Source organism: Podarcis raffonei, chromosome 6 (assembly GCF_027172205.1).
Source record: "Podarcis raffonei isolate rPodRaf1 chromosome 6, rPodRaf1.pri, whole genome shotgun sequence".
NCBI lineage: Eukaryota > Metazoa > Chordata > Lepidosauria > Squamata > Lacertidae > Podarcis > Podarcis raffonei.
This window is the reverse complement of record NC_070607.1, coordinates 37,163,708-38,299,779: the sequence shown is the minus strand read 5'-3', so window position 1 is coordinate 38,299,779 and position 1,136,072 is coordinate 37,163,708. Positions and strand designations below refer to the sequence as shown.

General features: G+C 41.5%; 22 protein-coding genes and 5 long non-coding RNA genes across 75 annotated transcripts; 13 read left to right on the top strand and 14 right to left on the bottom strand.

Annotated features, from left to right (window-relative positions):
- Positions 1 to 21,259: 21,259 nt before the first annotated feature.
- Positions 21,260 to 128,744, bottom strand: LOC128415651 (uncharacterized). The gene is made up of 5 exons (XR_008331025.1): positions 128,424 to 128,744; positions 119,803 to 119,896; positions 47,742 to 47,808; positions 26,551 to 26,629; positions 21,260 to 21,694 (listed from the first exon to the last, which is right to left on the bottom strand). It is a non-coding gene; the product is annotated as an uncharacterized LOC128415651 (long non-coding RNA).
- On the top strand, positions 37,202 to 66,906 carry AK4 (adenylate kinase 4). Of its 2 annotated transcripts, none has more exons than XM_053392166.1 (6): positions 37,202 to 37,414; positions 38,339 to 38,493; positions 57,538 to 57,657; positions 61,319 to 61,491; positions 62,161 to 62,279; positions 63,468 to 66,906. In XM_053392166.1, the coding sequence occupies exons 2-6, from the start codon at positions 38,349 to 38,351 to the stop codon at positions 63,580 to 63,582; spliced, it is 672 nt and encodes a 223-aa protein (XP_053248141.1). In that variant the 5' UTR covers positions 37,202 to 37,414; positions 38,339 to 38,348; the 3' UTR covers positions 63,583 to 66,906. The 2 variants fall into 2 exon arrangements, with proteins under 2 accessions (XP_053248141.1, XP_053248140.1); XM_053392165.1 differs by having other exon boundaries at positions 37,202 to 37,525.
- DNAJC6 (DnaJ heat shock protein family (Hsp40) member C6) lies at positions 75,726 to 126,865 on the top strand. Of its 7 annotated transcripts, XM_053392123.1 has the most exons (20): positions 75,726 to 75,964; positions 87,161 to 87,338; positions 98,837 to 98,987; positions 102,368 to 102,417; positions 102,551 to 102,699; positions 104,861 to 104,995; positions 105,972 to 106,105; positions 107,587 to 107,781; positions 108,463 to 108,580; positions 109,621 to 109,700; positions 111,248 to 111,441; positions 111,551 to 111,631; positions 112,189 to 112,635; positions 114,961 to 115,113; positions 116,061 to 116,132; positions 117,259 to 117,393; positions 121,004 to 121,270; positions 122,096 to 122,241; positions 123,704 to 123,880; positions 124,868 to 126,865. In XM_053392123.1, the coding sequence occupies exons 2-20, from the start codon at positions 87,326 to 87,328 to the stop codon at positions 124,967 to 124,969; spliced, it is 2,799 nt and encodes a 932-aa protein (XP_053248098.1). In that variant the 5' UTR covers positions 75,726 to 75,964; positions 87,161 to 87,325; the 3' UTR covers positions 124,970 to 126,865. The 7 variants fall into 7 exon arrangements, with proteins under 7 accessions (XP_053248098.1, XP_053248100.1, XP_053248096.1 ...); XM_053392125.1 differs by lacking the exon at positions 98,837 to 98,987; XM_053392119.1 differs by lacking the exon at positions 75,726 to 75,964 and having other exon boundaries at positions 86,877 to 87,338; positions 114,964 to 115,113.
- A 255-nt stretch (positions 128,745 to 128,999) lies between the features above and the next one.
- On the top strand, positions 129,000 to 138,952 carry LEPROT (leptin receptor overlapping transcript). The gene is made up of 4 exons (XM_053392169.1): positions 129,000 to 129,241; positions 130,821 to 130,896; positions 132,126 to 132,312; positions 137,795 to 138,952. The coding sequence occupies exons 1-4, from the start codon at positions 129,226 to 129,228 to the stop codon at positions 137,909 to 137,911; spliced, it is 396 nt and encodes a 131-aa protein (XP_053248144.1). The 5' UTR covers positions 129,000 to 129,225; the 3' UTR covers positions 137,912 to 138,952.
- A 26,016-nt stretch (positions 138,953 to 164,968) lies between these two features.
- Positions 164,969 to 227,964, top strand: LEPR (leptin receptor). The gene is made up of 19 exons (XM_053392126.1): positions 164,969 to 165,032; positions 186,302 to 186,360; positions 187,999 to 188,307; positions 189,088 to 189,211; positions 195,766 to 195,971; positions 200,017 to 200,162; positions 201,036 to 201,180; positions 204,706 to 204,999; positions 205,086 to 205,203; positions 212,252 to 212,451; positions 214,574 to 214,722; positions 216,071 to 216,230; positions 216,350 to 216,432; positions 217,537 to 217,753; positions 218,221 to 218,403; positions 219,057 to 219,152; positions 219,647 to 219,749; positions 222,237 to 222,312; positions 223,351 to 227,964. The coding sequence occupies exons 2-19, from the start codon at positions 186,321 to 186,323 to the stop codon at positions 223,366 to 223,368; spliced, it is 2,667 nt and encodes an 888-aa protein (XP_053248101.1). The 5' UTR covers positions 164,969 to 165,032; positions 186,302 to 186,320; the 3' UTR covers positions 223,369 to 227,964.
- Positions 194,307 to 242,436, bottom strand: LOC128415653 (uncharacterized). The gene is made up of 3 exons (XR_008331028.1): positions 242,268 to 242,436; positions 236,308 to 236,349; positions 194,307 to 195,836 (listed from the first exon to the last, which is right to left on the bottom strand). It is a non-coding gene; the product is annotated as an uncharacterized LOC128415653 (long non-coding RNA).
- A 10,719-nt stretch (positions 242,437 to 253,155) lies between these two features.
- Positions 253,156 to 255,860, bottom strand: LOC128415652 (uncharacterized). Of its 2 annotated transcripts, none has more exons than XR_008331026.1 (3): positions 255,761 to 255,860; positions 254,891 to 254,958; positions 253,156 to 253,258 (listed from the first exon to the last, which is right to left on the bottom strand). It is a non-coding gene; the product is annotated as an uncharacterized LOC128415652 (long non-coding RNA). The 2 variants fall into 2 exon arrangements; XR_008331027.1 differs by lacking the exon at positions 255,761 to 255,860 and adding an exon at positions 255,642 to 255,754.
- Positions 255,861 to 256,009: 149 nt separating this feature from the next.
- PDE4B (phosphodiesterase 4B) lies at positions 256,010 to 501,363 on the top strand. Of its 5 annotated transcripts, XM_053392154.1 has the most exons (17): positions 256,010 to 256,107; positions 293,698 to 293,811; positions 297,112 to 297,341; positions 442,606 to 442,800; positions 446,094 to 446,130; positions 446,749 to 446,819; positions 448,409 to 448,458; positions 472,826 to 472,938; positions 488,914 to 489,007; positions 491,220 to 491,395; positions 492,084 to 492,182; positions 492,332 to 492,496; positions 493,333 to 493,432; positions 493,684 to 493,838; positions 493,959 to 494,081; positions 497,326 to 497,508; positions 499,342 to 501,363. In XM_053392154.1, the coding sequence occupies exons 2-17, from the start codon at positions 293,770 to 293,772 to the stop codon at positions 499,705 to 499,707; spliced, it is 2,199 nt and encodes a 732-aa protein (XP_053248129.1). In that variant the 5' UTR covers positions 256,010 to 256,107; positions 293,698 to 293,769; the 3' UTR covers positions 499,708 to 501,363. The 5 variants fall into 5 exon arrangements, with proteins under 5 accessions (XP_053248129.1, XP_053248130.1, XP_053248132.1 ...); XM_053392155.1 differs by lacking the exons at positions 256,010 to 256,107; positions 293,698 to 293,811; positions 297,112 to 297,341 and adding an exon at positions 325,300 to 325,967; XM_053392157.1 differs by lacking the exons at positions 256,010 to 256,107; positions 293,698 to 293,811; positions 297,112 to 297,341; ... (2 more) ...; positions 446,749 to 446,819; positions 448,409 to 448,458 and adding an exon at positions 453,973 to 453,989.
- A 5,496-nt stretch (positions 501,364 to 506,859) lies between these two features.
- On the top strand, positions 506,860 to 644,026 carry SGIP1 (SH3GL interacting endocytic adaptor 1). 21 transcript variants are annotated; one of them, XM_053392131.1, is made up of 29 exons: positions 506,860 to 507,076; positions 509,635 to 509,695; positions 511,047 to 511,077; positions 514,075 to 514,143; positions 515,898 to 516,011; positions 528,478 to 528,522; positions 561,137 to 561,200; positions 565,759 to 565,783; positions 569,472 to 569,549; positions 570,980 to 571,036; positions 575,388 to 575,442; positions 576,566 to 576,741; positions 591,931 to 591,955; positions 592,777 to 592,828; positions 593,242 to 593,327; positions 594,777 to 594,869; positions 595,903 to 595,977; positions 598,465 to 598,920; positions 603,160 to 603,284; positions 604,440 to 604,566; positions 610,136 to 610,195; positions 611,599 to 611,658; positions 629,450 to 629,561; positions 630,743 to 630,898; positions 632,093 to 632,225; positions 632,774 to 632,976; positions 633,780 to 633,844; positions 634,720 to 634,884; positions 636,348 to 644,026. In XM_053392131.1, exons 6-29 carry the CDS (start codon positions 528,513 to 528,515, stop codon positions 636,368 to 636,370), a joined length of 2,481 nt encoding a protein of 826 aa, XP_053248106.1. In that variant the 5' UTR covers positions 506,860 to 507,076; positions 509,635 to 509,695; positions 511,047 to 511,077; positions 514,075 to 514,143; positions 515,898 to 516,011; positions 528,478 to 528,512; the 3' UTR covers positions 636,371 to 644,026. The 21 variants fall into 21 exon arrangements, with proteins under 21 accessions (XP_053248106.1, XP_053248107.1, XP_053248108.1 ...); XM_053392133.1 differs by lacking the exon at positions 506,860 to 507,076 and adding an exon at positions 508,219 to 508,960; XM_053392132.1 differs by lacking the exon at positions 515,898 to 516,011.
- A 2,361-nt stretch (positions 644,027 to 646,387) lies between these two features.
- DYNLT5 (dynein light chain Tctex-type family member 5) lies at positions 646,388 to 653,729 on the top strand. The gene is made up of 5 exons (XM_053392164.1): positions 646,388 to 646,643; positions 648,800 to 648,917; positions 651,656 to 651,747; positions 652,807 to 652,931; positions 653,501 to 653,729. The coding sequence occupies exons 1-5, from the start codon at positions 646,403 to 646,405 to the stop codon at positions 653,702 to 653,704; spliced, it is 780 nt and encodes a 259-aa protein (XP_053248139.1). The 5' UTR covers positions 646,388 to 646,402; the 3' UTR covers positions 653,705 to 653,729.
- Positions 653,730 to 655,379: 1,650 nt separating this feature from the next.
- On the bottom strand, positions 655,380 to 660,424 carry INSL5 (insulin like 5). 2 transcript variants are annotated; one of them, XM_053392167.1, is made up of 4 exons: positions 658,372 to 660,158; positions 657,723 to 657,780; positions 656,930 to 657,118; positions 655,380 to 655,857 (listed from the first exon to the last, which is right to left on the bottom strand). In XM_053392167.1, the coding sequence occupies exons 2-4, from the start codon at positions 657,751 to 657,753 to the stop codon at positions 655,616 to 655,618; spliced, it is 462 nt and encodes a 153-aa protein (XP_053248142.1). In that variant the 5' UTR covers positions 657,754 to 657,780; positions 658,372 to 660,158; the 3' UTR covers positions 655,380 to 655,615. The 2 variants fall into 2 exon arrangements, with proteins under 2 accessions (XP_053248142.1, XP_053248143.1); XM_053392168.1 differs by lacking the exons at positions 657,723 to 657,780; positions 658,372 to 660,158 and adding an exon at positions 660,321 to 660,424.
- On the bottom strand, positions 660,276 to 681,702 carry DNAI4 (dynein axonemal intermediate chain 4). Of its 3 annotated transcripts, none has more exons than XR_008331024.1 (17): positions 681,072 to 681,700; positions 679,816 to 680,002; positions 678,368 to 678,579; positions 676,792 to 676,898; positions 675,871 to 676,027; positions 674,266 to 674,405; positions 673,121 to 673,276; positions 671,396 to 671,590; positions 668,451 to 668,686; positions 667,627 to 667,713; positions 666,051 to 666,202; positions 665,412 to 665,569; positions 664,565 to 664,680; positions 663,695 to 663,793; positions 662,122 to 662,348; positions 661,323 to 661,402; positions 660,276 to 660,451 (listed from the first exon to the last, which is right to left on the bottom strand). XR_008331024.1 is itself a non-coding variant. In XM_053392149.1 (17 exons), the coding sequence occupies exons 1-17, from the start codon at positions 681,134 to 681,136 to the stop codon at positions 660,401 to 660,403; spliced, it is 2,499 nt and encodes an 832-aa protein (XP_053248124.1). In that variant the 5' UTR covers positions 681,137 to 681,700; the 3' UTR covers positions 660,276 to 660,400. The 3 variants fall into 3 exon arrangements, 2 of the variants coding, with proteins under 2 accessions (XP_053248124.1, XP_053248126.1); XM_053392149.1 differs by having other exon boundaries at positions 661,323 to 661,476; XM_053392151.1 differs by lacking the exon at positions 663,695 to 663,793 and having other exon boundaries at positions 661,323 to 661,476; positions 681,072 to 681,702.
- Positions 681,703 to 686,849: 5,147 nt separating this feature from the next.
- Positions 686,850 to 724,788, top strand: MIER1 (MIER1 transcriptional regulator). Of its 3 annotated transcripts, none has more exons than XM_053392161.1 (13): positions 686,850 to 687,326; positions 697,115 to 697,139; positions 699,122 to 699,267; positions 704,492 to 704,641; positions 710,185 to 710,305; positions 711,418 to 711,482; positions 713,062 to 713,134; positions 714,033 to 714,184; positions 714,611 to 714,692; positions 717,701 to 717,795; positions 718,142 to 718,269; positions 720,771 to 720,910; positions 721,234 to 724,788. In XM_053392161.1, exons 1-13 carry the CDS (start codon positions 687,315 to 687,317, stop codon positions 721,557 to 721,559), a joined length of 1,515 nt encoding a protein of 504 aa, XP_053248136.1. In that variant the 5' UTR covers positions 686,850 to 687,314; the 3' UTR covers positions 721,560 to 724,788. The 3 variants fall into 3 exon arrangements, with proteins under 3 accessions (XP_053248136.1, XP_053248137.1, XP_053248135.1); XM_053392162.1 differs by lacking the exon at positions 686,850 to 687,326 and adding an exon at positions 687,990 to 688,226; XM_053392160.1 differs by lacking the exons at positions 686,850 to 687,326; positions 704,492 to 704,641.
- On the bottom strand, positions 724,680 to 747,818 carry SLC35D1 (solute carrier family 35 member D1). Its single transcript, XM_053392163.1, has 12 exons — positions 747,572 to 747,818; positions 746,568 to 746,601; positions 746,394 to 746,480; positions 743,770 to 743,837; positions 740,846 to 740,917; positions 739,159 to 739,227; positions 738,256 to 738,358; positions 736,772 to 736,864; positions 732,044 to 732,111; positions 731,594 to 731,672; positions 731,076 to 731,158; positions 724,680 to 729,079 (listed from the first exon to the last, which is right to left on the bottom strand). The coding sequence occupies exons 1-12, from the start codon at positions 747,787 to 747,789 to the stop codon at positions 728,971 to 728,973; spliced, it is 1,083 nt and encodes a 360-aa protein (XP_053248138.1). The 5' UTR covers positions 747,790 to 747,818; the 3' UTR covers positions 724,680 to 728,970.
- Positions 747,819 to 749,961: 2,143 nt separating this feature from the next.
- Positions 749,962 to 769,812, bottom strand: LOC128415634 (uncharacterized). Of its 3 annotated transcripts, XM_053392113.1 has the most exons (10): positions 769,740 to 769,782; positions 769,283 to 769,433; positions 766,896 to 767,012; positions 764,603 to 764,772; positions 762,192 to 762,295; positions 760,351 to 760,460; positions 759,044 to 759,143; positions 758,285 to 758,390; positions 753,205 to 753,391; positions 749,962 to 751,091 (listed from the first exon to the last, which is right to left on the bottom strand). In XM_053392113.1, exons 3-10 carry the CDS (start codon positions 766,974 to 766,976, stop codon positions 750,030 to 750,032), a joined length of 1,920 nt encoding a protein of 639 aa, XP_053248088.1. In that variant the 5' UTR covers positions 766,977 to 767,012; positions 769,283 to 769,433; positions 769,740 to 769,782; the 3' UTR covers positions 749,962 to 750,029. The 3 variants fall into 3 exon arrangements, with proteins under 3 accessions (XP_053248088.1, XP_053248090.1, XP_053248091.1); XM_053392115.1 differs by lacking the exon at positions 769,283 to 769,433 and having other exon boundaries at positions 769,740 to 769,812; XM_053392116.1 differs by lacking the exons at positions 766,896 to 767,012; positions 769,283 to 769,433; positions 769,740 to 769,782 and adding an exon at positions 764,447 to 764,494 and having other exon boundaries at positions 764,603 to 764,670.
- Positions 769,813 to 782,256: 12,444 nt separating this feature from the next.
- IL23R (interleukin 23 receptor) lies at positions 782,257 to 806,590 on the top strand. The gene is made up of 11 exons (XM_053390986.1): positions 782,257 to 782,353; positions 782,639 to 782,929; positions 784,310 to 784,433; positions 786,274 to 786,437; positions 788,008 to 788,147; positions 789,649 to 789,872; positions 800,781 to 800,839; positions 802,019 to 802,081; positions 803,126 to 803,222; positions 803,883 to 803,973; positions 805,166 to 806,590. Exons 1-11 carry the CDS (start codon positions 782,257 to 782,259, stop codon positions 805,787 to 805,789), a joined length of 1,974 nt encoding a protein of 657 aa, XP_053246961.1. The 3' UTR covers positions 805,790 to 806,590.
- A 5,913-nt stretch (positions 806,591 to 812,503) lies between these two features.
- LOC128415633 (uncharacterized) lies at positions 812,504 to 819,463 on the top strand. Its single transcript, XR_008331023.1, has 3 exons — positions 812,504 to 812,583; positions 818,622 to 818,714; positions 819,423 to 819,463. It is a non-coding gene; the product is annotated as an uncharacterized LOC128415633 (long non-coding RNA).
- A 1,891-nt stretch (positions 819,464 to 821,354) lies between these two features.
- Positions 821,355 to 836,978, top strand: IL12RB2 (interleukin 12 receptor subunit beta 2). Its single transcript, XM_053392112.1, has 14 exons — positions 821,355 to 821,800; positions 822,695 to 822,809; positions 823,295 to 823,482; positions 824,794 to 824,936; positions 826,232 to 826,370; positions 827,827 to 827,906; positions 830,818 to 831,034; positions 831,684 to 831,881; positions 832,759 to 832,860; positions 832,950 to 833,102; positions 833,848 to 833,982; positions 834,539 to 834,626; positions 835,899 to 835,998; positions 836,340 to 836,978. Exons 1-14 carry the CDS (start codon positions 821,536 to 821,538, stop codon positions 836,874 to 836,876), a joined length of 2,460 nt encoding a protein of 819 aa, XP_053248087.1. The 5' UTR covers positions 821,355 to 821,535; the 3' UTR covers positions 836,877 to 836,978.
- An 8,783-nt stretch (positions 836,979 to 845,761) lies between these two features.
- SERBP1 (SERPINE1 mRNA binding protein 1) lies at positions 845,762 to 867,786 on the bottom strand. 2 transcript variants are annotated; one of them, XM_053392110.1, is made up of 10 exons: positions 867,256 to 867,786; positions 858,483 to 858,636; positions 856,510 to 856,656; positions 856,301 to 856,396; positions 855,467 to 855,541; positions 853,514 to 853,691; positions 851,303 to 851,350; positions 849,665 to 849,838; positions 848,728 to 848,766; positions 845,762 to 846,764 (listed from the first exon to the last, which is right to left on the bottom strand). In XM_053392110.1, the coding sequence occupies exons 1-10, from the start codon at positions 867,665 to 867,667 to the stop codon at positions 846,708 to 846,710; spliced, it is 1,380 nt and encodes a 459-aa protein (XP_053248085.1). In that variant the 5' UTR covers positions 867,668 to 867,786; the 3' UTR covers positions 845,762 to 846,707. The 2 variants fall into 2 exon arrangements, with proteins under 2 accessions (XP_053248085.1, XP_053248086.1); XM_053392111.1 differs by having other exon boundaries at positions 856,301 to 856,372; positions 867,256 to 867,785.
- A 22,796-nt stretch (positions 867,787 to 890,582) lies between these two features.
- Positions 890,583 to 920,646, bottom strand: LOC128415630 (uncharacterized). Its single transcript, XR_008331022.1, has 4 exons — positions 920,237 to 920,646; positions 918,991 to 919,119; positions 916,979 to 917,075; positions 890,583 to 890,652 (listed from the first exon to the last, which is right to left on the bottom strand). It is a non-coding gene; the product is annotated as an uncharacterized LOC128415630 (long non-coding RNA).
- A 2,498-nt stretch (positions 920,647 to 923,144) lies between these two features.
- Positions 923,145 to 926,664, top strand: GADD45A (growth arrest and DNA damage inducible alpha). The gene is made up of 4 exons (XM_053392109.1): positions 923,145 to 923,438; positions 924,094 to 924,195; positions 924,987 to 925,206; positions 925,947 to 926,664. Exons 1-4 carry the CDS (start codon positions 923,395 to 923,397, stop codon positions 926,058 to 926,060), a joined length of 480 nt encoding a protein of 159 aa, XP_053248084.1. The 5' UTR covers positions 923,145 to 923,394; the 3' UTR covers positions 926,061 to 926,664.
- Positions 926,665 to 934,646: 7,982 nt separating this feature from the next.
- On the bottom strand, positions 934,647 to 974,176 carry GNG12 (G protein subunit gamma 12). Of its 2 annotated transcripts, XM_053392106.1 has the most exons (4): positions 974,072 to 974,176; positions 960,193 to 960,306; positions 938,592 to 938,709; positions 934,647 to 937,401 (listed from the first exon to the last, which is right to left on the bottom strand). In XM_053392106.1, the coding sequence occupies exons 3-4, from the start codon at positions 938,685 to 938,687 to the stop codon at positions 937,276 to 937,278; spliced, it is 222 nt and encodes a 73-aa protein (XP_053248081.1). In that variant the 5' UTR covers positions 938,688 to 938,709; positions 960,193 to 960,306; positions 974,072 to 974,176; the 3' UTR covers positions 934,647 to 937,275. The 2 variants fall into 2 exon arrangements, with proteins under 2 accessions (XP_053248081.1, XP_053248083.1); XM_053392108.1 differs by lacking the exon at positions 960,193 to 960,306 and having other exon boundaries at positions 974,072 to 974,167.
- Positions 974,177 to 992,806: 18,630 nt separating this feature from the next.
- DIRAS3 (DIRAS family GTPase 3) lies at positions 992,807 to 998,477 on the bottom strand. 3 transcript variants are annotated; one of them, XM_053392103.1, is made up of 2 exons: positions 997,975 to 998,477; positions 992,807 to 994,214 (listed from the first exon to the last, which is right to left on the bottom strand). In XM_053392103.1, the coding sequence occupies exon 2, from the start codon at positions 994,146 to 994,148 to the stop codon at positions 993,552 to 993,554; it is 597 nt and encodes a 198-aa protein (XP_053248078.1). In that variant the 5' UTR covers positions 994,149 to 994,214; positions 997,975 to 998,477; the 3' UTR covers positions 992,807 to 993,551. The 3 variants fall into 3 exon arrangements, with proteins under 3 accessions (XP_053248078.1, XP_053248079.1, XP_053248080.1); XM_053392104.1 differs by lacking the exon at positions 997,975 to 998,477 and adding an exon at positions 997,385 to 997,551; XM_053392105.1 differs by lacking the exon at positions 997,975 to 998,477 and adding an exon at positions 995,729 to 995,922.
- Positions 998,478 to 1,012,035: 13,558 nt separating this feature from the next.
- WLS (Wnt ligand secretion mediator) lies at positions 1,012,036 to 1,050,488 on the bottom strand. The gene is made up of 12 exons (XM_053392102.1): positions 1,050,362 to 1,050,488; positions 1,036,566 to 1,036,838; positions 1,024,023 to 1,024,147; positions 1,022,739 to 1,022,900; positions 1,020,863 to 1,020,999; positions 1,020,343 to 1,020,511; positions 1,019,065 to 1,019,162; positions 1,018,687 to 1,018,750; positions 1,016,643 to 1,016,786; positions 1,015,598 to 1,015,681; positions 1,014,068 to 1,014,221; positions 1,012,036 to 1,013,012 (listed from the first exon to the last, which is right to left on the bottom strand). Exons 1-12 carry the CDS (start codon positions 1,050,465 to 1,050,467, stop codon positions 1,012,903 to 1,012,905), a joined length of 1,626 nt encoding a protein of 541 aa, XP_053248077.1. The 5' UTR covers positions 1,050,468 to 1,050,488; the 3' UTR covers positions 1,012,036 to 1,012,902.
- A 25,070-nt stretch (positions 1,050,489 to 1,075,558) lies between these two features.
- LOC128415624 (methylcrotonoyl-CoA carboxylase beta chain, mitochondrial-like) lies at positions 1,075,559 to 1,096,613 on the top strand. Of its 3 annotated transcripts, none has more exons than XM_053392099.1 (13): positions 1,075,559 to 1,075,691; positions 1,077,667 to 1,077,996; positions 1,079,163 to 1,079,359; positions 1,081,737 to 1,081,915; positions 1,082,319 to 1,082,399; positions 1,083,209 to 1,083,387; positions 1,086,887 to 1,087,079; positions 1,088,712 to 1,088,803; positions 1,091,623 to 1,091,779; positions 1,092,936 to 1,093,058; positions 1,093,690 to 1,093,838; positions 1,094,125 to 1,094,206; positions 1,095,321 to 1,096,613. In XM_053392099.1, exons 2-13 carry the CDS (start codon positions 1,077,671 to 1,077,673, stop codon positions 1,095,408 to 1,095,410), a joined length of 1,848 nt encoding a protein of 615 aa, XP_053248074.1. In that variant the 5' UTR covers positions 1,075,559 to 1,075,691; positions 1,077,667 to 1,077,670; the 3' UTR covers positions 1,095,411 to 1,096,613. The 3 variants fall into 3 exon arrangements, with proteins under 3 accessions (XP_053248074.1, XP_053248075.1, XP_053248076.1); XM_053392100.1 differs by having other exon boundaries at positions 1,075,559 to 1,075,712; XM_053392101.1 differs by lacking the exon at positions 1,075,559 to 1,075,691 and adding an exon at positions 1,075,748 to 1,076,124.
- Positions 1,096,614 to 1,096,779: 166 nt separating this feature from the next.
- Positions 1,096,780 to 1,110,207, bottom strand: RPE65 (retinoid isomerohydrolase RPE65). 2 transcript variants are annotated; one of them, XM_053392098.1, is made up of 14 exons: positions 1,110,056 to 1,110,207; positions 1,107,829 to 1,107,911; positions 1,106,307 to 1,106,457; positions 1,105,628 to 1,105,735; positions 1,105,388 to 1,105,529; positions 1,101,795 to 1,101,942; positions 1,101,213 to 1,101,294; positions 1,100,117 to 1,100,249; positions 1,099,857 to 1,099,996; positions 1,099,043 to 1,099,172; positions 1,098,343 to 1,098,457; positions 1,097,991 to 1,098,085; positions 1,097,199 to 1,097,310; positions 1,096,780 to 1,096,939 (listed from the first exon to the last, which is right to left on the bottom strand). In XM_053392098.1, exons 4-14 carry the CDS (start codon positions 1,105,702 to 1,105,704, stop codon positions 1,096,788 to 1,096,790), a joined length of 1,326 nt encoding a protein of 441 aa, XP_053248073.1. In that variant the 5' UTR covers positions 1,105,705 to 1,105,735; positions 1,106,307 to 1,106,457; positions 1,107,829 to 1,107,911; positions 1,110,056 to 1,110,207; the 3' UTR covers positions 1,096,780 to 1,096,787. The 2 variants fall into 2 exon arrangements, with proteins under 2 accessions (XP_053248073.1, XP_053248072.1); XM_053392097.1 differs by lacking the exon at positions 1,110,056 to 1,110,207 and adding an exon at positions 1,108,646 to 1,110,043.
- A 1,527-nt stretch (positions 1,110,208 to 1,111,734) lies between these two features.
- DEPDC1 (DEP domain containing 1) lies at positions 1,111,735 to 1,124,165 on the bottom strand. 3 transcript variants are annotated; one of them, XM_053392093.1, is made up of 12 exons: positions 1,124,024 to 1,124,164; positions 1,122,487 to 1,122,752; positions 1,121,881 to 1,122,031; positions 1,121,203 to 1,121,318; positions 1,119,774 to 1,119,904; positions 1,118,809 to 1,118,856; positions 1,117,878 to 1,118,018; positions 1,116,613 to 1,117,464; positions 1,115,756 to 1,115,928; positions 1,115,366 to 1,115,542; positions 1,114,173 to 1,114,358; positions 1,111,735 to 1,112,602 (listed from the first exon to the last, which is right to left on the bottom strand). In XM_053392093.1, the coding sequence occupies exons 1-12, from the start codon at positions 1,124,069 to 1,124,071 to the stop codon at positions 1,112,462 to 1,112,464; spliced, it is 2,430 nt and encodes an 809-aa protein (XP_053248068.1). In that variant the 5' UTR covers positions 1,124,072 to 1,124,164; the 3' UTR covers positions 1,111,735 to 1,112,461. The 3 variants fall into 3 exon arrangements, with proteins under 3 accessions (XP_053248068.1, XP_053248070.1, XP_053248071.1); XM_053392095.1 differs by lacking the exon at positions 1,115,366 to 1,115,542 and having other exon boundaries at positions 1,124,024 to 1,124,165; XM_053392096.1 differs by lacking the exon at positions 1,116,613 to 1,117,464 and having other exon boundaries at positions 1,124,024 to 1,124,163.
- Between the last annotated feature and the right edge of the window lie 11,907 nt (positions 1,124,166 to 1,136,072).

Here is a 1,136,072-nt window from a genome sequence, read left to right as displayed (position 1 = left end):
TGTAGTGATATGACCTAGAAGTAAAGCAGCAAGCTAGAGAAAAAAATCAGCAACATTTGAATCCAAGGCTATGGCTATGGGAGAAACAGTACTCTTTGGGGTGTTGATGCTGTGAACCCCTCCATCATAGGCTCAGGTTGTATATATGTGTAAATAAACCATATATCCTAAAGACAGCAGAATCTCCTCTGTATGTCATCCTCAAACACCTGTCAAAGCCCACACCTAAAATGGCCAGGGCCCCCGATGCCATTGCTGCTGCTCTTGCCATTTCTTACTGGCTCTCCGCTTGTGACCAAAGCAGAGAGAAAAAGAAAGAGTGTCATGCCATCAAGCTATGGGAGGGTAACTGCTGCCTCTTACTCCCTTATCTGGCCTTTCCTCTCTGAGAAATGGTGGGGATTGGGCTCAGCATGAGCAAGCAAATGATTGTAGGAAGAGAGTGGCTAAAAGACATCCACTTCCAAAACAAGAACAACACATAGCTTTCTTCTGTATTCTTGCATTATTTCAAAGCTCCAAGTCATGTGGAAATGAAACCACCAGGGTTGAACTGAGTTTGATTTTTCTTTTCTTTTCTTCTAGATCATTTTGATATATTTCAAAAAGGAACAACAGAACACAGGGCAATGTTGCTGTTGTTGCTGTTGCTGTTTAGAACATAAGCTATGCCCTGACTTTGAACTTCAAAACTGGTCCCTGGCAAGAAGTTAGTTTGTTGAGTGGGCAGATTACAGTACTGCAGAAACGTATAATTTGGTATGTTGGAGGTTTAAATTATTTGCATTTGGGGCAAATTTTGTAACCATGGGAAAGCCCTGGTTTTGCATCCAAAATATCCCACATTTAATCCCTGCCATCTCCAGTTTGGACTGGAGAAGGCTCTTGCCCAAAACCTGCAAAGAACCACAGCCAGCCAGGGCACACAGTACTGAAAACCAGTGCTCTGACTCAGTAGAAGGCAGCTGCATTTGTTCCTTATTCTCACCTGGCTTTCTCTCCCCCCAAAACAAGAAATTCTACTTTTCATGTTGACTGTTTGTTCCTTTAAAAAGTCACATTAGATGGTTTTAAAAAAAGGACGATACCTAGCTGTATCATCTTTTAATCTGTTTCTAGTTGCATACTATATCTGGCCAGGGAAAACATGGCAGTTTGCCTGTCTTTATTTACCTGGTAAATGAATAATTGCCCTTTGCACCTTTTGGATGAGTCTGCAAATATAGGTATACATATCTATACAACTGCACAGAAGACAACTCTGCATGAGCATGCAATTGTTGTTTCCTAAGGGCAACACACCTGAGTTTATGCTATTATTATTATTATCATCATCATGACCTTCCTCCGCTGTCAAAGACTGTTAACTTCTGAATACCAGTTTATGGGAATCACAGGTCATGAGAGTGGTGCTGCACTGAAGTCCAGCTTGCAGGCTTCCTATAAGCATCTGGTCAGCCACTGTGAGAACAGGATGCTAGGCTAGGCAGGCCATTGGCCTGATTCAGCAGGCTTGACTGTTGTTGTTGTTGTTGTTGTTGTTGTTGTTGTTAGGCACTTTTATCCTACTGAAAAGGGCTCCAATGGCAGGGCTGATTCCATATATAAAGTTATATGGAATTACAAATGTAAAAAAAGTAAAGACCAGTGCTGTGGTTTGGAATGTAGCTGAAGACAGTATCTATGTAGGGAAAAAACTGTGTGGACCTTGGGCGTGATAAGACTTACCGTACTTTTCTCTCTATAACACGCAGATTTTTTCTCCTAAAAAGTAAGGGGAAATGTCTGTGCGTGTTATTGAGCGAATGTGGGGGGTCCCTGGAGCCGACCCTCCCAAGCGCAGAGGAAAAATCAGACAAAAATCCAATCGCACGCGTCAGGGAGGAGGGAGGAGGGAGCTCCGTGAGAGAGGAAGCTGTTGCTTTCCTGCATTCTGCCTCAGGGTCTTACTGCCCACTCACTTCTGTTTCGGTTGCTGTTTGCTCAAACGGAACAAAGAGCAGGCAAATCCCCTCCCCTCCAGGCAAGCAGAGGGGAAAGGAAAGGATCTCCGTCCTCCGGTAGTGCTGCGTCCAGGGAAGCATTTTAGGGAAAACATGGAGGTGGGAGAGGGGGGGGGCTGGCTTGGGTGTGTGTGGGGGACTTTTGCCTTCCTTTCCTCCCTCCCGTTATACCCCTCTCCTGCATTCTTAGCCAGCTGCTTCTCTGCACACTGGTGCAAAAACGTGGTTACAAAGCATGGATCCACATGGATCCTCAGGATCTTTGCATTGGGTCACCCCAAATTCACCATCAGATCACATTACATGTCCATGTCTGCAGCCTGCACCAAACAAATCACCCACCCACTGTTGCCTGGGGCTGCAGTGGTGCAAAAATGTGGTTACAAAGCATGGATCCACATGGATCCTCAGGATCTTTGCATTGGGTCACCCCAAATTCACCATCAGATCACATAGCATGTCCATGGCTGCAGCCTGCACCAAACAAATCACACACCCACTGTTGCCTGGGGCTGCAGTGGTGCAAAAATGTGGTTACAAAGCATGGATCCACATGGATCCTCAGGATTTTTGCATTGGGCTACCCCAAGCTCACCATCAGATCACATGTCTGTGGCCACAGCATGAGGCACAAAAATGATACATCCACTGTTTCATTCAGAATTTTTTCCCCTTGTTTTACTCCTCTAAAAACGATGTGCGTGTTATGGTCAGGTGCGTGTTATAGAGCGAAAAATACGGTACGTTGCAACTCCTGGCCCTTGGCTGTTTAGCAAGAGAGTCTTTTCATCCCTAGGTGGATTCTGAACCTTATCCAGGAGGGCTGTATCTGTTGTGTCATATGAGATCAACTTATTACAGATAGCCTGTGCAGGTAATGGCAGCTGAAATTGCAGCCACAGGCAGGGTTAGGAAAAGCATGAGGCATAACCAAAACCCAGGCAGAACACTTACTGTTGCCCACACAATAAGCAAACACCCCTGTGGCGTGCCCATTGTATGTTTCCAGCCTAATTCTTTTGCTTCGTCTGCTCCCTTTTGGAATTACTTGGGGGGAGGGGGAGAAAATTAAGTCTCCAACTGAGAAGTAACCAACAGGCATGGTTACATTGGCTGTTAATTTTTAACTTCCTTTTGTTAGCTCAGGAAGAGACAAAACCTTTAACTAAGACTATAATCTCTTAATCCTAGCTTTGATAAGACAGGAAAATGGGATTCTTAGTATTTGCTCTCCTTTTAATCATTAAAGCCCCATCTTAGTCATAAAATGGTTCCTTTTTGCTTTTGGGGTCCCCAAAGAGACCTGATTTCCTTTACATGTGACTGTTCCTCCCTGCCTCACCTCCTCCTCTGTCACTTTCTGTTGCTGAACAGGTGCCCTCATCTCAACCACAAAAAAACCACTCCTTGGAGACATATGGAAAGTTATTAGCCCTTCCCCCTTCCCCCTTCCCTCTCTCTCTCTCTCTCTCTCTCTCTCTCTCTCTCTCAAAACCAAACCCCCACTCTCTCATATATTCTGCTTTCAAACCCAATCAGGTCCCATTTCTTTGGGAAACCTGATCTCTTTCTTACCCTTTTACTCTCAGATCATTCTTTAAGGGCGTGTTCACATTACTGTCCTAGAGCATAGTTACACCCTGCCTGTTGTGTGTGCACTCTCCATCTTCCACTTAGTGTAGAAGCACAAGGAGGGTGCTTGAGGGAATCATAAGGGGATATGTGTGGGAGATTTGCTATCAAACCTAACAATGCCAGTCAGTATGTGAAGGGGTTAAGGACCACGGAGTTCTAAATTTATAGAGTAGGCTTACTGATGTCCCACCCCCTCTTCTCCTGAGAGGTTAAAAGTAAGGCATGTAAGGTGGTGGGGAACACTCAGAGACAGGGATTGGTGGTAGGATGGTGATGGGTGGTCAGAGGGAGAAGCGGGAGCAGACTGGGAGGAGGAGGTGTCAGAAGCTGAAGAGGTAACAGGGTTTTAGTGAGCAGGAAGTGGCTGTGGCAGAGAACAGTTCAGAATCCGAGGCAGAGAGGAGTGGAGGCTGGAAAGAAGGGCAGATCAAGAGGCAGAGATCAGGCAGGCTGCTGAAGACGCCAGGGAGTCTTCCCCTCCTGCTGTGACCAGCTCCTCTCCCCCCTGAACTCCCAGAACCAGACAAGGAATGAAGAGTGCTGAGCAAAGAAGGACAAGGCGAACAAACCTCAGGTTGCTGGGAAGGACCCAGGAGAGCAGTCATGGAGAGTGGTGGGAAGGACGGAACCTTCAGTCCTGGCAACTGCTCCGCTGGGGCAAGACCTACTGGGAAAAATTGCTCTGATCACTTGGCATGAGGTGTCTTGGTTTCTTTGAATAAAGAGTTAACTATTGTTGACCTGCTCCTGACTGTCATAGTTTCACTACTGAGCAACAATGTGCAGAGCTCAGTGGAGTGGGAAACCAGCCAACCAAAAGAATCTCTGAGGTGTACAGTGGTACCTCCAGTTGTGGACGGGATCCGTTCTGGATCTCCGGTCAGATCCCAAGGTTTCCACAACCGGAGGGACAGATTCTGCGCATGCACACACGGCAGTAGAACACTTCTGCACATGTGCATGCAGCAAAAACCCAGAAATATACTTCCGGGTTCACCGCTTACGTATCCCAAAGTTTACGTAACCGGAGTGATATGTAAGCGGAGGTATGACTGTACTTGCCTGGAGGCAGAAGTCAGGTCCAGTCTTAGGTTTGGGTGAACAGCAATCCATGTGGTCAGTTGGTCCAGGGGTCAGGAAGTCCAATGATCATGGGGTCAAGGGTCAAGGCCTAAGACGAGCAGGAAGCAGCAAGGTAGGGCCAGGATCTTCCAGTGTTGTTACCCGTATCTGACTGCTGCTGGAAGCTTTGTTTAAGAAGGCTGAAGCCAGCAGGTTATCAGTGCTTTGTCTGTGTCCTTGAAGGCTGATCAGCTGCAGGTGGAGTCACTCCACCTTCTCCCCCTTCAGGCTACTGTTCAGCAGGTGAAACTGACTCCTGGCCCATGGCACTGACACTGAGTCAGGTAGGATGTAAAGCAACCATACCTAAAAGGATAAAACCCAGCTTTAACTGCTCAGGCCAATTTTTTTTTAAATATAAAGTTAATTTAGAACCAAATGAGACTTTTTCAACAGTACCCCTTTTTACTAGTGCAATCCCATACGTGCCTCCTCAGAAGTAAGTACTATTGAGTCCAGTAGGTTTTACTTCCAGGTATGTGTGCATAGGATAGAAGTTCAAGTAGGTATTTCCCTATTCCACTTGGATATTGCCCCAACATATGCAATGGAAGGCAAATCTGAAGGCCAAATGCACAAAATATATGGAAATAGCGTTCATGTAGTCTTCTATTCCATGAGGAATGCGAAGCTTTTAAAAGAACTGGCTGAAATGAAGACTCTGTGCTGGGAATGAGTTTGTTTGCAATTTTTATGCCTCCAGGGAAGATATTTCCCCTAGGAGCAGGCAGCGCTGAAATAATTTGTTCTGGGAAACCAAAAAGTGATAAGGCCTTTTCAAACATTTTTATTTAAAGGACAGGTGTTTGATTATACTATCTGAGATTTATCAATATAATGTATATTTAATCATTATGAAAATACATTCATGCTTGTATTTGGGTTATAACCAATATTAGTCATACTCAGAGGAGGACTACAACAATTAATGGGCATGATCAAGGTCTCTTTATTTCTGTGGGTCTGCTCTGGGTGTATATTAGTTGGATACAATACATTATTTCCATATACAGTGGTACCTCGGTTTATGAACGTAATCCGTTCCAGAAGTCCGTTCTTAAACCGAAACCGTTCTTAAACCAAGGCATGCTTTCCCTAATGAGGCCTCCCGCTGCCGGTGCCCTTCCACCATTTGGCTTCTGTTCTTAGACCAAGGTAAAGTTTGCAAACCGGGACACTACATCTGGTTTTGCAGAGTTCTTAAACCAAATAGTTCGTAAACAGGGGTGTTCTTAAACCGAGGTACCACTGTATCTAACAAAAAACTAAAATAATGGGGAAAATCTGGAGCAAACCTTACTTACAAGAGTAGGAACAGGGTAATAGTGTATAAGAAAGTACTGTCTACTCTTAGCTGTGGACCTAAATGAGGAGTAGGTAATTATCTGGTTGGAAAATTAGACCAGGGCTTGCCAACCTTCATGGGTGAGTGGCCACTTTTGAATTTTGATAAACTGTTATGGGTGCCCACTACAAAATGACTGCTCTTGGGGTATGGCATAACACAAAATGACATCTACATCTAATTTTTTTTGTGAGAGGGGGATTGTGTTCAACCAAAGATGAACTGTTCTGGAAGCTCTGCTAGTACCATCTTGGTAGTCAAAGATAACCCCACAATTATTGGTAGTTGCTGCAGCAATGAGTTCATATATGTTTATATATATGTACCCTTATTTGTGGGCTTGAGGGTGCTGGGCTCTGAGCTCAGAAAAGGGAACTATCTGTAAGACTTTGGTATTTGCCACCGATACCCCCATCTAGTCAAGTGAGGTGATGGGAAGTCCTAGACAAAGTGACCTATGATGCTCTGTGTATAAAGAATATGTGCACTTTTGCTTAGGTGCAGACAAGCCATCTCTTCAGTGCAGTGTTCATCCTGCGTTTGTAAAGTCTAGGAGACCTACACCCATCTTTAATAAAGCACTAGAACTGGCCATTCTGATGTTTTTGACATCCTTCTTTGGTATCCCTGCACCCAACCACTCACAAAATCCCTCCTTTGGGCCAGCAGTTCAGAGCAGGAATACAGGACCACATTGTGTGGCATGCTGCCCATTAGTTAAAAGTTATACCTACATCCACCACTATACTTGTTCAGTGAGCCCACCAGCACTTCATGTGGTGCCTATGAAAGTTTTCAGTAAATATTGCCTCAAAAATCAAAATGCACGAGAGTCTGTTTATTCTTATTGCTCAATTTCTGTTTGCACATTCTCAGCCTCTCATGCGCTGAACATGTTCCCCAAAATATGTCCACATTTTATTGGATACCAGAACTGGACACCCACCTTCTGTTCTGTACAGAGGAGAGGTGCAACGAAAGATGCAGCACCACAAACATGGTAGCGGCTGATGGGAGGATATATTTTGGGTTGCCTGACCTCCAGGGCTGACCTATACATGCTGCTTGCATGCTTTAGCCCAGCAACAGCTGGCTGCAAATTATTGCATAGATTCCCTTGCTGGGGTCTGCCCTCCTTTCCATTCCTAACCAAACTTTTACACAGCCATGGAGTCCTCTCCCTTATAGAGAGTTCCCATGGAAAAAGGAAAGACTGCACTGGAGTGAAGGGAATAGTCCCTAAGCCTAATTACACACATACCAATAATGGGGTGGTACACATACAAAAGGATGCTGGCCAGGGATTCCTTGTAACAAGCAAATACGGGAAAAGGTGAGGCTCCGAGAGAAGCAGCCGCAGCCCCATGTTGCCTCTGGGTCTTTGCTATGTTGCCTTCCCTGAATTGCCTTCTCCAAATCAGCACTGAGAAAGAACTACTTTTATAATAGCATGTAGTTTAGAGAACAAAGACCCATGTTCCAGGAACCATAATGGCATAGATTGTGAAAGCATTATCCTTTGCCAAAATCCAGTGCCAAAATCCAGGCCTGTCTTGATTCACGTGCATGGGAACAGCCGTTTGTAGAGGCCCAGAGTAAGTAGCAAAATCCAGCTTGCTCCAGCTTGTTCTTCAGCCCCTGTAAGAAAAACCATTCTGGAAAATGTATCTGTTCTGATATGTGGTTGCTAAGCAGTTGCTAAAAACATCTAGGCTTGATTTTAAGGTTACTGATAGAGAATCTGCAGGGCTTTATTATACCAAGTTTTAAATCTAGCTACTGTATTAAAGAAATGTAATAAATGAAAGGGCAGAAAGGAATTAAGATGTGTTGCTTTTTAAAAGCACTATATGTAATAAAGAATATATTATGAACATAAATGACTCCAGCGAGCATTGACTTACTGCACTTTCTCAGTCTATCTGAGTACTCCAGTACAGTATACCTGAAGGAGCGTCTCCACCCCCACTGTTCAGCCCAGACTCTGAGGTCCACCACCGAGGGCCTTCTGGCGGTTCCCTCACCGTGAGAAGTGAAGTTACAGGGAACCAGGCAGAGGGCCTTCTTGGTGGTGGCACCCACCCTGTGGAATGCCCTCCCATCAGATGTCAAATAAATAAACAACTATCTGACTTTTAGAAGACATCTGAAGGCAGCCCTGTTTAGGGAAGCTTTTAATATTTGATGAATTATTGTATTTTAATATTTTGCTGGAAGCCACCCAGAGTGGCTGGGGAAACCCAGTCAGATGGGTGGGGTATATAATAATAATACCCCACAACTTCCCCCAGGAAAAAGGCACTGGTGGATAGCTCAGTTTGTTAGAGCATGGTACTGATAACGCCAAGGTTGCAGGTTTGATCCCCATATGGGACAGCTGCATATTCCTGCATTGCAGGGGGTTGGACTAGATGATCCTCAGGGTCCCTTCCAACTCAAAAAAAACTATGATTCTACAAAAACACATGTTTGCTGCTGAATCAGAGCAAACTGCAATTCAGGTTTTCAGCGGATTCTTGTTCTGATTCAGCAGCATAGAGAGGATTTTCACAGGGAAAGCATCAGGGCAAAAATAAGAAGTGCTTGGAAAGCCTCGACCCATCCCTAGAAATGCAGAGCAAATGTAAACAAGCACTTACTAAAACTATTTTAAAATGCAAAATGCATTTTAATTGTGACATTTCCTTAAATTTCCAAATGTGCCCTCTGGCCTGAAAAGGTTGGCAGCCCCTGGTCTAAGTCTTTAATACTACAGCAACTTTAGCAACTTCAGCTAGTCAAGCGGGTAGCAGATTTAATTGAGCACACATGGCCAATACAAACACCATAACAGTTGGCCTCTATTTTGGGAAAGAGGCCAAGGATCAAAGATTCTGAAAACATTTATATATTGGCACAATATTTTTAATGTCTTCGGAAAAATAAAATTTAAGAAATGAAGGATACAGAAATTCACAACAAAAATTGGCATCAAGAACTGTCTGCAGCACTCACTGACTTCAGTGAGTCAGTGCTTTGGCAGCAAAATGGACCATACTGTAGGGTGACTGGCAAAGAAACAGGAGATGTTATGGACTATCTTTATATGGTGGTTTCTTACATTCAAAGTTTTCTTACATCATGGCTGACACGTACGTAGAAGCACCAGGATTTTTTTCTGCACAGCCACTGCTTACAGCTGCAGCTGTGAGAAAACGTAGAATATATTGCATGTGGCCATTGCTACACAGAAGCTCTTCCTGTGCCAATCATGTGGTAATTGTAATGTTGGAAATGCTTTTAATTCAGAACATGCTAGGACCATGTTGTGGTACCCAGGAAGGTACGGTGTATTGTTCTGACAGAGTGAACTTCAGTTTTGTATAGGAAATGTTATGCTGTACTCAATATATGACATTTTCTCTAGGTTGCACACCCTGATCAGTCTAATTTATCAGTCTAATTAGCAGCATCCTACTTTTGTTATACCATGTTTTCCTGAATCCACTCCCCACCCCCCTGCAACTGTCTCTGCTCTGCTCCATTTAGAGAGAATAATGTTCCTTTGGGAAATAATAGTTTGCTGATTTGAGCATGTTTACTATTGTGATACTTGGCTGTTTCAAACAAGATTCTTTACTGATTGCCAGGAAAAGAAAAGAAAAAATCCCACTAATGTTAGTCAGCCATGCCAAGAACTAAAAGCAAAGAACTTAACAGACCTTGGTTGCTGGGATTGAAGTTTTTCCTATAAAAACTGGACTCAGATCTGCTGGCATAAGACAGGGCATGTATAGTAGCAGAGTTAATGCCAGAGAGGGGCAAAAGGCTAGGGAAACCCATGATGTTGATGATCTTTCAGGTTTCTTCCCTGAACTCTTAGCCTCTTCATTTTAAAAGTCTAGTCCTCTTATTAAGGGAGAGAGAAAATGAAAACAACAAACAAACCACACAAGCAATATACTGTTTAATTGCTCAGTTAGAAGCAAATATGATCCCACATTCAGGTTTTCTAGATAGTGAATGCAAAACAACAACAACAGTGGGATAACTAACTGATGCTTGTCCACAGCACATTTTCTATGGAAATGCAGAATTTATTTTTTTAATAATAATAATAATAATAAATTTTATTTATATCCCGCCCTCCCCAGCCGAAGCTGGGCTCAGGGCGGCTAACAACAATAAAACAATACAAAAGTACAACACAAACAACACTCTAAAATCATTCATGATAAAATTAATTAAATTCAAGCCACTGGCCACCATTGGGCCAGAGCTCCGCGAAGATTGCCGAGGGAGGGAGTCAGGCTGTGCCCTGGCCAAAGGCCTGGCGGAACAGCTCTGTCTTGCAGGCCCTGCGGAAAGATGTCAAGTCCCGCAGGGCCCTAGTCTCTTGTGACAGAGTGTTCCACCAGGTTGGAGCCACAGCCGAAAAAGCCCTGGCTCTAGTTGAGGCCAGCCTAACTTCTCTGTGGCCTGGGACCTTCAAGATGTTTTAAATTAACTACTTATATTTTGTGTTATGTTGTGAATTATAAAACTCCACCCAATGTGCACTCGGTTTTACCTCATCTCTAAGTTTGCTTTACTTGAGCTTTCTTCTTCTCTGAATGCCAAACTGATTTCATTTTGTACTGTGCCATGAGGACCTATTATACTCCTTTCCTGTCACTGGGAAGGCCAGGGCATCACTGCAGGCTGTTATCTGAGCGCTGGGAGCTGCATCGTTCTGAAGTGTCAATCAGCTCATCGGAGCTCCCTAAGGAAGGTGCTACATGGCTGCATTGTAACAGTGGCGTAGCGTGGGGTGTCAGTACCCGGGGCAAGGCAAGTAATTTGCACCCCCTAACCCGTGGATTTTAGTAGGGGCAGAGAGCTGCGAGTGCGAGCGCGCCCTCCCCAGATGTTGTGCCCGGTGCGGCCGGCCCCCCCTGCACCCCCCACGCTACGCCACTGCATTGTAAACATTTTCGCAGGTGTCAATACCAGAAGCGCCATAGTACTTCAGATTACTCTGGCCCAGGCAAGTTATACGACTTGTAAACAGGCAATGGCCTGTGGCAGAAATGCAGGGAGGCACAGCCCAATGAAGTTAACACAGTTCCTATAAAATCTATCTAAGGAGGCTCTGTCCCTGACTCATTCAAATTCCTATTGAATTTTCTATTATTATTATTATTATTATTATTATTATTATTATTATTACATGGGAAACACAGTTTGTTCTGCACAGACGTTTTGTGCATTTTTAAAAGCTAAAAGAACATCGCTCTGCTGTAAATCTTTGAACACCTCCACCCCTCTGCCCATTTTTGAATTATTTAGCATCTCCTGTCAACTTATAAAGTTAATTAAGGCAGTCAATACTGAGCTTCGATGCGAAGCAAGAGGGTCGCTGGGAAGAAGACAACTGGAAACCACCCGACCTTCCTTTGTCCTTCTAGAAATGCTCTAAGTGGGCTGCATTGTAACTGACAGACTTCCTTAGTGGTACTGACAAGCCCCAACCAAACACTGGGTTCAAAGCAAACATGCCTTAATGTAAAGAGACGTGTGAGCACAGTGATGCAGGCCCAAATGTAGCACACAGCAAGTCCTATAAGAAGGGTCTCCTCGGGAAACATGAACACTCTCTCTACAAACTAACTAAAAAAGGTGACAAGGCTTGAACAAACGCAGCACTGTGGCCCTGTTACAGGACTGCTAAGCAGGAAAAAGAAAGAAAAGCAAACAGAAAGAAAGAAAGAAAGAAAGTATTTAACAGCAGCTGGATCTTCAGAGAGATCAGTGGATGAAAATTTTGCAACATGGAGATAAGCATTATCGCTTGCCCCTGTCTGAAGATCAAGCTACAGTTAAAAGGGAAAGAAGCACAGACTGGTGGAAAAAAAGAGGCAGCCTTATTCTATAGCAAATAGATTATGCTTTATTGAGGCATGTGATTTTACAAGACAAACTGCCCTTTGGGTGCAAGGAATAAGAAACTAGGAAAATTGGAAGACCTGCTGAGGGTCATTTAGTCCAACCCCCTACAATGCAGGGATCTCAACATGCCGTCCCCCATCCAATCTGAAACCATACTGGACCCTGCTTAGATTTGTGAATGTGCTAGCAGTTTTATTGCTGGACCACTAGGAGCAGGATTAATATTTGAAAAAGCAAGAAACAATAAGCCCTAGTAGAAAATTACCCATACCTCAAGAGTTGACCTCACTATACAAAATCAACCAAAAATGCAAACCTAGAGCAGCACACAAAGCATTACTTAAAGGGCCTGGTTTTTTAAAAAATATCCACAGCAATCAAATTTTTTCAACGTGGGCTTAAACATAACCAGAGAAGAAGAGGTTTCTGCTTGTTGTGAAGCTATTGAAAACACAGGATCCCTCCTAGAAAAAAGGAGGCAAACCTCTCGTTCCAATCATATTGGGATGGGGGTCAGCGATCATTCAGAACTTATACTAGCAAAAAGAAGGCAAATATCTCATTCCAATCATATTGGGGTGGAGGGATAATTCAGAACTTATTTTGTGGCACATAGAAGTCTTAATTCAGCATGGAAAAAAGCTAACTCTTATGGGGTTATTTGCTTCACAGGATATGAGCAGGAAGGAAGTGCTCAGCTTCTAAAAAAGAAAGTAGACAAAACATGCAATGGTATCTCTGTATGGCTGCATAAACAGCAATCGTAAATTGATTCTTGTTCTTTTTGTTATTGTGCATAATAAAAGGTGCTGGAGAGGAGTGTTTTGGACTTTGAAGTTTGCTTTGTGTTTCTGTTTAGAATAAGTTTTGTAATGTTGGGTGTTCACAGTATTTTGAATCCAGAAAGTGTTTACCCCACTCAAAACACATTCATATCTCCTGTATTTCCCCTTTGATAGAACAAGTACCAGATGTGTGCAGCTTCAGCCAAGATCAAGACTTGGCTGAGTCCGTCATGTTTGTGATGCATGGGATACAACAGAAACCAACAAACAAATTCAACCAAAGCAACATCTGACTGCACTTTGGAATGATGTCCAGATCTTAAATGTGGTTTGGCTTTAATAATGTTTTTGCTAAAAACATTTTTTGTTTAGGCAAGCCTATGAAGACATGTTTTAATCTGGTTGGTGTGTTTTTTAAATAGCTTATTGCTGATTTTAATTGTTTTTTGAATAGTCATTTCAGTTGCTGGGAGCTACAGGCTCCGTGCAACATAAAATAGTATTGTTCACCTGCACAGAAATCTGAAGAGACTGAAGACTGCAGCCTGTGGAGAGCATCTGTGCAAGGCTAAATAGAGCAACCCCTCAACAAAAAAGGCAAACAACATTGTGGTCAGCGTCTACTACTATAGGCCACCACACCAGAGAGAGGATGTGGATCGTGTCTTCCTGCAACACATGTTTCAGAGAAGCAAGAATTAGAAGTCACAGAGAAATTCAACTGCCCTGATGTTTGCTTGTTAGACAAACGCTAAGCATGGAATATCGAACACATTCCTGGCATGCTGTAATGGCATTAGGGGTTGCTTGTGCATAAGTTACCGCCGCTCTGGGCTAGGTTGCCTGGTTAAACCGTTTCTCGCTGGACAGCCATCCACTCCGTGGCTGTTCAGTCGCTGGCAGAATCCGTCAGTGCGCGTTTCTTGAACTTCTTCCAGCAAAGAAGTTCTTTGACGCCAAGTCTACGCCTACTTTCCCTGCGCGGAAGTCTTCTGCGCAGGGTGGGTGTGGGTAGCGGAGGACCTGTGCCCTCCCCGCTGGTCTCCAGCGAAGAGTCCTGGAGCCCTCTCTCCGATTCCCCCCTCCGCCCCCCTTTATCCCTGGTGTTACGCTGATTTCCTTCCCCAGCTGATGAGTCCCCTCTCTCCCTGCTTGGCCCTTCTCCGGCATCGCTTGGGAGACCTGCCTCCACTTCTGGCTCCGATGTCAGTTCCCTGACACATGCACTGCAGAACAACATCCTCTTGCAGAAGCTGGAGGAAGGACTAAGGAGATCAGCTGCCCTCCATTTGATCATAACCAGTAGTTTGGTCAGTGAGGTTAAATCAGGAAGAACCTTGGGGGGGGGAGTGACCATTCAACACTGGAATTCTTATAGTTAGGAAAGCTAAAGGTTAGTACTGTATAGGCAAACATGTATAGTGGATTTCAGGAAGACTAGTTTTAAAAAGCTCAGATACTAGGTAAGATTCCATGGCTAGATATACTAATGGAGAAGGAAACTCAAGATGTAAGGCACAATCACAAACGTTTCCAATGAGAAAGAAAAACGGGACACATCTTTAAAAGGCCTGTGAGGAGGGTGAGGGGAAGGGGCGGGGTTGGATTTTGTTTCCTTCAGCTACTTGTATTGATTGTTGCATATCATAGAGGCATGGATATTTCGCCTGTTTGTAAACATATCATTCTTCATTATCCATTGGGGAGTATAATGTTAATTTAGGCTTCCAGGTGGAAAAATCAAAATTAGAGACTGAACTGTTAGAACCCAGTACTAAGAATTTGTCAAAAATGTATGATCTGCTGCTGAAATGGAATACACAAGATGAAATGGTAAAATCAAGTATGATTAAATGGGCTCAGGACATTGGTCATAACATCATGTTTGCTGATTGGGAAAAGTTGTGGACCACCGGGTTGAAATTTACGGCGTGTAACGCCTTAAGAGAAAATATAATGAAAATGATTTATAGGTGGTACATAACCCCAGTCAAGCTTGCAAAGATCTACCACTCGCCTGATAATAAATGTTGGAAATGTAAAGAAAAGGAAGGTACATTCTTTCACCTCTGGTGGACGTGCCCGAAGATTAAGGCATTCTGGGAAATGATTTATAACGAACTGAAAAAGGTATTTAAATATACTTTCCCCAAGAAACCAGAGGCCTTTCTCTTGGGTATTGTCGGCCAGGGGGTGTTAAAGACAGATATAACTTTTTTCATGTATGCTACAACAGCAGCTAGAATACTTATTGCAAAGTACTGGAAGACACAGGATCTACCCACACTGGAAGAATGGCAGATGAAGGTGATGGACTATATGAGTTTGGCAGAGATGACGAGCAGAATCCGAGACCAGGGAAGAGAAGCGGCGGAAGAAGAATGGAAAAAGTTCAAGGACTATTTAAAGAAATATTATAAAATTGGAGACAGTTAGAATGATGTTGGATTAAAACAAATGGTTACTATCAGTAATGGTTATGACAAAGAGACTAAGGGTGATTAGCATAAATCTATAATAAAATAAGGCAAGATTTCGCTGAATAACTGTAAGATTGTGGAATACAGAAACGGGAAGTAAGAGGAGGTCGAGGAAGTAAGGTTTTAGAAATTGGGTTATGAAATGGTACTTGTTTTATGTTTTATTACTGTTGAATGTTTGTTTATGTATGTTTTGTTTCTGTTATATAAAAAATTGTTCAATAAAAATATTATAAAAAAAAATATATATAATGTTAATTTAGAAACCAAGCAAATACTCTGAGACTCAAGTATCAAGGTACGTACAGTGGTACCTCTGTTTACGGACTTAATTCGTTCTGAAGGTCCGTTCTTAGCCCAAAACCGTTCTTAACCTGAGGCGTGCTTTCGCTAATGGGGCCTCCTGCTGCCGCTATGCAACTTCCAATCATATCCCGGGGCAAAGTTTGCTACCTGGAACACCTACTTCTGGGTTAGCAGAGCTCATAACCCGAAGCGTTCCTAAGGAGGACAGTATGTAACCCAAGGTTCTACTGTAGTTAAAACTCCATTGCACATGTAAGAGATGAAACGTCTCTTCTGAAGTTAAAAGACTCCAGACTTCCTTGAGCCTGTAACCTAAGGGGAGGAACATGTGATTGACAAGGGAGAATGTACATAAACTGGTAGATAGCTAGGAGGCTGGCAGTTCAAGGTATACAATAAGGAAAAAGCTTTGGAAGCCTGGCAGACAGGGAAAAGGGCTTCTGTTTCACTATTGTTTGGTGAAGAGCAAGAAGTAAACTCCTATAAATGTGCACAAAATGGATATGCTTTAATTTCTGTTTTTAAATCCTCAGTTTTGCATAGTACAAAGACTGTGGCCCAGGGATTGGGAACCTGGGGTTCCCCAGCTCTTGTGGGACTCCAATAGCCATCAGTGCCAGTCAACAAGGCCAACAGTAGTCAGGGGTGATGGAAGCTGAAGTTCAACAACATCTGGAGTTCGCCATTCCTACTGAAACCAATAACTTTATAACACTGGAGCCAAGCTGAAGTGGTTAAGCATTCTTTAGATTCCTCCCTGTTCATAAAACCTAGGTTTTAAAATTTCAGCAAACCTAAAAATCAAGACACTCTGGCACCCTCTAGCGTCTGGTTCTTAATTTTGCAGCTTTAGACAGCAACAATGCAAGACTTTCAAGGGCTGCTTCCAGCATTGCTTCTATTTTACAAAGCTTGATACAAGTTTGAGACCAGTTTCTGATGTTCTGACAAATGCTGATGGAAATGTGATCAAGCAGTACTTTGGTTTTACTGCACCATGGAAGATGCACCAACTATAACTGCCCCCCCACCCGATCTCTTGAAGGACAGAACACATACGTACATCCCCAAAGTCAAGGTGTGCATGCTTTGTTTTCACAGAGGAGCAGCAGTGGGAAAACAGGAAACCCAGCTCAGTCACACTTTTTGTTTTGGTGGCTGTTCCAGTCCCCCAACTGGGCAACCCCTGAAGTCACCCATCAGAAATCGTCTATGAAGCTAAGCTCCCCAATTCACACAGCTCAAATAATTTGGCAGTGTGACTCACATCTGTGCACTGGTTCTCAGTGCCCAGTACTGTTAATGTGGTAACTATCAACATTTGTGACCATTATTAACATTATGAAGACAAATTCTATCTTCTTCCCTACACCCATTTTCAACACTCAAGTAGCTGGGTGTAAAATGATGTGAACCCGGATTGCTCTTGATTAGCATGGAGTGGCTCTGTAAGGGGTCAGAATGTGAAGGTAGTAACCAAATTATATAATATTGGTCTTTGGCTCTGTGTTGCATTTGCAAGCTAGTAGCAATTCCCTTTCAATCTGGTCATGATAACAAATTTGTAGCTTCAAGAACTGGCAGTGCCTGGGTGCTTGGTTTTTTAAAATCTTCTGTCCCCATCTTTTTCCTATTGTGTTGTCTTTCAGATGAAAAGCCTGCAGCTAGGATCCATCTTGGGTTTTTTTGCTTATTGATTTTATGTATGTGAGCGATTCTGGGATTTGAGGCTGAAGAATGTAGAATTGCTTAAAATAAATACCCAATCAGGAACAGGCCATGGGATCAGACTCTCCCTCCCCTCTATAATGAAGCAGAGATTCCTCTACCAGGCTTAACCATGACTAACAATTAAATTGGCAGCAAGGGGAATTAGAGTTACTGAGGAAACTGAGGTTGTCTGATTAATCTAGGATCTGAAGCTAGCTCTAAAGAATGGTTTCAGGTCTTGTGTTAAGTAGAACCTAGGTTAGTCCTGTACATAGTTAATGTTGATTTTGAGAGGGCGCTTGTCCCATCTGAGCATTATTTAGCTGTTAACCCAATCCCCAGAATAGTTCCCACCTGCAGATTTTTAAATTCATGTATGAACAGCAACTTTGGTTTTTCCCATTTATACCAGTAGGTATCTCTTTTGTGTTTGTCCCTGCCTTCTAATTTGTTGATTCTGTTATGCAAGTTAAGTACTGACAGGGCATGATCACATATAGCTGCTCACGTTTTGTTTTGTTTTTAATTCCCCCTTAAGAAGTGTGCAAAAGCACAGTGTCAAGCAATTGTCATTTGCTTGTGCAGCTTTCTGGTTCTGTGGAAATGTGAGGGATCAAAAGAAAAGTATATATAAAGTACTGTATATAAAAAGGCTAAGCACCTGGCACATCCTTGCTGCCATGCTGGAAAAGAAAGGAATTGTAAATTCTCAGCACACTCTTTTCAGAATGGTGCCCAATATATCTAGTGTAGAAAGTTTTCTTCTTTTTCTTTGGCGATCACTTGTAGCCGAGTAAGATTGTATTCCATGAACACGGTCTTAGCAGTGAGTCTGTAAGTGACTGTGGAGGTCAATTCTGGATCCACATGTCCTTCCACAGTGGGGGCATAGGTTTCCAGGTGAGAGCTGATCATAGTGAGGGTTTGCCAAACATGCCTTCCTCTTAGCACGTTTCTCCCTTTTGTCCTGATTTGAGTTCAAGTGTCTTCAAAGTCCATGACACCTTTGGTAAAGGCTGTTCTCCAACTGGAGCACTCGTAGGCCAGTGTTTCCCTGTTGTCGGTGTTTATACTACATTTTTTTAGATTTGCCTTGAGAGAGTCTTTAAACCTCTTTTGTTGACCACCAGCATTACACTTTTCCTTTTAAAGTTCGGAATAGAGTAGTTGCTTTGGCAGATGATAATCAGGCATCTGAACATGACCAGTCCAATGAAGTTGAGGTTGAAGAATCATTGCTTTGACACTGGTGATCTTTGCTTCTTCCAGCATTAGTTCACCTGTCTTCCCAAGTGATATGTAAAATGTTTCAGAGACACCCTTGATGGAATCTTTCAAGGAGCTGAAGATATTTATAAGTGGTCCATGTTTCACAAGCATACAGTAAGGTTAGACATACAACAGCTTTATAAACAAGCATTTTGGTTTCCCTGCAAATGTCCCGGTCCTCAAACACTCTGCACTTCAATCGGGAGAAAGCTGCACTCATAGAGCGCAGACGATTCTAGATTTCAGCATTAATGTCAGCCCTTGTGGAAAGATAACTGCCCATGTAGGAGAAGTGATTGACACTTTCCAACGTTACACCATTGAGTTCAATTTGTGGTGCTGCTTGTTGGTACAACACTTTGGTTTTTTGGATGTTGAATGAAAGGCCAAGCTTTTTGAAAGCTTCTCTGGGAAATGATATATAATGAACTGAAGAAGGTATTTAAATTTACCTTTCCTAAGAAACCAGAGGCCTTCCTTTTGGGCATAGTTGGCCAATTGGTGCCAAAGAAAGACAGAACATTTTTTATGTATGCAACAACGGCAGCAAGAATACTTCTCGCCAAGTATTGGAAGACACAAGATCTACCCACCGTGGAAGAGTGGCAGATGCAAGTGATCGACTACATGGAGATGGCAGAAATGACCGGCAGAATCCGTGACCAGGGAGAAGAACTGATGGAACAGGACTGGAAAAAGTTTAAGGACTATTTACAAAAATATTGCAAAATGTTTGAGTGTTAACATGATGTGGGAAGTGAAGGTAACAGGGCATGTGGGATTTGGTTAAAAGTGAATGAAAAGAAGAATTTTAAAAAGGAGAAGGGGGTTATGAACAGAATAATATTATGTCATAGTATATAAGATGAGGAATGGGCTAAGATAAGGGAAATTTGGGACATAATAACTAGAAAAATATAATTTTAAGTATGGTTTGAATAAGGGTTTGAACTTGCTGAATTTGATTGGAAGAAAGAGGAACACAAAAAAGAGAGATGTGAGGAGGTCAGGACAGAGGAACATGGAATTTTGTAATTTAAAAAGTGGATTTTTCTTTTTTCTCTTCTTCTTTTTTGTTATGTATTCTTGTTTTTTGTTTTTTCTGTGGGCTGTATCTAATGGATTGATCTATGTGAAATGATGAACTTTTTGATTTGTAAAATTTCAATAAACATTTATTTTAAAAAAAAGAAGAAAAAAAAGAAAGCTTCTGCAAAGATATTTAGGATGGTTTGGAGGTCATTCTCTGAGTGTGCACACACTACGTTGTCATCAGCATACTGAAGCTCTATGACGGATGTTATGGTAACCTTACTCGTTGCTTTCGGTCTACTCGGATTAAAGATCTTTCCATCTGTTCGATATATGATTTCTGCCCTGGTGGGATCATGTGAGATCATGGCAATGAAAATAATAGAGTTGGGGTGATAAAACCCTGTTTAACACCTGATCCTACTGTGAATGGTTCACTTTGAGAGCCATTGTCATCTGCGATTGTTGCTGTGATATTATCACAGAGGAGCCGTAGGGTGTTCACAAATATATCTGGGCAGCCAGTTTTCAGAAGGACAGTCCACAGTGTCGAAGGCCTTGGTCAGATTGGTGCCCAATATATCTAGTGCAGAAATTTTTAATGTGGTTTGCTTGTGCAGTTATCTGGATTAGTGCAAATCTGAGAGATCAAGAGGGAGGACCCAGGAAATAGTTATTAGCACAGCTGGAAAAGAAATGACAGCATAGAGGAAGTAGTGGGCCCAGAAAGGGGAGGAAGAGAAAGCGACAATGGATCCACCCACTCCAAAGCACCAAGTAAGTTTTGGGGCCCAACTCCGCCCCCCCCCACTCATCCAATTATCTCCATATAGAGTAAACTCAAATTTACTAGAGAGGGACAAACATGGGAGATTGGTACTGTTTGAGGTCAATGTCTTGTGGACTATGCAAATTAAATGGGAATGCAAACAGCTGCAAACATACAGTAAACTCCAGTGGATACAGGCCCTAAATAGCTAACCATGTGTAAGCCTGTCAGAGGAAATTTATAGCTCCAAAAATATTGCTTGGAAACATTACCTTGTTCTCTCTCACTCAAATTGTCTAACAATGACTACGCAACTGATAGCATTATGTTTGTGTTTTCTAGTGAAACGTTCACCATGACCATAGATTTTTGTCTTTGTTCCCACAACTCGGGAAAGGGACTCACCCATCAATTCTGAATGCCAATTTAAAATGTTTAAAAGTCACATTGGAAGATTTGTGTCACATACACACAATCCAGTTAAAGTACTCCGTTACCACTTTCCCAGTCATGACTTCTGCCAAGGAATCCTGGGAACTGGAGTCTGGAGTCTCCTAACAACTCTCAGCACCTTGACGAACTACAGTTCCGAGTATCTGTTGGACAAAAGCCATGGCTGTGACAGTGGAATCCAAGTGTTTTAACTGGATTGTGTGGGTGTGTTGTTATGTTTTGCTAGGCTCCTTATACCTTTGGATGAATAACGGATATTTGTCAGATTCAGGTTTTCAAACTGCGTCATGTTAAAAGTGTCCTTCCTAAAAGGTGATTGTGCAGCAAACTTTGATTTTCATTTTTTGGAGAGATCACCAAGCCCACCTGTCACTCTTTACTCTAATGTCTATCATTTATGGGAGAACCTCTAAATAACAGAAAGGAGTTACATGAGAAAAGCAAACTTTTGCTTTCAAATTTTATTGAAGGTACCATCTTGAAGTGAAATGTTAAGCTGCAAAAATAGTGAATGTGTGTTTTCCAGCTTTGGTACGTGCTGCTGGCTTTGGTTTTCGTCAATAAAATATAGCCAGGTTTTCAGGACAGAACACAGTCTTCTCTGATCACCGCTTGCTGAGTTCCTGTGATGCTAAGATGGCTGCCATCCTTCAGTTATCACAGTACTGTACCTTTTGTATAGACAGCATCAGCACAGTGATAACTGAGCCAGGGCAGCCTGTCAGTCATTGCCTACCCATGTTCTTAGGGTGACTGGACTTCCATTTACCAGATGCAGATGGCCCCAAGACTCAAAAGCTTTACTTCTCCTCAGCTGCATGTGCAGAAAGATGAAGGTCACAGGGGGCACTGATGCTCGACTCTCGTCACCGCTGAATCTGATGCACACATAATAAATATACAGGAAAATTTGCTTGGAAGCTTATTCAGTAATTGAGCAACCATGCTGCAGGCACTCTAGTTAATTGTTCATGGTATGACTAGATGTATTTTTATACAAACTGCCCAGAGAACAGCAACAACAAAAATCACTGGTACAGCATTTATTGACAAAATGGTGGCCGAGTCCTTCCAGAGAGACTGGCATCATGCTCAAAAGACTCCCATTTGTGCAAAAGAACAACACTGTGGTTGAAGAGCCGTTCACACAGGGGCGGGGGGGGGGGGGGGACATGGCATGGCTTGTCTTTCACAGCTCTGCTGAAACCAACTGAAATGTTGAGTCAGGATTCAGTGATGCGTAGTTATTAGACTGGCACTCCTACTAGGCCTTATTATGTCACTTTCCTCAGGAAACGTTTCACATGAAATCATGTTTTACACAATACCTATTTTTAAAAGCAGTTTTCAGACTTGGAATGGGGAGATCCTGAAAGAAGAATCACCCAATGGACCTCAGTTTGTCTGCTCTGTCACCAGCATGTACTTTCCAGAAACTCCTGAAGATATTTTTGTTTCAACAAGCTTTTTCCAGCTGGATGAAAGGGTCTCTGCCTTAGATGTTCATTTTGTATTGTTTTTCACCTATCTTCAGTAGTTGTTTTGTACTGTTTTTACGGTATGTTTATAAATCACGCTACTCATGTAACTGGGAATCCCATTCAACTCCATTAGACTTTCTTCTGCATAAACATGCCTAGGATTGTGCCATTGGACCATTACTAACAGAACAGGTAGAATAGCAATGGTGTTGCAACTGCAATATTTCAGGCTTCTGCCTTGGGTGCTTGCTTATATTTAAATCTAGCTGTTGTTGTTTTTGTAATTTTTTTTACCTGCTTTTAATGGTTTTTATGGTATGGTTGTAAATCAGCTCTGGACCTATGTGAAAGGTAAATCATAAACTAATTAAAAAACACCACCACCACCAAGACCACCAGAGCTGTTATGTCTTGTTTTGACTACAAATCTAATCTGGGTCTCAGAGTTTTAAAATCTAAGCAGATGACTAACTGTGGGGGGGAGGGGGAGGTCCAAACTGTTTTGTCCACAATACATTTAAACTTCTAGGTGCCGAATAAAGAAGGAAGAGTGCAGAATTGCTGTCAGCAAACATTAAAGATCCTCTGGGTTTGCAGTGCCTGGTTTGAGGGTGGAGGGGTGGGAGGCTACAGGGAAGATGCCCTCAGTTGGCCTACCTCTCCCTCCTTGCCTTTCTTCCTCCTCCTATTTCTTCTTATAGCTGCCTGCTCTCTCCAAGAAGAAAGCAAATAGGTAAGATAGAGAGAAGGGAGGGCTGTCAGCTGCTTCTGCCCATCTTCTCACTACCATCACCTGCTTGCTCATCACTTATGATCCAAAGGACATGTGAGCAGCAGTGCTTAGATGTTATGGCATGACTGGACCCCTAGATTGTGAGCCACTGGAGGTACCCAGTCACATCAACTTCTGACACCCGCCCCAGAAGGTAAAATCATTATTAATTTACATTACTTATAAGTACCGTATTTTTCGCCCCATAGGACGCACCGGCCCATAGGACGCACCTAGTTTTTTGGGGGGAAATAAAGAAAAATTATTTCCCACCCAGGTGCGGGGCTGGGGTGGGGGAAGCCCGAAGCTTGGGGCGTGCTGAGCTCAGCGCGCCCCAAGCTTCTGGGTGCCGGCAAGCTCTCCGCTAGCCGTGGGAGAGCCACACAAAGTCACGCGGCTCTCCCACGGCTAGCGGAGCGCTGCGCAAAGCCCAAAGCTTGGGGCGCGCTGAGCTCAGCGCGCCCCAAGCTTCTGGGTGCAGGCAAGCTCTCCGCTAGTCGTGGGAGAGCTGCGTCTCCCACGGCTAGTGGATAGCTTCCTGAAGCCTGGAGAGCGAGAGGGGTCGGTGCGCACCGACCCCCCTCGCTCTCCAGGCTTCAACGAAAGCCTGCATTCGCCCCATAGGACGCACACACATTTCCCCTTCATTTTTGGAGGGAAAAAAGTGTGTCCTATAGGGCGAAAAATACGGTACTCCATGCCAACAACAACATTCTCTGAGCAGCTCAGGAAATAAAACATTCTTTAAAAAGCATTCAGCAATACATTTAAAAAAAACACTAAGATAAAAGAAGATATACTGTACAACACCTGTAAATTGCTGTTTGCATACCATTTGCTATTATATGTGTTTTATTCATCATAGCCCAACAGCACAATCCAAGGCAAATCTACACAGAGGCAAGTCTTATGGAGCTCAATGGGACTTCCTCCCGGGTCTGTGAGTGTAGGATTGTAGTCTTAGGTTAAATAGGGCTTTTGTGACTACCTACTGTAGCATTAATAACTGTTGTGGCACAAAAAAGGAATTTCCAGGACCCAGGGCTCATCTGTGAGTACATCTTTCCAAAAACAATGCAGCAAAACTCTCAGGAACTGATCCCAACAGAACTCTTGTCTCTAGTAGTGTTACTCCCTAATGGAAAGTCAGTGCCATCCAGTGGCTGGTGTGTTGCATTTGTTATGAAACCTGCCAGTTCAAATTTCAGAAGAGAGATCAGAGATGGGGTGACTACTCCAGCCCAGTGGCTAAGAGACTGTTAATGCAATAGGCAGCCTCAGGCAAACTGCAACCCCCCTTCCAGTAACAGGGGGATAAGAATGTGATCTACATTACAGGTCTACCAGAACAGTTACTGAGATGAGGTATGCTAAAGCACTCAGAATATGAAAAAGGTACTGCAGAAGTGCTAAATATTACTAGCAAGTCTTCAGAGCCATGCTTTGTCATGAGGCCCAAGTTCCTGAATAATAAAATACAAAATGCTGAGAAAATATATTGGGCGCTGCAGCGCACTTTCAGTCTGAAAAATAGGTACTGCAAACTTTGCATTAGTGAGGAGTGGGAACCTGGGTATGTGAACTCTGAAATAGCAAGGAGCCCTCAATGAAATTTCCTTGTGATAAAGATATAATAGACCTATTGCTGAAAGGCCGGCCAGCCATCCTTATGTTAGCCAAATGACAAATGATTAAATGAACCTAATAGCACTGTGGCCATTTAAACAGGTGGAAGCAGCAAATCACTGTGTTTCAAATGCTCATGTTACATCAAAAAAACAAATATTACAACTGATGTAATATATACTGATGTAATCACCATTTGCACCAGTGACTATACAAGCAGGGTATAAGGACTTTGTTTCACAAAGCATTTCAAAATGTTTCATCCCAATTCAGGACCTGCCCAATTCAGGCAGCCCATCTCTAATTAGGCAGGGTGATTTTGGGCAGCATTAATATGCATATACATCAATTGCATCCACACACAAACATATAAACTATATAGCTTATCTTCACCCCCACCGCCGCCACTTCCTTCCTTCTGCTGTCTCCACCTCTATATTTAGATTGTAAGCTTGTTGGGGCAGGGACCTATGTATTGCTTATAGTTCTCTGTTAAGTATCATGTACACTGATAGTTCTGAATAAACAGAAAGCAAACAAGCCGTTTTTTAAAAAATTGTAAAGAAGGAACCCTAGTTTGATTTTCTGCTCAGGTAAGCTTAACTTTACCTTATTTACTAATGTGCCTTAAACCACTCCTCCAGCCCCATGGAACAGAAGATTTCATCAAAGGGTTCCTGCTACATTTGCTGCTGCAGACCAGTTTGGACTTTTGTAGTGAAAATTGAGCCTCAGTGCTCTCTGGTTATTCCAAGGAGCTCTGGGACATAACCTCTCACTGTACTCTTACGGGTCTTAACAAACATAGCAAGAAACCAGAGCAAGTCCTGCCTTTGCTAGAAACAGTAGTGCATCAATTACTGGAATGCAAGTAGAATAAAAAAGGCAACCTGCAGAAAGATGTCAACATTTTCCATATGAAGACAAAAGCTAATGAAAAATTACATAAGAAGATGGCTTATATAAGTCTGGTGATTTAGGATGCCACACAAATCAATGGCTGCTTAGCCATTAACTTCAGCGAGACGTGAACTGTAACCTCAGGCTACGATGTTCCTTGACATTTAGATCCAAAATACAAAATGTTAAACCAGTATCTCTAGAAATGAAAGGAAACAGAACTGCAAATAAATAAATAAATCTGCATCTGAGTTCCCAAACTAACTATGTATGTATACGCCAATGAATGTTTCCATATTACAAGATGGGAATCATAAAGCCATCAAGCAATTGCACAGAGAAATTGCTAGGCTGAATTAGTATTAGAATAAATCTTGCATACTTTGTTAAACACAAGAGGGCAATAAAGAGACAGAAAAATTTCTTGGAAAAATACTTTTAACGTCTTAAAAATAAATCCCAAGCAAATGTTACATAACAGCAGACAGATATTTACACAACGGGATATGAAGCCCCAGCCATCCGATCTTGGTTAGTTGAAACCTGGAGTGATCCAACAAACCTATTTACCCAAATTTTCTGGGTATCTCCCACAAACCCCTGTGCCAGTATAAAAGAAAAGAGGCATGTAACATAATAGCCCCAGATCCAGAGATCATACTGTGTATAAACAGCTGTGCATAAGCTGCAAGATGTAAGATGTGAGGATTTCCTGCACTCACCACAAAACAGATGAGCAAGATATTCAGTTCAGATAGTGATCACCTGTTGGGGAAGGAGACACTGCCTCGAGTCAGTCTCCCAACCCCCCAGGTCAGCACTGTATGCACACTTTCAGGTGGGCTTTCCCCTTGTGTTTGTGCTGGCCAGCAGCCGTAAGAGCAGTTCACACACAGATGGCTGTTTCCAAGTACAGACTTGGCACTCACACTTATCCAGACCTCTTAATACAAACCTGTCATTTTCAGATACGATGGTGCCAGATGTTGGAGAAGCTGAATAACAGGGTTGAAAGAGGCATTCTTACTTGAGACCTACAGCAAGAAAAGCAAAATAACATATTGCCTTGGGGTTTTTTGGGGAGAGGAGAAAGGTCGGAGGCAGTATTTGAATGAGTCTTCATTACGGTATAATTCACATACTCTGCTAATCAAATTCCCCAAGTGAAGAAATAACAGACTCTGAAATTGAACAGAGCTAGGCAACCGACTTCAACTTCCTTACCCATCTTCACATGCCCATCATCTAGTAAGTATAAGTTCTTCCCACATATAAAGTATATGTTGTGACTGAACCATAAAGTGAGTTTGCTACTACTCCCAATCTTCCTATTCCAAACAAGCACAATGCAACTAAAGTGAAAAAGTGAATGTCTTGAATCTTGCCATTTAATGCCTATTAGATTGGAATGTGAAACCTTATTTTCCATTTCACTTTTCTTTTAAAATGAACACTGAGGTGCAACTAGCTCTCCAGAATGAACTAAACAATAGGAACTGCCAATGGTAAAGAGGCTAAACCAAAACAGCATCCAGTCTCTCCAGAAAATATCTACACATGAAAATACTGTAATAAAAATAGGCAGTGGTTTGGATCAAGAGGAAGCAGGAAAATTGAGAATTAGCAAAAGTCACCCCCTTTCATGCTGCACAAAAAAGTGCAATTTCTTTAAATATACATATGCTCCTGAGCTCCTTGGAGAAAGAGCTATAGTTCTGGGCCATGCCTCAAGTGGTAGAGCACATGCTATGCAGTCAGACTCATGGAATTGTAGAGTTGGAAGGGACCCAGAGGATCATGTAGTCCAACCCCTTGCAATGCAGGAATATACAGCCTGTTTATAAGGATGGTGTAAACTATATGTTGTACCACTGAGCTACAGCACACTGCACTGTTCCAACAATATTTTTTTAATTATATAATCTGTAATGACAATCAAAGTTCAGCTTGTTGCTAAATGTATTTCCCCCTTTCCCCATAGCACCATATGCTTCATTAATAGCCTCCACACTACCCAGCATTTACATCTACAAGAAGGAAATGCATCACAATCATGATTAGCAAGAATTAATATTTTAATCAAGGGAGATATTAAGTACAATCCACTGGGAAAGTTGTATGCAAGGCCTATTGAAATCAGGGGCACATTTCAATGTGGTTTGAGCAGGAAAGGTTCCCAGCAGACAATGCTGTATGAAATTACAATAAGAGCAGAGCTCCAAGTGCTCTGGGTGCTACTAAGAAGAAAATCTATATTTTTGAAACAAATGAATTACTAACGGAAGGAAAATGTAGACACAGCAACGGAAAAGCCATACTTCTGAAACTGTCATTAAAATCAATCAATTTCCCAATAAGTTTAATGAGCAAGACTTCTGCCCTATATTTTATTTTTGAGTTCTCTTTCCTTGAATATTTTAAAGCACCAGGCTCCAACCTTTTGTGTGTCAGGGCCCAGATTTAATCCCAACCTTCAACACTGGGTAAACTTACTATTATCCATCTAAATGGCTCCATCTTTTTAGCTCTTCCTTTCTCTCACTTGCTTCCTTTCTCACCCTGTCTGTCTTTTTTTATTTCCTCTAGCAGGTGGTGGCTGCTAGAGGAACAGACCTTAGGTGAGGCTCCAGGTTACATCCTACCAAATGAAAACCTATATGGCACAGGCAAGTCCTATGCAGGTTCCCCAGCCATTGGCTTAAATGGCTGTTGTCTGTGGCTTAAGAAGAACTGAACATCGATGGTCCACAAGAATCACACAAATGACAAACAAAATCTCAGGTGTGCCATCAGTCATCAAAAGGCTTCTGGCTGCCTTTCTTTGGTCCATTCTTCTCTTTTCCCTTCTACCACACCTTTCTTTACAGACATCTGTTATTTGAGAGTCTACATATGACAAGAGAATTCTCACTCACCCTGAAAGGCAACTTTTGCTGTCAGAGCACCAAACAAATGAATAATTCAACACATAAGTCTCCAAAATGCCTTATTAGTTATGCATTAGCTATTATTCACAGGCATGTAATCCTGTCTTTCTTTCTTTTCCCTGGAAGCCTCATGGACCAAACAACCTTCTCCAAAAATCCTTAGATATGCACTCCCAAACCTGTGCTCTTGTATAAGAACAATGGAAGATATCCAGTTAACATTATGGCAGCATTGATCCTATGTCTCCTAAGACAAAGGCTGCAATCCCACTTACCTGGGAGTAAGCCTCACTGAATTCAGTAGTGTTACCTCTGAGCAGACCTGGTTAGAACTGTGAGGTTAGTATCTTCATCTCTTCCCATTATCAAGTGAAATGGAGACAAATTTTGCTCACAAAGAAGTATAGATTCAATCGCTTCCAAAGTCCTTATTAGCACTCAAAAATAAAGGGAAGAGAAGAGCTAGCTGTTATTTCTAGAATGTCTCTGTCATATTCAGGCGTGCTGTAGATCAGTGGCAGAACATCTGTTTTAGTATGCAGAAGGTCTTAGGTTCAATTCCTGGCATCTCCAGGTACGGCTGGGAAGGACTTCTGTCTGAAACTCTGGAAAGCTGCTGCCAGTCAGTGTAGGCAATACTTAGCTAAATGGACCTATGGTCTGACTCAGTAGAAATACTGCAGTTTCCTATATTCCTATCAAAATTCACGGATGCTGCAGTCATGGAACCAAGGTCATAGACCTGGACCTTTGTCACTTATTGGCCAAAGAGAGCAAACATCCCTATATTTTGTTAAAATATAACCTCAGTCAGTCACCAAGAAGCAAATGGTTTATCCAAGCATTCTGACGGAGTGGCCATTCTGTTTGTTCATATATAAACTTAGCCCTAGAAAATCCCTAGGTTTGCCAAGTAGAGTTAAATGATCTTATCTCCCCTACAAAGCAAAAAAACCTATGATCTAACTGCAGGTGAGACTGGGGGTTGGTAGTATCTCCACCTCTTCTCCTTATCAACTTATGTTTTTGTTGCTCTGCTGAAGCCCTCCTTCTGATAATTCCTTGATCAGAGGGACAGCACTCAGCAGCAAGAGACAGGGCATTTTCAGTGGTGGCACCCCAGCTATGGAACATCTTCCTTAGAGAAGCTTGCCTAGCACCAACTTTACAATAATGTTGGCACTAGGCAACAATGTGTTTTATTACCCAGCTGTTTTAATCTGCTGGAAGTCAATTTTTAAAGCCTTTTATTCAGTTTTATTTTTGTTAAAATTATTTATTGTACACAGTTCAGAAATGAAATAAAAGATGTCTGGTAGCATGAAAATGTTTCAGGTAACACAAGCAGAAGGGACCTAGGGAAGGAACTTCAAGCCCAACCTCTTGCTCAAGGTACTACAGCATTCCTAGCAGGATAAGCTGCCCAGTCTCTGCTTAAACATGAGCGCCTGCTGCTTTCCAGGGTCAGCCTGTTCCTCTGTGTCAAATATCTCCTGCTACTTCTAATCTTTAGCTGAGGTCTGCTTCCCTGATATTTTCACCCTGCCCTCTGGAGCAAGAGAGAATAAGAAATAAATAATTAGTACTTTTGGATGAGCAGGAAGACCTTGAAGCTCGGCTGGCAAGGAGCCAGTTGCCACAAGCATGTTCAGAAACAGCTAAATTGCAACATAAAAATAAAACAGGAGGGAGAAAGAAAAAGGAAATGCTCCCTGGATCTTGCGGGAATAGCTTCATAGGGATTTGTTATGCCTAGAACTATCAGATATCCTTGATTTTTTTAAGATGTCATGTATTTGAAATTTGTTCCCTAACTCCATATTTTCAGAGCATATTCCTGGAATCTGAGGGTCAGAATGTCCCAGACTCACTGTGTGATGGAAAGACACTCTGGCCATACCCAGAGGCATTCTAGTCTTACATGCATTGCCAGAAATTGAAAACAAGATGGAGGTTAAGCCCCAATGAACTAAATGGACCTTCTTTCTGAGTAAACGTGACTAGGATCAGTTGGCATACCACCGTTTCTGGATAAACTCAAGCCTTACAGGGCCAGTGTGAGACAGTAACACACTACTGGCTTCTGACAAGAGACATACAAGTCCTGATATCTGCTCAGCCAAGATGCCACTAGTTGGCCTTGGGCAAGTTACTCTCTCTCAGAGAGGATAAATGTGGTGTGCATGCTATGACTGCTTATAATAGGGGCAGCCTTTTAAACACCCAGGGCCCTAGTTGTGCAGATGAGGGAATTTTAGCTGATGCAACTTGCAACCCACTGCGCACCTCACCTCACCACAGTACTGGTGGGGCTAAGCTCCATCTCCCCAAATCTCTCTGTCAAAAAACACAAGAACCCCAAAGTTAGTGTTGTCACCTGACAGGCTAGAGATCACGTGTGGTCTTTTGAAACCTCTGAAGCAAGAGCAAAGACACAGCCACTAGGCTGCCCTTTCCATTCCTTCAGCGTTTCCTATCCAGCTGCCTTAACAAGCAGGAGTTGATCTTGCCCTACAGCAGGCAGAGGAGAAAGGTAGGTGACAGGGGCTAGTGGTGGAATAGGGCAGGTGGCACAAAACTGCAGCTTCCTTCACTTTTAAAGTGACAGGCAATAAAGAGCTAAGAGCTGACAACGCCTCCCTCTTTAATTCAAAAGATGATCATTTCATGCACAGCCTCAAGACATTTTGGCTTAAAATCCAAACTCTGCAGTAAAACAAACAGAACAGAGCGCACTACACTGAGTCACTGACAATCTGCTGCCCTTTCAGTGCATCTTCAGCTTTTTTATGTTGGAAGGCACCCCTGGCCCTCCCTACCTTACCAGCTGAAAATAAAAGAAGATGCACACCAAAAAGAGCCCATACTGGAGAAACACGACTCTACAGGAAGCTGCCTTAGACCAAATCACACCAATGGTCCATTTAGCCCCCTACTGTCTACTCTGAACGGCAGTGGCATCTCCAGGGTTTGAGGCAGGAGACATTCCCAGCACTGAGAACAGCAGCAGGCCAGACCAACCGGCTCGCCTGCTCTTTGCCAGCCCGGAATCTCCAACAGGGAAGAAGCTTTGGGGTATCCGAGTAGCAGCACTTGTCCGAGGAGCGACCCTCAAAAGCGCGCGGTACCAAGGCTGCTTGACAACAGCCTCCAGCCCCAGCTGTAGCTCCTCCTTTCGGGATACTCACCCCAGCCAGCCTGGGAGCCTCCTCCGTCTTCCTCTTCCTTCTGCTTCCGAGGCTCCTCCCTCTGGATGTTTCATGTAAACAACATCTAGGCTATATTTACAATCGCTCGACTGGAAGGGAGCAGCGCCAGGATTCTTAAGCAAAATAAGAGTGCGCAACGTTTTTTAAAAAGCCACCCAGGCACCCGCCCTGGGGGGCTCACTAGCCATGCGCCCCCCCGCCACCTCCACAATCGCCGCGCAAGAGGAGGTCTCCCCTCCGCAGGGTAGAAAAATTCGCCTCGTTCTAAACATCCGCTCCCTCAAAGGGTTCGGGGAGAAGATGGGACCCCACCCCTCCCCACCTCCCCGTCCCTCGGGGGTGGGGAAGAAACCCCAAAGCAAAGCAAAACATTCGCTCCCGTACCCGAAAAGTGCGCCTGCGGTAGGCGTGCCTGATGGTTAGAGCAGAATAATTAGCCAGCTGTTAGGGAGCCCCGCTTGTAAACAAAACCCAGCGTCTCCAGCGGCGTGCAGCCACGGGCGATCGCGGATAGGAAGGGAAAACAAGGGGGAAGGGAACCCGAATCTGACCCGCTACTCCTCCCCTCAGACCCCGCACCCTCGAGAAACACCCCTCCCCTCTCCGCCGTAGAAACATGCACCAACCTCGGCAGCTGGGCTTTCCAGGAGAGTCTGAAATGTGAATGGAGACCTGCAGCTCGGGAGTTGGGCTGCTTGGCTGCGATGCCCTGGAAAAACACACACGCCCGCCCGCCCCCTCCCTGATCCCGTCCAACCCCCGCTCCCCGCAAGCCGCTGCCTTCTGCCCACCCACCTTTCCAGTCGCGTTTTCTACCCCCTCTCTCTTTTTTTCTTTGTTCTTAGCGATCTTTGCATGAAGATCATCTAATGACGCAGCATAGACTCGCCACAACGTGACTGTCGCCATTTTTCTGTTTTTATTATATATCTCTCTCACTGCCATGTGATAGATTAAAAAAAAAAAACCACCGAGAAAGACACACACACACACACACACACACACACACACACACACACACTTCCGGGTCTCATGACCAGAATGAAAGCAGCAAAACAAGAAAGGAAGGAGACAACTTCTGGGGAACGTGTGGGCACCTTGTCTCGGTCTCTCTCCTATCCAAGCGGGAGTCTCAGCTGACAGAGCGGCAGCAAACACATGGCGCATCGCTTCTAACCTGCACACCCGATCAGCTGGTGGCTAAAGTGTCCCCAGGACCACACGACGCAGGGCAGGCGTCGCTTACCCCGGAGTCACTGACAGTTCAGATAGTAACAAAGCAAAACTGGCTTAGCTCCATCCTTGGCAGCCGAAAGGGCTTTCTGCAACATGACATCTTGGGGAACCAACTCAAGGCATTTAATTTTACTTCCAAAATGCATTAAGGATACTATCCCTTGGGTTTTGTTTGATTTCGGAAACTGCTGCTGTTTTGAAGCACAATAGTAAACAGATTCTTTTCCTGCTTTTTAAAACATCAATAATAAGACGGAATGCCAGGGATTAAGGGTCAGTTTACATGTGTACACACACACACACACACACACACACACACACACTGGTGGTGCCTCACAATTGGTATTCATGCTCAGAACCAAAGGTGTGAATTGACTGCATTGAAAAAGCATTCAGATGCAGGTGACATGAAGTTCTGTGGCTGTTTAATTTCTGGTGGCAGCTTTACACATGCAAATGAGGACTGCTGCCTCCTTTACTATTTTAAATATTGGCATGAGCCATGAACTTTCATATATCCAGTATTCACACAAAACAGCATAATGGTGTATGTTGGACCTTCAACAGTTCATATGGCATCTTCACTGTAAGCCCCTCAAGCGTGGAACAGCTTCAGTGGCTGCCTCCTTCTCCTTCTCCTGTGGAGAGGAAGGAGGGCCAAAGGAGCCCCTCACCAATGGCAGTGGCAGCGGCAGCAGCAGGAGGAGCCAGTGGCCACTGAAACTATGCTGCTGATGCATTCAGCTCCACCCTGGCTCCTCCCATTGCACGCACAACACCGTGCACATAATGTCACCCCCCCCCAATTGCCCTTGCAAGCTGTTGCCCCTGCGCTGGAAGGAGCTCAGAGAGAAGAAACACCATGGTGCATCTGAAGTTGCCTCCATCTTCCCCAGCTGCAACAAACATGTCTCTTCCTTATCAGTCTCTACAGCCACAGCAGGCACTGCAATCTTCCAACAGTTTGATTTTGCCCCCAAAGGCGAACTCCTACATTGTCTTCCGAGGCAGACGAATGCCAACATGCCATTACATTTTATAAAACAAAATATAAAAGTTCAGGCGGTGTAAATAAAGCAATAAAAGTTCAGGCAGCATATAACAGCGGTATGAACAGCACCATTAGAACTGAAACCTTCCATTAAAACAGAAATGCAGAGCCTCTGGACCAGGGGTCAAATGCAGCCTTCCTGGCCTGTCTAACCTGTGTTCAGGATTCTCCCCAAGCCACATCCCTCACTGGCCTGGAATGTGTCCTTGAATTCTCCTAATGCTTTTTGCTTGCCTATAGGTTCCATCTGCACTATATATTTGAAGCAGTATAACACTACTTTAAACAGTCATCACCTCCCCTTAAGGATACTGGCTATTGTAATTTGTCAAGGGTCCTAGGAGTTGTTAGGAGACAATTTGCCTCACAGAGCTTCAATTCCAAAAGCTCTCTAGGAAGAACAATTGTTAAACCACTCTTGTCATAGAGAGGAAGAGGGACTGAATACGGAAAGTAGCCTATTGTAGGAACCTAACATTCACATTGGGATGCGGGTGGCGCTGTGGTCTAAACCACAGAGCCTAGGGCTTGCTGATCAGCAGTTCAAATCGCAACGGAGTGAGCTCCTGTTGTTCGGTCCCAGCTCCTGCCCACCTAGCAGTTCGAAAGCATGTCAAGTGCAAGTAGATAAATAGGTATCACTCCGGCTGGAAGGTAAACATGATCTGGAAGCTGTCTGTGGACAAGCACAGGCTCCCTCGGCCTATAGAGTGAGATGAGCATGCAACCCCAGAGTCGTCCAGCCCTGACCACCGCTATTATGCAGGCTGCAGAAGGTTGTCCACAAGGAAGTGCAGCCCTGTGGCTGAGAAAGGTTCAGCCAGCATAACCCACAGCACACTTTGACCTCTCAGACATCCCTCATGGGATATTTCTCCCAGGTTTCTTGTGCTGCAGAAACAAACAGTTCCATGATTCTCCAAGTGGTAAGAAACTCAAAGCAGTGCTCAGATTTATTACTATTTTATGAAGCATCCTTTTGTGAAGAGAGTGTGAGAATCTCTCTACGTTCAATACACACACAGCCTGAAGAGGACGAGTATGTATGTCAAGCGCGCTCAAGTAGACACAAAACGTGGAGTGAAATTCCACAGATTTGTATTTGTGTTAGCTTACAGTATTTTGTTCATTTATTAAATTGCTGTACCCCTCTGTGGTGCAGCAATAAAACTGCTAGCACATTTGCAAAGCTAAGCAGGGTCCAGTATGCTTTCAGCTTGGAAAGGGGGCCACATGTTGAGATTCCTACATTGCAGGGGGTTGGACCACATGACCCTCGGGGATCCCTTCCAACTCTACAATCAAAGAACAGTTTATAATATAAAATATAAAAACACAAAAGTGCACTACATAGTAACAAACAAATCCCCCTTTAAAAGGCCATAGACTGCTTAATTAGCCAAAGGCTTAGGAGAAGAGGAATGTTTTTGCCTAAAGATATGTAACAAAGGTGCTGGCTGAAGGTCCCTGGGGAGAGCATTCCACAAGCTCATGTTGCCTCCTCTAGACCTCTCATCAACTTTGAATAATCACCAATTATTGCAATCTTAAAACAGGTTTACTCAGAAGCAAGCACCATTGAAGTAAATGCAACTTACTCCTTGGTAAGTATTGTGACTGGGTAAATATTTTCAAACTCAAGGGGACTTACTTCTGAGTAGCTATGTAACCAATTGCATTTTAAATTTTAAAAAATGTTACAAAACGGCTTGCAGTTTTGTAGTTAGATTCCCCCCTCCAAATTGAAAACAAACTTGTTTCTTCAAAAGATAGCAGAGACTGATGAGTGATGCTGCACATGAAGCTCATATGTAGATGAAACTGCTTAAATGTTTCTATTTTCCTTCCTTGCCTTTCAATTTGTTATTATGTGATGTCTGAAACATTATTTCCATTATAATTCTAGTTTTTGTCTGCGGTAGTCCAAGGATTGTATAAGGATAAGGCTGGGCACCTGTCCTTATAGATCTAGCATAAAGGGGTCTCTAGTCTATATTTTAATTATCATTAGGGATTGTGCATCTACAGCTTGAGGAGAGGGTTGCATGCATTTCCTAATTTGGGAGGTGAGGGCCCTAGTAAAGCAGGTATAAAAAGGACTCCCAGGGCCTCTCCAAGTTAGTACTTCAAGGCTGCAATGTACTTTCTTTTGAGCAGACATGTATCAAGTTCAGCTTTGTGGCTTGTATTTTTGTTATACAGCGTATGTGTCAGGTTGTACATTCTGCAGGAGGTGTTTTGCCCTCAGAACTTGGGTACAGAAACTTTTAATGTTGAATGGTGTCGATTCAATGAGTAGTGATAGTTATGTAAAAAAATGCAGCTGCATTAATTGTAATATTTATATCCATCTCGGTGAAAAAAATTTGTTCCATGGATCTCTGGGGAACGTTGCATTTTCGGGGTGGGGGGAGGAAGACTTTATAGAAATGGCTAGGTCCGCCTCCAAATTGTGGCTGTTCTTTAAAAATTCCACCACGTGTCTTGTCCTCTTCCTAGACGTTGCAAACCTAAGAATTAGCAGTCTTGTTAGAAGGTTGTTTCTTAATGTGTGGGTGTGGTTTTTTTGTTTTTAAAAAGTCATACTGTGCAAACTGCATGATACCGCCTCGTCTAATAGAAATCAAGGCAACTTCCGAGTAAGCACGATTCCGGCTGCAAATAATTGTTCCCTACTCCCTCGGTGCCAGTAGGGGGACCCGCTGCCTTCCTTTTTCTCTACTGTGTTTCCAACCCTTAAAATTAGCGAAGGGGATGGAGAAACTCTGCATCCGAGGAACAAACTTCCAGGTTTCAAATAGTTAAAAACAAATAGTACGCTTTTGATAAAATGATTGCTTCTACCTCTAGACTACTCGCTGCTGATTAAAAACATTTCCTGCACGAGCTGTCCCGCCCGCCATCCTTTGTAACATTACGAAACAGCGCCTACGTATCAAAAATCCCCATTTTAAAAATCACACATTGCCCAGTTGCACCTACATTCCAGCGTCTTCCTATAAGCAAGGTGGGTGGAGAAGGGCGGGACACGGCCGACTTCCACTGGGCTGCTGGGATACGTAGTCCAGCCGAGCGGCAGAGGTTAAAGAACGGTTTTTAAAAGTGCAGATCAGTACTACAAATCCCGAAGTTCCTTGCTTCCTAAAAGGGGCGGAGTTCTCCTCGCTGTTGTCTACATACAACTGGCATTTCTTTGCCTTAATGATGTGCTGGGCTGGCTGCTGCTGCTGCTGCCGCCGCTGCTTTCGCGGGCAGGATGAGTAATTGAGAGCAGCAGTTTGCCTTTGCAGGCACTCACTCTCTCCTCTTAAAGGCGCAGGCGGAGCAGCGGGACAGCAAGCGGGGGGGGGGGGCATTGCGAGCTTGTATTTTTTCATTGGATGTCAGGATAGAGAGGTAACATGTGAAACAATCAGTTGAACATTTTAAAAACGCCATTTTGCGGGTTTATTTGCTTTCCTGGTGTTCCCTCGGCCCTCCTCTCTTTTATAACGCTCCAAAGAAGTGGTGAGTTGACTTTTCTTTCTCTTTACCCTAACTGGCTATTTTTGTTTAAATCTGGGCGTGTGTCCGTTTTCCCGACTAGGATAAAAGAATGGACCGCGTTGCTTGCTTGCTTGCGCCCCCCCCCTCCGTTCAGGCGTCAAAAGTTTTCTGGGAGTTTTCTAAGGGTCTCTAAGCCAAGTTAGTGTTTGGGGCTCTCTCTTTTTCTGTAGCCTGCTGCTTTAGCGGACGGCAGGGCTGAATCTTCACTCATAACGGCGCGAAGGAAGTTTCATTATTGATTTCTGTGGAATCACTGCTGCCGCTTAAAAGGCGTTTGGGGAGACTTTGTCCACGTGCAAAAAAGGCGAGGTGGGGAAGGGAGAGTGCACACGGGCATAGCTCTCGTTCAGACTTTTGCAATTGTGTGTTCCATATTGCTTTCTCTGCCTCTGCATTTATTTAACTGGCTCTGGGAGGAAGGGATTGGAAGTGACAAACCACCATTCACTTCTCCGTTCCCCACCCCTCGCGGGGAACATTCCTGCCTCGTCTCCGGAGGTGATGGGCGGGGAGGGAGAAAGTTTTGCTAGATCAACACGGTCGGAAACGACTGCTGTGGCGCTTGCTCCGGACTTGGAATGATTTAAAATCTGGGCTGTCCTCCCCCCACCCCGTACTGGGGGGGCGTGTTGTGACACGGAAGCAAGGGCAGTTAGGAAGCGTAGGACGGGACCGTATGCAATTCTCTGATAAGGCAGAGCGTTATGGGAGCCGCGCTCTGCTTTGCAGGTTTTGCTGGACGTCACGGTTTTGACTCTTTGCTTCTTCTCCTAGATTGGGCGCAATGGCCTCCAAGCTTCTGCGAGCTGTTGTCTTGGGTCCCCCGGGCTCCGGCAAAGGAACCGTGTGCGAGAGGATCGCCAAGAGCTTTGGCCTCCATCATCTTTCCAGTGGGCAGTTTTTAAGGGAAAACATCAGAGCAAACAGTGGTAAGTAGAGGGGGGGGAGAGTCCTCCTACTGCTTGAGATCTAGTACGTGCTTTGCTGCATGCAAAAGATACATTCGGAACGGAGCAGATCAGTTGCAGCAGCTGTCTTCCAGCTCTTTTTCGTGATTTGTTCAAAATGACTGTACACAGTTCCTCTAGGAAAGGAACAGATTGGCATGTGTTGTTTTTGGTGGGGGCGGTAGCGTGTATCATCGGAACCTGCACTTTGGAAAGGGCTTCATGTGGAGTACTAACTTGGGAAGAGGACTACAAGATTTTACGCTGCACCTTCCATCTCCATGCTGTCTTAGGGACTTGTGCAAAAGCTGCAATATGAGTGCAGGGCGAAGATTAGAACCAGTTACATGGGAGGGAGAGAGCAGCCATTCCCCCAGTATTCTGAGAGCTGGTTGTGAAGTCCTCTGTTTAATCTAAGCTGACCTGCCATCCTATACCTACACAGTATCCTGTATTGCCCGAAGCAAGTCCTATATAACTTGGTGATGCATACTTCTGAATAGTCATGCAAACGATTACACTGTAAGATTTCAACACCACCACTTCTGTATTTCAGTTAGTAAGGCTGGAGATTGTGGACAAGGTGCTTGGATAGGTCACTCGTGTGTGCTCTGGACCCTTGTCCCTCTTGCCTGATTAGAAACTAGCAGGGAGGGAACAGTTCTTGGAGGAAACTGATTTTCTAGATTCATTTCAATCAGGGCTTAGACCCAGTTTTGGTGCAGAAACCAGCGGCGAAACTAGACATTATTTCTCCCAGGTCAAAGACGCACATTTGTGTATGCCAGAGGTTTTAAACCTTTTTGATTCCACGGCTCCCTTGACCAACTGTGTTCTTTCTGCGGCACCCCATGAGGCTCAGAAGCCCAGTTATGTCACCCCTTTCCTGCAGAGCTGGCAGCCTCTCATGCTTTTTTGAACACGCTCCCTTGTAGAGTGCTCCCTCAGCCTCCTTTCTCCTCTCCCCTCTCCTTGGGAGTCCTCTGGGCAGCTGCTACCGCTGCCCCTGGTCTTTGAGCTGCCCCCCCCCCCCCGTTCCAAAGAGAGGTGCCTCTTCACATTGCTCCACAGGGGCATGGGACTTGTCTGTCCATTCCCAACAACAAGGGCTGGCAGACTGGCTGGCTGGGCTCCCTCACCTTCTTTCTTACTTAGAGGCTACCTCAGCTCCTGGCAGCAGCACCCCCTGGTCAGCCCCAGAGGCACCATTCACCTGCTGAACTTGTAGCCAGGGCTGCTGCAACAAACAGCCGCACAAGCCTTTGGGAAGCAGAGACACCATCAGAGGAAGTAGGGAAGGGAAGAGGGACAGAGGCTAGTTGCCTGCGGCACCCCTGACCACAATTCAAGGCACCCCAGGGTGCCACAGCACACTGGTTGAAAACCACTGGTGTACATACACAGGGTGGGAGCCTCAATGGCAGGCTTCACTGGGGGGAAAATCCTGGCTAGTCCCCCTCTCCCCCCCCCCCCAGCTACGGCTTCTGACAGAAACTGCTTTGATTGCTCTGTATGATGACCTCTGTCGGGGGAGAGGGAGGGGAAATATATTCCTGTTAATTCTCCTCAATCTCTCAGCTGTGGCGGACCTTGGGATCTCAGATTTCAGCAATGCCCTGTGCAACTCCAAAATTTGGTGCTCCTTGCCTTTCATTCTACATCTTAGTTGTGACGTCCCCTGCAGCGCCTCTGAGGCTCTGCACCTAGTGTGACTGTATCAGTCGCACTCTCCTAAATCAGCCTCTGCTCTCAGTGGCTTTCAGTATCATCAACTGTGGTATCCTGTAGCAGCTGTCTAAGTTGGGGTGGGTGGCACTGCTTTGTGGCGGTTCCATTCCTCCTTGGGTGATCATTACCAGAGGGTGATGCTTGGTGAGTGTTCTTCAGTTCCAAGGAGTTTCAGGGTTTGATTTTCTCCCCCATGCTGTTTAACATTTACATGAAACTGCTAAGTGGGGTTATCCAGAGTTTTGGAGTATGTTGTCAGAAATATGCTGATGACAAACATGCAGGTGTGGCGGTGGATGTTCTCATAGTAGTACCCTATATATAGGGCAGGGGTCAGCAAACATATTCAGCAGGGGGCCGGTCCACTGTCCCTCAGACCTTGTGGGGGGCCGGATTATATGGGGGAGGGAATGAACGAATTCCTATGCCCCACAAATAACCCAGAGATGCATTTAAAATAAAATGCACATTCTACTCATGTAAAAATATGCTGATTCCTGGACCGTCCGCAGGCCAGATTTAGAAGGCGATTGGGTCGGATCTGGCCCCCGGGCCTTAGCTTGCCTACCCATGCTATAGGGTGTTGACATGTTGCCAAAAATGTGCTCTTTGCAATCAGCTTTGTTAGGCTGGAGATATGCTCTTAAGCACATTGGCTCCCAGTCACTTGTAGTTTTTTTTATGCGTGTGCAGTCTTCTGGTATAAACGTCACCCTTTATTGCACATTTTGGGCTTTGTTAGTCATATCTTATTCATTCCCCAGCATTGCCATTTTATCAGTTTGTTAAAAATGTAACAAAGATGAGCCTTGTAAATGATGCATGTTACCAAGTGTTTTGATAAATGAAAATGTCACTTAGCTCCCTAAATGGGAAGTTTTTTATTTAGACTGTAGCATTTAGAAAGCATGCCACACAGGACAGAAGATAGGATCAGATGCTGGCCCCAACAGCTGGCCCCATCCCTGTGCCAAAACAATGACAGCCACCTGCTTCCAAAAGGAGACCCTGACTTGGTACAGGAATACTTTTTTAAATGATCCATTTTTCCTTTAAAGAGGGTAGCAGACATTAACATCTTTAAATCTGGCAGCCAGTTTATAACACTGATGCAGTTTTGTGCTGTTCTTCCTTGCATTGCATAAGATCTTGTTTTGTAGGTGTTAGCTCCATTACAACTGCAGAGGCGAGTAGGAGCAAGCTGCCTATCTAATCACTGCCTTGTACATGCCGCACATTTGAAGCTGAAATTTGAACCCATAGCCAAAATGTCAGAATTGACTTATTCTAAACTTTTGTTGATAGAATTTGCCTCCAGTTCCCCAGGACTGAACTTTGACATTTAATTATGTAGCTATTCTTCATTCTACTACTATGTAATTATCCAGTGGAATCCAGAATCAATAATTGTGCCTAAAAACTATCAATTTGGTTTTGCGCTTATGCATTGCTGTATTACTTAGTCCCGTAACCTCTGAATGTGCAGTTATATGGCTTTTTGCAAAATTGTGAACAGATGCATGCAAGCCACATACTGTGCTATACTTGCACGTTTGCTTAATAATGGAGAAGGAATGATAAGTATCGGTTCATCAATTGGGGCAAACTTTTCCCTTTTTCATCCCTCCTGTTAAAACCAGCGGCACACCTACTTGCTTAGCATGGGCTGGATCATGCCATGGACCTTGTCTGTATCAAAGAAGCATGTGATTATATAACCTGATACTAACTACAGTCCTTGGAAACAAGTTGCACTGATTTCAGTGGAGTTCATTTCTGAGTAAATGGGTTTAGGCTTATAGCCTTCATGTTGAGCCTTTCTAAGTAGCAATTTTGACAGGCTTACTGAACCTAGTTGCAGCTGTTGAGCCCTCTGTTAACGTGCTGACATCCCAATTATTTAAATGGGACTTGGTATATCTAACTGTGGGTGGCGGGTTATTTCAGCCCGGCAGAGTTTCTGTGGAACAGGTGGCTTTAAGCCCATTGTACTGAAGAAATTAGTTCAAAATATGTCTTAAGTGCTTCTTTAAATGCTGAAAGTATTCTGTCCCCTTATGCATGAATTGTTATATTGTTGAAAGCAAAAAGGGAAAACAATGAAGCTGTTTTCCTTTATATTCAGTGTATCTTTCAGGAAAAAAGCAGCAACAAGCAGATATATTTTCTCATTTCCCCCCATCTTGTAAGGATGAGAAAATACAGTGCTTTCAACTATAGTGTAACTTTATTTTAATGTATTAATTTACGATGAATGTAGCCTTTAAAATGCTGGATGGAAGTATGTCATGGTTTTTGATCCAAAAAATGCTTCCACTAATGTAAAAGTGGGAAGGGTTGTGGCTCAGCAGGAGACAATCTGCTTTGCATGCAGAATCACAGAACTGTAGAGATGGAAGGGACCCTGGCGATCATCTAGTTCAAACCCTGCAAGGCAGGAGAATGCAGCTGTCCCATATGGGAATCAAACCTGCAACCCTGGTGTTATCAGCACCAAGCTCTAACCAACTGAGCTACCCAGGCCAAGTAATGAACTTCCCAGGTTCAATATCTGCCATCCTCAGATAGGACTGGGAGAGAGACCTTTTGAAAATCCAGCAGAGATGCTGCTAGATGATATCAACAATCCTGATCTAGGTGGACCCGTGGCCTAAGGGTAATGCAACTTCTCCCCCCTCCAATGCTTCTGTGTAAGAGGAGGAGAGGACATCTTATCCAAGTCCCCCTGCATCCCCAAAAATCTTTTCCAAAGGTTTAGGGCACTGTCCAGAAGGGTAGGGGGAATTTGAGGAAACAGGCTCACCATTTCTTATGTTAGCATTACTGGAACAAAAGCTATTTCACTAATGGAACAGCACCATTGGATTTCACCCACTATCTACAAATTATTCAGGACTGCATCTTGTCTCATTTATTGAAGCAAATTGCTTCTCTTCTTCAGGAAGCAAACGTCTTCATGCCTTGTAATTATAACAAGACAAGAGGTTGCAGGGCGGGGGGGGGGGGGAGTGTGCTGCCTAGCTCTAGGCTTGGAAGCCTGTGGACCTCCATATCTTGTTGGAGCTGATAGGAGCTGGAAGTTCAGCAGCCTCTTGAAGGATTACAAGTTTTCCGACCCTAGCCTGGATGAATGCATTCTGATAGTGCCGTGAGGCCAAAAATGCAGCATACTGATGTATGGAGCATATTTGAAATTTTGAATGCTGGTCATTCACTAGTGCCAGCATAGAGTCTGCTGTGCCCTCATTCAATAACAGCAATAGTGTTAGATCTGGTTTGCTCTGCCTTTCAGCATCTACCCACTTAAGGGACTCCATAACCCAGCAACAGGGAAGTACTTCCATGGTTTAATTTACTGATTATATCCCCCTTTTCTTTCCCAAGGGAAGCCGCAAGAGGCAAACAACAAACAGAAAACAATCCAGCTTAGCACAAAATATCAGAATGGTCAATATAACAAAACACAGCATATATAAAATAAACCAAGGCTACATTCATGTCAAAACAATGACAGAAGAAATATATCCAAAAGAAATAATTCAATATCAAAGGTCCTACTTCCGGCCTTAATATTCCCACCCTATGTTCCCATATTTGGCTTCATTTGTACAATGATGTGGGCTGCTTCTCCATGGGATAATCCCATACCAATGCATGATCGATGGTATGTGCCTTGATTCTACAAGAGAAACACAGCTGTGTCTGGTATCATATTGAATGTACTTTTCCCGTTGCCCCATAGTCAATTGTTTGAAAACTTGTTATAAATGAAGAGTCAGCAAGATACTCTGGATACTGTCCTAGGTTTGCCACCAGAGCTCACTCAGTTCTACATATCATTTGGGCAATTAACAAATTACTGATAAAAAGAATTAACAATAATCTTAATTGCACAAACCTAAGTTTCCAGGTATGCGCTTGAATTCTTTCCACCTGGAGGCATTCAGGCACCCTATTTGATGAGTTTCTGTGGCATGTTAATAAACCTTGAGTTGCAAGGGGTTTTTTTTGAGTGAATGTCACCCCAGCTGTGTTTGGTGAAGATTTGAATGGAAAGATTATACTTGCCTGGCCCTTGCACCCTTAAGTAGGGATAGAATACCACTCGAGTTGATCATTGGATATTAAAATTCAGCATGACAGGTGTGTATGTGTTTGTTAGCAAGAACAAAGCTCTTTTTCTGATCTTTCTCTTACTCCATTGTTTCTGCATTACCCTCTTTGCATAGATACAGTATCTGTGTCGCTCTGTTATCATGTCCTTCTTAGCTAGTTGAGTAAATATTGGACAAATAGTAATTCAGTATCTGAAAGAAAAGTGTTGTTCTTATTGGTTACCTAGGAGATGCAATGTCAGATAAGAGAACTTGGGTAACTTAATGTTATGTTCCTCTGAAGGAGAGAGTGACAGATATATATTTTTTAAAAGCAGGGCGTTAGTCTTAACACACTGAAACTTTCAAACTGGGGCAGGAAATAAAAGGTAGCAGAATGAAGGGTGTTATGGTGCAAGGATAATCCTTCTTGGGTCAAGGAACTCAGTGTCCTAGAAAAAGAATTTGGTTTGCTTTTTTAATGAAAAGGCTTAATTATATAGTTGTTTTCTATTTTTGTTTTGTTTTGAGTCGTTCTTGGGAGATGGGGGATTGAATGCCAGGCCAGATCCCAAACTCAACTGTTAGGATTTGCACATTTATAAATCTTTTTCACTACTGAATGAGAATGATATTGTGAATTGAAGTGGCCTCCTTCTGGTCCGGGTAAAGATCTGTTACACACCTGTGGCAGCAAACCACTCACGCAGGTTAAATTCTTGCTCCTATTCTCAACTATAACACTAGGCAAGAAAAGTTATTGACTTCAGTTTATTATGGGCTTGCTGAAACCGTGTCTTCTTCTAATAGCAAACCCTGTCTAAGGGTTTATCAACACTTCCTTTTGTTCTGCTGCTTTCCCTTGGGGAAAACCACTCTTTAGTGCTCATTTGGAGCAAACAGCAATTCAACATTTTCCCAGATTGCCCTTTATTCCCAGGGGGGTTTTCCCTTGGAAAGTAGTAGATCAAGCAGAAAACTGCTCAGACCCGTGTTTTCTAGGCCCAGCACAAGTGGCAGAGTGGATGAGCCCTAAGGCTAGACAACTAGTTGCAGGAGACTGGTCTTCACTCTTTACCGAAAGATATCTGAAATTATTATGAATTTTAGTACTTGGATAGTACATGGCTAATCAAATAACAAAGTTAAGGGTCACCTTGATAATTTTTTTATGATCAAAGGCACAATCCTTATGGTGTTACCTTCTCCTAAGCCTCACTTCTCCCACCCTCTGATTTGTTGGTGACTCTCCTACATCCAGGGGTGTAGCCAAGGTGGGGGACAGGGGGGAACTGCCCCCCTAAATAAAGTAAAAAGTATTCCACTAACTGAGGTTCTGTCCCTCATAACATAAAGCCTGCCCCCTAACATAAATCCTGGCTACACCCATGCCTACATTCTGATCTGTCCGATAATATGTTGGGGAGGCACAGGCAAGACTGATGCTGCTACAGCTTTCATCTCTTTGAGGCAATTTAATCAAAGGAGGGCTTTCCGCCCTCACGGATAAGGTCCATAGGTTTGTAAAGTGTGTCTGTGGGTTTTTCATAAGTCAAAATTCTCTAATTCCTTATGGAGATCAAATTGTTTCGCATGAGTTTTCTGGATGGGAAATTGGGATTTAATTTTATATTGTACCTGTGCCTGTAGCATTTGTTTTAGGGGTTGCTATCATGTAAGTATGCAGTGCTGCTCTGCATCATGTCAACAACAAATGACCAAGCAACGCTTGTTGTTCAGACTTCTAGGCATATTCCAAAAGCAATACCTTTCCACCCTGCTCTTTTGTATCACTGCTAAATTCACTCTTGACTTCTTGCCAGCCCATATAGGTTTATCATAATCTGACATGCTTTCAAGTCTTTTACGATAAACAGTCACAGTTTATTAAACAAGAAACATAATCTGAGTGTGGAATCCTTGTTAATTATGGGGATCTTACCAAATCCAGGAGGCTGCAATTTAAACCAATTGTAGCTTTTAAATAACAATTCACACAATGTAGCAAATGGAAATTTTTATTAGACTTTCCATCTGGTTTATTTTATACTTAATGGTTGTTTTCTGTTTGGATGTTTATTTGTTACCTTCAAACTTGTTTGGTTTTTTAAATGCCCATGACATTTTGTCTTTTTCTTCCCCAACCCAAATTCCCATCTAGTTCTGAGCCTTCAGGAAATGTCTTCAATGCAATGAAATGCAAAATACCATGATAAAAGCAATGGGTTTTTCCTTTGCCTTGCTAAAGTTCCTATTGCTTCAGAACAGTACTGAGGATTGTTATAATGGCTTTTGGGTATTGGAAGAAGCTGGTCTTAATAGATGAACTCTAATCAACTTGGTGCATAATTTACTGTGGTTAGTGTAGGATTAACTACAGAAAATATGCATGCTTCCTCATTAATGAAAGCCTTTTGCTAAATTAAAGAAAAACTAGAGGTTTTGGTTTGAGGATTTTGGCCTTGACCCCGATGGATAGAGTGCATTTGGCAAGTGAAAGCAGTTAAAGAGCTGTTTGAAGATACCTTACACATATACAGTGAACCACATGCAGCGGTACTAATCATTGTAGTGACCGCAAAGACCCCCTGAGTGTGTAAATGTATGTGCAGTGGACTCAAACCACGGCATATTCAGACCCTCTGCTTTTCCAAGCTTCCCAATAGTACAGAGAAGAGCTTTCTGTGTGTACAGATCTTCTCAATGAACACACATTCATTGGAGGTGGGAGCTAGCCACCACCAATGCAATCCACCTGCAAAAATATTCATTAGAAGTGCATAAAACAGCTTAAAAGGGCTCAAGACTGGCTATATTGCACTATTGATTTAATAGGGATTGGGAAAGTTGCATGAATTAAAGTATAATGCAAGAATTCTGTGGGAATTCTGTGACCAACAGAAGAGCACTGTGGTTAAGCCAGGAGGACCATTTGCCAGTCTCATTGGAATACTGGCAGGGGAGGCCGTTCACATGTTTATTTGAGTTAGGCGGCAAGGAAAGAGTCACTCATGCTATAAGAATCATTTCCTAGTGTGGACAAATCTTTTACTACATCTTGATCACTCCATAGGGCATGCTTTTAAGCATGTTTGAATAGTAAAGGATTTGGCTGTTTACATTCTTCCAAAGAGTATTCCAACTGTGGATGTAATTCTGATACGTATTAATGATTGAGAATGTCAAAGATGAATTGGAATAAAAATATGATTTATAATATAAAATCCCTCAGATTGTTTCAGCAGGAGGCCAGTTAAAGTGAGCTGTACTGTGAAGTTCTACGTACAAGTATATGGAAGTGACACTTTTTAGGTTGAATTGGGTTTGCTTTTAGAATGGAAGGTGTGCTTCCACATTTTTAGGGCAATTTTACACATGGGAATAGGCTGTCATCCAATGTACACTTACTTGAGAGTTGATCCATTGGACTCATGGGAATTTCTAAGGACACATTCATAGAATTTGGCTGTGGAACCTGTTGGTGAAAACAGAAAATAAAACAAAAGCGCCATCTTATTAATGCCTACTCAAGAAAACTCTTATAGGATTGCTAGATGCTACTTATGTTAAAAGGGTTGTTCTTTATTCCACAATAATAAAGGTATATAGAGTGCTCCTTTACTCAGCATCACTCTTGTACACACTTGAGTTCATTAGTAAAGGTAAAGGGACCCCTGACCATTAGGTCCAGTCATGACCGACTCTGGGGTTGCGGTGCTCATCTCGCTTTATTGGCCAAGGGAGCCGGCGTACAGCTTCCAGGTCATGTGGCCAGCATGACTAAGCCACTTCTGGTGAACCAGAGCAGCTCAAGGAAACGCCATTTACCTTCCTGCCGGAGTGGTACCTATTTATCTACTTGCACTTTGATGTGCTTTCGAACTGCTAGGTTGGCAGGAGGAGTTCATTGATAACCAAGAGCAAATGTTAATTGCTTTTCTTATTCAATGCAAGAAAAATAAACATACTAAATTAGATCACTCTCTAGGGCACCAAATTTTTTTACCATGAAAACTGAAAATATTCTAATGCAAGTTTACCCATAGCAAATTTCCCTGTGGGTAATTACCCTAATTTGCATAGAATTTTTTTCTGGAAAAAGAGTCAATTATTTTCTGACTTTCAATATCAGAACACTGGTTTTTCACAAGCACCATAAGTGATTTCTGCTAGTTATCTCAATTTAGGATTTATTGGCCTTTCCTAGCTAAGAAAATGTGGGTTGGCCTCGTAAGCGCCAGCATTCCTTCGAAAGGCCAAGGACTGTATATTCATAAAGTATTGCTTTAATTCTCAGCTTTCTTTATAGTTATTGAGGCATATTCTGAGAATATGAAGCTTTGGTTCAAGGCCTTGTGGGTTGGGAGCAGAGAGATCTCTCTCCCCCCCCCCCCAATTTTATATAATGTAACTTTTGACATATGTGGCTCTTCACTTTATGATGAAATTGGTTATGATCTTTCACCAATTCCACGTTTGCACTGCCATCAACTGGCAGGGCCTAGGCCCTGTTCAACGTTTGTGCCTGAATGATGCGCTTGGAAGGAGAGAGAACAGTTCATATTCCATCTTCCTGTTACTATTCAAGCCATGGATGTGGCTCTTCTATGTCTGGTCTTGCCTGCATGAAGTGTCTCTTGCCATCTGACTTGGAAAAGCAGCTAAGGGATAGTTTGCTTCCTCCACCTCTTGTAGTTCCTAGGATAGGCATTTGTCATCTCTCTCATAGAAATGGAATGCTTTCCATTGTGATACTATTGGCCAGTGGTGAAAAGAACAGGTGCCTTTTAATTATAATAATAGGGTAATTTGTGACTCCATCTTTATTGTTATTCATTCACAGTTCTAGGGATGTGTTTGTGAAGGTAGCACTTTGATGCTGTACTTGAGCAGACAGATCTTACTCTCACCCCAGATAAAGACACTGAGGTTTTGAAAACAAGCCTGAGTCTGTGAATGAATTGCCGCACAAACCAACTCACACAAACAACTGGGTTGGGGAGTGGCTCTTCCTAGCAACAGTGCATTCTCAAGCTTTTAGCAAAGTTGTTAAAACAAAAAAGCAATCAGGAAGATGTTATTACAGGTCATCTGCAACGGTTGGTTTCATAACTTGTGTTTTTCTAGTTCTCTTAAGGAGCATTAGCCAAGGTTGCAGTGAGGAGTGGAAAGAATGTTGATGTGTCTGTATACAAAAATCTCTTCAGTGAAAATCAAAATTGATCTTCACTGACACTATGTGTGCACACGAATCTCCCCATCTGATTTAAACTTGCTTTAGTAAAATACCTTGCTTTAACCAGTGACTCATCTTCTTTACAGTAAAATGAATGAGTTCACTTTTCAACATAAGGTTGATTATCTGGAATATGCTGTGTATCCAACTTCTTTATGCTTCTGGCAGGGAAATGCAAAGAAATATCCATTAAGTATTATAAAAAGCATTTCTAGCAATGAAGATGTGAATTAACAGTTTTTAAACTTTGGTATACCTTTTATCACTGGTAATGCTAATGATTTGTAGATCTTATTTTTCCATTTGCTTGGCACAGTTACTTGCCTCTTCTGAAGGACTTTGTGTTAAGTTCCATATTAAAATGGGAACCTTCCTGTATCCCAGTTTGTGGTGATTTCTAGCTGACTCTGCCACAGAACTGTCTTGACATCTCTCAGAATTGTCCTAAATATTATTGGTGCTTGCTGATTTGGGGCTGAAATTTATTTTGCTTCTTTGTTTATAAATACGCCATCAAAAATTGATTCACAATAATACAGCCGTTTAAAATAAAGCTTCAATTGGACCATTACACCAAGATGTGGTAGGGAGTTATTGAAAAGGTGTCTGGGAAGGAGATGGGATGAAAAGTGTTTGGTACAGATTAGGTGGCTGCCTACTAAAGAGAGAAGGTTCGCAGTGGTGCTGCCTATTTGTCAAAAGCCCTTCTTGGGGGGATCACTTGGTGTCTACATTGTGATCTCAAATGATCTCACCAGGTCTCAAATGTTTAGTGTTTTTAAAGATCATTTGCACTATGGCTGTTCCCTGTCACTGGTTTTACTTTGGAATTATTCTTCTCTTATTTTTATTGGCTTTTGGTTCTATGTTTGCTCTGTGTTCAGGTTCTATGGGCAGTGCTAAGGGGATCTTTTTCAGCCCAAAGGCTGCATCCCCTCATGGGTAACTTTCTGAGGGGTGTATGCCAGAGGTCAGTGGAGCTAGCAATGTGACTATCGTCTTTGTATAGTTGGCTACAATTCCCATCATGCAAAAGTCAGTCTCTCACTCTCTCTCTCATGCACGCACACACATGCACTCGTGTGTTCCGTTCTTCTTCCAAGCAAGCAAGAGGCATTAAAATAGTTCAAGGACATGTTCTAGGCAGGGAAAAGTACTTGAAGGGAAACTTGAAGGGGCACTGCATTCCAGCCCCAAGGCTCATCACTCAGCTCTTTGACTTTAAACTGCTCAAATAACATTGTTATTAGGTGGAATATAAATAGTGTAAGTAAATATTCCTGATAAAGAAAAGTGCCTGATGCAACTACTGATAGCCAGAGCCATCCTTTAAAACAGTAAGTCCACCCAGTGTGAGAGAAGATGTAATTCAAAGATGTAATGGTAATTACAGTGGTAATTAAGTTATGGAATACCATAACTTAATTAGTGGTAATTAAGTTATGGAATACCCATCCCAGTTTTCGATTGTTTGCAGGGTTGATGTCCCCTCTCAAAAAAAAAAAGTGGTTTTTTTTCTGGACAGGAGCTTTGGTTGTGCCATAATTAATAATTGACATCAGCTTAGTATAAAGAATAGTGTTTTGTATGACAGCCAAACACTAGTTAAACAGCAGTCTTTTATGAAATGCTTCCAAGTGCTTGCCATTCGTTACAAGATTTATGCTGCATTCACTTTAGCCATAAGTGGATCCGTTTATCCCCTAGAGTTCTCTTTTATACCTGGGACATCCAGGGTTTGTAGTGCCATAGAGAGCATTTAGAAAAAGCTGTGTTTATAGCCCTTTTCATTACACCATTCCAAGATGGGGCACCAACCATGGAAACCTGCCCCCTTCAGGAATCCCCCAGATTCCATAAGTCACTAGGCAGTATCCAACTAGTATATAACTGTGCAAATAGAATTACTCTTGCTTGAGCAGTGGGACTCCCCCCCCCTTCTCCTCCCATCATGTGTCCCCTGCACCACACCCAAATGTTCTTCAGAGCAGATTAGGGGAGCAAAAGGAGAGAAGGGAGAAGGTCCCATGGTGCAAGCTGAAGTCCTTCTGTTCATGTAAGGAGTTACTCAGTGTTACAGCTCTGTCTGTGTAGATCATCCTAATTGTCCCTCTATCCCTGCAATCAGTCCAAATGTTACCAGGAGATGGTTGGTCTAGGGCAACATGGTAACTATCACCATAACTATTAACTAGCTGTCCAGTTGAAGAAGAAAAAATCTAGGGTATGGCCTGCCTCGTATAATGAACCAACAATGTTTTGAGACAACCCCATGCCCATGTTAGTCATGATGTACCAAGCCAATCTATTCAAGGCGATTTTTGGTTGTTTATTGAAATCTCTCAGAACTAGCATCCTGGGATTATCCAACAGTACCCCAGAAACCACCTCCACCAGCTCAGTGAGGAAGACATCTGAGCAGTGTAGTGGATGCTACACCAGTAGAATCCCTGCTTTGTATCTCTGGTGCCACATGGCATACTAACAGCCATGCCAAACGATAGTTTGCATGTATGAAACATAGACCATAGATGTGATAGCAAGCTTGCATATCACCTGGAACAATGTTTTAGGATGGAGCTGGTAAATGTGTTCTGTGTGTATGAATTAGGCCATTGCACTCTCTTCTGTTATTTTGACTTCTGCTATGATGAATAGTAATTGGAACTGACAGCTGGTGCAGCAAATCTCAGAGCTGGCCTTACAAATATTTTCCCCTATTAACCCTGTAGGAAGGCAGGCCTGGATTTGTATCCTCTGCCACGCATTTCTGTTACAAGACCTGTGATCTCCTATCCCATCCATCTTTATTTTGAACTGCTTCCCTGTCAGAGAAGACTTACAAGCCGTGGCATTTGGTTTTTCTATCTAGTATATTGTATCTGTTGTCTCTGAAATCAAAGATTCATTTAGCTAACAATGCAGTCTGCTGAAGAGAGGTTGTTCTAGCTTTTCTTGCAGAAACTATTGTGAAGAAATCAAAAAGCTTTTGTTGTGTCATATACTAATAAAAGTATATTTAGGGAAAGGGTTGGATCGCTCCCTTTCACCTAGTAAATGAGTTGCAGACTTTTCCACTGCATTCTTGAGTTAATATGTAAAGGTACTGGTCAACTGAGAGCATTGGTAAGGAAGGGTTAGCTAAAGGAAGTTTGAATGGGTGAAAGGTTACTCAGTCTTTAGGCATCTTAACATGCTGTATGTATTGTTTAACAATTTAACATATATGTAATGTAATGGCTAAATTATCACCAGATAAAAGATGACTTAATATGATTTTGTAGTACTGGGGGATAAATGTGTCTGGTAAAAAATAATAATAATAAAAACTTAACATCTTTCTGGAATAAAGTTGTCTGTATAAACTACCGTAGTTTCTGCACCATAACACTCACTTTTTTCCTCCTAAAAAGTAAGGGGAAATGTCTGTGCGTGTTATGGAGGGAATGCCTACGGGTGGCATGCCTACGGATTTTCCTCCTCTAAAAACTACGTGCGTGTTATGGTTGGGTGCGTGTTATAGAGCGAAAAATACGGTAATAACTATTTATTTGCACTGTGGCTTAAACCACTGAGCCTAGGGCTTGCTGATTGGAAGGTCGGCGGTTCGAATCCCCACGACGGGGTGAGCTCCCGTTGCTCAGTCCCAGCTCCTGCCAACCTAGCAGTTTGAAAGCACGTCAGAGTGCAAGCAGATAAATAGGTACCACTCTGGCGGGAACGTAAATGGCATTTCCATGCGCTGCTCTGCTTTCGCCAGAAGCGGCTTAGTCATGCTGGCCACATGGCCCGGAAAAACTGTCTGCAGACAAACGTTGGCTCCCTGGCTAGTGAAGCGAGATGAGCGCCGCAACCCCAGAGTTGTTTGCGACTGGACTTAACTGTCAGGGGTCCTTTACCTTTTTTATATTATCTTAAGTCTCTGTCATCTTATACAGTGGTACCTTGGGTTAAGTACTTAATTTTTTCCGGAGGTCCGTTCTTAACTTGAAACTGTTCTTAACCTGAAGCACCACTTTAGCTAATGGGGCCTCCTGCTGCTGCTGCGCAAGCACGATTTCTGTTCTCATCCTGAAGCAAAGTTCTTAACCCGAGGTAGTATTTCTGGGTTAGCGGAGTCTGTAACCTGAAGCGTATGTAACCCGAGGTACCACTGTACCTGTCTCTGTGTTAGCCTTCCTTAAAAAGAAAATCCAGTCAGGCAAGCTGAAGATGATTTATTTAAAGCATTTTCACCTCACTTGTTAACTGAAGCCTCAGAATGGCTTACAAGAATCTGTAGTGAGACAGTTTCTGCCCTCAGGTTTATAATCTGAAAAACATTATGCACAGGGAAAGGGGCAGGGGGCAGGGAGCAAAGAAGAGAAGAGCAAGCTCACACACCAGTTCTTAAAAAATCCTGTTCTTTTAACGGCCAACTGGGATGGAAACAGTTCAGATAGCCTGATGGAATGGCTGCTGGTAGGTGATAGTTGACTGGAAGGCCAAAGGAAGTTGGTCTACTAGCAGGAGTGATGGAAAATTTGTGATTCTCTACTCTTCATCAGGTCTTAGCAGAGGCAACAGACCTGGGATAGTTTGGTCAGTAGAGCATGAGACTCTTAATCTCAGGGTTGTGCGTGCAAACCCTGTTAGGCAAAAGATTCCTGCATTACAAGGGGTTGGACTAGATGACCTTATGGTTCCTTAAACCTCTACAGTTCTGTGAGTCTTTGATCATACGCCTGTAACCTCTATGGGGTTTTTTTTGGGGGGGGGTGAGGGTGTTTTCAGCCCAAGGGCCACACCCTTTCCTGAACAACCTTCTGAGGGGTACATGCCATTGGTGAGTGGGGCCTGAGGCAAAAGTGGAAAGTGTAACTAATAAACTAATAATACATACATACATACATACATACATACATACATACATCCCTGCCCATCTGGCTGGTAAATTCTACCTTTGTACAGTAGTTTCCACACACCTATCCTCTATCCAGGCAAGCCAAAGGCATCATCAGAGCTCAGTGACACATTCCAGTAAGGCAAAGGTGTGGGGCGGGGTGTTGAAGCAGGACTAGTTAGGGGTGTGGTCTGCGGGTAGGAAGCAGGGGTGCCAACTTGAATAAAATATGGGAGGGCAGGCAAGCCCCAACCCCACAGAAGCGATCACCTGGTGTTACATGCACACCCCATTTGAATGTTTTTCCCCCCTTGTCTGGACTCTAATCTCATTTTACCAACTGTCTGGCTGCTGCTGTTCCTGTTCTGACAGGCAGGTGGGTTGATTACATGCTTGTTTTAGGTCTTCTATAAACCAAGATAACCTGCTTTTGTGGAAAGTACATTTTATCCTGTTTTGAATAATACAGCTCAATTAAAAACAATGCTTGTGATATCACCTCATATACTATCAAAAAGCAACTTTAAAAATGCATTCTATGTACTGTCAAGGATCTAGAACACTATTCTAAATGTTACTTTAGTAACATTCAGATACGAATTGCTTGCTGAAAAGCTATTCGGAGTGTTAATAGCTATTTTGCATCATTTACAAAAAGCAGGGGTAAAGTGTAAGGTGTTTTGTTTGTTTGCTGGGGGAGTATTGAGTGCTCATTTAAATTCCTTTTCAATGTTTTGAACTCTTTCGAGCTTAGGTCTTATTTCTGTTCAGAGCTAAAATGAAATGTTCATGTTGTTACATGCCCAAGCTATTGAATGCCTGGAAATGTAACAGCTCGGTTTACTCTGTCAGTAAGTTGCTTTGCCAGATAAGTTGCCTGTCATGCATTGTTTCCTTTTACCTCTTCTCTCTCCCCCCCTCCCCAGTTAAATCTCTGAAGCTTCTAATCTGAATCTTCCTTACATGGTAAATTATTCATAGCATGGAGAATACAGGGAGAGTGGATTTTTATCCCTTTCTCATAACACTAGAAACTGTGGACATCTAGTTAAGCTTAATGTTAGACTATTCACGATGATTCAAGCAGCAGATAATTAAACTATGGAACTCTATGCCACAGGAGGCAGCGATAGCTACCAGCCTAGCTGACTTTAAAAGTTGAGACAAATTAATGGAGGGAGAGGACTATTGATGGTTACTAGTCATGTGGATATGCTCTACCTCAGAGGTCAGCAAAATTTTTCAGCAGGGGGCCGGTCCACTGTCCCTCAGACCTTGTGGAGGGCCAGACTATATTTTGAAAAGGAAAAAAAATGAACAAATTCCTATGCCCCACAAAGAACCCAGAGATGCATTTTAAATAAAAGGACACATTCTACTCATGTAAAAACATGCTGATTCCTGGACCGTCTGTGGGCCGGATTGAGAAGGCGATTGGGCCGGATCTGGCCCCCGGGCCTTAGTTTGCCTACCCATGCTCTACCTCCACAATTGTGAAGCAACAATGTTTCTGAGTACTAGTTACTGGAAGCCACAGGAGGGGAGAATGTTCGTGTGCTCCAATCCTGCCTGCAGATTTCCCACAGGCACCTGGTTTGCTGCAGTAAGAACAGGACTCTGGACCAGATGAGACATTGGCCTGATCCAGCAGGTTGTTCTTATGTTCTTACCAGAATTGTGGGGAAAGGTAGCCACCTACCTGCAGACAAATACTGAAACCCAGAATGGAGTAAGCTCCATTTATAGGCAGTGGGATTTACTTCTGAGTAAACATGCAGTGGATTGTACTCAAAACATAGCTAGGTATGTTAATAAGCAAATGAATTATCAGGTAATCAGTGTAGGATTGTAGGTCTGACTCTGCAGGAGGTCATCAAGGAAACTAAATCATTTAGCAACTTAAATACTGGGGATGTGGCTCTAAAGTTGGGTCCCCATTTGCCTCCACTGTTTCCAGCCCTCTTAGATCTACAACTCTCCCCACTGGTTTTTACTTTCCTCAGTTATCTTTATTTAAACTCACTTCTTCTTCCACCTCTGATTTCCTTAGCTGTTGTGTTTTGGGCTGATGCATCATCTGCCCTTCTTCTTGAAGTCTCTGGCCCCTCTTCCATGGCTCCCTGCTTTTTCTTGTTGGACCAGGAGTGGTTAACCTGTGGCCCTCCAGATGCTGTTGGACTCCATCTCCCATCAGCCCCAGGCAGCATGATCAATGGTCAGGTATGATGGGACTTGTAGTCCGATGACATCTGGAAAGGCCTCAGATTAGTTACCCCTGTCCTACGCTTTCAACTTGGCTCTAACCCATGCTTCCTTTGTATTGTCTTTCCACAGCAATTTATGCATTATCTGACTTTATGCTCATTTGCAGAGCAAAATAGGTAATCTGCTCAAGAGTATATTGCAGCAATATCTCTAATACCACCCCTCCCGATGTCCATGCAAGTACTTCCCTTATAGCTGCAGATATAACTATAGCTATATAGATTAAGCATGGGAGAACTTCCACCCTTAAGGCTTCAGAATTGGTCTTTGGCCTGCCAGAAGCAAGATGGCTAAACTGACGTACATGGCAATTTAATGATTCATCTTAGTCTGGCAGATAATGCTGGGAGTTGGAATTATGCTAATGAGATGAGAGGTATAATGTTTCCCTGTTTAGGGAAGTTTTTAAGGATTGATGTTTTTAGATATGCTGTAACCTACCCAGAGTGGCTGGGGAAACTCAGCCAGATGGGTGGGGTACAAATAATAAAATTATATATATTTTCTAGTGGTGTCAAAAGGCACGGAACACTGAATAGCCAGCCAGTCTTTGCATGGCTTTCTCTGTAGTTCTATAGGGCATGGGGAGGGAGGGGCATTGCTTTGGGGTAGACAGTAATGGAGGTTTCAAACATAGCCTGTTTCTTTCTCTTGCTCTTTCCCGCTCCCCCAGGCATTCTGTTTTGTACCTCTTTCTTCTGAGTTAGTGAAGCAGTTCAAGAGGAGGGAATAACTCATTCAAAATTATGTCCAGAACATTATATATATATATCTTAGCAGAACAATAACAAGCTTTTGTTTCTTCTTTCATTCCTGAACAGATGTTGGCATACTAGCAAAGCAGTATCTTGAGAAAGGCCTTTTGGTGCCAGATCATGTATTCACACGAGTAATGATAACAGAACTGGAAAAAATGCAGACCCAGCCTTGGTTACTTGATGGTAAGTGACCCCTCCCCCTTTTCTTTAAACATTTCGAGTGCTAGTAAAAACCATTTTGCACTTCCCTCCTTCTACAGGCTCTTTTAAATTTGATTTAAATAACATGCTATTTGTGGAAAAGTAATGTAACATGAAAACAGCCTTTCCTGTATTTTTAGCAACTGGTGGTGTAATGGGGAGGTAAGTGAGAACACCCTGAGAGCTTCTAAGGACAGAGGATTCATAGTTAAACCTTTGGCAACTATGATTCCACACATGGAAACTAAGGGATGAAAATATCTGGGTTTCTTTCACAATGGTGCATTTATTGAGCAACTGAAGAAAGGTGACCACAGTCCAAGCCACCTTGGATTTCTCTTGGGGCAGCTCAGTACAGTACTTGCCTGAATTACTTTCAAGTACTAATATGGACTACTCTGCTTCTAACATCCCAACACATTCAATTTCATTTTGCCTCAAATGTTCATTTGGTGAATGAACTGGAAGGTTACTGATGATGCCTAGAGCAGTGTGTCCTGCAACTGGCTATTATTGGTTTCCGCGTCGGCACACACGGAAAATCGCCGCTTTCACCTCAGTACCTGAAAAAGGTGAAAAAGACTGGCCTACTCTTTTAGGAAAAAGAACTATGATAATACTGTGGGAGATACAGGATACTAAGCAGGAGGTATCATCTTTTCCTAAGGTCATCAGTGTGATGCCCACAGGGACCAGTGTGCCCACCAGCAGGTGCCCACAGAACATAATATTGTTGTAAAGATCCCTTTCAAAATCCAGAGTGTGTGGATGTTCAAGGCTTTCTGCTTTTCTGCTTTCCCTGTTCAGTGCCTGTTTGCTCGGCTTACCCTACGCTAATCACATAAGATGGAAATTTTATTGCTGTTTAATGGGTGATATCCTATGTAGCCTGAGGGGGTGTCTACTTGCGCAGTGGTGTGTGTGTGTCTTCTTCCTCCACTGCCCCACCTGCAGAGTCCTGCTCAGGTTTGGCCACGCTTATGTTTGGCAACACAGTCCTTCTCGTAACTAGGCCCCAAGCCATCTAGGAGTTCAAAGACAAGTGCCAACACGTTGAATTGTGCATTGAAAGCAGTAGTAGTGCTGTCTGTTGTTTCAGCATGGTCTTGACCTTCTGAAATGAAATTGTGCAGTGGTTGAAAAACACATGCTTTAGCTTTGCCATCTTTCCCAGTGAAAAATGACACATAGGAGTCTTGCTATCCTCCAGTGCTTGGGGATATAGCTAAGCTGTGAGGCTCCTGGATCGGCCTTCTGTTGCATGAAACAGTGTGCTCTCTCTGTGTGTCTGAAGTATGGCAAGTAGCAACTGATAGGTGGGAAGGAAGGCATAGAGCCAAGATAAATTGCTAATAGCAACATCATCTGTGTGCTATGAACAATTGCTAGCCATGCCTCATTTATGCTAATTTGCATCCTGATTATTATTATTTTTAAAAATAGATGCTTCATCCAAAAATCATTTTATTTTAAAAAAGCAAGTTTCCTTGCATTCAGGAAGCTTGAGTTTATGACAAATTACTATGGGAAGAATTGATTATATGGATTTCTGAACCCAGCCTCCATACTAAAGCAGGAAGATAGAGGTCAAAAATAGAACAAATACTACTTTTTGGGGGGAGGGGATGGCAGTACTTGCCCATGCACACTTGAATTTAACTTTTTGTAAATAATAAAATTCTGCAACAGTCTCCATCTCTCTCTATTACTGAGTAAGGTGTAAAGGTAAAGGACCCCTGGACAGTTCAGTCCGGTCAAAGGCGACTATGGGGTGTGGCGTTCATCTCACTTCAGGCCGAGGGAGCCAGCATTTGTCCACAGACAGCTTTCCAGGTCATGTGGCCAGCATAACTAAACCACTACTGGTACATGGAACACCGTGATGGAAGCCAGAGCTCACGGAAACACAGTTTACCTTCCTGCAGCAGTGGTACCTATTTATCTACTTGCACTGGTGTGCTTTTCAACTGCTAGGTTGGCAGGAGCTAGGACAGAGCAATGGGAGCTCACCCTGTTGCACGGATTAGAACCGCCAACCCTTCCGATCGCAAGCCCAAGAAGCTCAGTGGTTTAGAACTTTAGGCCACAGAGCCACACTGGACAGAGGGACTATGAGACTTCTAGCCAAGTTGGCAGATCAGATGAGAAAGACTTTCTTTTCTGCTCAGGGACTTATTTACTAACAAACCTTGAGTAGCAAAACAATAAAAGCTTTCTGCCTTGAAATGCAGCTGCTACTTGGCATTAACCAACTTTTCCCAACCTGATGCTCTCCAGATGTTTCTACCAGCCACAACAGCATGGATCAGGGATGATAGTAGTTGCAGTTCAAGGCATCCTGGGGGAACCAGGTTGGGGAAAGCTGGTGCAAAGTGTGCATTAGTTCGAGATGGTATAAGGCACACACATCTGATATAAAAGTGAAGGAGCTCTATCTAAGTTGCTCATACTTCAGAGAAAGGTCTGGGCAGGAATCTAGCCACAAATTATGCACTATTTTGCTCACTATAACATACTTATGATTTATTCAGTAGTTGTCTCCTTTTTTTTCTTGACCAAGTTCCAGATCTATATCTCTATAATATTAAAGAGGTGGCTTGCATGAGATTTAAACAGCCACTTGCTTGAATAAATGTGTCCTTGCTGAAATACTGCAGTATTCAGAAAGAGAAATAAGTTGTTGCAGGTTCTGAAATGTTCCTGTTCATCTACATAAAGAAACCAGTGTGGTTTGAGAGCTCCAGGAACTAATGCACATGGCTTGCAGTACTGTAAAAGATCACGTTGTTTCCTAACGAAAGACATGAAGTAAATCTTTAACACTCGCATCCTCTCTTACAGTGATTCTCACTGTTGCAAAGAACATGTGTAGATCTAGTCAAGACTGCCAGCACAAGAAGATAGCACTGTGTATTTATAAAAAGAGAAAAACCCATTTGTTCTGTTAACTCAGTGCTTGGTAAACCTTGTGGTGGAAAGCAAAGCAAAACACCCCTCGGGCAGTGGCGTAGCGTGGGTTGTCAGCACCCGGGGCAAGGCAAGTAATTTGCGCCCCCTAACCCGTGATTTGCGCCCCCTAACCCTAACCCCCAGATGTTGCGCCCGGTGCGGCCGGCCCCCCCTGCACCCCCCATGCTACGCCACTGCCCTCGGGGGCTGTTGGACAGTCTGAATTGGGGACAAATATGGTTATCAATCAGGCCCTGAGTAATAGGAATCTGTCTTCTACTGAGCTGGGTCATTGGTCCATCTAGCTTAGTATGGTGTGACACTGACTAATAATAATAATAATATTTGTACCCTCCCCATCTGACTGGGATGCCCCAGCCACTCTGGGCAGCTTCCATCATATACAAAAACATAATGAAACATCAAACATAAAATACCTTCCTATACAGGTTTGGCAACGAAAGCTCATGTAGTAATTAAAGTAGCTTAATACTAGCATATTATATTGTGTGGGGCAGCAGTCAGAACAATCCCTGATGTGATTGCTCCTATAGCCTATTGCACTTGAGATCCTGATACTGTTTCAAGTCTGTAGTCACAACACAAGTGGGGGTAGATAGGTAGGTGATGAATTTAAAACTCACGGCAAACTCTTGTAACAGGTTATTAATTTTTGTTCTCTTTTTGCACATAGGTTTTCCAAGGACACTGGGTCAAGCTGAAGCACTTGACACAATATGTGAACTGGATCTAGTGATAAGCTTGAACATCCCATTTGAGTCCCTAAAAGACCGCCTAAGTGCTCGTTGGATTCACCCAGCAAGTGGGAGAGTCTATAATATGGAATTCAACCCACCTCAAGTACATGTAAGATAACTAGTCCTCCCCAAACAATGTGACTTGGCAAGAGAAACCATAGACTATTCATCCGCCAGTAAAAATGGTGAATTATCTTAATAGTTGTCAGTGTGTTGCCATTGGGTTTTGATGTTGTCTTCGTTCAGGGGAACTGTCCAATGCCCTGCTTCTCAGGCACACAAATAATTCCTTCCATGCACCATTTTGAAACAGGAAGGTCAGGTGAGTTCCATCTGTGCTTGCCAAATGGTAAAGAGAAGGAACCATTTGTGTGTATGAGAAGTAGTACATAGGAGATTTTCCCTGGCAGAAAACAATAGAACCCAGTGGGAACATGGAAATTTATTGAAAACTATATTGTAATACTGGGTGCTACTTAACACTATTAGCATTTTTGTGTACTCACCAATTGGCTTTGCCTGTGTTCCCATTTTTTCCACATTGGGTGTGGCTCTTTTGGGTGAGGGCTGTGTATAATTTGGCATACCAGTAGCACATGTGTCTGTCTGAAGTGTTTGGCTATATTGTGCCCCTAGTTCCTTGCTATAACCAAGACTGTGAAGATAGGCCAAAATTTGACACTTTTTTGCCTGAATGTTAATTTTATTTTCAGTGCAGCATAATCATATCCCTTGGTAATACTAACATGTTGATTTGTCATGCCACTCTTGTTAACAGGGGGTTGATGACGTTACTGGTGAGCCATTAATCCAACGGGAAGATGATAAACCTGAAGCTGTTGCTGCTAGGCTTAGAAAATACAAAGATGCTGCAAAGCCTGTAATGGAATTGTACAAGTAAGTTGGAAGCCCAAGCTCCATCTAAGACTAAATTTAATTGTTACGGTGTATGTGCCGTGGCATGGCAGTAGAGTTTTCATATTATTTCATGAAAATTCTGCTGCCATAATCATGGCATATACATTTCTGGAAGCAGTTTCGTTGGCCAACTTAATATGTTCTAAACTGTATTAATTATTAGTACATTATATTATTGAACTTTGGCTAATGAAATCATACCTGGGCATCTAGATTAAACTTTGGAATGAGATATCTTGTCTCCATATCATTTAGGAAACCAAAATTTTTGGTTCGGGAAGGTGATCACCACCCTTAAAATTAAAAAAAAAAGCACTTTTAAGAGAGTGCAAGCTTTGGAACTTGGAGCATGCATGAGTGGCTATATATATATATATATATATATATATATATATTACACACACATACTACCTTATACTGTCATACCTCTGGTTACGTCCGCTTCATGTTACATTCTTTCAGGTTACGTACCCAGAAGTACTGGAAAGGGTTACTTCCGGGTTTCGCCGCTCGGCATGCACAGACATGCAAAATGACATCATAGGCATGCGCAGAAGCGGCGAATTGCGACCCACACGTGCACAGGTGCGCCGCTGTGGGTTGCGCTCTTTTCCTGTTGCGAACAGGCCTCTGGAACGGATCCCGTTCTCAACCAGAGGTACCACTGTATTAGAAAATAGCTATGTGTACACAGAACATATGCCCAAGGGTTACCACATGTTGGTGAAGCCCATGGGTCTCCTTGCACGGGTTCTATTCTTGGAGAGAACCGAGTGTGATGGAAAGTGGAAGTACAGGTACTGTGTGTCCACACACATACCGTATTTTTTGTACCCTGTTCTAATCTGCAAATCCACTCCAGAGGTTTAGACAAACACACAAAATCCAAACACACAAGGCTCTTCCATGTGGGAAATAACATGCCATTTATATATAACAGTCCTTCATTTCTCTTTTATTCTGTCGGTGCCCATGGCTTGTGGAATATTTCACACATTGCCTTCCTTGGTCACAAGTACGAATACAAGTACACACACTAAAAAAGGGAATATGAATCAGCACTCTATCATAAAATAATAATTGCATTGTAACTAAACTTACAACACCAGGGTTGGTTGGTTTGTAAAGATTCTTCATTTACATTTTTTTAAAATTTCTTTATTTCAGAAACAGAGGAATCCTACACTCATTCTCTGGGACAGAGACCAACAAAATATGGCCTTATGTGTATTCTCTGGTGTCCAGCAAAATTCCTCCACTCCAGGCCAAAGAAGCAAACTAAGCATTTCCAAAACAAGCAAGAGTTAATATAACCAGAGTTAATTTTCTATTAAGTTTGTGGTGTCATGTATCTGTGCTCTGCCTTTATATATATATATAGAAAGCAGCTGTCTCCCTGGTTTTACTGGAGAATAGCTGCAGAAATATAGTGATAGCTAAGAACATCTCTGAAAATGCTATATGGAATCCTAGTCCTCAGCGTATTAAGTACTTGTGCATGGACTTCCAAGGAATCCTAAATTGTTATGCAGAGACAGCTATACCTTAGGAGGCTTACAGAGCCTGTTGTCTGTTCCATCTAGCCACAGCTAGTTCTTCTGCATATTCAGTGTGCCATTTCATGAATGTTTGGAATTGTTTTCCTTGATCTAACACTCCACAGCAATTTGAAAACAAACATTTCTCTAAATGTACCTGCAGTGCAACAAGCACTGTGGAGCATATATGCATTATATAGTTCAAATAACAAAAAATGTGTTCGAGTATCAATTAATGGGGAATGGAAATTATGGTTGTTTTTAAACATGTTGGTTTGCGGAAAATACCAACATTTAAGAATATATATAATAAAAATGCTGCTGTAATGTTTATGGAACTAGTTTGTAATTCAGTGGTGTGGATTTAGGCCATCCTGTATACTAGGATATAAATGTGGTCTATTTTTTTTTATCAAAAAAAGTTGCACAACTTGGATAGTATTATTATAGCCTTAATATTATACAGTGTTACAGCCTGTTACTAACTGCCAATGAGCTTCTGCTCTCTTTTTATCACATTTAAAATTGTCCCAAATTATCTCCCAGACAAGTGATTGTATGATTTAACATAATGACCTGTCCAGATGATCACTATTATATTGAGCTGCTTCACAAGTCACTTGTTTGCAAATCACATTAAGTCATAGTTTAACCTCTGAAATGGCATACACTTTTACTGTTGGTTTTGTCCAAACCAGAGACTTGTTGTTTCCTCCCATAAACAAATCACAATCAAGAAACCAAGAGGAAATCTTGGTTACGGCTTGTGATTTGGACAGAAACAAACCATAAACCTAGGTTCAGATGTAATGGCAAGCCAGATCATTGCTTGTTTCCTGGGCAGTGGCAAAAGCAGGGGAAGAGTGAAATGCCTGCAATTTTGTCAGTATGCACTAGCATGCTGTGTGTTCACATTAAACGTTTAAGCCATTTAGTTTAATTGTGGTTTATTGTGACATGTGAACCAGGACAGTAAGCAACAAATTTTCATGACCACACAGTCTAGGAAAAACGCTGTCACAAATGTGGAAACTATTGCCAATATATATCAATGGTTTGATTATTAGACTTGTTCATATAAAGACAATCAGTTGCGAAGGCTCACATGTGCAAAAGGAAAAAAAGTTATGTACTGGACCAAAGACTTAGGCTATGTACACTTTAGCCGTGTTAAAACACAGTGAGGTGGTTCTCTCCCACTGCATTTGAAGTTGCATTTGCATGTTGCTGTACACACTAGAAAGGGGACAGGAATATCCTACCCAAAGCACATTTCCTGTTTTCCCATGTCTGCAACCCCCCTAGCCAGCTCCTATTTATGAAGTGGTCATTGTGCATGCATGATCATTATGCACGTGCAATGGCTATCTCAAATGTACACAGCTCAGCTTAATTGCATAGTGGATGTGAGTGGAGTTTTCAAATTGGATGGAAGCTGGTTTGAAGCATCAAACAGCTGTATTTCTCAAGAAACTACAGGATAGATGTGAGTTGTGGCCAATGACGCATATGTATGGCTTCAAACACAGGTGGTGGGAGCAAACCAGAGCCAGCTTCAATGGTAATGTGTACATAGCTTTACTTCAGTTGGTCTCTCTCTGTGTGTGTTTTAACCACCTGTCTTTAAATGAAGTCATTTCTTTCCTGTGTGAGTTTGACCTGTTTTAAACCAATTTTCCCTTTCCTCTAAGTGGTCTGTCTTTGTCCACATAAGTCTTAAGATCTCATCTATTAGTTCCAATGTACTTTTCTCTGAACGCTTCTTTGCATCATTCACTAGAATCTGAATGAAAATGAAGGTAAGTAAGCACTCAGGTCTGAATGGAAGCAAAATGGTCTACTATGCATGTATTCCTTGATAGCTGGCCATTTGGAATGTTGCTCTTGAAATGTATTGCTAAGTGTGCTAAGCTGACTTGAACATTGAGCAGATTGCTACCAAATAATTTTAGACCAAAAGCTAAACAGAAACACTTGATTTTTCCAGAGCAATTGTTTCAAAACTTTCTTTCCTCAAAGAACCAGTTTCTGCATAGATGTTACTTCTAAAGAATTCCAGGATTCCCTGAAGATAACGTAGAATTCTAGGTTATATTTTAGCTTATGATTTGGCTCTTGCAGTACATGCATGGGCCAGCCATAATTCACGGTTCCTGGTGTTGATCCATGCAAAATGGAGATGGTACCCTAGATTATTTTCAACACACTCCCTCAGAGAGCACATTTAATCAGATCAGTAGTGATGGGAATGCTGGTCTGCCATTATAGATCTCCTCACTGTAGAACCTGTAGCAAGGAATGCCAGAGTTCTCCAGACCAGTCTTAAAACTACTGTTTCAGATCAATCAAATCAAATCAAATCAAATGTGCTTTAACTTTTCTCTTCACTTTCCTGCATGTTGGATTGGACCCAGAGCAAAATAAGTTGCACTTAAGACCTGTTGAATTCAGTGTGATATGTTAGTGGTAAGTAACTTGTATCCAACTGAAATCAATAGGATGTAAGTGCAAGTTAACTTTGTTTCCACTTTTCTATTTCCTTTCCTGTAGTACAGGCATAGCCAATGTGATGCCCTCCAGAGTTTGCTGCACTCCAACTCCCATCAACCCTCACCATCGACAATGCTCTCTGGGCTGATGGGAGTTGTAGCTAAACCTCTGGAGGGCACCATGTTGGATACCCCTGCTGTAGTATATGAAATAGTCAAAGGCTATTGGTTAAAGTGGGTGTGTGTCTCCTATTAATGCGAGGAGCACAAAAATGTAGGCTGCTGTCCATGGAGAAAGAGTGTGATACTTTTCCGTGAACAGATTGTTTTCATGCTACACAGCATTGAAGTAAAGCAGACTTCCGTTTGTACCACATGGCAAAGAAATATGATCTGTTCGTTCATGGGCAGATCAGCAGTGGTCTCAACCATGCCCCGTCTTTCCTGCTCCTGAGCTTAATCTCCAGTCAGCAGCACTGGCTGTGGTTGAACTTTCCCCGCTGCACTCTCCCCATGCCTTGTTCAGCTGGTCAGAGATTATAGCTCAGGAGTGGGGGAAACACTGCTGGGGAGAGGCCAGTGGACCAGACTGGGAAGTCCTGCAGGTATTACCCATCTCCACCCCAGAATCAAAAACTAGTTTCTCTTTAAGTGGACAAAACAAAAAAACCTGGGAGTTTTCCATAATTCTTAAATGTATAGAGGTTTGTGTACGTGTGTATGTGTGTGTGCATACCCATTTTTGTGTATTTTTTCCTATATCCAGAGTTCATATAGCAGCTTTCCTAAACTGGAAGCAAATACTGTAATTTTGATGCATAATATTTGACAGGAACTATAACTTGATCTGAGTGTCCTCAAGTTGCCTTATTTTATATAAAATGTGGGGAGAAATTATTCTGAATTATGCTTTATAGTCCCCACCGCCAAGAGACCTATGCTAGTTTGATAATAAAATTATGCCATTTAAGCCCCCCCCCCCCACTGGCTAGCATATTATACAAGAAACTTTATAGTATTTGAGAATGGGCTACTGTATTAACTGCCAAACTAAATGAAATAACATTTTAACATCAGCAGTGCAAGACTACAGCTTAATGCCATCTTACACCTATATTAGTGTTTGTTCTACCCAATAGCTGTTTGCATAACTGTTTGAACCCACTAAGCCCTGGCAGCATAGGGATAATACTTCACAATGTCTTAACCATTGTGCAAACAATGGTGAACCTTGGGGGTCTCAAATTTCAGCTGCACCCTGTGTGACGCCAAAATTTGGCAACCCCTTGCTCTACTCTAATTCATAGCTGCAGCACCCAGTGCGAACAAACTAGTTACGCTCCCCTAAATCCCCCTTTAGTGCAGTGGAAATGTTGGTGGTTCTCAGTTCTCTTCTCTACACTTGGATGTAAAGTGTGGATAAGCACTTTTTCCTGAACATCCACATCCTAACAGTCAAGGCTCTATCCATAAGTATTTCCTTTTGAGAAGGAGGAGCATGCTATCTGAATGCAGCCTGAGCTTTTCAGGCTGCACTGTTGTAGAGCAAAATGACAGGGAATGGCAAGCTGTCATCTGGCTCTGCCGGTACCCAAAAAAGCATTCCGTATACAAAGATGCATCCCAGGAACCAGACTCTAGCCTTGCTGCTTTTTTCTTTTTTGCACTTTTATCAAGACAATCTGGACATTCAATGTAGATGAAGCAACTACTATATTTGTGCTTTAGAAAGACTAAAGGTCTTCTGAAGGTCAACTGTCTCCTGAGACGGCTCATGTGGTGCTGATAACACCAAGATTGCAAGTTTGATCCCCATAAGGGACAGCGGCATATTCCTGTCCTGCATGGGGTTGGACTAGACAATCCTCAGGGTCCCTTCCAGCTCTACAGTTTTTGATTCTATGTACTGAGGACTCCAGCACTGCAACTCTATAACATCTAATGCAGGGAGTTTCCAGAAGGAATGCGAAGGGTTTACGTATCCCTGTAATTGGCTACAATGATGAGCACATTTTAAGCTAATAACAAAGAATCCAAAGAGTTTAACAAAAAATCCATCACCTCTCACTGTGACTACTTCTGAGTGGGCCAGGTATACATGAGGCCACCAATTATATAGAGAAGGCTCAGATATCCATGAGTTGTCATAATGTTTTTCTTTTTTTAAAGTGACTTTCCATGTGGTGCACATAATTAAATGTGTGACAAATGTATGTTTACACAAAGAATTGGACGCCAGTGATAGAATGCACTTTTGTATTTTTTATTAGAACTTCATTTTTATACAAAAAGCAATATCTAGAATAACCAGGGAGATGGGTCACCAAGTGCCCTCTCCTCCCCTGGCTTCCAAGGAGAAGCTTCTTTTAGTAAACCATCTCCTGAAGGTGTCTTAAGTGATGGGAGGGACATTGGGAGATACCTTCATTCACTGAAACTCAAAGCACTCTAGTTTCAAGGGGGCAGGAAGGTATGGCTGCCTTCTAGGGGGCTTCTTTGTTCAGCCTGTGGCAGGTGGGAGAAGACTCATATAAGGGTTTGATTCATGTCTTGACTGAGTTCTATATTTTATCATGTTTTTCTTCACCATGGGCTGTCTCCAGGGTTGCAGAAGCAGAAGTCATGTTTGTGCAATGGATCCCCTTCTTTCACCTGTTCTCCCCTGTAGACCCAACAAAAGTCCTCGCCAAAGAGTTGTGCAGGGGGGTGGGGACTGACCAAACCTTCTGGGCCTTATCGTTTGGGGCTGCAGTGAAAGAAGGGAACCCCAAACTGGCCAAGGAATCTTGCACTCTGCTGTCTTCCTCTCATGCAACATTGGATTTTAATACAATATGGTGGAGGTTACTTGCTCAGCACCCCAACTTTTCTTACCTGTTTGTATATCTATGCATTAAGAGCAACTGGCCTATGTGAGCAGAATATATTGAGTATTAGACTTGGGCTGCTTCCAGACTGTAACTATGTATTTAACAAATGTTGTTTGGCTTTAGAGTGATGGGAAAGCACTGCAGAAAGATAACAAATAATCCATCCACGTCTGTTATTCTGTGTTTTTATTTCAAGGTTGTAAAGCCCTTTGGCAAAGCTCAGTTTGTGCTTTTTTAAATTTTAAGTAAGGTTTATTTTTTTAGTCCTTTATAAATAAGCCAGGGTAGAGCTGGAAATGTGAAACTGGGGGAGCCAAGTGTGTGGAGATAAAGGAGTTTGGGTGTGCTCTTTTGACTCGGATGTAACAGCTCTGAGAAATTTGACTTGTTTAAAATGATGGATTCACTTTTCATATTCATTAATTTCATATTCACAGCAAGAGTGGTCAAATTATTAAAATATATTGCTAGGTGAGTTTTATAGAATTTGTAGAAATTATTCCAGGGTCAAAATACATTATTTTTGCTGCTCTGAGTACTTTCAAAAGCGCTCCATTTAGAAGCTGCCCAGATACTATGTTCTCTATTGCTTTGGTTTTTAGCTTTTCCTCAGAATCACAGTCTTCTGTAATGCACCACAATTTTCACCTCATGATGTTGGCACTTTACTGTGAATCTGATGTATTTTCTAAAGTTATGGTTCTGTTTTGTACTAATGAGAGTATGTTGGGAGGGAGTTCTGTACTTAGTTGTTCTAGGGAACAGTCTTTGTATGTACTGTAATTGAGGGAGGTGGGGGGTTTTTTTTGTTTTGTTTTGGATAGTCTTCCCCCCCCCCCCAAGAAAATCCTACAGCTGTATAACCATTTGATATTTGTAAATAAAGTTATTTTGAACTTACTCTGCATCTTCTCAGATGTGTTTCATTCCATTACCTACATTTGTTGGTGAAACCCAATTCTATAAATTATAAAGATGATTCCACCCCTCTATATTATGAAAGGGAAGATCCAAGTTTTCTAAATTTGTGGTATTTGGTAAGTTAAAATAAACTATTACCTTCATGCATAGTGCTGCAAGGGAGGAAATAAGCAGAACAAAGAACACAGGACTTCTGCCAAAAATAGCAATCCTGAGTTGAGTTCATACTTCTGTTTTTCCTATGGTATGCAGTAACATAATGTGGTGTGATGTTCCATTTCCACACACACATGGTAAGCAGCCCCAGTAAGCATGGCCAATGGGCAGGGATTATTGGAGTTGTAGTTCAACAACAACTGGAGGGCCAAAGGTTCCCTACAACTGCTCTAGAGGGTAGAGGAGGGGGCTTGCAGCACCAGGCTTGCTATTCTTTGTTGGCTTCATCTCATTTCACCCAGGAGGAGACTTCATTGTATGCAAGTCTAGCATCTTCATAAGCAATTGACTGACAATGCATATGTTAAAAACAAACATGTAGCTTACATCCCCCCCAATGTGGTGTGTAGCACCATAAATTACTTAAGAGATGTAAGCTAATGAGGTAATCTGCACTTTGAGTGTGTGAGTGTGAAAGCAGTGAGGCAGGGACAGACTGTGCATATACAGAGTTTTGACCATGAATAGGTGATTTTCAAGCTTGTGGGATCTTATTTGTTTTTGACTAGAATTCAAAGATGAACCAACCCAGAGCCACATGCAAAAGGCACACCATTAGAATTAACCAGCGGGCCACCCCTGAGCATATTCTGAGCTTAGAAATTTGTTTTCAGTCCCAGAACTGAACTGAGCTCTTGTCCTTTCATATCAAGACCACTTCTGGTTAGCTTTCTTCATTTCAGCAGTCTTATTTAGGTGGAATGGTTTTGCTCTTGCTGTTATTAAACAGTTGGGAATTGAACTCTTGCTATCTACTGCAAATCACCCACAGTTCTACAAGTAGATCCCAATCTGCCATTTGTTCACCCTGGTCTATGTTGACCACCAGCTCTTTAGTGTTTCAGTCAAAAGCTTTCTCCAATCCTCACTGGAGATGCAAGGGCCTGAAGCCAGGACTGATTTGCATGCAAATCATGGGCTTTACCACTAAGGTAAGATGAGCGGGGAAATTACCCCAGTTCCAGTGTTGGGTCTTGCATTTCCTGCTTGCTTCTCCATGCTCTACATGATAAGACATTGGAGGTTGCACTTGTTGCTAGAAATCTGAGTAGGACAATCCTCTCCCTTCCCTCTGGAATGAATCGCCTCCTTCCCAGTCCTATGCAAAATACTAAGCTTTGACCACTATTCATTGCTGGTTGAATCCAGATTGGTTCATGCATAAGTGGAACTGACTTCTCTTGCAACAGAACTTCACCTTCATCTGTTCTCTTCTGTAGCTCCTACACACCCTCAAAATCTGCTTCAGGAGGTTGAGGGGGGACCCTTTGCTGAGAGGAGAGGAAAGTATTCTGTTGCACCCTTGCAGTGTTGGATTCTGCCCTATGTCCTAAATCATGTACCCAACAGCACAACTTTAATTACCGGTAGCTGAAAAATTATTTGCTCTGTTTAAATATACATTACAGTCATGGATGCAACTATGAGGAAAACTGGAATAAAAATAAAGTGCTGGAAACCCGCATTTAACAAGAGGATTATATTTGTTCTAAGTGATAGATTAGAGGAAAGACATTTCTGCAGAGCTATTACATAAATCGGATTTTGTTTGTGGGCTTAGACATTTAGAATGAAGAACTCTGTTACACTGGGGCTGCTTCTAGACTCACTATTTTCAGATGGGATTCAATCATACCCCCAGCAAACTCAGGCTTGGCAATTAAAACTGATTTGAATCTCTTATTGGACAAACCCACCTCCACAAAGATCTGGCTCTATTTAGGAGGCCCCAAAGCATAATAATATGTGTATTAAAGGGTCCCAACTTCTCATGCTATATGGCCATTCTACCCTTCTATCGTATTGTTCTGTGTCCAAAAGGCTCTGATAATGTAGCCTATATGCATTGCCTTTTGCATGAGATCCATAGAGGCATTTACTGTAGCCTCCAACATGTTTTATTAAAATTACCTCTGACTTCAGAATAACCCAATATATGTCTCTTACAGAGCCAAGAGCCAATATGCTGCAGGGGATAGTGTTAGACTAACTAAGGAGACTTCAGCTCAGATCCTCTCCAAGTCATGGATTGATCTAGGTTAGGCACATAGACTTAACCAAGACTCTCACTGCCTTGTTAGACTATGAGAGGGATATCTATGCCTCCTTGATGAAAATGAGTGAGATAAAGATCAATAAAATCTGGGCCTCAAATACCACAATATGCATCATCCCATCCAGTTTTCTTGTAGGGTAATTAAGTAGCAAGTACCCCTTGCATAGGGGTGGACTTCAGGCTTGTGGAATGGACTGTGTTTTAATGATTAGAGGACAGAAATCTAAATGATTAGAGGACAGAAATCGATGCCAATCCACCATAAAATATCTATCAGTAGATCACCTGTCATAAGAACAAACCTATTGGATTGCATCCAACATGTTTCCTACTCTGAGTAGACTCATTTAATTTAATGACCATGAATAAATTATGTCTTAACATTTACAACCCATTTTCTTTTTCTTAGGGCTCAGCAGGGGAAGCCAAGGTCTATATCACATTATATTACATTGGTCTTTGTCTTTCAAAAAAAATTGCAGCATGTGATGCACGAAGTCAGTTCTTTGTATGCTTGGTTGGGACAGCAACACATGACATCTGTGTTACTAGTCATACATTATAAAATCAATGAGTGTAGATCTGTGTAAAATATGCAATGTTTTTACACTATTCCTGTATAAGCTCCTCAGGGAGGGATCTGTCCTCTTGTGCTCTGAAACACATCATGTATGTTAATGATTATATAGTACATGGGATATTTAATGTTATGCTTAACTTATTCACTTTTTATGGGGCAGCCACACAATGCTATCATCTATTGAATTTCATCCTACATTTCCCTAGTGGGTTTTTAAAAACTTTTCTCAGACCAACAGAATATTTGCCTTTTTTTCCAGAAGAACAGAAGAATAGTACAATCGCTACAGGTGCAGGTGCCTTTAATACAAGTCTTTTGGTCTTTTATTATTATTATTAAAGGGGCAGGATTTTGATGTGGGCAAGTAAACCTGTCACAGAAGAAGAGAAGAAGAAGAGTTTGGATTTGATATCCCGCTTTATCACTACCCTAAGGAGTCTCAAAGCGGCTAACAACTTCCTTTTCCCTTCCTCCCCCACAACAAACACTCTTTGAGGTAAGTGAGGCTGAGAGACTTCAGAGAAGTGTGACTGGCCCAAGGTCACCCAGCAGCTGCATGCGGAGGAGCAGGGAATCGAACCCGGTTCACCAGATTACGAGTCCACCGCTCTTAACCACTATACCACACTGGCTCTCAAACAGCTCAAAACAAATCCATTTTAACCTTTAGGATGGGTTGCCATTTATTATCCCATTTCTTTTTGAAAATCCATTGCATGAGTAGACCTTGTTCCACGCATGCAACAACTTAGTTGAATCCTGCCCAATTTGGCATGGTTTTGCATCAAGGTCTGGATTTTTGTAGCACTAAAATCTCTGAATGGTAAGGACTAACACTAAGTCGACATTAATGTGATCTAAGCTAGTGAGAGCCAATGTGATGTAATAGTTACTGGACTAAGGCTGGGGAAAAACTGGAATTCACAAAGCCACAACGCTCACCTGAGAACAACAACTTATGCTGCCTTGAGGTCCTTATAAGAAAGGTGGGATATAAATGTTGCTTAAAAAGTTTACATTTTAGTGTGACTATGACTGGCAGCTATTGGATAGTATCCCTGGCATGTAACAGCATGCTATATATTGCAAAAATATGCATGCTGTGGCAGGCTGCTTGTGATGTATTCCTGAAAATGCTAGGTGGTAAAGAGGAGAAGCAAACACAGAGAACTTGAGCAGAATGCAGGGAGAAAAAGAAAAGTCTAAATGGAACAATTGCACTTAGAACAAGATTTGAGAGGCAGTTCCCCACCCAGCAGGAAAGCTCTAAGGCCTCAAGTATTCATCTCTAGGACTGTTCACTAAGAGTCCTCCAACTCTACCCCAGCATCTAGCTAGCTGAAGGTCTGAGTATATTTGATTTATGGGTTGGGTATATACAACACTTAAATTCTAATTTCTGCATCTGGCACAACTTTGTTTTTTTTATAAATAATTTTTATTAAGTTTCCCATTTTAACAATCCAATCAAATCACATTGAATGTTCCAAATTATACAAATACATATCAAATAGTCCAAATATTCTGCCTAAATTATATTTTTAAAAAAATGTTGGGACTTCCCATGCTTCAAGTTTGGGGGGGCTCTGATCATCTCATATCCCTGCTGCCTTGAATAGTCTGTATCTGGCACAACTTTGAGACTGTTTTAAAAGAATAGGCGTAAAACAAGATATAGCAAGCCCTTTAAAAAGAGGAAAAGTTGCTAAACCTCAACTACAGATTGACTAGACCAGAAGCTTGGTGTAACAATAAAATTGCAAGCATACTTGCAAAGCTAAGCAGGGTCCAGCATGGTTTCAAATTGGATGGGATACCATGTGTTGAGATTCCTGCATTGCTGGGGGTTGGACTAGATGATCCTCATGGTCCCTTCCGACTATACAATTCTATGATTTTATCTGGTCCAGTTAATTTCACCAATCCAGAATAATTTATAAGACAATAGGGCTGCATTTATAAACATACACTTAAATGGGAGTAACCTACTAGGACTTATTTCTGAGTACACACATATAGGATTGCCCTATGAGAGAGAAGCAGCTGAAGTGAAGAAAACAGAGTGAACTCACTTTTTTCACAGTGAAAAATGGTGCCTGTCCATCCATTATTTTTGTTAATAGCTGCAGACCAACCAATGCTAAATTGGAGCGGGTTCTAAAACAGAGGTCCAAAAGAAATTGCTCCATGGAAATAAACAGTTTGGTGCAGGCATGTTTTTTCTTTAGTAAGGTTATACCATGGCAGGAAGAATGGAATTTTATAAAATATCTCATACTTTACATTCTATAAAACATCAAAGCCACTTACAGATTTATATGACACAGGTCAGTATAATTTATTCTCCTCTCAGTATACTTTATATATGTTTATTTCATTTTTTTGATATATAATTTGGGTGTTTATTACAAGGAGGAAACTGCATTCTGATAAACTCTGGAATGAATTCTCAAGACAAAAATAGCTAAATGTGGAAATTAACTATCCAGATTTCTAAACCGCACAGATTCTAGGTTTCATGCTAGAATCTATCATAACATGTGAATTATGAACATCAGCTTCACAAAGAACACCTTTTAGCTGTTTTTCCTTCATCCTGTTTCTAGTTGGAAAAAAGTAACAGAAAGATCTGGATCTTAAAAAAAAGAAGAAAAAAGAACAAACATTGCCTGGAGAAATGAAATGAGGAAAAACATTTTGACTCCAGATCCTGTTCCATGCCAGATTTTATAAAATATGCTATGTCTTCTTGCATCCTCATCCTTCCTCTGATTTTGTATAATCCGAACTATAACCCAGCATTATACACCGTTTTCATACAAATTATCACCACATCACTGCCTCGGACTGAGGAACGTAGCCTTCATGACCTATGACTGGCTGTGAATGACAAATCAAAAGTCAGCGTTTCAGAAATCAGCTGGGGTTTTTTTTTTTTCCTGCTGAGCTGCAGCAAGGAGAGGGAAGGGAGGATGAAAGAATCTGAAAATAAAGGTAAGCAAAACCTATAACTAGGAACATGTACATATGTTTATATGATGCTTGAGTCATTTATGTGGTACTATTTACAGTCTATTCTGCTGAGTAACCATTTTAAAACTGCATCGTGCATCCTGAATGCAAACAAGCCATGTTTAAAAATAAATGCAGTTATATAATATGCTAAGGGATGGACTTTGTATGAAATCTCCTTCTTCTTTGAAGCACAAATTAGGATGCCAAATTCATTAGTTCATAGCTGTGAATGCAGTATGTCTTACAGTATGACTGTATTACCAAGGCTTTCTTCAAATACCAATGTATATATTTACAGTGCAGCCCTAGTCATGTCTACTCAGAAGCAAGCCTTACTGAGCTCAATGGGACTGATTCCCAGGTCATTGTATATAGTCCTAATGTTTAATGTTATGTTATCTGATGATATTGATAATAGCAAAAAGAAATGGGATGTCTCCCCATTAAAATATTTATGGAAGCTTGTGGTCTACAGTAAATAAACAGACCTCTACTTCCTTTCAGTGTGTGTATGAAAAGTATCCAGTATTTGAGGATACTTGACCTTCATAATTGTATCAGAGTGATATTGCAAAACTGAACATAATTTTCTCCTTTAGGGGAAAATACTTTTAAATCTACATTACAAATCACCTCACATTTATGTCACATTATTTCTGCTTTGAAATCTGAATTATCAAAACTAAGGCTGCCCATAGGAGTGAGGGGAGATTGGTTGAACTGTGTGCTTGTCACAATGTTGCTGAGACAGTGATGTGACATTACTGCCACTATTCGATGCTATAGGTAGGTTTATTCCACAATTTTGCACTGAAGTGTTTGGCCTTTCCTATCATGTTTCTGATTTATCTACAAATGTCCTTTCAATTTGGCAAAAATTAATGTGAGCAGTATAGATTCAGATGCCGAATTTGGGATGAGGCCTCCATCTTCCAATGCTCCTTGAGGGAAAGAGCTGTTTATTTCAGTCGCAGCTTCATCTGAGAGGTACAGCCTCTTTCTATCGGCTCATGTAATTTAGATGCTACCAATAGCAGCCTGAAGACAATGCAGGGGTGCACTATATTTAGCCAGCTGTGACAGCATCTGTTTCCTTCTGATCCAAGAAACCCAAAGCTCATATGTGCAGCATTTATGAATTTCTTTAACCTTTAAGGAGAAACCATGGTGGTTTTTTTGCCCTTGAAACTCATGGTTGTGTGTGTTTGGTTTTTTACTGCATGCCAACGGTAGTATAAGCACTCTCATTTAATTGCTGACTGACCTAATCTGTTCTGCATACAGCTTTTACCCAGCTGCAGATTAATCCTCAGAGTAGGAAAGAAAGCCTAGGCCTCAAGTCTATATACACTGTTTCCCACTCAGAGTGGAGTTAGAGTTGTTGCAGAGTCAGGCATGTTAAAAACAACAACATGGATTTTCCCATGCAGCACAAAATCTATAGATATTATATATTACAGAAGAGGTAATCGTATGAAGGAGATCTTTAGAGACTATTTTGAATGAATAGTAAGCCAGTCATATGTACACAACATTAAACCATCTTACCAATTGAATTATATAGAAGCTGCAGTATATATTCACTTCTTCACCTTCTACTTTCAAGGTGTAAATACCTTTGTGCGAGAATTGCATATTGCATAATATTACATTAGCATATTGAATTAAAAGGTGAAGAATAGTTGGTACCTTTAGCTGAATCAAACAGCAAAGCTTTTCTGGGACTGTACTACTTCACACTGCCAGAGGACTTGCACATTCAAAAGCCCCTATACTAAGAAATAAAGCTGCCCAGCACATACAGAAAAATGGTGTACCAGGGTGAATGCCCCTAGGTTTCAAGACTTAATTCTCCCTTACATGCTAGCTTTGTACATGAAGGGAAATACATGAAGGGAAATATATTATGTGCTCCCGCTCCTATTGTTGTACAGCCCAGGAAATCTTTTCAACTTGATTCTGCTGAATGTATAAACATGTGCCCTGAGAGATTATTTAGGGATACAAAGAAAACATTCCTGACTCTAGATCAAAGTGATTAGGGCCAGTCTCCTCATTGGTACATGACTAGGGATAGACAAATTTGTCATTTTTTAAATTTATTTCAGTTTTCCAAACTTCAGTTCTCAATAGTTTGCAAGTGTTTTTTTTAAGTCCCCCTAATATGCACTTTGTACTGTTTTCCATTTTGCCCAATACAGATGGTTGCAAAGCTATTTCCCCCAATAAAAAAAATGTTCTTTTTTTTACTAATATATACATTTTATGCACACTTGTCCTCAGTATGTGGAAAAATATTTTTTTACACATCACTTGGCAAACAAGTACATTGCAAAACTCTGAGAAGTACAAATTTTTGAACCATGGCTATTTTGTTTCACAAATTCACTAGATTTGCCTTTAAATGTGATCTGAATCAAGTTTCTCCCCCATCTCAGAATATGACTCATTTGGCTTGTTAGTGTCAAAGGGGCACTTTCCCTGGATTCTATGACTCACATTCTCAAGCCATCTGGCTGCATTATGTAAACTCATCCCTTGTTTTAAAGATACCTCTGACTTGGTGCTCTTTTTAATTATTATTGCAGCACTTTGGCCACACAATGCAAGATGCATGATGTGCTTTGTTAACCAGTAATTGGACTGGCTACATAGAAGATCCTAGCTCAGGCTGCAGAGTATACTTACTCAGGACTCTGAGCTCGACTGAACATAGCAGGACTTACTTCTGAGTAAACATGCATAGGACTACATTGTCAGTGCCTGAAGCTACATTGCATTTTCTGCAAGTTGAGGATAGTTCTGTAATTCTTTAGCGCAGCCAAATAATAGAAACTGTCACTGTCAAAAAAAAAGCTTTAGTATTTTGTATTTTGATGGGGCAGCTTCTGTTAATTGTTGACTGCTATTTTATATTGTATTTTACACAGTGTTTTACTACAGATCATTTTGATTTTTTATAGTTTTAAAATCATTGCTCATAGCTGTCAACTTTTCCCTTTTTTTAAGGGAAATTCCCTTATTTAGAATAGGATTCCTCGCAAGAAAAGGGAAAAGTTGACAGCTATGTCATTGCTCCTAGTTGCCTCACACAGCAACAATTCCCAGAGTGGTTTAACAATCTTTGAGGGGAATAAGGATCTCCTAAGAACACTCAGCGTCCTTAGCTAACTAGACTTCCCAGGATCCTTTGGAGGAAGACACAACTGCTTAAAGTGGTATGACACTCCTTTAAATGTATAGTGCAGATGCAGCGACAGTTACACTTATCCTAGTACTACACATGGACATTTTAAAGTACGTCCTACCCTATCCTTGTGTGGATTTTTAAAGGTTAACTCTGGAGAAATCCTTTTAAAAGGTATTTAAAACATTCACAGAACACATACACACGCAGAGTACTTATGAGGTGAACCAAGGCCTACTCTCTCCTTTGTGTTGTTTTTTTCTTATTTTAACACTTATTTCAACACTTATTTCATCCCATTGCACCTCTACCGTGTACTTTAAACACTATAAAAATGGTACAGAAAGTTACTGCATGCCACTTTCCATGTAATGGTATGTACAAAGAGCATTTTATGAACAACAAGATGACTGATCCCATGTACTGATGGCTATTTCAGAATGGCACAGGATACCACGTACTCAGTTATTATGCCCCACAAGTGGCATAAGGAACATACCAGTACTATGTATATGCCATTTTCCATACATACATTGCCCATTTGTACATACAGTTACACACTTCCTGCAGAAAAAAGTGTTTTTACTTAAGCCATGATGCCTTAAAGCTGCTCCAAGCAGCTTTGCACTGTTACAGCAATCAATCAATCAATCAATCAATCAATCAAAAGAGAGCAAGCCCTCAGTTGACCTCCTAAGTACAATGGCTGAACCAACCCTCAGAAAGAGTCGTAGATCTAAAGAACTAAACTGCAGGTCTGTGGCCTGTTTGCACTGGTCTGATGACTGGTTTCGCAGCAAAATCTGGTATTCTCTGACATCCCAAATCTAATCTAGTATCTGTTTACCCTAACTGGAAACAGTTCTCCATGCTCTCAGATACAGACCTTTCCTCAACACCTGCTACTTGACCCTTTAAAAACAAAACAAAACAATAACCCTATGAGGTAGGTTAAGCTGAGTGACTGGCCCAAGGTCGCCCAGTGAGCTTCATGGCTGATTGGGGATTTGAACTCTAGTCTCCAAGGTTCTAGGTTAGCACTCAAACCACTATACCACACTGGTTTTTATTATGAGCTCCGCCCATGTGGCCCAGATCTTCCCAACATTATCTGAATAATGCAGGAGAAGCACAAGCTGCAGTGAACCCCACACCACCCAAGGACAGACCTTAGGACATGGTAGGCCATGCTAAAAAGAATACTAATAATCATTTCAAATATTATTCATAAGGACAAACTAATGGTAGTGTGGGTCCACCACAATCATTTGTGTGCACCCAATTCTAAAATGCATGTTTCAGGACTATGGAGTCTTGCCCACCCTCCCATTGCCACCACTACTGCAAGGCTTACTTCTAACAAGTCATTCCTCCAATATCACATTTTCATCAGCCAGGCTCCAGTTTGAAAGTGAATCCAGCTAGGAGATAAATATTTTGGGTGGTAAAAGGCAGGGTGCTGTGGAAGGAGTGTTCTGAACTCCTTTCTTTACTGAGCCAAAATAGGCAAGCTGGTAATGAGATGTAAGTGTTGTTGTAGGGACGCGGGTGGTGCTGTGGGTTAAAACACAGAGCCTAGGGCTTGCCAATCAGAAGGTCGGCGGTTTGAATCCCCGCGACGGGGTGAGCTCCCGTTGTTCGGTCCCTGCTCCTGCCAACCTAGCAGTTTGAAAGCACGCCAGTGCAAGTAGATAAATAGGTACTGCTCCAGCAGGAAGGTAAACGGCGTTTCCGTGTGCTGCTCTGGTTCACCAGAAGCGGCTTAGTCATGCTGGCCACATGACCCGGAAGCTGTATGCCGGCTCCCTCGGCCAATAAAGCGAGATGAGCGCCGCAACCCTAGAGTCGGTCACGACTGGACCTAATGGTCATGGGTCCCTTTACCTTTACCTAAGTGTTGTCGAACCAATTGAGAGCAGTAGCCATAAAGCTATTGTGTTAAATATACATGCAAATCGCTAAGAAAATTCAACATGGTCACATCTGATTTCATAAGAGGCAACCACCCCAAAATGAAGAGATTGGTAAAAAGCCAAGGGGGTCAAATCTCTCTGAAATGCTTGGGAGTTGTTTAAAAACACAAAATCAGAACTGGCATGCATACTGCAGATCAGAAAAGGTATCACCAAGGCCAAGAATATGCCAGTATACAAGCAGAGTAGAGGAAGCTATTAGAGACAATAAGGTTTCCTAAAGATGGAAGTTTTGAACATGCGAGAACAGAAAGGAACAGAAATTTGGCAAAAGAAATGCAAGCAGACAATAAAGGATGGTAAAATTACATAAAATTTTAGGAGCACATTGCTAAAAACATAAAGACAATCACTGTCAACAAAATCTTTAAATATATTAGTAGTAGGAGAAGGAGAAGAAGTAGTATAGGGACGGAGTGATAAGGGAGTTAAAGGTGTGCTGAAGGAAGATAAGGTTTGCTGAATGAATTATTTTCATCTGTCTTCACGGCAGAATATATCAGATCCTCCAAGTGTCCCTATTTTCCGAATTCTAATTGAATCCGTGAATGTCCCGCTTTCCCTGCCAGAGCTTGTGGCGGCTATCGGCGCTAAAAAAAATTATTATTTTTTTTTGCAAACAGAGCCAGGAAGTCTGCGCGCGAGTATCACTCTTCACTTTTTCCTATCTCTATGGACACGCCTGTTCTCCGTACAAAGACTTGCTCTGCCAGCAGAGCCAGGAAGTGTGCACACGAGGATCACTCTTTACCTTTTCTCTATGGTGCTAGCCTGGACTCATCATCCACCGGTGGATCCAAGGCTGCTATCTAGACCTGTCCGAGCTGTGGCATGTCGGTGCCCAGTAAGCTGCCCATGAGCAGGCGGGAAAGGCTCCTTGAGGGGGTCCCTCTCTCTGTCTCCCCTTCCCCTTCCCCCCTTTAGGGTCTCTCGTATACTCTGTGTGCCTCAGTGCCAGGATCCCCACCCCACCCTAGTAGTGCATTAGCCATTGATTGCAGATAAGCTGACTCTATTCTGCAATGCTAGAAAGATCTAAGAAAAGAAAGAGCGACCTGCTAGTAAAAATGATCTCAAGCTCTCTCAGTCCTAATTAAAAGTTATTTGTCCAATGGGCATTTGGATAGCTAGTTAAAACACACATCTCTCATGTATGGTCAGGGAATGCCCCCCTCCCCATTTTTTTGTGTTAGCAGACTGGAGAAAGTAAGTGCTGGGGCTTGGGAGGGTGGAGAGTGGGAAAAATGGCTGAAGCACTGGGACCCCATTTCCCCCCTAAAAGCTTTGCTCCCTTCCTTTGATCACTGTACTGCTTCAATCTTCATATTGTGTTTCTTTTGGCCACTATGTGACCCCCGAGCCAAGGAGATAAGTAACAATACAAGCTTTAGAATACATCTGAAGGCAGCCCTGTATAGAGGTTTTTAAAAAAACATTTAATGTTTTTTGTTATGCTTTTTTTATAGGTTGGAAGCTGCCCAGAGTAGCTGGGGCAACCCAGTCAGTTGGGCAGGGTATAAATATTATTATTATTACTATTATTATCAAATAGGATGTCCCTATTTTTTATCGGAGAAATGTTGGTGGGTATGGAAAAGTGAGAGGGGAAATGCAGTGGAAAGCACAAAATAACAGCCAAGTGCTTGCAATGTCATGTAGCTTCTTCGAAAACATATAGGCATGACTGCTCACTAAACAACCCATTTAGAAGCTTTCACTCTTCCTTCTGACTCCCTCTTGAGGCTTATATATTATCAGTAGATGTCTGGAGGCTTGCAGCCTGTATTGTCAGCACCAGCCTTATCCACCTGTAGCCCATCATGGCTGATTACTGGTTGTACTCCTCATGAGCAAGTGGATAGTCTAGGAGCTGCTTCTTCACATCCAGCTCCTCAAAGTGTTCTAAAAAGGGTGGTTTGTCTACTGATGGAGTGGGGGAAATGTTTAGCTTTGTTAATGTTCCCACCCATCTTTTTAAACTATGTTGGTGCTGTCTTTTCATATCTATTTCTTCTCATCAAAAGCCACAGTGCATAGGGGTAAGCAGCCATATTGACCCTGACTCACTTTAAAAGTTGCTTAAAAACATTTGGGCACTGGAAACCCTCTGTAAAGCAACACTTTGTGGCAACTGCTCTTGGAAAGTTTAATGCCTTTCATTCATTTCTATGAAAGGTCTGCCACTTGCACAATCTTCTCAAACACCTTGACAATTCAACAGTGAAACAGACATTGTTCCATTGAATAATTGTGGAAGAATTCATTGATTGCCTCCCACCCTCTTTCCACCTGCCCTCCCACTTCATACATTCTTTATGAAATCACATTCATTCTCTTGGATGAGGAAAGGAACAAGAGAATGACATACAGACTGAAATTGCTTGATAACTACTGCTGAAATGAAAGCCTTGGGAGAATAATCAATAAAAAGGGAAAGGCTGCTTTATTTGGTGAGTCAATGAAGAAAAACACAAGGCAAGCAAAACCAGACAGGATGCCAGTAATGTTAGAGGAAGAGTTTGTAAAGAAAGTCTTGACATTTTTGAGGGACTGAATAAATAGTTTGCTGAACAAGAAAGGAGGTGGCTTGGAACTTCCATCAGCTGTATGTTTCAGAAGGTATGCTTCTCAACTGCCATTGAAGGGAAGCCCCACTGGGCTTGATTGCATTAAGAAGTTACCCATTGGGATGGGGTGGTTTCAATACAAAGTGCTTATGAGTGGACTTCAGAAAGGATATCTCTGCTCACTAATCAGCTGATTGGTGCACAGAGCCAGCCCCTTTAAACTTGTTACCTGACATCATAATAATGTCAGGTGATTGACAGACAGGTGGTCCCACAAGGGTAGGAAGGTTCTAGCTCACCAGCCAGATCCAGTTATGCACTCCTAATCTAGGTGGCAACAAACAAATTTCATTTTACATAACAGTGTTTTGGGGGTGCCAGCTACCTCTTTCTGAAGATCCAATGTGGCAGCAGTGGACTTTGGCTGTCAGTTGGAATATTTTAAGTTCACCTATGTTCAACCTGTGTATTTGTAAATAAATGCAAATATTACAAAATCCAATAAACCTCCAGTAATCCTTCATTTGAAAGGCAAACACAAACCTCTGGAGCTTGTCGCAGCTCAGACAAGCAGAGAGAGCATAACAATATACACAGATTTAATTTATAGAAGTCTAAATGCAATCACTAACAGGCCACTGAGTGGAAGTCCTAGTAATGAATATAAGCACTAGTAATGAATACACATCTTGATGTACTTTGGTGAGCTGCAGGCATAAAAGAAAGCATTACATTTATCCAAATTATCTCAGTAGTTCTTAGTTGCATTCTCTTGCAAACATTTAGCATTCTGCACATAGATGAAAGTGCAGCAGCATCTTGTGCTAAAGAATGTGCATGGATTGAAGCTGGGACATAGCAGAAAGCTTTTTCCATGTTCACAGACCACTGTATAGATCTCTGAAATGTGTAGATATTGGTAAGAATATCGTCCATTTCGAAACCTTTTTTTGTGTTTGCTATAGACTATTCTAACAATATGTATGAATATTATACTGGTTCAGCAACTTATATAGCATTTAGAAACACAATTTTATAAACAAACTTATGCGGAGGAGCAACCGAGGAGCATTTTTTTGTATGATACGATCAATCTGTAAATGTTAATCCATTCTAGTAAGCTAATCATCTTCATTGTACTTGTGTGCTATAGCCTGGCTGACAGGATTTGTTCAGGAGCCCAGAAAGGATTAATTGGGATTCTAATGAATTTGCACTGAAATCACTCAATTTCACTGCCACTCTACCCTTGTTCTATAGTCCTTCTGTATCACTGTACCCAATGAGAGGAGAACCTAGCCTCTATCTGGGTTAATGAAGCTAGGACAATATAAGCATGAGAACGCAAAAAAACTTCTGGCACTCTATTTCATAAAATATATATTGCCTATGATTGTTTTTCTATGTTGGCTGAAAAAAGATATGTGTTGCTTTCTTACATCATGGAATAATTATGGCCAGGCTCAGGCTCTGGGATTTTTGTGGGTCAAAGGAAGAGTAAAAGCTTCTCAATGACAGTGTACAGCTCCCAGGCAATTTGGAGTCCAACAGCTCTTTCTTTTCTTCAAATAATTGCTCTTCTTTTGATTTGCTATAATAACAGATGAATCATTAAGGTCATCCTAAACCTAGTGACTTTGGGCATGGTGACCAGTTGCTCTTTGATGTTTTTGTGTGTCACAGTTCTGCTGGCTGATCATCATTAACCTGCCTCCATGTTGACCCAGCTTTTGTTAATGTTCTAGGGAATGGTGTAAACCCTCTAGCCACCACTCTCAAAACATTTCACCCCATAGTGACTTTGTTGTATCAGTTACCATCTCAACATTTTCCCTGAATCTACACCTACCTATCTAGCACGTAAGACCTTCCAGTTTCCCAGGCTGCAATGTGATGGTAGAGAAGTCCATTTGTAAGTGCACTTCTCATGCTGACCCCACCATCAGGTTTTGGTTTTTTATAATATTTTTATTAGATTTATATACATATACTCACCCCACCAATAGTTTTTGCAAAAGTCACAGAGGTTAGCAGCTGTAAGTCAACTGCATTGAGCTCTATAGCTGCTTAAATTGAGTTGATGTTATTTGTAGTTCTGTGTTACTCCCAAACTGAATAGTAAGGCCTCCACAGTCTTGGAAAATGAAGCACCCTAGTGGTATGGTTAGGACTGCAGCCTTTGGAAACAGAGCTGTAGTAAGGCTATAGAAAAAATGGCTCAAGCCATAGGTAGCAGGTTTAACAGACAGAGCCTGTTTCTGCAGCACTATCTTTTCCTTTCAGAAAAGGTTTCTTAATGGACCACATTAGGGCATGCAAAGGAACTCAACTTATTTCAGCAAGTTAGAGCCACTACCTTCCAGTGATATGGCTGTTTTTGCTTTTCTCTTTCTGCAGATGGGCCACCTATTGCCACCTTTTAGGCTGCAAATCTGTGCAGTCAAAAAACCCTGTTTAACTCAGTAAGACTTACTTTTTAACGAACATAGCATCCAGTGTTTTAACACCCACATGTACCTCGATGCTATTGTTGGACAGATCCCCATCTACTTCGCTTTTCCATTAACATCCCAGTTATCCTGATTACAAACTTAGGGTAGCTCTAGGCTTCCCTTCCCCTTCCTTTGGTTGTAGTCTCTCTCTCTCTGTCTCTCTCTCTTTCTCGCCCCTTCCTAAAACAAGGAAAAGAGGCGGCAATTAAAATATATATATATATAAATATGGGAGATCTGGGACGTGAGAAAGTGCTGGAGTCAAGAGTGGCGGATGCATCACACACAGGGCGTGGGAGGGAGCTGGGAAAACTTCTGCTTTTGTGGAATTCTGCCGGCTGACTTAAAACCGAGGAACACTCCTGGGTTGTGGAACGCGGAGCTCTGCAGCTTTCACCGTCGGGATTCAGGAGGGCTGCTCCTGCTGTCGAGCCACCCCGTCCCCTTCCTGCATGACCATTGAGATTGACAGTTGCATGGCTGGCGATGCTCTGTGCGCGGAGAGGAGAAGCCCAATGGCAACGGAGGCACGGCTAAGGCGCCTCCCGGATTGCTTCCGGGCACCACATCTCTGGAAAGCGATGTGTTCCCTAATGGCCAGGCCCCGGCTCTCGTCCGTGGAAGGCGAGGCGTGCCTTGCCCACGCTGCTCCAATCGCTTCCAGGCAGAGAGGCGGGGACGGCGGGAGGGAGGCGGGTAGGCTGCCACCGCGCGCGCATACACCCACCAGCTCGCTCGCCAGGAAGGCCCTGCTGGGGCTGCAGCCCCCTTTCTGGGCGTGTGGCTGCCTCCGCCTCTCGGGGAAGGTTATGCACTTGTGATTCCCTTTCTTCCTCCTCCTCCTCCTGCCGCTTCCTCCTTTATGCCAGTAGAGACCCTCTGTGCCTGACTAGCCCATGAGCCTCCTCGGGAGCTACCGGAAAAAGACCAACAATGATGGCTATGAATCTTTGCAGCTCGTGGACAGCAACGGTGACTTCTGCGGCAGCCGGGAGCGAACCGGCGGCGGCGGAGGCGGCGGCAGCATCAGCAAACAAGGGGTGATCCCCGCGGTGGTGGCGGCAGCAGCAGCAGCCCGGAGCCCAGCGCGACAGCAGCACCAGCCGCTCGACTGCAGCACCATGGACAGCTCAGGTAGCGGCTTTAACTTCTTGGCCGGGGAGGGGAAGGAGGCTGTGGGTGATGGGAGGCTCTGGTTACAGCCCCACCTTGCTTCCCAGCAAGATCTGAGAGGCCCAGGCGTGCTCTGGTGCTGGGAGGATGGCAAGGCTGGCCGGGGTCCAGGCCATCCTCCGGTTTCTGAGGCAAGGAAACCTAAGAGGGCCCGGTGTTGCAAATTTAAAGAGCTTTGAAGACCAGCTAATGAGGAAACGTATCCCAGCTGTCACTCTCTTCTGTTAATTGATGGGGAAAGGAGTGAGGAGAGATGCAAAGGAACTGCTGAGGTCAGTGTATTGTTCTCAGGATGTGTGCTAAGTGGGCAGGAGAGTGATGGAGGGAAGATGGCTTAGGTTTCGTTGGCTGGTGGTGTGCCTTATTAACATAAGTGAAGAAATCATAGTAAACTCAGGGTGATCATTGGAAGAAGGAAAATGTATTTTTCAGAAAGTATTGGGTCCATGTCCAGTTTACCTTATGGTGAACATGCTTAAGAGCAGTTTTAAAAGGAACACATTATAACAGTGGAAAAAATGCTTTGGGTCATTGTTTAATGGGGGTAAAATACAACTGAATATCAGATGTGGAATAAATGTTGATGTTGTATTGGAAATGAAGGCTACTAAACAATGGCTCATTTATTTCTGCAAACAACTATCCTGAGTGGCTTGGCCAAAATAGTTCTTTTGTTATCTGTAAACGCTAACAAGCCTGCTAGTATTGTCTCTAGATCTATTGATAGGGAACAACAACACAATAATAAATTAGGAAACACTGCTTTATTGGCAGGTAAATAAAGTTGTGCCCCCTCACAAGAGCAAAGGGAAGGAAAGCTTGAATGTAATTTTGCTGGAATGTTTTCTTCATGACCAGTGGAATTAGACTGGCATGCTGCATGAGTTGGGAAACTACCCCCACCCCTTGCTAAATCTTCCAATTGTATAGCCAGATGGCTCACAGGATTGGTAATGAGAAGCTATGCACTTCAGGGGTCCTGGTTCAGATTGGCCTGGATTGTGGAGAGTAGTTATTGATGGATTATCAGCTATGTACTGAAATGTGTGGATGGGTGTGTTCCTTCCTTCCTTCCTTTTTTTTAAAAAAAAGGTATTTCAATACTATTGATGCCAGCTGTGTTAGCTAACAATTTTATCCATAGCTCTGTTTCATTTCTGACGCTAGCTTCCTTTTTCCTCCAGAGAACATCTTCTTGATGTATAAGCAGTTTCCACAAAGTGATGTGCTGCCAGTCCGTTTAAAAATATAATCTCATATCCAGTGAAGTGGAATCCCAAAGCACAACTGTTAGAGTGAGAATATGATAGTCTACAAGTACTTAGTCCCCATCCTTGAATTTATGTGGTGTGATTAACTTGGTTGATATAAAGAGGATTGGACTTGAGAACTGGTTTATTCACTGTCTCAGGGTTGGGGGTAGAATTCCAGATGCTTTACATGATATAAGAGCAATACACATGATGAACCATATGACCTGAATTTGGGAGTCCAGTTTATAATACAATACTACTGAACTAATGTTTTATTTAAAAAAATAGACTCCATGTAGGTTTCAAAATGGTGGAAGAAGAACTAATGCTTCTTTTCAAAACTATCTGCCAGGATTACTCCTCTTCACCCAATGAGCTGAGCAGATGTTAAATTGTAGCCTGTGCTGGCTAGGCCTGATGGGAGTTGTGACATAAAGTACTTGGAGGACACCAGGCTGGGGAAGACTAATATAGTCACACACAATGCGTTACCTCCACTTGGTAATTAGCAAAAGGCCGAATCCCAGTTTACATGCATCAGTTCGTTTTAAACAAACAGGTGTGTTTAGTGTTAGTGTGCACCCACAATGGAATAACTTTGATCTAAGAAAACTTTGTCTTGGTCTTGTAGAGGTAAGGAGTCTTTTTTCCTAACTGTTACTGATCAGAGAAGGATGTAAGGGGTAAAGCTTCGGTTTCTCTTGGAATAGAAGGAGAAATGAGGTCTGTGCAAACTCATAAATTGTGCTGGACTTTTCTTGGCTTCTTAAAGCTAACCATAGGAGATTAATAGGGTCCAGGAAGTGATTGGTGCTTCATTGGAATGGGTGAGGAACCATTTGTCTTGAAGTAGGCGGTGGTGTGTCCACTCTTTAAGAGAACCTTCCTAGACCTGGAATTCAGTGGCAAACATCCTCTTTTTGGAGAAGGTGCTTGAGAGGATCATTGCAATTGAGCTTCAGACATGCTTGGAGGAAAATGAATGTCTGGATCCATGTCAGTCTAGCCTCAGGCCCATTCATGGCCCTAAACTGTCTTGATCACAGTGGTTGATACATTTGTTAGAAGAGAGATGGAGGGGAGTGCAATCCTGCTTATTCTTCTTAGAAGCTTTTGATACCATTGACCATGGCATCCTTCTAGAGCAGCTCAATGAGGTGGTGTTTGAGGGCACTGTATTTCAGTGGTTCCGCTCCTACCTCCAGGGTCATTTCTAGAAAGCATTTATGGAAGGCCGCCAACACCATTGGAGTTTTCCTGCGGTGTTCTGCAGGATTCCAACTTGTCCCCCATGCTATTTAACACCTATATGAAGCCCCTGGGAACTGTCACCAGCAGTTTTGGAGTGAAGTGTTACCAATATGTGGATAGCACTTCTATCTCTCTGTTCTATCTGAATCAAGAGAGGTGGCTGAGGAATGAACGCAATGATGTGGGCCAACAATTGGAAACTGAAGCCTGAAAGGACAAAGGTGTTATGTGTTCCAAGTCTTGTTGAAGAGGTTCTGTACAGGGTTGCAGTCCCCTGGAAGGATCAGGCTTGTCGCTTGGGGGTACTCCTCAACCCAGTGAGGCCCAGGTAGCCTCTGTGGCCAGGAGTGCCTATTTCCAGCTCCAGCTGGTTTGTCAGCTACACATTGTGGGTTTCACCTTGATCTGGTAACTTCCAGATTGGATTATTGCAGTGCTCTCTATGTTGGTGTGCCCTTGAAGTCAACTCAGAAACTTCAGCTGGTTCAAAATGCAGTGACCAGATTACTGGCTAGGGTTTTCCTTAGAACTCTTGTATAATCCCTATTTTAAAACAGCTGCACTAGTTGCCATTTTGTTTCTGGGCCTAGTTCAAGGTGCTCACATTAGTGTTGAAAACCCTACATGACTCAGGCCAAAAATACCTGAAAGGCTTACTCCTTTCCTGTAGCATTCTAATATTGCCAGAGGATACCCTTTTGGTTGTTTCACCATCCGCAGAATCTCAACAGGTGACACCCTGGAAGAAGACATGCTCTGTGATAGCCTCTGAGTTTTGGAATTTCCTCCTCACAGAGATGTATCTAGCACCTTCACTATAAAGCAAACTTACTCAAACTCGGCCCTCCAGATGTTTTGAGACTACAATTCCCATCATCCCTGACCACTGGTCCTGCTACAGTGGTGCCCCGCAAGGCGAATGCCTCGCAAGACGGAAAACTCGCTAGACGAAAGAGTTTTCCGTTTTGGAGGTGCTTCGCAAAACGAATCTCCTATGGGCTTGCTTCACAAGATGAAAATGTCTTGCGAGTTCCTGCGGGGGTTTTTTCCTCCCCCCCCCCTTTTTCTAAGCCGCTAAGCCGCTTATCCGCTAAGCTGATAAGCCGCTAAAAGCCGCTAATAGCGCTAATCCGCTAATCCGTCAATGGGCTTGCTTCGCAAGACAAAAAAACCGCTAGACGAAGAGACTCGCAGAACGGATTCTTTTCGTTTTGCGAGGCACCACTGTAGCTGGGGATCATGGGAGTTGTAGGCCAAAAAACATCTGGAGCACCAAGTTTGAGGAAGCCTTCTATAAAGCTTTCATTGAATGCTGGAGACATACATCTTTACTCTGACCTTTGACAACTGAGAAGTGTGTTTCCAGAAGACATCCTATTCCTGTGACTATAATTTGTTTTAACAGGTTTTATTACCGAATATCCAGATCTGAAAACAGATATAATCAACACTATTGAATCGACTCATTTAAAATGAGAGGAGGTGTAACTTACCCTTACTTTGTTGTTCTGTGTAGTCCAGTATTTGTATTTTATAAATTAATTAAATATTATTTAATTTATTTAAAAAATAATAAAGAATTTTAAATTATTGTAACCTGCCCTGGGACTTGCTGGTGAAGGCAGGTAATAAACGTAATAATGATGTTAATAATATAATCCTAGAAAACTTAAGAGAAACCATGCAAAAGTTGGCCCTATTTTTCATTAAGAGCATTTGCCACTGAAATTAAGTAAACAGTAAAGAGGAAAGCCACAGGGGGCAAAGTTTTCAAATACCGAATCTGCAGCTTTGAAATCTGATGCTTTTGGGTTCTGAGGCCACAATCAGAACACCACAAATTAATTGGTGTTCCCTGCATTAAGGAAGAGACACTCTTTTTCTTCTGTGCTCTGCCCATGGGTAAACATATCTGTAAGGTATAATGTTTTTGAGTATTGCATGTATGTGTCTGTATTGACGTGGTGGAATCGTATTTCTGCAGATCTATAAGCTCTAAGCTTCCAAAGAATATAGGAATCAAGTGTGTTGGCGCTTTATAAATGCCACAAAGTAGTATCCACACACTGGGGTAAAATGAAAGGAAAAACTGAATATAGATTTGTCTAAAGAAATATAACATGTCCTATGAACTTGAGGCAGGTAAAGAGATCTTAAAATTAAAATACATATATGCTTCCATCTTATTAGAATATGCTGGCAATTTCAGGCCAGCCTTGGGAGAACCTCTGTGTCTCCTTGCTGGTTATATTTTTGGTCTTGTGCATTCTTGAGATGGCTGAGTTATGATGGAAAACATTACAGAAATCTTTTAATACCTTTTTGTCCCAAGACCATAACATTCTAAATGGCAAATCCAAATACAGTTAATAATAACAGAAGACCCCTTCTGGATCAGGCCAAAGGATTGTCTAGTCCAGCATCTTTTTTTCCAGCAGTGAAAAACCAGATGGCAATGGGAAGCCCACAACTGGGACATGAGGGCAATACCAATTCCCGATGCTGTTCTTCAGCAACAGGAGTTCAGAAGCATATTGCCTCTGATCTTGGAGGTAGTCATTTTGGTTCTTTTAAAATTATTGGATAGATTTCTAGTAGACTGTTTAGAGTGTTTATTTTCCTTAAATGGCTTACAAGAGATCAATAAACTACATTAAAATTCAAGGCTTGAATAGCAGTAAACAACTGAGAAAATTAAAATACAGTAGTAGATAAAATAGTCATCAGTGGTATGTGGCCATCATGGCTAATAGGCTTTATCCTTTGTGAAATTGTTTAATCTAGGTTGGAGGCCATTACCACATTTTGTGACAGTGAATTTAATAATTTAACTACTTGCTGGAAGAAGTCCTTCTCTGTCCTTAGTCTTCTGCCATTCAGCTTCTTCGAGCGACCCAGTTCTAATATTATTCAGAGAACAAAAAAAATTCTCTGTCCACTTTCTCTACAGACATAATTCTATACACCACTATATGCCTCCTCTTTTTGCCTCTTTACCAAGCTAAAAAGCCTTGTGAGGACAATGATGCTGTCAGTACAGATTCTAACAGTGCCATCCCATATACTTCGGTTTGGAAGCAAGTTCCATAGAATTCAGTGAGACTTTCTCCCAGGGAAGTAGGTGTAATATTGCAGTTTTGATCATGGGTAACATATTACTTGAAAACATTGCCATTGAGAGGCAAACCTGCCATGCTATGCATTGTATGAAACTGCAACTGTTTTGAATTGGCATTTATTTAGTTTTAAAAGTGTGCAATACTAAGCAACAGGTCTAAGAATCGGGAGAGGGGGTTGCCTGTTCTAGATGGGGTCACACTCACTCTGAAGGAACAGGTATGAAGCTTAGGAATGCTCTTGGGGTCATCTTTGTCCATAGAAACTCAGGTGACCTCAATGGGGAAGAGTGCTTATCACCAGCTTTGGCTGGTATGTCAACTATATCCTTTCCTGAACAGGGATAATTTTGCCACTATGTGTGCCTTCCCTCATGGCTGGTCTGGAGACTGCAGCTGGTGCAGAATGCCACAACCCCAGTGGTGAGTGATGCCTCTCATCAAGCACATATCACACTAGTGCTAAAAGATATGTGCTGGCTGCCTTTAATCACTGAACCAGTTTTAAGGTTCTACTACTAACATATAAGGCCCTGAACAACTCCGAACTATGTTACATTTCCCCCTATGCAGTCTGGTAAGGGCATTAATATCACTTCTAATACATCATGGCTACATTTCTATGTGCATACAAAATACTATAACTGCTGCATGCGATGCATATGCAGGCCTAGCAGGACATAGATTAACCCAACTGCGGCTAGAAATTTCCAAACCCACTTCCTCTATGTAGCTTCCATTGTCTCAACCAAAGTGCCTCTGACTTAGCCTGCTGCAGATTCCTTTCCCTCCATGAAGAGCTTTGTTCCCTCCAGGTATCTTGTGTCTTTCCATCTCCCTTCCTTGCTTTTAGCAGAAAGGCAAGATGGGAACTCAGCCCAGAATGCAAAGAACTACTGGAAACCAGTTCTGTGAGCATCTACCAGATCCTTCAACTGCTTGTTCAATACCTCATGATCAGTGGGTATTAAGGGACTTCTGAACATCAAAAAAGACCAACATACTACAATTACGTCCGCTTCAAATTTACTGCATATGCACACTGCATAGCTAGTATACTTTCAAAGTAATCAAAGTAATCAAACTGAATGCACTAGGATAATGAAAAGATGCATGTTACATAAAACAGATAGCAATTTATGCCTGAATATAGAAGCCATGTGGTGAATATTATACAGTTGTTTAAGCTGCTGCATTTGTTCTGCAATAGCTGGTGTGTGTGGATGCATTGTTCAATTGATCACTAGCAAAAATGCTTCTGACCCCAAACTGCTCCTGGGATAATATATTTTCCCTGCTCTCGAGATTTTGCATTGTAAGCTATTATCAGTTCTTGCAAACCTTCATGCTTAAAAAAATATACATGAGAATATCTTCATTTTTATTATTTTCATTCATTTCATTATTCTAATTTTAAAAATGTCTATGGTGAGCTACTCTCTGAAATTTATAGGCATTGCATACCAGTTCTAGTACTTCTATGAATTTAATTATCTTCCTTTTTATGATAAAGGCACATGCATATTTCCAGTTTATTACTTCTAGCAATACATCTTCTGCAGGCCTTGCTAAAAATTCTAATAATTCAGTTGTAATAACTAGACAAATGAGAGTATGTAGAAGACTGTACAGTTCTTTACCATCAGCATCTGTCAGATTCTGAACAGGTATGAAAAACATTTCCACTGATTTCCGTAAAGCAGTGCTGATGACCATAAGCAGATAAATTTTTTTTGCCATGGTGTGCTTTGTTTTTTTGGGGGTGCTGGTAGTAGTGATTTCAATATAATTGCTATATGAGGCCCTAGGGGCGGACATTGGCAATCTTTTGTAATGGTTGAAGAGCAATATTTTTGCCTGCTGTATAATAAAGGCACCAGCTGAGCCTCTCTGGGAAGAGCATTCCACAAATGAGGAGTCACTGCAGAAAAGGCCTGTTCTCTTGTTGCCACCCTCTGGGCCTCTCATGGAGGAGGCACACAAAGAAGGGCCTCAAATGATGATAACAAGTTTTGGGTCAGTTCATATGGGGAGAAGTGGTCCTTGAAATATTGTGGTTCTGAGATGGTTCTGAGCTGTTTAAGGCTTATAGGTGAAAACCAGCGCTTTCAATTGGGCCCAGAAACTAATTGGCAGCCAATGCAGCTTGGCCAGGATTGGTGTAGTATGCTCAAAACCATCTTGCCCTGGTGAGCAACCTAGCTGTTGAATTCTGCACTAGCTGAAGTTTCTGAACTGTCTTCAAAGGCAGCCTGATGTATAACGTGTTGCAGTTATCTAGCCGAGAGGTTACCAGACTACAGACAGCAGAAGTTATGCTATTCCTGTCCAGATAGGGGCACAGCTGGGCCACCAGCTGAAGCTGATGGAAGGCACTCCACCTGAGTCTTAAGCAACAGCAATGGATCCAGGAGTAACCCGAAGCTGTGTGCCCACTCCTTCAGTGGGAGTTTAACACCATCAAGAACAGGCAACCTCCTATCCATCTGGTCTATGGAACCACCCACTAACAGTGCCTCAGTCTCAATCATCTGGATTGAGCTTCAGCTTGTTGCCTCTCATCCAGCCTATTAGCAAGGCAAGACAAAAGTCCAGCACACCCACTCCCATACCTGCAAATGTAAAGAAGAAGTAGAGCTGTGTGTCACCAGCATATTGCTGACAGCATAATCCAAAACTCTGAATGAGGGAGGTTTTATGTACATGTTAAACAGCATGGGGGATAAAATCAAACCCTGAAGAACCCCACATTGAAGGCTCCATGGGGCCAAAGAGCACTCCCCAAGCAGCGTCCTCTGGAAATGATCACCGAAGTAGGAAAAGAACCATTGCAAAGCAGTGTTACCCACCCCTAACTTGGACAGCTGCTCCAGAAGGTTACCATGGTTGATAGTATCAAAAGCCACTGAGAGGTTGAGGAAAATCAATAGGGACACATTACTGCTGCCTCTTTCCCAATGGTGGTTATCATACAGGGTGACCAAAGCAGTTTCTGTGCCAAAACCGGGCCTAAACCCCAATTGAAATGAATCTAGAAATGCAAAATATCACTTTAAATTTGCTTTCTGAAACTTCATAGCTGCAGGGTGGACTATGAGAACAAAGATCCTCTATTTGATTGACAAAACTAGATTCATTTACAAAACACTGACCATTCAATTAGTCCAAAATACCTTCAGACTAGGAAACGTCAATGAAGATAAGACCTTTGGAGTTGGGTTTCTCATAGATTAATCTCAAGAGCTAGCAGTGATCAGCTGAAGTAAGCAAAGTATTCTTTGATTTTCTAGAAGTTAACGTTTCTTGTCTTTTTATATTTGCTTTTCAATAAGCCAAGAGATATCTCTGTATCAGTGAAAACAAAATAAACCAAAACAATCTGTTAGACAATGTCTCGTCTGTCTTTCTCCTTTTTTAAAACAGAAGAGTCCATTTCATAAGCCTCTTTGTTTCTAAGAGCTGAATAGCACCGCCAGATCGCTTGCACATCTTTTGCCATTGCATCATTAGTGCTTGTTTTTACACAGTTTTGCCCTTGACTGTGTTTCATATTGTCGTTGTTTAAATGACAGTTCTAAGCACAAATTTAATTGCTTTTTTTGCTAGTGAGATAATAATTCGAAAAAGTAAATAAATATAAGATTTTAGTCCACATAAAGCTTAAGTGACAAGCTGATAGAAATGTCAAGGTAATGAGAAAAAGTTAAACATTCCCCCTCCCTTTTTCTATGGTAGGTGAAATCATGCAGGATTATAACTTATTCTGCCATCAAGGCTATTAGAATCAGAACAGTATTTATTGTTATTGTGTTATCTAATTAAGGTCCGTAAACCATAGAAGAATAAAACAACAATGTACAAGGCAATTAAGGACTTTCATAAAGGTGTAGATAAGGCTATTAACAGAGGCAGTTATCACAAGCAGCTGCATTTCATAAAAAAAAAAATTCCTTCCACTGAGATGTTAGCAACTGACTTAGGAAAGCATGCCTGTTACCAAATATCCTAGTCTTATTTCACAACCAAAGTAGCAGTTCTTTACCAAAAAGTTCAGAGTTAACTAGTTTATAACTGATGTACTACATATAATTGTTTGTGGTCTCTGTTGAAAAAGTGGAAAGAAGAATCAATTGCACTAGCTATGCCCAAGAGGCTCTTTGGATCCCGGCTATATTCTTGGCTATGCATAAAGGACTTTCAAATCTGTAGATGCAATGCTAAGCACATAGAGTGTTATGCAGAGGTGCCCTAGTATTTAGTAGAGCTTTACACTCCCACCCCCAGGTTGCCACTGTGCTGTCTGGTGCACAGCATTGTGGCCAGTATGTTAATTCCAAGGCAGGCTTTCCGCACCTTCCCTGTAAGCATTTGTAGGGGGAATCTGTGGACCCCTGATGAAGAGGCTACTGCCCAGAAACACAACAACAGTTAGCTTTTGGGTGCTTGCAAAGGAGGTGTGGAAGAAGAATCTGCCTTGGAATAAATAGCACAAAGGTGGCCCAGTGGGGGACTGAGCACTCTATTAGGGCACCTGCACATACTACTGTGTAACTGTTTAACCCTGTAAGTTCTGATTCTCCTCACAACATCTGCACCCATTTGCTCATTCTTAATTAGCAGCTGTGCTGTTACAAACACACTTTTGTTTTATTTTATTCTTTTGTGTTCATGTATGCTCCAGTCCAAGGATCCATTGCCCATTCAACTCTGTGGATCTGTTTCCTCCTTTGGAGTGAATGGGAATGCTGATGCAGTCATTCACTCAATATATGTGGTGTAGCTTCCACAAAACAAATTGCAGATTGACAAAATGGTTCGAAGAGAGCTATGCAATGGGCTTTTAAGTAGGGGAACTTGCATAAGAAGAGTGAGAGATGTTAGAATGCTCTCTCTGTGCATGGATATCATTGCGCCTGCTATCAGAATTTATCACTGCTGGGTTTCAGATCATAAGAACGCAATGTCTGGATACATGTCAGAGTGTGAATTTCCCAATGTAATTCTGTTAAATTCTCTTTAAATGGGTAGTGTATTCAAATGCTGAAAATATCTGATGCCACAGGCTTAGCCTGTCCAGGGAAGATGGACTGATAAACAGAAATTCTTTTGCATTTGTCAGAGTTGGGCATGGTTGATAGTATGCCTTTGTTCCATTCTTTTAAATGCCTTGGAACTTTACTTGAGACATGTGGTTCTGTATTTAGCAAGCCATGCATTAGTGATATAATGACTCGATGGGCTTTGTCACATCAACACCTGCCTCTGAAAGCTGTCTCAGGTCCTGCAGTACATCCTGCTGAGCAGCAACCTGAAAACAGGCTTTCCTGTCTGAAAAATGCTTCTTTCTGTGATACCCTGTTTCCTGTTGCTAGTCTCTCTCTGTTCCAGGTACATTCACCTCTGATTCTGTCCAGCCCACAGCCCACAAGGAACAGAACAGTACAGTACAGTGTTTGTTGCAGAACTGGTGCTCCTCATATGTGCCTGGTTTTGTAGTGACCATGCAATGTCATGGTAGCCTCTCTTTTTGCACCATTTAATCTGATTTTTTGCTTTCCAGGAAAAATTCTGTTAACCTTTCCCCCCCCCCAACAAAAATTGTAACATTCTTTGATTGTGTCACTACCACATTTAAATAACTCTGATGCATCCTGTTGTTTACCAGAGATTGTAACTAACTTGGTTGGCATTTACATCTCCATTTGCTCGTTCCTAACTGGAAGCTGCATTGTTGCTGCTGATGTGTGCTAAGATCTGGTGCTTGTGGTGGTTGGTAAATCTCCAGCAAAGCAATGTATGTGTGTGTGTGTTGTCTTATGTCTGGTTTTCTTCTTTTAAGGTGCCTCGTCTCCGGACATAGAGTCTAACTATGGGGGAGGCCTGTTAGACATGATGAAAGGAGGAGCAGGGAGACTGTTCAGCAACTTAAAGGATAACTTGAAGGACACTCTTAAAGACACTTCTACGAAAGTTATGCAATCTGTTGCAAGGTACTATGAAACAAAAGCCCTGGAGAGCTCAGCTAGCAAAATAGTAAGCTTAGTAATTATTTCCCTGTCACAGGGAAATAATCAGATTTTAGTAGGCTTGGACAAAGGGATTATTTAGCACCCTGGTGAGATCTTAGGAGGGAAACAGAAAAGGTTGCTGTAGAAGCCTGAAGTTTGAATAATATGATGGCCCTCAAGCCACTGTGGCTAACTCCAGGAAGCCTATAAGGAAGGCATGGCGCAACTACCGTATTTTTCGCTCTATAACACGCACCTGACCATAACACACACATAGTTTTTAGAGGAGGAAAACAAGAAAAAAAATATTCTAAACGAAACAGTGGATGTATGATTTTTGTGGTTCATGCTGTGGCCACAGACATGTGATCTGAAGGTGAGTTTGGGGTAGCCCAATGCAAAAATCCTGAGCATCCATGTGGATCCATGCTTTGTAACCATGTTTTTGCACCATTGTGGCCCCATGAAACAGTGGGTGCGTGTGTTTTTTTGGGTGCATGCTGTAGCCATGGACATGCTATGTGATCTGATGGTGAATTTGGGGTGACCCAGTGTAAAAATCCTGAGGATCCATGTGGATCCGTGCTTTGTAACCACGTTTTAAGTGGGGAGGGAAGGAAAAGCACTCAAGGGACAAGGAGCACGCGTGGGGTGTGTGGAGAAGGATGCTGCTAATAATGCAGGAGAGGGGTTTAAGGGGAGAAGGAATACACGTGGGGTGTGTGGAGAAGGATGCTGCTAATAATGCAGAAGAGGGGTATAAGGGAAGAAGGCTCCTCTCCTCTCCCGCTTTGCTCCTTTAAAACAAGCAGGCTCTGCTTCTCTCCCTCCTCCCCGGCTCGGCTAGCTAAAAAGCTTTGCTGCTATTTAGCGAGCTGAGTGGGGAGGAGAGAGGGACAGAGAGCACAGTTGATTTAAAGGAGCCAACCGGACAGGAGCTGCTTACACTCGTGTAAGCGGCTCCTCTCCTCTCCCGCTTTGCTCCTTTAAAACAAGCAGCCTCTGCTTCTCTCCCTCCTCCCAACCAGACAGTCAACCAGACAGTCGCCGCTTACACCTGTGTAAGTGGCTCCTCTCCCGCTTTGCTGTTTCAAAGCGAGCCACAGAGGAGGGAATGAAGGGGAACCATGGATCCTCTGCTCACGACTGCAGCAGATCCCCCCACCATCCGTAGGCATTCACTCCATAACACACACAGACATTTCCCCTTACTTTCTAGGAGAGAAAAAGCGAGTGTTATGGAGAGAAAAATACGGTAACTTTCCTTTTCTCTTGTTTCTCCAGCTGATGCTCAGGAGCATACTTCTAGATATGAAACAGTTCCCTTTAGCCATCATAACTAGTTAGCTATCAATAGCCTTATCCTCCATGAATTTGTGCAATCCTCCTTTTAGAAGCCGTCATGTGGAAGTGAACCCCATAAATTAACTCTGTACTGAGTGAAGCTTTATTTCCGCTTGTTTCCTCTGAACGTACTGTCAGTCAAAACCACTGGTAGACCCTGAGTTATAGACAGGAAGAAGAATTTCTCTCTATCCATAAATTATTCACTTTTTGGAAATGAATATCCTCAAAAAGGTTAGTGTAGAACTGAAAAGGGTTCAGAAAAGGGCAACCAAAATGATCAAGCGGACAGGAAAAAAATCCCCTGTGAGGAAAGGTTACAGCATTTGGGGCTTTTAAATTAGAGAAAAGGCAAGAAGAGGTGACATGACAAAAATTTATAAAAGTTTGCATGGTGTGGAGAGAGTATATAGAGAGAAGCTTTTCAATGAAGCTAAATACTGGATGATTCCAGACAGACAAAAGAAAGTAATTTTTCACACAGTGCATAGTTAAACTATAGAATACACTCCCATGAGAGGCAGTGATGCCTACCAATTTGGACGGCTATAAAAGAGGGTCAGAGAAGTTCATGGTGGCTAAGGCTATCAGTGGATGCTAACCCCAATGGCTATTATTCTATCTTTGCTGTCGAATGCCATTTTACTGGAATCACTGTTGTCCTCAGGTCCTGTTCATGGACTTTCCATAGTCATCTGTTAGGCCACTGTGAGAACAGGTGTTGGACTAGATGGGTCACTGGCCTGATCCAGCAGGCTCTTCTTGCATTCTTAACTTGGTCTAAAAGTGTGTGGAATTCGACAGAAAAGTAAGGGATTTGTTTGAGGGCTGAGATCTTCAGTATTCAGGCTGGTGGTAACCATGAACACAAATTCATGAGGCAGCTTCTTTCCTAATGTTCAAAGTGACCCCTGCAGCCACCATTTTCTTGCTCTGGGAGGCCCTTCTGTCATTATGCTCTTTGAGTCAAATGTACTGAAACAGTAAAGGAACATTTAATATTAGCTGAGTAGACACCATAGGTGGTATCCAACAAAGTAGTTCCCTTAGTGCAAGAATTTCTGTTTGCACAATGGAACTTGCCCTCCCCAAATTTACTCCAGAGGTTTTGGGGAAAACCCAGAACAGATTTAGGGAGCATGCATGGACAGAAGAGGGAGGGGAAGTTTTCTTGGCAGCCCAATGATCCTTGTCCTAACAGAACTACAATCTTGGATACTATCTATTGAATTATTTAGCTGGCATTATATGCAGTTGTCTACAAATAAAGACCCAGGATGAGCTTTGTAGTTGTTGTTTTTTTTAACTATCTAATTTCTAATATTACAAAATAGCTTGAGATTTTAGATATTTCCAACAGAGTCGTGAGAGTGAAAGGCAATGAATCCCAATTCAGGGATGAAGCAACTGTGGCCATCCCAGAGGTTGGGCTACAACTTCCATAATCCCTGACTATTGTACTTCCTGGTTGGTGTTTATGGGAGAAGGAGTCCAGCAATATCTGAGGCCACAGGTTTCCCATCCCTCATATACTTTATTGTTACCTGAAAGAGAGCGAGAGCGAGAGTGAGAGAGAAAGCTCATGGGAACTATTTCTTAAACCACCTTTGGTTCCATGACAGAAGAAAAGGAGGGGTATACATATAAAAAAATTTTTTGGTTCATCATCTCTTAACGGATTCTGGTGCAGGGCCAGTTTAAAATCAATAGCTAATTGACATGAAATATCTGCATAATTGCAAGAGAAAGAGATTCTGCTGCATAGTCAGAAGTGAAATAATATGAATGCAGCAATTGGAGAGGAACCACAGGGGCATAATGCACCCCCAAAATATGGGGAAATGCTGTGCATTACAAGATGCTGCCGCTGTCTCTTTGCTGAGCGAATATGATTATTACTTTACAGACACAGGGAAGAATTGTGCATAGGCCTTAATGGGACATGGAACATCTATAAAACTTCTGTTGATTTTGGTGTGTGTATTAACCAGCATTTATTTTCCTATCTTTTAAAATAGCTACACCAAGGGAGAACTAGATATTTCTTACATTACCTCAAGAATTATTGGTAAGTGTGTGAGTTACTTCAAACAATGAAGCAGTGCTCCATGTAGCAATGCAGCCATGTTAGACTTGTTAATTGTCAATCTTGTATCTTTTCTGGTTTAGAATGTAAACTTACATTTTTCATGTCTTGATAGTGATGTCATTTCCTGGTGAAGGAGTTGAACTAGGATTTAGGAATCATATTGATGATGTACGGACGTTCTTGGATACAAGACATCCTGACCACTACACAGTTTTCAATTTGTCACCGAAGTCTTATCGTACTACCAGGTTTCATAATAGAGTAAGTGACTTCTGCTGGTACTGTGATTTGACACAGACTATCACAGGGTGTTAGCTCTGTTTGTAAGATTAGGCATGTTATCTTTACGACCTTCTCTATGCAAAACAGGTGCTCTACTGGTGAGCTACATCCACTCAAGTTGTCAAGGAAAAAAGAGGTGCCTAAATTATGGAAAGGCCTCTAAAAGTAGAGGTTCAGATGGGTACTTCTTTGCCTGCTTTTAACCAATATCATAAGACCATGTTATTCTGATGGAGTTATATTTTTGGATGGAGCCTGTACTAAGTTTTTGTTTGTTATTTGCTGATATTTATATGGTGCTGTCTTACTGATATTTGGTTAGTTTGTGTATTGTTAGGACACTTATTGTTAGACTGTTATATGCTTCCATTAAAAAATCCCCTTGGAAATAACGTGGAAATGAGTGCTTAACTTGTGCTGTATTCTACTATAATCCACTATAATTCTGGAAGTAGCTTTTACATCAAGCTGCTTTTATATAATATGGAAATTAGATTTTAGGGAAGTGTCATGAAAATGGAATAAACTGCCATGTGAATGCAGCTTTTGAGAACAATGGCAGGGCCTAGCCCCAAGCTGGATAAATACACATATTGGAAACAAATACCATTGAGACTAATGAGGTGTACTACCACAGAATAATGTGGCTGCATGCAACCTGGAATTTTGTAATAGATTGTGGACAAAATGCTAGGGACTAGTGTATACTTGATACAAAGAGCACTTATTAGTCAAGCATGCAGGAAAAGTAATGCATATTTCAGAAGAGCTACTTTAATTATTATTTAAATTATTTAATTATTATTAATATTATTTAAAATAGTTTTAGGCAGTTTTTCTGGGCAAAGGCCCATCCAGTGTATCTTCTTCACTGTTCATTATTCTGTATGTGGTGTTATCTAAATTTGCACAGACAGTTCTTTTGCTGCAGTGCAAAGAATGGCTGGCACTTATATTGTTGTGCCTCAATAATAGAAGAAAGTTCTTGTTCATGGAAACTCATGTATTAGCTTAAGCTGCCTTAATCTTGTGGCTTTCAGTGAGATGTAAGCAGCCCAGTTGTACACAGAATTGCAGCCATTGTCCTTAGTTGCCACAGGTCTCTTTGCAATTATATCAATTTCATATGGTTAGCGACCTCTCTCCCTTAATATATTGTAATTTTCAAAGTAGTATGATTGTTTTTTTAAAAAAGCCATGCCTGAAAATTTTGTTTTTAATTCCTGAATTCTGTAATAAATTGGTACTGTTAACTGGGTAGCTGCTGAATTATTGTGTGCTATGCAAGCACAGACTGTAGATACAGTACTCAAAACACCAGGGCTGCATGCATACACACCATACATTTAAAGCACAGTATTATTAATATTATTGTTGTTGTTTCAACAAGTTATATACAGTTTAATTTACAATCATCTCTAAGTGGTGTGCAGAAGATTAAATAAAACAAAATTTTAAAAACTATTTTAAAAAAAACTTCAACTAAAATGCCTGCTGGAATAATAAAAAAAGTCTTCAGTGGATGCCTGACCTAAACTGGAAATTTGAAACAAAATTTGACCCACAACACTGAATGCACAGCACCTAAGAGATATGAGCTGTGCATCCAAGCCTTGGAGGACCATTAACAGTGACTCCTCTGAAGACCTCAGTGATTAGGCAGGAACTTAAGGTATCAGGCAATCCCTAAGGTATCCAGGGTCTGAGGGCCTGGTAAATCAGTGTAGGAACTTCCACAACTTCTTCCAAATTATTCTGGGAACTGTCATTTGTTTAGGGCAGGTATAGGCAAACTCAGCCCTCCAGATGTTTTCGGACTACAACTCCCATCATCCCTAGCTAACAGGTCCAGTGGTCAGGGATGATGGGAGTTGTAGTCCCAAAACATCTGGAGGGCCGAGTTTGCCTATGCCTGGTTTAGGGTGCTGGGAATTTTAGCTGTGAGGGGTAAACTACAGAAAAGACTTGAATCTTTTCTTTCTAAACCATGAATTTTTATGTTTGCTAAGCAACCCTTTGTTTAATGTTTGAGAAACGTGCTTAAAGGGGCAGCTTGTCCATTAAAATGAATGGAGCAGATGACCTAACATGTTACTATGAAATTTCAAATTAACCTTTCCTTACTTTGTGACTTCTTTAGGTATCTGAATGTAGCTGGCCAATTAGACAAGCGCCAAGTCTCCATAACCTCTATGCTGTATGTAAGAACATGCATAACTGGTTGCAGCAGAATCCCAAAAATGTTTGTGTCATCCACTGTATGGTAAGTCAGGCAGTAAGTAACCACTTTTCAAGAAAAGTCTGATCACAAAACAGCTTGTTTATAGAGGAACTGAGAAACTGCTGATTCATTTTTAAAAGCTCATGGTGGTGTACAATAAAGTGTGTATGGTGGTATCCAATTAAGTCATTTGTTGTCAGCGAAATTATTTGATTGTGGTGCCCTAAATATTTTGTGGTTCTTCCCTCAACCTTTTAGAGCAGATTTGGGGAGGGTGCACAAAGTGAGATAAGAGGGGGGGGGGGAGTTGTGCAACTGTAAATCCTTGTGCTGACAGGACCTGTTGGTTGGATTCTGCCTGCATATATTTATTTTTAAAGATCAATTAATTATGGATAACTTTTTAGTAAGCCTAATTGATTAAAAGTCGCAGTCTTACTAATATGCTTGATGCTGTACCCCAACAACAAAGCCAAAAAGAGAACTAAAAAGGAATATCAATTCCAGCCTGTCAGGGACACAGAAGTACCTTTCTGAGTAAATCTCAGCTGAACAGAAGGCTGATTCATGGGTTACTGAGCCAGTGTGGAGATAAATAAAAACTGTTTCATTGTGGCATTGCTACAATGTTGACAAGCTTCTTGCCACATCTGCCTACTCAATTGCATGGAGAGTCTCCACACTAGAGCCACTACTGTAGTTGCTAGGGAAATGCAGTGCTGGTATGGAGGCTGGAAGATGCAGTAAGAGGTTTGCTGCTGATTTAATAGAATCAGTTTTTCATAGACTCTGTATTGGTCCTCAGAATTAATTGTGTGGATGTCACTGGCTTATGAGTTGTATCTTTACAGTGGTTTGGGAGCATTAATGGTATTTGCATTCAATTGCTACTGTATGAATTTAGTATTAAAGCCAGGAAGCTTCTATCTTGAGAGAACCTTGATCAAATAATGTTGTATGCATTACACAGAAACTGGCAAACCTTCCCCTCTAATTAGCCTGATAGATGCTCTTGTGTTTTATTTGACAGGATGGTCGTGTAGCATCAGCAGTCCTGGTCAGTGCAATGTTCTGTTTCTGTCATCTCTTCTCTAATCCAATTCCTGCCCTTCAGTTGTTAAATTCAAAGAGACCTGGAATAGTACTCTGGCCATCCCACAGAAGGTAAGTTTTCCCGATGGACCAAATGTCTAAACACATGAAATGTGACTTTCCATTTCTTTATTTCTTGGAGTCAGATTTTATTCAGTTTCACCCTTCCTGTCTGTTTAAAGCTATGTATCTGCACCGAAATCAGTGGGAATTCATTTTATCCAGTCACTGACTGGTTGAAGGCAGATTGGCAACAGTTCAGCAAAACAAATGCTTTCAGCTAAGGCTTCAATGATCCCACTGGGTTCCTAAGGCTGCATTCCAAAACACAAGTATTCCTGTAGTTCTTTTTTTTTATTGATTTTAATTCGTTTTGCTACATCAAACATTAAAACAAATGAAAAAAAACATACATAACACATACACACAAAAAAGAAATACATAAAAAAAGAGAAATAATAATAAAGAAAACAAAAGAAAAAACATCTCCTAACATAAAATACCAACAAATTAGGTTACATTTACTAAATAACACACAACACTAATTGACTTCCCTTCATCTCGGTTTCAGAATATATTATATGATTTTTTATCTGCAGTTTCTTTTCCTTAAAAAACTCCAAAACACAAGTATTCCTAAATTGCTTTGGTCCTGTATAAATTAGACTGTTCCAGTATAAGTGGGAATAATAATTTTTAGTCATTAATAATCTGAAGCCCTGGGTTTTTGACAATCACAAGAGCATCAAGACTTTAAAATGTGGTATCCCTACCACAAATGAGGAGCTGTAATCCAGCAGCATTTGAAGGGCCACAGGTTCCTGACCCCTATTCTGAACTTTAAGGGAATATTAACTTAGGACCTGTTTTTACACTCAATTGGTAGCAGTCCTGTTGTCAGGGGAGAGAAGAGCCAAATCCTTTTGCAGCTTTTTTTTTTTTTTTACGGCTATTAGCCCATAAATTTTGCAGCTTTCAAACAGAACTGCATCAGGGATTGCATCTGTAAGATGCTTATGTTATACTTGCTTTCTCCTCATGGGATTTTTGCCCCTGAAATCTCTAATCTTATATTTTAAAATTAGACACAGCATTCCTGTTCCTTGACAGCAGGATTTCTACTATTGAAAATACTAGATTCTGCAACTTGAGGAACCCCAAATACTTTTATAGAGCTAAAGGATGCAATTATTATTATTATTATTATTAATTATTATTATTATTATTATACCCTGCCTATCTGGCTGGGTTTCCCCAGTCACCCTGGGTGGCTTACAGCATATCAAAAAACATAATAAAAACATCAAGCATTAAAAACCTCCTGATACAGGGCTGCCTTCAGATGTCTTCTAAAAGTTGTGTAATTCTTTACCTCCTTGACATCTGAAGGGAGGGCATTCCACAGGGAGGGTGCCACTACTGAGAGGGCCCTCTTCCTGGTTCCCTGCAACTTCGCTTATCCCAGTGAGGGAACCAGCAGAAGACCCTCGAAAGAGGACCTCAGCAAAGCAGTAATATGAATGGACCCCTCTTAATTATTTTTCTCATTGCAGGTATGTAGGATATATTTGTGATCTAATAGCAGACAAACCTATTCAACCTCACTGCAAGCCTCTAACTATCAAATCAGTCCTCTTCAGTCCAGTGCCCTGTTTCAACAAGCAGAGAACAGGTTGCCGGCCTTTCTGTGACATTCTTATTGGAGAAACCAGAATCTTCACGACCTCCCAAGAGTATGAAAGAATGAAGTGAGTGCCACTGTGTTTACTTAGAATACCTCTGCACCCATATATACAAAGCAGGGGAAGGAGCTATCTAGAGCACACAAGTTACTTATGCCCCCAGGCACCAGTAAACATGCTGGTTGCATCCCCTGGTTGATACGTGATCAACACTAGTCTGAAATATAGGTATGGGTATCTGCCTGGGTCTGTATCAATACAGCTGTGGCTATTTGAATGGGAACCAGGATTTCGCAATGCATATGTGTGTAGCGGCTTCCTATCTTCACACTGGCTCTTATCATACATGAACTGGGAAGTGCTGCCTCCATACATGTTGGCCATGTTCTGGATGAGCCCTTCACACATTGGGCACCTACAGATACATAATGTTTAAATAGGGATAATGTTTTGCCTCTGAAGTTTTGATTTTTGTACTATGGACTGTTTCAAATTCTGTGCATTTTCTGCATAGAGTATATTTGTGGATGTTGGAATAGGCTGTAGCTTGTGCTGTGAGAGAGAAGGGAGGTAAACAAACCAGCCAAACCAAGACTTCCTTCTTGTTAACTGGCCCAACCTACTCCTTCTACTGGGTAGAGTGGTACAGTACTTGGGTGTGGGGTAAGGTCACTGTGAATTTTGTTTTGACAGTTCTGATTAATATTACAAGAGTTGTAAAGTAAAAGTTATTTTACTTTTCTTTAGGGAATTCCGTATTCAAGAAGGAAAAGTTGTAATTCCATTAGGAGTCACTGTCCATGGCGACGTAGTGGTTTCTGTCTACCATATGCGATCAACTATTGGGGGACGACTTCAAGCTAAAGTATGACTTGATGCATTTGTTGAATGTAAAGCTAAACAAGTGGGGGTGGTTAGCCAACTCCAGATTCTTTAATACTGTGGTGAGGTTACAGTGGGGTGTCAAAATCGAAAGACACAATGAGAAGATCAAAAGCAGCTGCTGAAGTCAAATCTCAAAAGGGAAGAGACAGCTGAAAAAGAGAATAGTTTCCTGATGTTTTTCAAGACATTCACTTTATCAAGGGAAATTTATTCCAATACTTTGGGGGTAATGCTTGGTACTGCTCTTCTTTCAGCTCATCTAAGCAGACCAAAAAGAAAACAGATGTTCCCTTTCTGCAGTACACAGTTCTGCACCCAATTTTTTTAAAAAAAACTGGGAGCAAAATAAGAATGAGGCAGTGGTGCTACTTATTGAAAGATGTTTGGTAGTTTGTCTAATAATATTGCTGAACAAGTATTGATGTCACTTTAGACTACAGTCCAGTTCAGAAACTTATGGAGAAACTTGAACTGTCTTCACAAAGTAATATCCCTCTATGTGGTGACAACAACACATAAATTCTTATTATGCATAGTCCATTCCCTTTCCAAAAGGGGTGGACAGATCATGCAGAACTAAGTCAGAATTTATGTTATTACTGATAACATAAAAGTGATAATAATTCTATATTGTACAGAATAATTCTATACCATGAGCAGTATGTTTCATTCGTGTCTTAGTCACATGAATATTAGGAGGGAGTGCCATCATGTTTTATGACTCAGATATCATTACATTTTATGTACTCATGGTAAGCAGGGCAAATGGGCTTCTGTTTCTCCCCCCACTGTAAGAATTGAATGCAATAGAAAGATCCATATTTCCTAACCCTGATCCAAAAGTATGTGTTCATCAATGCAATATTTTCATACTTTGTTATAATGAAGGATTTGAATTTGCAAAATAACTGTTTAAGCCTGCTACAGACTAACTTACTAATACCTGCATACTATACACCAAATATTTTATTTTTGTGAGGGGGGTTGATTTTAAAATTGTGTTTTAATGTTTTCTTTTAGATGACGAACACACAAATATTCCAGATTCAGTTTCACACTGGATTTATAGCCTTGGGAACAACGGTATTAAAATTCAATAAGTAAGTATCTCATGACTAGAAATGATGCTGTGTTCTGAGTAGTTAGCTGCATATGGATTATTGCAGCAACACCCATAAGTGTTGATATGCAATCAAGCGACACCTATTTCAATAGAAATCTCAGGAGTTTGAGTAAATGAAGCATGTAGTTCCCTATTTATCTTAATATAATTCATTGCAAAAGCAATGCATGCTTTTAAAATCTCTTTAGCAAAGGTTGTAGATACTAGGCCGGGCATTCTCCTGCTTCATCCCATGATTTCAGGCACACTGGAGTTTTGTTTCAAGCAGAAGGCCTGCATAGGCCAAGAAACAAAATCCACAGAGAAGCCTGTATACTTAACTGGTTGTCATAGATCTACCTAATAATGCAACAAAATTATGCTCCTTAATTAAGGAATATTCTAAAATAAACTAGAGAAGTCTTGCCTTCTAGACACTGTAATTTTGCTAGTGAGTAAGATGTTCTGTTCCCTGGCATGAAAATGTTCTACTTCTCCTAGTAGCAAAATAGGATGTGTTTGAAGTTAAGGTTGCGATTAAAACTCATATGTGAAAATTCTTAACTTTCTCTCCATAGTATTTAATTGTAAAGCCCAAGGGGCCATTATGCTCTAAATTTATCCCTCTGCTCCAGGGCAGGACCATCCATACAAGTCATGTAGATCATGACTTGAATGTTTAAAACACAAGTGGTCAGCAAGACTAAGCAAGGTACATTACTCCAGGTGTCTGTAAAGCAGGCAGGTTAAATTAGCATCCTGTGAACCAGCCCCTGCATGTGAGAGCCATAGCAGATAGCTGCTCTCATCTTTGCAAAGCCACCATAGAAGCTAATGCCAGTTCTTTCAGCCACGGCTCTCTTGTTTTGCCTGCTTCCTGAAGAAGCCAACCACTGTTATGATGAGCAAGGAGACAAACACTGGTAGCAACAGTAGCATGCCTGCTAAATGCCTGCTAAATGGGCTAAAACAGGGATGGCTGTGGCAACAGCAATAATTTAATCTGCTACATCTAGCCCAAGGCTTCTGTACATGTTAGAGCTGGTTCAAGATCTCTGAAGTAGCAGAAAGGAGCCCTTTAATACAACTCTGCTCACTGAGGCACAACACGTTTTGAACTGAAATAGCTTTTTATCAGGGAGAAAGTTAAACGTGAATCAACTTTCATTTTGCATGCTCTAAAATAAAAGGTAGGTGCCCTTTCCCTGTGGATCACTATTAAATACTCCCTGAACCCATTTGGACTAGAATTACAAATCCAAACTATCCTCTGCATCTGCAATCAGAAATTTCTTCTGAGATTTTAAATACTTCAGATTGAGAGCACAAAGTAAAAAAACCCCACTAAGGTAATATTTTGCCATTGCTTCTGTCCACTAGGATGTCACACTCTGTAAAACTTACTTTACATATATAGAATGCGACATATTTCAGCCATATCAAGTACTTCTTTGTGCTCATCCTATGGAGGCTCAATATTTGATTTTAACATGATATCTTCAAACTGTTTTATTTTAATTTGAAGAACTTTCTGTCAATGTTTAGACCTGAATTGGATGCATGCGACTCATCAGACAAGTACCCCCAGCTGTTCCATGTCATGTTGGAGATAGAAATAGATTCTGCTGATAGACAGACTGATCTAACACCTCCATGGGAAAACTTCACAACAAAAGATATCAACCCCAGCATTCTTTTCTCATCACACCAGGAACACCAGGACACCCTTGCCTTGGCAGGTAAAAGCTCTATAGTTTTAGTGCTGCAGTTTTGACTTTAATGAAAATGCCAAAGTTGGCCATTTATTTCACACATTTTTGGTATGCCTTGACGCTTTGTACATTATAGGTAGAGGTCCTGTAGATGCGCCACAAGATAACCTGAAGAATGTGGGGCAGGGTGCATTCTTGTCATCTCTCAGCTGGCAAGGTATGGGTAACATATCTTTTCAGAACTCATAATTCACATACTAGTTTTCTTCTATCCCTTATCTCATTTCTTGTCCCCAAGGAGCTCGGGAATGCTGTGTTCACATGGCCCCATGGCAAGGCATAAGCATTTTCTTGACTCATAGGAAAGAACTGGCCAGCCTATAGACATGCATAGTATTCATGGGCTCATCACACTTCATAGAGCTTCTGGCCAAGTTCTCATGACAAGCTTATTTTGTGCTCATCATTGCAGTTGACTGTAATAATGTCCCTTGGAAAAGCAATGTGCTGTCAGCACTGTGCGTTTCCAATTTTGTGTTTTCCATTGTGTGTTTAACCCAAAGTACTTGGGTTAAGTGTAAACGTTGCTATTGCTGGTAGTGTTTACTTCCACATGTGGGGTGTGTGTGTGTGTGTGTGTGTGTGTGTGTGTGTGAGAGAGAGAGAGAGAGAGAGAGAGAGAGAGAGAGAGAAGGGGTATTTCCCCCCTTTGTATCTAGCACTGAAGGATCAACAGAACTACTAGCTAATCTTGAGCTTCTTTTGACCACTTAGATCAAAAACTGGAGAGAAGTAGCTCTCATCCCAGCTCTGAGGACCGGGCGGCACTGGTGCATGAAGAAAGTGAGCAGTCAGATGATGAACTCTTATCCCTCTCCAGTCAGCATAGTAACACCAGCAGTGACAAAATCCACGGGGCACCAAAGCATACCAAGAAGCATCAAGAGCCACCAGGTCCACCACCCCCAGAGGATGTCGATCTTTTAGGCTTGGAAGGCAGTCCTATGAGCAAGAACTTCCCAGCAGCACCTGCCGCACCGCCCTCAAACTCAGACTTGCTGAGTGATATCTTTGGGGTTGGTAACTCTGGAGGACCAAATCAAGGTGGACAGTCGGCTGTTGAGGATGTATTTCAGATGGGTGGCACTGGATCCACACAATCCACCCCACGACGGTCTGCAGCTTCAGCATCCCCATCTCTGTCCCCAAGAGTAGGAGAAGGTAAAAACTCCTAATTGTGACACTTAAAAAACCCAAAACCTTCTAAAAAAAATTCTAGGCAATCATTTCTAAATAGGATTCTCTTTCTACTAGGAATGGGGGAGAAACTCAGTTCAGTTCACATTTGAAATGTGTACCACATGCATATATTGTTAACAATAACATACATGACACTAGGGGAAATGTGCAAAAATAGTATCACAAGAGAAATGTGAACTAAAAGGATGGCAAATATTAATGAGGACTTTTAAAAAATGCAGATTGATGTGGCAAAGTGAACTTAAGATTGTACAAACAAACCCTTAAACAACTGCAGAATTCTAAGAAAGATAAATGCTGTTTTATATTAACAGTTACTTGTCTGAAGCACAGTAGCCTAAGCTGTCAATTTTAGTTTCTCATTTTTACAATCAAGATTCAGATAGTATTATTTCATTATTATTAACTTGGAGTAACCATTGGCTTGGTTCTGAGAATTGTTAATGGGAGAAAACTTTCTGCGTGTTTTCAAATTTGGGAAATTTCCTCCTGCCCTTGGTGCTCCTGTGATGTCCCATCCCCCACTTCTCAGGAAAGTCTCCTGACCCAGGTGAGAACCTTTTTGCTGGGTGCAGGAAGTTGGAGATGTAATGGGAGAATGAAAAATTCCCCTTCTGTGAACTCCCTTCCATTCACAGTTGTGAGAACTCAAGCCTTTGTTTATGAGAACAAGAAATTTCTTGTTGTATCAGTCACAAATCCTTTATTATCTCAAGTCATTCTGGTCACTTGTTTTCTGTAAGAAATTCTGAAATCCCCCTAACAAAACAGCCATGCTTATTGTTTACCTAATTCTGTTTCAGCCCCATAGTGTATGCCAAGGAGGCAGTGCATGTTGTGGCTGCCAGTGGAACATGCTGAGTTTTTAGCACGTAATCACAGCTGCCAGCTTGCTTCTGATTGTGACAGCATGCTAAATGCCCATCCTTCCTTAGCGCATGCTGGCAGCAGTCATATGTCATCCCCTCACCCCACCCCCAACACTGATTGAGTGCTGTTGTTGTCAGTGTTTTGATCCAATAGCAACTGGGCACTGCAGGGGGGGAATGTGCCATATTTTTCCACGTTTACGTGCGTTGCAACAGGAACCATTTAGAATTTGCTGGTTTTTATTAAAACTCATCACATTATTCTGTCCTTAAGAATGAAAAACCTTGATAAACAACTATTGGTATGCAGTTAAAGATGCCTGCATAGTCCTAATAAATGCATGAATTTCAGTCCCTGCCCATACTTCTATCAAAGTTTATTTGCTATCCTCACAGACTTGCTTCTGTCCCTTTAACAGATTCTCTTGCTATTTTCTTCTCTTTCTACCTGGCTCCACTCCCCATTTTCCTAGGCTTCTGTTACCTCCCACTTGCCATCCCACTCCTGCTCTCTTCTCTGCTTTTTAGCCACCTGCCTTTTAGCACTATGCCTATCCCAAATTTTCTGATGATACAAAGCCTATCCCAAATTTTCTGATGTTTCTTGGTCCTATGTGAAACTTTCTTCCGTTCAACCTGATTCTGAACATCTGTCACAAAACCTGCTGTGCACTGACATTACTGACACATTCACCTTGAGCTGACAGAACACCTGAACATGGCACCACAACAGCTCAGGGGCACCTTCTGGGTACATAAGAGGCAACATGCATTTTAAATGCTTCCTCTTTGTGTCAGAATTGCTGTTCCTTAAACCTTCTAGCCTCTTAACTATATTTAGAAGATAAGAAGAAATATCTTAGTTCACAGTGAACACAAACAGAAAGGAAACATGAGAAGAAAGTACTGAAATGCTAAAAGTGAATGAACTCACTGAACTTGTGTGCTAGTGAAATTTATGTACATTCTGGAGGAAACAGTTGGTATAAATGAGAGAGCTGCAGAACATAACGAGAAAGATCCAAATGCAAATCAAGAGCAAACTTGCCTATTGCAAGGAATTATTGCCTTCTTGATTGTTTTTTTGGTTGCCCGAGTTGAAATTTAAACACACTCCCATAAACTCTCAATTTCACGTGCGTGTGGAAGAAGGTTGTCACTCTCGTTTCAGCCTCTCCTGCTCCTTCCTCCCCCAGAAGATGGAGCAATGTAATCAATACCTCTACACGAGTCTTTGTCTTCTATAGTTCTTGATTTGATGGCAAATCCTTAATCTCTTCCCTAATTGTATCCTTTTTTATGTACAAAACAGTTAGGAGTAATATGGGTTTGCTCTGGAGTAAAGGAACACAGCTTAATAGTGGACTTGGGGTGAATGGGGTACACGTTTAATAGAACAAATATGTTGTTCTTGCAGCAGCTGCCTTTGACCCATTTGGCAGTAGTCCCAAGAAGCCTGCCCCTGATCTTCTAGGTTCTTTTCTTGGTTCATCAAATGCCACCACTGATCCTTTTCTTCAAGGAGCACGGAGTCCTTCACCTACTGTTCAAGGAGATCCTTTCAATATGGGTAGGAAACATTTCAAATGCCCACTCTTTTGTTTTTGAATAGAAGTTTAGTGGTGATAACCATATCTTCATACACTTGCAGATTATTCATAAGGTCAAATAGTTTCTCTTCCAGTTTCTTAAGTGGTTAGTGGGCCTCAGATATACAATACTAAGATATGATTTTCATGTTTTGAAGTTAACAGCAACAAGCCATGGGCTCCAAATTGTTCACATGCCAAACAATATGAAATTGTTTGATATGAGGAAGTTTATTGGGGAGACTGTATTCTTTTCCATAAAATTTGAAAAAGACTGAAATCCTATATACACTTATGTAGGAACAAACACCATTGAACTCTGTGGTGCTTACTTTAGAATGAACACATGGAATATGGTTGTGTGGCATCAAAAAGCATGTCATTATGAACTGTAGGTCTAGATGGGCTGGGTTTCTCTGAGGGCTACAGTAGAACTTTTCTCCATTTTAAAGCTTAGTATAAGTGCATCTAAATTTTCCAGCAGGCTGCAAGCTTAATCTAATACAGTGGTACCTTGAGTTACAAACGCCTCAGGTTACAAATGCTTCAGGTTACAAACTGCACTAACCTGGAAGAGTTATCTCGAGTTGAGAACTTTGCACCAGGATGAGAACGGAAATTGTGTGCCGGTGGCGCAGTGGCAGCAAGAGGCCCCATTAGTGAAAGCACGCCTCTAGTTAAGAACAGTTTCAGGTTAAGAAAGGGCCTCCGGAACGAATTAAGTTCGTAACTAGAGGTACCACTGTATTAATATCCAGGCTTGGAAAATAGCATGTACTAATTTCTGATACAATGAGTAACCAATGCACCCAGTGTTCTGTCAAAACTATGAATATAGTGAAATAATGTGCATCCAGAATTACTGGAAGGACATTTCCTTAATTTTGATAAAGAATGTATGTTAATAGGCAATTCTCTTCTTGTTTAGCTTCTTCTAGTACACCATCTGTTTCCATTCAGCCAGATGTTTCAGGTGATTGGGAATGGCCTAGCAAATCAGGTTTGTCTGAAACTAGTTTCTAACTTGTTTAAGATGATTTGCTATGTGACGTTCATTCCTATTGGCTATGAACAGTGACACTTTCCACTAATTTCCAAATAGTCCACTTTACATTAAAATGAACCTATGTGATGAGGTAATTGCACAAATGGAGACCTCTAATGGTTATCTTAAATAAACTTATCAAATTCATTTGTTCTTATTTGAACATAAAACATGCACACCAAAGATACCAAGAAGATTGTACCTCTGGTCCAAACTAGCTATGAAGTTAAATGTGTCTTTGTATTTAACATGCATTAAAAACAATGCAAATAGCCAATGGTTGGTGCTTAATAATTATAATAATTATAATTAAAAACATCAGGAGAGGAATTTAACCCTTTCCTCACCTTTTGCTGTCCTGATGAACATACGCCTTCTGTGGCTGCTGTTTGCATTGGGAATAAATCCCCCATTGGTTTAACCTCCCTTTTCCCTACCTGTTGTGATCCCAATAATCATCACCCTCCACAGAAGCTGCTATTTGCATTAAATATGTGCACATTAAATGCAATGATAAATTTGATATCGTCTATAACTTGGCCCTCAGAAACAAAACATATAACGCAGAAAAAACTAGTCTAAGCTTTAAGCAAGAACTACTCAAATTTGTTTTAAAAGTCTGAGCAAAATGTAACATTTTTACACAAAGATTCCCAACTCTCTTTGTGCATGCCTAAACATGGCAAATGGCTTGTATGCTATTAAAACTGGCATATTATTCATACTGCTAGCTACATTTACACAATTGTCGAAAGCCACTTCATAGAACATGAACGAAGTTAAAATTCTTTAGTATTTGTTCATTTGATGGCAAAATTTAATGAGGGTGCAGCCTGAGAAATTGCCACCACTGGTGAGTTTTGCCAAAAGTTATTTGGGTCGCAGCAGGAACACCTTCAATGCTCTGTTCAATGTATCTTCTTGTGTGAATTTTGTACTTATCATTTATCTCTAAATTACACGTCTGCTGAGGTGTCCGTGTGTTGAGCTGACCAACTGATAAGAAGCAGCAATCTTATATTAATTTTGTATCTGAGGTCATTAAATTATATTTTATAAGCGTTCTCTTTTTTCTTCTTAGGTGGTCTACGTATGGGGAGCAAATCAGCTGCTACCAGCCCTACAGGGTCACTACACAGCACACCTACACATCAAGCCAAACCGCAAACACTGGATCCTTTTGCTGACTTGGGAACTCTTGGTGCAAATCTGGCAGGTTAGATTAAACCTGAACATTGTCCATGTTTTTGGCTACCCATTCTACTCAATCAGATGTGCATTTTTACACTAGGCAATGAAAGGGGGACCACAGTGAATTGCACAATGGAGCAATTAACCACTTGCCTGCTTCTCTGGAATGAATAGCCCTTGCAAACCCATCCATGGCAGGCAAGCAAATGCTGTAGAACTACATAGGTTGATCCTGTGATCCTGACATATTATTACTGCATATTCAACTTGTTATGCTTTTTATGAAGCAGAAAGAGAGAGAAAAGGCAGGCTAATCTGAGAAAGATGGTAAAAGCAGGCAGATTCAGTGGAGGAGAGCTTTAAAATCTGTTTCCAAAGACTGGCAGATTTAGAAGGCAGGATCTGCTCCATCTCTTGAGTCAATTAATACAGATGGGTAGCTTGATTAGACTTTCAATAAAATGTTGTATTTAATATGAGTGAAAGGCTACTATTTACCTTTGCCTGATCCCACCATATTTACCATGAGAGAACCACATTGTGGGATGGCATGAAGTAAAGCTATGCTTTCAAGCTCTCACCTCTTTTACACATTCAACAATGGTTTCAGCAGTACTACAACAAAGCTTTAAAACACACACATTTGTGTTGGATCTGCTGAGACTCATGATAAACTGGCTATGCATCTTAAATATGGTTCTGTTCAACTGAATTTGAAAAACCCTTAATTTGCATAAATAACTCCCATTGGGCTTTTACAGTCTTGATTAGCAAACAACAAGGATAGAGCAGGTCAGGAAGGGTGTTGAAGTAAAGAAGGCCATAGAGACATTACCAGTTGAGCACTGAAGGAATTGTCCAAGCCTGCCTGTCTGTTTCAGCTTATGTGGATCTTTCCCCATTGCTTTAAAATTCTCACCAGTCCCCCTACCCTTCAAAAATGCTTTACATTTACAGCACACAACTTCCTCCAAAGAATCCTGGGAACTGTAATTTGTTAAGGGTGCTGGGAACTATAGCTCAGTGGGGGTCAAACTACAGTTTTCAGGATTCTTTGGAGGATGTTGTGTGCTTTAAATGTATGCTGTGGCATGTGACCTGAGTCAGACCATGGTCTATATCAGCTAGCAGCAACTCACCAGACAGCAGGTATTCCCAACCCTATCTGGCGATGCCAAAGAACAGGGGTCAGCAACCTTTTTCAGCCATGGGCTGGTCCACCGTCCCTCAGACCATGTGGTGGGCCAGACTATATTTTTTTGGGGGGGGGGGATGAACGAATTCCTATGCCCCACAAATAACCCAGAGATGCATTTTAAATAAAAGCACACATTCTACTCATGTAAAAACATGGTGATTCCCGGACCGTCTGCGGGCCAAATTGAGAAGGTGATTGGGCCACATCCGGCCCACGGGCCTTAGATTGCCTACCCCTGCCAAAGACTAAACTAGGGACCTTCTGCCTGCAAATCTGATGTTCTAACCCTGAGCTATATAGTTCTTCTCCAGAACAGTAGACATTTACAAGGTGACGTTTACAGAAATAAAAACTTGGCAATATAGTAAAAATCCATCTTTACAAGACAGGAATGCATAGAGCTTTGCAAGTAGGCCTTACAGCAATATATCTGAGAGAAATTATGACAATTAACCCCAGAAGGCTATAGTACTTTTTTTGACTATTTTTACAGAAAGCCTTTCTCCTCTGATACTTCTGAATCATGCTCCTTCTAACTAACTAAAAAGGCAGCCAGTAAAAAGTGCAGAAGTTGAACTGAGTTTGGTTTTTCTTATATTCTCACTAACTTTTTGTCAGCTGAACAAAGCATGAAGAGCAGTACTGAAGCTCTCTTGGGCTAATTAAGTACATTTAATATGTGATAGGAAGATAAAGGGAACTGCTACACTAATTTGTGCATGGCTGCTATTGTACACAAATATTTGTGTTTGCAATTCAAGGTTTAACTTCCAATATCTAATGCAGCCTTTAATATATGAAAAAATTACCCTGGGAAGGTGGCCTTTCCACTCCCTGCCCCACCCATTTTAACCATATATCATGATTAATTGGATAGATCCAAGACAGATGGATCTGTCCTGTGAACAATCCAATGTGTGGCTTGCATAGGGCATCACTTAAATGTGGGGCACAACCCTAAAAGTCATGGACTGACTTCTTGTCATTGACAACAGTATGTGAAAAGTTAACCTTGCTTAGTAAATACAGTTGAGGAACAAAGTAGGAAATTCTGGGAGGGGGTGGGAAGGATGAAAATGTACTAAAACTGAGAGTAAAATGTAGGTCACTGCCTTGTTTGCAAGTACCTTCTTCAAGGGATGCTTTCGTCTTTCCTCCTTTTTCTAAATAGGCTTCCCTTCCGTCTTCCCTCCTTGGCCCCCTAATTTCTACCATAACAATAACAGCTTGCATTACCTCCGCTCCCTGTTGTTTACCACTTCATGTGTCCAAACCTCACATTGGTTCTGAAATTAGGTGTCCTGCTTCCCTCTGCTGGTGTTCTGCTGCTCTGCAGGATCAAAAACAGAAAATGTGTCTGATGTCACGTAGTGCAACAACTTGTGACTATTTCTTCTTTTTTTTAAAAAAGAAAAGTCTGCAGTACTGAAGGGGTTCCATGATTTTAAGTAAAAAGAAGTTGAATATGCAGAATATTAATATCTGAAGTAAAAAAAACCAAGCAGCCAAAAAAACTCCACAAGCAACAAAAAGGCAATTTTAAAATAATCTATAGTTTCTACTATATTTATGTGATCAGAGGAAATGGTGGAAATGGTAAAGTTCTGGTGGTACTTTACCAAAACAAATGGGTGAAGCTTTTGAATTCTGTAAAAAAAATATTGTTAAGGACATTGGTGTTGATTGGATTTTCATTCTGATCCAGAAATTGCTGCCTGCAAGTGAATATACCATTATCCTTATTTTGCACAATGTTGTGTTTAGCCTTCAAATTGCTGATAGCTTGGAGAAAAAGAATGACACGTAATCTCTTTCTCTCTCTTTGCCCCCCCCCCCCCAATTATTAGTAGGTTGAGTAATCATATGTGATCTGTATTTGTGTAGACTGCTCCAGAATGCAATTATATTCAGTATTTACACTCTTGAGGAACTTACAAGTTTAATCTATGCCAAATCTTCCAAGAAATGCATATTTGCTGTTTTCTGGTGCAGCACATTTCAATATAAGCTATGTCGTTTCCACCTGCCCTATGCTTCATTGGAATATATATCTATAACCCAATGCTACTAATATTCTTCTTTAAATGCTTATATATATTTATTTAAAAATCTGTATATTAAATGATTTTGTTAACAAGTATATAAAAGAATATATAGACGTAGGTGAAATCCAAACATTTATGTGTGCATATCTAAAGTGCTTCCTGGAGACTTTATTGACTTGAGAGGTTTTTATTTTTGCTTCTTGTGCTGCACTGCAACACTTCTCCAACCTTCAGACATAGAAGGGATGGGTGGAAGCCTCAATGCTTGGACCCAGGTCCACCTGCAGTCCTTTGAATCTTAGTAAGGAAATTACCAGATATCAACTGGTAATTCTGCTTTCCTATTACACAGGCAGTATTATTAACACAAAATGCTTTGCTTCATGTTTCAGGCTGTCCTTCCTTCGCTAGCAAACCCAGCACACCAACAGGAATGGGTGGAGTATTTCCTCCTATGGGGTCACCACAGAAACCATCTCCTCAGCCAATGGGAGGAGGCAGCTGGCAACAAGGCACTGGATACTCTTGGCCACAATCACAGACAAAACCCCAACAAAGCATGCCACATTCCTCTCCACAGAACAGGCCTAATTATAATGTGAGTTTTTCTGCAGCGCCCGGTGGCCAAAATGACCGTGGAAAAGGATCAGGCAGTTCTGGTAAATTGATTTTTTGATCTTTTTAGTCTTCCGATGCGGTTTTGTAGTTTTGAAGGCCTAGAGGTGGAGTATTTCCAAGCTGAAAATATTCAGTCAGCTATAATACAGGCGATGTGTTTTGAAATTAATTTAGACATTCTGGTTCTAAGTGAAGAACTAGATATTATTGCAGACATGATGTCATGCCCTGACCGTTGTCATCAGTGTGGAATAGGGATGGGGAAACCTGCAGCATTATGACCTTGCATCTTGCCATTGGCATGAGATGCTACTGGGAAGATAGGAAGAAAGAAACTCACTCAGAGGGGCTGTCATATTTGGTGGCAGTCCCATAGCTGCCAGAATGTTCAGCTTCACCCTAATTTGTTCTGCATCAACTTAATGGGTGTCAGATTTAACAGATGTCGTGAGCAAATAGTTAGAAGGCATCTAGTTCTTGTTTATCACACTATTTTATTCAGTTTGAATTGCTGAGTGAGTTCAAGTTAAAAATGGGCAAGCAAAACTTGTAAGATTCAACTGGGAAATCCTGCTTGTACATGGATGCTTTAGAAAGGGTGATGTGCTAAGTGACTTGTGTTTTTAGAGTGACCTGTACTCAGCAGAGGGGTGAATGTGCCATCTTTCTCACAACGGTGGTGTTGGGAATAAAAGTGCTTAAACTCCTTCTGTTTGCGCTGCAGAGGAAAAATACAGGTATGCCCATATGTACTTCTCTGCATCGTACGGAATGATTTTGTAAAGTATTTAGAATAATGTGACATTTATATCTTCTTAAATCAAGTAATACTTCCTTTTAACACTCTATACTTTTTTCCCATTAAGAATCCAAACCAAAAGTGTCTGCTGATTTTGAAGACCTCTTATCTGGTCAAGGCTTTAATGCTCACAAAGACAGAAAGGGACCAAGAACAATAGCAGAAATGAGGAAAGAAGAAATGGCCAAGGAGATGGACCCTGAAAAATTAAAAGTAAGCTGAATGCTTTGGATTTGATTTCCAAATTGTTCAAGATTTTGCTTTGACTGGATTGCATAATAGTTGAATATTTAATACTTCAGAGATGTTTTACGATGCAAGCATGATACCAAGATCAGTAACAGGACCTTGTCAGTATTTGGGTTTTGCATGCCTATATTTTTCTAGAAAGCTTCAGTATCCACACAAGGGAACTGATTGTTCAAAACTGAGAAGGTGGGGATGGACTGTGTCTAAATGTAGGTAAGACTCTGTCTTGATGGTAGGGACTCCCTATTTGTGCAGGAAAATAGTGTGGGAGAAGGATTAAAACAGTTCCCCCATCTCCGTTCTCCTAAGCTCTGTGTGGGTGAAAGTTGGCATGCATTCTTCCCTCATGCTACCTGGAAATATCTCTGGCAGTAGAGAACAGCATGCAGGTTCTAGGTCTTGACCTGTGTGGGGAGCAAGGACTGGATCAGGAAAAAGGGCGGCCTTTGGCCTGCTCCCTCAGACCTTAATTCCCTCTCATCACTTTTTCATAATCAGCCAGCTTCAAACCCATTCAACAAGGTGTGGGCGTCGGGGGCGGTGGGGGGCTAAGCCCACTTAGCCCAGCTTCCCCCAGCAATGGCTTTGGCCATGGGGGGTCTCTAAACCCATTTTGCTCTTTTCTAATTACTGTTTAAGGGGTGAAAAGGTCTGTGATCCCTATGGCAAATGAAGGTGTTTAGATGGAAGATAAGTGCAAAACTCACTATGCCTTCTGCTCCAACTCTCTTCATATGGTCTGTGGGTTCCAACTAATCACTAGTTGGAATGATTACCAGAAAAACTCATGAATAATTATTATAATTAAACTGACATTAATCTTTTATGAAGGAATAAATAGGGTCTGTCCCAATAACGGTACAAGTCTTTCATTTGGAGGATTATGAATTATGTATATAAGTTACCTAATATTTATTTTGCTAAGTTTATTCTATTTACCGTATTTTTTGCACCATAACACTCACTTTTTTCCTCCTAAAAAGTAAGGGGAAATGTCTGTGCGTGCTATGGAGGGAATGCCTACGGGTGGCATGCCTACGGATTTTCCTCCTCTAAAAACTACGTGCGTGTTATGGTCGAGTGCGTGTTATAGAGCGAAAAATACGGTATATTGTTGAATCCTTGGGCATGTGATTCACACTAATTTCCTTGGTCACTAGCTATATCCATGTATCCCACAATTCTAATTTGGAGAGTTACAGAACAATACTAGCTGAATCTCCATATTCAGAAGCAGTTTTATGTATCTGTTCTTGGAGGTAACGATTTGACATTTCCATTTGATGATATCTATCTCCTGTCTTTCTGAGATTCAAAGCAAACTGGGAAGAAGCAAACTATAAACTGTTCCAATCAAATAAGTATTCATGCTAGTATAGATATTATCTTGCAGTTTGGTTTAGTACTACATTATCTATTTTCACAGATCCTTGAATGGATTGAAGGAAAGGAGAGAAACATAAGAGCCTTGTTGTCCACAATGCACACAGTACTATGGGAAGGAGAGACAAAATGGAAACCTGTGGGCATGGCAGATCTTGTTACTCCAGAGCAAGTAAAGAAGGTTTACCGGAGAGCAGTGCTTGTTGTGCATCCTGATAAAGTAAGTAATAATATTTTATGTTAATCTGTTACCTCATGTACTAGTTTAATGATTCTTACTTGATCCATCCCTGCAATTACTTTCACCATTATCACTTTAAAACAATATGGAGCGAAGAGTCACTGCAGTTCACTGAAAATCTTTGGTTTAGCAATTATTACCAGTTGTGTGGGAGCTTAGGGAAAGTTTATTGGGATAATTTCAGAAATAGTCTGAAAATGTGATATGGCTCAGTCAAGTGAATGAAAATAATAAGACCTTGCATGTTTACTAATTATGTTTCTGGTTTGAGTTTTGCAGCAAAAAAAATGTTTTAAAATAAAAACTGTGGCTCATAAAACTGATATGCTTAGGCTAAGAATTAAAGTCTGATGGGTCTGGAAAAAATTAAACAAGGGGAAATGTTGATAGATTGTGTGGGCAAGGTGTGAGGTCATGGTGAACAACATTACTTTATAGCTCAAAACTATATCAATAGGTAAATACTACGCCGGCCTATTGGAAGTTGTAAGTCTATCTCCATAAGAACTACAGGTTGCAATAAAGCTTATTCACTAAAGGCAAGTGAATATGTACCAGGAGCAACCACAACCTACTTCTATAGTGTCATTAAAACATACCCTATTACCCCAGGGTAAATGCTGCAAAAAAAACATGTATGCACAGATCAAAGATATGCTTGCCTTTTATGAGTAAGAATTGCCTCTAGGCAGCTAGGTAGGAAAACTTTATACTATGTTGACTGTTTCTTTTAATCTACAAATACCTGATAAGTAGATGTGGGGATATAGGCTAGAAAAGATTTTTGTCAACTCGTAACTATTCTGGGTTAATTCAGGGTTTCATGCCACCCTTTTCAGCATGCTTGCTCTTCTATGATAAGCGTAAATTATATCTACACTCTGCTATTGACTTTCTGTATGAACAGTGTCATCTTTAAGCTTATTTTAATATGTTTGTGATGTATCTTGTTTTGCTTTCTTGTAGGCTACGGGGCAGCCATATGAACAATATGCAAAGATGATTTTTATGGAGCTCAATGATGCCTGGTCAGAATTTGAAAACCAAGGCCAAAAGCCCTTGTATTAGCGTACTTCCTCAGATATTGCTGTAGACCTGTGCTAGTGCTCATATAGTTCCTTGCCACAAGATTTTCACAGCTGAATTAGTATCTGGCTGGAAATTTGGAAAAAAATAAGACTAGCCCTAACACTAAAACCTTTTCGTATGGAGAGCGGGAAGGTATGGAGGCTGCTCCTTACGTATGCCATGAATTACAGATGCAAAGAGAGGAGTTCTAGAAGTTAATCTTATAGTGTTCTTTCAGGTATAAACAGGGTAGGTAAGGTTGCATTCTAGAAAACTGGGATTGCTTGTCTTGGAACAAGTGAGGTGAAATGAATGGTCTCTCTCACTACAAACCAAATAGATGCTGTGTCACTAGGAATGTGGCTTAGTCTTTAAAGTTTGTATCCAGGACAAGCTTTGTCAAAACAAAGCATAAGGATGTTCATATGTGGTTATTTGCTGTACACTAAACTCTCATAATAATTTGACCCTTCAATTACTTCTTGTAGTGTTTCTTTTTTTTAATATGACAGCTAGGCAACTGGATATGTCTTTGGCAACTTACTGCTGCCTTAAACATAGTACTGTATTTCGTGTTTCAGACAAGCAGACAGCTAGACATTTTACACCAACAAAGAATTTGGGAAGTGTCTTTAAATTATTATTTATTTATTAACATGCAAAAGCCTGTTGAAGCATTATCCCAAATCAACAGACCACTAAAGTTGTTTGCTGTTCATTATTATTAAAGTAAGGGTGCAAGAATACCTTGCAAAAAAATTCCCAGTTAAAAAACACTTTGAAACCTGCCTCTGAAACAAACTTTGCTGCCTTCTTCAGCATTGTGAAGTTATGTTCTTAATTGATTCAAATTGTATATTTAAATTGAATCAAATATCCAGTTTTTCCAGAACATTTGTGAACACAAGCTAATGTTACCATGTAGCCTCAACTTCTGGACTTCTATAGGTAACTTACTATGTTCATGTAGTTTTGTAAGATCTGAGGTGAGCAAAAAATACGAAAATTTACTTACTTACTAAAGTTATATTGGCCCAGTAAGCAATAATGTTCATATATTCACATTATGGTATCTGATGATAAAACAAAAGTATGTTCTCTCATCTAATGAAACTAATTTTACATAGCACTTTGAACTGTTTCTCCTTTTGCAGAGAAACTTATAATGGGAGTTTTATTTATTGACATTTCCTGAATGAAATCTGGTCTCTGGCTTGCATGGGGTAGATTAATATTATCTGGTCTCCTCTCCTTCAAGCAGTTGATAGTTAAGTCAACGTGCAGCAACAGCCATGTGAAACTTGGTTGTTTATAGAGGTCCAATGTGTTTATAGATGCTGATTCGATATATTTCTTGAAAACCAAGTATCTACAGGCTGTTGAAGGCATCGTGCCACCTGACTCCATTAAACATTGGATCCCATTATGCAGCCGATTTCTTCATGGAGCTGTTGAATAGTAGCTACAAAAGTCACTGTATGGGGGGAAATGGTAACATGCATCTGCCTTTTTGATGTTCAACAGGTGGACAAAAAGGTTTCCACATGCAGGGAAAACTCTTTAGATGACGTGAAAATCTTGGTCAAATTGGTGTTTTAAGACAATCTGTTTTCTGTTGTTCTATTTTCTTTATAGTGGGAAACCCTTTTCTGCAGATACAGCATGTCCACCAGCCTATGTTTATTTTTATATTAAATGCCATCTTTTTGTTGTATTGATCCATTATTTATTGCCATTACTGCCAATGTGAAACAAAACACCAAGCTCTCCTTTTTATATGTACAAGATATTAAGACGTATGAACAACTATAACAAACTGGATGTTATTTATTAACATATTATGAAATGTTTTGATCAAGTATGTGCTTGTCTATTAAAAACATTTTGAAATGTGAATCATGTTCCTGTGACTTGTTTTAATCTTTCATTCACTTCTGTAGATATTGTGTGAATTATGCTTATGAAATATAAATGGATTCAGTTAATGTAGCATCAGTTTTTGAAATTACAAAAATAACATTAGCTTTGTGCATCAGACTAATAGATCTTTTTTTAAAATCCCAGGATAAATTCAAATTTTAACAAAATAAATATATCATTTAAGCTTCATCTAGTTCAGTAAAAAGGAAAAAAACTTACCCAACTTAAACACCTTCTCTAACTGCAGTGCTTTCAATGGTGCATGAAAGTGAGACCTATGTGTCAAAACTACTGAACTCAAAAGGGCTTTTCCTTTTCCTTTTGGTCCTATCTGCTCGTCAATGTTCAGGTTTACTGTTCTGACTAAAACCACTATTATAATCTCTCTTTTTTGTAAATATGCAGTATACTCAATGAACTGTGACTGGTTGAAAGCATTTGTATATATATTAAAAAGGTGAAAGAACTTTCAGTCCTTTTTATTTGTATTTTATCCTATGCAGAGAGGAAGACAAAGCGCCTTCAAAGGGGATGTTATTGAGTATATTGATACTGAGGCTGCTGTAGCAGAAGGCGAAAGAAAATAAACCCACTACTCCATGGGACTGAATAACCTGTTCCTGAATGTACTCTCTTGTGTTACCTTACAGTACAATCCTATATGTCTTCATAGGAGTAAGTCCCATTGAGTTCAGTGGAACTTACTCCTGGGTAAGAAAGAATAGATAGCAATGCAGCTGTAAGTCATTTTTATATGCTGAGAGGAGCAAATGACTTCATTCTTATATAAACTTAAAACTATTGCTCCTCTTTCTGAACTTGCGTCTAACATTATAGAATATGTGTTTTACTGAATGCAAAAATGCTTCTAGCTGCCATGTCTCCCAGCTTTATACCATAGAAGTCAACTCCTGGGAGCCCCCACAATAAAATATTTGAGGGGGCCAGGCCCCCACAAAGTTGATGGGCATTCCTATTCAAATGGGGGGGGGGTGCACTGCGTCATGTGATTGATTATGCGGTGCAGGGCTTACCTGGGCCCCCACAATATTTTATTCAGGTTGGCGCGTCTGCTTTATACAAAACATTGGCATTGTGGTGAAATCACTTTCGGGGGAAATTGCGGTAGGAAACAGTAGAAAGCATGAATTAGAAAGGTGTGTGGGTATATAAATATGCATGAGGACCCCAAGTAGCACTAATTAGACAATGCTTAACGCTTGATTTAAGTAATGGAAACCCCTGGCTGTACAGATGCCACCCATATTTCTAAATACAGTAGTACCTCAGGTTAAGTACTTAATTCGTTCCGGAGGTCCGTTCTTAAACTGAAACTGTTCTTAACCTGAAGCACCACTTTAGCTAATGGGGCCTCCTGCTGCTGCCGCGCCGCCGGATCACGATTTCTGTTCTCATCCTGAAGCAAAGTTCTTAACCCGAGGTACTATTTCTGGGTTAGCGGAGTCTGTAACCTGAAGCATATGTAACCCGAGGTACCACAGTATCCATGGGTGTGTGCAGTCAAAAGACTTACCCTCGCTGGAAATGGATCTACATCAATGGATCCATACAAGTGCGATTTAGTTGGGCGAAAAAACCAGCACGCCCACAAAATCCCACTGACTTCTTTCGAAACTGAGGTGATGAATTGTGCCTGGCTGGCATGACGGCGCTCGCTTGCTGAGGTCTTTGCTTTACTAACAGGGCCATCCTACTACGTCTGTCTGCTCTGAAGTAGGCCCCGCTAACCGCATGGGACTTACTCCCAGGGAAGTGTCTGGGATGGCAGCCCAGACTAAACAGCAAGTTAAAGTTTTTTGTTGGTTTTGTTTTTAAGATGGAGTTAATATCAGACGAGCACATGCCCGACCTCAAAACCAAGGTTTTTGCTCTGTGGAGCCTATGCTTGACCCTGAAAGTGAGATAAGAGGCCGCCCAAGCCTTTGCAATCCGAATATGCTCTGGGAGGGCAAAGGGAAATGCGGGTGGATGGATCCACAAAAAGATGTTTGAACATCTGGCACAAGCAGCAATAGGACCAGGACCAGCATTTTAAGCCATTTCTGAGGGAAATTCCCCTCACTTCGACTGCCTTGGCGCAGCCTTGAGGCAGTTCATAGGCGTGAAAAGAGTCTTAGTTTCTTTTTTTAGAAAAAGAAAGTGCTGCTTTTTTGTTGTTGTTCCCTTCCCCCTGTGAGAAGGGGAAGGGTTAGAGCAGAAGCCACGTGAGCAGAAGGCGGAAGAAGTCGACACATTATTCTCCGCCTCCTCTGCTTCGTCGTCCAGCGAGAAAGAGAGAGCGAGCAAAAAAGGCGCCCCGCAAAAGAAAAGGAGACATGGCGGGGATTAAAGGTATCGGGCCGCTTCTCTCCTCGCGCGGCGGTGGCCTCTGTCTCTCTCTCTTTCTCTCTCCCTCCGCTTTCCCCGTCGGCGCGGCTCTCTCGCTCCGCCGTCGCTATGGCTACCTCCTCCCGCCCCTGCCGGGGAAAGTTCCTCTGCAAATACGGCTAAAGGAGCCTTTCGCTGTGCAGCCCCCTCTCGGTTGTCGCCAACAACAGACTCCTCTCTGGGGCAGCGTAAGTTTTTGCACTGCGCCCGCGCTGGGTCTCTTTCTCTTCCTTCCTACGCCCTTTTCCAGGGTGTGGATGTGAAGCACGCGGGGTGGTGAATCCGGAGGCGCCGGCGAGGGCAGGGCTCTTTTCTCTGGAGCAACTGCCGAGAAGGGTTCTGGCCGGTCACATTTTGCTGAAAATTCCTTTCCCTTGAAGCCTATATAACAGTTCAGGGGTTTCCCAGCTGCTGTTACCCACCCCAGACCATTGTTTTACATGCGATCGGTTTTGATTCGAAAGCAAAAAAACAAACAAACAAACAAAAACACTATAGTTCTTACCAGTGCTTTTCTTCTTAAAAAAATGTTTATGGGTACACTCATTTTCCTACTCATTGAAAAATTCCAGCAAGAGGGTCGCATCCTGGAAGTATGGCTGTCGAAAGTGAAACAAACGTTATTTACTTACTTCACAAGATCTATACACCTCTTGATAGTAAAAACGAACAATCCTCAAAGTGGTTTGCAAAAAACAAAACAGTAAAATCAAGGAAAATTCAACAAACCCTACTTTAAAACACAAAAGTTAAAATACTGAAGCGTTGAAATTACCTTGCCTTTCTCTGCATTTAGGCTTGTCTAAATGCAAGAAGTAGTGACAGTCACCAATTTGGGATAACTTTTAAAGAAGAGAAGACAAATTCATGGAGGATCAGGCTGTCAGTGGATATTAACCATGATAAATGTACTACCTCTACTGTTGGAGGCAGCAGGCCTCTGAAGGCCGCTTGTATAGCATCACAAGTGGCAGGGGGGGGGGGGGAGCTCTTGCACCCAGGTCCTGGTTCTGGGCTTCCCATAGGCATCTAGTTGACCACTGTGAAGCGGATGTTGGGGCATTGGCCTGGTCCATCAGGCTCCTCATATTCTTAAGGTACATCAGAATATACTGGTAGATCTCTGGGTGATCTGCATTAGATTACTAATGGCAGCAACAAGGTGATTTCCACTCCACCCCCATGTAGGCTGCTGAAATGAAGAAAGCTAGCCAGGAGTGGATTTTTTTTACATGAAATGACTGTGAGCTCAGTTATGTTCTGGTACTGGAAAGAAATTCCTAGGTTCAGGAGGCACTTTGGTATTTAATTCTAACTGTTTTGTTTTTAAATGGCTCTGATTGGAGTTCCAGTAAAAATCAAAGTAGATCCAACAAGCCTGAATTCTGACCACCTCTTGAGATCGAACATCTGCTGTATCAGGAGGCTACACCTTTAACTGCAATGTTGGATCACTTTGTGAATTAAACTGCACAGACTGTGATTGTACAAATTAATGTTAAGCGTGTTAGTGATGTCATTCTTTTTATTTCCATTTGTGTAGCCCTGGTTGGCTTATCGTTCACTGGAGCTATGGGTCTGACGTTTCTTGTATTGGGGTGTGCACTGGAAAGTTACGGGTAAGACTGAATTAATACGAGATATATCACTGTTCTATGTTGTGTGATGGTTCCAAGCATGCTTATTTGGAAAGAAATCCTTAAGCAAGTGGTTTATGAACGCAGCTTGAATTCTTTTTTCATTCTTACGTCTTTCAGATGATTGAGGGAAATGAACGGCATCAGAGATTGTAACGGGGTTAATGTGTGGGAGAGCAGTCTGACAGCCGAGAAGGAAAATGAAGCTTAGGGTAGTTTGGTAAACCTTTGCTGAAGCAGTGGGTGTTGAGGAATAGAAATTGGCATGTCAGAGAAGATGCAGTAGAATGCTAAAAGGTTCACAGATTAGAATCTGAGCTGATACGGGGAAAGGAGATGACAAGGGACGCGGGTGGCGCTGTGGTCTAAACCACTGAGCCTCTTGGGCTTGCTGATCAGAAGGTCGGCGTTTCGAATCCCTGCGACGGGGTGAGCTCCCTAAGCTCTGTCCCAGCTCCTGCCAACCCTGCAGTTCAAAAGCATGCCAGTGCAAGTAGATAAATGGGTACCACTGAGGTGGGAAGGTAAACGGCATTCCCATGCACTCTGTTTTCCGGCATGGTGTCCTGTTGCACCAGAAGCAGTCATGTTGGCCACATGACCCGGAAAGCTGTCTGTGGACAAACGCTGGCTCCCTCGGCCTGAAAGCGAGATGAGTGCCATAACCCCATAGTCACCTTTGACTGGACTCAACCGTCCAGGGGTCATTTACCCTTTTTTAAAAGCGATGAAACTGCAGAAAACAAGGGGCAAAGAAGGGAGGAGGAAGAAAATGCAGTTGGGCTGGAAAACTGCGTATCCTGAAGTGAGCGGAAGAACAAATGTATATGGCCCTAGATTTATACTTCAGTGACTTTTTCCTATGTACAGTGGTACCTCTGGATGTGAATTTAATTCGTTTCGGGGGTCCGTTCTTACCCCGAAACATTTGCATCCAGAGGCGCCTGTTCTGCGCAGGCGTGCGCGACAGTAACCCACTTCTGCATAGGCACGGGCGGTGGAAACCTTTCCGTTACTTCCGGGTTTGCCGCGTGCATATCCTGAAGTATTTGCAAAGGGGGCAGTACGTAACCCGAGGTTCCACTGTATATAGTTATGTGTATATTTCTGTGCTCAGCTGTTACGATTTCAGAGGATGATAATAGGTTGTGCATAAAATTCATTTTAAACGGCATTAACTTCTCTCATCCTTTGTGTTTGTCATTCTGCAGCGTCTACTGGCCTTTATTTGTTTTGATATTTTACTTCATAAGTCCTATTCCCCACTTCATCACAAAAAGAGTAAGCGATGATACTGATGCCGCAAGCAGTGCCTGCAGGGAGTTGGCATGTTTCTTCACGACTGGAATTGTGGTTTCTGCCTTTGCGTTTCCTATTATCCTTGCACGCGTTGAAGTGGTAAGGTCTTATCACAAGAAAAGTTTATATGTCTCCTTTTGACCCCTCACAGTCCTGGGCAAAATACAACATCCCACTCTTCTGATTGCTCCATTAGCACAAGCATTTCAGCTTGCCAGATGGAATGACCCCCACCCAAATCCTTCCCCTGTGTGCTGTTTCCTCACATTCAGTCAAATTTTGGGTTAGGGGGAGCTTGGTGCTCAAGCAGAAGTCCTTGGACAGGGCTTCTTCTGATGAGAGTCATTAGGTAAATCCCACACCCTGTTTTTCTGGTGTATGGCACATTGCCTTGCAGATAAACACTTCACAAAATGAGTCATCTTAATAATGTCTTCTGGTTAAGTTGCTGCTCACAGTAAACCAAACAAAGCACCAAGCATAATTTCACAAATGTCACTGTGAGTGATGCTGCTGCCCTCCTTTCGTTTTTTTTTTTTTAAGAAAAGTTTACATTTTTTTAAAAACAAATTGCTCAGCATTGTAAATAGAAGTACTGGGTGAGGCAGCCACTGCTAACTTCTCAGGTGAGGGGTAGGACCCAGGGTAACTGAGGATAAAGAAAGTTATCCCAACACTTTTCCAGGCCTGGATGCTTCTGGTTCTGGGGTGCCCAGCCATAATATCAAAATGTCAATACATGAAAACAAAAAAAGCACTAAAAAGAGTGCAGTGTTAAATAAGATATTTAACAAATGCTTCTTCTAACATCTGCCTTTTACCAAATCATCTCTTGCTTAAATTTTCAACTGTGTGATAGTGTCACATTTAGGTCCAGTGTGCATAAAAGCAAGTTGTCAAATGCCAAAAAATTAACAAGTGACTAAATATAAGCCCTCCTTAGAACCTGTAGCCCAAGCCGAACAGCCTTGGATTTGCCCTGCCCTTGCAGTTACAGTTCTGAGTGAGGAAGTTGCTGTTATTGCCATTAATTTCTTTAGTCCCCATATCTCTGGGCTCGGACCCTGACATGCACTGGGGATGGAGCCCAGAGGTACTGCGAATGACTCTGATTGTAGCTGACTCAGCCAGTGTTGTAAAAAAAAATAGTGCTGGGTGTGAGGCAGACACAGATGCTAATAACTTCCTTATTCACATTGTCTCTGGAATCCAGCATGAACACGAGAGGGCAAAAAGTTTGTAGTGAGCTGTGGTGTGTGTGTGTGTGTGTGTGTGTGTGTGTACATGCAGATGTCAGCTCCTTCACTCCTGACCTTCATGTCTTTAGTGTTAAGGCCTGAAGAGGGCTTCTTAAGAGCACTTGGCTGAACCCCCATTTTGCCCTCAGACTGAAGCAGACTGATAAGTTTTTAGTGGTCTTCTTGCATTGTTTACATGCATTCTGGTTCGTTTCCTATTTCGCAATAAGGTTTTCACATGAATAAACCACTGGTAGTGTGAGTGGAATTCTGAAATCTCGGCGATAAATGTTTTCTAGCTGCAGTCTAGAGGAGCGTAAACACCTAGCTGAACTTACGGGGGTTTAGGTGTAGTTAACACACACCGGATTGCATTGTCTGGCTTTGATGACGGGAGCTCCTTTATATGCCCACCTGTGCTTGCAAGTATGCATAGCAGGACTTCATACTGCTTTCCGTTATCTGCTCGGCAACTTTTCCAAATCCACAGAGAGCAGGAAGGCAGAAGGAGGTGCTACATGCTGCGATTACTGATACCTGCAGTTGCTCACCTTCCATGTTTTAAGAAAGCGAACTATTACCTGCTTCATTGCTTGACTCCTCTGAATTATTTTTTGGTGTTTGTGTTAGCTATTGCAGATGCTGTTTTGGCTTTCATTCAGGTATTCCTCTCTATCCGCTTCCCTACCAGCAGGAGTGAGTTCAGCAACATCAGTAGGCAAGAGCTGTTGCCCTTGCATGTTATTATGGTGCTCTGTTCTCCTTCCTCTGTTGGTTGCCTGTGACAAGATAGGCTAATGACAAGCATGCTGGGCTAAGGACAGTCATACTGGGCAGCAAAATGCTTGGTGATGCTGGCTGGCTGTCTTGCTTGCAGTGTCCAGTTAGAAATCCTTTGAAACTCCAGTCTCCAATCTCTTACTGTTCTTAAAACATCCCTCCCATTCACAAATGGTGAACAGTCTGTTTCACCCAATTTACATTTCTATCTTGTTTACTGTTCTGTTTGCTCTCATTCACTTTGGGAGTTTAATAGGACAGGTTAAGATAAACAAACTTTTTTTTGTTTTTTGTTAGTGCACTTGATTTTGCCTTAATGATTGAGCCACAGTGCTTTGTTACCAGAACAGAAGCACGTAAAGATATATTTACATCTTTCTCATATCTACTAGTATTCTCCCTGGTTTCCTTACTCCCGAGCCCTTAGTTGAGGTTTCATAAACTTGTTATGTCTAGAATTCTCCTTTCCAAGATCTTATCTAATTTATTTTCCAGTAGTAGTACTACAGTCATACCTTGGGTTTACAAACATGATCTGTGCGGGAGGCACGTTCACAACCCACAGTGCCGCATCTGCGCACGCGCGTGATGTCATTTTGAGTTTCTGCGTGAGCGCCGAAACCCGGAAGTGACCTGCTCTGGTACTTCCGGGTTCGCCGCGGTCCGCAACCCGAAAACGCACAATCCGCAGCGTTCGTAACCCGAGGTATGACTGTATACATCTTCTGTATACTTAGTCCATTTCTCTTTGTTAAGAATGTTAAATAAGAATAAATAATACAGTCCGACCACTAGAGAGAGCTCTAATTCCTTTTCTTACCAAACAATGTTTTGCTAAAGGCTGAAGATTGTAAAACATCTGGAAATGCAGAAACCATGGGTGGGAGGAACATTTTTACAGGTTTTTGGTGAAAGAAAATCTGTACAATACATATAAAACCCAAAATTACTCTACTGGAAGAGCTTAAAGTGAATAATGGCTAAGCCAATAGAATTTTATTTGCTGATCTATGTGGCATATTTATGAAATGTAAAAATATAAGTGCTACGCAGCACAGTGCTTTGAAGTAAGCTGCACAGAGTTCTATGAGACTTATTTGTTCCGAAGTACAGTAGATCTTTATAGATTTGCAGCATCAATTGTATTGAAACAATATTTCTCAATAGTGCCAGTGCTAGAGATGGAATTTTGAAAGTTACTGCTTCCAAAGGTATTTAGGTATATCTTAGTTTTTGTTAGTTGAGAAAACTTAAATAAAATACTGTGGTAGAAAGTATCGAGTTTGTGTTATGGGTCTATAACTTTAACAAATAATAAAACCATGTAATAAAACCTACATTTTGTTTACTACAATCATTTTACAGCTTCTAGCTTTTTTAGGTGCTTTTATATAAAAAAGACTGCTAGCAGTAATAATACCTTTTTTTAAATTTATTTTTTAAACTTCCATATTTTTAGAAAGTTCATAAAACCTATAATATAATCAAGAAGTAGTATTAATATGTATATTGAGCCAAGCAGTGTTACTATAAAGTTTATATCATCAACTTTTAAAAATGATCCAACTGCTTCCTTGGATCATTGTTCTCAATCTTCCATGGCTGCTTTTTGCTTAATAGTGTGCATGTTTTCAAACAATATTGGTTTGCATCCGCTGATGCACAAGATCAGGAATTGAAGGCTCAGTGAGAAGCACAAGAGATTAGTGACTGTGTTGTCCAAACGTCTTTCTGCCTTCCGTGTTGCAGGAACTCAATGTTCCCAGGTTGACCAGAGTTTTTGCATATACGTGCATTTGAAAGTAGTTTTCCAGCACCAAGTTCTGAGAATAATGCTTGGTGGACCTGTAATCCTATGCCCATTTATCTGGAAGCAAGCACTATTGAATTCATGGGACTTACTTTTGAGTAGACAGATAGAGGATTGCCCTATTAGTAATCTAGAGCAATAACGATCACTTAGCAGTTTAAATTTATTTTAGCTGTAAGAGATTTACAACAGTGTAAATTCTTTTTAATATTATTTTAAAACTTTGTTTTTTCAAAACCATTTTACTCACCATTCAAAGATAAAGGATGCCATATTTATCTTTATTTTATCAGTTTCACCTAAATACTAGTTTGGCCAAGGTGGCAAAGAGAAGTGATGTGTAGACAGTGGGGTGTCCAGGCCTTCATACAGTGGTGCGTCGCAAGACGAAATTAATTCGTTCCGCAAGTTTTTTCTTCTTGCGAGTTTTTCGTCTTGTGAAGCACGGTTTCCCATAGGAATGCATTGAAAATCAATCAATGCGTTCCTATGGAAACCGCCTTCAGACCAGGTCCGGGACAGTCTGTCCCCCGACCTCTTCTGAAGGCTGGGGGGGGGACAAGGGCTTTTCTTCCCACCGCCAGCCTTCAGAAGGCTGTTCTGAAGGCTGGTGGTGGGAAGAAAAGCCCTTCTCCCCACCTCCCACCCCGCAAGCTCCGGGGACAGGAGGGCTTTCCTCCCGACTGCCAGCATTTAAAAAACCCCCAGGACAGCGGAGACTTCTCCGCTGTCCCGGGGGCTTTTAAAATGCTGGCGGGCGGCAGCGCAGCGTCCGCTGCCGCCCGCCAGCAGTTTCAGATCACCCCGGGGCAGCGGAGAAGTCTCCGCTGTCCCGGGGGCTTTTAAAATGCTGGCGGGCGGCAGCGCAGCGTTCGCTGCCGCCCGCCCGCATTTTCAGATCGCCCCGGGACAGCGGAGAAGTCTCCGCTGTCCCGGGAAGGCAGGCGGGGGGAGCAAAGACTTTTGCCCCCCGCCGGCCTTCAGAAGAGGTCCAGGACCTCTTCTGAAGGCCAGCGGTGGGCCAAAGTCTTTGCTCCCCCCCGCCTGCCTTCAAAAGCCGTCGGGATAGCGGAGAAACGCGCTGCGCTTCTCCGCTATCCCGGGAAGGCAGGCGGGGGGGAGCAAAGACTTTTGCCCCCCGCCGGCCTTCAGAAGAGGTCCAGGACCTCTTCTGAAGGCCGGCGGAGATTTCCCTATGGGCTTTCTTCTTGCGAAGCAAGCCCATAGGGAAATTCGTTTTGCGAAGCACCTCCAAAACGGAAAACTCTTTCGTCTTGCGAGTTTTTCGTTTTGCGAGGCGTTTGTCTTGCGAGGCACCACAGTAGTTCTAGTAATGGGGGCAGACTTTTAATTTGCTCTTTTGAGAAGACTTTGGCTGGCTGCCACTAAATTACTCTAAATGATTTTCCCCTACAATTGTGGATGAGCTTGAAAAATTCTCGCTGAGCATCTTGTAAACTTTTCACGAACTCTCTCGACCACTTTTATTGTACACATAAAGGACAAATAATTGTTTATATATATCACTGCATTTTAACGAAATGTTTAATTAGTTCCTGTAATGACTACTTAGGTATGTAACAATTTCAGATTACATTAGTTTGCTTCGTACTCAAAATTTACTGTTTGATCGTAAGCGCTTTTAGCATCCTGATGTTGTATTTCTTTGTATGTGTCTAATGCTCAAAGTAGGGTGCATTTTCTATCAATGAATAGAGAGTAAATCTTTCTTCTTATTCACTTTGTATTTCAGATCAAGTGGGGAGCTTGTTGCCTTGTTCTGGCTGGAAATGCAGTAATTTTCATTACCATTTTAGGCTTTTTTGTTCTATTTGGAAGAGGAGATGATTTTTCCTGGGAACAGTGGTAGACTTCACAATGGATTTTCATATGGACCTGCACTTTAGGGCTTACAGGGAGCTTTACTATGACACGGATCTTAGAGTGCATTGTATGTATGTATGTATGTATGTATGTGTATACACGCATACGCATATGATGACATATATTATTTGCATGCATTAATAGCTTTACACTATTGCATGGCTTCCCAAACTTGGATCTCCAGCTGTTTTTGGACTACAATTCCCATCATCCCTGACCACTGGTTCTGCTGGCTAGCAATGATGGGAGTTGAGTCCAAAACCAATGGGAAAAACCATGCACTATTGGATATGGGTCTGCTTTTTGTATCTGGTGCCATCCTAACACAGGGTAAATGTATTGCCTTTTAAGTACTAGTCTTTCTCTTTAGTTGGATAGATGCAACTGGCTGCAATTTGTGAGAATTTTTTGGACTGCAACCTACATTTTGCAAATTGGGACTGTCTTGCAGGTTAGATGGATTTGTAGTGATGTGGAGTTTTTGTTTCAACACTTAAATTTGATACAACATTTGCTTTTTAAAAACAAAAAAATCCTGAAGTACAGAAAAAAAGGTATTGAAAGTATATCAAATGCAAAAAAAAAAAAGTTTCATTTTGCCAAAGTGCTGAAATAACTGTAGTAAGCATTTCTTTGTGACAATAGCACAAAGACATTTTAATGGTAATGTTTGTAAAATACTCAGACTATTCGATTCTTAAATTACTCAGGGTTTGTAATGCTTTGAAATACACTCTTATAGAAGAGCTTTTGCATGAGTGAGAAAATGGGATACAATCCTGCAGATGCATTTCATGCATTGACAGTTCTATTCTGTGTTGCTGGAAGTTTTGAGATAATTAATTTTAAAAGTAGTTTTAGCTCTGGTAAGAGTAGAGGTATAAAAATTAACGCTGCACTACTCTACACATTTGCTTGGGAGTAACCCAGGCACCAGTTTACTCTACTGAAGACAGTGGGATTTACTCCTGAGTCAACATGCATAGGGTTAGGTTGTGAAGTTGCCTTATAAATTATGCTGCAGCAAAGAAAAAAAAAGGAATAGAAATTTAGCTTTGATCTTCTTTTCCTGGTGTTCCAAAAGTCTGTCTTTCACCATCATTTTCAAATAATACAGAATACACCTTTTTAAAGGTGGTGTGATAAAGGAAAATGATAATCTTCACTTTCTAGCGCAGGGGTGGGTATCCCGTAGCCTCTGGCCTTATTTCACGTGGCCTTCAACCTGATTTAATATGGGTATCAAAAAGGGTGTGCCTTGCCTTGCTTTGGGATCTGCCCCCCCAAAACTGACTTTGGTTGCACCCACCTTGACCGAGTGTGACCTTCAAAAGGAGATCGGTTTTGCCATCTCTGTTCTAAAAGGTGCTTTACTCTTTAAAGTGGGAACACAAGTTATTTTATAGGTGAGATATAGTGATGAAAGTTCCCACCCCCCATTTAATGTGCAAACTCAAATTACTATTTGTGGTGGTGTGAAATAGAAGTTATTGCAAGGGTTATAAAGGTTCCTGTGAGCCTGATACTGCTTGGCTCCAAGCTTGTCATCCTGCCAGTATCTGTGACCATTTATGTTAGCGATTTTCATTATATAGTAAAAAAAAAAAAAAGTATTGTGGTACCCTAAATACTCATAGTAATCTTACTCCAAAGTGCCTTTCTCCAAGATTATTGTGTTCTGCAGGAGGCATGTGCATCAAAGCCATGCTGCATGTATTTGATAAACATTGCTTTGCATTCTCTTGTTGACGATGCTTCATATACAGCATATATGAACTTTTGTAACCTTTGTAATTTATGTCATTTGAAGTACTGGAATTGCACAGTATTAGAATACATTTGTGAATGTATTTTTTAAAAACTCAATAAAATTTTACTTCAAAGTCTTTTTTGTGGCATGTATTCTGAATTATTGCGTCCCTTTTGATTTTATAACAAATTAAAAGAAGTAAGGACTGCACTGACCTTATCTGTGGAAAGTAAAATATAAATGCAAGTAAAAAACTTACTGTAAGTGCAGTAAAATGAAATTCCCCAAAAGACATGGCTCTACCAATGTGGACAGCAGTTTTTGCCTAGTAAACATAAGCTCAGTTAAAAGTACTTCCCATTATATAATGTTTGGCACTTATCACTTCTGACAAGAGAAACCTTATAAGAACTGTTTATCTAAACTTGCCTTTAATGCAACTCAAAAAGGTTCTAATTACATTTAATGGCAAATTTGGTTCTACAATCAAGTGAAGATGCAATTTAAGATTTTCTTATTTTCAGCAGATTAAATTAAGCATTTCTCAAATAAGTGATAGCTTTTTTTCTATATACATATAATAAAAATGTAAGGTTGTTTTCACATTGTAGTAAGCTTGGCCACAGGTGTGTGGCACTGCAAACTGCATCATGATAAGAAGCAGTGGGGGGGACAGCTAGAGCACACTGCTTTGCACCAGCCATCTTGGGGATCCACTCTTTCTGCCACCAGTTAGGATGAAGAGCCAGCCTGGTGGTGGGAATAGCACAGGGACATGATTGGAAGTGGTGGCTAGCTAGCTAGCCTGGTAATCTGCCATTACTGTCACCATTTATAATGAAGAGTTGGCCTACAGCAGATCTCTAGGCTGGCTAGCCACCACTTCAGGTCTGTTTCCTGCAGTGATCCTCCTGGTGGGCCAGTAGTCCCACTTGGCTGCAGTGGTGGCATGAGGTGGAACCAGAAGGACAAATAGATTAATGGGGGCACTGGAGGGATGGCAAAGTCTAGGAGTTGGGGTTGGCGCAGTACTTGGGGGCTTCGTGAAGGCTAGGCAGGTTTGACAAGCAAAGGTTAGTGGCGGGGGAGGCTTGGTGAGGGGGTTAGATGGGGTTGGCAATTGACACCCCTAAAAACGTGCATATTTTCCTTCAGCATTTAATATAGCCTTGGAAGAGCCCGGGCTTACAAAATCAGTTGTTGCTTCTAACTTTTCCAAATTACAGCAGTCTAAAGGTTTGGGTAGGGACGCGGGTGGCGCTGTGGGTAAAAGCCTCAGCGCCTAGGGCTTGCCGATCGAAAGGTCGGCGGTTCGAATCCCAGCGGCAGGGTGCACTCCCGTCGTTCGGTCCCAGCGCCTGCCAACCTAGCAGTTCGAAAGCACCCCCGGGTGCAAGTAGATAAATAGGGACCGCTTACTAGTGGGAAGGTAAACGGCGTTTCCGTGTGCGGCTCTGGCTCGCCAGAGCAGCGATGTCACGCTGGCCACGTGACCTGGAAGTGTCTCCGGACAGCGCTGGCCCCCGGCCTCTTGAGTGAGATGGGCGCACAACCCCAGAGTCTGTCAAGACTGGCCCGTACGGGCAGGGGTACCTTTACCTTTACCTTTAAAGGTTTGGGTAGATATGTAGCAGCTCTGGGTTGGATTCCCCCTCACCCTGCATCACCTCCCATGCTGTTCCAGAGGGTCCTCCACCCAGTGGTGGGCAGGGACAGAGGCAAATGTGGATGTGATACCTAACTGGCTTCGTGCCAGTCAAGCAGACACACACCACCATCCCATGTATTCACTCCCCTACATCCAAACAAGCAAGAGGCATTATCACAGTTCAAGGACACATTTGAGCCGGGCAAAATCACTTGAGGCATGTGCAGAACTGGGACGGTGGGTGGCATTGTGAAAGTCCTGAGGGCCAAATAGGCCCCGAGGTTCTCCAACCCTGCCCAAGGCTATGAAGCCTTCTAGAAAGAAGCTTTGATTCTCTGCTGAGGCTAGTCAACAGAATTCTTCATTCGTGGTCCATTGTTTCCCCCAATTCTATTTCTTAGAATCAGTAGCAGTGGGGAGGTTGACGTAGTGCGTATGCCAATTCAGTGCTCCTGCTGTTGTGTTTGCACCAAGCCAACCTCTCCACTACCTTTCTCCTCTCCTGGGTAAGAAATTCAACTGGCAGGAGGTCTGGTGAGTGCTGCTTCTGCTGCTGCTCTACCACTCTACCCACTAGTGCTTAGGAGATATGTGCTGGCTGGGGCTGATGGGACTTTTTGTTCAAAGCAACTGGAGGACCCTAGGTTGGTTTAGGCTGCATTAATACAATAACACCCAAAAACTTGATGTTCAAGACTAGATATTTTAAGTAATTGTCATTTAGACATTTTAAAAACTTCACAATAGTAAACTAGTCTACCACTGTGACATTTTACAGGGCAAATACATCCTGCAATATTTATCTCCCCTCTTTTGTGCTTTATGCCAGCTGGAAACAGAATAACAACTGCCGACTCTCTTTTCTCCCAGAGGGGAAATAAATATCTAAGGTTTAAGTGGTGTTACTTTTCTTGCCTCCTAGCAATATGCCACAAAGCGCATCTTAACATAAGACATACTCGTTGATGCAATGCTGTCGCAAGGTCCTGAAATGAGATACATTACCATCACATCCTATGTGAGTGGTGTTTTGTAGAATAGGGAAACTTCCCTTACAAGATGGAAGTGTGCACATGTGTATGTGTGAAAATTAGTGGCTGAGTTATATAAAAGTTGCTTTAATTGGGAGCTCAACAACGAGAGATTAATAGACCGCTACCATCCATTCTCCTAAGACTTTTTGTGGAACAAGGACACTCAGAACTATGACCAATATTATATGCTCACATAATTCCAATTACGTTTCAGCCTATAGTAAGTTTCAGACGAAATAATATTGAATGAATTGTGTTTTTTTCTTGGTCTGAAAAATGAGTCAATTCCTGTTGAGGTTTTACCATATTATTTATAATAAGGATTAACAGACTTTGTAGAGTGAGTTTATTGAGGTTGATGTAGCTATCAAATTGTGTTTACCTGATGGAGACACTTTAGGATACAGAGCAGTCAGATGAGACTGGCTGGGTTTTGGTGTCAAGGTTTTCAAGTCTCAGAAATGAATGTTGGCTGTATTGAGCAATATTTGAAAAGGTAGTCAAACGGCAGTTTGTTTTCAAGCTGAGGCCATTTACTGGAATAGCAAATGCTATACTCATTATTTGATCAATGCATTACATCTCCATTCGCTACAGTATATTTCTTCTGGGAAGAAAAAGAGAAGGGTAGTACTCACAGTGAGCAATTGGGTTTACGTTCCAAAGAAACTGTTTGTGGGAAATATTTGCAGTATGCAGTATGCAGCTAGGTTCTGCTCAGGGAATAACTGACTTCCTAAAATTAGCACGAGGTTGTCTTTGGGGGAAGCAGCAATGCCATGACCCTCATGGCAGCCATTTTGCACTATGCCACTTTCCAATGGCTGCCATTTTGTGACAGGCAGCCATAGCGCTACCTCAAAATTCAAAATATGCCAACTAGTCCAAAAAGGTTGGTAATTTCTGCACATCACATAAATAATATTACTATATATTGGAAGATGATAAACAGAATTGTTTTCTTATTTCTATTACATCCTGATTAATATAAAGAGAAATTGGCTTATTGTAGAGGGAAGAGCAGTTGCTGGCCCTCCAAGTGCCCCTATTTTTCAGGGACGTCCCTCATTTAGAGAAGCCATCCCAGTTTCTGATTTGGTCCCAGAATGTCCCACTTTTCCTTAGGATGTCCCTATTTTCATTGCAGAAATGTTGGGAGGGTATGGAGTTATACAATCCCTGAGTTGTCTGAAGTCAATCCTGTACAGGGAAGTTTTTTAAAAAAATGTTTACTGTTTTATTATGGTTTTATATATGTTGGAAGCTGCCCAGAGTACTGGGGCAACCCAATACGATGTGTGGGATATAAATGTCCCTATTTTCATTGGAGAAATATTGGAGGGTATGAAATCAGTTATCCAAAGGTTTTTTCTTTTGTAAAAACTGTTAATGCAAGTAGGTTAAAGGACAAACTTGAATGATTGTGCTTGTTTTTGGTTTTGTTCTTCTAATAGCAAGATAGACATTCTGTAGCACACGTCTCCACCAAGGTAAGGTAAGGTATTATAAGTTGTTGAAACTAATTTTATTCCCACCTCTAAATCTTTTTTGTAATGTGTAGATAATGAGGAAGTCTTCTAGTTAAACTCATTATTAGGAGCAGTCAATGTATGTTTCCCTGTAGCACTTCAGGTAATTTCATTAACTCTGTAGCATTTTCCACAGGTTTTTGCAAACTTTTAGGTTTCAGCAAGTGATCATTCATTCATACTGTCTTCTTACAGCACTATTATGTGAATGTTTACTGAGAAGTAAGTCCTATGCTTTTCAATGTGGCTTATTTCCTGGGCCAGTGATTCCCCAGCCTGCTTTTCAACAACGGTACAAATGGAGAATATTTTCTTGCATCTAATGGCTCTTTACATTTTATGGTCTTTAAGAATGTTTAATGATTGATTTAATTGTGTTTTTATCAATCTGTTTACAAGCAACTGTGGCAAAAATGTGGCACCTGCATTTAAATGTAACTTCAATATGTTTGCTTCTTGGATAAAGGTTCAAAAATCTTATCTCTTAATGTTCATGTGGCATTTATTTATTTATTTGTTGTTGTTGTTGTTGTTGTTGTTGTTGTTGTTGTTGTTGTTATGATTAAATAAAACATACTTTATATGTAGCTTTTATGTTCAGCTAGCTTCATTAGTTGATTATGTATATACAAAATAGACTCCAATCTTATAATCAATGGGGGGGGAGGGAAATACAGTTTGGAATAATGTTAGATGCAACCTTTGCGAGGGGAAGTGCTGTCTGTCAAAACTGCTGGATCATGCTTGACATGTTTCATGGCAAGACCTTTCGGTTAAGGAAACTGATCAATATGTGTGAAATCATAGTGGGTAACCTCAGGGACAGCACTGAGTGGTATTGTTATATTGCAGGCATGTCCAAAGTCCATTTCAGGGGCCTAATCCGGCCCATCAGCCAGTTTAATCCAGCCCCTGTGGCAGTTTATTTCCTGGGGTAAAATCCTTAAAAAAGGTCAACAACTTTGGTCGGCCCTCACGCATGTTCACTTCATCAAATCTGGCCCTATTATATTGTAACCAGCCGAGTAAGAACTATGTTGCTGCCCAAATGCAAAATGATGACGATGTTGATTAAGAGGATAATTAAATTTCCATACCACCCTTCATCCGAGGATCACAGGGCAGTTCACAATATAAAAGCACAAAAAATGCATAACATAATGACAAACAACCCTCCCCCTTCCCCCCGTTTCACATTTAGCAATTTGGTTAAAGGTCAGGATGAAGGAAAATATTAAAAGTCCCTCTCCCTTCAGCTGCCTCACTATGAATTACTACAGAACCCACTTGTGGATAGTGATGTTTTTAGGTGCCCCTGACTCTTCATCTCTCACATTTGACACCATCAGCATTTTGGGACCAGCATATCCTTATTCTGTGCTATTGCAGGGTCAGTTTACGTTTTCCACATGGTGTATGATAAAGTCATACATTTAGAGGAAAAAGGAGAGGAAAATGCAAAATTGGACATTGCAGGGTTCTTCGGCTTCTTTGTCTGGAGTTTTAGAAAGCCATATATTCTCTTTAATTGAATTATAGTGTCTGCTGTGTCCAGCAACTAATTAATGTCAGGTTCTAGAGACATTTTTTTTCTATTGGCAGTGCTATAACATGAGGAAATTTTTCATATTATATGTGAAAAAAGACATGCTTATTTGTTCCATAGTCCTCTACCACTTTCCTCCCCCTCTGAGACATCTTTCTATTCAGCACGTACATCCTATTAAGCATCAAGCACATTTTGTGTACAGCATGGTTATTTTGAATTGGCTTTTAATATAATAGTTGCATGAAGAATTGTATCAAGTGACCTACCAACCATAATTACAGAACCGCTTTCATAGAACAACTAAGGTAACACATTGGTCAGAATAAGTATTGAAAAAAGAGATAGTTCCAGGTTAAGAATGAACAATAAATCCTAGGCCTGTGACTATGTGACAGGAGTTGCTATTCTATGGCTTCATCCCATAACACTACAATAATATTTGAATGCCTATAAAGTACCATAAAGTAGTATATAGCACCATAAAGTAGGTCTCATCCTGCGGTGCTGATCAGATGGGAAGGACCTGCACAATCCCCCCCAACCCCACCTTCATGCACGCACATGCACATTGTACTGAACATGCAAAATTTTTGCAGCAATGTGGGATAAATACATGAAAGAAACATGTCCTTGGTGCTGCTAGGGTCAGACATGAAGAATCCTATAGTCCCCCTACGATTCAAAACTCCCAAGAATTGAATTAACATCTGATGGTTTGGGTCCTTCAGGAAATGAAGTCTTGCTCTCCTATGTCCACAGCCCCCTGATGGCACTGTGACATGAGGACCATAAATAATCCTGCTGGGCCTTCCATGTTAGTGGAGGTTTAATATCCAGAGAGACACATGAGTTCCTCCAACAAAATGTGCTGATTAATTGGCTAATTTAGTGCCTCCCATATGTATTGGCAACTGTGTCTAGAGCAGGCATCCCCAAACTCAGCCGTACAGATGTTTTGGGACTACAACTCCCATCATCCCTAGCTAACAGGACCAGTGGTCAGGGATGATGGGAATTGTAGTCCCAAAAACATCTGGAGGGCTGAATTTGGGGGTGCCTGGTCTAGAGTGTCCTGCAATATACAGAGTAAACTCAGGTGCTTGTCAAATTTCAGTCTCTGTCCGGACTAGTGCAGCAAACTACATAAGGGATATTTTAATTTGCTTTCATTCGAAGAAATGGTGGAAGTAATCGTTTTAGGAAAACTGGTGGTTGCCAACTGCACTTGAAAAACTGAATGAAAGGGCTATCGTGGAGACACAGATAATTGGAACCACTGGATAAATATACCTACCTAGTATTCCTCATGTCTTCCCTTTCTCTTGGGTTTTTAGATCAGCCAGGAGGTGGGACAGAGACTTGGGCCTGGAAATGGACTGGAAGGCAGTGAAGATGTTAAAAGTACTGGCATAATGGACTCATATTGCCCAGTCCCAATAGTCTCCCTTGCCGCCATATACTGAACTAACTCCAGTCTCTGGATTATTTTCAAAGGCAGCCCATACAAATAATGCATTACAGGAGTCTAGAAGGGAGTTTAATAAGTCAAGGATGACTGTAAACCCAGTAAACAAGTAGGGCTGCACTTGGTGTATCAGTCTTAGCTGCTAACAGCACTCTGAGCCACAGAGGTTGCTTATGGCTCTAAGGACAAAAATTCAGCTGCCCTCACCTACTCCTCCAGGTCCTCCAAACATACCTTTTCCGGAAAAGGGTGGATTTGTTCACTGCCTTTCATATTATTATATACAGATACGCTCATTGTAGATCCATATTAGAACACAGTGGTGTGCTTCAATTTTTAAAGCCTGCCTTTACAGTACTGGTTTTCCATTGCTGCAGTTGCTGTGAGTCTAGAGAGGAAAAGCTCTGTTCACTTTAAATGAGCTACTGGCAACCATTAGAATTCTAAGGGAAACAAAACCAGACATATAAAGAACCAGCATTCTCTCTCTCTCTCTCTCTCTCTCTCTCTCTCTCTCTCTCTCTCTCTCTGTGTGTGTGTGTGTGTGTGTGAGAGAGAGAGAGAGAGAGAGAGAGAGATCCAGCTGTTCGAGATAAGATGTACCCTTTCCTCTCCCCTCATAATCATTTAAAACGTGCATACAGATCAGATATGTGCTTATTGACATTGAAAGGAATCCACCTTGAGGAGGGAAGTTTATACAGTATTTGTTGGACAACAGACTTGTTCTTTGTAACACTGAAGAAATGCAAAAGGTTCACATGTCAGAATGCCTTTCTCTATCAGCAGCAGCGTAAGTGCACACTGTGATGCAAATGTTACTATAGAAACTTCTTTTTTTCAATTTAAACTCCATAAACAAGCCTGCAGAACACAGGTGTGCTTCGCATTCATAAGGTGCAACTGTCTGGCTTTACATTTACCTTGCACTTTTCTACACATGCATATTTACTTTGTATTAAGGCACTTGATACCTATTATTTTTCTTAGTTACCAGTATTAGAGTTAAAAAAAGGGGGGGGCAGAGGAAGGCTAGATTAGAGTTTATTACGAAGGATGTGACCTGTCTCTGTGCTTCCATGTGTGAAGAGAGTGAAAATGTCCAAGGCTTATTTTTTTGGCAGTTCACAGTTGACAGAAATGTGAAGATAATGTGTTCTCTGAAAAAATTAGAATTAAAAAAAAAAATGCTTCCCCATATACTCTCCCCAGTGGCTGGATCTTTAGGAAGACACTATTTTAGAAACATTTTTGCTTCTTCCTACAGAATGATTCCAATTTTCTCCCTGAACAATAACCTCAGTGTCACCAACCCGGAACCCCTGGGCACCTGTGCAGGCCTTCACTGACACATCTGGTCAGGGACTCCAGACTCCAAGCTTTTGGAGGGTTTTTTTGGGGGGGGTGGAGTAAGTCTCTAGCCCTTCTAAAAATAAAATTAGAAAATGTGCAGGTACATATCTCTATGATTTCGGTGAACTTAGCCAGCCTCCTTATTGCTGTTTTTAATCAATGAATGAAATCAGAGTTGTGATGGGTAAGTGAGCTGTTTGGACACCAGGCAGTAGGAGTCCCTTGAGTCCTAAAGGACTGCTGTTTCTCCATCCTCTTTAGTGGTCATTTCCTGCTTTTGTCCTGCAATCTTGGAGATTACAAGGTCCAGAAATGTCCATAGTTGGCTTTGCATTTCCCCCAGCAAACAGAATGTATCTTTCCTAGGATGGGTTCATGTGACACTGGGTAGTCCCTAGAATACTGCTACACAAATACCACTACACAGCTAAGGGGGTTAAACAACCCCCGCTCCCCGCCAAAGGCAAATGTGAAAATGTTGCAAAGAAGCTTAGGGGTGTGACTTGCCTGCAGAAACCAAAGACCACACACTCATTAAGAATTAGCTGTATAGTTAACTGTCAGTTCAATGGTATTCATATCTAGTCAGAAGTTTAATGGCAGTAACTTCCAGGTAAGAGATGGTAGCCTAGGATTTGGTTTAGGGTTGGTTTTGGTAGGGGAACAAGGTTCTTGTGCCTTTAAAAACAGTATGGCAGGCAGAAATTCAGCAAGCAAGTGAAGCCTTTCCTGGTATGGAAAAACAATTGTGAGAAAAGCTTCACTACGGTGACTGCAGTTTCTAATTTTGTGTTATGCCATGCCCCCCACAGCAGCTATTTTGTGGCAGGTGCCCACTGCACATTCTGAAAATTATGAAACTGGTCCAAACAGTTTGGTGATCTCTGACCAAGAGCAATGGATAATTTTGAGTTTCAGTGCCTCCTGATGTTCCCTGGGTGTCTCTGTGCAGCCTAGGCCACTTTCTTATATATGTGTTTATTATTTATTCCCCTGCTCACCATTTAGTTTGGAAATCTGGTCAGCTAACCATGCTGTTTCCCCCAAAATAGTAGAAAATTTCTTCATTAATTCCAAGCCCAACTGAGAGTGTGATGGGGTCTGGATTCTGCCCCCAAACCCTTTACCTGGATGATACTTCAGCAGCATGAAGGATCAGAGAGGCCTCAGTCTTTTTTAATTCAATCACTGCAGTCAGTTCCTTTTGCTTTATCCCTTTTCTCTGTTTATATGAACACATATCATTGCTGCTATTCATCCTGCAGATCAAATCCCAAGAAACATAAGGAAGAAGCATGTGTGTCCAAATAATACAAGATTTTCTGCATCCATCTCCTACTTTGGGCAAGGTTTGCTATGTCGTATGCTTGATGTCTTCCATTTATGCTGAAAGCTTTATTGTCCACCTATTCTGGAAATTGAGAGGTTTTCCAAATATTTCCCCTGAATAAGTATCTCTGTGTGTTCACATTAAGAAGTTCCGCAAGGCTTTTTCTATATGCTTTGTACTTGCTAATCTGCATACCAGTTTGCTAAAGTGAAAATGCAACTTGGGAGTAATCGCAAACCAGTGCAGTGGTGACTGCATATATCTGTTACTAATTAAAGGGGAAAGAATGATAAAACCTGGGGAAACACTGCAATTTATGAGTCAACCTATTTTGGACTTGAGTCACAGACAGTTATCTAATTCTGTTATCCCTGGTAATTCAACAATTTGCATCATATCTATGTAATGCAATGAATACATTCATTAAAAAAAATTTTTTTACAGCATGTTCATACCATTCTGTGACTGAAGTTTGCACTGAAGTCTACATTTGGGCTCATCCAAAGCATTCTCCTCCTTTGTGCCATTTTCACACACAGAGCAGAGTGGCTGCTTACAGTCCTGCTCAATAAATGTTAATCTCATAGGTGTCTTCATGGTTCATCACTGTCCTGGGGACATTTCTTATCCACTCTGCCAGAAGTTATATTTCCTTGTTGTTTTCATTCTGGCCTTTATTAACGCACTGCTAGACATGTCTGTCAAAACTCTGCTTCTGGCTCTGTTATAAATAGATCAGACTAGGGATTCTATGTTGGATTAGTTTGGTTAAAAAGAAAAACAGATATGGTGAAATAAAAAGAGAATTCCCTCGATGCCTAGATCCAGGTTTGGGGGCAAGGACTCTTTGGTTGAACAGCCCCAGCAGAGACTTAAAATCACAAAATATGCAGCAAAGTAATGCATGGAAATATAGGCTGTTAGACCTTCAAACTATCCCTTCTAAGTTGCTTCCAAAGTTCCCAACTTCTCTTAGCATACAAAAAGACCACACATTTGGTAAGTTAAAAATGGTTTACTTACAAACTCATCAAAGGCCAGATTCATGTGCTTTTCCATACGACAGCAAGAAAATACAGGCAGTATAACTTAGGTTCCAAAATGGTGAGAGTTTCCAAATTATTTGTATAGAAACACAAGGATGGCTTGCTTAAGCCACCCGATCAAAGCGTGGAGCATCCAACTTAGACCACCTTACTGGTAGAGTTCATAGGGTAGAAAGTGAAAGGACAGAGATTGGCAAGCCTTCCTCCCAAGGTGTTCTTTCACTTTCACTCCAGAGGGACAAATAATGTGTTTAAAGGCAATATAATCTACTTCATGATGCTAGAGGTCCTGTTTATTGATGAGCGAAAGTGTGGCTTCTCCCTCTTAATTGCTAGTGCCCGTATTTTTGCATTAATTTCTCCATATTTTGTAAAGCCAGTAAGGTGAGGCTACAGAATTTGTGGCACCCAAACAGCCAGCCAGTCAGTCAGCCAGCATGCTGCGATTCAGTTTAATACTAAGTGTGATTTCAGGTTAAGCCTGCAAATAACCTTCTCTTAAAAGGCTACAATTCTACGTACACAAGTCCAGCAGCAAGTGCAACTGAACACAATAGGCCTAAATCCCAAGTGTAAGTTTGGACTGCACAACTATTGCAACCCACAGACTGGGCTTTTTCATCCAGCCTCCTTTTCCCCCTCAGCAGATGGCCTGAATAAGTCCTGTGAACTTGAGTAAAAGGTAAAGGTAAAGGGACCCCTGACCATTAGGTCCAGTCGCAGACAACTCTATGGTTGCAGTGCTCATCTCACTTTATTGGTCGAGGGAGCCGGCGTACACTTCCGGGTCATGTGGCCAGCATGATTAAACCGCTTCTGGCGAACCAGAGCAGTGAACGGATTCACCGTTTACCTTCCCGCCGGAGCGGTACCTATTTATCTACTTGCACTTTGACGTGCTTTGAACTGCTAGGTTGGCAGGAGCAGGGGCCGAGCAACGGGAGCTTACCCTGTAACAGCGATTTGAACCGCTGACCTTCTGATTGGCAAGCCCTAGGCTCAGTGGTTTAGACCACAGCGCCACCCGCGTGAACTTGAGTATTTTCTCCCTACTTTGTGATGTTTCCTTTAGACGCACCAAAGGTCTAGTACTACTATTGATGTTCACTGCTTGGATCTAGCACTGAAAATGCATACCAAGTGATTCCCACAAACATGTCTTACTCACTTTCCTGCCCCCACAATGTTTTCAAATACTCCTTCTAGCATGCAAGTCTGAGTCTCGCCAGTAGTGAAAAGTGGGTTGGTCTTGCACTGCCCCCTCAGTAGCTGCCTTATGACCCCTTTCATCTTGCGAACCTAAAATGGAAGTGCAATATCTAAGAATGCTACAACTGGTCATGGGATGCTTGGATCATGACATACAACTCAAGGTATTATGACCACAAAGGGAACATCCTCAAGCATGCAGATGCTAGGCGTCATTGCAAATCCGTTGACAGTGGCTTCAGTACATGGTATTTATGGTTCACAATAGCCTGGTTGGCTTAAAGTTTGCTTGTTGATGGAACAAGGTCAAGTACGAAATGATTTGCAAACTGCTTTGAGGTTTTAGTACAGTCAAAAGGTATATTATTTTGTGAAATAAATAAATGCACAGAATAGTGCATTTGCAGGATAGTCATCTAGCATGGTGCTTGTACTTCTTGTACCTTAATTTCTTGTACCTTTTCAATGCAGAGCTATGGCAATTGTTCCGTCAGCATTTCCACTTGCCAGACTGAACAGTCCCCCTCTCCTTGACCTGCACACTGCTCTGGGGGTGGTTCTCCTCTTCTGACCCCTCCCAGAGCCACTTTGGGGATGGGTGAGAGGATGGGCAGGGAAAGCCCTGTTGTGCTAGTGGAAGTCCTTGAACAGGGTTAATAATAATAATTTTATTACCGGTATTTATACTCTGTCCATCTAGCTAGTTGCCCCAGCCACTCTGGGCAGCTTCCAATACATATAAAAACATCAAAAACTTCCTGATACAGGGCTGCCTCCAGGTGTCTTCTAAAAGTTGTGTAGTTCTTTATCTCCTTAACATCTGATGGGAGGGCATCCACAGGGAGGGTGCCACTACCGAAAAGGCCCTCTGCCTACCCTGTAACTTCACTTCTCACAGTGAGGGAACTGCCAGAAGGCTCTTGGAGCTGGACTTTAGTGTCCAGGTAGAAAGATGTGAGAGGAGACGTTTCTTCAGGTATACAGGGCCAACGCTGTTTAGGGCTTTAAAGGTCAATACCAACACTTTGAATTGTGCTCAGAAACGTACTGAGAGCCAGTGTAGATCCTTTAGGACCGGTGTTATATGGCCCCAGCACCCACTCCCAGTCAGCAGTCTAGCTGCCATATTCTAGATTAGTTGCAGTTTCCAAGTCACTTTCAAAGGTAGTCCCACGTAGAGCGCGTTGCAGTAGTCCAAGTGAGAGGTAACCAGAACTGTACCACTCTGGTGAGACAGTGCGCGGGCAGGTAGAGTCTCAGCCAGTGTACCAGATGGAGCTGGTAGACAGCTGTCCTGAACACAGAAGTGACCTGTGCCTCCATGGACAGCTGTGAATCTGCTAGCAGGACTTGTTCATTGAATCTGCTCCATTGTGTTTATATATATTTTCCCCCTGTATATTTTTATCTGTTGTAAGCCACTTTGAGATCTTCTGAAAGTAAGTGGTCTTTAAACGGAAATAAGAAAGAAAGAAAGAAAGAAAGAAAGAAAGAAAGAAAGAAAGAAAGAAAGAAAGATCAGCTTAATAGCACATAGTGTGAATATATTATTAAAACCCAGGAAGGGAAAAACCTGGAAAACTCCAGTAAGCTCATGTCTTAATATACCCTGGGTGTCATTAAACCCTACTCCATAATGAATAGTCCTTAAACTGGTGCAGAAAGATTTGATCATATTGGTGTATGGAATTATGTTTATGCTTCATCGTCAGATCTGAATCTTGCAAAGTGCTCTGTGACCTTATTCCATCAAGGAACCTTTACTTAAAGCCAAGCTCTTCTTGTTGTCAGGCTGTTATGAACCATAAGTATCTTGTACTGAAGCCTTCTCAATTGCTTTGCGATGATGCCTAGCATCTGTTAAATACGTGGTGATTGTTTGTTTGGTGATTGCTCAGAGCAGTGCTTGAGCTTAAGAAACTCAACCTCATTTCAAGACAAGTTCAATACTAAATAGGCAAGAAAAATGGGGTGGGAGGACAGGAGGATATGGATCTCAGTAAGCGTTTGTTTTGCTAGAGATGTACCACCTTGCAGAAGAAACAGATTAAAACCTTTTATGCTGATCTTTGAAGTACACGTTAATATGCATCCGAGTTTTTTGGAAATAGTGCACCTTTCACACCTCTTCATTGTCAGTCCTTTCCCTCAGCTATAACACTGCCTTTATTTTTCTTAAAGAAAGAAAGAAAATCTCTCAGTTGTATTTCTGCAGTAATTGAAGTCCTGTTCCTGAGAAAATGAAAGTCTGTTGGCCGTGCAGATGGAACTATGGATATGTTAGCCATGTAAATTAAGCCACATTGTAATGAAATACATTTTTAAATATAATTGAAAGTCTTTGTGAAATACAAATGAGTATGGTCTTGCTAATTTGATGCTGTGTGTCTCAGTGAAGCTATGAAAAGAACATTTAAGCTCTCCTCACTTCCTCTAAGGTAGACAAGTCCAGAAGCAGTTCTATAGGCTGCATTCAGACATGGCATTTACAGTGTTACAAGGGAGTTTTGCTGATTATCATGCTAGCACTCTATTCCAATTTCTAACATTCTATTTACTCTGCAATACCTGTTGCATTATGGAACTGGGGCTAAACAAAAGCTGTGAAGCACATGCCTGCCCTTGCTATATAACTGCCATAGGAGTGAGACTAGTTATGTATGTGACCTGTCCAGTGTTCTACCACCACCACCACCACCTCCTTTTTACTGCCAACTCTGGGGCACGCAGGTTGCTATCGCACCAAAGCTAAGAACTGGATCAAATAACATCACCTTTTAAGGTAAGGTTACCAGACGTCCCCCTTTCCTGGGGATAGTGCCCGGGTTTACAAACTAGTCCCCATACGAAATCCCGGATTCATTGAAAAAAATGTGTCCCCAAATTCATTGAAAAAAATCTGGTAACCTTATTTTAAGGGCAGGTGAGAGACATTTGCTTCCATCATCATTGTTGTTTTGTTACAGTTCTTGACCACCTTCTGGCTGCTTGGAGGTACACATATTTGCAGCAATTAAGACACCCAGTCTTATTACTTATTCTCATTGCAGGGAAATTCTGTATCTTGATATAGAGCAAATTGGAGCCTGTGCTCATGTTTAAAATGTGGATACTGGGGAAGGGTGAGCTGGGGATAATATATATACAATCACCTGTGCACCCAGGACCATGGGGATATCATTTCACAGTCCGAAAGTTTCAAAGTCATAATTTTGTAAATACATGGAAGTGCTACAGGGTTAAAAACTAGCACTCAGTCTGATAAGTACCTCCCCCTCCCCAAAAATATTTTTCTGTTGAATTCCTCAGAGGGTGCTTACCACAAGAAGAAATGAGGAGATGCGCTTCCCCATGGATTATTTGGCGTGTGAGTTAATTTAAGTTCCTCCATGTGCAACCGCTCGCATCAGGAGAGCACCTAATCAATCATCATCTCCCTGATTTTAAGTTGTGGTCTAGCATGGGGGAAGAACTGTGTAAGAACTGTAGGAAGATTAATGCTATTTTGGAGTTTGTATTAGCCCTGAATATGTCTGGAAAATCAGAGACAATCGTTTACATACTTATGCTGATTAAATATCAGGGAGTTTGGGTAAGAGTGCAAGGATGAAATTATTTGATTCCTTGTTATAAAAATGATTAATGGGTGGGTGGGGAGAAAGGAATGGATCAATCCGACATTTTAACTGAATGGAGAAGCCCCAGAACATTTTAAACATCCAGAGCATTTCATTTGCAATACAAATGTTAGCTTTTATCCAGCAGGGATTAACAGAGTGGCAGGGCCAGCTTGGGATCCAATTGATCCTGGACCAGCTGAGACCTCTGCACACCTAGAACGCCCCATTTCAGGTCCCAAGCTGGCCCTGCGAGATCTAGGCCAGGACTGCACACCAAGAGAAGGAACTAACTGCCCTCATCTCAAATCTCACTATATGTACAGTATGTATGTGTAGGCAATCCACCATATGTATAGGCAATCCACCAAAGGTTTTTTTAGAAAGTGAAACAAATGAGTTTTGCACTGGAAAAGTCCTCTACCTCTTTCCCCCACTTCTACTGGTATGATGCCACTTGAGTGGTATATAAGAAAAATCTGCATCTTTGATATTTGTCTCCTTGAAACTCAGCATCCTTGGAAAACATAATCCAGTAGGAATACTGAATCACTTTATAAATTGACATGATGTGAGTGAGAGGCACAGCTTTGTAATTCTTTCTGCTACACTATAATACGTGAATACGTGGGTATTTAGGCATATTGCACTGTAAAGCTATGGCCAAAAGTACTTGGATGGAACACCATTTAATTTCTTAACAAATGTTGCTATGGCTTCAAATCAGGTTTTTTCTTCCCACCAGGCTGCCTTGTTTGGGGAGGGAGGAGCATGAGAAGGTATGCGTTCACAAGAGATAGATATACTTATTGTATTCTATGCCATTATGTTAATACACAAAATTGTCATTGGTTTTAGTTCTGGATATTATTGCAAATAAAAACTGAGTTAATGAACTTCAGACAGGTATGTTGACTGAGTGGGAGAAAGAGACTTTCAAAACTGAACATTTAAGCATTTGTGCCGTCTTATTTCCTATTAGTAAGCATTTGTGGATCCCTTGTTTGAATAAATTCAGACGAGAACTGTGTGGCCAAAGCACACTGAAGATATTGAATATTTTAATATCAAACACTTGCTGTGAACATTTACAATCTTCCACTGAAGAAAGAGGCAGCTACAACAGAGTAACATTATTTCTTATTCATTTATTGGAATAAGAGTGCAAACTAATTTACTCACGGCAATTAAGTCTGGCAAATGAATCAACTTAAATAATAGCTGTAGGTATTTAATAGCTATTGCTATAAAGAATGGGTGCAAAGTAATTCCCCACCATTGCAGATTAAAATATAACAATTGTGTACAGCTTCTTACCAGAACTGACAATGCGAATGTCTGGTTTGCGTTCTTATAATTTTCAGAGGAGAACACAGGTAAGCAGTCCTGAATCACATCTCATGATCATTTGTTAGATTGCTTACCCATCTTTCACCATGATGTACCAGGGTGGGTTGCAACAATTTAAAAATAAAATATTGTTGCACATCACCCCAATCTCTGAGTGGTGTGAGGTTCCATGGGTTCCAGGCGCTTACCTGGGGTTCGGTTTCCTTGAACTGAGGGAGAGCGGAGATGATGGTATCTTTATGATATAAGGTTTATTTATACATGCATGCAACCTGAGCCTAAGATGGAGGGACTCACAGCATTAACACCCCAGAAGGTCTTGCTTCTTCCATAGCCACTGAAATATACTCAGAGTCGAGAGAGGATTTCATGCTTTTTATTCAGCTCATAGTGGTGAGGAGGAATGAAAGTTCCCCCACAATATCTCCTTTATATACATTATTTACACAATGGGCCGCACGTGATTGGCTAATCCTGGAATTCTCCTGTAGGCCAATCAGGTTGCGGATTCACTTCTACCTGGAGCTGGATTTGCTTTGGTTACAGTCTTTGTTTCTGCACCTCTTTTCAGTGGATAGAATAAACTATTGTTGCTCCTCTTCTTTCTGAAGTGCATTTACATGGTTGAACCTCCTCAACCTATATCTCTCTACTTCTTTTTGCTAGGCTATGCACGCATAGTTCTCTCAGCCTTTAACTTGTTATTTTGTTTGGAGTATTTCTTTTCTCCCTTCCTCTTACACAAATTCCTGTGGATGCTCATGGGGTTGAGAATTTTATTAGAGCCAGTGCAAAACAGCTTCTGGTTTGTGCCTGGGCATAGCTAAAAATTACTAACAGAACACAAAGTGAAACTAAACGAAAGCACATGCCTTGCCCCAAAGCAAGGGGTAGAACCTTTTTGGCCCACTGGACCAAATCTTTATCTCTCCCCCTCCGGTGGTCAACTTTGACAGGGGAGCAGTGCCACCCACCTGTCAATCATTATATATAATGATGGTGTTAGGTGACTGATAGGTGGACAAGACCTGTTAAAGTTAACCCATGGGGTTGGGGAAAAGGTCTGCCTATTCCTTCAGGGAATACGCTGACAAAACAACATGTTTGTCATGGCCAGAGGCTAGTACAATAAAGTTATTTGGAATGGATTGGACAAAGAGATTGGGAGAAATGGTCCTGTGGGCCAACTTGGACCCTCTGGTGGGCCATGACTGTCATTGGAGCTGAAGATTCCCTACCTAAGGGGTCAGGTCAAAATTACTATATTGTAAGGCAACACGCACAAATTTCCAAATGCAAGCAATACATTCATTGCTGGTCTTAACACCATTGAGTGGTCCCTATGACCCTATTCCATTTTCCTAGCAAGTTGCACTATGAGGATTCATGACTGCTACAACTGGATTAGTAACACTGCTTATAGTTATAGGTTTAAAATGCTGAGAATTAATCTTAAATGCATTTTTGTTCATCTTGAATGCAGCTAAGAGTGGGATGTTCAGACCTTGTTTAATGTTTTCCACCATTCTGCAATAGCATGTCTGCTTACTAATGCTGAGCATACAGCTTGGATAGTGTCATTATATAGTTTAATCACTGGCCTAAGCTGTATCTGCATAGTCAGGAGTTTCCCATTCACAAGGAGTTTGCTACTGTTTTTTTTTTCCATGAAATTAAGTTGTTCGTCTAGCTTCCTCAAATGATGTGTTTTGTAAGCATTGCCTTACACATATCATGACTAATACCTTCTGTGTATTGAGAGCATCTAAAATGACTAAGGACTTTTGAGTCACAGCATCACATTATTGACTAATGTTCAGTTTATTATCTGGTACAACCTGAAAAGCTTTCTCCCTAGGTAGTTACATCATTCATCTTGTGGGAATGTTCAGAATGGCAGAAGAGGATATATTGTTTATTAATAACCTTCCTAACTTGTGCTAGCAAGTTCCTTTACTTAGCAGAGTTTACATTCCCCTTCTCATGCACAGCAGAAAACTAGTTGCAAACTCGTGTGAGTTTCTTAAGACAATACACAATTCAATCTGGCTTGTCCAGATTGAAATGTCTTCTAATATTTTCCTGGTAAGACCCCTTGAATCCCTCCTAAAAGAATAAAGACACCACAGTCTTATTCATAAGCAATAAAAAGAAAGTTTATTCATGATTAGGCAGAGCACAGTGTGATCCCTGAAGGCAGGCTTAAGGCTTAAATATACAAACAGATTTACCCCATATGTGGGTTGACCTAGTGACTGCAGTTAGCAGTCCGGGAAGCTCGCAGGATGAAAGGAAGATGGAAAAGAGAGAGAGTGGCAGCATGCCTTGTCCTTTTACCAGGTCTTGAAAGATCATGCCCACCACCCACTAGTCACATGCAAGGGAGTATGCTCCAGGCCAGGAGGAACAGGAAGTTTCTTTTTTTTTTTTAAATTATAAATTTTTATTCATATTTGCACATATATCCAGGAAAAACATAAACAAAAAATCCACCACATACCTTATACAAATTATATCCACTTCACAAATCATAAATAAAATACATAACTGAGCCTTGGACTTCCCTCCACTCCTTTGGTAAGTATCGAATAAATTATATAGTCGCGTACTTTTTAACTCTTTTACATAGGCCTTTCCCGCTGTTAGAGTTATTTCAACCCCGCCAGTGTCACCTGAGATTTAGATTCCATATACATTAAATATTTCTTCCAATTATCATGAAATTTCTGTTCGTCTTGGTCCCTTACTCTTCCTGATATTCTGTCAAGCTCAGCATAATTTATCATTTTAACCTGCCAATCACTTATGTTGGGTATTACTTCTAATTTCCAATTTTGTGCTAACATAATTCTTGCAGCTGTCGTAGCATATAGAAACAAGGTCTTGTCTTCTTTTTTAATTTCTTTACCGACCATTCCTAACAAAAAAGCTTCTGGCTTTTTGGGAAATGTATATTTCAAGATTTTTTTAAGTTCATTATAAACCAATTCCCAAAAGCCTCTCACTTTGCAACACGACCACCACATATGGTAGAGGTCACCTTCTACCTCTCTACATTTCCAGCATCTTTTATCCTTCAACTTATAAATCTTCGCTAATTTCACTGGTGTGTGATACCACCTGTAGATCATTTTCCACAGGTTTTCCTTTAGTGCCGTGCATGCCGTAAATCTCATATTCTTGTTCCATAGTTCCAACCACCTCTCAAAGTCGATGTTATATCCAATATCTATCGCCCACTTAGTCATAGCCTCCTTCACCTCCTCATCTTTTGTATACCACTCCAGCAAAATATCATACATCCTTGACAGTGTTTTGTTCTTACCTTCTATAACTTCTACATTAAATTTAGATTTTTTATCTTCAAATCCTGGAGGAACAGGAAGTTTCAGCTGGCTGGACCAAACATTCCCTTGCATGTCCACTCTAGCAAAACAAGGAATGTTGTATTTGACTGCTCCCAGTGGATTACATCCCACACATCTTATATTTGTGCATTTGGTTTTTCCTTACTGTATGGAACAGGTAGTCTGTTAACAAGTTAGCAAGGCACTCCACAGTTCACAAATTTCATTGAGCATATGTGTAAATATTTCCAGCATACTATTGCTAATATTGATGAAACCGAACAGCAAGCAAAATTTGCTCTATTGAATGTAGAGTACAAAACTATCAGAAGTCATATAAAAAAAACCAATGATGGGACGGCACCTTTAGACAAAAATTATCCAAGAGACAAATTTAGGGTAAATTCATTTATTCCTGTCATGGATGCTCTTAAAGCCAACCTAGACAGAAAAGCAACAGGTTGTAGGAGTCCAGCTGGTAATTTTTCATTTTTGGTGAACCTGCTATCAACAGATTCGCAATGGTGGCGACATGTTAATGCAAGAATATCCAAAGAATGTTGACCTTAGTCTGCTCAGTGAACTCTTGCACTCCCAACCGTATGTCAAACAAGCTCACCCAGAAAATGAAAATTTTAGCTACCAAGATATATGTATCAAATAATATTCCAGGAGAAAATTTGGACAGGTTTTCCAAATGCAGAAACAATTTTCAGATTGTTCCTGTGTTTAATGGTTACAAACTCTACTGGCGAAATATCATTTTCTAAACTAAAGAAGGATAAAGTATTATCTGTCAACAATGTCCCAAGATCGCTTGTCTGATCTAAGAATTCTCTGCAAAGAAAATTATAAACTGTGACTTACCAGTTTTAATGATATAATTGAAAAAAGATCTTGTTCTGACTTTGTATGTAGTTCCTCAAAATATTTTGCTTCAGTTGCCATTTTGTTCCTACCTCTACCCTTTACATGATACTGAGCATGCTTGCCTTATGCGACGGCTAGGTCCCATTGACCTGAAGGGACTGAACTGCTTTACGCACAACGCTTTTTAATGACTCAGCTAAAAGTAACTAAATTTCTCAATGAAATTTAGGCTTTTTACTGGCTATTAACAAAAAGTTCCCAGTGCTCAAACCAACTGACTGTCAAGATAGGACCACCCCTCAATGACGCTGTAATCACATCTTGTTTAATTAACTCTTGATCCACTTCTGCCAGCAAGTCATGCAGAAGTTGAGTTACGTTAAGCGATGTAAAAGAAGAGAAAAAGATAACAATGTAAAAAAGTAAATTAAGTAGTCCAGTTGGCTGTGATGTTAACGCCTCCCCTTCCTCTCCGGAGGAAAGGCTGAGTCACTGAAGATGTTCATGGTGAGAAGATGGTTGGTGAGAAGATGAGAGCCAGTGTGGTGTAGTGGTTAAGAGCGATAAACTCGCAATCTGGGTAACCGGGTTCGCATCTCCGCTCCTCCACCCGCAGCTGCTGGATGACCTTGGGCCAGTCATACTTCTTTGAAGTCTCTCAGCCCCACTCACCTCACAGAGTGTTTGTTGTGGGGGAGGAAGGGAAAGGAGAATGTTAGCCGCTTTGAGACTCCTTAGGGTAGTGATAAAGCGGGATATCAAATCCAAACTCCTCCTCCTCCTCCTCCTCCTCTCCTTTTCATTTTTGAGATGATGTCCAGGTGGACGAAGAACCAGATCTGCACACCTCCTTTCTGTCCATCTGAATCTTTTTTTCCTGAGCTTTATAGAAAGAGAAGGGGAGAGAAGCAGTGCTAGGGCCTGTTTAGCTCTTTGCTTTGGGAGAGATGAAGCACAGAGGTCAATCCATATGCTGCTGCATTTATTTTGCTGCCTGTTCTTGCTCTGAAATTGGTTGTGGTGTCAACTCCTCTCTTCTTTGGAGCGAAGGACAAGTCAGGGCAGCTGCACTTTATGCCAGGAGAGACTTGCAAGGCAAGCAACCAATTAGGATGGTTGCTAGCCATTTTATTTATTTATTTGGAGGGTGTTGGGAGCACCAGGGCTGTCCATCTCTTTATTTTGCCCACGGAAGGGCTTTTGGAGGGGGAAAAGAGGATAGGAGAAGGTATGTTTTCTGTGGGCTTTCTGAAAAAGAGGGGAGGGAGAAGAAGCACTGGAGCACATTCAGCTCCTGTTTCCTTTGCTGACCTTGTGGAACAGGCAGTGAAAAAACTGATCTGACCTTGGGAGGGAAATGCAGGGCTGGAAGTGATAGAACAAGCACAGGGATCAGCTGGTTGGTTGCTGTATTTGCGCTGCTCCATGCTGGTTACATCAAACAACTACCTGAGAAACAAACTTTTTGTAACGTGTGTGTTAGAATGGAGGGGTGTGGAGGAAAGAAGCCTGGGGACTGCAGTGTTTGCTTTGCTGCCTGCCAGCCATGCAGAGCAAGTAGCAGGCAGCTGCTGGAGGAACTTTAAAAAATGTAGGAGTGGGGGAAGAAGCAACTGCTTGAGATTGACCTCTGCTGAACATTAGTGGTGGGGATGGGGTTATGATAACCTTTTCTTGTTCCTGCTGCCTGCCCTGTAGCAGGATTTGTTCCAAAGTTGTGGTGGGCATTGCAGAGGCATCATTATCATCCTGATCTGTTCCCTGATGCTTGCCACCAGCAAGGTGGCAAGGATTGCAGCGCAAAGGCACAAACACCATTGATACCATTAGCGTTACTATTACAGTGGTACCTCGGGTTAAGAACTTAATTCATTCTGGAGGTCCGTTCTTAACCTGAAACTGTTCTTAACCTGAGGTACCACTTTAGCTAATGGGGCCTCCCTCTGCCGCTGCGCCACTGTCGCACGATTTCTGTTCTCATCCTGAAGCAAAGTTCTTAACCCGAGGTACTATTTCTGGATTAGCAGAGTCTGTAACCTGAAGTGTCTGTAACCTGAAGCATCTGTAACCTGAGGTACCACTGTATTACTCATCATTATTAGTACAATTTCATACTGCTGTCCCTTTTCTTTTTCTGTTTTTGTTGAAGGTGACAGCTATTTTGTGCTACGCCACGGTTTCTTTCATAGTCTGTGTACTAAGAAGGTGTGAGCTGAGGCCTGCAGTACAGTGTGCATGCTTCTGCGGCTTCTTCTCTTGTTCTTTTTTAACATCTTTCACTCCAAATAAAACTTTATTGACCTCTTCCAAGGTGCCTCGTGAGCAAAGCTTGGCTATAAACCTCTCTGCATTAAGTGCTGCCAAAGTCCCAGTTGTGAGGATTTCCTACCACTCTGTGCAAGTTTCTAAATGCCATGGGATGTGACACTAAACAAGCAAGCATTTATGCACACATGAGGGAAACACAGAGGTGTGTTATAGCATTGTGTGCATTGCACACAAATTATAACCATATACATAGGCAGGTCTAGATTTTCTTTTTTAAAAGCGCTGCCCCCCCATCATATTTTTTAAAAAGCCACTTGCACAGCAATCTGCATTGCAACCCTAACCATGTTTACTAAGAATTAAGTCCTATAGAATTCAATGGGAAAGTGGGATTAGGAGTGAGAATCCGAGGGGCTTACAATATGCAAAGTTCTCCCATTCAATCTGTTTATTTAGTTCTCAGACTTACATTCATGGCAATTATTTTTATTTTTTGCTCTGAACCTTAACCAATCAAGGAAGCAGCGTTTGGTTGTTGAATGAGGAATGCCTTTCATTGTTTTTGTGTGTTGACTCTTCATTTTTAGTTTTTGTTGTGAGTCCGGGTGTCCAAAGATGGAAATGGACTGGACCTCTGATAGGCCCTAGTCCCAGCTTCTCTCCTCATTCTCACAGCAAGCAATATTAGTCAAATAATCCACCATTCCTGGCTATCTGCTGTGTATTCTCTTTGTGTCCCTTAATACCAGTGTAGATTTATGTTTTTATGTTTAAAAGTTTGGCGACTTCCAATGAAAGAATAAGTAATATGGAACACAGTAGTGTATGTCTTACTTTGTCCCTACAGTCACCTCAGGGGCAGCTTTTTAGGGGAAATTGAACTCTTGTTTATGTGGTGAACCTATAGTGGACATTTGTCCTCAGTGCGAAATTTCTAAGAAACGAAATGCCCAGGTCCCCCAAGAATAGTACCAAACTGCTAATGTCCTTTCCCCCCTTACGCTCCTAAGTATTGTGCAATTTAACTTCCTATTATGTGTACTTAATTTATGCTCTGGAAAACGACAACAACTCTTTTGAAAGCTTAGTGTGGAGCCCTGGCTGCTCTCCACCGAATACAACTTGGGCTGCTGTCACGAGCATATAGTGCCCAAGTGGCGGGAAAGGTCAGAGGCGTTGGGTGGCGCTGAAACCGCGCAGGTGTTGGCGGCAAGGTGCCCGGGTGGGGTGGTCAAAGCCGTCCCTGGAGACGCCGAGCGAGGTTCCCACCACCAGCACCAACGGCTGAAGGAACGCGTTATAAGTCCTGGTAGCGAGAGACCCGGGCGCCACGTGACGCTGGCCCCAGCCTCTGGCCAGCCGGCGCTTCCCAGCAGGGAGTGCTAGTAGCCGCACAGGTAGCGAGCGAGAAGCTGCAGCATTTTTTTCCCGCCCGCTGCTTGTCCTCACCAGCGCCGCGCGCCCGCCAGCCTCAAGGCTCCTCTGCAGACGGCGCCGACGCCGAGCTGACCGGCTGGCTGGCTGGCTGGCTGGGATAAAGGCCGAAGGGGGCTGGGGGGGAGGCGGGGAGAGGGAGAGGGAGCTATGGTTCCACTGCCAGCCGGGTGAAGAGCGTGGGGCTTGAGGGGAAAGGGCGCGCGCCTCACAGGAGCGGGAGCAGTTTCTCCTTCTTCCTTCCCCCCTCTCTCTTCCCCCCTGCGTGAAAAGAGCGGCCGAGATTCCAGCTGGTCGCCACAGCAAAGGTACGTGTTTTCCTTTTCTCCTTCTTCTGCCTGGCTAGCTCTGGCTGAGGGTCTTTTGGCACCGGCTGCGTTGGGGAGCGCAAGCGTCAGTGGGTGCCTTGGTGCGCCACACCGCTATAGCCACCACAGCTCGCAGGAGCTTTAATCGTTATTATTATTAGTATTATTAGTATTAATATGGTGTTACTATTTTGGTCGGGTAGGGCTACTTTCAGTTAACTTTGGGTGCCTCCTGGGTGCTTGGGACGGCAGGTTGGCCAGAGAGTAAGTCTCGTTGAAGCCAGGGAGGGCTTACTTCGGAGTAAACATGGCCAGGACTACACTGCATAAAGGATGCTGCAGGAAGGACCTGCTGAAGTTTGCGCAGAGAGGGGAAAGCGAAGAGCGTGTGAGGTGTTGCGACTGGCTGGGAGACGATTTGCCAGGCAATAGAGGCAGGCTTGTGTTTGCGCTGCCGCGGACCAGACTGCGCATCCGCGTCAGTCTTGTTGTCCTCGTCGTCTGTCAAATGGGACGTGCAACAGTTTTAGCGGAACCACCGAGGACAGGAGGAACTCGCTCGGAGTTGACATTTACAGCTGCAAGTTGTAATCATTGTAGAGTTTCCTAGGTTATGTTTCAGATCTCTTCAGTCTATAAGTCAGTGAAGCTCCTTTTGTCCTTTGGAAAAAGAGAGGCAAAGATGCTTTCAGCTCCTTGGTAGTTTGGCCACCTTAAACAAGCTATTTGTCTTGTTCTCTCAAAAGTTTTCATGACAAGGACTGCAAACTAAAACAAAAAGCCTGGAAAAAAAATAAATCGAAGAGAAGCTTGTAATGAACGCTGGTAAGGTTTTCCTTTGCAAATCTCACCAGAGCTGTAACCTACAACTCTCTTAATGATCTGGCACCAATGGCATTTTTGCACATCATGTTTATCATAGTTCCTGTAATGCAGTTGGAAGACCCAACATCTACCACATTTTCATCCTAGCCTTCCTCCAAGGAACTCCTGGTGGCATAGGCAGGGATTATCCCATTTTTATCATCACAACAAGCTACCAAGGTAGGGTGGTGTATGCGATGCCATACCCTAGGCCACTGCTGCAAGTTTGATCATGGCTGTGCAGGGATTTGCATTCATGAGTTGCTGCTCCAAGTCCAAATTCTAAAAAGCTTTTGGTACAATGTACTGTTGATTTCAGATTGTCAATTTGGGTCAGAGCGATAGTGTTCCGGTGTGGGTGACACAGTTTGGAGAGAAACAAAGCCACAAGTGCTGGTTCCTATATCATGGTAAACCAAGGCTCATGGTTTGTTCCTCCTGGCTCCAGAGAGGGAGAAACAAAGGTAGGAGCAGTGCAGCAGTGTGCGCTAGCATGCTGCTCATTCACAGCAAGTCATGGCTTATGGCTTACCACAGTGTCAATGTGTATTTACATCAGTTGGAATTGGTTCCAGAAATAGGTTTTAAAATGGTGGGAAATGTTAGATTTTGTACAGCCAAAATCTGTTGGTTGATACTAGTAAAAGTCTTGCCCAACTGTGGGGTTTCCCCCCTTTCATTTTCGTATGAACTAACATGGCCCTTTTGCACACACACACATACACACACGAGAGTTTTATTGATTTGAAACACATTCCTAACTTACATATTCTTTTGCTTGAAATTACACAAGCAATGTGTTGTTGGCATTAACTTTGTAACAGTCATGTAAAGATGCAGTAGCTGTTAAAAGATAGCATAATTAAGGGTTATGCAATGGGACTGTTAAGGACTTAAGTGTTTTCGTTGGCACTTGTTTTGTTTCTAGTGTAATAATGTTCCACTCATTTTCAAACCTTGTGGGATTTGCATGACACAGAACAGGGTGAAGAGTCATTTTATTGAGACCTTTGGTTGTTTGCTTAATAAATACAATTTTAAATTATTTTGAAATATTAGCTGTTCTAATATTTTGGAGAGCAAATGCAAACTGCTCCGTGGCTTGTGTATAGGTGTATGTAATGAAAGAGAGAGAGAGGGAACTCTTCATGTGGCTATCTGAATTTATTATTTATTATCTACATAGATGAAATCCAAGCAGCTTCCTAGAGTTTCTGCTCACCCAGTGGATTTTAAAAATCCATTTTTATAGGATAGCTGACCCCTATGCCACATAGATTTACTCAGAAGTTGCACTGTGCCCAGAACAGCTTACTCACAGTGTGCATAAAATTATGAGAGGTGCTGCTTGAAAAAAAATATCTTCAAAGACTTGCTCCATTTGTTTTACATCTTTTTGGATCCTGACTGCAGCGCCTACAAGTACAATTAAGACTAGACAAGATTTCTTCCTGTAGCAAAACTGTATAGCAGAGAGTTAATTTGTAAACATTTGAAAGAAAATATTTAATAAAAGTAGGTTAAAAAGTAGGAAGCATTAACAAATAACAATAGGGTTGCCATATTTTGAAGAGCAAAAAAGAGAATGCTATGATGACTCTAATTTTAAATACCCCACATATATGCAGGCTATAGAAGCTGTGATATATTGCTGGGGGGGGGGGGCAGGAGAAGAGAAGAAGAAAGCAAGTCTTCAGCCACTAGTTATGTCTATGTCTCATCCAGAAAGTATAGCCAGAGACATTTTGGCAAATTTTAAAAATCTGCCCAGACAGAAATTTTACCCCTGAAAAAGAGGATGTGTCCTGGAAAAAGAGGACACATGGCAACCCTAAACAATAACAAATACCAGCAAATAGTGAATTCCAGATATTTGAAGGCTATGAGGGGCAGAAGCCCTGCATGGCGTGGGGAAGAATGTGTGACAGAGGCACGGGCGCATGCATTCTACCCCTAATTTGCCCTGTGCCGTGCTGAAAAGGAAGTATTTAAATAACCACGTTGGAAATATCTGCGTGGTTCTAACAATGTTCAGCTGAACACAGTTATAAGGCCCCTTCAGACATTTATGGTAAATGCTTGCACATGGGACATGGTGGCTTTCATCACACATTCACTTCGAATGCCTTGAGACCACAGCAAATAGGGCAAGAACTGACCTTGCATCAAACTAAGAGACATTGACCATAGTACCATATAACTAGTTCTGCACAGCTAAGGAAGCTTTGGGCTATGTCCCCTGCCCCCTGACAACATAATCCTGTGTCACATGGTGAACTACGTTTGAAAATGAGGGTAGTTTGAAAAGTAGGGCCTTCTCGGTAGTAGCGCCCGCCCTGTGGAACGCCCTCCCATCAGATGTCAAGGAAATAAGCAGCTATCTTATTTTTAAAAGACATCTGAAAGCAGCCCTGTTTAGGGAAGTTTTTAATATTTAATGCTGTATGGTTTTTAGCACTCGATTGGGAGCCGCCAGAGTGGCTGGGGAAACTCAGCCAGATGGGCGTGGTATGTATGTATGTATGTATGTATGTATGTATAAATAAATAAATAATTGCAAGCCGTTTTCTATGGCATGGAGGTCTGCTAAAAGGTTTTTGAAAAACCCTATTCTGCATGCTAAGCCATTGGATTCTTGCCTTGAATTAAGAGAATGAGGTTTAGTGTAGAGATCAATCAAATAAAGATACAAATTGTGTTCTGCAGGAATTTTTATACAGAACTTTCAATTTTTGATTTAAGTTTATTTTGTATAAGCTTCACAAGATGATTATATCCTTCAATGATAACAAATGCAGCACCAAACAGTATGACAGCGTGAAACAGGGCTGTGCTCTTGCCCCAACTCTCTTTGGCAAATTCTTCTCCCCAGTGCTCTCATACACCTTCAGCTCAACTGAAGATGGTGTCTTCTTACGTTCAAGGAGCAACAAGGGTCTGTTCAACCTGGTATGGTCTCTGCACCAAGACAAAAGTATGATGGATCCTTATCCAAGAGATGTTGTTTCCAGATAATGCAGCCTTGACAGCACACTCTGTGGAAGCTCTACAGAGACTCCTCAGCTGTTTTGTCCAAGCCTGCAAGGACTTCGGCCTATCCATCAGCCTGATGAAGACCAACTTCCTGGGTCAGGATGTTGCCAGCACTCCAAGCATCAGCAGTGATGACTACATGCTTGAGGTGGTAGATGATTTTGTCTACCTGGGTTCCACCATAACCAGCAACCTCCTCATTGATGCTGAGCTGAACACATGTATTTATTGGCAAGGCAGCTACAGTAATGGCTCTCCTCTCCAAAAGGGTATGGGAAAATGTCCAGTACCAAGATGGAGATCTACCAGGCTTGTGTATTGTGTATCCTTTAGAGAAGTGAGTCATGGGCAACTTACAACCGCCAGGAACAATGCCCCAATGCCTTCCACATGCACTGCGTCAGGAAGATTTTGGGCATCACGTTGCAGGACAGAGTCTCAAACAAAAATGTGCTCTCTGAAGCCCATATTCTTGGCATGCTCACATTCTTGTCTCAGGGACAGCTACGCTGGCTTGGTCATGTCCACAGAATAAAAGATGGTAGGATCAGGTTCCCCAAGGATGTGCTCTACAGGGAACAGGCTTCAGGCACCAGGCCCTTTGACAGACTAACTCTGTGTTACAAAGATGTCTGCAAATGTGACATGAAGGCTGGCAATATCAGTCTTGCTGTGTGGGAAATCCTTTGCAGATGACTGCAATGCCTTGAGATAGTCAAGTCGTGCATCTGTAGCAGTGACCAGAGAAGGAATGACTGTTGGGAGGAGTGCAGAGAGAAGAAACACCCTGGTGCATCTGCAGCAGCACACCTGGATGTCTTCATCTGCCCCAGTTGCAGTAAAACATGCCTCTCCCATATCAGTCTCTACAGCTACATCAGGCGCTGTAACTCTCCAGTAGTTTGACTTCACCCCTAAAGGCGCACTCTTCCATTGTCTTCCGAGACAGATGGATGCCAACCACAAGCCGTAAAGTAATGTCCACAATTGCAAATAACAATTATGATTTAAAATTCTATGTAAAACAAATTTACTTTCAGTATAATATTGGCATCATGTTAAAAATTATCACTAAGGTCCACTATGAAGACAATTATGTATGTCAAGAAAACTTTGATTACCTTTTGTCAATTGCTTCTCAGATCAAGTGTAGTGTGTTGTGTTTAATGTAAATGTAACTTAATGGTGGTGGTAGACTGACATAGTGAAGTTGTGGTTTTTTTGTACTTTGTGTATTCTCTGCTTAGTGCCAGAAGATACTTCTTAAGGAAGCAAATGACCTGAAAGTGAGGAGCTTTTTCATAGTTGTCAGACCAATTCTAGAAGCTTGCCAAAATGGAACGTTTATATGCTCCATCAACTTCTTCCCTGTAGACAGCTGGAAAACTGAAATGTCTATACAGAAAATAAATATTCAGCCAGCAGTACCTTCTTAATCTGTAGAGTTTTATAAGTGTTTTGTTTTGCAGGGTGGGGGAGTGACCTTGTCCTTTCTGTATTGTCTTTTTGTGTCTACAAAACCTACTCAGTTAAAAATATTTATGTCTAAATGTGATATGCAGCCTGTTCCTCTGTGAATGACTGTCTTTGTTTGAAGGCATTATGATATGTGATGATCTATTAAATATATATGAAGTGCTTCTACTAGTGCAAAGATTTCTGCTCGCACAATGGAACTTCCCCTCTTTCTCCCTATGTACCTCCTGTCCCCGCACTCTCTCAAAATCTGCTCTGGAGGGTTGAGGGAAACCCTAGAACAAATTGGGGTTGCAGGAAGAGGAGAAGGAGGGGAAGTTCTATTGCACAACCTTGTGTTGTCAGAACTACTTCATTGGGTATGGCCCATAGTATCAAAATAACCCGTGGTGAGACTTAATATGCTGATTATTTATACATGTATTCATGATGGCTTCACTGAAATAATTGATTCAAATCAGGAATTGAATCACTAGCAATGAAAAAAATCAGTTTGAATAAGTTATTTGAAGAATCAAATCTCTATTTTGTAATCTGTGTTATTTCCTGACAAGCTTGCATAGTAATTTTTTGCCATAAAGAATTAAACATATTGCAGCACAAGCCTGGATTTGCCACCAAGCAACGAACTTGGTTTAAGACTGATTTTTGTTTGTTAGGGAGAAATAAATCACAACCCTGGGTTTGGTAATCCTGGGTTCATTAATCTATTTGCTTCTCAAAGAGGGATGAGCAAAGCAGAAGTGATCAGGATACATGCACCAGAACACAACTCACAGTTTGGTTTCTTAAGCTAAGGTTTTTGTCTTACTGTCACATGCAAACATGACCATGTAGAATCCAAATCATTCCACACTTGTTGCACCCAAAAAGCTATGAGCATGAACTGTGGATTGGAAAATACCTCAAAACTAGGATTGCAAATCAGGATCAAACAATGATTTCTCCTACTAGTTTGGAGGAGTTATACAAACCACAGTTTTCTGGTTTGTCACCCAGTGGTAAACCACATTTTACACAAAAGAGGAAATAATGGATTAAAACATAGCATGCAGGTGGAAGAGGAAGTGCTGAAGTTTTCTCTCAGCCTGCCAACCCTGAGCATAGAACCTGTTGATGCCAGGCCATGATTGGATGTTAAATGTGAACCAACCCTCCAAATTACCTTAGCATGGGGTGCTTCCAGTCTGTTGCTAATTTGTGGATGGGATTAAAGTGCATATCAATAAGTTCAAGTTGTACATTTAAAGTGGATGTGGTGTTCTTGCGCAATGAAGCCACTTCAGAGAGGGGGGAAATACAAGTCTTTTTTTTGTCACAAGTGATGGGGAAATGCACTGTAAAATGTGGAATAGCAATTGTTTGACCTGATGTTGCGTAACATCCCCACAAACAAATAAGAACGAATGATCAATAAAGGGTGGACATCATGTAATCTTTCACAAACTTTGTGGAAACCAGTTGGGATGAATGCACACCTCATCTGGAAGCAACCATGGAAGTTTCATGGACTACTTATGTAACATGAAAATAGTTGTTTCTTGGTAAGTGTCTGCCAACTCTGTAATCATGTATGTTTGACAAACCTGTGAATCGATTACTCCAATTCCAGGGATGTGGCTCCTTTGTTTCACAGCTTACAGAATTTCTCTATCTACCTTAGTCTATTCAAGGTTGGCCTGCTATTGGTGTTGGATAATACTTATTGATAGAAGTGTCAGGCTGCTATGCTGAAAACTAGGGAGTAATTCCTGCTGAAAACAATGGGATATACTTCTGAGTAAACATGTATAGCATTTTGCGGTATGTTACTCCTTCACTTTTATTGGTGCAACCCCGAGGTATCTTGAATGTATATTTGCTTTGTTTGTATTATTATTATTTTAACTTGTATGCTACTTTTCCTCCTAAACGTGGCACAACAGCAAAAATACATACCACTACATGCTTACAATAAATACTAATACCCTGCAGCAGATGATTTTTAACAAGCCCCACTCTCGCTCTCATATTCTTGTGCAGTTCTTAAAGCAACAGAATGGGGAACTCGGTGTTCTGCTGAGCATGCAGAGAATAATTGGGGAAATTACATAGCTTTCTAAAGTTAATGGTGCAGTCATCCATACTTGTCTTGAGTGAGTCCCATTTAATATTGTGGGATTTGTTTCCAGGGGGGAAAGGATCAAGCTACAAGCAGAAGTCTTGCTTTGTTTTTAAGGCCTTTACTTCTTTCAGAACACTTTTTGTAATATACAGCCACATTTCAAATTAAGAAAAAGCTAATTATATGGAGGACCCAATTTTTAGGAGTGTGGAGTGACTTCTAGCTCTCAAAGAAATTAATAGGAGATCCATGTAGTTAGTTATGAAAATCAGAACACATAGCCATATGCACTATATCCATATGCATTATTAGTAGGATGTTATGCTTTGGAGGCATTTATTTAATATTCAAAAACAGCTGTTTATTTTTAAAGATAGTTTGGGTGTGCATGTTGGCTGTTTGCAGTTTAGTAGCGCAGAGAGCTTGCTGGGGAGACCATGCATTAAAAAAATTAAGGACTCAAAAATAACTTAAACTAGGTTTTAATAAGAAAAACAAAAACTCCTTTTACACTAAGTACATTAACAACCAAACCAGACCCAACCACCAACCCATCCCCCAGGGTAATGGGAGAGCTAGGTGCTGCTCCTTATATACTACACCCAAATGCTGACACACCTTAATCAAATACAACTCAGCAGCACCTGCTATGCTTCACAGCTGTAAAGCTGGGTCTCGTTATCTTACTCTGGCCCTTGCTCTGGCCCCTTAAAGACATACACATCAGGTGGAACAATGATGAACCTTTACATTTAAATAAACCATTCAACATTTCCCCTGCGGTTCATCATTGTGGAACAAAAACATAAAGCATATTTTGTACATGTCTTTCATGTGTAACCTTTGGAAGTGCTTTAGTAAAAATGTCCGCAATTTGATTGTCACCTGGAACATATTCAAATACAATCATTTCGTCAGCAATTAGTTTCTTTACAAACTGTAAACGTAACCGTAAGACTCTAGTGCGCTGCGTATTGGTCTCTGAACACAGGATAGCAAGTCCGCTCTGGGAATCAAGGTAAACTTTTACTGGTAGTGTTACTTGCATCTGTAGGTCTGCAAATACTTGCAGATACCATTCTACATCACGAGTGGCCTGAACGCATGCACATAATTCACTCTCTGTTGTGGAGAGACAAATAATGGTTTGTGTCTGGGACTTCCATTCAAATGGACAACCGTTATAACAAAACACCATACCAGACACACCCCTGCAATTATTTTGTTCCACTGCATGAGATGCATCGCAGAAAATTTCAAAACCTTTGTCAATACATGTTGTAAACTGCAACCTATAATGTTTGGTGTGTTTAAGGTACATTACCACTCTCTTAAGAGCAGAGAAACATTGTGTAGTAGGCTTTTCCACAAATTTTGCCAGAAAGTGAAAAGCATAAGTTATATCTGGTCTTGAGATTCTTTGAATGAAATTTAGCTTGCCTATAGCAGAACGATACAAAGTTTTGTTAGGAAATGGCTTATCTTCACCTGTAAAGGTGAAACCACACACCATAGGCGTTTCCTTCCCATTTGCATTTTCTAAACATAGCATTTCAACAAGATCATCAATTTTTGCGGTTTGATGAACCAGAAAAGATCCATATTTGCCTTTCTCAATTTGCATGGATAAGTAATTTTTAGCTATGCCTAATTCCACCACATCAAATTTCTTCTGTAACTGTGATACTACCAGTTCATATTCCTGTTTAGTTTTTGTAGAAATTAACACGTCATCTACATACACACATATTTTTGTTACAGAGTTTGCCCTTTCCTTTATAAACACACAGTTGTCTGCCTTTCCTTGTGAAAAACCAATATCCAGCAATTCTTTTGCTAAAGTTTGGTGCCAATTCCTTCCACTTTGGTGCAGACCATAAAGGGATTTGTTTAATTTGCATACCAAACCTTCAGCGGCATCTATGCCTTCAGGAACACGCATAAAAATTTGTTCTTTTAAATCTGCAAACAAATATGCAGTTTTTATATCTAGGTGATAAACAGAATGTCCACGTTGTGATGCATCTTTTAACAAAAGCTTAACTGTTTCATATTTTACGCTTGGTGAATAACACAAATCATAATCTTCGCCTGGAATTTGTTGAAAACCCCTAGCAACTAGTCTTGCTTTGTACCTTACAACTTCATTTTTGTCATTCATTTTAACTCTATAAACCCATTTTGAATCAATAAGTCTCATATCTGGGGTTTGTGGTACAAGAGACCAAGTGTTATGCTCTTTTAAAGAAGCTATCTCAGAGTTCATAGCTTTATACCAATTTGCAGCTTGTTCCTTAGGTAATTTCTGAACATCATTGTAGCTTTTTGGCTCAAAAACTGCCTTATTGGCATACACAGTATTAAAACGTTCATCTGCAAAACGTTGTGGCTTCTGTCTCTTTCTATCTGAACGTCTCAGTCCAGAAGGAGAGTCAGACTCCTCAGACTTAATAGGACTAAGTGAACTACTAGTTTCAGGTTGTAAACCATCGTCAGATTGAAGAGATGCCTGTAGGCTAAGCTCACGGTCAGAAAACTCAAGAGAATCTAACCTCCCCTCGGGTGCCTTTGACTTTAAATCATCAAACAAATCAGATTCAACAGACTTTTTGTCTTTTTCCATTAATTCAGAAGCACCATTTCCTGCTGCTGCTGCTTCTTCCTCTTCTTCCTCAGTATTATCTATACCATCAGTATCTTGGAAGACAGCAACTCCATTCCAATTTACAGTTTGTATCATGCTTCTGGTAATATGAAATTTGCCAGTTGCTGGTATGTAAATTCTGTACGCCCCCTGCTGGTAGCCCATTAATTTTCCCTGGACACTACGTTCACCCAATTTCTGCTTAGCGGGATAATGCATAATTACATCTGAACCCCAAATGCGTAGGTATTTCAGATTAGGGCGTTTTTTAAACAGCTTCTCATAGGGGGTGACATCTAAACCAGAATGATAACTGCGATTTCTAACATAACAAAACGCATTAAGCGCTTCAGCCCAAAAGTCTTTGGGCAGATTAGCATCGTGCAGATACGTTTTAACCCCTGCCTGTAGGTCACGCTGCACAACTTCAACAAGCCCATTTTGCCAGGGACTTCGGGGGCAAGATAACTCATGAGTAGTCCCCTGCGCTTCCAGGAATTTCTCAAAATCCTCAAACAAATTCCCCGCCCCGGTCAGAAAATAGGTTCTTAATTGGTTTGTTAAAGTGCGTTTTTACCCAGTTGCAAAAAACTTTGTACTTCTCAAATGCTTGGGACTTCTCAGCTATTGCATAAGTCCAACAATATCTACTATACTGGTCTATCAGAGTAAGCCAGTACTTAGAACCTCCTAATGATGGTGGGAGTGGCCCAACTAAATCACAATGTACACGCTCAAATGGCTCAGTTACTTTCCTATCTGAGCATCTACCCTTGCGTGCAACCTTAATCTTATTCTTGCAACAGGATAGACATTGCATAAAGAATTTACATGGTTTTAAGTTGAGGCCATCAACAATATTCTTTGTCTTAATTACATCAGCAAAATTCAGGTGTCCCAGAATTCTGTGCGCCTCATGGACACACCCGGAATGTGGCCTTACATTCCTCAACCCCTGGCTTGACTGTGCTGCTCTGCAATTTATAGGCGATTGGGAGTAGGTGCGAAAATACAGTCTATATAAACCATCAGATTCCCGGGCATATAATAGACGTTTGTTCCCATCGAAAAACTCACACATTGACTTTAAGAAACGCACAGTTATGCCTTGACGAGCAAAGCACCTTACTGACAATAAATTGTCCACTGACGGGCAGTAAATGCAGTTCACTATTGTAATGTTTAAAGAGTCAAGTTTAACAGTACCCCTGCCAAGCGACTGCAAGACTTGTGAATTGGCTAAATGTACATTACCAATTTCCTCTTCGAAAGAAATAAACAAGCTTCGATCATTGCAAACGTGCTGAGATGCTCCTGAGTCCACAACAAAAGACTTCCACTTGGCACGTTTAAGTCTTTTACGATCTGTTGTCCTAGCATGGAAAACTCGCGGCTCGTTTCTGTCTCTACTATACGATGTCGGCTGCTGGGCTGACGACCGTGACTGACGAACAGAAACAGGCTTGGGAGTACTTTGCTTTCTTTTGGATCTGCAGTCCTTTGCAAAATGTCCTTGCTTATTGCAGAACCAACAACGCTTGGCAGCTTTAAATACAGTTGTATCACCACAAGTTTGCATATGGCGGTCCTCATTACTTCTGGAAATAGGAGTGCTTATGGCACAAGCCTCCCTTCTGTCCAACTCGCCCATTAATCTTGCCGTTACCCCTTCCACAGTTAATTGTGCTGGTGGAACGGCAGATATCTGGCTAGCTATACCATCGAAGTCCTCATTAAGGGAACAAAGAATGATAAAAACATACTGAATATCAGGTATCTCCATGTCCCTTCGAATTAATTCGCAGCGTATTGCCTCCAGACGTCTCAAGTGTGCTGCCAAATCACCACCAGGCTGCAACTTCGTCTGGTACAACTGCTTGAAAAACATCAATGCAGATGCTGACTCTTTTCTAACATGCACTGCTGCAAGACTGTCCCACATTTCTTTGGCAGTTTTCTTATTTCTTATATAGACTACTTGCTGGTCGCTGACTGCCAAATTAATTATCGCCCTGGCTTTTGCATCTCCTTTCGACCAAGCATTAGTCACAGGGTCAGGAGGGTCGTCAGTTACATAGGTCCATACTTCTCTAGAGGTCAAAAGCGCCTCCACCCGAAAAGACCATAAACTATAGTTCTCATCTGTTAGCTGTGGGAAGACCAGAGCCTTCTCAGCTTCAGGAACCCGGTCAACCATTCTGGAACTCTTCCAGACCCACAGAACTACGCTAACAGGAGAAGGAGTTTTCAAACCTTTCTCAGAGTCCAAAAATATGCAGTCATCCACTCAGCAGCTGGGCCCATAACCAAAGATGTTGGCTGTTTGCAGTTTAGTAGCGCAGAGAGCTTGCTGGGGAGACCATGCATTAAAAAAATTAAGGACTCAAAAATAACTTAAACTAGGTTTTAATAAGAAAAACAAAAACTCCTTTTACACTAAGTACATTAACAACCAAACCAGACCCAACCACCAACCCATCCCCCAGGGTAATGGGAGAGCTAGGTGCTGCTCCTTATATACTACACCCAAATGCTGACACACCTTAATCAAATACAACTCAGCAGCACCTGCTATGCTTCACAGCTGTAAAGCTGGGTCTCGTTATCTTACTCTGGCCCTTGCTCTGGCCCCTTAAAGACATACACATCAGGTGGAACAATGATGAACCTTTACATTTAAATAAACCATTCAACAGTGCACAGTAGGCTGTTCCCATTTCATGTTAACTAACAGCTGTTAATGTTTTTATTTCACAAGCTTTTTGTCCTGTTAATAGATAAATTGAAGAAGACCCAGCCAGATGTGTGGGGGTATAAATAAATAAATAATAAAACAAAGTTTATGTTTTCACTTGCCATTTAGTGCCAGAACTATTGGATGTGTTCCCACTCTTGTATGGTTTGCATTTGATCATTGGTGACTAATTTGATATTTGAACTATTGCTGAAAGACCCACTTATATTTTAGTGCTGTTTCATCTAAGGCTGTTCTGAAATAGAGTATAACTTCTTCACTCACCCATTGATTTCAGTGGGTCTGCTCTGAGTATGACCTAGTTGGATGCCACCCCATTTCTTCAAATTCAGCATAGGAATGGACTGGATTTTAAAACATAATTAATCAAAAGTTTCCAGTTCCTGTTGATGTTAAAGAAATGCTAAGTACATGCTGATATGTCATTAATGGTGGTTGGGGTTTTTTTGTTTTGTTTTTTTAAAGTTTGTTGGGAAATATCAGTCAGAATATTGATAATGAAAAACAAATTCACATACAGTATCTATGGTTCATGTCAGATCCACTGTGAAGGGGTATCATCTTCTCTGTGGTGGTATCTCATCTGTGGAATGCCTTCCCTTCAGAGGTACAGTTGCTTCCATTTCCATCTCTCTATTCATTCGCAGCAAACTATGGCAAGTTCTTAAAAAAATGGGAGGGTCTGATCACCTCATCTGTCTCCTGAGAAATCTCTATGTGGAACAAGAAGCTACAGTTAGAACTGGATATGGAACAACAGATTGGTTCAAAATTGGGAAAAGAGTAAGACAAGGCTATATATTGTCTCCTTGCTTATTTAACTTATATGCAGAATTCTTCATGCGAAAGGCTGGACTGGATGAAACCAAACCGGAATTAAGATTGCTGGAAGAAACATCAAGAACCTCAGATATACAGATGGCACAACCTTGATGGCAGAAAGTGAGGAGGAGGAATTAAAGAACCTCTTAATGAGGGTGAAAGAGGAGAGAGCAAAATATGGTTTGAAGCTCAACATCAAAAAAACTAAGATCATGGCCACTGGTCCCATCACCTCCTGGCAAATAGAAGGGGAAGAAATGGAGGCAGTGGGAGATTTTACTTTCTTGGGCTCCTTGATCACTGCAGATGGTGAAAGCAGTCACGAAATTAAAAGATGCCTGCTTCTTGGGAGAATAGCGATTACAATCCTAGACAGCATCTTATAAAGCAGAGACATCACCTTACCAACAAAGGTCCGTATAGTTAAACTATGGTTTTCCTAGTAGTGATGTATGGAAGTGAGAGCTGGACCATAAAGAAGGCGGATCACCAAAGTATTGATGCTTTTGAATTATGGTGCTGAAGGAGACTCTTGAGAGTCCCATTGACTACAAGAAGATCAAACCTATCCATTCTTAAGGAAACTGGAAGGACAGATCCTGAAGCTGAGGCTCCAATACTTTGGCCACCTCATGAGATGAGAAGACTCCCTGGAAAAGACCCTGATGTTGGGAAAGATTGAGGGCACAAGGAGAAGGGGATGACAGAGGACGAGATGCTTGGACAGTGTTCTCGAAGCTACGAACATGAGTTTCACCAAACTGCGTGCTCTGGTTCATGGGGTCACAAAGAGTCGGACACGACTAAACAACAACAAATTCATTCATTCAAAACTGATGTATGGTTATTGGATTATAGCTTCAGGCTGGAAATATAAAGTCTCTTTTGCTGTTGAAAAAATTGTTTTTTAAACATGTAATTTAGTCGTCTATACCTTGTTTCAAAAGTTCTATTGCTTTTTAACTGTGTTTTAATGACAATGGTTTTATGGGTATTTGGGGTTTTTTAGCTGTTTTGTGGACTTCAGCTGTGCTTTAGCTACAATTCTATCATGTACACTCCTGTATTAAATTTCATGGTTTATGTTTAATTTTTATGAATATGGTATGTCAAACATCCTGAGGTTGCTAAAATTTAACACCGGCTTGATTTAAAAACAAATGCATAATCTTACCACATTTCAGATGAAGAGTGGCTGCCTTGAAATTCGGTTTCAGCTATAGTTGTGTGCCATTGTTGTGACTGAGGGACCTTTCAGTGGATAGCAGAAGGCTCTGATGAGCTTGAGGCAGCTGTCCTGACTCTGACTCTCCTCCTCAGATCTCAAACTGTCAACATGACTGGAGGTATTAAAGGCTGTATTAACGAAGTCAGCACAGTATTCCAATGGGTCTACAGGTTACAAGCTAGTAAAGCACAGCAGAGCATGACAGTGCATGAGTAGACTTAGCTAAGAGGTTGATGCAACATTTGACATGCCCCCTTTTGAAGAGCAGGACAGGCACAGCTATTTGTGCAGCGGATGTCCCAAGCCTCAGGTCTGGATAAATAAATGGGTAGTCCTCCATCAAGGCTGGGCTTGTATGGTTTCTTTGTGGTGTCACCTTCATGTCCTTGGAGATGGAAGTGACGCTGACGGAGCTAACTTGCTGTCAGACTTATCACCAGGTGCCTCCCCAGAAGGTGTTTCACTGACATGGAAAGGTGCCAGTTGGCTTAGTGGCCTGTGACATTGCACTTGGGGTGTCCTGTGTTGCGGGGTGCAGGCTGTTCTCTTGCTACCTTGCTAGGCCTCTTCCTTGGTTCTGGATCTCCACCTTCCAAGCTGTTGGGACCCTCTCCTGGGCCAGAGTCCTTCTAGGGTCCCATATTTCCATCCCCCAACCTGCTAGGACCTTTCCCGAGGTCAGAGTTCTCTGAGCATCTCCCACTCCTTCTTGTCATCCCAACTGCCCTCTTTAAGGCATCGCTGTGGAACTCATGACAGCAACTTTCTCAAGTAGACCATTGCCACCATCCTGTGATTCAGAGGGGGGGTCCTCTGCAGTACTCCTGCCTCCCCAGCCTCACAGAACTCAAAATAAGGCAAGGGCTGTTTGGCTGACCAGCCAGCTGCTCCTGAAGCAAAGCTTACAACACTTCCGGTCTGGTTAGGCTTCATAACACTTTAGTTAACACTCCCTGCAGTTGTAGCATCTCCTGTGGCTGGTTTAGCAGGGCCATTTAGAGCTGTCCAAGGTTCTGTCTCCTTGACTGTCTTCCCTTGTGAGTCTTCAAGCTCACATGTTGCTGGGCACATGCATTTTCTAATGCATTTGTGCTAGCTCAAAATGTATCTAAGTTTTGCAGTTTTGATTCTGTCAAAACTTCAGGGATATTGCAGAGGAAGGACCTATCTTTTCTGATTTGTTCGGGGGGGGGGATGCTGCATATTCCTAAAATTATGTTTCAAATTTCCTGTTTTGATCAGTCATTTAGCTAAATGCAAATTGTTCAGCACATGAACAATTGGAGAGAACGTAACAATTTTTACAGCCAGTGTCACAATATCCATGGTAACACTGCCAACAAACAACAGTTATGGTGCAGCATGGCAACAACAGCTTTATGGCTACAGCCTGTAGACAAAGTAGATTGGGGCTGAAAGAGTACAGGAAAGTGTGGATACATGGAGACAAAGTTGTTACACTGATGAAACTTTGGAAATTGAATTGTGGAAAAAAAACCATCATAGCTATTACTTCATGCACAAGTGAAATAAAAACACAACTGAGAATGTGCCCAACTGTCCCTCTGGCTCGGCAATTGAGGGGGAATGTTGGTATTAGTGGATGAACTGTTTCTTTCCAGCAACTTGTTCACCATTGGTGAGCTTCCTCATTACAGAACGTTTGACAAGCAGGAAGTCTGTAGAGGGTTATTAAGAGAAAATCTTATCCTCTGAATTTTAGAAATAGTATGCATGGCTATTATTGTCACTGTTCTTGCACCCTTCTTCTCTGGGTCCTCTATTTTTTATTGTAGCATTGAATGAGAAGAAGGGGGGCATCTGCTTTATTTATTCTTTCAAGACAGATGCTTGCAATAGGTTTGCTTTAGATTGGGCAGTGTGCAGCGTTTGACTGCTTTCTTTGTACCCCTGCTGAGAATTGCAACATTTTTTGAACAGAGCACATACAATTTTGCAGTCAACCTGGCTAATTAGAAGTGTGCGCTATGTAATTCAGATTACCCAAGTAGAGATTGCACATAATGCAGTGTGTATTACTGCACTGAAGCTTTTGCAGACTTTACCTATTCTTTCTAATTGCTTGGCTAAATCCATAAAATAGTTTGAGAGATTCAATTCCTTCAAAGTAGTAAATAACACTAAAACTGGTTTGGTAAGCAAATAACATTCCTCCAATTCAGAAAAATAACATAGCACACATCTCTTGGGCCTGTGCCTTGGCTTCCTGTTTGGTCTCTTGGTGCTAATGTCTTCAATATGTCACTGGCAGCCATGACTGATGGGACATTTGTGACTTGCCATGTCCAAGTGAAACTCTAGGGAATGGAAAAGAACAATTTTTCTTATTTTTATCTTATTTTATAAGCAATAAAATGTGTTTTCACAGTGGGCAGCCCTTTTTATTTCATTTTTAGCCTAGTTGTTGTGAATATGAATAATGAATTTCAGTTTAATTTCCTGATTTAAAGTGATGGACTTCATGACACTGAGGCTGCATCACATTAAATTTGAATTCCTTCCTAAATAATGTTACAGACCTCGTAAGTTCACCCCATGTAAGCAGCTCCCGTTTAAGACTGATCTTGCATTCGTTGTTGGAATGCTGTTGAAAGTGGCATTCAAGTAGTGAATGCTATACATACCACATTTAAAATTAGAAGTTCTTGCCTTGTGGATAGGAGCCCACACATTGTGAGCATCCCCACTGCCATCTGCAGCTTCCAGGGTTGGGAAATGGTTGCTGGTGGTATCGGCATGCATGCAAAATAATAGCTGCCTTCCACAGGGCAATCCTTTAACATTGCAATGGGATGGGACTATGTGTGTGTCCATATACCCTTTGTGAATCAAAGTCTGCAGCTGACACCTGCAATCTGCCTTTCCTATCCTCCCTCTGTCAGTGACATAATGCTAATTCAGTTTTAAATGTTTGAAAGCATCTTCCTCTTTCTGTGAGACCAGATGTGGCATGCACCAAAGCACCCAGTACTTAGCTAAAACTCCCAACTTTGATCTGCATCAGGGACAGTGGGAAATCTTCCCTGGCCAAAGTCCACCCCATCTAGATGTGATTGCTTCTGCAGGAAATTTCAAAGTCAGCTTCCACATTGACCAGAGAGTTTCCAGTATGAGGTAGGTTTTTGTGTGTGCCAGACACAGCCAGCTTGTCTTCAATTTGAAAATGCCTTGAGCAACAAATGAACTTTGGGAATCAAATAAGTTTAAAGGACCCTGTCTAGATTAATACATTGTCTGACAATGAAGTAAAGAGCTTAAGATACAGTGGATGAGATTCAGAGATGCTTTTCTGCAAAAAGACCTTTTCCACAAGCAGAAGAGCATTTCCCGACCTCACACATGTGAAAAATAAACTAAGGGAGGAAATCAATGTAGCACTATGGCAATTGTCCCATCGGTGCAAGCATTTTTGCTTGCCAGATAGAATGATTCCCTACTCTTCCACCCTTGTGCTATTCTGGGGGTTCTCTTGACCTCCCCAGAGCCAATGTTGGGGGCATGCGGGACTTGCTAGTTGAATCTGGCCCTGAAAGTCCGTAGTGTGTGAGGTCTTCCACTGGCTCTTGTGCAACAGTTTACAGAACAATAGCATTGCCAGTATTTCTTCTTCTGGAATACATCTGGATCCAACTCTCTCTCTCTCTCTGTTTGTGTGTGTTTGTGATGCCAATTTTAGAAGTTCCTTCCTTCCCTTATTTTCAGTGTTGTCAAACCCTTGATTTCCCTAAATAAATTCAACATTACTATTTAGTTGTAACCATGTGGCATGGATATTTCATGCTCAGTACACCTATGCTGGTGTTCTAGCTATATACTGCTTGAACGTTTGGCTCTTATATAGGTATATCCAGGCATATTTAGTGCCATGTTTCTTGTGGAAGCCCAGAAAAGAACTGGGGAGTTAAGCAGGATGTTAAGGAATCACTCTGCACCCCCAGTTTGCCACAGTGGCTTGCTGCCTCAACACTCACTTTCTGTGTCTTTACGGGAGCAGATATTGAGAGAGAAGTGAATGTACATGCAAATCTGCACAGTAATTTGTGGCATGAGCACTGGAAATATTTCCGTGTTGACTGAAAACAGTGTTGCTGTTCACCCAGGCTTTTATGGGGATTGATTTCTGTGATCTGAGAGCTTATGTTTTTTTGGACTGCTAAAGGGTTAAAACTCCCTACCCTACCATTGTCCAGATCTGACTTAGCACCAGTTCACTTGCCGTTTACTAAATAGAACCCATCCAACCCCCCAGACAAATTTTTAACAAATAGCCACATCTAGTTTGGACTGGTGCATATTCAGTGAATATGGAATCTTCCCTTATTTGTAATAGAGTGGATTTGCAGAATCCATTTGGGTTACTTTAATTAATTGTTTGCTATGAATCTGAGGTAGCTAAATTTTTCATTTCCTCAGAAGGAGTATCTTCTAAGGTTATTGTAAGATGCATCATAATTATGGTTTGCTAATAGTGAAAGAGAATATGAAGCAAGGATCCCTGGACGGCACTTTGAGGTCCCAACAATCAGCTGATTATCATGGCATCAAAGCACTCTTTGCAAGAAGCTTCTAAAAAGCCCTTCATGGTGTTCTGAAGCTCAGATGAGCAAGACTTTAAAGCTCTGTGCAAGGCTCTTTGGAAGCCCTTTGTAAAGAGCCCTGCACTGTGCTTTGATGCACCAGGTGCACCAACCTGGCCACCTTTTTACCTGCCTACACCTGATGTCATGTATGAGGTCGAGTGATTGGTAGGTGGCTGTAGCTTAGCCAAAATGGCCTAATGTGCAAAATGTGGAGGCCTTGTGGGCCTAGTTAGACCCACTAGGTCAGAGGTTCCCTGCCCCTGATGTATGGGAAGGACAATTTATAAACTCTTGAAGCTGACTTTAACTGGTTGCAGCTGCTGTTGTGCTAATAACTCAAACAGTAGTTTTCCTATAAAGGTACATCACATTCTGGCTTTGGCTTTTAAGCAGACAAAGCTATTTCGGTTTAGTAAATGTTGATAATATATACTACAGGCTGCAGAAGAAATGGATACTGTTTACTTTTACAGAAGAGGTTGAGATATACAGTGGTACCTCTGGTTACATACTTAATTTGTTCCGGCAGTCCATTCTTAATCTGAAACTGTTCTTATCCTGAGGTGCGCTTTTGCTAACGGCGCCTCCCACTGCGCGCGTGCCTGCTGCTCACATCCTGGGGCAAAGTTCACAACCAGGAGCAACTACTTCCAGGTTAGCGGAGCTCATAACCCAAAGCGTGCGTAACCAGAAGCGTTCGTTACTGTAGGACTGGGAAAGAGCACCTTCAAATCCTACAATGGTCTGACTGAGTAGAAGGCAGCTTCCTATGTTCCTTATTCTGGTGAGAAGACAATTCTACCCATATTCTGTTTTATTTTCTTTCTGTTTCACATGCTATTAAATAACTGGAGCGTTATATAAAATGTAGACTTCTAACTTTGGGGGGGGGGGGAATCTTGCACAATGTATGGCGTTTTTCATTTACTTAAATGGAAAGAGCAGATCTGTGCTTCATAAAAGAATGTGCAGATAGCTCTGCTCTCTCTCAACTGAAATGAATGGTGGGTGTCTAGTCAGTGCTGTGTGTGCGTTGGGGCTCTCAAGGCCATAGAAAAATGAATGGACAGGCTAAATATATGTGAGTTCTGTTGACTTTTTCTAAGATGCATTGCTTGTGTTTTTCTGCTATATCATTGGCAGCATGTTATAACCACAATGGCTTCTATATTGGTGTTATTCTCAAATGCACAATAGCAGTTATAACCACTCCTTTTAAATTGCTGTAATGCTTGACCATGTAAACTTCCTTGTTGGGAGAAGAACTAAACTTGTTACAGTTCAAATACAGAACTGTTGTTACCATAGCTGAAAGCATCAACTCCTCTGACAAAATGCCTTTGAATTCTAGGTTTCTTTATTTTTCCACAAATGTACAGGATCTCTAAGAACTGCAATTTTAGTAACACAGAAATCCTAAATAGGCAGTGGGGGTGGGAGAAGAGATAAGTGGCAAGTCAATCCATCACTTCCAAAGTGCTGCTGGTTCACTTTGGGAGGGAGGTGTATTTTTTTTATTTTTTTTTTAAACCCCCACATTTCATTGCTTTCAGTGGGAGGGGGAATTCCTATAAGTATAGGAGCTCAGAACTAGCAAGCAATGGACTTTGGATCCAGCAGATCCAAGGCTGTCCTTCTCAGTCAGCCTTAAGTAGGAGTTGGTTTGCTGTGTCGTAAATATTCTTTATTCTTCTATAAATGCCAGTGTGACATTATTTCCCCCTGATTGTTTTTGCCCTCAGATCTGCTGTTTAGACCAAGATGAACTGGTATAATATTTTGACTGGATTTCTACAGCTGAGTAAGTTGTCGGCTACTCTTTCTAAACAACATCATAAGAAAATAATCTTAGAAGATGCTAGTCGTCTATTTGGTGCACTTCTTTCTTGGCCAGTGTCCCTGAATTTCTCTGTATCTTTGAGGGATTTGATGCCAGAATTAGTAACAGATTGGCAAAAGGAATATTATAGCTCAAATCATATCAGAGGAAACATTTTTGTGATGAAATTGTTCTAGATAATGTAATAGTATAGCAAGCCAAGCATACAGTTGCAATCAAAATTATTCAAAAACCCCCCACCCGGTTGCAAATTTTATAATTTGACCACATACACAGGTGCATGTTCAAAAGATAGGGAACACTATATATTATCTCAACATTAGCAACATGATTCTGTTCTGTTGATTTCTTACAAAATATACATAATATATGGTCAGAATTGCCATCTTAAAGTTAATAGCCACTAGGCTTTTATATATCGCCTTCACGTGTCGAACCAATGTGTGGGGCTGTGCTGGCTAACACCACCAACAATGTTGCATGTGCTCACTAGCAGTTGTTGCTGTCATCCATACATGCTTCTGCAGCAGGGAGCCTTTGTGTGCTCAGCTGTGTGGATGAAGGTTTCCACGTGATCTGGAATCCTGTGAAACACGAGGTAATGATTTGGTTGTTTAATTAAAAGCATTTCTAAACTGTTCAATATTTAAAGATATCTGCGTGGTGGACAGAATTACAACATGAAAACAACAAAACAGTATCATAAAAACAGTGATACAACATAGAGAGCAGGAATTCAGTGACTGCGGGGTCCAGTCTTATGGGGCAAGGCCTAGGCATAAAAGATATGAAGAAGATGAATGATGCTTTGTTTACTGTAAGAGGAAAGGACATTTAACTGTGCAGGGGGTTCCAGGTCACATGGAAGGCCCCCTCCCTGCACATATTTGTGCTGTCCCCTTGAGCTCCAGGGGGAAGGGCTGCACATTGCCTGTAATGTTGTGGGCGGGGCTAATAGTTGTCACTCCTCATACACTGATCTACTGCACAAGGCCTTTATATGTACAGAGGCATACTTTTGCAAAGTAAGTACAAGTGGTTTTAGGCAGTGGGGGTGACCAGTATCAAGACAAAAAACACCAGTTGCAAAATTTAAAAACTCGACAATATAAAACGATGTAAATAATAATAATAATAATAATAATAATAATAATAATTTGTACTCCTGAATTTTGTAACTAAATTTTACTAAATATAAATATGCTGTTCTATAATACATTCGTTTATAATATATACCCTTCCTTGCTGAAAGATGAAGGCAATTTTTGAGTGCTTCTCAGGGGATGGAACTGTGGTTGAACTGCTTCACATCAGTGTACATAAGTTATTTTATATCCATGTGAATCTAGTTCTTGATGTTTTGTTCATGAGTAATGACAGAATAAAATAATGGGCAGGGGGGGGGGACCCGGAATGAAGCTGATGGCCAAAAAAATATTTAAGTATCAGTGAATGTATTTCTGTGATTTTATGCATGTCTTTGGAAGTGTGCGTTCAGTAATTTTGTCCAGAATTTGTTTTATCTTGTGCTAATAAATGTTCTAGCTCTCAGTTATATGAGGTATTCAGACTAATCCTTTCCCCCCCCTGTACCCTCAGATTTTCTTCGAATGGTAATTTCCTATTGCATGGTATATCAGATTCCTCCACAGAGCTTTCAGCTACCATGTGTGCCATCAGAGAAGACTTCTAACATTTCTTTGCCCGCTGGAATTGCAGAGAATGGTCCTAGCATAAATGAGGAACATGGTACAATTAAAGCCAATGCCACATCACTGGTGACTGAAGATCATTTCCTATGTTGCCAGTGGAGTGATACACATATTAACTGTTTTGTATATACTTCAGAAATGGAAATCAAGGCATTTACGTATTCAGAAAGCGGTGCTTTTACAACTCAACAAATAGGTATGCTTGGGGAAGGTACAATCATTATTATTATTGTAGAAAATCATTGTTATTGTTGTTGTTGTTTTGTATACAGCCCTTCTTCCATATATCTTCCATGGTGGTTCAGAACATAAAAATACAAGATAAAAACCACAAAATACATAATAAAAGCAAACAAACTAATAACCTCCACCCCTTCCCACAAACACATTTAAAAGGGTATAGGACAGGGGTAGGCAACCTAAGGCCCATGGGCTGGATGCGGTCCAGTTACCTTCTCAATCTGGCCCGCGAATCAGTGTGTTTTTACATGAGTAGAATGTGTCCTTTTATTTAAAATGCATCTCTGGGTTATTTGTGGGGCAGAGGAATTTGTTCACCCCTCCAAATATAGTCCGGCCCACCACATGGTCTGAGGGACGGTAGACCGGCCCATGGCTGAAAAAGGTTGCTGACCCCTGGTATAGGATGTTAATCAGCCAAAGGCCTGGTTGAAGAGTAACGTTTTTGCCTGTCACTTGAAGGTGTGTAGGTGTGTAAGTGAAGGTACCAACCAACCCCCCCCCCCGAGAGAACATTCCACAAACAGGGAGCCACTGCAGAAAATGTAAGAGGATGTTTTGAATTTATTGGTATTGGTATCAGTAAAAGAATTAAGATCACCCCATAATTTAAGAACGCTTGATTATTTATTTGGGATTGGAAACTTTCTTAGAAATGTGTTCTCTCCGGTACATGGCATTTCAGTGGTTTTGGCTTGCAATGAAGTTCTGAAAAATATGTAAATTTTCCATTTAGATTCAATATGGAATCTACAGTTTTGGTCTAAAGAAAGCACAGAGGAGTTATTTTGTCTTGTGGAATTATCTACTAAGTCACCATACCTGGATGAAGACCTTTCAGTGAATCTGTTGTACACATTGTAAGTATAATCTATGTCAAATGTGAAATTTATGTAGTTTACAATTTTCAGGATTTTTTTTTAATTCTGCTTTACTTTTTTTAATACTAGTGGTGGTAATGGGTTTGGGAGAGGAGTATAGGAAATTATCAGCTGCCCCTATATACCAAACTTTAAAAGCAAATTGTTAACATTGGGATTTCCCCCTGCCCTGCTCTATCTTTGTCCTTTTATGAAACTGCTACTAACATGAGTTTGACCAAACTGCGGGAGGCAGTGGAAGACAGGAGTGCCTGGCATGCTCTTGTCCATGGGGTCACAAAGAGTCAGACACGACTAAACAACAACAAAGCATTTTATTTATATCAGAGGTCTCTTCTGTCAATATACTTATTGTGCAATATTTCATGGTTTGGCCATAAAGGATGAACTTAGCCTGCCTCATCATGTTGACATCAGATACTTTATATTTCTTCAGTTACTATTGGCGTGTTTTCCAGCAGTACCCTTCACGCAGCCCCTTTGGAATTTTTTATTGCTATTCCATGTGTTCTTTTGAATAGTTAGATGTTTTGCTTACATGACCTGGTGTCCTTTATGTTAAATGTAAAATTTAGTCATAAAAGTGTATGTTTGGTTAACTTTGATGATAGCATTGATCTAAGCATGTTGCTTTTCATATGAAGTACACATTTCTGTTAGGACTTGTAGAAGGACTACCGGTATGTTCTTCTCAGCTACAAACACAACATCAGACACTCATGATAGTATAGTAAATCTTTGTCTCCTATAATGTAAACCTACTGTGCAAAAACATATAACAGAGGATCCAGCATGTTTCCAGTCTTTCCAAATCTCCTATCGTAAGAATACTACAATTGTTGATATGGGCTGCCCATATTTGATGAAAGCACTGGCTTCTCTGTATATATGTAATAGCTATTACAGCCTTGGACATTCACCTCTGTGGGGAACAGTGAGCTGAATATATTCTACTGAAGGCTGCAAACCTAGACCTATTGATCTCAGTGGAACTTATTTCTGAGTTAGAATAGAATTGGCTGAAAATGTATCAGCATAGAATTAGGCTGCAAATGTATCATCAAGTAGATTCAAACATCAAATCCCACATCATATTTATAGAATACAACATGCTCTCTCAAACACTGCTATGTTAACTGCAGACAATAATAATAATAATGTGGCCCCTTTTTAAACAGCGTGACTCTAACTTTCTTGTGCCACAACAAGGGTTCTAAAATCAGTCTGTCAAACTAAGGGAAACCAAGGATTATTTCTTGGAATTTGGTGATGGAATTAGGCTGCATGCAGAGTGAAGAGTTCTTGCTCCAGAGTCTTTTGGGTATCTGAATGTTGACTGCAATGAGTCAAGCAGTGTAAGAATTTATTGGGATATAAATCTACTGAGAAAAATAGCTGCATTAATTTTGCTCAAACTTTTGAATAGCTGTCCATGATTTATGATACCCCTTAACAGACAGCTTAACAGACATATATAGCCAGGATGCAGTCACAATTACCCTCATAACCACCAAATATGCAGATGCAGCCAGGCAGTTTTTAACTCTGGCCAAGAACATCTCCCTGGCTGTTCAGTAGGATGAGCTGGAATTGACCTGCATATTTCCTCCAGTGGAACAAATTCCCTAAACAACCAATTCAGATAATGAACTTTTCTTAAGAAATTTGATATCTAACTCTCACTTCTACCTTTTGGCAATATGAACATATGTCTTCTTACATTTATCTCTATGGTAGCTGAAAATAAATTACTGAAAGGCTGTTTAAACTCCCAATATACCCAGTTATTTCAAATTCTTCCTTTAAAAAAATACCCAAAACATATTTTCCACAGATGATTTTAGAGTACATTTTTTTTTGCAAAACTCTAATATGAATAATAGGCAACAATGAAACCTTGCCAAATGCTTTTTTTAAAACAACAACAACATTTTTCTTGAGTGCTTCAAAGAATTTTCCATCACATTACAATGCAACTGTAACATATAAAAAAGGGAGAATACAGAACAGTGGCCAATGAATACCACAGCTGGTTTCTCTTATAACTACAGAAGGAAACGGTGGCAAGTGGAACAATGCTGACTTTCCACTTTCAAGTAGTGTAGTGTAAGCTGAAGCCAAACCGCAAAGAGTATATATTTTTTCACTCTGTTTATCCGAAGTCTGGTCCAGGAAAACATTAATTTTACAACTTTAAAAATAAAGTTCTGCAGTTTCATGCCAGTTTCAAGAACTAACCTTTCATGTTGCAAAACTAAGGGAAGTATTCTTTGCTGCTGTGAGCTTTTGTCATTATCTCCTCACGTTAGTTCTTCATGGTTTGTGAACTGTAAGCACCACCAGAAAAGACCAATAAAGTTTGTGATTGTCTCATGGTAAGCTTGAAAGAAGATCAAACCTATCCATTCTTAAGGAAATCAGCCCTGAGTGCTCGCTGGAAGGACAGATCCTGAAGCTGAGGCTCCAATACTCTGGCCACCTCATGAGACGAGAAGACTCCCTGGAAAAGACCCTGATGTTGGGAAAGATGGAGGGCACAAGGAGAAGGGGACGACAGAAGATAAGATGTTTGGATAGTGTTCTCGAAGCTACCAGCATGAGTTTGACCAAACTGCGGGAGGCAGTGGAAGACAGGAGTGCCTGGCGTGCTCTGGTCCATGGGGTCATGAAGAGTCGGACACGACTAAACGGCTAAACAACAACAAAGCTTGCATTCCCTTTCCCCAGACTGCATTTGAGTGCTTTAGAAGAAACTATCATTTGGGGGCTCAGTGGATTATTTGGAAGGCTGGCCTTCTCTCATATTTCTGAACTTATTCGCACTGTGTACAACTGTTTTTTTTTGTTATTAATTTCCTTATCCTAATTTTAATATCCCCCCTCAAGATTGGGAGAAAAGGCAACTTGTGTCTACTGCATTCAGTATTGCAGAAACTGAAAGGATTTAAATTGGGAATGCTGTGAGATGCTTCTGGTAAATTGCTGATCTATGTGCTCATCTGTCACATAGGCTGTGCTTACTTGAGCTGTAACTAAGTTGTAAGTGTCAAACATGCAGTGTATGACTCTCCCGCAGCACATTGGCACATATCTGACCAGTCTGAAAAGGGGCTGTGCATTTGTGCTACTTTTCAGCAAGCACCGAAAAGAGTACAGTGAAGGCACCTGCTTGATCTCAACAGGCAAGGAGTTCCAAAGTGCAGATGCTGCCACAACTAAATGACCGAGCTCTTACAAATGTGGAATGTGGCACCTGTCGTAGTGCCAGTTGCACTGATCAAAGTGGTCCAGTGGGCACATGGACTCAGCATTTACTTAATGGCAGTGGTGGCTGGTGCATGTTGGAACTGGTAGGGAAGAAGACAAGGAGACCAACAGACGGTAGAGCCATAACCAATGATACGTAGCATCAATGGATCCGAATTTTTGTCCCATGCTCCTCCCTGCTGAGTTCTACAAGGGCAGCTCTTGAGACTGAAGAGTATGCTGGTAGCCATTCCATCTCCTGGGCTGCTTCTAAGAGAGAAGGCAGGCAAGTGGGGGCTGGCTGATGCAGACAGGTTGGTGGGACAGCGCCCCATTTGCCCCATCCTCTACTACGTGTCACTTTTTCATGAATTTCAGGATGTTCCACATTCACTTAGATTTGTGGGTCATCATCCAAAGAAGTGTTCCACATGTGCAGAAGAAAACAAGGCTACAGCTGGAGGCTTTGTTTCCCCCTTGACACTGGGAACATCTGTAGCAAAATAACAACAAATGACCTGGCTGCATATCTGGGTCCTGGCCACAGGGTATCCTCAACAGTGTTTTCTGCAGATTGGGAGGTCCTTTATCTCAGTTAATAGCCATACTATCACCAAGGCTCAGCTCAAGTGACGGAACTTTAAGATAGAAAGCATAGAAACATCTATGTTTATATTTCATACACTGATGAATTAATTTAAATTAAAAAAACCTGTGTTTCAAAATAGGGGTCACTTGGCTGGGCTGCTGTGTGCGAGGCAAGCTAAAACCACTATTTGGTGTGTGGAGTTAATTACACAGTTCTCTGGATGGTGGATAGTCTAATGTGAGACTGGTGCCACACTTGCATTAACTATTACAGACAATTAAAAGAAGGACTGATTTTTCTGCAGCTGGTCTTTAATACACATTAAACTTACATACTTCATATTGTAGTGTTTGTGCTTTACATTTTGGATAATTCAGTTAAATAGTACATTTTTTCAATAAGAGTTTTGCTTGAGTCTATGGGAGATTCCCAATATATTAAAAAATGCATAAAACCAAATTTATTTGGGGAGGTCAACCAAAGATATTTTGGGCTTATTTGAGTTTTGCAGAAGGAACAAGACAGAATGCTAAAAAGCCAGAATATGAATACTTTCCATGGTTTATTCCAAAGCAGTAGTAGGAGTGATTGGGTTTAAATGAGTCTTCTTCTTCTTCTTCTTCTTCTTCTTCTTCTTCTTCTTCTTCTTCTTCGAAATTGGAGAAGCAAATTATCCAAAAACAGAACATGAGCTCCCCCCCCCCCAAATTCTGTGAAATTAACATTAGAGGATTATTTGAGACTAATGAATTTTGAAGTATGCTTTGTGTGGAAACTATGCTATTGTCTCAATATAAACAGGTTTCAACAAATTTCTGCTGAAAACAGATATAACACTGTAAGAGTGAGAAGGCAGTTTGATAGTGCCATTGATACCTATAATGTAGACTTATTTTCCCCCCTGACCTGATGTGTACGCTGTTCAGACTTGTTTTGTGTGAGATTCAGGCTAAACTGAGAAAACCCCATTCCTCCACCCCAGAAAGGAGACAAAGGGTTGTATCCAATGCTAGTAGAGAAGACCCACTGAATTAATGGACAGGACTAGGTCCATTAATTTCAGCTGGTTCTACTCTGAGTAGAATTTAGTTGGCTACAACCCAAAGGCTGCATCACAGCTATGGTTATCTATTGGCAAGTTTGTAACATCAGTTCTTTCAGTCTGTATCTCCAGCCCCAGATTTGTTTTGAATTTTTTTTTTGCATTTGTATTTATTATTTTTAAAGTTTTTTTAAAAAAAATTGTGCAAGTTTATCTACTTGTTCCAAGGCTTTAATCTCACAGTTTGAAAATTAATTTCTTACTGCCTTTCAAAGCATATTCCAGTGAGTAAAAATGTGTTGTTGCTTTCCGGCACTGTACTTAACATTTTATGGTATGTTTTAAAATACGCAATGAGGCTTTTTTCTTGCACAAAGACCATCCTTTAATCCCCACAGTAGGACTTCCAACTATGTGACATTTGCTGGCATAGCCAGTTTTTAAGGCTGGATTGAGGGTAGAGCCATACCCAAACATATGTGGGAAATTACTTAGAAAATGTTAAGTTTATATGCAGTGTGTACGTTGTTCCTAAGAAAAGACTAAATGTTGCTATATGGTTTTTCCCCTCAGAATTTTGGATAAATAAAAGCTGCACAGTCAAGCTACAAATCCGCTCCACTTCCCAGTGGGGAGGAGTTGTGCTGGACCACATGGCCATCCACTTCCCTCGGGGGGTGGGGGACAAAGTCCTGCGTCACCTGGAGGTTCCTGGTCACGTCATTCGCCAACCAGCCAATCCGCTGGCTGGGGGCGTGGTCAGGCCCCCATTTAAACTGAGGTGCGAGCCAGAGAGCTTCCTCTTTACTCTCTTCCTTGATCTCCCGCCTGCCTTCCCTATTTTTCAGGTTTCGAATTTGGCCTTGCTATGGACCTCGGTTGGTCGCCCTTGAGGGGCCTGGTAGGAATTTTTCCACTTGGCAAATTGGCATGGGCCATTTCACTTTCACCTACCTCATAGCAGTCGTCACAACTTTGTAAGGATTTGTGGTTAGGCACTGGTTGATCTTATGATGGGGGAGGTGAGGTGTGGCCATCACCTGCCCCTCCAAGTTTAAGGGTATTCCGTTAAAGGAATCTGAGGGTGTGGATCTTGTCCAAAGCCCGGGGCGAGGCTAGGGCCATGCCACGACCCCGCCGGGAATCCAGGGGGAGTTCGAGTTGGTTTGCATCGACGGGGCTGCCCCTACCGGTTGTTGACCCTTACTGGACTCCCTGCGTGACAGGCAGGAGTCAGATATAGTTGGGTCAATTCCAACGCCTAAGCCAATACCACTCACATTCTGTAACCAAGAAAGTTGTGGCCTAAATTTTCCCAATAACATTAACCTAAAATCTGTGTCCTTGTGTCTTATTCATCAACGAGGGGGTGGTCTTGGGGTCTCGACATGCAATGGCATTAACTCCAGTACTCTTGCTTTTTTGTTTGAGTAATATGACTAGGCATAGGAAATTTTTTAAACAAAATGATCACAACCTTTCTCTTGTCTTTGTATGTGTAAAAGTGGCATTCTGGCATGTTCAGCATACTCTTTCTAGAGGGTCTTGATCTAAAATAATTAACCCATCTTAAAAACATCTAGTAAAATGCTTTATACGTGCTACTTCATACAAAATATTCACAATTGATGGGTTTCTTTTTCTTTTACAATTCAGAACAGATGTATCATTGGGAAGTACCTCTACACGTTCCCTAAAGGACAATGTCACGGTCACTCACTGCAATGCTGTAAAAAACCAAAAATACAAATGTCAGATAACTTCAGCAAAGTTCAAGCATATTTACATTATGTGGCTCAAGATCACAGATGGAATAACATTGCTTCAGTCACCACTAATGTTAGTCAAGCCTACAGATATTGGTAAGTTTCAGTTTATTGGCCAAAGTGTTAAAATCAGAATAACAATAAGAGTCTGAGGAAGCTTCCAAAATGATGATTCCAGAATATACACTGAATATACACTGTGGCAGAACTTAATTCCGCAAAGCAACACACAAATACATAAGCTGGTGTAGAATAAAATGTTGGTATTGCAAGCCCTTTTTTGCTTTTCCCAACATACTTTAGTTATATAGCAAAATACAGTAAGTAAAATCAGTGTTGTAAGTCCTGAATGAATTCCCTAAGATATGTGAAATCTCATCCTATTGTAATTCCAGCAATGTTAAGCTTGTTCTTGAAGCTGCCATAATTCATAACAATAACGATATAATTCTTTCCCCACATGAAACTGATGGTGGAAACGGTTCAGGATCTCAGGGCTTGTCCAGACTTCCATTTGTACCACCGCTTTCCCTTGGGAAAACTCAATTTTTATCGTTGAATCAGAGCAGACGTCAGTCAGGATTTTCATGGATTTATGTTTGCTACAACTCAGTGCTGAAGAGCGGGTTTTCCAGGGGAATGTACCGGAGCATACAGAAAACCACTTGGATCTTACGGCTAGAAAGCATGGGACAAGTAGGAAACCTGCTTTTTCTAGGCACGGGATAAATGTAAGCCTGGACGTGCCTTTGGTATTTTCAGTTTTATGCACCATTTACTTTTTCTACAAGGTAAATGAAGAGCAATGTTCATTAACTCATGTTGTCCTTAAGATTTAATCATACTGTCATTTCTGAAGTAAGAAAATTTTTGGCACAGTAACTTTGATCCCTTCGGTAGGCTGGTTCTGTTCGTTGCATGGCTGGCATTGGAAGCCTGAATGACAAGAGTTTCTAATGAACTGAAATGAATTATCCTCCACAGTTCTTAACCATGCCAACAAAATCCTTTTCATTTTATTTTTTTAAATGTGGTTGTTGTGGCACAGGGCCATACTACGCAAGATGGTGGCAAGTTCTCTGTGTATGAATATTGAACTGCCTCAGTCACACAGAAAAATAAGTAAGGGTCCAAAAGCAAAAGCGTCATTTGGATAAATAGTGCAGAACTCTCCCTACACTTCTCCCCCTGCAGCTCCGCTTATGCTGCTTCTGGTACTGGAGCTCATCTGAGGAGAAGAGTGCACGGGGGAAAGAATTCCCTAAGAGACATGTAGGGAATCTGCAGGCAGGAGGAGTGTCCTGCTTGCCTTTCCCCCTTCTTATAATTGGATGGATGCTGTCCCTCTTTCTGCATGGCTGGGGCAGTGTAAACATAGAACAGCCACTATCAAATCTAATGTGGCAATAGTTAAGATCCTAGAACCTGCTTCACAGAAACAAAAACCAGCTTTCCCCCCTAATGGTTGAAGGTGTACTGCCAGCACAAAGTCAAGAATGGGTTTTCAGTTTTGCATGGAGGAAATGTTCATCTGAGAGCAGGTAAAATTGCCAAAATTACTAGCTTGAAGAAAACAGCCATTTGACGTGTTTTCCATAAATAATCATTTTTGTACCCAGGACTCCTTCCTGAAATCCATGGAATTTTTAAATGCCTAACTCTGGCTGGATCGTGCATACTATGTGCAAAGAAATATTCATTTATTGGAATCGTTAAACTGTTGCATCTTCACAGCACAACGTGGATTTGAAAAAATAAATATGTATACATTAACTCAAATGAACTGCCTGGATTCTTGAGGGTGAGATCACTATCAAAAATTGTTGGAAAATCTAATTCCAACCCCTAGAACCTTCTTCATTCCAGCCCAATGAAAAAAGACAAGAGGGAAAAAGGTTTTCTAGTACATTCAGAAGACGCTGAGACTCAATAAAGTTCTAAAGGGTTACTTATTAATGGGTGTTTTTAAATCAAGGTACAGATTCTTTTAAAATTAGAATTTTAGCATTTAAAAAGGTGAAAGCTTTGGTTCTGCTTTTTAATCAAGTCATGGGAAATGGTACAATCAGATGGCGGATGCTTTTAATGTTTTGTTGCTTTCTGGCTGAAGAAGCAGCTCCTTATGAACATTTGACCAACTGTTTAGTGTTTTAACATTCTCACCATAATGAAAAGAACATTTCAGTAGCCTATTTTTCTTAGTATCTTTTTTGTAATTAATTGAAACCTTTTAGAATGACCATTTCATGTTGCTTACAAATTAGGTTAATGCTTTTGAAAGATGATGGGATTATAGGAATAATGCCACAGTGATTCTTTCAAATCACATCACTGAGTGGCCTGCTACTTTAAAACTGTACTATCTAGCTTAATTATATCTAGAATCAAAAATGGCACTAGGTGGAGTTCATTTCACATCAAATTCTCTGAAAGGCCTTGAAGGAATATACTCTTGTGTGTACAATCAGTCCTCTGGACCACAGCCATTGACTACATCCAGTTAAGGTTGCAACCCTGTAACCCATATACAGTACCTAGGAGTAACTCCCATTGAACTCAGGGGGACATAGTTTTAAATAAACATGTATAGGACTGTGCTTTCAGTAAATGCTTGAATTGTACTTTAAGTCCTAATAGCAACTTTTAATTGTTTTCTTAGATGTATTTATTCACTGTTTATCATTTCGTAATACCCAACCAATATACAAGGCTAGAACCATAAAAAGATAAAAATCACTGAACAGAAAATACCAGTATGTATGGCTGGAATCACTCATCTGAAAGGGCCTGCCTGAACAAAACATCTTGAACAAGTTTCAGAAGCCTAGCATTGCCAGCATTCCTCTAACATCAAAATGGAAATCCAGAGGGTTGGTGCTAGAACACTAAAGGTGACCATGGAAACAGCTACAGGAGCATATGGTACCTCTACGAATAGCCCTCATGAGGATTATAGAGACTGCACTGGTCTATGGAGGGAGTTAGACAGTCTCTCAGACAACCAGGGCCCATGTTTACAGATTAGCCTGGCAGCACATTGGCAGTCAGTGCAGTGCAACATGCTGTTGGTAGGTCTCTTAGGTCAGCTGCTTAGTAGCTGCATCCTGCACCAGCTGCATCTTCAAGACCAACCTTAAGGCGAAAGCCCCACAGAGTGCATTGCAGCAAAGCAATCTTGACATCCACCAGTGCATAGACCACTGTCTCCAAGCTATCCCTAACCAGTATGGCCATAGCTGCTGTACCAGCCAAAGTTGATAAAAGGCATTCCTAGCCACTGAGGCCACCTGTACTTGAGTAACAAAGATGGAGCTAGGAGGATGCCCAGACTATGCACAGGTTTCCTTCAAAGGGAGTGCAAGTCCATCCAGCAGAGGCTACTGACCTTTCCGGGACATGGTAAACACTTGGCCACAGCACCCTAAGGGCCTCTGCTTATGGAATTTTGCATTCAAGATAGGATTGACTAAGAACCAAATGCGTGTTTGCATTTAACATACGTGGCTTGCGTGTTTTTGTTTTTTTAAATTAACAACTGTTTGTGGACTGACATTTAAGTCCCCTACAACATCCCCTCTGGCTTTTGTACAATTAAGGGAATGCTGTTAGTCACCCTGAGAATTAGAAAACATTATGTCATCCTTTTGCACTGTCTTTTTCATCACTGAAAGAAGCTCCTCACTTTTATTGCTTCACCACTACAACTGTAGGCTGAGGTTCCTTTTCATCGTTACATCCCAGCTATGAAGCCTCTCTTCCAAGCCTTCAAATGCTGAATGATAGAGGGATTCTGAATTAATTGTTTTTTCTTCTTTTGGAAACTGAACAAGCTGCCACCACAGCTCTTCCAGACCACAACCGCAACTCAGGAAAGCATTTATGAATATGTTGAAATACTTTCAGTGAACTGGGGCATGAGGCAGTAGGTTATCCTTCATAGCTTAAAGCCACGTAAGGTTAAAAAGCATGCTGCAGTTACTGTGTCACTTTGAAAGACGTTTTGCATCATTGTGTGTATGCATGTTAATGTATAATATGCATATATTATGAAAAATGAATATAAAATAAAAATGGGAATATAAGTGGCTATTCAGAGTAACCAGCATGCTTAAACTACCTTGTTGATTATAATGTTTTACAGTAAAGCCTGAACCTCCATCACATCTGCATATGGATATGACAGACGAAGGACAGTTAAAGATATCTTGGTCTCGCCCAGCATCAATATCATATCCACTTCAGTATGAAATAAAATGCTTTGCAAATTCAACTGAAAATGTTTGGCAGGTGATTCTTTTCTTGTTCCTAAATTCACTCTATGAAATAAGCAACCCAAAGATGAAAGTTAAGTTCTGATCTAGGAAATCCCTGTCTTAATATTAACAGCCCTGAACATTTCATTTGTGAGAATTTTGTAAAAATAATAATATCAATAATGCACTACAAAATTTCTGAACACGAATAGAACTATAGACTTTTTCATGTAACTAATAAAAACAATGATAGCTTCATATCATGGCATGGTCCATTGCTGCCAAAGTACTATTGAAATCAATTGAATTAAAGTGATCAAAGGGATTAAAACTGATGACTTGAGTTTTACTGGGTTGCACTAACATGGTTTGTGCTGTAAGGGCAGTGATGCACGAAATTATTACTGGTGTTTTGTTGTTGTTGTTTTTTTTTAAAAAGTGAGATTAAGGCAAAATTCACCTTTAATGGGACCACATGCCACTGGCCCAGCTCAAGCTACTTGTAAAAACTCACTCTCTGAATACATTTTGAACTCTCATGCTAAGCAAGCACAGTTTGGGCCAGAAACCAAACAGATGTGTGAGCAAATAGAAACCACTTCTGTGTGAACACATTAGGATTGACAATTCCACCTAATGATGTTCCCCATGTACATCAATCCAAAAACTACTGGGGGGGGGTGAGGGTGACTTGAAAAGGAGATCTGGAAGAACCTCTATATGTACATGGAACTCCTACATGCAGTTCTTTGCATTATGGCCATAATAAGCCCACATCATATCTGGATGTAACCCCCCCCCCGGAGGGGAGCTTTTCTCTAATTAATATATGTCTTGGCTTCAAGTTAAAGTGGTGCAAGAGTGGCATTAATAGTGTTGTTCTGTTTGTTTTGACATAATTTAATAGGTGGTTGAGAAGACCATGGAAACGTCATTGATCATAAGCAATACACTATTTGATTCTTCATATGTAGTTCAAGTCCGATGCAAAAGCCTTTACGGACCAGGCCTTTGGAGTGATTGGAGCACACCTTATAATGTGAATCTACAAGGTTTGTCCCTGGTGGAAATCTGATTTGCTAGTACCGTGGAATGCAAAGAATGGACTAGGTGACCCTTGGGGTCCTGTCCAAGCCTACAATCCTATGAATCTCAACATATGATCATTATCTGTTTTGAAAAACATATCCCTATTTATAAGGCGTGATGTATGAATACATGTTATAGGAATGATATATGTGTGTGGACTTTCTTCACCAGGCCAGGCTGGGTGGCACGGTTCTGCATCTGGAAACCACAGAACAAATCATACTTTCAAAGAGCAAAATGGTCAAAGAGTTCCTGGACATTTCTTACTTATCCAGTCACTATGCAAAACTGCTTTATGCACATAGATTCCCCCCACCTCCAAGCTCAGATTCTAGTTCTCTGAGGGCAGAGCTCGGTTAGAGGCACTGTGACCACTGAGTGGGAGAATGATACAAGGGATCCTTTTTTAAATGGGATATTCCCCCATGAGTTCCTTATCCCACTGAGAAGATGGGAAACTCTCCCACAAGTCTGGATGCTTCCAGGGGATCTACAGTAGTATTATTATTATTATTATTATTATTATTATTATTATTAATGATATACTGCCCTATTATTATTATTATTGATTGAATTTATATACTCCCCTATATCCACTGGTCTCAGAGCAGTCTATAGAATAAAATAAAAATACAAAACCACAAAATCCATAATTAAAATAAAAACAATAACAACCCAATAACCCCCCAAAAGACACCCCCCCATTTTAAAAGGGCATAGGAAAGAAGGAGGCCAATTTTACTTTTCCCTCTATGAGCAAATAGCCATCCATTATTATGGTGGGGGGAAAGCACTTGGAGAACACCTTTTTTATGGAAACAGAAAGTGCTTAACTTCTCCACCTGTGAGTGGGCCAACCCCACTGACAGGCATCAGTGTGCATGGTGTGTCTGAAAGACGTGTCTCTTTCCCATTTTCTAAGGTAAGGAAAACTTTTAGGGTGACGGAAGGATGGGCTGTAATTTTTTCATGCTTTAGTTCTGGCATCAGGTTCAGGTGTGAGGAAGGAGAAAACACAATTCCTGTGCTTGTGAATAGGAAAGCATTTTTCAGTTTCTTTACAAGGTCTCAAGGGTATGTTCAGTTTGGATGTGCAGTCAAGGAAAAATAGTCCTGGACCCACTCCTTTGTCTGCCTCTCGCAATTGGCTTTCCGGACTCCATCCCATTTGCCAGTATATTGTAAGAATCAGTTTCTGGCAATGCACACAGAATGCATAGGAAACAATGTAGTAAAGGATTATAAGTCTCTAATGCATAAGATGAAATATTAATATTCAGCAAACATGTGCTTTACTGGTCACATACCATGTTGTGATGAGCATGACGAGAACCTTAGGAAGGGTAATATCTTCCCTGCAGGGAACTCAGATAGGGCTATTCTCTCAATGGCTAATTCTAGTGTTAAACCAATAGAAAAAGAATTAACCCATTAATGAAGTTGTGGCAGCAAAGAAGCTGTTTTGTATTCACCTCAGTGCATTAACACCAGAAGTACAAAATGCTGGAACTAAACAATTATATATTTATGTATTTAATTAGAATTATGTTCAGACCTATATTTAACACTGAAGGCTGTACTTAGTGTAAATTGGTAATGCTGCATATTGCAGTGCCTGGTTTGTGGGAACTCCCTCTGAACTGAACTGCACTGGAAATTTATTCTTTCATTAAAGAGTTACTATGCAGGAGTCAGCAAGCTAACCCTTTATAGTGAAACACTTCATTGTAGTATTTTGCCAATTAGTGATCAAATTGGGTTACTCTGGCTGTGTTTTGTCACCCACCAAAGGATTAAGACCAGTGCTATTTTTCCACAAGAAGAGGTGCCAGAACTCACCATGAACACCTCCATCATTCGCTTAGAATGGCAATGGCACCCACCTGGGAAGTGCCAGGACTAAGTTCCAAAAAATAAACCCTGATTAGGACACTAGGGACAACTGTGCCTCAATACAATTATTTAACTGTTTTTTGGTGTGACATGCACCCTAACCTGGGAGTACTAGAATCTGAGCTTGGAGCATATGGACATTTGACATAAATGTTTCCATACTATGATCACTTATAGTGATCGCTTGTATTATGATGTTCTGTATCTGCACTGTGTTTGTGTGTTTCTTTTGGAGTCCTCTTGAAGAATAGTATGTGCATAGCTGTGGGCACCAAAGCGGCACTGAGTTGCTAAAACCTCTATCTATCTATCTATCTATCTATCATCTATCTATCATCATCTATCTATCTATTTATCTGTATCTATCTATCAATCAATCATCTATCTATCTATCATCTATCTATCTATCAATCTATCATCTATCTATCTATCTATCATCTATCTATCTATCTATCTATCTATCTATCTATCTATCTATCTATATCTATCATCTATCTATCATCTATCTATCTATCTATCCATCTATCTATCTAATCTATCTAATCTATCTATCATCTATCATCTATTTATCTATTTCATGTACACCCCAACTTTCCCCCAAGGATCTCAAAGTGGTGTACATAGTTCCCTGCCTTCCCATTTTATAACAACCCTGTGAGGTACATTAGGTTGAGAGTGAGTGAATAGCCTATGGTCACCCAGTGAGCTTCATGGCAGAGTGGGAATTTAAACCCAGGTTTCCTAGGTCCTAGTCTGACACCCTCGCCGCTACACCACACTGGTCCTCTTAAACTGACAAAATGGTTTCTCCTTCATAGAGTGGTATACAATACAGAAAAACTCTGAGCTCTTTTTTCAATGTATGACTCCTTTTCCAGTACATGTGCATGCCATTTCTTGTTTGCTGTTCTCTGTACCTTATGTATGCTTTCACTGAATACTTAAATTGACTGAACCTTCCACCTGTAGCTAAAAATTTTACACACACATACAGTGTTTTTTTCTATAAAAAATGTTGAGGAAGTACTCTCATTTTGACTCAAGAAAATCACCATTTTATAGTTCAAATCGGGAAAAGTAAATACAGTAAATGGACAAAAGTACAAAGAGTCACAAAATGTTTAGGGTATGCATCCCCCTGCATCCTCCCAGAAAAAAAATCACTGTGTGTGTGTGTGTGTGTGTGTGTGTGTGTGTATATATATATATATATTCATTTCTTTAACAAAATTTATATACGACTTGATTGTAATAAAACCTTGAAGTGGTCTACAAAATAAAACACTGAAATTATCAATAAAAGACAGTTAAAGAAAGATGATTTGACAACAACAAATTTCATTTCAAAAACAAATGAAAATCAACACTAAGCTAAAGACAGACAAACACATGTGACAGGTTGGATAAGTAATCTTAAACACTACAATTAAGAAGAAAAGGGATATTCATTGTTTTCTATTGTAAATTATCATTAGCACTCATTATATATATTTTGAAAGTTTACTGCACTGCATACATTTTGGTATGTGATTGTTTTCTTCCAATTTATAATGTTTGTCTCTATTGTTTTTCCCCCACTTTGTTTCTTGTAACAGAAGTCATGTATTTCCCTTCAAAAATCCTGGCAAGTGTTGGAACAAATGTTTCCTTTTATTGTATTTACAAAACCAAAGATAAAGTAATCTCATCGGAGAAGATAGTCTGGTGGTTAAATTTAGCAAAAGAAATCCCTAGGCATCAGTACACACTTGTGAATGACTACATTGGCAAAGTAACGCTTGTCAACTTAAATACAATGAAGCCTGGAGGGAATTTCCTCTTTAATGCCTTATACTGTTGTAATGAAAACAAGGAATGTAATCACCGTTATGCTGAATTATATATAATAGGTAAGATTCCTGCTTATTTTTAAATTAATGTTGGTAAATCCATTTTTTCTTAGATTTTCTGTTGATTAAGTCTGTCTTTCAAATAGATGTTAATATCAGCATCACATGTGAAACATATGGCAACTTGCAAAAAATGACTTGCAGATGGTCCACCAACACAGACCCACTGCTTTTGGAGAGCACTTTGCTGTTGAGATACTACAGGTACATGTTCATTTTAATCTGATGTTTTGTGAAAAGGTGCAACATTGGAAATGGTGGTGGATAAAAGCATGAAGCAAATAAATGCAGTTGAACCTAGGACTTTTGCTAGACCAAAGAGGAAAGCCTGAGGTGGAAAGTCTTATAATCAGGAAGCTTAGTTTGGGAATTATTTTTTTATAAGTCTTTCCCCTGTTTCCAGTCTGGTGTGATCTTAATGGCAATGTTTAGGCTAAATGTTTATTTCATATACTGAGGTCCCAGGTTTGAGATTCACTAGTAGGGTTGCCATATTTCAAAAAGTAAAAACCAGGACACCCCAAAAGTTGTTGAGCTTTTTTAAGGAATTGACCGCTAATATCATAGAAAATCTGGACGTATGGCAGCCCTATTCACTAGAGACTTCATTCCTGATACTGCTGAGCACGCTTACTCATTGTGAAGATATTATTGGCTCTTTGGCTCTATCACATCAGACTTTGCTTGGAGGAGGGGACTAAATCCAGGCATTCCCATGCTCCATTATCACTTGCATCAAGTGATCAGCTCTCTGATAGGACATTACTGACTCTGTGTTCAGGGGTCAGTAAAAGGATTTAATCCAGCTAAAATTATTGCTAAGTCCTATTAAAATGAGACATACATTACTGGTAGTTGCTACTCACTCCTTCCATTGCTTATAGTAGGACTTAAGCCATTGTCTTCTGAAGAGTGAGTAACTGACAATTTTCATTGTCAAGATTGCGTCAGCTAGACTCCTGAAAATGTCTGACAGAAGGTCTTGAATAATATCTATTCTTTAGAAGCTAAAGTGGTTACTGATATTGTTTTGGGGATCAGTTCAAAACAGATGGTGTCCAGTTTAAAAATCCAAAATGACCAGTGTTGAAGGAACACTTCCACCCATATACTCCCTGTTGTGCCTTGAGGGGGCCTGGTTTATTATCTCCTTTTTTCAGGAAGCACAGTTATAAGTAACAAGTTGTTGGGCCTTCTCTAAGTAGCATGTCACCTCTGGAATTCTCTACAGGAGATGTGTAAGTAGTTGTCTCGAAGTCATAGTTCTAGTGTTCTGTCAAATCTGGGCCACTGTTTTTATCTCATGCATCAATTTCACCAATGAGAACAACTTTAAATTATGCTTAGTTCAAACAAGCTAGAATCAAGCCATGGTGTATCATTCTGGCTTTTTCACTAACCATTGTATCAACTAACAACAGTCATCCAAGTCCAGACATAACATGGAGCTGTGGTTAGTTTAAGACTGATCTCACAGCCATGGCAGGATAGAAGGGGAGTAGAGCATATCTCTCTGGTAGCACTTAGGCTGGTGTAGACAATACTGAACTAGTTGCACCAATGGTACAGTTTAGTATGAAGCAGCTTCCTATGTTCCTATGTGCCTAAGATTAATCCATGCATGTTTAGGTAATGTGAAGCCATGCCAGAATTATGTCTGAACTGGCCCATAGTTTCTAAATCACCATAATCTTGTATCACTGCAACACTGCACATAGTTCAGATAGAGACAATGTGTAGCAAACAAAGCAAATCCCTTGATCTTTACACTGATTGAAATTTTGCAGGTGAAATTCTGCAATGCTTTTCCAACCGGAGGTCAGTCATGAGTTGATGTTTATTCTTCCCTTGATGCTGGTAGTTGAAATATACTTTTCATAAAAAAATAAAAAAATCCTGTGCTAAATCTTCAGAGAGAATTGTACTGATTTAATCTGCATTTGTTTGTCTGACATTAAGAGGGAAAATACAGCTAAATATGCCACTGAGGGGCCAATTAAATAAGCAATTTCCTTTCTGGCTGCCTGCTTGAAAGGTTTATGTGCCACAGGTATGTCTGGTCATTCTAATAATATAGAATATACTTTCAGTACTTTAAAAAAACAACAACCAATCAGCCAATTTAAGACTCACCCATATATAGTGCTTCTGTCAAAGCAACTCCCTAGTTCCATTCCTCTGGGTTGAATACAATAACCACCATGCATATTTCTCCTTTTACTAACCACAGTGCTACTTATGCCTGTGCATACTTGGTTGGTAGTGGGTTAAAGGTTAAGAACTGGTGGCCCAGCTCACACATCACATTAAACCATAGTTTGTTTTTAACTATGGTTTAATGTGAATGAGCACCAGGATAGTACACTTGGTCAGACGGTCTCACTGCACTCCTCCCTCCTGCTGCTCCAGGAAACAAGCCAGAGTGTAGCTTATAATGAGAACTGAACCTGGGCTCATGGTTTGTTTCACCCAAGAACAATTTTTGTTTATGTAGTTGTTGACGTTCATCTGTCTTGGAAGATAATGGAAAAGTACACCTTCAGGGGTAAAGTAGAATTGTTGGAGAGTTTCAGCGTTTGTGGCTGTGAAGACCAATACAGAAGAGACATGTTGTATTGTAGGTGTGTAGATGAAGATATCTAGTTTTGCTGCTACAGGTTCAACATGGCGTTTCTTCTCTCTGTGTTTCTTCCAAAAGTCATTCCTCCTCTGGTCACTGTTGTGAATATACTACAACCTGTCTGTCTCCAGACTGCAATAGTCTGCAAGGGATTCCCGTATGGCGAGGTTAATGTTGCCAGCCTTCATGTCATGTTTGCAGGCATCTTTGTAATGCAGAGTTGGTCTGCTAACAGTCCTAATGTGGAAACTAGCTGCTCTCCCTTGGGGATCCTGCCATCTTCCATTCTGTGGACATGACCAAGCCACAGTAGATGTCGCTTAGAACATGCTGGAAAGGAGGTCTTAGGAGAGCACATTTGTTTAAGACTCTATCCTGCCATGTGATGCCCAAAATCTTCCTGACACAAAGATATGGAAGGCATTGTGGCATTGCTCCTGGTGGGTGTAAGTTGCCCACGACCCATTTCCATAAAGCAGCATGCTCAAAACGCAAGCCTGGTAGATCTTCACCTTGCTATGTTTGGTTATGACAAACCAACCAACCAACCAACCAACCACAAGTTCAGGTTCAAAGGTCCCAGCAAGCCAAAGCTTGCATTGTTTCATGTCAGCAACAGGGCCAGATAACTTTTCAGTAATATGCACATTAAACCATAGTTTCTTTTTATCTATTTTTTAAATGTAACATTCAAAGCAGATGTTTGCAGAAGGATTCCAGAGACCCATATGAACTTACCTATTGTGTTCCCAGTTGGACATTTTATATCACTGAGTGCCAACTCCCCTTTTACACTAGCTCAGTACTTGGTTATGTCTGCTGTGTGTCACTGAACATAGGTTTGCTATGAAGTCTTAGTTGGAATTGTGGCCACAGTCATTTGGATTGCTAATTCTTATTTGATCAGAAGTGGGTGAACCTGCTAGGTGGGTTGAAAACACTTGCAGGGCACAATGGACATATTTCTAACCAGAGGCAAGCAGTATGAAATAGACTAATGTTTATCAAACCATGAGATGGGTCATTCTAAGGGAGCACATATACTTGCTGCCAAAGTGGAGTGAGTAAACAGGAGCTCACAAGTGTTTTGTTTTGTTTTTGAATAAGCTATGACTATACTGAGAGGCAAAACAGAGCCATGTGAGTGTAAGACGAAGTGGGAGGTCTAGACAGCTACTCAGCTTCACTGGGTGTATGCTAAGGAACTGTGCTTTTATAATATCAAAGAACAATATGGAGCTTGTTGGGGGACAGTCATATCCAGAGATGTCTATGTGCATGTGCAAAGCACTTCACCTTGCACTGGGGGTGGTGGGGAAGATTCCTCACCCCACCCCACAACTCCATTCTCTCATGCCTCTTGGTGTGCTGCTCTGGAATAGCCTCTGACCTTTTGCGAACAGCAAAGTAATGCCACTAGAAGACGCAGAAAACCATTTGCAGTGCTTTGGATGCCTGCTTATGAGTCAGTATGTTTTTAACAGTGGTACATTTGGAGACAAAGCATGGCGTTTAGCAGTGACAATCTATGGCATAGTGAGCTGGGAAGCTGCCAGGTAAACCTGCCTATCAAAATACAAACGTGGCAGTGTTTACATTCCTACTTCTAAGCGTACTGTCAAAATGCAGGCCAAATGTGTCTTTATAGTAGAACCTCTACTTATGACTGCCTCTACTTGGGCCTGATCCAAGTTGCGACTGTGGCAAACTCGGAAGTAAATACTTGGTTTGCCGCAATTTGCCCATGCACAGAAGTGTGCTGCCGCCAAATGCGCCTGTGCACAATGGCACTTCTACCACCAACCGGATTGACTTACGGATGGACCTCTGGAACTGATTATGTCCATAAGTAGAGGTTCCACTGTATATCCTAGTCATTCATTCACTGGGCGTTTCTCAAATTACAGTGGTGTTCCACCCCAAAAACACATACTGTACTTGGGAAGCATGTGAGAGGCAACACTGTTGGACTTGATTTAATGAAGCTATAACACCAGGTTGCTAACATTTCACAAAGATCCACTGCAATTAGCATACTGTTACCATTTGTTATGAGCTGAGAATTTGTCAAATGAACCAGTGTGGTGCAGTACTTAAGAGTATTGGGCTCATATGTGAGAAAACCCATTCAAATCCCTTCTTATGGGAAATCTGGGAAAGCCTCTCAGCCTAACTCACTCTCAAGTTTATTCTGCAGTTGCAGACCCAGATCTGAGCATCTCCTAGAATTGAAGGGATACATATGTCATTCAGCCCAGACTCAGATATCTGGCACTGACAACCTTCTGGCGGTTCCCACACTGCAAGAAGTGAAGCTACAGGGAACCAGGCAGGGGGCCTTCTCGGTGGTGGCACCCACCTCGTGGAATGCCCTCAGATGTTAAGTAAATGAGTAATTATATAACTGTGTTTTATATATGCTAGAAGCCAGCCAGAGTGGTTGGGGCAACCCAGCCAGATGGGCAGAGTACAAATTAGTAGTAGCAGCAGCAGCAGCAGCAGCAGCAGCAGCAGTAACATGTCAATTCTGATGTTTCCTGCCAGGGAAAGGAGTATTAGATTTGGCTCAAAGCTGCTTGGCTGTGGGATCTCTGGGTAGGCTCTCTCAGAACCTTAGTTCCCCACCTTCAAAATGAAATTATTATTTACCTACTTCACAGTAATTGTGAAGAAGAATAAGACAAAGGATTGTGAAGTATTCTGTGTGCGAGAAATGCTTTATAAAAATAAATACAAGTTTTATTTAAAAATTGAGGGTAACATATAGCCCTGAATAATTTTTGTTCATGAGTGCACACACAAATGAAAATATGCTACCAATGAGCAAGAAGGAAATTAAGAAACTTGTCTCTTCCCCAGTTTCCACAGCCTGCAAAAAAGTGTACAAAGAGAATAGTATAGCTGATTCATGTTTTATAAAAATTACTCAAGAATCTGTATTTTGAGCTATCCATCTACCTTGAGAGATTCCAGATAGAATTGGTAGTTTTGATTCTTTATAGCAGGAATGGGGAACCTGGGATCCCCCAAGTATTCATGGGTTACAGCTCCCATCATTCCTGACCATTGACCATGCTGGCTCAGCTGATGGGAACTGAAGTCCAACAACATCTGGAAGGCCCCAGATTACCCACCCCTGCTTTCCAACACGCTCTTAGGCCAGTATTAGAATAATTCATTCATATTCCCAACAAGATGTACATTAGAGCCAGTTGTTATTATTATTTTTCGTGTGGCAGGGTTCCCAGTGACTTAAAAAAGCTGCAAGGCATGCTCTTTTTCTAGTGAAATTGCTAATACATTGCCCATTGTTGAATGACTAATGTGAAACTGAATAGGAGCTGGGCACATCTTAATTTCAGAAAGACTTCAAACTCTTGGCTTGGTCAAGTGGGGCAAATCACATCTGTGATGTAAAACATTAATGTAGGGAACGTTTGTACAGGTGTCTGCTTGCGAGATGGATATGGATCTGTCACAAAGTTTGTGCATTTACATCTATCTTGTAATAGGTACATTAAGAACCTTTTTTAATGATTGTTTGAGTAGCCATGACCTAAAATGGAAATGGAGAGCAGCCTTGCTTAGCCTAAGGTACAATGACCAAGGTTGCAAACTGATGTGTTCCTGCAAAATTTGCCCTGCTCAGGTTGAATGTTTTGTTTGTTAGTTCCTTAGACTACAGCTCAATGGTGCTTAATTTCTAAAATGAGAGGTACTGAGATCCAAATAGACTTACCAAAGGGATAGTCAATGTGGTACCCACCAGATGTTGTTGGACTACAGTTCCCATAATCCCTATGAGGCAGTTCAAAGTGAATTAATACACATTACCATCGGAAGAGGGGATCCCTGTAAGAGTATTAAACCTGGAGATTAAAATTACCTAAATGCACCACTGGCTTCAGGCAGTGTGGGACAAGGCAGTGATGCAGAGAACAGGTAAAAGAACATGGTGGGGATAGCAGTGGCTTCAGTCTAGGCCCAAGCCTTGAAGCATGTTAATATGAGGGTGCCATTTCAATGCAAAGAATAACCCACAGCAATGTCAGTATAAGCTCATTACCTTTCTGAGGTTCCATTCACTGACCTGGAAGGCTGTAACATCCCCCTGCCCCCCGCCATGGAAAGTGGTTATAGGTAGCCAGTGGGGAGATATAAACCTTCACTTGCTTCATCTATTTTGCATTCAAAATATCACAAGAATTTCCCTTGGATAAGCCCTTCTGTTTTGCAAGAGAATTCAGTCCCGCTTGCAAATCTAGCACCATGATACCTTTCATAAGCAAAAATATGTTGGTGAAAAAGGTAATTTAACAGCAAAGAATAATTTTATGTATGAGTTGTTATTCCCTTTTCAGTGTTCACAGGGATTGTTTTGGTTTTGGGAACCATTTTTAAATGACTGATTCTGAAAGAGATATTTAGTCCATTTCAGCTGAGTAGGCAGAGAGAAATTCTTAAAAACAATTATTGTTAAATTGATGGGTAAAAAACATGGTGTTTGAGGGCTTTCTCATCTGTATTAGTTTTTTTTTACAGCATATACAAATGACAGTTTTGCATTGTTAATCTCCACATGCATATAATCTCATAGCTAAACTGAAAACAATGTTTTCATGTCTTTTTAAGGAGTGATGTGTATTGTACCGAGTCTCCAAGTATGCCTTCTGATTCGGAGGTAAAAGAATGCACTTCACAGAGGAATAATTCTTACGAGTGCATTTTTCAGCCTTTTTATCTCCTGTCTGGATACACAATGTGGATAGAGATTAAGCACTCACTGGGGACAGTGACATCACCACCAGTGTGTATCCTTCCAAAAGAAGTAGGTAAGTGAAAAAAATTTCTGAGAATGGATCATTGATAAGTTTGGGCCTCCCAAGGTCTCCTAGCCCAGGGCCTCCAGTTGCTTAAATCTGGGCCTGCCTGGGACCTTCTGCATGAGGGGTAGATGACTCTACCTACCACTGAGCTATGGCCATTCCCCCTGGTGCTTTTGTACCCACAGGTTGCAGTATATTGCCTTTCTCAAGGGACTTGGGCATGCTATCCAATTCATTAGGGGTTTCTTTCAAACGATGTTGCCAAGGAAAAGTAGTTTGTAAAGTAGCTTTTCACTTTTGTAGTATACCAATAGCTTTTAAGAGGGGGGATTTTGGGCCCTAGCCACACTTTCAAGATGCATATAATATGGAAAATCCCAGCTACCCCACAGTAATTCAGACTTTCATTTGAAAACTGTAAATTACAGAGCTATAATATGCTTCCTTCTCGCATAAGTGCCTTTGTGCCTCTCCCTCCAGTTCCTTATCTCCCCCACCCCATACACACACACTATGGTCTCTTCTCTAAGCATTTGTTTTTCTTATGGTATTTAAATTATCCAGTCAATGATGGTGAGCTTGTGTGGTAGCCAGTGACAGCTGGTTTTATTAAAACTGAAAGAAAATTAAGTGTATGAACTACCACGGCATGCAATAACAAGATATTTCCAACAATGGCTTTAATTTTCAATATTCCTCATCTCCTTTTCCATTTTCCATCGCTTCCTTGTTACTTTTCCCCTGTTATAACTTGTCTCCAACTGAATATATACATTCATAGGGAGTGCCATATATCCCTAAACTACACCCAGTTCATATGTATTCTCAGCTCCTTGGTGATGATATGCTTAGTATCATACCCAACATTTCAGATGGCATGTGGAATAGAATTTAAAGAATTATGAACATTTTGAAAAGAAAAGCTGTTATTACTATGAAGTGTTCATGGCTTTAAACTGGGGTGGTACCACCCTAGTTATGGAATATGCCCTCCACAGTGAGGCTCACCTGCTACCTATATTAAGATATTTTTGATACCAAATGAAGACCTTTTTATTCTCCCTGTGTTTTTACATTTTAGACTTCTGCTTCAGTGGATTGTTTTATTGTGATTGAGATTGTTTTATTAAGATTGTTTTATTGAGAGGAGACCCACTGAAATGAATGGGCCTAACTTAGTTATGTCCATTAGTTTCAATGGATCTGTTCTGTGTAAAACTTAGTTGAATGCCACACAGTATATTTTAGCCCTTGAAACCATAGTTTAGTCCCGTTGTATCTCTCTCTCTCTCTCTCTCTCTCTCTCTCTCTCTCTCTCTCTTACACCCACACCCCGGCCATCCTTGTGCTTGCTTTTTTTAAACTGGTATTGAAAAACATATCAAAATTACTGAAGTACATACAAAACAGTTCTTGCATGAAGGAGTGCCTCTCCTCATACATCAGCCATCCCTACATCAGGCTCTCTTAAGGTCTTCAGAGGAGGCTCTTTTCTATCTTCCATTGCCGGTGTAAGTTATTAATGTTGTGGTGAGGAAGACAGCCTCTCTTTTGTGATGGCACCACAGCTGCGGAATGTTCTCCTCATGGAAGCATAACTGGTGCCAGTGTTGCACTAATTATTGGCTCCTAGTTATCTATCTACCCAGGCATCTTAATGTCTTATACTTGTGATTGTTGAAGTAATCTGCTGATTTGGCTGTCCCTGTTTCTTTCTATGTTATTTGCTTTGCTGCATTATTTTGGCCTGTCCCACTTTGTTCCATGTCCCTGTATAGCAAGCTGGCATCAGAATGAGCCAACATGGTGTCCTTCAGATGTTTATGGACCACTCTGACACCATCCCTGATCACAGGCCTTGCCGCCTAAGGATGATGAGAGCTGGAGTCCAACAACACTTGTAGGTCACCATTTTGGGTACCCAGTGTATAGATGATGGTCAAGCTATAAATATTTTTAACAAAATGTAATAAATGAATTGTTAAGAAGACAGGATACAGCTATAATGAATATTAAAAAAATACATTGCTCTAATGCCAGTATGGTAAGGAAGAACTGACACACAGCTTTATAGGATTCTATTAGAGACCTCATAAACCAGTCAAATTTATTTTGTTTAACTTTCTAGTGAAGCCGTTTTCTCCCTCCAGTGTCAGAGCAGAAATTACAGGGGAAGCAGGACTGCTGAATGTGAGCTGGAAAAACCCAGAACTTCCAAAGAATGATCTCCAGTTTCAGATTCGGTATGCTGTTAACGGAACAGAAATTGCCTGGGAGGTATGGCCACACTTAATCTTTATATATATATATAATATTTTTTATTAATTTTAACATATGAATTATAATACATACCACAAAACTTCACCACTTGTACAGTCTTTTTATGGACTCCCATCAGCACCTCTGATGATCCCCCGTTTTGACCACTTCTTATGCATCTCTTAAATTCATTATTGCCTTTATCTTAACTAATCATCCTCCCCTTTATCCATTTTTGCAATAGTTCCAATAATTCACCTCACAAAACTTCTTGCAAACCTACAAACGTAGTTTGATCATCACTATTACTTTTCAAATAGTCTGTAAATTTACACCAGTCTTCTGTGAATTTCTGGTCCCACAGATTTCGAATCCTTCCTGTTAGTTTGTCTAATTCTGCATAGTCCATTAATTTCATCCTCCATTCTTCTTTCGTCGGTAATTCTTCTTGCTTCCATTTTTGTGCCAATAATATTCTTGCTGCCGTCGTTGCATATAAAAACAGTTTACATTCTATTCTATTTATATCACTTCCTACTGGCCACACTTAATCTAAATTAGCCTGTGCATCATGAGATGCAAGGGTGCAATGGCGTTTTGCTGCTAGTTTGTAAAAATGTGTGGATTCCAGCATTTGGTTTGTCTAGCAAAATAAACATTTGTGACATGCCTATCTTCAGTAGATTAACTTTCATCCATTGTGTGTGAGGGAGGGGGAAATTGGGGTGTATTTTCCATGCCAATGAGATTTCCACTATATGATGGGTTATTTTCAATTACGAACAATTACAAACATAAAACTATATTTTAAAGTAAAATGTAATGAAAATATTGTAATCTTTCTTTTAAAAAAACCCACAACTTTATTACAGCTGAGAACCAGTGCTAATAGTTTTGTGGGGTGTTTTTCTAACTCCTGCTAGAAATTTGCCCTTGGTTAGACAAATATGGTTTGTGCCAATCTGTTGACACCCCATAAACTTCATGACCTTTCTTGACCTTCTTCTGCCTATTTGTCTATGAAAAAATGATGTGATGTTTTACTACACCAATCTGTTAACATTGGCTGGCTTAGTAAACACACACAAAAGACAAAATTCATTGCATTTCTGGTGCAGAGTTTTGTTTGTTTTTTGCAGAAGGAAAATGGAAAGTGGTAACTGGCTGAAATTTGGGCACATTTTACAGGTGACAATTTGTGACAGTGTCCAGGGAGAACTGTTCTTGAGGTCAGCTTATGTGTGACTTGCACAATGAAAAATGCACTGGGGAGTGCTTTGGCCCCTACAAATTGGATGAAGATCTCGGCCTGTCACTCAGAAATGATTTTGTTTGTTACTAGTTTAAGCATCCTTTTTTGTTGCAGGTGCATGAGATTTCTGATCCATTAGTTAGCTCTGCCAGCGCAAAGGTGCAGGATCCCTGCGCAGTATACGTCGTTCAGGTGCGCTGCAGTGTGATTGATGGAGTGGGCTACTGGAGTGATTGGAGCAGACCCGCCTATACAGTTGTTAAGGATATCAAAGGTCAGTCAGTGTCTTACCTGTATGCTTTCAGTTTGTTGGGGTTGGTGTTTTTTGTTTTTTACTAGATTTATAACCAGATAGGCTGTTGTTTGCTTCTTACTGTACTTTCCCCCCCTCAGCTCCCTTGAGAGGACCTGAATTCTGGAGAACCATTAATGAAAATTCAATAAGGAACCAGAAAAATGTTACTCTTTTTTGGAAGGTAAATCAATGGAGGAGGGTAAATGAGATATTTGAAATCTATTTCAGGTTTGTTTTTTTGTGCGATGTTCATGATATATATTGTGGGTGTTGGCTGGCTTTGAAGGATACCAGACCTAAGACACTGGTAATTTCTGTTAGCAAAACCAGTGAAACATAGGTTTACAATAGAGCTCTGTGACAGATCAGAATATGATGTTTGGTGTGGGGCAGGTGGTAATGGCTTGGAGAAAATGGCCTTGCAAGCCAAATTAGGATTGTTGTCTGTCTAATTAGGCTTGTACGTCAGAGCTTACCATGAAGATCATCCCATGATGATGACCCGCCACTCTAGGCTGACAGAAAGTTTCCCATTAGGCACAGGAAAAAGATCTCTAACAAAGAAAAGAGCCTATTGAATCTCCAAGTGCCACCTTTTTAATAAACAGAAACATTTTCTCATGAAGAATGAGAGAATCTGTTTTTGGACATGGTCCAATTCCTGTTGGTCAAAGCTAGCAGGGGCCTGGCAAGTAAGAACTATTCATAGATTATTTTTCAAAAGGGGAAATTGAATTAAGTTAATAGCATTTCAAGCACCCTTACTGCGCAGCCTGCCAGGATGTCAGACATTCCCTTAACAATTCACAGGTCACTCATATTTGTTAACATCACTTATCAAATAGGAAGAAAGGAGGATGATTTGGTAGGTGTCTGATTCTGAATGACAAGCATTAATTCACAAAGGAAAACGCTGTTTAAAATCAGGTTTCTTATGTAAAATTTATTTCACCAATTAAAAACCCAAATACTTCTCTTTGTGCTACACTACACTTCATACTATAAAACCTAAGTTTGATTATTTTAAACCCAACATTGCTTGTCCGGCAAACTGTGTTAAATATTTTAATTTATATTTATTGGTATATAGAAGTAATCGAAGGTGGACTGTTATAGGCAGTTATGGACAGATGCATGGTAATTATTATAAACTGTAGCTTTTAGTCTTGCTAACATAAAAATGAGATACCAACCCTCAATTGCTCCTTAAAAAAACATACACCTCTGCCCAAACCAGCCTCAATCCACAATTGAACTGCCTAATGTATCTGAATTTTTCTTACAGCCACTGATGAAGAATCTTTCCTTATGCAGTGTGCTAGACTATGTGGTTGAGCATAATACTTCAGAAAACATTACTTGGTCTGACTATGTAGAAAATGATACTGCCTACACATTTTCATGGACGGAGGATGTACATGCCATTAAGGTTCTAGCTGTCAACTCAATTGGAACTTCCTCAGTCAATTGCGTTTTAACTCTATCACAACAAATCAGCACAGGTAAAAAAAATTTTTTTTTGATAGCTTCAAGTATTGTTAATTCAGTAATCTAGTTTATAATAAACCGTTCTCATTTTGTAATGTGTTCATGTTTAGACAAGTAATTATTTGAGTGGTAAGGCCATGTTATTGCTCTTCTACCTATTTAATCATATGAGTTTCTGCTGCTAGCAGAAAATTAGGAGGCAGGGAAAGCTAGGCCACATAGTTCCTGCCATCTGGGCAGGAATTTGGGTTGGGGGTGGGGAATGCAACTTTCATCATGTGCATCCACATGCCTAAAAAAGAAGGATCTTCATGGTGCTCCAGTTTCTTTTCTTGTGAGCTTTTCCAAATTTTTAACCTGCAGGCTAAAAGCAGCAGTTGAAATATACTTCACTCTTCTCTGTAGCATCTGATGAGTTCTCTCCTAATTTGTAAGGGATAATGTACCTGATGACCAACATGCTGTTTTCCTGTTTTGTCAGTAAACATTGTGAAGTCTCTCAGTGCCTACCCAGTGAACAGCAGTTGTGTCATTGTGTCCTGGACACTTTCGCCTGTGGCTTATATAATTACATCTTTTGTAATTGAATGGATAAACTTAAACGAAGAAGAGCAGATTAAATGGATTATGATTCCCTCAAATGTTAGGAAGTACCACATTTTTGGTGAGTTTGTACTTAAAAATCTATTACAGCTTCTCTTGTGTTTCAATATCTTCCCACCAGTATTTGATTATAGATAAAGATTTACTGCAAAACTGTAGAGGCTAGCAACTATTGTACATTTAACATAAATTCCAAAAGGTCTCCACAATAGCCTTTTATTTAACATTGGCGTACAGGTTTCCTTTCCTTTCCCTGTGATAAATGGTATACTTGGTTTCTTATAGTGCAATTTGCTCTGTTAGAAATGGTGTTTCCCAGCTCATCTCTGAAATTTATTGTGGATTATCCTTCTTAAGACAAGACTGATAAACAGTAACTGAATGGTCTCTGTGTGAGATGAACAGTTACAGAGGGTTGTTATGTGTAGTGACTTTTTATTCTTTCCTAATTTCTAAAGGCTGTAAAGCAGGGATGGAGAACCCATGGCCCTGCAGATGTTGTTGGGTAACTGCTCCCACTATGCCTAAACAATGGACTTGCTGGATGGGAGGAACATATGAAGGAACACATTAACCCTAATGATAGAAATCAAGAGAGATGCTCATCTTTCAGTTTGCAAGGCCCACACTGTTTTACGGATTTTATAGATTAGGAATTGTTAAGAAGTTTTAGTATGCCCAAATTAAAAATGTGCTATGTTGTCTTTGTTCCAGATAATTTCATTCTTATTGAGAAATACAAATTTAGTTTGTTCCCAATAATTCCTGAAGGAGTAACAAAGCCCACAGTGACATATGGATTCTCCAAAGGTGAGCAACTGGCATTTTTAGTAGACTTTTCCTTCAGACCAAGATTTCTTGCTCTAACTTTTAATGAGAAAAAAAATCAGATAATACGTTGGGAATGGCATGGCACATCTCGAGTCTTGATTATGCCAGGAAAATTCAATAATTTTTAAATGAATAATCTTAATGATCTGTAAGCAATTCCAATCTCTCTACTTAAAGCATACATGAGCATTTCATTATTTTTACTTAATTGCATGGTTTCAAGAGAAGAGAAAGGGAAAGTCCCATTGCATGAGCAGAATGCCACTCACACAACATTGGATACAACTCTATATATCCAAGTCTCATTTAACTTTATGGAATAACAAATCAAGTTCAGCTGTGCGAGCTGATGCAAACAACCAAGTCTGCAATCTTATGGTCACTTAATTGGGAGTAAGGTTCATTCTGTAGGATTACATTGTAAATATTCTCTGTAGTGATAGCTGTTTTAAACTGCTGGGTCTTATTTTCAGCTGGAATTGAAAAACAGAATGATGTGAACTTCTATGTGATTCTACCCCTAGTTATTTCATGCTCCGTTTTGCTGCTTGGAGGTCTTTTGATCTTGCACCAAAGGTAAACCTTTCCTGTATTGAATCTGTTCGCAAGTTTAGATTGAGATGAATAATTTGAAAGGTGTTATAGATTAATCCCTGGAAAGGCAATTTCCAGTAGCAGACAGCAGGGGCGGGGGACGACGACAACAGTGGCGCTTACCTGAGCTCCCGCAAGTGTCCCACTGTGATATTTATTCAAAGTTTCAAAAATACATTAGTATGAAAAAAAAGAACAGAAAAATACAACAGAAAAATATATCAAAAAGAAAATACAAGAAGAAAAAACAAGAAAAAAGAATACAAATCCCATATTGCATCTTTTCATTTGCTTGTTTCTTGGACCTCCTCACACCTCCCTCTTTGTATTCTAGCTTAATTCGTTGTTTCAGCAAATTCTTACCATATTTCTCAATTTTTGTTTAAATAATTTATCTTAACAGTCTATCTTATTTATTAACTCAACATATCCTTTCCATCTTTTGCTATATTCTATTGTTCAATTTACATTAATTTCTTTAACCTTATCTTGCCTTAAAAATCTTAAAATTCAAATTTTAAACCATATTTCTACATAACTCCTTAAATCCTTTTTACTAAAGCCAATTGGTTCCATTCCAGCATAATCCCTGATATTTCATTAGTGTTACACTAATTCCAAAAATAGAAAGAAATTTTTCTTTTTATAGACTTTTTCTTTTTCTCTAGTTTTTATCCAACGTCCCTTCTTCCTGGTCTCGGGTTATGTCAGTCCTTTCTAACCATTGCATTCAGTCCATCAATCTGGTGATCTTATGTCCAAGGCCCTTAAGTCTCTTCTATGCCCCTTCTGCAAATTTTCTTGTTCTTGTTTGTGCTTACGCTCTTCTTTGTCTTTTGTTGGTTTCTTTCGTAGTTTCTTTCCTTTCTCCTTGGGGAGTGGGTCTCTGGGGAATTCCAGCCGGTAATAATCTCCATTTTCCTTCATCAAACTAGCCCATTCCCCGCAGTCCCACTCCCCATCATCGTCATTGTAATCCAAAAAGTAGTTATCCAAAAGATAATTGTCAACCTGTTTCATAGTCCCACCAGAATTAAGAGCTTCCTTGACTCCAAACGCTTCCAGCCACACTCCAAGTTCAATCTTCCAAAGCAGCGGCTTTTGCTCCTGCAGGACTTTGGGTCTCACCATTTGTGTTGCTTGGGGTGCAGTCGCAACCTCTTCCGTCTTCATCTGCCCTTAGACTTGCCCTGTCGAACAAGTTTCCTGAATTGGTCTCTGTATAGTTTCTTTATCCTTGATTCCTGTTAAATCATATTCACTGGCTACAGCAGTCATCAAGTCCAACTTTTCATTCATCAAGTTCATCTTCTCATGCAACTGCTCCAGCAATGCATTTGTCCTGTCAAGGGCAGACACCAAAACTTCCTCCCAGCACATTTCTGTTCAAGGTCAAACGACTGGTCCCACGATCTCAATCTCGCAGCTGTGAAGTCTCCGAATAAACTGCAACAGCAAACTGACAGGCTCCCTCTAGGGGACACAATTTCTAATTGTATCCATCTTTAAAAACGTATCCAACAAAGGAAAATTACTTTCGATTTTCAAATACTTTGTTTCTTTGAAATGCAGAAATGCAGAAAGCAGCGTTGAAGTTAGTTTGTTTCTCTTTTTTTTTGACTATCTGTCAAAGTGCTCCACTTTTAATCAATGGACGTCTCCAACGATTTCTGTCCTGACACCCCGTTCCCAGGTTTGGGACGATGGAAACTTATATTCCTTTACTCTCTCTCCTGCAGGCTTAAACAGTCAAATTCCACCCCCCTTTTCTCCTGCTTCCAAGGGGGTTTTATTGGTAGTAGATGCAGGAAATTTCAATCTTTAAGACAACTTTCCAGGCTATTAGATTGCAAGGTTTTTGCTTCAGGCTGTTTACAAAAAGCGGAAGGCGGACTTCCTGTTTAAACCTTCCCGCTTCGGAGCCTAATTCACAAATTTCTTAATCCAATTTTCCGTTTTTACTCACGGATACTTTGTTTAGAGTCCAATTGTCATCAGGAAAAAGTCAGCGCTCTCCGGCGATGGCTGTGCGGCTTCCCTCCGTGAAAGTAGCAATCGGTTCGCTGCACCGCGCTGCTCACCCCACTTCGCTCCAGAGCCCCAAAGAGGGGGTTTCCCTGCGAGTAGGGGAGGCGCTCTTGGTGCTCTGCCGAACCCCACGTTCCCAGGCTCCTCCACCTGGGATTTCTAGCGGGTCCCCGCCTTCGCCGTGGCGGGAAGACCCAATTTCCACGGAGCCCGTTCCTCCGGTCGGAGGAACTCCGCCATTCATCGATGGCGCTGACCCGGAAGTCCTCGAAATTAGGTAATTTTTAAATTCAGTTGACATTTTTAAAGCATCTGTAGGTGCTATTGGTTTCAAGATGGCTTCTAAAAAGAATAAATCTTTATTTGTGAAATACGTATTCAGAGTGAAAAGTGATTATACCCTTCACTGTGCCAAATCAATATCTTATCGGCATATTTCAGAATGAAGAAATTATTCTGGGATGATGTTCCAAACCCCAAGAATTGCTCTTGGGCACAGGGAGTTAACTTCCAAAAGGTATGGATTCCCACTTAAATACATTTCAGTGATTTGTGAGCTTTATTTGCTTTTAACTAACTTATTTACTCATCAAGTTTTTTAACAACCCTGTAAATAATGGCCATGAATAAAGAAATGAAACTTAATCATGTGCCTGCTACTCTCACGCAAACTTAAATACTAGAATGAACGGGGCTTTCTGGAAATGAAAGCCAATGCCTACTATTAAATTGATGAAATTGGATTCAACATGGGTTCCACAGGTACACATCCAACAAAAAAATGCCCTAATCCAGGGATCTTTTATGTGAACTGGAGACTCTAGTGTATGGAAAACTGTTCTCCTTCAAGGCTTTCACTTCATCACAAGAAGCAACCTCTCATGCTCACAGAAATATGTGCATGGCTCTCCTCTCTCTTTTGAATATAATAAGGTAGCCCATGTGAAGAGAATATTCTGCATGCAGTTGGTGCATAGGAAGCTCTTAGAATGAGTCAGACCATTTCACTCAGTATCTAACTTCCCCCAGCTTGGTTCCCTTTCAGATGTTGTTCAACTCAATATCCCATCAGCCCCAGCCAGCATAGGCCATGGTTGGGAATGATAGGAGTCCAACAACATCTAGAGGGCACTAGGTTGGGGAAGGCTATTTTACACTAACTGGTAGGAGCTTTCCAGGGTTTTCACAGTAACCTTTCCAAATCCTACTGGGAAATGCCAAGATTCAACCTAGGACCTTCTGAATGCAAAGCAGGTGTATTCCCATAGTGAATGGGTACATTTCTATAGGATTTTGGTGCATTTATTGGTAAACTGGACTCTGCTAGTGCAGCTGTTGTAGCTTAAATGACAATGTTTACCATTAGATAATTTTACCTTGGAATCACAAATGTTATATTAAAAATTGAGATGGGCACAAGAAATATCCTAATGATCAAGGAGAATGCTTGCTTATTAGGTTTTTCCCCCATTATAAGTTATTTCAGTTTTCATTCCCTGTGAAATATTTATTTTCTCATCTTTATTGTTAATTTTATTTCATTTCATTTAAACAGAGAATGGACATTCTTTGAAGTCTAATCATGATCACTGCCCGCTGAACCAATGTGACAGCTCCCAGACTTCCTATACAGAGTTGTTAGAAGAATTATCTATTTGAATTCAGAAGACAGAATTACTTACATATCATTTCATTATTCTGCTGATTTTGTTCATACATAATAGTGCTGGAAATGATTTTGTTCAAAAGTTGCACTACTGGTATACAATTTTGAGAACACTTTCTATATTTCAGACCACGTAAAGGGTTTGCTGGTTTTAAAGGGAGCATACATAACAAGATAGAAGTTAGGAGGACATGCTACATTATGATTTAATAACATGGGAACAAGCCTACACTTGAGAGCAACCCTCATCCCTTTCTTTCTTTTGCTTGGCTGGGAGGAGGAGTTTGGACACCTTTAGCTCAGCTTTTTGTTTATTGCAGTTTGTCATGTCATCCAGACCAGCAACTTTGGTTAACATGGGCTAAGTTTAGTTACAAACAAACTTACTTCAAACTGCAGTTTCTGAAGCAGGCTTGTTTAAACTAACCATAGTTAATGTTGATGACAAGTCCATAACTGAATGATATGGCAAACTGTTGCTGTTTGCTGGCATCCGTCTGGTGAAGCAAAATGGAAACTTCTGCCACACAGGAGCATATGAGCTCAAGAAGATGCTTGGCTTGTTCCTTAATCAACTGTAAGTGAGCATAATGTGTGAATGCAACCAATGTGTGCCATGCTATTCTCACTTTACTCCCCAAGACTCCTGTTAACCAGCCTTAACTGACATGAATGCATAGAGAGAACATCAGTAGTATATGGCTGACTAAATGAGGGGTGGTGTAATGGGAAGGGAACCTGATTTTGCATTTAAGCCTGATATTTCCCATCCTTGGTTTACAACAATAGCAATAGGAGTCCAGAATGCCATGGCCTTAGAAACATCAATCTTTCTGCCATATTTCCATTTATTTATAAATGGTCTTTTAAAATGCTTTGCTAGTTGAACCGACACTTCACAATATGTGCTGCTGAGTGTTTTGACCACCTAGAACGTGATTATTCTGTGGCTTCAATAGAGCTCTACGTATGTACAGTGGTACCTCGAGTTACAAACGCCTCAGGTTACAAATGCTTAAGGTTACAAACTCTGCTAACCTGGAAGTTACTTCAAGTTGAGAACTTTGCCCCACGATGAGAATGGAAATCATGTGCCAGCGGTGAAGCAGCAGCAAGAGGCCCCATTAGCAAAAGCACGCCTCTAGTTAAGAACAGTTTCAGGTTAAGAACGGACCTCCGGAACGAATTAAGTTTGTAACTAGATGTACCACTGTAGCTGAGTAGCATAGTCAGTAGAGGCACAGCCCTGAACTCTTCCCAGTTACTCTAATATTTCCTATAAATTGAACAGGAAGCAAGAAGAGACTGTCATGAATAAGTAACCACATCTCAAACAGTTTTATTCAGGAAGAAACCCTCTCTCCTTAGTTTGATTAGTAAGAAAAGTAACCAATTACTCTGACATTATGGCTTTTAAACTTTCGACTGTCTTTGAGGTTATCAGTTGGAATATGAAATAGGAACTTCCTTAGAAACTGAACTTCCAGATAAAAATCCTTCAAAATAGAGCACTCTGGAGCTTTGTGTTAATGAGAAGCTATTAGATTCTATGGCTCTGTGATCTTCTTTGTATGAAGAGACTTTTCTTAAAGACAAGAGATGCCTGACAACACTATTACGGAAGTACATGTGATTTCTGTTCATGTCCATCAGAGTACTGAATGTCACACAACAAGATATATGGAGAATCCCACTTGTTTGTTTAGCTATGCACATCTACTCCACTTTAATTTCATTTCATAGATGTATACATCTCCAAATTGCCTTTGAAATGAACATAATTCTTAAAACCTTCTTAATTCCCTGACTGGGTCCTCTGTGGTTATGCATATTACAGTTTCTAGTTAGTCTATTAAACTCATTTTTCTTTCTTTATTGTATTTACTTGACTATATCAATAGAGTATTAGCATTTAAAAAAGCAATGTCAATATATGTAACAGAAGGATGAGTTCTGAAAGCAACAGGATTTTCCATGCCCTCCCTCCAATTTCTGTTTACCTCAGTGCACTTGGTGTAGAAGTTCAGTTTTAGAAGAAGCTCCTAAAAATATTAAACATGTTTGAACAAAAAGTTTATTATTGGAAACACTAAGGGGGCTATACTTCCTAGTGTAAGTATAGCACTTGTGTACAGGGCATTGTACCTATGGCTCAATGGAGGCCTTTTTCTACTTTCACCTCTTGAAATGCATGCAGAGGTGAGAACACAGGCATCACACCAGGGTACTGCAGGGGACAGGAGGTATTTGAACACCTACCATCCAGCCATTCTTAATTACTTAGGCATGGGGAGCTGGGGATAGGGAGCAGGAAGAGAGGGAAGACAGAGAAATAAGATTCTGCCCACACCAGAAAGGATGCCCTAAGGTAACATAGAAATACCAAAATGTAATTGAGATTTTCTACAAAAGAAAAACGCAACATAAACAAAGGGCATGGAGTAAAAATTAAATTAGTCATCTTCATTAACCTTAGTTGGTCTACTCTTGAGTAGGACTAATGTTTCAGACAATCTCATGTCTACAGAATATTGAAAAGTCATTATTTTTTGCAGCCACACTCCAATCCTTCAAAACTACCAAGTTACAGTTTCCCCAGTGAAGTCAGTGGGATCACTTTTTCATATCGTGAATACAAATAAATTGCATCTAGGACTTTAAGTGACTATATTTTGCACTCTTTCATTATCTTGCAGTTGAATCCAAACTAAATTTTATATGACAGCTACTGAAGTTATGAATGCTCCCTTCGTGTTACTTTTCACAGGCTTAAATTGCTGTAAAAATGTTTTCCTGGCACTCCCATTTGATGCATATATTCAAGAGCAAATATTTAACAGCCAAATGCTTAAGCAATTTACTCTGCATTTACTATTTTATCATTGTAGCATTGTGGGGTGTTTTTTTCCAGGAAACAGTACCTACAACATCTAACTCATATTAACTCATATTAATTCATATTCTAATTCATATTCATTCATGCTAACATGTGGCTTATTTGATTTATGCAATCTGTGTCCTTGATTTGACTCTGTAGGTCAAGTATCAGAGAGCTGCATTAGAAAGCTGTAGTGGTAGACTCAAGCCCTATCACTGTGTGATCTGTGGGAGCCTCATATGTCTCTCTGTACAGAAAATATCTATAGCACCCAAGGGACCCCTGTGTTATATAAGCAGTCTCTCTTCTCCTATTTTAGCTACTGCAATTTTTTGTATTTTGATAGTCATATAGATTTATAAGCCACTTTTCTTTAGTTTCTTCTCTGTTGGGCTTATAAAAACTGCCTACATGAGCAGGATAAGAGGAGAAGCTTTGCAACTGGAATGCATAGCCTTCTCCCATGACTCTAGAACTAGCCCTGGGTAGCTAGTAGGTAGGAAGGAAGCAAAATGGCATTATATTTTAATCAATATCTGATTGGAGTATGGGTTTAGTATCACTGGATATAAATTTGCAGGAAACGGTTTTGATTTTTCAAGAAGCCAGAATAATTCCCCATGCAGACTTAACAGATACCAGAAAACTTCTCTTCAGAGTAGGGAGCAACTTGACCAGATATCACGGATACAGTAGCCTGTTAGGTATGGCACTTGACTAAATTCTTGAAGTTGATAAGGACTGGCTGCTCTTGATAAACACTTGTACCAATGACACGTATATCCATCATTATTTCTACTGGATTGGAGAAGTAAGGGGTGCAGATAGACCACATCATTTCTTCCATATACTATAGGCTATAAAACTTGTGAACCTTAATTACCCAGGCTGGATGGCTTTGGGTGGACTTTAATAATTTACAGAGACTGTAATTGTTGACCACAGCCAATTTTACTTGTCAACTTGTGGGTTTTAAGTGCTGCAAAACTTTGCCCTCCCCATTATTCTCATAATTCCTCCTAAATAACATGAATGAAAAACTGGCTCAGAGCAATTGCTTTAACAAATTTTGAGGCCCTTTTCCCTGAAGTGGGTGGGTGCTCATTGTGCTAGTTGTATGAACCAGTTTGCTGCCAAAGTGCACTATAGCCCAGTCCTTCGAAGTGGAAATGGGTAGGAACTTTTTCCTACCAGTCTACTCCAAAGGCATAAATAGGGAGCAAGACTCAGGGCTTCAGCACTGCCAATGTAATGCATGCATACTTTCTCTTCATTGACAAGAATGAAAATCTGGTTCAGAACAATTATGTTTCCCTTTGTTATATAAGCTCATCAGAGACTGACCTGAAATGGAACCTTCAGTATTACCCAAACTCCAATGGTATCATAAATGTAAATGTGTTACAAATTTCTGGCACTAATCTCTTTTGTTATAATGCTTATGCACGCTACTTAAAATAAAGCATACAACTTCATGAAATGTGAATGCCATTACATTCATCAGGCTTTTAAAGTTGTGCCAAATTAAGAATAATAAAATTGAAGTGTTTAATGTATTTCCTTTTCCCCACCTTTCTTTTCTGTTCATTTCAAGTCATTAATTAATAAATGAGCATTAAAATGTATCTTGTCTTCTAGCCTGAAACCTCTGAACATCTCTTTCTCAAGCATCCTGAAGCACTGTCATTTGGTCCTCTTCTTCTGGAGTCAGAAATAGTGTTGGAAGATATCAGTATTGAGAAAGCAATGAAAGACGAAGACAAACAAGACTTACTAGCTATTGACTCTCTGTTTGCAACCACACAAGACTTGGAGCATGACTCAGCTTGCTCTAGTGGCCATTTCAATAGTGATAGTCTCTCTGAGAATGTCCATGATGCTGAAACCCGTGGCGGAATGACAGGACAATCTAATATAAAATATGCGACTATTTTAACCAACTCCATGTCAAGTGGGCTTTATGAGCCACCAAAGGATCTAAGCAGTTCTTTTGTAAGAGGTTTTCTAGGCCATGATTCCTTAGTTCCAACATCTTTCTCTGGCGGTTCTTGGGCAGTGGGAAATCAATCATTTCTGCTATTGCCTGATTGCGATGAACACGTGTCCCCTCAAAAGCTCTCTCTTTCTGTTGTTTCATCTGAGGGCTTCTCAGAACCTTCAGAGCAGGATAGAACTTTCAGTGAGGAACACAGTCCAAAGAGAAGCATGTTCTACTTAGGAATGAGCTCACTCAAAAGTGAAAATGACATCTTTTTAACAGAAAGTTCAAATGGGGTTTGTCACTTTCACACCAATGCTCTAGTTGGAGGCATGAAGTTTCCTCAAGATATAACCAGTGATCTAAATCCCTTGATCAACAAGTGTGAAACCCCTGTTCAAGCTTTCATACCATACATGCCACAGTTCCAGACAACGACAATTAAATTGCATGAGACATCCAGTGGTAAAGTCTAAGCTGCCACCTATTGAAGTGTACTCTTGATGTTCTCTTGATTAAGGCCTTTTTTCTCTCCTCGAGATTCGCATTTTGCGCAATGAACAGGCCCATATTTATTTATTTTTTAACTCATAGCCCACATATTTTATTCAACGTTGCGCTTCTGTTGCAAGAATATTGCATTTTCTCCAGGTACAACAACCAAACAGCATTAGGTACCTGGCAAAATGTGTTTGCTGCCCTCCCCCTGGTGGATAATTCCATTGTAACTTTTATGTGAAATGTGGCTGAATCCAATTCTTTTGGATGCCATAGTGGCCTTACTAAATTCAAAAGGAACAAATCCTTTCCTCCCCTGTCCCCCATCTGCTCCACGACTGCATCATTCTGAAAACTTTCAAAACCATAAAAAGACTCTCTTGCTGTATGGAGCTACTGCAAAAACAAACAAACAAAAAACCCTTTAAAAAACAACCTCGCTGAGCCTTGTATTATATCACCCCATATTCCCCCCACCATTTTATGAACATTTTTAAAAGACCGTTTAATGTGTGTGCTTTTCCCCATTCACATTTTTATAAACTTGGGAGAGAAGAGCAAGCCTATCTGTTATCGGAAAGGCAGATACATGCGCTCGCACACAGCATGTGTTATGTGGGAGCATATAGTGAGCAACTGAAACTGGATGGGTGACTGGGAGCATGGGGAATAAAGTGAGGGCTGGATACTGCTTGATCTAGTGAAGAGATCCTTAAAATGTCCACCTATATTAGATATATTGATTTATACTGAGTGTAGGGTGTTTTATGTTATTTTTAGTACCAAACTAAGTGCTTTGCTGCATAGTAGACTCAGAACTTACCCACTCTTCTGCTTGTCCTGTGGCTAGAAAACAAGGTTCTGAACAGCTTTTTGGTTGTCCTGTGCTTTCTAAACATGGGTCTAAGCGGTTTTGCCTTTGCTCCACCACCTCCCCCTGGAAAACACACTCTTCAGCTATAAACTGGAACAAACAGCAATTTGTGGAAAACTCAATTGCCATTGGCTCCAAATGAGCACTAAACCATGGGCTTTTCTGGGGAAAAGCAGCCAGGCAAATGCCGGTTGTCCTGAAACACATTATCTGCAAAGCAACTAGTAATAGCTCTCCTCCAAAGAGCACTGTTGTCAAGGGTATTTTCATACAATTTTCTAGCCAGGACTTTAATAGAAGGTGGCAGGGGCAGCCCAGACTGTTTTGCCACCTGAAGCAAAAAGGGGAGGTGCCACCTCACCTGGCAGCTGCTGCCCCTCAAAGTCAGAGTCACGGGGCTTACCGTTTGGCTGCGTCAGCTTCCAGCAGTGAGGAGAGGTGGTAGTGGCTTCTCCTCACTTCTATGCTGGGAGGCGACTGCGGTGGCATCAGAGGAGGCACGGCAGCAGCAGTGAGATCTGGGCAACCCCACTGCCACTGCTTCTCCAGCAGTGGGGGGGGGAGCACACAGTGTCAGGGGGTGCTGCCTAAGGCACCTGCCTCCGTTTGCCTCATGGGTGGGCCAGCCTGGAGCATGTGAAAAAAATGTTGAATAGGTATGGGGGGTTCGTGTGTGTGTGTGTGTGTGTGTGTGTGTGTGTGCGCACGTGCTGTCTTAAAGAACTAGATGTGGCATTGTGCAAGCATATTCCTAAGATATAATCTCTTGACACTAAAGATTAGTATAAAAGCTTGTCCTGTCATTTGGGATCAGTGCCAGTCTGTTAACATGGATATGCTTGAGCAACACCTGTAATCACTGATGACTCGGACCACATTGCATGGAGGGGATGCCTGAAGAGTATATGAGTACCAACACTTGCATATGCCCAGTCTCTGATTAAAATCTTCAAAGATATTTTTCATCCATTTACCCAGTGTAACAGGGACAGGGCTATCAAGTTCTAACGTTGTTTTGTTTTTTAAGTGGATTTGTCAGTGAGTAAGACACTGTTGCCTTCAGCAATGGATCTTCAAACACCAGCATGCCTTCCTTCATAATTTGGATAGAAAATTGACAGTGCAAACCTAAGTTTGTGTGTGCTCAGAGGTTAAGTCTCAGTGTGCCCAATGAGACTTACTCACTAGTAATGAGTTTAGAATTGGAGCTGATACAAAGGTAGCATAGGCCGTGTTCCAATTCCAATGTTGCTCTTCAGCAGAGAATTGTAGAGAAGTGATGCACCTCTGCCCACGAAAAGCAGGGTGGCAACAAATGCTCTAGGTATTGTTCTAGGTGGGCAGATAACTCATTGGATTAGAAGAGTCATGCTTCTTCCATGGATTTTGGTGGACTGAATTGGTCTCACAAATGTCCAGGTCTCCAATATCCCAGGTCAACAGGGGTTTTCAAAGCTTTCATTTGGTTGTGGCAAGTCACAATTTTGCCACAACCACAAAAGTGTTCCCACTTTCCAAAACAGCTGAAAAACCCATTTATATGAAAGCACTGTGAACAGGCATTCAAAGAGATAGCAAAATTATTGACTTTTACCATAGCTACCCCAACCAGTCATCATTTGTGTGTGTGTTTTTAAATATATATTTAATTAATTGATGCTAGCAACCCTAGTCCATTTCAAAGATTCTGGTAACAGGACCAAGCCACAGCTTTCCTAGTAAGAAAAAGCAATAATTTGTAACTATTTCACCATTCAGCTTAACTTTAGGTATCAAAAGCACTGCAGACTGAAATCTATTACATAATTTCTGAAGCTGAACCCACAGTTGCTACCTGTCTAATGAATGTACATGGAAAAAAAATCAGCCCTGGAGGAATTGTGTGTTGGGTTTTATCAGCGGCCTGATTGGTGTATTTGAATGTATGGGAAAACTCTTGTTGGTTTTCTAAGCAAGAAGCATTACCACGATGAGTTAGCAAGGCAAAACAAAAACAAAAACACTCAGCTCTTTCACCATAGCTCTAATCTTGATTAGCACCTTAACTTTTCTATTTGCTGTGCCTCTGAACTCTGAATGCTGTGCCTTACTGTTTGTTCATACTGCTTAGCTAATTGTCGTACTTTGAAATCCAGGTTAGGAGGCTGTAGTGACCCACTTCTAAAGTATACACACAATTCTAGGCAAAATCACGGGTAGTTGCTGCTCTTTAAGTAGTTATAAAAAAATAGGTTCATGTTTTTAACTGCAACCAACAAAGAGAAATTTCCCAAGTTTTCAGGAGCTTTATTCTTTGTCTTAGTTTCAGTGACACAGACAAGCAGAGTGCATATATATACTATCTAGAATTGCTATTAAAATCTCAAAATGACATTCAGTCTTGCACTCCTATAAACTCCTATAAAAGAGGCAACATCTGCATATTCTGCATCTACCATCTGCTCTGTTCTATCTATGCCCCAGCCTAATCTTTAGTAATTACTGTAGCTAACACTAATGATGTCTAGGAATAAGGCCTTCGACAGTGAAGATTAGAAGCCTGGGCAACTCTTATATAATGCTTCATTTTACGATTGCTTTTTGTGATTCTTCAATCTATGGTTTGTTTTCTCAGCATTTCCATTACTTTAGATCACTGTAATGAGACTTGTAAAATCTCAGTGTTCAAATTGCCTGGAGAGCGGTGGAGGTGAACAACAAAATACAGCCTCACCAGTCGGAATTGCCCTGGGACATTCAAGAGGACATGAAAATAAACAGTTCCAATAAATATGAATACTTTTTACCTTCATGGACCAATATAAAAAGACAAGGAATTTGCATCATGCAAGTTTTTATCATTATCCCAGTCCACTTATTGTACAATATCTGGAAATTCTAAGAACTAGAATGTTCACCAGTAAAATGTTCCTCTAGGTCCCAAGAGGGAGATACGATTAGGTAGGCAGAACCAAATTTGCTTTGGCTGATGTACATGTATTGATGCTCACAGTAAATTTGGTCAAGATGCACAGCTTTTTGCCCAAATTCTTTCCTGTTATATAAACACTGGATATATGATTAGAAGTGAACAGGTCCTCCCTTGATATTCCCCTGTTTATCCACACAAAGATGAAAAAGACACCGGAGGGGTGGGGTTGGGGAATTTTAAGCATTATGCTGATGCTATTTCTACTTTACACCGTTCTGTCAAAATATAAGGGTCTATATTATATGTTCGTGTCACTGATTCATTTAGCCCAGGGCTGCCTATTCTGGCAGGCAGCACCTTTCATGGTTTTGAGCAAAAGCCTTTATTGATCTGTTACATGAAGCTGTTTTAGCCAGGCTATGCTAGGAATAGAAAATGAGGCCTTATACACAATCCCAGCATTGGTCCTTTCTCATTGTAAACAGAACATCACTGGCAGTTTCTCCACAGCACTCCCCCTCCCTGCAACTAAGCTTAGGGAAATACTCTCATGTTTCTGGTTACTGCTCTTGCATACACTACATGTTGCACCCTGATGTCATAAAGACAATTGCAGGTACTCAGGCAGCCGAAATTGGCCCACTTCCCAACACAATGCTGATTTATTAAACTGCAATGGCCTTAGGGTGCTTTTGCATTTCCTAGGTACAGGACTAATCAAGCAGCAGCTCAGTGCTTTGGTTGACACAGTAGTATCTGCGATCTGGTAAGAGTCAGAGCATTACATGGATAGGTGAAGCGTAACCACCATAGGTGAACCACTTTGCTAACCACCATAGGTGAAGAATAGTTTCCACCCAGTCCTCAGTGGAAGTGAGCTGGGAGAAGGAGTGCCCTCACCCATAGCTAATAGCCATAGCTGGTTTGTTTTAGTCAATGACAGCTATTTCCTCATCAGGTACCTCTGCTCTGTGCATCACCCTCGCTTACTGCATACCATTGTGGATTGCTCTAGCAGCAGAGTTGGTAAGAGGATGTTTCGTACATTTTGCTGTCAAAATGATCCCAGTTGCTGTCAAAATGATCCTAGCTCCTACAACTTGCTAAATGCTGCACTGTGAGCAAAGCCCATGCAGGTCTATCTATACAGGTATTTAGAAATGATCATTATTATCCTTTGATTCTTACTCTTGTCATTTAAACTGATGGAACACTGGCCTTGGATAGCAACATGTGAATAGCTTCCCAGAACTTTCAACAACAGTGTGTGTGATGCGCACGTTGTGTATCAGATATGTATTAGAGGAGTGATATGTTTATATGAACATGGAGCATAGCTTACAACACTTTTTCAGGTGAAAAAGTAACAAGCTGTATTAAATAACTCTGATTATTGACATTACTTATAAAACCTGAAATAGCAGGCCTGTTCACTACCACATGGTGCTGTAGGAACAGAGGGATGAGAAGGGAAAGTCAGAAGGAGTAACATATCTTCTGTTGACAAGGAGAACCCCATCAGAATTAGAGGCTCCTGCCCACAGACTCTATAGCATAGTGCATGCTGACACATGTTATTGGGTAGTACTGTGCCCAAATTGCACATAAACCTGCACTTATAGCTTTTGTTCAGGAAGAATCCAGGACAGGTGCTAATGGTAGTTTTTAACCAACACCTTCCTATCAATATACCTCAGCCACTGCTAAGTGCAAAACAGGGTTGATTCTTACAACTTTGGTAGTATAGTTTTAAGTTTTGCTGAGTGATAAATTATTTATCCAGGTTACACTTGAATACACATCCAGGTGGAACATCCATATATCCATGAGTCATTTCTGTTAACCTTCAAGAAAATAACTTAGATTGAATTCACATATGCTATTCACTATTACGGGTCATTTGCAGCTAGATATGATTATATGATAGATAATCTAACTATATTTTTCAAATTGTGGCCTGTGAGTGGCATAAGTAACAAGTACCATGTTGCTTTTGTATGTCTGTAGAATTATGGTTTGTTAACCTCTAACGCCATTCTGTCTGACTATCCTTGGTATTTGAGTGTAAAAATGTTCTGGGTTTTTGTTCCTGCCGAAACTGTGGCTTGAATTGGGCTTTGAACCACGATTTCTTAGTTGTGGGGTATCTCTTGAGCTCATGCTTTAAAATACTTGCCAGAGTACTTTTGTATTTATTTTTGTGAATAAAATGTTTACTGTTGAGGTTGTATTTTAATAACATCCTTGTACTCTTCTGTGTGTAGAATCTTTGTTTAACTTTTGGGACGCAAAGCGTCTGGAGAGTTGCAAAACGGAGCCCAGTGAAGAAATTCAGTGACCACAATATGGGGCAAGAGCAGTGATGCCCAAGCTTGCAGCAATTAGAAGGTTTCAAGCGGCTACATATTTACGATCTTATGTAGAACATATTTTCATATTTTTGCCACATGTCACTTGCCTTTCGGTGAACCCCACATCCACCAACAGCACAATGGTGACATTCCCAATACACTTATAGTAGTTGATCAGACGTTTCTAAGACAGGACGTTTGCTGCATAGTAGCAGATTCTAATGCTTCTGTTACCATGGGGTACCCAGTGGTAGCAGAGAGCAACAGCTATTGAATGCAACTGACTAAAGACATTGGGAGCAATCCAGAGAACATTTACCTTCTTAAATGCCACTGAAATCCTCAACTCTTTGAATTGATGGGGAACCTCAGATCTGGGTGCCACGTTGGCCCTATGATCCTCTCCATCTCACCTTCAGAACTCGCGCCAGGCTACATTCATTTTCTTGCATCCTTTTTGGGTGTTTGTGTCTGGCTGGCATGTCACCTATAATTCTGATAATGCTTTACAGAGGTGGGTATGTGAGTGTGTGTAGAAATTAGCGTACTCTGCCAAGCTAAAATTCACATTACTTGCTCTATTCGCTTTCTCTCTCTCGCCCTACTCACCACTGGCATGTGCCGGCCCCCCACCCCCGCCATATTGCCCAGAAATCAACAAAAATACTGGCTGGAAAATGCTTCCCTATCCCTCCACTAGAGCTGTTAATTGAGTGCATAAGGCCCCTTGATTTGAGATAAATTCATATGCACCTGTTTTTCATTAGCTCTAGCCTCTTTTCCAACACCATAAGGTAAATGCAAGCTCAGAGTGCATTAGGGTTATATTCCAGCAATTATACGTGTTCTTTAATTAAAGGTGTGTTACCAAAAGGAGAGGAACAGCTTCAGCCTCTTTTAGAGCTCGCAAAAGCCAGGCATTCATTCATCAGGTGAAATCTTTCCTCACTCAGGCAGAGTTGTGGCATGAGAAGCTGCACACCTGAGAAATGTGAACCTCTTTTTTAGTGCCCTAGTTAAAAAAAACCAACCAGAAACAGAAAGGCTACCTCTTTTCAAACAATGTCACTTAGCAACTTAGCTTTAAAGGTTAAAATATCATCCAAATATCTGCAGAAAGAGTGGGTGGGTTCAGCCTGCCTTGACAGCAAAACTCCCACCCATGGTTCCAGCTCTCAGTTGCGAGAAAGATGATGACAAATTTAACAATCTGAGTGCTTTTGTTTTATAGCAGCAAACCCATTCTGTGTATAACGTATTACAAGAAAACTTCAGCACTTTTTGAATGCATGGAAAAGCAAATAGAAAGCCAAACTGAAATGGTTAATAATGATTTGAAATGGATGTTCAGATTACCTTTTGAAGAAGGCAGAGTCTTCTTTCCTTAATGCTTGAGTCCTGCAAATAATGACAAGTAGGTCTGTCAGTCAACAAAGGTACCTGTGGGATTTTCTGCCTCAGGTGCTAAAATAACATGGCTGTTGTTAGATACTGTGCCCACTGGCTTGCAGGGGAGGTATTTCCACTTGCTTTTCCTCCTTAGGTAATCACACATATATGTTTGGTGACTGCAGCATTTAGTGGTGGGCTGCATATACAACACTACCAGCACAAATAAAACTCCACCAACAGCTCTTTGGGCGAACTCTCAGGCAGATCACTTTTCAGCAGAAGGTTCATACACATTTGGCTACTTAATGAGGAAGTGATGAGACATTTAGTGATGTACACACATCTATTAAGATCAATGTACCTGACAATATGCTAAGAGGTAATACTAAGCATTAAAATCATTATGTGTGCAGCTTGTCCAGAGCCACTAATTGTTCCACTCAGTTGTGTGCAACTAGAGCTGGATGAGACTCAGGGTCTCCAAATCCTGATTTTATAAACAACTGTTTTCACCCAAATCTATATGCATATAAATAAAGGACAGCCTATTTTCTTTCCAGACTGATTCTTTGCATCTAACCCTCCCCCCCCTCAAAGAAGTTTCTATTTGTGTAAAAACTATGGATATCATGATGAAACCTCCTGTGTGCTGCTGCCAACATGATCAAGTTTTGCAGGTCGTGCTGCTATAGTTGTGCCACTAAGTAGTTCAGGGTCAGGACCTCCCTCACTGACACACCATGTGTTCATGCATTTTGTCTTCCGCAGCTCAAAATAGCAGAGGCCAAAAGCATTAACAGAGCCATCAGTGTTATTTATCCAAGAAATGGCTTCAAAAAGAGTGGTCTAATGTTGATTGCTTTCTGTGAAGGACATTTTAGGATTTTTATTCTGATGCTTCATTTGCACCCTTTTGGTACCTTTTCTGCACCCACGGCTGGAAAGAGCTTATTGGGTAGAGAACATTTGTGCCCTCACCCTCAGGGCCATGCAAAGCTGGTAACAGGCCCAGGCCAGATGGGAAATAAAGGCCCCATTTCTGCTTTTACTTATCTATATTTTATCTTGTATTAATGTTTTATGTATCTTCTTTAAAATATTAATATGTTGTGTTAAAGGATTCCCCTTGACTCTCTTTACAATATCCTACCAGAGGGACTCAGAGTAGGCCTCCTGAAAATCATAGGCCCATGCCAATTGGCTCCCCTACCCGCTGCCTCTGTTCGGGCCTGCTCACCCCCATGCCCTTTCAGAAGGCTTCATTGGGTTTTGTTTCAGGCACCATGCAAAACCTGATACTATATTTGGGGGGTCAGAAACAGTGAAATCTCACCAGCTTAGTTAGATAGACTAGCTGGCATGGTTACTTCAACCACCCCTGCTACAATATATGCTTTTAACTCTCTTTATGGTATCTTAATGCATAATTAGTAAAACTGACAGGTGACAGAACTCAGGTTTGCTTGGTCATTACACAGTCTGTCATGTACTCACAAGAAGGAAGGTTTTCCGGTTCATTCAATAGTGAGGAAAAACAATATGAACATGACTCTGTATTTTTCCCTCATATGTTTTGAAGCTAAGCCCTGGACATTGAAAACAATTTCTGAGAATTAGCCCCTTGGCTCAAGGCTAAGCCATGTTTTTTTTTCCTGGTAAGACACTGAAATGAATTTACACTTGAAGTGACTCATTACATTCAAAATTGAAATGCAGTTATGAAGTAGGGATGAAGTAAAAGATTAGCACCTTGATGGGAGATTCTGGTTTGGAAGTATCTTAATTTCCCAGAGCTTTGTTATGAATGCAAGGTTTTACATGAGCAGCAGGTATAAGTCTTCTATTGTTTGTCCATGTGCAAATACAGCAAGGGGCACATTTATGTGTGTGTGTGCACCCTCCTCCCTAAACATGATGTAACATGACTACATCCCCAAAGGCGTACTCCTCCATTGTCTCCCAAGACAGACAGATGCCACCAACAACCAGGGCAAGTTTGTATGTATATTATGGACAATTCCTGTGATTGTTTCATGCCTTTCTTGAACTGGAAGGATTTCAGCAATCTATGTACATGGCTCTCCCCCACCCACCATCACAATGCACATTTAGTGGTGGTGTGGCACATGGTTTCTCTGTTCTTGCATACACACAGACCATGAACTGCCTTGAAGGCCTATTGACCCAGTTGGGTTGTCCTGGGATGCTAACCTCCAAGCTCATTAAAAACCTCTGGCTTCCTTACATATTTCAGGAGCAAATATATGTTTCAAAGGAGCCAAGTGGGAATTGTCAGTCCCTGCCAAGATCAGTAGTTCTTGACTCTTTATCAATTCTTGGCACAAAGAATAATAATAAAGATCTTTCAAACCATAACATAGTGGTTAGTTTTAGAGGGCAAAGTTCACAGAGACTTGCAAACGACCCGACATGGTGAAAAGGGGTGTGTGCCAAAGATAATTTTCAGACATTACAGAAGCAATGCCAGCTAGATGTGCAGTTTCTCATACACAAACCAGCAGTGCCTATTTGTAAGATCTGAAGTGAAACTTGCAGGAAGATACATGACTGCTGTAGATGTGCGTCTCCTGCCATGCCAAGAGACAAAATACCTGCACTTGAGCTTTATTGGGCTCATTTGCGCTGAATGAGATCATTTGAATGTTAGAGAAAAACACCACCCAGTTGTATTTTACATCTCCAGACACTCTTTCCAGTGATCCGCTTACATGTCAAGAGGCCACATGTGAAGACCTTACTGTGAAAGTCAGCCTCCTGCCAGATTCAGTACATTCTCTGAACCTTTTATTGAAAGATTCGGGACAGACAAATTCATGGCTTTGTTCTATCTCCATTCTCGAAGATACGCTTCTGAATACCAGTGGCTGGAAGCCTCAGGACAGTGCTGTTTAATTCAGGTCCTGCTTCCTGGATTCCCATAGGTGTTTGGTTGGCCACTGTGAGAACAGGATGCTGGACTAAGATGGGCCACTGGGCTGATCCAGCAGGCTCTTCTTATATTCTGAATGTCATCCAGATTTAGTGCACAGTTAAACCATAGAATTCACTGCCACAAGATGCAGTGAGAGGCACCAACTTAAATGGCTTCTAGAAGAGCTTAGATAAATTCATAGAGGATAAAGAAATCAGTGACTGCAATAGTTATATAATGTCTCTGAGGCAGTGGGCCTCTGAATACCAGTTGCAGGGAAATGCAAACAACAGAGGGCTTTTGCATTCATGCCCTGTTTGTGGGCTTCCCATAGCCTTTCCCACTTGGCCACAACGGAAACAGAATTCTGGACTAATTGGACCTTTGTTCTGATCCAACAGGAATCCTGTAGTCTTATGTTCAACTACATAGGCTACAAAAAGTACTTAGTTGATGGTGTGTATTTTAACTTTCTCTTCTGGCATGTGTGCTGTTCCTTTGGCCATTCCTTGCTCCTACTCCCCCCCTAAAGTTCTTTAAGGAAGTGGTGACATTTCTGTAATGGCATAGCTCATACTAACAGCAGATATTAGATACAGTGCTCAGGACAAAAAGCAAAATGTGCTTTATATCTCAGCTGGAGCTTTACATTCTTTTTAAAAAGAATACCTTGGCCAAATGATAGAAGGCTTCCTTCCAATATAAAAGCCACTTAAGATATTTTTTTTAATCTGAAGTAGCATTTATCTCGCCTCTGAATTTCAAACTAAAAAGCTTCTCTCCCCCTCCCTGTTATGCTCAAAGGCTTATGCTGCAGTAGCCTGCCATCTTGTGGACTCTAAAGCAAGTTTGAATTTCTACTTGCCTTCAGTTAGTAAGGAAACCCATTATATTTAGATGATAATGGAAACAACTTCAGTTTTTTAAATAATGCACAGGAAAAACAGAATTAATGTTTGTGTGAAACTACAGTATGTGCACTGGCTGATTAAGGCTGCAATCCTGTACCCACTTACCTGGATAAGCCCCATGAACTCCATGAACTTATTTCTGCATAGACATGTATTGGACTGCAGTGTTGGGCATCCCTATTAGTGAGTTGTAGACTACAGCAGGGAACTTGCATATCATAATGTTCCTTCAAACACACAAATGGTATATATTTTTAAATCCCTAAACACACACACATATATACACACACAAAGATAAAGGTTTTAGCCCAGCTGGTTTTCTATTTAAAGGATTGTTTTTGTGGGGGGTGGGGGGGAATGTCCCACAGAACTGGTACAGTTGAGACACAGGTTTACAACTGGGAGAAAACGAGGCTATAATTTTCTAAAGAACATAAATATCTTAAGGCACAATACTATGCATGTTTACTCAGAATTCAATGTGGCTTACTCCCAAAATATAGGATTATACCCTTAATAGTCTGTTTTCAAGAAAAAGTTACCTTCCATACAGATTACAGTTTGTCTTCCTCCCTTCGTTTTTTTTTTTTTTGTTTGTTTGTTTTGTAGGCGGTATCCCTTAGGGCTATAGTGCTGAGCATTCATAGTTGGAAGTAAGTAGTTTTTTAAATCATGCAGTTTGCTTAAAGAGTATGCATTGTCAGAACAGGTCTACTAGCCTGTGACGTTTTATGGAACTATTCATAATATTTTCAGGTATGCTTTTGTAAGCAAATTGTAAACAAAACCGGTATACTATTATTAGGTCACATACATATACAGTAAAGTATATGCCTAGCCAGCTAAAATCAGTAGGCTGGCAAGGTTGAGTCGGTACTAAATGTTCATAGTTAAACTTTTATTTACTCCAGTGGAAAGTTGCATACATGCACAGGGTGGCCACATGCATATCCCTCAAACATCCAATTTTAAGCGAGACACCCCAGAATTACAGAAGCCATCCTGACTTCTGATTCTATCCCAGAATGTCCTGTTTTTGGTCCAACGCTCTCGCTTGAGTGATCTGGCTCCTGCGAGAGCTCAGGAACAAAAAACAAGCATCCCTATTTTGATCAGTTGGAGGATATGTACATGTATCACAAAAAAGGGGAAAGGAATGGAAAACACCACCCACAAAAGGTCAAAAGATGCATACATGAACAGCATAAAGGGGCACAAATAACGAGAGATTTCATCCCAGGCCTGCTTAAGCAATATGTAATATACTCTATCTGGCATTTCATATTTACGTGGCTAAGTAGAGCTCACATAAAATGTGTGCATGAATATAATACAGAGAAGGAGACTTCAGAGGGAGGAAGAGAGCAATTATTATAAAATGATACTTCATGTAGGTTCCCTTCATTAAAATAGTGTTAGGATGAGATAGGCAGCATGTTGCAAGTAGTTGGAGTATCAAACTTCAAACTGGGTGAACCTGGACTACCTCATCTAAATAGAAGGCGAGCAGAGAACCCTCACATAATATACATCCATCACCATCACATCTGCTATTATTATTATTATAGCTCCCAAAGTTTATTAAGAACATAGAAAATTGCCTTATACTGAGTCAGATCTATCTCATCGTTGCTGACACTGATTGGCAGCAGCTCTCCAGGGTTTCAGTCAGGGGACATTTTCAGCCCACATACCAAGAACATGGCAGCATTTCTTGAACAACCAGCCCTGTGAAGTCTCAGCCTAGATTAGTAATTTGTTTTGTAACCCACTCATATACGCCTCAAAATGTAAGAAGGCTTAGTATCAACACTTACCCAGCCTCCTCCTCTGCGTCAACTGCTGAAAGCAGCTCCTCGGGAAACCTTGATCTGCCTGACTCAGTAACCTGCTTTTAATTTCCATAGGAAGACACTATTGCGAAAGACCAGCCCAGATCAAATACTCCACTATTCAGAAGGCATCAAAATGTCTTTGTGATGAGTGATACTTAGGAAGATGCTTTATGCTCAGTCACATCACTGGTCCATCTACCTCAGTACTGTGCATGTTGACTAACAGGACTCTTGACTGGAACATACCTGGACATGATGGGGATTAAACTTAGGACTTTTTGCATGCAAAGTACATGCACTACTGCTTGAAGGCAGAAAGGCTGAAGGCTCAATTTTGGTAGACGTTCGTTCTTGATAGCAACCCCAGTGGTGAAGAGCCTGGTTCATCTTTCAAGTATGAAAGACAGAAGGGCTGTAAGAGAGAGGAGGAGGCAGAACAAAATTACCGGTGAATGTCTTACGTACTTGTTGCGAGAGTCAGTGTGCCTTGATGTTATGATTCATCTCAAATTATAAAGTGACTATTGCTCAGTAACACAAGCCAAGGTTCTCAAAGTGAATGGCTCTATATGGCCAGCATAGGCCACTTCTTGATACCTGCCATGAATCCGAGTGCCCATGACTCACTATGTGGAGGCCCCTTAATAAATAACTTGATGTGTCTGCACAGTTCCTTGAGGGAAAGGGAGATTTATGCCCTAATTTTCCCACTGCATTGCGACAAGGGCAGCTTCCACAGGGTTCAGTCTGCTCTGGCAATATTGGCAGTGGAAGTAACAAGATCAGCCATCTAACCCATGTGATTCGCGGATGAGACCACATCATGTAGTTGTTTGAACATAATGCTAAACCACAATTTAGTGTAGTGGTGCAGAACCTCTGGCCTAATCAGGCCTGCAAATCCATTTTTAGCAAGCCATACCCACATGATTTCAGACATGGGAAAGTTCAAGGCAGGGTGGCTGTAAAAAGGCAGAATCAGAAGTGTACTCTAAGGGCTCATGCAGACTTCCTTTTGCGACATGCTTTCCAGGAACAGGCCCGTGCTTTAAGGCTCCATGTCTGAGCAGTTTTTGTTTCTCGTCCTAGTGCTTCCCCTGGAAAAACCCACATTTTACCACTGAATCAGAGCAAATGGCAATCCTTGGAAAACCCGACTGCGCTTGGCTTCAATTCAATGGTAAAACACAGGCTTTCCTGGGGAAAGTGTCATGACAAAAAACAAGAAAGAAAACTCTCAGACACGGAGCTTGAAAATGTGGACCTGTGCCTAGAAACACAGCACGAAAGGAAGTCTAGATGAGCCCATAATCTTCCTTTGCAGGCAAAATCCAAATGCGTCCATTTTTGTATACCACCCTGAACAACTTGGAGAGAAACCTCGAGTCCTTCCTTCGCAGCCACAAATTGAAGTTACAACCAGATGATGCCGGATGAACTGGGAACCAAGGTACACCTTAAATCCAAATGATCCAATTCAAACCAGTTATCCAAATAGCATAATGACTTCCGATAACAATGCTGAATGTGGAGTGTAATGCTATAATGGATTCAATTTGTTGCTCACCCTTCCCCTCGCCCCACTTAAAGAGCCATGGGTGCTTTGGAAGCAATTTCCTACCTTCTTTTTAATCTAAGCAGTTACATAATGGTTTAAATTGTCAACTGCTTCTTTAAAAATATGTGGGGGCCTATAAGCAATTGCTGAAGGAGAGATTTGTCCCTCTGCTAAATCCATCTTCCCATTCAGTGGTTGGCTCAGAATTGGAGTTCCCCCACAACCTACAGGGCATGAAGAGACCACTTTTGTACAAGTGCAAGAATTAAGGGTATGATACTCTTCTCAAATAAGAAAATATTTTAAAATAAAGGAGGAAATTCAACACTGTGCTATGTTAAACGTTCCATCAGTAAGACCTTTTCAGCTTGCCAGATTGAATAATTCCTTCTCTCCTGCCCCCATGTGCTGTTCTGGAGGTTCTCCTGAACGCCCTCAAACCAATTTGGGGGGCCAGGGGATGGGAAAGGAGGTGAGGAAGTCCCACTGTGCAACAGGGAGTCCTTGCACAGGGCATCTACTGAAGTGAATCCCGCCCTCAGAGTTTTTTTTAGTGCAGTACTAGCTTGGACTAGCTCAGTAGCAGCTCCTCAATGTGGCCAGCAAGTTTGGAATTAAAACAAGTACAGTGGTACCTCGGGTTACATACGCTTCAGGTTACAGACTCCGCTAACCCAGAAATAGTACCTTGGGTTAAGAACTTTGCTTCAGGATAAGAACAGAAATTGTGCTCCAGCGGCGCGGTGGCAGCAGGAGGCCCCATTAGCTAAAGTGGTGCTTCAGGTTAAGAACAGTTTCAGGTTAAGAACAGACCTCCGGAACGAATTAAGTACTTAACCCGAGGTACCACTGTATGGGAGAACGTGAAGTACTGTTTATCCCTTCTTCCCCCTTGCTTTTCTGCTGTTGTTGCCCCAACCCAGGACAAAAGGGGATTCTGGTCAGAATTCCCATCCATTCCACCCTTCCAGTAATGCCACTAGCAGCAGAGTTCAAGAGACCCTTCCTCTCTCTATCTCCTCCATTTGTTTATGTGCCCAAGAGAGCAGAGAATGAAATCTGCACCCCACATTAAATGTGAAGAGTTAATAGGGGTTGGTGCTGCCAGGGAGGTGGGGAAACGTAACACTTTTGAGGCACTGAAACAAAGATTCTAAATTGCTAACGCGGCCCAAAGGAAGGCATGAAGCTTCCTTAAGTAAAGAAGAGCAACACTGTCATCCCCTTTCTATTGTGCCCTACTCTGTGGTGCTGTTGAGTAATTTGTAGGCCCAGACTTTACAGCCGTCCCTGTGTTTTACTTCACTTCCATCAGAATGGGGGTTCAGTAGGCCCTGTTGCATTTGCTGTTGATTCTGCTGTGTGAGTCCCTTGACTTCTGCTCCAGAGTGCTGTCCTGACAGCACCATTGACTCAAATTACTAGCTCTTCACCGCTGAGCTTGAAATGGGAGCTTGCTGCTTTCTCTTTCTCTCTCTCTTTTTTCTGCCCAAATCCAAACAGCGGGCTTTCAGTCAGAACAGTTTCCTTCCCTGCAACATTGGGCCTACCATGTGGTCACACCCCTCCACTGCTAGAACTCTTACATGTACCACCATGGCTACACACACTACACATTTAAAGCACACAAACAGCCTACTGGAGTCCTGGGAACTGGAAATTATAGCTGGGTTATTATTATTTTTGAAAAAGGGTGAAGGATTTTGAGTGTGGATGGGGACCCTATGTGACCCCACAGATTCCCTCGGTTTTGCACCCTCAGCAACCACGCACACCCTCTGAAGGTTACAAATATATGTAATATATCCTGCTTTGCTAGCACAGTCTCTGACAACTAACATTTTTCAGACTTCATCAATGGCAGGAGCCTGTCTAAAAGAACATTATGAAAAACCCTTGAAGCTATCCTGGTCCAAACATCTGTTCTTGCAAGGTTGCATTAGCAGGGCCATAACTGCATTAGAGTGGAGCTACAAATTCAATACAGTTGGAGATAATGGTGGTATAAGTGTTTCTTCATAGATGATAGTCTAGTGGAGGCGAAATCCGGGAATCAACAGTTTTAAAAAACACAAAAAGCCAGGCTACTGTCAATGCCTTTAATGGACAAGGCACCAAAAGTATTGCAGAAACAATAAAAAGTCCTGTGGCACAGACCTGTTGTCCATTTGTGTTGCAGCAGAATAACATGGATGCTCTTCTGGAATTCGTTGCCATCAAAAGTATTTCAATATAGGAGTGAAATCCAAGCCAGAATTTGAAGCACTTCTCAGTTTCAAATATTTGCCTTAAAAAGGAAATAATTCTAATTGTAATGAAAGATTGAACAATACCTTATTTACAAGCAAGTAGCATTAACAACAGGTTTAGTGCTGTCAGTTAGTGATGAAAGGATCTGTTGATTTTGGTTACCTCAGTTTCTCCAGTCTGAAACCAACTCTCCACATTTCTGCAGCAATTTGTGATTTATTTATTTATTAAAAAATCCTTATGAAAATTCATTGCATTTTAATGAGATCTTCCCCTCATAAAGACGTTTTGCATGCAATTTTAACCAATGTACAGATTTGTGCAGGGACTTTCTCCAATATAATGTATTTTTGTATGTTATTTTGACTAATATATTTCTTTTTACACACACTTCCCCCTGATATGTGCATAATTCTAAACACTGTTTGTATGAGAACTGTATCGTGAAATTTGGAAATGTGAATTTTGAAGGATAGCTGTGCTTTGGTTCACATATTTCAGAAAGTGTGAATTTGATACATTCACCTTTGAATGTGAACTGAATCAAATTTCTTCCGCATCCTTAGTTGTTTACTTATGGAGTTCAGTGGAACTTATTTTCAGGTAAATGTGTATAGGACTGAGATGTTGAAAATATTGACATTTTTCACAGGTACTTCCCATACTCCTGACTGGTTGCACTGTAACTACATCCCAGTAATATAAAATGGAGTCCTATAAATAAGAAACAAGTAGATTGCAGACAAATGTGATGTCCTTAGTATCATTACAGTATCTTTGATAATTAACAGGTGATTGAATACGTATCAGTTTTTAAGAGGACAATCCAAAAATAAGCTAAATGTTTCTACATATTAATGGGAGCCCCTCAGAATGCAGTTGTATATAAGTTTGTAAAGAAATTTATCTAGAGGAACTAGACAGGGATGCCCTTTATACCCTCTGCTCTTTGCTACTGTCATTTATCCATAAAGGTACCCCTGACCGTTAGGTCCAGTCACAGACGACTCTATAGGCCGAGGGAGCTGGTGTTTGTCCATGTATAGCTTCCGGGTCATGTGGCTAGCATGACTAAGCCGCTTCTGGCGAACCAGAGTAGCACACAGAAACGCCGTTTATTTTCCCACTGGAGTGGTACCTATTTATCTACATGCACTTTGGCGTGCTTTCAAATTGCTAGGTGGGCAGGAGCTGGGACCGAACAACGGGAGCTCACCCCGTTGCAGGGATTCAAACTGCAGACCTTCTGATCATTTAACCTTGGGCTATAGCAATAACAGAAAACATACACATTCATAGGATCCAATATGGCTCTTTGGATACTAATATAATCCCTGTGTCTCACTCCCAGAAATCTTATAAATAAGTCATAAGGTTATTATCTAGTTACAGCGAAATATCAGGCTATAAAATAAATTATAAGATAGCACAGTGGCTACGTTATAATGTTTCGAATGAAAATTTAAAAGATGTTCAAGGGATAACAAAAATACCATGGAGAAATGAACATAGAATTAAATATTTGGGAATATGAGTTACAAATAAATTGGAAGATAGAGTAAAGAATGATTGATTGATTGATTGATCGATTAATTACCGAAAACTATTTCATGAGTAGGAGAAAGAACTGGAATTTTGGAATTTCTTCTCTCTCTCATGGTATGGGAGAAAATCTACTGTAAAATAAATATCCTGCCCATAAGTTTGTTTATTATACTCCTAAACATTCCATTAGTTGCTCCATCTGAAATACTGTCAAAATGGCAGAGACTGAAAGTTTTATATGAAACCAAACACACACACACACACACACACACACGAGGTAGCTGCCAACATTCTATTAAAAACCAAGCAGCAGAGGTATGGCAGTACCTAGCATAATAACATAATAACATAAAGTTATTAAAAAACAAAATTGGCAGGCAAGCCGCACCTAAAATATACTGTCGGCCCTGGACATTGCCCAGACCTAGAGGATATATAACTGCCCAATCACAGCCATACTAAATTCCTGGGTTTTTCTGCTGTTTTCTATAAGCAACAGCTCTAAGTCCTCTATCGCAGAGAGGAAAAAAGGTGTTTAAAATAACTAGATTTTGGACAGCTTGTGTGAGTCTATCAGTTAATGCTGTGGTTGCAAGCAGGTGAGAAAGGAACAAAACGTTCTCTTCTCTGAGGAGTCACTCAACAATTTTTAGCACCCTCCATAAACTATAGTTATCAGGATTCTTTGGGAGAAAGCATGACTGCTGAAGAGTGCTCTAGATCTATGGAGGAAGAGGGAAAAGAATGAATTGACCTCATGCCTCTTACAGTTTATAAGGGTATCCAGAAAGTGGATGGGAATTAGGGCTAGCAAAACAAATCCTATGATATTAAAAAAACTTGTCCTTCTTACATTTCGGAAGTGGCAAATCTTTCATGTTCATTAGTTTATGCACTTTTAAGCAGTTATATCCTAGCACGGGGTGGTTCCATGTCAAAGCACTCTTGAAGCCCACTTGGTATGAAAAGTTGGACCACCCTACACTAGTATATGCAAGTTATACCCTGGCTGGAGAAGTACCTTGCAAAATTCAGAGAAGCGACAATTTAGAAAAATGGCTTCAATTGGCAGAGTTTCAGAAAATGGAAATTAAGTATTTTACCATATGTGGTGGGATTGTAGTAAAATCAAAAAATTATGGGAAATGATATACAATGAGTTGAAGAAAATGTTCCAATTAACATTTGTAAAAAAGCCTGAAGCGTTTTTGTTAGGGATTGTAGGAAAAGACCTGCCAAGGAAATTGAAAAACATCTTCATGTACGCGACAACGGCAGCAAGAGTCTTAAAAGCACGAGGATGGAAGAACGAAGAAATCCCGACCAAAGAACTGTGGCAAGAGAAACTGATGGACTGTGCGGAATTGGCAAAATTGACACACAAACTACGTGATAAGGACAACCGTGACTTTAAAGAAGAATGGGAACCTTTTACAAAGTACTTAAAGAAACAACAAAATGAACTGAACTCCTTGGCAGGTTTTGAATAAACGTACCACAAACATTTTATTGGGAACATATAGATAGATAAATTAAGGATCTTTATAATTTTATAATATGCAGAGAATAACATGTGCTGAAAAACCAGAGAGAGGAGCTGAGGGAAGTCTGGGGTGGGGTGGGAAGGTTGGGCTTTTTTTTTCTTGGGGAGGGGGGAGGGGGAAATGGGGGGGAAATGAAGATGATGTGTTTTTGATAAATTGCTATGTTGAAATTCTTAATAAAAAATATTCAAAAAAGAAAATGTAAATTAAGTAGGTTTGCTTTTAAATGCATACAGAATTGAAAATTCTCCCCCATACCTACTTGTGGTAAAGCGGGATGTTACAGGAGAGAAGAATGGAGAAGAGGAAGAACTCTTCCCATGCAAAGGGGCGGGGGGCAGCTGGGTACACTTGTCCCAGGCCTCGGAAGGCTAAGCTAATAGGGGGACCCTGCTAGGGACTGGCTGTTTTTTTGTTTTGAGTTTATAACTTCATTCTAACAAAACTCCCACCCTGGGCCTCAGACAAGCTCTGCACGAGCCTGCTTCCCATTATACTCCGGAGACGTACCTTACCCCACTGTCATTCACAGGAAAACCTCTCTTCTGAAGAAGCCTGAACAGCAGGAAAGGCTCTTGCCTGAGGCCACCTGGACTCCTGAACAGGAACACTCTTTGCATGGATTAGGGATACACTGCAAAGATTCTGCTGTAGGGCCCCACTTGTACTGAAAAACAGAGCCCGTCTTAATATGCTCCTTTCAGTCATTTACTTCTAAATAAGACATGCAGTTTGAATCACAACATCTGAGACAATCCAAGTTTTAGGTTTCTACAAACAGCATAACAAAGAAGTTCTGGGCTAGGTTTGTACTACAAAGGAATTACTATCAATAAAACTATAAATATTCAGGTCTGTTCACATTAAAGAAAAGGCATTGGCAGTGAAGAAAGCACAGCCTGTGTTGCATGATTTTTTTTCCATGTTGCCAAAATAAATAATTAAAACTAGGCCTGAAATGCAACATTCAGCTTCCAGTTTTAATTTCCAGCTTCTGCAGTTGAACTTGATGTTGAATTGTGTGTGTCTATCAATTTGCAGAACAATACTTTTTTTACCCCTAAATCCTCTTTTGATCAGATTTCCTTATTTTATTTTAAACTATTTATCTGATGTAGGGCACATAGCAAAGACAATGCAAAGCCCTTCGGTCACTGCATTTTCTGTCACTTGATATGAAATTGATTTCATGTCGATATTTTAAAAACAAGTTTAAAAGGGGGAAGGAGTAACAGTTCCAGAGCCCAGCACCAAGGACGAGGCCACATCCTAATAATAATAATAATAATAATAATAATAATAATAATAATAATAATAATTTATTATTTGTACCCCGCCCATTTGGCTGGGTTTCCCCAGCCACTCTGGGCGGCTTCCAGCAAAGATGAAAAAGACACTAAAATGTCACATATTAAAAACTTCCCTGAACAGGGCTGCCTTCAGATGTCTTCTGAATGTCAGGTAGTTGTTTATCGCTTTGACATCTGATGGGAGGGCGTTCCACAGGGCGGGCACCACTACCGAGAAGGCCCTCTGCCTGGTTCCCTGTAACTTGGCCTCTCGCAGTGAGGGAACCGCCAGAAGGCCCTTGGAGCTGGACCTCAGTGGTACAATAATACATTTTAAGCATGTGATGTCTCACAGTCCCACAAAGAATCTTAGTAACTGTAGTTTACTCCCCAAAGAACTCTAATTTCCAGCAACCTTAACAAACTACACAGTTCAGGATGCTTGAGGGGCCAGCCATGCGCCTAAAATGTATTGCATGGACATAGCCTGGGACTCAGACCTCTGCCAATGATACCTCTCCTCTTCTCCAAATTCAGAAGTCCTTTTTTTGTTTGTCCACCCCTCTGCAATTAGAGGGCCTTTTTTAGTAGTGAAGCAGCATGCCTCTTTGCAGAAGCAATTAAGATCCTTATTCTACAAGACTGGTTTTTTTCCACATGCTTAATCATTCCAGCTTTAATAACACTTCCTACCAACTCTTTGAGAATATCAGCACACGTGTGGGTGGCAGAAACGCAGTGGATATTACATTGATTAAAGTCACACACGAAAACTACTGAGTAATAGAAATTTTCTGAGCACCTATATACCAGGATCAGTGATATTCAATTTCTCCCCATAAATGATCCAGTAATAGGAAAGGGTAGTAAGATATCTCCAAGTTGTTCAGAGTCAAAAATTACTTAACTACATAGCTTGCTGTTTGTTCTTACATTCACTAAAAATACTGAATCCCACTCTAGATGTGGAGACTTCACCTTAGCATTGCTCACAGACTTTAAGCTCTTCTTTGTGGTTAAGAACTTGCTTTTGTATAATTATGAATGCTGGGATTGTCAGAATGGAGGATTTTGCCCCTGGTACCAAATTCTGTGGTGGAATATATGCACAGTCCTCCAATTCTAATGGGTGCAGTCTACTTAGGGATACACACACACACACACACACACACACACACACACACACACACAGAGATAAAATCCTGTTTGCAAACCTGCTACAAAATACTACATCAACTGAAATTCTGAGATTAGAGAGCCCATTACTTAAACAAAAAAAATCATCCCTAATGCCTATTTACCAATATATAAGCACATTTCCCCCATAAACAACACTAATTGACACTAACCCAAATGAGCACAAAACGCTCTCTGTAGCATGACTTCCTGGATTGTAATGATGATTCAAGCTTGTTTGTTTATTCACTAATGTGCATAATCTGAAAATCCACAGCAGGGTTCCTAATTAATATGGGAGAATTAGCAAGAGTCTGCTTTGTAGCTTCCAATTAAACTTCTGCAGAGGCAGAAGAGGTGTTTTGTGCCCTGATGACAAGTTGCTTCTGTGGCATTGCCACCACCCTACCTGCTTTGTGTTTTTTTTAATCTACGACAGTTCACATCAACATAATTGCTTCAGTCTTCATCAGAATATTTCATGTCATATTAATTATGCATTTATTTATTTTTTAATGAATGCAGGACCTGCTACTTTAATTATTTTTCAAGCATCACTGTCCTGGCCTGCCCACCATCTTCATTCCCCAATACTGACCAGCACTTTATTGTTGAGCATGCCCAGCCACCCAACCATGGGTGTAAATATATATATATATATATTAAAGAGAGACCTCTTCCCACTGTCACCTGGTAAGCAGAGTGGGAGCAAAGTCACCAGTGTTGCAGTGGGGAAAGTAGCAGCAGGAACACAGCAGTATGGGGCAGGGGGGCAGAGGACACTTGGACCAGGGCTCCTTCAGACTTGGTAGCATCATCTGTTCTTTTCAGAGTGGTGTAGCCTGAGCAAATGTAGGCTATGATGGATGTTCCATCAGTGTGCAAAAAGGATGGTAGCTTTTTGCTCTTGTTGGCAAGTGATTGCTCTGAGAGTATCCACAGCAGCAATGTTTTAAAATAATTTCCCAAAGAACATTTTATTCTCTTTATTCAGGATACTAGCAGCCTCAAACCCAGCATTACTCAGAATTCTAAGGTGGGAAAAATCAGTGCATTTTTTAAAAATCAGTGGTTAAAGTCGGCGCAATTTTTAAGTTTCAGTCCACCACCTTGATTCAAAATGGTGTCCAATTGTATCAAAACATAGACGAAACCTTGCTTCTTGACTTTAGGAATTGTTATGCATGATTTCGTTATGATATCTTAAGAGCTGCAGAAATGCAGACCAAAAAAATGAACAGCTTTCAAAAATGAATAGGAGATTCTGAGATCCCTCTTCATTCTAGCAATTATGGACTTCTTTCTTATATAGGCGGCAACCATTTTGCACAGGGGTTCCATTCCTGCCCCCTGTATGTTTCGGCGAAGTTTACATAAGCTTTCCCTGTTCAGCCCCACCCCTGTTTTCGGGCAACTTCCGGATCAGCAACAAGAAGTGTGTGACTGTGCATCAATTTTGGACGCATGTAAAATGGTCGCTATCAGACTACTATAGGATGTTAAATTTGACTTCTGTGGGGTGGGTTTGATGAGTATGAGAGGGTATATTAACTACAATTTTTCTCTTCATGTGTGTAGGTTAAAGAGGGTTTTAAAATCTCATCCTTGGCAGCAAAATAGAAGCTTTGGGAATTAGGCTGCAAAACCTGCCTTTTGAGCAAGTCCAGCTAACGAAGTAAGCTGGCTTCCCCCTTCTTACCTCACTTAACAAAAAAACAAAAACAAAAAACAATTTGTAAAGTAAGTTTAAAATATGATTTACTTACTTGATAGTCTTGCATTGGTTCACAGCAAAGGCAGCAGTAAAAACTATACAGGCAAAATACTTATATTTTGAGCCTGGAGCTGAAGCAAGCAGTGACATGTCTGCTTTCACTGTTGGTTGAAGAAGAGAGCAAAGAGAGAGAGGGCAACAGGAAGGAGAAGGGTTTGTATCTCTTGTTTCTTCCTGCCATCTAAATATGCTTAAAGTGGCTTACAGCAGAAATGCAAATCAATACATCATTACAGTATCAAATATAAGTAAATCAATAAATAACTCAAGTTAAATAAATAACACTTAAAATCATCATAAAACAAACTGTCCTTCAGTTAAAACATATCAATTAATAACAAATATAATGATCATCCTAATGTAATCTCATGACAACTATAATATATCTAACAGCCACTGCATGGCAGTACTAAACCAAATTGTACAAAATTAACAAATTTTCATAGGGGCTAAAAGAACTGTGCTCATAGTTCCTAGAAGCTTGATCATATATTGTAAAATAAATAGCAATTAATACTACTATGCTATAAGGTGCATAAGAACTTAAAGTGGTAAAAAATTTCATAGCATGTTTCACAGCAGTTTGATTGCATAAACTGCTAAAAACAACAACACTTCTTCATCAGTCCTCGCTGGGAGGCACTCTTCTGTCAACAACAAACAGATGGCTTTGATCACCTTTGCTTAGGACTCTCACCACAGTTTCCCATTAAAGACATCAGATAATCCCCGATCCACCTCTCAGATGGAGAATTCTATATTTGTAATTATTCCTCTATATTCCATGGACAAGGCCCTTTAGGATTTTTTCCTGTGAATAGCACTTGAAAGTTGCAATCATATTGTCTTTCAGCGAAGTAGGTCCTTGTAGAATCTCATGCCTTGCTTCACTGACATCATAGCATGCTCAGTCCACAGACCTCGCAACATCTTTTGCCACAGTGGTTTAACAATCAATCCCTCTTCCCAGGGAACTATAACTCTCTGAGGGGAATAGGGGTGTCCAAACAACCCTCAGCACCCCTAACAAACAACAGTTCCTAGGAAGCCATGACTATTTAAAGTGGTATGGTACTGCTTTAAATGTATACTGTGGCTGGATTCTGAGACAATGGATGAGGAAGCTGACAAGCAGTTCCATCACCCAGATTTGTTGTAAGTCTGGAAGCTGGCTGAAGGTGGACTGAAGTTGGTGGGGCAGTACCCTGTTTCCCCCACTGAACCAGCCTTTATCAATGCTTACCCACCACTGTTGCTACCAGTGGCCACCAACTCTTGCTCCCACAGGCAGTGCTGCAGCCACAGAACTGCCAGTGATTCACCCACTCACCCTGAATGGGCTTACTTGATGGCACCAGAGCTTTTGCGATGAGTGCCAAGGGCTCACTCAGCTCCAGTCTGCACCAGCCATGTTTTGGGTGATATAACATGGCATACCCTGGCCTCCACCCTCAAAACACTACAAGGTAATCCCGTCCAGGATAGGCTGAGTAACTGGCAACTGCAGCACTACTAAGGAGCAGAACTGGGGGTGGTAGTGCCTAATGGAGGCCCAGGTCAGCATGTGTGGTGGCCACCAGTGGCCCTATGCAGAGGGCCTGCTCAAGCCTTGCCAGTTGTGCAAACAGCCCCTCTTCCTCCCTTGTGGAAATGGTTTATAGAAGTAGCATTCTTGGAGGAGTGGAAGGAGATTGGACCTATCAGTTTTATGGTCAAATGCTGCTTTGCCTTACCTCTTTTATTGCTAGCTGGAATACATGTTCATTCAATTTCTGTCTCATATCAGTATAAATCCTGGGAACTGTAGTCACACGAAGGGACAAAGAATATCCAGTTAAGAATTGTTGCATACTGTACAAAACTGCGGGGCTTCTAGGGCGAGATAAGGAAATCAATCTGGTTTCAAACCTTTAGTACATACCGTATGTGCATGTAAAACAGTTTGTGTGTGGCAAGAAACAACTGTGCAAACGTGTGCTATGTAAAATACTGTACTATGTAAAGCAAATACAGGCTATTCCAGGTTTGGGCAAACAGAGAAACCTCCTCTCTTTCACAAAACCACCTCCTTGTAGGAAATTGCAGGTGGAAATGGGTAATGTTCAAATAATGACTGTGTGCAAATTTTATGAGAAAAACACAGGAATGTCATGTGCAGTGAAGTCTCAGTTTGGGCAAATATGGCCACAGACAAACACTTCTTATTTGAGAAACTTCTAAACAGCTTGTAAGGACGAGTACTGAAGTCTGACAAAGCGGTGCAGACTACATTGCGATATATAACATCCCGTGTAGGCCCCATTTTATGACTTCCCTTGCCTGACGGCTAGTACGCCCCTTGCTCATTGAAGAAGGGGTAGAAGATCATTTGTGCCCCCACGGATCTCTGAAGCTAATCTTTCAGCCTCCTGCCTGAGATTTAATATTTCTCTCCCCCACCCCTTCCTCCCAGAGCAACGCGAGCTCTCTGCCGTCCCCACTGACCAGGGCGCAACTGGTGTTTGCGTGTTTGGAGAGGGTCTGTCAGCGCCTGGAGCTGCCTGGGTGAGCAGAGCAGCCTCGACAAGTCGTGTCCCGCCCTCTCCCCTCCTTCACACACACACCAACTGTGTTACGTTGCCGTTCAGCGCGCTGCTTTGGGCAGCCTGGCAGAGCTCTAAGGCAGCCTTAGGTGCCGCTGTTGCCGCTGCTGCTCACGAAGAGGCGCCGCGGAGGAGAGACCGAGGCTGCTGCTGCTGCTGCTGCTGCGCGCTGCCGGGGGAGCATCAGGTGGAGGAGCAACAACGAGCGCTAGTCGGGAGGCGCAGAAAAGAAAGCGCCTTTTCGCCTCTCCGGCGGAAGCAGCGAGGGAGCCTCGTTTCGGGGCGCGCGGGGCGGGCGGGCGGAGAGGGAGCGCGCGCCGCCGCCGCCGCTGCCAGTGCCGCCTCCGCTAGGAAGGATAGCGGCAAAGGTAAGATACTCCGGGGGGGGGGGGGAGGCGAGTAGCCAAGGGACGCCGAGGTGGTGCAGCAACGTTTTCGGCCCCTCAGCCCTTACCAAAAAAACCCGTGGGAACTGGCGTGGGTTGTTTACCTAGGGGGTGCGGGGAGGTGTGCAGCACACTCGCTTCCCCGTCAGAGGGGTACCAAAAGATGACCGGGGTGGCGGTGGGGAGACGGGCGGAGGAGGCATTTAGGGGTTTTTTTTAATATAAAAATATTATTAAAATTAGTTTAAACCACCCAAAAGGGAGACCAAAATGCCTCCCCGCCTGCCTGCCGACGGTGTTCTGGCTTCTGGAACGTGCAGCACATATGCAAGGCTCTCTGGCTCGCGCTGGCGAGGACAAACTCCTGGCGCCTTTTCGCCGCCAGAGCACCCACAGGAAGAACAGCGCCGGCGAACTTCGGGGTGCCAAGGTGCCTGTCGAGGAGACTTCTCGGGGGCGACAGGTTAAGACTAGCCTGCCTGTTCCCTGTGCTGACAGCTGAGGCGAAGCACCCGGCGGTTGGAGGTTGGGGGGGGGCGGGCGGGTGATCCTCTGAACTTGCTCCAAACAATCTCTGGAACAAAAACTCTGCCCAAACCGTGCAGTGAGTGTGTGGTATCATAACTGAGGGTTAACTGTTCAGTGGAAAGCAGGGCAATTTGCACTGTTTTGCTTATAGCTGCGCTGTGATCATTTCCTTGCTTTTCTTTTTGACCTACTTTCTGGGGGTGGCTGGGTGGGGGGATGGATAAATGGGTTGCAGAACTGTGGGAGATACTTGAACGGTTGTGACAACACTAGTTCATGCCTTCTACTTACTGTTGTATCCTTTAGTCTGCTTTTGATCTTTAATATGATGCATCAAGGAATATTGGTTTTACCTTAGCATACTCGTTCACCAGTGATATACATACATGGTGGATGTGTTCAGGTTACACTCGCATCTCTTTGGCCATAATGTTTACACATTATACAGTAGATCTAATTAGGACTGCATCCTTTCTGAATTTTACGGCTGCATTTATATAATATTGAGACATGTGAAAAAATGGGTATCCTCACTAATAAGCAAAGTGTGTGTGCGCACGCTTCATTTTTTTTCTTTTTGAAAAGTAATTTCAGTTATTAATCCTTAAGTTCTCAGCTCTTTCTAACCTGTTGCTATCACATTCATAAGATTTGTAATGGAATGGCAGGACACTGGCCCACACATTTTGGTATTTTTGGCTTCTATCATATATTATGTTTAGAAAAACAAAATGAATCAGTCTAAGTTTATCTCTGTTCAATGTTTTTTCTTGTAATAACAATAATTGTGTGGTCCATTTTCTTTCCTTTATTTTACATCTTGTTATATAAGTTAATGTTTTTCTTTTATGTAGTATGATGTGGAGGGACGTGTGGTTATAGGAAGACCTTGAGAACTGTCCCTCCATTTTTGATTTACATATTGTTTGGAGGACATATTTGTGTTTTTAGGTGGTTGGTTCATAGTGAGGGTAACAGGTGATATGGAATTGATGGAGCATTGTATGTATTTCCTGAACAAGAAAAAGGGAGCAATCAATTCAGTTGCTGTGCAGGAACACTCATGGAGGGTCCATAAAGTAACTGCCTTGAAAATTAAGCATAAGATTTACAGAAAAAGCTAGTGAATGCTGAATTAGAAGGTTGTATTATTTCACGTTCATTGTCAGCAGCTGTATATATTTCAAGGTGTCATTATCTACATGGAAGAAGAAAACCATTTTACTGGAACTATACTATTTAGGAGCCAATATACCTATTACGTTGGTTGGGTAACAGTGGGTTTTTAAACCATATGCAGTATTAAGAAATCCTTTTTTTAAAATATATTTTTTATTTTCCAAGATTTTTTAAAAAAATAACAACATTTTCCCATTCATCTTAACACCAAATTCATCTTGTTTGACTTCCCACCACCCCCCGGTTTCCAGTTTTTTTCATTTCTTCCCCTTGCATATAATTACTTTTCCAATTAATTTTCGCTTCTTCATATTTAAATAAAATATCAAATTAGTTCATAAATGCTACACCAATCCTGCTAATGTTTTGACATATTTACAGTGTTGTTTAACATAGTCTATAATTTTTTTCCAATCTCTCTCGAATTTCTTCTTGTCTTGGTGTCTAATTTTCATGGTAAGTTTTTCATTTCGGCATAGTCCATAATCTTAATTATCGATTCTTCCTTCGTCGGTACACCCTCCTCTTCCCACTTTTAGGCAAATAGCATTCTAGCAGCCGTTGTAGCATACATAAATAGTCTCTTTACATTCTTTGGTATTTCTTCCCCTAAAGGGAAAAAGCAAAAAAGGCTTCTGGTTTTTTATGAAAAGTTTTCTTAAACATCTTTTTTAATTCATTATATATCATTTCCCAGAAGTCTTTTGCCTTTTTACAGGTCCACCACATATGCAAAAACGTACCTTCATTATCTTTACATTTCCAACATATTTTAGAGGATATTTTTACATTTTCGCAATCTGTACCGGGGTCACATATCTAAAGAAATCAATACTGTACTTCATATTTAAATAATGTTGTTAGTTTTGGCTTTAGTTATACATGCAATTGAAAACAAAAAACAAAAATTCTCTCCCTTCCTCTTTCATTTTGTTACCTGCAAGATTTGTGTTATGTATATTTAGTTTGAAAGGGTAGTTAAGTATGTAGAAGCAGAAAATTACCCATTACATCTTAAGGCCAAATGTATTTGTTATTACAAGAACATTAATAACAATACTTTGCTATTTGCATCCAACTCCTGCAAACACACTCAAGAGTTGCGTCCAACAAAGGAAAGATAAACACAACCATCAGATGAAGTTAAAAATATTACAAATTAAAAGTTATTGCAAGCCAAAACTTTTTTTTCTGATGCTATATACTAATATTTACTTGATCAACTTTGTGCATAATATATCTGCATTACAGACCAGATACTGGGGAACAAGGTAATAATTCAAAGAACGCAAAGGAGAGAAAGAGTTCTTAGGGAGATCATGTTTTAGAAACAAAACAAAACATCATATACACTTGCCAATGTTGTTCTTTAAATTAAGGCTAGAGAACGTTGGGATGCTCTGACTTAAGGAGTTATGTCTTGCTTCTAGTGTGACCAGTGGGGTGTCGTGACTGGATGATCTCTCAATTGGAAATATTTCTAAGTCTGAAAGGTAGTATCTATCTATGTTTAAAATGCTTTTCTATCAGTTATTCAAGTTCTTTTGTTGTGATGGGTGACCCGCCATTTCTGAAATGGGTGCAAAATTATGTAGTCTTTCCAACGCATTGCGTGTGGCATTGACATCTGCCTTCCATAACATACAACGTTCTCTTGAATTTCTTGCCAGCATTCTGCTTTTGAAAGCAACAATTTCTTCAAGATGAGCACAGGTATTTCAATGACTGGATTCACAGTGATATGACCCGGGGTTGATGGCAGACATTTGGAGACTTGTGGAATGAAAGAAGGCTTTCTGTTAGCTCTTTCAAGGTATTGTGAAGTGGCTGGCAAGGGGTTTACTTAGGAGATAGTAGATTAAAAGTATGCCACCCAAGTCTTAGGGTGCTCCTTCTTAGTATCTTCTTCATCTTTACAGTAGATGGATTGTTTGGCTAGACAGATGCTTTGTGGCTTTTATGGATAATGGCATATTCAGAATACCTTCTTTTTAATATTTGTGAGCACTTGATTTATTCGTGGATGGCAGGAATCCCAGTTTCAGCAGATATGAATATCAGTGTATAGCTATCTTGTTTTGTTTGGTGAGGAGAACCCTGATGAAAGACATGTGCATTTTTCAGTACAGTGGTACCTTGGTTTACAACCATAATCCGTTCCGGAGGTCCGGTTGTAAACCAAAACAGGTTGTAACCCAAGGCACGCTTTCGCCAATGGGGCAAAACCAAAATTGGTTGTAATCCAAAAAAAGGAACACTTCCGGGTTTGACGTGGTTGTAATCCAAAACGGTTGTAATCCAAAGCGGTTGCAAACCAAGGTACCACTGTAGTGCTATTGCATAAAAAATTGATTCCTGGATAAACAGAACTGATACAGTTCCTGAATTGTCACACACTTTCCATGCCACTGGTCCGTACTACAAATATATACTTAGTGTATCATCTTCGTTGGCAAGTTCCTTAAAGATGGCTTGTTCCAGTTTGCCCATGGATAATATGGCGTTAAAAAGGAGCCAAGTGGGTAGCATAGGTGGACCTTGTATGTCTAAGTGCTGTTTATCATTGAAAGTGAAGTTGTTGCTAAAGTGGTGCACCCTTTAGGAGGTTAATTAGAAGGTCTTCTGTTTAGAAAATCTTAAATGATTTTAATTCATCTCCATTTCATCAACCACTTTATAAAGATTTTATTGTTAGCTTCACTCTGCTTGGAAGCTATTCAGCATAGTTGTTTTTATGATAATCTACACAGCTAATAAAGTATACAAATGCATATTTTCTTAAAATTTTAGCCAGATAATCTCAGGGTGAGCTCAGATACATGTTTTTCATCCCTTGATTATTTGTATAATGTTGAACAGCCGTTTCAGGTCAAAGAACATGTGCTGAAGTTTCATATTTGCTGATGTTACCTCAAACACAATACAGTACTCTTTCAATGAGACCATTCACATATTCACCTAACACACACTGAGTGATGATGAATGATATATATTAGTCCTCAGATTTTTTAGCATGGTGAGGAAAAAAAGCTATGATGGCTGTAGGTTGTCCTGTTCAAGAATATGTTGGGTAAAATAAAACTTGTGCATAGAAATGGTAGCAGTGTGGCACACTGCTGCAAGAATTGGTTATCTGGATGAAAATATTGTGGAAAAGTCGTTTTCACTTGAAGATGATCTGAATTCTCAGAGTATATTGATTAGTACATTTTGTTATTGTATATTTTGTTCTTAAGGATTATCCACTATACTGTAATCTAAAAAGCCCTTTACTTTTATTACTAGGGCTTTGAAGCAAACTCATATGAGGTTTTGGTGGGGGGTTTTTTACAAAGGGGAAAAATTAATTCTGTTTTCCTCCTGTTTTCTCCTTAGAAACTCTTTAGAAACTTGTGACTGAAAATCAAGCTGTTTTCTGATGTCAGGGGTACAATTTTTTGCAGGCAAATGGAGGCAAACATGGCACTGAAATGAAACAGGGTGCATTTATGCCCTTTTAAATTCCAGCCTAAGATTACAACCCACTTTTACTTACCTGTCAATTACAGCCCAGTTGATGTAATGTTTATGAATGTGTATGCTTAGGGTTCAGGTAAAAGGCTGCAATTAGCTGCAGTATATAATGCAGTCAGAACACCTAATTCTAAATGTCTTTATCTGAAAGAAATCCTCAGTGGAACATAGTATTATGTGTGTGTCCTCAAGGCTTCAACTTAGGAATTAATTCAGTCCTTTGTATACCTTTTTACCTTTATTACACAGTCTTCTACCCAACTATCCCTCAGAAAGCATATGTGGGAAGCACTCATTGATAGCATCCTCAAGTCACCATCTCCCTGCATGTGAAAAAGTTCTTGCTGGCATCCATGTGCCTCGAGAGACAATGGAATGTGCCTCTGGGGGTGAAGTCAAACCACCGCATTAGCAGCACTGAAATTACCTCCCTAGGGTGCAAACCTGCGAAGTGTGTATGGAGATCCTGGGCTGCCCAGATGACAAGACCTCCCTCTCGGCCTTGCAGATATGGTCCAAAGGAAAGCAGAGCAATACTTTGGTACCAGCTGGGTTGCATGAGTTGCTGAAAGGAGGCATACAAGGTGCCATCCAACTGTCTTAGGGACTCCACTCTGGATTTGTGTAGGGTTTACTCCTTAGCCTTTTCTTTTCCTGTAGTTATCCCGCAAGGCAGAAGAGGTTTAGGATCAGAATTTCCCCCCCCCTCCTAGATGGATTATCTTTCTAGGTTGATGAGCCCCATCTGCCCCTCACTTCCCTCTATAGCACCTGCAGAAACCATCTTTTTGACCATTGCACCCACTATTGGTCTCATCCTTCCATTCACCAGAGCCTGTCTTCACATGCAGGGGGAAGTCCCTAACAAACCAAGGGGCTGAGACTCAACAGCTATCCTCACCTGGTCAGTTGAAGCCGTTTCCCAGAATGTGACCACAGTCACATGCTGACAGCTTCTAGGAGCCACAGGTGAGAGCTGAGTGCAGGGTGGGCAAACTACACCAGAAGGAGTATGGCATGTCCCCCACCAGAGGTACTACCCCTCACTTAACATCTGAGCAAAAAGGCTCTGAGTTATGAAATCTTATGTATATTTAGGAAAAGAACTATTAGTACCTATGCAACTGTTCTAAATCTGGCAATAGTCATGATGTGTAGGAGGGAGTGATATCATCCCACCATAGGCTGATTGTCACCATATTTAGAACATCTGCATAAGGCTGCTGCTTCCCCCCTGCCACTTCCTTTTTGTGCAGTTAGACTGTCAGCACTGTTGCCCATTGTCTATCTAATATTTGAAAAGTGTGCTTTGATTTTCATTCCAGCTTTTGCCATTAGTACCCTAACACTTATACATCCTGTAATGTTTTAGCATTATAAATGTAGTTCTGAAGTGGAATCAGTTCAGATGGGGTACAAGGCCAGCCCCAGGCATTCGGGTGCTTCAGCCACATTTCCATGTTCATAAGCTGATCAGACTGGTAGCTGAATCTCACTTCTACAGTAGCAGTGGAACAGTGTTGAAGCTAGGGTTGAACACTAGCCATGAAACAACACTTGAGGACAGGAGGCTAGTTTATTGGTCAAAAGGCAGGTTGTGCAGCATACACAGCTGTCTTCCAATGCCTCCCTGCCACTCTCTGCCCCCTGCATCTGCTACCTGAGATTAGTGGCGAAGCTGCTTGCTCCACTACCGGGGTCGGAGAACAGGCAGGGGCGTGGTACACCACCCGCTAGGGGGGCGCGCACCACCCGCAAGGGCGTGGTGCGTGTTCTGGGGGCGTGATGTGCCAACTGTGGGGGCATGGCAACCGGGGTGTGGGTGGTGGCTGTCTGGGGGGGGGGCACCACGATGGCACCCTAACAGAATAGTGGTGCTGGGGCGGTCCGCTCCCTCCGCACCCCCGTTCCTCTGCCAGTGCCTGAGATGGCTGCTTCACTCTGCCTAATGATAGGGACAGCCCTGGGTATTGTTGAACAGTTCGTTCGTTCCAAGTTCCACCACTACTGTGTCCCTGTACATGTCTGTAGTACAGCTTAAAGCTGCAGTGTTGGGCTGCTATAGATCAGTTCATATATTGTGTGCTATAATTGATGTTCAGTTCTGCGTTGATGGGCCTCCCAAATGCTTTCTAGCTTCTGTTTTGCATTTAAAGCTTGGAATGAAATTGTTTCTTATTTGCACAAACAAAATTAATGAGGCACTTTTCTCTGATGCCATCGGATCTATGTGTTTTCAGGAGACTGTGTGTCTCTTTGAAGACAAGACAATTTGACATGAGGTAAGCCATGCTACTTTTCTGGCTAGAATACTGCAAACATCTGAATTAATTGGATATATCTCACAATTTGGATCCTATAGGTTGATGTAAGAAAATGAGCAAAAAAATCACTTTTCATGCAGTATGGACATGGACTTTTAGAGGCATAGAGCATTTTCCAGAAGCAATTCAGTTAACTTGATTCATATTGGAATGGATATTTTGATTTTGAAACTGGTCCTTTGCAGATAACGAACCAGGGGTAGCCAACATGCCTGTTTTTGGACTTCAACGTGTATCAGCTGCAGCCAATGGTAAAGGATAAAAGGAGTTGTAGTCCAGCAACATCTGAAGGACATCCCTGAAGGCGGCCTTTGACTCGATCTCACGAGTCAAACTTTGGGCTAAACTCAATGCTACCAACATTGACAAAAGATTACTATTCTTGATAAAAAGCCTATATAAAGACTCCAAGTTATATGTAAGAACCTCAGTAAATGGGCAACTAATTGGCCCTGTACCAGCCACCAAAGGAGTCAAGCAGGGCTGTATTTTAGCCCCGGCCCTATTCAACTTATATATAAATGACATGGTCAAATACCTAACATCCCCGGAGTTTCATGCCCCTAAATTGGCCGAAAAATCAATTTCAGCGCTCCTCTATGCGGACAACGCGGTTCTCTTATCACGAACTAAAGTAGGCCTCAAAAGGCTACTAAGAGAATTCTCAGCCTACTGCAGGAGAGATCAACTGGTGGTTAATCACCAAAAAACCAAAGTCATGGTCTTCGCTAGGAGACACAGATATCACAGATGGGAGATGGACAATCAGCCAATAGAACAGGTCAAAATTTTCAAATACCTCGGAGTAGTTTTCCAGTCAACAGGGGCCTGGGAGCCCCATCATAAATATGCTAGGGAAAAAGCATCTCAAAGCGCCAAAATACTGTCTCGCTTTTACTTTACGAAGGGGGGCAGACATATCCCAGCAGCTCTGGAGGTCTTTCAAGCAAAACCCTTGGCGCAATTACTCTACGGGGCCCAAATCTGGACGGGAAATCATTGCCGCACACTTGAAACGGTCCAGTCTAAATTTTTAAGACAGATTCTAGCCGTTCCACCATGCGTACCAAATGCGGCCCTACGGCTGAAGACTGGCCTCCTCTCCGTCGAAACCCGGACCTGGCTAAGAACATTCAACTATTGGCTTCGCTTAAACTTAAACCCATCTGGACTACTACCTCTAGTAGCACGAGATGCTCATAGACGTCGGTGGTCCAAAGTAGTGCATCAAAAACTACTTACATGTGGCCTCCAAGCACAGCATCTCCTGAAAATGGGTCTCCCCAAGGCAAAAACCGTTATTGACCAGCGCATGAAGGATATTGAGCAACAGAATAATCTGGCCTATATTAAGAAATTTAGTGCTTGGTACGCTTATCTGCCCCCCTCCCACTTTGATTTTCGGGCACCTTATTTGTCTACCTTAACCATTCCAAAACTTAGACGGGCCTTTACACTGGCCAGACTAAATATGTTACCATCAGCTGTTCTTGAAGGTAGATATCAAAAAATTTCATTCGAGAACTGGCTCTGCCCCTGTGGAGCTGGTTACGTGGAGACTGTGTCACACGTTCTCTTGTCCTGCTCCCTGTATAAAGATCTCAGGGACGAGACCATCACGCCGCTACTATCTGCCTTCCCGGGCCGCTCTTGTGAAGCCAAGTTGTTCTCATTGCTAGCCAACCAGAGCAGCTCGACAACAGAGAAGGTTGCCAGGTTTGTCGAGAGAGCAATGAGACTGAGAGCTGCTGTCTGAATGACATCAGTGTCGTCACCTGGATTCCTTGCCTAGGATCTTATTATTATTATCATTACCTCTGCCAAGTTTTAAGTACTGAGATTATTTTATGATAACTATTTCCGTAATGTATTTTTGTTTTTGTCTGTCCTTCGATGCAATGGCCTGTTGGCTATGCAAATAAAGTCTATTCTATTCTATTCTGAAGGACATCGTGTTGACTATCTCTTTAATTAACAATACCGTCCATAGAAAGACTAAGAATTGTTAGAAAACACAGAAAAGAGATGGATTCACATATTTGTTTGCCTGTGCTGAAAATTATTATATGGTGATAAATACAGGCAAATATGGCACCAAATGGGAGTGGATTTATAGTCTATCCAGATCTTTCACTGCTGTTAAGCAAATCTCTGAATCTGCTGCAGTAGCTGGAGTGACTTCCTTTCATAAGCAAGTTACGAAAACTACACAAAACAATGAAAGTAAGTTTCAAATAATGCACACTGGGGCAAAATAATATTTAAAAAATCCTAACATTACAAATTCACTGATGGGACCTGAACTGATGGTGACTTACCTGGAAAGAGATCTTGGGTCAGTGGTGGAAAACTCAATGAAAGTGTTGACCCAGCATACAACAGCTATGAAAAACTTAAATTCCATGCTGGGAATCATTAAGAAAGGCACTGAGAGGAAAAACTCACAATATTGTACTTGTCAATGCCTTTATCTGTGGTGCAGTCGCACGTGGGAAATTGCACACCATTCTGGCCTTCTTATCTCAAAAAGGATATTGTTGAGATCAAGAAGATGCAGAAAAGAACAGCCAACGTGATCATTGGGCTGTAGCAACTCCCTTATGAGGAAACATCCCAACTTTGGGGACTTTATAGTTCGATGTCATGCCCCTGCTGGAGGAATCCTCTTTGCAGAGTGACCTGAAGCTCCTAAAGACAAACATCATGGAGAAGCTGCCCATATCAAGGGACTTCAGAGATCTGGCAGGATCTGGCGCTCTCAGGGAACATGGCAGCCAAATCTTCTCCTCAAGGCACAGCCCCATCACAGTATCGGAGGTGGAAGCTGAGTGGACATGTGAGTCCTAGGGAGTGCAGGTTCCTGAAGGTGAAAGCTCAGTCAACCACTGGATGTTGGAGTGCCCACTTAAGGAACAAGGACTCCTGAGAAGAAAATGAGATACTCATGAGTAAGGCAGTCCTTGTGAGCTGACCAAATCCTCAGGTGACTCCGATGTCCTGCAGCTGTGCTCTGGGTGGGACTCTGAAGGCTCAGGCTTAAGAGCCTTATGTTTCAAGCACAGAATGTGAGAATTACATGTGTGCAGCCCTGACAAGTCATTGGACTCCCTGTGTTTGGGCCCCCATTTCTTGTGCTGTCTCTGCGCTTTTGACTACCTTTGAAGTTGGTTCTGGTACTGTTGACACTCAGCTGCTTTTCCTGTGCAGCAGAGCATTTAAGAAAAAGTGAGTAACAGGGTCATGATAGATGTGCACAGAATTATTCACGGCAAAGTGAACTTTGACAGGAGGAGGTATTTGTCTAGACTAGAAACTGTTCAATGAAGCTGAATGCTAGAAGATTCAGGGTACACTTCTCCACACAGTACATAGTTAAACTGTGGACTTTAAAGGGGATTTGATGATTTCATGAAGAATAAAACTATCAATGACTTTGTCACGATGGCTATGTATTGCCACCAGAATAAGAGGCCACATGCCTTTGAATACCAGAAGAACAGCAGCAGAGGACTATTGCTCTTCCCTGCCTATGGGCTTCTCGTAGCCATCTAGTTGGAAACTTCAGGAAATGGGAAGTTGGGATTAGATAGGCTTTTGGTCTAATTCAGCAGGTCTCTTTTATGTTTCTTGTAACAAACCCTATAAACAAGGAGGCAACGTCCTATTTTTATACCACCATCCCTGAAAATGCATGCACATAGAAACAAGGCTGAGGAAAAGTTGGGTAAGTCAGTTGCTTTCAGTGTTTTCGCATGGCCCTTTACTATCTAAATGTTCACTGTGGAACACACACAAGCACAGAGGAAGATGGTATCAATAGTATTACTGCATATACAGTTAATGTATCCCATGACAGCAGAAAAGAAAATTATCTCCCCCTCATGTCAATTGAAAAGTGGAGCAAGAAGGTGAAGACGCATTTCTTGGTGTCTTAATAAGTGATTATATAGTAGTCCCTTTTCTCCAGACATGAAATACATGCCTGTCTGAGGTTTGACCTGTAGCAGGTTTGGGTCTCTCTCTGGGGGGGGGGGGGGATCTGCGCATAAATTGCCTTCAGCCTTAATGAGCAGTAGAACCATGCTTTTTTTTGTATTGTAGTCATTTTAGTAATGAGAAAAGTTGCGTGGAAACAGATCCTTTATTATATCTGCTGAATTGGTAATATACTTTGTAAGGTTAAAGTTTAAGTATTCAAAGGAGATGTCTCAAAAAGAACATCACAACATTTCCAAGTTTGTTTCCAAGCTGATTTAAAACAAAAGTGATTAAATGGAACTGTTAGGACTATATGGAGAAGGGAGAGGGAAAGGATCTGGTATAATGTACAGGAATTTGAAAAGAACTGTTATCATTTAAGATAGCAAAATGTTTCTTTTTTTAAAAAAAGAAGAAACTACTAAAATCAGCTACTGAGAAAAATGCTGGAAGAAATAAAAAGTGAAATTGCAAAATGGCATGTTTGTCTTTGATATGTGTGCATCTATAAGCAGTGTCCCACAGGAATGGGTTGGGTGGTGAAATGAATGGATTTAAAACAGGCCACAACATTGTTGAATAAGCTACAGCTTGTGAAACCCAGTAAAAAACTTATTTTAAAACATTGCAATAACTAAATATTGCCGGAAGAGCCCTTATTGCCTATGTCACTGAGGCTTGCCATGACTGCCTTGCCATTTGGCCCCATAGGCCATCTTCTGAGCTGTTCCAGATTAAGCTGTCTTGCTTTTTGGTCAAGGAAGGGGGGACCAGCTGGTCCACCTGTCACAGTACTTGTGCACCTGTCAGAGACAGGGCTTCTTTTGCTTGGCTTCCGCCCCCCCATCTCCAAACCAGAACTGAAAACACAGCAAGAACCCCATCATAGATCCCACAACAACTCAATATAAACAATGAAAGAGGACATGATATCAAATGATATTTGAGGAAAATGTCTCATCCCTAGTCAGAAAGATGGATTTGAAAGAAAGAAGGAAATGTGAATTTCATCACACCAGTAAAGTGATTGTACCTATGTAAATTCTTATTGTTGTTTGGACACCCATCACCACTAAGAAACTGCATTGACAATTTCAGTATTTGATTTAAGTGAAGCTCTCTTCTTGGCCTTGGGATATCTTGCCCACATCCCTGGCGTACTCCCCATTGCCATGATCCTTGCCATGATCTCAAGACAAAGTCAATGCTTCAGTATCTCAGTCATGCCCAATCACTTTTGAGAAGCAGTAAATCAATTGAGACTGAACCCAAGTCACTATTTCCCAAATTAATCACCAGTTACATAAGCAGGGGCTCAGGACTTCAACGCACCCATCAACTCAGGGGACAAAGAAGCCATAGCATCTCTCAGGTTCTAAACCATTTGATATGAGTCATTCTGCTAAAGTTCCAAGATGCCAATGTGCAGCAATATGCCTTGTTATCCAGTGCAAGAAGGAGCTATGCTCAATGACCCACATGTTTTGGGGGAAGAAGGCTGCAAAAGTAGAGAGAAAGAAAAACCCAGGCTTAGCAGCCAAAGCTACCTGCATTCCTAGCTTCCCAAGCCTCAGTGCAATATAGGACCAATATGTCCTTGAATGCCATCGCTACTAAATCCTATTGATGCAGCCATCTGACTGCCCTTACGCAAAAAGAACAGAAAACATTACCACCACCACCAGCCTAGGAACAACCAAATAGCAATCACTATAATTGCATAGAAAAGTCATAGAAAAAGTTATCTCTTCCACACTTCTTTTACCACTGAACATCTGAACTTGCTAGTTTTCCTTAAGATGGTAAATAGCAGCTGGGAGTGGTGATTTTTTTTAAAAAAAAGAATGTGACAATAAGGGGAAGGATTATAAATTTGTCTCCCAGTGCCATGGTGCCAATCCAGGCTGAACTTTTCAGAAGGCTATTTGCTAAAACTGAAAGAGACGATCTATTGTTGCATTTAATCATTGTTGCATTTAATTTGACCCCGTACTGATGTGGGGGGTGTCTTTCCAGTTGAAATATAGTTAATCGTTAGGCAGTTGATTAGTTTGGTCTGAATGCATTATGGATGTGCTTTATTGCTGTTTCGTCAGCATGGAAATCTCACATCTGAAAATGCATGGCATGTTACAAAAGGGAAGCAGCAGCATCCGTTCTCAACTGGTTAACAATTTACAAAGCACTTGTCAAGAATATGACAGACTGTACTGATAAAGAGCTATACGTGATGGCCATGTTTCTAAGGGTCCCTATAAATAGCAAAGAGCTGTGGGATATGAAAAGTATAAGTGGCGAAGCTATCCATTTCTGAACAAAATGTTTTAAGAGGCAATCTAACAAAGCAACTATGTAAAATGACACATAAACCAAGCACAGGGTGCACTGTAACAAAGACAGGTGAAGTAATTTTGCCAATTGAGGCAGAAAATTCCACAAGTCTCTCCCTGCTTCAATCCTTGGCAATAAAAACACAACATTAAATTAAATACTATAACAGCTGACTGCTCTTTCTTGATACTCAAAATCAGCTGCATTACTCTGCCTTATTTATTTTTAAAGCATTTCTAAACTGCCTACATTTTAAAAAAAATCTCTTTTAAGTGGTATACACTATGTACCATATAAAACAAAACAAAAATGCAATTTGAAACAATATTAGACATCTATAAAAAACAAGTAAAACAGAGATTTGGGGGATTCAGGGACATAGATTGGGGTCCAATCTTACGGCTCAGGGATAACTTGGACAAAAAGATCAGCTTTTAGAAGATGGTTGCTGCTTCACATGGCAGACAGAGGGACAATGGACAAATGCCTGGTTTGGAGTCATTGGCCTATGATATTCTGTAGGATGTGATGCCATGATCAAAACGATCTTACAGGCCTATAGAGAGGCTGGCGTTCTTTTAGTTCTGATAGTAGGGCTAGTCTTCTAAGATAATCCAAATCAGTAAAGTGTTTCTATAACGCTTACTGTTAGATAATCCTTTAATCCTTAGGATGTCAACATGGCAAAAAGGCACAATTTGGGACATCCCGCCCCCCTCTGGCAAAGCCTCTGAGCATCCCCCCCCCCAATTCATTGTACCGTTAGGTGAGATGTAGTGAGGGTGGTTAGCTACCCCCCCCCAAATACTACAGAATTGAATGAGGAAGCTGAAAGAACAATATTTTCTCTCACAACTTTATGTGCTCTTCAAGGCTCAGATGGGCAACCTGAGCTGTTGAACAGAAAGTTGAAGGAAAGGGGAGCAATCTTGGGGGATGGGGAAGGGGAAAATGGGAAGAGAGAAAGTAAGGAGCTTCAGAGTCAGATGGGAGTGAAGAAGAAGAGTTTAGATTTGATATCCCGCTTTATCACTACCCTAAGGAGTCTCAAAGTGGCTAACAATCTCCTTTCCCTTCCTCCCCCACAACAAACACTCTGTGAGGTGAGTGGAGCTGAGAGACTTCAGAGAAGTGTGACTAGCCCAAGGTCACCCAGCAGCTGCATGTGGAGGACCGGAGACGCAAACCCGGTTCACCAGATTACGAGACTACTACTGTTAACCACAACACCACACTGGCTCTTAACAACTATACCACACTGAGTAAAAGGAGACAGCCCACCATTGGCCATCAAGGTACAGGTCACATCTGTCCCCAGTGACAGAAATAATGGCTCTTGTGCTTTTTCAGCACTGCCATTGTGCAAAATCATAGATCTAAGGCACAGATCCTTAGGGACCTCGATTTTTTATTTTTATTTTTTTGTTAATGAGATCCCTGCAAAACCACCATCAAATCATAGGCCACCTAGATATGCTCTGTGATTTGTTGGTGGTAAAAAACCCATGAAGATCCGTAAGGATCCATGCCTAGAAAAATGTGATTTTTTTTACTGCGCACACTACCAATGTGAATATTAATTTGATAGCTTTTTTTTTTAAGTCCCTGTGAAATTGTGCAAATTAAAGAGAATCAGTTTAAATCCTACTGGATCCATCTTTGAGGCAGTGTCTATACTTGCACACTCAGATGGTTTCTGCCTGAGGGAGAAGTGACTGGGGGTTTCCACAACACCCTCTCAAAATTCCAAATGTGCTGATTGACCCAAATAGGTTGGTGACCCCTGCAGTTTATCCTATAGCTATATGAATATAATTATTTGTGTTCTTTTAATCATGTGAACTGCCTTGGGGACCACTCCTATTCAGTTTGCATAACCGGAATATTTAAATTGTACTCTGCACAGTCTATGCTGGATTTGTTATTGAAAGCATCACTCAAAGTCTCTCTACATTTTCTCTCTCTTGTGGCTGTGAATGGCTCAATGGAAATGTCTTATGGCAGTTCTATATTTAAGAAAGTCTTTTAGATCATAGATGTATGCTCACTTCTTTATAGACAACAGCATTTTCTCATAAAATAAAAAGAAGGCAACAACCAATTCACAATAAACAGCAATCTAAATTCAACAGAGTAAAAACAATGCTTTATGGCTCAGTGAATACTTAAGTAATATTCTTCCTGTTTATGTCTATGGGAAAACAAATGTGCAACTATGTAAATGCCTGATTTTTAAAGTACGGCAAAAAAAAAAAAAGCTTTTTAGATGCAGTGTAAGGATTTTATCCCCTTTATAGCAGGGGTGGGGAACCCATGTCTTTATGGTGTTGGACCTTCCATAGCCTGAGATAGCACAGTCAATGGTCAGGGATGATGAGAGTTGTAGTCAGGAGGGGTTTCCCACCCCTGCTTTATTTTTTCCTTGAGTTATAACTGATCCGTGGAGCACAATACTATACCAGTTGAAAACTTTGTATTGTAGTGCACACACTGAGAAGGGAAGACATCCTGCCAGGACTGATAATCTGCCTCTTTATCTATGGCCTTGCTAATACTTCATGGATTCCATGGCTCTTTCCCCGCCGTCTGTCTCGCCATGTTACCTTTTCGTTTCCACAGCTATTGAGTTGCTGAGTGAGCATAGTGTTAGAACACTGTTAGCTCTGGCATTGCATGTGCTGGAACAGGGGCACTGTATGGTTAGGCTGAGTTGTCAAACAGCAGGAATATATTATCTAAGTTCATGGCAATTTATGTGAGTATCAGCTTGCAGCCATTAGAACTCTAAATGTGTTTGAAAGACTGTGAGACTGTATTCCAAGAAAACAATATGTGAGTTTGAAATTGAATGACTGACTAAGGACACCCCACAGACAAATAATGCGTTATGTTGATAGAAACCTGGATGTTTCAACTTTAAACCAACCTGGTTTATTAACCTATTGGTTCCAAGGTATTAAAAACTTTGTTGGGTCAATCCCGCCTCCTTGGAGCTTCTGAATATTTGCCTGCCATCAGGGAGGCTAGGGCTAGTTCTTGAAGTAATTCTCAATGCCCTGAAATAATTGTTGTAGCAACCCCATCCCTACCTTCCCTGGACCTACTTAAAAAAGGTGCCCTGACAGAAGGCAAAAGTGAGGCTGTGTCTGGCCAGGAACCTACCGCCATCCATTCCTGGTGGTTAAAATGCCATGTTCAAGTAGATGTTATCACCAGATCAACATGAAGCTGAAAGTAGAAGCAGGGTCCAGTACGCATCTGTCCCCGACGCTTGTCAACATTTTTATGAAAGCAGATAAGCTGATGTTTGCTTCATTAAATATATTAATATCATGCTAATAATCAGGCTACATTGGACCAGGAGAAAAGTCTTCATAGATACAGATTCCAATTTTGTGAGAAGTATTATCCATATGAAAAGAGAATAAATACACAAGTTTAAATGGGGAAATAATCAGAACCAAGAGAAACTTAATTCATATAAGATGGAAGTACTGTAGGCTGATGGTCCATCTGCATTGGGATGAGATGTGCAGCCCATTTCTGAATGGGGCTACCCTTCAATTGAAAGGTCAGGCTTATAGTGTATACATTTGTTGCTACTTTTTGGAAGATCAGCAGATGGTAGTGACTACCTTTTAACATTCTGTGCCCTTCCTGGAGAAGTCAAACGTGTCATGCTCTAGTCATCTCAGTTGGTAGAGCATGAGACTCTTAATCTCAGGGTTGTGGGTTCTAGCCCCACGTTGGACAAATGCAGGGGGTTGGATTAGATGACCCTTGTGGTCCCTTCCAACTCTACAAGTCTATGAGTTTATGATTCTACCTCCAGGCTCAACTACTGTAACACACTGTATGTGAGGCTGCCCATGAATATCTGGGCACTGGTACCATGCTACTGACATAATTAATTGGGGCATATCAGTACAATCGTATTCCATTTACGGTACTTGGGTCACCTGTTTGTCTCTAGTAATAACTGAAGGTGCTGGTTTTAATCTTAATATTGGAGGCCTTGCTCCAGGTGAGCAGCAGGGCATTTTCAGTTATGGTACCAACTTTGTGGAATACCCTCCTCAGAAAGGCCTATACCTGCAGTATATGGTCACTAAACTGTTTCAGACATTGGGCCAAATCCCAACTGTTTCAAAAAGTCTCTGAGTTAAATTTAAAACTGTTTGATTGTTGTTGTTTCAGTTCTGTTGGGTTGTTTGCTTAGATTATTATATATTGTTATATTTATGCTGTTTTTTAATTGCTGCTGTAGCTCTTGCTTTTCCTGTTTTTCCTCTATATATTGTTTCCCTGTTGATTTATGTCTTTCATTGTTCCAGTGATTCTATAGCGTTAGCCATTTTGGGTTGCCTTTTGACAAGATAAGGCAGGATATAATTTTTTGAAAAAAATAGTAAAGTGGCCAGGCTATTCAGAAGGACATGGAGATTTTAATGAAGCACAAATTGATCACACGTCTTCAACGACTTGCTGTTGTATTAGGATAATTGTAACCTAACAAAAGTACTTTGAAAACAATAATACAGATATGCTTGTTTCTTTTGCAATAGGTTGCGGTTTTTAATATAATTCTTAAAATTACTGAAAATGCAAGACATGTTGGAGGATGCTTGGTCTAAAGAATAAAGTGTTAAGGCAATGTGATTATGGGAGTTGAATAAGGAGGTAGAATACATGATATTTGCTACTGATGTTGAGATAAGAGGTGATGTGAAAGAGATACAAGCAAGGATAAAATTCCTAACTTTTCAGGAACAAATTCTCTGGCAAACTGCAGAATTGGCTTCATTAGATATTTTGAAATGGAAATGGTTAAGAAACCATCTGAAATTATTTGGTCTAGCAGATCCTACCTCCTTTCTAGTACATTTAGTTTTTTTCTGTCCATTTTTTATTAAGTGCAGTTTATTAAGTCCAAATCCTGACAAACCTGGATAAGCTTAAGTATGATTTCGGGAAATGAGTCAGGCTTGAAAACCACAATTTTACATTGTCTTGTTTCCTTAAACCAGGGATGAGAAACTTCCTTACCTTGACAGTTTTGTTGATCTCTAATTATCATCAGCGGTAGCCGTCATGGCCAGTGATCATGGGAGTTGTAGTCCAACACCATCTGGAGGGTCACAGGCTTTCTCATCCCTGCCTTATACCAGAGTTAACCAGAATTAATTTAAAATGGAAGGAAAAGTCTCTGGTTTTCTCCTAGTGGCTGTGCCAAGGAGATGCTAAATGTTCAAAGGCACAAACTAAAGACCTATCTCTACTCATCTGCACCTGGTACAAATATAGACCAGCTTGTTTTACATTCACTTTGGAATGCAAAACAGTTACTTTAAAATTCTTATGAAAGTGACGAGGCTGATTGCATAAGGCACAGCGTGGTTAAGGTTTTCATGAGCTATCTAGCCTTGCTCACAAAATTGTGCCTTAATCCTCCCTGCCTATGTTCCTCAACTGTGCTTTCCAGAGCAGGGAATGGTGATGGTTATGCGATATTATCACAGAGAATGTGGAGAATGTTCATTATGAAAAATCTTACAATAGTTTATGACGGTGCATCATTTATGAGCCACTTTTCACATTTGAACCTTTTATCAGTAGAGACTAGTATGCTAACATGTTACTCCTGGTAGAAAACAGACAGATTTATTGTAGTCACACACAGCAAAAATCCGCCTACAGGAATATGTGCATGAGTGTGCAACATGCGTTAAAGGCCACATAGAGATTTCATTGAACATCTATTACTCATGCAAAATGAAATTCTTTTTTGAATGTGACTAATCTGTACTGCGGATGACAAGCAAAATTGAGGGAGATGCTAAATGTCCAAAAATGAAAAGATTGCTTTATTTTATTGCTGGTGAGAAAACATGGCTTTGGGGCATAAAGAGAAATTACTCACTTAAAAACAAAACCCAACACCTCACTGAGTGGCAGTTTTGTACAACACCCCAGTTGCACACTTTTTTCTAATACAGTAGGTCCACAACTTATGTGGGGGTTACGTTCTGGGGATCATAAAAAGGTAAAGCCAAAATTGTGTACAATCAAAACCCATTGGGTTCAATGGCAGATGGGATTCCCAAAGTCATTTCCCCTGGAACCCCGCCCCCTTTTTAATATTTTTGTCGCATGTGCAAAAGCTAAATGCACACAAATTGCAGGCTTACTGTTCTACTGATCCAGACTTTGCTAACCTTCTGCCCTCCAGGTGTTTTGAATTACCATCATCCCCCAGGAAGTACAGCTGGTCCAATACATTTGGTGAGCACCAGGTTGGGTTGGGCTGTTATAATGTATTGGCTTACAAATCATGGTTATCTCATTTTCTCAGTGGTAATTTACATATAATTTAAAATGCTGTAAGCATATCATGGGCTCCTGCTGTGCAGAATATATATCTATTACACTTTTAACATGTTCTTCCTCCAAAGAGTGGTTATATATGCTCCCTAGTCAGTTGATCATCATCCATGCAGTTTTAAGGACCAGAGATGCTTCGTCTCATCCCTAGAAAAGTGTTGGCTGCCCTCAGACCATTTCTTGGAAACAACCTTTAAGCAATTTGACATTTTCCCAGGATAAAAATTGATAATGTGTTTCATGAACTCACACTGTATATATGAAGAGCAGGAGTAGTCAATAGCATTTAAAAGAGTGTATCACTTTGAAGGTCAAAATGCAGAACACTTAATTTGTGTGTTTCAGGTTTGTGTCTCTAAGTAAGCAGAACTGCTACTTTTCTTGGAATGCTTCTGGCAGGAATACCTGGGCCAGCTTCTTCTGATGTGTGATTCCTTAATGAGTCCTACTGTGACTTATGGATTATTTAGCTGACACTGTTGCCTCACTGTAGGGTGCTGTGCATCTAAAGGTTTTTAATTCACCATAACAGAAATAATACGTAGTTTTCAAGAAGCTAACCTTTAAAATCCAGCAGTTTAAAGAAAATTGTTGTTCTGTTTGAGAAACAAAAGGTCTTGAGTTGCTATGTTTGTGTTGCAGCTATAATATAAGTGTACTTTTCTTGTTTAAAGGTATAACTGTGTTCTGCAATATTTTTTAACAATTGCCTTGAAAGACTTCCAGAGGATATACAACCAAGGAATATCCCCAGTTCACACCAGTAACTCCAAACATTTAAACATTTAAAATTAAAAAGCGGCTTCTATATCTCAAAGCATTTTTTGTTTTGTTTTGTTCCTAAGGACAGCTTAGTATGGCTGTCATTCAGCTCTGATTAAATTCTAAGTATTTTCCATACCATCTGGTCCATTGCTGTGATGTGACTAATGCATCTGATTTAACACAGGCTCTTAACAAAAGCAGTTTAGGAATATCCTAAACAGCCTCCATTATATCCTCATTGTGCTGTCCGGCAGAGTTTTTCGAGGTAGTGTGGATCCTTTTATAGTTTGGCCCCAAGATTATAAAGCCTTTACAGCTCAGGACCTCAAGGACTGTATTTTCCCATATGAACCAACCCAGACCCTGCAATCATTACCTGAGGCCCTTCTTTGTGTGCCTCCTATGGGAGAGGTCCAGGGTGTGGTGAACAGGCCTTTTCTGTGGTGGCTCCCCATTTGTGGAATGCTCTCCCCAGGAAGACTCACCTGGTGCCTTGATTGCATATCTTTAGGAGTCAGGCAAAACCGTTTCTCTAAAACCAAGCCTTGGGCCATTTAAACATTCTAGGGCCTTTTAAATGTGTTTTGTTTTATTATGTATTATGTATTCTCATTTTGTATTTTTATGTTGTGAACTGCCCTGTAATCTTTGGATAAAGGGCATTATGCAAATTAAATAAACGGTAGAAATAATAAATATCCCTTGGCGCATTTTAATGAGGATTAACACTAGGGAAAGGTGATGCTAAACCTGAGTCGAGTGGAGCATAGCCATTTAGGTGCAAGAGGGGGGAGGCATAAGAGGAAGCACATTTATACTCACGTCTGGTTTCACTCTTTCTGTTCTGAGTAGCTTTACATTTTCACTGTGCTTTAGAGAATGGGATATAAATGCAGGTTCTTGATGATACAATACCAACCGATGCGATTTATTGTCTGAAAGGATTTTAATAAGAGTCTTTCATGATGTTACATTGAAAGTTCCTAGAATCCCAGTAGGAGTAGCTTACCTGGTCTGAATTGTATAGCACACGTGACTGTCTTTATCCTACCCTGCTATTCACATAACTTCATGGGGGAAGATCAGAGAATTCTTTATTTCCCCTCCTATTCCCAGAGCTTAAGAAGCAAATAGATTGGCAATGCAAGTTTCTCATATTTAATGCTGGTCCCTTTCTGAAGTATTTCGTGTGTTGGCTTGTGCACAATAGTTTCTGGATAACGTTTCTTTGCATCTGAAATATTAATTGAAGATTCTATACTGAGCTGCAATAGCTAGCTTTCTTCAGCAGCGTTTCCTTCCTTGCAATTTGAAAAACAAGATAACAGTGTATACCAATTGGTAGCAGGGATAGAATAAAATCTGAAGAGTGTATCCCCCCCACCGAATAAGGAAACACCCTAGAGCAGGATTGGGGAATTCACAATGCTCTTGATCAGAGTTTCCCAAACTTGGGTCTCCAGCTGGTTTTGCATCATCCCTAACCACTGGTCCTGCTAGCTAGGGATGATGGGAGATGTTATCCAAAAACAGTTGGAGACCTAAGTTTGGGAAACCCTGCTCTAGATATGTTGAACTCCAACTCTATCCTGTCCCAGCCACCATAGCCGGTAGTCTGGGATGATGGGAATTGTAGTCCAGCAACATCTGGAGGACCAGATGTTCCCCCATCACTGTTCTAGAGACCTCTAACATCCAGAGAACCCATACACTCATAGTAATTTGAGCATGGCAAACACACAGTTGGGAGCACTTATAACATTCTTATAACATTAAACTGCTTCTCAGGTCCTGCCTGCTACAAATGTAATTGCTGCTTAAAGTATTTACATAACAACTAAACATTTATAAAAATTGTAATGGGTTTACAGATTTTTTTTTTGCATGTATGTTACTATATGCAGTTCCTCTCCTGTTGAAGTCAGCATCAAAAACTCCTGTTGCTCTTTCTAGATGTTCAATAATAAGATCATGAGGCTCTGAACAACAATTGCATGAATCTAGCTTTTGGGGAGATTGTTTACTATTTAGTTGTTGCCAGACCATGCAGCAATTAAAGAGTTGGGGATTTTTTGCAGGCTGTCAAGATGGTTTAGGGCTTATCTGAGGTAAAAAGATGACCGAATTATAAGGCACAAAAATATGCTATCTGGTACTAATTTTGTAGTGGCTACATAATTATATATGGGAAATAGTTTATTGAAGTAGGACTTGGTGCATGCTATTGTACATGGAAGTGAAGGCAATTTGTTTGAAAAGGATTTTAGTAGAGAGTAAAATTCTCCACAACCTAAGTCTGAAAGTAATTCAAGGCTTGATCCTTGAGTAAGAGAAGATTATCTGCAAATACTAAAGAGTCTGTGATGGATTAATCTGGGACATAAACTAACTAACTTGTTGCCTGGAGCCCCTGTAAAATGTATTTGTTTATATATAGCACTTGTACACCATGCTATAACGTAAAGTTTTCTGAGAGACTTAAAATAAGTAAAAAAATCCAATAATTTAATACAAAGTAAGACATAAAATCAATACACATACAACAAAAACAAAACTCATGGCACCTCCTAAAGTCAAAACACAGATTTTTAAAAAGAAACTCATACATAAGTTGTTTAAAAGACCTGATTGAACCAGGTGCCAAAACCCCATAAAGATGGCATCCGTCGAGAATTCCTTTGAAGACTGTTCCATAACTGGGATGCCACTAACAAAAAGGCCTTCTCTGTGATAGCTTACCCACCTGGAGTAGGTCAAACTAATATATATATATTTAAATTCTATTTTGTTTTTGAAAGTTGTAACCACACACAGGATGGCCTTGTGCTTATTTGAATTCTTGGTCTTTGAAAATTTATCTTTTCTTCGCTTCCTTAAAAAGGATATAAAGCTAGAGAAGGTTTAGAAATTTGCCTCTGCCATAAAAAAATATGCCTTGTAGAGTACAGTCATACCTCGGGTTGAATATGCTTCATGTTGAGCGCGTTCGAGTTGCGCGCCGCGGCAACCCGGAAGTAACGGAGCACGTTACTTCTGGGTTTCGCCACTCGTGCATGCGCAGACGCTCAAAGTGATGTCACGCGCATGCGCAGAAGTGGCAAAATGTGACGTGTGTGTGCGCAGACGTGCCGTCGCTAGTTACATTTGCTTCTGGATGCGAACGGGACTCCGGAATGGATCCCATTCGCACCCCGAGGTACCACTGTAATTCAAATTCTTCTCTCTCTCTCTCTCTCTCTCTCTCTCTCTCTCTCTCTGTGTGTGTGTGTTGGTTTGAGGAGGGTATTCTACTACCTCTGCCCTCCCAGCCTCACACCAACTACTGCCTGTGGATTGATGCCATTGTCGCCTCTCTCCTTCTGCCTGAGGAATGTGGGAGTGGGTAGGACTGCCGGCCATGTGATCGCCACTGGAGGCAGTCACTGGGAAAACCCCAAATGCGACATTCCAACAATATATTTGATCCCTAGTTGGCCCTGCTACATTCAAGTAACGACATCAGACTCAGTCAAGGCCCAGTCATTGCACCAGCTTCAGGCTACCCCTCACCTTCTGCCTCATCACCATACACAACAGGCCTGTGTTGGTGGCTCCATTCAGCCTCACTGGAGGGGATCAGGGTTCCCCCACTCAAGTTCAGGAAACGGCATTGTTAGAAATAATTTTTTCTGTGGAGAAAGGCTTACAAGTCAGGTACTCTTAGTTAAGGGTGGGGGAAAGATCCTTAATGGCAGAGCATGCTGGAGTGTCGATGGAGATATAAAGTAAGCACTGGAAATGCAAAAGCCCTTCTTTTTATCTGATGCTTCTAGAATTATTTGCCCTGTTCATTGTGTGCATATTCATCGGTGCACCCATTGCTGTACTTTCCATTCCTTGCTGCAGTGTGACCTTAAGTGCTTTCCTGTACAGCCCCATTCATATGCAAAGGTGTTTTTTATTATTATTTAAGAATATTGAATGGAAGAAATTGGAGCAGAGGTCTGCAAAAGCATATAAATAATACACCTACAAAAGAACAGTGTGAAGCAGCAAGACAAAACTGATAGTTTTGTAGACAAAGGTAACTTTAGAAATGTCCTATATTTATATCACTTAAGGATGCTGCTGATTATAAGCTACCATCTGGCTTGTTTCACACGGAGTACAAGAATAAAAGAGATGTCATGTCCAGAGCTTTATTGCTATGAAGGAGCATTTGTGAGAGATCGGGATGCTATTTCTGTGCCAAACCTTTTTGGGAGGAGGGGGGAAACGGTATCCTTTGCAGATCAAACACAATATATATTGTCTATGGATATGCGTAGAATTTTTGAAAACCAGAGAACTTTTCAATTGCCTGCTCGTAGACTGATCAGGACTTTTACACAAAATATTGCTTCCCAGGTGTTCTGAGGACACATGCCATGGGATGTTCTCAACATCTCCCCAATAAAATATTTTTTTAAAATAGTGTTATCCCTTCTTTAAAAAACGAATATGAAGAAAACCAGCTCTTCTGAACATGGTTTTCATATCTTCCGGTGAATGTTGTGTATTCTAAGCAGATAGACAGACAGATAGACAGATAGATGGGTAGAGATAATTTCTGAATGCATTATCACATTTGCATATTTCTCGTTGGCATTTTTATTTATTTATTGGTAATAGCCTCAGATTTATTTATTTATTCTTTTTATGAGCATTTCTGAAGCCGGTATTGGCAGTTTGATCTCCATATAGTGCTTCACTGGCACAGTCCCCGTTGGGGTTGCTTATGTGTGACCTTGGGCAAGTTCCTTAATCTCTTTCTGCCCTAATTCCCCTTATCTGTAAAATGTAGATGATTTGTGCTTTGAAATCCATTAGAAGCAATGTGAGTTGGGGGTGCTTTTTTTTTATAATCTGCTTGTTAAAAGTAACCAGTCGGCTTGTGTAATCTGAGAGATCACACTGCCCTGAGAGATCACACTGTAGCTGTACAAATACAAGAAGCTGTTTTATATTGATTCAAACCACTGGTTTTAGTGGAAATGCAAAAGATTGAACCCAGAACCTTCTGCTGCATGCAAAATATTGCCCTGTTGGTGAGGTTCAGAAAGTGACAACAGTTCTCATGACAACATGGGAACAGTGATCTCCTGCTTGTGGAATACTCTCCTCAAGGAGGCAACTTGATGCCATCTTTATCTAGTTTTAGGTCTGTCTCCCCTTACACCCCCTTTGCGTGCTTTTGGTCTTCAGGTGCTAGATGAAAATGTTCACTTCGACCAGGCCTTTGGGTGATTGGCATCCGGTCCTCTTTTAAATGTGTTTTGGGAAAGGGGATTTTTGGCAGTGGCGTAGTGTGGGTTGTCAGCACCCGGGGCAAGGCAAGTAATTTGCGCCCCCTAACCCGTGGATTTGCACCCCTAACCCTAACCCCCAGATGTTGCGCCCGGTGCGGCCGGCCCCCCCTGCACCCCCCACGCTACGCCACTGATTTTTGGTTTGCTGTTGTTCTTATTTTTACTATGTATTTTGTGGTTTTATATTGCAGTTTTATGTTCTGAACCACCCTCAGATCTATGGATTTAATAACTTAATAAACAGCAGCAGCAGCAATTAACAACAGCCAATACTTTCCCCTTCAGATTGCTACTGAGTGGGAAAAGAACCAACAACTATGCCTGTCAACAATTGCAACAGGTATCTAGGGCTCCCAGTATCAGGGTAGGGTCTATGTTCAGCTTTGGAGTAGTAAATTCCTCTCAGCCACATTCCCCTAAGAAATAAAAACAAAAGCTTTGCTTTCTTGGTGCCGAATGGGACTGGTAGGGCAGAAGACAGGGAGGCTAACAGTAGATAGAACTCCATTTTCATTCTGCTCTGTCACTGAGCTAGGTTGCTGCCTGAGAAATCTAGAGGTCCCGAAGACTCCCAACTAAGTTCCGTGACTTAAAGCTGCTAATTGCTATACATATTTGGGAGAAGTTATATTTTGTAAAGGTCACAGTTCATCTGCTGCCATCTTGTTTAAGTTGCGAACAGAAAGATGCAGCATGAGGTAGGCCTACACAGTGAAGCTTTGCTGGAAAATGAGAACTGTGTCCAGATTGAGGCTTGAAGCTGTTCGCCAGGAAACAGCTCTCCCCACCCCTAGGAATACGGTGTCCTTTTCCGTTCAATTAACGGTGTCACACAGTCTGTAACTAGCCTGACAAGACTCCCAGCAAGTCTATAGATCACTCACAGGGAGGAATGGTGGTTTATTTTTTTGTATAAGAGAAATCTGCAGGTTTTTATAGTTTTGTCAGTCCCAGCCATAGATTGCCACATTTTCTTTCTTTCTTTTCAGAAATAGCTTTGTAATTTGTTCTCATGAGTCACTTCAGTGCAGGAATGTTTAGCGCTGAGGGTTATCTGTATAAAAGAATAATTGACTTCCTGTTGGTGAATAGAAATAGCAGGTAGGTGGTGTGATGAATGGTAGCTATTTGCCACTGATTTTTTTTTTGGGGGGGGGGATATTGCTTTATCTCTGTCATTGGCTTTTTTTTAAGAGCTTCATCTTCATTCCTGTCCTTCATGAAACCTGAAAGTTGGCATATGGGAGTCTCTAGGAACTCAATGCTATTTCAGCAGTTTCCTTTACTTTGCCAATTAAGTTACCCCTGCATCATGAATTTAAAGATCCATGCCTCATGAAATTGCCAAGACACAGGTATAGACACTGCTATGCAGTTTTGCACTGAATTCCTGGTCGATAAAGAGCAAATCGGCTCTACTATAGGCACCCTTACAATTTCCAAGCTATCATTTGTGTCGTCTTTGAAACTGGGACAGAAAGAGAAAACCTGAGAGTACTGTGGTTTGAAAAGTAAGACAAAATGTTGGTTGAGGAGAAGGAGAGAAAAAAACTAAGGGAACTTAAGTTGGCCAGGACTGCTAAGAAAAGTCATTGCAGCAAAGAGGGGGAGAGGAAACAGTAAATATGCTTTATTTCCTCTCAGGAGAAGAGGGGGTGTGACCTAACTGAGCCTACTGTAGCACTTAAACCTCTGTGGTCCTTAATCCTTTCATATACTAACAAGCAGACATGATTTGTTATGTTTTACTGTTGAAATCTCCCACAGCGACATCCTGTTTCCTCATGTGACGTCCAGTTAGTTACACGGGCAGCACCCACAGCTTGTGTGAGTGGCCATGGCAGTGTACTACGAACCATCAGCTTGTTCCCAGCAAATTGCTTCTAGTCTTAGCATATTTGCTGCTGTCATTGGTGGGGAAACTGATGTAGGGAAGTGCCCTAAATAAACATTGGGAGGTGGGTGGGAGAAAAGCAACAAATCCTCCTAAAATAGATGCTATTTCATAATTTATCCTTCTTGGCACAAATTGCTTTGTCTGTCATCATATCTGTAGCTACTAATAGGATTTGGTTACCGGAACATCTACATGCTCCTTTTGAAATTTATCAAATGGCACTCCAGTTACTCTTTACTCAACACCCTTCACTGTAACTTGCATGTCGGAATGAGGAAAGGATATTCTGGAAATCGAAGGTAGTTTTTCTTATTTCTGTGTGATAATTATGCAGTGTCCTGGAATGGTGACTATTAATATGTATGCACTCATTGAGACTTAGTCTTGGGAGCATGTCTGGGTATAGCAGGAAAAAGTAATGGTTTAAAAGCTGTGGAGAGTAAGCTCCAAATGTTTTATACTCACCTTGATAGAAATTGCCAGTGCACAATGTTGGAATTTGCAATTATTATTATAACCAGCAGCTTTCCATTTACACATTCAGGTCCAAATGCAACAATGCTGCATCCCCCCCCCCCAATTCCAAAGCTAGTTTTAGCAAACCATTCTTCCTTCCTTCCTATATACATGAAAATGTAAGGCTGTCATCATGCAGCCCCACTGGAGGAATTATAGTCCTGCATCGCAGCCCTGGATTTGCAGGAAATCAGGGTGAGGAGAAAGCAGGTTGCACCGCAGTAGAGGAAAACAATGGTTCTAAACAACACAGAGGTTTGAATAAAGTAGAGATGGAGCAAAACGGAGCAAAAAAATGGGCATGAATTTAGCAAATGAGAGAAATGCAAGAAGCAGAGGCTGTGGAGAAGAGGAGGAGGGAGGGAGGAAACTTTTGACTTGACTGCCCAACATAACAGCCTGCTGCACTGTGTCCAGCTTCAGAATGACATATAATTTGGGGTTGGATTATTTTCCTAATTCAGATCATCTCATGAAATGGCACATTAGAATTTACTGTTGAAAAGAAGTGAGGTGGGTGCTGATTGAGGGGAAGTCGTGTGGATCAACCTCAGTATCCCAACCTTTGAGTGGTTCTTTAAAGGCACCTTTTAAAGTCTTTTTCCTGCAGAACAAAAGAGAAAACAATACTCCCCACATGGTTCTCTGGGTTGTAGCCACTGACCTTTGGCCTTCTTAGAATGCAGAGCATTTAAATCGCTAATCATACACATTTCTAGTTCATAAATAACACAATACTCAAAAACTATAAAGTTTTTTTAAAAAATACCTTTTATCTCTTAGACATGCATTTTAACTCATTGACAAGTAAATGTTTTAAAAAAAATCTCGGTAGAGTTATGCTTTCATTGTCAGAATACTGAAAGAATTACTTGCACTTTCAGTTTAGCTCTGCACAAAAATTTAAACCTTGTGTCAAGAAGCAATGTAACACGTTTAAATTAATATAGATTTTCCCATCATGTTTGGAGAAAATGAAAACCAATGGCAGTATAATTGTACCTTCTCTGAAAGATCGAAAGAGTTACTGGAATTTCCAAAGGAGACTAAATATGTTATACTCATTTTTAATGATTTGATTCCGGCGGCAGGGGGAGAGATTTATCTTTACAGTCCTCTAACCATTGTGACATCAAAGTAGGAGACTCCCTAATGGAAGCTGATGGTGTGTGTGTGAGAGAGAGAAGCCATAGATATGAAGAAGTAGTAGTAGTAGTAGTTGTTGTTGTTACCACAGTCCTTCATCCAAGGATCTCAAGGTGGTTTACAATCTAAAAACACAAAAATGCATAACATAGTAACAAACAAAAGCAATACCCCTCACAGTTTAAAAGATCATTGTTGTTGTTGTTATTGTTGTTGTTATTTCACACAGCTTGCCAAAATATATTAGTGCAGAATTGAATATGCTTATTTATCTGTATTTGTATCTGTATAGGGACGTGGGTGGCGCTGTGGGTAAAACCTCAGCGCCTAGGACTTGCCGATCGCATGGTCGGCGGTTCGAATCCCCGCGGCGGGGTGCGCTCCCGTCGTTCGGTCCCAGCGCTTGCCAACCTAGCAGTTCGAAAGCACCCCCGGGTGCAAGTAGATAAATAGGGACCACTTACTAGCGGGAAGGTAAACGGCGTTCCGTGTGCTGCGCTGGCTCGCCAGATGCAGCTTGTCACACTGGCCACGTGACCCGGAAGTGTCTGCGGACAGCGCTGGCTCCTGGCCAATAGAGTGAAATGAGTGCACAACCCCAGAGTTGTGGCTCCCGGCCTATAGAGTGAGATGAGCGCACAACCCTAGAGTCTGGCAAGACTGGCCCGAACGGGCAGGGGTACCTTTACCTATGTTGTTGTTTAGTCGTGTCTGACTCTTCGTGACCCCATGGACCAGAGCACACCAGGCTCTTCTGTCTTCCACTGCCTCCCGCAGTTTGGTCAAACTCATGTTGGTAGCTTTGAGAACACTGTCCAACCATTAAAAGGCCATAGATGGTTTAATTAGCTAAAGGCCTACAAGAAGAGGAACATTTTCACCTGGCACTGGAATAAGACCATTGTTTCCTGCAATAGCAATGCATCACATGACTTGCCTGGCTATTACCATAAATGAAACGGGCCTGTCGTACTATGTAGGCTTGTCAAAGGTGTAAGATCTTTGTTTCCAAATGTGTTGACCTGCCCTCTTAACAATTGGGTCAGACCGAGGAAAATAAGCAAATCTGGGAGCTTTGTACCAAATTGCAACACCATGTTGGTCGTCCAGCATAATGAAATGAGGATTATGTGCTGTTTTGAGTCTGTGTCCTAACTGAAACCACCTGCTGTTGCCCCTTCCCAATGAACAGCTACTATCCTGCAGGGAATCTATGTCTAATTCACAACTTTCCTTATTTGAGCTATTGAGCAAATTTATAATTGTTCAAACCTTTAAAATTTATAATTGTTCAAACCTTTTATAATTGTTCAAACCTTTAAAACTATGAATAGAATTAAGGAAACAAGTCTTTGTTTATATAAAAAAAGTTTGAAATAACTGGATGTACTTTAGTTTTAAAATTTTCAGCAATTTTACATGAAGACACAGTTTCTGAGAACCTGCTTCTTCCATGTGTGCAAAGCAGCTGATTTTAGATTTGGACTATACTACCCGTTTACTTTGTTAAAAGTTGCTAGCAGATCCTAAAGTGCTGCTGATCGCTCAGGAAATTGGATGGTTTCAGTGTGATCCCAGCTGACAAGTGATATAATTACATCTGTGTGACTGGATAATCTCTTTCATCCATTTGTTGCTTCCTAAAAGCTTTTCCCCTTAATTCACTCTCAGGACTCTGCTTTTTATCCCTGAATCATCTGTTTTGGTTTGTCTGTAAGAGTTTGTTGCAGTGATCAGTATCATTTCCTTCTAAAAGCATATTTGTTTTTTTCTCACCATTATTTATTTTTTAAAGTTGAATGCCCTCCAAAACCCCACAGAACTCTCTTCTCTAACCTATTGAATAGGCAGTAGTCTCCCCCTCCCCCCACCGAAAAGATAGGAATCTTTATAGGATCAGAAATACAGTTTGGTCTCTGTAATTACAAACCTGTCATCCTGTATCTGCTTCAGACAAAATCCAAACAAAACAATTATGACTGCAGTAAATTGGTCCTTCAGAACATGCTGTCCATAATTTAGAGGTGATAATAATCTTACTTTAAAACTAGGTGTGGATAATAGTTTCTCTCTGTTGGAATTAATGAAATTTGACATGTTGAAAAGGAGGTAGGTAATGAGCATTGAGTCATCTTGTTCTGAGTACTGACCTCTAGCAACAGAAAACTATGATTATTATTTTTTAACAAACACTAAAAAGACAGTGTTGCACTCTTGTTTTCATCAGCTGGTTATGTTGCTGTTTTCTAAAATCAAATTGAGTTAAGAAATTACCATACTTTCTGTTTTTAAGTGTAGACTGATCAGGTGGGTTTTTTTTTATTCCGCCATGCAGCACAAAACCTCCAGATAAAAACCTGGCGAACCAAAGGCTTATATCGCCTAATAGACTTTTATAAAAATAACAAACCTTTGTCAACACAAGAAATACAAGACAAACTAGAAGACACCCAAATGCCCTGGTTAAGACAACACCAACTACATGCCCTCTTAAACAACCCAACAGTAAAATCAGCAGCAACTAGGCCCCTGACAACCTTCGAAAACCTCCTCCTAACAACAAAGGGAAACGGTAAAGAGGCGGTATCCTCAATATACAAAATACTACTCCAAAATCCCACAAATCCCCTTAGACGCAATCAAAAAACAATGGGAGAATGACATAGGCTATGAGATTAACCCCACTCAATGGACCAGAATGTGGTCTAAACCCCCCTTTAAATCCATATCAACGAAAAGAAAAGAACTCACACTGAAACTCACCTACAGGTGGTACCTAACACCAAGGAAACTAGCGCTAATACGCCCAGGAACCTCACCAAAATGCTGGAGAGGGTGCACCTCCACAGGCACATACCTCCACATGTGGTGGGAGTGTCCCAAAATCCAACTATTCTGGACAACAGCCATACGAGAAATATGTAAAATAACTAAGCAAGTTAACTAACTATATACTATATATATATATATATATATATATATATATATATATATATATATATATATATATAAAACTATATATATTAACTATTAACTATAACTAAGCAAGTTAACTAACTAAAATAACTAAGCACCGCAGAATTGGCCCTACTAAACATCTTCCAAGACAACAATGCCCATTTACACCACAAAGAACTCATAACCCACCTACTTTCAGCAGCCAGAAACACCATAACCAGACACTGGAGAGACCTGTCAGGAGTAAGCATGGACCAATGGTACCAAATAGTATGGGAAACAGCCCTACTAGAAAAATTAACCAATAAACTGAAACTGACACGGGGACAAACAGAAGAAGACGCCTTCACCCCGGTATGGCTCCCCTTTATCACATACACAGCCCAACAAGACAATGACAATAATCCACCAACAGCATACAAATCAATATGGCTAACCTGATCCAAAACACCCACCCACCCCACTCACACACGAAAACAAAGTTCACCACAGCCAATCACAAACAAACAATCACACCCTAGGCCAACCCCAACCTCTCTCACCACCAAAGGAACACAAGTGAACAACACAAGCAACACTGACACCAAACTCTACATACATTAAGCATAATAGAAACATCGCCACCCGACCCCACCCCCATCCATCTTCCCTCCCTCCCCCCTCCCCCTTTTTTTCTTCTCCCCCTAATGCCTCAACAAATGAAACGGATTTGTAAAAATGTTACATGGGGAAAAAAATACGAGGCATTACACTTACTTCTGTAAAACAAGAAAATCCTTAATAAAATATTTAATAAAATTAACAAAAAAAAGAGTGCTGAAAGTAACTAATATGAACTGTAATATGAGTGCTGAAAGTAACTAATATTTTGGAGTTTCTAGAGAGCATACAAGGACCCTTGTTTTATCTGATTGGCTGAAATACATTTTCTTCAATGACTGAGATTTGGGGTCAAGTACACAAGATATGAAGCATAAATTTGATGGTGATGTCACACACCAAAGAGTGCTGCTCTCTATAAGTTGCTAGTAAATAAGCCATGAAGAAATTATTTGGCATTAGATGTAGCTGACAGACCTAAAAATAGGTCAGTCTTGCAATGAGAGAAATGAAAAGGTTACTCTGGATCACATGATCAGGCAGCACAATAGGAATGGTCACTGCCCATGTGGGCCCAGTCATAGAATTTGAATAATGTGAGCAATTAAGCCAAATAGGCAGTTATTACAGTTAAAATATCAGATAATGATCTCAAGCTTAATATGGCAGATTGGGAGAACTACTCATGCCATTTGAATATCTGGGCTTCATTGGTTCCTGGTGAAAACATAATGGCATAAACACAATCTCTTATGGTGACCCAGATCCCTGACTTGATGTTCCAGGTTGCTGCAGCAGAAATAGAGACATTACATGAGTTGCCCATCTCTCAAATGCTAAATGGATCCAGAGTTGTCTTCATATGTGCTAACTTCCAGCTAATGGAGAAAAATGCCAAATTGCCGAAGGTCAGTGTGTCCATTTGCCATTGATGAAGCTCAGATCTTCATCAAGATTTCTAAGTTGTGATCTTAGATGTACCCAGCAATTTAAGTGCTTCAAGCACAATCTTTGAGAAACTGGTGTGTAATGCAACTAGGGTTTTCTTTTGAAATGTATAGTTCATAATCAATGGCAAACTTGAACAGCCTCTATTCAACAAAAAAGAGCACTCTTTACTCAGCTAGACGTCAAGGCTCCAAACATTGGGTCATAGCCAACATTGTAACTCATCTGCTGTAAGGGAATTCTGAACTTCCTCTTCCTCTCCCCCTCCAGCCCCCACATGCCCACAGAGTCAGATCCAGAGAGTTGGAACCCCACTGGTACAGCATTGGGTACAACCCATAAATTCTAGTTCTCAGCCACAGGAAAATGGCTGGACTATGAAAGAGACTGAAAATACAGGAAGTCACTTTCTTCAGTTAAAAGAACGGTCTCTTCTGGATATGAAGTTTACTTGCATTTAATTGGATTGCTTCTGTTTTTATATGTCGTTTAAAGTCAGGGTTTCATATGTGAGGGAAGAGCATGCATGGCATTCTGCAGTGTGCTGAGAAGTGACCGTTGCTTATTCTCTGACAAGAGGACTTGATATAAGGCTATTGGTTGGTTGGTGTTCAAAATCTGATTAGTCACTGCAGTTTGTTGTTTAAAAATTGTCCTGTAGCTTGGTTTTCCTCTTATTGTCTCTGGAGATTCTGAGTGTCAGTGTGTTTATTTGTTTTTGTTTTTGTTTACTGAACTCTGTGTTGGAGGTGTGTATGGGGGAATCCAAAGGATGTATATTCATATCTTGAAGGAATTATGTAAGCGTTGAGCTACTGCATTGATTTGTTAGATCAAAGGGCCTCTGTGGAAAGCTGCTGTTGGGCACTCATAGCCCACGTATGCCTCAGCACAGATATCCAATAATTGGATTCATATTCATTTCTTCAGTCAGTTTTATATGTTATGTGTAGAGAGTCAAGAGGGACCACATTGTTGCTTCACTGCACATTGCTTCTAGAAGAAAGAGATGTTCTGCAGGGTATTTATGGAGAAATGTATGTTCCTGCTGCACCGGTTCTCATGAGAAATGGTGTTGCACACACCACCGCAATCTTCAAGTGGTACGATAGTCTAGGAGTTCCAGCACTTGCCCAGCGTTCATGTTTTCTTTTGGGAATGAGGCACAGCAGAGACTGTGATGTCTTTATGATATATGCTTTGGTTTTTTTACACATACATTCAGCCTGAGCCTATGATGGAGGGGTTCATAGCATTAACACCCAAAAGGGTATTGTTTCTTCCACAGCCACAGTCTTGGATTCAAACAGAAGTTGAACATTGCTCTCAGATATTGCTCTGATTCTCTCTCCAGCTTGTTGCTTTACTTCTAGAGCATATATCACTGCCACTCTACTCTCATTCTGGCTTCGTCCTTTTAACTAAACATGAGTTGGGGCAGGGGACCCACCCATTTGCAGTCTCCCACAGAGCCCCTTTCCTTTGTTTTCCTTAATGGCCCATCACCCAGACAATCACTTCAACAGGAAGCTAGCCCAGCTTATATTTCAACACTTGCTGGATGCAGGGGATGGAGGGTTTCTGCCTACAGCCTACTTCCTCCCCGTCAAACTCACAACACTAGAAGGACTTGAGGTCTACAGATTTTCTATCTTTTAGAAAACTTTTTGATTTTCTGTTTCTTTGTACAGTTGTGAAACCCAGGAACTCTCAAAAGAATCAACATTATCAGTTACCAGTTTCCAAGTTCACCCCATCGTGGGGATTCAAACCGCTGACCTTCCGATCAGCAAGCCCAAGAGGCTCGGTGGTTTAGACCACAGCGCCACCTGCGTCCCAGCTCTGTCCCAGCTCCTGCCAACGTAGCAGTTCAAAAGCATGCCAGTGCAAGTAGATAAATAGGTACCACTGCGGTGGGAAGGTAAACAGTGTTTCCGTGCGCTCTGGCACTCGTCACGGTCCTCCATGCACCACTAGCGGTTTAGTCATGCTGGCCACATGACCCGGGAAACTGTCTGTGGACAAACGCTGGCTCCCTTTCCTAAAAGCTAGATGAGCACTGCAACCCCATAGTCGCCTTTGACTAGACTTAACCATCCAGGGGTTCCTTACCTTTTAGCTTTTTACCTGTTTTATAGTGCTCGTACAAATTGAAGGCACTATTCAGTTCCTATCCTGCAAAGAGCTGGAACTTTCAGGTGGTTCATTGATAATGAAGCTGAGTTATGCCGTGTCACGCTATTGGTCTTTCTTACCCAGTACTGCTTGCTCTGTCAACAGGTTTCCAAGGACTTAGCAGATCTTTCCTACCACAGCTAGCTTTTAACTAGAAATGCCAGGGATTGAAACCTAGAGCCATTTGTGTGCAAGGCATGTGCCTTGTTATGGTGCTATAAGTTCTTCCTATTGTGTGAATTAATCTTTCTGTGATTGTCCTAAAATGACATGGCTTGGCATGGCTTCAGGAAATGATTAAAGTGAGAAATGGATTGTTTCTAAGCACCATCCTTCTATCCAGTGAAAATCATGGTGATTGACCTGTAAAGATTATTTAGGCCTGTAGTATTTTTACAGTCACTCTAGAGAAGTGATAAATACACATGGTTTCCTTACTTTAGCTGAATAAATATAGATTAATGGTGTAATGATCAATTAAGAACTTATAATCCATTTGCTTCTTTTTAATCTAAAATGTGATGATGCATTCTGGAGCTGGGATGTTTGGGGGGTTTGGCTGGTGGTGGGGGAAGTTGTTGCTGTTGGTTTTTTGTATTTTTATTTTAGATTTTGCTGTGAGTGATGTGGAAATTGTTTAGTTTGGTTTTGTATTTTGTATTTTTTTTATGTTTTATGTTTTATTTATTGTTTATGAGTACTTTTGCTATGTTGTAGTTATGTATTCCTTTTTCTTTTGTAAGCTGTCTTGAGCATGGCTTGAACTGTGGAAAGGTGGCAGACACATAAAAGTATGTATGTATGTATGTATGTATGTATGTATGTATGTACCTTCCCAAAACGGAACTCTATAATTATTTTGCAAAATAATTATATTTATGGAGTTCTACTGTGTCCAAGTATTTTCATGACAAATCCACATATGAAGGCAGAGTCAATTGTGGAAAAAATGTGTGATTGATCCTTCAGCACGGAGCGAGAATATGATTATCTTCTCTTTTGCTAGGTTTATTGGTCTGGCGGAAAACACCACTGAGAAGAGTGCTTGACATAACTGGGACAATTTTCGATCGCTATCATGAAGAAAAGCAGGAGTGTGATGACAGTCACCACAGATGGTGTAAGTGTGTGTTTTATATATGTACAGGGGGCTACCTTCACCTAGTTAATTCGCATTCCAGTTGACACAGTTGTTTTTTATATTCATTACTTTGCCTCCTATTTAAAAGACTTCTTATTCACAACAGATACAGGCACTTACATTAAGGCATTTCTTTGAGAACATCAGCCAGTCACACACTTACTGCTGCTTTAAATATATATCAGCAAGAAGTGCCAGTGCCCTTTGTGACACATGATTTATGATTTTGCAGAAAAACAGTATATTGGGCTGCATAGAGAGCTGAAAGTTGGCTTGCTCATAGCTGAGATAAAGCTATATGCATTGGGTGCAGAATTTGCTCCCGCTTAAGAGGAAAATGGCATTGGTACAAAGGCAGGCCCAGTAGCATCATGCAGCATCTTTGGCCTCCATGCCCATTGCTGTGTTGGCACCTTCCCTGAGTCTCCTGTGCCAGCAGGCTTGTACCTACTGTTTTAATTTCCCCCAAAGCCTCTAAGGCAGGCATAGGCAAAGTCGGCCTTCCAGATGATTTGGGACTACAACTCCCATCATCCCTGACCACTGGTCCTGTTAGCTAGGGCTGATGGGAGTTGTAGTCCCATAAACATCTGGAGGGCTGAGTTTGCCTATGCCTGCTTTAAGGCTATCAGTGGCTACTAGCCACGATAACTATATACAGTGGTACCTCGGGTTAAGAACTTAATTTGTTCTGGAGGTCTGTTCTTAACCTGAAACTGTTCTTAACGTGAGGTACCACTTTAGCTAATGGGGCCTCCCGCTGCTGCCACGCCGCCACTGCATGATTTCTGTTCTCATCCTGAAGCAAAGTTCTTAACCTGAGGTACTATTTCTGGGTTAGCTGCGTCTGTAACCTGAAGCATCTGTAACCCGAGGTATTATATTAGGATGCCTGTGAATACCAACTTATGGGGGACATGAGTGGAAGAGTACTATTGCACTCATGTTCTCTTTGTGGGTGTTGATCTGTTTCAGAAGAGAGTTCTTCTTATGTTTTTAGTGTTGCTCCAGAGAAGTGTGGGAACTTCAAACCATATCTCAAAGCTTTCTGGTGCTGATCGCAGTGCTGCTGCCAGCACCACCAGACTGGCAATGCTGGAGGGCCCCACCCAGGACTCTTTGCTGAGTTCTGTCTCAAACCTCAAACATTGAGCATATATATTTCCTTATGAAAATAAGTTCTTCCCTGGGGGGAAATGGGGGTCACTGGAAGGTGAGATACCTCACCCTGCAAAAATCCTGTTTGAATCCCCCCCCGACATTCTTAATGTTCAAAAGGTCCACATGAATTTCTCATGCTCTGGTGTGCTCTTTTTTCCACATTTATTCTGGACTAGTTTTAAAGTATGAGGGGTTGGAGAGAAAAATTATTTAACTAGGCTGCTAAATTCCCCTCTCCCCCACTTTACTTTTGTGTAGATTGCAACCCTTTAAAAAAGGGAAGTAGCAAAGCTATATAAGGTTATTAGCTACAAGAATGTGCCATGTTAGTGACAAGAAAGAAGTTACTACTTAATATTTTTAGTCAACTATTGACCTTTCCCCAATTGTTTAAACTATTGTGATGGAACTAAGATTGCTTTCAGAAGCTCTTGTATTACCAAATTGGCCCGAATGTAAGCCACAGTCCCCCCCCCCCCAAATTCTGCCAGGGAAAAGTTCAAGTGTGGAATGTTTCATTCCACGGACCACTTGAAAACTGCTGAGGTCTTGGTGAACCACTTAATTATTTTTCTGCCTCTTGCAGGAGTTGCAGTGTGCTGTGCTAGATGCTGTAAGATTTGTGCCTGTATTTTTATTGTTTATTTTATTTGTGACCTTACGCCACCCACAAAGGTGCCCCCATCCCAGGAAGCAGCCCAGGAGAGCGGGGCAATGGCACACAGCCTGCCCGCTGCTCCCAAGCCTCCCCTGAGCCGTCAAGGGGGGGGGGGAGGCTGCTGGCAAAGCAGCACGGCTCTCCCTCAGAGAACCGCCAGGAGTGCGGGGCAACGGCGCACAGCTCGCCCGCTGCTCCTGAGCCTCTGGAAAGAAGGAGGATGGCGGGGAGACCACCGGCAAAGCGGCACTGCTCCCCCTTACGAAGCAGCCCAAGGATTTTTTTTCTCCTCCCCCTTCAATTTTAAAGATGCATATTTGTGGGTACAGGTTATATTTGGGGCAATATGGTATTCTGGTCTGTTGTTTGGCTTCACAAATTGTGCAGTCGGTCAAGCCTTTTCTTCACTAAGCACGACCAGTAACAAGGTTTTTTCTTGGTTACACCCCATGGTTAATTTGGAAAGAGCTTACAAACAAGCCTGGGTTTGGATGACACATCAAATCAAGAGTGGGGAACTTTTCTGGCTCCATGGGCCTAGATCAGGATCAGTCTCACAGGCCATATTTAACAGGTAGACAGCCACTGACCTGTTAATTATCCGGTGGCACAATGATGTCAGGTGCTGCTGAATCGAAGGGGTTTGTTGTTTTTTAAGCAGGCTCTGTTTTGTCATTGGATGAGCAGGGGTTACATCCTGCTGCTTTGGTTCTGTACCCCGATCCCTTCTGGGAACAGGAGCATGCAGTTAACACAGAATTCTACCTTGCCCACCTGATAACCTCATAATTCATATCAGTTAGTGGACAGGTAAGTATGGTTTTGGGAAAACGGACTTATGGCCAGCTTGGACCTCCTGACATGCCCAAATTGGCCCATGGGCCAAAGGTTCCTCACCTCTGTACGAAGCATGCCTTGGCTTGGTTCATGACAACAAAGCAGCAAATAGGACCAGAGGTGTGTGGCAAAGCAACTGCATTCTGCTCTCTGGAAGCCTGCATATCTGTGTGAAGTTAAACTTTGGCTTGGCATGACACATGAATCAGGCCATTATGCCCCTTTGATTTTAGTAGGAAAGAGTTCAGCATGTGCTTAAGTTACCTGTTTAGGCTGATGGGTGAATTGCACCCAACACCATTTTGAACTGACTTATTACACATTTACAGCTATTTTGTAATTTCACTGTTGTAGTCACAAGCTGGAAGCCAATCGCATAGCTTGCCAAAATATATTAGTGCAGAGTTGAATATGCTTATTTATCTGTATCTATATCAAAACACACACACACACACACACACACACACACACACACTATATGTTAAGAAACTTTTTTTTGTTTTTCATGTGAATGAACAGTGTACATTTCCATTTTGTATTTGTAAGCATTATTGATATTCTAATTCATGAAATGGAATCCCTGTGTAAATAAAATATCTAATTTATTTGATTTTTTTTTACAGAATGTGAAAGATTACTTAGAATGCGGCCTGAGCAAGTCTTACAGCGCATCTAGTAACACCCTTGGCATAGATCTCTGGAGAGGAAGAAGATGCTGCTCTGGTAATTTGCAGTTGCCACCACTGTCCCAAAGGCAGAGTGAAAGAGCAAGAACACCAGATAACATTTCTAGACCCACGACTTTGCCCCTACTGAACCTTCCCAGCATTGCCATTACCACTTACCAGGATAGGTAAGTTTCTCGAAGAGAGATTACATCTGGGAAGTTTGTTACGTATTATCTTGAGTTCTTTAGGCCTTTCTTTTGTTAGAAAGACTGTTTCATAACAAGAAATGCTCGTGTTTCAAAACCGGATTTCCATGCCATGTGCATTTTATAAAAACCATTAAGGGGTAAAGCAGTTTACCACGCACTCTTCTGGAATTTTAAACAAAGTTGCTATTTTAGGAAACTTTATTCCTTGATCCTTTGACCATGTTAAGTGTACACCAAGAGCCATGTGTGATGGGATGATGAGCTGCTTGTGCATAAAGTCCTAGTCCCTCAGAGTTTGGCTAAGTCCACAAACCTCTGTCTGTGACGGAGCTCCTTAAGCATGGCTCCGTCAGTCGCTTGTAGAATCGGACAGTGGGCGTTTACGGAACTTCTTCCAGCATAAAAGTTCCTTAACGGAAACGCGTCTTCTGGACTCTCGGCGTGACAGTTTCCGGCGAGGAGTGGGTGTCCCTATGGGAGGTCCTGAAACCTCCCCGCTATTTTCGCTGGAAGTGTCTCTGAGCCCTCCCTCCGACTCACTTTCCCTTGGCGCTCCTCCTCTCCCCCTGCTGGTTCCCTCCTCAGCTGATAAGTCTCTCTCAGCCTCTGTGAGCCCTTTCACCTCCTGTTTCTCCGATGGCAGTTCCCTGACACCATGGAATGCTGAAAAGATGAGGGTAAAAGAGAACTGAGGAGTAATGAGGGTGAATTGGCTTGCTAGAGCGTCTAACAGTTTACCTGTATCCCTGAACAGGAGCACTCCTAGGGGCAGATATACTGCAGTATTTTGTTGCAGGTCCTACTTGTTCAATTTAATTTGTAAAATATTTTTCCAGTATAAAGATGCAAAATATATATGCTTGAAATTTTAATGCTAATTTAATTACTGTATTACTGTATTTTGCCTTTATAATATCTTCAAAAATGACAAAACCAATTGTCATTGGTTAGGAAGGATATTATAATCTCAGTGGAGAGGGGAAAAGTGATTCTGCCATCTGTAACAGTCCATATTCTCAAGGAAACTTTATCTGAAAACTTTCCAGAGACTATTAGAATATATTTGAGGGCATGAGCAGAATGTGTATCTTTCAGCAAGATCTACTTAATGAATTCTGTTGGATGTTAGTGATGCCTTGTTCAACAAAAATTCATGGGGGGCGTGAAGCCCTTTCTTTTCACAAATCCCAAATGAATAGCAAAGAAAAGGCATGTGTCTTTTCTTAGGATACCCAATGCATTATGTTTGAATAGCTTGTCTCCTTTTGCCTTTAATCTGTATAGCTTTCTATTACTTTAGAAAGATGAAACATTCTTTGATCTTATTACCTTTGCATACGTTTATTTTAAAAACTTAAAACTTTTCAAACCTGGATATGTTGCAAGATCCCAACACTATTAACGAACAAGTTCAATCTAAAGTATGTTACTTAAAGTCTTAAACAGCTCAGGACTGCAATACCTCAAGGACAGCCTCTCCCCTTATGAACCAACCCAGAACCTGCAACAATCACCTGAGGTCCTTATTCGTGCGCCTCTTTTATGAGAAGTTTGGAGGGCGGCAACATAAGAATGAGCTTTTTCTGCCTTGGCTCTACGCTTGTGGGATATTCTTCCCAGGGAGGTTTGGCTGGCACCTTTAGATGCCAGGCAAGAAACACCTATCTTCTCCCAGGCCTTTGACTAGTTAAACAATTTATGGCCTCGCTTCATTCATGGGAGTAAGAAGCATCCGTCAGTTACCCTGTCACCCTGAACGATGATGTTATTGCTCTTCCTCTGAAAAAAAGAGAGAGGCCTGGAGCTGTGTTTCCCCCATCAGCTATATGATTCGCCAACAGACTATGATCATTTCAACAGTTTTGTAGTTGTGTCTACTCTCTTCCCAGCTGAAAAACCTTTCCACAGCCTCATATGTGCTAACAGACTCACACCCCGCTCACAAAACACCCCTCTCACTTTTGAACAGTTGGTCATAAATAGTCCAAACTGAGGAGCTGAGCCAAGGGTGTTTACTTCAGGTTTTTCCTTTGGTTGCATTTATTTGATTTGAAGGGAAAGTGTATATTGGCAAGACCAGTGTTGGTCTGAATATCTAGCTGATCTCTGCTTATATTTGATTTCTCATTCATCTCCTTTCAATGATAGTAAAGGACTTTTAAATGATTATCCAAAGCTGGCTTTGGCAGCCTGAATAAGTGTATAGATTGCCATGAATATGCGGTATGTGGGATTGGGTGAAAGATAAAACACAGGTGTTCCTCTCTTTCTGAATTGGTTACATGTTCTACTTAACTATTTCCATCCTTAAAATATACTATTTCCAGAAAGAGCAAGCCTCATACAGTTGTCCTTCTACGCACTTATGATTATAGATTTGGCACAGTTTTAACAGTTTCTCCTTTAAAAAAAATGTAATAAACAAAGTTCATGTGCATGTATCTTAAAAACAGGTTCTCATTTAGCTTTAGCTAAATACAACTAGAAATTACTGGTTCGTGATTAGTTTCTTTACAACACAAGAGGGCATTGCTGCACCTCTTTTCTGATACAGTATGCATTTAATAAAATATGTTCAAACTGGTTACAGCCATCATGGATGAAATATCTCCTAATTTGTGTTTTAAAAGTATTCTTGAATTAGCACTGGCTTGTTTTTTTGGGGGCGGGATTTTAAGTTTCTGATATACGGCAGTATAGGTCATATCTGATTTAATAGGCATTGTGCAGTAGAATCCTAAACCTAAGTGTCATTACAGAATGTCTGCTGTAGTGTCACAAATACCTTTTCTGGTAAAATACTGCACAGTTACCTTGGAGCAGTGAGCCAAACCCTCTCCACTCTTCTCATTCCCAAGCGTTGGCGCCTGTTTACATGATGGGTGTTGGAGATGCAATGCTTATCCCTTCATTTGTCTGTGATTACATAAGTGCACACCCCCAAATGTTTTTTAAGTTGTTTGTGCACTGGTTGGAATGACAAGCACCTGCAAAGGATGGATGTAGTGAAGGGAAACTGTGTACCTGAGGAAGAGCTTGGCCGTTTTGAGATAAGTGTGGGATAACTTACACAATTTCTTTTCAACTCCCACGCAGATTCATAAACTCTATTTCTTGATGCCACTGCATTTTGAAAGGGAAGGCTCTTCTGTTTACCCATGCTTCAATTCTGCTAAACAATGTGAAATGAAATAAAATTGGAATAGAGGCATGTGGGTACAGCTAGAAAATTGTGGCATCCTTGCCTCACAATAGACACCTCTTCATGCTGTGATAAAATCAACTTACTCCATAGCTAAGGTGAAAAATAAGATTGGACTGCCTATGCATATCAAGACTCAAATTGTTGTTGGCATCCGTCTGTCTCAAGGGACAGTGGAGTGTACCTCCGGGGGTGAAACCCAACCGCTGGAGAATCACAGCACCTGCCGTGGCTACAAAGACTGGTAACTCGTAGCTGCTGCCACCTCTCACGTTGTTTTTTGTTTTGTTAGCAGCACGAAAGTGACCTCTTCAGGGTGCAAGCCTGGACAGTGTGTATGGAAGTCCTGGGCTACCCAGATTAGAAGCCCCCTCTCTTGGCATGGCTGATGTGGTCCAAAGGAAAGCAGAGCAATACATTCGGCACCGGCTAAGCTGCAGGAGTTGCTAGAAGGAGGCAACTGTTTTAGAATTTGTGTAAGGTTTACACCTTAGCCTTTTCTTCTCCTGAAGATGTCCCTCAAGGCATTGGGTACAGATTTTTCCTCAGGGCTTACTCCCAAAGCCTATCTCATGAAATAGGTATAGCTTCAAGGTAGCGAATGTTTAGGATTAGAGCTTTGCTTCTCCTAGATGGGCTACCATCCCAGGTTGAAGAGCCCCATCTGCCCCTCATTTCCCTGTAACTATCTTCTTGACAGTTGGACCCATTGTTGGTCTTGTCCACTCAATCCACCAGATGAGGGTTTGAGACCCATTGGCTACACTCACCTTGTTTAACAGGCTGGTAGAAGCCATTTCCTGCATGTGGCTGCTGTCACATGCTGACAGCTTCTAGGAGCCATAGGTGAGAGCTGAGTGTAGGGTAGGGGCCAATGTTGGACCAACTACTCCAGAAAGAGCATGGCGTGTCCCCCACAAGAGGTGCTACCCCTCCCTTAACACCCCCTCCCCAAATACTCAAGTATGTTGAAGGAAAGAGTGTGGAAAAGCTTTCTTGTGCATATTGTCTGCAGCATTAGCATTTCTTGGAACTGGCATTCACATTTTATATTGATTGGGTTTTTAAAAAGTTACATCAAAGTGACTCATTAATCATTGACATCTTCAGAAAATCTCTTGGCAATTAGTCATGTTTTTAATCATTCTGGCAAGCTTTCTGGCATGTGACATCTGATACTGCAGGTCAATTTTTATCCTGTTATGTGTTGGTATTAAAATACCTTCTAGTCACCAGTACACTTGCATGAATTTATGTATTATCATTATCAAAACAATTTTTTTACAAATTGTGCAAAACATATATACTTATTTCTCTCATGTAGACAAATTGGAGCTAACAAAATATATTTCCCTATGCTTGAATTGGTAGTCTATGTACATTCTGTGCATTGGCTATGAAAGAAAACAGTGTGAAAGAAGAAGAAGAGTTTGGATTTGATATCCCACTTTATTACTACCCGAAGGAGTCTCAAAGCAGCTAACATTCTCCTTTCTCTTCCTCCCCCACAACAAACACTCTGTGAGGTGAGCGGGGCTGAGAGACTTCAAAAAAGTGTGACTAGCCCAAGGTCACCCAGCAGTTGCATGTGGAGGAGCGGAGATGCGAACCCGGTTCCCCAGATTACAAGTCTACCGCTCTTAACCACTACAGCACACAAAGGAGCAACATCTCATTTTAGATGGTTAACTTAGTTGCAGTTACTTTAAATAAGAAATCATGTGCTGCTAAGTAACTCACTTTAGATGGTATAGCAAACATAATACAGGGTCCCTGCCTCTTTAAGAAGATGCTGAAGTGAGCTTTGGAGTTTCTCACCTTAACAAAAGATACGTCTATTACTCTATAAGGGTCCTCCCTCACTTTCACTCCCCCAGTTATCACTCATTAACTAGGCACTGTGGACTATACTTGCACTGCTCAATCACATCCACAACCTCTTCCTTGTGGAGTCTGCCAGGCTTCTGTCAGAACCTCGGCTGCAGTTTCTCTCCCCACTGTTTTAGCAATGAAGGTTGCTTCAAAAGCTATCGTGCTGAAACTTAACTACAACTCTCTTATCAACCATCGGATAGTCTCCAGTTGATCTACTGTATCTTCCCGCAAAAGTACAGGACAGTTTATATACAGTTTAGCCTTTGCATTCAGCTTTGAATTCTGTTGACTTCAGTTGAAGGTGCTGGTGCTTACCTGTAAAGTCTTAAAGGGCTTGGGGCCCAATACCTGAAGGAGTACCTCTTCCTATACCAGCCTGCCAAAGTCTTAAGATCACCAGCAGTGGCCTGCTTTAGTTACCTCTTTTGCAGATGTACATTGTTTTTCCTTAATAGAGAGGGTTGTTTCACCCCAACCCTTACCCCTACCCCGTTGAAGTCATGACTTTGGGATTCCCTTTCCAAGGAGCACATCTGGCAATGACATTACAGGCTTTTAAACACAAGGTGCTTAAAACAGGTGCTTCCTGTTTGGGAAGCTCAGATAAATTTTGGAATTCTGTCTTACTCTGCTGTCTGCTTGTTTCTTTCTGTTTTTCTTCTTCTCTTACTGTATTTGTTATGTTTATTTGCTGGTTTTAAATTGTCTTTCTATGTTGTGTGAATTAGTTTGATTCATAGTTCTGTACATCACCCTGGAACCTTTTGATGAATGGCAGTAGGGTATTTATTTTAAAATATTTCTTATGTTATTAAAGAGTGAGATGATCTTCTATTGGGAAGTATATAACTCTTTGCTAAAGGGAGCTTATAAGGGCCTAATGTGGCATTCTGGGTCAATCCAAAATTGGATGAAGTTTGGTATTTGCAATAATTTTTTTTAGCGTTTTAGCGTTGCTAAACATAAAATATTTCATTTTAAAAAATGGCATTTGCATTTTTTGTGGGTTCATTTGTTGTCATACATTTTTGTTAGGCAATAAAATGTGTTTGTCAAAATAAATAATAACAAAGGGCTAGGAGATAATTAATCCTGACTTTCAATAAAACAAGGAATCTGGTTTGGGGTATATGGGGTTGCTTCAGAGAAAGCTCCAACAGGAATGAGTCCATGTGTAGGAGCTTCACCCATGCTGTTCAGTGGCCATACCTATCCTGTCTCCAGGACATCCAGACATGAATGATAGCATTTGGAAAGATGTTATATAGCAGAACTCAAAATGTTTGCTCCCATTTGTGTGCTCATTTTTCATATTTTCAAGGGCCATTTATGACACGTATCAGACCCAAGAAGTATCAGGTTTCATATACCCGCTGCTATGCAAAACTAACGTCTAACACATGGTTGCCTGACACTGGCAGAGTGAACTGGGCCACACTTATTTCTTGCACAGCAGTTACCTGTATCCAGCATTATCTGAAGGAATCCCCAAGTTTCAAGGTCATTTTGTGTACTGTTTAGAATTGAAACTGATATGATTCCAGTAGAGTTCACATATTTGGTTTTTTAAATTAATAGAAGTGCATAAGGGTTCAAACGTATTGTGGTAGTAACCAAATAATTTAGTCACCCAGTGTGTAAAGGGTTAGGAGCCTCTCAAAGAGCCAGACAAAGGTTTCTTTGGCTTTCTAGAATTAGATTGCAAGAAAGGTTACCTGTTGCTGCTGCCTCCTGCCAGCAAGGTTCCTCGGTGGGTATTTTTTGTTAGGATTGAGCTTGTTATGATCGTCTCACGTCAAGAATCTCTGTTAGAGGTGCAGCAGTTCCCCATATAAAATCGAGGACTTCATGGGGCAGAAGTTGTTTTATCCTTGCTTTTTCTGGTTAGCCTATGGAACACGAGGGATGAGCAGCAGCAAGCTTTGGTTAATTATTACATGTGCAAGAATTGTAGTAAGCAAACACAACAGTTCTGGATTTAAACAGTAGTTATAGCTTCCTTCCTTACCCCAGTTCTTTGTAGAAATCGAAGAAGTTGGAACAGAATTCAGTGATGAAAATATGTTAGGGGTGGGTTAAAATGAGCAAAATGCTGGAGTATAAAGAACAAAGTGTAGAGAGTACAGTGGTACCTCAGAATGCGAACGGGATCCGTTCTGGAGCCCCGTTCGCATCCTGAATAAAACGTAAGACGCGACAGCGCATCTGCGTGTCACGTTTTGCCGCTTCCGCGCATGCTCGTGACGTCATTTTGAGCGTCTGCGCATGCGCGAGCAACGAAACCCGGAAGTAATGCTCTCTGTTACTTCCGGGTTGTTGCAGAGCGCAACCCGAAAGCGCTCAACCTGAAGCACATTCAACCCGAGGTATGACTGTATGTCAGCTGCTTACCAACATTTGAACTCCTAAGAAAGCTATTAGCATTATGTTATATAAGCCAGGGGTGTGTGGAACTCATTTATATCCTGCCATATAAATATAGCATAGGTTTTTAAATACTGACAAATACTTTCCTAATACTAGTTCAGTGATATTGTCCATACAGATTAGTTAATGTTTTAGTCTTGATCTATGCTTGTTTGGTAAGGTTTAGAAAAGCCTTCCCCAACCTGGTGCCCTCCAGATGTTTGGGGCATGTGGGGTGGGGAGAGCGCTGTTGTGCTCAGGTCCTGCATTTGGGCTTCCCATAGGCATCTGGTTTTGCTGCTGGGAACAGAATGCTGGATTAGATGAGCCACTCATCTGATCCAGCAAGCCCTTCTCATGGACATGCTAACAAGGGCTGATGGAAGTTGTAGTCCAAAATATCTGGAGGGAACCAGGTTGGAAAAGGCTGGTTTTGGATGACAGGGAAGCTTATTTTTCATTTTGCACATATCTGCACACACACACACACACCCCATTTTGTCCTTCAATGCCTGCCATGTTTTTCTTTAGAACAAGGTGACATTTCTTACAAAGAAAAAAATAGATCATGTGCTGTTTGTAACATCTAATGTACTCTATAGGAAAATAGTTTTTAATTACAATCTACTTTTTTCTGGACAATATAAATGATAGCTTAGTTTGGAAAAGAGAATTACTATGATTATCACAAGTTTCCTTGACAACCAAGTAGATATCGTGAATGTTGAATTGTTTTAGAGCTGGATACAGACTTGAAGACTTCATCTAGGAAAAAATATTTCGGTGTGCTTTGGGGGCTTCTTTTCTTAAAATGGAGATGACCCTGAAGCCTTGCCCCAAATAGTTAGGAATCTTATTGGTTTCAGCATAGACCTTGATAGGTGTTGAACACAATTACTCTCTCTTGTCATTTATGCCTTATTTTTTAAAAAAATCTGAAAGGCATGTCCACTGAACTATGGAAATATGCCAACAAAATGGGAAAGTATTCCTTGCATATTGAAGTGAAAGGTTATATGCCTTTTGGTCATGTTTACTGCTATTTAGCTTGGCATAGTTCACCGCAATAACATATTTCTATTCTATGAAAGTGTTCAGAATAAATATTTGTGATAAATTTCTTGCCATGACTGTGCTTTTTGTAAAGCCAACAGACCAAAACAGGAATTATTTTCTTGGACGAGAGAGAACTTGAATTTAATAATGCCAGGCAGGAAATAAATGAGTTAGATCTAGCATCTGTGGCTCAGCCAAATATTAGGACAGGCTATTGGACATACTGCTTTGTGCTTGCTTGCAATATAAGTTTTGTTCACATTATCCATGTTGTTGTCCCACAACTGTTAGTCTTTAATTGTGAGTACCCATGCAAAGTATGATCAAGAAAATTCAAAACCTTAAGCCACCATTTGAGCCAAGGTAAGTTAGGCAGTGCGGGAGGCAGTGGAAGACAAAAGTGCCTGGCGTGCTCTGGTCCATGGGGTCACAAAGAGTCGGACACAGCTAAACGACTAAACAACAACAAAGTTAAAACAAAGGTGGGAAGGTGGGAAATAAAGATGAAAGGATTTAAAAGTCCTGCCCACAGGTGACAGCAAATGTGGTCGGTTTTCATCTGCACATTTTTGAGCACATTGCAGAAAAATCTGCCTGTCCACTCAGATTAGCGTCTTATTGTGATTGAAAACAATATATATATATATATATATATTAAATAATATTTATTAAAGATTTTTTTTAATTATAAAAAAGAAAAAACAGAAAAAAGACAAAACAGAAAAATAGAAAGAAAAAAAAATACATCCATCATTCTCAAATTTCTAACTTTCATTACCTTCTTTCTTTGACCTCCTCCTCCCCCCCTTTCTTGTATCCTGGTTAATAATTATCACAGCAAATCCTTTCCATAGTTCATAATATTTTGTCCTTACATTATCTTGATCTATTTTCATCTTGTCTTATAGCAAACCTTAAAACTTAAAACTTAAATCTTATTTTTACCAACTTCTCATAACCATATCATTAACCTAATTCTTTAAACATTTTTACTAGAACCAAGTAGTTCCATTTCAACATTTTCCTAACATTCATCAATTATTTTAAAACAGTCCTAATGATAAAAAAAAGAAAAGTGAGACAATCCAATCTTCATCCAGCGTTCCTTCTCCTGGTTCCGGATTTTGTCAGTCCTTTTTGTCCCATTTATCTAGCGCATTAACCTGGTGTCCTTATATCCGAGGCCCTCAAGTCTCTTCCATGTCCCTTCCGCGGCTCTTCTTCATATTTTCCTTTCACTCATAGGAACTCCAGCTTAGTAATATTTTTGACCCTTTTCAACAGATCAGCCCCATTTCCATAGTCCAGACTAAACTCCATGTGATATTTAAACACCTGTTTCAGATTCCCTCCAAAATTAAAAGCCCCCACAGCTCCAAACATCTGACGGCCCATTACCAGACTCAGAAAGTCCAAACATCCCGGCATGGGAGGGTCATTCCAACCCCCCATTTCCAAACCAAACCGAACTTTATCTTTCCAAATCTGGTTTTTTCCAAATTCATTTATCAAATCCAGAGGCTCATGATCCTGCAGGGCCGCAACTCCCTCCATTTCTGACACCCAGGATTCAGCAGTATCCTATTCTCTCATCTGTGCTGTCATAGCACACTTCTGTTTTAGTTCCTGGGTAGGCTCCATGTAGTTTCCTACTGCCTGTTCAAAATTTCTGGTCGCATTAGTCATCAAATCCGTCTTCTGGCTTAGCTGATCCAATAGGGCATTTATTTTACAGAAAGCACCCAACAGAGCTTCTGAAAACATTGTCCTGCAAGGTCACAAGTCCTTTCCCACGATTGTAATCTGTAACAGCTGCAAGCTCCTGAAGTTGGTTACAATTTCACAGTCTCCCTCTAGGGGGAAAACTTGTTTATTCTTTCTTTTAAGAACAATAGCAACAAAGTTTCTTTTTTAAGATATTCAGTCAATATTTGTTCCTTTGAAATGCGAAAGGAAACAATGGAGTCACTATGTTACTTTTCTTTTAGCTATCTGTCAAAAACATTTGTCTCTGGTCAATGAGCTTCAAACGTCAGTCCTGACACTCCGCTCCAGGATCAGGACGGTGGAAAGTTACTTTACTCTAAACTCACTTCTGCAGGTTTAAACAGTCCAAAAAGAGGTCCCCCTTCTTCTCCTGCTACCGAAGGGGGGTTCCACGATTTTAAATGATGAAAGCCAATCCTTTAAAAGTGAATTTCTATGCTCTAGTTATGTTGTCTTTGCTTTATTCTGACTACAAAGAAACGGAAGGCTGACTTCCTGTTTAGACCTTCCCGTTTCAGTACCAAATTGAAGTAAATTTTAAGTCCAATTCCTGTCTACTGGCCAATCCTTATTTAAAGTCCAATTGTTCGAGTTTTAAGTACTCAGGTGATTCTTTAGATGCCAAATTGTCCCAGGAAAAAGGCAGCGCTCTCCGGCAACGGCTATGCGGCTTCGCTCCACGGAAAAAGCAGTAGACTCACAGCACCGCGCCACTTCCCCCTCTTCGCTTCGGAGCCCGTTTATGGGTTCCTTTGCGGGTTGGGGGGGGCGCTAAAGGTGCCCGCCGAGTCCCATGGTCACAGGCTTCATCCGCCTGTGGTTTTTTAAAGGGTCCCCGCTTCGACGTAGCGGAAATGACCCGTTTCGCGCGGAGCTGGTCCCTCCGGTTCAGAGGGAGTCCGCCATTGCCGATGGCGCCACCCCGGAAGTCCTGTGATTGAAAACAATATAGAAGCTTTTATTATATCTATGATACATTTCATAGATACATCATAAACTAAATTTTGGATAGCCCATTTCTAAATTGTAAGGTTCAATAAAGAGTAGAGATGGATGAGAAATTCGGTTCAGTTTACACTTCAATGCAAAACTTTCTGACTTGCATTCCTGAATGAATATGTGAACCAAAGTGCAGTTATCCTTTAAAATTCTCATATTTTGAAATTTCCAGTGCAGTTCTCCAACTGCATAATATTTTGCAAGATGTGTATATTAGGGGAAGGTGTTCATAAAAATGCATATACTAGTGAAAATAACATACAAAACTCATTATGTTAGGGAAATTTGCTTGCGAAGATACGTATATCGAGAGCAATTCGCAAAATGCTGATGAATTTTTGCGAAAATGTTTTTTTTAAAGTGCCGACAGATGCAGAATTGTGGAGAACTAAGAATGGAAAAATGAGAAATTGAGAGAAACCAAAATATCACAAGAGTATTTTAATGGAAATCAAAAACAACTAAAGATCCAGGGAATGCTGTACTTTAGAAATTGACTTAAGTGCTGGTTTTCAGCCATAGGAATTTCTTAGCTGTGCTTAAATCTAGTGCATGTTGCAGGTACTGTAGCATATATCAAGGGACTAATTGCCAAAGAGTTAATTTGTGCTGTCTGTGGTTTATCAGTAAAGTCATTTTAACTGAAAATATACAGAGAAGTGTTTTGGCTGTCTATATTTAGCTTTCATCTGTTGCTGCCACAGATGAATATCTTGGATCTTTCAGCTCAGCAGGAATATTCTCTGTTTAGGGTAGCTGCATGAGTATGGTATGATTATTATAGTTTAGCGTGACGATAACCCCCTTATATAATCACATGAAACACTTGTGGGATTATTTACTACAGGTTGTGGTTTAAAATGTGAATAGATGATTCTGCTTGTTTGGACAAAGGCAGCTATGTCTTCGTTGGCAATGAAATTTATTGTTTGGGTACGCAATAGGCTCATTATTGCTGCGGAAAATCATTCCAAGATGCAGTGCAGGTATCTGAAAATACAGAAAGCTCTGGATGCAGGTAGCTGGACAAGCAGAGGAAGAGAATATGTTTTAATGATTCTCTTACAGTAATGTACTCCCAAGCAAAAGTAAAGTGGGACAGCTCGAAGTGTATCTAAAACTGGGAGAGCTGTTTCAGCAGGACCAATTAGCAAAAGAATTGAGCTGCGGAAAAAAATCAGTGCTTAGATGCAGCCCACAAAATCCTAAAATAGTAATAACCATATTTAAGGGGAAATGCTTTAAAAAGAGAGGAAAAAAGAATGTGATAGAAATGAAATTTCTTGAGCTGAAATGAGGACAGTGGAAACATTTTATAACATTGCAAGTTTGAATCATGGGATAGTTTTCTAGGGAACGAACTGTTGTGAGCCTAGAACATCTGGTGCATATAACAATTTACAGAGAAGTCACTAACATGTATTTATTAACTTGTATCCTCATCCAAAAACTGGTTGAAGTGGAACATATGAATTAAGCCATTATAGTCAAATGCAAGAAAATAGGGTTATATCTGTGTGAACCAACATACTGTGGCTTGTTTGAGTTGGGATTGTGTATTAGCCACTTTCATTGGCATATATACCATCAATTTGCAATGTGTCCATGAGAAATGATCTTCTACATATTCATACCAAAGTGTATGTGGGAAATTATCTTCTATCTTGTCATAGCTACATGACAATCTTACGTTAATAATGAGAAACAATATCAATTCCCACTGTTTTAGAATTGGATGCTAAATTGTATGAATTTGCAGTAATGGTCAAGTTAGCAAAATTACCATGTTTTGTCCCAGCGCCTGCCAACCTAGCAGTTCAAAAGCACCCCCGGGTGCAAGTAGATAAATAGAGACCGCTTACTAGCGGGAAGGTAAACGGCGTTTCCGTGTGCTGCGCTGGCTCGCCAGATGCAGCTTGTCACGCTGGCCACGTGACCCGGAAGTGTCTGCAGACAGCGCTGGCCCCCGGCCTCTTAAGTGAGATGGGCGCACAACCCTAGAGTCGGACATGACTGGCCCGTACGGGCAGGGGTACCTTCACCATCACAATTGGAAATCTTTGTTTTGTTTTGTTTTGTTTTGTTTGTTTTTTGCAGAATAAGGCTAACACTCCTGAAATGTAAATAATTTATTTTAGTGGTTGTGACTCAAAATATGTTTACATGGATATGAGATATGCACACTTTGTACCTTTTCTAATTTTAAGTTCTTAAAAAAATTACAAAATACACATCAGTAGTTATCTACTCTTGAGATGTTCTGTTCCGTGGGACCAAGTACAGACTGGGGAGAAGGATTGACTGATGCCCCAAAGAACCTAGTTGCAGGGATTCCAAAGAAAGATGCACAAAATTCTAGAGTGTTTAGTTCTAGAGCTGTATTTATAGAGATCTGTCAAGAGACTTATGCATAGCAATGCAATGCAGGGTTCTTGGCCACTGCCGCAGGACGGACACTGAAGCACCAAGCATTATGACTTTGTCTGTGAAGGGCTAGTCATGTATGGGTTTACTTAAAAGAAAAGCTGCAACGATAGCCCAATCAACCACTCCTGGTTTAGAGGCTCGTTCCCCACTGCCATTCCCTCTCCCAGCTAACTAAACCAGAAGCTAAGGCTTGAAAGCAAGCAGATAAGCATATAGGATCTCCTTTTACAGCTTGCCCCGATGATTCCCCTGACTATCAAGATGGTATTTATAGGCCTTCCAGGACATTTGAACCATTTGGTTCTATTCACGAGGTTGCAAACATGTGGACAGTCCTAGCATTCTGGGAGAAGTCAATTAATACTAAAAAAACCCAAAAAAACTTTTACACCTCATTTAAGATGTAATTATCTTGGCCTGAAGAAAAAGTCCATGAGCCCAAATGCTCCCTTCTCCTTCTCTTCTTACCCCTCTTCCTAGCCTGGCTTGTTAAAACCACAGCTTCCCATGATCATAGAATTGTAGAGTTGGAAGGGACTCTGTGGATCATCTAGTCCAACCCCCTGCAATGCAGGAATATGCAGCTGTCCCATATGGGGTTCGAGCCTATGACCTTGGTGTTATCAGCACCACACCCTAACAAATGGAGCTGTCTGCTGGCAGTATAGTTTAAGCACTGCTTACAAACCAGGATATGAAACATGGATCAGACATACCACAGTTTATCAGCCCAAGATTGTTGCGTCTGAACCATGTCATAGTCACTCACAATTGCCCTCTACATATCAACAAATAGCATAACATCCTGGAGAGGCCCTAGATGCACATTTGGTCAGATAAATACAGGCTAATGACATTAATGATGGGTATTTCAACTTCTTTTGGAACTCCAGCCCTGCCTACCCCCCAGCCATAACTTGTGTCTAGCCTGGGTTTAGTCTTTTTGTATTCCTAATCTAGCAGGCAGCCACCCTCAAACACTAGTTAATTATTGAGACGACTTGTCCTGTGTCTCCCCCCCCAAATAGCTATGGCCAGAAATTTCAGCCACCATCATATGAACATCGTCAAATCCCACTGCCTTGACTGATATTTTGTTCCCACATTCTCATTTCAAAATATACTTTCAAATCTAAACACTTAAAATATCTTATTTTCAGTATCTTATATCTTAAAATATCTTATATTCATTTTATGGTCTAGCTCTACCTTCCTTACATTGCTTTTTATTTTTAAGGCCTATGGCCCTACATGCCCTATCTATATTCCTGTTTTCAGCTTCCATCTGGATTCTGTCATTACAAGCGTGTAATTCTAGTTTGAATCTTTATTTGAACCTTCTTACTGCAAACAGTCTCCAAGTGGTCCCTTCTAGCAAGTCTGTTCATGGTTCTAACAGAATTTAAGGCTTGCAGAATTTAGGAATGTAAGGCTGCGGAGGAAATGGTGATGCCTAAAAGCATTGCTGCATTGCACTACTTATGCATTTGAACTATATATAGCAGAATTTAAACAGAAAATGAAGGAATCCTGATGTGCTTCTCTTTCCAGTACATTAGGAATAGAATACTTTTGAAAAATAATGAATCAGACAGATTTTCTAGCAGCCATATTTGACACAAGCATTAGCCTTTCTTTCTACTTTTTAGCCCATTCCCCCAAATGAATCTGTAGGGTGCTTCTATGCCTTTTATGTAATAGATGCCTGGAGGTACATAGCAGTTCTGTATTTCATCTGCTCTTCCTATAATCTGGAATTGTACAGCTGAAGATAATGCTCTGTTCTACATGAAGAAGAGTTCTGCATAACTTAAGCTGCTATACCAGAAGTATTTGGTCTCTCATATATATATATATATATATATATATATATATATATATATATTGCAGTAGGTGCCCTTTCCTCATCTGTCTGCCTTACCTGAGCTGTCGGTAAAGACCCAAGTAACATTTCTAAAAGCCCACTGCTGAACATTTATCCCAACAAACTCAACTACATTACAATAGACTGTATTGGGTATTTGTGGTTCAGCTTCATCTAGGATGTTAGTTGAAACACACATGTGGTCATAGTGATCAGAAGCCACTAACACTTGAGAGCTGTTTAGTGGCAGGAACTATTGCACTTTAGATACGTAATGGATATGTATCTGTCAAAGTTGCTGTTTCATTTGTATCTCATTATTGGATGACAATCACAGGAGAGTTGCTTGGTATGGTCAAGTTAAGGGATGGAAACAGCAGTCAAAATTGACACATCAATGTATGCAATCCGCTTTCTGCTTGCTCCCCAGTGCTGTATCAGAATCTCCAATTATTGAAGTGTGTCTGCATGTATATATTTTTCTCTGTGGAAAGCTTGCTTGGATTTTGAATTTATTAGTAAAAAATACATTTGTGCACTTCAGAAGAGAATCCCCAAAGCAGCCCACATCACATCCTGCCAACTGTGATTACCCATTATGAATAATAGAGCAGACGGTTAAATATTCTTTGATAAATATTCTAAACCAACTAGATTCAAACTTGCTGAGGAAGTTCTCATTGAGAGAACACCAGCTACAATTACATTAGCTCTTGCCTGCTTTATACTTCAAATAGTAATTTACAGACACACACAACACCACCACATGCATATGATTTTGCCATACAGAAGAATATTCTTGGTGCAATAATAGCATTTAGTATTAGTTTCTGTTCCATGGCCTGAGGTTGCTTGTTGGAGAGTGGTGTGCATGTGTACTTTGTGGCACACCATGTCAGCATGCCAGATATATTTAAGCCCATTATCTTCTCCATCTTCTGTTTTTTTAAGGAAGTAAAATGACAGGAAGCCAGAGAGAAGCCTGGACTTCTTGATATCACGAAGGAACCCCTCTAAGTTCAAGTGATGAGCAAGAACTACAGTGGATCCCTTTGGGTAGCTAACCGGAATTTATATGTCACTTGATGACATGTGGCTGGTTATGACAATGGTTGGCATACACAACCATAGAAGTAAAGCTAGCTATCTGAGATAACTGAGCAAGGAATATGAAACCATGTAGGAAGACTGACCGCAGGAACTAGGCCAGAGGAGGAAGGATCCAGAGTCCTTTGCTCAAGGTTTTCTGCAAGAGTTGCAGGCTCCCCTTCTCCATTCTAAGGTTGCAAAGGGGAGCACCGAGGAAAGAAAAGGATACCATCACGTGTGCACTGATTTACTTCAGATCATTCCACAAACAGGAATCCACACATGAATAATTTTTATGTCAAAAACATATTAAATTGAACATGGTGAGCGTAAGTTACAGATAGGTAGCCGTGTTGGTCTGCCATAGTCAAAACAATTTTTTTTCCCCTTCCAGTAGTACCTTAAAGACCAACTAAGTTAGTTCTTGGTATGAGCTTTCGTGTGTATCTGAAGAAGTGTGCATGCACACGAAAGCTCATACCAAGAACTAACTTAGTTGGTCTTTAAGGTGCTACTGGAAGGAAAATTTTTTTTTGTGGTGAGCGTAATTCACTGCAAACGTCTTCTACCCTTCCCTGTTTCAACCAATGGAAATTACAGTACATGATCAACTTCCATTCAGGTTAGAATGGGAGAAGTTCTGGTGGATGGTGGAAATTCAACTTTCTCCAGTTGTCAGAAATAGCTGGGGCCAAGAAACAAGGTCTGTGTGAGTGACATGGACCCTTTTGCGCAGTTGAGGTATTACTATTCTGCAACCATTTGGAAGTGCAGTTATAACTTGGTTCCATACAGCACATAATATACTGTCATTTTTACCATTACAGTCAATAAATTGCATTTATGTTTGCTGTTTACCTATTTATTATTTGTACTTATAACCATGGGTTGGTTTTTGAAAAATTAAAACCCCAAACAACTAATGCAAAATAACAAAACAGAAGCTCTGATCCATGCTCGTCAACAACGGGAATGATGGAAGCCATTTTTTACTTAGAAGTAACGCCCTACTTTCTAGAAAGTATATTTGGAACTATTTCTTTTAATCACCAATTGTCTCCCTGGTGGTTGGAGGTTAACACTCCTTATATAGCTAAAATTGCCTTTCCTTTCCTTTTTCTGAACTAGCTTTCTTTAAGCCCCTGCTCTCAGTTGTTTAAGGATTGTCAATCCCCACAATTTTTCATCCTCATTTATTTATTTGCATACTTTTGTAAAACCATGTAATAAAAATTATCTCTAGCCATTGTGCCCCTGCTGTTCCCTTCCTCAGTAGCAGCAAATTGTAGTGGTTAAGGGGAGATGGTGCCAACACTATTCATGCTTCTGGGTAGCATGGTTCAGCCCCTAAGGATTCCCAGTTTTCCTCATGTGGAACCTTGTGTATAAATGAAACTGAACATTTTGGTTTCCTCCAGCAGCTAACTGCGCAGTCCCTTTCTCTTCTACCCCTTCTTGCACTGCTCCAAGCAACGGTATGCATGTCTGTCATTTTACCTGTCCACAGTGTACAGGCTGGTTTTGCAGTTGTGTTGTAGATTCTAAAAAGTCACCACAAATCAGCTCTGAAAAGACATGCAAGTATTTGACAGTGATGTGGCCTGGATATTCTGTAGAAAGGGAATCAATAAAGGATGGCAATTCTACACAAAACAAAAGAGTAAATTAAATCCAGGATTAGGGGTCAGATGGATTCTTGCGATGTTTTTATGTCTTGGTCATTTTGTTCCCCCTGGCCTGGAAGGACTATCAAGCTTTCCAGGTCAAGCTGAATCTTTACCACTCAGCTGTATCTGACTTGCTTCAAAACTTAATTTTTGACTTCAGTTTCCTGACTCTTCATACAGTAGCTGCCTAAGGGGCAGAGCATTGATCATTCTCATGATTCATGAAATCTAAAAGACTCATTCTTTAATTAAAAGTAACTTCAGTTTATCATTAGAAGGGAGTAGATAGAACAAATGGATTTTCTTTTGGTATGCATCTTTTCTGCAACAGCCTGTTCTTAGAAGATGTCCACTAAAAGAGTGGTGCATCTTCATTGTTGTTAAAATAAACCTGAAGTTTTGTCCAACCATCAGAGACACTTCAAAGACTTGAGTGGGATTAGTTATGTGGGATGTGTACTTTAATCAACTTGAAATCCCAGTTCTGTGGTGGGCTAATCTTTGCTGTGGGGAATAATAATTTGCATTCTTATGGATTGATAATTTCTCCCTTTTGAGCAATCAAACCTTGTTTTCACTGAATCATACAGTTTATAACTATTCATGTACTGCAGTTTTTGGTTAGCCCACCATCTTGGAAATGTCAAGCAAAAGATGAGGAAGGTCCTCAAAATATGTTGCCTGTTTTTAAAAGAGCTTTTCAGAGGCTGGCTTCTGGAAGCATTCAGCTGTGAAGTAGCAGATGTTGCAAACAAGCTGTGGGATGAGGACAGTGGGAGAATTCTTTCTCACAAAATACAAGAAAATGGGTTCCGCTTGTTCTACAAATAGTCCTCCTTCACCCAAAATCTATTTGCATCAGTATAATATTGCTCATAGTCCGCCCCCCCCCCGTCCTCAGCACCAACCCCTTTTTCTTACTCTGAATTAAACATTCTACAGGAAATATTTCAGGTACACCAAAAAGATTTTGTTGTACAACTTTTTGTCTAATTAACAAGGCTCTCCTAGTTATTTCTATCTTCCCTGGACCCAGAGCATTGTAGCAGAGCATGGTTGACATCCTGCACATTTTAGAAAAGGGTCGATCATCATGTTTATGTGAGGTACTCATATATGACAGCACAGACACTTGCAAAGCTTTGTGAAATAATGCAGGATGATTTACCACACTCTGCTGATTACAAAGAAATGAACTGGCTGCCAGCCAACTATACATGCTTCTGTGAAGGTTGTCTCCAAAGTGTGCAGTAAGCCTTTATAACTGCAGAAGCATTTGTAGCTGCCTTACTCCTTATCCTCCTCCTGGAATTAGTACTGTTTCACTTCTGTAGTGTCAGCACACACAGTTCTGAAATTTAACTACGGCATATTTCTTTTCCTCTTGATTGCACATAATGACGCTCCAAGCTGAGAAAACCGTGTTTTTCTTCATTCACTTGGTAAATATTTTTGATATGTCCTCAATGCCAAGCAAGCCATACATGCACAGTTCTGCACTGGTAATTTCCATCTACTAATACTCCCTCTGATTTATACTGGCATCCTTTAAGGAATAATATTGTAGCTGATGGATGCAGAGATTTCTTTGCATTTTCTTTGTTTCAAGTTTGCTTTATCAGGTTTTCCCCCAATTGCTAGATTGTCACAGGTAACTGCTTATCTTCCTTTTCATCAGAAATAATAAAAAACCTTCTATATATAATTGTCTACCATGATACCCAAGACACTCTAGTTGTCATCCCAGTGTTTGAACAAGAAACTGATTGAAGTGCAGGGCAATTTTTTATGCTGCCTTAGAAGGGACAGAATCTGATTCACTTAACCTTAATTGCAGAGGCTCTGCTGGGCTAGTGAAAGTAAACAGCAGCTAAATGTAATTTTGGCTATCACCGCAGGCAGATATTATTCCACATACTGTATACCCAGAAGAAATCTACTGAACAGAGAGATGCTGTCCGTGGGTTCCTCCTGCCCACACAGGTAGGTTCTCCACCTATAAACATAATTATAGGTAGCACCTATTCAGAACAGATAGTGTATAAGATGGCAGTAATGATAATCATAACTCTGCAAACTGCCTCGCAGTCTTTCTCATCTTCACCATAGACCTTTGAGAAGTGGAACAGCACTGGGTGTGAGCTGACTTGCTGAAGACTGCCCAGATACTGGACCCAATCCGTGCAGGTTGAATTCCAGCCATATTTTCTCTCAGCGTTCATTGCAAGCAATTGCTTGTACTAAAAGCTGGCATTGCTTTGCAAAATAGAAACATCATTTGAATGGAATTTTCCAAAGTTTCCTTTCTGGTTTTGGGTGAGGTGGGGGAGCTAGTGTTATCTTATCTATAATTTGTTTGAAATCACCCTCTTTTTTTAGTTGACAGGGTTAGCATTATCTTTTGGCTTTTAGAGAACATTGTGCTAAGAAGATTCCTAGCAGCTGTTATATGAAGTTTTCCTTTCTTTTGGTTTGACTCATTGTTGCTAATCCCTTTTAGATGGTACAGTGACCTAAGTGACAGAAAGAGGAGCCTTGTAACTAATTTTATCCAAATAATGTGCTTTCATGGAATGTACCTTCTGGGAGAAGCACCCAATTACTCTGCCATCAGTATTGTAAAGAGTCAATGAAACCTCCCATCTTTCCCCAGCAAGGCATACAAATGCTTCAATGTTGTGCTCTGCCACACCAATATAGCATGATACTTTTGACTTATAACTATGCAGATAGTGAGAGAGTTTTTAATGTTGAGAATCTTAAGTAGAATTCATAGTTGTTGATAATTCTATGTAGATAATAACCAAAATATGAAAATCTAATTGGATTGTGAAATTTGCTAGTTGCTTTTGAAGATGCGAATCCTGTGAAATATCAGAAGGATAACTGCAATGGTTTCCCCCCACAAGGATAGCTTGTTATATTTTTAGGATGGATGAAAATGGACTTATTCTAGGCTGTGTATACACTAATTAATTGTCAGCACAAAAAGGTAGTTTTCATAAATTTGGCATCGTTCATGCTTCTCCTCAACATTCTTCTTTCAGTCTAGATTTATTCTATCATCCACAAGGGTTGAAGTGGATACCTGAAAACCCTCCCATTGATTAGGTTATGCAGACTTTTTCCTTCTTCACATGCTCTTGGTTAATGAAGAATGAGGTGGCATTGCGGACTTGGTGTATGGGCATCCACAATGTAATTAGGAAGGAGTAGATACGCATACATTTGCCATCATCAAGACTGCTTACATCCTTTTTCATCTGTTTCACAATAAGATTTTGTTTTTGGGGAGTGAAACCAGTTTTTCAAGAAGCAGTTGGGGAGGGGAGAGAAATGTGCAATAGATCTAGATGGTGTGCAGACTAGGGAGAAAAAACAAATCTTCCTTATCCATTGGTTCTAGGATAAAATGTTGTGTTTACACAGCTGAAGTGTTTTGCGAGCAGTCGGCCTGAAAATTGCAGGCACGAAAGAGAGGTACCACTGGGCAATAGACCTGCTAAATTGTAAATAAGCAGGTCTTGAGGCTTTTTGTGAGGCACCTTTAAAGTAGGTAGGGTGTGTGTAGGATGGGAATTTGCCTTCCATGTAAAATAATTCCTTTTGATTATAAGTTAGAGCTGTCATGTACAAAGGAGATCCTCCCTCCCTCCCTGCCACTCCTGGGATGGGGAGTGTCTTGGCATAAGCTTAGAACAGAAGTTTCACTCTTGCAGAACTCCCCCCTCTTCCCAAAGCACTGGGATTGGGGAGTACTGGTAAAAACATTCCACCTGGGCTCTTCCTCTGTACCCCCTCTCCACTCTGATGTTTGCTCTCTCTTCCACCATCATCTCAGCCTGGCATTAGGGTAAGCTTACAGATGTTATTTTCCTTGCAGAAGATACTTCTCTGCAGTATTGTTTATCTGAAGGACTGTCTCCACCCACATCATTCTGCCCGGACACTGAGGTCCAGCGCCGAGGGCCTTCTGGCGGTTCCCTACCTGCAAGAAGCCAAGTTACAGGGAACCAGGCAGAAGGCCTTCTCGGTAGTGGCACCCGCCCTGTGGAATGCCCTCCCACCAGATGTCAAAAAGAACAACAACTACCAAACTTTTAGAAGACATCTGAAGGCAGCCCTGTTTAGGGAAGCTTTTAATGTTTGATGTTTGATGTATTACTGTATTTTAATATTTGGTTGGAAGCCACCCAGAGTGGCTGGGGAAGCCCAGCCAGATGGGTGGGGTATATATTAATAATAATAATAATAATAATAATAATAATAATAATAATAATAATTTCTTTTTGGATTACAGAGGAGCTACAAACTGCTTCTACTTGTTTCTGTTTCTACTTGTGCTTCCTTGTAGAGATCCCACGTCACCTCTGACAAACCCAAAATACTGATGAGGGATCTCACTTCAACTTGTGATTCAGGATGTGTCCAAATCTGATTTGCATTCCTACTTTTGCCTATAATTCCATTCCATTCCATTCCACATTAATCTGCAAAATTAAATCTTCTCCAAAAAAAATTTCTCAGGCTGCATGTTTCCTCACAAAATATGCATGTGTATTTTTATGGTTTTAAATTGCTGATACCTGCGTTGTACCATTTGGAGAAGTGAATAAGCCAGTCCTGATCCACCCTTTAATTTCAATCTATGTGGTCCATGCTATTTATAAAGGAATTTGAGAATATCATATTCCTGAAACATCTCCGAAGAGGGTACCATTTTCCTGCCTTCATTATCTGAGTACTATTTTAAAACAGATTCCAGTTTCTGAGCAAGGAGAAACTACAGTGGTACCTTGGGTTACATAAGCTTCAGGTTACATATGCTTCAGGTTACAGACTCTGCTAACCCAGAAATAGTGCTTCAGGTTAAGAACTTTGCTTCAGTATGAGAACAGAAATCGTGCTCCAGCGGCACGGCAGCAGCAGGAGGCCCCATTAGCTAAAGTGGTGCTTCTGGTTAAGAACAATTTCAGGTTAAGTACGGACCTCTGGAACGAATTAAGTACTTAACCCGAGGTACCACTGTATTCTGCTTTCATTGTGAAAAAAATGTCTTATGAGCTAGTTACTTGTTGTCTTTTCCTTATGGATTCTTTCATCAGTAAAATTAGGAGGTGGCATTATTAAAACCTTACCATGGTGCCCTTCTGCTGAGTAGCATTAACAGTTGTAAACCTAATTAATTTGTTCCTTTTCAACCCACACATTATGACATAGGTGTTTGTTTTTTCTCTCGATACAAGCTTTAATGCCCATTTCTGAAAAAGTAACAAGCTGGGAATATAATAGCTTTTTCAACATGATCTGAACGACTGAGGGAACTAAAAACCGTGACAGTCACCACTATATAGAGAAGCGCCAGAAAGATATGCAAAATTAGGTGTTTGCTTCTAAATTGAAACACAGCCCTGAAATGAGATTACACTGATTATAAGAGTTAAATGGATAGATCAGAAACCTGGTGGGAATGGTATCCTAGTTCTGCTATGTCTGAGATGTAGCTCATATGTGGGAATGAACGTCTTGTGTGTATTATAGCCTCAGCACTCTAAATACAATTAATCTCTCTCTCCTCCCCACCCCACACTTTAAGGTAGGACTGGTGAACTGCTGGCCCTCCCAACCAAAGCTTTTGAAAAGGGCTACCCTTCTTCCTATTTTGCCAGCAGTGGTGAGTAACATTGGAGAGGGCATGGTGTTCTTCAGCTGATTTTCTTACACCCTCTGAGCTTCCCAGTTGTGTTCTTCTACTTCCTCCCCTGACTTCTGAGACCCTGTGACATGGCGCTTACTGCAGATCTTCCAAATTCTCCCAAAGCAATTTTTTTTTTTTTGCAACGCTGCTCTCATGTGTGGTTTGGGAAGAAGAGGTGAAATGTAAGGGGAGGTTGGTTGAGATAAGTAATTCCTCCTTTCCCCTGCCACATGTTTAACCCCTTATTTGCAAATCAAAAATGAAAGAGGAAGCACTGCTTCCTGCTTGGTCTGGCTCAGATAAATGGGAGAAAGTCAGTGTGTGTGGAATGCAGATTGGCTGGGGTGGGTGAATGAGAGTGAGGGGTAGCTTCCTCCTCAGCCCTTTAAGCTGAGTTGCCTGGAGACAAGTCCAAGAAAGGAGCTCCCTTCCTATCCTAGGACTCACCGCATGATCAATCTGCAGCCTTGGGGAATGATTTTTTTTTTATATAAAATTGTTTAAGTAAGGGCTGGAAGGGGAGCAATGAGCATCTCCTGTCGTCGTCATTTTATCTGATTTCAAATACCACTAGTAGTGATTATTGGTGGCATCTTTGCAAAATCCCCCATTGGAGGCAGCAGTGAGGAATTTGGGACACTGTTCCTTTGTGTCTAGACTGAATGTAGGGCAGTCATGCACAATTTGGCCATGCCTTAAGAATGTGGGTTAAACCACAGAGCCTAGGGCTTGCTAATCAGAAGGTTAGCGGTTCAAATCCCCGCGATGGGGTGAGCGTCCGTTGCTCGGCCCCAGCTCCTGCCAACCTAGCAGTTCGAAAGCACGTCAAAGTGCAAGTAGGTACCACTCCGGCAGGAAGGTAAATGACGTTTCCGTGCGCTGCTCTGGTTCGCCAGAAGAGGCTTAGTCATGCTGGCCACATGACCTGGAAGCTGTACGCCGGCTCCCTCGGCCAATAAAGCGAGATGAGCGCCGCAATCCCAGAGTCGGCCATGACTGGACCTAATGGTCAGGGGTCCCTTTACCTTTACCTAAGGTTTTGCCTTGGTTTGAAAATGCTATTCTTCTGTCAGATGTGTATTCTGTGTGAAACGTTAGTATTACTCTTTCTAAGTGTAATATTGCACAATACATTAAATAACTACCCCTCCAGCTTTATTCAAATTTAGCGCATTTGTCCTTCATTGGCTATCAGTGGAGGCAGAAAGAAGAGGATAATGTAAGTGTTTGTCTATTGATCCACATATTGCATTTTCAACAAGCTAAAAAGCTACTCATTTTCCATTGGTGTAAAAAATGCATTGATAATGCAAAAAATACCTCCTGTGAGAAACCTTTTGCTGGTGAAAAGATACAACAATAGTGGCAGCTCAGGAAAGCACACTTATGTTTCTTCTCCATGTTTCCTGCTGCCTCCGTATTTTTTATTTTCTTCATTGAACTCAAATTTAAATAATCGTCTGGAAAAAGTTGATTTTTATTTTACAATTTTTGTGGTTACTAATGTGCACTCCCTGACATGTAGCATTATTATAATATAGGCTGAGAAGTATGGATCTCTCATTACAAAGTATGTCATTCCTTTTTTTTTACACAGTGTAATGTTTGGGGAGGGGAATGGAATTAGATACAGATACAGAAAAAGATGGTGCTACTCATCTTTGTCTTGGGTTGTCCTTGTGGGAGGTACAGTCATACCTCAGGTTAAAGACGCTTTGGGTTAAATCTTTTCAGGTTGCGTCCCGCGGTGACCTGGAAGTAACAGAACAGGTTACTTCCGGGTTTCGCCGTATGCGCATATGCTCAAAATGATGTCACACACATGTGCAGAAGCTGCGAATCACGAATCGTGACCCACGCAGACGCGGGTTGCGTTCTGCCCAGGTTGTGAGCAGAGGTACCACTGTATTTGGGAACAGAGGAGTGGAGAACTTGTAGCCATCCATCTGCGCTTAGACTCCAACTCCCATCAGCCCCAGCCAACATGGCCAATGGGCAGGGTTGATGGGAATTGTAGTGTGGGAGGCCATTCCTGTCATAGAGTCCAACAGCAAGAGGAAAAGTTGCTGACACCATCGAACCGACATCTAAGACACTCCCCCCAGTGACTGATTATGAGAGCTGCTCTATATTCTGTCAGGCTCTAACTGTTGGAGCATCATTTGCAGCACTGCCTAGTTTGTTTTTGCTGGGCTGTGCTTCAGGAATGAGTGAAGTCCGTATAACGCTATGTGAAGTTTGAGCAAAAACTGCATACAGTTTTTGCTTTGTTGTTGTTTAGTCGTTTAGTCATGTCTGAATCTTTGTGAGGCCATGGACCAGAGCACGCCAGGCACTCCTGTCTTCCACTGCCTCCCGCAGTTTGGTCAAACTCATGTTAGTAGCTTCGAGAACACTATCCAACCATCTCGTCCTCTGTTGTCTCCTTTTGCATCTGCCCTCCATCTTTCCCAACATCAGGGTCTTTTCCAGGGAGTCTTCTCTTCTCATGAGGTGGCCAAAGTATTGGAGCCTCAGCTTCAGGATCTGTCCTTCCAGTGAGCACTCAGGGCTGATTTCCTTCAGAATGGATAGGTTAGATCTTCTTGCGCTAGTAGCTGGCAACTACCAACAGCCGGATGGCGTGTTTGAAAGATAGGGTGTGACATCCACACACACACACACACACCCCAGGTCTTTACGGATATGGTAATATTCAGTAACGTGTCTTCCACAGTGTAGGGGGAGGGGAAACTTCCTGCAGTGTGATTAGAACACTGATTGTAATGTTGTTTTAATTAAAAAGTGCACATCAGCCAAGGAAAGCATTTGATGGCAAGAACAACACAAACTGCATAGAAAGTACAAAACAATGAAATAACCTGTGTAAACAGCAAGCATCCCGCCCAACATTGTCTGCGCCCTATGGTGCTTCTTTTGCAAGAAAACATTGTGCTCGCTAATAGAATCAAAGGTACAATAGAATGGGTATAGATAAGGGTCTAAACTCTAAAAGGGTCTAAAGAAGAGAATGAGGTTGACCAGGACCTATTGCAATAGAAAGACCAGATTTAAGAAGCTGCAGAATCAGCCGGACACTCACCTTTCCTTTCACCTGTCTGAAGTTCTCCTTTAATAATTTTTAAAGCTATGTAGCCTTTTCAACTTACCTCTGCCAGATTTTATTTCGTTCTGTATTTCTGTATGCTGCCCCAATGTTTTATGAGAGAGCAGTATTTAAATACTTCTATAAATAGGTAATTTAAGAAGCAGTGGCATTAGCGCCTTCTTCCTAAACAGTTCATAGTGACTATTTAACTCTCGTTTTTGTTTAGGGCTCAGGTGCGATTTCACCATAAAGCAACAGTGAGCATGATCTTACCTTACTGCTCTTGCTTTCCACAATAGCAGTGATTGCCACTTCCCAGGAGGCTCTTAAACTTTTATAGAAAATAAGATTGAGCAAAACTCTACCTATTTAGTTGCTTTTGCTTCCCCCCACCCCATTGTGGGTTTAAAAAATGTTTTAATTTGTTTTAATTTGCCGTCTATTGACTGTAGAGCCTTTGGATGAAGATCTTTATTTTTACATTCTGCTAATAATATGGTCAATTCTAGCCTTGCCTCGGTTTAGAGATCATGAGCTGGAGGCTCTTGGTGTGTGCACAAGATCTCTTCTGAAGCAGTCCGACTGATAAAGTGCCCTTTATGTATAGAATAAGGAAGGGCAAACTTGCGTCCACTTGTCAAAATAAGTTGAACCAATAAGCATGTTGTAGGTGGAGCAACTGCCGTGTGAGCTGTGAGCAAAGAATTCTGAATGAAAACCCTTTAAAATAAAACATGCTGGATTTCAAACAGCCATCCTGTAACAAACAGGAAAATAATCTGTGTCATTTTTCAGAGATGGGAGGAGGGAAGCAAAGTTTGTGTTGATCAGGTATTTTAAACCTAACATAATGTGGGAAAGGGCTGATGGGGAGTCCTTATGCATTTTTCATGAGCTGGTATTTGCAGCTGAATGAATTCAGCGAGTGTCACACCATGTAGCTTGCAGACAAACCACATCCACAAGGAGGCTACTGACACAGAAAGCACTCTGGCGCATTTTCAGAGGGAAAGCCAGGACTGATCAAGCTCTCTTCTGAAGGGATTGACTTATCTGTTCTTCGATTATGCTGCTGTTGCTTTAGGCAGCCTTTTCATTCAGACCTCAGCTGGCTGAATGACTGGCACGGAGGTTCTCGATTTATCAGCATTTGAATCTGCAGCAATGTCTCTGGGCTGTGCTATTGTTGTGTTTTCTGAATGGTGAAAGCTAACACAACATCCAAGCTATGACAGCAAAAGATTCTTCTAAGGAACTTGCTGCTCCAGAGACGGAGATTTACATAAAGACTTTCAAAGAACAAATGCATTTGGAACTCGAGCTTCCCAGAGTGCCGGGGAACAGACCCACCTCTCCAAAAATCTCCCCCCGCAGCTCTCCAAGGAACTCTCCATGCTTTTTCAGAAAGTTGCTGGTGAATAAAAGCATCCGTCAACGGCGACGTTTTACAGTGGCACATACGTGGTAAGGCTACCTTGATATTAATATCTATTTAAAAGGGTGTTTGTGGCTTTGCTTTCTACACTTTTTTTTTTTAAAGAAAGCCTGTTATCTGTTTACAGTACCTGCTGCAGTAGTCAAATTATGTACCGGGTATATTTACATTATTTCTGCAACTGTCCTTCACTTCATGTTTTTCAAAGCAAAGAATATGTTGCTCATGAGGATTCTAGTTAAGCTTTGCTAAATGTGACTTTCAGAATATATCTTTTCCAAGCAGTCTGCCCCAGTGTTGAGAATCTTATCCTGCAATGGATTGTTTTTGGAACCTTACACTCCAATGTAAAAGACTGTGATGTGCTAGAATTTTGACATGACTGTCATTTGACTGTAGGGCAAAAATCTCCCTCTCACAAAGCATCTTCAAGAAAGGTCTAGCTGGCAGCCAGGTTTCTTAAACTGACAGTTTTTGGTTTTTCAGCCCTTTGTGTGGTGATGTAGCTGACGCTCTGATCTGAAATTTGTTATCACAGAAAATAAGTAGGAAATTGTTCTATTGATCATGGTATAGAAAATAATAAAGGATTAGAAACCTGATTAGATATGATTAATCTGTGCTGTGGCTTTTCTCTTCCTGACATGAACTCTGGATATGTTTCATGGATATGCACCTAGTTCCCGCATTTTTAGGTATATGTTTGATTAACATTCCCAAATATGTTGTAACTTGATTGTGTGGGTTTTTTTAAATAAAAAAACCCTTTCTCATGTTTATAAACATATTTGTTGATACCTAATTTATAAACTAAGGCGGGATGAAGGGTAGGTGGTGACAAAAAATTGTATGTGCTATATAAGTATGTATACATATATGAAATATACCTTTTCCCTTTGATAATTTCATCTACTTACAGTGCAGGGGGGGAATCATTTAAAATAGCTTATATTTGTATTAGGAAAATGCTTACTGATGCATTAAAACAATAACTTTCTAAAAAGGAGCTTTCCTTCTCTTTTTGGTATTTGTTTATAGCAAACGAACAGCTGTAGCAGCTGTTTTGAATATTGACCAATACAAGTACATTGAGAGAAGGAAGCCTGATGCCACATGACCACAGATTGAAGCCAATATATTCATAATAGACTCTTCCATAGGGAAAAGCAATGGGAGTAAATTTCAGGCAGCATGTTATTATAAATCAAATTATCTTGGAATGTATCCTTCTTTGGGGCTTACCATACCAAAAAGAAATGTCATAGAATTCAATTTTCTCATGGTTCGAAATTAACTGCACGAGTCAGTTCTGTATAGTTCACTTTCCTAATATCTTAGCTATCCGTTTGCCAGTGCTGCAATTGGAGTATGGTTTGTTTCACTTGGTCTGAAGACACTATCCGGCTTAGAGACAGTGCAAATGGGTTATTGGAAGGATGATGAGAAAGAGGTCAGTCAAATACGTCAGCAGATATATGGGCAGCTGGGCATTTAATAGCACTGTAGATAGATTCTGGGAAAAGATTTCCACTTGTTTTCTCTTCAGATTGTTAAACAGCGATAGAGTGATAAAAATAAAGCTGGTACGCTCTTCATCTCTCTGTATCTGGCAGAAGTAGCAGAGCACTTGGTAGTGTTCCTTATTTTTATTACATCTGATATATGTTGGCCACAAAGAAGGCACAGTTGCATTGTAATGTCAATGGGAAACAACACTACTTGACCAGTATTGTTGGAATCCCAGGTGACAGCTGTGCCAGGAGCACTTTTGATTGGTTCCTGCTGATTCACTGGCTATGCCTGGTGCTGGAAAATAGAGACCAGGCTGCTGTCATTAAAGTTTTGGTGGTTTCTAGGTGAGACGGTGGTAACACACTTCATGTGAAACTGCCCTTGAAGACAGTTCAGAAACTTTAGCTAGAGCAAAATGTGCTGACCCAGCTGTTTATCCAGTATAGACCAAGACTCTCACAGCGCATAATTCCTAGAGCTAGTTCTTAACTTTGAAGCCCTAAAGGCTCTAAAGTCCTGATAACCTCATCAGATGTCTCCTTCCATATGAGCCCATGCAGCAGTTACTCTCTGACATGACTCTTCTGAGGATTTCATCTCATGGGGAATAGAAATGGCCTTCCTTCAGGGAGTGTGAGCTGTTCTGCGGTAAGCAGCCCTACAGAACTCTATGCAGCCCTATGGCAGTTGTGGACCTCTCTCATCTGAAGGATGTTTGTAAAGCCTCTGTCCTGCTGGCTTTGTACAAACAAATGCAAAGTGGGTTGCATTTTCCATTTTCCATTGGCCTTTTGCATTACTTATACTCGTTCCCTACCTATGAACCAATCTTCATTCGATATGAGAGGTTGTCATGATTAGATTGTTGGGCACTGGCACCCTTGGTCCTTCAACTGCTGTGTTGTTGCAAGACCTATGAAGCCATTTCAGGTTCCTCTCCAGTTTCTGTGGTGCAGCCTCCTAAGCAGAAGAACCTCAATAAAGGTGAAATACTTGCCTTTCTGCTGTTGCTGTGATCCCCCATGCACAACCCTTTTTCTGTCCATATCCTTTGTGGGATCCAAGCAGAGCAGCTTATGTATGCAGGCTAACAGAGGGCCAAACATCTGGACACTTTCCGGGTGTGGCAAGCCTTCTATGGAAGCTCCATATCTCGTATAAGGTTCTATGACTGGGACAGCCACGGTATAGTTCAAGAGACTTGGTGCAGGTACTGGTTGTGTGCAGTGAGGCTTATGTGCACTGCCCTTTACACATGGGCCAGGGTAGGAAGCTGTGCTGAACCTAATAATTTAATGATATGAGTTACTTTTCTTGTTCTTAAAATGTGGTCCTAACCTACTGGATAAATAGATTTGTTAATAAACTTATTTCTTATTCTGGACTGCCCAACTGTTTCCTGCTGCTTCTTTTGGCTACTTAAAGGATTTTGGTTATAGTTGATGGCATATTTTAATGTTGCATAAGCTGTAGCACTGCAATAGCTTTCACAGAAACATTTCCATTAACCTCCTGATAATTACTCAGGAGTGTGCTTATGCAGGTTTGCAGCTGCTTTATAAAGAGATGGCAGTAATTTTAAATACTTAAATGTCTTTTTTGTTTTACATGTGTTTATATTGTGAGAGGAGAATGTAAACATGTGTAAATCGTGTACTTGCAAATTACATTATCCTTGTCCCTGCTTTCAGAGGCAGACATTCGGAACATAACATAATATCTTTTAAAATGGACAAATGCTGTGCTTTTGTCTTTCATTTTGGATGGGTCTGAGTGTCTTGCTTGATGGTTAATTAGTACGGTTGCTGTATTTTGATAGTATTAGCATTTGTTGCAAGCCTAGTGAACGCTGAATTTGTATGTACACAAATGATGACATTTATTAATCTGCCAAACAATCTGTAGTACTACTTGTATTTGCAAATAAGAGAATTCTACCAACTCACCCACTAGAACAAATGGTTTGGAAGTTGTTTTGTGAAGCTTGTAGAATCACAAGAATCCAGATTTTTACATTAAATTTCAGCCTCATGGCTGCATCAGCCTCTAACATGGCTTTCAGTGTTTTATTTTTACGATGTCTTTCAGCTCTAATGATCCGAGGACAGCTAACAAAGTACTGTATAAGAGCAGAAAAGTTTTAATATAAAGTATTAAAACAATAAATTCAAGTAATCACAACAATAGTGGCAGAAACAGTGGAAGCAAAACATTAAAAATTATAGCAGTAAAATAAAATAAAACCAGATTCACGTCCCCAAGGTTTTAAAAGCTCTGGCAAAATAAGGTTTTAAAATACACGAGGTGAGCTTCCCTGGGGAAGACATCCAACAGATGTCACAGTCAAGAAGAGCCTCTGCTTGATGATAGCCATTGTGATCTTAAAGGATCTCCTTTGAAGAGAACCTTAAAATACAGCAGGTTCATTTGGGAGAAAGTGATCCACTAAGCGACACATACTGATGTTGCCAAAGTTCGTCATTCCCTGGCTCAGACTACAGATTTGCCCAGCCCATAATGCTTGAACGTATTGCAAAACAAAACCACTTTCCTGAGAAGTTTTTCTTTGCACAGAACTAGGATCTCCACACTAACTAAAGGGAAGCCAAGTGAAGGTGTGAACTATTGTGAGCCAGGTTCCACTTGCACTCTCAGAAACAGCCCATCCTGCCAATAGTACATCCAACTAAAAAGCAATAGATAATACTGAGTCATCCCAGGCTTTGTCATGTAACACCTCAAAAGACAGAAGAACATCAGATGAAATGATCTGCCTACAGTCGCTTGTCATTCATTGGAATGTTGGTTGCCTTTAACAGAATAACCGTCATGTTGCTGGTTGTGTAAGATTTCCCCCCTCCAAGGTTCCCCCATGTGCCATTTTTTATTAACAATGTAAATAATTACTTATATTGCTATGCAGTGGACTCATGGCAATGCATTTATTATTTGAACCCCCTTTTTCTTTTTCTCCTTTTTTAAAATCTGGAGGAATATATGCCAGGACGTTAGTAGTTATGGGGTATGGTTGATGTGCCAATCATATATGTGCATATACCCATTAAAATATAACAATATATCATTGTTTGGGCAGCTGTGAGAATACAGTGCGAGGAGGATGAATACCGTTGTAGATCTGTACAGTTATTCCACAAAGCATCAAAATCCTTTAAGTTAGGCTGTGTTCCTTCTGCTGCTCAAATTTATATCCAGGTGTGCTACAACAATAATTGCTTTGCTTTACTTTGTTGCTTGCTGTCGTGAGTTTTATGGCAAGACAAAGTGGTCATTTTGTGTGGGCCAAAAAAATCCAAAAAACAAACTACTGGTGCTGCTAGAACAGTGTTTCTCCAGCTTTTTTCTCTGGACAACACTTTCAGAATAAACATTTGCTCACCCCACACCTTTTTTTTTTTATTGATAAGAAATTCATTGGAAAACAAAAAGAAGCAACTCTTGCCAGTGCTTGATTTATAACACAGAACACAATTACTTTATAATACGATTGTGGGTCATCCAGAAAGTATGAAATGATGCAGCTACATAAGAGCAGGAATCATTCCCAAAATATAGTAATAAATGACTCTTCCATATATATACCTTAAATATGTATACAAGCTCAATGAGTGGTGTGAGCTTGCTTTTGCCGGGGAATCTCATATATATTAGGTCTAATTTGAGACAAACAAACTCTCATCTCCTCTCATCTACACAAATAAGCCTTTCTGTTTTCTGAACTTTCATATTTGTAAGAGTTGACAGAGTTGCTTGGGCCTGTTGCTCAAATTGAATGAGTGTTCTCCAGCATTCTGTTCTAACAGCATTTTCTGGATCGCAACTAGGGCTGTCCTATCACATGAAGCTCTTGCTCTCATCTTGAAAATTTATCTATCCAAATTCTGCAAATAATAACAACAATAATAAATTGATACTACACTACACTACACTGAGATGTTGAAATGTTTCTTTGATTGTCCTTGAATATTCCCACCACACATGCCATCCTCTCCTGTCACACCAGTGTGGCACATCACACCCTTTGGAAACCACTGCTAGAAGCTAGTTTGAACATTTCACTAGTAGCGCTTAAATCATTTGTGGACCTGGTTTGACCAGGGACCATGAATTCGTTCAGAGTGGGCAATGACAATTCCACTTCTCTGAAAACTGATCATCTATGCAAAGCTGCTGAGAAAAGATACTTCCAGACGGGTTGTTTTATCTTTATTCCCTACCCACCCCAGTAAAGTACAGTCTTCATTCAAAACTTCATGCTGCTTAGTTCTGAAGAGCAATAGTCTAAGTCAAATTACAAACAGCCTATATGCTCTCATTAGTTGCTTATGCTCAAAGTATTTAAGAAATTAGTAGGTTTAATGAAATATGGTTAATCTTACTTTTTATTAGTTTTTCATTCAGCATATGACTCCCAATCAAATCTACTTGTACCTTCATTCTAATTATTCTTTTTCATGCCTGATCTCTCTTGAGACTTAAAGATGTGTTTACTGGGTCAGCTCTCTTTAACTCAGTGGGACTTATTGCTTGGTATAGATGTGCTTAAGATTGCAGGCTAAGGCAGAATTAAGTTGGATCTCCTGCTCAGATACCAGATCCTGTTGACATGAAGCCTATAAGGATAGTTTCTTTGCAAAGGGACAAGGATAGTAGTATCCTGTTGGTTTTGGAAGCTGTGCTATACAATTTGTTTGCCTGCCTATGACAGTTATTCCAGTTAAAAGGTCTAAAGAGTTTTCTCCACTATTCTTCTGCTGTCACTGAGCATGACAGGAGCTGAACACCGAAAATATGAGCATTTTTCTGAACGTTATGCCTTCCTGCTTAAAAGTGTGGCACAAAAAGCGAAGCACAAAAAGCGAAGCTAGCTTTGATTTAAGAACTTAGGAGCAATCTCATGTTGTCAAAGCAAGGTCTGAAGGTGTCCCAGTGGTGCCCCAGTTGTGGAAGTCCATTCGCAAACAACCTCACCTTCCCTTGCTCTGCTACCCTTTAGGAATCTGTCAGGTTAAGACGTTTTCGTTCTCTCGGGCATTTTAATGGTTTTGTATTTTAAGTATTGGAAGTATGCTGTGTTTTAAACACCGGAAATGAAGTTTCCACTCTGCTGCTTTAATGGACATTTAATTGTTGTTGTACATTTTAATTATTTTGTTTCATGTACCTTGCTGTTTGCTGCTGTTCTGCACTATGAAGTGTCATGGGAGAAATATTAGCGAAGGGTTGTCTATAAATGCCTTAAATAAAAATAAATAAATAAATGCCTAAAATAAATACATAATTCCAGCACCCTGCACTGTTTCCAACAGCTGAAAGGCAGAAGGGGCAGGGAAGTATCCAAAGAGGGAGTGGAGGCAATGGACCTGTTTGTATTGTTTGTGTTCAGTGTTTGACATTCAGAGGCTCATGCCTCCAAACATGGGTGCTCATAAACATGGATGCTTTCGATTTTCCTATTGCGGCTGAATTTTGCATGGCTGCATATTTATATAATTTGTCTACTGAAAGCTGTTGTATCACAGCATAATTGTAGATGCAATTAAAGGTAAGCTTAGGGCTTCAGCAAAAAGAAATCAGTTTGAAAAGTAGGTGAAGGATGTTCAGGAATAAATAGAATGTGATAGTGCTTGTCTTGAAGAGGTCTTCAACGCCTTTTCATTCAAGTATCCTTAGAGTGCTGTTATAATATTCATTTCCTAAATTTCAAAATAAATGCTGCTAAAGTGCTGCTGATACAAAATCCATTTAATTCATCTCCAAATTACTCGCTATTTATAAAAAAAATTATTTGAAATTTAATGCTTGGACCACTACTGTCTACAAAATGTGCATTTATAGACCTCTGAGACAAGTCTCAAGCCTCGTTGACACTAGCCCTGTCCAGGCATTGTTCAGGCATGGAGAAGGAGGCCGAAGAACCATGCTGCCAATCCTGCCTTCAGCCTCTTGTGTGTGCCCTGCAAGAAGTCAGAAGAAAATCAACTGGCACAGTCTCATTGCTTCCTTTTGCAGTAGAAATGTTCTGTCTATGTTCTATGTATGGAAAATGCCTGAACAGGATAACTGCTATGAGATTCATTTTCAAACTGTGGATCTTTATCCAACCAAAACGGAACCATTTAAGCACACACACTAGGGAGATATCAGCAGTCTTGGAGTCCCAAGAAATACATTTAAAAAACAAAACAAAAAAAACACTGAACTCCAAACAACTTTATCTTGTTTGGTGGGCCCAAGATGCTAACTGTTTATTCGACTGGGAGAAAAATATGGAAATGGTCAGTGAATGGATTAGCCTGAAAAGGGGCATGCCTTCCTGTAACCCTTAACAGGAGTGATCCACACTGCAATATTTTATTGCATACCCCACTTGTACTCAGCTTTATATCAACTGTGCACAATTGACAGCGAACAGACAGATGAATCAGAAAACCATTCTGATTTCAAAGCAAGACAATAAAGTGATAAAATAGGACATACCACCCCTGATCTCAGGATTCCAAAACTTACAACTGTCAGTTCTGAGGGAAGGCAGGCAAGCACCCATAGCCCAGATGGGGCTCGTTAGCTTGGGGAGGGTGTGTGTGATTCCTCAGCTGGAGAAAGCTCAGGACAGGTGAAGCTCACATGCCTCGTCAACACCAGCAGCTATAACAGGCCTGTGTCCTGGCCAGGCCATAGCTCTCCTGGTAGATTATTTGGTGTGCAGCCACAGTGTGGAAATCAGTGATGAGATACCAAGCAATCTACTGTTCAAATTAGGCCCCAGTGTTTTCATTACTTGATAAAGGAGTAGTACAGAGTTCAGTTTGCTGTCACAGGAGCTAGCATGGAATCAGGAAGCCTTGATGGCTATTTACCATGCAGGGCTGAGTGAAACCCTGCTGGATGAGTTGGCAAGAATGGACTAACCCAGTTCCCTGGAGGCGTTGATGCAACACCATTATCCAAGAGGCTGGGTTTTATTGGAATAAAAAAGGACGGTAAGAAACTTTTCCTTAGCAACCAGGCGGGAGCTGCTGACAGCATCCTGACAAAGATCTATGCTGGGAACCAAAAGACTGTGTGCAGTCTATCATGGTTGCCCGAATGCATTTCACTTCCTGCTTTCTACTGCCGTCTCCCTGATGTCCCTGAAAAGCTACTCACTAATGTTGAGGGACTCTTCAGACTGGCATTCTACGTACGAGGCCATGAAAATGCCATTGGAAGGGGAAACAATTAAATCCCAATGCATGCACAAAACCACAAATCATAGCATACAATTTTTAAACACATTTAAAACAAACGTAATATTTGAAAATGTGTTCCTAATAACCCTTGCATATTGCCACCCATTAACTCCTTGAAATGAACTTTACATTGCCTTAGAAGATGGATAGGGAACATTTTTAAGCCTAAGGGCCATATTCCTTTTTTGGGCAGCCTTTTGGGGGCCAGTGATGGGTGGGATCAGAGGCAAAAGTGCGCAGAGAAATGAATGTAAATTTGACCTTTGTACTGTAAAGTAGCTTCTACACAAACCCTTCCCTTCCCCTCATCCAGACAAGCAAGAGCCATTATTAAGAGTTCAAGAGGCACATTCCACCCAGGCAAAAAGAAACAGACACAAACACAAAAAAACCCCACCACAAAGGAGGTCGTGAAGCAAGGCCAGGGAAGGTTGTGGGTGAGTCCCGTGGGACAGATAGGTTGTATTTGTCTCCAGGCCTGAGGTTCCCAACCTCTGTTTTAGATGATGTATAATTTCTGATTTTGGAAAATTATGAGAGGAAGACTGTTCAGGGGCATAGGCTTTTCCTTTAAATGCCCTTGTTCTCAAAACTGTTATACAGATTGTGTGCTTAAAGAATAGAATATATTTGTTCAGTAAGTAGTTCAGTAAGCTAATAAATTCTGTGGAAGGTATGTCATTGTGCTTAGGTTCAAAACCCTCCCATTGGTAATTTGTTGGTAGTACTGAAGCTTCACAGAGTGCAGATAAAATGAGCAAATTGTGACCTCTTAAAATTCAGTACAAGGTAAGTGTCAGATCCTTATTTAGGCATGTGGATAAATGGGTCAGACTTACATGCTGAGTACTAGACAGCACCTAGGGATACTTTGCTGGATAATAGTCAAAGCATCTTTATCAAGCCATGCCTTGCATTCAGCTTTTCACTACAGCGTCTAAGCTCTGATGCTCATTAGTGCAGAATACATATTTAATTGCTGTAGGTGGCTCTAAAGTTGAGAATTTTTCTTGATATATTTTCAAAATCCAATCTTACAATTGCTACATGACGGAAACCAATATTGCAAGTATAACCCCATAGTAGTAATTAATTTATAAACTCTATTTCTGGAGAATGAATGCAGATTTTTGTGTGTGTTAACTCTAAGTCTTCTGTGATGTAAACTGATTTCCTTGTAATTGTGATCCATAAACAAGTGGTGGTGGTTAATCCTTATGAACAAATTAAAATCTAGCTTTAGTAATCTTCATGGACTTTGCTGATAGTGATGCAAAGTTAAAATGGCATTTCTGGCAGCAAATAATACACTGCATATTTTTATTTTTATTTTGCAGAGATAATAAGCTTAGATATGTTCAGGATTTCAGTAATGCTGTTCCTTCACATAGGCATTCAATCTGAAATCCTTTGGAAGCTTTCTGGAAACAGAAAAAACCTGTATACAGGTAACTCATAAGTTACACACATTTAACTTACGTGTGTTCAGCTTTATACGCTTGGCAGTTTTAAAAAACACCTGTTCAGGAGGTCCTCTAACCTTCTGGAGTAGACTTTATGAGGATACACAGGCATATCCTCCAACATTTATCCGATGAAACTAGGGATGTCCTATTCCATAATGATGATTTTATTATTTATACCCCACACATCTTATTGGGTTGCCCCAGCCACTCTGGGAAGCTTCCAACATATATAAAAACGTAATAAAACATTAAACATTTTTTAAAAAACCTTCCCTATACAGGATTACCTTCAGACGGCTCAGGGATCGGATAACTCCATACCCTCCAACATTTCTCCAATGAAAATAGGGACATTCGAAGGAAAAATGGGACATTCCAGGATCAAATCAGAAACCAGGACAGCTTCTCTAAATCAGGGACGTCCCTGGAAAATAGGGACACTTGGAGGGTCTACACAGGGAGAGGAGAGGGAGGGGAAGTTCTGTTTCACAAATGGGAATCCTCGCTCTAACAGAATTTCTTTGGAGACTATTATTCTTAGGTGCCAGCATTGCATTGTCTTGAGTCTCTTCGGTTGGTAAAACTGTGGCATTTAGGCTAAAGCGGACCTATGATCACATGAACCCAGCAAGAAGTACTAGACTTCTCTGTAGACATTTTTCGGGAGCAAATGCTGTGCAGTTCACACACAGACTTTATGTTCAGGAATATATTCCCATAAGAACTGTGCATAAACCTGATTCAGAGGAAGATCAAACACTGTTTTGATATGCTGTTCCTACACACTGTGGGGAAATTATGCAATGAGATAAGGCCAGTGTTTGTTTTTTCAAAAAATTCAAACCTGAGATCTCTTAAAAGATTCTGAATTGTGTCCTATTATGAATCTCTGAATTTGTTAGGACTAGGAACACTACGTTTAGCAAAATGCTCCCAAGATGTATCACTGGAGAATTGCACATTGCAGTTCAGCTAAGTTTATTTTTATTTATTTTATTTAAAACATGAAGAACCCACTTAATCTTTTTTTAAAAACCTTTTATGCTGTTTTTGATAAGTAGTATATTTTCACTGCAGTATTTCCTCTGTCGTTTGTTTAAGCTGAAAAGACTAATGAATTGCAAATCTACTCTTACTACACATTTTTATTAACACAGAACTGTATAAAATATTGAATGAAGTGCTTGCTCCTTACACAGTTGCATCATGATTGTACCATAATTAAAACCATTCCACAGCTATGCTGGCATACAAAAGAGACCCATCAAAATTCCCTAAAGGTCAGTCACCACAATCATGCAAGAAGATAATAAATGAGAATAGGAGTGACTAAGCTGAAAGAGAGTAACTGAGAATAAAACCACAGTCGTTTAGTAACTGAGCATGATAAAATACATTTGATGTATGCTGGATGAGGGAGGGTTGTGATGTGGCACAGAGCAGCCTCCCCCAACCTGGTGCCCTCCTCCAACTGGTGTTTTTGACTACAACTCCCATCAGCCTCTGCCAGTGGAAGTGGTAGTCCAAAAGATCAAGGGGCAGCAGGCTGGAGAAGGCTGGAGGGTGAAGGAAAAGGGGATAGTACTGTCTTCCCTGGTTCTATCCCCCAGCCCAGCCTGTCACACTATGGCTGATTGGTTATCTCTGCCATGGCCCAACTATCAATGTTTCTAAGATCAGGCCTAGATCTTTGCCTAGGTAACAGTGACAGATGGAAGAATCTGTCCATTTACGTTTTCTCCATTTTTCATTGTTCCGATCTTAGATTCAGTTACACACATTTTGCAGCAATTTGCAGTATATTTTTTTTCAAAAGTCCTGGCGAGGAAACACATTTTAATATGCAGCTTTGGCTAATGTGCACATTTCTGCAAGAAAAAATTTCCCTGGTAGAATGCATCTTTGTATGTTATTTGCACTACTATCCTCTATTTTCTTTTTGTATACTTCCTCCTAATATATGCATTTTTGTAAACACTGTTTGGTTGGAGAACTATGTTGCAAAATTTGGATATGTGTGAATTTTGAAGGATGGTTGCATCTTGGTTCACATCTTGTTCTGAAAAGTGTGAATTTGATAGAGTCAGCTTTAAATGCGTCTCTCACCCCTCTCCACTTTTTAGAAATGAATCTCCCATCCAACTCTAATAACAACTAGATTTTGTCCTTGGTGGTTCTTTTTTCTGGTTCTTGGGTTTTTTAGTCCAAGAGTTGTTGTGGTTTTTTCTGCTCCCCTCTCCTCTTTGGATTTTGATCTGGTCCTGGGTTCAACTTGCTTCCTTTGGATTTACTCTTCTGTGATAGGTTCAGGTAGTCTCACTTCCGAAATTCCGCCTAGGTGTCTTTGGGATCTGCCTCCGCATGCCATGGTTCTCGGGTCCTAATCCATGCATCCCTCTGCTTACAAGGAGCACTAACATATCACATAAACTGAATTTTTTTGTTAAAATATTGCAAATTGCTAATCTTGTTTTCAGCTGTACATTATATACATTTTTATTGCTTGTTGACTTTGCCTGAAACCTCAGTTCTGCATGATTTAAAGCTGGTTTTTGTCTTTTTACAATATAAGCACAGTCGGTAGAGCATGAGACTCCTAATCTCAGGGTCGTAGGCGTTGGACTAGATGACCCTTGTGGTCCCTTCCAACTCTGCAGCTCTACGATTCTATGCATGTATAAGTTTCCCATATCTCCCAAGATTTTTCATCTTGTTCTTCTTTATTGTTGGCACATGTTTCCCTCCCTCCCTCCTTGAAAATCTCTAATTAACCTTTTTGTATTTCTTGCAAGCTTGATTTTTTAAAAAAATCCATTATTTCAGGTAACCCTTTGCTAAACTGCTAGAATTGAGCTGGGCAGATGGATTTGCCATGTTTGGGCTCTGAGCTGCTATTCTCAGAATCACTTGTATATACAGAGAGAGATAATCCCCTAGACATCATTGACTTTACCTCTTCTGAGGTTATACTAATGCAAGTTTTCTTGGCTGAATTTTGACTCTTTCCCACTATGCGCCTTAACAAATACAGAGAAATAGTATCTCTAAACACATTATCCAAGTAGATGGCTTTGGATTCCCTATTCTATTTTTTTTATTATTATTTCACAGTAGCCTTTTGTGAGACTGCGCAAGAAAGAGGGTATCAAAAGTTGAATAAAATATTTCTCCTTGTCTGTCCAGGCTGCCATAGGTCCCCCTTCAACTTGACAGGTTTCTTACTTACAGCCCAAGGTCATTGTTATGATGTTTGTGTCAGCCTTGTGCTTCAAGAAACCAGCACTGCAGGTAATTCTACATGCTAGCCTTTGCTAAGCAAGCAGCATCATTCGCAGGAAACTCACACATGGGCTGTGCCTTAACTTGTATATATGAGCCCCATTCTATGCTCAGCTCCCATGAAGGAATGGTAAAACAGGCGAGGGGGGGGTGTGAGCATGGAATGGAATGAAAAGACGTGGCTGGCTGGAACCCTGGGCAGAACCCATTCCTACGCTGCAATACAGTGGTACCTCGGGTTACATACGCTTCAGGTTACAGGCTGCGCTAACCCAGAAATAGTGCTTCAGGTTAAGAACTTTGCTTCAGGATGAGAACAGAAATTGTGCTCCGACGGCGCAGCAGCAGCGGGAGGCCCCATTAGCTAAAGTGGTGCTTCAGGTTAAGAACAGTTTCAGGTTAAGTATGGACCTTCGGAATAAATTAAGTTCTTAACCCAAGGTACCACTGTATTTTGTTCCAGGCCTCACTTTCTCAAAATCCTTGGCAAGTTTCAATTGTATATTCTAACTGTAGATGCTATTTATGCCAATATTCACTGTGAATTCCGCTATTTATTTTGTTCTGAGTTGAGGGGAACAGATGTTCTTCATGACTTGAGAACCAACAGGCTGCTGGTTTGGGTTGGCTTTAGCTCTGGATTTCCCAAGTTTCCTAAGTTTTATTGGGTTAGTGGGGCACACCAAAGCATAATTATAACAATATCATACCAGTATATATGATGATAATATATAGGTAGCATATACTACCTATATACTACTAGTTTTAGTAGTAAAACTAAATATTACTTCTTGATAGAGTAAAAAGAAAGAGGGGGAAGGAAGAGATGAATAATACTACTTTAAATAATTATATAATTATAAACCATCTGTAAGGAAAAAAGATGCTTCTAATATGGCAAGGGATTTATTGCACCAAGAATGAAATAAAAAGTCTAAATTTAAAAATAAATCTATTGCTTTCAATGTTATCTGACTGTTACCGTATATGTTAACTGATAGAGTTAACTGGTGGGGTTTGGGTGAGTGATTGTCCAATGCCGGCTTGTGCTGGCCTGAGTAGGGTGGAGAAAACAATATTGTTCTATTTTTTGTCAGGTAGCTTTCCTTTTTTCTAAAATCCCCCCCTTGATACTAGTAGGTTGGAATTAACTAACTCAGGTACAAGCTTGCCATAGTTGGAAACTTGCTTTTGGGATCCCTGAGAAGAATGGAGGAGCTTTGGATTAAAGGTGAGCAGATTGCTATCAGACAGCTTTTACACACACACACAACAAGAGCATGATTTCCTTCTGGTGGCAACCTCACACACCACATGAGATTCTACTGCAATGGAGGACCACTTCAAAGCATTTGAGGGTACAGGGAAGGCTGCTATTGGGCAGACTGTTTATTAAAAAAAAATCCATGTAGAAACAGAATACCATGCTTGATAACTCAAAATTCAGCCATTATATCTTTAAGCCTTTTCCCATACTAAACATTTCTCAGTTTTCCTGTCCTTCACACACTGATTTGCTGTGAGACAAACTGAGATAGAATCCTACTAAGAAATCCTACTGCATATTATTCACCTGTTATCATCAGTGCAATGCAAGCTATATTTTTGTTAGATTCCACTCTTTTAGTGAAAGGCATTGAGGCATTATTTTTCCCCTTCATAGAAAAAGAAACAAATGCTAAATGTGTTAATTGTCAGATTTCTAATGCTTCTGAATGTGCCAGAGGTGGGGAAACAAAAGCCACAGGTATCGTCAGTTAATCCCATGTGCGTTTTGAGCTGGGACTCTTTTATCAGAGGCAGAATAAAATCTGAGAAAAGCTTTCATTCATAAATAAATGCAGTCTTTTCTATTCTAGCCAAAGAAGTGCCTACTAACAGATCATAGACTAAAGATCTGGATAGATTTGGAAATTAATTATGTAGCATCTGGTTCTAATAAAATAAAGGATGTGGCTATGATAATTAGGGATATTGTTACTTAGTTATAGAGGGGGAAACTGATAGAGAAGGGAGATTAATTTTTAACTGAGCATATGCCGTGAAGCCACAAGAGTGTACATAAAGGAAAAAATGTTCTATTGAACAAAGAAATGCCAGAGGTCCATTTCAGACACAATTATTTTCAATTCCTCTCCTAAACATAACTAATACTTGCGAATGAAGCTTTTAAAGAGTACAAACAAAATGGATCTGCATACCTGCTTTTGCACTTTCCTATTAAATAGAAATCTCAGTTAAGATTTGCCTAGGTATTGTAAAGTAGAAGTTTTATTAAATGTCCAGGTTCTTTTGATACTGCCACTTCATACTCAGAACTTGAACTGTTAGCTGTGTCTGTACCTTACGAAGTCAGTGCATGCAGTAAACAACGGTTATTTTTTATTTGCACATTCTTTCTATAGATGAGTCTTGAATTATTATTCTTTTGCAATCACTCGTAGCCGAGTAAGATTGTCTTCCATAAACACGGTTTTAACAATGAGTCCGTAAGTGACTGTGGAGGCCAATTCTGCATCCACACGTCTTTCCACAGTGGGGACATTGGTCTCAGGGTGGGAGTTGATCACAGTGTGGATTTGCCAAGCGTGCCTTCCTCTTAGCATGTTTCTCGCTTGCGTCCTGAGTTCAAGTGTCTTCAAAGCCCATGACACCTTTGGTAAAGGCTGTTCTCCAACTGGAGTGCTCACAGGCCAGTGTTTCCCAGTTGTCAGTGTTTATACTACATTTTTAAAGATTTGCCTTGAGACAGTCTTTAAACCTCTTTTGTTGACCACCAGCATTACGCTTTCCATTTTAAAGTTCGGAATAGAATAGTTTCTTTGGAAGACGATATTCAGGCATCCGCACAACATGACCAGTCCAACGAAGTTGATGTTGAAGAATCATTGCTTCAACACTGGTGATCTTTGCTTCTTTCAGTACACTGGTATTAGTTTGCCTGTCTTCCCAAGTGATGTGTAAAAATTTTCAGAGACACCCTTGATGGAATCTTTCGAGGAGTTGGAGATGGAGTTTGTAAGTGGTCCATGTTTCACAAACATACAGTAAGGTTGGTCATTCAATAGCTTTGTAAACAAGCATTTTGGTTTCCCTGCGAATGTCCCAGTCCTCAAACACTCTGCATTTCAATCGGGAGAAAGCCGCACTTGCAGAGTTCAAGCTGTGCTGGATTTCAGCATCAGTGTTGGCCCTTGTGGAAAGATAACTGCCCAGGTAAGAGAAATGATTGACATTTTCCCACGTTACACCACTGAGTTGGATTTATGGTGCTGCAGAGGGGTTATTTTGTACTTGTTTGTGCAGCACTTTGTTTTTTTGGATGTTGAGCGATAGGCCAAACTTTTCATAAGCTTCTTCGAAGATATTTAGGATGGAGGTCATCCTCTGAGCGTGCACACACTACGCTGTCATCAGCATACTGAAGCTCTATGACGGAAGTTACGGTAACCTTACTCTTTGCTTTCAGCCTGCTCAGATTGAAGAGCTTTCCATCTGTTCAATATATGATTTCTACTCCAGTGGGGAGTTTCCCTTTGACAAAGTGTAGCATCATGGCAATGAAAATAATGAATAGAGTTGGGGCAATAACACAAAGTCTTGAATTATGAAATGCTTCTTCATATATCATACAAAGTAAACAAGTTTTCCAGGGTCATGTGGTAAAATATTTATATCATATCTGCCCTATTCAGTGACAACATCATCAAATAAGCAGAAATTGGGGGGGAAGTGACTATAATGAGGTGAGCTTTCTATATGCAATTACTTGTAGGTCTGCTGTGTTCAAACATCGTTGTACCTTTGCCCATTTCGCTAATCAACAGCCAGGAAAAGCGATAACCCATCTTTTTGTGTGTGTGCTAATGGGGTAATAAGTCAGTATGAAGTCTGGCTCCCTCTGCTTAAAATGGACTTATCAGTTGGCTGGTAATGGGCCTATGTTTTTGTTGGCTTATTAGAGGGTCTTTTTGCAATGTTCTCAGTGAAAGATGGCTGCTGTTATCGTTATACTCTAACAGGTTGTATAATGTACAGGATGCTGTTTTATGGGATGTATCTTCCTTTCTTTTTCTTGGCCACTGACGAGGAATATATAAACATTAACAGATGTAGTCTTCATTGCAACATAGACTAGAAGTTCCACAAGCCGAGTCACATAATTGACTTATTACTCAATTAAAGTTCTTAGAGATATTGCTTTCTTTTGAAGAGCCCAGCTGCTCAAACGATTCACTTTTGCTTTCAGTGTTAGCTGTGATAGTACTAAATGGGTGATTGCAGTAACATGCATTAATTCTGAAACTTGTTTATATGAAACAATCACGCATAATGCGAAATGTAATTAATCAATAGACTTTTACTCCCTCTCGAAATTCATTGAAACTCTAAACCATTAACCAACATCATTGGAATCTTCTACATCTCAGTTTTGTGTATTGATATTAGCGTTTAGAGACAGAGCACTTCAGTAAAGAACAGATTTTGATGCAAGAGTTAGTTGCTTTAGTATTGAATTATTGATGTCCAACAGAATAGAGTGGATGCTTTTTGCCTGCAGCCCTGCTGGCATTTTTGTGTGTATGTTTACGCATCATTGTCCTCTCTCTCTCTTTAGGAGAATAGTTGATTGGCAGTCTCGTTCCCAGAAGTAGGTAGATTCTTGGTCAGTAGTTAGATCCACTTTGAGGAATTGGTGGCCATTGTGGCCCAGGTGATGTGGGCCTTGTATAGGCTCTCCTTTATCCTTCCTATTCCTCCTCCTAGGAGGGTGGGGCCTGGGGGAGTAAACACATTGCCTAGCAATTTTTAATCCGTTGGCAGAGCTTTGCCCCATAAAGGAGCCTAGAGCAAAAAGGAGCAGGTTGATAGCCATAGTAGAAAATGTACACATTAGTGGCTAGAAATGCAGCAAGGTTGCACCCACCCCCACCCTCACCCCCCGGCTATGTTTCAAGTTGTGTTTATATGTTTCTGTTCACACGAGGAGTGGGCAGGGGTGTCTTCACCCAGTGTCCATTACCTGATTTGGTTCCCTGCACTGAACTCTAGTGCACTGACATGTACACACCTGATTGCAGCTTCTGATTTCAAACGGAATGGAAGCTGTTTTGAGGGAAGGACAATTAAGCAGGAGTATTACTCAAGAAGTGACAGGATACCTATCGCAACAGGAGACTTCAAACTTGTCTATGTGTTCTGGTATCGTCATTTAAGGTACCTGTCCCTTCCTTAGAACGAGCTGTTTCTGCCACTGATCACACTCCCAGGGGCTGTGTCCCAAATCCCTCCCAGTAACAAAGGGAGCCCTAGCAGACAAGTGGCTGCCAGTCATTCCTGAGGTGGTTCACTTGCCCAAACCTCCCTAGCACTTCTTTTCCCCCACATTGGCATTCCAGCTCTTCTCTTGTTTGCCTTACCAGCCTACCTCACCTTTTAGAGGCTGTGACATGCAAGCGTGATAAGCTATTCTGGCCTTTCCAGCAGCAATATCTTTGCATGACAGCTTGCATCCTGCCAAGTTCCCTGAACTGATATTCCTATTCCCTTATTCTTCTTCACCTCCATCCCAACCCATCACAACTGTCACTTGGCTCCCATCTACTGAGATAAGAGCTCCATAGCTTTCATTCCACTCCTTTTATGGGAACATTGACAGAGTTGCACTTCCAGGCCTAAGGGAGATTATGTGAACGCATAATCATATTTTTTTTTCAGATTGCAAAGGAATCAGGTCTGATTCATTGCATCATATTTGCTGATTCTGATCGCTTTAAATATGTACTGGATGATGATCCTTGCTTCAGAGCATCCAATTGAAGATTGCATTTAGAAGAAGCTCTATAAGAACCTGAACCTGAACCCTAACCCAATTACATCTTGGGTTTGTCTGTAGTTCCTGACTCAGTGCAGCTACACTTCTATGCTGCTAGCTGGTGCTCGGTGCTTGAGTTGATAGTCTTTGCCCTAATTCATTTGTGTATCTTACTCATGCACTCCAGCTGCTCCTTTGATGGAAAGACAGTATAGGAAACTAAAGGTTGTCATCTCGTGTGAATTTCCTATCAAGTTACAATTTTCTGCCCTAATAACATCAAGATGAATCCCATTATTATCATTACAGATGGCTAGAAATCTTTCAGTCTTACAAATTGTGTTAGAACGATTTTGTTTGCAACATGGCTTTGTTGAACAGCAGTGGTTCCACAGAGTTCATAATTAAACACCAGTTTAAGGAAATATATCAACAACCTTATCACTTACATGAATATTTTTTTTATCCGTCTATATCTTTGAAGGTATTGAATGGAATTCATATGAAGAAATATTTAAGGCTAAACTATGCTTAAATAGTCACTGACTCATTCCCAAGCATGCTGGGATGTCCAATTCTGTATGTTATACAATCTTTGTTGTAATGATTATTCCATTACAGCAAATGTAATTATCTAGTCAGGCTTTTAAGTCCCTGTGATGATCCGCTGGGACTTGGAAGTCCTTGCCCTTAAGTAGGCTCCAATCCCTATCACCAAACAACAACCAGGTAATGACTTCTGAGGAGACCATACCTGGCCATTGCCTGGAGGGTCCGCATGTGTGGAGTGGGGTGCTCCTCATCTAACTGATGGAATGGAAGGAATACAGATGCAGGGCATCAGCCAAATGGGGTAGGGAAACTTGGAGGCAGTAAAAAGCCCCACAGAAGGGGAAGCAGAATAGTTGAAGTCCAGAGAATAGGTTGGATGAGAGTTCCCCACACAAAGTTGAGAGGCTTGGCCCTTACTCCTCCACCAGGGTCCATTATTTAGGCACCTTCCCTTACCTCCATTGGGTGGAGCTGAAGAGGAAATAGCTGTATTCCAGATCTGCCTAGTCCCCTTCCTGCACAGGAAGCCATATGAATTCTTAAATTCTGCCTGCCGAGTTCAGGCACCTCAAGAGAAGAGGCCTACGGAAGGGCATGTTGAGAGTAACTTTGGACATGGTAGAAGCTGGCCTATGAAGCAACAGTCCTGAAATAAAGCCATCCTTGCAGCAAACCAGTTATCTAACTGGGCTGTCTAAAGTGTTTCAAAGAAGCTGGGGGCGGCGAGGGAAGGTTTAGGGGAAGTAAGCTAGACTTGCAATGTATCATGCAGTTGTTGTTAGTCGTGTCTGACTCTTCGTGACCCCATGGACCAGAGCACGCCAGACACTTCTGTCTTCCACTGTCTCCCGCAGTTTGGTCCAACTCATGTTGGTAGCTTCGAGAACATTGTCCAACCATCTCGTCCTCTGTCGTCCCCTTCTCCTTGTGCCCTCCATCTTTCCCAACATCAGGGTCTTTTCCAGGGAGTCTTCTCTTCTCATGAGGTGGCCAAAGTACTGGAGCCTCAGCTTCAGGATCTGTCCTTGCAGTGAGCACTCAGGACTGATTTCCTTAAGAATGGATACGTTTGATCTTCTTGCAGTCCATGGGACTCTCAAGAGTCTCATCCAGCACCATAATTCAAAAGCATCAATTCTTCGGGGGATCAGCCTTCTTTATGGTCCAGCTCTCACTTCCATACATCACTACTGGGAAAACCATAGCTTTAACTATACGGACCTTTGTTGGCAAGGTGATGTCTCTGTTTTTTAAGATGCTGTCTAGGTTTGTCATTGCTTTTCTCCCAAGAAGCAGGCGTCTTTTAATTTCGTGACTGCTGTCACCATCTGCAGTGATCATGGAGCCCAATAAAGTAAAATCTCTTGCTGCCTCCATTTCTTCCCCTTCTATTTGCCAGGAGGTGATGGGACCATAGCTGTCAATGTTTTCCTTTTTTTAAGGGAAATTCCCTTATTCCGAATAGGATTTCTCACAAGAAAAGGGAAAAGTTGACAGCTATGGATGGGACCAGTGGCCATGATCTTCATTTTTTTGATGTTGAGCTTCAGACCATACTTTGCGCTCTCCTCTTTCACCCTCATAAAAAGGTTCTGTAATTCCTCCTCACTTTCTGCCATCAAGGTTGTGTCATCTGCAGTACCTCAGTTGATGTGGGGAATTGTAGTCTTAATGCCCATGAGGTTTTGAGTTTGAACCTTGAGACATTAATTAACCTATGAACTTACTGGATGGCCCTAGGAAAGTCGCTGTCTTCCAGTCTCAGTTCCCAACTTAAATTTTTCCAGCTTTACAGGAATATTGGCAAAATTAAACTTACCCCCTGCTAAACTGGCCTATCACATTCCCATTACATTATTTTACTATTGCTTTAGGAGAATGTGGGCTGCAAGGACTGTAGTTCCTTACTGCTGCATGCATCACATGAGACACCTGGGTCCACTCAGGACAGGGATGAGGCCACGATGCAGCCCTTCCTAAATTAAACAAATTTTCAAGAGTTGATAGTGGTATAGGAAAGAGACACAACGTGGGCTCCTCATGCATGGTATGAGACTTCTGATGATATACCAATGGTGTGAGGAGTAGCATTGCAATGGCTTTATATTTTAAAACTGAGGCCCAGGAAAGTTGCTTAAAACTGCAATGGTATATCAGTGTTACTTTAAAGTGGTCCATTGTGGCTGTTGAAATATGTTTTTAGTACAATATACCAAGGTCTGGAAAACGAAGATAATCTCAAAACAGCTGGAATTGTGGAGAGATGTTGTGATTTGACAACAACTAGCCTGAATGGATCTTATAAAGACAACTAGTTTTCTTATTGTGGCAATGTTTTCATGCATCCGTAGATTGTGTAGAATTCCTAGCGCTTGATAAATTAATTTTTTGGTTTCAAATGTTTATCAAAATAGAAAGAGTTTTGTTAAGTTCCTTTCGTAAATAGTTTAGGCTTGGAGAACCTACCACTTTCAGAAAGGAGATTTCTGAAGCTTTCAGGAGCTCTCCATTATACTGACTTATATTTAAAAAATGAATGCTGTATTTATTATGTATGTGAATTCCTCTTTTCTAAAAAGCATGTGTCCACCTGCTGTCTGCAAGTGTATTCATTTATTTTGCTTTTCTTATGTTTCAAATTGCTAATTGTGGCTACAAGACTGTTACCATCAGGCTACATGAAATTTGTAAAAAAAACCCAAAACATATTCTCTTTGTTATGTTTGGCAGTGGATATTGCCTAAAAATGAGTCAGGCTATGGGAAAAGTAACTTTGCTAAGCAGATACAGATAATATTCACAGGTGCATTGATTTAGACAATCCCTATTTATGTAGAACAGTAACAATAAGGCGAAAACTGGAACATGTTTTCTTAGCCTTCTTCACGGGAGAATATCAAATCCTGTATTCCTGCAAGGGAGGAATTAGCCTTATTTTACAGATTTGGAGAGGGAATCTGCGAACAGCTCTGCTCTTCGAAATGATCCATTATATCAGTGGCAAGAAGCATGACCAATGCTTTATGCAGCAATGTTGTAACCATGACACTAATGACGTCATTCAAACCATTTGTGAAACAAAGCTAGAGCTGCTCTATTCTCTGTACAAGGGCCTGTTGCTAAATGGCTGCTGCAGGGAAACGTATACTTTTTAGATTTACATCGACTGCAAGCAGTTTTCTTGCCTTGGTCTTTCGTAGCTGTTTTGAATGAACTGGACGTTTTTTACACTGCACTTTAAAAGCCTTCCAAAATCCCAGTGGTTGTTTTATTTGGGAGAAAAGGTTCCTTTTTAGAGAAAGAGGCTGAGATTTGGCACAATGGGCATGGGCAGGTTTTTTTTTAATCGCTGCCATCTGCTTGTACAGTTGTCTTCAGCTAAGGCTCAAGTGCAGGAGGTTGGAAATACAGAATCTTTCTTTTCAGCAGGTTTTCCTGAGAGGCAACTCTGCTGACTCATTCAGTTTTATTTATTCCTGACTCTTAACTGCAGGTGGGGGGAGACCTAATGAAAAAATGGAGCTGACTGTGGTATAACATAACAGTAGTTAATGCATTAGAGAAGCCATTAAAGTTGTTTCCATTGTCACTGTAGCAGAGAGATGGAGAAGTTGTATATAAACATAGAGGAGGAGGAAGTGACAGCCACCATAAGGCAGGCAAAAGGATGAAGTGTTGGGTAAAAGTATATGCATTTAAAAGTAGGTAAAGATGCATACCGTATATGATGGAAAGGGAAGTCTGAAAAATAACTGGAGTCTTGAAGTCTGCAGAGTCTATGTCGTAGATTTCTTCCACTATTCTTTACCTTCATGTTCCTAATCGTGCCCTTTTTAGACTGGATTCTCTCGTGTTCTGCAGATCTTCCCTTAGACCAGAAAATAAAAGTTTGACATTCCAGTGTAGACAAAGTAATTTCAGCCACCTTGCCGGGCGAGGTGTCCATTGTTGGTTTAAAGATGAGGAAGGGATCAGTGATAAACCTGCTTTGATCCAATTCTCATTACTGATCAGCCTCATGCAGACCTCAAAATCTGGAGCTCTGTTACATGCATTTCTATGAACCTATGTCGTTTGGGGCTTATCGTGCTTGCATGGGAACCATGTTAGCCATCTGATCCACGTGTTTCCTATAGACAGATGAATATATATCTGTCGCCATCTGTGTGCATGGTGCTTTACAAAGCAGAGGTATGACAGGTCCCTGCCTCATTGCATATGCATATAAAATAGACAGCAGAAAAGGAGGAAAATTGATTGTGGATAGGCTGGCAACAGCATACTATTTCAATTACACATACTTTGACTTAGTTACAATAAGGTATAGGGATTAGGGGAGATGATGTAAAGCAGGGGTAGGCAACCTAAGGCCCGGGGGCCGGATGCGACCCAATCGCCTTCTCAATCCAGCCGAGGAATCAGCATGTTTTTACATGGGTAGAATGTGTCCTTTTATTTAAAATGCATCTCTGGGTTATTTGTGGGGCATAGGAATTCATTCATTCCCCCCCCCCAAAATATATAGTCCGGACCCCCACAAGGTCTGAGGCCCCCCACAAGGTGGACCGGCCCCTGCTGAAAAAGGTTGCTGACCTCTGATGTAAAGGCTTCTTGGGAAATGTGAGTTTTGAGGAGGGAAGGTAAGGAAATAAGAGAACAATCCTGTCCCTACCTTGTAATGATTTGAGGGAGGTGGGGCATTAGGTTTGTTCCATAAAGTGCTGCCAGTTGGGGGTTCTCACCATATTGGAGGCTCCAGTTTTCCCCAGATCGATGGAAAGCTACTGCTAGTAGTTTTCACATTAGCAGCGACAAACAAAATGCCCTGACGCAGGCCAACTCTGGAGGGGGACCACAGGCCACTCAAAACCATATCTAGCCCAAGGCACATGCATTAGTCACCTTTGTTCTAGCAAGAACCTCCTGTGTAGGCATCTGTATGGAAGGGATCCCATGGGTCATCTAGTCCAACCCCCTGCAATCTCAACTGAAGCATCCAGGGCAGGCCCATGTGATCTGTCTAGCCATGTGGTTGTGTTCTTTCTCATGCAGCCAGCAGAAGTTGCGGGGGGAGGGGCAATGTGGCTTCCCTGGCTTCCCAGTGCAGAGGTTGCTGCTGATAATTAGCTCTGCTGCTGCTCCATCTTACCTTACAGAAAAATGGTTTGCTGTGTTTGCATGAATCTGAGCAGCTTTTTGGAGTAAAAGTGTAAGGTGCTTCAGCTGACTCAGAGTGGTCAATCACAAGACAGACTGGCAGTGAGTGTGAAGATTTGTTCAAGCCCCCAGCTGAGTAGTCAGCAATGTTGTGTTTTCTCTCTAGTCAACAACTATTTGCTATTCAAAAGAAAGGGAAATGTCCTACGCATTTCCTGCTTTAACTTCAGGAGATTGGCTGATATGGTGCTGTGTTTAGAAAGGGGTTCCAGAGACAGTAATTCCAGCTGCCATCTGAGTCAAATGGTGCTGCAACTTGGCACAGAAAGCCCATTCATTTCTTTCAAATTTGTTTGCTGTTTTTATTTAAAATGACAATGTTAACCCTGCAATTTGCTCCAAAACAGCATAATAAAGTAAGGATTAAAGCAGAATGCTGATAATACTTGCTATGCAAGCAAAATAAACATTTCTTTATTTGCAATAAAGTTTGGGATAGGAGGTCATGGGCATCAGAGCATGAAAATAGTAATGTAAATAGTATGCTATAAGTAAGGCTTTTGTATACTCTAACTTGACATGATGTCTCTTGGGATTTGCAAAAGGCTGTGTAACTCTCCTCTGCTGGGTATATATATATTTTCCTAGAGGATATACAAATGCTGGAGATAATTATGAAATGGATGAACAGGGAGATTAATTGCTACTTTGGACTTTTGAACTCCTGTTTAGAGTAACAGTTTAAATTCATGGAAAAATATTCATAGAAATGTTTCCTGTCTTTAATAAGATGTCAAATAGTGAAACTGATGTTAAGCATCTTTATGTTTTTGATCTGTGTAAAATGAGACACAAATCTGGCTTCTGGAATACCATTCAGAAGCTGTTGGGGGGGAGAGAATGTTGTTCCATGTACATCTTACAGATAAATGTGTACTGTATATTTGGATTTTTAATTTATTTATATCTTGCCCCTCGTACGTGTTCTCAGAGTGGATCACAACCATTTAAAGCACAATACAAAATGAAAACTGTGATTTAGTGTGTAATCTGTGATTGTAATAAAGATCAGATTACTTTAAAATGCAACCACCAGAAACAAACCATATTTTACAATAAAATTAGAAGATCTAAGGCATTTTTAAAAGGTGTTGAGCTTAAGGGACAATTTGGTGGTGGTTGTTTTTTTAAAAAAATAATAATATGAAAAGTATTGTAGCTGGGGAGAAATTAAGTATGGTGCAGTTAATATTTTTCAGTTTTGACAGCAAGCAGTAGGAAGATGATGCAGAAGCCTAAATTGCATTAAGAACCTGGAAGTTGAGGACATGAAGCATGGTGTATTGACTCAAATACACTTGGAGCACTGAAGTGCGTGGGCATATCGAAGTTATGCCTCTTGTTCAGCAGAAATATGTTCCTATATGGCAGCATCTAGAAAAAGTAGATATTCTAATTGAGATCTACTGTTTATGTCACATGGCTAGCGTTTTGTTGAGGGGTGAATATCCACGAAGGAAAGAAGAACAAGAGGAGAAACAGATCCATTTGTGTACAGTATCATAACTATTACTTGTTATACAATGCTGCTATAATGTATTCATAACAGTAAAATCACAGTGCATTTAATATTGCAGCACAGTTCTTTCCCCTTTAGCAAAGCATGAGTCATGAACCTCTCCCTTCCCTTAAATCAACTTGTGCATTCTGTTTATTCATTCATGAAATCTGCTTGGCTGCTTTTCTGAAATGTTGTACTGTAAAGAATTTAAACCCATGATCCAGGTGTATTTTTACCTTTGACTGTTGTGATTTAGTATTGATTTAATATTTGAACTAGCTGACGTTGCAGTGTAAATGAAAACGCAGATACCAAACTTGGGATTTAGAGGCAACACCTTGATTGAGGAACATAGGAACTCAAACTCAGCTTATGCAGGCAAGTTCTTTTGACACAGATCTTGCAGGTCAACATGGAAAGTTTTTGAGTTGAAACATTACAGGGTGTTACAATAACAATAAATAATGTATTTTGGGGTCTGCTGAGGTGCCCTCTCTGTTTCACCCTACTTGTACAAAGACTTTCTTCTTCCTGGGGTTATTTTATTTTCTCTGTACTCATTGACCCATTATGTTATAGGTCTGCACTGGATATTTGTGTAGAAAGTTGGGATAATGAAACAATGCCCAACTCAAGCACCACAATGCTAATAATATAACATCCAAACAGCCACATTAAGCCGAATAAACAGCCTTGTTGACCCTGGGCCACTGTAGGGAAAGTGACATGGCCTAAGCAATTAATATGTCAAAAATTCTTTCTATATCTTGTGATGCGCAGTCAGCAGTGTGTTGTGTAATATATGAAGATCAGTCACACTTGCCCAGCCAAAGCAGAGCCAGTTCTACCATTAGCCTAATTGATGTTGTACATTATGTGATTCTGTTTTCACGCATCCTTTAAAATCATCCTTACTTGAGTGTTGTACAGTTGTACTTTGGCTCCTGAATGCCTTGGGAGTCAAACGTTCCATCTCCTAAACGACTGAAAACCGGAAGTGACTGTTCCAGTTTTCGAACGTTTTTTTGGAAGCCGAACGTCCGACGGGGCTTCCAATTGGCTACAGGAGCTTCCTGCAGCCAATCAGAAGCTGTGTTTTGGAAGCCGAACAGACTTCCGGCAAGGATTCTGTTCGACTTCTGAGGTACGACTGTAATTTGAACCCTATGGCAGAACTAACATTCATTTTGTTCTCTCAGCAAAGTTTGTGTTGTCAATCTATAATTATTTAAATCTTGTGGGTAAGTTTATGCATCTTGTCTTTTGTAAAATGTCAGTTTCATAAACTACTTTCAAAAATTATACTCCTCTGCTAGAATTAAATATAGTATGGCACCACATTTACAGAAAACTTTTCTTTGCCTGTTTTTACTTCAAATTGAAAACCACAAAGTTTCAAGATTTGTTAAGGAAGAAATGACAGAATCATGCAGTGAATATCGGGGTAGGTCTAAACAAAAGGCTAGTTGAAAGTCTGAGTGGGGGGCGGTAAGAGATTTGTAGTAGGAAAAGGTTCAACTACCATTGAAACATTTGGACTACATTTAAGTATAGTTTTCTTGAACCCACAATTGATAAGCTCATGCCATTCAAATGCACATTCTTCAGACATGGGAAGCCCTTACTTCTGATACCAACTTTTCTACTTGTCTGGATGAGGAATGGAGGGGCACAAATTGTTTTAGCAACTGAGTTACTGTGTGTATAAAAGGGTAGCCTCCAAGAATTTAGAGCAGAGTTTTCCAAAATTTCCATGTTGGTGACACCAGGGCTTTTTTTCCCAGCCGGAACTTGCCAGAACTCAGTTCCGGCACCTCTCAGGTAGGTGCCATTGCATTTCTAAGAGAACAAGGGAGGCATTCATGGTGAGTTCCAGCACCTCTTTTTCTAGAAAAATGGCGCTGGTTGACACACTTCTTAGACATGTAACATTTTGCGACACAGTAATTCAGCTTTACTAGCAAACCGGAGGTTAAACTAACCCCTTTCCAGCCCCGAGAGGAGTGCAGGGAGTGTTTGTGTGACACACCTACACACTGCAGCCAACACACTGCAGTGACACACAGTTTGGAAAGTTCTGATTTAGAGGATACTCCTAACAGATGGAGTAATCCCATTCATCAAGTCTCCTCTTAGCAAATTTCCAAGCAGGTTTGTATTTTTTCTTTTCTTAACTGGAAAGGGACAGGTTATTTTCTGTTTTTCCTACCTTTATCTTTCATAGAATTGATTGCTTTTGTCTTCCTCTTGCTGCTCAGCTTTTGATTTGAGATTTACCATATTGCAGCATGAACCCTATAAGGCTCCATTTTTCATTTGACACAACCTTTTAAGCTGTGCCAAAGCAGTACATTAAACGTATGTTCAATCAAACTTCGTAGTTAACAGTAATTAAGTTTAGCATGATTTATTACAAAATTCAAAATAAGAGCATAATAATTAATTTCCTTTTAATTTTGTAGAAGTACGTTGCTTGAAGAATCTAAATGTTGTCTAGCATCAAGTTAATCAGTAACATCCCCCCACATTAGTTCTTTCTTTTATTACAATCATTTTTAATGGATTATTATGATAATGTGAGTTTGGAAGAAATTCTGAGAATTCTACATTCAAAGTAGTTAATGGGAGAAATAAATTAAATTAAATGTTTAACATAACAACAAAAGAAGTATGTCATATATGGAAGAGAATGACACTAGGCCTCAAAAGCTGCACTTATTAGGTATGTAATATTCCACCACCGACCTTCAGAAATGTTCAGTAATTGAGAATAAATGGGTCTGCACAGATTAACCTGGACGTTAAGAACACAGGAAACTACGTTACAGTGAGTAAGGCCATTGGTCTGTGGTCTAACTCAATATTGTTTTACAGCATTAGGCAGCAGCTCTCCAGGGTTTCAAACTGGTGACATTCTTATCTCTACCTGAAGATGTGAAAGATAGAGATCAGACTGGCTTCTATGCCTATGTATTTAGTAGTGACTGTTTTTGTCACTCAAGCTTAGATTGTACGAGTTCGCATTTCATAGTATTTGTATGGCCTGGGCCCAGTATGGCAAGTTGCGCAATTCTGATTGATTCCAACTCTCCTGTCCCAAATCTGCCTACTCAGAAGTAAGCTCCATTTAATTCAACGCAGCTTACCCTTCAAGCAAGTGCTGCATTTGTTAAAACAAACAGGTGTATTACTTTCACCATAGAACTATCCAGAACCTTTAAAGCAACCAGCTGATCGGGAAAGAGGGAAAGTAATATTTTAAAAAGGATTTCTTTTCATTTTGGGGAACAAAAAAACATGCTCTGGATTCAAGAGCAGTCAGGGGGGATTTATGTGTGAAAGATGTTTTTAAAAATCTGTACCAATCATGAGCTTACACAGGAGAAATGGCAGGTTGCATTCACAACCCAGTGAGTTGCAGCTCTTGCTCATTTTCTTATCACCTTCGTTCCCACCCGTACTCAAGAATTGAACTGATGCATTTTGCATACAAAGCAGATGCTCTACCTCTGAACTGCAACCCAGCTTAACCTTGCTTCAGAATATTCCTGCCTGTTACCTGCTTCTCCTCCATTTCCCTTCTGTTTCTGCACCTTTACAATTTATTGCTTGGTTTTCATTCCTGATATTGTTTACATATTTTTGACCTTGGCATATATTTATCATCATCCAACTATTGGATTTTCTGAGTCTTTCCCTTGAAACCACTGGCTTGCTTCTGATTCTATCACAGCTAGTACATACTTCAGTGCTGCCAGGTCTTGCAAAATCTGATCCACGTTGGTTATTACACAGATTTCTTCTAGCATACAGGACTACAGCTTAGCGGTGAAGTTCCCATTGACCTCTGTGTGTTTAATTTTCACTCACCACATTTGATCCTTTGTTATTATATTTGACCTAGTGAAATCGTTACATCATTTGTTGCAATTTGTAATATTTTTGTATAGGCAGAACCTTATTTTGCAAGTTCATAAAATGAAATTATAGTTGCAGAGAGCTGGAATTTTGCTGGATGCCACGAGACTGACTTTTTCCAAAAAGATAACCCTCTGTTTTGATTGTCCCATGTTTCTGTTTGCCTTTCTTTGGGCCTATCTATAAAAAATTTGAATGGGGATGTCTGGAAACAGAAATCACAGATATGTGCCAACTCAGGTGTTCCATATTTAGTATACATTTGCACCATTAGTTGTTGTTTATGTATATAGCCCCATTGATGTGCATGGTGCTTTACAGAATAATGACAGACACCCAGAGTCTCTGGCTGAGGAGCTTACTATCTGAAATTCACCACAGGAAATAGAGGGAGGGGAGATAAATGGAGGCAAAGTAAACAGTAGATGAATGTGTTCACATACATTTTACAGGTACTTAGACGTGATTTTTGAGGAAGAATGAAGAATTAAGAGGTGACATCATGCAGATGTTATGGGACAGTTACAGGCATTGTACAATTCAACGATAAGGATTTGAGGTGGTGTGTCATGCATGGTTGGAAGTGGCACAGCTGGAGGAGTGAAGGCCACAGGCATATTGGGATGTAACGGTAAAGGGAAAAGTGGGGAATGCCATGCTCTGAATATTTGTGCTAGGCCTATAGTTGGACAGGAAACCACTGTAAGGATTTGTGGAGGGACATCTTATCATCCAAGTATGAACGATTTGGTTAGTTTGGAGGTTTTGTTTATATTTATGCACACCAGGGCAGGGACATTGTACAGACTTTCTAAATTGATACAAAGTCAGAACTAAGAGACATATGAAATATGAAATATTCACAAACCCCTAAGGGAGCCGTGTTTCACACTGTGGTAAAACTGTAGGTTCCTGGAGGTTATTTACCTCTAACCAACATTCCTGTACAGGTGGGCACTCCCAAAATAATGGGAGGCCTCATAGACTCTTCAACAATTCTGATGGCAGAATTATTGATAAATGTGAGAGAGCTAAGATGTGTGAATGGAAAGCCAGAGAAGAGGAAGTTACAGATAATTAAAGTGTGAATCATTTTGTCAAAAGGATTATGGAAGAAGGGTCATAAGACAGGGAGAAGTGCTATGATCAGGAGTACCAATGTGAGGAAAGATAAAGTCAGGTTTTTGTGATTAACAGGTGGTGTTGGTGAGTACAGAGAGTATACAAGGAGAGAGAGAGATGGAAAGTCAAGTGACCCTTGAAGAATGTTATCTGAGCAGAGGAATGCAGATGAAGAACTTTCTTGTTTGGAAACAGTAAGACAAGTAAGATGAATTAGCTGAGGATATTCATGGAAGCCCTAGTGCATGAAGGGGATTTGCACTGGAGAGGTTAAGGAGATTAGGACAGAGTCGACACCTGTTGATTTGGCAGTGGGGAGATCCATGGTTTGGTGATAAATAGTTTGCAAAAGTCTGACGTATTGCAGAAATTTCCCAAGAGGATCAAGCATTGAGCTAAGGAATATTGATTTTGCAGGTTCAATCTAATAATGCATCTCATAGTCAAGGTTATTAGTTTCATAGCTAACATAATTTTACATTTATAATATAATGTTACATTTCTAACTTGCTTTCAAAGGTTTGTTGTTTATTAATGCACAGGCACTGCTTTTAGAAATTATATTTTGCCAGTGTGCATTCTTATAAAATAGAGTAGACATTTTCCCTGGAAACAATTACCATAAAGTATTGATTGAGCAGAATAGATTAGTAAACACAGAAGGATAGAGCTTGTTGCCATGGAAACATAGATATTTAGAGAAATGCAGTATAAGAGAATGTCTGTTGTTTCTTTTCCTCTAGTTACACAACTCAAAATAACTTCATTCCTTTCACTTGTCTGAGGATGTGTGTGTGTGTTTTACACTACAGAGAATTAGCTAATGCAATTCTTTCTTACTGTTTTCAGAAAATATGGTTATCTTCACAATTAATATGGAAATTATTTCAAAGTAACAATTTTGGTAGCAAAAGGGAAAAAATGTGCCTATTTTCCAAATGGGTTTGCCTCAGAAATAGTGCTACTTTGTAAATAATATGAAGATTTGCTATAGGTACCATACCAGAGTCCCATGTGTGCTGTGACATGCACAGGGAGTTCTTTCAAGCTCCCTCATTCATTTCAATGGTGGGCCTGGGGAGTTTATGTATGTAAAATGATGTGTGCTCTGGCCTACTCCCTCCATGGAGATTACTGGGCATACATTTGTGGCTGCGCAAAATTCAATGAACCCACCAGGCAAGGAACTAATTTAGTCACACCCAGAAGTAGGTTTGCCTTCTCTTCTGTCCTCCATCTTTGAACATGAAATCCCCATGTTATGTCACAATATATCAGTTTTATCATGTGGCATCAGAGTTGCTGTGTATACCACAGGTCCATCATACTACTTGAACACACCTGCTGTGCCTTCAGGTGCACTGTAGGATTCTATTCCATTGCCAGATTAAGATTCATCTCCCAGTTTAGTCAGCTTTTGTTGGCTGGAATGGTGCCATCTTGTCTTTTGCCCAGGTAGAAAAATGAGGTGGTCCTGTGTGGTATTAGAGGACGTGCTTTTTCAGAAAAACAAGTCCAACGCTCCTTTTAGTGGATGAAACTCTCCGTGCAGCTCTTTGGGTCCAGATGGTAATCATGCCTCTGGATCATACAGGATAGGGAAGCCAGTAAGTGATCATGAGCAGAAAATTTGCTGACAATAGAAGGTTTCAGAACCTCTCAAAACTCCACTCAAAACTGCCCGCTCTTTAAATTGTCCCGGTCTTTCATTCTTTCTTTCTTTCTTTCTTTCCTTCTTTCTTAAAAAGGCTGCTGGACCTTTGTTATAGTCATTTAGATGTAGCATGTAGTCTGCTTCTAAGAAAAAGCTAAATGAAGGGGAAAGGGAGGGAGACCTAGTGCTCACCACATAAATATTAAAAAGCTGTTTACTTCATAACTTTCCCAGCATTACATATTAGGAGTATTCCATATTTCTGTCAAACTGTCTCTATCTTGAAATGAGAGATGTGCAAAACTACTCTGAGAAACGTTGCTAACCTGGCTCAAATTCTTTTTATTTTCCTCAGCGGTTATAAAGAAATTTTGCCTCAGTCCTTCTCTTCACAACATGCACTCATCCTTCACTCACATTCACTTCAAATTGTTTTAGGTGACATTTGGAGGCAAGTCTAAAGTTGGTGAACATCCCATTTCCTCCCATGAATCTAGCCAGAACTGGAAAGGAAAAAAAAGATTTTAATAGCATGAGAGGAAAGGGTAAAACTTTCTTAAGGAAAATTGACTGTTCCATAGATCTAGTTTATTTCCCTGCTCCATTAAATGCTACTCGACTTCCTTCTAAAATTGTCTCTAAATGTATTTTAAAACCTGTGGTGTTATGTAATCCCAATTTTCTCAATGTATATTTCTCTTGTCATTTGAAATAATGTTTATATGTTATACAAAGATGAAAACATATCAGAGCATGATTGACAAGATAAATAATCTTTTATTTAATTGCAAGTTGCTGAATTAATCTTGAAATAAATTCTCTTGAGGTAGCCATTTGTGGGCCATTTGCAGGCCCAAGCACAGCAGGTCAGTGACCCCGGTGGGGTGATATGTAATAGCAGAAATGATGACCAAGACAATAAGCAGGAATAAAAATTGACCACAACTTTATTGAATACAGGTGTAGTAGGTTTTGGTCTAGAAACTGGATATGTCCTAAACCAACCAACCCATCTGCTGATTGATTACTCCTTCAGGGTCAATTCTGGGTTTAGGGATCTGCCCATGAAAAAGATCAAAATGCGGTGATCCTGTCAGGATGCCATTACGTTTTCTATGGCCCAATGGCTCCTGTCTGGACCGTCGGACAGAGTCTTCCCTCTGGACCCCTTTACTGCCCTGAATTTTGATCCTGATAAGAGGGGTATGGGTGACACCACTCCAGAACATAGGCTATGGATCCAACTCAATTCATTTTTCTGCTGGGTAGTCTGGTTGCCGACTGCACTGCCTGCTCAAACACAGCTGGCATTTAAACTGGCTTTTTCCCTGCCCACCCCCTGCCATGATTGGCCATTTTGAGCAGAGCATCCTGTGAGCCCCCTATGGCCAGCTGGGGCCACTGGTGGCTGCGTGGATGATGGGTCCCCTTACTCCGCCCTCTCCCTGAGGCTGTGCTGAGCCGCAACTGCTGCTGTCCCCACGAAGGTAAGCTGAATTTATATTTCCCAAGGTTGTATTGTAAGGACGGTTTCGCTTTTAGGTAACTGTGATCTTGTGTTGCTGGATTTCAAGGATACAGCATTTTCCCATACCCCTCTGCAAAGACAGTGTTATGAGTTTGTGGGCACTGATCCTAAATTTATGGAATGTAAGTGTTAGAATTTAATCAAGGCTCAGGGTGTTAAAACTCTGGGTGCAAGGTTCATGTGTATTACGTTGTGTGTATTAAGTTCCTTGAAGAGGAAATGTATATTTAACCCCACAGGACTTGCAAATGTTATTTCTTAATTTTCATTTGTGTTTATATCTCCTGTCTTAACGCACAAGCATAAGTCAGTTATTCATTATCTGAGCCACAAAATATCTCTGTATGCTTGTAATTATTCTGTAATTAGTATTCTTAGTTTATTTTACTGCATTTGACCCTCATGGGTACTTAAGCATATGTCTGAAAAAGTTTTCTATAGAAGCGTAAGAATAATAAAATTGAGAAACAATATCAAGGTTCCCTGGAGCATAGAGTAGGGAGCCAGAATTCAAACGGTTCATCCCAACATGGGATTTATATTATTAACTCATAAAACAGTATGACACCCTTGCTATTGTTTTGTGATTCTACATAAAAATATGTCTTAAAATGCTGTTTCACATAAGGTCTTGGAATATAAAGAGCGAGGAAGAGGGATGCAGAAAGTGGGATAAAGCAGCCGTACCGTGGAATAAAATTTAAGACAGAAAAGGGCTTGAAGCTGAGACCTGAAAGTGAACGTATCTACTTTTGAATACCTACACCATTTTTGTGATTGGGGTTTGGGCTGGTAATTATTTTTCTTTCTTCCTGGTTAGTGTCTATCTTTTCTCCCAGGTCTCAATACTATGATGATTCTTTGTGGCTGGATCTCTGTCCACCCCTTGAATGGTTAGGAAATAGTTATGCAAATGTCGTTATTATGCTGGTTGGAGATTTAACGCTTGAACAGAGATGAGGACCAGTTAATTGCTTCTATTCTGGGCCTTCACATGAATGACTACATTTTCCTCTTTAAAACATCCTAAGGATGTTTCAGCAGGAAAACAGCTGAAAACAGCTTTTACATAACTTCATTAAATTGTAAAAGGTAGGGGCCACCTGGATTAGAAAATAGGATTTTACCTGATTTTCAACTCATTGTTCCAGTGTAGGTGTTGATAGTTACATGCAGTCATAGATGAAGATGTTGAAGGCCTTTCATACAAATCATGGCCAAGTTTAATACTTATATGGTGAACACTAAGCTTCCAAATGATATTCAACCTATTCACTACTTAATTATAATTATTATATTTATAATTGGGAATTGATAATACTGTAATAATAATTATTATGATTGCATTACAGTCAGAACCTTTAGTAAGCAAAATATTTTTTAAAAAATAATATAATATCCCCTCATACTGTATTGTTTGATTAGTTAATTGACAGAGTTTAATCAACTCTTGTAGTGATGACTACGTTACCTACAATTAAACCTAAAATGGCATCCTGTTTTGAACACAAATGTTATGAAGCCAGAAATTGTCGATCAAATTGTTAGAAAAATCAAAATGGAAGATTCCCATTTGGCTATTAAATCTGGAGACAGTTGGTGGATGGATGGCGGCTAACAGATTGAGGTTAAATCCTCTCAAGACAGAAGTACAGTTCTCTGGGGACAGGGGGCGGGTGGGTGTGGGGGACTCCCTGCTCCTGAATGGGGTAACCATGCCCCTGAAAGACCAGGTGCACAGCATGGGAGTCATTTTGTACTCACAGCTGTCCATGGAGGCACAGGTCAATTCTGTGTCCAGGGCAGCTGTTTACCAGCTCCATCTGGTATGCAGGCTGAGATACCCTACCTGCCTGCAGACTGTCTCACCAGAGTGGTGCATGCTCTGGTTATCTCCTGCTTGGAGTACTATGATGCACTCTACGTGGGGCTACCTTTGAAGGTGACTCAGAAACTACAGTTAATCCAGAATGTGGCAGCTAGACTAGTGACTGGGAGTGGCCACCAGGACCATACAACACAGGTCCTAAAGGATCTTCACTGGCTCCCAGTACATTTTTGACCTTTAAAGCCCTAAACGACCTGGCCGAGAATACCTGAAGGAGTACCCCCCGCCCATTGCTCAGCCCAGACACTGATATTCTGCTCCGAGGGTCTTCTGCTGGTTCCCTCACTGCGAGAGGTGAAGTAACAGGGAACAAGGCAGAGGGCCTTCTCGGTAGTAGCGCTCTTCCTGTGGAATGCCCTCCCTTCAGATGTCAAGGAAATAAACAACTATCTGACTTTTAGAGGACATATGAAGGCAGCCCTGTTTAGGGGACGTTTTTAAGGATTGATATATTTATTATGTTTTTAGATATATTGTAAGCTGCCCAGAGTGGTAGGAAACCCAGCCAGATGGGTGGGGTATAAATGAGGAAAATATTCTTATTCTTAAAGGAAAAGGGATTCTAGAACACAAATAAAGGCAAAAAAAGTTATATACACAAATACCATTTTGGTCCTGTTCAAACATTTCTGTTCAATACATCCCTTTCTTGTAGATGTTGGCAACAATTGCTAGGATTGGAGCTGTTTGTTTCATGTTAATATCTCAAATATGGCTTAGAAGCAACATTTGTTTGCTTGTTTTGCTGCTATATTACAGTTGCCCAAGGTTAAGAAATTTGCTGGACCAGTACTGATTATTTGTAAGTTTGATAGCTGTTTTAGATGCAGATAAATTAATTGCTCATCTTTCCAGCCATGAGGTATCAAACGAAAACAAGATTCCCAATGAGATCTTCAAAAAAATAACACTGGCCTTGTGGGTTGCTGTCATTTGTAAGCTCTTTGATTTCGTGAATTAATTTCATTACTTCATTTGGGCTGGAATGTGAGCTTGGTAGTATCTCATTTATTTAAAAAAAAGGGAGATAGATTGCTTCCCACCAATCACTTCCCTTTACATTTAGTTGACATGGTTTACAAGTTACATACTATTATTCCTTTCCTAAAGAAAGTAATGAGCTGCTGTGGGCAGGTTTCAGCACTGGATACTGAACCACTGACAAGTTTTGTCTTCCTTGTTGTTTTCAAATATGTGACTGTTTTTTTTTTTTTATAAATATTTTATTAAGGGTTTTCTTGTTTTACAGTGTAAGTGTAATGCCTCGTATTTTTTTCTTCCATGTAACATTTTTACAAATCCGTTTCATTTGTTGAGGCATTAGTGAGAGAAGAAAAAAGGAAGAAAGAAAAAGAAAGGGGGGTGGAGGGAGGGGAGATGGATGGGGGTGGGGTCGGGTAGCGGTGTTTCTATTATGCTTAATGTATGTAGAGTTTGGTGTCAGCGTGCTTGTGTTGTTCACTTGTGTTCCTTTGGTGGTGAGAGAGGTTGGGGTTGGCCTAGGGTGTGATTGTTTGTTTGCGATTGGCTGTGGTGATCTTTGTTTTCGTGTGTGAGTGAGGTGGGTGGGTGTTTTGGATCAGGTTAGCCATATTGATTTGTATGCTGTTGGTGGATTATTGTCGTTGTCCTGTTGGGCTGTGTATGTGATAAAGGGGAGCCATACCGGGGTGAAGGAGTCTTCTTCTGTTTGTCCCCGTGTTAGTTTCAGTTTATTAGTTAATTTTTCTAGTAGGGCTGTTTCCCATACTATTTGGTACCATTGGTCCATGCTTACTCCTGACAGGTCTCTCCAGTGTCTGGTTATGGTGTTTCTGGCTGCTGAAAGTAGGTCGGTTATGAGTTCTTTGTGGTGTAAATGGGCATTGTTGTCTTGGAAGATGTTTAGCAGGGCCAATTCTGGGGTGAAGTCTAATACTTGCTTAGTTATTTTACATATTTCTTGTATGGCTGTTGTCCAGAATATAAGGAATCTCTGTTTGCTGTCATGCCTAAATGCCTCTTTAGCCCAGTGCAACTTCTTTTCAGTGATGTCAACCATTGAAAAAGGTCTGCTTTGAACTAATTACTGAACACCAGTTTGATTGCCATCTGTTGTTTTTACTAAAAAGTCTATTACAGATTTAGATCTTCCCCCAAATAACCTTTTAACAAAGAACTTCAGCATAAAACAGGATTGTATCCTGGTCCCATTTTTATTCAATTATTTGAAAACCCAGAGCTATAATAAGAAAGCTTAGGGGCAAGAGCTTATTTAGAAATAGAAGAAATAGAACATTTTTCAACACAGAGCTCTTTGTCCACACAGGTATAGGTTTGCACACAGGAAATGTTTGACAAAATAATTTTCAATCAATTATTTTTTTCCTTTCACTAATTTTAAGCTTTTCCATTATTTGTAAAAATAAATATAGATTGATAGTAGAAATGGAGAATAATTTTGATTAAGATTTCGATTGCAGAAACTAACTTTTGAGAGGAGGGAAGATATATTGTCCCTTTGGGAAATATAAAACAGTTGGAAAGAACAGAGGCGTTTCGTAATTAATTTATGTTCTTATTGTTACAGTCTTGGGCCTTTGCAGAGGTAATGGAAAATCTAATCTTCCGTGTTCAGTCAAATAAATGGGAAAATAAGGAAGAGGATAAAAGCGAAATGAGAGGTGGGAAGGAAGAGATGGGGTACTTTTTGTGTGTCAGCTGGGCAGAAAGAACAGTTGCTCTTTTGGTAAACTTGTAATCAAAGCACTCAAAAGAAAGGCATAAATTATGGTCAGGTGTAAGGAGAAGGGCTTTGTGGGAGGTGGCAAATGGATGGGGCCCCTCCCTCAATTTGTAGATCGTGAGAATGACAAAAGCCAGAGTTGAGAGCAGAGAGTTTAGCAATGATATGACTGAGAAGCTGAGCAGCAAGCAGAGAGAGAGAGAGAGAGAGAGAGAGAGAGAGAGAGAGAGAGAGAGAGAGAGAGAGCCATGCTGCATCTCTGCTTGAATCCAAGGCTGCAGCTGTGGGAAAAACAAGATCCTTCGGGTGAGTTAATTCTGTGAACACCTCCATAGAACACTCAGGTTTTATAAATGTGTAAAGAAGCCATATATTATAAAGACACCACAGTCTCTGCTGTGCCTCATTCCCAAAAGAAAACATGAACCCTGGGTAAGGACCTGGAAAGTCTGGAATCTCGCACCACTTGGAGATTGGAGTGGCGTGCAACAATGCCATGTGGAAAATATGATTTTCAAACCTGTAAAACCGACCACTTAGATTCAACATGCTGCCTTAGTTGCTATCTATTAATAAAGATAAAACCGGAGTGGATATGCCCATAAACCAACTTTTTGGTCTTGAGAATCCTACAAGTGGCACGGCTTCTGTAGCGACATGTTTCAGGACAGAAGAGGAGAAAATGAAAAAAAATGTTCCATGACGCCTCTCTGGAGCCTTCTTCCACTGTTTTGTATAGCATTTGAGGGCTGTGGTGCATGACTGGATGTTAGACCCAGACCTGAGCATTGTATAGCTATATAATGCCGGGAAAGGGTGTCTAGAGAGTGGAACTTTCTTGTAGAGTTCAGGAAGGACCTCACAACTCAAGCTCCCCCAAGCCTAGTTTATCCTTCCAGGATATTTTTATAGGAAATGCATTGATTTATTTATTTTCTGTTTACATACACAGTATACATTGTGTATTTGTGGCAATACAGTAAGGTTAAAGGAAACAATAAGGATAAAATCAATTAAAATGAACCATAAAATTGGACAACTTTCTTAAAATGCCTTCTGAAATAAAGAGGTTTTTACTAGTCATTGGAAGTTTGACATGGGGTGGTGATGGAGGCACAGTAGTAAATGTGTGGCTTCCCAAAGACTTCAGTGGCTAGGCAGCAGTTAAAGGAATCAGGTGGTACTTAAGGTACCCTGAACCAAAGTTGTTAAGGGCCTTGTAAAGCAAACACGTAGGCACAGTGTTCTTGCTTGGGATGAACACCATGTGATTTACCATGTGAAAGGGAGGGGTTGTACCATGTGTTGGGACGACATCCTAGCACTGAATGTTAGAATAAAATATTTGAGGGATAAGAGAAGGAATAAGAAGTTGGTAAAGACTCACTGAACAGAGTATTTTCACACAGGAAATGGAGGCATAATAACAATTTTAAAACTACTTAACTGATCTGGATTACTTTAGCAGCAGATTTTGTTTGTACACTTTTCATGTTGGACAGTAGTTGTACATCAGCATGTGAAAGCTGAACATATTGCAACATTATAGTAAACCTCACCAAATGCTTTTTAAAAGGGACGTTTGATCGTGGCGAAATGAATGGCAACAGAATGTCCTGGTTTTCTAATTAATTTCACGCAGAAAAGATGTAGTCATGTTTTTAATCAAGTATGAGACAATACTGAGAGACATTGATGAAATAAGGAAAGAAGGTCAAAAAATACCTTTCTTCAGATAGATTAGCTAATAGTCGGGAGCATGTTTTAGTCCTGGAGTTAGAAAGCAATATAAATCCTACAGATAGTTTGTCATGTAGCTGTAATTACCTCAGCCCCCATGTCTGCTTCCTAGTTTATTTAGTTGTCTTCTCAGCATAAAAGATGCCGGTACCAGAAGAAAGAGCAGAAGAGCAGTCAGAGAATTGCAGTTCACCATAAAAGGAAACCTCTGTATATAACTGTATGTAACCTATAACTGAGTGCCCTCTAAAATAGTCCCTCTCCACTTAGGACACTTGAAATTCAGTGGTCTCTGTGCCATGAGTGACTTAAATGTCATTTCACCTATTCTGACACATGGCTCCAGTGGCTTACTTTTAAAGAGTGTAGGATCATCTTTGTGACATGCTCAGTCCCGAAAGTGAAAGCACAAATGGAAGAATTTCATGAGAACTAATTTGCTTCTGTAGCTAATGACTATGCTGGTCTTTTTGCATGGCGAGGCCCCGAGCACCACCCCATTTCTTAGATAATGAAACACACGGACACCAATATTTTGGGTTAATGGGATAAATAAGGCCACAACTTTATTGGTTACAGATGTAACTGGTATTGGCTGAGGCATTGCAACTGAACCGACTATATCTGACTCGTGCCCGCCATGCAGGTAGTCCCATAAGGGTCAACCACCAGTATGGGGAGCCCTGTTGATGTACATCAACTGTGAGCTCCCCCAGGGTCCCCAATGGGGTCGTGGCATGGCCCTAGCCCATACCCAGGCTTCAGACAGGATCCACACCCCTGGATCCCTTTAACAGAATACCCTTAAAGAGGAGGGGCAGGTGAAGGTCACAACCTCCCCTCCCATAAACCAGGTTTACTTATGCCTAACCGCAAAACCTTACAAAGTTGTGACGATTGCTACAAGGCAGGCGAAAGCCACATGGCTGGTGCCAATTTGCCAAGTGGGAAAATTCCTACCTGGCCCCTGACTACCTGGTGACCAACCATAGTACATATCAAGACCAAGATGACAAACGCATGAAAATAGGGCTGGAGGGCAGGAGATCTGATACAGGAGGAGAAAAAGGAGAATGATTTGTCAGCCATGGAGGCGTGATGTGGCGGGACTCCCAATGACGCGAGCGGCATCACCATGCCCCCCGCTGTACGTGGGGAGTGCTCTTGGCCAGCCCGCAACTCTGGCCTCCTGGGAAGGTGAGCGGTTTTGTGAAAATACCCAGGGACATATTAAATAACCTCCAGATGCTCTTAACTATGTCAAATTTAAGAAAGCCCATAGCACTAACCAACAACAAAAAAAATGAAATGATAAAGAAAATATAAACGTTTTACATTTTCATATATACTGGCACATAGGCGACAATGTAACTAAAAATTAACTTTTTAAATCTGTTATTCAATTCTATGATTTTCTTATTTTATGTAAAACTTGAGATTTAGACATTTATCTGTATTTAGATGCTTCTCATAATCTGAGACCCTAAACCCGTACTTTGTGCATAAATCTGGCACTGAGAACATCAGGTTTTTTTTCATGAATTCCTGACCTTTTGTTCTCCCTCCTTCTGCTTTCTAATTTTGTGCCTAGGGCTACACAACCTGTCCCCCTGCTCACCAATTCATACAGCTGTTCCTTCCTAGCTACTTGCTAGACTTGATATTGTTCCCATTCACAAATTAGTGACCATAATTGCTGTCCCTGAAGATGGCTTGCATATGATTGGGTCAGCTTTGTCTTGTAATAAATAGAGTGCCTTTTCTTTTTCTTACAGCACTTTGTAAAAATCACCCTTAAATCGTAACTATGGTTTCTACATCTATAGAGTTTTCTGTTCAGTTTGGTAAGTCTTTTAAAAACAGAGTGTCCACTGTTTCAAGGCAAGATCAAGCCCCACGTTCCTATGGTCAGCCATGGATATCAAGTGTGACGGTGGGGCTGGGAGAGGAAAAGCATGTAGACAGTTTCAGGTTCAGTCGCTGGCATCTCCTGTTAGGGCTGAAACCCTGGAAAGCCACTGCCATTCAATGTAGGCCATACTGATCTAAATGGACCAGTACCTGGGACTCAAAATAAGGCAGCTTCTTATTTTCCTATGACTTCTTATCCAGGCAAGCGACCATTATAATTTAGTTTTCCCCTTCACAGGAAATGTTGAATATGTCTGTCCTCTGCAACTGCAAGCCTCTACAGTGAGCAATTCACAGGTGCCTGGAGTTCTGACTTGATTTGTGCTATGCTCCCCATGGTCAGCATCCTGACTTCGGATGTGTGCTATTTGTTTATGCTAATTTAATTCCACTATTTCTGTACACAGAACCATCAAGTTTTAGGTTTTTGTAATTTTATTGAAACAAAAGTATTGGCCATAACCTGCATATGTCTGCAACAAACAAGGAATTGAATGCACAAAATGAAATGCGTCAATCAGGTAGAAGAGATTGTTTAATTCTTTCTCTGCCTACCACTTGTCTGCTTCTGGTCATGCTCTCAAAGTGGCTCTTCCATTAGCTGCCTATTTGCAAGGGCAAACGTGTATTTGAAATTATGTGGGATAAAAACAGCTGAAGGGGTGCAATTTGGAGTCATTAAATTGCAGGAGAGGATTCAGTGCCCCTCCTAAAGTAGCTTTTCAGTGGGGTGAGGACTGTTGAGTTTCCATTACATAGGTTAGTATATAACTGCAGTGTTGCTCTCAGTGGGTCAAAAACAAATTCTGCTTCCATGGTGTAAAGTTTCTGATTAACAATTTCTGATTCCTGTTGCAGACTAAACTGTATTTTGCAAAATGATAAGCAACTTTCTTAAAATTCCAGAGGAGTACAAACCTTCTGCCACTTGAGAGGGTTATGATATAAAACTATCGAAAGAAACCAGATGAAACACATAGAAAAACTGATCGCCTGGATCCATTCATGTATGTTCACTAACCTGTATGTACAATTAATGCCAATCTCTTAATAGCAAAAAGAAATATTTTTAGTAGTTCCCACCAGATTTTGGGGGATTTGAGCAGGAAGCACCCACTCACATTTGTTGCCTTATTCACACATATACAAATGCATGTACAATGAACACATGATGAGCCAGGAAGTGAACAACCTGCCTCAATTCCAGACATTCAGACATTGAACAGATATGGGCACTTATTCTAGGGGGGAAGGTCACTTCCGCCAATCTCTCACCCACCTGCTTGCCACTGCTGATCACTTGCCACAGCCACTGCTGATCGTATACCTTGCCGCAGCCACCAAATGTCTGCCCTCTCGCTGCCACCAACAGCCCACCCGCCCACTTGCCGCAGTCGCCAATTGCCTGCCCGCCTCGTCACAGCCACTAATCACCCGCCCAATCGCCGCTGCCATTCTTATGCTTCCTTCCATTAATCACACATCCCCCTCTGCATTTACTATCCGTGTATAAGACAACACCCAATTTTTGCCTTTTTTTTTAGCAAAAAGCATTGTCTTATACACGGAAAAATACAGTATATATCAATGTAGAATTTCACTAAGTGGAGGTGAGAGATGCCTGAAGCATGGATAATTTAGCACAATCAGCAGAACATATACTGCATAGGAGAGGCTATCACATACCATAGGATGTTGATTATCAGTAAGAGGCTAACTAGCTTGCAATATACTGAATGCTGGTCCAGCAACAGCAGGAAGAGACCGTTAAGGGTATTTAACTCAACTTGGAACAGCTCTTAGCAGGTGGCTGCTTTAATTCTTTAAGTCAGGTAGCTTGTGTGGAGGTTATGACCTTCTAGTGACAATTCAGAAACAATTTCTACTTCACATTTTGTGGCTTTTCTGATCGTCTTGGAACTCTCAGCAGCTGTTTGCCTCTCTAAACACACTCTGGAATTCAGTTCTTTTAAACTCAGTTGAGACTTACCTTTTAATCTCCATGTTTGTTGAAATAACTGGAACTGGATTGATTATTTATTTCTCTTCCACTGTGTGGCGTTGAGCAACTCATGCTGAGCCATTATTCTAGAAAAATAGGCCTCCATTGCTTATGAGTAGGTTTCTCCTAAAGAGCTGACTCATTACATTACTAGCACAAACCGTGAACAGATGTGAGAATCATTCATGATTCTGGTTTCCCATCAGCAATAAAATCTGAGATGATTTGACTTACAGTTGGATCAGTACACCAAAAAGCACTCTAGAAGATATGGGTCCTTCCCAAACTGTCATGCTTAGGGTACATTTAGTCTCCCAAACCCATGTATTGGAATGAAGTGACCCTTCTCCCACTTCCAATATTTGCAATGTACTTGGTGAAGACTGGTCCATTACAGCAAACACAGCTGTGTCCCACCAACCTCAGCCTACCCTCAGCCTGCCCACACCTGCCTGTCTTTTTATGTCCAGTCCAGGGGGTGAAGACCTTATTGGCTTCCTCATCTTAACTCTGTGCTGCCATTGTACAACTCAGCAAGGGGGAGGAGGATAGAACTAGTGGACTCCACCTGCCATTGACTTTGGCTCTGCCTACTGTTGCGCTCCCTATCTTCTGCCATACCTGTCCCATGAGCAGCAGCTACTGGCACCAGCCAAATAGTTGCCTAAGCCTGCTATAAATATTAGAACTCAATCCAAAGTAATCTAATCTTGATGACGGTGTTCATTTTAATGGATTTATGATTGTTCTGTTGGTTTCTTATGGGATACCATAAGTCTGCAGCATTTACACTTGTAGTTGAGCAAACTCAAAAAAATGAGCAAGGATTTCACATCCCATTTCCCTAAGTTTTCAAGAATCCTATTTAGTTCAGTTTCATTGTTGTTGCCAAAAGTATACTTTCCAACTTTAATTGGTGGCATCATCTGAATGGGGAAAAATATATGCAGGTGGTTTTATCTGAGAAACGTTTTTAATACAAATCTGGAAGTCACTGCTGTGGAGTCTATTTCTGTCTCTTAGGTCCATAACTCTTGAAGGCAATAGGGTGCAATTCAAATGTCGTTTTGAAAATGGAGTCCCACAGAACTTCTCATATCTCTGCCTGCCAAAAACTTCGTACCTCAGCGGTGTGTCTTTTATCTGTTTAAAGAACTCTTTAGGAAACTTTTTATTTATCCATTATGATCCAAGGATAGAAGCCATTCTAATCCAAAGGGATAGCTGATTCTGTCTTTTATAGCAAAATCAACAGGGTTCCATGTTGTCAGATGTATGGATTTGTGTCCTAAGTTGACAGTGAAGGGGAAATGGTATAAGCAGTGGCCCTGTGTAATGCAAACAGCAGCAGTAGACCCATCACATTTCAATGTAGCTCCAACTATATACAAAAATGTATTTATCACTGCACCACGGTTTTCAAACTTGTTTCTCTTCATCCCAATGAGTAAACATGCCTGCCAACTGACAAAATGAGCTGTAGTCCACAAAAGGTTATGGCGAAATGAACGTGTTAGGCTTCAATGCGCCATGGGAATTTTTGTTGTTTAAGCCGTTCTTTGTTACCTGGTGAATACTGCACACATTTGTACTTCTTATATTGGCATATTATTTGCTCCATGGGTTGCAATGACCCAATTGCAGCCACTTGTCTCTTTTTAGAAAATATGTGATTAATTTTAAGTCACACTGGTAGTAAGTGAAAGAGAGGCTTGCTGTGCAATATTGCATTTAATGTTACATTGCTATTTATCATGGTTTTAATAACAGTAATGCTTAAACTAAAATATAGCCTTTGCATTGCTGCTTTAGTTTTCACATGTCAGGCTCTGAGCCTTAAAAAAAAAAAAGCTGCATAAAATAATTCTCTGGTTCACTGGTTTGCATGGTTTCTATTTTCTATGTAATACAACAAAGCCAAAACACCAAGTAAAAGGTAAAGGTAGAGGACAATTTTACTTAGTTCAGCAAATTAAAGTGCAACATTCATATCAAAGCCTGGAGATACTTACAGACATACAGTCAACTAGTGGCACAACTCTGCCAATAATGTCTATAATAATAGTGTCATAGCACAGTTGAAACAAGCAAATTGTTCTACAGTTAGTTATCTACTGGAAGCGCAAAGTCATGTAAGTGGGAACGGTTGCAAGAAAGGGTTCTTCACGTGGCCATATGTAGAGGCAGGGATCATACGTAAGTAGTAGTTGCAGACGAGCACCTCCTCACTGTCCCACGGCGAAAGTAGTACAATTGATCAGAAGACCTGTACTCCGGATGTTAAGCAGGTTTCTCAACAGCTTCATCAGTCCATAATACTATACACTCAGCACAATACACCAAGAATATAAGATCATTACAGGCACAGCAAGTGTAGGTCTTTTATGCTGAAGTAATGATCCCTGACTTAAGTGGCAAGAGCCGATCCCCTATAGGACAAATAGCACATGGCCTGAGTGTCAATACTGAGAAGGAATTTAGCAGCTATCTGCTGGCTTCCCTGGCCAGTTACAGATTGGTATTTATTGCAGTCCTTTCCCCTTTCTTGGCAAGCTCTGTTGCCTTCCCTAAAATTCCTGCTGAATTGTTTTCCTGAGGATAGAGGAGAGGACAACAAAATAATTGCAAGGGACAACACAAAACTATAGGGTTTAACTACAGAGCTGCTATTCTTCCGGTGGGACAATTTGGATACTTTGAGAGGACAAATATATTTGAAATCCTGTGGCATTGGGACCACAGGAGTCTGGGTGATTAGGAATTGGGAAATAGTGAGAAAAGAAGAAGATGAATGTTACATCTCTTCTGCGCCTTACAAAGTGGCTGTGTCACATACAGCTTGACCTAAGGAGTTAAAAGGCTTTTTGTGGTGTCTTCCTGTAGTAGATTAATACAGCTACTCTCTGGTTAGTTATATTATTTGCTTAACATTGTTGTTCTGTTCTTAAACCAAAAAGACTCCCAGGGCAGCTTACAAAATCAATACTAGGCCACCTCTTAAACTTAGCATTCTTACCACAACCACCTGGGATGGGAATATTTCAAGTAGCTTTATGCAATGGCTGCTTTTAGGTGACAGTTGAGGGATGACTAAAGACAACAGGTCTCTCGGAAGAAGCAATGAAATTCTATAGTTCACCACAGAGTTGGTAACACAATGCAAAATAATATTTGGAATATGCCTTTCCTGACTATGATCTGCAAATGGGAATAAATGAAAGGGTGGATACAGGAAATTCTGTCATCTAGAGGTTGCTTCCCATGTGACTGAGCCGATGTTCATAACAAATGCAAATCGTGCTGGGGTATTTATCATTGCTTTTACATTGTAGTTGGTATTGGAGTGTGTGTTTTCATCTAAAAAGACATTTAAAAATAAAATAAAAATATGATGCAATTCTGATTTTGTCTGAGAGATCAACTTAGTCAGTGCTAACATCCCCATTTCAGCCTTTTCTTGGGGTGCAGTATCTGGACTTACCAGGCTGCTGAAGCAATTGTAAATTGTGGATGAACTCCAGGTTGTGGAAAAAAGGGAAGGAGAACAATAAAAAAAGAAAGTGGATAGCTAGGAAAAAGGTTTTAACCATTTTATTTTCATTCAAAAATCGAATTGCTTGTTGTTTACTGAAGGTCGTAGCGCTGCCAGGAAATATTTCAAGCTCCTCTCTTGCATTTCTATTTGACTATGACTGAGGCTGAACAGCAGCAGTGCAAAGGTGATTTCAAGATAGGCTTGTTCGCTTCTTGATCCTGTGCCATCTCGCTTGATGCACGCACAAATGTAGCCAGAGGCTGCATACCAGCTTTGTTCTCCTGTTACTTTATTTAGCAAGATTACAAGAGGTGGAAAGTGTGTGAGTCATTGTTTTTCTTTTTTCTCCTTGAAAACCCACTGTCTCTCTAAAATTGTTTGAAGCATTTTTTTTTTACACTTGCCATAGAAAAGTTGCATATTTAACTAAAAAAACAACAAATAGCCTTGTGGCACCTTAAAGATTTACACATGTATTATGGATGTAGTCCACTTCATCAGATAAATGAAGTGTTATCCTGAATTTTAGGTGTGTACACACACACACACACACACACACACACACACACACACTCTTTTCTATGTGGGCTGTGTGTGCAAAATGAGTTTGTAAATAATAGAAATGCAGAAAAGGACAGACTGTGATAATAATTTTATTAACAGTAAACATCCTGACATTGCTGAGCCAATTGACATGTGATTCAGTCCACAAGTGACAGCACTGTATTCTCTGGATGGTTTCATCAGCATCGTTTTGCAGACACCCTTTGAAGTTCTTTGTTCCAGTGTAGCCACCTTAAGGTCAGTTGCAGAGTGTGTTGGGAGGCTGAAATGTTTCCCTACTGTGTTTTTGATACTGCCATTTCTGATGGAAGATTTGTGTCCCTTCTTTTGTATATACAGAATGGCCTGCTTGCACTGTGTAGAATGCACAAGGGCATTGCTGGCAGATGATGGCTTGTCACATTAGGGGGTGAGCAGGTGAATGGACCCCTAATGTTGTGGATGGCCTTATTAAGTCCTATAATTGCACTTACACAGTAAGCTTGGGGACAGAATTGGCACCTGTGTCTGCCACAGGTCCCTGTGCTTTTATCTCTTTTATATGGCCTCTTGTTGCTGGTGAGTAGTTAACGAAAGAGCCTCTTCAGAACCTTACCAGCATTGTACCACTGAATGTTCAAGTTAAGTGCACTGTCCCCCCCCCTGTTTTTTTTCCAAATGTGGCATTAACTATAGTCAAGAAAAACAGGAATGACAGCAGGAAAATCAGGTCTGAATATTAAATCTTCCCCATGTTAGCATACGGCTCTATCCTGATATGCAGTAAGGTGGGGGCGGGACACATCATAGAAGTTTGCTTACACTGTCAAGAAGTCATGAATATTCTATTCATTTCCAGTGACACAGTCAAGATGGCATGAGATGCTGCCAGATTTTTCCATGAATTATTTTAAACTAAGGAGCACTGTTTCTCAGCCACTAGTTTTGTGTTTGAATTTCCCCAGTGCATTTATCATAACTTGATTTTCTAGCTCTGATAGCAGAAGGTGAATGTTTTTCTTACGGCGCATATTCTAAAGCTGCACTGACTTTCTTTTGGTCGTTTTATTTACTCCCAGAAACTAATTCAAACTGGAAAATTATGAAATAATACATTTAGTGGTTATTTCCTCAGCAATACCCTTATTGTTTTATGCTTTCAGCAATTTTAATTCTGTTCTGCCCCTAGATTCTGTAAGTCATGGGTGCATAACAAATGTTCATTAGCTATAGGCAGTGTGACTTCCAAGAGAGCATCTGTATCAATAAATATCACTTTGGGAATGGCTATACCAAACTAATAGTTGGGACCTTAATCTTTTTGGAAGCTGCAACTCTCTGGAGTCCCTGTTTGTAAGCAAAATGGCTCATAACAGCAGCAGCACAGCATGTGTCAGAATGTCTTTCGTTCTTAGACTAAATAGCCCCAGGGCTGCAGCTTTAGATACCAATCCTCAAAACACTTTATTGGTGGAGGGTTGGAAGGATAAGCTCTATTTATTTCAGTGGTGGTTGTACCAAAGAAGCAGTATAAAAGCCTGAGCAGCTTCTCTATGAGGAGTAGAGGTTAGTAACACAGAAGCAGTAACAACAAATATTAATATTATTATTATTCCCAATCAAGGAAAGCTTCCAGACTGTGACTATTTTGCAGGCATGATTCTATCCTAAACCAGCAAATTTAGGTTGCTCAGTTGAAGTGGATTAGGTGTTCTTATGCAACAAACCCAATTCTGAAACGAGCAAACAAAAAGCCAGACAAACAAATCAGGGTGAATGCTCAATGTGCAAGTCATCTGGAAGAGTGGAATCAGACTGAACTTATGACTTGATCTGGAAAATTAGCTCACAGGGTGCACAATGTGTGGTGTCCCCTGCACCTAAAATTTTCAGCCTAAGGACCTTTTTGACTTCAGAATTTATCTCAAACATTCAGGGTGGTTTGTTTTTTTAAAACTTAATGTGACAAAAAATATCCATATTAAGCTTTATAGAACCCGAGGAGGTCCACTGTTAGTGACTGATAAAGGTAAGGCTGCAGCTATCTGGTCTCAAGTTCAAAACCTCAGAATGTGAAGGGCCACTGGTAACATGGTTGGGCTAGACCTCCAGCCACACAACCCAGGCAGCACAATGTCAGGCAGAAGAAAGGAGAGGAATCAACTCCAGGTCAGGGGTGTGGAACTTAAGGCCCAGGTGCTGAATGTGGTCCTTCAGGCCTCACTATCTTGCTCATGGGACTTTCCCTTGGCAACACCCGCCTCCTCAGCCCTGTTCTGCTTGTCCCCCAAGTGTTTCTGCCTCGTTGGAATGTGTCTTTGCATTCTGATAATGCCTCTTGCTTGTCTGGATAGAGGACAAAGCGGGGAGTGTGAATGTGCATAGGAACTAGCCTATCATACCAAGGTACAATTTGCATTAATTGTTCCACCCACTTTTGCCTCTGCCCCACCCACCACTGGGAGGGTGGAAGCTTGCCCAGAAGGGAGTGGGGGCCCTCAGTCAGAAAAGAATCCTCATCTCTGCTTCGGGTGCTACAAAACAGTATCGTAGAACCTGAAGAGTCTTCCTCTTTTTGCCTGTGAGAGACCTCAGTCTGATGCTCTCGACTCAAGTCTTACCCTGTTTTGACGAATAATGTGGTTGATGGTCCACTGGAACCCCATATCTCATATCTGATTGTCCCATTCGCTGCTTCTACATACAGTCACACATACTTGAATTAGAAGACAAAAGTTACTGCCATGATTGTATGTTTTCATTATACAGTGGTACCTCGGGTTAAGAACTTAATTTGTTCTGGAGGTCCGTTCTTAACCTGAAACTGTTCTTAACCTGAGGTACCACTTTAGCTAATGGTGCCTCCTGCTGCAGCAGCACAATTTCTGTTCTCATCCTGAAGCAAAGTTCTTAACCTGAGGTACTATTTCTGGGTTAGGGGAGTCTGTAACCTGAAGCATCTGTAACCTGAAGCGCCTGTAACCCGAGGTACCACTGTACAGAGGTATGCATAACTCCTTTCTCTGCCAGCAATTGTCTGCACCACCCTTCGTCCCCTAATTATTTTGTCATCACCCCTGTTTAAATCTGTGGGCAGCAGTAGATACTTAATGCTTCCATGTAGCCTGTTGCAGCTAATTTAAAATGCAAGGCAACAAATTGTTCATTTTGTCACTTCCTTGAAGGTAAACAGCATTGTTGCAGCAGTGGAAAAGTAACGGTTACAAAAATAGATTCTAAACAAGGAAGGCTGCATGTTTTTTTTTTTTATTTCTCTTCTGTGATATTTCATATTTGTGTGTTGTGGGAATATTGAGAAATTGGAAACAAAAATTGCCATAGCAAATGTAAACAGTGCAAAGTACAGTAGACACTTTCTTAAAATACAGCCTTCTGCTCAGCTAATAAGGTTCGGCTCAGCTCTGCTTTAAATTGACGTGCAATTGTATGTTAATTGTGAAACACTTTATAAGCTCTTAAGTCTTCGAAGAAGTTTCTAAGTGATCAATGATTGCTTATAGGAAAGTTTCCTAGGTAGTTTATGTCAGTTTACTAGGTAGTTTATTTCTGATATTTTTTCTTCCTTCCAGTCTCTTTCTCTATTAATTCTTATTTTCTGTTCCCTCTTCCATGTTTATTTGGGGTTATAAGAAGTTTGGGGGTGGGCAATGTGCTTGGCTGCTTGTGCAGCAGGCCAGGGGGAGTTTAGAATATAGCTTTTCCTGAACAGTGAGCTTCTAGTTTTTCTGCAATTGGGATCCCGTTGAAATAATTTATGCATTGGCCTGGCTTGAGTTCACCACTCCCTTAAAAGCACTTCCAAGGTGCATGAAGAACTGGGGACCAGAGAATAAAAGGAACGAACATGCTGACTGGGGAGAAAAAAACAAAGTCAGTCAAGTGGAATTGTCAAAGGTTGGGAACAGAGGGCTTGAAGAGACTGCTTAGCAATTCTGAGCTGGTTTCTTTGCAAAATCTCAGCTCTCTATTTCTGGAAACTGACTATCTTGGGAAACCACCCACAGGTTGCTTTCCTCTATTGATTATGGTACTGGCTGGGTGGTCTCCATCTCTGCAGTGGCTGCAAGCATCTTGCGGAGAGCCTGTCAGATTATTATAAATTGAAAAGGTAGAAACAATGAAGCTCATCACAGGATAATGCTTAGCAGGTAGGCAGCCAGCTAGTTTGCAATGTTTGCAAAGTGATTTAAGAGGGGCCTAATTCCAAGTAATTGGGCTTACTTTTGGAGCATTGCAATGCAATCCTATTCAAAGTTAAACATGCCAGAATCCTTGCTAATTAAAATGATTAGGCTCTGAATAGAATTGGGCTGAAATAGTTAAAATGAAAACAGACAAACCCTGTAAGGTATTTCTCCCAAATTCTCAGCTACAAAGGTTGTTGCTCTCCATGATATCCCACGTTCTGGAACTTTCAATGCCTCAGCCATTAGTATATGTTGAAAATATGTTGTGTGCACACAGTTAAATTGCCTTGCTATAAAGAGACAGACTCCTGCAGGTTTGAAGCACCATTGGGGAAAGGAGGACTCCCAGGGTCCCAGATCATATAGTTCACTCATCTACAGGTTGCAAATGAAAATGAGAGCAAGCAAGAGTAACTCACTTGCATTAAGCAATCTTGGATATCAACCTTATGGGTGAAGAGGGATTATAACAAGCAGGGCTGATTTGCAGACTATGGATACTGGAGGTGTTTGGATTATTTAATGTGGGATACAAGGGTGTGTTATTACACTGTATAATTTGCTGCTGTCTTAAGATCAGCTGTATTGAGTTAACTTTTTCTAAAGGCATATACAGTTGTACCTTGGAAGTCAAATGGAATCCGTTCCGGAAGTCCGTTCGACTTCCAAAATGTTCGGAAACCAAAGCGCAGCTTCTGATTGGCTGCAGGAACCTCCTGCAGCCAATCAGAAGCCGCGGAAGCCCCATCGGACATTCGGCTTCCAAAAATAGTTCGCAAACCAGAACAGTCACTTCCAGGTTTGCGGCGTTCAGGAGCCAAAACTTTCAAGAACTAAGCTGTTCAAAAACCAAGGTACGACTGTACACCACTTTTTTAGTCATACCATCAGCATGGTAACAGTGAGCTTTGATAGCTTGTGAAGTTTTAGTTTGCTTGATCTAATCCCATTTTAGAGCTAGTATCTTTCCTTTATCATTCTCACTAGCCAGTTAAAGGATGCCTGTGTGATACTGTGTAAGGTTTTAACAAATGTATAAATCAAGCTTCTACTTTTTTGCTGTATGCAGGTCATATATTTAAAGCAGATGTCTTTCCCCTCAAGAATCCTGGGAAATGTAGCTTACCCCCCCAGAGCTACAGTTCCCAGGACCCTTAACAAACTAAACTTTCCATAATTTGTATGCAGCCTTTAGTGTGAAACCGTTTGCAGTTAACAGTATTGGATTTCTCCTGCCAACAGTGATCCCATTTCTATATTATTATTTATTGCAAACATTGAATAAGTAATTTTATTTATTTATTTATTTATTTATTTATTTATTTATTTATTTATTATGTAACTATAACCCTAGTAAGAATTTTCAGCTCTTGTAAAATGTTGTTATCTGAGGTGCATTATATTTTTATAGTTGGTTACTTATAAAGGTAAAGGGACTCCTGACCATTAGGTCCAGTCGTGACCGACTCTGGGGTTGCGGTGCTCATCTCACTTTATTGGCCGAGGGAGCCGGCATACAGCTTCCAGGTCATGTGGCCAGCATGACTAAGCCGCTTCTGGCGAACCAGAGCAGCGCATGGAAACACCGTTTACCTTCCTGCCGGAGCGGTACCTATTTATCTACTTGCACTTTGATGTGCTTTCGAACTGCTAGGTTGGCAGGAGCAGGGACCGAGCAACGGGAGCTCACCCCGTCACAGGGATTTGAACTGCCGACCTTCTGATCGGCAAGTCCTAGGCTCTGTGGTTTAACCCACAGCGCCACCCACGTCCCTTACTTATTCTAAGCACGAAGTGGTACTGTAAAGGCTAAGTCTGTAGCTGTTTCATTTTATCTGCAATTTTACAGCTCAGCTAAGGAGTGAATATGTAGTGGATAGCTGCATTGAAAGTCTCTGGACACTGTATTTAGTAGGTAATAGTCTGATACAGAAAAGTATTCATCTGGAATGAAGCTGCTTTTTGAAGTGCATATATATCTGCCCTAGCTATTACTGTAATGATCACTTTAGGAAATATATTATTCCACACTATTACCACATTGGTATTTCCTTAAGTTTGGCAGTCTACTAGCTTTTTAAAGACGAACTATATATTTGGCCTCCTTGTAGCTGGCATTGCTTATTGAAGAGTGCAAGATAGAGGGAGTTAAAGGTGCCCGTGACATTTAAGTTAAAAGACTATTATTAATCTTTAAGTTGAAGTTGAACGCCGGCACAGGCATCAGGAACTGCTACTGAAAGCCAGAAGAAATCATTTGGAGGCAGAAAAAAACAAGGCTATCTAGAGGATGAGACCAGAAGTTCCTTTTGTTTTAGAAGGGTTAATTGTCCCAGAAAACAATATCTTCATGTAGAGTGTCCTGCGTTTCTCTCCCTATTTTTTACCCTGGTTACATGCTTTTCTTTTCCTTACCCAAGCAACTACAGTGGTACCTCAGGTTACATATGCTTCAGGTTACAGACTCCACTAACCCAGAAATAGTGTTTCAGGTTAAGAACTTTGCTTCAGGATGAGAACAGAAATCGTGCTCCAGCGGTGCGGTGGCAGCAGGAGGCTCCATTAGCTAAAGTGGCGCTTCAGGTTAAGAACAGTTTCAGGTTAAGTACGGACCTCCGGAACGAATTAAGTACTTAACCTGAGGTACCACTGTATGTGTTTTGAAGACACTAGTAAAATCTGTTCTTCTTCCTATCCTGGAGCTTCAGCATGTACCTGTATTTGTGGCCAAGGGAGTGTTTGACTCGTGTGCCTCACTCATGATGAGCAGAAGCATCAGGGATCTAATGAATCCTTTACTAACGATTTATCCCTTTAACAGGTTCAAACTCTTAAAACTATCTTAAGCCTAGGTTTGGAAGTCCTTTCACAGCAACTTCAAAAGAATGTAATTTAATTATAGAGTTTATGTGCAGGCAGTGTTTTGAATACTCCAAACGTTTTTTTCCTGATTACCTGTCACATCAGGACATCTTGACGTCTGTGGTTCGCTTGTCACCTCCAACAGTGAAGGTTGTCTCTCTGGTGTACTGTACTGCCTTAGGCACTTCATTAGCATTCATCAACAGACCTAGTTCAGTTCTGAAGGTACAACTAAAGAGCATGGTTGCCCGAAATTTAAAATAAATTGATGCACTTCACATGACGGGCAGCTCTCCTTCATTCGTTCGTCTGAGAGCAAGCAAGGCATTGGTATATTCCCTTCTATTTGAAATTATTTCATTTGTTAAACATTGCTGTTACATGGTGCATTAATACACATAAATATTTACATGCAGATTCCCAAAAAATGTATTTTTTATGGAAAATATTGACAGTAAACTACTGAAAGAGTTAAAGTACAGAAAAAAATCAATTTTTTTTATCTGCAAATTTAACAGGGAAAATAAAAAAGAAAAGGGGAAAATAAAATTAAAGTGGAGAAAACAAAAGAGGAAAAATATATAGATAATAACAGTAAACCACGATAAGTTTACATCTCAAATGCATAGGTACATAGTGTACAGAAATAGAATATCAATCATAAAGTAGTATTAAAACATAAAAACCAACAAGAATTAAAAACTTCATAAATAAAATAGACTAATGTGGGATGGCTTGAGAGAGAAGAAAAGTTTTCCGCAAACTTAAAAAGCACTGCAAAATTGAGGCTGTTTTATTTTTTAGAATGTATTATTTTTTTAATTGCATAAAATTTGCAAATTCTACTTTATATGTATGGTTGCAGATTTAGACTTTAAATGTCCCAGGGGGCAAACCAACTAATTTCCCATCCAAACCATCCCAGATAATTGCCTCAATTAATTGGTACTCCACTCCAGATCATCCCAAATTAGTTCCTATTTAACTCATTTTTCCAACAAATCTTGCTCCAAATCAGTTATACAGTGGTACCTCAGGTTAAGAACTTAATTCGTTCTGGAGGTCCTGAGGTACCACTTTAGCTAATGGGGCCTCCCACTGCCGCTGCACGATTTCTGTTCTCATCCTGAAGCAAAGTTCTTAACCCGAGGTACTATTTCTGGGTTAGCGGAGTCTGTAACCTGAAGCATCTGTAACCCGAGGTACCACTGTATTCTCTTTAATTACCCCTGATTAAATTACCCTCAATAATATCTACATAGTTATCTTAAATTAATTGATTTTCTCAGATTAATATTCTACAAAATAAACAATATCGCCTCCCTTCAGTTCAATTTTCCCTGAATTCATTAGCCACTCAGAAAAACTCAAGACCTGCAGAGAAGGTCCCTAGCAACACACATGGGAACTGAAAGTCTTGGAAGCAGGGCAAACTACAAACCTGCCTGTTTCTGCCAAGCTCTTCAGTGCATAGATTTGAGTGACACATTGGCAGTACTAGAGTTAAGGGCACAGCAGGTGAAAGGCAAGGCTAAGCAGGATCTGAGACATTGATCCAACAAGCTGCATTCTCTGTGCCTTCTCGGTTTGAAGAGTGGGCAGGTGCAAGCCTGGATGTGGCAAATGCTCTGGAAAAGCAAATGGGCATTTCTGTGAGTGGCATGGAATGTGTGAGTTTTATTCATGCTGGTGCTGGAATCTCCATGCCCTTGGCAGTGGACTCAGTATCCAATTTGCTCTCATACAACTCCCCTGTGAGAGGCTCCTTACAGACAGACTGGATGGACTGGGGATGGCCTGACTAAAGGTGTCTGAAATCACAGGGGTGGAACAGGTCTCTGACAACCCACTTCATCCCACTTTCCTGGGATCCAGCTCCTGCTCTCTGCTCCATCCACCAGCACTGGCATTTCCTGAGGCACCAATGCCACCTCCCTCATCCTACGCAGGCTCTCCTCCAGGTCATTTAGCTCCAATTAATTATCTTTGCCTCCACCTCTTCAGGATCCTCACTCTGATGATAGCTCCACAGAGTTCATAGAATAATTCACTTTTTTCCAGCTAAATATGACCCCTGTTATTAGTGAAGATTAGAAAAAAACCCAAGGTGTTTAATCATGATTGAATGTGTATCCCACTGCTCTATCATTTCACCGTGTGTGTTTCAACAGAACACTAAAATGCAAATAAACTATAGTCATTCAGACAAATAATATATTTGTGCTTAATTCAATGGTTTAATTGCTTTAGATTATGTGAAGATTTTGTTCATTCAATCAGCTGGGTTAAGTGGCCTTTTTGAAGTTCCAGTGATAAAAATATAGCTTTGTGTTATCATTTTTTCTGGCTTAAAATAACTAAACCTTGGCCCTCATTAACGAGTTCTCTTTGGGTTAAGGTTCTGTGAAGGAAGGTGAAAGGCTTTGTTTCCAAGGAAATAAATATGCTTCAGTTTCCATTGCGGAAAATGCTGTAACAGTGTTCTATAGCCAGGCTTGAAAAAAGTTAATGAGATTTTTCAAACATTTCCTAAGTATAATTAATTTTGTATTTTCCTAAAATAACGAGTGTTTCTTAAAAAGAGCTACTTGAACATTTTAAAGCATATTTCATCATACAAAATATAGTCCTTGTTGAAATACAGAGCAGTTTTTTTGTATGAAAACATGCTGTTCAATAGTCTTTAGCTCTGTTAAAATTTGTCTTCGTTAATCCATTAAAAAACCCAAACCCTCTATGAAAATCATTTTGTATATTGCAAAAAAGAGAAAAGAAGTGGCACTATATTATTGACCAAAATACCAAGTATTTCCTAAGACTTGCCGGGCTAGATATAGAGCTCTATGGGACACCTGAGGGGCACATGGAACTAACAGGTAAAGCTCTTCTGTTTGCTTAACTGTTAAACACACAGAGGTCTTCCTGACAGTGAAGTAAATCTCTTGAAGACTTGTTAAGGTCCAAGTGTTTGTCGGAAACTGTGGATGTGCAGTTATATGGATGATTGGGATGAGAGGTGTTGGACTCTCCTTCCTTGGAGGTTTTTAAGCAGAGATTGGATGGCCACCCGTCATGTATGATCCAGTTGAGATTCCTGCATTCATGGGGGTTGGACTTGATGACCCTCAGGATCCCCTTTCAGTTCTATGAGTCTATGAAATCGGGCTTTTGAAACTGGGAATTAAGTGTTTGAGAACAAGCTAAGTTTATTATTGAAGGGTCCTAGCACTTAGATGGATAGGATAGTTGTATTTTCCCTACCCCCATAAATTTTGTTTCTAATCGGCCTGTTTTTCCCCCTTCCTTCTCATGCAATTCTTCCTCTACTTGCTTTTTGTTTTCCTCTTTCATTTTTATCTTCTGTGTATCCTAATAATAGCCTGTATCTCCATAGGGAGGCCCACTCACACTTGGAGAGCCATGACCCTAGGATGCTAGGATGTAGGCAATGCACAGCCAAAGCTCTGACTGAAAGTAATTCAAAGAAACCCAGTGGAAGCAGCGGTATAATTGAAGTTGAACACTATCTTCAAAGCTGTTTTCCTTGCTGAATGTTGTCAGGGACCAAAATTACCTGTGCTGTAATGATTATGCCATAGATTGATTTACCATTCTGCTTCCTATATTACATATAACATGTTACTCCGGCTGATAATTTATATCCCTTTATGCGGCATGCAATACAGATTTAAGTCGGGTATATTCCTATTGGGGCAAATTAAGCAAGATACACGACATCTAGCAAACTAGACATGCCAATCTGTACAGCAAATTGTGTTGTTTTGACTGATACGTTTTCAGATAGGATGCCACAATTATTAATATGCCACAACACTGCTTTAAAAGTCACAATTTATGAGTATAAGCAATTTTAACAAGAATCCTGGACAGTTTTATTTTTCTCATGGCCTCCTGGTTTCAGTTAATGTGACTGAAAGGAGGAAAAGAAGGCAGGGGCAAAAAGTTCTGATTTTGTATGTGTAGATATGTCTGAAGTCAACATAAATTAAAAGTCAAATGGGATTGAGAAAAGAAGCAATGTGGTACCCATATGTGTTTACTTTCCCTTCTGGCTTCTCAGTAAATTGCTTCTTAAATAAGCATTCAGAATAACTGCCTTCTCTTGCTGTTAGTTCAAACAGCTAGTGCTGTGGTCAGATAGATGTAAAGCTCATGCTCCTGGGGATGTTAAATCCAAAATGTGCATGGCTACGCTGTTCATGAATGACTGGATTCCTCTACTTCGTTCTCCATCATTTTAGCATTAGAAGACCCATCACTCCATCTAAGAGCAAACTCAGCTGGTGAATGCTGACAGGACTGGAGCTAAAATGGGAGAACTGAGAAATGGCAGGGGTGACCTGCTTGCTAAGCAGAAACTCGAGATTTGCAAAGCACCAGTGCACTTGTATCTTTAAAAAACCCCAAAAACAAACAACCCAAGGGGGCAAAGCACAATCTAGAATGGACCAAGTATACTCAGTAGCAATGGAGTGTTGTGTGTCAGAAAATAAAAATGCAAGACAAGGATGGGGATGGAATAGTCTCCTGGAGGGACGGCATGGCTGGCTGGAATCTTGGAGTATGCAGTGCAATATTTTTTATGGGTCCCACTTGTAAAATCTGACGTTAAGCTTCCAGAATTCACCCAAACCTTGCCTGTTTTAACAGTGCTGTTTTCTAAGTGATTCTTTTAAAAAGTCGTAGATGAGATGAACTGGTTATTCTTGCGTGCATTTCAATTCTCAGAAATGCAAGATCGCTGATGTTATTGTCCACACTAGAGACTTGTCCTTCCTTCCTTCCTTCCTTCCTTCCTTCCTTCCTTCCTTCCTTCCTTCCTTCCTTTCTTCCTTCCTGGAATCTTGCTCACCACTTGGCCCATCAGCTTTTCCAGGGAGGGGCACTGGTGAGCCTCACAACACTTAGCAGGTACAAACACGTAATGTTGCCATGGGGGAGCACCTCTTACTGGACTGTTTTAAGCCCCTCTGCCCCCTCTCTGGCATCTTCAGACTTCTTTGGCATCTACCCACCCTTCCTAAGCACATTGCAGGAATATCTGGTAGTATTTGTAGCTGAGTGGGACCTGTAACGAATTCCTTGCAGGATTTTTTGGCTAATTGACTCAGTCAACAAGGAGTCCCCCTACTCTGCACTATCTACTGTCTCTCTCTCTGTCGCTCCCCCAGCCCTGCTCCTTTGGGTTGGATGCCTGTAAAAATAGGTTGAGTTGGTCACATTTTGCTGGGTATGTGCGGGAATTCAACAGGTAGGATAGGTTTTGGTGAGCATCCTAAGGCACCTTTTTGGAATGGGCCAATGGAATGGACAGTGTCTCCTTTTTCACATTGCAGGTTGGGTTTGCCTGATTGGTTATCACTTAGCACCCTGCAGATCTTTTTGTAGGTTCCTTCAATAAATGTGCTCCATGTTTAACCAATTTCACCCTGAATCATGCCTCCTTATTTCCTGGCTGCAGTTGCAAACAATTGAACCTGTAGTTCTGTTATGGAGCTTTAGAGGATTCTGTAGGGAGAACCCAGGGGGTTTTGAGTTCTGTGAGTTCTTATGTTCCAATAAGCTCTTGCTTGCTATTTTGAGAGACAAACGATGGCTGCTGCTGCTTTGTTTGTTTTTTCTCCATTGTTACTTACAAGCCACTTTTCAGCAAAAGTCTCCAGAGAGATATCTACTTGCCAGCGTTCGAAACTCCCGTTGCTCTAGGTGTGTTTTGCGACAAGGAATTTCATGAGTGCAAGCAGTTTCTGGGCTCTGGGCACAGTTCTGTGCCTTAAGATTTCAGGTTAAAACTGCAGAGTGGAAGGAAAGGAGGACCTTTTTCTGCCTTCCCACTTCCAGCCACTCTCTGAAGACTGGAGAAGAGACCCCCTTGAGAATATTAGGGGGGCAGGCAGGGGGAAGCATGGCTTTGTTTTTTGCAATCTTCAGATGAGGACTAAACCATGTAAAAATGAATATAAGATTTTAGCTGCAGTTCATTCATTTTCAGCTTTGTATTCTTGTTATTTGCGTCCATGACCCAGGTTTAAGGTGCCATTCAGCTCCTAGCTTTCATCTTTCCGTTTCTAACACTGCTTCTTGTTGCCTGTTGTGGGATGAAGGGGGTAAGTACAGTACAGCGTGCTTGGAGTAACACTGCTAGGCAGTATCCATAGGTCAGAAAAATAGTGGCAATGTTTTGCAACCAGGAAAGGCTGTTATAGTTTGGCACTGACTTATTCTGAAATAGGACGTATAATGTATGCAGGGGAAAGTTCACTACTGGATATTATTTGCAGTATATCATAATAATTGTTTTCCATTAATAACTAATACATCTTCCCAAACTAATCTTACTTATTAGTCCAAATAGCCCTGAAATGGAAGTATACAAATGGTAGATTTCTTTTAAATTAGAATTGGAAGAAAATCATATGCCATCATTTCTTGGTAAATGTTAAAGGCAACTATACAGACATGTATGCAGGGTTGATAAATGTCATTTCATGTAGAAGGCGGATGTGTAGTGTGTGTGTGTGTGTGTGTGTGTGTGTGCATGTTTTCCTTTTGATTACATTTACTCATAATTTTAGTCTCTTTAAGGTATATCTCTTGAGTTACAGATCTCCGGTGGAACATCTTATATATAAACCGTTGTGAAATATTTTAAAAGCTTCAGATGTATACAAAGGGAAATGAGTAATGAACTCTCCCTTAAGGTATTTTTTAAATACAAAATGTAATCCAGATGGAGATGTGTTTTAATGTGCATTTATCAGAACACATTCTTGCATTCGGTTTAAAATTGTTTGTAAATTTTTTTTGACATATAGCTATATCTATCTATCTGTCTATCTGTCTATAATGGAGATGTGTAAAAGCTAGATGTCGTTTTGTAATATATCTGCCATTCAGTGATTATTTGTGATACATTATTTAGGGTTTTTTATTATTAAAAACCGCTCAGTATTATTTAGTTAGAGAATACAGCTTCAGCTAGAACGTTCCCATGATAGTTTAATACAGCACCAAGTGTGGTTTGGTGTTTTACTCTTTGCCTCTTTCCAATACTTTAGAAGCAGGCGTGGCTAGTGGCCATGGGGACTTTTGGGGCAGGAGGCAGAAAAACCAACAGGAGAGGGAGCCAGAACCAGAAACAACTATTTCTACCTTCGTAGTCCTCCTTCACCCTGCTGAGTTCTGCAAGGTGAAAACTATGACCGAGGTTGAATGTACACCATACAATGAATCTTGGGAGAATGGTTTGTTAAGGTGCTGGGAATTGTGAAGGGTAAACTACAATTTCCCAGATTTCTTTGCCGGGGGAGGGGCTCTTTTAAAAGTATGGTTTTTAAGCAGCCAGAGGAGGAGGAGGAAGCAGACAGTGAGGGCCACCCCTGCACTTGATATAAGTAAAAAGGTGGGCAGGTTGGCTTGGAGGAATGAAGATTGTGGGGGGGGAGGCATGCCCCATTTGCCCCAACTTCCACCGTTTAACAGTGTTGTTCCAATATGCCACATTAAATGCATCCCACTTGTTCAGGCATGTAGCATTGGGGATTTCCCTAGAGAAATTTTGCTTCTGATTTCTATTTCATCTTGCTTTTTCTGGTTAGGTGAGAGAATAAATGACTTTCTGACACATTAATTGGCATTATGACATCTGTAACAGCAACCCAACGACTTCTTACAACTGGATTATTTCTCGGTGTTTTTAGAAATTAGTATGGAAAAAATGGCTTGATCCACAATCTACTTTACATATATTTTTCCAACCAGGGACTTTCCAGATGTTTGCTGAGGATCATGGAGTTTGTAGTCCAAAGCATATGGAGAGCACCAGGTTGGGGAAAGGTGCCCTACAGTACTCGCATGCCATTTTTAACTCCTCCCATCCTTTGACATGATATTCTTTATAAAACAATGCTCTTAGTTTCAGAAGTGGTTTCTTATGCGGCATTTGAGGGGCAGGGGATAGGAAGACTGCATGAGAAACCAAAGCCCAAAGCAACCTTGGGCACCTTGAGACTAATATATTCTGTTCCAAGTACAGGCTTTTTAAAAAATAAAATGCAGCAATCTCTTAACACCGGTTCTTTGCAATAGGGCTGTGATGAGCATTTGGGCAGGCCCTCGTGTAAATGAGCACCCCTGATCAAACACTTGCAAGCAGAATTGAGGCAGGCACAGCTCTGCTTGCCACACTATGCTGGCCTTGATCTGCCATACTTTTCTGCATGTTCCCCATGTTCCAAGGACCAGAAACTCACCTACAGGCAGGGAAAGACAGGGGTAGAAGCAGCGGCAGTAGATACTTCAAGGGAGCTGAGCATTTACTTTCCCCATCTAGAACAAGGACTTCAAGCCCCAGAACCCCCAGTGTGAAACAGCTATTGCACATATTATTATTAGCATTGATATATTTCTAGGACCTGTAATCGCAGGCCCTGGTGGGAAAAGAAGCTTCACCTGGGGCCCTCGTAGAACCCACACACGCCACCACTGTAATTCTCTGCCATGGGGCAGGTTGGGTCTTGGCACTGAAGAAATGGAAGGTGGAAGATGTGGATGCGCAAGTCTTTGTATTTTGCATTGAAAACTCTTAAAGCCCTTAATTATGTCCCCCCCCCCAAGCACACAACAACATTTGATTGGAATGCTTGCAAACGCAGTGGGGTGTTTCTGCATCCCTGATCAGCATGTTTAGACCGTGTGTAGCAGTTCTGACACTGACAACATATCGCATTATAATGAAATGTAGAACAGTATACTTATAGAACTAGCACTAGCCATAAGCATTTGGCTCTTTGAGTTCGTTTTCTCCAGTAAATTTTATTTTTCTTTACTTCTTCTTGCACGAGGATTTGCTTAACTGGCAGCGTGTGATCCCAGTTTACCACTTTACAGGGTGCAGATCACACTTACAGACATGCTATCTGTTGAAGACATGGAAATTTGAATTGCAAATCAGAGTTTCTGCAGTATTAAGCAATATAGTCAGTAATAATGACTGAGTTGAATGGATTTGGTCTAGCTGAGTAATTTGTTGGAAGCCACAAGCAATTTCATCCTTTTAAAAATCAATCAGCGCTATTGTGCTGCATAAATTAGCCTCCGAGGGTTTGTAAATAAAAAAAGTTAAAATGAAACTCTTGAAGAGGGGGAGATATTTTTTCCAAGGGTGAATTCTCTCCCCCCTCCCCCAAGCATAGGCATAACATAGTGTAAACCTCCTCACCATATAGCTGGTGACAGGGGAAAGGACTGAGGCTGAGAAAGAGTACAGCTTGCCTAAAACCACGTGGCAATTTCATGGCAGGTGTGAGATTCAAACTGCGTACTTTCTGATTCCTTTCTCAGCTCTGCCTCTGAGCCAGTATGCTAAGTCAGGTTACTTTTTGGCATATTTGAACAACTCTAGAGTGTCTACACACATAATGATAATGTGCATTCACTGCCTGATGCAGATGTGTTTTGGGGGCACTGTACACACATCACCATCCCCATGTCATCCCTGTCCCATCTAAAGCATGTTCTGCTGGGAAGGGTTGCCCCCCCCCCCATTTTGAATATACTTCTCAAGTGCTTGCAGCTGCCATGCATACACCGATAATATTTTCTTAAGTCACCTCCTATTGGGGTGGACCTAGAAAAGCTGTGCTATTGATTCTGCCTTTCCTCTTTTGCTGTCCAACTTGAATTCAAACCGAAATGGCATATCTAAGCCAATCCTTGTGAGCCACAGTTAAACTAGGACACTTAGGTGTTGGGAGCTGTGCGTTATAGACTACAGACTGCTTTGGTTTTGGGAAATTGTGAATTTCCGCATTCTTTGGCATTCCTGCGTATCTTTGGGCTGCAGACAAACTTGGTTGCCGAACTGAATTTGCGTGGTAAAAGTTTTATCACAGGAGGTGCCTGCCAGCCAGCCATACATTGCTTCCAAAGCTGTTCTTTCCAATTCCAATTTGGTTATGATGATCATGCTGGGAAATTGGTGCCTGTGGCATCTCAGAATGAAACAAAGAAGTGGACATGTTTTTAAAATACCTATGAGAAGTCCCTTTTTTGTGGGGAAGGATACTAGAACTATTTTCAGTGAATTAAACGTGCCCCCGAAACTTCCTGTTCCCATGGGACAGCTGTCAGTCTATTCTCATTAACAAGAACATACCTGGGGGAAGGGGAGACATATGTTATGTCACCCAAGGCATAATAGTTACCCGATTCAGCATACAAATTCTACCACACATATTGCCTGGATATATTTCCGTAAAAACTTCTCTAGCTGTCAGAGACTAGACTGAGGAGGAATGGTGGGGACCGCTACCCCCTCTTCCTGAACCTTCCCGAGAAGAGGAGGGCAGTATAGATTTAGAACTGAAGGTAATAGTTCAGAGGCTACAGAGAGGAGAAGCTGGGAAATATTGGGAGATCGGCAGGAAAAAGAAGCACCAGGGGAGAGACAGCTGACAGACTTAGTGTCCTTGGAAAGCATTCCTAATCCTCCCTCTCCCAGGACCCGGCGTGCGCTGAGAGTACAGTCGTACCTTGGAAGTTGAACAGAATCCGTTCCAGAAGTCCTTCCAAAACATTTGGAAACCAAAGCATGGCTGCTGATTGGCTGCAGGAAGCTCCTGCAGCCAATTGGAAGCTCCATCGGACATTCAGCTTCCAAAAACAGTTCGCAAACTGGAATAGTCACTGGCGGCGTTCAGGAGCCAAAACGTTCGAGAACTAAGCTGTTCAAAAACCAAGGTACGACTGTAGTAGAACAGAAAGCTCAGAGGCAGAAAGCACAGATCAGCCAGCACAGGGATGACCTAGAATAGGAGAGACGGAGGGGGTGGGACTTTACTCGGAGCACTGCCATTGTCTGAGAGTCAGCATCGTCCGTCTCTCTCTGTGAATAGTGAATAAAATACCATGGTAAGAACTTCTTGTTTTCCCATTTCTGGCTGCCAGCCGTGAGGGAGGGGGACCGGATTCCCTGAAGCCTGACACTGGCTCACAGTGTAAAATGAAGTTCTGTACATTAGCTTCTAGGTGGGCATCTGTGCTAAGTGTTCTTCAGTAAGCTTACTCTCAGTGAAACCCTCATCACTTTCTGTGAACTAGCTGACCAGACCATTCAGTCAAGCAAGTTTCTGTTTGATGTGCCCTCTCTCTTCAGGTCAATTATCTTGATTTTGTAAACATTTTAAGCAGTGATGTTCCCATCTAGCTCTAAAACATTTCCTAGTTTTTAGGTTGTGTTTGTTTTCACAGGGTTATGTGCATTTAAGTTCCACACTTCTTCTTTTTTTACCTTTTCCAGAGTCAATACAATAGGCACATGCACAGAAGAGCATCAGCAATCATTACAAGCCAGGAGAGAACTTGCCAACATAGATGAGCTGTTTTTGGAATGCTTTCAGAGATAGCTCATAAATATTGAGCTGATTTTGAATGAAGCCAAGTATGTTTACTGAACATTGTGTGCAAGAGGAAGTTAATTTAATGGGCAGAACCATTCGGTGGCCTGCCTTTCTATTAACAGGTTCTCTCGCCTAAAGGACTTGCCAGTTTTATAGTTTAGCGTTTCAATATTTGTTATTAAATTAGATTGTAATGTTTTGTTTATAGTCCTACAGCTATCACTGACTGGGGGCAGCCAGCCTTTCGAAATTTGGGCTCCCATACCTTTCACAGTTAATTAGAAGGGACCACGAGGGTCATCTAGTCCAACCCCTGCAATTCAGGAATCTTTTGCCCAATGTGGGGCTCAAACACACAGCCCTGAGATTAAGAGTCTCGTAATCTATTGACTGAGCTATCAGAGGCAGTAGACTTGTCAGTGCATATTACATAGCAGGGATGGGGAACATGCGGTCCTACAGGTTTCATGGCACTTCAGCCCCCAACAGTTCCAGCCAGCATGGCCAATGGTCAATGATGACAGGAGGGTAGTCCAGCAACATCTGGGCTACAGGTTCCCCAACCCTTTTATATATAAAGAGAATTGTTTTGCTGGATGCTTAACTGTTTCATAAGAGACGTGGGTGGTGCTGTGGGTTAAAACACAGAGCCTAGGACTTGCCGATCGGAAGGTTGGCAGTTCAAATCCCCGCGACGGGGTGAGCTCCTGTTGCTCGGTCCCTGCTCCTGCCAACCTAGCAGTTTGAAAGCACGTCAAAGTGCAAGTAGATAAATAGGTAAGGTAAACGGCGTTTCCGTGCGCTGCTCTGGTTTCGCCAGAAGTGGCTTAGTCATGCTGGCCACATGACCCGGAAGCTGTACGCCAGCTCCCTTGGCCAATAAAGCGAGATGAGCGCCCAACGCCAGAGTCCGTCACAACTGGACCTAATGGTCAGGGGTCCCTTTACTTTTACCTTTACCTTTAACTTTAACTGTTTCATAATTTACATCTTCCTGTGAAGAAGCTAGGCTTCCAAAAATGTTCCACTTTACTCTGCTTCATCCAGATGATATTCCTGGAATAAAAGAGGCTCCATGGAGAAAATTCTGTCTTTTGCTAAAGTTGTACAAGTCTGTGTTCATCTAATTTAGAGCCCCTGCTCTCTTCCTCCCTGCCCTCTTACTTTACCTCTTATAAGTCTATGGCTTGCTTAGAGCCACTCAGCATCTGTATGCTAAAGAAGCTTTCCCAGACAATCATTAAGTGATCCTTGATGTTGACTCAGATGTGTCCCAGGTCACTTCAGGCAAGTCAAATATCCATTACGCCTGTAATTCAGATTCATTTGGAAATTAATAAAGCTTTGTTTAATGTAGGGCTCATTTTTAAAAATTGGAACTAATAATATATTCTTAGTTTTGTGTAGTTTAACAGAAACGCTAAGGGCTAATTTTGGTTGTGCTGTCCAGATGATTTGCCCAGTTGATTAGTTGCATCATCGAAAAATCTCAGGTGTGAGATCTTTTTTCTCTGTGACATACTATAATTTAGGTGATATGGTTAGGGGGTGAATGGTGGCTGAATTTCATGCACGCAGAGAGTGGGGCGATATTATACATGAGTTCCTTTCAGTCCTGTGATTCTACAGTTATCCTTATTGTCAGTATTTTATTGGATTAATAAATTAGCTGCCATGTCCATAAATATGTATTATGTATCAGGAGGAAATAGCAAAAAATTATAATAATGTACCCAGTATCTAGCTGGGGTGTGTGGGAGTTTCTTTCTCATGCATCTTTTTCAGACTTCCTCTTATCTGACAGATGGCTTGAGCATAAAATATACATGCCATTTCTGGACAACAGTTATGTGTCAATACAAAGCATGTTAATATCGTCCTTTTATGCTGTGGGCTAACAGACTCTGCAATTTCTAGAGCATGAAAATGGGCCAAAACTCCATTTCACTTCTAGGAGCAAAAGTAATTGAATTTTGAAAGTGATAAATTGCATCCAGAATTCTGCTGCTGTTGCATGTGTGTGAGTGCATAGATTGTATCCAACATTGTTCATCATTCACTTCCACTATGCATCCTCAAAAAACTTCTCAAGGAAGTCAGGGGGCTACTGAACACCAAGGACTCTGTCTTATGATGCTGCACTCTGGGGGACATCACGTAAAAGTGGGAACCTTGCATGAGTGATGCACAATTCATATGTTATGACCATCATAACAAAAAAGCACGGTGAATAGCCATAGAACCTGCAGACAGCTAATACAGCCCCCGGTAAGCTGCCTGTCACCACATGCATTGAGGAGATATCAGAAAACAAAAGAAATCCTGGGATAGGGCTCCAAGCTCTTTGTCCATAGGTAGAGAGATCTCTATAGCTCTCCAAATACGTCCTCTGCCCATGAACAGAAACAGCTCAGCTGAAGTAAGCAGGAACTGAAGACTAAAAGTCACAACAAAATGTGGATTTAAGTCCACTAGCATCCTCTTCATTGAAACAGCTGCACCTATAAGTCAATAGCCATTTAAGGAGTGGATCAAATGAGCACATCGTGGGGAAGGGATGAGAAGAGTATATGGGCTGGAGGACAAGAGAAGGAAACAAGCACACCAGATAGATGGTCCTACTGAGAGGCCGCATGCACAGGGACTATCCATTTCAACTGAAACCAGCAGAAGTCACCATTAACATGCTCTGTTTCTATCTTTCCAAGCAGGCATCCATGCAATGTTCCAGGATGCACTTTAGCCCATCTTCCTGGAGCCAAGCTTAGGTTTGCTGTAGAAACACTGGACTGAGAATCAAAGAGCGTCAGAAGATCCCGTGTGATGCTGAACAACAACTTAGTCTTTTTTATAACTTTTGATAAAAGCTTTCGCTGATGCTGTTGGTGCTATCCACAGTGCTTGGAAATTCAAGAACCACCCATTCATCCACGCTGCTGTATTTACAGAGTTCTCTCACAACTCATTGGTATAAGCTGATCACAATGCTCTGTAGCTTAAGCTCCTAGTACTGTAGCATTGACATAGGCAAACCCACTGAGGCGGGCCAAGTAGGCCTCAATAGCCATGTTGGTGGAAAGCTATACAGTGTGCGAGAAAATGGGGTATATGAAAAGGGAATGGGTACACAGAAGATATTGGAAATACAAAGCGCGACCACAACTTTCTACGAGTCCTCTTATATGAGCACTAATTATACCATCAGTACTGTCACATGGGTAATTTTAATTTTAAATGTCAGTCAGGGCAATGAAATAAAGCTTTCTACTTCTTCCTAGGGTGGGGAATCCACTGTAAAGGGCACATCATGTTTCTGGCCAGCATTTTATTTTCTTTAATCCATTGAAACTTGTTTTAGTGTTTCATATGCAGCAGTGTTTCCTTTTTAAAGCAAGGTTTAAACTTTCTCGCTGAAAACCACAATTAATAAAATGGCGTAAGTGCTTATTTTTCTTTTCTTATGCCCATCACTTGAATGCACAGGCATTATTGTCCAACACTGGTTTCAAAAGTCAGGCCAATAATGATATTCTTCCAGCAGTAATGTGTGACTCATTGTTAAATGCTGCTGGCAGCTAGCGGCTAGCTGTTCAGCTGATAGCTGAGGTTGTTTCAGTGGCATTCATGCTGTTAGCCTGCTGCTAGGCTGCCTACGTTTCTTTTGTACGGTGTGATAACACATCTTTTAGAATTACCTTTGAATCTGATGAAAGCCTCCTTGTAATCAGGGGCTCCCTGCAAAAATTGTGCTTCTGTGTAATGCCTCCCCCCCCCCCACTATTTTTAAAAACAATTAAGAACATGGAAATCCTGTACCCATTTGTATGGGGCTTTCCCTGAAAACACCCTTTTAAAAAATACTATATATATATATATATATATATATATATATATATATATATATTCAGTAATTAGCAAAGTTGTCAGTGGTGTATGACTCCTTTCACACCTTTTATGTGTGCTTTTTCCCACCTAGTTTGTTAACGTGCACTGACACACTCCACTTACCCACATGTACCACTAGCCTGGCGCTTACTGTTTAGCACTTTAAAAGGACCTGGATATTCCCTGCATGAACCTGGCAACTAGCTGCGGACATCAGGACATGCCCTGTTATATGCCACTTCACTCACATGAGGTTTGGAGAACAAGGACAGAAGATTCAGCCACCTTTTCAATGCGGGTGGCACTGTGGTCTAAACCACCGAGCCTCTTGGCCTTGCCAGTCAGAGAGTCAGCGATTTGAATCCCCACAACGGAGTGAGCTCCTGTTGCTCTGTGCCATCTCCTGCCAACCTAGCAGTTTGAAAGCACACCGGTGCAAGTAGATAAATAGGTACCGCTGTGGTGGGAAGGTAAGCAGCATCTCCAAGCACTCTAGCTTACATCACGGTGTTCTATTGTGCCAGAAGCGGTTTAGTCAGTCTGGCCACATAACCTGGAAAGCTGTCTGGACAAACGCCGGCTCCCTCGGCCTGAATGGGGGTATTGAGACATCAAGTCAAAACATGCACTTTATGGCACTATCTGCTGTTTTTGATGTATTTTCCTGCTGGTTTTGTGCTGATGTGGGATTGTTTGTTAATTTACCTTTTGATACTGTATTTTTATTTTATTTTTACTATTTTATGCCGTTAGGCATCCTATTTGGATGGAAGATACAGGATACAAATGTTATCTATAAATAATTAAAAATAACACCCTAAAGTATTGACTAACTTGGCCCCAGCACTCAGTTTAATTATTCTCTTCTAGTAATTCCAGATCATAACTTACATTTTCAGAAGCCCTGGGAACCAGCACATCCCCATCCCCACCCCACCTTAAATTGCAACAGCTTCCCAATGTGAGACATGGGATTGTGGTCCACATAACTGCATTTTTTAAAGGCTTGCAGCAATAACAAAAGTGAACCGTGGCAGGAAAACTGCTTGCTACATGGAGGCAGCTACCATGGAAAGCTGTTAAAAGTAGACCCTTCATGCTTGGCTATCACTGACTGGGCTGTTGATTTGAAAGTTAACAAGTTGAGAGACAAAATTCCTTGTGCCTCTGTTTGCGCATGTGTGCACACACACATGCTCAGAGGCTTTGTTGTTGTTGTTGTTGTTGTTGTTGTTTAGTCGTTTAGTCGTGTCCGACTCTTCGTGACCCCATGGACCAGAGCACGCCAGGCACCTCTGTCCTCCACTACCTCCCGCAGTTTGGTCAAACTCATGCTGGTAACCTCGAAAACACTATCCAACCATCTCGTCCTCTGTCGCCCCCTTCTCCTTGTGCCCTCCATCTTTCCCAGCATCAGTGTCTTCTCCAGGGAGTCTTCTCTTCTCATGAGGTGGCCAAAGTACTGGAGCCTCAGCTTCACGATCTGTCCTTCCAGTGAGCACTCAGGGCTGATTTCATTAAGAATGGATGCGTTTGATCTTCTTGCAGTCCATGGGACTCTCAAGAGTCTTCTCCAGCACCATAATTCAAAAGCATCAATTCTTCGGCGATCAGCCTTCTTTATGGTCCAGCTCTCACTTCCATACATCACTACTGGGAAAACCATGGCTTTAACTATACGGACCTTTGTTGGCAAGGTGACGTCTCTACTTCTCAAGATGCTGTCTAGGCCTGTCATTGCCCTTCTCCCAAGAAGCAGGCGTCTTTTAATTTCGTGGCTGCTGTCACCATCTGCAGTGATCAGAGGCTACAGACTTTAAAATCTTGTAAAATGTTCACTTGGTATCTTTAGCTGTAAGTGCTGATGCTATAATTAGCACTTTCTTTCTTTTTTACTTTCAATGGCTAAGGATGAGAAATATATTTTCTAAACACTTTTCGCCCTTTGCTGCTTTACCAGTGTATCATGCCACTGACGAAATTCAATTTTCTGTGTTAGAACTGCTTCCAGCTTGCTCAGAAATGCTAAGCAGGGAAGAGCTAGTTAAATGAGAGGTACTGCAGCTGCAGGAGTAATGTGAAGTTCAAGAACTTGATGACGAGTAAGTGAAGTTTAAAAACATATCCACAAATGTTGGATTTCACTGTGGACTTCACTTTGAAGCTGATGGTTGGACAGTGAATAAACTTCCTGCTTATTCTTCTCATTTTTGGATTTCATTATCGTTGGGGAAGGATTATATAAATGAAAACAGGAAACTGCAGTCAAGATATTTTTTGCCAAGAATTGATGTTTCTCTCTGATATAAGCAGGGAACTATGGAAGGCCACGGAAGATGTTCTGAATGCACCCTTGAATTGTGAATAGCTAATTATTTGCATTCATACATATATATATTTGTATATGTATGACATCCAAACTGAAATGCAAGCTGATACTCAATTACAAAGTATAAAAACCTTTTGGAGCGCTCTGTGTGCAAGTTAAGCAAATTATGGAGAAATTAGAAAACCAGCTTCTGATTAAATTTAAGAACACAACAAAAAATTGGAAGATGTTAAATATTAATAATTTCTGTAGTCGTCGTCATTCATGGATATGGTAAGTTTGTTTTACCAATGAATTTACTTATGTTTGTGAAAGATAGCTATAAATATACTGAACCCACAATTGTGTTATATAAACATGCATTAGAATATACAGCAAGGCAGGAAGAAAGATAAGAAAATTTTGTGATTATATTCATAAATGTTACTGGTGTTTTGTGGTTCATTGCATCAGCACTCCTCAATTTTGGTACAATACTCTCTTTGTGGTGTGATAGCAAAATTTGCCTTAAATGTTGTTGACAGGATTGCAGGACGTGGCTGTAAATAGACATGAGCTACTGATCCTATGGATAAAGTTCTGGTTCAGTGGAAGTGTCTTGTTTACAAGGACTGCACAACAAATGAAACAACTTGAATTGATGATATAGACTGTGAACATGTAGCTTTTAATTTCAGTTAACATTTTAAGTGTTGCATTTTCGACATAGTTTTATCAATACAGTTTCCTTTGCCAGTGTTAAAATACAAACTGCTTTTTTTTTTGATGCAGATGTTTATTAATGCAGTTTGAATTCAGCCATTGCAATGCAATTGGAGGTAGAATGGTGTTTCCAAAAAATACATCCTCTTAGATATAATACATTTGTGAATTCTTGAATTAAAGGGTGGGGTTTTTTTTTGTTTTATGTTGATATACAGATAGTAGTCTTACATTAGTATAAAACTGCAATTTGGGGCAGTTCCTCCTAGTAGTGGGACTAAAAGATAGTGGCTAGCTTAAGGGCACATAATTCATTCATGTCAGATGTGAATTTGAACTGGACACTTTCAAGTTTACATGGTTTGACCATACCACCACCACAGTTCTAACAACCTCTGCCTCCGAAGATTCTCATCCCTTAAAATATATCTGACATTGACACTGGATCTGCAAAAAAGTGTGGCACAATAACATGGTCTCACTGTGATGAAAGTTTAATTAACAGGGCCCCCGGGTTTTGGGTTTTGCTACTTTAATCTTTTCCTGTGGCATAAATAATAAGTTTTTGACAATAATTCTTCTCATCCATTCAGAGCTCTGCTGAGGTACATCCTAATTTTGTTTATTGGGCTGCTCTGTAGGTTGTATCTATTGCCAGTCCTACTCAGAATAGACCCAGTGAAATTAGTGGACCTAATTTTGTTATATCCATTAATTTCAATGGGTCTACTCTGACAAAGATTAGCATTGGATACAGACCTGTACTTTCCTAAAATAGGATATTGGGGAATTGAGAGACATGGCTAACATACGCATGAGAGGATTACAGAAGATGTTGTAGAGTCCTTTGACTTTCCACACAGTGCAAACGCATTGGGGGTGAGTTAAAAGGTTTGCTTTAGATTGCTCAGAATGAATCCTCTTGAGCCACAAGAAGCTTAAATGTTCTGGAAATACTCCAGCCTGCTCTAGCATAAAGGAGGCACTGGGCAGTGGGAGCATTTGCACATAATAGTGTTGATCTAATTCCGTACTACAGAGTACCCTGGTAATATTTACAACAGTTTATAAGCCAGTGTGGTGTGATTATTACATATCACACAAAATATTATCTCCTGACTCACAAGTGCTGCTTCCAGGTTATGCAAAGACTAAATCTATGATAGCAGCGAAACATTCTGCATAGAGTAACATATATCACACACCACAGAGGCTGCTAAGTTGTAAATTTCACCTAATTCTGTCAAATAAAAAAAAAAGGTACCGTATATTTATTTCTTGATTTCCCCATAATAGTGAATGGGTAGATACAAAGCTTCAGACTTTCAGATTTTGACCCAAATCAGGCAGTCTCTTGTAGTCAGTACTCACCCCAATAGTTTAACTTTGTGTCCAGCATTATTATCAGTCTACTATGAGTGTAACTGGAAGGTTTCGGACCCTGAAAATGTAATATATAATCATGTATTATAGTTTATGTTGTGTTTGAGCAGAAGGAATGCCACTACATAAAGGCCTATGCTTTTTTCCTGCTTGAGACATGTGCAATTTTTAAATTAGGCTCAAAATATTTCAGTCAACAGTTTCTGAAGTGATTGGATGTTTTAAATATTACCAAAAGCTGTCATTTCTCATGAAAGCTTATTAAGCTCTTCTTGTTGTTGTTGTTGTTTAAATAACTGAAGCACTGTCATTTGGATTTATGAACTTTTAAATAGAAATTTTGCTTTAAGTGTTAATGTTTTGTCTTGTCAGATTCTGCAAATCATATGAATAATGGGGCCCTGAACTAAATCTAGGTTTAGATAGCAAAAATTGAATCTGGATTCAAAGAAGTAATGGGGTGAACCCTCCCCTTGCCCCCAAGATTAACTTGTAATTGGGCTTCGAAAACCAAACAGAAAATACAGCTCACGCAGCACAGTTCTTACCATTTCTATTCAGAAGGCTGATATAGTGAATTTTGGCAACATCACAAGTTCAAATTCCTTTCATCAGCTATCCACTCATCAAGTGGCCTTGAGTAAACTGATGGTTCTTTGTTCGGTTCCCAATGTGCAATATGGAAATAATGCAGACCTACCTCTAGGAATTGTTTTGAGGATTAATTAAATGTGGATATGCTGTTGTCAGTTGCATTGAACTTTCAAGACAGTGTAGGTGTAAAGGTAATAAATAATATTAATGGAATACCCATGCAGGCAAAGTTTGAAGGCTTAATCTATTTCCTCCTCCACCCTAAATCATAGCTGGTTCTTAAAACTTCAGGCTGTGTTACTGATCCCGGGAAGCAGGCATATTAATTGCTTTGAATAACTTCCAATCTGTTAAGTATTACAGTGAGGCTGTTGGCCAGAATGCAGGTCCAAGTGACAATGCTTTTCTTTTCCCTTTTTTAAGCAATTAGTCAAGAACTGTGCCTTCATGGAACCAAGTGCAAAGAACCTCATAGAGTGACATTTTATACTGTCCAAGAAGAGGTGAAGGGTGGTCCAAATGTTTGTGTACTTGAAAAAATTAGGCAGGAACCTCCTCTACCTAGTTATTTCAGCTAGTCTGAGTACTAGTGTGGCTTCACAGAGGAAAGTCCTGTATTTGAAAAGCTGTCAGAGGGAAGTTCTCTATTTGAACATGGCCTGTATTTCAAGGGCTATCCAGTCCAAGTGTGGTTTCAAGATAAAGAACCAGAAAAAGTTAGAAATAGGGGCCTTGAAGTTCCCCAACAGCAGTTAGCACCTGAATCAGGAGGCTGCACACATGCCACCTGGTCAGTATTCTCCCCTGTGGTGAGACTATTTCTATTTAAATTATAATAACTATTTCTGTATTTGCATTTATACATCTAAATTAACATGCTAAGTTGTGCCCTCTTTAGATGATGCATGCCCTCTTTATTAATGGTATGATACTTAGTAAAGCCATCCAGAGCAAGATGGTGACATGGCCCCCATCCTCATACACAGTCGAAGGTGACCAAACTAGCATTTAAATCTTAATTTAACATTGGTGATGGGACTTGTTCTCTGCTACACCAGCACCTGGAAGCAGGAAGCTACCTTAAGGAGCATAGGGCAGGTAAAGTTGCCGCCTTTGGCTGGGCAAAATAAAGGACAGGTCAGAGGAGAATTGGGGGGCTGAAAATTAACCTGGTGCAGAAATGACTTCAAAGCTCTCCACCAAACGGGAGGGAACCAGAACCCCCTCTCTCTGACTGACCTCCCTCTGCCTGTGCAAAAACTCTAATTTCCCAGTTCCTGCCCCCCATTCTCCACCAAGCCTATGCAAACCCTCATTCTCTGACTCCAAGTCTCTGTCTCTGAGCCACCCACCTCTGCCCACACAAAAACTCCCCCCCCCCAGTCTCCACCAGGGCCCTCTTCCCCTCAATTCTATTTCTAAACCTCTGTCTTCCTAACAGATATAGGCAACCAGTACTTTTTGCACAACCTTCAAGCTCCCATCACTTTGCACTGTTGACTCATAGCTGTAATTACATGAGGGGAGAAGGAGGAGGAGAAATGAAGGTAATGATGGAACTGAGTCTAACCAGAGCCGTGCTGCGGACGTCCTAAAACCAGGTAGCTCTCCGTTGCATTATCTCACTATAAATTTCTGATCTGAGCAAACACCATCACTTTGCCCTGCCTGCCCAAAAGCTTTGTTTATGTGATTTGTTTGTAAAGGAGCTTTTGTGTGTACATATATTCTGATATGGGTTGTGTGGCCCTGGCTGGCAACTAATTTTTAAAAGGAAGTATATTTTGAACGGCACTGAGAGGCTAAGTAAAGACAAATGCAGTATGCAGAACATTTCCAAAAATAATGTTAAACGAATTGCCCTGTATCAGCAATACATAATGCAACTCTGTTTATTTTGCTTTCTGTTGTTGTGTTTTGGAAATAATACTTTAAAAAATCCAAACACAGATTGAAGGGGCTGTAGGACTGGCATGACCCACTACCTCACAGGCAAATAGCCCCTTCCTCATCCGTAAAATGCAACACAGCCTCTCTAATAATTCCTCTCTCATCCTCTTAGGTATTTTTCTCTAGTCTTGGCTTGGTAAGGAGGAGGGTATGAGCATAGCTGTTCAGGTTCATAAAGGAGAACTCCATCAAGCCTATGTTTTTTGCACTGGGGGAGTGTGGATTAAAGAGCCATTTGCCTGTATCTCGGGGTGAGTGGCTGAGGAGTGTACAGTAATATATGTGGATGTAATAAATAGAAGGGATGCGGGTGGCGCTGTGGGTTAAACCACAGAACCATCAGAAGGGCGGCGGTTCGAATCCCCGTGACGGGGTGAGCTCCCGTTTCTCGGTCCCTGCTCTTGCCAACCTAGCAGTTCGAAAGCATGTCAAAGTGCAAGTAGATAAATAGGTACCGCTCCAGCGGGAAGGTAAACGGCGTTTCCGTGCGCTGCTCTGGTTCACCAGAAGCGGCTTAGTCATGCTGGCCACATGACCTGGAAGTTGTATGCCGGCTCCCTCGGCCAATAAAGCGAGATGAGCGCCGCAACCCCAGAGTCGGCCACGACTGGACCCTAATAGTCAGGGGTCCCTTTACCCTTTACCTAATAAATAGAAGGTTGTGCCAGCAACCTGCCACTGTTCGCACTGGATGGTTAGATTGCTTTGCCTGTGTCTTCGATTACACAGGAGTAAGGTCTGCAGTGAAGACTGAGCCTCTGTGGTGCTAGAAGCCTGTCTCTAGCATATTCAGTGGGTGGGATGTTTTAGCAGGCTTAAAAGGAATTTCAGTAACTCCAATCTCTTTCCCATTAATGAACATTACAAATCCAAAGGATACTACAGGCAAAAATGGATGGTCACATTAGCTTTATTGTATATATCAGGCAGTGAAGTGGGGGTGTTTGGCAATGGAAGGTGTGGTTTAATAAGAAATTTGTGACAGACCAAGAGCAGGAGATCTCAGGGTCCCTAATGCAGACTTCCACATTGCAGTCATTCTGACTTCTCATGAATAAAATTCAGCTATTGATGCTGGAGTTAAATCAGATTTTTTTAAAGCATAATACTCCATCTCCGAATGTGCTGGAACTAGCACATTATTAATTCTTAAATTTCAGCATTAAAGGAAGCTATAATTGGTCTCCGACTCTCTCAAATTTCCTATTTAGGAGAGAGATAGCAGGAGACTGTAAGCACAATGGAAAATGGGAAAGACAAATATTTTCACATACTCAAGAAACTACAGTCAAATAAAGACAAAGAATGCATTGTTTAACCGTAGTTTTGATTAAGAAAATTCCATGAGATGAAGCAATTGGGAGGGGGGCGTGTTTATGGTAATAAAGTATTGTGCTTCAGTGCTTCTTCTTCTTGCTCATGGAGCTTTTTTTAATATAGGTATTGTGTGTGTTTTTACCATCCTAATAAGATGTTGGTTACATTACCCTTTCTATTGTCTTCATAGAATCATAGAATTGTGAAGTTGGAAGGGACCCTCAGGGTCATCTAGCTCAGCCCCCTGCAATGCAGGAATCTCAACTGAAGCATCCATGGCAGATGGTAAAATATAGTATAAAGGATATTGGTTTGCTTTAAAAGTAGTCACTTTGGGAATGCAGTGTACGCGAAGCGTTGGGTCATGAGGTTTATCCTATATATACAACTATTGCTTCCCATTTTGATTAATTCTACAGATTTCATTAACATGCTGCTGATCGCATGGTCGGCGGTTCGAATCCCCGCGGCGGGGTGAGCTCCCGTCGTTCGGTCCCAGCTCCTGCCCACCTAGCAGTTCGAAAGCACCCCCAAGTGCAAGTAGATAAATAGGTACCGCTTTCTAGCGGGAAGGTAAATGGCGTTCCGTGTGCTGCTCTGGTGCCGGCTCGCCAGAGTAGCTTCGTCACGCTGGCCACGTGACCTGGAAGTGTCTGCGGACAGCGCTGGCTCCCGGCCTCTCGAGTGAGATGAGTGCACAACCCTAGAGTCTGTCAAGACTGGCCCGTACGGGCAGGGGTACCTTTACCTTTGTTGTTGTTTAGTCGTGTCCGACTTTTCGTGACCCCATGGACCAGAGCACGCCAGGCACTTCTGTCTTCCACTGCCTCCCGCAGTTTGGTCAGACTCATGTTTGTAGCTTCGAGAACACTGTCCAACCATCTCGTCCTCTGTCGTCCCCTTCTTCTTGTGCCCTCAATCTTTCCCAACATCAGGGTCTTTTCCAGGGAGTCTTCTCTTCTCATGAGGTGGCCAAAGTACTGGAGCCTCAGCTTCACAATCTGTCCTTCCAGTGAGCACTCAGGGCTGATTTCCTTCAGAATGGATACGTTTGATCTTCTTGCAGTCCATGGGACTCTCAAGAGTCTCCTCCAGCACCATAGTTCAAAAGCATCAATTCTTCGGCAAACAGCCTTCTTTATGGTCCAGCTCTCACTTCCATACATCACTACTGGGAAAACCTTTACCTTTACCTTACCTATTTTTATCCCACTCATCACTGCTAAAAAAAAATCTGACATTGAGACATTAGTTTCCCCCCTATCTTGTAAGTTTTCCTTTTTTATGTAATACATTTTAAATTTCTGGTCCATCTCATGGTATATTCATGGATGTCACATTTTCTAGTTAAATAATGTCTTATATGGGACTATATTAAATATGGACCTTGTTTGCAAATGTGTGAGATTTAGAACATAAATACAGGCATGTTTATATTCACATAATTGGGAATGTGTGTGTAGTCTATATATAATCAATTCAGGAAGCTGTTTGTGTAGTCTATATATAATCAATTCAGGAAGCTGTTTACAAAAAAAGGTTATTTGCAAACTTCACTATCCTAGTGATTACATGTCTCTTCCTCTTTTGTATCCCAGTATTCCTTCAGCAGAAATTCCAATTGATTTCTACTGAGTGCTGGGTTTAATGAGTTAAGAATGGGACTTGCGATGCCTGGCTTTGTGCTATAATGATTGTGAAGCCTATTTCACTGTGACTGAACTGGAAAACACATCAGATCATTACAGCTTTGCTAGCACAGTAACCTTCAGCAGTCTTTCCCTATGGCCATCAATAGCTTATATGCAATTACTCACTGTGAACTGTAGGATCAGCTTCCAGCTGCAAGCTTAACAGAACATAGCCCACAAGCAGCAGATGAAATATGGATTTATAATCTAATCCATAAAGAAAATCTGAGTATGTATGCACATGCTTGAATCTAAAAGCATACTTCACGGGGCGTTCCTGATGTGATGTGGTTTAAAGTCTTCATGATCATGAGTCCCAGGTGCCAGATTCCTGAAAGTTTGTATAAAACTGCATCTGTGATGTTAGCAACTGTACCCTCTGATTACTAGGAAGAGGCAACTGAAGGCAATGTCTTAAACAGCAATCTATCTGCTTCTGCCTATGCTATCAGCACTTTAAAATTTCTTAAAACTATAAGCCACCTCAGGGCCGGATTTAGGTTTGATGAGGCCCTAAGCTATAATGGGGCCCTGTATATGTCCTTTGTCAACAACAAATTGCCGCTTTTGTGTGTGCGGAATATATGATATATGGTGATTTATGGACCTAATGGGTATCTAAAGCCATTTGCACAGGTTGCCATGCAACCAGTCCATGCAGAATGTAGGCACCCTATATATAGAAATGAGCAAACCAGTGATATTTTAGGGAGCAGGCGGGGCCCATTACTTACATCATAGGCACCTACACAGCACAAAACACTGTTGCTGTATGTAGGTTTTATTTCATTTGTTTTTTATCTTATTTTTTGGAAATGTACATCCAGTTTTTTTTCCTTTAAATTTTTTTGGGACCTCCAAGAGAGTGGGGCCCAAAGCTATAGCTTGTTTAGCTTATACGTAAATCTGGCACTGAGCAAATGCCATGTCTGCCCATAGCCCTGTTGGAAGCTTTGTTCAATAGTTCCACTTCCTGAGGGCCGTACGTCTGTATTTCTAGCTCTGGTGATTATCAAAACTGAGCACAGATCCCTGGCATGCATAATGCTCTGTCTGCAAAACTCTCCTTTCTGTCTGCCTTTCTGCAACTGGCACAAAAAGCACAATGCAGATTAAATGAAAAGTGCCTGACCCAAAACTGATTAACTTGACTCTTTATCAGCCGTCTCCACACTCATTTCCTTAGTTTAGGAAAGTAGTAGAATTAGGAAGGTGGGTGAGCATTCTCATCATAGTTGCTCCTCACAAATTATCTTCTTTGTAACTCATCACATGCGGCCACAATTGTAAGACGTGCATGAGAGAGCATATATTTCCCCCTAGTGCCAAATCCAATCTGCAGTTGAAAGGCTTTGGAGTAGAAACTGAACCTGGGGTGAGGTTCAGGGACAAACAACATGTTACACTTACCTATATGTACCTTTTATCTTAGCTTTTTTCTTTTTGTCACCACACTTTGAAGCTGGCAATTTCTGCAAACAAACTCAGGAGGGGGGAGGAGAAAAAAAATGCAACTTAACACTTTGCCTGCTGATCAATTTTTCTTTCAACTGAAAAGAGATACAGATAGCCATATTTTTCCCTCCATGCAAAAAGCCTGGTTGGGAAGAATTATGGTATGAACTGGCCAACAGGGAAGAGGTTTAAACATACTCTTCCATGCCACTTTGCCTTGAAATTTAAAGCCTAATGTAAAATGCAATCCTAATGAGTTACTGTTTATCCCTCTCTTTTTAATGCACTTTTCCTGCTTCTGTCTCATTTTCTAGTTCTTGAAAACTCTATGGTTTCCCTTCCCTATTTTCATCTTTCATGTGGTAGGTTGGGCTGAAATCAGGTACCTAGATGGTATTTTCTGCAACACATTAGGTACAGAGAGGGAATCCCGTTCCCTCAATTGGCAAGTGTGAAAACTTTGCAAATAGACTTAGGCATGTCTCTTGCTGTGCAGGAGCTAAATACCAAGCATCCATTAATAATTCACTGTACAGTGGTACCTCGGGTTAAGTACTTAATTCATTCTGGAGGTCCGTTCTTAACCTGAAACTGTTCTTAACCTGAAGCACCACTTTAGCTAATGGGGCCTCCTGCTGCCGCCGCACCGCCGGAGCACAATTTCTGTTCTCATCCTGAAGCAATTACCCGAGGTAATATTTCTAGGTTAGCGGAGTCTGTAACCTGAAGCGTATGTAACCCGAGGTACCACTGTATAGTTAACTTAAGGTACAACGGTATAAATGTCTACTCAGAATTAAGTCTCTTTGCTTTTAATGGGACTTACTCCCAGTAAGTTGATACAGCCTAGGCTTTGGTTTAGAGTTGGCATGGGGGACAGCCAAGTTTTTTGTGCCTTTAACAGCTGTGTCAAAGGCAAAAATTCAACAGGGTAAGCCTTTTCTAGTATGAAAATACAATTATGGGGGAAATTTCATCTGTTCCTGTTCTGTCTGTCATGCTTTTTAATACGGGGTTTATTTTTATGTCCTCCACTCAACCTGCAAAAGGGAACACACATTTTACAAATGATACAAAGCAGATGCAAATTGCATGCATGTGTCCTCTTTTGTGAGGGCCCAATCCACATAGTGTCGCCACCTCTGCCAAGGGGTTGCCAATGTGCCTTCTAGGCTCCCTGGAGAGAGGACCAGAAAAGGAATGGTGCCCAAATGACCAGTTATTCTTTCCCCATAATGGCATGCCTAGTCTTCACTACCATGCCTACCTGTGTCCATTACGGTCTGAATGGAAGTGCCCTACCCAGTTCTAGCCTTTTATGCCTTTCAGAAACGTACTTGGCCAGCCTACTCAACCCAATAAGAAGAAAACAAGAAGAGCATGCAGGTTGCCACATTAATAAACAAATCACAGTCCAGGAAGAGTTATACACTCAAACTGTGTATGCATGTATTTAACCGTAGCATCAGAACATGGCTTACACTTACTACAGTTCCGGTGAATGAGATAACCTGCTCCGCTACCAGTGAAACAGCTATGGCTGCCCTCTCACTGTAGGCTCACCAGGGCTGTCTTACCCATAGGTGCTAGGGGTGCAAGGCACCTGGGCGCCAGGCTCTCAGGCGTGCCAGGCCAAGAGTCTGGGGCCCGAAAGTTGAGTCTGAGGAAGATCCCAACCATCGGTTGGAGAGCCACGGTGGGCTCTTCCGCTGTGGGTGGCTCTGCGCCACAAGTCTGGGGGCGACCAAGCCGGTGAGATGCTGAGGTGGGCGGCCGGCTCTGCTCTCCTGTGCACTTGGGATTGGGCAACCGAACCGGGGGGGGGGAGCCGGGGGGATCTTTGTACCCCGGCGCCACATATGCTTAAGACAGCCCTGAGGCTCACAAGGGAGCTCACTCCCCTCCAGAGGGAACCCCCCTACCCCCTGACCAGGGGCAATCCGAGGCAGGGGGTGGGAAGCCTGGCGCACTCTCACAGCACTCCAAAGAGGGACAACCCAAAGGAATAATTCCATTTCTCTTTGGAGGTGGCCTACCACTGTGTGGGTACCTTGGGGGTTAAATTCCTTCTACCCTGACAATGGCTATAGACAGGTGTCAATTTCTTCACTGAAACATGAGGTTTTCCTCACCAAGGCAGTGAAGGTCTCCACGCCTCCATTGCTGACTCTTTTTAGGCAGTGCAGCATTTGTTGGAAAGAAATCTGTACTGAAGCTGAGAATATTGTAAAATCAATATAAGTTAGAGTAGGCCATAAAGAAATAACCGAAACGTTCTGGAGGGGAAAATATTTGTCTCTATATATAGGTCTATTGGTTATATTTAATAGTCAAGGGAGACTAGAATAATTGCTATGTATTACTGAACGAGAGAGAGAGAGAGAGAGAGAGAGAGAGAGAGAGAGAGAGAGAGAAATCAGGTTACTTTAGATTATGAAAGAGGTGTTACTGCTTCATCTGCTGTGCTGGTTTTCTAATTCCTCACTGCAGAAAAGAAAGAAAACTTTTAAGGGAAGTAAATTAAAACCTTTAATGTGATTTCCCAGTTTTTACTACTGGGATTTCCCCCCTTAAAGGATGTTACAGATCAGTAAGCAGATTTCATACTTAATGGCTCTGCAGTTATATATGAAACCTTATGTTTTATTTGGATTATTAATAATCATGCTGGGCAATAATATTTCTAAGATGCTCTGTGCTATTCTAATTGCTGCAATTGCAAGGTTCAGAATGCTGAAACACTGCTGCTTTGGTGTTGAGCCAGGAGCGCCTGATTGATAATATCTGTCTCGGGTGTCACCATGAGAGAAAAGAATAAAGTCTCAGTAGATTCAGTGCAGTGCAGCTGTCTAGCTTAGCTCTAATTTCTCTGGCCCATTGACGTCATTGGGAGGTTTCAAACCAGTCCAAGACTCCTAGTAAACTTGCACATAAATGGAACAAAAATGCACTGGTTCTATAATCCACTGCTCAGGAAAAGTTAGGGATTGTCTCTTCTCATTCTAGCTTGTTTCATTTCCCACATTAATTCTTTTCACTTTTAAAAACAAAACATTTTGTTAGCTAGGATGTGGAGAGATGCCTTTTTAAAAGGCAAGCGCAGAATGCAGATGTAGAAAGATGTAAAATGACAGAGCTTTGCTTATCTGCATCTTTCAGCCTTGAAAGATGATGAATTTGTAAATGTGTATAAGGATTTAAACAAGATGCTTCAATTGTAGGAGGGTTTTTTAAAAAACGAAAATGCCACCTCTGCCTCCCAACAACCCATTGTGTTCAGTATTAATCTGCTTATGTCATATTTATAGTTTTTTTGGGGTGGGGAGAGGGGGTAAAAACAAGAAATAATTATCTAGTTTAACTGCAATTAATTCATTTAAAGCTGTGGAAGTTTTTTTAAAAAGAATGAGTAAAATAAGCAGCTGAAATAGATGCTTTTGCTTGCTAATATACATACTAGGGAATTTTCTCTACGTGAAAAGGATTTTGTTGTTGTTGTTGTTGTTAGCATTATTTGCACTACACTAATATCTTTACAGATTAGATGTAGCTTTTTACTGATTTAAAGTACTGAAATTACCTGTGTTAATTAGTAATGATACAAAAGGCATTAGTGTGTTAGGAGTGTACATTATTAAAAAGGAGCAACGTTCCCCAAATAAACCATTTAGAGCTTTGCAGGCAGCTGAATGTCTGCATTGAAGGGGGGGGAAGTAATGCAAACGTTAATTCATCTTATATTTCTTAAAGTTTGTAGTTTGTACAGCCGACCTTCCAAGTGTTCCTATTTTCCAGGGACAGTCCCAGATTACAGTTTCTGTTTAGATCCCAGAATGTACCACTTTTCCTGAGGACATCCCAATTTTCATTGAATAAATATTGGAGGGTATGGTAAAAGGTAAAGGTACCCCTGCCCGTACGGGCCAGTCTTGACAGACTCTAGGGTTGTGCGCTCATCTCACTCTAGAGGCCGGGAGCCAGCGCTGTCCGCAGACACTTCCAGGTCACGTGGCCAGCGTGACAAGCTGCATCTGGCAAGCCAGCGCAGCGCATGGAAACGCCGGAGGGTATGGTAGGATGTCCCTGTTTTCATCAGCCACATGTTGGAAGGTATGGAGTTATCTGACCTCCAAACCAACTGAAGGCAGCCCTGTATAGGGAAGTTTTTTTTAATGTTTAATGTTTTCTTGTGTTTTTATATATGTCGGAAGCCACCCAGAGTGGCTGGGGCAACCCAGTCAGAAGGGCGGGGTATAAATAGTAAAATTATTATTATTATTATTAGGAATAGGACATCCTTTTTTCATCAGAGAAATGTTGGAGGGCATGTGTACAGTATGATGAACAACAACAACAACATAGTATTGGTTATAGCATAATTTGATTCTGTGAGATAGACAACATCACAGTCTGCATGGGTATGGTATTATGCCTTAAGGTATCGGATTCTTCCCCTGTACATTTTCACCTCATGCCCTTCTTCCCGTTTTGTGAAGGTTAAGAGAGGCGCTGTAACACCAAGTAAAACTCCTGTGTTGCGCTTCAGAAGATGTGGACCATCCTCAGCTCCTCACTTTTGAGTCACTGGAGTACTTTCCCTGGTGCCAACACATACTCATGTCATGCAAATGCCTGTGGCTCTTCTGTTCCCTCACACTTCAGTGCCCTTCAGAGGCTTTCTGTTTCCTTCCCATCATTCATGCTCCCAGAATACAGAAACAGAGGCAGGACAAACAGCCACTATAGTGCTGCACTGTGTCTCCACAAAGGTGCCCATTCTGTTAGGATTGCCATATTTCAAAAAGTAAAAACCAGGACACCCCAAAATTTGTTGAGCTTTTTTTTGGGGGGTAGACCACAAAATGGATCTTCTTTTGAGGAGACCACCAAAACTGAGCTTTTTAAAAAAAATATGCCAAAAACCATGATTTTTCAATTGACTTGCCTAAGATCCAGGACAAAACTCTGCCTTTCAGAATTTCCCCTGGGACGTAAATACTGCATTTAAAATCCCAGACATTACTGGGAAAATTAAATAGACTTATATGCTGGAGGACCCTGTAAAGGGGCTTTCTCCTTCAAGTTCTTAACCTTAGTTTTCAAACATGAAATAGGCCAGTCTTACAGCATTTTGTATGAGGCTTGCCCAATCTTGAGGCTTCATTTGGCCTGCCAATTGCATGGGCTGATGTTGCATATCCTTATTCATTGCAATTTTTCTACAAAAATAGGTGTCATAACTAACCATGAATGCCTCCCTCTTTCTCTTAGAATGGCAGTCGCACCCGCCTGAGAAGTGCCGGAACTCAACTGAGGGGTTCCAGAACCCATCTGAGAGGTGCTGGAACTAAGTCAGTTCCCCCTGGGGAAAAAGCCCTGCCTGTTTTGCTCATTCAAATCCCATAGTCTGTGTTGGCAGCTCACTGGGCTAAGTTCCACTCTCTGACCCTGAGATTCCCATAATAGCTGCATACAACATTTTCTGTTGAAAAGTGGATATATCACATTTAAACTGATATCAATAATATGTAGTTCTCATCCCTTTTGCTATCTAAATCCCTGTCTCTTACATAAAGCTGGGTCACAGTGTTGTATCCATACGGAATACCTGGTACACAGCCTTGTGATGATATATCACAGGAAGTTGCCAGGACTGCTGCAGCACAGCGGGAAAATCACTGGAGTTTGGATTGTAGTTTGTGCAGGTGCAAAGGAAACAAGTGCTCTTATTCTGCTGAGAGGACTCTGGTACATGTCTGTGTTGCTGCAGAAATCCTGTGGGATCAAGAAGCTTATTGGCTTCCAGAGCCAATAAGTCTCACATGGATTACTACTCTAGACAAGAAACCTTTAATTTTTCACTGAGCAAATATACTTGCAAATACAGCTAAAAGCACTCTCTGAAGAAAGCTGAACGATTTTGCAACAAGCCTGATAGATAATCAAGCAGAGAATGTTGAGATGGCCTTCCAGAAGAAATGAAGATGCCTGTGTACCCTAAACTGGATTTTCTGCAGAAATACTTTGTGCATGTTAATTTCACATCTCTCCTTTAAAAATATGATGTAGTTGACGTCAGCCACATAAAGTAGCTCTTTAGGAGAACTGGGCAAACGAAATAAGCCTGGGGCCCAATGTCAGTTTGATTGTGCTGTCTGGTGCATCTCTGAGCAAAGGTCTATGGCAGCAGGGAAGCTCAGATTTTTCCAGCAGTTCAAAGGCAATTATCTTCACCTTCAAGGCTACCAACAGTGCATTTTTAGATAACGTTTGGTAACTTAATTGTATGTAGATTATTTTACTTATTTTCAAACATTTCTATCCTACCTTTCTAATAACAGTAACAATAGTACACAAGTTGGCCAAAAAATACATTCAGAACACCAAAAAAACCATTATAAAATGCAGTATTATTTATGATTTACTTTGTCACATTGTAAAATTTAAAATGATAGTTTAAAAGATCAAGAATCACAAGCAATACATTTAAAAGCCTGCTTAATAAGAAAAGGCTGGGCTGCTTGCCATCAGTGGCTGGGCAAACATCCTTTGGCTGCATGTGCCAGTCTCTTGGCACCCGTAGAGGAAAGGACCCTGCCTCTCACGGGTGAAACGTGGAGTAGAAGCAAAGCAATTGGGATTAGGCAGACAGGTAAAGTCAGCTCTTGAAACATTCTGGGCTCTTTCCAACTACACTGTTCCACAAGCACTTTTGGCTGTAGAACAGAACTTCATTTCCTCTCTCTTGTGCACTCCCTAAATCTGCTATAGGTTTCCTCCCACCCTTTGGAGCAGGTTTATAGAGGCTCACGAGAGGAGAGGGGGGGCATTTTGGTTGTGTAGCCATAAGTGCTTGCACAACTGTTCAGTTGGATACTGCCAAGAAGTATTCTGATAGTTGTGTTACGGACCAATTAGTGTTTCCAAATTCTCTTCAAAGGTAACTCTGCACACTGTAAATCACAATGAATCCAGCTCAAAGGCTTGTATCAAATTTTAGTCCTACTCAAAGTAAACCCATTTAAAACAATGAACTTTGGTCCATTAATTTCAGTTGGTTTACTCTAAGTTGAATAAAATTTGCATGTGGTGCATCTTATAAGTCAAATGTGTGGGAACTCAGGGATATTCCTGAATGCCTTTCAGCAGAGGGCTGGAATCAGGCTTGTTCAAAGCTCACTAAAGCTCATCATGAAGGATCTACTGTCATATCAGGCTTATTGTCAATCTTATACTCATGCCATGGTCTACAGAGATGGACCGTATCGTAAGTTCAGATTCATACACACCTCTTCACACTCTGGGCTTCCAATACCTCAAGCAATCTCCTAACTACTGGTTTTCTGCTGCCACGATATAGACCTAATATTTCTGGCTGACTTTGTCACAGCCTTGATAGCTTGGCCAAATATGAGACGTAGTTTGAATGAACGAGTCTTTATTATTGTAGCAACAGCTGAATATAGCATGTGCTTATACGGTTTGTTTTCAATAACAGTGCTTGGATACAGTGTTTGTGCATCGTAAGTAACATGCGCTTAGAACGCTATTCCTAATGTAAGTCCTAACCCTGCCCTATTCCCCTACTCTTCAGCAGCAACACCAGCCACCCTTCCCCTTCTCGCTAAGAAATCCAACACCTTCCCTCATGTGTATGCCCTTACCCTCAGCCAATCAGCACAGCACACCCCAACATTCTAGCCTTCCCTCCTCGCACTCGCTCCTTACCTCTGTAAGGCGCATAACATTTTACCAAATATCTCTTAATATACAAACTTGTACAAGTCAGCTACAGTGACAAGCACCACTGGAGCACCCTAAATTGGGAACCTGACTTTTAAAGGATGTGCAGGCCTATCCAAAAGGGCCGAATATTTCCTGGAATGGAACAACTCTCAATTAATAGTACCTCTGCCTCGTTTAGAGCAAGGCTTCCAGCGGTTCATATTCCAAAAGTGGCTCCAGGCACCACTTCAAAACTTCCACCGCTTCTCTGAGTGAGATCGTTATTGTCTGAGCCTCAGACAATTCTTTGTTGGCAAATTTGCTATAATTGCTCTCCACTGACTGTAGCTTTCCAATCAAGAGGAAAATTTGTTTGGGTAAAATTTTGCTTCCAAGTTTTACTTAGCTTGCATATAAAAATTGTGCAGGAAGAAACAAACGGAAATATATCGGATATTCTACTGAAATTCTGAAGATGTGTGGGTTGATTAAAGTAGTTTTCCTGTTTGCTTTAATTTAGCTTGTTTATTAATGATGTGAACGATGAGGAGAAACAGCCTGTTAATTAATACAAGAGATGATGCTAATTTGGGAAGTGTTGAAAAAGGCAATGAGGATGGAGAATTAACATGTAGGCAGCTCCTCTCCAAAGACCGCAAATAGATTATTTGGGGTGGGAGAAGAAAGAACAGGAATATATTCCTTTTCCAAAGCTGCCTCGTGACAGGCAGTAATGTTGAAAAACAATAGAGTAAAAAGTGATAGATTTAATTTCACTTATTTTAGAATGATAAGGTCCATTTTTATCTGTAAATACAGACCTTCTAAGTATACTTTATGTTGTAATTAGTCTTTGGAAAACATCAATTTCCCATTGGTTGCAATTGCCCACTATAAAGATTCATAAATTTGCTCTTGAGTAGGAAGGAGGCAAGTAAAGCAGCCAGATTTTATGGTTGTTTGTATATGAAGTGTAGAGGGACTATGTTGTATTTAAGAGCCAGGGACAGGCAAGGCAGAAACATGGGGGAATAAGAGGGCCTTCTCAGTAGTGGCGCCCAGCCTGTGGAATGCCCTCCCATCAGATGTCAAGGAAACAAACAACTCCCAGAGTTTTAGAAGACATCTGAAGGCAGCCTTGTTTAGGGAAGTTTTTAATGTTTGGTGTTTTAATATTCTGTTGGGAGCCACCCAGAGTGGCTGGGGAAACCCAGCCAGATGGGCAGGGTATAAATCAGGGGGCAGCAACCTTTTTCAGCCATGGGCCGGTCCACCGTCCCTCGGACCATGTGGTGGGCTGGACTATATTGGGGGGGGGGAATGAACGAATTCCTATGCCCCCAAAATAACCCAGAGATGCATTTTAAATAAAAGACACATTCTACTCATGTAAAAACACGCTGATTCCCGGACCGTCTGCAGGCCAGATTGAGAAGGTGATTGGGCCGTATCCGGCCCCCAGGCCTTAGGTTGCCTACCCCGGTATAAATACTATCTATCTATGTATCTATCTGATCATGTCCATTCCCATTCCCAGTTTAAGTTTTGAGCATTGCTTGCTTCCAGATGTTTGGTTTTTTTATAACTTTATTAGTACTTTATTAGTACAAATATTGTTGCTGGTATCCATCTTCCTTGGTAGACAATGGAGTATGCCTCCAGAGGTGAAGTCAGACTGCTGGAGAATCACAGTGCCTGCTGTGGCTGCAAAGACTGGGAACTGCTGTCTACTGTATTGTATTAGCAGCACTGAAGTGACCTCTCCACGGCACAAGTCTGGGCAGCATGTATGGATCTCCTCCCCCGGCCTCACTGATGTGGTCCAAAGTAAAGCAGGGCAATATGTTTGGCACCAAGAGTTGCTGGAAGGAGGTGCACAAGGCACCATCCAACCATCTCAGGAGCTCCACTCTGGGTTTGTGAAGAGTTTATTCCTTAGCTTTATCTTCTCCCAAAAATGTCCTGTAAGGCAGTGGGTACAGATTGTTCCTCGGGGTTTACTTCTAAAGCCTTTCTAATGAATGAGTCTAGCCGCAAGGCAGAAGAGGGATAGGATCAGAGCTTTTTTCTCTCCTAGATGGGCACCTTCCCAGGTTGACAAGCCCCACCTGCCCCTCACTTCCCTTTACAGCATATGCAGATACTGCGTTCTTTAGGGTTGCCATATTTTGAAGAGCAAAAAAGAGAACACATTTGCCGACTTCTACTTTTAACTATGGATTGTTATGACTGCTATCATTTTACATAAGCATGAAAAAGAGGATGTGTCCTGGAAAAAGAGGACATATGGCAACCCAACGATTGGACCTACTATTGGTCTTGTCCACTAAAAGCCACTGGAGGCTGTCTTCATATGCAAACTCACCAAGGGTTTGAGACCCATCAGCTACCCTAACCTGGTTTAGCTGGCCAGTCAAAGCCATTTGCTGGGGTGTGGGTTCTATCACATGTGGACAGCTTCTAGGAGCCACAGGTGGGAGCTGAGTGCAGGGTTGGGACCAAAGGTGGACAAACTGTCCCAGAAGGAGCACAAGGTGTCCCCCAGCAGAAGTACTACCCCTCCCCTCACACCCCATACACTCTAGTAGAAATATACATTCATAATTATGTATGCATCATGCTGAATAGTCTGTCCAGCACGCAGGTTGCATTGTCCACTTGTTTCTTATCAAACTGAAAAACATATTGTTTCTGTGGATGATGTGCCTCATATGACAATCTGTTCCCATGGAGCTGGCTGGCAATTTTTCTCCGCTAAGAAGTGGTGATGATATAGAAATGTAAGGAAAGCTACTGCTGTAGTTCAATGCTGTGGTAAAATGTTTTATGGAGCTGTGGAAAGAAAACTGTGTCCAAAGTGTCCTCTCCATACAATACAGAATTGTGTAGCTCAGGAAATGTGATTTTCCCAACACCAATACTCAATATAAGACATGGCATTTTTCTAGTTCAGAAGTTGGGTGTTCATTCTGAAGATTTACTGCTAATGTCTACAAAAGTTAGTGAAAATTTTTAGTCTGACACAAATTTCTGGGCAGTATCTGTCACCTAGCTGTTTCTGGACTCGCTGTATTCCCTGTGCTGTGACAGAATCATTTCCACACACACACACAAAGATTAATACAACTTTGTATTAAGGTAAGACATTTTTAGATAAAATATTTCTTTTGACAGTTGTATGACATGTCCCTGTGGAGCCTGCTTTCTCAGATAATAGACAAGAGAACACAAATATTGGAAATGCCCCTCAAATGTTGGCTAGGTCTATAAATCGATTTATTTTTTGGAGATATTATTTATTTTTTGGAGTTAAGAATAGGACTGGGATAAATTGTGTTCGCTGAGCCCGTATTTTATACAGTCTGTATATGATGTTTGTTTGATAATGTGTGGTGTGCTATGCCTAATAAAGGATTTTGAATTGAATTGAACAAAAAAACACTATGCAGATACTAATGTTTTGAAACAATTAACGAGCGACTTAATTCAGTCCTTTAAACCATGTTATGTGCTTAATAGAAACATTCAAAAATAGCCCCTCTGTCTTTTAAAACAGGGTCCTTCCTGTCAATTCACAAAAAAATGAGTTTGCTGAAAAGTCCAGCATAGTTAATTTCTTATTTGATGCAAAAAGAAGCATGACTATTCTGGGATATAATGCCAGTAGCAGTGTTGAGTCATCGACTGCAGCAGAGGTAATGATAAGAGAATCTATTTATTACTCTTCTCTTCCAAGCACCGTGTGGTTAGCTCATCAAGAAATTGTTATTATTCCTTCTGGATGATTTTTATTTATTAGTTTGTAATTATGAAAATATTATCAGAGCATGGTTATATCTAGAAATTAAGTCTTCACAGTTAAATGGAGAAGTGCAAGATTAAATCTTACTGCTTTTTTTTAAAAAAAAGTAATAATGTCACTTCCTTGATATTGATACATAATTCCTCGTTTCTGCAGACTCTCCAGCATGTGATACTCTATTTAAATTCCCTTCATTGGAGTGTATAAACCACTACCCGGGTTAAGACTCACGGGAGAAATAGCTCCCCCATGAAAAACAACAACACCCTGCAGTATATTGCAAGAAGTCAGTATTGTGAATCCCCTGTCTGAAAACTAATAAAAGAAACATACCATTTTCAGTTCCAGGTCTCCCGATATATTTCCCCCCCCTACTAGATTTTGAAGCAAGTCAGAGGTATGACCCTTTCTGCTTTCTTTCTTCCACATGGTAGAAAACCTCCCTAACTGGAACTACAGAACCCCGCCCCCCGCAGCTGAGGACATAAGAGTCCTTCTGGATCAGATCAAAGGCCTATCCCATCCAGCATCCTGCTCTCTCAGTGACCATCCAAGGCTTTGTTCAGCAGCTTTCAGGAGTTCGCTGTCTTGGAAGCAAACTAAACATTCAGAAAAACCAAGTGGTACAGTCCCCTTGGGAAAACAGGGTTTCTTCTTTTGTGAGAATGGCCATGATGGTATGGAGACCCCACTTAGGGTGTCATACCTGGGTTCCCCTAAAACCTGGCAGTGCTCCTGACATTCAGTTTGGGCATAATGTTAAACCATAGCACCGAATTAGGTGAATGAGCTTTCGTGTCAGGGACTGGGCAGAGGAGGAATGGTGGAGACCGCCTCTCCATCCTGACCCTTCCAGGGAGGAGGAAGAGGAAGACAGTATAGATTTACAACAGGCGTATGAGGGAGGTCGCAGCTCAGAGGCAGATGAGGGGAAAAGCTGGGAAATCATGGGAGATCCAGAGCAACACCTGGCTGACACATCATTTGAAAGCATTCCAGGCCCTCCATCTCCCAGAACCCGGTGAGCCTTAAAAGTAGGAGAACAAAGAGCTCAAAGATAGAGGGCACTTAGCAGTACCCATAGAGGAGGTGATGAGGATGACAAATGAGGAAGTGGGAGAGACGGGGCGGGTGGAGATTCACTTGGACCAACGCCACTATCCAAGAGGCTGGGTTCTATAGCCTCTCTCTTTAAAGATTGAAATCAAAAAGGCCTGTAAGAAGCTTTTCCTTGTCTTTATACTGGGCAACCAGCCAGGAGCCACTGGTAGCACCCTGACACTTGAGCTCATGCTGTCCTCCCTTCCCTTTCCTCTAGCAAGTCTGCAAGGAGGAGATCGGAAGCACCTGCTTCATATTTTTTGGTGAAATAGAGTTTGTCACTAGATCTGAGAAGGACAAACTTCAGTTAGTTGGAACCTAATAGTTTATACTTCTGCTCTCCTCTCAGCCAGGCCAGACGGGGCTGGCACCAGGTTTGAGGGAGCCCTGGGCAAAGTGCCCTCTCTGGTGGGTTACCCAAATACATGTGGCTCAGTGGTAGAACATGAGCTTCCCGGCCTCTCCAGGTAGCGTTGGGAATTTCCCCTGTCTGAAACCCCGAAGAACCACTGCTATTTTGTGTAGAAAATATCGAACTGGGTACTAAACTGGTGTGACTTAATGTAAAGCAGCCACCTATATTCCTTCCCTAACGTTAACACATACCCGCATGTTGCATGCTTACAAGGGAGTGAAGGTGACAGACAGCAGTGGGCAGCAGAATGGACAGCTCCAGCTGAAAGCTACACGGCTCCATCTTGCTTGGCACTACTTCAGCCTGAATCTGTGAAGAGAAGCACTGATCAAAGCAGCTGAAGCCACTGCTGCCGTCCTCATTACGCCCGGTGTCTGTGGGCTCTCCCCCCAACATAGTACATGTTAGTACTTCTAGTCATAGTGCCAGGCCATAATTATGTTTGCGTTTTTCTTTTATTAAAAGGAGGCCAGCATCAGCTGCAGTGAGCTCTCTGGGCTCATGGGCTCCTCCAGAATTCGCCTCGCCATGCCAGGTGTTGACACCAGGCCTGGCACCAAACATCAGGGGATGAGAGGGAAGGGAGTGCTCACTCCTGCTTAACCACAGCTTAATGTTGCCTCTGAACTGAGCCATCATCATCATAATCTGTATAGTAAGAAGTAGGATCAATAAGGGAATGATATTTATATGTGGAGGGCATATAGTTTATTTCCTATTTTCACAGCTGCATTTTTTCAACACTGCACAGAGAAGCTGCTGTGCTGCTTTAAATGTGGTTTAAAACTCTCTTCTGCCATGGGAAGTGCTGTAGTAGAGACACAACGCTCTAGATACATACGCACATTTTGTTCCTTACGTTTATACCCCATCTTTGGGTCCCTATTTAAGCCTTTCTGCCTTGGCTTGCCATATTTAGATTATAACTTGCTCCGAGGCCCAGATTTTGCTGGAGTAGAGAAACTTTGAGGCCCAAATTTGTCTTCTGGAGTTAAGTGCAGTAGTAGCCCCTAAGCTCTCCATAGAAGTTAAACGTGATTAAGCTCTGCAAGCGCACAGCCTGTCTAGTCCATGTTGCTTTCTTCCCCGAAAGGCTGAACTTCAGCGGGTAACTTTGAATTCCTGTTTTTAATATATATATATAATTCCCAAGGGGGAGACGTTTTTGAAAGGCCAGTCTGGCACATGCTGTAGTTACACAAAGTAGCACTCAGCTGGTTGGGGCTAATGCTTCTCTATCACAATGCACCACCAGCAGATAATGGCATGCAGTTATCCTTTCTTGGAGTTGTCATTTTGAAGTATTATTCGGAGCTACCTAGAGTGCTCCGCTCTAGCCTTTCGCACTTCATTATTTATAAAAATTCACCCTTTTGTTACATATAATGCAGAAAATGAATAAAAAAATTATTGGGAGAGCAACTTTTATGAGTGTGTGAAATAGTTTTGTGCGCAAAAGGCTATGCCTTTATATGCTTGTCATAAATTTTTGAAAGACTAACTGGATTTTGGTGTATTTAGACAGTACATTTTTCCTGGGAAGGAAGTGGCTGTTTCTTTTATTGCTTGCTCCATCACTGTTGTTATCTCAGTTGAGCAATCTTTTGCTGCAATCTTGCAGCCTACTTCAGTGAGACTGAAGTGCCTAACAGTGGGTGTGTGGGTGTGTGGTTCCGGCCTATGCAGTACTGTATTCTCATATAAACAGTAAAGTTGGATTGATCTAGAACAGAAGTCAATAGCCTCAACGTGAGTTTGCTTATTGGTTTATAATTAGGTGTACAGTGGTACCTCGGGTTAAGTACTTAATTCGTTCCAGAGGTCTGTTCGTAACCTGAAACTGTTATTAACCTGAAGCACCACTTTAGCTAATGGGGCCTCCCGCTGCTGCCGCACCACCGGAGCACAATTTCTGTTCTCATCCTGACCTGAAGCAAAGTTCTTAACCCAAGGTACTATTTCTGGGTTAGCGGAGTCCGTAACCTGAAGCGTATGTAACCCGAGGTACCACTTTATAGGCTGCTTTTCTGCCCAAAAGGGCAACAGAAGCAGCATAAAATATACTAGCAGACTGATTCCCGTGAGGGAAGATGCTGGTCCTGTACCTGATCCAAAGTTAGGTTTTTGCTGACTTACGAACCATACATTTAAAGAACATTAGTTCTCCCTACCAAAGGATCCTGGGAACTGTAGTGTGTTAAGGGTGCTGGGAATAGTGGCTCTGTGGTGGGTAAGCTACAGTTCACAGGATTCTTTGGGGGGAGTAAATGTATGGTGTACGTACCTTAAATAACAATCTGTCCTTAAAATAAATGTTTTTTAAAATAGTTGAAAGCATAGGAAATATTGCAGACGCATTCAGAAAGAAGAATATGAATTAATATAGCTTGGAACATACAGCTATAAATATAATGTTCTCAAGTAAGTAACAGAAAACCTGGGTTATAAATAATACTCAAATGTGACAGAAGTTTGGTTTTTCTAATTACATATTGTGCATTGCTCTGTGGATGATGTTCTATCAAGAAGAGGAGGTGTTTCACATGTCCACCAAAGTTAAGTTCTATTTTGAGCTGTGTTGCGAGCAAGTTAAAAGCCTAGTCAGAACAGCCTGGAGCTTTGATAAAGGGAGTAGCTATTGGTAAATCCAGTTTGTCGACAATGTTTTGGTCAGATTTAGACATTTCTCCTGGGCAAATAGCAATCCTGGGATGCTCCACTACTAACAATTGCAGCTTGGGTTCTCTATCTTCATGGAGAATAGATTGGCACAGATTCTTTTAGATAGTGTAGAAGAGGAGTTTCTCTCCCTCCCCCCTTACAATTTACTTTATCCTTCAAAGCTGGACAGTATGTCCAAGCTGAAGCTGGCACAATTTATTGTACAAGATCGGCTTTACCAAAGAACCCACTGGTCTGACAGGAAGAAAATAAGCGGCTATGAATATCTCTGAAGATGATCTAAGGAGCCTAGGGCATGGCAGTATACAGTGGTACCTCGGGTTGCATACACTTCAGGTTACATACGCTTCAGGTTACAGACTCCGCTAACTCAGAAATAGTACCTCAGGTTAAGAACTTTGCTTTAGGATAAGAACAGAAATCACGTGGCGGCGTCGCAGCAACAGCAGCAGGAGGCCCCATTAGCTAAAGTGGTGCTTCAGGTTAAGAACAGTTTCAGGTTAAGAACGGACCTCCAGAACGAATTAAGTACGTAACCAGAGGTACCACTGTAGTTCCCCCCCCCTCATCAACTCATCCATGTCCAATTCTACTCCACTTTTCAGTTATTAAGTTGTATTAAAATAGTGTTGCCTCACAACATGCGGAACTCCGTAGTAAGATTTCAGAGCAATGGCTTTCTGCAGGCTCACATAATAGGGTGAACGTAAGGACACAGGGTGAACTGTGTGAAATGATAATCTGCTTGCCAGCATAAATTTGTCAAAAAATGAATTAAACTTGCAAATATTTTACACAGTTTAATATCCTTCTGATTTCTCTCTCCAGGTACTTACAAGCTCAAAGGTGCTCTTAAGAGAATGAATAGCTGTGTCAATGCTGTTTTGCCCTATCTTTTGAACATATATTTAATTAATGTTTACAATATCTAACATTGATTGTATAATTTTAGAAAAGTTTGGGTTAAGGGAAGAATTAAGGCTTCCTAAATTCTCTCATGCTCCAAAAAGTGTGAAAATTGTATCTTAAAGCTTCCCCACTTAATTTAGTAAGCCCTAAATATGTTGAATGGTCTTGCATATTGGGCGTACTTACGAGCTAGGATTCATACACACAAATTTTGCATTTCCGTCCCCATGGTCATCTTCTGCAGGTTGGGGACAACACTGAAACTATGCCCAGGTTCAAATCTTCATTCAGCCATGAAACTTCACTGGTTGTCTCTTGACTAATGAACACCTCTCAGTTTAGCTTACCATGTGAAGCAACAGAAAAAAGTGCACAGAAACCTCCAAATTGAAGTTCATAAGAAAGAATTTGGAGCACACTCTCTTTCCTTGCAGCTGCAACTTGAACCTTCCCATGCCTGACATATCCCAATTCATTTGGGACCACTAACCCACACTTTCCCCAAAGTTCAAGTTACTACCAACTTGTACCACAGACCTTTGCTCACACCACCTTGTTCAAGCATGCGTTCCCTCCCACACTACCACTGTTTTGCATTCAGTCACAGGATTTGGTCCTTGCTTTCCTAATTTCGTGATGAAGAAAGTTTGATCCTTCATGAAAACAAGTATCTTCATTGGCAGAAAGGGAACAGTCAAGGTGGACAGAGGAAAGGATTTTTGGCTTTCTGGTTGAACTTCTAAAAGTGCTTACTGATTATTAGTATGGCATACGGGTGGACTCGTTTCCTGTGGGTTTGGGGTGTTTAAAGGTAAAGGGACCCCTGACCATTAGGTCCAGTCGTGACCAACTCTGGGGTTGCGGCGCTCATCTCGCTTTATTGGCCGAGGGAGCCAGCGTACAGCTTCCGGGTCATGTGGCCAGCATGACTAAGCCGCTTCTGGCGAAACCAGAGCAGCGCACGGAAACGCCGTTTACCTTCCCGCCAGAGCGGTACCTATTTATCTACTTGCACTTTGATGTGCTTTCAAACTGCTAGGTTGGCAGGAGCAGGGACCGAGCAACAGGAGCTCACCCCGTCGTGGGGATTCAAACCGCCGACCTTCCGATCGGCAAGTCCTAGGCTCTGTGGTTTAACCCAAAGGTTTGGTAGCTTCAAGAATGTTGGTGATTACTGATAGGGGACTTCTTTCCAGGTTGGGATATCCTATGGTGAGGGCATTCTTTTGGGGCAGGTGTATGTCAGGAGTGTTTCTGAATTTCGAAACTGTGCCCTGTGCTGGGTTACCCCATCCCACTCCAAAGACTCCTATGTTTTGGCAGGAATTCACTTTCTCCAAAAGTGGATGGGGAGTTACAAAACAGCGAAAAACAAATTTCTGAGCAGAGCAGTACAAGGAAAAGGTTAAAGAGCTTCTTGACTTGAGAAATGCCAGGTGTTCCTTTGAAAGGGGAAGGCAGGGGGTGCTGGTATGGCGCTGCTGCTGCTGCTGTGATCAGCCAAACAGTTTGATGGAGATCTTAACTCTTTCATACAGGCAGCCACTGGAGAGGGGTCTGGTAATGCCAGGTTAGGGCACTGCAAAATTACTTAGGATATTGGCAGGCAGTGAAGAGTAGGCAAGGAGAAAGCAAGCCAAGGCTTCAGTAAACAGGCCATGGTTTGTGTAATGGCTTTAGGGGTTGCTTGTGCGTAAGTTGCCGCCGCTCTGGGCTAGGTTGGCTGGTTAAACCATTTCTCGCTGGACAGCCATCCACTCCGTGGCTGTTCAGTCGCTGGCAGAATCCGTCAGTGGGCGTTTCTTAAACCTTTTCCAACATAAAAGTTGTTTGACGCCCAGTCTCCTCCTACTCTCCCTGCGCGGAAGTCTTCTGCGCAGGAAGGGTGTGGGTAGCGGAGGACCTGTGCTCTCCCCGCTGGTGTCCAGTGAAGAGTCCCGGAGCCTGCTCTCTGCTTCCCCCATTGGCCCCCCTCTATCCCTGGTGTTGCGCTGATTTTCTTCCCCAACAGGAGACCTGCCTCTCTCCCTGCTTGGCCCCTCTCCAGCATCGCTGTGGAGCCTGGCCTCCTCCTCTAGTTCCGATGGCAGTTCCCTGACAGTTTGTATCACACAGCTTAAACAAACCATGGCTTTGCATGAAATGTGAACGAGGTTAGGCATTGCTGGAGGAAGAGGAGGGAATGTGTAAACATCAAATGACATATAACACACACACATCGGTTCCTTGCACATGAATCTGTGTAATTCTGATCACTCAGTAAACCATATTCAGAGAACAGAAGTAAATAAAGTGAAGCAAATAGAGAGAAAAAGCTCCAGAAGAATCAGATTACTGTGAAATACCTGAGTTAGCTGTATTTAGATGACAGTATCTGAAAAATAAAACATTGTCTTGTGGAATAGTATATTTTTTCAATAAATTTGCAGAATGCAGCCTTACTATAATCATGTGTGAAATTTAAACATATTTCATGTCCGACTTGAGCTGGCCATCCTTTCTGTTCGGTTCAGCTGTGTACATAGTCAGCGACTCTCTAATATTGGCCATTTTTATTTTGTTTACCTTGCTCAAATAGTCTTTTTGGTTGATGTGGCTGATTAATAGAGTATGTCGCATGTGACCTTCATGGTGTTGCATAAAGGCAAAGCCCACTAGATTTCTCTTGCTTTTTGATCTTGCTCTTTACCAGACTTTCCCTGGGGCTGGTAGACAGATAATTCTCTTAGTCTCACGATTGATTGGTGTTTTTGACATCATCCAGCCTTAAGTGCTAAAGCACTTTTCAGAAAGGTCTTCCAGGACTGGAAATCGCTCTGTGGAGCACATGTGTGAATGCCTTTATGCATACATGTAAAGATGTGCAGATGCACAGTCCTCAGTTTTGGACCAATTTTATATTCGATGAGAAGCTGGTATTTTAATACATGTTAGAATGGTTGGTGATCCATGGGCGTTGCTTCTAAACTATATTAGAATATGTGGCATAGTTCAACTGTGTGAGCAACTGGCTGCAACTGTCTAGTACCTGGCAGGGTGCACCTTGCTTCCTCTGTTAGCGGTGTGCTAATATCTGGATGATATAGGAACGTGGGTGGCGCTGTGGTCTAAACCACAGAGCCTCTTGGGCTTGCTGATCAGAAGGTCGGTGGTTTGATTCCCCATGACAAGGTTAGTTCCCGTTGCTCTGTCCCAGCTCTTGCCAACCTAGCACTTCAAAAGCATGCCAGTGCAAGTAGATAAATAGGTACCGCTTCAGCGGGAAGGTAAACAGCGTTTCCGCGCGTTCTGGTTTCCATCATGGTGTTCCGTTGCACCAGAAGAGGTTTAGCCATGCTGGCCAAATAACCCGGAAAGTTGTCTGTGGATAAACACCGGTTCCCTCGGCCTGAAAGCAAGATCAGCGCCGCAACCCCACAGTTGCCTTTGACTGAACTTAACCCTCTAGGTGTCCTTTACCTTGACCTTTTTACCTAATATCTGGACGGACTGTGGAATATGAAAATCAAAGGATTGTGTATCTGGGCTCGTGGCTTTCACACTATCTTCTGGGGAGCACTGGATTCCTTAGAAACTTTAGCAGACCTTATTCAGTTAAAAGATTGCCAATGCCGGACAACTTTCCCTGAAGGACAGTTTTCCCAGCACTATTAGCCTTGCAGAATATAGCTACAAGAGAGCCTCGTATATAGTTTTGCGTGAACATTCTGTTCATGTGGGAAATAGTGAAGCCCAGGAGACCTCATTAGAGGACTACATGGGTCCTTTTTAGCCCTGTGATTATGTTTCTCTCTCCCCCATAACAGGTGTTTGCAGGGAGGGAAGTTAAATATAGATGTATGTGTGTGTGTTTTAAATCCACTTCAGGTGAGTGTTGTGTAAAATGTATCAGCAGCAACAAGAATTTCTTCCTTTCTTGAGTTTGTCACCTTGGACACTCTCTAACATTTCTGCATGTGCTTTGTTTTGTCCAATAAAGACAACATCTAAACAGGATGTCTGCATCAGGGCATACTACTGAATCAGGTTCTTGAGCTTGATACAACTTGACCATCAGTTTATCTTGATCATTGTTGGCTTTATAGCATTGTTACATGGTTGTGGTTGGGTTGGATGACTTCTCAATATCCCTCCCTGCCACATTCTCCAGCATCACTGGACCTAGGCAGCTGCCTCATTCTGCCAAATGGCAGGGCCATTGCTGTTGTTGACATGCTGCCTGCTCTGGCTCCGTATTGGCTCAATAAACTTGGAAATTTGAAAGGCATGGATGGAGTCATGTCATTACTAGTGGCACCACGGCCAGCAACTGAAGGAGGAGCATGCTTGCAAAGGAGAGTGGCTGCACATGATACATTTCTGAACGTTTCTGAGATAATGTAGAACTAGGCCATGAGGCAGGACAGTAGCATATTGTTTTAACACCCATTTGATAATCCCTTGAGATCCAGAGAAAACCAGGCTGTTGACCAGAATATTATTCTGATAATTTCCCCCTTCATCTGTGAAACTAATTTGCAGAGCCTGGGACCTATTTTCAACCATTTCTGCTTCCCTGAGGCCTTGTGCCGTGATTTACTTTAATTTTAAATGAAACCTGAGGCTATCTCAGGTTTGCGATTTAGAAAAGAGGCCAACTGAAATGATATTTATTGAACTGAAGACGGCTTTCTCAACTAATGCCACTAAGGCTTAGGGGATGGGGATGGAAACATATTTGCATTTCTTTTCTTAATTTCTTTTTAAATTATTTTTTATTTGATACGCACACACACAACAAACAACAATTCGAAATCCAAATACTGAGATTACTCTGAATCTCCTGACTCCCCCCCCCCCCCGCATCCCTTCCATGGGTCCTAATAAAAATAATTACAACTACATTTCAATATTTGCATTTCTGAACCAATATTTGGTCAAACGGCCCCACTTCCTAGTTATCTGAACTCCTTGCTGGATCAAAATGTTTGTGACCAAAAAGTATGTGTGAAGAGCCTGGCAATCATAATTTATACCTGCTCAGCAGTCTTCCTTAGAGGAAACAGTCAGAGCTACTTACTTCCTACTGGTAAGTTGTAAGAAAATGTCCAAGCTCTTGATTTTTGCTGTAATTAGGAATTGCACAGCTCGTTCATGGTGGGGCGTATTGTAACTCAAGGTTTTATGAATGTAGCCATATTTTATTTACCATACTTTTCCGTCTATAAGACGCCCCCTTGTATAAGATCCCCCCCATTTTGGGGGACTCAAATTTAAGAAAATGGGGCGGGGGAGATGGCTCAGAGTTGTTTAGCTTTTGGTGGGGGTTGACCTGAGTTTTACAGTTTTAGGGGGAGAAATTGCCAAAAATCGCTCACACGCAGCATCAACACTGCCACTTGCCACAGCGATAGCCAATTGCAAACAGACCCTTCCCCAGCAAAAAATCTCTTACCTGACTGAGAAAACCTGTCTGCTGGCAATCGCATGCGTCCCAGAACAGCAGCTGCCAATCGCGGCAGCGACAGCCAATCCACAGCAGTGTTTGCTGCAGAAACCAATCGCCAACCCAATTAGAGAAGCAGCAGCCAATCCAAAGCAGCCCTTCTAGCAGCCAACAATCGTCGCTGACCACAACTGCAGCCAATCACCTGTCCACCCCATTCACTATCCATGTATAAGATGAGGCACATTTTTGAACATAATTTTAGAGGGGGAAATCCTTGTCTTATACATGGAAAAGTACGGTATATACCATATTTTCCACAGGTTTGTGCTCAAAATATTTCTAAAGCTGCTGACAGTAATAGTCACAAGCAATACGTCCCCACACCAACTTTTCTACCCATACTCAAAAGACCAGAAAGCCCCTTATAGTTTTCCTTTCAGCTCTCAGGGCAAGGAGGGTGGTTTATGGCAGGCAGAAGCAGCCTTCACTAATGACAAACTTAGTCCACCTCTCGCCACTCACTTTCAATTAATATCAAATTGGTCTTCTTTTAGAAAAATAACGCTTGAAGTTTTCTTTTAGCATCTCTATAGTTAAAGCTCTGCACTTTCAGCTGAGGCAAAAAAATAATGTCTAGGTCTTATGTAACAGTCTAGAAAATGTGGTTTCGGGATGGGTGTGTGTGTGGGTGTGTTTAACCCATAGTATTTTTCACAGAATCACACATCAGAGTTCTTTTGCACTTAATACTGGAGCAAATCAATGTGTATTTTCATCGTGCGCAATGTGTCGTGCTTTGGTATCTCCTAAAATGCATATTTCAGTGAATTAATACAGTAACACAGATCTGTAATATTTTGCTTGCATGCCTCCCTCCTACTTAGAATACTTGGTGCTGACAAGTAATGCTGCAGAGCCACCTACTGCCCTGCCTTCGGTTAACATCTAGAAGGCAGTAGGAGGTGGGGAGGGAAACTTTCCTTTATTTTTTATCTTGCTTTTGCTGGTTTTATAACTTCTGCTTTAGCAATAAGGAATGCAATTTGTTCTTCTTGGATTTTTTTCAATTCCTTATTCTGCTAGCAGTGCCTCAAATACATATGCTAGCTTTCTGAATAGTTCCATTACACGTTATGCAGCTGGATCCTCAACAATTCCCAGAAGTTTAGCAAATTAAGGTGCAGGGCAAGGGGGGGGGGGAGAGGAAGGGAATTAACTATTTTCACTGTGCCATTTTGCTGATTGTCACACCCCTCATTTTAAAAAAACCCCAAACCCACCTTGTTTTTGTTTTTGTTTTTAGTCAACATGGCAAAGCATCAGGTACAATATGGGTCAAATGGCAACTATGGGGCAGGGTTTTATTTGGGGAAATGGCAAGGTCCCAGTCAGACACCACCTCCATTCCTCAGCCACTCTAAAAATATAATAAAAACATTTTTATTTATGAAATAGTATGTATGTTTATCATTGTAAGCAGTCTTTGGACTGTTTGAATGGTGTTTTATAAATAATATTCCACAGTAGTAATTTGTTGTAACTGAGATCTGAGCTATCTTTCCATTCTGTCTGATAAAGATTAATATGGATCTCCAAAGACTATAGAAAGATTATTATCTTCTTTTAAGAGTGTATTCTTGTATTTCAAGTTAAATAAGGTGGTTAAAGATAGGATTGCCACTAAATCTTCTAATCTGGCTAAAATGCAAGTTACTGTGGCATAACAGTTACAATGCTGTACTGGTGTGATTTATAGAATGATCTACATTAATTCTAAATCTAAATTAATTAAAGGTAATGTGATAAAGAGCTCAAAGAACAAATGATGATGTGTTGGAAATGGCATTTCCTAGTGGGCATTGCTGCAGGACCCCCCCCCATCATTCAGTTTGTACAAACACAACACACACACACACACAAATCAGCCATACATTGGATTTGTACCGTTCCACTTTTATTTTACACCATGAAGCAAGGACTATCAAGGGGGGGGGGGGACTTGACACAAGGCAGCCAACATGTCCGCAGCGAGCCCTACCCAGTTGGCATGCCAACCTTGATGGTCCTAGACAGAAGATCATTACACTCACAAAGGACCTGCATGTGGAAGTGGATTCAGTACGGACTGGAACAAAGGACAGTGACCAGCCCTTCTCCCTGGGGGCAGGAAACAGTGAACTCCTCTTTGTCCTCAGGAATGTAATTATGGGGAGGGGGAAAGGAGGAACCGGAAAGGTGAAAAGACACTCAGGTTACCACCACAACTCCTCCCTGAACCCCTTAGGGGTGTAGCATGGGGGATTAGTAGCTAATAAAAGTTGGGGTCTTTTTTTGTTCAGGGCTTCCATCTTGTTTCACCTGGTGGCAGGTGGGAGTCCTGTCGTGACATTCTTCAATAAAGACCAAGCCTACTGGCTGCTGTTTTGCTCTGGTATTCCTGGCTGGTGCCCTTGTTTTTTGTCCAAGGGAGCCCTCAGATTTCTCCGTTAACCGCATCATGAACTGAAAATCTGGCAAGTTGGTGGTTAGAGCTGGTGGCATATAGGCAGCTGATAGCCAACAATATTAACAAAGGCAAGAGTCACAATCTAGTCTGATCAGTACATCTCTTTCTCCATTATTTAAACATGTTTTCTCTAGATAGTTCTACAAAGTATTGCCAACTGCACCCAGTTGCCCACCTCTGGCCTCAGATGGGTGGATTTTTTGAGTAATTATCATGGCAATGACTAGAACTACAGCTGGGATGCTGTATTCCAGTAGATGGCACTCACTGAATAGCAGCTGCTTGCTATGATTCCTAATATGGGACTCATTAATAGTATTCACTATTGACACCTCTACAGTATTTAGAGTTTAAATCATGATGGCATGAGTTGATTTCAGGGACTGGCAGGATGTTGAAGAATGGTGGGAAGCTCTAGCCAGAAAACTCCCTAGGGAAGCCCTAGAGGAGGAAGGCTCAGAGCCAGGGAAGTGGTCTGAGGATGAAGGGGGACAGAATGGTTGGATGCTGAAGAAGCAACAGGCTTGATTGAGAGAGAAGAGCCAGATGCTGGAAGCCATGCAGACTCAGGACATGAAGCAGAGAGGGAGAGGCCTGAGGTTGCAGAAGCATCCATCGAGCTTGTGATAATCTCATCTTTGAGTGGTTAACTTTGAGGTCAGTTGTTACCCAAAACTGCTCCATCTTGAGAGCCTACTGCAGTGTTACATTTTGCCTCCTTAAAATAACAAGCAACAATTGTCCGTGTAACCCATGGGTAGGCAAACTAAGGCCCGGGGGCCGGATCTGGCTCAATCGTCTTCTAAATCCGGCTTGCGGAGGGTCAGGGAATCAGCATGTTTTTACATGAGTATAATGTGGTGCTTTTATTTAAAATGCATCTCTGGGTTATTTGTGGGGCATGGGAATTCGTTCATTCCCCCCCCCCCCAAAATATAGCCTGGCCCCCCACAAGGTCTGAGGGACAGTGGACCAGCGCCCTGCTGAAAACGTTTGCTGACCCCTGGTGTTACCTTTGGGGTGTTCTTTAAAAATGTAGTGATCTAAAGGACCCTACAGTTGTAGAAACCAACCATTGCTTTCCTTTATCATTGAGAAAGACAAATACAGTGGTACCTTGGTTCTTGAACGAAATCCGTTCCGGAAGCCCGTTCGGCTTCCAAAACATTCAAAAACTGAGGTGCAGCTTCCCATTGGTTGCAAGAGCTTCTTTGCACTCAGCGGAAGCTGCGTCACACGTTCAGGTTCTGAAAAATGTTTGAAAACAGAAGCATTTACTTTCAGGTTTTTGGCATTCGAGAACCAAAACGTACGACAACAGAGGCGTTCGGGAACCGAGGTTCCACTGTACAGCCATTTATATGTTTACAGAAATGTAAGCAAAAAGGCATTAAGGAGTGGCCACTCTAGGCTATCATTCAAGTTTCCGCCCAACACTTTAATACTCTCTATGAAAGGCATGAGAATGGTCAGGGGCAGGAGCCAAATGCAGCCCACCAACCATCTCCATCTGACCCTTAAAATTATCCACAGGTTCCCTCCCTCCTCAGCCACAGCCCCTCTTCCCAGGCCTCCTTGAGTGTGCTTCCCCAGCTGGAATATGTACTTGAACTCCAATAATTTGCTTGCCTGGACAGAGGGTAGAGTGAGATGCATGGAGAAACTAACCTACTGTACAAATACAACATGGGCATTCCTTGTTCCACCCACTTTTCCTCTAGCCCTTTCCAGCACAGGCATGTGGCCCCTGGAAGCCTGCCCAAGAGGGAGTTTGGCCCTCTAATGCAGAAAGTTTCCCCACTCCAGGTCTAGGAAATAGGAGGATAATACTTTCAAAGACACAATCATTATTATATTACACTAATCGCTTGATTTTGATTTTTTTTAAAGAAGGTTTTATATTTGCCTCTTTCTATACAGTGGTACCTCGGGTTAAGTACTTAATTCGTTCCAGAGGTCCGTTCTTAACCTGAAACTGTTCTTAACCTGAAGCACCACTTTAGCTAATGGGGCCTCCTGCTGCTGCCGTGCCGCTGGAGCACAATTTCTGTTCTCATCCTGAAGCAAAGTTCTTAACCCGAGGTACTATTTCTGGGTTAGCGGAGTCTGTAACCTGAAGCGTATGTAACCCAAGGTACCACTGTATTCAGAATTAACAAGAAAGAAAATAGTGTTGAATCCAGTTACGTCCTATTCAGAGGTAACTTACTGAAATATAGCTTACTTGGATTCAACTCATTATTTACTTTGCATCAAGCTATGGATCATATTAAATATTGCTGGCACCATTCAATCCTCTTCCTGATTACACTGAGATTTAGTTTTAAATCAAGTACGAAAAAGTGTGAATAAGAATGTGGCTGTTAACCAGAAGTTAAGGGAGAAATCATTATGATGTCACATCCATTTACCTTTTTATCTGTACGAAGCGGATGAGTTTCTACATGTGAAACACATTTAAAAGTGTATCGAAAACAGGAGAAATGACAGTTGAGTAACACTGACCTTTCAGATGGCCTAAATAAAGCTGCGAATGCACATGAACCATGCTATTGCCCTCATGTTGTGTGCTATACGTTGTTAAGGAGACAGAGGAATGTATTTGCATGCATGGATTGATCTGGTATCTGAATCAAATGACTATTTCAAATGAAACAGATAACGTTTTAATGGAATATCTAGAGACATTCTGTATGTGATTTTGTTTCTTAGTTTTGTGAATGGATGGTGAGCATAATTTATAAACTTAATCACTCAGCGTCAACTGAGTACGCTGCTGAAAAGTTAACACTCTACCTGAAAAGCTAACATTCTGGGTGTGACTGTTTTGGCTCGCACGGACTGTGTAAGAAAAGGAGAATAAATTGTGAATCAAGCAGCAGGTCAGAAACAAATACACATGAAATAAGTTATAACTGAAGCTTATAAGATACCTTCATTTTTCCCACAAAGGAAAGAGATATCATTATGAAGTTCTCCCAAATTGTCCTTGTACTCTCATAATATCATAAATTGCAATGGAGTAACTTTCTTGCCATGATACGATTACAAAATGAGATCTTTTGTAGATCATTAATGGTATTTGCGATTGTAAATAAGGACAATAAATGAGATATATAAAGAGAACTTGGGAGACATTTAAACTGGAATTCTGAGTTCCATGGAAAGAATTTCTTAAATGACAGAGGTGTTGCCTACATGCCACGGGCTTCTAAATGCCACCTTCTTAATCTGGTGCAAATTAGGTGAATGGTTCCTGATCATTATGGTGTGCACATGTATTCGCCAGAGACAGCCACAATCTTGCTGACATGATACATGATAATGGCATGTATACTAGCTTTCTTTGCTTAGTGTATGTTGATTTTGAAAGTCTAAAAATTGCAATATTTGGAAGCTAGAATTTGTGCCACAGAGGGTGACTGTCTTTGTTTTCTGTCTGCAGTTAATGGCGGCTTGGAAGGGGGAATGTATTGCGGCAGAGAATTGAAACGAGGAGAAAAGATTAGGTTCCCCACTGCTCTATTTTGCAGCCCCCATCCAAATCAGGCCTCCCACAGCTGCTTTTTGGAAAATAAAATTATGTGAGAAGATCCAGTTATGGATATACAAGTTCTTTGTTCTGAGTCACAAGAGTGCTAGTGCAGTCCTGCTAAACTGTTTATATATCTCTAGCTATCTAAAAAGACACACACACAGAGCTCCACAAAGTTTTGCTTGGCGTACTACCAGCGCTAATTGGCAGTCAACACTGATCCCCCTCCCTGAGGTTCTCTGCATGTGCCAGAGAACTTGTGGGAGGAAAGTTTCTCATGTATTGCTGAATGGGGAGGAGGCCTGAAAATGTTCCTGCAGTGTAGGAAGCCACTTCCGTGAAAGGCAAAATAAATGGGCCTGAAAAAATATCACCTTCAGAGTAAATGTAAAGCAAATGGGATAGCTGTAGCTAGAAGTTCTGCAGAATTTATTAGGAAACTATAGTGGCTACACTAACTCATTTTATTATTTCATTTTATTATATTATTTATTAGACTTATTTATTAGACCTGTATCATAAGATATCAGGGCGGTTCACAAAATTTAAAAAAGTACAGTGGTACCTCGGGTTAAGAACTTAATTCGTTCTGGAGGTCTGTTCTTAACCTGAAACTCTTCTTAACCTGAAGCACCACTTTAGCTAATGGGGCCTCCTGCTGTGCTGTGCCGCCGCTGCACAATTTCTGTTCTCATCCTGAAGCAAAGTTCTTAACCCGAGGTAATATTTCTGGGTTAGCGAAGTGTGTAACCTAAAGCGTATGTAACCTGAAGTGTATGTAACCCGAGGTACCACTGTATTACACAAACTTTCAGAAAGTGAAGTTGGAAGTGCAGTGTCTTGCATTCAGCAAGTTTGCCAGGAGATTTTTAGACCAATTTTAAGTTTGTCCATGCATGTTTAATATCCCAGTATAGTAAACTCGTCTCCCACCCTTTCCCTTAAGAGATAATAAAGAGAAAGTCTTAGTGGATGAGTTAGGAGTTCTTCTGGGTTCAAAGATTTTGCAGCTGTGAAAACATTCTCTGCTGGGCTCACATCGGAGATTCAGATCTCATCCCACACGCTCTTTGAGCAAATTAGACCCAGATGCTTGTTGTTGGTCTGTCAGGTTAGCAGTGGAATTCCTGGGGATTGATATGAAACATAGCTGAAGTTCTAAAAAGATTAGAATTGTAGTAATTAAACATGAGTGATTGTTTGGGATTAGTCAATTTTGTAAACATTTCACACTATCAAAGCTGCAGTGTGATTTGATGTTATAAAGGGAAAGCAGAGGGCAGCAAACAGTTCAGTCTGGGGCAGGAAAAGCACATAATGTGGACGTACATCATACCTTAGAGCTTCTTAATATACATCTGAAAATAATATGACTTGTTATCAGGGAGTCGAATCATTAAAAATTGAGTGATCAGCATTTTGAACTTTCCAGTTCGGTTTTAATTCAGACATTACTTTTTTTAAAAAAAAGTTTAGTAATAAGCTTTCAGATGGCATGCTGATTAATATCAGATTTATTTATTTTTTACAATGGCAGTGTAATCCTATGGAATTAATTCAGGAATAAATATTTTGTTTGAGAAGGAGATATTTTTTAAAGCATAGTATTTGCATGTGCTGCTAGCATTTTCTGCCAATCATATTCAACTACTGGGGAGACAGAATGAATTACAGTCACCAGAAATTCTGTGCGCATTGATTTGCATAGTAGGAACAAATTTCAAGTGCATTTGTCATTTCCTCTCTCTCAACAGCAAGCATAATCTCAGATGAATACATGCTGCAACTGCATCTGGAACACGGAGCACAGTTCTGGTTATCCAATCTCAAAGAGAATCTGGGTGAACATATACAGGCAGTTCTTCTTTGGCGATCACTTGTAGCCGAGTGAGATTGTCTTCCATAAACACAGTTTTAACAATGAGCCCGTAAGTGGCTGTGGAGGCCAATTCTGGATCCACGCATCCTTCCACAGTGGGGACATTGGTTTCCGGGCGGGAGTTGATCACGGTCTGGATTTGCCAAGCGTGCCTTGTGTAACATGTGTGGGCCATGTGAGCAAGTCTACTTTCTTATTAAATGTGTGCTGAAGGCAGCAATTGAGACAAAAGTGGCAGTTTTTGAAGTTTTCCATGGTTACCAGTGTTGGCTGATATCCAATGGTGGAAGGCAGGGAGCAACTAACAGTAGATGGAGCCAGAATTAATTAAAGCCACTCCACTAGACCTAAGTTGTAAGAAAGAAAGCAGGAAGTTGGGGGGTGGCTGAAGTTGGTGGAGCAGTGCCCCATTTGACCTTATTGACCAGCCTCCACTGATGGCTGCTGTTGCTCCATCCCTAGTTATTGACAAGTTTTGTGGTGTTACGATGTTCATTCTACCTGTACTTTCATAGATTGCTGGATCTGTGGGTTAAACCACAGAGCCTAGAACTTACCGATCAGAAGGTCAGCGGTTTGAATCTCCGCAACCGGGTGAGCTCCCGTTGCTCTGTCCCTGCTCCTGCCAATCTAGCAGTTCGAAAGCACATCAAAGTGTAAGTAGCTTCCCGGCGGGAAGGTAAATGGCATTTCCGTGCGCTGCTCTGGTTCGCCAGAAGCGGCTTAGTCATGCTGGCCACATGACCCGGAAGCTGTACGCTGGCTTCCTCGGCCAATAAAGCGAGATGAGCACCGCAACCCCAGAGTCAGCTACGACTGGACCTAATGGTCAGGGGTCCCTTTACCTTTACCTTAAAGTGTTTTACTACTATTTTCTGAGTTCTTTCTAAACAAAAAGTTGATGGTTCTGTTTTAGAAATCATAAAGTTCATACTAAATATGGTAATCTCTGCACTGGTTTCCCTCTCTATATACATGTATACAGTGGTACCCCTGGTTACGTACTTAATTCGTTCTGGAGGTCTGTTCTTAATTAAAAGGGGGGGGGATCCTTCGCCACCACTTCATGGAAAGTGCAAAGGAATGTTTCATGGTGCATAAACGTACCTGGAACTGTATAACCTAAAAACCGTGCAGAAAAAGAAGGTAGTAGTCAGGAAACTATGGTACAGGAGAATACTTTCCCCATTCAATATCACCATCTAATATGGCACCTGTAAGTGCATCTGCTCCTACAGAGGTGTTCTTTAGTGCTGACATCTCCCCATTGAAGTTAGGCATGAAAGAAGCCTTCTTTAGCTGAAAGAACACTCTTCTCAAGATTAATCATGGTGCGAGGGCAATTTCAGGGGGTTACAGCTGGGGAGGGGAGAGTTCTGCAACACGTGATACCCACAGCAGTTTCTCTGGTTTGCAAAGGTGCCCATGGCAAACAACCAACTACATGACTAAGCAAGGAAAATTAGATGTTTTCTAACTTTCTCGTGTTCAGCTTGCTTGCTTTTAGCTATCACAAGACACAGTTCAAGTGCAGAACATGTAAACAGCTTAAGGCACTAATTGCATCTCATACTGCATGACTTTTATCTGGTCAACAGTAATTAGGGTAGGAGTATCTTGATATTGAGAAGAAAATAGGAGGATGCAGTCCTTATCAGTTCCAAAATAAGGACTTCAGAACAGCAATGTTAGACACAGTGTTTTGAAAACAAAAATTATTAACTCTCCCCCCCACACACTAATGAATCAACTGAGTTATATAGTCAACTAAGTTACTATAGTTCAAGCCGTTTATCTCCCCTGTTGAGTAATGAGCCAAAATAAGTTTCACGGCCTATGAAAAAGACATCACAAGAGTTCCACAGTATAAATTCAAAGTATGATATCAGGCATCACAAATGGCAGCATTGTGTGTGTGTATCTCCTCGTGGTGGATTAATGAGACTATTTTCTCCAGTGTGAATGAACATTTTTAGCATTCCCTTGCAAATGATTCAGTATATTCAGTTTTTAATCAGCTCACATCTGGAAACATTCGAGACTAGTAGGCTGGCTCATATTCTAAACAGTAAACCATGAACACAAGGGCTGCTGCTCAGATCAGCCTGAGTTTGTCCTCTTTCAGTTTCACTAGAAATGTATCACAGGTCAGTTCTATTTTGTTTTGTGTGTAAAAAAAAATCTTTTTTAAAGAACACATGAAAGACCAGCATTTAAATTCTACACATTTTAGTACACATTTCTCCTAAAATACCCCCCCCCCATATTTCCAGTACATCTGGGAGGAGGAAACATGAATAGTGTTGTGTCTGTGTAAGTCTTTGCAGGAACCTCTGCTGGCAATAAACCAGATCAGGCTGATCAGCACAGCTCTCCTCCCACCATTCAGTGATAAAGCAGAAGGGCTTCGTGGGAGGCATGGGCTTAATGAAGAAGTAGGAAGAGGAAAAGCTGAGAGAAGGAGAGGATTGTTGGGATGCATTCTATCCTGCGTGCACTTTAGGGGAACAAAGTTAAGAGGCTGGTACCCTCCAAAGAGAGGTTAGAGGAGAAGGGGGATTTGGGTGAGGGAGCCCTTACACTTCTGTCATCGAGGGAACAATAAATAAAGACATTGATGTCAAGCCTATAAAAAGAGATTGGCGGAATTGATGGATAGGCTGAGCTCTTGTAGCAATGGCTCCATCCATTATACTCTGGAGTAAGGGTTGGAGCTCTGAGGATTCTGTATATAGCAGCATTCTTCAGTAAATCCATGTTTTGTCCAGGTGTACATCTTGCAGTGTAGTTAATTTCTAGGATCTTCAGAGAAGACAAAAGAGAATACTTTTTCACATTGGCCACAAACAGCTTACTGCCACATGATGTGATTATGCGTACTGTTCCTGACGAACCGCTGTATAAGGAAGCATTGTACAGTGGTACCTTAGTTCTCGAACAGCTTGGCTCCTAAACAAATCAGCTCCTGAATGCCACAAACCCGGAAGTGAGTGTTCCGGTTTGCGAATGTTTTTTGGAAGCCGAATGTCCGATGTGGCTTCCGAAGCTCCTGCAGCCAATCAGAAGCCGTGCCTTGGTTTTTGAATGGTTCCGGGAGTTGAACAGACTCCCGGAATAGATTAACTTTGACAACCAAGGTACCACTCTACCATTGAATGTCTGGTGCCAAGAATAACCAATTCTTACAGACAAATCTGAAATCACCTTTGTTTGGTTGATTTTGCCTTTGTTGTTGTTGTTGTTATTTATCTCATCTGGGAGATAAATTTACAGAATTGCTGTTTTACTGCAAATCTTGTGTGTTCTGCGTTTTGACATCTCATTTGCTTTTCTCTGTGTCCACAGTGAGTGCTCTCAAAGGTTATTCAAAGGTGGCTTTAAGCTCACATAAAGGATGTATAGATTTCTCAGAGAGCTTTAGGGGAGATGATGCATGAAGAGAATGTTTGGGAAAGGCAGATGATGGTGTGCAGTACATGGTGGGACGATTTTAACAAGAGATGCTGTTAACAAAATGAAAACTACATGGTAGTAAAAAGACAAAGAGAAGTACAATGGCAGCCGCCCATGGAAAATATTGTTCTGATGGCTTTGCATTTCTGCATCTCCGTTTCCCTGTTGCAACATGGAGGAGTGAATGATATTGTTTGTATTTGAACACATTGAGTAAAGTAATGATCTAAGGTGAAGAATATGCTATCCTGTAACAGCCATGCTTGCTTTATTCACAGCTTTGATGTGGAAAATGGCCCCTCACCAGGTCGCAGCCCACTGGACCCTCAGGCTGGCTCTTCGTCGGGACTTGTGCTCCATACCACGTTTCCAGGGCACAGCCAGCGCAGAGAGTCATTTCTTTATAGATCAGACAGTGACTATGACCTGTCACCAAAGACCATGTCCAGGAATTCCTCTCTACCAAGTGAACAGTAAGTACACATATCACAATATACTCTAGTAGTACCATGTGCCGTACCAATGCATATTAACAATTTGATGGCCTAGGTAAATTCTGATTGCCCTTGGCTACTAGTTTTTATTGAGCATGTCTTACATTAGCTATATGTGGTTGTACAGTCCTGCAGCAATGTTATTAAAACTACTTGGTGTTGTAGATTTAAGGGTTTATAGGTGAAGATAAGTTTGGCTTTAGTTAGCTTTCAACAAAAACTTACCTCCTTATTCTGGAATTATCAAATGGTTCTCCTCCTCTAACTTTTCCATCCTCTTTCCTTATGCATTTAAGGTTGCAATCCTATACATACTTACTTGGGAGTAAATCTCAAAGAATTCAGTGTCATTTACTTTTGAGTATAGAATTTCATTTTAAGTCTTTAAAAACATAAACCAGATGGTAGGGCATTATGTCTTTAGTGTGATTTATTTATAATGCTAAGTTATGATAGGAACTGTTGAAAAAATGTTTGTTTGAGATGCAAGTAAAACAACTAATGCACAAAAAGTAAAGACTATAATCTCTAATTGTATACAGTATATATAAATAAAATATCCAGAGCAATATAAACACACCAGCACAATTGTAATATGCCATTTCTAAGTCAAAAGGATAAAGGTTTTTTTTAATTAATAAAATGTTTAGCGTGTATATGGTTGATTATAAATGAGAATATATATTTAATGAAAACCCCAAAGATTTTAATGCCCTTTCTACTATGCATTGTAACTACCATGCTGAAAATCCACTGAAAATCCCTGCAAATAGCATTAAAACCAATGAAAGCCAGAAAATTTAAAGTTGACCTTTACTCAGATGGCTTTGCTCTTTTTCCAGCTGAGAGAGAGTGTACAGCCCTAACTTTGGATTTCCTAGCTATTATTGCCGTGTATTGCAAGAACCGAGTAGTAGTTCCTGCTTGGATTATTTTCTTCTTATGAATATACACTATAATTGGAGAACATTAGAAGCAGGCTTGTATGGATACATAAAACAGAGGTATAGTAGGTATAGTATAGGTGGTAAAGAGTTTCTTATTGAATATATGTTATCATAAGCAGATAATCCTTTCATAGTATCTTTCCAGCTTATAAATAAGTTGAGGTTGGCATAAATATATAGATATATATAAGCAATGGTATAGATACAGTAAGCCCACAATGTATGTGCATTTAACTTGCGTGCATTCAGCTTTATGTGTTTGGCAATTATTTTAAAAATAGGATCAGACCCTAGGAAAAAAGAACCCAATGTCTTTGGACCCCAGTATCCTTTGGCTATATGTGATTGGGCTTTAGGTGCGATCCCTGAAACGTAATCCCTGCGTAAATTGCAGATTTACTGTATATATGTTAATAGGAATGTAAGTTGAGTGGTTAGGTTAATGTGCATAATAACTGGCCATTGTGCAAATTCATCAGGCCTCATGGAGAAAGTACATTTATTCCTTCCATGAAGAGGGATTTGTGCACATTTTCAGTTCAGTATACACAATCTTCAACAGGCCCTGGACAATGTGCAAATCTTGGCTGAATTTTGTACAGTTTCCAGCTATTATGCATACAGTGTTATGCAATATTATACAATATTATGCAACAAGAAAGGGAACTTTTACAGCTTCTCTCCCCTTCCCACATTTCTCATGGAAGTTCCCCTCCTTCGGTGCTGCTATTAAGCTAATGGGTTTCTTTATAGCAGCTAGGGCCAATCCTAATAGGAATCACAGGGGAAAGAAGATGTAACCACCTGAAGAAGGGTTACCCAGCAGGTAAAAGAAAGCTGGGAGAGAAAGTGTAAAGTACATCTGATCTTACATGCCGCCACCCTACACACTGGAAGGAGGATGGAAGGTGCTACTCAGCTGTCTGGGAAACAGCTGATAGTGGTTAAAAGGGGTGCTGGATTGCAGGAAAAAGGGCTCCTTTAGAGGAAAGGTGGGATAAAAATGCAATCAATCAATTAATTAATAAGCTTTCAAGCCCCCCATTCCTGATTCTTGGGCAATCAGTGTGAGGGTATCTTGTGGACCACGTAACATTACACAGTGGGTCAGAAGCAGCCTAGCCTGGGGAGTACAGATTGCAGACTTCTGAACAAGAAATAAAGAAGAGGATTTGTTTCTTGGAGACTGCACATACTAATTTGATAATGTGCATATGTCCAAAGAACATACAAAATACATTCAAGAAATGGACCTATCCCAAAGCCTGTTGGAGATTATGCAATGTACTATATGCCCATTCCCCCCAATGCCCATTGGGTATTATGTATTTTGGCTGGGAAATGTGCACAATTCCCTCCTCATGGACGGATTCCGTGCACATTCTTCATGAGGCCTGGTGAATATGCACAATGGCTAGCTATTCTGCACATTAACCATTCAAGTTACATTCCCCTTAACATATACATGCACATCTGGCACAGTTTGCATGTACCACTAAGCCAAACCATGCAAATCGAAGCTTAATGCAAAAGAACAAAATTCAGGTTCCCATACAGAATATCACTGTTTCTTTGCTCTTTGCTCTTCCACTGGTCCTTCCGTGAATAAAGCCATGGTTTGGTTTGGCTTATCATTGCATCTGAAGCCAGATAAACCATGAGCAGTAACTTGCCTACAGTTTGTGCTTTCTCTGCAGCAACATAAGCTATAAGATAGGGCTCAGATGTAAAGCTTAGTCCAGCCATAGCTTATCCCTGGGTAGCAGCAGGATCAGAAGAGGACCAAAGTAACCACCATCTTCTCTCCAGGAACCCACAGATTGGCTGACTAGTTCTCAACAGGTTTGGCTTTGTGATGCGTGCAGATAGTGTCAAAATATACTTTACAGCCTAAACGTAGTCTGCAACCAACCCAAAAGGTATCTGCAGCCTGCCCACTCTTTCATAATCACTTACCTCATTTAGTGAGGTACACGAAGGAGGTAGGAAAGAGATGTGGGAAACGTCATACATGACCAAGAGATGCAAGATGGATGTGCGTCACAGAGACGGGGTTAGAAGGCAAGGGAGCGAGGGCCAAATCAGATGCAACACTAGGAAGGTTGTGTGTAGCAGTGAAGAAACAGAATTTCCATAGTGATTCAAAGTTGCTACATGTGTGTTTCAGTGCACATCTTAATCTGTATGTACAGCATGAGTATGCAACTGTAACACGGGATGTTGCCCAAAGATTTCAAACAATATGAGAATGCATCATGTTTCTTGACTATGTGGTTGTTTATTAAAATACTGTATGGGATTCTTTTTCTTTTCATTTCTTGCTAGACATGGAGATGACCTGATAGTTACACCTTTTGCTCAGGTATGTTCCAAATATTGTGACACTGATTCTAGTGCGGATGGTGGCCTATCTGAGGCATTTGAAAGCCTAGAGTGAACTTATGAGTATTGCACTTTTGCTTCATAAGGATCCTGGCCCATGTGATTCCTCCTCCTTCGTCACTGCATCTGGCCTTCTGATTTGTCAGGCTTCACAGGTCTTACTGTATAGTCAACCATAATGTCTTGATCACAGCCTCCCATTCCGGCCCCACCCTGACCCAGGCATCCTGTTCCAAATATCATGGCATTACTAGATTGTGATAGTTGCATTATAGTTATCACTTCTTTTGCATCAGCTTCATGTGCTAATTGTTTCCTACAAATAACTGTCCTGATTAAGGATGTATGAGATCAGCTGTGTATATTGAATAATGATGTTGAATATTTAGCGGCTTTTTTGCTTGTTAGGCACGATCCAGTCAAATTCAATACTGTGAAATCCCATTGTTTTAATGGGAAAGTGTCAATCATGTGTTTAGTTCTCTCCCACTACTTAAATCAATGAAGCTTTAGAGTATTTAACTGTCTAAATGTTTATATGTACATTCTGAATGCTTGCACTTGTTTTAATATTTAGTGTGGCCTTATTTTTTTGTAGGTCTTGGCTAGTTTGAGAAGTGTAAGGAATAACTTCACGTTATTGACAAATCTGCAAGGAGCATCAAACAAGTAAGTTGTCTCCTTTAAAAAAAAAGTGCTACAAAATTCACTGAGCTCCCATCCTATGGATGCTTACTAAAGAGAAAGACCACTGAAATGAGTGGAATCTAGGTTTGACAAAATATGCACAGAATTGTACCATAAGGCATATCTTCAATCTCAGACTGATTTTTACCAATGCTGGCACCTGATTAACACTTTGTTCAGTGAGGGAGCTATAGTGAAAAAGCATGAGGCCCAATGTAATGCATGCAGCCTGTCTCATATTGAACTCATGACCAAATCAAACTGATTTTAATGAAACTGGGTTTTAGTCACTAATAGTTTAAAATGTGTCCAGGAGTTTTACCTAGCCTGTTGAACTATTTGTGAGTGGAAAGCAGTATGCTATAAATCGGGCACTCCTAAGCATGGCCAATGGCACAACTGCTTAAAACATTGTATTCTATTGAGGTTTGTATGACAACAGTAATAAGGCAGATATGATGTTGCTGGACTCCAGCTCCCATCAGCCCCAAACAGTATGGCCCATTATTAGACAGTTGTGTCATTACACTAATGTTGGGACGAGGACATAGCTGAGAAAAATAGTGGCTTGTGTCAAGCCACCTAACGGGTTCATGCCGAGGTGAAAGTTAAACTAAGAATTTCCAACTTCTAGTCTCTTAGCCCTCTAGATTGCAGGGGAAAGGCTGCAAACCTAACCACTGTCACTTGGGTGTAAGCCTGACTGAATTCGGTAAGACTGACTTCTGAGTAGACATTGTTAGGATTGTGCTGTAAGCTAAGAAGTGTTGAATTCAATAAAGATTGAAGTCAGACATTACATGCCCCTTGTGCATTATACGATGTGAAACAGTGTCACATCAGATAGCTATTTCTCATATGGTTATGTCTGAAGAAAATGAAGCATTCCTTCTATAACTTCAAAACCTCCATCGTCTCTTTACTGTCATGAAGGCACTTGTAACAGAATTCATTATAATTTATTCTCATTTGAAACCAGTTTAAACTGATGATTATTTGAGAGAATTGGCTTTTTCACAGGATGTCTATTTTTGTTGGTCTTGGAGAGGCTTTAAGTGGTATTAAAGCAACCTAGAATGTCACATAAAACTAGTACTCTCTCTCTCTCTCTGTCTCTCTCTCTCTCTCTCTCTCTCTCTCGACTTGTAAAGGCATCCCAATGCAATAAGTATGCATGTGTTGCTCTATCCATATCAAAAGCACTGCTTCTTTCAGCTCATGATTTCATAGAGTGCAACCTCACTTTTCCTAAACTTACCCTCATGTGGAAGTTGCTTGCAAATGAATCTATGTGGCAGTTGTGCCACGTGGCAAGTGCCACATGGATCAGGCAATATGCTGTATCCTCTATGCAAAACATTCCAGTTTGCTGCTTATGGATACATGGAGAGAAGAAAAAACATTGCTAAAAGCTGATCCATATGAAAATATTCTACATTCACACAATTCACATAACCATCAATTGTTCATGTGAAATGGGGAAGAAGAAAAAAACCCTTCTGACTGTATTAACAGGTACCTACCAGCCCTGGCAATATGAATCTCACGATGCATTATTTATACCTATACAGGAGGTCACCGGCAGCAAATCAACCACCAGTCTCCAGGGTTAACATTCAGGGTATGTATTCTGTTGAACGAACAGTGTTTAAGTGGCAATAATTTTTTATTTTAATAAACAGTTAACAGTACTATTGATTCCATTAAAACCCATTAGAGATATAATCTTTCAATCATCAGGGCTAGGTACATTTACAGCATAGAGCAAATCTGTGTCATAATTGTACAGAATATAATCAGAACTGCAGTGCTTCCCCCTTGTTTCTTTGTATTTCTTCTGGTCTTTCATGAGAGGTGGATAGAAAACTATTTGACAATTCTATCACTGTAACTCGAGTGGGTAATCCAGGAGAAGCACTTTTTAAAAAATGTGCAATGGTTTGTGACTAAGAAGATTGTTATTGTGGAAAGGTTAGTGACTGTCCATTGAGAAAACTGGATATAGAGAATCCAGCAGATGGCAAGATATGCATGCAACACATTAGCTGGAAGAAGAGGGAAACAGTAATAGAAAAGAAGAGATATAGGAAAAGATTCAGTGATGTAATGTGTGGTGGCTTTACACTTGATTTGTGACCAACCTGGTTATACAACTTTACATAGAGACTTCTGTAGCAGAGTGATGCATTTCACTGTCTTAAATTCTTTGTGCAGATACAGCAGGGGTCACTAACTTTTGGGGGCAAACAGAAGAAACTCATGGGCAGCACACACATCCTGCAACTAAACATGCAGAGCAACCCATTCCATTGGTTCCAATGCTTCTTTGAAGCCTAATTTCAGCAGGGAAAAGGGGGTCATGTGGACAACAGGGAAGACTTTTGCAGGCATAGGTGCACCACAAGGCAACAAGTTGGTGACCCCATGTTGGCTGTACCTAACTGTTGGCAGTGTGTTCTTAAGCTGAAATACTGTATTGCATTTCATTAATCATTCATAAGTCGTCTTGGACTATGAAAAAGCCTTTTCAAATTTCATGCAGCAGGCCTACTCATAACTGTATATGCCTTCTTGGGCCATGCAAGAGCCCTAAGCATAAGCCTTCATTCAAGAAACCCTGAGTGAGTTAGGGACTTTCCCTACATGCAAAGACAGGCTCTGGCGGATTGAGTGGACAAGACCATTAGTGGGTCCCAACAGTCAAGAAGGCAGTTTTCTGCACGTGCTGTAGGGGGAAGTGAAGGGCAGATGGGTCTTGTCAATCTGAGAAGGTAACCCATCTAGGAGAAGGAAAACTCTGATCCTAAACCTTTGCTGCCTTGTGGGATATCTTTGGGAGTGGAGTCCCTAAGATGATTGGATGGACCTTGTATGCCTCCTTCCAGCAACTCCTGCAGCCAAGGTGGTGTCAAACATATTGCTCTGCTTTCCTTTGGACCACATCAGTGAGGCCGGGGGGAGGGGTCTTGTCATCTGGGCAGCCCAGGACCTCCATACACACTGCCCAGGCTTGTGCCCTGGAGAAGTCACTTAGCTGCTGCTAGCGCAGCGGTTTGACTTCAGCCCCAGAGGCATTCTCCATTGTCTCTTGAGACAGATGGCTGCCAGCAAGAACAACAAAAACCCTTTACTGATGATCAGTGCTGGGATACTGGTGCAAGTGCTATGCCTTGTTGTCTTCTTATGCAAGAGGCATCAGCTGGAACCAAGGATACTGCTACGAAGCTCAAAGACAGCTTCTCTTAACAATTCTAGAAATTACTCATGGTTTTTGTCACTCATCCTTTTGTTCCTTCCAACTTCCTTCATAGGACACATTGTCATTGGCATAGGTCACCATCATCTCAGCTCTTTATACATGCCAGTACTCACTTCTTGCTTCCAGGACACAAGACTGCCAGTCCTGGCCCCAGTTCTGTTGGCTGTACAACTTTACCACTATGCTTCTAAAGCTAACACTTTGTTCAGCAATTCCTCTGCGTGATTGGGCTCCCATCAATACTATGCCTTGATATTTGGATAATGCATCTAATAACAACATATGTTCTTATCTTCCAATGGTACATAAGCAAATCCATACATTTTTAAATGTTTAGTTTACTCTAAAAGGCGGGGAGAGGAAATGATGCCCGAATTTAGGAAGTGTGATTAATTTGGAAACAGATGGCCATTTAGAATCCCAGACAGCAACCATTAAACTTAATAAGAGAGTTTCTGTTCGTTTGGATAAATGTGACATATTTCTTGCCAGCTTTCAGAAAAAAGAAAGACTAGAGATCAAGAAGTTAAATACTTTTTTCAGTAGGGTCAGCAATATATATATACATATCTATCTATCTATATATATATATATATTTATTTCTTCTGGCTTCTGTTTCATGCTATGGCAGAGTAAATTATTTTACCCAACAAAAGACTATCGTCTCTGTGGGGGTTCTGTTGACACTTTCAGGTTGTTTGAGAAACAAGGAGCAGTGTTGTTTCCCATTTTTTGTTGTGATTCTCGTGCAGGGGGGCGGGGTATTGAATCATCCTCAAACTGAAACAGCAATCTTTTCTCATTGAAAAATGCAGTTCAATCCTCATCATTCATGCCTTAGCAATGGTTGTATGGCATTTGACTGCTCAGGTATAACAATACTGAATATTGCTTGTGTAATCATGAGTGAAGAAGCTCCCAGTTCTTCCATGCACCTCAAATGCCAACACAATGTTACTTTTTATCATTTCACAAGTATTCCTTTGAAAGACAATAATTTCACATATGGTCTTTTTTGTTTCTGCTTTCTTTTAAAATGCAGGATCCCCTTAAAGATCCCTGCTACACATATCTGGTCAAAATGTTGATATTTAGTCACAGGGAGAAGAAAAAAATACAAATAATAGAAACAGTTCTATGCCTAGTGAAAACAATACACACCAAGTTATAATTCCCTGGTGTGTCAACCCATGTGGCTTGTGACTATAAAAATTCAGGCTGTGATAATCATGAAAACATTCCTGGACTCTTCAAAATATTTTCCCAATTATAAGTCCTAAGATTTAATCCTAGTCAGTAGTTTAAAAAGATAATATTGATCTTTGCATACCTTTCCCCCCCGAATGCTGTCCACTGTGTTCATAGCAATTTCAGAATTTCACATGTCCTTAACCACTAGTTCAATATATGCATTCATCTACTTTGGGGTTGTTTCCAACAAGGTCACCCCATTTGTGCAAGGACACTCTTCTCCCTGTGTGCCACCATAATCTGTTCTGGAGGTTCTTCCGGTCCCCGGAGCACATCTGGAATGGGTATGGAGCATGAACAGAAGAGGGAGAGGAATTTGCATTGTGCAAGCAAAAAGGACATCTTGGTTGGATACGACCATGTCTCTTTATATTAATTGCACTAATTTGGTTCTCTTTTTTTTTTAAGTGCAAACTACACTATAGATTACTGTACTTTGCTTTTAAGTTTTATTTTAGTGGAGATACATGTTTACCTTGCCCATTATTTGAAACAATATACTTATAGAGTAGGGGTGAGGAACTCCCATCAGCCCCAGAACATGGCCAGTGGTCAGGAATCATGTAGTCCAGCAACATCTGCAGGGTCAGTTTCCTCATGCCTGTAACAAACTAGGTGCAAATTTATTTTTATTTTGTCCAAGTGTCTAAGAAAGATGCACAGATATTTAAAGTATACGAGTGGTGTTTCCTGGCAGATCAATATTATTTTCCATCACGGGTTGCTTCTCTTGTTAACAAGGCTAGGTACTCCCTTCACATCATCATAGAAGACACACAATCAACTAACATCAGTTGAATCAGAGGAGATTGTTCTCTTTGCTTTAGAAGTGTGACTTGTATCCTGTTGTGAGAAGCACAAAATGCTTAAAGCCAGCTGACAAGTGTAATGTTCCTTGGTGAAGGAGGCAGACCTCGTTCAGCATTTGCACTGGAAATGAACACAACACATTTCTTGGCACTAAATAGAATTTCCAGAACTTGGCAAGCAAACGGCAATTCTTCACTCATTATGTTTTCTTAAAAGATTATACAAGGAGTTTCTTTGCCCCACAGCGGAGCATAGAATCGTAGAATTGTGGAATTGTAGAGTTTGAAGGGACCACAAAGATAAATCTAGCCCAACGCCCTGCAATGCAGGAATCTTTTGCCCAATGTGAGGTCTCAACCCACAACCCTGAGAGGAAGAGTCACACGCTCTACCGACGGAGCCACCTCTCGGACAGGACAGAGTAATATTCAACACAGATATAATGTTTAGTGCATTTTTAATATTGAAAATGCTTCATGCACAACATGGCAGAAAACTTTATGGCAACCCTGTAAGGTAGGCCTTTGCTAATATCTCCATTTTGCCAGTGGGGAGCTGAGGCAGAAAAAATACTGGCTTGCCTATGCCTACTCAGTGAGCTTGTGGCTCGGGCAGGATTTGAACTGGAGTTTTCCCAGCTCACATTCTGTTACTACACTATACTACTAATTTAATGTTCTTTTAAACAGCTGTCCAGTCTTGTCATGAGATGTTTTCCTTAGTCTTAAAGCTACAGAGAGGACGAATAACATGCATTAGGAATACACCCTGTGCTTTGTCCTAAAATCCAGCCAGATTCCCCCCCCCCTTAATTTTGTTGTAATTACAGACCACAGGAACACACAGAACTGTTTTCACAAATTAAAAAGACTCTTAAGGGGTCAAAAAGGCAAGTATTTGACAAATAAATAAATCTAGTTTGTGGGAACATCTGTTCTGCAACTGTGTGACAAACTTTTAGTTCAAGGCAACAGTAATATAATAGATATTGTTACTGATCCAAGTTGCTGTACCACAACCCTTGGCAGCAAAAATATATATGCAAAAATGTACCACTGCATTCATACAGTTACATGCTGCTTCCATGCTGTTAATGCTTCTGAGAAGTTGCAGTTCCACTATCAGCTGGAAGCAGTCTCATGCTATGTCAGCCTCGGATGCATATGGGAATACAGTGGAACCTCGGGTTACAGATGCTTCAGGTTACAGACACTTCAGGTTACAGACTCTGCTAACCCAGAAATAGTACCTCGGGTTAAGAACTTTTCTTCAGGATGAGAACAGAAATCGCACGGCGGCAGTGGGAGGCCCCATTAGTTAAAGTTAAGGTTAAGAACAGTTTCAGGTTAAGAACAGACCTCCGGAACGAATTAAGTTCTTAACCCGAGGTACCACTGTAGATGCATGGGGCATATTCATTATAGCTGAGTGGTAGTAACATGATGTAGCATTTCTTCTATATGTTTTTTTCAGCCATTCTCCAGCAGCTAGTGAGAAAAGAAATTGTATTCAAAAAATAATCAAAGGCAAAAGAAACTTTCAATGAAATTATCGTGGATGAGTTGTGGGTTTTTGTCATGCTTGCCTTACTTTTGCGGTGGCCAAGAAGGAATTGTGAGTGACCTTTCATTCTTCAAATCATCTCGCCAGTGGTCTGACTTTGCTGCCTCCTGGGTGCCTGCACTTAATCAAAGCCCAGGAGAAGACTTCCTTCCAGAGGGCTTTTTCAGCTCAGGAAGTACAGCAGCCAGAGACACGCTGCAGAATGCTGGAGAAATGTTTACTGGAAAGGCAAACAGATATACTATCCTTGGCCACCTTGCAGGAATAAGGTAAGCTCAAAACCCACAGAAATTCTAAGCTGCCTGGACAATGAGGTAGAAAAAATGGAAGCCTCTTTTGCATATGAAGAACAATTTCGAGAAATTGATCAGGACAGATTTCAGCACAGTACTGCTGAGCATTTTGGAATCTCTCCTTGCCTTGAAATGACCTGTTCTACACATCCTTGCCTGCCAAGAACGCTGGAACTTACAGTCAAGCTCCTTGCACTATTTGCTTCTATGGTGCCTTTAGCTCTTCTACCCTCCACCAGGTAAATACGTATTTTTCCCCTCAAGTGTGGGGGCTGGCAAAGAAGCATGGGGAAGAACCATAGGTCAGTGGCTGAGCAAATGCTTTGCATGCAAAAGATTGCAGGTTTCATCCATGACACCACCTTGTATGACTAGGAAAGACCTGTATCTCAAATACTGGGAGATGCTGGATGTCACTGTAGACAATAATGAACTAGGTAAACCAAAGTATAAGGCACTTTCCTATGTTATAGTTGAGCAGTTTGTGAATTTAAGTCACACACACACACACACACACACACACACACACACACACTCCATCAAGGTATTCCAAATGTTTGAAACTTAAACCATGCCATGAGTCCGGAGGTATGGTGGAGTTCAGGTGAAACGGACAAGGAGTGGGGAAAAGACTTAGCATCCGTTCTTTTTTAAAAGGAGTATGTTTACCTGTGAAAATACTATAGAAAATAAAATCAATTTTGACCTTTCGTACAAATGGACAAGCAAACTCTTTAATCATCAACATTGCTGTTGAAAGAAAAATGAAAGTTTAGGATAGTTCTAAATCCTCAATCCCGCATCACTGTCTTGTGAATATTGGAGTGATCATTCTGTGATATTTTGGCAGTAGACAAAGCTGTAATGTAACTCTTGTATAAATGTTTATTTAAAGAAGGGGATAGTTCTAAATAAACAAATTAGGTATAAATGTTTTACTTGAACTGAAAGCTAAATTATGTTATAGACCACCCTGAGATGAATTATTTTACAGATTAAATCGGCATCTCCAGTATGAGTTCCTGTCAGTGAGCCTCACTGAACACAGTGGAGTTCTTACTTCTGAGTAGACATATATAATATTGGACTGTGCAGGTATTACTTGAGTCTGATGGGGCTGTAGCATAATTTTTAAAGGATGGAATCATTTTATTATGACAGTGAATTGTTACAGAAACAGATTGAGGGTGGGGAGGGAGAGAGACAAAAAGAGAAAGCTCCACAAGTGTTTTCAAAAGAAAATAAATGCAGCATGATAATGAATGACATGCCCAACAGTACAAAATCTGGCTTTTATGCTTTGCAACATTAGCTTGTCGATGTGTGCAACAAATTGCATAGTTTCCCAAGGCTCATGGGTTTTAAGTATAGTAAAAGCTCTGCTGTTACGAGCAGGTGTGAAATGGTGTTTTTCCTTTATTACTGCATCAGCTGGCTTTTTCTTAAACTCCTTAAACATGCCTTTACATGAACAATCAAATGTACTTTTTTATATGGGTGTCTTCTTGTGCATGAAAGTCCAAAGAAAAAGATAAATGGCTAGGTTGTAAATTATCTAAAATATCATCATAACCAAATTGTACAACTATTTTGAGAACTTTTTATTTTAATCCATATAGATTATGGATGTGCATATAGTAAATGAGCTGTAGGAATTTGCCATCATAGCCCCAAATCTCATGACAATCTCTGAGGATTTTCTCACCTAGCTCAGGGTATGCATACTGATGCTTTGGGATATAGACGCTAATTCATGCACCTACTCAGTTATGCAGGATAAAATACTATAACTGTTTGTCATATATCACTTGCAGAGTACTTCATAGTCTTCACTGTGGTTTTCTTGCACAAATAACCTTATGAGGTAGGCACAAAGGAATCACGGTAGAGCAGTGATTTCCCTAAGGCCACAGAATGAGTCTGTGTAGGATTTGAACCCAAATCTCTCAGACCCATATACTACTAACTGTATCCTGGTAGGTCTAAACTGAAGCCATTTAAGTTGACCTCTAGTAATAGGACAGCTCTATACTAGGAATACAGGGATATAAAATTACTGCCTTTGTGACAAAAAGATCAGAAGTTATGTTACTTCTATGAAAACCAGTTCAGATGCAAAAAATAAAAATGTTAATATAGAATTTATAGTAGGGTGGTTTCATGCTAAATATCTAAATTTAACACATACTTGAAAATGGCTAATATCACCATCACATAAGTAAGGAGGGATAGAAGCAAGCCAAGATTAATCACGCAAGTAACACAGACTTCAATAGGAAAGTTTTTTTTTTGGTTGTGTGTTTTTTTTTACCAACAACCAAAACACAAACAGTGAAAACAAACAGTGAAAACCCCCAGGTGGCTGATACATTGGGTATACATAATCAATAATAACATATTCAAATCAACCATATGTACAATTCTATATACCTTAACACTCCTCCCTCCACAAGGTTTATTTAACTTTTAACATTTTAATTGCCCCAAATTGTTCAAACCTGCCCAAATAAGTCAATATTTTCTCAAACCAATCCTCCTCCTTCTCACTGACCTTAAACCCTTTCATTTTATGTATCTTCACAGTTAGATATTCTAAGATTATAATATTTTTCAATTTTTCCCTCCATTGGTTCACCCCCTAGCTCTTCTGCATTTTTCCAATTACTCGCTATAACCTGTCTGGCTGCAATTACCATCAATTTTATCCATTTGCATTCCTCTTTTGTTTCTAACTCAGTGCTACTCAGACTAACAAGAACCATTAATTTAGATATTTCCACCTTCCTACCCACAATTCCCGATTCAACAGGAAAGCTAAGCATGTGCCACTGAAATGTCTGGGCTTGCACAACAATCCTAAACATGACTACTCAGAGATGAGTCTGTCTGATAAAGTTCAGAGGGGGTCACTTTCCAATAAATGGGTGGTAAAGATAGGAAACTGCCTTATACCAACTTAAACCATTAGTCCATTTTGCTGACTATTGTATATATACTTACTGGCATCAGCTGTTCAGGCTTCCAGACAAGTCTCTGCTATTTCTTTGTGAAAATGCCAGGTTTTGAACCCAGGATCTTTTGCATGAAAAGCATGGCCTCTTCCATTGAGCTATGGTCCTTCCTCTGGCTTTAAAATAATTTAGACTGGCTAGATTACACTGTGTGTTTTTGAAAACATAACACAGTAGATTCCTACTGGTAGAAATCTAAATTAGGAAACTCAACGGTGCCTCTCAATTGTTTTGTTTTTAATGTGAAAGCTTTTTAAAAAATTAAAAAGAAATTTCTAATGAAGCTTGATGTTGTTGCAGATAGCTGGGAACAGCCAACAAGATAAGCTGTCATTTTGCATTGTAAATGAAAATATTGCGATCTTTAAAATATACATGAAGTCTGCTGGAGAAAATGAAGAATAGTTCTTTTGTCAGATAATACTTAAAGTCCCCCCAGCCCACCCCAAATTAACTGACTAGTGTCCAATGATCCTGGCTACAATAGTGGCTTCATTTCCGGCACTGCAAGGCTAGTTCATTCCCACAGAGAATCCACTTCTCATTTTCCCATTGCTTAGAAATACACACCCCCTGAAAGTTGGAATCATGCATCTTACTAAGTATTTCAGTTATGCTATTGACGTCAATGCAGTCATTAAATAGATTGCTGGCCCTCCCAACAGTCAGCTTGTGCCAAAGACCTAGAGGCAGACACGTTTTAAAAGAAGAACATCAGGTTTTCTTTTTAGAAGTTCAGAAAAATAAGAGGCAGCGTTTCTCCCTTCATGTCTCTCTGCTTCACAATCCCTCTTTCGTCTTTCAGAAAAATTAGTTGCTTTTCATTGTTGGTAGATTTGCTCAGGGGTTGCCATTATGTTACTATGTACATAAACAACCTTAAATGAGAGACTTAAAGAGTAGTTTCTTGTGATCAGCTCCGACTGAAAAGCGACGCTAATTTTACGTTCTTGTAGATGACTTGCTTACATATATCATGTAACATTAAGTCAGCCAAACCTTTTTAGCCTTTGACTCCAGACGTTCTTCAAGGATTGATTTCATGGAGTCTATTAAAAAATCGCTGCCATTTCTCCTCAGCGAGCCTCCTGTGGGCTCTGAAGATGTGTAAGCCAATCATGGTTCCATAGCAACCGATGTAAACTGTTCCCTGTCACCCACACCTGTGGACTCTCATGTTAGGCATTCCACACGTGCTACACCCATCATGCCCTCAGCCATTCCACCCAGTCCAACTGCCATCTATGGCAGCTGAGCAAGCAACAGTGATGTCAGTGGGACTCCCCGAGCGTAGCCAAGGAACCCTTCTGAGGTTCCAGAGGGGAGGAGGGGAGGCAAGCGCTCTTCCAAGACGAGAGTGACTGACAGATTCATTCATTATGTTAACCAGGGCAATACATACATCCTAGAGCTGCCTGCCCCATCCTCTTTAGATACACAGTGCAGGATATGCAGCTGTCCCAGACAGAATGGATCTGACAGGCAAGAGTTTTCTTTAAAAGGCCTTTTAGAGCTCCACAACGGAGGATTATATGGCACCCTTAAACATGTGGTGGACGACCTTACCTTTTGATGGAACAATCAGGTATGTTTTAAAACGAAAGCACTAGAATTGTTTTCTAGCGATTTGTAGGTAATCGAGCCTCTGCTTTATTGCCATTTGCCCTTCCTTATTGCTCCCTGCTTTTTTCAGTCTGTTAGGAAGATTCCTCCATGTAGCAAAGCCAAGTTCCTTTCATAATGTGCTCCAATGTAAACAGGAGGGCTCCAGCATCACTTCATACTACATTTCTTAAAAAACCCACTGAGCTGAATTCTGAGTTTTGTATACCATATGCAGACAGACTCAATCTTGAAGAAAAGAGTCTGTCTGAAAGTGAAGGCCTGGGTTAATTAAATGTGCTTTATTGAGAGTGGTGATAGCTTTTCTACAGTGGCGTGTTTCCCCCCAAAACTGACATTTCTTGTCTCGAGGTGATTTCAGGCCTCCAATTTACTTACTTACTAACTTGCATCTATACATTTCCATGTCCAAATGAGAACTTCATTGGACTCTTGTCACCTGGGGCTGATTCAGAGCAGTGATCCTTTGAGCCATCCCAGCAACCTGTCATCCTGGCCTCACAGATTGCCAGCTAGGAATGGGAAGGGTGAAATTTAGGAGCCTCAAAATAAAAGAAGGGGTGTATATCAACAGTGTGTCTGTAAGGAAGGATTTGCACGTGCCAAATATTTAATAAAGGAAACTTTTAAGTTGTGTGAACTCAAATTCAAAATACTATGTGTATATAAACTTCTGAAGCTGAGTTTTGGAGAATGAGAACGACTGCTGATGACTCATTCAAGCACTGAGAAAGTAGGTGGCAATGATTAGTCAAAGTTCTTTCTTTAACTCGTGCTGCTATGGGCCATATCCCATGCCTTCAGTTTTCCTAGCTCCTTCTGATGTCAGCACCAGTCTGGAAAATCTGGGACATGGCTAGAATCCATTATTGCATGATATGATTATGAGGGCATGAAAAGTTTACTTTTGATGCTACCATTCGCTACCGAAGAAGACTAGATGTAGTGCCTACATGTACTACTTGAGTTGAATTTTTATTTTTATTTAATTTGTTTTCAATTTTATATTTAAATTTAAATTCCATAAGGACTCCTGAGCCACTTTATGCAGTAAGTTACATTAAAACCACATTTAACAATAAAAAGCAACAATAAAGACAGAATGAGCAAAATCAATTAAGTGGGTATAGCATTAGGAACAACTATATAAATCCACCAGATACTTTGCTAACACCCAGAAACTATAGATTAGGATTTTTAAGTGTCTCTTGGATGACAATTCACCTTATTTTTTCAAACTTTAATTTGAAAGACAGACTTGCTGTTTCTGCTTTACCCTGTGGAAAATATGTTCATGCCATTATCTATGCGGTTATTAATCCCTGTGAACTAAACAAATAATACAGTGGTTTAGCTAGGTAATTTGAGATGAGGGGGCTTTAGTTGGTCATGTAATTTTTTTCTTTCTCCCACTGCTATTCCATATTTTAAAAACCTCTAGATTCTTGATTTTCTGTGTGGGTGGCTATTAGAGAGAGAGAGAGAGAGAGAGAGAGAGAGAGAGAGAAATTTCCAATCTTGTTTTTTAAAAATAATAACAACAACTTGGAACATATACAATTTAGCATTTTAAACTCACTTAAGTGTCATTGTATAATCATGACTGCTTTGTTGATTCCAAACACATTTACTTTGGAAGAAGGACAGTTTTGTTGTAGAAACAGATAATAGATTCCAAAAGTAAAAATAATAAAATGAGCATCTTTAACCATATATATATATATATATATATATATGAGAAAAAAGAAGGTCGCCTCTAGATTGGTGTTTTATTGTGGGCATCTTCTGCAACATGTTCTTGACATAATAATAGTAGTGGATTTATTCTGCTTTAGAAGTTATTCTGTGATGCTCCTCCAACGTTACCACATTATTGATGTCTGGAGGAGCTATTGCACAAGGAAAGCAGGACAAAAATAAAGTAAAATGACTGTGGTATGAAAAAGTAGCAGGATATGCAGTGGCTGAAAGTGAAGCAGTGTGACCACCTCAGAACTTATGTAGGTGTGAACCGTATCAAAAGCGGGATTGCACCTGACCTTCCCAGTAGCATCATGAGCACAAGTCATCATGGATGCACAGCACAAAGGATGTTTGTGAAACAATAAACATACAATAAGACAACTCCAGCATGGCCATGCTGGCCCAGGTGCTGCTGTGGGGTGCTTTGCTAGTGCCCTCATCACCTGCCATTCTCAGAATTGTCAAGGTGGAACTGTGAGGCCCTAGACCTCAGCCTCTTGTTTGAGCCCTAACTGCACCATTGATGTAATGTATGGAATACTGCACCAAGTTCATTCCTCACTAGTTAGCAAATCTTAGAAGGGCCTGTGCTTAAGAGTGAGTCACTCAGCCTCCCGTAGTTAACAGTGCTGCCCAGCACAGTCTTGGGCAGGTTTACTCAGGAGCAACTTCTGTATCCTGTGGGGTTTATTCTAAAGCATGTTTAGAATTGCAGCCTTACAGAGCAATCCTAGCACTTGGGTGTGTGTGTGTTTTTAATTGATCTTTAAATTGCAGTATATGGCTGACATGTTGTGACTCTTAAGTAGCAAACTGTCACCAAGGGTCCAGATTCCAGTGCGGGCATAAAGTTCTCATGAGCTGTTTGCTATGCGAAGAAAGTAAAGAAGTCTTAGGTCACTGGAAATGTTGAAATAACTTTAAATAAGCAGTGAGAAACAAGATCCAGTATTTTTATCTAGGTTGTGTTTTTTTAAACAAAAACCTTAAAAAAACCCCACCATTATATTACAGCATATTATTAGCATTTATATGAAACTACTAGATGAAGTAGGGACGCGGGTGGCGCTGTGGGTAAAAGCCTCAGCGCCTAGGGCTTGCCGATCGAAAGGTCAGCGGTTCGAATCCTCCTCGGCGGGGTGCGCTCCCGCTGCTCGGTCCCAGCGCCTGCCAACCTAGCAGTTCGAAAGCACCCCCGGGTGCAAGTAGATAAATAGGGACCGCTTACTGGCGGGAAGGTAAACGGCGTTTCCGTGTGCGGCTCTGGCTCGCCAGAGCAGCGATGTCACGCTGGCCACGTGACCCGGAAGTGTCTTCGGACAGCGCTGGCCCCCGGCCTCTTGAGTGAGATGGGCGCACAACCCCAGAGTCTGGCAAGACTGGCCCGTACGGGCAGGGGTACCTTTACCTTTACTTTACTAGATGAAGTTGCCTATTTCTCCACTATGTGAAAGTGATTGTTGGATGGGTTGAGTGTATGTACCAGCCTTAACCTGTAGAGTTTTCTGGATTGCCACTAAGCCCAATAAGAAAGAAAGAAAAGTTAAATAACCCAGTTAAACTAATTAAAAATTAAATAACTAAAGGAGGGTTCTTCTAGTTCCTGTTCATCCCTCTTCCTCTCTGTGATTTACTTAAAAAGGTAAAGGTACCCCTGCCCGTACGGGCCAGTCATGTCCGACTCTAGGGTTGTGCGCCCATCTCACTTAAGAGGCCGGGGGCCAGCGCTGTCCGGAGACACTTCCGGGTCACGTGGCCAGCGTGACGAAGCTGCTCTGGCGAGCCAGCACCAGCGCAGCACACGGAAACACCGTTTACCTTCCCGCTATAAAGCTGTACCTATTTATCTACTTGCACTTAGGGGTGCTTTCGAACTGCTAGGTGGGCAGGAGCTGGGACCGAAAGACGGGAGCTCACCCCGCCGCAGGGATTCGAACCGCCGACCATGCGATCGGCAAGTCCTAGGCACTGTGGTTTTACCCACAGTGCCACCCGCGTCCCTAGCATGATTTACTTAGCAATAGATTATTTTTAAAACTGATTTCACCACAAGAGAAAATGAATTTCATTAAAAATGCATCAAAACCACAGGCATTGAACCACAGTTTTGTTAGTCAAGGATGGTTAAATTGCTAAAAAGTGATTTTAGAAACACTCTTAGGTCTATTGCCAGACTTTTATTTTTAAGGATTTTTTTTCTGAGCTGCTGATTATGGATTATTCCATTGTGTACAGAATTACAGTGTTTCAGCAAGCTTTCGTGCATGTAACAAACAATAATGATGAGAGAAAACTCTGAGAACATTGTCATTATTTTATCACGTGTGCGCCAGAAAATGCAGGTGTTTAACATGCAAGAAATAGATTTCTCATATGCACTCAGAAGCTTATTTTGATGCATAAAATAAATGCTTGAGGTTTCATTCTTCAGTTAATCCGCGTACAACCTATGAGTGGACTTAAATAAAGATGTGGATTATCAAGACATATTTTAATAAAAATAGAGGCCAGTGGATACATAGCAAGTTATTGACAACATCTCATGAACATTCATATTTGCTAATTGCCTCCAGCCTGGGACAGGGACTCAAAGTGGCTTACAGCTAAAAGAGAAACAGCTAAAAACAGAGGAGCGGTTCGAATCCCCGCGGCGGGGTGAGCTCCCGTCGTTCGGTCGCAGCTCCTGCCCACCTAGCAGATCGAAAGCACAATTAAGTGCAAGTAGATAAATAGGTACCGCTTTCTAGCGGGAAGGTAAACAGCGTTCCGTGTGCTGCTCTGGTGCCGGTTCGCCGGAGCAGCTTCGTCACGCTGGCCACGTGACCTGGAAGTGACTGCGGACAGCGCTGGCTCCCGGCCTCTAGAGTGAGATGAGCGCACAACCCTAGAGTCTGTCAAGACTGGCCCGTACGGGCAGGGGTACCTTTACCTTTACCTTTAAAAACAGAGGGGGAAAGCAACCATTAAAGAAAATAAAAACAAACATTAAAACATACACATTATTACAATAAAAACATCACAGTACCAGCCATTTCCTTAAAAGCGGTCAGTTCCCAAAGCCTGTTAGAACAAGAAAGTCCACTCCTACTAGTGGAAGGACAACAAGGAGGGAGTCGGTCTAATTTTGTCTGAGAGCCCAGGAAGACCTGTTCCCTGCCTTGCTGGCCTTCTCCTACCTGGCCTGGGAGGAAAGGAGACTGCCTGCCTGCCTGCCTTCAGCTACGAAAGCTGCTGAACAGGCTCTTTGGCTGTGGTATTGTTTAGAGCTTTTGGTTGGGGTTTGTTGTTGCTGTTATTGATACTGATATTGTTTTTTGTACCTTTTTATTTTTTTAGATCCGTCATATGATTTATGTGGCTATTGTTTCCATTTGGTTGTGTACTTTTTGGTGTGTTTTATTTATTTTTGTTACGTTTGTAATGATGTTAATCTTGTTGCAAGCCACTTGAACATGGTTATAGCTATGGAACGGCGACATACAAATAAATTGATGATGATGATTGATAGTAATTTCTCTAGGAAACGAGTTCCAAAATCTGGGAGCACCTACCAAGAAGGCCTTCTCCTGCATCACTATCAAGTGTGCCTGTATGGGGGTCAGGACTAAGAGATTCATAAAAATGAAATCAGATTCATAAAAATCAGTAGACATTTGTGGATGTTTTAACATAATTAAAATATATTTTCCCCTATTTGCTTTGTTTCATATACTGCCTTAGTCAGGGAGTGTTATTTCATCTTTCCATATGCATTTCTAAATGGATTGACAAAGGGACTTGAAACATTGTGATAAGAAAGCAAGGACGTTTTGAATTTTGCCCACAAAGTATTAATGCCTCAGCCTAGTTCTTTATCCTGGCAATGAGTTCTGCCAAGAGCCAAATGCAGGAAACAATGTACTGAGGCTGCCACAAATCAGAAAGAAAAGTGACAGCACTTGTATGGTGCCAAATGGAAGTAGCAAAATGCAGGAAACATTTTGTCAAATGTCACTTAGCAATGATATCATAAGGGGAATCAAGGAATGGGATTTGCCTGCATACTAGAAATACCACAGTCAATGGATATGTAGAAGCAGAAATAGCCAAGAGTACAGAGACTTATCTTCGGACATTGAATGAAAATGAAAGATTACACAGATCTCTCTCCCAGAGCAAATGGATGATTCATCACATTATCATTTTACTGCCTTGGCTTAGTTCTTCAGCGCCCAGCTGAATTCTTGTGTATGTTCATGAATCATGGAGGAAATGATGAATTGCTTGTCTGTCAATTCTAACAAAAATTTAGAACAGTGAGGAATAACTCTGCAGGTTAACAAGTGCATCTTTGGGGATAACATTTCAAAATGGAGTAAATTGCTTCGAAATATATAAAGAGAACAGAATTAGTGGAGGAGAGAGTAAATGGTTATCAAAGTAAAACAATATATTCGAACCAGGCTAAGTATTAATTTATTGGAACTCAAAGATAACAGCATGGATGTTACAACATCAGACAATGGAAATAGTTGATTCCCAAGACCTCAGAGCTCTGCTGGCTCCTATTGATTCTATAAGGGTTTCATCCCGCCTCTAGCTGTGGGTGTAGTTCTTACATCAAATTATGATGGCTGATAGTATAACTTGTTTTTGCTTGGTGGTGTCAGGTCATTTTGCAAAGACATTGCTCTGCAGTTGGACTTTGTCATAGACTTCCACTGAAGTGCTGTGTACATCAACTGAGTTATGGTCTTCCTAGATTTTCCGAGTTGTGTCATCTACTTTTGAAAAAGCTCAGAAGCATTTGTAATCCCAAGTGGCAAGATTTCGAAGAATACTTGGTTTATCCAAGGTATTTGTCAAAAAACCACTTGGAGCACTGAGGCACAGCCTTGCCTGTCTCAGATTTAATAGAAAAATAGAGCTGGGTGTTGTCAACATACTGATGACATTGCGCCCCAGACTTCCTGATGATGGTTCCTAGTGATTTTGTATAGATGGTAAATGGGGACAAAATACTGCCCTGCATGATGAACACAAGCTGCTCCTCATTCTAACTTGTTTGTATGGAAAAGCATAAAAGATTTAATAGGCGACCCACTAGGCTGTGTAAAAACAGTTTTAGCTTACGCTGGTTGAGGAGTTTTGGAATCCCTCGTAAACCTCCTCATAAATAACTATTACATCAGCTTCTGCATCTATTTTGAAATTAAGGATTGTCCCACAAATCACTAAGTTTACTCTCCAGGGTGGGATAGCGTCTTTACAAAATATGGAGCCTAAGAAAAACTAGCTGCCCGCTACCATTAGATATGCTATACATTTTGGCGACTAATTAGGCGTGAACTTTCATACATATCAATTACATATACTCATTACTGCAGGTAAATTCCCCTGCAAGGCAATTACTATGCGGAAAATATTTGGCAGGAACCGCAGGGACTTCCTCTATTGGGAGTATCCTTAGCTTGAACCACTGTAGCTTCCTCTATTATTTCCTTGCAGCGTCACCATGCTTGTTGTTCAGAACAAAACCAAAATGAAATACACGATCCCAGGATTCATGCAGAGTTCCAGTTGAACCAAGCTCCTTAGTACCTTTGGGCAAACCCCTTGTAATGTTGAGCTGATGGTAGCATCTTGAGAAATGGTAGCTTTCCCCCCCCCCTTTCCCCCTTTTTGGTGCAGAGTGCTTTTTTAAAAAAGTAGCTGGATTGCTTTTGGGGACTTTCACTTCACCTGATTTTGCAGACACGAGCGAGTTTACCCTTTTTAGAATGGCTGCTGTAACTACCCCATAGTGTTTGTGAAGCAGAGCTTACTTTTTCAAAGTCATTCCCAATTTTTCTTTGCTCCTTATTCCAAGGTTTGCACAGCTGGTTACTTTGCCATCTTTATGGCTTTGTGAAAGGTTGAGCCCCCTATTAGCTCCGTCCTTTCAGGAAGCCCTTTGCTTCGAATTCCAAGTGCCAATCACTCTCTAAGGTGCTCTTCCTTTTTATTAGCAAACTCAGCCTGTTCATACAAGGCACTGACAAATGATTGCACTGGTTCTCAAGGCTTCTGCACTCTTTGATAGAACCAGAGCCTTCTCAAAATCCAAACTCCTATTGGAAATGAAATGGGCATCCAACCTGTCCAGAACACTGTCCACAAAAGTAAATGATTTATATGCATTGCTGGCTTCTTCCCCTATAGCATAATGATTTGCCTTTCTCCGTGGAACTTTATAGCAAGGCAAAGCAAGCATGCTGCAGGATTGTTGTAGTCGAAAGCTTCTGGTGCCCTGGGATGTTTTACAGATGAAGAGCGGTATTTTTTAAAAAATGGGTGACTAAATAAAACAAGCAGATGTTCACATTGGAACCTGCAAATCACAAGTACGATACTTTATCTCTAAATATATTCTGTTGGTTAAATAAATGTGGTCATAAATAGAATTTACCATATTTTATTCTCACAAGCTCCTCTCACCTCAGTTCATGATGCCATCTGAATACGAGAAGATTCAGTAACATAAACCAGAGCAAGACAACCTTGGGGTTTCTTAGCTCATAGACTCTAGTTACCAAGTGTCATCACTCTCCTTAGTCTTGTGAAAGTGTTAGGACCATTGTTTGTCTCAAAAGCAAGAGTCTGAAATGTGCAGGCATATAGCTGTCATAGCTATGGTGTGTTCTGCATGAACTGTTCTACATATAAAAGTTTTTATGTGTTCCCTGTGCTCCTTTGCCAGGAATGGTCTCTTCCCTAATTTTGGTGGTGAAGTTGATTTTCACACACAGTTCCTTTGTGCACATAATCAGCTCCATGCATTGAAATAAATGGCAGGGTGTATGCATGTTTGTGTTTACCAAAATATCTGGATTGTGTTGCCTATTTACAACCTTTGCTGCATGCTAAAGCGTTATGCAGATTGCAATACCTCTTTTCTGGAATAAGAATTGCCCATGCAGTTGGCCCCATCCACATGATTTTGCTATTAATAAGCATACCACAGCAGCCTCATATCTTGTCACAAGGAAGCTTCTCCCTCCCACAACTTTATAGACTTGTCTGGGTGGAGCAGAGTGTTTGGAACGTTGAACACACAAATCAGTGTTTATTCGGAATCAAGCCACAAAATAAAATATTCAGCAAAGTATTTGTTAAATCAGTTTGAAAAATATCCAAGTAAAAGAAGCAATGGCATCCTAATTAGGCATTCCAGGCAAGGACTAAGCTAGGATCCTCAGCACTTGGATTCATTCCCAACAATGTGCATTTTAGAGCTGCGGTTTATGAAGCTTTATTTTCCCCCAAATAAGAATTATTAAATCAGTGCTATCTAATATAAATGTGCATGCGTAAAGACACAGCCTCACATACGTATAAACTATGGAAGACCACAATTTTTTGCTTGGCTATCTACTTTCTGTTATGTTTGGACATGCCTGAATGAAATGCTACTCTTTTAACTTTGAAAGTTAAATAAAGGGTGTTCCTCGCGTTCATGTTTAATTTGGGATTAATTAACAATCAGATGAACCCTGCCCAGATGTGTGTGCAGTCAGTTGCTGTAGGTCACTTTTTCTCTTTCTCAACCACATTTCTAATCTCCAACGTGACTTTCAAGCACATGGTTGTTGCTTAGTCAAATCATGCTCGGAAGTAAATAACACTTTTTTTCTTCCACTGTAGAATGTTCTCTTCTGTGATCTCCTGGTAGGATTTTTGTGAAACTGAATATTTTGCTACAAGTCAATGCCTCTGGGTCCTGAACCACTACAGAAATATAAACTCGATTGTTTTAATAGCTGCCTGTTAGTTTTTATTTAAAAGTATTAACTTTAGCAACTAATTAGAAGTAGTGACATTAACAAAGTTTGCAAACAATGGGTTCATAATATGAATTTTCGCTGTTTTTAATGCTAAGACATCCTATTTGTGTTGGATATTCTCATCCTTGAGCTTTTACTCCAGTTGTAGTTGATAACAAAACGTATTTCAAGTTAATGTCCCATTTCTGCCTATTTGCTAACAGCATTTAGCAGATCAGACTGGCAAATCCTATAGCAGCTGTTGGTTCATGTCCAGAACTCGATTACTTTAACTCTTTACTCATTCAATATTATGTGAAGCCATCCTTTCTATTTGATCACTGCATTATAGTCCAGTCTTAGTTGTGAGTATATGTTGGGGGTGATCTCCCACTACAAACCCTGCCTCCTTCCCCTATGATTACCTACTAGCATTCGGTCTACTTCAACATGGGGAGGAGTTCTGGGGGGACAATGGGGGTGATATGCAATGCACAACTGAAATGTGTGCCAGTTCCCTACTGCCAATGCTGCTACTGCTAAAACTGTGGATGTATCTTCCTCCTCCACATTCCCGCCTGCTTTCATCCCACACTACAGTTTCCAAGTGACAGAACAAAAACTCACACGTGCCAAACCATTGTGATCCCTTTTAGCACTTTCCCCCATTGTTCATAGAAAAAGCTGATAGGGGCCCAGGTATTATTCGAGGTAAATGGTGTTTCTGCATCACTACTTAAAATTTGGTTTAGGGAAGACCCAAATCAAACTGTTACTAGAGTGCATGGATGCAAAGCTGTTTACAAAATAGGTGCAGGTATTGAGATCCCCTTTCACTGTTGCCTGGTATTTGTGCCTTAAATGTGTTGCCATTACTGGAACTGCTACCATAAAGAAGCGTGTGGAGGCTCCTCAGATAAGCAGCTATTTTGCAAGAACAGGTTCTCAGTCACAGACAAGCCAACTCCACTTCCTCTTGCTCAGTGAATTATAAGAAATTGTGACACTGATGTGAAAGATAATACTTACAAGGAACTTCCTCTCTTTCAAGTAACATCTTAACATGAAATGCGGCCTTCCTTAAATTATTGGCCCTCTTGTAAAGCTGTATATGTACAACATTTCTCCCCTTACACAGTTGTCCTTTTTCGGGAAGACTTGAGAAAACTGCTTATGCCAAACAGTATATTTCCCCCTCTGCAGACATCTGCGGGGGGGGGGGGGGAGGAATGCTCCATAGTGGGGGATAGTGGCTTGAATCCCCACTGCTTTCTCCAAAGGAAGAAAGCAAACCACCTTGACTGCAATGTCACATATGGTGTAGGAGGTCGTGTTTTACATGGCATGACCTTGCAGCACAGATTATTTAAATCCATTGGTTTCAGTGGGTCTCCTCTGAGTATGACTACTATTGGATGTCACCCAGAGAAAATAACTCTCCTGCTGTAGCCCTTTTAAGCACTCAGAATAGAACTTTATGTGAAAGCACATGGTTCCTTTTCATTGCCCTGAGTTGGAAAGGAGGGTGAGTACTCTCTACTGCTTAGAGATTTAAAGCTGCACAGATATCTATACCTATATCTATATCTATATCTATATCTATATCTATATCTATATCTATACAGTAGTACCTCTGGACGCGAACAGGATCCATTCTGGAGCCCCATTCGCATCCTGAAGTGAATGCAACCTGCGTCTGCACGTGCGCAGGTTGCGATTTGCCGCTTCCGTGCATGCGCGTGACGTCATTTTGAGCGTCTGCTCATGCACGAGCGGCAAAACCCGGAAGTAACACGTTCCGTTACTTCCAGGTCGCCGCGGAGCGCAACCCGAAAACTCTCAACCCGAAGCTACTTCAACCCGAGGTATGACTGTATCTATATCTATATCTGTGCATGTATCCTCCAACGATATGGTGCCCACCATATTGGACAACAGCTCCTTTCCTGGCTGTGACTGATAGGAGTTGTAGTCCAAACCATTTGGAAGGCATCATGTTGATGGCTGGTATATGAATAGAATAGAATAGAATAGAATAGAATAGAATTCCCAGTTGTGTTCCTTATTTATTTCTGGGTTTGCACTATTTTGGAAGACAAGAGAAATAGTTGTACCTAGAGGAGGAGGAGGAGGAGGAGGAGTGGTATTACTAGTAGTAGTAGTAGTAATAATAATGATAAATTTATTATTTATACCCCACCCATCTGGCTGGGTTTCCCCAGCCACTCTGGACGGCTTATAGCACATAAAAAATTGTAAAATGTACATAGCTGTTATATGCAGGTAATCTCAGTGTTTAGATATATATATATATATATGCTGGTGTGTGTGTGTGTGTGTGTGTGTGTGTGTGTGTGTGTGTGTACACACACACACACACACACACACACACATATATATATATATATATATAAAAACAGTTACTGCAGTGACACCCTGAATGAAGATAGATATAAATTTATTGAACAGGTGCTGAGCAGTCATGGCAGTTGCTCTTTTTCTTTTCTTTTTTTCCATCTTCAGACTAATGATGCATTGTTTTGCTTCGGACTTCCTGTACCATTTCCAGCAACAATATCATGGCACTTTTGGCAGCCGGCAGCCATCATTCTACACACACACTCTCTCTCTCTCTCCTGGAATTCTGCTACGTGTCAAAGCATTATACCAAGGGCATTCAAGGGAAGGGCAGAATGGTAGCCACAAGTGGCAGCCACTGAGAAAGATTCCACTGGGGCCACAGGCAGTGGCAGAAATATACATCACTTACATTGCTTAAAGTGAAAAAGAGAAAAGCACCACTTGCCATCATAAGCATGCCATGTGAACCAAAAGGATTTGACCCAAAATCAATAAAATAGGCCCTCCCTAAATTTGCAACCTGCAAATGAGGTAGGGGGCTGTCTTTCAACCCTAAATATAATTTGAGCTCCCACAATCCTTGCACCAGCAAACAGGTTTATGCTGGTGCATAACTTTTGAGTCAACGACTATCATGGGTTTTTAGAAGTAATTTCTATGACCAAATCTGAGGTGCTTGCTACCTGTAGTCCAGACAGTTACTAAGTACTTAAAGGTCACAAGCCTGTGTTCAAATTTACATAAACTTGCATTTACTAATGTGCTTGTATTGGTGTTTCTTGGCAAATTAAGATGGCAGGTCACTGGAGCCCCAACCTCTTATAAGGAAACTATTTTTTTCCTTAAGTTTGTTTGTTTTATTATTTTGTGAAAGGGAGAGGAGATCCATGCCCTCCCTGGGCCACACCTGCCTGTGATTCTTTGTGGGTCCCTTCAGCAGAATCCTTTATTTGTTTACTCAGAAGTAAATCTTAGTAAGTTCAACAGGACAAATTTAGCCTCCTAAGTCCATTTAAGATTGCAGCTTTAGAAAAGATTTTAAATAAATGCTTGTTCCCCAGATCAAATGTGCAAAGGCAGGAAAATAATGGTAGTGTACTACAGTCAAAGGGGGACACGGGTAGTGCTATGGTGTAAACCACATAGCCTAGGGCTTGCCGATCAGAAGGTCGGCAGTTTGAATCCCCGAGACGGGGTGAGTTTCCGTTGCTCGGTCCCTGCTCCTGCCAACCTAGCAGTTCAAAAGCACGTCAAGTGCAAGTAGATAAATAGGTACCACTCCGGCGGGAAGGTAAACGGCGTTTCCGTGCGCTGCTCTGGTTTCGCCAGAAGCGGCTTAGTCATGCTGGACACATGACCCGGAAAAACTGTCTGCGGACAAACATTGGCTCCCTCAGCCAGCAAAGTGAGAGTCGTTTGCGACTGGATTTAACTATCAGGGGTCCTTTACCTTTACCTTACTACAGTCAAATTTTAAATCCCTCTGGAAATCCAGTTCAGAATTTCCTTGTGACTTTGGCATGAACTAAAGGGGAGTTTAAAGTTGGTTAAAAGAAGCAGGATTTCCATTTTGCCAGTTTAAATAAAAATCCAGTATTTCTGTGGTTTCCTGTTAAGAGACATTTCATTGAACACCTAATTGAATAGATACGGATTTAACAACAAGAAAAATCCCTCCTCTTTTAATGCAAACGATCTTTCTGCGGAGACGATTATCACAGCTGCAGAAGTTCAGGGAGTTTACTTCCAGTTATTTTTTCTTGCTCATTTGTTTTTTATCTGAAGTTAGTTTTTTTAAGGGAAAACTGAGAGATGCAGATTGATTGCCTAATCTCACTCGGTGACACTTTAAAAGTCTTATAAAAAATCTCAACGCATGATTAATGCTTGAAAGGAGACGGAAAAAAACCCTTTGCTTACGAAGAACTCGCTTTTCCTCATCTGTTCTGTGAGTGCATAATGTACAATGCAGATGAGCCTGTCAGAGGTCCCTCCCCTTACATCCCCTACGAGAGGAAGTTTGTTGATGTAGTACTGACATTGCTTCTTCAAAGCCAGCAAGAACAAAAAGAAAAGAGAAGAAAGCCCATGAAACCACAACAGCCACTCCAAGGCGAGACGTGCATTGATTTGTTCTGCTGGAGTGTGGAACAGGAGCTCGCAGAACTCATGATGAAAGAGCACAGCAGCAGCAGCACCTACAGCAGCGTCGGTCCGAGCCGTGTCAGCGATTCCACCATGGAAAGCCTGCAATCACTCAAGCCTAACTACATGCCTGTGTGTTTATTTGCAGAGGAATCTTATCAAAAATTAGCAATGGAAACTTTGGAGGAATTGGACTGGTGTTTAGACCAACTTGAAACCATTCAGACCTACCGATCTGTTAGCGAAATGGCATCGAATAAGGTAAGAGGAAAATATTTATTTCTCCCCCCCCCCAAATGGTTTTGAAAAATGGAATTTAGTTGCATAGGGATTTAAACTTTTTTCCCCACATATACAGACATGCTACTGATTTTACCAAAATCAAAGTTAAAGAAAATGGGTGAACTCTTACACACCACCTCTGCTTCTTATTAAAGCTGTTAAATATTGGTAGTCCCTATCATTACACTATGGAGGTGGAGCAGTAGACATGTGTGGTATCAAACTTTGCAAGCTCTCAAGCAGAACACAGTTGTATCCAGAAATCAAGTTTTGCTCGTTGATTTTGTTAAATGGGTACCTAGGTGATTTGTAAATCGGGGGAGTGGGGTGGATTATTGTATATATTTACATACTTGGAACAATTCCTGGTTTTGTATTAATTATCCCTTAGATACAAAGGAATAGCAACAATTAGGCAGTGATATCAAGTTAAAGGAGTGTTTGTAGGAATGGAACTTAAAATCCTGATGGGATTATAATTGGGACAATCAATAACTTTGGAAATAATTGTTTTTAGTAAATTGTCTGTGGTGCTGATAATTACAGTACAGTTATCTTCACAGTTGTCATGCAGCAAATATCGTATGTATTGCTTTGATTTCAGTTACTGCATTGTACTTTGTAAAAGAAAGGTGTTCTGGTTTTGTATACAGTGGTACCTCAGGTTAAGTACTTAATTTGTTCCGGAGGTCCGTTCTTAACCTGAAACTGTTCTTAACCTGAAGCACCACTTTAGCTAATGGGGCCTCCTGCTGCTGCTGCGCTGCCGGAGCCCAATTTCTGTTCTTATCCTGAAGCAAAGTTCTTAACCTGAAGCACTATTTCTAGGTTAGCGGAGTGTGTAACCTGAAGCGTATGTAACCTGAGGTACCACTGTATCAGTAGTTGCATATGTAATGACAAGTCATATAAAGTGTTGCTATGTTAAGAGGCACATTTCTAAAAGGGGTAAAAATGTGTTGTAGAAGGTTGGCTGATATGCTTGTGTGTCATATGTATGCTTTCAACCAAACCACTTGGAGAGCCATGCTGATTGTATGGGTTTAACTTAGTAATTAATTGTAAAATCTCTCCATTATATCTCTAACACCTTATCCTTTTACAGTATAGTTAAAACCTGTCGCTCGGACTGTATTTACACCAGAGTCACTCTTTCATTGGCTATTAGCCTGAATATTGATGGATGAAACAAAAGGCACACCTACTTCCCTGAGGCTGTGGGCACCTTATCTGCTGTGATCCAGGCACTGTTCAACAGAACAGTCTTTTGCACTGTTAATGCAGTCAGTTGAGCTACAGCATACATGATTCCAGAATCAGCATACAGTGGTACCTCGGGTTACATACGCTTCAGGTTACATACGCTTCAGGTTACAGACCAGAAATATTACCTCAGGTTAAGAACTTTGCTTCAGGATGAGAACAGAAATCGTGCTCTGGCAGCAGCGGGAGGCCCCATTAGCTAAAGTGGTGCTTCAGGTTAAGAACAGTTTCAGGTTAAGAACAGACCTCCAGAACGAATTAAGTACTTAACCTATATAACCACTCTATATAACTTTCTCCAGGTGCTCTTATTAACACTGGTACAGTGGTACCTATGGTTACATACGCTTCATGTTACAGACGCTTCTGGTTACAGACTCCGCTAACCCAGAAATATTACCACGGGTTAAGAACTTTGCTTCAGGATGAGAATAGAAATTGCGCAGGGGCGGCAGTGGGAGGCCCCGTTAGCTAAACTGGTACCTCAGGTTAAAAACAGTTTCAGGTTAAGAACGGACCTCCGGAACGAATTAAGTTCTTAACCCGGGGTACCACTGTACGTGGCCTTTTATGATAAGCAAGCTATGGGGCCTATTATCTTACTCTGTTTCCTTCTGCAAAGGTATCAGTTTTCACACGCTGTTTTCAACATTTTCTTTAACAAAACCCTCCTTTTAATATCCAGCCTTCATAGACCCAGCCACAAACTACCTACTTAACCTTGCTCAGGTCACCATCATGCACTTTGCTGCTTAATAATAATAATAATAATAATTTATTTGTACCCTGCCCAGCTGACTGGGTTGCCCTAATTTGTATTTAAATTAGGGATTAATAACCAACTTCACAACCCTGTTGTGAGCAATAATGAGATATGGACATTTTACACAAAAAAAGGGCTACGTGGCAATTAAACAGGAGGCAATAAAGATAGAATAAGGTTTCAGGCAAAGGACTCCCAACCCTCCTCTCATCTTTAATTTGCATATTTTTTTTACTAGATTGTGTAAAATAGGTTAGAGCATGGTGCTGATAACGCCAAGGTTGCAGGTTCGATCCCCATATGGGACAGCTGCATATTTCTGCATTGCAGGGGGTTGGACTAGATGATCCTCGGATCCCTTCCAACTCTACGATTCTTACTATTTTGTATCCTTATGTGCTTTTTAAGGATTTGGATATTGGACATGTGCCGTGCAACTGGAACTACAGCATGATTGTAGCTTTTCAAAAGCTCTTAAGAAGCCTCTTAAAATATGTCAATTAATTAATAAATTGTCAAGTTTTCCACATCCGTGAAGTATCAGAATGATCTGCCTCTCTTCCGTCGTCTGCACAGAGATATGGCAGTAGCAAAACAGTCTGATGCTTTGAAAACAGGATGCTTCTACCTCCCCCTTAGTAAAGAATAACGGAAAGAGCAACAGTAGAGAAAGGAAGAAAGCATATAGACCCAGCATGATCCCAAGTGCAAGAGCTGTATAAACAGTGACCTATCTTCCTGACCTCTGCTATTGCTAAGTTCCTGGCCCTCTGCCACTGAAGCCAAACTACGTCATTTGAGAATGATAGTGGGCATGGCACAGCTGTTGTAAGTGTGACTCGAATTTCCTGTCTCCTTCCTGACAGACGTAGTTTTGAAGTACAGCGTTGCAAAAACAGTAGACAAAGAGGGGGGTGACTGGTTTCTAGTGTAGTGCACTTATTCAAAACTGTTACCAAAATACGTTTCTTGATCATTTTGGTGATGGGAAAGAGAACCTTGGATGAATGTATCCTGTTTGTAAAATACTTGTAGTAAAAAAGAAGAAGCAAATGTTGCTGAAATGAATAATTACATTACTCAGAAATATGAGGAACTTAATCTCTGGTGTTCAACAGCGTGTGGCTCTGACATTCAGATGAAGAAGCGTAGAAAACAGTTCAGAAGGTCCCCGGAGGAGCAAACAGCAAAAAGTAGCAAAGCATTCACTGTGGCTGGGCATGTTCCTGTTTTGTTAAAATGATACACAAATGCTGTGTTAATCCCATTCAGCTATAAAATACAAATTAGCATACTTCCTGCTGCTGTTGGCTCCTGGTTCATGATGTGTTTCTTGCGCAACTCTTTGTTTTGATGAAGTTTCCAATCCTATTTTTATTGGCATTACTTATTTGCATTTTAGAATCCTTTCCACACAAAAATCTTAGTGGCTGATTATTATTAGGTGGATCATATAGAAGTGGTGGTTTTTAGAAATCTCATAAGGTAGCATGACATATATTCCAGGTATACAAGTGTACTTTATCATTTTAACTAAAGTCACTCAGTGTGCAGAACTAGTGCTTCTGATGAATAAGAGTAATAATTTGAGATCTGAATGCTTGTGGAGGCAACCTACAACATTGCCTACTAAAAGGAGGAACCAAATAATGACCTGCCCAATACACTCAACCTGCTTTTCATTATTAGAACAGACATCACTTTGTGTTTTTCCATGGCCTGTATAAAGCTGAGATAGAAATAAGTTGTACAGTATATTTAAAAAAATCATAAATACTGCACTCAGTCAGGTCTTCAGGTATCCTGGGCATGCTTATGGCCAATTTGCATAGCTTGTTGAAGAAATTTAGCCTTTACCTAGATAATAATTTTGTATATCGTGTTTTGCTCATAGGCCTGGAGAACATGCATGTCTTCTTTCTACATTTATAGAATCATAATGTTTGAAGGTACTTCAGGAACAGTATAAATCAGGAGTGGGGACCTCCAGTCTGGGGTCTAGATGTGGCCCTTCAGGCCTCTCCATCTGGCTCTCAGAACTCGCCCCAGGCTACCCTTCTCACTGGTTCTGCTTTGCAACCTGAGGGCTTTTGTATCGTTGGAATGTGTCCTTCAATTCTGATAGCGCCTCTTGCTTCTCCGGATGGAGAAGGGAGGTCTGTATGAGTGTGTGCAGAAACTACCCTTCTGTACAAAAGTAAAAAAAAAAAATTTTGTTCCTCCACCATCTGTGGAGGTTGCCTAGAGGGTATGTGGCCCTTGGGGGCTGCTAAAGGTTCCTCATGGCAGACCTGAACTAATCCAAACCCCTTCTGATACAGGAACTATCCCTGATATTAAGCCATACCTATCACTGGAAAAAGAACTTTTAATGAAGGAGAGTCTGCTCCCTTCTAAAACCACTGTCAAACTTGTCAGCTTCCCCAGAAAAACTGGGACATCCCATTTTTTCTTTGAGAGCATGGTGGCCCTTTTGGGCGCCTTGCTCTCTTGTGATTTCTGGTCAAGATCTCACCCTGAAAAAGCTTTTCCCCCCAAGTTCGTGATCTTACAGGCACCCCAAAACACTCATCTTTGGGCACCTTGCCTCTAAAATGCTGTTCCCTGAGCCATGATTATCTAAACAGCTCATAACATCAAGAAGCTACTCCTAATTTTTAACGGAAATCCCCATGCTTGTAATTTGAACCCACTGGTTCAGGTTCTAACTTCTGGAACAGCAGAGACAAGAGTATCTATGTGACACTCTTTCAAATGGTTAGAGATGGTAACCATGTTACTCCTAACAGTAGCTTTTCAAGGCTAAACATACCCAACTCCTTGGACCTTTCCTAATAGGACTTGGGTCTCCAGTCCCCAGCCCCACCTTATGACTTCATTGTCTTTATTTATGGGCATGTGACTTGACTGAAGTCAGCCATGACCTTCACAAAGCACACCAGGATATGATCTTTCAGAATTACCTAAATGACCCCAAGGGGTATGTGTCCCTACATCACGTAGGCGCTTGCTGAAATGTTCCATTATGGCTCTAGTTTGTCTTTTGTTAGCAATTTACATACTAGACTATTGTCTGTTATCTGTAAATGAAAATCTATTGGTGTAAACAAAACATTCACTGCACTATTTCAAAAGGGGTTTCAGTCACATAAGACACGCAGGGTCACGCCTCAGTTTTAGGAGGCTAAATAAACTAAACATGAGGACACTAATGTAAACTCTGGAGGTAACTGCTGGCTGCCTTCCAGCTGTCTATGTGCCTCATTGCACAATGTCCATATTGGGAAAGAAGGGGGTGTCTTATTATAAGTTTGCAAGCTCTAGATTTTGCTCACTTGGTACGTGATGGTTCCCTAAAGGTGTGTCAAACTGTTCCTGCTTTTCAGTTTACTGTAACTTCCTTTGTTTAATATACATTGCAAAATAGCCATAAGCCTCCCAAGACTGACTAGATTAGCTGTTGGGCAGTCAGCTATAAAACCTACTCTTTTCATTCCCTTTGCTTTTTTTAAAGTGGAGTTTAATAGCTGTAAATCAGGGAATTTTGCCTAGATTTATGACCTTTGGTTTGGCATTCCTTTATCCTGATAGGCTACAGCTATTTGTCCTTGCCTAAGCAAATGGGGAAAGTTGCTACAGGAAAGAATGTTTAGACTAATCAGTCATTAGAGGTGCTCCATTATTATCAATAGATTTCTTAAATGAATCATAACCTTATAATAAATCTCACATACCCTGGAGCAATTTAGTGACTATAAGCGTTAAATAGCTAAGTCTTTCTCTAGTAGCTTAAGTTATTATTACTAAACTCTTTGTGAGAGTTTATGGAGGTACTGAGGAACATTCTACCTGATAACTGAATTGGCTTACTTTGTTTTCAGTCAGGTTCTTCTAGCACAGAGAAAAGCAAACAGATTATTTTCTATAGCAAGGAGTGAGTTGTGCAAATATTAGTTTTTTGGGGCTATTTAGGATGCACTGCCAAATTAGGGAGTTGCTGTTGGCATTGCTAAACATTTGTATAGCGCTAAAATAGACTAAATACTTTAAAAACTTATGTAAAATAAATAAATAAAAATAATAGGACATAATAAGCTTTGTATCCAAAACTAGTCCTACTCAGCGTAGACCCATTGGAATTAATAAACAGAAATTAGCCATGACCATTAGCTCTTGTGGACAAACTTCAAGAACTCACTGGGGTTTATTTACCTTTAATATCCTACCTAGAACTTGAGAGATTGTAGAATACCCAACTCTGATTTAGGGAGATGATGGTTGCCATTACAGAATACAGATGCAGCCTATGGCGTGCTAGCTGGTTTTTTGGGCTTAGTTAGCACTGAGGAACAGAGTTTTGGCTATTTTCGCTTGCAAATTTGGAAACTGAGCAGTTCCATTTCATATCCTTAACACTGGGTGACTTTGATTAATTGAAATCAACAATTAATAAAGGATTTTAATGTGCCATAACATTGTCTCAGGAATGCCAATGATCTTGCAAATGATCTTGCAAAACTGGCTCAATAAGCAATTGATTTGAGACCAAAATTTGTATAAGAAAGCTTGATGGAGAGGAGTTAATATGTTTATTTTGGACTGTCCTTCCTCTTTGTCCCCCACCTTTTTTTAAAAAAGAAAATGTAACACCGCTGTGAGATAAATGGAATTGATAATGAGGGAAATGTACATTTATTTATTTTTTATATTTTTGTTCTTCAGCTAAGATTCAAAACTAAATCTCTCTGTGATGTGCAGACATGTATCCTCTCACCTTTTCTAAATTGATGTTGATATCCTGTTTGGAACTGTATACAACTCATGTCCTTTGTTTGAGTTTGAGCATGGTGCCAAATAAAGAATTTAGTGGGATTAGCAAGAGTCTCTTTCCCCAAACATGGCACCAGGCAATGCCAACTTCTCCCATGTTATCACTGATTGTGTTTCTTCCTCACGTGGAACTTCTGCACCAGATTTGTTTTTAAAAAGCAGGACATGCATTTAAAGACAGTTGCTAAAATAACAGAGGTTGTGTGTAGTTTTGCTTACTGTGAAACAAGAAGAGGGGGAAAAACTTTGACAAGATTCTCGATATACCCTCATAATGTGAACTAAACTGAAACACTGCTTAAAGGTTCCATCTGAATGCATTGCAACTATATCAAAGAGGGAAGAATAAAGTTTCCAAGGAGGACTTTGTTGTTGTTTAGTCATGTCCAACTCTTCGTGACCCCATGGACCAGAGCACGCCAGGCACTCCTGTCTTCCACTGCCTCCTGCAGTTTGGTCAGACTCATGTTGGTAGCTTCGAGAACACTATCCAACCATCTCGTCCTCTGTCATCCCCTTCTACTTGTGCCCTCGATCTTTCACAACATCCGCGTCTTTACCAGGGAGTCTTCTCTTCTCATGAGGTGGCCAAAGTATTGGAGCCTCAGCTTCAGGATCTGTCCTTCCAGTGAGCACTCAGGGCTGATTGCCTTCAGAATGGATAGATTTGATCTTTTTGCAGTCCATGGGACTCTCAAGAGTCTCCTCCAGCACCATAATTCAAAAGCATCAATTCTTTGGCGATCAGCCTTCTTTATGGTCTAGCTCTCACTTCCATACATCACTACTGGGAAAACCATAGCTTTAACTATACGGACGTTTGTCGGCAAGGTGATGTCTCTGCTTTTTAAGATGCTGTCTAGGTTTGTCATTGCTTTTCTCCCAAGAAGCAGGCGTCTTTTAATTTCATGACTGCTGTCCTGCTAGCCATTCCAGTATCCCTGCCAAGAAAACTCCATGGACAAAAACAAGGAGGACTACAGGAATATTAAACAAAGTCATAAGTTTGTCAGTCCATCTGTCGGACTCATCTCCTAACTCTTTCTGCTGCCATATCCCTTAATGCTTAACATATTCAGAATAAGGAAATTTGTGCCTCCATCTTTGCTGAATACAGATTTCACTTTTGATTTCGTCTGAATATCTTACAACTTGAATTGATCTAAAAATCCTATGCAGTTCTTTCCCATTCAAGCACTTCCATGCTTTTCCATGGAAAGAAGTATGAAGAAAAGTTAAAAAGGTTGTAATTTATCATGAAATTGACCAAAAGGGGTTAATTGAACATTCCATCATTCCATGTGTCCAGCATTGGTCCAGCATGCTGAAAGTCCTCATTCTTGGCACTGGCGCTTATTTTAGAAAATTACAGGACTAGAAAGCATGAGGGGAAATCATCAAGTCCATCTACTGCCTTGAGACAGGTGGATTATGCCCAGTGTACTCTATATTAAATAGACCAAGAACTAGTTGCTGAGGTAATTATGTGGGATTTGAGCTCAGTAGCAAGAACTTTGTCAGTTCTAATAGTAAGTTCATGCAGTTGATGTGAGAAACTTTGATAAACAAATTTACCCAGGATCATTAATAATATTTATTTATACATACCCCGCCCATCTAGCTTGGTTTCCCCAGCCGCTCTGGGTGGCTTCCAACAGAATTAAAAGCACAACAGAACATCAAACATTAAAAACTTCTCTAAACATCAGGGTTGCCTTCAGATGTCTTCTAAAAGTCAGATAGTTGTTTATTTCCTTGACATTTGGTAGGAGGGCATTCCACAGGGCAGGCACCACCACCAAGAAGGCCCTCTGCCTCGTTCGCTACAGCTTCACTTCTCGCAGGGAGGGAACTGCCAGAAGGCCCTCGGAGCTGGACCTCAGTCTTTCAAGGGATAGTCAGTGGATATAGTTGGCTCACTGGTCAAATTGCCATCTGTCTTTTGAGTAAAGAGAAGGAGATGACTAATTTATTGCTGTAAATGTAAAACATCAACATTAATGCAAATCTGAAGTAGTACTTCCCAAAGCCTTTTAAAGAATTGTAAGTGCAGTGTTTTTAAAAACAACAAGAAAAGCAGGGACACCATCATACTTAGCAATTCTTACAATAGGCAAACCTATTAACTGAAGAATGACTCAATGTCTGGCACAGTTAATTAGCTCATAATTGTTTTTACTGTAGCCTGAAAACATGCATAACAGGAAAACCTCACAATTGGGATCTATTTTTCACAGCTTTACATTTGCATTGACCATTGTTAAAAGATAATGATAGAATGGGTTTTAAGCTTAATCATCTATTCAGATGTTCACAAAGTGTGATCTTGTAAATGATTATGTGTATGCAGTATCTTTATTTCACTGTCTTAATTAAAATAATACAATTTAATCTCACTCTACATGCGGGGAAAAATTATGAATGCAAATTAAGTTGTGAAAGCTCACTGAAATATACAAACTGCTGCATTCATTCAACTTACCTAACCCAAAGTAGTTATAATTTTCTGTTGTTTATATGCAGTAGTTATTTTACATGTCACTTTTAGTAATTTAGATTAAAAAAAATTTTTTTTTACTAGTATTCATGGATTTATTCAGGGAAATCAGTATTTGCTTACCCTGCAGGCACAATTGTGTTTCTATGCAGCATCTGACATCAGTCAGTGCTCCATATAAATGTTATAAAGGCTTGTTTGTATGGTACATACTCAATGTGAATAAAACTCCATCTGAAGTTGCTGACCAAGCAAGCAATTTATCTATATACCAGTTGCTTCAAAATGTCACTGGATTACATTTTGTTAAGCAGAGTCATAACTTATCAGTGCCCTGTATGTTCCTCCCTCCCTTTATCACGGAAATTCCACTGAGTGGCACGACATTTGGGCATGGCAAAAACCAAGAGAAAGTTAAGCAGCATATATCTGAATGCAGCTGACATCAATGGACCCCTCTTCTGAATTCAGCACTTGCTCAATTGATCCAAATTAGATTCGGGCATGCCTAACTTCCAGTAGCATCCAATTAAACTGGTGCTTCTTCAGATTGCCATTTAGGCTTGTGGGCTTTCTATAGGCATTTGGTTGGCCATTCTGAGGGCTTTTCCACACTTACCTTTTGCCTCACTCTTCCCAGGCAGAGGTCTGTGCTTTAATGCTCCATGTCTGAGCAGTTGTTGGTGAGGTTTTTTTTTGTCCCCCTGAGCTTTAAAGAGCAAAAACCCACTCTTTAAAGCTAAATCAGAGCAGACATCAATTTGGGTTTGCTGCAAAGTGATGTTTGCGCCAATTGAGCTTTAAATCGCAGGTCGTGCATGGAAAAACACAGAGGAAAGTTAAGTGAGCATAAACCCTGAAAACAGAATGCTGGGCTAGATTGGTCTATGTTCTTGTCATGTTCACGATGACGGTTCTTGTCATGTTATCTGCACACACACTTACCTCCCATTGAACCTAACAGAGCTTACCTTTGAATAGACATGCAAAGGATTTCACTGTTAATTGTACACATCCATCTGAAAGGAAGTGTATTGTGAGCAAAGGAAGTTTGGACAATGAGTATGAGAGGAACTCTTTCTTAGACCCATGCAGTCTTCAGCCTGCTCTCATATAGGCCCTATTTAATTTATAGATGGCTGGGCTCTTCAAATGTCAGCAGAAAGGCAATTCTCCCCTGTAGACTGCTGGTCAGATTATATATATTATTTCCCCAACTGTAAGCAAATTTAAGAAAACCACTTCCTGTTCAAACTTCTTTATTAATATTGCAGAGCTATACCTTTGTGTTCAATATAAAATTAAATGTCTTAGATCACATTGATTTGGTTCTCAGAATAAAATCTTCCTTAATTGAAAGCCTGACGTTCTTTCGCTTTTGACTAAGTTGTTGGCGCACCAGTCCATTGATCTGAGTCCTAAATGAGATTCATGAGCTTGAAAGTCATTCCCCTGCGCCTACGTGGCTGGGATTCCTGACCTTCACAGGGAGCATCATTCACACCTTCTCTTGCCCATATCTTATGACATATTCCTGAGCAAACCCATCATGAGCCGGTCGGAGAGTGACGCACACCAGAAGCTGCCTCTGTCCATGTGACGCTTCTCCCACAGAACCCACTTGGAAGCACACAATGCTGGCAGGCAATTTAAAAGACTTCTTTTCACAGTCTGTAAAGGAAACGGTTCAGATACGTTGTAGCTTATATTTAATGTCAGAGTTTCATAATTCTTTGTTGTTTGTACATAAACACCAGGATTGTGTGCTTTCTCTTCTAGCATTTCAGATTTTGGCTCCAAAATCCAAAGCATTCATATTTGCCATTCAAACCCAAACAGTGTGGAAAGTGAGGGCAGCTGAGTACTGTAGGAGTAGTAATAAGCCAGAGTAGTTAAAAGTTCTGAACATTCTTTGACGGCTGATTCTCAGATTTGATTTTTACTTGGACAAAACATGTATAGGTAGTATTGGCTGTGTGCTCTTCCTGCAATCTAAAAGACACAACATAGGCTGCTGTTAGCAAGGGTCATGTTGCCATTGAACTGGTTATACAACCTGTTCAGTTTTCCTGTTACTGCGTATATAGCCCACTTGGGAAAATAAACTAAGCAGTCGCATAGAGGTCTGAAGAGTATGTGTCTAACAGATGTTGTTCTGCTGCTGCTAGTTTTCAGTCTTAAGTTGACTATTTTGTTCTGGGGTCAAAATTATTCATGGCTTCTGAACGAATCCCTTAGTGCTTTCCATCACAACTTGGAGCTATTTCATTTTCACAGCAATCACTTCAGATCTGTGAACATCATAGAGTATTCTGGTGTGTGGAGGAGTGGGGGAATTCTGTTATGGTTATGGTTTATCGATCAGCTGGTGTGTGGTGAGTTCAAACCTGTAGGACCAGCTGTGCAACTGATTTCCCATGGGGAAGCCGATTGCATAGCCGATCCTTGCAGAAATCCACTTTGCTGTCCCAATGCTTGGGAAGCACTGAAAACAGGGCTGAGAAGAAAGGACATTGTGCGGTGCTTCCAAAATGCCCCAAAGCCAGCTGGCTCTCAGGCATTTGGGAAGCACTGCACAATGTATTTTGCAAGCCCGGTGCTTAGCACTTCCAAAGCATCAGCCATAGGGCTGACAAAACTCCTTGTGCTGCAGTTCCCAAGCACCCAACAACCAGCTGGCTGTGTAAAGCATTTTGAGAAGCGGTGCGTGCCCACAATGATGTCAAATGGTTGACATGTGGGATGTCTCGTGGCACCCGGGGTGGGGGCAGATAAGAATAAGGTTCATAAATGGTTTATTGGAAACCAATCTTGTTTCTACCTGTTAGGATGGAGAAAATCCCGTGCAACTTCTCTTTAGCGGTGGTGATTGGTCAGTCAATTCCAATGGAACCTCTTCAGATCAAACTTTTTTAGCCCTGCAGAGTAGAGTTAGAAGAGGTCTCTACTTCTTAACAGCACGTTTATGTAGCTTGAATTCCAACACTAAGCTTACCTTGTTTCAAGCAAACAAGGAGTTCTAAGAAATTATTTACATAATATCTGGGCATGGGGTACAATTTAAATTTCTGGGCAGGCTGCTTCTTCATATGTGGTAAAGACCAAACAAGCAATTTATCTAAACAATAGCTAATCACACCTGTATACTATTTTAAGCATTTGATAAAAAAAAAAATCAAAACATGATCTATTGCCTGAAAGGAGAGTAAATAATATGTTTCTCTACCCAGTGAGCTCCTTTCCAAGCCATTATTAGGATAAAAGGCTGACCCTAGGATCAGCATGGGGAGAAGCTATTAAAATGTTTGGATTGCCAAAACTTCCTATTTCAAAAGGATATCGCTTATTCCAAGCCATAAGAGATGCGGGAAATTGAATGGAATATCGATAGAACAGTCAACTTGGAACCAAGTGGGTCTCTTAATTCTGAAACTGTAATATGGCACTTATTGCTAAGCTACGCTGCAATTTGCCAGTACATTCGTACCTTGGAAGTTGAACGGAATCTGTTCTGGAAGTCCGTTTGTTTGACTTCCAAAACATTTGAAAACCAAATCGCAGCTTCTGATTGGCTGCAAAAAGCTCCTGCAGCCAATTGGAGCCCCATCGGACGTTTGGGTTCCAAAACAACGTTCACAAACTGGAACAATCACTTGCGGATTTGCGGCGTTCGGGAACCACAACATTCAAGTTTCAGGGCGTTCAGGATCCAAGATATGGCTGTACAGAGAATGGGATCGTAAATCTCTTGCCTTTCCACAAGGAGTTAAAATAAGCAAGGAAAAGGAATAGACCTAGCTCTGCCCCACAGTTGCAAAATATGTATTGGTTGCTTCCAGGCCTTCATCCTGATTTGTTTGCAGGGAAGTTATACAACATTGCATCAATCACAGCACTTTATGGTGGAGGTGTGGGGAGCGGTTTATTGTGCAAGGGCTCAAAACCCACTTTAATTTTGCAACCTGAATTTGCCAGTGTGCCATTGAATGCCACCCACAAAACTGCAACAATCTGGAAGCACCCACTGTTACTATATAATCACTCAACCTCTCTTACGCATTAACTCCACTAACATGGGAATAAATAAAGGGGAGGAGCTTGAAGTGAGAAGCAGCACTGATTGTGGGAACAGGGGCTCATCTGTGGCTACACTTAAAAACCAGTTTAAAAAACTATGTGAATTTATGGAGCAGTAAGAGAAACAAATGTTACTGTTTTCTGTTGTTAAAGGTCATATTGAATAAATCACTTTGTGACTGAAGAAAGAATAATACTTCTAATGCAACTTCCATATAACAGACTATTCTTTATAGTTCATACGTATTCTATCATGATATAGATCATGACATCATGATTCTGGTACCAAAAATGCTTAACAGCTTTTAAGAAGTAGATAAAAATATTTTCCTGGTCGAAGCTTTTGTAGCTTAGGTTTGAACCAATAAATAACAGGATTTCTTTTGTCCAAAGAGATGGAGATTCTATATTACTAGACTTGCTTTACACACACACACACACACACACACACACACACACACACTTTAGATCTCAGGAATTAGCTTCCAATTTGCTTAAAGCACTCTTGGAATTCCTGTAGCAGGCCATTAGGGCTGCATGACAGTAATCTGAAGGGAAGCCTGTCTGTAAAGGAGGGTGGCTGTCATGTGGTGCTGTTGCCATAGTACCATGGTATTCTTTTGACCAGCTGTATATGAACTCTTGAAGAAGGGAATGAGATATGTGGGGTGGGGGTGGGGAAGAAAGCAGCTTTACATTATAAACCTACGCTGGCTGCTAATTAAAAACAGAAATAATATGAAGCTCACCTTTATTTTTAGAATATCCCTGACTCCTAAAGTGGTCGGGGGAAGAGACAAAAGCGGTGCCAATGTGCTTTAAATGACAATAATCATTCAGTCTGATTTATTTCACTTTACTGAGTGCTTTTAGTGTGGATTCATATACTGACATAAGAAGAGGCAGCGTTTGCATGCTGTGGTTCCTTTGCAGTCTGGGCTTGTAAATGAAAACATGCAGCCTCCTGCATCACATTGGGCTTCTGAATAACTTATTTTAGGGAACAGGCTATGGAAATCATCTTACCTTCTGCTCTGCAGATATAACATCGCTTTCTAAGTTTGCTAAGAATTTCAGAAGTGAAAGCCGTCTGGTTTTCTTTGCACTGAAACATTAAAATACTTCTTAGCCAGATGTGAGCATATGTATCTTCTCTGTATATGTAAAGAAATACAAAATCATATTGGAATGGGTAGGGAGAAAACAATTATAATTTTAAATCAGTGTCCTAAAGCTGTGTTTAAAAATCTCTGTGAGTGAAAGGGGATTTCCCCTAATGGCAATGCAGTGATCTGGAGGAGGAGGAAGAAGAGGAGGAGGGGGGCTGCTCGCCTTATTTTGCCTTGTTTAGATATGCACGGGGCTTCCTCCATTTTAATCTTTCTTTTGAAAAGATGGCTGTATAGCTAAATCCAGCAATGCCTACAAAAGCAGCCGTCAGTTCTTTTTCGCTCAGTTCAGCAAAGGAACACTAATTTGGAAACCCCCCTTCAGACAACTAAGCAACCAGGACTATTCATAATTCATAAGTGCTTTAAGGCAGCTTGCTGGAAACAGTTGGATTAGCTCTCACTCCTCTACGCAGCCCTTTTACATCATTTTTGTGTGTGTCTTTTGCCGACAAAGCCTCCAACAATACATTCTTTTCTGCAAACCTGGAATACAAACCTTGGTGTTGTCTTGGAGTAGCAAGTAGCCATTATTACAGGAATTGTTGAGTTTTACCCATATTAATCTCACTGACCGGGAAATCCTTCCTGAGGAGTTTCTCCCTCTGATCTGCAAATTCTTCATAAATCTTCATAAGAGATTTTCACTTTTGGCGTGCAAAGTCTTCCAAAAATGCCTGAGGCAAACTATTTGTTATCTGTATCTTGGGGTTATATCAAGGTGGGTTTAAAATAAAGAAAAGCAAATAATAATGTCCAGTTGTGCTATTTATATGTAAAGTATATATCAGGATCATATTTATTGCTATATAGCCTTAAACATGTTAGATACTTGTACAGTAAGGTGTAATATTGCCATACAAACAGAATGTCATGAAAAATAGGAGCATCATTTTATGATCATTTACATAAAGTATATTTAAGTTGTATGCAACTTGATAATCCAGCCAAATGCCATATTAACATTTCATTTTTCCCCTGGTAAAAATTTCTATAAATTGATGTTGCTTTTTTATTGTATGTGGGAAATTGTTAAATCGCTCATGATCAAGATTTAGAACAGGTTTATAACTTGTGAGACCAAAAACTGCTCTAAAATCGACATAGTTTTCCAGAATTAGGTAAAATGTATCTGCCTTTTTAAAATGATATTTTTAAAAACTGACAGCACCATAACCTTAAATCGCACCATGTCGTCTAAAAATATTTCTTATATGTTTATAGTTTTATCTATAAAGGCATTGCTGAATGATGTCATCTTTAAGTTAGTTAATAATATCCCATTTTATTTACTGTGCATGTATCGCTCAAAAAAACTGATGGTTTGGGTTTTCTTTTCTTCTAATTACCAATAGTTCAAGAGAATGTTGAACCGAGAACTGACACACCTTTCAGAAATGAGCCGATCGGGGAACCAAGTGTCTGAATATATTTCAAACACTTTCCTGGGTAAGTTATTTAGCACCAAACCCATTCCATTCTGTGTGTAAATTAGGTTTTAACAAGCATGGCCAGGCTCTGATGTGCATGCGGGGCTGTTCTTACAGGTGCAATGATGCTTCAGTGATGTAGCTGCACTTAGTTAAACTATGGAACTCACTCCCACAGGAGGCAGTGATGGTTACCAATCAAGTTGGCTTTGAAAGAGGATTAGGCAAATTCACAGAGGAGAGGACTATGGAGGCAGTAATGCTTCTGAACACCAGTTTCTGGAAACTACAGGATGAGAGTCCTCTTGTGGTGAGAGAGCCAGAGTGGTGTAGTGGTTAAGAGCGGTAGATTCGTAATCTGGGGAACCAGGTTCGCGTCTCCGCTTCTCCACATGCAGCTGCTGGGTGATCTTGGGCCAGTCACACTTCTTTGAAGTCTCTCAGCCCCACTCACCTCACAGAGTGTTTGTTGTGGGGGAGGAAGGGAAAGGAGAATGTTAGCCGCTTTGAGACTCCTTCGGGTAGTGATAAAGCGGGATATCAAATCCAAACTCTTCTTCCTGTCCTCGAATCTTGCTTGCATGTTTCCCACAGGCATCTGGTTGGACACTGAGAGAACAGGGTGCTGGACTAGGTGGGCCAGTGGCCTCATCCAGCAGGCTCTTTTTATGTTTACAAATCCAACTCCTTCCTTTCCAATCCCAAACCCACTGCGCCGCCCAACAACCCATTTTAAGAACCTAGTGGACTTCTGCTTTGAGTATAGTCATTTGTTTCTCTCATTGAAAGTTTTTTTTAGTGGACGTTAGGAATCAGTCTCCACTGCAATGAAAGGAGCTGTGGTCAGGCAGGGCGATTGTAGAAGCCCCAGTGCTGTGTAGGGGTGAGCTTGAGCAAAGAAACTGGACAAAGTGCTGTGGGGCGCACATTTCATCATGACATGTCTTGGGCAGCAGATGAAACCGTGGTGTATGAAGGGAGCGTGATTTATTCCTTTACGCCACCTTTAAACGGAAGAAAAACCTAATTAGTAAAATCTAGAAGTATAAGAGCATACAGGTGCTATCGAGGGCAGAAGTTAATGTTGTAGGCCGTTGCTTAGCAACCATCCATACTCCCCAGGCTTGAAGTAGTGGGGTTGAGAATGGTGCTTGCTTGTATTACCCTTCGGGGTGTTTGCTTGCCTGGGGCTATTCATCATGGTGCGTTATAAAGCTGAAAAGTTAGAGCAGCCATGTCAGCTAACTCAGTGGTTGGGCCTGAAGTGGTTTGCCCATTTCACCAGGACAGCCCTACTTGCCTGCTTTTATAAGCTCTTCATCTGATTTCTGCTTTGACTATAGCCATTCTTTTTTCTTAATGAAAGTTTTTTAGTGATTTTTTCCCTTCATTATATGGAGCAGTGACAAAGTATTTAAATACTATTACCCTTCCACAACCAATACTCCTCCCCCCCCCCAAAAAAAACAACTTCCAGGCTTCGCTCCCTTTGTCCAAATGCATCCAGTTTAAACTGGTCCATAATATGTAAGATCTGTTGCAGTTTTGTTTTGTTTGGTAGTGTTGAATAGTGACAATTTTTATGTGTGGGTATTTGTTTCCCCCATTTTAAGCAGCCAGCAAACTTTCAGCGATAGTGTTAACCTATGGTTTTTCCAAAATAATGTTGGTAAATAGGCATTTTGACGCACGCACACACACAAAATTAATCTGAAAGTCCACATTTCACTTAGGATTGTGAACACACACACATACACACACACACAAATTATGGCATTTTAAATGTTTTTACTCTTGTTTTACCACCAAGTAAAAATAACTTGTTTGTCTTCAGTGAATATTCTTAGGTGAACACTTTGATCCACAGTCTTTATCCAAGCACTGATAAAATGCACAAAATATCTATTGAACAAATAATGATGATATCACTGTGTTAAAATTGTCAGTGATATTGGTCCCTTTTTAAGGGCCTCTGCCATTAATGGCTCCTGTTGACTTCATCCATCACATAGCTCCATCTTTGGTTATTAATCATTAAAAATAATCTTGGCAATAGTAGTAGTTTTTGTCTTTATTTGTAACAGTATCCAAAGATTAGATTTATAAATCCATTAAATTGTTTAAACTATTTTGAATAAGCAAGCAGTATAATATAAACATTGTACACAAGTGATATTAAAACAGATTGCTTCATAAACTTTGTAATTCATTTCTCTATATGTTCTTCACAGACAAACAGAATGATGTAGAGATTCCCTCTCCCACACAGAAGGATAGAGAGAAGAAGAAAAAGCAGCTCATGACACAGATCAGTGGTGTGAAAAAGCTAATGCATAGTTCAAGCTTGAATAATACTAGCATTTCAAGATTTGGTGTGAAAACAGAAAAGGAAGACCATCTAGCCAAGGTGAGTGCAGTTAACTTATCGTTATTTTAGTCTTTTGGTGTAAGATACCACTTGCTACCAATGGAGAGAGAGATTTTGATCAGCTGCTTAATATAGTATATAACACCAGTATTCAAACGTGTATTCTGATTATATCAGAAAAGTATTCTCTTATGTAGTTTAAGAATTCACCATTACAGGGTCTAGTTTTGACTCACTACTCCCTAGCACATAATTGGTGCTGGCATGGTAGCAAAAAATAGTTAAATACAGTCATACCTTGGAAGTCAAACAGAATCCGTTCCGGAAGCCCGTTCAACTTCCAAAACGTTTGGAAACCAAAGCATGGCTTCTGATTGGAAGCTGCGGAAGCCCTGTTGGATGTGCGGCTTCCAAAAATAGTTCGCAAACTGTAGCAATCACTTCTGGGTTTGCGGCGTTCGGGAGCTAAAACGTTCGAGAACTAAGCTGTTCGAAAATCAAGGAAGGACTTTATGTTCAAATATGTAGCTGCAATTTAGGAAGAGATGTTCTTCCTTGTTCCTTTTACATGATATATAATGTTCTTTCAATAACTATCTTATTAGTGTTTGAGAGAGAGGGGGAGAGAGAGAGAGTTTTGAGTTTATAAATATAGCTAATACTTATGGGCTTGCCTTCATTGCATTAGTGTTGTATATCCATTATTTTTTGTTTTCTCCCCCTCTAGGAGCTGGAGGATCTGAATAAATGGGGTCTGAACATATTTAACGTTGCAAGATATTCACACAGTAGACCTCTCACCTGCATTATGTATGCCATTTTTCAGGTACGTAATTTCACTGGTTATATATTGCTTCAGATGGTTGCATTTAAAGGCAGCAACAACAAACAGTCCCATCCCATCCACCCCCATGATGAAGCCTTCAGGCTTGCATCACCTTATAACCTTCTGCAATTTAAATTACCTTGAAACAGGAGAGAGATCTGCTAAAGACATTCAAGATCTCATCAGATACCTTCATAGCTTACATGATGACTTTGGAAGACCACTACCATTCCGATGTGGCCTACCACAACAGTCTCCATGCGGCTGATGTAGCCCAGTCAACACATGTCCTCCTGTCCACCCCAGCCTTGGATGTGAGTAGCTCCCCACCTGCAGTGGGAAATACTCATGTTGCAATAGTGAATTTGTTTCACAGGTTAATTATTTATTTACAACAGTTCTTTGTTTTAATTCCTGTTTCTTTGTAGTTGCTTTCACCCTTCTGGGATTCTACAGCTGTTCCCATTTGCTCTTGCATTCTTGGTAGTTGCACAATTAAGCTGATTTCCATACCACTAATGGAGAACCTGTGGCAATCCAGATGTTGGGCTTCACCTTCCATCACCCCAGTCAGCATGACCACTGGCCAGTGAGGGTTGGGAATTGTAGTCCAGCAACATCTGGAGGGCTTGGGTATATAGTTAGTAAGATTAATTTAGACCAGGCTTCCTCAACCTTGGCCCTCCAGGTGTTTTTGGCCTACAACTCCTATGATCCCTAGCTAGCAGGACCAGTAGTCAGGGATGATGATGGGAATTGTAGTCTCAAAACATCTGGAGGGCTGAGGTTGAAGAAGCCGGATTTAGACCTTGATTTCTAAGATGGAACTTCTCAGCAATACTCTGATATCAACATTTTAATTTTTACATGGAGAAACTTAATATTGAATGCAGTAGATTTATATCTGTGCCGTCACATTACCTGTAGTAGGTATACAGGGTCTATTGCACCCAGAAGAATGTATCAGAATGAAGGGAAAGTAGCAAGTGGTCCTGGAAATTTTAAACTGTTTATGTCATTTTAATAATGTGTGACTAAAACAGTCTAGTCCTACTTTAAGAAATGCCTATGATTTGGTTTCTGTTGATGTCTGTGTGCGTGGTTAAGGAGTTCAAAATTATGATCTATCTATTGCTCATTTTTGCCTTAGGCTGTCTTCACTGATCTGGAAATTCTTGCAGCCATTTTTGCAGCAGCAATTCATGATGTGGATCACCCTGGTGTCTCCAACCAGTTTCTTATTAATACAAGTGAGTCCTATGTTTATTACACACACACACACACACACACACACACACACACACACACACACAATTATCACCAATTTGGGCAGTTATACTTCATGAAACTTATTTACTAATTAGATCTTTTTTAAAAAAAACAATCATGTAGTAAATATAATACATTCATTTTAAATCATGAAGCCTCGAATATACTGAAAATGAATTTCCTTAGGAAATAATGAGTTACATTATCTGTTTTTTGTGGGTTTTTTGGTCAGATTCTGAGCTTGCTCTGATGTACAATGATGAGTCAGTCTTGGAAAATCACCACCTTGCTGTGGGTTTTAAGTTGCTACAAGAAGAGCATTGTGACATCTTCCAGAACTTGACCAAGAAGCAACGTCAAACTCTCAGGAAAATGGTGATAGACATGGTAAGGATTTGGTATCCCACCCCCTGAAAACTTCTTACTGCTCATTTTTCTAATGTATGCAACCAAAATTCAGGTTTCTACTTCCTTGCATTTACAACAATTACTTTTCTTTTCGTATAGGTCTTGGCCACAGATATGTCCAAACACATGTCCCTACTGGCAGACCTAAAGACTATGGTGGAAACTAAAAAAGTGACAAGTTCCGGAGTTCTGCTTCTAGATAACTACACAGACAGAATACAGGTGTGTATGGGAGCTTCTGTTTTTGTGATGCTACTTCTCTTTTAAAAAGGCATATTGCTTACTGTGACTTCCTTTAGGGATCAAAACAGAAAACATAACAAGTTATATTCTTGGCTTACTGTGGAAAAGGTGTATCCAGAACCTGATAGTTCGCTCTGCTGTGCATCAAAGGACTTCTAGCACAAGGTTCTGGTGGAAAAAGCCAGCCTATTTTCTGGTAGTTGTGCGGCCGGGGCGGGGGGTGGGGGATAACTTTTTAAGGTGTGGATACAAGGCCACCTGCAGCTTTAGCATGGCATAGTAATGGCTGTGGAAGTGACTTGCACCAAAGGGGGTAGTAAGAGGAAACCAGGTGGGACAAACGTTGACTATATGCTACTGTAGATGTTGCAACGCAAAATTTCCCCTGTGCTTGCAACTGCTGTTGGAAACATGACTGAGCTGATAAGCACATTGACATTTGCGCACGTAAACTATATAATCATATAAACCTCTCCACAAGATAGGAATCTGGTGGTTTGTGGTTTCCTACATTCTTCAAACCCACTTGGAGAAGACAGGATCCCACAGTCATAAGGAGTATAATCAGTTCAGTGATCATTTGGATTTGTAGTACAGCCAAGTGTTGTGCAATCTGAAAGTTTCTTCTTCACATGCTTATAGCTTCCAAGGATTAAGACTTGACATGGGTGGCTAAGAATATTGAAAGAAGACGTTTATTCCTTAAAGACAGGGACTTTACCTGCTTTTTCCACTTTGATGCTGATACACCTAGAAACATCCATTTTAGAATATTCCTAGAAATTTCTGTGACTTGAAAAAAATATTTTTATGTGAGGGTACTTATTTAACCCTTATCTTGATGAAATATTTGTCCTACAGTTCCTCAGTGCTTCAGACACAACAGATATGCCAGAAGAGTAACTAGCTTTGTGGCAATGCACAGTGCCCCATGACAAACCCATTGTTCTTCAGTTCTAAATTTCTCCCAGTTGGCACAGAATTCCCATTTCTAAATAAGCATTACATAAATATGAAAGAAAAATATCCCTTCACAGAATCTCCTACATTAAACCTTTGGCCCTCCTGTAGCAACTGAGAGCTACAACAGTTATATAACATATTCCAGCTTCTAGGAAGTAAGTAGGGTGGAAAGAAACATGACTAGACAGACATTCGGATATCTATAATGCTTGGAAAAACAAAGGGCCAGCTAGATGCCAGTCTTGGCAGGCACTGTCTGTGAACCTGCATAAATCAGGGTCACAAATTCTGAATGAGACTCACGAGTTTGACAGCTCAGGTGCTACAAAACCACTTTTCATTTGATTTATTTCCTCCAAGGAGCTCAAGCTGGTAAATGTAGTTTTGTCTTCCATTTTATCCTCACAGCAACTATGTGAGGTAGATTATATGGCATGCCATATTACGTCTTCTATAAAGGTCAGGGGGGGAAATGAAGTGACACTTTTTAGACTACCTGAGGGAGGTTAGGCTGAGAGATAGTTCATCCCATGGCTGAGACAGAATTTGAAATTGGGTACAGTACCTCAGTCTCACTACCATACTAACACTCTGTAGGATTTGCTGACACCCAGATGAACCAGGGACCTTTAGATCTTCAGTCTAACTCTCTCCCAACTGATCTTGAATCAGATTCAAGACACGAGAGTCTGGACACATTTCTTTCTTCCACACTTGTATCTTTAAGGCACAAGCAGTGTAAAATAATGTGGAATGCAACTCTAAGCTAAAGGGTAGGATGGAAGTTTCCTGTGAAGTAACTAATAATAATAATAATAATAATAATAATAATAATAATAATAATAATATAATAATAGATAATAGATAATAATAACTTTTATTTGTATCCCGCCCTCCCCTGCCGGAGCTGGGCTCAAAGCGGCTAACATCATATAAAACACAATATGCATAAAAACAAACAAACAATGGATTAAAATGCATCCCAAAATTAATTCAAATAAATTAAAATTAGACTGGACAAATGGCCATCTTCAAGTTAAAATTGAAAGTGGTTAATACTCACCAGGGCCAACTATTTCCACTGATATTATAAGGACCTGTGAGCGGGCTGGGAAACCTCCTTCATTCTTGTTCATACAAAGAGAAAATGAGTCAGACTGAACCCTGACCAAAGGCCTGGCGGAACAGTTCTGTCTTGCAGGCCTTGCGAAAAGATGTCAAATCTCGCAGGGCCCTGGTCTCTTCTGAGAAAGTGTTCCACCAGGCTGGGGCCACAACCAAAAAGGCCCTGGCTCTGGTCGAGGTCCATCTAATCTCCCTGGGGCTCAGGATCTTCAGGGTGTTGTTATTTGTACTGTAAGGTCCTCCGTGGGGCTTACCAGAAGAGGCAGTCCCGTAGGTACGAGGGTCCTAGGTCGTATAGGGCTTTAAAGGTTAAACCCAGCACCTTAAACCAGATCCTGTACTCCACCGGGAGCCAGTGCAGCTGGTATAAGCAGATGTTTGCCCTGCTCTGCGGTGTGGTGAGCCAAGGCCCAACCAGGATCTAAGAAAAGGAGAGGTTCAGGCAAGACACAAGGCAGAGCTCTGAAGTCACTCCAGCAAGGAATAAACTGAGCCCTTATATAGCAGCAGCAACTAAAGCCTTTTGGTAGCCCTGCCTGCAGTGCAAGGGGCTGCTTTACTTAAAAGAACCAAGCCTTCCCCAATACTGCAGTGGAGCAGAGGAGCCTCAGGTCATCTGCTGTAAAGTCCTCCAAGTCCAAGAATGGCAGTGCCATTGGGTTGGAGAGGCAATGGTCCCACAGCCCTTTTGGGGCTGGTCCTGCATCCCCCATCCCTTCAGGTTTGGAATCCTTGGCTCCATGACCCATGAAACAGGACTCTTGACTCCTAGTCCCTGATTTAGTCCCACTTCTGGGGTTTAGGTTTAGTTTTAGTTTAGTTTTGCACTTGAGCATTCAGGAGAGTGTTACTGCAGCTTGCACAGACCGAAATTATTGCTCATCATGCATATCCACAGTTAATTAGGGTGACATAATATGACCTCTCACCAAATAATCCACATCTTGACTTAGTAAAAATGTATTTTAATGTTCTTTTTATAAAATACTCCAAAATAAGGGTATTTTTTGTGATCAAAATGTTCTTCTTTTAATGTGAAATTGTACAGGATGTGCCAGCAAGTAGAGAATGAAATGTTTTTCTATTCTGCCTGATTATGTGAGCCTTCATATTAATGCAGGTTATGCAATTACAGGTTCTCCGAAATATGGTCCATTGTGCTGATTTAAGTAATCCCACAAAATCCCTTGAACTCTATCGACAGTGGACAGACAGAATCATGGAGGAATTTTTCCAGCAGGGGGACAAAGAACGGGAGAGAGGAATGGAAATCAGCCCAATGTGTGACAAGCACACAGCTTCTGTAGAGAAGTCACAGGTATTTGACTTTACTTTACTCCCCCCACACACATATTCAGTTGGGGTTTTGCCATGAGTGTGAGCTTTTTCTAAGGTGGGGTGGATGTCCTCCCCACCCCCAATTCTGTGTTATTTGCATTTACTGGTAATTCCAGAAGGTTTATTTTTGTATCTGAAGCTGAACACAGATTGATTCCAAATATCTAGATGTCTCTGAAACCTTTGCGGACTTTAGCAAAAAAATCCTCTACTGTCAGCTATGAACGTCTCCATCGTGTGAGGGATATAATCATTATTTTTTTATATTCCCAATTCTAGTTGCAAATGCTTGAGAACCATTTTGGGGTAATGACTATATCAAGGGTAGCCAATACAGTGTTCTCTGTATTCCCATCAGCCCCAGCCAGCATGGCTAATGGTTAGAAATGATGGGAGCAGTAATTAAACAACATCTGAAGGGCACCACATTGGCTGTGCCTAGGCTTGAGTAGTGGAACTTAAACTATAGGGACTGAGTGCTCACTAGGCAGTGGCGTAGCGTGGGGGGTGCAGGGGGTGCCGGCCGCACCGGGCGCAACATCTGGGGGTTAGGGTTAGGGAGCGCAAATCCACGGGTTAGGGGGCGCAAATCCACGGGTTAGGGGGTGCAAATTACTTGCCTTGCCCCGGGTGCTGACAACCCACGCTACGCCACTGTCACTAGGTTATCTTTGGCTGGTCTATCTCACTGTCACTGGCTAACCTACCTCACAGGATAAAAATAGCAGAAATTGTGAGGATAAAATGGATGGGAAGTTGTATGCTGCCCTTAATTCCTTGGGAGAAAATCAAATTGAAAAAACCTAATAATAATAATAATAATAATGGAAAAGATAGCACAAAAAGATTAAACAATGTCCTTTACAATCCCAAAACAGGTAAAACAAAGTCTATGCATTTTCCTGGTTCAAGTTGTCTGCTAAGAGAATAAACTTTCTACTTAGTGTTAAAAAAGTTGAAACATTTCTAGCGGTGTTTCTTTATGGCTATATAATGCTGAAGAACCCCACCTTCTAATAACCAGGCAAAGCTATTTAACTTAAAGGTCTCTCCTGAGCATACTCTGCAGGAAGTTTTCGTCACCTTTTGGCTTAAGCTGTCTCAATGGTTACAATGGAATTATAACGGCTCATTTAACATCCTGTTGTGTCTGAAGAAGGCAAATGTGATTTCCAAACCAAACATCCTAGGACTGCGATGGGCTCCTTGGAGAGCTGTTTTCCTGCTCTGTAAAGTTGCCGTCCAGCAGCTTTTGGAATTAAGTGACAAACTTTGGCCAGGCGGAAGACGATAGCTTTTATGGCCGTTCAGTTTTCCCTCTTCTGTGCTTCCTGTTGTCAAGCAGCTTAGAACTAGCACAGTTCAGAGCTTACTCATCAGACAAAACGTGAAGGCATCATTCTTTCCCCACAATGACACACCATTTCCACAGAACATTACTGTATCCCCACACTGAGTGCAAGGGGCTGGGTGTAAGAGCAGTTGCCTCCTTTCTCTTTCCTGGTGGAGGAGAATATAAATATTAAAGGGAAACATCATCCACCCCTCTGCTTCTGTCCAAAGATACAGTGCATTGTGCAAAGTATGTTTACAGTTATAAACTGTTAGAAAACTTCACATCAGAGGTAGGGATGGAAGGACGTGTCAGTTTCAGCTCTCAGTTTCTCTCCCCCCCCCCCCAAGCTTAAATGCAGTTCACCACATTGTGCACCCATTATAGCGGCAGCTTTTCATGTTGTGTATTTTCTTACAGTTCTTTCTTTGGTTCTTAACAAATTTAGACCCGTGGTAACTTCTTTCTCTTGCTTTGCAGGTTGGCTTCATTGATTACATTGTCCACCCGCTTTGGGAGACGTGGGCAGACCTAGTACAGCCGGACGCCCAAGATATCCTGGATACTCTAGAAGATAACAGGAATTGGTACCAGAGCATGATCCCTCAGAGCCCTTCTCCTCCCCTTGATGAACGCAACAGAGACTGCCAGGGCCTGATGGAGAAGTTCCAGTTTGAGCTTACGCTTGAAGAAGAGGACTCTGATGGGCCTGAGAAAGAGAGTGATGGTATCAGCTACTTCAGCAGTACAAAGACACTCTGTGTGATTGACCCAGGAAGAAGGGGTTCCCAAAGTGAAGCTAATATAGAAATTGTGACAGAAGATACATCCCCTATCGATACCTAATATATTGTTATCTGTAAGGGTGAATTTAAATACTTCATGCACATGCAGGTTGTCTTGCTAACTAGCCTGAAATCGAGGTCTTAGGTCAGCACCTACCATTGGCTAAAAGACCTTTCCAGCTACTTGAGATTGGAGTCAGGGTTAAAGAGCGTGTAGTGATTGCTCAGGAAATTAACAGGTGATTTATATTGCAGCTTAAGCTTTGTCAGCCAAAAAAATCAAAATCTGGAACCAGTGTGAGTTGCAACTGAACAAGCCTGATCGTGAACAACACTCGGCTGAAATATTTTCTATTCTTAAGAGATTTTGAAATCTAGACAGGTCTGGCATGTAGAACTACTGATTTGTAACTCTGCATTTAAAACTTGTCCACCTGTCTGCAGACCCGTGTGCCTTTTTTATAAAAAAAAACACTTCCATGTCTTTTCAAGAAACCTACTAAGTACACAACAAAACATGTTTGATATTGATGTATAATTTTTTAAAAAAATATTCCTGTTTTAACGAAATAGGTCTTCCTTTGTAGGGGCAATACTTGTTTCTTTATTGCAGTTTAATCACGTTGACTTGCTAAATAAAGCAGGGTGCCCTCCTCTTTGCATTACTGCACCATTGGTCACTTTATCAACCCTGCAAAACCTGTGTTGTTAGCTACTGAAAAATGTCCCCCCACCCGCCCCTGGTTAATTGTTTTTGACCTTTCTTTTGCACAGGATAAAGTGTAGCTTTTTGTTCCATAGCACAATACAGCACATGTAAAAGTCAACATACTGAGGTAATGTGATGTACATTCTCCTCCCCCTGTTTTTTTAAAAAAACACTCGGTGGAAGTTGCACGCTTGGTCCTTTGTGTTTTCTCCTCCCCACTGTTCATGTCCCCTTTTCTCTCTTGCACTTGCCTTGAGCTCTAACATGTCCAGTACTGTTTATAACAGTGTATTTATTACTTAATGTATATAATGTAATGTTTTGTAAGTATTAATTTATATAAATTAACATTGCCTGTCAGTGGTGATGTTACTTGTGTAGAATACTCTGCATAAGAGTTGCCTTTCTTGTAACCTTTTGTATTGCATAAAGTAGAAAAACCTGAACATAGCTTAAAAGAGACATATTGAACCCAGAGAGGGCATTCAGGTAGCATTGGCTCACGGGGGTTTCATTTCCACTGGCATTTGGGAAATCATCACAGTTGGTGGGTGATGGAGAAATATTTAGAATCATCTGTTCAGATGATGTGAAACTACTGAAACTTTGAAAGAGGAAACCTACAGTAAAATGCCACAAAATGTTAAGTGTCAGTTTCCAATTAATGAACAACCCAATGTGAATTTCTATGACAAAATGTGAACTGGTGTTATAATTGTGCCGTGAAACTTCTTCCAACAAAGCTTGTTAGGCATGTATACAGTGCCAATCTCAGTTTGTAAAACTATGTTCCAAGCTTTCAGTCCAACTTGTGACTAACTAGTTGATGAAATAGCACAGTTGTGCATGATCAATGGGTTTGTATGTCTGTTGAACACTGCATTGTTCCAGGTGGTTATTTTGTTTCAAAGTTTCACACAATGTATGTTGTTATAGTATTATATATTGTGTTCAGATGCATTCTTAAGAGATTTTTATATGAAGTGAATAAATTAAAGCATGACTTAGGTTGGGCTTTCCTAGATGTTCTTTTTAGTTATCTACTGTGCTTCAGTTGCATGTTTAATGCAGAATTTTTAAATTGGTGGTAGTGAACAAGGTATGAATCGCTCAACACAAACACACATACTAGTCACTGGTAGAGACATGATACTGAATTAGGTAAATCTCTTACTGATTAATAAATACATAAGAACACAGAGGGTGAAACAGATTTTCTACCTTAAGAGTCTCATACCCTGCAGCAAGTTATGGCAGTGTTGTGCCCCATTAATTTCTATAAAACTCAGCAGGTTTTTAAAAACTTATAAGCTGCCCCATGGAAAATATTTCTGAAACGTGGGGTATAAACGTTATAAATAGGGAACAAAACACATAAATTCATTTCATGGGCTTAATAATTTTCCTTAGCCTCCATCTCAACACCAATTGGTATTAAATGACAAACCAACATACACCAGTATCTTAAACCAGTTCCCCACAAATGAAATGCCCATTTTATCAGCATTGCAGAGAGCAGTAAAATGTAAGCAAAACTGTCTGGGTACCTGAAAATTAATATAGAAGAGCCATGTGCCTCCTGGTGGTGGCTGGAAAGGAGAAGCTACTGAAGTTTGTAAAATGTCTATGCAGTAGTGGTCTTAATTCTATATTTTAACTAATAAACACATAGTTTTTCATGCGTTGGAGAACTTCCCAAGAGTGGCTGCACAAATCACCAAAAACAAAATGTGATGTGACTGAAGCCATTCACTACAAGTCATTCTCAGTTCCTAATCCCAAGTCTTCTTTGTGCCGGTGATACAGGAACAAAGGTCATAGGTAAATATGGTCTCAGGTTATCTTGGATAACCTCTTAAATAACCTTTTTGTCTGCTAATCTATGAATAGGTCAGGTAGAGCACATTCAAATGCCACTTACCCTGGTTTGTCACCTAGATTGCTATGGGTATGATGTGAAAGTACCTGCAGTTCTAAATTTTGGATTGCCAAGGAAATATGATTAAATTATATCATTCTTTACTGCAGAATATTTGAATGAAGTGGTTAAACATAGAAGAAGCTGGAGAGGTAATGAAGACAGATCTCTTGCTGTCAACCCCCCCCCCAGCCCCCGCACACACACTATGACACTCTTTAGGGGCACAGGTGGCGCTGTGACCATGCCTCTTGGGCTTGCTGATCAGAAGGTCAGGGGTTCAAATCCCCGCAACAGGGTGAGCTCCTGTTGTTCTGTCCCAGCTCCTGCCAACCTAGCAGCTCGAAAGCATGCCAGTGTGAGCAGATAAATAGGTACCACTGCGGGAAGGATTAAAGCTAGTTGTTCTGGACAACTTGCCACACTGCACAGTCCTAAGAGGGAATGAACTCAGCCAAATACTGAACAATCTCTAAGAACTGTTGCAAACCCTTTTTATAATCCCGTGGAGGCATTTCATTAATGGCATCCACTTTGCTGTCCACGGCTTGATAATAATAATAATAATTATTATTATTATTATTATTATTATTATTATTATTATTATTATTATTATTTATTACTTATACCCATCTGGCTGGGTCTCCTACCCATTGCCAGTAGTCATATTTTTCATTTTTCATTGAGGATGGCAAAGGGTTTCTTCCTTGCCAAGTTTCTCTGGACATCAATATCTGTGTGAATGTAAAATTGTCTCCTGACAGCCTTCTTGAAGTTCTAGGGTCAGGACACAGCCTAAGCGACCCATTCTTCTTTTGTATAATACTTCAGCTACTCACCCATGCTATAGGCTGTCATGAACTGGCAGGATGATGGGGAGGAGGAAGAGAGTCCCAGCGAGGGGTGTAGCCAGGACTGGGACACACTGGGGCAAGCAGGGGATGGGAAAGGAAGTAATCAGAGGGTGACAGGGGATGGATGCACAGGAACCAGAGCAGCAGGACCCATCACCAGAGCCAGAGGGCTCTTGTCCCCATGAACACAGTGGGCTCTGAGATGTAGGGAGCAAAGGGAGGGACGTTCTAGGAGGCTGGGGCAGACAATAGCTCACAGCCCAGCTCCCTAGCTGGCCAGGTGGGGCTCATTAGCTCTGGGAGAAGGCATGTGATTCCTCAGCTGGAGTAGGCTCAGAACAGGTGAGGGTCACAAGCCTCATCAAGCCCACATGCTGCAACCAGCAAGCAAAGAGGGAAGCAGAGCTGAGGTGCTGTCTGCTCAACTGCCCCTGTTGATAGACGTTGGCTTGAATGCTCCTGGACCTCTATGGGACTCTGCTTTGGGTTTGACTCTGGACTGTATTCTGATTGCTGCACTTCAGAATTGGCTACTTGGATTGACTGTGGACTGCGTTTCCTGAGCTTTGGACTTTGGTCGTGTGGCTTGACCCTGGACTTTGGATTTGCTGCCAGTAAGCCAGGAGTTCAGGACATAGACTTAGTCACTTTAGAGATAACCCAATGAACCTGAGGTACTGTGGGGCTGGTTGCAGTTGGTCCTCTATGGTGTTGGAGATATTCCTGCATCCATAAACAACTAGGGGCACAACTTAGTCTACATAAATGTATGTGTGCTGCCGAAGAGAGCACTTGTCTACATAAATGTGATGCACACCTGGAAAGTGTCTCAGACCAACAAAAACATAGGAGTGTGCTGTAAGGAGCTATATTCATTCACACACCTGATGAGTTGCATAGTCTCACATGCTGCGTGGCCCACCTCAAAACACCTTTCTTGCAAAAGGCTACAAATGTTCCTCTTGGTGTAATTCTTGTCCCTCCAAATGCAGTCAGGGTGACACTTGCTGGGATTGGTTTCACCTTCTTGTGCAATAATTTGGCCACATTCTCTGCACAAGTGTCCAGTTAGAAATAAATAGGCTTGCCAGCAACAGTAACTGGAACACCAGGGAGCAGGGGATACCTTTTGCACAGCATCCACAAAGGATTATGGTCCTTGTCCAGGAGTTGATTAACAAATGTCTACAGCACAAGTTAGGATTTAAATAAAGGTTTCTTAGCAACCTAGCCCTCAGCCTGCCTGAGCATGCTCTACAAACAGCATGGTTATTTAATGAGGAAGACAAGCAATTCTCCAAACTCACAAGTTTGTGCAAGCATCTTTAAATCAGTGACATAGTGATTAGTGCTTTCCCCTTCCATCTGAATTCATGTGAAGAACTTGTTTCTGTCAAGTCATTCTTTTTAGGAGTGCGGTAGGCCTCAGATTTGCTGGTATCAAATGATATATTTTACTTATCTGACTATTTGGTGAACTGAAAGATATTGAAAACCTTCCTAGCCTCTTCCCCAGGCACATGCAGAAATAGGACATTTTTTGATTCACCATCCTTTATAACTGCATGGCAAACAATGCTGTATACTTCAAATTCCTGCTTCCACTTTCTCCAGTTGCTGGCCACATTGCCCTGAAGTACCAGCTTCCCTGGAAACTCATATTCGTGCCATAACCACTGTGCTGAGATGTCTATGGGGAACAGGCCCAGCCCTGACACCATGCAATATGGTTCAGTGGATCCTTTGTGTATCTACACACATGGTTGCATACCTTCCTATTAACCCTACACCACAGCAGAACTACAGAGGAAAAACAAATAGCTCTGAGGCTGGCTTGCACCAAACTGAATTAGTAGAAGACTGACACACAAGCACACTATAAATCCCACCCACTAAGGAGCAATTGTTAACAGTCAATGTCATTTTAACCCTTTACATGCCATATATCACAGGGCTCATCTTTTCCACAGATTTTTGCATTTAGTGTTATATGCTGTTACCTCATTTTTGATTTTGAGTTATATCTTCCTATACAGATAACAAGTTTTTTAAATGGCAGTTTTAAATAACAGAAGAGGTTTGTAAAGCACACAGAACTACCCACATGGGGAAGGGAACAAAATGGGGGGGGGGCTTAACTGAAGTCATCTAGTTGAGTTCATGATAGTGCTGATTCATAGCTAAGCTTCTTAATCATTATGCTAAACTACACCAGATCTCAAGTTATTTTGCCACTGATGATTGTGTTATATTCTGAATTTCATATCAGTGATGTTGCTCAAGCACGGTGATTTTCTAAACAGGACCAACCTTTGCTCATCCTTCCCTAACATGAACTGGAAAAGACTAACGTCTGATATTTGTGCATTCAATCATAAATCAACAGCACCATCTGGTGGAAAAAGGGATAATAAGTCGTCATGCACCAAATCACTCTACCTACCTGTCTGGTCTTCTTCCTCCTTCCCTGACCCCTGGTCCTCCTCCTCCTCTTCCTGTTTTTGCTCCTTCCTGACTCCACCAACTACTCTAACTCTCAATTAGCCTTCTTCTCACCAGCACCTGGCTATATATATATATGTGTGTGTGTGTGTGTGTGTGTGTGTGTGGTGTGTGTGTGTGTGTGTGTGTGTGTGTGTGTGTGCACTTCTTCTGGAACTTCTAGTCCTGCCCCAGCCAATCTCACCGTCCAACTGAAAATTCAAAACTCAAATGCACCAATCAAAACAAGCATATTCTTATGCATAACGAGAATTCTAACACCAAGCAATATTTCACTGGGCCAGATAAAAAAACTCCCCACAGCGAATCCATTACAATGTAACATTACCCTACAAATGTCAGAGCACATTACGCAATGCCCGTTAACACTTCATTCGAATAAACAAGATTCCTTCACAGAAGCACAGCCAGGTTTGCCTGGTGCCTTCATTATACACCAGGGGTCAGCAACCTTTTTCAGCCGTGGGCCAGTCCACCGTCCCTCAGACCATGTGGGGGGCTGGACATTTTTTTTTGGGGGGGAATGAACGAATTCGTATGCCCCACAAATAACCCAGAGATGCATTTTAAATAAAAGCACACATTCTACTCATGTAAAAACACCAGGCAGGCCCCACAAATAACCCAAAGATGCATTTTAAATAAAAAGACATTCTACTCATGTAAAAACACACTGATTCCTGAACCATCCGCGGGCCGGATTGAGAAGGCGATTGGGCCGCATCCAGCCCCCAGGCCTTAGGTTGCCTACCCCTGTTATACACCTTTAGGTGCTAGGCAAAAACATTTCTCTTCAGCCAGGCCTTTGGCTAACACCCTATATCCTTTTAAACGTGTCTGTGGGAGGGGGTGGAGGAAGCGGGTTTATTGTTTTGTTTTGTTCCTGTTATGTATTTTGTGTTCTTATTTTGTATTTTCAGGCTCTGAGGTGTACGGATGAAGGGTAGTATACAAATTTAATAACGAATAAATAAAAAGCTGCCTTATGCTCAGTGCTATTTTTTCTAGAAAAAGAGGTGCTGGAACTGAGTTCTGGATGAAAAAAAAGTCCTGCTTTTACAGAGTCAGACCATTGGTCCACCTATTTTACTAGCTGGCCGTGGCAGCTCTTTGGGGTTTCAGTTAGGGATTTTTCCCCTTGGGACCTTTGGCATGCAAAACAGGTGCTCTACCACATGCTCCACCCCATTCCCAGTTGTAAGGTGGAGGGTGAGTCACCATACACCCCATCAAAATTTCCCTGCCCCTCTGCAATTTGTGTCTGTGGGAGGGGAGGGGGAATGATATACTTTAGCAATGGAAGGGTTAAAGTAATAGAGTTGATTCCTAGAGAAGAGAGACAGACAGCACTGAAGAAAATGGCTGAACAATGTATACAGGCCTTAACCCAACCATAAGAGCAACACAATGCATTATCTACATCTAGGGAAACTGAGCAATTATTACAGTATGTTAAAAAAAAATAGGCTTTTCTGAGCTACAGAAACAAAAATAATCTTGACAGGGAAGACTTGGGAGGGAGAGATGTTCCTGACGCTCTGCAGAAACACAGTAAAAAGTAAACAAGAAGTGGCTATTCCACAGTAATTACCCTCATGCACACCCCACAACCTGTGATATAGGGTGTCCCCCCCCCCGGAAACTCATAGGAACTCAGTTCCAGCACTCTCAGGTGAGTTCCAGCACCTCTCTGGTGGGCACCATTAAACAACAACAACAACAACAACAACAGAACAGGGAAGGTGTTCATGGTGAGTTTCAGCACCTAGAAAAATAGCACTGGATATGGGGATAACTTGGCATGCCAATGGCCTGATAGCAGGTGAGAATGTACAAGCACTATAATAATCAGAGATACTGAGATCTCAGGAAGTTATATGAGGATAAGTACCAATAAACCTAATGGGGCTTATTTCTAATATGATTTAGGCCTCTGGTTTTTAGTAGACTGCATATAACAATGGGCAGTGGATCCCAAAACATGAAAAAGAATCTAAGTATTTGTCCCTTGTGAATAATTACTGTACATACCTGCTATATTGCTTTGTCTGGCTATAAACATGCGTCTGATGGACAGAAACAGAAGCTTAAAGAACTGAACTAGAACAATTGTTTTAGATTTAAGCTATGTTGCAATATCTGTATATGGTTCAGAGAAGTATATATGGAAATATTGTGGTTGGGAAAACCACACAATTATACATATTGTGGGTTTTTGTTTTGTTTTAATGGTGCATTCAAGACGTAGTTTCTAAGACAAAGTTTATACAACTGCTATTAAAAAATGTGGGGTGGGGGAAGAGGAGTAAGGTTACAATCCGATGCCCACCTAGCTGGAAATAAGCTTCACTTAAGTCAGTGGGTCCTACTTCTGAATTTACATGTATAGGTTTGTGCTGTAAATTGTTTTGCAAGCTCTTCACACAAACTAGATAAATGCAGATTTATAGCAGCATAAGGACAAGTAGATGGAATAGACAGAAATAACTGATGCATAATGCTCTATATACTTAAGTGTGGTGTGTTTTGTAATGGACCATATCCTTTTAGTGTTTGTTTTTGATTTGCTAGAGGCAGCTTTCGCTTGGTGTCTATAAACTGTATTCCTCAGAAACCACAGCAATATCAGCTGTAGGGGGAAATTTCACTTTCCTTTTTAAAAAGAAGCTGTCATGTGACAACTGTTTCCTTCAGCAAAATAAAGCTTTGAAGTAACCAAAAGCAACTAACATTCCATTTTCATTGGAAACTAAAATGCTTTTCTCCCTGAAACAATTTTAGATGCTATAAAATTGAACATGATGAACTAGGACAGAGAATAAGAATAATTGAAGTGCTCAGACGATTGATGCCCACAAAGCTGTCCTTAACATTTAAAGTATGCAGCAGGGGAGGAATCAGCATCCCAAATCATATACAGAGACTTGAGTACAACATAACTCTTAATCCAGACTTGTAAAGAAACCTTGCACATTTTGTGTTGGTCTGCTATGGAAATGCTGGCTTTTAGCTTCTTAGCAATGTACTAAATAACTGCATTGTACCAAGAGGACAGGTGGAAGCAGAATGGAGTGATTTGTTCATCCTCTGCCAGCTCTCTGTGTTTCCATGCTGGTTGTGCAGGAATAAACTGTGCTTCCTTTGTAGCTGGTGCAGAAATCTAGTAGGCTGGATGGAGCGATCCACCACCCCTCTGCCAACTGGAATTGATGGCTGGTCCACTTAAGAATTCAACCTAACAGTGCTGGGCAATTTTTCATTCACCAGGACAGGCCAGTGGCACTCAAGGGCCTTTAAGGGTTACGTGTGCTCATCATAGCAGCTACCACTGGTAATTTTTGAATATGTTGTAGGATGGAAGTGTGTATGGATCCTCAGGCACAGCATTGTGCACTGGGAAGGAAAACATGTGAGGTTGACACAGTGGTCAAGTCAACTACATCCATGGGTGCATGTTTCCTAGATCTCCAGGTAGGGATAAAGTGGTTGTGTTCCCTGGTGGAGAAGAAGCAAATCCAGCACCAAGGCCCTCCCAATCTGTTGGTTATTTGCCTGGGTGATAATTATCTGTGCTCACGCAGGTACATAGACTTTGTATGTCCATTGCCTAGGCCTCACGGCTGCAGTGCTAAGCTCCTAGGCCGGCTTAAACCCCTCCCTGGATGCCCAGTGGGATCTTGGTTTCTTGGCTTGTGCCACACCAGGATCCAGCATGTGGGAGATTGAAGTCAAATACAACTAACAGTCATAGGGCTAGTTAGTGCATGAAGTACCACAGAGTTGTATTGTTAGATAGACTCAGCTAGGACACACCCCTTCCTTCCTTCCTTCCTTCCTTCCTTCCTTCCTTTCTCTCTCTCTCTCTCTCTCTCTCTCTCTCTCTCTCTCTCTCTCTCTCTCTTTCTCTCTCTCCCTTGCAGCATGTAACGAGATGGAGGTGTGTAAACTTGCTTCAGAGCTTACAGCATGTGTTTGGAACTATATTCTGTACTTTCTACCCAGTAGAATTTTGCCTGTATTATCTTTGCTGCTGCATGGAACAATGCATGACTGAGACCTTGAATCTGTAAGTAAGTATTTTAAACTTATTTAACAGTGTGTGGTCTGCTCTAGGGGCACAAAGAGGTCAACTGTTATGCACCACTGAATGGGATAAAAAATGGTTTAACAACCTATATCTCCAAGACTACATTGCTGCTTATTTTTGTGAGTTTAATATTCTGCTTCTGGAGCTCACTGTGTGCTAGCCCCATGTTTTGAATCTAGGCACCTATCCATTTTCTTTTTGTTGTTCACCTACACATGTGGGTCCTTATACAGCAGTAGTCAACTCACAAGGTTGCAATGGGTTCATCACAGCCACATTGCTGAATACTATTCCAGTAGCAAGGACTGCTTGGAATGATGACCTGATCCTTTCCCTACTTCTCTGACAACCCCACTCAGCTGCTGTATAATCAAAGCTGTGGCCTGATGGGAATTGTAGTCCAGCAGCACCTGGAAGCAAGAGGTTCCACACTCCCAACTTAAAGAACTAAGGGTTTAAGTTAGAGTATTGAGAGCTTAAATTAGTATGCAGATGATGGGAGGCCTCTCCTCTTTCAAAGGTGTATAGCACCTTGAAGATGTGCACAGATGGCAGCTGATGCAAGACTTGATGTGTGGTGCTTTATTTATTTAAATATTTTTTTAAAAAAATCTGCCCTTCAGCAAAATGATCAGCCATCTGTAGATGAAAAATCACAGTTAAAATAGATTAAGTCCAGTTTTAAGCACACTAACTAGGAAGTAAGCCCCATCGAGTCCAGGGGGATTTACCTTTGAGTAAAGATGCATAAGATTGCACTTGAAATTAGAGCTGCAGTGCATATGTTCAAACATTGCATCTTCTGCCATGGTTCTAATCAAATCAGCCAGTTTTAGGAGATGTTCAACTGTATTTTGAAATACGGTGCATGGAAAAAGCCACAAAGAAGGACATTGGCTTCCCCCTAAATTAAAACAAATCCTTTAAAATAAACAGTATTTGCATCTTTCATGTAACTATTGTAGCAAAAAAAGCTATAATTATGATATGTACTGTCAAAAGCAAAAATAAATAACCAAAACAAAATCTAGATTTGTATTTTGCATCAGATGAAATATTAGCTCAGGCTGACATATGTATTTACATGCAGCAGCAAGCCTAACCATTAGATGTCAGTAGTGTGCACAGTACAAGACTGATATTTAGCTGCCAAATCACCAGCTCAGATAGTCACCATGATAAACACTTCATTTCCAGTTCCAAGAGGCAGTCATTAACCCTTTAATGATGTAAAATGTTCAAGGGCATGGGGTTTTTGAGCTCTTAAACTTTCAGCAGTAGGTTACTGTAATGTTAAGGGAATCTGGTCTTTTTGTTTTATATGTTCCAGTTCACCAGAGTCTGGAGTAGTTCCAGTCCAGGTAAGGTTACCCCTTTCTACATGACAAACTACTTCTGAAAGTCCTCTCCATTTCAAAAGGGCTGTGTTGCATTTTGAATGGGAAGCTGGTTCAAGAGACATGGCCTAAAAAGCCCTCCAGCTACATGGAGCATGTTGTACAATTATTTGGATTCTAGCCAATGTCTGCATCCATTCAAGGAGAGAGATAAAGGAATTTACTACACTGTAAATTCACTCTTCTGTCTAGAGTGTAGCTTTTATATCTGAAATAGCACCACCTCTTGGTCCTCTAAATCAAGAGAGTTTATGAAAGCTCTGGATCGGTGTTTGAATGCAGTGGTGGCCAGTAAACTGAGTCCTGGGAAGAAAGGAGGCTCTTTGCGTCATTCCCATGTTTGGGAAATTAGCAAGTTGCCAACTACAGTCATACCTCGGGTTACAGCTGCTTCAGGTTGCGTTTTTTTGGGTTGCGGGCTGCCAAAACTCAGAAGTACTGGAATGGGTTACTTCCGGATTTCGGTGGTTGTGCATGCGCAGAAGCGCCGAATCACAACCCGTGCATGCACAGACATGGGTTGCAAATGATGCAGGTTGTGAACGTGCATCCCGCACGGATCACGTTCGCAATCTGAGCGTCCACTGTATGGCTATTCCTAGACAGGGATAGCCTGATCACTGTAGTCCATGTGTTGGTAACCTCGAGGCTGGATTACTGTAATGTGCTCTAGGTGGGGCTGCCCTTGGTCTGGTTTGGAAACTCCTGCTGGTGGGGGCATCTGGTCAAGAACATGTGATGCCAAGGTTAAAACAGCTGCATTGGCTGACCATATGCAGACGTGCCAGGTTCAAGGTTCTTGCATTAATTTACAAACTCCTGAACAACTTAGGTCCAGGGTACCTCAGGGATCGCCTGAACCCAAATATTCCAACTAGATCACTGAGGTCATCTACTGGAGTGTCACTGGCCATTCTATGAGTTGGTGAGGGTCATTTGACAACCACTTTAGTATCTTTGGCCCAGTCCTTATGGAATACTCTGTGAATAGAGATTCGGCAGGTAGCTTCAGTGTCAACTTTTAAATGCCTGCTGAAACCTTTTCTATTACACCAGGCCTGAGCAGGCAATTAAAAATACATCTTTCCTCAATGGTTAATTGATGTCTGTTTTTAACCTTTTTACATGTTTTTAATTGCATGCTTTATGTTCCATTGGTGTAATCTGTTTTGATATTTTTTATGATATAGTGGCATATAAATACTTTTATAAATGAATAAATAAAAGACAAAGTCAATCTGCTAACTTTATAAAGGGTAAGGGCTTTCTACTTTCCCAGACTAGAACTGAAAGTGGTGGGAAACTCTTGCCCTGCTTGCTCAGCCTTAATTAACATGAGTAAATAACTGAAGGGCAACTGTCAGTTAGTTCAAATTTCATTGTGGAAACTACTGTGCCTTTAACATTTGATAGAGCTTGTGTGCATTTAATGGTTGCATTGCCAACATAAATTAAGCAGGGAAAGCTTTCCATAACCAGAAGATCCACTGATGGGAAAAGCTATTACCTGCTGTATTTTTGCTTGTCATAATCAGATTTTTAAAATAATAATAATGCAGGATCACTGCCAGGAAAACACTATAATGCATGAGCAGCAAAACACCAGTTTTAATATTTGCATTAAAATAGTATATCTGAATGCTGTGGATCTTAGTCTCACTTGTGCTTGAACTGGGTAGCTGTCTTCTCTAAACTAAATGGAAATGATAAACTAATCTATTGAGCATAGCTATGCAAAGGTTGTGGACTGTGTGTAATAAGCTACTTCAATTCCTTGTGTAGTCCTGACACTAACATACCTTCCTCTCACCAGCCAAGTAGCTCTGAATAGATTTTGGAGTGTCCCCGTTTGGTTAAATCAATATTACTTGATTAAGCATTTTAAAGAGAGCAACCACATTTTATGTTTACTACATATTCAGAGTTCTGTTGTGTGTGTTTTTTTAGCTAACCATCTGTGTTTCTGTCAGTCAATGGCTGAGAAAAATTGGATGGGGTCCCAGTCCTTCTGGGTCATAGTCTTTTGCACTGGCATAGTTTCCTAGACCACATGGGGAACCTGATGCCCTTCAGATGTTACTGGATTTCAGCTCCCATCAGCCATATCCAAAATGGCTGATGGCCAAGGATGATGGGTGTTGTAGTCCAACATCTGAAGGACATCAGGTTGGGGAAAGCTGCATTAAAATGTGCCTTATAATGTATAGCACAGTAGTTTAAATGTCATAGTGAATGAATGAAGACATGTTTTCAATGCCTCTTTTGAGGGTATTTTGCATTTTTGTAATCAAATTTAGATGGGACAGGGCAATTCATAAAGGTTTCAGATACATTATTTGAAGGAAGTGTTGTTTTTAAGCATGCCAAGCAACGCCTAACTATTAAAAGAAAATCTAAATACAGTTTCCAATGTGTCCTTAAGAGTATTTGCTGACTTATTTAATACAGCAAAATATGAGTGTGCCTAAGAAGACCTGCTGCAGGCAAGAACAGAGCTCATATGCCTTTAATTTGTGCAACCAGGGAATCCCACCAGGTGCAGCTGGTTATTAAATAGAGTGGTAAGGCAGAGAAAAGCTGTACCTTCAGCCACACAACTGTTCAAAGATTCAGGGAGTCGTGTCCTTGTGTCTAGCGGTATGTCTGAATTTTAAAGGAGTTCCTTCAAACAGTGTAAAGAAGCCATCATTACAGATAATGCCTGCCCTTCGTAAAAACAGCTATGTCCCATCTCAATTGGTGTGCTTTAGTTGAATGATCTTTGATAATGTGAAATACATTTCAGAAGGTTTTGCGATGGCACTATCTATATTAGTCATCCTGCTACTTTTTTTGGGGTACATATCAGTTAATTAAATCTGCATGCCTGAGAATCACAGATAGTGATACTGTGTTTAGTGGAAAGAAACTAGTTCTCATGACTTCAGTTGCATTCGCTGATTCCTGTCCTTGTTTATTCAGGAGTAAATGGATTACTGTGGAATGGACTTACTCCCAAAGAAGTACCAAGGACTGCAGCCTGATTTTCAGGTAAGCTTTATTAGTAGGGTTTGCTTATAAGGAAATTTGGTGACAGTCGCATTGGAAGTATTTATGCATCTTTGGCGAAATATGTAGGGAATGATTTGTGTGTAAGTTCTTTCAGTATATAGAGATGTGAAATTCCCTTACATAGAAGCTAGGCTTACAAATATCCCTGGTTTGAGCTTCAAACCAGCCCAAGCAGCTGGCCTCTAACTTACTATTATCCTTGTAATTAGACGTAATTTATTATTATTATTATTATTATTATTATTATTATTATTATTATTATTTTATTTTATTTATTTACTGATACAGTGCAAAAGTTGGGAAGCGCAGAAATATTGGTGAGCTTTGGTTTCTTACATTGAAAAATCGAGGCGCTATGTACTAAGGAGGTGATACTGCCTCTCTTATCAGACTGTAGCAGACTGTTCTGTCAAAAAAGATCTGCCTCTTGACAGTTGCCCATTTTAAAAAGCTCTGGATAAGTGGAAATATTAGCTGTCAGGTGAGTCCTAAGGATTCTTGCAGAGTGCTGCTAGACAGCAATTCCTGCATGTGACTGGGAGAGATGTTTCCCCACCTGTGTGTTTAACTATATTAAGATGGCTTTGCAGACTGGATAAGCTTTGCAAGGCAGGATAGTGCAAAATGACGTAACAGAGGGACAAAGATGTTATCCTCTGCGTTTTTATGTTTTTTAAAAAAAGTGAAGCTCTGTAGCTTTGAGTGGGGTTTTATTTCCTGTCTTGCCTTTGTTCTAACTCCATGGAATTATAGAAGTGTCTTTTCCCTGAGTTAAATAAAATGTTTGTAGAAGTGCTTCCTTCCATGGTGGAGGAAAAGGCTGAATGGACATTGTATGTCACTTTAGTATGTCCAAAGATGGGAAGTCTTTCTGTAGAGCTGAAATGGCTGTGGAAAGGAGTAATTTTGGTAAATCTACCCGTGGCTGATTTATGAAAAGCAAAGCAAAAGGGCTTGAATTTGGGGTTTTGTTTTGCCAGCCATATAGTTAGACCACTGGGGTACCCTAAATGATGTAATGAAACACTTACCTCCTAAATTTATTTAAAGTAAATCAATTGTTTTAAGTATAAACTTGTTTTACAGGAATTGAGCAGGAGTTGCTGGTTAAAGTATGTAAAATAAAACAGTTATTGCTAAAGCCTGCTTCTTACTGAAATGGTAAACCTATGTTTGGCTGCCCACACAGCTCCGATGTATGTGAGGAGTGTGTCACATCCGAAAGTTCCTAAATAATGAAAGCTAAGTATTTGGGAGAAGAGTTATAACTTTACTACTCTCCCTGACATGCTAGATTTCTGTGTGAAGGAGTTTTGTACTATATGGCTTTTGTACAGAGAGGAACTTTCGGTTCCACCTGCAATTTATAGTGGCACAGTTCAGGCATGTTTTCTATCTCTCCCAGAACTAGGCCCACAAGAGACCATCTTAACAAATGCCATGGCTTTCGTTGTTTATGGTTTTTTATTGGTTTATGGGGTTATATTTCTGTAAAAGTGGAAATACTGTATTGAGCTGTGTGTTTAAAAAGGAGACCTGGGAAGTAAAATGCTGTCTTTGAATCCCTGTGTATGACCTGAACTGCTCTCTGTACCCAAAGGCGTAGGTTAATTGTCTCTACTTACACGGCAGGGAGGGGGGTATTAAGTGAGGCAAGTTGTGCTGTAGCTGATTAAATTTCTCCTGTACACTGTACACCACTCTTACAAAACCTATAAATTTTGTATTGACAGACTGACTGTGAATTTATCTGTAGATCTCTAGTTTCTGGGCAACAAATGAAGAGGCAGCCAAAAGTTTCCTAGTTATTTATAGATGCACCAAACTCAAAGCGAGTCACCAGCTAAGTACAAATTGGATTGAGATCCTGTACTTCTGGTTATGTAGAGTTTTTTGGCAGGATTCTTATGAATAGGAATGAAAATATCCACCTTCTGAAATTTCCCCTTCTACAACACTATTCAAGGTACCAGAATCATGTCCTTCCATTATCTGCTATTACCTTTTGCTCAGCTGAGTTTTGGGTAGGAGTCTCATGTAAAAGACTGGGTTGAAAGTTTCATAGTGTAGCAAATGACTTCGGAATGTGTTCTTAAATAAATGCTCTCTTTTCCTTACCAGATTATAAAGAGTGGCATGTACAGTGCCTAAAAGAATAAAGCTCTCTATTGCACAGGAGTAAACTTTGCATAAGGGATGAGGGTGGCGCTGTGGTCTAAACCACACAGCCTAGGGGTTGCTGATCAAAAGGTTGGCTGTTCGAATCCCCGTGACTGGGTGAGTTCCCGTTGCTCGGTCCCTGCTCCTGCCAACCTAGCAGTTTGAAAGCATGTCAAAGTGCAAGTAGATAAATAGGTACCGCTCTGGCCGGGAAGGTAAACGGGGTTTCTGTGCGCTGCTCTGGTTCTCCAGAAGTGGCTTATTCATGCTGGCCACATGACCCGGAAGCTGTCTGTGGACAAACACCAGCTCCCTCGGCCAATAAAGCGAGATGAGCGCCGCAACCCCAGAGTCATCCGCGACTGGACTTAACAGTCAGGCATCCCTTTATCTTTACCTTTAAACTTTGCATGTTTAGATCAGACTGGCTAGACTCAGCAATGAGATTATCACCGAAGGAGGAAGAAGGGAGGATGACAGCACAAGTGGTAATAAGATTATGTAATTACACAGTCCACTAATAACTGCCGAAAGAGCAGCCTGGGTTTTTAAAGGTTTTTTTTCCAGTTTGCAGCATCTATTCTTTGTAACCTTTCACAATATTTTCAGTAGAAAAAGAATCTCTTGCATTCAGGCTGCAATCTTATACTCTTACGTGTGAGTAAGACTCATTGCAGTCAATGGGACTACTTCTGAGAATCTACTGAACAGGAAGCAATAAAACAGGGGTTGCCAATCTTTTTTGGATCAATGGACACCTTGAATTTTCAGAGTGCTGTAGGGGGCAGGACATAGCACAAAATCAGACAGTACAGTTATGGTGAAGATAAGTTCTATTGAATTCAAGAGAACCAACTCCTAGGTTAGTACATATAGGACTGTAGCCTAAGGATCACATAGAGGCCAAGGCAGATGGATCAAACCTAGAGCACACAATTCACTCAGAAGTGTCCCTGCACAAGGCCCACTGAAATGAGTAAGAGCTGTGCTAAGCCATATTTCCTACTCATTCTGCTTAGGCTTCTAAAAATAATTTCCTGGTGGATTGTGCCACTGGATTTTCCATGTAGGGAGCCAAAAATATCTTGCACAACCCTAATTTGGTAGCAGATTTTGGCTGCAATTTAGATCCAAAGTGTCTTACTGTGATTGAGTCAAAATATTGTAGAAAACCTCAGATGAGCTGCAGGGGAGTTTGTTTTTAAAAAAACCCCAAAATATAGAGAGCCTTGTGATCGTATATCCCTACCCCACACATGCACTCCACTTTATAAAATCAGGAGTGGTTTTAGCCTTCAATCAGTTCTGTAGGTGTTAATGCTCAGAGTGTGAGTTGGTACATTTTTTTCCACTTCACAATTGATTTTAAAGCAGGTTGCCTCTTCAGAAGAAAAATATGGAATGTAACTTAAATTAGAATCTAATATCCATGTGGTCTGTGTGGAAGTCAATTAGTCTGCACTAATTGCTATACAGGGATGAACTACAGGCGTTGTCAACTGGTATCTGTCAGATTTGATTTTTGTAGGCTCTTAAAAGAAAGCCCAGCATCCAACTTCTATGTTCATATATGAGAGCAATTAAAATGTACACACAGTGAAATACGAACTCTGTTTCAGACCCAGAATGCTTGAAAAGGTCAAACCCATCAAATACATACACAAGTTAAATGGGCTTGCTCAGATAACTAGATTGACGTTTTATTACCTTTCTTGTGTTCTATTGAAACACGTTTTAAATGGGCTGTACATATTTTATTGCAAAGAAAAATGATGTGTTTCGTTCTTTGACGTTGAGCTGTCAAGTCTGAATATTCATATATGCTGATAGTTTTATAAAGTACAATAGTAAAGTTATTAGTAATATTTCTATCACCTTTAGAGACTTGCTATTGCCCCTTCTGCCATTCATTTAGCTGACACAAGCTAGGGACTGAAAGTCTCACCCATCTTCGCCGCCACCCTTGTCTGGGATCAGCTGAAAGTATGGAGTTCAAGGATGAGAGGAAACTGATTAGTACATAACTCCTCTCTTATCTCAGCACAACATGTGGAGCAGTGTTGTCCACTTGGTAAATGCTCTAACACTGATCCCTTTATTGTGGCAAATTCCAAACTACTTTGCAAACAAGAATGCAGCCTCAAAGTCAACCAAGACAAGTTATTCAGCTCTCCCTATTTATTTTTAAAAAGCGAAATATAGTCATGGGGGAGTAGTAGATTTGGTTGGAGCAGCTGTGTGTAAGAGGGCCTAATCCTTTCCTCCAGGACCATTTTTCTGATCACACTCCCCAGCCACTTTCCTGTCCATGGTGTGGGAGTTATGGGGAAGCAAGGGCTAAGGCTGAGGAAGTGATTTGCCCAAGGCCAGCCAATGAAATCTGCACTGTGCTCGCCGGAGCTCTCAGTGGCGCTCTGCATGTATTAATACAGCTTTCTATTACTTGCTCTTTTGAAATGGCAGGAGACAGTTGTTTACAGTGGAAGAAAGGTTGACATTTGCTATGGATCAGTTAAGTGGCCATAAAGCCATGCAGGCCAATATGTGAAACAAAAATGTGTGGCTACTGTGTATTATTTCGATTTATGCTTTGTTATTTACTGTCACGGTATTCCATCTAGGGATGAAGCTGGCGGATTTAAGCTTTATTTAGCAAATCCCTTGCCATCAGAACCTAAAGCTCCTTGCGCTCGGCAAGCACTGTCCAGAAGGCACCTTGTCTAGCAAGGCATATGGGGCATGCTACTTGGAGCTAATAGCTAGGAACCAAGGAATACAGCTGCTCCAGCAGGACCTTGTCTCGTGTAATAAAGCATGACTTCACTTTTGGCTATGACTAATTCATCTTATTTTTAATGTTTCTGCATGGAAACTGAGGCTGTTCTTAATTTCTGAATGTAGGTTGCAAAAACAAAACCTTCCTTAAAGGTTCAGATTAAAATCCAAGGGATTTCACTAAGCTGCCTCTTCACATGTCAGGACTGTTTAAATTGCTGTGAAAATCCTGATTTGTTCATGACAGTTGATAGCCGTAAGAATTGCCATCGCTCAGTGGTTGAGCACATCCAAGATTTTTGTCCTGCTTTTCTCTAGATAGAGTAGTAATCAGTGTGATTCACCAAAGTCCAAAAGGGGAACAACAGATAAAAATGGGAGTTGAAATATGCTAAATGAAGCAGTATGTAAAAGCAGCAGTTCTGTGGCAATCCATGCAAGAATAGTTTTCACTGCCCTTTTGAAAGTGAGCAGTGTTGGTAGGGTCACCAGTTACATATTGCCCCCCCAAAGAGGAGATGCATTACTGAAAGGTAACACAGATCTGCATACAAATTCCACGTGCTAATATATATTTATGTATAATATGCTATAGATAGATACACATTTAGAAATGATTACTATAATTTAAATAGAAATACAATAAACAGAAATACAATTCCTTTTTTGTTTATTTATGTAGTGAGTAGATTCATAGCATACCCATCATTGTAGTGTATTTCAGCATGGGGTACAACACATGACTGACCAGGTGAACTGTTTGCTATCTATGTGCTGTTTCAACTCACAGAATAAGTGCCAAATACTTTTCAGCCATCCCACCACATCACCAGAAATGCACACTTACTAATTTTTATGAAACAGTTTAATCAATGGAATAGTGCCCATACGTTTTTCAGACTTTATTGGAAGATAAAAAGAGCATGCTACGGGGAGGGGAAACTTTTCTTTAAAAGTTGCTATCTGAACACAGTAATGGTGCAAAACTGAAATGGGCCACTGTGAGACCTTGGATATTCTCTGACTACCTTGGATTGTCTCTGACTAATGTTCAAACTAGACTAGACACTATTCACACAGGTAACAATTGTGTGAATGGTGTCTAGAGATAGGTATGAGGTAGAATGCAGATAAGGATTCTGGAATGAGATGGGTCTAAGGGTGTGGTCAGCTTTGCTCCTGGTCTATTCCTCATCCAGATCTACACCTCCCACACCAACTCTTTACCTTTTAAGAGCTATTCATGCAATGTCTAAGCAATTTCTTGCCACATTTGTCCTTAGAGAATCTTGGAGAAACACTCTGGCTACCTGGAGCTTCTCTTAGGGGTTTTTTTTTAAAAAAAATGTTTCTGATATATTTCCCTGACCTGTTACCAGCAAGTCATTGGATGGCCTTAAGCAAATCCCAGTCAATTCCAAGTCTTTATGTCCAGTCCGGTAGTAACAATATTGTATGTGTAGGACTGTCTATCTCCCTTTGCGTCTCCAAAGCAAGAGTAAATTAGCTAGTGCCAAGACCCTGGCCTACTGTGAGTTTAGACAAGGGTGTTCTTTCGGCTTTAAATCTCTGGGAAGTGTGATCTAACCCTGGTCTCCAATTATCAAAATTAAAGCATAAGAGAGTTTCTAGCCCACCCTTTATAATATGATTCCAGGGTGGGTTCAAGTAGAATAAAACAATGCAGCCCAATGTTATAGAAGCAGGCAGAAATACAGCATCTTTTTGAGAAACAGTCAGGGAGTCATGATCTCAGCTCCTCATGTGCAGTGGGAATGATGGAATTTCCAACCCCTTCCCCTGAAAAACCCTGGACAAACAGACAAACTTCACTTGGTGCCAAAAGAAGAACAGTACTGGCACTAGCTGTGCCCCTACACCAAGCTGGTACCGTACCCTTCAGAAGTTGTGGGTAACAACTGCCACCAGCCCCAGCCAACTTGGTGAAAGCTCCCTTAGAGGGAGGGCATTCTGCAGCCTGTTCATTCCATAAAGAGCAAGTCATCCAGATAAAGCAGGAGCCAAAGGCTGCAAAAGTTGGCATGAGTGGCCTCCTTCATTTGTAAGAAGGGATACTCCACAGCTCTGCTGGAGAGAGATAGATGGCTATCAATTCTGCTTAGAAGTCAATCCATTATGAAGCTTTCTTTTCCCTTCGTCAGAGATAGGAAGTCCTAAAGTGGGATACCGCTGATGAGAACTTTGTTTTAAAATTCTAATACTGTTCTGTGAGGTGGCTTATTTTGCTTAAAATGGCAGATAATTATCTCAGGAATTGCTGAGGCTGTTAAGGTAAGCTGAGGACCCACTGAGATTCTTGACTGTTTCTTTCATTTTGAGAATCTGCTGTTGACGGCCCCTTCCAAACTCTGGGTAGTGTGTCTTAAATAAACTACTGCGCTCTCTTTTTAAAGCTAAAGTTGATATAATAAAACACCACAGTGTTCATGGGCATTGCTATAACTTTCAGAAATGATAGCTTCTAACTAATGTTCTTTGTTCTTGCTATGCTAAAGAGAATTTATTGCACTATTACCCAGCAAGGGAGACAAGTTGGTGGGTTTTATATATTGCAAGGAATATAAATTTTTCTAGACACAGTGGAATTTTATTTATTTACAGATTATTAGGTTATACTTGATCCATTGAAAACAATATAGTAACGTAATCCTATTGATTTCAGTATGTCTACTCTGAGTATGACTTAATTGGTTTTCACCTACTGTGTGTATTTCAGAAGTGCATTATATTGTTTGAAAACATTAATGTTGATGTGTAACCTACCCACCCCAATACTTGTTGCTTTTTCCTTATCTCCCTCTGTATCTGCGTAGAATATTATTCCACTGCTTACTAATTTTCAGGAACCTTCCAATATCTTTCCTATTATTTAATAGAAAAGGCCTCAGCCCTTCATGCAGAATTTTGTGAGGCTTACCTGTAGTTGCCATTATATGACAAATTTAACGGCTTTTATAATTGGAAATGGATTTTGGACATATATGAAATCATCCAGGATTTTGAAGAATTCTTGTTCAGCCCATTTTTGTCTCTCAGAATATAGTTAGGTGCGTAAGGAAAGAAGAAATACAATTAATCAGCACATTGCACTAGAATTTTCTTTGTATTGTTTAATACCAACTCCCTTCTCTTGCGGGGGCCCAATTAGTGCCAGTACCTTCCCTTAAGGGTTTAGGTGTAATCCTTGATGCCTCCCTTTCCATGGAGGCGCAGGTTACAGCAACAGCCAAGGCGACATTTTCCCACCTTCGCGGCATTAAGCAGTTGGTCCCTTATCTTTCCCACCCCGATCTGGCCACAGTGATCCATGCAATGGTCACCTCCAGGCTTGACTACTGTAATTCGCTCTATGCGGGGCTGCCCCTGAAGGTGTCCCAGAAACTCCAGCTGGTGCAGAATGCTGCAGCGAGGCTCCTCACAGGGTCCCTGCCATGGGAGCATATTCACCCAGTGCTTTACCAGTTGCACTTGCTCCCAGTGGAGTATCGGGTCCAGGTGCTGGTTTTGACCTTTAAAGCCCTTTGTGGCTTAGGGCCCTCGTATTTACGGGACCGCCTCTCCTGGTATGCTCTGCAGAGGACCTTAAGGTCCATGAATAATCACAGTTTAGAGGTCCCGGGCCCCAAGGAAGTCAGATTATCCTCCACCAGGGCCAGGGCCTCCGTAGTGATGGCTCCAACCTGGTGGAATGCTCTGTCCCATGAGACCAGGGCCCTGCAGGATTTAACTTCCTTCCACAGGGCCTGTAAGACAGAGCTATTCCGCCTGCCTTTCAATTTGAACTTAGCCTGATCTTTTATCCCTCTTCCTTCCCTCCCCCTCCCCTTTTTATGAAGATTACCCATCTGGGATCCCACAGCTAATTCTCCCCTGGTCTCCTCACTGGCCCAAATAGGATTAATTTAGCCAGCTAGCCCTGGTGATCATCTAATGTTTATTGGATGGATTTCCCCCTAAATTGAGTTTTGAATTCTGAATTTATTGTTATTCACGTTTTATACTGTATTTTATGCTGGTTTTTTGTTGCATCGATTGTTTTAAATTTGTTGTTAGCCACCCTGAGCCCGGTTTTCTGAACCGGGAAGGGCGGGGTATAAATAAAATTTATTATTATTATTATTATTATTATTATTATTATTATTATTATTAGGCAATGGAATGTAGATTGCAGGATATTATAGTGTGGTAGTATTGTGCCTGGGTTGCTCATTCCTTCATATTTAATTGTTTTATAAATATTGTTCCTCAAATATCCCTACATAATTTAGTACATATATTATGTTCTAAGAAAGTTAGAACAAAGTTTCATTACACCTGCTGAAGAAATAATGTAAATTTGTAAAGCAACTATTACAAAGTCAACTTAAATTAAAAGATAAGGAGACAAATGGTTGTGACTCCTCTAAAATTTTCTCCATCCACCCACTACTGCTATTACTTTAAAAGAAAAAATCTCCTGACATTGGGCTGTATTCAGTTTTTTCAGAGTAGACCCATTAAATTTAGTTGTCCTGAATAACGTTGCAATCAACAAAATAGTGAGTAGCAACACATTCATGGTAACATCTAGCTTGACCATAAATTACAATTACTCAATTTACCCATTGCTGTCTTTTTTATTTGTATATTTTATTTGCTTTTTATGTTTTATGTTGCTATGGCCATTGGCTAATGCGAATAAAGTTTATCTTATCTTACAATTACTCAAGTGTGCCCCCCATAGGGTACAGTATAAGCAAAGCACATTGTTCACATGGAAAATTTCCAGTGTTTTCCTTTTATAAGTCAAGGAGCAGCAGTGAAGTTTGGCAGTGCATAGGACAGTACCATTCACAGTTTCTCAGAGCTACTTTGCTTTTGCTGTCTGTCTAGACTTCATCATGTGTGTCTCTTACCCCACACTAAAGTGCTTTCTTGTTCAATAATTCATTTGAATGAAGAGCCTTAAGTTAACCTCCCCACCCCCCACCCGATTTCTATAATAGGCTATCTTGGGAGCCTTTAGTAAATCAAAGGGCTGAAGTAAAATGGGTGTGTAATTACAGTGGTACCTCAAGGTTACAAACTCCTCAGGTTACAAACGCTTCAGATTACAAACTCCGCTAACCTGGAAGAGTTACCTCGAGTTGAGAACTTTGCCCCAGGATGAGAACGGAAATTGTTCCTGCGGCGCAGTGGCAGCAAGAGGCCCCATTAGCGAAAGCACGCCTCTAGTTAAGAACAGTTTCAGGTTAAGAACGGACCTCCGGAACAAATTAAGTTCGTAACTAGAGGTACCACTGTATAATTTATGCACTAAAAATGTTAACACATATGATGCCATGCTACAGCTGGTACACATGTGGTCTTTATTCTGTGACCGATTCTGAAACAGTGTCCGTCAAGATGACCGGTTGTGTGTGTATGCAATAGTTCTCTGCACTTGTATGCACACCTTGCATAGGAGCCAACTCCTAGGGGCTGTGGGGGCTTCAGCCCCCACAATAAAATATTTGAGGTGGTCAGGCCCCCACAAAGTTCATGGACATTCCCATTCAAATGGTGTGTGCACTGTGTCATGTGACTGATGATGTGGGATGGGGCTTACCTAGGCCTCCCACAATATTTTATTCAGATTGGCACCACTGACATCTTGTATTCCTTCCAGGCCTGTACAGAGGAGGACGGGAACTGGGTACACCTGCTCCGAATTTGGAGAGCTAAGATGGTCAGGGCCCCCGCCAGGGATCGGCTGCTTTTTTGTTGGAGTTTATTTCTTTATTCTAACAAGACTCCTGCCCTGGGCTTCAGACAAGCTCTGCACCAGCATGATTCCTTCTCAACTCAACTGAGAAGCATTGAAGAGATGGCCATATGTAGTTATTGAGGCCCAGTACTGCCCAGTGTAAACAGTTTGCATTGGAATGGCCCAGTCTTCCAGCTGTTTTGTGGGGTATGAGAAACGGGCTGTGCAGGGGTGGGCTGTCACCACAACATTATCTGCTTTTTAGTCCTGGTCACGTCTCAACTTGGAAAGAAATAGTATCTCTTTATGCACTTTGAAGTTAGAGTTTTTGTCTTGTTTTCAAGAGAAAGCCGTTATGTCTTTTTAAAGTGTCTTTGATATTCTGTAATAAACCACAATATTAAGAAACATCCACATTCATGCCAATGGTTGGTTCACACAACCTCTAAACTGGAATTTGTATATATAGGGTGATATTAAATTCTAGTTCTACTCAGGATAGACCCATTGATGATTTTCGGAGGGTGGAAACATGAGAACAGGCCTCTTCTGCGGTGACTCCCTGCTCTTCCCCAGGGAGACTTGCCTGCCACCTTTGTTGCATATCTTTAGGCACCAGGCAAAAGCATTTCTCTTCTCCCAGGCTTTTGTTTAATTGTTTAAACCCAGTCTATGGCCTTTTAAACTATTGGGAGGGGTATTGTTTTTGTTATTATGGTATTTTTCTGTTTTTATATTATAAACCACCCTGTGATCTTCGCATGATGGGCAGTATATAAATTAAATAAATCAATAAATGATAAAATTACTTAGTTTCATTAATTTCAGTGGGTCTGTTCTGATTGGGTTATAGTTGAATACAACTACAGGAGGTACTCTGTACATGTACGATGTAAAATTGGATCCGTGGTGCACATGAGCATCAGACACCATCACTCTTTCCAATGGGAAAGCTCTAACTGCAGGCGAAAGCATATATGTACAATGGGCTTGTGTAGCACATTGCATTGTATGTTCATAGGCATACATTCAGGCTCATGGTGCTGTTGCACATATGAAATTTCCAAATTACAGATTATCTGAGAATTAATTTCTAGTTTGGATTAAAACAGCAACTATGAAGGAGATTGTCATCTGGGCAGCCATACACACTGCCCAGGCTTGTGTCCCAGGCAGGTCACTTTGCTGCTGCTAACGCAGTGGCTTGACTTCACCCCCAGAGGTGCACTCCATTGTCTCTTGAGACAGACGGATGCCAATAAGTCTCAAAGCAGCGGAATGTATGTACTGATTGAAAGAGAGCAAAGAAACAATAAGAGCAGTTGGCAGTCCTGCGGGCTCCATTATTATGACTCAACCTTCATACCAAGATCATGTGAATTTCCAGTTGGTCAGTCAAGACTGTGCAAACTCCTTCCTCTTTAATCCCCCAAAGCCATTATTTCACTGACCGGGACTGTGCACTAGTGCTGCTGCATCTAAGTTGTATTTCTGCAAAGAAGACAAATTTTGAGCTGAGGTGTCTAAAAGACTGGGAGTGGTGGGTCCATTGGGCAATATTCCATTATAGTCTCCATGTCATATGGCTTCAAGGGCATAGTCCTATATCAAGGTTCAAACCAAGGCTAGTGTTCTAGAAAGTTTGCCAAGAACATTGAATTATTAGATTTAGAAGACTTTGTCCTTACTTGAAAATCTTAATGCAAAAATCATACTAAGAAATCAAATCATGCCCCTTGTAAGTCAGCTGTTAACCATGTGTACCTGTTTGAACTCTTATAGCTACCTCTTATACCATAAATGAGGCGGAGGAGACCTTTGGCCCTCCAGATGTTGATGGACTGCAATTCCTATCAGCCCCAGCCAACATCACCAATTGTCAGACATGATGGGAGTTGTAGTTCAGCAGCATCTATAGAGCCAAAGGTTCCTCACAGATGGATAAATCTGTTACTTAAGAATTCTCCAGCCTGTATAGCACAGGTCACTGGAAAATCCTGCAGCAGGGATTTGAGAGAGCAGATCCTTTGAGAAAACACAGCATGTTTAAATGGAAAAAATGTTAACTTCACCAAGTTCCCTTAATCCTGATACTATGTGAAAGAGTAAATAATTATTTTTCCAGAACTTTAAAGAATACCTTAAGACTCTTGCAGAGATAGATAACTCTTATCTAAGTCTCCTTTAGCAGTCACTGAGACAAATTTTATTTGCTTCCACTGTGAGCATTGGCTGTGGCAAAAATGCTCTCTTCCTTTACCCACTTCACATATTTACTTCAGTAGTAAATATGTTTAGCAATACAAACGGCTACAGAAGAACTACTAGGATATGATTAAATATGCCTGCTATGGAAGGAGAAGACAGACGAATTACAGGGGGTAGTCAGCAACACTCTAGGTTTTCTTACCCCATGATTTAGCCTTGTATATACAGTTTGTTACTGCATTGCAAGGTAACAAGTGAGAGTTGCCAGTGTTAACTCTGCTGGTTCATGTCTGTTTTACCGTTGTGTTTCCTGAAAAGCTGCAGCCTGGTCCCACAGCTTTTTATTTCTTCTCTCCTGACGTTCTTGCGCATTTCCGAGCCTGCTGGTTTTGAAAGTCCCTCGTGTCTGTATCCCTTTTGTTTCCTCTGGTTTTCTAATGGCAGTTCCCTGCCCCTTGATGCGGATGCTCTCCAAGCGAAATTAATTCCAGTGCACTCTTGGAAGGTGGTCTGGGTGAAATTCCTTCTGCATCCTCCTCCTGAGGATAATTGTTTATGATGTGACGTCAGGCCAATTGATTTTTCTCTTGAATGGTTGGTGGGGGGCAGGGAAGGAGGGACTGGCAGGGAGGAGAGGGGAATGGGGGGGGGGGAGGAATCAGCCGACACAAATGTGAAGCCAGGCTTAGTTTCTCTGTGTTATGAGATCTATAGAAGCTGACATCCTGGATACATGGGCATTATCAGAAGGCAGCTGCGCAGTTCCATTTATACAGTACCATGCCAGCAGAATTTATTTTTAATTTGTTTTTTTTTAAAAAAATAAAAAAGAATATAATTAAAGCAATTTTGCCCCAACCCTGTTTACATGCAGATTTCACAGCAAACCTCTCTGCTAATCTGACAGTGCTTGATAATTAATCTTGTTCACCCAGATGCTGCCACAAGATTATAGAGGGGGGAAGTACATCACAAGGCACAGAAGCTGAGGGCGTGTGTGTGTGTGTGTGTGTTGTGAAACCGAGGGGGAGAAAGGGGGGAAAATAGGTTCCTGTGTTCTCCAGGGGTATTGTGTCAGGAGATGCAAGCAAGCTACCATGTGACGAGATAGAAAGCTAGAGGGATTGGCTGAGATACTAGCAGGCGTGTGAGCTAAGCCAGCTCCCTCCACCCCTCCCTCTCTCTCTCTCTCTCTCTCTCTCTCTCTCTCTCTCTCTCTCAGCATCCTTCTGTGAGCCTGTAGGTGATACAGCTACAGCAGCATCCATGGCCTATCTTTTGCCTTAGCACACTCTCATTCTGTTTTTTCCTCCGCATTTTATTTTCTTCTGGCTGCTGCACCAATCATGTATCTAAGACACTGGTTTTAAGGGCTTACATTAAGCATCTGATAACTGGAATCGTAATTTCCTGTATTTTTTCAGGCTCTGTGGAAACTGAGGAATGCAATTCTGCCACCATGATGGAAGGTAGGTTCTGCTCTGATTATGCCTTAACATTTTTAGCGCTGTGTGTCACAGCAGTGCTTGGAGGGCAAAACTGTTGATGCCTTAGATGGGTATCATCTATAGAACATTCTGGGTGCAGCATTAAAAATATTAAAAGCCGAACTTCCGTGGTAGAAATAACTGACTTGCCAGATACCATCTCTAGTGATCAAATTCTCGGTTCTGTTGATGCAGTTGTGGTTGTGGACATTTTTTTATTCATGCAGATCTTCTCAGGGTGGAAGAAAACCCAGCAGTTAGTGACACATTGAAATATTCTGTGCAAATAAAGAGAAGGGGAGAAACATTTGCATAGCAAATATGGAAGATGGGAGTATTTTATTTTATTGCATTAAGAATGGTGCGTTGAATACTCTGTAGAAAAATCACTGACACTTTTTTGTGCATGTTTGGGGGGTGGGGGGAGAAAAGGGTTGCATAAAACATTTTCAGGTTAGATTCACTTAATCTTTTATTGGAGAAGGAATCTATTTTGTTCTCTAGTTATTACTTCTTTAGACATACACCTGAAATAATTAGAAGGATGTAGATATATTCAAACATAAGAAAAGAAGGATACTTTTGGGTTTTCCAATCAGTGTAGTATTTGTGTTTGGAGGCCATAACATAGCAATCCTCCAGCCCTTTAATTTGCAGCAGTTGTGGCCATAGAATGTTAGCCTCTTTTAGCTTAGAGCTTTGCTATAGGGAAATGTATGTGACTTTATGTAAAACAACATGGCCCACTAAGTACCATAGGGCTCTTGCTGGTATAGTGAAACATGTACATATAAGCATGTATGGTTGAAATATGGATCATAATTCAGTTTGACAGGTCTCTTGCAAGAGGGTTTTATCTTTCTGAGGTGGAAATATTGCAAACCTCTAGAATACTATTTTTTGCTTCACCAATTCTGAGCTCTTGAGGGAAAGGAATCCACCCTGGGATGTTGAACTAAGATAAAATTCTTAATTGTTCTACGGTTTCTGAGATGATGACAAAATTAGTAAGGAGGTTAAAGGCATTCATAGCTGGTATACTGAGACTGCATTTTTTGTGGCTTTCATACCACAACATGCTGCAGAGATACTAGCTTTTGTAAAAATGATCCATACAGTTTTGCGCCCAATACAAATATAATAGTCCGAAGAAGTAGGCAGCTCAAAGGGGAAAACTGCACTTATCCTGCATATTCAGTAAAGATTGATGATTTCACAGCTAAAGGTTTATTTGCCTGCCATTTCCCCTACCATCACTGTAAGATGTCTAACTATGGATGTCATCCCATATCACAGCCTTTTCTTGACTATGACAAATTTCATAAAGCCTTTTCTGTAGCAGGAAATGCAGTCTATATAGCTGAAGAACCAGTATACATTTAAATTGCAGTTTGTGGCCTATGTGTTTCTTTAAAAATAATAATTACTGTACCTAAATTGCAATATGAATGAATACAGTCAAATAGAAACCAAACTCAGTTTTTAGTCTGTTGAGATTTTTAACAATTTAAGCATGCTGTTTGAAGATCATATCACAGTAAGACACAGCTTTGATTCCCTGCCTCCCTCTTTCCTGCTATATATTGCACTGTCACGTGTTAAGTTCAGTGCATATTATTAAGCTTTATGAAAGTTCTGTTTAATTTAAATATGAATTAAACAAACACACGTACAGTGAGTTTATTGCCTGTAATATCATAAATTTGTAGGTACCCATGAGACATATTGCAGGCATTTCTTGGAGATGACAAAATAATACCATTTTAGGTTTTTTGCAATGAGAGGAAGCTACACATAGAGATAGCATACTTGTTGGAGTGGCCTAAGTTACTAGCCTTTTTAATTAGCATAATGCTTTCAGGAGCCATAAACAACTGAGAACTGAAAGGTAAAATCATTCTTATTAGCATAATTATGAAATTCCTGAATTTTCAAATGCTTTTAAGCTGGTATTTGGACTGGAGAATAGTGAACTCCAGTCGAAGCAAATCAAAACAATTTAAATCTTTCCCAAAGTTTCTTTTTCAGATAAGCATCCAAATTGTGTGAACAGACATGAGGGTCTCTTTTTAATGTTTGTTATATTTGAAAGAATGAAAAAAAATACCATTTGTTATTTAATCTGTTCCACAAATTGTGTTTAAAATGTGCAAGACAATGTGTGCTGGTCTCTCTCTCTCTCTCTCTCTCTCTCTCTCTCACACACACACACACACACACACATATATATATATATATATATATATACACACACACACATAAACATACGAGTGGAACCAATGGTATTGAGACCAAGAAATTACCTGCTCATTCTTTAACCTCTTTCACAGAGGAATATATTGGTGGAACTCCCTTCCCTGGGAGTGTATATACATCAGTGTTTGGTCTCCAACCTCCTAGAAAGCTTCAAGCCTTCTCTACTCCCATACTTCTCTCTTCTGCTTAGGTATATTTCCCTGAAGGCCTGTTTACCATAGGATTTTGATGATTTTTAAAAAAAATCTAATGTTTTGTGGTGGTTATGTTCTGGGGCTTGTATCCTAACTAGGTTTCTCTGAATGGAAGGGCTCCTTCCATGTTGGATTAGGGTCTGGGAGACCAGGTAAAATTGGAAGGAAGAAAGGTAAAATGGAAGGGAAGGCCGGGTCTGTGGAGCATGGCCAACAGTTGTTGAGCTGAGATGTAATATATTGGTTGAAATAAATAACTAATTGAAATAAATAACTAATTGGCTGCAAGGCATGAGGCCTCCTCTTTCCACCCATGTGCCAAAATTTAAAGACAAAATAATTGTCTTACTGTGTTTTATATGCATATTGTATTTCAAACAACTTTGACTAGATCTGAAAATTATCACATTAAAAACAGATTGTTGATCCATCTTGTGCCCAAACTTGAGCTGGATTTCTATTCTGCTGTTCTAACGTCAGCAGATCTGTTTTATAATCACACCAGCAAACAGTAATTCTTATTCCCAAGAGCAGTAGTATACGGTATCTCTTTTGAGCTGGCTTGGGTAAACCTGTACTGTTGGAAAATCATTTGGGCTAATGCACATTCCCAATACTGGATTTGTTTGGGCTTTGGGGAATTTGCAGTATGAATGAAGAAAGAGGAAATGTATGACTATGCTAAAGGCCTAAGAAAGCTCAGCAAAAGTTGGAAATTCCATTATCATAAAAACTGATATTTGCAGACATTTTAAAACAAAACTGATTCAAGCTGAAGCTGCATGCAGTTACCATATAGACAGATGCTGTTTGCTTTATTGTGTATAGATTGTGCAGTCTGGGCCTACATGCATTGATCACTAAGCAGATGCATTCCCATGTAAACAGTGTCCAGTGTGTGGACTGCAGGTGCATGTGTGGGGTGTTGGAATAGCCAGCCCAATCCTAAATGTCTGCCGTGTATTTAATATTCTTTATTTAAATATTTCCACTGCCCTTCAGCAGAACTTATAGGGCAAACTGATGCAATTCAAATAAAGCATAAACAACAAACTTTTTTAAAAAAAACCATTAATATTGTTAAAAGACTGGGGAAATGAAAACATTGTTGCCTAGCACCTGGTGATAAGAGAGGCGTAGTCTAAAGCATTTGTGAATGAACAGCTTCCGTGGTCAAATAACTGGAAACTTTAATTTTATGGAAGCTGAATATAAATGGACACCCACACTCATTAAGGATCCCCTCCCAAATAATTAGAGGTTCAAACAGAATTTTTGTCTCAGTCTGTACTTGTTTTGTAGAATAAATCTACTTTCGAGTTAACTCCTTTTTACTTATTTTGACAATGAAAATTTTTCAAGATGGCAAAAATCTTATGTTTCCGTCAAGCCTAAAATGACTACTGTATCTTAAGGTAAAGGTAAAGGTACCCCTGCCCGTACGGGCCAGTCTTGACAGACTCTAGGGTTGTGCGCTCATCTCACTCTAGAGGCCGGGAACCAGCGCTGTCCGCAGACACTTCCAGGTCACGTGGCCAGCGTGACGAAGCTGCTCTGGCGACCGGCACCAGAGCAGCAAACGGAAACGCCGTTTACCTTCCCGCTATAAAGCGGTACCTATTTATCTACTTGCACTTAAGGGTGCTTTCGAACTGCTAGGTGGGCAGGAGCTGGGACCGAACGACGGGAGCTCACCCCACCGCGGGGATTCGAACCGTCGACCATGCAATCGGCAAGTCCTAGGCGCTGAGGTTTTACCCACAGCGCCACCCGCGTCTACTGTATCTTAGGCAACTGTAATGCATCAGTAACAATTGTTTGTCCTTCAGGCAAGATAGCATTGTGCAAATGTAAAGCTTGGAGCACTGCAGCTTGACAGCATGCATTCCAAATAGGAAGCATACTTTCTTGTGCTATATTCTGTGCTACATACAAATGGCAGAACTATTGTACCACCTTTTCTAATTTCTCTGCTTTTAATTGAGTGCTAAATCTTGGTAAAAAATGAAATATTGGCAGATATCCCCCCTTTTTAGTGGTTTTCTTGGATTATTGACGATGAAAGTTGAGAGATATTGTTTGCACTTAGCATTTACAGCACTTTTAAACATGTTCATTACATTACAGTCATTCTCCAATTTCTCTTCACAACAATCCTGTGGGCTAGGCCACATGTATTCCCTGCGGCTGATCAGGAACTAAAACTGTATAACTGCAACTTGCATAAGGCCAGGCACTAAGTCCATGGCTGAGTGGGATTCAAGGTCTCCCATGGCACCCAAACGTAGAACATAAGAAGAGCCCTGCTAAATGAGACCAAAGGACCATCTAGTTCTGCCTCCTCTTCTCACTGGACAACCACATGCCTTTGGGAAGATGGCCAGGAGGGCTTGAATGCAACAACAAACTTCCCACTTGTGCTTTCCAGCTACTGGTATTCAGTAGCATACAGCCTCCAAAACATGAGATATCATACAGTCATCATGAATGATATTCTTGCAGTCCATGGGACTCTCAAGAGTCTCCTCCAGCACCATAATTCAAAAGCATCAATTCTTTGGCGATCAGCCTTCTTTATGGTCCAGCTCTCACTTCCATACATCACTACTGGGAAAACCATAGCTTTAACTATATTAATAGCAGTAATTTTTCCTATAATTTGTCTTACCAGAAAACAGGCAAAGGGGTATTCATTGCAAAGCATCTTTATACAACATATTATAGAGCCAGTCAACACTATTTCCCCTTCCTCACCTTTCAGCGCAGGATGTTGAGATATGCAAGAACTAGAAATACTGTTCTAGGGCCACCTGCAGCATCGTTGACTCTTGTGCACTCAACAATCGGTGCCTTGCATAGTGTTCCTCTTTTGTTTTGACCTATCCAGGTGAGTCAATCTCTCATAGATGCTTCCAAAATCTACACAAGCAAACACAGCATAATGAGTGACCAATCAGCACCTAGCTGCCCTAACTTTGTGTTTTGAATATGCAGGACTTAAAAAAACAATCCCACAGGAAGTGAAAAGGTGAGGAACAACCTTCCATTTCATTTCAATAGTCAAAGACTTTTGGACTTACCGTAGTTTGAATTATATTGCTTTTCAATAGCATTTAGCAAGACTATCCACCTCTGTGATGGCTTATTCTAAGCTGTATTTATTGTTTGCTCAGAGCTAGTCTTTTAGTCTGTGGGGAAAACCTATGTGTCTTGTCCAGCTGTATATGGCACATAGCCAAACTTATGTTCAGTCATATACATGTAGAGGGGGAAATAGACTTCCAGACGTCAATCAGTTTGAGCTAATGTGCTTCTTGTATAATTTTTAGAAGTGTTTTAGAAGTGTTTTAATACTTGTATACAGCTATAGTGTTTGTTGTATTCCTTCTGGAAATAATGAGAGCAGTCCAACTAAAGTTGAGCACCTATACGTCCCATTTATTTTGGTGAGAGAATCAAGCCTATGGATAAGCATCTTCACTTAATACTAGTTTGGTTTAACTGCTCTCTTCACTTTGGCTAAGTTGGGTCAATAGTTCTAGTATTTCACTACAATTATCTTAGTACTTGAGAGTGCACATTATATAGGAGACGAATGGTTTGCTGGTGAGCAGTACACCAGAGGTGGGGAACCTGTGACCTAGGTACTGTTAGACCGCAGCTCAAATCAGCCCCAACCAGCTTGGCTGACTGTCATAGATGATGGGAACTGTAGTCCAGAAACATCTGGAAGGCCAAAGGTTCTCCACACCTGCAAAAAACCAAATATCCACAGTCAAATACAGAAGTGATGCTTCTTTCATTTACTCAGTACACACTTGTAGTGGTGCGTGAAAGAGTTGAGTGTCCCTTTACCAGCTTATCCTGTATTTATTCCAACATTCTTCACCCATGATATTATTTAGTATTATTTATTAAATTTATATACCACCCATTTCACTGGCTAACTCTTCTTTGTTATAAAACCAGGTGCAGTGAATTGAACTTTTAAAATAACCTTCTGGTTATTTAACATAGTTAATAAGGGGTTTTTTTTATTTCATACTGAGTTGTACATATTAACCTGAACATCTGTAAGCAAAGCTCAAGTATTTAAGGGGGGGCAGGGAACAACCTACCTATGTCTTGATGTCCAGGAAGACTGGAATGCAAAACCCATTGCTGTGAGAGGGAAAATGAGGTTAAATTATAGGTCATGCGTGAAGATGTTTATGCAAATCTGTTTTCTTGTATCTATATAAGGAGTACAGATCTTATGAAAATTGCAGGAGACAGTTAAAACTGCAACTAGGCCAAAGTGTTTCTGCTACTGTGAAGGAGTGGGTGGAATTGAATCCATTGCAGCCAGCGTACTTATCTATATGTCATGACACAGCAGCATTCCAGTGGGCATTGTGGGTAACAAAAAAAGATGGCTGACACCATTCACATGTTTAAATATGCTTCACAGTGTACAGAAAAAGAGCCAGATTACAAAGTGAAGTTTTAAGAACCATTATCATGCCGAGCCTCATCTGGATTGGGACCATGGTACGTGGGTAGAGGGGTGAGGGTTCTTCCTGCTGTCAGAGTCCCAACAAAAACCATACTCCTGCTTTGCAATTTGTCTTGGGAGGAAAATATTCTGTTTGCACTAAGTGTGGCAGAAATAGTTGCTTCATACTGCGCAGGGATATAAGGAGCCTTTGGCCATCCATATGTTGTTGGATTTAGATTTGGTGGACAGAGTGCCTGAAGAACTATGGATGGAGGCTCGTAACATATGGTTACCAGATTTTTTTTAATGAATCTGGGAACACTTCTTTTATTTTTTATTTTTTTGAAGCTGAGTAGCAACAGGGCGTCAGTAGTGGGGATGGTGAGGCAAAAGACCCTGGGCCCCCAAGCACACATGCATATTGTATAAAGGTGCAAAGGCCTTCTTTTGCACCCTGTGAAACATAAATGCGCAGGTTTTTTTAAAAAAACTGGGCAACAGCACGCCGCCTGCCCATGACTCCCAATTCTTCCCCGATCTCCTTCCCCCTTCCACCTTTGTTTTGACAGATCAGGGGAGGCTCGGGGGTCAAAGGCGGGTGGCCATTGCCCAGGAGGGCCCAGCCTGGTAGTGCAGTTGGCTCTGGCTGGCTTCAGGAGCTGTTTGCTGCTCACTGCCGTGGCGCAGGAAGAATGGTGGGCGCCACAGCAGTGAGCAGCTCCTGAAGCCAGCCAGAGCCAACTGCTAAGACTGCAGCTGCCATGTTTCCCGGGGACAGATTTGCAAATCTGGGGACATTCCAGGGATGGAATTTGTCCGGGGACAGATTTACAAATCCGGGGACTGTCCCCAGAAACTGGAGACGTGTGGTAACCCTATTGTAACATTATACAGGAGGCAGCAACAAAAACCATCCCAATGAAAAGGAAATGCAAGAAAGCAAAGTGGCTGTCCAATGAGGCCTTAAAATAGCGGGGGAGAGAAGGCAAGCAAAATGTGAGGGAGATAGTGAAAGATACAGGAAATTGAATGCAGATTTCCAAAAAATAGCAAGGAGAGACAAGAGGGCCTTCTTAAACGAGCAATGCAAAGAAATAGAGGAAAACAACAGAATGGGAAAAACTAGAGATCTGTTCAAGAAAATTAGAGATATGAAAGGAACATTTTGTACAAAGATTACTGTAATAAAGGACAAAAGTGGTAAGGACCTAACAGAAGCAGAATACATCAAGAAGAAGTGGCAAGAATACACAGAGGAATTATACCAGAAAGATATGGATGTCTCGTACACCCCAGGTAGTGTGGTTGCTGACCTTGAACCAGACATTCTGGAGAGTGAAGTCAAATGGGCCTTAGAAAGCACTGCTAATAAAGCCAGTGGAAGTGATGATATTCCAGCTGAACTATTTAAAATTTTAAAAGATGATGCTGTTAAGGTGCTACACTCAATATGCCAGCAAGTTTGGAAAACTCAGCAGCGGCCAGAGGATTGGAGAAAGTCAGTCTACATCCCAATCCCAAAGAAGGGCAGTGCCAAAGAATGCTCCAACTACCACACAATTGCACTCATTTCACACGCTAGCAAGGTTATGCAGGTGTCTTTTAATTTCGTTGCTCCTGCCAACCTAGCATAGAATCATAGAATCATAGAGTTGGAAGAGACCACAAGGGCCATCGAGTCCAACCCCCTGCCAAGCAGGAAACACCATCAGAGCACTCCTGACATATGGTTGTCAAGTCTCTGCTTAAAGACCTCCAAAGAAGGAGACTCCACCACACTCCTTGGCAGCAAATTCCACTGTCGAACAGCTCTTACTGTCAGGAAGTTCTTCCTAATGTTTAGGTGGAATCTTCTTTCTTGTAGTTTCGAACCATTGCTCCGTATCCGCTTCTCTGGAGCAGCAGAAAACAACCTTTCTCCCTCCTCTATGTGACATCCTTTTATATATTTGAACATGGCTATCATATCACCCCTTAACCTCTTCTTCTCCAGGCTAAACATGCCCAGCTCCCTTAGCCGTTCCTCATAAGGCATCGTTTCCAGGCCTTTGACCATTTTGGTTGCCCTCCTCTGGACACGTTCCAGTTTGCCAGTGTCCTTCTTGAACTGTGGTGCCCAGAACTGGACACAGTACTCCAGGTGAGGTCTGACCAGAGCAGAATACAGTGGCACCATTACTTCCCTTGATCTAGATGCTATACTCCTATTGATGCAGCCCAGAATTGCATTGGCTTTTTTAGCTGCCGCGTCACACTGTTGGCTCATGTCAAGTTTGTGGTCAACCAAGACTCCTAGATCCTTTTCACATGTACTGCTCTCAAGCCAGGTGTCACCCATCTTGTATTTGTGCCTCTCATTTTTTTTGCCCAAGTGCAATACTTTACATTTCTCCCTGTTAAAATTCATCTTGTTTGTTTTGGCCCAGTTCTCCAATCTGTCAAGGTCGTTTTGAAGTGTGATCCTGTCCTCTGGGGTGTTAGCCACCCCTCCCAGTTTGGTGTCATCTGCAAATTTGATCAGGATGCCCTTGAGTCCATCATCCAAGTCGTTGATAAAGATGTTGAATAAGACCGGGCCCAAGACAGAACCCTGTGGCACCCCACTAGTCACTCTTCTCCAGGATGAAGAGGAACCATTGATGAGCACCCTTTGGGTTCGGTCAGTCAGCCAGTTACAAATCCACTGAGTGGTAGCATAGTCAAGACCGCATTTTACCAGCTTCTTTACAAGAATATCATGGGGGACCTTGTCAAATGCCTTGCTGAAATCAAGGTAGGCTACATCCACTGCGTTCCCTTCATCTACCAGGCTTGTAATTCTGTCAAAAAATGAGATCAGGTTAGTCTGACATGACTTATTTTTCAGAAATCCATGCTGACTATTGGTGATCACAGCATTCCTTTCTAGGTGCTCACAGACTGTTTGCTTAATGATCTGGTCCAGAATCTTCCCTGGTATTGATGTCAGACTGACTGGGCGGTAATTATTTGGGTCCTCTCTTTTCCCCTTTTTGAAAATAGGGACAACATTTGCCCTCCTCCAGTCTGCCGGGACTTCGCCTGTTCTCCAGGAATTCTCAAAGAGGACTGCCAGTGGTTCTGAGATCACATCTGCCAGTTCTTTTAATACTCTTGGATGCAGTTCATCTGGCCCTGGAGACTTGAATACATCTAAACTAGCCAAGTATTATTGTACTATCTCCTTAGTTATTCTGGGCTGTGTTTCCTCTGCTGAATCATTTGCTCCAAATTCTTCAGGTCGGGCATCGTTTTCTTTATCGGAGAAGACTGAGGCAAAAAAGGCATTGAGGAGTTCAGCCCTTTCTGTGCCCCCTGTTTGCATTTCACCATCTTCTCCTCTGAGTGACCCCACTGTTTCTTTTTTCTTCCTTTTGCTACGAACATACCCATAAAAGCCCTTTTTGTTGCTTTTAACCTCTCTAGCAAGCCTGAGTTCATTCTGTGCTTTAGCTTTTCTGACTTCGTGTCTACACGTGCTGGCTATTTGTTTGAATTCCTCTTTGGTGGTTTCACCCCTTTTCCATTTTTTGTACACATCCTTTTTTAATCTTAACTCAGTTAAAAGTTCTTTAGATAGCCACCCTGGCTTCTTTAGGCACCTTCCATGTTTCCGTCTCATTGGTAAAAGTTGTGCTTTTACTATCTCCCTCTTAACAAACTCCCAGCCATCATGAACTCCCTTTCCTTTTAGTATTACTGTCCATGGGACCTCACTCAGCACTTCATAAGTTTTATGAAGTCGGCTTTCTTAAAGTCAAGAAATTGAGTCCTAGTATGCTTGGCTGCTCCTTTCCGCTATATAATAAACTTCAGAAGAGCATGATCACTCGCGCCTAATGATCCTTCCACTTCTACCCCACTAACCAGGTCATCAACATTGGTTAGGACCGGATCTAAAATGGCTGTTCCTCTTGTTGCTTCTCCCACTTTCTGGACAATGAAGTTGTCTGCAAGGCCAGTGAGGAATTTGTTTGACCTTATGCTCTTGGCTGAGTTTGACATCCAACAAATATCCGGGTAATTGAAGTCCCCCATTACTACTATCTCCCTTCCTTTTGCATGCTTGGCCATCTGTTCCAGGAAGGCATCATCTATGTCCTCCGTTTGGCTTGGGGATCTATAGTAAACTTCCACAATGAGGTCACTGTTATTCTTCTCTCCCTTAATTTTGACCCAAATGCTCTCACTTTGGCTTTGAGGTTCTAAATCTTGGATCTCTTCACAGGTATACACATCCCTGACATATAACGCCACTCCTCCTCCTTTCTTGTCTGGTCTGTTTCTCTGAAATAGATTGTATCCCTCCATTATTACATTCCAATCATGGGACTTATCCCACCAGGTTTCAGTGATGCCTATTATGTCATATTTAGTTTGCTGTACCAAGAGCTCAAGCTCATCTTGTTTATTTCCCATGCTTTGCGCATTAGTGTACAGACATTGAAGTCCATTAATCATTCCCCTGTGTCTCTTATTTAAGGAATTTTTTTTGACGTGAAAGCACGTCAAAGTGCAAGTAGATAAATGGGTACTGCTCCGGCGGGAAGGTAAACGGCCTTTCCGTGCGCTGCTCTGGTTAGCCAGAAGTGGCTTAGTCATGCTGGCCACATGACCCTTGGCCAATAAAGCGAGATGAGCGCCGCAACCCCAGAGTCGGCCATGACTCGACCTAATGGTCAGGGGTCCCTTTACCTTTACCTAATCCTCCCTCAGTTACTTTGATTCCTGGTAGCTCCCCCCAAACTAGTTTCAGAGTGCCTGCTCTCTCTCTCTCTTCCCCCACCCACTACTTCCCTCCTTTCAGATCCCTTCCCTGGAGCCTTTGGCTGAACCCCCTTAGTCCTCCAATACTGTCTCTATTTCCCCTTCTCTGTCTTCAGCTAACTCCCCATCTGGGGATACTGTAAAGCAACATGTACATTGCTAGTGCTATAGAAATTAATTAATTAAAGTGGGTCTATAGATATTTCTGTTCTTTTACCTGATATGCTGTTGAGTAAGCTGGTTTATGGTTTCTCTCCCTGTGTTCTGGTGTTGTGCTGCATCGAGCAGGAAATATGTGCCCTCTTTCGTTCATTTATTTTGGTCGTTTACTGCAGATACGTGGGGCAATTCACATTTTATCTCTTGAATGATCATTTTGTCATGTTTTATCATTAAGAAGTCTCCTTCTGCCTGTATTGGCCTCTGGGGTCATGAGGAGTGCACAAGGTAAGGTGAATGCTTGGAAGTGTTTTCCAGCCACGGTTGCTTGTATTGGCAGCCAGTAAAATGGAATCTGCTCTGCTTCTCCAGTGGACCATGGTGAGACTTGATTCTGCGCATTCTATTACTAAGCAAGTATCTAACTGGGCCTCAGAAGATAGGCAAATCTAGAGCAGAGGTCAATATTTTCCTACTGTCTAAGGCCAAGCTAGAATTACTTGCTCAGAGGATGTTTGGATTCAAGCTTCTCTTTGTCTGTAATCCTTGTTGGCTCCAGGTTTAGGAGAGCCCTTGGGCAAGAACTCCCATAGTCCTTTCAACACCATGAGTCTCTTTCTCACTGCAGCAGCTCCAGGGAGCTCTTGTCATCAGGTCCCTTGTGGGGGGTGACCCCCTTGACACATGCCTATGCCATACCCGCCAACATTTCTCTGATGAAAATAGGGATGTCTCATTTCATAATGATAATTTTACCATTTATACCCCACACATCTTACTGGGTTGCCCCAGCCACTCTGGGCAGCTTCCAGCATATATAAAAACATAATAAATCATTAAACATTTTTTAAAAACCTCCCTATACAGGATTGTCTTCAGGCGTCTTGGGGGTTTGATAACTCCATCCCCCCAACATTTCTCCAATAAAAATAGGGACATCCTAAGGAAAAGCTGGACATTCCAGGATCAAATCAGAAACTGGGGCAGATTCTCTAAATCAGGGACATCCCTGGAAATTAGGGACACTGCTGTGCTGACCCTTGATTGCTGACCCTGCCTGGTTCCCTGGAAGACCAGAGCAGGCTCTTACTGGCTTCCAAAGCAAGCCAAATGAGGAAGCTTTACTTGTGTGTTTGTTGATTGGTGTCAAACCCAACCAGTCATAATGGACTTCTCAAGCATCACTTCCTACAACATGGTTGCTATGGTGTTGCTTAGAGAGGCGTTTAGTGTCATGGATCAAGAAGGGAGGACCTTCTTATCATGCTTCCAGGAAAGTGTAGTGGAAGATGGGTAAGGACTTGAAATCGTTCCCTTACTCTCTGAAACTCTAGATTAAGTCAATGGCCCATGCTATATGTTCCCTGTATACAAAGGCTGTGGTGCAGGAATTGGATGATGATACACCACACACAGTCAAGATAGCTGCACTTCAGGGTAATGAGGAAAGGAAAGAAGATATTGGTTCACCCTCTAATAGGAATGAGCGTAAGTTGTGTATTTGAGGGGGTTGATGGTCAGAGTGTTGCTGCCTAAGGCAAAGGACAAAATGGCAGTTCCCCTCCGCATTCCACTTAAGAGAAGCAATGGAACCTCAGTTCATCACTAACGACAGGATGGTGTACTCCACAACAACTGAGGTAGCATGCTAGTTTAGGGGGTGCAAGGACATGCTGTACAGCGTATACAGCTCTGTCCTCCAACAGAAGAGAATGGCCGGGGGGCTCAGAAGGAACAGCCAAGGGGCTGCTTTCACCACCACTTGAGGTAGTCACCTCACTTTGCCTAATGGTAGGGCCAGCCCTGGTTGTGTTTGATATTTTATTTATTTTTCTGCTCTGTGAACGTGGTGTCCATATCCCAAAGATTAACCTAGTGTCTGTGGCTATGGAAACACTCTGATATTCCTGTAGCAGAAGCAGGAAAAACCCATCTTACTGACAGCAGTGTGGAGAAAGATAAAATAAGCAACAAATGAACTGTTGCCAATGGTTTTCAGACTCACCCGACTGTCCCCTTTACGGTTTACATGTGGCACAAGTAGCCTGAGAACTCAGCTGGGCTTACTCCAGGCAAGAATTTATAGGACTGAAGTTTTAGAGATACTTCTGGCTTTTCTGGTGGTCTTTTAAAACTACAAACTGAGCATTATAGATGAAGCTCTCATCTAGCTTCTGTCCAAGATTTCTCAGTCCTTTTTCTTTTACAGTTCACACTGCTACAAGCTATGGTCAGTAACTGCCAGTTCCTATTATCTTCAGGAAGATGGCTCCTTACACTTGAGATAAAGCCTTTAGTCTGTGGTGATTTATCTGGAAAAGACTATGTAAGAATAATAAAAAAGAGCAACAATAATTATGATTAGGCCCATAGTGACTGAAAAAAATCATTATTTGTAAACTAACACTACTTAATGACAGATAATATTATTTTTAGAAACAAAGAAAATATCCATTTAGAAATAACAAGAAGCATAAAAGCTACTTCAGATTACTTTTTCTGCTACTCATTATCAGTTGCTGGTGTTTTCCATATTCTTTTTTAAAAAACCCTATAAAGGCAAAATATAAAGATTTAGATTCACAATATTATGTGAATGATATAAGGATATTGACTTTTAAGCAAACTCCAGTCCTAACCCTGGATCTGCTAGCTGGCCTGGGGAGCAGTTTGGGATGAATTGGAGGCACCTCTCTCCATGCATGGAAGAGCTTCACTGGTCAATGAGCACATCTGCTTAGTAATATTACTACTACTACTACTACTACTACTAATAATAATAATATGACTGTGAGCATAGATCTATTGCTGGTGGGTTTTTGACCAGCCATCGGTTGGCCCTAACACTGGGCCCGATTCTGGGGATGCGGCATGATAGTGGTGGCTTTGGATACACTGGATCTAAGCCCCTTCGTTCCTCAGAGAAGCCCCAGAATAGCCTCCCTCTTCGTATGCTTGTGTAACTAATTCTACCCCCTATCTAAGGGGAGGAATACATTTAGTCCTCTCCTGCCCTGGCCAGCAGAAGTTGGCAGAGCTTTGGAAGAGGCAGTTAATAGACCAGTTCCACCCCATCCCACATAAAATTATGTTGTAAATCCGTTCCGCCTCTCCAGTTGTTTGTCAGATATAGTTATGGCAAATGCCACACTAATTTCTGAGAATCACATGCCACAAAGTCCTGGTCCAGTGCCACTGCATGATGCCCAGAACCACAGAGTTGGTCTACTCTAAGTAAAACATATCTGATTACCACGTATAAAGAAGTCCCCCTTTCACATTTTAAAATGGTTTTAAACTCACAATTCTGGGTGCGGTAGTCACTGAGGGGGGAAGAGTTGCATTAATTATTTTTCTCTTGCTATCTGTGAGCGTCTGATGCAAGAGGGCACCAGGGTCACGATGACTGTGCAGAAATTCATTGTCAACCAACATGGATGCCTTCTAGTGCTGGGAAGGATGCCCCTAGGCCCTGATGGGCGCTAAGCAATATCTGCATTCCTGTAGCCAGGCCTTTTTGTGTAAAAATAGTTTGACATTTTTCTAATGGCCCCCACTGTGATGAAGATTGTGGATTGCAACACCTATGCGTGCCTGGGTGCAGCTTGCTGGTTCAAGGCTGGCCCATGGCATCCAGAAACAGCCTAAAGTTTCCCTAGTTGGGGTTCTAATGGGGTGGGGGCAGTACTACATGGCAGGGTTTGTTTTTAGCTTGTTTATTCAACTTCCTATTGCAACTGAGGAGGTTGTCACCCTGGATTTGGATATGTCAGTCCTTGATGGATGTATTGGGGTGTTAAGTATTCACCCTCCCTATGTTATCACTCCTTTCTTTTCATTGCCTATTGCCTAGAAGGAGCATTTCTAACTCTGTGGTAATATCGGGAGGAAGATCCTTTCTATCTTAATAAAAGCAACCCCAAGCACTCTGGCATGCAGTAGATTTTCCATTTTTTGCTAAATCTGGAAGAGAAGAGCACTTTAAGGACGGTATCTTTCTTGTTCAGAAAGGTGCTTAATAACGCTTGCATAGAACAAGTTCATATTAACCTCCTTGCCGACAAGCCCTTTCCCTGATGGATGAAATGAAGCATTGTGCGATGGCAGCTGCCAGTCTTGTTATCTCTCCCCTACCATCGCCCCCCCCCCCCGCATAGTTTTCCCAGCCTTTAAAACCAGGCCAGGGAGAAGAGTGGATTGCAATTCAACATAGCACAGCACTGTCTGTTTCCAGCTAGTCAGTGCAGTGTTAGCCTTGTTTCCTATGATCAGGGAAGACGTAGCCATGGTGCTGCCTCTGGAAAAACAAATGACTAGGCTGATTTGATATTTGTGATGTAGTAAAGCTTTTAAAAAGAAAGCAAGAAAGGGAGCCAAAATGTCGATTAATCAGAGTCTGCAGTGCTGAATGTAAGTGAACTGCCATAGGTACTTCTTAAACCCAGGCAGTGACGTGGGAGATCCTCTTGGCTGTGACTATTGGATGGCTTCAAAGTGCTGGTTGCAGCCCTTTCCCAAACATCTTGGGCCCTGCAGACATTACAGAATGTCTTCGCTATATCACCGCTTCCCTCTGATTGTGGGATTGATGTCTCTTTCGTATGCCATCTTTCCCTAAAGTAAGAACAGTTTGGGCACAGAGAAGAGCTTTATCAGTAGAATCCTTTGCTTGGAGAGACTTACCAGCCCATTTCCCTCTTTTCCTTCCTCCTATGAAAATACAGTATTTACATTCTCGAAGGATTTTCCTAGTGTCTGAATTGTTGGACATTTAATCTTTTTGGTTGCTGTTTCTTTTCCTTTTTGTTAGGATTGTTTACACACACACACACACACACACACACACACACGTATTTTACCTCTTTTAATTGTGGTAGGAAGCACCATTTTGTAATTTGCTTCATGTACTACGTATTGGAACAGGAAAACACCTATCAAATAAATGCATGCAAATTATGGAGTGGCCACTTAGGATTTCATGGGGTGGCAGCTGCATCCTTGTGGGGAACCAGTCCTCTCTGGTGAGCAGCCATGCAGCAAAGCTGGCTTTATTGCTCCTTTTTCTCTCCACGCATTTCCATGTACTGTAGTTGCCGTGCATGGTCAGACTAGTTTTCATCACAAGGCTACTCATGCTGAACTAGGCCTACCTGGCCTCTGGTCCAGTTGCCAATTTGATGCCAGAAATGGTTGTTTAAATGCAAGAGAGAAAGGAGAAATCAGATATAAATAATGTCCTCAAGTGAGGCATTATTATTTTCATTCAGTGTGCATGATGAACATGAGAAGAGTCCTTAGATCAGACCAAAGGCCTACATAGTCCAGCATCTCAGAGCTGAGCAAATGCCTCTTCCCATAGATAGAGGTGCCATGCACCAAGATGGCAACCTCTCAACACTAGGACAGAATTGCTAGATCTTGGAGAGAATGTCAAATCCATAAGAAAGGGTCAGTTCCAGAGCTCTATTGTTAAAATGTTAGCAATCAGAGAATACAAATAGGCTGTTTATGTGAATTTAAAAAAAGATAATCATGAGAAGCAGCCTCTGCAGTGGCAAGCAAAATAAGAACCCATCACCAATCATTATTATATGTTAAATTTGTATACCACCCTTCATCTGAAGATCATAGGATGGTTCACAACATAAAGAAGTGCCAAAGTTGCTTGTAAAGGCTGTTTCTCAAAAGAAGCATGACCTACAAAATCATAGCTCAGCTGCTGCTTGTGTCTACTCCCATTCACACTGTGTGAAACCCAGTTTTTCGAATACTTCTTAAAAAAGTGATGTTGAATTGTGAATTCAAGAAGGCCTTCTCTAATTTTTCAAAGGGTGCTCTTTTTTTATTTTACTGCCCTTGCTTTTGCTGCTGTTGATTGATGTTCTGAGGAAGAAAGGGGGGAAGCAATGCCAGCCGATTGTCGTCCTCTGCTTTTCATTCACCCCCATCCCATCTTTTCTGGGCTGGCCCGAGAGTTTGGGGAAGCGGCTTCTTTGCCATGACCATCCTCTCCATGCTGCTGCAGCGTCTCAGGAATGCCATTTGGCTACCCGTAGATCAGGTCAACTTTGTAGCATGCCAACTGTTTGCCTTGCTTGCTGCTACTTGGTTTTGAACTTACCTTCATTCAAGCAAACCTAGACCATTTATAAGGCTTGTTGTTGCAACCCTTTGGACTCCTTAATTTTGTAATTTGTTACACAAAGTGGAATTTCCTACTATATTATGATCATTATAGGAGTGGAAAATATGCACAAAACACAATGTATAGGCAGTATCTAACACCAAGAAGACAAACTATGATAGCCAATGGTAGATGCTGGAGGTGCAGATTACAGAATGCAGACTCTGCCACTGACAGTTATCTGCATAAAAGATAGCTAAGTTGACAGGATGTGGTGTTCTTAAGAAGGTTCTGCTAGAAATAAAGCATGTGTCCCTATGCTCTAGTTTGGGCAACTTTTTTTGTTCACCTTGGCACTTGGTGGCTCAGCCGTTATTAACTCAGATTTCAGGAGAAGCTCCGTTCCATATTCTATTGCTCACACAAGTAAAATCGGAAAGCGCAAGGAGTCTAGCTTTTTCCATCATTAATTTCAGTTGATTTTAAAATTACTCCATGAAGAGCTGTTTTTAAAACTTATCCTGTGAAAGGCTCCAGGCAGAGAGTGTGATTTATAGATAGACTTACTTTATAGTGCCAGATGCCCACCCAAAAATCTGCTGTGCTTGCATTCATAAAAAGGGTGCAGGCCGATGTGCTTCAAAGTTTATTTTCTTCTAGCAGGAAAGCTACATTGGAGAGGGTAGCAGGAGTGTTTGCTTGGCTCTGTTCTATAGCCGTGCCCAAGATAACTCTGTTCTTTCCCAGATGCCATAGATGGCTGCTGCCTCTGCCTGTTTTGTTGCGCCTGTGATAAAACTGCCCACCAGAAATCTAGCTAGACAAGATTCTGTATGCATTAAGGATCAGGAAGATCAGGAACACATGCGAATAAGTGCTGAGTGAAGGAGGAACAGTTAATCAGTTCATTAATTTCATAAAATGTATATATATACCAGTTGAGGAAAATATTCTTTGTCTTTAATAAATTATTGAAAACTGTTTTTTTTTTCATTTCTTGCACTTCCCTTTTGATGTTAATATTCACACACACACACACACACACACAAAATTTTGTACTTTCATCCTTAGGTAGATTACTTCATTCATTTTTTAACTTTTTGCCCTTCTTTCTCCCTTTCCCAGTTGCAGGCAGAGTCCTGATGTTTTTATTTCTGTAGCATGCCAAGCATATACTAGGCATTTTATAAATGAAAATAATTGTGATAAGCAATTTTGATATCTCAAATCACCATCTGAATGCTAAAAACTAAAGTTGTTTTCTGGGTACCTTCTGTCTCCTTTTTCTACATTTCTGTGTTTCAGCTCAAAAGCAGGAATGATCAAGAGAAAGAGCTCAAAATACAAACTCCCCTGTTTTGGAACAAGGCAGTCCCAATTTAAGTTTGGCAAATCCCCTTTCAGTCTTGTTTAACTGAAGGTCAAACTCTTTCTGTGGAGCTGTGCTCATGAAATGACATATCCATGGCCAAAGAGAGGTTGCCCATAAATCCAAGTGGATGGGGACTTTCCTGAGCTATACGTTCAAGTCTGCCTAAATGTAGAGAATGTGAATTCTTTGTGCTCTGCTACCAATTTTGACTCCATTCTACTCTTTCTATGCATCCTGATCCTAAGCAAATTTCTTAAATAGCATATATTCTTTGACTGGTATAGTTTGCAAATTCAGGAGTTTTCCTTCCCATGGGCCTAGCCATATGCCCATGCCTGGAAGCTGATGGGATAAGCGGAAATTGCTTTTCAACAACAATGATAGTGGCAGCATATTACCTTGTCCATAGATCTCCTCAAATTTCTTTCATAAGGATTTGGCAGCAGTAAATACCAATAAAAGGGAGCAGGGGAATTAGGATTGGGTCAAAGTTTATTCTTCACACTTCCATAAGATTTCCCCATATCTCATGCAGAGTTTTCTTATTCCTTTTAAATGAAAGTTTTGATTTGCAGTTTTTACAGAACTATGGGATCATTACAGGGAAGAACTGCAGAAGGAGGCTCTAGAAAATAAAATTAGACAGACAAAAGAAGGGATGTGATATATTATTGTGGGATGGGGAGGGATGGAATATAATTTTCTCAAGTAGAAGCAAGACTGTATTTCATGTTCTATATTTCTAATTCAGACATGAGTGAGCAGGCAGTTTTACGGTAGAAATTTGCCCTGCTGTTTCCTCCATGAATAATAACTTTGTTCTTGCTTCCTGATTAGATGTTCCAGATAAATAATAATGGCAGCTATTATACCTATGAATATCTGCCAGTATTATATTTCTCAAAATGTCAAATAAGGAGGCAAGAACAAAGTTATACTTCAGTGGAAAATTCACAGTATGAACCTGTTCAGACCTCGGAGGACTGAGTGATTCTTTTTAAACAACAAAAGAAGTGGAATTCTTAAAATGCATCTTTTTCTGCATTCCAACAGAGAATGAAATATGAGGGCAATATTCTGCTTATGTCATGTTATGTGGAGCATTTTCATTCAACCACATGGAATAGAAAAAATATTCAATGAATGTACATAAATTGAAAATGTTATTTTGAGCTCAGATTTTTATTAGAAGCAAGCATCCATGATTCAGCTGAATGATAGAAAATAATAAAAGATAAGAGAGCTTTTAAAGAACAAGAACATACTTATGAGTAATATAAATAGCAGTTCTATGAATTAAATCCAAATGGTGCCTTTGTGCTTATGAAAGGGCTTTTGACCTGGCAGGTGTTTTTGCTAACAGAAGAATGGAGGAATTTTATGCAAGTTTTGCCTTCAACCCCCAGCCTCCTGGCTTCAGTGCCCAGCAGACAGACTGGAGTGAAGCCCACAGGCTCAGTCCGGTCTGCCCACAGGGTAACCTGCCCATGATTGGACAATTTGTGGGCAGGCTGGGAAGAAAAGGAGGGATCCCCGGTGAGAGCTGGGAGGGACTGCTATCCTCTGTAGGTGGTGGGGGCTGAGTATTATTGCTATCATCATCATCATCACCACCATCTGGGTGGGAGGCTAGGACTACTGATCAATGTCAAGTTACTTGAAGTAATTTTTAGTGAATTATGAGACTAAATTCCAAATGAATATGCATAGGATTTGGCTGTGTGGCTTAGATCTTATCTTCACTGTAGCCTTACTAGGTAGTATACAAACAAGTGGCTTTTTCATAAGCTTCCATTACCTGACCAGTAACCAAAGGGGTTTGGTATACGTAGGCAGGTGTATTACATTTCTCTGTTGCACACAAAATCCAAATGGAATGAATGTGACTCACCCCCAAATGGAAGCCACTGGTGTTAAACCAGCAGAGCACTGAGAATCATATGACACCAAAAGTGGGACAGTTGCATTTTGTAGTGAGAAAGCCACCTCCAGTGCTTGCGGAGTTCTGGAGTTTCAAATATCCTAATGAATTCCAACTCATCAGTTTCTTGCTGAAGACTAAGCTAGTAGCACCTATCTATAGCAAAAGGCAGAGATTCAAATCTGACTTATATGCTGATTTTTCTTCATTGCCAATGTTAACAAAAAGTGATTTTAGTCTTAATTTTTCTTTGGGAAGGTATGGAAAAGTGACTGGGCATCAGATACAACATTTCTACAAGGTGATTTGTTTGGTAGATGAACGAATGAAAATTGCTTCTTCCTGGTTGATGTGTGGAGTAGCTTTTAAAATGCAGAGTGACACAAAGTCTGGGGGAGGGACCCTGGAAACAGTAAGATGTTTCAACAGTGGGAGCTTTCCCATTGTCCATTATTGCAGAATAGCAGAAATGGGGAATGTGTTGCACTCCAGATTTTGTTGGAAACCAACTCTCTCCAGCCTCAACCAGCATGGCCAGTGTTCAGGTATGGTAGGAGCTGTTGTAGTCCAGTAACACCTGGAGTTCACAGCTTCTGTGTCTCTGCCATATAGTTTTGTCTGAACATTTACCAACTTTACAGTCTAGGATCAATTGCACCTGTCTAGGATCAATATGCCAGTTTTTAGCCTCTCTTATACTTACGGGTGTTAATGACTGTTGGTTTGTTCATTTAGTTACTTATGTTGTATCTTACCCTTCTGCCAACATGGAGCACAGAGTGCAGCAACGATTATAAAAGGCCATAAAATACCAAAAACTGACAAGGCAAGAAACTGCTGAGGGTGGGGTGGGCAGGCTGGTAATGTTGAATAGCGGGTCTACATACCATACTATGGGATTGCATGTAGTCACAGGCCACTGTAGGCCAGCATATGGGGTAGGCAAGAGAATAAATATTGTCACCTTCACTAGCTGAAGGGAGATGCAATTACATTTGAAGCTGGAAAAACACAACTTGCAAACTGTGGCAGTGCATATAAACTGGCATGGAGAAAGTCGTAATAAAGCACTTTAAAATGTCAGCTTTCACCAACCTGGTGCCCTCCAGATGTTTTGGACTACCATGCTGGGGTTGATGGGAGTTGTGATACAAAACATCTGGAGGGTATCAGCCTAGCAAAGGCTGGGAAATGCGATCTTGGTCTAAGGTACATTTTGCTAAGGAGGTATCACAATACACGATAAACAGTTCCAGAGTTTGGATAAATGACAGCATTAATTACCTTGATAGATGCTGAGCCGGAGGGATTTGAGAGGGGAGAATACCGCAGCAGGAAATCCTAGGCTGCCTTACTTAACAGCATCCACATTACAAGCAAACAGTAGACTCGGTTCAAGCAAAGACTTTTAAGTCTCATTTCAGTGAGATACATTTAAATGCGGCCAACTTTCCCATTTAAATGAGACTTGCAGCATAATCTTATACATGTGCACTCTGATGCGATTCCTATGGAATTCGGTGTCTCTTTGCTCATTACTACAGTTTCCCCCTAAAAGCTTCACCTATGCTGTATCTTGCATGCTGTAAGGCTTACAATAACTGAATAATAGACTGCTACTAGTTATTATTATACTTGTATTTCAGATGGAGGAGGTGGGTAGAGTCTGGAATATGCCCATGTTCCTTCAGTGAGTTCATAGCTAACCACAGATTTGAACTGGAGTCTTTGCAGTTCACACTAAATGTCCTTTAATGCTTCTGCAGCTGTTACTCAGCTGCCTTATCAAATCTATGCCTAAGTAAACCAATGTGACATTCCCTGGCATTGTGGAAGCCCTTATAGTATATAACATGCAGACATGAGCTGAAGTGGCATTTATTTTACATGATTTTCTGTGTCCATTTTGCAAGTGGAAAACCTCTTATTACTTGATCAGATAAAGGTACAGCTTCATTCACAGCAGAAACAGCGGCATCAAACTGTAGTTTTGCATCAATTACAGTATTTATAACAAATGTGTATAACCTACTGGGATAGGTATTGTGAGAATATACAGTACATTATAGTGAAATCTATAAAATAATAAAGCAAGTTGAATTTAGATTATTTTTATTAAATTGGTATACCACCCTTCATCCGAAGATCACAGGGCACTTCAAAACAGAAAAATACAAAACAAGAACACAAAAAACAAAATAAAAAACAAACCAATAACCCCCCTCCCACAATCACCTTTAAAAGGCCATAGAATGTTTAATTAGCCAAAGGTCTGATTATAGAGAAACTTTTTGCTTGGTGCCTAAAGATATGTAAGGAAGCTGCCAGGCAAGCCTCCCTGGGGTGAACATTCTACAAATGGGGAGCCACTGCAGAAAAGGCCTGCTCTTGTGTTGCCACCCTCTAGGCTTCTCATGGATGGGACATACAAAGAAGGGCCTCAGATGATGATCACAGGATCCAGGTTGGTTTAGAAACAGAGTGGTGGGCCTTGAGATACTGTCTTAGAGATCCTCGAAGAGCTAATGCACAATTCATTGACATGGAAGATAATACGTGGTTTTATTACATACACACACCACAAAAAACACACACACTGCAGGTGAAAATACAGTGCAAATTGCGATATGTATTTTCCAATAAAATCTGGATGATGGCATTTTATAACAGAACAGGCATTGTGGATTCTTAGAACTGGATTACTTTCAAAGGGTCTCCCTAGTAATACAATACTATTAGCAGTACAACAATAGTACAGATACTTTTTTCATGCTCTTTTCTTGAATAGCATGAGGTTGGCATACTTGCAGATAATAGCTAAATTGTATAGAAACCAATAGTAGTCATGGATTTATGGCTAGAAAATGGGTGACAAGATCCATAGATTTTTAACAAGGCCTCATCAACCTTGTTAAGTTCTCCCACCCCCCCACAAAACACAACCAACTACCAACGGAATGGAGGGACCATTTACATGGCATGGTTTTATTTAATAACTTTGCAGCAAATACCTGCTTTTGTATTATATGTTCTTGTATCTCAAAAGCCAGTGGAAAGACAAATAGCTTTGGCCCTTAAGAGGGGATGTCTCAAATTTAGTAATATAATTTATGTAGTATTTAAGCAGCAAGGATAGCGCGTCTCTTAAATGTCATGTCATATTTCTTTTGATTTTTTTGGGGGGGAGGTAGTGCTATAAAACTTAAAATACTCTTTGATTATATACAGTAATAGAGTGGGTGGGTGAACCAGAGACTACAACATTCAGGCTATCCTATCACTGAGTGTAGTAAAAATATCACCCTCTAATAATTAGTGAGGCATATAAAATAAATAAATAAATGGTAAGAGGAAAGGAGCTTCCAGATCTAGATCACTGTCGACACCTTGACCCTCTTTGTGCTGTGTCAATAGCCTCACAGTGCACCAACAAGGCTCTTTCCATCCTTATGTAGGACACAAATTACCGTACTTTGCTCTTTGCCTAACAGCTTAGTAGCTTCCCCTCGTCATATCTTATTAAATTATTGTGTCTCTGTTTGGTTTCAAAATTGCTTTGTTGTTTTAGTGGATGGTGCCAGATATTTTCAAAAGAATGATCTAGTGATTTTTGTCTGAAATGCTTCTCAGTCCAGTGATATTCCATAAACAAACTATAGACTATTCATTATGAACTTTCAAATAAGAGTTGATATTTATAAAATTGATGCCTTATGGGTGGTATATATTTGGAGTGTGGTAACCTCACAGGAACTGTCTGGTGTGTCTTTGTGATGTTCTGTATGATCAGTTACATTGCATCTGTATTGCGTGTAGCTATAATTCTGAGATCTCTGTATCTGTGAGTCTTGATATCCAACCTGGTTAGCCTTCCACTGACCTCTGTTTCCAGATAACTCTGTTCTGATCTATATTTCTGAGCCATGGGTCTGTTAAAGCAGTGCGATAGCAAGGCCATTGTCTCACTCCAGCACTTCTAAGCATTTTTCCTTTCGTCCCCACTGTGTGACATCTGCAATTCTACTTGTAAATGAGTTCTATAAAATATTAATGAACATATCAGATTGTCATGCCAGACATTCAACTTCTATTTGCAGTATTCTGCAAAGTAGCTTTGTAAAAAATGACGTAAAAAATGAAATGGGGCACAAATTCTCTCTCTCTCCCTCTCTCTCTATATACATGATAGAACTACAATTGTCTATGGTGCACATTAATATATATTTTTTTGGTCCTGCTGTCATTTCTAATGAATTTTATTTCGGAAGGGTTATAGTATTCTTGGACTACATATAGTAATGGGTTGGGTTTGTGAACCAAAGACCCGGATTATAGAACTTCCTCCCAAATGACATTTGGTTATCTTCTACGTTGTCCTCATTTAGATGCAAGGTGAAAATCCCTGTTCCTGGGTTAGAGGGAGCGGCCTCTGGGTGCACATTGCAGTTCCCTTCTCCTCCTCCAACAATTAAATATATTTAAGAGGTCAGTAAAGTATGGTCTTACTTAACTGTATACTTAATCTAAATCGAGGCACTTCCATGCCATTTGAGAAAGGAGAAAATTAAAATTCAGCCAATGTCAGAAGATGCCAGTGTTACTATTTCTAATTCATACATTACATCTTATTGAAGCTTCTAAACAAGGTTAACACTTCTCTGGTTAAAAATTAGCCTTCTTGACATGTTACACATTTCTTATGCTGCTTTAAGGTCAGAAAGAAATGCGCAGGGGCAAACTTTGGTCTTCCATATTTCAGCGACACCCTGTGTGAGACGAAACACACACACCCCCCGCCTTCCATTCTGCTTAATTCACAGTTGCGGTACCCTGCAGCGCCCCCTAGGTTTGACGCCCAGTGCGATGGAACTGATCACACTGTCCTAAATCCGTCTCTGAAATACATGTCTCTAGGACAGCAGCTCCTAGTAGCAAGCTTCTTTTTAATTATTTTTCTGGTTATGTAAGGAGCAAATAGGTTGAATGGAAAATAGTCTAAAGGAAAATCTAGCCAATAATTAATAATTAATAGAAGTATGGTAATTCTTTTCATTACGGCTAACAATATATCCTTTCCTCATATTCAAAATGTTAATCCTGTATTCTCTGCAGATTATTTATGCAAAATAGTGTTTGATTATTGCAAAGGCCAGATCCCTTTGCTTTTGACAATGCAAAGTGATGTTTTTCTTTCTGTCAAGGTTTGTTGCTAAAAATAATTAAATTACTATTTACCCCCCTTTCCTACCCTTTGGTTTAAAAAATCAAAATTTTAAAAATGCACAACATTTTGACTTATTTCTTTGGGCTAATGTAACAGAAGTTTCAATCACTTATTTTAAGAAATTTTGGTAACTTGATCAAATGCTAGAGGACGCTTCTAGTACCAAGTCAAATCCTCTCCTGCTAAAAACATCAATGCAACAAATTTCCCAGTTAATTAATTAATATTGCAGGAATTGCATGTCTCTCAACTAAAAGTGAATTAAAGCTAGTCAGTTTGAAAGAGAGCTGTAAGTGAATAGAGGTAGAAACACATTACTTTTGCTCTAGTCAAAAAGGTTTTGCAAGTTTTTGAAACTAAACACCTGAAAGTTAGATGAGCAGAGCTCCCTCTTTTAAAATGCTCAAGCTCCTGAGAAAAACAAATTATTATTGGTCTTGGAGCCTAACTACTCTGATCTTATATTATGTGGTTAATTTCTGTTTCCTGTTTATAGTTCACTGTGGGTATTCCATCATAATAACTATAATCAGTGTGTTTACAGAATCGTATGACTCTTTTGGTGTTTAGTTTCCAAAGGAATAGCCGGATTAGAAATGAAATGTATGAAATATAAATAGTTACAATTCAATTAGAGCCAGAATGTATGCAAAATAAGTAGTGTGATCCTTTACCATGGCAGTGATAGGTGATAAAATAATGGACTTGGAAATGCTGAGTTAATTAACATCTGCAGTTGGAAAGGAAACCACTGGCTGTATTCAGGCCCAAAGGAATAGAGTTGAACTTCTTGATGAATGGAAACTGAGCTGACAGGCTGCTGGTAGCAGACAAAAGCTTTTATTTAATATTAATGAAAGTTAATGGCATATAATCACTATCTTAGTGAGTTTTTTATCATCCTTAGTATGTGAGTATGGGACTTAGTTTGTATAGAACTAACGTTGTAATTATTTTTGCACATAATTATTTTTGTAATTATTTTAAAATCCAAGGAAGCAACTGCTTTCCATGCAGTTGCTATTATGTACTTCAATGGCTTACCTTGGTGTCTGAATTCCCAAAGATAATTATTCTCTTGAGTTAAATGTCAATTCATATTCTTGAACAACCTCTTAAGTGTCTTTTGTATTTGGATGCAGTTGCAAGAATATAGAGTCCAGAGACTCTGTAGCATATTAGTGGTGCTGCAAATGTTTTCAGACACAATTTGCCTCTCTTAGAAAATTGTACTGTCATTAGCAGTTGGGTAAAAGTGCAGTTTGACCTCTTCAAGACTGAACCTTTAATGTGAATTGCAGCATTGTCTGTTTCTAGGCTAAGAGATTTGTGTTCTTTCTGCTGTATCTCCAGAGCACGCTAGTGCAATAGGCTAGTGTGGAGACACCAGCTTGGCCAAGATCATTCAGGGACATCCAAAGCAAGTGCTTTATCGACTGTAGTATCGTGGTCTCTCTTTCATTTCTGAAAACTACTTGGGCAATTGATTAAATTGCATAGGAAAATTATGAAATTGTCCCAGACTGAAAAACTGTTCTCTCAGTCAGTGTCCAGTCATCATTTCTTGGAAGCTGGTCCAAACCTATACAATCTTGTATGTTATGAAAGAAACATCGACTTTTATTTGAGAAATAACATAAAGAGACCATAGTACTTGAATTTGGCAGTTTATCTAGCTGTTCATTTAGTTCTTCAAACAGTGCTGTAACTGAGGCAGATTGTGGAAAGACCATGTCTCTTCTGGAAAAAGTATCTCTTAGCTTCTTTCAGTTCCATTTATTGAAGCTCCTTGTGTTTCTTGCTGCCTAATTGGTATTTGTAGCCAGGCATTGCTGTATCATATATAGTTGTGTTATTTATTTAAAATATTTTATTTTTATATTTCTGTTAAAATATCCAAAGCAGTTCTTAAAGGCAATGTATCAGTAAAAAACAGTGTAATACAATTTGAAACAGCAGCACCAGCAAAGGAAACAGTTGAAAATCAGAGTGCTCTGACAAAATCCCTTTAAACATTGTTCCCTGTCCCTGATATCCAGTTTCAGTTCTTCAGATAAAATGCAGCGGTGGGAGGGTGGTGGCTCTACCCTACCACATGGGAGCCAGTGTGGTGTAGTGGTTAAGAGCGGTAGACTCGTAATCTGGTGAACTGGGTTCGCTTCCCCGCTCCTCCACATGCAGCTGCTGGGTGACCTTGGGCTAGTCACACTTCTCTGAAGTCTCTCAGCCCCACTCACCTCACAGAGTGTTTGTTGTGGAGGAGGAGAATGTTAGCTGCTCTGAGGCTCCTTAGGGTAGTGATAAAGCGGCATATCAAATCCAAACTCTTCTTCCTTCCCTAAAGATCAGAGTTGCAGTCCAACAACATCTGGAGTTCTACAAGGTACCCTTCTTTGGCATGCCAAATATCTGCAAAGACTAAGCAATTCTGGGACTGGCAGTTCTTTAAAGAGCATGTCACATAGACATGTATCTTCAGACCTTTAGAAGTGGGGCAAGTGAATATGGTGTGGGGTATTTTGATAATATGATAATATGAAATGTGAAAAAACAAGACAAAAATACATTTTCATGGCATTTGCATATGAAATGATGTCTGAGTTTAGGGATATGCCACCTGGGCATAAAAAAACTTCACTGTTCATTACCTTATAGCTTAGCTGCACATTATCTTACCTCAAATAAACAGGTGGGCTCATTTCTTCTGAGTCAAATGTTGATGGATGTGTTCTGATGACATGGCCGGTTTGGGTAGTTTTACGTGGTTCCCCAACTATGAAATACCCACCCTGATGAGGTTTACCAACATGATTTGTTTTTAGTTACCAGACTAAAACCTTCCTGTTTGTTTTTATCTTTTTTTCCTGCAACATGTTTGCTGATGTTTTCTTTGGGTGTTGCATTTTAATTTTTGTCCTGATATCCTTATACAGAACTGGATTGATGTGTTTGTATGTGTGTATCTATCTATCTCTATCTAAAGATATATTTAAATATACTACCTGACAACTTTATTTTTTATATAAAAATACTTACATAAGGGTTAGGCTAAGGCTTTATCTGTGGTTTCCTTTTTGTAAATGGTTTGGTTGGTCATTCTATGCCAGTCTTCCCCAAACTGGTGCCCTTATATTAAATATAATATTTTATTTAATATTGCTGCGTTCCATCCCTATCTCTGAGCAGTGCAAGATTCCAGGCACTTACCCAGGGTCCAGTTTCATCCAAATGAGGGACAGCAGAGACTGTAGTGTCTTTAGGATAAATGGTTTATTCACATATATATATAGCCTGAGCCTACAGTGGGGGTGCTCATAGCATTAGCACCCCAGAAGGTCTTGCTTCTCCCATAGTCACAGCCTTGGATTCAAGCAGAAATCAAGCATGTTTCCCATTCTCAGGCATCTGCCTGCTTCTAACCCAGCTCTCTCTCACACTTGCCCTGGACTTTGTTCTTCTCATTACCAGCCAGCAGAGGAAGCCCCCCCCCCAACTTCCTTTCTTATACTAATGACCCATACTTATACTAAAAGTCAGTTACCAAGAAGCTGGCTTGGCTAATTCAACAATGGAGTCCTCCATTAGATTGTAACCCTTGCTGGATTGAGGAATTAGAAGGGACTCAGACATACAGCCTAACCCTCCCCCTCCAACTCACAACACTATGTATTATATTTTTAGATATACATATAGAATGTTTTATTCCCCCACCTGAAAGCCAGAATAGGCCGTTGCTGCCTATGGCAAACCTGGATTTGTAATATATGAAATAGCTCATCGTCGGATGAGGATGACTGCTCAATGTATTTTTCCCCTCAATAGTCATGACTAAGCACCCTTTTTATAGGCAGTGCTTATGACATCAGATTACTTTGCTCTCCCTCACCTCTCAATCCTCCAGAATCTCTTGTGCTGATGACACGCTTTCCCCCAGCAACATGACAGAGTTGCACAGGCTCTACTCTCTCTAAAGATACTAGCAGGAAATGTGGGAGTGTTTTTGCAGCAAGGTGATTATTAGCTTGGCCTCTGGAGCTTAAATGAGCAGGTATCACTGTAGCAACGAGTTTGGAGGTGTAACAGTAGCCATTCCATTCTGACTTACATAATGCTCACACAGAAATGCTTAAGAGTTTCCTTGGTGGACATTTCTCTCTCATATCTAAGGATAGACTAGTGGTCTAGATATTTGCAGCACAGGGATATTTTATGGAATAGGATGCAGGCCTAAACGCTAGTGAAGAGGAAGTATTGAATGAAGCAGGGACTGGATAAGAGCAGCTACAAACCACTTTAGTTTCAAAGAGTGTTATCCCCCCCCCCCAGTATCGCAGACCTGGAGGATATTATTGCTTTATTAAAGTATAGAGAACAGTTGCAGATCCTCCAAGTCTTCCTATTTTCCAGGGACATCCCTGAGTTCTGATTTGATCCCGCAATGTCCCACTTATCCTTAGGATGTCCCTATTTTCATTGGAGAAATATTAGAGGGTATGGAGTTATCCGACTCCTGAATCATCTGAAGGCAATCCTGTATAGGGAAGGGTTTTTTAATGTTTAATATTTAATTATGTTATCATATACAGTGGTACTTCAGGTTAAGTACTTAATTCGTTCCAGAGGTCCATACGTAACCTGAAACTGTTCTTAACCTGAAGCACCACTTTAGCTAATGGGGCCTCTTTCTGCTGCCGCGCCGCCGGAGCATGATTTCTGTTCTCATCCTGAAGCAAAGTTCTTAACCTGAAGCACTATTTCTGGGTTAGCAGAGTCTGTAACCTGAAGCGTATGTAACCCGAGGTACCACTGTATGTTGGAAGCTGCCCAGAGTGGCTGGGGCAACCCAGTAAGATTTGTGGGGTATAAATAGTAAAATTATCATTGTGGAATGGAATGTCTCTATTTTCATTGAAGAAATGTTGGAGGGTATGCAATTGTAATTCAACAGCTGGAGGGCCACAGGTGAAATGTGCTGAAAAATACAATTATTTCTGCTAGAGAAATTATGTTATTAGAACATAATTATAATTGTGGAAGCAAATAATGTAGCTTCTCCAGAGACGACTGGGGCATAGAGCGCATTTAATAGACTTTCATATCAGCAGAAGAAAATGATTGGATATTGCTGTATAGGCAGCCAATGGTTACAAATAATGTCAATGGTCCAAAAATGCTCTTGGTTTTATGCTTTTTTTGGGGGGGGTATGTTTCTAAATCAGGGGTAGGAACTTCAGGCCCACCAGCTGATCCATTGTTTCCCTGAAACCACACACAGATGTTAGTCAGGTGATGTCACTCCAATGATGTCAGCTGTGATGGGCGGGGCAAACAAATCCCTGCAGAAAGCAGGCTTGAGCCACCTGCTCATCAGCTAATAGGTGGTGCTTTGAATCCTACCAGGTTTGGCTGTGTGTGCTAGTTCCCTGCATTCACACAATCAACACCTGCAGACAGCAGGAGGGACCTCCATGTACAACAGCTGATGCATGGAGAAGTCAACCCTGCTCACTTTGACCACAGGAGGTTCCAAGTGCCCAACAGCCAGCTAGCTGTGGAGCATTTGGGAACCACTATGCAATGTGTTTTCACAGGTAGGCAATACATAGTGTAAGTCATAAAGATATGTAGTTCACAAGTGATTTCCCTGCTCACCTGTCAAAGTTAGCGCATGCAGTGTGGAGCCAAAAAGATTCCCCACCCCTGTTCTACATAAACACAACTGGAACATGCCACATGTTCCCTAAACAGCTTGCGAAACATGGCAAAAATATGCATTTCTCATGCCTTGAAATATCTGGCATTTATTTTCTTCTCTCAATTACTGTGTCACTTGTAATATTGCCTTAACTTATGTTACTTGAAAGTATGTTGCACTGTTTTAGGATTGGAAAGAAATATGCTTTTATGTGTTTTTTCTAACTGCAACTTTGTAATTTATAGAGCCGTAAATAGCATTTTATTCATTGTGCCATAATATTTTTAAAGTTTCTATTAAATCTTCCAGCCTAAGTAACTCAGGCAGGCTTATAACAAATGTAAAGCTACCTAATTTGTTCAATTTATATTTTCCTTTTGTCTCCACAGGATTGAAAAAACGTACAAGGAAGGCCTTTGGAATACGGAAGAAAGAAAAGGACACTGATTCCACGTAAGTATTATTTATGTTTAAAGAAGTATTTCTGTATTACCATATGAAATATATCAAGGCGAAATAGACTATGGAGTATAGCACATCATGTAAAATTAAAAATAAAATATGAATTCTGTGTAAGTATTAATTTATATTAATTTATAGAAGAATTTCTATACCACCATATCATAAAATATATCAATGCAGTGTACACTAGAAAACATCATTTAAAGTTAAATAATAAAATAAGGATAATCAGTTCAGGTGACTGACTCATCAAAAATTAAACAACTTTAAAGGCCTGTCAGCACAAAAAATATTCAAGAGATGCATGGAAGTCAAAACCAAGGAAACCTGCTGAATCTCAGCTAGGGGAGTGTTTCACAGCATGGCTGTGGTGATTCTAAATTCCTGACCTAGTTGAAGCCAATCGGGACTGTGCAGCATGAGGGACAACTAATAGTGTTTCTCTTGAAGATCTCAGTGATTGGACTGCAATAAAAAGGCTCAGGTGGTCCTTCGGTTTGTAGAGTGGAAGAGCAAGGGGGCTAATGCTGAATGGTTAACAAGATTACACCAGTAACTCATGAAATCTGCATTTTGACATGCACAATGGAAAACCAGTAAAGCAGTATCCTGTAATGCATACTTTAAAATACATAGCAACCTTACCCCTGCATGAGTGAGACAGCTGTCTGATATTGTGAGAATGACAATTTTGTGTGTTTCAAGTCATGGACGTTTTATAGGTGGCCTATATTTTGCCCCTTTAAAAAAGTCTTAGTGGCTATGCTTCATTCCTCAGAAACATAGTTCTCTGAAAAGCCTAGGAGTAGGCTGAAACTTTCTTGTTCTAATTGCATAGTATATCTAAACATGAGCCTTGACAGTAGGCAAAGGACATCTCTTAGAAAGAGAAAACATTCTGACACTTTTTGTCTATGCAGAATTGTCCTGGCTTTTCAGCTATACTTCAGTGTCATGGTGATTGTTCAGCAGCTGAGGTTTAGAACATAATGGGATTGGTGAATAGCTTTTGATGTTAAGCTGTTTTGTAACATGCAATGCTTAACCTTTCTGGATGATTGGGGGGGTTTGAACTATTTCAAGTGTTTTCCTGCCCTCTATTTCTATAGCACTTTTAGGGAGCGGGAGGTACAAATTGAACTACCCCCCCGAAAACAGCGTGGAAAAGGGGTGTCCTGGCTCCCAGTTGCTCAAGAACTGGAAAGAGGATTCTTTCCAAAAGCTTTAATGTTTGGATTGCTGTATACATATGCAAATCTTCAGCTTAAGCCATAATAGGCAATACACACTATTATTCCTAGGTACAGTTACACAAAAGGTTTGGACAGTTGATCTGACAACTAACACACCCCCTTGCTATCTTTTATATAGGATTGGGACATGCTCAACTTAGTGCAGCAAAAATTTCTGCTCTTCAGCAATCAATCTCTCACTACACCCAGTAGGCAGAATAATCTGTTCCTCCTCCTTTAGCGCCTCCTGGACGACAGGGGAGGTGTCTTTGCCTCCCCCCCCCGAGAGCTGGGTGGGGCTGGCAGAGGCAAGGCTAGTCCTCATGTCTGAAAGCACCAGTTTAGGTGGAGCAATAGGCACCGTGAAAGATTCAGGGAAAGGCTCTAATGGCTATGGAGAGGGAAGCATGGCTTGTGGCTCTTGTTGTGGAAATGGGTGAGGCAAGAGAGCAGGTTGAATTCCCTATCCCACTTGAGCCCTTTCCTGGGTCCTTGGCAAACCATCCATCTGTATTGTTCTGACTCAGCCAGCCCATGATGAGGGTGAGGGGGGGGGGGAGAGAGAGAGAGAAAGAGAGAGAGTGGCCATACTGTCTTTGTCCCTGTGATTATTGCAGGTAAATTTGTCAGTTTCTTGGGTGGTTTGGGGATTTGTTTTTGTCAAATTCTTTTGGTGACCTGGGTGAAAGTGAACAACAACGTTAGTTCCCAATAACCTATTTACAATCTTCCCCAAGTGTAGGGAGAAACAGTTATTGCCTCACCTTTAAAGGTGTGTGCCTCTACTGCAGCCCTAGCCTGTGAATGGGTTGCTTAGCAACAGGTAAAGGAGGTTGCTGCAACTATAGATTCATTTAAGCTGACAGAGAATCCACCTTCAGTGCCTGAAGTTGATCACTGCTACAGCTCCATTTCTGGAACATGTGATATAATAAGGATAATGGTTCTCCTGAACAAGGGACAGATTCCTCACCACTAACTAAAACTAGCCTTTGTCCCATCTGAGATTAGAATCTTTGACTTTCTCAGCAGGTTTGAGTTCTGGCACTTCTCTGATTAAACATATGCCTTATTTACCTAAAAAATGTAATGCGTGTGCACAACAAACTCTTTGCAAGCATGGATGGTACCCAATATTCGTCATTCTCAAACTAGACCCACTGAAAACCAACAGGCCTAAGAAACTTGTCCATTGATTTTCAGTGGGCCTAAGCCTGAGGATGATGAACATTGGATATCACTTTATAAGTTCAACTCCACCACTGTATGACTATGCAGTAGCAATTATTATTTGCTGCCATGTAATAGTGATCATTGCGAAAAATACGAGGCAAATTGATTATTTTTTTATTTATTACATTTTGAATATTAAATGTTTGGATTTGTGTTCTTCTCAACTTGAGCGACTCTCCCTAAAACGTAAGAGACAATTATTTATATTTCCACTATAAGTGGAATGTTTGTTGTTCGTATGAAGCATTAGGTTAAAGGGGAGCAGGACCAACTGAACAAAGAACATCAAGAAGGGAGCAGGCAGAATTGTGTGTTTTGAATTATTATTCACTAATGTGTCTGTCTAACAACAAAGCTAATACCAGCTCATACTTAAGAACCGCCCCCCCCATGCAAGCTTCAGTGTTGATAGCTTGCAACAATGGCATAGAGACAACGAAAACTGTTTTAAATATTTTTCTATTTTTCTCTAGAGGAAATTGTTGAGATAACAACTAACCTTCTACATCACATCAAGCTGAATGCCCGACATAATCTTTCATAATTTAAGTTTCCCTTTTTATGGGCACTCTGGGAGCACTAATGGTATAGCTTTATAAGTATCATAAAGTGGAAGTGTGTAATTATAATGGGCTGGTCGAAAATACAATTTTGAAACACGTAAGTAGCAGAGACATTAACTGCTGAAGACCCTTGTGCTGTTTTCCTGTTCAGGCATTATGGGGTTTTCTTTATATTGCAATATGGATCTCTAACTATGCAGACTTACAGAAGTGAAATGAGCCTTTTCTAAACCTCTGTTGTTAAGAAACTGTAGGGGTCTTGTGTTGTCAGCTCTATTCCAGTACTACTACTCTTCATATATGTCACACAATCTTCATTGTGTTCAGCCTGACAAATAGCCTTCTGCCAGCAAGCTGTTATTTATTTCATAGACAGAAATTTGAGGAAGAGAGAGAAGCATTCTTTGGGTTACATCTTAAGAGTATGTGGAGAGGGTTTGGTGTTGCTTATACCAGCCCCTATGCCTTATGTACCTGACCCTGGCTCCTCCATTTCTGACTTTTGTAAGTTTACTGCGAAGATCAGAAGGGAGGTTATAAACTCATTCAGCAGAACATGCTCATAATCCACCCCAGAACAGGAACTCTGAAGGTCAGAAGTGGAGCTGACAAGGACAGGGTTCCTTGTTTAATGAGAGAAGATTTATTATTTATTAAAGTATTTTTACTCTACTCTTCAGTCGAGCAGGCTTCCAAAGGATAAAACATTTAAAAAGTAAAAATTATGCATGTGGTCTTTAAGTGAGCTGTTCAAGAAAAGTGACTATATAATAGCAGTTTGCTTCATTGACTGATACTTCTTTCCTCACAGGAAACCCAGCCAGATGGGCTGGGTATAAATAAATAAATTAATCATCATCATCATCACAGGGCAGTTTCTTGAAGTGACCTCTGTGAGGGGGAGAAAGGGCCTAGAACAGCTGGTGAGGCAGCAGGTAGACATGACTGTGGTGGTAGTTTGCCTCATTGGCTGCCTCTTCTTCTGTTCAAAGTCAACTAATCTATGTCTATTTGATTAAAAAACAGTCCCGCACTGTGTCTCAACTCAAGTCCCCTTCATGTGTGAATTGCATAACCGAGCATGATAGGATGAGTGGAGCAGTGGCGCTACCTCACTGCCCCAACCCTGAGGTCATGCAGCTCCTTCACCCTTTCTATATGTTAGGTGTGGACATATTCAAGAGAGGCCCTATGTTCAAAAATTTTCCATATGTTATGGGACCCCAGTCACGTAGGGTTTTGGAACAAGTGGGAGGTTTGTGCATGAAGATGTCTAGAGCGACCGAGGCACAGAAGGCTTGAAGAGCAGCCTAGCTTCAAGGTGGAGGATAGTGGCATGGCCCTGCAGCCCCTTTCTACGCCCCCTTTATATGATTCATGTGTGAAAGAGTCAATATTGGCTGATTGTTTTGCAGTGCAGAACTCCAACCTTTAAAACGATGAGGGGAAAGTATTTCCAAAAAATTAATGCAGGAGGTTTGATGTTTTGTAGTAATGGTACATATTTTTGCTTTCTTACAGAGGATCACCAGACAGGGATGGAACTGTAAGTATTTAAAGGAATTTATATATTGATTTAGTCTTAACTTTAAATTAGATGTGTCTAATGGAAAATGCTTCCCCCATCCTGTGAATCGTCATAAGCAATTTTGAACCCTTTGCCCTATTTCTATTTTAATATAGTTAATAATATTAAAATGATCAATGTTGATACACTGTCTGATGTGCATTGGCTTATATCCAGTGTCTAAGGCCCTTCTCTCAAAACTTTTTTGGTCAAATGATTATCATGTGAGATAAATTTTCTAATAATCGTCATAAATACGATGAACAAAGACAAACAATTACATGAAAGATGAAGAAACATTTAATACCTGCAAATATTTTAAATTGGTTAAAAATAACAATTCAGGAAGCCTTCCTGTAGAGAATAGAAATAGGAGAAGGGTTGCTGTTGAGTTACTGTTGCTTTTATTTATGGTTTTAGGTTTTCTGTCTCTGCTAGAACTGGACTTTAGAAGGAAATGTACCACATCAGCTATTAGGCTTTAAGTTTGCAATGAAGAATGTTGGGCTCAGATATGGATTTTACTTCACTTTTTATTGATTCCTGACTTTAAAACTCCCATTTAAATTTATCTTGTGAAGACTCTAAGGAAAATTGGAGCATTTGTTAGTCTTCACCAGATTTTCAGCAGTGGAATGGAAACACTACCAGCCATAAACAATGTCATTTCTCTCCTAAAATTAAAGGAATTGGGCCTTTCCAGATGATCATTATTTTGCATAATAAATAAGCTGCTGTTTCATTGGTCTTGATTCAGATGTCTTCCTTAAAGAAAATGCATCTGTGTCTGGAATATGCATTGTCCAAGCATGTACTATGTCAGTGGGGAAATTGGGTTCTTCCCTACTTAGCATGTCCCTTGCTATTTTGCGAGTGCTTTGCAAGGATGCATTGCATGAGTGCCACAACCACAGATAGAGCCATTAGTGATGAGTGCTGACTTCCCTGCCTGTGATCATGTTTCTTCATATTTCTGGTGTTGGAGCATTTATCTTCACAAACAGTGGCAAAACAAACAAAGGCTGCTTTTTCTTTTCTTCCTCCTGCAGCAATGCTCTATTGCAAATCCCCTTTTCCATTTATTTGGTTCTTAGAAGGCTATGCCGTTCCTTCTCCAATACAGGAGATTTCTCTGTAGGTTTTTATTTTTATTTTTTAAGGGCTGAGCATCTGTCCCTATACAGCAGAAATGCACAGGGGGGAAAGAATGGGTGTGAGAGAACTATACAACTTTAAATGGGGTGAAATATCATACTAGTGGTGCTGGACAGAGGCTAGCCCAATTGTATCGATAAATAACATCAAGGGGTTGGCGGGGCTTTGTCTTCTGGAAAGGCCCTAATAATTTTTTCTTTCTTTCAACTTCTGTCTATTTAAACTTCTGACCCAAGATCCTTAATCCTAAACATATTTACTTGCAAGTAAATATTAATGATTTCAGAAGAACTGAACGTCCAAGTAGATGTGCTTAGGGTCACAGCTGTAGATTGAAAAAAGCCTGCATCCACACATCCTTCTGCATCCCCATTGTGTTTTGTCAAGCGCTTTTAGCTTAAAGATTCAAAAAGCAGACCACATTTGGAACTCTATACTGTTTTTAATGGTTCAGCCAAGGCTCTGTTCAGCAGAAGAAAAAACAACGCTGTTCACTTTCCCAACTTGCACGTTGATTCCACCCCACAGTCCCCGTCTGTGTTACATCCTTAAAGAAGTAACTGGTGCACTGCCCCTTCAGGCACTTCACATACCCGAGATCATGTAGAGAGTCCCCACATGCCCCCCTCTTGCCTCATGCTGGCCCTCTCCAACACCGTCATGTGTTTGAGGGAATTATGAAGGGGAGAAGTCTTCCTAATGCCCCCATGAGCTGGAATTCCTGAGCATGCGGGGTTCCAGTTCATAGAAACAGCCTGCACATATTCAGCAGTCTTTCTCCTTCATTCCTGTCCCCAACAATGTGGGACTGGAAGAGGGATGATATGATATGGAGGGAAATACTTGGTCTACAAAGGGAGGAAGTGAACACAGAAACCCCGTGCAAGATACAATCTGCTCGCTTGTTCACCACCACCCACTTAAATTTAACACCAAAGCGATAAACAGAAGGCAGAGGAGGACTGGCTTTTTTTGCAGATATGGGCCACATTTGCACTATACATTTAAAGCAGTATCATACCACTTTAAACGGTCAAGAATCCTGTGAACTGTGGTTTGGAAAGGGTGCTGAGTTGTTGGTAGAATCCTATTCCCCTCACAGAACTACAGTTCGCAGGGAGGAATTCAGGGTAATGCCATGGCTATCTTTCCAGCTTGCCAGATGGCACAACCCCCCTCTCCCCAGCTCTATTCTAGGAGTTCTCCTGACACACACACCTGAGCCTGTTTGGAGACACACAGGAGGAGAAGAGGGGGGAAATCCCCATTGCACTAGTGGAAGTCCTTGTGTGGGCTTCCATTAGCAGGACTAGTTAGTTGAATCCTGCTGTAAAGTGGCTTAACAACCCCTCTTCCCATAGAACTCTGGGACTGTAGCTCTCTGAGGGACGCTGGGGTCTCCTAGTAACTCTCATCCTCTGTGAGGCAAGCTGAGAAGCAATGAGCTGCTGAGCAACTTTTTTTTCTTGGTGTTAACCACGAATGATAAAGGGCTTTCTCTGTCCATGCTGGTTCATGCACCGTCACCACCTCGGTGTGTTCCTTGTGCTTTCCCAAGATTTTTCATTTAAGGCCTTCACTTCTACGTTTGTTGGTGATGTTCCTCATGTAGCATTTTGCTTTTCGGAGACTATGAGAACGATCCTAACTTCATTTCTCATTTAGTACAAAAAAATTACATTCTCTTTAAAATTGTACACAATCCCTTCTCACGTTAAGATTAAGAGAAGGTGCTTACTTTGTGAACCTGAAGAATTTATTCTGCTATATTTAGTATAATGTAGCCTTATTTTTATGCTGACTTTGGAATTATGCGCTTGCAATTTTTAATCAGATTAATAAAGAAGAAGAAGCTAAATGACCAGAATTTTAAAGTATGCTTGAAAACTGTTCATGTTATTGGCCTGTTTTTTAATTACTTTGTAGTCTAGAGGTCATAAAAGACTGTAGGTGATGATCAATAGGAAAAGAGCTGGCACTTAGAGAAGGATCATATTCCCTAGAACTCTTCAAGACTTACTTAATACCAAAATGCTGCTAACCTTTTTCTTGCACAAAACCAGGATGAAAACATTCACTGAGTTACTTCTTGTAGGTGTGTGTTCAGTTACAAAAGAAATGCTGAGTTATATTACAATACTCTAAAGGGCCACTGCAATGGCTGCCACATTAAATAAAGCATGTTCTGTAGAATTGTATGAGGACATAGTTCTGAAATGCGTGAAAATGTTATGTCTTGTAAACATCTTACTCAAAGGAAATAAGGGGAAAACATTTAGCATTAGAGATAATTGTATATGCCACTCAGTTATAAGAGAACCAGTTTCTGCTGAATAGAGCCCTATCATACGTTCCAAAATAGTCTGCTGACAGCAGCATTTACATTTGGCAAGTAATGCCTTTGAAAAGTGCATTCTGAGCTTGCTTACTCCATGTAGATTCATGTGTTTAAAAAAACCGAACCACCCAATACTTTAACCCTTTTTCTATAAAAAAACAAAATCCATTCCAGCCACCCAGCCCTCATCCTCATGATCCACCCTCCAATAACAAAGCAGAGTGTGCACAGGAAGGAGGAAAATCAGTTTCGGTAAGGACATGAATATTGGTTTAAAGCTACCCGGGGGTTGGTTGGAACAATGTGTAAGTCTGGCCAAAAAAAGTTTGCATGTACAAATGTATGTTTGGCATTGTTTATGCATCACTTACTTCAATGTATTTTTTTACTCCAGGTGCTCTGCATAGGATGCCCAACCACATATGTTTTTGCCCCTGTGATTCTGATGTGTTTCTGTGTGTCCATAGATGTCTAATTATGTTTAGGTACTCACTATGGTTTCCTAATATTCAGTAGTATTTGGATCATTTGTGATGGATACAGGTAACTAGAAATAGAAATGGATTACCTCGCGTGCCAGGCTCACCTCAAAAACTACATTCATAAGATAAATAATACAGGACTGCGTTCATAATATGCATTAGGAAGTAGATAATTTCATGGATAATTTCACACGTATCATGCAAAAATGGAATATTCTATAGGACATTTCTTGAATGTTGAAGGTAACAGCTGGTTGAAATGAAATATTTGATTGATATCTCAACAACTATATGATTATTTTGTAGCTTTCCTCCTCCTCATTAGTCTGCTATGTATTGTATACTTCTCCAGGTTTTATAAATGGCTCAAGACTATGGGAAGAATTCAGGATTGCTCTAAGGAGATCATTCCATCACTACAAGCATTTCAGCTTGCCAGACAGAACAATCACCCTCTTCTCTCCCCACACCCCTGTACACTGTTTTGAGGGGTTCCCTGATGCCCCCCAGCCAGGGAGGAATGGGATCATGGAAGACCTTCTGCTCATTTCCACTAGCAGGACTCATTAGTTGAATCTGGCCCACTATTTGATCACCTGACCGCTTTGGTTTCGAAGGCTTCAGAAATGAAGTACAGCATATTAAAGTAATACTTATTTAAATTTAGGAGAGCTTAATTAACTCATCACTTCTGTTCAAGTGTATTTGTAACATAGGGGGCTGCCATATACCAGATCATATTATTAATTTCCATTTAATCCAGTATTGTATAATCTGACTAGTAGCTGCTGTCCAGGTTCTCAGGTCTTGCTACTTGACCAATGCCAGAGGTTGAACCTGAGACCTTCTGCATGCAAATCACATGCTTTACCACCAAGTTGCAGCTCTATCCTCATTTGTCTTGCCCATAAGCCGTAATATCTTCCAGCATGGTGGTCTCTCCTTGCAATTCCTGCTCCTGGCTTATCAGGTTTGAAAAATTCAAGAGTTCAAACACTGGAAATTACTTTCTCAAAGAAGATTGAGAGGCTGGCATTCTCTTTCTAGAGATTGATTAGTAGGGAGCCAGAACCCACTTTAGTTAAGAGACCATCCCAAATTGAAAACTCATGACTTTGTCATATCTTCTAAGAAACTAGTGCATGTTGCTGTTCTCCCCTTTTTAATATAAAACTTATAATTTTTAACTGTGTATTACAGAAGAGAACCAATGGTGCTCCAAATGGGTTTTATTCAGAGATTGACTGGGAAAGATATGTAAGTAAGAGTAATCACCTGGCATTCATACCTTCCCAAGAACATTCCTTATTATAAGAATTTTCTGAGAACTTGCCTCTCTGTTTTGTGTGTGTGTGTTCACTGTGTTTCTTGATTACTTCTTTCACACTTTAGTACATCTCATAATCACAGCACAAAGCGGATAACAATATTTGAATATTCAGGATTTCACTGACATGTCTAGCTGCCCAGCTATCCAATTGGGATCTTAGATTTGGCCCACGTAGAAATATATTGTTCTCACAGTTTATTTATGACCTTCAAACTGCTGAGCAAGTGAGAGTTCACCTTCCTTCTAAGCCCTCCAGCACATGCATAGAATTTAGAAGAGAGGTAGAGTCTTTCCTCACTTGTGCAAAGCTTTAGATTGCCAGGAAACATTCTCACTATCTTATTCAAACTAGGCAGGCATGAAACATCAGTTTTACTACACACTCACCCGTCACCTGCGCCTGTCAGAAGGCTAAAGGAAGATGTGGTGCCTTTTCTTACACAGCAGTTTGGAGAAATTTAGAAATACCAGTCGTTCTCTTGCTGTTTCTTACCTTCTTCAAACTTGTATGCAAGTGAGCTAAGACTCTGCCTCTGAAAAACAGATGGAACATGAAAAAATACATAGTTTCCCCTCCATAGTGATGTAGTTTGCACAAAAGAGAAAACTACAGCTTCTTTCTTTTTCTAGATTACCATGCAGAGTGCCATCAAATTTGGAGCCCCTAGCAAAATTGAGAGTTGTGTCACACCTGTTTCAGGTTTAAGTCTCTGCTGGTTTTGGGAATTGCAACTAGAGCTAGAAAAGGATATGATCTTGGAGTAATTTGAATGAATTAAACCAGCAACAATTTAAATTATTTAAGGAAAATAGTGCATTCATATAGATGTGGATGCGAGTTTACACTTTACGCTGGAACAGAGATACATAAACAGCCCTGTGTTCAGCTCAAAGGTTTTTGCTTCCTTTTAGTACTCATAAAAGCTTGAGGGCTTTTGCACATGCTAAACATAAAAATGTTTGCCAGCCATTGTCTGAACTGCAGTGTCTTTCAATATACCTACTTGAAATCAGCAGAAATATGGTCTCCATGATTTTAACCAGGCAGATGTAAAGATGTTTCATCTCTGAAAGCACCATGTGTGGGTCAGAAAGCAAACCTGCTTCTGAAAGGCCCTTGGGGCATGAGGATTATCAGCAACAGCTTTGGTTTTTGTCCTGCAAAAACCTTTCTTGAAGTTCTAGGTCAGGCTTCCTCAACCTTGGCCCTCCAGATCTTTTGAGACTACAATTCCCATCATCCCTGACCACTGGTCCTGCTAACTAGGGAACATGGGAGCTATTGGCCAAAAACATCTGGAGGGCCAAGGTTGAGGAAGCCTGCTCTAGGTTTTACAGCCCCAGAACATGGACATTAGCAGTGCTGTCAGAGCGCAAGATCTTGGGCTGCAAAAAGCAGTCAGCCCCACACAGCCTTGTGGAAAGGGGGACTAGCCTGGGGGGGAGGGGAGGGTGAGCAGAACAGACCACTTTGGTTCTCCTCGCAGTCATTTGAGAAGGAGTGTTTGCATATTTGAGCACCCTTGCTTCAAAGGGATGCCCTAGCCCTACTTTGGAATATCTTCTAATCTTTTCGTGTTAATTAGATTGTGCAAAATTGCCTTGGAAGAATGGGAAAGCGCCAATAAAACGTTAAAGACCAATTATGCTAATAAGGTGGGCACCATTTCAGACAGACTTCATGCTGTTAGTATGGAAGGTGTCCAAGTTAATTAGAAGAAATTAAAATTTCTTTTGGAATAGTTTTTGCTTGCTTTAGCTGAAAAAATTTAAAAGTTCAAGTGTGTTCCTGTTTACAATGATCACCTTTAAAATCACACAACTTGATCTGGTAATATAACAAAATTACTGTAGTCCCTAACTGTGTGTGTGTGTGTGTGTGTGTGTTTGTGAAGTTCTTTTTCTTCACTTTGTATACCAAGTATGTATAATATATATATGCATTATAAGTAAAATAATCAAAATATTACTATTATTTTTTAGTACAGTTACTATGCCCAGTTTGAGGAGACTGGGTGTTTGGGTTGAAGTATTATTTGGCATGATTAATACCTATAAATAGAGTGGTATGCTACAATATTTTTTTTAACACATGTGTCATGCATTCTTTCCAGACATTGTTTTTTGGAAAATGCTTCAATAAATGAGATTTGATATAGAGACAGTATAGTTCAAATAAACTGCTCTTTCTGGTACTACCTTTTTGGCTTTATCAACCAGCTGTGTCTCACTGTAACTGCATTTCCTTGTCATGGTCAGATCCCCTCCTGTTGAGATTTAGATTGTCAATTACTTTTCTCTTCTGCAAAGACGGGGGCCTATTAGAATGGTCTGCTGTTGAAGACTGATGGAACCAATTGGCTTCCAGGAGACTCGGGGGTATTTTTTCTGCTGAGAGGTTGAGGTCCTGGTCTATCTTTGCAATTTAGGATTTGCCCTATGTTCACCCCTAAGGGCTTTGCCGGAGCCCAAGTAGTACCATGCTATACCCTGGAGTTGAGAGCAATAAAGCAGGTTAGAATATGATTATAATGCAAGTAGAGGAAGAATTGGAATGAATGCAGTTGAAAGCAAGTGTGTGCTCATTGTAAAGCCTATTTTGTGCTGGTGAAGGCAGTAAAAAATTACTTCTCTGCCTCCATCATCCTTGGTGTCTCATCCAGCAGAGCTTTATAGGATGCTTTTACATATTGGCCTGAAGGATATGGTGGAACTCTCAATGGCCTGCTGTGAATTATTTGTAAGGCATGTTGAGGATATGATTGCTTGTATCCATAGAGACCTAGATTTCACTATTATAGCAGGCCAGTTTCTAAGAGTATCCAGAACACTATTTTGTCAGATGTTCATGGATGAGTTTCAATTAATAAGGCTTGAGAATGTGGATGATGTGCTTGGAAGGGTGTGGGTGTTCTTGCCCCCGTACATGTTATGACTGATAACATCCAGTAGGGAGGGGATAGCCCAAGAAGAGACCGTATTTTTCGCTCTATAAGACGCACCAGACCACAAGACGCACCTAGTTTTTGGAGGAGGAAAACAAGGGGGAAAAATATTCTGAATCTCAAAAGCCAGAACAGCAAGAGGGATTGCTGCACAGTGAAAGCACCAATCCCTCTTGCTGTTCTGGCTTCTGGGATAGCCGTGCAGCCTGCTTTCGCTCCATAAGACGCGCACACATTTCCCCTTACTTTTTAGGAGGGAAAAAGTGAGTTTTATAGAGCAAAAAATACGGTAATTAATGCCTCTCTGAGAGAGGGAGTAGTCCCACGAAACAGCCAGCAAGACTACTCATTAATAAAATTCATTAGACCCAAAAGTTATGTATAACTATAGACTGGTTGCAAATGTCTCTTTGCTGAGCCCGGTTCTTGAGTCGGTGGGCACCAATCTGCTCTAGTCTCCAGGTACTCTTGGGTGAAGCTGATTTTCTAGATCTACTTCATTCTGTGTTTAGGCCTGGTTTAGGCACTGAGGCCATCTTGTATTATACCTTGTGTCAGCAGAGAGATGGGGGAATGTGTCCGCATTGATTGTCCTTGATCGCTTGACAACTTTCCATATGATGGTCCATGATGTTTTTCTTGGGAGCACCAGTGATAGGATGCTTGTGTTCTGATTATGTTTTTATATGATTATGCAATTTATTACTGTATTTTAATTTTAGTTGTAAATCACTTTGGAGCTTTTTGAAGAAGGAAGCAACACGGGAATTTTGTAAACCATCAGAAAATAAGCAGCTGGTTCTGTTATGAATGTTGTCATGGCCATGTAAACCAAGGTGGAGGCTAGATTTTATTTTATTAAATGAGAGCCAATTTGATCTCTGATACAAGGACATCACTTTTATAGAGTAGTAACCAGAAGGCAAAGGTGCAAGAAGAAAATTCTATCAGGCACTGGAAATGAGCCCTTCTTTAGCAAGAGGCCTCATGCAAATGTTTGCATACATAATGCTTTGATGTCTTCCATATTTCCAAGCAACCATTTTCTTATATTAGACATATTCCTTATCTATTTAATATTTTCACCCCACATTCCCCCTGCTGCACAGAGATCAGAGCAGTTAGCACAACTGTTTGACTGCCTGGCTGAGAAAACAGGTTCCTGGGTAGACTCTTTATTCTTAGTTAAGCATAGAGAGCACCTCACATACCAATAGTTTTTTGGACAAGTGCTTCTTATTAATATGAAATTGGTGGGAGAGAGGGGAAAGAAAGAGTGATTACTTAATGTTTTGCAAGTACTCTAATTGCTTCACTATGTTTGCTGCACTAGAATTCACCTGAGCTTGATGAAGAAGGATACAGCATCAGACCAGACGAACCAGGCTATATCCTTCATGGTCAGTTTTACAACTGAGTTTGCAAACTCTGAAACAAGTGTGGGTTTGGTTCAAGTGTGGCCACCTGCTGCCATCCTCCCTACCGCTGGATGCCCCTGAAACATCAGCATCTCAAGTTTATTTTATTTTATATATTTATCAAACGTATATCCCAAAGGAGCCCAAAATGTTCAAGAGGCTTTATGAATGAAAAGATAGTGGCCATAAGTAAAATTTAATTTTAAGCAATCATTATAAAAAGAAAAAAGGAGCCAACACTCATGCCTGGTGTTGAAGGCAGTGATGGTCTGGGTAGGGACCAAGAAACTGAAATTGATCCTGATGGAGGTATTGTGGATGGACCGATCTTATGTCCAGGAATTAGGTGGATGATCTGTTCTGAAAGGGTTGCACTTACTCTGAAGGTACAGGATCGTAGTCTGGGAGTACTTGCTGATCCAGAATCAACTTACACAGGGGTTACATTCTGGTGATCAAGTGTAAAGCCAAAATTGCATATAGTCAAAACACATTGGGTTCAGTGGCAGATGGGATTGCCAAAATCATTTTTCCTGGAACCCCACTTCCTTTCCACCCCTTTTATTTTATTTTACTTTAGCCAAACGTGTAAAGCTGAATACGCACAAGTTAAATGTGTGCAGGTTGCAAGTTGCCTGTGTTAGAGGCTCCAGTGGCCCTTGTGGCCTCTAGAAGTGCTAATGCCCAGCTTAGGCTAGTCCACAAGTTGTGGCTATTCCTGGACAAGAATAGCTTGGGCTAAGCATGCTGTACTGATCTCCCATTTGGATTACTGCACCCTGCTGTGTGTAGGGCTGCACTTGGAGACAGTTTGGAAGTTGCAGCTACTGGTAGGGTTCTGGTCCTGAAAATGCTGAGCTGCTAGGCCCGATTCAAGATGTTAATACTAGTGTACAAAATCCTAAATGGCTTGGGCCCAATAGCATTATAGTTTGCCTTCCGCAATATTAACTATCTCATATCTTATGGTGCTGCTGGTTGCTGTTACTCTCTGGAATTTGTAGATCTGTTTTTATCATTGTTGGCCCATGCCAATCAGTTCCAAAAGTTATATTTTGTGATTCAACAACATTTCTCTTTAACTGTGATCTACCTACCAAAGGAAAGCACTTTTATTCCTCAAGTGAATCTGAAGAGGAAGAGGAGGCACACAAGAAATTCAACATTAAGATTAAGCCCTTGCAGTCTAAAGATGTTCTTAAGAGTGCGGCAACCGTTGATGAACTGAAAGCCTCTATAGGCAACATTGCACTTTCGCCATCTCTAGTGGTAAGCAAAACTCTTTTTTTTAATATGGTGATTGATTAGTTTTCAAAAATTAATTTTGCTTAGCTTCCTTGTTATATTTGTTTCTTGTATTAGCATTTTTATTATAACAAATCTTGGTTTTATCACACAATGGAAAGGCTTTTTAGAAACTATTTTTGGTTCAGGATGTGTTGAAAAATGTGTTCTGCATGTTGACAGGTTGCTTTTTAAAGTATATTGCTGAACTGCACTAGCAACTTTCTGTGCATGCCAAGTACATTTCAGTAAGCCTAATGTTTCTCATATCAGTGAATGGCACGGCTATTTTGATCCATGCCAAAAGAAAAAACATTTGCAGCACTTTAACAAAAAATAATACATTACTAATTATAGATGACTTTACTTGTTAAAAATAGGGTCACATTTTTGTAGGTACACTTTAATTATAATGCCCACAAGCCAGATAGCCATATATTGATTTTGTGAGCTCAGGAGAGGTCCTTGATCTTTTTTTAGGGGAAGTAGACCACCCCCCCTATGCTTTATGCTGAGCCGCCCTCTGAGACTTGAAAGCCAGCCATTATGTATGCTTAAAGGTGTAAAGCTGTAATTTGGCAACGTAAGATTCCATGTAAAGTCAGAATCTAATTTATTGGAAATAGTCTGGATTGTTATGTCATAAGGGGCAGCAGAGAATGAATGAAGATGCTATTGTTTTGCCCCTTGGAGAAGGAGAAGCCATGGCAAGTAGTTCTGTGATCTGGAGGATTCCCCCACCCCCAACAGAATACAAGGCTGCAATTTGAAAGGAAAGACTGGCACAGAGGGAGAGGTACTTTTTTAGCACTTTCCCCACATACTATTTCCATCTGAAAATTTTGCACACAAGCAGGACTTGCACTCCTGTAACACTTTCCGGGGAGAAAGCCCCACTGAACACAGGGAGACCTCATTAAGCATGCATAGGATTACACTGTAAAATGTTTTAAATGTATAAGTGGAGATATGAAGTGTGAACACAACAAAAGTGTTTGTCGTAAAGAGAACAGAGCTGTGGTAAGCTACTATTCCTTGTGTATCCAATGACAGCAAGTAAGAAATAATAATAATAATAATAATAATAATAATAATAATAATAATAATAATTATTATTATTATTATTATTATTATTATTATTATTATTTATATCCCGCCCTCCCCAGCCGAAGCCGGGCTCTGGGCGGCTAACAACAATAAAACAGTACAACACAACACAACACTCTAAAATCATTCATTATAAAATTAATTCAATTCAAGCCACTGGCCACCATTGGGCCAGAGCTCCGCAAAGATTGCCGTCGGAGGGAGTCAGGCTGTGCCCTGGCCAAAGGCCTGGTGGAACAGCTCTGTCTTGCAGGCCCTGCGGAAAGATGTCAAGTCCCGCAGGGCCCTAGTCTCTTGTGACAGAGCGTTCCATCAGATCGGAGCCACAGCCGTGTTTTAAATAATAAAATAATTTATTGAAGTGAAATAAAAAGAGGTTGCCAGCCATGAGAGAGGGCTTGGAGATAAAGGCTTTGGAGGACCTTCTCCCTTGTGGAAATTACTTGTACAGTATCCATTTCCCACGGGAGATTCCAGAACTCATAGGAAAGCAAAGGAGCAGGGATGGAGACTGAACCCCTTTCAGGGCACGCAGCAGTTTGTATATTTCAGTGTGGGCTCTGTCTCTTTAAAGTCTCATCTGACTTGTCTTTGTTAGCATGCAATGTCTTGAAGCTTTGCAAAAAAAAAATATCCTACTCACCCCCCTAAACTGTTCAGATTTGAGGGGGGGGAGTTGTAGGTCCAGTATACCTGAAGGAGCGTCTCCACCCCCATCATTCTGCCCGGACGCTGAGGTCCAGCGCCGAGGGCCTTCTGGCGGTTCCCTCATTGCGAGAAGCAAAGCTACAGGGAACCAGGCAGAGGGCCTTCTCGGTAGTGGCGCCCGCCCTGTGGAACGCCCTTCCAGCAGATGTCAAAGAGATAAACAACTACCTGACATTCAGAAGACATCTTAAGGCAGCCCTGTTCAGGGAAGTTTTTAACGTGTGATATTTTACTGTATTTTTGGTTTTTATGGAAGCCGCCCAGAGTGGCTGGGGAGGCCCAGCCAGATGGGCGGGGTATAAATAATAAATTATTATTATTATTATTATAGGCGCCCTTGTTAAGGAGGTTAGGCAACAATGCCTTTTAAAAATTGTGTTATGTGTGGGGCCATAGTCCAACAGTATTGCTTGTGAGTTTTGAGGACTGTGGAATAAAAAAAATGTGAAAGTAAAATCTCAGAAGTCACTGTTTTGTGTGCTTGTACATGAACCCATATGCTTTCTCTAAAATTTTACTCTAAAAATCAAGGGTAGACTGCTGTCAGAGGGGCACACAAACAAAACGTAAATGTAAGACTTACTTACATGTTACTAATTCATACCTACATTGCAAATATCCCATTTTCCCCTTTGCAAGGAACGCAGGGTTTTATAGTTATGTGAGGTGAACAGTGCTTCAGGACTTTTCAGTACCCTCACAGAAGTACTATTCCTGACATTCTTGGGAGAAAGCCATGACAGAATATATCCTGGCAACAGAAAAACTGTAGAACGCCCCTAACTGATCCCTCGTCACAGCTAATACTAACTTATATCTATAATTAATTGCTGTTCTAAGTAGTAGTGTTCTGGGGGTACATAATTGCTTAAAAGCTTTTCAGTTTACAATAGAACAAAATGAATTATCATTAGCTGTTTTTAATTTGCAATCAAATAAAGTTTTCCAATGTTGATTGACATTTAGCAATCGCATTTTCATCTGATACTTAAGTTTTAATAATATGGAACTAGCTACATAATAGGAAGTAGGTGTCAATGTCAACTTTTGTTTATTTATTTGTTGGTCTCAACCTTGTAAACCAAAGCAAATAAACCCTGAAGTTGTACTAAATTAAACCACATAACGTGTTTTAACAATACTGCTGGGATCACATTTATGTTGTTTTTAAATTTGCTGTTGCATTCTGTTTTTTGCTTATGTGCTGTGGCGGTAGGTCTTTATTCTAGCAAGTGAGCTTTGCAGTCATTATGCAGTCACCAGGCTGTTGCAGCTGGGCTTGGAGGCAAGACAACAGTGCATTATATTGTTGTATATGGAAGCCAGGTTCAAGAGTTGATTTGTGACACTCATTTCCTGGGCTGTGGAAGATGTGGGAACAGTAAATCAGAATGATGGCTTTGTTGCAGTGCAGAAAATGCAGCTTCCTGATCTACTGATGTTGTACGTCTTAAGGAAGCTTGGCATGTAAAGCAGTAATGCTCTTTATGGAGAGCAGGATGCTAATAAGAATAACTGAACTAAATTGCTCTGTAACTACACTCTTTTAATAAGGACAGAATATATACCAAGCAAATTGCATTGCTTTACATTCTTTTCTAAGACAGCAGCACTTCATGCTGTTATATTTAAAAGCAGTAAATTAAGTAAGATATTTGGGGTGTTTAATTCAAAAGACTGTACTCTGATCAATAGAAGTGATGCCTTGTTTTCTAACACAACACTTGGCTCACAATAGTTGGATTCCATCTAGTGTGTGAAAGCATTGTATATTTGTTTTCCACATCCTATTATTGGCTAAAGGGTAAATGCCAGCATCCTTATAAAGTCTTTATATTTCATCCATAAGGCACCTAGGGTGGTATATAGAGGACATGGCTGACTACTCTGCTCCTTTAAGCTTTTATAAGAGGCAGAGGACGGTGTGCTTGAGGATATCCATTAGCTAAGAAGAGATGAGGTAGGAGCAAAGACGATTGTGTGGAGCAGTTACTTTAGTTACTCAATTATTGTTTCTGCTGTACCTGATAAGGATGAAGGTGGTCAAGAAAGCAACAGGATAGGCGATTGCAGCTTCATTTTTAACTTTTATTGTCAAGGGGTCTTTCTTTAAATTTCAAAACACTAACAAAAGTCAAGCAGGGTGGAAACTCCAGATATGATTGGCAATTCTTTCAAAAATTACATTTATTTATTATCGTGTCTATAGGGCTCCAAGGAGCTCTGGCATACATTGTCCAGGCCTGCAAGTGTTGCCCTTTTGTGTAGGGTTTCACTGTCCCTCTTGCACCCTCTTTTGGGTTCCTTTCTTCCAATCTGTCCTGTCATCCTGTTCTCCAGGCCTAGAATAACTTCTGTTTGACCTTTTTATTCAGCGAAGCCAAGTTAGCCTGACCTTACATTCATTCCACCTGATTCTCCTTAGCCTAGATCCTCAGAGGTATTCTAACAAGGCAGAACAAGCATGGTGGGGGCATCATCATGGCAGACTCTACCCCAACTTTCACATGTTCATTTAGAGGTACTAAAGTGAACCTGATGCACATGGCATTTGTGCATGTGTACGGACGTCTTTATATGACCTGGAATCCTTCAAAGGCCGGGTTTCGGATTGTGTAGAGACATCACTAAGCACATACACTTACTTCAGATGTTGAAACATGCTAGAGGTGGAGACTCCCAGCACAGTGTTGGTATCTCCCACCACCAGATAAATTGCACTATTCAGTTATATGTGACAGTAGCACCTATGTTCTTTTCATGTGCCTGCCCCTGTTCACAAAGTAAAGCTAGGGATGGGATGGTCTTTCCCTGTAACTTACATCTCCGCAGTTAATTTCTCTTGGCACTTTTGTCTGCTCCTGAGTCATTTCTAGCATTGGAGCCAGGAAAGAAGAAAAATGGATGGAGTAGTGAGGCACAAGACAAGCAGCAGGGAGGGTTCACCTTCACTGATAGGACTTTTCTTTTTCTCTTCTTTTTTTAGTGTGTTTCTTTTTTCTTTTCTTTTTTTTGATATATAGTTACTTCTTCCTCCATGTCAATTAAGCTAATAGACTTAGCAGTGCTTTGCTCTGCCCTGTAACCTGCTTTAGCCAATGGCCATCTGCTCAAACACCGAAGCATCAAACAGGATTGAGGCACTTGGGAGCGAGTAGCATTTGCTGGATATTGCAGTGTCGCAATATAAATAGAATAAGGAGGACAACCAGGAGTCCAGATAAGAGACAGATGAAAAGTTGTTATCAGAAATAAACCAAACCTCTTTTGGAATATGAATTGCATATTCATTAGAGGATCCCATAAGGTGTTAAGTACCTTCAGGGAGGCACCTGCTCTAGAGCTGAAAAGCAGAACCAAATTTCTTTCCTTATATAGGAGGGACTTCCATGCACTTATCAGACTGGCTTTACCTACCAAGCCTCCAGGTGGTGCTTGGTTGAAGCTCCTAAGAGCCGAAATGGTTCCTGCTTCCTTTGGGGTGGGAGGTGGTAGAAATCCCTTTATTCCTTTGGTTGCTGCCTCCAGATATCTCCTCCCCCTTCCTACCAACACATCCTAGGCTTGGCAGTCGGGTTGTGGCTCCAAGGGTGAGGGTAGTGATCTGAGTTGGGTAGGTGTGTACCAGAATCTCTTGATGCTGATGGATGACAGGCAGAAGGAGGCTGGGTGCTCCACATGATCTACCATGGGGCACTGCTTTGACATCCCTGACCCACAGGGTATGTGGCTGCGTGTGGAACCCATCACAGAACTCTTATCTTATAGAACTTTCTTGCATGGCCATAGCAAGCATGCATGCTTAATGGAGCAGCACATTGGAGGATTGAGGTAGCAAAGAGAATACTTCCTGAGGTCTATGGCACGGGGTGGAAGGGCAGGTCCCAGGGCCAGTCTTAGGACAAGAGGAAATAGGAGCTTCAGGGACCATTCTGGTTCCTCCTCTAGAAGCTCTTCCAGAGCTCTTGTACTTCCCACAAGCGTGCAGCCCATGGGTTCCAAAGAGGCACCTCCTCTCTTTGGTGGGGGAGGGATGACAACCCCCAAAAGAAGCAAGCCAACACATTCCCCTCATTGGCTATGATACTGCCACTGCGCAAAGCTAAGCCAGCATGTTCCCATTGACCCTGGGGTTCATTCCTAGCCAGGCCACGTAGCTGTATGAGGCAGGGTCTGAATCCCCAAATACAGGAAGTGGCAGAGGGGGAAAGACTTTAGGAGTAAGACAGAAAGCAGCCTGCCCTGCTGTTTCCTTTGGAAGTTTTCCTGGTGCTTTTGGTGAACGCCTCAGAAGCCACCCAGAAGGGAGCAAGAATCGCCTTCCCACAGGGTCCTCCCTGGGCGTAGCCAGGATTTATGTTAGCAGGGGCAGGCTTCATGCTGGGGGGGGGCAGAACCTCAGTTAAGTATTTTTATTGATTTACTTGATCTAGAGGGGCAGCTGCCCCCCTTAGCCACGCCCATGGGGTCCTCCTTAGGCATTGTACCTGCCTAAGGCTTTGAAGACAGAGTGGGCAAGCCCAACTAAGGACTGGCTTAGGCTGGCAAACAAGCTGCATTTCCTCCCCAAGAAAGCAGTGGAGCTGTTGTATGTGCCTGTTCATTTATTATGTCAGCTCCTAAACTGGGGAACACCCAGACGAGGAGGCTTTTCTTATGTAACCTTTTCCCAGGTCAGCATGGTCCAGGTAAAGGAGGTTTTTGAGGAATATTTCTTTGTTTATTCAGCTCCCCAATCACTTCCAGTCTTGTTCTGGGGAGTATGGAAAGGCCATAATTTTGCTCTGTTTGCTGGCTGCAGAGGAGGTGCCCCCCTCCCAAATAACCTTCAGCATCCTCTGAGAACAGCAGTCCACAGTAGCATGAACCTGTCTTGTGAATCTTGCTTTATTCCATTCCTTAAGTAGATGGCAAACAAATAATTTTTGAGGACTTCCGGGTTAGCGCCATCGGCAATGGCGGAATTCCTCTGATCAAGAGGAACCCGCTCCACGAAAATCGGGTCTTGCCGCCGCGGCGAAGGCGGAGACCCTTCAAAAATCCCAGGCGGAGGAAGCCTGGGAACGTGGGATTCGGCTGACACCAGGAGCGCCCCCCTATCCGCAAGGAAACCCCTTTTTCGGGGATCCGAAGCGACGTGGGGTGAGCGGCGCGGTGTTTTGAATCGACCACTACTTTTACGGAGTGAAGCCGCACAGCCGTTGCCGGAGAGCGCTGACTTTTTCCTGTGGACAATTGGACTCTAAACAAGCACCCGTGAGTAGAACGGAAAATTGGATTAAGAAACATTTTAATTTGGCACTGAAGCAGGAAGGTTCTAAACAGGAAGTCCGCCTTCCGCTTTTGTAAATAGACTGAAGCAAAAATTGTGCAAGCTAAAGTCAGGAAAGTCGTATACAAAGGTTTAAAATTCCTCCAGTTTTAACCATCAAAACCCCTCTTGGAAGCAGGAGTAAAGAGGGGGAATTTTGATTGTTCAAGCCTGCAGGAGAGAGAGTAAAGAAAGATAAATTTCCACCATCTCAAACCTGGGAACGGGGTGTCAGAGGCAGAGATTTTTGGGGAAGTTCATTGACCGTGAATGGAATGTCTTGTGACAGATAGTTAAAGAAGAGAAACAAATTGATTCCAATGTTGCCTTTTGCATTTAAAAGAAACAAAGAAGTTGAAAAATGAAAGTAATTCTCTTTTGTTGGACTTGCTTTCAAAAGATGGATACAAATAGAAACTGTCTCCTCTAGAGGGAGCTTATTAAATTGTTGCTGGAGTCGATCTGGGGATTTCACAGCTGTGGAGATTAGGATCGTGGGACCAGACTCTGAACTTGAATAAAAATGTGTCTGGAAGAAGTTTTGGTGCTTGCTTTTTGCAAGACAAGCGCTTTGTTGGAGCAGATGCATGAGAAGATGGACTTGATGACTGTTGCAGTCAAAAATTTTGGACAAACAGTGAATACTTATACAGAAACCATTCAGGAGCCAACGCAGGAACCTGTTTTGACAGGGCAAGTGCAAATGCAGAAGATAATGGAGGAGGTTGCTGTTGAACCTCAAGTAACACAAATGGAGAGACCCGAGGCCCTGCAGGAGCATAAGCCGCTGTCCTTGAAGACTGAATTTGGAGTGGGCCGGGGGGGGGGTCCGGAGAAGTGGGGGCCCTTAACTTTGGAGGGACTTTGAAACATGCTTTTAAATATTTTCTGGACTACACTGCCGACTGTGGGGAATGGGACTGTGGGGAATGGGCTGATCTGCTGAGGAGAGAAGGAGATATTTTTGAGTTAGAGTATCCCCGAGACCTACTCCTCAACAAGAAAGGAAAGAAATTAAGAAAGAGATCAACAAAAGACAAGGTAAAGTGCAGGTACAAATAAGAAGAAGATCTGCAGAAGGGACATGGAAAAGACTTAAGAGCCTCGGACATAAGATTACCAGGTTGATGGACTAGATGGAATGGACAGTAAGGACTGACACAACCCGAGACCAGGAAGAAGAGACGTTGGAAGAAGATTGGAAGAAAATTTTTTAAAAAAATTATTTTGGGAATTAGTGTAAAATTAATGAGCATAAGGAAAAATGTTGGAATGATAATATTTGGCTTTAGTAGAAATGATATAAGGAATTATGTACAAATAAATATTAAGTCTTAAGCTTTAAGGTATTTTATGGTAAGATAAGGTTAAAATAAATTAAGGTAAATTGAATGACAGAATATAGTGAAAGATGGAAAGGATTTGCTGAGCTAACTAATAGGTTAGATTGTTAAGATAAATTACTCAATAAAAATTGAGAAAGATGGAAAGAATTTGCTGAAACAAATAACTAAACTAGAATACAAAAAGTGAGGTGTGAGGAGGTCGATGAAACAAGTAAATGAAAGATAAAGATATGGAATATTGGATGTGTGGTTTTTTTTATTGTCATTGTTGTATTGGTTTTTATGTTTTTTCCCCCTTTTTTATGTATTGTTATGTATGTTTTGTTAATTTTTTGTTGTTTTTTTCCTTTCTTTTTTCTGTAATTTTTGAAACTTCTAATAAATATCATTTAAAAAAACACAAATAATTTTTGATTGAAACTGAGGCTTAGTGAGAGGTTTCTTCTCTAGTATTTGATGGAGGAACTACTCAGAGGCTTCTGTTGAGTTGTAATAGGTCTCTTATTGGATTACAAAAGGAAGCTCATTATTCTAAATGTATAACCCACAAGTTTTCTACTCATTTAAATAGGGTGGGGGTGATAGTACTAGCCTGCTTAGGCAGAAGAGAATGCATGTATCTTCAGTTACTTAGTGGATCACATCTATCATCCCTATTTTCTGGAAATGGTTTATTTTATTATCCTTATTAGCTAAAGTAAATCTGATAATGGAAGCCAGGATAATGATTGGCATTTTCCTGACTACTTCTGTTCTCAAGATAACTACCAGAATGATGTCTCAAATAACTGCCAGAAGAATGTAGCAGTATTTGGTTGTATACAAAACACCTGTAACATCACCATCATAACAGTAATATAACATTGAAAGTTTGTTTTCAAGTCAAATAGCTTTTCACGAAAGTAAGAAGCCAAAATTGTTGCAAATGCCTGTTGTGGAGAGAATAAAAACAAGTCCACACTTTTTGAAAGGGTACAGCTTTTAAAGCCCATCAGGATACTCAGTTTGCTGCCATATACATATGTTAATGGAAAATTGATTGTGGGGTTTGAAAATATAAAGGTAAAGGTAAAGGTACCCCTGCCCGTACGGGCCAGTCTTGCCAGACTCTAGGGTTGTGCGCCCATCTCACTCTATAGGCCGGGGGGCCAGCGCTGTCCGCAGACACTTCCGGGTCACGTGGCCAGCGTGACAAGCTGCATCTGGCGAGCCAGCACAGCACACGGAACGCCGTTTACCTTCCCGCTAGTAAGCGGTCCCTATTTATCTACTTGCACCCGGGGGTGCTTTCGAACTGCTAGGTTGGCAGGCGCTGGGACCGTACAACGGGAGCGCACCCCGCCGCGGGGATTCGAACCGCCGACCTTTCGATTGGCAAGTCCTAGGCGCTGAGGCTTTAACCTACAGCGCCACCCGCGTCCATTTGAAAATATAGTTTCTCTTTATTTGGTGTACCAGCAATGTGTAACTGGGCATTTACAATGTAAGACTGCAATTGTATGCACTCTTATTTGGGGGGTAAATGTCATTTATCTCAGTGGAACATATTTCTGAGTGAGTATGCATAAGCTGGGATCAGACTGCACTTACATTATTGGTTTACACTTCTGTATGAGTATTTACTCTATTTTGTATATGATAACCTTTTAGGCGTTTCAGAATTTGTTAGTTTGCATGTAATGCAATCCTAAGCATACTTTCCTATAAGTAAGTTTCATGGAAATAAATCCCATTTTACTACTGAGCAGACCTGCTTGGACAGGAGACTGGGATATGCCATTTCATGGAGAATGATATTCTATGCATATATGCTTATGTTTTTAGAAAATGCTTATTCTCCTTCCCTTTTCTCCATTTGTTAATGCATTCTGTAGAGGAAAAGTCCGGTAAGAAATTATCTATCCCGTTTTCTTTCTTTGTATCTATCATTTTAATGGATTATTTGCATTAGAAAGTATTCACTTTATTTATCTTTTTTAAAAAACAGTCTATAAAACCAAGAATATAAAATGCAAAATCTTATTATTTACAGGTACTGGTAATTTTCCATTTGGCTTTCTTTATGAGTGGTGGCTAATCCCATTCAATTCATATCGCACATAAATATATGTAATGGTATGAAGCTTTAAATCCTAACAATGCTGGAATAAATGGGGACATTGCAAATTTCTACAAGTAAAGTATGAACCTCTGTAACTCTACTTCTGGTTTCTAGACTGTTCATAAAATCATTCAGCCATAGTATTTTGTGGCCTATTATCATCATTATTATTATTTACTAAATTTGTATACTACTCTTCAGCTGAAGATCCAGTGCTGGATTTTCTTTCATTCCACTGCATTAATTTCTCCAAGTTTTTTAGACAACATGAAGACTGCTGTACAGTCTGGTTCAACCAGACATCCAGGACTTTGCTATATTGATATGCTAAATTGACCCCTTTCCTAAATTATGGAGACATAAAAAGGGGGTTAGCACCTCCACCACTAAATTCATGTATAAGCTTTTACATCCACAGTAGTTTTCTTTCACTTCCATTGGGCTTATGACATCTGGACCCATCCTGCCACTCCACAAAATCCTCCCTTACCTGGGTTGTGTGGCAGCACCTGAGAAGTAGTGGTGAGCTCTGGTAGGATCTTGCAAAGCACATGAGATCTAGCCAGAAACTGCCACTGCTGCTTCTCTGCTAGTGTGGGTGGGGTGGCCATGGGGGAGTCTCCTCATGGGTGGGCCAAGGAATACACGTTGCGCACTTATGAGCATTAGACCTATTTGGTTTACTCTGCTTTGTGGTGGAAGTTAGTGCAAAAGCACAATTGCAGCAACAACCTGCACTGGCGTGGAGAGGGGTGGGGTGAGAATAGCATGACAGGCACTTTCATCTTGTTATCTGTAGACTCATCATCACGAACTATTTCCTGCAATAACGTGCACACTTTCCACAGTTCAACTAGCTACTATATGCGTGTGAAAACAGGCTTCCACTCAGCTACCCCTTCCTGATACAACAGTTGCAGTTGAGGGCATGTAGCCCTCTAAACAAAGCTGAAATCTGCTGATGGGCTGTTTGGCAGTAAGAACAGAATTCAGTCCCCTTGGACAGCAGCTGATCAGTGAATCTTAGCTTTGTTTCAAAGGCTATATGTGCATGGTCTCAGCTGCTTCATATGACGTTTTGTAGGATCGGATCAGGGCTGGCCCACCCATGAGGAGACTCCCCCATAAGGAAAATTGTGTCCGCTTGGTGGCCTGAGACCAAAACTTTGAAAAAGAAATGTTGATGAAATCTGAGGATAAATTAGTGGCATACTAGATATTTGCAGATTCCTTTCCCCAGCCTTAAATGTCACAGATAAGTAGAAGTGGCAAGCAGTTGCTTACTGGAAAGAATGAAGGGAAAATATGTATTGACAAATTCTTGGCTAGTGTGTATTGGCATTGTTCCACTGAAGTTACTGAAACTGCGTGAGATCATGAGCACAGTAGTATCCAAGCTATAGCCAAAAATAGCCCAACTCTCTCCAGAGAGCACTGCTGCTTCAGTTATATTTATTTATTTTAGAGGTTTACATACCACCAGTAAACAAAGTATCTAAGCGCTGAACACAACACACCCATAAAAGAGCATAAATTACTAGGCATTTCCTGGTTAGTTTGATTTGCATTGCAATATGATTCCAAACTGATCCTTGTGCATCTTCGGCTCTGTTGTTTTTATAATCTTATCTAAATCAATAGCCAAGAACATTTTTGAACATTTATGCACTCATCTTCAACAAGTGTCTCACCTATATTCCTTTATTTGGCAGTCATAAATACATTATTACCCATTTTGGTACGGGGGAACTAAGAAGGATGGCTTGCCTAATCTCTCTTTGATCTTGTGTACTTCTGTTTGCCACAGCATTTCCTGTATTTATAAGAATTAATGTGATCATTCTTCGGAAAACTCGTGACGTGTGTGCCTGTTTGTCTGTATTTCTCTACTAATTTCTTGCTGCAACAGTTGAACCCTAATTTGCCAATTTATTTTTTAACAAGGATTTACTAGAGAGATATGAGAAGGGGACCTTGAGGGCAGATTAAAATTTGCTAGGCTTCTTAACAATTGATGTCTCACCCTTCCATACCTATGGCATGTCTTCCTTTAGTTAGGTTTATGGGGTATCAAGGGGTCAGACTACAAACGACAAGGTAGATCTGTGATTGGATAATCTTTTTTGTTTTAAAAACTTAAGAGCAGTGACAAAGAGCCCCTCAGCAGCTCTGAGTTGAGGGAATATTTACCCTTTCCCCCTGGGTCAGTTCCAGAATTTGGAGTGCTATGTGCAGGCTGCCATTCTAGGTTCCATCCTACCAGAGTATCTAAGCTGGGCAGCCCCTTTGGTATTGCTGCATAGGCCTCAAGGAGCCTCAAAGTTAACCATTTGTTTCCAAAATTTCTGCAGACATCTAAGTAGCTTACTCATTAAAAGGACATCAGATAGGTTCGGGATCTGCATGCAACGGGGAATCTGGGGAAATTGTTTACTTAATTTGTGAGGCTAGAGGAAGATCTCATCATCCAAAGTCCTTTTTTATTATTGATCTGTCACTCTCTGACTAGGTACCTTTCTCTCTTCCTTTTTGCTGATAACAGAGGCGCAGCCCGGTAAGACGTTGCATGACTTTTCGCGTTAAATCAGTAGCAGGAATGACTGGGAGTGCTTGTCATCTGGGTTTAATTTAAATTAGTTTTGTGAACTGCAAGTACAGCAAATTGATCTAACTTAAAAGTAATTGGGTGAAAATTACTGTTCTTTCAGGGGTGTGTGGCTATCTGTAGCAGCCTTGTTCTGTTATAGAAATACTGAATGGAACCATACTGGCACTGCTACAGATTCCACATAATACCTGTTCCATATTTGTAAAAAAAATCCATTGTTTTATGTGGCAGCACCTCCTCTTTGGAACTCCCTGCCTATTGCAATCAAGCAGATGCCTTCACTGTACTCTTTTCAGTGCCTGCTAAAAACATTCCTGTTTAGACAAACCTCCCAGATGCTTAGAAAGCTGAGGTAATTTTAATCTGTTTTAGTATTTAAACTTGTGTGTGTTTTAAAGTAGGGTTGTGAATTTTCTTGATTTTCTTGTTTATCTTTTTGTAAACCACTTTGAGGTGCCTTTAAAAAAATAAAATCAAGCAATCTCTAAATTTTATTAAATAAATCAAATATTGCTTAGGAATTCTTTCATGTTTTATTTAAGTCTCAGTAGTGCCACTCTTGAAACTGCCCTACACAGAAACTGTCCTCCTTGGAGAAATTGATAATTTTTGGATTACTTCATTTTGAATAAAGCAGTCTGCCAACTCTCATGATTGTTCAGAAAATTTTCAAACCAATTTCTTCATAGAACAAGGAAGCAACCATGCTAACTGAATTGAGCTATTGCCAAGATGAACTTCCCTGGTTGATTTTCTTTTTCTTTTGTTTTTGAGGTTCTGACCAGAATTTTTTCACACTTGCTATTCCAGAATAAGAATACATCCATATACTTCCTGCAATGCAATCCTTTGATGTGATAAGGCGCCTATTTAACAAAACTGTGCAAAAAATAGCTTGGTCTTACAGCTTACTATTGGCTTCAAAAGAGAGAATTTGATGGAACATTATTTGTTTAATTGGCACGTGTTAACATCAGATATCTCATAGGCCGATAATATGCCTAGAATATCCATTAGAATATGTTTCTGACGATTGACTGCAGAATGGAAATCTTGGCAAGAATCAGCTAGTGACGTGTTTGGCTAGGAACCAATTCTCTTTCACCAGACTTCTGCCTACAGTGCTAACAATAATTTTGTTGTCCTTAATAACTCTCTTCCTTGAACTTTGGTGTTACTGTCTCTTCCTGTAGCATAGAAGTATTCTTAGTGGAGATATTATTACAAAGCGTGATTTGAAAGGAGAAGTTTTTGCAAGAATTTGCCTAGAAAAACTGTTTTCTTTGACAATATATGCATTTTGCAGAAACATTGTGTGAATGAAGGATGGATGTATGATGGTGGCAGAGATATGAGAATTAGTGACTGACAGTAAATTTGCCATATCTTCCCTGTTGCTATGGCAAATACTGTTGACAGCTGTTCTGATACCTTTTGCACATTCAGACATTGCTTCCCACCTGCCTCCTACTTTCAGAAGTTTTATCTCCTTCCCCCTGTCCCCACCAATTGTTTCTTTATATCTTCTGGAATATTAAAGCCTGCTTGGAAACATGTTTGATTTCAGTCCAAAGCCGGTGATCAAGTGTGTGAGACTATGTATGAGTGCATTCAGAAGTTCTAGAACAGTAAATAAATGACTTGTCAAGCTCTCTGGATTTGTTTGGCACATCGTTGCAATTCCAAAATGTATGATCACTTTTTGTTCGTTTGTCTTGATTCAAAAACCTGAAATTCTCAGGCAGTGCATTTGTAGCAGCTAATCAAATATTCTATTTGCCTATATCTGGTATATGTGTGTGAATGAATCTGCACTGGGGTACAAACCTCCAAAATGAAGAATGTGAATCCAAGTTAATGTATATTTTATTTTAGCAGTGTTAATGCCTAATTCTGTTTTCTTTCTTTTCAACTAAGGCAAGCTGCCATTTATTGTACATGTCTAAAAGTATAATCCTATAGTCCTAAACTGTAGTTTTTGCTTTAATTGTAGGGTTCAATTAAAAGGAATTTATCTAGTAAGTATATCTATTTACTGAATTTTGTTGGGACACAATATATCTCAGGAAGTTGGATATATTTAGAATCATCAAGATTACATAATTTTACATCTTAATTTTCAAACTCTGGAATCATTGCAACAACTAATTTTTAAGAGACTAAAGTCTATATATTGTTAATGGGATAGTCCTCAAAATGCTATGAAGACATTATTCCATGCACTAGTATTAAATTATGCATGAATCTATAATGTAAAATTAACAGACTCTGACAGTCTCAAAATGAGATGACGCATTTTAAATGAAAAGGCATATGGAGTATTTGCAATTGGCTGAATGCACAAACCAGTTCAACAGGGCCTAAAATTACAAGATGTTCGTAATCTGGAACGATGAAGGGTATGGCTGAAATGGGATTTTCTAAAGCTTTTCCATAAAATTGGGCCACATGAAAATAGGTTAATGGCAAGTCATGGAGTCAGTTTATTATCTCACAACAAATGCATTATATGTTTTTAAGGTAGCAAATGAATAATATTTTTAGCAAGTTATATTCTATTAAGAGACACCCACCATGAGTAACATGAGGGGAGCAATTTGAAGCTGGAAGGGCATGCAGGGTCACGTTGACATGAATTATGAAAACTGGTTCAAATTATTCTGGAAAGGGACCACATAGTTAAGCCTGGACCTAGTACTATATAAGTACTAAAACTAGTGAGAAATGGACTAGCGGAAGGAACGCTGTGGTGGTGCTGACATTATCAAATAGTTATGTGAACAAGTTTTCTAGAAGACACTATGAGAAAATTACCTTAAAATGATGTCTTATGTGCCAGGTGAAGAGATAGCAAGGCCCAGGCGTTCAACACCTACTCCAGAACTTCTAAGGTTAGTATAAATGTTAAATTATATTTTTAAAAAACCTCATTCAAGTCGTGGATGGTGTGGAATCCTTGTACCCAAATGATGTACGTGCTCTTGTTCTGGCTTACCAAGTCCTATCTGTCAAGCCTGTGCACACCTCATTATAGGAAAAGGCAGACCCTTATCCTTCTGTATGGAATGTAGCCTACTGAACAAAGATAAGTCACATAATTGCTCCACCCACTTTTTGCCTCTGGCCCTGCCCACCGCTGCAATGCAGCCCTCAATTGCTTTCCTTTGAGGAAACGCTGCCTTGAACTGAAAATGGTTCCCCACCCCTACTGTAAAAAAAAATAAAAATCAACTCTGCCTGTCACCTCTGCTGAATAAAAGATCCTTGCGCGTAATTATCATTCAGCATCTGTGTTGTGCTGCAGCAAAAAAGCCCCGGAAGATCCTGCAGTACTAGCGCCACTATTTGGTCCACCTCTGGAGTCTGCATTTGAAGAAGAGAAGTTAGAAGGTAGGTGTTGCCAGTTAACTTTATCAAGGTACCTTTCTATGTCTGACATGACGTTTTGTTTAATTTGTTTTACATCTTTATTTCATATGCCCGGGTTCTCTGAAGAGGGGTGGGCTACAAACTCAGTGAATCACATAAATAAATATAAACTGTTTGTGAACGCAAATGAGTCTGTGAGTATGTATGTGTGCACTTGGTGAAATCTGCCACAAGTTAAAAAGGAGAAAGAAGTGTTTAGCAATTTCTAGGCAACCACATGATGTTAATTCCCAGACAAGAAGCAACTAATATTTGTCCAGTGTTTGCTTTTCTGCCCTGTGGGGTAGTTGGTGCTAAGGGTATCTTGTCCCAAGCCCAAGTGTAGGGTTCAGCTAACACCCCTTGCAGTCCACTTTCCACCAGTGCTTCCTAGCCTTTCCCAATCCTGGCCTTAATCAAGAGCAAGCTGGGTTGCTGATTCCTATTATATGTGACCCAGAAAAAACATGAGATGAAGCCATAGGACACGGGTGGCGCTGTGGGTAAAACCTCAGGGCCTAGGACTTGCTGATCGTAAGGTCGGCGGTTCGAATCCCCGCAGCGGGGTGAGGTCCCGCCATTCGGTCCCAGCTCCTGCCCACCTAGCAGTTCGAAAGCACCCCTAACTAAGTGCAAGTAGATAAATAGGTACCGCTTTCTAGCGGGAAGGTAAATGGCGTTTCCATGTGCAGCGCTGGTGCTGGCTCGCCAGAGCAGCTTCGTCACGCTGGCCATGTGACCCAGAAGTGTCTTCGGACGGCGACGGCTCACGGCCTCTTAAGTGAGATGAGCGCGCAACCCCAGAGTCGGACACGACTGGCCCGTACGGGCAGGGGTACCTTTACCTTTACCTTTTACAAGCCATCCAAGGTGAGAATGTGGCTGAATACTTCCTTTCCTCACTCATTATTCTGAATGGACAGACCTGCATGAAAATCTATGGTCATGTTGATTCTAACTCAGCACTGAATTAGGGGAATGGTTGTGGTAATTTAGGTGTCACTGTAAAGCTTTTGTGTTTTGCATATGACAGCTCCAACCATGTTACTTTTATTGGCAGAAATCTTGATACCAGAAAAGCAGTTAACTTCCTCATTGGCTAGAGGCACCAGAAGGCCATTGATCTCTGTATCAATCTGTGTGTGTGTGCGTGTGCGTGCATGCGCGCGCGCACATCCAGGGCAGAAAGACGCTCAGAATGGTATTCACGAATTTGGTGGTATATGCATTTCCCAGCACTGAAATTCATTTGTGGGTTTTGAAAAATGGTTATTAACAATTTATTTCCAAAAAAATCATATTCTTGTTATATTCCCTTCTCATTTTCCTCCTGCCATAATCTATCAAGTAGCTCCTACAGTTCAGTTTGGAATTAAGTTCTCATGTTACTTCTAGATTTGTATGCATCATGTTATATGTCTGTGACTTCAGCTCCCATAGATCACTCTGAGGTCTGGGGTTCTGTGCAGCCAGCAAGTCCAAGTGTAGAATCACCGAATTCATCACGACCTTTTCCATCTGGAAGTAAGTTGAGGCATCTCCTATTTGAAAAATTGTTGGGGTTTTTCATTTTGTTTTTCTCTACAAAACACTGAAACGTGAGATGGAAGTGGCAATGTTGAGGGTTATTGCTCATTATACTGTCATGGAAGCAAAGAGATATTAGTTGAATTATGCATTGGAAACGCAGCTTTCAGAAAAGGCAAAGAGACGATTCGGAGTCCCTGGGGAGAAAAGCCTCTGTGATCTCAATTTGCAAAGCTAAACCTGACTCCTTCCTATCCGAAAGACAAGTCACCTAGCAACCAGTGCAGCATGCCATAAATACACAAGCTCCTAATAAGAACCAAAAATTGGATTCGTGGATGTGGAAAAGCAGAATAAAACTTCACAACATTTATATTAAAACATATAGTTCACACTGGAGAATGGAAACAAAAAAGTTGTCATCTCATAAAATATCAACCACAACAAAAGGCAGGTGATTCCTGGTGCTTAGACTCTGCGGCATGTGCTGCCATATCATAATAGTGAATGGGGGGAGAAGAGGGATTTATTTTTTTTACCTATCTTCTTCTATAGGGATGAGAAACCCTTTTTGCTCTCAAGAGCCACCTGCAGCAATAGGTAGAAGCTGGGGATGGGGAAGTACACATGCACCCTTACACACAGTCGTGTGAAGTTTACTTGACTTTACCTCCCCAACACAGTTGTGCTTCCCAACCCTGTGACTGTACCAGATACAGAGAAACGCAAACAGAATTCCACTCACACAACAGGTCTTTGTCCTTCCATTGCAGTCAGACCAGAGGGCTGCTTCTGAGGGTTCAGGGACCCTCCTGGACAGCATGGAATGAAATGTGGTGACTACAGCTAGAGGTGGGAATTGGCAAAAATTAGGGGACTTGCCCAAGCAGAAGTGGCTTCCACTTGTGGAACAGACTTTGGATCTCAGCCATCCTTTGGTTGAATCTCTAGATACGAATGTGAGTTTATGTTTATTTATTTGACGAATGTTGTCCATTCTTAACTTAAAATTCTTCCATTTGGTTCACAGCACCTCCACCTCTTCCACCTAAGAATATTCCAGCTACACCTCCCCGCACTGGTTCTCCTTTAACAGTTGGAGTAGGTAAGTATGTTTAGCATAAATGACTTTTAGATGTGTAAGATCTTCTTTACTGCAAAGTAACTGTGTTTCTATTCAGTGCAAATTATAATTTGTAATGTGAACAGAATATGAAACCTTGTAATCATTTCTTAATAACGACCATCTAATTAGATGCATTTTATGCATATATGATATCTAGGCATTTAATATTTTCATCTGCCTTCAGATACCATGGCAGATTTTCTTTCATCAGCAAAAAAAGAAGTACAAGCCTAAGTAGTACATAATCTTTTTTTCTAAACCCCTTGAGATTTTAAAATGATTTCTGATGTCTGTATTGTATTCAGATATTGAACGTGTTTCCCACTGAAGTATAGCTATAGTAGTAACATTTTGTATGAACAATTTGACAATAACTCTGTCAGCAAACTAATAATGTGTGTTATACCTGGTTTGGGTAAGAAGAAAAGTCGGAGGAACTTTAGTGAGCCCGTCATGAATCTCAGCACACTTAGACCTAGATGTAATTCAGAATAATAAAGGTTATATCTTGGCAGTATGGTCTTCATACAGAACTATGAGTTAATGTAGTTAAAATGATACAGGAATGTTTCTTGAAGCCATCTTTCTTCACGACTTGGGTCCTAAGTTGTTTCTCTGTTTGTGCAAAGTGAGATAAATCCACTCCTACCTTTGCACGAACAGATAAACAACTTAGGTTCCAAGTTGTGCAAGGGCAGGAATGGTTTATCTCACCTCCCCCTCCATCAGCAGCCCACAAGGTTCTCATACCTCCTCCATTCTCCAGGATTATATTTTTGGGACACAGGAGACTGCAGAGGGAAGTGAGAGGTGGAAAACCCTGTTCTCTGAATGTGAACTCTGGAAAGGATCCTCAGGATCCAAGTGATTGTGGTACTCAGAGACAAGAAATAAGGAGCTTACCAGCATATAATTCATGTTGCAAGTGAACATCATTAGCTGTATGAACCGACTTGTAAATTTGAGCATGAATTGCTTTGCTTAAATGAGAAAACACAAAGATGGTTTCTAAAAAGATTAGCATACTATGCAACATAAATGTTACCTTGTACTTGCAGACTTGATGTTTTAAGGGTATTTCTCTTCAACTGTCTATAACTTTTGAATTACAAATTGTGTTCTTCTCAATTCCCAACTTCCAACCCTGTATCAATGCTGGGTGAATATAACGCAAATGAAATGCACATCCATGTGTGATCATTTATTCCCCAGGTTAACTTACTGTGCATTTTATGTGAATCACGAACAGAGCCAAAAAGAAAATAGGATTTTTTTCCCTACCAGCAAACCTTTCATTAATTGGTAAAATAAAGTTTTCTACATGACAATATGACATGAAATGTAATTTTCCCATACTCCTTTTAGATTGAATTTACAGATAAAGGTTCAACATACAGTTTTGCAGAATCAAAGCAGCATGCAGCATTTGTGGAAAGTCATATGCATAGACATGACAACCTGCTCATTCAGTGGTTCTAGGACAATGGAGAGAATGGATATTCTATGGGGAAAATGCATCTCTATGTTCACACAAGCATTCTCATTATGTGTGCATAGTATGGGGTTAGAATGGCAAAACTGTAACATTGGATGCAATCCAGGGGAAAAAGCATTCTGAAATGCCTGCTGACTTCAGTGGGACTTCGGTTCACTTAACTTTTTTTTAATAGGATCCAGTGAGCATCTAATCACAAGACAGGATGCGTACTTTAAGCATAGAAGAGAAGTGGAAGTTTTGAGATCATACCTAGTTCTTTGAGAGCAAGAGTGGTAATTTTCAGATGCTCCAAAATGCAACAGAGCTTATAATACACTCTTTATATATCCTTCATATAGCTTTTTTTTTGTCTACAAATTGCCTTCCAGCCATGGAGGAGAGGGAAAAATGCCAAATCGGTTTCCTTTCCATTAAGAAGGCGCCCCATTTGCCCAGAATTTACAGATAATAATGATTGTTCAACTCAAGAATAGAGCCCTTTGATCATCTATATTCTCATTGGTCATGCTAAATTAATCCCACAGTGTATACTGCATAGCACAAAAATACTTATCTACATGCACGTCATCATGCTTGAATTTCAAATTATGTACTTTACCATTTTGTTACTAATAAAGGCACTCTGTTGTCTTTTCCCTAGCAAGCAGTTTTCCTAGATAGCAATAGCTCCATTTGGGTATATTGGTATGAACGAGATACGTAGTAGACAGCATATTTACATGCAGGTCAACATGGAACGCACTTTAATATTTGTGTGTGTGTGTTTGTGTATTTATATATCACACCCTATTATGTAGATATTTGTGCACATGAATTATGTTCCTAGTAGCACCTTAAAATGCGTTATGAAAATGTCTGTGCTAGAATGTAGCTGATTTTAAAAGCCCCATACTTACGTAGAACATTAGTACGACTTAGCTGCTGTACAAGTTGATGTTAAAGTTTAAAATCAACTACTTTGACCACAGGAAATGACCAGACAGCAACAGAGGTCAAAAGTGACAAACTACCATCAATCAATGACTTGGATACCATTTTTGGCCCAGTATTATCCCCCAAGTCTGTTGCTGCTGACGCGGAGGATAAGTGGATCAGTTTTTCTGATCAGTCCCCGGAAAACGTAACTCCAGAGGTGACTTCACGGGAGAAGGTGGTGTCCCCACCTGTGGCATCAGAAACCCCAGATGAGCCTCCAGAGGCTGAAACCTCTCGCAGTGTTCCATCTCCACTCAATTTAGAAGAGGTTCAGAAGAAAGTTTCTGAGCAGACCCACGTTAAAGATGATAACTTAGCACCAGCAGCATCTCCTAAAGATTTTGGGGTGGGACAGAGAGCAACACCACCTCCCCCTCCACCGCCTACCTACAGAACAGTGGTGTCATCACCCGGACCCAGCTCTGGCGGTGGCACAGGAAGCACCAGTGGTATGTCTAAACAGCTTTGAGTGTGCTTCAATGTGGCCATGAATGCTGCCGTGTGAACACAAAACCTTTTTAGCTACTCTTAGTTGGTTGGCTTTTAAGCATCAGTCATTGTTTGATTGTACTGTGCCCCGTGGCTTCTTTATTTTCTTTTTATTCTGTGCTCTCGTGGTCCGATTTAACCTTGAACCCTTGATACTGTGTGTTCTTTCCCTGCCATTGCTGAATGTCTGGTGTTTACAGGAGAGCGTTATGTCTTTAATACCAGACATAGTTGGAAAAGCTATTACCTTAAGAGCTTAAGGTGAATTTATAAAACTTCCTAAGCTACAAAGCAACTAGTTAAAACTCTGACTTCTCCCATTGTACAACCATGCTTAGCTTCTGTCCCTCAAGGAAAGGGCAGCTCCTCATTTTTCTCCAAGAGGAAGTGATGATCAAAGATACTCCTTTTGCTAAGGAACTTCAGAATCTTCTTGACCTTCCTCAGAAAACCAGTGAAGCTTTTAATAGGCTTTCTTCTTACCCTTCCAATTTAGAGCTGGGTGCAATCTATGAACAATATGATGGAAATACTGTACCACAACTAGGAAAGATCTCGTGCTTGCCTAGCAAACATTTATGCTGCCAATTCATGGAGCTATCTACAGCTACTGGCCATGATATCTATATTCAGCCTCCACTGTTGGAGGCAGGATGCATCTGAAAACTAGTTGTTTAGGAACACAAGTCAGAAGAGTGTTGTTGCGCTCAGGTCCTGGGTTTAGGACTGGACTAGATGGGCCATTGGCCTGATCCACTAGGCTCTTCTCCTGTTCTTCACTACAGATTAAAAACCGTAAAGTTAACTGGAATTTTCCATCAAAGAAATGTTAAAGCATCTCAATTCAATGTTTTGTAAAGGTCCTTAATACAATTAATGCAGATTCAAGGCACATGGATTCCTCCAAAGAATCCTGGGAACTATAGTTTGTTATGGGTGTTATGTCTCCCCCCATTGCAGGTAGGAAAAAAGATTTCATAATGACAGGAAGAAGTAGCGGTTAAGGGTTCTATTTTTCCCCTTCCTACCACAAAGGTTTAGAGGATATGACATCATGGAATCCCCTGTCTGTGACTATCTAGCAAACATGCTGCACATCCTCCCACACAGCTTAGGGCTGCAGTCCTATACAAACTTACCTGAAAGTAAATGCCATTGTACTTGAGATGATTTACTTCTGGGGAGATATGAATAGACTTGCATAATAAGTAACTCAGCTTTAAATGTGAGTGTGGGTGATGAATTAGCAGGGAAAAAATGCAGCAGTAATTGTTTCATGACAACCTTGGGTTGCAAGATATGCAAGTGTGAAAGAGAGTCTTTTTGCATTGTCTACTGTGCATGCAGCTCTCTGAGAGCCATTGGGGGGCAACAGAGGTAATTTGGTAGCCCTTAGGCAGAGAACTTTTCATAAATCCACTTAAGGAGAAAAGGATACCTAGAATGATCTAGGCATGCATGCATACATGCACCATTTCTTTCCCAGGGCTCAATCCCTACCTAACTTCAAAACCTACATGATGTAGTTCTGGTTTGTAGGAGTTTCAGTGGGTGCATGCTTCTTAAGATAGGTACTCAAACAAGTTGTTGAAAATGGGAGAGCTTTCTCTGTGTGTGCTCTCACTAGAGCTGGTCTGTATATGGAAGATTATTTCCAAGTGTGGACAGCCGTCTTTCATATTCTGCATATTTTAGGCAGATGCAAGGCCTGCTAAGAATAATGAGTCCCAATACTGGGCAAGTATGAAGATTTATGCAACTTGTTTTCTTAACTCTTTAATAGAGCTCCAACAGGAAGCTGATCAGATTCGCTTAATAACTCATAAGAAAGGTTTTAATTATCACCAAAACTACAACTTGATTAGACTTTAGTTTCAAAACAGAGTCTTTTCCATGGCTAAGAGATTCAAGATGAGCAAACTAAATGAATTTTAATTGAATTTATTCTTGCTATGAAATGCCATGGATGTAGAAAACATTGAAACCTACCAGGTCTGATGCTGAAATGGAAAAAGATTACTTTTAGCATAGCTGCAATTGCAGCAATATAATGAAACCATATTTGTTTTAACTATAGTGATTTCTATCTGCGAATATATATATATATATATATATATATATATATATATATGATGAAGATATCTGCTGATTATGTTACAAGGTGTTGTAAAGGTTTTGTTTTTTAACATCTAGATGTAAAACTCTAATGTTGTTCCTGTAGTAAGAGGTCCTCTTTTAGTTGATCACCGAGGTGACAGATGTGTTCTTACAAAACTTCCATCTGTTTCACTGAAGTTTCATAGGACACAAATATGGTAGCTCTATGAGACCTGGATCACACATGCTGCCATAATTTGTTTTTCAGTAATCTGGGATTAATATTTGTGTAGTGCATGTTTTGCATAATTGGGATTTTATGTTGTTTTAATGAGGAGGGGAAATAGTGGTTTGAGTGCACAGAACTTGGTACTTGGCACTGGAGTTTGACAAGCACCAATAAATACAAAATATTTTAAATGGACAACGCTTTTCCAAGAATTTACCTTAAGCAAGGAAGCGTTTAGGGCATGCTTAGCAAATGCAGCATCATTACATAATCATCTAGCCTTATATTTTTAAAGCTCCATCAATCATCTTCTGATAGCTGTGTGTTTTGTGTGCGTGTTCCATTGACTGCATGAAGCATGTAATGCAGTCAGTGCTTACGATCAACACTGTAATGCTGATATGATAAAACCAACCCATACACAACTTGGATGTAAAATACCTTGTTTCACTTTTAAAGGACTGACTGACTTAGGAATTGGTGGTCTGTTGAATGTGGAATATATTCCCCTTCCTTTTTCTATTTGGAATACGGCTTTGCCTTTTACAGTTCACAAATACCTGCCATTTTAACCTTGGGAGGAAGGAGGAACATGTACAAAATGTCACACACCAGAATGGCCCAATAAAGAAGGGGTGTTAACGGGGAGGGGGTTTGCTACCTTTAGCAGCATGAGAGCCACTGCAGCATAGCTCCTTCCTGTGTCACTCAGTAACATCTGTCATATGTTCACAGTATGTACAAGGAGTCCGTGCTGTGAGTCCTTCCCATGCTACTATTATTCCAACTTCCAGGAAGAATAATGCTAGAATGGGAAGAAGACACAGCAGGAATTCCTCCTGTGACAGCAGACTTTTGATGTTTCCAAGCAGGTGCAAAGGAGCAGCACTGTTGTAGCTTAGATGCCACTGAAGGTAACCTGGGCTCTTATTCAGTCATTTTCTATTGTTATCTCCTACTCTTAAGTTTAGAAAACATTTATCCTATTTTGGCATAGTAAATTATATAAGTTGCTATGGAATTGCTGAACTGTGTTTTGATACGTATCAATAACTATTAAACTGCCATTTAAATAACCTTCCCTTTTGTAGTTTAACCTCCTTTTTTGTTCAGTAGTCATCAATGATGATATGAAAAAACCATTATACACTTTGGAAGAGAGATTATTTTTCAATTTCTTAAATATCTGCATTTTATTCCAAGTCGTTGTAACATCAGTCTTTTCACCATTCTAGTGTTCTTAGCTATTCTCTTATTTGCTAGCATCTTACAGTTACAATCACATGAAAATAATTGTGCAAGGCTTGTCTCTTTGTACACCATTGTTCCCTAAGAATAAATGGGTATTCCATTGTTACATCATTGCGTTCTGTTGCAGCACCACTTACGTTTGCATAACAAGAACACATTATGCTTTTATTGCAAGAGCATAATAAGGAATGGGTAAGTTTCAGGAATACCCCCAAAAAACTTCAATATTTTGGTATTTTTAGACATCACTTTTTCATCTAAAGTGGGTTCACTTCACCAAGTGCTGCTTCCTCATGTAAGTTAAAGAAGTTTATGTAGGAGCAGTGTGTTAACTGTAGTCACAATATCGTCATTGCCAAGAGCATGTGAAACTTCCATTGGCATAATAGCAGGAAAATAAGCTTTTCTGTTTTATTGAGACTTCACAACTTTCTGATCTTATCCAATTCCCATCTACACATATGAATTGTCTTGTTATGCAACAGCTGCCAGCCTAAGTCAAAAGCTGTTTGGGCAACTGTTTGCTTGATGGTCTGCTATGTGTTGGGTTTTTTGATAAAGGTGGGTAAGAACTGCAGTAAGGACAGCTCAACACCATATTTATAGTGTGTGTTTATTTCAGGTTCATCATCTCCTGCTCGACCTGCAACCCCGTTGGCATCCTGCAGCAGCCCTACTCCCCCGCCTCCTCCACCTAGACCCCCATCTCGTCCAAAATTGCCTCCAGGGAAGCCTGGAGTTGATGTGGTAGGTTTAGCTTCTTCAAAATTACTAATTAAATTGAGATAACATAACTTCAGCTCACCGTGGTACAGACAAATAGAGATGAACAAAGAATTCTTAATAAACAAATGATTTCTGCCATGTTCCTAACTAGTGTCTGATTTCCTCCATTATTTGAAACCAAGAGAATGGAATAATCTCTGTTGATGACAGTAAATAGGCAGATTGTTATGGAAAGTCCACATTTGAAATTGCAGGCTAGTTTTGTTGGTTTTGTTGGTCATGCCACAAACAAGTCAGAATTATTACACCTGTGTAGGAATATGCATTTGCTTTAGCAAGAACATCTCTAAAATGTCAAGAAAGGTCAAGAAAGCTGCTATGCCCCAGTTAAATTGAAATTGTCTGACACTAGTGATGACATGTATCTTTTCACATTTTCTGAAACACTTGGACTTGTACATACATAAGCACACCAAAGGGATGCTTCAATTTTTACTATTCTGACATGAAAAGCACTTCTTTGTCAGAAAAAGTGTACATATTTGTTCCTGTCATGTGACAGATGTGCATATACTTTCCACTATGTATAAACACAATCTTGGGAAGTCACAGCCAACTATGGATTCCAAGTACACATTCACAAAGTGAAAGAAACTCATTTACCATTACCATCCATGACCATCCACATGCTCTTTTCATATCTGTTCCTATGTAGCCATCCTTGCTATATAAGAAAGAGTGTAGTGTTTGGAACAACTCTGTATGAAAAGTAATCCATCATTGTGGATTCCATTAGTGAAACAATCCAGTGATTTTATTGTGGACCATTGTTTAATTTTGCACCTGTGAACTGTTTCTTGTGCACCATAGTTTTTGCAGTTTCAGATGCATTCCCCAAACGTTACATTCTGCAGCATGTTTCTCATCTGCACTACAAATATAGATCACGTGCATTAGAGAACTCAGTAAAACTTTTGGCTACACAATTGGGCTAGTAAAAAATAAATAGCAGCTGAGAAATCAATGGATCTGTAAATCCACTCAGTGTGAATGGATTAATTCTGGGTGTTCCAGGGGCCTTAGAAGATAGCGTGTGCAGTTGTGAGTTTTCTTGCTTGAGTTCATGTTCAGAAATGCACTGTGTGTATCTTTAATCTTGTTTGTGTTTGTCTACAGTCCAGACCTTTTAGCCCTCCGGTTCACTCTTCCAGCCCTCCTCCGATAGCACCTTTAGCACGTGCTGAAAGCACCTCTTCCATATCGTCCACCAATTCCTTGAGTGCAGCTACTACTCCAACAATTGGTAACGAAAAGCTTTTCTTTGTTTGAAGAATAGTTTCCATGAGTGGAATGGCTTGAATATTTTAATTTCTGAAACCCTTTATTTGGTTTATATTTTCCTTTGTTTTCGTTGTCATGGTCATGTTATGTTAAAGCACTTTTTAATGTAAATGAGAATTGCACTCTTGATTAACTGTAGACTGCTGCAACTGCAATGTATATTTGTGTATAAAATAGCAGGGACCTGAAGGGATGCATAGGCTCCCTTTATTCCCTAAACTGTGCCTTCCCCCAATAATTTCCTAAATTCCGCTAAGATCACGAAGCAGTTTTCATTGGGTATAGGAGACTTTCCAAGGGGAGATCAGAAAAATGGAAAGAATGGAGCTCATCTGCTGGCAGGTTTTCTATGCTGAAAAGTTATTCTGCCTACAAACCAAACTGCTTTTTGAATTGGATGAGAGAAACTCTAAACAGTAGTTTAGGATTCAATGCAGCATTTCCTGGAAGTCTCTTAGAAGCCAGTGGAGATGTGGAACAGTCATGTTTCCCTTTGAATTCTGACCACTATAGATACAAAATGTTTTACAGTACTGTCTCGCAATTTGGCAATAATATAAATCATTGTTAGATTAGTTAGCTGTAGCAAAACTAGATAAATGCAATAAAAATGAATAAAGTTTAAGACAAAGTTTATCTTAGTAAGGAGAAATAGGAAAGGATAGCAGGAGCAGAAAGTATACTCTAGAACCAGATATTATTAAAAAGTAATGTTACAAACCAATTGTATTTGCTTCTTGGATTGCAGAAACGGTACACATGAAAAATTTCAAAAAGTTCTAAACTTTTTCAAATCCAGTTTCATAGAAATTTGAAAATATGGAAAGTTGTACTGAAAACATGTTTTTTTCTTCTTAAGCTGAGGTTAGATTACACTTGTCAAAAGTGATAAATGTTCTGTGGCTGGCAACGCCTGGATGTTGATGCTTTTCATTTTTTGCTTCATTCTCTGGTCTTCCTTTCTGCTCCCTGCTCCACTTCCTTCTCAGACAAACATATATTTGAATTCTCTTTGTCATTCTTTATTTCATTTACAATACTCTTCATCTTTTTTACACCTTAAAACCACCTTCTTCTCTCTGCTATAGTTCTTTTGTGCTGCAGACTCCTGGTTTTCCTTTCTGACCTGCGTCTCTTTTCATCAACGCTTCTGCTCTTCTACAGACCATCTCTGTCACCTTCAGTTCTCATTGTATGCCAGGTTGTTTTCTTTTATTGGTTTTCCCTTCTTTTACATCCCTTTGGACCCGTTCTGCTATTAGTCTAAACTTTCTTTCTGTAGTGTTCCTGCTGTGTGCCTCTTAACCTCAATTTTTTTATCAAGCATTTTCTAATCTGTGTAGACGAGAACGGGCACTTGAGCTGCTGTTCAAATTGTCTTTCTGACTATTCTGAATGAACTCAGAATGGCAACAAATTGGATATTCCAAGAAAGGGAAAAAAATCAAAAATCTGAATGAGCTGAAATGGATATGTTTTGTCTTCATTTGAGTAATAGCCATTGAGCATACTACTGACTTCCCATACTAGTGGTGTTTAGTCTTCACTCAGTCATAGTAATTCATAGATACTTGTTTTGCTTATTAGAAAATGAAGATGCTGTCAACTGGGGCATATATTCAAGCCTCCAGTGATAATTTGTTAAATGCTGAACCTGGTTTGAAGTGCTTTCAGCTTTAGTTTGTCTTTTTGAAAAACCGTTCACTCTTGTTTCTTTCTGCCTATTGTGTGTGAAATGGAAGTGTGTGGGGGAGAGTGCTTAATGCAATTTTCTGACTTCATGTTTCCCTTTTCGTACCTACCGGTATGTCCTTTGTTTCTGCTTGCTGTTGGTCACTGCAATGACCAGGGTGATATAAATGCATATCAGTCAAAGTACTGAATAGCATTTCAAATACCTAACTAACAATATCGTATTATCAACTAAGAGGCTGTGTCATCAGTGGCTCAACTCCTTGTATGTGAAGTATTATGTTCCATGGGGTGGTGTAAATTGTCTGAAACTGATGTCGATCAGTAGTTTTTATGACACACTGTTGTGTGTTCTTATCAGTAACTGTTTCAGAACATAAGGTTCCAATGGAATCAAGCCCAACTGATTTGTGAAAAGGGCTACTTTTAAGTTGAAACGTTAGCCTAGGTTTTGTGCAGGTAAAACAGGTGATGGGGAGGAAAACACAACTTTCTGTTGAAATAATAATTTCCCCCCTATATAAGCATGAGCATGATGACTCTGTCACTATGGACATTTTCATTAATGGAAGTAAAGTTCCTCTAGATAAATTTTGTTGCTTTTAAAAGAAATAACCAATGATCCATAGAGACCATTGCTGGTTTCTGTTTGATTTTAGGATAACAATTGTGAAAGTCAAGGTGAATTAGAGTCAGGATTATTCTGTTGTTATTCAACATGATTCCACAAATCTAGATAGCCTTCAGATTGATATTCATAGATGTGGTAACTACAAAAAATGTCGAAACATTTATTTATTTTAAAACATAATATTTATATTATGCCTATTGTAAAGTTACATGTCTTTTCTAAAGCTACCAGTACATCCAACTTGTAAATACAATATTGGAAAAATCTGATGACAGTTCAAATATAAACAACCATTAAAATAGCCATCAAATCAATATCAAACAAGGGTTGCCTGAAAAGAAAGCTTTATATAATCTTTCTAAAAGCCTGTGCTTATGAGCTCCAGCAGATATTCTTTAAGTTTTTTTTCAGTGGATGGAAGGAACCAGTTACTCAATAGCCAAGGACACTCTTTCAAACACAACCGTTTAAAAGTGCTATAGATTACCCCCAAAGCCTTATATTTAACCTAAACTTTAGAAGCAATGTGAATGTGCAGTTGTGATAGGGTAGTACATAGTCCAAGTTTTAGGTGGCAGCACACTTAAAACGTTACAAGCTTTGAAGGCCACATGCTTTTGACTAACCATTCAAGAACACGAGTAGGCCTTTGATTCATAGTCTTGACATGAACATGATTCATTCGCCATATATGATTTTTTAGAGAAATTGCTGTTACATTTAAGTTGATTGAGTAATCAGGCATTTTATTAAAATTATCTAAGTGGCCTTTTTTACAGATGGCCTTGGAGATTTCACCACCCTTGTTGGGGTGAAGAGAAGCTTTAATACAAAACGATTGAGAAAACAGCTGAAATTGCTAATAAGGAGTTCCTGGTTTGTATTTGTACATCCCAGCTATTTTTAGTTATTGTGTATTTGTTCATAGTGACTAGCCTGAACATTCTTTATGCTGGCAATATGAAGGTCTTGACATGAGCACTATAGTTAGACTTCCCACTGACTGGCCTGATTTGCTTGCCACGCAAAGCTAAATCAAGGCTTAGTGTGAGTACATGGGTTCCCAGAGAGGAGCTTGCAGCTGCTTTGCAGTTCCTGAGTTCTTTTTGCTGCCACGTAACCCTGATCTAAGCCAAAGCTTAGTACATTGTTCAAACCTGGGCATCATGGTTATGGTCCCTAGACTAACCACAACTAACCCTTGGTTACAGCTCATAGCTAGTCTGGAGACAGCCTGATCTTAAGTCCAGGCGCAGAAGACATGCTAAGCTTAAACTTGGTTTAGCTCAGCATGGCACATTAGCAAAAAAGACCAGGGAGCAGCAAAGCAGCTGCAAGCTCCTTTCTGGGAGCTCACACATTCATGCTAAGCCATGGTTTGGTTTAATGCTATGTGCAAGCCTGTTCACTTTCGCAGCTTATAAAAAGGGGATGCTTGGTTTATGCATCCCTTTTTTTTTAGAAATCTGAAATTAGGATTCGCTTCTAGAGATAGCCAAGGAAATAGTCACACTCTTAGACAAGACGAACTATTTCTGGAGTGTTTTCTTGAATGTGTTAAACACAGGCACAATTTTACATTAATATTAGATCAACTTGTTTTGTCCTTTGATATTGTTGGGTGTCTGTGTCTCTGTGGGGAGAATTGTATTCACTGTAGTAAAATAAAAGGAAATCTTTGTTAAATGCTCAAATTCTGTGTTCTCCTCAATGCTCTCCCTGAGTAGGGACGGAGGGAAGGACCGTATTCCCCACAGGTACCTTAATTTTAAAAATCTCCCTTTAGTTTTCCATATTGTGAGAATATATGGGTAGCTTCCAGAATTTATTGGCTTCTGGAACAAAATAATGAGAATTTTTTCATCTACTCCTTGAAAATAGGAATGCATGTTTATTGGCAACAGAGAAAGCTCCACCTGTCCCAAATAGGCAAGTGGTATTGTCAGATCATGTGTTGGATGAGACTGGATTGTGCCAATCTGCTCTTGTGGCCCATGACAAATAATGCAGTAAATTATGCTTAATATGCTGAATGGCTTGGCATGTAAAAAGCTTCCAGCTCAAGGCAAAAGCATGGCAGGCGTTTACCATGGAGAGGGAATAGCAATTCCTGTGGGACACGCAGAGCTCAGGTTCTAATGCAATTTCAGACCGATTAAGCCAGGGCTAGTTTGAGTCCTTTATTTGTATCCTAAACCATAGGATTCAAAAAATTGTGCTAAAGATCTGGCCTTTGTATTTTTCCCTGTTTCAGAGAACAATGATTAATGGGTTACAGTGATACTATTAGGCTTGAACAGGTTAGCAGAGTAAAAAAAAAAAGGGAGGCCATTAGCAAGAAGCAATGGGTCCCAGTTATAGCAAACTCGGTTTGAGTTCAGCATTGGGAAATACCTCTTGATTGTAGGAATGATTGGACAGTGGAACACGATTGGTTTTTTAAGAGGATTTTAGCAAGAGTAAATGACCCTTTGCCAGGTATGCTTTGAGTGTAGGGAACTTTTCCTTGTTGCAGTAGCCCCTTTTAAATTCTATGGATCTAAGACAAGAGTAGTCAACATGGTGCCCTCCAGATGTTGCTGGACTCCAGCTCCCATCAGCCCTAGCCAGCATGGTCAACAGTCAGAAATGGTGGAAGTTGTAGTCCAGCAACATCCAGGGAACACAGGTCCTCCATCCCTGGGCTACAGTCACACTTCAGCAGGTAGAGTTTCTTCAGCACTCCTAAACTGACTACCCCTGATTTAAGACATGGAAGGGTTTAGATACTCATTATAAAATTCTACATAAAGAGTAAGATTATGATAAGCCTTATTGAGTTCAATATGACTTACTCCCAGTAAGTGTCCCTACGATTATGGCCTAAGTAGCTCGTAAGAAGCACAATTTCTCAGCCTTTGTGACTTCCCTGTGTGCAACTCTTCCAGTCTCTAAAGGTTATCCCATATATGGAGAGTTTGTCTGAGGAAATATGACACAAAATTATTTCATTTACTGTTTGTCTTTTTTGTATTTGTTTTTGGGTTCTTGTGGTGGTTGTTGCATATGATTTTGATAATAAAAAGAGATGTGTCCACCATTTCTATGTCTATGATCTTTTTTTCATTGTAATGTTTGTGGTTTGGTTGATAAACAGCTACTTGATTTTCATTTGGAATTTGTGTTTTCATTGTTTTTCTTTTACATTTCTTTTGCTCATGGGTTTCAGAAGATGATGCTTATGTTGACAAACTGCTCACGTTTGAAAGGCATTGTGAAACTCCTGCAGGTACTGTACTAGCAGAGTGGTTTCAAGAAATCTGGATTTAAAATCCTAGCCATTGTCATCTGAATGCTTCCTTCACTGCCACCCTCACCACCATGAGTGTCAAGTGCATACAAATATATACTTATATGTAAAAGAGAGGAACTCATGCCAAACTCAGAAATGCAGCATATAGCATGCCAGTTTCCCAATGGCAAGAGTTTTGGAGAGGTGATAGATTTTTGACTTGTGGTTCTTTTTTATGTAAGGGATAATGCTACTACTCAGGAGCAGGTCTTTCCCATATGTATATTCTGTCTACCCAGCTCTTCCTTCATTTTACAGGACTAGGCTTCCAAGGAAGCTTACAAGGCCAGATGTGCTTAGCTTCAGCAGTAGTGTTTTTAGTTTGTTTTACATGTACCCTGTAAAATATTGTGAGTCAAAGTAACTGGTAATTTTTGACTAGGAGAGAAAGGCAGTGGCGTAGCGTGGGGGGGCAGGGGGGGCAGGCCGCACCGGGCGCAACACCCGGGGGTTAGGGTTAGGGGGCGCAAATCCACGGGTTAGAGGGCGCAAATCCACGGGTTAGGGGGTGCAAATTACTTGCCTTGCCCTGGGTGCTGACAACCCACGCTACGCCACTGGAGAAAGGTAGCTTTAAATGTTAATTTATTGGTTCAGTTTGGAATTTTATCAAATAATACGGTTCAATAAAATCATGCACTTAACCAACATTCCAGAAATCCTGCCCAGTAGTTAGTTAATCCAAATTTAGCACCTTTAGGGGAAACTGTCAAGCCAGAGATTAATGCCGCCTTTGGAAGCCCACCCATACTGAAGATCCATGCAACATACGTTCAGAATTATAATGCATGCTTATCTCAAGAGCATGTGAGTGCCAGAATCATTGCCATGTTTTCCCCTTACCAGCCTTTTTCTTCAAGACAGGTTCATGTAATAAAGTTTAGTGCTACATTTTCAGATGTTGTTTTCATACCCAGAGGCATCTTCCAACTTTACAGCAGCATCTTTAAAATGGAGACAAGGCCTTGTGTGACAAATTCCGCCCAAAGCTAGTACAGCAAAAAAACCCCAACATACTAATATTCTGTTGCAGCAACAGAACACTTCTCACACCCTCCATGCACAAACACGTAGGCAGCAATCCAGTGGGCAAAAATTATCTCCATTTAGGATTCCATAGCTTGCCATTTTTTTACTTTTTTTTTGCTTTCTGTTTCCCAAAATAAAACAAGAAAATTGTTTTAAACTCCCTTCTACTCCCCCTTGCACGTTAACAGCTCACAGCGCCTCTTCCTCCCCTGTAGTGAGATTAATAACCTGCTTCTGTGACTTACACTTATGTCCTTCTCTCTCCCTTCTCCTTAACCTTTCCCATCCCGCTTCAACTCCTGGCCATACAGAGAATGAACAGCCTTCCCTCGTCTGGTTTGACAGAGGAAAGTTTTATTTGACTTTTGAAGGTAAGTAGTGCATAGCATACTGGGTTGGAACTTTAAGCCCCCACTTTGCTCTTATTATTTAATAGAAGCCCTTTGGTTTCCTACAAACAAACAAACCCATTCTACCTTTCTGTATGGTAATGCTATGGCTACTTAGATGACATGACGAGTTCAATCAGAATCATTTTAAAATTTGATTTGTACAACTGTGTCCCTTCAATTGTTATAATTTAAAGGGGGAATGGGGAAATAATTGTTGTTGATTTTTTTTAAAAAAAAATCTTCTGGAGTTACTGATTATCAAAGAACTTGACTCTGTCAACCAGGGCTTCTTTGTATACACTTTGCAAGCAGTTTTTACACCTTATAGCAGCTACACATTATAAATATAGGTAGAATGTTCTATTATCCTGTTATCCATTTCTAGAGTTTTCCTTGCCATCATATTCTTAACCATGACAATCTCCCATTCCCCTAATAAATAAGAGTATTTCAGAGAAATATGAAAAATACATTTGTATTTAGTGCTTGGATCATGTATCAAGACCGTTTGACGGGGGTGGTGGATAAAAATAGTATTACAATCTGAATGTTGGTCAATTAATAAAAGTCCATTATCCCTTTGGTACTTCAGTGGTGTCATTTTAACATTTATGTAACCTTTTTCCAGCTTGGCTATACAGGAGAGTTGAAGCTTTCCTATATTAAATGTTTGATTTCATGAACCTGTTTTATTCTGTGGCAAATATCCCCTGGAGTAAAAATTGGTTGGCACAACTCAAGTTGTTTTTAGTACCCCCAAAAAAGGGTTCCAGAGCATTGTTGAACCTCCTGAACCATGGGAAGGTACTGCAGAGAAGTGGCGCAGAATCAGCAAAATCACCTCCCTCTACCTTCCCTTTGCAGAAACTCTACACTACAGGTTACCAATCCCTTTCCTATACAGAAGGGGCTCTTCCCTGAATGGAAGGATAGCTTCTTAACCTTTTCTCTGGGATTGCTCCACATATCTTGTTACCTCTAATTCACCTCCGGGGATAAATTTATAAGAAAAAGAAAGTGTACTAGAATGACTGAGTTTCATATGAGCATGAAATGTTGTGATCTGAAATGGAATATGTAAGTCAGTTAGCCAACAAGGTGCCCTCCAGATGTTCTGGACTACAGCTCCCATTATCCTCAGTCATTGGCCATGCTGACTGGGGCCGATAAAGTTATAGTTCAAAATGTTTGAAGGGCACCTGATGAAGATTGAGAAAGCTAAGTTTGATGGCTCTGGAAATGTTTTTCTGTTATAAACTAGGCAAAGCGAATGCATCTTTCATTCCCGTTAAGTCAGCCTCTGCCTAATCTTAACCAGTTACTGATAGGTCTTTGTGATTTGCAAATACTGATACAATCCTTTTAGTTTTCTAAGTTAAAGGAATACCCCTAATGGTTTATGTACCTTAAATGTACTTCACAGAACTAACATCGTAGTACAACTCTTCTGCTATATGTAAAAGTTGTTGCCCATCTGCAAACAGTTGTTTTTTTAATTAGTCTTGGGAAATTGTCCATATTTGGTGCCGGTAAACTTTAATTTTGTAGCAAAACAGCTATGGGGGGGCAGCTTTAATTGACTGCATGTTTCTCTCAGCAGTTAATTGTTTGGGCCTATACTCAAGCTGGGCTTGAGAGTCCTGTCAAAAGGAGCACTGGAGCTCTGGAAGTTTTTGCACCTGGTTTCCTCCGTGCTTGTTTTTGGTGCCATGATGCCAAGTGGCGGACCCAATCTTCTTTTGTGGACATTGTTTTTGACCTGTGCCTCTGCTAATTTAGTTTTGTGTGTTTTGTTACATTTTATTTTTTGTGAACCACCTCAAATTCCTTCAGTAGACAGAACGGCAAGATAAAAATATTTTGAATAAATAAAACAATATTGCCTAAACATGTGTAGAACCAACCCAGGGAATCCCTGTGGATTTGGCTCTGTGGATAAAGAACCTATCAGCACATTGGGGAAAGGCAGGATTCACACATGCACACTCCCAAGCAGACATTGATCCAGCACACTTTTAGTGCATTTGAATAGGGCTTTCATTTCTGCCATTCCAGCCTGCCTTTAAAAAGCAAATATGGACAGTGGTTTGACTTCTTGTATTCACAAAGCCTATGATTTCCTGCTAGTGATTTCATGATTTATAATGGTGTTCTTGAAGCACTTGCATTGTTAAGTAAACAATTTCTGTCTGTAGGTAAGACTTATCTACATTATTTTTTTTGTTTAAATTTGATCAGTTTCCATATATTTTTAAATTTTGCATAATCAGCTCATAAAAATACAGACAAATCTCTCAAAATAGGAAATGCCTTATACCTCAGGCTTGAGAATTTAAAAAATGGCCAAAATGCTAAGTCTTGTCACTAGGGCAAAATCAGCCACAGGTTAGTCCTAACCCTTCTTAGATTGACTCCCTTATGGTTGAATCTGAGAGCCCTAGACTATAAAATATAGTTTTTAAAAGGTCTTCATCAGGTGCCAAAGAGGCATTACATAAACAAACAAACAACAACAACCACATCAATAAAGCCTGTTCAATAAAGCAATTTCAATAACCTGTAAACAAACCCAGTAGAAAAACAACAAAAACTTCAGCAGCAAGTACAATAAGAGCAGATGGTGCAAATTACCCAAAAGCTGGATTGATTTCTTAGTTTCTAATTGGATTTCTTTGACAAAGACTCCATTCAGCATTGACAGAATAAGTTTATTCGAGGCAAGGGGAATAAGCCACAAAGTGTTGGGTATTTTCCTGCAATTGCCCGTTTGTGGGAGGAGGAGTGGAAGAAAGGGAGTGATGGGAAGTAGGTGGTAAAGAGGAAGCCTGAGGAACTAAGTGAGGAGGACAGGATCCTGCAGATTCTGAAAAAGTTTACCCCAACCCCCCCCAAAAAAGATGGTGCTGAAATCCCATCCCAGCAACTGCATCTGTGTCACTATCAGAAGCTGATGAATATCTATGGCAAAGCAGGATGTTTGTTTGGATTTCTGCAAAGCTCAAGTTTATGATACATTTGAAGCCAATTTGCATCCTAAATAGAAGTTGTTCTTAAGGTTGGAGCCTGGTAGTTGGTGCTGCTAGACTTTCTTGTAGGGTAGAGTCACCAGATGTTCCCGGGGACAGTCCCCGGATTCACCAATCTGTCCCCGGACAAAATCTGTCCCTGGAATGTCCCCGGGGACAGCAGAAAATTTTAAGTGTGGGAGAACATTGGGCAAAGGAAATCACTGTACTGGTGCCATGTGTCCCAGTGCCTGTGACCCATTGTCTAGGCCCAGCAGAGGGAGGAGTCAGCCTGCATTCACGTAGGATCTGCAAGATGGGATGGGATCCCCTTTTGTACTAACTCTGCAATTGTTTATAAAGGCACAGTTGTTGCTCAGATGCCAAATGCAAACTGAGCATCATTGGGCAGCCTGCACTATGACCATAAGTTTGGTGCTACATGAAGCTCTCAAAACAGGAGCATAGGAAGCTGCTTTATACCACATTAGTTTGTTGGTCTGTCTAGCTGTGATTTGGAATGGCTCTCCAGCATATCAAACAGGGCCCTTCCTATTTGGTAATTGTAGTTCATAGTGTTTAATGTTTACATTAAGTTTATTCAAGGCAAGGGGAATAAGCCACAAAGTGCTGTCTGTTGAAAACAAGCCAATGTTGTGTGGTGGACCCTCTTGGTTGCAGTTTTAGAAACTTGACAGATTCGCTCTGTTTGGATAAAGCAGTGTAATACAGAAAGTGAGACAGGTGATGTTTAGTTTACAGAAAAAGAGAGTCCCAAGCAATCAGCAGTAGAGTTTGATCTCCCATCCTCTTCTTTAAACTACTGCCTAAAAAAATCTGCTGCTTTTGCAAACCTGCATCCTAAGTAATTATCAATCTCCAACTTCATTGTACTGTACAGTAATGTAGTCCCTAGTCAAGCCTTAAATTGTAGCCCCTCTGAGTCTGTCATCTGCTGCTGAGTTTTGTATGACACGTAACAAACTGATGCTTAATAAATACTAATACTTTTTACCCCAAGGAGCATATTTGACAGAAAAGTAATCTCTCATCTACAGATACATTTTGTGGTACTTTATTTTCCCAGCTTTTATGTCTCCACTACAGTAATCCATGCCTCTGAAGCATTTTGGTTTGTCATGATTGTAAATCACACTACTTGCAAATATCACATATGAAAGTTACATTAAAATTGCTGCTTCTGCAAATTTATCTCTTCACTTGTTGGGTAACATTTTAGAAAAGCTGTTTTCCATTTAGTGTGAATGTATTTCATAATCTCCAATAGTAACAATAGTTGGGTTTTTGTTGGGTCCAAAATATTGGTTCCCTACTTTTTCTTTCTTCTGTGAACTTAATTTAATTTTGTCTGCTTAGAAGACATATTCTCAAATCAACTGCTTTGTGAATAAGAAGGCTGGTGTATCAGTTTATGCTTATTGGGTCTTCAAATCTTATTTAAAATGAAGAAGGGTGCTTAAGTCTATGGGACAGCAACTATATCCATCTGAAGTGTGCTGCCTAGCCTCTGCTTGACAATTTCAAAGCTAAAAGAGGTATGAGAAAACTGGCATCTATGGCAACTCATGGGGCTGGCAGGTCAACTGAGTAAGACCTCCCTCATCCACAGTTTGATTTTGGATGAGGAGGTTGATCTGGTTTGTATCACTGAGACTTGGGTGGATGAGCAGGTTGGAGTTGATCTCACCGAACTGTGCCCATCTGGGTACTCAGGTTAGCATCAGGGCAGACTTGAGGGGGGAGTAGGGGAAGTTGTTGTGTTCTACAGAAATTCTCTCCCTCTCCTTCTCCCTGCTATCTGTACAGTTGGGGGATCTAAAGTGTGTGTTCTTGGCATTGGGCAATCAGGACAGATTAGGGATTCTGCTGTCTTGCTTCCCGCTCAGCTTTCTCCTTGCCTAAGCTTACAGAGCTGGGCTCAGAGGTGGTGTTGAGGACTCCCAGACTGCTGGTTTTGGGGGACTAACATCCATGCTGAAGTGAGTGGCTCTGGGGTGGCTCAGGACTTCATGGCTGCCATGACGACCATGGGGCTGTCTCAACATGCCATCGGTCCAACACATGTGGCAGGCCACACTCTGGACCTTGTTTTCTCAACTGTGCTGGAAGAGGGTGATCTGAAAGTACGGAGCGTTGAAATCAGTCTCTGGTCATGGTCAGATCACTTCCTGTTGAGATTTAGGCTTTAAGCATCTTTTCCCCTCTGCATGAGGATGGTTTGCCCTTGGAGGCTGATGGATTGAGTGGGCTTCCAGGCGGCTCTGGGGGATTTTCTGGCTAATATGACTTGTGCTCCTGTTGAAGTCCTGCCTGACCTCTGGAACATCTGAATGGCTCAAACCATTGATGCAATTGCCCCTGAGCTGCTCCTCCTGCTTCATGGAGCCCATTTGGCTCCCTGGTATACTCCAGAGCTTAGGGCGAGGAAACAAGCTGGATACAACTGCAAGTGGAGGAAAGATCTGGCTGAATCCAACCAAACAGTGGTGAGGGCTCATCATTGAGCCTACCTATTGGCAGTGAAGGCACAGGAACGAAGGCATCCTTTGTTACCTCCACTGCATCCTCACTATGCCGCCTGGCATAGCTTTTCTGGGTAATACAGGCCTTTTAAAGTCTGGCCTTAGGCAGCTGACAGAACGACAGTAGCTTGCTGTGACTTGTTTGCAAAGCATTTTTAGGGCAGCATGGCTTGCATCAGTTACAGCACATGAATCCTGAGTTGTGTCCAGAGCACTGTCTAGTCTTGTTATGTTGGATAAGTTTCAGTGAGCAAGGCTCAAGAATGTGGGAAGGGTGCTTGGATAGGGTTGCCATATTCCAAACAGTGAAAATCCAAACAGCAAATTCGACGCTGCTGGCATGGATTTTATGCTGATGGATGCGGTATTCCAGATATGTCCAGGAAATTCAACATGTATGGCAACCCAATGCTTGGATCAGTCAGGGCAACCACTTGCGCTCTCTACCCTTGCCCCTTTGGGCTGATAAAAACTAGCAGAGAGGGGACAGCTGTCTGTTTGATAAGCAATTGCAACATAGAGAAGACAGGATTACCTGGCGGGCACTATAGCAGAGCTCCACGGTGTGTCCATGAGCTTCAGACTTGGAGGAAAATTTCATCCTCTCTCTTTTTAACCTGCTCTGCACATGATGAAATAACCATTGTTTTTCCTGTACATAGCTCACGGTTCTGACCAAAAACGAAATTTCAGGTTTAAATTCCCTCTTGTTGTTTGTAAATAAATATCACAGCTTATACAATTCACAACACTGATATTAAATATAACACCATGTAACCACTCACATTCATTCAACAACTAAACAGGCAATTTTATGTTAATGATACTGTTATTTCCATGATGATTGCTTCATAATTGGTACACACTTGAACCAATTAATTTTACTTAGCCATGTAATTTTATCTTGACTATTTTGAATTGATTTATTCACAGTGTACTCTGAAATTTTGCTGGTTCTGTCTATCTCTGTTTGTCCCTAAGCGATAAAAGCATAACAGTATAAAATAATAAAATTTCAAGGTTACAGTGCCTTAACCGTACTTCTCATTTTAACAAACTTTGATGTGCTGAATGTTGTTGTGATAAATGAACCTGTCATATGAGCATCAAAATACATTTCAACGTCCGAGTTTATTTTCATATTTTGTGTAGTATTTTGAGTTGTATAATTGTGATATTAACAATGAGCTTTTCATTCTTAGCTCTTCTTTATTAATACTCTTCATATTCACAGCACAATTTGTAGGAGGACATTTTGTACTATTAAAGCTATAATAGATGTACTTTGTACCTGTCTAAAAGGGATGGCATGAATAGGCTACAAGATAGAATTTACGCAAGAAGCTTTTATTACTTGCCTAAGGGCCAAACTACACATGATGGGCAATTCTCTAATTTTTCTTCCTTGTTGAGCAGCTAGGAAGCCAAAGCTTTGAGCAGAGAACCAGAATAGGGAGGGGCTGAAGAATGATTTCCTTTTCTACTGCTTGTTTGCTCAGAATCTCCCCCTGGCAGGGAAAGCCCAGGTTAAAAAAGCAATTTTCAGCAAATGGCAAGAATGGTTAGGATTAAGCAGCCTCTCCTTTTCTTTTTCCATTTCAGCTTCCCATGGCTGCTTCTTATTCAGGAAGAAAGTGGGAGGGAGAAGCATGGAACTTGCTATATATCCATAACCATGATTTACTTACATACATGCTAGTTCTCCCTACATGAGAATTTACAGCCTTGTGGTTTGGATCCATTTGTTCATGCTACACACAGCAGTGGCAAAGGTTGCTTAAAAACAGAAGGCGGACGTGCCCCTGTGAATGATGTTTTGAACTATTTGCACCTTCTATGAACTGCAATTCTGTAATCCTTTTTGTTTGTTGTTGTGCTATGAATCTGGATGTGAAAGAGAGGGGAGGCATGAATGCCTATGGTCTGTTTAAGACCACTTGTGCATTAATTACCTAAGAGTGACTAAATATGACCCGACTTTAACTGTTCTTTAATTGTTCTTCCAGGTCAAGTGTCAATTCCAGAACAAGCCAGGGTGATAACCTGGATAAATATTGCTTTTGGGTGTTAGATTGCTCAGCAGTGAAAATGGTCCTTAGTCTAGGTTTCAACTCTACGTCTAAGATGTGAATCAGAGTTATCTCTCTTATTCAATAGCTGTGAGGATGATTAAGGATTGCAAATCACTTTATGCAAAGAGAATATTCTGCATGATGACTAAAAAAGCAAATACAGGCTACATAAACAGAAGCATAGCTTCCAGGTCACAAGAAGTAATAGTTCTGCCCTATTTTTCTGCTGGTCAGCCAGCATTTGAATAACAGTCTTCAAATATCGTCAGGGCCCTCATGCAGAAGATGGGATGGACTTGTTCTCTTTTGTTCCAGAGAGTAGAACTAGAAGCAGTGGGTGGAAATTGCAAGGGAGCAGATTTTGGCTAAACATTGGGAGAGGCCACCTAATGGCAAGAACTGTTCTAGACTGTTAGAACAGTAAGGACTGGAACAGAGACTGCCTTGGGAGGATGTGGCTATCCATTGGGGACACAATAAATGCTTCGTGCGTTACGCAGCCTGCATTGTGTAGGGGGTTGGACTAAACTCTGTGGTCCCTTACAACTCTATAATTCTATAGTGTAAATAAAGCATAAAATGAAAGTTTAGCAAAAAATTACACTTGCCTAAATCTATCAAGAAAAATAGCTATGGAGAAACAACTTCTATCCTTTATAATTTCTTTGCTAGATCTAAAACTACCTGGACAAATTGCATAGGAATGCCCATTCAGAACCACATGGGCAGATTGCCGAGGGATTCACATTCAAATATACTTTAGCATTATACGTATGGATGTAGGGAATCTAATGTACAGCAATGCAGGTGGGCAACTTCACTTTCCAAAGTATTTGTCTAATCCTATAGGAGTTTCTTGCATGAGATTATAAGTGGATCAGGGCCACTTGATTACTGCTCTGTACATCTACTGGATTTTAAATATGTACTATAAATAAGGATTTAGACCAAGCTGTGGGTTAAACCACGGAGCCTAGGACTTGCCGATCAGAAGGTCGACGGTTTGAATCCCCGCGACGGGGTGAGCTCCCATTGCTTGGTCCCTGCTCCTGCCAACCTAGCAGTTCGAAAGTACGTCAAAGTCCAAATAGATAAATAGGTACCACTCTGGTGGGAAGGTAAACATTGTTTCTGTGTGCTGCTCTGGTTCGCCAGAAGCGGCTTAGTCATGCTGGCACGTGACCCGGAAGCTATACGCCGGCTCCCTCGGCCAATAAAATGAGATGAGCGCCGCAACCCCAGAGTCGGTCACGACTGGACCTAATGGTCAGGGGTCCCTTTACCTTTACGGATTAAATATAAGGTTGGATAATTTGACACGTTGCTATCATAACTGGAAATGACCTATTTATTGAGGGCAGCTAGCTTAATTTGATTTACAAAGGTCATGCCACATGTGTCCTACTGAAACATTTACCTTTAGCACTTGGAGAAGTGACACTTAAAAATGTATTACAGTGGTACCAGCTGAATTTATAGCATGGGCAATAAGCAGTGACAACCCAAGCACCACTGAGATGATGAAACTAAATTACACCTTGATGGTTAATGTGACAAAATAAATTCTTGGGATGTTGGTAGACAGAAAAAGAGACAGAACCAAATAGTTTTTAATAACTGCTTACCACACATTATACAATTAAAGTATGTGACTTACCCCAGTGAAACAAAAAGGGATTGGGAAAAGCTCCAAAACGATCTCTCCAATATGTACGAATGGGCAAATGCAGTTCAATGGAAATAAGGATAAAGTGATGAACGGCAGGACGGGAAAAAAATCTTAATTTCACATATATGCTCATGGTGTCAGTTTCTCACCAGAAACGAGACATTAGTGTTATCGTGCATAGTTGGATGAAGACATTGGGCCTGTGTACAGCAACTGTAAAGAAGGCAAATTCTATGCCAGGAATTAGGAATTTAATTGGAAAAAACCCTTAGAAAAAGCCTGGTATAATACAGGTAGCAGCTTATAATAGAAAATAATTTAGTCTAAGGAAACTCCACAGAAGTACTGCAGCTATCAAAATTGAGTTATCCCATTAGCTTCTTTAAAATGAATGGTTAATCTTAATTATAAAAATAATTCTTCCGTCCCACAACAATCCAGATTCTGGAGTTCATGAAAGATTTGTCACAAAACTTCATAAAATTCCTGACCATGCCTCATGTTGGTTCAGTTCAAACTGTGTGTGTACAACCATCACATATATGCAAAGGTATGCGCAATTATCATATTTTGCTGTTATCGGGATGTAGATTTATATACCTATCCTGTGTTTTTCCCCATTTCATTTGCATCAATGGGCAAGGCCAAATGTGATGTTTCTATTCTTCTACATATCCATTCCATCTAGTGTATACCAGTTATCCTGTTCCTGTGTGGTTACTTTTATTGAATTTTACATTTCAAGACAAATATAACTGATCTGCAGAAATTCTTTCAAGGTGCAAGCACAAAACGGTCTCTAGTGAGTCCGCAGTGTTGCATAGTTGCAGAATACTTGTGGAAGCAGGTGCTGTGTCTCTTGAATACCATTGCAAAACATAAATTGTGGCACCCCTAACAAATGACTTGCCACAGTTCATCTATATTGGCTCTTCATAAGCCTCTAAAAGTGTGCTGGTTACTGCATCTTTGAAAAGTAAGGGTTCATTCACACAACTGTGCATCCAGCTAGGGATGTAGATCAAATGTTTCAGGACTGGCTGGGGCTCATAGTGAAATTGCCATCTCATTGATTCAGTTTACATCTTGCACACACTTCATCTACATTTTCTGGGATGCCATCAATTCACAATTGAAGGCCTAGGGACTGAAATATAAACAAAGTCCATAATTAAGCCAGCTGCTTCATCAGTTGTCCAGCTCAACCTATTCTGTTTACATTCCTAACAATTAGAAGTGGAGTCCAGCAACATCTGGACCAGCAACATCTGGAGTGCCATTGGTTCCCCGTGCCTGACTATATGAAATCACCCTTAGACTGCATGTGAAAGCTACATAGAATCATGCAGGACAATCTTCAGGGTACCATACCACTTCAGGGTGCCAGTGGAGAATCACATAATTGAATACATCCCCATATTTATTTATTTTTTAAACACAACTGATCGCTACACATGGAGAGAAGGAAGCTAGGTTAGAACCATTTACCCATTAGGCCTGCTTTCCACAGGCAAGGAGGTTTTGATCTGGGAGCAGATTCTGAATTGGTACTGTTTGATAGCTTAACTACTTAGAATTATATATCTGTATCTATATATTTGAATCTATACCTACCCATCCATTATTACTTGTATTTTGAACCTTCATAGTGAGCTATTATCTGCTAGAGCACCTAAGAATTCATGAGGATATTGGTCCATGTCAGTAGTGTCATTAGGTACAGTATTGAATAGATACATGTGGGACTATTGTAACTGTAGACTCTATTGTTCAGCCTCATTTTGAGAGGTTGGGCTGAATTTCCAACAGACCCATCAAAATTTACCTCCTTGTGATGTATTCTTTGATCTTTTCCTCTTTGAAAACCAGGAAACTGTTCCCTTTGGACTTTGGGCATGAAAATAAATAGTTGCAAAATAATAGCTTCAAGCCTGTATAACCCTCTTGGGACCAATATTCCCTAAAATTAAATCATTCTTTGTTCTTTCACTACTGAAAATATGAACCTTGTGACTCAGAGATTTCTCAGAGGATGAATGGAGGTGCAAGAAGGGTTGCAAGCAATTTAATAGTGCATAAAAATGTAATAATAAAAAGAGTCAAAGTAATTAAGAGAATTGGCTTTGTGGTGGGAATGAGCCAAAATATAGCGCTCTTTCCCCATGGAAAGCCTTCTCCTGCATCCATGTTGATGTTCTTTTAGGGGAAAATGTCTCTCTCTGTGTGTACTTAACCTCGGTGGATTACAGTCCACTCTATCTCTTTCCAAGGCTGGGATAAGATCAAGATTCAGTTATGTTGTGGTTCAGATCACTTTGTTAAAGTGACAGTTGCAGCATCAGTTTAAGCAAAATGATCAGCAAAGATATGCACAGTTCAGCAAGATCCCTCCCTTTCTTTTGCAACTTCATTGACAGGAAGTTGAGGGATAGCAGCTTTCCAACAAAGGACCTGTTTTTTTTCTAGAGGAGTGTTGCTCTTTCAGAGTGAACATCACACTCCCTGAAATTTCACCTTTTGCTGCAAAATACAAGTCCTTTGACATTTTCAGCTTAACTCTGCTGTGTGGATTTCCTTATTAAGGTGAAATGAGCCCTAAAGCCTTTTTCATAGCATTGAAAGCTGTGTGCAATGAGCGTATGAAGGGGAAGAGTGTCGTGCCCACTATACTGCCTCCTGGCTTACATGCATTCATCATGTGTCTGTGCACACACAAGTCAGGACCCGTAAACAGTGGGCATGATCCATCCCATCCTTCTGCATGGCCATTGTACATGGTTTCTCCTCTGTGCTGTGCCTTTTTTCACATCCCCATTAACGTTACTGGAACTTCCAGGCACAGGCAGCAACCAGTTTTTTGGGGGGGCTGTTATGTTCTGGACCCCTGCACATGTTGGCAGAGCCCGCGCAAGCATGTCCTGCCCCACTCCTTTTTGTGTCATTTTGTTCAGCATGATGTCTCTGTGTGTGGTCATGCACGTATCGGATGCGCCTAAAAGGATTGCTGCCAGTAAGCCAATCTAAGGCTTGCATTTTATATGCCTATATGCCTACTGCAGTATATAGCTGATATACTGCTGTAGCCCCTCTCTGAAAATTTCCTTCCTTGATCAGCTATTTAAACAGCTGCAGTAGAAATAAATGTGATATTGTGAAGTGTTCTCCATTAGCCCGGCTAGGATACCTATGCATTTGGCTTCGCCCCTCCTTGTATTGCTTCCTGTAATGGTCCTGTAATGGTCCGCCTCATCATTATGTAACTTCATTATGTAATAATATGGAAGTCGGTAGCTGGATATGTTTAATTTCCTCTTCCCATTCCTTTCTATCCTCTCTCTTAGTTTGTAAGTCATTGTTATAGCCTGTAAACCACCTTGAGTGCTTTGGCCAGAACAGTAGTAACTAGACATAAGCTAAATTGTAACCTCTTCCTTTGAAGACTACTCTAAATGGGTGTGTTTTAAATAGACTTATGGTGTGAAATGCCCTTAGGATGTTCTGCTATTATATGCATGGCCCTTTTATACACCATGGCAGGGGCAGTTTCCGCATATCACACAGTGCTGCTGTTGGAGGTGGAATCACAAAGGCCAGTCATCATCTGTCCTCTAGCAGAAGAGTGCTGGAGAAGAGACCTGAAAGCCTCACGCAGAAGCAACATGTGTGAAGCATAATATCTGCATGTTAAATTTCATGGTGGTTGAATCTTCATCGAACCAAGTTCTGTGTATCCCGTGGGGGGGGGGGATATATTCCCCATATCTTGTCTTTGTTTCAAATCAGAAGCACTTTTGATAGTTTAAATATTTGACCAGAATAAGGACAATTTTCAACAATACAATGATAGAAAATATAATGTAAAACATACTAGAAAATGAACTTTCTTTTTGTAATTGTCATATTTATCCCTAGTATATCATAAGGGTGTGTGGTTGATAATGACTGAAGAGAACATGACTATGCAGAGGTGTTCATCTAAAGATGGATGTTCTTTTTCAAGCGTGTTGGGGAAACATTTTTCCAGGTTTTGTTAGCTACATTAAGAGATTTTAAATTAAGCAGGCTCTCCTCAGATTAATATGCAATACTGATCATGACACCGTGTGAACTGCTTGGGGGGAAAAGGTGTCTGACTGCAACATCATGATGGTAATTGTTTTTCTTGCTGACCTCCTAACTCCTGCCAGAGTTATTTTCCAGATATTTTGCATAAGTGGTAAACAGATAACCCACAACCTGCTGCATACTGAATTATTACAACAGTAGCACCATATAGCAGGGTAAAAGAAACAATAGTAAAGCTTGGGTATATATTACAAAGCATTTAGTGCTACTTTTTCTAGCTAAATAGACAGCCAAAATTTTTAAAAATCTCTTTTGAAATGCACTCTGTGTAGCAATTCTATATGTATTCATATCCTCTGGAAAGCTAATCTTTCCCCCGTGAGGTATGTTTCTGTGTGTTTTGGTGAGAAACGCAACAGAGACTAGGAAGTATAATCTGATTTACATGGTGGATTTATTCATATAATGATTTCTACTCAGAAGGACCTCCAGGGCGTTCCCCCTCCCCATCTTTTGAAGAAGAAGGAGAAAAAATGTCCCGATCATTTATGGAAGTAGCTTATTTAGTAAGTTGTTTGGGTGCTACTGCAGACAAACGGGCTGAATGCTATTTTAAGCTCCTGGTTGTGAATTGGCATGATTTGTGGGAATTGGTCTCGCAGGCCAAATTGGGACTTAATTTGCCGCACCAGCTAGAAGCCCCTCGCCGCTGCCCTAGAAGGGGAAGAAGGGAATTTCACTGTAATCTTTCCCCCTCAGACGATTCTTGTTATTATGTCCCCCTCAACAACAACTATCTTTTACTTAAGTATTATTTCAGCATGTGGCATTGTACTGGTCATATGATTCATTTAAATTTACCACATTCTTTGGCACAATCCTTTGAAAGTTGTTGGTTTGGGGGAAACTTTTATTTACCACATTCTTTGACACAATCCATTTTACAATACTTTTAAACTTGTTGGTGTGGGGAAAACTTTTAAAAATAGTTTTATTTTGCTGTTTGTTTAGATCCCGTAATCTGACATTGATTTGGTCTTGATGGATGTCTTGAAGAAACCTCTCTCTCTTTTCATCATTAAGCTCCAGAATAGACCTGGAACCTAGTTGGAATTAATAGACTGGTCCTTTCTTCCATATTTATATTGTCATGGTGGGAATAGATATGAAAAAGGCACTTCAGAGGAAGAAGCAGTGGAGGCATGTCCATTACATTGAATAGGGCACTGCCCCACGAACCTCAGCCAGCCCCTCTTACAGACTCTCTCATTGACTCCAACTCTACTTATTGTATGTCTGCCCTACCAGCCCTGAAGGGCAAAAGCCACCACCAGAGGGAAGTCTAAAATATGCTTCTTGCAGTTTGTTTACCAAGTACTTGCTCCTCTTTAGATTTCAACCTTTCCGTCTTAATGCAAGATAACTTAACCCTACCAGCCTATGTCGAGATTAGTTGTGTTCCAGTGAGAAATGAAAACCGTATTTTTTTTCTAACTTTCTAGGTGTTTGCACAGTTTTTCTATTCTCTGCATTCTGGAATACCTGTTGAAATAAAGGGAGAATTGCATTGGATATTTGCTTTCTTGAGCAACTAAATATATTGTTAATCCTCTAGAGACTTACTGTATTTTTCCATCTATAAGATGCCCCCATATATAAGATGCCCCCTATTTTGGGGGACTCAGATTTAAGAAAATGGGGGCATGCCCCCTCATTTTTGACATTATTTTTGGGGGGGGAATCTAGTCTTATACACATAAAAATACAGTACTTTCCAGAAAGGCAAAACCATGGGGGTGTGATATCCGAAAACACACATCTACTCTGCACATGACTTAGTCAGATAACACCAATGGTATTGATCACGTCTGCTCACAGTGGGAGAATACATGCAATTATTTTTTGTTCTTTTGTCATTGCAATCGCTGTTTCTTTTGAGCCAGACCCAGATAAAGCATCACATCTTCATCAGCTAGCTTTTGGTTTAGCATGACTTTCTGTTGAGCACCTGCTGAGCATATTTCAGTGGAAATAGGGGTTCAATACACATAAATAAAAATAAATTTCCATTGTGCCTAGGCTGCTGCTTTTTTCCTCTTACGTCAGTGTGAGATTTGAGAGTTAAAATGTGTGCAGGCTTCCAGAATGACCACACTAATGCTTATTTTATCAAAATGTTTGGGATATTTTTGGAAGAGACTCTTAATTCATACAATTTTAAACTATTGTAATACCCATTGAGCAAATGCGATATCTTTGCCAAACATTAATTGAAGGCGTAAGGCAATTGTTGCCAAATATGTTCCTCTGTGATTCAATTCTGAGTAAACAAGGCATTTCATCTACTCTTCAATTGAATACGTGAAATTCTTGGTTTTTCCCTGCAGTCATTTACTCCTCAAAAGGCCAAACTAGGTGTGATGAGGCTGCCATATGTATGTTATACATATGTCTGCCCTGTTCACCTATAAATCATGGTTAGGAGACAATATGTGAAAAGGAGTGGATGAGGGAGAAGAGCAAAAGTTGGCTCACCTCCACTTTATATGTCTGTACTCCAGAGCTTTCATTTTCTTCCAGGTTGGCTTAGTTCCAGTAGTAGAACTGGACAGAGAAAACAACTTAAAGCAATGGAGTCCAGCAACATCAAGTGGAAGAGAATGTAGGTTTTCCTTTCCTTTCCTGTGTCCCTTTTCTTCAGCACCCCATGTGAGGGTTGCCATATGTCAGGAACCTCCCGAACATAACCGGAATACTGCAGTCAGAAGCAGTGTCCAAGCGGAAATTGTTAAAATGTCCGGGAAAATCCGGACACATGTTGATCCATGTCAGCAGTGTTGTTTTTGCCAATGTTCCTGAAAAATAACTCCAAAATGACATTTTTGTGGGGGACTTTTGCCAAAGAAAGCTCAACAACTTTGGTGTCTGGATTTTTACTTTTAGAAATATGGCAACCCAACCCCTGCCCCTCTTTATATGTGAATGGGACAGACATTTGGGCAGCTTGCCCAACATACCTAGTTTGGCCTTAATAAATGCTGAAAGAGCAGTTTTATACAGGGCCTCTTTGGGACTTAATGGGATTCTTACTGCCCAAAGAGGAATAGGTAAGTGAGACCCTGCATTCACCCACAACTGCCCCTGCTTTGTTGTTTTTTCCTTCCTTGAACCTCAGTAATTGTGTCCATGGGAAAGATCTATCTCTGGATAGGCAATTGAAATCAGATGGATGTCAGTTTTCGAAGAAAAGTCCAGACACTAAAATATTGCAAGTCACCAAACCGAATGAAATAATGAATTAGAAGGTTTCTAGTGCATTAAATAAACCCAGACAATTATCCACATTCTCAGGTAGCCATTTTAAGTGTTCGAGAAACAAGAACCAACCATGACAATCACCAGGATAGATACTCCACCCAAATGGCTCCCCTTTTCAACAAACAAATAATTAACGTTCCTGATGAACTCCGTCTTTTCAGTGCAGGACTGCACTTGTACCCTGTTTTAAATGAGGACGTGGTCTTCCTGCAAGTTAGCTATTACCCCATTCAGTCAAAGGTACATCTTTTACCCCTTCCCATGAGGGGGGGGCGAAGTTAGTGTGAGACAAGGGGCACCTCCAGACATCCTCTTTATTGGAAAAAAAAATCTGATTTTTGTGTGTGGAGGTTATACAACACCCACTGTTCATTGAACATCCATCCTTATTTTTTGTGCAGGTTATACAACTTCCTGTCAATTATCATACACTTTCTAATGCATTTCCCCCTTCGCTTTTCTTACCCAAAAAGACTGCTTGTTGTTTTTATTTTTAAAAAGTGGGTTTGTTGCACAAGTGCATTTTAATCTACCTGAATTGCACAAATCTAAATTTTCCAGTGTGTAATTGAACCCCTCTGGCAAAATAGTGACAGTCTGGGAGAAAACTAACACTACACTAGCACCAGTGCTAAAAACATTTTTAAACCGTCTTGCTAACTTCACTGCATCGCCTGCGCTTCTTGTCTCTTGTGTTCTGGCTTGATAGATTCACTGGTTTCAGCTAATTTTTCTTCCCAGGAGTTTCCTTTCAACAAAATTACATTGATTATTCTCTTATTCACTGTGGGTGGATTGCTCTGGTGCTGAAGTTCGAAACTCTGCCTGGCTTGCATTGAACACACACACAAATATACACACTGCTACTAACAGTGATTAAAAGCTTTGGTTTTGATTTTTGCTTAGAGAAAAACGTAAGTATTTTTTTAGACCAGAAACAAAGTTGACGTAATTTGCCAGTAGAGTGCTTGATTTATAAAAGGACTGTTTTTTGCCTTCTCTTTGCATTTCTCTGCTCTCCCCCTTGATGGAGTTGACTTGATGCAATCGAAAAGCTTTCTGTGTGCATAAAAAGTGACTATTCTTCATTGGTTGCAGGCTCTTCTAGAGGACCCAGCCCCTTAACCATGGGTGCACAAGACACTCTTCCTGTAGCTGCAGCTTTCACTGAAACAGTTAATGCGTACTTCAAAGGAGCAGATCCTAACAAGTAGGTATCAAATTGTTTGCCCTCCATCTCTTCCCCATACAATAATAAACAGTTCAGGGTTGGTCTTACATAGTTAGAGTATGCTCACCTTTACTGCTTACTCTGCATCCTGTGTACTCCCACTGCTAGTTTTTCTCCCCTGAAGCCAAATTCAGAACACGACCTTAGCCTCAACCCATATTGGTGCTGTAGCTTCTTGACAAATACTGTTGTTTGATGCATTTCCCTCTCTCAATTGAACTTCAGTCCAGCTGCATTCACTTAGTACTTTAGGAATGGCGTGTACGTTTGAGAAGGCAGGGAAACAAAAAAAGGCTGCACTCCTTGGCTGAATTCCCCTCTCTGGTATGAATAGCACTGTGCAAATGTGGTTTCAAATGCAGCAGTGGGAAACAACCTCACTGAATTTTAAGCTGCTGATGTGAACATCCCCTTATTTGCCTGTAGGTGGGCCACACGTTAGGGACTGGTGATGTAAAACCAGCAACAAAGTTGGAGAAAATATTCTTTGGCAGCTGACAAATAATTCAGTAAATAAGTACAGTTGTACCTCGGGTTACATACGCTTCAGGTTACATACGCTTCAGGTTACAGACTCTGCTAACCCAGAAATAGTACCTTGGGTTAGGAACTTTGCTTCAGGATGAGAACAGAAATTGCGCGGCGGCAGCGCGAGGCCCCATTAGCTAAAGTGGTGCTTCAGGTTAAGAACAGTTTCAGGTTAAGAACGGACCTCCAGAACGAATTAATTACGTAACCAGAGGTACCACTGTACTGAGTGGGGAGAGGACACAGGGATCAGTTATTTTGCAAAAAGGGGACCCTAGCATGATGCAATCAGAGTTCTGTTGAATGCTTTCATAAATTAGGGAATGCTGATATTACTGTGTCAAGAGAAAAAACCAGATGCTCCAGCTTCTCAATCTTCAGCGTGGTTGGGGTATTTAAATATCATCTGATCTTCAGTGAAGTATGACTGTAATCTGGTATATTGGTTTGCTGTTTTTATTTCATTTCACAACTCAGTATTACTTTTCTTTTTCTCTGTTACCTGTTTTTTCGGTGCCTACACATTTTTGTATGCAACAAAAAATCAAATAAAAAGTTTTCTTTCCTCCAAGTATAGGGAAATGTACCTGAATGAATTGTTCTCTTTCTGTACGTTTCTTTTGATATTAAAGATGCATAGTGAAGATTACTGGAGAGATGGTGCTGTCGTTTCCTGCAGGAATTACTAGACATTTTGCCAATAATCCCGCCCCTGCTGTTCTAACATTCCGTGTAACAAATTACAACAGGTTAGAACACGTCTTGCCAAACCCCCAACTGCTTTGCTGGTAAATATCTTTCTATTTTAACTCTTATAGATTTATAGGAGGAAGTTGCTTTTGTAACTTTCGTACAAGAAACTTTGCATAGATAATAAATGAGATCAATAGCATTCTTAATTTATAAATATCTAAAACCTTTCAGTATATTTTTGTATGTCAAAAACATACAAAAGTACCTGTGGAGTTTATACTCTGTTGTTGAAATGGTAACTCTCACAATGTTTTCTTTTATTGTTGTATAGTGATTTTATAGATGAGCAGCATGCTCATTTGTCAAGCTGTTGTCAGAAAGCAAACACAAAATGTTCATGTTGATCACCATCAGCTTGAGCATGGGTCATTCTGAAGCAGCTATAATAAATGACTATTTCGCTTTCCAGTTTTTGGCAATGCCAAATTCGGCACTCCTAGAAGAAAATGGGACTGTTAACAATATAGCTAGAAACCTGCTTGCCATTCTTCAGCTTTTCACTATGAATCATTTGATCATTCAGCTATGTTTGCTAGCAGCCAATGCTGCTGAAGACTCTGAATCAGTCTCTGTCTTTCATTCTTTGCATTCAAATTTTCCCCAGCAAGACCATTACAATTTGACATCATTTCTTAACACAATGAACATGCTACAAATATAACACACATCTGAAGGACGTGTGGTATTTCATCCCTGATCACTGGACATTATGGTTGGTTGGGTTGGGGCTTGGGAGTTGTAATCCAATACCTAGCTGAGCCCCAGGTTCCCCAACCCTGCTCTTCGTGTTATTAAAGCTAAAGGTACCCCTGCCCGTACGGGCCAGTCGTGTCTGACTCTAGGGTTGTGCGCCCATCTCACTTAAGAGGCCGGGGGCCAGTGCTGTCTGGAGACACTTCCGGGTCACGTGGCCAGCGTGACGAAGCTGCTCTGGTGAGCCAGCACCAGCGCAGCACACGGAAACGCCGTTTACCTTCCCGCTATAAAGCGGTACCTATTTATCTACTTGCACTTAAGGGTGCTTTCAAACTGCTAGGTGGGCAGGAGCTGGGACTGAAAGACGGGAGCTCACCCCGCCGCGGGGATTCGAACCGCCAACCATGCGATCGGCAAGTCCTAGGCACTGAGGATTTACCCACAGCGCCACCCGTTCGTGTTATTACTTGTTGGCAAAAGTTTTCCATTTAGAAAATTAACATTTTCTCTCTTTTTTCCCTAAATGGATGCAGTGACAGTACACAAGCTGATGCCAATGCAAAGGAATTCTGGGTAAACATGCCAAATTTGATGACGCATTTAAAGAAAGTATCTGAACAGAAACCACAAGCAACGTATTATAATGTGGATATGCTTAAATATCAGGTAATACCTTTTACAGCATATAATCTGGTGAAATGTTCAATGTGCATAAGGGCTGGATAAATATAGTTCCTTTTTGTTAGTCATTGCTGGTTTCAGTATCTCCCCCCCCCAAAAAAAAACTTTTTATGAATGGACATGCTGAATTGTACTAAAGGAAAAGTAAAAACAATGCAAAGTATATTCCAGGCCAAAAGAACCCCTTTTAATCTGAAAGTTTATAACTAGAGAGCTAGTGTGGTGTAGTGGTTAAGAGCGGTAGTCTCCTAATCTGGGGAACCGGGTTTGCGTCTCCGCTCCTCCACATGCAGCTGCTGGGTGACCTTGGGCCGGTCACACTTCTTTCAAGTCTCTCAGCCCCACTCACCTCACAGAGTGTTTGTTGTGGGGGAGGAAGGGAAAGGAGAATGTTAGCCGCTTTGAGACTCCTTAAAGGGAGTGAAAGGTAGGATATCAAATCCAAATTCCTCCTCCTCCTCTTCTTCTTCTTCTTCTTCTTCTACTACTACTACACTTTGCCTATGAAATCTTCCCTTTCTCTTTCTTATAAGGTATCAGCCCAGGGTATTCAGTCTACTCCATTGAACCTTGCAGTGAACTGGCGGTGTGAGCCTACAAGCACCGATCTACGCATTGACTACAAATATAATCTAGAGGCAATGACTACACCAGTAGCTTTAAACAATGTGCAGTTCCTTGTTCCCATAGACGGAGGAGTGACAAAACTTCAAGCTGTGCTTCCACCTGCTATATGGTATGAACCTAAACTGGTCTTTGATCCTTCCCAGTGCTCACTCCAGAGATGCACTGTTCTTAATGGCTGAAGGTGGTTCCATATGGACAACCTGAAACTGTTTTTGATCAGCCCTTGTCATTATGTGATTAAAACTTTTGCACAGTTCTGTCTGAATAACTCTGTAGCATTTAGAACATTTGTATGCAAATGAGAAAGAGAGAAACTTAATGCTATAGCTTATCCACACTTACCTTTCCTCTGCTCTTTCCAGGCATGGTCTGAGATTTAAAGCTCTGTGTCCAAGCACCCCCTTTTTTGTTTTTTTGTTCCAGAGCTTTCCCTGAAAAAACCCATTCTGTAAAGCTCAATTGGAGCAAACATCAACCTGCAGAAAACCCAAACGGAAGTTTGCTCCGATTCAGCTTTAAAGAGCAGGTTTTCTCAGGGAAACCTCTGGCCAAAAATCAAACAAACACAGGTGCCCTTCAGATGATGTTGGGCTGCATCATCCCTGACCTTTGTTTGGCCATGGTGGCTGGGGCTGATGGGAAACTGTAGAACAACAGTGTATAATGGGCACCAAGTTGGCTGCCCCAAGGTAGTGGGGATGCTAGCTTTACATAAGGCAAATAGTTATGGGAACTTCCTGCTCAGCACTGTAACAATAAACTGGGATGGTTCCTGAACTACACTGTTCTGTACTGACGTTCTATGCTGGATGATGCTAATTTCAGATTGTCTGCTTCCTGCAGCACTTAATTTGCTTGCTACGTGTCCTGTCACTCCACAACTCATATCAACAAGCTTTCTTTTGTTTTTAGGAATGCTGAACAGCAAAAGATATTGTGGAGGATTCCTGATATTTCACAAAAATCAGAGAATGGAGGTAATAAGGCAAGCTTACATGCTCCTCTGAAAAATCAGCCTCTTCGGCCTTACGTTTTCTCCCTCTACTCATACTAACATGTGCCCCACTTACTGCGTCATCATGTATAGCTGTCTTCTCACTCCTCTCTCACTGTGTGGAGTGAGGAGACTCATTGAACAGTGCAGCCATGGATAGTTTTTACATGAAACTGAATACAGTACAATAAAGCCAAGAGTCCCTGGGCTGTGCACTTATTTTAACATGTTATTGGGGTGAGTTAATTACTGAAATGTCATTGCTATTTATGCATTACGTTTATGAATTTATTTTTTTATTTTTTTTATATGTACTGTTTCATTATTTCTGTGAACTGGTTTGGTTACAAAATTATTACGAATAATAAGCATACAAATAAACTGATGAGACTGGTATGTGCAGTGTGAGTATGCATGTTATCTCAGAAATAAGTTCCGGGGGGGGGGGCAACTTGAATAAAATCTGAGGTGGGCAGGTAAGTCCTACCCTGCATAATCAGTCACAAGATGCTGTGCACACACAGCATTTGAATGCCAGTGTTCATCAACTGGGGGGGGGGTCAGCCCCCTCAAATATTTTATTGGGGGGGAGGGTAAAGGGACCTTGGCCCCTAGGAGTTGGCTCCTAGGAGTCCCACTATGTTCAATGGTGTTTACTTACTCCCAGGTAAGTGTGCATAGGATTGCTGCTTAAAAACACCAGTTGCTCAGGAGGAAGAAGGGGAAGTGGTGTGATCTGGCTTTAACAATTAGCAAAATGAAAGCTTATCCCGCTGCCAGTGAGTCTCCTACATGTGCATAGGTTTTCTCACTGTGTTACATTTTTGTAACATACTTGCTGTATTTTCTACCTTAAAGGTGTGGGCTCTTTGCTGGCACGATTCCAGTTATCCGAGGGACCAAGCAAACCTTCCCCCCTGGTTGTGCAATTCACCAGCGAAGGGACCACTCTGTCCAGTTGCGATATTGAACTTGTTGGAGCCGGGTATCGTTTTTCACTTATTAAAAAGAGGTTTGCAGCAGGTAATTTTTTTGTTTGTTTGTTTCTATAGAGGCGCCTTAAATTTTCTTCTTCTAAGTGGGGGTAGGGGTGTATCAGCAAAATGAGGAGCTGGGTGGTTAGGTCTGGAAAGGTCAGTGTCCAGGGTTGTTTAGTCTGGGTGCCTACATCCCATCATGCCATCTGTTAAAAGATGCATGCTTCCCATTGTAATAAGGATTTGGGGATGGGATGCTGGTCGCATCTTTTCAGTTTCATCCTATAAAACCAAGCTGTTGCCGGATGTGTTGCTCAAACTCTATTGAGCTGTGAGCGCACATGGGTGCATACATACATATGGCACCACTTCTTCCTTTTTACCACCATGGAGAATTCCTTTGGGACCTCCTGCCTCAAGAGCCACAGGTCTTGATAAGAAGTTATGGCGCAGATGGTGTGATGGGGTGGAGTCATGAAGCTGCCCTCCCAACAGCAGCATAACTGCAGTTTACTTAGAGAGGGGTGGGGCAGAGCAGAGCAGAGCAGTGGTGAGGTTGGGATGGCACAGAATGCACTACTGTGAGTGCCGGATTGGCTTTGCCAGGGCATGTTTGTAGACCTGCCCAGGTCAGCTGCAGTGACTCTGATGCTGGGAGGGCAGCTCCTCCCCGCCACCCTGGCCACTAGTGTCCTATGAGGATGCAACACACATGTTTGGATTTCCTGTGCCTTGTCCAATAGCTCCAATATGAATAAGATATGAAAAGTTGTTTGATCTCTTCTCCTTCTTGTGCCCCACTGAGAGATCTCAACCGGTCTGAGGCACCTGGACCTAAAGAAGTAATTCACAATCTTTCACAAGGAAAAGAACATGCAAGCTTGATTTAGCAATCATTCAGTATGTTTCTCAGGTTGTTATTAGAAGAACCTTCCTGTAAACAGTAACTTAAAGACTATTGCCAAGTGAAAGATTTGAACAATTTGTATTATTAGGTGAAGTCAAGAATCTAGATTTGTTTCAACTGCAGTAGAGGGACAGACCTGAAAGTCCACATTTCATGATAATGTCATCAACCACCTAGGCCGCACCTTCACTTAAGTAATTTAATTGATAGGCCAGTTTGCATGTAACGACAAGCCATGGTTAATGGCTTATTAGGACTGAACAGTAAGTGGTGAAGACTTGGCTTATCAATAGGTCTGAACTTGGTGTTGTGGCTTGTTTTGCCCTAATAAATCATTATCAGCAAGTCATGCTTTCATTTGTTAGAGAGAAACAATCCACTGGGCTTGGCTGCAACAAGCCAAGTCTTCATGACTTGTTGGTCCCAGGCACTCCAGGGGAGAAGCAAGGTGGGAGTGATTGGTTGGTGTGGAAAAGCATGCTGCTCAGACCTGGTAAGCCATGAACAGTGGCTTATTGTAAATTGCCATGTTTATAAAAATAAATACAAGCTTTATTAATGTTATGAAACTTTTATTTTAACTTTTATCACTTTCCTTTCAGGAAAATACCTGGCAGATAACTAACAGAAGTTTATGCAAGTATGTGGAAAATCCATATAGCTGAGGACTGCTGTGGGTGAACGGGTTTTATACGCTGTTTGAGGAAAAACTAAATCCTGTACTTGGGACATTTCTGTTGGAAGTGTCAGCAACTTTCAACATTTTCCCTCAGAAAATGCCATGTTGACCAGTCCTACAGTATTTACTTCTAGATGTAATATTGTTAATGTTTTAAATTGTAATTATTGTATTTGTAAATTGTACTCATTCCAGTAAGGCTGTATTTTGGCAGTTAGACACTTGAGTTTTAGCATTTTACCATTCATGAAATGGGTGTAATTTAAACTGTGGTATATAAATTTAATAGTAGTACTGTTGAATGGCGCAATGCTTTCAGAGGTAGATAACATTTTGTCAATATATACAATCTGAATACCATGCTAATTGCTGTGAGAAAGGGGGTGCCTCAAAAAAGAAAGTTTAACTAAAGACCTGCAAATTCACTCCATTTTTCCTTTAGCCCTTAGTATGTCATATAAATAGTTATATGAATGAACAGGTCTATCTTCTAAGTATTTGATTGATTTAACTCCAGAACATTTTCAGTAAATGTGGTGGTGGTTATAGCATACTTCCCCCAATGACAAAAATGTATCTCCACCCACCCACCCACTTTTTCATTGTAAAAACAAGTTGATATTTTTTTAAGGTCTGGATATAAGTTATTGGATACACTTCCATTGTGATGAAGCATGTGTTGGAAAAGCTTTCAGTTCCTTCCCCTTTGTCTGACATGATCAGATGTGGCGGTAGGGGGCCGTCCACTAGAAACCTCCTCACTATGCAAGCCCTATTGAATTGAATGAAAGCACAGCCAGGCAGCGAAGCAGTTCCAGTTATTTTCACTAAGTCTTGCACAGGAGAAGCTTCTGGTGGGTTGGGCTCAAATAAGCAGTTTAAAACACAAATGTGATAACTTTTGACAAATACGTCTTTATGTGGGTATAAAAGAGACTGTGTTTTATTTCAGCAACAGTTTTTCTTCCAGTTTGGTAGGCATGCCTGTTTATTTTTACAATACCATATGCATGCAGATTCCTTGCTAAGAAAATTTACATTTCCTAGTCAAGAGTCTAAGGTACAAGTGAAGGGAGAAAGAGCTCGAAAGTAATGTATTCATGTGTGTTTTAATCTGTATAGGTTTGTGTTGTGGCTTCATAGTGAGAAACCGTAGCTGCACTAAGTTTGTGTGGCAGAATTGGTGGCACAATCATTAATTGTACTGGATTCTCAGTTGCCCTGCAGATATTTAACTGCCAGCATATTCTGCTTTCTTCAAACAGACGTTTTGGGTTTTAAGCTTCTAATCAGTTTTGAGGTATTTCTTAACATCCATTGCAAAGGAGAGTGCAGCACTTTTTAAAGAACAAAACTGTCCAGTTCTCTTATGTTGCTGAAATGCTTGCTTGATATTTATAGTGTTTTAGTTCTGCTGCATTTGTTCATTTGGCAGCTAAGCTTGCAGCCTGTACAGCAGGAGCTAATGAGAGGGCTCACTGGAGTTGTGCAGAGGGTCATGAGACTAGTGGATAGTATCCATGCTGCTTTTTTTGTACACACAACTAGTATTTTTTTACATTGAGGTCTAAGTAGGTTGGCATCCAACTGTCTCATTTGCATGCGAAAATGGCTGTGCTTGAGGAACAGCTGTGTCTGCATTAAAGCAAGCAAACAAAATCAGAGGCTGTCCTGGTAGGAAATCCAGTCATAAATTATATATCCCTTTGGAAACAAGCATGGGAAATATATATCCTAAAGTGGCAGAAGCTGAAATTTCATATATCATCAGAAGGGAGAAAATAACAGAGAATTTCTTTTAATATGAATCTTGGATGAGAAACCTGAGGAGCTAATTTTGAGGAAAATACGACACACAATATAAAAAATATAACTACTTTTCTTTGGCCCCACTGGTTTCTCTGTAGCACTGATGTTGATTTTGTGAATTGCTAGAACTCTGTGTGGCTTGAGGTGGAAAACAGTCTTATATTGTACTTTGTGTTCCTAAAAGTTGCCATGTTAGACATGTGTCTGATCTTTCTATGTGAAAGTAAATGTGGCCTTCTGGTGACATCATCATGATGCTTATTACAAAAGCTGGAGTGAGAGAAAGCAAGTTTTTGCCTTGCTCTAATGGATGGAGAACTTTGCTTACACTAATTTTATTTTCTTCCAACATGTACAAGTTACCAGGCAGTCACATAATTGTGAGCTTTAAAAAAAACCTATAGCTAATGTCATTACTGTCCACAAAAAGTTCACAAATTCTGATTTGAATTAAAAAGCTTTTTTCATGCAAATAGCACATGATCTGCATTTGAAAAATATTAGTGTGCAAATTCATTTTCAGTGCTGGAAAGAAATTCACCTTCAAAAAAAATCTAAAACTAGGGATTTTAAATCTCTGAGCAGACAGGTAAATGGAGAGAAATATGTTCAATACAATTGAATTTGATATGTATCCAACATAAATATAGCTTATCCCAATCTTAGAAAAAATTCTGCAAACGTTCAAAAACAAATAATTTATAAATAGAAGAAAATACCTTTTTAAAAAAAGTTTCTCCAATTTGCCTTATTTAGCACTTAATGTAGCAGTATTCACATCTTCCCGCAAAAAGGTCCAACTAATGGCCATCATGCCCTAGCTCTTAATACGGTTATTTTTTCCAGCACTTTCTGCCACATGGTGTGCAATATCAACTGCTGGCAACCATGGAGTGCCATCCATATTCCTCCCTGTAACAACTCAAAAGTCCTGATCCACCAATGATATTGAAAAAGGGAATGAAAACATGTCCTGTCATTTAAAAAAAAAAGTTATTCGCCAAGTTTTTGTAGTAAAAGAAGCTCATGTGCAAGCTTTATTTGCATTTCTGTGCAGCACCCACAGTAACCACAGGCTTTATCAAAAGCTTTTTACTGAATACTGGTTCTAAGAAGTACATTTTCAATTATTAAAAATGCAGCCTATGCATGACAGCTGTGTTGCACACATCGTTTGTCTTATCAGCCCCAAGCACACACTTGTGCAAAGAAAGTTCTAGTGTACCTCTGAAACAGCTTCACCTACAGGGTCATCTATAAGTAGTAAGCATAGCTATGATACACAAGGAATTGAGTATTATTATGGAGGTTACCCAGTTCAGAAAAGAACTAAAATCTAACTCCTTCATCTTAGCTTTTCTTGGGTGAAGAAAGAATTGGGGACTATCTGAGCCAGTTGTGATAAGTACAAGTCATCAGCAGGGAGAGTGAAGAGGATTCCTGTATCTGTAGTAACTGCTGATGGTTTACACTTTCTCATGCAAGGCATATTCAGAAAGGCCTACTGTTTCATAAAATAAAACAAGCAGAATCAAAACACAGCATGCCTTCCAAGCAAGCTATTCAAATGGAAACAGCTTTCTATATTGCATGCAAAATCTCTGGAAGGGAAACAATAGGTTTTAAAGGTATAAGTAGGGCTGAAATCTTATGCACACTTACTCAGGAGCAAGTCCCATTGAAATATGTGGAACTGACCTTGCTGTAAATATGCATAGGTTCAGGCTGTAGAGGTTTTCTAAAACTATATTAGAAAGTAAAGCATTATTTCTATACAAAGTTGAGATTACATTTCTACCAAGTCCAAGTTTATAAAACATTAACCTAGTATCTAGTACTTCAACAGGATTAATGAAGCACATGAGGTGTGTGGTGGTTTTTGTTTTAATTTGATACAATGTGCAATATTCAGTAAGCCAACTAAACTTCAATGGGCCACCTCTTTCTAGATTTGTTTTGAATCAATTTATTTGAATGTAATTTTTTAAAAAAAAATACAGAATTCAAACAAGGCTTTACTTTCATAGCCTAATGCATGAATAGGCACTATTAACAGTGCAATCCAATACACATCTACTTAGGCCCTCGGTGAGGCTTACTTGCAGGTAGGGGAATATAAAATTACAGCCTAATTCATTATTCTTCGTGGCTTCCATACTATATTTGAAAATGTCGCTTTCTTTTTAAGCAAAGTGGAAAACATTCCTGTTAATTTATATATGCCACACAGTTAACACCTATAGTTAACTCATAGTTTATGCTATTACCAAATTGCAGGGCATTCTTGCCATTCCACATTTCGGTTGTTTAGGATGATCTTAGTGGCTGTAAACTTTCTCCAGTGCTCATACTACGTATTAAAGCATGTGTCACACCTTTTAAAAATTGTTCCTTGACCCCCAGTTTGCCTTTGGCATGAAAACATCTGATGGAAAGGGATGTGTGTTTTACGTTTCTGCAGTCTAGGTTTAAAGAAAAAGTCAGTGCTGTTTTTTACTTAGTTACTTGATCCTGATTGACATGAAGACTTGAGAGTGAGGATTGATCCTATCTGTGCTTCCCGCCCCCATACGTAGAATACTACATGCTGCATGGAGTGTACATTTGTAGAGCCATACATATGTATGACATACCAGTAGTATGGGGCACATGTGACCCTGAGCCTTGCTCTTGTCAGGGACTTAAGTGAACTGGTTCTTAGAATTGTACTTAGGACAATCATAATATTTTAGGTGTGTTTTTAAGACCCTAGGCGCAGCAGATCTGTTGTTTGGTTCTGATTATTTAACTGAGCTGAATACTGTTTTACAGGTAAGCCAAATCAAGCATCATTAGCTAAGGTATACACATTTTAAAGGCGAATGATGCTACCAAGTGCTTGGAAGTTGAAATCTTACCTGCTCAGATATTTATTTATTCATATCATTCATAAGCCACTTTCCCAATAATTGGTCCAAAGTTGCATACATAGTTAAAACTATGTAACAGGCAAAGTTCTAATTGACTTAATTGGCAGAATACACTTAGTTCCATCGAAGTGGTCAGCTACTAGTTATAGAAATGATATCTCAGAAGAAATATATAAAATCGTAACAAAAATACAACCTAGTTGTCTTTTCTCTCTTTTTACACTTAAAATTACCATCCTTAGAATGCAGTACTGGACATGTCTGCTCAGAAGTAAGTCATATTATGTTCAGTGCGGCATGCTGCTAGGTAAGTAGGCATCGGATTGCAGCCTAAAAAAATATTTAGCAGGCCACTGTAGAATAAACATTTTGAGTAACACTCAGGTGCACCAACATATCCAACAGTTGGGCATCCAAGTTGCATCTCTGATTGTTGTTGTTTAGTCGTGTCCGACTCTTCGTGACCCCATGGACCAGAGCACGCCAGGCACTCCTGTCTTCCACTGCCTCCCGCAGTTTGGTCAAACTCATGCTGCTAGCTTCGAGAACACTGTCCAACCATCTCGTCCTCTGTCGTCCCCTTCTCCTTGTGCCCTCCATCTTTCCCAACATCAGGGTCTTTTCCAGGGAGTCTTCTCTTCTCGTGAGGGGCCAAAGTACTGGAGCCTCAGCTTCACGATCTGTCCTTCCAGTGAGCACTCAGGACTGATTTCCTTAAGAATGGAGAGGTTTGATCTTCTTGCAGTCCATGGGACTCTCAAGAGTCTCCTCCAGCACCCTAATTCAAAAGCATCAATTCTTTGGCAATCAGCCTTCTTTATGGTCCAGCTCTCACTTCCATACATCACTACTGGGAAAACCATAGCTTTAACTATACGGACCTTTGTTGGCAAGGTGATGTCTCTGCTTTTTAGGATGCTGTCTAGGTTTGTCATTGCTTTTCTCCCAAGAAGCAGGCGTCTTTTAATTTCATGACTGCTGTCATCATCTGCAGTGATCATGGAGCCCAAGAAAGTAAAATCTCTCACTGCCTCCATTTCTTCCCCTTCTATTTGCCAGGAGGTGATGGGCCCAATGGCCATGATCAGCTTGAATATCATCACTTCCACTGGCCTTGTTAGTAGCAGTGCTTTCTAAGGCCCATTTGACTTTACTCTCCAGGATGTCTGGCTCGAGGTCAGCAACCACACTACCTGGGGTGTACGAGACATCCATATCTTTCTGGTATAATTCCTCTGTGTATTCTTGCCACCTCTTCTTGATGTCTTCTGCTTCTGTTAGGTCCTTACTACTTTTGTTCTTTATTATGGTAATCTTTGTACGAAATGTTCATGTCTCCAATTTTCTTGAACAGATCTCTGGTTCTTCCCATTGTATTGTTTTCCTCTATTTCTTTGCATTGCTCGTTTAAGAAGGCCTTCTTGTCTCTCCTTGCTATTTTTTTGGAAATCTGCATTCCATTTCCTGTATCTTTCACTATTTTCCTCGCATTTTGCTAGCCTTTCCCCCCGCTATTTGTAAGGCCTCGTTGGACAGCCACTTTGCTTTCTTGCATTTCCTTTTCATTGGGATGGTTTTTGTTGCTGCCTCCTGTATAATGTTACGAGCCTCCATCCATAGGCACTCTGTCCACCAAATCTAAATCCTTAAACCTCACTTCCACTGTGTATTCATAAGGGATTTGATTTAGATTGTATCTTACCAGCCCAGTGGTTTTTCCTATTTTCTTCAGTTTAAGCTTGAATTTTGCTATAAGAAACTGATGATCTGAGCCACAGTCAGCTCCAGGTCTTGTTTTTGCTGACTGTATAGAGCATCTCTGATACTCATCCTCTTTTTACCTTCTACTGTATGTGATAAAGAAAAATCAGGCCTGAAACTGTTAAAATGGGAAAGAACCATTGTGCTTAGATGTTTGTTTGAACATATGAAAGCCATTGCAACAATGGGTTGTATTCAGTGCTGCCATTCCACATGTGTAAGACTTCTACTTGCACAACAGAACTTCCCACCACCACAGTCACCACCACCACCACCACCACCCAGCTGCCTCTACGCCCTCAAAATCTGCTCGAGTGTTGGGGACTCCAAAGCAGATTTGGGAGGCATGCAGGGAGAGAAGAGAGAAGTCCTGTTGTGTGAGCAGAACTCCACTCACACAATGACCGCAGTCTAAATCATGACATGGACTTCTAAACTTACCTTTGGGAAGCTGCTCTTATGTGGCCCTAAGTAAGCTACTCTTGAAGTCTAGGAAGACCCTTCCTAAGTGGGACTCCCAAGCATTCTGCTGGTAACAGCAAAAATCCTAAAGAAAAGCTGATATAAACACACTAACTTTTGCATGTACCTAACAGGGTTCTTTTGCTATGGATCAATCAACCCTATTGTTAATCGTCAACAAGCTGCAAACAAAGAGAGCCACTCTTGACTGACCCTAGTGCAAGTATACTGATTTTGCTTTCTGAACTTCTTCTGGTTGCAAGAGTTAACATGAACAATCACTACTTTTATCTTTTATAGGAGTAATTTTGAAATGGCTGAATCATGTTGAAAGGGATCAATATTTTTAAAGAGCCTGACACAATTGAAATAATTCTTTTACTTAAAGATTTAGAGTAATTGTAGTGACAGCTCCTCTGTCCTCTAATTCTTGTTCTTCAATTTTTTACCTTTACCATAGCTAAATAGGAAAGACTCCTCTCTGTGTACAACTTTATTAGAAGTTACAGGATACCTCTGCATATATAGAGCACTCTGGAAAAAGTTGTACATTGTTTTTTAACTAAACAAGTAATGTTATCTCATTCATGTTTGACATCTACTTAGGTGCCGAGTCAGTTCAGTATCACTGCAGTGTAGATGTATTTAGTTGGGGTTTTTTTTTTTTTAAAGGCATTTTTAACAAGCTTTTCTTGTTAAATTTTTAATTTGGAAGCTTACCATGATAACCAAATCACTTCAAATGCAATATGATAATGAATACTTTTTCCCATGGGAAAATCCCAATCTTGGGTCTACACCAGAGCTGGAATTTCTTTCTTGAAAGTTTATATAAGAGGCGTTTCTAGTGATAATGGACATCTTATGCTCTTCAACGTTTTGCTCCATTAGACGTGGTTAGAAATTTACAACATCACAAAGCAATTGACCTCTTTTGACCTTTAAGAAAGGATTACTGTTGCTGCTACTGAACTCTTACTTTTGATTTCAAGGATTAGTGTGATGATGATGTTCAAAGGGTTTACCCATGAGCAGGAATTTCACTATAGGCCAAGCAGTACGTGAAAGTCTAGAATCTGTCTTTTAGTGACCTTAACAATGTTTAACATTAATAAATTGTATTTCAAATTAGTATGAATATGGAATACAGCTGTTTTAGCTGTTACCTCCGGTAAATTGGGATTATAAAACTACCACATCATTTCTCAACTAGACACTTAATACCACTTATGCTAGTGTCTTAGAAGGGGAGATGGATTTTCAAAATGAAGGAATTGTAGGCACACACTTTTTTCATTTAACTGGCTCAATCAAACTCAAATGCTGAACTCCAATCCTGCCAAACTGTTGTACACGTTTTCAAAGGCACTATTGACTTGCATGCAATTAAGCATGTGTATAAGCATTTGCAGGCCTTGGGTCTTAATTCTTAGCTGTGATTTCAACCCTAAAGGAATTTTGAAACCTGAATTAGATTCCCTGGTGTTTTATCAGATATCAAACTATATCATTTTATAATAAAAAAAACCTTGTGTATAAACTGTTTATAGATATTTGTGGACTTAAAATACACATGTATATTTTTAAACATTTTTGTTTAAAAGTCTGGACTTCTCAGCCTACGTGTGCAATGAAATATACTATCCTTTTAGTCTAGTTGGCCCTGTTTACTGCTTAGTCTGTTATGAAAGCTTTGCTGCTAACCTGATGGTCTCAGAGAAAAATTGTAAACTATATAGGTTTGTTGCATCAGAAACACTGCAGCAAAGCTTTATATCTGACCACTGGTAATATGAATGTGTCGTATTGACTTGTTGAAGATAATCATAAAACCACATATTTTCAGTGTTTCTTTCCTTATAGATTAGAATACAAATGTCTATTTTTTTTGTAAATAATGATTTTTATAAATGTCTTTCCGTCATGATTTCCCCCTAATCATCCATTTCACAAAATCCTGAATATGCAATTATTTATCATACATGATATTATACAAGAAATAGGGTCCCCGTTTCAGAACAAAGTTTATTAAATTCTATACATAAGAACAAATTTAAATAAGTTGTACTTGAAATGTGATTTTCCCCCTTGAAAATAAATGACAAATCTAAAAATGTTTTATGTTTGTGCTGAATTATTTTCTCCTAGAAGTCATTTACAATATTTACAGTGCCATTCTATACATGTCTACTAAGAAACAATTATTGTATTCCATGGAAATTACTCCTAAGTATGAGTGTATAGGATTTTTTTGCTGTACATTGAACAACTAACTACCCAGACTCTCTTCCCACAGTCTGTTATTTAAAGCAGATCTGAAATGAGGAGATGGATATTGGAGGAAACTGAAAAACAGGAATTTAGGGTTACAGTATTATAGCCCGGAAGTCTGCACCAGCCTTTCCCAACCTTGTGCTCTCCATATTTTGGGGAGAGTACCATTCACTCTCATAATCTGGAGGCCCACAGGTTTGCACTAAATTATTCTTTTGTTAGCTCATCATTTTAGACACAAGAACACTTAAAGGTGCGGGGAGAACATTTTTATTGCGTAGAAAATCTGGCATATTCATCACCGGCTTTCTACACCTTACACTGTACAGGGGCTGCCACGTGGCATAAGCGCTTATACTGTAAAACTAATACGAGGCTACGACTTTTAAGTTGGGCGCTCTATTCCTGCACCAAAGTGGATAATCGGGACTTGGCCTGAAAGGGACCGGCCAGTAGTAGCATGTAAAAGCAGAAAGCAAGGCAGGGATTTTGCTAAATCTCCGGGCTACCAAGACGCACAGACAGCAGCTCCTGGCGACCATAGCGCTTTCCCCACACGGTTCCTTTGGCGAGGTGACTTTCCAATACTCCTTTTTAATGACGAGGGCAGCTGCCGACGTTGCTACCCGTGTCAAGACGTGCCTCACAAGACCCCCGAGCCCAACGACTGACCGGAGCTGCTCCATTGGCGCGCAGTTAAAAAGCCAGGCTCCGGGGGGAGACGGAGAAACAGCCAAGGAAAGGGGGGAGCGCGCTGCTCCTGATGCTGCAAGAGCTGCGCTCCAAGCGCCTCTTCCCGCTCGGCAAAGCCACCTTGGGACGCGCGCGCAAGGCGAGAAGCGGAGAGCGGCCCTCCTCCGCCTCTTCCCGCCCACGAGGGTGGAGGCAGCAGCGCCGTGACCGCTTTCCGCGGCTGCAACAGCCTCCGCGGGGTGATTGGTCACCCTGGAAACCAGCAACAGCTGCGGCTCCGTCCTGCAGCAGCAAAAGAAGGAAGAGGAAAGGTAAGAACGCGCCGGCGGGAGGCTTGTTGAGACCCCCGAAAACGGGGGTGTCGCCTGGGGAGGTAGAAAGGCGGGAAGCGGAGTGGCCTCCCACCAGCACGCGCCCCCGTTCCGGCAGGGCTCTTGCGCCACTAGCAGCTGCGCCTTAGGCAGGGGGTTCTACCCATTGCGCGGTTACATTCAGAGTCGGCCCGCTTAAATTAATGGACGTGACAAACTTAAGTCCATTGGTGCACGTACTCCGAGGAGAACTTGGGCGGCTACAATCCAGAAATTAGGCTGTTGAAACTCCCCACCACCCCAGGGATTTTGCAGCAGTGGGGGAACTCTTCGTGTATATTGGCTTGTTTATTGGCCTGTCCTACTCGTAGTTGAAGGCACAGGGTCCGTTAGCTCTGGTATTTAAAAGAATGAGAGATGTTAATCTTCATGCTGTAGCTGTGTACAGACGACGGCTAATTTTATTCTGGAGCCTCCCCGTTCTAATCATTTGCATTTGAATACATCTCCCGCCTTTTCTCATTGCCCCACAAGAAGTCATTTCTTGGAAGTCTGAGGAACAATACTGAAGAGATACTGCGTCTTCCTAAGGAGAGACTAAATGTGCAGGTGGAAGGAAGTTTGTGGACTTGTAATAAATACACACAAAGTGTGCCCCAGAGGTGGCTCATGAGTTGCACAAGAGCAGCTGAGGTGGCTGCACTTCTTTCTCCTCTGCCCACCCCGTTGCAAAGCGGGATGGGCAATTTGTAATGGTTATTTGTTGTTCAAGGTGCCAGTCCGCTTCAGGAGGCCTCAGGCGATCCTTAGCTTACAACAGCAGTAAGGAAAGGACTTGTATTGTTTCCTATGTGTGTGCATGCATAATGCCACTTTATGAGAAGAATTGGAGGAGGAGGAGACAAGCCAAATGAATGGTCCAGTTCTTCCAAGTGGCATGCCACTATTCATGAGTAAACTTTGTTCTTCTTTCAGAAGGGTTATACATTAGTCCGTTACAGCAAAAGCAGCAAAAATTATGGCATTACTTACCATTTTTATAGAATAAGGTTGTGAGAGTAGAGTGCATGCATCTTCTGAGATGGAATCTAGTTTATGAATAATGCCATAATAAATTTGTTGAGACTTTTGGTTGCTTTTTATTTCTGAGTAAGGCATTGCCTTGTCACATATATTTTTTTTGACATTGCATTTATTTACAGTAAGTCATTTTTTGGAGTATGGAGGACAATGCTGAAAAGATACTAAGCCCTATAAGGAGAGACTCAGTACACAGAGAGATGGAAGTTTGTGTGGTTATGTTCTACCTCCCTTGCCATCAGCAGAATGCCACTGAATACCAGTTGGTGGGAGTCTCAAGTCGGGAGTTGTGCTCATGTGCTGCTTTGGGCTTCCCAAAGGCATCTGGTTGGCCACTGTGAGAACAGGATGCTGGACTAGAGAGGCCTTTTGCCTGATCTGTCAGGACTTACGTATGTTCCACAAACAATCCTTCTGAATCGGGCAGCTGTGGCCTCTTTTGTGGCATTAAAAAAATGCTCCACAGCACTTCTCACCCATTTCCAAAGCTTTGCAGCACTTCCAGCATCCTCGGGAATACTTGGAGTGGCTTCTGCTGCTGTGGAAGTGCTCTGTAGGCCTTGACTACTTGCCAAGAAGCAACAGTCCCTGAAGGCTTTGCTTGGGTACCACCTTCTTGAGGAACCTGCAACACCTTGAAGCAGTGGTTCCTCAAAACTTCCTTTGCCTTTCCTGATGGGAAGCAAACCTGGATCAAGCTGAAGATGCAATTCCCAAGGGAGTAGCCCTCTCTTTGTTGCTTTTCAGCCATTTCCTAAAGCCTCAGAAGATTAATCAACAAGTCCCAGAATAGGGCACCGAGTGGAGTAAAATTGCCACACTTTTTGCTAATTATATTTAGTTTGTTGACCCCCACTCCCCCCAATAATGGAATGATTATTGAAACCATTGAGCCAATACTTTGGGGAGCTCTCCCAATACCTAGGTATAACCACTCATGCTTCCACTTCACAGACTCTGTCCATTTCCAAAGACTCTCATTACAATACCTTGTGTAAGAGGCATTGCTCTGATACCAGATGCCTATATACTTTTAGGTCACAATTATGTTTAAAAAATACATTTCCTGTATCTAGAAAACATGTCGGACACAATGAAGGAAAAAGCGGCCCGCTTGTTAAAGAAAAGAGGCAGCATATCCTCTTTAGGAAGCCATGAAGTCAGGGCGAAAGAATTTTTTGGAAGAAACAAAGAGTGAGTAGCATATTTATCATTTTCTGACTTTTCTTCCCACCAGTTCTTCAGTTTCTTTGGAAGACCATTCCATCTGGACAGTATAAAAAATATTCTTCAGGCTTTTGCAAATGTCATGCTCAGTTATTCTTTTTCTACATGGGGGTGGCTTGTAATGGGTGGGAAACCCACCTGGCTTTCAGCTGCTTTGAACCTAGTGCCTGCTTTAGGTAAACAAAGAGCTGTGTTACGCAAGGGCAATGAGGGGCACCCATGCTCCAGATGTAAGAGTAGCAATCAAATGGCCTGATGAAAGGGCTAAAAATCAGAACTCACATTTTCTTCACAGCATGTAGTTCTGCCCTAACTGGCCATGTACAAATACTGTGCTGTGTCATCATATGCTTCGGCACAGGGAGAGTTGAAAGGGAAAATGGAAATCTCACTACAGCCAACCAACCACACCCTAGGCCACCTCCCAACCTCTCTTATCACCAAGGAAATATAACAAGCGAATAGAAAGAGAACCCACACAAGTGATGCTGGCACAAAACCCCATGCATACACTAAGCAGAAGAATAGAAGCATTACCACCCCACCCCATCCCATCGCACGGACCCTCCCTACTCTCCCCCTCTTTTCTTCCTAACCTAATACTGCATGCAACATTAATGTCTCACAACAAATGAAACTGATCTGTAGAAAACACATTTACAGTGGTATCTCTAGTTACAAACTTAATTTGTTCTGGAGGTCTGTTCTTAACCTGAAACTGTTCTTAACTAGAGGCATGCTTTCACTAATGGGGCCTCTTGCTGCTACTGCGCCACGAGCACACAATTTCCGTTCTCATCCTGGGGCAAAGTTCTCAGCTTAAGGTAACTCTTCCAGGTTAGCGGAGTTTGTAACCTGGGGCGTTTGTAACCTGAGGCGTTTGTAACTCGAGGTACTACTGTACAGTGGTACCTCTGGTTACGAACTTAATTCGTTCCAGAGGTCCGTTCTTAACCTGAAACTGTTCTTAACCTGACCGATTTCTGTTCTCATCCTGAGGTAAAGTTCTTAACCCGAGGTACTACTTCCGGGTTAGCAGAGTCTGTAACCCAAAGTGTTTGTAACTCAAGGTGTTTGTAACTCAAGGTACTACTGTATTAAAAAAGAAAATGCATGTATTTTTGTAAACAAATATATCTTTGATAGAAATTATTTTTTAAAAAAGAGGGAAAATGGAAGGAATGGTAGAGCTTAGAGCAGATGTTGGGAGTCTTTGGCCTTCTAGAGGTTGCTGAACTACAACTCCATCATCCCTGCCCATTGGCCTTGTTTGCTGGGGCTGATGGGAGTTGCAGTTCAGCAACATCTGGAAGGCCAACGGTTCCTCACCGGTGACTTGGAATCTAAGATAGTTGAAGGGGCACGTAGACGGAGCATCATTCCTCTGATGGTTTCTAAGCACTTAGGAGGCACTCTGACAAGGATTCCCGACTAGACCAGAATCAGGAAGTACAGAGTCTCAAGAAGTAGACACCGTGTGCTGCTGCCAGTTCTAGAATAGTGGGTCAAGGACAGGGTTACAGCAGCAGCACTGGTAAATGGGAGCTGAGGAGCCACTGCAAAACTCCTGCTTGGGTTTACCTACACCTGTTCTCTCTAAGGGCCAAGGGTTCCCTACACTGGGCTTAGAGCAGGCATGGCCAAACTTGGCTCTCCAGATGTTTTGGGACTACAGGTCCCATCATTCCTAACTAACAGGACCAGTGGTCAGGGATGATGGGAATTGTAGTCCCAAAAGAACTGGAGGGCCAGGTTTGGCCATGCCTGGCTTAGAGACCGAGAGACGTCTGTAGTCTTGTAGCCCAGCTTCCATCCTCTATGGGTTTACTTAGGAGCAAGTCACACTAGGTTCAATTGGACCTCCTTGCCTACCCCCTCCAGGAACTGGGCATGGTATTGCAGACTTAATAACACTGAAAATGTCCAGTGTCATTGTGGAAGATGGTTTAAATCATGCGTGCCCTTCCAGATGTTTATTTATCTGATTTTTATTCCACCTTTCCTCCCAAGGAGCTTAAGGTGGCGTTTATTGTTTTTCCCATCCCCATTTTATTCTCACAAGAACCCTGTGAGGTAGGTTGGGCTAAGAGACAGTGACTGGCCCTAGGTCACCTAGCAGCTGGGTGGAGATTTGAAACCAGGTTTCCCAGGTTTCCTAGTCTAACACTCTAAGCACTACACCACACCAGCTCCAACTTCCATCAGCCCCATTCACCAAGGCCAGTGGTCAGGGATGGTGGCAGCTGTAGTCCAGCAATATCTGGTGAGCTACAGATTAGCCAGTCCTGCTTTAAACCCTCTTCCAGTGTCATTGGTGTTGCCTGACTTTGTTCTTATCTCAGAAGTGCTTAAAATTCTCAGACTGTAATTAATGTTGTCTCTCCCTAATTCTTTCCAACACCTAAAATGTTGTATATGACAAGTTCAAAGGGATTTAACATATTACAAATCACTGTTTGAGAAGGGCCTCATGCTTTATTTTAGAGCATTGCTTCACATACTGAAAATGTTTCTTTGTTTAAGAAGGTTTTCCGTGAGATGTGACCCAGTCATATATACAGAATCATAACTCAGTGTCTTCAGGAGCATGACATTGTTATAAATATGTAAAAGATAAATAAATAAAATTAGGTAGGGGTTTTAAAAAATCAATGTAGCTTTCAAGAAATCACATTTAATACAATTATTACTGGGTTCGGTTTCAGCTCCATAAGTACTGTGTCTTACATGGATGAAGCTGGCCACCATGATGATATTCTTCGCCCTGGGGTTCAGATGGAAAACACGTACCAGTTGGGTAAGTATCTTATCTTACTCACTTTCTTGCTAATAATCTAGTCCCACTCTCTGTAGCACTATACAAATAATAAAAGTAATAGTAATTATTATTATCATCTTTACTGTATTTATTTGTTATATTTTATGCCGCTGTTTACATTATTGCAGTCATCCTACAATGAATACATTGCAACTGAGGAACAAACAAGAATAGCTGTATGTAACAAATAAACCATTTAAATCTTAAGTCTTTTGTATACAACAGTAATAGCCTTAGGGCAGACAAAGCATATCCTACTGTTGGTAATTTCTGCAGCGTACAGGCAGTTTATCACCAAACATTCAAGTATGACTATTGTGGTATAATGATCAAATAAATTGGAAAGACAGGAGCTTTTCTTTTTGCTTCAAAGGGGGGGAGCCATAGATGCAGTGTAAATATATAAACTAATTTAGAAAGCTGCCTGAGGCAAGCTTCTGCTCATAAGCCTCTTGAGGAGTCACCTGGGCATTCTGCGTGACACAGCGCATGATCTATTTTTGGCATAAAATGGCAAAAGAAATTCTTTCCAATGAGAGATATTCCATGTTAGGATATAATTCCATATTTGGTGGAGAATAAAATGGAAAACTAGAATGGATTTATTTGACCAAGTATTTCCAAAAAACATTGTGCTTGAGTACCTTAGGAAATACATTATACTTTTGTAGCAATACTTATTTAAATTAAGGGGGGGAGGAGTGTTATTTGTTTTTTTAAAAGGTTATAATCTTGTTATTTTATAGTTTGGTAAATTGTAAGTGTTCTTCACAGACACGCCTCCTGACAGAAGCTCACAGGCCCCCAGGGGTGCACAGACTGTAGTGTGGGGGCCCTTGGACTAAGTTCCCATCATCCCTGACCACTGGTCCTGTTAGCTAGGGATGATGGGAGTTGTAGTCCGAAAACAGCTGGAGGGCCGAGTTTGGCCACCACTGAACTAAGTCATTGTTTCACTGGGTAAATGTGTGCACAGTTCCCCCCCCATTAATATCACAGCCTTCAAAAATAATGGTGTGAGCTCTCTCTCTGCTCTAGGTCCTGCAAAGTGCTTTCCAGTGGGCACTGTGAATAATATCTTGAAGGATGTAGTAACAAGTTATCTTCAAGAGGAAAAATATGAAGCCGAGTTGTGCAGACAAATGACAAAGACCATCTCTGAGGTACACAATTTATTAGTAAAGCAAAGTTGGAAAGTATATCCGAGGTATATCCTATAGAAATCTCTGCAGTGCAGGGGGGGAAACCCTCTGCTCAAGGTTTTGGTTATATCAAGGAGACTGCCAAAAACTACTTTGTAGTAGTGTTCTGTATTGGGGAGGGAGGCTTAATACTTGAAAACAGGTCACCCAGCAATCAGTGCCCCTGATGATGAGGAGAATCCCCATGCCCCCACTCACAGCTACCAGAAATGCTAGGGCTGCAATCGTATTTACACTTACTTGGGATTAAGTTCCATGCAGGACTTGCTTCTGGTAAAGCATTTACAGGAACAGGCTGTGTTAACTACTAGCTAATTTTACAGGACAAAATCCATCCAGTTAAGCCTTTAAGTCCCATGCAGATGTGAAATTGTCTTATTTGAAGTGCAATGCATCACTGGTGTATTTAGATTCCTGCCACTAGCGTAAATCAGTTAAACATTTGAACAGAGCTGTATTGTATCCTAGGTAGTTTGTATTAGTTTGCTTATGAGACCATGTATTTAATTGCTCCCCCCTCTCTCTCTTAGGTAATTAAGGCTCGAATAAAAGACCTGATGATACCAAGGTATAAAATTATTGTGATTATACATATTGGACAACTAGACAAGCAGAGCATGCAGATTGGAAGCAGGTGCCTCTGGGATACTACAAGTGATACTTTTTGCTCATACGCCTTCAAAAATAGATCTCTGTTTGCTCTCGCAAATGTTTTTGCAGTTTACTCTGAGTAGCAATAAAAGTTCAATATGAAGTCTATGTGACCCAATAGACAGATACTATTTTTAGGCTGCAATCCTATGTACGCTTACAGGGAACAAGCTCCATTGAATACAGTGGGTCATTGGTCTGGGTAAACCTTCATAACATTGCTCTGCATATGTAGACTGGCCAAACCAGTAGATTAGTTCTTCTCTGTGGGCATGAATACTCTGAAGATAACAGGTGTTAATACCACTTGTGCAATTCTCATTTCTGGTGTGGAAGTGCAGTGTTTGATCATGTAAACATTCCCAGGGTTGGATTCTGTATCGTATTAGTGATATGCATGAGGCCTAATTCATTGTGTTTATGTTCTTGAAAAAGTATCAAAATACAGAACAAGTTTACACTTGTCTGTTCTTATCAAGGTGATTTCCTTGAAGTGTGGCCCTTTTGCTTTACGTGTGAACGCTCATTTTTGCATTTGCAGGACGGTGTGTATTATGTCTCTGTTAACCATACACAATGGGTGATGGTGGCGGTTACTTTCTTAATGTTCCCTTTCACCCCTTTTAAAAGGCTTGGTATGGGCTCCACTGTGCAAAGGAGCACCCAGCTTCTTAAAAGTGAGCTTTGTCCAGTAGCTGAAACTGAATAGTCTGAAGGCAAAGTGTGGAGAATTTTTTAGCTAAAGTTTTAAGGAAGAGCCTGGAGAGTCAGTGCTTGGCTCACCTCTGGTATTTGGGTTACAATATGACAAGGGGCTATGTGCTGTCTGGCTAGCATGATGTCACATATCTGATTGTTGTCGGTAAAGCTGACTAGCACATTTACTTCAGATCACAGTGGGCCAATGGAGTCTGCCATCTTGTCTTCCAAACAACACTTGTGGAATGAATGCTACATCATGACATGCTGTTATTTCAACCGTGGCATTGTGAGGGAACACGACAGCTCAGTTGACCACTGATTGCAGCTGTTGTACCGCTTGAAACAGCTCAAAAGTTTTGTTGAAGCAAAAAGTAGTTGATATATTATTTTTTAAGACACTGCTGTCACTGCCTTTACTGGTAAGCCCTGCCTCCAAAAACTTCACGCCCTTCTGCCCCCCCAAATCCATTGGATTAACTCCTCCAGTGTTTTCCCTATCCCAATTTCCCACCCTCATTTTATTTAGCAACATTTATATGGCACTTAATTTTTTTAAAAAAAACTTCTAAGTGGTTTACACAAAAGGTATAAAATATTCATCAAATATTTTGCAATAAAAATATAGCAATGAAAATAAGACTTTTAAAATGGTACACATAATCCCAGGAAAAGCTTTTCTGCATTCATTCATCCTGAAAGTTAATCTAGACAGGTTTGTCAGAAGTTGCATGTTCCTAGGAACTGCATGTTCCTAGAAGCTGTCTCATGCATGGTTAGACCATTGGTTCAGCAAGCTCCATATTGTCTACTCTGATTGGCATCTACCTTCCAGGATTTCAGATAGGAGTATTTCTACCTGGATATGGGAGGAATTGAACCTAGGATGCTTTGCATGTGATCTGTCACTTAAGCTACAGGTCCCTTATCTAGAAACTGGTATTTGCTCTTAAGACTCCCTGAATAAACAGAACTTATTCAGTGTCAGAGGGTTTTTTGTGTCTTTTTTTTTAAAATTCCAAGCCTAGCACTGCACTGGCAAGAAGAAACAGCAAAAGCCATGTTGTGAGCTGCAAATTTATTGTGAAAGCAGGAACTACAAAAAAGAGAGCTGTTTGAAATACAGATGTTAAAAGACCGTTTCTCAATTTGTACAGTATCCCAAATGGAATGGCACTTAGGAAGTACTTCAGAGCTCGGAACTACAAAGTAGGATATCAAAAATACCTATTTCAAGATGTTTCTGATGTATTGTTAGCTATGAAATAGCATGCATGCCACTGTCTGATACATTTTCAGCACAGTGAACTTACAGTGCTGTCGCTACAGCCGACCAGACAGCAAAGGTCTATGAGTCGCATAATATCTTCATTCCTTTTGTGTATAGACTTTTGTTCCATGCCCCACAGATCTCCTTCAGCTTCAGAACTGGACTGGATGAATTCTTTGCTTAGGTATTCTGGCTTTTGGATCACCTTTTCATTGGCACCTGTTGAGTCATTAGTGTCAAGTGGTGAATTCAGGTGGCTTTCTTGACCTGTTGTGTGCAAACGATAAAAAATAAGAAATCTGGAGATAAACTGAAATAAACTTTGGATGTTGAACTTCAGGCTGTCCAATGATCAAGACAACTTTGATGTTGCCCAATCTATTTCTTTTAATTTGGGTCTGAAATATTTACAGCCTACACTGGGAATGCAATCCTAAGAAAACTTGACATACAGTTAAATTTCAAAATTGATGCCTATCACTAGGATTGTCCTAGTTCTGTTGAAAAACAAGATATGTGAAGAAAGAGGAAGTGAGGGATCAGCTTCTCCTCAACTATATTTTCCTATATCCAGATAGGATTTTCATTTCCAAGGCCACAGATACAAAAACCAATCAGCTTGACTTCTGTAGGATTTGACAGTTACCATCTCAGTACCAGGATATACTTGTTAAAAAACTATTTCAAAACTGTTTTTTTAAAAAAATTGAACCTAAATAACAGCAAAGCTATTCATGTATATCTTAGACACAGGAATAAACCTCAGTTTTCCAGAATTAAATACTTGTGTACAAACCCCAAATGAGATTGCTTATTACTATATTATAAATATTTGTGCTGTTTCTAAGCACTATACAGGATCCTGTTGCTTACCTTTAAAGCCCTGCATGGCTTGGGACATGGGCACCTGTGGTGATTTTTGCCTCCACACACCCCTGCTTATTCACTAAGATAATCTTCCAGGTGCCCCCCACCATCCGAAGTGGGGCACAGGCCTTCTCTCTGTTGTCACCAGTCACCACCTCATTTATGGAACTCTTATCCTACGAGGTTTGACTGACACCTTACTTTATATTTTCAGCACCAATGACTTTTATCACCTAATTATGAAAGTGTAATTCTGTTCATGGCAGTTTTTACCTACTGTTTTAAACTTAATTGCTTTGTCATTATAGATCAGGGTTTTTGTTTTGTTTCTTAAGTTATGTAGGCCACCCTAATATTTCTGTTGGAGTGTGGCATAGACCGTTTTAAAAAATAAAGAAAATCCACTAACCCTGGCTTTTGCATGCAAAAACATTCCGTGTGCATTTGGACCACGTATAATCCAAATTGTTACCTGTGAGACTTTTTGGAAAGTGAGTCAGCTGCCTCCTCCAGCGAGACCCTCCGCAAGTAAAGACGACAGCTCTTACAAGGTCCCTTCCGCAGAGTCTTCTTTCAGCTGCTACTTCAGAAATGGCCATAAAGAGAGAGAGCAAAAGCATCCCTAGCACCGCAGCCTTCATCTTGTCAAAACGGTATCTGACTAATCAGAGCAGGGAAGAAGAGGACGGGACTTCTGAAGACAGGAGCCAAGACCACAGGCCAATTTATACAGCTTGCTCCTATTTTCTTGTTTGCCAAATGACGGGGTTGATGATGTTTACAGTGTTTGCCGAATATTTCTTGCAACAGTTTAAGGTGCTTTTAGGATTCACGCCTGGGTTGCTCTCAAATGGTGATTCGGGTTATAATATATTGCTATATTGTCTAAGAATAGCAACACACACAGCAGGGCGGCGTGTTTATGGAGGCCCCCGCACCTTAGATCAACATTGCAAATATGCACTTTCTAACAGTTTTATTGTACACTTCACTTATAATAAATCCCATTAGCTCACTATAACATTTTTAATAGTGGGTAAGCTTACCATTTGATATATTTTTGCTGCTTTGCCATATTTTAATATGCTTTGAAGGAACTCCTGGCTTCATTTCCACCCTCATCCCAAATTTAGATCCAGAGTACAACTTGCTATGATCATATCTGTCTTTGTTCAGCTAACACTATTTTTTATATATATTACAAGTGTACTTATTAACATTTTGGAAAGAATTTGAAAAATGTCTATGATTAATTCTTGGAATACCTGATAACAGATTTCCACTTGTCTTTTCCATATGCTTGACTGTTGTATATTATACCACCTAATTCAGGGGTGTCAGATTCATCGGGGGCCGCATCAGCAGTTTGGTCACCTCAAAGGGCCGGTTGTATCTGTAGGACTATGTGTCCACTCTTTATTATCATAAATTATTCTCACTGCATTTGATTGTAGTTTATGGTCCCTATACCACTGTAAAGTGACACGGAAGTGGTCAGTATATCCAAAGTTTACCGCTCAGACTTTTAAGCAAAATTTTAAGCAGCATAATAAGCAGACCCCCCTCCCCCCCACATACATCATATGTACTTACAGTACAGGAGAGAAGGGTTCAGGCAGCCGTTGGATCTGTCACATCACAGGATGGCATGCGCTCAATATAAAAACAAGTGGAGGTTTCCTGAATGCATGTAAAGTGGAGGTTTCCTGTGTAGAATGGCCGGCGCCACTAGAGGACAGACGTTCTCTGGCTTGTAGGCTGCCGCGCATGCACTGAAGAGGCAGCTTTCTTGTGTAAAAAAAAAAAGCGAGAATAAAAGGTGAAGGCTGGCGGCCGGCGGCAGCTACACGGGCCACATGACGAGGTCTGGCAGGCCGGATTCAGCCCGCGGACCTTGTGTTTGACACCCGTGACCTAATTTGAGATAACCATGTCAGTTTCTGAGACCACTGAATTTTTCATTATCATGGATAAAGTCACTGTTGCAGACAGTTCAAGGTGATGAAGCAGAGGTATCTTGCTACAGTCCTGTTTTACTTCTGGAAAATGTGTGTGGCTCTGAGATTCTCTCCATTTGTAAGCAGGCCCAAAGTAAGTCTGATTTTATGTATTCACAATCTCTGGATCTGTTTTAAGTTATCTCTGACGATGAAAGCAAACCCTCAGGTCAGCACTTCTCCCTTCTTATATATATTGCTTTCACTGCTTATGATCACTAAAACAACATCTGATCTCTGCAAGCTGCAAAGATCTTGCTGACTTTTGTCTTTCCCAAAGATCCCGTTCCTCTCGTCCATACAACCAAGGGAGACTAACACTGGGTTGCTCTTAATTTCCTTTGATTCTTCATCCTTTGGGGCATGTCCTGGGATAGCTATATGTGATCCACTTCCTATGTAACTGTGTGGTAGAGTGAACCTTTTACCATTATCACCATGTTGAGTTGAGCATCATGGAACCATGATGATACTGAGTCAAGTGGATGATTTCATTGAAGGGTTTTTGCTTTGTGTTTTTTAAATCCAAAGCAGATTGCAGGAAGTTGCCATCTGGATCAGAATTTCAGAGATGGACAGGGGAGAGGTACTTATCGCTTTCCTTGTGGCCCATTTCTTTTCTTAGCAAAATCATCACACTCCAAACTTTTTTCAGTTTTACTCATTTTTAGACTTTGCTAAATGGTACTTTTTTTGTCTCCTGTGATGCTGGTATTGTAGGTTAGTCTGATACTTTTTGACTAAAATATAATCCTTGTACTAAACAGTAGAGATTAGAAGTTCACTGATTAATACCTTGCATATAGTAGATATACCACAATGACCCCTATTGACTCCTATTATCACCCATGTTCTCCAGCATTAAAAAACTAAATGTTTGTTCACTAATATTTACCTTGATGCTTACAAATGCATTGAAAAGATCGTTCTGTTCCTTAGTAGAACCAGTAAGTAAACAACTGTTTCCACTCAATAAAAGAAAGGAACTAACATCTTATCACATTTTGGGATAATGATTAACACACTGTTAACACTAATAGATAGTATATTTAGAAACAGAGGAAATAGAGTGTTCACAGTCTCTTCATAAAAATGTGCAAAATGCACATGGAAATGGGTTATAATGTGCTTCTTAATTGTCTGTATTTTTTATCTGTTTAAACATTCAGTGCTTTTTCCAAACTGTTGAATCCAGTTTAATGTTACTGTAGTTAAATATAATGCCCATGTGTGGCAGCTCTCCTGGACTGTACAGTGGAACCTCGGTTGTCAAACGTAATCTGTTCCGGAAGACCGTTCAACTTCCGAAACGTTCGACAACTGAGGCACAATTGCGGTCAGCAATTTCAATGGAGAAAATTGAGAAACGTGCCTTGGAAGCTGTTTGACTTCTGAGGTGCGTTCAAAAATGGAAGCAATTACTTATGGGTTTTCGGCGTTCGAAAACCGAAACATTCAGCTTCCAAGACGCTCGAAAACCAAGGTTCCACTGTATCTGCAAAGGAAGCATTTAAATGCAAGACTTTTGAGTCAGGAAATGGGATTTGCAAAGTTTAGATGCTGGGACATAATCTGTAGGCCTTTTCTCCTGCCCAAATAATCCATTTTTTCCAATAACTTCTGAAATGCTATGTAGGTGTCTATAGTATTTACAAAAGCATTTTCTTGCCAGAGCATATAATGCAGGTTTAGCTTCTGCCTCCTGGAGAGTCTTCAGCACATTGTTTTACTATACTACATTGGTAGCAAGAATTGATTATCTCACTTTAGCAGTGTGTGTAAAGACTGGGACTTTCCAAGCAAACATCTGTGGCATTTCAAAATGATTCCCAACAAATTTATTCCCATATATAAACTCACACACACTTAATGGTTGGTTGTTGCATAATTAACTGCTAGGCATTAAATATCACGTCCTTTTTTCATGGAATATTGCTGTAAAAAATCTACACTGGACTGGTTAGAACAGAGCCAATCATATCATGCAAAGCATCCACCTGAAAAAGACAAAAAGGAGATGGATATATATATTAACAAACCTGATAATTCGAAAGCAAGTGGTAAAAAAGTAGGAAGAGTTTGCATTAGGTCTTTTCTGAGTGTAGTCAATCTAACGAGTTCTGGATGGAAAAGCCTTATAACTAAAACCTTATATTATTAGAATTACAATTTATATACTTCCTATACCCGTGTGGTCTCATAATTTGCAAACAATTTTCTCCATTACCAAAGTTGCATCTACATCATAAAGCTGGGCTTGTGTGGTTTATAAAAATGTTACTGGTGCGCTGAGGAATAAAATAAGCCACTTACGCCGCCTTCTGCACATGAATGCAGCTGAACATAAGTTTAAGCAGCAGTGCCTTTCATGAATGGCTAGTCCTTCTGCAGGCTGCTTTGCTAACATGCCTTTCACTTATTAGGCAGAAACACCGCTGTTTGGCAAGCTATGTTCTGACCTCATTCGTGGATGGTCCCATCCTATTGCTATTCCATTCCCAGCACTCATAACTTGAATATGTATAGTGAGGCATTTGTAGTAGAACGCTGTGGCATAGTCGCAGCACCTAAACTAGGGTCGCTGTATTTCAAAAAGTAAAATTCCTGACACCCACAAAGTTGTTCCCATCAGAATTGGGAGTGACCCCGAATTCCCCCCCAAACTCCATTTTTACACCCCAAAACCAGGACATGTCAGGAATTTTCCTGATGTATGGCAAGCCTACCTAAACAGAGCATAGTCCAGCTGATTAACATAGGGACACTGATTAATGCACTACACACATGTGAATCAACAGTGGGGCTCAGGTGTTAGAAGGGCCCCCGGTTGGGGTAGGCTACTTCAGCTTTTAATGCTGCAGAACGTACCTTCTTCCTGTCTGAAGGGATCATATTTCTTAGTGCGTACACAGTGACTGATCCTTCACTGTCGCCAATTAGAAGGCAATCTGCGTTTTTGGCAAAAAGCACAGCCGTGAATTTCACAGTTCCAGTGGCAGGATGCACAATCAGGGGATCCAGGCTACATGCAAAACAATGGCATACAGTATAAAACTGATGGCTGCAGAGCTCTGTGGGACATCCCATTGTGAGATATGTTACTACCACAACTACTACTATTGTTTGCTGTTTGTTTGTTTGTTTGTTTGTTTGTTTGCTTGCTTGCTTGCTTGCTTGCTTGCCTGTCTGCCTCACAAGTTACTTTCCTCCACCACTACCTTAATTATTCCTGCTAGTAATGCTGATGTATATAACACCATTAAAGTTAGGAAGCTACATATTGTATAACCTTAGATAGCTGTTTGAACCTGCAGCATTGGTTCTGCCCTGTACCATTGCTCCATTCCAGTAAGTGTAGTCTCTGATTAGGCCCCTGGAAAGAAACGTTGAGCTCTGGGGAGAAAAACAATATCCAGAGAGCTCCTTCCAATTGGGTTTTAAGGAATTGGGTGCAAGTGTTTCTCCCATTGATACATAGCTGCTTAGCAAATAGGAAATATATACAATGGCAGAAGAGCTCATATTTTGTAATGCATTCCATGTATGATACGCTGTGTTTACTTTGTTCAAGAGTAACTGGATACAGTACCTTTTTAGATAGATAGATAGATAGATAGATAGATAGATAGATGTATAAATTGCTTTTAAGAAAATGGCTGATTCTTACGTGCTGACGCTAAGATCCCAGATTTCCACCCTGGTTTCGTTCGCTGCTGCAAACACATATGCTGAATTGGGAGACCACACTATGTCATAAATAACATTGGCAGTGGAACTGAAAGTCAAAACAGGACGGACTGAATCCTCGCGCCACAATATAATACTCCAGTCTGCAGAACAACTTAGAAACACTTCTGTACTGAATGGATTCCATGCTATCTTGTACACCGGGCCCTTGAAATAGAGAGAGAAAGAGTAATTGCTAAATTTTACACACACACATACATATGCAAATATTAGCGCAGAAGCATGCAGCACCACAGCGCTGAAGCCCAACAAGATTTTGGGAGACACTGAACTTCTCTAAGCAGTATGTGATGGATGGCACAGCTTTAGCTAGGTTAAGCATATTGGCCTGAATCCAAAGGAGATGCTGAATTCATACACTCAGGGGAGACCCATGCATAGCTGAAGCCTCTTTTACAGTTTGTACCACAGTAGCTGTGCTAGCTGAAAAGACAAGCAGAATGGCAGTTAGGCCCTGCTAGAGGGTTCTTGAAAACTGAAGGGAGCCCTGGCTCTGCTCGGTGCCTCACATGTATGTAAGCTTCCTCCTTTGGTTTCTACATGTTTAAATTTATACAATAGCATTTTGAGTTCATATCTGTCAAGGAAGTTCGCAGAGGTGTCCCAAGACACTAGTTCAAAGGGCAACCCATCCTGCTATTAATGAGGGACACAATGCCATCGGATTGCTGCCCTAACCATGGGAGTTGTACTACTGTGCTCTTCCTCTTGTCTTTAGGAACCCAAATATGGTCAGGAATGCAACAGACTGGGCTGCTTGAGAGAAAAAAGGGTTTCAAGGGAGACAATATGGTATGGTGGTCAGAATTCTAGAAATCTAGAGCAGCTGTCAACTTCACCTACACAAGAGTGTGAGGCAGGATGTGTGGAAGCAGGTCTGGGAGAGGATAAGGAGGGTCACCTCTGTGTCTGTGAGTCTTGGCTGCCACTTGCAGTCAAGGTTCCTCCTGTTCATTTCAGTGGGGCAGAGAACTTCTACGTACATTATCACTTGTCACCCACAACCAGCTGCTTGAGGTGGCTGCCTTATCTTGCTGCTCAGTTTATAGTCAACAACCTGGCATTCCAGTTTGTATAATGACCTAGAAGATAACTGATTTTAAATGGTTGGTCCAGAGTCATCTGGCCTAGTCTGGTTGAGAAACCTTGATTTCTAAACTATGCAGTATTCAAGAAAGTATTATTAAAGTATGTGGTTCATTAGTCATTGATTTCCCCAACACAGAGAATTTGATTGGTACCTGAAGAATCCTGTCAGGAGAATTTGTGAGGTAGGGCTAGGACCCTGTGTGGCCCTCCAGGTATGTATAGCTGGAGTACAACTCCCATCAGCCCCAGCCAGTATGGCCATTGGTCAGGAATTATGGGGGTTGTAGTCCAGCCACATGTGGAGGGCCACAGGTTCCCCATCACTGGTGTAAAGGATACTAAAGACAGTGTGTGAGTATCTGTGCATCTACCTGTTCAACCCAATTTTATTTATGTTTACTCACTTTATGTCCCCTGTAGGTCTCCAAGTACTGCTCATTGTAAGAACAAGAGCATTTGTGAATAAAACCTTCCTCAGTTCCAACCAAGTATATATTAGTGTCCTGAAACAAAACCAAATTACTGTAAATGGCTTTGACTTTATCCAGATTGGGCATATTCTTTAGAATCTTCACTGCAGGAAACTGTCAGGCTTGCTTCTCTCCTTTCCTGGTAGAGTCCAAAGAATTCTCAAAGGTTTGAGCCAGAAGTCCCAACTAACCACGTGTCGAGGAATAGAGCAGACATCCAGCAAACAATATCCAACAAACCATAATAATGCATGAAAGAGTTGCATGTGTCACATGTTCGGAAGACAGTGCATGCAGAGGGGAAATATGACATTGTGATGCCACCTCCAGTTTAGCCATTTCTTGACCATGTTAACACTCCCTGCCCCTGGAGTATGCTTGTATCTCCTCTCCTTTTCCTTTGAAGGTAGATTAAGCAGAATTGGGTTTTGATAGAGAGTGGCGCTGCATCCAGCCTTGCCAAAAGTGTGGCTGATTCTACCAGCTCAGAGCTACAATCCTCATTTAGTTTGATGGGAGCCCTCCATCTGGTTCCCTGGAAATACTAGGAGAGGCTACTACTACATTTTTTAGCATTGGATGGCTTATAAAATCTCTGAAGTCTTTGGAAAGATGTCCAAAATAGTGATTCTCTGCTCTTTATGTCAATCTAACATGCTAAACTATAAAACTTGTTCAGAAACAACCAATGAGTAGGAGGAACAAGCGGACCTCCATTCCTTGCTATCCATTGTCTTCAGCTAAATTATCACTTTGACCTCTGTGAACAAAACATTCAGAAAACATCATAAAAGATTAGGATACCTTTGGATGGAAATCAAAGGATAATCCTGGAGCTTGTCGAGATATGAGTGCTTCACTTTTCTTTTCTGCCCCTCCCTTTTTCTTGTCACTTGCTGTTCGCTTGAGTTTCATCAGATCTGAGTTGAGAAACAAATGCATATAGATGGTGAGACCTCCTGTTTCACTATGAGGGCTATAGGGACTGTTTCTCTTCTACACAACACATGGCCATTACAAACTCTCCTTGTCGACTATTGGAGCTAGTATAAGAAACGGCTTTATTTATTTCATCTCTGATTACCTATAGTAAACCCCTATAGTAAACCAGTGAACCCCTCGCATCCACAGCACGGCCTGTGTGAACATGGAAACAGATTTCTGTACATGTATCACTAATCAGAAGGTGAATCTGCAAACAGATGCTTCCTGCTTACCTTTCCAAATCCAGCAACTGGAACTGTACATATAGGCCTTTTTAAAAGAGGCCCAAATCTTGCCAATCAGTTGTTTGGAAGGGGAGGCAGTAAACTGGAATTATTAACCTCTTTCCCCACCAAGCACCTGGCCAATGGGATTTCAACTTTTTTTAAAGAGGGCTGTGTGCAAATAGCCCTAGTTATTTGTGCACTCAATGGCATCACAGCCCTCACGTGTAATTCTCTGTGCTGTATAACCTGGAGTGTCTTTATTATTCCCTAACTTAATTACTTACTGAATTGTTATTATTTTATCCCACCTTTCAACATGTAGCAGCCAAAGTATCTGGCAATAATATTAAAAAGATAAGAACATAAGAAAGATTAGGCACAAACACACACACACCATTTAAGTAATTCCAGAATGTTTGGAGTAAGGTGACAACACTTACCATTGCAGCTTAATCCTTTCCGAACAAACCACTTAGTCACTCTGCCGTCTGCTGATATGGAGACTAGTATCTCCCCTTTGTCTTCTCCTGTTATTCCCCTGTCCTGCTCAACCCACCTCAACTGCCACACAGGGCCCAAGTGTTTATCGTAAGATTCGCTGAAACGAGATTGATACCAAACTCAGCTTTGGGATGCATACAATTAAACTCAACACAGTAATAAAAGGGGAAAGTGGTATTGCAGGCAGGGTCAATCAGAGGGGTGGGACAAGAGTGTCACTCTTAATTTGTGTGCCTTATTATGTTTGTTTTATGTGTGCGCCTTTTAATATTCTGGCTAGGTGCCTCAAAAGTTGGAAGTGAACTGGGCCTCTGGACTTTCAAGTATGTCTGATTGCAGGAGGTGGGAATGCAAGTACATATAGGAAGCAACACATGCAGGTAATGAAAATATGCCTGAAACTCGTCATGGAGGTGGGAAGAGTGTAATACAGTACAACCAATTAATCCTCCAGTTTTTCAGAATAGTCAAAGCCAAACAGAGGTGGGATTTGGAGATGTGTGTGTGTTTAGATCCAGACAAATGATATACTTTGCAATGTAATGAACAATGTGTGGAGGTGCCTCCACAAGACTTACCTGGTATCTAAAACTGAAGTTGTATGATGGGTCTGGACATTGTAGACTGCAATTGTCCCATTGTACAATCCAACTGCTAAGAGGTTTGGATTGGCTAGAGAGAAATCCAATGCAGTTACTCCATGATGAGATTGATAGACACGCTCTGGCCACTGGAAAATCAAATCTGTATTAACTAAGAGAGCATTCACACTTTATAAACAATCAGGGACCCCAGAAATTATTTAAAATTCGGGAGGGAGGGTCTGATTGGCTGTGATTAAATTTTGCTTCCTTTTAAGGTGCATTTCTGAAACACCTTCAATGTTGCTGAGTGTATCTTCTTCGCATGTAGATTAGAATTTTGTTTAAAAAAGAAAAAATATTGGACTGGATTCAACTAACCCAGTGCACTAGCAGAAGCCAGCACAATGGGGCTTTCTGCCCTCTCCTGACCCCATGAGCCCTGCTGTCTCCCCCGAATCCACTCTGGAGAGTTGGGAGTACCCTCAGAACAGTTTGCAGAAGAAGGTTGTCAGTTCATCTGGCAAGTGGAAATGCTTCTGCTGACAGAACAATAAGAAGAGTGGGACGCTGAATTCATCCCATAATTGCTAGCAACTGATAAGAAATAAGATACTTTAAAATTCTGAAATTCAGTTATTGAACACTAAAGCTACCTTACATTATTCGTTACAGAAAAGGAAGGGAAGAATGCCACAAAAATGCATTTTAAGTAAACTGCTTATAGGTTTTGATGATTAAATGATATATAATTCCTGTTAAATAACATAAATTAAAATAAAACAAAATGGAACTTTATCCATCTGTTGTAATCAGCAGGTACAAATGGAGATTTTACATTTCTGGTTACTTTTTTGTAATATATGGTTCAAGGTTGGCATGTTTTCTTTACTATAGCATTTATAATATGACTTAGTGATGCTTATGCATACTGTATGTGGGAGGAAGTCAACTCAGGGGATCTTACATACAAGTAAGCTTAGGACTGGGTGGTTAGATTATAAGATTGCTTTATATCTTAAGATAAGGATAGGGTATAAATGAGCTATTTGTGGTCTTAACGGGGAAGCAAATCTGAAGGCCTCATGGGCCTAGGTAAAGGTAAAGGTACCCCTGCCCATACGGGCCAGTCGTGTCCAACTCTAGGGTTGTGCGCCCATCTCACTTAAGAGGCCGGGGGCCAGCGCTGTCCGAAGACACTTCCAGGTCATGTGGCCAGCGTGACAAGCTGCATCTGGCGAGCCAGCGCAGCACACGGAAACGCCGTTTACCTTCCCGCTAGTAAGCGGTCCCTATTTATCTACTTGCACCCGGGGGTGCTTTCGAACTGCTAGGTTGGCAGGCGCTGGGACCGAGCAACGGGAGCGCACCCCGCCACGGGGATTCGAACCGCCGACCATGCGATCGGCAAGTCCTAGGAGCTGAGGTTTTACCCACAGCGCCACCCGCGTCCCTCCTCATGGGCCCAAGGAAGGGTAAAAAAGAACTTTGCTGCTACATCGCCGTTGTATCTTATCAGTAAATAATATCAAATTGACCAAAATCAAGAGGAACAGCCCAAGTATTGTGTTACCGTTGGGTTCTTCAGTGACCAGCAGCAAGCCAAGCCTTTCTTCTGCTCTTTAAAACGAAACTGTCCATAACCAACAGCCAGTAGATCCTAAAAACCAACAACACATGATTACACTACCAAGCCACAGCAACCATTGAGATGGCTATGTGTATGGCCTTTGAGGCTCTATTTAATTTGGTGTGAAAAGCTGCTCATTATGGATCCAGAGCAGCGTCAATAGCAAGACTGTTCACTGCTCATAGGATCCGGTCAGTGTTTCTGCGACCTATAACAGCTGGCTCCTTCTTCCATTCACCTATCTTTTGCCACTATCATTACTATTGCTGTCCAAGTGTACGTATATTGCTAAGTGCTAAAGGGATTTGATGCTGCTGAAAACTGGCAGTGATTAGTTAAGCTGCTGTGATGTCATGAAGCTATCACAGAACAGTTTTAACTGCTGTGATCAGGAAGGTCTGGCCAACAGAATGTTTGCAAGGAGGCTACCTTTTGTGAGAAAAGTGAAAAGCTCATCTTTCAAACAAACAAAAGACTGGTCACTCGCCAAATGTGGGCAAGCATTCCCAATAAACAGAAGACAGAGAAACGCAGGAGATTACATTGAGGGACAGGCCAAACACAAGCCAGCCTTTTCTTCTGTGGCAAATTAATAATAATAATAATAATAATAATAATAATAATAATAATAATAATAATAATAATGGAGTCTCTTTGCAAATGCAGCTTTGACAAGCTTAGAAATTCTACTCCTAAAGTGATACTTAATTTTGACAGTGCAAGGAACAATTTATCGGGTTTTTCCCAAGTGTTTAGAGGTCACTTACAGGATTCACTTTGTTCCAAGCTAGGCAGCTCACATTGTTTCCTCTCATCAAATCACATGCATAGGTCCACAAGCCTTCTATATAAGGTGGTAGGATTTCCTCTCGTCCTGAACTAAAGTCTAGCAGAAGTGATGACCTAACTGAGAGCGCTTCCTCCTCTTCCTCCTCTTCCTCCTCCTCCTTTATGGATTCCTCTTCAAATATAGAAAGGCTGTGTTCAGATTTGACAGTCGGCTCTAGGAAGACATGTAAACACAGAAAAGGTTGCTGTACTTCCATCCCCAAATAGAAATAGCTATACTAGAACAGGCCAATAATCAGGTTAAACCAGCATCTCTGTATCTGCCACAATGCCTGCTCCACATATGGGACGTTCTCTGTTCCTCCTGATATGAACGCCACTACCTGTTTTGTTGCCTTCCATGTTTGCTAAGTAATGTAGGTAGGAGGAAGAGTTCTGTCTGTGCCAGCAGGGATGTATGAAAATCCTGGTGCCCCTCTGATGATTTCACTGGGGATGAGATCACAGGTGTGTGGGAGGAACAGAAGCCTCCAAGCTTGCCCCCACCAGTGGTGTGGAGGGAATGAAGGTTTATCTCTTTCCTCCCTTAGCATGATCAAAGCCAAATTTGCCTCCCCTCATAAAGCTAAAATGCTTAGGACAGAACTTTCCTTAGTATGCTGGTAATGATGGAAAGAAAAGCTTGCTGGCTCTTTGAGTGCCATTTAGCACCACACTGGGACTGACTGATCTGTGACTGCAACCAGAGGAGACTGAATTTCCACAAGACATGGTTGTGATCAGATGGTAGGTGCTTCTGAGTAATTTCCTGCACCCTATAGTCTGCCAGATTACCATTTTGTTGCTACTTAAATACGTGTGGCCCAAAATTTTGCCCCAATGGAATTTAGCACTTTGTGATTGGTTTTAGGATTCCAGCCCAAAATGATCAATGACTTACTATTCTATTGGGTTTTTAAAAAAATAAAAAAAATAGTGTAGTTGAAATATATGTGGTTTGGCTAGAATCAAGAAATATATGTGTAAATCAATATGAAGATTTCTGTTCTTTGAACAGGGCTGACTTTCAGAACCGCACAATTACGGTTATCACCGGCTATCTTTAAGGACAAGGGACACGGGTGGCGCTGTGGTCTAAACCACAGAGCCTAGGGCTTGCTGATCAGAAGGTCGGTGGTTCGAATCCCCGCGATGGGGTGAGCTCCCGTTGCTCAGTCCCAGCTCCTGCCCACCTAGCAGTTCGAAAGCACGTCAAAGTGCAAGTAGATAAATAAGTACTGCTCCAGCAGGAAGGTAAACAGTGTTTCCATGCACTGCTCTGGTTCGCCAGAAATGGCTTAGTCATGCTGGCCACATGACCCGGAAGCTGTCTGTGGACAAACACCGGCTCCCTCGGCCTATAGAGCGAGATGAGCGCCGCAACCCCAGAGTCGTCCGTGACTGGACCTAACAGTCAGGGGTCCCTTTACCTTTACCTATCTTTAAGGACAAACACAGAATTGGAATCAAAGATTTTGAGTATTGCTGTGACTGTCCTGATCTTCTGGTTTCCCGCCCCAACCAACGATGGAACGTGTCCACGGGAGGGCGGAGTGCATAACTGCAGTAGCCTGGTTGCTAAGGGATACTGTGTAATTTGGCCTGGTGCCTGGAATGGAGGAAATAACACTGGTTTGGATCACCATGGTTGGTAAACTTGAGGAAATAAAGTTTCTCATCCCCACCTACATTTCGCTAGAGGGCCTGGGGCCACATTGTTCAACAGGGTCCCCTGATTCTCTATAGAGGGTCTTTTGGGGAAGCGAGGTGGCTTCCAGGAGGCTTCTCTTGTGCTCACTTGTTTTAAGATCCAGGTCAGTGCTGTTTCCCTCCCTCACTGCAGAGTCAGGGAAGGAAGAACGTTAAATGACTAAGTGGCAGGGTTCAGTTGTGCCCGGAGGGGGCACTGTGTGCCTTCCAGGCTCCTCCAAGTCACCACCTCCTGTGGTTTCAGTGAAAGGAGAAGCAAGTCTTGCTAAACCAGATAAGCTCAAGTTTCCTAGCAGCAGTCTCAGGCGGAGAAGGGACAACCTGATAGAATGGTAGCTCCTTAGAAAGAAAATTATGAGGAGGAAGCTCAGAGGCCAGCAAGATTTCTTTGTCCCTGCTCACCGCTTGTGGATTGGGGGTTTCATTTCCCCCCAGCCCCTGCCACCACAATCTGTTGGAAAGAACTATATTAACTTAGCCTAGCCTACCTCACAGGGCTGTTGCAAAGATTAAAGCAGGGAGGGGAGAATGAGGTACACAACTTTGAGCTCCTGGGGCAAAAAAACAAGATACAAATGTATAATGTCATTCACAGAACCTGTAAAGGGACATAAACATGCCAAAATCCAGAAAAGCAGCCTCCCCCTCGCTTTAACTGCAACATTTCAGTTCTGAATTTTGCAGCTAAATTCTAGCCCCCCCCAAAAAAAGCTGCCAGCCCTGATAAAAAACAAGCAAAAAAATAATACTCTAAATATGTGCAGTTTCGCAACTTTGGTGTCTGAATTACCTGCCTAGCATAGCCTCCCTCACAGGGCGGCAATAATGCAGAGTGGGTGGGGCATGTGGGATGCCCACAGGGACGCTGCCTCAGGCATTTCTGCTGCCCAAGGCAGCTGCTTCACCTCGCCTCATGGGTGGGCCGGGCCTGCTAAATAGTGTTTTAAAAGCTTGTTTTTATACAAATCACACAATTTGTTTCCAGGAGCAATGGAAAATCCATTTCCATTTCAATAAAGTCTGTTGGTAATAAGGGTGGTTCCAAGATAAAAAACCATTCATTAGCTGAGTTAGAGAAAGTCGCAACAGTCTCATTGAAACTAAGAAATACTTGCAGTTACTTTTGCAAGGAAGTTTCTCAGGCCAAGATTAAAATGTCCAAAGAAAAATATACCTAGCAGGACAGGAAGCTGCCGATAAGCTGCTAGTTTGGGCTGGAAAATATTCTCCATTAGTACCCTCTCCATATAAAACAAATCTTGATTAAATTTTTCAGATTTCAGTATAGCTTCTGAGTGGTCTTCTATCTCTTCATGAATCCGGGAGAGAATTACACTTTCCAAGTCAATGATGGAACTTGTAGTGCTTTCTGAGGAAAGAAAGAGACAGATGTCATTTAATAGCACAATCTAATTTCCCCCCAGAAATAATTATGGGAAAAGAAACTTCATAATTTGCTTTCAGTATTACCCAGAATGCTTTTAGGTCTCCTGTTATCTAGAGTTAAAAACTGACAGCAAACATGTATTAAAAGCAGTATTCAGCTGCTTTTTTACTACTGTTTCATATTGACTACTATGCGATTATATTTTGCTTTGAATTTTGTGAACTAATCTGGAATATTTGATGAAGGGTGGTATGCTCAACCCCAATCCGTGTGTGTGTGTGTGTGTGTTCATTGGTCATTGGGGTTACTTAGATTCAAATTAGAGTTAACAGGAAATGGGATACTGTACATTCAAGATTTTGGGGATATAAATCAGTGTTTCCCAACCTTGGGTCGCCAGCTGTTTTTGAACTACAACTCCCATCATCCCTAGCTAGCAAGACCAGTGGTCAGGGATGATGGGAATTGTAGTCCGAAAACAGCTGGAGACCCAAGGTTGGGAAACACTGATATAAATGATTTCACAATGTTAAACTTAAAAATACTTTCCCCATAATGTCATTACTGAAGAATATTTAACAATGCATGATTGCCTATGGAATCCCACCCACATCTACTCAGAGACAGATTGCAGCCTAAATTGTCCTAGTTCTTCCAACTGAGAAGTACTCCAAATATATGGATCTCTTACAGGTATTTCTCTCAGTAGAATTAACCCAGCTTGTTTATGCTATCTTGTTTTAATTTCCTTTTCCATATTAAATCACATCCATTCCCATTTGACTAGGTTTACTTTATGGTCGGATAAATGACCAAATATTAAAGCAATTCAATTAGACTCATAAAAGATCTCATTTATAAATAGAACTTTATTTTAAATAGAAGTCACCATCTGCATATAAATTAATCTTAAACATTACTTATCCTACTTTAACTCAATTTGTATTTTCAACAGCTCTTGTTGCACTTTGCCAAGAGTTTAATCAGCATAACAAACAGCAACAACGCTAACAGACCTATTTGTTGTATGCCCCCAAAATAAATCAGATTTTGTGAGATTCACTTTAAGCAGCAGGAATTTTAGCCAGTTCATAAACCAATTACTAACACCGAACTCCTCTAAAACTTGATACAGATAACTGCATTTCCAAATGTCAAATGCTTTTCCTGGGTCTAAAAATGCCATTCCTATTTCCTTTTTTGTTTCAGGTACAATGTGTTTTGTTTCTCAGTAAACACTCAAAAAGGCTGAAATATTAACTGCGAGTTACTTGATTCCATATCAAGTTACTGAGGTTAAACGCAGAATTGTCCTCTTCCTGCTATACTTTGCCATCCCCAAATTGGCACCAATAATCTCTAGGGTCCTAACCTAGCTGCAAGGGAGAAAGGCACCCTCCTGTGTAATTGCATGTATAGGATCGTTTGTTTCTTATTTTTTTATTATCATGGCATATACGTAATATTTGAAACTTTTCATCGCTAGCAAAGATGCAGAAATAATGAATTTACCTCTCCCTACAGAAGCTACAGACATGGCTCTGTCGCGTTCCCTGTATAGAGTTGACTTACTGCTGGTCACACTTACTGGTCTGGTACTTTTTTCTGCGATAGCTGCTTCCAATGCATTAAAGGAATCATACAAATCCCAGGTAGTGGCCATTATCTCTATAGACAAAGGACATTGTTAGATAGCTCCTTGTTCTGCATGTGCATGGCTTTATGTTACAAACGATTGCAACTAAATGGGTAGTTATACTTTGGAGTAGCAAATGGCAAGATTCATTGAACGAGCTCATTGTAATCAGCTGGGGTGAGTGTCGTTGGAAGGTGCGCAATCCTTTCTACGTGTGCATAATGTCTCGCGTTTGCAGCTGCATATTTTTCTGGGAGATTTGAAACAATGTGATCTGAGACGTTTGCCAACTTTCTAAAGGGTCTTCTCAAATTTTAATACAATATAGTCCCCTAGAGGGATCTACACCTGCATATACCCTACCACACTTAAAGTGCTTCTAGAGTATGAGTTACTAGTGCTGCCAGATCATCATTCTCCCAGTGAAAGCTATATCAGTTTCCAGTCCAGGCCTGGACAGGTCCATCTCCCTATCATCTGCCGTTTTTATGATCACTCACTTTTTACAGGGCAATGAGGGGGAAATCCACATGAAAACACCAAGCCTATTTCATCTGGTAAAGGACCCCTGTTTTCTTTAAATGCTATGGGGACAGCAGTACTGACAGGAAAAGTACTGCCTGTTGACAGTCCTCTTTAGATATCTTAAAGAAGCAGAAGCTCTATCCCTGGTGGAATGTGGCAATCCTATGCCCACAGTGATATCCAGATATTTTATGAGAAGATGTTGCAAGTAGATAGATGGAATGATTTTTAGAAATACAGTGTTTTCTTAATTTTTCCTTTGGGTTCTGCAGCAAAATCTTGGTGTTACATGTGAATGTTTCCTGCTGAATGGAAGCTTACGTGAAAAAAAGTTTGGGTCAAGAGCCGTATACATTCTTATCTACCTACATGAGAGTATGGAAAAGATGATGCTTGGACTTTGCTCCCACATAAAAGAAACTTTGGTTTTTTTCTACAGGTCTTTCTCCATGCCTCTTTCAGTGAGCTCCAAAAACATTTCCAAAATGTAATTTACCTTTGTCATCCATGATAATTTTGTCACATTGCATTTCCTTAGTCTTTGGTGCACCGCCTATAGTTTGCATCATTCTGTTGACATATCGGTCATTGCCAGCTCTGTTTTTACAGAGTTCCATATAAGCTACATTCTTTTGTCTTTGAAAAACAAAAGACATACATATGTATATTAACAACAACAACAACACCTGTGTACTCCAACTCCTCCTTGTTTTGTTTTCCCTTCAGGGACATAAATTTTCTTAGAAATAAGCATGCAATGGTCTGGTTTTTACAAGTAGTTGTACAACAGTGTGCTTAAATGGCATTACAATAGATTGCAAGATTCTTCAGAGGAAGAAACGATTGTTGACCAGATTGTTGAAATGCTGCAATGCAATTATGTAGCCTTTAGAAAGGTTATGTGAATTGCCTCCTCCCGACACAGAAAATTAAAGTTGTGTTAATAATGTAATCCAAGCTCTAACCTTGACCTTCTGCTGTTTTCCTGCAGGTTAATATGACCAAGGGTTTTAATAGTTATAGCTTACTTCCAAGTAAATGTGATGAACAGATTTGTGAATACGAATTTGTTCATAGTTGGGCAGACTGTGTTTAGGATTGCTGCCAAAGGAAAGGGGCAGAACCTCTCTAGTCTAGTGCTTGGAGTTTTTGTTAAATCAATGCTGTGTTATTTTAATTTACAGAAAAGCGGGGCCCAAATCCAATGGTAAAGAGAATACTTTGAGGATAATACTTCGAGAGATGTCATTTTAAGGCTGAAATCCTAATCCCACTTATTTGGGAGTAATCTCCATTCAATTCAGTAAGGCAGGATGAAAACAACTGTTTTCATCCTGGGGGCCACATTCCCTTCTGAGCAACCTTTCAGGGGCCACGTGATAGTTGTAGGCAGGGCCAGATGCAAACGCAGACAGAGCAATGAATGTGAATTTCACCTTTGTACACTTGGCACATTTCAACCCACACTCACATGCCCCGCTCTACCCTTTCATTAAGGAAAGCAGGCTGTCTTAACAGAGTTCAAGGGCATATTCCAGCAATGCAAAAACACTCAAGGAGAGGGCAAGGCAGGTTCAATGGGGGTGTGGGGGGGTGTGACTAGGAAGAGTCCGTGGAGCCAGGTAGGAAAGCTTAAAGGGGCACATTAGGCCCTGGGACTGAGCTTCCCCATACTGGCACTGTGGGTTAAACCACAGAGCCTAGGACTTGCCGATCAGAAGGTCGGTGGTTCGAATCCCTGCGACAGGGTGAGCTCCCGTTGCTCGGTCCCTGCCAACCTAGCAGTTCGAAAGCACTTCAGAGTGCAAGTAGATAAATAGGTACTGCTCCAGCGAGAAGGTAAACGGCATTTCCGTGTGCTGCTCTGGTTCACCAGAAGCGGCTTCGTCATGCTGGCCACATGACCCGGAAGCTGTACGCCCGCTCCCTCGGCCAATAAAGCGAGATGAGCGCCGCAACCCCAGAGTCGGCCACGACTGGACCTAATGGTCAGGGGTCCCTTTACCTTTAGGCATGGTTAGGATTGCGCTGTAACTTTCATTGCAAAGCTAATGCTGCATGGCCCAATAGATGGGCCCCATTGCATAGAAATTGTGCCTACCTCACAGAGTCAGCTTCCTCAGACTCTGTCGACAGCATGACAGTTGGCATGTCAAATAACCAAATTGTTTCTGTCTCCGTAAGGAAAATATCCACACGCTTTTCCAGGTCTCGCTTTGTCAGTGGCTCTGGCACTGCCTCTCGCCTGACCTGAACATCTGCCAAATTAGAAAACCATGTGAATGAATTAAATAATGTCAAACCTTCTGATATAAAGCGTCCCCAAACCAAGATGCCATCTTTTCATGACCGCACTCTCCTGGGAGTTGTGTGACCTGTGTGAGATCACCCCCCACAAAAAGTGGTTTTTTTCAGGGCAGCAATCATGTGCTGTGCCCCAAAATGTCTGTATTGGGGTGCCATGCCCCCCAAAAATGCAGCCCGTAATCACTGGCCATTGGGGCCACTGTCCTCTCGCAAGAAAAACAGGATGTCCCATTTTCTTTCTGGGGCAGTTGATGGGTTTGTAATGTCTTGTGCTAAATAATTAAGAAATCATATTACAAGGGTTGTCTTTACTATAAGATACAGTGTGTTGGCCCAGTAGAGCCTACCTACATGGTGCAAAGGTTGCACAGGCGTTGCCCATGCACGTTTTCCCATGCTTTCAGTAAATTTTGTTCAGTGAAATGTGACATCACCACATCTATTCCCCTGCCCTCTGCAAGCAATAGCCAATGAAATGAAGCAGGGGCAGAGGACAGTAAAAGCAATGGCAATATACCAAGCGTTTCTTTTACCAGATGTTACTAGGGACAAAAGCAGAAGAGGTGTGGGTCAGTAGCAGCCATGCATCCCCGTAACATGTGGTTGGCCTTGAATATTTACTGACTTTGAGCATTTTGGAATGTCACGTGACATCCTAAATGTGATACCACATGAGAAAATTCCAGTTTATTGCATTTGTATAAGTTTACTCTACCTATAAAACTAGCAAGCGCTTCATGTCTGGTTCCAGGTTCTATAATTTCTTCTGCCAGTGATTCAGTAGAAGTAGTAGACTTTGTAATACTGCTACTACCATAAGTTCTGTAGTTTGTGGGGGAAAAGAGGAAGTTAGTAGTGGAAGTAAAATAACAAAAATGCCAAAGCACTTATAACAGGAATATGAGGTGCCAACCAATAAAATCCCACAGCAGTTTAATTGCCACAGAGTATTTATTTCGGATGAAGAACCACTAGGCTGCAGAAGTGTTTGAGCTCCATCAGACATAGAAAAGGCATATGGTGCTACCTCTGAATTTAAGTACATCCACAGCTTAAAAAATAAATATCCACTGCAGGGGCCCTGTGAAAAGGGGTGGGAACATGATGAACAGAGGGGAAGCTTAATCGTTCCACCTGTACAAGAGCCCTGATGATACCCTATCCCAGCCTCAGCTATTTGTCCCAGGAAGGAAGCATCTGTTAGGGACAGTAGGAACTTCCCTCTCTGGGCTAATGACAGACTTGGAACTGGTGTGTGTGTGTGAAAGAATGAATGGAGCCAGTGTCTCCAGTGCAGGAGGGAAATAACCCAGGATGGTCTTTGAGTATGTGAATCAGGATACTCTATGAATACAGGCATACCTCGGAGATATTGTGGGTTCGATTCCAGACCACCGCAATAAAGTGAGTCACCCTTTTTTTGTTTTGTTTTGCAGTGCATATAAAAGTTACGTTTACACTATCCAGTAGCCTATTAAGGCAGGTCCCTCAGCTGCAGTGGAAAAACCCGGCTCCAGCCCTAGCCAGCTCCATTCCCAGTGCCAGAAAAGGGGCTGGGGCAGCAGTGGAGTTTCCTTCCCCATGAAGGGTCTGGGCTGCCTGCGGCTGCACCCATGTCCTTGTAAAGAGCAATAAAATGAGGCATGCCTGTACTGAAGGAAAATGTCACAGTTGTGGAACTGATTGGACACTGATTAGGAATGAGCACTGTCTCATCCTTGTGACTCCACAAATAACTGCCAGTTTACTTGACATGCCTATGATTCCTGGTTAAGAAGAAGTTAATTCTGGAACTGCTGAATGAACAGGCCTGCCACAAGAGAAGCTTGATATGTTAGGAGAAGGAGGGTGATACACTCAATCAATCATCCTTGAACTGCATAATAATGAAACAGAAAAATGGATGGATCCTGCTTGAACTGTAGTTTTCATAATCATATCTAAATCTGACTAGTCATCCTTTTAAAGGAGACGCCCTTTTGTGTTCATGGCGCAAAGCCCCTGTGGCAAGAACAATCCATCCCACATTATTGCAAAGCTGCCGAAGTTGGCTTCAGAATTTGCAGCCTGTTAACATCCACAACTTCTGCTCATACAACTGGAATCGGAGAAACAGCCCACAGCTGTATTAGACAGGCCTATAAAGACCTTTGCCCTTTTACCCAGCCAATACAACTAAATTTGCAACAACAAAAACGGCAGTAAGAGAACACCAAATCCCTTTTTTACCCACTTCTGAATATTATGTATTGCTGTTGGAGCCCAAACAGATTTTGGATGCTGTGTCATACCTGGAGAATGGGCCTGCTAAGCTAATACTTGTCCCAGACGCTTGTTGCAGAGAGAGGGATGACAAGAATTCTGTTGGCACTGCCCCAGCAAAATCTTGGGTTGATAAGATTTTGCTTGGTCTGTGCATGGGCCCGGGGGTGGGTCCGGCAACACTTGGCTCAGGTTGGTAGAGTGGACGGGGAGTCACATCTTTTCCTAGGTCATCAAAAACCTGTGGATACAACAAAGTTACAAGACAAAAAAAAAAATGTATGAGCTGGTTTTTGTTCTCATCACAGCTAAAACCAATAGATTTCGAGCTAATTTATTGAAACTAACAGAACAAATCATTTTGCATGTCTATTCAAAAGAAAGTCACATTGAGCTCAGCTGGATTTTCTCCCAGGTAAGTGTGCACAAAACTGCAGCCTAACATCTCATCTTATCCTTTTCTGTTCAGAATTAACTGTCACAGAGGTAAATGGCTATGGTATTGCAGCCTAAAGCTCCCTCCTATTCACATTTGTATGAGACTAAGTCTGGTAGAATGTAATATGACATTCAGGTATTCAGGAGCCTCTGACACTCTTTTCCTGTAACCAACTTCTAGATGTCTGCAGCAAACTCTCCTTGATGATTTTCATAAAGTGGATTAAGGCATTTTCATTCCACCGGATCTTTGCATATGGTCAGAAGGGGGTGTTGTTGTTTTTTAATATGGAAATTTAAAACCTGATTTTATTGATAGAGTATATTGTTGCTTTCTTGTAATTTGAATTGTAGTGGTATTTTTGCAAGTAGTATTTCCAGGCTATTGGCAAATTTTTTATGGGGGGGGCAAAAAAGAAACTTGAATAGGATTGACTGCATATTATTTGATAATGGACTGAGTTTGTGGGCCTGTGAAGAGTCCTCATGCCATCACACTTTCATGCGAACGCATGTATGTACTCAACTGATATGTGTAATGAGCTCTTTAGCTCAGAGTCATGGAGAATAAACATTCTTCACTGGCATATGGGAGACTGAGTACTCGGATAGCAGACCAGTACTCACACAACAGGTCAATGGCCTGGAAACATAGGGTTGTCTTGAAATAAGTCATACTCAAGAGTAGAGCCGTTGAAATAAATGGAGATAAGTCATGTCCATTGATTTCAGTAAGCCTACTCTCTTAGGTAGCTGGTTACAACCCATGGTCCATATGATCAACTGCAAAGCACAATATGTAGACATAATTACTCTTACATTATATAGCAAAACACTTTGCTTGATGGTTTATTACTGGAAACAGTATCAACAGTATCCTTCACATTTTTCCACAAGTCTCTACTCAGAAAATAGCTAGCTTTCGTTATAAGATTGATCTCAACACACAAAGGTTGTGCAGCAAACGCCTGGCATCGCCAGCATCACCCATTTATTTATCAAATGTAGCTGTGTTACTTTTGTTATGTTATGCCATTACCTGGACATGAGGTTTGCAACTTGCTATGGAGCCCCTGTCGAAAGACTTTCCCTCTGAAGAAATCAGTATGCTCCTGCGAGCCAGTGATCCAACTCTGCTAGCAAGCATGGTGCTGGTGAAGCTCATTTTCCTACCAGAAGCTGAGGACGATGCTAACTTCTTCACTGTGCTCTGCTCTTTTGAGGCCCTGGTTTAATAAAAAAAGAAGTGAGATTATGTGCCAGAGCAGTAGCTTCAAAATGGAACCATTCTGTCAGTTTTTGTTAGCAGATTTTATTTCACAATTCACAAAACATTTTGCAGTAAATGCTCTCATCCTTTTAAGTAATTGCCACAAAATATTAAGAGATTCAATCTCAGGGATTGTGTAGTCTTACACACTCAGTTTAAGTGTGAGTTTATCATCTTCCATGGATATCCTTGCAGAAGGACTGCCTAACTGATCAAGCCTTTAACTATCACAATACTGTCATAACTTGTGAATCCAGTAAATGGTAAATGGAAGGTAAATGGCGTTTCTGTGTGTTGCTCTGGTTCGCCAGAAGCAGCTTCGTCATGCTAGCCACATGACCCGGAAGCTCCCTCGGCCAATAAAGCGAGATGAGCGCCACAATCCCGGAGTCGGCCACGACTGGACCTAATGGCCAGGGGTCCCTTTACCTTTACCTTTATATATGCTACATTTCCTCTTTTTTGTGCTGCATAAATACCCTAGGTACAGGGTTCGAAATTAGCAGGGCGCCAGTCGTATTTTGCACCTAAAAAGTATCCATTTGCGAGCACCTCAAAAAGTCTGGGTGCCATTTTTTGCACCTGGCTGACACTCAAGGAGTTTAATCATAAAGATTAGAGTGTTTTGAAAACTGAAGTATGGTACCAATATTTTTCTTGTAAACACCAAATTAAACATGCATTCAGAATTTCTGCTAAAAATATGATATTTACCATGTGTCACTTATGTGAATTGCATATGAGTTCAGCCACTTATCAAAAGAAGTAAAAAAAAGTTGTCGCCCCCCCCATTGGCAACCAGACATTCTGTTTTTGGCACCCACAACCCAGGTCCCAGAAGCTATTTGGCTCCTAGCTTTTCTATCCCAGTTTCTAACACTGCCTAGTTATGTGGGAAGGATCAGAAAGGCTTAGCTGTTATGTCATCACAAAATGACTAACATTTATTGGTACTTTTCCTGTGAACCCAAACCCATTTTCTCCCTAGACATTGCTACTTGATGTGGTAACCCTTTGGTACTTACTTATTGATGATGATGCTCTGTTTCCTGCCCTTGTTGATCAGGTTGCCTGCGGTAGTGTTGGACATGGTTGAGCGTTGTATCTGCCTTCTGGTGGGGCAAAACACTAGAATAAGCAGCAACCACAGTTACCACTATGGAAGAGGTTAATGTGGGGAAGGGCTTGGGGTAGGGAGCTCTGAAAAAATAGGACCAGCTCAGTGCCTGGGCCACTGGGATATCAGTTTAAAATCTGAGCCCCAAAAAGAAACATTCACTGCGGCGCCTGTTTCTCTCAACAGCTGCTGCTTCAACAAGAAACTGTTTACATGGTTACCATGGCAGCTACCTTTGGAGCATGCAGCCGTGTGATTGGCTGCTAGTGAGACAGAGAAGCTAGATCAAAAGACAGATTGGCTCTCTTACATTTGCCTGCAGCCGAGACTTGTTGCTCCTTGTGGAGAAATACTAACTGCACCTCCTTGCCCCCTTGTTGCTGCTGCAACTGCCAGGGGTGATTCTGGAACCGAATCTGCTCAGTTCAAGAAACTTAATTCCCACAGTCAGTGAATGCTGCTGCTTCCTCCTCCCACTGCACTTTATATAAGGGAAAATTGTACAATTTGACCTGCTCTTGTCCATTCTTCTTTCCTGCAGTCCTGAGTTGCAATGCCATCTACTAGTATTTCTCCCTCAATAATGTTAGATTCCCATTGCATCAAAAACTTGACACGTTTTTGCATAAAGAAAGTACCAGGATATCTCCAGTTATATCTCTCAGGATATCTCTGGTATCTCCAGTTAAAACGATGATAATACTGAAAAGGCAGAAGTTTCATGTGTCCTGAGTTCTCACGTCTGGGAGGTGGGGAAGTGACCTCCCCTGGATACAGTTACACTCCACTGGAACAAGCAGGATTGCAGTTTAGGGGTGCTCCTGAATCCAGCACTGCTGCTGGAGGCTCAGGCATCCTTGATGGCTAGGAATGCCTTCTTTCAGCTGCACCTGATTGACCAGCTACAACCTCTTTTGGACTTGGCCACTGTACTCCATGCTCTGGTAGCTTCCAGGCTTGGATTATTGCAATGTCCTCTATGTGAGGTTACCCTTGAAGACGATGAAGAAGCTTCAGTTGGTTTAAAATGCAACAGCCAGATCTTTGGCTTGAGTTATGTTAGATCTCTGTTAGAACCCCTGTTTTAAAACATCTGCAAGGTTTGCCAGTTCATTTCCATGCCCATTTCAAGGTGGTCACATTAGTGTTTGAAGCCCACAAATACCTGACAGATTTAGTTGAGATTCTTGCATTGCAGGGAGTTGGGCGAGATGACCCTCGCAGTCCTTTCCAACTTCTGTGATTCCCTTCAGAACCTCTTAAGTGCTAAGATTGGCTGATGGGACTTTCTTAGTAGTCCCTCTGCCTTCAGAGGTTTCCAGGTGTTGGTCTAGGAGAGGGCATTCTCTGTGGAAGTGCCTAAGTTGTGGAACTGTCTCCACACAGGTGTGTCCAGCACCTTGAATGCTGAAGACACAGCTCTTTGCCCTGGCTTTTGACACATTATGTAGAAGTAGGTGTTCTTTGTTGCATGTTAAAGTGTTTTATGCAAATCCAAAAAGATCAGTACTCCATAAAGATACTATGATTGCATGACTAAATGTCACCAAAGTGCATGATGGTAGAAATATGATTGCACTTAAAAGTACATTGTTTTATGGAGCTACATCATACATTTCCAGATGCTTGGCTCGTATTGTCAGCAAGGAAACCCATATATAATGTGGATATCTATACAAGTTTCAGGAAAGAGAGAGAAAAGGCTTGTAAATAAATGTTTGTTTTTAATGCAATGAGGGAATCTTGCATGAGATTTGTTTTTAGTACCATCATAGAAATGTATGATTAAAATTTATTGGTTCGCTACCTTTCCAGTCTGCCTTGAATGGTTTTGACCTAAGTTTCATATCATTTATTATGTTTTGAATCTGATGAAATACCTTGGCAAGACTGTTTCATGCCATTCTTTCCATGAGACAGAAAATTCAGTCACTTTTGTAGGAATATATATTTACTAAAAGTAACTTTAGACAGGGCTGCAGTCTGAGTTGCCTTTTAGAGCACAAACCGCTGGAGGCTGGAATGATACCTATGTAATAATTTTGTTCAATTACACAATTATAGGCTGAGCATATAATATAAGGATGCAGAAGGAAACACACAGGATGGTTCAAGTTCTGATAAACTTAAATCAGCTACAAATATGCAAGGAATTCATCTGCACTTGTAAAGATGGCGGCATTGATGTGTGTGGTAAACATAGTTAATAGTCATGTGGGTGTTTTGGGTTGGTGGGGTTTTTTGCATTCACTGCAAAAATTTAGAACACCAGTGCCTGTTCAACAAACAGTGTATGCATGAATGAGTGATTGGGTCCATTCAAATTATTGTTGTCTTACATGACAGGGATATATCATGCATAAAAATTGTTCGTCAAAATAATGAAATTGGCTACAAACACTAAAAAGATATTATTCTGAGTTGAACAATTGGGGGGAAGGCCCTGTTTGGTCAAGATCCAACCCTGCTAATAGACTACAAAAATAATTTCATAGTGCTCAACAAACACCACTGGACATCTATGAACAAATGAAATGCACTCTCTCCCTCTAAAGCACCTCATAAATAATTTGGTAATGTACTTACCTGTTTGAAGTCAGAAAGAGATTGGATAAGGGTGAACTGAGGACTTGTCCACCCTGGAGCAAAACATGGATTTGCACCTTCCTGTCTCTCTATTCATGTAGGGGCATCCATGTGACATCCTCCCCATCCCAGTGGGATCCTGGACTTTCCCTCCCCTTTAAAGGCAAGTTGTTGTTTTTTATCCTTGCCATTTTGAACTTTCAGAAGACTGAAAGCCCTGCACTGAAAGAGGCAAAGATAAGGTAACACAAAGTTACAAGCAAGTGCTTTGTTTTGCTACACTGTGGACAAGCCCTAGAACACAATACAGATAAGATGGAGTTGCTTCTGGTGGGAGGCTGAGCAACCTGCTAGATTCTGGATCTGCCTGCCTTAAATGAGGTCACCCTGAAAAACAAAGTTGATGGTTTGGGAGTGCTCCTAGAAGATGGTCAGATAGTGGGCATGGTCAGAAGTGTAATGTTAGCTGGTGTGCCAGTTGCACCTTGTTCTGGATAACAAGGACCCTGCAGTGTGTTTCATACCCTGCCATCAGTTCTGAAATGTTCTGAAAATTGTTGAGTTGTTACATGAAATAAAGGCAGATTTAATGGTAAGGGGGATGTAAAAAATAAGTCCACAGTGCTGTGGGATTTGAAAGAGACAGCTGCTCTTAAAGAATGGTTAACACTCCAGTAGCTTGCAATGCATTTGTACTCCACACAAGAATCAAATATAAACAGAAAAGAGCTTGTTTGAGACATTTTAACCACAATTTTATTCTACAGGAAATGACAACTTTTGAAAATGTATCTTTTGTAACTGGAAACCAGATTAAAGTGATGCATCTAAGGATTTGGATCACATTAGAAACTCATATGTAACATTTCTGTACATGTAACATCTGCAGGGAGGACCTTTTTTGGGGAAACTATTATTTTTGTTAAAAAAAATATTTCCATCATATTTTGCTTTGTGCAGATTGGTAGTTACCAGCACTAGTCAGGATTTGGGAAAAGAACCAACTTGCAATTATATAATGTTAAAAGAAAAGGCAGCCAAGTATTTCCCATAAACTAAATACACTGTTTATATTATCTTTTTTTACTTGAAATACCATGTGCACCATGTGAAATACCATTGCAGTGTTATAGACACAATGCATGTTCATGTATAAATATTTTATCACAATGCATGTTATACTGTATATGTACTAACATGCACTGTGATAGTATGGTAATTGTGTTAGATTGAGACACAATTTTGCAAGCTAAACCTAGCTTGATAGCTTAACTGAAAGGGGTAATGGTCTATAAAAGATGCAAATATTCCCTCTCCTATGGGCTCTCCCAAGTTTCTCCTTTATGATTCTTTTTAGAAAAGCCACTATTGTTTACAATATTTGCAATTTCCGCACCTATGTTTAAAGTACATGACTCCCCACCCCCAAAGTCCTGTGAACTGTGGTTATTCCTCAGAGAGTTACAATTGTCAGCACCTTAACAAACTACAGTTCCCAGGATTATTGGGGGAAGCCATGTTCTGTAAATGTGTAGTGTGGATGTGACCAATAAGAGCACACACAGAATGTTAATAAGCACTTCTCTGAGTAGGCAAAATGTAATTGGTTTTCTGTTTCAAAATCTAAACAGGGATTTCCTGGAAACTCACAATTCTGTCCCATGAGGTCTAGGATGCAGAAGTGACACAATCCAGAGCTCACTTAAGCACATTTGAATCCACTGAATTCAAGGGCTTAGATGCATATAATTAAATGCATTTACTTGTGAACAGTATATAACAAAGGCAAATAATTAAGATGCATGAGAATCTGTAACACACAATCAAATTGTGAAACAAATAGCTGGGAACAATAAATAAATTAGAGCTTGTTTAATAAAAGTTAAAAGCCCATGAAGCAATTTTAAGAGAGACTTTATTTCACTTTATCCCTTGATTTCTCTGTGGATTCTAAAATGTTGTGATTGCCTTTAACACTTAAATTACTGCCCTGTATCTAGACATATAAATTATAATCCATAAAACTCTAATTCTCTTTATGTATGTGATAATTCAGGCTCATTAGATTATTTAAATAAAAGCAATGGCCTCCTGATGCAAACTATTTGCCGTGGCTTATCTGCCTGCAATACCAGCAAAATTTCTCTTTGGCATAGTTTCATGATTGGCATCTGTCCGTCTCAGGAGACAATGGAAGAGTGTGCCTTGAAGTCAGAGTTCCTCTTGTGGCTGTGGAGACCAATATGGGAGAGACATGTTTCGTTGCAACTGAGGCAGTTTGAAATTCATGAATTCCGCAGTAAGGAAGACATGTCCAGGCAAGTTAAAATGACACCTCTGATTTCATCTTTATAAAGCTGAGGCACACTTGCATAGGTTTATTGAAATCTCTTTGGTGTTACATACATACTTAACAAAGATGAGGGATTCCAAACAATGACATTGTAAGGCTGCAATACTATGTAATCTCAATTGGGAGGAACCCCAGTAATTTCTATGGGACTTACTCTTAGACAGTGTACACATTCCTGGTTACATCCAGTATGCTTGCACCAGTGGTTTGGAAAAGCAGTGTACACACAATGTTAGCCACAATCCATACCTGTTGTGTTGTTCCTTATGAAATACTGACTTTTGATGTGCCCCCCACAAGCTTAGATATGAATTGAGGAAAAGAACGACCTAGCTGTATTTTAATCCAGTAATATGTACAGAACCTAAGCAAGCATGCTATGATTGGGCCACTAGCACCTGACTCCAATCCTATGCCCCATTAGTACCATGCAAGTCCTGCAGAAATCGGCGGAACTCGCTTCTAAGTGTGCATGCATGGAATTAGATCGCACAGACGCCAGGTAATTTCTGGTTGCACTCTGCACCCGGCCGCTACTACTACTAACCAGTCTGTTTTGTTATTGTTTACTACTTTGACCAACAACAACAGCAGCAGCAGCAGCACATCAAGTCATCTCAACAGCATCCTGTTTTTACCCATAATGCACCAGATTTTACTAGACTCATCCCTACAGGCTTAAACCTTGTTAAACCTTGGTTCCACATAGGGAGCAATATTTTTAAAAAAACCAAATGTTGACAAGGAGCAAAGGGGTGTAAAATTTCCTTCAGTGTAGGGAAATCTGATTAGGAGAGGGTTTTAATTTCAAAAGAGGGGAGAGGTCTTCTGAAACAAGGCGGCGATAGCTTCTTAGTTTTGTTAGCTGAAGATCGCCTAACTTCCTGCTTCTGCATCTCCCTCGCACGCACGTAGTTTATGAGTAGTACTGTTCACCTCAGGCAAAGGGCCAAACTACACCATACGTGAGAGGTATTGGGTTTTTTAAAAAAATAAAAAGCGGAGGTGGGGAGGTCGCCTCAGGATCGGTCTGTGGTGCGCTAGGAGGGGAGAATTTAACCCTTCCCGCCATCTCTTCGACGAAAAGCTTGTCACCCCACCCCCAAAACTGCTATCCCTAGTTGGGTGAGCAAATGCTCGGGACGAAACTAGATGTGATGTCAGATGATCCCTGATCGGACCTTTGCGCGTTTTTTGGTTTTTTAAAGACCAATGGCCGTGAAGGTAGGGGACTATCGATCGGGTCCTGGCATGGCGCGGGGGGCTGGGGAGGCGTTCTCTCTCCTCACGTATCTTCCACATTTAACACCCTCCTTGCCCCTCATGGGGTGGGGGTGGCAGACTTTAACATGTCATTGGCTGCATATGCATTTATATTTTCATGACACGAAATTCGTCCCGCCAACATTTTTTTTAAAAATGTACACTTTGAAATGCGTAAACGTTATCGAAAGGGAGGGGGAAGGAGAAAAATAAAACCAGTGTGGGGAGCACAAGCTTTCGGCTTTCACTGGCTAAGCTCCGTTGCCGGCTTGAACCGCAAGGAGCTTCTCGGGGTTGTTTTTTTCATTTTGGCGGGTCCACTTTTGAGTTTCTGTCAGCCCGGGGAAGTTGCGTCATGCCCCTTGCTTTGGCTCGCAGCGAGTGAATATGTGTGAATAACAAACTACCGGGGGGGGTGTGAGAGAAGGCGTTAGGAACACGGCGCCCCCCCCCCCCCCGCTTCTCAGAGGGACCAGAGGAAACCGTTTATACGGTTGGGAGGCGAGGCAACGTCTCCCCCGCCCCAAGGCCCCGCGCTGAGGTAAGAGGCTGGGAGAGCGGGCGCTCGAGTCTCGTGACTCCGCCGAGCCGCTCGCGCTCGCGGAGAGAAAGGAGGAGGGGCGGCGGCGGCGCGGGCGCGCCCACCTCGTTTGCGCGGTGACGTTGGCTCCTCTTCCTCCCCCTGGTGGCTCCCCGCTTCCTCCTTCCCACCACTACTGCCTCACAGAGACCGTGACCCGTCGCCTCCTCCTCCTCCTCTGCTGCCCTTCCGTGCCGTTTCCTCCTCTCTTCGCCGCGGCGGCGATGTGACTCCCCTCTCCTGGCTCGGCCCGCCCCAGCTGCGCGGCGAACATGGCGGAGGTGAGCGAGAGCCGCGGGCGGCGGCGGCGGCGAGGGGGATGGAAAGGGAGGGAAGGAGGGCGGCGGGTAGAAACGGGGAGGAAGAGGAGGAGGCCGGAGGGGAGAGTCTAGTCGGGGCCCGGCCGGGAACTTGTTGCGCGGCCGCTGCCTGCCCGCCCGCCTCTGTGCTTTCGCTTCCCACAAGTTAAGTTCCAGGGGCGGGAAAGGAGGGAGGTCCCGAGACGGGCCTGGCGTGCTGGGTGGGGAACTTGCCGCCTCCCCACCCGGCCCACCGAGGTCCGTGAGGGCGCACCGGCCCCTCTGGAACTTGGGAGGATGGCTGGGTGCGGGGAGAGTTGGGAGCGAGGACCGGTGGGAGAGGAAATGTTGTTGTCGTCTCTCTTTAGGGTGGGGGAAGAAGAGGGTCGTTTACTATGATAGGGGTGGGGAGAGAGAAGAAGCTTTTCCTGCTCGGGGCCGTCAGGATTCGCCCCCCCCCCCCCATTACGACCTCCCTTGCTTTCTACAGAAGCGGGGTGGGGGAGAAGGGATGTTCTTGGGGAATTAAGAAAGCTTTGTTTATCTTTAGGAAGACGCATTATGTTGAATTCCGCCCCCCGCCCCCCACGAAAAAACCCACCTCCAAATCTTTTATTGGTAGGAGATTTCAGTCGTGTCTCTTCGGAAAGAGAGTTGCTCTTTCCCCCTTTTAAAGGGAGAGGCAGTATGCACTTTGGCTAGCATTGTTCTGACACATTACGTTGTAAAAAAATCTAAATTGGGCTGCAATATGATGTATTATCATCCACAGTACTCTTGCATTCGCAGTCCTTCTCAGTCTGAGCAGCTCGAAGTGGTTTTTAGCTCAAGCTCCCTCACTACAACACTGTGTGGCTAAGAGATGAGATTTTGCCCAAAACCTCTGAATGCAATATCCTATGGGCTCCCACAACTAATAGTAATTATAAAAATGTTTGGGGAGTGTGTTTGCTTCAAGCAGTAGTATATGGTGCTGAAATCTGACGACCTTTTGGTTAATAAAAGTTTGAAGTTCTTTGATTCCATGCCAAACTCTTTAAAGCAGGCTTGTAAATAATAGTTCACCTAGGCCTAGCTTAGGGGTTTATCCAGGAAGTGATGCAATTTATATTGTGCCCCCACCAAGCATCTAAAAAAGTGAAGCTCCCTGTTGAAGCAGTGGCATAATTCATGTGATCTCTTCTCCACCCTATCCCCTTTTAGCTTTCTGATAGGGAAGAATCTTGTAAATTGGAGAGTTATCACTGTTGGCCTTTGCGTGGTTTCCCTGAGACACATGTATCTGTAGATATGCAATGGAGTTAAAAGGGACACATCTGCTACTCCACCTCATATATTGCATTGCTTCTTAGGCCTTGGTCTCCTTAAGTAAATATCACTTCTTGGTGACAGGCTTTATAACATTTTCCCATTGAATTTATTTGTGGTATTGGGTACTTTGCTGTTAGAGTGGTTTGTGAATGATTTTTAAAAGCTTAACAAAGCAATAAAAGCAATTATAACAATGAATAAGAATGAAGCAATATCTTAGTAGTTGTGTACAACATGGGTGGGGGGGTGGGGGGGTTCCTACCTAGCGCCAAAAAGGCCATGCTAAATAAAGCAAGTTTCTTTTGGAAAAGCATGTCAGACCTGGGGCACCACTTCTGAAAAGGCTACAAACAGGTAGATGGACTAATCAAAACTACTGTAAGCTATTAACTTGGATGGATTTATTTGTAAGGCTGCTTTTAATGAAGCAACTTTTACTTTATTTAAATATCAAAACCAGGAAGGTCAACTTATAACCTTTTCTAGATCACTTGGTCATTTTTTTGTTGTAGAGATGGTGCTTCTTTCCTAGTTTTGATTGTGGGAAGGTGTTACATTTCAATATGTATTCTGCCCTATCAAAATTAACACTTTGTATGGAAACCTCCTTTTGCCGTAACTATATCTACACTTTTAGATGCGTTTTCATAGGCTTAATTTCCATTTCATTTTTGTAATGAGGCGTGGGGAGTTAGTTCTTTCACTTTCTGTTGCCAGTATGTCACAATCCAAGCTTGTATGTTCATTGTAGGCTGTATATTTATGAAGATGAAGTGTAGATAAGTTTCATTAGTCACTTGAAAATATGAGTGCAAGTGCTAAATTTAAGTGGAAAACTTCCAGCACACTTGAGTGTGAGAGCTAAAGTTCCAAAATTGGCTGGGACATATTTGCATCATTTTGGTATTGGCAGTACACTGTTGCCATATGCATTGGCATTATATTGCTGCTTTAGTAACATGAGGAATTGCCATTTCAGAGTAATATATAAAGTTATCAAAATTCATGGTGGCATGTGCTTTTGTCTATACTTTGTGGACAGTTGTGTTCATATCACTATTGAAAATGGGATTTTGAGGATACATTGTAATCTGAGGAGAGTTCATGTAAACTCTGCACATTTTAAGACAAAATCCTTTTGCTGGCATATTTGCCTCCAGTGGCCATTGCTTTAAGACATTTTTGGGGATTTTTGTTACACCTCTTCCTCTGTGGTAGGAAACAAGCTAATGTAGGAATACAAAATAATGTACAAAGGTTAGTGACTTTGGATAAAAGCACAGTAATGCACTTTGGAAATCAGCATTTTGTTATATTGCTCTAGTCATGAATAGTGAGTTCTGCAACAAAATGTTGCAGTGTATCATTGCAGCTTAGCAGAAATGATAGAGACCATCCTTCAGAAGTTCAGAATATTCCATTTCTCCAGTACTTCCCATTTCTGTTTCTTTTCTAGTCAAGAGTCAGTGTCACAATGCTCAGTTCTCACAGGAGTACTTCATTGAGGCATTTGCCCCCTTTTAAGTATTTATTCTTAAATTTGTACTTCTGCAGACCTTGGGATTCCCCTGAATGTACCCTTTTGTCTCTCAGTGACCCCATTTTGTCTTTAATCCTGCTCATTCACCTCCTGAGTTTGTTATTAGAGTGAGTGATTGCACTTGCCGGTGGAAAGCTGTTTCTGAAACAATTTATATCAGTAGTAAGTCCTGGGTCATACTAGCATACTTACAGGTGTAGTGGACCAACTTGATGTGGCCTGGGCTTTGCCACAGGTGAGAGAAATATATCACCATGGTTAAACTGTACCTTTTCTCTCCTCAAACTGTGCATGAATTTCAGTTACATTTTTACAGTATTCTTCCGCATGTTTTTTTGACATTTGTTAATATATTTTGAGAGGTAATATAAAGATAAAATGTTTGAAGTGCATTTATTTGTTTTTGGTATAGTTAGCATTTGAAAACTTGCACATGGCTTCTGTTCAGTAGAAGGGAAGTTAAAAGACTGAATTTAGTGGAAAGCATATTAGTGTGGGAGCAGCTTTGTTTGTGGGACATAACTGATGGCAGTGCTCAGAAATCCCAAGTAGTCACCATGTAATTATATCCTTAGAAACAACATAATTTAGGATACGTGTGCTTGATCTTAACCCCTCCCCTCCCCAGTCATATGGACTATAAATAATTTGCAAATGAAAGGAGTACTTTTTGCCATTGTAAAAGTACTGGCTAGAGAGTTTGGATTTGAGAATTGGCAGTTCCGGACTCAAATACCCATTCAACTGTGAAGCTTCCTGGGTGGTTTTGGTAAAGATGCATTTCCCAAGGCTAACTAACATACTGGCTAAAACACTGCTCAGAGTTCTTTCATGGAAGGACAGGATACAAATGTAGCAAGGAAATAAACAAAAATTCCCATGTCAAGAAAGTCTGCACGTAGTCGTAGATCATTATTTCCTTATTCAAGGGATAATGCAAAATTTAACCCAAGTATGCATAGTTTTTTGCAAATTGATCTTTTTGGGGGGCGAGAATTAAAAATAATCACAACTTGAGTTAAATTGTAACCAGCAACAATATAAATATGCACTTAGGCCAGATGTCACATAATTTACTTTGGGCAGAAATAAATACCTAAAGCATTTAGCTTCTGCAACAAAGCAAATAAAATTTTGTTAATTTTATACTTTTAAGAGTTCTCTTAGGCAAAATGTCTTTCATGATAAATACTGACTAGGAAATAACTGACCTTACAACTCTCTGCCTTTGGATTAGCTCCCGACTAAATTAGTTGAAATTAGGTCCTGTTAAAATCAACAGGATTTGTTAAGGAGCAATGCTAACTCCCCACTTGAACCAGTGAGGCTTTACAGAATGGCGAGGCTACCATTGCATCCACAAACCTGCTGCACTTGGAGAATCTCACCAATGGCACTTCTGCACACTTACGCATGTTGATTGGAAGGGGGAGCTCTGTGCCAATGGCGTGGTATATTTCCACAAACAGTGGTTAACTAGAGGCCAGTGGAGGCTGGCAAGGTTAGGTGCTCCGACCCCTCTGTCCAGTGCAATGTAAACCCAAGATCCACTGAGGTGATTAGATTTCTAGCTGAGCTGGATGAGGTTAGGCTCAGCCAGGCCTATGCTGGCTGACATTCCTCTGCCAGGCTCAGGCTGATTGAGCTGGCAGTAGTCCACCTCTTGAACAGAGTTTGGAAAAGGGGTAACTTAGACCATGTTAACAAGTAAGTTTTGCTGGCTTCCTATAGTTAGGATTGTTCTGTAAGTCTTTTCAGCTGACTTCACTAAATTACAAAGAAGTTTAATAGTGAATGGACAGTGATTTCCATTTTTTAAAATCAGCATCCTTTACTTACTCTAAAATAATAAATGCACCTGCACGAGAACTTAGGCTTTACTATTGGAAAGGCATTTTTAAGGTTTCAATATGACTTTTGGAACACTACATGATTGTATCTTCTTGAGTGTACAGGGACAGTCAGCTTAATATCACATATAAGTAAAGGTAGAGAATAAATCTTTTCCTAAGGTGGTGGTTCATTACCTTGGACAATCATAATATGGAGAATTTGAAAGTGCTGGGGTGACTGTGCTGTTGTGAAGGAATTAGATAACTGTGTTGTCCTGCAAAAACCTGAAGTTTGGAATTTTTTGCCTGAGGATGAGGTAAATTACTATTAATCTGAGTGCACACTGACAGGCAATGCAAAGAAGAGTGAACCGGTCATTGCTTGAATTGAGTCTACTTTGCAGCAAAGCAGCTTTCTGTAGATTGTACCTTCAATAGATGTGCAGCCTATTAACTGTATCTGAGCACTGATATTGATATAACTTCATAATGGAAACTGAGGTGGCGGAACTGTGTCTGCGTTTTTCACCCTTTGGTGTGCTTTAGTCAGAGTGATATGTAAAATAGACCAACAAGCAAAATTGCCGGTATTTCACATGGATGAAGCTACAGACAAAAACTGATTGAAGGGTCATTCCATGCCAAATCACCTGATTTTAATACTTGACCATGCTCTCACGACTCAGATTTTCTTCAAAAAAAAATGAAGGGACACGGGGGGCGCTGTGGTCTAAACCACTGAGCCTAGGGCTTGTCGATCGGTAGGTCGGCGGTTCGAATCCCTGTGCAAACCATAACTACAACGTGTATCAGACTTGTTTTGTAGAATGGGCTAACCATGTACTTGTTATGTTTTAAAAATAAGGAGGGTGTTTTTTGTGGTTATAAAATAAATTGATTTTGAAGTAAATTTTTTACAAAAAAATTATTACTTTTTTTGGAACAAATTTAAAGTCTCTTTGAGCCTGAAATAACTCACACATTCATGAGAATAGTTAAAATTGTACGCTCTTATGTTACAGTGTCATCTGATATATTTTAAAAATTAAGTTTTATTGATTATTTAATAAAAAAATTCAATTTTAACTATTGTTAATTTATCTAGTAAATTGAAATAATAAATTCCCTGCTAAAATACGGATAAAGTACTTTACTAAAATAATCCAGACTGCTTCTTTCTTATCTGCGTAATGTAACTTCAGAGCTGAAAATGCCTCAGTGTGACCTGCACTTGTAGATGAGGCATAGCAAGGATGAGGAACTTGGTGCCTCCGCATGTTGTTGGACTACAGCTCCATAATCCCAAACCATTAGGCCTTGCTGTCTGGGGTTCATATAAGTTGGAAGTCCAACAATATCAGGAGGGCCAGATGTTCTCCACTGCTGATATGTAGAGATCTCTGGTTAGTACAGATGTATATAAGACAGGTCTTGGGTAGCTTAGATGTGAGCTGGATGTGTGTCTCCAATGCAGGAAAGCCATAACTGGGATCTTCTTTTTAGAAAATCTAAATTAGAATCACATACAGCCGCCTTCCAATTGCTGGGGGAAGGGCTCATTGTTTCCCTGTGCCTTCTTCTAATCCAGATCCCTCCACCAGCTACTATTGTATTACCAGGAAAGCAAGCAGCCATAATATGGGAATTTCTGTTTCTCTCATGGGAAAATAGCAGCTTTGGGTGCATTTAAAGAATAAAAACAGCCCCTATGCCCCAGCACCTATTAAGTTGCCTTCCCCATAACTGTTTATTTTAACATTATAGGAGATAGTGATTAAAGATCTCCAGCCTCTTGTCTAACTTTTCACTTTTGAATGAGGTATTCAGTGCCAAACAGTGATCAAAATTAGCCAGGCACCAGGCACATGTTGCACCTGGCTGTCAGCCACTTGTGACCAAGTGAAGATGCCTGGGTGCCAGGATGGTGCCTGACATCACCATCTGAAGGTGCATGCCTGGGAATCATTGGATCTTAACAGTTTTCACACACTAATACCACATCCTGTAGAATTCTATCAGTTATATTTTATCTGCACAATCAGAATGAATTTCAGGAACCAAAATGCTTTTTCTGTGCAGCCTGAGCAGGAGTGGTGAACAACATTATAGTTAATTGTTGTAGCTTGTTGTACCCCACATCACTACCCTGCTCAAAGTTATGAAGAATATTCTTACGTTATGAATGGTCTGTCTCACCATTAAGAAAAAGAGGTAGACGTAGGCCAATATATACATAGACTTTTATATGTGGACTTTTATCAAGTCAACTGGATAAAAGTGACTTTTCTTAACCTAGCTCAAGGTTGTCATCTAAACTAGCTAGATGTTTAACTGATAATCATAGTCAGTCCATTGTTTGAAAATTAAGACTTTAGAGCCATCTTGCCCCCAAATGGCAACTAGACATTCCATTTTGGCGACTGTGACCTTGGTTTAAGGAACTTGTGACACCAAGCAGCCTTGCCCCCCATGCAAGGCTGAGAGCATTTATGCTCTCTGCCTTAATTATTGGACTCTGGGACTCTAGGAGGCTCTCTCAAGATCTTGTGGGGCTCCCTGAGATGTCGCAAGAGTCTCTCATAACCCGGTACGCAAGGCGAAAAGCTCTTTCCACACTGAAACAGCTTTAAAGCTCTATGCCTTGCATGCATTTCATTTGTGTGATTTCAGCTAGCTGTCCACCAAGCACATAAAGCTGAGGCCATGCAAGTTGATGGTGTGAAAGTTGCAAGTTGACTGTATGTTTGTTGTTATTTCTTATGTATATTTTTGGTGGAATTCGGGGCCGTGGGCTTCCGTTTGTTTAATCTGTGCAAGCATTGCAGCTTTTCAGATAAAACAATCCCATGTCTCCTCCCCTTGTATGCTGTTTTGATCCCCTCCAGAGCCAATTGGGGTGTGTTGAACGGGGAACCCTGTTGTGCAAACAGAAGTTCTTGTGCAGGTGAATCCTAATATTTTTATTTTTATGTTATATTGTTCACCTTGGGCTCCTTTGGGAACAAGGGTGATCCAGAAAGACAACTAGCAATAAAATAAAATGATCGTTGTGCTGGTAGAGACACAAATGACACTGTTAAGTGTTTGAATTGTTGACTGTAATGTTTGAAAAGCTAATTTTTTAAAAGGAGGGGGAGGTCAGTGTTAGAAATTCAGCTATATAAGCTAATCAGCAAATGGCACCTTAAACCTAGGTTACAGTCACCACAATGGAATCTCTCCCCCCCCCCCCGATATTGGTGTTGTTGTTTATTTTCATTTCTATGCCACTTTATATTTTAAAGAAAAAATCTCAAAACTGTTTACAACACATTAAAACATCAAATCCAGAATAAAACAAATTCAAGCTTCAAGGAAAATATTTCATATCCTTCTCTGACTGACATTTTGCTTTCCCCAGTCACCAACCTGGCATCCACAGATCCCCACGTGGTTGCAATTCGACCTGCACCAGTCGCAAAACATTCCTGATGTCTGGCTAATTTCTTTCACTGGGTTGGAGATCCATTTAAACACACAGTGTACTGACATTATTTGTCATGTGTCTTGCATGTTGAGCGGCTTACTTTTAAGCAATTTCCAATAATAGCTAGGGATGGAAAAAGCTGTGTAGCATTGAGCTGAACATTGCTAGTCTGTATGTTGCAGGAATGCTAAAACACAACCTTGTTTTACTGGACTATCATGATGTAACAACATGTAGTGAGGCATTAATTACTCACATGAAATGTGAACGCCCTCACATGGTTGTGGCTTTTTGCACGTATATATGTTCTGCTTTATCGAACTTTAAAAACTAGAAAGTAGAAATGGCATTTGTTAAAAGTTTTCATGTGAAATGATGACAGATTTTTGTGTTTCATTGCTTATACCAAGTAAGATGCAGTTTAGAGATAACTTCCTGTGATGCACATATTTTCAGTTCTTACTGTTTTTATGTTTTAAGAAAGGGTAAATGTTATGGTCTTTTGTTACATAGTGTCAGTCTTGTGGTATAGTGTGTTTTCTGTCAGATATTTATTTATTCAAAACGTAAATACTTCTAGGCTGTTATATGATTGATCGAAATGTTGCAGTGAAAGTCAGAAATATTCGGGTTTATGCTTAATATTTCACAATGTATTGCAAAATATTTGGCAATTGTTCACTGATAACATTTTTCTTTTTTTCTTTCCTTTTTTTGATAGCCTTCTGTTGAGTCTGCAAGCCCAGGTAAAGTTTTATTCTGATATTTACAAAGCTTGGATAGAAAAGTGAGCCCTTTATAACCGGCGAGACTTGAATATATTTTATTGTATACACAGTAACTGCTGGAATTAACTATGTTCTATTCTGCAAGAGAATCTGGTCTTGAGGGGATATCCCTACATCTTAATTTTCATCCTCTGCTAAGCAAAACATGGGTGAGCCATGTTGCTCTTACACAGTTGCCATTAACATGCCTTTGAATTTGCACTAGGGCAAAAAACGGCCCACCTATGGTAAAGGTGGTTCAGTGCTTATCTGACATACTTCAGAATCCCATGCATGAATTTGTTAAGAAGGGGGTAAAAGTTTCCACTTTGTCATGGATAAAGTCATGTTCTAGTGCTGGCTGAAATTAGCAACTTGCAGTCTTATACTGGTACTGAGCCCTTTCAGGCATAATTTGATTGGGCCAGGGGTTATCCTTGTTAACAGCTAATTTTGTCCATGTTAACAAATCATTGTATTTCTAAGTCTGAAAGCTTCCACTATTCAAAATAAGGTTGCCAGAATGAAAGTCTCTTCTTGCACAGCTAGTGCAGTATTGTTAAAAATGAAGTAGGGGCAAGTCATCAAGTTTAACTGTGTTTGTCTGTAGTATTCCCAATTCTGGAGTTGCCCCCTGTGCTGATCTGCTAGTCCTTTTCCTGTGGAACTGAATAACCAGGAATCCACACTGGGTTAGACTTAGTACATTATACATGTTGGGCATGGTGAATCAGGGTGCTGGGCACTTCCCAAAAACCTGTATGTGGAACAGATAAAATAGTATGACATCTCTTTTCACTGTAGTCCAAAATATAACATTTTGTGTACTACAGGCTTCTTTTCAGTCATGTGCTTAAATAATTTTTTAGTTGCCCTGTTGTTGAAGTGCTGTATTCTGCACCATCCACTAGGTATTGGCAAGTGCAAGGTTGTATGATTCATGCTTTAGAGTAGGAGGGGGAATTTTTTTGGCCTGGGAGGCTGGACCTTTATTTTTGCCCACCCTCACAAGTCAACTTCGGCAGGTGGGTGGGATCACCCACCTCACTATCTGATGCCATAATGAAATCAGGTGACTGACCTCTGCCAAAGTTGGTCTATGGAGATGGTGTGTAATAGTTCAGAGGGCGTGTTCTGCCCTGGGTGCAAGGCTTCCCAAATGTCCAGCAACCTGCTGATTGTTGTTAGGAAGCACTGAGCACACAGTTTGGAATGCATTTTGCACAGTACTTCCCAGGTGCCTAGTAATCAGGCGCTTAATTATTATAATAAAATGATTGAGCATTTGGGGAGTGCTGTGCAAGTGCTTTCCAAGCTCTGTGCTTTCCCGGGCAAAGAACTTGCAAAAGATTTTGCACAGCACTTCCAAAGTGCCAGACAGCCAGCTGGTTAGTATTGATTATAGGAAAAGCTTTTTGTTCAGTGACATAACAATTGTACCATTTTGCAATGCAATAAATTCTTAAAGCCAAATATTTGCACTTCCCATCACAAAAACACGAACATTTGATATTTCCACCTTCTACTCTCAAGCTAAAAATCCAGCAGGAAGCCAACATTATGAGGTCATAATTTTCTATACATGCACTGCTTTATAGCTTGACTCTGGGGATGAATTAAAAACCTACCTATATCTTGCTTTGTAACACTGGGTAAATTTATAAGCTACAGTCTTTTACCTAGGGGTAAGTTCTATTTAACTCCCTAGGAATTACTTCTGAATTGTGTATAGGCTTGCACTTATTAGTACCAATGTTCATGCTTTATGATTTTTGAATCTGTAGCCTTCAAATAACACTATTTATTTATTTATTGGTTGACTAATTATTTAGAGATTTGGCTTTTGCAGAAAAGTTTCACTGCTATATTAATCTTGGTTTTAAAATAATTTGCATGTGGTAATAATGATTTTAACACTTAAGTCTACAATATGATCAACTGTGAGGTTAATCAAATTGTAGGAGGGTCTGCAACATCAGATGACCATGAATTTGACCCAACGGCTGACATGCTGGTTCATGACTTTGATGATGAACGAACTTTAGAAGAGGAAGAAATGATGGAAGGTGAAACAAACTTCAGTTCTGAAATAGAAGATCTTACAAGGGTAAATGCTAGAAAATATTTTTGAACAATACACTATTTTGTTTGGGAAGTAGTTTTGTCTTGGAAATGGTTTGACATTCTATTACCTGGGAAAAGATGCATTTCTTAGTTAAAAGCAGAATGGGGTTGCGTTAAATGGGCTTTGGGTGAAAGGCATAGGGGTAGGTGTGGGGAACCTGTGGCTCTTCAATTGTTGGACTTCAGCCTCAGCCAGTATAACCAATGAGAGTTGTAGTCCAGCAATGTCTGGATGGCCTCATGTTCCCTATCCTTGGCACTAGGTGTTTTCAGGGTAGTTCCACCATATTCAGTCTACACCAGTGGTTCCCCATTAGCTAAGTATTGCAGATCTCTGTTTTTCAAAAGCCAATCCATGGACCCTACTATTGAAAATTTTGACATCTCTGTGGTAGTTTTTGTTATGTGAATGGTCCCATGGACCGTCTGGGTGGGTTACATGGACCGTCTGGGATCCATGGACCACCAATTGGGTACCACTGATCTACATTATATGACCACTTCTCCGCATCATGGGTACTCTATCCTGATTTAGCAGTATACTTTATCCTCCTCTGTTTATTTTGTACGGATGTCATGTGAGGAACTCATGCTGACTAAATGAAGACTCCCCAAGTGCCTGAGAAACTGTGTAATGGTACTTAAAAGTGCCAGTACCAAGAGGGGAAATAAGCAACTAAGCAAACATTGCTTAGCACCTTTTATATCTTCTGTTGCCCCAGTTCAGTTGCCCTAGAATCAGTTCAGTATGATCCATAGTCATGATCTTTGACAGGAGCTCAAATAAGAGATGTACAAAATAGAGGTTTCTATAGTGTATATCAAGTACAAAGTTCATAAGGCTGTTCATTTGTTTTAAAGTATGTCTAATTTAAGCCAGTTGATTGATTCACTTTTCTTAAATTTATTTTTATTGCATTTTTAAAGTTTTCATCATTATGTAGCTTACTTATTTAATTCTGAAATTAATAATAGTTTTGGACCAAGGGATGGGGACATAGATTTTTGGACTTGTTGGAAGCTATTTTGTGTGGGCAGCCAGTTTGACTGCCTAATATTTGACATAAATTGTGCTTTGGGGGAAAATATAGTATTTCAGTAAGAGGATTCTGAAGGGGGGAAAATACCTTTAATCAGTTAACTTGTTAATGAGTTCCTAGGATGAGTTGTAAAGCCCTAAGGAACGGTAAGGAAGCCTGGTTTGGGGAATGAGAGTGAGCAGATGAGCAATGTAATGAGAACATTAAAGGTTCTGCTGTCATTCAGTAAGCATACTGGTCATATCTGCACATCATGCTCAATGCAGTGCTCATGAATTTGCCATGTCATCTATGGTTACCATATTCTGAAGAGCAAAAACCCGAACACATTCGGGACACCCCCACCACCATCCCGCATCTCTGTCACTCGCCCCCTCCCTGCTGCTGACCCCTTTTTTGCCCACCTGCTCCCTCCTTCCCTCCCTCCCACCCTCCTCTTACCTTTGCTCTCTTTGGCCCCTGCTCAGGAGATGCTGCGTCTCCAGATGATGGGAGGGTAAGTGGCCCCGAGAAGGCTGTGCCAAGCCTGGCAGCTGGCACAAGGCCAAGTGCAACCCTAACACAGATACTACTACTACTACTAATAATAATAATGGTCATAATAAAACCCCAAAAACCCAAGCACTTCATGTAAAATGCAAAAATCCACCCGGATGTGCGTGCTGCCCCCCCCCAAAAGAGGACATGTCCAGGAAAACCTGGACGTATGGCAACACTAATTGATTAGTTTAACAGCTTTATAGCCCATTATTTGAAATTAATCCTTGTTACACTGCATTTGTACCTGATGGGAAGCCATAAACTGTGGCTTACCATGCATGAATGAGTCTGCTTTGTGCTCTCACACAGAGGGAAAACAAATTAAGATCCCTGGCTTGGTGTTAAACCTAAACAGGATGGTAGTTTGTTTGATTCCAACAAACCATAGTTAGTAAGCCAAGGTTGATTCTTGACTTCTGGTTGTATTTTGGAGTGGAACAGACCATTATTCCCTGTTGGGAGATAATCCTCAGGCTGTGATAGTGGTTTGTTTTCTCCCAATGCAAGCAAGGAGGAGTGAAGCAAGTACAATTCACTCATTTGCATGGTAAGTCATGATTTATGACTTACCGTGAAGTACAAATGCAGCCTTAGTGCAAAACATAGTCAGTAGCCACAGACAACCTGACAAACCACAGTTAACAAACATGGAAGGCAAAAGCTTCCAAATAACCCCCAACTGCAGGGGGGGGGGGGAGACTGGAGGGTAGAGCATCCAAACCTGAGACTCACTGTGGCATCTTCTATCAACCATAAACATGGCCAAGAACTCAGATTTCTTACTGTAATATTTGTTATAAGTGGTAGTAGCAAAATGTGTCTCTCTTCAAAGTGCTGCAGTTTTTGGCACGGAGTATTATACCACTAATCATATGTCAGTTTTCATAGAAAAGCACAGTGAAGGTTAGAAGCATTGAATTTTAGTGGAAGGCTAGTACGAGCAAGGTTATGTGTGCCAAAAATACTGCATACACTCAGCTATGTTAAGAAGCTTATTTCATATTAAGAATAGCCTTGGAAAAATATTTTGGTCAACCAACTACAGTTAAGTTGCATATGATTGAATAACAATATTATGTACATATTATTTTATTGGACATAGATGAAAAATCTATGGTGCAGTTGTTAAGCTTCTTAGGTGATACTCTGAAAGCCTAATCCACAAGGTGTGAAAAACTTTAATACCAACCTAGGAAATCATGAGAGTTGAAAAAACACAATGAAGTTGGTTTCCGGCCACGTCACAAGTCGATGGTGGTAGCTCCTCGCTGCCCTCCACAGGCAGTGAGGAGATTTAGGCAGGGAAAAGCCAGGATTTATGAGGCAAAAATCCTGGCATTGTTCCCTAGTGGGATCCGGGGAGCTCACTACATCCTACTGTGCCGCTCAAGCTTGTGTCTACCAACCTGAAAGGCAGAGCAGGTGTGACCTGGGTGTGTGTCCCTGCCATGACGAGCCTCTGTCTCTGGTCTCTGATTTGTGGTTGGTTCCTCCAAAATTTGGACAATTGGCATTAATCAAGAGGCGCTCCTGGACTGACATATTCCAATAGACTGCAATCAGTTAGCTGCCCGAAGGACTGGACTTGACTCTTTGAAGGTTTCTTTGACGTTTTATTTGAAGCTTGAGAATCCTTACAACAGCCAGGAACAAAGGGGAGTGGACAAGGTACCTTGTGCTTTTTATGGTTTTCAAGTGGTCTCCTTTTTCCCTGTCCTCCCATGCATAACGAAAAGGACATGTGTAGCCGCTGCTATGTTACTTTGTTTGTTATTTCGGAAAAGAGGGGGAAGGCTTTTGTCTATGCTCAACAAGGAATTTTACAAGGTTTTACTATGCCCTCCCCCCTTGACCAATGCTGAATAGACTTTATTTAAAATTATTCATGGACTGTTGTTGGAGAAATGCAGTGGGAGAAAAAATAATGAACTGCTGCCGAACAGATGCGCTAAAGAGGCTGAATTTGAGAAAAGATCTTGCTTTTAACTGTGTGCTGAGGAAGAACTCCAGAGCAGAATTTTAATGGCGGAGTTTGGATATGCACTTTGTGAGTTATTTATGACTGCAGCTCGTACGCTAGTCTATAAACAGCGGAAGGAATGGAATGTAACTTTCTACCATCCAGATAAACATTGCAAAGAACTGAATAATGGAAGATAGTAATTAACTCACCCAGCACACCAGGTCTGGAACAACAATATATAGGAAGGACCACACAGGTGAAATTGAACATTTATTTATAAGATGTAATGGAGGTGCTATTTGTAAGGTGAAATAAGTGGCAAGCTGGAAGAATGGTTTAACGGCAAGTGAAGGTTCTCAGCTGGACTTAAATAAGAAATGATGCGGCTATGCGATGAAATGATGATGATCGTGAGTTTGGAACAGGAGCAGGAAACCTGATTTTAAGAAATTGTATTAAATTAATTTGGTTTGATTTGTAATAATTTGGAAAATTAATAAAAATAATTTGGGGGGGAGGAAAAACACAATGAAGTCTTCTTCGTGTTTCTTTTACTTGTTTCTTTTTTTCATGTTTTCTATAACATTTTCATGACAGTCATAAGTTATAAATTTCAGCATGCTGGCAGGAGTGATGAGATATAAATCCTAATGGGTTGAGAACTTTGATCCAAATGTGTCATTCCAAACCACTCTTATCTGGTAGCTCAGTTCCTCCCCAAGCCACCTCCTCCTCTTCCCCTCCTCATCACACCTCTATTGACCCAACTGCACACTCTCCTTGAGTGTTTTTGCCTGGCTAGAATGTGTCCCTGAATTCTGATAATCTTGCTTCCTTGGATGGAGGATAGAGAGGGGTGTGTGAGAGCGTGTGTAGAAACTAACCTAATGTACAAAGATAATATGTACATTCATTGTTACCATTCTTGCCTCTGGATCCACCAAGCACTAGAAGGGAATGTAGCCCTTGGACTGAAAATATTTCTCTATTCTTTGGTGTAAATCCATTGTTGACCTGCAAAAATATTTCTCTGGCGGAAATTTTTCCAACCAGAGCAATGGGATCATCATGTCAAAGGCAATAAATCTCCCCCCCCCCATGTCCTTGCCACACACACACGCACACACACACACACACCATAGCTGTTGAAGATTAGATATTATTGTCATTTCATTCTGTAGAAACCCTCCCCACTCTATGGTTTCTCTTTCATGTATGTGTTGTAATCTGTGCCTACCGTAAAAGAACTTTGCTGCTAATTACTAAGATGGAGATCACCCAACCCCTGCTCCAATTGTCATGCCCCTTGTCCTCATCGTTACCATTGTCAAGCCCAACAGAAGGGATAGTGATCAGTCTCTGTGCTATTTTCTCTCTACATATGCAGAGCAGGAAACATTATAGATGGAATGATTTTGCTTTTCTTGTGCCTGGGGGTGTAGATTGCTATGGTATCATCGTATCAAACTGCACCAGTGCCTCATCCTGTCTTTGCTCTGCCTTGAAAAGAGCAGGATAGAGTTGAGTCAGAGGACAATACATGCAGGCTGACATCTGCTCTCCAGAGGACAGTTGTAGCCACTGTTGACCAGACAGCCTATAGATTACAACATTGGTATAAAATTCATGGAATTATTATAATTTCCTGTTTTAATTCTTTTTAGGAAGGTGATATGCCAATTCATGAGCTTCTTAGCCGTTACGGCTATGATGGTACTGTGCCACTACCAGAAGAGGAAGAAGAGGAGGAGGAGGAGGAGGAGGGTGAGGGTGAAGATAATGATAACAACAGTGGGTGCAGTGGAGAAAATAAAGTGAGTTAGACTTACTAATTTGAAAACTTGGTCTGTGCTATTGTGTGCTTCCTATCGTGTACTTTTGGCAAGCTAGCATATCTGTTCCTTAAAGCTGGTATTATTTAGTGAAGCTGCTGTAAAGATTAGTATTTAAACTTGGACTGTGCTTTTGGTTCCTAGTTTCGTGTGTGTGTGTGTGTGTGTGTGTGTGTGTGTAGGTTGATAAAGGCCAAAAGGGAAAGCTGGAACTGACTGCTGCTATAGGACTGTATCAAGGAGGCATAGCTGCGATTGTTGTGTGTGCATGAGTGCATACTCTCTCTTTTGCCCTTTGAATTTATTTATTTCATAACATTTATATACTCCTTGATTATAGAAAAAACCTAAAGAGCTTCTGCCTTTAACTAAGGACACAAAATGTACTTGCTTTCAAAGATTTACTTGGGGTGGAATGGACATTGGAGTCATTGAAACATAGAATTGTTGAGTTGGATGGGACCCCGAGGATCATCTAGTCCAACCCCCTGCAATGCAGGAATATCATCTAAATCCCTAAACTCCATTTACCTGGGAATAACATGAACAATGAAGAACCTATGTTTGCTTACATTTAAATGACTACGTTACCTTGATGCTTCTTTCTCCAAATCTCCTTAGTTCAGTCAGTAGTCTGGGGAAAGTGAGTGAGGAAGGATGTAAGCTCAATATCTACTCCTAGTTTCATTTTAGAGTATGATCTGAGGGTCAAGAAATGGGTGAACAGTCCCAGAAAGATCTGAGTGTAGTGTAATGCTGGGGCAACTAGCCTAGGGCCTCATTAGGCTGGCCTGGTCTGAGAAGTTGGCCTACCAGGCCATTTTGAGCAAACTTACTTTCTTTCTCAAGCCTGACATCATATATGATATTTGGGGCAGAAATGTTGGCTTTCCTTCATTAAATTTCTTTCTTGCTTAAGGAGCCCAGGGCGGCAAACAATAAAGTGACCATACAATAGAACAACCCCCCAAAAAAAACCGTATTTAAAACAGTTTAAAGCATTAAGAAAAACTAAAACAAGTTCAAGCTATGGCTAAAAGAAAGAAGACCTCACACATGTAAAAAAAAAGTCAGCACTTTTTGAATTTGGTCATCTTTTCTGCCTTCTTGCACAGTGATAGAAAAAGGTGCAAAATTCCAAAAGTGTTGACTTATTTTTGATGCAGAGAAAGAATCAGGAACACACAATTTCAGACTAGGGATTCAAAGGAAATTTTTTCTTTTGAATCTTGGTTTGACCTCAAGCTGGAATTTGAAGGAAAAATCTTTCAGTCATGATGGAATTTGTAGTCCAGCAACATATTGTCTACCCTGCTTTAAACTATTGAGATAAACATTATGGATAGCACTAAAGCAAGCTTATATCATGAAAACAAAAAGGGGCGGTTTATATATTTATTTATTTGCCACCCATTATAACAATGTCCTCTGGGTAGTTGATCACAAACACATCTCTCATTCCCATTGCCAATAGCATTTACTGTTCAATTCAAACATGCAGTTAGGTGGCAAATTCCATGACTTATTTCCATATTAACCTTTAAAAAATAATCTGTACAACATACTACAGGTTAGGATAGTGCAGAGAATCATGCAGAAAGTTTACCCAAGAAAGAACACTTGGTTACTGAAAACATTGCGTAATATTTTGCCATCAGAGTTTTGTCTACTAAAGCGTTTTGTCTACTAAAGCATATTGTCTTGCCCCTTTTGCTCCATTACCTGTGATGGACAGTGCTTTATTGCTTTGGTGATGCTGTGGAATAAAGACCCTCAAGTTTTCTTTAGAACATTTTGCCCTCACATTTTTCACAGTAAATAATGCAAGTAAGACATTGCTGGTGTAAAGAGATACTCTCAGAAAATTTCTTTCTGGGACTCTGCTGCAATCTTTTCTTTTCTTTGAGTGCCTCCTGAGGTTCATATTCCAGTCTTGGCAATTTCATCTGAATGTTTTGTGTTTTGTCAGGAATTGCAGAAGCTTTGACAAATTGTATAACTATAACTAGATACTCCAGGATAATTGTCTCGGGGGAGTGGAGTACTAAGTAGATCTTGCGCTTCTGACTAGGTGGTTAATGGCAATTTGTCTCAGACTTTTAAGAAACCTGAATCTAAACAAATCATCAGCTTTCTCAGTTTTTCAATACAAACTTGCAAAATACAGTGGTACCTCGGGTTACAAACACTTCGGGATACAAACTCCTCTAACCTGGAAGTAGTACCTCGGGTTAAGAACTGTACCTCAGGTTGAGAACAGAAATTGTGCACTGGCAGCAGCGGGAAGCCCCATTAGCTAAAGTGGTACCTCAGGTTAAGAACGGTTTCAGGTTAAGAACAGACCTCCGGAACGAATTAAGTTTGTAACCAGAGGTACCACTGTAAGTACAATATAGCTCACATCATTGTTCATCTGTATGTGTTTCAGGACAGCTTGAGTGATTGGTGAAAAGCTATAGGGAAAGACTATGTGACAAGTTATAAGTATTAACTGAACTACCATTGTTCTGTTGTTGTCATGTGTTGTGTTCCTCTGTGGCAATGAAACCGTCTGGTGTATAACTGAATAATTTAAGCTGAAAGAAATTGACTTAATTAGCAATTGAGGGCAATGAAATGATTAGTGCTATGGTTGGAGCACAGGTGGCAGAAGTTTTAGAAAGTATCCAACCTAACACAGAGCCCATGTTGCAGTGTAAGTGATGGCAAGGGGAAAAACAACCTACTTTTCTGCCACCATTGCATCTGCAAAATTGCCAGGCAGAAGAACTGTCCCAGGTGGAGAGAGATGAGAATTGCTATGAGCACTTCTTGTTTAGATTTGTTACATGTCCTGCACTGTCAGGTTACAGTAATACAAAATACAGCATTAAAACTGCTTAAAACAAATTGCAGTCAAAACTAGCATGGGTCCTAGTAATGGATACTTTTCAGTTAGTTTTTCCTGCTGACATGGCAGGCAGCTTGACTAGTTGAGGTTTACCACTTACATGCTCACTGCTTTCCCATTTGAGGGGATGGGGACAAGGGCTGCGGAAGGAAAGGGGAGTAAGAGAAAATTGCCTCCCAGTGCCCCTTCATGGAAGCCTCCACTGGATCAAAGAGCTTCTATGAATGATTGCAATTGGGGGAAAAACAATGGCTAATTTTTTTTTATTTGAAAGACAGTTAAATTGACCTTTTAATCTACTCCATGATGCCTGATGGGTCCTTATTTTTATATTTTTTATTACAAATACTGTATGTGTGTTTTAAGTTCTATTTTCTCTCTCTGATTATTTGTGGGGAGGTTTTGAGTTCTTGTTTTTATTTTGATTATGTATTTTGTGTTTTATATTGTAATTTTATCCTGTGAACTGCCCTGAGACCTGTGGGTATAGGGCAGTATATAAATTTAAATTATTATTGTTATTATTGCTGCTATTATTTTGGTACTCCATTCTGTATGCCATTCTATATTTTAGAGGTGACCAAAGCCTCTAAGAGATGGCATAGTTCCTGTACCTATGGAGATGGCATAGTTCCTGTACCTCTCTTACAAGTCAACTTGATCTGTGTCAAAACTCTATTATTTGGGCAAGCTTTCAAGTATGTGCTAGCTTCTCATCTAGACATTCCATGATTTAGTATCTGGATCTGTTCCATGCTGGTTTCTGGTCTGATTTTGGAATTGAAATTCCCTTGGCCATTCTGGTGGATGACCTGCACTGGAGATGGGCAGAAGGAGTAAAACCCTATTACTTCTCTCAGACCTCTCAACAACCTTTGATACCATCAACCGTGGTAGCCTTCTGAGCCTCCTGAAGTTGATCATAGGCTGAACTAGTGTAATGCATCTGCAGTACATGAATACAGTTTTAGACTGAACCAAGTCAGAGATTTCCAAAAATTTGCAAGGCACAGGAAGTAATGGTTACAATTTTATTGTGCAATTGTCAGAGCTCATTTAGACGTCTGTTTCTAGCTCTGGGTACCACAGTAAGAAAAACTGATACATTAGAATGTGCTTAGAGGATGGCAGCATGTAGGAAAGGTTGAAGGAACTGGGTATGTTTATCCTCCTGAAGAGAAGCCCAAGGAGGGATATGATAGCCCTCTTCAAATTTTTGGAAGTCTGTCATGTGCAAGTGGGCAAAATAAAATGTTTTCTGCTTCTCCATAGGACTAGATTAGAGCTAATGGGTTTAAGTTACAGGAGAGTAGATTCATGTGAACATTATGAGAAACTTCTTGACAAGTCAACAAAAGAATTAGTTACACAAATCAGAGGTGGTAAACCTGAGACCCTCCCATCACCTCTGACCATTGGCTATTCTGGGTTGAGCTGATGAGAGTTATAGCATACCTCCTCAAACTTGGCCCTCCAGATGTTTTGCGACTACAGTTCCCATCATCCCTGACCACTGGTCCTGTTAGCTAGGGATGATGGGGGCTGTAGTCACAAAACATCTGGAGGGCTGAGTTTGGGGGTGCCTGAGTTACAGTTTAGCATCTGGAGAGTCATACAATAGTCATCCCTGATGTAGGGGGTGGTATTTGTTTCCTTATAGGAGGTCTTCAAGCAGAGACTAGCTAGCCATTTGTTAGGGATGTTGTAAATCTGGACACCCTAGGTCAAACGGGATTGGACTAGATCAGTTTTTGCCAACATGCTGGCTGTGGAGGGCACTAGGTTGGTGAAGTCTGGGCTAAATGGAACTCCTCAAACTCTAATTCTGTAATGGTGATGATGTTATATTACATTATTTCAGTGGTTTTGCTTTTTCCTAGGTAGATTGCCTCAAAGTGGTGATTTGCCAGCTACGATCTTTTAATGAACAGTACAGACCCACTCTCAGTTATCCATCCCTAGTTACTTCCAGGTTATACTACTGCAGTGCTCTCTCTCTGGGTTTTCCTTTAAAGAAAGCCTGGAAAACCTCAATTAGTCAGTGGCCAGATTGCTAGCTGGGGATGAAAGATTTGAGCATATTCCTTACTTCCCATCCCTAAATCTGCACTCACAATTGCCAAAAGCAGATTTCAGCTTGCAAGTTCCCCCTTTAAAATAACAACAGTAGCAAACAGTTAGCTGCTTTTCTTTTCTTTTCTTTTCTTTTTTTGGCTTCCTCAATTTTAAGCATTGGTTCTAGCCTTTAATGACTTGGGACCAGGTTGCCTCAGGAACTGTGTTGCTGCAGAAGTTTGCCAGATATTAAGATAAGCATCAGAAGCCCTTTTTTTGGTCCTGGGTGGGTATGTGACAGTGGTTAGTGGTACTATGGAATGCCTTCTTTGTGCAGATCATCTGTGCCTCTTTTAGTTTTTAAAAACATGTTAAACTTCTTTTTTCAGTGTGCAGCTTATGTATGATTTTAGTCTGTTAATCTGTTTCATTTTTCTTTTCCACTTGGTTTTTAAGGCATCACTTCTTACTGTTATGGGTTATGATGCACTGTCAATTATACCAATTTTATTTTGTATGTTAACTTGTGTAAGTAGGGCAGAAATGATAATAGCTGCTGTCTTGTTTCGTTGTTTGTAAGGAGGAGGTCATAAAGGATTCATCTGGTCAAGAGGATGAGACACAGTCCTCCAACGATGATCCGGTGCCCTCTGCTGTACAGGAGATAATTCGCCCACGGCGGTGTAAATACTTTGATGCAAGTATGTCTTTTAAAGTATTAAGCATTCTCATCTAAACCTGTTTTCAGACATTTTAACAGCTCTTGTAATTTGATCCCATATAAGTGTTTGAGAATTCTCGTACCAAAAACTGAATGAGATAAGCCTTTTCCTTACTTCCCATAGTTTAAGTACTCTCACAAGTGCCAAAAGCAAGTTTCTGCTTGCAAGTAATAAGGTGTAATTTTGTTTGTGTTCTTCCTTTTTAAAAACAATTATATAGGCACATTTTAATTATTAATTAATTATTTTAATTACTAATTATTTTAATTCTTTTGTATGTATGCTCTTTGGCAAATATTGGAATTATTAGGAGAAAATGGAGGGGGGGTGAGGGGCAGGACTGTAGTGATGGTTAGTAAGCTGTGGAAAACTCATCCTATTTAGATCATTCCTAGACCTTGTAAGATAAATTCTGTGGATATTAATCTTTTGCTGGCTCTTAGTGGGGATAGGAACGCTGTGAAATGATGAAACGATTGGAGATTTTGGGCCAAGTCATAAATCTGTAATATACATGTTGGCTCCATACATATAAGGAAATAGCTAGAAATTTAAACATTTATTTGGCAAATCTGGTGAGAGGCAAAGGCAGTGAAGTGAGCCTTTTCTAGTTCCTTTCAGATGTCTGGAAGGACTTCAGCATGTGTGTTGGGACTTGTAGAAATATTTTCCCCCACATTACAATCAGTTTCTCCCTGCCCCCCAGCCCCAGTAGTGTTAGAAGCTGGCTTCCTCAGTTTTAACCACCAAGATCAGTGGTTCTTGTTCATCAGACTTGGATATGTAGAGGATTCAGAACATGCAGTTGTTTGATTTACAGAAAATGAGGTGCTTTTCTGAAGGTTGAGGTGTCCCTAGCTTCCATTGGAAAACAGGGTAAGGAAAGGGAAGCATCTGCTTGCTTCTTACAGTTCTTTGTATTACTCAGTAAGGAGATCTCTGCCACAAGTCATCACATAGAGTTGGTTGTGACATCATGTCTCAATGCCCAATTAACTTTGAGAAAACTGTCTCTAGGATATACTGTATTTGAAGGAATGCGACTCAGAGTAGCTATTATTTAAGCAAAAGTTGTTGGTTTTTGTATATAGACAGTGAAATAGAAGAGGAATCTGAAGAAGACGAAGATTATATTCCTTCAGAAGACTGGAAAAAGGTAATACTATATTAGCATATATATAAATAAAGAAGGTATTGTAGAACATTGTGAGTGCCCTTTGGGTGCAGGCATCAGAGGGTTTGGAGCGATTTTCAGCTCCAGCTGGTGTGCCCACTAAGGCCATTTCTGGAATGAGACAGCCTCACCACAGTTCTGCATGTTCTGGCCACCTCCTGTTCAGACTACTGTAATGCCCTCTATGTTGGGTTGCCCTAGAAGACTGCCTGGAAACTGCAGCTAGTGCAGGATGTAGCTGTAGGAGTCCTTACAGGCAGTTATGTGCAGTGTTATGTAAAACCTATTCTATGGGATCTGAACTTCTTCATATTTGTTACCAGGGCCAATTCTTTGTGCTTAAACTAATATATAAAGCCCTTCACATCTTGTGGGTACACATTTGTTGAACCACCTCTCCCCATGTCAGCCCACACTCTTGAATTTGGCAGAAAACCCTGCTGGTGGTCCAACTAGCAGCTTCAGTTCACTGAGTGGAGACCTGGCGCAGGGCCTTATCTTTAGTGGTGCCACAGTTATTGAACCCCTCCTCCTCTTAGCCTAAGCTCTAATGGATGCCCACTGCATGTGAAGGGCGCTTGCTCACATGAGCATATGAAGGGCATGCCTGATTCTTAGTCTCAATTTGCGCTGTTGAATTGATTGTTGTTGGTTATTTGCTGTTACAGTGGTGCCTCGCAAGACGAAAAGAATCCGTTCCGCGAGTCTCTTCGTCTTGCGGTTTTTTCGTCTTGCGAAGCAAGCCCGTTAGCGGATTAGCGCTATTAGCGGCTTAGCGGGCTTAGCGGATCAGCTGATAAGCGGCTTAGCGGATCAGCTGTTAAGCGGCTTAGCGGATCAGCTGATAAGCGGCTTAGCGATCAGCTGTTAAGCGGCTTAGCAGCTTAGCGGATCAGCTGATAAGCGGCTTAGCGGCTTGGGAAAAAGGGGGGGGAAGGGGAAAAAAACCGCAGGAACTCGCAAGACATTTTTGTCTTGCGAAGCAAGCCCATAGGAAATTCGTTTTGCGAAGCACCTCCAAAACGGAAAACCCTTTCGTCTAGCGGGTTTTCCGTCTTGCGAGGCATTCGTCGTGCGGGGCACCACTGTATTTTTATTGATGGCATTTGATTTGCTAGATGGAAACTGCTTTGGGGTTATTTATTACTTTTAAGTAGTATATAAGAAGACAAAATCAACTGTATTGTGAAACATGTTTTTGTTGGCAACTTCTGCACCTTTGTGTCACTTTAAAAAATGGAAACAATACAACTCCACATCTTTTTATCATCTTTATCCAATCTGAAAGCTGCACACTGAACAGTTTTGACAGATAATTGACTGTTCAGAAGGGAACGTTGCTGTCACTTCATAGCTTGTCCACAGGTTAAATGGATGGTGCTACCTCAATACAGAGTACTTACCTCATTAAAGTGAGGTAATTTTCTCAAACTGCATTTTCTAGTGATTGGATGCATTCATATTGTGTTAAACCTACATATTTTTTAATAATATACATAGATAGCAACAGATGGGTGCTCAATTACACTTCTGGTTATTGTGAATGTGTTTTTTTATATAGGAAATCATGGTGGGCTCCATGTTTCAAGCTGAAATTCCAGTTGGGATATCTAAATACAAAGAAAACGAAAAAGGTAAACTTTAATTGCTGTTAATGCTGTGGTGGTAATTTGATCCAAATTAAGAGATCTGACAAATTTGAGGTAAGATGTTTAGGGGAAAAGGTGGCCAATGAGGTTCATGATTGAGGTAAACTTTAGCAGTTCTCATAATTTTGCAATGTGATTATCACATTAATTCCATTGGTAAAAGTTACTATCGATTAATTTTATCATGTTAAAAATGGTCATGAGAAACAAGCTCATGACCTAGTGAATCTCTATAAGAATCTTTATTTTGGTTACTGGAAAACTGCTGTGTAAGGAATATTTATTTATTTAGGCAATAGTATAATTGTATTCAGCTGAATTTCCTGGCCTGGAACTGACAGACGAAGTAACAGCTATTAAGACTCTCATAGTCCAGGGCTTCATCACTGGGCAACACCTGCTGATCTTGTAGCGTTTGGCTCTGGTGGCAGGTACAAGAGGTGCTGGGGAAGCAAAGATGTTAGAAGTCTCAATCCCCAATGCTTTTTGTCATGAATGATGAGTCAATACTTACTTTGTTGCACACAGCTTCCCATCAGAGCAAAGTGATAGAACTGAGTTGCCCACTTACAAGAGTTAGACTTTGCATAATGTCACCAATGAATATATATCCTTCAAGTTGCCGCCAATTATTAGTGAACCAGTAGAACTCAACTCTTCAGGTTTGCCAGCTTTACAGCTCAACCCTGTGTTATCTACTCAGAAATAAGTCTGGTTTTCTTCGAGAAAACCATACATGTAGAATTATTGACAGAAATGCTGTCAAGGAAGTCTGTTTAGCATTTCAGCTTGTTTTGGAGGTAAATGGAAATAATTTTGGTAGATAGGTTTAAAGATAGATGATGTTAAGACAATATATAATGTCTTGATTTCTCTAATTTAGTATATGAAAATGATGACCAGTTGCTGTGGAATCCAGATTACTTGTCTGAAGAGAAAGTGATCGAATTCCTTAATGAAGCCTCTAGACGAACAGGTGATGAGAGAGGAATAGATGCAATTCCTGAAGGATCTCATATTAAAGACAATGAGCAGGTATTTAAGACACTTGGAACTCTTAGCGGCTTTAAAATTCCTTGTGGTTATTTTGTTGTGTGTCACATTATACTCCCTCATCTTGGCTGCCTAATGTTTTTGAGTGGTGCAGGATTCAGAATTTTATATGTATTGGGAAATATGAAATCTATGTTCCTTACCTGGATAGCTCAGTGGGTCAGAGCATGGTGCTGGTAGCACCAAGGTTTCAGGTTTGATCCCCATATGGGACAGCTGCATATTCCTGCATTGCAGGGGGTTGGACTAGATGATCCTCAGGGTCCCTTCCAACGCTACGATTCTATGATTCTACAGCAGGATCTAGCTTTGTCTTAACACTGGATTTTAAAAACAGAAACAACTGATTTTGTTCCAGTGTTTTTAAACAATAGTTGAGAAGATCATAATTTCTTCCTTCTTTCCCAGGCTTTGTATGAATTAGTGAAATGCAATTTTGATATAGAAGAGGCACTAAGAAGATTAAGATTTAATGTAAAAGCAGCCCGAGGTATGTATATTTTATCATTAAAAATACCTTTAATGAAAACAGCCAATTTAAAAAGCTTCCTAACATTACAATCCCATTAAGAGCCCTTTAATATATCAAATATATATCTTCCATCCATCCATTATTTTAGAGATCTTAAAATAATTCAGTTTAATATTTACGGTTTTAATTTTTTTATTGCAAATATTTCAGTGAAACAAAATAAATGAAAAAATGCAAAAGGAAATGAAAGGTACATTAAAAAATTACAATAATTTAGTTTACTCTTGAGAGTTTTCCCACCCTTCAAGTGTACTTATTAGTTACTATTATGTTGATTTGTAGCTGTTTGACTGATGGAACCCTAAGAGTGCACATCAATGGTTCCTCATTATTCTTGGAAAAGAATGACAAATGGGGTGCCATAGGGTCTGTCCTGGGCCTGGTGTTGTGACTTGAATGAAGGAATAGATGGGATGCTCATCAAGTTGTACGTGTGCTCCCTAGGGTACATGAAAGGGTTTCAAAGGGTGGGCAGCATAATTTTTTTGTTTTACTTTATCATAGGTTTTTTTAGCTGCATAAAACAATTCAAATATAAAATAATATTATTAAAACTACCCCCAAATTACATTCGCCTGAGAAGGTGGTGCAGTGGTAAGACAAAACTCAAAAGGCATATACAATTATTGTACCTTTCGGAAACGCTGCCTCAGAATATAGAATCAGCATTCAAAATGGCTTTAACAAGTTGCAGAACTGGGCCAAAACTATCAAAATGTATTTCAGTAGGGACAAATGTTTAAGGAGGATATCAAAAAGCTGGAATCTGTGCAGAGGAGGGCAACCAAGATTTATCAAGGGTCTGGAACCCAAGCCTTAAGATAAACAGTTGAGGGAGTTGGGTATGTTTAGCCTTGAGAAGAGAAGACTGAGAGGAGCTAGGATAGCCATCTTCAGATATCTGAAGGGCTGTCACAATATGGAACAAGCTTGTTTTCTGCTGCTCTGGAAGGTAGAATCTGAACCAAAAGATAAAAATAACAAGAAAGGAGATTCTTAGGATGACTTTTCTGACAGTAAGATCTGTTTGAGATTGGAATGGAGGAGGTGGTGGACTCTCCTTCCTTGGTGAGGAATAATCCGAGTTTGGGTGGCTATCTGGCAGAGACGCTTTAGCTGCCTTGCGCTAGATGACCCTTGTAGATCTCTCCCAACTCTAGAATTCTGTGATTCTAAAAGTTCTAGTTTCTTTAAATATAACTGAGTCCTAGTAAAATTGTCCAACTATAACATATATTCAGGTAGGTAGCCGTGTTCGTCTGACGCAGTCAAAATAAATAAATAAATAAAAAAAATTGTCCAGTAGCGCCTTAGAGACCAACTAAGTTTGTTCTGGGTATAAGCTTTCATGTGCATGCACACGAAAGCTTATACCCAGAACAAACTTAGTTGGTCTCTTAAGGTGCTACTGGACAATTTTTAAAATTAATTATTTCTATAACATATATGCCTAAGTAGATTTGATACGGCAACTATGCACACATCTATCTCATTCATATATAAAGTGGAGGTGGGGTTAATATATACTATGTTGTAATACTATTGTGGGAAAACAACTTAAAGTTTAAAGCAGCAGAATACAATATTAGTTGTGATCTGGAAATTAGATAAGATTGCACAGGGTGCAACAAGGCAAGCATTTCGCTCCCCATTTGTGCTTTTTGTGTAGATAGTAAACAACCCCCTCCTGTTCAATCTCTCTCCACCCATCCCCCCAAAGTTATGGTTAAGAGATGTCTGCATATGACTATGTATATTGGCTAATTTTTTGACTTAGAGCTGAGGCATTGTTAGTGGGTGGTTCCCTAGACCAGCTGGATGGGAGGTTGCCTGCTCTTGATGAGGTTACACTCCCTCTGAAGGAGTAGGTCTGTAGCTTGGGGCTACTCCTGGGTCATTTGCTGTTGGTTGAGGCTCAGGTGGCCTCAGTGGTGTGGACCACCTTCCATCAGCTTCGCCTGGTGGCCCAGCTGCACCCCTATCTGGACACGGATAGCCCAACTTTAGTTGTCTGTGCTCTGGGAACCTCTAGGCTAGATTATTCAAACTGATGCATTGTACATGGGGCTGCTTCTGAAGGCACTTTGGGAACTTCAGCTGGTGCAGAATTCAGTGGCTAGGGTGATCATCAGGACAAGATAGCTTGAGCATATAATGTATATCCTGACCCATCTACACTGGCTGCCAGTTAGTTTCTGGGCGCAATTCAAAGTGCTGGTTTTGACCTATAAAGCCTTGAATGGATCAGGAATGCAATAATCTCAAGGACCACCTCTCCCGATACCATATTGGCCTGAATATAACCCTCAGTTTTTCCCCAAATTCCAACTGTTAAAAGTTAAGGTGCGGCTTAAATTTGCAGCCTTACAAAAATGGGCTTTGACGATATCAATGCAGAAACATACATATGGTAAAATGGAACAAAAAAAATGTTTTTTTGCTGATTTGTGAGCTCAAGACTGCTCATTTGCCATTTGTAGGTGTGAGTGCCTACGGAATTGTAGCAATTGAATAGCAATTTGCCATTTGAGCAATTGTATGAGCTTGCAAGATCAAAGGCTTAAATGGGCTCGGAGTTTGAATTCTACCAACCACAGCGATTTTAAGCCTGTAACCCAATTTTAAGGGAGCAGCTTATATTTGGCTATTGTCTTTTTTTCTCTCCCCCCCCCCCAATTTTAAAGGTGTGGCTTATTTGAGGGTGCGGCTTATATTTGCGCCAATACGGTATATACCAACCTGGACTCTGCGAACATCATCTAAACCCCTTCTTTGTGTGCCCCTTCTATGAGTATTCTATGGCCTTTTCAATGTTTTCTTGTTCTTGGTTTATTATGTAATTTCTGTTCTCCTTTTGTATTTTTATGTTGTGAACCACCCTGTGATCTTTGGATGAAGGGTGGTATACAGATAAACTAAATAATAATTTCATTTATATGCTTTTGTATTATATTTCTTAAATTCAGAGGAACTATCTGTCTGGACAGAAGAAGAATGTAGAAATTTTGAACAAGGATTGAAGGCTTATGGAAAGGATTTTCACTTGATTCAGGCAAATAAGGTTAGTGAATTGGGTAATCATTTAAAGACCAAGTGCAATAAACCTGGGTGTAGAACAAGCAACTGAGTAATTCAGAGCAAAAATTGCCTTAACGTTCCATATCTGCTTCTGAGCAAGACTGTGCTATTTACCCTATCTAGCTTAACATGTAATGTGGTGTTTTGGGAGGGAGAAGCAAGGGCAGTTTGCTTGGCTGGTCATTCAGGGGCACACCCCTAAGGTGTTAATCTGCCTAAATGTCCCCATTTTGAACAATCCCTCAACTCCAAGTCTTGTCATCTCAGAGTGTGTTTCATAAGTCTATATAGAAAGCAGAGTAAGTATTTCGTTTACTCATTTTTCAAAGGTACGGACAAGATCTGTTGGAGAATGCATAGCATTTTACTACATGTGGAAAAAATCGGAACGATACGACTTCTTTGCTCAACAGACACGATTTGGTAAAAAGAAGTACAACTTGCATCCTGGTGTAACGTAAGCTGTAATCAATTTTGGTTGGTTTGTGTTTGTGTAGAAATGGGAAATGAATGTGTGCTCTTCCTAGTCAGAGTTCCACTTACAAGAAGCCAGGTCTCTCCTAAGTCTAGCGTTTGAATCTAGGTCCCTCTAAGCCTAGCATTCAGTTAGATTCTGATCTAAGTCCAGCAGGCTGGCTCTCCTAGCACAGCAGCTCTTGTCTGTCTTTTATAGTGCTTTTTGGCCAGGGAGCCCTCAAAGTGGTGAGTAAATACCTGGCAATTATTATAATTATAATATATAATATATGGCCAGCTTACAGCATATCTAAAAACAGTAAAAATATCAAGCATTAAAAACCTCCCGATACTACAGTACCCAGCAATGTAATGTCAAACCGAGGGAGTAGAGTTCCATGAAAAATAGTAGCTGGCATAATTGTCTCCAAGCAGTTTGATTTATTAGACTTGTTAGTCGCTAGTTACACAGAAGTTTGCTGTGACTTACAGCAAAATAAGCATAAATAAAACACATTTTGGAGTGAGTGAGCTTGATGGAGACTTCAGTTTAAGAATGTGTATGCCACCCTCCAATGGAAAATGAACAGGGTTGCTTACAAAGAAGTATAAGACACATAAAGAACAGATATAAGTGGCATAAAATACCATAAAAGCATGGGGAAACTTTAAAGGTGTTTTGCCAGGCACTGCCAAGCCTTCCTGAGTTTCACAGATGGTGTAGCACCAATGGCAAGAAATAGTTGATGTTGTCTTATGAAGTCTTGTTTCTTTATCAAGTATGAACAATATTTTTTCCAGTTGTGCAGTACTGCTTCTTTCTACAATTGATGTCCTTGCAAAAATTAAAATTAATTTGTACATAGACTGCTGTGTGCTTTCCACTAATGTTTGTCTTACTGGAATGATGTTCTAGAGCAGTGTTTCACAACCAGAGGCCATATGGCCCCCCAGGATATTCCAGTGGGGCACAGGTGAAAATCACATAAATGGGGGACCACAGCACGAGGGGCCACAGCGGGAAGTGAGAACTGAAGGGGGGGAGGAAACATGTTTTTAAAAATACTTATTGCCTGACTATCTGCTTGGTCAGTCACAAGTAAGTAAGGGGGCGGCCTACCAGGGCCTAGTGCTCCTTTTTGCCCTGTGCATTTCTTGGAGCAGTCCTGGTTTCAATTCCAGTGGAGAGGGCAATCACTCTACTCCCGTTTTGACTAGTAGAGCCCGTGATCCAGAGCCCCCAGGTCGGGTAAATGTGGTAGTGGGGTGGCAATGGGTAGGGCTGGGCAAGCTGCTTGGGCCCGGTGGCAGCCTGGGCCTGACTCTGCAAGCCACAGGGTGCAATCCACCCCAGCCCCACGTGGATCAGAGCTGTCTGCCCAATTCTGCAAGGCATGGGATGAAATCCACCCCAGTGCCTAGCTGAGTAAATAACTGCCTACTCAGAAGAACGCCACACTGAGTTCAGTGGGTCTTACTCCCAGGTAAGCGTGAGGCTATAGTGTTTTATCTAGGCAGCCAGGGCTCCTCCGGATGATAAGATATTTTTGCTTCAGATCAGTGAGGACCAATTGCTTTTTAAAATTCTCCCAAATATACAGAATATATATATACTGTGTATATATATATACCATATATACTGTGTGCCTTTTGGATTGTATCTGTAGGTTTCCCCCCTGTGTCAAATAACTGGGGTCAAATAAGTATTTTTAATTTTTATAATACATGGAATGTGGATCTCCCTTGGGATGTTCTGGACTCCTTGGTGGTTTCTAAGCAGAGGTTGGATGGCCATTCTTCATGGATGCTTTAGATGTGTTTCCTACATTGCAGGGGTTGCACTATAAAGATGACCCTCGGGGTCCCTTCCAACTCCATGATTGTATATTTTTCTGCTTCAACAATATTTCATTATGTTCCTATCATTTTATGTAATTGTATTTTGTATAAATTATAAAAAATTGTAAAATATGTAAAATTCTGTTTACAAGCAAAACATTTAAATAGCTACCTTTCTACCAGTAGGAAGGGGGGTGCACATGGGTGTAGCCAATATTTTTGTTAGGGGGCAGAACCTCAGATTGGTATTGATTTTTTTTTACTTATTTATGGGGGGCAGCTGCCCCCCTAGGCTACACCCATGGGGGGCCACAGGAAGGAAACAAGATCATAAGGGGACCACGGTCAGAAAAAGGTTGGGAAACACTGTTCTAGAGCACGGGGGGACAAACTTTTTTTGTGGGTGGGGCCGGGGGAGTTGAATTTCCTGAAGGGTAACCGGTCAGCTGCTGCATACCAGCAATGGATGGGATCAGAGCCCAAAGTTGGGTGGTCTTAGCCCTCTTTTCTGTTTCTGCCACCCACATGGTCCTATTTCTCCCCTTTTGCCACCCTGTTGATACAGCACTTTGAACAGAAAATGAAGATCCTGGTAGCAAACAATTGTATTAAACTTCTACTCTATCCATGCTGAAGAGCAAATGTTTTCTTTCTGCCTTTAAGGGATTACATGGATCGACTCTTAGATGAAAGTGAAAGTGCTGCATCTAGTCGGGCTCCCTCCCCACCTCCCACAACTTCTAACAGCAGCACCAGCCATTCGGAGAGAGAGGACAGCACAACCAGCAGCAGTAATCAAAATGGTATGTAGAATTTCTATGTCCTTAGTATACCTGAAATCTCTTAAACTAAACATTTTTCCAAAGCTCATTGCAGATATCCCATGGGCATTGTGAACAGTTCTATAATCTACACTTGATTCACAAACACACATAAGTGGCGTGGTGCTGTAAACTTAAATGGGAAATTTCATGAACTAAAGTGGATTGCGGCAATTACATAGCCTCTGTAATGGTAGAATTTACTTACGTTATGCCCGTAAATGGTCATAAGTTTAAGTACTTGTTCCAAAATGCAATTTTACAGTCCTTGCTCATAGTCTTTCTTTGTTTTCTTTATGATATAGGTGTATCCACTAATGGGCCAGGTGAACTATCAAGTAAAGAAGAAGTGAAAATTGAGGGATTGCACATAAATGGACCGACAACTGGCAAAAAAATGCCTCTTGTGGATCTTGACACAAATGGCTATGAAACTGAAAACCTTTCCAATCATTCTAAACTTGCTCATTCAAATTCAAAGAATGAAAATGATCCTGAAGAAAAAAACGAAAGACCTGCAAAGAGGAGAAGAGTCAATAGTAATGAGAAGGAGAGTCCAGGTTCCTCAGAGATTTACCCAGAAGCAGTGACCCATGGAAAGTTTGAAGAACAGGAGATGGTAGATGACTGAATGTTTGGCTTTATTCCTTCAAACAATTTTTGGGGTGTCCAAAATTTTCAGGGTTGGTAGGTTACCCTTACAGATTCAAATCCTTTAATATAATTTATTGAGATTTTGAAATACATTTTGGTTGCTTCCTAATCCTGACTGAAGAAGTTACAGCATACCTTTAAAATCTCGAATGATACATTTAATTGGAGCACGTTCTATTGAAAAGGACTGCTTCCTGTTTAGCATTTCAAGGAAAACATACATAAACTACTGTGCAAAATGCACTCTGGAAAGTCATCAATGTCAAATTCCATAATATTGGATAGTAAAATTGTAAAGCAGGATTCATAAAACAAGTGAGGATCTGATGATAGTTTATCAGTCCATAGGAAGAGAAGCAGTGTTGGGTGGTTAAGGAATGCCTGTAAATCCTGAAAGTTGTATGTGAGAAAATATTTTTTTATATATAGAAATATTTAAAAATAAACCAAGTCAGGTTTGTATATGTAAAATTGTTGACATCAGTGATGTCTTTCCATATTCTTATCTGGATATAAGAGATACATTCTGTATTTTTCCAGATTCTTCGTAGCCTTTGGAAGATTTTTACAATACTTAAGTCATGATTGAGCTGTAATTTCTAAATACAAGTGTGTAATTTTCATAACTTGTACAGTATGGTAAACTTTTACGAGATTTGATCTGTCAGCTTCATTTTATTTTGCTAAAGCTTTTTTATTAAAAAAAAGAGTAATAGTCATGTTTCAGAAAGCGGTAAAATTTTTAAATATTTAAAATTCACACCCAATTATGAATACCATAATTTTTCAAATTTCTATCTTGAGACAAATGGTGACTTAGAATTTTGGAATTTAGGACGATGCTTTGATTGCACAAGTGTTCTTGCTTTTATAATTCTTTTTCAGATTTATTTTTATGATGGGACAACCTTAAATGCTTTAATGTTGCTAAATCTTGTTAGCCAAGGTCAGGCATTACATTGTTCATTAATTATTTTTACATTTCAGTGAGCACAGTGTAGTTGTGAAATGGGTCTGGTAGCCTTGATGAGGAACAAATGCACAGCTCATATTTGGGCCTGATCATACATTCCAAGGAATTCACTTGGATTTATGCTGCTTACTGTTTCTTAGGAAGCAGAAGAGTCTTTGAATAATTATTGCATATATATGTATGAATATGCCCGTGTCTGTGAGGTACTGTAAAGGCTGGTAACCTTTTTAAAAAAATAATTTGCTTGACAGATGTCCTTGACAATGTGGCAGGAATAGTCCCTGTAGCCATGATTCCCATCCATAAGAGGATTTGGATAATGGCCATGGTAGAGCTTTGCCATGTTTGTCCCTTATTGCCATGTGAAATGACTCTTTGGAAGTATTGTTTTTGTTGCTTTTACATCAGGCTATCTGTAGTTTTCTCCATCTACTTGTCTTGAGGCTTGCTTTAAAGGTTACAACCATGCTGTTTCAAGTTGGCCCGATAACTCTGTAACTTGGCAAAATGTGTGCTGTTTGGTCTTAATTATGTGAACCTCCATTTCATTGTAGATGTCACTTAAGTTATTTAATTATTAATAGAGCCCCTTCTTTCTCCTAAAATGTTTTGGCAGAATATGTGATCTAACTTACAGGGCTAATATTTATTGTCTAGAGCTCAGAAGCAGTGTATTTCCCAGCAGGAATGACTTGCCTCTATAGATTAAACCCTTCATCTTGTAAACTGAACTGCTTTTGGGAGGTGACATAGTTGGCAAAACCCAGATTTGTTAAATATGGGAATCCAAAGTTTTCATAGCCTCGTATCAAAGATTGTCTCTATAAAGTATGTTAGAGCAAGGCAGCACAATGCTTTTAGAAATCTTATTGCAACTATTTTTCTTCCTTACCTATATATTTTGCAAGTGGAAATGCTTGCAATACAATTCATAGGAAAGTTTCTAAGTATATTGTTCTCAGGCTTGTAAGTAAAATATAGCACTGTGTACATTTTCAGAAATTTTACTTTGGTCTTTGATCTTAGTTTCAATGGTATGCCTAAGAAAAGTCCTGACATTCCATAATCAATATGTAATGCTCAGCTGTTCATTAAGTATTTAATTGTAATGTGCATTTTGTTTATCCAGGTGTTTATACAATATTTTATTCATGTTCTTTAAAATGCAGCCACTATAACTTGATAAGACATTGCACTAGTAGTACTATTTAAAATTCTAGTAATATAGTAACCTGTTCAAGAAGCTTTCAGTTCTGTTTGGAAAAGAAAAAAATACTGCTTCCAAATTGGATTGAAAAGTCAGTGCAGCTTGTGTATAGTAATTGTAATGTATATTTTTAAGCACTATTGTGTCATGATCCATGAAGTGCATTGCGTGCAGTCTGAATCAAACCTTCAATTCAACAGGTCTGACTGTTGGACTTTATAAAAGGGTTTAAAGTGATATTTTGAAAGAAATTAAAAATTTGCAAATTAGTTTTTATAAATTTTTCACATAGTACTTTTGCACTGTTGGTAATCCCTGTGTCCCTTCCCTAGTTCGCCATCTGCAATTCTGGAAAAGCTGATTATAAAGTATTTTTTTAAACACATTGCTTACATAAATACAACTGAATATATTAAGAGTGGAACTTCTGTTTCTTTTAAGAGAAGTTTGTGTCACTAAAGCTTGTGGAACTTTTCTGATGGTGTATTTGGACTATTCAGTAGTAGTCTTCACAGCCTTGCACATTGAACTTTACATATGTGTTATACTGATGTATCATTAACATTTCAAAACAATTCAGGTCAGGAGAAGAGATTCTTGAAGCCATAGCTCTAGGCTTACTGTATGATCAGCCATGACTTCTATGTTACAAAGCATTATGGGAAACAACGGAATCCATCACTTACTGACATGCTGCTGGGGTCCTGAGCGACAATAATTCAAGTCAAATGCTATTCAAACAAAATTCACTATTGAAGTGGTGAGTAGAATAGTACACCTGTATTGTGATACACCAACCAGATATACTTATTTGCAAACATTACCAGTAACACATTTACCTGTTACTGAAAAAGAAACTGGTTTTGATTCTGATAACCCAGTAATAAAACCAACAAATTTTAAAACTGAGACATGGAAAAATTGTCTCAAAATTTATTTCTAAGCCAGTACAAAAATACATATGGACATAAAATTCCTTCTGGTTTCCTCTTACTTACAGTATATAAAGCCTACAGAATATACATTTTTTTTAAAAGTTGACCCTTAATGCTAGAATTCTCAATCTTGTACATAAATTCTATATAGGAAAATAGTTAAGAGGAAAATTAACAGCATACAAAATAAACTAGTAAGAATTTTGTTTTATCTTCCCAGTGTATGTAGTATCTTATAGAACTTGGCACTGCAAAGTTTTTACAAAATGCAAATGCATTCAGAACAATTTTACATGATTTTTTAAAAAAAATCTCTGTAACAAATACCCTGAGAGCAACTGCCTCAGTATAGCAGATTAGAGAGAGAGAAAAATACAAGAATTTGATTGTATCAGGAATTCATTATACATAGATGACATTTTCTGTAGTCAGGCCATGCAAATACTCTTATTTGCACAAATATTTACATATATTATTCTCTATGAACTTGTGTTTTGCAGCGTTTGGTACTTTTAGGCAGGACTCTTGTGCAAGGGAAGAAAGTAAGAGAGGCAATGATGTGGTGAGTAATACCATACATAATTGCTAGAGTTGTAAAATTTATGTGGTGTTTGTTTGAAGTGAATGGAATGTCTTGTATTCTGCATAAGAAGCCAGTATAGTCTTTCCTAAAAAATGAATACTTAGGCCAAATTCTCAGTTGTTTAGATTTGAAGTTGGTATGAGAACTGAAGTATTATAAAGTGGCTATAGGTAACTGCGACCATGATAAAGTACAAATCCAACAAAAAAGACGATACACACCATTCATTTCAATGAGGCCCAAAAAGAAGCTACAGGACTCTACTGAAATGAATGACATTAGTGCAACATGACTATCTGGTGTGTTCTTTCCATTGGTTTGCGACCAATGATTGCAGCTGTAGCCCAACTCTAAAAAGCAAGTATGTATGAAGTGTGCAACTGGGGCTTATACTGTGTCCAATATATGCATGCACACACAATATGTTGAGGTTAATGAATGGGAACAGGGTAACAAACTGTAACATGCAACTTCAGATCAAGGCGGCTCTTTAGTATTTATGTATCTAGTCTCCTGTTTTCAGCCCATAATATATAACTGTGATCGAGAAACCTCAAACTTTAGGGATTTGAGGGGAAAGATGTGCCACAAGAAAGGGGAAGATGCTGGATTTATGGATTACATTTTTTATACTGCTGCTTCACCTTCTTTAAGATTGGAATAATACAGGAAGGTAGACTTTATGGAATAACAACCCCCCCCCTTTACAGTGGCTTTCATAACACAATCTTCTGAAACAAAAATAGACCAAATGCTATTGGGCTGTTGGTGTGCAACTGCCTTGCCGTTAAAATTTACCTCCTTTTTAAGTCTCTTCTCAGTAGCCAGCAGCATGTGCATTTTTCCTTTTGGATAAGGCGTGTTCATGTTCACAGCATTGAAAGGTGGGTTTTTTGAAATGGATGGGAAAGGGCATCACACACCGAGAAACTTACTAAGGTTTATAAAGGTTTTTTCCTCAATGTTCTGCAACATGAAAGGTTCTGAACAGGGCAGAATGCATACCAATGCCATAGAAGCAGAGAAAAGGGTAACAGATGCAGATTCCAGAGACAATATGTAACTTTGCAACAGTAATTTGACTGAGGGTCATGGCTTCAGGCCCCATGTTGGACAAAAAGATTCCTGCATTGCAGGGGGTTGGACTAGATGATCCTTGTGGTCCCTTCCAACTCTACAATTCTATGTGCGTGCATATATGTAGGTTGTGTTTACACATCAGTATGTTTTAGTCTGAATGGTTAACGCTCTTCCCCTTACATTGGAAGGAGTAACAAATCATAAACCCTGGCTTTGCATTACATCCAAGCAGAGCATTGAGTGTTGGACTTGGCTTACCAGGATTGCTGGTATGAGCTTAACACTAACCAGGAATCACTGTTTACTGTGCTAGAGGATGAGCAATCTGTGTAATCACAGTACACAATTAACTATGATTTATTATGTGCAAGCCTGGGCCATTTTTATATTGCATTAGATAATACACACCCTTGTTTCAAGTCATGCTTGAAAGTGCACCAGGCCTTGTCCTCTACAATCTCAAAAATCTGTTTACTGGCTGAACATTTCCAGTTGTTGGGGGTTTGGCTTCAACGCCTGGTTTAGCTCTTTGTTTCTTCAACAAATGAAACCTCCCTAAACAGAATAGTAATTGTATAATTAATGTCACATTATTCACCTTTTTTAAAGTGCAGAATCTGGATTTAATAGACACTTTTACTCTGAAAATAAACATGTACTGAAGTTTAAAAACTGTAAAAATCATTGGTAAATGTCATCAACCAGGTGATGACCTACACCCAAAGAAACCAATCTAATAAATTGCTTCTTTTGGTACTGCAAATGTAAATCCTAGTATTAGTCTTAGTTGCATCACCAACCTCCATTTGATAAAAGGTAGATAGGATGTGGGGGTTAAGAACTGTAGCCAAGGTTCCTTAAATACTGTGCTTTACTAAATGACACTTGAAGGAACATGATACACCAAGTCCTGAATGTATGAAGTGGTATGTAAAGTTAAGTATATGGAATGTGTTAGTTTTTGCTGGTCCAAAGTCTGGTTCAGATTTCTAGCTTCCAAGCTAGGTTTGCAGCTTGGATGCAGAAGTTTTTGGTGGTTTAGGATGATTTTTCTATTAAGACACTTTTCCTTGATGCAGAGAGAGAAACTATAGTGGAATTTTCTGTATCTTCTCCCCAGAACTCGTTTTATGCAAGTTGTCTTGTTGACTTGCCCTTTAACCAAAGTTAAAGAAAACAACCTCTGAATGAGCTACTGTCTTGAAAATTGTCACCATGGAGTCTAGATTAGAACCCATTCATCTGGCTCCTGAGAAGAGGCTGGCTGTTGCCTCATCTGGCTTTAGTGTTATTAGCATGTGTGGGCAGGCAGCAAAGTTCCTATTTATGTTGAAGTGCCTCTGTTGGCCGCAGATCTTGAAATTTCTCTTCCACACCTGATGAAAATTGTTGGTGATCTCTCTACCTATATAATCTGATGCTTCCCTAATTAGCAAAGCCAATTCTATTTTGCATTTTGGTTAAAGGCATTTAAAATCTCTGGCACTGAGAGATTAGCTGCAGTTCTCCTGTTTTTAACTGACAGAATATATTGAATATATTTATAGATCTTGTGTTCCTCAATTTCTCCATCTAAATTTCTAAAAAAAAAATGTATTTTCAAATTATTTTTGGAACTTAACCATTTTTCTTAAGAAAAATGCTGTTAAATACTGTTTCTAATAGAACTTGGGAGTTTCGGCCTCTCCAACCTGCATCAATACTATTATAGTTTTTTACTGTCAGTTGGTTAGTCTTGGATACACAGGGTGGAAGTACCCAGGTGGGCAAAAATGCAAATATTACAAATAACTTTATTAAATATAATAATTACAAATAACTGAATTTGTATGGCACTGGTTCAATATTCTTTTACATCTGAATTGTCTTTAGCTACTTAGTCCCAACAGTTTTGGCTACCTAGTTGCAATGTTTTAAGTTATAACTTGCTTAGAGTTAGATTCATTTTTGCAGATGAGTCTGAGCTTGAAGGGGGATTCATACTGGGGGCATTACAATGTTATGAAAATAATTCCTTGCAAAAGAATCCATTTGTTCTTGCCATTTCTTGAATAAGAAAATCCCACCTAACTACTGTGCTTTACAAGCCTCTTAGGTATAAATACTGCTGAAGTTAATAATACTTTAATGTGGGCCGAAAAGTTGTTTCCATTGGGATTTAAGTGATTTGAATTGCATCCTTAGTTACTACAATCTATGCTTCATTTCTATGAGAAATTGATTGCTATTTTATGCTGAGTGAATTGAGTCAACACTGGGCCTTTTAGCACAACAGCCTCAGTTCATTTTGAAATATTTAGGACACGTTTTCTTGCTCCACTCAAGATTATAAAAGCTATAGACTAGAGCATTAGAAGTATTTGTCTTCACAGATGGTGCAAGATAGGCTGTGACTGTTTAAGCCTTATTCCTTTCAGCCTAGTGTTAATAACCAGCTGTACATTTTGTGCTATCAGTTAAATATCTCATTCTAAAAGGCAGCGAGCAATCTTCATATTGGGTACTCTCCATTTGCACATACAATTCTATTCAGAGATACTGCACATCCTAGCAATTTGTCAGCAATCACGGCTGAAAATCAAGAGTTACTGTTGGTAAGTGACCCTTTTGTCATACAGAGCTTTTCCCTTTAATGTCCATCTTGATGCTAACTTCAGACTGCTTGTTCAGTTGCTCTTCTGTAAAGGTGATGTAAGAATACACCAGGCTTCCAGCAATACTGCAAGACACAGATTTTTCAGGTGAAACATACAGCTTAAACTCAATTCGTATTTTATATTCTACTAAACACTACAGGCAAGTGGAAAATGTTAGCAGCCCAGTTAATCATTAGTAGTCTGCTTCTAATGTAAGGACAGCACGTAGTTTGAATTAGGTGGCAAGAACATGTTATTAGGTTTGTGGTGGTAAAAGCTGTAAATGTAACCAATTGCTGCCTCTGCCTGGCTTCAGTTGTGTGGTTCTTCACAACAGCTGTGGTTTTCTAACCTCTTACAACTCTCCGATCCTAGCCAGAAAAAAGTTAGGCGGCTTTCATTCCATATGTATTTATGGCACACAAAGCCTGCTTTTCTGTTCTCAACTGTAAGTGGAATTGTAACAGACTTTCCACACTAGGGGGAAGTATGGTGCTTTTTAAATAGGTATATTCACAATGGTCCATCATACCACTTGAAGCACACCACATATTCAGTGTAACTCTTGTAGTGGGTGCTATTATACTATAAACTGTGTTTGAGTACAAAAGCAGCACAGTCATACCTTGGTTTTCAAACAGCTTAGTTCTCGAATGTTTTGGCTCCCGAATGCTGCAAACCTGGAAGTGACTGTTGTGGTTTGTGAACTATTTTTGGAAGCCAAACATCTGATGGGGCTTTGTTTTCTGGATGTTTTGGAGGTCGAACGGATTCCGTTCTATTTCCAAGGTATGACTGTATAAGTAAAATGCTTCTGCAGTAGGGCTGGGTGATGTCAGGTTTTCAACATTGCGATGTACCAGCAGCTAAATACCGTGATCTGCTGATATATCTCAGATATTTCTTCCTCCCCATGTCAGGGGAAGAAGCAGCAGCCAAGATACAGCCCTACAGTGAGCAAGCCTTTCCAGCTGGCGTGCGAGCCAGAGAAGCATTGGGGCTTCCTTGCACTGCTCAGCTGAGGGGCATGAGGACTCTTACCCCCACCCCAGCTGAGCAAGCCCTGATACTTTTCTGGATTGCATGCAAGGCATCAGGGCTTGCTCAGCTGAGCGGCAGTCATGTGAACCAGAGGCAGGGGCTCCACTGAGGAGCGTGCCCGCCGATGTAGTTTGTTTCGCCCTCTGTGGTATGAGAGGTAGAGTGTGATGGCTTCATCCAGCAGTATCACAGGTGAGGCCGCCGCCAAGTCGCTCTGCTGCCAATGGCCCAATATTGAAAGCAGCACCGGTACCAGGGACTCAGGAGCGGCATCTGTTTCACCCATAATACTGCATTCTGCCCCTCATACCAGTCCTGGACAATATATTGATACATGCCCCTGGCCTATTCTGTAGCTATGACTCTCAATGAAATACTATAAATACTATATGCATTGCTTTTCCAGCTCCGCCCCCCGGCATGCATACTTTAATCATCAAACACATAAATATACCTACACAACTTTTACAGTGACTGTAGGCTTAAGCTTTGATTGGCTGACGCAAACACCACATTACTAATGTTCCTAAAGGCATCTATAACTGTCAAGTATTACTCTTCTGGGGTTTTTTCCGAAAAGAAGGCAACTGTTTAACTATGGTCAAAGACCAGGTAATCTCTGCGAAGGCAAAATGTACTGGAAAACATATACTCGGGAAGGAGTAAATTTAGCATTGTCAGTGGAGCAGTCAAATGCTCCAGGCAGCCAAAACTTTTCCTGTGGGAAGTGACAGCTTCCTTTATCATTTGTTAGTGAATTAACCCGGAAGGAGCCAAAGGTAGGGGAATGAACGTACAGACACACTCGTTATGAATCAAGGTGTGCTTATGTGTGTATTAAGAAATATCCTCTAATTGTATGAGATTCAGTTTCATTTTTTCCTCTAATAAACTGCAGTTCCAGAAATCCTTATTTTTATTTCAAGACACTTTCAGTACAAAACTAAATGCTTTTCTATACAGAAGTCATATTGATTTCAATTACAACATTTGTTGTATAACTGCCACTTACTAGCTCCCCAACAGTCTTGCACTTACCTGATATTTAGCCCTACAAAGTTTGTCCAAGTGAAAATATAATCCCCTCCGAAGAACATTCCTATGTAGGTTATTAAAATATTCTGGGAAGGAAACAAAGAGGTTCAGACAGTTTTCTGTTGCTTTTTCAACATTTGTGAGATGCTAACATGGGGGAAATGTTACAGACAGGTCTTAAGCCTTACACTGAAAGAGCTAGCAGAATATTCTCCTGAAAGTAAATAGGGGCTCTACAAAAGGTGGCACAAACTGCAAATGACAGTGTTTGTATTCACACTTCATCTTTTCATCATCTTCCCATAAACACCATTCTCTTTGGCCTATGGCCCAAACCTTCAAGTCAGAGCACAGGCTCTTCTACATATCAGATCTGAGGCAACAAAACATTTTCAAAGCTATCATTTACCCTTCCTTCCCTAGGATGCACCAAGACCAGTATGGCACAACAGATGCCAAACAACTAACATGGAGTATTAGAAATTATTTGTGTAGTAGATGTGTAAGTCTGAAGAGCTTACCTTAATACAACCAACTATTGTAGTTGTAAGGGCAGAATTATACTGAGTACAAAGTACTGTGGAATACATCAAAATAAACCTACGGAGAAGAAAAATTAAAAAAAACACACATGTAAAATAGTACCAGGCTGGGCAGAAAGTAGTATACTGAACAATTTCTGGTGCCTGCTGGTTTCTGAGATGCTGGCAAAGAATGTTCAACTACAAATACCTAGATTGGCGAATGAGTTAAGTGCAACATACCCTCAAGCCTTCATATGCCTTGAGTCCACATGTACAGCATAGTAGCAGCATTCAGACTCTCAGCCCAGAGGGATATGCATAGTCTGCATATTTCTTTTCAGCTGGTGTGGCTAGCCTGCTGTTACTGACCAAAAGCAGCTATGCTCACTAATGCATAGTTGTTAGAATACAGTGTCTCATAGGAGAAAAAAAGGCAAGTATCCTTACCCCATTACACATGACAGTGTAAACTGTATAAGGAAAAGTTTGTCTGACCAGCCTTTGTATTCCATTGCCTAGAAGCAAAACAAATACAGTATCTTAGCAGAAAAGCTAAAATTGCAGAAGTGCTGAACCAACACTGGCTTCCGGTTTGCCGCAGGACGGAACATGGCGCGAGCTCAGAAGGGCTCGATCGCTAACGGGCTTTGAGGCAGAAGCTGCAAAGGCTACATGTCCCCCCAACCCCCAAGAGGGAGTCTTAGGGTCAGCAGAGAAGCAGCGGCATCGAAGAGGAGTTTCCTGGTCTCTTTTGTAAAGGGGGGGGGCAGTCCCGATGCAAGAGAACAGCAGCCCGTGACGAGCAGCCTCAAGCAGGTTCCGAGAAGCAGTAAATCTCCGTATCCCCATAATTTAATAGAGCAGAAAAGGGAACCTTACAAAAGAAACTTACAATTGAACAAATAAATCTGGCATAAAGAAAGGGGGTAAAAAGGGATATTGGAGCAATAGAAAATGGGGCAGTACAATATTTTCACATACACTTTGCCAACACATGTCCATTTTTGTAAATGTGCCCAATCCCATATGTATATGCCAAAGACCTCATCAGGCAGCATTCACAAATCGTATCCTCAATTATGTAATGTCTTTAAAATTACACATGAAATTACTCAAATGAGCCAATCTGCAAGTATTCCAAATGACTGTCATATTAAAGGGGGAACCTACACCAACAGTCTCAACCTCGGCCTAGCTTTTTTAAGCACTCTACATCTGTCCTTAGCATCTCCACTAAAGAAATGTAACGTGTATCAAAGTGATCATGAGCTAGGCAGCAGGTTGTGGGGCTCTTGTGTACCTGGGGTTAGGGATTGGGGGTTTTCTGAGTGTGTTTGTGGTAATGCTCAAGTATGCCCTGTGTATGTGTACTTGAGCGTTGGAGGAAGAAGTATGCAGTGGTACCTCTGGTTACGAACTTTATTTGAGGTACCACTTTAGCTAATGGGGTCTCCCACTGCCGCCGCACCATCAGTGCGCAATTTCTGTTCTCATCCCGAGGTAAAGTTCTTAACCCGAGGTACTACTTCTGGGTTAGCGGAGTCTATAACTCGAAGTGTTTGTAACCCGAGGTACCACTGTATGTGGCTGCAGTTTGGGGGGGCACCTTGTATATTCTACTAATACTAGAATACACTCCCTGTAAGCAGAAGCAAATGATGTGAAAATACAATGTTGGAGCCTGAACACTGCAAAACGGTTATCATTTCTGCAGCGTACACCTTAACTATGCCTCCCACTTATTAGAAGATTATATTAAATTAGTAACATAATGAGTATTTCAGGAACAAAATGTTTATAAAGAAATTAAATACTAGTTTTGACACTAATCAGCTGCTTTAAAAATGAGGAAAAATTGCTGTTGAATCTAGACTAGAAACATTTGACTCACAGACATATAAGCCTACCAGTTTATCAGTTGGCTACAAAGAGGAAGTTGCAAAATGCACCAGCTCAAACCCAGCACTACCTTCAGATTTCCAAAGACAACCTGCAACGTACTGCACAAACTGTACCCATGCTTAAACTAAATGCAGCAACACTCAACTGCTGGAATTTATAAATCTACAGCAAAGCATAGTGCTAGAAGCAGGTCAGATCACTCCATTAATTTCCCATCTCAGAACTGACCTGTTCCTCTTGGCCTTTTTGGCATCAAAACAGACATTTGTAAGTATACAGTTATCCATAATAATGTATATGAAAGCTTACAAAGACAGTGATCATTACGAATAATATTACTGGCAGGATCACAAGTGCACAGCCAAATGACTACCAGTGGCGTCTGACCAATCCAGCAATAGCTAAAATCCTGGGTAAATTCTACATCACTTTGTGGTCTATGTACACACAAATATTTGGCACCCACAGAGGTCCCCTGTCAATAAAGGCTTGGTTGTGTCCCCAAGGTCAGATCTATTTTTAATGTAAAACTGTTTTCAGTCGATATACCTTAGAGAATTAGCATCAAGAACAGCAAAAAGTATTAACAGCAAGAGAACAGCCCTAAAGTATATCTCAAAAGGTCCAACTAAAATGTGTAGTAAAATCAATTAAAGCGTATCCTTGTGGCACCCTTTCCCAACATTCTCAGAGCTTGCTAAAATCAGAGGAGAAAAGCAACAGCAGGAATGAGAGACAACCTTGCTTGACCCATAACCACATATGAGATAAGCAATTCTTTGTAGGAAAACAGACGGTAATAATTCTGTAGAACCTCTCCCTTTTGACATGGCTTGCTTGCTTTCTTATATGCATTGTCTTTGGCTGTAGCATCCAACCAAGGCACATATGTGTTATGATCAAGCAACAGAACTTACTGCTGGGTTCTGCTGGTGTAAATAATAAGTGTCATAGATGTACTTTTCCAGAGCTTTAATAGCTGGATGATAAATTTACTCACAAGTGCTCTATGGTTGGAACTAGACAGATTTTAAAGCAACTAAACTGCCAAGTGTTGGCGCAAATTCTAATTCTCTTGGCTCGTATCTAACTTTATCAAGTTTATCAACTTGGATTAAGAGGGGATGGTGCCGTGTGTAAAAAGCAGAGCCACGGCCTTAGAAATATGTATCTACGACAAAGCCAATGATTTCCCAGCTCTGTGAATGTTGAGCTTCTTGGATGTTTAACAGAGCAGACTTTGTTCACCTTAACTGCCAAGAGCTTGCCAGGGGAGAAGAAAGTTTATTCAAAAATTAGTAGCTTAAGATATTTACACATACTGTGTGAATGCAAACTGCAGAGTCTAGAACAGTGCTGGTATTCTCCTCCTCACTTAATTGGTGCACATATTTCTAAATGAATACTTTTTCCCCCTCCCACAAATACATAAACACTGAGATGCTATTTTCTATCTCAAGAGGAGGTTCTTAAAATGCAATGTAAGAAGGATTCCAGGAGAGAGGGAGGCAGGCAAAGACCACATTGGAGCCTGTTCCAGCTGCACTCTCCCCTTCCCACTGTCACAGGGGATCTATCATCAACCGTCCAGGGGAAACAATTCCAGGTGAGAGGGATGCAGGTAAACAGGGCATCAGGGCACGCTCCAGCTGGACTGTTTCCTTCCCATCAACTCTCCAGTGGGAAGGATCCTGATGGCAGTATGTGTCTTTTGATATTGTTGTGCTTTCTCCCCCGCCCCCCAAAAATATAGCAACTTAGTGGGCCTTTTTTTGTAAGCCACCCTGGAAGGATTTGAAATATAATTGTAATTATTCAGTCCACTCTTTAGCTGTGACCAATGCAAGTGTTTGGTATCAAATACTGTATCCATGGTTGTTTATAACAGGGTATGGGGAAACTGTGGCCTACTGGATATTGCTGAACTAATGGTTCCTATCAGAAACGTTATGGATATTAGTTAATCAAGCATACATCTTGTCAAGCTAAGTCAAGAAGTCTCTCCAAAAAGGCACCTGTGGATCTGGAAGTTCAGCACCTTCCTGTTAACACATGGAAGAAATATGGGAACCAGTTCTCTACAAATTACCTTCTTTCACAAAACCCTGTGGTTCTCTTGATGATAGACTTGTTCATATTTCAGCTACATATATCCCGATATACACAACATAGGTGTTCTGGATTTACTCCAATTTTTCCCTCACAGTGATGTGAAGAATTCCTTAGAGGCATGCTGTGACATATTTGCTACAAATTTAAAGTAGTAAATAGGTCATAGTAACACTGTATTGTGCCCAAAGCACTGTTTAGTCATCGTTTTGTTGGTGGAGTTTCAGCTCTGGCAACCTGAGGATGTGGGCAGAGCATCTCACGTGTCTGCTTATCACTTGGGTTGGCTGCCTGGGTCCCAAGGCAATAAATGCCTTCTTGGGAGAGGAAATGGCCCTGTCTGTCCTGAAAATGGCAATTAAAAGGCCACTCCTAAATAAGGCCTCTCTAGACAACAAGGATTGTAGTAATTATTGGCCAAGAATGAACATTCACTTCTCAAGCAAGTTGCTCTGGAGTGGGTGACTCCTGGTAGCTGCAGGCATTTTTGGATGAAACTCTTTAGATCCATTCCATGCTGGCTTCAGGCACAGAAACTGCCTTGGTGGAATAACCTATGCCAGGAGGACAAGGAAGAGCTCCACAGATGCTGCAACCGACTGCAGCATGGACCTTGCAGAGCACTGGCTGCGCAGCCACAGTATCTGCAAATACTGTTGCCCCAACTGCTCACACACATTACAGAAGTTGTGTAAATGCTAGGCACTGCCCCTGCAATTCCTGCATCGACTCTTAACATTGCTATGGATTATTTAGTGGTCGCTGCTAAGGAAAATAGCAATGGCAGATAACTTAGGACCATAGTATTGGCTTCCCAGGGACAATTCACATACTAGTATCATCCCACTGAAACCAATGTCAATATAAGTGGGCCTTTCTCAATTGCTTCCTCAGTCTCAGAGTTTTATAGGTAAGTTTCCCTTCCACATATACCTTTGAAATTGTGCACTTTTTTACTTGCAGTCATGACAAATGCCAAGATTTTTAAAATTGTTCTGAATTAAAACTAAACAGTAATGTATTTAGACATCCTAATACACAACACCATAAACTGCATTTTTTAAAAAGCCCTCAAAACTGTATTTCACAATTACTGACATATGGACACAAGCAATATAGTTTTCAATTAGAGCTGCCATTCTGGAATAAAAACCGAAGGCTTACCTTTTGCGCATCTCCTGTAAAATAGGCAATGGCCAAGGTAGGGAGAATCATAAACAGTGCATTGTAATATAGAAGGCCGTATTTTCCCAGCTCCTGGAAATGAAAAAAAAGTTATGTACTTATTTTGGCTGAATGATAAATCTGTACACAGAGAAGTTCACAAAACGAGACCTCATCTGTCATCTCCTAAAAGCACTATAAATGTAGCATCCTGTCTGACTTCTTGAGACACAAAGCAGCTTCATGTTTCCCCATGGTGCAAATCAGCAATGATACAAATAATATAGCTGGCAAAACTTGTTTTCTATTTCTTAAAGATAACATCTACTTTAAATCAAAAGTATATGAAATGATTTTTTAAAAACCTCAAATAGCTACTTTACTGTTTATCCTACCTATCGATGGATATAAAAGAGAGACCATAAGCACAAATACGATTTTTATACAAACCCTCCACCCCCAAAAAATCATTGGCCTGGTACAGCTGCAATACTCTGCGAAACATAGTAAGTTGGGAGCCTGCCTTGGGAATGTATATTGTTCTTCACCACGTGCCTCCTCTCTAGAGCAAGTTGCCACCCACGCTTTAAATACAGAGCTTGAAACTATTGGGGTTATTAAGGTCTTAACCACAGATAGCACTGATGCAAACACTCTGCTTCACTGTGATTTAGGGTGAAGGAACAAACATTCCCAAGTCTGGCTCTTGATTTACTAACTGTAGATAAGAGGGAGCCAAGGCTGGCTTCTTGGTCGACTAGCCAAAGTTAAAAGGAAGGCAGTATTATATCTGTACTGATCCACAGACTTTTCCTTTTAACTAGTACATAATGTAGCTAACCTAATAACTTCATCCTAAACATATGTGTTACTGGCAGGCTGCCGTAACATTAATAAACAATTGCATTTTTCATTACTGTACTGGTCTGTTTATATTTTCCATCCTGGCTCTCATCTATTGGCACAGTAAGTTTCATGACATAATCATAAAATAAATACTTTTATCTCAGTACAAGTGAACCAGATTACATGCATTAACTTCAAGCCCCTTTGGAAGTCTGATCATTTAATATTGGTGTGAAATAGTTTCATGCCCCAAGTGGTCATGGTGTCATAGAACACAATGTTAGAATGATTATAGTTTTATGAATATGATACAAACAAATAAAACAAACCCCGACCACCAGCAGAAATTAAATGCCCTATTTGAATGGGCTTTGGTCCAATACAGTATGTTTCTTATGGGCCTATGTTTACTTGTGTGTGCTATCCTAAACACTTGCAAATTGTTAGAATAATATGTACATGGTGTTACAGATGTTTGTGCAGCAGCAGAGCAAAATGAAAAATAATAATATATAGGACAGGACAGCCACATTGTTGAAAAATGAGTATTTCCCCCCCAGAAAGCAGTAACTTATTCATCCTTTACTGATCAATAAAGTGGAAATCTGTTTTAAAATGAAGTAGCAAGATGAACCTACCTTGGAATCTAGTTTCTGTTTTACATATGCACCGTTTGCAGCTGTCAAGACATCATTAATCAAGATAAACACATAGCCTTCCAGATCAAATGCCAGATCAGAACTAGGGGCAGAGAAGGTAATATTTAAAGTCAAAGAGAAAACATAATCATGATAATTACTGAACAACTGCAATCTGCAAGCAGAGCAGGATTCTGTACAAGGATCACATTTGCAGATTAGATCCCACAAGAGGATGCTGCACAAGGGAAGACCCCACTGCATCCAGTATATGCATGATCAGTCCTGCCATTATGGTGGCACTGATCACCCATCTACAGGTGTAGATGTCAGGATCCGCAAGGATGTGCTCTATGGGGAGCTGGCTTCAGGCACCAGTCCTGTTGGCAGACCAACTCTGTGTTACAAAGATGTCTGCAACATGACTCCGCAGTGTAGGAATCCCTTGTAGATGCCTGCAGTGCCTGGAGACAGACAGGTTGTGACCAGGAGGAATGACTGCTGGGAGGAGTGCAGAGAGAAGAAATACATGGTGCATCTGCAGCAACACAGCTGGACACCTTCATCTTCCCCAGCTGAAACAAAACAGGTCTCTCCCGTATTGGTCTCCTGAGTGCAAAACTTCAGGGGCCACTTTAGACATTTCCAGGCATTTCTAGTTCTGCTTCAGAACTGCCTGCCAGGGAAGCCTTCATATTCAACAAAAACTTCAAATTATTCTAGTCCATTAATTTATACTTCAGACAATCGTATATTGCCTTAGCTCTATTCTTCCAGGGCTTCAACTGAATTTCTATTCACCTTTCCAACAGCTAACCACAATATTTTAAGAAGCTAGTTGAGGAACAAGCTCATAAAAAGCTGAACAATATTCAAGCTCCTTTTAATAATGGTATACCATACCTTGCAGCTACAAATGCACCAATTATCATTGCAAATACTGTCATCTGAATTCTCCAAGAAAATTTCTTCCTAAAAAGATAAAAATGGAAGAGCTTTCTCATTATTGCAGCTGGCGTTCTTGCAGAATTCTTAAAACTGTGGTCCACAATAACCTTTCAAGAGATCATGATGGAAACATTGACGGAAAATGCTAAAAAGCCAGGGTTTTCAAACCCAATCAACGTCTGTGTTTGTGTATGCAGCTGGGCGGAGGGAGGCCCAAGCCCATGTACCTAACAGTTTCATTTATCTCTCCTCCTGCCACTCCAGTTTACAGCTGTCCTTAAGTATTCTCCCATTCAATTACTGTCACATAAGAAATTAGTGACCTGCAAACTACAATAAAAAACAGTGGTCTACGATACAACAAAATTTAAAAATTCCTAGGGTTTCAAAGCATGAAAGAAAACACTAAGCCAACAGCAAAAATCATGGTTGGCTGTCAGAGGTTGTAGAACTAAAGCAAGAACTTGCTTTAGTAGCCAATGGAGTGCCGAGGAAAGAACAGGCTCCATTGGGCCCAGCCCCATGAGACTCCAGAGTGAAGCTGCTGCTGCTGCTACCAAGGGAGCTGAAGCGGTTTCACCCTGGCGCCTTGTGAGGCCGGGCCAATAGAATTTGTTCCTCCCTCCACTTTTCAACATTGTGATGTATCACTAAACCACAATGTTTGGCTGGCGACACACTGCAATGTTGGAAAGCTGATTACTGCCCAGCCCTATCCTGCACCCATCCTCCCATTTTCCAAAGGAGAAGAGAGTTTTCTTGTAATGTTGAATTTTGGCACAAAGCTCAGCATGCTCTTAGAAATTTCCTTCTCCAAGCTCCCCTGTATGCAAAATGGACTTGAGAAAGGAGTCACTGGTACACATTAAGAAGTCTGGCCTAAGCTTGTAGACCCATGGCACTTGACAGTATTCTTTTAATTGATTTTTCATACGAAAATTTAGCAAAGAAAAGCAAGGAAGAAATATATGAATACCAAGAGTAACGAAACAAAAAACTCACTATCAGTTCATGTTACAGATACAGTAACTATCAGTAACTGTTTCTTAAGTTAAATAGATAAATTATTATAATCCGCCCCCGATGACCAAATAGTCATCTAAACAATATTTATGTCTATATGAAATATATTCGAATGTAGCCAGGGCAGTGAGGTCTTCAAAACAATGGAAAACAAACATTGGTCCTTCAGGGCTCCAAGTATGTCTCTTGGCAACCATAAGGGCTCACAAAATCCACTTTTGTTGTCCTGCTGTTAATCCTCATACTACAGGAGTATAATTGAAAAATACATAAGCATCTGGCAGTATGAAAGATTTCACCAACGCAAAACTGATGCAGATAACAACTTCAGACCAAAAAGAAGACATCACTGGACAAAGCCCACATCATATGTGGGATTCTCAGCATTGTATCTCCAGTACTGGAGATTGATCAGTGCCTTCCTATACAAATGTGGAGTCCCATGTGCTTGAAATATTTCCTTTGTTCAACCCTAAGAACTACAAAGGATGCTTGACCTTGTGCAGGCTGCATGCCGGCATAACCAAAGGGAAATATAATGTCACTGCCATTGGCTGTATCCACCCATATGACACAAAACACATGAAGCAACACAGTACTGTACCATCTCACAACTCACTTGAGTAGAATTCCTTCTGCAAACATTGTAAACAGAATGGAAAACCGTCTCAGGACTGTAAACATTGGCAGGCTGTAAGAGAAATAATGTTTATGGACAGAGCTAGCCATATAGATACTCCTATGTTTATGCAGAGACATTTTAAATTTACTCCGGATAAATTTCAACATCAAAGCACATGGTGTGGTGAATGAGAACAGATGTCCCTGGGGGAAAGTCACAGGTGATTTTTTTATTTTTTTTAAAGACTGTCTCTAACGTTTGTCAGAAGCGGGGGGGAAGGGCTAGAAAATTCAATTCTTCAAAATTTAACAGTTTTGTTTTACACACAAGTGCAGCCCAACTGTATTAGCTATTTAGAAGCTTGGAAACTGTGCGCAGAAAAGCTATTTATAAGTACACACTCTCTCTTCCAGTTCATGCCCTTGAAATGAGTTGGGATCTCAAGTTACAAGACCCTACATTTAAGGTTATATTTAACCACCAGTCCAGGCTGGTTACCAAAGCAAGTACCTGCCCACATCTGCACTAGGATGCAGAGAGAAATCATTTGTTGAAAGGCTATTATATAATAAAGTCTTATTCAGCAGCTTCATAAGATCTACAAACAAATTATGTGACAAGGAAATGCAAATTCTATTACCTTAACGTTACTACCTAACAGTAAATTTTATATACACAAATTGTTTTCATTTCTATATACTTTGGTATACAGTCTTAACTGTACACATCTTGCCTAGCCAGGTAAACAGGTGGCACACAGGTGGCACACAAGGTGGCACACAAGCGGTGGAGAGCAGAAAGGAGATGCCTGACGTTGCATGTGCTTAATTTGGAGACAGGTCCTGTTGTGTGCCCTGTGGATCTACACTCAAGTGCATAGACTTGTATCTAAGAACATGCTGTGTTTAAAATCTGCATGGCAGCATCAGGAAAGGTCACCTGCAGCTTTCTAGTCTGTTGTGTGCAAATGACACAGCTCTCTCTCTCTCCACATTCCAATTGAATCCAGGGAAGTTCATGGAGGTTCTGAACCATTGTCGGGAAGCTCAAGTAAGGGTGAGCAAATGGAAGCTTAATCCAGACACGACAAAAGCAGTCAGGGTTAGCAGAACCACTGATCTGGAAATGGGGATACAATCTATTCTGAATGGGACCACACTGCCCTTGAAGAAGGGTTCACAGGCTTGGAAGTGCTCCTGGACAAAGCCTTGCTCCAGGATGTAGCTGTGGCCAGGAGTACCTTTGGTCCAGCTGGATCTAGCATGCACTAAAGTTTCTGTAGCACACTCTACTTGGATATTGGCCTGGTTCACATGTCTTGCTCAGCCAAACTATGACTTAGTGAGACATGCAAACCAGACCTTTGTCTGAAAGGTTCAGAGGGACTTAAAAGCAGCTGCAAGGCTTTTGGTTGAAGCCAATCACCAGAAGCATAAAACTCCTTTGTTATAGACTGCTAGTCTATTTCTGGACTAGTTTTCACTTTTAAATCCCTAAAGGGTTTGGAACCAGAGTATCTGAGGAATTGCTTCCTTTTTAATTTGATCAGTATTATCTCAGGTTTCACTGTATTTTACGTTTATTGGTCTGAAATACTTCATTTTTTAAAATTATTTATAGAATATGAGCCAGCTTGAAGACAAGAGACAGGCTGAAAATATTTTAATAAACAAGAGTCCTAAATGGCTGCCAATAAGTTTCCAGGCCCAATTCAAAATGCTGGTTTTGACCAATAAAGCCCTAAATGACTCAGGACCGCAATACCTCATGAACTCCCTTTCCATATGAACCAACCCAGACCCTGCAAGCATCACCTGAGGCCTTTCTTCATGTGCCTCCTCCATGGCAGGTTGTGGTTGGCAATGTGAGAACAGGCCTTTTCTGCGGTGGCTCCCCACTTGTAGGAGGTTCTCCCCAGGGAGGTTCATTATACACCTTTAGGCACCAGGCAAAAACATTCCTCTTCAACCAGGCTTTTGGCTGATTAACTTCCTATACACTTAAATGTTTGTGGAGGGAGAGGGAGTTATCGGTGTGGGGTTTTTTTTTAAAGAGTATTTTGGGTTTTAATCTTGTATTTTTATGTTGTGAATGGCCTTCCTTGAGATCTACAGATGAAGGGTATTTATTATTATTATTATTATTATTATTATTATTATTATTATTATTATTATTTTCCAGCTAGGGAGGGTAGTAGGCATTGGCATTTGATATTCCACAGCTCTTGACAGATTTATGCAGCAACATGAAACTTATCTCAATGTTTTCAATGTTGCTTTTTAAAATACTGAATCAACAGGCCTCTATTGAAAAGCATCTTAAGGCTACAATTCTATACCCACTCACCTGGGAATTAGCCTCATTAAACTCAACAGAACTCACCTGAGTAACTAAGGATGTGCTGGAAGAGAGCAGAAAACCAGCTGAAGCCCCACCCCACCCCTTTTGGGTAATCTGGCTTTTTTTATGATTTACAGAGAATCTGAAAGAGCTGATTAAATGACTTGGTGATTTATACTAGACTTGTATAAACTGATGTTCTTTTAAGCATGATGCTCCACATGGCGATGTTTCTTTTACACACCCGATCATGCTTAAATCCAACCTCAGAAAATTATTGTAATTTTGTAAATTATTTATTACCAAATATGCATAGCTGAATTATGTTATATATTAATGCCAATTGTTTTGTTATATATAACTGCGACAAGACACCAGATATGAGAATTATGGTATACTGAAACATATAAATAAATTATAAACAAATGTTCTACACAATTTTCATTCACTAAATTTGAAGTAATAAAAAAACCCCTTCAAATTTAAGTACAGACCAAACAGAATTCAGATTACATTTTAATAAAAGCTCAATAATTTTTTTTAAATAAAAGCTTAATAAAATTGTATCTTATTATCCATACTTCAATTTCTTTGTGCTGAACAGTCCTGTGATTTGGTTCCCGAAATACAGGAGAGGTAGTGGAAAAGTCTAGAAAGTTGTAAGAGGGATAAAATAATATTCAATAAACAGGTCAAGTCAGTTGGCTGTGTAACCTTTCAAAACATTTGCACAGTTTTGTTGTTGCTGCTGTTTTTCGTTTTGTTTTTATGCAACAGGAACAGTTTTCACCAGCAGGCACACAACATAGCAAGCCTTAGGAAATGCACAATCATGCTTCAACTGTAGCATAAAAGCTTTTGCATATTAGGCGAGTATGGTTTCACATTCTGACTTACAACACCAGCAACACACATCCTTCCTTTTTCTCAAGACTGTGTAGAATTCTGGAAACACAAACATAACATCTTCTGTCAAATCAGACATTCAGTCTTCCAAGTTACACCAAGAGAGTGGGCATGGGAAGAGGAACAAGTGTATGCAGATGTATAAACACAGCTAACGCTATGTTAAATAGGTCATTGATCCATACATGTACAGCAGCGGCACACCAGGAATTCATGGTAAACTAGACTTGTATAAACTGATGTTCTTTTAAGCATGATGCTCCACATGGCGATGTTTCTTTTACACACCCGATCCTGCTTAAATCCAACCTCAGAAAGCGTAATTTGGGGGACCTTCAGAAATAATATAAACATGGACATATATTTCGCAGGCAATTACTCTAAGAGGCAAGTCCCTTTGATTTAAATGACTCCCTTCTAAATAAGCTGGTACAGGTCTGGTGGGTGTAACTTTGGCCCTTGCTTGTCCAGTGTTAGTGGATATTTTTTTCAGCTTGTGTAGCTCAAGGACGTGGACAGGAGCCTTGGAATGTGTGCCAGATCCTTGCTCTTCCTGGTCCATTGAAAAGGCCAGCGAGGGACTGGCTTAGAAGAGTGGTCAATGCCCGTTTTATAGTGGCTCCATTCCTCCTGGACTGAAGGAGGAGGAACAAGCTGAAACTTAATCCAGACAAGGCAGAGGTGCTCTTGGGGTCAGTCAGAAGGCTGAACAGGGAGTAGGGATTCAGCCTGGCTGGATGGGGTAACACTTTCCCTGAAGACACAGGTTCATAATCTAGGTGTACTTCTGGACCCAGCCCTGAGCACGGATGCCCACGTCACTGTGACCGCAAATTTTGCACCTGCACAATTAAAGCTATCACGTTAGCAGCAGCCGTTCCTTGAGATGTCTGATTTGGCTACAGTGACGCACAATGTGGGGCTGCCTTTGAAAAATGCTCTGAAACTTCAACTGGCTTCAGGAGCTGCAGCCATTTCTTGACCAGGGGCAGGTTATAAGGAGCATATGACTCCCTTGCCACAACAGCTCCAACTACCTACCGGTTTCTTTCTAGGCACAAGGCAAATTGGTGGTTATGACCTATGAAGCCCTACACGGCTTACGTCCAGGTTATTTGAAAGACAAGATTCCCTCATACAAACCTGCCTGGGTTCTGAGGGGGAGACGCTTCTCTCAGTTCTGCGACTCTCACAGGTAGCGGGAGAGAGCCTTCTCAGTGGCTGCTCCCAGATTTTGGAACTCCCTCCCTAGAGAAGCTACATTGGCTCCTTCCTTCTTGTCTTCCCCTCTGCAAGTATAGGGCTTTTGGGAACTGACTGCTTTTAATGAAAGGGATAGTGCTGTGCTGCTTTGATTGTAATGATTTGTGTATTTTTAATAAATCTTAATTCTATTAATATTTAATTGGTTTTTTAAAATTATCTCCTCCCTCCCACTTATATTTTTAGCTGTTCGTATTTTATCTGTAAGCTGCCTCGAGTCCCTGAAAGGCAAAAAGGTGGGAAATAAATAAATAGCTTGCATAGGATTGTACTGTGTGGCATTCTTAACTGGGAATAAAATCCTTCAACTCTAGCAGAACATACCTATGAGGACCAAATCAAACATTATATTAAATGCATGATGGGAAGGTAGTCTTTGTGATGCACAGGGAATGAGGGTGGCTCCAACAGGGGCCTCTCTCCCACAGCAAACAACAAGCAGCTCCAGGGTCTGTGTGTTTTTTTGAGGACTGCAGCACTACTAGAAAAGGTTCAGCCCTCTCCCTGTACATGGCTGCACTGACTCAATTCTCATCAACAAATTTAGTCCTGTTACCTTAACATCACATGAATCAGAAACCATTTCGACATTTGTGCCAAATCATTTTGTTTGCTTGTTTATCTGACCTCTACAGATTAGCATCTATAATTACATTTATCAGATATTTTCACCCAAAGTAGGATAGCAACTCTGGAAAGTCATACTACAACAAGTCAGTTAGACACAGTAGAATCTGCCTTCTTTGCTGCAGATTCACAGCTGCCAATAATAAATGAATCCTGTGCAAAAGGAAAATAAAAATGCATTGGAATGACCTAACAGCACTTTTTAAACAGTTTTCTAATTTGTCATGAGCAGAAAGCAGCACTTGTATTGATGCATTTTGATGCCTTCCTTGAAAGTTGTTCTATCTTGCATTCTTTCTACAGAATATACATACACCAGAACAATTTAGACCACTCTTCCCCATTATGGGCATGTACGGCAAGAACTACGCTTCTGCCAGTGGCTTTGTAAATGAGAGAAATATCATACCTTTCGAGGTATATTTCTGTCGAAGTCTGGAAACTTCACCACCCTGAGTGCCTTTCCCACCCAGAGGACAACCACCGTAGCCAACATCTGTGAAAGGAACAAGAGAGATCACTATTTTGCCTCTCCCTCTCCCGGCCCAATTAGAAATTTCCTTATTCAAAATTTCCAACTAACCTGGCCTAGTCCCACACACAGCGAGGAAGGAAATCTGTAACAAACAGCAGACAAATTAAACTAAACAGTGGCAACCTTCAGCGAATCATACATAATGGGAAAAGGCTAGCCTTTGGCAGGAAAAGTTGTTTGTGGCTCACTCTCTGCCTTAGATATAACGAATATATGAAACGGTAATAACCAAGAACTCAATCTATTAAAAAAATCATTTGCCTCCAGCAACCAACACTCTTGCATGCATAGTCCTAACACGCTGAACTGTATTTGCATAGCAGTTAGATGGCAGCATCAGTCGCTTCTTTTAACGTGTCTGCTCTAGAAATAAACACACGTATACACAAAGTGTACACAGTAGGAGGGACATTTTTAAAAAAAAAAATGCAGAAGGGAATGTTTAACGGCTCCAGTGAACCCTTTAAAACTGGATGCCACGAAGAAGCAAAGCTGAACCCCAACATTCGCGTTATTGAAAATTATGGGGCTACACAGTGCAGAGCTCGCTGAGTTCAATGGAGCCAACAGGCTGAACAGGTACAGAATCGCAGCCCTGTGCTCTCCAACCCAAATACTCCTTCCGTTTTGGGGGTGGAGGTTTGAGGGCGCCTGGCAACTTCTGACCAAGCCATCGTATCTACACGCGGCCTTCATAGATGTACCTTCGGGGGAGGGGCGGATGCGTGCGCTATGCCCACTGCAAATGCCCGTGCCTGGAAGTTGGGAAGAGCGAGAGGGAGGCACCACCACCACCCCGCGCTACTGAACATGGAGGCTTGTGGAGCGTTCCTCCTCCGAAAGCAACTTGGGAGCTGGCTCTGCAGAAGCAGCAGCAGCAGCAGCAGCCACAAAGCCGAGTCCTCGCGGCCGCCAGCAGCTCAGCGCCCACGCCGGCCTGCTCCACCTCCTTTCTCCGCGCGAGTTAATCTGTAGCCCGGCCGGCGCTGCCCCTCCACTTGGCGCCGGCGGCGGCGAACTATGCCCGGAGCTCTCCCGCCCGCCTCCCTTACCCGTAGCTGGTGAGGACGCTCTTGTTGACCACGACGATGAGGAAGGAGCTGAAGCCGTAGAAGGCAGCCGCCAGCAGCTTGAGGCAGACGGTGAGGCTGGGCGCCGCCGCCATGCCCGGCTCCTCATCTCCGCGAGCTGCTGCTGCTGCTGCTGCTTCTGCGGTGGGGGCTTCTCCCTTCACGCCAGAAGCCTGACGTCTGCGCGCGGCCGCCGACATGGTTGCAAGCTGAACGTCAGACGGGGCGGAGCGGGACGCGGGCGGGCGGCGTCGAAGCCAGGAGAGGCTGGGCCCAAGGGGGGCTGCCCGACGGCGTGCAGGGAGGGCGCAGCAGCAGGAGGAGGAGCGCGCAAAGCCGTGACGCGCCAGGGGCGCAGCGGGGCTCTGTTCCTCACGCAGCAACGTGCAAGCACGGCGTGTTGTTCTTCTGAGCTGCAAGGGGGTCGTTCTCTCCCAGCCCCGAAAGAGTAGGCTGCGTCCTCCTGCGCGCCTAAGTCGCCCGGGAAAGGGCGGCGTCGCTTCAGCCAAGCCACCGCATCGGAACCTGTTCTAAGACACAGAGCACGCGAGGCACGCGACAGAATTTCCCCCGAGGCGCACAGGGTGCCCTTATTTTTTGCTACTCGCCACAGTGCTGGACTAACGCCACCACGTGAGAAGCCCAGGTGGGGGTGGCAGGGTAGCAGGGAAACTAGAGTCGCTTGTCTCATCACGTGTTGAGAAGGGATCACGTGCAGCGCCGCCAACACGCTTGCTGGCCGCGTCCGTCGGGGGCGTGAGAAGAGGCCCTTTGCGCAGACATAGAGGTTCATAGAGCTGCTTCCTGCGCCTTACCTACCTAGCTGCGCCGCGTGGGGGTTGGCAGGCCCCCCAATCAAATTAATGAATAAATAAAAATACCAAAGTAACAGACCAATTGTGGCGCAGATAACCCGGTCCTGGGAGCCCCCAAACATTAAGTCTGCCCCCCCAAATCCTGGCTATGCCCATACCGCCCCCCAATATGATTGCGTTATAAAGGATGCAACTATAAGGTACATGGAAGACTAGCTTAGCAGTTAATATAAAAGTTACAAAAGTTTTTTCATTTTACATATAAGGAGCCACAGGCGTTTCCTTAAGTACATAGGTGGTTCATATTACTGTATGTGGTTAGCATTAAATGCTGGATTGAATAGGTATAGCTATTACTTTACCAATTTCCATGACTGCATAGTGGTAATTATTCCCATATGCACTCACTAGAATTACTTTATCTTTATCTTTTTGGAGCTCAGGGACTGCTCTAGATTGGTGGGGGTTGCAACATGTCATTGATGCAATGATAATACATTAATGTTGGATTTGTACAGAACCATCCACACGTTCCACTTTGCGAGTTGTTCTGCTATACTTCCCCCAAAATAACATGCTAGTTGCTATCTGGAAAGGCACTCTTATGCTGAATAGTGCAACAAAAAGAACTTCAACAGTAGAACAGACTCCCTTGGGCCCAGCTCAGTTGCTTAGACTGTGGTGCTGATAAGGCCAAGGTTGTGGGTCCAATCCCCATACAGGCCACTTGCATATTCCAGCATTGCATGGGGTTGGACTAGATGAACCCTTCGTGGTCCTTTCCAACTCTACAACTCTGTGAAAAACAGGACATTTGGGTTATAAAAAAAATATATTATTCTTTCAGGAAGCTACAGGACAGGCCCTGATTTCTGCATTCCTCCCTGGGGCCAACTCATCCAACCATGGGCCAGAGGCAAAAATGGGGCAGGTAGAGCAGTGGGTGCAACAATGCAGGCTTATTTGATCCACTTAGAAGTTTGCAGTCTCTCTATGTACACATACAAACACACACCTCTATCCTGGCAAGTCCAGAACATCACAATTCCAAGAACACATTACAACCATGAAAAAACATCACTGGTGTGTCATTGGGAGGTGCATGACCTGGGCATAGTTCCAACAGTGAGATAATAAAGGGCTGGAGGTCTGCATTTGGCCTTTGGGCTGAGGTTTCCCACCCCTCATTTAGAGCTTTAAAGGCCAGGACCTTGAACTGAGTTTGGATGCCACCTAGTAGCCAGCAACGCTCTTTCACTACTGGCATAATATGGAGCATGCACCTAGGAATTTACCAGGCAGCTTTGGTTAACCCATTTACTAGCCTTCACTTTCCCCTCAGAGTGGAAATTAGTACTGGAATGCCAATGCAACATCACATTTTGTGAGACTCTGGCGAAACATCAGATGGCACACGGGATTTGCTGCTTCCGTGCATCTGATATTCTACTGCCAAGCTACTATATCATTCATAATATTAATAATAAAAACCTACGTATTGACAAAGATACCTCCCTCACTGGTTGCAATCCCTTTGGACTACATTGTGGCAACAGATTGGGGGGAAGTGGTTATTGTACAGATTTATTATGCACTTCACACAATAGTCATTTCAGAGGTTGAAGCTACTTTTCATTACCCACAGGTAACAGGTTCTGCATGCTCGGATCCCTATGGGATTCGGAGACATCGAATTCTGCTGTTGGTATGCTTATAACTGGAGCGTGTGCAGACCCAGCGCTTTGCTCTTCTGAACATGCGGTCAATTCTGATTTCTGGGGCTCAAGGCTACTATTTACTTCTTCCTGAAAGCTCCTTAGTGATAGTGATGATGTTGGCCCAATTAACCTCTCACTGTCTTCTTGGATTGGGGACTGGGCTGAGACTTCCATGTTGCTTGCCCTGTTTTCATCCAGAAAAGGTTTCTGGTGTGAATTATCCTGGTGCTTCACTTCAGACTTGCTGCTTTCCACTGATACGATTTTAGCACAACTATGAGATGAGCATAAACTGCGAGCTGAAGGGACGGAGTTGTGGTGGTTAGCGAGTTTACTTCCAGATCTTGGAACTGGAATTGGCTTTGAGATGGGGATGTAGTCCACAAAAAGCACTCTATCCTTCTTACGGGGTTCTTCGGGGGAAGCTAACTCCTTCTCAAAAAAATCTGGAAGTTGGGATTTTATTCCTGAAATCAGGCTTCTAGATGAAATAGTACGGTATATGGCCAGCGTTGGATTCTCTCCACATACCATAAGGCCTTCTTTCTGACGCTGAGGCATGTTTGTTGAAGTACTCCTTTCAGGGACCGTATGTCTGCTGAAAGTTTTTGTGACACTTCCACTCATCTTCTGAACAATCTCTTTCTGAGAACTTGTGAAGATATCATCACATGGTTTTTTCTTCACAGATAAAATCTGAACAGCGATGCGTTTTGGTTTCCCAGACAGGGCTGGCTTTTTCTTCCTCTTTGTAGTTTCATTGGGGGGAGAATTTTGTTTACTTCTGGTGATTGCAGTGGATTCATTATAGTTATTTCGTAGGACCGGGTTTAGCTGCATGCATATTTCACCACTCCTATTCACACCATAAAATGCTCCATCCCCATACATAGAAAGACATGTATTCAATGCATGCTTCTTTACATACCCTTCATTGTGGCAATAGACGGGAAATGATTCACTTGACTTCTAGAGAAAGGAGGAGAGAAATATTAAAACCTTTCACACCAACAAAACTGATATATTCATACATATGTAAGGGAAAAATCATACTGTCACCTAAACTTTTAACTTCTGTTTCCTAGAATTATATAAACACAGAAAACTGCCTTATACTAAATTTGAATATTGGTCCATTTAGCCCAGTACGGTTTACACTGACCAGCAACAAATCTCCAGGATTTTAGGCAGAACTCTCTCGGAGCGCTCCATTGGAGATGCTAGGGGTTAGACCTGGGCCTTCTGTACAAATATGCTCTGCCTAGCTCAGTGGTAGAGCTCATACTTTGCTTGCCTGGGGTTCAGTTCAATCCCTGAAAGTCCTGGCTCCCCCCCCCCAGGCATTACAGCAGAATAAGAGAAAGACCTTTATTAAAGCGGAGTACAGTACAGGTGCAACAGCAGAAAAGGGTTAACTCAATCCCAAAGCTCCTACAAACAGGATGGAGGAGTTAACCAAGTTAGGAGCCAGGCTAGAATCCCAAAGTCCAAGACCAGGGCATGAAGTTCACAACCATATGAGAGCAGCGAAGGTGTCCCAACAAGTTCTCCTGCCCACTTGGCAAGCTTTATTAGCTTGGTGAGAATGTCTAGCTTGTAGGCACCCACGCTGCTAGGGCAAGTGTGTCTGTTCTCACCAACAGAGGCATTGTCTGACCCTGGGAGTGCTTATTAGACCTGTGCCCACTAAATCCAGTTCAGCCACCTCAAGTCATAGCTCTGAGGTCTCTCCAGCCACCAACAGCACAGGTAGGAAGCAGCTAGAACTCCTGTTCCAGCATTGTTGTCTACCAGGGAAGAGCTTTCTTCAGAAAGGCTTTGCTCTACTGTCTCAAACCCCCCTCCCCATTCCTCTAGTCTGCCATCCCAGATCTGAACCCAAAGGCACTAAGTGACTCATGACATGAGCATATCCAGGTAGGGATAGGAAGGACCTCTGTCTGAAACTCTGGAGAGCTGCTGCCAGTCAGTGTAGACAATACTGGATTAGATGGACCAGTGATCTAACATACTGAGTCATACTAAAGCAGTTTCCTTTGTGCATGACCCATTCTTCAAAGAGCTCAGACTAGCATTTCAGCTTCACAACGACCCCATGAGATGGGCAAGGCTGTAAGATAATGACTTGTCCAAAAATACGCACAGCTAAGTAGCAATTTGACTGAAATGAGATTTCCCATATACAAGCTCAGCACTCTCAGGCACTGTAACGACGCTGGGCCCATTTCTGTATTTGTAGTATTAGTAAAATCCAATCTATATGCTTTGAAAACAGATGAAGTCATTTGTGGGGGGTAGTACTTTGTAAACTTTGTAAACGAGGTCTTCAGATTGCAATGAGGGTTTAATTCAGCAGTAAGTCATGCAGAAATGCATTTCCCTTATTTTGTGACACATTTCACTCAGGTCCTATAAAAATATTACATCTGTGGGCTTAGATGTCAGTTAAGCCAGTTGCTAAAGGTCATGTGAATATGGTCAAGATAACATATAACATGGCAAGAATGTAACAAGAAAGTATATTACCATCAGCATTAGTTGAACAGAATGCTGATTAGCTGCTATCCAATGGGAAATGGGACTTTCTGTGTGGTCTTAGTCCTACTCAGAATAGGCCTATTGACGTTAGAAACATGACTTAGTTCATTCATTTCAATTGTCCATGCTTAGCAGTAGCTGGTTGAATACACTTCCCCATTAAAAAAAAAGTTTTAAAATATACAACAAAAAATGTCTTCTTTTGGTCCTTCAAATAGGAATAACAGGGATAGTTGCACTGTGAAGTCTATTGGTTTATGATGTATTTTAGCAGCCTCTTGCCTAAGACAGCTACTGATTTAACTGATATATTAAGCCACGGGGATTTCCATTTTTGTCAACCAGTTCTTCATAAAGAATTCCCTTACATTCTGTAATTAGCAAAGAGAATTCTTTCAAACCATGTAACCTGTTTTTCCAGTGGGTATCTTAACATTGAGATAAGAATGGGAAATTCTTAAGGTAACTACTTTCTTAACCTATAGAATTTTTTTAAAACCCCATTGAACAGGTGGGAGTGGTAGTGGTGGGGAGATGATATTACCGGTAAACTGTCACATTTTGGCCTTGAACTGCCAGCTCTGATCACTTTGGCATTTGGTTTTTCTATTTCATCCTCAATGCACAGAGGTACAGAAACCTTCTTCTTTTTCAGTACTGCATCCTCAAAGTGGGTCAAAGTCTTAATATTTTTTCCCTCATTGGTGAAATCGTATTTCCAAAGAGCGTCTCTGCATTTAAAAAAAAGAAGTGACAGTAATAAGTGGTCACCAAACAATTAAATAAGCAATATTGCTGGATATTGCTAGTTCCAACCCTGATATTACATTCTTCAAAAGTAATGTGTTATCAGCCCCGTCCTGTGGAACACTCTGCCAGTTGAGATTCAGTGAGTGCCTTCTGTGCCCAATTTTAAAAATCTGCTAAAAACTTTTCTATTCTGTCAGGCCTATGCAGGCAATTAAGAATACATTCCCACAATGGTTTACTGATGTTTGTTTTTCATTCCTTTTACCTTTTAACTTGTTTTTTTAAAAAAACTTGTTATGATTTTATTGTTTGGTTTTATGTTTTTATATTGTTGTAAACCACTGTGATATATTTTTTATGATACAGTGGTATATAAATGTCTGTATGTATGAATGTATGTGTTCAGATAATGCCTTCTGCAAGAGCACCAGATCAATTATTCACCTGGTATGCTTCAAAGCCAGTAGTAATACTCCTATTAACAACAACATGCTTTTTCAATGTGTCAAGCACCTTGCACATGTTAATCTCAGTCATTCTTACAACAGCCCTAGGTCACTGTCATTGTCCTCCGATTGCATAGCAGTTCAGCCGCCATGGCTGAGCTGTAATTTAACTAGGGAATCTCCTACATCTACAGCTCTCCCACATTTCATTAAATATACTCTCATTTTTTCCATAGGTTCTGATGGATCTAAGAAAGCCTTTCCTACTCCCAGGAGGGGAGGGGTTGTGAGCGGGAGACGATTCCTGCATCATGCAGAACAGCATTCTGAATGTTGGTGGTGGGAAGGAAAACCCTCCTCCCACCACAAGTCTTCAGGACAGCCATCCGAAGGCTGGCGGCGGGAGGAGGTCTCTCCGCCCCACCGCCAGCCTTCGGAGGAGCCTTCCGAAGGCTGGCGGCGGGAGGAGGTCTCTCCACCCCACCGCCAGCCTTCGGAGCAGCCTTCCGAAGGCTGGCGGCGGGAGGAGGTCTCTCCGCCCCACCGCCAGCCTTCGGAGGAGGTCCGAGGACAGTGGGGAAGACGCGCTGCGCTTCCCCGCTGTCCCGGAGATTTCCCGATGGGCTTTCGTCTTGCGAAGGAAGCCCATAGGGAAATTCGTTTTGCGAAGCGCCTCCAAAACGGAAAACCCTTTCGTCTAGCGGGTTTTTTGTCTTGCGAGGTTTTCGTCTTGCGGGGCACCACTGTAATTCCATCTATTCAAGTGCTCTCGATTTTATAGCACATTCACACATACTCTGCAGGGATATAGCTGCCAAAGACAGCTGCTCTGTCTAATCAGATGGCCAGTTCAACTTTACTGGGTGAGTCTGGAGAAGAAGAAAGCTGCTCCCAACCTACTTTCTATCCACGCTATGAATAATTGTAAAATATTTTGGCATGTTCCCAATTTTACTTGCCTTTTTATTTTAGCTACAAAACCCCAAACCTCACCCTGCTGTCCTTCAGTATAGTCCAACAGACATCAAAAGCCACATAAAATAATATAGTAATAATATTGATCCTGATGTCAAACAGATCCAAAAAAATGTGTCCTGTAAGCCTCATAAAAGGGAGGGGCAAGTATATTGGAGTTTCATATGCCCCATGGATTCCACATTCTTGGGCAAACAGGAGCATTTTTCGTACTCAAGCTGTGGCACTTTGATAGGCTCTGAACAATTTCATATATGTTAGTAGGAAATAAAAGTGAGATTGCCAAAGTGCTCTTTTGTAAGTATATCTGTTATATTTTGTCATAAGTTTTATTTATTTTCTGACAGAGTGTTATTTTCTTGGAATCAAAAGGGAGGAAAAAGACTTCTTAGCTTAGCTTTCAACATATAATTGAAGGAAATTTATTCTGTAGGGGGACTGAGATTTCCATGGACCGTGGACTATAAAACAAAGACATGTAAAGACCCACAAATATTATTAGAGTCAGAGAAGGCATAAAAAGAACAAAGTATTTATAGAAAAGTCTTCTATATTTGTTACATATTAGAACCATAAGGTACAGGATAAAATACAGTCATATGATGAACACTGGTACCTCGGGTTACATACGCTTCAGGTTACATACGCTTCAGGTTACAGACTCTGCTAACCCAGAAATATTACCTCGGGTTAAGAACTTTGCTTCAGGATGAGAACAGAAATCGTGCAGCGGCAGCGGGAGGCCCCATTAGCTAAAGTGGTGCTTCAGGTTAAGAACAGTTTCAGGTTAAGAACAGACCTCCAGAATGAATTAAGTACTTAACCCGAGGTACCACTGTATTGGTTGTTGTGTTAAATAAATAGTTGGGAAATATTATCTAAATATATTCTGAAATAATGATACTGTATCAAAATAGTATTTACTGATTTTTATTCAATTGTTTTTATGGGAATTTGTTGACTTTGCATTTTATGTGTCCCACTAGTAATAAACAAAACCACTAGCTCTACACACACACATACACACTTACATATTCCTTAGTTCTTATGGCAGGGCATCAGGAGAGGGATAGGGAGAGCAATATAAAACTGCTACAAATGAAGGTCCTCTCCCCGCTACTTTATATAACCTTCTATTCTATTTCTGAAATTTTGAGGATAGTGCCCATGCTAATTTTAGCCAAAATTGCACCACCCAAGCACAAAAGGGGGAGGTATGGGCAGAATCTGGAGAATCCCAAGGAAGGCACAAGTAAAAAAAAATATCAGTATCTCTTTTTTTAAAAAAAAATATTTATTAAAGTTTTACAAAAACATAAATACAAAAATACACAAAAGAAAAAACAAAAATAAAAAATACAACATACAAAAAACGAAACAAAAAATAAGAGAAAATTTAAAAACAAAACCGTTTTTCATAGTTTTAAACTCCTTCACTTGATTCTTGGACCTCCTCACACCTCCCCTTTTTGTATTCCCATTTACATAATCAAATCAGCAAATCCTTGCCCTCTTTCATTTGTCTTAACTCTATATCTTAACATTTTTTAACTCTATATTTTCATCCTTTTATCAATTCATTTTTGCATATTCTTATTAACTTTGTTGCTAATGCCACTTATTTTCAATCCATCATTTTAACATTCATTAATTTTACAATATTTCTGCAGATAGTCTTTAAATTTCTTCCAGTCTTCTTCCACCAACTCTTCTCCCAGGTCTCGAATTCTGCTAGTCATTTCCGCCAATTCCATATAGTCCATCACCTTCATCTGCCACTCTTCCAGGGTGGGTAAATCTTGTGTCTTCCAATACTTTGCAATAAGTATTCTTGCTGCTGTTGTTGCATACATAAAGAAAGTTCTATCCTTCTTTGGCACCAATTGGCCAGCTATGCCAATTATCAGCTATGATATCAGTATCAATAAATGACTGCTCACCCACCCACCTGCACTGGCCTCCTGTCTCCCTGCCTCTGTCTCCCTCCTCTTTGCCTTCCAATGCTGTTGCAATGGTCCAGTGGTCCACAGTGCCATCTGTCTGTGGCCAAGCACACTACAGCAGTATGACACCCTTGCATTTTTATTATATAATAAATTATATGAGCTTTCATTTATAAAAAGGAAGCCTCTAGCCCTACTAGAAAGAACATTATAAAGCAAAATATGCAAGCATCTTTCTAAGCAATTTCTGTGAGCTAGTCTGGTTGCTCCTGCCTTTCAGTGTTTTTAGCCAATGAGTGAAGTCAGAACTATGATTGATGAGAGATATTTGGACGCAAGTCCATAAGAATCCTTGTTTTTCCCCCCCTATTGGGACAGAACACTGGATGTTGGGAGCAGCTTTATTCTTTTACTGGGCAATTATTATTATTATTTATTGAATTTATATACCGTCCTATAGCCGGAGGTCTCAGGGCGGTTCACTGAATAAAATCAAAATATAAAACCCCATAATCAAATCAAAATAAAAGTAACAAACCATTAACCCCCTCAAAAACGCCCCATTTTAAAAGGGTATAGGAAAATACTGACTCCTTACTATATTATTTACAAAATTTTTAAAAATAAAAAATAAAGTATGCCACTCTGCATTCCAGTCTCCTCCTCTCCAGTGGCTACAGGCCTAAGACAACTCCTCTTAGGAATCAATCCCCTGTGTAGTTGAACACAAGTAGGACCTGTGCATTGGTAAAACATGCAGTAGTCAGGCTAGATTAAGATTGGCTGAAGCTTTGAAGCTATCCTAATTTGCAGGGGTGGAGCATCCCCCAAAATGGACCTTTATATATACATCACTTTGGTTAAAGGAACCAAAATTTGATGCCTGATACAAGCACCACATCCTCCTTTGTAGCCATTTTATGCCTCCTTCTACATCTTCTCAACAGCCATGTGAGGTCGGTTAGGTGATTGACCCAAGCAAAAATGAAAAGGGATTGTGAAATATGAAACTGCACCTGCTCAGAGTATGCTCTTTTTACCCAAGTTGTCGAAGTGCTTTTTGATTGTGTTTTGGTGAGAGCTGTGAAACTGCACGTGCTTTTTTTTGTAGTCCCTGAAATCTTACACAGTAGTACATTTGTTACATCGATTAATATTTTCTGGCACCGTATTTCATGCATTCCTTCTTGGGAGAAGGGGGCCGCTATTTGGGGAACCACACAAGGGCCCCCAGTTTGGTTTTAATTTGGTGTTGCAGCTCATACAATAAAGATGTGACTAAAAATAATGAAATCAGATCAGGTTATAGCTAACTTGTGGCAGCCCAGATGTCACTGGGCTCGAACTAGCATTAGCCACAGCCGGCACAGCCAATCGTCAGGCAAGATGGGAGCTGTTGTGCAATAACATCTGTAGGGCCATAGCTTAGCCACCACTGAGTTAAATGCTATGCTAATGCATTATAACAAGAAATCTATGTGCACTATTATTCCTGATTATTAATAGTTACCTTTTGTTCATGTTATCTTGTAAAGAATGGACATTTGTACAGGATTTGACTTTACCCTTTCTCATCAGTTCCTGATCAACTCCATGTTTGGCTTCATCATAAACACCTGAAAAGACAATGAAATTTATTTCATCTCACAAATACAATGGCATAGACAAGATAAAAGTGGCTTTTCACAGAGAACACTCATAGTAGCTAATATTAAATAATAACTTGAAGTTAGATAAAGTCGAGAATATGAGGGTGCAGGGTAGCACCGCTGTGGTTCCATTGTTGGTCTGAGAGCTGATTCAGATATGAAAGCTCAGCATGGAGCCTCTGTCATTTCTAAGCTGCTTATAAGCAAGCCACAAAGAGAACCTCCATACCTGCCCTAAACTACAGTTTTTCAATGAAATTATAAGCATCTGGTTTACTTTCATCATAATTACGTATAAATCAAAATATCACTAGGTCAATACATTCTAACAAATATTTTATTTTGTACTCAAAAGGTTAGGAAATTTGTTTTAAGAAGTGCACGAGATGTATCGAATAATATATGCAGAAACAAATCTTTGTCTGCTCTCCCAGTTTAGGCAAATGCTGCTGGTTCAAAAACCATCACTAGTTTTCCCAGTCTTTGGAGGTGAAACTCAACGATTGGACTATAACTTTTTCAGTGATGGTCTGTTTCTCACTGAGATGGTTCTTCCAAAGTGCTATGTAATGGCTACTATGGTTTTTGTTAGTCATTTTTATTATTTATTTTTCTCCAACCTTTTCCCACAACAGCAGTTGTCCGTCCATCCTCACAACTGGTTCCTGTAGATATACTCCTGTGATAATCATCCATGCCACTCAGATATTTCCTTTCATCCTGGTTGTTGGGGAACATTTTTTTGTGCATATGTCAAAGCAGTTATACGGACTTACAGCAATTATCCTATGCAAGCAATATCACTTTGGGCTACAATTAAATGACATAGAGCCATATGAAGACAACATGGCTTTGATATAATTGACTCAAATTGCAAATGTTCTTTTAATACTTTGAGTTAGGTTTTATCATGTCACATGCAAGATTGTCCCATATCAAATTACACAAGAACTAGTCACATTTCTTCTGTATTCAAAATGCCTCTGTAGTCAACATAAGGCTATATTTTGGGTGGTGTCTCAGAACTAAAGTGTAGTGGATAGAGTGTTAAACTAGGAATTGGGAGACCAAGATTCGAATTCCTACTCAGCCATGAAGGTCACTTGGTGACCTTGGGCCAGTTATTGCCTCTCAGCATAACTTCCCTCACAGGGATGTTGAGAGGATAAAATGTGAAGGAAGGGGAACCACGTATTGAACACATTAATATATTTTAAAACATGCAGGTTTTTAGATCCTCTTTGATCCTAAAACAGAGGATCCTATAAACAGGATTGTATTGTTAAGGATGATTTCATAGGAAAAATACTTATGCAAGTATTATAATTATACTTATATTTGTTAAATAAATATTCAAGAAAGCTTTTGCTATTTCTTTCACTATTCTGATTTCCCCCCTTGAGGCTTATTTGTCCCATTTATATAATCTGCCATTCTAAATTGCATCCCACATAAGAGGGACAGAGTTGTTTAGTTTAACATTTAATGATTTTTATCTAAAATAATCTTTTTTAAAAATAGTTGGGATTAGCAGGCAACCAGAATTATCGACACTATCCTCCCCAAGGAGAACATTCCTTTCTTCTGCAGACTATTATGGGAACATTTGGCAGTAACACAGAACTGGTGTATTACGCAACACTGTGCATCATTGTTAAAACAACCCAGGCTGCTTAACACTGTCAAAGGCATGCAAATTTCCTCCATCAGTGGTACAGGGTTGCCATCCAATCTAAATGATTTCCTCTTTAATACATCATGTAAACATACGTTTTGACCAAAAATAACAATATCTAACTAACCACCACCACCGATTAATTTTTCAGCAAATAAGAACCAGTTGACCCATATACCACACAAGTGTGCTAGATCGTTCAATAAATTATTTTATAGAAACAGCAAGAAAACGCTTGGCAGCATGGCTCACCTCTGACATTCTCCCAGGTCTTTTCTGAACTTCTGTGGCGGAATGAGCAGATTTAAGTCTTTGTTTTAGTTTCAGGAGTGTGAAACCTCCATCAAGAGCCTCCATGTTCACTAAAAAAACATAAAAATGTGAATAAATCACATTTTTGATGTTGTCACTAATGTTATTGGTCACCCACAGAACTCAAACCCAGCTCTGGCTCTTCTGTCACTAGACACAGATCTAGATTCTCTACCCTCATACAAAAAGGGAACTCACTGCCATGCTGTTTACTGCTGCCTGTTTAGAGATTGGCTCCCATTTTAAGGACTCCAAAGGACAATTTCTGACAGGATGGCTAGAAAAAGTTTGGGATTTTTGGCTCTTTCTGGGCACCTAATGCAGCACGGAAGGGTTATTAGAGGTCAAACTGGGCATGGTCATTTCAATAACGTGTGATCACCATGTAAATAGAAGTGATGTTAATGTAAGACCTCCACTACTCATGCTTCCTTATGGAGAGGTTATGTCACAGATAGTGAAACCCTTGACAACGTGTTCAATGTTTCAGTTATTTTACAGTGTCCCCACTCAACTTTTATTTTTATTTGCCGTTGATATAGCGTGTTCTCATTAAAGGAGAGCACGTGTTGCGGATGGGGCCGAGCAAAGCACCCCATGGTTGCCAGGCAGGATGGATTGAAGGGGCTTGGATCGGATTGGTGGTTGGTGTTACTGGGGTAAATTTGATGTTGCCAATTTAGGGGTGGGAAAAGAGGTTATTTAAACAAGGCTCACAGCATGTTCCTTTCTCTTTCGCTGTGGGCACCGGATCACCCGCCCGCCCTCCCTTGATTGGGCTTGTGCTTTGACCTTGCTATGCCTGTCATGGGATCGTCCGCATTGGTGCGGGGGCCTGGTAGGAATTTTTCCTTTTGGCTGATTAGTGTGTGCCAATTGGTTTTTGCCTACTGCGTAGCAAATCGTCACAACTTGTAAGGTTGGCGGTTAGGCATTGGTTTTAATTGGTTGGTGGAGGGGTATGGATTGGCTGTGCCTGCCCCTCCAATGCTGCTGCTGCACGGAAATTCCGTTAAAGGAATTCAGGGGCTTACCATCCTCTCGTCCAAAGCCACATAAGCCCCTGGGAGCATGCAGGGAGAAGCTGAGGGTCTGTGTCGCAGCTCCAGTTATCCCTGATCTTGTTCCTCCACACTGGCTCTTGCTGGAATCCGGGAGTCAGTGCTGTCCCCCAAGGCGGGGGGGACAGCTAGTCATAACCAATGCCTAAGCAACCACTCACAATTTGTATTTTAATAAAGTTGTGGCCAAAATTATGCCAAAAACCTTAAACAAAAATTATGTGTGATGTGTGAGTTATTGGGGTAGGGGTGTTTTGGGGACCTCAGCACGCAAATGCATGTAACACTGTACAGGCTTTGTTGGAACTAACCAATGCTATTTTACTGCAAATTAAAAAATATATATTCTATTAAAAAATCAAATTGTACACCACTGAAGTCCACTGGGATAGTTCAGAGTTTGTCTTCAATGGGCAGAATTTGATGAAAGCAGTGCAAGCATCAAGTACACATCTCTGCATGCCTTAAAATACATCTGGAATGGTCAGATGGATCATCAGATTTAAGGCAATCCCATATCCTATATTATACTGCATACTAATATTGACCACATTATCCTAGTGTGGATCCTTCTGGAGTCAAAATGGCGCCATCAACACAGAAGAGGAAGGTACCATCAGGCTTGGGGGAACCCTAGTTGCAGAAGTATTTTTAAAAATGGGGGGAGGGGTTGAATGTTCCAAACCAATTCCCTGCTTTAAATAAAAACAGCAAACATACCTCTCTGATTAGTTGGTTTATGTTTCAGGTAGCTTGGAGCACTAAATAGCCTCACAACAGGTTTTCCAGAGTGATCCTTCCTTTGTGTTGACTGAGATTGGGGCCTAACAGTAATACAATAACAACAGCTGTAAACTACGGGAAACATTATATGGCTGGAGACGGTTAAATTGCTTGGGAAAGGCAGCAGAAAACAATGTCAGCATTTTGTCAACTTTAAAGAGATTGTTTTAATTGACATGTTGGTTTTTACGGGATTACTTTTATTTACACACTAGTTTATTTCTTAAATGTTATAGTCCGTTCTTTCAACATAAAGTTCTTTTTAAAAAAATTAAATTATTTTAAAATAAATTTCAGGACAGATTTCAACAAAATCATAAAGCAGTGAACAAAACAACCCAAGTGTAACAAAACAGCATTGTGGGTGGGGGCAGCCATGCAATCCTTGAAGCTGGAGACGTGAGGTTGTTGGACAGGGTCACCCTGGGTTCTTATTCACTAAATTTATGTCCCATTCTTTCTCCAACAAACTCAAAGCACCAAACCTGGTACTCCCCCTTTTATTTCCCCCCAACTCCCTGTGAGGTAGCTTAGGCCCAAAGCTTAGGCACACATCTCTTACTTTTGGAATGCATGCAAGCATGCATATCACATACATACACAATGAATATGTTCCTGCAAGATAAGGGTTAGTGTAACCCTCAGCAGAAAGGTGGAAGGCATTTGATCCACAGAAATGTTTGTTTGTTCTGTACAAACTCAACAGACCTGCCACGCTAGTAAGCTTTCATTGTGCTTGCAGCACATGGGGGACATAGCTGTCAACCTTCCCTTTTTTTGCGGGAAATTCCCTTATTCCAGTGCCGTTTCCCGCTGCTTCCCGCTGCTATCCTGGATTGTTAGATATCCTGTAGACTGTCCCCGGAACAGGTGAGGCTGCTGATCCCTTATTTTCAAATCTGAAAGTTGACAGCTATGATGGGGGAGCTGGGCTGAATCCTCCACTTGTTAGCTAGTTTATTGTTGTTGACCAAGGTCCTTGCATTGGAAAACAAGCGAAGGATTGGGCACAACATGACAAGTCTCCCTCTGCACCAAAACACTGATAAATAAATTCACCCTATTCATTGTAAAAAAACAACAACCAAACCCTCCGAACGGTTATAAAAAGATTGAAGCAATAAAATTATTAGTAAAAACAGCAATTTAAAGTATTCAAATAATAATTAAAATAAGTGATAAGCTAAACAAATAATTAAAACACATGTAAAATATTCTACATATCTGAGTAGGCTTGTCTATACAAAAATGTTTTTAAAAGGCACCGAAAAGAATACAGTGAAGGCATCTGCCTGATGTTAATAGGCAGGGAATTCTAAAGTGTAGGTGCTACCACACAAAATGATTGGTTTCTTATAAATGCAGAGCAAGTATTATGTAGCACCTGTAACAGTCCCAGTTCCACAGACTGAAGCGGTCCAGTGTAAATATATGGGATAAGGTGAAACCACTGGTAAACTGGTCCCAAGTTGTTAAGGGGTTTATATACTAATCGTATTGTCTTGAACTTGATCTGGTATCAGATTGGTAACTAGTGCAGGTCTCTGAGCACAGGCGTCACATGCTGACAGCGTCTTACTCCCGTAAGTAATCATCACTCAAATCAATCATTTTATTTGTATGCCTCCTTTCCGAACTTATAACCATGCTCAAGGTGCCTTACAACTTTGTAGGAATTAAAGAACTACAAACGTAACAAAAGTAGTCATAAAGAAGACATCAAAAAGTACACAACCAAATGTGGAACCATTTCCACATATAAAAATGTGATACAAAATAAAGATGCGAATGATTAACAGCAACAACTCCCACCCCCAACAAACAATACCCCAGCCCAAGATTCTGTTCAGCAACCTCTGCTTTTGTAGCTGGAGTCAGTCAGTGACCTGCCCTCCCAGGCCAGGTGGGAAAAGGCCTGCAAGGCAGGGAGCAGCTCTTCCAAGACTCACATCCAAATAGATTTGATTTTTATCCATTCTTTTATTAGACACAAATTTAAACATAAAACCTATCCTGTACCTGCTGCAAATTGTATACATACATTTATTCATAATGATTATGTCCACAAAGTATTCTAAATTGAGCAAGGAATATGAATACATACCTCTTTCTAAATAAGGACCATTTTTTTTTTAATGATGAGAAACTACACTAAATCATAAAGAACCACCTTATTTGTTCACCTTACTTACTAGTGTATCAGACCAGTCCTCAGGGTTCAGGGAGCAATACAAAGCATTCTGAGGAGTCAAGTGGGGAAACTATAGTATGAAGATCGTTCAAGAAGATGGACTTAACTACCAAAAATAAACACCGGTATGAACTTAAGGGGTGGGTGGGTGTCTCACCTTTGTGACTGCTGAACTGCGCTCTGATCATCTTGAATAACATGCTGAGTGGATGGAGTTACAGAAATACTTGATTTTACAGATCGAGACAATTCATAATTCAGATTCAAGTCAAATGTCAGGGGAGTTCTCACACACGGGTTTACCTGTACTCTCCCCAGCTTTCGGCACTGTTAATAAAAAAGATACAGCATTCACTGGTATAGTGTTTCATGCTTTTCACTAAGGGCAGAAAGTTCCAGGGCAGCTTTATGGAATGGTTTGTTGGAGAGCAATGAGGGCTAGGGGAAAATGGTGTTTTAAGATGTTTACTTTTATACAGGGTGAGTGGGTAGTTAGCAGATAGGCCCTTCTTCAAGGACTCCCACCAAATGAGGTGTGTGTGGGGGTTATAAGTGAAATTGAAACCCTGGTTGTGGAATGTACTACCAGATTGGTTTGCCTGTGCCTTAATGTTCCATTGCCACAATTTTATTATTTTCCTTTAGCGCTTAAATGTTATTCTTTGTTCTTTGTATTTTATCTGAATTTGGAGTTTGTTTGAACGCTGCTTCAAATTTTATTACTTTATATGAATGTTATTTTTAACCTGTTTGTTTTTTATTATGTAAACTTGGGCACAACTCCTATTGCAGAAGAATATATATATGTACAAGTGTAAGCCCTCCTTGCATGATGTTATGATGTGGGTCTTCTGGAAAATGTTGAATTGGAAAACCAGGGCAATTTGCCTTGGAAAATTTTCAGTCTGCACTGGAAATTTTTCTGATGCCCTAGAGAGTGGCTTAATTTAGGTTGTTTACTTTACTTGTATGTAGCAAACAAAGCTAAAAACTTTGGAGGGGCTAAGGTTGCCTAATATTTTATTTGCAATTGTTATCCATCTGTTGTTTCCAGTAAACCTAGGAATCAGAATTTTTTCAATGGAAAAAGAAAGCGCTGGGAAATATTCTGCTCCACATCACTACACTCCCTACCCTCTTTTTGTGACAGGGACACTGTATGTGCATAAAGGCATACAGATGTACAAATATACATGGAGTTCTAAGGGACCACATACAAGAGTTGCTCTTACAACTTTTCCCATGTAGAACCTGCATACTAGGGACTTAGTCTTGGAAACCTAATGAATAATCCATTCACTAGGGTATCCCTATCAATCAAAATGGAAAACTACATTATACGAAAAGCTAAAAGACTGGGGGTTTTGCCACAAGCACTGATAGCTGCAGGTTACGAGAAAGCCAGAGCAACAATTCGCCAACGAATCTGGGACGTAGAATTTCAGTGTCATGTGAGTGAGATGAATAAACACCCAGAAATCAAAGACAATGGGAGAGGTTTTACCCCAGCAATATATCTGTCAAAATTACAAATATTTAAATAGAGATGTTCGTTCACCCTTGCTAGATTCAATGCGCTGCCATCTGCCTTATTGCAGAGCAGATATGTGGGTAAACTGTTTGCAGAGTGAGTCTGCCCCTGTGGCCTGATAGAGGTAGAAACCGTCTCTCATGTCTTGCTACGATATCGTTTTTATGAGGATATACACTCGGTCTTTATCACCCCTGTTATACAGAAAATTCCAAGTGGGTCTGAATCTCAATGCTTAAAATCCCTGATAGAGGATAAAACCCTACTGGATCCCTGGATTCACTAGGGTTTGGTTGCAACTGACAGTTAATACCACAAGAAACATATTTCAAAAATACACTTTTTGAAGATTGCATGTCTTCCAACCACTAGGTAATCCTAACCAAATTGGCTTCAATTTACTTATTTTTAATCTACAACACCATCTAAAATTAATCTCCAGCTTTGCTAATATAAATACTGTCATGTTTTTCATTGCTTCTGCTCTTTGCCTAACAAAGGCACTGTGTTTTGCTTAAGGTTAGAGGCAGGTCTGCATAACTGCTAGCTTTGGTGTTTCCAAAAGTAGGGGGTCAAACATTTGCCACAGAATCTTGCATGTAGCCTGTGACCTGCAGCATCTAGCTGAGAGTTATTTAGTCAAGTTTGCAATATCCATTTTGGGACTTTGTCTAAATGCATACCGACATGAAGCCATTTTTGTTGTTGTTGTTCTATTTGTTTTGTTTTCGTTTTAATTCTCTCTGCCTGTTCCCTACTACAGTACATAACATCTAGCCTGGAGTTCAAGAGAACTTGAAAGCTTGTTCCCTATTCTACAACGGTTTGGTTGACCCTAATAAAGGTATTGCCCAACTTTAGATTTTGATATATTTCAAAACAAAGTCATAACTGTTCCCATGTCTTATATTATATGTACCTCAATTAGCTCATATTTGCTAAGTCTTTTCTTCTCATATTGCTTCATAACATCGAGTTTTACCAGTACTCTCTGGACCATGTTTATTCTTCATTCCCTAGGGCAAAGTTCTTTTTTCTAAAGAAAGAAAGAAAGAAAGAAAGAAAGAAAGAGAAAAAGTAGCAAGAATGAATCTGCTGCTATTGCTTGGCAGAGATGGGGAGTGGTGCACAACCTTTGTAACAACGTAAAAATGTCATTCAGAGATGGGGAAAATAGGGACCAGAACAGGAAGTGTTTAAGCTTTTAAATAAATAAATATCTGCTTATGTTACATGTTTTCCTTTTTGCTCACAGTTGCATAGAAACTGTTTGATCTGCAGGATTGCTCTGAAAGTTTTTCCTTGTTCTATTCATGAATGGTTTGCTTAGAGTTAAGTCTGTGTTCACCGGGGGAATTACTCCTAAATTCTCATAAGACTTCAGCCTTAAAACTGCTATTGCAGCCCTGCCCTGACTGGTCAAAGGAGCAGCAACACAACAAGAAGTGTGAAACAGCCAGGTTGACCAATGTTTTGGCTTTTAAAAAATCCACACACTGTCTGCTATGAAAGTCACAGAGAAAATGGTGGCCTTCATTATGCAATGTAGGATACAAGGGATTTTATCTCTCCTGAAAAAGTAGTTACTGTAGTTGTTTTGTTAAATGTATATTCAAATACAAGAAATTTAATCTGCTTTTTTCCAGTTTTACTGAAAGCTCCCCCCCCCCTTTTTAAATAAGATTCTCTTACAGAATAACAGAAAGCTTCTATTTTTTATCCATATTCCTCTCGGAGTTCAGGATTTCATTGTATTTAGCACAAAGAAAAGAAAGACTGAATCAGTATGTTTTACACATCTTTCAATTAAAGTACAGTGGTACCTTGGGTTACAGATACTTCAGGTTACAGACTCCACTAACCCAGAAATAGTACCTTGGGTTAAGAACTTTGCTTCAGGATGAGAACAGAAATCGCGCGGCGGTGGCGTGGCAGCAGCGGGAGGCCTCGTTAGCTAAAGTCGTACCTCAAGTTAAGAACAGTTTCAGGTTAATAATGGACCTCCAGAATGAATTAAGTTCTTAACCCGAGGTACCGCTGTTACCTATTTTGAAACAACACACAATTTTTTCCTGATAAGAGCAAAATGTTTTCAACTGATATTACTAAAGAAAATGCTTAGATTTCAATATATTGTGGTACAGACTGAGAGATGAGTTTGAAAGAGATCACTCAGCAATCCCATAAACTCAGTGACTCTTGACTGTAAAAGAGCAGTGATTAGCAGGAGTATAGAAACCAGTCTGATAAGATCTTCCCCAATCCTATACAAACTGTCTCCATATACTGTAACTAAAGGTAAAGGTAAAGGGACCCCTGACCATTAGGTCCAGTTGTGGCCGGCTCTGGGGTTGCGGCGCTCATCTCGCTTTATTGGCCAAGGGAGCCAGCGTACAGCTTCCGGGTCATGTGGCCAGCATGACAAAGCCGCTTCTGGCGAACCAGAGCAGCGCACGGAAACGCCGTTTACCTTCCCGCCGGAGCAGTACCTATTTATCTACTTGCACTTTGACGTGCTTTCGAACTGTTAGGGGGGCAGGAGCAGGGACCAAGCAACGGGAGCTCATCCCGTCGCGGGGATTCGAACCGCTGACCTTCTGACCGGCAAGTGCTAGGCTCTGTGGTTTAATCCACAGCATCACCCGCGTCCCATTGTAACTAAAGAGATTGCCAAATACAGGTGAAGAAACTAAATTATCTGGATATCCTTCTGGAAGATATGTGTTTCTTTTCGTTCCCCCTCTTTTCAGCTGCAGGTAATGTCACTGTGTATGTGTCTCTGTGTGAAAGAGAACAAAAGACTTGGGCAGTCTTGAAACTGGACATGAAGAAGGTAGAGACTTGGCTTGCCATCTACTGTGAATCAAGTCGTACAGCATTAGAAATCTAGAACCTAGAAACCTAGAAATCTAATGGGGGAAGCAAGATATATTGGAATATATTATTGTTGTGAGACTTCCTTCTCATGCTAGATGTATACTGTACATATCAGTAAATAAAACTTATATCACAGAACCTTTACACTCTACAATGGCCTTCAGTCCAAGGCCACCAAACTCAAGCCTTGTGTTCAGAGGATGCCTGAAACCTCTCACTGCTTAATAATTGGCACACATGTAATAAAATGTTTAAACAGACTAAAGCTGCTTCCTAATGCTTATTCTTGCTGCTAAGCCTGATGTTTCCTGTGATATAATACAAGTCGTTGTCCACTAGTCCATAGAATCTTTCAAGAAAAAAGCAGATTGGCAAGGCCAGAGGTTCAAACCTAAAAGGAATCTGAAATTGGTTCTTTTTAATACCTACATCATTAAGAAACAGAAAGACTTCAAACAATCTCTGCTTTCTCAAGGTGATCTTCATTCCAGAGGCTCATAGGATTTGCAGACCAGATAACATGTTAGCCTCTTGGGCATCTATTCCAATTCCCCAGCGTGAGAAATTCCAGTAGTAGAGACTGGTGAAAAACAAGAACCAAAAAAGAAAAGAAAAAGAAAGTACCACAACCAAGTATGTGAATGGAGTGAGATGCAAGGAGCCTAAGGCACTGAATTCTTCCTTGACTTTTAAGGACAGTCATTCATATGCAGAGTCAAGAAAGATTCCTTGAATCTCAAATTCCTTTGATCTTCAGTGCCTTGAGGCCAGGCCAAGATCAAAGGCCATGATGGCCTTGCAAGTTAGGAGAACATTCTCGGAAGAAAGGAAATGCCCCAGGAATCTATGGAGCAAGGGGCAACAGAATCAAGAGGGGATTCTTTACCTGCTGTGCCTCCATATAGGCCTTCTGTGACAAACCCCCAAGTGTTCTCTGAAGGTCAGATTCTAATAGAACCTCCCTACATCCATTATGTCATCATCATTTGTGACTAGCCCAGCTTCAGAAGAAGCACGCTTCCATTCTAACAAATAGCACATGACTAGAAATGAATAGGTTAGAAACTTTTTCACTTCCAGAGTTAATGTTGAATACATTACTTCCAGCAAATGAGGCTCCATAGCTGCTAGAGGGCTGTGAAAATTTGTGTCCCAAGCTTTTTAGACCCACCTACCCATGTACTCGGGTGGCACTGTGGGTAAAACCTCAGTGCCTAGGACTTGCCGATCGTATGGTCGGCGGTTCGAATCCCCGCGGCGGGGTGAGCTCCCGTCTTTCGGTCCCAGCTCCTGCCCACCTAGCAGTTCGAAAGCACCCCTAAGTGCAAGTAGATAAATAGCGGGAAGGTAAACGGCGTTTCCGTGTGCGGCGCTGGTGCTGGCTCGCCAGAGCAGCTTCGTCACACTGGCCACGTGACCCGGAAGTGTCTCCGGACAGCGCTGGTCCCCAGCCTCTTAAGTGAGATGGGCGCACAACCCTAGAGTCGGACACGACTGGCCCGTACGGGCAGGGGTACCTTTACCTTTACCTTTACCCATGTACTATACGAAACCCAAGTGGTGCATTGGTTGCCAGATGTGAAATATATTGGCATTATTTTCAGCTCTTCTACCCCATTACAAAGCAGAAGTGATTACCGTATTTTTCTGTGTATAATACTCCCCTGTGTATAAGACACCCCCTATTTTTTGGGACTCAAGAAAATGCACTACGCACTATCAGTGTATAAGATGACCCCTTATTTTAAACTTCAAAAATTTAGGAAAAAACATAGTCTTATACATAAAAAAATATGGTATGCTTAGCAAGTGTTGTTTTTTTTTTACAAAGCTGATCTACAGCCTTTTCCATTGAGATAAATAGGGTGTTAATGTGTGCAGCTTGCCAGTAAATAATGTCTATAATAACACAGAACTAAACACATTCAGATACTACACACACACATGTCTTTTTGTGAACAAAAAACCATGTACACTGTTAGGTTTAAAAATCACATTTGTTTATATTTTGCAGCTATTTACATATGTTTGAAAAGCATTCCAAGTTGCAGTTTCCAACATTAAAATCCCATTGCACCCTTCTGCCTTTCTGGTCACCATTTTAGAAACATGTTAAATCCTTCCCCTGACCCCAATATGCCCCAACATTCTTTCTAACCTACTAAAGGTATTTATTTTGTTAATGGAAGTAAGCAACAATAAAAACTTTACTATTAGGTGAATTGTTTTTCTCTGTCCACAACCACTACTGTGGGTAGAACATAGTAGAACACACACACACACACACACACACACAAGGCAATACCCTTCTTGTTAATCTGGTTTCGAAAATACATTCAAGTGGGTTAAATTTAACCATCAAAAAAGGCAGCAGACTCATGATTGCAACTGAAAGGAATTAAAATGTTGATTGATACACATTGCTCTGTGTGTGTGTGTGTGTGTGTGTGTGTGTGTGTGTGTGTGAGTGCACACACACACACACACACACACACACACGTAAGCATCTGCAACAAATGTGGTGAGGTTGCTATGCAACCGCTTGCCAAGGCCACAAGGGATGAGGGTAGGGGGAGGCCAATATAGCTCCTTACCAAGGGCAGAAGGGAGCCTAGGTACCACCTCTGCTTCCATGTGCAGAAGCAGCCCTTCCACTGACAGAAAGGCCTGGACCCAATTCAGCATTATAAGCAGCTACTGCAGTGCATAGCTGCCATAAAAAGGAAGAAGAAAGGAAGGGGGGAGTAATGTGCAATAATGTGACCTGTACTCTTTCATTCTGTGTGTTTTATATTGGTCAGAGGTGAGACCAGATTCTTCTATGTTGTCTAGAGCTGGGCACAAAGGGCTGAGAACCTTTGCACTCCCCAGTTTACCCCAATTTTATCAGGGGGGGAAAGTTATCTGATAGCTACATTCCATTTCAGCTTTGTCTTAGAAACTGACGTTATTGCCACCTGTCTTGCTATGGCTTCCTCATCTTCTGTGCTGCTGTTTGATGTCCTTCTTAAGTTCTTATCCAATAAGATTGGATTTCATATCCTTGTTATTTACTGATGACACTTTCCTCATCCTCAGACCAGCTATCGATGTCCTATTCACACAGCAAAAATCACACTGAATCAAAAAGTCAGTTTCTCCATTTCCTCAAAGGTTGCACAGAGCTGGACTTTTCCATTTTGCATTGTCATGGCATCAGCTATATTCGTTGAGTGTTTGCAGAGACAGATTAATATCTAGTAGTATGGAACACCAGTTGCAAGTATCCTCGTGGAAGAGAAGAGCAATGGTCGGTTTGAATAAAGAGTTGACTATCTAGAAACACCCTAGTAGAACCAAGGCTGGAGAATTTTGATATGAATACTGCTGAAAACTTGCGCTGGTACAGATAATTAGAGAAAGTTGCCCTGACAAAATGCTTAACTTTTAATTCACTGTTTTCAAACCCTAAAAGATTAGAAACCTAGACAGCTTAGGGTATGGGTAGGCAAACTAAGACCCGGGGGCCGGATCTGGCCCAATCACCTTCTAAATCTGGCCTGTGGACGGTCCAGGAATCAGCGTGTTTTTACTTGAGTAGAATGTGTGCAGCATGTAATCAGCTTTCATTACTTTTGGAAGGCAATCTCTAGAGATGTACTGGCATAAGATTTGGTTTATTTACAAATACACAGGTTGAGCATAGATGGAAAAACAGCTCAAACACTCAACAGACAACCAGAGCCCACCATATCAAATCTAGGATTCATACAGAACCCCAACTCATCTTATTTCCCCTTACTTAAACTGCAGTCTGTTTTTTGTTCTCCTTCAGACAGAGATAAGCTGCCCCCATCCCTAGCTTGCCTTCTTAGTTCCCATTGAGACAGGTTGCTGGGATATCAATGCTATCAACATCCTTTTGATAAACTTAAGCAAATGGCCAGGTGTTACCCCAGAAAAGAACTCACACTTCACAGAAATCTGATAGGAAACCCGTAACTTAAAATTACCTTAGAACCAGGCTTCAAGGAGGTGGGAGGGGTTAGGAGAAAGGAGGCAGATTTTTTTTTTTAAGAGCTGTGGGTTTTCCTACACTGACTCATACAGAGTAGAAGTTTCTTAAACTAGAAACAATATGCTGTTCTCAAATTATTGGTAATGTAGGTCACCAACTGCTTCTCTTCCCCCCTCTCAGTTGATTCATGCAGCAGTGAATTCTGAATAAGATACATTAGGGAAGAAGGAAAGTTTTATTCTGCAACTATTAGTAATGAAATCAAGTTAAGCGTGGAACTGGGGCACATGGCCTGATGGAGAATAAGGTAAATCTATCAATATCTTCAAGACAATTGATAAGCCTGAACTATGTGGGGTTGTTTTCCAAATCTTTGTTAGCAGGGTTAAACTACAGTGTATCACAGCTTTTTTTGACTATGCTGACAATAGGTGGGTGTACATATTTTCCACAGCAATTAAAAATTATTAGCATTTGACTGTTATAAAATTTCAGAGCATGCAATGTTAAGATGTTTTGTGCTTAGCTGGTATAATAGAGATGGTCTTGATCTTCCCATAGGAACCAGTTCTTCCTGTTTGACAGGCTTATCCCTTTTTCTATCACCTGCTTCTGTTAAGATACTGCTTTTATTCTTTCCCTTGCTTTATTACACATCTACACTAGAGTTCTTTAGGATATATACCCCTCCCCTGACAGATGTGTTGAAGCATTCTATTTTAAGATTAAATATTATTTAGATAAAGGTTACGTGCCCTCTTGCTGTCCCTAGCTATCAGAGATGGTTCCTGTTCTTGTTACCTATCCTGTAGGTAACCTTGTAAATCACTGTTCCTATTTTGTCCCTGGCTTAGCTTATTGGGGATGCCTTGCTTTTTTTCAGGGTTCTGCTCTTCCAACCGGGTTCTCTGCAAGCGAGATCTCTTGTGCAGAGTGTTAGCAGGACTGTTTGTGTCCCTAATCACACATCAGAGAAACATGTGTATCTACAGATGTAGCTTCAGAAGCAAGATATCTAGGGATCTTTTATCCAGAGTCATTGCATGTCACTGGGGACACTGCACTGCAACTTTAAATCTCTTTAATTAAATGGGGGAAATCAACAAGGAACACTGAATCCCCATTTCAAAGTTCCAAGAGAAAACCTGCATTTAATTACAGCACTAAAACAGCATTTGAGAGTAGGATAGTTTTATGTCCTCACTCCTGAATTACAAAATTCAGTGTGTACGGAATAATAAAGTGGTTCAAGTAAAATTGTACAAAAGACTACCCAAACCTAGGCTGCCTAGAGAGCAGCTTACGTTTAACTGCTTGCTATGATAAAAACAGGAATAGAGGTAGGGAATCTTACTGTTGCAGTTGCACCTCCTAATAGCTGGTACAGCAGGATTAGAGGTGAGATGGACACCAACGCTAGAGACAGGATGAACTTTAAACTAAGTTTATTGGTTTATTAAAGGGGTGCATAAGGAAATACTGGTATTTTCACTAGGGTCTTAAAGGTGCATGTTACTGCCTCCCTTCTCCTGATGTTCACCAGACAAACAAGACAGTGGGTATTAATATTTAGCCCTCATCTTTCTTTGGAAACCCTCACACCCCCCTCATCGACTCCCTTCTCCTGAAACTCCTCCAGCTGTAAAATCTCAACTGTCTGAAAGCGCCCGTCAATACTTATGAAAATGACCTTTCATGGTGTACTATGGTAAGGTCAAACCTACATTTAACTTGGAATCCAAAGAAATGAACCAAAGAACCACTCAACTGCTTCTACAATACCAAAGGAGTTTGGGAATGGGATGATGGGTTTGCGGGGAGGTAGAAGTTAAGCCTTAAGTCACTCTTCCCACCCCAGCCTTGTTGTTGACCTTGTTGATGTGGTCCAAAGGAAAGCAGAGCAATACATTTGGCACCAGCTGGGCTGCAGGAGTTGCTGGAAGGAGATTTGCAAGGTGCCATCCAACTCTCTTAGGGACTCTATTCCAGATTTGTGTAGGGTTTACTCCTTAGCCTTATCTTATCCTGAAGATATGCTGCAAGGTCTCTCCTAGATGGGCTACCTTCCCATCTGCCCCTCACTTCTCTCTACAACATGTGCAAAAAAGCCTTCTTGACCATTGGACCCACTATTTGTCTCATCCACTCAATCTGCTGGAGCCAGTCTTCACTTGCAAAGGAAGTTCTTAACTTACCGAGGGTCTGAGGCCCATCAACTACTCTCACCTGGTTTAGCCAGCCAGTCAAAGTCATTCCTGGGGTGTGGGCACTGCTGCATGCTGACAGCTTCTAGGAGCCACAGGTGAAAGCTGAGTGCAGAGTGGGGACCAAAGGTGGACAAACTACCCCAGAAAGGTACGTCCCCCACCAGAGGTACTACTAGTGCTATTTTTCTAGAAAAAGAGGTGCTGGAACCAGTGCTTTTTCTGGGGGTACTCAAGGGTATGCAGTACCAGCACTTTTTTCCCTGGAAGAAAAGCACTGGCTGGAACTCACCATGAAAGCCTTCCTTGTTCTCTTATAATGGCAATGGTGCCCACCTGAAAGGTGCTGAACTGAGTTCTGGTGAGTTCTGGCTGGGGGGAAAAACCCTGGGTACCCTGCCCTAACACACCATCCACCCCAGGTTTCATATTTTCATATACAGTATTCTTCATTCATTATCCCAATGTTACCTCCTGAGGTTATCTTAAAATAGAAACATCCTTATATAACTATTGTCCAGCAGGATAATATAAGGCACAAATGAATATTCACTGTACTTAGAAGGTGTCACAAGGCCTAACCTACATTCAGTGTACTTTTGTTAATGAAGTTTTGTTAACAATTTTGTACTAATTATAGAGGTTGCAGAAATTTATTTCCTATGCCAATTTCACTGCTTCCAGTTGAATAGGTCTTTGTTCAACATTCTGTCATTAATGTTTTATGGCATTATTTTTCTTTACTCTTTAGAAAATAGAAAAAGCCCATAATTTATTTTCCTTTGTTTGTATGCACTGCTTTTTTTTTTGCAGATGACATCGTTAGAATGATGGTTACAGCTAACATTTTAGTGGTGTTATACATACTCTTCTGCAAAATATGCCAAGTCGTCCTTTCTCACCATTGTTCAGCAGTTACAAAGCAAGTTAAGTATTATGTCTTCTAAGACACTGGGAGATAATGAATTTGTGAAATCTAGAAATTTATATCAGCTGCTGTGTTTCCTATATGCAAGCCTTCAATGGAGCCAGCGTAGGATTTGGCTACTTGGCAATATAGCAGATAGAGTCAGTCAAATCTCAGTTCAGATATCGGTTTGAGTGGTTTCGGTAAAGTGGCCAGGCTAACTGAGTGTACCTGACACTCAGTGAAAGGTCTCAGTGAAACGGATAAAAATCCTTTGTCAAATTAAACATCCAAGTTACAAAGCTTATAGACCCCTAGCACTTATATTTGTGCAAATGTGGAGATTTGCTCACAGTGCACTCAACCTTTTGAGCCAATACTGGTTATTAACTTGGGTTGCATATGGACGTACCTACCCACAGGGACCAGTGTGGGTTTTTCTGCTGTAGCCATGCTCTGCTTCCCCCTTCTCTCTGGTATTAACACATCTACCTTTACCCAGGCTTTTAGTTTTCCTTAAAAATATGTGTATCTGGTTTTTCTTTCTTGGCCAATTTGAATTGTTGTTGTTGTGTTTTTTTAAAAAAAGTGAAACATTGCTCCAGGAAGAAGTGGGGAAGTGGCTTTGAGACTGGTTGGGCTTGTCATAACTGGCAATCTTTCTGTGCAGCTGCTTCTGGAAACAGAGTTGTGTACAAACTATACCTGTAAAGCACATTCGAAACACATTCTTTTCTTCAATGAATCATGGGCACTGTACTTCTCCAATGCCCCACAGAATTCCAATTCCCAGTAAACCTTAGCAAACGATAGTGCCCAGAATTATTTGAGGGAAAGAATGTGGTTCAAATGTGATATAAGGACATAATGCGTACACTTACCCTAGTTGCTGCTTAGCTTGATTCTTTGATGGAAGGATGAATATATTCGGGGGGGTCAAGTTCGACCGGGGGGTCCGGCACACTTCCCTGGCGCAGCTCTGGTCTTCCCCCCGGGACCTTTGACTCCAGCAGAGCGTAAAACACAGCGGAAGTAGAAGCAGGAACGTTCTGTCGTGTGGTGGCAATAATTCAGGCTGACCGCTGCAGTGTCCTTATCTTAAAGTCTTTATTGCTGTACAAATCAACACATCGTAAATCTTCCCGGTGAGACGCAACTCATGTTGCTCCTTTCTCCTTGAAGCAAACACGCAGACTGAAAAACACACAGAGAAATCCACGCCCCTTCCGTGTTCTCTGCCCGCCCTCAGAATGTGAGGCGTCATCACTCAGAACTCTTAACCCTGTCAGTTCTGAGCCCCCTCAACACCCCCTCTCGAATCACGTTCTGAGAGGACTTCTGAGTGTTCAACACCTTCCCCATTGCCTTCCGCCCCTTCCTGGCATCGTTGTTAGGCACCTGTTGAACCTCACAAACCTCAGGTTCGCACTGTGCGAAACCAACCCACGCATTTGTGACCTGAAACCTCTCAGGTGGAATTCCCTTTGTTGCCCTTGAAGACCGCCTGGGCACAAACTGGGGTGCTCCTCCTGACCCACTGGGGCCAGCTTGTGCGTCTTCCTCATCAGAAGACTCCCCCTCTGACTTGACATGTCTGTGAGCTTTCTCCATTATGCGCACAGGAGATGAGGGCTCACTCTTGGACACTCCCTTCACAACCTGTGGAGACGCCCTACTCTGTTCAGGGTCCTGGTCTCCACCAGCAGGTTCAGGCTCTGGCTCTTCCTCCGCCTCAGAGTCAGACAGACAATCTGAGACAGTGTCAGAGCGCACTTTGCGCCTAGCCCAGCCATCCTGCTCAAAGAACTCAGCCTGTTTACTGACCAGAAGCTTGGTCTGATCACCTTCTGGGTATGCGAATCTCTACCCCTTGGTCGCGGGTTCATACCCACAGAAGATCATTTCCTGGTACTTTGGACCACCTTCTTGCTGCAACCACTTTGGTACAGGCACCATGGCCCTGCAACCAAAAGTGCGAAAGAAATGCACAAGCGGCTTCTGCCGATGAAGCAGGAAATATGGGGTGTCACCTACCACTGAATTGTAGCACCTGTTCATCGTAAAATTGGCCGTTTTTACCGCCTCCCCCCAAAAACTGTGAGGCAAACCAGAGTCATCCAGTAGAATTTCGGATGCTCGAACCAGGGCTCTACTCCTCAGCTCTGCCACGCCACTCTCCTGAGGAGATGTCACCTTGTGACGTATCCCCCTCTGGCGAAAGAAACCCTTTAGAGCAGACCCAGTGACCTCAGAACCACGGTCAAACTGGAAACCTTGCACCTTGGTGGAGAACCTCTGTTCCACCTCTGCAACCCAATCTTTGATCAGTTGCGCTGCTTCCTCCTTCGTTCTCAGCGTGAACGCCCATGCGTTCCTTGTAAAATCATCTGTCAGCACCATCAGCCACTTGGCCTTGCCCAGACTTGGCTGTGGCATACCTAAAAGGTCTGCATGCACAAGCTCAAAAGGCTTTGTGGTGACCCTCTCCACCCTGGGATGGCTAAATCCCTTGTTTCTGGCTTTCCTGCAAGCCTTGCACTTCAAAGGTTTACCACATTCTTTTACCTTGCAACCTTTGGTGCACTCTGATAACAACTGGACGTCCTCACAGGACCCATGTGACATCCTCTTGTGCCACACGCAAGCACACGACACATGAGTGTGGTCAGTGGCTTTCCCCTCACCCTCGAGAGGTGATTCCAGAACAAAGAGGTTGTTCTGATTTTTCTCAACACTTACGAGCTCCTCCCCATCTCTGGAAATTGTACAAACATCTTTTTCAAAACTCACAGAATATCCCTCCTGTAAAAGAGCAGGTACAGACAGCAAGCAATGCTTTATCTCAGGGAGAACATAAACCTTCAATTCAGCCTGTAAAAAAGAGACAAACAAGTTAGAAATATGGGTTACACGGCCCTGTGCACCTGTAGCAAAACTAACAGTTTTCTCAGTTGAAACAGCATTGCAGTTCCACATTTGTCCATCAGGTGGCGCTGTTACCAAATGGGCATTCGCAGCTGAGTCAACAACCCAACGTAGGACCCTCCCCCCTCTGGAGTTGTCCTTCTTTGTTGCCTTGGCAACCGATTTCCTGCTCCTCCCGACCTTGGAGCTCTCGCTGCAGGTGGTGTTGTCCAAAACCGCCATCGACGCAGACAGTTGAAAAACGCTCCCATTGTTGCCATGGAAACCCGGCTGGTTCCCATGGGAAGTGTCCTTGGGACTTTCCTGCCCTTTGTCTCGCTGTGGACAGCTTCGGCGCAGGTGCTCCGGAGAACCGCAAACAAAACATCTCCTAGTGGAAAACTTTGCAAACGTGCCTTTGGTCTTCGCTGCCCCCCCAACCTCTCCAGCAGCCCTCCTCGAGGCTTTTCTGCCGTTGGGAAAATGGCTTTTGGCTTCTGCTGTGGTTTCTCTGCAAACCCCTCTCAGCTCCTGCCAAACAGCCTGGGCCCTCTCAAGACTCTTGGACTGGCCTTCCTGGCCTGCACCCCCAAACTTGGATGCACAGCCTCCAGAGGAACAGCTAGCCTCTGCTTTCCTCTTCCCAGCTTCCAGCAGCTTTCCAGCACACAGCTGCCTGTCTCTCTGGCGTGTCAAAGCATCGCAGCAGCTTTTGGACACGACTGCAGCCCACTTTGGGCTTCCAGGGCGTCCCACAGCCCCTCCTTTACTCTCTGGGCGTTCCCCAGCTTCTGTGCAGCTCTTGGCCCCTGCTGGGCGTCCCTCAGGCTGGCGTCTAGCCCCCTCTGGTGTGGCTCCCACTCTCATCAGTGCCTGCCGACCGACCCAGGGCTCCTTCCCGTCTGCCTCTTCAAAAGGGACTGCACGCGATTCATGGCTGTCTGCCATCTCTCCCCGGGGGCCCAGCTTACTTACAGGTACCTCCCGGTCCGGCAGATCCTTCCCAGCGGGCTCCTCCCGGCTGGCTCCAGCTACTCCTTAGCTGGCCTTTGGCTGCTGGCCTCTTTGCCTGCAGTCTCTCTTTCCCAGCGTCTCATCGGCTGGCCTCCTCCTCACACGCACGAACGTTGCTTATCTTTACTGCTGGTCTTCCATAACCTATTCGGGGGGGTCAAGTTCGACCGGGGGGTCCGGCACACTTCCCTGGCGCAGCTCTGGTCTTCCCCCCGGGACCTTTGACTCCAGCAGAGCGTAAAACACAGCGGAAGTAGAAGCAGGAACGTTCTGTCGTGTGGTGGCAATAATTCAGGCTGACCGCTGCAGTGTCCTTATCTTAAAGTCTTTATTGCTGTACAAATCAACACATCGTAAATCTTCCCGGTGAGACGCAACTCATGTTGCTCCTTTCTCCTTGAAGCAAACACGCAGACTGAAAAACACACAGAGAAATCCACGCCCCTTCCGTGTTCTCTGCCCGCCCTCAGAATGTGAGGCGTCATCACTCAGAACTCTTAACCCTGTCAGTTCTGAGCCCCCTCAACAGAATACAGGTACACAGAGGGTTAACCCATCAAGCTATGCATTTCTGTACCTATCATTCCTTCACTGCCTAGGGTTCCAATTTTGAATTCCCACATCCTATGGATGAAAAGATTTCCGAGGACGTGACACATACTGTAAGAACATGAGAGCTGCCAGATTAGGCCAATGACCCTTCTAGTCCAGCATGCTGTTCTCACAGTGGCCAGCCAGATCTACCTATGGGTAGCCCACAAGCAGGACATCACTGCTACGTTCCTCTGCCTACCTGCAACTGGTATACAGAGGCACACTGCCCCAACAGTGGAGGCAGCACATAGCCATTGTGGATAGTAGCCATGCCATAGTTTAACTATGTGCTGTGTGAGGAAGTACTTCGTTCTTCTGTCCTGAATCATTCCACATTCAGTTCATTGGATATCCTTGGGTTCCAGTGTTAGGAGAGAGGAAGAAAAATATTTTTGTATCCATCTTAGGGATGATTTCAGCATTAGGGTCACTCAACAGACAACTGAAGGCTGACCTGGAGAACCTTCATGTAAACAGTAGGGTTGCCATATTTCAAAAAGTAAAAACCAGGACACCCCAAATGATTTTCCAATTGATTTGCCTAAGATCCAGGACAAAGCGCCCCATTTCAGAAATCCCACCCAGGCATCAATTCTGCCTTTGAAATCCCAGTAGAGGTTTCTATATGATAAGATGAAAATAGATTAAGGTAATGTAATGACAGAATATTATGAATTAAGGAAAGGATTTGCTGCGGTTATTATTAATCAGGATATAAGAAAAGGGAGGAGGAGGAGGAGGTCAAAGAAAGAAGGTATTTAAAGTGGGGAATCTGAGAATGATGGTTTTATTTTTTCTTTTTCTTTTTCTGTCTTGTTTTTTCTTTGTGTGTGTGAATCTTTTTTATTTTATTTTATTTTAAAAAACAACCTTTTTCCAATAAATATCATTTTTAAAAAAGGTTAAAAAAAATGAAATCCCAGTAGAGTCCAGGAAAATCCGGGTGTATGGCAGTCCTGGTAAACAGGGAACATGATAGATTACCAAACATTTGTTGAGTACCTATATTCTCCTTGTTACTAGTAGATGTGCTCAACAAAGATGCTTGAGAATTGGGCCATCAACCCATGAGGGCCAAAAGGAAGGACTAGATCTTAGGGGAACACATGGAAGTGAAATACAGGATGGGGGGTGAAGGCAGCGATCCTCTGCACACTTACATGGGAATAAGCCTCATTAAACTGAGCGAGATTTACTTCTGAGTGAACATGCTTTGGATTGCAATACAAATCAGGGATTTCCTTATAGAGCTCTATGGAGAGTAAATGTTGTCTTCAAACACATGGGACCCACACTCAGAAGAAGTGTAAATCAATGGTTAGAGATTTAAGATATGTTAATGTCATTCTCAGTTAGATATTGCTGAAAATGTGTAGAAACATGCTTCTAGGATGTGCTTTCCATCTCCTACTCATATCATTCCCAAAAATACATTTGTCAGCAGTGATGAAGGGCTCTAATCTTGTTTTTAAAATAGTATTTGTATTTTCAGCGATTCAGCTCAAACTGCCATTTCCTTTTTGATAAAAATCATTTGAAAGGTTATCTTTTTCCTCAGTCAAAAGAGAATTAGTTTATGCCTCTAAATAGATTCCTCAGTGCTTTATCATTAAAACCATTAAGACAAAAATAAAATATATGAGCAGTAGGAGACTGGCTAGGGAGGTGGATGACCTTTGGATGACCAGGGAGCTCAAGGTGTGCTAAAAGAAGATAAGGAGATTGTAAAGAAGCTAAACCAATTATTTGCAAATTTCTTCACGGTAGAAGATAAATGGCAGGAATGGAGTCTGAGGAACTGAAGCAAATAGTGGTGATAAGAGACGAAGTTCTAGGCCTTACTGGCAAAATGAAAACTGAAAAATCACCGGGTCTGAATGGTATCCACTCAAGTGTTCTAATAAAACTCAAATATGAATTTGTTTATTTTCTAACAAAAGTATGGAACTTGTCCCTAAGTCCCTCGATACCTGAGGACTTGTCAAACATTTCAGATTGTGCTTGTTGCTCTATCTTTTCAAGATTTTATTAGATTTAAGGTTTATAGGAGTACCACTGAAATATTTTGGCCAGATAGTGGGTACCTGATTAGGTTGCGTATGTTTTTTTTAAAAAAAAACAATTGCTAAGATATTTATGGCAATTAATTTATTTCTCCCCCTCAGATACTATACGTTGTCCTGGGAAGGTGTGGACGGAACCAGCTTCAACGATTCCAGTGGGCCAGAATATTACTATAAACTGCCATTCCGATAAAGATGTCTGTCAGAATGCTAAAAAACGTATGCTTCTCAATCAAAGGGAGGTCGAGGACAGATTGGTGTTGGTTATAAACAAAACTACAGTTCAACTTCAGCTTCATAATTATAACATTTCATTTTCCACAGTCATTTGTTATAGTGTATGTCCTCCAGAAAAAAACCAAATAATATGTGGAACAGAATTTTGCGTGGGCCGTAAGTAATTTATGTGCATGCTGTGTAGGTAATTTTGCTGCTTGTAATTCATTTCCGTTAATTTGGGAAGTAAAATGAGTTATTGATTGAAATGATCAGCCACTGAGGCAAGCATTTGATGAAGTAAACTATAGTCTACGAAATCTTATGCAATATTAAAACTGCTAGTATATAAAGGCATCACAAGACTCTTTGCTGTGTGTTTTGGCAAAAGACTAACAAGGCTACCCCTTTGGAAATATGCGAGGATGACATTTTGCTGGTGGGGCTTTACATTTTTAATTTAAAAATTATTAGCTAAGGGCTTTGATCTTAGGCTGCAATCCTAAACACTCATAATATCTAGGGAACAAGCCCACTGAACTCAGTAGTACTTACTTAGGCCTAAACTTGTTACTCAACAGCAGTAGCTGCTTTATTTATAATTTTACATTTTTTGGTATTTTTGATATTGCACGCTGCTTTGCTATTACATATGAAAAAGTGTGTGTGTGTGTGTGTGTGTAAAAAAAATTAAGATCACACTGCCAAACACATTGATAAAAGTTTCACTGACTCAGTAACATGTATATTTATATTAAGTAACTTCTACTGTATGCAGTGGAGCTTACTCTGAAATTAACGTGCATAGAAATGTCTTGTTTCCAAGTGAATAATATATTACTACAGCCAACAACAATTTCAATACATGCCACTGGTTGTATAAATTAACAACTATTACCGTGAACACTTTTCCATTGATAGTTTACGGTATATCACTAGCCTCAGTAGCATATTTGGACATACTTCAGTTGGCTTATAATATTGAACCACTGGGAGGAGAGATGCCCACTAACTGAAAAGTTAAGGCAGATCCGAAGAAGAACAGCTCTGAGCTTTAACTTCAGACCAGTAGACTTCACAGCTTGGGCATAAAGATGGTTTAAAAAATGAGCAAAACCTAATCTTACAGTGTTTTTAAAAATGGCCAGTATTGGCCATTTCTGAGGTGGATTTAAAACAGGACATTATCCTGTAAGCTCTTTCAAGCTTTGACCTTAGAACAACGAACTGCAAGATAATAAAGGATTGCATAGTGGTTGCAGAACATTTTAAAATTCTTTGCTAGACTGGTAACCCACTCCTAAACTACATGCCTATATGTGAACCCCATTCACTTCAGTATAACTTTCACATTAGTGTGCTCAAGACTGCAACTTCAAACTGCTCAGATTGTTCTATTTCTTCTTAAGGAAAATAGCTCTTTTAAAAGTATTTGGAAAAGATGTGATTTAGAGTAACAGAAGACATGATAAAGTATTTAGTCACATGATAAGCCACCCACTAACTACCTTTATGTGTTTTGAATCAACAGAATCTTACATGCTTTGTAATTTGTAGATTCACCGGACATGCCAGCCAACTTAACCTGTGTTGTATATGAGTATTCGGATAATATGACATGCACTTGGGACCCAGGCAAGAACACACAACTAAGCACTAGGTACAACCTATATTTGAAAAGGTAAGAAAGTGGATTGAAGCATCTATCTCAAATCAGACTAGATGACCCTCAGGGTCCCTTCCAGCTCTATGATTCTATGATGAATTTCAACAGTTTTGCATATTTTTTTAATGGAAAGTAGCCTTTAGCGGGCTGCAGTTTTGAGCAGAAAAGCGATGGGTAGGAGAGTGCTTGATGCTTTTCTCAGCATCATTTTGCTATACATAATCACCACTAGCTTCTGCCCACCCCCACAGAACTTCAGATGATTATTTAAAAGTGTAAATATGCACCTGGAACTGGGTGGGTGACTGTGGAGAGAGGCAGAGATTTGGCTGGGGTGAACGTTTGCAGCTCACTGTAAAACACTTAAGTAAATCAGCACTCCACTGCTTAAAAGTGCAGCCTTCCAAGTCCTGTTCTTTTTTTCCTGTTCTTTTTTAAAGTACATACAAAACATTGTTGGGAAGCTATGTGAGAAGAATTTGCAGGTAATGTCAAGCTTGCTCCTAAAACTAGGTTAACTGTGAGTTCAACCAAAGATTAAGACATGACAAAGCTGCAACTGACATTGTGGTCTGACTATGTGGACTAAACCTGTGGTGAGAGACAACTCACAAATCAGTGACGATCGTGCATGTGGTGTAGTGCTGATGACTGAAAAAAAGCTGGTGTCCTACTTACATTTTCAGGGAGTGGGGGCGGGGGGCGAGCGCAGGTCACCAGAGGTGTCCTTTTGGTGGTAGTCATGATTCACCTCTTATATCAGAGTTCCACGCTCAGCAGAAGCGGCAAACATGCTTCAATCTGCAGTCTAGCAGCATGTGCTTTGGCTGAAATTAGTTTCAAGCAGCCAAGGATGGTTGGAGCTTGTATAACACTTGAACAGCAGGTCCACAGTCTGCGATGAAAATGCACTTTCAACATGAGTTTCAAAAATAATTTGCGATATGCGATGGCCCAGGGTGGTTCCAGCTCAAACCCAGGATGTGGGGTGGAGTGTCAAAAGTCCCCAAACTCTCTTAAAATAGCTTCTCCCAGTCTGTTTTTGTATTACTATTTTTTTGCAAATATAAACATTATGGCAGCAAATAGGCATGACCCAGACACAGTAAAAAAACAACAAGAAAACTCTTGTTCTGCTCACTTCAGGGGATAAATTTGCTTTGGGCCAAATGGCATGTTACATGGCAGGTCAGTTATCATCTAATTATGGATGAGTTGACCTGGTGTAGCTACTGAGATATGAGTAGGATATGAGTAGGAGAGATGGGTGGGCAGAGCTTACCCTGCTCTGTCTCACTGGATATTTGGCGCAGCACAAACCTTGGCTAGAGGGCCAGGGAAGTGGGTTTGCTGCTGTTCACAATTTGTTCTCCCTCACTGGGAAATCTCTGCCTTAGAGCAGGGCAGCATCTGAAGTTGCTTCTTAAGAGACAGGGATATCGTTGGTATGCTGTCCACCCAGCTGTGCAACATTCTCCCTGACCAACCTGGCTGAGGTCATCTTGAGAATGGTATTGGTGGATCCCAGACAGTAATTCTGGGTGACTTCAACACCCATAGCGAAGTTGCCATTGGCCTCACAGTTTAATCACAGTGCCCTGAGAAAGGAAGAGGCAAGGGACCACATGCCTCTAAAACAATGTTAGAACAACACCTACTTCTTATTGATAATATTTTGTTGCTTTTTAAATCTACTTTTATATGTTTAAATATTTTAGTATGGTTAACAAGGCTTTTAGGCCTTTTGGCTAAGATCAAGTATAACGTAATTTGCTTTTTCAAAAGCAGCTACTTTAGATTTTTAGTTTACAGTTACAGCAGAGTAATATGCTTCTTGACTGTTTGATCTTTATAGTTTTCAGGGAGAAGAAAATAAAACATTTCCGGCAAACAATGCTTCAGGTACCATCCCTCTGAGTCAAATATGGAAAAACAAAACATTTTATGTTGGGGTCTGTGCTGAAAATCACTTAGGAACGAACTGCTCAGAAGAACTGTATGTTCACCTTGATGATCTAGGTAGTGTGCAGTAATTTCTAAACTTTATTTTTTAAAAGCTGGTTTTGTTTTTAGTCTAGTATATGACTAAATTTATAAGATTAAGGTCATGATGGAAGATTTGAGAATAGAGTGGCTGGGGAAACCCAGACAGATGGGAGGAGTATAAATAATAATAAAATAATAATAATAATAATAATTACCTACAAGATGCTCCAACCTATTAATGCCTCCTAATAGGAATATTGGTAGCCAGCCTTGCCCACCTACAGCAGACAAGTCTACACAACCCCAAATTTCCCCTCTTCCCCTCACCATCTGTCAACATTCTGCAGCTATAGAGCCTGCTGAGTACCCACTGGTCTATTTTCTTTGAGATTTGTCCCCTTAGTTTATTCTGTACTGCTGCAAACCTCTTGTTTTCACAGAGGCCCTCAGCACCTGAGTGATACTTCTAAGGAGTGATACTTCTAATGGTGCACAGATACTTGGTGTATATTTATAGGCATGATCTTAGGTCCAATCTTTGCGCTGTGGATTCTTCTGTCCTGAGAGCTGAAGAGGTTCTTCCATGAGTGCCTCTTCCTTCTTGTGGGTGCAGGTTTCAACATGCCGTTGCTATAATCTGGAAGAGGCAGTAGTTTTATGGCTATAGTGCTTTGCACAACTACTAGAGACTGCATGATTGATGCCCTGTTAGGAGTGTGCTCAGATAGCAGCTACACATACTATAAAAGAGGAAGTACAGGAAACAGAATTGCATATAGCCTGAAGTTACATTGGGTTTTGTGCAGCACATACCTTCCGCAATTCCAAACCCAACCACCCTAATTTCTTAATCTGCTGTTTATCCTATTGGGGATCAGAATAGCACTAAGACATTGTTTCACTCACTGCTGAGTTGCAACAGATTAAACCAGGACCTGGCCTTCAGAATTCATACTGAGAATGTTTAGAAATTAGTTGTCCCATTTAATTCATCCAGAGCTATTTGGCTTGCTAGCTGGGTTCTGTGCTGCACCTGTCCTATGCTTGTGGCAGACAGTGATCTTGGCTTGTGGTCCAATACTTAAATGCTTGAGGTAAAAAACAGCTAGAATCAACTACACATAGAGCAACATCTTCTTCTTCGGCGATCACTCGTAGCCGAGTAAGATTGTCTTCCATAAACACGGTTTTAACAATGAGTCCGTAAGTGACTGTGGAGGCCAATTCTGGATCCACACATCCTTCCACAGTGGGGACATTGGTTCCCGGGTGGAAGTTGATCACGGTGTAGATTTGCCAAGCGTGCCTTCCTCTTAGCATGTTTCTCCCTTGCGTTCTGAGTTTGAGTGTCTTCAAAGTCCATGACACCTTTGGTAAAGGCTGTTCCATACATCCCAGTTAGCCACTAGGACATAATTCCTCTGAATTGGTTAAACTGGCCTTCTGAAATGTACTCTTTTTGCCTTTCCTCCAGTTGCTCCCTGACCTTGTTTGCAGACGACCTTGGTTTTAATTCTTGAAATGAAAGGCAATATAATTGTAGTAGTAGTAGTAGTAGTTTCATCAGTAGAGACTGGATTTAACATTGTTTTATCTCTTTTAGTGGTACCAGCTACACCCATTATTATCCAGATTATAGACTCTCCATTATTTAAGACTACAATACAATGGGAAAAGCAAACTGCAATCAATGAGACTTATTGTGAAGAACGATACAAGGAGAAGACAGGCAAAACTTGGCAGGTGAGGCAACCCATTCTGGGTTTTGTATGTATCATAAGCAGTGGTTTGGCTGCCGCTTTTCATTGATTTTGGTGCTAAACCTTCCATGCATGACTTTATATAGTAGTAAGATTTCAGTAGCTTCCTGGGCAGAGTTTTACAAATACAAGAGTTTTATAAAGACATGGATGTGAAATGTATCCTGCTCCTAGGATGCGTATGTTGCATATATTCATATACCTTCTGCATTTTGGTGAAACTGATTTTTTGATTTCTTATTGTACCCTTTTTATAGACAAATAGTATGTGTCCCTCACAGTTTACCCTGATGGAGTGTGACCCTCAGCAGGAAAAAGTTTCCTCACCTCTATTTTATGAAATAAACTTGCATCCAACAAAGACTTAGAGCCCATCTCTAGTACACTGTCTTTGGATGTTTATTATTAGTGTAAGGATTGCTGTCACTGACTTATGGATACACAACTATATGTATACAGGGCCAACTCTCCTGTATGTATACGGGAGTACGGGGGGGGGATGTATTAGTATACATAAAAAGTTCACACATAATATTTTGTACCTACACGAAGAAAACATGCTACCTGGATAGTATAGAGCAGCCTTCCCAGATGTTAGGTCCCTAGATACTATTGCACTACAGCTCCCTTCATTCCTAGCCAGCATGACCAGTGGCCAGGGATGATGGGAGTTGTAGTGCACAAACATCTGGGACTACAGATGTTGGCATAGTGGCTAAAAGACTGGGCATAGTTGCTAAAAGGATGAACATAATCAGACAGTCCTAGTTTGAATCTGACCTTGTGCCATGAGCTCACAAGGTAGCCTTAGGCAAGCCACTCTTCAACCTAAGCCCCCTCATCTGCTACATGGGGGATAAGAGTGATTTGGCTTACAGGTGTAATTTTATATTGCTTGTGAAGCACTTTGAACACTTGAAAGTACTATGTTGTTGTTTATACTAGGAATAGCAATACAGAAAGGAACACACACTTATTTGAGCTTGCTATCATGAGCATACAATCCATACTAACAATGTAAGTTGTAGGTATTTCTCTTCTACCTCATGTAAAGTAACTGAGTGAATCAGACTACACCCAGCATAATTCACTCTAATAGTGGTATCCCATCCACTGAAATAGAAGAGAGGTTCCTTTGGTACAATTTTACTTATATTTAATTGTGAGTGGTCTGAACAGTCCTCATGCTATAAGGTGGGTTAATCCAGACCAGTGTCTCCCAGAGGAACACTACCTTTCTGAACTGAAATTGAAGAAGGGTGGTCAACAACAACAACAAAAAGAAACTGAAGATACACCTCACGTTTATAAATATACAGTACAGAGATCCATGACTTTGAGCTCACAAGAGCAAATGCTTTGAAAACATTTTTTTCTCTTGACACACCAGAACTTTTTTTTATGGCGGTGATTTTGTAATCTCTGATCTACACAGTGGATAGAACAATACATACGGTAATTGTCCTGTTGCTTTTCCATTTTAGGTTAGAAAATGGGGTGCTGACTTTAAAAGGGAACATCAAACTGAGTACAATTTAGATGCATACACGGAGTATGAGTTTCAAGTTAGATGCAAACTAACTCATGCCCAAAGCTTTTGGAGCAAATGGAGCGAATCTGCAGTGCATATGACTCCTGAGGCAGGTGAGTTTCACTGCTCTCTCTTCCCTGACCTCCATGTCCTTTTTTCAGCTGTACAGAGAGGACTGTAACAGGAATGCTTCAAGGGATTTAAGTTGCAACAAGCCAACCAAGCATAACATTCTGAGCACATTTTCAGCACCAAGTGTGCAAAGGAAGCTGTACCTTAATCAGCTCAGGAACTGGAATACCTGATTATATCTTTGGTTGCACTCTTATTTCCTGTGTTGTCTTCTACAGATTGTATCACTTTGGTAGCAAATATTACCTCATTGTGGTATTATGAATCTTAAAAGTCCATGGAAAAATCCCCTGATAAGAGAGAGCATATACCCTATTTCAGTTTCAGTTGCACAATACAGTGTGAGCTGGAAATTCATTCATAAATTGAAAAGTGAAATGATTGTGCCTATCCTGTCTCTACAGCAGAGGAGTCAACAACAACCTTTCCCCCTCCTTTGAAGTTCTATATGCAAATAAAAGTAAATTCCAGCACAATCCTATGCATCTTCACTAAGAAGTAAGTCCCGTTGAGTTCAGTGAGGCATTAGGAATGGGGAAGCCACCTTAGACATTATAGAGAATCATAGAATTGTAGAGTCAGAAGGGACCCCGAGAGTTATCTCATCCAACCCCCTGCAACACAGGAGTTTCAATTAAAGTATCCATGACCGATGGCCATCCAATCTCCTCTCAAAAACCACCAAGAAAGGAGAGTCCATCACCTATCATGGGCGTCAGTTCCACTGCCAAACTGCTTTTACTGTCAAAAAGTTATTCCTGGTGTTTAGTCAGTCTCTTGTAACTTGAAGCCATTGGTTTGGCTCCTACCCTCTGGAGCAGGAGAAAACAAGCTTGCTCCATCTTCCATGTGACGGCCCTAGATATTTGAAGATGACTATCATATCTCCTCTCACTCTCCTCTTTACCAGGCTAAACATACTCAGTTCCCCCAAATTGTTCCTCATAAGGCAAGTAGCCTTATGTAACCAGAAGTGGATTTTGTGTGTGGATGGACTATGAGCTTAGTTCTGGTACTTAAAACAAATTCCTGGATCCAGAACTGTTTAGTTCTATGTCTTTTTTGCACTGACCTCTGGCAGATCTTAGGGTTCTGATCTTTTGTGAAAAGAAACAAAAGTAGATTTTGCAAGCCTGAAATCTGCTCATCCTAAGGGGGCTGTGAGGCCAGCAAGGCAGGCAAACAAACTTCCCATAGTGATGTGTGTGCTATCTTCTATATGAAGCTCCATATTCAACACAGTAATTTAGAAGTACAGATATTTATTAATGAGTAAGTACACACACAATGTGTACAACATCTGTCAATTGGACTCCACTCTTTCTACCAAAGCTGACTACCCAATTTCGTGTGTGTGTTTTACAGCATCTTAAGCTAAGCAGGCTATAAAGAAAGAAGTTAAACAAATCTACTAGACCAGGCCTAAATTGCTCTAAGCAGGCTCCCTCTAAGGGGTATGAGAGTCGCAGGGTTGGCAGCAGCACTAGGCTTGGCTTTGCCTCCACCTGCAGCAACAGTGGCAGCCTCAGAGGGCAGGGGAAGGCCACAACCAAGGATGGCTGACAACAGAAGGTGAAACTCTGAGCCACACAGCCTCATTTGCCTAATGTGCCGCTGCAGTGCTCTTAGGCATGGGAAGGCAAACTAAGGCCCGGGGGCCGGATCCGGCCCAATCGCCTTCTGAATCCGGCCCACGGACGGTCCGGGAATCAGCGTGTTTTTACATGAGTAGAATGTGTGCTTTTATTTAAAATGCATCTCTGGGTTATTTTGGGGGCATAGGAATTTGTTCATTTCCCCCCCAAAAAATATAGTCTGGCCCCCCACAAGGTCTGAGGGACAGTGGACCAGCCCCCTGCTGAAAAAGTTTGCTGACCCCTGCTCTTAGGCCTCTAGGAGCCTTTATCACAATACAGTGGTACCTCGGGTTACATACGCTTCAGGTTACATACGCTACAGGTTACAGACTCTGCTAACCCAGAAATAGTACCTCGGGTTAAGAACTTTGCTTCAGGATGAGAACAGAAATCGTGCTCCGGCGGTGCGGCGGCAGCAGGAGGCCCCATTAGCTAAAGTGGTGCTTCAGGTTAAGAACAGTTTCAGGTTAAGAACAGACCTCCGGAACGAATTAAGTACTTAACCCGAGGTACCACTGTAAGCTGTTTTAGTAGAAATAGTAGTGACCCCTGCTGGCAAAACAAATGAATAGTACAAAGAACTTACCAAGCACTTCATCCATTTTTGAGGGGGAAATGGCTGGCTTTCAGGAATAAGCCTCCCCTTTTTACTACCTCTTGCTGCACCTTTAATACATGGCAGGGAGGCATGCATCAGCTACAGCCATTCTCCTCACTCCCCTAGAGAAAAGCTGCACCTCTTGAATTTGTTAGCTGTTAAAATTCATGGAAGCCTTTGGGCTCTCAGCACAACCTATTTCTGTTTCAGCCAAAACTTGTGGGCATAGTGTGCCAACTAGTGGTACTTGTCGTTTTGTCAAATAATCAATTAGCCACCGTATTGTTGCCTGAATCAGGGCTGACCCAAGACGCTTTGCTACCTGAAGCTCAGTTGCATCATTAATTAGGCAGAGTGAAACTACCTCATTGCAGCTGGTTTTGTGTGCCATGAAAAGGCAGCAGTGGATTTTCATTTTATTTTTTTACTGCCTGGTAGGTGGGAGAGGTGCTTGAGGAATTTTCTGCCTCAGGCGCCAGAATAACTTAGCTGGCTTTGGGGACTTTCTGAAGGTGACCAACAATTAGTGCCCAAATACTCTAAGTCAAGGTGTGTTTTATCTAATGGTGGTATGTTATTCTAGTAGATGAGGCAAATGATCTCACACATGTCTCTCTTCCTACCTGGCACAGTCATAATAAATTTAATAACTAGCAATATCCTGCTCTTTCAGAACACCTAAAAATTGACTGCCTCAGGTGGCTGCCTCACTATGCCTAATGGTTAGGGTCAGCCTGGCCTGAGGAAGTGAGGAGTTCAAAAGCCTAACTCACTAAGAAACAAAGCTGTATTCTTGGAAAATACTGTAATGTGGTCTAGCAGTAGAGACCACTAGTAATCCTGAATTCTGCATAAGAGCCTGATAATGCCCCATTGGAAGCAGACTCATAGACTGGGTTATGGGCAGAGGCATAACTAGGCTCCCTTGCGCCCTTGGCAAGGAGATGTTGATTGCCCAGGGCAGCAGAGGAGTGGCCCTGGGAGCATGCGGGAAGGCAGGCAAGCTCCTAGCCACTTCAAGCCTGAGTGGAGATGTGCAACTTTTGCACATACACCCTGTCCCTACACCCTTGGCAAGGGCCAACCTTGTCAGCCGTACCCACCTCCAGGTACACACCTGTTTATGGGCTAAGCACCTTACAAGTCATTGTCAAGGGAACTTTCACAGAAAGTGGCCTATGGCTGGTATATTACCTTGAGACAGGTCTTTCATACAACCAAGGCAATTCACCCATGTGTTTGAGTGGGTGCTAAGGAATCACCACCTATAAACACATGTGACTGAAGTGCCCTTAAATTACAGATTTTTTTTGGGGGGGGTCTTTAGTGAGATTTCTTTAGTAACAAAATAGACCATCAATCCTTCCCCATACCTGATTCTCATAAATCTACATATAGATGTGGATAGAGATAAAAAAATAAAGAACACATTTGCACCTACTAGTGGCAGCAATAAGAGCTGATTCTAATGTATTTAAATATTCTTTCTTGTTAGTTTTTATGTTTTTAAAGGTAAAAGTAAAGGGACCCCGACCATTAGGTCCAGTCGTGGCTGACTCTGGGGTTGCACGCTCATCTCGCTTTATTGGCCGAGGGAGCCGGCGTACAGCTTCCGGGTCATGTGGCCAGCATGACTGAGCTGCTTCTGGCGAACCAGAGCACCACACGGAAACGGCGTTTACCTTCCCGCCGGAAGGTGCTCTTTTATATGACGTGCTTTCGAACTGCTAGGTTGGCAGGAGCAGGGACCAAGCAACAGGAGCTCACCCCGTCGCGGGGATTCAAACCGCCGACCTTCTGATCGGCAAATCCTAGGCTCTGTGGTTTAACCCACAGTGCCACCCGTGTCCCTTTTTATGTTTTTAGCTCTGTACTATTTGATTTTTCTTTTCTTAGCAGAGCCTGCGCTTTTCTGCCAAATAGGATGGTCAGTGGCAACCTCTAGTCTTTATTTCCCACGCTGCTGTAGATCACCATACACACAGAAAACACCTCATTAGCTCCAAATGTTCACAGTTAGGATTTTGCAATAGATGCCTTTGCTCTTTTATATATATGCAAGACCAAAACAACAAGTAACAGACCAAGCCAGACTTTTTACCATGATTTAAATTGAAAGTCAGTGGGCAAAAAACCCCTCATATTCAGATTTATTTATTTTTTTGCATTTTGTTTCTTTATCTGCAGAACCTTCTTCTATACTCGATGTTTGGAGGTTTCTGGGGCCAACTTACCCGAATGGTAGCCAAGAGGTGGTCATCTTAATCAAGGTGATATTTTCCTCCTTTCCAGACTGGACACATTGCAGGTTAAGGGAGTCCAGGGTGGTCTTATTTTCACAAGGTCTAGAATTCAGAAAGGTATTAAAAATATAAGGCAGTTTCTTCAGTTGGGGCCAATACTGGGAAGAATCTGCCATGGGGTTGTATTTTGACTCAATAACATCACTCTAAAGGCTAGGAAAAATACACAACTGCATATAGGAAACATTAGAAATGCCGCTTTCTTACTTGATTCTAAGAATTTATTTAAATAAGGAAAAACAGCTGGGGAGGGGACAACTTGGAGAGGTGAAGCAGCAGGGAAAGAGTTAAGCAACCCTTCCCCGGCTCTTTTCCCACACTCCTGGTGACTACAAACAGTGAGGCTCTTCTTTGCAGTGGCTTCTATTGCAGTGGTTGGCAAGCAGCTACGGAAATGCAGGTTTCATCACATTTTCCCCTTAACTGCTGTGCATGTGAAACTGCATGAACCCCCCCCAAAAAAACCCACAATGCAGCTTTCTAAAGGCAATTATCTTGCTCTCTCTTCCTTCTCTTCCTTCCCACATCCCAGCCATTTTTTCCTAAGGAGAGCAGAGGAAGAATTTTGGGCTACAGGGTGTTCTATGAAAACCAAGGAGAAATTGTGGATTTATGTAAAACGACAGAAACAAAATGCCAGGTTTTGGTTCCCCCAGCAGTTACCACTCTCCATGTGACAGCACATAATTCAAAAGGAAGTTCCAAACCTGCGAATATTACAGTGAACCAACCTCCCCATAGTTTCCATGGTAAGATAAAAGCAGTACAGTACAGTACTGTACTTAAAAACTTTTGAGAAATGGATAATGCATTGTTAAATGACCCTATGATTTCCCAACATTCAGACCCCCACCAACTGTATAACTAACTTTACTTCTAGTTTGCTCCCTTTGGAAGCATAATGTATTAACACACAAACAGAACCACTTTCATCCATTACTACAATCCCAGTTTTGGAGATGCCAAACCAGATAAGTATTCCATTTCAGCAAAAGTATGAAAGATAAAGCAAAAAGCTGACATCTAAAAATATCAAATTTCATTTTAAAATTATGTCTTAGCCATCATGACTATTAGAAACAACAACTGAGGACATTATGGGAATGACTGTTATCAAGTTTTAAATGAGTTGGCATTCATAAAGAATATACACATACAAAAGAGGACTTGATTCCTGCTGTGCTGTGCAAAAGAGGGGATTTCAGCAGATACAGCTATAGGTAGGGGTGGACTTTGGTACTATGGCGCCCTGAGCTAGGCCAAAAGTTGGTGCCTCTCACCAGCCCTCAGGACATGCTGGGCTTTGAGAAAGAGGTGTGAGGTCTCCAGCAGGGTCCTACAGCCCTCCACCTCCTCCCCAAACTGGGCAAGCACTAACTAGGCTTTGGAAAGGAGAATGGAGGACTCTAGGAAGCTGTCAGAGCCCTCACATCTCCTTCCCATGGCTGGGCAAGTGCTTACGGGTGTTCTCTCTGCTTGACAACCAATGCAAAGAGAACCAGTCATGTTGCCCTCAATCCGCCTTTGCTGTATGACAAGCTACACTTGCTGAAATTCCCTCTTCTGTACAAAAGATGCAGGATCTTTGTTCTCTTTTCCATCTGGTCACCCTAGGTGAATGACAATCTAAGAAATACACCTTTGCAGTCCCATTAATGCCGGAGGGGTTTACACCTACGTAGATGGACATGGTATTGCACTCCTAGATGGATCCTGTAGAATAATCACGGCAATATTTTTGTCATTTCCACTCTCTCAACATGACAGAGAAAACTAGTATTGCAATTCCACAGTTCTGTCCTGGGTTTGGACAAGCTTCTCCTTTCTAGCTTCACAGGATGCTTCTAGCTGTTCTGCTTCCTTAGGCATTGATGGTTCCTAGAGAGTCCAGCTCAGTACAACAATCCCTGAGGAGCAACAGAAATTTTATTCCAGTTAACTATGTGATGCTAGAAGAGAACCTTATCAAAATTCTAGCTCTTTACCACCATCCACTTGGGTTGTAGGTTGGCCTAGAAATGTTGAGAACACAGGTGCTTAACACAGGTGCACAAGTTTACTCTCTGGGCTGATTCTCAGGGATGATTCACACCCCAGCCAGCACCTCTTTAATCTTCTACCCTCCAGCAGGAGATATAGAAGTATAATCAGTCGTACCAACAGGCTAAAAAACAGTTTCTATCCGTGGGCTGTTAGGCTGCTGAACAGAAAATAATATAGTGCAACTGACTTTCGGGGTTAGTGTGTTGTGCGACAAGCACACAGAGTGCAATGAGATTGAGTGTTTGTGGGTGGGGGAGGGAGGCTTAATTTCATTGTACACAGGTTGTACATTGACAATAAAGATATTATTATTATTATTATTATTATTAATAATAATAATAATAATAATCATTCAGCAACTGCAGCAAGTGGTAAATATATTATACTTGCAAAATGTCCATCACTTTGATGAGCTTCCCTGGAATGCATGTGTGTATATGAAGGCATTTGTCTTATCTTGCTGCTGCAGGAATAGCAGATCAGAATTTGAGGAGTGGAATGTGGTCATACTTGGGTGACATCACAGGCAAGGGTTCCAGGCCCTCTTTTGCCCATTGGTGGATGAGTATAGCTGACAGGGAGCTTGCAGGAGGAGGAGGCGGCGGCGGAAAAATGTTTCTCTGGGTTCTTTCCCTCCAGTTATACAATTTCCTTGATCCTTATTGACATTGATCTTTCTAGTGTATGCACTTAGCTTAAAGAAAATGTCCATATCCTCACTTGGTTGATTTCCAGTGTGCCAGATGGAAGTGAAGAAGCTGCACTCCACTGTATGCTCCCCATCAATACACCCTTCACTCATTTCAAGGGCACCTTCTTCCTATTGCAAAACTACCGTATTTTTCGCTCTATAACACGCACCCGACCATAACACGCACATAGTTTTTAGAGGAGGAAAATCCGTAGGCATGCCACCCGTAGGCATTCCCTCCATAACACGCACAGACATTTCCCCTTACATTTTAGGAGGAAAAAAGTGAGTGTTATGGTGCAAAAAATACGGTATTTCAAATATTTGGCTAGATTTTAGACAACAGTCAAGTCATCCCTGCTGCTTTCCCCTGTAGATTTCCCACCACCTACCAACATGCAAATGAACCGCGATGAACAGAAAGGGATTTCTGTTTTATGGAAACCTCCCCAACCCATTGGAAAAGTAGTTTTGTGGTACATAGTGGAATGGACGTCTGCAGATTTCAGACATGGACTTGTGTGGAAAAAAGTCCCCATCCAAAACACAACAACATATATCAAAGGTAAAATACAAGCCAACTCTTTTTAGTGGCCTTCATGATATGTTGGGCTGATGACATGCATACCTTCTTAGACCCGGAATAATTGAGCCGCTCAGGAACAGCCAACATGGAGCCCTGCAGATGCTCTCAGACTACAACTCCCATCAGTCCCAGACAAGGTAGCTTATACTCAAGGATGATGGAAGGTGTTGTCCAACAACATCTGGAGGGCACCAGGTTTGCTACCCCAGGAGTAGATTTTGCAAACATGAAGAATCACTTTTAGTGAAATCTGTTTTCCTCACCCTTGGTCACCAAGAGAGCATCTTTTGCGGAGGAAATCTAGTTTAAAATCCAAAAGACAACAAACATACCAAACCTACAAGCAAACTTAGCAAAGACTACCAAAATCAACATGGACAAATAGAGCTACTGTGGGAACAAAATATAAGAAACCCACATAGAGCCACCTGAGCTGCTTATGTGGAGAAAGGGATACAAATATGATAAAACATTTAAAAATGACTGTGTGCTCCCCCACCCTTCCCCAAGAAGTCAGAACAAAATTGTGGGATTAGAATTCATTGGTTCTTATTTCAGAAGTTTTACTCATAATCCCTTTTAAAAAAATTACACAGTAGAACTTATTTTCACGATTAAAATAAATGAATAAAACCTCATCCTTACAGAAAATGTCAGAATGGGGCATAACTTCAACATTTCAGTGTATGCTGTGTATCAAGATGGCACCAGCCAGGCCTGTTCTATCCCGAGTAAGTACCACTGGGGCCATTGTAAGGGGACTGGCACTATTTCATAGTGTACTGTGTTTGAGCTAAACTTCCTCCATGGTATGGTCATATCTCCCTGACTAAAAATATTTTTCAATGTGTTGATGTGTATATGGTAATTATCTTATTCAAACTGGAATAAGATAGTTTCGGGGCATTAACTGAAATTAAACCTCTCCTTAAAAGGTGTGGATGCAGACATGTTACATAAATAATGTACAGCACACACATTTGTTTGCTGTATGTACCCATATTACTCTGTAGAAGATGTGAGAGCCATACTAATCTTTCATGTCCACTGTGTGTATATATGTCAGAGAGAGCAGCAACTGGCTCTGATTCACCTGCATACGTACAGGAAAAAACTAAAGATAAGCATGACTTTCACATAATTAGAAGAAACATACTAAATCAGACATTCTTGCTAATTTCTGTTAACTTGCCTTTAGTTGTATTACATCCTTTGATGATTTTAAAGTTCTTCCATCAGAGATGGAGTATAAGTCTGTTAGCTAACCAAAGCATTTCTACACCATGAATAATAATGCCTTGATAGGAATTAAGGCGAATTTGCCAAGGACAATGAAAAGTAATAAGTTTGCTGGAAGGATTTTTATGCCCAGCCTTGATTAAGCAGATTAAGGTAGATACTGTACCACAATTATGTAAAGTATTACTGGATTCCATTCAAAGTAATACACAGGCTTTAACTGCTGAATCAGGGGACCCTTCTGTCTACCAAGGTGTATTACTGTGCTCTTACATACAGATCCAACCCCTGCGTCCTCAATAATATTAGTAATAATAATTTTATTATGTTTTTTATATGTGCTGGAAGCCTCCCAGAGTGACCGGGGAAACCCAGCCAGATGGGTTTAATATTATTAAATTTATTATCTGCCCTTCATCAATAGGTCCCAGGACAGTTTAAAACAGCTGAAAATTAAAAACAGTTAAGGCAGATTACAATCACTAGAACAGGGTGGCCCTGAAAGCACAAAGGGTAAAGAGGTGCGTTTTCAGCATTTAGTGAAAGCTGTATTGTGAGGAAGCCAGATACATCTCTACAGGGAGGGAATTCCACAACTTAGGGGCTGCCACAGAAAATGCACTCTCCTGGGCTACCACAACCCAAACTTCTGAGGCTACCAAGAGGGCCCCCTCTGCTGATCATAACACCCAGGAGTGTCTGAAGGAACCCTCTCTTTAGGGGTAATCTCAATGTAGCAGGCAGAAAACCAACAGCTGGAAGTTTTCTGAACACGAAGATGGAGGAATTGCATGGGTTCCTTGGCAAATCCATAACTCCAGCCAAAAATGATGAATATTTCATACATACTAAAACCCTTGCAGAAAACATGTTCCTGAGATTGCTTCTCTAAAGCGCTAACTAAATTTAGAAATTACACCACAGGGTTAATAGCGGCAACATTCCAGTTACTCTAATAATTTCCTTTTACTGCCACATCATATCGCATTTTCTTGTTAGAATTTGCTGTGGCTCCAAAGACCACAAGGCGGCAGTGTTTAATGAAAAATTATAATATGTACAGTAACTATTTTAGGGCTACTGCTGTTACCTCCATACAGTTCTGTTGTTTGAGCAAAATCTCCATTTTTAAACATAATGGAGCACACTGCCCACTCCGTATTTCAATCACAAATGACATTTTGGCCCATTCACTCCTGCCGAAATGTGGAGCTATAAAGAGAACTAATGCATTCTTTTAGATTGGTGATGGTGAATATCTAATCATTCTACTATTTGCTGCTGGTGCTAGTAATATTTTCGCTAGAAAAAGCAAAAGTCAAAATGACACTTTGCCTTTTTTGAACTGGAGCTCTCTTATTTTTCTAATGCTACAAAGAAAATACACCCTCTGGGATGAGCTTTCTGAAGAACTGCTGCACATTGCTTCATGGTAAAGCTAAACCAGCTGCTATTAAGTCCCTAAATCAAAGGAATGTAAACTTAACACCCCTAAATAAAATGGCAGTGATCCAGAGACATACACATGCAGTTCCCATTGCCAGCTATTGCAGAGTTTTCGGCAGGTGTGGGTGGGTTTACTAGACATGTCATCCAACTACAGAAATCTTCGTTGATTAATCAGTTAAGTTGCAATTGATTTAGTTAGCTAAACTGGTTAAAGTATGCCTATGAATAAAACATTTTATCAGAAGAAGAAGAGTAACATTTTCGTTGTTTTTAAAACATTAATAAGCTTAGGAAATCCAATTGTATTGTCTGGAATGGACAAGCACTCTATCAAAATAGATAAATAATAATACTTTCTACACCAGAGTTGACACTGGTTCATGTAATTTCATTTAATTCAATTACAGATTCTACCAGGATGGCTACCAACAAACACTCTTTTTGGCAGGGCCAGTGTCGGCACCTGGTATCCTTAGGCAGCTGCTAAGGTTTCAGTGCCCTTACATCTCCTCCCCTGCCCCCGCCCCCCAATGCTGGCAGAGCACTTTGAGCAATGCAAAGCATTTGGATTAAGCCACCTTTTCAATTTCGCAGAATGACCTCAACCTGGCATCACTCAGGGGCATTGCGGGAAATGGAAAGGATAGCTTGATGCAGCTGTTTAGCACTACAGCCAAGTAAGCCTAGTACTGACTAAGAAGGGGGACACTAGACGAGGATGCTTTACCCTGGACCTCCTCAAACCTGGAGGCCAGTGGGGCACGAAGAAACCCCAAACTGACACAACTGCTGAATTAATGTAGACAATACCCCCCCCCCACACACTACACTACAAAAGATACGTTGGCTGGATCCTAAGGCTGAGTTTTAGGAGAGATACAGTCCCTCAAGGAGAGCATAACTCCGTGATGACACACACGCTTTGCATGTGAGAAGTCCTAGGTTCAATCCTCAGCCTCTCCAGGTAGAATTGGGAAATCATGGGGAGTTGCTGCCTGCCAGTGAATACCCTGGCCAGTGGTTAGAGATCATGGGAGTTGTAGTCCAATAGCACGTGGAGGGGTCAGAGCTTCTCACAGTGGTGTAGGCAAATATTGTGTTGGGTGAACTAGACAAATTCCTCCCTTTATGGAAGTTACCGGATTTTTCGCTCTATAAGACGCACCAGACCATAAGACGCACCTAGTTTTTGGAGGAGGAAAATAAGAAACAAAATATTCTGAATCCCAGAAGCCAGAACAGCAAGAGGGATCGCTGCGCAGCGAAAGCAGCAATCCCTCTTGCTGTTCTGGCTTCTGGGATAGCTGCGCAGCCTGCATTCGCTCCATAAGACGCACACACATTTCCCCTTACTTTTTAGGAGAGAAAAAGTGAGTCTTATAGAGCAAAAAATACGGTACCTATGTTCCTTGTTCACAGGAGCGACATATTTTTACCAACTGCAACTTTGAGAGTATTCATCCAACAACCAGTAAATACAAATTGCAGTTTAAATGAAAGCACTGAAGGGTTTCATCCCTTGGAAAAAGTGCTTTTGGTAAACTAATCGCAATACAAGGGAACAAACTATTCGCTACACTTGCTGTTGTACCACAGTGGAAGTCATTCTCCTTTTTTGCTTTTCTTTCTCCCGTTCTCTGAATAGCATTGCCGGGGAAAACTCAAGACACATATAATGGTCCAGGAAATATGTTTGCGGTTACCAACGGTAGGAAATGTCTCTGTGTCAGGTTTCCAGAAGAGAGGTTTTCTGTGTTACCAGATTTGGGAGGGTTTTTTGGTTGTTGGGTTGTTGTTTTTTTACACCAGCCAGTGATAACATCTCAAAGAGGTGGGAACTGAGTGCAGCATTCACTGACGTGATTATAGGGAAATGAAAGTTCAGGGTGTTTTCACACATAAAAGAGGTAACTCAAATTATTCCCAATCCAGAGACATCCTGGGTTGAATATGCAATATGAAAATACTCATATGAACTTTTAATGGTTGATTTTTAAAACTGTCAGTCAAGTGGCTAAAGGCACACAGAGGAGATTTGGTGTACATAAAACAACAGGGGTGAGCTGGCGTGTTTGCTCTTCAGGAAACATAACCTGCTATCACCAATTGCTATCTTGCTCCATACAGTATCTCACATTCCATCAAACTGGCATGATACCTCTCAGAATTTCCTCAAGACTTGATTTGTCAAATGTGGATCCAATTATGCTACTATCTAGTTTGCCAAGGAAACACAATTCTCTAGTTAAGCATCTTTATCACTCTGCTAAAGATAAGAAAGGCTAACAATGTGCATCTTGAGTAGCAAGTGCCATTCCCATCATATTCATGAGTTCTATTGAATTTGTCAAGCATGGTCAAACCAAAGATTCATAATAAGCATAAGGCTCCCAGCCAGTTTCAGTGGTACCTTGTACTGAAATACATTATAAGAAACCTTGACAGTTTGAAAAGCCCTCCTCGGTGCATCAGCTTAGCCATTCAGTGGTTGATATGGCTTCATGTGAACAGCTATGAGTAGAGGCACATGGTTGTCTATACAGGCCACATTTCTAAGATGCAGGTTCAGCAAAAGCAGGAACAAAGCACTGTGATGATATACATCTGAACTTCACAAGCAATTGGTCAAGCATCATAAAGTTATGATGAATTGTTTTTATTCAGCAAGTGAGGTGTACCCTGAGCTAATTCTGAATACACATATGGTGTAAAATCAAAGTGCTGATTGTTTCTCTCTCTCTCTCTTTTTAAGGTGATGGTGATGATGGTGGTGTTCTGTGGGGAACTGGCTTTGGAATGTTCTTCTTATTTATAATTATTTTGAGTTTGATTGCTACAAACATTAAGAGGTACAAGAGTGAAGTTTTTCCCACTTTTCTCCTTAGCCTTCAAGCAAACTTTTCAGCCTTGGAGAATGTGTGTGCAGTACCTGTTTGCATGCATATTTTCCCTTATTAAAGCAGGGCAAGGGTGATGGTTTTGTAGTTGATTTGTAAAGTTATTTAGGGCTCGTGAAAGATTGGTCCTTAGTTGTAGTATCTGACTGCAGTTAGGCTGAAACTGATGGCAAAGCTGTGTATTCAAGTGTAAAACAACTGAAAAGCAGGATGTGAGGTAACTTCATGCATAGAAGTGGTGGGCAAGCAAAAGATTCTATGACATATTCGACAAAAGATTTTCTCCATTCTCCTCATCAGAGTTATTTTTCTCTCAACGAGAAATGTGCTGGGGGTGGAGGAGTGATCTGGGAAGGGGCTCTGGAAGAACAGAGAAAGAGTTCAGCGCTCCTACTAGTTGCTTGCCACTATTGCACCAAAATCATTCCAGACCCCATTTCACTTGTGTTTCTTGGTAACTGCATTTGAAGGCAAGGAGCTGCAACCATTACATATAATTGTGCTCTCAACCTTATCTAAACTACATAAGCATTTCCAATCCAATGATGAATTTGAACCGTGATCAGTTCTTCCAAAATGCAATTCATGTGTTGTGCTTTTTTTTAAAAAAAGGGTTAAAACAGCATTTTGGTCGATAACACCGAAATGGCTTTTTGAAGATTATCCTAGAATGCAGAACAGCAGTGTGATCAAATCACTTCAGGTAACTCCACAAGTCAACATTCTATTTTTTTAATGTGTCTAAAGAAACTAGAGTGAAGCAAGGTGGCACCTTGCATTTGTAGGAAGAAATGTTTGCATGACTTTAAAAACAACACAGTGGCGTAGCGTGGGGGGTGCAGGGGGGGGCCGGCCACACCGGGCGCAACACCGGGGGGGCGCACTCACACTCGCAGCTCTCTACCCCTGCCTGGCTCACTCAGGGTTAGGGGGCGCAAATTACTTGCCTTGCCCCGGGTGCTGACAACCCACGCTACGCCACTGAAACAACAACAGCCCTGTATGCTTTATTTTATGACCATTACATTCAGAATATTTTGTGGGCCTATTTGGCTATTGCTTCTCATGTTCATCTCTCTAAATGGCATGATCAGGACTTTGCACACCTTCCCCTTGCTACAAGTGCAACATAAAATTGCCAGATTAGGAGATCCAAATTTACCTGAATGTGGAATTGCTTAAGATAATATATGACTTGATCTACTATTATCAGCATTCATCACCCATTGTTCAACTTAGTTCCATAGCTATTCATTCTTACATTCAAGTGTAACCTTAACTTTAAATCACAAAAAGTAATCTTTTGACGTGTGAATACTCTCTTCTCTTTCTATGCATAAACAAAGGCTTACAGTAATTAAAATGGACCAACTCTGTTAACTGCTGACTTAAAAGCAAAAAGGGGAAATAGTTCAGTATCAAACAACAAGTAAAGAAAACAAAGAAATTCCTGTCCATATAGTAGCCTTAACTCTGTAATTGTGAAGAGCTGCTGTCAGTTAAGAGTGGACAATAGTGGGCTAGATTATGGACAAGTCTGACCTAGGATAAGACCTTATCTACAGAACTAGCCAGGCATTCACCCTCAGGAGATTCCCATCACATGAGAGGAAAGAATGGAACTATAAAGTTAATCACAACTTAACTTTAGATAGATTGGTTCAAGTTGCATTGCGTAGATTTTGCCTGTATTGACATATGCAAACCTTATTTCAACATTTATGTAGTTATCTTCTTATTCAGGTTTTCTATCAGTTTTACAGATGCCTCAATTTATTTTATTATAATGTGTTATTTCTGTGTTAATTGCTCTAGACTAGATATTGAAACTGAATAACTGTTTGCTACCTCCCCCCGCCTACATTTTATTAATTTTTTCTGTAATTGTTTCTTAGGGGGAAAATGGTGGCATAACACACAATTCCACTGGGTTGTTCATCGATCATGAGGATGCTGTCGTAACTGAAGTGGAGGAGACACTGGTACACAAGGAGTATAAGGTTGTAGATCATAAAGAGGAAACTAGAGAAGCAGTTCTGGATAATGTTAACATTCCAGAAGACATACTGTTTGTTGGCAATTCGGACACGACGGAGGAAAATGGCTACAAACCTCAGATTTCCAGCCCAGCAGTCTTACAAGACAGTACTTATGAAATACATTCGCAAAGCCCAGATAAAAAACCAAACATCCCAGCTTTGCCTGCGAGTAGTTTAATAAAAGATTTCCCAACTCCCATGGCTACCACATGGCCTACTGTTGGTACCAATGAAAATACATTTTTATTTGATAAAATCAGTCTTGTTTTGAACAACAGTAAAAGTGGACAGAGCAACATGGTCAGCTCAACAGATGAAGAGCCACATACGCCAACAGAAAACCAGTGGAAGCCCCTACTTTCAGATGAAGATATTCAAGAACAGACCTTAATACCAGATGAACTTCTCTCTTGTTTAAATGCTGTGAATGAAGATTCTTCCGATATAATGTCTTACTTTCCTCAAAACGTTGCAAAGTGACTTTCTTATTAGGACTGAATATAAGATGTCTGCAACCATAACAAAATTCTGCATTTTCAAATAGAATAACTCAAAGTATCCTCAACATTCTCAGTTCTCGTCCAATTTAAAAAACAAAACAAAACAGCTGCAGTTGCAACCATGGCATTAATTTCTCGTGCCCCTTTCTTACCTTGAGATGAGACCAGAATGCCATCTTCTGAATCCTCTTCTAAAAGGCAAAATATTTCATCATATGAGCCTATCATGGTTATCAACTGCATCGACTGCAGGGTTTCCAGCTAAGCAACTGCACAGCAAGTAACTACAGATAACCCAAGTGAGCCAAAGCCAGGTAAAGGCAAAGATATCTCAAGATCCCTATAGTCTTGCTGAAGGAAAAATTATTCACAATTATGATGAACAGCAAGATAAGTGTGACCCAAATCAAGACATGGAGAAATTTTTATTTGGTTACAATTCCACCATACCTGACATCTTGTCTCTATAGTTGTATCAGTTTCCAATGCCACCAGGAAGGGGAAGAATCTAATTATGAGGCTCCCTGCCCCCAGTTTATCAAACTTGATCAAAAATGTTTCTAATAGGGGTCTATTCCTTTCCAGCTGCAAGCGCCTGTTCTTCTACAGTTGCCCAGTTGGCGTAGACCCATGACGGGGCCTTTTCAATGATGGTTCCCTGTTTGTGGAATTCCTTCTCTAATGAGGTGTTTCTGCTTCCATCGTCATTAACTTTCCAGAGGAATTTGAAAAACATTCCTCTTTACCCAGGCATTTGGTGGCTGCAGAATACTGCCATGAAATAATGGATGAAATAATGTTTTAAATTGTAACTGTTTTTTAAAATAATGTCTTAAATGCTTTTTTGCTATTAAAATGTGGGTGTGTTTGCTGTCTTGAGCTCCTTTGGGAGGGAGGTGGGGATAGAAATTAAATATAGAAATAAGTAATACAGCAGGTGTGGGGAGGCCTTGGCTCACCAGGTGTTGCTAAACTTACCATTTTGATCAGCCCCCCCCCATTATAACACATTATGGACAATGGCCAGGAATGACGCGAGTTCCCTACCCCTGTTTTGCAGACATGGAGTACCTACTGCAGGCTGGCTAAGCCATTGCTTAAAACTGTTCCTTGTGACTCATTCTCATTTTGCCAAGGTAGCATATGAATGTTCCTCACAAAAGAACCCTCATCACATAGATCCCTCTCTGGCCAACATCAGTGGACTCTGTCAAGGCAGGAGGTGGCACAGACAGTTTTCCTACATTCCTTTGTGAGGTAAGAGCCAGCCATGATGAAGCAAATTTGCAGTGGCAACCATGTTGCTGAAATAACATGTATGAGCCAGGACTGGGACAGTCCCCACATAGTTGACTCATGGGCCCTTTAAAAGACAAGTCACATACCTATCAAGAAGCTTTCAAGATGTCTAAAACGCACAACCTTAATTTAGCACTTAGTGAGAGGATATAGCTGACTTTAGAAAATTTAACATCTGAAGGCTCTCAGGCGCATGATTTCGTGGAAACTGAAAAATGACACTAAACACAAATAAGTCTCTAGATTGCAAGTTGGTCTAAAATTAGTAGTTGTTGCTCTTGCAGGAAGGAAATAGTAAAGGAAAGCCACACACATAAGACGTATGATATAGAAAGTTATTTGGTTGTTGTGTTCAGGACATTTTATGCACCTCAAATAGAAATCCACTCAGTTTTTGTTATATAATCGGGTAATATTTCTGTTTTGCCAAGAGCCATAACCTTATATTGCAAATAGCAATTAAATTTAAGGAACAGAAAATAATCCTTTCATATCCACCTCTTCAACTATATGCTGTGTTCATTATCATCACTAAATGCAATGATACAAACACACACAAAATAGCTTTGAGTTGCCCTAAAGACTAAACACAACACAGGAATCTTTTTGCCCAACGTGGGGTTCAAACCCACAACCCTGAGATTAAACGTCTCATGCTCTGCAGACTGAGCTATCTTGGGGCTATATTATTGATCGCAGAGCTGATAGTAGTGCAGATTAAGGGATGTTTTCCTGAACAACCCACAGCTGAGCTCTTGTGCAGCTTCTAGGAATTTAAATGGAGCTTCTACTAGAAAACATCTTGATGGATTAATGTGAACATAAGAACACAGGAAGCTGCCTGACACTGTACACACTATTCCATTTGTATCACAAAAATACAGTTTTTTCTCAGTCCAGAATCATTTGTGCTAGTCCTCAACAAGCTACTTTCAATGTAGATTGATTCTAGATCCTGTCATCCACAAGGGTGGTTGTGGTTACTTGAGATCGCGTGAAAACCCTGCCCTTGATTAGATTATCCACCCTTTTCCTGTCTGCACATGCCCCAGGCAAATGAAGAAGGAAGTGGTGATTGTGCTCTAGGCATTCACCCACCCACAGCCTCATTGGGCAGATGGGGATTCACCACCCGTTGCTGAAACCACCCACATCTGTTTCCAAATGGACACACTTCAGGGTAATGCAGAATCAATCTGTAATGAGCTTTAGTGAATGAAACCAGTTTCTCAAGAAGCACTTTTCAGGGGGAAATATATATATATATGTGCGCAATAGATCTAGATTGTGTGTAGTGTGCATACATAAAAAATCTAGTCTCCATAGATTCTAGAATATGTGCACATAGCCTTCTACCAAGCCAGTCTATGGGTCAATCTAGTAGAGCATTGTCAACACTGACTAGCAACGGAGCACCAGGTCAGTGTCTCAGAATGTCAAGGATTGAACATGAGAACTTCTGCATGCAAACCAGTTATTTTCCTACTTCTCTGCAACATTTTTTTTTTTTTTTTGGTAGAGAAGAGTTGGGAACACTAAGATCAATGGACTCTGCTATTCACAGATCTCATCTCAAAACCAGTTATAAATAATATCTAGGCAATATAACTTAGGTGTACTTTGAGTAGACTAACTGAAGCCAATGAGACTTCAGTCATGACTAACTTGCATTCTGTTGAATTCAGTTGGTTAGCTCTAAGCATCACAAAGTCAGCAACTAACCTAATGTTTCAAACAATTGCAATATATATGAATGGTTCACAGGATAGGTTCCATGTCTTCTGCTTCCTTTCTAAACATTTTGACATGGCACTTGCTGCTTCCAAACTAGATTAACCTTAGTTGGTCAATGGTTTAACTTCTCAATGAATTGATATCAATAAGACTAGTTCAGTGTACTGTGTGAATGAAATGCCCTCTAAAGAACACTTTGAAAGCACCAGGCATATATAATTCAAAGAAGTAACAGTCCAATAATATTATGCTCAATTTTCTATAGCAGGTAATGTTGACAGAATTTAAGACTCTGTATTTCATATTCACAGCTGCAGGGGGAGCAGAATGGGGTTGAGGGTGAGGTTTAAAGACTGTCTCAAGGCAAATATTTAAAAATGTAGTATAAACACTGACAACTGGGAAACACTGGCCTGCGAGTGCTCCAGTTGGAGAACAGCCTTTACCAAAGGTGTCATGGGTTTTGAAGACACTCAAACTCAGGACGCAAGGGAGAAACATGCTAAGAGGAAGCCACGTATGGCAAATCCACACCGTGATCAACTCCCACCCGGAAACCAATGTCCCCACTGTGGAAGGACTTGTGGATCCAGAATTGGCCTCCATAGTCACTTACGGACTCATTGTTAAAACCGTGTTTATGGAAGACAATCTTACTTGGCTACGAGTGATCACCAAAGAAGAAGAGAAGAAGAAGATCTGGGCAGTCATATGAAAGCTAACTATCCATGGTTGCCAGATTTACACAGTCACTGAGATTAGCTGGTTGGACATCCCAGGGTAATTGTAATAAATGGTCTAGGACCATTTGATGTTCTCCCATTGCTGAAGTTGAGCCAAACTAGTTATTATCCTGATGTCTGATTTCTGCTAAAAACAGTGGATGTGTTGTTAACCATTTAATCCCTAACATTCAGTAGAATTTTATATTGTGTCATGTGGAGCTGAATCCACCCCACATAACTGGCTGCTAGTGGGGCTCAGGGAGACAGGGAATATACAAAACATAGTGATGTCTAGAGTTCTGCTAGATAGTAAGGGGACTGAAGATCTAGGTGAATATAGGGCAATATCTCGTTTGGGTGTGGACGTTATTCTAGAGACTGCCCTGTGTTAAAGCTATTTTGAACATTCTAAAGGAACAGTACAGTATTATAACAATAGGAAAGGAATAACTGCGGAAAGCATATTTTATGTGAAAGTGACTAGTCTAGCTAAATGGTTACTAACAAATCTTTTCAAGTAAATGAAACTGCAAAGCAACACCAACTAGAAGACCCAAGTCTAACAATAGAAGAAGAGGAAAAGAAACTGGTGATCCCTGCAGTCTCAGATTCTCAGTCAGTTTTTGCTCATTTTGCTATCTTGAGGTTAATAGCAGTGATGGTTTGGAAACTGACATTAAAATTGTATCCTTTGTAGATAGTAAGTTATACGTTGTACAGAGAAATAGATTGCTTGTGCTGCTGATTCCCCACCCCCCAAGGTTCACTATTTGTTTTACTATATTGAAAAGAGAAGGTTGGATACATCTTACAAACATCTGTTTCTTTATAAAGGTAAGTAGTAAATTGGAGTTTGTTTTTTGTTCTCTCTCTTTCTCTTGCTTTTTCTTTCAACATGTATCTCCTCGTGAAGCTAAGTGGTAAATCAGAGTTTACTATTACTATTTATTAAATTTGTATACCACCCTTCATCCAAAGATCACAGGGAGGTTCACAACATAAAAATACAAAAGAAGTACACAAAATACACAATGAAAACAAGAACAAACTAAACCCCCAGCTCCCACAAATCCAATCAAAAGGACATCAAATGTTAATCAGCCCAACACCTGGTTTTTCTGGAAAATGCTTTCAAAGTATATGATGAAATTTTACAAAACTTTTGTAAAACACTTTTTTCTAAAACTACATACAAGAGGCCCTGCTACAGTATCCCTGAATCAGTTGGCCATCCTTAAACCTTGGTTTAAAATCCTGCAATGAAGGAAAACCTACCACCTTCTGCAACAGTCTTGCCCACTGTTGAGCAGCTTGTATCAACAAGCAGTTCTCCTTGTTGGCCAAAATCCTTTTTTGGCCAAAATCCACTTTCTTGTCATTTGATCCTGTTGGTTCAGGTCCTACCCTCTGGATCAGAAAAAAAAGCAAATCGGCTCCAATTTTTCTAGCCTTTGAAGACAACTGTCATTTCATATCTCACTCTTATCTTCTCCATGCTAAACATACCCAACTCCTTCAGTTTTTCCATGGTCCCTAACCATCTCTTCCACCCACTGTCTATTCTTCTTATTTTCTTTGTCACTATGTTGTACTCACATTCTAAAATCCCTTTGTTCAAACAACTACAGTAATTACAAATGGAATAAAAGTGGACTTTTTCCAATCCCACTTAGTAAAAGATGAGGGCTAATTCAGACTTGCATTTGACCTGTGCCTAGAAAGCACAAGACAAGTGGGAAACAATTCAGACAAGGGCTTTCTAAGCACACCTGGTTTTGCCCTTGCCCTGCTGCTTTCCCTAGGAAAACCAACTCTAGCGATAAATCAGAACAAATGTCAGTCCTAAGAAAATTCAATTGATGTTTGCTCCAATTCAGCAAGAAAGATCGGGTTTCCCCAGGGAAAAGTAGTGGGGCAAGGGCAAGTCTGGAAGAGCTCAGAGTTGTCTTTCTGAACTTGATTAATCTACTATAAAAAAAATCAATTGGAACAAGAGTTGAGAAAATACCCAGTGACATATGTTTTGAAAAGGATGGAGAGGGTAAATTGCCATTAGACACACAAACATACACAAAATGGGTCTATAGGTTCTGAAAGATTCACATGTTTGTTCAAACAATTACGAGAATGTGACCTGAAATGCAGAATATGGATTATGAGTTGTGTTAGTTCCCAAACAAAACTTGGGAACATGTATTGTTTTTGGTTGTTTTTAATCAATGAAACAGGAAAGAATCACGATCTTGCTAATGTAGGGTTCAAGCCCCCCATTAGGCAAAAGATTCCTGCATTGCACCTTTCCAACTCTGCAGTTCTATCATTCTTTGATCCCATCCCAAATGGAAGATAGAGGCACCATGAAGGAACTTCCTGAATAGCAGGAATTGTTATTCACATCGCAGTGCCAATGAGAAGAAACTAGTGCAATGCTAAACTGCAGCACTGACCTGCTCCCCCCTTTTTTAATGAATGATTTAAAACCTCACTATCAAGTTGGTTTATAACCTGCTCCTTTCCTTCCCTTTCCTAAAAAGGAATTACTCAACACCTCATGATTAAAGTTGTTTTACAAAATATACTAGAACAGCGACCGCTCAAGAGGTGGGAGGGGGAGGGAAAGTGCCATGACAGGGTAAAAGAAGCCACAGTTTTAATTTTTATCCCCATTCACCGTTTTGTAGCCTGAAGCCAATCAAGTCTGACAGAGAAACCTTAATGGGGGAATATAGCCACCTGGGGCTGAGTGAGACTCAAGGCACCTTTCGTGCAATCCTTGAAATGTGGCTGTACATGGCACCTTACTGACAAGAAACAGAATTGTCAGGTGGTGAGTGAGGAAGCTAGTATGGGCGGAGAGAGGGAGACTGATGTCTAAGCAGGCAGGAACTTTGACTGCTTCTTTCACACAGACACACACACACACACACACACAGCCAGGCTTGCTCTAAGCAGCTTCTGTGCGGCCAGCCCATGAGGTGCCGATGGGAAGAGGAACTTACATCTGCAGTGAACTGAGGTGAGTTGCTGCATAAATGCAGATAATAGATATATACAGTGCTTTTTTTCTGGGGGGACAATGCAGGGGTACACATACTCCTAAACATTTTGTTAATCTTTGTACTTTTGTCCATCTACTGTATTTATTTTTCCTGATTTGAACTATAAAATGATGATTTTCTTGAGTCAAAATGAGAGTACCCCTAAACATTTTTTAAAAGAAAAAATAGCACTGGATATATAACTGAAAAGGAAGGGGAAGAAGGAGCTTGTATTTGCTTGGCACCTGAGGAGAAATCAGGGACATAAGCCTCCTTGCTGGGCAAAAGTATAGTGGCTTGCTCCCCCTCATCTTTTTAAAGCAGAAAGAAGCCAAATTGTTTCTTCTGATTCCATAGTAAGATCTATGGTTTTAAAATAGAGAGTCCTATTTGGTTCACAGAGCTTACTCTTAGGTCATTGGGTATGGGTTTAGAGCCCTTCTTGAACATAGTGCAGGCAAGGTCCCAGCTGGGCATGGACAGTGCTCACAGAAATGCTATAGCTCCTGGAGTATCAAACCTTTGCTAAAGAGAAAAGTTGAGGAGTCAGAGGCATGTACATGAGCGGTGAAGATGAGGTAAGCAGCCATATACCAGTGGAGGAAATGCCTTGCCAAAAAGTCAAACAAGTGAACAAGGCATGGAAACGCTCCACTTCATGCCTTGTGTGGAAGCAGCTCTCTTAAAGGAGAACTTGTAGGAGGGAATAGAGGCCCTTTCCCAAAGCTTCCCAAATGCTTTTAATTTAATTTAATTTTTTAATTAAGCTAGTCTTGAGCCAGTACAATAAACCAATCACACCAAATGGATAAGCCAAGTTAAATCTTGTTGCAGTGGATTCTGTTTTAAAAATCTCTAAATGGGTGTGTGTGTGTGTGTGTGTGTGTGTGTGTGTGTGTGTATCCCCCCAAAATAAAGAAATAGATGAAATGCAGAGCCTACAAATAATGCATTGTTTTTAAAATAAAAAGTTTTGTAAACTATCAGGACATTGATGTGATAGATTTGCTGGTGTTTGCCATTTCACATATGATTTTGGGGGAGATGGGGGTGCTGAGCCCACTAATTTTGTCTTAAATAAATCTAAGTGGTGCAGGCATGGGGCAGAGAGGAGCTCATTATTATAGCATGATCTCTATCCAAAAAGCATCCACCTAGTCTTCATACAGCTGGGTAACAACTGCAAAATTAATAATAAATCAGTGGAAAAGTCCCTGACAATGATGGGGAAGCTGTTCTAGGCAGGTGCTTCATGGCAAAGGACACAGTTGAAAGAGAAAGGGGCCAAGGAGAGATGAGTTTGCTGCGCAAAGCGTGGCTGCAGCAAGAAGCAGGGGATGAGAGATGATCAGCAGGACAAAGTGATTTCAAAGTGAAGACTAGAACATTAAAGCTGCTATAGAAATCAGGTTATCACTTGCGTGTGTTTGTGTGTAAGACGTAGCCGAAGACTGGGGAATGTGGAAAATTACCAAGCAGATTCAATTTTAAGAAATGTGTAGTACTGAAAAGGAATGCCTCAGATTCACTGATCGCTTTACGAAGGATTTAAGCATTTGAAAACCCCAAAGCTGAATGCACATCTTCTTTGTTCTCAACTCTTCCCCTCTTTATCACAATTTTAAAAATCATTTGTATGCCCACTTTCTTGTTTAATTCTCCTCTTGATGAAATTAGTATAACTGGCACTTGCAAACAATTGTTGTTGCTCCCACAGTTTTTCTTTCCGTAACAATCCCATTTGTGAAAAGTACTTTTTCTTTATTTTTAGGTTTCTATATTGTTTAGTGGGTGTGAAGAGAGAGGGAAAGAGGTTACAGTCTGTGCGTAGATATAGTTGAAGATCAGAGGAGCTTTATAAAGCTGCTGCCTTATATTACCCCACAACTGGTTTCTCACTTTCCCATCCTCACTCCCCTCTAATTTTTACATTAGGAAAGGACCATGGCCCAGTGGGACAACATCTGCCTTGCATGCAGAAAGTCCAAGGTTCAAGGTTCTGGGGTCTCCAAGTAGGGCTTGAAAAAGTGCTTTCCTGAAACCCTGGACAGCAGCTTCCAGTTGATGTAGACCAGGCATAGGCAAACTCGACCTTCCAGATGTTTTGGGACTACAACTCCCATTATCCCTAGCTAACAGGACCACTGGTCAGAGATGATAGGAACTGCAGTCTCAAAACATCTGGAGGGCTGAGTTTGCCTATGCCTGATATAGGCAGTACTGAACTAAATAGAGCCATGGTCTGACACGCTATAAGGCAGCTTCCTATGTTCTCATGGCATTGGTGGACTTGGAGACAGTATGGTACCCAGTAGGCTTCTGGGTATATGGTTTCAGGCAAAGAGACATATGATTCTAAAGACAGAATTCCATGAATTGGTCCCCACTGGAAGAATTCCAAAGAGGGTGCATTTGATATTTTCTGACTTAAACCTGTGAGGTATTTTCCCCTGCTTCCCTCAACAAACTGCCTACATTAAAAACAATTCTTGTAAAAAGGAATCACACTTCTTTCTTGTAAATGGCCTGGACTGCTCACTCATCCATTTCTGAGCGCTTGACAGAAAAAGAAACCAAAAAGAAAAGCAATTCATCTGGTTTTCTTTGTTACCTGACGTATCAACCTGAACAAGCCAGATAGCCATACACCATCTCCCAAAGAGACTGTGGGGAACAAGATTTAATGAAGAAATTTATATTCCTTCCTGATGGTGAAAGAAAAGGCTCAAAAAGAAGGTCCAAATTTCCTACAAACAGCAATTTTCTACAGTGACTGTGGAGCTGGAAGCAGTCTGTAGTAATCCCACTAAGGCGATCATTTTATGCTGCTGTAGACAGCAATGTGTAATAGTGGCAGGACCAGTGATATTTGGTGTGGAGACACAAAGGAGAACACAAGACCATCCTTATCTTCATTTGGGAAATGCTGGAGGATGTGGAAATATAAAATATAGTACATTGTTGAAGTACTGCTATTACAGAATACTTTTGCTGGCAAAATATCCTCCATTTCAGTGCTATTTTCCTAGAAAAACAGTTGCCGGAACTCACCACAAACGCCTCCCCTGTTCTCTTAGAATGACAATGGCACCCACTTGAGAGATGCCAGAACTGAGCTCTGGTGAGTTCCTGCTGGAAAAACAAAGCCCTGCCCTATTTGGTTGCTCCTGCCTCCCTTCCCCCCAAAACAGCTGTACTCAGTGATGGTATTGTCACCCACATGAGATGGCTTAGAAATTCAAAGGTGACATAATTAAACCATTTTTGTTCTTGGCACACAAGCTATTTTCCTTTCTCTCTAGCTGGGTCTTGTAATTCTGAAACGTTAATAGAAATCTGTTAAACCTGTTTGAGCAGATGTGGGGAGGGAGGGACTGATATTGTACACACAGACACACAAAGTGAGCGGTGTTGACTCTCTTGTCATACCAATTTAAAATCTCTGGAGAAACTATCATGTTCCCAGAATGCCAGCATAACTGAACACAACCAGTGGTGTATGGTTACATAAAAAAGAACACACTGCAGTGTAGCCAGAAGTGCCGTTTAAAGATTTTTCCAGTCACAGAAGGGATGTTTCTGACTTACAAATTAGCACTGTGTGAGAAAAGGGGAGAATCCAGAAAAGTAGGTTCTTGTTTCCCCCCTCACATTTGCACAAGTTCCAGAGTAAGGCTTCTGATAAGCCAATTCTTAATATATTCTTTTCTAAATGGTCACTTTATACTTATATTTTCCTTTTTCACAATTTTTATATTGTAACACAAAATAGTATGGGGAACCGTTGGTTCTCCAGATATTGCCAAACTACCACTATCATCCCTGGTCATTGGCCATACTGGCTGGGGCTGATGCGAACTGTAGCCCAACAACTTCTGGAGGGCCAAATGTTCCCACCCCTATGTTAAATAGCTCATTGTCTGAAAACATTAATGGTACACATTTAGCTTTAGTACCATGTGGGTTGACTGAATTTTCCTTCTTGTTGATTCAGGTCAATTATACATTCACACACTTTCACTGACAAAAAGAGATCTGTGCAAATGATGATTATAATAAATAAGAAAAATCCAGTTTTTTACCGTTATTATCATTATTATTAATTTTTTGAACTGCCTTTTAAATGTGACTCATTTACAAACGTACCATAAAAACAGCTATGAATCATTAAAAAAAAAAGTACCAGAAATAATAACTAAAGATAGATTTAGAAACAAAATGAACACCTAAAGGCAGAGACATTTTCATCCAGCTATAAAGGTTTTTCGAAACAAAAATGTATTCATTTTTTCCAGAAGGTATAGATAATGAACACCTGTTCTAGTTCAACATTACTAGTTAAGCTGTTACATTCTTATTGCCAATTATATTACCTATGGCACAAAGCATATGAAAGCAGAAGTAATTTTTGCAGACAAAAACAACTTTTGAGGAACTTTTCCATTTGTGCAGATTTCTGCTGACGATACTCCCCAATTAAGTATACACATGATTCCAATTGGATTCATTTGTACTTGCAATTCCTCTGAAAGATTCAAAGATCAATTCATGTATATTGTACCTTTTCTCGTAATGTGCAATCTAAGTTATTTCAGCACAGCAAACAAAACAGAATGGGATTGCTGCTCTTTGACAACCCTTCACAGTCCTAACCTGTCTCCACTATTCTTGCTCTTCCACCTCATAAGCCTGCAGAGGCCTAATTTTGCCCCTTGGCAAGCAAGGGATGGCAACCATTGAAATGGTTCCACCATACTTGAATATAGACCACAAGTGAGCAAACTACAGCAACTGCATCCAATGCAGCACTGATACTTCCTTGGTGTATGGCTTAGGGGAAAGGTTTCTCACCCAACTAACTGACAACAAATTAGGAGGATCCAGTTGTGTGTGTAAGCACACTGAAGTCAGAAAGTAATTACTTTTATTTGCTTTTCAGAACAGTGGCTGTAGCTGGTCTACTATACAAAATGAATCAGTAAATATCATTAGACAGTAACCCCATTAAACCCAGTGGGGTTTATCACATAGGATTAGGGGGTTATCTGTGGTACCCATGGTGAAAATAGAAGCAAGACAGTCTGTATCTGATTTCATGCTCTTTATTGTAGTTTGTAAAACAGTGATTGAATTGCCCCCCAAACCTCAGGCTTTTATATACATTATTTACACAATGAGTCCCGTCTGATTGGCTGATTCTGCTTCCCTCCTGGACCCTGATTGGTCTTTTCCTGCAGGCCAGTCAGTTGTTGCATTCTATGATCCTACCAGCCTAACAAGCTGATTAACTTCTTCCTGGAGCCTGATTGGTCTTCTCCTGCAAGCCAATCAGTTGTTGCATTTTAGGATCCTACTTGCCTATTGTTCTAGGATCCAAGGTTAGTACATAACAATATCCTGGATTAGTTAATCCAAAACATCTTCATCTCTGGGTCTGCCCGCCACCAGCAATGTGGTTCTTGATAGAAGGTTGCCCACCGCCCTGACGCAGGCACCCTCTTTTCAAAGAGGACCTGGCAACTCTAACGCTATGAGCAGCACATTTTGGGAAAAAATCAGCACTAGGATGTTTATCTGAATTGATGCAACCCAAAGGCTGCTATGACCTTTGGAATGATTCTGTTTCTCTGTTTTTGTTTAAGCACTTGTGCTTCCAGAAAAGACAGAGAAGCAGCAGCATTTGCTCATGAACCAGAAAAGAAACCCAAGAAATATTGCTAATGAAAGGCAAAATAAAAAATAAAAAAATTACAAAGAGCTGGGGAATCCCTAAAATTAGGCCCTGCTCCTAGAATGAGCTTCATGTTTTATTGTAACGGTCTGTTATTTCTTGTAAAATCCAGATGCTCAACGTTGCACTGAAAAGTCCCAGGAGCTTGGGATGTGGTGGTGGAGAAGCTCTGCCTTCCTCTTCTGAGAAGTAGAAAAGATCCCTCAACCCCATTACCTTTGATGAGTAACTAAAGGGTTATTCCGCCCCCCCACCACAGAGATTTATTTGTTTGTTTTAAAACAGGGCAAGCAAACCCCAGCAAAAACCCATGCATCAAGATGTTCTTCACAGCACATGTTCCGTTAAAGGTTTGGCTTTTAGTACACATGGGAATAGGTAAGTATTTATAATCCCAAACAAATGCAGTGGCTTCACTATTTGGGGTTGGGGGGGGGATCCTTGGCCCAAACAGTAGGATTCCTAAACCTGGAAGTGTTCTGTGCATGGCAGGTGCAAACCTGAGAACCTTCTCATGAAGATGCTCCTACCAAGTAAGACGATTGGCTCCCTTTGGCCCAGTACAGTCTACTCTGACCTCTTGCAAGTCCCAAAGGCTTTAGGCAGAGGTCTCTCTCACCACCTGCTATCTAACGTGCTTTTAAGTTGGAGGTTTCAGAGGTTAAGCCTAGATCCTCATGAATGCAAATAACATGGCCTGCTATCGTCGTGATGCATAGTACCATCCCCAGTTGGGAGTGATGAGCATAACAACATAAGGAGTGCCTGCTAGATCAGGCCAGTGGCCCAGTTAGTCCACCATCTTGTTTTCCCAGTGGTCAACTAGACACCTATGGAAAGCCCGCAAGCGAGTCCTGAGCCTTCTCGCCTCCTGCAGTTTCCAGACACTGGTATTCAAATGCATACTGTCCCCAACCAACCTTTTATCAGGCTGCCACTAAATCCCAGTCGCAGCACCCTTTGGGGACTACTGTCTTTGCCACAGTGAGTTTCCATCTGTTAAGAAACCTTGCTCATTTGGGGGGACTTTTATTTGAACTGTTCTATCAGAAAGCATCACATTTTCCTTTCCTTTTCTCAATCTAGGAGTACATTTTGGGAGCTCAGTTGCTTGCAACAGTAAACAGTTGAGTAGCATTGCGCTCTCTCTCTCTCTCTCTCTCTCACAAGTATTCTGTTTATGTATTAGGCTAAAAACATTGTTAAGAACCACCCATCAGAGTTCCTAGTTGTATAGCACTCTGCAGAGCCGATCCATAGATTTACCTACTAGGAACTGCATATTGACTGTGGGGCCTATTGCTGCAGCAATTGTAATTGCAGATAAAAGGACAGGCTGAATTATCTCTAAAGAACCTGCATTGATATTGACACAGGAACTACTTAAGCCTTAAGGGATATGATTATTTCATTTTCCATAATTGTTTCCAGCCATTTTCAGTTGTGTGCAAGAGTGCAGGAATCTGCCCTATGGCCATATATACTTTACAGTTTATTGAGAAGTCCTGCTACAATAAGATGGTTCATTTGTTGCTTTTGATTGCAAGTAGGGGCTCATCCAAACTTGAGTATGTCCCACAGCTAGGGTTGCCATATTTTGAAGAAGAAGAAAAAAAGAGGACACATTTGCCAGAAACTGGGGCAGGGGGGAGGGGATGCGGGAACAAGGCCACGCTATGGTGGGGTGCGCATGGGAATGACACACCAGAGAGTGACACAGGGCACCAGAGAGTGACACAGGAAAATTCAGTGCAAAAGGAAACTCCCCGGACATTTTGGCAAATTCAAAAGATCTACCCAAACAGAAATTTAACTGAAAAGGAGGACTTGTCCTGGAAAAGGAGGATGTATGGCAACCCTACACAACTTTCCCACAGGAAAACCCACTCTTTACTGCTGAATCGAAGTAAATGTCAATCAGGTTTTCCATGCGTTGACATTTGCTCCGATTCAGTGCTAAAGCACAAGTTTTCCTGGGTGAAGGGGCAATGCAAACACAAAACTGCTCAGACCCCCTACCTAGAAAGCACAGGGCAAGCCGAAAAATTAATGGACAAGCCCTAAATTAATTAATTAGGATCAAATCACTGGAAAATATAACTGTTCAAGCAAAAATGAGCACCAACCGTATTATTTCTGCATATACACTGAAAGAATTCACTTGCTCCCTACGTTGTAATTATATAATATCAGGCCTGCCAGGCACATACCATATTTTTCTGTCTATAAGACACCCCCATGTATAAGACCCCCCCCCCATTTTTGGGGACTCAATTTTAAGAAAAGGAGGGGAGATGGCCCAAAGTTGTTGAGCGTCTCCCCCCACCCCCTCACGCAGCTGCGGGCAGGAAACACTCCCTAGAGATCGTTTCCCATGCACAGCAGCATCGGAGGAAATTGCGCTCCCGCCAACCGGCTGGCTGGCAGGCACACTGCTTCTCCCCCCCCCATACCAATATCCGTGTATTGGACGACCCCCGTTTTTTGACATGCTTTTTGAGTCAAAAAACCTTGTCTAATACACAGAAAAATACAGTAGTTGTAGAAGGGATCATTTCCCCTTAATCTCCTTTCTTCACAAGAAGCAAGGCTCAGTCCCCCTCCAAACCCCATGGAATCTGGCTGCCCTGAGTGACACAGGAATTCATTGCAAGGGAAACAGACACCTGTAGGTGGGGGGTTTCTGATCGTCTGCCTGAATCTAAACAATGATGGAGGCAAGAGCAGCAGGCATGCTGGTAGCACAGGGTTTGGGGTGTGCGATTAGTTATGTAAAGGGCTAGACAAGAGGACCTGGAAAGCCCAGACCTGTGTCTAGAAAGCACGGAACAAAGTTAAGTGTGGGCGATGGGGATCCCCTGTGACGGGGATGAAATTGATCCCACCATTCTGCAGCTGATCAGTCATTTGAGAGAGGGAGTTTTCTTCCCAATCACAGCATGCTGGATTGGCAGGTTTCAACCTTAATTCTAAAGTTTAGCAGTATATGGTGACAAAAATATCCTTTCATGGGGGGGGGGGGGTAACAGCCGTCAGCATCAGGATGGTTGCTCCAGACACCCTGATTTAGAACACATTTCTCTTACCATATAAAGGCAATATGTGAAGCAATTTTCCATTGCGGTATTCAAAGTTGATTAAGTTTCCAATAAATTATTGCAGCACATGTCATGTTTGTTTCCTGCATTATAGGGGAGGCATGAATGCTAGTGACACAGTCGTGTCAAATGGATCAACTGTGATTCTGTCCTGCTGGCTAAACAACAGTGGATCATCTAGCAATTTGCAGAACAAACATACAATAACTATTTTACACAACCACTCAGCAATAAGCAGCAGCTCTGGCTTTTTGGTCAGTGCTCACATTTCACTGCACACATTTGGGAGGCAGACGTTCAAATGCCAACGGAGTTCTCGGCAGGAAAGGAAAGTGATCGTATGTGGAGTTTACGTCGATGTTGGAAGTAAGGAGGTGCTTTTGTCTGTAAGTGTTTTGCCGGTGTTCACAGACAATATGTGTGTGTGCACACACAAAATATATAATATAACATGGCAGCAGGGATGGCAAAATCAAGAGACTCTGGTGCCTTTCACTCAATAACTTTCATTTATTGAGGAACGGAATGTTGTGTCATAGAAACATGAGGTATTATTCTTTCCATATACTTTTTTTTTTTTAACTGAGTGGGGCTTTTCACAGAGACATCAATGGCCTGCGCCCAGCAGCACAATCCAGCTAGAAGTCAAGCATTTATAAATCCCATTCTCAATCAAAGAGATTTAAGCCAGTGATTTACTTTCCCATTGAAATCAATGGGACATAGCTTGGGGTAGTCATTCCATATTTTCAGACCTGTGTAAAGGGGGGGATCTTATTTTTTCAGCTATTTTATTCTTTAGTAATATTATATTGCGCACCAAACTCTTAGCATAAAAAGGGCATCAGACTCAGGGCATTCCTCTCCCCCACTTTCTTTTTCTTTTTGCAGTAAATTTACTTTTGTGCAGCATTTACTTGTTACAGCAAGAGAGTGTTTTACAAGCACTTTTGCACCAGGCAAAATCTGATCATCACTAGATATCCACACCCCCCCCACATCCCTCTATGCCTCTATACCAGTCATTCATTGATGGACTCTGAATTATGCTTTAGAACTTTGGGTCACCAACACAATCCTATTTTGCACTTAACACTTTCTCCTAATAAAAATAATGAAATAAGCAAATATGAACTCTTTACAAACATGTAATCTACAGGCCTATTTAATTAAGAATAAATGGATAAATACAAGTCCTAGATGCCAAAGGAAGGATTCATATTAACAAATATTAAGCCACTTACGTTGTCTCCTTTTAAGTTCCTCCAGCCCAGCCCAAAAATATACTCTGCATTCAGCATGGAAAGGATGGAAGTACTATTTGCACTTGGGATAAAGGACACTATACCTACCTTGATACTAACTATACATTACAGTAAGTCTCACTTGTGTCTCAGTTTTTACTGTATTCCTGTTCACTTGCACCTGCCTGTTGCCTGAGTTCTTGCTACCTTAACCTCCTAAAGCCCCACCAGCAGCAGAATATTGCACTTGTGCTGGAAACATGTCTCCTTGTGAAAGCATCTGGGTTAGTCCTTCACAAATGGACTTGCATGTATTGTTTTGTACTGTTTCCTTCTAGGATTTTCTTGCTACTTTCTGAACTACTTTGTGGGTTGCTAATTGTGTCATCTGCTATGGCCCCAACTCCTGGACCTAAGCAGCTCTGGGTTCAGATCATGTAATCTGCTAAACAGAAGTGTCAATTGACTGTATATAATATAGTACTGAGCAGTATTCCATTAACTGTCGCACAATGTTTTATGGGTGTGAAATTATTCTAATCTCAGCAACAAAGCAAAATTCTTTGAGGGTAGAAAAGGGATGACCTATTCATCCAGGTTTATCTTTCTATTGCAGGCTAACAAATGGAAACACCAATGAAGCAACAGTATGGAAAGATGAAAGGAATCAAAATAGCTCATATGGCTCAGTAGAGCTCAGAGTGAAGTTGAATTTTCAGTCCACCTATACAGTTGTCATCAATGCCACCAATGGACTGGGAAAGGTTTCTTCCCAACCAATTCAATTCACATTAATTGACATAGGTAAATGTCAGGAATTTGCCTCCATTAAATTCATATTATTTGACTGGCACTCCAAAGGCTTTCTAGAGAGCATTTGTTTGGGTGCAATTTCCTTTCACCCACCAAAAAGCCAATGAAACAAAAGAAACCTGTGCCAAAATTCACTTGGTCAGTGGCAGAGGTGCCAGCTTGAATAAAATATTGGGGGCGGGGCAGATAAGCCCCACCCACATAATCAATTACAAGACACAGCACACACACACTATTTGAATGACAATGCCCGTCAACTTTGGGGTGGCCTGGCCCCCTCAAATATTTTAGGGAGGGCGCGAAAGGATCTTGCCCCCTAGGATTTGGCTCCTACCGTCAGTGGTGATTGTTTGCTTTCTTGTCTAAACGGCAGGCTCCCACTCTATCACAGTATATCAGAAATAGGGGGGTTGTGTGCAGCTTCTGTGCGATAGGACACAATTGTTCAGAAATGAAAGTAAATGCTGTATACAGAGAATGACGTGTTAAACTCGGGCTACAGTTGAGTAGTTAACTTGTGAGAACGGCAGTACTATTAATCAGCACTGACTCACACACGAAACATTGAATCACCTTTTTATTTATTTTTTAAAGCCTTAATTTCAGAGTTCCCATATGAGTGAGTCATGTGAAGAGGGAGGACTTAACGTAGTGGCCATATTGCTTAGCGTGTTTTTGAAAAAGCACATGGTGGCAAAGTCCTTTGCAGTGGAACCTGCCTGCTTCCATTAAAATCTGACGCCCATAAAGAGAAAAAGAGGTGCTGTTTATCTTTTAGATTTGTTAGCCACCTGTACTCCTAATTGTCCCAAGTAGAGATATAGTTAGAATAATAGGTTATCAAGAACAGTGATATATAGCAGTGGGAATAAAGAACAGTTGGAGGTGAAAATGCAGAGGGGCTAATGCATGCCAGCACATATCGGCATTTTACCAGTCAGTCATTTGTATTTGACTGGGACATCTGTTATTTATTTTTGTGAGGGTGTGGGGGGAAGGAGCTGGACTCTGTCCTCTTCTTTAAATGAACATGGTCAAGGCTCCCCATGTAATACAGCTGACCAGGCTGCTCCTAGTGCAGCAACAGGAATGGACTCATAAAATAGCTTACATTGCTGGACGCAATATGTTTTCACGAGCAGTTCCCAGTCCAGTAGAGGGGTCCACAGCTCATTCCTCAAAAAATAAGGATCACTAGTATAAGCTTTCTGTGTATGGCCACTGGCAATTTAAAGAATACTAACTTCTGGGTCTTCATTTATTTCATTTCCTTCAAATGTATTTTTGGTCACCATAAATCAGTGAAGCCGCACGCACCCGTGAACCTCTCAGTGGCATTTGATGGTTTTGATGCAAGAAACTGCAGCATTTCGTGGCAAGATCAACAAGAGGCACAACACTTTAGATTAAGATACCAACCAATGAACAGCAACTCTTGGACCATGGTAATGTTTTCTAAATGTATTCTTGTATTACTAACGTGGCAAAATGGCTTGGTTGTTTACAAATTATCTACAGTAATGTAAATTCCTCTTTCCACACACAACCTAAGCAACCCATACTGAAGGAATTAAGAGCAGAATTAAGTTTTGAATATTTATCTCAGGATTACTAGACTTGGGATATCTCTCAGGACAACCTGCTCATAGATGATCCTGTGTATACATACTTGTTTGAACACTGCAAGGATGAAAAAGAAGCAGCATAGAAAAATATGGTTGGTGTGTACACAACACACACACTTCAAATTCCGCAGTCATCCTAGTTTCAGATCAGGAACAGGCAACTTTTCATAGACTCACAACCCAGTTACCAACTTAGCTCATACTTCTAAATGGATTTCTACTGATAGAAGCAAGGAACCTAGAAGTTCCTGGGCGCTAGGCTCCTCTATACATTTCTTCACCATTTTATAGGCCTACAGATAATATGTAAATCTTGCACTCATAGAGTTCATCATAGTAAAAGCAGTACTGCATTTAGAGAAGGGCTTTGGGCTGATGTCCAGGGCCCCTGTCAGCAGAAGGAAGAGGAGGGCCCCTAAACACTGAAGGGCTGTCCTAAAACACACTTAAGGAAATGAAGTGAAGTCCATTACCATATAAGGCAGGGGTGGCTAACCTTGTCTGGACTCCCAACTCCCATCAGCCCAAGCTAGCATGACCAACAGCCAGGGACGACGGAAGCTATGTGTCTGAAGTGCCACTTTCTAACCACCCCAATGCAAATAGATGCCCCCACCAGGATCATAAGGTCTAAAATTACCTAAATGTACCACCACCAAGCATAAGGTAAAAAATCATGTGATTCTCCAGGTGACAGTGAAAGAAATGACCTCACAACCTGCCGTTCCATTCAACTTTAATGGGTTAATGAGGTGCTAATGGTGCCAACACTGTTAATTACTCCTCAGTTACACACACCTCTGAAGAGACAGGATGAGAGCTTGTGGTAAAGGAAATGCACCATTTGTTCCATTCAGCAATTAGTAGTATACAGTACTGCGATCCTGTATTGACCTAGCAAAGTGTTTCCCAAACTTAGGGTCTCCAGCTGTTTTTGGACTACAACTCCCATCATCCCTAGCTAGCAGGACCAGCGGTCAGGGATGATGGGAATTGTAGTCCAAAAACAGCTAGAGACCCACGTCTGGGAAACAGTGGCCCAGCACTTGGTTTAGAAAAACAGTTTTGATGCTCACTGTATTTTGATGCTCACTGTATTTTCCTTTTCATTCAAGCTTGAAAATATAAACAGCAGAAGATATTATCTACATGACCTGAAGCCAGATACAGCATATGAATTCCAGGTTTCCTGCAGGTTCCTGCCCAACAAAGGATTATGGAGTGACTGGAGTATATTGTTTCAAACAGAAGCAGGTGATACAATTTTGAAATGCCTAGCATTTATTTTTGTACCTATGTAGAAATCAGATAACACATTCATGCTTGCAGCCAAACTATCATCTCATAGGAATTCGGTGAGGAATAGAAATAATATTCATATGGCCTGGAGACCCAAGCAACAAAACAAGACATAAGAAAGAAATATTTTTCTCTGTTCAGTTAAACAGATACACAAGACTAGATCAGAAGAATCAAGGGTCTATAGTGAAAAGCTCTCATAGCAGTCATCACAAATCAGCAACAAGGTGTACATGCAGAATACCCACTAACACAGCAAGGATGCGGAACCAATGTTGTGTGGCCTACACAACAGAACTTCCCAGCCTTGTCCTCTCCCTGCAGGCTCCAATATCTGCCCCAGAGGGTCCTCCAAGCCTCTAGAGCAGATTTTGAGGGTATACGGGAGGCTGCAGGAGGGAAGTAAGAGGAGAAGGTTCCACTGCATGAGTAAGTCTGATTCATACTTATAAAAAACATCGTCCGCTTTCCTTCAAACTGGACCATCGCACAGAACCATGCCACAAAGTTTTCATTTCCTCTGTGACTTAGAAAACTTTTAGCAACGATTTGTAGCTATGGCAATTTGTAGCTTATGGTCTTTGATGTCTTTGTGGGTTTCTGTCAAGCACAGAAAGACATTACTATAAATTGTCACCCTTGCATCACTGACCACTAGTGACATAATCAGTTCCTGTCACTGACAGATGCAGGAAGAGGTGTGAACGTCTCCCTCTCACCCCTTTGTGGCAACTGACATTTTATAGTAGTACCTGCAAACCTTTTAAAAGGGCTTGGAATAAATGGAGGATAAGGGTATCAATAGCTACAAGCCATGATAGCTATTGCTGCCTCTGGAATCAGAGACAGCATGCATTTGTGTGACAATTCAACAGTGAGAGAGGGCTGTTGCCCTCATCTCGGTTTAGGGGCTTCCCAGAAAGATCTGGTTGGTTTCTGTGGTAAACAATGCCATAGGTCAGCATGGAGAACTAGCCAAAAAATTGCTCTGGTTGTAGAGGAAGTAATAATACAGTTACCCAAGAAAACAGAGTAAAGATGGCTAAATAAGGGGAGGAAGCAACAACACATGATGATTATGCCATTCAGGCACATCACCTTTCCACTATTCCCCCTACCCCAACCCCGCTTGCTCCAACAGTGACCCAACCACCATGGCATCTTTTGGATGAAAATATTAGCTCCAGTGTCATTTGGCTAGGTCATGGTTATGTGAAGTGCAGGGGGTCTTTTATAGTTGCTTGCCAGGCAACTACACCAACCTACCTCATTCTTCAGTGGGGACCTGCCATTATATAAAACAACTATTCCTTCCCATTTGTTTTATATGTGCTGTCCAATACTTTGCAAAAACCACACCCAAATCAACTAGGCAATGTGTTATAAAGCTCCTTTTTCTCCTTTCATCCAGTACCACTTCAGCCAATTGATGTCTGGTATTTAATGGAAGATGTGTCTTCTGAAATGCAGAATATTACACTTTTTTGGAAGGTAAGAATATCTATGCACCTACACCGTTTTGAGGGTGTTGCTGTATGCATATCTAAACCAAAAGCATAACAGTTCCTTACCCTAATTTAGGGGTGGGAAATCTGTGGCTGCCCAGGTTTTGTTGGGACTACAACTGCCAAGCTGGCTGGGGTTGATGGGAGTTGGGTAAGCGACCCCATTACTGCATTAGAAAAGCAACTCCTCTTCAAAGAGCAAAAGTACATAGCAGAGTTCCCAATTTCTCTGGATCAGCTGACATTCCATAGAATCGTGAGCTGCCAAAGGGTGGTGTAATAGTTGGCCTGTTAGAACTTGGCTGGAGAGACCTGGGATTGCATCCCTGATCAGCCATATGGCATGACTGCAATCCTATGAATAGCTTGCCCCATTGAATTCAGTGGTGCTTTTGGTGGCCTAGGTGTAACTTGTAAAACACATCAGGTTGAATTCAAGGAAGTTGTAGCCAGAAGAGACCCATTAAAATTGATGGGCCTAAATTAGTCATTTCCATTAATTTCAACAGGTCCACTTTGAGCTTGACTAACATGGCATACAACCCAAAAAAAAACCCCCTTTTCCTAGTGGAAATGCAACCTTTGGCTTTTCATTGCAAATGCACAGAAGAAAGAAGTACATAGAAGTACAAAATGCAGAGAAGTACAAAGAAGTGCTACCATTTAAACCACTAACATGTAGTATGAGAATGAGGAAAATAATCAAGGGCTCGGGACTGATTTCTTTTGATGAGGATGCAACTCTAGGTGCCTCCAGATGAGGCGTGTTTAAATACTTAGCATTCATCCTTACTTACTGGCACAAAGTTTACATGTTGGTTAGACTAGGTCTGATCTCCATGAAACACTCATTCTGATTTCTTTAGAAAGTGTTACACATCATCTTGTTGATAATTCATTCATCCCACATTTTCAATGCATTTCCCTGTCACTTTCCAAACGGCAAGAAGTCTTTTCGCGTATGTGGTTTTGCACTAGGGTAACAGAGCACCTGAATCCACTTTAAATGCGCAAACTTAAAGTTCTGGAATGTGCTTAAATCCCCACCTCAAAATATAGGCACCTTTCCTCTAAGCCACTCTCTCCACAAAGCAAACTTAGAAACCATGCACATGCCAGACCAATGAAGGTACATCAGTTGCTCCAGCAGATAACACCATTCCTGCCCTGAGAAAAGGCCATAAGCAAAGTTTCTCTCCCCACATACCCACTTCCTGTTCCACTACACCACTGCCTTCCCTTCATTCCCCTCTGCTACTCAATTCTTAGTACAGCTTTGCTCAAACAAGCAGTTTCTTACCTGTTTTTGTTATTCACACTGAAAGCAGATTCTCATTCATACTGGCTGCTTCTTAGAAGAGAGGAAAGCCATGCTGCAGTTTCACCTGTGCTTTCTTCAGCTTGTGGTATTCTTGGTTCCACCCATTTGTCACCTTTGCCTCTGTTTGAGAGTTAAGAATCCTTAATGAGGCACACCCTACAATTCTACAATGAAATGCACTAGTAGACTATGATGTCTTTCCCTCACATTCCCTCTGAGAAGTTCAATAATGGCAATGTTTTGCTTCATAATACTAGCATCAACACACACACACACAAACACAAACACACACACACACACACACACACACACACACACACACGGTTTCCCCAAATAATCCTGGAATTCTAAGTAGTTTAACAATCAATCCCTCTTCCCATGGAACTCTGGGAACTGTCGCTCTCTGAGGGGAGTTGGGGTCTCCTAACATCTCTCAGTACCCTTCACAAACACCAGCTCCTTGGGTTCTTTAAGGGAAGCCATGATGGTTTAAAGTGGCCTGAAACTGCTTTAAATGTGAAGGGACATGGAGCCTCAATATAAGGGGAATTAATAAGGAGAGTTTGTATTTCATGTGCCCAAGTCTGCTCTTAAATGAAAGTAGCCTGTGCCAAGCTAGTGAAGTATGCTCTTGACTAATGTTTTTTTGTCAAGAGCACTTTGAGAGGGTTTTTTTGGGGGGGGGATATACTTGCTACAATTGGACCAGCCATGGGCCCACTTCACCTTCCATGCAATGCATTGTGGGAGGTGAAGCTTCTTACACACACACTCAGCCACTTCCCTCAAGCCAGCTTCTCATCAAATTGTAGTACAGTAATATAAACAATGAAGGGAGTCTGAGGGAAGAAGAGATGTTTTCTTTTGCCGCGGCAGCCAAATTCATTCTCTCTCAGCTCCAACTCCCCATCTGTCAAATTGGAACAACACCAGAGGGCTTTTGTGAGGGCAGTCTGAAAGAAACCTGCATCTTAAAATGCTGCACTAATACTGAGGGACAGCAGCTTGCTTCAATATGGAAAGCCAAGTACCACATCTGCACTCACCCCAAAATACTAACAAGGATTATTTGAACAAGCCTCCTTCTCTCAGCCTGGCTTCCCTTGGAAGTTTCTTAGACTGACACTTGTGTGTTAGAAAATGCTGTAGAAATTCCTTTTAAGATATAACAAATGGTAACCTCTCAGGAGCTTGTCATTTCTACCCCACCTTTTCTTAAGGCAGCTTACATGACTCCCCTCCGCTCCCATTTTATCCTCACAATCCCCCTGCAAGGAAGGCCAGTTATGCTTGGAAGGGGTATATGTGGCTGGCCCAAGTTCATCCAGAGAGTTTCATGGTGGGGGGGGGGCGGGGGCGGGGAGGAGAGGGAATTTGAACCTGAGTCTCTAATGGCCAACTGAATGAACACTGGCTTCAAACTGCTGCTAAAACTTGTTTCGTGTGTTGGCGTTGGTGAAACATGCAAAGAGAAACATACGCTATTTTATTTTATTTTTTAATAGATGAGTGTATTAGAAGTGAGAAGGAAACATGCAAAGAAAAACATACGCTATTTTATTTTGTTTTTTAATAGGTGAGTGTATTAGAAGTGAGAAGGAAAAGTCTTGAGTATAGAGTGACGTTTTCAGCCCTAAACCAGATGCGTCAAAGAGACACGGGAACAAATTCTACAGTGCAGACCACATTCTCACAAATCATTCCTAAGACAGACTATAGCATTACAATTTGTTCTCACAACTCACGGGGAATATCTCAACCCATTTATATCACTACTAAACTAGGAATTACAGGTAAGACCCTTTCCTCCGATTCATGATTTCAGTATGATTCTGTGTATTACAAAGCTGCACTGGAATGTTTTATACATGTCAAACCATCATTTTAAGTTTATTAGATTTTTTTTGACTCCAGACTCCAGTTGTAAGTAATAGGTCAGCATTGTCCTGAGGGAGGTACACACACAACTTTGTTTAGTTTTGTGTTTAGTATTTGATCACAGGTACCCCTCCCATAATTTCCTAGTGGAAAGAGAAAACCCTTAACTGGCAAGGACTGTGGCATTAACTATGGTAACTATTATGTTCCTGTATAGTGCCTAGCAATTTTAGGTGCTTTATAAATAATGTATTATTGTTGTTACTGTATTTGTTATCAATGGTACACAATGACTTAGAATTACACTTGGGTCTAGGCTAAGAAAGTTCTGATTTAATCCCACTTGAAATCGATGGGACAAGTTAGCCATGATCAACAGAACTAAAGCATGATTTATTATAGTCTAGACTTAATCCATATTGCTTAGTTCCAGTTCTTATTCCATCTCAAGTTACTTTTACTCTTGGATAATTTTGATTTCTGATGTTGTACTCCTGTGTTCAGCTAAGGATTTAATATTTTTTCCTGGTCTCTCTCTCCCTCCCCCCAAAAACTTTTCAAAAGATCTGCCACCCCCAAACCATCTTTCTACTGTATCACTGGGGAACGGAAGAATCTCTGTTGCATGGGAAGCCCCTATTGCACCTTTCCCTTTTATCAATGGATATGTTCTACAATGGGCAGAGCTCCATCACAGCAGTGACTTGAGAACTCCCATAACCTGGCTCAAAATCCCCGTCTCCAATCTCACAGCAACAACAGGTCAGTTGCACAGGAGGAGAGCAGCGGGCATCCGTGTGGGCTTTATTAGGGGGAAGGCTGGCTCTGTGCACCTGGCAAAGGATGGACAATTACAGCTTTTTGGATAGCACTTCACCCCCACACACATTAGGCTGCAGCTTTGCACTGCACAATAGTTCGTTCTGCCTTCCAATTTTTCCAGATGGCAAGAGATTATCTCTTTTGAGCTGCAGCTCTCATCAGTCACTGGAGGCAAAAGAGGAATTTGTGTCCCGTCAGTCTCAGTGAGCTGAGCTCATCTAATAAAAGCAAGCTGCTCAACACCTTATTACTACCAAACTCAATGCTAGCTTTCGGTTCCCTCCATGTCCTTATTATTATTATTGCACATTCAGGATGATTTGTGCTAATGATGCTCTCAGGGTGGGCACACATGATCCCACATTCAATACCGTTTGCAACTGGAAAAGTTTTGGGGTTTGGAAAAGCTTCCTTTCCAGTCAGTGCATAGCCCATTGCTTCCAGCTGAAATGCCATAACTTTTTATATCACAAAAGTTGTGGTTTATTTTTCTTTCGCTTTTGAAGTTCTGTAGCCCCTCCAGACAGCAATAATGTGATAGCATTTGGGAAGCCTCACAGGACTGGCAAAACAGAACAAATCCACCACTAAAGCATTATTATTATTTTCCTTTGTTCCCTGTTTATTCGGGTCATTCCATCTGACTCACAGGAATAGCAGCTTTGTAAATGCAGTGCTCTAAAAACCATGCTTTATACCTATGTCCAATCTATGACTAAATATCAGGTGTTGTTCAGCCCATGCTTTCTCAAACTAGGCTTGGACTCGGTCTCACAATAGACAGATTTGCATCAAATACCATTATTGTCCTTTCTAGAGAGCCTAAAACCTAACACCTGTTATCAAATCAGTGTGTTTGCCCTCTACCAGAACAGAGCAGGAAGAGCCGCTTCCACAACAGAAGATGTATCAGCAAAAGGTAAGGGCAAAGGCACTCCAGACCTAAACATACCTTTGAGACCCAACATAGTCAATTCAGATTTCTCAAGATGATTTCATGTTTTGCAGCCCCATTAAAAGGACCTCAAATTAACACAACAGTAAAAGAAAGAAGCATTTTGGTCTCCTGGCAGGAAATTCCGGATGATCGAGTGGGCTGCATCATTCACTTCAAGTTATACTTGCAAAAGCAATTTGTCATGGTGCCCCCTAAAGTCTACGGTAGGTATCTGTTAAAAATTAGGGCTTGGATCCCTCTACTGGAGGTGGCAAATCTGTGGCCATACGGATGCTGTTGAAACTTCCAACTCCCATTGGCTCCAGCCATCATGGTCAAAGGTGATAGGTGTGGGGGCCTTGCAACATCTGGAGCTGTCCCTCTATGGAAAAAATGGGATCAAAGTTTCTCAACAGAGGAGAGGGGTGCTCCCGTCCCACAACATGACAACAGATGCACAAATCACTTCGATACACTGTTGTCATTCTTTTGTTATAGCTTTGATTTTGTTAATTAATGCTGGGCATTTTACTGTGAAATCACTGTGAAAGCAAATTTTGGCTGAAAAGATATTGGGAGACATCCAGTGATGGTGCCTGCTTGCGTAAGGGGACTTCCAGTTTCTTTTCCCTTGATGCACCCTCAAAACACGCTCTGGAGAAGATCCCAATCCTCTGGAGCAGATTTCAGGGATGTGCAAGGAGGAGCTTACAGAGGGGACGGGAAGAAGAACAATCTCTGCTGCACAAGCAGGAGCCACACTGGGTTTCACTTCAGAATCAAATTAACTGCTGAGACCCTAGGCAGAAATGGTTGGCAGCAGATGGTGAAGCTAAGAAGTTGTAGACTATTGCAAATGCTTGGTGAAAGATGGGTGTGGATGGGAGAAAGTACTTGTGACTTGATACTAGCTGATACTCATATTTCCCTCATTCTCTTCCTTTTCAACCCTCCCCCCACTCCCCACAGATATACCTAAGACAGCCCCACAGCCGTTCTCTGTAAGAAGTGTAGAGCCTGGTGCTGCATATGTTTTATGGATGACAGCTTCCACAAAAGCTGGAGAGAGCCCTGAAGGAAACAAACAAGAGGTTTACATAAAAGGTCATTATGGGGGGGGGGTTAAAGGTTTTGGCTCCATAGTAGTACACTGAAGGCACTTCGAAATTGGAAACCACAGGATGAGCTACTGGCATTGAAGACAAGTCTGGGGAAGAGTTTGGTCACCGGTGTGGGTGGATGTATCAGGTTGGCTCAGATGTAATTCTGCCTATCAAGCATCATTAGGGATGCAAAAGCTGGCCTATACTGAATCAAGGCATTTGTCTAGCTCAGTATTGTCTGTAATGACAATGGCTCTCCAGGGTTTCAGGCAAGGGTCTCTCCCAGCCTTATCTGAAGACTGAATCATCTGCATGCAAATAATTTGTTCTGCCACAAAGTTGTGCCATTTCCTCAACATAGTGAACAGCATCATACATCTGAAATAATACTAGTTCTGCATAAGAATTGCAAGAATTGCTGAACGCATCAGAGAAGCGCATCTCAGATTTTTAGCAATAGGTTAGAGAATGTTTTAAAGCTCCCTTCCCATTAGAAGAAGTTGGCATAATTATGATAAAGAAGTCTTTCTAAAGTAACAGATATCTTGCACTTACAGATGCACCCAGCTGGGGTTCTGCTCTAACAATCTGCATTATTGTGGGTCTTTCCATCTGTCTCTGCTTTGTGCCATCCATTAGGCAAATGTAAGTGAATGCTTTCTTTCTAAACATTTAACAGCATGCAAATGGTATACTGAAGAACAGTAGTGTAATGATAAAAAAATGCATAGTGTTCAGGTTACATGGTCAGGTTACATGGTCAGGCCCTATGCTCATTAAACCCAAACTCCAAATATCCTGTTGGCTTCTCAATAGGTTTTAAACGGAAAACTCCAAAGAGAATAAAAAACATGACTTTTACAAGTTAACAACAAATCTGATTTTGACAATTTCAGTACTTCAGTGCATCTCTGAGGAATACTCTGGAAATCTATGCAACAGGAGAGTGTTAATGAGCCAATAGTGGCTCATAGGCAGCTTATGTCAGGAGATTTAAAAGAGGATACACAGCTTCATGATGTGACCCTCCCCCAGCCAAGAGTACTAGGAGGTAGAAGGTCCAACCGAAGGGGCTCCATGGATACAGCAGTTTCTTGGAATAGGAAGAAACAGCACAGAGAATGGCTTGAGTGTGAAGGAAAGTAAGAAAAAAGGAGAAATAAAAGTGAGCGGCCACAATGTGGTTAAGGAAGCAGAATTAGTGGCAGGGATGGTGTATGTTGCACATATAGATAAGGGGGATATTTTGGTGTGAGTTTCTTAGGTTTAGGAGCATCAGCAGTCCTAAGATAAAGGACCATAAAGGTAAAGGTACCCCTGACCATTAGGTCCAGTCGTGGCAGACTCTGGGGTTGTGGCACTCATCTCGCTTTATTGACTGAGGGAGCCGGCGTACAGCTTCTGGGTCATGTGGCCAGCATGACTAGGCCGCTTCTGGCGAACCAGAGGAGCACATGGAAACACCATTTACCTTCCCGCTGGAGTGGTACCTATTTATCTACTTGCACTTTGAGGTGCTTTCGAACTGCTAGGTTGGCAGGAGCTGGGACCGAGCAACGGGCACTCACCCTGTCGTGGGGATTCGAATCACTGACCTTCTGATCGGCATGTCCTAGGCTCTGTGGTTTAACCCACAGCACCACCCGTGTCCCGTAAGATAAAGGACCATAGCTGAATGCTAACCATAATTACCACAATTTTTAACTTGAATATGATTATCATAAAACAGAGACATAGAGGCCAAGCCGTTTAACTTCATTTGGCCCTGCAGAGACCCCATCAACATAAGGAAAACAGCATCATGTATAAAATCCCAGAATATTGTCCTAGAAACATGTCTCCTTGCATAACTATCTGGATTAGTAGTTCACAAATAGATTTGCATGTACTGTATTGGTTTGTACTGTTTCCTTCTAGGCTTTCCTCACTACTTTCTGTTCTGCTTTGTGGGTGGCATGGGAAAGCTGTTCCAGATCCAGCCAACTCTTCATGTACTAAAGAGTTTGCATCTGTAGAGGTAAGCTTGCCTGTCACTGGTGTCACCTGTAGGAATCTCTTTGCTGATGTGCTAGTTTCTGCAAAGAGCCAAATAGCTGCCTTAAATAGCTGGCCAGCAGAGAAACAACTGCAGAAGATGCAAATAATTTTGCTACTGCCATTAGCCAGCAGGGAAAAAGAAAGGAAATTTTGTTCCTGGTAACTTTCTCTCACACAAATTTCATAGCCAGCTAAATGCTGTAGCAAGTTCCCAGCCACTGTGCAGAATCACTGGCTTTTATGGAAAAGCAGTTTGCTTTTAGGGAAAGGTAGAAAATACTTGTGCGTTAACTGAAATTTCTCCCCTATCTCCTCAAAAAGGGTGAACACAGCTTCTATTCTACACAGTTCCTAAAGAACCAGAACAGCATTGAAGAGCCTGAAACTCTACAAATAGAGGAGGTCCTCATGAAGAGGCAACAGATGCCATCTGTGGATGTGTCCCTCTTCAGACTCACAGAGGAAGGAGGAGGGAGCCACAACTGGCCAACTGCTGTCAGCTTCCAGGAAGAGGATCCAATTGTGAAAAACTTGGACTATGACCCTTTGATCACCAGCAGGACAGATGATGCCAGCCAGCACCAGCTGCTGCCTTTGTACAGAAAGGTTCGACCCGAAGAACCAAGTCAAGGGCAGGGATTTTCAGTGTACCTTGCCAGTCCACATGGCAATGTAACAGTGGACTACTTACCGACTATTTCACCTGCCATTATGGACACTGGTGAAGACAACGGCGAATCTGAACTAAACCCATTATTTATTTTCCAAAGAACCTCTTTTCTACCACAGACATGCCCCTTTGGTGGAAAGCTTACTCTAGACGCTATACAAATGGACTGTGATTCTTTCACAGAGTAAGGCCGCATTCGTGTAACATCTTATCCAGGAATGCTTTAAACTTAATGGGAGTAGACAGGATATAGCACAACAGGCCTTCCTTAATCCCCTCACCACCTTCATGAGGAAGTTCATGAGGGCAAAGTCCCTTATTTAGGTTCCAGCATAAATATGAGGTAGTAATTGCTGCACTAGCTCAGTCACACAAGAAATGAAAGTTAAAAAACTTGCGGTATCTAGAATAAAGTGAGAATGTATATCAAAAGTGGTTTCAGAGAACTGTGGGTTGTAGCCAAGTTAGCCCATTTAGGAAAGGAATTCTGCCTAGGCAGCCAGACTTCTCCCCGTGTGCCCCCATCTGCTCCCAAGGGTTGAGGGAACCCCTAGAACAGATGTGGGGACATGTGGAGAGGAAATCCTGTTGTGCAGGTCAAAGTCCTTGTTCTAACAGGATGTCTTCATTGGATACAATCCTGAATGTGTATGAAGCTCCCAGTTAAAAAACCAAACAGGTTGCAATGCAGAGGAGTGTGAGGGAGATGTTTGATCCCAGTGGGACTTTCTGGCTGTTGGCTCTTCTCAAATAGAAGCCCCCTTCTCTTCTACTCCATTGCATAGCAAGCATCCATTGTCCACAGTCCATGAACAATGTGGATGTTATGCGTTGCCCTTGCCTCTCAAGCCTAAAGAGGTAATATTTTGAGACTGGAAAATCTAAGTCCAGCACAGGCATTGAGGTCCACCATCTTACCAACACAGTTCATTGTCTGAGGATGTATCTAAATCAACATCATGATATTGTGTAATGATTTCCCTACACAGTCTAGACTATTGGGTTTAGATGCAGGAAAAATAAGGCCCCAATTCTTAAAAGGGTTGTGGCAAGAATAACACACTACCAGGATAGGATACTAAAGTGACCAAAGATACAATTATTAACAGATATCCACTGAATATCCTCAGAAAAGCATCACTTTATAGCCAGCTATTATGGTAGTAGCATAATACCATCATAATAGTTGCCTCTCATCTTCTACAGGTTATTAAGACTGCCATCATCTCTTCCTCATCTCACACATGGCAAGGTAGCTCTAGACACTAAAGTGTAGTGATTATTTGCAGTTTCCATTGTAGCAATAATAAAAATCTACCCAAAACAATGTTTTCTGTGTAATAAACCCTCCCCGCCCCCCAACAGTAGCAGCACTAACAAAGAAACAGGGAGAATGAATCAGCACTGCCAGAAATAAATGAACCAATGCAGATTCAGAGTTCATTGCATTAATTAAAAAGTAAAGAGCTAAAAACATGGTTTAATTTTCAAATCCTATGCATGCATTTTCAAGTGATTCTCCATACATTTTCAATGTAGGAAACCTGAAACAGAACCCCATACTTTCCAATAGACACCAGCATTGCCTAGCTTATAAGATCTTCCACAGTAAAATGTGTTTACTAAAACAATCTTACCTTTACAGCATGCTCTCTCTCAATTTTCCGCCTTCTTTAACATTTGCTATTCCTAATTTGCAATTTCTAAATGCTTGTATGAAATGCCATATGGCGAAGATCTCAATGGAACAACTCAGTCTCTGTGACAGTGGAGCAGAAACCTTCATTTTTCTTGCAGACATGAAATGAGTTCTGCAGCTATTTAATCATAGGCACCTGGCAACTTTTGCACAACTTCAGCTGACTCCTGTTGACAGAGTATCACTGCTACTAATTCCTTGAAAGAAAATTCCAATTATTGGGTGTCCTCAGGTAAGGCAGGTGAGGCTCTTATAGTAGTAATGAGTAGACCTGTTATGGCTGCAAAATTCTGAGATTTCTACTTTGCCTTGTTATAAAAAATGTCATTTTGACAAAGCAGCCATTCCAGGTCGCCTGCAATGCCTAAACAATACATTTTATTAAAAGAACAAGAACAAGGTTTGGCTTAAAGCTCCAAACCTGAAAACTTGTTCCACCAGAGGTCAGTTTATTGTGATATTGATGCCTGCTCCCAAGACATACCTTGGTCATTGTGTTTCTCTAGAGCAGGGCTAGCCAACCTCTCCAGAGGTTTCAGATGAAAACTCGTCATCCCTGACCCACTGGCCACACTGCTTTGGGCTGATGGGAGTTTTAAACCACATTACTTAAGGATAATAGTTCCATCACCAGTTAGCTTGCCTCTTGTTCTTTCTAGGGTAGGAGATTAAAGCCAAACTATGGTTTTCTTTGAGTCTTTAAATCTCTTGAAGTGAGCTCATGGGTTGCTCTCCAAGAATAACTGATCGTTAAGAGCAGGTCCTTAAAACAGAGCTTACCAAGTTGAAGGATTTACACTTTTTGTTACACTTGGTTCCATTATCACTCCCTCTATTTCCAATTCACATCTTTCCCAGTCGTCCAGATGTATCAAAAACTGCATAAACACACACACACACACACAGAGAGAGAGAGAGAGAGAGAGAGAGAGAGAGAGAGAGACCGACCCAGAGGCTTGCAGGAATAGGGGGGAAATAACTAGAAAAATCCTAAGAGGGGGAACCCCAGAAGCAGCCCAATGAGGACTTAAGAGGGCATGGAGTCAGGTGTGTGTGAAAACAGGTTGGAGGGGGAAAGGCATGCAGTGACTGGAAAATGAAAGCTGAGGAAGAGACTTATCACAATGTAGACAGAATCAGCTCATTGTCTGGATAGTCCTGTTTAACAATGAGAAGCTATTTTTAAATGTTCGCAAGGACAAAGTGAGAGCTATTCACATAAATCGGTGGAGAAATTGAACATTTTAAGGTAGCTGGGATTGGATGTGTGTGCTAACCTCACCCAAAAGCACCGGGGTGTGTGTGTGTGTGTGTGTGTTCAAAGCTGCCTAGTGAGAACAGTACAAGCTCGTGGGGAAAGGGAACTATGGACTATAGAATGGAGTGACTGGAACTTTGAACAAAAGCACTTCATACTGCAACATATTGTTACAGGGCTCCCAGTTCCGACTGCCAGTCCTTGCATAACCAAACTGACCACCAATGCACAAGGGATGAGTGTAAGCAGACTTGGGGGAACCCAGGATTTGGAAACACTACAAAAGGTCTGTAAGGGGGGGGACCCCGAGGGAGGAGTAGAATGCAGCAGCTGGAATCCTGAACAGCAGCACCTCATGTTGCAATGTCTTGTTAGAGGCTCCATGGGTCTCTGCTAGTGCAAGATGACCAGGTTAAAATGGTAGTAAGATGACAAGCTGCTACACTGGGGGGCCTTCCAGCACAACAGAAGTGGTATTGGGGGAACCTGCAGAAGGAGGAATCTGCAAAAATCACACATCGCTCCAGTGGGGAGTTACAACTAGAGTGGAGCCCTTCCATTCATGGAACTGGGCAGACTGGATCAAACACTCTGGATTTTGTACCACACAATTCCAAGACAGCAAAGATATATTGCAACAGGACACAAACATTTACATCAACAATGTCTTAACCCCTCCATACTTTGCAGTTAACAGTTGCATCAGAAGTACCATAACAGTAGAAGACTGTTCTTTCTATGGCACTTAAGATGAATTACAACTCTGCCTTTACATGCACACCTTGTTCATTTAGATACACTTCTTAGGTAGCCTTGTGAGCTCTTCTCCAGCACCATACTGCAGTACTTCTGAGCATTGCACACAGAGAACCTTGCTGCACCTAAAATGCAATTGTGTTATCCCAGAGTGATGGGTCTCACCACTTTCCCAAAGAAATTTGTATTGATCCAAGGTTGTATAGACCAAATCTAACTGCCATTTCCCAGGTGCTGGGAGCATTCCACCATGCAGAGTGCCACACTTGACAGAAGCTTGTGTCTGAAAGCAGCTTAGATTTGCAATGTTTTAACGCTGATATAATGTAAGAGGCACCAAATGCCTATTTTTGACATGCAGCATCAATCTCACCCATATAATGGGAACGGTAGCTTTCTTTGTGGTCAATATCCCCTTACAGAAGGGTTTTGGAGCTGTCACTGACTTGTATGATGATTTATACACTTTTGAAAAAGGAAAAGCCTGAAGATTCATGTTCCAGTGGAAGCTTTCTGTTGATAATACCATGTAAATCATCCACTCTCTGGCTGGGCACCTACTGTTAAGAGCACCATGGATCAACCCCTTTTCATTACCCCTCGTGTCTCACTAAATCTAGCTCAGATTATACCTCTTTTTCAGAGGAAGCAATCCCCGCTTCTTTAGAAGTTCACAAGATGGTTCTGTCGAGGGAGACTACCAACTCCATCTGGTACTCCATCTGAGATCCTACCTGCCTACAGCACTGTCTTGCCAGTGGTGCATGCTTTGGTTATTTCCCACTTGGACTACTGCAATACGCTCAGCATGGGGCCACCTTTGAAATGATTTGGAAACTACAATTAATCCTGAATGTGGCTGCCAGGCTGGTGACTGGGAGCAGCCACCAGGACTGTAGAACACTGGTCCTTGTTGTTTTAAAAAAACTCCAATTCTCTCAACTTTGTACAAGATTACCTCAAGTAGCATGAAACATGAGGGAAGAAGAGCTGGAACATATACTTTCAGACAGTGCTTTTCCAAAGAACCGGCTACATATTATGAGGATTCCAACAAGAACTGTATTTCAGCTTTCTTCATCACTTTTATACCCACAAAGTCCAATATGCTATGATCGTATCCATTCTTGAAGAGATCATCTCTACAGCCCCTAAAGTATTCAGAAAAGACGTTTTATATACAGAAACCCAAACAATCCACTGCATGTGTGCTTAAAAAGAAAGCCAGTGTGAAGAAATAAATGAATTAAAATGGTAACTAGACACTTTTTTGGTGCCTACAACCCAGGAGCCACATGGCTCCTACCTTTTCTATCCCAGTTTTGAACACTGCTTCAAAGCCTACAACATTGAAGTCAAGTCATTGTGACCGGCAACCAAAATGACTGTATGACATATGAGAAATGTAGTCTGTGTATTTCCCAAATGGGGATTGTTTTCTGATGGCTAATCGTAGCAGGTTGAGGGATCCTGAGTATTAGGTTCATAGCAAGGAATGTTGAAATGTGAATACATGAATAAAAATATGTGGATACAAGCAACCCAAAATCTCTACTGCAATGTATGCAAAATTGCGAACAGAATTTGATCTACACATCCTATTTTTTGTAGAAATACATGTTCATTGATTTCCAAACACTAAGACTTTATGGTGCTCTGCAGTCTATATTCTTCTAAAAATATTTATTTGCTCATAATTGTCTCCCCTCCCATTATTTTAATATGCTAGAGCTTACTGTTACAGCTTGTCTACTTTACTGTGCGCACAAGTGAAAACTATTTCAAAACCTCAGAAGCTTCACTGTATGCATTTTCATAGCAGAGGCAGGCAGATTTCAGACTTCTGTTTGTTTGTTTTTTACTAGAATTCTGGGTTCTGTCAATTAAGAAGCAAACTGGTGGCTCAGGGGGCAGAGCCAGTCACAATATGCTGCATCCTTCAAAGTGTACACTTGCGTGACCACACCTTCTGGAATCAATTCACATCTGGAGCTACTGATGGAGCAATGATTCCAATTAAAAATATACCAGGGGAGCTGCACAACTTGGTCAAAGACAGGTGAGGAAAATAAAAATGAGTGAGAAGTCAAAACCAAAATGAACCAACCCAACTAAAGCTGCATGCAATTCAAAGTACTTACATAAAGCCCCATTCAAATCAGTAGGAAAATTGCTTATGAACAGATATGCACAGGCTCAGCCTGCAAATTCCAGAAAATGCAGAGTATTTCTGCACACAGCTATTCATTTAAGTCTCGTCCACCCCTATCAGCCTAGAACATAAAACACTGTCCAAGTTCAGAAAATTTTAAAGACAGGCTGAAATATAGTTCATACAACCAAATGTAATATATAGCAATGCACAATTTACCAAAAGAGAGAGGTCGTCACTGGTTAGTGTTTAATGCATAAGTGCTTTAAGGCTTTAAAAACAAACAAGTTTGTTTTTTCTTAACCAGGACTTGAGTTCTAAAATATGGAACTAGGGGAAAAAAATACCTCTAAGCATCTGCAAAGTACTCTTTCCCTCTGCTTGCCAAGCAACCAGAGTCTGTTCCCACACACTTAAGAATCAAACATGTGGTGGCTGCAATACTATTATACTAGCTCCACTTCTGATTTTCAACCAAGGCACTTATTAAATTATGAGTCAGCTCGTTGTTGTTTTTAAAAGTGACCTTTAACTGTTATTTGTACCCTCCCAACTTTAGTTTTTTAACCCAACAAATGAGTTTTGCCTATTTAACAGCTCTCCAGAAGGTAGCAAGAGCTAACAGATTGTATTTCTATACGGTTCTCATTCACCCCTTCTGCACTGTGTTTCTGAGATATAAACAGAGCTCAAAAGCTATCCAGTATTCTTTAACTTGTTTTTGTTTACGCCTTCCCTTATGCACTGCCAAGTCTCAAGACATGCCGCCCCCCAACTTACAACAAATTACAAAACTGAGCCAAGGCCAAGTGTTTACAGATGCAATTACGAAATAAAAGCCTAAACTGGTGGAAGCAGTGACAAACCCAATGAACCTGAAATCACAGGCAAGAAGAAAGTGAAATAATGCTTATTGTAAGAGTGAAGACAACCAATGCATCCCTTTTAGAGCTGCTGCCCCCCCCCAATCTACATAGCCCTTAGTGGCTTTTCTAAAGCTTCAACTGGATTGCGTCAAGAAGTAGTGCAGGACCCTGGGTAGCCAACAGTTCTCTTCAGTGCACCGCAAACCTTGTGAATTAGGATAGATGTTCTGCCAATGTCTGCTGAAAAGCAGCAATAAACCGTCACCATACAGTGATCTGTGCATTTTCCAAGATCACACAAACCTGCAAAAAGGCAGCTGCCTTACTACAATTTATTTTCTTATTTCAGTTCACACCCCAACTAGTATTCAGCTGAATGCATATCTATACTCTGAGCACTCAAGACAGCGAGAAGCATCAGTCCTGCTTTTATTAAGTCAACAGGTATGGTATGCAAGTGAATCTCATCGGGCAAGATGTAATCAACCATTAGATGTAGTACCCATCCAACAGAAAGACGATGTATATTCACAACAGACATAGTTTTGATCCTTAGGGTTACCTTAGAAGGTCTTGTGCTCTTTTTATTTTTCCCTTTTACTAATTTGGTTAACTTCTCTGCCTGTCAGTTGACACAAGATGAACTTTCATGCTCAAACATTAAAATAAGTCAATTAATTCATATTCAACTGACCCATATTTTTTAAGAGAGGCATCATCTCTAAATGCAGTGGTGCAACAGCAGGATAAGCAAGCAGAAGAAAATGAGGTCAAATTTGTTAATAGCTAATACTAGAATTAGAATATACAGGTAGGTATTTTGCCAAACCTGCTGCTGATGGATCCACAAGGGCACCATCCTGTGGGAAAAAGATTTAGGGGCTTGTAGGCCGGAAATCAAGTAAGAAGCCTGACATTAGAGGCATTCATAATGCCTACCTTCCATTACGTTTTTATAAAAGAGCATGAAAATAAACCTGTATTTAACACGCACCAATATTAAAGAGAAAAAAATTCACAGCTTGACACAAATTAAGAACACAGCTATTAAAAGAACAGCAAATGGGTCATCTTTAAAAAGCCTTCCTATGCCTGTTCTATATTACATATATGCTATAAGATGAAGAAAGCATGTGTCAAGTATCAAATTGGCATGGCATGGGATGTGTGGCTTTCAGGAATAACATGTATAAAAGGGCTATGGTTTGGGGTGGGAAAAGTCATTATTAGCCTGGGAAAGGGAAAGGGGGGGTGGATATAAAGAACAGCAAAAAAACTATTCAGTAAGCATGTCTTTGGGGACCAGAATACTTACACAGTGGTTATATGAAAATGCTCTTTAAGGATACAGACAACATCCACTATTTTCCAACATATTCTGAACTATGAGATGAGGAGGGGCAGGGAACAAAGAACTACTGAAAACGTATGTACCTGTTGACGCAAGAAATTTGACTACCTCCAAAATGGGATATTTCCATGCTAAGCACCAAGAAAACTTTGAAAGAATGCGTAGCATTTTTAACAACCACCCTCCTAGGGGCAAAATCGATTTCATACAGTTAAAAATGTGGTTATTTCTTCTTCTTCTTCCTGGCTGCAATGATGATTTTGAGTGTACCAGAAGTCCGATAAAATACAGTAACCTTTGCTTATGTAAACAAATGTTCATTACAAAATCATTCAGATAATGCAAGCCAACTGAACACTGCAATCGTTGAGTTTATATTCAGCTGTCCAATACTGTTGCCCATCCTGTGGCTTTAAAAAAAATAGGGCATCACCATTAAGCTTTCTACCTAAGAAACCCATGAATGCTACACACACTCCTCAAAGTGTCGAAACCTTAAATAGATGGGTTATTTCCTGCTCTAGCCTCCTAACAAAAGTTGCAGACAAAAAGCCTAAGTAGTCCTTTTTATTATTTGCTGTTCAAGTCCTTTTGTGTTTTGAAAGTGGTAACATTCCTGTTCACAGGGATTAAGTTAAACTATTAAGAAAATTCTACAGTGGAAGGAGAACTTCTTACAATCGCCCTCTGAAAATAAAACATTCACTTGTCAGCTAGCAGAGACCAGGAGCTGAAGCAGTAGGAGCAAAAATCCACATTTCAATTAGGTGGAGAGGTTTTGGTTTCTGTCCCACGGAGTCCACAGCCGTCCCACTTTGATGCTCTTTGTTCTCCAACTTACACAAGTCAAGTAATCCTCCTCCCAAGTAGCACACAGTGCCCTTTGGTTTCTTCTTTAGGCCCAGGGTTGCATCTAATGAAAGTGTTTGAATGCATCCAGCATAGGTGCATTTTTTGTGTATATATACTGCACTGCCAGACAAATATCAAATGTAGTTTAAACGAACTGTATTAGAAATAGATGCCGCTCCCCAACCTCCCATGTTTTGAAAAAAAAAGTTGCTCCAGTCTACAAAGTATTTTTGGTAGCAACAATATTAACAAGTTTAAACAAAGTTTACCAAACAAACAACTAGTTTTGTTGAAGAAAAAAAGGGAGTAAGATAAAAGAGGTGTATATGAGAGGTGTAACACCAAGTTTTTTTAAATGGCTTAGACCAATTATCCAAACAGAGCTGCTGGATTCATAAGAAGGTATTTGAGTAAAAACCAATGTGCTTTGACTATTTTTCAAGTATCTGATATCAATTTTGTATAAAGACTTTGAATACACAAACTACCAAAGATAGAAGAAAATTGACTTTTCCAAGTTTGAATTTAAGTATTAAAAACTTAAAATACTTCAGAAGTTAGTATTCCACACAGTACTAACAATTTTCCAAATTATTTTTGTACATATCCCAGCTGACTGTGGACTGAAAACAATCTGCTAAGCAGTATTAAAAGAGTGTGCAAGAGTTAAATTGTTTGTAGTTCGGGGAAAAACATCTAAAAACCTAACTTAAAAAAATAAAAACAAATGAAGTGAAAGCTTTAACTGGTACACACTGTTCACACCTATATTTCAAGTTTGGAAACGCATATTTTCAAGCAGCAATACAAAAAAGTATCCATGAAGAATGCATAATTTCTGAAAAAAATTATGAAAACATCCCTGCTACCATTACATTTCTAAATACAAAACTGACTACCATATTGTTGCTTCTGTGTAGCAAGAGAAGTTCATTTTCAAAACAGGTAAAATTCAGTCTTCAGGTGTGAATGGTATGAATGAGAGTCCCCTTTTTAATTTCTTAAGTTGTTTTTAGGATCCTTAAGCATGCAAGCCTTGTAGAGGAGGGCCCAACAAGGGGCAGGGGTGGCTTAGGGCATCCAGTTTAGGACAGAGCTGGGAAAGCTTCTGGGTCATCAACATCAGGAGCAGAAGCACTTGACTGAAAGAAAAACAGAACGTACGTTATCTGGAGAGTCCACGTAACCATTTTCATTTGCGGCATTCTGTAAGGTAACAGAACGTTCACATTGAATTAATACACTGAATCAGGGCCTGGCTGTGATGATGAACTGGATGAGGGTCAACAACTGAAGCTTAATTTAGACAAGGCTCAGTCACTGCTAGTGGGTGGTTGTCTTGTCTGGCTGAGCAGTGTGCAGCCTGCTCTAGATATCCACTGCCATCACAGGTGGCCTTGGTGGTGAGGAGTTGGTGGCCCAACTATGACCCTATCTGGCCTGGAATAACCCAGCTACAATAATCTATGCTCTGTTAACCTCAGTATTTGATCGCTTTACATGGGGCTGCCTTTGAACACTGTTTGGAAACTACTACTAGTGCAGAATGTAGCTACCCAATGCTGATATGCTCATGGCAAACTGATCATATAACACTGAACTTGGCACAACTGCACTGGCTGCCTATAAGTTTCCAGGCCCCATTCAAAGTGCTAGTTTTGACCTATAAATCCTTATATGGCGCAGAACCTTGAAATATTTTGAAACACCCCTCCCAATATAAACCTACCAGACCCTGATCTTCTTGGTGCCTTCTCTGAGCTTACTTCAGATATTTTGTAGACAATTATGTGCACTCAAAACAAGTCCAGTACAAGAAAATCTTGAACTGGGATTTTTAATTCTATTCTGTTATGTTTAGTAGTATGGAACCATACGTAATGCAGACTTGGTGTGCTCTAGTTATTATGTACATTTGTATCACACCTCTCTTCCATCATGGTACTCAGCGTACTGTAAATAGGATTTCCAGTCAGTCTCCTGCCAGGCACTGACCAGACCCAGACTTGCTTAGCTTCAAGCAAGGTGGTTGCATCATTTACTTCAAGACCATCCCTGTGCACACTGCACACACACTTTTCAGTTGTAGAAGGAGAAAGAGGCATGAGCGCAGGTGATTTGGTGTTAAATGGAAAATCCATCACTGGCAAGAATATTTACACCTGTGCTCATGATACAATTGAATCTATGCTTCTCTCTCAGCACACACACTGATCTGATAGAAAGGATGCCAAGTCCTGTTTATGTGGAAGCTGTATACTTTAATTCTACACATGTATCTTTTGTCTTCAGCTCAGTAACACCTTAATATAAACCCCAAATGAATTTGGAGAAATTTGCAGTATGATACAGCTCACTTGCTTTGACAATGACTTTCAAGCTTTGATCGGCTTCACATTATAACACTGCAACACTCCATTTATAAAATCTATTTCTGGAGATAGTGTGCAGAAAAATGGATTCTTAGAACCCATGTAACTATAGTAAATTATGAAGTCTTGCCTACTTCCACATAAGGAGTTTCATCCGGATGTTACTTTTAAGTCAACCTACATATGTAAATGCTATGTTATGTTGTATGCTGATGGTAAACAGGTATCTTCATTTTAGATGACATTAAGAAACCCCAATAGCCTAGATTCCAAGAACAATTCCCAGAATGGAGGGAAACTGTTACTGTGGGTTTTGTGATCTGTCTAAATTTTAAAAAACAATACCTTAATAACATCATGGTTACAGTTACAGTGTTTCTATTTTATACCCAATACAACCTCAAACAGCCCTGACGTGCAAGCATTACAGAAACGAAGACATGTCAAAGCTGGGGGGGAAAGTCCAGGAGGATCAAAAAATGGCTGTCATCTATAAATGCTATGGGCAAGCAAATAAAAATGTGAAAGCAGGTTGCCGTTTTTAATCAAACAACAAACACAAATTAAGAGTATCAAAATGCATGCAAATAACACTTTAACCAGAAATTCTGATAAGCGTTACATATGATTTAATTCACCCTTAACACTGACTTTCACCAATGAAAAATGTCTGACCAGGAATAAGGCTACAATTGTATACACATCCTGAGAGATTTATAAACAAGTCACCAACCTGGCTGGGTGTGTGGATCACATCAAACTCCTTAACCAACTAGAAGGAAACACAGTCAAGACACAAGTATTAGTGTGGATCTGCACATTCATAATGAGCAAAATCACAAAACAGAAATGCTGGATTCTCAATTAGTTCTACTGGAAAAGCCTTTCAAAAAGAGAAATCCAGCAACTGAAAATAGACTACTCTCTCTCTCTTTTTAAGCACATTAAAGCCAATAAAGAAAAATATTCCCGCTTATGATCGATAAATCACTGGAGTATCAATTGCTGTTTGCAAGCTGTGGTACCCACCCAGCATATTTGGGAACTTCATGTTTTGCATGAGAAATAGGCATAATTAAGTTGCATCCAAAGTGTGCAAAGACAACACATGCAATATACATGGTAACATCATGAGCATGTCTACATTTTGTCAAGAAAACAATGTCTTAAATCCAAATTTGTATGAGGGTGCTTCTGCTCAGTCTAGAGGGTGTTTCAGTCCCTTCCTTCTAGCTATATCCCTTAGTATTTCACAAAGATAAAAGATTCCATGAAAGAGTTTTCAGTCATGCACATGTGGGGAAAAGCTTAAGTAACACCCAAAGTACTTGCAGAAGTGTCTACTGTTCAGACAGGTGATTTGGATTCAAGCCTATGTCAACTTTCAAACTCATGGTGGCAAACTAATGTATTCTGCACACGCACACATGGATTAAAGCCACCAATATTAAAATAAGTACCACCTCTTAAACTAAATTTTTGCTCCACTACAAAGGACTATTAATTAGGGCACAGGTGTAAAGGGAAAGACTAGGAGGATAGATCTATGCGTAATATTATGGTAACTTGCTCGGCAGCAGCTTAGTCGCTGAAACCTGCTCATGTTGTTTTTAAGTACCATCAATAGGTATACAAAAAACCTCTTTCATTTAAATAGAAAGAACTGTTACCTTGTCAGTTCTGCTTCCACGATTAGCTCTTCCCCCGCGTCCACGTCCTCCTCTTCCACCTCTGCCACCACGCCCAGGACGACCAAGATCTCCAAAATTGATTTCCAGCTGAGATGTGATATCATTTGCTGGCTTGCGGAAGTGATGATCCATTGCAGAGTCTTCAGCATGAGACTAAAATGAAAATAAGAAAGTCAGGACCACCACTGAAAAGGTATTTTCACTAAATACCAGATACAACCCAGAATGCAACACTGGGTGTGGGGGAGGGGGGATTACAGCACTCAAACATCACCTATATGAAATGATGGTCAAAAACTGCCACAAATGGCCCCAGCCCTTTTGACCACAGGAAGGACAGCCAAGAGCAAAAGCAGAATGTAGCACATGTACACCTAAGCACAGTGTGCTTTCATTTATTGTTTGCTTATTTAGCTGAATGCTGGAACTATATCAATATACAGTAAATATTTACCAAATTCCAGGTATTGGTACTTATTCATCTCTATTTTAGCATTCAGTATCTAATAAGAGATATGATTGTATCCAAAACATGCAGAAAAAATTGCAGAGGTGGGATGGTGGAATCCAGTAGAAGCCGCCATATTAGGTAAATCCAAGCCTGCCTCACCCTCTGCAAACCACCTTGAATTTCAGAAGTGATGCAGAGAAAATTGCTCAGAAGCCTCAAAAACAAAATATTGCCTGCCACTTAATTAAAATTTCCTATTCAACGCATCTCTATTAACTGGAAAGGCTTCTACAAGCTAGAACAGACTTCTGGGTGCCAACCATCAGGTGACAGGCAGTATGTACTTTTTAAAGTCACTGTCTCCTGGAGCGCCCCATATCCTGCAAACATCTAAGTTTAGCCTCAACCAGACCTATACTGACCTTGCTGCTCTCAGCTTCTGCTTATCAGTTAGGCTTGTGTTACTGAAGTGTCTTCCTATGGCAGAGGTGGAGAATGCTTGGATCTTTTAATTTAATCCCTAAAATAAGATTGCATATACCTGCTAGTGTATTACTGCATCCAAACTGCCAGGCAATGAACTTTAGTATACAGATCACAGAACAGAGATCAACTGAGAGACAAAACTTACTTGACTGGACAGTAAAAGCAGTGAACACAATGGGACTTTCTCCTTTATGTCGGCTCCTCACTTACAACACAGCCAACAGCTGCCTCAGGCATGGAACCTGTTTCCCATGGCCATGACTGGGGAACGTGTAATAAAAAGGTGCTGCCCTAGACCTACAGAGTGAGGCATAGGCTGGCCTCTTGCCACTGTGGAGAGCATCCAGCGCCACTGGCAGGCTGCACCACCTGATTCCCAGGAGGAACTTCATGGCAAGAGGCAGACCAACCTGGCCCCATCCATCAGGCAGCCAAAGAGCAGCTGCTCCAAAGCCCTTTCCTCTCCATTCCTTGCTCCTTTCGTAAGACAGCTATTATATAAGAAACCTGTCCACAGGTTCCCTGTCCTACCTTTTATTTTATTTGTTGGCATTTACAGACTGCTCTTCACCATGCAGGAAATATATTCATATATTCACTCACTCACACAACTTAGAAAAATTTAATGCTTTAAAACTGTTTAAGAACAACATCAACATTACCACATATAGTGTTCGTACCTCATTGGATTCCATCTGACTCCCTTGCATCTCTGTCACCCCCTTTGTCTGATGCAAATTGTATGTCGATACACAAGGAGAGAAAAAAGTACATGAGAATTTGCATATTAAAATAACACGCTCTATGATTCAAGGTAGGTGAACCCAATAGAATACAAGTGACTAAACAAGTGGACAGAGCAAAAGCAGTAAGCAGATTTTAATATGCAACTAGAAAATTTGGGCAAAATCCAACATCACATCAGCAAATGCAACATTTCCCTTTCCTCTCCTCCTGTACCCTGCCAATCTGTTCCAGGGGTCCCCCAACCCTCCGGAGCATATTTTAGGGGCACATAGAAGCCTGTTATTAATTTCAGGCTTGCACATGACCCTAAGGGTTATGAGCTTTTTTTTGTTTTCTGCAACATCAACACCAATTAAGTGTTGAGAAACCATTAGTGGGAGGGGGGGAGCTGAACAATGGATCACATTAGAATACAATGGGGTGAATAACTGAATCTGGCAAATGGGTCTGATGTTATCTCCTATATGGAACAAGTTTGAAAAGAGGGTGGGGCCAATCACCTGACTCAATTGCCAGAATGATGTCGGACGACGTTTTCTGACCAGTTTGTGTAATCAAACTGTACAGCAGATGCAGCTAACAAAGCACTTTTCAAAGTGCTTCACAATACCAGACAATCAGCTGATCTGCAGTACCTCCAAGCCAGATTTTTACCAGCCTCACACCTGACATCATGTATGACACAAAGTGTAGGGCAAGTGGGAGTTGCTTGGCCAAATATGGAGGACTGGCAGGCTTAATCAGGTCCCTACATTGGAGGTTTCTTACCCATGGAATAAAGTAGTAATCTTTAGGTAGTCTTAAAGGAGCTGAACAACTGTAAAATACATTTAAAGGCTGCAATTCCAAGCAAACTTAACCAGGAGTAAGCCTCAACACAGTGGGAATTACCTCCAAATAAATATGCAATGGATTTTTCAGTTAGGTGTCCATTATTTCCCACATTTATATGCCTTAGCCAATATTCCAAAATCAGAGAAAATTGGTGGTAAAAATAAGTGTAAACTCCAAGCCATTGGAATTAAAATTCCAAGTAATTTTGCAAGTATCACCTCATCTGCACAAGCATAAAATTAATCACATTGAAATTTCTGACAGGAAGCTACTACAGTTGAATACATTTCACCAGGTACTGAGAGTTGGACAAGCAGAACCCCACTCACAACAGGACTTCGAGCCTAGGTCAACTAAAAGCACCTTTTCCCTTGACGCTGCTAGCTCTCTGTGGACTTATAAAATGGTGTCTGTGGTGCATGCTTGAATTACTCATCAGAAGTGGTACCATAATAGAATGAAGTATCCCACACATGAATTCTGCATTTTTGAGTGTGCCCTAGGATTCAGGTTTCAATAAATTATGGACACAATCAACATCCCGGTGGTAAACCTCCCACCGAATTCAGCAGAGCTGGAATGCGTACAGTGGTACCTCGCAAGACGAATGCCACGCAAGACGAAAGAGTTTTCCGTTTTTTGAGTCGTTCCGCAAGACGAATTTCCCTATGGGCTTGCTTCGCAAGATGAAACGTCTTGCGAGTTCCTGCGAGTTTGTTTCCTTTTTCTTAAAGCCGCTAAGCCGTTAATAGCCGCTAAGCCGTTAATAGCCGTGCTTCGCAAGACGAAAAAACCGCAAGACAAAGAGACTCGCGGAACGGATTAATTTCGTCTTGCGAGGCACCACTGTATTTTCATCTAGACCTTGAATGCCCACACACCAAGAACTGAAAGCTTTACCAAGCTTGACCTATGTTGGAGACTTTACCAGATAGCAGCTGTGTCTCCATGGTTTTCTCTCAAAGAGAGAAAACTTCTAGCCTTTCTAGCAAAGGCTAGAAACGTTTGTTTCAAAGTGATTAAAACAGGACTGGTTTCTGCACATGGTAAAGGCAAAACATCTGCTATAGAGAATGTAAATATTGATAGGATACCTTAAACTACTTACTCTTAAAGGTGTGAGTAAAATGAAAACATCAGATAGCACAGTTAGTAGAGTATGAGACTCTTAATCTCAGGGTTGCAAGTTCGAGTCCTATGTTGGGCAAGATTCCTGCACTGTGGGGGGTTGGACTGGATAACCTTTGTGGTTCCTTCCAACTCTACAATTCAGTGATTCCATGAAGACAAGATAATCCAGAAAAACCCACCTCCTCACTCTTTGACTTATGAAGAACAAAACCTTTTTTCCATTGTCCATCAGCACCTTCATTTGGTTTACGGATGTTGAATTCAACTTTTGCACGATCTTTATTTTGAATAGCTTTCCATTCATCCAGAGTCATTTCCTTAGGACCTTCTTCCTTGACTTCTTCTACTTCATTCTCTCTGAAATAAGTTTACAATGGTGGAAACTCATTTCATAGTCTTTGTCACACTCAGAATGGTGAAGTCTCAATATCGGAATGCTGGAAGCAACCAGGAAGGCCACACTTCTAGAATTTATTGTTCACACAAAAAGCTGTACTTTAATGGATGTTATTTTCAATTCAGACAAAATACTGTGCTATTGGAAATCACGTGACCACATAAACTCTGGCTTCATGACAAGTTGCATTAATCCAAGTGTGCAACACATTGTTGATAACTAATAGCTGGCAGCTAAAGATAGTCACCTTATATGTATTTTAGCAGACCACAGAGATAGAACAGTTCTGCTTAATTCCTCCTTACCAGTCCTTCTTCAGCAATTACAAAGCAATTGTTTCTCCCAACAGATACAATACCTTAACAGTTTTCAATGGTTTGCCTCCCACCCCCTCCAGTCATGTCATGACAGCTTGCCATATGGAGAAAGACAAGTTAAAGCACAGACTGTATGTCTTACATACATCAGTGCTAAGGCATTCCCCCAAAGCAAGATTTTGCACAACAGCTTCAAATGCTGATTCTCCCAGAGGCATTATGACTTAACTGATATATCAGTATACCAATTTCATTGCCATATCTATTTTGGGAGGGAAAAAAAGGAAAATGGCTTCAAAACTTCACCAGCAACAACAATGAGCAGCTTGCTATGTGCAAAACAAAATGGAAACCTGTCCGAAGTAGTTACATCAATGATCAGCTGTGAACCTCCTGACTTAAAAAATGAATCAAGTTGTTTCATTCATGACCTCTGGTAAGGGCTCACAATTAAAGTTAGTTAATGTTAAATGAAATCCCAGCTTATACTTAGTAACCAAGAATAAAAGACTGATTTCCGAAGTAAGTATTGCCCGAAAGCTCCCAAAGTGCATGCATGGGCCAAGTTCACATGTAGGACATCCAAATAATGGCATTGCATGATTGTGCTGAGTTATCTACAGCACAACAGCCACTTAACCAAGGAATGTAGGCTTCCTATGCTGCTGAAAGAGCTTTTCCACTCTAAAAGTTCAAGTCAGTAAGTATTGTTATCTGCATCAATGCCCATCAGTCTATGATAGTCCTGCACCTAAGTACCACCTCTACTCCCCATTTCTCATCCAATTTTACGATTTTACACAGCACTTCTGTGACGTGTCAAAACGAAGTGGCAAATGCATGGCAAGCCACTATGCAAGAAAGAAATGTTTAGCTAGCTCAAAATGCCAATAGGTTATTCAGCATCATTGTGCAAGTACAAAGGCTCAAATAGGAAGGTTGAAATCCAACACTTTGTGGATTGCATGCACAACAAGGCTCCCTCGCCCTTTCATCATGCAGTTCCACAAACCTGCTCTGGAAGGTCCTTTGCTGTCATTCATGGACACCATCGGATTCTATCCTACAACCTTATTTACACACACAATCCTGTAGTTTTTGAAGTAGCTACTTTTTAGCTGGCACCAACGTTGGATTTCACAGTTTTATCACTGCCAATTCAAGACCAGAGCTTCTCAACTAGACTCACCATTTCACAAGTTTAGATTTATGAGGATTTTAAGCTAAAATTCCACTTAAGCATCTCAACCTGAGTCTGCCAATCATGTAAAAAAGGAAATTTAAATAAGTAAACAGATTTTCCTGTTTTTAAAAGAAAAACTTTATACAAAAAACAACCAACCACCTCCTTTTGACATGAAAGGAGCCTAGCAACCTCATAAATGATCAAACAAGGATTCTGGCAATGTAATACTTACTTATTCTCTGAGTCGGCAGGTGGATGCTCCTCCCCCTCTGGTGTTTCCTCTGTCACATTTGATTGATCCAAATCACTGGAATTAAAGACAGTTTTAAAATATCTGATGCTTCATATGAGCACTGCCTACCCACCTGATACCTGATATTCAATGACCTCAAAATTATACCAAAGCTTACAGTGGAACGTCAAAGAATATTCACTCCACAATATAAACACTGCCCCACCATCAAACCCTAGCTGCACTGCTGACAAAAGCATGGGTGATTTTCTATGCCAACACAACAGAGGCAAATTTGGGATCTAGAATTATAATTCCAAATTTAGAAAAATGCTTGCTATTTGCTATACTGCTGCTATACTGCTGCCCCTTCAGGAAAGCACACAGGCAGGATGCGCGCATACACATACACACACACACACACACACACACACACACACACAGATAAATGGAAATGATCCTGCACTAAGCCAGAAAAATGGGTGATGCATACATTAGGGATATCAAACATTAATCATACTCATGAGACCACCTACTGAAATCAATGGACTGGCATTCCTTAACTCCATTTATTTTAAAGGGCCTACGCAGGCTATGACTATTAGGTATTACCAATAATGTTTGAATCAAATTTTAATATTTTTCTTGTAAATCTGCTCTTCTTGGGGAACAGTAAAGAGCTACTCAGGACAATGAAATGGGAAATCCTGCTCCTTTTCACTACCTCTCCTGAATTTTTTCACTCATTATGTGATCTTGCAAACTTAAAATACCCATGGTCTTTTCCTATAATTTAGTTTATTCTGAACAAGTATTTCAATACAAAATACTAACGTTAGTTCATCTTTGACAGTTCCCCAGTTGTGCGATCCACTTCCACCACGCTTGTCCTCATGCTTTAGACCACTGAAATGTGAATGTGAAAGAGAACTAACAAAACTGAGTTAACATAATAGTGTTGGAATACAGATTTTCAAAAGCAAATTTTCAAAGTATTATTCTGATATGAATCCACTTTAAAAAAGAACGAGTTTAAGACTTACGATCTGTCGCTTCCACTATGCCTATCAAATTCACGTTTGCCTCGGGAGTCAAAACCATCTCCTCTGCCCATGCCACGTCCTCTGCCACCACGGCCCCCTCTTCCACCTGGTCCACCACGGCCACGCATTGGACGATCAATAATGGGTCTATTGTAAAATAAAGCGAAATTAGGAATGACACTAGAAACTCTACTTCTACCTTGGCAGTGGTAGTAATCATCTTTCTTAATATTATATCAAGTTCTAAAATTATGCTGCAGCTACTTAAGCGCTATTAACGTTATTTGTATCTTTTTCCATTTCAGTATTCACATACTGCCCAACAACAAACGTTCTCTGGTCAATTTAACAGTAATAATTATAACCATAGATAACAGTAATAATTATAACCATAGATAAAATACAGCATGAAAACATGAACCAGTACAAAGCAGTGAAATAAAATAAGAGGCAGAGAATATTTTAAGTACAGCTGATTTAAAAAGCCTAGGAAAGTAACATTTTTACCTGACACTGAAAAGACCATAAAGTAGGCGTCAGGCAAGTCTCTCTGGTGAAAGCATCACATAACTGTGGTATCGACAATAAAAAGGTCCTCTCAAGAAGCCACCCACCCCATCTCACTTGGCAGGGTACACAGAAGGCTTGAGAAGATTTTGTTTTATTTATTTAATAAATTGTATACTAATTTTCAAGTGAAGTCCTTGAAGACTTGACTTCTGTATAAAGCCAGGTGATCTTAGGCTTCATGCAGGGGTGTGTGTATGAAAAGGCAATTCTTCAGGTACCCTGGCCCCAAGTCATTTATGGCTTTTATGCTTTATACAGACATTCTGAATTGGCCCCAGAAACAAAATGGAAATCAGTATAGATGGCAAAGCACAAATGCAGTATGATTATATTCATCAGTTCTTGCCAGTAATCTTCGTCCTATTCTGGACCAGTTGTAGTTTCCATATTATTTTCAAAGGCAGCCATACATATACAATATTGCAGTAATCCATATGAGAGACTACCCAAGTGTTAATAAGAGTGGCTAAGCTATATGCTGAAATACAGTGTTAGAAATTCACGAGGCACAGGTACCATGCCGAGGTCTCTCAATGCTAGGTTGGCAACTGACACCTCTTTCTTAAGCAGGTAAACAGAAGAGCTTAGTTACTGCGTTTATTTCCCACCTTTTCTCCAAGCAATACATGGTTCATGCCACTCCTCAGTTAATCCCTACAACCACCCTGTGAGGTAGGTTAAGAGGCTGTGACTGGCCCAAGGTCACAGTGTGTTTCATGAATGAGGGGGATTTGAACCCTGATCTCCCAGGTCCTAGTCTGACACTCTAAACACTATATCGCTCTGGCTTCCTAGAGGACTTCTGCTATGGGGCAGCTAAAAAAAAATTAAGAAGGTAAATAAATTCATGGAAAGCATAGAGAAGGAGCTGAAATATTTTCCATGAAGCTTAATTTGTTTTATTCTGGGTTGTTTCATTTGCTGTTTTAATGTGTTGCAAATTGCTTGGATTTCTTTTCTTTAAAAGATAAAGTAGTATAGAAATGATGGTGATAACAGTAATAATAATGTTCATTGTTTGAAAAAAAAATCATGGTGTTTAGACATCCCATTGTGGCGACCATAACCTAGGTTTAAGGTGCCATTTGACAATTAGCTTACATATCTGAGTTTCTAACAATGCTGATAAAATGCATTTTGAGCAACCAAGGCTGTCTGTTCCTCCAGTGACAGTAGATGATCCAGGAGAATGCTTATACCAAAACTTTGATCCTTTAGGGGGAACACAATATCCTAAAACAGGTTCATATTAAAATACAAAAGCATGCCACATTAAGACAAATATACCACACTACCCAATTAAAACCCATTAACAGACTAATCAGAGAACATCTTGCTATAACCAGAGGACATCCTGCATACAATTTTCTCTGCCAATCAATCTTAAAATGTTCAGTTCTTACTTATCAACAGAAAATTCTCCTCCTTCACCCTTTTCTTCAGCAGGTTTGTCAAACCTGCGTTCACGAGGAGGCCGTCTCTCTTGCCTCCTCTCAATAGGCTTGCCTTCTCCCTGAGGCTGCTGTTGATCAGGCCTTCTGCCAATTCGCCTTATCCCTAAAATAGAAAGCAATCCGCGTCAGTAAGTTATTTAGCTACTTCCACAAAGCAACTGTTATTCTTGAACACACAGCAGAGGAATCCTGTAGAAGACACTAGTTGTTCTAAGGCTTGGAGGTAGTATCATAAAACTACTCCACACAACAAATAAAAGATATCCAAATTATAGCCAAGTAACACCTCTGGAAGTTTTCATTTCAAAAATAACCATGTTATTTGAAATTTACACAGCAAAAAAAATGTGGCAATGTGCCTTTAAAGGTGTGAATGAAGGTTGTGCCATGTAAGGGGCATGGTGGGAATACAACACCAATATAGCCAGTTGTGAGGGATGATGAGACTTGTTTTCCAACATCATCCAGAAGTCAGCTCACTGGCTACCCCTGTCCAAGCTAATATAAATAGATATGAGATATTGGGTGAGTTTATTCCTTCCTTGGAGCAGTCAGGAGTTCTAACATTTCAGACAGATTGTTTTGTACACTGAAGCACAGCTGGAAACTAGGAAGTGTGTATAATTTTGCTTTGATAGTTTGATAGCATACAGAACATGATATAGACTATAATAAAGCAGAGAATTGTGTGTACCTTGTAGGAAGTAATTTTCCTATATAGAAGATTTATCAAGTTCGAAGAATTACAACACACAACTATCCTGGAAAGACGAGTGCACATCATGCACTGAAATCTGGTAAGACACCCCCCATCCCCGCCTTCAAGAAATTAGAAGTTATAATTCATTTGGAGAAACTTGAAAAAGACTACTGAAACTGATGTTTTACCAATAACCTGTAATATTTAGATATTTTTGTATGCAATTAAAACTCAATTAGTATGATTTGTGTCTGTATTTGTTATGCAGGCTATGGTTATGAGACCCTCATGGGGTGTATTTTAATCATAGTATTATAGCCTCATAGCATTTTACTATCATAGTATTTTATGCTTTTGAACATAAAAATGACTGCTTACCATGGAGAATGACATCTGGTCAAAGTAATTTTTCAGCTTTTTAATACTACTTCAACCTGTACTCTGGAAAAGTCAAATCTAAGCCCCTAGAAGCATACACTGCCAAACCCCTTCTTTTTGTTTTAAGGAAACCCATAAGAACATTTTCTTATTTTTAAGCTCCTCTGGTGGCGAAATTGACTAGGGGTGAAGCTGTTTCCAATCTGATCTATCAATGATACCACTCCACAGCCTTATACAAGAGTAAGGAAAGCAGCCATAGTTAGGGAAGGAGAGGACCATCACTCTCCTCATTATGTATGAAAATGTACTGAGTTATTTATTCTGGATGATGGCTTGTGCTGTGGTAGGGTAAGAAAGTTGGACCCATAGCTCCAAAGAAAGAGCTGCTAGAGCAGCAATAAGCCCTACCTTGTGGCCCACTCTATTCCCTTCTTTAGGAGTGGTTGTGGCAGCACCCACAACTCCCGTCATCCCAGACCACACTTCTGGTCACAATGGCTGAGACAAAGAAGCTGTAGTCCACAACATCAGGAGAGCATCTGGTTGAGGAGGCTGGCTTAAAGACTCTGTGTATCAATCCCCAAGGTTTCCATTCAAATACAAAATGAAATTTACATTAATTTATGTGTCACAAAGGATTTTCCTCTTGGCACCAAGGGCTGCTGCAAACATTACTTTATTACCAATATCATATGCAAAACCAAAAGGCCTATACCCACCAATTAACATTAAATGATACTCTGGAGTGGCTTCCAGAACTCTGTTGAATGCTAAACCCATGTCTTCACTACATGTATGTCAACTTTCTACCTGAGCTTCTGTGCTCCTGTGCTCAACTTGCACGTAATGCTCAACCATGGTTTATGAAGATAGCTTATTTAACTACTCAGAGATTATTTCAAACCTGGATTCCTGGTTTCAATACATCTTTTAAAGCAACATTAAGTTATGCCATAGTCCTCCTTCCAGCGATGAGAGAGGGAGCTTGTGAGCCCAACACTCTTTTCAGGCTCATTCATATAGCACTAAAATATGGCCTAACATTACATGTAACTGTAATGAACTTTGCTGCACTCCAGAAGATTCCTGTACATTACAGTTAAGAAATGTAGGCTACTACCAAAAGGTAGCTAGAAGAGCAGTATTGTTTATGAAAACCAATGGTCAAATTTAATACTTCTTTTAAGCAGAGGAGAAATAAAATCTGCTCTCCCTGAACAGAAATGGATCACAAGTCCACTCAAGAGGTTGCCACAGGTGACTGGGTCTTTTAATATCTATGTCATGATCAAGTCCACTATTGAGGCTACCTGCTGTGGCTTCAGATTACAGGAAAGGGAATTCTGAACTACCACTGTTATTATACTCCTTCCACATGTTTAGGAATCATGGGGGTAATCCTCTTTGCCTATTCTCCCTGCTCCCTTTCAAACTCCCAAGCAGGTCAAACATGCTCTCTTCCTAACCCCTGAACTCTGAAAAGATCCCCAGGCAGCTCATCCAATCCATGTTCTTCCAAAGTCACTGCATGCTAGAATGTGCTCATGTTGCCCTGACAACTCTTCTCTTCTATGCCACTCTGTGGCAGCTTGTCCTGGCTTGTCTATGCAGGCCTAGAACTGAGCTTCTCCTCTACAGAGTCTACTTTAAAATGTGGTAGAGATATAAGCAAGAGTTTTGTCCTGACAGTCACACTGGCCTTTGCAGTTGATCTTTGCTTCCAAGTACCTCCAATGAGCAGGGTGAGAAAGCTCTGATTTGTGAGAAGAGGCAGGAAAGTTAGCTATCATGAAATTAAGGCTAAAATGGTAAATTCGTGGAATTCAAAGTACTATAAATTAGACATGCACTTAAAGCTGTATTTGAATAATTGAATTTTTAAATAAAAAAATAGATGTAGTACCCATTATTCAGATGAAATGCTTTCCTAAAGCAGTATATAGCTGTAGATTACAGTGTAAGTCTGTGGCTCTTTTGCTGCTGTTACATACTTTGTAAAATGCCTTAGTGTGCGGGATATAAAGCTGGAGAAAACAGCAGTAGCAAGACTAGTTAAAACTAGTTTAAGGCAGTTAAAAGGAGCTCTTGTGCCACTGAAGCAGCAGATTTTAAGCTGTGTTTACGGTTGAAATGCTTGTTTGATGGTTATACAACACTCTCCCCTCTAGTATAATACACTGAATTACACACAACTGTCACTTAATAATTTGAATAATTTGGGACAAACTTGTGCGCATATCAACAGATCCTTGATCTCAAGACTGGTCAATGACTGAAATAAACAACAGACTTTTAGAAGACATCTGAAGGCAGCCCTGTACTGGGAAATTTTAATGTCTGGTGTTTTACCATTTTTTACATGTGCTGTAAGCCGCCCAAAGTGGCTGGGGAAACCCAGCCAGATGGGCGGGGTATAAATAATAAAATTATTTTTAGGCCAAAATATCACCAAAATTTAAAGCAAACTTTAAAAATAGTCTTAAAGCACAGGATGAGAGTATAGCAGCAAGAGCATGTCAGCAGGATTACTTGCACTACCTAATAGTTGTCCACAGCACTCATATGAGATGAACTCTTCTTCTGTCAATACCAGTTTTGCAGAATGGCTTCAAAATTTCTGAAAAATTATAATCTGTATACAACCCTTATGTTCCACCACTCTTCAAAGGAAGTTTACTGCACGTTTTTTTAAAAATTAAGTTTCCCCCTTCAAGTGACAGTATAACAAGCGATCCATAAATTACCATTGCCACTGGCCCCAACAGTCCTCTTGTTCAAAATGAGACACAAACATATTCTTTTGTGTTGAGGAAGGAGAAATTCTCATGTTATGCCAAGCAGGGACCCTTTGCTAACAGTGGAAATCTATGCTGGACTAGATGGGCAATAGGTCTGATCCAGCAGGCCATTGTTATGTTCTTAATATTGATTTTATGTTTGTATCAACTGCACTAATATTTTTTTTCCATTTTCAGCATTTGTACTTAGCCTCCCATTTATGGAGACTGTTTAATTGTTTTTAAAATCAGGGCTGTTTTATCCTGTTTCAATTAAAGCTTTTGCAATTTTTTGGTTATTTCATTTATTACAGATTGTCTTTTACATGGGTTATAAGCCAACCAGGCAATATGTGCACTTAATAAATACAGGGTTTTTTTTAAAGCAACAACAACAACCCCCCTCCCATTATACTGTATCAATGCCCAAGGTAAAATGAGTTATCAACATGAACAGATTGTTCATCTCTTTGGAAGTTTGATACTCATATGTGAAGAGGAGTGATAATATGCAGATGGGTTCCCCCCCCCCCAAAAAAACACATCTTTAATTGCTATAACAAAAAATTAGCATGAAAATGGGAGGACGTGGCATGCCTTAGGAAAAAGAGCACTGTAAAAACCTAATGGCATAGATTGTTGATGGCACACACCATAACTCTCTCAAGAGGGTAAGCAGGACTGGCCCTGGAAAGGAAATTTGCCACAAGACTTCCTGAGAACTCCACAAAGATATTTGTGAAGGAATCATTACAGAAATATGTGCCCATTAATATATGAAACTTACTTAAAACCATGGGCCTGAAAAGGATTTAAGTGCCTTAAAATTTGAAATATTTTATTTCTTGCAATGAGCAGAGCACACATACCCCAGCCAGGCTGGAAATGGACAATGATATAAGAGCTACAGTGGTACCTCGGGTTAAGAACTTAAGTCGTTCTGGAGGTCTGTTCTTAACCTGAAACTGTTCTTAACCTGAGGTACCACTTTAGCTAATGGGGCCTCCTGCTGCAGCCGCCCAATTTCTGTTCTCATCCTGAAGCAAAGTTCTTAACCCAAGGTACTATTTCTGGGTTAGCGGAGTCTGTAACCTGAAGCCTCTGTAACCCGAGGTACCACTGTAATGTCCAAAAAAAAAAGTCCGTATCTCGCAAAAAACAAGTCACCTGAGTTTCCTTAACTAAAGCTAAACATTCCACACTCAAAGTTCATGTAAAAATGTGTTCAAGCATGACTGACTCAAAGGGTTGAATCCGGAGTGCTTGGGAATTGAACTCTACACACAAGATGCTCCTCTGCTAGAGGAAGGGGGGGGGAGGCAACATTCCTCCTTATTAATTTATTTTCCAAACTTTCATAAAAATGTATCAAAGTAGTATACAACTTATAAAAATAAATTTAGCAAAAAGCATCCACAAAAATGTCACTAGGACATCAATAAATACTAATTGCTTAAAAACAGAAAATTAAGATAGCAGAGGTCTATCTAAACCAGGGGTTAGCAAACTTACCACACCTCGGGCTGGTGTCTCCAGTACCAATTGCACAGCGGGCAGAGGAGCGCATGCCCATACGTGTGCGCACACCCTACTTCCAGGTCGGAGGAGCACCAGGAATAGCTTGTGCGCATGAGTATGGGCTTCCTCCAACCCGGATGTGCACTGGAAATAACGCTTGCGCACAAGCTATTTCCGCTGCTCCTCCGACCCGGAAGTGGGCAGCCGCACAGCGCAGGTAAGAGCGGGCGGCGGCGGCAGGCGTTGCCGCAGGCCAGATAAATGAGTCCCTCGGGCCTTATCCAGTCCGCGGGCCTAAGTTTGGTGACCCCTGATCTAAACAATAGTTTTAAAAAGACATCTGAAAGAAGGGAGGCATGGTTCCTGCTGAACCTCTACTGTAGAGGTTCCCTCTGTAGCTCCCTGAAAAGCTGCTCCAGAGGGCTGCAAGATCCTCTGGAACCATGAGGGAGGCTGTGGGAAGGGGTGTTTAGAGGCTCCAGTGGATCTCAGTCCCTTTTGTGAATGAAAGAGGTTCTTCCATTCAGTGCATTGGAATATGCATCTCGTTACTTCCTACAGGCACTGGTGATGTATTGGCATTAAGTTTTCAGATTCTGCCACTCTATTTTATATGTGCCGCTGACAGTCACACAAGACACTGTATCCGTATTAACACAGGGTGTAAACTTAAATATTCCAAATCTTGGTTTTTAATGTGTTAATTACAAAATCATCTCCCTTCCTGAGGAACAGCCTTACTTACCATTTGAAGCTACTTGTATACAAAAAACCTTTACTTATAAGCACAAAAATCTAAAAGCCACAATAATTTTGAATTTCAAAATTTTACACTTTACTTTCAGAAGTGTGCAGTTTCAGAACTGCTTTAGAAGTGTTTCAAATTATTATTAAATATATATATTCTTGCATTTACATCCTGCCTTTTTTCCACTGTGATGCCCAAGGCATCATGCACGTGCACAGTCAGTCATCCAGGTACCTCATGTGCCCTCAGACCATTATCACCAACCTAAACACACTTATTTATTGGTTAATCCACTGAACACAGCTAAGTTTTTTCTTAATTCATTGTGCCAATATTTCACTATAATAATTTAACATCAATTTCAGTTCATTTGCTGTTGCCATTCTACAATAGCTGGTTTTATTTATTCGTTAATTGTCAAAAAGCCAACCCTCCCACCAACACCTAACTAAGCCACATGTTACTGCTGCCACTACTCCAATATTCACAAGCCCCCTTTCCCCCTCGTTTTTTTGGCTCAACCTGGTAACTTGATAGTCTAGCTGAAATCTACAAGATTCTTCAATTTTCCCTCCCTGCTGAAAGGGAGTCACCACAAGAGTACAGTACAACTGCAGGCTGGTGGTGGGAAGAGAAATTAAGACCCTCCATAATTGGGCCAACAAGCAGTTTAAAAAGATGCATATGACACAAGGACTAGCAGTTACTGATTACAGCTCAAATGCTTATTTCATAGCATATAAATAATAAATGAAGTGCCTTATTTATCAGGTTCTCAAATACTTTGGACAGTAGTTATGACATTAGTACACGGTCAATTAACAGATGTCAGAAGTCTGAGCTATTCACAAATCTTAGCACATTTGCTGTTGGGATGCAGCAGCGTTCCCATGATCAAGAGAATGCTTAAGTACTAAAGCAATTTTTGAAAGAAGAACACACTTCATGCTTTTTGCAAATTATTTGTAAGCATAAAGCAGTGAATTAATCACACTAAGTAGCTATTCATTTGTAGCAAGTAATCTGGAAAATGCACACTAGCAGTCCAGTCTTAAGAAAAATGTTACTGCATTAAGTCCAATACACAAAAGGTTTTTTTTAAGTGTTTACTTCATCTGTAACCAACTCTTAATTGTTCACTTTACGTACTTTAGAATGTTGTATATGTCACAACTCAATTATAACTTGACAGTTAATTTTTATCATCAAGTTACAGGCCCATGGTTCTCCCTCCTAATGAAAGTACATGGGAAAACAGTGCAACACATGGTTCTTTTTGTATTATTCAGGTTCAGAGATATAAACCCAATTATCACCATGAAGCTGGGTACCATTTACCAAATGTTCAGAAAATTTAGACATTTACAGCCCAAACCTTTATGTGCCTACTCAGAAATAAGTCCCACTGAATTCAGTAGGACTTCTTCCACGGTAACTGTAATCTTAATCACATTAAACATGTGGGTTCCTTAATTAGTGCAGTGACAGAAAAATATCAATACTTTCTTAGGTTCCAACTTTAAAACAAAAAATTGGTGTGTTCTGCATACTACGCAAGTTACAAAGGGGTGAGAGCTTCACACAGCAGTGCACAGTTCTTAAAATTTCATCTCAGAACATATACAACTCATTTGATATCCACATCAGAAAAGCTGTGGAAACAGTGAACTAAATAGAGACCTCCATGGCAAAGTCTAGTCGTTCTCAATTGGAAATAACACCTACTGAAGTGAAGCTTACGTCCTAATAAGCATACCTAGCATTGGGCGGCATGCCTGCAATTAAAACTTAAGACCTATATTCAAAAAGTGCCTTTCTCACGTTAGCCTGCAAGGCCCAACTTAAAGCACATCAAGGGCTCACTCCATTTTGTCTCTTCCCTCAGCCCCTAGTAGGCGGCAGCAGCAGCAGATAGCTGGAGCCAAGCAACACGCGGGCCACGCACGTGGCCAGGTGCAAATGGGCTAAACTTCATTAGCAGCGGCAATCCAGGACGCTGCGGCCGGCGCGCTTGCAGCTTGGCAAACCTGAAGCCCCTCTCCTCGCAAAAAGCACTCTCCGCTCGCAGGCTTTTTCGCCCTCAAAGAAACGCCACCATTACAAACATTGGAGGCCCGCCACTAACTTGCCCCCCTTCCCGCGCAAGGCCTAAGTATCCTGACACACACCTGCCCAGCAACCCTCACCTTCCTTGCTTCCCTCCCTCAGAAGAAGTGCAGGGGCCCAGCGAGCCGCCTCTCCCCGTTTCCCCCCTCCCATGAGGCGCGCGTTCACACGGCGCCTGGTCGACACGAGGTGGTCGACCCTTGCCTGCACGCAAGGCAACGCGAGCACAGCACCCCAGGCCGCCCTAATAAAGCATGGAGGAAAGGGATCGTGTCCTTTCTAGGAAATCTATCTAGGAAGGGACGGGGGGGGATCCTGCTCTAGCACCACGTGCTGCGTCTAAGGCGGGCCGGGGGCTCTTACTGCGGGCCGGACTCGCTGGGTGAAGGGGGGGAGGCTGCCTCCGCCCGCGCAAGGGAGACGCTGCCCTGGTTTCTGGGGAGGGAGGCCCTGGCTTCCCCCCTAAAAGGAGGCACCCCTCCCTCCACTTACCTTCCTTCCTGAGGGGCGCGGAGCCAGGCTGCCCGCCACCGCCGCCATCCTCTCTTCGGTCGCCGGCGGCGCCAGGCCCAGAGGAGGAGGAGGCGAAGGGCGGCAGAGGGTTTTTGCGCTCCTTCTGAGACTCCCTGCGCAGCTGCTTGGCCGCGCTGCCGCTCCCGCCGCCGGAGCCGGGCTGGCCCGACCCGCTGCTTGAGGAGGAGTTGGCCTGGGCCGCCTGCCCGCCGCCACCGCCGCGGCCGCCCTGATGGCCCCCTCCGCCGCCGCCTCCCCCTCCGCCGCCGCTCTCTTTCTTGCGGCTCTCGGCCGCCTGGATCACCTCGAAGGGGTCGGATTCGTCGTCCAAGAGCTGGTCAAAGCGGTTGGTGACGACGCAACCGAAGCCTTCCTGCAGGTGTCCGGGCATGATGGGCCCCTCTCGGTGGGATCCTCCTCCGATGCTGCCCAGGCCCCTGGCCCACCCCCTCCGCGCTCGCTTGCTGCCCACACAAGATGGCCGGCCCCCTAAGAAACTCGCTTCTCTTCCGGCGAGAACGACATCCGGGAAACAGGCGGCAGGAGGCCGCGGGCGCCCGCAAAGGGTCTCGGGAAGTGGAGGCCGGGCCCTCCGACTGCCAGAGTAATCGGCACGCCTCGAGGAGCGGGACCACAATTCCCGGCAGGCACCGCGGCAACGAGATACAAGGAGGCAGAGGCGGACATCCCAATGGGTTCCCGCCTTCCCCAGCCTCCGACTATCCTCTTGGGAGGGGAGCGGGAAAGAAAGCGGCAGGCAGTTCCCCTCTTTCTTAGAAGGAAGCGACAGTGCTTTTAAACAAAAAGCAAAATGTGGGGTGCTCTTCTGTACAAATCAGGCTGAAAACCTGAAAGGTCAATAAGGCTCTTTTCTGCTAACTCAAAAGACTAGTGCGGGGGGATTATTTTTTGATAGCTTCAGCTATTTTGTTCTTGTGGATATATGTAACACCCATATAGATATAGACGGTATAGATACCGTCCGCTGTAATGTGCATGCAGTGCAAGTGAAGAAGGCAGTGTGCAGATTGCCAGTTTCTCTTGCTAGTTTCTCGATCAAGGCTGCAATCCTATAAAATCTTACTTCCAAATACGCATTAATAGGATTGTAACTACAAATGACAGCCTTCAGGTTCCTGGAAAGAAAGAAAATCAAGCTACGAACTAAAAAAAATGGTAGTAAAACTGTGGTCTCTTCTGTATTCAACATGATGCTTGTCACAGGATCTGAAATCAGTATTAAACTGTTCTAGAATTAACAACCATGCTTTGATTCCACGTTTACACATAATCAGGTCACCCATAACCATGAAAGAAAAAGGCAGATGAGGTTAGCCTTAATATCCCATTGGGCAAATAAATTATTTGTTTCTTTAGAACATTTGTATCCACCCTCATCAGCCCCAAAGGCTGCCAGAGGGGCTTACATACAATCACTGTGTCTCTTAAACAATGCTGCCCTTCTATTAGAGATCATGCACATCTAAGTATTTGTGGAAGCAACAAATTGACCATGGCAAAAGAAGGTTGCTGCATCAGATTCATCTAGATATATAATGAACTAATTATTAAAGTTTTGTTCCACATGATCTTCCCACATTAGGAAAGGAGGAAAGGGAAGCCACATGTACATGTTAAAAAAGGTAAAGATAAAGAACCCCTGACAGTTAAGTCCAGTTGCGAACAAGTCTGGAGTTGCGGCGCTTATCTGGCTTTACTGGCCAAGGGAGCCGTTTGTCCGCAGTTTTTCCAGGTCACGTGGCCACCATGACTAAGCTGCTTCTGGCGAACCAGAGCAGTGCACGGAAACGCCGTTTACCTTCCCCGCCAGAGTGGTACCTATTTATCTACTTGCACTTTGACGTGCTTTCGAACTGCTAGGTTGGCAGGAGCTGGGACTGAGCAACGGGAGCTCACCCCGTCACGGGGATTTGAACCGCCGACCTTCTGATCAGCAAGTCCATTTTAGCAGGAGGCAAAAAGAGTACAGGGAAGGTGCCTGCCTGATGCCCACAGGCAGGGAGTCCCAAAGTTTTAGGCAAATCATCTTCCTCAGTAGCCCCCCCACACCTCACTTGACATTGTTCAAGAGAACTTTAGGCTGTAGACAGGAGCAGGGTAACAAGAAACACTCACTTCTTTATTTCTTTATTAAATTTGTATACTGCTCTACATTCATAAATCTCAGGGTGGTTCGCAACATAAAATTACAATACAAGAAACAAAATACATAATAAAAATGAGATTCTAAGTTGATGCTCTCGTGCAAAAACCCTCAGCTGTAGAAAAAAAAATTTATTAGTCACTCTTCTTCAAAAAATAAATTTTAAGAGCAGATTCACACAATTTTTTGGTGTTCGCTTTCAAAAAATATAATGAAGGCAAGCAGGTGCATAATTACAGGTATGGCAGTCAGAGAAGTGTGGTTGCTATTATGGGATTAATCATGCACCCAAAATGTAAGCAAAGGCTAAACAATAGGCGTGTTTGTAGCTATGCAACATAATGTTTCCTCCATTCATACCTAAAGCAGAGCTTGGTCAGAGGGGGGAATCTGACAGGAAACTCTTGCAAAATCCTTGTTTCCAATTTGTAGGAGTAAGTCAGATCGAGTTTTCTCATTTTTTTAGCCTTGTCTGACAAGCTGTACAGAGCAGAGCTGGAGATGTTGGTTCCAATTATTTATGTGTATAATTAGATATTATAATGTACATGTTTTTAAAAAGGAATTCCAGAGACATATGCAAAGCCAGTTGCACATTTGTAAGTTTTGCAGGTATATCTTCAGCTCACAAGCAGGGGGAGAACTAATAATCGAATAAAATGCCACTCCATTGTTTTGTATAATGGTATCTGTCGCTTTCTTTGTAAAACACACACAAACACACAATCCAGACGCAATGGGCACACATTTTCCAGTCTTGTGACCTAAACCAATGTGATCTGAAATTTAGAAAGCAACTAATGGAACAAAGCAAGACTTTATTCTTAAATCTAATTCTCTCCAAGCTAGAAAGGAAAGAGGAAAAGAAATAAAGAATGCTTAGTTTTGATTACCCGTCACTGGCCTTTGGCTTAAACTGCAGCAGTCAAGGAAAGCAACCATATTAGCATCACTTATATTTAAGATTTCATTTTGTAACTTTTCCCACTTTAGCCACCTAAACTGCACCCTGGTGCTTGTTTGCCTCTGGGGCATATTTCTGAATAGACATTTATTGGATAGGACTCTTAAGCACTGTAATAAATTTATCTAGAAAGTTCTGCATTTTCAGTCCATTTCTTTGAGCCCCGAGGTATTGTTGAGCGACTGAGTCCAATAGCAATACACACACACCAAGTATTTTGGCTTACTCTGCACAATGGTATTCACTCTTCAGAGCCAAAGTCCATCAACGGAAAGATGGAACATTCTGAAGCCTGCAATTCACATTCAGGGCTGACTTGAATTGGTGTGGTGAGCAAGCAAGATGAATGGCCCCATGTAGAACTCTGAAAATGTAAAGTTGTCATTCAACTGCTATGCGATATCATTGCACGCTAAGGTGTAAGCACATGGTAAAGCAAGCATATGACTGCTTGCTTAATACTACAATCCAATATCTATGTAAGAGCCAACCCAACCCACACTCTTAATTTACTAATCAGCTCTACTAATGATTCCTGAATTACAGCCATCAGGCCAAAGTAAATAAAATGTTTAAAGGCAAGATGTCCGGATAGTGTGGGAGGAATTAAGAGAACAGGAAAGGAGGAAGAGGCAGGAAATAGTGGGAATTCAACGTATTGGAGTTGTCGCTCAGAAAGTTAACTGAAAACATGGTACAGTTCTCCATAGTCTTTCCCAGCCTAGTGTCCTCCTGGTTTTTTAGACTCCAACTCTCAGTCCCAGCTGGCACAGCTGAGGTTGATGGGAATTGTAGTCCAAATCATCTAGAGGACACCAGCTTGCAGAAGCTTGCTACAGACTGTACTACATTTATCTCCATCTTTGAATTATGTGCATGGATTACTTGATGGGGGGGCGCCAACACCAGCAAAACCTACTTTATTGAAAGTTCTCCTTGCATGTGAAAAGGCAATGCATCATTGAGTAAGGTAAAGGGACCCCTGACCATTAGGTCCAGTCGTGACCGACTCTGGGGTTGCGGCGCTCAACTTGCTTTATTGGCTGAGGGAGCCGGCGTACAGCTTCAGGGTCATGTGGCCAGCATGACTAAGCCACTTCTGGCGAACCAGAGCAGTGCACGGAAATGCCATTTACCTTCCAACTGGAGTGGTACCTATTTATCTACTTGCACTTTGATGTGCTTTCGAACTGCTAGGTTGGCAGGAACAGGGACTGAGCAACAGGAGCTCACCCGTTGCAGGGATTCGAACCACCGACCTTCTGATCGGCAAGTCCTAGGCTCTGTGGTTTAACCCACAGTGCCACCCACGTCCCTTGCATCATTGAGTAGTCTTGCCTAAATGTTTGAATTAGCCACAGACCAAAGAGTAGGGTTGTGGTTTTTTTAAAAAGATGTTTCATTGCATGCATTCATGGAACCACTTCCAACACGGAGACTGGATATTCATTGCCTATGGCACACATCCTCATCTCCCTGTAATCCTTGGTCAAAATTAGTTTTACAACTCTTTCCTGCCACTTTAAACTCCTTGAATCCAGTTTGATCAAAGGGAACAGCAGGGCAAAAGAAATTAGTACCCACGTGATAGAAAGCAAGGCTTCCAACATACCACCCTCGAAGTACAGTGGTACCTCGGGTTACATACGCTTCAGGTTACAGACTCCACTAACCCAGAAATAGTACCTTGGGTTAAGAACTTTGCTTCAGGATGAGAACATAAATCGTGCTCTGGCGGCGCGGCAGCAGCGGGAGGCCCCATTAGCTAAAGTGGTGCTTCAGGTTAAGAACAGTTTCAGGTTAAGAACGGACCTCCGGAACAAATTAAGTACTTAACCCAAGGTACCACTGTACTGTATACCTGGTAGAGATCATCCTTCATAATCCCAGTTTTTTCTTCTCCACAAGCTTTCCTTCATTCTCCTAGCTGGTTACTCAAGAACCTCCTTTGAACAGCTGTCACTGTCTGTCCATCTGGAGCAACTCACTGCATACTACATATGTCAAGTCATGGATTGCGTCACTCCAATCACCTTTTTTAAAAAATTGCTGTCCATCAAAGGAAACAATTTAGGAAAGTGCGTGGAAAATTGAGCCAAGTTTCCTCAAGACTCCATTGCTAAAAATTATCTATCTTGAGGGCAATTGCATTGCTTTATTTGAACTCTCTTATATATATTCACTATGAAGTGTTAACTTGTATCTGAATAACATGCCATTATTATTTCTGTGTTAACATCGTCCTTTAGCGTTAAAAAAGTAATAATTGCCATCCATTGAGAGGATTCCAGAATGTCACAAAACATACAAATAAAACATAAAATCAAATACATAGAACATACAGCAAAAGTACAAGGAAGATTGAAAAGCCTAGAACTAAAGGGAAGACACATGCAGATGTTGCTCTGATGCAATAAAGCTGAGTAAGAATCTGGTCATTTATATATATATATATATATATATATATATATATATATATATATATATATATATAAAATAAAAAGTAGATTACATTTGCAGTTTATTCCTTGTGACTTTCCAGGCGTTCTCAGGATTCTGAAGCTTTTGCTACCTGTAACATTTGTTTTTAAGCAGTGTTCACAGGGGTGGGTGGGTTTGAAAACCAGCGCCTCACTCTTCAAATTAGCTGTGCACCCAGAAGCATTAACAAACTTAAATAAGTCATTTTCATACAAGCTGGAGATTGACGATTTCTAAGAATTCAATCAATTTCTGAAGCACTGAGCTTCTGCAGAAGAAGCTTATTCTATTAGTCACTATTTAGCCCTGCAGTAAAGCCAGAACTTCCAGCAGCTACAGAAAGAAGAAGCTGGAGCTATTTATGGCTACAGAATGAAAGCAGCATAACTTGGCTCACACAGACTCGTCCATAACCTACCTAAGGAAGTGCCCCTGCACTCCTTTACCAAAAGTGGAGCCCAGTGCTTTGTGACACACTGTGCTGCCTGTGCTATTTTCAAGCAGGGAGCCAACAGCTGTTGTCAGACTCCTTATTAAAGCAGCACCAAGCAGGAAGCAGCCAATGCAACAAACTGATCCTGGAGACCCAGAGCCTCTCCAAACAGGAGTTTTATTGCACGTGAATTGGCAACATATTCTTGGCACAATAGTAGTGAATTTGTTATTTTATTTTACTTATTTACTGCGTTATTGTAGTAAAACCTCAAAACGGTCTACAAAAAGACCGAAAAAATAAAACCACCCATTTAAAAAACTAAAAACTATTTTAAACCTTTGGCTTTTTTTTAAAAAAGGGAAAAAATAAGCTAAAAACCAAATTAAAATACCTGCCGACATTTGATATGTCTGAATAGGTTTGCCTAAACAAAAATGATTTTAAAAAGGTAAAGGGACCCCTGACCATTAGGTCCAGTTGTGACCAACTCTGGGGTTGTGGCGCTCATCTCGCTTTATTGGCCGAGGGAGCCAGCGTACAGCTTCTGGGTAATGTGGCCAGCATGACTAAGCCACTTCTGGTGAACCAGAGCAGCGCACGGAAACGCCGTTTACCTTCCTGCCGGAGTGGTAGCTATTTATCTACTTGTACTTTGACATGCTTTTGAACTGCTACGTTGGCAGGAGCTGGGACCAAGTAATGGGAGCTCACCCCGTCACAGGGATTCGAACCGCCGACCTTCTGATCAGCAAGTCCATTTTAGTAGGAGGCAAAAAGAGTACAGGGAAGGTGCCTGCCTGATGCCCACAGGCAGGGAGTCCCAAAGTTCAGATGCTACCACACAGAAAGATCAATTTCTTACCAGTGTGAAATGATTATTATTATTATGCGGCAACTGGGGGGAAATGGCAGTTCTGCCAACCAAATCAGTCAAGTGGTCATATATGAGGTAAAGCAATCTAGCAAGTACACTAGTTCCAAGCTGTTAAGGGCTTTCATCTACTAATAGTAGCTATGGGAGGAAATTAGAATCCCTGTGACTCGTGTGGGGTAAATAATAAAATAATCAGCTGGGTGCCTGGATTCAAAATGCAGGGCTAAATTCACTTTCCAATAGGAGACAGTCCTAAGTAGCAGAGTTTAAACTCACAAAAGTCAAGCATCAGTAAAGTGGTAGAATATAAGTTGTTAGATGCTTTAATCCTGTTTAGTCCACTTGCAAACGGCGCTCTTCTCTTTCTATCTCTCTTGCAGTGAACAGACCACACACTGTTAAGTAAGTTTAAAAAGCTGTACTTACAAAACATTCCAAGGGTCAGATTCATGCATTTAGCCAAGCAGCAGCAAGGGGATCACAGTCAGAATATTCTTGGGTAGAAAATTAAAAAGCATACTAGCAAGTGCAAGTAGATAAACTGGTACCACTGTGGCGGGAAGATAAACGGCATTCCCGTGCACTCTGGCTTCTGTCTCGGTGTTCCATTGTGCCAGATGTGATTTAGCCATGCTAGCCACATGACCTGGAAAACTGTCTGTGGCTTCCTCCGCCTGCCTGAAGCAAAATGAGAGCCACACCCCATAGTCGCCTTTGACTGGACTTAAGTGTCCAGGGGTCCTTTACCTTTTACCTTTATAACTTCAAACATGTGCTCTAAGTTTGGGGCTTGCTTAGGCATGTCTTCCTTGGTCAACACAGAGAAGGAACAGGAAAAGTACTTCTGCAAGTAGTAGGTAAAACCCCTACAAAGCAAACTGTAGCACCACTTTCAGCAAAATTCAATGGTTATTTCTTCCACTTCCAACATACACTTCTCTTCCTCTTAGCATTACCAAGCAAAGGCTTTGCTGAAACATATTCAGCTTCTATAAGCATATGTAAGTTATACAAAGTCACAACAAGGCAGCAGGTCTCTAGCAATGCAATCTCATATACAGTATGTCTAACTCAAGAGGTAAGACCCACTGAGTCCAGTAGGGCTTCTTCCTGGTAAGTGGGTATAAAATGAAAGTTTAATTGACTTTACTCCTTTCTCTTAAAAGAACCCGTAGAGCAGGTCATGTTACTTACTCCTCCTCTATTAGAGGGACAAGCAAAACGATGTAAGTAAATGAAAGATATGAGCAGACAGAGACACTCCCCATTACCTTTTCAGCTGTGTCTGAAACATCATCACCTGCTTCTTCCATCAAGTGCTTTAGCAGAACTCCCTCATACATTCTCATGCTTTAAAGTGGGCATGCTCAGTTACACCGAAAATTTTACCGCTGCAGGAAGTTCAGCTGAGAATCCTAATCCTAAACAGACTGACAGCTGGATCCCAAATCTCACCAAATTAAGCAGAATTTTGGGTTTCTAGTGTGGTAAGGACTAAGGATGCACAGATTGTTCCATTTCAGTTTCTCATTTTTTCCAATCAGAAGTTCAGTTCCCTACATTTCCACATATCAGCAATTTGCTGCAATTTTTTCCTGATATACACACACTCCTTTCTGAAAGCGATTTCCCCTAATATAATGCATTTTTGTATGTTATTTTCACTAACACAATTTCTCCAAGTATATGCTTTTTTTGCACACATGTATTGGTTGGAGAATCGCGCTGTGAAATTCACATGACTCTGAATTTTGAAAGGTAGCTGTGTTTTGGCTCCAGTTTTACACAGTGTGAATTAGGCAGGTTTGCCTTTAAATGTGAACTGAATCAAACTTATCCCCCATCTCAACTGAAATTCCACTTATTTCAACATATATTATTGCACACCATCCCAATCTCCAAGCGGCAGAAGATCCCAGGGGTTCCAGGTGTTTACTCAGGGTTCATGTTTCCTTTGGAATGAGGGACAGCAGAGACTGTGATGTCTTTAGGATACATTGTTTATTTACACACACACACACACACACACACACACACACACACACACATATATATATATATATATATATATATATATACACACAACCTGAGCCTACAATGGAGGGGTTCACAGATTAACACCCCAAGAGGGTCTCGCTTCTTCCATATCCACAGTCTTTGATTCCAGCAAAAATCAGACAAAAATCTGTTTCCTGTCTGCCCAGCCTATCTACCCACCCATTTGTTATCTGGCACAGAGGCACTTCCTTTGTTGCCTTAATGGCCTATACTCAGAGGCCCATTACCTCACCAGGAAGCTAGCCTGGCTATTCCAGGAGTTGAATCTGTGTTGGATGCAGGAATTAGAAGCGGGCTCAGGCACACAGCCTACCCCCGCTCCAAACTTTTAACCATATGTTTAGACTGCTTTTAGGATATGGTTGCATTTTTTTCCTAGCAGGATTCTGTGCCCTGAGTACCACTGTGACAGGCAGAAATCCATCAGATGAAGCTTTTCATATCATTTCATCTGCATATCAAGATATGCCTATGAGCTTTTCTATTTTCATGTAATGGCTGGGGCTCCTCATTTGCTGCTTGGCAGCAAACATAATGTATAAAATGTCCCTGGACAACTACAGAAAAAAAAAGCTATATTCACTGTTTTGCTGTAACTTAATCAATGAACACTATTTGTATGCTTTTTTTATTTATAGCTGCTTCAGAGCTGTCAACTTTTCCCTTTTCTTGCGAGGAATCCTATTCGGAATAAGGAAATTTCCCTTAAAAAGAAGGGAAATGTTGAAAGCTATGAGCTGCTTCTACATGGTGCCAGTATGAAGCATATATTAAAAAATAGGCCATTTTCTTCAGCAAAACATCATAGACTTTGATAGACTGTGCAGCATCATTATTTTTACTGAATGATGCCAATGTAGGCATTTTATTCATGTCCTTCTGCTGAAGTATCATTTGACACTAGCTCAGAGTTCTCCAGCAAACTGTAACAACAGTTCATGCTACTTTGCCTCCTTTCTCAAAGAATGTGTGCTTTAAAAAAATGAATGATCTAGTTACTTTTCATTGACATCCTTCCTTTTCCCCCTGCTCTGCCCATTCTTGCAAAAGTGCTAATTTATACAAATGTAACTAGGCGCAACCTGCATATTTCTTAGGGACACCCCCTTGTTACAGTCTTGAAATGTTGCAATCTTGAAACGGATTAACCTTTTGCCCTTGTATATAAGCATAAGACATGCTTCTGTTTCCTGTCTCTCTTTTTATAATACACATGGTTTTTCCTTTCAGATAACTTAAGCTATCAATTATATCTGGCTTATTACCTTAGAACTTTTCAGTTAGAATGTTAAGGGAACATTAGATCTTTCTAGTAAGCTGCTTCAGAACTTATTGAAAACACATCACTATGTAAACTGATAGGGACGCGGGTGGCGCTGTGGGTAAAACCTCAGTGCCTAGGACTTGCCGATCGTATGGTCGGCGGTTCGAATCCCCGCAGCGGGGTGAGCTCCCGTCATTCGGTCCCAGCTCCTGCCCACCTAGCAGTTCGAAAGCACCCCTAAGTGCAAGTAGATAAATAGGTACCGCTTTATAGCGGGAAGGTAAACGGCGTTTCCGTGTGCGGCGCTAGTGCTGGCTCGCCAGAGCAGCTTCGTCACGCTGGCCACGTGACCCGGAAGTGTCTCCGGACAGCGCTGGCTCCCGGCCTCTTAAGCGAGATGAGCGCGCAACCCTAGAGTCGGACACGACTGGCCCGTACGGGCAGGGGTACCTTTACCTTTTACGTAAACTGATTTAATATTTAGTTTCCAATAATATTGGGAGTAGAATTTTAAAAAGAGAATGATGATTTTCAGTATTTTGGGGTGGGATTCAATTACATGCATACATATTATTTATAAATATTATTATTATTATTATTATTATTATTATTATTATTAATATTATTAATATTATTATTATTATTATTCACAGTGATGCCTTCCCTGTGGAACGCCCTCCCATCAGATGTCAAGGAAGTAAATAACACTACAACTTTTAGAAGACAACTGAAGGCAGCCCTGGAACGGGAGATTTTATTATGTTTGTCTATGTGTTGGGAGCAGCCCAGAGTGGCAGCGTATAAATAATAAAATTATTATTATTATTTTATTTTATTATTATTATACCAGCAAATTCAAACCCTCTCCCCCCCACAAAAAAAGAGGGAACCCCCCCAATGTTACTGCATTATTGCTGTCTGAACTCTTGTGCTGTAGCAGAAGAAAAGTGGAACATTTGTGATGTGAACAGTTACAGGATTTTAGCAGGGAAATATTGTAAACAAAGTGGTCTGACTGCCTCATATTATTTGGAGGTGCAAATGGTGTTGAAAGCACAATTGTGGGGGTTATGGGGTTGGTTTTGTTTCGATTATATATGTTGCGTTTTTATATTTTGATTTTATCTTGTGAACCGCCTTGAGACCCGTGGGTATAGGGTGGCATACAAATTTAATTTTTTATTATTATTAATATTAATAATAATGCGTAGCTGCCCCAATAGCATATGAGCACAAATTATTATGAATGCTCAGTATCAAAGTTGTATGGAGGCGTTTATTGTCTAACATTGCTGCAAGCAAATTGGGATGGATGCTCAACAAACAGGTCACCTGGAAGCAACCGTACAGATTCCCGGCACTCTTCAAAAGGATTCCCTGGGGGCCATGAAGGTGATGGCTATGATCCAACAAAGTGCCTTACATATGTGCAAATAATTCTTTGCAGGCATTGGGGTTTATCTGGTGCTTTCTTCTTTTGCAGCTCTCCCTTCTTAAACCACAATCTACATTTTAAGCTTAGACTTGCAGAAAAACAATATTCTAATAAGCCTTGTCACATGCCATTGGATTGCAGCCAGCATCTCTGATTACGTCTAGTTCTGCAGAACCTGCAAACTTTATCAGCCATATGCCGATTACTTGTCAGGTTTGTGAGCAAAAGTAAAAAATAAAAGGGCATTATGGGCTTACAGTCTTCTTTCATAATTCAAAATACCCTCTAAGCATTTTCTAGGTAAAATTGAACTTTGAAAAAGTTCTCCAGATAGAATAGGTATGGGGAAAGGTGGTGTTGCTGCTTATAGCAAGAGACGTCACAGCTACTAGCCAATAGGTGATGGCAACCCTCTAAAGATTCGACTCTCTATGCACTCTATGTGGGGTTGCCCTTGGGTCTGGTCTGGAAGCTCCAGCTGGTGCAGAGTTATACAGCCAGGTTGCTGATGGGAGCTTCAGGTCAATAACATGTGACACCATTGTTATAATAGCTACACTAGTTGACCATCTACTACTGAGGCAGGTTCAAAGTTAGTTTAGGAACCCCTGGACAATTTGGGTCCAGGGGACTGCCTAAAACGCTTCCTCACTCTCAGTCACTGAGATCATTTGTAGCAGTGCAATTGGTTGTCCCCTGTGTTGGCAAGGCTTGCTTGACACCAACGCGAAGTAGAGCTTTTAGTGTCACTGGCCCAGTCCTGTGGAGCACCTTGCCAACAAGAGATCCAGTGGGCGCCTTCTGCATCTGAAGCCTCTTACTGCAGAGACAGCTCATTTCCATCATGCCATCCTTAGCACATTGCTGAGAGGTGTTCTTGTGAAAATTGCTCTTCCACACTATAAGCAGCTACACATGGAGAGCTCAGCTGGCTAGAGCCTGGTGCTGATAACACCGAGGTCGCAGATTCGGTCCCTGTGTGGGACAGCTGCAAATTCCTGCAGGGGGTTGGACTAGATGATCCTCAATTCTACAATTCTGATTGACTCACCATGCTGAGGCCACCATGCAGCTATTGGTGGGAACTGGGCCTAAGAAGCCATTGCTCTTGGCCCTTGAAGTTACCACAGACAGCACATCTCCTGTACGTTCTTTGGAGTGCCTCCGTGCTGCTGCAGCTACACTTTGGAGTCACACCCATTCTTCCCAAACCTGTCTCTCTCACCACACCCAAGTATTTAATTGCCCAAAGCTGGCTTTTTTCTGCTGAGCACTACTCACACTGCTCCCCTCCCTTCAACTCAGATACTCTCCACAAGGGCATGCCACAACTAATAAGCTTCACTGTTATCCTCATATGCAGTTTAACTGTGACTCACTTTAGAGTGGGCAGCACAGCTTTCCTTCTAAGTCTCCACACAATGTATTCATGCTAAAATTCTGGCTGCGGCATTTGTTTTCTTATTGTCAAAGGCATGGGCGTTTTAACAGAGAGGAGAGGACACAGTTAGGTTTTCAAATGTGCTGTGTGGAAACTGAAAGCAGCAGTCAGGGCAAGGAAGGCTCTGTTGTAGACCCCCAATGTTGAAATCCTATTAATGTTTACGCAGAAGTAAGCACCACTCCCAAATATGTGTGTATATAATTGCACCCTAAATGCTGTTGCTTCCAACTCCTTTGCCAGGAACAACAGTGTTTGTTTTACTTTAGTTTGAGTTATACACCACCCTATTTTAGAGACTAACAGTGCAAACCATGTATAGTCAACAATAAGTCGTATTGGGGCTTACTCCCAGGTAAGTAGGGTTAGGATTATAAAATGAGGAATTGGGGGTTTGGTGAGCCAAATCGTTGCATTCTTGTGCTGTACCATCGCTTGTCCACACTGGAGTTTACTGTGTGTTGGTAGCGGTTTGAGTTCCCATTTAATTTGGACAGCCCACATGATGTTATGCTCGAACGACACCTGTCTTGATGCGGACCAATACATCTACTCTCCTGGAATAATAATTTCCTTCTGACTTTAGTGTGCTACATACACACACACATATAGCAAGAGCAATTTTAATGGACATAAAGCAGCATTTATTTATTATTATACCTCCCCATTCTCCAAGGAGCTCAAGGTGGCATCAGTTGTTCTCCCTCTCCCCATTTTGTCCTCACAACAATCTTGTGAGGTAGGTTACACTGAGAGACAGGGACTGGCCCAAGGTCACCCAGTGAGCTTCAGGGCTGAGTGGGGATTGAACTCTGGTCTCCCAGGTCCTAGTCTGACACTTTAACCACTACACCACACTGGCTCTTTCCAAGTGGAACTAGGGTGGTCAGATACAAAAGAGGCCATAGCTGCTGCACTTTAAATTCCCTCTTCTAAACCATGACTGAAGATGAAGGAACTCTGGCCTCTTTTGTATCTGTCCATTCAGTGAGAATCTTGAAACCGAAATTGAACTATAAACAATGATGTTACATTCCGAGTCTGGTTGAAGAAGAATGTCCTGTGGTATCAAAACTAGCTAAATCATTGCAGCATGAACTTTTGCAGATAAGAGCCTGTATTACCAGATGGGGACAGTGCAGCTGAAAGTTCTTTAAAGTATAGGAAGATTTCAACCATTACTGTACTACCTGAATTACCACCCATGTGGATTTGCAGGAGAGATCAAATTACCCCACCTTCTAAAACCAAGGAAACAAAATAATCTCAGCAAGGTATAGAGGGAAATCCAGATTTAAATGGAGAGTGGGGAGTCGTTTGCCACGTGGCTAACTGAGCCCCCAAATTATACGAAACTAGAGAACTTTTGCCTGAAAAGAAAACGATTCCATACATGATTAGACACAAATGATGCTGTTGAGTCACAGGCCAGACTTGCTGCATTTGGCTGAACAGCAAATTACATGCTTTTCTTCCCAGCTAAAAACACCTGTCCAACTAGATCACCAGGTTACTTCAGAAGGAAAAAACCAAACAAACCAAAAAATGATTCCCTTGGAGCCATCCTTGTGGCACCATGGCAATGTACTATAAGAGAAACTGGTGGCCCCATTCTGTGCTTTGCCATCTGCATTGTACATGATTTAAGAGAAAATTCTCCATTTGATCTCTTGGTCACGCCCAAAACCTACTTTGGAGGGCGGACTTTCTTTCTCCAATCTCACTCCACAATGCCCCACACATGCTCAGGGGCAGCAGACCAACTGAAGATCAGTTGCTGGAGAGGAATAGGAGGAAAGGGCTATTGTCTTAAGGCAGGGAGCGTTTTAATTTGCCCAGAGATATGTGTAGTAGCTGGATGTGGTGTGTGTGTGTGTGTGTGTGTGTGTGTGTGTGTGTGTAAGAGAGAGAAAGAGAGAGAGAGAGAGAGAGAGAGAGAGAGAGAGAGAGAGAGAGAAAAGGAAATTAGGGTCCCATACATGCACCATCACAAAAAGGACAAGACACAGACCTGCATGCAATTGTACAAGCTTATTTATATGCACGGATACAAATTTAGAAATACAGTCATACCTCAGAAGTCAAACGGAATCTGTTCCGGAAGTCCGTTCAACTTCCAAAATGTTCGGAAACCAAGGCACAGCTTCCAATTGGCTGCAGGAAGCTCCTGCTGCCAATTGGAAGTTGCGTTGGACGTTCAGGTTCCAAATAACATTCACAAACCAGAATACTCACTTCTGGGTTTGCGCTGTTCAGGAGCCAAAATGTTCGACTCACAAGGCATTTGGGATCCAAGGTATGACTGTAATTGCTATCATTTGCATAGAAATACATCTTGCCTTAGTGGGGAAGACAGTGACCTGTGTGCTTGCTCTGTCTACTGTCCAAATGATTGCTGCTGACAGGTGGGTTCCAGACCCCATTTCCCCTTCTGAGAGTCCTTTTCTTTAATCTGAGCTTGGGACTGGAACTGGAAAGCCCTTCCAGTAGAGGACACCTTCAAAGAGAGGCGTTTCCTCTGGCAGCCCTTCAAAAAGTGGATTATTATTCTCTGTAAAGTATGAAACATGACCACCCTAAAGGAGATGGAGGTAGGTGTGTGTGTGCGCAGGAAAGAGACAAAGTACCTAGCAGGGTCCCTGCCTTCAGGCCCCCCAGCAGCCTCCTTCTGTGAAACATCTGGCCAACCATTGTGGGAAGCTGAATGCTGGATGAGGGGGGCTTTAGGACTGATCCCAGCAGGCCTCTTCGTAGGACTTCCAATTCTAGAACGTAAAGCAGTACAATGGAGTATGCAATAGAGTATATAAGTACATAAGTGATACAATTAATAATACATGTAAAAAATTTTAACGAGACTATATTGTACTGGATTTTATTGGTTAATTTATCTCTTTCTTTCCTTTCAAATTATTCACATTCCTTTCCTTTGACATTATTTTTTTCCACTGAAAACTTTTGAGATATGCTTCTCGTCTTTATTATTTGCTTTGGGGGAAAGAACAAAACAATGCAACGCTCATGAAAAGAGGCAGTGACTCTCATAAGGCAGGCTATTGAAACAGGGGGATTCAAACACTTGATTATACCTACAGAAGAATGGTGCTGCCATTTGGCCCCCTAGGGACTTTTGCATTTAGAGTAAAAATGTTGAATGCTCTGCACAGCAGACCCTTTTTCAGCTTTGCGAAGCAAGCGCTTAATATCTCTGAGTCATGGAACACTTAAAAAGGTATGAAGCAATTAGCCAAGCATTATGTTAAAAAGAAAATCAAGTCAAACCAGTAATATTTTTGCATGGTTGCCAGGTTTTCCTTTTTCTTTATTAGCAGAGCTGGCAGCTGCCCATCTGCAGGACAGCAGCCAAATGATCTGACAAGATGGAAGGCAAAACCAGCCATGGCAGCAGAACATCATGTATGCAAAACAGAGGTTGCCACCAAATCCCTATAAAGTGTGTGCATGTGAGTGAGTGAGAGATTCAAAGTGGAACATGGGTAGATAGGCTGATAAAATACAGCAGAAAGCCTTAAGCTCACTCTGTACGTGAACCCTAGAATATACAACACAGATGTGGCCCCTTCTGAAGGTTTTTTCCTCCAGGCTACAGCAGGGAGGGAGGAGAGGGTAACTTTTTTCCCTGCCACATCTGGTGGGATTCTAGTAATTATCACATATGCACACCCACTGGATGCAAACTGAATAATAATAATAATACCACCAGCAAAGGAACTGGTGGAGCAACAGGGTGGGAAGCAGAGAGACTGCCATTTTTATTTTATTTTTGGGGGTAGGTGTTGCGCATACAACGATAGTGTGTTAGTGGCAGATTTATATGTGTGGACTTGACTATCCACACATCGTTTCCTTCATTCGTTGTTCTGCAGTCCCTCCAAAATCTTGCAAAGCAAGCAACTCCTCCAAGGCTGCGCCTGACGTCTGTCATTGGACTGAGACATTGCACATGCATCTGACATCTCCTCCCTGGAGCAGCCCCCGCCCTGCCAGGCAGTATCAGCCCTGCGTGCTGCAGATAAGGCTGCAAGAGCATGGTGGGTGGATCTTATCATTTCTATAACCCTCATGATGTGCCAAGCATTTCACAGACTTTACTGTGTCGCACTCGCAACAAGCCTGTGTGACTGTTACTACCATTTTGAAAAAGGAGAGATAGAGAGAGAGCAGTTTGGCCAAGGCCAGGCAGCAAAATGCTAGCTTTGAACCCGGATCCATGTCCACAAAACTCAATCTGCCAGCCCAGGCTCAGCTCTCAGGCAAGGTCCAGCAACCTTTTAGCCTGGGTATGTCTCTCTCAGTTCTCAGTCCGGCTCTCACCCCTTTTATGGCCTGTGACCCACTGTAGTCATGTGACCATTTCTGCCCTGCCCCTTTTCTTTAAAGGGCTATATGCAACACAATAAGCACAGGGGTCCATTAGAACTTCAGAGGAGACAGCCAAATTACCTCAGAATCTCTCTTATTCTGAGTAAAACATTCCCATTTCTGTTCAAAGCTTTACATTTTTCTAAGCCCTTGGCTTCACAAGTTAATTTTAGCATGTTCAGAATCCCCCACGTGTTAAGCATCCGTCCCATCTCATTGTTAAATTTCCAATACGTCAGCTTTTTAAAGAGCTACTTTCAACTGCTGCCTGTAATGTCTCATTGAAATTACGAATGCATTTTTTAAATTTGCTTCTGTTATTTGCTTGATTGTGCTTCAGACTCCATCCCAGAATGTGTGTGTGTGTTCTTTCCATCTTCTAATTTTTATACTTTTGCAGATCTAAGATGCTCTCTTTTCTCTTCAAGATTGCCAGATGTATTTATAATAGTGGTTACTTCAGAGGATAGCAGAACTATTCACATTTTTCTAGAAAAAGAGGTGCGTTCACCATGAACACCTCCCTCGTTCTCTTATACAGTAATGGCAATGGCGCCCACCTGACAGGTGCTGGACCTGGGTTCCGGTGAGTTCCGGATGAAAAAAGCCTGGCACATGACCAAGTTTGACATCATTCTCATCAGCTTGGGATGGTGAGGAGGAGGAAATAAGTAGGCATGTAGATTAGAGGCTTTATGGTGCAGTGAAAAGTAGGACACATTGTGCCAGACAATGGAATGGCTCCTTTGAAATTTGACCAGAACACTGCATTCTACTGATTTCAGGGTGGCTCAAGACCTTGGCAGTTGAGAATGCAAATTTATTTATCAAGACTTGGTGGGTAGCCACTGGCTAGTAAAGGCTGAAAATATGGTGCTCTGGCTAAGTCATTCTGTTATCTGGGGCATGATAACAGGGGGCTAGAAAAGAAGATGGAACTTAAAAGTCATCAACTGTAGACATGTTTACAGAATTAACCACTATTATAAATATACGGACCCATTAAAAAGTTGAGTAGCAGCTACTTCCCTCCCAAATATCCCACCTGAAACAAATCCCTATAGAATTTATGGTGGGTGTACCTGAAAGTAATTAGGCACTGGGCTCAGATTGTACAATATATAAAGTATAAACTCTGCATACATCACATGTATAATAGAGTACATGTGACTACTTTGATTGCAGTTACAGTCTTACAAGGAGAACAAATCCCAATAATACAAAGGGACCCTGCTGGTCTTTTATCAACAGCAGCAAAATTTCAATTACATGACTGCTGGAAATGCAGCCGGACATCTTCCATGGAGGAATGGTTTGATGAAGTATTGAAAATACTTGATACAAGAGAATTCTTGAAAAGTGTTTCCCCTTCCTAACACATATGGACAACGAGAAGAAAAAAATCAGAGATGTTAAGTCCCATCCTTATTCTGTAACACGAGCACCAAAGTTTCAGAATGATTTGGGGGACAGACTGAGAGACTGGTGTTCTGATATGGAGTTTGGATTTTGATATCCCGCTTTATCACTACCCGAAGGAGTCTCAAAGCGGCTAACATTCTCCTTTCCCTTCCTCCCCCACAACAAACACTCTGTGAGGTGAGTGAGGCTGAGAGACTTCAGAGAAGTGTGACTAGCCCAAGGTCACCCAGAAGCTGCATGTGGAGGAGCGGAGACAAATCTACCACTCTTAACCACTACACCACACTGGCCCAGGGAACCCTGCTGAACCCTGAGAGAATTTGACCAGAACATTGCATTCTACTGAATGCTGAACCCTGAGAGTTAATTCTTCCAAGATGGCTCATGTCATACTAATACATAAATAATTATATAAGATAAACACGAGAACTTGGGGAAAACGCTGCTAGAGCAGACCAGTGGCCCATCTAGTCGAGCATCCTGTTCTCACAAATCAGATGCCTATGGGAAGCCTGAAAGCAGGACATGAGCACAACAGCACTCTCCCCTCTTTTGTCATAAAACATGCAGTGCCAACCCAAGGTATTTTGCTGCCTGAAGTGGAATCTACCGTAAGCAGTTCCCCAGAACCAACACTTCACAAAGTTTCCCTGCACTATTCAGATTTCAATTCCTCCTGCCTTCATCTACAGCTATTCCAGTGTGCCTCCTCCCACCATTACCACCTGAAGCAGGTTGTTTCCTCTTGTCAATGTGGCAAGGCTGCCTTCATTAAAGTGAAATTTCCCTCAGGTTTTGACTTTCTTTCTTCTGGAACTTTCTCTTTGTCTTGAAAATACAAAGCGTCACTCTAGCGACTTAAGGCTTTCCTGTCAACAACACCTGCGATGATTCAACTTCTTCCACCCATTTCGCCTCCTCTTGGGAATTTCACACCAATAAGCTTTAACTGTTAGAATTTTTCTGCAAATCACGCAGTGAAATATGAAATCTACATTGATTTGGGTGGTGCTGGTGGGGGGTGGATCTCTACACGTTAGAGGTTCATTGATAAGACTGATGATATTAGGAATATAACTATTGCAGGTGTAATTTTTCTTTGCTTTATAGCAGGGATGGGGATCCTTTGCCCCCCCTCCCGATGTTCTGGACCTGCAACTCCTACCAGTCTCACCCAACATGGCATGTGGTCAAGGATGATAGGCATTGTAGTCTAGTACCTCAGGTTGTCCATCCCTGCTTTAAAGAATTTAAAGAAGGCTGAGAATGATTTAATGTAGAACTATTTCTCGTTGGGTTGATAAACAGCTTTTGTCGGGATGTTTTTAATGTCTGATGTTTTGTTATGTTTTTATATATATTTCATTCTGTGTATATGCTGTAAGCTGCCCAGAGTGGTTAGGGAAACCCAGACACATGGGTGGGGTATAAATAAGACAAAGACGAGGAGGAGGAGGAGGAGGAGGAGGAGGAGGAGGAGGAGGAGGAAAGATGGTGAGAGTTAGAAGATTATGGTTTTATAATTAAAGAAGGTTACAAACTAGGAGGGCCAAAAGCCCTGCATCTATGAGCTTCCTGGCTGAAACAGCATCTCTTAACCTGAAATAGTTCCGGAGACTATTTCTGATGAGAGATATGCAAAAAGTGTCATTATTTAATTTAAACACTAGGCGGCACTGGGCTTATTTGTAGCTATATGGAGGCCCACAGTTCTTATGGCTGTTCTGTTTTTGTCTAGACGTTCTGACTAGTGTGCTCTCTAAGACTATTATTATTATTATTATTATTATTATTATTATTATTATTATTATCATTATCATCACCACCACCACCACCACCACCACTGTTATAGCATTAATTTCCTCCCTTTGTTTCTAAGGCGCTCAATGTAGTATACATGGTTCTCCTCTTCATTTTTTATCCTCACAACCAGGGGGGAGGGAGGCAACTGCACCCCCATCAAGTAAATCAATAAAAAAACTTAGCTAACTGAGGTTCGTCCCCCCCCCCGTAAAGCCTGCCCCCCTAACATAAATCCTGGCTGTACCAGACAGACAACCACCATGTGATGTAGGCTAGGCTGAGTGAGAGACTGTGACTGGCCCAAGGTCACCCAGCGACCTTCATGGCTGAGTGGGGATTTGAACCCTGTGGCCTCCCAGGTTCCAGTCCAACACTCTAACCACTACACCAGGGTCCATCTGCTTCAACCTCTGAGTGCTGCAAAGCACAATGGAAGGGGGGTGTTCAAAGGGAGGGCTGAGATGAGCCTGTCACCTTCAGATGCCTGCTCCTCCCAACACACACATCAGGGTATAAAGTATGAATGTGACAAAATAGGCATCTGGAATCACATATATCATACAGGTTAAAAGGTGTATGATGAGTTGCATCTCCTTTTGGAGTGGCTGGTGGCGCTGTTTTCTCCATCTCTTTGTTCAGTTTAGTTGTACCTTACAGTGCAATCCTAAATGGGGCTGGACTGGGTGCAAAGAGGTAGATCTTCTGCCATTTCTAAAGCCCTGGACCAGCTGGAACTGGAGCAGGAGTAGGTGATATTGGGAGATCTACCTTAATTTTTAACTCCAAGCAGGTTTCTTTTGCAATCTCCCCAACTGATTCCACTAGGGGATGAATCAATAATTTACACCCGCTCTAGGTTGGTGTGGATTGATTTTGGGACCTCTTCAGGTCATAATTCAGCAGATTCCAGTCAACCTCACCTGCCCCTGCAGAATGCACATTTCAGAGCCCCACAACATCGCTTGTGGTTGATCTAGGCTGGCCCTATTTCCCATGGTGTCTGTGTGCTCTGTGAGAGGAGCAGCCTCCCTGTCAACAAGACAGGGCTGCTGTTCCTAACTCTGTCCATCCAGCAGATCATTTTAATATTGCTCAACGTTTGTAACTGGATTTCTCCTATTGATGTTGCAAATCCCTTCCCTAGAATGAAGTGTCCATTAGGGACAAATCTGGGGAAAACTTAAGTAACTAGGGGTGTGTGTGCAGTAATTAGCATAATATTTCAACAGATCAATCTGGAAAGAATCAGGAACATATGTAAAAGACAAAAACTAGGGTTGGCATTAATGTTCAAGACAAGAATTATTAGTCTGTGAATGAAAAAAATAAATAGCCACAAGATGGCACTAGAGATGTAGGGGAAGCACTGCAAATGTTTTGCTTCAATAATAGCACGATGGCCTGTTTTAGCTTTTCATTTGTTTGTAACATTTTTTTTGGTGGATTTGTGCAAAATTGGTGCACAAACAGTTTAAGTACCTAAGGTTGCCACTCTTGCAAAAAATGGAGCTGTACCACAGAGTGTTTATCTTTATGCTTTGAAAAATCACATACAGTACTTATTGCTCTTAGGTTTGAGTTTCTTTTACCTTTTTTTTTTTACCTTTTAGTGTTGGTTGTGTTATTTGTCCTGTGATATGCTTTTCAGAAATTGGTTGCACTTGAATTCTATTATCTAGAAGTGAAGTGTGTACGGGCAACAGCAGAGAGAGCAGAACTGTGCAGCGATTAAATTTGCAATAGTGCCAAACACTGATCCTTGGTGTTAGAACCAGAGTGTTGCAACTACACAAGAACGTCTTCCTGTCGTTTGGGAAAACGTTGAAGCTGTTTGTAAATCCACAACTGGTTTTCTATCCTGTAGGAAGGAAGCCCTTAAAAAACACACTGGGCCTTTTTTTTTAATCAATATGTCCCCACCCGACCCCAATAATTTAGCTATCTTGTTGGCTTGTTTGAATGCCTTGCAAGTTTCTTTAGGCTGCAGTCCTATGAGTGAGCTCTGTTGACTTACTTCTGAGTAGACATGTATACAGAGAGTGTGCTGTTTGTCCCACAGGCACCAACCCTGCCCCAGCCCCAGCCCTTGCCCTTTGCACACTTGACTGACTTTTCCCCAGCTGCAGAGTGCTTAGCACTTAGTAAGCTCAACTGTCTGACCAGCCAAGGGATAAAATACAAACATGTTTGCTCTGAAAACAAGAATATGCAACATCCATAACCTTACAGATTTTTTGGACAGTTGACTTGTGCCATCTGCTCATCTACATCTTTATTTAAATCAGTACAAGGGTCTGTCTTTCCTATATTCCCATCCATCTCCAGGGATCACTTTATTTTTGCAATCCCTTCCACAATCTGTGACATCTTTGCAAATCACACCTTCCTTGCAGAGGTGCCAACTTTTCAGCTGACCCCTGTAGCCCTCCCTTCAACAAATATTTTTTTATCAGCAGCAGTTAGCAGGTGATGATGTTTACTTCCATGCCAGGGCAAGAGACAGGAGAAAGGAGAAGGACAGGCCACTTCCTTCTTGATGCCATTACCTGATCTGCTGTGATGTCTCAGCAATGTCAGAGGTCCTTGACTGCTCTCTTCTCATGTGTTGCTTCCACTCCAGCTCTACGAAGGCATTGTTTTTCTGCAATAATCTGAAAACCAAATCAAAACCATTGTTTCATATGACTCAACACAGAAAGAGTAGAAGTTATATTGCTTGATTTTATATTGCTCTAATGTTTCCATATGAATTGTTGCATGATTAGTTTGATTTCATGGCCCATCTGCACTGCATATTTATAATAGCACCATACCCCTTTAAGCATGGCTTCCTGGGAGCTGTGGTTTGTTAAGGGTGATGAGAGTTTCCTTCAAAGAGTGACAGTTCTCAAGAGTTCCCTGGAAAGAGGGATTGACTGCTAAATAACTCACCAGTACTGTATCTCTGTGGGGGAAAATGGAGGTTTCCTAACATCTCTCCCCCTCCAAAAGCTCAATAACAGACTTACACTTTTGGGAATATGTTCCCTGTAGGTGGGGACTTTTAATTTCTGGCTTTCTCTTGTTCTTCCACTGCCTTTTTGAACTGTAAAATGGTGCTGCTTGGATGCTAGCCAGTTAAGATAAGCTTTGCGGGGTTGCCATCATTGTGGTTCAGTCAGTAACTCACCAATTGATTGATTAAATTCCCACTAATTGTGCATCTGCAGAAAAATCAATAATCCTCATTTAAAATGAGAAGGTTCCCCCCCTTTTGACCAAAAAAGTGGCTTTTACAGGCTTCCCCAAAGTGAGGGATCTAGGAATAAGGTGCAATTACTACCCCCCCCAAATGTTTCATTATAGCAACCCATGTTCACACAATAATAAGCCTAAGTGATAGACTACAGCCCAGCCCGGGCTGTAAAATACAATAAATCATGAGCAAACCACATGGAAGAGGTATGTCTTTAGGGCCTTCCAAAAGACTTGAATGATGGGAGACCACCACACATCCATCGCGGGAAGTCCCAAGGCTATGAGGCCACCACAGAAAAGGCCCTCTCCCTTTTTCTGACCCGAGACCTATCTTCATCATCAGAGCGAAGGAAGCCTGGATCCTTGATGGGCCCAGCATGCTATTCCTACGCCTCTGTGGCTCTGATAGCAAGGGAGTTGAGTTCATGCCTGAGGATCCTTTCACCTTGCCCAAACCTGCTTGTCCCCACATGGAGCAGCTTTACCCTGCTGGACCACGGCCTAAACTCCTGTGTTTCCTACTGGGCCAGGGGTCGAGGCCATGAAGAGCTGGGAATTTGTCCGGCTGGCTTGGGGAGGGGAAGCCACAATTAACCAGGGTGGAGGAATGTTTCATTTGACTCAGAGAATTTTAGTAGATTGACTTGCAGCCCTATAACTATTTATTGATCACACTCGAACCTATTCTTGCTTTAGAAATTTGAATGGCTTCCTAGCAAATCTCCCACCCATTAGCTGGATCCAGTCCAGACCTCCTTAGCTTCACCACACTACTATAGGATTGGTGTTCCCAGACCAGGCACTTGGCTCAAATCCCGGCAAAACATCTGCTGCCATAGGTAATCTGACCCCAAAGATCAGACATTTTTGACGCTGTATTAAGTAGCAGTGATAAGAGGAAGGCAGCAGCCAAGGCCGGGGAGGGGGGCCTGAGGAGCACTGGTGCTATTCACTAGAATTGCCAACTTTAGAGCTCTTGTGCTTTTCAGAGCAGGCAAAAATTCAACAGGTGTAGCAGGCTTTCACAGTAGGCAGAGGAAGCAACAAGGGCAACATTTCTGGCTGTTGTGAAGCTGCAAACCTTGAGTATATGGGTTTCATTTAACTAGTGCTCCTTGCCAGAGCTCATGAAAGCAAATCCTCTGGCCAAGGAGATTAGCTATGGCAAGCAGTCCTGGCTTAAGTTAAGCCCTGGACATGAGTTGGGGGCAGAAAGGTGAATATGGCTTCTGGCAATCTCCCCCCACTCAAATGAGCAGCTGCAAGGTCTCTCTATCTTTCTCTGTCTCTCCCCCACACAGAGAGACACAGAAAAAGGAAAGTGTGTCTTATCTCCAAAGTAGAAGCCACGCTTGTGTTTTATTGTGGGTGTATTCTTCAACTCTTCTTGACACAACAACAGTGCATTAGTGGCAAATTTATTCTAATTTATCAGTTGTTATTCGACGCTTCCCCAGTCCTACCACATTTTGCTGCAGCACAATAAATGTAGGACGACAAAAAGAAAAACAAAAACCCCTCAGACTCAGAACATTGTGGCAAGAAAAGTTATGGGACTTCCGAAGGAAGTTGCAGGGTCTGCACTGATTGGAAATGAAGTCAAATGATCACCCCAAAACGTCTGCAGGCACAAACAATATTGAAAAAAGATCATAAGCACAAATAATCATAATTTTAAAAAGGATGCTTGGAGGACTCCTGTTCTGTTTCTGGGTAGAGGCCAGTTCAGGTGAAATTCTGTCTTAAAGCGGTTAGGTTACATGCATGCGATGCATATAATCCTGGGAACCGTATTACGTTGAGAGTGTTGGTTGTGGTAGCTCTATGAGAGGCAGACTATAGCTCCTGGGGTTCTCTGTAGAAAGCCATGTGCTTTAAATGTATGACGTGGGTGTGATCTTAAAGGCACAGCGTCTGCTTCCAGCCCTTCAGCAACATCCTAGCACACCTCATGGGGCGGTGGAAGGGGAATCAGCCCTAGAAGGTCTCACTTGAGCCAGAGATCCCAGTCCTCGACTAGGGTGGGCAGGTGAAAAAGAGGACAGGGCAGCACAAAAGAGGGAATTGCACCTGGTGAAATTCCCTCTTCTACACAACTACCAAAGGTGCAGGGAGCCCAGCTCTCTTTTCCACTCGGCTACCTTACCCAGGACATAGGTTTAGAGGGATGGGGGTTCACGGCAGCATACTGGGGGTCTTGAGCAAGTGATTTTCCATTTCAGTTCCCATCTGTGAAATGAGAGCAACAATTTTTACCTAATGTAGGAGGAGGGAAAACACAAGCAGGATAATAAAGCACTTTGCAAAAATCAACGCTTCAATCCTATGCACACCAACCCGGGAGGAAGTCTTGTTGAGCTCAGCAGGAACTTGCACCTGAGCAAACATACTTTGGGCCTTGCTGCACTTTACAGTATCTCTCTAGGTTTCCCTGCCGTTTCTCTTCTGAAAACTTTAAAGCTTCATCCAGACAGTCAGGAAGTTGCTTTGGCAGGAGTGAGCAACACACTCTTTGTCCTGCTCGACTCAAAGATGTCCTCGTTCCACACAGGCAAAAAAAAAAAAAAAAAAAGGACTTGCCTCCTTTCCCCATCCCAGCAGGCCTTTTGAGCAGCAGTTTCCCATGTTGTTTTGTTTGCCTTCATAATCTAGCTGGACGTGGGGGCTGACACAGACAAACAGCACCCAGTCCTTTTCAAAACACGCTGGAAGGTGGCTGCAGTTCACGAGAAACATTTTGTGTCAAGATCACCACAGGGGAAAAATATCAAATGGCAGAGGACAAGGATATTCTATCAGCCTTTGTGCAAAACTGTGTTACTTTTTCCCAAGGCTTCAGCAGCTAAAAAGTGTAGACCAGCGAGCAGCACAAGAGGAATGCCTTGTCTCCAATGGGTGCCACTTGTAGAATGTAAAAGGATATTGTTCAATGGGCCAAGAGCTCTACTTGAAACACTGTACCAGATGACCTTTCAGGAACATGAATAAACATTCTGCTTAAAAAAGAAGGATGAAAATTTTTCAAGCTACAACTTGGAATTAAATCATATAATCCAGGCTCCACTCCAGATTGTGGATAGTGGAGAACAAAATATCACTGCAAACAACAGTGCCATTTTTAGTTCCTTTCTCTTTAACGGCGGACACTTTGGGTGCCAATAACTAACTGCCTGTTATAGTTTAACTTTCTTTCCTTTTTTTGCCTGCCTGATCAGGACAACCAAAATACCCAACCGTTTTTTGTCCTTGAAAAACGTACCAGGAAGTGCAGGTTTGCTTCAGCTTTGTACAGTCACTCCCTTCCAGGAAAAGCAGAGACTCTGCTTCTGCCAAGTCAGTCTTGCTCTTGCCTCATTAAGTTCCTGAGCAACCTTTTCCGAGTATCTGCTGTGGTTTCTCCCCTCTCTCTTTCTGCAGAGGCCAATTATAAGCAAAGGCTTCAATGGCAATTGGAGGTTGCAGAGCGGTGCAGATCGCAGAGGCCAAAATACTGCAAGCACTTATGTAAGCTTCGTTCTGTCGAAAGCTGTCAGTTTATGCTCCTCACCAACCTTCCATAAGGACCAAATTAGATATGGCAGGGGTCAGCAACCTTTTTCAGCCGTGGGCAGGTCCACTGTCCCTCAGACCATGTGGTGGGCCAGACTATTTTTTTTGGGGGGGGGTGAACGAATTCCTCTGCCCCACAAATAACCCAGAGATGCATTTTAAATAAAAGGACACATTCTACTCATGTAAAAACACACTGATTCCCAGACCGTTCGCAGGCCAGATTGAGAAGGCGATTGGGCTGCATCTGGCCCCCGGACCTTAGTTTGCCTACCCCTGAGATATGGCATTTACCTTGCATCTATGCAAAGATGCACTTGGGTTGCAATCCTAACCATGCCTCCTCAGAATTCAACTGCTATTGAATTCAGTGGGACTTATTCCCAGGTAAGCGGAGTTAGGATTGCACTGCTTATTAACGCCGCTTATGCAATGGCCCTGTGTGTGTGCGCGCGCTGCTGTCCAACATTTTGTCAGTAAAATTATCCGCATCCAGCCTGGTAGCTCTTGTCTTCTATTCTGCTGCATTAAAGGTGCAGATTTAGGACGGCCATGTGAATGAAGACGACACACATCTGCTGAAATCCCTTCTGGATAACTATTAAAGGTGCAGAAGCTTTGTCCTGTTTTCCATCTAGCTCCCTCCCCCTCCAATTTTGGGGGTCCCAGCACTGGTGGGAGGAGACAGCTCTCCCTATGTTTCAGCACTGGGCCAAACCTCTCCCAGCTTGAAGGATTCATCCTTCTAAGAATTTAACAGAATGACAAATTCCACCCAGTTCAATTTTTCACGTCTTCGATGCACTCTAATGAGAACAACCCAAGAGAGGGAGTTCAGTCAGCCCAAAGCATTTCACTGCCTGAACTGAAGGACAAGATGTCTCTCCCACTCCCAATTTATGTGCAGAATCCAGCCATCCTGGCAGGTGAATCTCATTTCAAAACTTATTTCAGCATCTCATTTCAACATTCGCAGATATTGCAGCGATGTGCAGACCAAAACAAGATTAACACATTCTTTTGCCTTGCTCTTTCAATAGACACGGCACCGTTCATCACCACTCAGCTATGTATGTAACTTGCTGGGCCAGATGCACTCTCAGCCTGACCTATTTCACAGGGTTCTTGTGTGGATAAAATGGGGGAACACAGGGAAATGCCTTTCACCAAGTCAGACCAGTGCTCAATACCGTCAGACGGGCAGTGGCTGGTTCGAGGCAGGAATCCTCCCCAGCCGTATTGGGAGTGAGGAATGATCTTGAGACCTTTTTGTGCGCAAAGTAGCTGCTCTGTCCCTGAACTATGGCCCTTTGGAACCTTGCCTTGAGCTTCTATGGGGATATAAGTAAGATAGCATTATACTTGCAATGCTAAGTGATTAGTAAGGGAAGTATCCAGTGACCGAGGGGTCGAGTTGTAGGATCTGAGTTGCCTTGCACAAAAATGCTGCTTTAGTTGCCGCAGCACAAGCCTTTGTTTACACCACAGCCACTGAAGCAACACTATACAACTGGCCTGTTGAGATGCCACTCAGTTAAGGGAGGACAGAGCAAACTGTGCAGGCCTAAATGGGTCAAACCCTTTGGATTCCTACCAACGACCCTGATGGCAGCCTTGCAGGGCCCCTCCCAGCCCCTCAGATGCTGTGACCTTTTCCAGCCCTTGCTCTGCAGGTTCTTGCGTGCATGCTGACCACAGGGCTTAGTCGCCAAGCTCAGTGCGGTGGTCCTCCCTCATAAGCAGCGCAGAGGGTAAACAAACAAGCGGCAGAAATTATACTGCGGAGCGCCCTGGACTGGTTGCTCCCCAGCACTCTGCACGGAGCAGAGCTTTGCAAGCGACGGCAGTTCACGGCGTAAACAAGCCTCCCCAGTGGACTGCCTTGACCCAGACTTTGAGGAAAGCAGCTGGCCAACTGCCTGTGCTCTCATGTTCAGCCACATGGCTCAGGAGCAGCCAAACAGGCAGAGAGGGTTGCATTTCCCCAGCTGTGTGATCCACTCTCTATGCTTGGCCAAGAATCCGCATGCAAGCCCAGCGAGGAGAAGAAAGGACGCAGCAGCTCCAGCGTGCTCCCCCTGCAATAGAAACCAAGACTCTGCAGGTTGCCAGATGTCTCGTTATTTTAATAGGCATTTGTAATGCTTGAGAGCTGGTTTCTCTTCCAGAATATTACAGCAATTATTGCTGCAAGATCTTTCTGGTTCAGTCAGTCTGCCAGTGCAGGGAGAAGGATAATATCAGTCTGGGGGCTTGGGTCTAGCCTGTTGGCCTCAGTTGCTCACCCCAACCCCCCTGTCATAAACCTTAGCACCTATCTAGGTATCCTTTATAATGCACATGTATGATTATTTATGCTCATGATGGCTATAGGAAACCCCACTTTCAACACCGTTTGAGCCTGCTAAAGTTTCAAGATAGACATACTGCTTCATTTCCATCAGCACCTGTTGCGTAGCTTCTTGCTGAAATTCTAGGGCCTCTGAAGAAATATTTTTTTATTCCTGATTATATGTGCTCATGATGGTATCAGGCCAGTCAAATGCTATCCCAGTTTCAGTGCTGTTTGCATCTGAAATTGTTTTGGAGTAATCGCATGGCTTCCGTTCCAGTCAGTGCATATCCCGTAACTTGTCGCTGAAATTCCGTAACTTTTTGTTACCACACATGCTCTGGTTTTGGGTTTTGTTTTGTTTTTAAACTTTTTGGCCTGCTTTTCATAGAATGGTAGTATTGTAGAGTTGGACGGGACCCAGAGGATCATCTAATCCGATCCCATGCATTGCAGGAACCTCAACATGCAGTTCCCCATCCAATTGGAAACCATACCGGACCCTGCTTAGCTTTGCAAGCTATGCTAGTTACTGCTGTGCCACTAGGAGGACATAGCGCTATAGTTCAAGACTGCACCTCCAGACAGCAACAATGCAGTAACATCGCAGAAGCATCGCAGAACAAATTATGAAGAGAAATGATGTGTGGACAGTCCAGCATAAACCCACTGCTGATGCACTATTATTGCATCAACTACATTGTGCAAAATGCACCTGCCCAAAAACAACATTCTGGAGTGACCCGTTATGCACACCCCTTAATTACCCCCTTGGCTTTCTACTTCTCACCCTGTGCACAGCCAATTATGTTCTAAGAGGGGTCCAACTTGTTCTCGCCCTGACAGCTCCCCATTGCTCAATATGCCCTTCGAGTAAAGGCAGCATTCCCCCTCTAGCAAGGCTTCCTTCCTGGGCAGAGAAGCTCCTGGCAGCAGCTCCCGTGCATTGCCAAGCAAACAAAATATCCCTGGGGCATTTTATTCAAGCTATGCCATGACGATGCTTATTCCTTGGAAATCCAGTGAGGTCATAGCCGCTGGAAATGTCCAGCAACAACTTGGTTACGGATTATTTATTTACCATCAAGCTGTAGTTATTGATTTCAGGATTTTGCATGAGCCAGGGTTACTGTGGGCAATGTGAGAATGGAGGGAAAGTGTAATAAATTCCTATGTTTTCCTGACTTCTGTTTCTTGTGAACCGCAGGGCTACTGGGCAGGGACTGGGCTGCTTCCATGCCTAGGACACTGCAGGAAAGATACAAATGCTAATAACCAGTAGTGTGGTAACTGGACAGTGTAGTGTACTGGTTAGAGTGTTGGGTTAGGACCTGGGAGATCAGGGTTTGAATCCTCACTGAGCCTTGAAGCTCACTTACTGAGTGACTTTGGGCCAGCCCCTGCTAGCCCACCTCACAGGGTGGCTGTGATGGTAAAATGGGGAGAGTGAGAGTTTTGTACACCACTTTGAGCTCCTTGGAGGAAAAGATAGGTTATAAATATAAGAATAAATAAATAATTGCATGGCATAGTGTAACTTTACTTTTTTATTATTAAAATAAATAAAATAACCACCCTGGGTTGCTTTGTGAGGCTGAGATGTAAAAATAAATAAAAATAACGGTGCTGTTGAAAATATTTTGTATTGGTTGAATTTGAAAAAAAAAATGATATTGCAACCTAGACACTAAAAAAAAATGGAACAAGACCCAACATTGGAGGACGGGGTGGGCTGTATTTAATTTCCTCTCTGGGACCCCGCAGAAAATATCCATTCTTTCTTCTTTTGTATGGACATGTTTATATAGGAGTGGAGCACAAGGCTTTTACGCTGCCGTGACGTGTCTAAAAGAGGGAAACTGTGCGGTTGGGGCAAAGCTGTAGAGTCAACAACAGGAAGGATGCAGTACAGTGACTGCAACACGGGATATAGTCGAGAACTCATGGCGTGGAAGAAACTGGGCTGGCAGCAATTGCATCAGTAAGGAGGGGTTTTTTTGCAGGTAGGTGGGGAGGAATAACCCATGAAACAGGAAGAGAAACAGACAGAACTCATTGTCCCCAGTAAAGAAAATAAATAACAGCTCCCTTGTACTCTGTAGGTATCTAATACGTCAAGACTTCAAGAGTGAGCTTTCAGAGATGCATCTTGCTTCAAAACCAAGTTGCACCTTTGCATCTTGTATATTTAATACCACTTTTCTGTTAGTCAAATAGTTCATTTCTAATTGCTTGCTCGATTTATTAGGCAAGCCAGGACATAACCTAAGAAAGGGGTCGCCCAAATAGCACGGAAACTTCACATACATTTCCTCAGACATGATTTTCTTCTAGCAGTTTCTCTCTACCCCAACCCCCCGCAAGCGTCATTTCTCACAGAACAAAAGAGGGTTTCCAGGCCTCATGAAGAAGGGAGCTGTCGCTGCTGCTTCCACCAGTGCACACTGCTCTCAGGGAAAACCCACACTAGTTGAAAAATTTCCTTCTGCAAAATGACAGGCCTGCAGTTTACTGACTGTGGAAATCTAAGATCAATGAAGGAAAGAAGATAGCAAGTTCCTGTTGGCCAGAATGGATAGTGTCATCAACAGCCCATCTGGGACATCCCATTTCTTTTTAGCCCTCCCACACTGACTGCCCATTTCTCTGGTAAACTGTCTAAGAATACCAAGGTTGCAGATTTTTTTTTTGGTGATTTTTTTTTCTTAAAAAATGTTGAGGGGTACTCTCATTTTCCTACTCATATTGAAATACTGCCCCTCAATGAGGCCAAACTTAGAGTCACAAAATGCTCAGGGGTATGCGGACCCCTGTGTCCCCCCAGAAAAAAAGCACTGGTTGCAGGTTTGATCCCCGTTTGGGACAGCTGAATATTCCTGCATTGCAGGAAGTTGGACTAGATGAGCCTCAGGATTCCTTCCGACTCTACAATAGTATGGTTCTATGATTCTAAGGAATGGAGCCTTCCCATTAACATCTACACAGCAGCATACAGATGTGTGTGTGTGAATGAATAAATATGAACTCTTGTTCACCTCTGTACAGTACAAGACACTTCTGAAGACTCTCATGCCAGTGTTTGATCTACAAATCTAAAATATGCTTCATGGTTTTTATAGGTATCTAGGAATGCAACAATTGCTTGCTCAAATGCTTCTGGAAACAGAACAGGCGTGAAGTCTGAATGAATTTGGCTCACAATGAAAATAGGAAAAAGAAACACTGGTTTGCAGTCATCACTGTTACTAAACTGGTTTCCATTATCGGCTCCTCTGCCAACGTGACTGTTATGTACAGTCATACCTCAGGATTGCGCTCTGTGGCAACCCAGAAGTAACGGAGTGCGTTACTTCCGGGTTTCGCCACACGCGCATACTGTTAAAATGACGTCATGTGCATGCGCAGAAGCGCCAAAATGTGACCCACGCACGCGCAGACGTGCGGACACGGGTTACGTTTGCTTCGGGATGCGAACGGGCTCCGGAACGGATCTCGTTCGCATCCCGAGGTACCACTGTACTAAGCTTGGATTCTAGAACGATAGGCAAGTAGGATCCTAGAATGCAACAACTGATTGGCCTGCAGGAAAAGACCAATCAGGCTCCAGGAGGTAAGCAGAATCAGCCAGGACTCATTGTGTAAATAATGTATATACAAGCCTGAGGTTTGGGGGGCAATTGATTCACTTTTTTACAAGCTGCAATAAAGAGCATGAAATCACTACAGGACTCCCAGTGTATTTCAGTGACATTCCCTCTTGGAGCAGATAGTGGTTTGGGGGCACAGTTTAATGGGGACATGAAGCAAGGCTTAAAGATTCAAGCCATAGTTTCCTCACCCCTGAATTAGCCCGATTCACAAAAGCCCTGAAGAATATAATATGATGGACCAGATCCTCTTGGCCATGGTGATTAAGGTTTGGCCAGCTTGATGTTCTAGTTTCTATTTTTAACTCTTATGTTGAGCAGTCCACAAAAGTGGGAGATGGCTGGGTTGTATCTGTGTGTGCTGTGCTGTGTTGTGTCTTGCTAGTTAGCATGAGAAGGGGCTAAGTCCACAGAGCTGAATTGCTGATAGGCAGCTGGTCAAACCACAGAAATACAACTGGTAGAGAGGCCTCTGTGTGATGTCATTTCCCCTCCTCTCCTAGAATGGAAGGAGCATATAGTACTTCCTGTTCCCCTCTCTCTTCCTTTGACCAGCATTGGTTACAGACATGCCTTCCCCTTCTCCAGTTTTAGGCCCATGCCTGAAGCTGGTTATACTGTAAATATAAGTCTTTTGACTGCGTAGTTTTTACTGCTGCCATTGTTGTGAACCAATGCATAATTATAAAGTAAGTAAATCTTATTTTTAAACTTACTTTACAAGTTGTTGCCTGATTCTTTGTTAAGCGGGGTAAGAAGGGGGGAAACCAGCTTACTTCATTAGCTGGACTTGCTCAAAGCAAGGCTTTACAGCCTAATTCCTTTTAATTCTGCTGCCAACAAGGATGGAATTTTGAAACTCTGTTCAACCCACACACGTGGGAGCCTGGAGGGATAAGTTGCAATTAATATATACTCTCCTACCCATTGAAACCCATGCCATAATTGACACATTGCTAGTGAATAAGCATGTTGACATGCTTTTGTTTTTGGGAGGCCACAGTGGAGCTAGAGGTCTAGTGCTCTTTTCATACATTGAAACTGGTATGAACTGATCCAGTTTAGTAAGAACATACTACTAACTATGGTCCACCTAAAAGCTTCCCAAGTTCCTGACTGAGTGCCTTTAGCACACACCAGGATGACGCAACCTGGAATGAAAGGTATCCTCTTGCTCAGGATCATTGCATCTTTCTGCTGCTTGTAAATAAGCCTGCAATTCCACCAATCTGCAGTGCCCAAAGTGCAAGGGCCACTAGGAACGAACCAGGTCACTTTGGTGACATGGAGCAGCGACACAGATGAGAATGCGTTTGCCCACATGCTGAACTGATGTGTGTCTGTTTTATTTCTAAAATATAGCAACTGTTTCACCATGAATTCAGTGTACACAGCAAAAAACAACAACCCACCAACCCTAAATGGCAGATAGTCATAAAGATGCTAAAATCAGTCAATCAATCAATCAATCAATCAATCAATCATAATACAGCAGAATGGCATATCATAATTCAGTCAGAGCCCTTTCACTACTACAAATCAACCACAGTTAGGCATCATACCTGAGATTTGCTGAAGGGGCAACTTCCAAGCTTGGTCGCTCACTCTAATTTTTGGAAATGAAGCACAGGATGTGAACACCAGACGACTTTTCTTCCCATCCTTGAAACTCAAAACAGATGCCTTTAGCCTATGGGAATAGAGGGTATATTATGCAGGGCTGCTATGCACTCCGCAGTTCTACAGGAGTGCAGAAGAAGTGTTTTTGTTTTTTCTTCTTTTCTATCTTGCCTTTCCTCCAAGGAGTTTAGGAAAGTGTACATGGTTCCCCACAACCTTATATTCACAATAACCCTGCAAGGTAGGTCAGGCTGAGAGATAGTGATTTGTTGAAGGTCACCCAGTGAGGTTTATGGCTTTATGGAATTTGAATGCTGGATCTGCTTGGTTTCTGATTTGACACTCGACTTCTGCGCCACACTGCAGGCTGATAAACCTCAACTTGCATTTAAAACTGAAACAAAACCCTAGCCCTGATGGCTGGGAAGATAAGATATGCTTGGAAGTGTGTAAACAGAGGTGGCTGAACGAGATTCCCAGGAGCTGGGGTAGGGCTTCAGTGCCATGAACAGCTCCTTGTCTGTTCTGCAACTAGAAAAACCAGAATAAGTTATGCACAACAGTCAAAATTTTAGAAAAAGTTCTGAAAAATAAGATAAAACAATGCAAATTCTGAACTTGCATAATTTATACAGATAAGAGAATCCTAATGTTCTTGGTGCAACATTTGGATTGCCCATTAATAGAATTCTACATGTTTTTGGACAGGCGAACTATCATTGGAATTGCTGATGGCTTCACCTTTCCTGAGTTAGAAGTAAGAGGAACACCAGAAAGCATGAGATTTATTATCACAGCATATTTGTTTTACGCAAACCACACACAATTTGCATAAATTTCAAGAGCATTTTGAGACTCTTCCCATCGAGCGGAGGCAAGCAACTTCCCAAAATAGCTTGGAAAACCAGTTTAGTTTTCTTTCTTTCTTTCTTTCTTTCTCTCTCTCTCTCTCTCTCTCTCTCTCTCTCTCTCTCTCTCTCTTTCTCTCTCTCTTTCTTTTATTTGTCTACTGCCTTTCATCCAAGGATCCCAGGGCAGTTTACATTATAAAAGCACAAAAATACATAATATAGTAACAAACAAACAATACCATTCCCTCCCGAGCAATAGTTGGGGTTTTTTTTTTAGAAGCCCAGTTTATAAATGGCAAGGAACTTTGCTCAATTTATTCTTGACATGGTTACTGTTCAAACAGCTTCCCTTACACAATTTACTATTTCCCCCTCCACCCCGCCCACAGAGCTCAAACAGATGGCTCTTGCTTTGACACGCAAGAAGCTTTTTCACTTTTAATGCACCTCTTCTGTTAGTCTACCTAGCTTAATGAAGCATGTGTGATTCTTACGGTTATACAAAGGGTGGCATAAGCCATCTAAGGACTCAGGTTTTGTACCCGTGCATCCCCTCTCTTTTTCACTTCCCACAAAAAATTGTAATTGCTAATCACTCTCTTAAAATTTCTTTCTGAAAATACATATGCCTCTTCTCATATATATAAAATGTAACACCTCTGCCTGGCCTCAGTTTTGTAAATACATGGAGGTTTTCTCCCCCCATCAGGACTGCAAAGCCGTCAGTAAATTATCCAGACAAAATGACCTCAGCAAGCACTCTACTTGCAGGGGGAATTGGTGTTTGCCCATACTTGAAACCACTAAGGCAAGTTGCTGGTCAATTGCTACTCTTCATTCAGCAAGTGCAGCTCTCATGGCTGTTTTGCTCTGGAGATGGCAGTTGTGCTAGTATAATTAGCGATAATGCCCATAATATAACAGGGGACGTCAACAGTTCCATTTCTGCCTCCTGCACCATTTTGAAAGCCATTCCTGTTGACAGTCCTGATTCGACTGGGACACCCTGGAATGACAGAAGCTACCCTGGCTTCGGCTTGGATGTCCCATTTTCGGTGCTGAGCTCTTGCATGAGTCAGCTGGCTCCCATGTGAGTTCGGCACTAAAAGATGTGTCTTTCACACTAAAGAAGGCACCCGAGCTGGAACCCATGGAGGGGGAGCTGCTGCTGGTGCAGACCAGGCCCAGAGGCTACGCCACCTCCTCCTGACGCCACCCCTGCTGAAGGAGGAGAAAAAAGCCAGTGAAGATGAGGATGATGAGGATGGGGAAGAGGAAGAGGAAGAGGAGGAGCTGGAGGTGCCGGTGTGCTGAGGGAGCTGCTGCCAGTAATGGACGAAGGGGCTGGGGTAGGGCAGCCCCAGCTGGCTCACACAGGAGCGTGGTAGCGAAAGATGCGAGTTCCGATTTTGATCGGCAGAATGTTGGAGGGTACAGAAATCCCCACCAGTTTTGAACTTCTCCTCTGCTTTTTATTTCTTCTTGTCAAACTTATTCCCTAGAGGCCTTGCATGTATTCTCTCCAATGCATGCTTCCTACAATTAAAACTGGAGTGCTCACAGGTCTCCCACACACTTCCATTATGTGAACGCTGCATGATACAACAGGCACAAACAGCTTCACAAGTAACCAGGGTTCTTTTTATTTAATTTACGCAACTTTCCTCTTATAGTAGCTCCACCATTTCCAGGCTCAGTTCAAAAGGCTGCTTACCTTCAAAGACCCAAACTGCGTGGACCCACAATACTTCTGTTGGTGGCAAGGGAAAAAATAGGTATAAAAAAGAGAATTCCTGGATGCCAAGATCTTAGTTTGGGGCAAGTAATCTTTGGTGAGAGAATCACAACATAAGCAATAAAGTAAAGCATGGAAATATAGGTAGTTAGTGCTTTAAAATATCCCATTGTGAGTTCCAAAACTTCCCTCTTCCCTTAGCATAAAAAAAAATAAAATCACACATTTGGTAAGTTTAAAATGGTTTACTTACGAACTCCCCAAAGGTCAGATTTATGTGCTTTTCCATACAGCATTCATAAAAAGTTGCACAGGCAGTAAAACATGACCTAGTTACAGTGGTGAAAGTTCCTAAATTATTGATATAGGAACACCTGAATGGCTTGTGAAAGTCATGCAGCTAAGCTGGAGCAACCTGTTTAGCCTCTTCACCCACTGAGCTTCTAAGGGAGACTGGAGGGGAACAGTGGCTTGATTACCTAGTCCCTCCCAAGGTGAGCTAAGCCTGGCAGGACAGCTTATTCAATTGTCTTAAGTCCTTCGTGCACTAATTAGACTTAAGCAGGTTAGTTATGAGGTTGCTTATCCTGCAATTGAAAGGGCCAAGTCCTCTCCATATTATTGCCTGCTCATTTAGAATCTCAGTCTCCGAAATCCTTCTTAGTGTCCCACTGCCACTTTCAGAGGAGCCCATTTTGCACAGTGGAATGTTCAGAAAGGTGTCCTCTGTTGTGGTACCCAGGATGTGAAGCTCCCTGCTGCAGATGATTGATCATTTCCCTCCCTGTTTATGTTTTGATGACAGCTAAAGACGCCTCTGTTCTGACAAGTCTTTCAGCCAGGTGAGCCTTCTTTGAATTTATAGCTCCTACTTCCCCAATTTTCTTTGCTGCTCCCTTTGTGTGGGTTAAGTTTTGAGTTAAATTTTGATATTTGTGGCCTTGGGCACTGCAATTTGAAATAGAAAGGCAGGATAGGAACATATGAATGAGCAAGTTGCAGAAAGCAGCATTGCTCCCGTGGGAAAGAATCTTGGCTTGGAACATCCGAGAGTCAAGGTTGGGTTGTCTCTTTATGCCTTCATTGCATTAGCACATGTCCATGATTGGTCCCTCCATGGATATAACCTGCACAGTTGGCAGCCCACTACCATCCCAGCATGACCCAGCTCCGCTCTGCACTGTGAATGCCTGCACTGTAAACTCTGCGCCAAACAAAACATTGCACCCAAATGCATGTCTATTTTTTTAATAGGAAAAGCAGCTTGCGGAGGGGGGAATTTAGAGTGCAACAGCAGTGTAGGGCCCTTAACCCTTTCCTTGCCCACCACAACTTCTCTCCAGCCTCTTCCATCCCCCACCATTGGTGGGGTTCACACTTTTGCAGATATGCTTTTAGAACCCCATTGGAGGAGAACAGCTTAGGGGGGGTTGGATTTCAGAATAAAAGCAGCTGACTAAGGTAATATTAACTTTGGCAACCCACACCCACCAACAGGCTACTTCCCCGCTTCAAATCACTCCCTTTGCCAAGCAGCTGTTGGGAGTTTCACTGTACACATTTCTGTATAAAGTGTCGTTTGGCCTGGAATCTAAATAACTGGATGAAACCTCCCCTCAATTATATTACATTACATAAGGCATGCTCCAATTTCCTCCAGTTGTATTGTTATTTATAGGTGTTGCATTGCATGACAAGGAACTAAGACGGGTCTGCAGAAACTGCGTAGTTAAGACTGCTTTGATTGTCAACTCTCTTTTTTTTGTCAGAAGATTTGATTGAGCCATTTTGGTGGCTTATCTGGTTAGGAGAATCTGGAACTTCTGATTCCCATGTAGACTCTTCGGGTAAATTAAAGACTTCAGCTTATCCTGTCATGCAAACACATACCACCCATATTCTTCACTCCTCCACATACTCTCAGTTGGACCATTAAGGAAGTCATTCTCTTCGGTTTGCCAGGAAAGTGTCAATGGCTTTTGCTTTGGCATGGGCATCATTAAGGGAAATGAGAGAACAAGCACTACCATCCTAATGGTTTGGATCACATGTGATTTCACATAAGGTGTATTTTAAAAAAACCTAACCACTACAAATGCACCCCCATTGCTTTGAGGCAATTTAATATTGAATATATCTGAGATCAGGGCTCTTGAAAATTGCCCTGCTCTGCTGAAATTCATTTCTCTTTTGGATTCTAAAATTTGAAATAGTACTTTGGATCTCATTTAAACTATTCTATGTTGGTTGATGTGGGGTAGCAGAACTTGGTATACAAGAACAGCCACACCACAAGAGATATCTGTGATAAAGAAGTGTTCACTCATTGCTTACTCGGACCAGAGTTGTTGCACCTGGACTCAGCTCCTACACTTCTGTAAGCTGTTTTTACATGTGGCAAAAGAATCAGGGGAGGACATTCTGACATGTCCTTCATGAGCCAAAAACACAGAAATTTGTGGCTTATGGGTTGCCATCTCTAAGTGCAAGGACATGGAGTGGCTTTCTGAGATTTTGGGTGGCTTTCAGAACCACAGGATGGGCAAGTAGAAGCTGCTAGAGTGTGGCCACTTATGCATTGCCAAAAAAGAGGTGTGTGTGGAAAAGAAGCTTATGACTGCACCACAAGTGCCCTTTGGTTCAGGTCAAGGATCCATCTAGTCTCCACAAGTGGCCAGCAAGATAACCTCTGGAAAATCTATAGAGAATGTAAGCCTAAGGTTGCTGGTATTCAGAGACAGACTGCCTAGGGACAGTGAGCATTTAGAAATTAGATCTATCCCCCAGAAACCAGCAGCCAAGGCTGATCATACTATATTTTGCTGCCTGAAGGAAAGGAATAGACGGCAACTTCTCCACAACCTGGAAACTAACCAGATTGGCAGCTGAACATTACCTCACCAATGGCAATGGGGCAGAGTCCTCCACAGCACATGAGGGCAGCAGAGCAGCCTTAAGGCATGCAGAGTGACTGCTAAAGTGGCACAGTCTAAGAGTTAATGCATAAGTGGTTTTCTGCGCCCTTTCCAACTCCTACCATACCTCATTTGCGATTGGTTGATTGGTATTGTGCATCATATTTATGGAGCCAAATGAGCTCCATAAAAAGGGAGTTCCAGCCAGGAGCCTGGCAAATTATGAAAGTAAAGTTTAAAGCACAAAGGTCCATATGGGGAAGAAACATCCTTTGCAGTTTCTTGGCAGGTGATCTGAAGTACTTTTAGTGACAGCTGCCAGATGGAAACCGATGTGCGGCTATGAATTCACGCTGGACGTAAGCTTGTTGGAAAGCTCTCGGACTCCTCTCCTGGTGAGGCTAAGGGGGGAAGTTTCGTTTTCGGACATTACTGCCGCATAACCAGGATCTCCTCAGGTTTACCCACAGAAACATTTAAGCCTGTGGAGTGCCTCCTTGTTATATAAGATAAAACTTTATTCGTATTAGCCAATGGCCATAGCAACAGTAAAACATTACAGTATATGCAGAAAAGGAAATTTGATATAAGAGCACAATTTAAAGTCCTGAATCAGCTGTCAGTTAGTGGCCCTCATTCTGATTACCCCTGCTATGAACCTAGCAACCTTTGCTGTTATCTGTTCATTTTGATCTGATAGAAGAAAGGACACTGTGGCAGTGGTTGAGCGCCCTGGGATGGTTAGTACGAGTGGAGCGCCTCATTAAGTATTTAAAACACCACCCATACCAGCTACTTCTTCATTCCCCTTTTCCTTGCTTCGGATGCACAACTTACCTCCGAGAGTCTGCCTCCCTAGTTGCTTCCTTCCTCAGCCCAGCTCCAATACACCGGTACTTGGCTGGCACAAAGTGTTATGGGAGAAGGCCTGAGGGGGCATAAGCTGCCGACAGAGGAGACTTCTGTCTGCCACACCTCCCCTTTTGCTGTTAAATGCAGACCCATCACTGCTTGCTTTCTGTATCTGGGTACATACTTGCTTTTTACTCCGCATCCAGAGTGTTCCCACCACAATCAGTCTCCATGGGTGTAGCCAGGGGGCAGGGGGGCAGCTGCCCTCCTCCTCCAATCAAGTAAATAAATAAAATTGCTTAACTAAAAGTAGAAATAACCAGAATATTTCAAACTGAAATGCTCCCTACGATCACTTGGATGAGAATGTGGTGCATTCTAGCAACGCAACTGGCAACCTGACGGGAGCAATAGAGAGAGCTAGACAGAGTGTGATGACAGGTGGGTGTCCCCCCCCCAACATAAATCCTAGCTACACCTATGTCAGTCACTATCATCAGCCTGGATAGCTCACTTAGTTAGAGCATGGTGCTGATAACGCCAAGGTTGCAAGTTTGGTCCACGTATGGGACAGCTGTGTATTTCTGTATTGCTGGGGGGTTGGACCAGATAATCCTCTGGGTCCCTTCCAACTCTACAATTCTATCCTGTCATTTCTGATGAAAATACTGCTTTTTTACAAATTTACCCTCCGAAACCAGCTTCAGTCCATACTGAGGAAAAGAACAACCTTGTCTGCATTTCAAGCCGGTCATGTGCAGTACACAGCCGATGAAACTGAGCCAGATCTGTGTTTACACACCCAGGTTTAATTTGGTCCTAAGGGTGAGGTTTTAATGTACATTGGGCTGGCTGACCTAGCCTGCCTTTCTCCCACAGCACTTTCCAGAGTCTATTTCTGGCTCACACCTACAACCGTTTTTGATATGCTGGCACAGTGCCTCTCAGCATGCGCAGAGTTCCTTTTCCTAAAGGTGAAATATGAGGTTGTTGGGTTTTTTTAAGGGCCAAAGGGTACCATGGTGCTGCAGAGTGTGAATAAAATGCTCCCTTGCCTGTCTGGAGCATAAACAGGTGTGTTTGGGGATCTGGTGTCCTGGATCAGCTTGCTTGCTTACACAAGAGAAGCACAGTGTGCTGACTGAGAACAAATGACCTGAAATGTGGCATCTGGCAGTCAAGCGATTCTTCGGAAAAAGCTTAGGCGCTACTCTGGATGGATGGGCAAGGCAATTGGCATACAGTCATACCTCGGAAGTCAAACGGAATCCATTCCGGAAGTCCATTTGACTTCCAAAACATTCGGAAACCAAGGCGCGGCTTCCAATTGGCTGCAGGAAGCTCCTGCAGCCAATCAGAAGCTGTGGAAGCTGCGCTTGATGTTCGGGTTCCAAAGAACGTTCACAAACCATAACACTCACTTCCAGGTTTGTGGCGTTCGGGAGCCAAAACGTTCAAGTCACAAGGCGTTCTACTTCTGAGGTATGACTGCACTTACACACATACACAAACACACACACACACCCTAATCCACCCTGATACATGGTCCAACAGTCTATGAAGGTCTATTCAGAGCACAATGTTTTCACAACATAATTGCAGCGGGTTGGAATAGATGACCCTCAGGGTCCCTTCCAACTCTAGGATTCTATGTTATATATCATTTATTTATTTACTTCATTCATTCATTCATTCATTCATGTAAACAATTTATGTACCGCCAAACTGCAATAGTACCCACACATACCCTCCAACACTTTGAAGCCAAAATCCGGGATGCCATCTTCCCAGACAACATCTTCCCTTCCCCCCCCCCCTTCCGTGAGAGCATGGCAGCCATGATCTCACATGATTTTGCCTTGTGGTTCCTACCTCCCCAAATCACTTTGGGAGAGCATGGTGCCCCAAAGTGTGCATTTTGGGTCACCATGCAAGATTGTGGAGGGGACATCACGTGCTCATGATACCCCCCCGAAATGTCCCAGTTTTTCCGGGACACTTGAGGGATCTGCCCACGTGGTTTACAAACATACAGTACAAAAAAATTAAAAAACTGGGGGGGGGAGATATTAAATTGCCTGCTGGAATAAAACTCTTCATTAGAAAAGTTAAGTAGAGAAGGAGGCCTGTTTGACTTGAATTGGAAGGGAGTCCTGAAAAACTGGGTCCATAATACTAAAAAGGATGGCTTCTGGTGGAACCGAACCATGGAGGACCACTAACAGTGACTCCCCCAAAGACAAATGTGGGGATGCACACATTTGAGATAGGCAAACCGGTGCTGTAGTCTTGTGTGGAGCCTTGCTTCCAAAGAATCATCCTATTTTGCTCCTGGCTATTGGCAAAAGCACAATCCAAGGAAACATCTCTTGATATCCTGGTGGAAGGGTAGGGCAGAAAGAGCTTGTAATTGTGGCCCCAAAGTTTAAGACAGAATTGCCCATGCCAAGGAGAATATAAAGGTTCATTTCAGCTCCTTTGTATTGCTACTCCAGCTCTATCGAGTGTGGGAGTGGCTTGAAGCTGATTCCCACATCAAGGCTGCAATCTCAGCAACCTTGGAGGCCCTTGTTTTGGAAAATGCTTTTCTCCTTTTGGAAGAGGGCCCCAGTAGAAAGGCAAACTCTGTGACTGTCAGAGGTCTCTTTTGCACTTCAGCCAAGTGAGAAGAGAAGGGAGTTACCCTCCAGCTGAAAATACTCCCAGGAAAACAAACATTTTTCCAAGCTCTGCAGCGTATTTTCTCATGCCCTGGTGTCAGGGGCTGTTCTCACCTAGAACGAGCGAGAGGGAAGACATTTGTTTGGTGGCTAGCTTTAAAGAAGATTTAGCACAATAAGTGATTACAGATGGTCTAGTTCTGACTGCTTGCCTGCTGGATAAACCTGATGCTGCGCAAGAGACAATCGTTGCTGGGATTTAGCAGAGATCCAACAAATTAAGCAAGCTTAATTCAGGCTATCTTCAAACAATGCCTCCACCTGTTTTACTGCTGCCTTACCATCTGCTGCTCCCTTTCTACCTGCTGCAAGAGCAGCTTTCCCAGGCATCAGGCTTGACGATGTGTCACATCACATCTTGTCACAAAATACGACGGCGGCGTAGTCTGAGCTAACCTAGCGAGACCAAAAGTTGAAGTGTGGCCCTCAGTTTGCAGATCTGTGTTTTGCCCTGGGAGAAGCGACTGCCTTATAATCACTGATTCGCCCAGGATTACAGGAAATAAAGTTATCACGATCTACTGGTAACAAAACGGACATTGTGGTTTTAAGGGAGCTTATCAGTGCATAAGAACTACATTATAAAGATATTCTGGTTAAGAGCGTGGTGCTGATAATGCCAAGGTTGCAGGTTCGATCCCTGTCGATCCCTGTATGGGATAGCTGCATATTCCTGCATTGCAGAGGGTTGGACTACATGATCCTCAGGGTCCCTACCAACTCTACAAGTCTATGATAGACTACACTATGATAGACTACACTGAATGTTTCAGATCCAAAACAGCAGCAGAAGGCGGGTGGGATGACGGCATTCACCCAGCCTCCCCAAAACCGAGTTGTTGCTGCTTATTGGGAAGGAAAGGGGGGCAAGGGGGCAGGGAGGTTGGTGCCAGCACACAGGCAGCAGCCCTGGACTGGCACCATGCCAACCTTGGCCCTCTCTTTCCCATTAAGCAGTGGTGACTCAGCTATCAGGAGGTCAGGTTAAATGCCATTGCCCCACTATGCCATCCACTTCTGGCCTAAAGTGTAATGGTTAGCGTGTTGGACTAGGACCTGGGAGACCAGGGTTCGAATCCCCACTCAGCTGTGAAGCTCTCTGTGTGACTTTGTGCCAGTCACCGTCTCTCAGCCTAACGTACCTCTCAGGGCTGTTGTGAGGATGAAATGGAGAGGAAGAGAACCATGCTGACCGCCTTGAGCTCCTTGGAAGATAAAGGCAGTATATAAATGTACAGTGGTACCTCGGGTTAAGTACTTACCGTATTTTTCGCTCTATAACACGCACCCAACCATAACAAGCACATAGTTTTTAGAGGAGGAAAACAAGAAAAAAAATATTCTAAACGAAACAGTGGATGTATGATTTTTGTGGTTCATTCTGTGGCAACAGACATGTGATCTGACGGTAAGTTTGGGGTAGCCTAATGCAAAAATCCTGAGGATCCATGCTTTGTAACCATGTTTTTGCACCACCGCGGCCCCAGGCAACAGTGGGTGCATGATTTTTTTGGTGCAAGCTGTAGCCATGGACATGCTATGTGATCTGCTGGTGAATTTGGGGTGACCCGTGTAAGCGGCTCCTCTCCTCTCCCGCTTTGCTCCTTTAAAGAAGCAGGCTCTCTGTCCCTCTCTCCTCCCCACTCAGCGGCTCTTCTCCTGCTTTGCTGTTTCAAAGCGAGCCACGGAGGAGGGAAGGAAGGGGAACCATGGATCCTCTGCTCACAACTGCAGCCGATCCCCCCGCCATCTGTAGGCATTCGCACCATAACACGCACAGACATTTCCCCTTACTTTCTAGGAGGAAAAAAGTGAGTGTTATGGTGCAAAAAATACGGTAATTTGTTCCAGAGGTCCGTTCTTAACCTGAAACTGTTCTTAACCTGAAGCACCACTTTAGCTAATGGGGCCTCCTGCTGCCGCTGCACGATTTCTGTTCTCATCCTGAAGCAAAGTTCTTAACCCGAGGTAATATTTCTGGGTTAGCAGACTCTGTAACCTGAAGCATATGTAACCCGAGGTACCACTGTAATAAATAATGATCAAACAAAGTGGGATAGCATTAGGCAGGGATGGGAACCTGTGGCCCTCCAAATGTTTCTGGATCCCAACTCCCATCAACCCCAGTCGACATGGACTGATAGAATGTGGACAGTATTTTTGTTGAGATTATTGTTTCTTCAGTTTTTGCAGTTGTGATATTATGGCGGTGGATTCGGGGAGCCCTGAAACAGAAATCAATAGTCTTGCTAGCATCACTCTGGGCAGTGATGGCGAACTTGTGCTCTCCCACAGTTGTTGTTGGACCTCAACTCTCATCAGCCCCTGCCAGGATGGGCAGTGATCAGGGATGATGGGAGTTGTAGTCCCTCGGAGGGCCCCAAGTTCCCTACCCTTGTTCCAAGTCCGCAGAAATATTCATAGAATTAAAAATACTCAAAGCAGAGAGAAATTCTAGAACTGATTAGAATGTCTTGATAGTACAGCCTGTTTAACAGCAGAACAGGCTGCCTTATCAGAAGGGGGTAGACTCTCCTTTACTAGAGGTTTTATTATGAGGTAATCGGTTTCCTAGATTGGCAGCGAACTGGGCTAAACGATCTTTGACTCTGATTCTATGATAAAGTACCCATAACCTTCATGTAAAGTTCTGGCACAGGATGAACTGCTTTCTTCCTACCAGCAGCCCAGTGATACTAAGAAGACAGCTGAATTTGGTAACCAGTAATTTCAGGAGTTCCGATATCTGCACATCTCACTGACGCAGAAACCAGACGTGCTGCTTTATCTCCGCCGCTTGAGAAAACCCCTTCCATTTCCTCATCATACTTCCTGTCCAAATGCCCCAAATGCGGTCAAAAGATCTCACTCTAGATTTTGCCATTGGGACTTTGAAGAAAATTTGCGGGTAGTGTATCCTCCCTCTTAATAATTATTCCTTTATTCTTATTTATTCCATAATCTCCTTTTTTTTTTAATGCTTTCTTGTTCTTTGCCTTGTAATGTTTGCATGAAAGGTTGTATAGAAATAGCTTGAATAAAGAATGGCAAGAGTCTTTTTCTTTAAAGTTTCATTCCAGTCAAGCAGAACAATCACTCTCCCCTTGGTTTGTCTACTCCAAACACCCACCCCTGCAACTCTCAGCATTTCATGGCTGTTTAGAATGATCAGTCCTCACAGAGCTGGTTTGGAGATACTCCTCCAGAGTGGTTTTTTAAATGGACTTCTGCAAACTTCCACTCCCCCTTGCCTTCAGCAGATGGCCTCATATTTTCAACTCCTTTGAAATCTCTCTTTTTTTTAAGGTGACAAATATTTAAATGACTAAAAGTATTTGAGCACAGCTGAAGCACAGCAGAAGACGCAAAACTGACTGACCCAGCACTCTTATCAACCCTGCTTTGTACCTCTGTAATCTGCATTCTAGCTATAGAAGGAAGTTGGCTTCCCTCCTATAACTCCTCTGTGCTAATGTTCTTTGTCGTGGCCAAGGGGAGGAAATGCTGACTCATGGAGGTGAGCATATCAAGAACTTTGCACCTCCTCTAACATGTAGCTAAGGAATGTCAATGTCATTGGACAACCAGGGCTAAATCTGCAAGTAAAGGAGGGTTGCCCATAAATCACATCATTCGTTTGAGTTTCAATTAGTTATCAAGTTCCCACAGAAAAGGGTTTGTTGCTGTGTTGCACAGGTCAGTCGGTGGTATAAAACAAATCATTTAAAGAAAAATAGGTAGTAAACTTAATCATTCTTCCCTTCCAAGTGCCAGCCCTACCATTAGACAAAGTGAGACAAGGGCAGATGCTGGACAGTAGCAGCAGATGCTGGCTGCCCCTCCTAAAAGCCCTAACTATTCCCGTCTGAATATACTAGATGACCTGCTCTGCTTCCCCTACTCTGCAAACTAGACTCCTGCCTCAGGTGCACTAGAGGATGCAATCCCATCATCATTGCATTGCAGGGGATTGGACTAGACAAGACACCCCCTCCTCAGCCTCAGCCGATGTGGAAAGCAGAGCAATACATTTGGTACCACCTTCGCTGCAGGAGTTGCTGGAAGGAGGTGTACAAGGCACCGTCTTAGAGACTCCACCCCAGATTTGTGTAGCCTTTTCCTCTCCCAAATATATCCCACAAGGCTTAGGATCAGAGTTTTCTTTCTCCTAAGATAGGCTACTTTCCCAGGTTGACAAACCTCATCTGCCCCTCACTTCCCTCTACAGCATGTGCAGAAACCACCTAACTCACTGAGGGTTTAAGACCTATCAGCTACCCTCATGTGGTTCAGCTGGTCAGACACTGTTGCATACTGACAGCTTCTAGGAGATGAGTGCAGGGTGGGGACCAAAGATGGACAAACTACCCCAGAAGGAACATGACGTGTCCCCCATGAGAAGTACTACCCCTCCCCTAACACCCCAAAGTTGAAAGTAGAACTTAAATAAAGATAATTTCCTTTTCACACAAACCCTTGGATATCTAAAAACCTGTCTTACATGTAGTTTTGTCCCCTGCCCCCCAGTAAAGGTATTGAACAAAATGCACCCCTTTGTATTGTTTGCTAACAATCTTATGTGCTTCTCTCGGGCAGAAAATAGGATACCCATTTATATACCTAATCCTTTTTTCCAGGACCCGGCTTCTCAAAGCAACCCTTGTGACATTAATAGCTTGAGGGCTCAACCCTTCCTGTTTCAACAGAGGTACAAAGTTTCTCACCATATCTTCTGCCTCAGCTCTTACGTCAATAATTTACTGGAAAAAGAAGGGAGTGAGAAAATCAAGATGTTGACTGCGTTTTCAAAAGGAAGGCAGTACGAAAGGCTATGTGGCCCATTCCCTAATGCTGAGATGTGGGCGCTTGTCCATGCATGCCGAGTTGGGGAAATTCAACAAAAGAGGTATGGCTGGCCCAAGGCATTTTGTTATCTGAGATGAAACAACAAATAGTGCCCCCGCCATTGATGTCAAGGTGGATAGTTAAGAACATAAGAAGAATCGGCTGAATCAGGCCTGTTCACCTGCGCTCTGCTCACTTGCAATTCCAAGCAACTTGTATTCAGATTCATACTGCCTGTGATAGTGCTGGTGGAACATAATGGTCAACAGCCGTTGATATCTAAAGCAGCCACATAACATATTTTCCAAGTGCCCTGGAAAAAACACGCCACCTTGTCTTTTCTTGCAAGATCTCGGCAGCCATTTTGGGTGCCATGATCTTGCTGAAAAAAGTTTTTGGGCGCCGTGTAAGATCTTGCACCCTACAAAAGTGTGTTTTGCGGGGGCAAGGGTGAGGCACGGGAAGTGCGTCCCGGAAGACACGCATTCCAGTTTTGCGTTGGAAGGTATGAAGCCAAGGCTGGCCCAGTTATCTTGTCACGTGAAGCAGAAAATCCCATAAATGTCTCTCATGGAGAGCAAAAATAATACGTTAAATACCTAAGAATGTGCAGCCCTTTTGTGATACCACCTTACTCCCTAAACCTGCTCCTGAAAAGAGGGCTGTCTCCTCACCTGCTTGCTTCTTCCTGGAATGGCAAGGAATATGCACCTTGTTCTTCCTTGCCTCAGTGAGTTATTGGGGCACCCTCTGTGAATGCAGAGTCTGCACCTGCAAAGACTAACCCAAGGATTATTTGTATGTATGAAGCTCACTAGCACACTTTTCAAAACCTTGCTCCGTTTGGCTGTGCTATTCAGCAGACTGCAGATCTTCTTCTTTACAAATGGGAAGGAGTCAAGATAGAGCCCTTCTGCACCAGAAGGTCTGCTCCCTCTTAGCAGATCCCATTTATGGGGAGCAGCTGCACCCGGACGTACAAAGCAGTGGGCTAGAAAACCTCCTGGCTACAGGATGTGGAGGAAGGCTCCAGCTTGCCATTTGCAAGCAGATCCACTTGTAGAGAGCATTGTTTGATGTGCTGGAGAAGATGGCTTCGTAGTGTTGTTGTTGTTCAAATTTCCATACTGCCCTTCATTCTACCAATAGGAATAGCCCAGAAGCCTGCACCCTAATTTGGGACACTACCGGATTGAAGAGTGTTCCATGACAACTTTTTGTGGATCACATCCCCCAGGAGAACCATGAGCATGGATGCTGGTTAAGACAAATTGAATTGTGACCTTCTATACTGTATAAGCATGCACTGAAAAGTTGGGTAAAATATGTCTCATTACCACAAAGATAAAAACACAAAAACGGCAGATATATCGCTTCCAAACTCCAGCAGAGCTAGGCTGCAGAACTGAAACCAGTTTTTAAAAAGCATGCAGAAATGTCTCCATTATTCCCCTCTTCCAATTTATTCCACTTCCTTTCCTCTACTTGCAAAGAAAATTCACACACACCATGTAACCATACTTCCTTATTACTCCTTAAAAATCTGCATTGCAATCACCTTTCCTTTGTGCTCTGCCTCTCATCCATTAAGCCTTGTAATGCTAATGCACATTTAACAATACACAGTATACACAGTGCAATCCTACACATTTCTACTTCAACACAAATCTCACTGAGTTCTATGGGACTTGCTCCCAAGTCAGGCTATAGGATCACAGCCTAAATCAGCTATATCCACCTGCTTCCTTCGTCTATGGTTTTCAAAACCTGTCCTTTGCTCTAAATGCACACGTGCCCTATTTTTATTTTATTTTATTTATTTATTTTGTTTCCTCTCTCCATTCATCTTGGGGTAATTAGAAGAGGTAGAACTTTATCCTGCAAATGCAGTTATGGGTCTGGAAAACAGAAATGAGATGCCAGATGGAGGGCAGAAAGGAAGCAGATGGATTTGGTTAGAACGGATTTCCTAACATGGAATGCATCAGTGAATCGTGGGAACCTTCCAACAGCAGGTGAAAGCATAGAAGCACCATTAAAAAAAAAAGTTTTCTCATTCCAGTCAACGATGTGGTAAAAACGGATGTTTCACATTTCTGTTCCAAACCAAATCAAAGCTGAGCACACTTACTAAGGCATATGCCTTGCTGAACTGCACAGGGTTGACTTCTGAGTAAACATGCAGAGAATTGCATTGTCTGGTTGCAATCCTATGCACTTACTTGGGAGAAAGCCTTATTCAATAATTACTTCTCAATAGACATATATTGAATTGGGCTACACACACACACACACACACACACACACACACACGAGAGAGAGAGAGAGAGAGAGAGAGAGAGAGAGGGTTGAGTGTCTACCAGAGAGAGAGAGAGAGAGAGAGAGAGAGAGAGGGTTGAGTGTCTACCAGTTTGAAACCAACCAAGATAGCATTGTAGTTTCTCCGTACTTAGGATATTGCCCAGAAAGGCTGAAGTATTTATGCCTATAAATTAAAAAAGGGGGGGGCTTTAAAACTGAGAATGCTCAATGGTCTCTATGAGCCATGATATTTTGAGAGCTGGTTGGAAAAGGAGAAACAGAAAACTGGGAATTTACTTTCTTCTACCCCTAACATAGGGGTGGGGAACCTTTTTTTAAGAATTCCTCCCACCGCTTTTATTTTCACTGCTTAGTGGCTCCTTACCTTCCTCAAGCTAGCCAAAGGGCCCTCTGGTAGTTTTCAGCTGTTTTCTCTCAACTGGGTCTTGTGCAAACACTCCAAAACATCTTCTGTGTTTCCTTCATTAACACTTCCCAGTGTACTAATGAAAGGCTGGATAAGAAATTATACACACACACACACGATTAGGCTGCATATATAGAAGAATATATAATTTGTGTGGGTTTTTAATCTCTGTAGTTTGAAAGTGTAAGCTTATGTATCTACGGTGCTGATTTTTAATATAGGACCCCAGGCGGAAATTAATATTTGGGAAGTGGGTATTGTGGCCTTGAAGAGGAAATAAAAAACTAGTATGGAATAGAAAGCAACCAGATTATGGGGGGCGGGGACGGAAAAGAAAAGAAAAGAGAAAGAGTTTTGAGACTGGCTCCTGGATCTGACTAGAGGCATATTAAAGTCATTGCATCCTTTATGTATGTATTCTTTCATTTGGAGGTTGCAAAGGAGGAAGGAGCACATGCAGCATCAAGTCTGCCTTGCTCCCCTGTCACCAGTCTTGGAGATTTGCAGAAAGGCACACTATAGTGGTCAGGGCAGTGCACACTGCACATGCTCAGAGGCACCTTTTTATTACTTCATGAATGCCGAAGCTTAGCCCTGACATTCAAAACCGGATCCAGGAATTAAAACCTGGCACAAATAACACTCTGTGTGGGTTTCCCCGCTCCCCAGTAACTATAGTCCAACAGCTCCAACCGGACATGACATTTCAGCATGTTTGAGTTGTTCTTGCCATGAATAGTCTTGCTCTCTGTCAGGCCTCCTAATGACCACTTTAATACAGTGGTGTGGTTGCCACTTAAAAGGGAATTGTGTAAATTTAATGCATAAAACAATTGGAGTGAACCAGGTAGTTGTGACTTGTGACACTCTTTTTTAAAAAAAATATTGGGGGGGGGGTTCAATTGGTGTGGCTGAAACTGTCACAACCGTGTGAGGAGCTAATTCACACAAACAATGTTCTACATGGAACCATCTCCTCGGATGCAGCTCCTTTTTGAAATGAACCGGGCCTAACCGCCGCCTCAGACCTCAAGGCCTCCATGAGGGATTTACTAACAAGAACAAAAGTCACATTAGCTTATTCTCAACATGGAAGCTGTAATGTTTGAAATGTGTTTTACTCTTGGTTTCACCTAGTCACATGGAAACGCTCTGTGCCTGCGTTAGGCACCTCATGGAATGGGTGCCTTCGAAAAACAATCACCTGTGACCTCCATGTGAGGTGATTAGATTCTGGCCAACAACAGTAATATCATTAGGAAGAAAATAGGAAGCAGGAAACTCCTCCCCTTTATAGGCCTTTCAATTGGAGAGGAGGACTCTTCAATGCTTCACTTGATTGTCAATCAGACCAGAAGCTTTCCTCATTGGCCTGAATGCAAAAGGGATGCGAGAGGAGAATTCTTTTACACCAAGCCAACCTGCATATTTTGCCCTGAGATGACAGGTTTAAAAATGTCATTAACTTGCAAAATTATCTGTTGAAACCACGTGCATTTATGCATATAGATCCACACCAACCCCAGTTAACAGTGTGAAATGTGAAGAATGTAAATTAGGGAAGGGAAAGAAGAATGCGTACTTCATGATTATTTTGTCCTGTTTGGTTCTTATTCTCCACTTCTCCTGCACCGAATGATTGAATAAAACATATTTTTCACACAGTTTGTGTAAAAAAAAATAATTCATTGGCATTACTAGTGAACTGTTGGGTTTTCATTCTGCTTCAGAGTGCTTGCTGGGAAGAATAAGGGAACGTGCTTTTGCCTTATCAGTCTTTTGAAGATCTGCTGACAGATCTTAAATAGCTGCTCTCATCCCGCTGCCGCCCCCCCCCCCAGACCCCAGTGTATAGAACTATAATATTCGGTTTAGTGGTTAGAGCATTGGACTAGGACCTGGGAGGCCAGAGTTCGAAATCCTGCTCAGTCATGAAACTCGTTGGATGACCTTGCACCAGTCACAGTCTCTCAGCCAGACCTACACCACGGGGTTGCTGTGAGGATAGAATGAGGAGGGAGAGAACCTTGAGCTCCTTGCAGGAAATATGGGGTAGAAATGCAACAAATAAAGAAAAATGTTATTTGTACAATCAGGATTGGTTCATGCATGCATGTATTTAACTTATGGTGTTCACACAACCCTCCCCATGTGGCAAAACACTGGTGGAGGGGGGGCTGGGGGCTGCACTGGTGCCTCACTGCTGGGTTGCCCCTCTACTGCCTACACATTCAAACAGTGTGGGAAACGGCTCTCTCCAGATACTGGTGTGTGCAGGTAAAACTCCTCCACCCAGAGTTGGACTCTGGCCCAATCGTGGCCCCTCATTGCTTGCAGCTCCACCCACATATACCAGTATCCAGGGGAGAGCCCTTTTACACACATTGCAAACATGCAAAGGTGTGGGGAGGTGGGGCAAGAGGAATTCTGCCAAGTGGGGCTGGCCTCTCTCACTGAGTGAAGCGGTATATGTTGTTCATGTTCCCTTTTATCAGGCAGCTGAAAAAGCTAATGGTATAGACTGAACTGCATTGGGTTGTCCCCAACATAGGGGTTATCCACACTTACCTTTTCTCTGCTCTTTTCGGGCATCTTGGGAGCCAACTCCTAGGGGCTGAGGTCCCTTGCCTGGCCTCCAAAGAAAATATTTGAGGGGGTGCCCCCCCAAGTTGATGGGCATTGCCATTTAAATGGTGTGTATGTGCCACATTTTGTGATTATGCAGGGTGGGGTTGAACTCCCCTGCCCCCCAATATTTTATTCAAGTTGGCACCCTTGTCAGGCATGGTCCACCGGAGCAAGAAAGCTTGGGGAGGTGGGGGGGAGTGCAGAAATCTTCCTGGAAACAGCAGTGGAAAAGTGTGGAGAAGCCCTCAGAGCAGACCTACGGCTACCAATGCCTTTTAGTCTGTGGAAGGTGTGGTCGCAGTGCTTTATCTTTGATGGCTCACTCTTCACACATGCAATACCTCACTTGGGGCAGCTGTCATCGAGTGATAGTGCAAAGGCCTCAGCTGACCCGAGACAAAGCTGAGGCAAGAGGAGGCCGCCCTGCCTCTTCCAAAGCTTGGTTACCTCAGTGTCACTTGCCTCACACACACTTGGAAAACTGCATCATAAGCACAATTCTCCATCGGCTAAAGTGGTTTGCTTCCCTGACATTCACCTCTACTGTAGGTAGGCGGGCTGGGGTGTAAGTGTAAGTACCTGTGGTACTCTCTGGGCGTTTTGCTCAGCTCCCAACACCCCGGAGCTGGGAGAGGCGGGAGCAGGAGCCCAACACCACCTGAGGGCAAGTTCCCCATCCCGGATCTTGAGCAAGCGGCCAGCTCCTCCCCATTTAAATCAAGCTGCATCTTACGACCCAAAGGTCACACAGATGACAGCCCGCTTAAGAAACAAGAGCCCGAAACTCAAATCCCCGCAACCTGTCTAATTAAACGCGCCCATAAAATTCTGCCGTGCGTGCCATCCTAACAACCCACAGTGTCCTTAGGAGCTGGAAAACAGCAGCAGCAAGCGGGGAAACAGGACTCATTCCGGGGTGGCGATTCCCCTATCTACACGAGCACCAGGCGCCGATCGAGTTAAAACAGCCGCTGCTGCGAGCCCGCTCCCTCCTGGCTTTTGCAACTTTGCTTACTAACAACTATTTATTGTCAGGGGTGATCTGCAGAGCATTAAGCCCACAAACAGAAGCCCGCGCGCAATCCCCCCTCCCCTTTCTCAAAACAAAGGGAGAGAGGGAGGGGGGGAATATGCAACCAGCAAAGAAAAAACAGCTGAGGCGGGAGAGCAACTAGGCTCCCGCAGCAAACTCCGCCCCTCAAAACTTCTTCCCTCTGCCAATCAGCGCCGGGCGAGGGCAGGGAAAGTTACTGACCCAGCTTTCCCAGCCTGGATCTCTCTCTCTCCCCCCCCCCCAAGGGTGGCCCCAAGTCGAACGCCCCGGCTCATTTGCATGCCCCAATAGGGTGGCCGCATGCAAACGAGCCGGGAGACGGTTGGCTGGGGGTTGGCAGGATAACTCCGGCCCGGGGAGCCCTTTGTCCCTCAGAGTGGCAGCGCCGTGTGGGGAGAGGGAGGAGCGGGGAAGTGCGCGAAGAGCCTGAGCAGCAGGGGCTGCAAGTGCCCGGGTGGGCGAGAAAGGCGAAGGGCAGAAGCGAAGCAGCACCGCCGCCGCCGCCGCCGCCCTGAGGATTTGACTTACTGGAGGGACACTTACCGCGGATTCCCCTGAGGGCAGCCGGAGGAGCCGAGAAGCAAGGCAGAGGGCGCAGGGCGAGGAGGAGGAGGATTGAAGGCTGCCTCTCCCGTTCCCCCCGTTGGATTGGTTTCTTTGCAGGGATCTGCAGCTGCAATATGACTCTGGAGGAGCTCGCTGGGGAGCATCAGACTTTCGGAAGGTACGCGGTGGCAGCAGCTGCAGTGGTGCGTGGCGGTGTGGAGGTTGGAGGGACAGGAGTTTGCCTGCTGCAGATTTCGCTGAGCTCTCCGGATCCAGGCAGCACAGGGTCGCCCAGCTCGCCGCCGCGCCCGCCAGTCGCCTCACAGCTGGGACCGGTGGCGGGGAGGGAGAAAAAAATGCTCTGGTGCAAAAAAATAAAATTGCCTGGAGGGGATCTGCGGAAGAAAGTAGATCCGCGCGTAAGAAAGAAAACCGGGAGTCGACTGCAGAGTGTGCGTGTGTCAGAGAGAGAGAGAGAGAGGCGTGGCGGGTTGTAGCTTTTTCCCTTTTCTTTTTCCTGACAGGATAAGCAAGCGCACCTTTAACTCCAAATAACCTGCGCTTGGAAGCGATTTTCCTGTGGGAGAACTTGGCTCCCGCTTATTTCTGAACAGATCCCATTCATGGGAGTTTCCAGCTCAGCTTCCCCTCAGTTTTGCAGGGCATGAGGGCGCCAGGAGGGAATGTGGGCTGGGGGGGGCGCTACTTAAGGCAAGGTGATCTATTCCCCCCCTTTGGATTTGTTTGGTGTGTTTTATTTAAATAAAAACGCTAAATAGAGCCTCTCGCTGCTTCCCCACCCCCCTTTTTATTTTTTCTTCGGATGCCATCAGCATGGAGAAGGTAGGGGATGCCCTGGAGGAAGTCCTGAGCAAAGCCCTGACTCAGAGAAGCATCACCATCGGAGTGTATGAGGCTGCCAAGCTGCTCAACGTGTAAGTGAGAAACTGGCTTGCTGGTGCCCTTTTGTATTGATGAGTAACAAGAAACAGGTCCTCCCACCTCTCTTAGGGCAGCTGTGCCTGAGGACTTTTCTGAGGAAACACTAGATCAGTTAAGAGGCAAACTTGCACTGTGCAGATAGGAAAACTTCTGGGCAGCTGTGTGGACATTGAATACTTGATCATGCATAACTGCCCCTACTTAGGCACAGAGTTTCGTCTGTGGGGCAGATTTCAGAAAAAAACCTCTCCCCCTTTTACCCACAATGCCAGAGTTCCAAGCACCCAGTTGACAGTTGACACAATGGGAACTGCTGAACGGCGGTTTTGAAAATGTGCCCGTCCCCTTTAGTTTGGTGCTGAAATGAAATCGGGTTCCCCTCCCCCTTTGTATGTGTGTGGGGGGGCAGAAAGTGCAACAAAAACCCTCCCCCTTGCTCCACAGACCTTAGTTGTAGATACATAGCCCTTGAAAATTCATCTCTTAAAATCCAGGGTGTGAAAGGTCAACCACATTGGGTGATAGCCAATGAATTTTGACTTGAAATAGATATAATAATCATGTTCATTGATTTCAGTGGTGAGTGAAATTTAGCTGAGTACAGTTCATAGAAAATAACATAATAGGACCCCCCCCCCCGTGTATAGTATATAGACAGTCGCGTTACCATGTGTTCATATGCCGTGACTTTGGTTCCTGTTTTGTCTCCCTTATGTCGTTGAAAAATGCATCATTGTTTGTTGGGGCTGTGACTAACTTAGCTGGCATTGTTTTATCCCTCCAGGGATCCAGATAATGTGGTGCTTTGTCTGCTGGCAGCCGATGAGGAAGACAACCAGGATGTTGCGCTACAAATTCACTTCACCCTGATCCAAGCTTTCTGTTGTGAGAATGACATTAACATACTCCGAGTGAGCAACCCAAGCCGGCTAGCGGAGCTGCTGCTCTTGGGGGCGAGTGGAGGGGGCGAGCCGCCTGCAGACCTGCACTGTGTGCTTGTGACAGTAAGTGCTGTGTTTCATTAACATGTTGGGCATAGAGGGTAGCCAGCATGACCTCACTGTTGCTTCAGAGTCTCCTTCTGGACTGTACAGCATTTCTTTGAAAGAAGCTGAATTGCAAATTGTAAAAATCTGTCTAAATACTCTAATCTCACTCTGGCTTAAAACAAAAACTGTAGTGGTTTCTTGAGTGTCCTTGCACTGGTGCACCTCTGCCTCTGTGGTTTGAAGGAAAGATCAGCATGACCTCCTTCACTAACCTTTTCCCCTGCACAAATCATACCACGCTTCCTACTTTGCTCATAGGGATTTTCGAGGCAAAGACATGTTCAAGCATGTTTCATCCTGCTGTCGGCAGGAGAAAACAACCCCATGAGTCACTTTCTACAGTAACTCCCTGGCTATATTTGTCTTTCCTTATTACTAATTGGCTCAGAGGTCATTATTAGATAACTCAGTTGAACTGTGATGAAAATACTCCGTCACTGTTACTCAATTCACCCAATTGAATGGGAATTGTGGAGTTGTTAACCATAGCACATGAACATTGGTTTGTTTTTGAAAAATGATGTTTCTTTTACTGTTTTTAAAGAAAATAATTAATTCCAAAATACCCTGTTGAATGGGCTACAAACTCAAAATTTACGCAGATCATTTATATTCAGTCTCTTTTACTGTTAGCAGTATCATTTAATTTTATTTCATGCTGACAACGATCCTTTTCCCTTTTCTCCCCCTTTCAGAATCCACATGCCTCTCAATGGAAGGATCCAGCCTTAAGTCAGCTTATTTGCTTTTGCCGGGAAAGCCGCTACATGGACCAGTGGGTTCCAGTGATTAACCTTCCCGAACGATGACAGCATATGGATGAAGCTGAATTGAACAGAAAAATTGCACTGAAGTTTCAAAATACTTTAGTAGCTTGCTCAGGAAGCAATTTCCCAGCCTGACACAAGGATTACAGTAACTGATGTCAAGTTGAGGTTGAACTACATGTTGTGAGAAATGGAGAGACATTTGACTTTGCTGTTGGAAGATGGACCCGAAGCAGAGCTATGTTGGGGGAGCAATAGGAAGTCCTTGTGGAGGAAGTCTGAGTTCTGCAAGAAGGTTGCAAAAACAGTGTGCCGATTTCCTTTCAGAACACACCAAATGTGCTTTGTTGGAGTTGTAGAAGAGCAACTTTTTGTTTCCGTTTTTAAATACCTTTCACTTGTAAGAGCTAAAAGGGTTAATTATTCTTAAATCTTTTGTTCCAACATGCTTGATTTCTTAAGTTTTTATTCTAAGAAATATTAACTTATTTTATGATACCGATGAAAGATTTATTTATGCTTGGGATTTTCAAGAGCAATCCTGCTTGCACCCCTTGTATTAAAAATGTTTGAACTGCTATATTTTAATAAATTGTTTGAAACTGGACTGTGTTCGCTGAAATAAAAATTTCAAAACTATGGCAAATCAGTGTTTTTGCTTTTGTAAGAGAGCAGAAGGAGTTGGTTTTGGCAAAGCAGTTCTTGGAAAGCTGATAACTACAAATGCCAGGATCATGCTGATCTAGGACCATGCCTCTAGGACATTGCACACAGAGTGCAGGGTGTACAAAACTTGGCTGGAAAGGTCCTAGATGTTCATTATCATGAACTGGATGGCCACTCCTGCACAAAAGATGAACAAAATGAATTTGTGTGGACATTGGGGGAAGAAGTTGCCACTACCTGTATGCCAGGAAGTAGCTAAATGGTGCCTCTTGACACTCTTCAACTGTATATAGTCAGAGCAAATGGATTATTTTAAGGAAATGTATTTTCCCAGATAACTCTTTACACAGCGTATCTGGAAAAAATAAAAATGCGGCATCGCTGGGATGCTGGGGAAACGTACGTTGTGTGCAATAAAGGCACATTTCTGATTAAAGGACCTAAACATCTATGAAGGGCCAATTATTATTTAAGATCTGCAAGTTGGATAAGCAACAAATCAAATTGCAAATGTTCTCTGAAAGTCTCCTAGGATGGATGATATTTGAAAGAGAAATCTTAAAAAGATTACTGTAGCTAGCTGAATCAGGAAAGATATTTTCAAAATTGAGTGGAATCTAGGGAATGGCATGCACCGAACTCAGTAAGCTACATCGCATAACTTTTTCATAGAAATCAGGCCAGTTGAAAACCATCCCAATAGCTACATACATTATGATTTCATTTTTACAGGTTGTTAGGAAAGACCCATTGAGCTGCTTGTATTATGCACAAGAGAGATGTTTTGAAGAGGGCACTGCCTAAGTATATACACATGAGAAGCAAAAGAAAGGCAAACACTTTTGCAGAAGCTTTTGAAAGTAAATGGAAATATTCTGGAAAAAGGGTTGTAAACAAAGAGGTCAGGGCACATTGTGAAGGTCAGTGAGCAGGAAATCAAATTTACAATTTTCTGGGCATGAGCACTCACCAGAGACTTTAAAGGCTAAACCATCACATTTATAAAAGCTGCAGATGCTCTTTGTATTCAATACAAGACCAGATACAGCCCAATGCATTTTCATGTATGAGGTAGAAACTCTCTTAAAGGCATCCCATAATCCAGTATCTGCTGCAGACTACCTACATCCTGAGTAATGGTACAGCTGCCCCCGTAGCAGATGCCTAATGGTGCTCTCATACATTGCAGTACTTACTCCAGAGAACATGTCTGGATCTTAGCTTTTTCCTAGGCTGTGGCAACTACATTTAAAGGGCAACTTGTAATCTGCAGATGTTGCGACTACCATTTCTCATCAGTCTCGGCCAGCGCGGCTGTGGGTCAGTATGATGGGAGTGGCAGCCTAGTAACCGTTGCTCTTGTTATTTAATACTCATATTATTATTTTTTGCACCCCAGTGGCTCAAAGTGACTTACACAATAAAAATAGAAATAACAAAGACATTAAAATAAGGTATAAATGAACAAAAATGAAAACACTCATCCCAAAATATACTTAAAAGAACGTGAGATACCCGCCCCACTTAAAAGATGGGCACCCTCCCCAAAAACCTGGGTAAAGAAGGTTTTGCCTTGTGCCCAAGGACAGATATGGATGGTGCTAGGTGTGCTTCCCTGGGGAGAGCGTCCCACAAGCAAGGGGCCACCACTTAAAAGGCCTGCTCCCATGTCGCCACTCTCAGCACTTCCCTTGGATAGAGTACACAACAGTGTGTCTGGGTTGGTTCATGTGGAGAGAGGCAGTCCTTGAGGTATTGAGACTCCTGGCCTGCGGAAGGTGTCATAGGTCAAAACCAGGACTTTGGATTGAGCCTGGAAACTAATTAGCATCCAGTGCAAGTTGAGGCAGGAGACAGTCTTGCCCCAGTCAGCAATCTGGTTGCTGAGTTCTGCATCAGCTGCAGTTTCCAAGCTGTTTTCGAAGGCAGCCCCTTGGACAATGCATTGCAGTAATACAACTTAGCGCAGACAACTGAAGCTAGGTTATTTCTGTCCCATCTGGAGGGCACACAGGTTCCCCACCCTGTGCAAATGGGACATGCGGAAGCAGCCTAATTGTGCAAATCTTTCCTTGGGCAACGTGTTTCATAAAGGAGTATCTCACACAAGTGTCCCATACGATGATACAATAGAGCTGATTATCATACCACTCTTGCACAGGTTCGGATGCTGCACCGAACAAGGAAGTTATGCTGCACACAGGCCAGACTTAGGTGCAAGGGATGTTGTTGTGAACCTGGCCAGTACTCAATGCCCACACAGAGCAAAGAAAGCATTAGTGATATGTCAAAAATAATGTTATTGGGAGCTAGAAAACGGGAATAAAAAAAGCATACATCACTCATCAGCTTACCCTAAGCTATTGAGCCTTGAAGGAAAGAAGAAGCAAAAGCACAAACTGCAGCACAAAGAACAACAAAAAATTAGCAGTGAAAGAAAGCATGCAATTATTTGAAACATGACACTGTCCCTTGAAACCTTGAATTGCTGCTTTGCATGCAGTTTTAAGTATCAGTTTGACACTGAAATATATACAATTAAGGCATACTCGGCTTCCAAAAATATTTTCCCACTGTATTTTAATCTTAAAAATTTAGAGGCAGAAATGCTGCTCATTAAAATAATTATGTGAAACTTAATTTATTTATTTTTAAAGCTGGTAGTAAGTAAGAGAGCCATCATTCAAGGATTGCTGGTATGGAATGCTGAATGCCTGAATGAAAGGAATGGAATGGAGACTGCTCAGCAGCATATGCCAGATGGATGGAACCAGATGGCCGGGAATCCTGCACGCAGTTAAAGAACTATGACTAACTGCTGATGAAACTGAAGCTAAAGTATGTGTGTAGCTGCAAAAACTTGAAAACTAGTTTGCTAAGTCATCACTTGAAACTGCCGAAACGAAAACCTGAAAGGTATCAACTCCGACCATCTTATCCTCTATGCACACACAACTGGAGCTCTGTACACATTAGGAATGCTGCAGGTGGAGAATGCCCTTGAATCTTTCTGTAGGCGTGTCTAATTGTGCCACGCAGTGTCACTTGAAACATGTTAAAGCAGCATGCACAAAACATACATGAGTGGTATATGGCATGCATTCTCTGGATGAAATTTACAAATATGCCATAACCAGCGAGGCAAAAAAAAAGATAGGAAGGGCAAATGAACACCACTTGCTTTTTCAGAAGACTTCTGCAGCTTCGTCATTCATCCCAACTCTCCCCATGCACAGTGATGAGCAAGCAGATTATTCAGTCAGAGAGAATTGCCTCCTACTGCCTTGAGAGCAGGGGAAAGGGTGTGCTAGCTTAACAAGCCTTTTTTACACAACAGGCTGCAGCAGGAGCCTTCACATGGAAATATATGCAATGTAAGAAGGGACCTCTAGGCTGCAGGCTGCCAAAATCCAGGTGAGCTCCCTTCGTGCACTGGTGAAAGCAATGGAATGCCTGCAACTTTTGCTAGCGGACGGCATGTATTCCACTCCACCGATTACCACTGCTGTCCACGACCCATTCTTTCTTGCTGGACCAGAGGCAGGCACACCGAGCAGAACAGCAACCACAGGCAAACTCTCTAGGTTGAATAAGAAACTATTGAATGCCCATATCAGCCTGCTCAAAAGGTAGAGCTTCAATGTTGACACCAGGAGGCTATCGACGGGAGTAAGAAGTGGATCATTTAACCAGACGTCAGAAGATGGATTTGTTGCAGTTTCTACCTGCTGGCCATTACTAACCCCAAAGGATTTTGTTTTCCCACAAACTAGGTGGACAACCAACACGCACAGATGGAAGGAAATTTCACATCCAGTTTCATGCAGACTGCGTGTGAAGCTTTCAGCAGCAGCAACCGCCAGTGGGGAAGCAAATGCTCCCTTGCGTGGGGGTGGTGTTTATCTTCTCAGGGCTCAGTGACTTTCTAGAGAGCTTGACAGGCAGCAGTATGCCAGGTACATTGGGACCCAGCACAAGAAGACAGTGAATGGGAAAGCTGAACCTGTTGCTCCTTTGGCAAGCGGCTTTCTCAGGCACAGGCGCTCTGCAGAAACAGCAAGGTGACAATCCCATTCCCCATGTGGTGCTGTCAGCACTCACTCCATCACTGATGCTGTTCAATAAAAACTGTCTGTGTCAGTTGCACTTCTGTTTTTCGGATGGTGAGCATCACTCCTCTCCTTCCACTTGTTAGTCACCATGTCTTCATGTTGAGCACATAGAATTGAAGGAGGTGCACTGAGTTTACTGCCACCAGGTGTAAATCTGGAACATTCATAAAGAATGACTATGTGGAGGCCCAAGCAACTCTCCCTGAATCAAGCAGTCCTGCTGCAAAACACAGAAGTGAAATCCAGGTATGTACTGATGAATGCATGGGACATAATCACAAAATCTATTAACACGAGAGAGTGAGTTAAGTTGATGGGATGGAGATGGCTGGAGCAAAATGAGCCACCTTGAAGAATAGGTCAGTTACCTGAGTGAGGACACAATAACCTCATAGAGGCAACTGCTCCTTCCTGTGTATGACACTCATTTTGCTCTAGGCCTTTTTATGTCACTCAGCCATTTTTCCCTCCTGTTCACTGCACTTTCAGGAACACAGATTGCAAATGTGGCTCTTTCTTCCGGGAGTCTGCATAAAGGGGCTGAACTTGGAAGGATGTGCTCTGAGGAACAGAAACCAGCTTCCCTTTTAGCCAGAAGGACTCTTTTGAGATTTGAATCTCATGGATTCAAAGCAAACGACAGGTCAAATTTGTAGAAGTCCAGTGGAACACGGGATTCTGAACTCACAACTCCACTGGCCTTATTTGGCCTTAATGCACAACACAGAAAGCCACACTCCCCAGCCCTCCCAACTGATAAGCTGCAGCACAATGCCACAACACAGTGTTACATCAGCAGTCTTAGAATACGATGCTATCTTCACAGGCAGGTCACCACCAGCATAACTGAAGTCAACTGAACTACAATGAAAAACAGAGAACCGTATGAAAAGAAGTGATGTTTAATTAAAGTGTTTCATATCCATGGTACTATATTAATTGTGAACAAGTATCTTAATTGCAGGGTTGGTTTTTTTTTAACCCCTCTAATAATGGCAACTGGAAGCCATTTTTTAAGAAAATATCAGGTTGTATGCAGATGCACAAGGTATGCAATCTTATTAGAGAACGATTGCTTGCGAAAGGCAAAAAACCAAAACAAATTAGCTCTAGTAAAATAATTTCACAAATCCTTTTCCGCCCCCGCCCCAAAGGCAAATCATAGTATTATTCTTGTCAATCTAAGATTACAAAGATAATACAAGCAATATTTTGTGAAAGCAATTCAAAGAAAAACCAGAGAAGAAGTGTGCCTGTAAGAAGTAAGCAGATTACAACAAAAAAGAAAACAAAGCGTTTACTGGAGTAATATTTTACTTCTGAGGCATTTCTAATCAAAGCATGAAGATGCAGTGTAGTGGTACAGTTGTTGAAAACTCTTGTTTAAGTATCATAGTCTTTTAATTTCAAAACCTCACAGTGGTCTAGTAGTAATTATTTTGGTTGGTTCAGTTTTCCCTGTTGAATTCTAGTAGGTGCAATTATCTAAGCACCATTGTGGTCTATAGGAGCCTCATACAAGCCCCACAGAAATAAATGGAAAATGAGAAGAGGGATTGCATATGACGGCAGTATTTTCTATGCTTTGCATTATGATTATAACCATCACCGCAAAGTTTGCTTTACACACAAAAAAAGCAATGTATGCATGTTTTGACTCTTCAATATGCCATTATTGGAAGGCTGGAAAAATGTGACAATGCATTTAGCAGTTATCTAAAATCTGACAGAAGTGTCCCGAAGCAGCTAGCTGTATTTTGGTGTTGTGTTTACAGCTGTTCTGTGACTAAAAACTATGAATGGTCCAAAACTTAAAAAGAAACCAATACTGGGGTGAAAGTTTTCAAACCATGTGTTTTAAAGAGAAAGTCAAAAGGCATTTCTGAATGCAAAGTTGGCACAATTTTTGCTTAATTAAAATTGTGTTCCCGCACCTTACAACACGACATTTTTAATACTCTCCTTCAGTTAGTAAAATACATTATGTATAATACAGTTCTAAAGCACTGCTGGTGAAAATATTGGTTTGGATCCAAAGCACCGTGAGCAGAAGTAAAATAGCTACTAGCTCTGTGCTGTAAGAGCTGGCAGGTCACAGAGTGTTCCAACAGATAAGTTCTAGAACAGTTCTCATGCAATCACTAGTCCACACAGAACCATCAGCTTTAGGTATGCCCTGCAATCCTATGTACTTACTCAGAAGTAAGTCCTATTATGATTACTGTATTTTTCACTCTATAGGACGCACTGGACCATAGGAGGGGGAGAACAGGAAAGAAAAAATTCTCCCCCTCTCTGCTCAGCGCCCCTTCATTGAAGGGGCAGGAGAAAAGGAGCCCCTTCCATTTTTCCTCCCGCTTCGCTGAAGGGGCGCTGTGCAGAGAGGGAAAACTGTGCAGCGCCTCTCCAGCAAAGCCAAGCCTGGACAGCAAGAGGGATCGGTGTGCACCGACCCCTCTCGCTCTCCAGGCGGCTATCCGCAAGCCTTTGGAGCGCAGCGGGAACTCCTGCTGCACTCCGAAGGCTTGCGGATAGCTGCCTGAAGCCCCCGGAGCGCTGCCTTTGAAGCCTCCGCAGAGCAGCGGGGTGAAGGCACCCCGCTGCCCTGCGGAGGCTTTGCGCAGCCATCCCCAAGATAGAACAGCAAGACGGAGCGCTGCGCAGCACTCCGTCTCTCTGTTGTGACTTTGGGCTTAGCCGCGCAGCCTGCATTCGCTTTATAGGACGCACACACATTTCCCCTTAATTTTTGGAGGGGGAAAAGTGTGTCCTATAGAGCGAAAAATACGGTAAGTGGTGCTTACTCCACAGTAAGTGTGTCTAGGATTGCAGCCTCACCGCACAATCCTATACCTGTCTACTCAGAAGAAAGTCCCATTGAGTTTAGTGGGGCTTATTCTCAGGTAAGCAGGTACAGGATTCCAGTCATAATTTCACTTTTCTTGCGCAACTCTTTAGCATGAGGTATAAAATAGTGCCCACCAAGAGCACAAAACACCTTCTGCCATGTGCGAAAGAGCACCTTTGGATCCAAGCTATTTTGTCCTGGTGCTGCAACACATGAGCATGCCAAATATGTGAAAAGGGTTTTAAAATACTCTTAGATTATAATAGCATTGGTATCAAGGAAAACACAATAAACCCAGAAAATGGGTCTGGCATCTAGGGGTACGCACCTCTAGGCATACATAAGGAAAACTAGGGGGTGGGAGTGGAGATGAGAGATTAGAAAATAGGAAAGGCATTGGACAGTGGCAATGCAGCCTCCGTAGACTTCTTTTCCATCTTTCCTGCAAATCTTACTCTAATCAGCCTAAGAATTTTCTGACAGAGAGAATGGTTGTCCAGCTGGAACCATGCCAGCTGCCTAGGTCAGCAAGTGCAGGCACTGGCTTTGACAACAGGTATGCAATACTTATGCAGCATTTAAGCTTTACATATTTGGGAACTGAATAATTTGAAGATATTCTAAATGGGTTCTATCCGCACTGTGTCACGTTTGATTCTTTGATTTTAAGGTTTAAGGACATGGCTTATCTCAAGCAAGATGGAGTGTAAATGGAAGGCAGGGAGCAATGCACGGAACATAAATTTCTCGCCTGCAACAATGGAATGTGTCCAAATTTATTGTCCAGTAAAGCATACACAGCAGCAGTTGCTGGTGACAGTGTAGTAGTGTATGCAGTACTGGGGGGAAAAACACTTTGTGGAATTAAAACACTTAAACTTAATATGCAAGCAATAAAAAATGATTGCAAATGATGACATAGCATCTTCATTTTAAGATGAAAGTGCCAAATTGATTAATGCATCAAAAACTATATTTTTGTTTTTTCTATTTTAACAACAACAACAACAACAATCCTCCATTAACTTAATGAGTTAAAAACTGAAATAGCTTGGCTTCTGGAGTAAGGAGAATAACATTCCTAGGACTAATTCCATTTTTTAGGGAGCTAGCATCATTTTAAGACACTGAGACAGGATTTTTTTTTTCCAGCTTTTGGTCCAGTATAAGACACAAACACTCTTAGGGAAGTTACATAACAATTGTGCCCATGCACTTCTCCACATTTAGAGCACAACCCTATATGCACTTATCTGTAGCAAGGTCCACAGAAGTTATGTCTGAATAGACATGGAGTTGCTGCTAGAGGCTTACTTGGAATAAGTGCCAGACAGACACAATACTCACATTACATGGTAGTGGAGACACAGCTTCAGTGCTTGTCATGTCTCAGCACAGCCATACAAATCAGTATGTTTTAAAAATTGGTAAAAACCACAACTTATGGCTTCCCCCACTGATTTGTAGGTGGTGAACTAGTTCTATGAATGGGTATTAAGATGGCAAGACACCACATCCTCATTTGACACACTTTTTAAAGATCTTTGTATGTAGTAAAGTCATGACCCAGACCCATGCTTGTACTGGCATGACTGATTCAATGCGAACAAGCCTACAGAAAATGCGAGACTGCCCGTGTAATAATATGGATGTGTGAATCAGCCTTTAGAAAGACAGGTCTGGGTATCTCACAAATCAAAAGCTGCCCTATATTTTGAAATAAAATATCAGAGAAAGGAATGCCACTATTTCAAAATGTGTAATCGGGAGTATTTGTTTCGTAGGACCTGTTATCCTGGTTCTTGATGAAGTAGCCATTAACTGCGTTTCAGGTAGCAAGTGAAATGGCCGCAATGGGTAGCACAAATACAGATTATTTGCAGTCAAATTAATTAATATTATCAACAAACATTTTGAGGGGGCAGACTGAAGTATATGGCAAGCAAAATCAGTGTGAAAGTTTATAGAGAAGTACTAAAAGAAAGAAAGGCCAAATCTGCCTTTAGACAGAAATCTGCAAGACCTTGCTCCTGCAATTTCAAGTTAATATATTGCAGAGCATTATGGAGTGGAATAGGCACCTTGCTTTGCTGGCTCAGCAGCCAGCTTCTCAGGATCCAGTCACAGTGAAGTCAGGTCTTTTGGGGTCCTTCCCCCCCATCTGCCGTGAACCAGCTATTACTCCTGTTAGTTTAAAGCGAGAATTCTAGTTCTTTGCAACTAGGGAGGTTTTTCTTTAGTTTGGCTAAAGATGGAAACTTTTGGGCCTTGCTGTAAAAACAATGTTGAGTGGCTTTGCTTTCTGTGCTACTTGAGCACTGCTAAGGTTGTATCTAGCCATGCATCTTAAGTCTCCTTGCACATGGAACAACCCTGAACCCCAAATGTTTAACACATTCTGCAAATATACAGCTATGGCAGACCACAAAGTTAAAAACATGAAAGGACTGGCAGCGCACAGAATACTGATACATACCTGGGCTTAGAAGAAGTCGATATTGATTCATTCCATTCAGTATTCCATCAATACACAAAGGCTACACAAACATTTTAATACCATTTACATTCATCAGAGATTTAGTACTGTGCATTGCTGCAACCCTTCAAGCATTTCCTCAGCACAACCACCAGTGTTTTTCATAGGCCTTGTGCAGAAGCAATAGCACCACGGATTGCACCCAGAGTCTCCCACTCCTCTGTAGATATTATTTGGCATTTGATAGACGTGAATTTAGCAGTGAGAGAAAGAAAATAGCCTGGATGCTTACTGAAAAATTAACACAACAGGGAAGTGCGTAGGAAAGTTAGGCGGCAGATTCCCCCTTAAAGCACAATGAAAAAGGAGAAACTTATCTAGACTCCATTTTCAGAATCCATGGGTGACAGTCTAAATTTCAGAGGAAATGCGAGAAGGCAGAAGAACCAAAGGCTATAAATGTCACCTTTCAAAATCATTTTGAGAACAAGAATTTATACTAAGTACAAGTCTACAAGTCCTTAAGACATTGTGAAAAAGCTTAAGACATACTTGATGGTAAAAGGCATGAACTGCAGGAGTTATTGATAAATGCAGCAATAAACTTTGAAGGGCGTACTTAAAGAATGCACTTGGTAATGCGTGTATATATCTAAACAAACATACGCACGGACCATAGATACAGACACCAATTACATAAACAAGGCTATACGCTGGTATAAAATCAAAATGTTAAAAGTAAGCTTGATTAGGACTCTATGCTGGTCTGCCTCACTAGTCGGAAAATGAAGCTCAGGCAACTTTGGTCTTGATTGTTCAACCTCACACCTGGAACTGTGAACACTCATTGCACTTTTAAGTAAAACCCAACCCAACCCAACCCTCTCTTTATAACCCCCAAAGCCAACAGAATCCAATTCCCAACTATGCTCTTAGAACCATTCCATTGACAAGAAGTAACTTTATAAACCTTGCATCCCCATTTAGAATGCGATAAAGAAAAGAGACCTTTTTAGAAAACTTAAAAGTTCATTTTAACACAAAATGTAAATGAGTTGCTGTTTTATGCGGTTGATACCAGGTAACCTTCGGGTTACTTCTCTAAGGATCTGCTCGGTTGCAGGGGAGGGTCTTGAAGGCATTTTGCTGCTTAGCCTATAGGATAGTGCAGGTCTTTTTATCCTTGAAGGGGTTTTCCGAAGCAGGTATTCCCATTAGTAAAGGATCCTTCCTGGCATGCTCCTCACAGTAGCACATTAGATCTGCCGATGCCTTTGACACCTGAGGAATGTGTGAGAAGGGACACAGTAAATATGGAGCAGGTTGCCAACAACAGCCAACGAGCAAAATCTTACGAGATTTCGAAGTGATATTTTTACGTTTTGTGTGGAAAAAAATTCCCGAGGCAGAAAAAAGTTCATGTTGATTGAGCCTTACATGGATTTAGGATAATAGTGCATGCCTTTGTAAAATAATTAAAAGCAGCAGAAAACAGCAAATAAAAAAAGATGTGAAAGAATAAATCGATGGTCAGATGTTTTGCATATTCCCCACTGTATTGCTGGAAATTATGTGCACTGACTGGGCGATAAGCAAAATCTCTTCCTCGTGTTCTTAATTGGTGTACATTTCTTCTCAATATGTACATCAATTTTCACACAGTGACATTCTTTTTTAAGTACAATTCTCCACTAAATTCACACTGATGGCACACATACTGTACATGTGAACACAATCCCAATATATATGAAGAGAAAGATATCGCTTCTCTCTGGGACTACCTAGACTAAAGGAACGTGTTCTTAACAGTAGATGGTGATGCGATGATCCTGGTCCTACTGCACTGGCTAATCAAGTTTCCGGGCCCACTTCAAAGTGCTGGTTTTGACCTGTAAAGCCTTAAATGGCTCAGGACTGCAATACCTCAAGGATCGCCTCTTTCCATATGAACCTACCTGGACCCTGAGATCATCTTCTGAGGCCCTCTTTTGTGTGCCCCCTCCTCAAGAGGTTCAGAGGGTGGCAAGACGAGAACGGGCCTTCTCTGCAGTGGAATGCTCTCCCCAGGGAAGTTCACCTAGTACCTTCATTATATACCTTTAGGTGCCAGGCAAAAACGTTCCTTTTTAACTTGGCCTTTGGTTGATCTTATTGACATCCAACACCCTTTTAGAAATATGTTTTTTGTGGGTGAGGTGGGGCTATTGGGTTGTTGTTTTGATTTTTATTAGGTTTTTGTGGTTTTATATCTTGATTTTATTCTGTGAACTACCCTGAGACCCCCGGGTGTAGGGCGGTATATAAATTCAATTATTGTGGTTAATAATAATAATAATAATAATAATAATAATAATAATGTGCTCTGGAAAAGCGGGGGAAAGGAGGATTGTTTGCTTTATAAAGCAGATTTAAATAAACTTAAAGGTATTGCTTTAAACAATGGTCACTGAGTATGAATAAGTTCTTCTTACCTTTATTCTTTCTATAGAAGCTTCTATTCTCAATTGCTGAACAGTTCTTCTGGCCTGAGCTATGTTGTTTGTTGTGCCGGATGTTTTGCTAGACATTTTCACTGAGCTCTTTCAAGCACTGTAAAGAAAAGCCAACTGGTTATTTTTCTACAAATCAACAATGGTTTCTGATTAACACTGGCGATGGTTGTTCAGAAAATCCATCTGTTCAAATGGTCTTTGATCTGTGGTTGCTACTAAGCTGGAAAGAAAAAATGATTTCACAGTACAGTAATAAAGCAGCAAAAACTATTGGGAAGGTTGGGTTTATAAACATAAATTTTCAGTTTAATAGCTATTCCAGTTCAAAAACACAGACATTTTCATTTTCAAATGTGTTACAAAGGGAAACTACCAAGGGAATTTGACTTCTGTTTAAGATCTACCTGTTTCACTAACTTAAAAAATAAGAAGAGACAACATGTCATCATTATCATCAATAGCAATAGTTCTACAACATGAATGTACAAAGTGTTTTATTCTTCAGTTGCTCCCCTGTGAAATTAGGGTTGTGATCCCCATGATCTCATCTGCCCACATCTGCTTGTGCCAGTATCAACTAAGAGGAATGGAACAATGTCATCTTTAAAAAAATAGTTTACAGTCGTACCTTGGTTGCCGAACGCCTTGGAACTCATACGTTTTGGCTCCTGAATGATCGAAAACCAGAAGTGAATGTTCCAGTTTTTTAACGATTTTTGGAAGCCGAAGGTCCAGCGTGGCTTCTGCGGCTTCTGATTGGCTGCAGGAACTTCCTGCAGCCAGTTAAAAGCCACACTTTGGTTTTGGAAGTCGAAAGGACTTCTGGAACGGATTCCGTTCAACTTCCAAGGTACGACCTTTCCTCCAAGGAGCTCCAAGTGGCATACACACTTCTCCCCTTCTCCATTTTCTTTCTCACAACAACACTGTGAGGTAGGTTAAGCTGAGAGACTGTGACTGGCCCAAGGTCACCCAGTGAGCGTTAAGGCTGAGTGGAGATTTGAACCCAGGTCTCCAAAGCTGTAGTCCAGCACTCCCCTCCCCACTTCTCATCAGGGAGCAGGGGATGTGCTATGTGGAGTGAGTTTCTGCATCTCTGCTTGCTCACGGGCACAATCCAGGTACCACAATTAATCAAGCTCTCCAAACAAATGGTAGCATTAAAGTACATTTCTATATACAGTGAATTCCTCCCCTTTTCCTCCCCTTCACAATCCAAAGCAGAAATACTACTTCCTTTCCTTTTTATGGTTTGGGGTGAATGTGGCAAATCACGCTAAGAGCTCTTTATTATCTTATCATTTGCTCCAATGCACAAGTTTGTTTCTACTTACCTTTTCAATATTCAAGTTCTAATAGACCCATTTCCCCCCATTTAAATCCGTGTTCCTTCAGAAAATGACGGTGCTAAAACTGATTCAAAGTAATGCTCATCAGTGTTTATTCCAGGGATGGGAAAGCTGTGTGGCCCTCTAGATGTTGGACTCTTAATTTTTGTCAACCCCTGATAGGGTGGCCAATGGTCATGGGAGTTGTATTTCCAACATCACCTGGAGGTTCCACCACTAATTACTATCCCTAGGTTATTTTCTGGTCCCATGCTGCAAAGGACCTTTTCAGAACTCAAATATTTCAAAGGCATTTTTCAAAATACCTTGTAATTTCTTCTAAATTCTAAGCTCTAAATACATCTACAGAAGGTGTCTGTGTTGGAAATCTGCAGTGATGTGAGAATATAAGTGATTCAAAAGCAGAAGAAAGATACTATGGTGTTTTTGTGTTTTTTTTTAAAATCAAATCCCTTTTCTTTAGCCAATCCAAACAGTATTGTTCCTCACTTTTGGACTTGACTGCATAGCCGAGAACAAGAGTTCAAAGAAGCAACTGAGTCACAGGGTTTTAACAATCCTACGACTGGCTGCCTTCCAATGAATCGTCAAGACTTTGATCATCGTGTTTAGCCAGAGCCTGACTACAGTAGCACATGACAGCCTCTGCAATGGCATATGAGTGGCTAAAATGCAATTCCAGAACAGATTTCAAGGTTATATCTGAAATGGTGCCAAATACTAAAATGTTTACTGATAGTTACGTGCGTAGATGCTCTGTTACAGCCAAACTCTATGAAGTAATAAAACAAGATTCTTGCATCTTGTGTAAGCAAACAGAAAAAAACACAGAAAAACAATAACAATACCAAGTCTGGCTCTGACTAGAAAAGACAAAAAATCCCAACTCCTAAAACCAAACTGCAGCACAAAGACATTATCAGTCTGAGATTAGGCTGGTACTTTCACCCTTTTGCAGTTTACAGTAAGGTGTAAATCACTTAAAGCTTTGAAAATATTTTTCCATCACTATATTCACAATAGTGCATTCTGTTACAGCTCCCCCTCCCCCAGTAATACTAACACTTTGTATGTTGTAAACCTACTGAATTACAGAGCTGCCTTCAAAAGCCATAGCCTTATTGAGATGTCCAACTCAGACAAGGGGGAGATTCTTAATGAGCATCCAAGATTAGTAACGGATTGGATGTGGGCTTACAAACTGAAGTTTTGTCCAAGCGGCAGAAGATCAGCTAATCCAGCAATAAGGTTTTGGCCCTCTAAAAACCATGTTGACTTTTAATTAGACAGTAAACGGGTGGTGTTGTGGTCTAAACCACAGAGCCTAGGGCTTGCCGATCAGAAGGTTGGCGGTTTGAATCCCCGTGATGCGGTGAGCTCCCGTTGCTCGGTCCCTGCTCCTACCAAACTAGCAGTTCAAAAGCACGCCAAAGTGCAAGTAGTTAAATAGGTACCGCTCTGGCGGGAAGGTAAACGGCGTTTCCGTGTGCTGCTCTGGTTCGCCAGAAGCGGCTTAGTCATGCTGGCCACATGACCCGGAAGCTGTACGCCGGCTCCCTCGACCAATAAAGCGAGATGAGTGCCGCAACCCCAGAGTCGTCTGCGACTAGACCTAACGGTCAGGGGTCCCATTACCTTTATTATCACCCAGCCCCTTTTTCTGTCTTGCTTGTTTTTAGTTGTTGTTTCGTTGCTTATTAGATGCATTTACCCCTTTTGATCATTATGAGACACTGGCACTCTAATAGCCACCTACACTGGCACAGCTAGTTTTTCTTGTGAACACATGCCAATTCTGTGCATATGACACCTATAGAAAAAGAGCAGGGGCTCCATAACAAAACATGTACACAAGTACACAGCCAGTATAATCCATGAGAAATAGTGTCCAGAAGGGAGGGAGGACTGTAATCCAAAGTCCTGCAGTAAGAACATGTATTAACGGGATCAGCTGCAGTGTAGGTGGCTATTAGAGTATCAGATCTCAGCAACGGCTTGTGCCAGACTGCACGAATGTGTCATCGTCCAAGCTTCCTGGCAGCAAATTCAGTTCCTACCCCTTCCTAGCAAAGTAATCTCTCTGTGGGTTGGAGGTGAGAGGGAACGCAGCATAGGACATGCTGTTATTTATAAGGGAAAGGAGGGCCACTTTCAATTTGTTTTTTGTTTTTGTTAGGAAATCTCATCTGATGAACTTGGTTCACTTTAGAAAGCCAGAGAGAAGCGTTCACTACTGCAAACAAACACCGCAACCTTAATGGTGACATACACGAGGGTCACTAATTGTGCAGTGCGTAGCTTGCATGCCAGACCAATGCCACAGGTTGTGATGGCAGCTCGCCACACCCGAAGTTTCAGCTCCGACTGAGTCACTGGCTGCCTCCATAATCCTGAACAGCAAAGGATAGGCATGTTAGGTTAAAGGTCTTCTGATAAAAACTCATTCCATAAAAAATGTGGGGAACTAGAACAAAAAGCCTTGTGGCACCATAAAGCCTATCACATTTATTTTGTTTGCTTTCTATGATTAGTTTTTTTATGGTGCCACAAGACTCATTTGTTCTTTTTGCTAGAGCAGCCTAACATGGCTACCCCTCTTGAAACGGGGAACCAGGACTGTATACATACCAGATATTTAAAGCCCCTCTCCCCTGGGAACTGTAGTTTACCTCTCAAATAGCTATGGTTCCCAGCACTCTTAGCAAACTACACTTCCCAAGATTCTGTGGGGGGGGGGGGGGAGGTCTTCCAGAGCATTCCAATCCATTCTTCTCTCTGCCCAGTTTACCCCTCTCCAAACAGACTGTCACCATTTCAAGCTTTTCCTCATTTGGCTGGGAGGCGGGGGCAGGCGGACGGTTGGAATTTTTTTTAAAAAAAGTATTTGCTTGTAATTACACAAAACAAGACGTTCTCTCAAACCTACCAATATATGCTGCTGCCATTTTGGCTACATAAAGCTCAGCATTTGGAGAATGAGATCATTGTTAGATTTGGGATCTAAGGGGTACTCTTGCCACTGAAACTTACTACAAAACTGGAAGCATAGAAAACGGCTATACAGTACATTTATTGCAAAAGTGTAGTCCTGTTCTGCAGAGGAGACCCAGAGCTGATTGGGATCCCATACAGAGCTAATGCTATTGCAGTGGTGCGAGTGATGGAGTGGAGGAAGGGGTGGTGTCAAATTATGCCAAGTACTGCAGCTCTACCATTTGACCTAATGAACTGCTTTTACCACTGGTATTTGGACAATTAATCAGAAATTGCTCATTTCCAGATATATGGATGATAAGGCTGCTCAGAGCAACCGTTTTGTTTTGTTTTTCCAAAAACAAAAACTGTAGTCACTGAAGAATGTATAATACCATGTACATTTTTTGTGTGTGGAAAGGATAAAACGTTAAAATCTTACTGACTCGCTTTAGAGGTTCTGCTAGCTATGCATGTAAAACGCTTGAGTACCACAGAATCAGGAGTGCATGCAGTTCACAGACAAAAAAAAAACAACCCCTGTAACAAGATCACATTTCCTGTTGTGAAACTAAGTAAATAAAAGTCTGAATGCCGGCTGCCCCAGTGTGCGTAATCAGGACGGTCTTCAAAAGACTCCTTACCAGAATTTCGACTGCCCACTGCCAAAGTTCTTTTGCCACTGTCCCAAGGGCAGCACCTGAACTGATATGTTTATAGTTCTACCAGTAACACAGTTAGTATAACTATACTACTCTCTGGCCAGTTGAGTCAGGGGGATGAACATTACCAGACAGTGACTTATAACTATTAAAAACAACAACAACAACTTAGAAGGAGACATTGCTTTCACAGGGCAGAAAATCTGGCTTGTGTGCCCATTCATGACTTCTCCAGTACTCTAAAACCACAGGGCATAATGCAGCCCAAGCTCATCACTTTAACATTCCAATGAATTCAATGGAAGAAACTGAAATGCATGCTATACTCTCTAGTTGGAATCTTAATTAAACAGACGTCTCCAATGCCCTGCTTCTAAGGAATTTTACAAAATTTAAGAGTGCAATCCCAGGCACATTCATGTAAGAACAAGTTCCACTGGACTTAAACAGGATGACTAAGAATCTATATAGGATTGCACTGTAAAGCTAGTAAGGCTTAAAAGGGCACTGCTTCATTGTATTGTATCTAGCTTTTCAAATATGTACATATTAAACAATTTAAGATAGAATAGTCTTAACACCCATACAAACCCCTACCTCTTTACACCTCTTCAATTTACGAAATATTAAACTCTAGTCAATGTGGCCAGAATGTTAAAAAGCACACCAAACTAAACATTATAAACATCCAAAGCCAGATACTTCCATTATAGTTTAATTATAGTTTTTTTTTTTTGTAACAAACACTTTACGGGATTATCACTATTACAAAATATATCTCCTAAGAATTTTTAAACACTAGCTGCCAACAATCTGGTCCACAACCTAAACAAAACAGTTCTGACTTATTTGTGAATATTTTTTCAAGCCAGTTTTTGAAGATCCAATTCAGTTTCCGAAGCCATTTTATTTTCCGTTAAGTCGTTTTATTTTTATGTGCACAAAAATATCCTTAACAACGCACCCCCATTTGTTCTGTCGCTGCTTCAATAAAATCTACACGGCTGGTGAAGACTCTTGACACTGATTGGCTGAGGAGGTGGGGTGGCACGAATTGCTTAGAAAACTAAGTAAGTTTAAAATCCACTTCTGTGCAACAGACAGTTGTCTTTTTAGTTGGAATCTTGCTTTAACACAAACAGGCTGAGGACAGGAAAGAAGTTCCAGAATGCAAGGAAGCTAAGAGACAGAGAAGCCAAGGAAGTTGAAGGAAGTTTGGTACACTGTAGGCAAGTGACTGGCCAAGAGGGGGAACTTGAACCGCTAGGTATAGAATGAGGTTTATGGCTGCTTCTTGAAAACACAGACATTCTGGATTTGGAGGGATTTAACAATATTTTTGGGTGGCATGCATATTTGTGGTATGACAAGGTTAAAGCGCATAAAAGTTTCAAAAACCATATTGTTAGAAAAGCACTATTGAATGTCTGGGTTAGATATAAGGACTTGCTGGAAAATAAGACTCCAAGATGGCTATCACCAATGGAAGCTAAGGCAGTTAAAAAGCTAAATATGGAGTCGAAATGGCCAAGATATTGGGAAATTTTGGAAAAGGAAGGGGACAAACTGAGATTGCAGAGTTTTGAAAAATTAAAAGGGAAGGTGAGAGATTGGTTACATTATCATCAAATAAATGAAGTGTTTAAACTAGATAGAAAAATAGGCTTCCAGGTGGAAAAATCAAAATTAGAGACTGAACTGTTAGAATCCAGTACTAAGAATTTGTCAAAAATGTATAATCTGCTGCTGAAATGGAACACACAAGATGAAACGGTTAAATCAACTATGATTAAATGGGCTCAGGACATTGGTCATAACATCATGTTTGCTGACTGGGAAAAGTTATGGACCACCGGGTTGAAGTTTACGGCGTGTAACGCCTTAAGAGAAAATATAATGAAAATGATTTATAGGTGGTACATAACCCCAGTCAAGCTTGCAAAAATCTACCATTTGCCTGATAATAAATGTTGGAAATGTAAAGAAAAGGAAGGTACATTTTTTCACCTCTGGTGGACGTGCCCGAAGATTAAGGCATTCTGGGAAATGATCTATAATGAACTGAAAAAGGTATTTAAATATACTTTCACCAAGAAACCAGAGGCCTTTCTCTTGGGTATTGTCGGCCAGGGGGTGCTAAAGAAAGATACAACCTTTTTTATGTATGCCACAACAGCAGCTAGAATACTCATTGCAAAGTACTGGAAGACACAGGATCTACCCACACTGGAAGAATGGCAGATGAAGGTGATGGACTATATGAGCTTGGCAGAGATGACGAGCAGAATCCGAGACCAGGGAAGAGAAGCGGCGGAAGAAGAATGGAAAAAGTTCAAGGACTATTTAAAGAAACATTATAAAATTAATGACAGTTAGAATGATGTTGGATTAAAATAAATGGTTACTATTAGTAATGGTCATGACAAAGAGAATAAGGGTGATTAGTATAAATTTATAACAAAATAAGGCAAGATTTCGCTGAATAACTGTAAGAATCTGGAATACAGAAACGGGAAGTAAGAGGAGGTCGTGGAAGTAAGGTTTTGAAATTGGGTTATGAAATGGTACTTGTTTTATGTTTTACTATTGTTTGATGTTTGTTCATGTATGTTTTGTTTCTGTTATATAAAAAACTGTTCAATAAAAATATTATAAAAAAAAAAAATAGAATGAGGTTTAATATAAACAGCTGAGGAAACAGGAGGCAAAAGGTGGCTAATAAGAAATCCTTCAACACTTCTCACCTGGAACGGTCCACTGGGGGTGGGAAGAGAAGCTAAGAAGCAGGTGGCAGCTTGAAAAGCAGAAATATGAAGAATAATGACACCAGTTAGCTTTGTGGAGAGCTTGGTGCTGATAACGCCAAGGTCGTGGGTTTGTAGAGCCTGGTGCTGATAACGCCAAGGTCGTGGGTTCATCCCCATATAGGCCACGGGTGGTGACACGGGTGGCGCTGTGGTCTAAACCACTGAGCCTGTTGGGCTTGCTGATCAGAAGGTTGGCGGTTTGAATCCCCATTATGGGGTGAGCTCCTGCTACTCTGTCCCAGATCCTGCCAACTTAGCAGTTCAAAAGCACGCCAGTGCAAGTAGATAAATAGGTACCGCTGCGGTGGGAAGGTAAACTGTGTTTTGGTGCGCTCTGGTTTTGGCTAAAAAGGCTACACTGTCACTCCAGAAGCAGTTTAGTCATGCTGGCCACATGCCCCGGAAAGCTGTCTGCGGACAAACGCCGGTTCCCTCGGCCTGAAAGTGAGATGAGTACCACAACCCCAGAGTCGCCTTTGACTGCACTTAACCGTCCAGGGGTCCTTTACCTTTTTACCCTACCTAGGCAACCTGAATACAGTGGTACCTCAGGTTAAGAACTTAATTCGTTCTGGAGGTCCGTTCTTAACCTGAAACTGTTCTTAACCTGAAGCACCACTTTAGCTAATGGGGCCTCCTGCTGCCGCCGGAGCACGATTTCTGTTCTCATCCTGAAGCAAAGTTCTTAACCCGAGGTACTATTTCTGGGTTACCGGAGTCTGTAACCTGAAGCATATGTAACCTGAAGCGTATGTAGCCCAAGGTACCACTGTATTCCTGCATTGCAGGGGACTGGATTAGATGATCCTTGGGGTCTCTTCCAACTGTATAATTCTATGGTGTGGGAAATGGGAGCTGAAGGGTGGGGCGGGAGAAGAGTCAAGGAGAAAGTAAGACTAGCTGTAGCCCTACTGGCAGGAAGGAAGGAAGCAGGCTTGGCTATGTGGGCCATAGGGCACAAGTTGCTAGGTATAGAGTTTATATTCTAATCACAGAATTCTGTACCTGTGGCTTCTATTGCCATTGCAAGCGGTATGACTCATGGACCCCAAGAAAACAAAAGGAGCAAGTGGAGGATTAATCCAACCAACTCTTCAGCTACAGCCTTCTTCTACTACTATTTATAAATTATATACTTCCTAGGAGATTTTATAGAGTAGATACTCAAAGTACATATGACTTCACCTTTCAAAGGAAGGGGAAAGAAGCATGAGAGCAAAAGATATGACTCAATTACTGTGGAAATTAGATCAGTTTTCAGCAGGAAGAAATGCAAGTGTACTTTCAGATAAATATTTGGCTTTGAGCCAATTGCAATGTAATTACATTAGTCAGAACTCAAGAACAGGAATTCAATCTAACAACCCATACTATCTGCTACCTACCCACCAATTGAAATTATGAAATACAGTAATAAATTCTAGTCAGTCAACTTGCCCAGAAAGCTATAACTGCCAAATAATGTATTTTAAACATCCAGTAGCAGATATTTTAATTATAGTTTAACGCAGTGCTTTCCCCCCTAAAAAAACCAACGTTTAGGGGTACTCTCATTTTGACTCAAGAAAATCATCATTTTATAGTTGAAATCAGGAAAAATAAATACAGTAGATGGACAAAAGTACAGAGATTAACAAAATGTTTAGGGGTATGCGTACCCCAGCATACCCCCAGAAAAAAGCACTGGTTTAATGATATGTTTTTGTACCCAACATTAGTTAACTTCACTGTGCCCACTGGAAGTGTTTTGCTAATTTCACTATACAGTCCAACTGGAGGGAAACTGACCAGACAAGCTTTGTGGAAATGACAGACTAGAGGCGGATATTACGATTTTATAGCATAAAAGCTGAATAGTCATATGCATAGTCATAAACTAAACTATGCATAGTCATAAACTATTGCTCATTATAATTGTTCCTCCTCTTCTCTTAAAAATAATAATCAAAGAGCAAAAAAACAAGAGCTGGAAGCCTGGATTGTGAAACTCTAAACACTAAAACACCACCAAATTACTTGCTCTTCCCAGAAATTCAAAGCAATTCCAGATCATTTCAAACTCACTCACACATTAAAGCTTTTTCTTTTTCTTTTCATATACTGTGGTACCTCGGGATGCGAAAGGGATCCGTTCCGGAGCCCCATTCGCATCCCAAACGGAACGTAAGACATGACGGCGTGTCTGCGGGTTGCTGCTTCCGCGCATGCGGTCATTTTGAGCGTCTGCGCATGCGCAAGCGGCGAAAGGCAGAAGTAACGCGCTCTGTTACTTCCGGGTTGCCGCGGAGCACAACTTAAACGTGCTCAACCCGAAGCGCATTCAACTCGAGGTATGACTGTTGTAAATAAAAATATGTTGTAATATCTGTTGTAAATAAAAATATGCCCTTTTCCCTTATGGGGTATCCAAGAGCCCATATAGAGTCCTTACATAGGTTCCCTAGTGGTAGGAGAAAATAACAGAGGCCAACCAGAGAATATTGAGAAGCAAAGCAGCTAGTAAGCTTGATCTTTATTGATCTGTTGCAACATGGTGCTCCCCTCACTCGCAGGAAAGGAGGAGGACCCCCAAAAATGCTGTGCAAGGGCTTATAAAGACTTTTGAAATTCCCATCCTCTAGATCAAGACCACCCCCAGAAACATTATGCATTCATCACAGAAGGGTGTAACCTAAGACCACCCCTCAGATAAGGCGGTCTAAAACAGAACATTTGCATGTTGTTTTCTCCTGTCGCTTTGTTTATTTCCTGTCTGGCAGGTTACTTGATTGGATCTATACATGAAGAATTCAAGTTTCCATTCCATATTTTTCTTTATTTACCTGTCAGAACAGCTAATAAACATTACATACTAAACTGCACTGTGTTCAGCAAGACACATACACAGGGATGTGTATTTGGTGTATTTTTCTCTTTAAAAGAATCATACGCACTAATTTTAGAATACTGTTCTGCTTTTGTTTACAAACTATATGAAATTTGCCCAAAGCCACAGTGCAAATATTTAAAACACTCACCGTAGGTATAAATTTCAAAATTTAAAAGGTAAGCTCCAAATGAGGTGATTAAAGGTCAGCCTAGCTTATTTTACTGACTCTCTTAGACCATGAATGTACAAGCTACCTGCTGAGTGAAATGCAATTAACTCACAATGACAAAGCATGCAGGAGAATTGTGCCTGTGTTGCTTTGTTGGCAGCTTTGCTGTTCACTACAATTACAACATTTAGCTCATACAACTTTTCTAAAATCAAGTAACTAGAAACTGGGTTCTAACAAAAGCCAAATATAGAAGACTACAGTTAGTTACCTTTAATTGCAAGCTTTCACTCTGGTCTGATTTGAAGCCAACTTGCAGTGATAACTTGGTAACAATGGAAAAACGAGATCCAGTATCTCTGCTGTAAGTGGCTCAATGGCACAAGGCATGAGAATGGGGTTCTGCTCCCAGTTCAGATTTGGTGCTGGATTCTCTTTCCCAGCCATAGTTATTTCAGAGAGCAGGATGGTGCTACAGGAAGGTAAAGCAGCTGTGACACTCACTATCCAATGCATCCTCACTAACTTTTCCATTGAGAATTAACAGTGTCTCAAAATGCGAATAGCAACAATATTCTATAACTCTGAGAAACAATCCTGTGGCAGATTTCACAAAAACAGAAAAACTCCAACAGCACACTATGCTCAAAAACGTATCTGTCTTCTCTGGGTTTTTTCAAAGGTGCGCTGCTCTCTGCACACTCAGAGTGAACCTTGGTCCATATTCCTGATCTAGCCTGAGTTGAATATTTTTAGGTTCAGTATATGCCACCTTCGTTGAACTCAGCAGATCTGAAAGTGCTTAACTCTGGCTGGATTATGACCCCTGTGTTTAAACTTTATGGAAAGATTATCAGCCAAGCCCCAACGAAAAATAAATAAAATCAAAACCTCTGGATGACATTGCTTTATGATTGCAGCATAAGCCTTTCCATATAAGGCAATTCACACGCTCCATTTCTGGTCTTGCATTACTCAGCATGATTTGGTCATTCTAGGCTTACTCACTGAGGCAATACTGAAGTGACGAAACCACAGACTGACAGAGCAGAAGTGATTCTTTCTCCAAAAAATAGGATCATGTACTCTTCAAAATCTTACTGTTCATGCTATTAATACTTACTCCTCCTTCTTACAGACCAATATTTCAGACTGCAAGAAGAGAACAAAGCAATTTAGTGTTCAGCATTTAAACACCATCTTTCAGTGTCTATTCACCTCACCACCACTGTAAAAACTTAAAGCTCTCACTCATTTAAAGATCACTTGATTCTGTCTGAAAGCAAAAAGCTCAGAAGAAGCCAACGATCTGTGGATTCAGTGTCAGACTTGTATGAACCTGGTGCTGATTCTTTCAAAGCAGGGGTCTTAACACCAACCCTCAGCCAGGAAGGAGGTGGCCCCACCAGTCAAAAGATGTCACAGCGCCCAGTGAGTATCCCTGAATTAACCCTTGACCAAGTTTCTGGCAAGCAGACAGGAACCACCCAGTTAAAGAAGAGATTTAGTGACTCATTTTATTCCACAGGAAACCTCTGAAGTCAAGAATAAGTCTATGAACTCCCACTTTCCCCTTCTGTCTTATAATTCACAATCCATCCTTCCTCCCCATCTGTGCACTAAATGAAACACCTAAAGAAAGGGAAGTTCAGAAAAGAGAGTATCCAGCTGCAAAGGAAGACAGGGTTCCCGAACTCATGCAGATGAGGAATCTTGGCAGGTGCAGTTAAACAAAAAACTGCAGTACTGTTCCACATAAAGCTACGTTTATTTATGAATTGCTTCCCATGAAGCATCACAAATGACACACACACATTGTTTACATATATAATCTAATGCATGTAACAACTGGGATGACAACCTCCATTTTAAAAGCATGTTGAAAGGTCTTCAGTAGGTGCCAAAAAGACTGTACAAAGATGGCAGGGGCCACCACATTAAGCCAAGAGGGGCAATGGTTGAGGGAGCACATGGTTAGGCGCATAGATGAAAACACTTTGTCTATGCCATCAGGCTGCAGCAAATGAAACCAATCCCACAGTGTCACTTGCAAACCTTGTGGTAGGCACCTCTCCGGAGGCTGCAGTAAATTCTCTTGTACTAAAAGCATGCAGGTGCTTCTCTGGTCATCTCAACAGAAAAATGACTGCAATTAGCTGTAAGCCCTACCTGATTCACAATCCCTTTGTGAATGTTGTCCAGTCATTTGGAATCACAAGAAATGATCCTTTTTGAAGAACATGCGCAGAAACAAAAAGCTACAGGAAGGACTCCTAAGTGGAGATTGTGAGGAGATACATTACAGTCGTACCTTGGAAGCCGAATGGAATCCGTTCCGGAAGTCCGTTTGACTTCCAAAACGTTCAGAAACCAAGGCGCGGCTTCCGATTGGCTGCAGGAAGCCGCACTGGACGTTCAGGTTCCAAAAGAACGTTTGCAAACTGGAACTAACTTCTGGGTTTACGGCATTCGGCAGCCAAAACGTTCTGAGTGCCAAGGCGTTCGGCTTCCAAGGTACGACTGTACTTGTGTGCATATGTTACATGTGTGTATACACACCCACACTTGCTACACTGAATTCAGAAGAATTAAATGCTGTTCAACACTTTATGTAACAAACACTTTTGGGGGGGGGGTGAGGGCTCAAACAAAATTCCACGTTTCTTGGAGATATAGTCAACTGATGCTCCCTGGTGTGCATCCTTTACCTTTTAGGGATGTTCATGTAGCCTTCATGTGTTTACTGGAGGAAACACTGAGAGAACACCATTGTAGCTGCGACAAGTCATGACTGTTGCATGAAGTGTGAAGCAGCCCTTATAAACTGGCAGATGCGTCTTGTTTACGGGGCTTGTAATCTGCAAGCTACCTCTCAATTTCAAACAAAAATCTCTCTTCCACTTTTAAGTATTATTCAATAAAAGGGCCACATTCATTCTGTTATGAAACAATTAAAGGTTTGAATAGAACCTTTGGAGGTTATGAATATCTTTGTTTAATGCCTGCATTCATTTGCTGTAAACTTCCGTGAACCTTTCCTGCTTCATTAATACTCCCTGCACTACTTCCAAGTTTCTCTTTCCTGGCTCCAAATCGACCTTTGAGCAAAAGTTAATAGCCCAATAGCCAGGCTCAGCTCACATTCTTTTACAAATGAATTTTGGACTACTGAACAGCTGTCACCAAGAGTGGAATGCAGAGGACTGAAGGAAACCATAAAGTATGGCTAACTATCTTTACTGGTAGATTAAAATATAACTTCTTCCACTTTAACATCAAATTCCAGACATATATTGGCTCAGTTCTGATGTTCTTCATTGGCCAGCTGCCAAACCATTTATTTTTGAAGTGTGTACCCCACTTTTCCTAAGAAAAAAATTCAAAGCAGCTTACAAAATAAATCATAAAAAGCAATTACATTAAAAAAAAACAAATTTAAAACTGCCAATCTAGCAATAAGAAGTCACAAAAAGGTGGATGTGGTAAAAAGTGGAAGACCTCTCAACTGTGACATGTGAACCGGCATTTGAAATCCCATCCGATGTGGGCTGCACACTTCTTTTCAGACCAACAGTTCCCCCAAACCAAGGTGTGGCAAAAAGGAGTCCTTGGCAGACTATCACACTCCCATCTCTCCTCATAAACCCAAATCCCCTCCTTTGAGGAGAACTAGTGTAGAGCTTTGCCCCAAGGAAATGTAGCTCTTTATGGGGCTTGGAGGCCTGAAGCACAGAAGTTCCAGGACTCTCATGGCACTAATACCTTTGGCTACTGGGGTGGAGGAAGCGTGGCATTGTTGAAAAACTGTTTAATTTATGTATGTCACATAGACGCCCCTGAATTCAAGATGGCAACAACTGAACACTGGGTTTGTTTTTTGTTTCTTTAGTACGCCAAAGACAACTAACAAATGTGCAACAGAAACAATGGACCCAGAGAAGATATTCAATATATTCCCACTGACAGTGAAATCCTAGTCTGGTAACTACTTATAAAGAATACACCTAAGTATAAGGCTACAATGCTCAGCGATATTCTCATAATGCTAAATGATTTTTCAAAAACACAGTTCTTGTATATTAAATACAGGGCAAACAGGGTGCCAGCCAATGTGAGTCATACTCAAGAGTAAACTTGTCCATTTATTTAAATGGCCTCTGAGTGTGACTAACACAGTGGCTGTCACCGTACTGTCTAATAGTAGTTGTTTGTTATTTTCTTAACTAAATGCTGGCATTTCAAACCATTTGCCTATCCACTTATTGTACCTAAATTCATGCACCCCAAGGATACACACAATATTTAAAAAAGAACTTAATAGCTCTACTTTAACGAAACCTTTCACTAATAAGCTTATTATGCTAGTTACTGTATATTCTCCATGTTTAATTGCCAGCTACAGAGTCTTACTAATGACTAATTTGTTTATCCTTAGAAAGTTGCAGCCTATTGTTTGCAAGGACTATATACTTCATTGCTCATAGAAGACTGAGCTCGTGATCTATGACTAACCAGAGCTCAAGCCAAATTAAAATGTAACTGGACCCTACAATTAAGAATACCAATATTGTGCCCATGCCCATTTTGTCCTAGACAATCCCAAAACTCATTTGTGTTCCCAAAGGGCAACTGCCACCATAACAGTTTAGCTTCCCATTCCATGGATCCCTGAATCCATTACACAATCCATTATCATAGATCCCTGAAGCATTTGTATGTTTCTTGAAACAATTTCCAGTGAAGCTCTGAGCTTCAAAAGGCTATCTGGACCAAACTCTGGTATGGAGCCTAAGTCCTCTACAGTGGTGCCTCGCAAGACGAAAAGAATCCGTTCTGCGAGTCTCTTCGTCTAGCGGTTTTTTCGTCTTGCGAAGCAAGCCCATTGACGGCTTAGCGGATTAGCGGCTTTTAGCGGCTTAGCGGATAAGCGGCTTAGAAAAAGGGGGGGGAGGGAAAAAAACCCGCAGGAACTCGCAAGACATTTTTGTCTTGCGAAGCAAGCCCATAGGAGATTCGTTTTGCGAAGCACCTCCAAAACGGAAAACTCTTTCGTCTAGCGAGTTTTCCGTCTTGCGAGGCATTCGTCTTGCAGGGCACCACTGTATATGCAAATGTCTCTAACAAACTAGGCAACATCTCCCAGAATTTATTTGCCAGAAACAGAAAACAGATGGGGCCAAGATACACTACAGAAAAAGTATCTCTAAGACAGAAAATATGTGGCATAAAACACATGCAGAAAGCAAAAACTCTTTGTGAGCTAAACCACAATGACCAGAGCGAAATGGCTTCTCAATTCCAAATCAGACAATTAGTTTTCTGAAGACTGCCATAGGAAACATTCATCCTGGTGTCATAAAACTGGAGGCCCACAGTGCCTAGAAAATGTATGGCACTTTAAACATCATAAATATTAATAAATAATCTTTCCAGAATAAAAAAGGAGGATGCAACACACACCCACACCTCAGCCTTTTCCTCAGAAATACTAAAATAGTCCACAGCAAGGAGATTATATAGGGCAGTATTTGATGTTAGACCTACTCAGAGTAGACCCACTGAAGTTAATAATCACAACTAACTTACGTTCATTTATTTCAATGACTCTACTCTGAGTGGGACTTAGCAGAGTTGCTCCCGCCTGAGTTTTTTTTAATGAAAAGCTTACTGAATATGAAATACTAACCATCTTGCCATGCCCATGATCTCTCTCTCTCTCTCTCTCTCTCTGCACCTCACCCCCTTTTCATTGAAATCAACTTTTAACTACAGTGGTATGTCGGTTTTCGAATGTCTCAAAAGTCGAAAGTTTTCGAATACCAAAAACTCGGAAGTAACTGCTTTGGTTTTCGAACGCTTTTCAGAAGTTGAATGGTCTTCCAGAATGGATTATGTTTGAAAACTGAGGTACCACTGTATTTCCCTTTAACCAGAAGGACAAGACATACGGTACTCCAATAACTGATCACGAACTAGTCTAGGTCTCCAATTCACAGTGAAGCAACCTTTTCCAGATACTGTATAAAGTAAGAATGGGAAAAGATCATTTCCCCTGCACAATTAAAGACAGCTTATTCACAAACTGGCATGCAGGGTAAGTTTAAGAGTGCATTTTTTAAGGGGTGGGGAGGGAAAGGCAAGCCACACAAGCTTTCTAGTCTAGACTAAACTCTTGTTCTCTCATTCTTTCCCCATAAATGTTCTGCAGGCAAACTAATTCCTTCAGTGGCATTTTGTGGTCTTTCAGTTATGAATGCAGACACCTGTGCAGTGCTATTACTAAACTCCTGGATCGGGTAAACAGTTCTGCTGACAATAACAGAAAGGAATGGAATCTAGTTCAGTCTGCTTTAGCAGTTGTTGTTATTACCATATAAGATTGGCGGTTTTCATTCTTAAGGTGTTCCAAGACATTAAGGTAAAGGTAAAAGGTAAGGAGATTCTGAGTTTAGTTACTTTCCAAAAACTCTATTTAAGGAGCGGGTTTGATGTGTACATTTGCCTTCTCATAGAAATAGTAAAATTTCTACTCCTTTCTAAGTATTTGTGAAAGCCGTTCTGGTAATGTCCTCTTTTGAAGGTCCCTTTGACAATCTTTACATGAAACTTTTTTTTACATGTTACAAGTTTCGTTCATTGCTGTTTGCATAGTGCTTTCGCAACCATTTCCTGTTCATACTCCCTAGTCTTGTCGTCCACAAACCATGATTTAGTGTTAGGTGGAAAGTTCAGGTTTCAAAATTTTTATTTTACACAATGTTGGTTAATAGAAGAAAATGTGTCACGCGTCACGGGATGTCATCTCCTCATCAAAAATACATTTTTCAAAATCCCAGGATTTTTAAAGTTTGTGCTTGTCTCACTGGTTGCAATGAACAAATGCCCTTTAGCGACGAAACTATAATAGTGCACCAGACCATGGCAGATTGTATATGTAGTTTTCTCTGGTCTGGCTCCCTTCTAAGTGTTGCTATCACTACAGAGGGAAGCCGAGGGGCTTTATCAGATAATAGGAGACTGGCTGCTCCTTCTATTATTAGTTGCAAAGCTACATTAACAGGCAGATTTTATATGAGCTGGTTAAAACTGAATTTTGGAATACCAAAAATGGCATGCAGAGAGACTAGGATTAAGGAGCTCAGGCAGCAGGACAAAGACAGGCACTCCAGGAAAATTCTCTGCGGAGTATAATCTTCTCATTCCCTGGACATTTGGCCAGTTGACCAGCAGCCTCTCTCCCTTATGTAAAAACTTCTAGAAAACTGTGTCCAATGAGCAGCTAGGCCAGGGGTAGTCAACCTACGGCCCAGGGGCCAAATGCGGCCCAATCAACTTCTCAATCTGGCCTGCAGACGGTCTGGGAATCAGCGTGTTTTTACATGAGTAGAATGTGTGCTTTGATTTAAAATGCATCTCTGGGTTATTTGTGGAGCATAGGAATTCGTTCACTCCCCCCTGCCCAAATATAGTCCGGCCCCCCACATGATGGATGGTGGACCGGCCCATGGCTGTAAAAGGCTGCTGACCCTTGAGCTAGGCTATACCACCCTGAATCAAAAGGTTCAAGCCGCAACCCTGTTAGGCTCCATATAACATTTTGCCATTTTAAACTTAAATGAGACTCATGTCTCATCAAATAATTATTAGAGAAAACTGATGTGGCACAATGCTGAAAGGCCAGTGACACAAATTAAACTCCCATGTGTTGCTTTCAGAAACGCCTGTAAATTGTGGAACTTGACAAACTTGTTATAAGTCTATCTTGTTTATTCCATTGAGATCCCCTAAGGGAAGTACTAGTCAAAGGAAGAATACTGGGGAAATGCCTGCCCTGAGAAAAAAGCTGGTTCTCTGCACTTGAAGGGTAAGAGCATAAGAACATAAGAAGAGAGCTGCTGGATCAGACCAAAGGCCCATACAATCCAGCATCCTGTTTTCACAGTGGCCAACCAGATGCCCATAAACCCAGAAGCAGAACCTTAGTGCAACTGTACCCTCTTCAGTTGTGATTCCCAGCCACTGGTACTCAAGAGGCATATACTGTTGGTATAACATACCCATCATGGCTAGGAGCCACTGGCAGCCTTAATCTATATAAATTTGTCCAATTCTCTTTTAGGTTGGATTTTTAAAATTCTCAGATCTTTTACATATAGCCCCACCTCTGTGGACAGGTAGTATGAATCAGCATCAAGCATTCTGTAGTTCCGCAATGGACATACAGGCTAGAAAGCAAGCCATCCAATGCAATTGCACCTGACCTTTCCGTAACAAGGAATGATACATACAAGTCAAAGGTAATTACGCTAATAAGCTTTCGAAAGCTCGCCCTTCTTTTTTCTTGGTGGGGATCATTCAATTATTCAAGATGTCAAGAAATACTGCGAAACATTTTGTCTTATTCCCAGAACAACGGGCACAAAGTCCACAGTTTTTTAGTTTGGTTTTTTGTACAAACTATAATGGTCAAGCAGAAAAACTCTGGGTTGTGCATTCTGCAAAAAAAACACCCATACGCTCCTAGAACAAGGTGTGCTGGTACACTTAAAGGCATAATTTGTGTCTCCTATGTTTTGAAATAAATATTGCACCTAACATCTCTGGAGCTATGTGTAGTTATATTCTATACTAGTTCTCAAACTTTTGTGGGTAGATTATATAAAAGAGAAAGCTTTGTTTACAGCAGTTGTAGCCAAAGAATATCAGACAAGTTATTTTTAAAACTATCAAATTTCTAGCTGTACACTGAAAAATCCCAAAATCATGAAAGGTGCCTAGATTTAATGAAACGGGGTGTAGAAAAAGCAATTAATGGATACAAGAACGGTTCAAAACTAAAATACATAATATAACAAAAATCTGAGTCAGACTAAAAAAAAACCTCTTCTAAAGACTATCTTATGATTTTCAAACTTTTGGGACTGGCAGCCCCAAGATTATTCTATGCTAACTCCACAAATCTTTCATGAACTATAATCTTCTTCATCAGAATAAAAACAATAAGCACTGATTTCAGACAAATGATCACATTTCAGATGATGAAATGTTAAACAGGATGGATTATCAAGTAATATTTTATATGAATAAACATTTTATCAGAATATATATATATAATTTGCAGGAAATGTTTTAATCAGAATATTATAATTCCTGCTCAGGAGTCTTAGTGGCAAAATCTATGTACTCTTCTATTCTGACGTATGATTATGCAGCTACCTTCCTCTGCATTTGGACGCTGGTTGCAGAACTGTTTAATGGTGGATTTAGTATCAGCAGAGGACTGACCTCTAGTGGACAAATGGAAGAGCCAACACAGCAGAGTTGACAATGAACAGAAAACTACCAGTAATTCCATTTTACATTTAACTAGAATAGATGAGAATAAAACAGAGCTGAAATTGTGTGGTGAAAAAGTCAAACACATTTAAAAATCAGCATTTTTCTACTGCACAGCTAATAAAATTATTTGATGGATAAACATAACGTAAATTATTGAAGAGAGAGGGGAACCCCCTAGGCTTAATTCAGAAGTCACAGAGCAGATTGCCAGCAGAACAGGGGACAAGCAGAGGAGCTCAAGGATATATATACAGCGAGAGGAGCCAGCTATATCTGAAGGACTAATGACAGAAGTTGCAGGGGCGATGTCCCTGGCCCTCAACACCACCTCCTGAGCTTGGCCTGGTGGAGATAGTAACCCCTGATACCCTGGAGCTCTTGCTACCAAGAGTGTAACTCGCTGCAATGCCTGCTTCCCAACACACATAGAATGAAATTATTAGAGACTGCCCTTTTAAAGCTTTCCACCCCTCAGGAAGGAGATTGACAGTAGGCTACATAGTGAACATAACAGACTGAGTATGTAAGGGCTTGTCTGGAACTAGGAACCCATCAGAACAAGTTGTTTGGTCTCTAAGAATTGTCCAAGGTTCTGGAGGATGTCTGACCACTCAGCTTTACTTATATACTTATTACTTATTGCCATCAGCTGAAGACCAATTGCTAGTTCTACTTTCTCCCAACCACCCAATGGGATCAATCTTGTCAGGAGTACGCACTATCTGAATTAAATATTACTGTCCTCTCTGCAGTTGAAAAGTGAAACTGAGCAACAAAACATTTTCTTTGTCTTTCGAAACAGGTGAAAAGTTATATAAACTTTAGTTGAGGGGTGAGAGTGTGGGCACATATTCCATATGCATCTACACAGTCCTATTTGTAGTACTGTGCAAAGTAAAGGTAAAGGAACCCCTGACTGTTAGGTCCAGTCGTGGACGACTCTGGGGTTGCGGCGCTCATCTCGCTTTACTGGCCGAGGGAGCCGGCGTACAGCTTCCGGGTCATGTGGCCAGCATGACTAAGCCACTTTCTGGCGAACCAGAGCAGCACACGGAAACGCCGTTTACCTTCCCACCGGAGCAGTACGTATTTATCTACTTGCATTTTGACGTGCTTTCAAACTGCTAGGTTGGCAGGAGCAGGGACCGAGCAACAGGAGCTCACCCCGTTGCAGGGATTCGAACCACCGACCTTCTGCTCGGCAAGCCCTAGGCTAGTATGGTATTAGTTAAAGGCAAATTTAGAATTCATCACAGAATTGCACTTAATATTTCTGTGGGAGATTTGCTTGTTAAACCTCCAGGTGGCACTATAAGCCTCATCTCTGAATTTAAAAAAATGTTAATTATCTATAAAGATACAAGAAACATCTGGATTCAAAAATAAGGTTTCTGCTGTGGTATAATATTTACCTTCTAGTGTGAATGACAGGAACAGTCTGGCTATTAAAGCACCAACTAGGAATCAGGTGATTAGCTTCCAATTCTTGCTCTGCAACAAATCTTGCACTTGGCCTTTGGAAAAATCTGGAAAACAGATATTAAGTGGAATGATGAGAAAAGAAGACAGTAGCATCTGGAAAGGAGAGAGTGTGTTTTCCTACTGCAACAGTATAAAATTACTTCTTAGGATGTACAAATTTACCAGTATTATTAGCACTAAACATGACCTGATCATAGAATCATAGAATAGAATCATAGAATCATAGAATCATAGAGTTGGAATAGACCACAAGGGCCATCGAGTCCAACCCCCTGCCAAGCAGGAAACACCATCAGAGCACTCCTGACATATGGTTGTCAAGCCTCTGCTTAAAGACCTCCAAAGAAGGAGACTCCACCACACTCCTTGGCAGCAAATTCCACTGTCGAACAGCTCTTACTGTCAGGAAGTTCTTCCTAATGTTTAGGTGGAATCTTCTTTCTTGTAGTTTGGATCCATTGCTCCGTGTCCGCTTCTCTGGAGCAGCAGAAAACAACCTTTCTCCCTCCTCTATGTGACATCCTTTTATATATTTGAACATGGCTATCATATCACCCCTTAACCTCCTCTTCTCCAGGCTAAACATGCCCAGCTCCCTTAGCCGTTCCTCATAAGGCATCGTTTCCAGGCCTTTGACCATTTTGGTTGCCCTCCTCTGGACACGTTCCAGTTTGTCAGTGTCCTTCTTGAACTGTGGTGCCCAGAACTGGACACAGTACTCCAGGTGAGGTCTGACCAGAGCAGAATACAGTGGCACTATTACTTCCCTTGATCTAGATGCTATACTCCTATTGATGCAGCCCAGAATTGCATTGGCTTTTTTAGCTGCCGCGTCACACTGTTGGCTCATGTCAAGTTTGTGGTCAACCAAGACTCCTAGATCCTTTTCACATGTACTGCTCTCAAGCCTGATGAAAAGACCTGGTGCTTTAAAAAAGGGGGTTTATGAACTGCCATCCTAACATAAAGTTAAACAAAGCAAAGGATGGGATCCAGCTAACCAGTTCTGTCAACAGAAGCCATGTGCAAGGACTTCTGCATGCACAAGGGGGCTTCCCCCCCCTTCCCTCCAAAATTCGGACATTACCCATAACATTGCACAGGGGAAAGGGGCATTGCTGCATCTAGCAAGCTATAATGCTTGCGCAGGCAGAACGAATGGAAGAGTGTGACATGGAATTCCGCAAAATATCAGAAAAGCAGCCTTAGTTAACTCCAAATGAACAGAATGTTTAAGAAATATATAGGCAAAAAGAAAGTGTCTGCAGCAGAATAATGAAGATGTGTTCCATTCATTAGTTTTATACATGATCTCTGTAACCCACACCCAGTTTCAAAATATCCCAAATCCCATGTCTCTTCTCCTGACCCCCAAATTTTTATCTTCCTAGAAATAACTGCAGTCTTAACTCTTTTCTCTTTCTGCTGCTAGAAATCCTCACAGATTCAGCATGTCAGAACACCCAGTGACTTTTGTACCAGGAGCCAGAGAACAAGAGTTGTGGTTCACACATTACGATAAGCCAAATGATGGTTTAGTGAGAACCTGCAGGCTCCTGGGAAGGAGATAGTGGCTGTTTTGCTCCTCCCTGGTTAGTTTGCTCCCTTGCTTTACTGAGATAAGCCAGGAACTGACTTAGCATATTGTCAAAATCCAGGGCTCGAAATTTAACTTTCTCTGAACTAACCACAAGCAGTAACCAAGGTCCACAATTCTGCAAGCCACATTCACCATAGGAAGAAGTCACATGGTCTCTGGCAAGTATGATGAGCCCCAGACTCCTAATTTTGGAGCTGAGTGGATGATCCCAGATTTCTACCCACCCACAAGATTCAGAGGAAACACTGGATTTAGTTTACTCTCAAGAGCACCTTGCAAAGCCAAAGCCCCACTTCCCTAGTTTAGAGCAGGTCTCGTTAATTAATGGATACTGTTTTGACCAAGACAGATAAAGTATACAAGAAAAAGTATTGAAAAATCATAAAGGTAGTCATGGGAATGAGAAAGCAGAAACAATGAAGTTTGGGAAATGTGAGATTTTTCTTCCTGATGTTTAATATGTCCCAGGATGTATGTTTAACTTAAGATAAACTGAAAGCCCAGCACATACTGTAAGCTAAAACATGGAACTCAGGATCAAGCTAGACGCCAAACCCATGCAGTTTTCTGGCTGAATGGGAGTCCACTCTTACAAACAGGTGATCACAATCACTGATCACAATTCCCCAGTCAAATGCAGCATCCAGGGCTCTGTCAAATAACCAGTAACAAACAATCAGGGTTGACAAGAGCTGTAGTTCAACATCTGGAGGGCACCTTGCTGGGTACCCCTGCCCTCTGCCATAAACTGCCTATGAATCTTAACATACAAGCAGTATACACCACCAATGTAAGAATGAAATTTTCAATAATCTTTGAAGTCCAGGTTTTGATTAATCCGATTTCTCAGGTTATCTTCCATCTTGTTTTCTTCTCAATTCTACTTAAATTCCTTTAATGTAAGCTTTGGAATTTTGCATTCAGAATTTATATTTTTAAACAAAAACATGGAGAAGGAGGGCCCATTGCTCAGTGATGGAGTAAGTGCCTCATATGCAAAATGTCCCAGGGCACAGCAGCTAAAATGTTCTAAGGCAGCAGAACTGGGAAAGACTCCTGTCTGGTTCTCTGGAGAGTCTTCACCAGTCAAAGATTCAGGCTAGATCAGGGGTAGGCAACCTAAGGCCTGGGGGCCAGATGCGGACCAACTGCCTTCTCAATCCGGCCCGCGGACAGTACAGGAATCAGCGTGTTTTTACATGAGTAGAATGTGTCCTTTTTCCCCAACTACATCTCTGGGTTATTTGTGGGGCATAGGAATTCATTCATTTCCCCCCAAAAAATATAGTCCGGCCCACCACATGGTCTGAGGGACAGTGGACTGGCCTACGGCTGAAAAAGGTTGCTGACCCCTGGGCTAGATGGACCAGTGGTCTGACTCAGTAGAAGGCAGTTTCATACATTCCGCCCCCTGAAGAGTAATAATAATAATAATAATAATAATAGTAGTAGTAGTAGTAATAATAATAATAATAATAATAATAATAATTTATTTATACCCCACCCATCTGGCTGAGTTTCCCCAGCCACTCTGGGCGGCTTCCAATCGAGTGTTAAAAACAATACAGCCTCAGTATCATTTAAATATACATCTAATACCCAAACACTAGATGCATTGGCTGAATCTCCCACTGTCCAGTTATTTAATGAAAGCATATTATACCCTGTCATTCTGTTTCACAATGTGCAGGGTGTCTTACAATTAAAACAATCAAGGATATTTAAAAAATACTAAAAACAGCAGAGTGGGAGCAAGAAAAAACAGCAACATTAAAACAGATCTTTAAAATTGTAATTGTTATAAGTGGTTGATGAGCTAACAGTCCCACAACTCAGATTACTTGGAGCAAATACTGCCAAACCAGAGGAGACTTCTTGATTTACTTTGCCCTACTGCAAGTACAGCCATTTTTATGAATGGAACTCCTACTGTGGGGGGTATTCCCAGAATAGGTTACTAGTCACCAGTACTGGCATAAAACAAATTATTTTGTGGATCAAATGCTTTTTGGCACTTTAAATTGAACTTAATTCTATCTGACTTTTGAGGATGCTTCGATCATTAATCTCCAAAATCTGGGCAATCTCTTCTCTCTCTCTGGCTGAGTAAGATTGTCTTTCATGAACACAGTATTAGCGGTGTGTCCATAAATGACTGTGGAGGCCAATTCTGGATCCACACATCCTTCCACAGTGGGGACGTAGGTTTCTGGGTGGGAGTTGATCACGGTGAGAATTTGCCAAATGTGCCTTCCTCTTAGCTCGTTTCTCCCTTTCGTCCTGAATTCGTGCTTCTTCAAAATCCACAATGCCTTTTATAGAGGCTATTCTCCAACTGGAACACTTGCAGGCCAGTGTTTCCTATTATCGGTGCTTATATTGCAATTTTTTTAGATTTGCCTGGAGAGTGTCTTTAAACCTCTTTTGTTGTCCTCCAGTATTTCGTTTTCCTTTCTTAAGTTGGGAATAGAGTAGTTGTTTTGGAAGACGATAATCAGGCATCCAAACAACATGACCAGTCCAAGGACGTTGGTGTTGAAGAATAATTACAATGCAATTATTGAGACTAGCCAAAGTGTCCACAAGAGTGGCAAGCTTTAGAGTTCTCTAGAACTCTTAATTAAGCAAGGCACAACAACAAAACAGGGGGCAAGGGAGATGAGGATAATTTTTTAAGTACAAAAATTAGGTTGATGTTGTAGCCATGAGGTCAGGTTGACTTCATGATGGAGACTGCAGGCTGAGTCCCTTCCTGTTACCAGGTTACAGGTATCAGGTTACACACCAAGGATGAACACCATATAAACGATGCTGATTACTGGGATGCTGTTAGGGCAAATTATATTTTAACTACTCATTTTAAGTACATTGTGATATTTCAAACTTAAATGAAACACACTAGTTCCTGATCTACACAGACAACAGAAATAAAGAGAAACATGAGAGTCTTTCATTTACCAAAGTAAGGGATTAATTTTGGGTGGTGCACTTGACAACCATCCAAAGTTCATATTAAAATTATTTTAATATGAAAATTAAAATTAGTACCTAGAACACCATCCAAAGGTAATCCCTGATTTTGCTAAATTAAAAACTGCCAAGTTTCTCTTTACTTCTGCTCTGTGCCTATGCCAGTAACCTCTGCATTTTGCTTAAGACAGTGATGGCTAAATCTTTTACAGGCCTAGGGCCAACAATGTGGGGCCAACTTTTAAGGACCAACATGACTACTTTTGCTTATCATTGCTCATTAAAGTGTTTTAAAGTTCTAGAGCCTTTGGGCCTGGACAGACTGACAGCATCCATTTAAAAATGTCAAAGGGCAAGAAAACATGTATTGTTGTTAACCTTAGATGCTATTATAACGCATTACAAATACTTCTCATGAAGTCACATTAAAGGAATAGAGGTAGAAGAAAAGTATACAAGCTTTAAAAACCCAAAAGTGTTTGTGTTCCCATGCCATTACTAAAAAGAATATGGTTAAGGTCAAAAGGATATTGCAGAAGAATAGTGGTATGTAATTAACTTAAATTGGGGCAGAAATGGGATAGGAAAACAGCTCTCTCTCATGAACAATGGTACTCGAGTTATTTTGTAGACTAATGAGGACAAATACATTTATATGATATACTAGAATGGACTAATAAGAGATCAGCTAATGCATCTCATTACCAATGGTTGATTTATTCCTACAGAAACATTATCAATGTTTCATACAATTTAGATTTTAAAATGCAGAATATATTATTTCCTTAGGAACATGTTGTTAAAAATGTAAGCCTCACATTTACCTTTTGAATAATATCAACTGGATGTAGGAATGTGAAGCAATTATTTAATACAGTTCAAGATGCTATCATCAATATTCATGCAAACACTTCTTTTGATTTTCCAGTATTCCCACAAATTTCAAACACAGATCTGGAACTGATTCAAACAAGCATCCCCTAAAAAAACCAAAACCCACAGTGCAGTCCTTCTAAATTAATAACATAAAAAGATCTGCATGTGCAAAGTTAGTATACTGTATTAGGGATATGCGGGTGGCACTGTGGTCTAAACCACTGAGCCACCTGGGCTTGCTGATTGGAATGTTGGCAGTTCGAATCTGCAAAACAGGGTGAGCTCCCATTTCTCTGTCGCAGGTTCTGCCAACATAGCAGTTCGAAAGCATACCAGTACAAGTAGATAAATAGGTAAGGTAAAAAGGTAAAGGTAAAAGATAAATAGGTACCACTGCAGCGGGAAGGTAAATGGTGTTTCTGTGTGCTCTGGCACTCATCACGGTCCTCCGCGTGCCAGTAGCAGTTTAGTCATGCTGGCCACATGACCCAGAAAGCTGACTGTGGGCAAACAACGGCCCCCTCGGCCTGAAAACCGAAATGAGCACCGCACCCCTTAGTTGCCTTTGGCTGGACTTAACCGTCCAGGGGTCCTTTACCTTTTACCTTATTAGGGATAATTGGTTTAGACTGATCTGCACCCTGATACATGAACTCTGTTGTATACATTCAAGCCTGTCTTTCCCCAACTTACCACTATTTTCCTGCATATCTGAACTTTAAGTGACTTGACCAAGAACACAAAGGAACCTTAATGACTACGCATGGCTCTGAGCCTGGATATTTCTACATCCAAGTATGTCAGTGGCTCATTTAGTTTATTTGCCTACATACAAGGCATCCTATTATTCCTCCAGGTGAGGTGGAATGGGATCAAAGGAAGAGGAAGTTATAGGCACAATATGTATCTGTTTGGATACAAAAACATTCACAGATTACTACCAATCAGGAATGCAAGATTATGCATGGTCTTTTTTTGTTGCAACTCTGGTTTAGCAAGGGTGCATCATGAAATGGGAGAACAGTTAAGCACATTAACTGACTCTACCTGTCTTTTGAGCCTTGGAATACATTGTTTAGCCAACATATCAGCCGCTTGTTTATTTTCTGACTGCTAACACAAGATCAAAACGATACTTGCTTCTTCCAGACCTACACTGAAAGCATAAACTTTTACCAGTGCCTAAATCTCTAACACAAGAAGAACAGGAACGAGGAAAAAAGAGCAACTGAAACTACTTGCTTTTGTATGGCTAAAAGTGAAAGTAAGATGTGGCAAACAAATTGTAGTACTCTTAAACTGCCAAAAAGGAATCTGATTAAAGTAGGCACAAATCAAAAAATATTACGTGTTCTATTTCTGTTGTACAGAACCCCAGCTGAAATTTAAACACTTGGGACAAGACTTCCCGGTACATAATCCTCATGTAAGCATCACATCAAGGCAGCTGTATCGTGTTCAGATCAACATCTACAAGGCTTTTCCAGAGGAGAGAGACTCTTGCATAGTTTCATGTCCCAGAGACATAATGAAATTCTACAGGCGAAGCATAATGAGACCTTTAGAAGATGGGAACATAAAAGCAGAAGAGCATGTTCCTCAGTAATGGTGGCACCCAAAGTTGAAATCCCAAAACAAGCATTGCCTTCTGGGTGCTAGCACAATATATGGCAGTTTTATTAGTCTTAGTTACAGATTTTTCAGCTTGGAGATGCGCCTCTTTATCTCGAAACCTAAGTACAGTGTGGCGTGAAGATTTGTGATGTGGCATTCAAGGAGTGCTGAATTTAAGATGAAAACCAGGATTCAAATCCCTGTTTAACCACAAAATGCAATAGACAGCCTGATCAAGTTATTGCCTCTCCCCAACTGTACATCACAGGGTTGTTGGGCAAATATAAACAGCATGATCCCAAGTATGTTACCTTTGGAGGAACTGAAGAATACCCGTTTGACAAATAAAATTAAAATTCTTGGGTGGTGGGCTATCTTCAAATGCTTCCCTTCACTATAATACATTTTATTGAGCTGTAATTATTTTTTGCTGTCTGGAAGTCAGACAAAAATGCTACTGATGTTCTCAAGCAATGGGGGCAACATAAATGAATAACTGTCTGATTCCACAATTTTCAAGAACACAGGACAAACTTTAGTACACAGAAGCCCCATGTTAAGCTGAAGACAGCTGCTTTTGTGCAGCGTGTATTTCCATGGACCCTCCACCACCACCACCCCCAGCCTCCCAACATGGAAACAAATTGTAGTAAGCTTAAAGTAGGATGAGCACTGAAAATTGTTCAATAGCCCTGTTCTTCATACTATTAAGTACTATTGTGTCCCATGGCCACAGATACTGAACTGCATACCAGTTTATGTGTAAGCAAGAGTTTGTCTAGAACAGGCAAGCAATAATAGGCTTGGGAAATAAATTGAGTGTATAATTAGTTATCATAATACAGCAAAACTTAGCATGAGTACTAAGTTTTCAGACGGCAAGTCTAAACACTTTCCCGGAAGTAAGCCTCACTGGGACTTACTTCTGAGTAAACATGCACAGGATTGGACTGTAATGAAACAGCCAACATAGCCCTAATTACCGCATCAGACACATTAGATAAGACAAAAATTGCTTTCTCCCAGTGCTGACATGAGCGAAGATGTTTGAATCGTGTACAAAAACAACTAGGCAATTACTTCAGACACGAAGAATAGGTCCCTAATGCTGTAAAGAATGTGGTTGCAGAAGTATTAAAGAGCAGTGCTGATAATGAGCAACACTGGTTTGCCACCCATAACTAAACTATTTTGTAAATATTTGCACAAACCTAAGAAGCTATTTTTATCCAAACAAGAACACTGATAACAATTCAGCCATTGCTTTATGAAAGTCATCATGTAACAATGGTAGTTTTCGACAGAATAATCTCCAATTTAACAAATTCTCCCCTTCTGTTCTCCACCCACTCAACCCACAGGAACTATTATTATTCATGTTCCTACTGTGAATCACAAGTTCCTTTAAAAAAAAAAGCCTTCCAGAGATTTACACCGATTATGCGGAATCTGATCATTAGCCCACCTAGCCTGGGGTTATGTACCCCAGTGAGCAGCAGCTCCCCAAGTTACACTCAGAATAATCCCACTGAAATAAACAGACTTAAATTAGTCACAATTAATTTTAGTCCATTATTTCAACAGATTTGCTCAGAGTACAGCTTTGCTTTAAACCAGAGTCTAGGAATGGCACTCTCTCTTTAAAACCAGGTACGTAGTTTGTGGTTGAATCTGACACTGGCTGAATCTGACATACTCCCTGGGTGCTGAGTAAAGAGGGGCACCTCTACTCGATCCAAACACCCCACAGCTCAGAATTGCGGGGTGGGGTAGGGGCTGGAATGCTCTGCCCAGACGGGCACAATAGCCATAGCTTTTTCTGAATAAAACAGACCTGGCCACTGCCATTCGTGTCTTAGTATCATCCAGATTAGGGTACAATAACACACTTTTATGTGGAGCTGCCATTTGCAGAATTTTCATGAAGTACAATGGATTCAAAACACAGTGGTCACAGTATAAACTGGGGCTCATCGTGGACAGCATATAACAACTTTGATATCTGTAATTTCCCGGAACTGAAGCCCAGACATTTATTGAAATATTAACTGCATAATTGTAGAAACTGTGTTATTATTTTTAGGGACTGTATAATTTTCAAATCTCATTTATTTTATTGTACATGGGTTCTAGATTTGAAGTGGTTTATAAATCTGTAAAATAGTGAAACATTCAGAAAAATGTCTCTGGGTGCTGATTTTCTGCATTGAGCTGATGTATCTTTAGGACACCTACCTTAAGAGTTTACCCCGGATCTCAGATTAACATCTGAGGCTTTGCTCTGACTCATCTGAGACTCAGCCTGCTTATGAACAAATGTAAGCTTAGTATTGTGATGAATTTCCCTTGACATGGTAGGGCAACTGATTTGGTTATTTATTATTATTGAATTTGTAATATGTGCCTATTTTACGGCTTTAAGTACAATTTCCCAATAGACCATACTCCTTTGGTTTGTTTAATTTGCTCTATTCAAAGATTTAGTTATTATATATTTTGCAGTTTGTTTTCAAATACAATGACTGCTTGATAATATACTGTAACTAAACTTTAGAAAAGTAAAAAGCTGTTTTGGGTGGGTTATTGGGACAAATGTTGTATATAACCACTCCTGATCCCCCCCCCCCCCCGCCGTGGTCTTCTTTAGTTTCAGCTCTATTCTTTTACTGAGTTATCTTGTCAGCTGCCTTGATGGAAAATAAAAAACATGTGCACTGCCACTGTGCAATGGATCTTCCTCTATCTGGAACATATTTAACTCTGTTCCTAAACAAGAACTTGCGCGTGTTGCTTAAGACACAATACAGTTCTGGATAACTGACAGGATTTATGTTTTCAGAAACGGGGATCGCCCATTGCTTCTTTATCACGTAACCCGATATTTGCAGCACCTAGCAGACAGCAATTTATTCTGCAATCTCCATCTTGGAAGAGACACAGACTTCATGGCTACAACATCTCCCTACGTTTTTGTACTGTTTTGTTTCATTTCACACACACACACACCCTTCTGCTTTGCTTAAGAACTAGCCTGATAAAGAGTTCTGGAGAACTTGCTCTCTATTTTGTGAATCATTTGTTATGATTTTAACATTATTATCTAGAGGAGACAGGCATTTATTTGGAATCTCACCATGTTTAAGGGCACAAAGTTTGCTATCCAAAACCGAGACAAACTTCATTTGGTACTTGCATAAATCTTTCCGTTTCTGGAACTTTAACAACAGTTAATAAAAATATAAAAGCTGCAGCTTTAAGTAGCAATTGGGAAGCTCAGGCCTGGGTGGGGAGAACCACATTGCAGCTTCTCTACTTGGCTTTCAAAACTCTTCCCAGTCCATGCCCCCTATCCCAGGACCCTGCTTCTTAACAGCCCTGTTCTGCACTCTCCTCAAGTGCTTTTGCCAACTGAAATGAATCCTTGAACTGTGATTCTGCCTCTTCCTTGACTGGAGGATCAAAAAAATATTATTAATATTTATTAAAATTCTATATCGCCCGTCATCTCGGGTTTACAGGGCGCTTTACAGTATAAAATATACATAACAAAATAACGAACAAAAACAATGCATGCGGAGTGTTTATGCAAAAACCTTAGGGGGGGATTGTAGCTAACAATACAGGTTACTGTAAAAGTCACACTGCTCACTTTTCTTTGTCTCTGATCCTGCCCACAGCTAGCAGGTGAGCCCATGAGGAAATGTGACCCTTAGGCTGAAAAGGGTTTCCCCAGCCTGAGAGAAAGCTTTAATGGGGGGGGGGGAATGTTTTCAAGCGGAAAGAGGTAAAAATGAGTTGAAGAATACAAGTATACGAAGCAAATGTGTACAAAATGGAAGATTCCAGCATTAAAAATGTTGGGCCTGAAACAGCTAAAGAAGAAGCAAAGTTTAATCCCACTCTGCAAGGTTTCACTATCCAGTAAGCTTTATGTTTCACCTCCATAGCAAGCAAGACTATCATTAAACATGACAGAACTTGTTAAATAAACTCCCTTATGTTCTCGCTGTGAGATTTTTCTTGTGACTAGGCTTTCCGATCAGTAGGCGTCCATAAATCCACCTGCGCTGCAGCTTGCTGGGTCAAGGGCCCCTACTCAGTGTAACCTGAGAAACCCTCTCCTGCCTCTCACCTTGAGAGGGAAGAAGGGGGCCTTCGTACTGTGCAGTGCTTGTGGGGAGTGTTAAGAGACACTCCCACCTCCCCCGCAACAACACACACATACTACAGTCAGGAAGGGGTGTTTCTTTTAAATTGCACTGAACTTTGGAGCAAACAGAAGCATACTGTGCATGCAAGATTAAAGCCCACTCCCAGTGTGATATGAGATGCCCCCTTCCTTTCCCAAGCTCTCTTGCAGATGCAGAAGGCTAAGGGGATGGAGAGAGTCAGTGGCAACTATGGAGTACGGCTGGGTAGTAAGCCAAGCCAACATTTTGTGGATGCTTCCTTTTCATGCTGTTTCCTTTGGGAGAAAGGTACACTTAATATCCAGCAGACACCAGCTATATGATGCTTATTATTGTTCTAGCAGCTCACAGTCAAGAGTTACACTAAGTTCAGGCTAGAACAACTACCCCTCTTTTCCTTTTGCTTGCAACAGCATCAAGATGACTTACGGGAGCAGTTTTATCAGGTTCTCCTTCACAAAAGCACGGGAGTTTGGTAGAAACTAAACTCAAGCAGCTTCAAGGAGCAGGAGAATACGGAAAACCTCACCACAGACCCCATAGCTTGCTTTGTTTTCCTTGTATTTTATTTCCACGGAAGCAGAGGTGGCTCACTGGGTGGGGCAGAGTTGCTGCACTAGCTTCCTTGCAGGCTGGATTCTGTTGCTTACTGGGGGGGAGGCAGGCATGGCACACCAAACTCTTTGCCACCTTGTCCTCCCCCCGCCCCGCCCATCTTGGTAAGCAACAGAGACCCACATGCTGGAAAGCCCAGCAGCTCTGCCCCACATGGTGAGCCACTGCTGCACAACTGTGCATTAATTTCTTGCTTTCGTTTACAAATTCTACCCTTCTGAAACTCCCAACAGAAGAATGGCGTGTTTCTTACGGAAATGCAGAGTTCAAACACCACTAGGTAAATGCTGACTACTTGTCTTTGGTGCAGCGGTGGGGATCCGCTGGCCTTCCAGATGTTATTGGGTGACAGCTACCATCATCTTTGACCACTGCCCATGCTGGCTGGGGCTGATGGGAACTGGAGTCCAACATCTTGGAGGGCCCCCTGCTTTAGTGACCCTTTCTCCACAATGTAGCTCAGCACCAACCATCAGCAAAAATGAGCTGGGAGTGTTGCAGGCCAGCACCATTCATCCTCTTTTGGACACACTGGAAACCAGGAGCAGCCACACTGTACTAAGGAAGCCACAGAACTAAAAGGGAATAACTAGCATCATTAAGCCATAGTGGTTGGCAAGGACACCAGCGATGCAGTATGGTTATGTAGGTAACCACCATTTTATTAAACATTACAGCCAGCCACATTATCTTCTAGCCAATAAATATATATCAGTGCCGAATATCCATCATCAAGCAAAAGCTGATCTGCAGCATAATAGGATAGCAGCCTTGTATGCAGTGCTTGCCTGCTGTCTGAGGCACTGATACTGTTTCTGACCCTACTGTGAGGTCTCATTGGTAACTGAAACTCAGCAATGAAAGCAGATAACGCACATGATGTGAGAACTCAACAATGCTTTGCTGGTACTCTATTCCAGCTGATGGGAGTTGTAGTCCAAAACATCTGGAAGGCACCAGGTTGGAGAAGGCTGGACTAGTCTATACCTGTCCATTGTATCTACTTTGGCCTCTGTGCAATTCTGGAAGACAGACCCATCCAGCAACCCAAGGGACCTCAGGTAGCAACCTCACAATAGTCCTGCTTCTTCCCATCAGAGCCAACAAGATGTGGCAACAGCCAATAACTCAAGATGGTTTTAAATGGGGATTCTAGAAATGCACCATAGGCAGTTCAACACTAGTCATAATAGCTAAATGGAAGCTCCAGGTTTAGGTCCTGAAACAAGTTTTACTGTTATGATAGGTATGTTGATGCAATTCTTTATCAATATTGTGGTGGTGGTGTTGTTGTGCACCACCCTAGAATCAACCAGAATCTATAGGCAAGTTACTAGATTAGCACTCTGGTCCTTGCTTGGGGGCTTCCCAGAAACATCTGGCTAGCCATTTTGGAAACAAGCCACTTTGGAAACAAGACGGACCTTCAGCCCGAAAACTCTTCCGACGTTCACACATACACAGAATCACCCTCCATGTTCTCTAACACGGGACAAGAGCCACCCTCCGGGTGCAGACTCCCTAGCACACCTCGTTTCGAGAAAAAGGAGCCGACCCACCCTCTCTCCACGACCCGGCGCTGGTGGCGTGGAAACAGTGGCCTAGCAAGCCCCGGAGGCGCCCGCCCGCGCGCGGCAGCCACGCCTCGCTCAGTGCCCCGCACCGCGGCCAGAAAGAGGCGGCGGGGGGCGGCAGCAAGCCGAAGGCTCTCCCGCTCCCCACGACGACGGGTCTGCGTGCCTCGGGCAGCCGAGGAAAGGCAGCGGGCGGCCGCGGAGGGGGCAGTCCTCGGCCCGGCGGCTGCAATGGCGGGAGGCGGGGACAGCGCCCGGGCGGAGAAAGAAGCAGGAAAGAGCAGCGCTGCCTGTGGCCCGGGGAGGCCCTCCTCCCTCGCTCCCGCTCCCTCCGGCGGCGGCGACTCCGCGCCGCGCCCGCCCTCCTTACCGTGCGCCTCGCCGCCTCAGCCCCTTCTCCGGCCGCCGCCGCCCTCGCAACTCGGGACTCCGCCGTCTCTATGGGCGACCGGAGCTGGCCGACCTCTCACCCGCTGCTCCTCCTCCTGCTGCTGCCTCCGCTGCTGGCTCCGCCTGGCCCCGGGCGGGGAAGGGACGAGGCTCCTTCCTGGGCCAGGACTGCGCGCGCTGCTCTCGTCCGCCCAGCAGCGCCTCTGCCAGCGGGGAGCGGATCCGGGGGCGGGAAGAAGCGCCCTCTCCTTCCTTCCTCGGCTACTCGGAGGCAGCAGGAAGCCTCTCTCCCGGGCAGGGTCCGCGGCGCCTCCGTCCCAGGCGAGGTTGGGGAGCGGCGGGAGCCCTGAGTTACCCCGCGGCCCTAAAGCACCTCTGCAGAGTTTCGTTTTAAGGCAGGAACAGGATTGCGCCCGTGGCCACCGCCAAGGGCGGGCGGGAAGTGGCTGCTGGTCGTTTTCCCTCTCTCAGAATTGTAGACTTGGAAGGGTCATCTAGTCCAACCCTCTGCAGCGCGGGAATCTCAACTAAAGCATCCATGGCAGATGACAACAACAACAACACACTTATCATTTGTATCCCGCCCCTCAGACTGTTGAAAACACAATAAAACATCATTAAATACTCCCCTAAACAGGGGCTGCCATCCAACCTCTGCTTTAAAACCCTTCGAGTCTGAGGGAGCCCATCACACTGTGGAACAGCTCTTGCTGTCAAAAAGTTGGAATCTCCTTTCTTGTAACTTGAAGCCAGTTGGTTTGGGTCCTACCCTCAGGAGCAGAAGAAACCAAGCATGCTCCCATCTTCCATGTGATAGATATTTGAAGATGTCACATGATACCTTCTCTCAAACAGGCTTCTCCTTTCAAGGCAAAAGGCAGGCCTCTCCTGCGTTTATTCTCAAATTTGGGGTAAAACTAGGAGCGGTATTTGTGTAAAGGAGCTGTGTGAGCTCCATTCTGGTATTGAAAAGAAACTCTTGGGCTGAGCATGTGCTGGATTTCACATGCGTAAACTTGCCTTGAGACAATTGTGTATAAGACAATTAATAAATTAACAATTATAAAAATAAAATAATAACGTTTTGCACCTGTTGGTGGACTTCAGGGTTCTATAAACACAGACACACACAGTAGATCCCACCCGCCTGAAGTCTGCCCGCTCCTGGTAGGCTATCTAACCAGATGCCCCCAGGAACCCCACATGCAGAGCATGAGGGCAACAACCTTCCCTATCTATTCATTCCACCAAACACCCTACTGCATTTGATTGTTCCATTTACCCATTATAGCTAATAGTTGGAAGGAAGACTTACCAGGAAATTGGGCTTCTTTTAATATTGTTGTGATATGCTTGAAAAAAGCCCAACTGGCTTAACATGGTTCTGTAGTTCTGGCTATTGACATATGTTCAAATCCATGCCCGGCCATAACTCAATGACCTTGAACAAACTGCTGTATTTATTTTTATTACATGTACTTGTTAAATTTATACTGTCTCATTTAGTCCAAAAAGAGCCTCCCCCATTTCCCTGTCAGCCCAATTCCACAACTGTATATAATAAATAAAAATGACCTCATGTGGAAGTATGAACTAAACACAGTGAAGGGTCGAAAATTATAATCAACACAGAGGAAAGGAGCTGCCATGAAGCTTCAAAATCTTAACATAACTGAACCGAGACATATTCATTAGGCTAGATCACGTTGAAGTCTTAATTATGTATTTGAACGTCTTCAAGAACAAAGCAGAAAACATAATCTGCTGCTGATTATATTATATTATTGAAAATGATTTGCAATGATTTTGCCTTAAAAACAAACAAGCAGGTATTTATAGCCTATGTTCTTCTCAGAACACTTACCAGTTGTGAACTATAGCTGAGTAGTATATTAAGAGTTCAGGGTCGTGTAGATTCAAGATACTGTAAAACCTCTCTCTTAAATGTGAGTCAAAATGGTTGAAGATGATAATAATGGAACAGTTCCTCAGAACATGTCTCATGTTTGTCTCCATTTATTTCCATCCAGTCATGCTGACATACTAAAGAGGAAAGGTGAAATGCTTTTCTCAATTGATATTATTTATTTAATCTATTTATATCCCACCTTTCTCCCAGGTTGGAATTCAAGGTGACTTACAACGTTTTTAAAGCATTGGTATAAAATGCAAAGTAATAAAAACAAGCTAGTTCAAAACAATAGTTAAAATACAAGAGAATACATTTCGAAGCAGCATTAAAGTACTGATTGCCCTGATAGCAGCTCAATAAAGATTGTCTGCACCTATTGCAATATAGGAAGCTGTAGAAAGAGGACCAAAAGGGAGCCAATCTAACCTCTTTTGGAGGCAGTTCCACCATGTGGGAGCAGCCACAGAAAAAGCCCTCTTGTTACATCACCAACTGGGCCTCTGGCGGTGATGGGACGGAAGAAAGGTGCTCACCCAAGGATCTTTAGCATCTGGGCAAGGTTCGTAAAGGGAGATAAATTGCTTGGGTTACCTGGCCCCAAGCCATATAGGGCTTTATATGTCATAACCAGTGCTTTGAATTGTGTCAGGAAATAGACCTGTTGTAGGCAGTGTAGTTTTAACTGGAGGAACGTGCTCCCTGTAACCTGCCCTGGTCAGCCGTCCGAACCAGCTGAAGCTTCTGAACACTTTTCAAAGGCAGCCAAGAAAAGTGCATTACGTTAGTCCAACTGGGATGTCACTCAGGCATCTGTCACCATGGCCAAATCTGACATTTCAAGAAACAGGCCAGCAAAGACAAAAGAGTATATGATGAATCCTAAGATGGTAACATTTGTACAGAATAGCTATGCTAGTGGAAGGCACATCTAATACAATCTAACTGAGAAATAATGTCAATGTTCACCTTCATAATATATATATATTTAAGAGTAGCCTTGTTAGTGTGGTTTTTTTAAGTGCTTAATTTAAACTTCTGCAAGGGATTGTTCAAATTGGTGCAAATATTCTCAGTTAATTATAGATGGTACTACTGGAGATCCATCTCAACCCAAAATTCTCCCATTGTTCTGTTGCATCCATGATATCTATTTGCCAGGTGTTGCTTTAAGAAGTTAATTTACACATAAAGGCATTTAAATAAAAGCATTAAATTTTAGATCCCTCAGACAATGCCCATACTTTTGTAAACCAATAAAATCTTTAATAAATTTATATTTTAAAAAATAAACGTTTTTGATTTGTTTAAACTGCTATAATTTAAATATTCTCAAAGGGCTGCAGTCAACTAACTTTTACTCAGAGTAGTCCCACTGAAATGAATGGACCTAAGTTAATTTCAATAGGTTAATTTCAATAGGTGTACCGTGAGTATAAGTTGAATGCAACCCAAAGGCTCGCTCTTACATTTATTCCTAAGTGTGAATAATCACATTTGGCCAGGAGATGGCACTATCTTGTTTGAAAAGTTACCATTAGGCCCACTAGTGGACTATCCTGAAAAAGGCAAGAATGTAGGCACTAACCTTTTATTAATGTATGGGCAGATGAGCCCTAACCATGTAGGGCTTTCTTGGAAGGTGGCGCTGGACTCTGTGGTTTGGTCCATTGACCTTCAGGGTCTCTCACGGTTTCATGCTTCTCCCATGCTATTTAGCATCTACAGGAAACAGCTGGAAAAGGTCATCCAGAGTTGGGGGTTGGGTGACATCAGGGTCAGCCCACACATGAGGCCTGGTGAGGTGAACACATCTGGCCGCAGGATCCACAGGGGTAGCAGACCTCAAAGTCAATCTTTATCCCCCCCCCCATTCCCAGTGTAGATCTTTGCTTCCTCCTGGTTTCTGATGTAGATCCTTGTTCACCCTTTCCTCCACGGTGGGTGGGTGGGGGGCACAATTTTGTGGTTATCTCAGGCTAGCCCTGGGTACCACCGATATAAAATGATCCTGAACTACGCATGCCGTATATAACAAGTCAACCACTCCTGTGCCACCCTGCAAGTGAATCCGAATGTTGCACTCAAAATAGACTACCCAAAATTACGAAGATTGCAGATAAGTCTATTATTTGCATAAATTATTCTGACGGGGGAAATGTTTTTGCAGAATGGATTTTTTTTTTTAAAGTATGAGTCATAGAAGGCAATAAATGCATGTGCAAGGACAGCAGATATCAGGGACAATATTTAGGAGCTAAAGGTGCAATGCTCTACAAGTATAGGGTTGCCTATATGTGTCAGAAGTAATTCCCATTTTGTACCATAGGTCTTGCTTCCAGGTAAGTGGATATAGGCTTGCAGCCTGAAGGAATGAGAAACGTGGCGGGAACATGGTCTCCCATTTCCTTACCACTGTCCATCCAAATGCTTCTTTAAGTTAGTGAGTTTTTAGCCAAGCATTGCCTTCATGTATTCCATCTGTTCTCAGCAATCATGAGGACTAAACACTTTAAAGAAAAAATAGGGGGAAAACTGGAATTCACAATTGGCCATGCTGTAAGACTTAGAATTTTGTTTTACATGTTTCCTAATAATAGAAGTAGTAGAAGATTATCAGAACTCCAGAAATACTTTTGAAACATCTGCTAGATGTCACTCAAACAGAATGGTAATCTAGAGAACGTTCTTCAGCAAAAGAACATAGACAGTTGTTTTTATTCTTATAGCAAAGGTGAAAGCACTACAAATTCTGCATTTTACTTTTGTCATCCCCAATAAAGTTTCATGGCAGCTTTTTTTACAAAGATACAGTAATTGGATACTGACTGTGAAATGGAAGTGGAATACATGTTCTTCTTAAACATTAGTGTGGATTATTTGTTTTAGAGATAAAATACTTTCCCTAAACTCTTTAAATGGATATCCACTCTTACAGATAGCCACTGGTTATTTCCCCAACACCATGACTATACATAGGATCCAGACAGATCCCGTTGGTGGGTTTGGGAGTGCCATTTTTCCTCCTTCCAGTGGCAGCCCCTTAGTGCCCCATAGAATACTTCCCTAGAGAATCTGCTATCTTGGGTGTGGCATTTGGGAAATAGAAACCGTTGCTTAAAGGAAGAGACTGAAAAGCCTCTGTGTGCACACAGAGAATCACATGCAGCACTTGGATGTCAGCCCGAACCCACAAGCCTAGACAACGAAATCCTGCTTGATGCAATGGGATCTAAACACTGTACATGTCTTGAATACAAATAAGTTTATCTGTGATGTTAAAATAAATAGATTGGAAATTTTTGTCTGTGTGCATGTGCAATTAAACATCTCATGCAAAGGCTGCATTAAATCCTGGAACTATTTTTTGTAGCCTTACTTCACCGGCCATTGTGATCTCCTGTTTATATGATGCTCTTTTTCCCTTTCCTTTTGTCTGTTATTAGTTTTGAAATAAATAAACTTGTAAAACATTTGAAAAGTTGAATGGAATTTTTAAAATGTATTTTTTAAAAAATAATTTTAACAGTTTCGTGCTTGCAAACCTCTTAGATCCAACAATGAAAAAGGCAGATATATTTGGTGTTACTGATGGCTAATCTACTGAGGCTAAAAGATAACCTCTGAATAGATCGGGTAGTCTATCTTCAGATAGTGGATGCTATGGGAAATATCGCATAGATTATTGGCATTATTGTGTCAACAAGTCAATCCAAGTCTAGAGTTCCCTCTCAGAAGATGCCTTCCTTGGGAAGAGCAATCCTATGGTATATTCGCGTTTAGACCAGATTCCTGCCGGCAGAAAGACTGCCATGTCATGTTCAGCCCAGGAAAGGAGGGGGAAAACAGCCAGAAAGTACAAAAGCATGCAATGATCACAGACACACATCCCCCACAGTGACCTTGAAACACCATCAGTGCCAACCAATCAGGGACTGCTTGTGACCACACCCAGGTCATTCTTACACACGGAGCCAATGAATTTACCTGTGGCGATCACACAGGGTCCCCGGACGTTTCACCGTCTATTGATCCCTGTGCCACCACTTTATTTCTCGCTGCCACCACCCAGGCCCTACCTGGTACAATACTGAGTCCAGTCAGGGTTAAATTGGAACATAAACTTCTGTTTATTTATTGCAGTTTAACAAGCGTGTGGTTTCATAAATGGTATCGGTCAATTACAATCATGGGGTGCCTATCCAGACCTATAACTTTCGCTACCTGCTCTCACTCACTAAACCACCTCTCAGATATTTATTTGTCTTCCTAGCCCCTAACGGTTTCTGACTCAGCTTATTTCACTACACTAACTCAACCTACCCACAGACTCTATCCCAATTCACTCCCACTCCAGCCAACCACCCAACTCCCAACGAACTCCCCCAGAGCTGGTTTTATAGTCCCTCTGACTCCACCCCCTGGGTTCTGATTGCGTAACCTGTTTAACTATTTCATCTCCAGCACTCTCATATGTTAACGTCACATAACCATGAAAGGGATATAGCCCCACCATATCACCCCTGCATTACCACACACAAAAAGCAACACAACTCCTCCAAAGCCAGAAACTACTACTAGTGACCACTAGTGCCCCAAGCAGCTATCCAGGCAGGGAGTTGAATTTCCTTATGCAGCCTACAACGGAATGTTCTGTTTAGCTTAAAAGATTGCAAACTCTTTTACCAATTGCTTTGGGCTTTTGGAGGCCAGCAAAAACACAGTGGCCAGAGATACTCTCCACCCCAAGTAACGGTTCTGCTGCTGGGCTGTTCAGAGTTTCTCAGTGCCTAAACTGTATGTGATTCTCCCTGCAGATAGCACTTGCCCTGTTAACTCGGTTGCTGTGTGTTCATGACCTATTGGACAGTGTCTGTGCCACCGATGAGTGACAGGCTTTTCCCTTCCATTCTAAGGCAGCCAGATACCTCTTGCAGGAAGCCCATGAAATGTTTCTCATGGTTTGCTGTGTTAAAACGGACATGGTGCTTTAATGCAGGCAGTTCTAAATCACTTAACCTTCTCTGCAATAGAGGAACAAAATGAAGTGGATGTTAGACCATCCTCTTACGTAATGCCAGATGCGTGCATTCAGAGAGCTCAGATCTATCTGGGATACCTTTCCAAGTTCTTCAGGGCTCACCTCTATCTGGAATCGCTTGGGACGGAAGGGACAGGGCCACCAGGGATTCTGTGGACTGCATGAGATGCAGCCACAGGCCACCAGTTTCGTCTAAAAATTAGTTCCAAGGGAAACACATTGGCAGGCTGCTGAAACTCTTTTGCAAGGTGGTGCCTCCAGGCAATCCAAAACTGTGTACAGTATAGAAAGGGGGTGCATGGGTATGTGTGTAGGTGGCAGAATAAACATTGGTGCCAAATAGCTACGAAATGCAAGACTCAGTGGCAGCTCTGTGTCAGATTCATGATAATGCACATTTTCATGAACTCTGTTATGTACTGAAGTTCTCACCCTGGGCCAGCAGGGGGATACTGTAGATAGTTTTCACTCAGGTCCACATATGCAAATAGGGGATTGAAAGTGACATTCAGTGATTGGATAGTTACAGAAAATGGCTACAGTTGCATTGCAGTGGAGCTCTATATAAGCAGCTTGGCTGAACCCATCAGTTCAGTTCTGTTCTGGCCTGTGAATAAACAAGAGCTGTTTGAAGAATCGCTGTGCCGTCTGATATGTTCATCCACAACTTAACAAACTCCAGCCTGTATCTCTTGCACTCCGAGGAGCGGCTGCAGTCTCCATGGGCAGGTGTTCTGCAAGGCTGCTGTGACGTGCAAAGTGGCCTGCCTGATTGCGCGGAGAGTTTCCATGGCACTGCCAGCCGCCGAGAGTCTCCACACAGCAGGCTGCACATTACAGCAATCGCTCGGAGCAACAATCACACGCTGCTTCAAGCGGCCTCCACCACATGGCTATGATAACATGTAAACTAGCCCTAAGTAAGTAAATGAATAGATCAAACGTGTCTTTAATTATATCTCTTCTTGAGCTGCTGCAGAACCTTTAGGCTGCTACAGGATTCTTCCTGGCCCCCCTCTAATCTTCTCTTGTTTGCACATGACGGAGACAGAGCCGAAAATCAGTTTTGAGCGTGAGTCACTCTCCCTCGGGATTTGGTGCTCCCCAGAAGTGCATCTCGGCCCTCCTCCATTTTGTGCTGCAATTACTCACCTTCGCAGGACCCTTATTATTTCATATGTAACAGGGGGTTGAGTTCAGCCAAAGGACATGTTGGCATAATAAACCTTGAAAACGGAAGAACTGGCCTCAGCTGTGAATTGGTTCAGACTAATTCTATGGATGGCCCTTCACCTTAGTTTTCAATAGCAATTTTCTGCCAAGTGCACTTTCAGTCATACAAATATAAAAGCTACTTCCTAGGGATGGTACATCTAGTTAATAAAGAAGCTGAGATGTACATGTTTTTGAGTTTCACGTGCTACTGTCTCGTGAATATGAGGAGAAACAATATTTATCTCCCAAAGATGATGAATTCAAATCAGGTTGTGCAATTTGCTGTAGGATCTCAGATTTTAAGAACTCAGGAAGAGCTTGGCACCTCATTATAGGAGTGGGGCTAGTAAAATGAGTATCAAATCTGAGGGCCTTTTCCCCAGGCACAGGGGTGGGAAATGCAAAATATACACTTTAGTGGTAATGTAGCAGTAAGAGGGATCCACTGCCAGGGGCACAATATCCAACTTGCAGCCACATTTAAAACACGGGTAGAAGAAGACGATTACTTCAGGGAACAGAGCTGTGCTACAAGAGGTTCCCTTTGCATACCTGAAGGTGTTCAAAGCTTGCCCACCTCCCCCTAAATCCCTCCTTGCATTATGAGGGAGGATTATGTTTTTATTTTGCCACTAATCTATGTAAAAATGGACATGGGTCATGTTGTACCATTGACACACCAGCTGAGACAGAGACATGGAGGGGAGGGGGTGTGACACATGCGTGCCAGTTTCACAAGCAATGTCCCGCAGTTTTTCTACGAAAAAAGCTCACAGGTGGATATTAATCCTTTCCCAGAGGTTCCAGTGCCAAAAATAGAGCTTCCTTTGTCACTCTCTGTTCCCAGAGTTTGACTCATCCTATGACTGAAGTTTAATGGCTAGATCTGATTGTTCCAGTTGTCTCTCTCACCTCCCTAGCGCTTGATCATAAAAATGTACAGCTGAAGGTGACATGATGGTCCTCTAGTTTATTTCCTTGTATTATAGCAAGGTTCTTCTCATCCAAATATAGCTTGCAGGTATATATAATGGCATCAGATGCACTGAATAAGTACACCTGGCAGGCACCCAATAAAATCCTCTGGAAGTAGCTGTAAGTAGATTCCCTATACAGCAGGAGAACCTGTGACCACTCCAGGTGGATATTGCTAGGCTACATCTCCCATCATCCAGGACTATTGAGCATGCTGACTGGGGCTGACTGGAATTTGAGTCCAACGGCCTCAGAAGGACCACAAATTCTCTATTCCTGTTTTACACAGGAATGAGAAAGACAAGAGAATTTTTCCATGTTCTTGAGGCACCAAATCCTGACCGTTTCTCATCTGCGCTGCTTTCTTTCTTAGAGCTAGGAAAGTTTTAGGAACAATATTCATGCATGTTTCTTAAATTTCCCACCTCCTGTTCTGAAAACCCACTCACTTCTCTTCCCTGCCAACTCCTCGTACTCAGAACCTCACCTGCAAATTCACAACACACTCCTATGTGAAGATGACGACTAGATGACAGCTACACAGTCCCAAGCCAAGTATTCAAGGTTATGCCTGAAGGTGCAATCTGAAAATAGACAAGGGGGCGGTATAACCTTGTCCAGTTTCTTGATAGCATTTCACTTGCTGTTGTCATCAGTGGCTCTTAGCACAGAAAATGTATGAAGATTAGTAACAGGACAATGGTGGAAAATTGGAGATAAATGTCATCAGGGAGTCTGCGTGGTTCTACTATGGGGAAGAAATGAAAGCAACAAACATCCTGTTTTTGCCTAATTGAAGCTTGCTTTCAAATTTTGTTCATTCTGCTGCATCAGTGAGAGAAGCAGAATCTGGGAATGGACGGGAGAGAAAGGCTTATGACTTCAAAAGCATCCAAACTCATAGACAATATAAAATGTACAGGGGCTGTGATTCTATGCGAGTAATCTCCATTGAACACAATGGGATTGACCTCTGAGCAGACACGTATAGAATTGTGCTGCAAGCATATAATAACATCAGACAATGTGAATCAAATTACCAATTGGTACAGGTAGTGGGAAATTGCTGCATCATTTCTTAAATGCAGTAGGACTACATATAAATTTTTTTTAAAGAGAGAGACAGAGAAAGAAGCCATGGGCCTATCATCTTCTGATTTTCCTAGGGCCAACCTTTGAGCCGTTAACCCACATTTCTTGAGAGTTTGGGGATGAAGCACAGTTATGATTTGCAGTCCTCAAACTTCAGTTTTCACAATGTTTCCTTTGCTTTCTCTCTGAGGCTGAAGAATCTGTATTCATGACAAGCCTCTAGGGCTGGGATCACACGACTGTTAGAAAGAACGTACGCAAGGAGGAAGCATGGCAGGCGTCAGAAAGGAGCCAGTCCTCTGGAGAAAACCTGTCTGATTCATGTTTATGAACTGCAGTGTATCAAAGGGAGCCAGCCCTGTGAATAATAGCAAAGCATGCGCACGATGCTGAAATATGACTCAGACAGTGCCTCATCATTAAATCGTGCTGTCAGAAATATTGATTTACTGCTGGGTGCAATTGCTTAAAAACAATAAATAGGTCCTGGTGGGAAATTTCTCCAACTTGGTTATACAGTTTTAAAACCCTACTTTTAAAAACAAGTTAGCTGCATTTTAAATATGCTCCCCAATTTGCATTTATATGAGTAATTACTTTATAGCAGTCTATATATTTTGTAATGTTCCTGAGTCTGGATGCTTCTTAAGTCATAAGATTAAGCAAAGAGCTAAAGGACCCCTAGAGAGAGAGAGAGAGAGAGGAGTGATTAAATATTACTAATTAAGTAGCTGCACATTCCATAGCCGTGTGTTGCAAATGAGGTCTATAAGATTAGCAATTTGCCCTGTATTTGATTCCCCTAGAACCCTTCACTCCAGCATTGTGCCTCCCATCCCATAAATTAAGGGTGGGCAGAAGGTAGATAAGGATCTATGTAGATCTCTGGACCATAGGAAGCTGCCTTATACCACATCAGACATTTACTCCATCTACAGTGGTACCTCGGGTTACATACGCTTCAGGTTACATATGCTTCAGGTTACAGACTCCGCTAACCCAGAAATAGTACCTCGGGGTAAGAACTTTGCTTCAGGATGGGAACAGAAATTGTGTGGTGACGCAGCGGAAGGCCACATTAGCTAAAGTGGTACCTCAGGTTAAAAACAGACTTCCAGAACGAATTAAGTTCTTAACCCGAGGTACCACTGTAGTTCAATATTGTCTATGGACAGCAGCACAGGTCCTCCAGTAGTTCAGAAAGGGGTCTCTTTTAGTTTTACCCTGAAGCTCAGAATGTGGGTTTTATCTCTGGAAATGGATTTTGGCATTAGAAGCAGTTGAACCAAGGCTTTTTTCTCTCTCTGCCCGAGCTGTTCCTTTCTCTCTATACTATATTTGTACTAGTCTGTCGTCAGACTGATGATGGTCTGTGCATGCTCCAGGGTGAGGGGGGCCTCTGAGACAGGCAAGTGACAGGGCGATGGGCGAGCAAGTTGGTCTTGCAGCAGGGGGCTGAAGTGGGTGAGTGGGGTTGTCTTGTGGCAAGGGAGTGAGTTGAGCAAGAGGAATGGTGTGGCAGTGCGGGAGAGCAAGGAGGCCGGTGGGACAGGTGAGCTAACTGGGCATGCAGCTGTGGGGCAGGTCAAGCGAGAAGATGCATGGAGATGTAAATGGGGTTGGAGAGGGTGCATGAGCGAGCTGGACTTGCAGTGGCTGGGCGGTCTGAGCAGGGGGGCACAGTGGAGTGACTGAGCTGCAGAGGGGAGGGGCCTAGGGAAGGGATTGCTTGGACAAGGAGTAAGGGGCGGGGCCTGCGGCAAGCAGTAACGGGTAAGGAGAATGTGAGGGGGCTTCAGAGGAGAGGGGCTTTGGTGGCAAGCAAAGTGAGCAGGGATGTCACCCCCTGTTCCTTTTATTGCTTCCTACCAAACTGCAGGTTCCTCATAGAGCCTAGAGGCCAATTCTCATAGAGATTTTGTATTCAGCTGTACATGTAGCCCCCTAGCAAAATGTAAGTCTACCATATTGTGTGAGAATTGTATGCATTTGGGGTGCTTGTTCCTTTTGGAATACTCATTATGTGTCTGCCCAGTCCTTTTGCCAATCTGGCCACTGCATTCTGGATTATTAAACTGAAGTTTTCCTGACACTTTTCAAAAGCATGTAGGCGGAACATATTACAGGGGGTGATTCCAGATTCCTCATGCAGGCAAAGTGTTCTGTCCACATGATCTCAGCATCAAAATGCCAGACTATACCCCTCCCCCATTTAACTCAGATTTACTCTTTCTGGGCGAAATCCAAAAAGGTAAAAAAGCAACCTGTTGTGAACAAACCATTTGCAGTATCTCACCAAGTTGTTTACAGAATTAAGCCCCATCTGGAAGCACCCACTGAAATTTCCTTTCCATCAAAAGTTCTAACAAGTGTGTGTGTGTGGAGCAGGAGGGAGAGCGTTAGTCAGTAAACGTGAGCCGGAAACTATAGAGTACCAAATAAATGAGTTTTCAAAGCTATACTCCCATTTTAGTAGAAATGGTAATAAAACACAATGTTAAGCATTGATTCAGGCTTCTTTTTTTGTGGCTCTTATGATAAACTTTCAAATCCGTTGTCAAATACTGTGTCATATTTGAGGCAATTTCATTGCCAATGTTACCCCATTGTCTCCTCTCCTTGTGATACAGCAGTGAATCAGAGTCACTTCACACATTACACGTCAGAGGCAGTATGAGAGGGTGTTTGTTTTCATGCTCTGCTTCAGGCATTTCCAGAGGCATCTGGCTGGAGTCTGGATACTGGATAAAAGCAGAAGGCTGAACCGGGTGGGCCTTTGGTGTGATCCTGCAGGGTAGGTTTACACCTAAAAATGCAAAGTGTGACTGCAACAAACACAACCTTTCAAACACAGCCGGGGCCATGTTGAGCATAAGCTTAGTTGCAAACTCAAGCCTGCCTCTGTGTGAGAAAGCATCCCATCAGTGGATCATTCGGTTTTGTGAGATTGTGAGCACAGCTGGAAAGTCAGTATAACATTGAAGTGGGATTGAAGTAGCTCGAGTGTGATCTGAGAATAGACTATGGGTCCCTGCAGACCGGTGTTTTATCTGCAGGAACATATTCTGCAATGTGTTCCCGACACAATAATAGTGCATAGGTGGTGGAGTTTCTCTGCTTTACTTTGCTCTGTGATGCTTCTTCCTCGTTGCCACACTCTTGCTGTCTGGAGGGGCTATAGCGCAACAAAAACAGGGGGAAAACTAAACCGAAACATTTATCAGATTTCAGCAGGAAGTGACACTGCTTGGAAATCATAGAATCATAGAACTGTAGAGAAATGAAGCAGGTGCAAGCGGTATGCAAAGTGGGATCGAGTGCGACTGTCCCGAAACCTCCAAGAGCAAAACCAACCATGAATGCCCCATAAAAAGGAATCTGTAGGGGCCCTATGTTCTTTGGGGCTCCCTCCTCTGTGTTCACAAAATCACATGATTGTTATAGGCCAGAGGTGGGGAACCTTTTTAACCCTAAGGTGAAGCTGGGAAGCCACATTCCAGCAGTGGATGGTGTCACACCATCAAATTACACACCCAAAACATAATACCACGCACTCCTTAACACAGAACACCATCACACACAAATTTAACACAGAGAGAGAGTTTAGGCCAAGGGTTTGTTCCATTATTCGTTATCTGCTACTACAGTGGTACCTCAGGTTAAGTACTTAATTTGTTCCGGAGGTCCGTTCTTAACCTGAAACTGTTCTTAACCTGAAGCACCACTTTAGCTAATGGGGCCTCCTGCTGCTGCCGCGTTGCCAGAGCCCGATTTCTGTTCTTATCCTGAAGCAAAGTTCCTAACCTGAAGCACTATTTCTGGGTAAGCGGAATGTGTAACCTGAAGTGCATGTGACCTGAAGCGTATGTAACCCGAGGTACCACTGTATGCATAAATGAAGCATCCTCACAGATCACTCTCCTTTTGAATCTACTTACATGCTGCAGACCTCACCCTACAGCAGGCCCTTCCTCCTTTTTTCCACTTAGGACTCCCACACATAGTCACAGCCAGGAAAACCAAGCGTGCTGGTTGCATCCTAGCCCACAGTCCATCAAACAATGTCTCTATAAGTTAACCAGAGAAGCTCTGGGAGAAACTAGATGTGACATTAAAAGTTGTGAAACAACAGGTGTAATTTTTGTTATTGTTTTTTTGCAATCTGTGAGAAGGCAATGAGATCTGGAAGTATATTAGCCAGAGTGATCAAAGAAACATATTAAGTGGGCAAGCAAATTAAATGTAACCCAGCCACAGCAAAGTGCTTTTAAAACCCACTGGTTCCTGCAGAAGAATGAAGCATGTACATCTGGGTGTCCCACTGAAATCAATTATAGGGCCCCGTCTGCAGTATACATTTAAGGCAGTTTCATACCACTTTAAAATGACATGGCTTCCCCCAAAGAGTCATGGGAACTGTAGTTTGCTAAGGGTACTCTTTTCCCAGGGAACACTGGATATTGTAGCTCTGTAAAAACTGAGCAGTCTTTGCTGTGGAAGAAGGAGAAAGTGTACCTGTCTGTCCTACGAAAAATAAACATTCATTTCACTACAGCCCTGTTATAAACCATGTATATATAAACCATGTGTCTGAAATAGTACAGGAGAGGAATCCTGAAGTCATTTTGACTCTCCCAAATTGTCCTTAAATATTTCTAAATTGTCCTTAAATATGTCCTTAAATATTTCCAAGGAGAAAGGAAATGGGAAAGCCTCCCCATTGTCTTTTGCTTACAAATCCTGCCTTAAGGGTGTATTTGTGTATGAATAGGGTGAGCCCGTGACCTGGATTCAGGAACTAAACTATTAACCATCACACAAAAAATGGCCAGGCTGCCCAGGTAAAGCAATCAGTGACCATTATCAGGTAGCCTGGCAAACAGGATTTCTACTGTAGACCGCTTCCTTCTCTGATGTATGTATGATGTTTTGGGGGGGGGGTCTTGAGCTTCAGGGTGAGCAACTTCAAAAGTCTTTATAAGGACTTGCACACAATTGTGCTGGGCTCTCTCCTTCCTCCTGTGTGTGGTGAGTGAGAACCCTGTTACAGCAGTCTAATAAAGATCAGGCTTATCAGCTGCTTTGCTTCTCAATATTCTCTGGTTGGCTTCTGTTATTTTCTTCTACTGATAGGGAACCCACTTAAGGACTCTGTACGGGCTCTTGGATGCCCCATAAGGGAAAGGGAGCAGTTTTTTCTTATAACAGCCCCAAGAGTTATTGCCAAAGATTCCCTCATACCCGGTCCATCAGATGACTTCTAAGGCTTATCCAGAGAGTTTAATTCATACCAGGGCTCACTAGGAGTCACTAGCAACAAATGTCCTTTCCAGGGCTCAGTCCTGCAAAATGTGAAATATTAACAAAGGCTTCCTTTGGATAAGGCACAGATTGATTTTCTCTCACTGCTGAGAGCCAAACTAGACTTTCGCTTAATATGCAGCAGGCAGCTCCGTAATGGAGAAGGCTCCCCATGCAGCCAGGAGGCTTTGTGGGGGAAATCCCCATCAATGCCAATTGACTTTTCCTCAAAATCTCCATTCCAATCCCAGCAGGGGAAGGAAGAGATTAGCCTCTCTGCTCTGCATACTGCCTTCCTTATAAAAGGACCCTGTAAAGAACTGGTTAAGCAAGAATCCCCCATGCCTCCAATTATTTTAGGAAAAACAAGGTATGTAGCTGCCTGCAACATGTTAAATAAACATTTAATTGGGCTGCATCTAGTTAGCAGAAAGGGGCATAGATCAAAAAGAGATTTCAATAGGAGGCTGCTATTGACTGGGTCTGGTCAATGGTCCATCTAGGTCTGTATCGTCTAGGATAAGGAACATTTTTCAGCCCATGGACTGCAGTCCTTCATGAGCAACTTGCCAGGGACTGAATATTATTGGTGGATGGGGCCAAAGATGTTGACTCTTCACTTTCATTTCATTTCACTTTTAATTTGTATACCGCCTTTCTACGTTACTATACGTAAGGTGGTCTACAAGCTGAAGAAACAACAACACACCTTATAACAATCTGGTCCAATACAAAACAAGTCATAATAAAAAACATAACTTCAAGATAAACCACTTACCGTATGCCAAATAAAGTAAAGACACATTAGTGGAGAAGAGGGAGCACATGGCTGGTGCTCAGGCCAATAAACCATGATTTAATCACCCTGACATTGTTTTGCCTGTAGAGGGCAGGCATAGGCAAACTTGGCCCTCCAGATGTTTTTGGCCTACAACTCCCATGAGCCCTAACTAACAGGGCCAGTGGTCAGGGGTGATGGGAATTGTAGTCCCAAAACATCTGGAGGGCTGAGTTTGCCTATGCCTAGTACAGGGCCTTTGAGAGATAAAATATTTGAGGCAAAGCTTGTCGAAAAGACTGTATGTTGTGCTGGTGCAAAGGGTTAGGGCTCCTGTACATTTACCAGTTGTGGAGGGGGAAATGGAAGATTTTTCAGCTCTCCTTTACAAGCCACACCTGCCAAAATTCCTTCATCTGACCATTTTTTTAAAAATGGACTGCACTTTTCATTTAAAAAGCCAAGAAAATTAAACTGCTTTAAAGCCAGTTTGGCTGTGGGGAGCTGTGCTTTTGGATGCTGACATATTTGTTATTTAGCATTTATATTACTGCAGAATCAGGCCTTTCGGCAGCTGAAGTCATAAGACTTCAAAAGTATTTTACTGCACATCAGAGTTCTAATTTCTGCTTACTATATTCTGCCAATATATTATGTTTTCTGCACTGCAAAATAATTTTTTTAAACAATTTACATCTCCCTCTACCATAATGTATTACTACCTAGTAGTGTTATTTGCTGAAATTTTGGTGTGTGTGTGTTTTGTTTTGTGTTACTTTCTTAGATGCAAAGAGATTCCAGCTGTCACAGTCAGCAGTGGCTACACTTCCTCCACACATTTCGTAAGAAATGAAATGACGGTACATTGTACCCCAAAATGGAATGGACTTGCTTCACTGCATTGGGCCTTTATTTTTGGTACCTCAAAATTATAGGCATATATTTTATTTATTTAACCAGACGGCAGAGCATCAACCGCAGAAGGGGATTAGGAGATGCCTTTGTTTTAAGTTGCTGGTCATAGAGAATTAAGGTGTTCTAGCTATTGAGTACTCTCCCTAGATTTGACATACTTTATCACCCCAGTCAGGCATTGAGCCAGACCATCCCCTCTACTCCCAGCCTTCAGGGGTGCACGTTGGTCTTTCAAACGTCAACGACTCCCCGTCCGAGCCCCAAATTCGGTGCCTGTTGCCTCACTTCTTCTCTTCTGCTCAATTCACTACATCATAGCCCTGCAGCGCAGCGGAGCCAGTTGCATTGCCCTAAGTCCGCCTCTGCCAGCCTTTGCACAAGTTCCTAACTGCAGAGACGCTTCCCTTCAGATTCTCCTTCAGACCTTCATGTTAAATGCATCCTCTCTAGTGGGGACATCATTGCTGGCTGTGGGCTTGCATGGATGATCCCCCCCCCCCACTGCCCTATTCACATATGTTCAAACCAAATGTCCTTTTAATATGGAATCTTTGCCATTCAGATATATTTGAAGGTCTAACTGCAGCAGGTCTACTGCAATGAATGAAATATTTAAAATGATAACTAGAAGCTGAAACATCAACTGTGACGTATAAAAAGTTTTATTGTGGTTTTCCATTCCGTTTGTTTGTTATCACTTATTATGCATTTACCAGTTCTGATGGATTTATTATAACTGTATGACAGAATGTTAGTAACAATAAGGAGCCTCAACTATGCCAGAAATAAACTGTCCATCTCATCAGATGGCTGGAGAGAACACTAATGAACCCTCTTGCTTATTAGACTCCTTAGGAGGTGCCCTGCTCTGAGTGTTAGCCTCCCACCACCAACTAACCACCCACCCACCACCTTCGAACAAACACCAGACCTTCTGGGGTGAGAAAATAGGTAGAAGTAGCACTTGGGGAAACACAGGAGGATTACAAATGGACAGCACAAAATAGGCGCCCTGTAAAATGTGAGCAAAGGAGGCACAGCAATCCCACCTTAAACATCTTGTGTGGAAGCTTCTCTGAGCCACATCTTCATTCTACAACTTAGCCATTGCTCCATTAATCTTACTTGGCTATGAGTGGTCGCCAAAGAAGAAGAAGAAAAGAAGACGACGACAGTGGAATACGTTTGCAGCCAGTTGTAGCAAAATGGAGAATGTTTAATGTGCAGCATGACTCAAGACCAGGTATGGTGGATCTGTAGCCTTCCAGATACTGGTTGGTAAGTCAAGGAGGCCAAGGCTGATGAGAGTTGGAGTCCATGCCTAGAGGGACACACTTTCCCCATCCCTGCCCAAGGTACACCAAGTTCACCTCTTGGCCATCCTCAATTTGAAAAGCACAGTGAGTATTTTTGACCACAGATTCTATCTTTTAGGGGAAGACAACCTTGGATCTGCTCATGATTAAGAAGTCAACAGATGCACACTAGGTATTCAAATCACTTTAATCGTTCACATAAAATCCTTGCCAATATACAAACACCACAAATGGAGTTTTAACATGTAATAGGAAACAGCAAGCACTTCTTTGGTGAGGAATGCAGCTCCTCCTCCTTCCCTACAAGCGTGCAGATTCAAAGATCTACAGTAAATGACCAAAAGTCATCATTTACCGCAATCAGCATTTTATTTTACCCTGGTGATGCATCCATCTGAAGAGGTCCCTTTGAAGTATATACAAAACCTCAGACACAGTACTATTTTTGTTTGTTTCTGGCTTACTGACCGGAGCCCTAGTGAGAATTGCTTGGTTCCTTGAGCATTTGCATAAGGGCAGGAGGGGAGGGGCTATGATAACTTGGAGATGGTTTCAGAAGCAGTGGCAAAATGCAGGACAAGAGTAGCCTCTGTTGCTTTTCCTCAACGCACGTGACCCTAGTGGCTTGTCCTGTGACATAAATGGCTAATACTGGTTGCTGCAGGGACAGGAGGGCATGGAGAGCGACGGCGGGTGTTTTGGAAAAGCCTGTTAGTGCAGAACAAGCATGCAAACCCCAACTTCCATCAAGGGAATATTCAAACAGCCTAAACGAAATTTAGACTATAAAGCAAAAACATCCTGGGTCAGCTCCTCGGGAAATCGCTACTCCAGGCACACCCCAGGACAAGCGAGACAGTTTTCAATACAAGAAGAAGTCCTCTTTCAACCGCAAAGGCGGTGCAGAGCCCAGGCATCTCACATGACTGAGCATTTGCCTTTCAGTTTATCCTTCTTGCGCTGCTGCTTGGATTTCTTACCGTCCACCTGGAGGCTGACGCTTCTCCTCTTCTCCAAATTCAAGAGCTCCTGGAAAAGCTCCTGCACATTGTAGTTCATTTTGGCCGACGTCTCCATGAAGGAGCACTTCCACTTGGTGGCCAGGACCTCCCCTTCGCTGGCCTGCACTTCCCTCTGCGAGTCGTCGCTCTTGTTCCCCACCAACATGATCGGGACCTTCTGGATGTCTCCTTTGATCTGGCAGATCTGCTCGTAGATGGGCTGAAGCTCTTCGATGGACTGCCGGCTGGTCACGGAGTAGACCAACATGAAGGCATGGCCTTTGGAGATGGACAGTCTCTGCATGGCAGGGAACTGGTGGCTCCCGGTAGTATCTGTGATCTGAAGGGTGCAGATGCTCTTGTCGCAGCTGATCACCTGGCGGTAGGTGTCCTCGACGGTGGGAATGTACGTCTCCCGGAAGGTTCCCCTCACAAAGCGGAGAACCAGAGAACTCTTGCCAACGCCTGCAGCTCCAAACACGACCACTCGGTAATCATTACTTTGTTCGGGCATATTGCTCGCTCGGCTGGAAACCAAGGAGGAGTTCTGTGTGTTTACATAGCCCCTTGGGGAGCAGGTCTGGAGGGAGAGAGAGAAGAGGGAAGGCATAACAAGAGTGCTGAATTCAACAATGTCCCCTCCCAAACCCTCCACATTTCAAGGAAGCAGCAGAGCCAAGCCACACTTTCTACAGGCAGCCCTTCTATTAGCTGTGAAATATCTGATCCGCCTGCAGCTGTAAGGCGAAATAAAGTTATAATTGCCTATGCGAGTGGAGATCAATCGGCCCTCCTCATTAATGCTCTTCAGTCCCCAAGCAACAGAACGCCCTGCAGCTGGCGCAAAACCTTCAGGATCACCCTTCCCCATTAAGCTAGCTTCAGCACACAGCTATTTTCATTTTCTGCTGTGGAGGGGGATGTTGTTGGCTGCGAATCCCAGGGGTTTGTCGCTTCCATTTCTCCTGTTTTCTGCACACGCCCACACTGGCTCTCAAGAAGCAACAGGCTCAGCAATCCAGCTGCATTACTCAGAAGGACCGATGCAAATGAATACAGACAAGCCCAGCATGTTGCCTCCTGGCGTAATCACAGCTGCCAACAGGCAGGCAGGACAGCCCCCTTGTAGGTTTGACCCACCAACCCTGTTAAAGAAAGGCAACACCAGCATAAGCCTGCTGTACCGCAGAGTTACGACCTGAATGGCCAGACAGGAAGACCGTGGAATTGTAACTATTATTTCACCTTCCCTCTGCAGTACATCCATGCATGTATACCAAGGATCACAAATTTCCTGTGCTGTAAGTACTTAAGTTAGGAATATGCCCCAGGATTCTCAGCAGCATGGGATGTAAAATCACTAAAAAATTACTAATAATGAATTGCAAGCAGTCGCACCTCATCTTGTTGACATTCATTTTAACTATTTACAAGGAACTCTGGGACTACTGAAATAACAGTGCAATCCTAACCATGTCCATTCAGAAGTAAGTCCTGTTGAATTCAGTGAGGTTGCTCCCAGACAATAGGGTTAGGATTGCAGAACAATCCATTATCACAGGGGTCAGGGAACTGGGTCTCTCCAGATGATGCTGGACTACAACTCCCATCATCTCTGACCATTGGCCACACTGGCCAGAGCTGATGGGAGTTGGAGTCTAAAGTATCTGAAGGGCTACAGGTTCCCCACACCTGGGCTATCAGTTTCCTCAAGGTCTAGACGAGACGTTCATGGAAACATTCCATTCAGTCCAGCCAATATTCTCAGCACCCTGCAGACCTGCCATAAGCCATGGTGTTAAGCATAATTTGTGGGTATACACTGCTGAATTCAGTGGGGCTTACTTTTGAATAAGTACACACAGGATTGGGTTATCTCATGAGTATCAGAACCAGGTTTTTTATGACAGTTCTCACTAATACAGAGGAGCAGCACCTCTCTCTCTCTCTCTCTCTCTCTCTCTTTTTTGCTCCCCATGACAGCCATTTTGTGCTGTGCTGGCACCCACAGCACTTTTATCAGTATGTGAATAACACCAACGCCTCATTTTTAAAACAACAACAACAACAACAAAAATAGACTGATCAAAATACTTTTTGCACAGGAGATATTGGCTACGCTGTTTGCCAAGATGACAGAATCAAAATGTTGCTCAGGTTGGGGAAAATATTTCTGCTTCAGGAAGTTTAGGCATCTGGGGTTTTCCCTTCAGTCCTGATTCTACCAGCCAAAAATCCAGCAAAGAAGTTGCAGATTTTCAAGCCTTCAGGGTGAATCATCTTATGGTTCCTTTCCAGTGAGAAAATTCTGAAGGTAAAGTTATCAGAATGTTTTTCCATTAATTCATTTATTACTTCTGCTGTTGTTTTAGTGGCAGAGTTAACATCTCTTAAAAAATTGTACTAAAGCATGTATTATTGGTGTACTGTGATCTTCAAATGAAGGATACTATATAAATCTAATAAATAAAAGTAAAATAAAAATTTCACTATTAACAAGGCTAGGGATTACTGAATAACCAAACACCACATAGTTCAAGTTTAAATCTGCCAAAGCCCCTCACCAAGTTCATTTTTGTCTCCTCCTCTGTGTTGTTTCCTCAAACAGCACGGAGGACAAAAGCCAAGGCTTTTGGAAAACACTAGCACTGAAAGAATCTGAAGCACTTTTGCCAGGTGCTAAGAAGAAACAGGGTTTTAGAAAGCAAGAATGCTAAAATGGAACAGAGCAGGGTGCAGGTGTTCCAGCTGTTTCTGTGACAGGGCCCCTGTGCCTTTAACAGCCACAGGACAGAAGGAAATTCAGCAGGTGATGTTTGCCATCGCAACATCCACATTCTGAAAGCATTTCATCTGTTGACCACACAACCTTCCAAGGGGTAGGAGGAGTCCAACCTGCTCAAGTATCTCCTGGAGCTTGGAGTTAGTTTGGAACCCATGTGCTGATCATAAAAAGGCAATTCCCAGTGCTGCTCTGCCCCAGATATCCCCCCCCCCTGGCCAACTTCCTCCCCATGCTCTAGCAGCTGCCCATTGGGAAGATCCATGTCTGCCATTAAGCAAGCCCAACAGAGCCAGAAGATTTCGGACTTGGATCTGTAAGACCAGAACACCTAGGGTGCAGTCAAGTCGCTGCTGTTTTGGTGTGCTTCGCACTTCCCACCCTTCATCTGCTAACATCAGCAGGGCTTAAATTCATTTCTGTTTGTGTACACACCTAGGAAGTGTGGAAGTGGGTGTGGATGTCTTTCCCCTATGTAAGGGTGCTCACATCTTGGCTAGAGAGAATAAGGAACTGGTGGCTTAAGGAGTTTTAAGAACAACAAGCATCATACAGTAGCATCTTGAAACAAAGTACAAGAGATATATGCATTTTGGAGAATGCTGCCTGAAAACAGATTGAAAACTCAGCACTGCAAACACAGTGAGTGCACACCATAAACAAGAGTAGGAGCACAGCCCTAGTTTAGTACAATAGCCAATAGCATGTTGGACAGCACTCTCGAGAAACCTAGGAAGTTGCCTAATACTAGTTTGTATATTTGTCCAGAATCTAAGGCTTCTCCATCTTCTCCATCACTTGCTATCTGATCCTGATAACTGGAGACATCTAGGATTGAACGAGGGACATTGTGCATGCAATTCATGTACTCTAGTCCTGAGCTATGATCCCTCCCCGCAATCTCTCTCTCTCTCTCTCTCTCTCTCGCTGTTCCTCCAGCTGAAGGAAAAGGCGTAACAGCAACCTACCTCACTACGTTGTCCTGTTGCAAGCAGGTTCACAGCATCTGCAAGGAACGCCCCCACTCTTTAAACCTCTCAGGTTTCATTGGAATGGAGGCTTTTCTTCCAAGCAACTGTTGCGCAGGGCCGAGGTGCCAAGGCGCTGCTCCGCCTAAGCACACATATATTCCCGCACACTTGGATGATGACCCCACTACGCTGGCGAAGGCAAGTCTCGGCACGATCAGCCAAGATAGAAGCGTCACGGTGGGACTCAGATTTGGGGGAACCAAACAGGCGCGGATGCCTTCCAGAAAGCACTCCCTCTCCACCAGCCAGGAGGGAAGAATATCCCCCAGAGGGGATCCCTCTCTCCCAGCCCCCAGGAAGCCAACGAGTAAGCCAGGCCTCCCGGCAGCTCAGTAGCCCACAGGGGCGAGGCAGCATCCGAGCAGGAAGCCCAGCAACACGCAAACACACAAACACACAGAGGAGCAAAGCTCCCCAGGACTGTCAAGAGACGCAGATTTTGTCATCCACCGACATCACACACACACCTCCCCCTCCCCAAAGTGAGGACCACCACCCCCCTTCCACCCTCTCGGTGCTCTCTTTACCTCGATCGCTGGCTCTTCCAGAAGCCTGGGCGGCCAGCCTCTCTCGCTGCCTGCCGGGCGTCACCAGAGGAGGCACTCCCGGGAAACGCGCTCCCCTGCGCCCCTGCGGGGTAGCCCAGGCAGGGCGGCGCCATCGCGCCCAGGGAACAAGGCGGCCTGCCTCTCCCCTAGTGCTGCTGGCTGCTGCTGCCTTGGAGCTCCCCAACTGAGTCCGCCCTCGATGGCGGTGGAGGCAGCAAAGCGTCGCCCCGGAGGAGCTTGCTCAGCCTAATAACCCTTCTCCAGAAACAGCAGCCCGCTTCTTTCCCCGCCCGGCCACTCTCACGTTCCAGCTGCGCGGAGCATCCCCAGGCAAGCGTCACCGTGGAACGTGGAGGACAATGGCTGAAAGGCACCCAGCGCGGGGGAGGAGGCGGCTTTCCCTTTCCATCGAAAGAGAACGAGCGCGCCCCAGTTTGTTGGGCGGGTGGGGGCTCGTTTTTGTCTCTTTTTTGGCCGAGGAGTTTTCGGGGGCTGGCTGTTTTTCAGAGAAGTAAACAAGCACCAGCAGCAGCACGCTCTTTGCAATGGAAAGGAATTGCTCTTAAAATCTCCAGGGCTGCTCCGAGAGAAAATCATTAATCTAGCATCTCCACACAGGTGACAGCCCCCCTCCCCCCACCTCCACTGTTTTTCCGTGCGGCATCTCTGGCGCTGCACCTGTTCAATTTCCGCTTTGTCGTTAAAGATATTTAGAGTCACGGCCGGAAAGAAAGGAAAGGGGTGGGGGAGAGCAACCTCTTTGTTTCAGAGCTCGCCCTCCACCTGCAACTTTTAGGTAAAGGCACACACATTTAAAAGCACTTCCATACGATACGTGCTACCCTGAGTCCTTGCAAGCGCAGCTGCACCTTCGCCAATGGTGGACGGTGGGGGAAGAAACCTTCTTAGCATTAGCAAAGCTTTAAACACAAACGTGCCCACACGCGATAAATAACAACAGACTTCTGTGGTGGAGTCTTAGTGATGCATGGAGAGTGTTTGTGTTTAAAATATTGATAAATCCCATTTGGGTAGCTGACTGCCATTCATTCATTCATTCATTCATTTTATTTTGTCAATGACATGCCACTAGTGAGACAGCTCCATTTCCCTTGCCACATCTCCAACAATGATATACCACTAGTGGGAAATCCCAATCTCCCTTCTGTCCCACATTGACTATGAACTTGATTTTCCCTGCCTTCCTCCTTCTCCTTTGAGTTATACAGCGCTGCACTCTCAGGGCACACTCTCCAGAATTTACAGAATTGCATGGGTTGAGGTTTGCAATACCTGCTTTTTGAATGATCCAGCAGAACCTCAAGATCCTTAGACAAAAGCTTGGAGCCAAAGACATGCACTGAGAATTAAAGAATGTTGAGGATTGGAAAAGAATGTTGAGCCCAGGTTTGAGTACCAGAACTGAATGGAGTTCTTCTACACACACACACGCACCTGGATTTATTCCAAAGTTCTTCCTTTCAGCAGTGAAATTTAGGAGTCATTTTATTGTTGCTGTTGTCAAACTATTGAGAGTCAGAAATATCTGCCATATCTTCTGCAAATTGTCCACGTCTCTACCGTTAGGTACAGATCTACCTTCTTCCCACTCCTGCATAGATCATAGAACTGTAAAGTTGGGAGGGGCCATGAGGGTCATCTAGTCCAACCCCCTGCAATGCAGGACTCTTTTGCCCAATGTGGGGCTTGAACCCACGACCCTGAGATGAAGTTGTGGGTTCAACTCTACCAATGGAGCTCTCCCAGCGCTACTTATGGCAGAAAGTAAAGAGAGACAGAAAACAGGTGGGGTGGGAAGGGAGGCGAGAGGAGTGGGAAAATGTGTCTTTGAGTATGTACAGCTTGGGAACAGGTGGAAACGAGATTTTAGTGGAGAAGCCCAAGGCCAGACACAAAAAGGTTGCTGCCTGCAAAGTGCTGTGCATGGCATAGGGTTTTGGAGGGGCTGGTGATTGGTCCCAGCGGTGTCTTTACTCCCCTCCCCCCAATATTATATCTGATGTCATCTGTAAGCTGTTGGCATGGCTTGGCCAAAATGGTCTTGTGGGCCACATGAGGAGACCTGGCAAAATTAATTAGGGCTGGAGATTCCCCTTTCCACTGATTTAGGAATTTGAATCCCACCATGCTGAAATGGAGGCTCCCCTCTTTCATTAGCAGCAATATGCCTCCTAATAAAAAGGCAAGGAAGGAGGCTTTTGATACTTTAGTATTTAGATTTTTTATGCCTATAAAAGCTGCATGATGACCAAACCCCCCCAAAAAACCAGGGCGCAGCTTTTCCCAGTATGAGGACGCCTTGATGAAGTGATCTGCCCCCTGGCATTTCTCCCTGCCACTCAGCTCTTACAGATAACCCTAGATACTACCACAAATAAAAGCAAGATTTTTCTCCCCCGCCTGAGCTTGTGGGAGTCCAGTGCTGCTGTCAAGCAGTTTATTTCCCCTTGACTCATACTCATGGTTATTTATTTGCATCTAAAAAGCAGACCAATTAATTACAGTCTGTATCTTGGCTTTTATGCTCTTTCCCAGCATTTATTCTTTAGGGCAGCTGCAGTTTTGAAGTTGTTGTTTCCCCCAGAGAGTGGAGATGCTGCATACATAAGCCTCTCTCCCGCCCCACAAAGATAGAAAGAGGAATTCTTTCTACTTCTACTTTCATATGAAGCTACTTGTGGAATGCTGAGATCTAGGCGCTGCTGCATCATCATCATCATCATCATTATCATTATAACAAGACTTCTATAGCATTTCATTTATAAAATCTCTAAGTGGTATACATTAAGTGGTACCAAAAATATCATTAAAAATAGCAATAAAAGCAGACTTTTAAACAGTAGGCGCAACCAAATGATGATAAAATCCATGTACATAATAAAATTATATGTCTGGTTAGGCTTTAAAGAAGCACAGCTGCCTTTGTGGTTGAAGTCCTTATTTTCAAACTTTGTACCATCCCACATTGGGTGCTGGGATTGCTTCTTACCAGCCCTTCGCCTATGCCTTTAACCATGGGTAGGCAAACTAAGGACCGGGGGCCAGATCTGGCCCAATCACCTTCTAAATCTGGCCTGCGAATGGTCCTGGAATCAGCGTGTTTTTACATGAGTAGAATGTGTCCTTTTATTTAAAATGCATCTTTGGGGTATAGGAATTCGTTCATCCCCCCCCCCAAATATAGTCCTGCCCCCACAAAGTCTGAGGGACAGTGGACCAGCCCCCTGCTGAAAAAGTTTGCTGACCCTTGCTTAACACTAGATGAAGAACTACACACATGAAATGGATTACAGTGGTACCTTGGGTTACAGACGCTTCATGTTACAGACACTTCAGGTTACAGACTCCGCTAACCCAGAAATAGTACCTCGGGTTAAGAACTTTGCTTCAGGATGAGAACAGAAATTGCACTGCACTGGCATGGCGACAGTGGGAGGCCCCATTAGCTAAAGTGGTGCTTCAGGTTAAGAACAGTTTCAGGTTAAGAACGGACCTCCAGAACGAATTAAGTTCTTAACCCGAGGTACCACTGCACATACATATAAGATGAAACCATGGTAGGTGTTTGTAAGGTGAAAAAGCAGACAGCTGGAAGAATGGCTTAATGGCAAGTGAAGGATGTCAACTGGAGACTAAATAAGAAAGGAAGCAGCTATGGGGAACTATCTTGGACATATGATTGCAACGGGAGCGGGAAACCTGATTTTAAGAAATTGTATTAAATTAAAGTAATTTGGTTTGATTTGTAATAATTTTGAATCATCATCATCACCATCATCATCTTAGATACAGAGAAGAAGCAGGACCAGGTAAAACAAAAAACAAAACAAAACAAAACAAAACAAAACAAAACAAATGGTTTTCATTGGTTGCCAGTGTAATTGGGAAGAAACCTCTGACTTTTGCATGGCTCAAATATAACCTACTGTACAAAGGTAAGAACCACATCTGTGACTCTGTTTGCTTTTGCTTCTGGTCTCCCCCATCACTGGCATGTGGCCCTCAGAGTTTTACTCATTAGAGAATGCAGCCATTGAGATAGAAAATGACCCCTCTCCCCTGGTTTCTTCCCGTTCAGCTTGTGAGCCCTGGGCTCTCGAACGTTGCTTTGTCTGTGATCCTTGTGGTATATTGCAGAGGCTTCAAGAACATAGACATTGCTGCATCTGAAACATTGTGGATTGACTCATACCTTTCAAGCATGTGCGACACTGCGGGTTTGAGTCTTTCTCCCGCCGCCCCTTATTGACACAGGTAGCTCTTTACCAGGTGTGTTCTTGGATCGGCCCACCTCTTCTTCTGAATTTCACCAGCTCTGTTGATGGTGATAGTCTCTAAGAGTTGTCTCTCGGGACAAAACTGAATTTCTATAGGGAAGAGCTTTCAGTGCAACTCTGGTTGGGTAGCAACCAGTTTTCTGCAGAGAGAGGGGAAAGTTCCTGGAAATAATATTGATGGGTAGAAAATTGAAACTGGAAACTGGAGAAGAGTCCCCTTTAACAGCTGGGATACAAGAGAAATTATGTAACTGGAATTTCACCAGCATTTTATTTTGAAGTATGAGCCAGCCTGGCTCAGTTAAATTTCCACAACGTATAAAAGGAATAGACAACAACCACAGTAAAATGGCCCTAAGAGAGTTTTCATTTTTATAATGCAGTTTTGAAAGCATTCAAGAGCTGGCAGAGCTTCCTGAATATTGCCTTGTTCGCCATGCCTGCCCTCCTCTCCACTCACCCAAAGCCATCAAGCAGATTAAATTAAAGTCCAACTTCATCCAAAGATTAATCTTTTGAGAGAGATTTCTCAGCATGATTAATGGAAAAAACGTGGGTTTAAGAATCCACTCTCTCCACATGATGAGCTAAAATTAAGGAGTCCAAGACCAGCTGCTGGACAGGTAGATGAGATGAAGAAAGTTGTAGCTCCTTTTGCAAAAACAGAGAGTGACCAAAACTGAAGAATATTAGGGGGAAATCTTATAGAGCAATGGATATGTCCTCAGGGATGGAGGATAAATTTGGTTTTTGTTTGCATTTTAAGGAGAAACTACTTAATTTGCACTTCTCAAACCAATCTGCAAACTGAAACACAATTATTCTTTGAAACTTACATTTCCTCAAAATTTTGTGGTGCAGTTGTCCAACGAAACAATGTGCACAAAATTGCATATATATTAGGGGGGAAGTGTGCACAAAATACATGCCTTAGTGAAATTAACATACACAAAAATGCATTCAGTTAGAAGAAATTGTTTGCAAAATGTGTAAATTAGTCAAAACTGCACCTAAAAATGTGTATATTGGGAAAAACCTGCAGTAAAATGTTGATGAAATTTCATGAGTTTGTTTTTTTAAAATTTAAATTGCAAAAACATGTTACCCTTCTCTGCAACAAAATGAAGTTTGTTATCAAGTAAATGTGTTTAACATCAGGGAGCAGAAGCCAGGACTACTTTTCCCCCTGTAATCAAGATGGTGCAGCCATTTAAGTGAATTTTTTAAAGGAGAAACTGCGTATGCTAAGAGTATATCTTCCTTTTTAAAAAATAATAATAATCAGGGTTGGCCATTTGTTTGTGGGGAATATTTGCTCTAATGTATCAGAAATGTGGGGATAGTTTTCATTGTAAATAAAGGAATGGGTGTGGGTGGGTGTGAAATAAAGAAATGTTACTTGTGTGCTTCACAACATGGCTGTCTAAGGCAGGTCCCCATATGTCCGTTTAAGTCCAGGATCTAAAATAATCCAGCTGCACCACTGGGAGATGCCAGCATGGATAACGTGCAGGTGTGGTGGATTTGTCGTCTAGCAACCTGAGTCTATAGAGTCACAGATTCCTCATAAAGCAACATATCTGAAGCCCAAACACTTCCATGACAAAAGAGCCCAAAGTTTGCAATAATTTCAGAGAAGAAGCTACGACTCAATCTAGCAGTGGGGTAAAAGGAGAGAGGGAGGTATAGAAAGATGGGAGCCAAATCACCTCTCCGATTCTGAAAAGCCCATCAGAGCTGGGTTATGAAGGGTGTCGTGAAACCAAGCTAGACAGCTTCATCTCTGCCTGGTTTAACATTTTAAAAAGGAGGAGATAGGAGGACAAGCAAACAGCCAATATGAAACCCTTTCCTGGAAAGGCCTGCTCAGGGGAAACTGTATGCTAGGCCTAGTCAGAACACAGGCAAAAGACTGATTCTCAAGCATGCACCCCTTTGATATGCGAGACATAAAGCCAGGCTGGCAAAATACGTCACTGCAGCAGCTAATATATGCTCAATAAGTACTCCCACAGCACAGGGTGAGTATGTGGGATTTCCTTAACTACAGAGAGGAAGCAGTACTTTTTACTTTTTGTTATTTTTTGTGAGGGGGAACAGGAGAGTTGAGATGATCTTCTGAAAGGCTTTGGTTTAAATTGTTCAGTATCCATCCTCCGTTTCAAAAAATAAACTAAACAAGGAATGGGAATGTGGATGGGCCTCTCCATTTCAGCAGGGAGGGCCTTCCACAACACCGAGGCCTCCAGGGAAAAAGCTTGCCTTTGCATTACCACATCGTTCTTGAAGAGGCGCCATGAATTGCCAACCCTCCGGAACCTGTGACTGGTTACCATGAGTTCCTTTCTCTCTCTCTCACCAGGGTCTGTGTGCTGCAGTCATAGGTAGGCAGGAGAGAAAATATCCTCATTAATTATCTCTTTTATATAACGTCCCGGAAGAACTGATTTGCATACGGGACCAAAGGCATAGGCACTCTTCCATATTTAATAGAACTTTAACTTTTAGGAAAAAGAAACGAAACCACGTCACAGCATGGGCAAAGAGGCTCCCACATGCTGCTTTGGAATATATTTCCTGGTTCCTCTCCAAATGTCGCAGAAGCCCAGCAGCAGAGAGCTAATTCATCAAAGGCAACGTGATCGTCAGAGAGAGGCAATCCCCTACTAATGTTGGAGCAAGGAAAGGAAGCTGTCATCAGGGACTGATTTTAGTAGGCGGCTTGTGCCAGAGGTGTTACATTCGGAGCTATTAAAGCCAGTGGGATTTGCTGCCAACTCCAGTGGGCTGTAGAGTGAAGCTGGTTATCTTGCCAGCGACATCAGCCACAGACACCTCTGCCTAATGGTGTGAATTGCGGAGTTTACCTCCTTGTCTATGTCTGCACAGTAGCAGCTCAGCCTGTTCCTCTTTGCAACTTATCCCAACGCAGCACAAATCTGAAAGGAGGATTTCGCAGCGGGTATATAGCGGTCCGTGTCCTTATGCAGGGGGAACAAATTTAGGGAGCCTGACCTGACCTTGTTTCGTGGCCTCCCTTCTTTTTAATTGAAAGGGGATATACGAAGAGGAAGGCTTGTCCTCATCTGCGAGGTATAATTTAGTGAATGTAGATGTGGGAAGGGATCAGTCCCAGGTCATAATCTGTGGCAGGGTGGCTGAGCCTGAGCCACTAACATCCCCAGCAGGTCCAAGGAGGATCAGAGTCAGGAATTACCTGTGCAAAACAAAACAGTTTAGCATACTTATCTGAACAGAGTCCTGATAAGGCCTAACAAAACAAAAAATGTAATCTTTGAAAACACATCCTTCTAATGTCCCCCACCCCCGTAGGATAAACACAGCTGTTACCAATCATTTATATCTAGCACATATTTTGACTGCAATCCTTACGAGATCTAAAACCCATTGAACTCAGTGGCACTTACTTCTGAGTAAAACAAAAAACATAGGCTCAGGTTGCAAGCATATCTTTACAGCTGGAGCCTATGCCTTTTTTGCTCAGAAGTAAGTGTGCATGAGACTGTAGGCTTAGATTTTCTTCTCAGGGTCAAAGTTAATTGTGGTAGATTGCATTATGTGTGCATGCATTTTCTTATCTATTTACCTTTCTTGTGTCATGGGTCCCAAAGTGGCCCGCATGTGTTTCCCCAAGCCCTGACCATATGCAGACCAGATGAGCTTGAGCATGATGGTGGCTTGCTTGCTTTACTTTAAAAATAATCATAGAATCATAAAATTGTAGAGCTGCAAAAGCACTCTGAGAGTAATCTAGTTCTTGCAGTTCAGGAATCTCAGATGCCCAGCATGTTTGCACTTCTGTCTCAGCTGGCTTGGTCGTTGTCCACAGAATGGAAGACGGTAGGATCCCCAAGGATGTGCTCTACAGGGAACAGGCTTCAGGAACCAGACAAACTCTGCCACTCAAAGATATCTGCAAATGTGACACGAAGCCTGGCAATTTTAAACTTGCCATGTGAGAATCCGTGGAAGATGATCGCAGTGTTTGGAGACAGACAGTCATGTTGTGCATCTATAGCAGTGACCAGAGGAGGAATGACCACTGGGAGGAGCACGGTGAGAAGAATTTCCATGGTGCATCTGCAGCAGCACAACTCAACACCTTTCATCTGCCCCAGCTGCAACAAAACATCTCTCTCCCATATTGGTCTCTAAAGCCACAGCAGGCACTGTAACTCTCCAATGTTTTGACTTCAACCCCAAAGGTGCACTAATCCATTGTCTCCCGAGACAGACGGATTCCAACAACAACAACTACTGGAATTAGAATCCATGTGCTATGAATATGTTAGGGCACAGCAATGGATAAGTTGCTGGACTCCTGGCTCCCATCAGCCCCAGCCAGCATGGCTAATAGGAATGGCAGAAGTTGTAGTCCCAAAACAACTGGACAGCCACAGGTTCCCCCGCTGCTCTGTTGGGGTTAGACAAATGCCAGCGCCTGCCTGTGGGTTGAAGGGGCCTGTATTCTTAGCTCCTTTCCTGCTCTTCTCTGGACCATGATCAAAAGCACCTGCGATCTGCCGGCTCAAGGAGCGTGTGGGCTCTGTGAGTCTGGTCACGATCAATGCTGATTAATGCACCCGCTGGCTTTCTCCCCAGAGAGCGGGAGTACATAACCATGGTGACTGAAAGCCTCTCTCGCCTGCCCTTTGAACAGAGATTGTTTCCACTTATTGGCAGAAGGCTGCTGCAGGCGAATTCTACCTGTTTTGGTGAGCACACATGTGCCTCAAACACGGAGCCACTGGCTCGCTGTTTTGTCTCCCCACACAATTCTGCCTCGCTGTATTTGTAATTAGAGGAAGATCACCAATGGCTTTCTCCCCTTTTCCCATCCAAAGCATATAAGCTCCAGTGACATCACCGAGTCACTGTGACCATTTTGTAAGTGAAGGCTGGGTAAGCCACAACTTGCCTCCCTCTGAGAGAACTAATCCACTTCAATTTTGCAGCACAATGGGCCCGTGTGTCTGGCTGTTAACTGGAAGACTGGTGGTTCAAGCCCATCCAGTGACTTCTGTGGGCAGGAGTCCTGCATTGCTGCGGGTTGGACTAGATGACTCTTGGGTTCCCTTCCAACTCTGATTCTTAGTCAAGTTGCAGTGCCATCCTTCATAGGATACCCTTGTATTTATTTTATTAAACCCTTAGCAACGCAGAGCATCTAGAACCACAGAATCAAAATTAATTTGAAATTCATTGCAGGGGTTCTGCAGCCACATTTTCTGATGGAAGCTTTCTGTGAATGAAATATTCTCTGCCGGAGAGTGTATTATTAACTCAACGTGTGTTGGGTTTCACAATATACTTTGCGCACCTATCGCTTCCTTCCTTTTTAGATCAGGTTGCTAGGTTGCATCCCGGAGACTGACACTGCATATCTACATCTCCCAGAGATGCTGGACCTGCAGCAGCTGCCATTTCACCAACTTCCTTCATCCGTTCCCTGCCCTTCTCTGATTGATGCAAACAATACAACTCCTTGGAGAAAGCAGTTTTTTGTTTTTTTAAAGGACAGGCCATTTTATGGCTACTGAGGCTGCAATCCTCTGCCCACTTCCCAGGAGTCAATTCCGCTGAATACCTCTGACTAGGCATGCAGAGACTTAACTAAGGAATTCAAACTTGTAGACTCAGTATGTAACCTGGCAACTCTGCCATAAGATGCTGAGAAGAAAACAAGCACACATCAGGCAGCTGTACCCATCATTCTCCCATCTCACCACTAGATGGTCTACTCTGTTAAAATATTTCTGATTCCAACAAAGGAATCAGGGCATCAAATAAAAGACTGGCTTTTATGCCCAAAAGCCTTGCAGGGGCTGATGGTGCTTAGCTAGAGGTGGCCTCTTTTATAATTGGTGGGGGGTGGGTTGTGTAAAATGGTTTTAAAATATTCATTTGGCTTCACAACACTTCCTATCCCTTGGGCTCGGTAGCAATAATACCGTCCCTTGACACTAATGCAGGCACATTAAGTCCCATCAATGGAAAATGTGGAGAGCACTCAGAGGTTTTGCAGCTGCAACAACAAAAAAAGCCCAAAGCATTTCTGTCAGGCAAGAGGCCTTTCTAATGAACAAACAGTTTTAAAAAGAATGATTTCGGGAAAGGAAATGACATGCAGCATAGCTGGGAATCCAAGGTGATGCAGTGAATAGTGGTGGTTTTTGAGCAGGGGACGCCAACTAGTTTGAACCTCTGCTCAGTGTTGGGAACTCAGTAACCTTTAACTCAAGCTCAAGCTACTTTAGAGCTGTTGCGCTGATACACATAATGCAATATGTGGCTCAGGATCAAGATGAGAACGGGCCTCTGCAGTGGCTCCCCATCTGTGGAATGCTCTCCCCAGGGAAGTTCACCTGGCACCTTCATTATACACCTTTAGGCACCAGGCAAAAACATTCCTTTTTAACCAGGCCTTTGGTTGATCTTATTGACATCCAACACCCTTTTAGAATGTGGTTATTTTGGGGTTTTTTAAATTGGGTTGTTGTTTTTATTTTTGTTCTGTATTTTGTGGTTTTATATCTTGATTTTATTCTGTGAACCGCCCTGAGATCCCTGGGTATAGGGTGGTATATAAATTCAATCAATCAATCAATCAATCAATCAATAAAATAATAATAATAATAATAATAATAATAATAATAATGTGACCACTCATAAAACCATGGAGTTGGGAGGGACCCTCAAGGGTCATCTAGCCTAACCCCCAATGAACTGGTGGAACTCACTGCCACAAGAGAAGTGACAATAGATCTTCAAGCTGGGTAACAAATTGATCCACAGATGCCTACTAGTACATTATGGCTGCATGGGAGCTCCAGGTTTTGTTTGTTTTCTTCCTGTAACTCTTCTAAATTGAGTTCACCCATGGGATACAAATGCATATCAATACAAAAAGAAATAAATGAATTGGCTTAAACTAGTAACAGGATCACGTTTTGAGGCCAAAAGAAGAGGAACAGTAGAAGGCAGCTATTGCTTCCAAGCCCTGCTTGTGGACTCCTTGAAGGCCACTGGTTGGGCAAGAGTGGGCAGCAAGATGCTGGACCTTTCGTCTGATCCAGCAGGGCTCTTACGCTCACAAAAACAACCAGAAACCAAAACAAGATGCCCAGTGCAGGGTTCCACCCAGCAGGCTATGTCCTCCCCTCTTCCATTTCCCCAGCTCAACAGTTGTATGCAGGGACTACCCAAGGATCCACATGTGGAGAAGGGAGTTCCACATTAACACTCCAAATTAAACCACATGTTCTTCCTGCACTATAGAAGTGACCCTTAAACTGTGGGGGCACTGAGCAATGGAGAAGATCCTACAGCACATGGGAACTTTCTAAACCTAACCATCACAACAACAGACCCTTCCAAGTGTTTCTATTTTCCTGGGACGTCCCTGGTTTAGGGACGCCATCCTGGTTTCTTATTTGATCCCAGAATGTCCTGCTTTTCCTTAGGATGCCCCTACTTTCATTGCAGAAATGTTGGAGGGTATGAAGTTATCCGACCCCCCGAGCCGTCTGAAGGCAATCCTGTATAGGGAAGGTTTCTTAATGTCTTAACGCTTTATTTTGCTTTTATATATGCTGGAAGCTGCCCAGAGTGGCTGGGACTACCCAGCAAGATGTGTGGGGTATAAATAGTAAAGTTATCATTATGGAATGGGGCGTCCCTATTATCATCAGGGAAGGTATTTTTGCCTGACAGTATAAAACTCCCTTTTGTGTTGGTTTCATTTTAAATCCTAGGCTACACTACCCTGCTGCCAGCAGATGGCAGCAAACAGCTTCGACATGCAGGACGAGTCACTAATTTTTAAATCAGATTTCCCAAATCAAGATAGGCAGCTAGAAGACATAAAGTTCTTTGGAACAGAGACGCATCTATTTGGTTTGATTTCCAGGAGTCTTTTTTCCTTGGGGGGAAAAACAAACTCATTTAGACATAGGGATTTAGCTGGAGGATGGGTTGGAAACTGGCAGGTGCTTCAGAATACCCCTAACATAACTGCGTATTTTGGAGTCTGCAAATTTGGGGGGAGATGATGCCTCTTGGAAATATATGCCATTACTGCAGAATAGTGAAAAGGAGCAGCAGTCCTCAAACTCTTGCTTCATTGCCTCCCCACATTTCCAGTGACTATTGAAGAAGGAAGATGTAGAGCTTCCCTCTCAAAAAGGGAAATGTTGGAGATAAATGCTGCTGTGCTGTGCTCAGAGAATGGCACTCTGCACATGCTTGAAAATGCTCTTATGTTCTGTACATGTGCCAGGGCTGGGCTCTGGCACTAAAACCTAGTGTTTCTTGGGAAGAGGGAATGGTGATTATACCAGCCTGGGAATTGTTGTTTGGGGGTAGGAATAGCAACACTCAGAACTATACTTCCCAGGATTTATTTGGGGGGGGGTCGTGGCTGTTTAGAGGTAATGATACTGCTTCGAAGCAGCATGGTCCAGCTTTAAATGCACAAGGATACGGTGCAAGAATGATAATCAGCCTACAATTCAAAATTTGGATATGTTCAGGTTCTCAGAAAGACTGCTAGCAAATCCTGGACGTTTACGTGCTCAGGATAGGGCCCCCTGCTAGGCTCTGGTGCAGCAAATCTAAGCCATCAGACCTCTGCAGTGTGAGCCTTCTTGTTCCTTGCCACTTTCCCCCATCTTGCTTCTTATCCTTACCCATACCTTTTGGTTATTGCCTAGCAACCACAAAATGCAGTTATGCTTCTCCATGGATATAGCACAACAGCCTTCCTGGTGAGGTGCAATCTTGGCACAAAGTAGCCGACTTCTGATTCCATGTGACAGGGCAGCCCCTGAACCTTGGAGAGCTGTGCAGAAGCGATTTCAGCAGGCATTGCTTGCCAGAATTCAGACATTAAGATATTGTGTGTGTGTGTGTGTGTGTGTGTGTGTGTGTGTGTGATATCGAGAGAGAGAGAGAGAGAGAGAGAGAGAGCGCTTGGGCCAGTCAGTCTCTAACTAGCCCACTTCACAGGGTTGCTGCAAGGATGAAAACACACAGAGAGAACCATGAAACCCTGAGCTCCTTGAAGGCAAGGCAGGCTATAAATTTAATACATCCTCCACAACATCATAAACACATGGAGAGCAAAGCCACATGTGCTATTCCCCTCTGGGAGAGGGCTCACCTTGGGTGGGGGGGGTGTGGAGGTAGTGGCTGTCCCGTTTATTATTTGACTATCCTCTACAGACCTACAATTGTGCGGAAGGTAATGCTTGGGTTGTAGCCTTTCTCTTTGTCTTCGAGACGGTGTGGGTTAAACTGAATTACATCACTAAGAGCTGGAGGGAAAGTTGAGACTTGGCTTCTTGCACAAGTTGTCCTGCAGAGTTTGCACAACTTCCTGCTCTCCCCCCACCCCTTGATGATAAAGGGATCCCCTTCTTCCTTCTCCAGAAAACATGAGTCCAGCTCTGTGCGATAGACAAAAAAGGGGAATGCTGCTTGGCCCAATGAAAGATCACACACACAAACACACACGCTCATCACCATCCATTTACCTGACTTAAGTTTACAGTTCTGAACCTATGCAGGGGCAATGGTCCACTGGAATGCACTCAATTTCCAGCAGATGTCAGCATTCTCTTTTCCACTCCTTTCCACAGGTAGATTTAAGGAGACAGCTTAAAACAGAGCAGCAACATTTGCTTATGTTTCCCTACCAAAAAATAAATAAATAAGCAAAAGCCAGAATTATTTGTATATTTTATTCATAGTATAAAAGAAAAGAAAAAAAGATCTACAGTATTCCCCAAGTTACATGGAGCATTTATTTAAAAAAGAAAAGGAATAGAAACAGAACAAAAGAATTAAACAGTGCACACGAACAGCCCTTTCACCTCCGTGGGTTATGTATCATACAAGTAAACAGGGATTCTTGGGGCATATAAAAAGATATCTACACCAGATAGACTTGTTAGTATTCACAGCACGCACGCACGCACGCACGCACGCCCACACTTGCACACAAATAGCCCGACTTAAAGCTGAAATGACCTTATTTGTACCAAAACTTTACAAAAAGTAGTTTTATACTAGACTAGAAAAGAAGTCATGAATGTGCTTATTAAAGCATGTAAATGTTAACCATTACGTGTGATATAAATAAAGAACAAAAAATGGTTCTAAACGTAGGTTTTGGGAGTGTGGAATAAAAAAACCTTGACTTGGGGAAGCACAAAGTATTCCAACTCTGTTTCCCAAACATGTCCCTATATCAGAAGGAGCAGCAGGTGTGTGGGTAATGAGTAAGGTATTAAATCAAAGGTCCTACATGGAAACGGGCACCTCTCCTTTCCATACATCAATTCTCACTCTCAATCATCCCCCACCCCACCTTCTGCAGTTAACACCCAAGACAAACTAAAGAGTGTCGTGGGGGGGAAAAGTCAAAAGAAAGATACACTACTATCAAAGCAGCATTTCCACCAGGTTGCCACCATTCCGTGAAAATGCCCCGTCAGTGCCAGGCACTTTAGGGATGATTTTAGACACAGATCATCACCCTTTCCATGTGTCGCCCACAGTTTGTGCCTGATGAGTCCTGCTTTAGTGATTACTCCTGGGCTTCCTTGCGAGCCAGTTTGTAAACCTCTGTCGGTCCGTCCACGTGGGTTATGGTGGTAGTGAGCTGAAGCTCTTCTCCGCTGTTTACTCCCAGGTCTCCTGGAAAAAATAAAATAAAGCCATGTTTCAGACAAAAGCTCAGTCTTGGCATGAGGACAGTCACGGACCAGGCCTCCATGAGGCCTTTGAAAGAGAATATTCTTTTTGAAAAGCTGGCAGTAAGGGAACACCTTTTTAAAAGTCTGCATCAAACTTTAAAGCAGAGATTTAATTCAGGAATTGCCTTTGAGAGTTCTGTCTGAGGCAGGATTTGGTACATAAGAACACATCCTTAAACTGATCAGTCCACACGATCAGTACAAGCCAAAAGAGGTGATTCCACATGCCATTTCTGGGTCACAATGATCTAGCCACAACTGGGCACAGGCAGACTTTAGGTTAAAGGGTTCTACTATTTTAACTAAAACTTTGAGGTGAAATAGAGCCAGTTGAGAAATAATATACCTCAAATACCAAACCAGCATGGACTTAATCATGGCTTGTAGTCCTGAATCTGGCAATTAACTTTTTAGGACAGGCCTACATGTCACTAAAGGAAAAGTGGGTTTCTGTCTGAATACATGCTCAGCTCAGGATTTTGTTTTCTGTACAGGGGCTTAACAGTTCTGTCACAAAAATATCAACTCCTGGTTTCCCCCCACCATCTCAGCAGCCTCCTTTAGAAGGGGTGGGACATGGGAGAGAAAGCCTTTTTGCCACTGCCTTGGTGGCAACACTGCCCATCACCCGGAGATCGACCAGCAATTACAAAACAACTTCCACACACCTTACACTCAAAGAAACATAGGAGAGAGCCTGCTTTATCAGGTCAGTGGCTCATCTAAGTCTAGCATCCTGTTCTCACCCAATGCCTATGGGAAACCCTTCATGATTAGAACAGGAGGCAGAATGATCCCCAAAACCGCAATATAGGTTTTCCTCGGCTACCCTCAACATAGGAACATTCATTAGCAGTCACAACTCCATGCTACCAATACAACTAGGCTACCAATGAGAGGATACCCGGACTTAAAACACACAGAAGCCCCCGTCTTCTAAAAATAAAATAAAATAGTGAGGTGACTTCAACCCAAGCCACTGCTGCATGAGCCCACCGTTCGATTGCTCTTCAACGTAGTTTTTGTGTGAGGGAGCATACAAGAACATCAGAGCAAAGACGTAAAGATTCCACATCCCGTAGATCCCTGTGAAAAAGGCACTGTTCACTTGGACGGTGTAGTCGCCCCATTTCCAGCTGCCTTCAGTCACCTACCCAGGAGAAAGAGAAGGTAAAACCAAGTGAGGAACAGAGCAAGCAGGAAAAACAACCGAATCCCAACCACACCCTTAGAGAAACGGCCCTTTCTGTGTTGGAAATCGCAACTCCCATTCCTTTTCCAGATTCCTCATTCCTAGGCGTGAGCTTACTGGTTTGCTTTCTCTACATACAATGACTAGAAGAAAAGGAAACATGGCCAATCCTATCTTGAACCATGATGGGCCACGTGGCTCAGGCGGTGGAATTGTATGCACCATTTGACACCTGCAGAGCTGGCCACGCACTACAACCACACTCACATGATAGCTAGTTGTTAGGAGACTTCAATTCCCCTCACAGAACTACACTTCTTAAGAGTGTCTTAACCATGGGTAGGCAAACTAAGGCCCGGGGGCCGGATCTGGCCCAATCGCCTTCTAAATCTGGCCCGTGGATGGTCCGGGAATCAACCCGTTTTTACATGAGTAGAATGTGTCCTTTTATTTAAAATGCATCTTTTATTTAAAATGCATTTATAGGGCATAGGAATTTGTTCATTTTTATTTTTATTTTCAAAATATAGTCTACCGCCCCGCCCCCCACAAGGTCTGAGGGACAGTGGACTGGCCTCCTGCTGAAAATTTTTGCTGACGGTCAATCCTTCTTCCCAGGGAATTATGGGAATTGTAGCTGTGTGAAGGGAAAAGGAAAGGTCTTCAAACAACTTTCAGCACCCTTAACAAACGGCAGGTGACATCATCTGCAGCACAGCCAATGGCATGTTACAGTTTAAAATTCCCTTAACGGCGTTTCAAACTGTAATTTATCGCCACTGCAGCAAAGCAGCAGAGGCACTGGCGCTTTCCGGGTGACATTGGCTGCAGTGTGTCACTTGGAAGAAGGAGCCGTTTCTTAGTAAGGGAGCATCTGTGCTTTGTCAGCAGCAAGCAAGCAGGTGGAGAAGAGTGGAGTACCCCCAGTTTTGCCAGCTGGGGGCAGGAGGAGATGTAGGGGCCCCATTTCAGGTGGCACAATGCGTTGTGCTGCCCCTGGAAGCAATGCAGTGTGGGTAAATGTTTCATAGGGGAACACTTCTGGGCCCCATTCGCCCATGCTCTCCAACATCTCCGCTACATGGTTAAAGCTCCAAATCCGGGGGGGAAATGCACACAGTCTTGTCTCGGAAGAATAAGCGACCCCAATCCTGAATGCAAAGGTTATTTGTTGATTCCAACAGGTAATTAGTGAAGGACCAGATGAAAGCCCTTACCCAAAAGCACCATAAAGTTTCTCCAGCGGGTTTTAAAAGGCCACAGCCCAACCACCACGTAGAAAATTTTTTTTGGGGGGGAACACCTCTGTGGAAAGTCATTTTTAGGATACTCACCTGACTGACAATGAAAAATATTATGGTCATGGCTGCACAAGCTAATGTGATTAGCATCAAGAACTTGAATCTGAAAATCAGCCCCTAGGGAGACAAAGAAACATAACAAGTGTGTGTTTAGGGGGAATATAGCTTCAAATATAGCTTCAAAGATTACTGGGAAAGCAAGCAAGAGTGAGACAGTCAGGTCAGCACCTTTAGTCTCAAAGAACTTTGCTGTCAATATCCTGATCTCTTCTGATGGGATAAGCCTTTGTTTTGCTTGCCACCCTTAAAGCTTTGGCTTGGTGAGCATTCAACATACAGCATGTTTAACCCTTGCTGCCTGGCAGCATCTCGATGGGGGGTGAGAAGAGAGGGATAGAAGATTACCACGGCAAGTGCTGGACCTTTCACCCAGCACAGGGCAGGGCAGTGTGGCTTCCCTGGCTTCCCAATGCCGCGCACTGCTGCTGCCCGTTACCAATAAAGGAGGGCAGGTGAGCTAGCGGGGAGCAGCCAAATGGTTCTGCTGTGACTGCACTGCGCTACCTGCTGCCCCCCTGCTCCACAACAGGCAGTGGCACACACACTGGGAAGGCATCACACTGAGCTCCCACACTGCCCTACCAGCCGCTACCAATGCAAAGCTTGAGAAGCATGGCCAAGGAATGAAGGAAGGGGAAGGGGCTCCCGGGACAATTGCTTGAGCAGCGGCTGCAGCACAATGGAAATCACTCACTGGGAAAGCTTATTCGCCACTGCAACTCTTCTCTTTGTGAAATTCTGCTTTGCGGAATCCCAGGATTGTAGTTTCTGTGTAATCAGGTGGGTTTTTTTTGTGGTGTGTGTGGAGAATAATGCCTTCAGCAATGTCCAGGACAGTGGTTTTTCAACCAGGTCCAGACTTGGCACTGTTAAAACCATCCTGTATCTTCTTCCCGCGAAGCTCTTGTTAGTGGCAAAACAAGCTCCGCTCTTTGGTTACAATTCACTAGTAACCTGATCAGAATATTGATGCAAAGTGGCCTTTTAAAAAGAAGACATTCCTGCTCAGGCTCCTTACCTCATAGTGAAGCCTGCGCACTTTGCTCATTGCTGGGAGGCTGGATTGCTTGCCACTGATATTTCTGAACACTTGAAACACCATGAAACACAGGAACAAGAAGTAGAGGCAGAGGCATATTCCGGCAACGATAATAAATGCCATCTGAGCAGTAAAGTTAAGTTGCTTGACATACACACAGTAAAACACGAGGCGGAGACAGCAACAATGGGCAATTCAGTTGGCTTTGGGAAGTTAACACAACATGGCTCTGTTCTTAAGGATAAGCGGGGGGGTGTGTGTGTGTGCTCCATTTACTATACGTGTAAAAATGAGGCAGAGCATACAAGAAGTCCCAGACCTGATGTGCTGTTACTGTTCCCCTTGGCTCTTGACAAGGCATCAATGTGGGATAAAATATTGAAAACGTCAGAAGGCTAAAACAACCTCAGCTGGTATTGTCAGCTCTATTGTGCTGGAACACAGAGAAGATGCTCAGAAGCAGCAGCCACCTTGCAATCTTAAGGAAAGGCCTGCTGCATGGAGAGGTGCAATGCAGCCAGAGCAGAACATTAGCCGTGTAAGAATTTAGCGACCCTTTGAAAGTGCTTCTGGCCCAGGCATGTGGTTTCCAAAAACGAGCAAGCTCAGCAGAAATGTTTTTAGGTTCACAGGCATGCCAGAAAAACAAAATATTTTAAAATGTAAAAACAGGAGGGGAGGTACACAAAGACAAGTTTACAGCAGGATGAGGATGAAAGGAGATCCAGAAGAACTCAGGGAAATTTCCAGCAGATTGGCCCCGACTCCCAATTGCTTAGTAACAACAAGCCTGATTCACAAAAAGTTCAGCTGCATAAACAAAAGGCACGGTAGGGAAAACCAGGAGTGGATTTCTGCTGTTGTACTACAACAGGTAAAGGTAAATGACCCCTAGACAGTTAAGTCCAGTCAAAGGCGACTATGGGTTGCGGTGCTCAGCTTTCCGGTTCATGTGGCCAACATGGCTAAACTGCTTCTGGCACAATGGGGCACTGTGACAGAAGCCAGAGCACATGGAAATGTCCTTTACTTTCCCACAGTAGTGGTACCTATTTATCTACTTGCGTTAGTATGCTTTCGAACTGCTAGGTGACAGAAGCCAGGACAGAGCAATGGGAGCTGACCCTGTCCCACGGATTGGAACTGCCAACCTTCTGATCAGAAAGCCCAAGAGGCTCAGCGGTTTAGACCCCAGCGCCACCGTCTTGTGCTAGAAACAAGATTGCTGGGCTGAGAATGTGACCTGGCCCTTAACTCTCAGTGTATGTCTGCTCTCTTGAGCAGGTATGGTTGGCAAACCTTAAGGTTCAAGCAAAAATAACCCAAACAAGAATACCGTGGTACCTCAGGTTACATAAACTTCAGCTTACAGACGCTTCAGGTTACAGACTATGCTAACCCAGAAATAGTACCTTGGGTTAAGAACTTTGCTTCAGGATGAGAACAGAAATTGTGCTCCGGCAGTGCAGTGGCAGTGGGAGGCTCCATTAGCTAAAGTGGTACCTCAGGTTAAGAACAGTTTCAGTTTAAGAATGGACCTCCAGAACGAATTAAGTTCTTAACCCGAGGTACCACTGTACCCCCACCCCAAAAGCAAGTGGATTCCACAAGCCTGAAGTTTACCTGTTCCTGATTCAGCCTGCAAGCTTAAAAGCACAGCAAAGCCATTCAACTTTTATCACCGCCCTTGTAGCTTGATAAGTCTAGTCACTTTTGTGTCCTCCAACTAGCTAGCTGGGTAGACAACCAACAACATGCTTGTTTCTTGTTCTAGTAACATCCCCACAGAAAGGAGCCTCTACAGGAGAATCATCATCAAATCAATTGCCAAATTCATGAAATACATTCAAAGGATACCAGAGGTGGTCCATAATATTTATGTGAAAAGTTCCTATCAGTTTGGCCATGTCAACAGGTTTTTCAGTATGTTCAGAAAGTCCTTGAAGAAAATGCAGCCCCTTTCCCAATACCCTATGACAAGCAAAACACACAATTTTTGTTGATGCGAACAGCGAAAGGATACAGCCAGTTCAGTGCCAACATCTGTGGTCCAGATACTGTAGAACGGATTTTTTAATTGTACCCCTCTGGAAATTGAAAGGAACAAGCAGATTAAATTACACATGGCAAAGTATACAATAAGGCAGCAATTCCCCTTGGGATCTGAAAGGACCAGAGGCAGAGCATTGCTCAAGGAGAGCTCTGTTGGTTTCATGCAAGCAAAGCTTAACTCTATATATTGGAAGATTTCAAAGAACATTTGCAGCTGGAAAAGTGTTCTGGCATTAATAATTTTCTTATTATCATAAGCCGCTTTTTAGAACAAAAAAAAAAAAAAAACCTAAAACCAAACACATTAAGATTATGTGAACCCTCTTAAAAATAAAAAGTCTCCAGTTACCTCTCACACATGTCAAAGACAAAGAGGCAGAAGGCGCCCACAGCTATTGGTCCAACTTGTTTCCAGTAAGCAGAGAAATGATTTCGTTCACTCTGATCCTAAAAATAAAATTAGGAGACAACAGAATGATTTGCAAATGGGTAGTAGGAATAACAATAATTTATTATTTACACCCTGCCCATCTGGGCGGCTACCAACAGAATAATAATAATACAGGAAGAAGAAGAAGAAGAAGAGATAAAACATCAAAAACTTCCCTAAACAGGGCTGCCTTCAGATGTCTTCTAAAAGTCAGATAGTTGTTTTTCCTTGACATCTGATGGGAGGGCATTCCACAAGGCAGGCACCACCAGCAAGAAGGCCCTCTGCCTGGTTCCCTGCAGCTTCACTTCTCGCAGGGAGGGAACTGCCAGAAGGCCCTCGGCACTGGATCTCAGTGTATGATGGGGGAGGAGACGCTCGTTCAGGTATACTGAGCCAAAGCTGTTTAGGGCTTTAAAGGTCAGCACCAACACTTTGAATTTGTGCTCAGAAACGTACTGGGAGCCAATGTAGGTCTTTCAGGACTGGTATTATGTGGGCTCGGCAGCCACTCCCAGTCACCAGTCTAGCTGCTGCATTCTGGATTTAGTTGTATTTTCCGTGTCACCTTCAAAGGTAGCCCCATGTAGAGCGCATTGAAGTAGTTGAAGTGGGAGATAACCAGTAGGAAAGAAACAATAATAATGATTTAACCTGTGTAACCAATGTGCTACTCAAGCAGGTGAAGAGTAAGTATTACTGAAGCACACTTCAAAACAGTGCTAGTTCCTTGACACCATCTCTGAGAGTGGGGACTGAGATGACCCAGGATCCATTTCTGATGGCATCTAGTGCAATTTGGACCCCGATTGCCACCCCAGTTCCAGGATAGTGCAGAATGAAGCAGGGTTTCTACCAGCCCCTTATCCCAGACATCATTAGCAGCGGGGCTTTGGATGTGGTGGAAGCCATGTGGCTCCATCACGCCCTGCTGCTGCCAGGCCAGGGTTAGGATTGCTCTGCCCACCTGATACGACTTACAGAATTACCTTCTCATCTGCTTCAAATCCATGAACTAAAAACCCCCTCATACATTCATCCTATGTTTCTGATTGCCTGCCTTTATTCTGCAGAAAGGGGGAAGAAAACCCTCTTAAAATACTTTCTCCATTGCCAATAACACACACACACACACACACACACACACACACACACAGAGAGAGAGAGAGTATTATGCCCAGAAACGATCATACCCACCATCATATGCTCTCCACAGAAGATGATCCAAAAGGACAAAAGCATAGCGTAGAAGATTCCTTGGCGAATGTCTCCAAATAGCAACATCCACGTCCAGTCAAATCCAATAGAAAACCACTCTACTGGAATATTTATGAAGGTCATAGAGATCCCAAGAGCAAAGATAACTCTGGAAAACAACAACAACAACAACAATGGTGCTTTCAGTGCTCCCTTTCAGAGAAACTGCTGCTGCATTCACCCCAATGAAAAATTTGTGAGGGATTTAATAATGCAGTGTTGGGGATGGGGAAGGAGAAATGCCAGAGGGGGGAATCCGAACGGAAGGAGGAGAGCTCTGAGCAGAGACAACATTCCACACACACTCTCTAATTATACACTGGCCACCCGACTGCTTTTCAAAGAAGCTATAACTTAATGCACTCTTTGTAGAGAGCAAAGGATTCATAGCTTTGGTAATAGGATTCCTCCTTAAAGCAAGACTCAGGAGGCTACACCTGTGTCATCTATCTTTACTCACTTTTCCAGGAGTACAGGTGGTCGCGTCATCATCATGATCCGCCTCCAGTACCAAATCATGATGATGAAGATGCTCGGAGTAAGGAAGGTTTTCATCGCAAACCACACCTTTGTAAACCCTCCGTTCTGATGGATACCCTGGAGAAGAGAGAGCAAATTGAAAACGCTGCCTTTCTTCACTTTCCCAACATTAAGATCCATTTGACATTAACTACAACACCTTGCAACAAACATCGTGAAGCTCAAGTAACAACTATATTTGGGGAAGGAAGAAAGCCCTGCGAAGAAACCGAGCACATGAAGCAAGTTCTTCAATTAGCCGCTTAATCATGAAAATATTGTAACAAACAGATTAACTTCGTCCTGGAGCAAATATTTTGAATAATCTTTTTATATGTAACCGACGAAGAATCGGAAGTAGTTTCTCTCTTTGTTTTCTTCTTTCATTCTTACATTGTTTTTATCTTCTTTCTTCTCTTTTCCGTGTGTGTGTGTCTACTCTGAGTCACTGAGGGAATTGTACACACATGAAGGTAATGGCTGGCTGGTGAAAGACCCTGTGTGTGAGAGGCAGGAAAGGGAAGATACTGGGGTGGGAGGAGAGAGGCTGGGAGAAGAAAAGAAAGCTCCCAGGAGGAGCTTGGCGAGCCCACCCCTTTCTGTGTGAGACAAGAGTTCAAGATCTACCTTTGAGAGAAGACTTTGCATTTTGATTTTCTTTCTTTCAATTTAGATTAGCTTTTTATTGTATTGTATTATGAAAAACATCAATAATTTTTTATGGGGGGGGAATATTAGCTTCCATATCAGATAGTCCTAACAAGATGATCAAAATGAGACCCATACTTAAGACCCTCAGTTGTAATCCAGTCCCGGTATACCTATTTTTCTCAATATCCCTTCCCCACCCCCCCTGCTTTAGTTCCTCCAGAGACCTGTTTCTCCAGTGGAATTCACACACTTTCACCCAAAGGCAGACGGCATGTGACAGGCAAAGGCTGGTGGCCAGGCGGAATTGCTGGCAATCAAGAGACCCATTCCTAGCACAGCAAGTGACAAGCTAGTTAATGCAGTGGGGGAAGGGGAGGATAATAGCTGGAGCAATGACAGAGGGAGAAATCCCCAGGGAACAATGAGGCTCTGAGGAGGGACAGCATTCCACACAAACTGCCTAATTATACACCATCACTTCATTTTGAAGAAGCTGTTAACTTCATGCACTCCTTGTAGAGAGCAAAGGATTCATATTTTTGGTAATCTGGTCTTTCTTAAAGCAAGATTCAGGAAGCCACATCTGTGCTTATTTCATTCATACTAGAAAACTGTGGCTTAGTTCTCTTGAATGCCCGTTTTAACATGAAAAAGAATCTTTAAGCAGAATCAAAACATCCCAGAAAGTTAATTCATTAGCCTGTTGACTAATGAACTATTAGTCTGTTGGTTGACAACTCTGGCTTCTTGATCCGTTTACAGTTAAATTAGTTAACAGGAGGTTAAAAGCGAGGTGGGAGGGAAACTGCTTTACTTGCATGAGCAGAATTATTACATAAGGATTTCGGAGGTGTATAAACAGGATTATTACATGCTCACTTTGTTGTTAACTTACCCAAAATTCCCTAGAACAGAGCAACGTGCATGACTGATTTACACACTTTTTTTTAAAAAAAAAGAAAGCTGGCACAAAAATTCTTGGGAGGTATCTTGGCAGGGTTGCCCATTATGATGGGTGTGGTATGCCATCTTTCTAATGTTCCTATCTTATTCCATTCAACAAATCAGAAGTTAAGAGTCTCCACCTTCCAAAGGCTATCCCATACAAAATACGTTTTGACACCCTAGCAATTACAGTTGCTTTTAAGTTTGAAGGGAACACTTACCACTAGACTGATATCTTTGATTTCTCCAATTCCCACATTGATGCGTTCCCTTTCATTCACAGGTAGACGGATATTGATCAGGTAGAATTTGTGAGCAACAGTTCCAATCTCCATGAATGGAAGCACCTCACAGTCATAGAACTTGCCTTCATTCTCTATAGTCTATTGGAAGACCAGGAGAGGGAAAGAGACAACCGTCAGCACTGGTTTTTCAAGTGCTCTTAAAAATGCCTACGTTTTGTAAAATGGCAGGTTATTTTGGCTCAGGAGGGTAACGAGAGACGGAGATGTTTCTTTAAAAAAACACACAACCCACCCCCTGCTCTTCCCATATCATTAGCTTAGGCTTAGGATGCGTGAAAAGTAATAGAAATACATTTAACTAATACTTTCCCCTCAGTAATTTTGCCTTCCACAAATGGTAACTAAAGGTTCAAAAATCAGCTGGTACAACTACTGATGGGGAAAATATCCTTGCCGTTCCTACTTGGGGGGGGGGGGAATCATGAACATCTGTGAAAACAATACATTCAATAAATGGGAAGTCCAATGCCACATCCAAAAGGAGTGTAGGATGTTGTAAGCCGTGGTTGAAAAAAAAGCATCATGCAAACAGTTTATAATAATAATAATAATAATCCTTTGCTGATTTTGCTGCAAACTGTTCTGCTATTTACTACGTAAACCATGACGTAGTGGGAGAACTTGTTCATAACTTATGGACAGAGTAAAGTCTCCCAGGCAATGGAGGTAGACCTTGTGTGCTCACAAGAGATGTTCTCCAAACCCCATTTTGTCTGAGATGGGAGACCTAAAGATCATACTGGAAAGCCAAAGCACAATCCCATGGGGACAGCAGTTATCTTTAGCAAATATCCTATTTTACAGCCTGATGAACACATATCTTGACATCAAGGGAATACCTGCCTTTCCAAAGCTCTTACACTAGCAGGTTCAAGAAGATTTTCTCTAACAGATACTGTGCAGGCAGGCTCCTGGAACAGCTTATCGCTGACTTTAAATTGTTTTTTGAACATTTTAAATAGCTCTTTGTTTTTACTGATATTTTTTATTGTTTTATTCTTTCTTTGTAAACCAATTTGAGGTTTTATTACAACCAAGTGTTATATAGAACTTTGTAAAAATGTGGGGAAAGAACCTAAGTGTTGCATGTTTTTGAAAGCAAAAGTTACATAAAGTCTTTTGGGAACAATACTTTTTTTTTAAAAAAAACAACAACCCGAAAATCCTAGCGATATCCAACAAGAACCAGAAGGAACCTACTTTTGGAGCTCCAAATTTACATTTTAGCTTTCGGGTCTCAACTTCGTGTGCCATTTCTACCCACTCCTCGCTCATGTCGTCACGGTACGCTAAGGACACATCAAGCATAATTTCTGCATTTTCTTCTGTAAGAACAAAGCAATCAAAACTTGTTACAGAAAGAAGCAGGTAGAGCATGAAAAGCAGGATAAAATTATTATTAAAATCTGCTAAGTCACTTTATCTTGCCCAAGGCAACCCAAAGCGACATACAAAATCGCTCATTGGGGCGATTAAATTATACATAAAGTTTACTTGTTTCACATTTGAAAGAAGAAAATCCAGGCTGTTAGATCCATGATGCTCTGGGATAAAGTCTAATCCTTGCTGTGTACACGATTTAGAATGGAGCCCTTTTTCACAGGTCTATACATTGGCCTAGATTCTTACAACAATGTAAGCTTCCTGGGACCATGTGGGACTCCCAGGGGAGGCTGCAGCCTCTGTGCTCCTTCCCTGGTCCTGTGGTCTCTGCCACACTCAGCAAAGCCAAGGTTTCACTTGGCGTGCTGTTCGAACCTGGGCTTGCTGTTGAGCTGCAAAGTGGTCTACAAGCTTGTCTGGGCCCTGTAAAGCCATAGTTTGGCTTCTCAAGTCATGCAAACCAAGTAATAAATCCTCAGGCTCTTAGAAACATTTCATTTGTTGTTGTTTAGTCATGTCCAACTCTTCGTGGCCCCACGGACCAGAGCACACCAGGCACTCCTGTCTTCCACTGCCTCCCAAAGTTTGGTCAAACTCATGTTGGTAGCTCTGAGAACACTGTCCATCTCTATATTTTGGGGCGGGGGGAGCCATGACTCTTAGAAGTGGAATGAGTTTGTTTTAAATGTATGGTGTGGATGTGGTCAAAATGTTCTGGTGACAGAATTAGAAACCCAATCAAGCGACTTTGGCACTCCATAATTCTGAGCTGCTAGCAGGGACAAAATTCCTTCCTCCCTGCTACCCCCAAAGCAGGAGGGAACATACATCCTTGGGAATTCCTTCTGAGCTCTTTAATGCAGATTCTATCCTAGCTACCCCCATTCTTCAGATTTCTACAGGAATCCTAGATGGCACATGTTTACAAACACCTGCGCCTGGCTTAAATTACAGCCAGCCGACTACAACCTTCGCTGTCATTCTTATACAAGGCCACAAATACCACTTGGATTTGGCATAAATATAATCCATCTGCAAGCTCAACCTTGTTACATATATTGCCAAGAGACACTCGACATGCAAGAAGCTGCAGCCGATTAAGACTTCTAGTCCCAAGCAGAAGACAATTGTTCCTCATGCTTCACAAATGCATCTTTCCAGCCTGCAGTTGAGAAAGAAATGTCTTTGAAGCTCTGCCGGCCTAGACATCTGTTACCGGTTTCAAAGTTATAATTTATTGGGATTACGTGGAGGGACGCTCATCTAGCGTGCTGGGAACGGGTGTGGAAGTGCTTTGTGGTTCAGACCATCTATTTATACAGCGCTTGGAGGTGGTTCTCTTCTGCATGGGAGCAATGACATTTTTTTCAGGGCTTTTTGGTTCGCTCCCTCCACCAAAAAACAACAACCAAAACCTTCTAGATTATCTACAACCTGCACATTCCAGATTTAAAATGAGAATCTTAATGTCGAAGATCACTACATGAGTAATAGCTGAATACATTAAGTTTACTCCGATCTCTTAGCATGGCAAGATATAAGGGACAACTCTAAATATAGGCCACACATACAGCATATATTTATTATTATTATTTGTAAATCTTAATAGAGGACAGTACTGGCAGTAGAGCTGCAAGTTTTGCTGTTGTTTGGGCAAAAAGATCCTCAACACAAAACAAGACCTCCTCCTTGTGGGCAGAGATTATTTGTCCACCCTAGTCTTTGCTCAGTAACTAGATTACTGCAACACGCCCTACCCGGGACAGCCCTTGGAGGTTTAAAACGCAGCAGCCAAATTACTTACATAGCCCCCATTTTAGAACAGCGCCATTGGTTGCCAGTTCATTTCTGAGGCCAGTTCAGAAATGGCCTCTTAAAACCTTAAGTGGTCCCCAATATCTCAAAGACTGTACCAATCCTCTCTGGTGTGAAGACACGCAGAGGAGGTCTTAACAGAAGTTCATGAGGCATCACCCTGCGAGAGGGCAACCCCTAAGTTGCAGAATTCACTTCCTGTAGAGGCACATCTGACTGCATTTTGACTGTAGCTCTATAACTTTGCCTTTGACATCTGATACATAGGTGTCTGTGTGTGTGTGTGTGTACCCCCACTCTATTCTTCTGGTGGAAAATTCTTTTAACTGATTTTAATCCTGTATTGTTGAGACCTTCTGGTGTAGGACTGAGAAGAAATCAAATGAATAAATAAGTTAATGCCACTGGTTTAGAGCAGGATACTGTTTCTAAAATGGCAAGCACTAAGACAGAGGTAGGCAACCTAAGGCCTGTGGACCGGATGTGGCCCAACCGCCTTCTCAATCCGGCCCACGGGCGGTCTGGGAATCAGCGTGTTTTTACATGAGTAGAATGTGTCCTTTTATTTAAAATATATCTCTGGGTTATTTGTGGGGAAGAGGAATTCGTTCATTCCCCCCCCCCATATAGTCCGGCCCCCACAAGGTCTGAGGGACAGTGGACCGGCCCACAGCTGAAAAAGGTTGCTGACCCCTGCACTAAGACTTAAAACAGCTTGGCACACTCCTGCTTCCCCCTCTCCTGGAAAAGCTCTTCCTTAACTCCATGGTGCTGAAAAGTCCTCCAATGGAAGCTCCTCATCTCCTACCAATGTGAAGCTGTCCTTTGGCACATTCTTCAGCCTCAGTCCTCACGAGGAGGGAGAAAGGGTGGCTGTAGGGTGTTTAAGAGGCAACAACAGCTTGCTGGTGGGTACTGTGGATCTTGTTGTCTGCTATACCTTCTCAGTTCAGCAACTCAAAAGTAAAACTGTTACAGTACGTGTATTACAAAACTTTTACCTCAGAACCACTCATGTGTGATCAGACAGCTTTAAATGCTGGAACATCTAACTGCACTACACTTGCCTGTGAAACAAGAGTAAAGACCAGCATTGCCTTTTTATACTAGACACTCATAAACATCCTTGATACATTTTCTGACACTCGCCCTTTTAAAAAAATATATACGTATACAAAGTCTTGCCTCTGAATTCAACTTAACATTTCACAAAGCTTTCCTCCCTTTGCAGGTAAAGATGTAGTTTCAAACACTTCTCGTTCCCTTTCTAGCTTTACACATTCAAACATCTTTTGTTCACACCACATAGATCTAAAAATAGAGATGCCAAACAATGACAGGACTTGCAGCTAGTACATACTAATCACATCATTTGGAAGTAGGAGAGCGCCAGGCCATTTCTGGACCCCAAATCATTCTGCTCACCACAGAGAGTGATCAGTCTCCCTACCAACTTCAAAGCTGCACAGGCGGAAAGTTTTGAGTGGGGATACCTGCCACCTCACCACCTCCACAATCAGGAGAAAGGCCAAGAGCTGTTTGGCAGCCACACAGCCAAGGCCTCTGGGCTGCTTTGGCCATGCAGAGCATAAAACACTACCCTTCCTCGGTGTCTTTACTGTTCTGAAACAGGAAAAGCAGGTAGGATATGACTGCAGTTCCCTGAAGGTGCACCACACTCCTTCAGGCACCCATGTCCAACTCTCCTCAGCTCCTTTCTCTGTTAAAAGGAAGCATGCAGCACAGAAGTGGCTTGGCATCTACAATTTCTTTAGCTTGGCCAGCAATAGACTCCCCAGTCATTTTGCTGCATGTGAAGAGAATCCACATGACATAATATATCAAATAAAGTATTTTTCAAGGGAAAAAGTGTCCCACCAGATCATGGATCATGCAGTGTTGACATCCGACCAGTGAGACATTGTTCATGTTACCGTGTATCAGACTGGCAGCACCATCATTTAAGTACATGGATGATAACTAAAGCTAGTAAATGGTTTAGGATACCTACTGTATATACAAACTTAAGTCCTGCACAGGGGGAGATGGAGGAACATGAGGCCATTTCCACCTTCCACTAGCAGCTTTGGAGTGGCCCAATTACAGAAGCGGAGATGAAAGCACCCTTGTTTGAAAGGATATATAATCCATGATGATATTCTGTAACTGGACGTAAGCAAATGCCTGTACAGTGATACCTCGGGTTAAGTACTTAATTCGTTCCGGAGGTCTGTTCTTAACCTGAAACTGTTCTTAACCTGAAGCACCACTTTAGCTAATGGGGCCTCCTGCTGCCGCACCGCGATTTCTGTTCTCATCCTGAAGCAAAGTTCTTAACCCGAGGTACTATTTCTGGGTTAGCGGAGTCTGTAACCTGAAGCATACGTAACCTGAAGTGTATGTAACCCGAAGTACCACTGTATGTGTTTTGCTTGCTGAAGATGGTAGAGGAACAGGGGCACATTCAATAGGATGGTGGAGAATACTCTCCAGTTCTCATTGAACATGGAAGTGGTGGGATATCAGATACAGCCCAATTTATTCAGTGCTAGATGGTGCAATATTGTGCACCATAGGCTTGGGGTGGCACAGCCCAATAACAGAGCAAATGTTTTGCAAGCAGAAAGAGCCAGTGTGGTGTAGTGGTTAAGAGTGGTAGATTTGTCTCCGCTCCTCCACATGCAGCTGCTGGGTGATCTTGGGCTAGTCACACTTCTCTGAAGTCTCTCAGCCCCACTCACCTCACAGAGTGTTTGTTGTGGCGGAGGAAGGGAAAGGAGAATGTTAGCCGCTTTGAGACTCCTTCGGGTGGTGATAAAGCGGGATATCAAATCCAAACTCCTCCTCCTCTGACAAATCCAGTTAAAGGTTCAAGAGCAAGTGATGAGAGAAACAAATGTGTGAGATATTGGGAAAGCCACTGATAGATTAGTCAGTTGTACAACACAATACAACAAAGCTTTATCTGTTTGTCTTGCTAAGGGTCCTTCCTTTCCCTTGGTCAAACTTTTAGTGACCTCTTCTTAGTTTGTTGCGGCTACTGCATTGTAGAAGCACCCCCTCAACTATTTTGTCAGGCGAGAGAGATGGGTTGACCTCACTGAAGCTGGGTACAGAAAGAACTTTGTAACTTTAATAACCAGTGCTCGAGTTTGCCCGTTTCCTTGTTCTTTTCTCACTGCCTCACTTTTTCCTTTTGTGTCGTGTCCTTTGTAGATTGCAAGACTGTAAACAGCACCAGTCTTGCTAATCAAGGATTATTATTTTTTGCAAGCCACTCTGGGAGGTCTTCTTGGCCTGAAGAGCAGGGTAAATGCAGCCAGATGGGGATAACTATTCCCAGGCAGCATAGTAGAAAGTCTGTTTGGGACTGTGTGTTCTCCCTCCCAAAACGTGTGCATCGCCTCTCATTGTCAAACTTGGGGAACAGCCCATAATAGGAGCACATTAGCAGGACATTAACAGCAGGGAACTAGTTTACCTTGCAGTTGATCTAACCAAACTGCTAGTCTAAAAGCAACAGCACCCAAAGCGTGGCAGGTGTTATTTCACAGAAGGTACAAGGCGAAGAGAAAAATGAAGCAGAAGGCCTTTTTCAATGGTTCTGGTGTTGCTCACCCATGAAAAAAAACCCACCATCAATCAGCAGAGAAGGTGGCTAATGCCCCTTACACTTAGGATTAAGGATATTCAGCTCCACCCTTCTGCCCTCCTGCTGTTTATTTGCAAAGTTTCAAATGCACATATATACACAGACACATATCCACCTAAAGACCAATTCTGAATCAATGCAACCCTACTCTTCAAGTTTCCTTCGATACATCAACCTACCCAATCTCCATCCCCAGGTGCAGGGTACAAGGCCACAACGAAAAGGAAAATACCACTGCTGCTTAAAAGCTAATTTTTGTTTTGGTCACACTTGTGAAGGCTCATCAGTGTTTGGGACACCTCCCATCCCAATGGAAAAGCTGAAGGAAGGGTTTACGTGCCCCAGACATGTGACACTTGCTAGTTGCACAGGAACACTGCCAGTTCCCCAGGCTGATTCCTGGCTCATGGAAGCGGCAAGGTGGTATCTGGGTTGTGCCAAAGTCCATGAGAGAATTACAGCAGAAGCTGTTTGGAAATAACCAGGGAAACAGCGAGGGACAGAGGGATGAAGTGCTTAATGGGGAGGTGGAGAGAGCTGGAGCTCTGACTCGTTGAGAGGAATAAGATTGCTTACGAAACACTGGAGTGGCCTTCCTTGTTTCAGAATGAGCCTTTTGTGCCAGGCCCCAAACAGGGATCTCTTCTGGCTAGAGAACGAGAGAGCCTCTCTTTCTCTCGCCTGTGTTCCACCCCTTCCGATTCAAGGTCCCATCTAGTCAAATGTCAGGTTGCTGAATACAAACATTCCCCTTTCAGAAATGCCTCCATTGCCTGGGTGACTAAGCCCTTTCAACAGCTGTGTTATTACTGGAAGATGGTCAATGTTATTCACACAGAGCACTTGTTTCATACGCCTTGTGAGAAAGGAGGCTTTGCTGCTGCAATAGAACAGGACTGGAGATCAGTTTGGAGATTTTTGATCGATCTCTCTCTCTTTTAAAATCACTATCAAGTTGCACAAATCGTTTGACATATTTCACTAGTTAAAAGCATTTGAGAGAGCTGGTAGCCACTTCCAAGAGGATACCAAGCGATTTCTTCCACCTGTTTGGCAAAGAGCATTAGCCTACTCTAAAACAAAAAGGTTATCTGTTTTCAGGTTCTGCCTAGAAAGGAATATGAGTTATTATAATGGCATAGGAATTGATTGTTGCCCATTTTTGTACACTTTCTGGCAGGCAAAACAACACTTCAAAATCATTGGAAATTTGGAGGTTGCTATTAAAGTAGCAATCAATTATAGTCATTTAGGATTAACCAATTGGATATTGATGCTGCTTTAGCAGTTGAGGTGCCATATTTGAAATGCATATTCTGTGCAGACTTGGGCAACTTGTGGCCCTTCAGAAGTTATTGGCCTGCAACTCCCATCAACCTCAGCAAAATGGTCAATGGGAAGGGATTTCAGAGCTGCAGTCTAGCATCATCTGCAGGGCTATGGGTTCCCCATCCCCAATTAGTATATACAACCGCCGCTGGGACTCTTGCTGTTTAATTCCAGAACAGGGATAGTAATCAATATAAGCAACTCATGCCCTTTCAAGAGCAGGGGGTTGGACTAAATGGCCCTTGGGGTCCCTCTTCCTAATCTACAATTCTATGATCAAGGTAGAGGAGAGAGTGAGGAAGAGAAGATTCAGAGGTACATGTGACCAGAGGAAAATACAAAAGAGCGACATGGCGGATTTAGGGGACCGCAACCTGTTCACCCGTACTAGGCACCAAGTCGAGAGGGTGTCGCAACAATGACTTAGAATGGAAGGCAAGAGGCAATTAATTTTGGCACAGCACAGGGCGCCGCTGAAATCTGAAAGCCCTAAAGTCTGCTACTGGTGTGCATGCCTGTATGAAGAAGAAGAAGAGTTTGGAATTGATATCCCGCTTTATCACTACCCGAAGGAGTCTCAAAGCAGCTAACATTCTCCTTTCCCTTCCTCCCCCACAACAAACACTCTGTGAGTGGGGCTGAGAGACTTCAGAGAAGTGTGACTAGCCCAAGGTCACCCAGCAGCTGCATGTGGAGGAGCGGAGTCGTGAACCTGGTTACGAGTCTACCGCTCTCAACCACTACACCACACTGGCTCTCTGTGTGGTGGGTTTGGGGCTTTATGTGAGAAAGACTTGGGGTAAGGTGATGATCTCAAGTTAAGGCAGGTGTAGGAAGGTGTGACCCTACAGATGCTGTTGGATTCCATGTCCCATCAGCAACCAGCCCTGTTAGTAGAGCATGAGACTCTTAATCTCAGTGTTGTGGGTTCGAATCCCCCACTGGGCAAAAGTTTCCTGTACTGCACAGGTTTGCACTAGACAATCATTATACCTGTGGTCCTATGCAATCCTATGATTCTATGATACAATGGCCAGGAACAATAGGAGTTCAGTTTAACCACATTGGGAGGGTCATAGATTCCCCAGCTCTGCACTAAGTTCACCATCAATCCTCCCCTCTCTTGATCAATATTCTTAGGGAAATGGGAGTGGCCCTGCCTACTGCCTGTCCATGTGAGTGCCAAGCTATTTCTCGTGAGGGAGTGTGGTTGGGGGGGGAAAGGTTTTCTCACTTTTGAACGAGGACCAAGACCAGAAGCTGCTGACTCCCATACACCTCAAACAATCACAAATACACAACAGCCCCCAAACAATAGATTGTCTTGTCACAATCTGTCACTTCCACAAGAGCAGCTTATCCCCACATTTAAATACTAGCCATTAATTTGTTCACAGCAATTGTTGCAATAAACAGCATAAATATTTAGTCAGTGGAAGAACCTAATTTCCATAAGCATGCAAAACAAACATATCCCTCAGAAAGAAAAGCACAGCATCCTTCAAGGGCACCAATGTCAGCCTCCAAGATGTTTCAGTTACAGCATCATAATCAATCTGCATTATCTTGAAGTTAAAATGAAACCACTACAAAGATCTATTCAAGGCATCCTGCCAAGACTGGGGTTTTATTCCACTGCCAGAAAATCTTTTGCTCGTTAAATGATGAATTTGTAAGGACTCAACAATGCTAGTGCCTGGTTCCCGGGTTTCTGTGCACAGTAAACAAAGAAACAGTAATTAAACTGTGGTAAAACGGTGGCTTTTAAGGCACCAATCATCTTCATTTGGTGGTTCAAGCAGCCGAGGGATACTGGTTGAAAGAAGTGACTGGACTGAGTCACACAATGAGTCACTGCAGCCATTTTTATTCCTCCGGTGTCCCCCCAATCCAAGCATTCTATATATGCCTGTACACACCCTCTCTGAATCCGAATGTCAAACACCAAAATAACTCTGCCCACCAGGAAACAATTGGAAGCAAAGAATTGCTGCAGACATCTTGGGCCTAGCTTTCTGGACTGCATATTGGGACTGCCCTGCCTCTCCTGAGAGGGAGAAAAGGATGGGTGTTCAAAAGAAGTCAAAAGCCAAGTCAGTAAATTCCTATTGGGGCAACATGGAGACACCAGAGAGCAAAAAATGTTTGCAGACCATTACAGGTATCCCAGTGAGTTCAAAGAAGGCATCCTGTGGTTGCCGTAGCCCTTCTTGTGGCATGTAAAACAAGGAGCCGCTGAATTAGTTATGAAACTCATGAGCACAATTTTCAGTGCAGAGCAGCAAAAGTGTTCAAAGGTAGAATTTGAAGGAGCCAGCACTTCAGACCATATAGGCAAAGCATGAGTGGCTGGGGAAACGAAGCCAGATGGGCGGAGTATAAATAATACAATTGTTGTTGTTGTTGTTGTTGTTGTCGTCGTCATCTGTGCGATGGAGCACATGTCTGCACAGCTAAGTTAAAATGGCTTAACCAACACAGCTGCCCCATATTGAGCACATCCAGGACCTGTGAGGAGCCAATATTTTACATAGCACTCATTTTCTAATCGCAGCCCACAAAGCCAGTCAGTCTCGCTCGCCAGTTACAGATGGCAGAGCTGAGGCCGAGACACACTGGCATACCCAAGGCCAATCGGCAAAGCTCATTACAGAGCTGAGATGTGAACGACAGAGGTGGGTATGTGCGTGCGCACAGAAAGAACGGGAACAATTCCAGATCAGAGCTGAGACCTCTTCTGTCTACGCACTGCGCTTACAGTCCTCCATGTCTCCAGTAGCTTTACTCTCTCAACCTTTCAGCGTTGGGAAGCTCTGAAAGAAGAGCCAACATGTGCACAGACCCCACTTCTCCTGCACAATATGTGGAGGTCAGGGAAATGAAGGCGGACAATGACGTTGGGGAGGAACCAGCGCCAGAGAAGATCCCATTCTCCCCTCCATACGTTCTTGGAGTGGTGCAAATGTATGAAGGGGGGCTCCAAAGCTTTTAAAAATGCCGTGCTACGCCAGTTCCGGTGATCTCAGAAAGGTCTCTGCTCTTACATGGACAAGTGTTTGAAGTGGGGAAAGAAAGGAAAGGAAAGGAAAGGAAAGGAAGGAAAGGAACCAACTGCTGTTAACACATTCACTTGTATTACACTCAAAGGGACACTTTGACAAATTGATGCCCAAAGCAGCTCACTGGGTAAGGCTTTAGGCAGGTCAGCCTCTCACAGCCTCATTCTATATCACGGGGCTTCTGAGATAACAACCTGATAGCCTCATGTGTGCTGCCTCTTGGAGGAAGAGCAGGATACAAAATAAAGTGTCACCTGCCCACTGATGAGGAACAACAGGGGCAATGGTTGCAGGTTTCAGTGGCTCGAGGTGAAATAGCTGGTGATGGCTTTATACAGTTAAAGGCATGACCAAGTATCACCCAATGTCAATACAGTAGTTTAGTAGGGGTTGGGAAAAGGGGAGCATTTGGAAGAATGAATTCTATAGAAATCAGGAAATCTGCTAGAGTGAATTCTGACCTGGACTCAGGCCAGTCTGTATACTCCTCCTCCGTCTAGAAATGGCAAAGCCAGGGCAGAGCTACAGTCACTCAAATTAGAGCAGGAAAACCAAGCCAAGAATGATCTCACAATGACTTTCACCTTCACGCTTCTCCTTGATTACAGGAGAAAACTACACTTGTATTATTTTTTTCTTGGTCACCAAGACAGAAAAGAAAAAGCTATTTGGGGCTGGTGAGGTCAGATCAATGTGAATAAGCTCTCCCTCCCCCCGCCCCCCAACATTAGCAGCCAACTCCAATCCAGCGATTTAAAAAAAGGGAGGAAAGACATCAATCATCCTAAGACTCTATCTCCTTTGCTTCCACACATTTCTTGCCAATGCAGAAAGGAAATCTCTCAGGATCGCTGTGCTTGTCAAACTGAATGAAGTCTTTACAAACTGAGTGGAAACGCTGCTCGTGGAATTATAACGCGACTGGAATGTGTGGTTCTAGCAACTTTCCACATGTTATGCACAATGCTTAGAACTAAAATAGGCCAGCCTTAAGATCTGCTACACCGCCACTTATATATTAAGGAAAATATAAACTCATTGCTGCAAGTCACAAAAGTGGCATGACAATCTACTATACGGTGTTGTCACATATGCCAGGACAACAGTTCAAAACCACGCAATTAACACATCTATCATGACAACTTCCACAAGCACAGACTTCACAGTAATTTTCACAACAGCGTATTATAATGCAATCATATTAAACATGTGTGCCATGGCACATTCCTGATTTCATAGGAAGCAGCCTGACCCCAACCACGTTGCTGGATTAAATTGTGTTTTTAAACAATCCCATCATACAATGATAAGTGGCACAACATCTGAAGGGAGCAGGCTCTTCTGCTTGATTTTGCCCTTGAAGAATCACTGTCGTGGTGGTGAACCCATGCCTCTCTGGATGTCACTCAACTCCAGCTCTCATCATTAGCATGGCTAGTGATCAGGAATTGTGACAGCTGTAGCTCAGCAACAACTGAAGGGCCACAGGCTCCCCATCCCACTTACTGCTTCAAAGGGAAAGAGGAGGAGGACTTTGATCTCTTCATACTGCTACCCATAAACTTGCATGAGCATATTCTCGAGAGGAGATGAGCTCTCCCCTTGTCCACTGCAGGACTTTTTAAAAGGGAAATTGAGAACCGGCCAGTGGTACATGATTGTAATCTGCGTGCCTCGTGTGTGTGAATACAATACTTTCTTGCTTGGAGTCACATTCCATGACATTTAGAAGACAACACAGATTTTCCAGTTCTGAGGATTTTCTCATACCCTTAACACCACTACCACAGAAGTGTGCTATCATCAAGCTTCACGCAAGACATGTCATGAACTCCCAAGAGCAGCTGCAGAGCCTGTGAAAAGTGTTCTTGGTAAGGGAAGGAGAAACTAATTTACTTTCACGTTGTTCTCAGTCACTTTTTACATCACCCAACATAATACAACATAATACATAATACAACTTTTGCATCACTTGAATTTCTGAACTGCTTAAATCTTTTCGGGGGGGGGGGCACGAATCACAAACCAATGTTGTTTTCTGAGGTATTTTAAAGGAAAATAGGCAAAAACAACACTGCCAACATGGGTTGCCATACATCCAGATTTTCCAGGACATTTCACCAATTTCCACACAGACACTGCTTCTGACTACAATATTCCAGGTATGTCCGGGAAATTCTGGATATATGGCAACCTTATCTTTTCAGAACCGTCTTTCCCCCTCACTGGAACTAACCTATTTTGAGTCTGGCTGCCCATTAAAATAAGCCCTGGTTCACTGCAATCCACAGGTCAGAAGGAAGCCCATGTGGAAATGGGTGAGTGAAGTTGTCCTAGATAACCTTCTCTCTTGCCTTAATACAAGGAGAAGAGGACAGGGCTTCGTTCTCCTTTACCACTTTCTTTTAAAACACACACAACATACCCACTCAGTCCAACTTACATCAATACTCTTTTTCAGGTTACTACATTAACTATGTAAACACAATTCTTCCAGGTACTTACTAATTTGGTTGTCAATCTTAAAAGCAATGTCCATGTGCAAAATGTAGACCATAAACTGGAACCAGGGGCTCATCTCCCTGTGGGGGAGCGGCATGTGAATTGAAAACACAATATCATTGGCTTCGATTTGCCTGCTCATCGCTTCATCAAAGTCTCTGATTTTTTCACACTGGTCAGGTCCCCAGGGCATAAGCCATTTGCTCCTGTGGTGGTTCTTCCGGACATCTATGCACTTTATTGCCACATAGGGCACAGCTGCAGTGGGACCTGGAGCTGAGGAGGAGAAGGGGGGAAAAGAAACACGAAAGAACAGTTTATAAAATGTATTACTAAATAGTGGCCAGCAGCATCTGAAGCAGAAAATTTAGTTACTCAATCTGATGTGAACACCTGCAGCAGATCTAGAGGCATGAAAGGTGAGGATGCAATTATGTGCCAGAGGAATGAAGACAATATTGAACCCCATTCTTGTTTTCCCTCTCCTTAAATTATGATGCATGTGGCCCTCCAGGCCCCTATCTGGCCCTCACAACTTGCCCCAGCCCACACTTCTTACTGGCTCTGCTTTGCTCCTCAAGTGTTTTTGCCTGGCTGGAATGCCTTCTTGAACTGTGATGTCTCTTGCCTGAGGTGGGGGCATGTTGAAACCAGCCTGCTGTACAAAGGCAAGATTTACACCCATTACTCTGCCCATTTTTGCCTCTGGCCCCTTCTCAGATGAGTGTGGCCCTTGGGCTCAAAGGTTCCCACCCCTGCCTTAAATCAAGATAGCAAAGCAAAACACACACACACACACACACACACACACACACACACGAGCAATACTGCGTCACTTAAACACTGCCATTTTGGTTGTTTTGTTTGGATGGTGCCAGTTCCAAGGAGAACAATGGTCTAGAGCAGGGTCTTTCCAAATTTGGGTCTCCAGCTGTTTTTGGACTACAATTCCCATCACTCCCGACCACTTGTCCTACTAGCCAGGGATGACGGGAGTTGTAGTCCAAAAACAGCTGGAGACCCAAGCTTGGGAAATCCTGACCTAGACAGAGATGGAACATGGGAATGCAGGAAACTGCCTTATAGCAAATCAGACCACTGGTTCATCTAGATCTGTATTGTCTACACTGATAACACCTCTCAAGAGAATCTTTCCTAGCCCTACCTTGAGATTCCAAAGACTAGCCTGGGACCTTCTGCATGCAAAGCATGTGCCCTTCCATTGCTGTAGCTTGTGTCCCAGCTATGTGGTATAGGCTGCAGCTGGAAAGCAGCACTCCTAGCTACTGGGTGATGGCACTAACAGTACTTCTTCTGGGAGAATGCAACCCCATCAAGAATAGTCAACTGGTCAATTTACCAAACTTAGCAATTGCTCACTCACAAAGCTTCTGTAGTCTTGCCAGGATTCAGCTTCAATTTACTAGTCCTCGTCCAGCCCTTCATCTACTCCACAAATCAGTCCGTGAATTGCATGGTCTCACCAGGTTCAGATGTTATAGAGAAGTAAGTGCCATCAGTGAACTGGTGACACCTTGCTCCAAAGCACCTAATGCCACTCCCAACGGAGTCTGACACATATGCAAAAGATCCATTCAGTCACATGTAACAGCTTTAAGTGGGTTTTAAAAAGAATTTGGGACAATATGGGACCCTGAGGCCACTCTGCAAATGGCCCTGAAGGTAGGAACAGAACCACTGAAGGACAATGCCAACAAATTCCATCTGACAGAGCTGGTCTAGGAGGATATGGTGGTTGATAGTATCAAAAGCTACTAAGAGAAAAAGTGGCAGCGTTGCAACTCCTCCTGCCCCAATAAAGACCATCCATCAGATCAACCAAGGCCAATTCCGTCCCAAAACCAGTTCTGAAGCCAGAGTCAAGTTAGTCAACAAAACCTGCATCTTCCAACAATGTCTGTAGTTGTGCTGCCACAGTACTCTTTCAGTCACCTTGACCAAGGAAAGAATATTGGCATTTTATTGTAGTTTTATATAGGCAATGACTGTTTTGTGCTGGGGTTGCGTTCCTGACCCCCATGCACATTGGTGGAGCATGCATAATCCCACCCCCTTTTCCAGCCACATCTGGGTTATGGCAATATGCACGTGAAAGGGCACACGTTCTCGGAACGCATGCAAAACGGGAGTTGCCTGTATTTCGTAATCTGCTCTGATTCGGTGAAGAATGGAATGGAATAATATAAATAAAACAGGGTGCAGCAGAAGGGGAGAAACAACTCCTCCATGGGAAAAGGAACGGGAAATCAACAAAAATAAGAGAAAAATTGAAACTGTGTTATGACTGTATATGTTAAAAATGTTGTATTTTGGAATTCATGCACGGAGTAGCCAGCATCAATGCTTAAACAGCTCCATATCCTAAACCAATTCAATGGGTAGATCACTGTCGGTTTATTTATAGTGGGAGTAGATCGCAGTCTCTAGGCCATGCCATGCTCCCAATAGGCCATGGTGAAAGAATGGCCATGAAAAGAAACTCAAAATACTGCTGAATCTATGCCAGTAATAGACCTTTCAGGGTGGGATTAGAGGGATTCTGCTACAGTTGTGTACAGAAGATAGCTGCATAGCTCTCAAAAAGTCGGCGGCAGTGAATGGCTCCACACATCCTGCCTTTTGTTTTGCCCCATGGAGCACATACTTGTATCAGTAACTCTGGTCAATTAGCTGGTCATATGAGCTTCCTAATCCTGCGCATCAAGCAATGACTTGCTCCAATGAACCAGACCAGAGCATATTCTTGTGCTTCTGGCCCACCAGAGAGAGGGCTATTCCCTTTTGATGCTGGATCACATAAAATTCTTTCCAAAGCAGGATGTGCAAACCACTGAGCAGCTGGTGCTTCATTGGATCAGATATGCTGTAATACAGACACGTTTCCATGGTCAAGGGTCCATCGATTTTGGCTCGGCTCTGTAGTCAGCCCTTATTAGTGGCTCCCACCGATCCTTACCGCCTAACAAGCCTCTGGCATGCAGGGGACTCGGGGAAGAGGCCAGGATCCTGTGTCATGCAGAGCTGCTCAGCAGACAGTAGAGGGAAGAGGCCAAAACCCCAGAGGGCAGCGCAATGTGTGAGACCTCCCCAGAGTCATCTGCAATTGGGATAAGACTCCAGGGAGGGAATCCGCCACTGAGCATGCTGGCAACCACAGATTTGTGGACACCTGTACAAGGTTGCTGCCTTTTTTTAAAAAAAAACACACTACATTTTATTTTGTTCATAAAGATCAATGGCAGGCAGGGAAAGGATAAGCAAAGTCTCCCAGTATTTAAGCCACAAGCCCATAGGTCATTCAACTACTTCAGAAGCAAAGGAAGTCTGCAGACTGTTAGCCGACCATTCCTAAAGCCACACACATGGCATTGCAGATTATGCTAAATGTCACAAGCAAATTAAACCATAGCACAAGAGTATTCTGGTAAGGTTCCTATTACTGCGTGTATGAATCTCCAGGCTTAATTTTTAATATGCTGGAATGGGGGATTAAAAGCACACACCCCCCTGCACTTTCCCCAAAAATCATCCTCTCAGGCTGGGGGGCGGGGGAGAGAATGCCCAGTAATTGCTTTTTAAAGAACAAAGGACTAGAAAAGTGAAACAAAACCAGATTCCAGTCCTCACCCGCCTCTTCTCTCAGCCCATTCGTCCGTCCCCTGCAATGAAATCAGTCCTTTAAAGCACTGGTTTGATTATTTGTAATGAGTTTCCTTACGTTCCTGCTTTCCTTGCTATATGTCCAACTGCAGCAAATACCTAGCATACAACCACAATGCAAAAAATGTTGTGTAAAGAAATGTCTGTGTCCTGCTTGGCACAAAACCGGAGCACAGCACTCTCTTCTCCCGAGCTTTGTTCCACATCATGCTTTGCAATCCCGTTCACCGACTCTGCTGCCATTCCAAAGACATCCACCAACACCACCTTCTGGCTCAACACTTCTTTCCTATTGTACGGCGCTGGAGCCAGCTCTGTCATACATGCCAAATGGTGCTGATGCTTATCTACTGTACCACCCCCAACAAGTCAAGAAAATATGCAAGTTACCTCTTCTTCACAACTGTTTAACTTTACTTGGAAAGGCACTATGGGCCAGAGGTTTCCAACCTTTTTGAGTCCACGGCTCCCTTGACCAACTACATTCTTTCTGCAGCACCCCATGCGACTCAGGAGCCCAGTTATGTCACTCCTTTCCTGCAGAGCTGGCAGAGTCTCACCCTTTTTCGAACAACCTTCCTTGTGGAGTGTTCCCTCAGCCTCCTCCCCTCTCCCCTCTCCTTGGGAGTCCTCAGCGCAGCAGCCACAGCTTAGCTGCCCCCCTACCCCCAAAGAGAGGTGCCTCCTCACACAGCCCCACAGTGGCCTGGGAAGCCCCCTGGCCAGCCCCAGAGGCACCATTCACCTGAGGAGTAGCCAGGACTGCTGCAACAAACAGCAGTGCAAGCCTTTGGGAGGCAGAGATGCAAGAGGACATCAGAGGACGGAGGGAAGGAAAGAGGGACAGAGGCCAGTGTTGCCCAGGCACCCCTATCATTCAAGGCACCCCAGGGTGCCACGGCCCACCGGTTGAAAACCACTGCTATTGGCCACAAGTTTAAAACAGTGTTAAAGTTATGGCAGGGTATCTAAAGTCCTGCTGAGTTCATGGGTAAGAAGGAGGGGAGGCAGGAGGAGGGTTTTTTGTTTTTTTGTTGTTTTTTTGCAGAACAGCATTTGTTTAATTGAGAACTGTCTACTTCAAATACAAAGACCTCACAGAGTTTTTTATCTGAAGAGCTGTGTCTGGAATGTCTGGCTCTTCTCAAAGAGTACTGGTTGAATTCAAGCCATTCATGCAGAATGGTGGCTGTAATGTTCCCCTTTAGATGTTGGGGGATTTGTTGGCCAATACAAAAAATAAAAATAAAAGCAAAGTGGGTGGAACAAAAGACCTCGGGGGCGAAAAAAAGAGTCTGTTGAAGTTTGGACCAGATGTCCTTTAAAACACAGCACGATGACAGATAAAATCTGGGTGACAGTCAACTTGAGCATCTAACTCAAAGAGATGCTCTGTTTAGTTCAACCTAGTTTCTGGCATTTTATATGTTTGGCACTATTAGTTGAACAAAACATAACATTTACTGAAGTATTTGATTTGTTTACAAAATTATTAACTTGGGTACTTTTGTAAATAAATACTTAAGAACAAAAACTTACAAGTGAGAAGCTACAATGTCAGAGAGCACTAAACAATACAGCCTCTCCAGTTCAATTATATTCCCATCCATTCTGTTCAGCAGTTAGCAAACAAGTATTCATCCCATGTGCTCCCACCCCACCCCCTCCACTTGGGAAGGAAAGAGAAGCATAGCTACCCCTTTTCCTCAAGCAGGTCCTCTGACCTGGGGTCTGCCTTTCCTCGCTGGAATTATCAATCTGAATTGAATAGCTTGTGTTTCCAGAAGAAAGTGCTATAATTTCTAGAGGGATAGCAGTGCTAGTGTGTGGCATCTTAAAGACTAATAAATGTTACTATGGCACAAGCTTTTCCAGACTACAGATATGGTGATGGGGAAGAGGAAGTTGGAAGCCTGGGGTCAGAGGGAAAGTACAGATAGTGACAACTCAATCAGAAGCAGAATGCATGCAAAGTAACCACAGTGATTGCTTTATCACCTATCAACTTACCATGCTAATTAACATCTGTAGAGGAAAGGGAGGCCATTGTCCCTACTGAGACCTGAGAGGAGTTGAACTTATATCACTGGTTTATGAATACTGCCATTTCTCATATGGGATTTGTGTCCACTGACACAATTGCTTAGGGATTGGCCTGATGGACCTACGCAGAATGCAGAAGGGCACTGTATGCAGATGATGGCATACATGGAAGATGAGCAAGGGGGAATAAAACGCTGACATTATTAGCTCCTATAATGGTATTGACAGAGAAAATGTGGGGACAAATTTGCAACCTGGATTTTGCACGGTCTCATTATTGTGCTGATGTGCAGCTGGAAAGATGATTTAGGTCAAAGGTTTTCAACCTTTTTGAGTCCATGGCTCCCTTGACCAACTACATTCTTTCTGTGGCACCCCTGTGGGGTTCAGGAGCCCAGTCATGTCACCCCTTTCCTGCAGAGCTGGCAGCCTCTCACCCATTTTTGAACATCCTCCCTTGTGGAGTGCTCCCTCAGATTCACGCAGCTGCTGGGTGACCTTGGGCTAGTCACCCTTCTTTGAAGTCTCTCAGCCCCGCTCACCTCACAGAGTGTTTGTTGCGGGGGAGGAAGGGAAAGGAGAATGTTAGCCGCTTTGAGACTCCTTCGGGTAGTGATAAAGTGGGATATCAAATCCAAACTCTTCTTCTTCTCCTTGGGAGTCCTCTGGGCAGCCGTTGCTGCCACCCCAGGTCTCTGAGCTTCCCCCACCCCAAAAAGGTGCCTCCTCACACAGCCCCACAGGGGCCTGGGACTTGTCTGTCCATTCCCAACAGCAAGGGCTGGCAGACTGACTGGCTAGGCTTCCTTGCCTGCTTGCTTGCTTTCTTTGAGGCCACCTCAGCTCCTGGCAACCAGCACTCCCTGGCCAGCCCCAGAGGAGCCATTCGCCTGCAGAGCTTGTAGCCAGGGCTGCGCACAAGCTTTTGGGAGGCAGAAACACAAGAGGGCATCAGAGGAGGGAGGGAAGAGGGGCAGAGGCCAGCGTTGCCCACGACACCCCTGACCATCATTCAAGGCACCCCAGGGTGGTACGGCACACCAGTTGAAAACCACTGGTTTAGGTTACGGAGCTGTTTGTTAAGCAAGTATAAGCCTACAACCCAAGGCCTGAGAGAGGAAAGTATAATTCTACAAATCTGGTTTTAGATCTATGATACATTGGGGTAGTTTTAGTTGAGAGCAGTAGCTGGCAACAAGTGGTATCCTGCCACCTTATCTTCTGGGTCTGTCTTATAGGAGGCTATTCATGGACATCAAATTCACCCTTGTTAGTCTTCGTTAGATGGGTATTGTACTATCAGATGTGCCCGGTGTCAAGTTGTGAGTCTATTTGATGGGTCAGAACAAATGTGGTTTTATTGCAGGGTTTGGCTATTCTACACAATAGGCTGCCCACGTTGTACACTTTCTGGAGAAGGAACCCAGGGTTTTGGTCCTAAAAGTACTTCTTTGTTACTGACCATTTTTGGTCAGTAACACTCTGGTGATGATGGTACCCACAAAGTCATAACAAGTGTTTGCTAGCAGCTCGCCAGAGACACAGTCTGAATGTTTGTAGACATGTGCAACAAAATTCTTCTTCCCCCTAATAATGGCATTTATCATGTGCTTTCCTGAAATGGAAGTTAGAAGGGCTCCAAATTAAACACACACATGCCCTGGCATGCAAAAATGCATTTACGGTACTGCAGACAGTTGTTCCACTGCACTAACTCTAACACTTTAGCCCCCTCAACCAATCTTTGCTGCAGTGATTCCTGGTCCGCAGTCCACAGCTCTTGAAGGAAGCTTTCCTTGAGAAAGCTGTGCTAAGAACAGCAGCTTCTCAACTGCTTTCCAAATCTATGTTTTTATGAGGTCTGACTGGGAGTGAAGTGTTTGGCATTCCACACCTACTCCCAACAGCATTATGCAGACAGTTTACAATGAGCTATATGTGATTCAGACCCTACTCCACCCTAGTTTCGTCTTTAAATGTGGGTTGTGATAGCAAGGGGAGGGTACAGTTTTTGCGACCAGAAGTCCATAGCCTCCCAAAATGGAAGCTCAGGAAGATTCCTCTGACTAGGCCCCTTGAACCTTTGCTAGAGTCCCACCACATACCTGCAGCCAATTTCTTGGTTTTACCTCAAGACACCTTTCTGGAAACTTTCAATCATTGGGGGGGGGGGAATGTTTGCTCTAATAGTGAAACACAAACCGCTATGGCCTGTGTAAGTACTGTTTAATCTAAATACACCACAGGCTCCCAGAACAACATTTAAAATGTATCTGCAGCTGGAATTTTGCCCTTCTTTTATTTTTTACAGCTCCTTTCTGCGTTTCAGATTATTTACCGATCTTTGTTTCACACCCCAATGGATCGTTCAGAAAAATCTGAATCGCAGGGTGTCCACACTGATTAAAACTTGAAGCCTAGTGACCTCGTGTGATGTTAACTACTCCCATGCTCCAAGAGCTCTCTGCTTTTCTCTTCAATTACCCCCTTCTGTGCAGAGCTATCGCTACCAAATGAGCGCATACAATGGGCTTCTGCTTCATTACACTAACCAACAGGAGGGCAGGAATAAACAAGCTAATTTATCATCCTCAACTCTCACATCCCTAGCCTACATCGCAAATCTGTTTCTGTGGAAAGAATTAAAAAAAAAACCCCACTGACTCGCAACTTGCTCAGCTCATAGCACTTTACAACCAAGTCAGACTTTTAGACACTCTTCCCTTTGGGTAGTTTTTGCATTGTTTGGCTACACTTCTACACATCCTTACATGTGAGACTGTCCCACTGAAATCAGAAGACCTTGCTTCCCAGTGAAGAGGTTTAGGATTGTGCTTATGTATGTTGTGTTTTTCGTGAGTGCGACTTAATCGGTATAAGGTACACTGAACTTAAGGGAGAGTGGCCTACTTACTTTTTACTGGATTCAGCAATAGGATTTTTTCTGCTGCCCCTCTCTCCCAATTCTCAACCAGTGCTGCCATAGTTCAGTTATTTCCCCTGTTTGTGCCTTTCCTATAAAAGTATCAAAAGGCAACAATTTTCTACACCCTTTTCTCCTAGAACATGCTGCCCCCAACCAGAAGCACAAGGCAAGGTTGTTTCTCCAGAGAAATCATTATGACCAAGTTGATTTTGAAAATTTTCCAAAGAAGCACTGTTGACCATGAATGATGTCATAAATTGTTGTTGCTGCTGCTAAGAATTACATTTGTATACTGCCCTTCATCTGTAGAACTCAGGGCCGTTCACAAAATAACAAGAATAAAAACAACAACAAACCAATAATCTCCCCTCCCACAACACATTTAAAAGGGCATTAGATGTCAATCAGCCAAAGGCCTGGTTGAAAAGGAACAGTTTTTGCCTGGCACCTAAAGGTGTACAATGAAGGTGTCGAACAAATCTCCATGAGGAGAGCATTAAGTCGGATTAGATAGCAAGTTTACTACTATATACTTCTTGAAGCAGCCAATGACTACAGCAGTTTGAATTCTGTAGCATGTATATTTTCACTGTGACCCTCCAAGCCAATTCAACACACACACACACACACACACACACACGGGAAACATTTGCTAATTGCAGCATCGCATACCTGGGCCTCGTCCAAGCCCTCCTTTTGTCGATTTTTACTCTGGATAAAAACACATTTCCTGCTCCTTCAGCCAGACTATTAAATCTCTCACAACACAAGTCTAAATAGCAGTGATGACCCAACATTATTCACAGCAGAGGCGAGAGCACAGCTCTGAGAGGAAAAACAGTGTCTTTCAAGCTGAAACATTTCAATTCTACAGTGCCTAATCCGCAGGTAACTACTGGTACCTCATAAAACAGTTTATTTAGACTAGCCTGTCCCCCCTAGACATAACTCTGCATCTACCACATACATGCCTGAAGGAATACTAAAGTATCCTTGGTATGTGCACAGAGCCTTTTCATCTCAAGGGAAGCATTCCTAGCTTACAGAAAGAGTTTGAATTTTAGCTTCAGGCAAAACAGAAGCCTTCTTTGCTGGAGGAGAAACCATCTCCCTTCCCAAACACGCCAAGATCCTTAAAGCAGGGGGAAATCTTCATTTTTAAAATGAGATTAGGGTTTCTGACACTATCATAGCACTTTTAGTCTTGTTTTATCTTCTCAACCACTCCCATGATAAGAGGTTAAGCTACAAAAGAGCGACTTTGTGATGGGCTTTTAATCAGGATCTTCTATATACCAAACCCATCAGACTCCCAAATCAGATTCACTAACAGCTTCAGAAGGTGAGGGGGGTTATTGAGAAAGAAACCAGCAGTAACATTTTACTTTGGTGTCTAGTAATAGCTCTGACAATCCTTCTTAGTATCTGGAGAGAACTACAGCGGAGTGTTGTATCACATAAAACTAAGCAAAGACACTATTATAGCTATAAAGCCATTTACTGTAAGTTTATGCCATTACAAGAGATAAAGGCAAGGCAATGCAGTTTTGGTAGGATCTAAAGTATTCCCCCTCAAGTCCTTATTATCTATTCTTCACCACTCTTAAAAACAAACAGATTTGTGCCAAGTAGTTTCATTTTCCAGTGCATTTTCCCATTCAGCTGCAATTAACAGATATTCACTGAAGAAGGGAGTAGACATGACCTTTCTTGTCTATTTCCTATCTCAAGAATCTATGCTAAGACTGCAGGCTGAATATTTCCAAACAGAAGGGCCCCCATGCAGCATTCATACCCGGAGTACAGCATGTACCTATTCAGCAGAGCAGCCCTAGCCACAGATGTGGCAAGGGATCCCAGTGTTTAAAACTGCATGACGGAATAAAATAAGCAAAACTAATCTTGAATAAAGGCCATCTGATATAGGGTCATCCATGAAGCACAGAACTTGTTAAGTGTTGACCAAAGTAAACACCACCTTGTTAACTTCTAGGGACTTTCTTTTAAGGATCAAAGAACAAGCCAGTCCCACCTCAGCCAAGAGTTCACCCTTGGCCATGAGAATTATAGAATTGTAGAATGGGAAGGGACCCTGAGGATCATCCAGTCCAACCCCGAAATACAGGAATATGCAGCTGTTCCATATGGGGAATCGAACCTGCAACCTTGGCATTCTCAACACCATGCTGTAACCAGATGAGCTATCTAGGATTTTGTCACAAACATGGATCTTCTATGGGAGATCGCCAACACACTATAAACCACTACCAGTTGATTGAAAAAATGACCCTTGGAGTTGATGAATGGAAATTACTATTAGGGGACTGAATGTAAGTGCAAGGTTACCACTACAAATTCATTAAGCCGCAATCTTAAGTATCCTCACATAGTCTGGGATCAGGAATCACACTCCTCATTGAACTAACCATATTTTGTTGGATTCGGAATGTACAAACTCCCATCCCTCCTTATATACCCTCTGTAAAGCAAAACTTCCAAGTTTGCAAAACGACCGTTTACCATGATGTCCAAACCAGTAACTTGTGGTTTGAAACCTCCCTGAACACAAGCATTACTCAGTAGTAAAACAACAACAACAGCCCCAAACCTCCAACATAACAGTGCGCAGAATTTAATCTGGAAATTTATTATTCAAAAGTCTTCCACAGTCTTGTATTTGAATTGGAAGCTATACTTCTGAAGGATGTATTCATGGCTCAAACATACTGAACCAGAAAACCTTAGTTACGTAATGGCATACAACAGCAAAATCATGTAGCCGCTATTCTACAATTTGATCTAAAGCAGGCATGGCCAAACTTGGTCCTCCAGCTGTTTTGGGACTACAACTCCCATCATCCCTAGCTAACAGGACCAGTGGTCAGGGATGATGGGAACTGTAGTCCCAAAACAGCTGGAGGGCCAAGTCTGGCCATGATCTAAAGCAATCTGTGGCCCTCCAGATGTTACTTGACTATAACTCCCATCACCCCTGGCTATTGACCATGGTTGTTGGGACATATGGGCGTTCAACATCTGGAGTCCAGCAACTTCTGGAGGACCGCAGGTCTCTTACCCTCATCTAAATGTTCTATCATGGTGCCTTAAAATATTTTCCAGGCTTTCAGAACTTGAAGGTGGAAGGCATTTTAAGCAAGCACTGTGCATTAGGACACACTAAATCAACTTTCAAAAATAAAAATATAACCCCAGCACATGATGTGGTTAAGATGAGGTGGGATAACCAACTGGCATGATCCTCGAAATAAAAACCTCTGTGAAGTTTGTTGCAACATTCCTCAGATTTGCCTGTAACAACCCATTAGTGGTGTCTTGCAGACTCGCATTGGGGAAAGCCTTCATGCTATGAGATGAACCTTAAAACTGAGAATTAAAACAAAGGATTTGGGGTATGCTTGCTCCAGAGCCAGAACAATTAAAGGTTACGTCACTGCTTAAGAAACTGCCTGGAGCAAGAGTTTTCAGAGTGCTGAGCACACTCCAAGGAGAGCAAGATTTTAAGTACGGTAGTCTCTCTCCCTCTAAGCATTTGCTCCACTAACATTTCCCATAAAGGTCACTCCATATTCATTTTTCTTAAGACATAAGCAGATTTGCCCGGAAAGGGGTTTTTTTCTTCTGCATCTTAAGACAGATACAGTGTGTGCAGGTAACAAGCAATCTGGATTGTGCTTCTTAATTTAAAACAAAAAACAAAAGAAAAACAAGCAAGCCCTAAACAGAATTATTTATTTGCGAAGCAAAGCAAGGGCACTGGGTTACTAGACTATTCACCATATCATTTCCCTGTACCATGCGACAGATGTCAGAATAAAGGTGCAAGTTTGGGGGCACCGATAGATAATAAAAAATAGTGAGTACCTGTCTGAGCTAGAAACAAGGATTAGCACCCAGGCCAGGGATCTGAAAAGAAAAAGCCCTCAAATAGAATGCAACATGCTTTCCACTTTTGTTTGCCATTTCATGCCCCCAAGTTGTTTTTAACACAGCTTGTTGAATTAAGCATTTCCTCAGTTCCTACCATTTAGTTATCTGTAAACGTAGGAATTTCGACTTGGGAGAGCAGCAACCCCATAAGTTTCAGACAGTCAAAGACAACAGAGGGACGATTTTGGGGGGAATCCCTGGCTGAAGCCAATCTTCCTATATGCCAGAAATGGGAGGGTTACGAGGGAGACAGTTGAACTGTGCATCCATGCAGCACAACTTTTACTTCGCCCGGAAGGAGGGCGCGAGGAGGGTGGGAAACAAAAAAAAACCTTTTGTCCACCCAATATGTTTAAAGAAATGTGCGCCTCCCCCCCCCCCGGCAAGATCTCAGGTAAGTGGTTGAGTTGCCTCCATCGAGACAGGAGCAAAGAATCGAAGGGAGTGTGTGCAAATAATAATAATAACCCTTCACCCTCCGTGTTTGTGTGTGGGGGGGTGTCACTTCCTTCTTCTCCCGAGGGAGCGTCCTTACCCCCCTTACAGCCTTCAATCCAAACTTAGAGACTGCCTAAGCAAATGTAAGCCTGGCTCGAGAAAGAAAGAAACACAAGAGAAAGGCAGATCCCCGTCAAGGAGGCACAATGCGCAAACATTCCTTTCGTGGGCTCGAGCAGCTCCTCTTCTCATTGCAATTGAAAGAGATTAGCTCTCTCCCTGCAGCCCAGTCGGAGAGGAAGGGGAAGGGAGGGAGATCGTCGGGACGAGGCAGAAGTAATAGGGAATATCAACTTCGCGTTTCACACAATCTCCCCCCCCCCCTCCGCCGGCTTTCTTGAAGAAACCAAGTCGCCATGCTTAAAAGGTTTCGCCTTTCCACTCGCTTCCTTGGAGCAGATCCTGCAAGCGAGGCCGAAACACACACACCCCGAACAAACTTTTTTCTGCCCCGAGCCTGTGCGCGCGCCCCTCCCTCCCTCCTTCCTTCCCTCCCTTCTTTCTCCTTCCTTTGCAGCCACTCGAGTGCAGGGGGCACAAAGAGGCCCGTGGCGCGGTGTTTTCTTAACTACAATAGCCGGGCTAATTAGATCACAGAAGCAAAGTCTCGAAAACAGGGAAGAGAGAAGCCAGAGAGAGAAAGAGAGAGCGAGAGAAAGGCGAAGGAAAAGAAGGATAAAGTTTGCCCCTGCGACGCACTTACCGATCAGACCTCCCACCAGAAAGGCGATGATTTGGAAAATCAGCAAGATCACGCCAACAATGCACAGCTTCTTAGTGCTCATGTTCTCGATAATTGCCCCTGCCATTTTTTGCAGCTTGCTCCCTTTGCACAAAAGTTAAGGCTGTCAGGGATGGGGAGGGAGAGCGGCGGCCGCCTCGGCACTGATTGCCCGGGCAAGTCCGGATCCGAATCCCGCTCTGCCGGGAGCTGTGATTGTGGCCGGCGCTCGGCTGCATGTGGCTGCTTTAAAGGAGCAGGAAAGCGGATCACATGATACCCACCTCCCTCCGTCGCCGCCTCCTCCTCCCGCCTTCCTCTGCTATTCAGCAGCAATTGGTGTCAAGTCTCGCAGAGCGGTGGGGGGCAAGGCAGAGGATGGGGGCTTGGAATTAACAAGTAGAAATAGGACCAGGCGGATTCCCCCAACTCCAGAAAGGGTTCTCTGGGTCTCTCCCGGGGCCTAGCCCGGCGAGAACAAAAAGCCCCCAGAAAGTTCACCAGACTTGGGGATGGATGTTAAGGAAGGATAACACGAAGATGCTATTAAGATGTGTCCTTTAAAAACGATTTTATCACAGATTCAGCGGGGGGCGAGGAGAAAACTTTGCTCTTTCTGTTTCAGAATTAGCTACCCCTCCGTTTTGTGTGGTTGGTGACTTCTGTCTTACCTCCGAAGCTGGTTGAAAGGCAGAAAAACCACAACCCTGTCATATTCTTCTGCCACATAACCACATGGATGTACAATCCAGCAACAATAGTCACGACAGGTGACAGAACAGGAAATGGTAGTGGTGAAAAAGGATATCCACTCTAGACATCACACTAATGTCCAAAAATAATCTGCCATGAACTTGGCTTAATAAGTGATATCATCAAATTTCAAATGCTGCAGTTACATTTCCAAATGTTCACCACCACCGCCTGTAAGAAGTTCACTAATTGCAAAAAATAAATAAATAGAAAGTTCCAGTGTAAGTTCCTTTTATCTTTAGAAGTGCATTATATACAAACTTAAGAAAGGGCCCTCTCTGTGGTGGCCTCTAGAAGGAGGTACATCTGATGCTGATGATGTGTTGAACCATTTTACTAGGTTAAAACCATTTTACCTGCCATTGTCGAAGGGAAATTCCCCACCGGAGTAGAAATCATATATCGAACAGATGGAAAGCTCTTCAATCTGAGCAGGTTGAAAGCAAAGAGTAAGGTTACCGTAACTTCCATCATAAACCCTTAGTATGCTGATGACAACATAGTGTGTGCACGCTCAGAGAATCCTCAGAGGATCCAAACCATCCTAAATATCTTTGCAGAATCTTACAAAAAGCTTGGCCTATCACTCAACATCCAAAAATCCAAAGTGCTGCACCAGCACGTACAAAATAACCCCTCTGCAGCGCCACAAATCCAACATAATGGTGTAACGTTGGAAAATGTCAATCACTTCCCCTACCTAGGACAGTTATCTTTCCACAAGGGCCAACATTGATGCCAAAATCCAGCATCGCCTGAGCTCTGCGAGAGCGGCTTTCTCCTGATTGAAGTGCAGAGTGTTTGAGGACCTGGACATTTGCAGGGAAACCAAAATGCTTGTTTACAAAGCTATTGTACCACCAGCCTTACCATATGTCTCCGAAAATTTTTACACATCACTTGGGAAGACAGGTGAACTAATATCAGTGTACTGGATGAAGGAATGATCACCAGTGTTGAAGCAATGATTCTTCAGCATCAACTTCGTCAGACTGGTCATGTTGTGCAGATGCCTGATGATCGTCTTCCAAAGCAACTTACTCTATTCCGAACTTACAAATGGAAAGCGTAATGCTGGTGGTCAACAAAAGAGGTTTAAAGACTGTCTCAAGGCAAATCTTAAAAAATGTAGTATAAACACTGACAACTGGGAAACACTGGCCTGCGAGCGCTCCAGTTGGCGAACAGACTTTACCAAAGGTGTCATGGGCATTGAAGACACTCGAACTCAGGACGCAAGGAAGAAACGTGTTAAGAGGAAGGCACGCTTCGCAAATCCACACTGTGATCAACTCCTGCCCGGAAACCAATGTCCCCACTGTGGAAGGACGTGGATCCAGAATTGGCCTCCACAGTCACTTACAGACGCATGGTTAAAACCGTGTTTATGGAAGACAATCTTACTCAGCTACGAGTGATCGCCAAAGAAGAAGAAAAAAACCTCCCATTATTCTAGATACTGGTAGTTTTAGAGAGTTGAATAGTTTTATTTCTCTTAAATTTATTGTTGATTATGTTTTATAATTTTACTTTTTTGTACATCACCCTGTGATCCATGTATGGATGTAGGGTGATGTATATGTTTTTAAAATGTCAAACACACTATCTTAGTCACAGTCACTGCTGTGTGTAGTAGATTAGAAGAATCACAATTCTTACAGCTAAGAAACCGAGGCAGCAAATGATTGGCCAAAACTCCCCCACCAGATTTCAGAGCTGGTATCCCTAGTCTAAGATTCCATCTGCTACATCAGACTGGCTTTATGCTAAGGAGATGACATTATCTGCCTTGGGAATTTTTTGGTTTCTTGTTCCATAGAATGTTTTTAAGGCAAAAGACGGGCAATGCAAAATAATCTTACTATTCTAGCTAGCTCAATGCCAAGAACAATTATCTAGGATTGAGCACATTGGAGCTTACTTTTGAGTATACATGCACAGGATTGTACATTAAAAAAATATTGTTAGAAAACAATGCTGTTAAAGGGATTACTGAATACAGGGAGAATTGCAAGCACTCAAGAATAATATTATCTTTCACAGAAGTTTTGGTCCTAGACAAATATTAAAGAGAATTTCTTCTTTTTCCTGCTGTGGAGTTTCCATTTGGGCAGCAATGGAGAAAAGTAGTCACTTCAGGAGGAAGGATATCTGAGACACAACCCTCTGTCAAAACATCACTAAATAAAAAAGGTGGATTAAATCAGCAGCAAGTCTTCCACTCCCATCTTTCTATGTGCCCTATTCTTTTCCACTCATATTGGTTCATGTCCTTCTAAATTCAGTGGCACTTACTCCCAGGGAAATGTACATAAGACTGCAGCCTTACACTTTGCCTGTTTTTTTCAGGTGTACGTCTAACTTTTTTCAGTAAGAGTGATCCCCAAGTATGTGTGGGTAGGATTGCAGCTTAAAATTTGTAAAAGATTTCCCAACAGAAGAAAATTTCCACTCTTATGGACCTTTCCGAAAACTGCTCAAAATGAAGGCAAAAATTAATCAATATTTCCATTTTACACATTTCCCAAAAGTGTGGGCAAAAGTGTGGGGCAATGTTGCGCAGACGATTTTATTTGGTCATGCATCTATATGATTCATTTGTAAACCAACTCTAATTGGGATCACAGCGTGATTCACAACACAACAGCAAAACAACAAAAATATGAGGTGTTAAGGGGAGGGGAGGGAGACATGTTGTGCTCCTTCTGGAGTAGTTTGTCTACCTTTGGTCCCCACCCAGCACTCAGCTCTCACCTGTGGCTCCTAGAAGCTGTCAGCATGCATCAGCAGCAACACCCCGGGAATGGTTTCCATTGGCCTGCTAAATCACATGAGGGTAGCTGATGGGTCTCAAACCTTCAGTGAGTTAGGGACTTCCCCTGCAGGCAAAGACAGGCTCTGGCAGATTGAGCAGATGAAACCGATAGTGGGTCCAAGGGTCAAGAAGGCGGTTTCTGCCCATGCTGTAGAGGGAAGTGAGGGGCAGATGGGGCTTGTCAACCCTGAAAGCTAGCCCATCTAGGACCTCCACTGCCTTGCGAGATATCTTCTGGAGAAGAAAGGGCTAAGAAAAACCCCATCACATATTCAGAATGAAATCTCTTGAGAGAGTTGGAGGGCATGTTGTATGCCTCCTTCTGGCAACTTCTGCAGCCAAGCTGGTGCCAAATGTATTACTCTGCTTTTCTTTGGTCCCACATCAGCAAGACTAAGAGGAGGTCTTGTTGTCTGGGCAGCCCAGGACCTCCATACACACTGTCCTTGCTTGCTTCAGGGAGGTCACTTCAGGGCTGCTAATGCAGCAGTTTGATTTCACCTCGAAGGCACACTCCATTGTCTCTTGAGACAGACAGATGCCCACAACAATCCATAAAACCATTAGCCACTGAACATTAGATAAAATCAGGAGTTTAGAAGTACTTATGCCAATACAGCAGATAACAAGAACAATGCAGATAACTTGACTTCAATATAGCCCAAAGGCCTAAGTGATGCAACATCAACCATGAAAACAGTTTGCATGCATATAGCACCAACACAGTACAAAACCAGTATCTTGACTGATAAGTTACCGGCTAAAGCTCGCATCTTCATAGATCTCAGACTTTTAATAGGATTGCGCTAGCAGAACACTTTGGAAACTAAGCTATACACCTAACATTTTTATTGCCTTTTTCTGGTTCATTTGAAGGATTCTATTCTGCATTGACACCTTTGTACCTATCCAAGAAGTCAAAGGATATTGATGTACTTGATACTCCAATCTTCACTGTATGTTTACTGTTTGTGTTGCTTATGTTGTTTTTGTCATCATTTTTCCAGCCTCTGTTTGTCCTGGGTTTGAAATTATTTTTATAAATGTTTTTTATTGTTAATTGCTTCCAGATGTTTAATGGGAAGGGATTCATAGATGAAATGAAATACATAAAATGATAACTGATACCTCAATAAAAATAGTCATTTTAAAGAAATACTGTATTCTTTTCCCAAACCCTTATAGTTGCCAACTAGAAACTAGAGAATGGGGGCGGGGACAGGGGCTGGTCTGCTTTGGTGCCTTTAACTGCAGCAGGGAAGTAAACTCTTTCACTTACTAATGTTTGGGCGTTTAGATACACTGAAACACTAAGGACAACTTATCTCATACAGGTGAAAACTTGCACTCTTTTGTCTTTAGAATTCACTATTTCATGTTGAGCGATTGTTTGCCGCTTCACACTGGTTGCATTCCAGAGTCACAGGATAAAACACCTAAGTATTCATGAGCTTCAGGTGCCCAAACGTATCCACTTCTCTCCTCCCTCTACAGGAGTGGCAAAACAAACCAGAAGCTGCAAAGCTGCATTTCCCCTGGCTTCCCATTACCTCCAAACTAGGAACAAAAGTGGATGACTTCCAAATGACAATTTGAAACCATTGCTTCATGCATTCGCTTGTCTAGAAGCCATTAACTATAGTTCCCCAGTTCAGATACAGTGGGAAGCTATAGTTAACGGTGGTCTCCCAACTTGTTTTGCTATTTGTGCAAAGGAAGCATCTATATGCCGTGGGTACCTGATGTTTGTGCACATTTGGGCTTATTACATCATGGCCAATGTGTGTCTAAGACACTGAAACCACCATTGTGCCTCATTTCTAAGATTTCTAAAAGCCACTTGGCTGGTAATTGTTGGGAGACTGGGCAACAGGGACCATGGACCTGACCTAGCAAAGCAATTATTGCTTTGCGGGGTGAGCTCCCGTCTTTCGGTCGCAGCTCCTGCCCACCTAGCAGTTCGAAAGCACCCCTAAGTGCAAGTAGATAAATAGGTACCGCTTTATAGCGGGAAGGTAAACGGCGTTTCCGTGTGGTGCGCTGGTGCTGGCTCGCCAGAGCAGCTTCGTCACGCTGGCCACGTGACCCGGAAGTGTCTCTGGACAGCGCTGGCTCCCGGCCTCTTAAGTGAGATGAGCGCACAACCCTAGAGTCGGACACGACTGGCCCGTACGGGCAGGGGTACCTTTACCTTTAATTATGTTTATGCATCATATCTATGGATTCCTTAGTAGTTTCATCATTGCTTTTGGAAACACCTGAACTTTATTTCAACCGTCAGGAAATGCGAGATTCTTTGCAATGCTTGGCAGCGTTGAAGCTCAAGTAGGACTGCTGTTTCCACACCACTTTAGGAAAGCTATCGTTCCTGCTTTAAGGTTTTCGGCAGTATCTGTCTAAAGCAAGGTCTAGAATAGAGTGGCCCAGTGGATAATGAACAACAACAACAGATCTGAGATGCCCCAAAGATAAATAAGGTGAAGCTCAAAGAGGACTGCTGGTGCTCATTCATATCCCCCACACTTGACACATTAAAAGCTCTAAGACGCAAGAAGGAATGCAGTCACTGTGTGCTCCTCGCCCACTTTTCTTGACCATCTGCTCTGGGACTACATCAGAGTCTTGCTTCTCCACAGCGGAGAGAAAGAGAGAGATGAAAGGGACAGCGACATGGAAGTCATGGTAGCTGTATCCTCTCTCAGTGCCTCTTTCCCCCTCTTCAAAAAAAAAGGATGGGCATTCTAAGGAAGGACATGAGTAAGGACCTTCCATGAATACTTCGTAAGCAACTCCACACAGAGCAAAATATTTAGGTTCCACCTCTGCTTTTCAAATTCTCACGTTTTGTCCCTCAGCTCCTACACAAGCTATGATGAAAGCAAATGCCAAAATCCAACAGGTATGATAAATGTCCTTCCCCCCTAGAAATCACAATACTAAAATTCTCTTTTAAACAGACAAAACTTACTATAGCTAATAGTGAAGTTCACCTTGCAGCCCCAAATAAGCCCATTAGGAATATTTCAACATAAGAAAGGAGTAGGCCAGCATTTCCCAACCCGATGCCCTGTGAGGTTGTCTTCATTGAGGTCAAATCATTTCATTTTAATTTTACAGGGGGAGGAATTGCATCTCAACAGTGAATTAAATGGTAAAGCTTTGGTTGTAAGTTGCTTTGGTTAAAAACAACCACTGGAAGCAGAACTGGCATCTTAAATCCCTCCATTACACAGGCTGAATAAAACATGCATGGCAAAAATTAATTGCAATTTTCTTCCTTTAAATTATCTGTCATTTTCTGCTACAGTAAAAGGGGGGGAGGAAGGGCTGAAATGGGCTTTCAAACTCCACTGCCTCGTTTGAATTGAATTTTTTTTCATAATAATATAGCTTTAAGAGAACTCGCATTAGCAAGTGTTACAGGATTTCACAGTGTGGGGATGCAGTTGTTTGGGAAGGTGCAGGCAGTTTAAATGCATTTCTCTGCTGGCAGAAATAATAAATGCCCTGTGAAGAAAAAGAGGTGGTCTCGATGGATAATGATGTGAACACCCCCTGCTGCTAAGAATATTAACACTCCATTCCAAGCCTTTGTGCATTTCCCTCCATCAGAGCTGCCAATATGAATTTTGCTCTTTACCTCTCTTAGCAGATTCCTCCAACACACCAACCTTTATCTCCTTCTTGCCTCAATTAAGCCACAGACAGTTATCTCTCACCCAAGCTCCAAATGCAAAGACATGCTGGATTATTTTGTGCCACTGCTTCAGCTGAGCCTGACCTAATGGAAATGTAATGCAGACTGAACTGACAGAAACCAATGCTGAAAGGAAGAAAGCATTATAGGGCTGACACACACACACACACACACACTTCCTTTCCCAAAGTGACAAGAAGTTTTTAAGGGGTGGGGGACTCAATTTGCCTCCAGTTGCCCCAATATATAGGACATGAGTTAGACTCGTTCCTTCACAAGTCTGATAAAAAATGAAGGGACTTGTTTCTAAATTCATGGGCTTAGGTTTGCTCTATAAAGCAGGCCAGTGATATAGGAGGCATGGATAATTGTTACGGAAATTACAAGGGGGGGGGGAGGGACATATTTAAAGTTGTTAAATGTTACAAATATTATGCATAAATGTATCCTTTCGACTTGACAGCTCAGGGACACCTAGACACCTAGCTTTAACAATCGTATAAAATCAACTCCTTTGCCAGTTTCCTCCATTTCAACACCACAGGCCCCACAAATAACCCAGAGATGCTTTTTAAATAAAAGGACACATTCTACTCATGTAAAAACACACTGTTTCCCGGAACGTCTGCAGGCCGGATTTAGAAGGTGATTGGGCTGGATCCGGCCAGCGGGCCTTAGCTTGCCTACCCATGGTGTAGACGCTCCTTCAGGTATACTGGACCAAGGATATTTCAAGAAAAACAAATGCAATGTTTTTACCATTCTCCTCTGCTGTCAAAAGCCAATGTGAACAACTACGGAATTTCTGGGCCACAATGCTGCAGGTAACTGCTTTATATCAGTGCATAGCAGGGTAGCAATGATGGTAGTAATTTAGGGAGCTACATGGCTCTCTCTGTGTTCCAATAGGATTCCATTGCATACTGGAAACTCACTTCCCCAAAAGATCATACATTTGTGATAAGGAAAATGATGGGGGGAATACACTGGAAAGGGTGTGAGTAGCTGCCCCCCAATCAGTAAAAATCAATACAAATATTAGGTTCTGCCCCCCAGCAAAAGCCTGCCCCCCCAACAAAAATCCCGGGTATGCCCATGACACCATCTAACCTCCCTGCAAATAAACCTGAATGAATACTCAATTAAAAAGGTCATGTAGAAGCTCACGCAGATTTCTGAATCTGGGGAGCAATACTAGTAAATATGTCTTCCCCTCCCAAAATACTGGAGCTCAGGGCCATTATTTGAAGCTGGTTGAATGGAGCAATTCAGAACCAAAGGAAGTAGTTCTATCATGCAGTGCTTGAAATTTGTTCCCATTCAGTGTGGCGGTGGCCACCAATTTGTACGACATTAAAAAGAAATTAGATATACTCACAGAGGATAAGTTATCAACAACTATTGGACATAATGGCTACCTATTGCCTCAAGTATCAAAGGCAGCAGGTATCTGAATCCTGGGGAGCATGATCAAGGGAGTGTTGTTGTGTTCATGTCATGCCTGTGGCCCTACTACAGGTATTGGGTTGGCCACAATGGGCACAGGATGCTGGACTAGATTAACTTTTGGTCTGATCCAGCAGTGGACCCTCTTAGCATAGAATCCTAGAGTTGTAGCATTGGAAGGGTCATCTAGTCACTTAGTCCAACCGCCTGCAATGCAGGAATCTCAACATGTGGTCTCCCATCCAGTTTGAAACCGCATCGGACCCTGCTTAGCTTTGCAAATGTGCTAGCAGTTTTATGTGCACTGAAGACATAGAGATTAGCAAATAAATATCCTTTGGTATTACTAAGCAGAGACAGCCTCTGTGTAGCCCCCCCCCCCCAAGATATTGTTTGATAGAGTTAACACCACCTACTATGGGATGCAATCTTTCCCCTACACATACATAGTGTCTCTCTCTTCTCTTCCTGTCTCCTCCTAGGTGACAGTACAGTTGCAATTGTACAGAATCTATTTGTGTAGGCTGCACATGGGCTCAGGCTGATGGAAGCAAAGGTGGCAGTGCTTTTCCTTGCTAAGCCATGGTCTCCTTTGCAGAATTGGGGCTGTCAGGGCTGCATGGTGGCAGGGACAGAACTTAGTCATCTTGTTGAAATTTCTCTTGCCGCTGATGAGACCTTCATGAAACTAGGATTTCTTATTCAACAGACTTCAACTCTCTCTTGCCAGGCCCCTGGAGCACCCACAAAATCTGCTATATTTATACTGAGCAGAAGATCAGGTTCCATGCTTGTAATCAGCAGTTGGAAAGAGCAACAAATTAAGTTACATTTTGCCAAATAATGGAGACAATCTAGTGGATGACGCCAGAAACCATTGTTTTGCTTATTGGGAGGGGTTTCATTACACACAGAAGGAAATGACTGTTTAATAATTGCCTTGAGTGCCTTCAGTCCAAAATGCTTTAAACAGCAGAGCCAAATCATAAATCTTAATGTCTTGGCAAAGTCAAGCCCACCAAAAATATTAGTCTCCCAACAGTTCTCATAACACAATCCTCTGCTCCTCCTTATGTTGCGTGTGTGCAAGGGTAGGTTGGTGGGATTGTGCAAGACACTGCTTAATTTGAAAAACAAAAATTATTAGCAGTGGGCCATGGAAGGGGCCAAAATGTACCTCATTGTTCTTAGGACGTATAAGTCTAGTCATGTCTTGCTTCATGTCATAGTGAAGCACAGAACAGTTGTCAGATTCTGAACTCACAAAGGATGAAACATATTGTCTGCATGGCCACAATCAAATAAGCAGGGATAACTGTGCCATATTGGGTGGAGTTCAGAAAGCTTTGTGACTCATGAGTAGCCTTCGGTCAGACTGTTTTCCCCCCTCTTCCTAACAAGGACAAATTACTGCCAGCATTATTAAACTGGCAACTGCGTGTGAGATCTTGGTTTATTAGTTTTAAAAAACTTAACTTCTAAAGTTTTTCTATTAAAAGGTCTTTCAAACATGTTCTCAAAATTTACTAACCTGCTTGCTCATTCATCCTTATGTTAGTCATTTCTAGTACACAAATAACTTAGAGAGAAAAATAAGTGAAAAAGGGCCAACTCTTCTTTGCCTCCTAATTTTACTGGCTATTTACAAACCTCATTTGGAATTAAGAATTAAGAATTACTTTGCTGGAATAGAGACCTATGGATCAGGTGGCAATTTAGAAACTGGTCCCCTTAAGCCCTGTTCTCATCTGATGTCCATGAGGAAACTGCTGATGATATCAAAACAATAGCCTGTCGTTTTTGTTTTTACTCTCATTTAATCCTGATTTACTCTTTGGGGGGGGCGGAGCCAAAAAGTCATTAAAAAAAAAACTGTTGTCAACATGGTTGTGATATCTGAACTACCTATTCTGCAATATTACACCACTGTCTGGAAGCATCTGAGGAAATGCAACAAAATTCTTAGTTGCTGTCCTACATGAATACGGCATATGATCACAAAATAAATTTGGGGTTACAGTCATGTAGAATGCATACGACCATGAAATAAGCTAATGCTTAAAGGAAAAACATACAGTCCCAACAGAGTTCAAAGATACAGCAAAATGTTGGGTTTATGGAGTTTGGTTTTGGGGAAATAACATGAGTGTAATACTAGTAATTTATGCGTACTTGATCTCTGTGGTTTTTATATATATATATATATATATATATATATATATATATATATATATATACTGGTTTTAAAGGCATGATTATTTGGGATTGGTCCTCAATTAAATAACAGAAATATATTTCACAAAACAAAATTGGAGGCACACAGGGAAAAACAGGCAGGACATGTTTAAATAAAGATCTTAGGTAGATCCTACCCAGGCCTGAACAAAAGCTTTATACTTTTACTCTCAAGACAGCAACTCTTTGCTAATTATTATCATTTAAATGGAAGGAATATGATGCATGAGAACACACAGATCACTGCTGCAAGCATGTGAAGATAACTTTAACTATAGGAAATGAATGAGGTAGCAGTTTTAGAAGTTATCATCTTATGGACTGTTATTTGTCTTTCAGCCATTCTGAGAACCCCTATTCAGCATTGCAACCACGTTAAGTTACCAGATGATGCCAATTCATTGACTGGAATGTAACAGCACCAAGTAACAAGGATTGATACTGACAGGGCTGCTTTCATGCTGCAACTCCCCCGGACACCAGCTGTGCAGCAGAAAGAAAGAAATCTCCAGAATCCACAACATCCCCTCTCCAATTAATCCACAGTTTTCATGCTGTGCAGGAATGAATAGTGCGAGGTATTGATAGCTGCATGCAGGAGGTTTCCTGATTTTCTTGGAGTTTCCTGAGGGGGAAGCTATACGGAGAGCAAATAGCCAACCTGTTAAAATGATGCCGTGAACCTCATTTTAAGCAAAAATGTCGACTGTGCACTGTTTACATGCCAGCAGACTTGTGTGTATGGGAGAACAGACACAATCTTCGACATTTTGCTTTGGGATACACCTCACAGGATGGGTCACGGAGGTGCCTTTTCTCTTTTAGACTGAAGGTGCACAATTGCTAAAGGCTCTGGAAGGTTGGAGAGAACAGCTTGGATGGTTTGAGGTATTTAACAGAGCCTGGGTCATATGGGAAGGACATGTTGTACTGGAATACCATCCCTAGAAACGCATTCCGTGCTTGGAACTCCCACTGTCCATGCCCACAAGTTCCTCAATCAACTTTGCTTGTCTTCCTGCATAGTGTCATCTGTGCCTGGAAACTCTTTCAAACAAAACTCATGCAACTACAATCAATCCCCCTTCAAACTCTATCTCATAAATCAGTTCTGGAATAAAACTCTTCTCACTCTAGCCCACAAACTTGTTGCATTGCTTTTGCATATCGCTGAATTTAATTATATTTTGGATGGTTTAAATAGCTGCTTTTAACTATTTTTACACGTTGCTTATTTTATTGTTTCATTCTTTTTGTAAACCACTTTGAGGTTCTTTTTACAATCAAGCGGCATATAAATTTTACAAAATAAATTGTTAGGACATCATTAACTCTTGCTTGTAAACTTCTCGAAGCAGGAAGTCACACTAATTTTATTTGTTAAAGATTGCACATTGATGGCAGAATGCTTATGACAAAACATTCACACTGAAGTCTGAATAACTCTGTTATCTCAACATTCAAAACAGGCTTCAGTAAGCCTCAATAAAATTAAACTCTATGTCCTCGTTACAAAACCTTCCATTTATCCAAATCCATAGTGTGTCTCTATAGTGTTCTCAATTGAGAAGTCCACAATCCTATGCAATCCCAATGAGTTCCATGGAATTTACTCCCAGGTAAGTATATGATATCTTAAGAGAGCCCTAAGGATGATTCTCCTATTCTGGCAAGCTATCAGAACCAGTGGCTGACTTGGCTTTTATTTCTACCTGTAGATTAGTCTTAGTTCCTTCTGTTTAATCCAGTTTTAATGGGTTTTAGCCATTTCTACTTAATACTTGTATTATCAGTGTGGATTAAAAGAAAGAAAAAAAAGCACTTGGATGAGTCATATTGCAGGGGGGAAATGTTGAAGCCTGTCAATATCTCCATTAACAAGATTCCCATTGTTACAAAACGGAGTATTTGACAGTTACCAGACATTTGGAGGTACAGCTGAACAAGACTGTTTTGCTAACCTAAAACTGCTGGCTAAGGGCAAAGGTTAAAACTGTATAGATGGTTTCATTCTATCTCAGTACAGTCATTTGTTCGCAGAAGCAAAAAATTTCTTTTAGCAAACTGGAGGCTCTCTGCTGGACATCTTGAAAGATAACAAAACCATACAGAAAGATTACAAAACCATCCGGAAAGAGAAGGCAGAGAAGGAAGAATCTTCAGTGTTATATTGAGGGGAAACCTTGCGACCCACTTTACTGAACAAAGATTTCTAAGTGCTGCAAAGAAACCACAGGTGACCCTTGTTCAAAAATAGTTCAAACCCACATCTCTATATAATGTATCTTGTGTAGTGCATTAAAGCCATAGCTACGTTTTAAGAACCATCGTGCACAGTTCTTGCAGTTCTTGTATTTCATTACATTCCAGTTCAATTGGCAAGATCCCTGCAGAATTTCCTCTGGCAATTACCGTTGGACAAATGCTTCCCTAGCTCCACTTCCATTGTATCAAGCTTACCAGAACAGGATGATCCAAATAATGCACAAAAGAATCATCTAGTCCAATCCCCTGCAATGCAAGAATAATAGATAAAGGAACCCTGACAAATGGCCATCCAACTTCTGCTTAAAAATCTCCAATGAAGGAGAGTCCACTTTGAAGGTTGTGGACTCTCCTTTTTGGAGGTTTTTAAGCACAGGTTGGATGGTCATTTGTCATGGATGCTTTAGTTGAGATTCGTCCACTAAAGTCTATCACAAGAACATCCCCTAACCTCTCATTGATGAGACATCAACCAATCTTTTTGGACTATTAGGGAGCAATCCACCTAACAAGGAACTATTGGCCAGCAGCTGTCATGATATGTACAAACGGGCTCTGAAACATCCATAAAAATGAAGATTCTTGTAGAAGAAATATGTTTAGTATTAGCATTAAAAATGTGTGGAACATTTCCCTTCTATGGCTGAATTGTTCATCCATTGGCTCCAGGCAACATCAGAGGTAGCAGCATTTATGGAACTCATTTTCCATCTGTATACAATTATTAGAAACTATTAAGTGATGCTATTAGGTGAAAAGTTTAATTATCCAGTTATTGCTACATTGCCAAACAGCTGGTTGCCTGATTAAAAACATACCAAGATAGCACACCTCAGCCCACTATTTTGAAATATTTATAATGAAAATTAGCTTCTGCTTGGCTAGATCTTCATTTTGACCGATGGTTCCAGTGAGTGCCCTCAAGCTATTCTGTGACATGACCAGCTCCCAAGACTCAACCTTTGGGTAATTCAAGGTAACAGTAGAGTCTTAAAAAATAATATAGGATACCAGGCATTTCATACCAGTGAAATTACAACGGCGACAGTGGTATCCATTAAACTATTTGAGTTTGCAAAACAATTTGCTTTGATTTTAAAAATTATTCTCCATGAAAGATTAACGATCTGTGACCATAACTAATCATTTAGTCTGGTAGTGACAGGAAGAGATACAGTGGTACCTTGGGTTAAGTACTTAATTCGTTCCAGAGGTCCGTTCTTAACCTGAAACTGTTCTTAACTTGAAGCACCACTTTAGCTAATGGGGCCTCCTGCTGTTGCTGCACTTCCGGAGCACGATTTCTGTTCTCATCCTGAAGCAAAGTTCTTAACCCGAGGTAATATTTCTGGGTTAGCGGAGTCTTTAACCTGAAGCGTATGTAACCTGAAGCGAATGTAACCCGAGGTACCACTGTATTATGTTAAAGGGGGTGGGGAATGAGAGAAGCCACATAACTCTCTGACCAGAACTAATGGCTCTCCCGTTAGATGCCTCTAAGCCAGAGATGTTTTAGCCATGAAATGAGAACAAGAAAAGTCCATTAGTGCCATGGTTTAATTTCTTCAAATATTCAGCAAGGTTGTAGCTTTGGGAGCCAGAGGCCAGCTGCCTTTTTATCCCAAGTCCACTGTCACTCTGATCTTCAGAGCGAAAGGGGGGAAAAGCAAAGAACAATGTATTTGGAAGCCTGCAAGAAGGTATTCAACACTGCATGGAAACTACAGATATTTTCTAAACATCAACTAAAACTTAAAGAGCTGTTCATAATAGCCCCCATTAAGCTTTTCTGAGCAAAGGTATCAAAAATTGTTATTGTTATTATTCATTTCATTTCTGTACCGCTTTATATTTTTACAATCTACATTAAAGCATCAAATAAAACAATTCAGAATAAAACATTGCTGAAGAAAGGCAAGTATAAAGTATGCATTCAAAGCAACACAATTCACAGGAAATGAAAATATTACCCTAAAGATTTCAAAATAAAACACTACAAAGGAGGTCAACAGCAGAATGTACCAGTACATTTAACACAGCACTGTTAACCATTTAAAAAAAAATCTAAAACACTACTAAAGGAAGTGAGATATAAAATGCACATTTAAAACAGCATAACCAAAAAGAGAATAAAATATGATCATAAACACAGAACATATCAATGGTGGTTCATGGCAAGCGGCAGCTGTGAAAGCTCAGGCGTGATGACATGTGTCTTTGCACTAAGAGACAGCCAAGGCAGCCTGAGAATGGCAAGGCTAACAAGGGATGAATGCAAGCCAGGGAAGTTACAGGTAAACAGATTTTCGTCGTAGCTCAGGAAGAAGACTGGCTGCTAAAGGAAAGGTGAGTTGAGGTTTGAAGAAAGAGGTGGTTCAACCATAGAGGTCTTTTGGGAAGGAATTCCAGGCAGATGAAGTGGATGGATTGAGGGGAAAAGGATTGCCCAGGATGGCGGTGGTTTTGCTTCTTTTATTATTTATGGAATAAATAAATAAATATTTATGGATTCTCCTGGTTGAGAATCTCTATTTAATTTTTTATTCAAAACAAAAAATTTTTTTTCTTTCCAGTAGCACCTTAAAGACCAACTAAGTTAGTTCTTGGTATGAGCTTTCGTGTGCATGCACACTTCTTCAGATACCTGAAGAAGTGTGCATGCACACGAAAGCTCATACCAAGAACTAACTTAGTTGGTCTTTAAGGTGCTACTGGAAGGAAAATTTTTTTTTGTTTTGACTATGGCAGACCAACACGGCTACCTATCTGTAACTAATTTTTTATTAAAATTGTTTTATACAAATCATAGAGGGACCATGAGAAGCATTTAGTCAAACCCCGTGCAATGCATGAATCTTTTGCCCAATGTGGGGCTTGAACCCCACAATAAAGACTCCCTCAGAAGTTTTAAGACTCCCTCCGGGTATAGAACTGGTACGCTGAACAAATATGAAGGAATGACTGAAGAATTCCACTGCCTGCTTAGACATCATATCTTCCAACCTGGATATGGACTGCTAAGAATTGCTGAACAATCCTTATTTAGACAGGTTCTGAATAATTCAAATAATTGCACGTGATACACGCAGCATATTTTCAAAAACGACTGCTGCTTACATGTGGCAATATATGAAAGATTAGAGTCCTTAGCCACATCTTTTTCACTTCTTCATTATTGCATTCATGTACAATCAGTTGAGTGGACTGCTTGGTAGAGTTAAAGGAGCCAAAATTGCTGTGGTTTTGGGGTTTCTCTTAGTAAACAAACAAAACTCTTCTCTAATTTAGACACAATTTCTAAGCAATTATTGTCAGAGGGGACTGAAAGGCCTTTGGTGTTTTGTTTTGTTTTTAAATTTAAGCACTCTAAATAAGCAACTTGGAGTAGATTTTGGCAGGAATATGCTTAACTTTATAAGAACATTACAAGAGATTGCAATGTCCTTTTCACTATAGCAGCCAGTGCCCGTACATGTGTTGGTTACTAAATAAAAGTGAAGCAATGCTTACACTAACAATGCCTTGCAAATATGGAGAACCTATTAGTGTCTCTCTTTTGGCTATCTCATTTTGCTATTTGCAAACTGTTAAGTTGTGGGCGAACATAGCAGACGACACAGTGATTTCTCCAGAGCAGCTCTTTACTTGTAAGCTGGACAGAACTGAACAGCAAACAGCTCAGCCGGCCTACTTTCATAGGCAGCCGGCTGTCAACATTGTAGCAACAACAACCCAGGGTTTCCTGCCTAAAATAACTGACGTGGACCTGAGTGAAAACTATCTACAGTATCCCCCTGCTGGCCCAGGGTGAGAACTTCAATACATAACACAAACCTCCTATTCTATATGCAGAATACTGTATGCAATACTGTATAAAGAAGGGGAAAAAGGTTTACAAGCAAGCACATTCCAACTTGTTATTCAGCGTTCCAAATGCAAACTCCACATGCTTTCACAAATTCCATAAAACTGCGTAAATTACATGACCTCAAGAAGTTTGATACATAAGTGGGATATTTGTGTCTAATACAGTATATTTTCTGTCCGCAACTTTCTCCCAACTGAAACAGCAGATTTGCAGACCACCCCCCTTTTGACAACTCTTAACAATAATCAACAATAATCAAACAACCAACAAAACTCTAATCCATAAATAAATATTTGCTTCTCATCGTTATAGTACACAATTAAATAACTTAAAGCTCTGTGGAGGCCTATAATAAATTGAGTAATAGCAGCTAAAAGTAATTTTCTGGTATTCATTTGGTTAAAAAAAATGGAATCGATATAAATGATTAATAAGCCCAACTATCTGCCCTTTCTGGCTGGCACTAGATGAAATCAAGCAGGATCATGGTTTTAGCATTTGGGGGGAAAATGATGTATATAGTTACAGAGAACTGATTAAAGATGGAATATTGATTCAATTTCCAGCAGTCAAAAAGCCAACAAAGAAAGACTAGCTGCACTGGTATGAATGTCTACAAGTCCAAAACCCAGAACAAAAATTTATAAGAGAGAATAAGGTACTGAGGGAGGTAACAGAATTTATAAATATAATAAAAAGAAAGATAAACATCCATTATCTAAGCTCTGTTGTTACAATATGATGAACAGGAATGAGTAAAGGAATATGTGATAAAGTGGGATCCGGATATGGGAAATAACATAGCTATGGGAGTATGGGAGAAAATGTGGAGAAAGGATCATAAATTTTCACTGAATGCAAATGTGAGAGAAAATTGTTTCAAGGTAATGGCAAGACTCCAGTAACTATTCAGGCAATAAACAGAACATATTCAAAAAAATCTGGTTAGAGTAAAAAAAGAAAATGGAACCTATTATCGTATGTGGTAGACATGTATTTACAACAAAAATACTTGAAGAGGATTATTAAAATAACAACTAAATTTTGAAATATGAAGTTCATTTAGATCCAGTATTGATTTTGTTGAACCATGTCACCCAGTATAAGGAAAGAGCTTAGGGAAATTATTTCCTATTTGTTAACAGCTGCACAGATATTATTGGCTCAACAATGGAAAATTACATGATGCCATCATTGCAAAGAATGGTTTAAGTAGTAGTAGTAGTAGTAGTAGTGGTAATAATAATAATAATAATAATAATAATAATAATAATAATAATAATAATATAAAAATAAAAATAAAAATAAAAATGACTTCTTATTTGAGAAGACAAAAGGAAAGTGAATATAGGAACGAGTTTTAGAAAAACCAGTTGTGCTTTATGCAGCATTACCAAAAAAAAATTGCTTCCTGCAACAGCGTATTCACATAGATTTTGAATGTTTTCAATAAGAAAATTTGTGGCCTTGTGCTAATTTATATTTATTTAACAGCCTTTATTAGAAGAAGAATATCCTTACACAGTATTTTCTGTTTTCAACTTCTATGTAGACAATTGTATGTAGCTTATTGATAGCAGTGTTGTCTCCAGGATGAAATAATAGCACAACTTACGCTTTTAATTAAACTGAAATATGTTAATGGGAAATACAACATTAAGAAGAACTCTGATGTAAAACTTGTAAGCATCAGAAAGAAGAGAAATATTTACATAAAATATCCACATGTCAGTGGGTTGGTTATCCAGATATAAAGAGATGGTGTTATTTTAGTTGACTCTCAGGGGGTCTTGAGAATTGTATGGTATTTGCCCCCAAATACAGGAACTGCTGCAATTCAAAGGATGTAGTATATCTAATGCCTAACGTCTTCCAGCTGTGGCAAGAAAACAAAACAAAAGCTGACAGAAGAGAGACTTATTCCTCTTTAACGCACCCCATATTTGCTTTGCCTCTCCTGTTTGAAAAAAAACTTAACTAGTCAGCCCTAACCCCAGACAACTAAGCACTCTTCATACTTCATGACTGGACAAGACAGCACCCAAACGGTACAAAATAAAAGGCCTTCAATATCATTCTAATAACTTACTATCAAAGACTATCAACCATTAGTCACTGCTCAATTAGCCTTAGGAATTTTAAAGTAACTTCTCATTGGGATATTATTTAATTTTCAGAAAAGCTCTTTAGTGACTAAGCTACTGCATATTCACTTCTGGTCTATTTAAAGGGGCAAAAAGGATTCCAGAGGAAATAATTAAGCTTCAGTAATCAGATAAGCCATCTCCCCTACATAGCTAACGAGTTATGAGTCTGTAGTATTTCAGACAGTACTCCTATTAATGTGTGCTTCTCCCTTGTACATATTTTTACAAGTTATACTGATGGTAAGAATGAATAGAAAGAGTCCGTTCATTCATTTTATCCAGAATAATACTGTTGTGTAATGAAGGTATCAGTTATGCAATACTAATTAGATATTGCCTTTTTTCTGCTAAGTTCACAAAACTTTTCGCTAGCATGCAGTTGAATCTCACCCACAAAACAGCAACCATCTAGAAGCAGACCAAGTAAAATTGTAAGAGATGCTATACCAATTACTTAGTAAGTCATGGAGACCTCTACAGGACAATTAATGAAATGCAAGTTAGATTGAAAAATTCTGCCATAATGTCTTCCTTTTTCCTTTGGGAGTATGAAATTTTCATCTGGCCAAACCTCTGGCATCCAAAGCTTAATCTTGTATACAACTTTAGTATGTTGTATTCTAACACCTGCAAATTCAACTCATTTGTAGGTATGTTTTTTTTGCTGTCATTATAATCCTCTAATAGTAAACTCAGCTGGAGAGCACAGAGAATATTGTAAAAAAAAACCCCAAACCTGAACCACTAAGAAAGAAAGAGGGAGGTATCAGTGTGCTATGGGAACTCCAAGGTTTGCTGATTTGTTTTTTAAAAACTCTTTATTATTATTACTTTATTTATTAAATTTGTATACTGCCCTTCACCCATAGATCTTGGGGGGGGGGAATGGGAGAGAGGCAAAGCTTAAGTTCTTTTATTTCATGTATGCTTGGGGTTTTTCTGTCAGCGTCACTTGGGGAAGTTCTCTTTCTATTCGCTTGTAATGTTTCCTTGGTGGTGAGAGAGGCTGGGGTGGCCTAGGGTGTGGTTGATCGTCTTTGGCTGGCCGCAGTGGGATTTGTTTGTGTGTGGGTGAGGGGGGTTGTCAGGTTAAGTTAGCCATATTAAATCATATGCTGTCAATGGGTTATGAGCTCTTTCTAGTGTGAGCGGGTATTGTTATCTTGGATGATGTTCAGTAGGGCCAGTTCTGGGGTGACTTCTAGTACCTGTTTAGTTATTTTGCTTATTTCTAGTATGACTGCGCACACTCCTTTTCTGACTGGGTCCTCGATTACTTGGTTTGGTGAGAACTGCTGGTTCAGACACTCAGATATGTCTGAGGAAGCCCCACATGGGCTCATGGGGAGGAGGTGCGAGGAGAAAACTCTTGTGACATTGATTTCTTTGGCAACATGGAAGGGCTGTGGTGGGATCCAGAAACGGCAGCCCCCGACCACTTAACTGCTCTCTTCTCCATCAGCTTGGGAGCTTTTTCTGAGACGCTTGCGGGGTATGATAGCTTCCTTTGTTGTATGAGCATCTTTATCAAGATGCTAACAGATCTGCCTGCCTCTGATCAGTTGTGCTTCAAGGGAAGCTCACCAGTCCTGATTCTTTAATATTTTCCAGCCCAGATAGATGTTAACCAAAGGATCTCACAATAGTCATCTCCTTGCAGGAGCAAGGAAGCATAGGAGAATCAGATACACCACAAGGGCATCTTGGGTGGGATGGCTTTCAAAGAGGGCTAGACAATTGCATGGAGGAGAGGCCTATCAAAGGCAACTAGCCGTGATGGCTATGCTCAGCCTCCCCTGTTGGAGGGAGCAATGCTTTTGAAAAGCACTTGCTGGAAGCCACAGACTCCCCAAACGTGTTTCACTAGGACCCCTTCCTTCCCTCTGCCCCAGTATCTGAGGGTCATCACGTCTCTCCAGGGATTTGGCCAGAACAAAGTATATGTTGGGGAAAGGCACCCTCTCTGCAAAGAAAATGAAGGAATCAGCAGGTGCCTGGCTCCCAGCCATGCTAGCACCAGTCTGGCGCATGAGGGTGGAGGACACAGGAAGGAAGCATTCCTATAGTATAGGGCACTCAATTGGCATTTCCACCTACCTGAACGCTGAGCCTTTCCCTGCTTGTTCTGGACTGCCTCTCTCCTAAGGAAGATGCAAGCTCTTGCTGGAAGCCACTGGTGGGGAGTGTTCCTATGATTCCCAAATGTTTCAGAAGCACCCTTTTGTTCCTTTAGCAGTTTAGCTGCTTGATATAATCCTAGCATGGCAGAGTTGGAAAGGATCCCAAGGGTCATCTAGTCAAACCCTCAGCAATGCAAGGATCCTGCCCACAGCCTCCAAACTCCAGCCTTCTGGTTACCATTGCAATTCTGCATGGTATGGAGAAAGGGGAGAGAGAAATGTGTTGCTTACACTCTCATAACACTGATATGAGATCCACACCAGGCAGCCCTTTCAATAACTAAAGTCTAAAGGGCTGTCACATGGAAGATGAAGCAAGCTTGTTTTCTCCTGCTCCAGAGGCCCTTAGGGCCTGAAGCAGTGACTTTCCTTCCTTGGAGGTTTTTAAGCAGCGCTTGGATGGCCATCAGCCATGGATCATCTACTTGAGATTCCTTCATTGCAGGGGGTTGGACTAGATGACCCTCGCGTCCCTTCCAACTCTACAATTCTCTGATACTGTGTTTTAAAGAGCATCCAATGCGCCTTTAACGCACATTACTTCCCCCGAAATGATTCGTGCCATTGTGGCTTCCCTCTCACAGACCTACAATCCCCAGAACCCTGAAGAAACTACAATTCCCAGGATCATTTGGGGGAAGACACCTGGTTTTTAGAACAGGGATGGAGAACCTGCAGTTCTGACCCCCATTTCCTAGGAACCAGGAATGGGAAGCTCAAGTGCTTCTAACAGTATGGTTATAGGGAGCAGTGTGTATAAAATATTGAATGTAGTAGGGTTATTAAGGTAATTGTATCAAAATGATTATGGGAATGTTAAGGAGGGAGGGGGAAAGAGATATTGTGGAATTCTGGTGGTGAGTGATGGCTGGATGAGGATTTGAAAGGGAGTGTGAATGTGAGGCAGTTGAGAGAGGTGGGTTCTGGAGGGGGTGGTTGGGCAACTAACTATTCAGCTTAGGATCAGTAGTCTAGTCGTCATTTTTGTAATAAAGCAGAATATAAGATAAAGAGAATATGAGGCCATAAGCTCAGGTACACACGTCATCCTACAATCATTTAGTGAATCATCCATACAGACTCCTTTAGTGAGGGTGCAGTACCTAGGATCTGGACCAAACATTGATATTTTTTTCTCTTTTCTAGTTTCATAAGTTTGTTCGGGTTCTAATGATGTAATGGGGGTGGCTTTCTTTTAATACTGGGGGCTGATACACACTCCTTTTCTTCTTTAAAAAAATAATAATTGCCCCTTGTTTTCAAAAGCACATGCATTATCTCTTTCTTCAGGTTCTTCAGTTACATTTGTTGTGAGAAATTGGTGTTATATGCATTATAGGGTTGGGAAGATTCTCAGAGCAGTTCACAATATGAAAATACAAGATGAAAAAACACAAAATTCATAATAAAACCAAGAACAAAACAGTAGGTCAGTAACATAAGTATAACATGATTGCAGACTCTGTGACCTTAGTCACACCTGTGTGCTGGAAGTCTAGAACCAAGGAGATCTAACTTCAAATGTCCATACAGCTATAAAACTCAGCTTAACATTCCTCACAATTATGCTGTGAAGATAAGAGAGGAGACATGAATGCCACCCTGAGCTGCTGAGAATAAAGATTTGTTTGGACTAATTAATAAGTCTGCAAAAGATCTGGCAACCTAACTTACACACCCAAACTCCCTCAGTAGTTACTGAGATTCTCCTTGGACTGGCTTCACAAGCTTATTCATGGTGTACTAAGAGTTTCCTGATCTTTCTTTTTTGGGCAGAATTTTTAAATGTTATTTCCAAATAGAATGCTACCTGGGGGAAAAAAAGTAAGACTGGAAGGAAATGAAAGATGAGGCTCTTGCATCACTTCATATATAGCAGTCAATTTGCAACTAACTATACACCTGTTTATTATTTTTCATATGTTTGGTTATTTTAAATAACTTATGAAAGACAAACTAATAAAACGTGGCAACCTTGTTTCCCCTTGCAATTGGCTCTCAGAATCAACATAAAGCCTTCCAGTGCAACTCCTCAGCCAGATGGAAAAAGGGTTTTCATCCGTTTAAATACTCTCTGTGTAAAAAATTAAAAAATAAATCCAATATGAAATATATTGAGAAACACGTGGGGGTGGGGTAGGAAGGGCAAGTTAAGCAAAGATAGCCCAGAGAAGGGATTTGAAAACATAATGAAATCTACTCAGGGAAACAAAATGTCTAGAGCTAAGGTAAAGGGACCCCTGACAGTTAGGTCCAGTTGCGGATGACTCTGGGGTTGCGGCGCTCATCTCACTTTACTGGCCGAGGGAGCCAGTGTATAGCTTCCGGGTCATGTGGCCAGCATGACTAAGCCGCTTCTGGCGAACCAGAGCAGCGCACAGAAAGGCTGTTTACCTTCCCACTGGAGCGGTACCTATTTATCTACAGTGGTACCTCGGGTTAAGTACTTAATTCGTTCTGGAGGTCCGTTCTTAACCTGAAACTGTTCTTAACCTGAAGCACCACTTTAGCTAATGGGGCCTCCCGCTGCTGCTGCGTCGCCGGAGCACGATTTCTGTTCTCATCCTGAAGCAAAGTTCTTAACCTGAGGTACTATTTCTGGGTTAGCGGAGTCTGTAACCTGAAGCGTATGTAACCTGAAGCGTTTGTAACCCAAGGTATCACTGTACTTGCACTTTGACGTGCTTTTGAAGGAGGTGAGGATAGGTGACCCCACCTAGGCCTGAAGTCACCCCCCCCAACCAGGCCTCAAAGCCTCAAGCACTTTTCAAATTGCTCTTTTTCTCTAAGGCTAGAAAGCATTCAGCTAAGCATCTTGCTATCTTGCCCCGCTGTAGCAAAAGCTGAGCTGAGAAGAACAATGCCTTTTCGCTTCTCAGGCTAGCTGACCTTGCCAAACAGTACATTCAACTTGCAACTTTTCTTTCCTGGGAAGGGCGCCAAGAGTCCAAAAGAGTCCCAAGACAGGAGCTTTCTGTTCATGCTCAGGAAACTCGTCATGGGGCAGGACTCTTGAGGAGGAGAAAGGGGAGGGAAGTGAAGGGGAAATATATGCTCTGTGCAAATGGCTGTGAACTTGTGCTTGTTTTGTGACTCTATTACACTTGCTCCTTCTACCAGCCCGGATGGTAGAATAAAGCTTTTTCTCTGAAACTATTCCTTGAGTGTCTGTTGACTCCCATTTCCCCGTCCCGGGTGCAAAGCTCTTCTCACCCGAGGCTAAAAAGGCTACACTTTCAAACTGCTAGGTTGGCAGGAGCTGGGACCAAGCAACGGGAGCTCACCCCATCACAGGGATTTGAACCGCTGACCTTTTGATTGGCAAGCCCTAGGCTCTGTGGTTTAACCCACAGCACCACCTCATTTAAACCATGTAACTCATTTAAACCATGTAACTCATTTAAACCATGGAACTCGATCCCACAGGAGGCGGTGATGGCCACCAATCTAGACGGCTTCAAAAGAGGGTGGCTGTGCTCTGCGTCCAAAATTGGAGGCAGCAATGCTTCTGAATGGCAGATGTTGGAAACCACAGTGGGTGGGCGTGGGGAAGAGGACGCTTGCGGGATTCCCTACAGGTGTCTAGTTGGCCACCGTGCGAACAGGAGGCTGGACTGCATGGCTTTCCTTCTGCACTCCGCTCGCTGTACTCGAGGAACAGGCGTGAGGAAGCGCCCGCGAGAGACTCGCTCAGCACGTGCTGTTAACTGGGCAAGGGGAAGCGCGTGAAGAAAACGGGCATGCGCACTCCCACACTTACCAAGGGACAGGCGTTGGCTTCCGCCCTTACGAGAGAGACAGAGAGAGACGCCGAGGGGGCGGAGCCCGTCCTGGACGCGGAGGACGCTTTACGTACAGAAGCGGGGCCGGGGACTTCTGGGAAAAGCCAAGAGTTGAAAGAAAACGGTAACTTCGAACTTTCCTTCGGTGCGTCCCGAAGCGGGGGGCGGGGCGGGTAGAAAATGGCCGTTAGACAACGGTCGTCGGGTGACGCAGCTGGCGGTGGGCGAACCCAGTCTGGTTGTCGGGTTAACGCCAGAGACGGAGGGGACGGATAAAAAAGGAAACAAGGCCTTGGTTTCGCCTACAGCGAACTTGCCTGTGCAGCTGTTTCCCTCGAAACTCCGGGGCCGCCCTTGGGGCCAGAGCTCTGAGGTGTTTCGCGGGGCCTTCGGGAAAGAAAGAGCTTTCGGTTGGGGCCATAACAACCACGCTTACTTGCTGGGCTCGCTCAGCAACCGAGACCCGCCAGTCAAAACAAAAAAACAAAAAGGAGCAAACATGAGGCGGACAGCAATAGTCGAGGCGCTAAAAAAAATTCGTCCATCCTCTCCATTAGGTGAAATGAAATGTAGTCAGTGCAGTAAAAGCAAGCGACAGTCAGATCAGTTTTGGCCAAGGGCTAGTTGAACGCGCGCTGAGACAAGAAAGCATTCAAGCTCAGTGTAATGCAGCTAGAACAAATAAGTTTCCATGAGTTGCATATATTCCTAAGTCTGCATCAGTGCAGTTCAGAATACAACCACCATTTTAGAAGCAAAGAGATGAAGCAGGTACAGAAGGAATAGCAGCCTTGCCTATCCTGTTCTTCAGGGGTAGTACAACTCCCATCAGCCTAAGCCAGCGTTTAGCCAATGATCAGGGAAGATGGGAATTGTAGCCCCAAACATCTGGAGTGCTCTCTGTTGGAGAAGGCTGCTGGTGCACCCTAAATGGACTCCCAGGGTTTGTCTTGCTGCAAATAATTCCGTATTTTTTTATAGTTGATTGAGGTTTAATTTCAGCCCATCACTTTACAAAATAAAGTTGACCTGTTAATGGCTTAATTTAGCTGACAGGCTACAAACCTACGCCCACTTAACCTGAGAGTAAAGGTGCAGTACTAACTCCCAGATACACCACATCTTAATTTCTCCTACATTCTGCATGGTGGCTTCCTCCTAGTTATTGTGTTGTTGCACTGTTATAACTGAAATGGCATTCCTTTTTTTGTGACCCTGGTCCCTTCCTTGGCATAGGGAATTTTTTGCTAATGCCTGGGTTTTGGCAGTCAGAAGATTCAAATACCAGCCTCAGGGAAGCACTGGAGTCTCCTAACCGCTGAGCTTTGGAATTAGCTATTTTGGATGGGGTGCTGTGAGATTTCCTGGCACAATGCTCATGTATTATGTGTGGAATGGGTTCAATCACATCATCATGGTATTAATGCTGTTACCACAGCATGATTGATCTCTTTTTGCACTGAAAATGTATCATCGGGAATATGTAATTGGTGGTTGGCAAGAGCTTTTTTTCTAGTGCTTTTACTGTGCTATTGATTTTGCTGCTGGTAGAGTATAGCATCCCAACTAGCGGCCGTGGTGTCCAAACTTTTTTCAAAGAGGGCCAGATTTGATGAAGTGAAGGGCTGTGGGGGCCGACCAAAGTTAGGCCCCCGAAATGGACTTTGGACATGCCTGGTGTAAGGTATAAAGGTGGACCCTAGAATTGTCCTTCCTTTCAGTTAAATTCTTTAACTGTTGAAGTGAAATGAAATTAACTAGCAGAGATTTTGCTTCAAGAAAAGTTTTTGTGTACTTGCTTCCATACAGCATTGAAAATAATAATAATAATAATAATAATAATAATAATAATAAATTTTATTTATATCCCGCCCTCCCCAGCCGAAGCCGGGCTCAGGGCGGCTAACAATAATAAAACAGTACAAAAGTACAACACAAACAACACTCTAAAATCATTTATTATAAAATTAACTGAAATGTTCTAGTCGTATGCCACATTATTTTATCTTGGGAGGGCTATTGGTTTATTTTTGTATGAATTCAGGGATGATATGGGATATGCATTTAAAAAATAAGTAATATGTTATTTATGATTCTAGGATCATGTGGATCGCTCTCACCATGCTCTCCAGGTATTCACGACACCCCTCATCTACTTCCTGCTCTTCATTATTCCAAACTTCCAAGAGCATATGTCAGGAAGTTGGCATAGGCAGACAGCAAATATGGAGCCTCCGGAGAGGCAAGGATGGAACAAAATGCACCAGTGTGGTTCCACATAACATGCTACATTCCTCCTCTATGAGCTTCAAAATAAACAATAAACATAACCATACAAAAAACTTTCCAGTATTAGATGGAAGCATCCCTTCCCTGTATAGACACGTAGTTGAAGGCAATGCAAGAAACAGTGAGATCTGCATTCAAAGGTAACTAATTTCTTAAAAAAATATTTCTACAGCATTAGTCCCTTGATTCAACAGTTTTACAGTTTTGAGTAAGGTATGCATTTTTAGGTTCTTGCAAACTAGCCTTACCTTAGGCCAGGATCCAAAATAATTCTCATGGCTTCAGTTTTCTCCTTAATCGGTTTGCTGAATTCAATTATCTATAAACTTGAAAACTGTTACAAGTTATTTCTCCTGCCTCCTGAAAGGTTTAGAATGATTTCTCAACTTATATCCATACCTGCATATGTGTAGATGCTTTAGCACTTTTGGAGTAATGTTGGCTCATTTAAAAAGGCATCTAGCAAGTTGATACCATAAATGTTATCTGTGTTATATGCTTTACAAATTTTTGAAAATGTCATAAAACCTGTCCCTCATTTCATTTTGAATGCAAAGATATATATGAGTCATATCTTCCTAAGAGTTTTCAATTAATCATGATTCACAGATAAAGAGAGGAAAGTGACTCACTACTTGTATGTATTGGCCCTGAAGAAAAAAATGGCAGCAGCCCAAAGGGCTTTATTCAAAACTAGTAGTGCAAGCTGAAAGAAAACTCATGAAAATGAGTACTTTTCATTAGTTATTTTAGTTTAACTGTTTCCATTTTATCTCTTGAGAAAGCCAGAATCCAAATATCAAATTATACAGTTAATTTTTGAATCATAGGCTGTCCTAGCTTTGTGGTTGGTCATAGGTCTGTTTGGGAATTTACAGTAAAATCAGCCGAGCACTTTTACTTTTGAGTATGAGACTGGTTCTAGGTAAGGACAAAATTCTATTTGCTCTTTTAATTTCTTAAGAAATATAGTCTTGAAGGAGCTGCTATATTTTAAGTCTGTACTTAAATCTCTAGTCACAGTTCCATGAAGCAAATGTTTTCATGTTTTTATAGGATCAAGGTTATGTCTATTTCATATAAGGTTTCCCCTAATTTGACAAGTGAACACATGTATGTGTCCAGTTTAAATTCATATTTTTTTCTTTGTTGCTGAATTTTGAATAGTACAGTCACACTATTTCCCCACAAGTATGATGGCAGTGTTGTTAATATGTGTGTTGGATTAACTTGTTCTTAAGGTACTTTTGCCTTTAGCAACAGAAGTTGGTTTTCAGTTCCATTGAGCTTTTCATTTTGATATCAGGTATTCAGAGTTGCTTGTGAAGGTCAGTAAAGGAGGAGGAAAAGATGCAATATTGCGCCACACTCAGAAGAACAAAAAGTTGCTTGTTCGTGAACGCTTAAAGATGCTTCTTGATGATGAAAGTTTCCTTGAGCTCTCCCCTTTTGCAGGCCTTGATATGCCTTATGGTGATGTTCCTGCAGCAGGATGTCTCACTGGTAGGTTTTGCGTAAGGGATTTTTTAAAAGGTAAATCGCAGTATAGTAAATCTGCATGCACTTAATCAGTTCATGCCAATTGATAGTGTGGCCTGCCGCTGTTAATAAATAACAAAATCTATTCCATCTGTGCTATGCCTGTTGGAAGATGCAATAGTGAAGACAGAATGAGAGGGAGACATTAGAGTGCCTTTAAGCTACCTTTTCGACAACCGGAAGCAAATGTTTGGGATCAGGTTTGGTTTGGCACACATCAGATAAGGCTTTCCTAGGTGGGTATTAACGTACAGTAGACTTGTAAATCTGTTTATGGTATCCACCTTACAAGGCAAGAGTCACACTCATAGTTTTTCTTTCATGCTTAAATGTAATGCTTTTTTTCTGCATATAGTAACGAAAGATTTCTGAGGGGCACATTATATCTGTTAACTAAATTAAAGTAGAAACTTAGGTGCTTTGTAAAAGACAAAATGGCATCCTCATATCTGCATTTAGCCTCTTGCCAGCTCTTTTGCCTACCTGCCCCTTGATCCAGTGCAGCAGTGACACATGATGTCAGCAGTGGAAACCAGTCCTCACTAAGCTACACAGTTGAGAGACTGATGAAGGGCTTATGTGAAAACAATACTTAGAATTTAAGTAGTGGCCTTGAAGTTGGTAGGAAAGCTGTTCATTTGTGTTTTCCCGTTGTGGTTACGTGTGTAGTACATATTATGGTGTCATCTATCTGGGATGCGTAAAATTAGCCTCCATTCTTTTGCAGCATGGACACAAGGTTTAATGAGTTAAATTGATAAATTAATCAACTTAAGCCTCAGTCAATGAATTGGTCAGGCTGTGATTTAGAAAACATTTGTTCTGAGGATGTTTTGGATTCTTGTCTGTGGAGCAGGAATGAAAAAAGTATTAAAGCTGGCCTTTAAATCTAATATCTCAAGCTGAAATATTGATAATACTGTATGTACATTTGATAGATTATCATCTGACTTTAACTGATCAGTGCAATCCATACCCAACCTTATATCAGATGTGGGGTTGAATTGAGCAGAGACACCCTTCAGCTCAGTTAACTGGTTGCCAGACATTCAAGTAGATAGAAGGCTTGCTGGTAGTATTCACACTTTCAGAGCCCAACAGAAGACTTCAAAATACAGGGGTTGGGAATCCAGACCTTGAGCTGGCCCAGGGATCAGGCCCAGTTGTCCTGCCTCCCCCGCTTCCATTGCAGCCACCATGAGCAGCCAGGCTGGGAATGCAGTGGTGGCTCCTCTTTTAGCAGTGGGGAGGAATTAGGATTGCAGCCTTTATTTAACTGGTTGAAAGAATTAATTTGTTCAGGACAGAAAGAATCAATTCTGTGACAACAAACAAAGCAATAAGGAGATTCTACACTGAGCTTATAGGACAGGGGTCAGCAAACTTTTTCAGGAGGGGGCCGGTCCACTGTCCCTCAGACTTTGTCGGGGGCCGGACCCACTGCTTCCTGAAAGCACCCCCCCTCCCGAAAGGCCTCCCCCGCCTATGCCACTCATGCCACAGCCACCGATGCTGCCTTGTCTTCGGCAGCATCGGCGTCCTCTGTCTTGGCGGGGCACAGAGCCCATGCCGCTGGCCTGGGCGGCGGAGGCAGCCTTCACACCACTGCCGCTTCCTTCCTGCTCGGCTGCTTCCTCCCGCTTGGCCACCTTAGCGGGAAGGAAGGGGCGGTACCCAGATTCCGCTGGCCTGGGTGGCGGAGGCAGCCTCTGCACTGCTGCCGCTTCCTTCCCGCTTGGCCGCTTCCTTCTACTCGGCTACTTTAGCGGGAAGGAAGGGGCGGCGCCCAGAGGTGTCCGCAGCTTCTGATTGGCTGCAGGAGCTTCCTGCCGCCAATCAGAAGCTGTGCCGCATTGCAGAAATCAGTCTCCGCACGGCGAGGCCTCTGCACTGCGCCTGATTAGCGCGGGGACTGACCGAGTGGGTGGCAGGGTTTGGAAGGTTTGCGGGCCGGATTAAGGAGCCCAGTGAGCCGTATCTGGCCCGCGGGCCTTAGTTTGACGATCTCTGTTATAGGATCTTTTGATAAACAAGTAATTTTATCTGCATGTATTGAAAAATGTCACCATAGGATACCTTATCAGCTGAGTCACTGCTTAGTTCCACAACTGTTCTCATTCACTACACATGTTCAAACTCTAGCAGCATTGTAAGTAAAAGAGGATAGCTGAAAGTTGAGCTGCATTCTTTCTGAGTCCATTGGCATTTTAATATGCTACAAAAGCTCTCTCTAGCATATTTATGTACTTAATTGCCTTACTTTATGATCCGGTTACAAAATATTCCAAAGTGGATAATTCATACTGTTTGTAAAATGTAATGACAATAGTCATTGCTGCAGGTATTGGAAAAATCTGTGGAGTCTGGTGTGTCTTCATGGCAAATGATGCAACTGTGAAAGGAGGGACCATTTATCCTATTTCAGTGAAGAAACAACTGAGAGCTCAAGAAATAGCAATTAAAAATAGACTTCCGTCTGTTTACCTTGTGGACAGTGGGGGAGCATTCTTGCCACTTCAGGTAAAAGACATGTTCTATGAAACCGGTTGATTTAATTTGCTTAAAATTATTCCCTTTGACTTGTTTTATCGTTAGCTTTCAAGTCTGTGTCCTAAAAATATTGTATACTCGAAAAATAGTCAAGGTAACAAAGTCAAAGCCAGTTTGTCATTGAACTGTCAATGAATTAACCATGTCAAAGAAAGATGAGTTACCGATATGTATAAAATTACTGCACAGAATATACTTGGGTTTTTTTGGGGGGGGAACCCCAAAAAAAGAAAATACAGATTTTCAGAAAAATAATGATTCTTTCAGTATGCTAAAAACAACATTTGAAAAAGAAAGAGGCAGAACAACTGCATAGAACATAGGCTTTGTAACTTTTGAATTTTTACTGTATTTCCTGCCTCTGTATTATTAGGCAGAGTTGTTTCCTGACCAATTCCATGGAGGCCGAGTTTTCTACAATGAGGCTGTGATGTCTGCATTGAAAATCCCTCAGGTATAATATTGGGAAGAAATCTCTGCATTAAAAATGCATTTCCAAGTAGTATATAGTTAATAAGTAAAAGAATACACTGCTGAGGAAAACAGTTCATAGTGTTTTGGAAGAGACATCCAGCAGTTTAAATTTTGCATTTGTTGCACAAGGAATAGCCCACTATGATCAGAAACCATTATGGTAGATAATCATTGGCCATTACATTCATATCTTAAATATCTAACCATAGTTAGTCATTAAGTTCTTGCATTAAACACCTGTTAGTACTTTCATCTCATTTGATTCAACAGACTAGAGAAAGATATCCAGTGGATCACATTCTGAAACATTCCTTCTAAATTCTCTTCACATCATGAACACTGTGGGTCCCTGAATAATCTGAGTGGTTACCCTTCCCTTTGCAACATGTCACACAGACATGATACTGCTACCTCTTCTCACTTGTGATAACACTTGAGCAGGTTCTGCCCACCTCAAAAAATGTAGGTGTGGAGAGAACTTGCTGTAAAAACCCCCAACCCTGACAAGCTGTCACAAATCATAATACAGATTTTGTATCTGAGGTATGGCCTGCACATTCTTTCCTTGCTTAAGTAAGGATTATATATTATTGCTGTACAATATAAAATTAAGTCTGAGATATTTGATACTGCTCTCTGAAATAAAACTCCTGACTCCTTTTTCCTGTTGAATTTCTCAATATAATCATATGCTTGATAACTTTTCCTGGAAATTTACAACATAAAATTAAATATTTCCTCATCTTTGTTCTTTTTTTTCTTACCCAGCTATCTTGGTGTGTCCTCTAGGTGGCAGTTGTGTGTGGTTCTTGTACTGCAGGAGGTGCTTATGTTCCTACCATGGCAGAGGAAACAGCTATTGTAGATAAAATTGGCACAATGTTTCTCGCTGGGCCCCCTTTAGTTAAAGCTGCCACAGGAGAAGATATTCACCCCGAGGCACTGGGAGGAGCCAACCTGCATGCTAAGTAGGTATAATATTTGTTCCTGAGCTCTTAATATTGATTGAATGATACCTTTAGTCCTAGTTTTTCTAGGTATAATGATCTCATTTTTAAAAAATGCCTGCAAATGTCAGAAGCATCCAGAAACAAAAAAGTGCTGCATTATTTGCACTTAGTTGGCCCATATCTATTTCTGGGTCGAAAATCACCCCTCAACATACAACATTTGTTTGTTTATATCCTGTTCTTTCAGTACCTTGCACAAGTACTGCACGTTTTACATTAAAATGAGGGAGGAACAAAACCAAATAACAAACCGTACAACCCACTTCTAGAAAAAGGAAGTGCTGGATCTCACCAAGAACACCTCCTTTGTTCTCTTAGAATGGCAGTGGGGCCCACCTGAGAAGCGTGGGACTGAGTTTCTGTGAGTTCTGGCTGGAAAAAAGCCCTGGTACCACTGATTGTTATTTTCACAGCAAGAATCAGAACACAAAAACCAGACAGCATCACTGCACTATAGGCCTGATTGGAAAGGTGTGCTTTCGCACCACACTATAATCTCAAGAAGAAAGCCAACCTTTTAGAACTAATTCAAGAATTTGGTCAAGTGGCAGGATTTAAACTGAACAAGTCAAGAACTAAGGTTTTAGAGAAAAAATTAACACTGATTGAAAGAGAGAGGTTTCAGAATGAGACAGGTTTAACCGTGGTCAAGAAAGTGAAATATTTGGGGATTAATATGACAGCAAAAAATGGGAACTTATTTAAAGATAATTATGAAAAATGTTGGACGGAAGTGAAAAAAGATTTAGAAATTTGGTCAAATTTGAAGCTTTCCTTGTTGGGTCGAATTGCAGCTATAAAGATGAATATTTTGCCTAGAATGTTGTTTTTGTTTCAAACATTGCAGATTGTGGACAAAATGGATTGTTTCAAGAAGTGGCAGAAAGATATTTCTAGATTTGTCTGGCAGGGCAAGAAGCCCAGAATAAAATTTAAGATATTAACTGATGCAAAGGAAAGAGGCGGATTTGCCCTGCCAGACTTTAAACTTTACTATGAATCAGCAGCATTCTGCTGGCTGAAAGACTGGCTGCTTCTTGAGAACACAGACATTTTGGACTTAGAAGGTTTTAACAACGTTTTTGGTTGGCATGCATATTTGTGGTATGACAAGGTTAAAGCACATAAAGCATTCAAAAACCATATTGTCAGGAAAGCATTGTTCAATGTTTGGATAAGATACAAAGATTTATTGGAAAATAAAACCCCAAGGTGGTTGTCACCAATGGAAGTGAAGGCTCAGAAAAAGCTCAATATGGAGGCCAAATGGCCGAAATATTGGGAAATTTTGGAACAGGAGGGAGATAGACTAAAACTGCAGAGCTTTGAGAAACTAAAAAACAAAGTGCGAGATTGGCTACACTATTATCAGATAATGGAGGCATATAATTTGGACAAGAAAATTGGCTTCCAGGTGGAAAAATCAAAATTAGAAACAGAACTGTTAGAACCCAAAACTAAGATTTTGTCAAAGATGTATAACTTGCTGTTGAAATGGAATACTCAGGATGAAACGGTGAAATCTGCTATGATTAAATGGGCACAAGATGTTGGACATAACATTATGTTTGCTGACTGGGAACAGTTGTGGACCACAGGTATGAAATTCACGGCATGCAATGCCTTAAGAGAGAATATTATGAAAATGATATACAGGTGGTACATGACCCCAGTCAAGCTTGCAAAAATATATCATTTGCCCGACAATAAATGTTGGAAATGCAAAGAAACTGAAGGTACATTCTTTCACCTTTGGTGGACGTGCCCAAGAATCAAGGCTTTCTGGGAAATGATCTACAATGAAATGAAAAAGGTATTTAAATATACCTTTCTGAAGAAACCAGAGGCCTTTCTTCTGGGCATTGTCGGCCAATTGGTGCCAAAGAAGGATAGAACGTTTTTTATGTATGCTGCAACAGCAGCAAGAATACTTATTGCAAAGTATTGGAAGACACAAGAACTACCCACTTTGGAAGAATGGCAGATGAAGGTGATGGACTATATGGGATTGGCAGAAATGACCGGCAGAATCCGAGACCAGGGAGAAGAGTCGGTGGAAGAAGATTGGAAGAAATTTAAAGATTACCGTATTTTTCGCTCTATAACACGCACCAGACCATAACACGCACGTAGTTTTTAGAGGAGGAAAACAAGAAAAAAAATATTCTAAACGAAATAGTGGATATATGATTTTTGTGGTTCATGCTGTGGCCACAGACATGTGATCTGACAGTGAGTTTGGAGTAGCCCAATGCAAAAATCCTGAGAATCCATGTGGATCCATGCTTTGTAACCACGGAGGAGGGAAGGAAGGGGAACCATGGATCCTCTGCTCACGACTGCAGCAGATCCCCCCCCCCCGCCACCCGCAGGCATTCGCTCCATAACATGCACAGACATTTCCCCTTACTTTCTAGGAGGAAAAAAGTGAGTGTTATGGTGCAAAAAATACGGTATCTACAGAAATATTGTAAAATGAATGAGTGTTAGAATGATGTTGGATTGAAATTAAGTGGTTTCCAGCTGTAATGCTTTAAGAGAATATGAAAAAAAGGATTATAAATAGGTAATAATATAAAGGTAAGGATTTGCTGAACTAACAATTTGGGGTGGAATACAAAAAAGGGAGGTATGAGGAGGTCCGGGAAACAAGTTAAAAGAAAATAAGTAACTGAAAATCTATGTGTGTGTTTTTTTTCTTAAAAAGTTTCTTTATTCTGTATTTTTGTTACTCTGTTTTTTATTTTTTATTTTTATTGTAATATTATAAAAAATCTTAATAAATATATTATAAAAAAAAGAAGAAGAAAGCCAACCTTATCTCCGAGCGGAGTGGTGGTCCACAGATGGAGTGCTGCAACCAAGAAGACCTTCATTTGCATCACTGCCCCATGCCCTATGCTTGGTAGAGGGATTGTGAGAAGCTGCTGAGGCCAGCAAATAATGGGAGATGTTTCCCCCCCCTCTTTTTTTCTTCTCTTTTTCTTCTTTTTTGTAAGGTTTAAAAGTAATAAATATTATTTTTTTTAAAAAAAGAGATGTGCTCCTTCAAGTACTTGGGACCCAGTGAAATTTGAATTGGGAACAAGTGCAGTTTGTGCAGAACAAGTGTTATGTGGCACCATTCACAGCCCTGGCACCTGCATTCTGCAGTAGCAATAGTTTCTGTCTACAGCACGTTGTGCTACTCTAAACATGAGAATTCATGAAGAAAACTAATAGCACTCCTCTTTCAGTACAGTTAATGCAAATTGATATTACAGTCTCACCAGCTTTAATATATTTTTTGTAAGAAATTATCTTGTCTGAGGCAAATGTTTATTATTTCCAATCACTTGAAAGACAGAAGATAAATATAAGGAATCATTTATTTTACTGTTAGTAGTAATGTTTTCTGATCAGGTTTGTTGCCTTGAATTTTATCTGTTGCCAAATATTTGTAAATTATTTTTCTCAGGGTCAGTGGCTGTGTTGACCATTTTGCATCTTCAGAAAAAGAAGCATATGAATGTGTTAGAAATATTATTTCAACACTCAATTATGAAATACCTACAGAAGAAACTGTAGAGTATGACAGTCCCTTGTACAGTGCTGATGAGCTTCTGGGGCTTGCACCACAAGATTATAGCTACACTCTACATATAAAATTGGTAAGGAAAATGTTTGTTGCAATCTGAAGTTAGGCTACTTGATATAAATCCCATTGACGTTAGTAGGCTTAAAAAATAAGCAGTGTGACAGTATAGTTAACAGTGGTTGAACTACAAATCCTGTGGCTCAGTTTTCCTGGATCATTTATGTAAATTGGTGAAAACAAAAAATCCTGTAAGCACTTTAAGGACTAACAAATTTATTATTGGATAAGCTTTTGAGAGAATCCACTTCATTGCATGAAGTGCGATCCTCAGTTGGCAGCACTGTTAATTATGCTTCATGCATTTGATGAAGTGGATCTTAGTTCATGAAAGCTTACGTTATAATACCTTTGTTAGTCTTTAAGGTGCTTGCAAGACTTTTTGTTGTTTACAGCCAACAAACACAGCTACTTCTCTGAAAGTTGTCGATTGCTGCTTGCTTTTAGAAGTACTTCCAGAGATGATACTGTGTTGAGGTGCTGTTGAAAAGGTAGATCAAGGGTTAATTTGAATATTTCAAATGGTCTACTCTTTTATGTGTGCATAGTCGAGGCCATGGTTTGTGGTTGGTTGTTATTTCTCATAAAACTCGGGAAGAGATGTGAGAAGTATTCACCATATTCTTCATGAATCAAAAAGCCTTATTAGTCTGAGTATTTACTTCTACTTAGTTTTTATTAGAAGTAAGGCTGTCCTACTCTTTCCCTACTCCAGCTTAATAGAGATGCCTGATCACAGGGTGTACTTCATTCCAGATCTAGGGTGCTACTGCCAAGAATACCTTATTCTGGATGCCAGTTAACAGGATCTCTCTTGATGTAAGAACAAGTAATAGGACCTGCCCAGCAGATCTCAGGTCATGGTCAAGATAGTATTGAGAGAGGTGTTTTTTCAGGTATTCATGTCCTAAGCTATTTATGACTTTATATGCCATATTGACGATGGCATACAAAGCCATAAATAGCTCGGGGCATAAACTGGGCTCAGGGACAAATAGACTGGCAACGCAACTGCATTGTAAGCAGTGTTGTATGCTCCTGAGTTATCATATTTGTCAGTTTCCGTACTGCAACATTTTGCTGTAGTCTCTGAACCATCTTCTAAGGGTAGCTCTACTACTGTAATGGTAGTCAGCCTGGGAAGTTACTACAGCCTGGATTACTGTGATCAGGCTAGCTCCATTAGGCTGTAGCTGTTGAACCCACTGGAATAATAGAATCGTAGAGTTGGAAGGGACCATGAGGGTCATCTAGTCTAACCCCCTGCAATGCAGTGATCTTTTGCTCAACGTGGTGCTCAAACCTATGACCCTGAGATTAAGAGTCTTATGCTCTACCAATACCTACTTAAATCATAAAATTTTAGCTTTGGATGTACGGTCGGTATCTAAACAAGTAAAACAATTTTGAATGTTAAAGTTTACAATTTTGTGATCTAACAGAGTAGTATACCTGACTCAATCATACTTGAAGCCGACTCATTGAAATCATTGGATTTAATTTCAGTGTGTCTACTCGTAGTATGACTTAGTCAGACATCATCCATTATCTTTGAATATTGAGCCATAATTGGAGACAGAAGACATGAATTTTTTTCCAGCAAGCTACCTACTATTGATTTTTCATTTCTCTTGACAATATTTTATAGATCCTGAGTCGGATGATAGATGGCAGCAGGTTCCAGGAATTCAAAGCTAATTATGGAACTACCTTAGTAGCAGGATTTTCCTACGTAGAAGGGTAAGGGAGAAGTTTAAACCAGCGGGCCACATTATTGCAACACTTTTTAATGATTAGTTGTTCAAGCAAATGGTAATTTGATCCCTGTTAGAGTCACCTGAAATTGCAGAATTGAGCTTAGATTTGTTACAGAGATAGAAATGTAGCCATACTATATTATGGCTCCCAGGTTGTTTGGATCACTTATGCAATTGTTTTTACATTGTTACTCTTTTTTTGGAAGCCAAGGTGTATAACTGGATTTAAATTTTGTTGGATTCATTGTATTCCAAGTGCTTAGTGCTTACATTTTGGGGTTTTAAATTAATATAGTCTGTACTTAGCCACCTGACTAGACAATCAGCGTTGCTGATTAATAGTAAATTGTACCTGTTTTTTTTAAAAAAAATTCATTGTATGTGTTTATAGAATTATTTACAACTGCAGTACTATACCCACATCTGTGAATAAGCCCTGTTGAATTTAGTGGGACTTACTTCTGTGTGGAATGTATATGATTCTACCGCTAGTAATTCTTCTTTTTAAGATTTATCTCTGCTAAATATTTTCATATTTCAACTTAAAAAGCATGCAGATGAAATTTTATTTTGGCATCTCAGAGCTCAGAAGAATTATCAGTATTACACTACTAACAAACCACCAGCAATTAAGTTCAGCCAAAGACCTGATTACATTAAGCAAATTAGCAATTTATTTAATAAACATAGAAATGGCTAGCTTTGGGCCAAGACACATGCCAACATCTGAAAGACCATGATCAGCTCTAAAAGATACTGATCAGACCTAATTTAATATAATCTAGTTGATGAGTTTTTTCTAGGATCTTTCCAGAATAGTTGTCTTGCACAAATAATTTACAATCGCATTCTTGCATGAGATCTAATCCTTCTCTCATGTAGAACTTTGATGTGTGGGGAACTTGCATTCCCAACAAACATCAATTTGCTGTTGCTAGAGAAATGTGAGTTCTCAGCTATCATCACCACTCACTAACACCTCGTATTCAGTCATACCTCGGGTTGAATGTGCTTCGGGATAAGCACGTTTGAGTCGCGCTCTGTGGCAACCCGGAAGTAATGGAGCACGTTACTTCCGGGTTTTGCTACTTGCACATGCACAGATGCTCAAAATGACGTCACGCGCATGCGCAGAAGCGCTGAAATGTGACCTTTGCACGCGCAGACGCGGGCTACGTTTGCTTCTAGATGCGAACGGGGCTCCGGGATGGATTCCGTTCGCATCTAGAGGTACCACTGTATGTGCATGTGTGTGCTGGGCACCTGCTAACTAGAGTCCAGCAGCAAAAGCCTCCTTTCACCATTTGTCCGTTTTAAAAAATCAAAATTTTAAGGTGCTATGGTTTGTGTATCCAGTGGGAATAGTTACATAAAACATTTCAAACTATTTGATGAAGGGGAAGCACTGGCAAGTCTACCCAAGTCCCTCCATAACTTTGTTTAGCAATTTTGTGAGTCCTCCTTAAAATTAGTTATAGGCAGTGTACTCTCTGGCATTGCAACATATACAACGTCTTCAAAACAAAATGTCAGTACGTTGAACAGGCTTTCCCCCAATGTGCAGCTCTCCGTGCAGCAGACCATTGTTCTTATCCATGCTCCTTCTCTGTCCAGTGAGAACTCAATGCCATCCTGTTAGCCTTCCTTGGGCAAGTGCTACACTGTATTTAATATTTTGAAGTAATGGCTTCTTGTGCAGAAAATCCATTTTTGCACATAGCTGCTTAAGTCAAGTCTAGGATCCAGAAGCTAGTAAGTGCTTGTGGTGCAGCCTGAAAGAGCCTGATGAACTGCCACCTTCTGGGTTGTCAGTTGAATGGTTAAGCAGGCCTTATTCTCTAGGGCTGATAATAAGACTGCTTTCACTGACTCTAAGATCACTCAAAACTTTAAAAAGCTGAAATAAATATTTAAAGTCCGTTTTGTAAGTGAAAGAGAAGCCTCTTGTGGCCTAACCTTTTCCATTAATGTTAAGCTTGTCTCTAAGTAGCTCTAGAAAGTGAATTATTTTGCTAGGATTAATAAAGCATGCTGCAGACTCAAACTCATTGATTTCCTCTGAGATGAAAATATGATAGTTGAGATGGTTTGTCTTTTCATCATAATGGAAAATTACGCCACAGAGAATATGAACTGTATTTTGCTTCCTGCTGTAAGCAGACTTGAGAACATTAACAATAAGTTCCATATTAACTACTTATGCAGGATCATCTGTTTATGAAAATGTATGCTTTTGTCACTAAAAGTACAAATTTGCATGATTAATTTGAACTTTTTCAGCCTTGAATGTCCATAACCAGTACATAATAAGTAACCCATTAGATTGTTGCTTCATACTTCGGCATTGGAACCATGTTTGTCCATACATTCTAAGCTAGCCTACAATCTTGTGTGGGCTACAACTGCCATCAATCCCAGCCATCATGGCCAATAGTGAACATGCCTTCCCCTCGCATAAGGGGCTCCCTAGATCCCTCCTAATAATTTATGACAGATCTCTTGCACAAACATTCCCGCTTTTGAGAGTAAGGGAATTTAGACAAGAATTTAGATAAGTAATTTTCCATGCCTGCACTTCACCCAAACCATATTCTTTTAAATGACTTGTAGCAGCAGATTATTTATTGTAAACATTTCTAAGTATCTTGGGAGTTTTGAAGCAAAAGTAATGCAAATCATTTGTTGCCTATTTAAGGTGATATTATAAAGTTATAGTACTAAACACATGGAGGGTACTTACTGTGTTGATTTCAATGTTTCTACTACCCTTGTACTATAAAAAGTGTTTTATGTTTTTGTTAGACAGCTAGTTGGAATAGTGGCTAACAACGGTGAGCTGACTCATGAAGCTTCTCTGAAGGGTTCCCACTTCATACAGCTTTGTAGCCAACGAAACATTCCAATCCTTTTTCTCCTGAATACAGCTCCATGTGCAGCAGAGCCAACCAGTCTCACACAGGTAAAGCAGCTAGTACAGAGCACAGTCAAAATGGCTCTGAATTAGGGTATCACGCTTTCAGTTTCAAATGGAAAAAAGTTTTTTCACTGGAAAAGTTTGCTCACTTCGGTTCTTCCCTGCAATAACAAATTCCTCTGCATCCAACAGGGAACGGGTTCTCTGAATGTAAAAAGTTTGAAAAATGATTGAGGGGAAATCTCTCCACTTGGTATTTCCCAGGTTTAAGGTAGCTTGTGGGACACGGGTGGTGCTGTGGTCTAAACCACTGAGCCTAGGGCTTGCTGATCAGAAGTTTGGCGGTTCGAATCTCCGCAATGGGGTGAGCTCCTGTTGCTCAGTCCCTGCTCCTGCCAACATAGGAGTTCAAAAGCACGTCAAAAGTCCAAGTAGATAAATAGGTACCGCTCCAGCAGGAAGGTAAATGGCGTTTCCATGCACTGCTCTGGTTTCGCCAGAAGTGGCTTAGTCATGCTGGCCACATGACCTGAAAAACTGTCTGCGGACAACGTCGGCTCCCTCAGCCAGTAAAGTGAAATGCGCACTGCAACCCCGGAGTCATTCGCGACTGGACTTAACTGTCAGGGGTCCTTTACCTTTTTTTTAAGGTAGCTTGTCAGCCAAATTAGGAGCCCAACAAGTTAACATCTGAACACTGCATAAGAAGTGCTGTTGTATACCTAGAAACTGTAATTTCCTTATAATGCAAGCTTCTTTGTTGGAAATTCAGTAGTAATGATTACAATTAACTAAATTCTTGCTATGTGAAAAAAATCAGAACTAGCAGATTTCACCATATACAATGAAAAATAATGTTCCCTACAGAGCTCAGTATTTCCAAGTAGTATACTTTGTTTTTGTGCCTGGAAAATGATGGACTGGCAGTTTTTGAAACTCCTGTTTCCTTTTAGTCTGCATGTTCATAGATAGAGAGCTTTGGTCTTGTTTTGAAGAGGAACAGATTAGAACAATGAATTTCTAGTGCTGAATTACTACCATCTTCTTTTCCCCCCTTTTACTGTTGGTAGGCAAATTAGTCACTTAAATATTCGTATAAAAGATTTGCAAATCCTGTACATGTTGAGACCAGGAATAAAGGGAACATCTGCATGTAAAAAGTAAAAGAAATAACTCTCACCATTCTTTCATTTTAATTCAGGCAGAGGATCACACTAATAGGCTGAAAGCACAAGCATCCATGATGGCTGCAGTTGCTTGTGCTGCTGTTCCCAAGATAACCCTTGTGATTGGTGGCTGCTATGGAAATGAAAGCTATGCTATGGTAGGTTGTTGAACGTAGGATCAGCTTCTCTTTCCTCACCCACATGCCCCATGTACACAGCTCCTGTCCTAGCTAGTTTCTTAGGGTAAAATTCAACATGGTGCTAAGTCTCTTGTTCCATCAGTGCAAAGATTTCTCCTTGCACAATGGGGCAGATGTTCTTCTCCCTCCTGACCCTGCATCCCCTCCAATACTTGGATTGTTACTTACCCAAGGAGTAGATTTCATCATGCGGTCACTGGGTTGGGACAGATCTGTTCTAGGTGTTCCCCCAAACCCTCTGAAGGGAAGGTTGTGGTCGTGGGAAGAAATGGATTTATGTGTAAGCATAAATCCTTGTGCTTACAAGACATGGTAGTTGAATGCCACACTTGAAACTTGATATAACTAAGAATCTCTAGCACGTAGTGAGGAAAATACAGAATTATTGTTGACACAAGTAGACATGGCACCAAAGGATCAGACTGTACTGAAACCAGAAATTGGTGTTTTAAATTAGATGGACACTATATTTCACAGTTCTTTAATGCCTTCTTAATATGTTTCCCTTGAGTCAATGCTTTGTTCAAGCTGGCTTAAATGGTGAGTTTTCATTTCTGAATTTCTCTGGTCTTGTGTTGTCTGTATTTAGTGTGGAAGATCATTTGATCCAAACTTCCTGTTCCTCTGGCCCAATGCAAGAATAGGCCTTGTGGATTCAAGACATTGCCACACGCTCTCATTTATTTGGGATGCTGATCGACAAGGAGCAGAAGTAGACTTAAAACTATTAAAGGAAAAGTAGGTGCATTCAACAAAAACCTCAGTGTTATGATTAAATTAATGGTATTGATGTTTCTCTTTGGATTTCAGGGTGCTGCTTCTAATTTTTTTAATAGCTAAAAGAATTATAAATTTTTGGAGTTACTTGTTTTCTATACTAGCGATTATTTTACTTTTGAAGCAGACCGTTGGCTCTTCAGTTTGGGGGTATTAAAAATGTGCTATATTGTCTTAGTATTCCCCAAAGTACAATATATCTTTACAAATGCAGTTGAAAATTGAAATTTTTCTTTTGTCTTTTAAGACTAGAGGAAGAAAGCAGTGCATTCTACTCTTCTGCCAGACTCTGGGATGATGGTGTAATCCTACCGCAGAGTTCAAGGAAGGTAAGCTTCTTTCTCTAAGTGTATGTCTCTATAAGATGTTCAATATCTCTTCCTTCCCAAGCCTGTTAAAAAATACTGGTTTCTGGTTTTTCCTGTTAAAATAGTATATGGAGGGGAGGGGAAGAAGGCACATTTCCTTCCCCTGCCTTCCCCCTGGCTGTATGCTTGTTTGTTTATTTGTTTGTTAAAAATACCCCCCCCCGTTAAAAACCCCTTTTTAAAAACAAAAAACAAAAACTAATTGAATATTAGTGTGACTTCTGAATTATTTTGGACCAGTTGTGGAGCAGGTTGGCCTGATGGAGGCCTTTTAGATTAGAGCCACAGGGCAGTTCAAGGGTAAGGGCGCTTTAGACAGCCCTAGTGATTAGTAAGGGAGTTGGTAGGGCAGACATAATTGAAGGTAAAGGTAAAGGGACCCCTGGCCATTAGGTCCAGTCATGACCGACTCTGGGGTTGCGGTGCTCATCTCGTTTTATTGGCCGAGGGAGCCGGCGTACAGCTTCCGGGTCATGTGGCCAGCATGACTAAGCCGCTTCTGGTGAACCAGAGCAGCGCACGGAAACGCCATTTACCTTCCCGCCGGAGCAGTACCTATTTATCTACTTGCGCTTTGATGTACTTTCGAACTGCTAGGTTGGCAGGAGCAGGGAGTGAGCAACGGGAGCTCACCTCGTTGCGGGGATTCGAACTGCCGACCTTCTGATCGGCAAGTCCTGGGCTCTGTGGTTTAACCCACAGCGCCACCCGTGACCCTAGACATAATTGAAACAGAACAGTTATTGGTAGCATACTTTAGGGATGTAATTCTCTCTGAAATAATGGGTAGATGATGTTTTTTCTCTTAATTTACTGCAACAATAAATTGACACAACACATTCACTGCTTGTTTATCTGCTTCCTCCTATATTCCTTTGCTTGCCTTTCCTACAGTTTCTGCTTTACATATTTTTTCATGATAATTGCTTTTAGTATCTTCCCCTTTATCCTTAGAGTGACCTTCTGATACGTTTTATTCAGCTTCTACAGTAATTGTCAGTCTTGTGAAGCACTTTAGAATGTTCCAAATACATTAATTTTTGTTGTTCTATTTGTTGTGTGTTTCTTTTGGCAGGTTATTGCACAATGCTTAAGAATTATGAAACAGCAGAAATACCAGATCATGTCCCCGCAACAGTCTCCTCTTCCTGTCATAAGAATGTAAGCAGGAAAGCCTGCTGGTAAAAAAATGAATTTGAACATCTGGCTCCCTGGATGTTAAATAGAAACAATTAGTATTTTAATATTGTCATCATGATTTCTTAGTATGAAAATGTTTGATTTCTATATATGTTTATATATGAGTCTTCAATCATGCTTCTATTACTGTTCACATCCAATGATAGGATACTTTAAATTGATGTCTTTTGTGCTGAATATAACCAAACAAGTATTATGGAAATAATTTATTAGCTGATATACCAAGGTTTAAGGTGTGTCAAGTTAATAATTTAAAACAAAACTTAAATAATACAGAAAACAGATTTAACAGCACCAGAAACACCAGAATATACTAACCAGCCAAGCCAAAAGCTACTGTTTTACTGTTTTGTTTTTAATTATTTACTTGTTTTTATCCTGTATTCTGTCAGCCACCCTGAGATCCTATGAGGAAGGCTGGTGTATAAACCTAATAAATTAAATAATTCTTTGCCACCACTTCCAAAAAAACCAAAACGAAGGGGAGCCAACTGATGTAAACACCTTATTTTTATCTCTGGCAGTTTTTACCTCCCACAGAGTTGGCCCCTGAAATTTGACTATATTAGGTGGTTGAAGCTGCAGGACGGTGCACAGAGGTGTGTCTTCTAAGTTATGAGGCTCTGATTGTAAAGAGCTTTTCATGAACATTCACAATTTTAATGCAGTTTTTACCTCTGTCTTGAAGACTCTTCAGGTTGGTGCAATAAAGACTTTTGGATTAATTCTTTCTGGATGTAAGATCATGAATGTGTCATTTTTCCTCAGAAGTGGGGAAAAAGTTAAGAGATTTATTGTAATTATTTTTTTAACTTGTTCATAATTGTTAAAAAGTATTAGAATTCAAGACTATATTAAAGGATGCATTCTCACTTTGTTTCTGAAAATATATTTGCTAAGTGACTAACAGTTACAAAGTCCATAATTAAGTTTTTTTTTGTGTTAAATTGACTTGAGTCTCTTTACCCCCACCCACCTACACAATCATCCATTTGCTTTAAAAGTTTGTGTGTCAGGCTACCGACTCATGAAAGTCTATTTTGCAATTGACAATGCTTCTTTTCAGTTAAATTTATTTGTTGAATGAAAAATACCAAATGCTGACAGTTTCATATACCATTTGTTTCTCTACAGTACATGAGGATCATAAAAGTATTCTTGAATTCTGTCAGTGTGCAGTTCTTTGAAATGTTAAAATACTTCTACAGGTCCTCGGGGCAGATAGTTGGAAGGGTGTAGTTTTTTAAGTACAGTTCGTAGCTGCATCCGTTATGCTAAAAGTCAGGCTTTAATAATAGGTGCAACCTATTATGCTCGTTGGAGGTGCATGAAGGTGCAACCATCATGCTCGTTTGAAGAGTCCATGAAAAGTAACTGGGATGTTTATGTCCACTTCTGCCCTGGCGACTTCACTCATGTCCTTTGCACTCAAGATCAAAAGGTAGCCAGGCTTTGGTCCACTTCCAGGACTAATGACAATGCTCAGGACAACACCTGAACCAAAAATAAAAAGGAGTTACCTAGCTGAAGCAGCACCAGATACTTCAACAAATCTCCACTATATCATCCAAGAAAACTGCAACGACCATTAAACCAAAATCTGAACAAGTTTTCCATTATTCTATCAGTGAATATTTGTGTACAAGGTTTATTTTCTTGCAATTATTGTGTAAGACAGCTGGCATTCAAAGAAAGCCTTCCTAACTCACTGGAGAAAAGATGTGCATAGACTTGAATAAAGAAATAACATTACCATCATCCTCTTCCAGGGCATCTGGGTGTGAAACAAAGATTGGTTCAGAGGGATAGGCATCTGGTTCTTGCCATACCCATGTCTCTCTTGTTTTGATATTCATCTTGCAAAGCTAGAAAGAGATAAGGGTGGGGGACGATACTGAAGTTAATTTCTCCCTATTATATAAAGAGTTGTTAGTCAAACACTGACTTAACTCTCTAGATATTGCAAAATCATCACAAATTAAAGACATACATTATTTTTACACAATGCGCTTGCTATTAGAATATGGTATGGGATGTTATCACAAAAATATGAAAATATGACAAAGTGATGGTCACTTTACCATATCAAAGCTGTGTTGAAAATTAACTCTTAGCCCAATAGATGACAAACTTTTTCTAACATGACTATGTTTTATCATGAGGTGTAAAAGGAGAACAGAAATTTTGTGAAGAATGGATTTAGCCCAGTGCACAAGAATAGACAGATATTTGGCTAGATGTTGAAATACAGTGTTCATAAATTAATGTCCGTATTGATGGATTATATGTCTGTGTTTATAAAGAGCGAAAGAATATAGTACTATGAACACCTTTTAAATGCTGGGCTGAGAATCACTTTAAATATATTTCAGGTTTGAGTGAAACCAGATGACTTTTTGATTGGGCTTGATGTTAATATTAAGAGTCTCTTGAAGATAGTGTTAAAATTGCACTAAACTGTGTTGTCTTGCACATTCCTATCAATGCTGGTCCTGACCATATTAAGGAATCTTAATTTGCACCCATCTTAGCACATAATACTTACCCTGTCTGGAACAAAGTGATTCAATCCAAGTCCATATGCATATGTGTACGGTTTCCCAGAATACTTTGCATAGTTTATTTGTGGAAACTCAAAAGCTATAAAACAAAACACAAGAACATTTACAGGAATTAGTGAGTCATTTTTAGTCATTTATTTATTTAAAGCATTTTTATCCTGCCCTTCAGCCAAAAAATGCTCAGAGGGTGGCTTACAGATCACTTAAAAAACAAAAAACTACAATTCCTGCTACAATTTACAACTGAAAAAGATACAACACAAAAGGAAAATAGATTGGGAGGGAGGAGGAGATTTACTAGGCTGTCTTTGTTATTCTGGTTGAGGATGATCTTACCTTGACGGGGCCCTGAAAAAATAACTTCTGGCTCCAGCCAGATGGTTTCGTCACTGTGCAGAACTGCAGTAGCTGTTGTATTAGGCAATGTGATTAAGTTTTTGCCAGTGTCAGCCTAGGATAAAAAAAGGAAGCTAATGAAAAAGGTAGTGAGGAGGGAACATTTTTATGCTTTCTTACAGGATATGCTCCATTTTCCATCAGTACTAACAGTGCTACAAAAACCAACTTTGGACAAAAGTTTGCAGGTGGGAGCAAGTTTGGTTCACAGAATAATAACAGGCACTGTTCTGTAGTGCTTTCTCATATACAGGCAGCTCCCCATTTATGTTCAATATGTGTGCAACCGTGTAAACGTGCATTGTGCTGAACCCGGAAGTGACCAGGAAACTTCATAAAGACGTCACTGAAACATTACTAAAAGGGCAGAATGGGGACAGGGTGGGGTGTTCATATTCTTTTTCAATGGGTTTCAATTATACATGATTTCACAGATGTGTGCAGTGCCTTGGAACTAACCCCTGTGTAAATGGGACTGCCTGTAATGCAAACACACTCGTCATGCTACCCTAAAACTGCCTCTGCCACAATGAGAGGCTAGGAGGGTGGAAGCAAGAGAACAGGCATTTTCTGTAGTGGCCCCCACTTGTGGAATGCTCTCCCCAGGGAGGCTAGAACTCTATTTCACTACTGCAGGTACCTTCTCAATATTTAGGGGAAGGACGTATCGACGAACTTCAGGTTGAGGAGCTTTCTGGGCATTTTTCTTCACTTCTTCCCAGTTCTCCCGTAAATTGGCTAAATATAAGTAATTGTAAACGAACTCAAACCTGTAGGAGGATAAAAGTATCAGCATTCAAATGTTGAAAGCAAGCAGTTAATGACATCTAACATGGTTTTGTTGTGACACCCTAGAAGCAAGAGATGGATTAAATTTCCTGAAGAGTCCTGGCCCACAAAATTTGTTTGACAAAAAAAATTATACAGTAATTGCTGCATATAATAAAATATAGTGCACAACCAGTCTTTCAAAGTAGGTGGCATTAAAAAAAAAAAGCAGAATTGAGCATGCAAACCTAAGGATCTAGAAACAGGATCCAGAAAATCAGTAAGACTTGGGCTTAAAGTGTTCGATTATTCAGCTGATCCCTTTGTCTCTGCAAAATTACTCCCAAGTATTAGGATATATTCCAGCATGCATATTTTATCACTCTTAAAAAAGAAAGCTGACAAAATCCTTCGGTATTTGACACATGCTGCTTGGATTTCTTCAGAGCTCTTTTGAGTGCTATGCAATGCTCAGGCTGTATTCAGGTGACCCTCCAAACCTCTGAATGATAGTTTGCTGCATTATTTGAGTGTTGCAGGAAGCTATGGTTTGATTAAACCACAAATAAACTTGGTAAGACACATGCACCAAAGAGGAGGAAGCATGCGAGCAATGGGAATATTCCTCATCCTCCAAACTGCGGTTTGGAGAATCACCTGAAAGCAACCTTCTTGTCAATACCCACCCCTTCCATGTGCATAAATCCACAACCAGAAAACCGTGATCTTCATAGGTGTTGATGTGATGAAAAAGGTTAAAAGGTGAAGTCCTGAATTTGATGTTGAGGTACTTCTTTTTTTTCCTATCAGCTACATGCATCCATACCTGAAAAATAAATCACACTTGAACTGTGCGAACCCATAAAATAGCATCTACTGCTTTGTGCCCTTAGATAATATACTTTTAGGCCCTGGGGCATGTAAATTGCAGAGCAGCATCACTTACCCCCATTTTTTCATTTGACTCAAAACAATCCATGTAGTTGGCACCCCAAAGACTCCAGGAAGAAAGAAACTTGAGCAAGTTGATTTTCACTGGTGTTTCCACAAATACGATGTAATTTGGAGTCATTCCAAAGCTGTTCAGAAATATAGTTGTGGGTTTTATTTCAGGCGACACAGCATTTTGCATACATGAAAGTGTGCAATATTCAGCTGCATGCTGTTTCTTCCCGTTTTTAATTGCTAATTTACCGTAATTCAATCTTATCTGTCAATAACAGACAAGGGCTTTGACATATGGGGCAAACAATTTGTTGTTAGAAATGTGTGCTTTCAAATTTGGATTGATTATATGAATGATATATTGGTCAGGGACATCATTAAAAGCTTTTAGAACATCAAAATGAGGAGTATCTACCTGAATACCAACCCTCTCCATGTGCTTATTTGCACTTCCAGAAAATACCTAATATGTAAGTTAGGCAGTACAAACATTTGAAGATGCTATTCTCTTTACTTGATCACATTATCTCTTTAGCAATGCTTTCCATGCTACATGTACTATAGAGGGAAATGAGGCAGATGGGGCCCGTCAACCTGGGAAGGGAGCCCATTTAAAAGAAGGAAAACTCTGATCCTAAACCTCCATTATCTTGTGAGATATGTTCAGGGAAGTAAACCCTACACAAATCCAGAGTTGAGTCCCTAAGACAGTTGGATGGCACCCTGTACGCCTCCTGGCAACTCCTGCTGCCAAACGTATTGCTCTGCTTTCCTTTGGACTACATAAGTGAAGCCGGGAGGGGGGTCTTGTCATCTGGGCAGCCCAGGACTTCCATACACACTGCCCAGGCTCGCGCCCCAGAGAGGTCTCTTCGGTGCTGCTAATGCAGCAAAAACAATGCAGGAGACAGCAGTTACGCGTTAACAGTCTCTGCAGTCATAGTAGGTGCTGTGATTCTTCAACCGTTTGACTTCACTCCCAGAGGTGCACTCCATTGTCTCTTGAGAGAGAGATGGGTGCTAACAATATTGCCCTTTTATATTAGCTGAAGTCATAATGTTTATATTGTTGGCTTATATTAGAGGGTGGAATTTACCTGTGCACATAAGATGGCTTGAACCTGTCACTGCAAGGAAACTGAACAATCACCTCACATTTGGTCATTGGATCTTTCTTATCTAAAAAGAATATATATATATATATAAGACACAATTCATCTGCTGATCTTGTACAAGCCAATGAATGAGAATTCCATACAAGAATAAGAAAATTGGTGCGATATATGAAAAAATGAAGGGTATCCAGCATAAATCATACTTGGGAGTAGACCCACTGAAACTAATGGACAGACCTAACTTAGGTCCATTAGTTTAAAGGGGTCTAACTCTGAGTAGAACTTAGTTACAACTCAATCATTCTGTCTTCAAACACAAGCACTGCTTCTCTGAAAATGAGCTCGTCATTACAAAAACCTCTTTTGATGCTTTTTTTGCAAAATACACACACACACAGAGCTTCTGACACTTTAGCTACTGTGTAAGAGAAGGAAAAGCGACAGAAATCATAGGAAAAGCGAGAAGTATTGCACTATGTGTAGCGGATAGATTTTACTCATAATGGAAAAGGAAAAATGCAGTCATATTCTAAGTACGCAGATGTTTTTTGGAAGTGAACAAACCTGCTTGCAGGGGAGGTATCCGTACAACGTTGTAGGCAAGGGAAAAATTCTTTCCAAAGCAGTTGCCCATATTGTAAACAGTTCCATCATTCTCAACGTGGGGGTGTGCTGTTACTCCATTGACAGAAACATATTTGCTGATATCCACCTGGAGAGCATAATAGAAAGATGCCTTAGAATCATAGAATCATAGAGTTGGAAGAGACCACAAGGGCCATCGAGTCCAACCCCCTGCCAAGCAGGAAACACCATCAGAGCACTCCTGACATATGGTTGTCAAGCCTCTGCTTAAAGACCTCCAAAGAAGGAGACTCCACCACACTCCTTGGCAGCAAATTCCACTGTCAAACAGCTCTTACTGTCAGGAAGTTCTTCCTAATGTTTAGGTGGAATCTTCTTTCTTGTAGTTTGGATCCATTGCTCCGTGTCCGCTTCTCTGGAGCAGCAGAAAACAACCTTTCTTCCTCCTCTATGTGACATCCTTTTATATATTTGAACATGGCTATCATATCACCCCTTAACCTCCTTTTCTCCAGGCTAAACATGCCCGGCTCCCTTAGCCGTTCCTCATAAGGCATCGTTTCCAGGCCTTTGACCATTTTGGTTGCCCTCCTCTGGACACGTTCCAGTTGGTCCATACATTCATCTGGGCTTGACAGATGGATGGCGGCTAACAGATTGAGGTTGAATCCTGACAAGACAGAAGTACTGTTTTGGGGGGATGGGGCGGGCAGGTGTGGGGGACTCCCTGGTCCTGAATTGGGTAACTGTGCCCCTGAAGGACCAGGTGCACAGCCTGGGAGTCATTTTGGATCAGGTGCACAGCCTGGGAGTCATCATGGTAGACAGCTGTCCATGGAGGCACAGGTCAATTCTGTGTCCAGGGCAGCTGTCTACCAGCTCCACCTGGTACCTTGTGGCTGAGACTCTACCTGCCTGCAGACTGTCTCACTAGAGTGGTGCATGCTCTGATTATCTCCCGCTTGGACTACTGCAATGCACTCTACGTGGGGCTACCTTTGAAGGTGACCCGGAAACTACAACTAAGCCAGAATGCGGCACCTAGACTGGTGACTCGGAGTGGCTGTGGGACCATAGAACACCGATCCTAAAGGATCTTCATTGGCTTCCAGTGCGTTTCCGAGCACAATTCAAAGTGTTGGTGCTGACCTTTAAAGCCCTAAACGCCCTCGGTCCTGTATACCTGAAGGAGCATCTCCACCCCCATTGTTCAGCCTGGACACTGAGATCCAGTGCCGAGGGCCTTCTGGCCATTTCCTCACTGCGAGAAGTGAGGTTGCAGGGAACCAGGCAGAGGGCCTTCTTGGTAGTGGCGCCCACCCTGTCGAACACTCTCCCATCAGATGTCAAGGAAATAAACAACTAACTTTTAGAAGGCATCTGAAGGCAGCACTGTATCAAGAACTTTTTAATGTTTGTTGTTTTAGTATGTTCTGATATATGGTATGAGCTGCCCAGAGTGGCTGGGGAAAGCCAGACAAATGGGTGGGGTATAAATAATAAAATTATTATTATTATGACACAAAAAATCTAAAAAGAAACCATTTGCTGGGGGGGGGATTCAAACTGATAAACAAGGAATATGACATTTTAAAAGAGGTTTGATATTGTCCAGTTCCCCTGACTTGGTAATATAATCCCCCTTCAACTGGGACTGGATGGGCCTGTTGGAAAGCCAAGGCTTGTACCAACTGCAAATAAGATGAGAAGGTAAGATGACTCCTCCAAATCCACTTTGTGCCTGTGTCTTGAGTCCTTGATTATTCACAGAATGATTTTGAATACTGTAGTAGCCCCTACACACATTGGGCTGGATCCAGAGTTCCTATAAGCAGAGTTCCACTCACAGGAAATCCCTGCTACAGGAAGGGGAAAAAGACTGTTCTTCCCCAGCCCCCACCAACTCTTCTCTGCACAGTTCCCTGAAAAGGTTGAGTAGTCACCTGAAAAAGTTTCCCCTTCCTCCAGCCGGAGGACACCTTCTGCTAGATTTCAGCCCCATAGAATTTCCTAATCAGAGGCAATCACTGTAGAAAAAAGTTCTACATACTTGGAAATATATGAAGTTATGATGCAATGTTATTTTGCCATAAATGTATGTTTCACATTGACATTGCAACATGTCCTTGTAGCTAATTTTGATAAACACGCTGCTGCTAAGACATAACTATTTATGCAGTTTTTTCATGCACAAAAACTATCTCTTGCAATGAAAAACAACCCGACTCTAATCTCTTCATGATGGCATTGTCCTGTCCTTTGGTACCACCTATAAGAAGGTCTGCCTGCTCGTACCAGCTGTGATATATTTATAGCAAATTCTGTAAAACTACTGGTCTCTTTATAGCTCTTGCTGAAGCACGACATCTATAAAGCTAACACGGCCACTTTACGATGTCATAAATCCAGTTATGAATGCCCCACAAGTGGTAGTAACCAAAAGAATGTCATTGGAATGTCATTTGGCTCTGGCATAAATACCAAAAATGTCCGTGTTTGCATGATATTTACTAGTGCATTCTGAGAGCACAGACATTGCAAAGTATTTATTGAAGTATTCCAATGTCTGGACTAGATTCTAATGGGGAGAGAGGTCTGACATGTAGGAACTCTGCCACAGACCTCATATACAGCCAGACAGTTCTCTAATACCAGCTGCACTGGCTCCCGGTGGAGTACAGGATCAGGTTTAAGGTGCTGGTTTTAACCTTTAAAGCCCTATACGGCCTAGGACCCTTGTACCTACGGGACCGCCTCTCCTGGTATGTCCCACGGAGGACCTTACGGTCTTCAAATAAAGACATCTTGAAGGTCCCAAGCCACAGAGAGGTTAGGCTGGCCTCAACTAGAGCCAGGCCTTTTTCGGCTGTGGCTCCGATCTGGTGGAACACTCTGTCATGAGAGACTAGGGCTCTGCGGGACTTGACATCTTTCCACAGGGCCTGCAAGACAGAGCTGTTCCACCAGGCCTTTGGCCAGGGCACAGCCTGACTCCCTCCGACGGCAATCTTTGCGGAGCTCTGGCCCAATGGTTACCATTGGTTTGATTTAAATTAATTTTATAATGAATGATTTTAGAGTGTTGTGTTGTGTCGTACTGTTGTACTGTTTTATTGTTGTTAGCCGCCCTGAGCCCGGCTTCGGCTGGGGAGGGCGGGATATAAATAAAATTTATTATTATTATTATTATTATTAATCAAGTATTGTGTTGCAGGTGCAGACTGTGCGTCACCAAAAGCATTTTTTCCTTTTCCTTTTTGCATTTCTCCTCAAACTCTGCTTCCATCCATCCATCTATCTATTATCTATCTATCTATCTATCTATCTATCTATCTATCTATCTATCATCTATCATATCTCTATCTCTCTCTATCATATCTATCTATCTATCTATCTATCTATCTATCTATCTATCTATCTATCATCTATCTATCTATCTATCATCTATCTATCTATCTATCTATCTATCTATCATCTATCTATCTATCTATCTATATCTATATCTATCTATCTATCTATCTATCTATCTATCATCTAATCTATCCATATGTATCTCTCTCTCTTTTTTTTACCTTTTTAATTGTTTCCAGATTCTCTGGGTTAATTTTTGTTATGAAGTTTGTCTCGGTACAGGCATAAAAATCTTCACCCACGGGGTACACATTCACCAGGGCATTGTCGGTGACCTCCACACCTTGGAAGTATGAAAAAAACCTGCCAAACAGAACCAACAAGGACACTAGATTATTTCTTCTGGTGGGGAAAAAAAAGAACACGGCTTCATCCCCTACAATATGCCTTTGTTTTGTCACCTGGAAAATATATTCTTGCATGGATCTGGGTAAGCATAGGTGCCAAATTCTGTAATCACGACTCTTTTCTCAGTCATTGCCCTTACATAGGCATCGGTCCGGATAAACCTATAGAGAAGGAAGAAAGGTGGTTTTGGTCTGGTATGTTGGAGCCCTCAGGTCACCTAGGACGAGTGCGCTTCCCATGCCACCTGTCACATGCTCCAGGTATGTCATATATCTGCTCAAACGACCCCAACTATATGGATGGAAGTTACAGACATTGTCAAGAAGCGACAAAGGAGTAACCACCAGAGTGGAGTCCCCGTGCTGTTACCAGCAATGTGTGAATAAGGATGGAAGTAGAAGAGGCATGGAACAAGTTCTCGAAAAGGCTGGGGTGGAGGTGGGGAGCTATGTGCAGGACAGAGTAAGCCAACCCTAAGCGCCCTTGTTGCCCGAACTCTGGATTTTATTAACCCCTGACATTTCAATGTTTACCATGCTATGCAATCCTTAACGCTATTGTCCAGAAAGCCTGGGAGGCAGATCGCCGATCCCCATTTCATAGAACATAAAATATAGCCAAAATGCATTATTAGCTCTGGAACAGAATGTTTTAAAAAGTCAGTTTGATTTGGACAAGCCTTGGGCTTGCTATCGGTGGGGAAGGCCGAGTAGTAAAAATGGAGATGCTTACCTCCTGTGATAAGTGACATGCCCCTCCTTGAAGTCAAACTTGTGAAGAAGTGCTTGGCCATCAAACAAATGATAAAATGGTTCTGAGCCAACTTCAAATAAACCCGGCCCGCATCTGAGTAAACTGCCTCTGAGCCAGACTGGAATCCTGCCTATTGAAATGATAGCAAAAAGCGCCGTCACATATTTAAGCAATAAAAGGGCCCATGGGAGATGCCAACTGTGTTCAACTAAGAAATCAGGCTGCTAAGCGGTCTCAAGTTTTCCCTTATTCGTTGTATCAATATATTTGTGAGGGTTGAGGGGAGGCCTAGCTCCTCAGGGCTGGTCACCCCTCACAGAATCAAATTGACAATGGTGGCCGCTGAGAAAAGAAGACTAAGGTTGGAAAACATGAGGGTGGTAATTTCCCACCTCATCTTCTGCCCCACAGGCTGCCTTCCCAGATGCTGCTGCAAGTGAAGGACAGCATGAGGCCTGGTCCCACCCAACATACGCTCACACTGTGCCAAGCCAACACAGACAGATTGTAAGGCAGCAGCTGATTTTTAGAAACCATTAAAAAGCAGTAAATTGTCAGTTGCTTGGATAAACATATTTTCCCCTCTGACTGGGCAATGATTGGGAAGGGATAGCAAATTTGGGTTTTCTGCCTCAGGGACCATAACGACTCTGGGGAGGAACATCACAGAGCTTCTCCAAGGTACTACAGATTCTAGCTATTATTTCACTTACATTACATGAACCCCAAGAATAGGGCTAAATAAATACATTTGTTATCCAGCAAAAAAAAAAGATTTGAAGTTCTGTTTAGAAGATAAAACAAAAAATTTTTCCCCTTCCAGTAGCACCTTAAAGACCAACTAAGTTAGTTCTTGGTATGAGCTTTCGTGTGCATGCACACTTCTTCAGATACACTGTGTATCTGAAGAAGTGTGCATGCACACGAAAGCTCATACCAAGAACTAACTTAGTTGGTCTTTAAGGTGCTACTGGAAGGGAAATTTTTTTTTGTTTTGACTATGGCAGACCAACACGGCTACCTATCTGTAACTGTGTTTAGAAGATGTTTACCAAACTTAGAAGTCTACTTCTGCACTGAAGAAAGCCTCACTGTACAAAGGCCAGAGAGTGGGGAGAGCAAAGTTTTGTTTCGTGGAAGGCGTTTGAAAGAAGGGCATGTCCAGAGATTTGTTGCTTTGTTACAGTATTGAATTTCTATTGCGATGTTCTTGGATTGTCAGGTTAACTTGAATGGCATTTAATTAGTCCAGGTATGCAGCAGGATTGCAGGGCTTGTGACGATTAGGTCAACAATTTCAATTTTTGGATTTTCAACATGAGGCTATGGAAATGCAATATTTGACTTTAATTAAATAAACTAGTATGACAACAAAGAACACCCAAGCTTTCTTCAACTCCCCCTCTGTACCTCCCCCGCCCCCCGCTCCATAAAGGTTTGCTCATGAAGGAAAATAGCACACTGGGGCAATCTGGAAAGAAAGCATTAGAAATCCACATACCCGTGACATTAGCAGTTATTGGTGAGGAGAGTTCCTCCACGGTCTCAAAGAGCTTCTTGTATCCACCTGCTGGATGTTCAACTCTGAAGGGTGTTAAGAAAACAAAGGGTGAGCAAGTCCTTCCAACTATTGGATGAAGGTTAGAACAGAGCTATACATTCGACAAGAGTTGTTTTGACCAGCATAAATAGGAGGCAAGGTAACTTGAGATGAAATGTATCATTGTGCCACGCCCCCTCTCCAGGATAAAATTGGTAGTTTTTAAGAGAAATGTGGCGATATCCACTTGGTAGAACAGGTTGTGGCCAAGTGAGAGTGCTGAATATATTTCCAGAAAGTGGAATCAGCACAGCATTCCTCCAGCCAAATGCAAGCTTCCCCATGACCAAATCACATTGAACATGGACTGAAGGCACAGATTACTCATCCTCACAAGTGCCAGGCATCATGTTCCAGAAACTCTGTGATCCTGCTCTCACCACAGGGTGAACTCTCCTGTTCCAATACCCTCCCAACACATGTTGGTCACAACTCAAAGAACTAGGCTTGCAATGGATTAAGCTTTAACAATAAAAACCACAAAATGAGGAGTCCAGCTTTACTACTGTTTACTACTGCCCTGCCACAATAATTTGTCGATTCTTGTTAGAATATCATGCATGCCCCATAGGCAGCAGCAGCAGCAGCAGCAGCATGTGAAGACTGACTCTTTGCTTCTGATAAATTTGCTAGCTGCAAGAATCTAGTGACATTATCACACTTTACTGGGTTGACATTTAAACTCTATGCAAAGCAAAGCCCAGGGAAAGGTACTTACTGGCTGGCCATTTTCTCCCCAGGAAAGGATCTGGACTTCCCTGAGCCAAATGCAGAGTACGGCAGTCGGAGATGTGTGCTGGGTATTTATATGAAGGTTAGGTTTTACTGACGGGAGCAACAGCTTTATGGAAACATATGAGCCAATCAGCTGGGCCCTGGGGAACAGAAGCATCTTTCACCACTCAAATCCTCCCGAAGCTTTATGAGATTTCGCCCCGCTGCTCAAGAGAGGCCTTTGAATGTTTTCCAGAGACCTAAATCCCCATGCAGAAGTGGATTACAATGAAACAACAAGGGGAAAGAAAGTGGACTATAGTCACACAGCCTGTAACGTGCTCGCTGCTTGGCACAAAACCTTTGCCCCATTACCCAAACCTCCAGCTTGGAGGAACTGGCCCTCAGCACACTGCTGGCTCCAGGAGACTGGACTACATAGGCTGCCAGACGCCCCATTTTATGTAACAGAGAGTCTCTGATGGACACGAGAAGCAGAAGATTGCAGCAGCTGCCAATGGCATCTGTATTTAACCTGTCCTTAAATCCAATCACAGCTGTGTAGGTTACACTTCATTATACACCAAAACAATTTTGTAAAGTTCTGTTTTAAAAGAGGAATCTCTGCCTCCTCCCAAATTAAAAAAAAAGGTTTTATTAAAAACACTGCATCTGTATTTGGACAACAGCACAAACACGTATGTCAGTTATCTGTTCAGTTTTTAGCATCAGAGCAAGCAATGTGAAGCCTCTGAAAGTGAATTAGAAGGTCATGCATGGACTGTAGCCATATAACTTTTACTCAGTCAACCCACTGAAATGCTTAGTTCTATGTGATGAATGTTGGTTGATTTCAACTACTTGTTTCCTTTTCTCAATTTTGGCAGCAAGCGATTTGCCCAGAGCAACCTTTGACAACCTGATGCATTCAAGATGTTTGGGAGCACAAGTCCCATGGTGGCTGGAGCTGCGAGAATCTGTAGTCCAAAACAGCTGAAAGGCACCAGGGTTCGGGAAAGGCTGGCTTAGAGACTATAAAATACACAAATTATCATACTGCATTGGACTAAGGCATGCAGGCTTTGGGGCTATACAGAACTATTAACCGTAGTTCTTAGAAATAGACTATTGTATTTATGGGAATAGTACAAGTTAAAACAGATTGTTACTCTCTCAAACATTGCGAGCATTGTGCCTGTGTTGCAAAACACACATGGTTTCTTAATAGGTATCAGAGAAGAGAATATTACCAAACAAATCTTTAATTCCCAGTAATCGTTTTTCTTGTGCAATTAAGCTGCAAAGGCTACATTCTTATAGGTGTTTAAGCTTTGCTTATATGGAACTATAAAGTGGGGTAGGTCTGCCATAAAGAATATGACTTGAAAGCGTAAAGGACTCAGATAAAACATACCTGAAAATTATTGTTGTTGTTCCCGTTTGCCTTCCTATGTTATTTTCCAAAAAGACTTTGAAGCCAATTCTGTGAAACACTGTTCTAACCTTGAAGAAATGCTCAGTAGTGCTGAAAACATTAGTTAGCTGCTGTATGATAGCTCTTGCAACTTAATTAACATTAATTAAATTTGGCGGAAGTGAATGAATCTCTGATACAAAGGCACTGAAGGCATGTGTTGCAAGTGTAGCCAAAGGCTATAAAATGGTAGGGATCATGAAGAGAGGATGGGAATGGGCATATTAAATTATCAGGAATACTGGCACATTCCATAGGAAATATCTGTCACAAATAAAAAGATAGCAAATAGTGGCTTAGAAGGATTGACAGCCTCAGGGCTAAGAGAAAAAAGGGATAAACCTATCAAACTTTCACATGGAAATGAAGGTATCTAAAAACCCAGTATGATAGCTACACCCAATGTGTGATGAAAAATAACCCACATCATAAAAGACTCAGAACAAGCAGGTTACCTCACAATTATTGCAATAACTCAGAGCATCTTTGGTCTTTAGAACTGCCCCATCAAATGCTGTTACAATTTGGGGCCTTCCATTTACCACTGCAGCCTTTAAACATTGCTCATACTACGATAATCTAAATTCAGTGTTAAGCGTCAGAAAAGGTACTCCATATAGTCTTCCATTTGCTACGATATTTAACTCCTTAAGTGCAATTCTGCGTTTCGTTCCTAAACTTGCAGGTCCTTCTGCTACAATTCAATTTCAATGCACTTTCTGAAACACCCTTCCGAACAAAACACAAATAGAGTACCAACATTATGTCATTTTATTCAACAAGCTTCCTCCGACCGATATTTTAAAAATATAAAATCAATTAAATATTGACAGATACATGCTGTAAACACAAAACATTCACAACAGATAAACATAAAAAGAAAAGGAGAGGTGAAAAGAATCTGGGCAGTGTAGTCTTACAACACACAATGGATTAGATCCAGAATAACCTTAGTTGTACTTAGGTCCCACTTAAATTATATTAGTGATGACTTAAGATTTCCCCTGAAAACTAGTTGAATTTAACCCTTGCCAAAGGCCGGTGGAGGAAGGGGGATAGGATGGAAGTGTGGCTTTGCCACTGGGGAAGTGCTCTGCTGACTGGACATCCCACCTGCCTTAGAGCCCCCAGGAGCCATGGAAGCAGTACGGCCAGTGCTTTTCCCATTTGTGGTGGGATCAACTGCGGGTGACCTTTGATCCACTGCATTCAACCCCCTTCGCTTGTACAGTCAACATACTGGGCTACCTATTGATGCTGGCCTGAACCTGCCGTAATTAATTTCCCTCCCATTGAAACAGGTGGGAGGAAAGGTTTTAAAAACAAAACCAACCCCGTCAGTATGGAAGGGTGATGGTGGTAGCAACACCTTCCAACTCCCAACATGGCCAGAGCAAGCTGGTAGGGATTTGGAAGTGGAGATTGCCTGCTACTTAACTCTCCGCCTCATCCCACTCAGGATTGCTCTTCTCACCTGGATCCAATTTACTGGCCTAAGTGGAAAGAAAGAGAACCAAGACAGCGTGGGAGGAAAACCTCAACACAAATAATGGGACCAGTGACCCATTAACCACGTATTTCCAAATATTCCAGGACTACAAATGCAACACACTTTGAACCACTGCAAGCAAGGCTTTTAATTACTTCTTTATGGCTGTTGAAGCCTTTTTCTAAGAAAGGCTGGATTTGTGCAAAGATGATCAGCTTTACAATCGCTCTCTTCTATTTAACACTGTGACACATGTTCCATGCCTCCTTTTTCTCCTGCCTCTTCTTGGTCAACAGCGGACCAGGCAAAGTTTTGAGACAACAGACAACCAACATACACGGTAAGTGCAAATTGAAAAGTAAAAGCTGTCTAATCAAATTGCTTGCGAACCTATTGCTTTCACTCAAAAAATAATAAAAAATCCTCTACTTTTCTATTTACAATTTCTAAAAAAAAATAATTCAGTACTTCTTGAAAATTAACACACACACCAGCTTACTGAGGTAAAAGTATGCCCCATTTCTTGGAATGGGTTATAGCATGCATTCTCAATTCTACCAACTCCACCATCTCTTTCTTTTGGGCTATTGGTATCTGTACATTTTTGGTTACCCTTCATTTCACCCAACTCCACTCACACACAAATATTATCTATTTACATTGGTTGGTTTCTTTTGTAAACACCGATGTCGTCATTTCCAGACTTTAGGTATGACAAGGGAACCCTGGGACCCAACCTATTTTAGCATAGTTCAACAAATTCACATTTTTGTATACTTGCTCACTTAAATGTGGCTAATATTTGTTTTCCAAGCAAAATGGCTTTACAAACATCAGATTCGTCAAAAGACATAAAATTAACTTCTCAGGGTACGAAGCTTTGGCTTTCGCAGGCTGAGCATTGGCTGCTTAATTGTGGGCCTGTCTTCAAACAGGATGGCTTCACTTTCTGTGGTTGGAAATCTGTTTCGATAGATCTCAGGATACTCTTTCTGAAACTGAGGAACAAGATGCCATGTTAGTCATACTGAAGTTCCAAAAAACGAACACAGTGCTACAACCAAGTAATAACTCTTATAAAGGCAGTCAGGGGTGAGCAGGGAGGTGGCCAAGTTTGTTTTATTTTCTATTTATTCAATTTTAACATTCTACTTTGCTACAAAATACTGGCTTAAGACTTCTTGCTATCCAGAATGAAACAATTCTTTCACTGGCAACCAGCTAGCTACAGAGTAGGAACTTTAAAAGGTCCTTTTGGCTGAATTTAAGAAACAATTCAACCCCAACAAAGTTTCCATTACTACAAGAGAGCACAGAGAATAGCAACAACAACTTGGTGATTTAAAAGCTGCTTGCTTTAGAGCTGGACTCCAGTCATAAGACTTAAAAAGTTCTGGGACAAGTACAATTTTGTGTAGGGGGTTTGTCCAGGAAAAAAACAAACTCAAAGGTTTCTACAGGAGAACAGAAATCCTCTGTATTAAGCTTCCAAAGATATTGTACTTTACCCAAAAGTAGATTACAGTAAATTGTGTGTCAGATGACCTTGAATAAACCAAACTAAACACTTACTGAGGGGGGAGGGGAACCCCTACTTATTCAACCTAGCATGCACTTTTTCATAACAATTGCAAGGGTGTTATGTGTCATTTTAGAGTGCTACTAATATCAAAGCAGAGACCAATTGCAAAAACAGCATGTTCACCATTAACCCTTTAAGCCTGAAATCCTTTGCATACTAATTGGAGAGCAAATCATATGGGACAGTGGCATTTATTTCCAAGCCAACATGCCTAGGATTCAGCTGGTGAAGGAGGGATAAATCTCTACTGCAGACTTGCTCTTGATCCATTAAAAAAATGAGAAGAATCCCCACCACCACCACACACCCCTAGTTTGCAAAATGCATTGCCATTCAGCCAGACATCTTGAGGTGGGCTAATATGATTCTGCATGCTGTAGCCAGGGATTTCAATCCCATAAAAGAATGCCATGTCCTCCCATTATAGAATTACAACACAGTCGTATTTGCACTGCCAAAGCAGCTGGCACAACGAACACTGTAGCGCTAGAAAGTCCCTGTTCATCACAGCTGGGATGGGGGTGAATTTTGGAGGTCGCAAAGAGCAGCCACCTACACCTCAGCAGAAGTTCTGGTGTACTATAGGGACATCTGCTTAACACAGATAAGTGCCTAAGCAGAATGCTAATTAGCAGCAAGATTTAAGTAGCAACCTGGGCCAGAGCTGTTATATCTTTGCCCGACTTGCCAGACCTAAGGTGCCACCTAAACCTTTGCGGTACAAGTTGTTTTCACCACTACAGCAGAAGAGGCAGCAGTGATGGGGCTGTAGCAGGCTTCAGAAACAGATGCAGCTTTTTTAAAAGGAAAAAGAAAAGATGCCGCTGAACAGATCCCTTTGTTCTTCACACTGCAAGCACCCATTTCCAGACAGACAATTTTCATCTAAATGAGATTGCCAGAGGCAACTTAACTGTCAGTTCTGAAAACTAAATGGCTACCTGCTTCACAAATAATGTTGATGCAGGTTTAACATCTTCTATTACCTGCTTAAGCTTCTTCTTCTTGTCTTTCACACTTAATTTTCTGTCCTTAATGACGCTTTCCAGAAGCTCAGCAACTGCTGCCTGAGAGGTGAAAATCTTTTGTGCATCAAATTCCTGAGAAGTTATCCTCTCGCAGTAGGAGTAAGTTGGAAATATGGTGCTCAGTTCTTCCCCTAGGCACTCCATCTGCAAACAAAGATAATGTCAAGTTCCAGGCATTTTACACAGAGTTGGTTTAGTGCATCTGTTAAACAGCAAGTGCTCTCAGTCTGACGCTCCCAGTTCCAATCTAAGCCAGGGATGCACTGAATGGGTTTCAAACCAGGATTCTCTCAGCCCTCTCTCTATCTGTCATATGTGGATGATGATGATGATAATAATAATAATAATAATAATAATAATAATAATAATAAAAATAATAATAATACTGACCTACTTATAGAGGCTGAAACTCCCAAAGGGTAAGATACCAATGAACAATGGAATCAAAGTATGATAAAAATATGACCCAATTTTCTGAAACCACAGAAGTACCCAGGGCCATTGGACTCAGAATTATAGTGCAGAGAACAGTTATAGTATGAAGTAGCATAATGAAAATTTGATTCCTGTCAATTAATAATCAGGTCTGGAAGTCCACGGAATTCCCTGAAGACCAAACTGAGTACAGTGGTCCCTTGGTTGTAGAACAGCTTGGCTCCCGAATGCTGCAAACCTGGAAGTAAGTGTTCTAGTTTGTGAACATTTTTCGGCAGCTGAACATCCGACGTGGCTTCCTCGGCTTCTGACTGAGTGCAGGAAGCTCCTGCAGCCAATCGGAAGACGCGCCTCGGTTTTGGAACGGTACCAGGCGTCGAACTGACTCCCGGAACGGATTAAGTTTGACAACCAAGGCACCGCTGTAATAGCCAGAAAGCAACCAAACGATTTCTACAGAATCTTTGCTAGGAGCCAAACTATTACAATTGCCTGAAGATATGGGAAGAATAGTACCTCAAGGATGCAAAACATCCTTAAGTTTAAGGGGCAAGAAATGTCAAGTTCTGCATTTTAAGTAGGAGCCTTAAATAGTTAACTAATGTGTCCCAAGATCCAGGCTGAGAAAAAAGACAGCAAGCTCAGGAGTTAAGATCTCTGACTCATAAGAGTTTCTGTTTGAAGCATGAAAGGCATGCTTCAACCTTTTCCCTCACCTGAGTAGTTTTTAAAATTTCTAAGTGTTCTTGTACGGCCACTTGTAAATAAATCGGGACTTCCAGAATTTCTTGGTGATGATCCATTAGAAAGGATACTAATCTTATGGCAAGCAACTCATCAAGATCAACTTCTTCTTCACAACACAATATACATCGAGAAAATGTCTGTATCATCTGGAAACATTTAAACAAACTGGTTAGGAAACAAAAGAATTGTATTGTGGCAATTATTTGGGAAAGAATGTGGTATCATGTTCCTTCCCAAGACATATCCCCTTAACAGTAACAATGGCACAGAAGGGAAGACTGATAACATTTTAGGAAGCCTAAAATTTCAGTTGTACAATGGAACAACTTAAGAAAAAATTGGAAAGCAACGCATCTTACCAAAGACCTGGTGCCCACTGCATCATGAAGTCGTGGCATATCAACATTTTCACATATTCGAGAGATCATGCGCATCAAGAGTTGAAGTTTTCTGCGATTTGATGGAGGAAGCAATAAGCAGCAGATCTGCAGTGCTTCAATAGCAACTCTTTCTAAATGAGATTGGAGCATCTCTAGCAAATTAAAAATTGGGGACAGACATTATTCTCAGTAACTGTATCAAAAGCAGAATTAGCAATTATGCACGTTAATTTCCCCGCATGACACAAAGGAATAGTTTTACGGTAATTGATTCTACTTCAGTTAAGGAGTTAGTTATGTGCTCTATCCTAGACTTTTGTGCTAATATCCTGAACTCGCTTCATTTTGCTCCAGCAATACAGGTGAAGAGCAAATGAAAGTGAAACGTTATTATTTTAACACCGAAGTCTGCTAAAGTCCAATTACATAAAAACGTCTAGCTGGTTGTTTAGAAGTTTAGAGGCTAGACGAGTGATTTAGCAGTCCGTGCCCAACAGCAGCTTCTCTCTTTTCTCTATACGTTGTTTGGAAGAGTTGCCCAGTAACCACGCAGGTTACAAATATGCTGAATTACACAAATATAACAGCATTGACAGAAGAGCACACACACTTGGCATTAGCATGCACTACAGAAAATACTGATGCTTGCATGGCAAAATATTAGTTTTTTAAAATTACTGAACCTCAAAGGCCCTAGGAACCGTTTTGACAAATCTTGTTGAATACGTTTAGTCATTAAAAACCTTGGGGTTTGTGCAAAGAAAAAAAAAGGCAGAAAAACAAACTAGTTAGTAAATATAAATAAATAAATCCCATGCTCAGGAAAGCAATCTTACTTGTGCCAGTCAACATAAGGGTGCTGGGGGGAAGCGTGTTTTCTGAAAGTTGTGTTGCACTTTTGCAGAGTCTTTTACTGATGGCCATATCAGAATTCCCAGGTTTATTTCCTATTTTAGTAACCAGTGTAGTGGTGCTTTGGGTTTTTTGGCCCAGATGGCCCAAAGGATGTGGTTTCACCGTGATCTCTGCAACTGGAACATGGGCACTACACCAGCTAGAGCTGCTATTTCCACGTAAACTACGAGATCTGCAAAGTTGCTTTGATTTGTGGTTACCACTAGATAGCTCTTGGTCTGGAATACTTGCTGCAGAAATTCTCTTGAAGCCACATGTTTGTTTTGGGCCAGCGACATCTGAACAAAGATCCAAGAAACAGTCTGGATTACGTGAAGAGAGAAACAGCTGGTCTCCATTACTTGCGAACGGTATATGAACTCCAGTTTCAGAAAGTGTTTTTAGTCCGTCTTTACTACACTTGCCTGAGGCGGTATCTGCAATTCCCTCCAAAGAGTAACACCTTGCCTTAAGTTTGAGAGGCGCAGCTTGTTCATTTTTCAGTCTTGAAAGGTCCTGACAACTTCCACCTGCTAGTTCATGAACGGTGGCATGTTCACAAGGCAAACTATCATGCTGCAACTTTTTATCATGTCCCTTTTCAGCTGTACACTTTACAGAAACTGTTTTGGAAGCCTCAGCTTTGTCCTTTTCGCCAGTCTTGAGCAAACTTAGCAGAAGGCATTCGGTTGACTTGAAAGAGTTTAAGGGTGGAGTTTTTGAAAGAGTCAAGTCATTCCGTGCACTAGATTTTCCACTGGATCTATTTGGAACTGCGATGTAGCCACACAAAACTATCAGAAAATGAAATACAAGTTCAGACGCAGGCGATGTGACAGGGCAACAAGACAAGCAACGCAAGTCAGAAAAGTTAAGTCAGAAATGTTAGTCATGTTGAAGAGAACACTTGCTCAGTCAGAGGATATTCAAAAACATAAGTGCAATAGATAGCTCAGATATGCAAGACTAAGGACACATAACAAGCCAGTCTGTGTTCAGCATTCAGTGCAAAGACTAAGAACAGAAAACCAAGTTGTTAAAATTTATAATAAATTACTTGTCCTATTAAGGCAGCCAGAGTTCACTCTGAAAATAAGTGATTTCCAAGTGAAAACCAAGTGATTTCGCTCAGACACATGGCGTCTTAGTCCATCTTCTCAAATGCCCATTAAAGTTTGGGGTGCCTTAGAACTAGAGGAATACGTACCCAGTATATTCACAAATAACTCATAGTACTGAAATGTAAGCAAAGGTTCAGGAAGACTAAGAAAATAGTCGGCAACTGTTTTGAATACATCTCGTTCAAAGCCCATGTACATTGGCTGGCTCGTGCCATTGCTTCTAGGCCCTAAAATACAAAAGGAAATAAATCTCAGTAACATTGAACTCTTCAAAATTTTACAACACGAAACAGCACAAAGAGGTGTGTGTGTGTGTGTGTGTGTGTGTGTGTGTGTGTGAGAGAGAGAGAGAGAGAGAGAGAGAGAGAGAGAGAGAGAGAGATATCTTATGGGGCAGAGGACTCCAACCCCCTTTATGGTAGGGGTTAGCAGGCAGGATCTCCAGCAGTAGAAAGCTCAGAAACAGGCATTCTGAAAGGGGAGCCAGCCTAGGATTGGGCCCAATTGCTGCAGCTGGTACAGGGATGGGGTACAAGCCTCCTCCCCCCATTCTGTATTCAGTGAGTGGCTGGTGTGTGGATGTGGCAGCCTCTCTGCTGCTCTGAAAAGCCCTGACGGCAGGAGTTAGGATTTCGGCCATAACCATCATTATACATAATAATGCAAATGGAATTATCTTCCTGAGTGGCAAAAATAAAGTTAGTTAGTTATTCTGGCTGGGGTATGGTGGTGGATGGACCCCTGACAAGACGTAACACAGCAATTCTTTTAAGAACTGCCATTGTACAGATCAGGCACAAATTTGTGGTGCATTTATGGAATTACAGTGTTACTATTTTGCTCTTTTTTTCGGCCTTAATTTCACTTATCTCATAAAATATTCTAAAAATCAGATTATTGGAAGCCCAGAATAAATAAGAGCCCAGCAGATGTCACCAATATAGCATTGGTATTTCTATTCTGTTTTCCATTTCTATTTCAGCACCTGACATTTCAAACAATGTGTGTCTAACTTACAGTTTGCCAAGCACTTCATAGCTGACAGTACCCAGTGAGGGAGGTCTTCTGCAAGGAAGGGGGTAGAGGAAGGAAGAGACAAATTGAACAGTCCCATTATTATTCTTAAGAGCAGACTTCACATATTCTTTCTATTTGTCCTGTTTCATCCATCATCTAAGGACATATTCTGGAAGATATAACATCTCACTTTAACCCTCATGCTACCCATGAGACATAGCTGGGAATTAGAACAAGAGTTACCAGCTGCTCAAGGTCACATTCTAAAAAAGCTTCATGGTTAATTTTCTAGTTACTGCATCACACTAGCTAACCCTTAGCTGACATAACCGGTTTAAAAACATGTAGTTTGAGAAGAAGGAAAAGTTCTAGACTTCCCCTTTGCTCCTTCTTCCCTTGTGCTAGGTTGTGATAATGAAGCATATTTACATTGAAGTTCTGCTGAAATTATTATGATTGCATTTATCACACGCCTTTCACTAGCACATCCCAGGGCGGGTTACAATTAAAAACTTGAAACAGTTAAAACAGATCACAATCACACAAAACAGGGGGCGGGGCTCTGAAAACAAACGTCTCAGGTGTCAAAGGTCAGGCACATCTTCAAAATTCACTGAAAGCGGAATAGTGAAGAAGCCAGGCACCGCCCCCCCCATGGGGAGGGAATTCCACAACTTAGGGCTTCCACAGAGAATGCCCTCTCCCAGGGCACCCCGGAAACTTCTGAGGGAGGGGAAACTACCAAGAGAGCCCCCTCTGCTGATCTTAGCATCTGGGAGGGGCTGTAGGAAAGGAGGCATATATCTTTCAAATTACTGAGGGCTTAATTAATTAATTATTAGATTTTAATTATTAGATTTTAATGCCAATGTTAAATTGCCAGACAGGAGAAATGCTGCACTTTCTGTAATATTTGAAGGGGGTGGGGTGGAAATCAGGTTTTCAAATAATTGTACAGGACTTGCCTGATTTGTCTTGCAGAAGAACAACGCCACGTTTACTTGTATTAGTCATGTTGTATATTATGTACCGAGGAACTATTTGTGCAGGGTGCAATACTTCGTTGAGTGATGGCATGCCTAAAATAGTTTGCAAACTGCAAGGAGGAAAAAAACACAACACCAGATAATTCCAGAACTGAGCACATCATTTTGGGGGGTCTCTAAAGAAAACAGGCTTGCAAAAGGATTCAATATATATTGATGTTCAAACATCTCTGAAATGATAAGCATATCGTTTTACTGTGTTCTTAATGTTACTGCCTGCAAATCAAAACCAAGCTTTCATGAAAACTTCACCACTGGGTGATCACAGTAAATAAATCATAGTATAGGGGAAGAGGGGTGGCCATGTAAATCCACTTTAGTGCCTAGTTCGAAATGAATTTTCCTGTGGTGTCTAAGGCATCATAATAAGCAAGGATAAATCTGTTAAGCGCAGACAGGTAAAGGACAAGGACACTAGAGACCGGGCATCTTCAAAAGTCCAACAGAAGTTCCATGAAGTATCACAAGAAACCATGTTCATAAGTAATGCTTAACTATGATTTACCATTTGCATGAGCTGCTGTGAGTTTTGGGCTCACACACTCCTTCCTCTGCTCATTATCAGCTATGCAGCCAGGAGGAGTTTGGCTGAGTTTAGTTTTGGTTTTCACAAAACCTGGCTTGGTATTACATATGAACCAGAGATGGAGTAAAACAAACTTTAGTTAGTTAAACAAGCTATCTTCATTACCCATTAAAAATAGGTTTTAAAAGAGATTAACCAGAGGAGCTTATCATTAAAATATAAACAGGGCCAGAGACAAAGCACACACATTCTTCCCTAGAAGAAATAACTCTTCTTCCCAGCTTAAGCTACTACAATAATCCATGCACTTTTTATGTTTTAGTAGGACTAGTGCTCTTTAGAAATGCTAATATTTTAATTCAATTTGGTGTATAAGCCTGCTAAGCTCAAAGTTTCCAGTACAGTGGTACCTTGGAAGTCAAATGGAATCCGTTCTGGAAGTCCGTTTGACTTCCAAAATGTTTGAGAACCAAGGCGCAGCTTCCAATTGGCTGCAGGAAACTCCTGCAGCCAATCGGAAGCTGCGTCAGATGTTTGGTTTTCAAAGAATGTTTGAAAACCGGAACAATCACTTCTGGTTTTCGATCGGGAGCCGAAACATTCGACTCCCAAGGCATTTGAAAAACCAAGGTAAGACTGTACTCAAAATGCTCTGCCAGCAATAAAGTATACAACTTAAAAGGAGGCTTCTCCCAACAGAATGCTTTGAGAACGTCAGCTGACCATCAGGACACTACAATGATCTTTGCCCAAGAAGTTAACGATTCTATCCTTAGGCACATTGGGAAATGAGAGGAGTGAAGAAGACCATTTGTCACTCACTGTATCACAACCGTGTTTCTCCAAACTTCGTCTATGTCTGCTTGGGTTATTTGTCTGATGCACATATTTTTCCTGTCCTCTTCCATCATTTCACTTTTCACATTTTCTGTGTTCTCCTACAAAGCAGCCATAATAAAAGGCATTATAAATATGTATAGTCAAGACTTTTACTCAAGAGTTGGGAGAGTCATACTGTCTCATAACAACCGTTCTCCACCCCCATCCTTCCAGGAGTCTGGAAGCCAGAAGACCGCTAATGGATGTTCCCACAATTGCTCATCAGTTAGCTGTTCCCACAATGTTTACAGCAATCCTGCAACACCATAACGTAGTAGTGGGCAACTTGTAGCTTTCCCAGATGCTGTTGGACTACCGTGTTCATCAGCTCCAGCCAGCATGGTCATTGGTCTGGAGTTGGGTTCAAATTCCCACTCAGCCATGAAGCTCACTGGGTGACCTTGGGTCAGTTGCCATCTCTTAGCTTAGCCTACGTCACAGGGTTGTTGTGAGGATAAAATGGAGAAGAGGGGAACCATGTATGCTGCTACACTGAGCTCCTTGGAGAAAGATAGAAATCTAATAAATAAATACTCAGAAGCAGGTCTGTGTTCCATGGGTTTACTCCCAGGTAAGTGTACATAATGAGTCATAGAATCAGAGTCAGAAATAACCTATTACCTTACATTCCCGGAATTCATATTTTTTGGGTGTTCTTCTGGAGAAATGTGGTAACTTAAATGTCTTTTCTGTCTGTTTAGAAATATTATCTGTGCTCTCACTCAACGGATACCGACGTGGCAGAATTTTCACTGGGGAAACTGAAGGAAACCTGTAATTTTAAAACACAAAAGCTCAACATTGAACAGTAGCGTCACAGACTATTTTGAAACACAGTTTGCATTTCAAAGTATTTGGGAAAGTGTTCATCACTCAAAAACATTTACAGTATAAAAGTCAACAATTTTCATTAAGGTAATGGATACATGTCACATACAAGTACTGAAACGTAGGAAGAAGATGAATTCTTTCGTTGTATGAACAGGATAAAGTAAGCCCACTTTTCCCAAGCAGTTTGGCACAAGCCTAGTGCATATTATATCATACTACTAGATGCTGATCTTATGTTACAGCTAATTTTCAATTCCATGTTACTCAAAGGTGGAAACTGAATAAATTAAAACCTCATTATTTTTGGTAGTAACACATGAAACAGGGGAAATCAAAAGGACTTTTGCATCCAGTCAACCCATTTTTCCAAGTTCTATCAATATGGTTATATATTACCTGAACAAGTTATGGTTGTCATCTAGATTCTCTGAGCCCCATCTTCCTTTTATATCCTCTATCACATGATTTTTGAGAAATTTCCTTAACAGCTGAATAGTTTGCTGCCTAGTAACTTCTGGACCAAAATTACTGTTATTCTTCAGTAATTCATGAAGCCAGTCGATTGCTTCTGTTGCAGTAAAACAATTCCCATATTTTTTGAAGTGTTGCCTGTGTTTCCTTCGTGGCATTTCTGCCCGAAAATATTTAGTAACTTCATTCCACTACAAGGCAGAAGTGAAATTTAGGTTTTAAAAAACAACAAGAATAAGCTAAGCAGAAGCTGCAGTTTGGAATTGGTAATGAAACGATAAGTTATCCATCACATAATGCACCAACGCCCAAATATACCACAAACCCTGTGCTGTTTATCAAGGAATTAATGCATGTCAGAATCCTCATTTCAGCCATAATGGCAATTGAAAATGTAGTAACATTCCTCCTTAGCTAGAAGGGTATTAACAAAGGGCTGATTACACATGGCAGTGCTGTGAAGTGTGGAATCTGGAGGTGTGCAAAGGAGGAGTCATATGATCACTCCACGGCTTCCTCAATATAGGCAAATGTTTTGTCCTGCCACCACGAATCACATATTCATTAACCACTAAACATATTCAAGGCCCCTTAAGAGCAGTTAGCACCTGTCAATGCATACTTACAGGTGTTAATCCACAGATTCTAACGTGGAGTAGTAACCACTTTGTGTATGATGTTAAACATGCACTTCTAGGCAAAAGGGCAAACCAAATTAAAAATACCAGCTTCACCAGTGTGGAACTGGATAATTTTCTAAACATCTTTCGTGGCCCTAAGTAGAAACCACTTCTGGGTAGTGCTGCATGTAGCAATCACACATGGAGAACTTAACACCCCATGTCCATGGGGAATCAATAAACTGTGACCCTCCATATCTTATTGGACTACAACTCCCATTATCCCCGACCACTTGTCATGCTGGCTGGGACTGCACAATCCAATATCATCTGGGGGATCACAATTTCCCCATCCCTGGTGTCCTTGGGCAAAGAAGCCAGTTGCTGCTTACTAGCATGTGGACAAGGAAGAGAAAAACCTCTGCATGCCATGACTGTAGCGTGCAAAAAGAAATTAAAACAAACCACATCCCTGATGGCTTTTAAACTGGTAGAACTCCACCCCCACCCCACAAACTGCCCCCCACCCCCTGCCCAGTCTGAAGGTTTTCTCTATTTTCTTTGGGTTTAATTTTGTTTCATTGTGTGTTTTTTATTAGTTTACAGCACGTGGAAAGGATTGGGGGGGGGAGAGAAGCTCTTTCGGGGCCCCAAAAGGCAACCTTAAAAAAGAAAAAGTTCTTATTAAAGAACAAAACAGACACGAAGACAAGCAGACACGCGAACTGTGTCACGTGTGAAGCCGCCCCAACCGCGCACTCCGGGCTTGCTAGCTAATGCGCCGCTCTGCATTCATCGCCCCGGGGCGAGTCCCTCCCTCGCCGCTTTCTCCGCCCGCTTACTAGCTTGGTGGCTCGGTAGGGACCCGGAGACACCACCCGGCCCTCCATAGCGCGCCCGGACCGAGCGAGGCGAAGGCGACGGCGAGCGACGCCAAGCAGGAGGGCAACTGCTACCGGACGGTTTGAACGGCGCCCCGGAGCCTCTGATTGGAGGAGCACGAGGTCATGTGACGCGCGCGCACGCACGCGAAGGGCGGAAGGAAGGTGTGTTCTCACCAGGAAAGGAGGCAGGAGGTGGTTAATGGGCGTAGTTCCCGATTTTTCCCCTGTCAAGAAGTACTAGATGGCATTATAGGGCGGACGCGGGTGGAGTTTACCGGCCGATTTGTACAAGGGAGGGAAAATCGGGCGTGCTGAACTGGGGATAGGGTGGGGTGGAGAGAGATTATGGAGCTTTTTTCCACCGTCTCTTTTAAGTTCCAGCGGCCAGGGATCGATTCTGTTTGCATGCCGCCTTTCCATCGTTAAAGCCACTCTCAAGGACGGCTTGCAGCCTGAAAAATAAAATTGCACAACTACAAACGTAGCAAAAAAGGTCATAAACAATAAATAAAACATCAAAAAGTAAACAAACAAGCAAATGGGGAAAAATCCACATAAAGAATAAGACCTAAGATAAAAATGCAAAAAAGAGAGAATCAGTAGCAGCAGCAGCAACAACAAGCACACGCACACACAAAGTAACGCTGACACAAAACCCCACACATACAATACACTAAGTAGAAGAATAGAAACATAACCACCCACCCCTCTCGCTCTTCCCCCTCTTTTCTTCATAACCTAACATTGTATGCATCATTAATGTCTCTTAACAAATGCAAGTGAATTGTAGAAATCATAACTTGAAGAAAGAGACATCACACTGTTTCTGTATACTTAAGAAATTTCAATAAAAAACGCCTCCCACCAAGGCAATGCCCTAACCCAAGAACCTGCTGAACAGCCTCAGCTTTTGTAGCTGGAGTCAGTCAAGGCCCCACCCTCCCAAACCAGGTGGAAGAGGCTATCAAAGTACTGTAAGGAGCAGGTCTTCCAGGACTCAGACAATCCAGGATTGTTTCTCTGTGTGTACGTTCAGTTTATACAAAGAGTCGAGTGCCTTCTGCTGTGGAAATGTCCCCCTGATGCCATAGGTGGGTTTGCTTTTTATTCTAGGGTTCATTGGTTGAACTTCCGGGGTCCCTCACCTTCCCAAGGCGTTGCAGAAAAGGAACGGTGGAGTGTGATGGATGCAGAAGATGGTAACAGAGACACTATCGGGAAATTTTCAGTTTTTATGTTGTTGCAAACTGCTTTGATGTATTTTTTAAAGATACAGCGGTGTATAAATATTTTTTATAAACAAGCAAATAAATAAAATAGAAATGGGAGTCCCCGGACTGCAAAAGGTACAACACTGAGACAAGGAAGAGCTCAGGCCAGGGGACAAACTAAGCTTTATTTCATCTGGTTCAAAGACCCAGTTTGGCATCCCCCACGCACATTTGCACACAGACTTAGAGCCTCAATGGCTGCCCTCTGGAGGCTTTACCCGGGACAAAAAAAGTTTAGCACCCCAAATATGAGCCACACCTGGGGTAGATGGAAAACACAATAACTGCCACTTTCACAGATTTTCTGTATCAAATTAAGAAACTCACATGATGCTCATTACAGCATCTGCAACACTTACTCATGCAGCCATAATCCAAAAAGCTCTGGATTCCAAGTTACCTTTCTCCAGAGGCAGCAGGGGGTAAAAAACAGAAGAGAGGAATACTTCTATTTTAAAATGTTAAATGAGTCTTATTAATGTCCATCTTGCCAGATATTCTGTTCATTCCTGTCAGTAAAACACAAAAGCCGAAGCTTTCGAGTTTTGCCCAGACTTACTGGTGACCTTTTTGAAAAGACTGCAGTTACAAAGGCCTTCTGGGATGAATGGTAGTTGTCCTAAGTGGGAAACACTTGCTCATATAAAACATTTAAGTACTTAATTCGTTCCGGAGGTCCGTTCTTAACCTGAAACTGTTCTTAACCTGAAGCACCACTTTAGCTAATGGGGCCTCCTGCTGCTGCCGCGCCACCGGAGCACGATTTCTGTTCTCATCCTGAAGCAAAGTTCTTAACCCGAGGTACTATTTCTGGGTTAGCGGAGTCTGAACCTGAAGCGGATGTAACCTGAGGTACCACTGTAAATGGAGCTAACGTAAATCAAACTTACATAAATCTAATCACAGGATTTAAATATTTTGCTAACAGGAAGGGCGAATAGTTCACAAGCTTAGAAGTACATTTTTGCTTTATACAACAGCCCTTGATTACTGAGACTGAACGGTTTGTGCCATTTCCTTTACAGCAGCGGTAGCCAACGTGGTGCCCTCCAGATGGGTTGGACTACAATTCCCATCTTCCCTGACCATTGACTCTGTAAACTGGAGCTGACTTCTGGGAGCTGGAGTCCAGCTGCCTCTGCAGGCACCATGTTTTTGAAGACGTTGCCTCTGAATTCATACTGTATTGTTTAATGCACTGTGGCATACGTATAAAAAAACAAGAGACAGGAATTAAACATATAATGGCCTGTGGCTGAAAGTAATATAGGATCCAGCGGTGTTCAAATTAATTCAGCTTTCTTACTACCCAAACAAGCCTCAGTAGTGCCACCGTCACTGTTAGAATGCAGGAAATGCCACTTATTTTCCTTATAATTATTTAGCTCCAGGACATCACAGCTTTGTTTCTGGATTATGAAAACTATAAATGCTGACATGTTTTGGAGGACCTCAGTTGATTCAATGAAACTAAACTGGCTTAAATCAATGCACTCTGATTTATCTTCTTTGTGAAACAAGACAGCCTCCATGTGAAACAGTAGTTTACTTTATAGGAATCGTAAGGTGAAGATCTTCAAAAATGAGGATTATCAAGTGGAATTGAGTTAATTTGCTGAAATGACCTCTTCCAGACCACTGATCTTAGGCCGACCACCCTGTGGTGGTGACTCGATAGTGAAGAAGTAGGGGTTTTGCCAGAAGATTACAGGTGTATATTCTTCTTCCTGCAAATCCAAAACAATCCAAAATAATGCAGAAGATAACATGTGCTCTGTAGCAACTGACTTTGCAAGGTCAAAAGGAGTGAGAGGCTGATGGAGGGTTATCATGTCTTAGAAAGAGGAATAATAACAATAATAATTTATTATTTATACCCTACCCATCTGGCTGGGTTTCCCCAGCCACTCTGGGCAGCTTCCAACAAAATATTAAAATACAGTGGTCTGTTAAACGTTAAAAGCTTCCCTAAACAGGGCTGCCTTCAGATGTCTTCTAAAAGTCTGGTAGTTGTTTTTCTCTTTGACATCTGGTGGGAGGGTGTTCCACAGGGCGACTGCCACTACCGAGAAGGACCTCTGCCTGGTTCCCTATAACTTGGCTTCTCGCAGCGAGGGAACTGCCAGAAGGCCCTCGGCGCTGGTCCTTAGTGTCTGGGCGGAACGATGGGGGCGGAGACACTCCTTCAGGTATACTGGACTGAGGCCGTTTAGGGCTTTAAACGTCAGCACCAACACTTTGAATTGTGCTCGGAAACGTACTGGGAGCCAATGTAGATATTTCAAGGAAGGAAAGGGAGGCAGACAAAGGGCACTTCACTCCCCATCTGAGGCCATCTACCACAAACTGCCCTGTAATGAACTCTTATACTTTATTATCATACAGTGGTACCTCTGGTTACATACTTAATTCATTCCGGAGGTCCGTTCTTAACCTGAAACTGTTCTTAACCTGAAGCACCACTTTAGCTAATGGGGCCTCCCGCTGCTGCTGCGCTGCTGCCACACGATTTCTGTTCTCATCCTGAAGCAAAGTTCTTAACCCAAGGTACTATTCCTGGGTTAGCGGAGTCTGTAACCTGAAGCGTCTGTAATCCGAGGTACCACTATAATTGCAATTTTTATTAATGAGTCTTTCTGATGCTTGAATGACAGGAATTCTGAAAGGCATAATATAAAAAAACTCCAATAAATAAATAAATGGTACAGATATTTAGCCAGCATGAATGTGTTTGCAGTTCTTGAAAGTAATTTGTGGTAGCAGCAGAGAATTTCGGGATTCTGTTGAGACCTCAGAATAGATTATCAGTTTAGGTTGTTCTGTGTTGGTCATTGCGATACTGCACAGATATTTGATACTAATTAATTGTATTTTGCTGTTGTAGCTGCAGTTGTATGGCACGTATTCTTTCTTAGAATCTTAGAGTTGGAAGGGCCCCAGGGGTCATCTAGTCCAACCCCCTGCAATGCAGGAATCTCAGCTAAAGCAGCCATGACAGATACTACCAGCTTTAAAATGGAACACTCATTCTTTAAGCTCTGAACACCTTAGGGAGCAATTCATTCTTTTCCGAGTTCTCTTTTAACTGGACATCTCAATTCTGCTTTCATCTAGACAAGGATTATTATCCTTTCTGTCTCGTGGATAGAAATACATTTTCCAGATTAAGAAAATGAAAGCAGAATTTTTTTCAACCTGTGGCTAACCAGGTGGCTGCTGTTTTCAACCGTGAGATTACAAAAGAGGAGCTTTCTCAACACATTGCCCCACTTTTACACAATAATCACTCTTCACTTACTGTGCTGGTTATGCTACGTGGTTTGAATTCAGATGTTTTCAGGTAGCCCTGAAAGGAGACTAATGCATTATTCCTTAGTGTCAGCAATGAGAGAAGGTGGCGGCTTCAAGATTGGGTGTAGGCAAGTGGGGTGCAGGGGTGCAGCTGCCCCCCGATCTGCAAATATTATTGAAAAGCACTGAAAGTACTCAATTATCTGAGTCCAATTCAAATCATCTGTCAGGAGAGCTATTGCCAGCCTGGTCTTGACAGTGAGGCTTACCTCTTAAGTAGAGTTGCACAAGAGAATCCTATCACCCTCACAGAGCTACACTCCCCAAAGTGGCTTAACAATTCCCCAGGAACTCTGGGTATTGCAACCCTGTGAGGGGAATAAGGGTCTTCGAACAATGCTCAGCATCCTTAACAAACTAGGGCTCCCAAGGCCCTTTGGCGGAAGCTACGACTGTCAAAGTCAGGTTTCCTCAAATTCGGCCCTTCAGATGTTTTGAGACTACAACTCCCATCATTCCTGACCACTGGTCCTGCTAGCTAGGGATCATGGGAGTTGTAGGCCAAAAACATCTGGAGGGCTGAGTTTGAGGAAGCCTGGTCAAAGTAGTAGAATAGTGCTTTAAATGTGGCTACAGCCTAAATGGCATTTGTCATGTAAGAATGTAAGAAAAGACAGCTGGATCAGGCCAATGGCCCATCTAGTCCAGCATCCTGTTCTCTCAGGATGCTTGTGGGAAACCATCCAGCAGGATCCGAGCACTAGAGCACTCTCTCCTCTCACGGTTTCCAGCAACTGGTATTTAGAAGCGTTATTGCCTCTGACTATGAAGGTAGAATATAGCCATCATAGCTGGTAGCCATTGATAGGCATTGATAGCCTTATCCTCCAGGAATTGGTCTAATCCTCTTTTAAAGCCAATGTACATACAGTGGTACTTCAGGTTAAGTACTTAATTCATTCCGGAGGTCTGTACTTAACCTGAAACTGTTCTTAACCTGAAGCACCACTTTAGCTAATGGGACCTCCCGCTGCCACCACGCTGCCAGAGCACGATTTCTGTTCTCATCCTGAAGCAAAGTTCTTAACCTGAGGTACTATTTCTGGGTTAGCGGAGTCTGTAACCTGAAGCGTATTGAACCTGAAGCGTATGTAACCTGAGGTACCACTGTATATGCCACACTGCCATGTCTAATGGGCAATAAAAAAAAACCCAGGAGGAGGAGGAGAGTTTGGACTTGATATCCCACCTTTCACTCCCCTAAAGAGTCTCAAAGCGGCTAACAATCTCCTTTCCCTTCCTCCCAGAAGGGATTCCTGGAGGTGGCATGAAATATACTCAGAGTCGCAAAGTGATTTCATGCTCTTTATTCAGCTCATAGTGGTGAGGAGGAATGAATGAATGTCCCCTCAAAGTATCTGCTTTATATACATTATTTACACAATGGGCTGCACATGATTGGCTAATTGCGGAATTCTACTGTAAGCCAATCAGGTTGTGGATTCACTTCTATCTGGAGCATGATTGGGTGGTTCCTGCCAACCAATCATACTGCTGTATTGTTCTAGGACCAATCAGACTGCTGCCTTTTGGATCCTATTGTTCTAGGACCAATCAGACTGCTGCAGTTTGGATCCTATTCAACTCAGTACTTAACATGGCAGGTGGCAGGTTTGTACCAGCCATGCCTCTAGAGGTTATGCACTGCTTCCCTCCCAATATCTCTCTAATACACTAACACACGGCAAGCTCTGAGTCCAGGGCAATGCTTGCTGAGTGCTGGTTATTTTAGCTGAGAGAAGGGCTGTGCTGCATATTGCCTGCGAGTGAAGTCTCTGCCAAGACAGTTCCCTGAGGAACTGAACTGCCTTAGGCTGATCTATTTGTCCTGATCTGGAGTCGAGTCCCTAAAACGTGTGGAATTGTTTCTGAAGAAGAAGCTTGAAGAGGTTCAGGATGCACACGAGATACAGGATGAGTGCCTTTTCCTTTCATATCTATTTTTGTAGTTTTTGTTTCTGCCACACGATGGTGCTATTGAATTTGCGTTACTATTATTTTTTAAAGACATGCAGATGGATTTCAGAAAGATGTTGGATTTGTTTGAATTGACATTTAGCTGATGCAAGAACGTCATAGTTGCATAATTACTGTATTAAATATGAATTGATGTTGAATTATTAGCATTCGGTTTTCATTACGTATGGGCTATAAAGAAGCCTTTGTTTCTCTAGGTGGGCTGCTGAAGAAATATCTTCACTGGGAAATAATTTCAGGGTGTTCGGTAGATCATCACCCATAACTCTGTTTCTTTTCTGCTCAAGCCAGTTTTCCATGTATCATGTTTAACTGTTCCAATTATTTATCAGCAGGAAAGAAAAAAAGTGTTGTTTTTTTCATTAGAGGGAAAAGATATATACACAAAGCTTTTGTCTTTAAGCCTTTTAAACATTATTTAACATAATTAAACATCTTGTTCATATAAATTCAACTTGTTAGACATGATGATGCCTAAAGGGGGAACATTTTACTTCTGTGCAGACTGTGACTTGCAGGAGCTCAACGGGGATTGTGCTTGTCAGTTTAATATCCATCCTAGAGAAAATAATTCTTAGAGTGAAATTGTGGCTTGGGGTTGAGCTGCAGTCGCAGAACATACGCTAGGTTCTACTTCAGAGATCAGGAGCTCCAGAGTCATGTGGCAAAGCAGCTACAGGTGAGCTGTGAACTGAGCACACCTCAATAGCTCAGGACCGCAATAACTCAAGGACCACCTCTCTCCATATGAACCTGCCTGGACCCTGATATCATCCTCTGAGGCTTTCATCATGTGCCTCCTCCACGAGAGGTCCCCAGGATGACAACACGAGAAGGGGCCTTTTCTGCAGTGGCTCCCCATTTGTGGAATACTCTCCCAAGAAAAGTTTGGTGTCTTCATTATATACCTTTAGGCACCAGGTGAAAACGTTCTTCTTCAACCAGGCCTTTGGCTGACTGACATCTAATGCCCTTTTAAATGTGTTGTGGAAGGGGAGATTATTGGGTTGTCTTTGTTTTTGTTTTTATGTATTTTGTGTTTTTATATTGTAATTCATGGGTTGGCATACTAAGGTCCGCGGGCCGGATCAGGCCCAATTGACCTCTGGATTCGGCCCGCGGATGGTCCTGGAATTGCTGTTTGGATCGGCATGATTGTTCGGGCTGCGCCATTTTTTATTGCAACATTTTTTTGAGTGCCATTCCCCCCCCCCCCCGTGGTGGCGCCTCCTCCCTCCTCCCTCGCTCCTCCTGGCTTCTCTCTGCCCTGCGGAGAAAGGGAGCTGGGCTTTCATTGGTGCCAGCCAATCTGAAGCCTTGCCTCCCGCGCGCTGAGGCGCCGCCCAGGCTCACCACCCTCCCGCCGGCCCCTGCATCCATGGCGCGCAGTCCGGCCCACCAAAAGGTCTGAGGGGCGGTGAACCGGCCTCCTCCTAAAAAAGTTTGCTGACCCCTCTTGTAATTTTATGTTGTGATCTGCCCTGAGATCTACAGGTTTAGAGTGGTATACAAATTTAATAAATAATAATAACAACAATAATTACAGCGGTACCTCGGGTTACATACGCTTCAGGTTACAGACTCCGCTAACCCAGATATAGTACCTAGGGCTAATAACTTTGCTTCAGGATGAGAACAGAAATCGCGTGGCAGCAGCGCAGCAGCAGCGGGAGGCCCCATTAGCTAAAGTGCTTCAGGTTAAGAACAGTTTCAGGTTAAGAACGGACCTCCAGTATGAATTAAGTTCTTAACCCGAGGTACCACAGTTTAAGCATGCCTCAAAAGCTCACCTCAACCCCATACTTGCTAGGTGGACTTCGTTAGGCCGCTATCCTCTCGGCTCCTCCTCTGCAACATGGGGGCCAATAGCATTAGCTTATCTTTCGAGGTTCAGGGAGGATAATTGACGTTATGTGTGAGAACCCTATTTTGAACAATTGGAAGGTGCTACCTAAAGTGTTAAACATTATAACATGCAGAGCATTTAGAGGAGTAACAGCAATGACCCATTCCCACCCCCCACCCCCGAGAGTTAGATTATTTGCATGTTGATAATTCCAAATGTGATTTCTGGATGATTTATGCATAGGAGCCTAAGAAGCTCCCTTATACTGAGTCAGACCTGTTATGTACTGAAGTTCTCACCCTAGGCCAGCAGGGGGATACTGTAGATAGTTTTCACTCAGGTCCACATATGCAAATAAGGGATTGAAAGTGACGTTCAGTGATTGGATGTGGAGCTCTATATAAGCAGGCTGGCTGAACCCTTCAGTTCAGTTCTGTTCTGGCCTGTGAATAAACAAGAGCTGTTTGAAGAATCGCTGTGTCGTCTGATATGTTCACCCACAACTTAACAAGACCGTTGTTCTACCTAGCTCACTTTTGCATATCCATGACCTTCCAGGCTTTCAGACGGGGAACTCTCCCAGCCTGACCTGGAGATTGAGCCAGGAATCTTCTGAATACAAAGCTGAAGCCCTTCCACTCAGCCACGGCTCTTCTTTTCTCCTGGCTTTTAATAAGCTGTTGCTGCGACTCCTGATAAAAATATGCTGATTTTCAAGTGGTTTACTTTTCATCTCCTGACATGTTTAATCAAGAGTTTTTGCATTATCACAGTAGGAAAAGTTGCAGCCCTGACGCGGTAGTCCTCATGCAGAAGATGCAATCCTTTACTAGACCACGGAATAAAATACCAATTGTATTTGAAGGGTATAGTGTCAGAACTTATACCACACTCCATTTAAGTCCCATTTTGATGGTCTTTCAAACCAGTAGGAGTGGATGATTGCAGGGGTGGTGGGGTGGGAACCCATGTAGTTATAGTACAGTACTTAGAATTTCCTTGGGCAGTACTCAGAATATGCCTTTGCTTGCTTATCTTTACAAAACCACTGTGATCGCTAGACCACCTATAGGAAGCCAACACACACACAGAGAGAGCTCTACATCAGGAGGGCTCCTGGTGCAGGATTCTAGATTCTGTGTAGAGGAGAGTCCTTGTGCTGGTCCCAAGGGTTAACCGTGCGGCTAGGTCCGAGTCCAGTCCAAGGTCGAGGGTGCGGTATGGAGGCAGTCCATCAAAGCTGCAGCTGGGTCCAAGGCAGGGAGTTGGGTGAGGTCAGGAACTCTGGCAGAAGAGCAGGACAGGGTACAGGCAGGAACAGGCTACCAACAATGTTGCTCCCACAACCTGGGACTGGGGCTAGCTGGCTTTTATCTGCCCCGAGGCATAGGGCGGACCCTGTCCACAGGTGACTCGCCTCTCCTGGCCTGGAGGCGAGCACTCCTCCTGCGGGAACTTAGTTCCCTCCGCCTCTCTGCCCTGAGCCTCTGCAGCTCAGGAGAGGCTGGAGGGTTACCGGACCCAGAGGCAACCTCATCTTCCCCTGACGGGGCTGAGAGTGGAGCACCTGCAGTGGAGCACCATCACCTCAGGAGCCAGAGCAGACTCAGCTGGTGCCTGCACCTGAGGATCCAGCATAGGTGAGGACCCTTCAGGCTCAAGCCCCAGCCCTGGCTCAGCTGGTTCTGGAGGCGGGGACTCCTGTGCAGGCTGGGATTCCTCAAGTTCAGCCTCCAAGTCCGAATCCCAGGCCATCACAGTCCTGCACTTGTGCAGCAAAGTTGTATGCAGCATTTTTTCTATTATCTGTGCATCCAAAGCACGTCGGGGCTGGACTGAGGAGAAATGGATGGACCACCCCCCTCTTCCTGAACCTTCCTGAGAAGAGGAGGACAGTATAGATTTACAAACAGTGGTTTGCAGAAGGTTGTAGTTCAGAGGCTGCAGAGGGGAGAAGCTGGGAAATATTAGGAGAGGGGCAGCAGGAAGAAGACGCACCAGGGGAGAAACAGCTGACAGACTCAGTGTCTTTAGAAAGCATTCCTGACCCCCCCTCTCCCAGGACCTGGCGTGCATTGAGAGTAGAAGAACAGAAAGCTTAGAGGCAGAAAGCACAGATCAGCTGGTGCAGGGATGATGTATAATAGTAGAGACGGAGGGGGTGGGACTTTACCCGGAGCAACGCCATTATCTAAGATAATGCTCTCTGTGAATACTAAACAAAAGACTTGGTAAGAATTCTTCTGGTTTATCTGCTTCTTGACTGCCACCGTGGGAGGGATCAGATCCCCCAAAACCTGACAAAATAACACAAGGCATTTCAGAAGATCTCTGCTGCCCAAAACATCCCACTTCAGCCTGGGATTGATCCGATTCTGCTGCGCACCTAGTTTGTAGCTTATATCTTGGTCTAGTTTTGCCATGTAACTTGTTTCACTTAAATCAGGCATGGCCAAACTGGGCCCTCCAGATGTTTTGGGACTACAATTCCCATCATCCCTGACCACTGGTCCTGTCAGCTAGAGATGATGGGAGTTTTAGTCCCAAAACATCCAGAGGGCCAAGTCTGGCTATGCCTGACTTAAACCCACTTTGAGGTTGGTGGCGGGGAGAGGTAGCGAGTTAGGACATCATCTCTGCCTCACTCTTCCCTGGCCAGTATATGCAACTGGTAGTGGTGGCTGTGGCTCTGCCCCACTGGGTGAGATGCTGCTGTGATCACAGCCACCATCCAAAGCAGACTGCTGATAAGTTTCAGTACAATGGGAGGTGGGGCAGGGCAGTTCCATAGCAGGAATGGGGAAGGGCAGGACAACTTCATAGTGAGAGTTGAGAGTTTGGCTTGGATCTAGACCACCAATGATTACTAGGCTCATAAAATAAGCAAGAGAATTAAGACACATAGTGTTATGTACTGAAGTTCTCACCCTGGGCCAGCAGGGGGATACTGTAGATAGTTATGCAAATAAGGGAGTGAAAGTGACGTTCAGTGATTGGATAGTTTTAGAAAGTTGTTACAGTTACATTGTACTGGAGCTCTGTATAAGCAGGCTGACTGAACCCTTCTGTTCAGTTCTGTTCTGGCCTGTGAATAAACAAGAGCTGTTTGAAGAATCGCTGTTGTCTGATATGTTCACCCACAACTTAACACATAGACCAGAGAAAAACTTCCTCTTTTGTTTTAAGTAAAGAATTATTTCTTATCTTCCAATATGGGGATTGATGAAATCCTCCTGACAAATTAAAGTCCATATTTCAGTTAATCTGGTATTTTCAATAGATTTTTTTTTAAGAAGATCTATGACAGAAGGAACACTTTCCCCCCTTTTTACCCGTTCCTTGTATATCGTCTATTCCTGCTGCTCTTTGTTATTTATCAGGAAGGTGCTTATATAAGCTTTTATACAGTGTTATGAAAATTTATGACAATATATGCGGTTATAATTAAGTTGGTTTTGAGGCATACTCCCCCCCCAAACCTCGGTTTCTCCACTTTCGACAGGTCTAAATTTAGACTACAAATGAATTTAAAATATGAGAACTGTCGAAGATGGTAAGAGTA

What these genes read in the sequence shown, in the direction of transcription:
- MIER1 (XM_053392161.1), top strand. An exon ending in AAATAGAAGATCTTACAAGG is followed by an intron (nt 699,268 to 704,491) that starts GTAAATGCTAGA and finishes AATTCTTTTTAG; the next exon opens with GAAGGTGATATGCCAATTCA. An exon ending in ATATTAAAGACAATGAGCAG is followed by an intron (nt 714,185 to 714,610) that starts GTATTTAAGACA and finishes CTTCTTTCCCAG; the next exon opens with GCTTTGTATGAATTAGTGAA.
- DNAJC6 (XM_053392118.1), top strand. Translation starts at nt 87,101, where the DNA reads ATGAGCCTCCTCGGGAGCTACCGGAAAAAGACCAACAATGATGGCTAT. An exon ending in GTTATGCAATCTGTTGCAAG is followed by an intron (nt 98,988 to 102,367) that starts GTACTATGAAAC and finishes CTTTTAAAATAG; the next exon opens with CTACACCAAGGGAGAACTAG. An exon ending in GGGGACGACTTCAAGCTAAA is followed by an intron (nt 108,581 to 109,620) that starts GTATGACTTGAT and finishes GTTTTCTTTTAG; the next exon opens with ATGACGAACACACAAATATT.
- INSL5 (XM_053392167.1), bottom strand. Translation starts at nt 657,753, where the DNA reads ATGGAAAAGACAAGTGGAAATCTGTTATCAG. An exon ending in AAGTGGAAATCTGTTATCAG is followed by an intron (nt 657,119 to 657,722) that starts GTATTCCAAGAA and finishes TGCTCTGATTAG; the next exon opens with TCAGATACCGTTTTGACAAG. An exon ending in CTTTCCAAAAAGTCTCACAG is followed by an intron (nt 655,858 to 656,929) that starts GTAACAATTTGG and finishes TGCACACAACAG; the next exon opens with GTCAAGAAAGCCACCTGAAT.
- RPE65 (XM_053392097.1), bottom strand. An exon ending in CATGTCACTTATCACAGGAG is followed by an intron (nt 1,105,736 to 1,106,306) that starts GTAAGCATCTCC and finishes CCTTCTCTATAG; the next exon opens with GTTTATCCGGACCGATGCCT. An exon ending in TTTTTCAGGGCCCCGTCAAG is followed by an intron (nt 1,098,086 to 1,098,342) that starts GTAAGATCATCC and finishes TTTGTTTTATAG; the next exon opens with CTTTTGAGTTTCCACAAATA.
- IL12RB2 (XM_053392112.1), top strand. Translation starts at nt 821,536, where the DNA reads ATGAATGCTAGTGACACAGTCGTGTCAAATGGATCAACTGTGATTCTG. An exon ending in AGAAGATGTATCAGCAAAAG is followed by an intron (nt 832,861 to 832,949) that starts GTAAGGGCAAAG and finishes CATGTTTTGCAG; the next exon opens with CCCCATTAAAAGGACCTCAA. An exon ending in GGTGCCCCCTAAAGTCTACG is followed by an intron (nt 833,103 to 833,847) that starts GTAGGTATCTGT and finishes CACTCCCCACAG; the next exon opens with ATATACCTAAGACAGCCCCA.
- SLC35D1 (XM_053392163.1), bottom strand. Translation starts at nt 747,789, where the DNA reads ATGTCGGCGGCCGCGCGCAGACGTCAGGCTTCTGGCGTGAAGGGAGAA. An exon ending in AGCGTCCTCACCAGCTACGG is followed by an intron (nt 746,602 to 747,571) that starts GTAAGGGAGGCG and finishes TGTTTGTTACAG; the next exon opens with ATTTCCTTCCTCGCTGTGTG. An exon ending in TTTGTAGGGCTAAATATCAG is followed by an intron (nt 729,080 to 731,075) that starts GTAAGTGCAAGA and finishes TGTGTCTTGCAG; the next exon opens with TATTGCTGGAAGCCTGGTGT.
- DYNLT5 (XM_053392164.1), top strand. Translation starts at nt 646,403, where the DNA reads ATGCTGCAAGAGCTGCGCTCCAAGCGCCTCTTCCCGCTCGGCAAAGCC. An exon ending in CAAAAGAAGGAAGAGGAAAG is followed by an intron (nt 646,644 to 648,799) that starts GTAAGAACGCGC and finishes TCCTGTATCTAG; the next exon opens with AAAACATGTCGGACACAATG. An exon ending in TTTTTTGGAAGAAACAAAGA is followed by an intron (nt 648,918 to 651,655) that starts GTGAGTAGCATA and finishes GTTCGGTTTCAG; the next exon opens with CTCCATAAGTACTGTGTCTT.
- DIRAS3 (XM_053392103.1), bottom strand. Translation starts at nt 994,148, where the DNA reads ATGCCCGAACAAAGTAATGATTACCGAGTGGTCGTGTTTGGAGCTGCA.
- SERBP1 (XM_053392110.1), bottom strand. Translation starts at nt 867,667, where the DNA reads ATGCCCGGACACCTGCAGGAAGGCTTCGGTTGCGTCGTCACCAACCGC. An exon ending in GGAGAATTTTCTGTTGATAA is followed by an intron (nt 856,657 to 858,482) that starts GTAAGAACTGAA and finishes ATTTTACAATAG; the next exon opens with ACCCATTATTGATCGTCCAA. An exon ending in CATAGTGGAAGCGACAGATC is followed by an intron (nt 856,397 to 856,509) that starts GTAAGTCTTAAA and finishes CAGTTTTGTTAG; the next exon opens with TTCTCTTTCACATTCACATT.
- PDE4B (XM_053392154.1), top strand. Translation starts at nt 293,770, where the DNA reads ATGAAGAAAAGCAGGAGTGTGATGACAGTCACCACAGATGGT. An exon ending in TGACAGTCACCACAGATGGT is followed by an intron (nt 293,812 to 297,111) that starts GTAAGTGTGTGT and finishes TTTTTTTTACAG; the next exon opens with AATGTGAAAGATTACTTAGA. An exon ending in ACTACACAGACAGAATACAG is followed by an intron (nt 494,082 to 497,325) that starts GTGTGTATGGGA and finishes ATGCAATTACAG; the next exon opens with GTTCTCCGAAATATGGTCCA.
- GNG12 (XM_053392106.1), bottom strand. Translation starts at nt 938,687, where the DNA reads ATGTCTAGCAAAACATCCGGCACAACAAACAACATAGCTCAGGCCAGA. An exon ending in CTTCTATAGAAAGAATAAAG is followed by an intron (nt 937,402 to 938,591) that starts GTAAGAAGAACT and finishes CACATTCCTCAG; the next exon opens with GTGTCAAAGGCATCGGCAGA.
- AK4 (XM_053392166.1), top strand. Translation starts at nt 38,349, where the DNA reads ATGGCCTCCAAGCTTCTGCGAGCTGTTGTCTTGGGTCCCCCGGGCTCC. An exon ending in TCAACCCACCTCAAGTACAT is followed by an intron (nt 61,492 to 62,160) that starts GTAAGATAACTA and finishes TCTTGTTAACAG; the next exon opens with GGGGTTGATGACGTTACTGG. An exon ending in CCTGTAATGGAATTGTACAA is followed by an intron (nt 62,280 to 63,467) that starts GTAAGTTGGAAG and finishes TCTTTATTTCAG; the next exon opens with AAACAGAGGAATCCTACACT.
- LOC128415634 (XM_053392115.1), bottom strand. Translation starts at nt 766,976, where the DNA reads ATGGTCCAGAGAGTACTGGTAAAACTCGATGTTATGAAGCAATATGAG. An exon ending in GCAGTTCAGCAGTCACAAAG is followed by an intron (nt 762,296 to 764,602) that starts GTGAGACACCCA and finishes TATTACTGTTAG; the next exon opens with GCCCCAATCTCAGTCAACAC. An exon ending in GACCTGGGAGAATGTCAGAG is followed by an intron (nt 759,144 to 760,350) that starts GTGAGCCATGCT and finishes CCCAACAACCAG; the next exon opens with GATGAAAGGAAATATCTGAG.
- DEPDC1 (XM_053392093.1), bottom strand. Translation starts at nt 1,124,071, where the DNA reads ATGGAGGGCCGGGTGGTGTCTCCGGGTCCCTACCGAGCCACCAAGCTA. An exon ending in ATGAATTCCGGGAATGTAAG is followed by an intron (nt 1,121,319 to 1,121,880) that starts GTAATAGGTTAT and finishes GCTGCTTTGTAG; the next exon opens with GAGAACACAGAAAATGTGAA. An exon ending in TATGAAGTGCTTGGCAAACT is followed by an intron (nt 1,118,019 to 1,118,808) that starts GTAAGTTAGACA and finishes TTTGTATTTTAG; the next exon opens with GGCCTAGAAGCAATGGCACG.
- SGIP1 (XM_053392127.1), top strand. Translation starts at nt 560,535, where the DNA reads ATGCATGGAGAAGTCAACCCTGCTCACTTTGACCACAGGAGGTTCCAA. An exon ending in CAGACCAGACGAACCAGGCT is followed by an intron (nt 575,443 to 576,565) that starts ATATCCTTCATG and finishes ACTGTGATCTAC; the next exon opens with CTACCAAAGGAAAGCACTTT. An exon ending in TAAAAAGAGGTTTGCAGCAG is followed by an intron (nt 634,885 to 636,347) that starts GTAATTTTTTTG and finishes CTTTCCTTTCAG; the next exon opens with GAAAATACCTGGCAGATAAC.
- LOC128415624 (XM_053392099.1), top strand. Translation starts at nt 1,077,671, where the DNA reads ATGTGGATCGCTCTCACCATGCTCTCCAGGTATTCACGACACCCCTCA. An exon ending in AGTGAGATCTGCATTCAAAG is followed by an intron (nt 1,077,997 to 1,079,162) that starts GTAACTAATTTC and finishes TTTTGATATCAG; the next exon opens with GTATTCAGAGTTGCTTGTGA. An exon ending in GGATTTTCCTACGTAGAAGG is followed by an intron (nt 1,088,804 to 1,091,622) that starts GTAAGGGAGAAG and finishes TGTTTTTGTTAG; the next exon opens with ACAGCTAGTTGGAATAGTGG.
- LEPROT (XM_053392169.1), top strand. An exon ending in TGTGCACTGGAAAGTTACGG is followed by an intron (nt 130,897 to 132,125) that starts GTAAGACTGAAT and finishes GTCATTCTGCAG; the next exon opens with CGTCTACTGGCCTTTATTTG. An exon ending in TCCTTGCACGCGTTGAAGTG is followed by an intron (nt 132,313 to 137,794) that starts GTAAGGTCTTAT and finishes TTTGTATTTCAG; the next exon opens with ATCAAGTGGGGAGCTTGTTG.
- IL23R (XM_053390986.1), top strand. Translation starts at nt 782,257, where the DNA reads ATGGAGTCTGAGGAACTGAAGCAAATAGTGGTGATAAGAGACGAAGTT. An exon ending in AACAGAATTTTGCGTGGGCC is followed by an intron (nt 782,930 to 784,309) that starts GTAAGTAATTTA and finishes TGTAATTTGTAG; the next exon opens with ATTCACCGGACATGCCAGCC. An exon ending in TACAACCTATATTTGAAAAG is followed by an intron (nt 784,434 to 786,273) that starts GTAAGAAAGTGG and finishes TGATCTTTATAG; the next exon opens with TTTTCAGGGAGAAGAAAATA.
- DNAI4 (XM_053392149.1), bottom strand. Translation starts at nt 681,136, where the DNA reads ATGTCCAACACTACCGCAGGCAACCTGATCAACAAGGGCAGGAAACAG. An exon ending in CAGAGCATCATCATCAATAA is followed by an intron (nt 680,003 to 681,071) that starts GTAAGTACCAAA and finishes TTATTAAACCAG; the next exon opens with GGCCTCAAAAGAGCAGAGCA. An exon ending in CTTGGAACAAAGTGAATCCT is followed by an intron (nt 667,714 to 668,450) that starts GTAAGTGACCTC and finishes GTTGGTTTTTAG; the next exon opens with GATCTACTGGCTGTTGGTTA.
- GADD45A (XM_053392109.1), top strand. Translation starts at nt 923,395, where the DNA reads ATGACTCTGGAGGAGCTCGCTGGGGAGCATCAGACTTTCGGAAG. An exon ending in GCTGCCAAGCTGCTCAACGT is followed by an intron (nt 924,196 to 924,986) that starts GTAAGTGAGAAA and finishes TTATCCCTCCAG; the next exon opens with GGATCCAGATAATGTGGTGC. An exon ending in TGCACTGTGTGCTTGTGACA is followed by an intron (nt 925,207 to 925,946) that starts GTAAGTGCTGTG and finishes TCCCCCTTTCAG; the next exon opens with AATCCACATGCCTCTCAATG.
- WLS (XM_053392102.1), bottom strand. Translation starts at nt 1,050,467, where the DNA reads ATGGCAGGGGCAATTATCGAGAACATGAGCACTAAGAAGCTGTGCATT. An exon ending in CCACCTGTACTCCTGGAAAA is followed by an intron (nt 1,020,512 to 1,020,862) that starts GTGAGTAAAGAT and finishes GTTGTTTTCCAG; the next exon opens with AGTTATCTTTGCTCTTGGGA. An exon ending in TGCGCAGGCTTCACTATGAG is followed by an intron (nt 1,015,682 to 1,016,642) that starts GTAAGGAGCCTG and finishes TTGTCTCCCTAG; the next exon opens with GGGCTGATTTTCAGATTCAA.
- LEPR (XM_053392126.1), top strand. Translation starts at nt 186,321, where the DNA reads ATGAACTGGTATAATATTTTGACTGGATTTCTACAGCTGA. An exon ending in TTTTACAACTCAACAAATAG is followed by an intron (nt 188,308 to 189,087) that starts GTATGCTTGGGG and finishes TTTTCCATTTAG; the next exon opens with ATTCAATATGGAATCTACAG. An exon ending in TGCTGAATTATATATAATAG is followed by an intron (nt 205,000 to 205,085) that starts GTAAGATTCCTG and finishes TCTTTCAAATAG; the next exon opens with ATGTTAATATCAGCATCACA.